Source organism: Ambystoma mexicanum, chromosome 3q (genome assembly GCF_040938575.1).
Source record: "Ambystoma mexicanum isolate Mex_15411 chromosome 3q, UKY_AmexF1_1, whole genome shotgun sequence".
Taxonomy (NCBI): domain Eukaryota; kingdom Metazoa; phylum Chordata; class Amphibia; order Caudata; family Ambystomatidae; genus Ambystoma; species Ambystoma mexicanum.
Window position 1 is genome coordinate 309,748,005 of NC_090926.1, and position 886,857 is coordinate 310,634,861.

The following is an 886,857-nucleotide window of genomic DNA, read 5'->3' on the forward strand; positions in this document are numbered from 1 at the left end:
ATATAGATGGGCAAGGTGTTGGCTAGTTTACAGTACCTGAAGCAAAGATATTATGAGAAGGGGGACAAGGCTGATGCGCTGCTGGTGGCAAGACTTCGGGGCCAGAGAGCTGAGAGATGGGTGCCTGGGATTCGGGACACTGGAGTGCAGCTACGCTCCCTTGCTGGGGAGGTGACACACGAATTTGCCACATTTTGCGAGCACCTCTATGGGAGAGAGGGTGGGGGGCTGAAGAGGAAGAACTGGATGCATATCTGGCGGAGGTACCCTTGCCAAGCCTCCGGAGTAGTGAGAGCATTGAACTGGAAAAACCAATCACCCAGGAGGAAGTGTTGAAAGCAATAGCCAGGCTAATGTTGGGGAAGGCACTGGGTGAGGATGGGTTCACAGCCGGTTTTTATAAGGCCTTAGCGGGGTCCCTGACGCGACACCTGGTGGGACTATTTAATACCATCATGGCCATAGGGAGGGCCTCCCTTCCTTTGGGAGGGCTCTAATTATGGTTATTCCAAAGGTGGGCAAAGATCCAGAGAGTTGTATGTCCTACCAGCCCATTTCCCTACTCAATGTTGATGCAAAGCTTGTCACTAGAGTGCTCGCCACACGAATGGAGGGCCTCATGCCAAAATTACTTCACTCAGATCAGGTGGGATATATTCAAGTTCAGCAAGGGACCGACACCTTGCGCAAAATGCTACACTTAATGGGGGCCGCTGAAAGGGGAGAAGGGAGCCCACTCCTGGTAGCTTTAGACGCTGAAAAGGCTTTTGATCGGATTGACTGGAGCTTCCTCTACAAGGTACTTAAATGTGGGTTTGGTGAGGGGATACAGATGGGAATTCGCGCACTCTATGAAGCCCCAACAGCCAGGGTCACAGCCAACGGGAGAATGAGCAGGGCTCCACAGGTGGAAAGTATCAGGGTGGGCAGTAGAGAGTTCAAACTAGGGCTTTACGCAGGGTTACACCTGGTGAACCCGGGTGGGTCCGTCCCCGCAGCCCTGGCAACAATTGAAGAGTATGGGAGGTTCTCTGGTTTCAGGGTGGATAGAGGAAAGTCAGTATTGTTTCCCTTTGCTCCAGAGGGCTTCAGGGAGGAAGAGGTGTTGAGGCCGCTGGGATTGCAGAATCAGCTGGAAGGGGTGCAATACTTGGGTGTCAATATTGTTAGACCTGGAGAGGACCTGGGCCTTGTTAACTACCCCCCTCTGTTTGATAAGCTGTTCTCAGAGATGTGTACCTGGGGAAAGGGGCAGTTGTTGTGGATGGGGAGACTAAAGCAATAAAGATGAACCTCCTCCCGAGGGTACTATATCTGTTCCAAATGTTGCCAATTCGTGCCCCAGAGGCGCTGCTGAAAGAGGCCAAGTCGGCATCTTGAAGTTCCTCTAGCATGGTCAGAAACCCAGGGTGGGATATGGGACGTTAATATTACCGGAAGACAGGGGAGGGGTAGGGCTCCCAGACCTGATGATGTATTATAGGGCAGCGCAACTTAGGGCATTGGTTCCGCATCGGAGTGAGGACCTGTTGAAGCAGTGGGTATTCTTGGAAAATCAGCATTTGCTCCCAGCAACGGTGGGAGAATGGCTCTGGGTTCCGAAGGGTAGACACCCGAGGCAAATTAGGGATCACCCAATCCTGGGAGTTCATTGGGAGGTTTTAAGCATGGGAGGAAAAGGGCAAGGGATTACCACCTGGCCTTCACCGTTAAGCCATATTTGGGCCCCGCCAGTTAGAGATGCAATACCCGAGGTTGAACGGTATCAGTCATGGCTTGATGGGGGGCTGGCCAGAGTTGGTCAATTTGTGAAAGGAGGGGAGTTCAGAGGTATACAGGACTTGAAGGCGTCATTGGGCCTAGACAAGTTATCTGCGTTATTGTACCTGAGGCTAAAAGGAATATTCATGGCAGAAAAGTGGAAGGAGAGTATTCAGAGGGAACTTATGACTGTCAAGAAAGTTTTAGATGGACACATGGAAATGAAAGGCCTTATTTCACGCCTCTATGGGGCCCTTTTGGAACCTAGGGAAGGGGTTATACAGGGACTTCGGGCAAGATGGGAAAGGGACTTTGGGATGGCACTGAGGGGGAACCTTTGGAAGCTGATTTGTAGGAGGGCTTTCAAGATGTCCATATCGTGGCAGTACAAGCTGCATGCTATACAACTGCTACATCGCTGGCAATATGATCCGATGCGCTTGTCCAAAATGTTTCCCATGGTGGACCGCCATTGTTGGCATGAATGTGGTGCTAGGGATGACTACTGGCACATGTGGTGGGGCTGCCCCAGGGTGCAGATGTGCTGGTCTGAGGTCCTGGGATGGATTAAGGATGCAGGAGGAGGGATGTACAGGCTGGACCCTATGTTGGTGTTGTTCGGGTTAGAGAGATGGGAGGACCAATGGTGCGTCATCTCGCCATTGGTGTACTTTCTCCTCCTGGTGGCGTGTGTGTGTCGTGCGAGGTATTGGAAAAGGAAGACCCTCCCCACAGTCAAAAAGTGGTCAAACACGGCGAAAGATATATATATTTTTTTTAAAGATCACTGCCGCAATCCATGGGGGGCACACGTCTGTGGAAACCGGATGGTTACAGTTTCGCAACGCATTTGGATGAGGGGAGGTATTACAGGTGCCGATAATACCGGCGCCTGTAATACCAGAAAACTCCCCCATGGACTCCAATGACGGGATTCCATGGAATGGGGAGTTACACCATCACCAGGCACGCGTAATCCAGTGGACATTCCACTGGACTGAGTGCCGGTAACGGTAATACAGTTTGACAGTATCCTGGCAGATGTACTTCCAGGATACTGGCAAACTTATAATGAGCCCCGTTGGCTTCTCTTAGTGTTACCACTATGAGGAGGGAGATTATGCCTGAGTGATTCTTCTCTTTGGTATCTCTTAGTGACTCTTGGTAGACTTGGCGGCTGCTTTCGATTTGGCCGATCATGCTCGCCTGGCAGATAGAATAACTACGTTTGGCGGATGTACTACCACTGCAGCCTGTTGGTTCAGATCATTTCTTGGCCCTGGAACTGCATCTGTGACCAAGGGTATTGCGCAATCACAAATGGCCTCCCTTCTGTGTTGCGTACACCAGGGCCCATGGGTGTCACCACTATTGTTTAATGAGTTTCTGGAAGAACCTCAAGACCGTCCTCTTTGCTTCTGCCTTTGCTCTTCCTCTCCCTTGCTGATCTGTTCTGCTTTGGCTCTATGCACCTGGTTTACCCTCTGATTTCGGGCCCAGGTACCTGCACACATAGCCACACACCCGCACTGCCTCCTGGCAAACCTTGCACTTGGGTCTGTATCTGTAACCCTACAGTCCCCTTATCTGCACTTATCAGACACTGTCTGCGCTCTAAACCTGCACTTGCCACTTGCTGGCTGCACTACCATTTGTTTTGTTGCTATCCCCTGCTCAGCACTTTCCATTCCCCCCCTCTCTTTTTGCATTCTCCCCCTTCCTCTCCCTTGCACTTGCATGTTCTCAGTGTCACAGGGCCTAGTAAGATCATTGTTTTGTCATCCCCTTGTTCCCCTCCCCTGCCTCGACGCAATCTGAAACGCTTTTGTATGAGCGTGTGGTATTATATCATAATGTGTACATCAGGCCATTGTGTGATCTACTATCCGCTATCGGTGTACGGTTCGCAAATTATGCGGACGATACTCAGGTTGTGATAGAATTATCTGGTACCTATAGTAAAGACTCAGACAGGGTCAATTAAGTATTTAAGGCAATATAGTCTTGAATGGCAATGAACTCCCTGGCTTTAAACAATAAGAAAGCTGAGTTGCTCATTTTGGGCACCCCACAAAAGCGAAATCAACTTGAGGTATCTTACAATAACTTTATCATCACGGACAATACCATCAAGGTTTCTGATTCTGTGAAAACACTGGGGGTTTTCTTCAACTCTCATCTATCTTTTTTTAAACCTGTCTCTCACCTTAAGTCTTCTTGCTCATATTTTGTTCACCCGCTCTCGCAGATTCGTCCATATTTATCAGAGTCCAATAGGGCTATGATTGCGGCAGTTATTATTAATACAAAATTGGTTTATTATATCAAGCGATTATATCAAGCAAATATGAAAAGTCTACAGATGATCCAAAATGGAGCAGTAGGCGCTGTTTGTGAAATTGATCGTCGGTCCCAAATGTCCGAGGCTCACAGAAAATTGCACTGGCTCTTGGTCGGTCAAAGAATCCGGTTCAAAGGCACCGTTTTGGTGTTTAAATGCTTGGCAGGTGAAGCTACTGCATATCTTTAGTCACAAGTGTCGAGGATTCCTTTCAGGCAGACTCTCAAGTTCTTTTAAAAAAGATTGGTTGCTCAATCTTCAATGCTTCGGCACTGAGTCTTTGGAACTCGTTACCAACCAGTCTTAAGGGATGTGTGTTGACTGCTCAATTAAAAAAACTTTAAAATGTATCTCTTTGATATGGGCACAGGTTAAATTACTCTTTCTGACTTCCTTGCTTCTTTGTATCCCTGTGGGTGAATGGCACTATAAAATAAATAGATAGATAGGTAGATAGATAGATAGATAGATAGATAGATAGATAGATAGATAGATAGATAGATAGATAGATAGATAGATAGATAGATAGATGGATAGAGTTACCACTATAATGAGGGAGATTACTCGCAAGTGTTTTTTTCTCTTTGGCTTCTCCCAGTGTTACTACTGGACGAGGGAAGTCACACCAATACTTCTCTTGAGTTTCAAAGGGGTCACCACGGTGATGAGGGTGGTTATATTTTGTCCCCCTCAGGGTCCCCCTCCATGCCCTTTAGATTCTGTCTTGAGGGCAATGGCACTGGGTCTTCCTGAGGGGTCCAGGTTGCATATCTCCACCACGGGACTTCCAGAGCTCGGTCAGCGTCTTCTTCCTGGTTGTATGCCTCTTCCTTTTAGGCCTTGGCAGTATCGGCAGTGTTTATGAACCAGCCGGTCCATCTTCCTTGGGTCACGCAACTGCCTGGACCTCTTCTTCTTTGTTCCGGGTTGGTGGCTTGCTTCCCCATCAAGTATCTGGTCGAGGTGGGCCACTTTCTGTCCCGACCGTGGTTCTCCCTGCTCTCACAACTGGCTTCACTGCTGCTCCGCATTTAAATCTCCTGGGTTCCTTGCACATTGAAGTCTAGTCTTTGTGCAATGATCTCCACCCCTGTTTCCCTCTTCTTCGTCTCAGTATGGTTGGCTGCCAACCAACAAGCACTCTTTGTGGAGTTTCCATTCTTCCTCTTCTCAGTACTCTTAAACGGTGTATGTGTGAATCAGTCAGCATCAGACTAAAAAAGTAGAGACTTGAGGGGCTGATACCTTAGAAGGGTGAGAGGGTGTAGGGATATCCTTTAGGAGTTCATGAGGCGATTCCGTAAAGGAAGGGGAGTCCTTATCCGCCAGTGGAAAGTATCTCCCCATAAGGCCCTACCGCTTATTAACACCCTTAGGGGGAATATTGGGTAGCAGCCCCACCTCCCTAGCCTCATAGGGAAGGGTTCCCCCCTGTGGAGAAGTGACTGAATCCCATGAATCATCACAATATGCATGTAACTAAAGAATTGTATTGTGCAAAGAAATATGCCCAGTGTGCTTCCCTGCTGTTGAAGCACTCAAACTGCTAAAGCATCTGCAGATGACGGTGATCAGAATGGATTTCAACCAGATGCCGGACTCCCAATAGGTATTGTCTCCATTCCTTCCAAGCACACTTTGTAGCCTATTGCTCCTTTTCAATGACAGAGTAGCGTAGTTCGGAGGGTCTGAATGTCAATGAATAATTTGCCAGTGGTGTGTTCCGGTTTGTCTTCTGACACTTGCTTGAGGACTGCTCCTAAGGCAGTATTGGAGGCATCTGCTTCAATAATTTATGGTTTAAGAGGATTAGGCTGCCGTAGGATAGGAGCCATGGTGAAGAAATGATTCAGGGCTATAAGGCAACCCAACCTTATCAGACTAAGTGAAACAAACATTACCCTTTAAAAGTTCAGTAAGGGGTAAAGCCAAGGCCAAGAACTTGGGAATAAACCTTCAAAAGAAGTTAGCTAGACCCAGGAAACTCTGCACTTCTTTAGTGGATGTGGGAAGCAGCCAATTTAACATGGTCTCGACCATTCGTAAATCCATTGAGATGCCTTCAAGAGATAGCTGAAAGCCAAAGTAGAGGCCTGTAGACAAGTGGAATTCACACTTTTCTGATTTTACCAACAATGTATTTATTTATTTATTACATGTATATAGCGCGCAGGCAGCCCAGGGGCATTGTGGCGCTGTTACTTGTAAAGGAACTTAGTTACAGGTACAGGTATAGGTTGTGCCTTGGGTTACAGTGAGGCAGGATGTGGTGTGCTTGAAGTTGTCTGTAAATTTGTCTGGACGCTTGAAAAAAACAGGATATCTTCATGTTGTACACTCATCATGTGACCATCCAGATCCACAAAGACATGGTCCACGAACCTTGGGAATACTGCTGGCACATTGACCAGCCCAAACGGCATGACAGGATACTCGTAGTGGCCAAAGCGGTATACAAAATGCCATCTTGCACTCATCCCATGGTCGGATCCTTATAAAATGATAGACCCCTTTAACATCCAATTTAAGGAATACCACTGCTCTTTGGACAGCAGTGAATGTCAGAGATCAGCAGCAGAGGATACTTGTCTTTCCCTATAACTTTATTAAGTCTTCAGTAGTCCAAACAGGGAAGGATATCTGTAGTGTCTTTCTTTGGCACAAAGAACACTGTTGATACCCTTGGGGACTTAGATTCAGTAATAAATCCGTTTTTAAGATTGTTGTGCCGATGGGCTTAAAGGCCTTCTTCTCTGCTTCCGACAAAGCATACATTCTGTCAAACAGTACTGAAGACCCAGGCACTAACTCAATAGTGGAATCTTCTGGTCAGTGGGGAGGCATAGTCTTTTCTGATGTGTCAATGAAATATCCATAAATTCATGATATTTATATGGTATTCTTTCCACATGCATTACTGCAGGTGGATACATTTCTTGGGTCTTGGTCATATTCATGGCTTGTCAAAAAGACATGAACAATGTTGAACTCAATACTCTGATCCTAGGAACATAGTGCCGGCCTTCCAATTGACAAATGGATTGTGCTGAAGGAGCCATGGTATGCCCAATGTCACAAGAAAATGAGCAGCGGTAATCAAGTCAAAGTCACTACCTCCTTGTGACAGGCTACCATCATGGTTAACCGATCAGAGTGTTCTGTGGTAGGTCCTGAACAGAGGGGGTTGACCATCCAGGACCTCAACTGGAACAGCCATAGATTTAAGAAGCCTTGTTCTATGACTGTTTCTTGCCTAGATGTTATCCAGCAACACCACAGTCACTTTTGAATTGATCAGGGCGGGTACCTTTCAACAACCTTGCAGTAGGGAGGCCAGTTCCACCAGTAGAGCCAACAGACTACAGTTCTAATTTCCGGTCTGCCTTATCATTGGATTTCTGGACCATTTGCGTTTGTCCGTTCCTCCAGTTCTTTCAGGAGTAGGAGACTGCATTTTCTATACGGCCGGAAGGTGCAATAGGGCAGTCTGGAGCCAGAGGGTCTCTTGAGGTGTAGTACATATAGAGGCCTTGTTGTCTAGGTCTTTGACATTCTTCCTCTGATATTGGCAAATTAGCATTTCCAAGGTGCAAAGGCTCAGACTGATCAATGCTAATGGAAGATCCTGCAAATCTGGTTTTGGAGGTACTGGTACCAGGATCCTTGAATTACTTGTTTCTCAGTCTTTCCTGCAGTCTGTAGTCTGTAGATAAGACCATCATATGTCAAATGTTTACTGCTGGGCACACACTGCGAACAGTCAGAGGAGTCATCCCTCGACCAACTGGTCCTTTTCAGCACATACAGATAGATTATGTGGATATGCTGATTATGTGGATATATGTGGTATATGATAGTGGTAGTGTGCCCTTTCTCGAGGTGGATCGAGGCTGGTCCGTGCACATATACTGATGCCAATTGTACTCCAAGATCTTTAGTTCAAAAAGTCTTTCCTAGTTGGGGAGTATGTGAGGTGCTGAGATCTGAAATTGGTCCCATTTTGTTAACTAAGTATTTGAGCAAATCAGTTTGCTGCTTAGCATAAAACACATGAATGATGCTGGTCTGGGGACTCGGGCCAGTTCATCATTCTACTCGTCCGAGAGGCCCGGCAAAACAGTGCAAACTGTGCTTCTTCTGACTATCCCATCTCAGAAGTCAATTGTTAAAACCTCATGACATATGTCAATAGATAGTCTTCTGGCAGTAACCAGTGGTTTAGAGCAGGTCAAGGCACTCCCTGCTAAATTAGAAATCAAATAGCCCGCCATGGCCCATTCAGTATAAAAGACAAGTGGTCAGAAAGTAAACTGAATGTTACAGGCATCCAAAAACTGTTTTTGCTTTCTTGGGGAGCCTTCATAGGGTCTTACTGTGAGGGGTCAGAAATGTGAGGCAGACAACTTTGTGAAGAATTTTCAAAAGATGCCTTTTTATTTACTTAAAAAGGTTGGATAAACGCCTCTCTGCCTACAATAAACTAAAGTAAACACTCTAACAAAAGGTTCCTGTCCCTCACACTTATACATACAAGAATTCAATAAGGTAATACATAGCAAATAAAAAATGACAAATACAACAGTTGAATCCACCATCTAATAACTGTTTCTCCTTCCAATCCGGGTGAATTCCCCTTACCCAGATTCAAGCAGGGTTCTATTCAACAGTTCCAAAGAATAAAGAAATCCTGTCTTATAATAAAGTTCTAACTCAGTTTTTTTGGTTTCAACTTGACAACAAAAATTTGGTACACCGTGTTAATAATGACACAATAAATGTCGACATCCTCGTCAGTGAATTTATTATAAGTAAAAAAATATGATGAATAACTTAAATAACGAAATTTGTAATAACTAATAATGAATTTTGTATTACTATTTTTTTCTTATTTGTTTAGTTGAATAAACAACTTTCCAAATCTTTTCTCAATTCTCATTCATATGTTACAATCGTATTTGAACAAAATTACAATGTGGATACATAGTTCCTAAAAACTGGTGAAAGAATGCTTAACTTAAAAAACACCTCAGTAGTGCATAGGAGCCCATTTTCTGCAACATGCGTTGAAGTCCCTGTGGAGTTTGTGAGAGGAGTACCAGATCGTCCGCATATAGAAGATAAGGAATATTTTGGTTTCCTAATCTAGGGGGATCAGCATTGCAGTTTATAAACTGAGCATCCATGTCTAAAATGAAAAAGTTAAAGAGAAAAGAGGCTAAAGCACAGCCCTGTTTCAAGCCTCTTTGTGTGAGGATTGTAGGGGATAATTTCCCATCCAACATGATGCGAACTCGCATAGTTTATTCAAGTGGAATAACATTATCAGAGACAATAAAGAACCAGGGCACTCATGATGTTTTAGCTTGCTATATAGCAAGACCCTGTCAACAGAATCAAATGCGGCTCTGAAGTCTATGAAGCCCAGATATAACGGCTGGCTCCTTTCAGCGTGCTGTGATTGGATCATCATTAGGGTCAAAATGTTAGGAACGGTTCCCAGGCCTCTCACAAAGCCAGATTGTAAAGGATCAGTTCGTTTTTTCACTGAGACACACTTTTGTAGCTCTCTAAGGATTATCCTACAGAAAATCTTACCCAGTGCAACTAAAAGGGATATGGGCCTATAACTTCCTGGAGATTGCCTATCTCCTTTTTTGTAGATAGGGACCGTGATGGCTTGGGTCCATGTCTCAGGTAGAGTCTGTGTCGCATTCACCGCTGAGAAAATCTTGTATAATATGGAAGACCAGATTTCAGGATGTTCTTTCAGGGCATAATTGGATAAGCCATCAGGCCCAACTGCTTTCGAATTGCTAGATGTCTTAATGAGCTCAAGTATGTCAGATTGTTCGAATACTAGATGAAAGGCAATTGGTATATTTAGTTGCTCAAGGGTCTTGCTGTCTTTGACCGGTGCATATAGTTGTGTAAAATGTGTTACCCATGCATGCGTATTCACTGAGGTTGACTGCAATGCTATTTGGGGTTCTATTATTGAGTGATTTATCACAGCCCACATTTTCTGAATGTTTTTATTTGCTAAGATTTTAAGCATACTCGCACCATCTTGTTAGTATAAATTCGCTCTATACCCCTTAATCCAGTTTTGGAACTGGTTTTAATGCGTTTTGCTGTCTCGGTTCTGAGAATGGTGGGACACTGTGGAAGATGTCTTCATTCAGAACGATACTGCGATTTTCTGGTTCTGACTAAATTGTCTTGTTGGTGCAAGTGACTCAATTGGTGCTTTGTATTTGCTTTGCCCTGTTGGAATGCCTGAATTACATCACAGTAAACCATCTCCACATTTCCAAGTTGAGTATGATTGCTTGATTCACCATGGGCTAACAATCGATTGAAATGCACTAGATCATCCTCCGACCATCAGAGCCTATTGCCACCAACATTCACCACCAAGCAACCTTGTTCAGATTCGATATGGTCGACCTCATTGATCACAAGCGATCCCGACTCAGCATTGAGGATGTTATGGTCACTCAATTCAGATTTGGTGACATAAAAACTCTTCATGGGAGACCACAATGCAGAATTAACATAGATATAATCTATTATCGATGTGCTCTCCCCCTTGTGCCATGTCGCTACTGGCAGAATATCAGAGGCAAAAGCACCATTAAGCACATAGAGGCCTCTAGCCTTAACCAAAGAATTCCATCTTGAGTGTCTCTCTTTGTGGAGACGATCTACTTTTGCCATGCAGTTTAACTTTAGGTCTCCGGCTAGTACCAGAAACTTAACATTTTGATCTTCTGCTATTAAGTCCAGAATGGCATTCAGATCTCTAAAGAATACATCATCAGATAATGCAATTGGATTCCAATATACGTTTAAAATTGCATACTCATCCTTTAGGCAGGAAACTTTAACAAGCAACATGTACTTATTTGGTGCTGCCCAAAATTTGGATGACAATCCCTTCCCCACTTTTACAGCAGTTAACAAACCAGAAGTCGGTCTACCCAATGCAGGTTTGAGGGCAGAATTTAAATGCACTTCATGATTATCCCAGATTGGGGGAGTGGTGAGCCAAGTCTCTTGAAGGAGGACTATATCACATTTACTTATGCTACTTTCATCATTATTAAGTAAATGTTTAAATCCTCTTGTATTCCAACTTGAGAGAGATAAAAGGCCCAGTCCAGCCTCCCTATCTAGTTAATTCTGGTTAATCTTATCCAAGCTTGAATAGCGCATTTTCGCCTGCCATATTATGTTCTGCACTACTCGGGAATACAACCAGAGTCTCACAGAATTCCGGTGTTCCTTGCTGATAAATTCAACTAGTGCAAAATCTGATGAAACAATGTCTTCGAGTTGTACCTCAGAGAAGATGGCCAACACCGCTCTTCGATTTAGGTCATATTGAGTGAGCGGAGGGGGCCTGCACGCCAATACTAATGAGTGGGCAGCGGTGTCCAGTCAATTGGTCGACAGCAAACTGGTCGACTGCAATTTGGTCGACACCATTTGGTCGAATGCCAAATGGTCGAATTTTTTTTTTTTTATATATGTGTTTTGTGGGTTTTCGTGTGGGGAAAAAAAAAAGAAAAAAAAGGGGGTTCTGGGGGGGACCCCCCCAAAAAAAACCAAAAAAGGGGTAAAAAAAAAAAAAAAAAAAAATTCGACCATTTGGCATTCGACCAAATGGTTTCGACCAGTTGTCCTGTCGACCAAATGTTTTCGACCAATTGACTGGTAACCGTGGGCAGCTGGGGGCTTCCTATTCTGAGGGATTACGTTATTCAAAACAGCTCCCTTCATTTTCTGGCTCAATTCTGTCTGCATCTTTTGTGAGTTTTTATCTCAAAGATTACTCACTGCACTCTCGAGTAGGCGCATGATGGCTTCAGACATATCAGGGAGTCCAACACCAGTATTAGTGTGCACTTGTGAGTCCTGCGGGTGTTGAGTATTGGAGCAGATCGCAAGTTGGCGCATAGATATGTCCTCCACAGGATGCAATTCTTGGGGTTTCCCTTGCGCCACTATGTTCGGCCTCTGACTATTTTGTCCGCTTGCTGCCTCCTGATCTTTCTCACTAGATATTGGACAAAGCTGTTACTGAGGTTTCGTTAGACTATGCTGGGAAGAGATGATTGCCGGGTGGTTGAAAACCGACGGCATGAATCCTGCCATGCAGGTATCAACTGCTTTACAAATTTCTGCTCTATATGTACTTTGTGTGGAATCCTTGACCACCATTGTACGTTTAGGTGCAGTAGAATCCTTCCCGGTCGCAACATGTGCCTTGCTTGGGACACTAGAATCTGAAGTATTTTGATTACTGATTACATCCATTAAATCATCCAAAGGTGGGTAACTCATGGCCTGGGCTGGAGTGAAAGCCACAATTCTATTTGTTCTAGCCTGCAATTGAAGTTAATATTTCTGCTTGATCACTTGCGAAGATATCACAGCATTTCTTTTTGGAAGTGAAATGGTTTTAAAAAATTGTTTTGAGGTGGTCTTTCCTGTGCTTTTTAAAGCTTGTTGATTTTTTGATAGTTTCATTTGGCTCACTTTCTTGACCTTTTTCTCTTGTGCCCCTGGCATGAAAAGTGTAAAGTTGTTTTTCTGAATAACACTGCCACTGCTGTCAGTGATGGCCAGATCTGGCATCATGGTGTTGGTGTTTGGCATTTTCTCAGTTGTCGCAACAACATCATAAATGATCTCTTCAATGCATGGTACTGCAGATGGGATCTCTTTAAGAGCTTTAACTTGAACAGTGGATTCCAAGACCTGTGCACAAGATGTAATGATATTTATTTGACATGCTACAGATACAGTATTGACTTCAAGAGTTAAATGTGGCTGTTTCAAGATAGATTTTAGTTCAGAGTGAAGAGTTTTAGAGGTTTGCCAAAGAAGAATTTTCTGCAGGATTTCACCTTGAGAGTTTAGTTTTTGTTTAGGTTTGAAATACACTGCCCAAAGTCTGAATTGTCACATTCATTGCCTTCAATGTCACTCCTACTAGTTTATCAGAGTGATGGATAACAAGAGAGGTGTTAGTACTATGAATATGATTTATAATGGATCTATATTTAAACTTCAAACAATAGAACATTTATTTTTGAAACTGCAATATTATTTTCGGCCAGTATGCGTCACTCTTTCTATGGCCTTTTGCAATGTATTCTGACCGGAAACACTCCAATGCCATTTATGGCTTCAACTTTGTATGCGATTGGATGTCTTTCATTGGAGTTTCTGTTTTCTTCGGATTTTTCATTTTTTCATGGTTTTTCATCTGCTGGTTGCTGGTTTTCCTCAATTTTGGGTACCTGGATTCGGTTCGACACTGGTTATTTGGATTCCTGGGATCACTTCTTGCACAATGCACTTAAGGATTCCGATTGGATTTCTTCACTTAACATGGGATCTTTTCAACTTTTTAAATTAATTTCTCCCTGCCTTGGTTCCTGGATGTGGATGTTGGGTTTTTGGGCACACTGGACTCCATGTTTCCAGTTGGATTTCCTCATTTATCTTGGGATTTTTTTCACAATTTTTATGGTTTTCTTCATGACATGGTTCCTGGATGTGGATTGTGGGTTTATTTTGTTTCGGTGTTCCAGATTCACACTTGGATTTAATTGGATTTGCTTTTCAATGGCAATCGGCAATATCTGCTTTCTGGACACCTCTTGGTAAGTCTTTTTTGCTTAATTTAGAATTGCAAATGAAATGCTAGGCTCTGCAAATATGCTATTTCCTCTATTTTGTCAGGGTGCACTATGGTTTCATTATATACATGTGTCGTTGTTTCATTTTCGTTATTTGGACACTTTACATTGGACGAAATGCATTTCGCTGTTCGTGGTTTCGTTATTTACAATTCGTTATTGGGAAATGTCAACATTTATTTTTTGTTATTAAGATATGAAGCCCAAAAGTTCCAATATAGATCTGCTTGTTCCGACTTGAACTCAACCAACAGTTCAAAGGTGTTCCACAAGGTTTTTCTCTTTTCATTTTTGACAAAAGAGCTTGAAGTAACTCCTTTTCCTAGATCAAGAAGGCTTTCTTATTTCATTACTTTTGGATAATTCTGCAAAAGTTCACACAACACTTGCTTCAGTGATATATGTTTGTCAGGATGATTGTGTAGTAAGTAATGTAACCATCCTAGTGGTTCTGCCAATTCTTCTTTATGACACTTAACCACCACACCACAGTACATCATCAACTTTCACCTGGTCTACTCACCTGCCAGGCCTGCTACTACAAAGTTCTCTTCTCTGGTGTACTCTCCTGCCAGAACAGACCAAAAAGGTTACACAGTCCTCTGACACAGTGTACTCAACTGCTTCGCCAAAGTAAACTACTAACTACAAGTACTTCTGTGGTAAAGGTAATCTTTCAACAAATTATAAATGTCTCCTGCTTCACGGCATCAAATTTTGAAATCCGTTCAGGGAAATCAAAAACCTCACTAGTGCTGTTTGTTACACACTTGTGATTGCCCCATGCAATGCAGGTTATGCTCCACTCCTTCTGAATACTTTCTACCAGAAGGGCAGCACTTCTGCCACCCTTGTTTCCCTGTTCTTTCAACAAACCACTGTGAACTATCTTCATTTATCACATTTGCCCTTCTTTGTGTTAAGCAATATTGTTCATAATCATTTGGTTGTTGTGTTGCTCTCTGTTACGAACGATTTCTCTTTACTGCACATTTACTTCCATTTTTATGGACCCACAAACTTTTTGCTTTTATTTTTGATCCTGACCTGTACTTTCTACACTGCAGTACTACACTGTCTTTTGCTCATCTGTTATGGGGAAACTGACAGGTCCTTTAGGCTGTCAGTACTGGGAAACACTATTTCTCTTAGTCCTACGACTGTGTTACTACTTTTAAGTAGCGTGTAATCACTTGTGGTAACTTTTATCATTGTACAATGCATCTTACAAGACAGTGCAATGGGGTACACTTTTTGTTTTGCCCAGACTAACACTCAAAGGATTTTTGGATACTCTAGGTGTGCTAAATGGACAAGCTGGTGACAGCAGTGACTTTTTACAATTTTTTGGTGCTTTTCATTTTAGCCTTACCGCTGTAAAGGGGTTCCCTCTACTTGAGCAGCCTTGGGATCTGTGGACCCTGACACTGGAGCCTGGACAAAGAAGGCACATGGACGCCTGGATGGTTCACAGTCATCTTTAATACAGATTCAAGAGACAAATGGAAGGCACAAAGATCTGCTTTAATCAGCTTACTTTTATATAGTTTTTACAAATGACATAATACTTTACTATAAGTCCTTCTTGTCTTTGATTGGTTGGCTTGCATGTCAATCACAAAGCCCACATTAGCTCATCTTGGCAAGCAGGGGTTGACTGACACATAATCTGATAAGCTTGCGTGAGATGCAGCCGGACCTAATTATTTATCCTTCAAATTCTGCCAAGAAACACCCTTTATCTGATTCTCGAAGCCTGCCAAATCTACTTGGCAGCTAATACCGTGAAAACCTCCATGAGATAATCTTATTTGTTGCCAAGTAAGCAGCTGTCCTGTCTAATTGGTAGCCTTCCCATGCTCTTATCTGATTTACTATCAATCATTGACTGCTTTTCATGCCAAGAAATTCTAAATATACCATATTAGACGTACCTATCTACAGTGAACTGCTGCCAAAGAAATATTCATTAATCTGCATGAGTAAGGACTTTTGACACCTGCACCCAAAACATCATTTTGTCTCTGGCATCCATCTTAGAATCTATCCCAGCCTGTTCAGCCTAGATACACGACCATGCTACCAAACGGCAAACCAATTTACTTTTGAGCATAACTCTTTTTCTATCCAGTTTTCAGACTACATTTTTAGATATTAATGGTGTATGTGTAATACATGAGACACCCTCCATTTCCTGGGTCATTCCGACCCCAAAAATGTATGTTGTCCTATATTTACTTTTTATCTTCAAAAAGCACTATAATTCAGATTTTTGCATTACTGGAACCCCTGATCAGCCCACCATGCCATCCACACCCAGTTAGGGGGGAGGGGTCTAGCATCTCCTATACACGTCCCCCTCTGGTCTTTATTTAGACACCTATTCAATACATGATCACTACACCCAATGTCTACCCTCCCGTAAATACAATGTACTTATACATCCCTGTCTCAGTCACCCCCCCCCCTCAGTGCGGGGATTTGTCTCAACATGGGAGTTATTATAAAAACATTTCTATGAAGTCAACAGTGTGTACAATCTAAAAAACATATATGTATCTCCCTTTATCAAAAGGTCATTGCAAAGTTTTTCCCTCTTGATTTGCATGCTGTATCCTTAAAGAAAAGCTTTATGTGCTATTGTGCTTCTACTGGATCCCACTTCTATTACCCAATGGAATATAAAATAATCATACACAACAGGCGATTTCGGCCACCACGAAAATCGAGAGAAATCATTCCTTGATGGAACCCACCAGCCCAACTTCTCTTATTCTGTCAATGTGTAACTTTTACTGCACACTTTTTCCTTCCTCCCACCCCACAACATTTCCTTGTTTCCTGTCCTCTCTTTATGCTTTTCAGCAGGTTTTCAGGCCCTTTACACATAGGCCAGTCCTTTTGAGTTTTATTGTTCATTTCATCGTAAAGTACTCACACTTTCAATCTTCTTTTTTGAAGTCAGATAGTCATTGGGGGGGGGGCATTCGATTGTTTCCGGGGAACACAAGGATGGAAATGTTTATTTTTTTGAAATATGTTATAACAAAGCGGTGAGGAGAATGAACTCTTAAATGAATTTATGTTAAAAAGCCTTTTTTTTACTTTAACAAAATAAATTACATATATCTTTTGACAAAAAAGGAAGAGGTGGTTGTGATACCTCAAGAGGAGTAACCAGGTATTTCATCAGAGAAACTAATGAACAGTTTGATGGTATATATTTCTCCCTTGTAGCAAGGGTGAACCTGGAATATCATTTTTTGTAATCATTTACTTGATTAAAGACATAGATGACACAGATTAGTGCACCCTTATGGGATGTATATATGATCTGAGGTCATACATTTTTTATTTTCTTACTTTTTCTGCATTGCCCTTTTTTTCATGGGCTTCTTTGTTCAAAAACTGCATAGCATACTTAAAGGAAACATTTCCTCTGTGACAATCTCAAACCAAAGGGTAATGCAGTCTCCCTCTTTATGATAAAAATAATAAATGACAAAAACAGACAACATAACAAATTCAAACATTTTTTCAAAAAGGATGTGTTCTCCTTCAATCGCTCTCCTTCTGACTTCTTGGTGCATCTGTAGCTGAAAAAGACTTCTTGCTCTCTGTAGAAAACCGAAATAGAGATACAGTCATTTCTGTACATTAGCAAGACGATCAATGTTTTCCTCAAGGTAGACCTTTGCTCTTTTCTTAAAAATAGTTTTACTGAGATCATCTCCCTGGTATTCTCAGCCCACTGAATTGTAAGCTTCTTTTCTGCAAAATAAAAAAAAAAACGTGTTAGTTCACATTTAAATGACTTATCATAAATGTAGCAATCAGGCCTGTCTTTCTTTAGTTTTTTCTACCATACCATGGTGAAAATGTTCTCTGCACTTTTGAAGTCCTCCTGCTGATGGCGTGGGACCGTGGTCTTCTTCTTTCTTTACTGTGTTTATTCTGTTGAGATATAATCAACATATTTCACTGTTTGCTGCTCTACCTACACTAATCTTGCCTAGCCATGTAATTGGAACTCCAGCATTGATTCTACTAAGTACATGCAAGTGTATCATATAGGCAGACATCATCTTGCCTATCTTCAACATTCTATACATTTGCCAAATATACCCTTTTGGCATTTCTTTGTTTCCAAAATTACAAAAAAGTTTACTCCACCTTCTATCCAAAGTCTTTTTCATTCTCGTCGTTTAGATATGGCCATACTTATATATATATATATATATATATATATATATATATATATATATATATATATATATATATGGAGCTTTTCCAAGGAAAGGCAACTGGTGGAATGCACTCCAGGGAGCAGCTGCAGGGGGAAAAATGTCCCTGCGGCAATTAAGAGGAAACAAAACACCTCTGAAATTCCTGGCACAAAAAGTTTTCTTTATGAATATCTATGCGTCAGGAAAAGGAAACATCCTGGTAAAAAAAACGACGCGTTTCGCGGTATGCAAACCGCTTGATCACATAGGTTACAAACAACACAGATGATGGACTGAGATTTTAAACCTTGACAATTCTCTGATTGTGGGTAGAGAGTGCTGATTGCCGCTTTTTAAAAAAAAATGTTTTACCAAGCGGACATCTTTAAAGTCAAATGGTATATAATCCACATGGGTAAGTGCACCTAGTTTCCATTTACACGCAAAGCATAAAAGGCAGTCTTAAAAAGTTTTAAGATGAATTCACTATTTCAAAACAAACACAGTAGAGATAGTATTAATGCCGTTATGAGTAAAACAACTTTCGTAAAAGACATTTGTTTTTTACATTCTGTCTGATGTTTAAAAACATTGCGTGAGGATGCAAAGAGAGGATGCAAAGAAACAAGTACTGCACATAGCTGCTTTATGAAAATAAAGAAAAGCAGCGAGGTGTTAATAAGCTATAATGCTTGTCACCTGCTCAAGCAGCATAATGCTGCGCTGCATGTGTAATAATTAGAAATTGGATGCTGAAGCTAAATGTGTAGTACAACAGGCATGGGCAATACTTGAAAGGAAGGCATATTGATAATATTACCTGTTTTATGAGGCTGTGCAAATACGCAAGAATAAGAATATAAGAATATGTGCAAAATGTGTTATAGCACCAAACATTTGCATTTGCAAAGCAGCAAAAAATAAAGTGCATAGTGCTCTCCGTCCATGCATGTCACTCAACCATCAATATGATGCTCCGTAGTCTAATGTTTGTGTGTGGATAATAGTATCCTCATTATGTTAAATTAAAGAGTATCTCTATTAATTTATTTTTCTCACAGAGCCTTCAGTGCTTGCATGGGCTGCTTATTTTTAAAAAAGAAAAGGAGGAAAATGTCCTCTTTTTGTAAAGTGCAAAGTGCGTGCAAATATTGCTTTGGTATAAAGTGCAATGTGCATTGAATATCCATATTCATAAAAAGTGCCTGTAAATCATATTGGTTAAATATATGCCCATATTCGTGCATCTTTTTTTGTGCAAAAACAAAAATATATTTCTAATGCAGTTTAAAATCTCTATGTGTTACACCCATTGTGAATAATCTCAGATTTTAGCAGTTAAGCAGATTAAAACAAGTCCAAAAATCTCTGTGTTGAGAGGGCCACTTAAGTACCAAAACCTGTACAGCTACAAACTTAAACAATATTAAAAAAAATATACATATGATGGTTAAACTGCATCACTACAAAACCTATGAAATTCAATGGAAAAACGTTGCTACAGGAACATTACGGTTACAGGTAAAACCTAAAAAAAACCAGAAATTCGCAAGTTATGGTACACTACGCAACCATAACTCGCGCTACCACTGTTTACAACAACAACAATACAAACCAAACTTGCAGTACATTTTATGTCATTTTGGATTTACATCACTCCAGGAATGTATACTGCACCCCCAACCCCTTCACACCACCCAAGCCTATTCTCCTGCTCATTCTGTTTCTTCGTCTTGCAGCTAGGGTCCTTCTCCCGTATTCTCTACTGAGTCTCGGTCGCTTGACCAATCTTGCGTGGGCCCAAATAGCGTAGCTACTAAATGTTTCCAGGCTGTCAAGGTTTCTGCTTCCTCCTCCCCACCAGAGTTGCTTGCCTCTTGCCTCACTGCAGTTTCAGCTTCTGCCCATTTCTGGAGGTCTTTTCACCACACTTCTACTCTCGGACCATGGCATGCCTTCCATCTCATAGTGACTCTGCGCTTCGCAAGTATGTATGCCAGGTCTTTTAGTTTGCTGACATGCTTAAGTTTGTGTGGTCTGGGAAACCCTGCCATCAAGCACGCCCACGCTGATTCTACCATTATCTTGATCCCCTTAACCTCCATCCTCTGGGGTGTCATATACGCTGTATGGGTGACATATAGTTGTATTGCTGCAACCTTGCATTCCTTGGGCTCTCTCCCACATCCCATCAGTCATAGGGGCACCCACCTCTTCCTCCCAATCCTGTTAGTTGTGCTGGTTCTTTCCCCACTTTGGACATCACCATCTCATATATTCTGGATATCTCATGCCCTCCCTCTGCTATGTCATATATTATGTCTAAGGTGGCGTCCGGTTGATCTTCTAGTACTATCTTGGACCATGTTTCTTGGATCCGCCACACCACCCTATGGTACGCAATGTATTGTCCCATATGTAACCCCGATTCCTCCACCAACATCTCAAATTCTTTAATCCTCCCCTCTTGCCATATATTACCCATAGTTGCTATCCCAACTGGTTCCCAATGTTTCCTGATCATCTTCATTAGTTGACCGTCTTTTCCCACGAGCGCGACTAGTGGCACTTGCAGGGAACACAGGGATGAGTTCTCCATTACCTGACAGACCCTGTGCCATATTTCCCATCCCAATAACATCATTTACGGGCGCTCTTTCATATCTACTCTGGGCAGCCATATCATTTCTTGTAAGAAGAACAGTGCACATTCTAGTCTAAACAGCCTAGATTCTGAGGTTGAGTCTTCTGATAGCCATTTTGCTTCGTATTGTAGTTGGCTTGCTAGATAATACATTTCGTAGTTTGGCAATTTTATCCCCCCTTTATCGTGTGAATTTTGTAGCTCCCAAAGGGCTATTCTATTTCTCATCCCACTCCATAGGAAATCTCTACATATACTATGTAATCGGGCAAAGAATTGTCTTGGGATCAAGTGTCGTATATATTATTAAAGTAGTGCAGTAGTCTTGGCAGGACCACCATTTTCAACATTGCCCCTCTCCCCATCATCGCCAAGGGAAGCTTTGCCCAGAACTTCATGCTACTTTCAATGCTCTTGACTGCCCTCTAAGTATTATGCAGGTGCTCTGCCTCCACCGTATGGTAAATATCTATCCCAAGATACCTAAACTTGTCGACTTACCATGGTATTTGTAAGACAGGCAATTGTTCGAGCGGGATCCCCGTGTATCTGCCCAGCAGAAATATGCATGATTTTTTGGGATTCACTGCTATACCGGACAGTAACACAAATTGCTCCATCACCTCTAGCACATATTGAAGGTTTTCCTCGGGGTAACGTAAGTACAACAGTATATCATCTGCATACAGGGAGATTAAATGTGGCTCTGGTTTTATGGTGATACCTATTACATTATACTGCTGCCTTAGGTATATCGCAGGGGCTCTAGAGCTAAGATATATAGCATTGGGGACCATGAGCAACCTTGCCTAGTGCCCCTGCTAACTTGCCATCTCTATGATATTATTGCTCCCGTTTTAACCCTAACTAGCAGCGCGCTATAATAGTTGAACCCATTAAAGATACCCAGGTCCTACCCCATAATTGGTCAGGGCTGCAGTCAGCCAAGGCCATTTAACTGAGTCAAAGGCTTTTATTGCGTCCAGTGATACAATTGCCGTCTCATCCGCCTCCCCATTCGCATGCTCAATGACTCGATGGAGTCGTCTGTGATTGTTGGTGATGTTCCTGTTTGGGACATACCCGGTCTGGTCAGAGTTAGTGATAACTTTCCTCATCCTGTTTGCTAGGGCCGCTGTGAGTATTTTGCTATCCTGATTTAGCATTGACAGCGGTCTAAATGATCCACAATCCTTGGCAGGTTTATTGGGTTTCGGGAGTGGTATAATTATTGCCTCTCGTAGGGTCTCCGGCAGCCTTCCCATTTCATAAGCCACATTTAGCATTGCTAAAAGCGGGGGGAGCACCTCATTTCTATACATTTTATAAAATTCCCTCGGGAGTCCATCGGCTCCTGGGGTCTTGCAGGTGGGTAATTGCACTACTACCTACTCTAGTTCTTCGAGGGTAAATGGGGAATCTAGCTCTTCCCGTTCTTCTATGCTAATTTGTGGCAAGCCTATATCTTCTAACGTTTCATTTGTTTTCCTGCGATTGCTTCCCTCTTTATCTCCATATAGGCTTTGATAATAGTCTACGAACTCTCGATTAACACCTTCTTGGGTGTCCACTGTGCACCCGTCGTCCTTCATTATTGTTCTGATTGTGGGTCTGGGGGTTTCATTTTTATATAGCCATGCCAATGTTCTTCAGCGTGCTGCCTCTCTACATACTTCTTATAGCTCAGATTACACAATCTCTCCCAGCATCCAATGCACTTTTGCTGCAATCTGAGTATTGTTTCATTCTCTTCTTTGGCGGTGCCTCCCCTTCCCAACGCTTTCTCTAATTTTTCCGCTTCTTGTAATTCAATCACTATCTGTCCTTGCAATCCTTTGGATTTAGCTATTGCTATCCCCCTTACTACCACTTTAAAATCTTCCCATAACATGCCAGCTGTCTCAACACTGCCAGTGTTGATCTCAAAGTAACTTACTATTTTGTCTCTCAGACCTTCCCTAAACAAAGTGTCTTTCAACGCCTCAGCTCGGAGGCGCCAAGTCGGTATCCTTGCTCTTGGGGGTTGGTATTGCCATTCCATTCTAGTACCAGCGGTGAGTGGTCCGATAGGACCCTCGCTTTGTATTCCGTTTGTGCTATCTCCGCCATCAGCTCTTGTGTAACAAACATATAATCCAGCCTAGTATGGAAATTTTGAAGGGCCGAGAAATGGGAATATTGGCCCTCTTGCATATGACGCACCCTCAATGCATCCTCAAACCCAAGGTCCATCAGCAGCGACTGCAACGCTCTGGCCGCAGGTGTGGGTCTATCTATTTTGCTGTCCGATCTATCAATTCTCGGGTTTAGCGCACAGTTGAAGTCTCCTGCCCAGATCACCGCCCCCCCCAACCACCTGCCCACTTTACTGCACAGGGACCTAAAGTATGCCGCTGTGTCCTGGTTCGGGGCATATGTGTTAATAATGCTTATTTCTTTGTTTTCCACCAGCCCTCTTATCGTGACCATCCTCCCATCCGCTTCCACTATGGATTGTAGAAGCTGGAACGGGACATGCGGTGCAACCCAGGTCATCACCCCTCTAGCATAGGCTGAATATGTAGCGCCTACAACAGTCCCTTTCCATTTTTTCTGAATCACCTCTAACCATTCTTGCGTGTGGTGAGTCTCTTGTATCAAGGCTATGTCTATTTTCTGTCTGCGCAAATACATCATAACCTTATTCATCTTCAGGTAGCTATTGAGCCCTCTAACATTCCACGTGATAATTCTAAGGCCTCCCATTATCTGGTAAAATCTCGCTCCCCCTCCTGCAAGCACGGTCTCTGTCCCAAATATTCCTTTCCACGTGTAGGCCCATATAGGCTCGCTCCCCAACTAATGTCACACCCAACTTCCGAACACCCTCCCCAACCCCCTTCCCACTCCTCTGCCCATCCCCCTTCCCAACTTGCCCCAAACTCCAATCCCTCCCAACTGTTGCCCAGCTCCATCCCTGGATCTCAGGCACCCCCGCATCTAGCTCTTTACACAGCAATTCCCCGCACTCGGGGCTCGGCGGGGTGATTTCGCCCTAATGGCTCCTTGTCGTAAATCTCCCCCCATCTCACCTGGGATCGCTTCTTGCTCTATTCCGCGGGAGGATTCCTCTTGTGGATGGATCGGGTCTTGTATAGGCTTGCTCGAGTCTCGTCCGGCTGCAGAGCATGTTCAGAGTTCCGGAAAGGTCGCAGTTTCATGATGTCCAGGGAAAAAGTAGCGGTCGCTAGGGATGAGGATTCCGAGAGCAGAATTAGAGGGAAGGGGTGAAGGGAAAGAAGAAGGAACCAGGAAACTAGGAATAGTGGATTCGCCGATCAGCACACACACGTCAAGTCACTACCTAATGATAGCGTTGAGACGCGCGGGGCCGCGGGGGCGTGGCCAATTTATAGAACGTGCCTTGTGCAACGTGAAGACTGGTGCATGGCAAGTCACTTGGCAGGGCCAGGTTGGGAGTAACAAGGAATACAAGCCTCGTCGTGATAAGGACCAGGGAGTCCAGAAGGGGCAAGTTCTATGGGTCATGACACTCCTCTCCTCACTCTATCTACTGGGGGTAGGTTGTGTCCCTCTTGTGCCTCCTGCATTAGCCATCAAATTAGGTGCACCGTTGACAACTTTTAACTGTGCAGTCTATATTCCAGTCCAATATGTCCAATTTTACTCATCATGATCGATTAATACAATCTTGTAAGGCTTCACCCATTATTTTTATTATCGAGTGTCTCACCCCCAATTCCCTCCTACATGACTACCTGTGCATAGCTTTGTGTCACTTATCTTGTTCGCCTCGCCTCTGTTCCTCATCACCATCCAGGCAGCCCTGGGCGTCAAGCCAGTTCGTCGCTTCTTCCGGGGTGTCGAAAAAATATGTTTTGCCTTTATGTAATATCTTGGTTTTGCAGGGTACAGGACATATATTTAAATCTGGCTGTGCACAACCTCTTTTTTATTGCTACATATCCGTAGCGTTGTCTGTGCACCTGCATGGTGTAGTCGGTGTATGCTGTGATGGTCGCTGACGCCCTTGTTATCGTTCCTCCTTTCCTAAAAAACTCCAGGATCTTCTCCCGGTCCCTGTAGTTCAGGGTTTTTGCTATGATCGCCCGGGGGCCCCGGGTTGCGGCCGTCTCATCAGGCCTCTATGTGCGCGTTTAATCGCGAACCCCTGGGAGAGCCTGCCGGCTCCCATTTCCTGTATAATCATGTTCTCCACGTAGTCCGTTGGATCTTGGCCCTTTTCTCCCTGCGGAAGGCTGACCACACGAATCTTATTGCGTCTCGCTCTCCATTTGGCCTCCTCCGCTCGATTCTCCAGGTTGGATACTTGTTGCTTTAGTATGTGGACCTCCTTAGCATTGTTGGCGCTGGTGTCCATATTATTTTTCACAGCGCTTTCGAGGCTAGTCGTCCTCTCTGCGAGCGCTCTCATGTCCTGTCGCAATAGATTGACCTCTATTCCCACTGCGTCTATTTTAGTTTCCAGTGCCGCTTTCAGGTCCGCTATCGCTGATCCCCATGAGGTTTTTAGTTCCGTGATGGCCGCAAGGATCGCATGGTCATCCCTCGGGGGGACAACATCTGCTGGTGTGCTAGTCAGGGCGTGCACCAGGGTGGACGGGGTCTGCTGTGTCTTGGCAAATATGTCCATGGTTGGTTGATTGGCCTTCGCTTTCTCCCCTCTCACTGACATTGTTCTCCTCGGTTTCTTCTCTGGATTGCACGCCCTTGGTAGTGCTGAGATACTTGCTCTCCCCGCCAGCCTTTTTTGCTCGGCCACGGGCTTCTTGGTGCACTTTCGCGCACAATGGTACAGTTCACCAGGCGGGGGGTTCCTTCCTGTAAGGTGTCATTCTTGTGTGCTTCGCCCAATCTTCCTCAGGGTGTTGGGGCGCCTTATATTGTCTGGTCTGTGGTCTCACTTGCAGCAGGGCACCACCCTCAGTGCGCTCCTGCTCCACCAACCCTCCTTCTCAGCAATGCTCGTGGCAGCGTCCCTACCTTCTATTGTCGCTATTGTTTCTTGTCATCAATGTGCCCCGATTACTGCTGTGCCCCCACGTGCTCGTGGACCCTCCTGGGTGTTGCTATGGGCTTGGTACTCTCCAGTGGCAGGTGTCGTCTGGTCGCTGGTGCTGCTTGCTTGTTTATATGGTGTTCAGCGGTACTTTCCGCTTTGCATCTCCTCTACTTCCCCCCTTGTCATGGGCTAGGGGAGGCTGTTTTCATCCGGTTCCTATTCCCTCTCCATGTGTCCACTTGTTATAAGAGACAGGCTCCCGCAAGTGTTCCCAGTTGCGTGCTGCCTCCTCGCGTCACCTCTCACCTATACTGCACACCTGGCCATAATTTGTTCCTCATGCTCTCGCCGGTGCCAGGCAGTGAGGATTCACTTTTCTTTCCACAATGCGCCACAGGCGCCCTCTCCTACATCTGAGGGGAGGCACTATGCGCTCTTGTTCCCAGGGCATTGCGGTCTCCAGCTCCACACTGGTTATGCTTTACCATATTGCATTCAGTGTCTTTGTCCATGCAAGGTGTCTGGTGTCTGGTGTGCCTGCCCAGTCGTGTTCCACTTTCATGTCCCCCTCAGCAGTGTTTTGGATGCCTTTGCTCCTGTGTGTGGAGCGTGGCTGTGTGCTAGCTACCGCCTGCTATCTTGTTTACTGCAGGCGTCGCGCGTTCGTTCTTATCCTTTCCTTGTCAGCATGAGCGTCTCCACTCGCTGCATCCTCCGGTCTATGCCCGCCGCCAGAGCTCTCCCCACGTGTCCGCCACACCAGGCTGCCCAGGGTCGATGCGCTGCGGGCCTGGTCGCTCTGCGTCCACCACCAATTGGGTATGTATTTTCCTTTTTATTTATTTATTTATTTTAATAAAGTTTATTTTTTGTTTTTAAATTTAAATGCCCGCGCCTCGATTCCGCTACATGCAGTGTCTGCTCCCCCCCTGTTCTGTGTGCCGGCGAGCAGCCCCGGCAGGTCCGAAGTTCCGCCACGGGCGGCCGCAGGTCGCTGTCCCGGCGGTGTGCTGCTCCTGGTCCGCAGCACAGGCCGTCCTCGCCCCAACATTGGTGAACTGGTGTTCTGAATGTAAAACAAAAGCATCCTGTGTGTGTGTGTGTGTGTGTGTTTCTCACTGCAATATTGAATTCCTTCTTCTGACTGCCTATGTGTGTTTTTAAATGCACTACCTATAATTCATTGATTGCTTGTGCTTCCATAAGATCATGTGTACACGTGTGTGTATGCGTGTGCATGCATGCATGTGTGTGTTCATGCATGTGTGTGTGTACATGCATGTGTGCATGTGAGCATGCATGTGTGTGAACCCGAAGGCCTTTTAAGACGAGGTAACAGTATCAGAGATGGATGGGGATGCAGATCTTACTCATACATCAATAATCAGACTGACTCAGGAAGTTCACAAAGCTTAGCTGTTTTAATAGCAATTGTGCTACCTGTCTAAAACAGGGAGTACAATGGACATCATCCTATGTCGCACAAACAATATCAATCATTTCACATACACAGCTTTATACAAAAAATTCATCATCACTGATGTCACGCTATGTGGCAAAATAAGAAAACCTACGGAGGTTTGTGATAGGCCTAAGAGGAACGTCTAAGTCAACTTTCTATGGCAAACCAGACTGGGACTCTAAGGCCAGATGGACAGCTAAGCCCACCCCTACTGCAAGTCATCTTCTGTGTCATACTAACACACAACGTTCTATTGGCTTCTCAAACTATAGGGCTCCTCGCTACATGGCCCTCTACAATTGGTTGGCACGATTGTACCCTTCTGGAACATTCCACTCGCTAGCAGCACGCAAACCGGTTACCCCAGGTGCATGCGGGTTGGCTTGGTCATGCCTCCCCACCCATTTAGCCCAAAATCCATCATCGCTCCTGCTGTCTGCCAGTCAATTAGTCTTTGAACTCGGCCTTGCAATAGCCTCTCGTCTCTCGGAATAAAAGGGAGTGAGAGCATGGCCTTAACTTCTGGACTCGGTGTAGCTCACCCCAAAGTCTGTTTCAACCTTGAGCATGTGACAGGAGACCACGTGTTTAGCTCCTTCGTTCAATTCAATACTATTAAATGAAGAAAACCTGGCACTTCTGGTGTTTTTCCATTACACCTCAAACAGGAGCACGACTTGCTTCTCACGTTCATTGTATTTCCTCGAGTAGATAACCCGGCTCTTGGCGGCCCTAACTTTTGACACTGGGCCAGGCAAGCCTTCTCAAATTTTCCTTCGCCGTCAGCTATTTTATTCAACTGCGTCATACTTTCAGCCCTTCTATTCACAGGGTCCAAGTTTGCTAAAATGCATCATGGAACATCCAGCTTCTATACACGCATTACACAGCCACACGAGTGGCTGTGTACTTATGGTTAAGTTGCTGTTTCCATAGGAAGAGCACTTTTTGGGCAGCTTATAACTTCGCTCCCCCTGGACGAATCCTCACCAAACTTTGCAAAAATAGTATATGGCCCACTCTGAATATTTTTACAACGTTTGGTGATGTTTGGTGATCAGTGATGTCATCAATGACATTTGTGATGTCATCTTTCTTGTCCTGGGTGTTAGTGTTAGCAGTGCACAGTGGTGCGGGCAGTTATGGTTGCTTAGCTTACCATAATGGGGGAACGTGCAGTGTTTTTTGGTTTCACTGTGAAGTATAACATCCCTTTAACAAAGTTTTTTTACTGAATGTACATATATATATATATGGTAGGCAACAAAAACAAATAGGCCAAACATGTGATGTCGTCAGTGATGTCATCAGTGACATTTCAGAGGACAGCTTTCATGTTCTGGGTGTTAGTGTTAGCAGTGCACAGTGGCGATGGCAAGTAAGGGGGCTCAGTCTGCCAGAACTGGCGAATTTCAAGGGTTTTTCGTTTTTTATTTGAACCACAATAGGGAGGGTGAACATTTTTTTTTAGTGAAGTGCACAGGTTTTTCGTAGGGCAACTTAACCATAACGTCCACTCAACAAAGTTTTTTTTGTAGTGAATATATAATATATATATAAATATATATATAAATATATAAATATATATATATATATATATATATATATATATATATATATACACACACACATTGGCAGCACCGCCTCCAGTATATTCACTACGTATAGCCAGCCTTATGATTACTTGGTCTACTTGCGTTACTGCATCTGTACGATTATAAAATGGCTTTGTATTTTCTTCATTGATTCTCTGCACATGCAATCTTCATTTTTCTCCCAAAATGTTGCTCAATACTTTACTTCGCCATCAAATCCTAAACAATCTATTCACCTTCTTCATCTGCACCTCTTCTAGGTGTATCATTTCTGCTTCATGTGACGCCGCCTGTCTTTTCTTTCATTCATTCATCTTCACACTTCTTCCGGAACGTGCTTCAGCAGACTGTCATGTGTTTGCAGATACATATAGGATTTTCTCAATGGATACCTTGTTTCAAGAACTTTTTGCAGTATAAGTACCCTCACTGGTATTGCGCATGTCGCAATTTCCACGTCCCAACATATAGGCAACATAGGGGCAGGACCTCCGGTAGAGGTGCTTGGCTCCTCCTCTACACTCCCCACTCTGGGTGATTTATCAACAACTCTCCCATTATTATTATATATGCTCTCCTATGCTCACACCTGTTCACACCTTTCTTGGTAAAATGCTATCGATTTAAAATACTTTATCCCTTACTGCCTTTCTTCTGTACTCACCTGAGTTCTCTTTCTCCTAATAATGATCAATAATTTGTTCCACACACTTGCTGTGTGGACTGATACTTACCTCTTCTATCTCTACTTGTCCACTAGCACTTCCCTCTGTCATAATATAATGTTTCTTCCCATCATATTGCTATTTTCTGCTAAAGCCATATAAACGTTCTTCCTGTGCTAAAAAATGGTAATAATTTTAATCTGTAAAATATAAATCAACACTATCATATATACATACAAACAAGGTTTTTGGTACTAACTCTCATATGTTCTTTAGTCTAGTTCTTTAAATAATTCGCTTATATGATCAGATTAATCTTGGCCGTCCATCCTCCTTTGGCTTTTCATTAATCACATTTCATTTTTATTAAAATACACTACACTATTTAATTATAGCCAGCACCATTCATTGTGCTTATTGTTTACAAATCTGGATATCTTATCCACTTGTGCTCTTCACTGCATTAATATCCATTCATTACATTAATTCATTATTTATTTATTTCACCCCCTGAATTTGTTATTAATTTCTTTAGTTTTGAGCTTCCTACTCCTGTGCTTTTATCCCTATTTATTTATGATTATGTTACATTAATTATTCTTATTACAACGCAAACCCTCATATGTTTCATAAACCCTTTAATGAGTATACCTTTTTATTCTGTTCCCCTATTTGTTTCAATAGACCAATATCATAAGGGCCTATGTTCCAAGGGACATTTGGCACTCTTTCGGTGTGTGATGCTCCTAAAGAAACACCACTTCATCATTTGTTTAGTCTTCTCTAAATATGTCATCATCAGTGACGTTTGTTTGTTTTTATTATTTATAATGCGCGAGCGTATCCGGGGGTATCAGGGTGCAGCCTTTAGAAGAATTTTTGAAACTTAGTTACAATACACAGAGTATACATAATACAAGAATAAAGTACACCAATGTTATATACAAATCAGTAGTAGGCCAATAGGCCATTATATACAGGTAAACAGGAGGCACAACGGCAGGTAAGCAAGAGGGCACACGTGGTTCCAGATTGTGCGGGAGGAGCTAGGCACTTCAAAGTCTTAGTGGGTCTCGAGTTTCAACCATGAGATTACCAGTGAGCGGAAATTCTGGTAAGGCATGTCAATTCTAAGGTTTGGAGGCAAGGAATTCCACAACAAAGCAGCTTTTACTGGTAAGCTGTTGTCTCGTATGGTGGCCCGCTTTTAGTAGGGAACAGATAGACAATTTTTGTATGCGGTTCTGGTGGGTCTTAATGAGGACTGTCGGTGGAATCTGTTGATCAGGTAAGTTGGTGCGGCATTGTTCAAGGACTTATGAGTGAGTGATGCCGTTTTTAATAGTATTTTATCTTTAGTTGCTAGCCAATTGTTCTGTTGGCTGAGATTTATAATTTGTTCCCTTCTGGAAATGCCTAGAGCTGCTCTTAGAACATTGTTCTGAAGGGTTTGCAATTTGCTAGTGGTAACCTTGGTAGATCCCAGATATAGGGCATTGCAGTAGTCAAGGCGAGACAAAATAAGGGCTCTGGCGAGTGTCAGGCAACTAGAATCCGACAGGAAGGGTTTAGCTGCGCGGATTGATTTGCATGTGTAGGCCGTGGAGGATGCAAGGGAGCTCACTTGTCTTTTGAAGGAAAAATTGGAGTCTAGGTAGAATCCCAGTGTTTTGACCTCCTGTCCAACTTTGATGTTGTTTCCGTCAATCATGAAAGAATTGTAGGCCGGGCTAAGTTTCTTTATATTGAGTGTGGTACCTAGGATAATGAGTTCTGTTTTATCATCATTCAGGCATAGTCCATGAGTGGCCATCCATGCCTGGATGATGATGTACACCCTATTTAACAAGGCCAAATCCTTTCCATAATATCCAGAAAGCGGAAGGAGGATCTGAGTATCATCTGCATAATTAGTGTAGGTGATACCGAGATGACCCAAATCATCGAAAAGGGGCTTGGTAAATATGTTGTGTAGTGTGGGGGAGACACAGGAGCCCTGGGGAACACTGCAGGTGATAGGTTTGGGGTCTGCTGCAGCCGTGGGAGAGAAGACCCTCATGGTCCTACCGTTAAGGACGGATGTGATCCATGTGATGGCCTCCATTGAGAAGTGAGCTGCAGTGTGGAGGTGTGAACATAGGACAGAGTTATCGACCAGGTCGAAAGCTGCAGATAGGTCAAGGAGATGGAGTAAGGCAGCATGCCTGTTGTCTCTGAGCGAATCGATCTGTGCTTTCAGGTCAATGAGAGCGGTTTCAGTCCCATGTTGGGGCCGGAACCCAGACTGTCTAGATCCTAGGAGGTTGTGTTCTTTCAGGTGCTTCTGTATTTGTACATAAGCCACCTTGTCCAGAATTTTTAGGAGAAAGGGAACAGTCGTTATGGGTCGGTAGTTGGTGGGTATGGCAGGGTCGAGAGTGGGTTTTTTCAGTAATGGGAGTATCCAGGATTGTTTTAAGTTAGTAGGGATGGATCCAGAGGCAAAGGAGGCATTGATCAATTTTGTGATGAAAGGGGAGCGGTCCCGGGCAGCATCTTTGATGAGCTGAGCAGGGCACAAGTCTCCCTGGCAGTTGGACGTTTTCAGAGATAATATGATTTTTTCCACTTCCAAAGTATTGACTTTGGCGAACTGGAAATGGGCTAGGTCAGTGTGCATGGGTTTGTCGTGAGTTTTTGAGTTGAGAGTGTTATTCAAGGAGGCTCTTTTGCTGGAAATTTTGCTTTGAAGAGTCACAATCTTATTTGCTAGGGCATTTTGAATGTCTGAACACCAGTTTTTATCTTTGGTACAAGTATCAGGGGGTGCTATGGGGATTTCTATTTCTTTAAGGATTGAAAAGAGTTATTCATGTTGGATTTGGCTTGGGATATACGGGAGTCAAATGAGGTATGTTTGGCCAGGTAGATTTCTTTTTTGTACAGTGCAGCTAATTTGGAGAGTTTGAGTTTGTTTGAGTCTGAAGGGGATTTTTTCCAAATGGCCTTGCAGCTTCTTTTTTGCTGCCTTAAGTTTTTGAGGAATGGTGTATACCATTTGTTGAGGTGTGTTTTTGGTTTGCTAGATCGGAGTTTGAGTGGGGCGATGCGGTCCAGCGCGGTGGCCATAATCTTGTTATATTCTTCGACCATGGACTCAGGGTTCAGGTCGTCTGGCAATGTGTTGAGAGTGGGGATAGATTAGGGATAAGTCTTTCTGCTGTCATGTTTTTCTTGTTTCTGGTAAGGGTAGGTGGGGCCTTAATAGTAGGTGGGGGTGGTGGTCTATCAGTGGAGAGCGTGAATGATATCAGATGGTGGTCAGTCCAGGCTAAAGGTGAGATGTTTGTAATATTCGCTAGGCAGTTATGGTCGGCCACCCAGTCGAGAGTTCTGCCTTTCAAGTGTGTTGGTAACGTGCATCTTTGCGCGATCAATCAACCTAGACCCTTCCTCAAGAGAGCTATCACTATCCTCCATGGTCTACTCTCTTTGTTCATTCCTTTGAGCATTGCCATTTCCCCTTGTACTATGGCTACTTTTAATTCTATAGGGATAGTCTGTCCCCCCTCTTTGTCCATAGATATCTATGGTCTGAGCAGAAACTCGTCAAATTATCCTCACAGTCCTCCCCACTAAGCTAGGTAACCATGTTAATAAAATGCTCACCTCATGATGCGAAAGACCTCTAGCTCTACTAAAACACCTTGCAGAGCCACTTGCCCTGTGTATGCCAATATTAATTCACCTGCGTTCAAATGGTGTATTCCAGGGGTGGAACACACTATCCCTTGGTCAATAAATAAAATCATCATGTTCATTTTTGTCATTCAATCCCTTCCCAAAATATTTAACTGGTGTCTGCTGCAAATATAAAAAAAGATCAGTCATGCCACACTCTCCTACAGAGACTGATAATTAATTAATTAATAAAAAGGAACTCAACTTGTAGCTCCGAAGAACCCCTGATCCCCCATGGCAATTCCCACCATTTGACACCTTTTCCTCCCCTATACATAAACGTGTAGCTCCAATGTCTACTAACAAAGCAAAGGTTTCGCCTCCTACAGTCATATGGATCCTCTTGGGGCCTGGTGTCACCGATAATTCTGAGCACATCAAGTCATCCTGTGAGCTGCCTTATTATGGGTGCATGCATACCACTGTTCTCGTGAAAGGATTTCTTCCTACCACAGTGACACCTCCTATCCTGGGTGTCAATACCTGTCCTGTGTTTTGCATATTGCTCAGTCTGCATGGGGGCTCACTGCAATTGCCCCTGTCGTGAATTCATTTTGTACTTGCTGTAGCTGCTGTACCTGTTGCATCTCAGTGCTTGCATCTGATAAAGTGTCTGCTCCTGGGCAAACCATTCCCTAACTTGTGAGCTATATACTGCAGGATAACCTGTCCACCCTCTTGAGAATTCCCCATTCTGTACATACCCTTGGCTTCCACATATTTGTGCGATGTGCCCTGTTATTCCACATGTCCAACATATGGGAGGAGCTCTTCTCACTAGCCCCCCTTGATTAAATCCTCCTTGCACATTTTGATTATCATTCTGCATATTCTAAAACCCGCCTTGGATATTTTGAAACCCACCCCTTTCTCTATAGGCCATTCCTCTACCTCGTGGCATAAACCCATTTCCTCCTTGGTCCATCTGGTGTTGATTATTTGCCTGTGATGCACCCACTGCTTGCTGTATCCCCAATCCTTCTTCACTCATCAATACTGCCCGTTCCATGGCATATTTTGACAATGTTTTCGAAACTAACTTGGCTTTGTCAATTTTTCCTAGCATCGTTTTTCTTTTTATTCTTCACCTGTAACAGCCGGAATTAATGTACTGTAGTCAACTGTATCTCAGGCCACGGTTTCGTTTTCAGTCCCACTTGCTTCTTAAATGCCTCTGTACCTGCTTCCGGCAATCCCTGACATAGAAATGTGATAACATTCTGCCACTGTATTCACCTCTGCTTGTTCGCTTCAAGAGTTCAGTGCTCCTGAATATAAGCAATCGGATCGTTATCCTCCTTAAAATGGAAATCTAACTTCTTTTGACTCATATTCTTAGCAAAACATAATATGCCTAACTGGTGTTCTTAATGTAAAACAAAAGCATTGTGTGTGTGTGTGTGTGTGTGTGTTTCTCACTGCACTGCAATATTGAATTCCTTCTTCTGACTGCCTATGTGTGTTTTTAAATGCATTACCTATAATTCATTGATTGCTTGTGCTTCCATAAGATCATGTGTACACGTATGTGTATGCGTGTGCATGCATGCATGTGTGTGTTCATGCATGTGTGTGTACATGCATGTGTGCGTGTGAGCATGCATGTGTGTGAAGCTGAAGGCCCTTTAAGACGAGGTAACAGTATCAGAGATGGATGGGGATGCAGATCATACTCGTACATCAATAATCAGACTGACTCAGGAAGTTGACAAAACTTAGCTGTTTTAATAGCACTTGTGCTACCTGTCTAAAACAGGGAGTACAACGGACATCTTCTTAGGTCGAACAAACAATATCAATCATTTCACATAAAAAACACAGCTTTGTACAAAAAATTCATCATCACTGATGTCACGCTATGTGGAAAAATAAGAAAACCTACGGAGCTTTGTGATATGCCTAAGAGGAACGTCTAAGTCATCTTTCTATGGCAAACCGGACTGGGACTCTAAGGTCAGGTGGACAGCTAAGCCCACCCCTACTGCAAGTCATCTTCTGTGTCATACTAATACACAACGTTCTATTGGCTTCTCAAACTATAGGGCTCCTCGCTACATGGCCCTCTACAATTGGTTGGCACGCTTGTACCCTTCTGGAACATTCCACTAGCTAGCAGCACGCAAGCCGGTTACCCCAGGTGCATGCGGGTTGGCTTGGTCATGCCTCCCCACCCATTTAGCCCAAAATCCATCATCGCTCCTGCTGTCTGCCAGTCAATTAGTCTTTGAACTCGGCCTTGCTATAGCCTCTCGTCTCTCGGAATAAAAGGGAGTGAGAGCATGGCCTTAACTTCTGGTCTCGGTGTAGCTCACCGCAAAGTCTATTTCAACCTTGAGCATGTGACAGGAGACCACGTTTTTAGCTCCTTCGTTCAATTCAATACTATTAAATGAAGAAAACCTGGCCCTTCTGGTGTTTTTCCATTACACCTCAAACAGGAGCGAGACTTGCTTCTCACGTTCATTGTATCTCCTCGAGTAGATAACCTGGCTCTTGGCGGCCCTAACTTTTGACACTGGGCCAGGCAAGCCTTCTCAAATTTTCCTTCGCCGTCAGCTATTTTATTCAACTGTGCCACACTTTCAGCCCTTCTATTCACAGGGTCCAAGTTTGCTAAAATGCATCATGGAACATCCAGCTTCTATACACGCATTACACAGCCACACTAGTGGCTGTGTACTTATGGTTAAGTTGCTGTTTCCATAGGAAGAACACTTTTTGGGCGGCTTATAACTTCGCCCCCCCTGGTCGAATCCTCACCAAACTTAGCAAAAATAGTATATGGCCACTCTGAATATTTTTACAACGTTTGGTGATGTTTGGTGATCAGTGATGTCATCAATGACATTTGTGATGTCATCTTTTTTGTCCTGGGTGTTAGTGTTAACAGTGGTGCGGGCAGTTATGGTTGCTTAGCTTACCATAATGGGGGAATGTGCAGTGTTTTTTGGTTTTACTGTGAAGTATAACATCCCTTTAACAAAGTTTTTTACTGAATGTACATATATATATATGGTAGGCAACGAAAACAAATAGGCTAAACATGTGATGTCGTCACTGATGTCATCAGTGACATTTCAGAGGACAGCTTTCATGTTCTGGCTGTTAGTGTTAGCAGTGCACAGTGTTGATGGCAAGTAAAGGGGCTCAGTCTGCCATAACTGGCGAATTTCAGGGGTTTTTTCGTTTTTAATTTGAACCACAATGGGGAGAGCGAACATTTTTTTTTTGTGAACTGCACAGGTTTTTCGTAGGGCAACTTAACCATAACGTCCACTCAACAAAGTTTTTTTTTTGTAGTGAATATATATATATATATATATTCACATTGGCAGCATCGCCTGCAGTATATTCACTACGTATAGCCAGCCTTATGATTACTTGGTCTACTTGCGTTACTGCATCTGTACGATTATAAAATGGCTTTGTATTTTCTTCATTGATTCTCTGCACATGCAATCTTCATTTTTCTCCCATAATGTTGCTCAATACTTTACTTCGCCATCAGATCCTAAACAATCTTTTCACCTTCTTCATCGACATCTCTTCTAGGTGCATCATTTCTGCTTCATGTGACGTCGCCTGTCTTCTCTTTCATTCATTTATCTTCACACTTCTTCCGGAACGTGCTTCAGCAGACTGTCATGTGTTTGCAGATACATATAGGGTTTTCTCAATGGATACCTTGTTTCAAGAACTTTTTGCGGTATAGGTACCTTCACCGGTGTTGCGCATGTCGCAATTTCCAGTTCTCAACATATAGGCAACATAGGGGCTGGACTTCCGGTAGAGGTGCTTGGCTCCTCCTCTACACTCCCCACTCTGGGTGATTTATCAACAACTCTCCCATCAGTATTCGTGGCAGTGCAAGGGTTAAGTGCAGGCAGCAGGTGAATTGGGAAGTGCAGGTAAGGCGACTGTAGGGTAACAGATACAGCCCGAAAGTGCAGGTTATCCAGGGCGCGGTGCAGGTGTACAACTGGGCTGGCAGGGACCTGGGCCCGAGGTTCAGAGGGTAGCCAGGTAACCAATGCAGTGACAGACAGGAGATCAGCAGGGAAGAGGAAGAGAGAAGGCAGAAGCAAAGAAGAATGTCTTGAGCAGCTTCCGGAACCTGAGATGGTTCTGATCAAGTTTCAGAGAGGCGGGGAGGCTGTTCCAGAGGGAGGCACCAGCCGAATAGAGAGATCTGCCTCTAGCTCTTTGCTTGGTAAAGCGCTTGACCCTCACGAAATTGGAGGCGGAAGTTTGAAGAGTTTGAGTAGGGAGATACTTCAGAAAAGAAAGCTGGAGATATTTTGGTCCCAACCCCGGAAGGCCTTGTGGACAATGCAAAGGGTCTTGAATTTGATCCTTGCAGCCACTCGGAGCCAATGGAGAGATTTCAGTGCTGGAGAGATATGATCCCTGGGCTTGAGGCCAAGGACAAGTCTCGCAGCCCTGTTCTGGATGAGTTGGAGAGGGCGGAGAGTAGAGGCAGGTACAGATTTTATCCATCAGTAGTGATTACTGGATACTGAGGCTTGAGCATCTCGGGTTGTAGTCGTGGGTTGGATTTCTTTATTGTCAGTGTGGACTTATCACAGTAAGGCTGGTTTCACATGGTCTTCCCGTGATGTCTGCTCTGCCCTTTTATTAACTTGGTCACATGGCCACACATGTGATCTCAATCGCATGACTCTGCACGAACCCTGTAGCTCTGTGCTGACATCAGAACAAGGATGTGATAAGGATGCTGGGGGGTGTCGTGTTTGGCAAGGACACGTTTAAACCAGTGTGACAAGGAGCCTTGTCACGCAGCAGCGGACCTATAGGAATGTGCTGGCTCGCACATGCGAAAAGGGTATTTGCTGCATAGCTGTTACTCACCGATAGCTGAACTGGCCGGGGCGTTGCTTGACCTCGAATCCGCAGATAAGAGGGAGCTGCTCCGGATAATAGTTCAGCCCAAGCTGTGGTGTTTTCCCGAAAGGGATACACCCAGAACCAGGCCTCCTCAACTTGAGGACCTCTTTTAGGCAATATACCCCTCTGCTGTGTATGGTGCCAGACAGAGTGATTGATTACTCAAAAGAGCGGAGATACCCACACCGCGATGCCAAGGCTGTAAGGGAAACAATGAACAGGTTAGTCAGTTAAAAAGAGCTAATTTAAGCACAACTCCTCCCCTGGTATTATCCACCTGTATAACCCAGGACAGGAAAGGAATGACTGGAATGGATCTCAACAATTAAGCCAACAGCTAGGAAAAAGATGAGAAACAATAAAGACCCAGTTATCCCCTATGTAGTAATAAGGTGCAGGAATGTAGCACACTAGTGAACTCTTACCCTATGTGAGGCAGGAATGGAACAAAGTTATTAGACAAACAACGACAGGAGAAAATAACAAAGAGGGAAGGTTAGTACAGGGAAGTATCCTGGGCGGCAAGCGGAACGCAAACTAGAGCCGGGATGGTGCACGAACCAGTTTAGCGTACGAACCAGGATAGCGTCCAAAGTGCACAACGATTCCAAAGAATACAGTTCCACACAGGAGGAGTCTCTACTTAGGAAGGGGAAATCAAAGGTCCTTTTGTTTTGTAATGGAAGGGAGTCCCAACGGGTTACGTAGAACCAAAGTAATACTACCCCTTGTCCCGCAAATAGTAGAAGTAAAGTGATGCAAGAACATATAGAGTTGGCAGAAATGCTGAAGGCTCACCTGAAGAGAAAACAGGGCTATGTATCCAATTTCAATGAGAGACGTAGTGGAAATGGATTGCCTGTTGGAAACATCAAGCACGATTGGAAAGGATGACCATGCTGATGCTTCTGAAGCCGGAACAAACAAAGGGGCTGCAGCGGACGAAAGTAATCCACAGGACGCTGCGGTAAGAAAGGAAGTCTCAAGGGCAAATAGTTCTCTAATCAATGGTACGGAGACCGGGACCAGTTCGTGAAATCCGAAGGAGAAGGCAAGCAGAGGAGTCGAGTCGAAATCCGTGGTCTGGTACACAAAATACAATGTTGCAATGGAAATAGTAAGAAACGCTAATTAGAAGCAGCATTTTCCTGCACGAGTAGCGTTTATGAATGTCTTGCCAGGGAGTGGGGCCTCGACGTGCTGTGATCAGCTTACCTGACACTTGACTTGGTGCGGAGCTGAGAGACGCGAGCCTCGCGTCTCCAAGGCAACCTCCAGCGTTGGAGGAAGGGAGACGCACACCACCTGAGTGAATCTAAACGGGCAGCGCGCGTACAGAGCGGGGCCTGATATCTTACAATAGCAGCACCGCAGAAGGAAACAGAGTGAAATAAAGATGGAAGCATTCTCTATGTCTCTGTGTCAGTTATTTCTGGCACACTTTTCCCCACAGCACAGACAAGGCCCAGCCCCTCCCTATAGAGGGATTCTACAATGGTAGGATTTTGAGCACCCATTTCCCACAACAAGCACACTTGGGAGTATCGCACTGAACAAATTGTGAGTCAGAAGAGTGATCTCCCTGCAAAGATTCCAGAAAATGACGCAAGAGATGGAGAGAGGCATGAAAATGAGGCATCTGATGAGGAAAGGCCTAGTGCAGCTGCGTTTTGCCATTTCTGCTCATAAATCTGGTTGGAGATGAAGTTGAAGATCTCATTCCAACTTTCCCACCTGAAGAGATAAAGACATACAAGGGGCTCAAAGAAGCACTGAGTATGTACTTCTACCCTCAGAGAAACCTTGACCACGAAAGACATATGTTCAATACAGCATGTCAAATAACAGGTGAGTGCAAGGATGCCCTTGCAACTCGCCTACGCAAATTGGTAGCCCACTGTCATGTCCACAAATTCTCCAACGAAGAAGCCATAAGATTAAGAATAATTGGGGGTGCCTCTCGTCCACGTTTGGATGGCAAGGACGGAAGCAAGAGCAGACTCACAGGCAGTTTGGATAGAAACAAGCAAAGGACATGTGAGGAAGCAAGTATACCAGATTAGTCAAGGTGGAAGAGGAAATCACTCCAGCAATACACCCTCATGATGATATGGCACAACTGGAAAATGCTACAGGTGTGGCCTACAATTTCCACATGAGGAGAGTGTAAGCTGCCCTTCCTTTGGACATAAATGCAGCAACTGCGGAAGCGAAAATCACATGGCGAGAGTATGCAATGCGCCACTGAGTCAGACACAAGGAAGCAGCAGTGCTGGAGCAAGACCAGAACACAACATGCGTCCCCCAGGTCCAAGGAGAGATGTCATTGCGAGAAGAGAACTTGGTAAGCCACGCCAGGCAACTCAGCAGACTATCGCCATCACCCCCACCAGTGCAGGAAAGAAGTCTACGTGATAATGCGTACTTGATGAATGATGTGGTGACTGCTCCGGTGGGGGATATTGACTTTCAAGTGGGACAACACCCTGCCAAGTTCGTCATTGACACAGAGGCCACTCTAAACATCATGTGTCTATCTGAATTCTGCAAGATGGCACAACCTTCCAAATTGATACCATTGGAACTGAAGGTGTTTCAGTGGGCCGCCAGAGGACCAGTTTGAAACCATGGAACATTATTTATGACCTTGAAATATAAATGGCGACAGGCCATGGCAGAATTACATGTTCTTCAGGTGCCAGAAAGTAATCTGTTGCTCCAACCCATGGCTCTTAAAATGAAGATTGCGGCTGCAACATGAGTCATCAGTGATGCAACGCTTTCCAGAACTATTTAAAGGCATTGGATGCCTGGAAGGAGACCCTGTCACCCTTCATATAGATAGGTCAGTCTCTCCAGTGGCGCAACATCCTCGACGGATACCCATTCATTTGCAGCCCCTGGTGGAAAAAGAAATTTAGTATTTGTTGAATGAGGATATTATCGAGCCAGCTCGCAGCCCCCCTCCATGGGTCTTGCATGTGCTGGCCGTACCCAAACAAGGTAAATTTGACAGAATTCGGCTCTGTGTGGATATGCGACAAGCCAACAAAGCGATAGGGCGTAAACGACAACCTGGCACGAACTTAGACGACATGATCAGCTTGCTGAACGGAGCCTGAGTATTTACCAAGCTCGACTTATACAAAGGATATCACCAGATCAAACGTGATGAACAATCACGGTACATAACGACAATTGCGACCCATGAGGGTTTATTTTTATACAAAAGACTACGTTTTGGGATATAGCCTGCTGCTGAAATATGTCAGGAGGGTAATTTGTCACATAAAAAACTGCTTTAATTATAGTGACGACATTTTGGTCTTTGGGGTGAATGTTAAACAATGTGATCAAGCACTTCGTCAGGTGTGTCTGGCACTGTCTCAGGCATGACTAACACTAAACGCAGAAAAGTGTGCATTGCACAAGAAACATCTCTTTTTTGGCCATATAGTCTCTTAAGATAGAATGAGTCCTGATCCTGGGAAGGGGAGTGGCATCACAAGCATCTTGCCTCCGCAAGATGTAAGTGAGATATGGTCATTTCTGGCTATGGCCAGCTACTGAAGTTGGTATCTGAAAGAAGTTTCCACCACCAGCGTGCCATTGAGAGAGCTCATCAAACAAGGGAAGGAATTTCAGTGGTACCGACATTGTAAAGAGGAGTTCACACTTATAAAGAAAGGCATTGGGTCCATGGAGTGCATTGCCTATTTCGACCCAACTAAGTGCACTGAGCTGACGGTGGACGCCAGCCCGGTGGTCCTGGTTGCCATTCTGGCGCAGCACAGACTGGGAAGAGAAAGCCCAAGAGCTGTTGTCGCATATGCCTCCAAAAGTCTAACAGATGTGGAAAGGAGATACAGCCAGAAAAGGAGGGGTCTAGTGGTCGTCTGGGCTTGCAAGCATTTTCAAATGTTTCTATTGTGGAAACCATTCACGGTCGTCACTGACAATCAAACATTGATCACCATGACGGCAACCCACAGTGCAGAATGCCTTCCTGAATTGAGTGATGTTGGCTCAGATTGCAAGATTTCAATTTCACAACTGGTCACAAGCCAGTTAAAGAGTATAATCCGGCAGATTTTATATCTCGCCACCGTCTCCTGAAACATGAAAGTGACTCATCCATAGCAGAAGAGTACATCAACTTCCTTGTGCAGCAGGGACCCCTGAAGCCACTCACGATGAGCATGGTGCGTGACCACACTAGGAGTGACAAAACATTACAGAAAGTTAGCTAGCTTATAGCATCGCAAAGATGAAGAGACGTTGATCTAGAGATGGCGGGTGTGCCACAAGGGGTGTTTAAACAAGAAATGCAGGCATTCAGACAAGTGAAGGATCTATGCTAGCAGGTGGTGGACTTGGCACACAAAGGTCATTGGGGCATGGTGGTGACCAAGAGACAAATAAGAGAGACCATGTGGTTCCCAGGAATAGATTTAGTGGTGGAAAGCACAGTCAAAAGATATCATATGTGTCAATGTACATCAAAACCCAATACCCAAGAACTGCTCAAAGTGTCGGAAATGCCAGAAGTCCGTGGACAAATGTAGCGGTAGACTTCTTCGGACTGCTTGAAGGGGGCAAATATTGGATGATGGTAATGGATTAATTCTGCTGTCTCCCTTTTGTGCAAGTGATCTCCTCCACTGCTGCCAGCATCGTTATCTCTGAACTGGACCATATCTTCTCAGCTTGGGGCATCCTTGAAATACTGAAATCGGATAATGGGCCACCCTTCAGCAGTTTAGAGTTCGCCCTGTTTATGAGCTACATGGGCATATGACACAGGAAAATAACACCACTATGGTGGCCACAGGTCAACGGGATGGTAAAGATGTTCATGGGAGCCTCAAGAAAGTACTGAAACTAAATGAGCTGCTGAGTGAGGTGTCATTGAACCAAGCAGTATGCACAACAGGGAAATGTGCCTCAGAACTTCTATTTCAAAGGAAGGTAAGAACAAGACAGCTTCACCAAGAAGAATCCTGAGAAAATAACCTCATAACTCTGCTGGATGTGGATGCCAACAAGAAATTAAGAGATATGCTGATGAGAAGCGGAAAGTAGGGATGCAGCCCTGCAACCAGGTGAAAAAGTTCTTGTGTGTTGGAGGCAGGAGAGGAAGTCAGAATCCAAATTTGATCCTGCTCACTTAGTCATTTCACAAATAAAGGGATTGATGGTGACTGCCCCATCCCCCGGAAGAGTGATCACACAAAATGTATCACAAATTAAACTCTATCATGAGGAAGAAGAGGAAAATGGAGAAGCGGAAAGTGATGAAGAGAGCAGGCAGGAAGTGTCGAGAAGTGATCCCCTCAGAAGTGAGGAGTTTGAACCGATGGTGGAGAGAATCGCAAAAAAAAAGCGGTGTGTCAAGATGCCAATCAGATTGATTGAGGAGATGTTGGATGCAACTGTAAGGAAGGTACTTTTGTTTGCCGGGAGGGGAACATTTTGTGTCCGGCAAGGACACGGTTAAGCCAGCATGACGAGGAGCAGACCTATAGGACTGTGCGGTCTCGCGCATGCAAAAAGGGGATTAGCTGCAAAGCGGCAAGGCAGAAGGAAACTGAGTGACATAAAGACATAAGCATTCTCTCTGTCTCTGTGTCAGTTATTTCTGGCATGCTTTTCCCCACAGCACAGACACAGGCCCGGTTATGAAGTGAACACACTTCTCTGCAGTGCAGACACACTATTGCCAATGCGCCGCCTGCGCTGGAATAACAGGGTTCCCACACAATGTCTACCGATCTCAACTCTGTCTTTGTTCAACTAACCCCTCCATGTCCTGCCCCCGACCTAGCCCCACCTTCCACATAACTATATGGATTGAATTTAAACATGACAAGCTTACCCCTTTTTAAATACTTAGTCGCAAGCTAGCCCATCTCTTCAATTAGTCTTCTGGGTTTAGTCTTTGCTCTGACTGGGTAGCCTTCTCTAGTCAGCCTGGGCCTGCGATGATTGGATCTGTCTGATGCTCCCCTGTTGTCATCTCCTAATGTTACCCCACCCAAGGTTTTCTCGGCCCCAATATGAGTCATCAGGGTGTTCCCTGACCCAGGTGTCCTCTGGGTCTTCCCACGAGGCTTCTCAGGATGCCACATCACCACGAACATTCCTTGAAGTGCGACCCATTCCTTGTGACTTCTCGACATTCGCTATCTGCAGCAGTGATCATTGTGCCTTCAACTCTTGTGACGGTGAGAGGACAAGGTGCAAATCGAGAGTCCTCCTTCCTTCTCTGAATCTGGCGTACTATTACTTTGTCACCTTCCTCAAAGATTTGCTCTTGAGCCCCTCTCTGCTCATCCGCTGCAATCTTACTTTTTCGCTTTTCTTCAGCGTCTCTGGTTTGGACCTCCCTGTCCTCCGGTATGCTGTTTCCCTCCGGAGGTCCCCGTGGCAGTCATGTCGGTAACTTGTGACCGAACAATAGATCAGCTGGGCACTCGCCAGTGGTTCTGTGGGGAGTGTGGCAGCAATCATGCAAGAGCTGGTGCAGTGTCTGTTTGAAAGGTTTGTGGGACAGCTGGACCACTTGTAGTGCCCTCTTGAGGTTTCCCAAGAAGCGCTCAACCATGCCGTTGTCTTGAGGCCAGAGGGGCATGATTTTCCGATGTTTGAACCCCATGTATTGGGCAAAGTCCACGCTGGTGAATGGCAGTCCATTATCGTAACTTAACTTGGGGGACACGATAGGCCGTTAGTATTCAGTCCAGGATTGAGATGACTGCAGTTGCTGCTGTGGACGCCAGCAGTTGTACCTTTGGGTATCTTGAATATTCATAGATTACAACCAACGCGTAGGAGCCGTCCCGAAGGGGCCCAAAGAAGTTAATTGCCAGTTCTTCCCATACCCCGCTTGGGAGGGGAAAAATCACCAGTGGGTTTGTACGAGAGGGCGGGGCTATCAGGCTGCAAATGGTGCACTTTTTTTAGAGTGTCCTCTGTCTGTTTGTCCAAGCCTGATTTTTTTGTCACAGCAACTTCTTCGTTCAGACAACCCCCCGGTGCCTCTCATGGGCCAGATCAATGCCTTGCTGGCATAGTGACTTGGGCAGAGCAATCCTGCAACCCTTCATGATGATGTATGCATCTGTGATCGAGTGCTCAGGTTGTGGGGGTCCTGTAGAGATGAGTGAGAGATAGTCAGCTGGGTTTTTGTCCTTGCCCTGCCTATGGCAGATGGTGAATTTGTAGTCTTAAAGAGAAAGTCCCATCTTTAAATTTGCTGTGGCATCCAGGCTTGTGGGTTACCATAGATGGTGAGATGGGCCTGGTGGTCAGTGACCACTGCAAAGGCTTTCCCAAATAGGAACAGGTGGAAATGTTTGCAAGCCTAGACGTCCACAATTTTGTATATGCTCAAGCGCCCAGATACCTCAGGGTTAGGTGCGCTCTATAAATAATAAACTAAACTAAACTAAGGCTTTCCTTTTCCTTCTGAATATTTCTGCTTGTTGGTGGTCAGACTGTGGCTTATATATGACACAACTTTCTTGATGTATGGGGTCATATTTTATGAGTATCACACCTAGTCCCACTGGTCTTGCATCCACTGTCACTTCTGAGCTGAAATATGCCATGCCCGTGGCTGAGGCAATGCATGTACGGATTTCTGTGAAGACAGCCTCGCATTCAGGTGTCCAAACAAAGTCTTGATTGTCCTTGGTTAGCTGTTGCAAGGTTTTCTAGATAGCGGGAGCAGTAACACATTCACTGGATGGGGGGGGGCCTTGTAAGGCCTTTACCTTGTCTGGTCCGGATGCATTCCCTGGTTTGAGATTATGTGTCGAAAGAACTTGAGAGTCTTCCAAATTCGCAATTGTCTTTGTTGAGCGTTACATGGGCCGCTTCTAGGGCCATGCAGACCTTGTGTAGGGTGTCATTGTGTTCTTGGGTTGTCTTGCTGAACACCAGAATGTAATCGCTGTAGTTCAGACACCCAGGGATGTGCTTGATTACCTGGTAGATCTGCCAAAGTTCAGGCGCTTGTAGTGAAGAAGCCCCAAGTGGGTCACCAAGGTGGAGATATATCTAGACTCCTGGGCCAGCTCTAGCTGGTGGTAGCTTTATTGAGATAAAGTTTTGAGAATATGGTTGCTCCATTGAGGAGATGGCTCATGTCCATTATTCTTGGGGCTTGGTGTCGCTCTAGCTGGATGGCCATGTTGGGAAGGCGTATATCCACACAGAGATGGATAGATCCTTCTGCCGATTTCTTGGGGACCGGTACAATTGGGGAGACCCATGGGGTGGGTCCCACCGCTGGCTCAATGATGTGAAGGTCCAATAGGCGTCTTACTCCTCTTCTACTTGCTTTTGTATATTTATGGGGATGCCCCAGTAATGTTGTGCGACAGGTTTAACTTCTGGGTCGATAAGAAGCCTTACTTTGCAGTTCTGTAATTTACCCAAACCCTTAAAAAGGTTTGGGAATGCTTTTGTGACGTCCCCTTCAAGGGCCAGGTATTTTTGGGCCATCATGCGATACAGAATGTGAACAAGTCCCATGTCTATGGCCGTTTTGAAACTTAAGATGCATCCACTATTGGCCTCTGTGAAGAGTACATGTAGCTGGATGCGGGCTGTGTGTGATTTGTGCGGACAGATTGTTGTAAAGGTTCCCTTGCACGTCAAAGAAGTGTTTGAGCCATACGGAAAAATTTCCACCTGCGCGGGTCTCAATTTAGGCGGGTCTGGAGGATGATTTTATGCCTCCTCACTCAGGACATTCACTGTTGCTCTGGTGTCGATAAGGAGTTCTGTGGGCATATTGTGAACCTGGAGGGTCAGTATAGGACCGTGTTCCTTTGCCGTCTCGTTTCCTAGCACCCACACACATACACCGTTTCCTCCTCTGGCTGTCCTGCGAGGAAGACGATTATCTTCCAGATGGTGAGTGTACTTCCACATGACGTATGCTCCGTCGAGGCCTATGTGTGCTCTTCCTCAGGGGACTGGTGTGACCATCTGGACTGTTGTTGGTTGTTGTTTCCATCCGTGGGACGGTATCTTCTGTACTCACGGCTTAACCTTCCAATCTATCGTCTGATCGATGGTTGGGACGGGCCCTGCTGTTCCTCAGGGAGGTGGCCTAGGTATTTAAAGCAGGGGCTCTCCTGCAGACTGCCCTGAAATGGTCATCTGCCCCACATGCTGCACACTTCTGGCACAATGCCGGGCACGTGCCCTAGTGGGGGAATTCATAGCTGCACCTGTAGCACAATTTTGTGGCACAAATGACCTTGTGGGGTGGCGTTGGTGTCAGCTTTTTAACAACCTCTTGGTGTCTGGGGTCCGATGGTATCTTCAGTCGTCTCAGACCTACCACCCGTTGTGCTACTGCTGTATCGGTGCGGGCCATCGGAAGGATTTCGAGGGTCTGTTGTTTTTGGAGAAGTGTCCTTTTCAACTCTGCAGACTCACACCCCACAATGACTTGGGCGCAAAGTGCTTCATCATTTGAGTAGCAATGTAATGCACAGTGCTTCATGCGAATGCAGAACTCATGACATAGTTCTCTATGGTCTCACACCTCTCCTGCATGGTGGTGTGAAAAATATGTCTCTCGTAATCCACGTTGGTGTGTGGTGCCCATTGCCCCCACATATACTCCTTCATCCATCTGACTCATCAGAGCCCTAAATTACCTCTGTCCGTGATGTCAAATGCTTGGGGCAGCTGCCAAGGTGTAACATCTCCCTGGCTTTGATGGAAGGCCTCTGAAAGTCAGGCACTGTAGCAGGGATGTCCTCCTCAGACATATATTATTCTTTTTTTTCTGTATTTTTCCTGCTTCGCTGTGGCACGTGTGTAATCCAGTTCTTCCTCCCCTTGGAGGGACAGGTTTCCTCCCCTGCACTGGCTGAACCTGGTTATTCTCGCCTGCAGTGTGGCACACAGCCACTAGGGTTGGAGGGGGCTCTCATGCCAAAGCTGGGCCTCAAACACCCCGCTGCAGCCTGGGCTGAAAGCCTGCCACGTGCGCCGCCCATACACGGCCACGTGTGTGGATCGGATGGATCACTGCCGCCCCCCTGGGCTCATTCACCCATGCGGCCCTGGCTGGTCTGATTAGCTTAGGCAGGCTGCACCTCCACGTCACCGTCTCGGGGAGTGTTTGGTCTATCGGGACCACGCCAGGTCAAACCGATCTCAACTCTGTCTTTATTCAACTAACCCTTCAGGTCCCGTCACATCCTTTTCCTCCCATGTCCTTCCCTGCCCTAGCTCCACCTTCCACATAACAATGTGGATTGAACTTAAACATGAACAAGACAGGCTGCAGCCCCTCCGTATGGAGGAGGCATTCGACAGGGGGGCGCCAGCAAAGGCAGCCTGTAACATGCAAGCTAGGGTGGCCAACTGTCCCGTATTTTGCGGGATTCTCCCGTAATACATATTTTCCACACATTCGTTACAGAAAGTCATGATTCTATTAAAGACTCGGAGGCGAAAGATTATGCTCTGACTTCTCTTTACTAACTCGAGCAGCAACAATCACAAACCAACAAACATGGAAAACAATGGCAAAACTACAACTTCCAACAGAAACCAGCTATTTTGTAGTTTGTTTTCCATAGGTTGTAAGAAAAAACATGTGATCCTTTCCTCCAATCAGCATCACTTCTCCCTTATAACATCCAACAACCCCAAAGTCCTTCCTCTTCCTTTCGCTGAACTGATAAACTCGCGCCCCAACCGGTAGACGACTTAATTCCAGTTAATCTTCTCAAGTTGTCGCTTTCTGTTCCGCTCCTGAAACAAACAAAGCCGTTAGAAATCTCATCATGGACGGGTGGGCAATCGCATAGCAATACCATTATTATCACAAGACAAGATTGCATTATTTCCAAGCAAAAATGCATTATTTACCAACATGAAAACATAACTTATATAATAGCGATTGAAATTGGGTGGAATAATCTTTCGCCTCTGAGTCTTTAATAGAATCATGACTTTCTGTAACAAATGTGTGGAAAATCTGTATTCTATGTCAAGACTCGGAGGCTCAGATTATGCTCGTTTAAAGCTTACCTACCACCAACGATGCTACTCGCTCCACTGGTCTAAAATAGAAATTCTTAAAGGTCTCCTCATTAGACCAGTCTGCTGCCTTTAGGACATCTTCCAGACGAGCCCCTGCCAAAAAGGCAGAAAATGCCATAGCACCTCGTGTAGAATGTGCTCCGAACTGTCGCACGTCTACCCCTGCCTCGGCCATGCACCACCTGACCCATCTAGATAAAGTGGCTGATGCTACTGCTCTAAAAGGTTTCCTAAGCGCTATCAGTAGCTGGCTTACTCCCGCAGGTCTCACTTCGTTCGCTTTTTGTTTGTATACTTTCAAGCACCTAACTGGGCACAACTTAGGCTGTCCGGAAAGGCCATGTACTCCACCGATTTAATATTGGTCTTTGTTCTCCTCGCTATGAAAAATACTACCCCTGAAGGCGAAAAGGATTTTCTGTTCACTTCTAAGGACCTCACGTCCGAGACCCTTTTACAAGAAATAAGGCACAGAAGGGTAGTTAACTTGGCCCACAATGCTTTCCGAGACAAGAATTCATTGTCCGGCCAAGTTTCAAACATCCTTAAAACTATGCTCACATCCCACAAACGAGAGTATCTGGGAGCGGGAGGTCTCATACACCTGATACCCCTTAGAAGCCTACACACCAAGGGATGCTCGCCTACAGGCTTATTCTCTATGTACACATGGCCTGCTGAAATCGCCGACCTATAATTATTAATGGTCCTGTAAGCCTTCGCCTGTGCTGCCTGCGCTGCTAAGAAATTCACTATGTGTACTACATCTGTATATACTGGATCAACTTGTCTCTCCAGACACCAATCACTCCATCTATGCCATGCCACTCTATATGCCTTTCCTGTTGCCGGAGCCCAAGACTCCCTGATGAATTCCTGAGCTGTGCCTGAAAGTCCTGGCTTAGACCAGTTCTCCCTGAAATCGCCCAAACCAGGAGACTCAAACTCCCTGACCTGACCAATGGATGAATCTCTCCTGCCGGATTTAGCAATATATCCTCCCTGGCTGGCAGCCGAATAGGGGCTTCGAACGACAGCTCTAGAAGATCCGGAAACCAGGCTTGTCCTCTCCAGTCTGGCGTTATCAGAATTACTGTTGCTAGCTGACGTCTGACCTGCGCAACTGTGCGCGCTATCAAGGAGAACGGGGGAAATGAGTATTCCCTTGCTGGTCCCCAGACTGGAGAAAAGCGTCTGTCGCTGTCGCTTCCGGATCCGGCCTCCAACTGTAAAATCTGGAGAGCTTCCTGTTCAGCCTGGAAGCGAAGAGATCCGTCTGACAGGGACCCCTGCGGCGCATTATCTCCTGGAATACTGAATCGTCCAGCTGCCAGTTGCTGGAATCCCTCAGGTATCTTGAGTTCCAATCTGCTACCAGATTGAGCTCCCCCAGCAAATGCTCCGCTCTCACGTTTATTCCTTTCTGGAGACAGATCTGCCAAAACTCCTTGGCCATCTCCGTCAGCTTCTGCGACCTTGTTCCGCCCAGCCGATTTATGTATCTGACTGCCGAAACGTTGTCTATCTTCAAGAGAATGGAAGATTTTGCACCTTTCTGTGTCCAGCACTGAATCGCGAAGGAGCCCGCCAGGAGCTCCAAGCAATTGATGTGGAGACCCAGCTCCTCTCTCGACCATCTCCCTCCTGTCGACTGATCTCCACATCTGGCTCCCCATCCCCAATGGCTGGCGTCGGAATCTATCACCAGGTCCGGGGATGAGCCGAATATCGCCCGGCCATTCCAGGCTTCCATGTGGCAGTACCACCATTCTAGCTCCAGTTTCGCTTCCTGTGATAGCCTCATGTTCTGTTCGTAAGAAAAACCTTTCCTGAGATGGCTGATCTTCAACCTCTGCAACGCTCTGTAATGCAGAGGCCCTGGGAATATCAACTGTATCGATGATGACAGATGTCCTATAATTCTCGCTATTTCCCTCAGGGAAACCTCCTGCTTCGCTATCATCCCCTTGATCTCCCTCTTGACTGAGTTGACTTTGGCTAGCGGTAATTTGAGAATGCCCTGCGTTGTCCTCTAAGCTGAACCCCAGAAATTCCATATCCTGAACTGGTTCTAACTGTGACTTCTCCCAGTTTATTAGGAATCCCAGCTGTTGTAGTAACCCCGTGGTTAACAGGACCTGTCGAACCAGAATTTCTTTGTCCTGGCACATTAAACATATGTCGTCCAGGTAAATAATCAGCCTGACTCCCTGCTCTCTCAGGTGTGCTGCCACTGGTCTCAAAAGTTGGGTGAAACACCATGGCGCCGACGCTAGCCCAAAGGGGAGACATTTGAACTCCCACTTCCGTCCCTTCCAAAGGAACTGAAGGAGTTTTGTCTGTTCTGGCCGGATTGGAATCGTTAAATACGCATCCCTGAGGTCTATCCTTGCTAGCCAGTCTCCTTGTTGGAGAACATCCCTTAGAAGATGGATGCCTTCCACCTTGAAATGTCTGTACACCAGAAAGTAATTCAAACCCCTCAGGTTTATCACTGGCCTGACCTTGTGTTTCATTTTGACCAAAAACAGATTGCTTTTGAAACCCCCTGAACCTTCTGAAGCTGGACCGATTGCATTCTTTGCCCTTAACAATTCTACCTCCTTGTCTAGAAGGACCTGGTCTTCTCTGTTGAATTTTATCTGCCTTGGCCGCACTACCTGATATGGATCTTGCCAAAATTCTAACTGAAACCCTCTTACGGTCTGCCTTATCCTAGCACCTGAAGACAACTCTTCCAATATTTCGACATACAGTTTCACTCTCCCTCCTACTGGAGGAATACTTGCATTTGACCTTTCTATGACTTCCACATCTCTCACATGAGGGACTCTGGTGCTGTTGCCTTCCGTTGTTGCTCCAACCTCTACCCCTGCCTCTTCCCCTCGAAGGGAAGAAGGGGTTGGACCTCCGGTCTTCCTTTCTCCAAGGTCTGTCCTTGTAGGACCCTCTGTACTGGCCATGGCTGGACGAGCAGCCCCTTCCTCCTCCAGCCTTGTCGAAAACTCTTCGACCGAAAATCTTCTTCAGGGAAGATTAGGCCCTATCCATCGATACATAAGTACTGGCGAATTTCGCCATGTCCTTGATGAACAAGTCCCCGAAGAGCTTGCCTCTCGCGGCTGTGGCCTGCTCGGATGTCGCCATCTCTCCTAGCCTGGAGTCCAGTTTCATTAGGATCGACCTCCTCCTTTCGGTTGCTAACGCTGTATTTGCGTTACTGAGCAGGCAGATAATCCTCTGAGCCCAGCCAGATATAATGTCCGGGTCCATGGGCTCTTTCTTGGCCTTCGCCTCCTCGGCCAGCTGCCAGATCTTGGTGACCGGTCCTAGCATGTCTAGCACCTTGTCCTGACAGGACCGCCAGGATCTGTCTATGCCCCTCTTCACGTCCCTGCCATACCAACCCAGGAACGTCAGGATTCTCTCGTCAATTTCCGGGGTCTCCGCTACCCCATCCGGGACTCTCGGTCTTGGACACTCTGACTTCAATTTAGATCTGTCTTGTTTACTTAAAGGTGCCCGCAGGCGTCGTCTAAGATATTCCGCGATCTTCTCCAGAGCGTCCCATTCATTGGACCTGGGGTGAATAAGGTCATCGGGGTCGAACTCCTCCCTGAGAAGATCCTCCTCTTCCCTCCTGCCTTTCTTTTTAGGTTGACTTTCCTCCTCTTCCGGGAGGTCTGGTCTTCTGAGGAGGTGTAAAAGTCAGATTTTGAGCTGCTCTTGCAGTAGTCGTCGTCCGACTCGCTCGAGCTAGAGCATCGTCTTTCGCGGGATCTCGCCTTCCTTTTCCCCGATCTGTGGGGTGAACCCGGGGGGGTCTGGGCGCTACGGGCCCTGCGGGTTTTATGTTTGCTTCCCCCTCTCTTTTTGCGAGCCTTGCCCTGGGACAAAGCCGCTAAGCTTTGCAAAATGCCCCTCTCTTCCCGGGGCCTTTCGGCACTCTGCAGCATCTGCACTGCCTCGCTCATACGGCGTCCACTGACATGAGGGCCGTCAGAGTTGTCGGTGTAGTCGCTCATGTTTTCACCGACTCTGTAAACTATCAAGGTGCCTTGTGCAGTTTGCTTGGGCTGCCCCCGTCAATATATGTATTGAGAAGCTAGGCGAGTCCTTGAATGATAGCAGTCTTACCTGGGACTGAGCCTGTCAAGCGGAGGCTGTAGCCTCTTTCACCTCCTCCCCAGTGGCAGAATAAGGGTTAATGTGTTTGTGCTGACTTTGCAGCTTGCCGTCTCTGAGCAGGTTTCCTAGCCCGCTGTACCAGTTTCAGCCACTAGGTGGCGTTCACCGCTAGGATATGAGCCGGTGTCTCTCACTATACACACGGCTGTCCGCCCCGAGCGACGGAGCTTTGTGAGGACCAGGGATTGAAATCTGTAACTGTGCGAGCCCCGAGGAGCTTAGTGCTTCGTCTCCTTCTCCTGACACGTAAGTTTGCAATGGCGCCGGAACTCCCAAGGTCCCGTTGCGCCGTTGCGAACTTCCGTGTCCACAGTGCCTCATAACGAGGGAATCGACGCCGGAACGAAGATCCAGTCGCGTCTTCCCCGCGGATATGGTCCGCCAACTCCTACGTGCTCGCCAGCTAGTTGCGCGCGCTAGCCTGTTAATTATATAAACCCTTAATAAACATTCCAAGATCAAAAAACAAAAGGTACTTATCTCAGCTGCTCGAGCAGCAAAGAAAGAGGAAGGAGTTTGGGGTTGTTGGATGTTATAAGGGAGAAGTGATGCTGATTGGAGGAAAAGATCACGTGTTTTTTCTTACAACCTATGGAAAACGAACTACAAAATAGCTGGTTTCTGTTGGAAGTTGTAGTTTTGCCATTGTTTTCCATGTTTGTTGGTTTGTGATTGTTGCTGCTCGAGTTAGTAAAGAGAAGTCAGAGCATAATCTGAGCCTCCGAGTCTTGACATAGAATTGGGGACTCTGTCCCGCAGTTTGCAGAGTGGCTGTGCAGGGCGCAGGTTGTCCTGACTTGCTTTTTTTTCCCTGGAGTGTGACTCTCGGGAGACAGCAAGTCGTAGGGTGACCAGACCGGTTTTCCCGGGACAGTCTGGGCAAATCACCCTCCGTCCCGGGGTCCCGAGAGTTTTTTCATTTTTGAAACCCTGTCCAGGGTTTACATGTTTGGGGGGCTACGGTAATTAAAACCGTAATTATTTATCACAACACTTTCACAATTTTGAATTTGGAGGATTGGCTCGAACACCCAACCTCTCAGGTACAAGTCAGAACACTTACTGACTGTGCCGCGGAGACTGGTGTGGAAATTATTATACAGCAAGCCATGTAACATCAATTACAGCTAACGCTCTTTTTGAATTAACATGCCACGATTCACAGACAAAACTGCACAAATGAGATTATATACAGTTTATAGAAAGGAGAAGTGCTGGAAATATGGTTGGGGGGTATGTTGGGGGAGGGGCGGTAATTGGTCAGCTGCGATGGGGTAGTCCCTCTTTTATGATGTTGGCTGTCCCGGTTTTTTGTTTTGAAAATCTGGTCACCCTAGCAAGTCGGGACAACCTGCGTCCAGCACAGCCACTCTGCAAACTGAAGTGGCCATCTACACAATACGGCTCTGCCGCCTGATGCTTTCACCGAGCTGGGGAGAGACGTTCTGTGTACGTCTGCTCTTGGATCAAGTGCTGTAAAAATCTGCATAACATAGCGCACAGTAGCAAAAAATAACTATTCCGTACCAAACATACAGCTAAACAGGACTCACCAAACGAAACATAGCATGGTATAACTAGTAACACGATTGAAGAGAAAGTAACATAACCAACCATTACAGACCTACATGCCTGTGCTGTTAAAGTAAGAGCTGGATTCTATGTCAAGACCGGAGGCTCTGATTATGCTTACTCTTCAACTTTACTGTTCAGCAGCAAAGAAAATATTTCCAAAGAACATGAATACAAATTTATAAAAACTACAATAACCATGTTTTTTGAACATTTGTAGTTCATTTCTATTGGTCTCTAACTGACCACGTGACAAACTCTAAACCAATAAGACAGTCCTCAATGAACGAAAACTCTTGTCCTCTTTCCCTTCTTCCTCTTTCTTTGCTGCTCGGCAGCGAGTTAAGTACTTTCTTCTATATTCATTTTCGAAATCTATGTATGCATGGTTATTTTAATTTGTGTAACGCGTGGTGTTTACAATAACAGGCGGAACATTTCCGCGACGGAAAGGCGACTCTGGGGAGCGGCGACCGCGACGGGGCTGGTGCTCCGGCGGCCGCAACGCCGACGATCCGTCATAGAGGGCACTATATAACGGAAGAGAGAGCGCGACGGGACCGCGTAGTTCCGGCGCTCTCTCCTTCGTTATATTTCGTGTGTGTGGAGTCAGTTCGGAACGATCATTGTGTGATCGCAGAGGGAGACTCTCGGATATATATTGTTTTTAAGAGCAGCAACAACACGCATCGCTCGAGCGTAGCGTCCTGTTATCAGCTCTACAGCGCCCCTGCAGGCAATACTCTGTCACCGCACCAAAAATCGGGCACAGTCCCAGGTAAAACCTGTAAATTTGAGATCTACTCATATATATTTGGATAAATTATACCCAGGATCCTGGTATATATACTTATATATATATATTTGATTATATATATATATTATAATTAGATATCATATCATATCCTTTTGCCCCAGGGCCTGGGAATCATGAGTTCCTCTAGTGATGAGGGGAAGGCTGGGGTCAGCCAAAAGAGGAACCATTCAGAAATGAATGTTGTCTTCCAGAAAGCCCTGGGGGCTTCTCTGGGACATAATCCGCAGCAGATAGCGCTGATGGAGGATTGGCTCAGACTATCCCAGGGCCTGGAGGCGGATAAGAGCATTAAGGCTCGAATGAAGACAAAAGGGGGCAGTAAATTAGCTCGCAGGGCGGATGAAGCCCACACCCCCCCGAGCACTCCACCGAAAAAAGAAAGGTGGCAAAAGAAAGAGAAAGGGTAAGACGGTGCCTCGCAGGGGACGAGTATCATCCTCAGATTCCTCAGAGGAGGGCGAGAATGACTGGGAGGAAGAATACCCCGATGAAGAGGAAGTGTTATCTATATCCTCCTCAGAAGATGAGCAGGAAGCGTTAAAGAAAAAGAAGAAAGAGGAGGAGGAGATAGCAGATGAAGGGGATTTCGATCCAGAAACCCTGATCCATCCCAGATCCTCAGAATGGGAACCTCCCAAGAGGATTTCAGCATATCTAAAGAAGCGCCTGAGAGCGCCATTAGCCAAAGAGGCGAGAAGCAAGATGAGGGCGGAATGCCCCAGACCTCTTCTCCCTGAGGGAGCGGCGGACACGCCGGTAATAGATGAAAAAATGATAACTTTTATGAGTAAGTTTACCAAAGATGTGAGGAAGGGCCTGGACAGATCCTGGCGTTCGTGTCAGGACAAGATGTTAGATATGACGGGGCCCCTCACAAAAATTCTCCAGATGGGAGAAGAAGCGAAGACGAAAGGAGAGCCAATTGACCCGGCAATCCTTATCGGATGGACACAGAGGGCGATATGCATGTTAGGAAACGCTAATCATGCTATTACGACAGAAAGGAGGAGATCGTTACTAGTGAAGATTGATCCAAAATTGAGTGAATTGGCCTCCTCAGAATCTGCCACTTCGGCAAAAGGGAAGTTGTTTGGGGACTCCTTCATCAAGGAGCTCACTAAATTTGTAAATTCATACGCAGCTTTAGACAAAGCTCAAGCCTCCCTTAAAAGAGTGTTCGGGAGACAGATTTTTGGACGGGCCAGCAGAGGGAGGGGTCGTTCGGCTGGCCGGTTCCAATACAATCGATCCTATCACGACAGATCACAATGGAGAGATTATGAGGAACGCAAACAAACACCGTTCTTCCCTTCGAGAGGTAGAGGAAGAGGCAGAAACTGGCGAGGTGAACGTCAGCAGAACAATCCAGGTGAGACCACCAATTCCAGGCGTGAATATCATAGAAGTGGGTGGGAGAACCGCCCAATTTTTACAGAATTGGTTGAACATATCAGGAGATACCTGGGTGATTCAAACTGCGCAGGGTCTTTATATAGATTTTCTAGACACACCCCAGCAGGAGAAACCACCAAAGGGAATAGTTTTGAACAGAGGAGACAAAATATCGTTAGAAAGAGAGTTGAGAGGTTTGGTAAACAAAAAAGCCATACGCCCAGTTTCAGATCAGTCAAAGGGTTACATAAGCAATATGTTCCTAGTAAAAGGGAAACACAAGACAAGACCTATAATAAACCTGAGAGGTCTAAACAGTTACGTGGTATACAGACACTTCAAAATGGAGGGGATACACCTACTAAGGGATATTCTACTTCAGGGAGACTGGCTAGCCAGAATAGACTTGAAGGATGCATACCTGACTATTCCCATAGCAGAGGAACACTGCAGATTTCTGAGATTCATCTGGGGAGGAACGACATGGGAGTTTCGATGCCTCCCTTTCGGACTGGCATCAGCCCCATGGTGTTTCACCAAGATGATGAAACCAGTAGTATCACACCTCAGAGCTCAAGGGATACGACTCATAATTTATCTAGACGATATATGTCTGATGAGCCAGGAGAAAGAAACACTGATAGGACAAGTGCAATTAACATTAGAATTATTAGAGAACCTGGGCTTCATTATAAATTGGGAGAAATCCAGCTTAATCCCAACACAGAAGATGGAATTCCTAGGGTTCATAGTGGACTCGGATCAGGGAACCCTCAGTTTACCCATTCACAAAGTGAACGAGATCAAGAAACAACTGAGACACACACTAGCAAAGGGCGAAATATCACTGAGGGACATAGCGAGATTGGTAGGACGCCTTGCGGCTTCGATTCAAGCAATCTTCCCGGGACCATTACATTACAGGGCACTCCAGAGATTGAAGATATATCACCTCAGAAAGGGCGCTTCATACGAATCAAAAGTGAACATCTCACCAGAAGTGAGGGAAGAGTTGAAATGGTGGCTCATTCATATGGATGCATGGAACGGGAGAGCCATATTTGGTTCATCCCCGGACCTGATCATAGAATCAGACGCCAGCAGATGGGGCTGGGGAGCCCGTTGCGGGAATCTATCGACAGGGGGCAGATGGTCGGATCAGGAGACGAATCTCCATATAAACTGTCTAGAATTACTGGCAGGATCGTTTGCAGTCAAATGCTGGACACAAGAGAGAGTACAATGTTGTGTCCTTCTAAAGATGGACAATATCTCAGCAGTCAGATACATCAACAGGCTGGGAGGGACAAAATCCAGAATTCTTGCGGAACTAGCGAAGGAATTTTGGGAACTTTGTCTGGAAAGAAGAGTTTCAGTGAGAGCAGAATATCTGCCGGGCCAACAGAATGTAGTGGCCGACTGGAATTCCAGATACCTCAGAGACTCCAGCGATTGGAAACTGGACGAGAGGGTGTTCCAGGAACTAATATCTCGGTGGGGTCCATGCCAGATCGATCTTTTTGCATCGAGGTTGAACAGACAATTACCCCGATTTTTCAGCTGGAGACCGGACCCGGAGGCAGAGGCGATAGACGCTTTCCTGCAATTCTGGGGCTATCAGAGGAACTATGCATTTCCCCCGTTCTCCATGATAATGAGGACCCTTGCTCAGGTGAGACGTCAGAGGGCATCACTAATCCTAGTAACGCCAGATTGGAGAGGTCAAGTATGGTTTCCCAGTCTTCTGGAGATGTCTTATCAAAACCCACTGACCTTACCCAAGGGAGAATTAATAATACGAGACCCCAGAGGTCTCAGTCACCCTTTGGTGAGGTCAGGAGGAATCAACCTGGTAGCGTGGGCGATTTCAGGGGATCTTGGATTAGGCCAGGACTATCGAATGAGGCTGAGAACATCATCAACGAATCCTGGGCCCCCGGAACACACAAGGCTTATAGATCAGCATGGGGTAGATGGTGTAGCTGGTGTTTGGAGAGGAACATACATCCCGATGGAACGGATGTAGTACATGTAGCAAATTTTTTAGCTCAGATGGCAGCACAAGGTAAAGCTTATAGAACCATTAACACGGCCAGGTCTGCGATATCGGCTGGACATCCTAGAGTTGATGGTCTAGCGATTGGGGAACACCCATTAGTTTGTAGACTATTAAGAGGAGTAAAAATGATTAAACCTCCTAACGAGAAATATAGTGAATTATGGGATGTTGATAAGGTCCTGAGACTATTTTTGACATGGCCAGATAATCAAGATTTCACACGTAAAGCAATTTCAGGTAAATTAGCTATGATTTTATGTCTGTTAGCATGTAAAAGATCGTCTGATATCAGAGCACTGGAGATTAATAGGCAGAGTATGTCCCCCAATGGAGTGACTTTCCTCATTTCGAAGACGACTAAGACAGGTTTGAAATCTATTTCATATGAAGCTTTTCCAAATCAACCAAAATTATGTCCAGTTAGATGCATAAAGGCATACGAAGATATGACGAGGGAAATAAGACCCCAGGGGGTAACTCAACTAATAATAGCGATTTGTAAACCTTTTAAAGCGGTTAGACCAGCGACCATAGCCAGATGGCTTAGGTGGGTGATGGCAGAAGCAGGCATAAATATTGAGAAATATGGCGCTCATTCAGTCAGAGGAGCGATAGCTACTAAGGCATATAACATAGGGGCTAGAGTAGAGGACATCATGAAATCGGCGGATTGGTCGAATGAATCGATTTTTAAGACTTTCTATTTTAAACCTTTAGAAAGTGCAACATCGTTAGTGGTAAGTAAGCTTTGAACAAGCATAATCAGAGCCTCCGGTCTTGACATAGAATTCAGATTTTCCACACATTCGTTACAGAAAGTCATAATTCTATTAAAGACACGGAGGCGAAGGATTATCCCACCCGATCAATCGTAAGAATGAGATGTTTACATAACATGTTTTTCTGATATTATTATGCAAAATCGTTTAAGAGGTATAATGAATATGATGATGTTGCTAATGTTCAATGTTTATACAAGTTATTACTAGATGTGGTATTATACGATTGACCCACCCTGTACTCGATTTATAGTCACTGTTATAAATTATGTTTTCTCTAGGGACGATGTCAGATGGCAAAGAGATAGGAAATTGAGAATGGAAGAGAATATCAAAGATGTACAGAACTCATCCTCGCAGAATCAAAGAAAGAGGAAGAAGGGAAAGAGGACAAGAGTTTTCGTTCATTGAGGACTGTCTTATTGGTTTAGAGTTTGTCACGTGGTCAGTTAGAGACCAATAGAAATGAACTACAAATGTTCAAAAAACATGGTTATTGTAGTTTTTATAAATTTGTATTCATGTTCTTTGGAAATATTTTCTTTGCTGCTGAACAGTAAAGTTGAAGAGTAAGCATAATCCTTCGCCTCCGTGTCTTTAATAGAATTATGACTTTCTGTAACGAATGTGTGGAAAATCTGAATTCCAGACCACAGGGTGCATAGAGGTGTGTGAATATAACATGTATTTTTACATGTTATATTTTTTATGTAATGTTTTACATTACTTTCTCCGGATTCCTCCTGCTTCCAAGTGCTGTAAATAATAGGTTTCACTATTGCTGAATGTAATCGTTCACTCTTTATTGTCCTCGGATGGATGAAAGGCTGAGTCAGCCCAGTCGTGATTCGAACTTGTGAAATGATCTCACCGCATATTCCAGGGAACAATTTAACTCATTGCGTGTTCTGCTGGCGTGACTTTTGACCAAAATGTGCACTTGACCTTGCACAGGCGTGGACGCTTCTGCATTCCTTCTTGACACGAGCAGGAAGGCCTGTGCTCATGGATTTTTGTGGGGTGAGAATGACATTGTGAAAGTGCACTCACATACTCCTAAACGAAACCATTGTAGTGTGCAGGCGAGTACAGTGCCGTCGCTCGTTCACAGTAACTACATACAGACTTTGCCAGCAGGGCCGCCTAGCCATTCAATAAAAGCAGCCCAAATAAGGCACCCCACATCTGGTATAAAACTTCGCCGCCCGGCTCCTTTTGAGCCTGGAGGTCGAGCTGCTAACGCTCTGACACCTGTCTTCATTGCAATGCTAATGCTTTGTTCCTGGGGTCATGATGGTCATGTTTGCAGTTAATAAATGTGACCATCAGCTCCCAAGGACAAAACATTTGCATTGAAGTTAAGCTAGGTGTTAAGAGCCATTAACACATTTAAATTACAAAAGGGGCGGGCCCAACGTGAATGCCACTGTGACGTCATCGACGCCTTGGCAAAAGGATCTCAAAGAGTTGGCCACCCTAATGCAAGCTCCATAGGGCACAATCCGCTCAGTCTCGAATTAAGGTGACAGCATACGGCAAAACGCTTATTTCAATAAATATGTTGCTGTATATTTGCAGCGACATCCAAATATAAGCGGAGTAGCAACAGTTGCTACAACCACCGGCGCTCGTCAGTCTACTAGTGCTTGCTTTTCAGCTAGAGAACGTAACGCGGCTAAATCAAGACGTACGGCAGAGAACATAACCTGCTTTACGTCACGTAGCTATGAAGAAGCTCGCGTTGCTAGGTTCCAAATAGACGCTACCCTGTGTTGTGACTCCAATTAGAGCTGTGTGACTGCTACAGTTATAGTCCAGCTTCTGTTTTTAAAGTGGATCGTTCGACTACTACACCCAAAATGCTTCACGGGTGGCGCCTATATTCTACGTTGCTGGTTGGCCTCTTTGCTTCATGCCGGGAGTTGTAGTCCGACCCATGGCTACTCTCGGGACTAGCCTGAGCTTCTACACTCGTTTCCCAGGATTCTTCGCAGCCTCTGTCGGAACATGGCGGGTCTAAAGCTCTAAGTGAACGCGAAGGGAACGAAAAAAGGTGAGCTAGGCAAATGAGAAAAAGTGAAATTGAGGGAGATAAACGGTGTAGGTGGCAGAGGAAGAGCAAAAGGAAGGAGACAGACTCGGAGGAGTTAACTGCATGACATGAGAGGGAGTGAGGTGATCAGGGTGATAATTTCAGGGTGCGTGTGTTTGAGAGTGGGAAGGAAAGTGTGGCTTGTACGATCAGTGAGTGACTGTGCCAGGGGTGAGCGAGGTATCGGATGTGGATTACGTGCAGATACGGATTCCTGCATTATGATTTAAAGACTACAAGTGCCAGAATGCAAAGAAGGGGGACTGGCCTTGCATGGGACATTTTGACAAGTAGGAATGTAAACATGCTTAAACCTTTAACGATCAGGGGCGTACATCTTCATCCGGAATTACGCAGGAACGTGGTGCAAGCCCCGAGTACACAAAGGTCGGCAGTGCTTCCCGTTTGACAGAAAAGGGAGCAGGGGGTCGTGCCCCATATAGGGTTTAGCTTGTGGAGCAAAACAATCCAGCATAAACTGTAAACATAACCTGCAAACACGAGATAATCTAGTAGGAGACAAAACTTGAGACTCACTCGAGGGTTTACCTGATGTTTGAATTTAGAAAACAAATCCACACCAGTGTTGACCACCTTCTGTTCCGGTCCTGGATAAGAAATGCACAGATAGACAGCAAGACCCATCGATCGGACACTATTTCACTCCTAGGTCCAACACATTCGTTGATTTTAAAAAAATAAAAACAGCGATCCCTTTTGTTGATTTTCAAAAAATAACTTTTATGTAGTGTTTAGTATAGACTTTTGCATTTTTGAACTTCATTCAAATCCAACATCTTTTTTCATATTCATTGGCACAACCAAACGTGTTTTTTTTTTTCTCCAATTGTTCCCCACATCACAGCCACTAAATGCTCATGTTTCGATCTGTTAAGATCATCCTCGTGTATCGTGTAAAGTGACCAACGCTTCATCTGCGACCCTTGTGTGTTAGAATTCACTTTTCCAATCCAGTTCGACCAAGGTGCACTGATGCTTGCACAAGTAATAACTACTGTGGCGGATGAATGTAAAAAGAAAAAGTGGATGTCAGTCTGAAGGACTTTACTGTCTGAGAGCAAAATGCCGGTTTGTCATGCATACTATGAACTAGGAGAAATCAGTGAGGAGTTAGTCCAGGAACATTGGGAAGAAGTTGGGGGTGAATGTAATGGTGGTGTCCGGAAGATTGACTCGGTGAGATATGGTCTAAGCTGTCACGTATGCATGCTTTGTCTCACGTGGATCTGGTAGATAGGGCTTTGTGGGACACCTTCCCATATTTTACCACAGCTTTTTTTTAATGGGTGGGAGCGCAGTTCCCCAACTCCTTAAAACTTACCATGGTAAAATGCGCTAAATTGTCCCTTTGACCAATGCACCGGCTGTTCATATAAGCAAAACTCCAGACAGCAAGCCTGCTTTGTTCATTTATTTTTGCACTCCGTTTCACTGAGTGGTAATTTGATTTGTTTGCCCATCTGCCCACCTAGAATCGCTATGTTGCGGCTCTATAACATGTTCAATTTTTTTTTTTTTTTACTTGACTCAACTGTTTACAACAATTTTTGCAAGTCTAAAGATGAGATTCCACTTTCATCCTTCTTCACTGTTAAAACAAATGAATGGTAGCCATATAAAATGTAAAGTTTCTTCACTTTCTTTCATTCTCATACACAAGGTTTCTTAAATAATGAAACTCGGTGCTAGTAGCAGTTATTTTTCCTTCCAGTATGCGTGTTTTCGGGCACTCGAGCCACCACCAGGTCGATCTTCTGTTGAAATTGTGCAACTGCTATTACAAATTTTGTACTTTTGCCGCTCATTAGACGGCTCCACCAGAGATCCTCATAAAAAACACCAGGTCTTTGAAGCAATGTCCCAATTGTATAGATCGTTGCGTAGAGGTACCCAAACACGACAGGAGCAGGTGTCCTATTGTTTCCACTTTGTCCTTGGTGTCACAATATCGACAAATGTTGTGGTTTGAAGTTCTGCTTATTGCTAGGATTTGGTTTGTTTTTAAAAGATTTAAGCATGCTCTCCAAAAAGTGGTGCGCATTTTCTTATTAGGACATTTTAACAGATCCTCTATTGTTGAGTTCACTCTCTGTGTATTCATTGGTAGATGCGCTGTGTTTTTATTCCTGGCCGCCGTCTCTAGTGTTTGGATCCAATCCCATTCTTTCAGGCGTTTTTTGGTTTTCATTGGGTTGTTTTCCAGTTCATCCTCTCTACTTCCAATAAGGATAGGTTGTTTTTTTTCCCACTGAGAGAGCATTTTATTATTGCCACTTTTCAGTTCTTCATGGATTACCTCGAAGATTTTGGGACCGGGAATCCGGATCTTTCAAGCCGTTTCGGTCGACTGTACTTCTAAGTGATACCAGGCTCAGTTCTCTCCTGATTGACGCCATCGGAGGTGACAAGGGGACATTTAGAACTTTCCGCCTGAAATAACCTTCTAATAGTGTCCAGATTTTCCCAGGAATAGAGGGCATTGCTTCCACTCCGTAGGTGATTGCTGGTATAACTTTCGCTTTATAAAAGTTAATTGCCTGCTACAAGGAGAAGTGACCAAGCTTTTTGTCCATTACATTTTGTTTGAACTGTGAGACATTTCATTTTAGCGTGGAGGGTTTCTTGCATAGGTGTTTCCCACGGACTCCCATTGAATATGATGCCCAAGTATTTGAAACTCTTGACTTTCTTGAGTTGGTCTCCCTTGATGTGCCATTTGACCTTTTTCCTTGCGCTTTGCTCTTTTCTCTAAGACCATAATTTTTGTTTTGCCTATGTTAAGTTCAAGATTTTTCTCCTTGAAGTATTTACATATGCCATCAAGTTTTCGCTGAAGACCAATTATGGTCTGGTCTAGGAGGATAATATTGTCTGTGTATAATATTCGGCTCACTTTCTCGTTTCCCATCGTTGGTGAAAAAGCTCTTATAAATCTTTCTATATCCATTAGATCGCCTGTGTATGCATTATATAGGGCTGGTGCCAGAGGGCAACCTTGTTTGACACCTCTAAAGGTCATGATTTCATCTGAAAGGTTTCCCGTCGCGCTAAGTCAAACTCTCATGGATGTTCCTGTATATAGTTCTTCGATTGGTTCTAAAATTGTAGGGGGACAATTCCATTTGTTTTTAATTTTTTTTTATTTATTGTACAATAGCCAAAATTTGACTTTAAACACACATGTCAAATAGTTAAAAAAAAAAAAAAAGAGGAATACAATTAGATCAGTTAAACAGTTACAGCAAAAACATTTTCACTTATTCAAGTAAGGTTAGAACATAATCACTGAGAAAGGAAAGAAAAAGAGCAATCATTATTACAGAAAAAAAAGAAAGCCCTAAAAAGGGGAAAGAAAAAGCCCATGAAACAAAAATATACAGACAAAACGCACAACACGAAAAAAAAAGCACAGAAAACTCAGCAAATACATATTAAAATCAGAATTACAGCACAAACGATTGCAAAGTTCTAAGCGCTTCCCTCTTTCACCTATCAATCTCCACCACTGATCAATCCAAGTTCCCTCAAGGTTCTAATGACCTCTAGTGAGAGACTAGACTCATAACCTGATGATAGTCTCCCCCAGAATTCAGCAGTATTCAACCAGGATTCGTGATAGACAAACCTGCCAAATCTTCTAACTCTCAGACTCCAAGTAATTTACGTAAATGTTTGGTCGCCTGGACCTCATTGCCATCACATTTATCACAGGCCGGTACGATATTTCCCTCCCCATCTCTGGTTGCCATCATCTCCCGCGTGGGAGCAGATTTAATCGAAATCTCAGAAAGGATATTCTAAAGGATAAATCTGGTGACTTTGTGTTACACCATCCTCTGGTCACCTTACGCACACGAATACCCGTGCAGTCACTAAGCCCTCCATCTCAGGTCCTGTTCTGCCTTCCTCCTCTGACCTCATGTCCTCACTCCCTCAAGCAGCACGGCAGCGGCGCACATGAGGGCATTTAACGCGCTATGGTCATGTTCACCCATTGCAACGTTGGCAGCTGCCCTGGCGTCTTGGAGACAGTCGACGGAGACGCCAGCTTTTTCCTTTGCTTCGTCACGCCCTCGGGAAGACCCGGCAGCGGCGTTTTGGAAACTTGGGTCATGTGACAAGGAAACGTGCTACATCATCGGTCACATGATGGATCATTTGACACTCCTATGCCCCTTTAAAACTGGAGAGGGAACGCTCATTCAGTGCTTCACAGCTGACCCAATCAGGCACTGTCCGGCGTCTTCCTGTCTCCACATCTTGAACCTGGACTGCGGACTGTTCTTCTTGGATTCCTCTGTCAAGCCCTTGGATATTGTTTTGCTCTGCTGTTTCAGGACCTTTGAACTGTATTCTTGGATTCCTTTGGATTACCCCCTGGTTACGACGAACTTGGCTGGCTTTTGACCTTGGAACTCTTAACTGACTGTTTTCGGATTTTCCTCTTCTGTTACCTTTTTGAGTACCCTCTCCATACAGGTCTTGCAGTGCCTATTTCTACAACAACCTACGCCTAACCGCTGCCGCTTGCTACACTCTGCAGCCACACGGAACACTTTGCTTAAATTTAAGTAAGAACCCATTTTTGTCAAGAAGCATCTCGTGTCCAACTACCTCAAAGAGCGAATTCTCGGGTGGAGCTAGTACTAATCTATAAAGTGTCATCCACTTCCATTCCAACCATGATCTAAGCGATGACAGGCCTAGCTCATATCGTAAGGCGGTTATTGGAACACAATCTGGTAGACCTAGGGTTCGTTTCCACAACTTGGCTTCAATTCTGTCCCACTCAATATCCATGGCTAAAGAATTGTAGTCCAAACCAAACGGGACTATCGGGACCACCTTGCCAATGTAGAATCTAACAAGTGGCAATATAGAGAATTTACAATATTGAGATTTGATTTTCTTCATTTGAGCGCCCAACTTTAGCAATTTTCGCTCAACTATTTGCAGCAGACTACCTTTCGTTGGAAAAGAACTGAGTGTTGCACCCAGATAAGTCAGCTCCAAGACAGTCTCTACACGCACCTGGTCCAGATTCCAGGCATAGTTCTTAACTGCCTTTTTAGGATGTTTAAATCTTAGACTTCGTCGGATTGATAGTTAGATTATTCTTGTGTGCATAATTTTCCAAGGCACACGGAAGACGCTGCAGCCCTACTTGAGAATAATCTAGGACTACAAGGTTGTCTGCGTAGGCCAACCAATTGATTTTTATTCTTCCCTGCAACGGTGAAATTAGACCTATTTCCCCCAAACATCCTGCTAGGTCTGCCATAAAGAGAATGAACATTAAGGGTGCTAATAAACAACCCTGACAGACTCCTCTTTCTATCCTGATCGCATTTGACAAGAGGCCTGATCTACTAAGCCTCACTCTCATCAAGTTGTTGTGATGTAATTCCCTCAGGATAGATGATAAACCGGGGGAAATCCCCCATGCATCTAACTTTTTCCACAGGAGTTTCCTATCAATTGTGTCAAAGGCCTGGGAAAGGTCTATCCACGCCCCAAAGAGGGGGGAACCACCCCCCCCGAAGCGAGGGTGAACCCAGGCAACTCAATACTAGCCCATTGAGAGATGTCGATAGACCCTTCCTAAAGGCCGATTGGTTCCTAGGGATGATGCCTTTAATTTTTTCCCAGGCTTCTAATTCCCCCAAAATTAGACCTGTGAAGATTTTACTGTCCACGTCCAAGAGAGAAATCGGACGATAATTTGCTGCCAGAAGTCTATCCCTCTTTTCGTAAATCGGTATTACTATGGAATTTTTCCATGAATCAGCGACGCTCTTTAATGTAATTATGTTGTCAAATAAGTTTTTCAAAACCCTAGCCCACAAGAGTGGGTCCATTTTGCGGATAGAATTACTCAGACCATTAGGTCCCGCTGCTTTTGAAGTTGAGGATTTCCTTATAGGTTGTTCAAGATGACTAGCGGTAAAATCAAGGGACCACTTGATCACAGTATTTGTCTCCCTATCTATTGAGTTCGGCAAATCATAGACCCTGGTAAAATGTTAATTCCAGGCTTGTTCTTGAATAACAGAATCCTGTTTCTGGTCCTGGTAAAGTTCCTTCATCCCGACCACTGCCCAGAAATGTCTTGAGTTTCTGGCCAATAGCGCAGAGAGCATTCTCTCATTGTCTTGCTGAAGCATAAGGTGCCTATGAGCTCCTAGCCAATTCCTGTAGTTATTATTCAGGAGTCTAATACCTTCCTCATATAATCCCACAGCTGGAGAGGAACTCTTTAGCTTCGCTCTTTGCAATCTAAGTTCTTTTTTTTTCAACATTGAAAGTGTAAAATCTTATGCTGTTTCAGGTGGTTAGACTCAGTTGGGGCCACGTTAGATAGAAACAAAGAGAAACCACCAGGGTTACAGAATTTCGCTAGTTGATGGTCTGAGAGTTGGGAAACCTGTTCCCTCATTTCATAATTTAAGATTCTACCCCCCTTCTCGAATCTCCTTATGGCATTACCAGCGCCATTGGTTGACAATTCCTGACCATAAAACACTGCCCCGGGATCCCCCTCATATTCCAATGTTGCCTTTAACATTACATGATCATCAACATTTCCCTCCCCCAAGCAAAGATCAGTGCAATTTTCAAAGATAGATCTTGACGCAAAAAGAGATAGTCGATAGTAGAGAAAGCATTGCCTCTGCGCCAGGACGGCACATTAGGGATGTCCCCCTCATTATTGCCATTAAACATCTGGAGACCCCACTCAGACATAAACTCCACCCATATTTTTCCATTACTGGTTTTATGTTGAGTCTTACCCGAAATTATGTCCACTGTGGAGATGCATTGTGAGTTTAGATCACCAGCAATAATGAAACCATCAGCTGGAAACTGCGATGAGCATTCTACCAGGGGATCTGAGAGGTCATGCAGGAAATCAAATAAGGAAGTAACATTAGGATTCCAACTCTTTCCCACATTGACACCTCTTTTTGTCACTCTCACCAATACGATCCCTTGTCTTAGATTTGATATTAATTTAGAAGAGATAAAGAGTTCATTGCTACAGGCCACAAGGAGACCCCCCTTCTGAACCCAAGGCCAATTGCTGAAAAATAGCAAAACCCTCTATCCCCACCCCACATGTTAACCAAGTCTCTTGGAATAGTATCAGGTCTGCTGTATTAAAAATGTGTGATTTCCTTGGCTCTTGGGAGAAGGAGGTGTAGCCTCTAGTGTTCCATGAGAGTACCTTTTATCTGCTTCTCCTGCTTCTTCACAAGAGCTTCTGCTGGGAAACGCCCATTCTAAGTAAAACCTGTGAGATTATCTCAGGAACCATTTCCCACATATTCACTGTGTTTACAAAGTTGCCTTCTGTACTATTGGGTCTTGCTGATTTATCCAGCCTCTCTGAATAGTCTGGGTTAACAGTCGCTGGTACAGGATATACCATGGAAATCTTCAAACCTCTTTGATCCCACACCGTTGCCTCCCCCAGGATCAAGTCCATACCCAGTCTTGATTTCAGAGTTATTTCGGCAATGCTTGTGTCAGACCCGAAAGGAAAGCTCACTACCTCAATATCAGATGATGTAAATGTACTTTAAGGCAGGAATTGCCTTTATTTCACGTAGAATTATTGACCGATTGAAGGGCATTTTGTGTTGCATTATTGATGGTTTTCTCGAGAGAAAAACTCTACACAAGTTTGTTTGATTATATTGATTGAGATCACTATGAGGTCCCCTTGTCCTATTGTTATTTTCAGAAGTACCTCCTGGCAGAGTACTTTCCCTATTTCCTATTGCCAATTGTGCAGGCATCTGTGGGTCTTCCTTTCTTTCGGAAATTGTATCGGGGGATCCTTCGCCCCCCCGATTATTTAATACTCCTGTATTCACTTGAGCCATTTCATTCTTGGAGGCCGGGACCTCCCCTTGGGCACCACTTTTCGATTTCTTCAAAAAAATCGGGGCTATTTTTAATAAGGGGTTAGTGAATTTGCCTTTACATTTGGCTAATAGAAAAATGGGGGCCATTTTCATTGGCAGCTCAATCATCTCTGTTTGACTTCCCACAGTTAGTTTTCCCATTATTTCTTCTTTCTCCAATGGGCCCTGATTTTATTTTTTTTATTTTTTTGACTTTTTGATTTGGGAGTCTTGTTGCCTTGATCAATTTTGGGTACACCCTAGATCTGTGTTTTTCATCCCTTTTCAGTCCCTTTTTTAACTTTTTCAGGAATTGATTTATTTTTGATGAGTGGTGCTTCTTGTTTTGCTTGCCTTTCCTACTCGGCTGGTTACCAGCCTCCAATGCTGTTCCGACCCTTCTTTTTCTTTTCTTTTTTTGTCTTTCCATTCAATTTCCTTCTCCGGGGGACAATCACATCGGAGTTAGCTGATGATATATTTATTATCTGCTCCTGTTCCACTTCTTCCAGTGGAACTTCATTATCTGCCATGAGGGCCAATCTCAAACACTCCTCCATTACTGACGCAGACAGGGGAGTATCCTGTATTAGGGATTCTGTAGAGGTTTTTTGAGAGGAGCTTTGCTTTCGGTCCTGATGCAATCGATTAGTCGGATCGAATTGCTCCGACATGGTCATCGACATCTTCATTAGATCTCCACACAGAACTGTGAGCTGATCCATTTTTTGGCCGATTGAGTTTTAACTTCTTTTTGAAGATCTCTCATGGATTGCCCCGTCGACTCATTGATAGCCGATTTTAAAGCCACCATGGCTATTTCATTTAATTCCAGATCTTTTGACACCTCCAATAAGATGCCTGTGTGTTGTTGGACCTCCATCTTTAAGTTTTCAAAAACATTGACCAGAGATGTTAAAACAAACTTTAAGGCCATTATAGGTGGGGCTGTCAGTTCTTGTGGTGCGTTTGCTGGTTGAACAAAAGTTTTTGGCAGCACCTTAGCTGACAAATTTATAGTTTCTTTTGGAGAGAAATCTTTTCCACACGTCAGCTCTATTCCTTCACCACTAGTCAGTCCTTCAATCGGCAGATTACCTGAACCTTCCATTTCCACTGTCAACATATCCTCATCTCTCGGCTCACTGAGGTTAATAGTAGAGTGAATTTCGAGGTTCACCACCTGGACTGGCTTCTCCCCTTGAGTTGACATTTCATTACTAGCATGTTTCATAGGTGGCTCTATTGGAGTGGCCAGATGATTAGTGATTACCTTTAAGGACAATTTAAGTGATTTTATCCTTAGTGGAAAGCCATTTGATCTGTCTTCTCAGATGCAATATGTGTTCTTTTTGGTATCCCATAGGCTGCTCTCTGGGCATTATTCTGTAGGATTTGGATTTTATTTGTAATATACTTGCTCCAAAGTATAGAGAATTACAATAATCCAGTTTGGATAGGATCAGTGCTCTTGCTAAGGTTGTTTAATTTTGTCCTGGTTCACCCGGACAAAACCCTGGCTTGGGTCCACAAATACTATGAACACTTTCGGGCTCCCATTCAATACTTTTGATTTTAGAGTACTTAGGTGCATGATGTTAGCTAAGATGCCCAAATTCTTAACAAAGCCAGACTGGAACGGGTCCATGCACTCTGATAGTTTAGCCCAGCTTTGAAATTTATCTAGTAAAAGGGATCCAAAGAGCTTGCCAAGGACGTCCAACAGGGCTATTGGGTGAAAGTTAACAGGGTTTCCGTCATCGCCCTTTTTAAAAATCGGAACAACCTTTGACGTTTTCCATGAATCTGGGATTGAGTGAGACAGCACACAGGTGTCTATAATCTCTGAGATGAGATGTGCACAATCTTCAGGTTTTTTTTTCAGATCCATATTAGTGAGCCCGTCGTGTCCCGGTGCTCTTGAATATTTTAGGTTTTTGATCTTTGTTAGGATTGAAGGTTTGTCGTACTCCACATTCCATGTTTTTGAGGGGGGTGAGTGCGAGTTGGTTAGATCATTTGGCAGGCTCTTAAAGTGTTCCTTAAAGTAAGTCGCACATTTCTTGTCTCCTACGCTGTTAAGCAGGGCTTTTTGTGTGGCGCTAGTATAGGTTATTAATGACCAAAAGTTCCTAGAACGTTTGCTACAGATGGCTTTAAGTATGCTTTCTGATTCTTCTTGGTATAAGGATATTTTATATGACTTTAGCCAGTTTTTGTATGCTTTGGACACTTGTTTAGCTTGCTCCCTATTTTCCACAGTAGGGAAGGTTTTTTGCTTGTCTTACTTTTTGTCACATCCCCCTCCTTCTTGTGATCAGAAATTAGTTCTTTTTGTGGAGATGTTGCTTCGTAGTGTGCTTTTTCCTTGTTTGTTGGTAAGGCAAGAGCAGAGGTCGATAATCCATATTTAGTATTCCAGGATGGCTGCTATGCCTATATTTCACTGTAGTATATTGATCTGTGATTGATATGTTCTAAGGAGGACAAACATTGACCAGTAGCGGTGCAAGAATAAAAAAAAAACACTGGAACTCTGGCCTTGGTGGGGTGGCTTGGGGCTCGAACGAGTTTAATTGGTCTAAGCATTGGCATTTTAATGCCTTCATATTGGGTTTGCAATATAATTGTCTATGGTAAAAATACACCTTTTGTTAGCTGTGCCTCCCCGGTCCGCTTGCTAGGAACAGTAGACATAAGGCCAGGGCGATTCCAGAATTAAAGGTTTAATCATAAGGCTAACCAGATATCTTATTGAACTCAAGTCTAAATGTACTTCTCCATTCTAGTGCCTGATGGCTGTCGGTGGTCTGCAGAGCCTGATGGGTGTCAGCAGTGAGTTGCACCTGATCAGTGCCCATGAAGCAACTTGACCAGGGCCTGCAGAGCCACCTGATGGGTCGTGCGATTTGAGGGGACCAGGTTTTTGCTGGAAGGATTGGGGAATGGTGGTTAGGTCTGATGGTTGTGACTAGCTGAAGTCAGAACAGATGGGCATGTTTTCTGGATTGGGGCAGTTCAGATATTGCTGTGGGAGTAAATTGATTGTTGCCAGAGGAAAGGCGTTCTGTCTTATCGGTGCTAGAGAGGAGGCAATTATATCACAAGGATTTAGGGGACCATGGAGGCTCTCCAAATTGCTGTATTTTTCAGTTTTATCTTCTATAGTCTATATGAAGAAAAACAGCTGGAGAAAAGAAGTAAAGAATAACATAAACATGTCAATTTGTGTGTTTTGGATCGGTTTTAAATTTGGCCTCTTGCTGTAAAGTCTTAGCATAATTATGTGTTATCTGCCAAGCATACTTACTGTAGTCAATATAATGCTGAAACCTGGAAGTGGTCGTGGAGTGGGCCGAGCAGAAACCTATTTGCAATTTCGTTGATTTGAAGACAATGTAACACCTTTTGCTATAGGAGTACCTATTGCTTGATGTATTTAATGTGTATAGTAATGTTTCTCTACAAGAGCTCAGAATATGGAGCACAAAAGCTTGGATGATACTGTTTGCCCCATTTGTTAAGCCTGTAATGCAGTGGTCTTTCAACTTTCAAGCTGGTAGGCTGGCCCCCATAAACGGAGCCGAAAAATGTTCACTGGGAGTGTGAAGCTCTTTAAAAAGGGATTGTGGTGCTTGCTTTTTAACAGAAAATCTAAGCGTTTGTGGCGGGGCCCAGAAACCATATTTTTACTCACGGTAAACTTGGTATAAACAAAAGTTTGACTGCCAGTGCTATGTGAGTAGTTTTTGTGCCATAAATGTGAATGCACTGGCAAGGCAGCAATAGTGAGTGTAGTGTGGTGATTGTAACATGGCATTATTGTAAGGTATGATCTTGTGGGTATGTGCACTTTGTAATGTGTGTGAGTGCAAAGTATGTTGATTTTTTGGGGCTTGTTTTGTGTGGTTATGCCTTTGGCATGGTATGTTGTGATTGACATGCTTGAGGTTGGAGTGTGCATTTGTGAGGAATTTCTGTGACAACGGTCTGTATTGTCTTGTTTCGATGCCTCTGGCTATATCAATATGGCAAGGGTACCCATACCCATTTCAAGTTGCATGCTACTGTTAAGCACCCTATTTGTTACTCGGCAGGAGTCCATGATCACTGGCCAAATGCTAATGGTGAGTGCACATTTTGAACCCTGGTGTGGAGTTGTGGTGGTCTGCTCTAACAAGGTATCTTGATGTGTGATAACATGAGGTGCATGAGTGATGGAGGTCCGTGTTTAGTGGGTGTGTGGATTTTGCAGTCATGGGGGACATATGTTGTACTCTTGCAAGCTAGATGTAATGCCTAGATGGTCAAGAAGTTGAGTTAGGCTGGGAAGGTGTCTAACGTTTTGGGGAGAGTATGAATGGAAGAGGGGATAAAAATCAATTGTGTGAATGAACACTGTGCTGAGTGTGGGGGTGGTGTGCAGGGGCTGTCTCGAGCTAGAGAGCACAGATACCTGATTAATGGTGGTATGGTGAGGGTGTGAGGTTAACTAGGAGTTTGGTGAGGTCACTCGTTTTTTTATTAGCATGACTTGTGAACTTGTGTGCGCACTGTGTGGTTGGTTGCTTGCACAGCTGCAACAGGGGGGGCTAATGAATGTCTGTGAAGTCTGCTGAGTGGGAGGAATGAGATGGGATAGGGTTGGGGGAGATGTGCAGGATAGGAGTGGGAAAGGTGGTGTGAAAAAGGAAGAATATGGGTCATTGCTGATGTGAGTATGATGTGGAAGACACAGAAGTACAGTTTCTTGCTGTCGGCATACTAGTGTAGGTAGACTGCATGTGTGGATAGTGGAATAGCCAAAGATTCCATATTATATTGAAGAATAAGACCAGTGTTGATTCTGTGAACAGTCGAAGCATACTGGGGTTAGGGATTCTTGGCAGGAGGATGAACTGGGGCCAGTCTTGCATGAATGGGTGAATACAGTCCAGGTGCTGGGCCTGGCATATTCAAGCAGGCGATGAGTATCTGCTGAAGGACTAAACGGTATTTGCCATAATAGGCTGCAGGATGGAGTAGAGCCATCTCCCCTAAGTACAGTACGATTAGTAGGTTAGCCAAAATTATGAAGCAAGTATGCGCTGGGTTCTGTATAGAGAAAAACTAGGCTGGGAAGCAACAGGGGGCTGTAAAACAAGCGAAGACAAAGCAAAATAAGCTTTGGCAAAGTCAACAGTTTTGGCTTTTGTGTAGACGTGGGGATTTGCAAGGCACTGCTTTTAACTGTACTCCCTGTCCATAAAACGGCAACTGCTGGAAAGCTGTGTCCGAGTAAGATATCAGTACCTTGCAAATGGCTATATGCAAGCCAAAACTGTTGTCTTTGCCAGTGCATTTTTTCAGGATTTCACATGCAACGATACATACTGCTTATAACATTTTGATTACACCAGTAGCCCATTTAGAGCTGCAGCAAGCCCATTAGCACTCAGTAGAACACATTTTGATGTTACTGCTTGAAAGAGCTTGCTCAAAGAGGTCATACAGATGTGTGTTTTGTGTCAAATACCAAACTGTTAGCCAGGCATAAAAATCACTCCCTGCTCGCCAGATGCAACAGCTTTTTTTTTTTCGAGTTCTTCAAATACACACTATTTCCTATTCGCCAGTGCCATGTGGCAAGTGCAAACTTTGTAACCTGGGATACAATTAGGTGGGTAGAATGTTCAGGGCATACTTGGAAGGTCTTGGAAAGAGTGGGGATACAGCGAGACTCAGTTGTGATATTTTTGTTGGTGAGTCTGCAGCTGTGCCCCTGTTGAAGGTTTATATCAGTGAGTTACAGTCTGACCTTCCTAACTTACTGATTCCCTGGGTATGGGGAGGCTGACTGTACTGTAGCTACATTATCTGGTTTATTATAGGTAAAGAAGCTGAATGAATGTTATTTTGCTTGCCTGTATTTTACTTATATTAAAGTTTGCCTGGTAAATTGGAGTGACATTCCGGTCCAGGCTAACAGGGGTAGCATCACACATGATGGATTTACATGACTTTATTATGAAGAAAGAGACAGTGTTTGTGACTGAGAAGTATTTATGGAAGAGCATCCAATGTGGTTATTTATGTATTGATCTAGTCAGCAAGATCACAGGTTTAGAGTTGTGGTGTATAACCAACATCTGGTAACTGTACTGTGAATGAGATAAGACCACAAGACACATTGATGAGTATAAACAAAGTTTATTAGCTTCAAGAGGACCCATGTTCTTGCACAACAAAGCTGTGCATAAGTGAGCAATTTACAGAAAGAAAATCACATCCTTTCATGCACCCCAGTTTACACGAGTTCTGCTGCGAGTGTGATGTCAGATATAGTTTACAGCGCCATGCCGCGTTTAAGGTTTCCTGTAAAAACATACATTTTCGTTAGTGATTTCATGCTTGTACATTGTAACTTTCCGACCTTACAAGACAACAGACTGTTCTCACTGAAAGTAAAAATTCCTACCAAAAATATCATTTGTTTTCATGACCGAGGGTTACTGTGTAACGGCATGTTTTTACAGTTTGTTGTGATAGGAAACGGAACATAACCGAACATCTCCTGTGTCATAGACTATCCTTATTATTTGTACTAGCATTTGCGAGACCCACGCAGTTAAGAGCTGCAGACGAGAATATTTTTATTGTGCTTGATATGGCCTGTGCAAGATCCAAGGCTGTAATAAGAATTGGCTCATTTCTTTGCAACAACATTCTCAGCTCTCTTGTGAGGTGATACCTTGCAGCTCCAAATAGATTTTGATAGATGGTGTGAGTGCATGAAACAAAATTGGTGAGCTTAAGGCTAACCTGAATACATGCATTTTCACAAACCCTCCTTTTAGCCTAAGCTAAGCCATTTTTGTATACATCATCAAATGCAAGTATGTCGATATTCCCACATTTCTGACTTTCCTTATAACGCATAATTAGTGCATTTTTCACATTCCCCGGGGACAAGCGTTAAGGTTGTAAGTTTTCCAGATATCTTGAACAGCAATGGCATAGCATAGATCCTAAAGTAGGCAAGCATTGTATGCAGCAACAACAGCAGAGAATGGCAACAGCGATGATAGTAAGGACAAAGTATTTTCCAACCCCATGTGGTAAACCAATTCCTAGCCCAAGTACTGATGTCCCAGCTATCTTTCTTAACATGAATTTCGGACCCCATGTGTACAACCTCTTAATAGCCTGAAACACAGCAGGGGGAGGAATCTGCTATGTAAACACAGCAAGTTGACCCAACCATTTTGCAAACCCCTCGTCTTTCAGCTAGCATGGTGTCTAGTAACATCCTATTTTGAAGTGGAACCAGCCAATAGCTCTGTTCTAATGTCATATTGAATAGTATATCAGTTGTCTCACTAATTGTTCTTTCTAACACTCGTGCCAAGTGCTCCTGATAGGATTTTGGAGTGAGAGCATTTTACTTTTTTGAATTGGAGAGTAAATCCAATTTCAACAGAGTAAAAATGATTTTCCCCTTTCGCAAGAGAGTAAAAAGTGTCTGACAACTATCCAATTTGTGTGTAGAATTAAAACTTTGTTTGAAAACGTAAGTGACAAAACAGCTGTGGTTCTAAATAATTTATTGCACCTGTGGAAAACATTTTCCCCACACAAGAATCATGTAGATGCATACTACCCAGCTTCATCTCCATGATACTTGGGCACAAAGTCTGTTAAGAGTTACTACAGATGCCAGCTAGTTAAATCGGATGATTCATAAATCAAGTCCCTCACTCTACCAGCATCACTTCTCTGCCTCTTGGGCCTACTGTTGCTGCCTGGCACTACCTGCTTGACAGACACTGCATATTTTTGCTCCATCTCTCCTTCCCTTTGCTACTTTGTTTCCCATGGCTCTCACTTTCGGACGCTCTGCCTTTCACCCTTAAGTGTTGTGATGCCTCATTTTGCTGTTGGTTTCGCTGTCACTGTGCCTCTCCATCTCTGCATTCTAATTTTGCTTTTTCCCTTCCTATTTCTCGCTGTATCGGTTGATATAACTCCTCTTCCTCTCTCTTGTCATTACTCTGGCTATATCTGTTTTTTCATTTTCTTGGTTGGGGTTGCTACTCCTTTTGATCTTTCTTGCACTGTCTCTTTTGTTATTGGCCTGCCCTTCTCTAGTCTTGCTTTTCTATTTCCATCCCTCCCCACCTGCTGTTGGCTGTGTTTTATTTTCCTGTCTCCAAATGTCTCTTTTGCTCTGCTTCGATCGCTCACTCTTATTTCTTTCTTTTTTTGCCCCATCATGTAGCTCATTGCTCTCTTCCTGTTGCTCAAATTCCTGTTTTGGATTGTCTAGTATGTTCTTTGCCCCTTCGACCCGCCACACCTTTGGTCTTCTATATTGCTTAGGTTCAGAGTTGCTCGTCCTCTCCTGTTTTTCTGTTCTTTTAACATGGCACCAATAAATATCCAAAAAGCTGAAAAGGCCTTTTCTTTAAAAAAATCTAGTGCAGCTTTACCATTGGGTGGTCCTTTTTAAATGTGTGCAAACCTTCTTTTGGCCATTAGGCTGGGAATTATAGAGTTAGAGGTTTGTCTGACCAGATGCAGCACTTATTTATTTTATTTTTAAAATGTATGAACCGCACTAGCAGCCCAGAGGTATCTGGGCGCTGTTACATGAATGTGTCTTAGTTACATGGACGATACATTGCTACAGGTTGCAGTGAGCGTAGTACAATTACGATGCAGGAGTAAATTACAGTAATGTGGTTACAGGAAGCAGATACAGTTGCATTCAGCACAAAGGAAAGCTACGCGGCGGCCTCGATCATACAGCAGCAGAGTTTTAATAGCTTTGCGGAATGCTAGGTGTGAATCTATACCTCTGAGGTGGGCCGGTAAGGAGTTCTAATGGGTAGCAGCAATGAACGGGAAGCTGGAGCCTCCGGCACAAACCCTAAGTATCTTGGGAACTGTGATTCGGTTGGTATATGTGGTTTTGGTGGGTGTGGCTGTGTGTGGTTTTGTAATGAGTACGGGGGGCAGTATTGTCGATAAATTTGTGCATGAGGGCCAGTGTTTTAAAGAGGATGCGTTCTTTAATGGAAAGCCAGGGGGCTTGTTTTCTGGCTGCTGAAATGTGGTCCCTTTTGGGGATGCCGATGGCTGCCCTGAGGGCATTATTTTGAACAGTCTGGAGTTCATTGATATTTGTAGCGGAGGTGCCTGCCAGGAGGGTGTTACAATAATCAAGGCGAGATTGTGGCTCTAGCTATGGTGAGGCAGTTTTGCTCAGAGAGGTATGGTCTAGCTACGTTGAGCAGCTTGGGGTGGTAGGCCTCTGCAGACGCTATAGCGTTGACCTGTCTGGTCATCGAGCGGTTGGAGTCTAGTAGACTCCCAGGGTTTTGACTGCTCGGGAGACTAAGATTTGTGTATTGTCAATCATGAAGGCGGTGTACTGGCTGTCAAGTTTCCTTAGGGTTTCTGAGGATCCAATTAGAAATAGCTTGATTTTATCACCGTTTAGGCACAACCAGTTTTCTGCCATCCAGGTTTGAATGGTAAAGTAGACTGAGTGGAGGGTTTCAGTGTCAGACTCATACTCACTGGTGAGAGGGATGAGGACCTGAGTGTCATCAGCATAGTTAGTGTATGTGATGCCTAGTGAGTCAAGGATGTTGAACAGTGGCCTCGTGAATATGTTGTACAAGGTGGGGGAGATGCAAAAGCCCTGTGGGACTCCACATTTGATGAGGCTCGGGTGGGCGCAGGCTGGTCTGAGAAGACTTTCATGACTCTTTCTTGAAGAAAGGAGGTGATCCAGGCTGTGGACTTGGGGGAGAAGTTTGCAGCGGAGGAGAGGTGATGGAAAAGGGTTTTATGGTCCACAAGTTCAAAGGCCGCTGACCGGTCAGGAAGCAGGAGAAGGGCTGATTTGCCCAAATCCCTGATGTCATCCATTTGATTCTTGGGGTCTAATAGTGCCGTTTCGGTACCATGGCCTGAGCGAAAGCCTGACTGCCAGAGACCGAGAAGGTTGTTAGCTTCAAGGAATTCTTGTACTTGCAGATAAGCTGCTTTGTCAAGGATCTTTAAGAGAAAAGGGACCGTGGTGATGGGTCTATAGTTCCCTGGATTAGCTGGGTCCAGCAAGGTTTTTTTTAGTTGACGGCGTACCCATGCTTCCTTAAGACAGGTTGGGACATGGCCAGTGGAGAAGGAAGCGTTGATAAATGCTGTTAAGAAAGGGGCAAGGGTAGAGGCGCACTCTTTGATGAGTTGAGTAGGGCAGGCGTCCCCTTTACAGTTGGATGGTTTGATAGAGTTCAGGAGGGAGATGACTTCATGCTTGTTAACTTCCTTAAAGGTGAAGGAGGGGGAGTCACTAGAGATGTGGTTTGGGACGTTTGGTATTTGGTGGTTAAGAGACTGTTGGTGTGCCATTTTGTTTGTTCTGTATGGTGTTAAGTTTGGTGAGCGTTGGTGGGGGTCGGGTGAGTGTGTGTTTCCAGCTCCCTGAAAATGGCGAAGATCTCTTTGGTTTCTGATTTCGCCTTGGCTATCCTAGTGTTGAAGGAGGTGGCTTTGGCTCCGATTATAGCTGGTTTGTATTCTTTGGCAATTTTGTGGAATGCTAGTTTGGAGGAGTCGCTGGGGTTGGCTTTCCAGGAGAGAGCTGCCCTTTTTCTCATGCGTAGCTCCAGAAGCTCAGGGGAAAACCAGGCATTGGTGTGCTTGACTTTCCTTAAGGTGAGTGGGGCAATGGCGTCTACCGCTTGGGCGATGATGGTGTTAAATGTTGCAGTTTCAGGGTCCTTGGCAAATGGGGGGCTGAGGGCAGGCACTGGGAGGTAGGGTGTGAACCTCTCTTTGGTGAGCTGGCTGGAGCTACTGGTGAGGGCAGGGGAAAGGGGTGTCTCTTGCTTGGGAGTCGCCTTGGCGGTGTTCAGATCAAAAAGGATGACATGGTGGTCTGACCATGGGAGGGATGGAGGGGATTTTTGGAGGGCAGTTGTGGTGAGCAATCCAATCGAGGGTGCAACCTTTGATGTGGGTAGGATTTGTGATGGTCTGTTTGAATCATAGAGCGGTTAATGCTTTATCAAGTGAGGTTGCAGGGGAGCCATTGGGATTATTGAGGGCGAGGTTGAGGTCTCCTAGGAGGATGGATTTTTTTAGGTTGTTGGAAAGGGTATGTGTGAGAGCATCTTGGAAGTCTTTGACTGGCATTGGAGGGCGGTAGACGATGTGGAGGGTAATGGTGCAGTTTGGGGAGGGGTTAACCTTAAGGAGAAGGTAATCGCTGTTGTTTCCAATTTCGCTGTCTACCTTTCTTATCGGGCGGCTTCTCAATCTATGAGAGCAACGCCACCTCCTTTCTGGTGAGGACGGTCTTGCCTGAACATTGTGTAACCAGAAGGGATTGCTAGGGCTAGAGCTGGGCCGGAAGCTTTGTGGAGCCAGGTTTCGCTGATTGGGCGGTCAAGATTGCGGCTGCTGATTAGGTTGTGTACGTCCAAGGCATGGGCAGGGAGCAACTGTGCATTAATGAGGGCGCAGCCGAGTGGTGGGGTTGGGGGGGGTTTGCCTGATTTAGTACGGGGTATGGCCAGTGGAGTGGGAGCCAGTGGTGGATGCTTTGGGGGATTTATTAGTGAAAGTCTTGTGGGCAGCTGAGGGGTGCCTGGGTACTCTATTTGGTGGATAGTGCAGGGGGGTCGGGAGGGCTTGTGGTTTCAGGTGCGGTAATGGGCGTGGTTGGTGAGAGATCAGTATGCATTATGGAAAGGGCGTGAGGAGTGGGGGGCATACTCATGTTATTGCCATTTAGTAGAGTAGGCAAGGCAGCAGAAAAATCTGCCTGTGTGCTTAAGGCGACGGGTGGCCCAGTAGAGTATGTTGCAGAGTCTTGGGCATTTGCAATTGCAGGCAGGGCACAGCCCATATTAGCAGTATGTGGTGACACAGATGCATACATTGCAGTGTCATGGGTATTTGTGAGCGCAGGCAGGGGAGAGCAAAAATCAGCAGTAGGTAGTGGCAGCTACATTTCAGTGTCATGGGCATTTGCGAGCGCAGGCAGGGCAGAGCAGAAAATAGCAGAAGGTAGTGGCACAGATGAATACATTGCATTTGCAGGCGCAGGTAAACATCAGCATTAAGTGATAGTGGTATCAGTGAATGTATTGCGGTATCGTGGGCATTTGCACGCGGATTAGTACACCAGTTGGCATTAGGTGGTGACAAAGAGGAATGCATTTTAGTATAGAAGTTAACGGGTGCATGCAGTGCGGTGCACAGATCGATAGGCTTCCTCGTGGGTCCAGATTCAGCATTCAAGTTAGCATAGTGTTGGGGATGCATGGAGAGGGGCTGGTTGCCAGCATTCTTCATGATCTGTGCAGGTGGTTTAGTGGCCATTTTGTGATCACCAGCTGAACACTTGCTTGAATGCAGATGCTTTACCAACACTATATGCTATTACAAGTACAAGAGCCCATATGAGATGTGTGTTTTGAGCAATTACAGGTATAGCGGCCCAAATGAGATGTTTGTTTTGAGCCATTACAGGTATAGCAGACCAGATGATGTGTGTGTTCTGAGCCATTTCAAGCACAGCAGCCCTGAAGAGTTGTGGTCTGAGCAATCACATGTATAGCAGCCCTAATGAGGTCTGTGTTCTGAGCCGTTACAAGTAGAGCATCCCTGATGAAATGTGCGTGTTCTAAATCACTGAACATTTAGTAGTCCTGTTGATAAGCCGAAAGTTAAGTCAACTGTGTTACAATTGAATGTTACCTCATATTAAATGCATATCTCTGATGCAGACTCATTAACTCACCTATTAACAGGATTTGAACTAACAGATTACAAAATAATCTCTGCAGCAGGGTTATTGACCCACTGAGCTGCCTTTTCCGACAGGCTGTTGACACTGAAAGGCACATAGGGTTAGGGCACTGGCAGTTCCATGTGATGCGTACCTGACATAAATGGCTTGTCAAAAGCTCTACGCCTGTTTGGACTATTCTACATTAGTCAGGAGATTCATAATGAGGCTTTGATATGTGCTAGATTTGTGGCAGTGGGACTCAGTAATCGGATATGCGAGAAGCAGAGGTTTTGAAAAGCGCAAGACCGAGTAGAAGGGATTGAAGTATAAGACAGCAATGCCATCTTCTCACACTGTCGGAGGTTGGTGGAAAGAGCTCAGACACTGTTCTTGCTCTGTACTTTAGCTCGCTGTAGAAATTGCCAACACCTGTTCGTGCTTTCTTAACAGCAGCTCTGTTAAGAAATTCAGGTACTGTCCCAAAACACAGCAGTCCTGCTAAGAAATGTGGGCATGATACAATCGGCCCTGCTGTGAATATTTGGCATTGTGCATACGGTATAGCAGCTCCGTTGATAAATTAGGCTACTTTGCCTGAGTATATAGCAGTCCTGTTGAGAGATACAGGTACAATCTATGCTACTGGAAAGATATGCAGCACTGCTACTACCTGTATCCCTTATACCCGCTTGCGGTGGGTGGTCTGAAAGGGATTTCATGTTCAGACCACATGCCTCGCTATGCAATTTGTGTGCTTCTGTGATGAAAAGAAAAGAAAGTATGAAAGGCCCATGCAGCTGCAACTGTGCTGCCTCTATTGAAGCCAATGGAGCAGAAATGCAGCCCTTGTTTAAGACCATTTTCATTTTACACAATACTACCTGTCAAAGTGAAAAGCATGTTCATGATTCACGGTGCTTTCATAATACTGTAAACTACAAAATGCAGGCAATTGAACAAAGTGAACAAAACACAAATTCCCTTTTTACATTACTCAAAGTATTATCTGGATAGAATCATTAGCAGAGGAGAGTGTTAAAAAAATGAAACAGACCAGGACTCATTCCAGTTGCTTCATTCAAGGAACTGTGTCGATTACTAAAGTAAAGAGGTGATTTGCAAGCTGCTGCTAGCCAGTCTGTTACCATTCAGCTCCATTATTTATGTGGGTGCTGCCATAAATAGCCTGTGTAAGTGGTACGCAAGGAAGAATTAAAAGGGCCGCGTTGACAAGATTTCTGTGCGTAAAAAGGCCAGATACGCACCTTATCTGGAGGGCTGCTTCTGCCAACCTTCTGATGATGTAGGAAATTATTGTGGGGTCCAAAAAGGGAACTATTGCTTTCGACACATCCCCTAATATTTGGCCAATTGTATCGTCATCGATATCCCTCCTAGGACAGTATTTGAATATTGATAAGTTGATGTCAAGTAAACCCCTGGTAACAGTATCCCCAAGTAACATGTTTCTCTCCAATCTTTGGGTAACCATGGATACACTTACTACCCACAGACAAAGTAAATTGATCCCCGAATGAGCAAGGTCCTTGCTTCGTTCACCAAAACTGCAGTATTCATACATTTGTCATATGTACCCATGTACCTAGAACCTTCCTTGCTTAGACAAAATGGTACCGTGGCAGTATTCTTGTTAATTGTGTATGCTGGAGGAGTCGCTTCCCTATTCCTTACTGGTGACACTCAAAACAATATCATTGATTGGTATAGCCTAGACTTCCTGTAGGAGCATTTGGTAGAGGCAATGTTGGTAATGCTCCTGTTGGCAAACACAGAGCACTCCAAAGGTAGTAGCACCTGCTGATCAAAAGTATTTTTGTCCCATCAAAGTTACCAGTGGTACTGTCGTTCCATCGACCAAAAATGTGGCCCTAAAGGATGCATAGCAAGCAGTGGACAATGGGAGAGGATATATGTACCATCCTAACCTTTTCTCACTGTGTTTTGTGGAAGGTGGGAACATACCCAACAATTGGTTTTGTTCAGTATTGCATGAGTATCATTCATTATTCTTATGAAGATGTTATTGTTCAAGATCAAGGGGTGTGTACATAGAAAGGAGACATAGTAGTGGAGCTGAACGTAGACAATAGTGAGCTAGGGGGGGGTGAGCTTTCCAGAAACCATAAAACAGCATTCATATAAGTACGATACATGCCACAATAGCTATAATCATACATTTATCTCTAGTTGACCACAGTCCTTTGAAACTGGTCATTCCAGTGTGAAAATCTTCAATTTCATCACTTCTGCGTACCCCAAACGGAGACATAGTCTTTCAGTGTCTGTTAAGAAGCCTCACTGATATAGGCTTTATAAGTTCATCCGTGGGTGGCAGCTGCCAATGTGGCCTATCTTGCTTGGAGTCTTCTTTTCCATGCGCCCCCTCTACCCAGGCATCTTTGGGGGGTATGGAGGGTACATTGTTGGTTTCTTATCGGTGCAGTACTAAAAAATACCTACTTTCCTTCTTTCAAGAAGTACTTCCCAGGCTATTTCTGTGGTCGAAGATTGTATCTGGACACCCCAGGCACAGAGTGATCCTCGAACAATGTGTTGGTGGTTGCCAAAGGTGAAACATCTGGCTGCTTATAATTTGTGTTAGTGTATTCTCCGTCACTGAAAGGTATGTGCTGAGGAACGTATGTGTTCCGAATCGGCTAACCCCTCCTTTACTCATCTGTCATAGCGCAAAGGTACATGTTTCATATGTGCTGCATGTATACAGTTCTTTTCCCCTTCTACATGCACAGCATTCAGGATGGCCAATAGGACCTGGAAGTCTTTCAACAGAACACAGTCGCCAGGCCTAATGATGTGGCCAGGACCCACGTATCGATCAGGTAACACTTCTCGCGCCTATTGGTGAATCAAATGCAAGTTTTGATTAAACTAGTTACAATAGTCTACCAATAATGGATAAATATTCAATCGCTGACAATTCTTTCAGCCTGGGTACATTCCACACATTAGCAAGTCTTCCCATCTACCTATATTGGGTAAGACCTGTTTTTGCTTGGGCTGTTATTCTCATTGACATTAAGGCTAATGGTAGGGCTTCAGGCCATTTTAGCTGGCTGTGTGGATATATCTTTGCTAACTTGTTCTGTAGGGTGCAGTTTTGTCTCTCAGCTAAACCTGCCTATTGGGGATGGTTCGTTGAATGAAATTACTTTCTTATCTGTAATCCCTCACACACCTGCTTGGTGACTGATGCTATAAAGTGCGATCAGTTGTCCGACCAGATCACCCTTGGTAAACCAAAACGGGCAAAGTACTCTTTAAGCATTACTTTTGCTGTTGACATTGCAGTGTTCTCTTTCAGAGGGAAAGCTTTGACCCATTTGCTAAATGCATAAACTACCACTAGAACGTAATTAACGTTCTGACACCTTTCCATTTTAATGAAATCAAAGTTCATTACTTCAAAGGGCATGGAAGTTGGACCAAAGCTGCCCTTAGGTACTGGTGTTCCTTTCCCAATTTTATGTAAACAGATCATGTAATTCTTGACCAGGCGGTCCGCTATTTTGGGTATGTTGGAGATCCTCTTACCGACTCTAGGTGTTTACAAATGCCTTTTGCACATATGTGGGCTGGGCCTTGGGCCATGGTCACTATAGCTTGTACATGTGCATTAGGTAACATCCATCTCTGTTTGTCATGGTCAACCCTACAACCTCCCTCATCTACGTGGCATCCCGATCCCTACTCTTTGATTTCTTTGGCTGTGGCCACGGTCTGAAACTCTTTTATACTGCTAATCCCATCTTCCATTATCCCACCCTCAGCGACCCATCTAGCAGGCCCCAATACGTACATTCCAGACTGTAAGTCTGTGGCTGTTGGTTTGGCAAGTTGGTTAGCGAAAGCATTGTCTTTCCCAATACTGTCAGTGATTTTCTGGTGGGCTGCGCATTTCTTTATTGCTAGCTATACAGGTAATCCTAGTGCTGATAAAAGCTGCACTCTCAAAGGACCATGCTGAATCTTGGTGCCATGGGATGTCAGAAATTCCCTTTCTGACCATAGTTTCCCAAAATTGTGAGCTACACTAAAGGCTTATTGTCTGTCCGTATAAATATTCACTTTCAACCCTTAAGATACCTCACAAGCTCGAGTCAGGGCAATTATTCCTTCTGCTTGGGTGGAGTTGTAAGGAATTCTAGTTGCTACCACAGTATCAATTGTGCTGATTGCATAGACAGCAGTAGAAGTGCGGTCCGGATGTTTAAAGCAAGAACCATCACAAAATATTTCTCCTGTGGATGGCAGAGTTGTCTCAGTCAAATCGATTCTTCCTTATGTTTCATTTTCAGTGATAAAAATGCAATCATGATTGGTATCAGCTATGCTACTCTTCTCTAGGGGAGTTAACAGTTCAGCTGAATTTAATGTATTACATTGTTTAATTTTGATGTGAGGTGCAAACAAAATGAGCTTGTACCTCGAGCAGCGGTGCGATGGCTGTGTTTGCATTCTGTTCAATAGTACATCTACTGAGTGAGGCACCATGATGGTTAAGGAGTGACCCAAAACCATGCCTTCGATCTGTTTTACTGATGCAGAGGCAGCAGCCACAGCTTTAAGACATTTTGGCAAAGCGCATGCAACAGAGTCCAACGTGGAGGAATAATAGCTGCATAGCCTGTTCTTTTCCACATGTTCCTGTGTTAAAACGGTCAAACACAACCATCTCTTTCATGCACGAATAACACAAACTCCTTAGTGTAATTTGGTATGGCCAAGACTGGTGCAGAACAGAGAGCAGGTTTGACCATATCAAAAGCATTCTGACAAACAGCATCCCATGGTAGTGGTAGAGCTACACCTTTTTTCGTTAGTGCTAACCATAGCTTAATAAAAAGGGAGACATTCGTAATCCATTGCCTGCAATAGGAAGTCATCCTGTTAAAAGTTGTAACCTCAGTTTGTGCGTTTGGAACCGGCATGTCAGAGATAGCCTGTATTCCATTCTGGTGCAAGAAGCCCACCCTCCTTTGACAGGAGGTATCCTAAATAGGCAACCTGATGTTGACAATATCGAATTTCTTTAAAGAAGCTCTGTGACTGTTGTTAGCCAAGTGTGTTAACAATTATACACTGCCCTCCTTGCAACCTTCCTCAGAATCTGCGGCAATAAGTAGGTCGTTAATGTGAAAGGGTATTTGTACCGCGCAGTAGCACCACCGGAGCGGTCCGCTGGCGGCACTGAAAAAGGGAAGGAGGTGAGTTAGTGGGAATAAGCTGGAAAAGTGCAACAGAGATGTGATGTGCTGTTGGCAACCTCATCCCGGTGGGTCTGTTGACTTGGCTTGGGGTGTTTTACGGTTGGTAGTCATGTGCTGTTGTGCGAGTCTATGTGTGGTTTGTTATGTTGTTGCAGTGTAGTGAAGTTTGTGCGGATTGTTGCGTTGTAGGCTTGTGGTTGTGTTTGTTTAGCGTTTGAGAGGTGTATGCAGAGGGGTGAAATTGTTAGTGGATCGGTTAATTGGCATTGCTGTCCTTGCAATTATGTCTAGGTGTGAAGCTTGCTATCATTCACTATTCCATCTGAGTGTGGCACTTGCTAATCTTCAATATCCTATCTAGATGTGAGGCAGGCTAGTGATCACGATTCCATCTAAGTGTGGCACTTGGTAACATTCACAGTTTAATAAAGTTAAAGGCTAAAGTTAAGAATTCCATCTAATTATGGCACACGCTAACATCCATAATCCTATTTAGATGTGACGCAGGCTAAAGTTAAGCATTCCATCTAAGTCCATCCAAGTGTGGTGCATGCTAACATTCACACGCAGGCCAATCTTCAGTTCTCTCTAGGTGTGGCACTAGTTAACATTGGCAAGTAAGTTAGTGTGTAATGCAATGCAACATTTACAGTCCAGCCATGAATAGATTTAGGCTGGTGGTCACAAATCTCTCTAAGTATGCATGTGCACGACTAAGGTAATTCTAAAGTTTCCAGTTGTTCCTTGAGGGCCCTACTATAAATGCTTGGGCTTTCAGTATATCCTTGGGGTAATCTAGTGAATGAGAACGATAACCCTCCCAGAGTAAAGGCGAATAAAGTACCTACTGTCATTATGCATCGGTATGCTGAAGAATTTGTTCTTTAAATCTACCACAGAAAAATGAGTGGCCTGGGCAAGAATCATAGTCAAAATAGTTGTGATGTCAGGAACAATGTGAAATTTTGGACAAACTTTATTGATGGCCCGTAAATCAATTACAAAACGGTAAGGCAGTGCGCTGTCACCCTTCTTGTACACAGGAAGTATGGGACTGTTACAAGTGCTACCCTAAATCCGTTCAATGACACATAAGATGTACAAGATCTGAAATTATTATTTTCAGTGCGGCTTCTCAGTCCACTGAAACCTTGTATTGTGGTATGCGTGGTAATGTGACATTTTGCTTTAACTGGATGCGTACTGGTTCAACATCGAGCATTCCCACTTCATTATCGCTAAGGGCCTATAAATGAGTGGTTACACGTTGCAATTCACTGGGTAGTGGAAGTGCCAACAACTGAGAGTAGAAGTGTGCTGCGGTGAAATGGTCAAATATGCACCATCGGGTGAGCAGTAAATAACAGCATATAATTTCTTCAGTAAATTAAAACCATACGTTTTCACCACAGTTAGTTGTCAATAGAAAAGGACATGCATCAGTGAATGGTCCCAGAGAAATAGGGTAATGGTTTGGAGACCAGACTTACTACAGGTGAGCCAGCGAACCCTACAGAAATATTTTGTTACCCTGACAGAGGAATATCTGGAATATCTGGAATCGGTAGGTGATCAATGGAGCACTTCTGTGCACCAGTATTAACTAGAAATGTGTGTGGCCTATCCCCAACTTTCATTGTAATGTATGGTCCTTTTTGATTCACAGTGATGGGGTAGTTTCTAGCCCCTGTTTCAGGCTGTCCTAGCCAAAGAATATGTCGTCAGATGTGTAGTCCTCATAAAAATATTTCTGTGAGGGAGTGTTATCGAAAATGTTGGCGGGCGTAGTTGGGTGTTGCGTGTCTGTATTTGCTGTATTATTGCTGAACTGTGGAGGCTGAGAAAACTGGCTTCTATTCGGTCCCTGCATGCCATTACTACGTCCTCTTCCTCGTCTCACGTACATATTGTTTCCCTTCTGCTGGAGTATTGGGCATTGCGCCCTTCAGTGGACTTCCTTCTTGCAGTAGGTGCACTGGTTCTCACTCAATATTCCAGTGTGTTGCATAACCTGTCCCCTATTTGAGGCCCATCATCGCGGACCCCTACCTACCTGCTGTAACAACACCCTAGTCTTCAGATCTACTTTTTTCTATTGTTTCCTTCTCATTGTTAACTCTGTTCTCATAATACTGATCCATTAGCAGTATTTTGGAAGGTGTCTTTGTTTGCCAGGCACACCCTGAAGCCGTGATTTGAGACAGAATTTTGGACAAGAGAGCACGTACAAACTTGTCAACAAACAATCTCTTTCCCGATTCAGGGCTCAAATATTGTCTGCTGTAATCAGAAAATTCCTGCTCAAATATATTGAAATACTCTGTTGCTCCCTCCGATTTCTCTTGCATGCAGGCTGTTAATTCGTCCCATATAATCCTTTTCTCTGGTACTAAAGTCTTAAGTTTAGCAAGGATGGCGTTATGTAATGCTAATATTTTCTCTGGATGTTTCTCATGTGCTTTTCTCTGTATGTCAGCAGCCATGGGTTCCTAGTGATTGTATCGAAAGCCATAGTTTCGAATGCAAAGGTTTAGAGAAAAAGAATGCATCGAAAAAATTCCTTTTTAAAAAAATGTTTTAATGGGGGATCCCCCCAAGCCTTTTTTTTCCCCTTAAAACCCATTATAGTTTAAAAAAATAAAACCATTACCTAAAAAAATAATGCTTTTTGTCCGATGCATTTTTTTCCGATACTTCTACTGCTAATGCCATCTTCCATCATCCCACTCCGAAACTATGTATTCGATGCAATGCCTGGATACCGCAGCCATGAGTTCTGGTCATGTTCTCCCTACTGCCCCGTTATCATCTATGTTTCCGATTTGCTTCCATAAATCGGAAGATGAAATGACAGGAAACAAAAATCTATATCTTTTAAGGTAAAAACTGAAGAAGCCAGTACCTCCTTTTTTTTATTTTCTTTTAAACCATTTTTATTTTCAATATAACCAAAAACCATACAGACATCATATTACATCATGTTACATTACTACTTCTGTCTGTTTATACCCTAATACACCCAACTCCCTGAACCCTTATCCCGGCCTACTAGACACCACACAATTCCTTCACTTTATTGTTCATTTACCACAAACCTCTGGTATCTGCCCTAGACCGGGCAGGACTGCGTTCCGGTTCGTCCACTTCTAGCGTGGCGGCGACCAAATACTCAATCAACTGTCTCCAAACTTCCACTCCTCCCTCTCCTTGGTCAGATGACCTACACACCGCCTCCTGCCACACCACTATTTCTGCAGTGGCCCATTTTAACAAGTCCTTCCACCATACTTGCACTAGAGGCCTCGCTTGAGCTTTCCAACCCATCACTATTCTACGTTTTGTTAAAATATATGCTAGATCTTTAAGTTTACTCACATGTTTAGCCCTTTTGGGTCTTGCGAATCCTCTTAGTAAACAAGCCAGGAGGGATCCGGTATCCAATGTGATATCTGCTTTCGCTAATGCTTGCGCTACTTCTTCCCAAAATCTATCAATCTCTATACAGGCCCAGAACATATGAATCAAATCTGCATCCACCTCCCCACATTTCAAGCATGTTTCTATCGCTGCCTGGCTAAACTTTGCTATTCTGTTAAGGGTTAAGTGTGCTCTAAGAGTTATGTACAATTGAATCTGCTGAAGCCTTGTGTTCTTGGACACCTTTTTGTGGTACACCAAAGCTCTCCACCACATTGCATCCGACATTGACTCTCCCATATCTGTCTCCCACTGCTGTCACGTCTGCCTCAACACCTTCCCCACCTTAGACATTAGCAACTCATATATCCTCAAGACTTCATGCCCACCTTCTGACACATCATAAAACGTCTCAATCATTTAGTCTGGCTGCAACGGGGTGTCAGCCGCGGGCCATCTATGACGAAGTATCCACAGCAGACAAGAGTGTGTAATGTGCTGACCCGGATGAACTCCCGCCTCATCCCTCGGGTCCCCAAATTCTTTTGGAACCCCCTCCTTAATAAGGTCCCCTACCGTAAGCTTCCCCATTCGGTTCCCAGTATTTCCGGATATTCAACCGCAATTGGTCACTCACTGCCTCTAATGCCACCAATGGAATCTGCAGGGAATATGGTGCTGCTCCCCCCATCAGTTGACATGCCCTACGCCACATCCCACACCCCAATCTCATCAACCTGGGTAAGCTGACTGTGCGACAGTGCGTCATCCATATTATTTCTCTCAGAAAAAAACTGTGCCCCTGTAATGTGTAACAATCGTGACTTGTGTGTGTGTTCATCCGACAACCACTTGGCAACAAAATATACCTCAAAGTTGGGCAGCTTAATCCCCCCTGAGTCATACGCATTCTGAAGTTTCCAAAGTGCCACCCTACATCTGGAATTGCATATGTAGTCTGTTAAAAATTATCTTGAAATTGCGAATGGGATATTTGTGAAGAAGTGGAGCAGTCTCGGGAGCACCACCATTTTCAGCAACATTGCCCGCCCGTCATAGAGAGTGGTAATCGATCCCAGAAAGATAAGGAGTTTTCGATCCCATTCAGTGCCCTCAGTGTTTTGTGTGTGCTCTATCTGAGGATCATGATAAATGTTCTCCCCCAAATAGCGTAACGTGTCTACTTCCCATTTGATCAGCAGCACTGGCTGCCTTCGCTCTGGCTTGCCAAGGTATTCTCCTAATGGAAACGGGCTTGATTTTCGTGGGTTTATCGTTATGCCCGAAAAGAATATCGCTCCATCAGGTTTAAAATATACTGCAAATTAGTCTCCGGGTGCTGCAAGTAGAGTAGCATATTATCTGCGTATAGTGATTAGATGTCTCCCGGCGTTTCAATTGCCTGCCTCACCGTATTCGTCCCGTAGATATTTTGCCAGCAGCTCCAATGCCAGTATAAATAGCATCTGAGACCACAGACCTCCCTACCTTGTACCTTTACTTAACTTTCACTGTTCTGAGATTGTTGTGCCCGTTTTCACCCTAGCCACCGGTTCATTATACAGCAGTCGCACCCAATTAATGTATATCGGTCCCATACCAAACGCTTCCAATACTGCCAACAGCCATGGCCATCTGACCGCATCGAACGCCTTAACTGCATCTAGCGATGCCACCACATATTGTTGGGCATCACCTTGAGTACAATCTATACCATGGTGCAATCTACGCAAGTTACTGGTAATATTCCTATGTGGGACATATCCTGTCTGATCTGGGTGTATCAGCTTGGCTACAATTTGCATGAGTCTGAGTGCCATCACTGCTGTGAGTATCTTCCAATCCTGATTTAATAACATGGGTCTATACAAGCCACAATCTGTATCTGGCTTATTTGGTTTCAACAGGGGGACTATCGACGATTCTCTGAAGGATCTGGGCAATCAGCCGTTTCCAGTGAGACTGATGGTACTTCCTTATAGAATCCATTGGCTGGCTCCTCTATTTGTGGGACAAGTGTAGGTGGAACCTCTCTCATGGGTATCTGGGCGGTGGCTTTTTCAATCGTATTGTTGAGCAGTAAAGCTAAGTCGAGAGACAGGGAAGCGAATGCAGTGTCATCTGTGAAGGTGCGCTTCTATATTTTCAACATATGCTCTACAACTCACTTTCCTTTTTAAGGTGTCCAGTCATTATTTCGAATACAAAAGGGTGGAATACAATACATTTGAGAAAAAAACAATGTTTAAATCCTTTTTTTAATGTATTTTTTTGGTGTTTGGCATAGGAAAAATTTGTGGTTTTCCCCCCAAAAGCAGGAGTTTGCGGGGGGGACCCCCCCAAAAAAAGAAAAAAGAAACATGCATTCAATTATTATTATTTTTTTTGGTCCGAATATATTGTAGTTCGAAACTATGTATTCGAACCTTTAACTATAAACCCCTTTTTAATGTATTCGTCTTGTAGGTATTCAGCCATTACTTGTAATACCTGTTTACTGAATGGATGGGGAATATTGCTTTAATGTGCCATGGATCTCCAAAGGGGAAAGGGATGGATTTGAAATCCATCCAAGAGCGTCACTAAAGATGATGCGTTTTTTTTTGTTTTTTGCAGTAGCTTCACCATGTTTGGGAAGAGTGCTTTTCTGAATGAATGTGTTGTTTATTGAAGGACAAGGTATTCCTAAAGCATCTAGGGTTGCTATCTATAGTTCATGCAGTTCCTCCTTATGTGAGAACAGCTCAGATAAGTGCTGTTGGGCGTCTTCTAGTCTATTGATGGTGGATGCTGAATAATTTAAATGTTGCAATTCTCTGTGTACTGCGGTATCAGTGAGTTTGCACCATTCTCAGGCAAGTGTTTTTCCCATGTGTTCTAACAAATATTTTAATTCAGGGGTATGGTAGTCGGTCAACATATGTGAGACAGCTAATTCAGTCCCTTCCAGTCTATAGGCTTCTGCTGTTACTTCTTACCTTGCCTTTTTATTCTCTGTCAGTATGCTGCAAAGTCCTGCTCTCTGATCGCTAAGCAGACGTGAATATTTCAATAGAGGGGTATCGGGTTTGGAAGTGGTAGGGGCGCTTGGTTAGGGGCAGTCTTAAGGTGCTCTGGTGTGGGAGGTGCAGGAGGTCAAGAGTCAGTGTTAGGTACATGCAGCACTGGTTGAGGCACCGCTTGTACATGTGAGAAACCTGAAGCTATCTCACCTGCTAGTCCCGGGGACTTCCAGGAGGCCAGGACACGGCCATCTCTTTTTTTGGATCCAGTTTCTGAGGTGGACCAGTGCGGGAGGATCACCTGGATGAGGGGTCTTTGGGGAGTGGAAGTCAGACACCGGAAGGTGAAAAGCAGTATCCCCTTCCTTGTAACACCTTTTCCCCATCCTACCAGTTAGGATACCTAGTAATTCAACCCCCCACACCCCTTTCCCAATACAAACACTTTCTCGCGGACAGTTCACTGTGAGCGACAACAGACTAACACCAGAGCCGTATACCTGACATGTCCAAACCACATGGACAGACAGGGTCAGGCATTTACAGATTTTTACACACACCTGACTTACATCACACTCCCCCACATGGATAAAAGGCGAAGCCCGAAAGCACACTCTGAGCGAGGCAAACCACACAAAGAAACAGCAGCTCCAAGATGGCAGTGTAATACCAGGAGAAAGACGGCGAGTGAAGAGAGAGTCTCAAGGAGGTAAGTACCTGTCACCTCTAAAGACCATTCCTTTTATGAGCTTGAAACGTAAGAAAACGAAGACCAGGAACTAAGGCTGATCAATCCTGCACATTGTGTTGGAGGTACCCGGGGCTCTCCTGTGTCGATGACAGAGGTGGGAAACAGCGATTCCCACTGTGGTACTGTCCTTGGCTCCTACAACAAAGTGGCGTCAGAAAAGACAGCACAGCCAGTGAGTCAGAGAGACTGATGCCAAACCAGCTTGTGTTTTGAACCAAGGTTGCAAGCGGCAACATTGCACAAAGAGAACTGTGTGTGAAGCATTGACAACGAGCGACATGGATATAGGTGGAAACCAAAAGGAGTAGTTGAACTTTATAATGGAACTTTGGGAGGCGAAGAAAATATACCATGTACAGGGTGGTCTGACGTCACGTGGGTGCTCATTCAAAAATCTGTGTTAGGTATCCAACTGTGTGTGCAGTCAAAATGTTGAAACAGTAATTTCGAATGCATTAAATCCGAAAAAAAAAATTGTCTGAAAAAAATGTCGAATATTTGTTTTTTATTTGATATGTTTTTTGGGGTTTAGATAGTAAAATAAGGGTTATTAAAAATAAACGGGGGTTGGGGGGATTCGACAATAATGCATTTGAAATTATTGATTTCGAAAATATGACTATAAACCATCCAACTGATGCTGGTTGTGAGCAAAAGGAATATTGAGATTGAAGTGGTCATGCAACGGTTCAAGCTGAACCCCATGCACATTCAAAAGTATAGTTTAAAGTAACTCACAATTGGTCTGAGCCCGGGTGAGGGAGACAAATTCAGTGAATGAAAGGGATCTGAGCCCGACGGAGGAGGTTCTGGGGTGAACCGTGAGTCACCCAATAAAGAATTAACTGAACATTGTTTGAAAGGGATATGAGCCCAACTGAGGGGGATCCAACGTTGAACTTCTGTTGTGAAAGGGATCTGAGCCCGGCTGAGGGGATCCAGATGGAATACCCAAATTGAATACTGGGAAAGGAAAATAACTTTTTTGTGTTGTTTTTGTATACCAGTCCCTCTGAGTCAAGAGACTTGCAAGAAGTAAAGAGGCTTGGACACAAAATAAAACTGTATCCTCGTGCCACAGAAGCCAAAGTGTGTAATTGGCTCGAGTGAACTGTGCTGAAAACGTGGGCAAGGGAGGCCAACGGCCCGAACATCCTGACTTATCATTTTGTGAACACTTCATTCTTTTTCATAAACATCACCCCATATTATTTGTAAATTAGTAGTAAGGATTGGCAGTAGTTTTTTTTTTATTATAGGCCCTTTTAATTTGATAAGACTCCACTAGGACTGCATTATTATTTTTTGATGGTCGTAGCTTGCTCCCATCTGCAGATTTAGGTTTAGATATGTGTTTATCTCACCCTTGTGAAAGTTCAATAAACACCCTTGTACTGTGGTCACTTGTGTCTGTTTTACTTTTGATACCATGCCTTCCTTAACATACATAGGGAGTTGGTGCAGTCGCACCTTCTTGTCTTTCACTCAATAGTGCATCTGTGTGTGCGCTTAATTGAACCATTCACTGCTCTCGTGCCCTCGTAAGTCTTATCCTTGCTGTTTAGTCACACTACACAGATAGTCTGGCATTACATTAGTGTTTGTCCCTGTTAATCACAAAGGGGTGGCATCTTGGAATCTGTCCACAGGGCTGATTTTGAAAATGCATCTTAACAATTTAGTGCTTGTTACGAAGAACTCTTAACTTTAAAAAGCTTAGGCCTGTAAAGTGCTATTGCTGCTACAAATATGGGAACCTACTTTATTGAAATCTTATCTTTGCACAAAGTTGATTTCTCAACATGTGTAGTGGAAAAAGGTTTGCCAACTTCTGGTTATAAGAGTTAATTAGTGTCAAGAATCGTAAAGCCCCACACATCTGTGAAAACTGCCTTGCCTGAGTCTAGCAATTTTTATGTTAGTGGAGGACCCAGCGGTATTGGGTCTGCAAGGGTTAACAACAATGATGACCAATCGAGTGAAGTTTCTGATGATGAGGGTTCTTCTAATGCAAATGTGTCTACTGCAAACACCATTGATTTTGAAAGTTTGTTCAATCTTGAAAAGGAGCAACTTGGAATCAAAGAAAATAAAGGATTTCGAGTATAAGTTGGCTAAGGTGGAGTCTGATAAAGTAGCAAAAGAGAAGGGCAGGGTTTTCCAGCTTGAGCCTGCAACACTGAATGGGGATAGAAACCACTCCAAAGGATCTGGGAGTTGCTTTGGGTCCCCCTCTCATCCTAGATTCCCCAAGGATCTGCTTGGTGTGTATGATGAAAAGAATGATATCTTAGAATATTTAATTGATTTTGAAATTGCTTGTGTAGTGCAAGAAGTTGTCGAGTCTGATAAAATTCATTGGTTTCTCACCAGACTTGATGGGTACAGTACCATTATGGAGTTTCCAAAAACGGAGACAAAATATTTGAATACATTAAACCAGACTTTGTTCTTGAAATTTAGGAAGACTCCTGCCAAATACTTGGGGGTTTAGAGACCACAGAAAGGAGTAGAATGTCACTTGGGTAATCTATGTGAATGAACCCCTCAAAGCGTATCTGGTAGCTTGATGGTCATAAGGTAACCACTTATGAAAGTATGATGAATCTGGTCCTGCTTGAACATTGTTTTTGCTTCTTGTTCCCCAGAGCTGAAGCTACATTTAGGAGATTCTAGGGAGTAAGATACTAATAAACTGGTTATTGAGGCTGTCCTATTGGTTTCCCATAGGGTGTCCCAGAAGGACAAAGAAGCTCATCGGAAATCCAAGGAGGGGAACAAGCAGAAAGGAAAAAGAGGGGGTAAAAAAAACTGGATCCCACGAGGCCCATATAAAATATATACAGTGGGTAACCACATGAGGATTATCCTGGTAAGATGAGTGGAACTTCCCAGTCACTGCAAGCCTCTATACCTTCACAGATCCACAGGATCCTTGTCATCTGTGGAGCAAGTGATAACGTGAAAGAGGACCCAGATGTAAGGGTAAGACCTTGGGGGTCCACTCTGTGAATCTGGCCTTCCAATATGAGTGAGGGTTGTGTACAAAAAGGGGCAGCCTTCTCCCCAGTCTCTTTGCCCTTAGTTGTTGGTGCTGATGTTACTTTAGGGTCCCTTCGGTCCTGGGAGCCAAAGGTGGTTGAGAAATGCCATACCAGATGATACTAAGGGCTATGGTGTATTTTATAGATAGAAAAGATTCCTCTGCTGTCAGAGACACTGAGGCAAGTCGAAGTGTGGTGGATTCCACATTGGTAAACCAAGAGGAGCTAGCCAGAGATCCTTTTAGGCCCACCAAGTTGGCTGTTGGTCCATCTCTGATGTTCCCAGTAATGTCTGTTACTTTAGCTGTAAATGGAGGTGTAGTCGGGATTCCTATGAGTATTCAGAGGCCGGTCACACGTAAAGGTCTGCTGGGAAATGAGCTGAAGGACTTGGGTATTATAGGAGATGGAGCAGAATGACCTAGTACTAGGTCTCGGATCAAAAAGGCTGCTTTTGCTAAGCCTAAGCCAAAGGGTAAACCCAAGGCAAAGGTGGTGTACAATCCAAAGAAGGGGAATAAAACAAAGAACCTGCAACTGCTGCTGCGGTACATGACGTAGCATCTGACAAGCAGGATATGTTACCTGAGTGTCTGAACCCAAAGGATCACCCTTGATTGAATAGTTTATTTTCAGAAGGGGGTCCATCCAGGGAAGGTTATCAATGCAAGGTTATCCATGTATTTCTACTGACCTAAGTTAGAGGTCTAAATACAAAACTACTACAAGCGTTGCACCCGTTGTCTGTAAAATGTCGGCCAAAGATCTGAGCTCCCTTCGTACCAAAACCAGTAGCTGGTTACCATTTGATAGACATTGTTGGTCTCTTTGACCGTCCTACACCTTCTGGCAGCAGGTTTATCTTGGTGTTCATTAATCAAGCCACTAAACAGAGGCTTTGCTAGGGGGCGGGCTGGGGGGGCTGTAGGCCCAGGTCCTTTGGTTGTAGCCTTGGATAGAAGCTCGGGAGTTACAACCAAAAGGCTAGCTGGCTCCGAATCCAGACAGTACCAACATTAGCATAGCCCTGGATCTTTTCTAGACACAGCAACACCCCTGTCACTACACTAGATATCCAGAAGCCATCCCACTTGAGGCAGCGACTGCCAAGCCAGTTTCTAAAGCCCTGCTTGTTATTTCTACCACAGTCATTTTTCTGAAAAAAGTTGTATTATGCAGAGTTACGGACTGCATGCCCAACTACATGCAGGTAATGTAGAAGGAATATGGGGTTACTTACAAGTTTTCCTCAGCATACAATCCATAAGATGTAAAGGCATCATGAAGTAGACACAGACAACTGAAGGAAGTTTGGGCTATAAACTTTTATTTAAATCAAAAAGAGGCTTGGAAAAAGGCCTAACTTGCCCTAGTCTAAGGTGGGATTTTCTTACCTAAATGAAACTGATAGTCTGTGTCAGGAGGTCCAAAGCAAATGTTTCTGTGTCCAAAACCTATATTTACCCTGACATCAAATTGTATACAATGTGTAGGGATGTCGGTATCAAAGATTAGAAGTGTTCAAATAAAAGTTCAGATCGGCTTCCTGCTTTTTCCAAGGGTCAAGATAGTTCATGTTACAAAAGTGTTTCCTTCCCCATACTTTCAAGTCTTTCAACTTTCCAAAACACAATTCCTTGGGCTACCTCCCCGCTCATCTGGCTTGGTTACCTTTCACCAATTTCATAGAGTTCCGTTCCTTAATTTCAGATCACACAAGTATCCTTTATATTCTATCACTAGCTTGTGGGTGATTTAAGTGGCTTTTCCTTAGGTAGGTGCACTCTGACTAGGTGCAGTTGTCGGACCACATGGTCCACCCATTTCAGGTCATGCAACCGACACACCTTACTTGCTTCTTCTTCATAGACACATTGCCATTGTTTAGCTTCACAGTGGTGCTTGAGTTATTCTCATTTCACATGCTTGATGCTTATCACGGCTTGTTTTGCCACCATTCACTTGTTGCACTTTCACATATTCTCCTGGCTCTTGCCACCGCGTACTCAATTTACACAGTTCTTTATGTTCTCATGGCGTTTGCCAATGCTTGTTCTCTCCGGTTACACAGTTCATTTTCATCAGGGAATTGCACACATCTGCTTTCAATAAGATTGGTATTCAAAAAGGCTTCCTTTCATTCAGCTCAGTCACTTTGTAGAAACCAAAATCAAATTCCCACTATACTCTCCTGCTGTAAACTTGTACACTTGTTCATGGGCATAGTCACAAGTTCAAATATTACAGTTTTCAATGGCAGTACCTTGACCTGGAAAAAGCATGCTTAAACTCACACTTTCATTTAATTCACCCTGGGATTTTGCTCGGCACCAAGTTAGCCTTTCTTTCATCCCTTTTACAGTTCGGTATTCACAAAACCTTTCACTGTTTGCTTATCAGTTTTGTGCCATTTTGATTATCAAAAGTATTTAGGAATTTGACTGAGTTCAAACTCGACCGACATGCATATCGCCCAATCGGTCTCTCGCTCACTCACAAGCAACCTGACCTGCAGCAACCACGCGGTCTCCACCTCAGTGCCCCGAAGTCACTCGAGCTTCTGTGAAAAACCTGAGGGTATTTTCACTCCTATGCCCCTTGGATCCTCTATGCAGGTGGCCAGGAAAAGCCATTAATGTTGGATCCTGACCCTGGGGGAGGACAAGTGAGGGAGGATACCCTGGATGGAGGGACCTTGGGGATTGGGAGTGGGCTACCTCAAGGCAAGACAAGGTATTCACCCGCCCCTATCCTTATGATAACCAATCTAACCTCCCTCCGACCTTTATGGGTCATTATAAAAGTGTTGTACAGAAGTGTAATACTTCTATGTAAGATGACTGTAACTAAATAATGCGCCCGGTTGCCCTCGGGCCTTGTGCGCTACACAAATGAACAAAATACGAATTTCACTTCATCCTCCCTTTTAAATAGCAGAACATTACTGAGAAGAGGAAGAAAAGACTAGGCGGCATGAGGATTGCCTCCTAAACTCATTCGAGTGCTGGGACGAAGAAGATGGCTGGAGGTCAGGCATGTCCCGCTGGTTTGCTTAATTGTGGTCAGGTAATGCAAAACCCTGTGTCACACTTGCAGCCTGTTAGCCCAACACAGTTGTATAAAAGGAGGAGCTTCTGGAACAGGAGGGAGAAGGAAAGTGGAAGCTCTGCGGGAGTGAGAGAAGCCAAGACACCAGTACGCAGAGCAAGACCCTGGGAGCCCCGCTGGACAGTGAATGCTGTCCGGAACTCTCTGAGGCGCAGCGGGCAACAGGCACTGCCGGAGGGCGAAGGCGAAGCTGCATATAGCAGCCAGCGAGTGCTTAGTGGAGCGGGTGGCTACCTGGCTTTCCCTAAGGGGTTGCCAAGATCAGGTAAGTGTCGGGACACTTAAAATACCCAGGGTGCTCGAAGAAGACCGTGAATACAGTAACAGTGAATGAAACAAGTGAAAGTTACTTCTGTTGAATACAGCATTAAATGAAACCAGCAAGGAAGCATTTATTTTAAATATTGAATTGAAAGCAACAGCAAAGGTATACTTTATTAAGTGAAATCCACAGTTATGAAAGGGGCATCTTTAGCAAACTGAACTATTTACCTGAATAAAAGAGACTTTGAATAAAGCCGAATCAAGATTAAGAAACAACATATTTGATAACGTTGTGAAGCTGTGGTTGAAGAAAACTGCCTGTTGATCAAATTATTGAACTTTGAAAGAAACCTCTGAGTTCCTGGTTGCGTGACCTGTAGTGGGTTGGCCGTGTGGTGTAAAACTGCGCCAAGACCAGAGAACTCCTATTTGCTAAACAAAGGATGATGGAAAAGTCAATGCTAAGTTCTTAGTTGCGTGACCTCTAATGGGTGTATCTTGTGGTCTCAAACCACGCCTAGACTAGAGAACATATCCATGCAAACATGGAAGCTTCCTTGAAAACAGGAAAACAACTGATGATGAATATCAGACTTTGGGAAGGGAACCCTGAGTTATGAAAAATTGTGAAATTCCAGTTGAAAGACAAAACCTCAAGATATTTCTTTTGGTGTTTTGGTGTTTACATTAAGCTTCTGGAAAGGAACCCTAAGTATTGGTGTCTTGGAACTGTTACCATGGAACTGTGTTGAACTTGGAGAAGGGCACCCTGATCGTCATAAAGTTACAAAAACTGTATTTTGTTCCATGCAAAGGAAGTATAGGGCAAGTTGTGCCTTACTCCATCCTTACCTTTTCTTTAATGAAATAATATTGTTCTGCTTTGAATCTGTTGTCTGTGTCTCCTTCCATGATGCCAACCTCACACTACTCTGACTCACCGAGTACGTTGCCTCCATGTGCTCTTCTCCACGACGGCAGGCTCGCTGTGGCTTCTCCAGGCTCGGCTGTACGGAGAGAGAGCCTCTCTGACTTTCAGAGGTATGCAGACCAGCTCTGCTACCAGAGACTTTTCTATGCTCCCACTTCAATCTGCTTCCTCTGCAATGACTCTGCATCTCGTAGGCACTTTAGGCACATGTTTCTCTGGCTTCACCGGCAGCTTCTCCAGCAAGTGTTCCACAGCCTATTCTCCTGGCCTCACCTGAGCGGGCCATTTGTACCATCCTCTGGGCTTCAGGTGTAGGCAATGTTCATTCATCACATAACGATCTTGGTACTCAGCATTCCTCTTCCTCGTCCCAGTATCAGAGTGGTGTTTACTGGGGGATGATCTACTGTAAAGATAGGGAAGGGACTGGTAATAACCTCCAAAGGCCTGAGGGATTTTCGACTTGTTATAAAAGGGAAATGGGGGATACCGTGTCTCAGCCAAGGTTGCCTCATCCTCACTCCCAAGTCTTCTCCACCCAGGTTATCCTCCCTTGCATATCCACCCACAGTGTCAGGATCTGATAGCAACAGCCTTTCCCTGGCCTCCTGGGAGGAGGATATATTGGGGAAAGAAGTGGGGACACGCTCATATTCCCCACAAAACTAATAGACTGGTGAAGAGTCTCCACAGGACTTGAACAGTATGATTAGAACACTTGAAGAGCTCCAGAGAAGTAAGTGGATATTCTCCCACCATGTCCTTTATTTGCTGAGGGAAAGGTGCCACAAGAAGGGGTTGGCTTTAGCCCATTTGCACTTCTCTTTGGCCATCCAGCCAGAGACCCTTAGGCTGTGGTGAAGGAAGGCTGGGAAATCCCCTCCATATACTACTCTCTCAATGTGGTGCGCTATGTCTTGGACCTGAGGGAGAGGATGGCAGATGTGAATGACAAGCTACAGGATGGTCAAGCATTGATAAATTATTGGTATGACCCGAAAGCCTCATTTATTCATATCCGCCTGGCCAGAAGGTACCGAACATTAACTCTATAATGCTTAGAGCTTTACAGGAACTAGGTGAGGGCAACTATTTATGAGACCTGGGACTCCCCAAAGAGGCTCCAAAAGAGTTGCATGTAAATAGTTTGAACAATTTCATCCCTAGTGTAGAAAAGGGAGTCTTGCTTTTGGCTTCAGATAGGGAAGAAGAGAAGTCTGAAGTTCGACCTCGTCTGGTACAAAACACCCATTCAGATGGCTCCTTTGTGGATATCCAATTGTCCCCTCAACTGAGACTACAACAACAACAAGATGTCCAAACTTTGTTGAGGCAGTTTCCCCTCCTTGTTTTCACAGAATTGCCCGCCCCCTCTACACCCACAGGACTGACACCCTTGGTGCCCGTATGATATAGATATACTGGATACAGTGTGCCTACCATGTTTGAGTTGGAGAATGTCAAAGTGAGATCCCACATGAAGTATGACGTCGGCAAGATGTTGGAACTTTGGGTGATAGAACCCACTAGTAGTGCTTGGTCCAGCCCTGTCGTCTTTGTACCAAAAGCGGGTACCTTGGATGTGAGCTTCTTTGTGGACGACAGAACTCTTAATGCTGTTACCAAGATAGATGCTCATCCCTTACCACAAACTAGGTGCTGCCAAATGCTTTAGCACTTTTGCCCTTACTTCAGGCAAATGGCTCTGACAGAAAATGCCAAGGAGAAGACTGCATTTTCTACTCCTGTTACCTTCTAGAGGTTGTTCAACCATGGCCTGAATGGACTAGATTAATTCTGCATGGCATACCCTGTTTTTTGCAGTTTTCAGTCCCACTTGGGAAGAACACGAGACCCCTCCAGATTGTATTGTAGGCCCACTTAACCATAAAGGCAACCAAATGCCAGTTTGAACATGGGTCAGTGACCTACTGTGGTCATAAGGTTGGTGGGGCAGGGCCTGCAAAATCTCTTTGCCCAGTCAAATATGCAAATTATTTTATTACGGTCAAGATGTCTTTTTTGGGTCGGGAGGATAGCGCAGGGCCAACGCGTTTGTCTTGGAAGCAAGACAACGCATAGCAACACAGGATTCGAATCCCGGTCTCACACTTAGAAAGTGGTCTCCGGTATTAAGCACGTTATAAAAGAATAATTATAATCATGGCGAGTATAGGGATGTAAGAAACGTTAATTTGCATTTCACAAGTTGTTCAAGGTTGGGAGACGCCCACAACCCAAACCCAGGTGAGTGCTTTTCTACACCTCGCTAGGTGTTACAGGAACTTTATGGCTGATTATGAAACCATAGCTGCCCCCTTTGACTGCTCTCACTGCTCCAAAGAAACCTAAAATGTTCTCTTGTTCTGAGGGGTGTTAGAAGGCCTTTCAAGGCTTGAAGACGTATTTGTGCCAGGCCCCTGTTCTCACTGCACCATTCAGACTGACCATAAGTCCTTAAAGCGGCTGATGAACATGAATGGTGTGAATCCTAAACTGTGCAGTTGGTCCATAAGCCTTCCAGGCTTCGACTTCACATTTGTACATAGGTCAGGTACCCAACCTAGCAATGCTGATGGTCTTTCCAGGATGCATAACTGACTGGAAGAAGAGATCCATCCAGCGGTATATCCGATTTCCCCCCACCCCCTTGTCCCCAGTCTGCTTGGATGAGTGTTAGGAAAGATTCCTCTTTTTGCTGCTTTCCTTCCCTAGACATCAATGGGACACCCTACATTTTGCGATTGTCTTTAAACTTTCCTGACCTTTGAAGGTAAGTTAACTCTTTTTGCTCCACTTGCTAAGCTCATCTGTTTTGGGGCACTCCTCAGTCCTTATGCCTATTGGTGCTGGGGAACTCTGTTCTTCATAGTAGAGATTGTTCTGTTATTTTTACTGCACACCTCACTTAATGTGAAGTGCGGTAGGGACACTTAGTGTCCCTGTAACTTTGTTTTCGTAAACTTTGTGGTTACTTGTATGATGTGCCCAGGATGGGCTGATGGCAGCGGATACGTTTTTAGTGTTTTATTTTTATAGTTTTGTGCTCTTTTGAATTTTACCACTTAATGGCAATTAGCACCCTGGAGGGGGGCACCAGCCAACCAGGGGCTTCGGAACGTGGGCTGTATTGTATGGTAAAACACCTGCCTACCTTCCGTCGCTTCCCCTTCACCATAGTACCGCTGTAGTTTTCTACACACGTGCTAATAGTGTTTTCAAAAACAAAAAAAAGAAACGTACCTTTCCTGCATGGCCTGACGCCAGTAGTATTGCTGTCCTCTCAGTCCGTTTTCCATGCTGATGACGTCAAAGTCATCAACATGGAAAACAGACGGAGGCTTTCAGCAGCACTGCGCGGTCCAGTCTGGGCAGTGCAGGAAAGGAACGTTTATTTTTTAAAATTTTCTTTTAAACAAAAAAACATTAGCACCTGTCTAAGCAACTACACAGGTGCTAATGGCGACATGCCCCTCTGAGATGGGCTGACCCTAGGTAATGGTAACACCACCCTTGTTAATGGACCCTCGCTGGGCTCAGGCCCTTAACTTGTGGGCGGGCCGTTACCTACAGGGTTGGCCTGCCGCCTCCGTGCATATCGCCTCATTAGAGTACCATATACTTTCAAAGGTTTATGGTCAAAATCTCGATTTTGTTTTTTTTTTTTTAAATGACGTTTTTTATTCGAAATGGGGGGTTCCCCCACCCCCTTTTTTTATTTATTTTTTACCATTTTTTTTAATCCCGGGCCCCAAAATAAATATATAGTAAAAAAAAAAATAAAATCGATTTTGACTGACCACTACTTTCAAATGGCTGTGTCACAAGATTTCCGACCTGTCCTTCGGCGATCTTTTAGTTTGACCTTCTTCCTTTCTTGGAGTGGTTGGATTTTCTATATATGATAAGCCGTTTACCAGAGAACCATAATGAAATTATGTGTTTGCACGTAGTTGATTAAAATAACCCCCAAAATGAATTCTTTCCAAACTGAATTGACTGTGGACATTAGATTGATGGCATGCTACGTACCTGCTTCTCAGTCTCCAGGCGCAGCTCCTGTTTATTTGCCTTATTTGGTGTTGCTCTGTTTATTTAAAAGAGTTTATTTACTTCCATCTAGCTTATGATTTAACTGGTATATTTATGTTCCCCTTATCCTTACCCAGGACAATAAAAAATGTTGTTTCTCACCTTGAAGGCTCTGTTTTGAACTGCAAAGAATGAAGAATGCAAGGAATATATTTTTATAAAGTGAATACAATGTTTATTGTTTCCTTGAGCATGTTTAACCCTTATGGATATTGGTTGTTCATGAAACCACACCAGGCGCCCAGCAAAAAAGGGGCTTGTACTTTTGTAGGCTTTAACCTAATGTCTCTGTGTGTTCTTGCCTCTGGCATGACTGATGTCCGATCTAACTTGAGAGCAGATATTGTTGATGTGATTGTTTTCATTTTTTATATATTTATTTTTAGATGGCTGGGGAACTGCTAGATAAGAAGGACAGAGATGCTTCGCCCATCAAAGACCGAGATCGTGACCGGAAAACCTCCCCTTCGAAAGACAGGAAGCGGCACCGTTCCCGGGAGAGGAGGGGATCTCGGTCCCGTTCTAAGTCTAATGAGAGGTAAGTACCATTGGGGATGATTACATGACTTTTTGTAGTATGTTATGGAATTATTTAAGACAACCTGGCAGTATTTGTGGATGTGGAATCTAAAATGTTTGCCTATTCAGATTTGTTGCCACTATTCTTTTTCTCTGGATTGGATCCTGAGCTGGTGATCTCTCTACTTCTGCTTTCCAGGGATCTGCTTTCCAGAGATCTGCTTTCCAGGGATCGAAGACACAAGGAGCGAGACAGAGACAAAGATCGAGCTAAGAAGGGCCGTGATCGAGAGAAGGATGGGGTTCGACGGGACAAGGACCGGAAAAGATCCAGGTGATTTATTCAAGATTAGATATATGATGTGTGCTGTTAGCTCCCAGATGAAGAGCATACGGAAGCACGAAATGTTCGATTTCACCATTTTAAAAACTTCACTCTTTTATCAAGAACTGACATCCATAGCATGTTTGTCTTTTTAATTGAATTTTGAATTTGTGGCCTTCTCCAAAGAGCAGTATGTGTTTGTGTTCTAGCAATACATTTAACATGAAGTAATATAGGGTCAGTGGTTAGGTTAAGGGAAGTACGACATGTAGGCCTGAGTTAAAAGAGATGGTTTATTATGGGTCTTAAAAATGTGCATGGTAGGAAAGGGACCACTGTCTGAGATAAGAGTGTTACTTGGTTTTAAGTTTTATTATGCTAAGGGAAGTACATCAATAGACGGCTTATGAGGATGAGCGATGTAGCATAGTAGGTGATGAAAAGAGACTGAAACAAATTGTATCCAGGGCATGGATACATTTGAAAAGCGCACACACAGCAAAATGTGAAACAAAAGAAGACAGGCCCTCAACCACTCGAGGCAGTTGCACTTTTGGGGCGTAAGACATTTGGCTATTGGAAAACATGGAACAATAGCCCTGTGTCTCACATCTCAGAAATGCAACCACCTTTCCTGGTTGATGACCTGTTTTCTTATTTTTTTCCTTCACATTTTGGACAGACTGAAAGAGGCAGAATGTCAGAAAAGCTGCGTAGAGAGAAGAGTTTGGTGGCTAAGAAGGTGTATTTTGCTGATTGTATAGATTTGAAAGTGAAAGGTGCAGGAGATGTGGGGGGTAAGCTGAGATGGGTAAGGGAGTCAGGTTTGTCGATCATTGAGTCAATCGGTTCTGAATGCCATAGCTGAGTGAATTATGGTAAGTATAAAAGATCTGAGAATGGCCAGCATGACAATAAAAACGGAAGCCATGTGAGGTAATGATAAAAGGACTGTATAATGAATAAGAGCAAAGAAGTCGATGGTGTACACCATGGGTACCTAATGAGACAGAATGACCCAGAGTATTGTACTGTGTAAATTGGATTTAGAACATTGAAGAGTAGCCTTTGATGACGCCCCTAGGGGTGCATCTGCTCATGCATGAGAATCTGTCTATAATGATAATCGATGCAATGAACTAGGCCTTATGAGCGTTTGTACACTTTTGCTGATTTTTGTATGTGGCTTATTGACCTGAGACATAGACCTGAAGTGACACTTTTTTTTAACTCACTTTTCATATATCTTTAGTTTTTGTAATTGTTCTGTTTAACCAGATTCTATGCATTGAGTCTGTGATGAGGCAAAACATGGTTGGACGGGCAGATGGGAGAGTGGACGGGACCCACTTTTTCACAGTACTTGCTTTAAATATTAGGTTGCTTACATCAGCGCTATGGTTAAAGTGAGTTTTGTGAAGAAGTGGTGTAGTGCGAGTTAAGATTTCATTTTAAGTGACTTTGCATTAGGAAATACTTAATTCGAACTGAGTGTTTTGTTCCTTAACAATATCAAAAGTTAGTGAACTTCACTTTTATGTAGTAACCATAACTGTTTTTAAACTGTAGTACTATAGATTGGTAGGACAAGAGCAATGTTTTTCCAAAGCTGCCCGCAATTGTACTTGTGAGGGCTCCAGATACGATTCTGAAGTGAGTTTTTTACTTCTCCTTACTTTTGTAAGTTGGGAGCAACAGGATTTTTCAATTAGTAAAAAATTAGTTCTCCTTGTCAATGGGTATTTTTAGAGGAGTAAAAATACATTTTAATTTTGAATACATAGGTAATTTGTTGTAACATACTTTTTTTACTCAGTAATTTACTATACATTAAAAGAAGCTTTTATCTTATGCCTCACCTCCGATCAGATAAAATAGCTCTCCTCTGTGTTGCATGACCTGCTGATACCTCTGGTAGTAATGCATCAACTCAGAAGTACAGACGGCATCAAGGCACCTGCATATCTGTAACTGCATGTTTTCTTTCATTGTGAGTATTTGCCTGATTTTAGGCAGTGAACGCTGCTTATGTGGAGGGCTGCTTGCACTTGCGTTGTGTGCCCATGTAGCCACATTACATAGTGGTTATATCAACATAAAGGAAAATATTTTGAATGTGATGGTCACAGCTATAAAGAAATTACTTTTGGTTATGTTACTGTGCTTTCTATTGTGTTTTGCTGCTATTTGCGTGTTATCCAGGCACTCAGGCATATTTGCAAGGATGGAGGGTTAGGCTAGTGGGAAGGGATATTCAATGCAAGATGGTTTTACAGTTGTGTTGTGTGTAGACCTGAAGTACCCTGTTTCTAGTTTTGTGTCGAGAGCATAGATGTATTTGTGTCCCGAGTGAAGCTGCTTGTGGTGATGGGATGCATTGGCCTGGGCTCTATGATGCAAGTTGGTGTTAGAGGTTTGTCAAGTCAAGGCATGTCCCTTTAATAAATGATGAGCCAACATGTGTTTTGAGTTTTAAAAAGAAAAAAGGGTCACCTGGGCTGAAAAGTAATATTTGGTTTTGCTCTGTGTCAAAGTGAAAAAGTCTATCCTTTCAGAAAGAAACCTAAATATTCATAATGTTGAAATGGTCAGTTACGGAATTCTTTGACTTACAGGTCGCTTGTTCTTATTGCCACATTTAGATAGAATTGTGAACATTAGCCTGTGTCACATCGACACAGGATTAGCCAGTGGCACATCTAGATAGAATAGCGAATATTAGTCATTGCCACATCTAGACTGCATTGGGAATATTACCAATGCCACATTTAGCTAAAATTGTGAATGCTAGCTTGCTCCGTATCTAGACAAGATTTTGAATGTGGCCAGCACCATATTTGGATATAATTGTGAATATTGGCGTGCATCATATATAGACGGGATTGTGAATATTAGCCAGTGCCGGATCTAGTTAGAAATGCAGAGATATTCACGTGCCACATCTAGAAAGAACGCGGACATTTAGCACATATCACTTCTAGATGGCGAAATAACCAACCCACTAACAATTCCACCCCTCTGCATACACCTCTCAAACTCTAATCAAACACAACCACAACCCTAAAGCACAACAAACCGCACAGACTTCACTACACTGCAACAACAAAACAAACCATACATAGCTTTTCACAACAGATCACAAAGGCTACCGACTGAACAGCACCCCCAAGCTCAGCAAACAGTGTTAACCGAACTGAAGCTGCCAATAGCACATCACTGCTCTCTTGCACTTAATCCCGCTCGTTCCCACTAACTCACTTCCCAACCCCTTTCCTTTTCAGATCCGCCAGAGCACCACTCCGGTGGTGATACTGTGTGGTACAAATATCCTTTAACATTAATATTAACATGAGAAGTAATCTTAATGTTTAAGAATAATTTTTCTGTAAAAAAATAATGGAGACATTCATAAATGTGTAATATTTGTATTAACAATTACGATCTGTTTGAAAATGTATTGTGACGGTATGTATGGTATGTTTCTAAATGCATGCCACCACAGTAGATCATGGGAAAAATACTGCAGCTATGTGCGTCTGGACTTAAATGCTTATTAGTTTGTTATAAGTAAAACAGTGAAAATGAGTTATATACATATAAGTGGTATGTGATGCGTTGGATTGTAAGACCTTCCAAGTAGTTAACATCTGCTTGCTTTGTATTAGCATGCTGATAAGACTTTTCAATTCTGTGATCTATCAACAAATGTAAGATTTTTGTTGCATAGTAAATATACGGTTCTTGTAGGCACCAAATATTTGTCTTTTTTTCTGCGATCAAAACCGGTTACAGTGCTTTGTGCTACTAGACATAGAAAAGATACTTTCAAATAACATATTTTCCTGCCTCATGCATGGGAACAAAATATCATAACTCAACTCAGAATAAACCTTGCTAAATGACTGTATAAAATACCCTAATAATAATTTGTGAGAAGCGAATTGGAAGCTTTGGATAGAAAACATACCAAGCTGTCTGAAAGGCAAGGATTTGTACCTAGCTAACCCCAGTAACCTTCATCAGTTAAAATGTTCTCAGCTGTAAATCTAGGATGCAGGAAACGTGATACAAAAATATTGTTATATAAACCTACATTTTGTGGATCTCCTTTTGATTGCGTTCTTGTCCTGTTCATGTATTACCTAATGATATTAACCTCCAACTGTTGGTTCATTTGCCCCGAGACAACTTCTGTGATCTGTTTTTAGTTTGTTTGCAAACCTTGCCAGAATACTTGTAGAAAAGTTCTTATTTAACTTTTCTATCCCTCGCAACAGAATGCATTGGATTCTGTGCGCTTGTATTGTTTTGATCGCACATTAAAGACAAAATAAATCTGTGCCCACATGACTTAAAAGAATGTAAAGATATTTACTACATGTGAACAATTCAATGACTTCACATACCTGCACCTGTTAATGTGTTAAAGAATGTAACTTTGTTTGTGCTGCTCATACTACACAAACAAATGTTATATTAGTTTTTCTTTTATGTGCATCATCACCGCGCATCACAAATACTGCACATATATTTATTACTAGCTATCAAAACGGATAATTCTATTTGTAGGTTTAGATATGGCAAATTGTTACATTCATAAGTGCAGAAACGCACAATTGGTGAGAGTATAAGAACTTCTTCCCTCTTTGATTCACATTCCAGAAGCTCTGCAATCCATAGACCATGGAATATCAGGTAAATTTGTGTGGGAGGTGGGGAGAATTTCTTTAAAAGCGATGCATGGTATCTTAATACCTGTAAAAAACATATTTCTATTGTTCATAGAAATCTAGTTAATTTATGGATTTCTTTTATTTTCTTTTACAGAGACATGACTCTTACACATAATACTTTGCAATGATAACCAGCAACCTGTACGTTAAAGGAATTTACACATTTCAACAATGTTAGGATTTCTTGTGAGGTTATGCTACCTTGCTTTTACTTGACACAGAGCCCACCTAAGCAATTACCTTTTGTGCTCTTACGAGTATTGTCTGTGCAAAACACTTGTTCGCTGATACTTCCATTTAACATCTGATATGACATAAACCTTTAGTTGTCACATTGTACTATAGCCAAATCAGGGTGCAAACCTTTAGTTGTAACCTACTAGCCACACAGTTATTCACTCCCATTTCTATATGAAGGCCTGTGCATGGCATGAGAGCAAACACACCAAAGGTTCAGCAACCATGTACAAATGTAGTCCAAGCATCAACCATGACCTAGTTGGAAATATGTAAATCTGGTTGGGAGATCTATTAAGTTTGCTTTTTGAGCTGCCATCATTTCAGTTCATGTTAAACTGATGTAGTAGGAGATGCATAATTTGGGACAAAGAGACATGGGTTCCTATCCTTGCTTCCTCATGTCACCAAAATCACATGATCCTGGGTAAATCACAATATCACTTTGCCCCAGTTAACTAATGAGGCAAAACTGAACGTGCATAAAAGGTTGACCATGCTAAAAAGTGCTTTATAAACCCTGGGCCATTCTGTTCTGCCTTGCAGTGATTACTCTTGAATGGCAAAAAGGCTAACTCCAGAAACTGGGCTCAGATCCTCGTTCCCCCACTTGACCAAATTATTTGATTCTGAGCAAATCACCATCTCCCTGCACCTTATTATGCCACCTTCTAAAATGGGGATCACCTTCAAGCTTGCAGTGTTGGGCATTTTGGTAAGTCGGAGCCAGGAGACGGTCAAGAGGTCCTATTTGCAAGTGGAGTTTTATTGTACTAAAAGTAAAGCCTGCTCTGCCCCTACTTCTATGGTGGTTCTTTGCCCTATCTAATGAAAATAATAAAAGGGTGCTCGTAGGGGTTGTCTTAATTACAAAACGAGTCCTCTGTCCAAAAACCTTATCTGTGTAAGGTCTGAACCTACCAGTAATACACTAACATAAACTCAACCAGAAAGGTCTGTAAGGGATTCGCTCCTAAGTGCTGGTAATGGTGGTTTGTTTCTGACCCCTGCTCAAATGTCTTTATATCTTCTTCCAGTCTGCCTGCCTGTACAGTTCATACCCAAAGGTTTGGCCAATATCTATGTATTCTCCTCCTTGGCTACCAGTCTGTTTCGTTGGCCTGTAAATTCTTAGTCCTATATAATATCGTCCTTCACCCCTTTTTGCAGTATCTGTTCCTTCACCCTGCTTGGGAGGCTTTTTGTGTACACCTGGCCTTGTGGTCCTGTTCCTCGCACCCAACCTTGGTGTTCGACTTCTCACACCCTGTCTTGAGCTCTTCTGCCTTCTAGCCCAGTTTCTTCTCTCACCCCGCTTTGTGCAGTTTTGTCTTTCACCCTGTCTTTGAGTGTCTTGCGTCTTGCCCGTTCTGGGCCTTTTGTGCTTCTCACCCTTCCTTGTTTTTAGGGGAGTTTTCCTAAAGTTCATTTGAGGTATAACTTCATAAAACTGTCCATTGGCATACCGGTCCCCAACCCTTAGTATAAGTCTGTACTACTCAAAGAACCTTGGTAGAGTGGCAGAGCAGTCATGCTTATCATAGGAGCAAGATGTGAGCTGTAGGTAAGTACACTGAACCCAGTAAAAAGAATAGTCCAAAGAAACACTTAAAATGTTATATTAAAATATACTTTTATTATATTTACACAAGGATGGTAGATCAATCCTTAGTTCACTTAACCAACACACATAGGAATTCATAATAATACTTTTCAAAGCCCATTGCTTCAATTGTAGTTGATCGCGGTACAATTGTTAGTTTGACACGAATGACATTTCTACTGTATTATCGGTATTGCCGCGGACAAAGATATTCAGTAATTGTATTTAATTAGCAAAACCACATTAGATGAAGTCTAGGAAGGAAAAAGGTTGGTTAATCACATAGCAGTAGAGGTTTACGTCCGAGAGACACTTTTTAATGCTTTAAAAGTCTAATCCCTAACTATACGAAAAAGTCTTTGTAGGAGTGGATCCAAAGTCATAAGAAGTGGCAGAACAGCAAAAGATCCTTGGGATACTTTTAGTCTCTAGGAAAAGTGACTTGATAATTCAACACAGCAAAGGGGACCCTGCAAAATGACACCATAAAGGGACACAGACTGGCAAGCCTGGGCCAGAGGTAGAGTGGACACCTTGGACACCTCTTCATGCACTCCAGTCACTCTGAAGCGACTTCTCAGTTTAAGGCAAGTTATACCTTTCATCCCACAGAACTTTAGGTTAGAACAAATGCTCATAGGTGGATTCTCATCTATGCAGCAGCGATGGACCAGGACTCCTGATTCCTCGGTCTGGTGACTCTGAATGGGATGTCTCCGTAGCAGTCTCGAGAGTGGACCCTTGGCACAGATCAGTCTGTGTTTTTTGTGCCTTTTTCTCAGCAGCAAAAAAGGATGTTATTTGCCTGGTCTATCTTCTTCGCTTCTAAAGTCCTGCACTCTGGTGAGGGGACTTAGATGAGTTGAATTGTGTCTCTGGAGGTCCAATTGGTGCTCACCAAAGTTATGCCGGATTTGGCTTCGCAAAGACATTGCACTGCAAATGGGTGGGATGTTTGCTGGTATTCGCGGTCTGCAGCTCTGGAAAGGCACAACACCTTGGGGGATGGCTCAATTTGTAGTTTGTCTCAGGGCTGGTTGGTCCCACCAGCCAAATGGAAGGAGTCTTCTTCGGAGCTCCTCTGTCGAGTAGAAAACAGGGAAAGGACATCAGTGGTCACTTAACAGTGATTGGAAGGGTCTGCAGGCGTCTCTGGCCGCCTTCAGCTTTGGTTACGTCGGTTCCAGTGGCCGACTTGCCTTTCACCTTAGAAACCTTTTCTTCAGTTTTCTCACACTTCTCTGCAGTGGGAACTCATTCCATTCAGGCACTCAAGCAGACAAAGGGCAGGGGAGTGAATAACTCCTACCCTACTTCCTGCCTGCCCAGACACCGGAGCCTAGGCGGGTACACCCGAGGGTTCACGCCAAAGGCAAAATGCACAAACAGACCTCCCCTCCCAGAATGGTAGAAGAAGGGCTAACAAAGAACAACCACGATACAAATGGCAAAAAAAGAAAGGAGATTCTATTTTGCACAACCGAGACTGGGAATACACTCTGCAGTAAATAAATAGCACAACAGTTGGCAGAACACGTCCACTGCCACCAGCCATAACCATAGGGTTGTCTAGGTGACTAAAAAGTCACAGGAGCAGAGAGCAGGGGGATACTAGGTATCCCCTTAGCATTCCAAATAAAGTGGTGTGTGCTAATCCCACATAATAAAAAGTTTCAGGAAGGATACAAAGTATCCAAGTATCCATAAGAACTGTAGTAAGGACAAAGAAAGAATCTCAAAGGAGAATACAAAGGGTTCCCAGCAACACTGCAGATAAGATGCTGTGTGCTGCAAAAGTGAAACACAGATGCCTTTAAAGAAATATGGAGGAAAGCAGACCCCATAGTAAAGGTAAAGCACAGAGAACAGAGTTCCAAAAGTCTGAGCAAATAAGAATGCATGAGGGGGAAAAAGGCTCCCCTCATTCAGGATAGAAAGAAAAAGGTCTAAAAGTCAGGTAAAAAAGAGCTGGGGGTCTCACTAGGAGCACGGATGAAGCATAAAAAGGATACATCTCCCTAACAGTTGTTCTCTCAAGCCTCTCCCCCCTCTTGGGTTATCCAGTTTGTCACCCATTCTTGGTTTCTCTTGAGTCTCTCCCGCTTTTGGGCTTTCGTGTTTCTCACCTCTGTTTGGCTATTCTTGAGTCTTTTCTTGGATCATTGCCAGACCTTGCTACCCTCCTCCAATTTCCCAGGTAGCACCATGTACTTTGTTCTCTGCTGCAGTGCTTGTTGCAGGAGGATGCCCCTGTGGCTGCCGAGGAAGGACAGCTCTGTGTTCCCTTTGGTACTCTTCTGTTTTGGTGTGTCGGTTTTTTACTTTGGTAAATTACAGGACTCTAGTGTAGGTTGCAGCAGGCGGCGCTCGACCGCTCCTGAGCCGGCTGCGTCTCTTCTCCTTTCGGCCGGCCCAAGCTCCAATGGTTCCTGGGCCTGAGGAAGGCAGCAGTGTACTGCAGGCTTTCTAGCTCCTCCACCCCAGATAGCATCTGTGTGGTGCTGCTCATTGAAACCAGTCTCGGAGGGGGACGTTCCCTCCTCTTCGTCAGGTTTGCGTCTCTCTCTCTTGCTTGCTTCCCCCTTTTGTAAGGCTCACAGGATCTTTAGGTTGCTGTCTGCAATTATCTTGGGCAACAAACACATTGGCCTTGCGCTTCATGCAAGGATGTGACCATAAAGGGTCAGAAATGATACAAGCCGTTTTTAAAGGGCTTTATACATACCTGCCCTGCTCATTTCCCATATAGCCAACACACAAAAGAGGCTGAGTAAAAGTCCTGCTTGGAAATGCCTTGTCCCCTATGGGGGAAGTAGGGGTCACTTGAACTGTCCGCTAGGGAGTGTGAAGCATAGCTGGCTCACCTCCCTTCTCCCAAAGGGGGTGAATCCCCTTGGAGAAAATGAACTGATTCCCTGAATTTGTCACATTATGCTGAGTCTCACTGGTAGGAAGGTTCACTGAGACCCAGCAGGATTTCTAATCCGTACTCTATGTATACTGATTGTGCATGGACACATTTTCCAAGTTTAAACGCATCGCGAGGATGAGGCTGCTGACACCCTGATTCTTAAAGAAAGGCTAAATGATTACATGGGGGTCCTCTACTTGGGTTGTAGGCCCTTCTTCAAGCACACCCGCTTTTCATCCCACTTAAAGCTCAGACATGTCAAAACAAAAATACCATCTGGACGTTGGCTTCTGTTAAAATAAATCAATAAAGAAGTGCAGGCCTCTTTAACTTGTTTGCATTTTCACCATTTATAAAACATGTATCAGAATACAAACATAGAAACCAAACTGAAATAGTTGATACAATGCACTTAAATTCTGGGGTCTAGCAGGTAATCTGGAAGACCTATAGTGCAATTCACAATGAGTTCACTTTATCTTTTTACCTTTGGATCACCATCTGAAGCCTCACTAGTGAATTAACTCATTGTGTCTCTAAAACGTCACGTCAAGTAAAAAGTGCTGGGGGTCTCACTAAGAAAGGGGATGAAGCATAAAAATGATAAATGTCACTAACAATTCTAACATCCCGTGGCAATGCGTGCCACGGCTTAGCGGCTGCTGCCGAGAAGGCACGTCTGACCGTTCTAATCAGCTTCTAACGTGGAATCACAAGAAGATAGCCACCCATAGAATGGACAAACTAGGTAGGGACATAAAGCAGGAGTTTAGCCCGAAGGTATTCTGCTCCCAATCCATGTACGGCACGATGGATGACAGTGATTTAAACTTGATGCGCAATGATTCTGAATCTCTTCAGACAATCTTAGTTTTTGACTTTGACTGGGACAAATATGAGCGTTCCAATCTCTTCAGACCATCTTAATACTTGCTCTTGACTGGGACGAGTTTGAGGATTCCAGGTATTATCTCCGGTCCCCTTCCCGCGTCTCCTGCTTTTCCTGTTACCTGTACTCTTCTAGGATAGCATCACAAGGTTTTCCAACACATCAGGACCATCTCCTTTGTTATCAGGTAGGCTTATCTTTCTTCTGTTGTTTGTTTGATCAGCTCGTTCTGTGATGCTGTTTCAATTGTGGTTTCAGCATTATTCATGGACCTCGAGGTTCACCATAGCTTGCTTGCGGTTACGCCACCACCCTTTGCTTGCTTTGGTTCAGGATGCTTTGCATCCAGGTTTGCTTCTTCTGTCTTCTCCAGTCTCCACCTTCCCACGTCAGAGGTTGTACATGGGCTTCCTTCCCCACTCGGGCGCAGCACAAGCAAGTTTCCTTCAGCATTAGACTCCCAGACGGTTTGATGCTCCCGGGCTGTCTCCTTCTCTAGGTCTCTGCCTCTTATATTGATGACGCTACGGGATTTCCCCAACGTAGTGTCCAAGTCCTTCTTCTCTGGCTGATTTACATTCTGTATTGCTCTATTGATTTTCTTGTCCCTCTACTATGTGGATGTTTCTCCATAAGACATCATCAGGGTGTTAGATTGACAATAACAGATTTTAATCTGTTCCTGTCCTCTTTTATTAGATGCCACTGAAGGTGGGTTAATGATATGTGATTTAGGGAGTTGCTCATAATAACGGGAGTCCTTGTCCCCAGAGGGGGGAGTCCCTCCAGTGAGGTCCTTCTTGCCTCTACCCCTAGGGATGGTATTGCGTAGCGGGCTCACCTCCTTATCCTTACAGGGAACAGCTCCATCCTGGGGAGAACGACACTAACAAACAGAATCTGTTATCGCGGTGTACGAATAAAGGTTACGTAGAAGATGTGCCATTGATTACCAACGATACAAACGCCCTCTATGGGCACGAGTGTACGTGCAGTGCCGGCTGTCGCAAGAACCCATATTGGTGCAGGTGAAGAAACAAAATGTGTAGAGTGTGCATTCCAGGAAGTTAGACGTTGATACATATGGAGAGGCATATTGACAGAGATCACAATCTGAATAGCTAATCACAAAAGAAAACACAATCGCGAACTATCACAGGGGTGCAGATGACCACATGTCTATGCAGCGTGCTCACCCTCCCACAATGTTTCGCCCAGAAGTGGGTGAACCCATTGTGCCGTAGAAAAGATGGCTCAAATCCTTTGAGCATTATGCGAATGTTGTGTGTGGCACTAATTACAGAGTAGACAGGGAAAAGTCACTATCTGAGGAGGAGTGTCTAAACTTGAACGCATATGAGAAGTGTGTCAAAAAGATGGACAAACATGTGAAAAAGATCGGCACCATTATTTAGCGCTACAAATTGGAAGGAAGAAGTGGAGAATGTAGAACAATACATCACAGCGCTAAGGAAGTTAGCCATATCGTGCACCTTTAACCAGCAACTCGACGAGAGTCTGAGAGATCAGTTCATGCTAGAGTGCCGGAATAGCAAGGTTGGGGAAATATTGTGGGCAGAGGATGACCCACCGCTCAAAACTGTGCTAGGGATAGCTAAAGAGGTAGAGCATATGGAAAAGTACATCAAAATGCTTGTGTGCAAGATTAAAGAGCCACATATTAAAGCAACTCCAGAGTCTGCATCAGGTGGGATGCTGGAGACTGTATCATCTGTAGGGAATCGAGCATCAGGGAAGAAATGGACTCCAAAAGGCAAAGTGTATTAAAAAAAACACTTGTATAGTGAGATTATGGGGTATTCGGGGAGATTCTTTCTGTGACAGGCTTATAATCTGCTAAACAGTCTATGGGCCTCATTATAAGGTTGCCTGTCCGGTAACGGTACCGGTAAGCTTGCCGGTACCGTTGTTAATGGACCGGCAAACTACGAGATCTGCTCGTCTGACCTGGCGGGGCGGACCGGTACCCGCGAGCAGACCATGTCGGAAGCACCAGCACCATTCACGAATGGTGCCAGTGCATCCGGCCTCCCCATTCCCTTTGAGCCCTTTATGGCTCAATGGGAATGGGGAGCATTTTATTACGGCACCCGGTAATGGGCCATTACCGGGCGGCGGGAAAAAAAATCACTCCAGCAGCAGCCGTGCCGGTTTTACTGGCACGGCTGCCGCCAGACTCTTATGAGGCCCTATGGCTGTAAAATGTGTAGCATTTACAGTGTAAAAGGACTGTTCCCCATACTCCAAAAAAAAGCTATAAAATGAAAATAAACTTCATAAAATGCAGCCTGTATTCATTTATTGCAATAAATTATGCCGACACGTGTTTCGGCCTTGTGGCCTTTTGCAAAACCAGACATATGCGATTTAGTCATGAACATTGCGCCACATATTACTTATGCACATGCAAGACGGAGAAGAAGGGGTTGGAGTAGGTTAGGATTAAGAGGTAAAAAAAAAATCAAGAAACAAACAAACTCAAAATCATGATGTAAAAATGACATTGTTTCTATTGAAACCGAGATAGCCAGTCTAATATATATGTTATGATCCGATTACAGTGCTTGCATTTCTTCCATCATCCTAATATAAGCAAAGTTGTTTCCATTTTAACATCACTAATCTAGATTGTCTAATTAGTAAAGTAAGTTCTAGCAATGTATTAAATTGGTTGGAGTTTACCTAAACCCATACCTGCTTATCCTTGATTTCCTTTTCATAACCTTTGTAGTTTACTTAAACTACTTCCCCACTTTCCCTAGTCCTATCTGAACATATCTGTGAGCAACTAAATGCTTCATTTCTCACCAATCATATTGCGAATATATACTCACCTGGAAGTATTTCACATCTGCCTCATGTAATAGAATAGAATAGATTGAGTTTTCAAATTTGCCAGTTCCCGAGTTAATCCCTCATTCCTCTGTTGAAATAAATATTAAGTACCAATTGCACATTTTTCATTTAAATTATTTATTTATTTGGATTTGTAGAGCGCACTACAGCCTAAAGTCATCGAGGCGCTATTACAGGAACGTAAGAAGGCTTAATTCAGGGTTACAGGAAAGCCACCCAACAGAAATAATCTTGGTACAGGTTACTTGGTTACATATACAGAGGTAGATACGGTACAGGTTACTTAGTTACATATACATAGGTAGATACAGGAGAAATATGTGCAGTGCCATACAAGGAGCCTAGTTTTGATGGCTTTCCGAAAAAGCTGCATGAGAGTCAATAAGCCTGATATGAGAAGGGAGGGCATTCCAATAGGTGGCGGCCATAGTTGGGAAGCTGGTACCACCCGCACGAACTCTGCAGGTTTTGGGAATGGTGATCCTGTTAGAGTATGCCGTTCTTGCTGGCCTGGAAGGAATGGGTTTGGAAATCCTTTGGACCAGGTAAGGGGGTGCCAGGTCGTGGAGACACTTGTGCATCAAGGCGAGGGTTTTGAAAATGATCCTTTCCTTAACTGGAAGCCAGTGGACCTGCCTCCTGAGCTCAGAGCTATGATCCCTATGTGAGATGCCTGTGGCAGCCCTGAGGGCGTTATTTTGTACTAGTTGTAGTTTAGCAAGATTCTTGCCTGAAGTTCCTAAAAAAGGGCATTGAACTAGTCCAGTCTTGATCCAATTATTGCCCTAGCAATTGTGAGGCAATTCTGTTGGGATAAGAAAGGTCTCACTGAATTAAGTAGTTTGGGATGGTATGGTGGGGAGGATGCTATGGCATTAACCTACCTATTCATGGTCAGGTTAGGTTCCAAATAAACGCCCAGGGTCTTAACCGCTTGGGAGACAGTGATGGGGATGTTATCAACGGTGAAGGAGCTGTATTGCTTGTCCAACTTACCCAAGGTGGACGGGGAACCAATTAACAGAAGTTCGGTCTTCTCATTTTTGAGGCATTACCAATTTACTGCCATCCAGGATTGGATCGTTGAATAGATGGAATTGAGGGTGTTTAAATCAGACACGTAATCAACCGAGAGGGGGATGAGCACCTGGGCGTCATCTGCATAGTTTGTGTATGAGATGCCCAGGGCGTCCAGGATTTTGAACAGAGGCCTCGTGAAGAGGTTGCAGAGGGTGGGAGCAATGCACGAACCCTGTGGAACACCACATTTAATGCGGCTATGGTTGGCACATGAAGATTTGGAGAAGACTTTCATCGCTTTTCCTGTAGGAACAAAGTTATCCAGTCACAGGCCCTTCGGGAGAAATTAGCTGCGGTGGAGAGGTGATGGCAGTGGGTCTTGTGATCCACCAAATCAAAGGCAGCGGATAAGTCCAGGAGAAGGCGTGCAGGTTTGTCTGTGTCTCTGGGGTCATCCATTTGGTTTTTGAGGTCAAGCGGGGCTTTTTCGGTGCCATGACGCGGCCAGAACCCGGACTGCCGAAGACCCAGAAGATGATTGTCTTCAAGGAATTTTTGAACTTGCAGGTAAGCTGCTTTGTCCAGGATTTTTAATAAGAAGGAGACAGTGGTAATGGGCCTGTAGTTCCCTACAACCGATGGGTCTATGAAGTCCATGTAATTATGCAGAAAGAAACTGGCTATTCCAAACTCAAAATATGAGAATGACAAAGTGCCAAGAATATATCCCTGATCAAACTGTAGTCGACATACATAGCGTTAAATTGCTGGATATTGTATGGTTCAGATTCATCTCACCCTCACACTATACATCTGTATAGTAAGCAGGTGTCAACATCCCATGTAGTTCTAGAGTGATATCTTAAATGTATCCTTCAGTGAGTCCCATCAGCCCAGTGCCTCCATATGAATCTCACTGAATGTGATTGATACATCTGTCCCAGCTTTCAGGTGCAAAAAATAAAAGCACTTTAAATTGCCTTCCTTGATTATCAGTCATGCTTCCTTTTACTCTTAGTGAGCTCCCCAAGTACACGTTGTTCCAGTTTGACTTATCAAAATGCACGGAGCTAAGATCCCCTAGTGGCCGCGATCCCTGTAGGAATCGCGGCCGCCACCTTGAATGCTTTTTATATGTTGTGCCAAGCCTTAGGCCCTGCCCCTCGTTCAATTGTACCACAACCGTGGGGTTGCTGTGATCCGCTTCAACTCCTGATACTTGTTTGCCTTTTGAGTTTGCTTGTTCTTGTTAAATTAGTAAGCTGCCCTTTGTAAATTAATGTTTTATGGAATATCAAGAGATGCTCATTATCTATTGTAGGCTTAAACATTACATTAGATTCAAACAAATGGTCCTGAACTTAAGAGGAGCCTGTTAATTACAGTTGTTATTCCGCTAGGTGTCTTGTTACGGACACTCTTCTACCAGATCTCCTGGTTCTAATTCTGTTGGATCTGAGAATGATTTCAGATTACCAAATGTAAGATGATCCCTAATGAACATTAGGTAACTAAAGCACTCGATTCACATTCCTCTCTCCACATATTTGTACCAAATTTACCGGTCAATGAGAATCATATTTACATATGTAACATAATTGATTGTGTACATTAGTTAATAAGTGCACTCATATTCACATTCCCTCCAGATAATTATACCAAGCTCCCCAAAACATGTGCATCATAGAGAGTACTTATGAATGTACAAAGGGAACTTTAGCAGTCCTTAGAGTCACAGAGTAGAACTTATTTTGAAAAGATATTTTGGAGCAATGCACTCAGTTCATGGTCAAAATTCAAGCCTGTTTCAATTGCTCTGAAATGGCAAATTATTGTGGCCTCCATTTGCTGCAGGGGTATTTCTTTGTTGCCCCATCTTTAACTCAATGATATTGTTTTCAGACCTGCAAACCTTGTCATTCATGCGTTCCAATTGGTGCTTCTTCTGCCAATGCACTGCCCAGTGAGAGTCTTGGGTCCTGGCTGTTTGTTGATGACATGTGTTCCCTTATTCTGGTTCTCGGAGGACAAACCGTACTTTCAATATAAATCTTGGCGTGCACAAATGTGCGTAAACAACAAACGTCGTTTGACAATTTATAAAGTTTGTCACTGGCCATGTTGTACCTGCAGAATCAGTAAAGCTGTCCGTTATGTCTTGTGCATGTTTACACATTGTGCACGTTCCGCATTTGTAAAAGCCCTTCCTTATAGGGTTTAACCAGGTTTAACCAGGTGATGCCCGATTCCTTCGTTGTAATAAAGCAGAAAATGGACCAGTAGAACGGGATGACAGTTAAATATTTCAATATATTTCATATTTTAATCAACAAACCCATAACAAAAAAACGTTATTTCGTAAAAAGAAGTAAAAAACAATTGATTAATTCCTTCATTCACAGCCTCATACCAAACTCATTCATACATACATATATAAAAAACAGAATATAACATTTAGACCAGTGTGTACTGATAATGTTGCCACACAAAAATTCTTTCAATTGTCATATTTGTCAATGACCCAGTTCATAATATCAGGTGTCGTCTTGCATCTGGTATTGTATTTGTCCAGATGGCTCACAAAAGCGTCAATGTGAGCCATCTGGACAAATACAATTGAAAGAAGTTTTGTGTGGCAACAATGAAATGTATTGAAATATTTGGTCATCCCATTCTACTGGTCAATTTTCTGCTTTATTGCTATGTACTTTACCTGAAGGACCAGGGATAGGAGTGCAGGTCTACCCCTTCATTTATAATTTGCTTCCTTCGTTGGACTTGGTAACAAAGATGGACTCAGAGTGTTCAGAGTTTTAGCTCTTTTGAAAACCATTTGTGGCCTGTTTCTGAAATATCCTGCTAGGTCTCTGTCCAGTCGTAAGAAATGCCAATGTTTATTGATTATTTTTCTGACCTTAAAATGGTTATGACAGAATTTGGTTATGAATTTAACCTCTGTGTGCTGTGTGTCGTGTTCTTTCTTGTTCCTTTGTACCAAGGGATCATCCCTTTTCATACCCCTGGCTTTGTCTAGTGCCATTTTGACATGATTTTCAGTGTAGCCTCTTTCATGAAAGCGGTTTGTCAATAGTTGACATTCGTTCTCAAGTATACTTTGGTGATGTATGATACAATGCAGGCGTTTGAGACTTAGCACGACTTGCACACAAGACCAGCTGGTTCTGATATGGGGGTTTTGTGTGCTGTACTTCACCGAACTGGGCAGCTGTCATCTGTGAGCTAGAAAAACAACATCATTCTGTGAAACAAAGTGAATCACTACCCCGGCGTGTTAGGAGAATCACACGCTGGTGCCTGCCACAGCTGACTACAGCTGTCTAATCACTTTGCCGGCTCGAAGCCTGTGGACACGCCCCCTTCAAGGAGACACATCAAAACCCGCTCCCCGACGCCCTTGTGGCGTGAAGCCTGCGTCAGTAAAAGGCGCGAGTCAAAGACTGTTGACTGTTTGCTGTGCGCCTTAAGCCGGTGACCGACACTTCCAAAATGAAGACACCTGCGCTTGCCTGCCCACACGCGCCGGAGCAACCTGATGCCGGACCACAAACAAGGGGAAAGACTCTACAACAAAGATGTCTCCTGAATACTTGGACGCTGGCAAAACCTGCAGGACAAAATGCAAAGGTAAGCCAACAAACCATGAGTGGGAATGATAGTCATGCCAATAATGGCATATCTAATATTATGCATAAAACAGAAGATCTCCTTGCTAACTGTGCGAACATTCAACCGAACAGACAGATACCTTCTCTATATACCCTAGCGGTAAAAGCAGCTGGGTTATGTGAAGAAAATGTGAAACGCCCAGGTAGAGCCAATTTGAAACAAGTATGCAAATTATTTACGTTACCCTCACAGATTGGGAAACTGGAGACATATACCTGCCAGCCAGCGTACTCTCCATTCAATATTGATGCTGTAGAAATAAACTCGGCATTGTTTCAATCTCCATTTATAGTAACTGATCTTGAACTTTTGAATGCAACTAGTCAAACTAGCAAGCTGTCTGGACTAAATCTTACTATCGACAACGCTCCAGCTGCCATCAAGATCCAGTGCATCGAAGCCAAGACCAGTACCACGAGTTCAGCATCTATAGCTCCCCAAGTGGACACTCTCATAAAAACTAAATCAGAGATTGGCATTTGCAACACAAATGACTCAAAGAATGTAGAGAGTCAGCTAAAGCATAGTAGAGCTCAACCCAGAAATGAGCCTATAATGCAAACCTCTCCCCCCGGACTTGTCAAGAAGAGAGAAATCCTACATAAAACTAAATCTCAGAGTCGAGAAGCTGACTATCTCGCTGTTGAAGCTAAATTAACAGCAAGTTTTCAAAACGAGGCAAATAAAAAGAAAGAAGGAAAAAGGACGTCTGATTTGACAAAACCGCTCCACACTTCGGAAGCCAGACGTCAAGCTACTACCAGTACCCCAATTACAAAACTACACGATTTGAAAAACTTTGAACCAAAATCAATAGAACACTGGGACTCTACGTTAAATTGGTCTCTTGCGGCCACTAAAGCGAACTACACAAAAGATGAGAATGAAGATGAGAATGAACCAAAACGCGCTCAAAACAGATGCAAATGCAAGAAAATGAAACCCAATTAATCTATCAACTGCAGCAGCAATTCAAATCCACAATAACGTTCTGGCAGCCACGACTCTAGCGTTATCCCTGTTCATCAATCTCTACCAGTCTCTTCATGAGACTATGAACAACCAAACGACCATGATGACAAATTTGCTCTTCAAAATAACTGCAATCGAAGAGTTTACAAAATTCCTTCATTGCAAGATCGCCAATGAAGCAGAACAATCAACACAGTGGCAGTCAATACAGAAAGAGCAGATGCTAAAAGAGCAATCCTCCAAAGACGACCTAATGGCAGCATTACTTGAATCCATAAAATGGATGCACCAAAATGAAATCAGAAAAGACTCTCAGGCCCCATGCCGAAGTTTCAGCCGAGCTACCAGAGAACAACTCGCAACTCCAAAAGAAGTCGCAGATTCAGACTAAAACTCTGAACTAGCCCAGAGACCGTCAGCAGATCTATATCCGACTGTTACTATAGCAATGAAAACGATAAACAACACCGTCCAGTGTGCGGTCAATGGTCTCACACAAAACAAAACAGGAAATACGTTAGAGACAATCAAACCAGCTGACAATCAAAACTGCTCAAAATCATCAAATGCTCTTCCACAAGAAATACCTTCAAAAATCCAAATGGAAGAAGGCGAAGGAAGAACACAAGACGGCCGACCAACTTTGGCAAAACAAAAAAATAACGAGAACGTTATCTCAACGGAAAATGACAAAACAAACACTTTATCCTCTTTTGGCATTTTTTCTGGTTCTGCAAAATCAGGGAACTGGAATGTGAAAGGAACAACAAGTGCAACTTCAATCCTAAAAAAGAAGCCATCAACGAGCGTGCACAAACTCAATTCAAAGAAGCCCCCGCGTCAAACAGCCAAATCTTTTATCCGAAATCTCACTACCCCAAGTAAGTTAGCGCTGTTTGAACGTGCAAAGCCCCAAGCTAAATTTACCGCCTCTCAAGAAGTGCTTGCAGTAACAGAAAAGACTCCTGGTGGTCTATTGCCAACAAAAAATACAAACCCAAAAAAAGCCAGCGATTAGAGCCTGAAAGTCAAGCAAGTTCCTCTTCTGCCTCGTCAACTGACTTATGCGATCTCTCAACATATTCAGACGATCAGATTGCTGAGTTAACAAGCCTGCCTGAGATCGAAATCAATTCGACTCAAAAAGAATCTAGAACAAAGGTGGTCATTGCAGAAAAACCTCAAAAAATAAACATTTCGTCAGGATCAACTCCCTTGCCGGGTGTGAAAAGAGCGAAGCAACCCTTACAGCAGAATAAAGGGAAACTTAATTCGAGTTGCAAATTAAATCCCAAATTTACACGACTACAACAACAGAAAGACTCGACTCAGAAGTTAAATCTGCCAAACAGGCGAGAGCCCTCAAAAGACTGCGCACAAATAAAATTACGACTACAAAACATTCACTCCGATGATGTCGATGTAAATCATCATGAAATTATTCAAATGTATACCAGCGCTGCGTACAGTAACCTCCGAAGACATAATGATTGTAGAATACGCAACTGAAAGAACCTCCGACCAAGTGCTGCTTCACATCAACTCATCGGCTGTAAGGAGAACGCTACTAGACGCAAAAGATGATCTCCTATCCTATGGATTTGATCTCTCCCTCGAACCACAAGGTATAACTAAAGCTGACCACGCATCTAAAGGAAAATTCGTCCCAGCGATACGAATGGAACAAAGAAGAGAACAATTGAGATACCATCTAAGTCAATTCAAGTCAACAAAAATCAAACAAGTCATCAGAACATCAAGAAACAAGGAGAAGATATCATACCATCACCCGGAATTAGCTAGGGACCAAATGCCAAGACCAGGATCAGAACTTAATTTCTTGGAATACAAGAGGATTTGTACACCTGCTAAACACCTTTCCGGTAAATCTAGATGAACATTTTGCTATATGTTTACAAGAAACGTGGCTACAAGAGCCTCCTACTAGAGATGGTTACACGATCCTACTCAATCCAGCTGGGAAAAATAGAAATGTAAGACCTTTTACCGGCTTACTGATGATAATAAAACATTCAGCACATTGGCAGGTGAAAGAAACACAAAATCCAAACTTATTTGTGCAAGGAGCCTTACTTGAACAGCAAAACAACTCAACCGATTAAAAAAAACTTGGATGCTGCTCATAAATACTTATTGGAACTCTGCAATGATCACCTCTGCCAAATTTGTCAAATCTGTAACAACAATGATAGATACTTACCTAACACTTGGTAACAACCTCCAAATTATGATATGTGGAGATTTAAATAATACTTGGTTTGAGATTGACGATTCCACGTTGAAACAAAGGCTTAAAACGTTTGAAAAACTGTCAGCGGAGGCTAAACTGTGGCACGCGGCAATGAACAGTCGAAATTGTATAATGTTGAACGGACAGGTTCAAGGAGACATACCAGCCAATACAACCTGGCATCAAAAGCAAACTAAGACAACGCTAGATTACATCTGGATCTCACATAATCTATTCAAAACAGTCACAAAACTAAATGTGACACAAGCGCTCAATAGTGATCATTCCCCATTGAAGTTGACCTGGGAGACGAGCAAGCAGCCGCCACCGATAAAATATGCTAATGACGTTTGCTCAAACGCAACTGGAACTCTTCTTTGGATTAATGGGAAGCAGATTTGTCAGATGACTGATATATTCGGACAACCGACAGTTTCAAAAGATGCCAACTACGTGCCATTGTTAAGCACATTTTTAGTGAAGACGACCTCAAAGGGGATAGCTGCAATCATCACCAACATAAATTTAGTAGCCAGCCAGTGAATGAAAAAAAAAAAATTTGCAAGACGTTAGGAAAATCAAGAAATTAAACCATCCTAAGCACGATGAGCAGTTACGCCATCGTCGACAACGCTATCGAAATTGGGTCAAATCTTTTTCCACCCAAAGAGACCAAGAACGGGCAGAAACAATGTTAGAACTATTTAAAAAACATAACTCGAGAGAAATCTGGGCTATTTTGAACTTCGGTAATATCAAAAGCAACCATCATTAATTAATGAAATCGCTCCCCAGTTATGGGAATCATACTTCTTTTGATTTATTCAACGACGATAACGAGAATGAAACCAATCATAGAACACCAGTTGAATGATGGAACGTAGCAGAATCTCGTGCGTACATCTTGAATGCAATCCAGCAATTGAAAAACTCGAGAGCTCCAGGCCCTGATAACATCTCAAATGTGATGCTCAAAAAAGAACCAGAACGGTGGTCACAGTTTATTGCAATACTGTTCGAAAAAATAGCAATTAACCAAGAAATACCTCCTTCTTGGCGATCAGCCGTGGTAGTGCCAATTCATAAAAAGGGCTCAAAGGCTGACCCGGCAAATTATCGTCCTGTACCTCTGTTGGACACAATTGGCAAACTATTTGCTTCATTTTTACAAAAAAAACTGTAGGCATGGGCCACACAAGCAGGGATTGGTGATTGTCGGCAAACATGCTTTACTAAAGGTGGAGGGACTGAAGTAAACCTATTAATATTAAACCTTCTAAAATTAGCCTCGCTAGAAGGACGGAAACCTCTATTCTTAGCATTTGTGGAGATGCGGCAAGCCTTTGATAAAATAAATCAATCTCCTGTGGCAAAAACTAATACAATGGAAATGTCCTTTACATATATTGGATCCGATAAGAGCGCTACACGAAGAAACATCGGTTTGTATCCGAATTAATCAGAACAGAGATTTGACAGATTCAATTCCAATGTCAAAAGGAGTCAAACAAGGATGCCCGTTGGCTGCATTGCTATTCAAATTATTCATCTCTGATCTACCTATTGAGTTAAAAGATGCAAGGTGTTTTCCGCCAAGAATAAACGGCCAAGAGCTAAACTGCATTCTATATGCAGATGACATAGTCTTGGCTGACCAGACAGCAATGGTTCTAAAGCGGCGGCCGAACAAATTAAATATATATCTCACAAAGAATATGCTTGAAATTAATACAACTAAAACCAAAATAATAAAGATGATGAACACGACGGGGCGGAAAACCAAGCATTTTAAATGGCATATTGTAAAAGAGGAAATTGAAACTACAACGTCGATATGTTACCTCCGAGTCATCTACAGTACTTCAATTCAAGAATGGCTTTGGTACCAAGACCTGAGAAACAGAATGTTAACATACGCCTTACAAGGGCTGAAACTACATAACGAATACGGAAAATTTTCTGTTCGACCATTACTAACATTCTACCTAAACAAAGTAAAACCTGCAATAACATTTGGGTCTGAATGTGCATGGAATCTTGACTTTAAAGTATGGGACTTATTAGAAGGGTTGTTTTGGCGTAAAGCCTTACGATTGCCTCGATACGTCTCGATGACGATTCTGCGACATGAATTGGGTATCAACTCTACTTCACAATCTGGAAAGCATGTGCATTGCTACACAAAATAAGAGAACATCCTGGTGAACCAGCATATAAAATATTTAAATCGGAAATACCTGTTTCATCCTCATGCATTCTAAAGGACTGTGCCCATAAAGTCGATCACATTATGGTGTCCGCCGACATTGACATCGATTCCCTGCAATATCATCCGCAATTGGTGAAAAAACGTCTCCAACGGTGGGGGTGGATCCTGAACAGTGAAAAGAGCACTCCTTAAATGTGCTCTCCCGTCAGAACTTGTATTGAACAGATTAAATGTACAACCGAAATATCTTGTTCAATGTCCATCCCGCCACCATTGAGGCCAATTTTTGCGACTGCGGTTAAATGCGCTACAAACAAATTGAATGAGATGGCTGAGAAAAAACCCGGATCTAAAAAATGACACATTGCAAAAAAGACAAGGAATCGCTTTACCACGTGATTATAAATTGCGACGCAATTTCAATTCAAAGGACCTTTTATTTGGGCTTTTGTTTTCCAATAAACAGAAATAGTGAGGCATGGTGGTCGCGTGTGACATCAGGTCACAACATGAAAATAACCTGTGCGATAATTGACTTTCTAGATGTAATTCTGAAAGATTTATAGAAGACTCAAATGTAAGTCCTTGATCAAGAAGTAATTTGACTTTGAAAACTTTATCTGTAGACGAATGTGATCACATGGAGACTCTGTGATAAAAGTTTGTCCAAACTAAAGATCACAATAAATAAAAAAATTAAAAAAAAAATATACTTTGGTCTTGGCAATTGCGCCTGGCCTGACATATTCCGAACCACTGCATCTTGGTGAAAAATTGTTGCATACAGCGTCAAATTAACCTCTTGGTTTCCAAAATGTCTTAGTTCTCAGTCATTACTAGCTACATAATGGATTGATGTCGTTGAGGGGTATCAATGCTAATGACTTTAGCATCTCGCTCACACTGGGCACACAGTCCAAAAGAGAAACCTTCTGGATCTGCAAATTTATGTTGCTGGTAATGAACTGAGAACCAGGACATTTAGCAAAGCAACAGAGGTTAATTAGTCGATGTACGCATCAAGTTGTCACCATGATGCAGTGGTTCGGAATATACTTGTGGGGGAATCTGTCTGTTCAACATCACTGGAGCGTGAGCTTGCTTCACTCTCCCCCCCCCCCCCCCCCCCCCCCCCGGCCAGCTGGTCTGCGCGCCTGGATGCCGTGCTTACATCTTTGACCCACCCCAAGGCAGGAGCGCCTTTGTATCCCTGCTGATGGCGCTTTTCATTTAAAATTGAAAATGCTGTTTAAAAAAAATATATATATTTTTCTCCTGCCAAGTGTGTGGAAAGTGTGGGCTTTACCACCACACCGCCTGCCATCATCTAAGCTATGGCAGTGTTTCATATGCAGCCGCATTTGCAGTGAATTTCCCGCTCCCTTTGTGCCTTTTGCCAACCTTGCAGCCTTTCCAAGATGGCTGCCGCAGTTTCATCGATGTGAGGGCTGCCTGGAGTGCCCTCTGACTCCCCTCTCTGTGCTCATACTTTGTGCATTTTACTGGGAACCGGCAGGCTTAAGCCGGCCCCCTCACTTCAAAGGCCCACTTCCTAAGGCCCTTGTCTGCTCGCTGTCTTCTGCCGGTACGTTGCGAGGACGTCCTTTAGCCCCTCACGACGCATCATGTCGCTCCCACACTGTACACTGGAGCCTGAATTACTGTGGCATTTTCAAATCTACCACCATGGGTTAGTCTCCTTCTACTCGTGACTCTCCTACCCCTCTGACTTTCTCTCCCTCTCATATGATCTCCCACTATCAAAGCCTGGACTGCGCCTTGACTTGCACCTTCTGCTACCGTTTGAATTTAGCTACGTTTTCTGCTCTATTCTCATTGGAATTATTATTTTTTTAAAAAGTTTTATTTATAAACATCACTCCAAACATTGCAAACATTGAGGACTATCATACCACTGTTTTACGACACATTATACCTTAAGCATTACGGCCCCCTCCCCCGTCCCACCCCTTCAACTCGAGCCCCTTCTTCTATGTCATTATCCTGCCTCATTTCAGGCGTTTCTACTTCCATTATTGTACTTGTATCATTATCCGTATGGTCCACCTGGGGGTATCCCGCCAAAGAAGCCACCAGTTGTCTCCATGCTATTAGGGCCCCCCCCTCCCCCTCCTGTTGACTGCTACATACCAGGCTGCCGTTTCTGCTTCCGCCCACTTCATGAGGTCCGCTCACCATAGTTCGATTCTAGGCCGTTGGACTGCTTTTCAGCACATTGCAATTCTCTGTTTAGCCAGGATGTAGGCCAGGTCCTTCAGCTTACTAATGTGCTTCAGGTTGCATGGTCTGGCAAAGCCCCCCCAGCATGCATGCCCAAGCTGACTCCACCTCCAGCATAATCCCTTTTCCCGCTAGGCGTGTCTTTACCTCTGTCCAAAACCTTCCTACCTCTGGGCAAGCCCAAAACATGTGTAACATCCCAGCGTTTTCCTCCCCACACCGAGGGCATTTCCGAACCCCTGAACCTGTAAACCTGGCGATTCTACCAGGGGTCAAATATGCTCTATGGGTGACGTACAGCTGTATCTGCTGGAGCCTCGCGTTTTGGGACACCTTCTTATGGTACTTTTGGGTTCTAACACATTGCCCCTCCTACATGGGTTCTCCCACCTCCTCTTCCCAATCTCGCCACAATTGCAGCAGCTCCTTTCCTACCCTTGGCCCCAGCAGCTCATACAAGCGAGAGATCTCATGCCCACCCTCCAAGATATCATACATTGTTTCTATGATTGCGTCGGGTTGTTCCGCCAGCACCGCCTCAGGCCACCTTTGTTGCACCCGTTTGATGATTCTGGAGTAAATGATGTATTGACCTCTATGTACCCCGGTGTCCTCCACTAGCCTCTGGAAATCCACTGCCACCACATCTAGCCATATGTCGCCAAGGGTGGCCAGGCCCATTGGTTCCCAGTATCTGCGGACCCCTTTCATCATTTGGGAGTCCTCTCCGCACAGCACCACTAGCGGTACTTGCAGGGAGAACGGTACTGAGTTTCCTTTCCAATTTGCCATGCTCTGCGCTACATTTCCCAGCCAAGCACCAACAGGTTCGCCATTCTTAATACCTTAGGTCTAGGTAACCACACTATTTCCCAGAGAAAGAAGGGAGCAGGGTCCTTCCACAACAGCCTGGCTTCTGCCGTTTCCTATTCAGACAGCCACCTGGCTACGTATTGCAGCTGTCCTGCCAAGTAGTATAGCTCAAAGTTCGTCGCACAAGTTTTGCAGTTTCCAAAGGGCCACCCTGTTTCTAGAATTGTGCCATATGAACCCCCTGCACAGGCTGTGGAGTTTAACAAAAAAGCGTTAAGGGATCACATATGGGATGTTTGCAAAAAATGTAACAGTCTAGGCAGGACCACAATCTTAATCAGAGCAGCTCTACCCATCATGGCCAGGGGCAATCTGGACCAAAATCCCATACTATTCTTAATGTCCTCAACCGCCCTTTCCGTATTGCGTTTATGTTCTTCTCCTGCAGTGTGGTATATGTCAATACTCAAGTATCGGAACGTCTCGGTTTACCAGGGTTTCAGCAAGACCGGTAGGCTTCCCGGCGGGGTATGTATATACCTTCCCAGGGAAAACATGCTAGATTTCTTAGGATTTACAGCTATGCCCGAGGGGATGGCATATCGTTCCATCACCTCCAGGACATATTGTAGGTTTTCCTCTGGGAAGCGCAGGTATGACAGTATGTCATCGGCACACAATGATCTGAGATGCGAACCTCCCGCTGTATGGATCCCTATTTCACAGTATTGTTGTCTGAGTCAGACTGCCAGTCGCAAGGATATACAGCATGGGCGACCAGGGGCACCCCTGTCTAGTGCCCCTGCTGAGTTGCCATTTGTCTTAGATTATAGCTCCCGTTTTGACCCTTGCCATTGGGGAACTGTATAACATTTTGACCCACCTCATGTACCCCGGCCATATCCCATATTCTCTCAGGGCCGCCAGCAACCATGGCCATCTCACTGAGTCAAAGGCCTTAATGGCATCCAACGAGACAATTACCAGTTCGCCGGGGTCTCTTTCTATTTGGTCGATGATATGGTGGAGTCTCCTATGATTGTCTGTTATATTCCGGCCAGGGACATAACCTGTCTGGTCGGGGTGTATTAGTTTACTGATTTGCCAGCACAGCTGTGAGGATTTAACTTCTTGATTAAGCATAGATAAGGGCCTGTGTGACCCGCAGTCTGTGCTTGGCTTACCTGGTTTTAGGAGCGGGATGATCACTGCTTCCCGTAGGGACTCCGGCAATCTGCCGGTCTCAAACGCCTCATTAAGCATGTCCAGCAGTGGGGCAATCAGCTCTTGTTTATATGCCTTGTAGAATTCACTGGGGAGTCCATCTGACCCTGGGGCTTTACATGTGGGCAGGTGCTGAATCACTGTTGTCAGTTCTTCTGGTGTAATTGGGGCATCCAGGTCTGCCCGCTCCTGATAGTCTAGTTCCGGCAAGCCTATATCCTCTAACGTTTCCTGGATCTCCTGGTCCATTTCGTCCCCAGCATCTCCATAAAGATTTTTATAGTACCTAAGGAACTCTTCATTTACCCCCTCCTGGGTGTCCTTGCTCTGGTTAGCTTGCATAATCTGTCCCAGTGATCACTGCTAGCTTGTTGTAGCTGCCCCATCCTTATCCCATCCTCTAGCGAAGTGCCCCTCATCTGTATTAAGTCCTCCAGCTCCCTCTCCGTTTCTTGCAACTCCCTTTAGATATGGCATTGCCCCGCACCACAACTTTGAATGCCTCACACAAGGTTCCCATGGATTGGACACTCCCGGTGTTGATATCAAAGTACTCAGTAATCGCCTCCCTCAGGTCCTCCCGGAATACCGAATCCTGCAAGGCCTCTGCTCTGAGCTTCCATGTCGGGATCCGTGCTCTAGGGGGCTGGTGTCGCCACTCCAGAACCAAGGGAGAATGATCCGAGAGCACCCTCGCCTTATAATCCGCACCCGTCACTTCACCCACCAGCTCAGCAGTGGCAAAGACATAATCCAGCCTCGTATACAGGTTATGTGGGGCCGCGTAGTGCGAGTACTGTCTACCCGCTGGGTGTAGCAGTCTCCAGACATCCTCATGTCCAAAGCCTTCTAACAAGGCCTGTAACGCCTTAGCGGCCGGAGTGGGCTTATCTGATCTGCCATCTGATCTGTCCAATTTAGGATTTAATGTACAGTTGAAATCCCCACCCCATAGGATCGCAACGCTCACTAAGGGGCTAATTTTGCCATATAGAGTCCTGAAGTAAACCGCTGTATCTTGATTGGGGGCGTATAAGTTTATAATGCTCATTTCCCTGTTCTCCAGCATCCCCCGCACCATCACCATTCCACCTTCTGGGTCTGCTGTGGACTGAATCAACTGAAACGGTACATGCAGTGCCGCCCATGTGATAACTCCCCTCGCGTAAGCCAAGTATGCAGCTCCCGTCGTGCACCCCCCACTTTTTCTTGACCACCTCCAGCTTCTCTCTTGTAAGGTGGGTCTCCTGTAACAGTGCTACATCAATCCTCATCCTTCTTGGACACATCATTACTTTATTACGCTTCCAGTAGCTGTTGAAGCCCCATTCGTTCCAGGTTAATACTCTCAGACTACCCAACACCATCTGTGGGGTGTCCCGCCTCCCCCTCAGTTTCCCTACCCGCCTGATTTGACACACAATTTGGCTCGTTCCCCTCCCATTGCTAACAAAAGTTCCCCAACTTCCCTTCCCTCCCTCCACCCTGCCCAACCCCAACAAATGCCCAGCTCCATCCCTGGATCTCAGGCCCCCACGCTTTTGGTTTGCTTCGGAGTACCGAAGACAGAAACCCGGCAGGGTGTCACCGGACTACCGGCAACCTAACTAAACTACTCGTTGTGGGGATATGATGGCTGGCTCCATAGGGCTCCCTCATGGTATCAAAATGTCTAGTGCTACTGGATCATATATATTTATGTAGCCTCAGTTATGTCCTTTAACATGCCATGTCCCATAACATGCCATGTCCCATACTATAATCAAGTCCCATAGTCTTAAGTTGTGCCACCCTAGGTGTCACCGCTCCACATTATTTATCTTCTCCCTCTCCAGTCTGGATGCCCGATTCTTGAGGGCAGCTCTGCGCGTCCAACCATCCCATGGCATCTTCCGGGGCCTCAAAGAACAAGGTTCTGCTTTTGTGGAACACCTTAAGTCTTGCCGGGTAGAGCAGCATGTACTTGTGACCTGTCTTGCGCAACCTTCTTTTCACAGCTCCAAAGTTTATAAGTCGGCGCTGTACCTGCAAGGTGTAATCCGGGTATGCAGTTATGATCGCCGATCCCCTTTGTATTGTTCCGCCCTTCCGGAAATGTTCAAGAATCTTCTCCCGGTAGTTTAGGATCTTGGCTATCACCGGTCTGGGGAGGGGGGGGGGGGCGGGGTCCTGGTGGCGGCTTCCTCATCAGGGTCCTATGCGCTTTTTCCACAGCAAACCCTTGTGTCCGCCCTCCCCCAGTTATCTCCTGCAATAGCATTGATTCAATGAACTCCGTGGAGTCGGGTCCCTCCGCTCCTTCCGGCAATCCAACAATCCGCATGTTGTTCCTTTGGGCATGTTGTTGCCTCCGCCTCCTCCGCCCTGCTTTCCAAGTTGCTCACTCGTTGTACAAAGACCTGAAGATCAGTTTTATGGGCTGTGCAGTCCACTGTGTTCGGAGCAACCTCTTTTTCCAGGTCACTCATGCGTTCTGACAATGACCTGACATCCTGCCGGAGGAGGTTCACCTCCTCTTGTACTGCCTCAACTTTGAGCTCAAGTGCCGCTTTCAGCTCATCCCTGGCCAGTCCTAATTTAGTTTCCCAGGCCACATTAAGGTCCGCGATTGCAGCGAGGATCTCCTGGTCTTTGCTCATAGTATCCGTGCTCCCCGTGGGGGGGGGAGGGGGTTCTCTTTGCTCTTGGCTCCCCCTGCGCCCGGCGATGTTCCAGCGTAGTCGTCAAGCATGGGTTGCTTGCCCTTTGTTCTTGGGAGTTTGCTCATCATCGTGGTGTGACCAGGCTGAGTGGGTTAACCCTGCAACTTGCGGCCCTCTATTCTGGCAAGGCAAGGCTGTCACTAGTGTCCAGGCCCCACACGGCTGTGGTAGGGGGGTATCTTCAAGCTACCCTCTATGTTCCCAGAGTGGGCCGTGTCTTCCCTCGTAGCTTGCAGGTCTGTTCACTCTGTTCTACACCAGGGTCTCGGCCTCAGTGATCTGGGTGCAACCCCCAGCGCTTGTAGAGCCCTCCGGGTTTATGTATAGGCTCAGCGTACGTACTCTGCGAGCCCCAGCGACTCACTGAGGTTTCCCACCCGGAGGGGGTGATTATTACCCACCAGGCACGCTACTCTGTGCCCCTATGTCTGTCTCTGGCCCAGGCCGGGGGATTCTCACGTCCCCTGCTTTTATAGCTGCTGCTTCTAGTCCAGGTATCAGGAGGGCCGCCACACCAGCTCCCTGCTTCCTCCAATGCTCACTTGTGTCCGTATGGACTAACTCCCCCCAGGGCTTGGCTGCAGGGCCCGTGTCCGTACTGCTGTATGTTGCCTAAATGGGGCCAGTGCCCGTCTGGGTCGTGCGGGCCCTGCGCACCACAGCCTGGGCACTCCGCCACTGGCGTGACTGTCCGATGTGTCCGTGGCGGTTCTCCCCCGCTGAGGGGTGATTTTGCCAGCTTTGGTCCCCTCACATTACAAGGCGAACTTTGGGTCAGATGCATGGGGCTCCAAGCCGGCCCTTACTTTTCCCTTTGGGATGCTTTCAGTGCTTCCGGGGCGGCTATGTAAGTTCAGGCCACCGCCGGGTCCTCTCTGCTTGGAGCGGCTGGTACCTCAACCACCTCGTGCCAGGGGCAGCCACGCTTTGCTGCTTCCAGCTTCAGGGTCACTATGGAGCGGGGATGAAAGCGCCCGCCTCCAGTCTCTGAGCTTGGTTCTCTGCTCTCACTCGCTTTCGCGGTTGTTGCAGAAGCCCTGATGCACTGGTGTCCGCCTCCGCCCCCCACCCCTGCAGTGGCTATTTCCTGTTGGCTGGGTCCTTTATTAACTTCGCAAAGCCGCCATTTGGGGGTCCCCGACCCAATGCGCTCAGGCTCAGCTATGTCCACAATATGATCCTTTCACTGGCCCAAGTAACAGGCAGCAGGACCACAGGCTTCTGCACTCCAGGGAGCGGCGGGCCGACACAGTTTCTGCGCTTTTCAGAGCGCTCCGAGATTCCGGCGGGCAGGGGTTCTATTTGTCATCCGCCCATCTTCGTTCTGAACGGGCCACTTCCCCCCGCTCCTCAAGACCGCCTGCGCGAACCGGATCCTCTGCTAGATCTCCTCCGCCAAGCACGCCCGCATTCACACTCGCTCCGGGGACGGCGGTGTTACGTTACAGCTCGGGGGTCCGTGCAGCGGGCCCCCCCTTGGCCCCCGGGCCCCACACAGGGGTTCTTCAGCGAGCCGAGCAGGAACCGCCGTGCTCTGCTATCCGCATCTGGCCGCTCTCCCTCAGCTTCCACCGTCTGCTCCCCACAAGCCGACGCTCCCGCTAGACTCTCTTGGCCGCCATTTTAGGGTCCCAGGCCCAGGATATGTGGGCACAGCGATGTCCGCCAGGCCGTCTCCTACTGTAGCCCCGGCTCCAAGCTCGTAGGGCACCCGTGCGCAACCTTCATAAACAGGCGCACACATTTTCAGGATTTTTGATCAGGATCGTATTCCGGATTGCAGGAGCTCCTCCAGAGCTCGACTCCTCACATGGCACTCGTAGCCACGCCCCCATTCTCATTTGAATTTAGTTGTGTTTCAACTGCTTCTGCCAATTTAAATTGTGCTTGTACCATGTGGTTGTACTGTGTGTTTTTGCCTTGAACTTGATTGACCCAGTGACTGCATTGTGCTACTCTTCCTGATCCCTCCCCTCTCTCTACTTCAGCCATGGCACTCTGTTTCTCATATCTTCTCTAACTGTTTCTCCATCAACTATCCTTCCCTTCTGACTAAGTCTGGCAGGAACAAGTTCATAAAGGATGTCTTGGTCTCTAACCCTGGTCTCCCTATCGCTGACACTTATACCAGCTCTTCCTCCAGACAGACCCTCGCTGACCTCCTCTTTGTCGTTCCCTCGCCAAATCTATGGACTCTTCATATGGTCTCTGTGCTCTCGCCTTTCTCTTCTTCTCCCATTAATGGTGGCACCCGCTGGGAGGCCCTTCTTGCCCCCTTCCACTCCTCTAAGGTCATCATTAATGTCTATCGGAATGGCACTGAAGGAGGTCCAAGGCCCTCAGGCCAACCTCCTCCTCTTCAGTCTCATCCCCTGATGTCCCCACTGCCCCTTCTTTGGCTTCCTTGCCTCCCCCCTTTGCTTGCCTCTCCCTGGGCCACTCTTCCCTCTCCTCTGTTCCTCCCCATCTCCTTCTATACCTCCGCAGGGCATACCTCTGATCTGTACCCCTCCCTGGAAGTCCTTCAAGGATGGCAACCTTCTCCATATTGCCACTCTCGCTCTGCCGTCAAATACTCTTCTGACACCTGCCACCTCATGGAAGAACTTGACCTCGATGTCGAGACATGGTTCACGGCCAGCTCTGTCACAAGCTCTGACACTCTCCTCCTTGATGGCTACAAGATCCTCTCCACACCCAGATCCACCCGGTCTGGAGGGGGTGAAGCCCTGATCTTCTCGGAGTGGATTCCTGTCTCTATCATTCCTACGCAGACCTACTCCTCTTTCGAAATGCCTTGTCTGCAGACTTTCTTTCTCTCCTGGCCACACTCTTACCATGGCTACTTGTATCGGCCACCTGGTCAGATCACCTCTTTCCTCACTGAGTGGGCAGACCTCTCCTCCTCCTCCTCCTCCTCCTCCTCTTCCTCCTCCTTCCTGGCCTCAACCACTCAACTCCTCCTTCTTGGTGACCTCAATATCCATCTGGATGCTCCATGTTCCTCCTCTGTACTCTTTCGTGACCTCTGTGATTCTCGCTTTCTATTCTGCCCTCCGGCCCGACCATCAGAAACTGACTCCTGTGCCTGAGGATGATTGAGGAACCTTGTAGTGCTGACTACAACCAGCCTCAGCTTCTTCATCTTTCAGATCCTCTGTCTAGGACCCTCGACCCTGAAGATGCCAAATCTTCAATAGTCGTGCTTCTCGAGGTTATTGGGTCCCCCGTGTAACGGTATGTCATTACTGGAACCTTGGGTGCTAACCAAACAATGTGCACAGTGACTGCTTGTGGAAAACACAAAATCGCCTACTCCATAACTGCTTCTAGGATCCAGGATATTATTCCATTGAGTCTCCAGTGCTGCTGGCAAGCCCTTTCTTCATCTATATCTACATCTGGGGATCTCTTCTTCACCAAAGCTCTTCTGTTGCTTTAGCTCCACCGTAATTCCAGAAAGTGTCCCTTTGCACATTTTCATAAAAGGTTGAAAAATAATAAAAAATATTAAAAATTAAAATAAATCTGCAAAAGACTGTCAGAATCCGCAACACTGAATACTTTACCTGTTAGTGTTGCATGTTTGTTTTATGACATTTACTTTCCTGTGGGTGTAATGTTTAATCTCTTGCCTTTTTCTATATAAAATATATATTTTTTATCAAAATGTACTTGGTGGATATTCTATTATTTTGTATTTGTGAAAAGTGTGTGCTTTACTTGTTCACCACCCCACTCACCTTCCAAGAGTTAAGACTGTGCTGCTCTGCTACAATGCCACTTGGAGAGCCTTGTAAAACTTGAAAGAATCCTTGGTACCTAAATAAGGGGGTCTTTTGTGATGCTTATTGAGATGTCACTGCATAGGATGTGGAATACTTAGGTGGAATTGTATGACATGAAGTGCACTCTACATTCTTCGTACATCAGTTGGATTTGTTAACCAGAAGGGAGAGTGTGCTATGCTGAGGGTTCTTGTATCTATCTGAAATAAAAGATGTATAAATCTTACCAAAGAGATGGTCTTCATCTACTCATCAGGGACATACCTATAGACACTGAACTCTGGGCTTAAATAAAATTGCCAAACTGCCCCACCCGCACATGATGCACCTTCACAGCTGAATCTCAACTTTGATAGCTTCTTTTACCTCCAACCCGTCTCTTATTGGTGGACTTTGTCACATTGAATAACCTTGAGCTCACACAAAAGCCTTTGTTGCCACCTAATGCCACCCGTGCTGATTCTGCCTACAGTTTGACTGCTGCTTTTTACCTGTAATTCTGAGTTTTCATTTTGGGTTTGTCGCTTTGACTGACACAGGGATTTTTGTAACTTAGTAACTTAGTACCCAATTGGAAAAAACTGCAGTCTTGAATCCTGACCAGTCTCCTGAACCTTTAGTTACTTCTGCGGAAGTCACTACCCTTTAAGAGGCCAACACATTTGACATTTGTGCTCTTACTCTTCATGGAAATGTATATTCATGCTTTTTACCTGTTATTCTCCATCTCTCAGAAGCACATCTCCTGGCCGTGGAAAAGATTCAAAGGTGAAAAAGGAAGAGAAGGATGCAGCTGAGAAGAAGGCCAAGGTGAGTAAGACTGAGAAGGCTATGTTTTCTTCATGATGACGCAGTCTTTGACCAAATGTCTAGTGAAACAAACAACTAGCCAACTTCTGGCTGATGCTTACCATCCAGGGATTTACAGGGAATATCTGACCCTGGTCTCTGTGCACCTAATACCATTGGCTTCAAATAAATCTGCCCATGTACCACATTATCAGTAAAACCCTGGCAGCAGTAATCTGTCCATGCTTGTTTTCTCCTGAGTGGCGGTACTGCATCTGTCATCCAGCTGTGGAAGGTGGGAGTGTGGGGTTGAGGTGTCCTTACCTAGCAGGCACCCTTCTCTGCTAGCGGGAGCTCCCTTCTACAAGAGCCTGTTGATACTCGCTCAACTTGCTGCCACTGGCTAGATTTTTCATATAGGCCACATTTTATTAACCTGCTCCATTTGCTGTGGGCAGGGCTCCGCTTCCACCTCTAGCTGTAGGTCTCAACTATCACAGATGCATATAGAAGTCAGGTGTGGGGGCGAATGGGGTCTAAGTGCAATGGTGCACATCTAGAACAGATGCGGACAATAAGTGAGGAGGATGGCTTCAGTATGTGGTGCTTGAACACACTGGGGTTCTGAAAAATGCACAGGGGGTGTGTGCACACCCAAGAATAAGAGCCGACTGCATCCTTTAAGGGAAGAGGGGTCAAGGTCTTGGAGACGTCAAAGATAAACACAGTCACTCAGAATGTTCATCCTTTGGGTAAGCACAAAGGGTTGTTACTCCAGCATTGCCATTTAGCATGCTGAGCTGAAGGTAGCAGCACATTGTAAGTTGATGTTCTAGCTGGTGCGCCCTGGCAAAATATTGGCAGTTGGTGGAGCATGCTTCCTGCCTTCTCCTATTTGCACAATCATGAACACTTACGGCAGCAGCCCAGAGGCTTCAGCTCAACAACCACTCTACTCCATACCCACTGCCAGGAGTGGTAGAGGCAGCAATAGATTCAATCCAATCCCAGCAGCATTCACTTTTAGGTTTAGGGCCAGGAAGACACCAAAAATACCCTGTGCCCACAAGCTCCATGGCACCGAAACTGTCCAACACCCAACAAACATTGGTCTTTGAGGACCGGAGGCTCCCAGACATGGGCCCCTCCCATACCACCAAAAACATCATGGGAAGGTGAAGTCTGTCTACTCTACCAGCATTCTGGATTTTGGGACAGTGGCTTATGCCCACATTTTCTTCCACATCTAAACAAAAGAGGATGAAGCAGCAGCTGTAAGTAGAAGCTTGCAGCACTGTTTTCCATGTGGTACATGCTCTGCACATGTGATGTTTAAATTGCTCTTGTATGCATGGTGTGTGAAAGGTGCTTATGCTGATGCAGTACATGCTATACCTGGTTTTTCTTTGAAGAAAGACAGCATGTCATGCTACCTGCAATGAAAATTCTGTGTGTGTGAGGGAGGGAAGGAAGCATGTACTTCTGCTGCTCACCCATGATCTAACCCGTGTGATCGAAGCTTGTAATGATGGTACCTCTGCTGTACTTGTTTGTTATGTAAGTAAGGTTTACATTCATACTGTCTGTACTCTTATCTGTTGTTTGGAAGACAGATTGCACTGCCATTTCCCCTGAATTGGCTACTCGTTGAGAGTGAAGGTTGCATTGGTATTGTTATACCCTTCTGTGTGAAGGACGCTTGAAGTGACTGAGGTGTATTAGGACAGTTCTTTTAAAGTCCTACCCACTCTTAATAAAAAAACTTATCTGAGGCAGTACAAAAACCCCACTCTTAGTATAAGGCTGTACCCCCTGTGAATGTTTTGGTGGCATGGACAGAGCAGTCAGGTTTATCTGAGGAGGGAGAGAGGGCTGCAGGTCCGTACAAAGAAATTGTAGCATACATATGGTTCAAAGAAACATTGACACACTAAGTATTGTAAACAAATCATGTTTTTTTAAAAAATACAGTTGGCCAAGATAAATCCTGGGGAAGTAAGTACTATTCACATAAGTTATAAACACAATTATAAAAGCAACTCAATACTTATGGTATACAAAACAAAGTATATTTAAGAATAGCATTCAGCAGTTCACGGTGAGTCATACCTAAAGTTATACCTTCAGAAAGGCAATAGGCCTTTATTGGGGAATACGACCAGGTTAGTTACTTTTAGATTACAGAAAGTAATTCTAGAGTAGTAGACTATGTTGGTCATTACATACAGCGTTATTCACTTTCAGAATCGCCTAGTTATACCAACATTGGTTAAAAGTATATCTTGCAACATATGTAACTTTCTTCTTTTATGAATGGATACCGTTATAACACCAGTGCTACTTTTGAGAACATAGTTCAGAGCTAGTAAAGTAAACCATATACTTTCTGGAGGGGCCTTAATCTACTCAAGGATAAGTATGAACACAGTAAACTATTAGAAGTGCACTGAGCAATTCAGGGAAAGCAAAACCCAATTAAAGTTTAAGAAGAGCAACCGCTATTCAAGGTCAGTATAACCCATTGGTATGTGAACTATCTGCTACGTAATAGCTGGTTACACCAAGCATATTTTTCAGAAGTATTATTAATAATAATAATAATAATAATAATAGTAATAATAATAATTTGGAATTTATATAGTGCTACGAACCCTCTGGCATCTGAACGCTGCTTGTGTGTGGTGTCTCGGGCATCTGAGCGCACACGGTGTGTGGTGCTCATTTATCAACCTCGGAAGCATGAAATGCTGAGTTTGGCCCTGCCAGGATACGAACCTGCATCAGCAGGCTCTGCACAGATGTCAAAGCGAGCACTCTACTCGCTGTGCTGTCGGACCGGCTGTATTGGATACAATTCTAAGGTAAGTAAGAGCTTTGACTATTTTTAGAAGTGCTCTAAAGCAGTTCCGGGAAATCATAACCCAATTATACACTTTAAGGTGAGGTTGGCATCATGGAAGGAGACACAGACAATAAATAGATTAAAAGCTGAACTATAGTATTTTATTAAAGAAAAGGTCGGGACGGAATAAGGCCTTAGTTGCCCTATACTAAGGTGGGATTTCCCTACATAAAGAACAAAGGAAAGTCTGTGTCAATATGTTCAACAGAATATCTGTGTCCAAATCCTATGCTGGCCTTCACAATTAATACAAACCAAAGTGTAGGGACATCAACCAAAACAGTGTTCCAAACATAATGTTCTGAGCAGTTTTCTAGCTCTGGCTTACTCTCTAGCTTTCTTTCCCAAAAAGCTTATACATTGACCATCGAGTTCAATGTTGCTTCCTTTTGTATGTAACAAAATACTGTTTTTATATCTTTGTGACTATCTGGGTGCCCTTCCCCATGTTCAACACAGTTCCAGGGTAAACAGTTACAAGGCACCAATACTTATGATTCCCTTCCCCAAGCTTATTCTAAACGCCAAAAGAAATATCTTGTAGTTTTGTCTTTCAACCAGACTTTCACAATTCTTTATAACTCAGGGTTCCCTTCCCAAAGTCTGATATTCATCATCAGTTGTTTTCCTGTTTTCATCAAAGTAAGCTTCCTTGGTGGCATAGATAAGTTCTCTGGTCTTGGCACAGTTTTAGACCACACGGTCCACCCACTACAGGTCATGCATCCAGGAATCTCCAGGCTTCTTTCACAGTTCACTAATTTGATCAATGGGCAGTTTGTTCATCTACAGCTTCACAACGTTATCACATATGTTGCTTCTTAACCTTGATTCAGCTTTATTCAAAGTCTTTTATTTAGGTAAGTAGTTCAGTTTGCCAAAGATGTTGCTTCCAATTATAACTGTGGCTTTCACTTAATAAAGTATACCTTTGCTGGTTTTGTTCAATTCAGTATTTCAAATAAATGCCTCCTTGCTTGTTTCATTCAATTCAGTATCCAGTAGAAGTAACTTGCTTCGTGTAATTCAATTCAATAAGCTACTTTCACTTGTTTCATTTAGTTTGGTATTCAATAGAAGTAACTGTCACTTGTTAAATTCACTGTTGTATTCGATGTCTTCTTCGAGCACCCTAGGTTTTATAAGTGTTCTCGACGCTTGCCCACACTTGGCAACTCCTGAGGGAAAGCCAGATAACCGGGCGCTCCACTAAGCACTCGCTGGCTGCTATGCGTAGCTTTGCCTTCGCCCTCTGGCAGCGCCTGCTGCCCACCTTCCCCTCCGTGAGAGCTCCGGTCTACATTCTCTGTCCACCGGGGCGCCCAGGGTCTTGTTCGGCGTATTAGTGTCTTGGCTTATCCCACTCCCGCACAGCTTCTACTTTCCTTCTCCTTCCTGTTCCAGCAGCTTCTCCTTTTATATACACCTGTGTTAGGCTAACAGGCTGCAAGTGTGAGTTAGGGTTTTGCATTGCCTGACCACAATTAAGCAAACTAGTGGGACATGCCTGACCTCCAGCCATTTTCTTCGTCCCAGTACTCAGATGAGGTAATTCTCATGCCTCCTAGTGGTTTCTTCCCCGTCTCAGTAATGTTATGCATCATCATCATCATCACGTCAGCTTTATTTTGGTTAAAAAGAACCATAAAAACACATACAGTCAGTACAGATGAAATCAGACTTACAATCTTACTGCGATTCATACACCCTACAGAACTTGGTCATACAGATCAGTGCAGAAAAAGTCTAAATGCTTCATATTAACTGTGCAAGGTGCAATATAAGGCTCAGCTAAACAGAGCAATATGAAATGCATCCTAAGAATAAAGTACTTTGTGCTCGAGGTGCTTATAGTGAGCAATAATCCTACACCGGTTCATGTACAATACATTTTCTAATGTTCCAGACATTTTAAAGGGATGTTGAAGTGGTACACTTATCTAATTACCCATAAAGGTCGGAGGGAAGTTAAATCGGTTATCATGAGGATAATGGGGATACTGTGTCTCGCTTAAAGGTACTCCACTCCCAATCCCCAAGGACGCTCCATCCAGGCGATCCTCTCTCGTTTGTCCACCCACAGAGTCAGGATCCAACATGATGGCCTTTCCCTGGTCACCTGCATGGGGGAATAGGAGTGAGATTACCCTCAGATTTCTCACACAAAGCTATTCAAGGTAAGTAAGTAACCTGTTATACTTTTAAGAATGGCATTCAGCAATTGATAGGTAAGTAAGAGCGCCTGTTCTTTTAAGAGGGGCTTCAAGCAACTCGAAGACCGGTATTAACTCCAAGACTGTTTTAGAAATTCACTAAAGCAGATCAGGTAAAGCAAAACCCAATAACACACATTTAGAAAGGCTGTATTCCAAAGTGGGTAAATTCTATTGGAAAGGTTTTACACTCATTCACTTTAGAAATGCTGAAACACTACCAACCCTAATACTTTTTAGATGAGTGAAACACAATTCAAAGCTAGTAAAGTAACGTCTATACTTTTAAAGGAGCAACAAGCAACTTAAAGGAAAGTAGGTCCTCTGTCGATAAAAAAACTGGGTCAGGACTGCAGTATTCGCTTCAGGTTTACTGGAAGGCATCTTTGATAGTCTTCAGCTTCGGATCTTCTGTTCCAGTGGTCAACTTTGCTTTCTGCCTCAGGAACCTCACCTGTTCTTCGGATTTCCCATTCACTCTTCTGCAAACGCTCCCTGTGTTTACAGAAAGGGCTGGGTGACTGTCCACACTGGCACAAAAAAATTGGGAGATGGGAAACAGTGACACTTGAATATGGAAAGAGACACACTTAAATATGGAACAGTCTCTACACATGACAGAAGTATGTATTAATGATGTATCATAGTGTGCTGATAATTATTGAAAATTATATATAACTTTTTGCTCCTGAAGAAGAGTTAACTCTCAACGCATAGAGCTCATAATTTAAAGAATGTATTCTTTGCTTTTTATTTTTTCCATGCTTAGGATTTTATTTATGGATTTAGAATTGGTATTCAAAGTTGATATATACCACTATTTATATTATGAATACAAAACAACACAATTGTTTAAGACATTTTCTTTCCATTTGGTAAATAAACCTTTTTTTGAATTTAAACACAAATTAACAGAATTTCTAATTGCAATCAGTGGTTAATAACCTGGGATTATTGGTTTCAATAATCCCTCAAAACTTTGACTGATGGGTTTCTTTCATTATTGATAGGCGTGCAGGGGACGGGAGTACCCATTAGACTATGGGTATTCTGTTCTGTTCATTGAAAAAAGAAGGGAGCCCCTGAGTTGGTATTCAGGTGCCCCTATTGAGCACCACCGCGGCTATGGACATAGCCTGCGGTAGAAAAATGACACAATAGTTTGTGCGACACTACCATAACAAGGAGATTGTCTGTGACACAAGTCGCAGGAGCAGAGAGAAGGGGGATACTAAGTATCCCTTTGGCACTCCACCTAAGGTGGTGTGTGCCAATTTCTCAGACTATAAAGTTTTAATACAGATACTAAGTATCTCCTTAAGAACTGTAGTTACTTGAGGATAAAGAAAATAACCTCAAAGGAGGATCTTAAGGGTCCCCAGCAACACTGCCCACAAGGAGCTGTGTGCTGCAATAGTGAAATACAGATGCCTTTAAGCGTTTATGGAGAAATATTAGACTCCTAAGGACAGTACAAATACAAAGAAGAGAGTTACAAAAGACAGAGCCCATAAGAATGAATGAGTGGAAAAAGGCTCAACTCATTCAGGATTTCAGAAAAAGGTCCAGAAGTCCAGCAAAAAGTGCTGGGGGTCTCACTAGGAAAGGGGATTAAGCATAAAACGGATACATTTCCCTAACAATCAACTTCAATGACACTTATGGGATTTTACAGCAGCAGTCGTGAGAAAGGGCCCTCAGCAAGGATTTCTTCGGTCTTCCATGTCGGTCTGCGGTCTTGGCGCCTTTTTATCAGCTCCAACTAACGTCGGCTATTGCTCGGTCGGTCTCCCTTGGTTCTTCAGTGGTGAGGGGACTCTGATGAGTCGGATCGTGCCTCTGGAGGTCCAACAGGGGCTCACCAAAGATCTGGGTGGATTCATTCACACAAAGACGTTGCACTGCAAATAGGTCTGAGGTCCCCTGGTATTCACGGAATGCAGTCCTTGAAGGTCACAGCACCTCAGGGGATAGCTCGATCTACAGTTCGTCTTGGGGCTGGTTCGTCACACCAGCCATAACTATAGGGTTGTCGCTGTGACCAAAAAGTCACAGGAGCAGAGAGAAAGAGGATACTAGGCATTTTTTTCCCTTTTTTTTATTGTTAATTTATAATGTGCTTAATACCAGCGAGTGGTTTCTAAGTGTGGGATCGAGATTCAAAACTTAGTTGCGCCACGTTGTTTTGCTTCCAAGACAAACGCGTTGCCCCTGAGCTATCCTTCCTCCTCTTACCAGTCCCCATAAGGTGGTGTGTGCTAATCTCTCATAGGTTAAAGTTTTAGGAAGGATACCGTCGGGAATCCTGCGGATCCCTCCCCAAAGCCCTGCCTAAAGTCTCATCTCAGGTGGCCAGGAGAGGGCAGACGCTTCCTGATCCCAATCGTGGGGACGGTGTACTGTGGGATCATCACCTGGGTGGAGACGAGGCCCAAGGTAGTGAGGAGATTCCATCGGATGAGACATGGTATGTTTCCTCTGAAAGGGATACTCTTACTACCATTCCTGAAGAGGTTGTCACTTGTTCCAATGGGTTTCAGCCTGTATTTAAAACTAAGGTAATAAAATCTAAGATTGAAACATCTAAATCTATTTAATCAACAGAACATATCTTTTTTTTTATCCCTGAATTTAAATTTCCTCCTCAATATCAAAGGTACAGTACAGGGAATAGTGAGAGTGTTGCCTTCTCTGCACCTTCTGCCTCAAATACAATTAAGCCCCACAATCCCTCTTCTAAAAATATCAAGGGAATAAAAACCACCCTTAAGGAGTGGAAAAACCTAATTTCCTTAAAATGCATTACATGTCCCAGAATCCCACAGGGATTGAGACGAAAAAGAGGGCTGAGGAGGCATGTAGAAGTAAAAGGACAGGCAAGTAGACCTAATAGCTTTTACCAGGGTCGGGCAATTAACATTAAGGCCTGCACCCGAAGTCAATTGCCCCACTGTTAGGACAATTTTTCTGAAGTCCAACTAAGGGCTTAGTAAAACCATTCAACTGAGACAGTACAAGACTCCACTCTTAGTACAAGACTGTACCACCTGAGTTCATGGTAGTGTAGACAGCCGCAATGCTTATCTTAGGAGGGAGAGAGGACTGTAGAATCAGTACAAAGAAATTGTATTATACATATGGTCCAAAGAAACACTGACACATTATGTATTGTACAAATAAAGGGTTTATTATATATACGAGCAGACCAAGAGATTCTTCGGTAAGTAAGTACTATCATCAAGCGTATAAACACATTATAAAAACACAAAACTATGCTTTAAATACACAGATCAAAGCACATACCTAGAAATAATGTTAGGTGTTGTAAATAAGGTAAGTCAGACATTTGTATCCACATTCAGTATAGTGCACAACTATTCTTGGGAAGTAAAACCATAAGTTAGTATCAGATTACTTCATAGTAATACAAAGGTAGTAGACCAACCCTGTCAGTTATGCAGTGACACTCCACAAGGAAATTGCATAGTCAACCAACTTGCAAATATATTTTTCTGAATAGTGTAACATCGATTCAAGGAACAGTATATACCTCTAGTACGTTTGTGATAACACACCGTTATACTCGGCCTGTAAAACCTTTTTGGTGTAATATACAATTACATATGCTTTTCAGCTCAGTGGAACACAGGCTAAGACAAGCAAGAACTCTTTACACTAAATTTGTATGCACCAGGCAGACCAAGGTTAGCTACAACTGAAGGAACACTTTTCAGGAATTGCACACAGCTATTCTAGGCAGATAAGACCTAATGTTGTAATATACTGTTTTAAGATCAGTGGAACACAGATTGAGATAAGCAATAATTCTTTAACTTGTTTTCGGATGGCACACAGCTAGCAGAAGGTAAGTAAAACCTATGCACATTTTAAAGGCGCTATCAGCAACTTAAGAGGTAAGTATTACCTAAGGCAGACTTATTCTGAACAGGCTAACAACGAGTCAAGGGGACTCATGACCCAATTGGGGACACTCGTATATTCATCCTAACAGGAATAGTAAAGTGAAGCATTACTTTTGGAGAAGAGGCACAACCAATTTACAGTTGAGTAAATTACCCTTTATATATATTTTTCAGAATAGTGCAAAACAAATTCAAGGTAAGTAAGAACTTATGTAACTGTGCACTCTCAGAATTACAGTTGCCAACCAACTTCTTTTACCAGTAAGTAACCTATGCACACTTGTTAATCGTTTCAAGGCAGAAACATTTTCTTACCCAGTTCTTCCCTTATTCTATAGCATGAGTTCAATCAGAGGCAGTAAAGGGACCTTAGTGGTCCAGGTGCCAGCTGTAGGCAGGGTGAGATAGGGTTCAGTTGCAGGCAAAGTCAAGAGTTCAAGAGGAAGACTGCTCAAACAAGTAAGTATTTCACTTTAAAGTTAGTTGATGATCCAGGGTCTCACAATCACAGAAAACACCCCAAAGCTATACAGAAATCACAAAGACTTAAGGTTGGTAAATATCCAAGCTAACACAGTACCTCAGCACAGAAGAAGAGTTGCAGCAGGAAGACTTCAGAATCTGCAGCAAGAAACCCAGTCGATGGATTCCTTTGTCAAGAAGACAGGATTTTTGAAGGACTTTTGCAACAGGGATTACAGGAGAAGATTCCAGGCAACAGTTTCCTCGAGGCTGGACGGAGCTCTGGATTTGGCGCCTTTTCAGGAGCACCGAAGACAGAATGTCGCTGGTCGGATTCTCGTTGTTTACAAGGTCCAGCACTCTGGTGAGGGGACTTTAAGGACATGAATCATGCCTCTGGAGTTCCAGCAGGATGCCCACGAAGTTTCAGCGAGATTCGGAATTCGGAAGACCGTTCACCACACAATGGTATGGTAATGTGTATTTATAAAGTGCCTATACACAAGCAAGAGTTTCAAAGAGCTCAAAGGTCCCAGGGTATTGCAGCCCTGCAAGGTCGTACCACGGCGCGGGATTGCTCAGAATGCAGGTCTTCTTGAGTCTAGTGGCTTCCACCAGTCTCTGGGTCTGGGTTGTCGTTTTTGGAGTCACCAGCTCGATAGGAAGGAAGGGCTACAGCAGGCTCTGGTTACATAGCAGGCTCTCTGGTCCTGGAAATCGTCACAGCTGCGGTTTCTTAATCTTCCTCTTCGTTTTGGTTCCAGTGGTCGACTACCTCTTCAGCTTCCAGGATCAGACTTTTATGCAGGAACCCAGCCTGTCAAACAGCCATGCAACATTCAATCTTGGGAAGTTGGCAGTCCTTTCAGGACAGCCAGCCTTCCAGTTTGAACTAGATTCTCGCAATCAGGCTGGAAGACAAAGGGCTGCAGAGTTTTGAACGCCTCCCTCGCTTCCTGCCTTTGCAGACACAAGCCTGGGCGGGAAATCCACAGGATTCCCACTGAAGATAAAAATCACACAAAGGAATTTTCCGCCCTGGATGTCGGAAGAAGGAACAAGAGAGGATAAGGAACGCTAAAATGGCAATAAAAGACGACCAGAATTTTACCGGGGCTGAGGGAACAGCCCATGGTAAAGGTGCACCAAATTAATAAAAAGGTACACTGCCACCAGCCATTAAAGGTGAGTTTGCCCTTGTAACATAAATGTTAAATTTAGAATGAGATACTCTGTATCTCCCCAGCATTCCACATAACATTGGGGGTCGGGGGATTGCTGGTCTCGCCTAATAAAATGTAAAAGGGATCAAAAGATCCTTTCTACCCTTGGGAACAGTAGTTCTCACAAGGTTAGCCAGATAAAGTTAAAAGGGGAGCCCCTAGGGCAAACCAGCAACAATAGGCACTTATTGACAAAAAATTGTCAAAGTGGATAACTTTTAATGGACACTATGCAGAGTCTTAAAAATGACGCCCGTCAAAAGAGTAAAAGACTCTGTGAGTGTGGAAAAAGGTTCCCACTCACTGAGGTACAGGGAAAAATAATCTACCAGTCCAGCAAAATGTTCTGGGGTTGACACAGGTTGTGAAGATTTATCATTAATCTGAAAATGTTACCTAACACCCACCTGAGAGCCATAAAAGGCTGCAGCAGAGAGAAGGAGCTGGAGCAGGAGCTGGAAGGCTGGCAGTAGTAGCAGGAGAAGAGCACAAGGCTGTCAGTTCACGAGGAAGTGTGATCACTTAAAGGACGCCGGGACGAAAGAAGAGAAGGTTATACCTGCAGGTTCTGAGTTGGTCCTGTGTTCACTAACCCTGTCTGGATGTGGCTCCACTGAGAGAAACATAGAAAAGTTAAAGGTTTTCCCAGGTGCGCCTAATCGATGTGATTGCAGAGCTGAGGTCGTGCTGCAACCTGAGGCCCGTGTGCAGGAGCAAGCCGAGGGACAGAGGCGTGAAGGAGACTCCCTGTACTCGAGGCCGGACCAAAGACATCCATGCTGCTGAGGGGTGTGGGTCCCAAGAGTGCCTTAAGTAGCAGGAAGAAAAGTCGGGAAGTGGAAGCTGCTTGCAACCGCAGTGTGTTTGGAGGCGGTGAGTGAAGCTCAATACTCCAATTCACTGAAAACTCCTTGCCATTAACTGTAACCAGCTCAATTGGAACTCGCGTAGAGCGCGTAAAAGTTGTTTGTTGGCGTGGGAAGTCTTAACTACAAATGAAATGTATCACGCGCACGTTTAATACAAGTCAAAGTGCTTGTGTAAAAGAAAAGCTTTTTATTTTCCATTGTTGCAGTAAATAACTTTACTGGAGTGGTCCCGTGTTTCCAATTAAGATGGAGAATGCTGCTTTCAATCACTCTAAAGGTAGAAGCTGACTTTCAAGAATTGTCACAAGAACCATTGCATCAGTGATTGTGATTCCCGATCCGAGTGAAACTATAGTTCTGTAAAACTATCATTCTGTACGAATGAAAGGGAGCGCAAGTCCTTACAGTACTTTGAAGTTAAAATTCTCCATCAAAGAGTGGCCGCGTGTACCTGAAACCTGAATCTTGTAACATCCCAAACAAGTATTTTACAATTGTAGAAGTTGATGAAGTAAAGAATAGAGCAAGCATTAGCCAAGCCCGTAGGCAAATCCTTTATAAAGTTAAGTTAATGTTAAAGGATATTTGTACCGCGCACTATCACCACCGGATTGGTCCCCTGGCGCTCTGGTGGCTCTGAAAAGGGAGAAAGGGGGGGTCTAGTTAGTGGGAATAAGCTGGAAAAGTGTAAGAGAGCAGTGATGTGCTGTTGGCAGCCTCAGCCCGGTGGGTCTGTTGGTTGGGCTTGGGGCGTTTTACGGTCTGTAGTCGTGTGCTGTTGTGCAAGTCTGTGTGGTTTGTTTTGTTGTTGCAATGTAGTGAAGTTTTTGCGGATTGCTGTATTTAGGCTTGTGGTTGTGTTTGTTAGAGTTTGAGAGGTGTATGCGGAGGGCTGAAGTTGTTAGTGCATTATTTAGTTGGCGTTGTTGTCCTTGCAATTGTGTCAAGGTGTGATGCCCGCTATCATTCGCTATTCCATCCAGGTGTGGAATTTGTCATCACTCACAGTTTCATTCAAGTGTAGCACATGCCAACATTCACACTCCCGTCTAGATGCGGCAGAGGCTAAGGTTAAGGATGACATCCAAGTGTGGCACATGCTAACACCCACAATCAAACCCGATGCAATGAGGGCTAAAGTTAAAGATGACATCTGAGTGTGGCACATGCTAACCTTCATATTCTATCTAGATGCAAAGTTAAGGATGAAATCTAAGTGTGACACATGCTACCATTCACATTTCTATCTAGAAGTGACAGAAACTAAAGTTAGGATGACATCTAAGTGTGGCACACGCTAACATTCAAATACTATCTAGCTGCGATGAGCGTTAAAGTTAAAGATGACATCTAAGTGTGGCACATGCTAACATTGTTACAGCTGTCTAAAAGTGATGCAGGCTAATCTTGATCATTCTCTATAGGTGTGGCTAATATGTGAATGTGTTTCAGGAATGCAACCTTTACGGTTCACCCAAGAGTGGATTTGGATTGGTGGTCATAAATCTCTCCAAGTATGCATGGGGTAGGTCTATGGCAGTCTACATTATGGAAGGTAAGGTAGAGTGGCAAGGGCTTTCTGGTGTAGAGTAACGGCTCTACACCCCACTCATGCCACACTTGGTTTTGTTGGTGTCTGTTGGCTTCCTTTGCGGACCCCCGTAGTCACATCTCAGAGCTGCCAGTGCAGGAGCCGCCCTTTTCCTTGGGGCCCTTAGCCACCGGGCAGCCTGGCAGAGGTCTGGAAGCCGGGGAACACGGGGAGCGTGGGGGTCTGTGGCCGCAAGGGGGCACAAGCCTGGCCACAAGGTGGCAAGCGTGGGGCAGAGGGTCCTGCAAATGACCTGGGGTTGCCGTGCTGGTAATGGCCTTCTACCATGTCCAGCTGCAGGCCCTCGCTCAGTACAAGGCCCGAGAGGCCAATCACAGGGGGAGGGAGGTCCGGGAGGCGGGCGGAGGGAGGGGAAGAGGGAAGCTGGGGAACACAGGGAACGAGGGGGTCTGGGACCGCAAGGGGGCATGAGCCTGGCCACAAGGTGGCAAGCGTGGGGCAGAGGGTCCTGCAGCTCACCTGGTGTCGCTGTGCTGGTAAAGTGAAACCAGCTCTATTAAGATTAACCACCTATATTTTGAACTTGTCAAAGTTGTTACAAATCCAGTGTTCTCCGATACAAGTGTGACAAGCTCATGCTTGTAAAGCCCAGATCTACAATCTGTAGTGCTGAGACTGTTAGGACAAGCAGTCTGGAAGTAAAGGCAGATTTATATTGGTAGCAGTAAGACAGACACAAGAGGCAAAGAGGCTTCCCCTTTAATATGGCATTGGAAGGAAGAGTGCATGGCCTTGCCTAGCCTACCTGCAGAGGTCAAAGCGTCTTGTCTTTAAGTTGCCTAACAAATCCTAAAAGTACCAAGTTGCAGCAGAGGTAACAGAACTGTGGTTGTCTGTAATATTGTCGGAGAACATTATATTGAAGGTGGTTGAAGCAGTAGTACACTGTGAAGCAAAGGAGCCTGCTTTCACAGTGGCAGTAGTAGAAGGGAGTTGTCAAGAAGAAAGCAACAACCTAAGAAGAAGCATCCCGACAGGTTATACTAAAGATGCTGCAGAGGTTACAAACATATGGGCAGTTGTTGAAGCAGAAGTCTTTGAACTGTGTCAAGTCTATCCTGGAAGGAGATTATCCAGGATTACCATTGGTGCTGTTTACTTTGCTGGAATTGGAAAGGGAACTTTTCAACAGTTGGATAAAGAGCTGTCAGCAGTGGATGTTTGTGTGGGTGAACTTTTGTTTCTTTTGGAACTTTCAAGAACTGATTCAAGACTTTACTTTTCTTTGTGAATACTTGGAGAGATTGACTTTGGACCTTCCTGGGGAAGGGATCTACCCAGGATAGGTGAAGGTTTTCCAAGTCACTGCTTATTTGGTATTCATTTATTTATGTTGTTTTTGATTTACTTTGAATGTTTTGTTGTTTAGTGTGAGGGCCGGTCTTGTGTATGCTAGGAGAATTTCTCTTAGGACCTAGACTAGGTAGAGAACTCCTTGGTAGAGTAGGTTTAGTTAGGTTTTCTTTGCACTTTTTGTCATCAATAAAATGTCAAATACTGAGAGAACTACAAACAGTTGTTGGCCTTGCATTACTTACCCCTCACAATACAATTACTTTCCATCTATCCTTTTGAGCAGTCATTTTTAAGGCTAATTAAAGAATTATTAAAAAAAAAAGAACCCAAAGGGTACCCAACAACACTGCACGTAGGGTGCGGTGTGCTGCAAAAGTGTGACACAGATGCCTTTAGAGAGGGGGAGCAATGCAAGACTCCATATAATAAGGTGACACAAAAGGAACAGAGTTCCCAAACGTCAGTGCAATTAAGAATGAATGAGGGGAACAAGGCTCCCCTCATTCAGGAGAGAAAGAACAAGGTCCAGAAGTCTGGCAAAAAGTGCTTGGTGTCTCACTGAGAGGGGATTAAGCATAAAGCTGATATCTCCCTAACACTGCCCTGGGGAGAACTACTGCGAACCCTTCTCTGCCAAAGCTTTATCAGTTCTGTTTGTGTGTGTGAGGGTATCTTGCACTGTTGCTACCTTTGCTGATTGCATGAATGTTGCCCTTTTGTACCTGTTGTGTTTGGCAGGGTTGGAAGCTTAAACTGCTGCTGCCGTTTGTTATGGTGCGTGGGGTGAGCTTATGTTGCTGGTGTTTTGCAAATAAATAATGCACTTTTGCTGCATGGGGTATTATTTTTTGGTTTACATTTGTGTGTTTCTTCAAACACCACTGCAACTGGTTGGTTACTGGGTTTGGCCACTCAAAATATTTGTTTGGAAGTTTGGGGCGGAGTTTGACCCAAATTCTTTTTGCTTGGTGGGTGCTCACGATAAAAGTTTGAAGACTACTGATTTAGGATAACTCTTTTTCTCTTCTTAGGCGCAACCATTGTCTTTGGAAGAACTCTTGGCGAAGAAGAAAGCAGAAGAGGAGGCTGAGGCCAAGGTGAGAGCTACCTACGGAAGTAATGTTTACTCCTTGCAGCAAACTCTTCGTTTTACAATCATCTCTTATCCTGTACTTGGATCCCTGCCCTTTATAGTGATGTAACATCCTGAACTGAATTCAAACCCTTCATAGAAGCACTCCCTATTCTAAGGTTTCTTACTTGAAAGGAAGCAGTACCCTTTACTGTCACTGCCTGCACGGGAAGCCCTCCCTACAGTGCAAGCACATTGTTTACTGTGGTACTCTTTCTACTTGTACTCTTTGGCTTGCCCTTTCAAGTAATGGTATGATTTTCTGAGGCCCTAGATTTCGGTTTTAGGAAGAGTAATTCACACCTCTGTTACAGTGCTTATTGCTTCATTGCCTGCTTGTCCCTCAAAGGGGTAAGTATGGATGAGCCGTCATGGCTACACTTTGAAAAGGGGAGCAGGGAGGCACCGACTGGTAAGCCTGATCTTTTCAAGATTTTTGACAATCCACTGCGCATGGTGTCATCCTTTTTTTGATTTATGCAATTTGGGGCTGAGATAAATGCTGGGTGAAACCGTTTGCGATCAAAGTGGTCTGCAGCTGCGATTTGTTGCAAAATGAATCAGAGGGGGCAGTTAAGGAAACGACTATGCTGAAATTAGATCTTAACTTGAGGCTTGTGAGGCAGAAGATTTTGGGGAGACTATATTGTTCTCCAGACAGAATGTGTTCCTTGGGCCTCCAGGGGGATGTATGTTGTTGTTGCAGAGTGGGAGGGACTTTGTTGCACATGCTGTGGGGTGGTTGTAGGGTTGATATGTTTTGGAGGGAGGGCTTCGATATCATAGTTTGTTGTGAATGCAAGTGTTACAAGGTGTCCGAAACATACAATACTTCGTTTGAGTGGGTGTAGCAGGGGAGCAGCTTATTACTCAAAAATGTGGTTTGTCAGACTCTGGTCGTTGCTCAGAAGCACATTTTAAAGGTGTGGAAGACTAGGAAAAAGTCTCATATACATGAATGGATAAATGATCTGGTTATACTGTCCGCATATGAGAAAGTGATGTACAAGAAAAAAGATTGCTCTGATATGTATGGGGAGATTTGGACTACTGTTAATGATATATATGGATATTAATAATGATATATATGGATAATTCTTGCATGGCTGTTGCTATGCTACAGTTTGGTTGTGTTATTGTGCGCAATTGCTTTTGTGTGTTTTTTTTGTTTTGTTCTGTCCGTTTATTTTATTTTCTGTTGCTGGTTATATTTTTGTTTTTTCATTATAGTTGAATGTATTTATTGGATCATTTTTCATTAATTTTCCTATTGCACTAATGGCTTTGTTGAGTTGTTGTTTCTGCAGCATTTTGTAAAGTTATTTGCCTTGGTTTTGCGGGATCTGCATTGTGCTTCTTTGTGTTCTTGGTTTGATATTGTGGTGTATTTGAACTATTGTAAGTACAAGTCTAAAATAATAAGACAGTACATGGTAGTAAATGATGGCACGCCATAGGGGTCTCTACAAACTGTATAGTTATTAAAATATACTCCTTTTACATGTCGTACCCTGGAGGCGCCTTGGGTTTCTAGTGCTTCGCAAGGCATACATTAGATTTCAAGAATTGATTAGCAGAGTTTGCTAATTAAAGTTTTCTTGATTGGCAAACAAACCTATTTGATTAGCAATATTGAACTAATATATCACGAGACGTTATTTGTACATGCGACAATGTGAGAAACAATACAGTGGTTTTCTGTACTGCTGCAGACATAAGTGAGATGAGTCGGGCCCTGAAAATTCATTAAAATTCCACTAGACTTGCAGGTGGGGTAACTTGTTTACCTAGTCGACCTAAAAGAATTTCACTTGACCCATGGCAACTATGGTTGCCCTTCATAAAATCTACTCTGCAATTCGAGTGGGCAAAGAGACTTTGTGAGCCTTGGAAGAGTGCCTATAAATTATAAAAGGTTAGCTGCATGACATATGAAAAAAAGGCTCTGAAAACAGGTGCTAATATATAATGCAATCTTAATCATAGTGCAAAGCAAGCACTGGAGGCTAACTACAGTGTTTGTTAGTGCAGTAGATAATTAGATGTAGAGACTGGATGGAACTATTGATCACTGCTTTGCGTAAACATCTTGTGAGCTTATGTATTCATGATGTAAGAGGAAAGAAAGTAAAGAGACTAAGCAGATTGGATGGCACGGCAGGCAAAGAACTGGGCAAACTAAGTGGAATTTTGTAGCTTGCGGCCATCCCACTTTCAGGGTAGCAGGTATAAAGCAACAGGGTGATTAGCTAGAATGTTAAGGAGAATGGACTCATGGGCACCTGTTGCACGATGTAAGCAGCAGGTCACAGAAAAAGATTTGCCATCTAACGCATTTGGCTGTGTGATCATGTACGTTTTGAAAAGTGTTCACTCGTCAGTGTTTTACAGTAGTAATGCTGTAATTATGCTTTATGTAACAACTTGCATTGGAATTGCATGACGGTCTTTTAAAACAAATAATGAAGTCAACGCATGCCTATCTTTCCCATGCAGAATATCGTTAGCTTAATAAAAGTATCATCCCGATTACTTCTGGTTTGCAATTATTTGAAAAATTAAATAAAACATTCTTGCCTAGCACTCCCACATAGGCCTTTGGAACTTAAGATAGGATTGTCGGATCCTTCGCTCTCTCTCTCGCTCTCTCGCTCGTTCGCTCTCTCTCGCTCCATTAGCCCCTTTGAACTTACTGAGAAAAGAGTGGGGAGAGAGCCCTGAAAGCAAGAGCGGAATGTAGGGCCAGCTGGGATTTCATTCAACAGGGCAATTTAAATAGCTAGCTTTGATACACAAGTACCAAATTAATTAGCAAACATACACAATTGCATACCAAATTGCTATGCGACACTGCCTATTTTATGCCTTGCTTTGGTAGACTGAGGTCTGACCATTCATGATCAACAATACATTAAATTGTGGTTGGAAGTCCTTACGTTATACAAAACATTTTTGATTGTAGGCAAACTAGATGTTTTGCAGACATGACTAGTACAATATACTTATATTTAACAGTTGTATACATGGGATGCAGGTTTCTGCGTGATTTGCTAGGTAATTTCTTGTATGGGACTCGGTCAATTTATTGGGGAGGCTGTTCTAGAAGGGGGTGAGCTGCGTGTAGGTGCACAAGTTGACAAATATATATCCCTTAGATCAACAGATCCTATTCTGCGATTACTTGCAAGACGGCACTTTACATTTCAAATACATATTTGATTAACATTGTATGTTAAAACGGCACATTACGCATGGTGTGCTAATGTTACTTACATTATATGTTAACAAATGACAAGTTTTGATGGAGCGGACTTCTACTGTAATTCTGTGTTGTGTCCTGGGGGGATTTGCCATATCAGTTAAAAAGTAACTGTTGGAATGATAACCGATTTTGACATGGGTCTCTGTCAGCCAATATGGGGATGCTGCAGTAAAAGGTGGGGTGAGTAGCGTTTACATATGCAACTATCCAACTTGGAGCAACAGATTACACTGAAGGCTCTGCAATTACATATTACAGCGTACTCTACATTGCTTGCAAATTTGGAGAGCATTACATGTTAAGTCGTACATTGCATTAGAGTGCACTAGGTACATGTTTTGAAATAACACTGTATATGCACCATATACGAATTATGAGCAGTGCATTGCATTAAGAAGGCACAAAGTAAGACCATAAAATGGGTGTCGGCATATATGGTGCCTATTTCGTGGCAAGTGATGCCCTGGGTCCCCTTGCTGTCGCCCATTCATGCAGGAACTCAGTCACGGCTCTACCAACCCTCTCTGATCTTCTCTTACGGTGGCCTGGTAGTCAAAGGGGCCTCTCTCATGGTGCTTCCCTCACACTCAAACCCTGCAGACGACACTGACCGAACACATGCACACAAGAGGAAGTCGGTCACCATTGCATGCTTTGTGTAAGCAACCAAAGGAAACCACCAGGAACAGTGTCTGCAGCCTCTGTATGACGCCAGGGTATCCTGCTGCCAGTTGCAAGGCTCAGTTTTGAGGACAATTTGCCATGCGTCAAAGAAAGCAACCTATTCGAACAACTGGAATTAACGAAACCCTCAACTACAGAGCTGGAACCAGCTGACCTAGACGGCAAAGCAGAAATACTGCACAAATGGATCGCAGATAGAATAGACAAGATCGCCCCGGAAAAACCGTTCACCCCATCAAAAAAAAGAGCAATGGCAAAATGGTTCACCCCACTATTAAACGACATGAAAAAGGAAAACCGAAAGATGGAATTGGAATGGAGGAAAGAATACAATCCAGGGAAAAAAACACTGTACCAGAAACAAATCCGTGTATACAGAATGAAATTCAAAAGGCAAAGAAAAGACATTACGATGACAGAATCAACAATGCCACCAACACACAAAAAGAAATGTTTAGCATCATTAAAGAAATGAGAAACCCACCAGGTTGTGATAACACCCTAACCCCCTCAGAAAAACTATGCAACGACCTGGCAGATCACTTTAACAAAAAAAATCAACGACATCCGTCAAACCATACAAAAGCGACCAACCAACCACAACATACAAACCAACAAACCCAACTCGGAACCACAACACAAACTGCAAAGCTTTCCTGAAATATCAGCAGAAGCATTCACAATGCTGGTTAAACAAAGCAAGAAAGCGGGATCACCCACGTACCCATGCCCCCCAGACATCTACAAATCAATCCTCGTGCAAGGATCGCCAGCAGAACACTACAGAAACCTTCTAAATCTAAATCTATCACTATCAACAGGGACTGTACCGAAGATCTTCAAATCAGCATACATCAAGCCACTCTTAAAAAACACAAGTGGTGACGTAGATGACCTTTCCAACTACAGACCGATCTCTAACATCCCCTACCCAGCAAAACATCTAGAAACCTACGTATATAAACTAACCCAAGAACACGTAGAAAAACACCACCTGCTGGACCAAGCCCCAATCGGTTTCAGACCAGCGAGAGGAACGGAAACAGCACTACTATCCATCTGGGACGACCTCAAAACTAACGCAGACTCAAACACTACTTCAGCCCTTATTCTGCTCGACCTCTTCGCAGCCTTTGACACAGTTGGCCGCAACACCCTGACCAAAAGACTAGAAAACATAGGCATAACAGACACAGCACTACGCTGGACCAAATCATTCCTAACAGACAGAACAGAAACCGTATGGATAAAACCTTTCAAATCCACTCCACGAGTTAACGACTGTGGAGTACCACAAGGATCCTCACTATCTCCATTATATTTCGACATCTACCAGACCCCAGTCATCAGAATCTTCAAAAAATACAACATTACATGTTACAACTACGCAGATGACACTCAGATCATATACAAAATCAAAGACACTGATGCCGACCATTCATCCCTTACCGACTGTCTAAAAGAAGTCTTCGACTGGATGGATGCCAACAACCTGAAAATCAACCCAGGAAAGACCGAAATCATGATCGTATCCAAAGACCAAGAGAACGAAACCACCATCCCATGGCCTACGGAAACGGGAAACGCACCAACACCATCGAAGGTAGTAAAAAATCTGGGAGTCCTAATGGGCAACAACCTAACCCTGGAGCCACAAATAAATGCAACAGTGAAGAAATGCTTTTTCCTCCTCCGGACGGCAAGAAGAATTCTACCTTTCCTCTCCTTCACGCACAAAACACTCACCATCGTCGCCCTAATCATGTTCAAAATGGACTATGCAAACAGCCTCTACCTCGGAATACCTGAATACCTCCTGAAGAAAATGCAACGGATCCAAAATGCAGCAGCAAGACTACTCCTCAAACTATCCAGAAGAGATCGCATCACTCCAGCCCTAAAAACCCTATGCTGGCTCCCAGTTAAACATCGCATCACCTTCAAAACAATGTGCATAACGCACAGGGCAATCGGTGGACAAGGAGCAGAATTACTATAAAAGAAAAATAACAGTCTACAAACCAACGAGACCCCTCCGATCGAGCAACGAAATCCGCCTGGAACTCAAACCATACCTCAAGAAAAAACTTGGAGGCACCTCCTTCTACCACTTAGCCGCAAAAACCTGGAACAACATCCCAAAGGAAATAAGAAACACTAAAGATCACCTAAAATTCAGGAAATCACTAAAAACCTGGCTCTACAACACCACAGACAAAACCTGAAAAACGAAACTGGTAAAAAATATAACTAAACCGAAAAGACACGGACATCCCTGGCCGGGGAGAGTAAAGCCCACGGCAGCTGGACGGGTGACATCGGATAGACAGGAACACAGGCGGCACACATGTAGATTGAGTTAACTGACCCAGACAATCCCACCGACTCCTCGCCCGCACCGTAATTTAATTACCGCCAAGTACCACGTTGGGGTGGAATTATAGAGATATTGACAATCCCCACACTACCTGAGAGGTTGTCATTAGTAGAAGCACTGGCCACGAGAGTCTAAATGGAGGGATAAGGGGAGCCACGAGAGAGCATGTTAGAGGTGGGGGCCAGAGGAGTAAGGAACCTGTAGACCAGTCAGACCCAGATCAGGACAGAGCCACAACAGGGGAGACTACGCAAGCCGAGTGCTTCTATTCAGGATAGAGATGCAAACTAACCAACCCTACTAACAACTTCCCTTTCTGCATACACCTCTCAAACCCAAAACCAGACACAACCAAAACCTACAGCACAACAAACCGCACAAACTTCACTACATTGCAACAACAAAACAAAACACACATAGCCTTGCACAACAGTACACGACGACTACGGGCCGCAAACACCCAGGCCCAGCCAACGGACCCACCGGGCTGAGGCCGCCAACAGCACATCACTGCTCTCTTGCATTTTCCCTGCTTCCTCCCACTAACTCAACCCCCCCTCTCCCTTTTCAGAGCCGCCAGAGCGCCAAGGGACCACTACGGTGGTGATAGTGTGCGGTACAAATGTCCTTTAACATTAACATTGTAGCCAGCACAAGAATTTAGAAACCACGAATAAATGGGTAAGGTTTCACATCAAGCACACTCAAGCAGAATCGTCTGGTATTCCTGTGTGGTGTGCCGTGTTGTGATTGATGTTAACTAATCCAATTAGCAATTATATTGTGTGCATGCGTACAGTATTGTTAACTTTGGACTCATTATAATGTACTATGTGTGAAAAACCTGAAGGTGTCTCCTGAACTAGACCCTGGGGATCCGTCATCCAGGTGCCCAGGACACTGCCATTGCTATTGGAACCAGTTCCTGGGGGTGGACCAGAGAGGGAGGATCACCTGGAAGGGGGGGGTCCTCTGGGAGTGGAGTAGATACACCTATGGGGCAGACGCAGTATTCCCCTTCTGTTAACCCCTCTTTCCCGTCTTGTTAAATGGGACACTCAACGTCTCTACACCACCCCCTTACTAACACAAATGCCTTCGCACACCACGAAAGACGACAGTCTAAAGTTAGGGCCCGTTACCTGACGTGTACCAACACAAGGGTCAGGCAAAGTCAGGCAATTGACCTGAATCGCACACACCTGACGGCCCTTTCCCTTCCCAACAGGGATAAAACGTGGAGCACAAGAGCACAATATGAGCAAGGCAGAAGGCACGACGAGATTGTACAGAAGTTCAAGATGAGGAGAAATACGGCATGATCTGAGAGGGTGAAAAGGAGAGAAGCGACCTCGCCCTTTCCGACCAAGGCCTGTGAGACCTCTGTGAAACGAATTGTAAGAACGCAAATAATGGCCCAAGTGTGTTGCAGCAGATGTCAACGGTACACGGAGTGTGCCTACGTTGATAAGCAGGACAGAGGGAGATGCCTGCTACCGTGGTATCGGCCTAGACTCCCGATATGAAGAATGCCAAGCGGTTCATCAAAGTCGGTGAGTCGAGGACCGATAAAGAAACCAAACTGTGTTGAACAAAAGTGGCAAACGGCTGATTGTAGAATGTACAAAGAACTGTTGATGTGAAAGGAGAAAGCCAGCTGCAGATGAGCCAGGCACCAAGTGGGTGTTCACTCGAGATACTCCGGCCGATTATCCCAATTGTTGAAACTACTATTACCGAAAGCCTTGGGAAAGGCGAGAAGAGGGTCACAGTGGTCGTACGGGGGTCTAGTAAATCCTCTGTACATTCGAAAGACTTTGACCGGCAGATGATCGCGAATAAGGGAAGTGAATCTCACATCGTAAGAAAGTAAAAGGAACTGTGAGATTGAACCCGAAGGAGGGATGCCGATGAAAAGGGGCAAAGTCTAAAGTCCCAAAGGAAACATTGTGTTGACTAGAGTGAACCCGGCAGAGGGTGGTCCACATTCAATTAATACTAGTAAAACATCGAGGGGAAAAATATCCTGCGTATTAAGAACGAAGGAAAGCACTGTGGGGCAAGAGTCAACCCGACGGAGGGGTATCCACAGGTTGTTTAAAAAGACATTTAAGACCTGTGAAGTACAATAGGTGAAGGTGTTTGTGAAAGACCAGCCGAAGTGGATTGTCCCCCTTGGCACTCTGGTCCGAGCCCGGCAGAGGGAGATCCCGAAAGAAAGGCCCGAGCCCGATGGAGGGAGGCCAGAAAGACCAGAGGAAGTGGATTGTCCCCCTTGGCACTCAGCAAACGGAAGAGTGAGGAAAGAAACCCTGATTAAACCTGACGGTAGGCAGGCTGATATTCGAGAAGGTTCTGTGCCCGTAAGAAGGGGACACAAGGGTGAAGAATTGTCACCCCAAGTGCAATCCGAAATAACTTTTTGTTTCATTATTTGAACTATCAGATACTTGGAAGCAGGTGAGACAACTTCTGAAGAGCCTGATATTGATGGGAACTGTTTCAGGGGTCTGCACCCAGAAGTGGGGGACCCAGGGGTGAGAGCATCACCCAGTGTGCAAGCAGAAAGAAACCTCTGTTGTTTTTTTAAACTCATCTGGCCTTTGAAGGCTTGAGAGCTTGGCCATCGAAGATCCTGATATCTGAAAACAGAAATGTCGTATTGTGCTGGGAAAGCTCAAGCGTGTGCTTTGCTCCAGAGTCCCGCCTTGTCCCGTGCTCAAAACGTGGGGAAGGGAGACCACGACTACATCCTGAAATATTGTTTGTGAACACTTCATTTCTTATGAGCCCTCTCCCACACGCTTTTTTATTTTAGCGTAAGGAATGGCAATAGGTTTTTCTTAGTATAGGCCCTTTTTATATGACAAGACGCCACTAGGACTGCCTTATTTGATTTGATGGTCGTAGCTTGCTCCCATCTTAGATTTAGGTTTAGATTAGGCGTTTTTCCACCCTACCTGTACAGTTTAATAAACACCCTTGAACTGTGATCACTTGTTTCTGTCTATTCTTGAAAGCAAGCCTTCCTTACATTTGGTAGTACAGAGCATTGTAAATGCAGTGGCTTCCTATTAATTCTCTTATTTCTTGTGTGAACTACTGTTCCCAAGAAGTAAAGTTGGGTTTCACATCCCCTTTACATTGATTTTAAGTGAGCCAACACATCCCACCTTATGTGGAGTGCTTGGGGGATACAATGTATCTATCCCCTTTCTTACCTACCTGGTAACATTTTTGTCACAATTGCAAGTTTACTTGAATGGCTGGTGGCAGTAGTTTTACCTTGGTGGCTTTTTAGTCTTGATACTCACAGGCTGTTAAATCAGCCTCGGTAGTGCACTGAAGGGCCACCATTCTTAAATGGTGGGCTCCTTCTTTCTTCCCTATTACTCGTTTGCTTGTTGTTTCTGAGGTCTACCATTGTCATTCTAGGCGGGAACAACCTCAGTGGAAGCTTTTTCTTCAACGGGAATCCTTTGTATTCCACACCTAGGCTCCAGTGTGTCTGAGAATCTAGGAAGCGAGGGAAGAGTCCAAAACTCAGCAGCCCTTTGTCTTTCATCTTGCCTGAAAGGAACTAAGTCTCAATGGGTGGGGAGCGGGGGACACTGGCTGTCCTGATTGGGCAGTCAGATCACCCCTTTCTGTAAACTGCAAGGCGAGTTTGCAGAAGTTGTTTAGAGAAGCCCCTCAACGCTCACACCATAAAAAATGCAACCCACTAGATAAAAAGGCCCAGCACACTTCTTGCAAGGAGAACAAGGTTTATTTCCACAAAAATAAGGATGCGCCAGCAAAGAGCTCTGCTGCCACGGAACGTTCTGGCAAAATCAGTACAAGCAACACATTAAGAAGGCACACCACGTCATCAGTTACGTACTTTACATAAGTTACAAATCTGAATGGCTGGTTGGCGCGACCATATACATAGGCTACCTGCTTCATAAGGGATGCCTGCCATTGGTCCCGCCTCTTCTGTCTATCTTCTTCCACGTGGGCTCCTTCACGCACGTCATCAGCCGCAAAGCTACAGTTAATTATATTATAAGCAGAAAAACTATACATTCTATCTCTAACCTGATGTGCACCTAGTACTGCGGGCATGCGCAGAGAGTATACATTCAAGGTCACTGTGACTTACAACCCCAGCCCGATCCCAGACACGTTGGTGCCTGTCCAAAGCTCTCTGCCCTCGTTTTAGGTTTTTTGTTTTGCACATCCTGTCCCCACAATGGGGATATGAATGGGCATGGCAGGGCCTTATTACTAACAGTAGTTTGAGGAAGAACAGATAAAAATAGCATTAGAGCAGCATCATTTTAAGGTAAAATAGCCCCTTTTCAATGGGGAATTTGGGCTGGCAGCAAAACAGTGCTGGTTTTTCACTCTATTTTTTTTGCATATGTAAGAACACACTTGCAAGCTCCCTCAGTGTGCCCCCTTGTCCCATCCTGCCCATGTGTGGTTTGTTGCTCCAAAATGCAGTTTTGAGGCCATGGGGCTCACAGGTGCCAGCGCAGCTATTTTGCTGGTGACTGTAGATGCGCAGCTTGGTGATGTGGGGAATTACTGCTGAGTGGGTAAATATATCGCACGCCAAGGTTAGTAAACCTAACTACATTCAGGATAATAATCAGTTATACTAGGCGGGTAAGACCTAATTGTGTAATAAACAATTAAAGTTGCTTTTCAGATCAGTGGAACGCAGACTAAGATGAGCAAGAACTCTTTACACTATTTTAGGGTTGCACCAGCCAGACCAAGGTCAGCTAAACCACCAGTATGCTTATTCAGAATGGCACACAGCTATTCAAGGGGAGTAAGACCTACATACTTTTTAAAGGAGCTACCAGCAACTTAAAGGTATGTATAAACCTAAGACTGTTTTAAAATCTGTATAAAGCAGACGAGGGAAAGCAAAACCCAATTGTACCCTTCGAGCATGACCCAATGTTATTCAAGGAAGGTAAAAACCAATCTAGACATTTTCTAGACATGCTATACAGCAGGTCAGGGGAAGCAAGACCCAGTTGGTAAACATATACATTTCTATTCTGAACGAAATGGGTGAATCAACAGCATTACTTTTGGGAAGTGGGGGAACCAGTTCACACGTGAGGAAAATAACCTTGTATATACTTTATAGAAGGGCAAAACACATTCAAAGTAAGTAAGGACTTTTGTAACTGCTCATTTGAGAGGGACAGTTACCAAACCAACTTTTTTACAAGTAAGTAACTTTTAAACACGTGTTATATTTTTCAGGGCAGAATCCTCTTCTTATCCAGTCCTTCCTGCTTGGAACTCATGGTGGCAACAGTAAAGACAGACACAAGTGATCACAGTTCAAGGGTGTTTATTAAACTGTAAATGCAGGGTGAAAAAACCCCTAACCTAAATCTACGATGGGAGCAAGCTTCGACCATCAAATGAAAATTAATTCACTGTGGACATTCCTCGATCGGGTTCACTCTTGTCAACACACTGTTCATGGGACTTCAGGCTTTGTCCCTTCTTGTTAGCATCCCCCTGCCAGGTTTACTCTTGCCAACCTTTGCAACACACTGTTCATGGACTAATTTCAACAAGCTGGATTCATTTCCCATAGCTTCACAATCACCTGTCGGTCAAAGACTCATCTGTACAGAGGATTTCACAAGATCCCTGTATTACCACTTTGACCTCTTTTCGCCTTCTCCCAAGGCCCTCTGGTTACAGTAGTTTCTACCATCGGGTAATCGCCCAGAGTTTGTGTAAGCACCCACGTGGTGCCTGACTCCTCTGTTGCTGGTTTTCCCCCTTTTTCATCACTAGCTATTTTTTGTTTTCATATTACTTTTTGATAACATTTTCTTCAAACAAGAAAATAAACCCCACCTCCCCCAAGTCCGAGCATGAACCTGCAATTTACACATTCTGTTAAGCTCCAATTTCCTATCTCTACCAGCCCCTTAGCCTAGCCCCTCCAATTGTTCAAGAGATTTCCTCCCCAGTGTCTTGCTTATGAAATGTCCTGAAGCCATAAGTAGCGCTAATTATATTAGTCCCAAAGGTCTGCTTCGTCTCGTGCACCAAGCTCCCCTTGCTCCTTTTTGATGGAAGTTCAATATCGATGCCCATTTCACCAGAAAACCCTGCTGGTCTCCTAGCAACGAGTATTACACCCATTCTAGGACCACAAATTCCACACTTTTCCTATCCATTCATGTTTCGACTTCCACTTTTGTGCCAGAGCTAGTGCCCCGGCCAACATCAATATCACGTAAACTTTATGTTCTGCTTTGGTAAGGGAATCACTCAGGCTGGGCCCTAATCCCAGAAGCGCAAGGCCTTTATTACCACCACACCCTATCCCCAATGCTGCCTCTATCTCTTCCGAGATGGCTCCCCAATACCCCTGAATCCGCGGGCATTCCCACCAAATATGACTCCAGGTTCCCTCCTTGCCACACTCTCTCCGACGCATCCTAGAGTCTGAGCCATAGATTTTATTTATCCTAGCTGGGGTTAGGTGCCATTGAATCATTAATTTCACCCAGATTTCTTGAGTTTGGAGCGACCTTGTAAGCTTGGGGACACAATCCCACAATTTCTCCCATTCCTCCTCTTCTGCTGGCTGGCCTACCGACATTTCTCAGCTCTGCATATACCTTCTCGTCCCTGGCTCTTCCCCCTGTTTTGTCAACCTATAAATTGTGCCTACCTTGTGATCATTTACCGATTCCGTTGTTCAGTATCTTTCAAAAGGAGACAGGGCTCGAGTTGCCCCATCCCTTATTGGGACCTGCATCACCCAATGCCATTCAAACATATCCTGAATTTTCTGTCAACCCCCTCCCTGCCAATTCCGGAATTCCTTACCCCTTTCCCCCAGAGAAAACTGCATGTTGCCAAAAATAGGAGTGAAAGTGGATGGGAAGATAGTAATTCGTGACCTCTTTACTAGATCATCCCAGGAGTCCCCCACCACCTCTATTAACCGACTACAATACATGTTGCTGGGTCTATCTGCCTTAGATTTCCACTATACCTGCGCCAAGTTCCCCCCACCACTGCTCTGTCCATGTCCCTCCATACCTTGCCACGATCCTCCCTCACCCAATCCCTGATCACCCGCACACCTGAGAGGCCAGAAAATATACTCTAAAATCCAGTTCCCCCATGTCCCCTCTACTTCTAGTCATCCTCATCACTTGTCTCGCCAATCAGTTTTCTTTTGTATTCCAGAGAAACCTCCCAGTATATTTCTTTTTTTTAAATTATCTTTTTATTAGTTTATCAACAAAACATATTACATCACACAGGATGTAACCGGGGTGTACAATAAAGTTATAAGATGGAACACATCAACAACATTGTATTGCCACCCCAATCAACATACATAGAAAAAACAATTCTAACACCCTTAAACATATCAAGCTATTATCTCTTTATAGAAGTAGCAAAAATACAATACAATTTCTGAAGAGTGCGGAAAAACGAAGGGGGGACCTGAATTGGGAGGGCAGCAAAATAATATAATAGTTGTGGGAGAGTCAACATTTTTAAGACATTCATTCTACCCATCCATGTAATAGTCAACGGGCCCCCACCCACCAGTTTGTATTTTATTGCTCTCGAAGAGGGGTGGATAATTGGCGGCATATAACAAATGTATTATTTTTGTGAGATACACCCCAAGTATTTTATGGCTCCCTGGACCCATCTATATGGAAGTTCCTCCTTGAATACATTTCAGTGGCAGTGGGAGTTGTCAAATTTAATACTTCCGATTTATGAGCATTTATTTTTAATCCAGCATCTGCACCATATCTCTGCAATTCCTCTCTCAATGCCTTCATGGACATTTCCGGGGATTGTACTGTTAACAACATTTCGTCTGCATATGCGGCTATTTTATGTGCTCCCAACTAGATTCCTTCTATTGTAGTGTTTGCTCTAGCTGTCACCAAGAATGGCTCCAAATGGATTCTGTACAACGATGGTGAGAGGGGGCAACCCTGCTTCGTTCTCCTCAGTCCATTTTCTTCATGGTTAGAAACAAGAAGTTCCATTCCACCCTGTCAAAAGCCTTTTTAGCATCCAGAGCAAGAAGGAGGGGGGAATATCTTTCTTATTCGCTTTTTCAATAAGATGAGTTATCCTTCTGATTTCGTCACTTGTTTGCCTCCCTTTGATGAAACCCGACTGGTCTATGCTCACTAAACAGGGGGAGTATCTGACCTAGACGGTTTGCTAAATTGTTTGTATAGATCTTAGCATCCACATTAATTAGTGCGATCGGTCTATACGACCTGCATGCAGAAGGTTCCTTCGCTGCCTTCGGAAGCAAGGCCACTGCTTCTTCCATAGTCGGGGTTATTTTCCCAACTCTCCCAAAGACATTGAAAAGGGGAGTTAAATATGGTATTAAAGGTTCCCTAAAGGTTCTGTAGAATTCTGAGGTAAACCCATCAGGCCCCAGGGACTTAAGAAGAAGGGAAGATCTGGCCTGTCGTATTTCCTTGCTAGTAATATCTTGCTCCAATACTTCTCTCTCCTCGTCTGTAATAGTGGTTAAATTCTCACTCTCTAAATATCCCAACTGCTACTCTTCCGATGCCCCTTCTGAAATATATAAACAGGAGTTAAATCTGCAAAATTCCTGGGAGATATCCTCCGTTTCCGTACACATGCTCCCCCCCATTCTTGCTAAAAACCTGCCAGACTTATTTGCCTTAATATAATACTTCTGTTTAAGGAACAGTAGGGGACGGTCCTCCGCTCTTGCCTGTATCATTTCCAGCTGGCCCATTAATGCCCTATTCTCTTCTTGTTTCCCCACTTGCCTCAACTCCCATCCGGGCCATAACCTGTTTCAACCTTGCCTCCAGATTCTCCTCCACCTTCCTTAATTCCCTTTCCCTTCGTGCTATAATCCTTCCCCTTAAACTTGCCTTAAATGCATCCCACCGTGTCTGTAGTGAGGTATCATCCTCCTCCTCCTTATTATCCCCAAAATAGGTCCCAATCCCTTCCCTAATCGCCTCCCTCAGAATCTCCTCTTTAAACCTCCATTTCCACATTCCCGAGGCACCCCCTTCCTTCTTATCCTCAGCATTAATGGGGCATGGTCTGACAACACCATAGCTCCCACTGTCATGTCCGTCATCCGGCCCACCAAAGCATTGGATGCCCATACAATCTCTCCTAGACAAGGAGCGACGAACATGAGTAGAACGTATAACCTTCTCTGTCCCCTTCTCCCACCCTCCATACATCTACTTGCAGAGTTGAAGCTGAAAGAACTTTCACTGCCACATGTGCCACAAAACCCCAACAAAGAGTCGAAGCTGAAAGAACTTTCACTGCAACATGTGCCACAAAACCCCAAAACATTCTGGAGCTGCCGTGCCAAGGCATCTTCTAGAGTCAGGTTGTATTACCCAGGGAATCACTGGCATACTGATTATTATACTTGGGGCCCCAATCCACTGGCACTAATTCCTTTCATGGAGGAATGTCATTTAACTTTTGTCCACAGTAATAAAAGGTTTTCCTGGTTCAATACACATACTGCATGTAATTGAAGCCTACCTCGTAATCACGTGAACACTCCAGCCCAGCTTGTAGGAATTTTAAAGAAACACTTTAAAAAGCAGGTGCATTATAGTCCGAGCAACCTGACCAGCCTTCTAAATCTTGGACACCAAGACAAGGTGTGGAAAGGTCCAGTGCCGAGAGGCATACACAACTGAGGGACTTTCGAATTGGCAACCTTTTGAGACTGAAAGGATACTTAATGACCTAAAATGGCACCACAAATATCACCCAAGAAGGCAGAATGTTTTAAAATACTTTTTGACACCCTTCCCTCTCAAACACTCAGTGAGGTATTTCCTAGCAGCAGATACATTTCTGATGTTTGTTAATCTGCTTAGAATCACATGCTGTGCATAGGTCTGACATCCAGTGGTCACTGCGGAGTATTGCATTTTGTTTTTCGTAATCGAAAAGGGGACGTCGACAAGGCGTGTCTGTAACACTATCCCTATAGTGACGTGTGTTGTACCCACAATCCCTCACGCGTCGAGGTCCCTCAGATTGTTTTTTTCCGCCCAGCTACTGGTCGCCTTTACGCGGAGCTCCTCGAGAGACATTGCAGATTTCATCTCCTCGACCTTTGGTCGTTTTCCTATATTAATATAGAACATATCGATCCCCCCCCTCGACGCTGTTGTGAAGCTGTCTCCGCCGAGCAAGATCTTCGACGGAGGGGACGAGCGGAGGAGATCCTTCGACGTTGCCGAACACGTGGCCTGGCCTCGCAGGCCAAATACAGTAGGGAGAGTGGGGGTTGTGGGACATCTCTAATTCTTTTCTGAGAATGCCTTTCCTTTTCCCCTTCCTTTCCCTTGGGGTGGTTATCACGTTTTATTGCCTCGGCTATGGAGAGGACACCCTTTAGGTTTTGCCCGCTTTGCAAGGGCAAGTTTACTTGGAAGGACAAGCATTCACGGTGTAACCGCTGCTTGCCCCTCGATCACAAGGAGGAAGGTTGCACGGCTTGTCGGCTTCTTAAGCCGAAGACTCTAAAAGACCGTAGGGTCAAAAGGTGGGCGGCCTACGCTATGTCGAAGGCCGACGCTCCACCCACCGTCGCTACCTCCGACAGTGACGAGGAACGTGATACCACGACCTCCGCTACGGAAGTCGTAAACCCCCCTAGAGAGCGCACACGCGCTTCCTCGTCTGTCCCCGGTCCCGACGGGCTCAGCTCACGCCCTGCTTATGGGAATGAACACCCCGGCGACACTGACGCACACAAGACCACACATAAGCACACAACCCATGGCTCTTCTTTGCCGAAGGCAAAGAGGGCATCAGCGCCCAAGGAGACGCAGGTTTCACCGGCGGCCTCCTCGGACCGTTCGGGTTCGAAGCCCCTCTCGCAACCGCAGCCGCGACCAGCGACTGGGCTTTCGGCAAATAAGATCACCGCCCCCAAATCATCAGCCGGAGCGCATCAGCAGAAAGCGCATGCCGCCGTAGAGCATTCGACACCCATAACGTCGAAACCACAGCTCTCTGCTGACAAACGAGTCTCTGAGAGCTTGGCGAGGATCGTGGTAGCCGACGCCCACAAGCGTACGCCGAAAGACACGTCGAGCGCTACGCAAAGGTCGAAAGACACGCCGAAAACACAGGGACGATCTCCTTCAGTCGAAGGGATTCCCTGCACACCTGAAGGCTTTTCGGAGGGCGACGGGACACTTTCCTCGACGTTATGGGAGAGGTCGAGCCGTTTTCAGCTACAAGACACCAATTTTCCCCCGCTAGACCGCTCAGGGGTACCCCATGAAACCATGGAAAGGCTCCATCTCTGCATGGAAAGAATGGAGAGGTTTATGAATGCCCAAAACCCTCCAAAGAGAATAAGAGAAGGGCCTCAGGAGGACCCCAGGGCCAAAATTCCAAGATTAGGCAATCCCCACCAGGACACAGCCCCAGACTTCCACAGTGTGTATGACCTCACTGGGGAAGAACATTATTTTGAAGAAGAGGATGATTTTATGGACGAGGAAGACGGACGGAACAAGGAGGAAGGTCTGGAAGACAGCCCAGACTTGGTAGGAGAAGACTTCGGAGAAAATCCAGAAGAAGGACCTTCTCACCCCTGGCAATCACCATCAATATATTCCGACACTGATGTCCTGAACCTAAATCATCCTGACATTTCACCTGTTAGAAACACGATCAACCCACATTTAATGCCCTGTTGCTGGACACTGGGGAGCTCTCCCCTGAATTAGACTTTGTAGAAAGGGTAATTAAGGAGAAACCCCCGGTCAGTCAGACAATTCCCCTCCTCGCTTCAGTGAGGAGAAGAATCATTCCTTCGCTGTCCACACCCGCACTAATCAGAGGGGTCAATCCTAGAATTGAAAAACTTTTCACTCCTTCACCCTCAGACCCGCTGTACATCAGGGGACATTCCGTTCCGGATTCCCTGGTGGTAACCAACACAAGAAAGAGGGCAGGGGTACCACTTTCCACCAGTGAGGCACCACCTGACAAGGAGGGCAAGCGGTTATATGCCCTTGCCAAGAGAATTACATCCTCGGCCGCCTTTTCGGCAAGAATTGCCAACAACAATTCTTTGCTCGCTAGCTATGCGGACGCGCAGTGGGCCAAACTGCGCAAGGACGCCGAAGAAGCGCCGGAACCTTTACGTACACGCCTGCTTTCAACTATTGGCGAAGGAACCCAGGTCAACCAGAGTATTGTAAAGAGCTCTCTGGATGCGGCAGAAACTGCAGGACGTTCCCTAGTTGAGGGAATAGTCCTAAAACGACACGTATGGCTGCGCAACTCAGCGTTCAAACCGGAGACACAGGCGTCTTTAATAAATAAACCTGTTGAAGACTCAAACCTCTTCGGGAAAGCGGTGGATGAGGCTCTAGAGATGGCTAAAAAAGAGTTCGATACGATCAAAACTCTTGACCAAATCTCTAAGCCCGCTACCAGGCGCGGCTATGGCAATAAACGCTTTTTTCGTGGCCAACGCCAACAACAAAACCAGCAGCAACAGTACCCTGCCACCAATTTCCAGACCAATAGTGGCCAGTACAGCCAAAGAGGACAGCGCCGGGGCAAAGGAAGAGGGCGAGGGTCCACCCCCAGAGGTTCCCAAGCCCCTAACAACACCAAGTGACGCGAAGATTCGCGTCCCCTCCCATGCAACACCGGTCGGGGGCCGGATAACATCCTTTCTTCCAGCATGGGAGGGTATAACGTCAGACCGCTGGGTACTTTCCACCGTAGCCCACGGATACTGCATCGAATTCAACAGTTCCTCAACATACAAACCCCCGAGGGGACGATGCATGTCACCGGAACATCTTGCCATCCTTCTACAAGAAGTACAGCAACTGCTGGAAAAAGGAGCCATAGAGGTCGTGCCTCTATCTCAGGTAACGGAAGGTATTTATTCAGTGTACTTCCTTGTACCCAAAAAGGATCTAACCATGCGCCCTGTATTAGATCTGCGCCCAGCGAACAAGTTTATCAAACCCCAAAAGTTTCGTATGGTGACCTTGCAGGAAGTAATCCCACTGCTATCACAGGGAGATTACATGACAACATTGGACATGAAAGATGCATACTTTCATATTTTAATGTTGCCAGCGCACAGAAAATACCTCCGGTTCATGATAGAGGGCAAACACTACCAGTTCAGAGTGCTACCCTTCGGCATAGCATCAGCACCGAGAGTATTCACGAAGGTACTGGCAGTGGCAGCGGCCCACCTGCGCAGGTTGTCCATCCCAGTTTACCCTTACCTCGACGACTGGCTCATAACAGGGGATTCTTACGAAACATGCTTCTCCAATACCCAAAAGACTGTAGACCTTTTGTTCCAGTTGGGCTTCTCCATCAACGAAAAGAAGTCCAGCCTAGACCCCAGCCAAATCAAACAATTCCTAGGGGCTCTAATTCAAACAAAGGACGGCCTCGTCTTCCCCTCCAAAGAGAGGGTCCAAAACATGTTGTTTCAGATCCCTCAATATGTGCCCAGTCGAGAGGTGACGGTACGCAAAGCAATGCGCTTGCTAGGCATAATGGCGTCGTGTATTTATTTGGTACCTCACGCGTGCCTGCGCATGCGCCCAATGCAGGAGTGGCTCAACAGCCAGTGGTGTCAGGCCAGCGGACTATGGGACGACCTAGTGGTGGTCTCGCAGGCCTTAGTTCTCTCGCTACGGTGGTGGACAAAAGAAAACCTAGAAAAAGGGAAACCCTTTGCCACACCCGCGGCGGAAGCCACTCTAACCACAGACGCATCCCTTACAGGATGGGGGGCTCACCTATCCCATCAAACTGCTCACGGAGAGTGGACTCCGAACGTAGCATCCAAACACATCAATCTTCTGGAGCTGCTAGCGGTGTTCAAGGCGCTAAAAGCCTTCAAGGAACACCTACAAGGCAAGACAGTGATGGTCCTTACAGACAGCACCACAGCCATGTATTACATCAACAAACAGGGGGGAACCCACTCTCCAGGACTGTCCAAACTGGCCCAAAACATATGGAAGTGGGCTCTCAAACAGAATATGTTCCTTCTGTCACAACATGTACCAGGGGAACTCAATCAGACAAACTCAGCAGAGATTTCGCCCTGCCCGAAGAGTACGAATGGCGACTGCACGAAGACATCGTCTTCGACGTCTTCACGCAATGGGGGTTCCCAGAAATAGACCTGTTCGTAACACTGGAGAACTCACAATGCCAAAGTTACGCCTCCAGGTACCCCCAGAACCAATCCAAGGGGAACGGTCTGTCGATTCAATGGTCAGGGAGATTTGTTTACGCTTTTCCCGCGACTCCCCTTCTCAACAAGGTAGTGCACAAGATGCACCAGGAACAAGTAACCATTATACTGGTGGCTCCAATGTGGGCCCGACAGCCATGGTTCGCTCACTTGATGGAGATGTCTCTATCTCCCCCAGTGAAACTCCCCTGCCCGTACAACATGCTGTCACAAGACAGGGGCAGGACTCTGCATCCATGCCCCAGAACATGAACTTAGCAGCCTGGCTCCTGAGATCATAGAATTTGGACATCTACAGCTCCCACAGAGATGCATGGACATCCTCAGGGAAGCCAGAAAACCTAACACTCGCCGCTGCTATTCTAGCAAATGGAAGAGATTTGTCATTTGGTGCAGAGGAAAGAGCATCAACTCAATTGACTGCTCTCCCACACATATTATTCTATACCTGACCCATTTATTGGATTCAGGGCTAGTGTTCAATTCCATTAAAGTCCACCTAGCGGCACTTTCTGCATACACCACTTCCCAACTCAAAGTGTCGTGGTGGAAGATCCCTGTTATAAAGGCCTTCATGGAGGGAGTAAAGAGAATACACCCCCCGATAGCTGACCCAGCTCCCGGATGGGACCTTAACGTGGTACTTACCAAACTCATGGGCTCACCATTTGAACCCATGCACAAAGCATCTCTTAAAGACCTCACCCTTAAGACTGCTTTTCTAATAGCTATCACCTCCATCAGGAGAGTAAGTGAACTACAGGCTCTTTCTGTTCTAGACCCCTTTGTTACAGTTCACAAAGATAAAGTGGTTCTACGCACTCACCCAAGGTTTGCTCCAAAATTCATCTCAAAATTCCATGTAAACCAGTCTATAGAACTACCAGCGTTCTTTCAAAATCCTTCCAACTTGGGAGAAAGGACTCTGCACACACTAGATGTGCGCAGAGCGGTCATGTTCTACATGGAAAGAACCAGACCACTGAGGAAGACTAATCAGTTCTTCGTCTCGGTGGCAGCAGGAAGAGAAGGGGATGCAGTTTCAAAGTCCACTATTTCTAGATGGATTGTTCAATGCATCACTCTCTGCTATACTCTTGCTAGGAGAGAACTGCCCTTTAGGCCAAGAGCACATTCTACTCGAGGCACGGGGGCGTCCATAGCATTCATTGCAAATGTTCCCCTTGAGTCCATCTGCAAAGCGGCTACCTGGAGTTCTGTGCACACCTTTACAAAACACTACTGTCTAGATGCACACTCTAAATCTGACTCCCAGGTGGGACAGGCAGTATTAAGACATCTTTTCTCTACTGTTCCTTCTCATAACACACCGCCAACTCCGGGTACTGCTCGCTAATCTATGCACAGCATGTGATTCTAAGCAGATTAACAAACATCAGAAGACAATGCATTACTTACCGTAAAAGCATTTCTGATGGTTGTATCTGCTTAGATTCACATGCGCCCACCCTTCCTCCCCGCTTGGATGGAAGGAACATAGACATCTTTCTATATTTCTCTCTTTTCTGTACTCACTCACGTCTAGAAGGCTCCCTCAGGGCAGAAAAATACAAACAGAGGGACCTTGACGCGTGAGGGATTGTGGGTACAACACACGTCACTATAAGGATAGTGTTACAGACACGCCTTGTCGACGTCCCCTTTTCGACTACGAAAAACAAAATGCAATACTCCGCAGTGACCACTGGATGTCGGACCTATGCACAGCATGTGAATCTAAGCAGATACAACCATCAGAAATGCTTTTACGGTAAGTAATGCATTGTCTTCCTCACTCTTTCCAGCAAGAGAAAAGGGGGACACCAGGTCCAATGGGAACAGGAGGTAGAGTATAGTGAGGCAGATGTTGATAAAGAGAAAATGAAACTTAGGGGGCATACAATATATGATGGCACACATTCATGGCAAGAGCAAGCTCTCACACAAACCCTGCCTAATATTAGCCTGCTTATGCAAGAAAGGGCCAAAAGAAAGTATGACATACCCCATGTCAGCCAGGACAGGGTTCTTGTCTGTCCCAGCAATGCCCAAACGTGTCCCCAGATGACATGGAGCCTCCACCATTAGATTCCCCTAAAAGAAGAGCTAACAACGTATGGGGTGGTGTTTAAATGTGCAGCATCACGGTTTAATATAGACATGCAACATCTTCATCACCCTTTGACCCATGTATCGTTATATTGCAATGAGCCTGCTGCCTCCCCAAACGGACATGGCTCCGTTGCATGGAAACTGTTGACCACATTATGTGAGGTACCATCATCCTTAGGGTGTCATGTGCATTACTGGTCATTGAATCATAGTGTGCTCCTATATCCCTGCACCTCCTTCCTTGGTTTGTTTGCTCCTGGCCACTTGATTTTCGCCGGCCTTAGCCTCTGCTCACCTTACTCATTCTGACTCTGTCTATCTCTAACTCTCTTCTGTCCCTGCCTTACCTTATCTCTCCCCCCGTATTTATTTATTTATACACCCAAACTCGGAGGTATCACGGCATAGGTTAAAGGATTACATTAGTGCATTCTAGTTACAGGGCAAAAATGTACGGTGATTAGGACAATGACAATGACAAAGGCATAGTAGTTACAGAGACACATCGGTTGACGGCTTTATACATTTATATTTATAGTTGGTTGACAGTCATGCGTTGTGAACATGGTTTATGGGGGGGGTCAGGTTAGAATTTGTTAAATAGCCAGGTTTTTAGGAGTTTCTTGAAGTGGATGTGGGAAGGCTCATTGCTTATGTAAGCGGGGAGTGAGTTCCAGATTCTGCGAGCTGCTACAGGGAAGCTGGAACCTCCTGTTCTAGAATTATTGGACCGGGGGATGAGTGCTAGAATTCGATCTAAGGAGTCTGGTTGATTTTTCGAGTAAGACATTGGTTCAGTAGGCGGGGGCGTTTTGGGTAATACATTTATGTGTGGTGATAAGAGTTTTGTGAAGTATTCTGGCTTGTATGGGTAGCCAGTGTACCTCTCTCCTGTACTGTGATATGTGTTCACTTTTTTTGATGACCAGTGCTACTCTGTGAGCTAGTAATTGCAATTTGGCTAGGTTTTTCTTGGAGGTGCCTAACAAGAATATGTTTAGGGTTTCCTGTTTTTAGTGGTTTATTATTTTTTTACTTCTGGGTTGTTTTTCCAGTGTTTTCAAAAATGTACGCAATCAGTGTTAGTGTTTTCCCAGTCACCCCTTTTAAAAAAAAACGCAGATAACTGTTTTTTCCAGTGTAAACAAAGATTTAATTTTATTGTTTAATTGCGTGCATAGGTAGGGTAATATTTTTCAGCGCAAGATGTTATAACCACTTCATGTTAGATTTATTTAGATTATGTTTTGTTTGACCAGCTGGGCCCAAGAAACTTTATCCCTACTGTAGCAAGCAATGATACCTGAAAATGTCTCCTCAGGTCTAGATTGTTAGTAACAGAACATCTTTCGGGATCCATGTCAGGTCATTGTCGTAACATTTATGTTTAAATCATTACAAGGATATACAAGGGAAAATGGAGAATTCAGTATAATTACTCTGTAAAAAGAACTATTGTTCTGTAATATAATTATGATTTGCATTTTCCAGCAATATAAAACATTGTGTACTCTAATTTCCCTAGTATTGTGGCAGTACATAATATGCAAATATGCATCAGAAAAGACATACATTCAAATAGGCATGCTCATGATGGTTTCATTGGAAAAGGCCTCTGAGATACATGCCCAATGAAAGCAAGGTTTAATTTATCGCTCTATTCCATTCAACCATTGGCCAAATAAACAGGGCCGTGGCGGACGCCTGTAACTGCCTCTGGTGCCCCCTTGAAGGTTGTTTTAGGGTCAGTAGTTAGTTTAAGGACTAGCAACTCGTAGCTGTCTATTTTATCTGTGATGCAGGCTCTAAACTGTAAAGAGGTTTTAGAAATAATGGCTACTCCTCCTCCCGTAGCATCTTGGCGGTCAGGTCTGAGATTGGTGTAGTCCGGTGGGATAGCTAGAGTCAGTAGTGGACCTGAGGCTGGGTGGAGCCAGGTTTCAGTCATTGTTAGGAAGTCTAGTTGGTGTTCCAATATAAGGTCATGTACATCAATAGTATGTGCACCTAGGGATCAAACATTCAGTAGCGCCCTTTTCAGGTGGGTATTGAATGAAGAATTGTGTAGGTAGGGTGAGGGTGGTGGATCTACGTGTACTATGTTTGCAGACTGGGCTTTTTGAGTGGAAGTACTGGGGTTTGGGGATGAGCTGTGATGTCCAGAGTGGTTAGTTTGTGGGTTGGGGATATGCGTAATCTTTTTTAAATTTTTTTTAATTTATTTGATTATGACTCCATGATTCTTTACAACATTTTGAAACGTATACAAAACATATAAAAAACAGATTTTTTAAACTATAACATTTCTTCATAAAATTACTTCAACAGTTAAAAAAAAAAACACTAAGGCACTTAGGATTAGTCTTTCTGGACTCCCGCTTATCCTTTAAAATAAGATGAAAAGTAAAAAGAAAAAGGATAAAATAATGTTTTGCTTTGGTGTTGCATTCCCAGCTTTGTGTGATGAAGATTACAATACACATTCATTTCACAATTTCCCAGCACCTGAACTGCTGCAAATATTAGTGCAGCACTCCATCCTGCAGTTATTCTGTCCCAAAAAGGTTCTGAGACAAGATCCTCTTCATGACGCACAAAACTCCTAAATCGCATTGAGCATTGATTCCACGTCCTTTCACAGTCCCATCAACAAGTGCCTGTTTTTCTGGATCAATACAAATTCTACATAGCTGTTTTGCCTTGTCTTCCCGCTTTCTCTTATTCAGAACTTCTTCACAATGGACCAGATTAAGTCTCATCCTGAAGTCGTTTTTAATGCGTAATCTGTGTTGTCTGTTGTTAGTGGTATGGGGAAGATAGGATGGTGGGCTGCTCTGTTTCCATGCAACAGGTCGCCGCAGGTGAGTGCCAGAGGAGAGTCTGAATCTCCTGGTGGCCCCCCAGTATAGGACTCGTACATGCAGGGGGGGTGAATCAGAAATGTCGTTAGGGCTAGTATGATGGTTATTGTTTGTCCCTCACTCATAACCCCCCACCCTCCCACAGTCTTTCCCTCATTTATTGTCCATGCTCTTGCACTAACAGAAATGTCGTCAGGCCTAGTACGATAGTTATTGTTTGTTCCTCATTCAATATTAAAATCGCTATTAAGTAACACTACAGTCTTTGCAAACTTCTAACTTAGACAATGATCTCTGGAGGAAATTATTTTGACCAGTATAAGGAGCATAAACCGTAGCTATTGTGTACCCTTCCCCTCTCCCATTCCCATTTAAAGCTAAATACCTCCTGGTGGCGTCCCTTTCCATCCCTTCTATTGTGAGATCGAAGTTATCCCTGAAAGCTACCATTACCCCCTCACCCCTCTTTTTGGTCTTATCGTTGGCTTGATAGATTTGTCGGAAACCCTTCAGTTTTCCTCTGTCTCTATCTATTCCAGAGTTGCACATGAGTCTCTTGTAGAGTGATTATGTCGGGCCTTTCTCTCCGAAGGAATCTCTCCAATTTTTTCCTCTTCAACACGGAATTTAAACCGTTTATATTCATAGAAATAATCACCAACCCTGTAGAGTTCCCCTTTTGCCACCTCATTGGGTCCTGCTCCTACAGCTCTTTCTCTGGTCATGTTCTGAGGGAGATCTTCCTCCCCCACCCGTCCTGCCCCCAACCCCACCGCCCCCTGCGCCGGGAATGCTCAACCAGCCTCTAATCACTCCTTCGAGAATTGAGCATGTTCCCAATCCGAGCACACATCAAAGCGGGCATACCCCTGCCCATTCCAAGAGGTCCACCCCTCCCCTTCCCCCAGGGCTTATCAACATGGTTCCAGATCACACCCTCCCCAGGCCTAATCTTGATCCAATCCGCCCCCCATTTGCCATTGAGTATTTCTCCCCTCGCATCAGTCTCCCAAAAGGATACATCCTTTCTTCCATTCGTCACTCTTCAGGCCTTTTCAGCTGGAGTTGGTAGTCCCCTTTTTTTTGCCACCTTCAGATCTTTTTGTGGACCATTCCCAGCTTCAAAGGCCTACTCTTGGCCACTGTTAGCAGCTCTCGTGCACCCTCATCCTCTTCCTCAATGCCCAGTATTCTTGCTCCTTCTTCACATGAGCCAGTCCTTCTCTGCTTGCCTTGCCACTCAAAGGTTACCCCAAATGGAAATTGCCATCCATATCCACTTTCCTTCTCCTAATAAGCATGATGTTAGCCAAGACCTGAAAAAAGTCTGTCTGCTCCATTATAGGTGATTTGAGTCGCTTTCCTTGCTGCTAGCAAAATCCACTCCTTCGTGGAATAATCCTGAACCGCCACCAGGACATCGCTTGGTTTGGACCCCGATTCTATCCTCTGGGGGCCAACCCTATGCACTCTGTCCAAGCGAATATCTTCCGGATTTCTCCGGATCCAAAAGGTCTGCAAAAATGTTTCCAACCGCAGCCCTAAGATCTTTATCCAATAGCTCCTCAGGCAAGGCCTTTATACGAATATTTGATCTTCTGGACCTATTTTCAAGATCCTCTGCCTGTATTTCCAAATTGTGTGTTGTGTTGCCAGCTGTTGCACGAGCATTTCTGATTTCCTAGAGTCCTCTCCTCCCTCATCTTGTCCATCTGCTGCTGAACCGTATCTGCAATTTTGTCCCCAAAGTCGTTCAAATACTGTTTCAAAATTGCAGTGGTTAGACTGATCCAGTCCCCCTTGCTGTGCAGTATCTCCCTTCTCAGCTTGTCCCGATGTGCCTTCTGCTGCTTGGGGAGAGCCCATATCCCAGGCCCCAAATCTTCAGCAAACTGGAGTCCTGCGTTTTCTTGGAGGGTTTAGCAGGTGGGATTGAGTCTTTACCCCTTGTTTTAGAAGCTATCCTGTTTAGCAGTGCCCTGATCTCCAAGGGAGGATGACGAGCAGTTTTTTGCAGTGTCCCTTAGTTTGGATGTATCGAAGAGCTCTGAAGCTTTGTGGGCCAGAGGAAGTATTGAGATGTTGCTAATGGTCCTTTTCGTGGTCTTCAATCCCTTCCCCGTAGCTCTGTACAGTTTGTGGGGCAAGCGTTTATGGGGATTAAAGCAGGGAACTAGGGCTACTTCCCACAATGTCCCGTGCTCCTAAAGTGCAGGCCTTAACTGAGTGATTGTTCCCTCAAATTATATAAGTAGCCGGGAGGTACCTCCAATGCTCATGAATTTTCCCTTCGTTCTCCGATTTGAGCCTCTGTTCCCAGGATCCCTGTGAGGGCGTGCCCTATGCCCTTGTGTCCCTCAGCGCGGCGACTCCTCTTGGGCCACAGCCATACAATCAGATCGGGACTGGAGCCCCTCCTTCTCCAGTACTCACTGGGTGTTGCGCCAGTCTTCATCAAGGATCCACTGCATTAGCGGGGACCAGTCTCCTCTCTCGGGTGTGCAGTCCGCTGACCAGCGGTGTTGTCTTTGCCCTGCTCCTAACCCTGCTCTGCACGGCAATAAAACTTCTTGCGCTCCTCGATGCAGCCTCAACTTGGGCTCCTGCTTCGAGGGAGGCCGGTCCGCTCCTGCGCCTGCCTTTACTGCAGTCGCATAGAACTCTTGCTGCAGCGACACCCTCTGGGTATTACAATCTTCGCAGAGGAGAAGCCACTCTAAATGCTCTCCACGTGTGCGATCGGGGAGAGCTGAGTAAGCCACCACCTGCTCTGATCATCCTTCAGCTAATAGCTTTGCCTGGGGAGGGTGAATCTGCCCTAGAGATACTTCTATTTGAGCCTGGGGTGGGGAGAGCATCACTCACGGTGCTTTCCTGATGGCAGCCATCTTGGCACCCTCATCACTAGCTCTTTAATCCTTTCACAGTTCAAATTAGCCGTTTGATACTTTTTGTTCAGCACAGTTCGGTTCCTTATTGACTCTCCCCTCAACTCACCGGATGTGATGAACCACTTGGCTTTCTTTCTCTTTGGAGTCAAGGTTGGTACCACAGAGACCAGTCTCTCTCCACGCTTGGTAATCAGCGAAGGAGGGTCTCGTGTACCGTTGACATCTGCTGCAACACATGTTGGCTACTGTTTGCGGTCTTTATGATTCTGCCTGCAGAGGTTTCAAGGGCCTTGGTCGGAAAGGGCAAGGTCGCTTCACTCCTTGTCACCCTCTCAGTATGCACTGTCTTTCTCCTTCTCTTGAACTGCTGTGCTGAGTTAGCTCTCATGTCGTGCCGTCTGCCTTGCTCGACCTGTGCTTTCGTGCTCCACCTTTTATCCATGTGGGGGAAGGGAAAGGGACGTCTGGCGTGTGTGATTCCGGTCAATTACCTGACTTTGCCTGACCCTTGTATTGGGACATGTCAGGTAAACGGCTCTGGTGTTAGTCCCCTGTCTTTCGTGTTGTGTGAACATGTTTGTGTCGGAAAGGGGGAGCAGTGTTTTGGAATATCCTATGTGGTAGGATGGGGAAAAGGTGTTGAAAGAAGGGGGATACCGCCTCTCACCCGTCAGTGTCGCACTCCCACTTCCCAAGGACCTCCCAAACAGGTGATCTTTCCTCAGTGGTTCGCCAACAGGAACTGGTTCCAATAGCGATGGCCTTGTCCTGGCCACCTGGATGACAGATCCCGGGTACTCGCTAGGGAGACACCTTCAGCACCCAGCAAGGTCACAGCACATTGTAGAATGGGTCAAAATGCAGGTCTTCTTGAGACTAGTGCATCTTACCACCTCTGGGTAGTAGTCCTCGCATTCGGGACCCCCAGGTTGCTTGGTACAAAGGGTTACAGCAGGCTCCGGTTACACAAGAGGCTCTCCAGTCGCTGAAAATCGCTACGGCTGTCGTTTCTTCATCTTCCTTTTCGGTTTCAGCTCCAGTGGTCGACTTGTCAGCAGCTTCCAGGTTCGGAGTATTTTACAGGAACTACAGCATAACTTGTGCATTCTTTACCTGCATTTTACAGCAAGGGGCGGTCTGGCTGTCCAACCAAGACAGCCAGCCCCCCACTGGGAGTTGGTTCCTTTCAGGCAAAGTGTTAGGGAGAATTCTCAGAAATGTGCTCTTTTGCTGGACTTTTAATTTCAATCTTGGAGCGTTAGACCTTTTTCCCACTCTCGCATGTATTTTTCATTAATTTGAACACTGTTTCTTTTGACTTTGGAGTCTGACAAACTACATAGGCAACGTCTTTACATTGTGACACCCAGCAACTTCACTGCAGTGGCAAAGGGATGTCTCTCAGATTTCCCAAAGGTTTAAACACCTTCTCTTGGTTAAACTACTGTTTCCAAGAGCAGCTAGATCCAGGACACACTATCTTACAATAGGGTGCTGCAGGGGTTACTTAGTTATCCCCTTTGTCTAGTTTCTCATGTAACATTATTATGTTACCCTTTCTACAATTAATGGCTGGTGGCAGTGGTTTACTGTTTTACTACATTTGAGTGTTTCTACAGCGGGCTGCAATTGCAGCTGCAGTAAAGCACCCATGGGTGCCCATTTTGTCAAAATGGCCTGGTCTTCTTTTTTGCCATTTCTTGTTGGAAAGGTCTTTCTTGAGATTTACTCTGCACGCCAAACCAGGTTTGGTCCCTTTGTTTGTTTTGTCTTTGGCAGGATTCACTGATGAAGCCCGCCTCTGGCTCCATTGTGTCTGGCAGGGCAGGAAGTGAGGGAGGTGCCCAAAACTCCCTGTGCTTAGTCTCCTTGGTCACAGGAATGCACCCAAAGGTGATTGGCTGGCTGGCTGTCCTTAGAGGACAGCCACCCTGCTGTGTTATTGACAGCTAAGCTGCGAATGAATGGGAGAAATCTGCATAAAAGGCGAGGTCTTTTGCTTGGAAGGCAGAGTGGACCACTCGATGAAGGAATCAGAAGAAGAACTTGGAAGAGACGCCTGCTGCAACTCCTGAACCGTTGGTTTCCCAGTGAAGCTGTGCTGCAGTGCTGAAGCTCTGAATTCACCTCCACTAGAGAAGCCCTGCAAAGGACGACCTCTCCCCTTTGGGTTGGTGGGACCAATCGACCCCAAGACAAACTCATCTGGAAATCCTCTCGGAGCTGGCTGTACTTCCATTGCTGCTGCAGGAACCGATTGCCAGGGAGAGGGACACCAGAATCGAGTGTGTCGTCTTTAAGTCAGACCCGAGCTCCAGGAAGATCCTCCAGACCCCTATGAAGCAGGACTGAGCAAGCCTGAGCCACCTCAACAGAGTGCTGGACCCCAGATGCGAGGAAAGTCCATAAGGTATCCGAGAACCGCAGTGGTGCTATTTGCGAGAAGCTGAAACCGCAAAGTGCTGCTGATCTGAAGTTTGCCCATTTCTGCCGCCAACCTCCAATTTGTAGTACAGGAGTCCCCAGACGTCCTTCCTCTTGTCCCCATGACTGAGGCCCAGGAACAACAGGATCTGTAGACCTATAACTGGAACAGAAGCCAGCTAGAACCAATTTTTCAGACGTAAGGTACTGTAAAACTAAGGGGTACTTACGTCTTGTTGTGTAGCCTTGCTAGCTCTCAATTGAGACTTGTCTTGGTTGCTTTTGCAGAGTTGCTTGCAGCTTCGCCCATCACAAGTCTTCCAGCTTGTGGCCCTACAGGGATTTCATTTTCTACAACTTCTAAAACATTGTGCACAACGTTTTACTTTCCTTCATGAAGTGCTTCAGCTCCCCTAGACTTTGCTCAATTGACATTGGCTGGCGTGGCTCCCTGAAAAACTCTTTTATTCTCTGACCTTGTGCTTTAACTATCCCTCAACAAAAGTCACACTTTCTATAACTTGTGTAGCTGGGAAAGGGTTAATTTACTTTGCATTGGGGGTTCAAAAGTATTTAACTGCTTAAGAATATTTGTTAACCTTTGTCTTATTCCCTATCTATTTTCGTTTTGACACCAAATTCAGTATTGCTCTAAATGTGCCTGTAATATATCAATGTCCACAGTGTCCTAGTTATTTAAGTCACCTCAGGGTGTAGGAATTGGCTGTGTGCCATCCTAAATGGGTATCTACTGAATTATTGAAACTGAGTGTGTATTTTTGAATTGCTCCCTTCTAAAGAAGGCTTATTCAAATTGACTGTTAAATAATTGTTTAATCAAGAAACCTTGAGTGTAAGAGTTTATTTGGATACTAGTCACTGTGAAACTCTGTTACAACCCTACAGCTCACACTGACCCCTCTTTAGATGAGCCTGGCTGCTCAGTCACTCTACCAACTTGTGTAGTACATGCTTATACCAAAGGTTCGGTTAACTATTGCCAAGAGGACAAGGCTGGGGCAGTCTCCCACAGGGTGCTGCATACAATCTTGACTAAAACCGGTGGCAAGCAGTGAGGATCTATTGTAGAGTTGTTACATTGAGTATTTCCTTTGCTTTTGTTCAACTAAAACCTTCACAAGGCTAAGCGCCATCAGAACAGCAATTGTAACATGCCTAATATGGATAAATTCAGTCAGGAAGCCCTGATCATTTTGACAGTAGAACTGAAAGAAATGTGTAAGATCGGGAATCTCCCTGTAAAGGCAAAGAAAAATGAATTGATTACAAGATTGTTGAATCACCAAGTTTGGACAGTAGGCATGTCACACCTACTAACCAAAGAAATGTGGAAATTGATAATGAGGATGATAGTTCAGAGTCTAACTCTAATGTCTTAGTAGAGTCAGATGAGGTAGAGGAGTCCCAGGATAGGAGCACCTCTTTGCCTCAGCCTGCCCTTTTGTCTCAACCAGTATCCACTGGGACCCCCACAAGACCCATCACTGAGTCCAGAATATGTGTCTCTTGAGAAAATGAGAATTGAATTGGAATTTAAAAGGTTGCAAGCTCAAGCTGAAGCCAGACATCAAACTCTGGGAATTGAAATGCAACATGCTCTTGAAATGAAGAAATTGTCTCTTGAAACTGTTTCCCTCCTAGAGTCCTCTAGGTCTTCCAGTCCCAAGAGCCCTCGTCTGCCTAAAGAAGCAGTATGTATGTATGTATGATGTGAAACTTGATATTTATGATTCGTTGGGTGCCTTTGAATACAATCATGGGATTCCGTGTCTCACAGGGAATCAGTTGATTCCTTGGCTTTTGTCTAGGCTTACTCAGGTTGCAACTGATGCTGTAATGGAGGTGGGTGAACTTGAAAGACAGGGGTATGAAAATGTGAAGCTGGCTTTGATGGCCAGATTTGGGAAAACTCCTCAACAGCACCTTAAGAGGTTTAGGACCCTCAAAAAGACTGATGGTACCCCTTGGGCTACGTCGGTGTGGGAATATTTGAAAAACATAGATGGTTGGGCTAAGGGTTACAGAGTGAACTCCTTTGAAGGAATGAGAAGTCTATTTCTGTTAGTCTATTTTTGATGCCTGCTCTTTTGAGCTGAGATAGCATTTGGCTGACTGAAAAGAGATTGGTCCCAAGAAGTTAGCAAAGGCTGCTGATTGTGGGTTGCTAACAGGGCTACTCACAAGGATTCTGGGGCCACTCACAAAAAGTATGAGGGGAAGCCGAACAAGAAAGATGGAAAAGAGAATTCAAGTTCCAACCACCCCAAAAAGAGGGCCACAAACAGAAAGCGGGTAGGCCACATGGGAAACCAGGTCAGTCTAGTGAAACCTCTGGTGCTAAACCAGAGGGAGGTCCGCAGTAGCCCCCATTCCACAAAACATTTGGTAAATGTTATGCTTGTGGGTCAACTGACCATGTGAAAGGGAATCCCAGATGCCAGGGTAAAGCTTCAGGGGTCCACACTGCCTCTTTAGCCTTCATTCCTGAGGATAAAGTTCACATTGCTAATGGTAACTTTCAAGTATTGGCCAAAGACCCCATTGGAGTCTCAGCCAGTGTTTCTTTAGTATCCCTGGGTCTGTGGGAACAGCAGAATGTAGATGTGTATAACTCTATTCCAGATAATACCAAAGAATATTTCAAGGACAGTGTACTTGTGAATGGACAGGAGACCCCTGCCATTAGAGACACTTGGGCCAGCATTACAGTAGTGGATGAAACTTTTTTCAAGCCAGAGAACGTTGCTAAGGCTCCCGCTAAACTTGCTGGAGGCCCACTCCACATGATTCCTACACTACCAGCTCTCATCCAGTGCAACAATATGACTGTGAGGATTCCTGTCAGTGTACAAAGAGAGTTGACTGGGAGAGTCCTGGTGGGGAATGACTTAATAACTCTTGGAGTTGTATCAAGCACCCCCAGGCCTCCCTGTAAAAGGAAGTAGGAGCAGACTAGATTGGCCAGAGAGGCAACTTTAGATGACTCTCAATGAGAAGTTACAGAGGAACCTATAACTTCCAGTCCACATGACAAACGCCCTTCTACTTCTATGACAAAGGGGATTCCTAGGTCTCAGGAAAGAAGAAAGGTGTCACACCTGTTCAAAGGACAAGAACATCCCCGAGAGGACAGTCCCAGGTCACACCTGTGACCCCTCCACCAGCTGATGCTGAGTGTGAGGAACAACCAGAGCATATAGAATCAGCTACTGGTAAAACAGAGCTTTCCTATGTTGGAGATCTGGATCCTAAAGACCATCCTGAGCTGCAGACTTTCCTTGCCAAAGGTGGACCCTCTAGGGCAGACTTCAGCAGAGGTCAAAGGGAGTGTCCTACTCTTGAAGGACTTCGCCAACAGGCAGCTTCCCATGTGGATGGGCAAGAGCCAGGGAAGCACAGGCTGTACTGGGAGGATGGCCTCCTTTACAGTGAGCCTATGGAGTCTACCCCAGCAGACTATAGAAGACTTGTCTCAGGTGGTCAGACCTCAGTTTCTACAGTTAGCCCATGAGATTCCTCTAGCTGGTCACTTAAGTTTTAAGAAGACCAAGGAGAGGATTTGTCTGTCTTTCTACTGGCCCAAGATGGGGTCCGATGTAGATACTTTCTGTAGAAGCTGTCGCACTTGTCAGACTTCTGGCAAGATTGGAACCAAGAACGTGACACCCTTGGTGCCCCTCCTAGTGGTGAGAGTTCCTTTTGAGAGGGTAGGGATTGACATTGTTGGTCCCCTCGACCCTCCCACATCTACAGGAAACAGATTTATATTGCTTGTGGTAGACCATGCTACCAGGTATCCTGAAGCCATACATAGGAGGACTGTTACTGCCCAGGCAGTGGCTAAGGCCCTCCTTGGTATTTTTACCAGGGTTGGTTTTCCTAAGGAGGTTATTATGTCCCACTACATGCAAGCCATGTTGAAAAACTGTGGAACGACCTACAAGTTCCCAGCAGCTCACCATCCCCAAACCAATGGGTTGGTGTTGGGTAAGATGTGCACCCGGCCCTAAAAACACTACACTGGCTCTCAGTAAAACACTGTATCATCTTCAAAACAATGTGCATAACGCACAGGGCAATCTGCGGACAAGGAGCAGAATTCCTACAAAAGAAAATAACAATCTACAAGCCAACGAGACCGCTCAGGTCAACCAATGAAATCCGACTGGAACAAAAACCTTACATCAAGAAGAAACTCTGAGGCACCGCTTTCTACCACTTAGCCGCGAAAACCTGGAACAACATCCCAAAAGTAATGAGGAACACCAAAGATCACCTTAAATTCAGAAAATTTCTAAAAACCTAGCTCTTCAACACCAGAGACTAAAACCGAAACAACAATAAGAGAAATGACTCAACAGGAAAGGACATTGACAAGCCCTAGAACCGACAGAAGTACTCTGAGCACCAGTAGGGCTGACACTGGACACAGGGGTCCACCTGAGAGACCCAGGGAGACGGAGGCAACAACTCCAGCCAACCCTTACCATCCCCCACCACCCGTACAGCCACAACTAGGTACCACGGGGTTGTGGAACGGACGAGATACATTCAATCACCACACAATCGGAAATCTGGACACTACCAGGTGCGCTAGTCAGTGGGTGGGGGTGAGGAGCATGCAGAGTTATTAAGGGAGCGGACGGAGGGGACAGCTAAATGCTCAAACGGCCTCAAATGCAAAAACGGGCACGTACCTCCTGAGGCATAGGATGTGCAAGCACCCTGTCGTGTAAGATTACACGAGCCCAACCGATCAATCCAGGATAGAGATACCAACTAACCAATACCACTAACAATTTCCTTCTCTGCATACACCTCTCAAACTCCAAACCAAACACAACCACAAACCTCCAGCACAACAAACCGCACGAACTTCACTACACTGCAACAACAAAACAAAAAACACACATAGACTCGCACATCAGCACACGACGACTACCGGCAGCATACACCCCAGGCCCAGCCGACGGACCCACCGGGCTGAGGCTGCCAACAGCACATCACTGCAATCTTACACTTTTCCAGCCTCCACCCACTAACCCACTTCTCCCTCCCTCTTTCAGAGCCGCCAGAGTGCCAGGGGACCACTCCGGTGGTGATAGTGCGCGGTACAAATGTCCTTTAACATTAACATTAACAGAACTGGTAAATCTTCTTGACCTGGGTCAAACCCAAAACTTTTTGCTTTACTAGTGGGATATTTTTCCATAATACCTCAGTGAGTGGGAACCTTTTTCCACACTCACATAATCTTTAACTCATTTTATGGGTTTCATTTTTAAGACTCTCCATAGTGTTGTTTTAAAGTTATCCTCTTTAACAACTTATTGGCAATAAGTGCCTGTTGTTGCTCGGTTGCCCTTGGGGCTCCCCTTTTAACTTTCTTTGGCTAACCTTGAGAGAACTACAGTTCCCAAGGGTAGAAAGGATCTTTGGATCCCTTTTACATTTTGTTAAGTGAAACCAGCACATCCCACCTTTATATGGAGTGCTGGGGAGATGCAATGTATCCCCTTTCACACTAAAACTGTAACAATTCTGTTACAGGGACAAGCTTCCCTTCAATGGCTGGTGGCAGTGATACCTTGTATTAATTTGGTGCACCGTTAACGCAGACTGTGTTCACAGCTGCAGTAAAGGGACGTAAGGGTGTGCATTTTACCAAAATGGCCCCTGTCTTCTTTTTTCGCCATTTTAGTGTTTTTTGTCATTTCTTGTTCCTTCCCCTGACATCCAGGGTGGGAAATTCCTTTGTGTGATTTTTGTCTTCGGAGGGGAGTCCCCTGGGCTCCCCGCCCAGGCTCCAGTCTGTCGGTGAGAGCAGGAAGTGAGGGAGGCGTCCAAAACTCCACAGCCCTTTGTTTTATGCCTTGCTCGAATGGGGACAATCCCAGTGGGGGGGTGGATGGCTGTCCTGATTGGACAACCAGACCGCCCCTTCTTGTAAAATGCGGGGAGAGAATGCAGAGGTTGTGCTGTAATTCCTGATAAATATTGCGAACCTGGAAGCTGAAGACATGTCGACCGCTGGAACTTAAACCGAAGATGATGATGATGATGAAGGAAAAGCAGCACAGACAATTTCCAGCGACCGGAGAGCCTGCTGTGTAACAGGAGCCTGCTGTAGCCCTTACTACCATTTCACCTGGGGACTCCGAAAACGATGCCCCTGACCCAGAGCCTGGTGAGGCGCACTAGACTCAAGAAGACCTGCATTTTGAGCCATCCCACGCGTTGCTCCGACCTTGCATTGTTGCAATACCCCAATACCCTGGGACCTCAAGCCATCGTGCGGTGCACCCAAATTCCGATACTCGCTGAAACTTTGTGGGCATCCTGGTGGAACTGCAGAGACACAAATCGAGTCTGAAAAGTCCACTCAACAGAGTGCTGGACCTTTGTAACTAGGAGAATTCAACCGCGATTTTCTGTCGTCTTCTGTGCTCCTTGAAAAGGCACCAAATCTGCAGAACAGCATTCAGCCGCGAGGGAAACCTTGCCGAGAGTCTTCTTCATTGATCCCTGCTGCAAAGTCCCTTCTGCGGTCTTGTTTTCAGTCACCACGACAATGAATCCACTGACCGGGTATTTGGCTGCAAACCCTGAAGTCCTCCTGCTGCAAAATCTTCAATACTGAGGTGCTGTGTTGGCTTGGGTATGTACTTGCCTTAAGCCTGTTAGGATTTCTGTGTAGCTGTGGGTTGTTTTCTGTGATGTGGAGGCCTCTCATCCAGTGCATCCAGTCCCACTGCTAGAATCCTGCTAGGGTGTCTTCTGCGAAGCCCCTGTACCCTCTTCTAACGCTAAAGTGAAGTACTCGCCTGTTTGCCCAGTTTCCCTAAGAAACTCTAATTTTTGCTACTAAAGAACCTATCCTGACACTGCCAGTTGGTCACTAGTCCTAGTGACCCCCTTTCTGCCACTGAGAACACTCATGCTCCAAGAATAAGGGAAAGACTTTCAAGGGATTGGGCCTTTTGCCTAGAAAAGAAGATATGTGTTTAAAAGTTACTTACTTGTAAAGAGTTGGTTTGTAACTGTAATTCTAAGAGTGAACAGTTGCACTATTCTCACACATCCAAAGGTATGGTTAACATATTTTCTTTCCTTAGAAACTCTTTTGCCATTCTAATAGAAAGTAGATGTGAAGGTTTTTTACTCTCCTGTGATTAGGTTGTGCCTCTTCCTAAAAGTAAAGTGTTGGTTTCACCAGATTATTCCTGCAGGGTAATTGTACGAGTGTCCTCCAACTGTTGGTATCACTAGATTAGTCCTTTGAGGATAATTGTACGAGTGTCCCCCAACTGGGTCTTGCTTCCCATGACTTTCTGCTAGCCTGTCCAGAATAAGTCTGCATTAGGTTGTTGCCTGCCTAGAATAACTTAAAGTGTAACATTGGGTTTTACTTTCCCCTTCATTGTGAGGTTAAAAAAGTATGTGGGTTTTACTTGCCTTGTGCTAGCTGTGTGCCACCGAAAAATAAGTTACACGAGTTGCTCCTTACCTCAATCTGGGGTTCCCTGATTTCAAAAGCACCTGTAATTGTATATTACATCCTTAGGTTTTACTCACCTAGTATAACTGTGTGTTATCACAAAAGTAGTTATAGGTTTTTACTGCACCTAGAATAAGAGTTCCACTATTCACCAAAAGGATATTGTCCAGTTGACTAAGTGATTTGTACTGAGAATCATTCTACAACTGGAAGGGTCTACTGCCCTTGCATTACTGAATGCAATTGTAAAAGGTAACCATTGGGTTTTACTCCCCAAGTATAGGCTTGACCTATACTGAATGTGTATGAAAATGTTTTGACTTCCCTAGAACTACTGTCAGGTACTTCAAATGGGGTCTATTCTTGGGTCTGTGTACTTTCAAGTATAGTGTTGTGTTTTTATTCTGTGATTTCATATAATGTTTTAGTGCTTACTTACCGCTAGATTTATCTGGGCCTACCTGTATTTAAATAAATCCTTTATTTTTACAATACAAAGTGTTTCAGTGTTTCTTTGGATCATTTGTATTACAATTTCACTTGTACTGATTCTACAGCCCTCTCTCCCTCCTAAGATGAGCCTGGCTACTCTGTCTACACTACCATGAACTCGGATGGTACAGCCTTATACTAAGAGTGGAGTCTTGTAATGCCTCAGTTGAATGGTTTTACTAAGCCCTTAGTTGGACATCAGAAAAACTGTCATAACAGTTGGTGGAGAGGTTTAATAGAACTATGAAGAGCATGATTGGTGCTTTAGAGGAACCCCTTAGACGAAAGTGGGACCTTCTACTGCCATGCCTTCTCTTTGCTTGTAGAGTAGTCCCTCAGGAAGGGGTTGGTTTCAGCCCCTTTGAGCTCCTCTATGGTCATCTGGTTAGAGGTCCATTGGCCCTAATCAATGATTGGTTGGAGAGTGCTCCTTCCCTCAAGACAGTGAGAGTCACTGACGATGTGTTAGGTCTCCGAAGGAGAATGACACAAATGATTACAGAAGCTTCTGATAACTTGAAAGCAGGTCAGACTCTGGTTAAGCATTGGAATGACCAGAAGGCCAACATGGTGGAGTTTACTCAAGACCAGCTAGTTCTAGTTATGATACCTACAAGGCAGAGGCCCCCTTGGGTCTTTCACACTAACAGCCTTAAGGCATATGTATCCAGACCAGAACTTCGAGCTTTGCTCTTAGCATCTGATCAAGAGGAGGAGGAGAGTGAACCTCTACCTGACTTTCTCGGTGGACAGACTTTTAGATGGACAAATAGGAGTTAATCTCTCTTCTGACCTGACTCTGCAACAACAGGAGGAGTGCAAAGTTCTGTTAAATCAGTTTGCCTCCCTGTTTTCACTGAAACCAGGCTTAACACCTTGGGTCAGCATGATATACTCACTGGTGTCTGTCTCCCCGTCAAAAGCAGGGGTTACAGAATGTCAGACCATGTAAGAACCCACATAACCCACATAAAGGAAGAGGTAAAGAAGATGCTTGATCTTTGGGTAATTGAGCCATCTACAAGTCCATGGTCTAGTCCAGTTGTGCTTGTAGCAAAGGCAGGATCCAATGAGTTGAGATTCTGTGTGGACTATAGAGCTCTTGATGCAGTCACCACGACTGATGCCCATCCTTTACCGAGGACACATGAGCTGGTGGACAAACTTGGTTCAGCCAAGTTCCTCAGTACACTTAACCTAACATCAGGCTATTGGCAAATAGCTCTGACAGACCATGCCAAGGAGAAAACTGAAACTGCATTTTCCACCCCAGGAGGCCTCTATACCAGTTTAAGGTTATGCCTTTTGGACTAAATCATGCACCTGCTATATTCCAAAGGATGGTAAATTGTGTTCTGAATGGGATGGAGGACGTCTCCATGGCATACTTGGAAAGAGCATTGTGACCACCTAGGATATTGTCATGGCCACTGGTCAAGGGACATTGCCTTCATGCCCTGCAGGGTCCCAATGGACCCAGTCCTGGCACCTTTGGCGCAAGCTCATTTAAAAGTGTGCTCTGCACACAGTGTGCCTAAGGCACATGCATCCAGACCGGGCGCGCCCCTCCAAAGACATTGGAAGCAGGTGCAGAAGTCAGAGGGAGTGTTAAGGTGGGGCCACAAGGCGGGGCCTAAAGGGAGTGGCTGGGGCCAGACTATACAAACCAGCCCCACCCGCATGCTGGTGCTTTGTTTTAGTCTGCTGGAGCAGCGTAACGCTTACCGCTGTCTACAGTTCCTTACCTGTTTTCAGTTCATCACTCTTATCGTCTGTCTCTGGAACTCCATCCTGAAGCTACCGCGTGCATCTTACCTGAGACCAGCCACGCCATCGCTCGAAGCACTGTTACCCGATCCAACTCTGCAGCTACTGCGCGCATCTTACCTGGGACCAGCCACGGCATCGCTCAATGCACAGCTACACGATTCCAACTCTGCAGTTACCGCGCGCATCTTACCTGTCTCCGCTGAACCAACGCTTGCAACTCCTTACATCCTTACCTGTTCCGAATGCCCGACAACACGTGAGTCCTCTTCCGGGTCAGCATCCCTGTGGATCTCTCCATCTGGCAGCCAACAAGTGTTCGGAACCTCACTAGCCATCAAGGACCGTCTGGTTGAACCTGCAATGCACAACCTTGCGCATCATCCGGAATCCCAATTTACCTGCTAGTGGGCTCTTACGGATCCTCTTTGGCATCGTTTAGAACCATCTTCCATCATCGTGACTCCATGGGCCATCTTCATATCTAAAGGGGAAAGAAAAGACTTTACAACGTTACGGACAATAATCATTGGGGAAAAATCAAAACAAAAGGCTACGGAACAATAATCATTGTTACAAAAACTTATCTCCAAGGTGGGATTGGTCGCAGCCGGTCTGGACTATCACGCATAAGGACCAATAACGCAACTTGGTCTGTCCACGGCACCCCTGCTGAGAGGAAGCAGGACGGAGAGGTCATCCTTAAAAAACAGGTGAGGATATATGGGAAAACGCATGCTCATATCATTCTGGCACGAAGAGATCGAGGGGGATCGCAATCCACCGCAGCATTCTCATTGCCTCTTACCTTTTGCCAGGGGTTTAACCAGCAACTTGAGCAATCTATACTACCGCAGTCGAGGGAAGAGCCCGAACCTGAGGAGTCCAGTCCAGGGAGGGCTCCAACCGTGCCCCAACGCCCCCACAGAGTCCAGGTGAGCCTAACAGACGTGTATTGCAGGCTCTTGAGCAGGCCCATCTGACCATAAAGGCAAGCAAGTATCAAATTGGTCAGACTAAAGTGGTCTACCTTGGACATGAGGTAGGAGGAGGTGAAATAAGGCAATTGCCTAGCAAGGTACAAGCTGTACAAGACTGGGCCACCCCTACTACTCAAACCCAAGTGAGATCCTTTCTAGGTCTCACTGGTTATTATAGGAACTTCATTGACCACTGTGGGTCCATAGCTTCTCCCTTGAATGTGATCTCCTCGCCCAAATTCCCCTAGAAGGTCAGGTGGAATGAGGAGTGCACTAAGGCATTTGAAGGACTTAAGAAAGCCCTTTGTCAAGCTCGGGTCTTGAGAGCTCCTGACTGCAACCAATCATTTATTGTACAAACTGATACTTCAAATACAGGAATAGGTGCAGTTCTGAGTTAGTTGGATGAGAAAGGCAGGGAACACCCTATCTGCTTCATCAGTAGGAAACTGAAGGACCGTGAAACAAGGTGGGCAACAATTGAAAAAGAATGTTTTGCAATTGTGTGGTCTTTGAAGAAGTTTAGACCATACTTGTATGGATCTACTTTTGTAATTCAAACAGACCACCAATCCTTGAAATGGTTAATGCAGATGAAGGGGGAGAATCCTAAATTAAGATGGTCAATCGGCCTTCAGGGGTTTGATTTCACCATAGAACACAGGTCAGGGTGCAATCGCCAAAATGCTGATGGTCTCTCCAGAAAGTATGACCGACTGGAGTAAGGAGATTCATCCAGGAGGGTTCCATGTGTTGACATTGCAGCAAAAATGGCTGTTTTACACAAAAAATCGTGGCAAAAAGGCTGTGGTTTTGCCGCTGCAATACATGTAAAGGATGCGGGGGACACCCCTACAACCCCCAGACCCATTATACCATTTATGGTGAGCGGGGGACACCCCTGCAACCCCTGCTCCCCTTAAATGGCATAATGGGGGGTACACCTTTACCGGGTAAAACCACAGCATTTCTCCCACAACTTTTTGTAAAGGTGAAATTTTTGCCACGATTTTACTACTGCATACCTCCAGGAGTGGATTAAATCCATCTGTCCCTTATTCCTGGGGGGGGGGGAGGTGGGTAAGTGTTAGGGAGAATTCTCCAAAATGTGCTAATTCCATTCTACCTTAGAGACCCCCAGCTCTTTTGCTGGAAATTAGTACTTTTAATTTCAATCCTGGAGAGAGTGAGACCTTTTTCCCACTCTCTCATGTATTTTTCATTAATTTAAACACTGTGTTTCATTTGACTTTGGAGTCTGACAAACTCCATAGATGATATATTTACATTGTGACACCCAGCACCTTGAGTGCAGTGGCACAGGGAAGTGTCTCTCAGATTTCCCAAAGGTTTAAATACCTTCTCTTGGTTAACCTATTGTTTCCAAGAGCAGTACACTGAAATTTACTTTACTTACATTTTGTGACTTTCTAGACCCAGCACATAGTATCCGGGCAGGGGGAGATGCTTGCTACTGTGGGACCATTCTTGACTCCAGAGACCAGAAAAGCCAAGCGGTTCATCACAGCTGCGTATTCGATGGGAGAACCGATAAGAAACCAAACTCTGTTGAATGATAATGATGTGTTATTTATATAGCGCCTTAATCCAAAGCGCTTTGCAGAGCACATATTTACATACAATATCACCCAACCGAAATAGGTACTCATTTATCGACCTTGGAAAGATGAAAGGCTGAGTTGGCCTTGCCGAGATTCGAACCTGCGACCTGCTGAGCTATAAAATTAAAGGGAAATCAAAGAACTGTTAACTCTTCAGCGGAAAACCAGCTGCAGAGGGGTTTGGCACCACGTGGGTGCTCACTCGAGAGACTCTGGTTAATTTCCCTACTGTTCAAACTACCGAAACCAGAAGGCCATAGGAGAGCCACAAAGAAGAGATCAAAGTGGTCATACAGGGGTCTAGCAAAACCCCCTGTACAGTCGAAAGTCTTTGACCGGCCTGAAAATGGAAAGTAAGGGAGCTGAATGGCGCATATTAAGAAAGGAAAAGGTACTGTGTGGTTGGCAAGAGTGAACCTGACTAAGGGATGCCGACAAAAAGGGATGAAGCATGATGCCCCAATGAACATTGTGTTGACAAAGAGTGAACCCGACAGAGGGATATCCACAGTGGATTGTTTAGAAAGACAATAAAACGTGTGAATGCAACAGTTAAAATCTTTTGGAATAAAAGCATAGTGAACCCGACGGAGGGAGGCTGACATTCGAGAGTAAGATGCCGTAGTCAACCCGACAGAGGGAGGCTGACCTCAGAGAGTGGTCTGAGCCTGGAAGAGGGAGACCCAGGGATGAACAAGCCATCACCCAATGACACGTGAAAGCAGATTAAATCTTTCTGAATACAAGCTATAGTGAACCCGACGGAGGGAGGCTGACATTCGAGAGTAAAATGCCGTAGTCAACCCGACAGAGGGAGGCTGACCTCAGAGAGTGGTCTGAGCCTGGAAGAGGGAGACCCAGGGATGAACAAGCCATCACCCAATGACACGTGAACGCAGATTAAATCTTTCTGAATACAAGCTATAGTGAACCCGACGGAGGGAGGCTAACATTCGAGAGGGCTCTGAGCCCGAAAGAGGGAGACCCTGGGGTGAACAATCACCACCCAAAGTGCAATTAGAAAGGAACTTTTTGTTTGTTATTTTGAACATATTAATCCCTCGGAAACGAGACTTAACCACAGAAGGTCCTGATATTGCTAGGAAACTTTGTGGATCTGAGTCCGGAAGAGGAGATCCAGGGATGAAAAGTTGCCACCTAGTGTGCGTACGGAGAGGAACTTTTTGTTTTTATTTTATTTTGAACACGTCAGGTATTCAGTGGCAGGAGACTTTTTGTAGAAAATAGATGTAACCACCGAAGGTCCTGATACCTGAGAACGGAACTGTAGTCTTGTGCTGGGAACACTTGAGTGTGCTGCGTTTAGGAGTCCCGCCTTGTCCCGTGCTCAAAACGCGGGGAAGGGAGACCCGGACTACCACATCCTGACTTATCATTGGAGAACACTTCTTTCTTTCTTGTGAACTTTATCCCACACTCTTTATGTATTTAGTTGTAAGGATTGGCAATATTAACAAAAGCAATGCAATGTATCTCTCAACCAATAGCACCATTTGTATATTGTGGAGATAGATCAGTTGCAGGGTCACACAAAATGGGGCACCAAACAGTATGTGGATGCACTTATTTTTTCGGAAGCATCAACTGAGATCAAAGAGTAAAGCGTGTGTTATTGTTGTTGCATCTTTAGTATTTACTCTGTTTCGGTGGGGGTGGCATGGGGTGCCCGTCGGACATCAAATAAGCGCAACTGCCGAACTTCAGCAAGGGGAGTGGTATAGACGACCTCAAAGGGGCCCTTATATCTAGGCTCACACCACCGGCGGACTAATCTGGGGAAAAGCTGTAGAGGAGGTGATGTTGGTGTATCGGCTGCAGCGCTGGTCATTTCTTCAGTCCTCGGTGGTGCTATTGGTTGAGAGATGCATTGTATTGCTTTTGTTAAGGAAGACAAATAACTTTTAAATTCGTCCCCTAGAACTGACACAGCCCTGTGAGTATCAGATGCTCTCCTGATGGGAGATGGGGGCATGTGCATTCGCCACCTTGTTACAACCTCATGGGGCGATAAATGGTGATCCTTACAGGGCTGCGTGCGCATGCTAAACAGTGCAAGGGGCAAGCAGTGCACCCAGTTCTTCTTTAGAGTGGTTCAGAGCTTGGACAGTTTACTTTTCATTGGACCATTGATCCTCTCCACAACTCCGTTGGCCTGGGGTTCGTAAATTGTGCACATCTGATGCTTGATGCCCAGTAATGCTGTCACATAGAGGGTAAAACCACTGACCAAAAAGGTGGCCTCACACTTAGCATCTAGATGTGCACAAGGTCCTGTCTTCACCCACCGAGAGAAGCGTCGTACCACTACGATCAAATAATCGGATACATTACACATGTCCGTGTAATCTGTATGTAATTCGCGGAATGGCCCAGTAGGGCAGGGCACGGTAACTCAGATAGTTAAGGTGAGGCCAGTGCTGTAAGTCTGACGTGTCGTGCAATGTATAACCATTTTAGTCAATGTCTCTTGCAGATTGGGGACAAACCAGTCCTCTTTTATATTCACAGCGATATGTTGCTTAGACATATGGGATGGATGGTGCAGCTGGCCAAATGCGACCAGCAGCAATTTTTGCAGCTTGACAGCTTTGCCTGATGCTTCCTGTCGCCACAATAAATCTGTAGGGGAATGCTTACATCCTCTCCAACTATTCATGGGGCACTGTCCTGAAACTCAATCAATTGCGCAATTGGTAAAGAATTGTAGGAGGTTGGTACATGTTCTCTGCCCTGTGCTACTATGGGATAATCTGAAACATTTGGTGCAGGGAGATATGCTGCTTGCCTGGTCGCCGCGTCTGCGGCAGCGTTACTGAGTGACACCTTTCTCCGTATCATTAGTATGGGCGGTGCATTTCACCACCGCCGCCATCAGGGAGGGCTTTGACAGTGCTTCAATCAGTTTGTCTAACAGTGCTGCATGTTGTAGCGGGGATCTATCAGCCCTCCTAAATCCCCTCCTCTTCTATCATGCGAACCCCAATTGCACCCTGGTGGTTACATAGGCTGAATTGGAGTAGTTCTGCTGCTTTTGATGAATAGTCCCCCCACCCCCTTCGAGTGGGCATTCTTTTGCTTTCGAGATGTCATCCTCTTCAAATGTGTCAGTCATGTTTTGCAAAGTCTTTGTCGGTGAATGATTCTGTCAGAAAAGTGACAGGATTTACACTTTTGCACTGCACTATATGAATGTTTGGGCTGGACATGATCACAGGATGCCCGCTGTGTGGTTAGCAATGATTTAGATTGCTCAAGGATGGCAAATACTGCATGCTCCGCATACAGTGTCACAGAGCACCCCATGATGATTGTGGAACTTTTCTCAATTGCAAATGCAGCAGCAACCGCCTGTTGGCATGGGAGCTGGCCCTGCATCACCAAATCTAGCACACTGCTATAGTAGGCCAATGGCTTGTGGACCATCGTGCTTTTCTGCATCATCACTGCAGTCATCAATTGACCACTGGAATGAGAAAATGGATAGAACTCTTGCATGTTATCCGGGGTAGCTAGCACTAGGGCAGTGGAAATGACCTTTTTGAGATCATTAAAGCTGGTGAGCATGTGTCTATGCAAGCTTGTGGTCATTCTTCTGGGCCTCTTTGAGGCCCTGCAATAGGAGTCTAGTGTATGCAGCCTAATCTAAAATCCACGCTCTGCAGTAGTTACACAACCCTACGAATTTCTGCATTTCCTTAACAGTCTTGGGCTGGAGAGTATTGCGCATAGATGCATTTGATTCCCGTGATCAGATAACGACTGCCCCAAATAGAGTACTTCTTGAAGGCAGTATTGCATCCGTATCTGGTCTACCTTGTAAGCCTTGTATGCTAGCAGCGGCCAGAGAGTGACAGTCCTTCCTGCACTGTTGCTTGCTGTCACTGCACACTAGCAGGTCATCTACATACTGAATGATGGTACTTGGCACCTGGATGTTCCCCAAATTGGCATGTAATAATCTATGGAAGATGCTGACAGTACGCCTGAGGCAACCTTGTGTGCTCGAAGTGCATTCCTCCATGTGTAAATGCGGTGAGGCACTGCGAGTTAGGGTGCAATGGTTTGGAGAAGAAAGCATTCTTCAAATCCACTACTATAAAATGCGTTGCTTGTTTGGAGATGCTGCACAGGATTGACGCATGGTTTAGAAATACAGGAAATTCTGCCTTTACAGTGTCATTTAGAGGACTGCGATCTTGAATCATTCTCCAACTCCCTCCTTTTGCCTTTTTTATGGGATCAATCGACGTGTTGCAGGAAGTATCCCTTGATTTAGAAGTGCAACAAAGGTGTCTCGTATTCCCTCCTCTACCTGCTTTGACAGTGGTACTGTTTTGCTCGGGGCAATACCGCGTCTGGCTTGAGTGTGATCCGAAGTGGGGACACTCCCTTTAGGAGCCCTATGTAGTGGGCGTTGGTTGTCCATAATCTCTCTCAGACCTGCTTTAAATCGTTTTCAGTGAAGGGGGCAGAGCAACAAGGGCCATCAAGGAGCACTGCACTTTGCGATATTTCACTATAAGGTCACAAGGAATACAGATTGCCAACACAATTTCTCCATCGTCAACCCAGTCCTCAAACAATTCTGCATCTGTTACTTCAAGGGGTAGCATTGGATCGATGCACAACACAGTACCCCACTCGCACCCATCAGAATCTGTCCCAACCACAGCAATCCTTTTAGCTGACACCACCAGGCCTTGTAAATCTAGGGAAAGTAGTATTCCTGCCACAAGTGCTGGAGTCACCATGGGTCGAAAGATTAAATCTGACAGCACCCCCTAACGTGCCTTACCAATCTGGGGCACCGCGTCAGGCAGAACTGTGATCCCATACACAAACCTATGTGGGTCCACGCGGATGTCACGAACCACCACCACCTCTGGCCTGTATTATGACCATTGCCCGCAAGACGCACATTCCTGGGCTGGCACACTTCACCCTTTCATCCATGAAGGAGCTGGTCATGTTCCGTTTGCTCAACAAATCCCATCCAACAAATTTATCGGGGAGGTCTGAGTATAATAGGGGTGCACGCACCACTTTTCCTCTAATTTTGATTGCTACCTCTTATGTGTAGGGATCCTTGGTGACAGCCCCAGAGTTGTGTGTCGGGAGGTTTACCTGATAATGGGAAGTTTCCCTCACTGATGCATGATTTAGTGAAACCTGTGTCAACCATAACGATGAAGGGTTCCTCGTCAGGGTGGCACTGGGCTTCATTTTGCCGTAGTCTCAGGGCTCGATTTCCTCCTCTGGAGTTTGGCTTGATTGTCTCGAGACCAACAAATCTGAAATTTTTCTGGTTGTCCATTTGATGTTTCTCTTGCCAGTGGGTGGCCAGTGGATATCTTGCTTCAGTGGTTTTCAGGGAATGTAGAGCAAAGGTAGTAATCCAGACATTGGTCCACCTTTCTGGGCACTATCTACCATGAACACTGTTACCTGACATTTCCATTGGACCCCTACATGGATGAACTAGTACAATCTTGGTGACCCAACTGACACCAAGACGCCAATATGGCACCATGAGAACAGCTTCACGACCCTGGCAGGGCAGACATACCACAACCAACAGTGACATACGACAATACGCAGCTTAGTACTGCAACCCTAGGAGACCCTGAATGAACCAGGAACACCTGCCCTTGGGTGCAGCCCATGACTTTGATTTTATCACAGGGAGCACTGTCCCCATACCGCAGCCCAGCACACAATCCAACGCGATATCACCCACAAGGACTAAGACTAAACTGACCAATGCCACGCATAATGCGCATCCATACATACTGAATGAACCATAAATACATGCCTGCATCAGATTACTGTAATTACAAATATATGTAATCACTGGCACAATGCTGCCAGGTCGCAAAGCACAGCTATCATGATTGCCTTACAGGAACCCCCACTAATAGTTAGGCTCCTTTAGCCCAATTCTGCCCAATGCGCACCAGGACGCCAAAGCCGCATTCAGCGCTGTTAGCAACCAATCGGAAGACACAGCCCAACAACCAATAGGGTTGCCGGCCAAGGACCAATGGACACTAGTTTGACAAACCATATAATGCAAGTCATTACACTCCCAGTTGTACCTGAACCCAGAGGCAGAAAGGTACAACATGAGAAGCAAGATGCTCCCCTAGCTCGCGCACGGCACCTTTTGCTTAATTTAGCTTCACTTTGATTTAAATGCAGGTGCACCACACAACTGTCACCACCTATTTGTAACCCTGTTGTCACTTCTGATCCAGTGGGAGCCTTGTCAAGCAACAGTTGGTACCCCTCAATTAGCTAAGAGACAGTGGGTGGGTATAGATCCAGACACCCACAGCACCTCCCTCCACCAACCTGACTGAATACAAACCCGCACTGCTAAAAGCACTTGGGACCCTTCCTACACTTGCCACCTCCTGGGGCACCTTGTAGGAAAGAACACCAGGCACCAATGCCTTTACTAATTAATACTCAACTGAAAGCCGTCTGCACACCATGGCTAACCGCCAATTAATAGAACAGGCATTGTGTAAAAACGGCTTATGCGTAATATCATATGTATTCACGCACCGGCGCTCCCATGGTCAGAGCACACTCAAAGCCCAATACGGCACAGATCTAGATCCCGGCCATCACAATATGGGTCAGCACTAAGTATACTATATGTATCCTCGGCACAATAAGCACCAAGACCCTTCCCACGGAAGCCGCTCCAGGCCAGTGAGGGAAGGGTCCCAGGGCACCAGTGCTCTAATTATGATAACCACCTTGAAAACTGAAACCCAACTGGGCACATCCCCACTGTCGGGACTGCACAATGGAAACAACTGATACCACACATGAACTGAACCACGGAATCGTGTCTTTTAACCATTCCTAGTAGCTCAGCCCTTGGGCACGAAATATTCACACTAGTTTACCTTAATTCCTTATTCGTAGGTATTGACCTCTGCTACGCACTGGGCGGACTGAGCCCTTGCTATTACCACTACCCAGTAACTAACTGACCTACCTGCAACAAGCAGGAACCAGAACAATCCCTCTATCTTACCTACCTGGTGAGATCCCTTGCAAATGAGTCAATCATTACCAAACACTCTAAACCAATTAGGACCATTGCCAACCAAACTTACGGAAATCTTTTTTTCTCTCCCTTAACATGTACTCAATACTGTCTATTGATGATTGTTTGACTGCAAAATGTATGAACCAATCGCAAATCACTATGAATTTGTATATATATCATGATCACTGGGATTTAAATCACCCACACATAATATGTCCAAACACAAATGTCACATGATATACACCCAATCACGAATGATGAATGCCCGATCTTGGGACCACATTGGCACCTAATATGTATCGAATCCATGGTTATTGAACATTATGAACGGGAGCCTAGAAAAAGACCCGTAGGTCGAAACTCGTTTCGTCATCACCTGTTATATCATCAATTGATGAATTCGAGACAATAAAAGATTGGAAAAAATGAAAATCACAAACCTTGTGGAACTACATTTTTCAAACGCAGCAAAAGACAATGGGGTAAATCCCAGCATAAGAAATTGCACACGCGCCTAATGAGTGGAAACTATAACCATTCTCTCTTGATTTATTATGTGATTTCTATAATGGAGTGGCACTGCATGATCTACTACCCTTGAATTACTGATGGTATTCTAAAAGTATATATAATCTGGTTTTACTCCCCAAGAATAGCTGACTGCCAGTCTGAATGTGTTGTAGGGTTGATTCACCTAGACTACTGATGGTGTTCTCAATAAGGTAATACTTTGGGCTGTATCCCATAAGTATTGAGTTAGTTTTTATAATTGTGTTTATATTTACTTGTACAATACATAGTGTTTCATTGTTTCTTTGGACCATATGTATGCTACAATTCCGTTTTACCAAGCTACAGCCCTCAATCCCTCCTAAAATAAGCCTGGCTGCTCTGTCCATGCTATCACATTCTTGGGTGGCACAGCCCTCTACTAAGAGTGGAGCTTATGTACTGCCTCAGATATGGTTTTTATGAAGTCTTAGTAGGACTTTAGAAAAACTGTCCTAAACGTGCGCACATGTCACAGTTGTGCTCATGTGGGATTCAATTCTTTCTTACGGGCCCAATGTAATCCTAAACTATAGAGCCCAACTGCAGGCTTCCGGTATGGAGAAAAGGAGCTTTCAAAGTCGCAGTACAGTTAAGAAGGTGCAGAGTCTATAGGCATCTACTCTGCCAAATAGCACAGCACAAAGAATCTGCAACGTTGCTGGACCCAGTAGAGATGATCTAGGTGTTGATGCTCCTTGCAGCTACTTCTGTTGCTAATATTGCAGCCTCCGTGAACAAGACGGTGCGTTTGGAGGTCCTGCAGTTCATGTTCAGATAAGATGCGGCTGGAATAGTGGTAGATGGTTGACATTACCTAAAATTGGTATGTTACGGGGTAGCTGAAGTCCCAGACCCCATGTAAGACTGTAAAAGCAGCTCTGATTGCTGTTCTAATGAGACCTTTAGTTCTGAGGCGAGTAACCTGGCTTGTCCGCTGAGTCAAGGGATGGGAGCCAGAAGTGTGGTTTCCTCTGTTCCCTGAGAGAGGTCTGGAGATTTCGGGTACCAGCAGTACGTCTGCATTGAGGTACATCGTACAGGAGCAGAACCTTAATCTTCCTCTGACAAGTCCTCCTTCTAGCTCTTTTATGATGAATACCAGGGTTTGACAAAGGTATGGTGCAGATTCCCCTTGCATAGCGATTTTGGGAGCTGGTTGTACTTTTGTGCATTTAAATCTTCCCAGGCAAATGCACAGGATGGTAATTCAGGAGTGAATCTCACACCCATTCATAAATATGGCCAGATCTTGAATGGGTTGCCATGAGCTCCTAATGTCCCGGGAAAGCCAGGACTGTGTATTACATACACCTGTTCCCATACTTTACAGGTTAGCAAAGCCACATTGTAGAGTATTGCTGAGATGGAATTCTAGAATCTAGGCTGGTGGACAGATTTTTGGAGGCCACCCTAGTTAAGATGAACAGGGAACTATGAAAGCTTTGCCAAAACCGAATCAAGTAACGTGGATGGACAGTCAAGGCTTACTCTCAGGAGTGTGTGTGTGGGGTCAGGGGCCCTCAATGAGTCAGCACAGATTAACATACCCAATGTAGACAGTTATGAAAAATAGTTATTTATTTAGGCCTTTAGAACACACTGAAAAAAAAATGAAACTAGCAGGTAATAATGTCTCACAATAATTAAAATAAATATACAATCACCAGTATGTTCACTTAATACACTTCATCAAATAACTCAACCAAACAATGCAGGTAAGTAATGCAGATGCAGTAGTATGATGGGAAGCAGTCACACATACAATATCCTAACTTAAGTAGTCCAAACCCTAAGATGATTTGGGCCTTGTGACAAAAGGTCACAGCGTTTAACAGATTGTCGCTCATGGGTATGAGCTCTCTTTAAAAGGATGCAATGGGCTTGTGGTGGTGATTAGTTTCAAACTATTTAAACGTTCTACAGCAATTAACCCACTCACACTATGCAGCAGGTTTCTCCGGGCAAGTGCATGACCTTGTAAGGACTTTCCTGTCCTGAGTAGGCGGGAAGAAAGCCAAACTAGAATATGGGCAAAGAACAAGTGAAAATCTTGTGCCACAGCCGTTTTAGAGCTGTAGCCACGTTTAGTAGCCATATGCGGTAAACACAAATGCGCACTCCAAAATTATGCAAACATTGTAAAAATGGAACTACTGCCACCAGCTTGTCTTTAGGCACATCTAAAAGTAACCAAAAATCCTATGAGTAAAAAGCTAGGGAGATACAAAAGTATTCCCATTGCCTACTGCACTGTAAGGTGCTGTGTGCAATGTTAAAAAAACAAGAATTCAAAAGGGGAAATACAGTTTCCCCATAACATGTGAGCAGAAGGGAAGTGAAGCTGAAAGTCGGGTCTTAGTCAAAAAGAATGGGGTTCCATAGGAAACTATGGAGGGGAAAGTACAAAAAATAAATTCTTTCCCAACAAGTATCACTAAATCTAGATGTCTTTTTTGAAAAAAAACTTTTTTTTAATGTAGACCTGTAGAGCACAAGGCTTTCTTCTCTGAATATTAAGTGGCTGCAACAACGTGCATCATGCTAAAACCATGCAAACAGCTGCTGTTAGGAAAGTTTTTCTGAAGTCCAGCTAAGGGCTTCATAAAACTATATCTGAGGCAGTACAAAATTCCACCCTTAGTATAAGGCTGTACCACCTGAGAACATTTGGTAGCGTAGACAGACAATCCAGGCTCATTTTAGGAGGGAGAGAGGGCTGTAGCTTGGTACAAAGAAAGTATTGCATACGTATGGTCCAAAGAAACACTGAAGCACTATGTATTGTAAAAATAAAGGGTTTATTTAAATACAAGTACGCCAAGATAAATCCTAGGGAACTAAGTAGTAGAACATCCCATGTAAACACAATTATAAAAACCAACTCAATACTTATGGTATACAAACCAGAGTATAACTTTATTAAGAATAGATGGCAATCAGCAGTTCAAGGTGAGTCAAACCCACAACACATTCGGAATGGCAGTCAGCTATTTTTGGGGAGTAAAACCATCTTATGTATACTTTTAAAATACAATCAGTAATGCATGGGCTGTCGACACTGTCAGTCATGCAGTAACTCAGCCTAGTGACGCCACCTGAAGAAGAGATGACGCACCAAGAAGAGCTGCAAAAGAATAAAGTATATAGACCTTATAGATTCTGATGACAAAGTAAAGAGTCAAGCGACATTTCATGTGCGAGAAACAAGATTGCACATGCGAAAAGCACTGAAGAAAATGCAAATCGCTTTATAACTATACAGATGATGTAACGCCAGTAAACTAAGTAATCATATATTCTGGATATCTGGATGTTCCATGTTGTGTTTAAGCAAACTAGGACCCCACCAGCGAAAATGGCTGAAACGGCGGTGCAGCAAAGAAAGACAGCTGACAATGAGGGAAGATTTGAGAAGGGTTGTCTGGCCCAGTGTCAAGAGGTGAGGCAGCCAAGAAACTGGTTATCTGAGAAGATACAATGAATGTGAGAAGCGAGGCAAGCTCCTGTTTGAGGTGCAATGGAAAAACACTTTGGGTGACCAGTCTTATTTATTTAATAGTATTAAATGTGAAGAAAGAAGCTCAAACACTGTCTTCTGTCACATCGTCCAGATGAAAATAGACTTTGGGCAAACCACATCGAGACTGGAGATAAGGTCTGTGCTCACACTCCCTTTTATTCTCCGGCACAGTGAAATTGGCAAAACTGAGTTCAAAGACAATTTGAATGGCAGACAGCAGGAGTGATGATGGATGATGGGCTAATTAGGTGGAAAGGCATGGTCAAGTCAACCCACAAGCACCTGGGGTAACAGCTTGCGTGCTTCTAGCGAGAGGAATATTCCAGAAGGGTACAAGCGTGCCAACCAATGGTAGAGGGCCACATAGCAAAGATACCTATAGTTTGAAAGCTAATGAAACGTTGTGTATTCTATGACGGCGAGGATGACTTGCACTAGGGGTGGGCATAAGTTGTCCACCTGATGTTGGAGATCCAATCATAATCCTACCATAATCTTATCCCCCATAGAAAGTATACCTAAATGTTCTCCTTAATCCTATCACAACTCCATGTAGATTTTCTTATTTTTCCACGTTGTATGACGTCGTTGATGACGAATCTTTGTTATAAATGTGTTTTTTCTTGTGAAATATTGGGAATGCTTGTGCGACGTCCATTGATCTCCACAGTACTCCCTGTTTTAGACAATTGCAATTAAACCAGTTATCTTTTTGCCAACTTCCTGAGTCGGTCTTATTGTTGGTGTCAGAGTAAGTTCTGCATCTCCATCCATCTGAGAATTTGTTACCTCGCTTAAAGGACCTACGGGTTCACGTGGTAGCAGAGATAGTATGGTTTCCAAGACCCATCGATCAGTAGGCCTTGGGAAAATAGGACACCCTCTGCCATCTAGCAGAAGATCGCAAAGTTTCCTGTGGAGGGCGGCCGATATAGAAAACTATATAGAAAACTTGCAAGAAAGGTGGGACGGGTCTTTCACAAAATCCCTCCTGGTTTCCACAAGCGCTGAGCGGAGGAAAGGCAACAGTGGTCGATTGGAGGAAGGGACAATACCGAATGTCTTGGAGCTGAAGAGCGAATGCTGAGTAGATTGAGGGGAATGGCAAAATAAGGGGATGGGATTGTGCTGATGTAGAAAAGTAACAGGGTTTACCTCAAGGCATGTTTAGAAGGAGTCATTTCAAAACCCCAAGGGGGTAAATGGGCGGCACATAAACAGGTTTATGATAGGGAATGACTCAAACTCCAATCAGAGTATTTTAGGGGCTAGGAAAAAATGAGTACCGTGTGGAAAAGTCGACCTGACTGTCCATGCATTTTGTAATGGGGAAAAAAAGGTGTCGAAGAGCGACGAGAATAAACTGTGAGGTTAAATAAGAGATAAAAAGTTATCTATCTTTCAGTCATTGTCGGCGTCAACTGAAAAGGTAGATTGAGATAATTGAGAAGTAGAGGCTTTGTGAGGCGGAGGTTGGGGTGCGCTCATATTTGTTGTTTTTCTGAAAGGTATCTGTGTAAACAACGGTAAGTATTGACAGTCAGTTGTGACTCGTCACAATGGGAGACATTACTCCACTGGTGCACCTGTGCAAGACACTGCCAAAACACGCACCTAAGCTCAAACAGTGTAGCAAGGAATGGGTAAAAGGTACAGCAGACAAAATGTTCATGCCATGGCCACAAGGGGGGGGGATCGCTGTCAAAAGCGGTATTGCAATACATGACCATATACGTGCACGCTGTGTACGCGGGGAAAAAAATTGGAGAAAAGGCTAGCTATTTTAGAGATTTGGAAGATGTATCGGGAAGAGAGAGGATCCGCCACCTCAGGATTGGATGTTTAATCAGTGTAAGGAGGAAGGTGCCAAGCCTTTTGCTGCCCTTGCCTCACCAGAGATAAAAGGCATTAGTATAGAAAGCAAAGGATTGTATCCATTGAAGGAACTGAAAGCGGCGACGGGGTATACTAATCCGATATACAAACCGCCTGCTTATAATAGTGATGATAGTCCAGAAGAGACTAGGAAGAGAGAAGAGACCTTTAAGGCGATACAGAAAAGGGAAGAGAAAAGTGAACAACCAAATATATCAACAGAGATAAAACGAGAGATTAAAAGATGGAAAGGAGAAAAAGATAAAGCTGACGAGGTTGCGCTCATACAGAATGAATGGATGGGAGGACAGATATTGCTCAAACTTGATGGGGAAAAAAATTGGAGAAAAGGCTAGCTATTTTAGAGATTTGGAAGATGTATCGGGAAGAGAGAGGATCCGCCACCTGAGGATTGGATGTTTAATCAGTGTAAGGAGGAAGGTGCCCAACCTTTTGCTGCCCTTGCCTCACCAGAGATAACAGGCATTAGTATAGAAAGCGAAGGATTGTATCCATTGAAGGAACTGAAAGCGGCGACGGGGTATACTAATCCGATATACAAACCGCCTGCTTATAATAGTGATGATAGTCCAGAAGAGACTAGGAAGAGAGAAGAGACCTTTAAGGCGATACAGAAAAGGGAAGAGAAAAGTGAACAACCAAATATATCAACAGAGATATAACGAGAGATTAAAAGATGGAAAGGAGAAAAAGATAAAGCTGACGAGGTAGCGCTCATACAGAATGAATGGATGGGAGGACAGATATTGCTCAAACTTGATGGTAAAAGTATTGAGGAAGTTAGGCAAAGGGAGGATCAAGAGAAACAGGGTAGAAAAGACAAAGAGCGAGAAAAGTGATTGAAAGAGGATGAACATAAAGGAAAGAGCAGGCAGGGACCTGAACAAATGTATCAGTAAGAATAGCCAAAGAAGGACGGAAGGACAGAGGAGCTAAGGAAATATGACAACAGGCAGAGAGCACTTGAACAACGAGGCAATAAAAGAACCGAGACCAGGAAGCACAGAAATTACAGGATAAAAGGATACAAAGACGAAGGGAAGAAGAAGAATGTAGGGCAAATGAAAGAAGGGAAGAAAAAAGAAGGGAAGATGAAAGAGTTAGATAGAAAGCAAAGAGAATTAGACGAAGAAACTGAACGGAAACGGAGACAAAGGGAACGCAATATTGATCACATCCAGAAAGAGTTAATGGAACCAACTCCAGTTATTTCATGGGGCAATATAGAGGAGTTCCTCCCATCACAGGAAGCAACGTCAGGGCCATTTAGGGTAACCCTAGAAGAGAATGTTGACATAGGAAGCATCGGGGTAGGACCGATAAGGTCTATCAAGACTTAAGGGAAAGCAGCAAATCAGGAAAGCAAAGGAAAGGAGAACAATCCCTGGCCCTCCAATCATGGACTGAAGAAAGAGACCCGTTTAGTCTCGAGCATAGAGCCTTGTCCTTAGACAGGCTGACTTTAGATAAGGGTGAGCGAGAAGAGAGCCATACTATTTGGGGACTAGATATGTCAGACGAAGGGAGAGAAACCTTCTGTGGGAAGAGGGAGGAGGTGCATGCAGCTCCGAGAGATGTCTGCTGACAAATAAGTAAGATGGTCTGATCTAGAGCAGCCTAAAGTTGGGACACCAGATCCTGTAGCATATCCAGAGGTACTTACAGGAGGATCGCATAGCAAGAAGGGAGAGTCACCACCATATGTGAATAGGCTGAGGTCATTACCAGGAAGAAGGCGATCAGGAACCATTGTCCCCACTATGGATAGGCAGACAATGGGAGCCGATTGTGGATTTGGGTTCATGCAGTTCCCTTTATTGGAGAAAGGAGGGGCCAGACCACAATATATTCCGTGGCCACAAATGGATAAGGATCATTTAAGGTGTAATCTTCCCAATTTAATGACGGGGGCAGGAAAATGGATCTATGAATTAGAGAAAATGCCGGGGAAATACTTTAGCAATAGGGAACATTAAGTGTCTCCTAGGAGCCATTCTTGGGGAAAGGGCTGATGACATCTAGCTGAGAGCAGGGTAATCAAGTGTCACAGCACAGAACGCAGCGCACAATGGAGCGCCCTTTAATAATTGTAGAGCAGATGTCTGGAGAGCGCTCAGGGTACAGTATCCTGATTCCTCAGATATGGGTGCAATTATGGCACGTAAAATGAAAGATGATGAAGATCCGATTGCTTACATTCAACACATTCAGGGACGGTGGACTTTGAAACAAGGGAGCCGTGGGGGAAATCAGTGGCAGTATTTTGCCACATTCTATGTCGGGGATTTCCGGAAAAAGTACATAGGCAACTCAAGAAATTAGTGGGAATGGAACTGAAGCCAGGGGCAGAGATACAGTTGACTATAGTGCATCACTGTCGATTGTCGCAAGAGAAAAATAAGAAGGAAGATACTAGAAAACTTGAGAAAGCCAAGTTAGTTCCGAAGAAATCGTCAAAGTACACCATAGAAGGGGCGGTGCTGACAAGCGGAGAAGGATTGGGAACGCAGCAAGCAGTGGGTACATTGCAGGCATATAATCCATGCCAAATGGATCAAGGAGGGAATGGGTTTAGGCCACAAGGCAGAGGAATGGGCTACAGAGGAAGGAGTGGGTTTCAGAATAACCAAGGTGGCTTTCAGAATATGCAAAATGATAATCGGAATATGCAAGGGGGACAAATCAGAAGACTCCCTCCTGTATGTTGGACATGTGGAATGATGGGGCATATCACGCATACATGTGGAAGCCAAGGGTATGTACAGAATGGGCAATTCTCAAGAGTGGGGACAGCTTATCCCCCAATATATAGCTCACACATTGGGGATGGGTTCACCCAAGATCAAACAGTATGTCAAGCGCAAGCGCCTCATTGCAACAGGCATTGCAGCCACAGCAACCACCATTGAATCCGCCACAAGGGCAGTCACAGCACACACCCATGCAGATACAGCAGAATGCAAACACAGGATAGCTACTGACACATAGATTGGGGGGTATCACTGTGGTGGGGTGGAATGTCCTTTTACAGGTACAGGGATAAGTATGTACCCACAATAGGACAGCTCACAAGGTGCCTTGATGTGTTCAGTACCATCTGTGACACCAGACCAGGAACCAAGGGTTGATGTGACGATAGGAGGCAAATCTTTTTCTTTTTTAGTAGACACTGGGGCACTCATTCATGTATACGAGACGGCAAGTATCCAATGTCGGGAAAGGCCATGAATGCCAAGGATTTTCTGGAGATACAAGTAGAGTTCCTTTTACTGATGAATTACCAGTCTCCATTATTGTATTCAAGATAGACACCGGTTAACAGTTTAGAACAAGACTTAATGACAAAGCTTAATATGACGATTTCTTACACTGATGAAGGCATAGTGTGTTCAACTCCAGGGATACATTATATGAATGTGAGCGAATTTATATTGGCGTTTACAGGGCAAATGGCTCTGCGAAGAATGCCACTAGAGCCAGAAGTCTTTCTTTATGGGGTACACATTCTGTTGACCTGGCTTCCCCTCAGTGGGAGACATGAGAATACCTGATCGAGTTTTTGTTCAGACCACAGATACCTATGGATGAAGAGGAGGGACAGATTATTCCCCTAGAGTTAAATGCAGCCATAGTACGAGGGGAAATGGCCATGCTCGAAGGAACCGATGACGAGGGCAGGCCATGTAGAACAGTGATTTCCATTGGGGAAGGGTATAGATTGACTGACGTCACAGACAAAGACCTGTTCAGAGATGATCCATCAGATGATGAAGTGGTATTCAAGATGAGTATTACATATTGGATCAGAATAGAGAAAAGAGAGATCCCACAGTGAATGGTGATAGTACCACAGTGTCCAGAATATTTTGATGAAGATTTGGAAAAAGTTCCAAATTCTTTATGGACTACAGGCCCCTATGATGTAAGCTTATTGAAGGGGATAGGGGAGGTTAAAATTAAGTTCAAGCCAGGAGCAATTTTACCTCGAGCAAGACAGTACCCAAATTCTCGAGAGGTGTATGAAGGTATTTTTAAGACCATTATCAGCCCTGCTGAAACAAGGTACTTTAGTGAAGCCATAGTCACTGTGTGATACTGCGGTGTATCTGATTAAAAATCAAAGGGAGGGTCGTGGAGATTTATTCGAGATATGAGACGGATTAACCAGATTGTAGAAACAGAATTTCCTTTAGTTCCAAACCCTGCGCCGATATTGTGTAGTATCCCAGCAAAAGGACAATATTTCACGTGATTGATTTGAAGAAAGCATTTTTCTCAATCTTGTTGCATAAGGACTCCCAAGGTCTCACGTCATTTATGTTTTGTCAAACTAAACTGAAAAGTACTTGTTTGCTCCAAGGGTACTGTGAATCTCCATTAATCTTTAACCGAGTTCTTCATATGGACTTAAGCAATATTGATTTGCAAAGCGTTGTGATGCAGTTCGTAGATGATATTTTGGTTTGTAGCACAGCAGAAGAGTGCAGACGAGACTCGATTCAGTTAATGACTATTTTGGCAGACAAAGAATATAAGGTAGATAAAGAGAAACTGCAATATTGTCAAGAAGAAGTGTTGTATATAGGTCAGTTGATCTCACATGAAGGGAAAAGGGTTACACCTGAAAGAGCTGAGGCGATCATGAAAACAGTAAAACCGTACACGGTAAAGCAGATGCAACAGTTTTTGGGATTATGCAACTGTTAAAGCATGGGTGTTTGATTATAGTTTGTATACAAGACCCCTTTTGCAGACTCTGAAGAAAGCACAAGTAAATGAGGAAAAAATGGAATAGAATGAGGAAATGGAGTAAGGGTTTGAAGAACTGAAAAATCCAATTTGTACAGCCCTGGTGTTAGGAATTCCCAACTACAATGAGGAATTCTTATTTTTGCACACAGGTGGGACAGTCATGACAGCAGTATCTGAGCCACGTTTGTATCTGAGCCTCAGGCAGAGGGTGAGCATGTGCATGATTGCGCTAATTATGAGGAGTTCTACAACGACATCCTGCATGTAAAGAAAAATGCGCTAGCGGGGGATTCAGTTCATTGATGGGTCTTTGAAAATTGCTCAAACTAGTGGAGAAAAGGCCTTCCGGTTCAGCTGTGTTAAGAGACGGAGCCAATGGTGAATTTGAAGTGGTAGCAAGTGCAAGACTAAGTCTCATTTTTCAGTGCAAGCAGAGCAGCAGAATTGGTAGCGCTTATTGTTGCGCTCGAGAAACACGCAGGGCAGGAAGTAACGGTGTGCAGTAACTCCACCTATGTGACGTCAACAGTGCACGCAGGACTAGCGCGTTGGAAAATGAGGGGCTACCTTTTGAGTGGACGGCACTCCAGTGCAACTCGCAGCATTATTGGACAGGCTTATTAAAGCAGTACAACTCCCTGTAGCCATTTCAATAGTAAAATGTGCAGCACATACTAAGCAAACTGACTTTATCTCTCACGGGAACGAAGCTGCAGACGAAGAGGCCAAAAGGATTGCATATTCAAAAGATATTTCCCGTTTTGATATTCCAGATGTGAAGGAAAAAGTAGTTACGGTCATGACAGTAAATGAAGGGTTTAATAATTTATCAACGACACAGTTGATGGAAGTTCAAGGCATTGTACATCACAGGAAGAGCAAGAATTGTGGAAACAAAGGGGGTGTTCTTTATCCTCCTCTGAGGTATTATGGCGAGAGGACAGCACTGGAAAGCCGGTGATGCCTGTAACCTTGTTAAGGGTAGCGCTTGAACAGCTGCAATACCCTGTGCAAGTAACTAGGAAAGGCCTCGCAGCACCTTTTGCAGAGGACTGCTTCATACTGAACTTGTTAGAACATGTTGCATTTTATGTAGTAAAATGCATTGTATGTCAGAAGCCTACCGCTGGGCATACAGTGAGAATGATCAGAGGAGTGATTCCCCGACCAAATGGTCCTTTCAGCATTTACATATTGATATGTTGATATGCTGCAAGTATGTAGTGGATATAGGTATGATAGTGGTGGTGTGTCCCTTTTCTAGGTGGATCAAAGCAGGTCCATGCACACACCCTGATGCCACTTATCCTGCAACATTTTTAGTCTGAGAAGTCCTTCCTAGATGAGGAGTATGTGAGGTGTTGAGATCCGACAATGGGCCCATTTTGTTAATGAAGTATTTGAACAGATTAGTCTACTGCTTAGTATAAAACAAGTTTTCTTCTGCTTATCAACCGCAAGTGAATGGGATATGTGAGAGACACAATGGTCTCCTTAAGGAGAGAACTGCAAAATTAAAATTGACATTGAAGAAGGGATGGCTGTACTCCCTGCCCCTTGCATTATATCCATGAAGGAATCAGCCTGGGTCGGACCAACACCTCACACCCCACAAACTAGTGACAGGGAGGCGAATGATAATGCCTTCGTCTCCTCAATCAAGGAGCAGAAGTGATGCCCAGAAGACTGCAGAAATGTTAGGAAATGAGTTCTGTGCTTATTTCATATGTATGACCGCTAGTATCTGTCATTTCTGATCAACTCAAGCGCAAGGGGGGGGGCGCTTTCCGGACACAGATGAAGACCATTCAGCAACCCAAACTCAAGAACTTTTATCTGTACTAAAATTATTTGTTGGAGACGCAGTCTTGGTGCGTAATTTTACCCGTAAGTGGCAAGGGCCATGCTTTAGTGGTCCATTTATTGTCAAAAATATTATTCCTTCAGCCGTAAAAGTCCACAAAAGAGGCACCTGGATCCACCTAGGTGACGTAAAGCTTTATGCTGGTGAGACCAATGCACCCCCAACCGTTGATACGGAAGCAAGACAAGAAGTAGTTCAGCATGTCCAGACTCGATTGATGACGAGGAAGTAGGACACTAAGGTTGCTTATTAAATAAATGCAAGTGTGTATTTGGACTGTCTCACCCTGCACACTCTTTTTATAGATATTTTAGCAAGGGTGCTAATAGGTTCTTGAGCAGCAGGAAGCTTTTGAATTGGACTTTAGAAAGTGTTGAAGTATTACAGATATGCCAAAAATAGAGTTCGAGGTTGACGACTGGAAACATGAGCAGTTTCCAGATTCATTCCTGACTGAGTTTCTTTTCGGTTAATCCAGATGGTCCTGTCAGATGTAAAATGCCCATAGGCTTCTTCTCACTGTTTTTGTTTACGTACTTCAAGCTTATCATGCTATTGTTGGGCGTAGCACTAATATACGTGTGTTTCTAAAAATGGCCATGCAATCAGGAGGCTGCTTGTGGTGATGGTCAATCAGATCCTACAGTTACCTGATCATTTAACAAGGTTGCCTGTTTAAAGAGGTTTTTTCCTTCCTTAAAACAGTATACAGGCATAATGAGGACTGATGAGAAGGGTGCGGTTTTGGAAAATGAGCAAACTCAATGACGTGTGGAGAATCGCAAATGGTAGGGACTAATGTACTAGTGCATAATTTATTCGTGTTCAACATGTATTATTGTTTTTCTGATTTTGCTAATTCATACGGTCTATTTCATTGGTCCAAGCAAGGTAGAAGTCCCTTCGATTTCTTCCAACTCCAATGACGTATGCAGATGTATCCATTATCGAAAGGCCACGATCGTTTGTGATTGTCCCCATACCGGTGGTGCATGTGAGGCCACCTATCTCTGTGTTCCTAGGATTCCCCCTGAAGGAAGGACCCTCATTGATGTGCTTCATGAGCATTATGCACGTACCCTGCTTGCAAGAGGGAGACACAAGAGAAGCACAAGGGAAGACAATTATGAGTTAAATAACTATCTAGACAGCACAGCGCACTTGGGTAATAACATGTGGTATCAGCACATGAAAAAAGTGGGAAATAGAACCTCAAAGGAGAGTTGCTATGTCTGTGCTCTCATACCTTATGCCATCGGGAAACATATTCATAGCTATAGAAGTAGCCGTCCAGAAAGCTCATTGCCTCACACACCTTGGACTCTGCCACACGAGACGTCAGTGCCAGGGTTGAACAGCATCCTTGGTATGGGTGAATGAGAAGACCGCTCCAGAAGATGATTACGCGCAAGATTTAAAAAGAAGAAAGAGACCACACAACAGAGATCATGTGATGAGATATGAACAGCCTGGGATGAATGGAGCAGGAATCCGATGGGAAGTGAACAAAAAGCTCAATTGTCAAGGAAAGAATTATGAAGAAATACGAAGATGCAAGGAGAGAGGCCGGATGCCAATCAAGGGAACAGTACTCTCTCCAGATGGTTGGGAGGAAGGCCTGATTGTGTGCAGATTGTGAGCCGTGGCAGTAACAGGATATTACGAACCAGTTATAGACGATGTGGAAAAGGGATTCAACCTTTCTGGCCGAAGCGTGCAAAGTTGCTGACATGGGTTGATGATAAAGGATGCCTGTTGCAGATAGAACCTCTGGCTAGTGCAGAGCTTTGCTTCAGAAACAAAGGCACAAGAAAAGTTGGAGTGAATCAGCAGTGCAGTCGAATTTTCGATGTACCAGGAATGAAGGATGGAACAGTAGTGATAATGCACCACTACTGGGCCTGTGGATCTAGAGCATACGTGAAGTTGCCCAAGGACTGGGGATGGCTGTGTTCTGTAGTGATTGTCCATGTTTCAGCATTAGTGATTCCAAAGAGTGACCTGAACATTGGGGAGTTCCTCATGTGAGCATCTGATTTTGGGAAGAGGAGATCAATTGAATTTCTCAATTGAACAAAGAGGGAGAAGTACTTTTCAGCTAAACCGATAGAGGCCTTTGATTCTATTCCGTATGAATACAGGTTGTTCAGTCAGACTTCGGCAATATTCGCGACAATTTTCATGCCAGGAATCCAGACGATGGCAAATACCAAATGGTTACAGATTACCAGATGGGAACTTTTGCAGATGATCAACACCACCATAAGGGATTCAACGTGATCAAGGAAGAACTGAGAGCCATAAGACTGTTGAATCTCCAGGATAGATGTGTCTTGGACATGATTACAGCCATGGATGGAGGTGTTTGTGCCAAAATTGGAGAATCATGTTGCAAATTCGTACCTTCTCACAGCGAGGAGAATGGGACCTTGACAGAGGTCATATCGATGCTGATGAATTTGCAGATCAAGATGGAAGCTGAGACAGAAGATATTATAGATAACAGCTGGTTTGCATCAATCTTCTCTTGGCCTCCACAATGGATGACGAATATTTTCAAGTTTCTCAGAACACTATTGGTGATGATCATGTTTGGATTCTGTGTGATCAGACTAATAATCACACAGTGCATGAAGACGGCAAAGAAGGCAGTCTGAATGAAGATCATGATCGATGTCGAGTCTGGGTGTTGACCCAAAGAGCTGACGGATGAAGAAATCAGAAAATATATAGAAGCCAGCAGTCTAGCACCTGAGGGAATGAAGTTCCTGTATCCAAGAAACCACAAGACGTATGTTCGAAGATGAATCTACTGCAGTCTCCGAATGGACAATGTAGTCACATGACCTGGAGTGTTGATGAACATGTAAAATCAGCAGGATCTCTGAAAGGAGTAATGAAGATATGGACTCCAAAGAAGCACTTTTTCAGACGAGGATGTCTAGATGTGAAGATTGATGGGAGAGTGGTCGATTGAATCAACCAGAGGGGGCAGTTTAGAGGAGGAGCAAAATGACTGTTCTGGAAGTCCCACCCCAATTATTACTATATGTTGGAAGCTGGAAATTGCGGCATGCACAACGCCAGTATTGGTATCTATGCCACGAAGGATCCTCGAAACAAGGTATCCATTAAGAAAGCCCTGCGAAACGTATCCACAGAGGAATGATAGCCTCTTAAGAGGTTCTTGAAGTGTGAAGTGACAAAGGCAAGAGACTGGTGATGCCACATGAAGCAGAGATGATGCACCAATAAGAGATGCTGAAGATGAAAGTATGTAGACCTTATAGATTCTGATGACAAAGTAAAGAGTCAAGCGACATTTCATGTGCAGGAATGATGATTGCACATGTGAAAAGCACTGAAGAAAATGCAAATCAATTTGTACAGATGTTGTAACGCAAGTAGACTAATCATAAAGCTGGCTATACGTAGTGAATAGACTGCAGGGGGTGCCGCCAATATGTATGTGTGTATAGAATCTGGATATTCCACGTCGTGTTTAAGCAAACTAGGACCCCATCAGCGAAAAGGACTGAGAGTGTGGTGAAGCAAAGAAAGACGGCTGACGATGAGGGAAGATTAGAGAAGGCTTGTCTGGCCCGGTGTCAAGGGGTGAGGCAGCCAAGAAACTGGTTATCTATTCGAGAAGATACAATGAAAGTGAGAAGCGAGGCGAGCTCCTGTTTGAGGTGCAATGGAAAAACACTATGGGTGCCAAGTCTTATTCATTTAATAATATTTAATAGTATTAAATGCGAAGAAAGGAGCTCCAACACGTTCTTCTGTCACATGATCCAGATGAAAATAGACTTTGTAGAGGTCCACGTAGCAAAGAGCCCTATAGTTTGAAAGCCGATGAAACGTGTATTCTATGACGGCGAAGATGACTTGCACTAGGGGTGGGCATAAGTTGTCCACCTGATGTTGGAGATCCAATCATAATCCTACCATAATCCTATCCCCCATAGAAAGTATACCTAAATGTTCCCCTTAAGCCTATCACAACTCCAAGTAGGTTTTCTTATTTTACCACATAGTATGACGTCGTTGATGACAAATCTTTGTTATAAATGTGTTTTTTCTTGTGGAAATATTGAGAATTCTTTTGCGATGTCCGTTGATGTCAGCTGTACTCCCTGTTTTAGACAATTGCAATTCATGTTTTTGCCTACTTCCTGAGTCGGTCTTATTATTGGTGTCAGAGTAAATTCTGCATCCCCATCCATCTGATAATTTGTTACCTCGCTTAAAGGGCCTACAGGTTTACTACTCTATAGTATGAGATTTCTCGGAGGCAGAAGAGGCACTCTAGTGGTCTAGGTGGAGCTGTAGGCAGGTCAGGATAGGGTTTAGTTGCAGGAAAGCCAGAGTTCCATTGGAGATCTTCTTTAACAAGTAAGTATTAGCTTAAGAGTTAGTTGAAAGCGTTTAGGTTCTTCACAGAAGATTCCCTATATGTGTTCCAGTATTCAGCCTGGGCAAACTCCCAAACTCACGAATCACCCGCTCAGCCTCACAGGATTCTCAGAAGACTTAAGGTAAGTATTACCGAAGCCAGCACAGTACCTTAGGAGAAAAGAAGAGCTTCTGAGTGGAGGATTTCAGGATGCAGCAGCACAGCACCCGTACCCTGGATACTTGGTCTAGAGACAAAAGAACTGGACACTCAATGGGAACCGCAGCAGCAGTCGTCCGAGAAGGCTTCCAGCAAAGGTTTCTTCACGGATTCCTGTGGCTCTGTGCATTTCATGCCTTTTTACAGGAGCCAGATGAAGAACGAAGATCGCCGGTGGGATTCTCTTTACACTCTCGGTCCTGCACTCTAGTAAGAGGACTTCAGGAATTCAAATCGTGCCTCTGGATTTGGATGAGGAGTCCACCAAAATTCTGGACAGAATCTGACTTCAGAAGACCATGCATCGCACACTGGCTCGAGGCCGCAGGGTATTGGCGGTGTGCAGCCCAGCAAGGTTGCAGCACGTTGTGGGATGGCTCAGAATGCAGGTAATCCTATGACTGGTGCATCTCACCAGCATCTGGGTAGGAGTAGTCATTTTCTGGACGCCTAGGTCGCTTGGAAGGAAGGGTTGCATAAGGCTCTGGTTACACAGCAGGCTCTCCAGTCGTTGGAAATTGCACAGATGTCTTTTCTTCATCACCCTCTTCAGATTAAACTACAGTGGTCGACTTGCCAGCAGCTTCCAGGGTCAGAGTATTTATCAGGAACTACAGCACAACTTCTGCAAACCCTCCCTGCAGTTTAGCGAAATGGGTGGTCTGGCTGTCCAATCACGAAATTATAACTCCAATCACACCCTATGGAGAGACACATAAAGGTCACAGATAAAAAGAATAAAATACTAGACGAGAGGGGAAAAAGATTCCCGCTCACCTAGGGACAAGGTACAATAATCGCCAAGTCCAAGCAAAAAGTTCTGGGGTTGACCTAGTTCTGGAAGATTTATCATAAAGATGAAAATCTTACCTAACAGCTGCCACCAAGTAAAACAAGAGGTGATGGCTGCAAGGTTTAGAATTAATCTTAACATCTGGCATTGCTCTGGGCAACCCTCTAGACCAACGTTCTTAGTCTGCCAAGCCATTACAAAAGGGGAAAGACTTTATGCAAATCAGGCTTGGTCCCACCCCTGAAGCGTGAACTGCTTGGTCACATCCCTTCTGCACTAGACCACAAGCATTCCCAGACATGTTTCTGCCTCGTGCTTAGATTAATTATAACTGAAAAAATGAGAAAGGGAAACCCGGGAGGCACCAGATGGAGGTATACGTGCAGTCCTCCCCCATTCTCTGGGATCAAAATGATTCAACAAACAAGAAATGTAGGGGCAGGAAAACATTAAGGTATCCACAGTAAGAACAATTCCAAGTGTACAACACCAACACAATTGGCAAATGACCAGCTAATGCTTAAAATACAAAAATACTTGATTCAATAAATATTAAAAACCAATGGATGGTAATCAAACTTCTAACGTACATAACAGATAAACACAGAGACTCGCACACTAGGGCACAGAATAAAGTGTAAATAAAGAAAAGTGCAAAACGTGACTGTTGATCTTACAAGGTAAGAGCAGGCTAGTGTATGTAAAACCTGAAAATGTCTTTAAAGACAGTCTGTAATTCAATAACGGATCTCGTAAAGTAGTTATGACTCCATGTGGTGCTGTTTTCACACATGCCTTGGAAAGTAGCAAACCTGTTCTTGAATCCATAAATGGTGAACATTCCTCAGGAGCTATCTGGTTCAGTCACTGACAGACAGCCCCCCAGTGGGAACTGGTTCCATTCAGGCACTCTGGCAGACAATCCGCAGGGGAGTGTTAAACTCCTCCCCCACTTTGTGCCTTTGCAGACACACTGGAGCCTAGGCGGGGCACCCAAGGGTTCCCACCAAAGGCAAGAAACACACACACATACCTCCCCTTCCCAGAATGGTAGAAGGAAGGGCTAACCAAGGACATCCACACGAGAAATGGCGATAAAAGAAAGGAGCCACCATGTTAGAACATAGGTAACCCTATTCTGCATAACCAAGACTGTGAACACAGTTTGTGGTATAAAATAGCACAATAGTTGGTAGAACACGTCCACTTCCACCTGCCATAAATGCAGGGATGTCACTGCAACTAGAAAGTCACAGGAGCAGAGAGAATGGGGATACTAGGTGTCCCTTAGCACTCCACATAAGGTGGCACATACTAATCTCTCCTAAGTATAATTTTTAGGAAGGATACACATTTTCCCTCTTTCCTTAAGAACAGTAGTTCTTAGGCAATAAGAAAGACATATAAAAAGGGGAACCCAAAGGGTTCCCAGCAACACTGCACAAAGGGTGCCGTGTGCTGCAAAACTGTAACAAAAATGCCTTTAAGAGATGTGAAGGAAAGCAGACTCCATCGAATAAGGTGAAATGAAAAGAACAGAGTTCCCAAAAATCAGAGCAAATGAGAATGAATGATGGGGAAAAAGGGTCCCCTCATTCAAGAAAAAGGTCCTGAAGTCCAGCAAAAGGTACTGAGGGTCTCACTAGCAGAGGGGATTAAGCATAACACTGATACATCTCTGTAACACCCCTGTAGGGATGAGTGGTTGTGAGAATTGGTATTCACTAATGAAAGGGAAGAAGATTGTGCATTTACAACAGCAGCTACATGTAGACCCAAAGATATGTGGAATCTACTGAGACTGTATTTGGCGGAAACCAGAGGTTCGGGGGCATCCCACAGAGTGAGTGGTCTTACTGAATGTGTACTGGAATATATTGTTGTTGTAATGCTAAGTTTATTTCTGTTACATGACGCTGATTTTGTATCAGCATGGTGAACACTCTGCAATGCAAACTGTACAGTACCACTTATTCCATTAAAATTGCACCAAGTGCCCAGAAACTACAGGACCTAAGAGGGACAAGGCAAAATGTCACGATAAACACAAGTCACTGTATTAGTCGCGAGACCAAACTGTAACCCATAGCAAACAACTGAACAAACACAAAAGGTCTTCCACCGGTTAAAGATTAAAGCCAGGAAGTATTACTTACAACGTATAGGTGCGGGATAGGCAGCAACAATCAGCCTTGTCGACCCAAACAGAAGAGTTAAAGTCTGCAGATTAAGACCTAGAAAGCACAGTTGCAGTGTGTTCGTCACAGGCAGAATAAAATTGCGGTCAATAGTAGCACAGAAAATACTTGCACCCGGAACCCGGGGTGCCTGGAGTATAGGGACTAATGACTGGATCAGTGTCCATGGACTTGGACTCACCTGCACATGGAGCTGGCTGCACTGAAAATAGCGCAGTAATTGTGGGTGCACAGGTAGGTTTCAGATTCGGGATTGGGTCTGGCTATGGTTGTTTGGTGTCTCCGGTTCGAAGAAGCAATGTGCCCAGGTTTCCAGAGCCAAAATCACAGGACCACAGAATGCACAAGCAGGGGCAACCTCTGTGCATGACCCACAACAACGAAGGCACCACAGCAGCAACAGAGCAGGATAGCAAGATCCAGCAATGGTCACAGGTGGATCTGTGGAAATGAAGGATCCAGCCAGGGAGGTAAGACAGTAACACAAGGATGGCAGCTGCAGCAGGTGACCCAAGAAGTCCCTTTATAATCGTAGATCATGTGGAGAAACAGCAAGTCACTCTGTTCCAGCCAGAGCAGCTGGGGCTCCCACCTCAAAATTCTAACCAGGTTTAAGGAGGCACAAGGACAGCAGGTACAGAGATTCCTGCAGCCACAGACGGGGGTTCCAGCAATGAATGCCAGGCAGATGCAGCAGAAGACTGCCAGAAAATCTTCTTCCAGAAGACGGGGGACAAAATGTCTTTTACTACAGGAAAGGACAGGTCTAAGCCATGACAAGGGTGCACGGGCAGAGAAGCCTCAGGAATCATCCATCACTCCAGCAGAGCTTCCAGGTGATGTTATCAGGTCTGAGAATGGTACAGGGTTTCCCACAGATAAACATAATCACTCAGGGGCACGGTTAGCCTGTCCACAAATCCAAATGCATGCAGCAATTGATTGGCGCTGGCCAGACACACTACCCAATACTTGGGCACACCCACCCATTTGTGTTTTGGGAAGCCTGAGAGACCCCATTCCAGTTTGTATAGGATTAACAAACAGAGGATGCCTTTGTGGGCTCATGAGACGGACGTTTATCGGAAGCGGCTGGGACTGCGCTACTTTACGTTACTTGTGCCAGTGCAGTATATTCATAATTAATACTAATAACAATTTAGCATTTATATAGCGCTACAAACCCCCAGGCATCTGAGCGCTGCTTATTACCCACGGTGTGCAGTGCTAATTTATCGACCTCGGAAGGATGAAAGGCTGAGTTTGGTCCTGCTGGGATTCTAACCTGCGTCAGCAGGCTCTGCACAGATATCAAAGCGAGCGCTCTAATCGCTGTGCTGTCGGACCGGCTTGACGATCCTTGTGAAGTGAACAGGGGATGTCGAGAGGTCCCTTCTTCTAGTGTCGGTTGGATGCGGCCCTTGCAGAGAGCTTGGTGTTTCTGGTGTGCTCAAAGCCCTGGAAACCCTGCGCTGTAGATTTTGCCATTTTAGAGGCAGCTGGGCTATTGCAGCCAAACTAAACAGTGACTCACGCGTAATCGATATATCGAAGGACCAGAGCCAGTGGAGCCACATGAGTAGAGTGACAAATTGTGTGTGTTTTGCAGCGGCTTGATGTCTAAGGAGTAGAGGGTGATTACCTCTTCTTGAAAACTGAGTGAGGAGGCCCCATGCCCCTTTTATGCCCTTAGTCGCCCTCAAGGGGAAAACCTACTCTTCTGGCTGTTAAAGGAAGGATTGTTTTTAAACGATGCACAGGCAGACGCTCCAAGTGCAGCGTAAGGTGCGGAGCGCCGTTATGGGCTGCACCCAGTTGTAGAGGTGCGAGCTGTCGCCTGCAATAGGAGACCGTGACTGAGCTTACCGGATGGACCTATTAGGTCAGTGTGTACTGGAAAAAGACCTGATTATCATTACTAGAACACTCCCTTGGATGGATTGACTATCCTATTCCCTGTCATTCTAGGGTACAGGAGTGGTATATTCTTTAAATTGTGCATATCGGTGCGTTGGCCCTTTTCGAAAGGTTGCAGGAGTTGTGCAGACTACATCCTCGTTGGTAGGAAGTAATAAACACCCGACTTGAATAGCTCTGACTTGTGTCTCCCCTGTGCATAGAAGTCCATTTACACTCTCTGTAAGAGACGTCTGTTTTGGCTGCATCTGGGTGCCCCTCTCTGCGGCCCAATGTACTAGACTTACTGCCTAAAGGATCATCTTTAATGGCTATGCTGGACTTGTTCTTCAATCTTTTGCAGGTTTATTCAATATTGTAAATACTAATCTTTTGGACATAGTGCAGATGAATGTGAAAATTGCTTTTTTCGGGGGCTGCTGCTGGGTGTGGGAAAAAGTGGTGCTTACAAATAAGGTTATTGAAAAGGGTTCAAAGTCTGATGAGGTTTACCAAATATCTTTTTTGGGGTAGACCGGGCAGGAACTCTGGTTTATGGGTTGAGTCCCCAAATAGGGTGTCTCAGGGGTGCAAGGGTAACCTGATGGAAGGGTTACCATCAAACCTTATATTTACAGGTATAGAGAAGGGTGAATCAAGGGGGTCGGGGGGGGAGGATGTGAGGTTGTGGCCTTGCATGACGCCTCATGGTTTGAAGAAGTACAGTGTGAGGATAACTTTTATTCCATCTTTCAGAACTCAAAACGAGGGGTCGGAAAAACAGCAAAACCTTAATGCCGAAAAAGTGTAAGAATCAAAAGGGCAAGAGCCTGAATATAAATAGAGGGTCCCGGAAATGTTTTAACTACTCCAGAGACTAACCCCAATAAACAATGTAAAAAGAGGGCAACTTAAAGCCAACAAAATGTTCTGATGGTTACAAAAAGTGATACTAAGCTAGTCTTAAATGAAGGCGACCGTATAAAACACAAAAGCTGCGTGACGAATAAGCAGACCAGGGCTGCATCATGTCAAAGATTTTATCATCAAAATGACGAGTCATCGAACAATGACTCTTTATTAAATGTTTCTGTGTATTCAAACCCCTCTATGGAGATTGAAGATTGTGATGATCTTCAGCGAGAGACCTCAATGACCGCGTTATTGGTTACAGAACTGGAGAAAGCCAACCCTAAACATAAAGTTGTTAAATGTCAAAAGATGTAACAAACAGGGACTTGGTGAGTGCTGAAGTGTCTGCTAAGGATGCCTTTGTAGATGGAGCAATAAGAATGGGGGGGGGCTCACGTCTTACATATAAAGATATTATGGACTTTCGGACCTTAGAGCAAAGACGCAAGTCAACAGCAAATAAAAATGTAAGTACCATCATACTGTGATGGAGAACACTGAACTCAATCAGTCCTTGCACCATCGTGCAAAAAATCATCAATTGAGCCAGAGACAAACTGGGAATGCTCCTATACAATCACAAGAGTGTTTGGAACCTCTAGCAGAATTCAAGATTTTGCTGGAGATCTTACTGAAAACAAGTTCGCAGAGCATCTTAAATCGATCGATCGATCAATGGTATTATCCATATTTGTGAGAGTGGCAGACTTGTGAGATATCAATTCATCCGATATCGATCAAGTTAAGTTTTGGGATAATCAAAATGTCTAGAATTTGTGCCATCACATCCAGTCAAAATGAATATAACTTACTCCAAAAAAAAATAAAAGCGGAACAGCTCTCACACCAGGGATATGCATTGACACTCTGTTACCATAGTTGTGAAAGGGAATATGCGACTAGTCCGTTCTCTGGGTCATGTATGGAGATGGCGGGAAACTGGCTAACAACATGTGTCGGAGAAAAAAGATCATATAAAGCGACTCTGAAGGAAGGTCGGGCACTGGGAGGGGGACGATGAGGTAAAGGAAGACTGGTCTTGGCTTGCAAAGACATTGAATTGTGGTATGGATGTTTAGAAGACCCATAGGAGGCTGTTTCTTGTACACCTCATAATTGTTCCAACACTCATACGGGGTACGTTTTTTCCACATTGGCTATAACAGGCACAGTGATTGTTAGTGCTTACCCTACGGCTTGCGGTGCACCACGAACTAATTGATTGTGGTGCCAAGGTCGACATTGATGACATCATTGTTGTATTTACATATATACAGTTGATATTTTATCCATACCAACCTTGGAGACTGTTCAGGTATTCTTTGAAACTTGAAATGTGCATGATTTTTTAACATAATTTTCTTTTTTGTGGATTATGGTGGTGGTTTTCATTTCTCTACAAACCTCTAGTGACTTGAGTACCTGGTAAACTTAACTGACCCCTATAAGTAGTGGTCTGGCGAATTTATGAATTGATACATCGCCTTATGAGAGCAGCAATTAATGGCTCTTTGTAGTAATTATTGCAATGACTGTTCACTTCTAGGGTGACACTTGGGGACCCTAGAGGAATCTGTCATGGTGATGGGTGTTTATCTTCTCTCACGGTTTAGGCTCAGGTCTGATTCCAGTGGTGAAGGTGTTGATTTGTACTCTGGATGGTACAGCTGGGAACTAAAGGCTTTGTTGCCTCTTTTACTTTTCAGCTCATTTGACAACATCCGTTGGTGGATGTGCTTAGGACCCCTACCGCACAATATTGAAAGAATTTTTAATGAAAAAGAAGTAGTTTCCCCTGAAGAAAGTTCAGCCACATCAAGGCATCAAGAACTGAAACATGCTATATGTCGGGAATATATATGTTGTCTGTGACACATTCGTTTTATGATGCTGTGATATGCTGCAATATTTGTGTATGTATTTGTCTAAATTGTGAGTTTTTATGAAAATTGAGTAACATAATTGTATTGAATATGATTAACTGTTGTGTGAACTTAGGGTATTTTTCTGTTTACAATAAAATATATATATTTTTTTGATTATCTTGTACTTTATCTATTTTTTCAAGATACAAGTACTGGTACATCATTTAGAGAGGTGTTTGGGTTCCCAGTTTGATACCTACAATTGTTCATTTGTGTTTTGGTGTCCTATCTTTATGAATATATATCTATACATCCCCTGATGGTAGAGAGAGTGAAGAATAGGGGTACTCTTTTGGAACCTATTTGAATCACTGGTACGGATGCTAGTACATAACTGCCAATATATCAGAGGAGTGACTTGTTAAATATATTGTTATGGAAAACCAGGGGAAACAGCCACTTATTTGTCTGGATTTGACTGAAGCAGATATATTTTTCCTGCAGGAGACGTGGCTCCTTAATAAACCAGTTTTGGACAGCTATACGCTGTTCTCAAACTCGGCTGCGTTTAAGGGTAAGGACCGCCCCTCTGCAGGGCTCCTGATGGGAATTAGGAACACTATTGGTATTGAAGCAATGGAAATTGAATGCCTCAACCCTCACTTGCAAGTGATTTTAGTTTCTGTGAATGGGAATATAGTAAATTCCTGTCCACTTTTGATAATCAATATATATTGGAATCAGTGGCTGTGTCCCTATGGGTTATGAGGGATGCCGTGACCTTGATTTTGGAGTACACGGCAATTAGCTTTCCTGGGGTGGATGTCTTAATTGGGCGCAATTTCAACTGTTTCTGTTTTAAGGATGAGGAGATTCTGAATATGCCTAGAACCTTGAAGTTACCCATGTCCAGAGGTAACGCTTAGTGTGACCTCTTGGATGATTGGGATGATCACAAATTGAATGTTGCTTTAGTTGGAAATATCCCCCTAAACCTACCTGGCGAAGTGGCCCCTACTCTTCGTTAATAGATTTCATTTTTGTTTTGAATAACGTTGCAACTAAACGTGTTTCGCTTCAGATTGAAGAAGTGGAGGACAGTGGTGACCATGCGGCCTGTGAAAATTCAGGAATTGAGCAAGAGCTACATAATCAATACAAGTATTGGTTAAGACAACATTGCAATATGATGATGAAGCATGATGCTAAAATAATGTTGAGCATTTCAAAGGAACGGACTACTGCTCAGTTTTGGGAGGTGATAAAGAACCAATTCAATCGCCAAACATCAATGCAGCTTAAGCCCATTCCGGAAGCAACTTGGGCAGATTTTTATAATAGAGTTTATACAGATACAATCCTTGATAGAGTATGGTACCGCTGATATCGATATGCCTTAGACTCACCTGCTTAATCTAGGCTTATAAAGGACACTGAGTCTCCTAGAGGCCCGGAGCCCGATGGTTTATCTAATATGACACTAAAGGGCTTCTCTTAGATTTGGGCAGTGATTTTATTGGTTTTATTTAGAAACATTTTAAGCACAAAGAAAATATTGCAGTCTTGGAAATCCTCTATTATAACGATTTATTTTTTTTAAAATGATCGTTCTAACCCTGTGAACTATAGGCCCATAGCACTCCTGGATGTCTGTGGGACAATTCTTTGTTCAATTGTGGAAAAAGAACACTGACAATGGGCAGAAAATTCAAATGTTCTTGATCTATGGCAATCTGGCTTCGTCCAGGGAGTGGGTGCAACTTTAAATGGGATTTTAATTCATTTTTACAAAGCTAAGTTTCAGGATCTTAAGAATTGTGTATATATTTGTTTTATAGATTTTGCTATGGCTTTTCATTCTGTTAGTCGCTTTTTGCTTTGGAGTAAATAAAAAACCTGGGGTTGTCAGTCATACCGGATTAATATCTTCCATGAATTTTATTGAGGACCTTCCCTAAAAGTCAGGGTCAATACAGAGGGGATCTTGTCTAGCCCTATAAATACAAATAAAGGCCTGAAACAAGGCTGCATTTTAACACCACTACTTGTTCACCTTTTTATTGCAGACTTGGGGCAAACTTTGACTGAGGGTAGATCATTTCCTCCAAAATGGGATTTTTTTAACCTATAAATTGGCTTTTATATGCGGATGATTTGGTGCTGTGCGACCAAACTCCCATTGGCCTCAGCGACAAATCGCCAAACTTGTGCAGTATACTTCATCTAATAGAGTGGAAATTAACATTAAAAAAATCATAGGAAACAATTTCAAGGCCAAAGAAACCAAAAAGACAAATGTTAAGTGGGTACTTTTAGATGAAGCATTGGGTATGGTTTCTGACTTTGTATACTTGGGTTTTAATATTTATGCAGCAGACAGAAGCTTCATTATCTACAACTTAGGAAAAAGCTAAAAATCTTGATTTCTGAAGCGAAAAAAATTGATCACCTCTACAGGAAGTTTTCGGCTAGTCCTTTACTACAATTTTATCGGATGAAAGTTATGACAGTAATCACGTATGCAGCAGATACTTTGTTGACATGTAAGAAGGTGAATTGGGCAAGCCTGGATGGGATTTTTTCAAAACATTTTCTTGATTTGCCCGTAGGCCCCACCCCCCCATGCACTAGTTTGATATGAGCAGGGACTTTCATCCTTGAGGTCCCAGGCATTTGGTCCCAGGTTGCGTGGAAAGTTCTGTCATTTTATAGGAAGATTATAATGACAGAGAAACAGTCTCTGTTGGGGCAGTAACATCTAGCTAGGGAAAGAAAAAGGGAGTATAGATTGAGTGAATAGGAAAAGTCATGTAACATTTTGTTATTGGAACTTGAGGTAACTGTGCAAATCCTAAATGATTGCCCCCAGAAAGTGAGGAAACTACTTTCTGAAGTAGATTGGATTTGTGCAGTTGAGATTTGTAACCCTTATGCACACCAACATTATGTGGATTTAGATGGGCAATCTGTGAATGTGTTCCCAAAATATGTCTTTATTCCCAGACAGTAAATGGAGGAAATCATTTTTTAAGAATTAGATTATATTTGCCTAACACTAATGAAATACTGGGAGCCAAACAGAAGATCTCAGGAGGGGGTTGGGTTTGGTGTTATGGGGGGGCAGAACTTGTAGACTTTACAAAGGTACACAAATTGAGACTCTCCAGCATTGGAGTATGGAATGTGAGAATCGGATGTCTTTGAGGCAATCTTGTTTGGCTATGTTTTTATCAGGGTTTCGTGGAATATAATTTTAGAGGGTCCTAATGCGAGTATTAAATTGAACCTTATGAGATTTCTTAAATTCATTTTTAAAATATTAGAAGACTGAATTAGTATGGAGTTTTACCCATCTTTATCTTGATTGCAATTTAATGTCATATTTTTATGTTGTGTGCATGGTTTTCACTGTAAGATTACTGTTTAGCTGTATTCTGCTTCTTGTGAAAGGCTCGATTGAGCAAAGCACAATTAAGAAAAGAAAAAATAGCCTATGTCTGCAAAACGGATATCTTTTGTGGCCCACTCAAAGGCCACAAAGCACACTGGGGGTAGGTCTTCAAGAATGTATTGGTACACAACTGGCCACCGTACATGGGCATTTGCCAACTAAGGGAGTCAAACTGGCTACAACATTGATGTAGCCAAAATAAACATACAGTTGCCACCAACCTGCTCCCCAACACACAGGTAGAGGGAACTCACTACAAGAACCAAATGGTGTGCTTACAAAGCACCTCTACCCCGTTAGGCTATATGGACAAGTCAAGCAGCACATCAAAAATGGGTTGCAGTGATGGTAGAATTTCAGTTGAATTCCGTCTTGGGCTGAAATAGAACATTGAAAAACCCTGACAGCGCCCAAAAAAGTTTAGGGAACCCACAGTCTTGGGCAAAATAACCCAAAAAGTAATTCTGACATAACAGTGACATCAATGCCTAGTACTGGGGATGAAGTGAATATGCAAGAAGCTATAATGGGTGCTGTTCCTTGCAAGTGCCCCAGGTGTGTTGCTGCCTCTCTGGCTGACACCCCAGGCGTGGTGTTGCCTCTCTGGGGGATGCCCCAAGCGTGGTGTTGGTGTTGCCTCTCTGGGAAACGCCTCCAAGCGTGGTGTTGCCTCTCTGGGAAACGCCTCCAAGCGTGGTGTTGCCTCTCTGGGAGATGCCCCAAGCATGGTGCTGTCTCTCTGCGGATGCCCCAGATGGGAGACTACCTCTGAAAATGCTCTACAGGTGGTGCTCTGGGATGCCCCAGGACACTATTGTTAACATTGTTAAACCCTCTCCAGTACTCTGCTTTGGTAATGCTTCAACTCAGATGCCTGATTTCTATTGCAGCCCAAGTTTCTTTCGAAAACAGAGCGTGAGGCGGTGGCCCTGAAACGGCGGCAGCAGGAGGTTGAAGAGCGGCAAAAACTGATGGAGGAAGAACGCAAAAAGAGGAAGTCCTTCCAGGACATGGGACGGAGGATGATGGGTAAGTGCTCTCTGATCAATGTGTGTTGCTCCTACAATCTATGCTTTTTTCAGCTGCCAGAAAGCCCTCTACGGCTCTCCTTTAAGACACACTAGTGTTCCATCTTTCTTTTAATAGTTGTTTTTGGTGTTCAAGCGGAGGTTATTTGTTAAGTGCATATGAACATATTTAAACATAATAAACATCTTGCATTCTGTATGTGATTGTTCTCATTATATTGTACAATAAATGATGGAAGCCGATAGCTTCTATGCTGCTGTGGTGTCCAGTAGGCCCCATTATGCACCAAGCCTTATTTTGATCTGCACTTACATGTTCCTGATTTTTGATTCGTTTGTTTGAAGTAGTCACAGAGCTATTCAACCCAAGAATTATGTAGCACAACAGCCCCTGATTCCTTTAACCGCTGGAATTATGGGTAGAGGAGATGACATCCGATCATATCATGGTACCACTTGTCAAATAAGGATGTATTTGCATAAGCATGCTGTGACGAATGGCAGGAATTGGTCCCTTCTCCCCAATGGGGAGAGCTCCCTGCCCCCCTGTGAGGCTAGGGAGGTGAGCCCGCTCCGCAGTACCCTCCCTAGGGGTAGAGGCAAGTGCAACCTCCCTGGGAGAGACTCTCCCTTTGGGGACAAGAACTCCCATTCCAAAGAGGAACTTCCTAGAGAACCTTCCAAAGTACCACCTTTAAGACTTCCTTCCTTATTTGTGAAGAAAAGACCAATATGTTATTGCCACCCTAAAACGGAAAACCTCCTTGATGACTCGCATTCCACGGAGCCCACGAACTTCAAACGCAGACACGCACTGACTACGGAGAGCAGAGGCGAGACAGGACGTGCAGCGTCTTACAACTGTGAGGAACCAAGAGGAATGGGTGTGCTACAGCGGGTAGCAAGGATGCTGAACGAACTAAAGTGGGATGCTTGGTGTCCCGAAGCCAAGAGGGAAAAGACAATGAGATTGGTGGCGTGACCATGGGAGGTTTGTGGTTAACCAGGGGTCCAGATAGCTACGCAGAGACTCTTCGAGATGGTAGGGGAGTTTTCCTAAAGTCCACTTGAAGTAAGACTTCATAAAACCATCCTTTTGGCATACAGGTCCCTAACTCTTAGAAGTCTGAACTACCCAAAGGATCTTGGTAGAATGGCAGAGCAGCCAGGCTTATCATAGAAGGAAGATGTGAGCTCTAGGTAATGTAAGGAAGGTATGATATCAAACAGTAAGACGGACACAAGTGATCACAGTTATCACAGTTCAAGGGTGTTTATTGGGATTGAAAACACCTGTCTAAACCTAAATCTAAAGATGGGAGCAAGCTACGACCATCAAATAATAATAACACAGTCCTAGTGGGGTCTTGTCAAAATAAAAGGGCCTATATTAATAAACTTATTGCCAATCCTTACTTCTAAATACAAATAGTGTGGGAAACAATGTTATACAAAAGAAAAGTGTTCAAGAAATGATATGTCGGGATATTCCGGCCGTTGGCTTCCCTTCCCCACGTTTTCAGCACGGGACAAGGCGGCACACTAGAGTTTAACACAGTCTCTGGCTTCTCTAGCACGAGTGTGCAGTTCAAAATTTCAACATCATGGCCTTCTATGACAAAGTCTCTTTGCCGTTCAAAGTCTCTTTTCCAGAGGGCCTGATGCAATATGACAAACAACAAAGTTCCTCTCTCCTTAGGGTTTCACATGTACAAATTCTCAGGGGATTTTCTGTTCACTGGAGGTCTCCTACTGCCAGGCCCAGACCCTCTTCAACGCAACACCATCTCATGTGATTTTCGCTTCACCCCGGATCCCCTTCCGTCAGGCTCAGACCCACTTTAACACAAAAATTTCAATTGATCTCCCTCTGCCGGTCTCGGATCCAACTTTTTCAACTTTGGCACAAATGTTCTTTACTGTATCAATATCGAAGACTTTCGATTGTGCGCAGGGTTTTGCTTGACCCGTCGCAGGGCCACTTTGATTCACAATTCCCTACAGCTTTCACTTTTCAGCTGGATACCTTATAGAGACCTTAAAGATATCGCAGCATGGTTTCAAAGTTCAGTCACTCATCAGCAGTTCAACTTCACTTGTCTTTTATCACACGTATTTCAAACAATGTTCGTTCCTGCGCTCGCCATACAATGTTGCCGCTTGCAACTTTGGCTTCAACACAGACCGGTCTTGTATCTGTCACCCCAACTCACCGGCTGTGTTGATTTCACAGAAGCTGCTTTGTTCTTGGAGCCAAGGATAGTACCACGGCGGGTTATTCTCCCGTCCTTGATTCTTGACGAGGGAGGGCACTGCGTATCTCTGACACATAATGTAGGATTCATCAGCCTGTTTTCCTGGTCTTGGGCTTTCCAATCTGAAGGGCTCACGAAAGAAATGTTTCCTTGTCGAAAAAGGTCAAAGGAACTTCCCTCCTTGCAATTCCCTTCTGTTTCGCCGTCTTTTTCCTCTTGTTAAACTGCCATCTTGGAGCTGCTGTTCTCTCGTGTGCTTTGCCTCGCTCAGAGTGTGCTCTCATGCTCTGCCTTTTATCCGTGTGGGGAAGCTTAATGGAAGTCCGCTGTGTGTGTTGGTCAGTAATTGCCTGACCATTGTATTGGGACATGTCAGGTATACGGCTCGGGTGTTAGTCCGTTTTCTCTTGCAGTGGGCTTTCCGTGAGAAAGTGTTCATGCTGTAAAGGGGGTGGGGGTTGTTGGAGTTCCTAAACATCCTACTTGTCGCGGTCTGAAACACTTGTGTACGAGCGTGATACAAATAAAATATCATATCATATATCATGGGTTAAAGGTGTTATAAGGAACGGGGTACTGCATCCCACCATTCGGTATCCCACTCCCCCTCCCTGATGAACCCCCATCCAGGTGATCCTCCCACACTGGTCAAGCCCCTGGAACTGGATCCAAAAGTGATGGCCGTGTCCTTGCCACCTGGATGATGGGTCCCCGCGGACTAGTGGGTGAGACACCTTCTGGTTTCTCACAGTAAGTCCATTGAACCCAGTAAATCCAATAGTCCAAAGAAACTCTTACATAGTAATTGTTATATTAAAAATATACATGTATTCTTATTTACACAAGGAAGGTATATAAATACTTATTTCACTAACCAACACACATAGTAATTCTTAACAATACTTTTCAGAGGTGATTACTTCAATAATAGTTGCTTGCGGTTACAATTGTTAGTTTGACACAAATGACAGTTCTACCAGATTATCGGTACTACCGTGCACTCGCATTGCTTTACAGATAAAGTGTAATTGTATTTAGTTAGCAAAACCACATCAGATAAAGTATTTTGGAAGGAAAAAGGTTGGTTCTACACACAGCAACACATCTTAACGTTCTAGAAACACTTTACTGAGCTTCTAATGCTTTTTAAGTCCAATCCCTAACTATATGAAATGTCAGTGTAGGAGTGGAGTCAAAGTCTTACGAAGTAGCAGAATAATCAACATTCCTTAGTGTTAGGAATGTTTTTTTCTGCACTGTTCCTTCCATTTTAATGGAACCCCAAATATTTTGCTTTTTTTTTTATCCTAACCTGACCTTTTCCAGTGGAGCACAGCCTTCAGCTGCGCTCCTCTGGGCTTTTGCTCATCTGTTATGGGAAAACTGACACATCCTTCAGATTGTCAGTAATGGGAAACTGTTTCCCTTAGTCTTTGACTTTGTTGCCATTTCTTGGAAACTTCATCTATGTTATGTTATGTTACTTTGCATTTATATAGCGCCTTATGTACCATTGGTATGGTCTGAAGGCGCTGGTAGGTTGAACGCCCTTGGGAACCGAAGTTCAAGTCAGTAGAGAGAGTCAAAGGTGCATGTGAGCACCTGATATGTGTGCAGCTGGTGTGGCAATCATGTAATCGCTGCGTCTTAGCGGTAGGTGTGGTGGTTGAGAGATCAGGAGTATGTTTTCGTTCTGGCATGATTTATCCAGACCGATTGTGGCTGCGTTAGGCCTGAGGAGAACGCCCGGCTGGGGGGTGTGTAACCAGCAGTGTTTAGTTAGTGATGGGGAGTATGAGGCAGATGTTGGTATGGGAACAGTTATATCGAATGGTGTCGTAGTATCTCTGTGTTCTAGTTGAATGGTGGTGTAAAGAAGAGCGTGGTGATGTGATGTGTTACATGCTCTTTCGAGCGTTCCATGCACTCCAGACCATTCCATGTAAGTCGCGCAATTCTATGCACTCCCAGTCCGCTCCACGCACTCCAGTCCGCTCCACGCACTCCAGTCCGCTCCACGCACTCCAGTCCGCTCCACGCTCTTCAGTCCGCTCCACGCACTCCAATCCGTTCCACGCACTTGAATCTGTTCAATGTACACCGATCTGTTCCGTGTATTTCCACTCCATTCACGTATTTCACCCGTACTATCCACATACCTCCCATACCTTTCACATATTACACCAGATCCTTCCACATATGTCACCTGTTCAATCCACATACGTCACCCGTTCAATCCACATAGGTCACCCAATCAATTCACATACATCACTCGTTCTGTCCACATATGTCACCCATTCCGTCTACATACTTCTCCTGTTCCGTCCGCTCTAGGCACTCATCCGCTCTAGGCACTCATCCGCTCTAGGCACTCATCCGCTCTAGGCACTCATCCGCTCTGCGCATGTTACGCTCACCTGGTATCCACAGGGATGCCACCCAGCCAGGTTACTCGCTGGTATGCTTCTCAGCTTTGCCCTGATGTGGTCTGCGGGGAAGGTTCTGCCTGAAAATACAGGACTGTGTTCAAGACTGACCGACTGGGGTAAGTATCCTCACTCCACCCCCGTATGATTTCAGTCCCTCTGGCGCCCTCTCCTCACCTTGTGGTAGAATTAGGCGTGCTCCCCGCCCTGCTTTCTTTGCAGTGGCGCGTTGTCTTTCATGGGCAAGTGTGGTCCAGTTACTTCACTGACACCGGCCCGTTTGATATTGTTCAGGTAGGTCTTATTGCTGTTCTTTAGTTTTGTTGCTATCCTGCATGCCTTTCTTTGTCTAAAATGTATCTTTTTTTCTCCCGTAGGTATGCGGAGCTTCAGCGCGGCGAACTGGCTTGGATGAGCACTGCTAGTAAATGATGGCGCATTAAGAGTATATGGTGTGGTAAGTAAGCGCTATGCGCAGCGCTGCAAAGTCCTGCCTTTGCTAACCTGTGTTTTCCTTCCTTGGAAGTTGCGGTGTTCTTCAGCGCGAGTGGAATGTCCGGGGTGTGGTGCCAGCCGAGAGGCGACCAGCCAGGTAAGCCTTTTGAGTAGTTCGTAATTTGTAAATGTCTCTACTGCTTTCTTTAATGTTGCCTCTATCTTCCTCTTTCAGGTCGTTCTGTCCGGGAGGCGTGCAGATTCGAGGAAGCTCTTCTCAGTAGCTGCGAGTGTTTAAAGATGAAGACTGCAGGTAAGCTGCTGCTGCTGCTAATGATGTTCCTTTTGTCTCCTTGCAGGTTCTGCTTCTCCGAGGTTCGAGGGAATAGCTGGACACGGTGAGCATCACGTTGCAAGCTGCAAAGTAACGCGAAGCGTGTTGTCTTGCTCGGGTGTGGTTTAAATAGCCCCAACAAAATAGCCCAGGTAAAGTAGTCCCTAGGCTACCACACCCAAAACATTAGACCGCATAGCTTGGTTCTCAGGAACCAAGCTATGTGGATGCCTCCATGTTGGCTGACAATACAATAAAGTAGTTCCCAAGCACATTGTTTTTCATGGTGTATGAGCCTGGTGCCATAGGCGCCATGATTGGCCCCATGAGGGCTTTTGAAGAGGATGCCATGCTCTAGAGGCCCGAGTCCTGATTCCACCTGGCCAATGGGTTTGCCAGAGGGGGTCTTGGGTGAGGGTCGTGACAACGCACTTATCCGCTCTACGCACTCATCCGCTCTACATGCTGTAGGCGCTCATCCGCTCTACATGCTGTAGGCGCTCATCCGCTCTACATGCTCTACGCGCTCATCCGCTCTACATGCTCTACGCGCTCGTCTGCTCCACGCGCTCGTCTGCTCCACCCGCTCGTCTGCTCTACCCGCTAGTCTGTTCTACACATTCTTCCGCACTGCGCACTCTTCCGCTCTGCGCACTCTTCCGCTCTGCGTACCCATCATGGTCCCTGCACTCATCTGCTATATGCCCTCATCTGCTCTACAAAGTCGTTCGTTCATACGCACTCATCCGCTCTGTACACTCATCCACTCTGCACATTCAACTGTTCTATGCACTCCTGCGTTCTACACACTCCTCAGTACTTATGCACTCGTCGGCTCTACACCCTTGTCGGCTCTACACCCTTGTCGGCTCTACACCCTTGTCGGCTCTACACCCTTGTCGGCTCTACACCCTTGTCGGCTCTACACCCTTGTCGGCTCTACACCCTTGTCGGCTCTACACCCTTGACCGCTCTACACCCTTGACCGCTCTACACCCTTGACCGCTCTACACCCTTGACCGCTCTACACCCTTGACCGCTCTACACCCTTGACCGCTCTACACCCTTGACCGCTCTACACCCTTGACCGCTCTACACCCTTGTCCGCTCTACACACCATCCGCTCTACACACCATCCGCTCTACACACCATCCGCTCTACACACCATCCGCTCTACACACCATCCGCTCTACACACCATCCGCTCTACACACCATCCGCTCTACACACCATCCGCTCTACACACCATCCGCTCAACCCACTCATCCGTTCTATATACTCATCTGATCTACACACTCATCTGCTCAACACATTTGTCTGCTCAGCGCATTCATCCGCTCCATGCGCTTCATCCATTCTAATGATTTCAACCGCTCCATTCACTTTGTTCATTCATCATGCATTATCGATTCAGGCCATGTCACTTGTCATACGCACTGGATCCGTTCCGTGCTCTCCATCTGTTTCATGCACTACACTGGTCTCATGTACTTGAATCGTCTATTCTGTACTTTCCATTTATGCCATGCATTCATACAATCAGTGTCATCTGTCTGTGTACTCATCAGTCTCTTGTATTCATCTGTCCATCCTCTTCTCTTTATTCATTTCACCCATTTTGTTCATTTTGACCATTGCGCTCATTGCATCCATTTCATTAATTTAAACCTCTTTACTGTTTTCGTACGATTTATTCTTTTTATCTACTTCACTGCTTTGATGTACTTTACTTGTTCTATTCTGTTTGTCCTTTTAGTTTACATTAGCGGTTATTAGTTGTCGATTTCTCGCATATATCTTGATGTTGTATTGTTATGTGTCTTATTGTTATTCAAGATATATTAGTTTGTTGGGTTGGTGTCATTGAGATGCAGTTATTCAGTTTGGGTTAGTTTACGTACGGGTTGGTTTTAGGGGAAGAGCCACGTTTTCAGTAGTTTGCGGAAGGAGATTAGATCTTCAGTTAGGCGGATGTGGGGTGGGAGTGCGTTCCACAGCATGGGGGCCAAGGCTGAGAATGATGATCCGCCTAGCCTGACTGAGTTTGTTTTAGGCATGACTACGAGGCCGGCTGAGCTTGAGCTTAGAGTACGAGGAGAGTGATAGGGTTTTAGCTTGTCTTGAAGATGTTGAGGTCCGGTTTTATGCAATGCTCGATGAGAAATGCATAAGGTTTTGAAAGTCACCCTTCAGGCCACTGGAAGCCAGTGCAGAGTTGTAAGGGCTGGGGCTGCTCGTCTGCGCCACGCGCTCGTCTGCTCTACCCGCTAGTCTGCTCTACCCACTAGTCTGTTCTACACATTCTTCCGCTCTGCGCACTCTTCTGCTCTGCGCACCCATCATGGTCCCCGCACTCATCTGCTATATGCCCTCATCTGCTCTACAAAGTCGTTTGTTCATATGCACTCATCCGCTCTGTACACTCACCGCTCTGTACACTCATCCGCTCTGCACATTCAACTGTTCTATGCACTCCTGCGTTCTACGCACTCCTCAGTACTTATGCACTCGTCCGCTCTACACCCTCGTCCGCTCTACACCCTCGTCCGCTCTACACCCTCGTCCGCTCTACACCCTCGTCCGCTCTACACCCTCGTCCGCTCTACACCCTCGTCCGCTCTACACCCTCGTCCGCTCTACACCCTCGTCCGCTCTACACCCTCGTCCGCTCTACACCCTCGTCCGCTCTACACCCTCGTCCGCTCTACACCCTCGTCCGCTCTACACACCATCCGCTCTACACACCATCCGCTCTACACACCATCCGCTCTACACACCATCCGCTCAACCCACTCATCCGTTCTATATAATCATCTGATCTACACACTCATCTGCTCAACGCATTTGTCTGCTCAGCGCATTCATCCGTTCCATGCGCTTCATCCATTCTAATGATTTAAACCGCTCCATTCACTTCGTTCATTCATCATGCATTATCGATTCAGGCCATGTCACTTGTCATACGCACTGGATCCGTTCCGTGCTCCATCTGTTTCATGCACTACACCGGTCTCATGTACTTGAATCGTCTATTCTGTACTTTCCATTTATGCCATGCATTCATACAATCAGTGTCATCTGTCTGTGTACTCATCAGTCTCTTGTATTCATCTGTCCATCCTCTTCTCTTTATTCATTTCACCCATTTTGTTCATTTTGACCATTGCACTCATTGCATCCATTTCATTAATTTAAACCTCATTACTGTTTTCGTATGATTTATTCTTTTTATCTACTTCACTGCTTTGATGTACTTTACTTGTTCTATTCTGTTTGTCCTTTTAGTTTACATTAGCGGTTATTAGTTGTCGATTTCTCGCATATATCTTGATGTTGTATTATGTGTCTTATTGTTATTCAAGATATATTAGTTTGTTGGGTTGGTGTAATTGAGATGCAGTTATTCAGTTTGGGTTAGTTTACGTACAGGTTGGTTTTAGGGGAAGAGCCACGTTTTCAGTAGTTTGCGGAAGGAGATTAGATCTTCAGTTAGGCGGATGTGGGGTGGGAGTGCGTTCCACAGCATGGGGGCCAAGGCTGAGATTGATGATCCGCCTAGCCTGACTGAGTTTGTTTTAGGCATGACTAGGAGGCCGGCTGAGCTTGAGCTTAGAGTACGAGGAGAGTGATAGGGTTTTAGCTTGTCTTGAAGATATTGAGGTCCGGTTTTATGCAATGCTCAATGAGAAATGCATAAGGTTTTGAAAGTCACCCTTCAGGCCACTGGAAGCCAGTGCAGAGTTGTAAGGCCTGGGGAGATGTGGTCTCTCGGCCGAGCGCTAGTAGCAGTTTGGCTGCGGCATTTTGTGCTCTCTTAAGTTTATTCATTTGGTAAGAGTGGACTCCGAGGTAGAGGGGGTTAGCGTAGTCCAGTCTTGATATAACAATTGATTGGACTGTAGCAAGTCTGTTGGGAAAGGAGAGATATGGAAAGAAGCGCCTAAGAGTTTTAAGGTGGTAGTGGCAGGACTTTGAGACGACGTTGACTTGGCGCAAGAGTGTTAGGTCAGAGTCAAGGGTGCATCCAAGGTTTTGTACTGAGCTGGAGGGCGTCGGTGAGTTGCCCATGGCAGATGGCCAGGGTAGTGGGTGTGGAAGAAGTTCGGAGTTGCCACATACCAGAATATCCGTTTTGGAGGGGTTTAACAAGAGGTGGCTTTGGGTCATCCAAAGCTCTATGTCGAGGAGGCAGGAGGTGCGGTCTGGTCGGCAGTTGGGTTTTGAGTTGAGTTTTAGAATTAGTTGAGTGTCATCAGCGTAGTTGTAACACAGGATGTTGTGTGAACGAATTATTGGTGAGAGGGTGATCAAGTAGAGATTGAACAGGAGGGCAGATAAGCATGCTCCTTGTGGAACTCCCGTGTTGACTGGTCGGGCTTGGGAGGAATAGGTGGAGAGTAGAGTTATTTGGTGCCTATCTTTGAGGAATGAAGCTATCCATTTGAGAGCGGTTCCACAAATTCCTAGGGAGTGGGGGCGGTCAAGGAGGATTGCGTGATTGTGTCGAAGGCGGCGGATAGGTCAAGAAGGATTAATGCGGCATATCCTGCAGAGTGTGCCGTGATTTTAAGGTCATCCCAGATTGAGGTTAGGGTGGTTTCAATTCCGTGTCGGGCTCTGAAACCTGATTGTGTGGGGTCTAGGAGATTGTTGGCTTTGCCAAAGGCATTTAGTTGGGAGTAGGCAGTTTGGTCAATGAGTTTGGCAAGGAACCTGGTGTTTGAGATGGAGCGGTAGTTTTTGGGCTCAAGAGGGTCGAGGGAAGGTTTTTTTGTTAGAGGTTTGACATGGGCCGTTTTGAATGCGTCGGGGAACAATACCCGAGGAAAGGGAGTCATTTATGATGGATCTTGCGTGTTCCCCTGCGCAGGTAGAAGCGAAAATTTCATTGAGCATTGTGCCGGGCAAGTGTCTAGTTGAGAGCCGGATGGTTTGCGGGCAGAGAGAAGTTTTAGATATTGGTCGGGCGATATTGGGCTAAAAGAGTCGAATGTTGGTTGCGCAGTGGTCGCAGGCGGTGGGTTGGCCGGTATGGGGGGAGGGTTGCCTGGTGGATGTAAGAGAGCCAGTTTGGTGGTTAGTGCATTTGTTCTTTCGAGAGCTGTGGCGTAGAAGTGGAGAGAGAGTGAGTCGCACAGTGATTGAGAGGGGGTTGGGACGGTGGTAGTGCATGTTGGTTTGGTGTTTTCGGTGATTATTTTGTGAAGTTCTTTGCTGGGGTTTTTGCAGTTTAGGATTCGGGAGTTGTAGTGGGCTTTTTTGCTTTCTGGATTTCAGCCTTGTACTGATGAAGGTGTCGGGCCAAGGTGGCTCTGATCTCTTGGGGTTTGTCTTTCTGCCATTTGCGTTCTAGGTATTTATATAGTTGTTTAGTGATCTTCAAATCAGGTGTGAACCATCTAGGGAACAGGCCACGGTGGGTTAATGGTTTGCAAGAGGGTGTGAGCCGCATTAGTGAGCCACAAGTCTAAGGCGTCGGGGGTTAGTTGTTTATTGAGTTGGCAGGTAGGTGGAGGAGACTGGAGGACTGTGTCGGCTAGGTCAGAAACGACAATTAGTTTTTTCCTGCATTTGCGTAGATTCGGAGCTTCAGGTTTGAGTACGGGAAGCGGGTCGGGTGAGCGAATGGCGAAAGAGACAATGAAGTGATCGGACCAGATGATAGGGGTGGGTGGGTTTAGATGTATCAAGTTGTGGGAGCTAAAGATGGCATCAAGTGTGTCGTTGAGTCGGGCCGTTTATGTGGGGTTGGAGGTTAATCGCATCTAGACCGTCAACCAGCGAGTGTGTCATAGGGTTGGTGGGGATGTCGAGCCATATGTTGAAATCTCCAAGAAGGGTGAGGTTAGGATGGTTTAGTTGAAGGGTGGCAATAGAGTCGCAGAGGGTGTTTGAGAATTGTCTATCGTAGCCAGGGGGTCTGTAGATTATTAGGAAGCTGTGTGATAACGATGGGGAGAGGGATAGTTTAACAAGGAGTGATTCACACGAAGGAATGGAAGGTTGATTGTCGATGATTGAGGCTTGGAACTGAGACTTGAAGACGAATGCTATTCCCCCTCCTCTAGAGGGACGGTTCAGTCGGATGAGGGAGTAGTCGGGAGGGGGGGGGTGAGGCTTCATTGACGATTGGGGCGAAGTCATCAGAGAACCAAGTTTCAGTGATGAAAACCAGGTCTGGATGCAATTCACTTCGGTAGGCGAGATTGGTGAGATTGGTGTCGGAGCTGCAGCGGCGGGTGGTGGGGAGGAGAGGGTGGAAACTGGAGAGGGAGAGGGGTGGGGTGGTTGATGATCGATGGGAAAAGTGGGCGAGCAGAACGGTTGGCGGGTTTTGGGTGGGAGTGGATGGATGCGTGCGTTAGGGTGATTGGGTTTGGCACGGGGGATTTGAAGGTGGGGTGTGGGCGGTTAGGAGTTTCAGTTGTGGTCGGTGAGAAATCGAGGGAGAGGGGTTTCAGGCAAGGTGAAGAAAGGGGGGATGGTGGTGATTGGGGGAATGAGGTGGTGGGTCGAGACAGGGGAGGCGATGAGTGCTGACAGATTGAGGGGGATCAGGTACGTTTCCTCTTTAGTGTCTTTGTTGCGATTGGTGTGTGCGAGAGCGTAGGGCGTCAAAGGGGGAGAGGGATGAGGCTTCTGTTCTTGCTAGGGCTAGGCGTGTGGTTTTTAGGGAGCGTAAGGGGTGTGGTCGGGGGGGTGATGGTGGGGGTTAGTGGGACAGGTGGGGGGTGCATGATTGCAGGGCAGGGTGTTCCCGGTATGATGGTGAGGGGAGCGGGCATGATCAACGTAGGCAGGTCGGTGGTGGGGTTCGGGGGAGCAGTGATCTTAGGGTGGTTGGCTCGCCATCGTGCCCCTCTGGCTTGGTGTTTGGAAAGGGGATGGGTAGGGGATGTGAAGGAGGGTGGGATGATTTGGGAAGGGGGGGAACAGGAGGCAAGGCTGACAGGAGAGTGGAGGCGGTCCACGGTGGTCGTTTCCGCCCGACCCTGGTGGATTGGGTGCACTTATGGTTAGTACGTGCTATTAGGTGTAGTTCTGGGTGCAACTTACACTTTATGTTGGACTTTATAAGTTCGGCTATATCACTGGGTGAGATTAGTCTTGGTTTCTGGGTGACACTAGGCAGGGTGATATTATTCACTTATTCTAGGTTTTAGTGTACTAATTGTAACTAGGCTGCAGATATTAGGCAGTTTTGAGGTGTAGCTACACTTTAGGATATGCTGTTAGGCCGACTATTTAGTTGAAACTACAGCCAGTTACGCTGTTGGGTAGACTTTCTTCTAGCAGGCTGGAATACAGGTACGATATTAGGAAGAAATTGAATGTAGCAACGCACAGGTATGCTTTTAGGTGGACTTCAAGAGTCGCTATTAGGTCTACTCCTAAATTTAGCTTTGCATAGAGAGGATATTAGAGGCACTTCTTAGGGACACCTCTAAATACAATTTCTTATAGAGTGGATATTTAGCCACACTTCTAAATTCAATTTTGCGCAGAGGGAATATTAGACTATTATGCACACTTCTAAATTCTACATTACACAGAGATGATATTAGGCATACTTCTAAATTAAACTTTGCACAGAAGGGATATTTGGGCACGCTTCAAACTTCAAGTTTTGCACAGAGAGGCTATTAGGTACACATTTAAATTTTACTTTACACAGATTGGAAATTAGGCACTGTTCTAAATTCAAACTGGGTGGACTATTGGGCGCCCTTCTAAGTTCAACCAGGGCACCCTTTTAGGCACACTTCTAAATTCAACTTTGTACAGAGAGGCTATTAAGGGAATACTAGTCCGTCGAACTAGTACATGCTATTAGGTACGCTTCGAATTAAACTTTGCACAGAGAGGATATTAGGGACACTTTATCAGTTCAACTAGGGCATGCTATTAGACACACTTCTAACTTCATCTTTGCAAAGAGAGGATATTAGGCACAATTCTAAATTCACCAGGGCACGTTATTAGGCACACTAAATTCAACTATGTACAGAGGCTATTAGGGACATGCTATTAGGCACACTTCTAAATTCAACTATGTACTGAGAGGCTATTGGGGACACTGGTCGGTTCAAACCAGGGCACGCTATTAGGCACAATTCGAAATTCGACTTTACACAGAGGATATTTGGCACAATTCTAAATTCAGCTTTATAGAGAGCGGATATTAGGCCCACTTCTAATTCAACTTTACATAGAGAGGATATTAGGGATAATTCTAAAATCAGCTTAACATTGAGAGGATATTTAGGCAACAGTACCGCGCATAGGGGTCCTTTTGTTTTATGGCCCTAGACACCCTCTAAGGATTTTTGGTGATTGTACAAGTGTGCCTAGGATGAACTGGTGGCAGAAGTTTACTTTTAGTGTTTTACTTATTTTTAATGAACCATATTGCGTTTACTGCGTTTTGGCTCAAGACTCTGGCCAGTGCCGAAAATGGCTGTGCCACAAAGTCTTTTGTTCTGTGCTTTGGCCATTTTGTCCCTTTGCCTTCCCCCAGGATGAGCAGACCCAGGCTTTCCTTATTTGGGCATGCAGCCTCCCGCTAAAACCGCTCCTGCATGTCACGTGTTATAGTGCCCAGGAAGAGGATTGGGACTGTCTGGTCCCTATCCACACTACTGTTGCCAGTGTGTCTGGTATGCCTTAATGACTGGAACCACTGTGGGCCGTGATTGGCCCACGCTTGGTGTGCATACAAGAGATCAGATAGTCCATTGGTTATCCCAGATTTGAGCACGAAACGAACCTTGGATAAGGGAAGGGGCTCTGCATCTATTCCAGGTCGATCAACTGAAGTTCTCCGAACTACAGAAGGAGCCAAGTATCCTGAAACGCTAAAGCAGACCCTTAGAACTGCCAGAGACGTGCTGGAAAGTTTGGCACCTTGAGCCCGCAGTTGTCCCGTCAGATCCCTGCTTTTGTATTGATCACAAAAGTCCTGCATGGGCGCTTCAACCCTTTGGAGTAGTGCAAACTGTTAGGGAGAATTTTCTGTTTTTTGCAAAATTCCTCCCACAAAGACCCCCAGCTCTTTTGCTGATCTTTGGGACTTTGAACTTTTAAATTCTATGTGTTTTCTCTCTGTGTTTCTTTTGGTTATGAGCCTGACAAACTCCATAGGCGCATCTTTTACATTGTGTCACACAGCACCTTCAGTGCAGTGGCACAGAGAAGTCTTCTAAATTTCCCCAAGGTTTAAATGCCTTCTCTGGGATAAACTACTGTTTTCCAGAGCAGTAAAGTGAAATTGACTTTACTTACATTTTTAACTTTCTAAACCCAGCACCCACTATCTTAAAATAGGGTGCTGGAGGGTGTACTTCATATCCCCTTTGTCTAGCTTCTCATGCAACATTTTCTTTATTTACTTTTTTAAATTGCAAAATAGAACCATTTTTACAAGGGTTGGCCTAATTAATAATTAATTAATTGTGTCCTTTCCCATCCAGTGTATCGACAGGCTAAACTCCAAATGTTAACTTTCCTTAAGTTGTCGCGTCCTCCTCAGTGTCCGGGGTTTTCGGACTTGTATGTAGTACGAGATGTTCAAAGAAACCTAATTTAGCTATTATCCACTTTTATTTTTTCTCCGCTCATCAACCTGCTCCACCTCTTTTTTTATGTTGCCCTTTCCTCAATGAATGGCTGGTGGCAGTGGTTTACCTTTAACTACCGTGGTGTGCATTTACCATGGGCTGCGTTCGCAGCTGCAGTAAAGCACCCAAGAGTGCAATTTTTGTCAAAATGGCCTGGTCTTCTATTTTCGCCATTTCTTTGTGGAAAGGTCTTTCTTGAGATTTACTCTGCGCGCCAAACCAGGTTTGTTCGCTTTGCCTCTGGCGGGATTCATGAGTGAAGCCAGCCTCTGGCTCTAGGGTGTCTGGCGGGGGCAGGAAGTGAGGGAGGTGACTGAAACTCCCTGTGCTTAGTCTCCTAGGAGACCCCAATGCACTCTGTGGTGATTGACCGGCTGACTGTCCGGCAAGGACAGCCAGCCTGCTGGGTGACTGTCAGCTGGGCTGGAATGAATGGGAGAAACCTGAATAAAAGGTGAGACTTTTGGCTTGAAGGCAGAGTCGACCACTGGACAATAGAAACGAAGAAGCACTTGAAGCAGACGCTTGCTGCAACTCCTGGACCGTTGGTTTGCCAGGTGAAGCCCTGCTGCTGTGCTGAAACTCCAAATTCGTATTGATAGAGAAACCCCTGCAAAGATGACTTCTCCCTTTGAGTTGGTGTGACCAATCAACTCCAAAGTAAGCCACCTGGACATCTCCTCGGAGCGGGTTGAATTTCCACAGAGTTGCTGCTGGAAACCGAATAGCCAGGGAGCGGAACGCCAGATTGTGTGCGCTGCTTTTAAGTTGGCCAAGAGCCCCAGGAAACAGGACTGACTGAGCCTGAGCCCCCTCAACAGAGTGGAGGGCCCCAGAATCAAGGAAAGTCCATCTCGACAGCCAGTGTTGCTATTTGCGGTAGTTGCGAGGAGATGAAACACTGAAGTGCCACTTGTTTAAAGATTGCTGGTTGCGAGCGGTGACCGTCCCGTTGCAGTGCAGGAGTCCCAGAATTCTTCCCTCTTGCCCCACGACTGAGGCCCAGGAACAGTGAGATCTGCAGAGCTGCACAGGAACTGAAGTCATCTGCTCCACTGTTTCTTCAATCCAAAGGTACTGTAAAGTCTGAGAGAATTTACCTCTTATTGTAGAGTTGCTTGCATCTTTTACTACTCACAAGCCTAAACAGCTTGTGGCCCTACATTGATTCTTCTTTTCTTCAAAGACTTCTAAAACACTGTGCAAAGACTTTTCTACTTTCCTACCAGGAGTGTTTCAGCTCATGTAGACTTTTGCCCATTGACTTTGGCTTAACCCGTTATACTGAATGACTCTGCTTGCCTGCTTAAGAATATTTGTGGTCTCTTGTTTGTTCTAATAACCTTTTCCTTTGAGCAAGATCTCAGAATGTTCTAAATGCAACAGTACGATATTAATGTCCCCAGCACCCTGATTATTGAAGTCACGTGAGGGTGTAGGTTGTGACTGTGGGCCATCCCAAAAGGGTCTTTACTGATTTAGAAACTAAGAACGTGTAGTTTTGGAGTGTATTTGTGTTACTTTTATATTGCTCCCTTCTGAAGAAGGCTTATTCTAACTGACTGATAAATAAATTAATAATTGTTTATACAAGAAACATTGTATCTAAGTGTTCATTTGAATACTTATCACTGTGAACACTGTGAACATCGGTGTAACTCCCCTACAGCTCACATTGACCCCTCTTGAGATAAGCCTGGCTGCTGAATACGCTACCAACCTGTGTAGTACAGACTTCTAACAAAGGTTGGGTTCCTATTGCCAAGAGGTCAGGGTAATTGTAGTGCACCCAAAGGGTACTGCATACAATCTTGCCTAACAGGAACCACTACTCTCGGCACCTCCTGATTACCCTCATCGGAAGTGTTCCTGAGCTGTCCAGCAAACTGACCAGCTCGAACCCGGGTTAGCGCCTAGCAGCGCTGCAATCCCAAGTTAATACTCGAGACAGGGATTTGCTAGCTTGACGTCCTGGGCCCTCTACCGCCATAGTCCTAGCTCCTCTGGGTCGCGATTTAGGAGAGTGTGCCATGCCGTGAGAATTTGCAGTACCTGGGTCGCCCTGCTGTGGTGACGGTCGTTGTAGGAGCCTTGCCTGCCTGACCTCCCTCCCTCCCCCGTGCCCTGAGATGTGCTGCAATGGAACTGTCCTCCTTTCTTCATTGTGAGCTGAGAAAAGGCTACTGTCCCGCCATGGACGATTGTCCCGTCCTGCAGCGGCCGAGAGCTGGAGTGACGCGCAACTGCAGGGGTTGAACTTGCAAGCGACCTGGGCTAGACTGGCTAAGTTTGGCACAGACTGTGTCTAGGGCCTGTGAGTACTTGCATCACTTACTGGTGGCCCCCTGGCACAGCCATTGTTCTTTACGCACAAGAATCCCTAAAAAGATACCTTAGTTGGGCTAGTCTGCCCTCCCTAAGTATTCCCGAAACTCGAAAGTTACTCTGCCTGCACGGGTAGACCCTCCTCAAATAGGACACTGTTTTTCATCACCTCAAGCCCATTCCTGAACTGCTACAGCTCCCTGAAGAGGACCCCGCTTTCGCTCTCTACGCACGACCGCTCATTTTTAACGCACTGCTGTACTTTTGAGCACAAGACTCCGCACTTCGTAGGGCTGTACTGTTCAAGTTAGGGATTGATACTGAAGTACTGCCTAGTGCTATATTTGTGCTAACCCATTCTTCTGTTCCAGGTTGTGGCTGTGTTCTCCCCTTTACCGCATTAGGTGAAACGTAACTGTATATATGTTAAATAGTGAAAGGCATGTGTGTTAACTGCTTTATATTTCTCTGGTTTATTCTGTTTAAATATGTATGTTTGATATACACTTGTCTAAGTATATTCTGTGGAGTTTTACTGTGTGCGCTCATTGTGGGCTTCCGATCACTTAACCCCTCCTGAGACTTAGTCTTGACCGCCTGCCAAGCTGCCGTGATTGGTCTGGCTTGTCCCAAAGGTTCTCCTGTTCCACTAAACTAGGGTGGCCTCCTAAAGTTCTGCCCACTAGGTCCCATTTTAGAACACCATCTTAATACTCAGGATACTTTCAGTCACTAGAACAAGATGCTGAAGAATATAACACAAATGAGGGGGACCCTATAAAAGGACTCCCCAATGGGACACAAGCTGGCAAGCCTGGGTCAGAGGTAGGGTGGACACCCGGAGCACTTTTAGCCCCACAGTACCTTAGGTTAGAAGAAGTAAACATAGCTGGATTCTCCTCTGTGCAGCAGCAACGGACCCAGTCTCCTTGGTCTGGTGATTAAAGGAAGGACTCTGAATGGGATGTCTCAGCAGCAGTCTCGAGAGACGGATTCCTACGGTTTCCTTGGTCGGTCTGCGGTTCTGGTGACCTTTTATCAGCTCTAACAAAGGATTGTATTCGCCCGGTCGATCTTCTTCGATTCTGAAGTCCTGCACTCTGGTGAAGGGACTTAGATGAGTGGGATCGTGCCTCAAGAGATCCAACTGGAGTTCACCAAAGTTCTGGATGGATTTGGCCGTGCAAAGACGTTTCACTGCAAATGGGTCGGAGGTTTCATGGTATTCGTGGTCTGCAGCTCTGGAAAGACACAGCACCTCCGTAGATGGCTCTATTTGTAGTTCGTCTCAGAGCTAGTTGGTCCCACCAGCCAAATGGAAGGAGTCATCCTCTTCGTAGCTCCTCTGTCGATATGAAAATGGGGTTAGGACAGCAGTGGTCACTTTAGGGTTACTGGAGGGGTCTGCAGGCGTCTCTGGTTGTCTTCGGCTTCGGATCTTCTGTTCCAATGGTTGACTTGCCTTCCACCTCAGGAACCTCGCCTTTTATTCAGTTTTCCCACTCACCCCTCTGCAAACTCTCTTAGCATTTTACAGAAAGGGGTGGGTGGCTGTTCAATCAGGACAGTTAGCCCCCCAGTGGGAAGTTCCATTCAGCCACTCTAGCAGGCAAAGGTCAGGGGAGTGTAAAACTCCCCCCCCCCCCCCCCCGGCCCCACTTCCTGCCTTCGCAAACACACTGGAGCCTAGGCAGGGACACCCAAGGTTTCCCGCAAAAGGCATAGCAGACACACAGACCTCCCCCTCTCAGAATGGTAGAAGATGGGCTGACAAAGGACAACCACACGAGAAATGGTGAAAAGGAGCCACCATGTCAGAACATAGTTGACCCTATCGTGCACAACTGAGACTGGGAATACAGTCTGCGGTAAAAGAAATAGCACAATAGTTGGTCAAACAGGTCCACTTCCACCAGCCATAACTGAAGGGTAGGTATGATTTTCATATTTGTGATAAATCTTCCTCACCTGTGTCAACCCCAGAACATTTTGCTTGGACTTGGGGACTATTTCTCCTTGTCCCTAGGTGAGTGGGAATCTTTTTCCCCTACTCTTGTACTCTTTTTATGGGTGACCTTTTTATCTCTCTCCATGGTGTACGATTGGAGTTATAGTTTTTGTTTATTTGTATGGCACACCCAACCCGGAGGTATCTGGGCGCCTTTCACACAGAGGTTACACGTTTACTTTCAACCTAGCTACAGTGGATGCTAATATACAATAGATACAGTGAATTATACAGGATAAGCAAATATACAACAAATCAGCAAATATACAATAGGTGCAGTGAATTATACAGGATACAGTGAGGAAATATACATACATACATACATACATACATAAAGTACAGGTAGGTACAGAGGAGAATAAATGGGTGGTCAGGGAGAGGTTACTTAGGAGAGTCAAGAAATCGGATATTCTTGTCTGTACAAGACTAGAGCTATCCATTTGTGTCATTGGTAACCAGCCACTTTATAGTATTGCGCCTAAACATGAAGAAGGGTTGGTTGACTCTCAATGAGTGAGGTGTAAGGTGTTCCAAGCTAATGCTGCCATAACAGGGAAGCTACTTCCTCCTGCTTTATTTTAGTTTAAATCTGGGCACGACCAGACAGGATGAATTGACTGTCCTTGTAGGTCGTGAAGTGGATATTTTAATGATTCTCTCAGCGAGGTAGATAGGGGCTGCTTGATTAAGGCATTTATAGCTACCCGTTAAGGCTAGAATCATCTTTAAAACACTATGTGTCACCCACAAATGCCTCGCAAAAAAAATCCCACATCTACATGAATAACGCCATAAATAAAAAGGAATCCATCAGAATGCTGAGATTCAACAACTCGCTCCTTGTGGTTCCTCGCTACAAAAGTACTACAAGAGCAGGGGGTAGCAGCTTCCAAGTCATGGCCCCCAAACACTGGAACCCCCTCCCTTTAAACATTAAAAATGAGGAATCCTTCCATTGCTTAAAAAACGACTAAAAATCTGGTTATTTAACCAATTTTAGCAAACTGATTCAATGGCCAACATCAGCCAACATCCTTGGGTCTAGAAAGACGCCTTCCGAAGGGAGGCTCGATCCAGAATTGTAAATAATTGACCCCTGTACTGTTTCATCCTATGTATGCTAAACGTCTATGCTACAAAGTCTTTTTTTTTTTCTAACACTGTCCATCCACATGTATGTATTTGAATATTCCAAATCAAGCTAAAGATTTCTGTAACTACGCCGCGATACCCGAGGGTTTGGGCGTGTAACAAATGTAACAAATGTAATAAATAAATATGTGTTAGTGATAAGGTTTTAAGCATAATTTTGTCTTTAGTGGAAAGCAATTTGATCTGTCTCCTCAGATGCGAGATGTGTTCCCTCTTTGGTATGGTGTGAGCTGCTCTGAGAGCATTATTTTGCAAGATGTGGATTTTATTGGTGATGTATTTGCTCGCCCCCAAGTAAAAAGAGTTACAATAATCCAGCTTGGAGAGGATAAGTGCTCTAGCTAGGATTGTGCAGCTTTCTTTAGATAAGAATGTTTTGCAGGCCCTAATCAACTTGCAAGTATAAGATGTAGAGGACGCTAAAGCATTGACTTGTTTGTTGAATGTGAAGGCAGAGTCGAGGTAAAAACCTAGAGTTTTTACTCTTTTACCACTTTAATGGTATTACTGTCGATATTGAAGGCGGTATAGTTTGAACTCAATTTGTTGAGGTTGGTTGTAGTTCCGAATATTAGGAGTTTGGTCTTATTAATTTCCTATAACTTTTGGGCTTGGGCTGTGTTGCCCCCTTTGGTCTTCCCTCTTAATTTCTCTTTAATGTGCTTGGGTGAACTACAGTTCCCAAGTAGTGAAGAGGGATTTTCATACCCCTTTACATTTTATATTGTGAGCCAGCAAAGTCCACCTTATGAGGAGTGCTGGGGGAATGCAAGGTATCCGCTTTCTTACTTACCTATAAAATTTCTGTTACAATTGCAAATTTGCTTGAATGGCTGATGGCAGTGGTTTTACCCTAATGACTTTAAGTCATATTTACTCGCAGGCTGCTAATTCAGCCTCTGTAATGCACAGAAGGGCCACCATTTTCGTAAAATGGTGGGCACCGTTGCTTGCTTGCTTATAGTTTCTGAGGTCTTCCCCAACAATTCTAGGTGGGAACGACCTCAGTGGGTGTTTTGTCTTAGGCGGGAATCCTTTGTATTTCCTGCCAAGGGTCCAGAATATCTGAGAAAGCAGCAAGCGAGGGAGGAGTCCAAAACTCTACAGCCCTTTGTCTGGAAAGGCACCTTGCCTGAAAGGAGACCAGTCTCAATGGGGGGGTTGGTTGGTTGGTTGGACAGACAGACAGACCGCCCCTTTCTGTAAACTGCACGGAGAGAATGCAGACGTTGTGCTGCAGTTCCTTATAAAAACTCAGAAACTGTAAGCGGCTGTCAAGTCGACCACTGGAGCAGAAACCGAAGAGGAAGATATAAACAACGGCTGTAGCGATTTCTAGAGATCCTTCTGTGTAACCGGAGCGTGCTGTAACCCTTCCTTCCAATCGACCTGGGGATTCCGAAAAGGACGACCCAACCCAGAGTCTGGTGAGATCCACTAAACTCAAGACCTGCATTTTGAGCCATCCCACATTGTGCTGCGACCTTGCGGGCTGCAATACCCCAGTATCCTGGGAGCTCAAGCCATCGTGCAGTGCATGGTCTTCCGAATTCTGAATCGAGCTGAAACTGTGGTGGCCTCCTCCTGGCTCTCAAGAGACATGATTTACGTCCTTGAAGTCGCCTCACCCGTGTGCTGGGCCAGATTAGCAACGAGAATCCAATCAGCGATATTCACTCTTCTTCTGGCTCCAGAAAAGGGCACCAAAACCACAGAGCTGCATCCAGCTGCAAAGAAACTCTTGCATGGAGCCTTCCCCGTTGATCCCTGCTGCAAAATCCCTTCCAATGGCCTGTCTTCCGTCTTCATGACAGGTTCTGAGGTACTGTGTTGCCTTGGGTATTTAGATCAAATACATCACACAACAGCTATAAACCACTTCATCTCGCCAAGAGCTTCACTGGACAGCTTCTAGACCAGGTTGGCAGAGCGAATCTTCACAATGGGACCGACCAGAAAAGATGCGTCACCTTTTCTCCAGCAATGAAGCCTTTTCTCTGACAGCCTAATCTGGTGCTCTCCAATTTAAATGTTAAACACATTTTTGTCTTTGGCAGGAACCCTTTAGGTGGTTCGCCGAGGCTTCAGAGTGTCTGTGAAGACAGGAAATGAGGGAGGAGTCTGAAACGCTGCAGCCCTCTGTGGCATGCCTGCCTGGAAACAGTCCTAACTGGGAGGCTGGTAAGTTTGAATGTAGCATGTGTTCTGATTGGCTGGGTTCCTGGATAAATGGCCTGGATCTGGAAGCTGAAGGTACGTCGACCACTGGAGTTGAATCTGATGAGGAAGAAGAGAAGAGTAGCCGATTCCAGCGACCAAAGATGTCTGCTGTGTAACCGCTGCCTGTGCCGACCCCTTCTTCCATGCGACAGAGGAGTCCCGAAGACAATGGCTCCGACCCTTAGAGTGGTGGGATCAATTAGTCTTTAGAAGACCTGCTTTTTGAGCCATCCGACAACGAGCTGTGACCTTCCTAGACTGCAAACTGCCAATACCCTGGGACCTCTAGATTGAATGCTGTGCAATGTCTTCCCAGAACGAATCTCAATGTAACATCAGTGGACTCCTGCTGGACCTCCAGAAGCAAGATTCAACTCCTTAAAGTCCCCTCACCAGAATACTGTACCAAGATAGCGAGGCTAATCGATCAGACAACCGTTCTGCATCTGGTACCTTGAAAAGGATGCCAAATCCACAGAGCCACGAGAAGCACCAAAGAATCCTCTGCTGGGAGCCTTTCCTTTCGACAGCTGCTGCAGTTTCCCATCAAATGTCCTTTCGTTCATCAACACGACCAAGAATCCAGAGACTGGGTCCTGTGCTGTTGCATTGTGAAGGTGTCCGTCTGCAAGCTCTTCTTCACTGCTGAGGAGCGGTCTGGCTTGAGGTAAATACTTGCCTAAAGTCTTGTGTTTCTCCTGTGTGGCTAAGGCGGTCATTTGTGTAGTTGAGAGTTCTCCCATGCGGTTCACCCTGGCTCAATGCTAGAACTCATCTAGGGAGCCTTCTACGAAGTCCCTGAACGCTCACACTAACTCTAAAGTCAGTTACTAACTTATATGACGAGAACTCCTCTGGAACTCTGACTTTCCTGCATTTGTGCCTTATCCTGACTGCCTCTGAGAACACTCATGCCATAGATTAGGGAAGGATTTAGAAGTATAAGGCCTCTCTGAAGAAATTATAACAAGTGTTGCAAAGTACTTACTTGCTATGTGTTCGTGCTGTACCTGCATATTCCTGAAATAGAATAAGTTATAAGTATTACAAAGTTATTGCTTACCTGTGAATTGCTTACTACCATTCTGAAAAGTATCACCACGTTATTTACTTAACTTTTAATTGTGTTGCACTATTCTAGAAACTAAAATTGTTAGTATAATTATATTATTGCTTGAAACAGAATAATTGTAACAGTTTACTACCAATATGATCTGCTTGCCTTGAATTGCATACAGTCATTCTAAAAGTCTAAAGTGGTACAAGCCAACCCGTGGACTGTGCTCGGGGTCTCAACATCTTATGCTCTGCAAACAGAGCAAACGCATCCGTACAGACAGTGTATAATTTCGGGCCTTAGCACCTGCATTGTGGAACTCTCTTCCTACCTCGATGAGGTCTGAACCTGTCTTCCTATCCTTCAAGACAAAATTGAAAACTTTCTTATTCGCTGAATTTTTTACATAAAAGCAACCCTCTGATTTAGTGACTGATTTATAATTTCTGCCTCGAAGGTTATGCTTTCTTCTTCAATCTTGATTTTTGCTTTTTTGCTTCTCCCTTGTCTGTTTTGGCGGTCTGGTATTACGATTTGCTGCCCATGGTCTTAAGCGCATAATACATCATTAAATAATGTGGTTTTACTCCCCTTGAAACCATTCTAAATGTGTAACACTGGGTTTTACTCACTTTGAATTGCATACTGCTATTCTAAATGTGGTTATATACTACTATACTTACCCTGAGTATTGTGTTGGTTTTTATATTGTATTTATGACTTATAATAGTACTGAATTCTCTCTTCCTGTGTATATATAACATGTTTATATATACACAGGAACATTGTATAATGTTTACAATATATATATATACACAGGGACATTGTATAATGTTTACAATATATCAGTGTATGAGTGTTTCTTTGGACCATTTGTGTGCTACAGGTTCTTTGTACTTTCTTACAGCCCTCTCTCCCTCAGAAGGTAAGCCTGGCTGCTCTGCCGTAGCTAGCATTACGTTAAGTTAGTACAGCCTTATACTAAGAGTTGGAGTTTCTGTAGTGCCCAAAGTTTAGATTTATAAAGACCCTTTGGGAGGACTTTACAAAAAAAGTCCTAACAATCACCATTTGCAAGTGACTACTAGTGTCCTTCCATTCGCGGTTGCAGAAGCTGTTCCAGGACAGGTTCCCTTGAAGATAGGAACCTGGCATTCTGGGAGAAGGCGACTTGTTGCACAAGCTGGCGACCACCATAGTTCCGGGCTTAAACTCTGAGGAACGGGGCTTCATCAGGCTGGTCACTTGAGAGGTTGCTCTGCCACTGCAGAAATCTTGCCTGCAAAAGCAGCAGCTTTGCTGGGCAGGTGCATGATATTTAGAAGGGCTTTTCTGACCTGAGAAGACAGAAGGAAGGCCAAACTACAATAAGGCCAAAGAACAAGCAAATGGGTTGTAGGTCAAATGGTCGAATCTAAATGGTCGACAGGACAAATGGTCGACATCAAAAGGTTGACAGGTCAAATGATCGATGTATTATTTTTTTTTATTTTTTTTTTTAGGGGTGGGGGGGTCCCCGCCAACCCCCCTTTTTTTTTTTGTTGCTAAAAACCACTTTTTTTCCCTAAACGAAAACCTAAAAAAATATATATAACTAAAAAAAAAATCGATTATTTGTCCTGTCGACCAAATTGTGTCGACCATTTGATTAGACACCAAGCAAATGTCCTGTGGCATGGCAATTTTAAGGCGCTAGCCACATTGTATGCTATTGTATTGTATTGTATAGGTATTTCTAAAGCACAACAAAGACTCAATGCATTAAGGCGCTAGGGTAAGAGAGAAGACACTAAACGGCAAGGACTAAAACAGATACGTTTTTAAAGGTTTTTGGAAAGGGAGATATTCCGAAATATTTCAAAGATCAAATGGCAGGGTGTTGCAGAGCGTAGAGGAAAGGGCTGTAAAAGATCTTCCTCCCGCTCTGGCACGACGAAACTTAGGAACACATAGCAAAGATTGATTTGTCGAGCATAGTGGTCTGCCAGGAATATAGGGCACGAGTTTAGAACGCAAGAATTTTGCCCCGACAACGCGAGTAGCACAGTGAACGAGACAGAGCACCTTAAACTTAATTTGGCTCCTAATGGGAAGCCAGTGCAGATGGTAGAGTAGTTCTCGGGAGTGAGCCAGTCTGGGAGCTCCCAGAGCAAGGTACGCTGCTGCATTATGGAGAGTTTGAAGGCTTTGCAGTAGCATCTCTGCTTGACCCAGATAGATGGTGTTGCAATAATCCAGGGAACTCATGATGGATGCGGTTACAATTTTGGACCTAGATGTAACCGGAAGAAATGGTAGGACTTTTTTTCAAAATGTTCACTTTTGTGTAGCCTAATTGGAAGATTGTGGAGAACTGGGCTTCTCTAGAGCCTGCAAACTTACAAATGCAACACCCCAGGCCCTGGACATGATAGCAAAATCGGACCAGGCTTGGTTGGAAAAGTCTCCCAACTAAAAAAGTGGAAACCAGCAGATTGGGTTCACTGCGATTAAGTGCCCCAGGAGAACCTTGAGGACCTAGACCGTTAACAAATTCTTCTTCTGACAGTGCAGCCTAACCAGAGTCTGGGGTTCTGTGTCCCTAGTCTCAGGATTTCACTGACCTATTCCGGAGTGCCTCAGATATGACTCTGATCCTCCTGCCGTATGTGTTCAGCATATCCTGGGTGCAGTACTTCCTCTCCCTTTTCCCTCCTCTTAGAAGCAGTTCACTTTTTTTAGGCAGCTTTTACTCAGGCACAGAATCTGAGGGGTGAAGTGTTATCAGAGAAGATTCCTTGGAGTGGGCTTCATGCAGCTGATCTTGGGCTCCAGGAAGAAGCTTTTTGAGGGTTAGTCGTTCCTTTTTCTATTAGAGCCCACTTTTTGAAGAACATCAGTGTTAAATTTCACACTCCACCAACTTACAACTAGTGGAAAAGTTCCTCCCAGTTGCAGCACCACAAGTGGTGGTCCACGAAATGGGACTATACAAGGAGTCATGTCCGAGTTATCAGGAAGCACACATCCAGTGCATCAACACACAACCACAAGGTGTCAATTGTCAGCATGGCTGTTAAGATCAAGAGACAAGGTTCTGTCTCTTAGGCTCACAGATTTCTTCTTGATGGCTGGGTGAGTTGATGGATCCTTGCTCTGTTCATGGGAATATATATATATATAAGAATGCTCTTTCTTATTGGGGAAAATCTAGGCTAAATATATGGGCTGTGTTTAACAAGAAGGGACATGATCGGCTGGCCCAAAACACTGACACTGATGTTGCATCACAGGAACACTTAATTTTTATACTAGCCAGACTTCAGAAAGGAAAAACCTACAACAGGTTTCATGTTGTTGAAAAAGAAAATGTGTCCCTTTTGCTCCATCTTTGTACTTTAAGAGTTGGAATCTAAAGTCTTGGCTCTCATACCTTTTGACAGACATTGAAGATGTCTTTTTTCAGTAAACAGACTCCGAAACTTGGGGTTTTCCAAAGTGCAGCTTGTGTGGTGTGATAGAGTAAGGAGGCTGACAAGATGGTGCTATTTTGGCTATAGATCTTTATTCAAAATAAGGAGGAAAACCTACCTCTCACTAATTCTAGAGGGGATTACCCTACCTCATCGCAGGATAGCTCGGGTGCTCGTCAGAATGTAAATCTAAAGAAGCCAAAATACTGTCCTGTGTCCAAACCTACTACTCTATCTCTAACAAATAGACCAAGACGAAAAGGGGCTCAGTAAACATCTAATCCAAGCAAGGAACCCCCCACACCCCAGGAGGAAGATTCCCATCCCCTGTTGAAACAATCCAATCTAATCTTAGGTTTGTGAACAGTGTTGGCTTTGTCAGGACTTTTTATATCCTGACTAGTGGAGAGATTACCATTCAGTGCGTCTTCCTGCTTTCTTCCTTTTGGGTCTGTGCGACACTGCAGAGCGGTTGTTACAGCGGTCTCTGCATGTTTTAAGTACCACACGGTCCACTTCAAGGAGGCCATGCCACCACTGGATTCTTCCTGCTCCTGCAGCGAGTCGGGTTAACTATGGCTCGCGTAATTCCTCTCTGCCTCTGGATTAGAGACAGACTGTCTCTCTGCACTCCAATCAGCACAGGTTTGAATTTCCCAGGCCTTCCGGGACATATGCAAGCTTCCCTCGCTACTGTTCTTGCTCCCGAACATCTCTAGTCCTTCCTTTGTCTTTATACAGCTCAGCCTGCACCAGCATAGTGTCAAGATTGGTTATACAAGTCTCTCAGGCTATCTTCATGCCTCCTAGTGACCACCTGGTCCCAGTTCTTGGATAACCCTTTCTACGGGTGTTGTGTATGTTTCTTTGGTTCTTTTTTGTGTCTGTACCATTTGACTTTGTAGATACATTAGTAGAGTACCAGAATAACATAAAGTAGTGGTTTGTGGTTGAGAGGAGTAATGAGTGGTTTTAGTTTGGGAGAAGGAATCCGTCAACAGGCTCCTGGCTTCTGCAGACACGGGTTTATGGAGAACTTTCACAGGACGGAAGTCCTTATGCTCATGAGGGGAGTCTCTTCCCATGAGGTCCTCCTGTTCTTTACCACCCGAGGGGGACTATTGGGTAGTGGCCTCAGCTCCCAAGCCACATAGGGAAGGACTCCGTTCTGGTGAGAAGTGATGAGCTTCCATGAATCATCACATACCCTTCCCCTAATGGATCCGGCACCCCCATCTTCCTCTAAGAGAAATCGAGGTCTACATTACCCTGTGCTTCCTATGTTCGACAACTAAACAAAAGGGTTGGAGATCTAAGAACCAGATTCTGGGTAGAAGTGACAAGCTCCCGTGAATAGTCACACTTGCCAGCCTCTACATCTCTCCTATCACACAACGCCTCATTTATTCCGTCCTAAGATTTGTTTGCAAGTCAGGAAGAAGGCCTGCATGTTTGTACGGGTTACAAATGAGGAAATGCCTGTACTCATAAAATTGACAGTCCTCTTATAGAAGCAACTGGTTTTTACACATGTTAAACCAATTCATTCAGTAGTGTGTGCGTCCGCCTTATTTCTAGGACCCACCATCAGACCCAAGATACACGGTCTAGGATGTCTGTGATTCACAGTCATTCACTTTCATGCAGCATCTATCCACCACTGCTCATACTTCTTCTACAGGATAGGTGACAGGAGGTTTTCTGTAGCTGGGCTGACACGCTTGAATGCCCTACCATCCCGATTCTGTGCTTTCCAAAAGGAGCTTAAAACCTATATTTTTGTTAAAGCATCTTCGACATCACTTTTCACAGGCCTTCGATCCCTTTTTCATGGTTTACCATCTGCACCTAGTAGCGGTACCCATGGCTCTGTGCGCAATACAAATATCTCAAATCAAGTTGGTTTAAAGCACACTTAACCGGATATGCTCACTCCACACAACTCATTGTGTAGGGACATTCTTATGGAATTAACCTTGGCACCACACAAAAAAAGGCCAGGGTACAAAGGACAGTGAAGAGAGTGGACATTGTTGAGCATATAATGTAAACAATGCAGCTTGGTGGTGAACATCTCAAAGTATGCTTGATGCATAGTCTGAGAGAAATGCAATATGAATGTGAAAAATTTAGTCTGGGTTCCAGTGAGGTTTGAAGAGCTTTTCCAGTATTTTGGAGGTGGGTGTTGTGAACGCCGTAACTTTGGAGTATGTTCGATAGAGCCATTCTAACATCAGAACCTGCGTGTGATCTGATTTAAAAAAAATCTTTGTAAATAACTCCCCGCTGCCTCCTTTCAGAGGACCCCCAGGAGCGAGATAGGCGAGAGAGGCGAGAGAGGATGGATCGGGAGAACAACGGAAATGAAGAGGATGAAGGGAGACTGAAGGTCCGTGAGGAGAAGGACAAAGGCAAAGAGCTGCAAGCAATTAAGGTAAGGTGCTTATGTTGTCTCTGCCTCTGGAGCAGAGCTTTGTAACCAAGCAGTCATACTAGAGGCAAGGAAATGGTCCTCTGTCTTTATTAAACTACAACTGGGAGTGGGGGGAGAATGTCCCTAAACTCCAAATGATCACACTGTTTCCATGAGAACCTCAACTAGTACTTCAGGCCAGCGACAGGAGGGAAGTCGTCCTTGCTTCACTAGTACCCACCAGCATGTTATCAGTGCCCCACACCAGTTCTAAGAGCGAGTCTTCTGGTCTCATTCGTAATAGAGTTGGCTCCCAGTTGTTCAAACCAGACCCACTTTATGTCCTTGGATAATAACGTGTTTTTATATTGTACAACTTAATGGAGGAACTTTTTTGGTTGCGGATGTTGAGGTGTACACTCGCGACCTGTGTTTTTATATTGTGCCTGCTGTTTTGGTGTTTGCTTTTTCACAACACTGTAAATAACTTTGGTTGATAGTACCCAATCTGATGTTGCTCGGTTTATAAACCTTTAAGGGATTGCCAAAATGAATCTCCTGAGTCTTGCGTTCAAACCCCCATATTAGCGAAGTAATCAAAGTCAGTTTGTGGTACTGTCCAAGCGTTCACTGTGATGCATCCAGGGAGTTTGTCCCATCTCTGAGCCCACTCTGTTTAACACCCCTTAAGGGACAGGGCAAGTGGGATCCCACCTGGGTGACCCCCCCAGCAGGATATATACTCCACCTTCCTTGCATGAAGAAACTGCTTTGTTTGTTATATGGGAGTGGACCAGGGCCCTAAAGGACAAAGGCCCTTTGACGTGTTTGGCATGGTTTCTGACCAGCACGTGCTGCTAAAGGGGCAGAACCAATGGACTCTTTCCTCTCCTCCCATGGAGGAAGATGAAGGCTTCATAGGACTAACACAGGTGAGAGAGTATGCAAGCTGGAGAAGAGAGCCAGCCAGCTGCAGGGAGCACGCTGGAAAGCTAGAACCACTCGCCTGCGAGCTAACGCAGAGGAGGGAATCATTTCTTTTGCAGGCAGAGTCCAAAGACAGAACCACGCAGTCCACCTGGAGGGCGGAAAAGGAGTGAAGCCTGAGGAACACTGTAATTGCAGACACAGCTGGGAGTCGGAGACGTGAGCTCCCCAAAGCCGGTCAAACGACCCCTCATCTGAAGGACAACAAAGTCCTGTCACGGAGAGAGGAGGGGAACCGAAGTACAAGGTGAGATGGACAACGTCTGAGAAAAGCCGAAGACTTGGTTCGACGTCGGCTCTGGACGCCGCCTTCCCCGACAAACACTGCCAAACGCCAGGTAAGCGGCATGCAGAGGGAAACGGTAGGAGGGCGGCAAAGCCAGAAGATATCCCACAAGGGGGTGAGAAACCCGCTGGTCCAAGACGGACGGACAAAGCAAACTGTCCAAGTCGGGCTGAGAACCAAGATATTCCATGAAGGGATCAGATACACAAGAACCCCAGAAGGGTGGACTTACCAAATACCCTGCTCTGGGGTAAAAGACTATTTTTTTTCACTAACAAGCCCCAGCCTTTTGGGGCCTATTCCAGGGCCTTGATCAAGCACCATCAATCCTGCCATTTGAAATTTACTAGGTTACTGTGTCTAATTTTTGTTACATTGTATCCACCAATTTCTAGGAGTGTTTTGAGACCATGTAGGTCAGGTATTGTAAGAGTATATTCTAACTTTTGGATTTAACTTGCAACCATTGTTTAGAATTTTTAACCCCTTCACACCCTCTAGGTATTACGTTGAGTATGTGGTCTACCTGTTTATAAACTATCCTACTGAGGTTGTGTGGGCATTACAGTGACTAGTCATGGGGTGTTGTAGGTCCTGAATATGACAGAAGTAATGTCTTATTGATGTCTAGGGTTCTCTTTTCTCCCAAACTCTTACCCTTATACATATTACCACTAGGAATGAGTCATACGTTTAAAGCGGGAGTGGGAAGGGTCTGCCTGAGGCCCTTTTCCTTTTTATTATATATAAACTGTTCCAGTGTATTGCAACGCAGGTACTTATTTGAACTTTATTTTATGTGTAACCCTATAATGTATATATTTATTAATATATCTTTCTATTGTATTCTCTTAACATGTCTATTGCGACTAACTGTACGTCGCCACTATCCTTCCCATGCTTCCGAAAGTCACTCGAACACTAGGATAATCAAGTACACCTTAGGTGGGTGAAGTACCATTTTCATGGTACTCGACCCTGTGGTCGAGTGTCCCTTCTGAAATGTGTGTATGCACTCATTGCACTGCCCACAACTGACCTCTAGATGACAGCAGTGTGCCAGGTTCGTCCCATTTACGTCGATATCAATCTGTAGCAGTATGCTATTCAAGACTGTTAGTAAAGGTGGTCTGGAGCGAGGGGTGAGTTTTGCAATAGATCTGAGGTGTATGCATACTGGGAACTAAGGAGCCTACCTATCTGGGAGTCTGCCGCCTCCTGCTTTCTCTAAGAAGAAATCACAGAGGAACTGTTAGAGAGACCTGTAAGCAATTATCATAAAAAAAGGTATCCATGGGGCCTCGAACTGGTGTGGTACAGTAAAGATCTTATATTACACCTATCAATATATCAAAATACTGCACGTACGCTTTAACAATGTCCACCCTGCAACCTGCTGGATGAAGAATTTGGCTTTACGATTCAGGCCTACATGGGATTAATTGGATTTTCTAAATGTGTCTTGTTGTAGCATTGATAATTAGTCGGAAAAAAAGATAATTGATTTTATGTATAATTGAAGTTTATAAGATTGAATCCAAGGGTATGATAGGCTTGGTAGCCCAAACTCCTGTGTTGAGGAAGAGCAGCATTGTGAGGTGTTTGAAAAATGATCACATCATCTCTAACAGAGTTGATTAATGGCCTTCTGGTGGTGGGGCATGGAGCTGGGAGAGGCCAAAGCTGGGGATGGGTGGGGCTCTGGGCATGTCCAGGGAGGATGAAGTCTTGCTGGACATTGCTGCTGGCAGCAGTGTAGGTGGCAAACACCAGACCCTGAGGTAGGTAGAGTGTGACAATCTCGGCTCCCTAGGCTCCAAGCTTAACTGCTTCAGCAGCATGTACCCAACTGACCACTACAGGTTAATTGTGGGTGCGAGGACCCAGAGCAGAGGCACGCTGAGCTTCCATTGTAAGGACTGCACCATAGAGAGAATATAAGAAGTCTGAGGTCAACAACGATTTTGGGCATATGGAACATTCTGGACAGTTGTCAAAAGTTTTAAACAAATTATTCAGCAAGTATGTTCAATGTTACGCCTTTTATTTAAAATGTCAAGATGGATGGGGTTTGTTCTAGTGTTCCCCGACACATGACGATGGGTTCTATATGTTCTTTCCCATGTTGGTCACCAGGAGACGTTTTACTTTCTTCACCTCTTCCTTCTCTGTCTACCAGGTGTAGAGGCCATGGTCTGCCTCCCTCCTTTCTTTATCTTTTCAAGGCACCTGCCCTTTCCTACTCTGCCTTACCATTGGTCCCTTTGGTCAGGTCCTTCATATTCATCTTCTCTGTCTTGTCTCTTCCTTGTCAAAGGCCTCCACCTTTGCTTCCTCTTGTGGATGTGGCTAGGTCTTACAATCAGCCTCTCTTTCTCAAAAATTCAAAATCAACACTCATTTCCATGTCTTGCATACCGCCTGGCAATTTTCTCCTCCTCTCTGGGTCTTGCAATCTGTTCTTCCACTCGAGATCTTACAGCCAGCCCAGCAACTCTCCTCTCTGTTCCAGCAGTCATATTCCTCTTTAACACCACAATGTACCTGTCAGTTAGATTTTCATTTACATGCCAAATCACCTTCAGATGGGAGACCCCCAGTACTTTTTGCTGGACTTGTGGATTCTTTTTCCATGTTCCCGAGTGAGTGGGAACCCCCCCCCCCCCCCCCCCAGTCACCACCTTTTACTGTTTTTGTGGGCGTCATTGTTCTAACTCTCCATAGTTTCTTTTTTAATCTATCCTTCCCAATAACGTTTTGGCCATCTTTGTGTTATTATTGCAGCACACAGCACTTTCTGTGCAGTGTTGCTGGGTGCCCCTTGGGCTTCCCTTTTTATTTTCTCTTGACTTACCTTGCAGAACCCATGTTCTCAAAGGTAGGAAGGGATTTGTATCCCCGCTACATTTTATATTGTGAGACCAGCACAGCCCACCTTATGTGGGGTGCTGGAGAGTTACATGATATCCCCTTTCCTCACAGCTCCTGTAACATTTCTGTTACAGTGACAAGCTTACTATTATGGCTTGTGGCAGTAGACCTACTTTACTGACTTTTGTATGATTTTTATTTGCTGGCTGTCAAACCAACCATGGTAATGGCCAGAAGGGTCAGCGTTCTTTTAGAATGGTGGCTCTTTCTTTTTTTGTCATTTTTAGTGTGCTTGTTCTTTCTTTTTCCTTCTTCTGTCGTCCTGGGTGGGGGAGGTCCTGGCTGTACTTTTGTCTTCGGCGAGAACCTTTTGTGTAGCCCGCTGAGGCTCCGTAGGGGAATGCCTTCACCTTTGTCTTCTGGTTTATCTGAGCGAATCCAGTCACAACTGGGGGAGTGGCTTTCCGGTTCCGACAGCCACCTGCCCTTTTCTGTAAACTGCAGGGGGAGTGTGCAGATGATGTGTGTGGGTTCCTGTGTATCTGGCCTGGATCTGGAAGCTCAAGACAAGTTGACCACTGGAACAGAAGATCCGATGAAGAGAAGACTGCTGTAGCTACTTCCAGCGTCCGGAGATGCCTGCTGTGTAACCGCTGCCTGTGCTGACCCCTTCTTTGATGCAACAGAGAGTCCCAAAGACGATGACTCTGACACACAGACTGGTGGGACCCATCAGTCTTAAGAAAACCTGCATTTCAAGCCATGCCACGACGTGTGTTGGGGAGAATTTTCATTTCTGTGTCAATTCTCTTAAATCTTAGAGACCCCCAGCTCTTGTGCTGGACTCAGGGCTTTTAAATTTGTACTCCTGAGTGAGTGGAACTTTTTACACCACTCCGTCATTTTTTTTTTCTGACTAGGAAATTCGGTTTCTTGCTGTTATGGAGTCTGGTAAACTCCATAGGCATCTGTTTTTTGTATGGTGACACACAGCACCTTGGACTTCTCTTAAATGTTTAAATACATTTTCTTGGGTGAACTACTTTTCCCAAGAATAGTAAGATGACTTTTATCTTACTTAATTTGTCTTTTGTGGGTCCAGCACACACCACCCTATGTGGAGTGCTGGGGGGGGGGGTTACATACTAACTTCTCATCACACTTCTATTGTAACATTTTGTTACACTAACTAACTTGAATGGCTGATTGCAGTGGTTTCTCTTTTACTACCTTTGTGCCAGGTATCTGCAGGCTGATTTCTCTGCTGCAGTACAGCACCCAAGGGTGACAATTTTCTCAAAATGGCCCTGGTCTTCTTTTTTTGCCATTTATTTTCACTTAGTTCTTTCTGGGCTTTTACTCTGTTGTTTGAATCGGGTTCGAGTCATTTGTGCATTTTGCCTTTGGCGGGCTTCAGCCCTGAAGCCCGCCCAGGCTCCACTGTGTCTCGAAAGGCAGGAAGTGACAGAGGGTCCCGAAACGTCCCTGTCCTTTGTCTCTAGGTGTGCCTGAGTGAAATCAGTTCTGATTGGCCAGCTGGCTGTCCAGGAGGACAGTTACCCTGCTGGGTGATTGACAGCCTTAGGGCTGTGAATGAATGGGAATTTGCTTAAAAGGCAAGGTTTTTGGGACTAGAGGCAGAGTCGACCACTGGAGGACAACATCCGATGAAGACGTGAAGAGATGCCAGCAGCACACTACTGGACCACAAAGTGCCCAGTGAAGCCCTGCAGCTGTGCTGACCCTGTTTTCGTTTCGACTGGGAAGACTTGCAAGAGACGACTTCCTCCCTTTAGCTGGTGGGACCAACTAGCCTTGATACAAGCTTCATTTTGACACAACCCCCGACTTGCTGTGATTTTCCAAGGCTGCAGAATCCCAATGCCCGGGGACCCCTGACCATAATCGAATGCAATGTCTTTGGAAGTGCGACTATGCGAAAACTTCGTGGGGATCCAGAGGACCCTACAGAAGCAGGAAATCGTCGTCCAGAGTCCCCTCACCAGAGTCCACGATCGTGGGATCAAGTAACTTCCAACCGGAGCTGTTCCTTCTTTGGTGCTGAGAAATAGGCACCAAAACCACAGAAGGCCACTGAATCAAAGAGAATTTGAGTGCTGCTGCTGTAGCCCGCCAGACATCCTCCCTTTTGTCACCACGACCAAGGACCAGGAACAAGGGTCTGCTACACTGCAACAGGAATGCATCCACCTGGAACCAATTCTTCGATTCCCAGTTACCGTGGGGTTTGGGGTACCTCTACCTTTTGCCATTTGTGGTGCTTCCTAGCTTGGGGAGTACAATTTTAAACCCTTTTGAGTTGACCTCAACTCACCTGCACTGGCCTCCCAGCTTTTGCTTCTTCAAGGTGGCCCCTCTTGAGCTTCTGTGATTTTCGACTGAACTGCTGACTGTATTAAAACATTGTTCTAAGAAGAGTGCATCAGAACTTTGCACTGGCCTATTGACTTTGGCTGTCCTAGCTCCCTAAAGGCCCCCTTCTGAACCTATTGGCTTTGGCAGTACTTGGTCCCTTACAGGTTTCATTTGTTGAACACGATTATTGCTGGGATAAAAGACTGCCTACATCCCTCTGGGAGCATTTAACAGTTTTGCTACTTACAAAGTATGTTCTGATCTGACTTTTCCCTCCTTGAAACTCAATATTGTAATGGTGATCACAAGTAAGTGCTAATACTGACCTCAAATGGTGTCACTCAGTGTGCTGGAATATGTTTAGCATAAGAAAAGTTTACCTGCCTACTTTATTGCTGTTGTTGAACTGAATTCTAATGTTTATATTAATGTTACTATTAGTTGCTGCTTTTAAAATAAAAACAATTCTTTGGTTTTCTTTATAATTTTTTTTTTTTTTTGCCAAGCAGTAACTTCTCCTTTATTTTCAAATTACAGGGCCATAAACCATATAAGTGTACAGACTGTTCTTACTTCTGATGCCCTCATTATTTTGCACTTGTTCTGGCGTGAAACCCAGGGCAATCACAGAAATAAAATAATCAATTTAAATAAAATATTCCTTTAATCCTTGTTGTTAATCAATTGAAAGTACTCACAGCCTAAAATCATATCTGGAATAAATTTAGCAAAAGGTAAATACATTTGCAATGTTTAATTATCGCCTTGATGTCCTTGGTGAAGGCTTGTTGTTGCTGCCAAGGACGGCAAGTAGGTAAGAGGCCACGTAACGCATTTTTAAGTCTGTAACAGACACGAAACGGTGTGCACGCTACTTTCTTCCTCCCTTCTCTTGATTTACGGAGAGCGTGATATCTTTCTTGATATCTGAACAATTAATCAAAACACAACAGGTAACAGTATCCCACCAACCTCACTCCCCATACCGATTTTTGAGACTGTAGGCTATCCAGTATGCAGAATGTATGTGGACAATACCCCTCTCTGAAATCTTCATGCAAGAAGTCCATCACCTCCTCCCAGTCCATTGTGAATTTGGATTGGATACCCTGCATTGAGTAAGTCATCCATTCCATCGCTATGAACTGCCATACCTTAGCCAACCAGTCCTGTTCTACTGGGGCGTCCTTGGCCTTCCATTTCTGCGTAATCACTATGAGAGCTGCCAATGATGGGATTGTGTATGCCTTCTTGGTAGTCTTTGCCCATTGCTTATTGGCTTGTCCATTTGGGCCCAATAGTCCCTCCCTTGGGCCCCTGGACATCTCTGTTCCGAATACTGTATGCAGATGTTGATCGACTTGTTTCCAGTACCCCGCCAATTTTGGGCACCCCCACCAAATATGCCAACCCCACCCCACCCAACCACATCCCCACCAACATTCCTCTGATGCTTTGGGGTACATTTGTTTCAAAGAAGTGGGAGTGTAGTGCCATTGATTCATGATCTTATTCCAGAACTCTCTAATCTGCATTGCTTGAGTCAGTTTCGGAATATCCCACCAGAGCTCCTCCCAGTCTTCCTGTAGAATGGGTTCCCCTAACGTTTCTTCCCATGTATATCTTGGGGTAACACCTTGTTCCGCACCTTGCCATATCCTATATGTATATTAGAGATTAGGCATTTGTCCCCTGGATCAGTGGCTAGGAATTTTTCAAACAGGGTAAGGTGACAAGTGGCCGCCTTTTTCTGCAGGGGAGTCATTAACCAATGACGTAACTGAAGATATTGCATTCTATCAGTTTCAGATAGCCCCAAGTCTCTATTACAATGAGCAAATTTCTTTGTCTTGCTCCTGAAACATATTCCCTATTTTCGTGCATCCCACGTCTTCCCATTTCTTAAATTCCCCTACTGCGATGCCGGGGGTGAATTGGGGATTGCCAAAGATCTGGGTACACGGGGAGGGAAAGGTAGTAAATTGCCTGTTCTGAGCCAATAAGTCCCACGTGCTTTCAACCGGTTTAGTGATATCCGACCAATGCATGTTTCGTGGGTGGTCCTCTTTACGGAGCCATAACAATTCCCCCAGTGGGGTGCCGACCCCTGCCTCATCCATCTGGCACCATATCCTCCCTGATTCAGGTGCCAACCAGTCTTTGATGACTCTGACTTGGGCAGCCCTATAGTACAAGCAGAGGTCTGGTAGGCGCAGTCCCCCTTTTTGGCCGGTGTCTGGAGCAACTTCTTTGCTACCTGGGGGAGGGGCGGGTTTGTGGTTCCAAATGTATGAGTTTATAATATTGTACACTGCTCGGAAGAATGATTCCGGCACTATGATCGGGAGAGCTTGGAAATAATATAGAAGTCTGGGGAGGGCCATCGCTTGTATTGCGTTAATCCTGCCCAGCCAGGATTTTGAGAGGGGGCCCCATTTAAAATGTTGCTGCTTAAGTTGCTCTATCAACGCAGCATAATTTGACCCATATAGGCCCTGCAGAGTTGGGGTTATTCTTGCGCCCAGAAGTTGAATGCTAGTGTGAACCCATCGAAATTGGGTTAGCTGTTGTGCCTGGCTTAGCTCGTCCCCCGTCAGTGTTAAATTCAGTATTTCTCACATTACCAGATTCACTTTCAAACCTGCTACTTTCCCGAATCGCTGGATCTCACCGCCTGGAGGGAGTACGAGAGGGTCAATAGCCCGCATACACCATTACTGTGTGCTCTCCCCTCCCCAACTGTATGCCCTTGATGTCTCGGTTTGTGTGCAGTGCGGGCATAAAGGGCACAAGGTATATGGCAAATAGAAGTGGTGAAAGGGGGCAGCCATGTCTAGTACCTCTTGTTAGCTTAATTGAACTTGACAATTCTCCATTCACTAAAAGTCGTGCGGTCAGATCTCTGTAATTTACGCGTACCATGGCCATGTATTTTGGCCCAATGCCCAATTTCCCCAGGGTATTAAAAGAAAGGCCCACTCCACCCTGTCGAAAGCCTTTTCGGCATCTACGGACAGGAGAACTGCAGGCTCTTTTTTTTCTAGGATGTGGCAGACTCTCCTGATATGTGTTTGTCAGTAACAGATGAATCCCGATTGGTCAGCTTGGATCAGCTGTGGTAGTAGGGGTTCCAATCTGCTAGCTAGAAGTCTAGTGTAGAGTTCTGCATCTAGATTAATCAATGTGATGGGTCTATACGACCTTCATTGCGCAGGGTCTTTGTCCGGCTTGGGGAAAGGAGTATTTTGGCCTCTTCCATCGAGGGAGTGACGCCTCCTGTTTGTGCAAACGAGTTAAAGAGAGCCGTCAGCCTAGGGGCTCGGACGTATTGGTGTGCTTTGGAAAACCCAGCAGTATATCTTTCTGGGCCTGGGGCTTTGTTCATGGGAAGGTGTTTTATTGCCCGGACTACCTCCTCCTGTGTGATATCTGCTTCCAGTGCTTTGCAGTCTGATCAGGAAATCTTTGGGAGGGTGAGTGGCCTAAGGTAGTCATTCTGAAGTGCGTTGCCTGGATTATCAGATCTTTAAAGGTCTTTGTAGAAGGGCTATCTCACCGTGTGGGGTGGAGAGTCCCTTAATTGTTTGGGCTGCCGCCTTCTGCTTGAGTTGTCTCGCCAATAGTTTATCCGCCTTATTGGCGTGTATATAGTACCTATGTTAAGCGCAAGCAGACCCCATTCAGCCTTTTTCATTTGGAGGAGGTTTAGTGGTCCTCTAATATGTTGAAGTCTTTCTGAAGCTTCCTAGAGGTGTTGCTTCATTCATTCTATTCCATCCCGAAGATCATTTACCAACTGGGTTTCCAGGGCCCGTTGGTGCTTTTGCCAGTGTGTCCTGAGGGCGATCAGCTCTCCCCTTAAGGTAGCCTTAAAAGCATCCCAAACCATTGGTTCAGAAGTTCCCACCCAACCGTTGAATTCAAAATATTTTCTGATTTTGGATTCCACCTCCCCCCGGAGAGTAGTATCAGTTAGTGCTTCTTTCGGATAGGGCCAGCCCCACAGACCCTTCCGAGGTCTGTGCAGGTTAAGCATCTGTGCAATTGGAGCATGGTCGGATATTGTTATCGGAAGACTGTCTGTGTTGTATTCTGCCCAGCAACGTATATGAGGCCCAGATATAGTTGATGCGCGAGAATGTGTGATGTATGTGGGAGTAAAACGTGTATCCCGAATCTGTTCCCTTTAATGTCACCCATACATCATGCAACACCAGATGTTCCATCCTCTGTTGTAGGGCTAATGTTGGTGGGGGGTTGTGGACGTTGTTGGGGTTTCACGCTAAATCCCCCATCAGTATTGTCTCTCCCTGGGCAAACCCTTCCAGGTCCGAGAATACAGTTCTCGGATCCATCCTGCCCTGTGTTGGGAGCATAGACTGTGGCGAGTGTGATGGTAGACGTGTCCATTTGTAATACTACAAAGAGATATCTTCCCTCCTTATCTATTTTTGTGGACAAGATCTGGGCAGCAAGCCCTTTTTTTAATCGCAATCAGCCCCCCGCCCCATCCCCTACCCCCACCACGCTTTGCCCTTGGCATTAGCCTGTAAGATCAACTGGAATCATCTCACTTTTAGGCGTTGGGAGTCAGACTTTTTGATATGGGTTTCTTGCAATGCTAAGATATCCGGTGTGTGATGCGCTAAATCTTTTCAGCTTTTTCCGCTTCACTGGGGTATTCAACCCCCGTATGTTCAGAGAGAGCAACTTAAGCATGCGCAAGGGTGAGCTTATCTGTGCATTGTTTAGTGCCCCTGGATTGGTTTAACCTTAAGGGCTCTCCCCAACTTGAGCCCTCCCCCACCACAACTTCCCCCAACTGGCCCCCCGTACCCCTCCCCTTCCCCCTCTCCCCCTTGCCCTGTTGCGTGTCCCATTACCTAGGTGTCTCCCATGCTGTACATGTGGAGGATGGACCCTTATATCTTCCCAGGGCCAAACGGTGGGGCATACTAAAGCCCCAATTGAGATTCCAAATGTGTGGTCCTTCATGCTCTCCGTCCCCTGATGTGTTTGCATCCATTGTTGATGAGCTAACCAGCAAACTGAAAACTAAGGTTGTGCCCCGTAGTCTGTTATGTGATTTTTGTTTAGTCCCGGGGACGTTCTTCTGGTGAGTCGTAGGGTGCCCCCCCCCGCAGCGAGGGTTGCTTACCTGCTAAGTTTACTTGCAACCATTCCCAGGGCTTCGGGCATCGGGAGCGTTGTGGCGGTCTCCTTGTCTCGTTGGTTTTCTCTTCGTCTTCAAGATGGAGAATTTGTAGTCCCTCCTGTTGAGTAGTGACCCTATATTGCCTGTTTCCCGTTGAAATAGCAGCCCAAAGGGGAATGTCATTTGTGTTTGATCTGTTTGTCTTGCAGAAATCCCAGGATTAGGCCCATTTCCTTTCCTTTAAAGGAGTGGGCCAGATCTTGGAAGTGGTGGATTTCGTTGTAAAGTATGGGTTCCGCCGGTCGCTTCCTTCTGCGGGTATCTAGCCAATGCAGCCACCACGTCCCGAGCTCTGGAGCCAGGCTCTTGTCTCTTCGGGCCTGTTCTGTGCGCCCTATCTATCCGGACATCGCTGGAATGCTCCTTCACCAGCAGGCCTTCAAAAATTCGAGTGATCGTATTTTTCAAATATGATTCGTCACTGATTCCGGGAGAATCTGAATGCCTATATTGGATCTGCAGGACCTGTTCTCCGGGTCCTCGCATTGCAGCTATATGTTGTGTGTTGCCCTTGCTAGATCTACGCAGTCAGTGTTGATTGAGCGAGTGTCCTCCACCACCTCCTGTAGGGCCCTTTCGGTTGCGTCAGTTCGTTCTCCCAGATCTGAGATATCTCTCCTCATCTCCGCTATGGATTGCTTCATTTCCCCCATAAATGCATCTGAAAGGCTTAGGTCATCTTGTTTTGGAATTCCTGGAAACAGGCTTTCATGTCCTCTTTTGAGGTGGCCATTTTGGGGGTCGTAATATTAGGGTCCCCTTCCTGCGTTGCAACAGTTCCAGTGTTTTATTTGGGGAGTCCCCAGCTTGGGTGGGAATTTGGGGCTGCTTTCTTGTTGACGCTGCTTTGCTGTTGATTCCTGACATTAGCTGTGATCTCAGGGTTCTGGTTATTTTGGAAAGTCTCGCAAATCTCCCGATTTCTCCTTGGTGAGCTTGTGGTAATTCGCTGGTGGCTATGTGCTTCGAGACCTTGTGCTGGGCAGTGGTAGCTGTGTAGGGGAGGTGGTGTCTGGTGGTCTCCCCTCATTCCTGAGCCTAAGTGTTATGCCTGAAGTGCACCTCCTCTGGTGTGGGGTTTGCTGGTACTGGCTGCCGGAGAGGTCTTGGGCCTGGATCCCTCCTTCCTGGACCAGTGTATCCCTTTTCAGCACCTCTGCGTGCTGTGTTTTGTACTTGGGGGTGTATTACCTTGGGTCTGGACAGGTGCTTTATCCTCTCAGGAAATGGGATGGCCTTGCCACGGACCAGTGCCTGGGGAGGTCATCAATGTTGCTTGTCGCTGCGGGACCAAGTAATTGGAGTGGGTTTCGTGCCCGGGGGAGGGTATGCGATCACTTGGCAGTTACCTGGGATTAACACGGAGATCCACAAATATGTCTTGTGTCCTTGTCCGAGCGCAGGCTGTCAGCCGAAAGCCTTTGCTGGGTCCGGCCTGTGGTGAATCCGGCTGGTTGCTACTGTAGGGGTGGTCTGCTCGCCACTCGCTCGCCTCGGCTGCCCATGGTCTGCGGGTCCGCTTTGCCCCCAGGGCGCCATTTGGTGTCTTTGACGAGATCAGAACGGTTTCCGGAGGGCCTTTCCGGAATGTCGGGGACAGCGTCCATTCCTCGCTGCAGTATGCCAGAGCCTGTCTACGCCCTTCCCGCTGCATGGTGATCATCTCTCACCTCTCGGTTGCCACAGATCGCCCCCGGCAGTCTGTGTGGCTCTTTGTAGCTTGGGGTGGGACACTGTAGTCCAATGCTGCCCATGCCATTGTGGGGGCTCAGTACTTGCTGCTGTTGGAACTCGGCTGAGCCCTTCCGTCTCTGTGTGGCTCGTAATTGATCGGGGCATGGCGCCGTTGTCCTATGCCGCCTGGGAGTGTGTAGGGGCTCGGCTGATACGCCTTTGCTGTGCTCGCATCTGTTTGGTGCTTCAAAAGGGGGATAGAGAGCATTACAGCACACGTCTACCCCACCTGGCCGCCATCTTGGAATCCCCAGTTGCTGCTTTTTAAAGATGTATACTAAAACTTTAAGTGTGTAACTGTTTACTTGGATGCCTGTATTTACTAATTTCTTTGTACAGCTCACATCTTAAAATGAGCCTGACTGCACAGTCATTCTACCAACTTGTGTAGTACAGGCCTGGATTAAAATGTGGGTTACCGAATACCAAGAGATAAGTATTGTAAAGTCCCACACCAGTTGGACTCTACACATTCTTACCTAAGCTGTGGCCTTCCTGGGCTGAAAACTGACAATACCCTGGGACCTCGAACCCGAGTGCTGTGCAATGTCTTTCGAAAAACTAAACTTGCAGAAACTTTGGTGGCCCCCTGCTGGACCTCCAAAAGCAAGATTGCACTACTTGAAGTCCCCTCAGCAGAGTGCTGGATAGAGATAGCGAGGGAATCCAGACTGCGACGACCATCCATCTGGTACTTTGAAAAGAGCACCAGATCGACAGAGCCGCGAGAAGCACTGAGGAATCCTTTTTTTGAGCCTTTTCTGGTGACTGCTTCTGCAATTTTCCATCCAGTGTTTGTTCTTTCGTCACCACAACCAAGAATCCATAAACTGTGTCCTATGCTGCTGCATTGTGAAGGCGTCTGTCTGCAAGCTCTTCTTCACTGCTGAGGTACTGTGTTGCTTAGGATAATACTTACCTAAAGTCTTGTGTTGCTCATGTGTGTCTAGGGTGGTGATTCTTGTAGTTGGGAGTTCGCCTATACCGTTCGCCCAGGCCAAACGCTGGAAAACATCAAATGACCCTTCTACGAAGTCCCTGAACACTTTCTTCTTACTCAAAGTCTGTACTTATTTGTTGGACAAGAAATCCTCTGGAACTCGGGACTTTGCTGCATCTGCGGCATTCCTGATCTGGCTACTGTTAGCCACTGGACCACCAGTGTCCCCCTTCTGCCTCTGAGATCACTCGTGCCTTAGAATAGGGAAGGACTTCCAAAGTATAAGGCCTCTGTCTAGAAAATAGAGTAAGTGTTGCAAAGTACTTCTCCAGCATGGGGTCTGGCATGGATTCACATGCTCATGAATATTCCCCGTCGTCCGGCTGGGAATCCTCGGTAAAGAAAAATCAGTATCAGTTTCGTTTCTGATCTGTCTTTGGTAGTAGTAACCAATCACTGATCTCTGCGTCATACTGACCACAGCCAATGACTGCCATCTCCCTAAGCCCCGCCTCTGGCAGCCATCTTCAGATTTTTACCGCACGTTCAAGTGTTGGGATCCTCGTGCTACTGCTCTCGAGCTTTAGTGTTTTTTTTGCGCTTTTTCTTAGGAAAATGTTCTCTTTTTCGGCCAAAAGAGCCTCAAGCTCCACCGTTTCTTTATCCGATCAATGGGGACCCGTGTCGGATTCTTCTACGCCCCTCAAGGGTGAAGATTTCGTTGAGCCACGCTTTTGGAGGACTCCAGAAGTTTCTCAGGCCCATCTCCATCATGGCCCAGGAGAAGGGAAGCTCGACGCCCGGAAAGCTGTTCAGGGTCTGTCCTGGATGCCAGCTTCAGAATGTCTTTAAGGAGGACGAACACTCCCTTTGCCTCTACTGCCTGCATGAGGACAAGACGCACGTGGAGAAGGACTGTGCGTTTTGCGGCAATATGTCGGAGCGGACCATGAAGGACCGCCATCTGTGTCTCGCCAACTGGCTGGAAGGGAAGAGCCCGTCAGGCGAGAAGAAGTCGTCCAAGCGGTCTTCTAAGACCTTTGAGGGCGCCCCGGCGACGGGGGTCCAACAGAAGGCCAAGCACCGCGAGTCCGCTGGCACCGGGAGCGCCGAACGGTCGGGCTCTACGGGCACCAGGCAGGGCGCATCCTCCCCGGCGCCATCAACCACGAGCCAACGCTCTGGCTCGGGTAAGAGGAAGGCCGAGCACCCGGCGAAGCTCCTGGAGAGACCCCGGTCAAGCTCGAAGGCCCCATCGGAGGGGGAGCGAGGCGGTGATCCTCCCCCCAAGGAGAAGGCGGTGAGCGCACCTAAGGTGGTGAAAGCCTTAATCCACCCGGCCAAGGCTTCTATCGAGACAGTCGCGGCGGCCCTGGCTCAGCCTGTGGAGGCTACACCAGTGGTGGCGACCTCGGGGCCCAGAGTCTCCCTGACACCGCGGAGGGAGTCCTCTTTCATGCCCATCGACAGGACCCCCGTGAAACCTCCGACGGAGAAGAAAAAGGGGGGGCAGGAGGTCGTCGTGGATTCGGCCTCAACCTCTGAGGAGGAGCTAATCGAAGTCTTAAGCCACGGCGTTGGCGTGGAAGAAGACCAGCCCGTCGGGAGGGACCCCGACGTAGGAGACGACGAGAACGTCGAGGGTGCCGACGTGGCTCCTGACCGCCCGTCAGACTCCCCTCAACCAGTGCCGCAAGACAACTCGGCGGCCATTTTGTTGGCTATACAGTCCTTATGCTCGGAGATAAGGATGAGATTGCCATTACCACCAACGGAGGAACCTCTCCCGACGGGGGACACGGAGCCAGGCCCTTCTGGAAGCCCCCCTCCTAAGAGAAGAAGGATTCATCCTCCACCTCCTTTTCAACCATCGCGCCCTGCTCAGCCCTCCTCCCCGTCCACGACCCGTGGGGATGATACGGGGACTGACACGGCCGCGACGGGCACAGATGAAGTTTACGACGAGGATCTCCCGTTGTCACCTCCTCCCCGGGATTCCCCGCCCGACGAGATTGGATCGTTTCATGCCATGATCGCCAGGGCATCCGAGCTTTTCCAGCTCTGCCCGGAAGAGAAGAAGGAAGGTTTCCTTTATCAACGGCGTGAGACCAAGAGGAAGACGGTCCTCGCTGTACCTCTACTGGACGATATCTGGGATGAGGGTCTCGCCCTCCTCAAGAACCCATCCACAACGCCTGTGAGAAGGGACCGGTACGAGAAGAAGTACCGGGTCTCGGACGCGGCCCCCTTGTGCCTTCGGGCACAGCCGACCCCGGACTCGGTCGTCTCCGCGGCGGCCAGGAAGAAAGCGGGGGGGCCTCGGCCTCTACGTCAACCTCCCCGCCGGACGGCGAGGGAAAGAAATTGGACACAATGGGACACAGTGTCATCTCATCGGCAGCGACGAGGATTAAGGCTGCCAACTACTTGGCTATCGTAGCCCGCTACGACAGGGAGTTGTGGTACAAAATCGCCCCCTGCTGGACTTCTTACCAGACGACAAGAGGGCGGAGGCCTTAGAGATCTTGCAGGAAGGAGAAGTGGTGTCTGACCACGCCATTACGATAGCGACGGACATCGCTGACACTGGATTTCGCCAGTTGGGCAACGGCGTGTGCCTTAGACGGCGTGGATGGCTCAAGGCAACTGACTTCCGTCAGGACGTGCAGACCAGAGTCTTGGACATGCCGTTCGACGGGAACAACCTGTTTGGGAAAACAGTGGTCGATTCCCTACAAGCCATCAAGACGGACACGGAGACGGCCCGGGCTCTTGGTGTTCTCCAGCAACGACGGCCACCCTTTGGGAGCGGGGGAGGCAAGCAGGGTTCCTCCAAAGGTTCCGGCGGCGGATTTTCCACCTATCGTCAAGCGGCCCGTTCGTCGTCGCAAGAAGCCTACAGGGGACGGGGCAAGTCGGGCGGACCCCGCCGTCGTCGGCAAGGAGGGCAAGGCGGCAAAGCCTCGTCGAAGCAGGACTGAACCGACCGTGGGGTCGGGCCCCCACCGAAGCACCCAGGTGGGAGGCCGGCTGGCGAACTTCGTCAGCGTGTGGGAGTCCATCTCCACCTACCGTTGGGTGCTGGATGCCCTGGCCCAGGGTCACGCGCTCGAGTTTCTAAAGAAGTGCCCGCGCGTCCCCCTGTGGCCAGGAAGGAACATCACGTCCCTCAACTTCTCTTGGAGGTAAAGGCGATGCTCAATAAAGGCGCCATCGAGCTCGTCCCAAAGAGGCTTCGGGGCTCCGGAGTTTACTCAAGATACTTCCTCGTGAAGAAGAAGACGGGAGGATGGCGTCCCATCCTGGACCTACGACGACTGAACAAATTCATCAAGGCACAGAGGTTCCGGATGGTCACCCTCCAGCACGTCCTGGGTCAACTGGAGGAGGGCGATTTCCTGTCGTCGTTGGATTTGGAGGATGCCTACTTCCATATCCCCATCCTAAAGGGACACCGAAAGTTTCTCAGATTTGTGATCCAAGGGCGTCACTACCAGTTCAGAGCCCTTCCCTTCGGATTGAGGTCGGCACCCAGGGTGTTGACCAAGTGCCTCGCACCGGTGGCGGCGCGGCTGCGCCTGGAGGGGATCCACGTCTCCCCCTACCTGGACGACTGGCTCATCCGAGCAAAGACAAAGGAGCTCGCCGCGGAGCACATGGCGAGGACCGTCCAACTACTCACGAACCTGGGGTTCTCCATAAACTACGCCAAGTCCCACCTGGTGCCCGCTCAAGACGCACTGTTTCTGGGAGCGGAGCTCGACACAGTGGCGCGTCTGGCCTCTCCGTCGGAGGAAAGGACGAGGGCCATCTTGGGCAAGGTGCAGCGGATGCTGGTTGCGGACGCGGCCAGGGTGAGGTCCATCAAGTCCCTCCTCGGAATGATGTCTTCTTGCATTTATCTCATCCGCCTGTGCAGGCTTCGGATGCGCCCGTTACAGGAGTTCCTGGACGCTCGCTGGATCCAGACGACGGGCAGCTTCAAGGACAGGATCACACTCGACGAGAGCTTCCGACGAGCGATCCGGTGGTGGGGCATCCGCGCGCATCTGATGGCGGGCATGGACTTCCAGACCCCGGGCCATCAGAAGACAGTGACCACGGATGCCTCCCTGGAAGGGTGGAGAGCGCACACCGAAAATCTGCACGCGAGGGGCCTTTGGCTGCCGACAGAGAAGTCCCTCCATATCAACGTCCTGGAACTCCGTGCAGTGTTTTGGGCCCTCAGGTCCTTTCTTCCGTCCCTCAAGGGCAAGGTGGTGAGGATCTTCACCGACAACACCACCACCATGTTCTACATCAGGAAGCAGGGCGGTACCAGATCCCCAGCCCTGTCCAAGGAGGCTCAGGATCTGTGGCATTGTGCCGTCGCCCGAGGGATGTTTCTGGTGCCGTTCCATCTGGCAGGGATAAAAAACACCATCTCCCACTCGCTCAGCAGAGAGCTGCGCTCGTGCCACGAGTGGGAACTACGACAGGATCTAGTGGACCGCCTCTTCCGATGGTGGGGCACACCCCAGATCGATCTGTTCGCGACGGCGTCGAACTCCAAGTGCCAGCAGGTTTCCCCAGCCGAGGAGCATGGGCGATGCTTTCTCGTTCCCCTGGGAGGGCTTGTTCCTATATGCGTTCCCTCCATTGCCCCTGCTGATCCGGCTCATCAACCAGCTCAAGAGGTCACGGTGCAGGATGATCCTCGTCGCACCTGTGTGGCTGAGGCAGATATGGTTCCCGGACCTTCTGGACTTGTCAGCGTCCCCGTCAATCAAGCTGCCAGTGGACGCGGATCTTCTCTCCAGAGAAGGAGGCACCATCCTCCATCACGACCCGAAGTCGCTGAACTTGCAGGCCTGGCTCCTGCAGCGTTAGAGTTTGGAGGTTACGACATACCGGCCGACTGCAGAGAGGTTCTTGCAAAGGCCAGGGAGTCCTCAACTCTTAAATGCTATGGACACAAATGGAAGAGGTTCTCTGTCTGGTGCCACGCACAGAAGATTAACCCTCTACGGATTACGTACCTACTGACGCTGGCCAAGGCTGGACTAGCGCACGCTTCCATCAAGATTCATCTTGCTGCGATCTCCCGATACACCCGAACCACGGGACGGACGTCTTTGTGGTCTCATCGTCTGGTGAAAGAATTCATGAAGGGACTGTTCAGATCGTTCCTGCCGGTGAATGCGCCGGCCCCTGCGTGGGAGCTCAACGTGGTGCTGACCAAGCTCATGGGACCTCCGTTCGAGCCTCTGCACTCTGCTCCGTTGAAGTTCTTGTCGTGGAAAACAGCGTTTCTTGTGGCCATCACCTCTGCACGACGGGTGGGAGAGATCCAGGCCCTTTCCTGCAAGCCCCCGTACTTGACTTTTCACGATACGAGGGTAGTGCTCAGGACGCACCCCTCCTTCATGCCCAAGGTGCCGTCGGACTTCCACCTCAACGAACCCTTGGTGTTGCCTGTTTTCTTCCCGTCGCCGGCTGAAAGGACTTTGCACTCGCTGGATGTGGCTAGAGTTTTCGGAAGACGTCACAACTTTTTGTGAACTTTGGACTTGTCAATCAGGGGAAAGCTCTCTCGAAGGCTTCCATTTCCAGATGGCTCTCCGGCTGTATAATGTAATGTCATTGGTTGGCAAACCGACCGCTGCCTGGCCGTCCAAGAGCCCATTCCACCAGAGCGATCGCAGCTACCACGGCGTTCCTATCTGGTGTGCCCTTGCTGGACATCTGCAGGGCTGCTACGTGGAGGTCGACGCACACCTTCACGAAATTCTACTGCGTGGATCGGGATTCCAGGGAGGAGTCCAGGTTTGGCCAAGCAGTGCTGTGCAACCTGTTCACCTAAGGTGAGCCTGGTGAGGAGGTAAGAATTGCTTAATGTTGAGCCTTTGCCACCTCCCGTGGTTGTGCATGTGTGTACTGCTATGTATTCTTTTATTCATGAGCATGTGAATCCATGCCAGACCCCATGCTGGAGAAGGAACAAGTTACTTACCTGTAACTGTTGTTCTCCAGCATGGGTCTGGCATGGATTCACATGCGATCCCTCCCGCCTACCCTTCTGCGGCTCTTCACTTGGTCATACTGCCACTTCACATGCTACCAAATCTGAAGATGGCTGCCAGAGGCGGGGCTTAGGGAGATGGCAGTCATTGGCTGTGGTCAGTATGACGCAGAGATCAGTGATTGGTTACTACTACGAAAGACAGCTCAGAAACGAAATGGATACTGATTTTTCTTTACCGAGGATTCCCAGCCTGACGACGGGGAATACTCATGAGCATGTGAATCCATGCCAGACCCATGCTGGAGAACAACAGTTACAGGTAAATAACTTAATCCTTACTTGCTAATGTATTAGTGCTGTATCTGATTATCTCTGAAATAGGATAAGTTGCAATGTGTTCAAAAGTTCTTACCTGTGAATTGCTTACTGCCATTCTAAGAGGTATGCCAAATTATTTACTTAACTTTGAATTGTGTTCCACTATTCTAGAAAGTAACAAAGTCGGTATTACTGTATTATTCCTGAAATAGAATAAGTGTAACAGTGTAATTCCAATAGGGTGTTACTCGCCTTGAATAGTATACTGCCATTCTAAATGTGTAATATTGGGTTTTGCTAACCTTCAGCTACTTACTGCCTTTCTGAAAAGTCTTATACAGTTCTTGCTTACCTTAGAATTGTGTTCTGTTTTTCTGAAAAGTCATGTAACAGAAGTAGTGTAAGTGTATCCTGAGTTCTTACCCATGAAGTGCATTCTGCCCCTTTGAAAATAATTCACAAGTTGCTGCTTACTTTAGAACCGTGTTCTGAAAAGTGATGTTGGTGTAACTATATTATTCTAGAAGCTGAATAAGTAACATAGTGTACTACCAATAGGGCCTGCTTTCCTTGAATTGCCCTGCGTCATTCTAAAAGTCTACTAATGCGGTTTTACTCCCCATGAATAGCTAGCTGCCATTCGAAATGTGCATCACTAGTTTTTACTCGCCTTGTACTGCATACTGCTATTCTAAATTTGGTTTATGCATTGGTTTACCCACCATAAGCATAGTGTTGGTTTTTATTATGTGTTTGACTTCTAACAGTGCTTACCTTTCTGAAGAATTATTTTTGCCTGTGTATATAAAATAAACATCTATGTTTACAATGCATCAGTGTGTAAGTGTTTCTTTGGACCATATGTATTCTACAAGTTCTTTGTACATTCCTACCGCCCTCTCTCCCTCCTAAGATAAGCCTGACTGCTCTGTCCATGCAACCAAATTATGTCGTACGGGTACATACTGAGAATTGGAGATTACTCCAAACAGTCGATCGCGAGCTACCAGTAGCTCGCCAGAGCCTCTGAAGTAGCTCGCGTTCGACTTTCAGAAAGAAAAAAAAAGATTCTAGGAAGTGCTCTGACCAATCACAGGCCTGCAAATTTGTAAAGCATATGAAATGCGTCCTGTGATTGGCCAGAGCAAGTTCCTGTGTGCTGCGTGAGAAAGCCCAGGCTTTCTCTTTTAAAAGCACCGTGGCATTTTTCTTTTCTCTTTTGGAGCTGCCCTGGTGCTTGGAAGTGTGCCTGAAGTGGATTTTGAGGTAAGGTGAGGTCGGGTGGGTCAGGGGAGGTGAATTGTGATGTTTTTCCTTGCTTTCTGTGTCTGTGCACACTGAACTGTGGCCCCTCCTCTCATGTGTGCACATGTTTATGCTGTCGGAGGAGGGGTGGGCAGCTTGGCAGAAAGGAGCCCAGGGTGAAACAAAGTATTCAGTTATGCTGATTACTGTCTCCGCTCGCCCTGGGCTCCTTTCCAGTCATGTAAGTTATTTTTAGAAGGCAGGGCTCTGGCGAGCAAGCCCCCCTCGGGACTTCCTCACCAGAGCCCTGCGTTTCTCATATGACTGACACAGAGCCCAAGGCGAAATGGAGACATTCAGCATGCTAGCTGCATGTCTCCGCTCGCCCTGTGCTCCTTTCCAGACATGTAAGTTATTTTTAGAAGGCAGGGCTCTGGCGAGCAAGCCCCCCTCGGGACTTCCTCGCCAGAGCCATGTGTTTCTAATAGTAACTCATATGACTGAAAGTGAAACCAGGACGGTGCAGACACATTCAGCATGCTAGCTGCATGTCTCCGTTTCGACCCTGGCCTCATTTTCTAACACCAGAACTATTGACCAAGTCTAACGTCAGAATAACTCAACACTGTTGTGATTATACAAGAGCTAATATATTTGAAGGGATGGAATTACTCAGAATGTAACAGCGCTATTCAAAAACCCAAAGTGCTTAAGCATAGTTAATTTGAAAATACTACACTTCTCACCATTGGGACAGTACTACCACTTCTCACAGAGGCTTCTACACCTTTTATGGGGCAGCACTGATCCAGCCTACTGGACAGTTTTACTTTTAATTTCACTTCTCAATAGGGCTGCTATAGTTCAATAGGAAATTACCAACACTACCCTGCAGGGAATTGCATACTCTTGATGCCACCGAAGCAGCACTTCCACACACCAGAGCTTCTTTATTTTTAATGGCATAGTGCGTGTACTTCTCAGCCACTCTGATTTACATTTAAGCAGACCGAATTGTCATTTCTCCGCAGGACTGCAACACTATACCATTGTGTTCTGTATGTTGAGTGCTTCTTCACCACCAATTTGAGTTCATGACTCTGGCCCCATGTCTAAATAGTAGATCTGGCTGCATTCAATTGGCAACAGGAATGTCCCGAGCTGCCTGCTGTCCATAAGCTGCCACTCGGGATGTTGGAACCCGTGATGGGGCAAGGGATAGAAGGCTCAAGTCTGTAGGATAGCAGAAACAGCAGGGTCTTAAAGCCTGCTCACTCATTCTGCTTTGAGGGACCATGGGGCAAAAAGGGCCTGATCCCACATACAGGGGGGTTGTTACCCCTTTATCACTCCTGAATGAAATAATGAGCTCTCCCAGACACAAGTTATCACCCCTGCACACACAATGAATGAATATGGTATGGATCTATAGATCGCGAAAGCTGGAGTGAGAATTCAGAGTGTTTTAACAGAAATATAATTGTCTTCCCAGATGGGAGACTGACTCCATTAATATACATGGGGTCACTGAGATGACCAAGAGTGAACCTGTACGTTTGCAGTCATGTTTCGGCTGGCACAATATTTGCTGAGGAATTGCATGCATCATTTGCCCACATTCAAGTATTGAATTGATGAAACTGTTGTGCATTTATTTATAAATGTCGGGACTTGCAAATGCAGTTTAAAGAAATTCATATATTTCCATAAAATGGTATTGTCCTCTAATACCTAGCACGGCACTGTATATTAGGTTAGCAAACCCTTTTAAGTAAACTAATAAAAAAAGATTGCAATAAAGAGGTTTTTGAACTTTATTAATGTAATGGTGAAGCATATTTATTCTCTCTATTTATAAAGAAAAAATTAGCAGCTAAAAAAAAAAAAGTTCCAATGTTTATGAACATCCCCCAACCCGATCGCTCGCAAGTAGCTCTCCACTGTTGGCCCTCCACTGAAAGTAGCTCACGCCAATGAAAAGGTTGGAGACCCCTGCTGTAGTGCCTACAGTTATAGTTGTATATAGCCCCTTGTGTGGACCTTAGAAAAACTGTCCTAACAGTACCTTCTCTGTACCACTGAACTCCCTTCCAACCTTGTTTGTTTTATTTGTATGGCGCACCCGAACCAAGGGAATCTGGGCACCTTTTTGCATAGGATATAGGTATACTTTAGGCTTAGTTATAGGGAAGTAAATATGAAGCATGTACAGAAAAAAACAGTAACATAAATTGACAATTTACATAATTTACAGTCAGATGGGCAAATAAGTCTCTGTGCAAAACCGCAGAGATAAAGGTAGAAGTAAATATATAGCATGTACAGAGATGAAGTGACATAATTAACAATTTACAGACTTTACAGTAGGTTTAGACAGTATATATCTGAGCATGGTAGCAAGAAATAAATGTGTCCTAGGCTTAGCAGAGAGTCCTGTCTGAGAGTTTGGGCTGGGCCGGTTAGGACTGTCCAGTTGTATTGTTAGTAACCAGCCAGTTTATGGTATTGCGCCTAAACGAAGAGAATGGTTGGTTAGCTCTCAATGAGAGAGGCAGGGAGTTCCAGGTTTGAGCGGCTTTGACAGGGAAACAGTTTCCTCCTGTGTTTTTTCTTTTTGTTTAAATCTCGGCACCACTAGACGTGCTGTGTTGATAGTCCTTGTGGGGTGAAATGTGGATTTTTTTGTGATAAGGGCAGAAAAATTGAGACATTTATGCATAAGAGATACAGTTTTATGGATAATTTAAGTGATTTTATCCTTATTGGAAAGCCATTTGATCTGTCTTCTCAGATGTGATATGTGTTCTCTTTTTGGTATCTCATGGGCTGCTCTCAGCATTTTTCTGTAGGATTTGGATTTTATTTGTAATATACTTGCGTGCTCCAAAGTATAGAGAATTACAATAATCCAGTTTGGATAGGATCAGTGCTCTAACTAAGGTGCTACAGCTATCTTTGGACAGGAAGGGTTTATAGGCCCTTATTAGTTTGCACGTGTAGGCAGTAGAAGATGCCATGACGTTAACCTATTTGTTGAATGAGAACGTGGAGTCGAGTTAAAAACCTAAAGTTTTTTCTTCTTTGACTACTTTGATGGAATTGCCATCTATATTGAAGGCAGAGTAGTGTGCGCTCAATTTGTTGAGGTTAGTCATGGTTCTGAGTATTAACATTTCAGTTTTGTCATCATTCAGGCACAGGCGATGTGTGGCCATCCAGGCCTGAATGATGAGATATATTCTATTCACCAAGGCTAGGTCCAAGTCCTAATCTACACTGAGGGGGATGAGAATCTGGGTGTCATCTGCATAGTTAGTGTAGGTGACACCCAGGTGGTCCAGATTATCGAACAAAGGCTTTGTGAATACATTATACATGGTTGGGGATACACAAGAGCCTTGTGGCATGCCGCAGGAAATTGGGATAGGATTAGCCACTGCCATTGGTGAGAAGACTCTCGTAGTCCTCTTGCTTAGAAAGGATTTGATCCAGGTGATTGTGTCTGGTGAGAAGTGGGCTGCTGTAGCAAGATGTTTACAGAGTATTTGATGGTCCACCAGGTCGAAAGCGGCCGAGAGATCAAGGAGTAGCAACAAGGTCGTTTTGCCCTAATCTTTCAGTTCATCGATTTGTGTTTTTAGGTCTATTAGCGCTGTCTCAGTGCCATGACATGGTCTAAATCCAGATTGGACCAAGGAGGTGGTTGCTCTCCAAGTATTTCTGAATTTAAATGTAGGCCACTTTGTTGAGAATCTTGAGAAGGAGTGGTACCGTGGTAATGGGTCTGTAGTTGGTTGGGATTGTCGGGTCCAAGGATCGTTTTTTTAGTAATGGTAAAACCCAAGATTCCTTGAGGTTACTGGGGACGATGCCTGAGGATGAGTTAATGAATTTGGTTATGAAGGGCGCAAGGTCTCTGGCGGCATCTTTAGTTATCTGCGCCGGGCAGCTGTCTCCGTGACATCTCGTGGGCTTAAGGGCTGCAATGATTTTGCTAGCTCATAGGTGGAGACTTGAGAGAAGCTGAAGTGATGAGGTGGTTTAGAGAGGGGTGAGGCGGTATTATGCTGGCCTATGTAGGGAAGGTTAGCTTTTTTTGTTTGAAATCTTACTTTGTAGGAGAGTTATTTTGTTCATGAGAATGTTCTGAATATTTGTGCACCAAAGTTTGTCTTTTAAGCAATCATTTGGTTAGGGGATGGGTGATTCCATTTCCCTAAGGATGGTGAACATTTCCTTAGTGCTTGACTTTGCATTTTTTATCCTCTCATTGTAGGATTCTTGTTTAGCTCAAATTATGTCTTTTTTGTAATGAGTAGCTAAGTTGATCAGATTGTTTTTGTTTTCATCCGTTGGAAAGAGTTTCCACAAAGTTTCTAACTTTCTTTTTTCTAATCTCAGGGATTTTAAGTGGGGGGTGAACCATAGGTTGAGATGAGCTTTAGGTTTACCTTTCCTCATCTTGAGTGGGGCGGTAGTATCTAATGCTTTGGTTATGGTCTCATTGTAGGCGTCAACTAGCTTATCTGGGCTGGTAGAGTCCGGCAGCAAGTTGAGTGTAGGTACGATGAGGGGCATGAGCTTGTCAGCAGTAATGTTCATTTTGTTCCTCGTGGGCAGGGGAGGTGCTATTAGGTTAAGCTTGGAACAAGGTGGCTTAGTAGACATGGTGAAGGTGATCTGGTAATGATCAGTCCAGGTTGGAGGCGCAATGGAGGTGATGGATATTGCGCAGTTGAGATCAGCAACCCAGTGAAGTGTTCTCCCTTTGTTATGGGTGGCTTGGGTTACTCTCTCGGTAAGTCCCAACTCTGCCAGCTCATTGGAGATAACTATGGCCTGTTGGTCGCTAGGATCATTAAATCCTAAGTTAAAGTCTCCTAACACGAGGATTTGAGACGTTGGTTTGGTGTTTTCTGAGAGCATTGCAGATAGGGCTTCTTCGAAAGAGCCAATGGGTCCTGTGGGTCTGTATAATAGTTATAGTGTTAGTGTGCCTGCGTTGGAGATGGGGATTCTGGCTGTGAGTAGTTCACAGGAGCTGACGTCAGGAGAGGTTGGTTAATCTCATGGCCAAGGTAGTCTTGGCTATGATGTCAATGCCCCCGCCTCTGGCATTTTCTCTGTCGGTTCTCAGGATTTCATAGTTTTCAGGAACTGCTAGTAGGAGGGTGGGTCCTGCTGCTGCGTGGAGCCACATCTCCATCATAGCCAGGAAGTCTAGGTTATCTCCTATAATCATATCCGCTATATCAGTAGCATGAGCTACTAGTGATCTTGCTTTAATTAGTGCAACCTTAATATTTGAAGGTTTTAAGTCATTACTCGTAGCATGGTGTTTATCCTGGATTATTTTAGGGAGTCTGGCAGGCCTGGGGTTTGGCGTGGAGGTTCAATCAGGGTTTGAGTTGTGAGTTTTAGTTAAGGTATTGTTCGCCAAGGTACCTTTGTTTAGATGGATGAGGCTGTTTGTTGGGGGTTTGAGGAGTCGAGTTAGTCTGGCCCTGAGTCTGGAGTTTCTGGCTGTATGAGAACATGGTGAACTTGGAAAGTTCGGTTTACTAGTATGGTGTTGTAACTTAGGGTTAATGGGAGGTGGGTAGGTGAGGCTCTTACTGCTAGGGTAATCGGGAGGCCAGGGGTAAATAGTCAGGAGCGGGGTGGGGGTGGGGGTGAGCTCAGGCTTTGGGTGGGAGGTGACCTGCCATAGTTGCAAAGTTGATTGGTATGGTAAACGCCTAGTGCATCCATTAGGGCAACTACTGTTAGTGAGGCAGTGAGCGCCAAGGTCAACGGGTAGTTAGCGGTGTACATAGTGCTACAGGGAGCCAACAATAACAATAGGCCTGACTAGGATTTCCGGTGGAGTAAGTATTGAGCAATGCTCGCAATAATACACTCGTAGAAATAGCAGATTATGCAGTCATAGGCAGTCACATATAAATTGCAAGCAAGTCTAATCCGAGCAAGCAATCATTACGTGTATATGACAGGTTTTTTGGCACAGGTCGGAGCAGAATAGTTAGACTACAGTACACAGCAGGCATATTCAAGGTAGGCAAACTGCAATACACAACAGTCATATTCACAGTTGGGTAAACTGAGGTAATTCAAGAAATCATAGTCCGGTCGTCATATGCTTAAGAAGGCGACCTAGTGAAATCTATGTTTTAGTATGCACGATACATTTAGAAGTGTGAGCATGACAACATTCAGTTTGCGATGGATGAGTACACGTTGGGCATGATCCCAGTAGAGTGGGTATAAGCAAATCTAGAGTTCAGAAATCGTCAGCAATGCATTTGAGAGGCAGGCCTAATTAAGCCTGGAGCATGAGGAACTCACGTACAGGATCCTGGGGCATACAGGTCGGAAAACTGTGCATGTTAGGTGGACAGGTAGCGCATTATCGGTAATTCATGACTGTCGGGCGGGGGGGTCATAACGCATGGTGTTCAGTTCGGTAGGTGTGCCGTATCATTAGTACAATGTGAATAGCGTGTACTGACGGTAAGGGCGATCCAAATCGGGTGAGGGGCGGTGGAATGAGTGAGGAGGTACTTAAGACTGGGAGGATCGCGCAGGCAAAGTCATAACGCTTACCAGGCGGCAGTAGTGAATAGTGTCAGAGAACGGCAGGAGTCTGTAGAACGCGAAGGTACTTTGTGAAAGTTTATATGCTGGAGCCTTAATGAGGAAAGGTTGATGGACAGCGGTTTCAGGCCTGGGCCTCTGGAGACTCTGGACAGGAGAAGAGACTTAGTTGTGAGCCTTTGTTGGTGGGCCAGCTGGCTTGTGATGGGAACTGCCCCTTATATAGTGCTTGGACTGAATCATTTCCTGTCGATTGGCCAGTGCGGGGGTCACGTGCCCGCTCTCGGCATGCTTCATGACAGTGATGCTTTGTAGTCCTGAGTTCATGGGGGTAAGTCTTTAATTGGGGAAGCAACCACCTTGGATCCCACTTCAGTCAGTGTTTTTTCCTGGCAGGGAAACAGCTGCAGGTTTGGTCCCCTTTCTCGGGCTGGTGAGTTTCCCTTCTCTGAATTTCGTTTTGGTGACCTACTGTGTCAACCAACTCAGAGTAGGTATTAAGAATTATTTCTATAGGGAGGGAGGTTGGTAAAAATGTTTCTCCTTTGTTTGGTGCAGTGCCTTTATCCTGTCTCTTCCATTTAATGGAGGGTATAGCTGTAGGGGATTCTGGCTCCATTGTGATGGCAAGTGTGAGGGAGACTTGAGTTTCTCTCCTCCCCACTGTTCCCGGTAGTGTGGGAGAGAGGTGGGCATTGTCTGTGGGTCTATTAACTGTACAGGTAATAACTGGCCTTCCTGTTATCACTTGGGATATCAAATGGGCGAGGGGTGCGTGTCCCCAAGACTGTCCTCTTTGCTGGTTTTAAAACACTTCTGTTGGTTACCCCTGTCCTTCACTTTATCTTTCTGAGCCCAAAGCTGTAAGTGCATTTTCCTAGATTGATCTGGGTATTCGCCTGTTTGGAGAAAGGGAGTATGGGAGAGGTAGTCCCCTTCTTGTTGGTTTGTTTACATGGGTTGGGACATCTGGCCATAGATGTTTTCAAGCCGCCTTCCTGGCCTATGTGACCTGACTTGTGTATGGTCCATTGCTTCCCTGGTCCAAGGTTCCACTTCCTGGATCCAGTACGGGATTTGGTTTTGTTCAAAGGGGGAATTATGAAACATGTCTTTTTTTCTAGTTTGTTTACCCCAGAGGGATTGGTCTATGACTGGGGGATATGCTTTTCCAACAGGCGGCTGAGGTTGTAGACCTGGCGTTACCATACCGAGGTTGATCTGGCGACGTCAATGGGGTCACTTTGCCACACAGGAAAAATCCGTATTGCAAGACTAGTAGGAAGGGCAACAGGACTGGAGACTGGTGCCTGTGGTGTCTCTTTCTGTTGCAGCCATGGTGTCCCCGGCCCCTCCTGTGAGGAGGGGCAGATAAGTAACCCCATTTTGAACATCAAAATAGGTATGTAAATTGTTGCCCTCAAATAGGGTTAGCTTGAAGACCTTAGATTCTATGGTCCATTTATATTCATGAATTGCCCTTCTCATCCATTTTCATGAGTGCATATTAAGCCAACAGCAAGCTGCAGCCTGGTGCTCCTTCTGCATACCTGTACCACCGCTGTTGAGCAAGAAGAGACAGATCATTAATGAGCAATTTTATTGTGGAATACAAAGCTTTGCCTCTTTAAATAAAATAAACGCATGCACTGTTACTCGTCTGAATATAATTCTGCATCAGTTTGCAGCCCACATATTCTTTCTGGTAACATCCTGCACTATTTAATCCCTTTTCTTCAATAAGTTTGAACTCTAAATCACACTCTTGGCTATGATGGCAATGCCTCCGCCTATGGCATTTTCTTTGTCGGTTCTCAGGATTTCATAGTTTGCAAGAACTGCTATTAGGAGGGTGGGTCCTGCTGCTGCGTGGAGCCATGTCTCCCTTATAGCAAGGACGTCTAAGTTATCTGCATTGATCGGCCTCTCTCCCACTATACAGGTCTCTTAAATCTAGCAGGGGTTCTGTCTCCAAATTGCATTGTATGACGCTTAGATTACATTGATAGGCATCTCTCCCACTATACGGGTCTCTCAAATCTAGCAGGGGTTCTGTCTCCAAATTGCATTGTATGATGTTTGGATTGCATGGTTAGGCCTCTCTCCCACTATACAGGTCTCGCAAATTTCACAGGGGTTCTGTCTCCAAATTGCATGGTATGACGTTCAGATTGCATTGATAGGCCTCTCTCCCACTATACAGGTCTCTCAAGTCTAGCAGGGGTTGGGTCTCCAAATTGCATTGTATGATGTTTAGATTGCACGGTTAGGCCTCTCTCCCACTATACAGGTCTCTCAAATCTAGTTGGGCTTTTGTGTCCAGATTGCATGGTAATATATTTAGCTGCGCCCTCAAACTCACTCCTCAACCAGTACATGCCCCCCCTGAACCTACATGGCTAGCTCATCGCGGTAAACCCAAGGGAGACGTCCACTGTGCAGGACTCCCAGATCTAGTTGTGTCTGGTATCGCGCTCCACTGCTCCTCACATCTAGCTGTGCTTGATATCAGACAGTACTACTTCAACTGACCCTCAAATATAGTTGCTCAGTCTGATACCCTGTTGCTCTCCTAGGCGTGGGCCTCCTCCCTACGGTGCAGGACCCTCGAGTCTATCTGTCCTTAGTATCGTGCTCCGCTGTTTCGGCTGACCCTCAAATCTAGCTGTGCTAGGTCCAGAACCCTGTCACCTTCCTAAGGGTAAGCCTTTCTCCCATTAAACAGAGCCCTAATCTAACTGTGCTTAGTTCAGTACTCTATTAATCCCAGAAACCATGCACTACCTAGCTTAATCAAGTCCCATCCCACCAGACCATTTAATACCTAACCTTCCCGACAGTGCACCCTTAGGAAACACAACCTATCCACCGACAGAAACGACAGACTGAGCTAGAAAGCACCCAACGTATCCAGAGAAGGAAAAACCAAGATCACTGTACCTGCACAACATAGCATAGAGGACCAACAGCCCTACTACGCCGGGACCTTAAACTGAAAAATGGCCCGACCAAGAAAAGGACGCCGAGAAAGAGAACAAGATCGTGCAACAAGAGACGCGAACACACAAAACCGACAGGACCCAGAAGAAGCAACCCCATTGGAAGGAAACACGCCTAACGCAACCTTAACAGGAACAAAATCCGTAAGAGAAAAATCCTTATACCTCACACCTTACCTCGCGACAACCACGGAACACCGAGCCTCACACGGAAACTTTAAGACATGCAAAGAATTTCCCGAAAACACTTGGAAAAAAGATGGGAGCGCTCAACAAGAGAGTGGGAGGGCTCCAACTCCATCACCCCTTGCATCAAAAGAAAAGAGGGGCACCATCGATTTCCACAACATTCCACACAATACGGCAAAGCCCCGACAACCAACAATGCTATCTCCGACCCAACAATCGGACTCAATGAAGAAGCCATCGCTGATCTTCATCCGAGCAGCATCACAGCAGAAACACCACGACTGATCAGCCCTATTATCAACCTATTGGACCTCTTCAATGAAGAAGCAGCCGTCGCCGTTCTTCATCCTACCAACACCAATGCGGAAACACCATGACCAGACGACTACAAACCTGAACAACGAACAACCACAAAACAAAATCACACCCAGAGAATCCACTGCAACTTAATAAACGCAAGGTCAATGTCCAAACACTCAACGGAAATATATGACCTCCTATCAGAAGGAGGCATAGACATCCTATTTGTAACCGAAACATGGCTAGCCGACAACTACAAGATCACCCTAAACAACTGGCTGCCTGAAGACTTCAAATGCATCCAAGCAAACAGGAAACCCAAGAGAGGGGGGTGGGACTAGCGATCATCCACAAGGAACAACTGGCCATCAAATTGGTAGATCCTCTAAACATTGACAAATGCGAATCCTTAATACTACGGCTATCAGTAAACCCCCAAAACTAACCTGAAATTCATACTGATATACAGACCACCAACCTACTATGCGACTTTCATAGACTCATTCACAGAAGCAATCACCATCCTAGCCATCAAATACAATCATCTGATCATCCTCAGAGACTTCAACATCTGGTTCGACGAAGAAACCAAAACCACACAAAAATCCTTAACCGCCCAACCAGCAGCCATGAACTTACAACAACTAATCAAAGGAGCAACAGACTCAGCAGGGCACACACTTGATGCAATCTTCACCAGCAAGGATCTCATCACCACAGCGCCCCCAATTCCAATACTCTGGAGCGACCACCTCATCATTCCATTCATAATCACGACCGCTCCAACAAAAAAGCAACAAGAAAAAACGCTGATCATGATGAAAAGAAACTGGAGGACCATAAAAAAAAACTCCAACCTAACCAAGCTCCTAGAATTCAGCAAACCACAAGCAGCAACCATGGAAGAAGCAGACCTAGCCAAAAAAGTTGCCCTGCTCCACAAATGGATCGCAACAACTCTAGACTATATCGCCAATGAAAAGCTCTTTACCCCATCACGTAAGAAAACAGCAAAATGGTTTACCCCACTACTCCACGCCATGAAAAGAAAAAAACAGAAAACTAGAATCTGGATGGAGGACCAACAACACCACTGCAAACAAATTGAAATTCCTGCAACAGATCCGCTCATATAAAAAGGAAATACAAAAAGCGAAGAGGAAACATTACGACAACCTAATCTTCAGAGCACCAAACACACAAAAAGAACTCTTCAAATTCCTAAACGAAATGAAAAATCCACTGGAGACCACTTCAAAAACAAAATAACCTCCATCCAACACACCATACAAAACAGACCGAGCAATCACAGCTCAAACCCCAGCGACACCGACGAGGAACACCCAAACAAGCTACAAGCTTCCCAGAAATATCAGTTGAGGCTTTCGTCAAACTAGTAAACCAAAGCAACAAATCAGGCTCTCCTGAAGACCCTTGCTCCCCGGACAAAACAAAACAATTCTCAAACAAGGAACCCCCATGGAATACCACAGGAATCTCCTCAACCTCTCAATCTCAACAGGTAAAGTACCACAGGCCTTCAAATCAGCCTACATCAAGCCGCTACTCAAAGACACAACAGGAAACGTAGAGGACTTATCCAACTACAGACCCATCCCCAATATACCCTACATAGCCAAACTGCTAGAAACGTACGTCTACAAAATAACCCAAGAATTCAAAGAAGAACATTGCCTACTACACCAGGCACAAGTTGGTTTCAGACCAATGAGAGGAACAGAATCAGCTCTCCTCTCAATATGGGACGACCTGAAAACGAACGCAGACTTGGACCACAGCACCACCCTGATTCTCCTTGATCTGTCCGCAGATTTGGACACTGTCAACCACGACATCCTCATAAAGAGATTAGAAGGACTAGGGATAACAGCCACCGCCCTACTATGGATCAAATCCTTCCTAACAAACAGAACCGAAACCGTATGGATGAAACCTTTTTAAATCCAAACCTAGAAACTCCTTGTGCGGAGTACCACAAGGATCATCCTTCTCGCCGCTTCTATTCAATATCTACATGTACCTATTAATCAAACTCATCAAAAAACATGGCATCACATGCTACAACTACGCCGGCGATACTCAATCTTCAACATACAAGACACCAGAGAAGAAAACACTACACTAGAGAATTGCCTTCGTGAGATATTCAACTGGATGAACCTCAACCACCTCAAAATCAACCTAGTCAAAACGGAGATAATGATTGTTTCAAAAAAGAGAGGAGACCTCAGCTACATCCCCTGGCCAAGAGAGCTTGGCACCACACCAGAACCATCATCAACTGTAAACAACCTAGGGGTCCTCATGGATAACAACCTCACTCTAGAGCCACAAGTAAACTCCCTACTCAAGAAATGCTTCTTCCTCCTGCGAGCAGCAAAAAGGATCTACCGTTCCTGTTGTTCGCCAACAAAACACTTACCATCATCGCTCTGATCATGTCCAGAGTAGACTACGCCAATAGCCTATACCTTGGCATGTCCAAACGACTTCTAAAAAATCTACAACGCATACACAATGCAGCGGCCAGACTCCTCCTCAAGGTACCCAGAAGAGAACACATCACACCCGCGCTAAAAACACTACACTGGCTAACATTAAAACAGCGAATAAAGTTCAAGTCCATGTGCATCACGCACAGAACAATACACAAGGCGCAGAATTCCTAAGCGATAAACTACGCCTACATCAACCGACAAGAACACTTGAGATCAAGCACCGACATCCGCCTGGAACCAAAACCCTATAACAGAAGAAAACTCGGAGGATCCTCTTTCTCTCACCAGGCACCGAAAACCTGGAATGACCTACCTAAGAATATACGGAACACAACAAACCACCTAGCATTCAGGAAACTCCTCAAATCATGGCTCTTCACAGCGTAACCACAACAGCGACGCACTAGAATGCCCACCCCATTAAAACAATGACAATAACACTAACTTGGGCCAATCTCAAATGGACAAACACTGAACCCAAAGAACCGACCACACGACAGACCATAAGATATCATGGGAAATAGCCACAAAAGGAGGCCTACAGAGACTGATTACATACTCAGACCCAGATAAAAGCCCTAAATGACTCACCCACTCCCCCCGAACGTACCATACCCAAACCGGCAGATGCATTCAGATAGAAGTTTGCAAGGAGTCCGCTACACCAGCCCCAGCACCCAAGGAGGAAAATAGACCCCCAACCCACATTAATCAATCCATCAGCATTAGAACACTTACAGAGCTGGCTAGAATAGAACGGCGAGGAGCAATGATAACACTTACAAAGCAGGTTAGAACAGCACAGGGAGCGCCCCACACAAACCAAAACACTGCCAGGCGCAGCACTTTGCCCACCCCGATGAAATTAGGAGGATCGGCGAGTGCCACACTAAGACAGATTTCTGAACTTCTGTTAACCTTCATACAACCGACTAACGAAAAACTCAGCATTTCTGCAGACGTATCTCACTCAAAAATCTCACACAACTATCTCTCGCACAACAACCCCCACGCACTTCACAACACCGCAACAACACATAAGCAACACCAACAGCACACGAGGACTGACATCGATCCAATACTAGCACCGAAGCTCAGCACCTGGTGTATACTGAGTTGAAGCTTCCAACAGAACACCACTCCTCTCACTATCCTACTCCTGCTTCACCTACTAACCCATCCCACCTACTCATTTGCATATCTGCCAGAGCGCCTGGGGACCAATTTAGTTGGTGACGGTGCGCAGTACAAATACCTTTAACATTTAACATAATCATATCTGCTATATCAGTAGCATGAGCCACTAGTGATCTTGCGTTAATTAGTGCAACAGTGCAACCCTAACCTGAGCCTTGGCTGATGTTCCATTGTGAATGGAGTCATTTATCCCAATCCCCACACAAGTCTTCACTTGTAGACTTATCCTAACCCTAACCTGGACCAGCAAGCTGTTGCAAACGTTAAGCCTGTAACCCAAAAGCATTATAACCCTCCTGTTGGCCTTTCCAAAAGGTGCTCCACATATAGGATATCTTGTGCTCTGTGTGATTTTTACGTGTCCAGTAGGAGGAGGAGAATGTTAAAAAGGCACATAAACTAAGCTGTCATTTCTTCATGCGTCACAATGTTTTTTCAATACAAAAATATGATGCCATTAAGTTCATGGGATGAGTTAATTTCTCTTAGATCGAGCAGGCAAAGCTAAGTTACTTGACCTGCAGGTCTGACAGGATTTTAAAGATTTTTCAAAGCTTGCTTCCTTTATCCCTTGTATGAAGCCTGACAGCTCTGCCATAGCTATGGTTAGGGAGATTTTCCTTACAACCCTGTGGTCCGGGTGCTCTGGTATATCTTCCTGATTCTGGTACTACTAATGATACCCTCAACCTCACCAGGTTTTGAGATCAAGCTGACCCTAGCAAGGGCTGGTGAGTGGGTAAGGGGGTTTGCTTTCTCTGACTGCTTTTTGGTGGTCAGAAGGACTTCTCCTGTAGTCCCCTTGTCATTGCAACCCTTATTACCTTACAGAAGCTATATGGTGTTGGGTTTTACAGAGGTGGCCATGAGGCACCCATTTTTGCCCGATGGAGATTCCATAACCTTACATTGGTTTTAGGGAGTAGGTTGGTAGCAGCTATTTTAGTTTTGGTTTCACAAATGGTGCAAGTATTTTTACTGCATTTGTTACCCAATGTACTTTTTTTTTTAATTTTTTTATTCTGCTTTCAGCCATTTTGTATTCGAGGGCTCTCTTTGTTCAGGTCAGCCCTGCGAGGCGACCTTAAAACGGCCGTTCTTACCACAGAGGCTCTTTGTGAGCCCACGTGGGAGACTCTGCAGTGATTAAACTTGTTTAAACCAGTCAGAGCTCTCCCTGTCACTGTGGGCCTGGTCTAGGCTCAGTGGCAGTCCTACCGACCAACCAGTATGGCGGATCATCTGACCCTATGCCTGCTGGCACCTCAAGTGATGGATGAGTTGGCCTTTCACCAGACCCTTTTTACAGTGGTATTTGGGCTCTGCCTGGTATTTACTACCCTCTTGCTCCTCTGTTCTTAACTTTGGAAGAAGCAGGTCTGGCGCCCTTTGAAGGAGTTTTCCAGAACAAGTACAGTGGTTTGTGCATATCCCGGTTTAGCTTTTCTTGCTCCTGGAGGTCCAGTCCGGACTTCCTAAATTCTCCTGCTATTTCACTTCATCTGCTGGGTAAAGCCTTCCATGTTGGAATCGTTTTTTGGGCTGTTTACTGCTGCATTCTGGCTTTTACATCCAGGACCTTCTGCTTGGTTGTGGTTCTCTTCCAATGCCTAGAAAGGTGCTGGGACACCAACACCCCCATTGGATCTGCTGTATGGGATGTCAGAGGGTGCCAACAATGTTTATGGTTGTCGGTGCACACTAATAGATCAAGGTCCTTAATTGTGAATTATTAGAATTTTTTAGAATCTTAAGGTGCGGGGAGAAAAAATGGTCTTGGTACAAGACCAATGTTGCTGAAAGTAGAAGGAATGAGGGGATCCGAATTGGGAGCCCTCCCGTCCCCTGCACACTATATAATGTTGTCAATAAAGACATTCAGTGAATTGCGTTCAATTTCACAGATACGGAATATTCAATTCTGGAAAATGATACTCTTAAATACGAAAAGGTAGAAACATTTAATTCAAAAGAACAGAAATAAATATAATTCAATGATTGCAGTTGACTGTAGGTCAATTGGCATAAAATGCAAAGGAAAACAAGGAAAAATATCCACAAATTAAACTGTGCTTGGCTGACGCGTTTCGAGGTAATTCCCTCTTCTTCTTGAGCCTAGTAGCACTGTGACACAGTTGAGGTAGTTAGCAGGAAAAAAGAGGGGGGGATAGAGACCCCTATGGGTCCGTGGCAGAATATTTTGGGTATATTTTCCATAATTATGTATAGCTAACATTATGAAACACATGTTAAGAGACATTGACCAGCAGTAGTGATTGTCTAGCAACAATACAAAGTATTGACATGGTTATCATATGGCATACTGTTCATTCAATAAGACGTTCATGATAAGGACAAGCATCATGTGATTACAAGACACTGTTTCAATATAAGCGGACCCGGTGAGCACCAATTAGAGAGAACATTAGTTAGCTGGATGATTGGTGGCATTAAATTAGTGCGGTATCTATAGGAATGATCACTTGACAGGAAACAACCTGCTAATAAAGGTTAAAGGATTAGAAGTGTGAGGAAGTGAAATATGTATGTGTGTGTGTGTGTATATATATATATATATGTGTGTTTAAAATAGTTCTAGGGAGGCAGTAACTCATCAGGCCGATAGTTGTATGGTAAAAAATAGGTTTAATAACTCACATGTCTCAAGAGATGGGTAGTAGTGTCTATCTTGTCATGAGGCGGAACAATCCTTACATCGAAGCAAATAAAATACCAATGTATTCAACTGTGTTAGGTAAACCTAACTACTTCTGTAAAGGTGAAAAAAATAAAGAAAAAGATGCATTTCAAGTGACGGCTATTAAGTGACTGATCGGTGTATACTTATCCATAATACTGCCACGACTGGGGTTATGGAAATCAAGGGTAAAAAAAACTCACTCTTGCAACAGTCCCCACGGGCACTTGAATGCAGAGGAAGCGTAGCTAAGAATTTCATGAGCAACGCGATATACAGCGTTTGTATTTTCTTGTGAGTCTAGTATTTTGCGTGCTCTAAAAAGAGGGGAGTGCAGGTATGAGCTATGTATTGAAGACAAAAACTGGTCGGGAAAAAGGTGCATCTAAATGTACTTCAAATACCTGATGCGGTCTGATGGAAACTCAGCGGCGGAAATGGCACAGGACGTGCCGGTTGCTTCATGAGCGGTCGTAGAAGCCGTTACTTAATGGATGTATTAAGGTTTGCTGTCCTACGGAAAGAAGTCGTTCCCATGCAGTGGCCCTTGAACAATATCTGTAAGGAAACGAACAAATTTAGATGCTGGCGGGATCGCAAAGTAAGCGCCTCTAAATGGTATATAACAACGGAATGAATACCTGTTGCCAAGTAGCGTACGCTGTGTCTGGTACAGGTTGCACTCTGAAGAGCGTGGCGGTTGCCACGGTGATCAAGATCAGTGTATCACTTGGTGTTGGCTATCATGTAGGGCTAGAAAGGTCAAAGGCTGAAAGAGTAATAGAAACTAGAGGCGGACTGGATGCAGTAAGTGACTAGAATGGGTTCCATGTTGAAAGGGGCACTCCAACTTAAAAAACCATACGAATTCTAAACAGCAAACTAATGCTCTTGATTGGTGTGAAGCGGGTGCTCTTTCACAATGAACAATAATTACGTATCTTAAAGTTATGTTACTGATGGAGTGTCACATGACAATGGAATCGTCGTTGCAATGCTTATTAATGTCGTAGAATGACAAAATACATTCGAGCTAGTAAACAATCACTGTATTGAAGTTTATACTTTATGTTGAAGATATAATTCCAGATACATCAAATATGAAGATCTAAAGATGATAAAAAACATCCTAAATGCTTATACAGTAAGATTAATGTAGTGATGTACAATACTTGTACCGTATCGTCATGGCGACTATATGTGATGTTGTTACTAGAATTACACCGCTAGGTCATGGTCTGATTTGCTGGGAAGTCCTCTCATGTTGAGAACCAGGGTTCATAATGTAAACAGAAGAACAGTATGTAAGTAATTCGAAATGGGTAAGGAGCAAACATGTTCATAAGAGTTACAATCTCTGAGATCAACATGTGACCTCCAAGTGGAATAAAGTCAAGTAGTCATCTGGTTCAGATGAGCATCTTAGTGAGAATTCTTCATTTAGACCTTTAGGATCTAATGTATCCAAGTAGTGGATCCAATAGTTCTCACGTCTTGATAAGATTGATTGATAATCACCTCCTCTATGGGGACGTTTCACCACTTCCAAAATATGGAATTTAGTTGAGCTATAGAGTGACTGTTTTCTAAGAAATGTCTTACCAGTGGTGACTTAGTATTTTTGCATCGGATTGTTGATTTGTGCTCGGTCCACCTCTCCTTGGCGGGTCTGGTTGTCTGGCCGATGTACAGAAGTCCACACGGGCATTTAATGGAGTAGATTACTCCTGGTGTGAGGCATGCTGCGTAATCTTTCAATTTTATTTTCTTCCCGGTCTGGGGATGGTTGATGGAGTCACCTTTGATCACGTTGTTGCAATGCGAACAGGACAGACACGGGAAGGTGCCTTTTCTTTTTGTTGTTAGAAATTGTTGTTTTTCTTTGGGCGGTCTCTCCCCCTTTACCAGTTTATCACGTAAGTTACAGCTCTCTTAAATGCCATCATCGGCGCTTTAGGAAACAGTTTGTGGAGAGTTGGGTCAATTTGGAGTATTCCCCAGTGTTTCCTAATTGTCTTGCTAATTTGGAAGCTCCGACGGGAGAATTTGGATATATATAAGAGTGGAGATTACTTCTCTTTACTTTTCACAGATAATAATTGTTCCTTAGTTCTCAGGTCAGACCTTTCCTTAGCCTCACTCAATATCGAGGCAGGGTACCCTCTTGATTCACATTTGTCCATCAGTTTGGAGCACTCTGTGTCTAGTCCTGCTGGGTCTGATATGATCTTTTTAAGTCTCAACATCTGGTTGAATGGAAGACTCTTGAGCATTGTTTTTGGGTGGAAACTTGTGAAGTGGAGGATATTATTGGCATCTGTTGGTTTGTGGTAGACCGATAGATTGTTGTTCTTGATCTCTATTTTTACATCCAGAAAATGTGGTAATGGCCTGCCTACCTCCATGGTGAATTTGATATTGTCATGTATTGAGTAAAGGTATTCCAAGAATAATAACAAATCTTCCTCTGGGCCACACCATATGCCAAAAACGTCGTCAATAAAACGCTTCCACATCAGTATGCATGCAGACCACAGGGGGTGATCTAATACAAATTTCTTTTCAAAGCGATACATAATGTATTTGCATATACAGGGGCCATAGAAGACCCCATGGACGTACCTGTTGTCTGTAAGAAAAATGCATTTTGAAATCTGAAGTAACTTGTATAATATCAAATTGAGTAGTTCCAAAATAAGTTCTGGATTGCCACTGGAAGATGGAGAATTAAGAAGGAGCCATTCAACTGACTCAATGCCTTCCCTATGGGGAATGGAAGTATACAGGCTACAGACATCCATACTAAAAAGTATACAGTCAGAGTCTAGGGCTTTAACCACATTGATGCAATTTAGAAAATCGGTGGTATCCCTTAGATAAGTGGGGATTCTTTGTATCAGAGGTTGAAAGGAGCGATCAATGTAGATAGCAAGGGGATCAAAAATACTATCAGTTCCGGCTACTATTGGTCTGAGAGGTGGAGAGTCTCGATTTTTATGGATCTTTGGAAGACTGTAGAAAACAGGTGTTTTAGGATGTTGATTGAGAAGGAATCTGCTCGTTTTCTCGCTGATCCATTCATTTTCAAGCGCTTCGTTAATTGTTCTTTCAATGATAGCCTTAATCCTGTCTACGGGATCACCATCGAGTTTGGTGTATGTAGATGAGTCGTTTAAGAGAGTCATGCATTTTTTGGTGTAGTCGTCGGTGTCCATGACTACGATGGCTCCACCTTTGTCGCTGGTTTAATTGTGATCTTCTCATCTTTGGCCAATGCTTTAATATGATCTAGTTGGTAATTTTTGATGTTATGGGGTGTGGTCCTTTGATAATTAATTCTTTCGAGATCAGTGAGTACATTCTTCTCAAACAGATCCAAACCTTCCCGTGTCTGTCCTGTTAGCATTGCAACAACGTGATCAAAGGTGACTCCATCAACCATCCCCAGACCGGGAAGAAAATGAAATTGAAAGATTACCCAACAAATGCCTGTGTGGACTTCTGTACATCGGCCAGACAACAAGACCCGCCAGGGAGAGGTGGACCGAGCACAAATCAACAATCCGATGCAAAAATACTAAGTCACCACTGGTAAGACATTTCTTAGAAAACAGTCACTCTATAGCTCAACTAAAATTGCATATTTTGGAAGTGGTGAAACGTCCCCATAGATGAGGTGATTAGCAATCAATCTTATCAAGACGTGAGAAGTATTGGATCTACTACTTGGATACATTAGATCCTAAAGGTCTAAATGAAGAGTCCTCACTAAGATGCGTCATCTGAACCAGATGACTACTTGACTTTATTCCACTTGGAGGTCACATGTTGATCTCAGAGATTGTAACTCTTATGAACATGTTTGCTCTTTACCCATTTCGAATTACTTACATACTGTTCTTCTGTTTTACATTATGAACCCTGGTTCTCAACATTAGAGGACTTCCCAGCAAATCAGACGATGACCCAGCGGTGTAACTCTAGTAACAACATCACATATAGTCGCCATGACAACAGGGTACAAGTATTGTATATCACTACATTAACCTTACTGTATAAGCATTTAGGATGTTTTTTTAATCCTCTTTAAATCTTCATATTTGATGTATCTGGAATTATATCTTCAACATAAAGTATAAACTTCAATACAGTGATTGTTTACTAGCTCGAATGTATTTTGTCATTCTACGACATTAATAAGCATTGCAACGACGATTCCATTGTCATGTGACACTCCATCAGTAACATAACTTTAAGATACGTAATTATTGTTCATTGTGAAAGAGCACCCGCTTCACACCAATCAAGAGCATTAGTTTGCTGTTTAGAATTTGTATGGTTTTTTAACTTGGAGTGCCCCTTTCAACATGGAACCCATTCTAGTCACTTACTGCATCCAGTCCGCCTCTAGTTTCTATTACTCTTTCAGCCTTTGACCTTTTCTAGCCCTACATGATGGCCAACACCACGTGATAAACTGATCTTGATCACCGTGGCAACCGCCAGGCTCTTCAGAGTGCAACCTGTACCAGACACAGCGTACACTACTTGGCAACAGGTATCTGATGTTTGTTAATCTGCTTAGAATCACATGCTGTGCATAGGTCCGACATCCAGTGGTCACTGCGGAGTATTGCATTTTGTTTTTCGTAGTCGAAAAGGGGACGTCGACAAGGCGTGTCTGTAACACTATCCCTATAGTGACGTGCGTTGTACCCACAATCCCTTTTGCGTCGAGGTCCCTCAGATTGTTTTTTTCCGCCCAGATACTGGTCGCCTTTACGCGGAGCTCCTCGAGAGACATTGCAGATTTCATCTCCTCGACCTTTGGTCGTTTTTCCTATATAATATAAAACATATCGATCCTCCCCTCGACGCTGTTAGAAGCTTCTCCGCCGAGCAAGATCTTTGACGGAGGGGACGAGCGGAGGAGATCCTTCGGCGTTGCCGAACACGTGGCCTGGCCTCGCAGGCCAAATACAGTAGGGAGAGTGGGGGTCGTGGGACATCTCTAATTCTTTTCTGAGAATGCCTTTCCTTTTCCCCTTCCTTTCCCTTGGGGTGGTTATCACGTTTTATTGCCTCAGCTATGGAGAGGACACCCTTTAGGTTTTGCCCGCTTTGCAAGGGCAAGTTTACTTGGAAGGACAAGCATTCACGGTGTAACCGCTGCTTGCCCCTCGATCACAAGGAGGAAAGTTGCACGGCTTGTCGGCTTCTTAAGCCGAAGACTCTAAAAGACCGTAGGGTCAAAAGGTGGGCGGCCTACGCTATGTCGAAGGCCGACGCCCCACCCACCGACGCTACCTCCGACAGTGACGAGGAACGTGATACCACGACCTCCGCTACGGAAGTCGAAAACCCCCCTAGAGAGCGTCGTCTGTCCCCGGCCCCGACGGGCTCGGCTCACGCCCTGCTTATGGGGATGAACACCCCGGCGACACTGACGCACACAAGACCACACATAAGCACACAACCCATGGCTCTTCTTTGCCAAAGGCAAAGAGAGCATCAGCGCCCAAGGAGACGCAGGTTTCACCGGCGGCCTCCTCGGACCGTTCGGGTTCGAAGCCCCTCTCGCAACCGCGACCAGCGACTGGGCTTTCGGCAAAGAAGGGCGCCGCCCCAAATCATCGGCCGGAGCGCATCAGCAGAAAGCGCATGCCGCCGTAGAGCGTTCGACACCCATAATGTCGAAACCACAGCTCTCCGCGGACAAACGAGTCGCTGAGAGCTTGGCGAGGATCGTGGTAGCCGACGCCCAAAAGCGTACGCCGAAAGACACGTCGAGCGCTACGCAAAGGTCGAAAGACACACCGGAAGGCTTTTCGGAAGGCGACGGGACACTTTCCTCGACGCTATGGGAGAGGTCGAGCCGTGTTCAGCTACAAGACACCAATTTTCCCCCGCTAGACCGCTCAGGGGTACCCCATGAAACCATGGAAAGGCTCCATCTCTGCATGGAAAGGATGGAGAGGTTTATGAATGCCCAAAACCCTCCCACTCCAAAGAGAATAAGAGAAGGGCCTCAGGAGGACCCCAGGGCCAAAATTCCAAGATTAGTCAATCCCCACCAGGACACAGCCTCAGACTTCCACAGTGTGTATGACCTCACTGGGGAAGAACATTATTTTGAGGAAGAGGATGATTTTATGGACGAGGAAGACGGTCGGAACCAGGAGGAAGGTCTGGACGACAGCCCAGACTCGGTAGGAGAAGGCCTCAGAGAAAATCCAGAAGAAGGACCTTCTCACCCCTGGCAATCACCATCAATATATTCCGACACTGATGTCCTGAATCTAAATCCTCCTGACATTTCACCGGTTAGAAACACGTCTCCCATCGACGATCAACCCACATTTAATGCCCTGTTGCGCAGAGCAGCAGCACACTTCGAACTAGACACTGGGGAGCTCTCTCCTGAATTAGACTTTGTAGAAAGGGTAATTAAGGAGAAACCCCCGGTCAGTCAGACAATTCCCCTCCTCGCTTCGGTGAGGAGAAGAATCATCCCTTCGCTGTCCACACCCGCACTAATCAGAGGGGTCAATCCTAGAATTGAAAAACTTTTCACTCCTTCACCCTCAGACCCGCTGTACATCAGGGGACATTCCATTCCGGATTCCCTGGTAGTAACCAACACAAGAAAGAGGGCAGGGGTACCACTCTCCACCAGTGAGGCACCACCTGACAAGGGGGGCAAGCGGTTATATGCCCTTGCTAAAAGAATTACATCCTCGGCCGCCTTTTCGGCAAGAATTGCCAACAACAATTCTTTGCTCGCGAGCTATGCGGACGCGCAGTGGGCTAAACTGCGCAAAGACGCCGAAGAAGCGCCGGAACCATTACGTACACGCCTGCTTTCAACTATTGGCGAAGGAACCCAGGTCAACCAGAGTATTGTGAAGAGCTCTCTGGATGCGGCAGAAACGGCGGGACGTTCCCTAGTTCAGGGAATAGTCCTTAAACGACACGTATGGCTGCGCAACTCAGGGTTCAAACCGGAGACACAGGCGTCTTTAATAAATAAACCTGTTGAAGACTCCAACCTCTTCGGGAAGGCGGTGGATGAGGCTCTGGAGATGGCTAAAAAAGAGTTCGATACAATCAAAACTCTCGACCAAATCTCTAAGCCCGCTACCAGGCGCGGATATGGCAATAAACGCTTTTTTCGTGGCCAACGCCAACAACAAAACCAGCAGCAACAGTACCCTGCCACCAACTTCCAGACCAGTAGTGGCCAGTACAGTCAAAGAGGACAGCGTCGGGGCAAAGGAAGAGGGCGAGGGTCCACCCCCAGAGGTTCCCAAGCCCCTAACAACACCAAGTGACGCGAAGATTCGCGTCCCCTCCCATGCAACACCGGTTGGGGCCCGGATAACTTCCTTCCTTCCAGCATGGGAGGGTATAACGTCAGACCGCTGGGTACTTTCCACCGTAGCCCACGGATACTGCATCGAATTCAACAGTTCCCCAACATACAGACCCCCGAGGGGACGACGCATGTCACCGGAACATCTTGCCATCCTTCTACAAGAAGTACAGCAACTGCTGGAGAAGGGAGCCATAGAGGTCGTGCCTCTATCTCAGGTAACGGAAGGTATTCAGTGTACTTCCTTGTACCCAAAAAGGATCTAACCATGCGCCCTGTATTAGATCTGCGCCCAGCGAACAAGTTTATCAAACCCCAAAAGTTTCGTATGGTGACCCTACAGGAAGTGATCCCACTGCTATCTCAGGGAGATTACATGACAACATTGGACATGAAAGATGCATACTTTCATATTTTAATGTTGCCAGCGCACAGAAAGTACCTCCGGTTCATGATAGAGGGCAAACACTACCAGGTCAGAGTGCTACCCTTCGGCATAGCATCAGCACCGAGGGTATTCACGAAGGTACTGGCAGTGGCAGCGGCCCACCTGCGCAGGTTGTCCATCCCAGTTTACCACTGGCTCATAACAGGGGATTCTTATGAAACATGCTTCTCCAATACCCAGAAGACGGTAGACCTTTTGTTCCAGTTGGGCTTCTCCATCAACGAAAAGAAGTCCAGCCTAGACCCCAGCCAAATCAAACAATTCCTAGGGGCTCTAATTCAAACAAAGGACGGCCTCGTCTTCCCCTCCAAAGAGAGGGTCCAAAACATGTTGTTTCAGATCCCTCAATATGTGTCCGGTCGAGAGGTGACGGTACGCAAAGCAATGCGCTTGCTAGGCATGATGGCGTCGTGTATTTATTTGGTACCTCAAGCGCGCCTGCGCATGCGCCCAATGCAGGAGTGGCTCAACAGCCAGTGGTGTCAGGCCAGCGGACTATGGGACGATCTATTAGTGGTCTCGCAGGCCTTAGTTCTCTCGCTACGGTGGTGGACAAAAGAAAACCTAGAAAAAGGGAAACCTTTTGCCACACCCGTGGCGGAAGCCACTCTAACCACAGACGCATCCCTCACAGGATGGGGGGCTCACCTATCCCATCAGACTGCTCACGGAGAGTGGACTCCGAGCGTAGCATCCAAACACATCAATCTTCTGGAGCTACTAGCGGTGTTCAAGGCGCTAAAATCCTTCCAGGAACACCTACAAGGCAAGACAGTGATGGTCCTTACAGACAGCACCACAGCCATGTATTACATCAACAAGCAGGGGGGAACCCACTCTCCAGGCCTGTCCAAACTGGCCCAGAACATATGGAAGTGGGCTCTCAAACAGAATATGTTCCTCCTGTCACAACATGTACCAGGGGAACTCAATCTGCTGGCAGACAAACTCAGCAGAGATTTCCCCCTGCCCGAAGAGTACGAATGGCGACTGCACGAAGACATCGTCTTCGACGTCTTCACGCAATGGGGATTCCCAGAAATAGACCTGTTCGCAACCCTGGAGAACTCACAATGCCAAAGCTACGCCTCCAGGTACCCCCAAAACCAATCCAAGGGGAACGGTCTGTCGATTCGATGGTCAGGGAAATTTGTTTACGCTTTTCCCCCCCCCCGACTCCCCTTCTCAACAAGGTGGTGCACAAGATGCACCAGGAACAAGTAACCATGATACTGGTGGCCCCAATGTGGGCCCGACAGCCATGGTTCGCTCACTTGATGGAGATGTCTCTATCTTCCCCAGTGAAACTCCCCTGCCCGTACAACATGCTGTCACAAGACAGGGGCAGGACGCTGCATCCATGCCCCCAGAACATGAACTTAGCAGCCTGGCTCTTGAGGTCGTAGAATTTGGACACCTACAGCTCCCGCAGAGATGCATGGACATCCTCAGGGAAGCCAGAAAACCTAACACTCGCCACTGCTATTCTAGCAAATGGAAGAGATTTGTCATCTGGTGCAGAGGAAAGAGCATCAACCCAATTGACTGCTCTCCCACACATGTTGTTCTATACCTGACCCATTTATTAGATTCAGGTCTAGTGTTCAATTCCATTAAAGTCCACCTAGCGGCACTTTCTGCATACACCACTTCCCAACTCAAAGTGTCGTGGTGGAAGATCCCTGTTATAAAGGCCTTCATGGAGGGAGTAAAAAGAATACACCCCCCGATAGCTGACCCAGCTCCCGGATGGGACCTTAACGTGGTACTTACAAAACTCATGGGATCACCCTTTGAACCCATGCACAAAGCAACTCTTAAAGACCTCACTCTCAAGACTGCTTTCCTAATAGCTATCACCTCCATCAGGAGAGTAAGTGAACTACAGGCTCTTTCTATTCTAGACCCCTTTGTTACAGTTCACAAAGATAAAGTGGTTCTACGCACTCACCCAAGGTTTGCTCCAAAATTCATCTCAAAATTCCATGTAAACCAGTCTATAGAACTACCAGCGTTCTTTCAAAATCCTTCCAACTTGGGACAAAGGACTCTGCACACACTAGATGTGCGTAGAGCGGTCATGTTCTACATGGAAAGAACCAGATCACTGAGGAAGACTAATCAGTTCTTCGTCTCGGTGGCAGCAGGAAGAGAAGGGGATGCAGTTTCAAAGTCCACTATTTCTAGATGGATTGTCCAATGCATCACTCTCTGCTATACTCTTGCTAAGAGAGAACTGCCCTTTAGGCCAAGAGCACATTCTACTCGAGGCACGGGGGCGTCCATAGCATTCATTACAAATGTTCCCCTTGAGTCCATCTGCAAAGCGGCTACCTGGAGTTCTGTGCACACCTTTACAAAACACTACTGTCTAGATGCACACTCTAGATCTGACTCCCAGGTGGGACAGGCAGTATTAAGACATCTTTTCTCTACTGTTCCTTCTCATAACCCACCGCCAACTCCGGGTACTGCTCGCTAGTCTATGCACAGCATGTGATTCTAAGCAGATTAACAAACATCAGACAATGCATTACTTACCGTAAAAGCATTTCTGATGGTTGTATCTGCTTAGATTCACATGCGCCCACCCTTCCTCCCCGCTCGGATGGAAGGAACATAGACATCTTCTATATTTCTCTCTTTTCTGTACTCACTCACGTCTAGAAGGCTCCCTCAGGGCAGAAAAATACAAACAGAGCGACCTCGACGCGTGAGGGATTGTGGGTACAACGCACGTCACTATAGGGATAGTGTTACAGACACGCCTTGTCGACGTCCCCTTTTCGACTACGAAAAACAAAATGCAATACTCCGCAGTGACCACTGGATGTCGGACCTATGCACAGCATGTGAATCTAAGCAGATACAACCATCAGAAATGCTTTTACGGTAAGTAATGCATTGTCATTCATTCCGTTTTTACATACCATTTAGAGGCGCTTACTTTGCGATCCCGCCAGCATCTAAATTTGTTTGTTTCCTTACAGATATCGTTCAAGGGCCACTGCATGGGAACAACTTCTTTCCGTAGGACAGCAAACCTTAATACATCCATGAAGTAACGGCTTCTACGCCCGCTCATGAAGCAACCGGCACGTCCTGTGCCATTTCCGCCGCTGAGTTTCCATCAGACCGCATCAGGTATTTGAAGTACATTTAGATGTACCTTTTTCCCGACCAGTTTTTGTCTTCAATACATAGCTCATACCTGCACTCCCCTCTTTTTAGAGCATGCAGAATACTACGGACTCGCAAGAAAATACAAAAGCTGCATATCACGTTGCTCATGAAATTCTCAGCTACACTTCCTCTGCATTCAAGTGCCCGTGGGGACTGTTGCAAGAGTGACTTTCTTTTTACCCTTTATTTCCATAACCCCAGTTGTGGCAGTATTATGGAGAAGTATACACCGATCAGTCACTTAATAGCCGTCAGTTGAAATGCATCTTTTTCTTTATTTTTTTCACCTTTACAGAAGTAGTTAGGTTTACCTAACACAGTTGAATACATTGGTATTTTATTTGCTTCGATGCAAGGATTGTTCCGCCTCACGACAAGAGATAGACACTACTATCCATCTCTTGAGACATGCGAGTTATTAAACCTATTTTTTACCATACAACTATCGGCCTGATGAGTTACTGCCTCCCTAGAACTATTTTAAACACATATATATTTCACTTCCTCACACTTCTAATCCTTTAACCTTTATTAGCAGGTTGTTTCCTGTCAAGTGATCATTCCTATAGATACCGCACTAATTTAATGCCACTATTACCATCCAGCTAACTAATGTTCTCTCTAATTGGTGCTCACCGGGTCCGCGTATATTGAAACCGTGTCTTATAATCACATGATGCTTGTCCTTACCATGAACGTCTTATTGAATGAACAGTATGCCATATGATAACCATCTCAATACTTTGTATTGTTGCTAGACAATCACTACTGCTGGTCAATGTCTCTTAACATGTGTTTCGTAATGTTAGCTATACATAATTATGGAAAATATACCCACAATAGTTACTTTTTCTCTTTCCCCCCCTCTTTTTTTCTGCTAACTACCTCAACTGTGTCACAGTGCTACTAGGCTCAAGAAGAAGAGGGAATTACCGTGAAATGCGTCATCCAAGCACAGTTTAATTTGTGGATATTTTTCCTTGTTTTGCTTTGCATTTTATGCCAATTGACCTACAGTCAACTGCAATCATTGAATTATATTTATTTCTGTTCTTTTGAATTAAATGTTTCTACCTTTTCGTATTTGAGGGTATCATTTACCAGAATTGAATATTCCGTATCTGTGAAATTGAACGCAATTCACTGAATGTCTTTATTGACAACATTATATAGCGTGCAGGGGATGGGAGGGCTCCCAATTTGGATCCTCTCATTCCTTCTAATGTCGGAGGGTGCCTCCAGCCGAGATCCCTTTCCTAGGATGGTTGTCTACTTTATTTATTGGTTATGTGTAAAAGTGCCTATACACAAGGAACAGTGTTTCAAAGCGCTTCAAGGCAGGGAAGGGATCAAGGGTAAAATGCAATCAGACAAAATTCTTACTAGACCTTGAGTCATTCAGAATGGGCAAGTGGTATAATGGTACAGACACGGAACAGCGTAGGACAGTAATACAGAAACAGGCGGATGGCCAAACAGAACATAGAATATAGAACAGGACTACCGTACTAGGCCTGACTACATTCAGATAGTGCAAGTCCTGTGACATAAAGAAAGGAGAGGGGGTGGGGGTGAGAGGGACAGACAAGACAACGAGAGGAGAGTGCAGTGCTGTGACATAAAAGTGGTGAGAGAGTGTGGAGGTAGAAGAGGGGTATGGGAAGACAGGATGGAGAGCTAGAACAGGGTAGTAGAGGGGGAGTAGGATTATACATATGCAATGCAAAAATGGGCAGTGTACAGATGTTAAACACACATAAATTCGAAATTGCCCAAACAACACACAAATGCATTGGAAAAATCGGGGGTGTTTCACATGTTAAAACACACCTAAAATCGGAAATTGCCCAAGCAGCACACAAATGCAGCAGAGAACAGGAGGTATTGAAGGGCAGGCAAAGCAGCCGGAAAGGGTCTGGCATGACTCACTGCAACAATATGAGGTTAGTATATAGACCTGAGGTAGTCTGAGCACAACTCACAGGTGTACTGCAGTAGAAGGTCACGGCTCCAGAAGAGTATCACATTTTGGATAGCCAGATGCATGCTGAGGGGACCGTTCATGAGGGGGGGTGGTAGAGCATGTGAATCTGCAAGGAGCGAGATGGGGGTGCCCTCTGAGCCCTTCATACTGGGGCAGGCTCAGACAGGGGCCTTAGTAGGAGGGCCTGGGCGAGGGGGCCGGCATTCGCCTGCCTGCTCCCCTCACTGCCCTGATGATGTAAGCTGGGCCATTCGGTGCATGGCCAAGGCAGGCACTCCAGTGTTGCAGGATGGGGCCGCCATGATGGAAAGTGGCTGGGACAAAGATGTTAAAACAGCCCAACTGGGCTTCTGCCAAAAGGTGCCTCACAAAAGCAACAAAGAAACAGCAGTTCAGCGCTACGATAAGTAAGTATTAATTAAATAGTCCACCAAGTTTGCAGTGTCCATCTTCACAGGTTTCTTTGCCTTCCTCGTTGGGTTGTTTGCTTCAGGCTTAATGGTTGATATGGAAAGGAAGTTTGTTTCTTTCCTTGGCTGTGAGTGTCGTCGTTGGCTCAGGGTTTTAGCCCCTGAGCACCAGATCCGGCAAACCACACCTATGAAAGAAGTCTTTATTTACCTGGAGTACTACTGTTATTCACACCGTTTTTGCCAAAAGTGCTGCTATAAGTACTTACCTCCAGGTCATGGGGTGAGTATTTATTAAAGATACTCGCCCTCATTGATCACTTTGGTCTGGGGTTGAGATTCTTTGGCGGAGAGTCTCAACCGTATGTGCCATTGACTTACATTGGGGTCTCTGCACTTATAGGAACCATGTTTCCACTTTGCGGAGATCCCTCCACTGGTTCAGGTTTGACGAGCGAATTAAGTTTTATGGTGGCCTGCTTGATATATAAGTGCCTAAATGGGCTAGCTCCAGAGTATCTTAGTGCCAAAGTCCTTTTGTACCATCCGGCCAGAGATTTACGCTTTGGAGATAAACTACTGGTGATCGTGCCACGTTCCAAGCTGGTCTCCAGGGGGGACAGGAGGCTCGGAGGGTTTGGCCCTAAGCTCTGGAATCAACTCCCATTGGAAATCCGAGCTTGCCAGTCGTTGGAGCAATTTAGAAAGATTATGAAAACTCACCTGTTGGGATGGCAGCTTTAACATGAAGTTTACACAATGTTCAGTCTGTCGGTTGTCTGCGATAGTTAACATCTGCGCCTGTGTACAGTTTAGTCTGTTTTGGAGCATGTTATAAAATCAAATCTTACGCTGCGTCTCTGCGCTGCCTCCTCTGTGGCTGCTGGTTGGTCCTTCTATCTCTCTGGATCTCTTGATTAGGGGTTCCTGCGGTTCTCCCTGGGGTTGTGTGCCACGTGTGGAGTAGAACAGTCTTTACTTCGTTTGAGAGTATGGCGCACTCGCCTTTTCCCATTGATTCTTATGGAACTCTCATAAAGTGATGCTGCTCCTGGGCATTTTTGCTGTGCCCATGAGGGTGCTTTGTGGTCTGCACCAAGAACTAGAACTGTATACTAGGACTTACCTCTGATTTTTAATGTCTTTTTTAAAGTAATTCTCTGCACTCATATCATTGTGAATGTATTCTTACACTGATTGCGAATGTTGGCGACGTGTAAATATTTTCCCCTGAAGTTTATTGCAACGGTAACTGTTTATAAAATGTATAATTGTTTAGTTACTATGTGTGCAATTGTAATATTTGAAATACTATGTTTTAGAGTGTCAAAATTAATATGTGATTTTTAGACTGTTTTAGACTATTTTAGTGGTAGGTTGAAATGTCTAGATCCCGTTATCTCCTTTCCCCTACCTATATGTGTTAGATGCTAAAAACCAGGTTAAATCAGAGTGGTGGGTTGTGTGATGAGGACGCTGAACTTAATTGTGCAGGCCCATGGGGGACTTAACGTGTTTGAGGTTGTGTGGTTCCCTTCTTCTCACCCCGCCCAAGCCCTGTTAATTTATGTTGGATGCCTTTCTGAGATCGTGAACTCAAATAAAGGCAGTGGGGTGAGGAGAGTGCTTTTAGACATTTACTGTTTTATAGTCTAGTCTACACCAGTAGTATTCAAATGTTGGTTATGCTACGCACCCCCCTTCAGTAAATAGGTTGTTGCCGAGCCCCCCAGCCCCACACCTCGAGTAAAAAGATTGTTGCTCCCGCTCCTAACCGCCCATTCTGGTGCCATGTTTGCTTTTATTTTCGATTAAAAGCTATCACTGCCTTGAAACACTTGTGTATAGGCGCATTATATATGCCATATCATATGATGCCGTATTCTCTTTTGAAAAAATCCTTGAATTCCCCCACAGTCCCTGGATATCCTTCGGACCCCCCTCCTTTCAAGACCACTGTTGAACACTGTGTATCCTTGTAATATGGTTTGAGACCTCGGAATCTGCTTAGTCACATGCTTTGCCTAGCCCGCCATCTAGTGGTTGGTGCTTAGTATTGCACCTTCTATTCCGTATTCCTGTCACACTATCCCTATCCTCGGTGTAAGTACGGGTGATCCTTCATGCGTTGACATGCTGTTTTTGTTTGCTCCATTTGGTTGGATACACGTATTCTGAGTTTTATTCTATCGAGCTTTTCCATTGTGGTAGTTCATTGGAGCATCGAGTCCGAAGACGACTAACTTTTTCGACGTAGGGAAGCAGCGGATTTGAGATGCAACTATTGCGCTCGTAACATTCCACTTAACTGCTCGCTGGTACTCATCTTGTAATACAAAGTTAACTTGGAAGGGCATGCATGCACCACCTCTGCAACAGTTGCCATCCAAGTGACTAGGACGTTTGGTGCCGAGCGTGTCGGCTCTTTAAACCAAAAACCCTGAAAGAGCGGTCCCATATTTCATGCAGGCAGAGAGATCTCAACGTCGAGTTTTGAGAGCGATACTGAAGAGCATCACATTGGGGAAACGAAACGTTGAGCGTTTCCTCACAGCTAGCCCCCAGCTGCGTAGAGCACACTTCAAATCATGCTTTGATGACAAGTTGACAACCCCTGGTGTCCACAAGGCTGCACAATCAAAATTAAACCCCAAAACAAAAACGGAAGAAGCTCATTCACAGCCGAGCACCGAACCCTCGGAGTTGGTGCCAAAATGGTTGAAAAGCAAGCTGCCCCAAAACAAGCGCCATACACTCGCCGCTGGAGCCGAAATCCAAAATGGATGAAAGTCTGTCAGTGTACACCGACACTCAAACATCAGAGCACAGTAGGCATATAATGTACAGCTCAGCCAATGCAGGTAATCCAAATAAAGGCACGCACCATGCATACGAATATATATATATATATATATATATTAGGTAGGTGATTTGGTAACATAGCCATTTCCGCTTTTCAAATATATAAAACATTATTTACTATAACAAAGTTCGTAATATTATTTTTTTTTAGAAATGCACTCAAAAAATTGTCATCAAAATCTTAAGGCGATTTCATCAATCCATATCAAAACAATGTCATTGTTAAACATCAATACATCTGAAGAACCATTACAAATAAAAGGAAAAAGCAAATCAACTATATTTTCCAACACACCAAATACAATAAAACTATGAACCATTAAAAGTTAGCAAACCTGTATCTATAATAAATACATATTATCGATCTCATCCTGTCAATTTCTCACTACATATCTATTCTCTCGCTCAACACTGTTGGTAGTCTCCCGAAAATATGTAGGCCCCAAATGGGTCTGTCTATATTGGGGAGATCAGTAACATATTTTCCATACCCTTTCTGCTTCTTACAATTGTGACCTGATTTAGCACATTTACCACTGCGTTTTGGGGGATTGACATTTAAACTCCGCAGCAAAACAGCAGCATCGCGCTACAAGAAGCGCTACGAAGTGTTTAACGTAGTTTAGCAGTTCAGCAGACCAGCAGAGCGTAAGCATTGGATTTCTTGCCAGCTCTCATTGTCTCGCGTGTGTTTGAGATGGCTAGAGAGCTACTACTCCCTTACTCCGCTGGCGAGGGAGGGAGCAGCTCCAATCATTATGAAACTTCCCCAGACAATAGAATACATGGCAAACTGAAAGAAGGGAAGATCGTGTCTATTCCATCTTTGGTAAATGGCACTTCAGCACATGCAAGAAACAAGGAAAGAGCAGAAGGCATTGACGACGTGCAAATTGCAAGTTACAGATGAGGAAATGGTGGGTATGTTTGCCGTCCACAAAGAAATACAAGGCCTTATTGATGGCAATGGTCTCCATTCCCCTCCTTTCTTTACTGGAAGCTAAGGAGACTGTGAAGGACAGTAACTTCATATGGCTCTAGCCCACGCTCAAAACAGTTCGCACGGCCTTCTCCAACAACCCCTCAGCTTGATGGTGAAGAAAACTCCAGTGCACATGAAGCTCTAGTTGCTTTAAATTATGTGCTATCCTCGTTTGTGCCACTTTATGAGGCAATCAAGGCTGAGATCAAAATGCACACAATTATACTCTGCAATTAAGAACAACAAAATTCGTTCAGCATCCAATGAAGCTGAACTAAGGTCACCCTTTCAATTTAAACCAACACAGACGCATACTCTCTCAGGCTAGCAAGATTTTACAGAATACCACAGGACTGACAGTCACTCGGCATAATACGACAATGCCCAATGGACCAGTCCAAACCAACAGAAATACCTTTTGAAACAGTCTCTGTTGATTGTGTGGTTATTCACGCTGAAGCAGACATTCCGCACAAGTCTCAACATAAAAAAGTTATACAAAAACAGAAAACATTGAAAAGTCACATTTTAAAAAAAAATCGCAAAGCACCAAATAATAAGAAATCATCAAAACTATTTCTCTGTAATTTAACCATACAAGAATCACTGGCAAAAATAAAAAAAAATATTTTGACGACTTCTGTAGTTAAGGCTAAAGCATCTTCAAAGGTCATAATTGACAGCTTTTCCAAAGAATTCTATGAAGAAGACCATGTTAATGATTTTACTGTGATTAACCATAAGAACTTAGCAGTGCCTGCCCGACTTTTGAAAACAATGGCTAAACAATAAGATTTTTCTTGATTACAGCAACTACGCAGTGTGTACACTACTTCAAAAAGTAGAAATGGTTTCGACTGGATTGTGTCCTGCTAAGTATTCCTCATCTCAGGATAGCTCTATAGCCAGCTTTAGCTGCTTTGGAAATGTTTTCCAACAGGGGGTGCTGTGCGTCGATCGATGGAATGTAGCACATGCACAGCAACTGTTGGCTTCCGCGAGAGCTGTCGCTTCGGAATATCGGCGTGCTTCGATTCCTTGTCAAGATACCTTTTGTAATTTGTGAAAAAGATGACATCGTCATCGGCATCTTTGTCTCTGAGATCGGGGTTCAAAACATTTCCTGACTGGGGGAAAAATGTCCCTTATTGACCCCCATCGGGTGTGTCTGTGGTGCTTAGGATCCACTCGTTTAACACCGGAGTGTGGGTCCTGCCTATCGATGACATCGAAACCCCTGAAAAAGCATAGAGGGAAGTTGGCTGCAGGTAGGTCTCATAAATCCCCTTCGACAACCCTGTCGAAAAAACAATCCTCCAACGAGTCAAAAGATGAGTCCTCGTCGGAAGAAAGCTGGAAGGTCCCGATCACGCAGTGACTCGCATCACTCGTCACCATCCTCACGGTAGTCGAAGAAAAGGCACCACAGATCGCCGTTTTCGTCGTCTAGTTCCTCCTCAGAAAGGGTCTTGTGCCCAACCAAATTGTCCTCACCGGCTGAGTGGGAGAGGTTCAGACTAAAAATGCTCAAAGTATTCGAGAATGCGGCCTCAATCCCCTAGAAGAAAGATGAGAGCCATGCCCATGTTGAAAAACATGACAGAAAGGCAAAGGACAAAACCTGTGCACCTTCGGGCCAGAGTCTCCATGAGAACTTCTCGGGATTCCTCAAAGGTTCCCTCGAGTAGAGAAAACTCATTCGAAGCCAAAATCATTGGCGCCGAGATGCTCTAAGTCGATGCCTAAAATAGCCTCTACGCCACAGCCGTCGAAGCCCTCAACTGAGTCAAAGACTTCAACGCCATTCTCGACGCAAATAGATAAAACCTCGATGGATGTCGAGAAAACTTTCACCCCAATGCCTTTTTTAAGACCCTTTCCTCAATTTATGAGGATAATGAGCCATCTGCAGATGAATCACGTCCCTTTGGGTTACAGTATGTGACACAAAATGTTCCAGATGCCTTAATTTCAGAGGACTCGAAAATAAAAGACCTTCATGAAACCCTGCAATCTGCAAGTGGGTTGTACACTTCCCAACGGCTAGTTTGGCAGACCACAACTCTCAGACCATGCCGATGGATCTTACAGATGGCCGATGTCTAGGGTCATAGAATATCTGGGATGGAAAAAGCCTGCAGCACTTTTTGAGCAGGACGACCTCACTGACCTATTCATCCTTTCCATGTAGCTTTACAAAGGAGAGTTGATGCCACTTGGGTTGGGAGATGCCAGAGATGCCAGAATTCATTCCAGCAGTGAACAAAAAACGGCAAGTACGGAGCGTCAAGCAGTGACCCTTACTATCTAACAAAGCATCCAACTCCCAAAGATTTGATAGTTCAGTATGCCAATTCTGCATCCAAACAACATGCAAAATGCATACCCAACTACTCCCCCTGCCCCTCCGCCTGGACAGAGATGACAAGCGTTATGACGCTTTGGCTAGAAAGGTTTTCTCTGTGGGGAGTATGGCCCTTAAATCAGCAAATGCCCCGTGTGCACTGGCCAAGTTCACTTTCTCCTCATGGGATTGCATAACAATGGCGGCTGAACATATACCCAATGGAGAAGAACGAGACAGCTTCTTAAACATTGTCAAGGATGGGAAAGATGCAATGTGCAAATCCCTCCCGTCTGGTCTGGACTCTGCTGACAGTATCAGCAGGGCTATGGCAGCTAGCACTGTAATGTGCAAATTTGCCTGGTTGAGAAAGTATCGTGTTGCTCCAGATGTGCAGTCTAGACTTCTTAACATGCCCTTTGACGGCGCACATTTATTTGCCAGCAATGCTGACGAGAGCCTGGAGAAGCTGCAGACCTCCAAAGCAGCAGCCAAATCTATTGGTACTGTGATCAGACAACCACAAATCTGCCTCACTGGTACATCTTGGAGGGGCAGGTCCTTTTGCTATTACTTCTCAGTTGGAAGAGGAAGAGGACTGTAGTATCAAAGGGGTCACAGAAGATTCCCACGTGATGGACGGGGAAGAGATGCTAAAACCGTCCAGGCAACTGCTGCTTTACCCTCAGCTGCTGCTTCAGCCACCTCAAAACCTCTCTGAGGCCTTAGTCCACAAGACCCCGGTGGGAGGCATACTCTAATAGCATCTGAAAGAATGGCTAGGTATTACTTCAGATGCATGGGCATTGGAAACAGTTGCCCATGATTACTGCCTTTTCTTTCTAAAACGGCCTCAGGATCATCCACCGGGGAACCGCTCTTTCAAAGTTCCAGATCTTACCCTGCTAGAGAAAGGTGCTATAGAACCGGTACCTTTAGCAGAGAGGAACAAGGGTTGGTACTCCCCTTACTTTCTAATACCCAAGAAGAACGGAAGATTGAGACCCAGCTTGGACTTAAGAAACTTAATCAAGTTCCTCAGTTTCAGGACTGGATGTTATCATTGAACCTTCACGATGCTTACCTTCATGTGCCAATCCATCACAAGCACAGAAAGTACCTGAGGTTCACTGTTGGCGGTTCTCATTATCAGTTTTGAATTCTGCCATTTGGGCTGACCTCTGCCTGAGGGTTTTCACCGAGTTGATGGTGGTGGTGGCAGCGAGTCTCAGGAGAGGGGGGGATTTACATCTGCCCCTACCTGGACGATTGACTGATCAGGGCACGTTTCCCCGAACAGGCCCTGGAACATATCAGCTCCACCTGTCGCGCCCTTCACAAACGGGGCTTCTCCCTCAACTTCAGGAAGTCCAACATGATGCCATCTCAATGGCTCCAATTCATCGGAGCTGTCTTAGGGAGACGCCTTGCCACCCAAGGTGAGGGCTCAAGACATTCTGCAGATGGTCACCAGAGTGCAGAGCGTCTTCCGGCCTTCGATCTTTGAGGTAGCTCTGTCCTCCAATATGTCTTGACAACGAGATGACCTTCTATCGCGAAATGAGGGTTGGGTTCTCCATCCAGATGTCAAGACACTCCACCTTCACGCGTGGTTTCTGAGAGGTTGTGATCTAAGGATTTGGAATTCCTGGATGACGTAATGGAGATTTTGCTTTCAGCCTGAAGGCCAGCAACTAAATCTTTATACCGCTGCCGTTGGAACAAATTCTGCAGCTAGTGCAGTGATACAAATGTGGACCCTTTTACATGCAGTACACCTATAGTGTTATCATTCTTATTACACCTGGCCAATCTGGGGCTCCAGATTAATACAATTTAAAGGGTATCTAGCATCGCTGCCTATTTTCAAGTGCTTCTCTGAAGAGTTATCTTTCTTGAAGATTCCACTGGTTATACAGTTTTTGAAAGGATTGACAAATGTTTTTCCTGCGGTCCCTTTTCAAGTCCCGGTTTGGGATCTCAACCTAGTTCTGAAATTCCTAATGTGTGCTCCATTCGAGCCTATCCACTCCTGTCCTTCAAGATTGTAAACCTTAAAGACCATCCGTCTAGTGGCTCTTACATCAGCCCGTAGGGTGAGTGAACTTCAAGCCTTGTCCTGCAAGCCTCCTTACACAGTCTTTTTTAGGGATAGATTGGTCCTTAAGGTTAAACCTACCTTTCTACCAAAAATTATGTCTGTTCTTCAAAGTAATTCTACCTTCTTTCTATCCCCCACCTCATCCTGGAAAGGACGAGGAGAGGCGACACAGGCTTGACCCAAAACGTGCACTTAGTTTCTACATTTCCAGAATGTCTCAATTAAGACAAGACGATCAACGTTTTGTTGGTTACACAGGCCATAAGTTGCGTATGGCGGTCTCAAAACAAACATTATCTATGTGGATCATCCTAGGAATCTCGGAATGCTACATGTTAGCTAGAAAAGATCCTCCTGAGGGTCTCAGAGCACATTTGGCCAGTGGCATGGCTACTTCCTCTGCCTTACAGAGGGGAGACCCAATTCAGGATATTTGTGCGGCGGCAACATGGTCTTCGGTCCACATTTCACCAAGCATTATAGTCTGGACTCTTTCTCAGGCCGGGAAGGTGTTTTTGGGACGGCAGTGTTACATTCTGTACTCATAGACCAATAAGTAACTCCTAAATTCTAATTGCAAACTGTAAATTCTGACTTTCTCCTCCAAAGATGCAAATACTGCTTCGGGAGTCTTATCATAAAATGAGGAATACGTGGGAGGGCACAATCTATTTGAAGAACAAGTTACTTACCCCTGGTAAAGTTCTTTCGACTGGATGTTCCTCTCACATAGTCCTCATCGCCCCTCCCAGCCTACTCCGCAGTAGAGTTCCCATGCCATTGCAGCTTACGCTCTTTCAGGGTGAGTAGCTGTCGGACGTAGGATAAACCAATACACGTTAAAACGGAAATGAAGCCAACGGTCGCTGCGTGTGCTATATACCATCGATGACATCGATGTGGTGGTCCTCGCGAGACTTCGAGTCGACAGGCATCGACACGAAGCACCCCTTGCTGGAAAAAATGTCCAGAGCAGCTAATGCTGGATATGGAGATATCATAAGATGAGGAGTACGTGGGAGGAACATCCAGTCGAAAGAACGTTACCATGGGTAAGTAACTTGTTCTTCTGCACAAACAGATTCTACTTTAGTACAATCTACAAATGTCGGCCGATTGCCAAGCACGAATAGCGGTGTACTAAGAGGTTTGAAGGGCATCTGGGAGCCTTACGATATTGACTCTAGTCTCTTGGATTTTGATTAAGCTGAGAAACTGTATACTCGTTTAAGAACAGTTCCAGTTAACTCAGATAGAAAACTGAATGAGGAGACGGTGGTTGGGTTGAGTTATTAGCACACCGTTAAGTATGAATTCAATGGTTCCTCCTATAATGATAATAATCAATTGGAATATTTGCCTGGCCGATTATGTGTGTTTTCAGTTTCTCAGATTGATAGATCAAAAGAAGAAGCTATGTGTGAAAGAACAAAGCCATCATGTATTTTAAGGGATGTCACAGGGTCTGGTGACACAGTGGCAATTTTTGTGTATTTGCCATGTCGAACTGGTCCCTACGGTGGTAGGAGTAACAGGTTGCCTGAGGTTTTTAAACATACATGAACATCAACTCACCGATTTTGTGTCAAAAGTGCTTTTGAGGATGATAAATATTTGGTTCTTAAGAGATCGACAATAATCTGATTTTTTTTCTGAGGTTCCTAAACCACATGCAGTCTCGACCAAAGATATTGAGAGAGTAGAGTTTAATGATCCTGCTCGCACTAGCCCTGTCATTTTGTATATCGTATCTAATATTGTAGCGAATGTACTTATTTCGAGAAATTCCTACAGTGAAGAAGTTGGTTTTTATTATTACTGATCTTACGCCACCCCCTTGCCCCCCACTCCCCCACACCCCTTTTCTAAGGGGAGTAATGATTATACAACCTCAGTGTTTGGAGAAGGGAAAGGAAATTGTAATTACACTTCCTTCTAGGGAAAAAGAGAGGAGTGGTTAATTTTGCTGGCCCTGTTAAGCCAGTGGAGTAGGATTGGTCCTGGTTTACAGGTCCCTTGCCAAACAATACGAGTGCAATTACTAATAATAAGGGCTTCTAGCAGGTAAGCTTCCACTGACTTTATTATCGTGGAATTCCTGAGCGCATTCTTCATTTTTCACTGAACCCCCCCCTGACCCCCCAGAAAATGACAATGCCAGAAGAAACTGAAATCCTATGTATTGAAGAGCATTGGTCTGCAAAGTGTCCTAGTTTGAATGGGTGAATTACCTGTTTTCAGGCTGCCCAAAATGGCATCCAGGGGCACCCAATGGGTAGCCACTTGATACTAATTAAATCTGGCTGTGGGATTTCAGAATTAAAGGAAGTGAATTTGCAGATGGGTGTGCTCGTCACTGAATTTGCTTTCTCTTTGCACACAGAAAAACACTCTGTAGTTTTACCAAATATATATTGCCACGTGGGTGTCAGAGAAATAGATACATTTTTGACAACCTTAAGAATTTATATTGAATGTTGGATGAGCCAGAAATGCCATGGGCATGTTATAATCTTGGGGAACCTGAACTCCACATGCCCCGATTTTGGAAATTACAATAATCTGTTCATTTCGGTTTTGTCAGATGATCATTGTAAGAAGGTCTGCAGTGGGGCCAAATGGGTTGTTTGTATGTGTACACTGGGTCTGATTCAAGTGAATGGTGCTGTGAACGGGGATGATCCCATAAGTCATGGTTCAGAGGGGATATAGGCCTCCTTTTATTATATCCTCATGGATGAGTTTTTATTTACCAGATGTTTAGAGATGCTAGTAAAACCAACAGTTTAGAGCAATCACTGTATGTTCTGTTGTACGTTGAACGTACAACCAAGTGATTTTCATGAAATACTACGCGTCCCCGGAGTAACATACGCTGTGCTATCATTTCTTAAAGGTCGATATCGGTCGGTATTTCGTAGGGTCAATTCTGTCCCCCTTCATAAATATGGGAATTACCACTGATCACTTCCAGGAAGGGGGCGTAGGTCCCTGTGACTTATTAATGGTAATTGAAAAGGCTGAATGTATAGGTAACTGTCTTCTTTTGCATTTGAAAGTCATATTTGTATCAGACGAAATGAGAGCTGTGCGCGGTATAAGAACAGTATCTAAGTTCCTTTCAATTACACAGGCCTCTATGATGTGTCTATGTAAACGTGTAATTGACAGCCTTGTTCCATTGCAGAGTCACAGTGATGGCATAAGATTGCGTAGTAGCATAATTGCATCACCTACTTTTGGTTTTAGCTCCTGAGAAGCCATTTGTCCTACAGCGTTTCGCTCTATAGAGACTGAAATGTTGAGCCGGTAATTAACTGTTTAATGACACTGGAACCGCTATGCCCTGTGTGAAGAGAAGTCGGGTGGAAAGAAGTAACAAAGTTATTCCGAATGTTTGTGATAGTGGAAGGTGAAGGTGACCGCATAGAACCATGCTCATTCTGTTTGTTAAAACGTTAGCTGTTGTTGAATTGGAAGGGCATACAGAGATGCACTTTGTCACTTGGACAGCAGATTTCAACCTAGCATTGATAAATTGCATCAGTTGAGTGCGGAAACATACCTAAGCGTTTTATATATATATATAGCTATTAGGCGTATTAAAAAAACTTGAATTGGGTGGTGATGATGAAAAGGACCATTATTGTTAAAATTATCCAAAGTTATAAAAACAGAGCCAAGAAGCCATAGATTGTGTCCATTACAAAACGACCCAGAACTTAAACTTGATAAATTAAAAAAAACAAAAATGTGGCCAATTGTTGTAGATTGGTAACCTCTGAAGAAGGGGCAGATGGAATCACAGGTTAATGCAGTCCCAGAGTCATTGTGGGTTTCTCATTTTGAAACCTTTTATACAGATGACAAAACGGATTCTATTACTTTGAATAACTTGAGGAGACGAGAAATGACAACAATTATAGCTATACAGTGTAGTACTTGGTGCAAGTCAATCGAGTGCTCCCAGACCCAATAATTTGTTTATGAAAGTATTTTGCGTTGATCTGCTTCCATTTTGTCTAATCTTTTTTCTGACATCGGAAAACGTGCATTTTTTCTGGCTACGTGGACAATTTCTTATAGCGTCCACATATACAAGAGGGTTCCACGGAATTATCGACCAATGTTCTCTATGCAGACCGCAAGATCTATGTAACAATTTTATTGCAACATCTAGAGACCTGGGTGACTAAAGTGGGTTGCTACAATAAATGGCAAGCTGGGTTTTGTAAACACCATGGGACAAATCTCAATGGATTTGTCCTGATGTGTTGTCATGACTTGGCTTGATGTTTTGTCATGACTTGGCTAAGTGCGGGCATTCTGATACTATCCACATAACTACAATAGATTTTACATCCGCTTTTGATCTAGTAAGTAGGTATCTCCTCTGGTGTAGGTTATATTGGGCAATACCGATTGGGATCTTAGTTAATTATTAGGCTGCATGAGTCAACTCCAAGTACAGGTGGAACTCAATAGATCGGGCACCTTATCACGTAATATTTGCACTAAGAATGGTTTTAGACAGAGGTGCATTCTTGCCCCGTCTTTTTAATCTATATGTGTCCAATGTTGGAGGCGTGATTGAGATTGCTGATTTTGTCCCCCAGAAAATTGGTCATTGTATACCCATATGGTTAGCTTAAACTGATGATTTTATATTTTTCAACAGCACAGCTATGGGGTTACCATGGTTAACAGTTTGAGGCTATGCGAATGCCAATTTTTATAAAATCACAGTTAGTAAGACAAAGATTTTAACTTTTGCAACAAATAAAAAGAAGCTTAGAGGCCATTGAGGTTTAAATGGGACCGCATTACATAAGGTTAGAGACTGGATATATTTGGGATTTTATATTTCAAGCGACCAAAAAAAAGGTGAATTTTACTAATTATTTTGAACATTTAATGGAGCTCATGATTTCACAGATGATTTATCTTAAAAATAGATACTGTTCATTTTCCTTTATCCCGTTAATTAAATACTATGCAGGTAAAGTAATACCCAAATTAATTTATGGTATGGGAAACCTATCCGAATTGGGCCCTGAATGATTTGGAAAAATTGGATGGCGGAAGGCTATGGGAATTTCTAGTGCAACACCAATCCCTGCCGTTAGATTTGATCTAGGCCTCTGCTCTTTAAAAGTTAAAGCCCAGTGGAAAATCTTACCCTTTGATTTATAAATTACTGGTTCCTTGTCCACTTTCACTGTATACCGATTTGAATATGGTCATGTTTCAAAGTAAAGAAATGGTACTAAATGATTTTGCTGATTATTGTAATGAAATCTTACATGTAATTGACAGAACTATGAAGGACCCGATAGATGACCCTGAAAGGGTTAAGAAAGTGCTTTATCAATTGGACTGGTGTAACGCGATTGATAAGTTTCACAGTTGTAAAAACTTACAACACCAACACCTTAAACACGAGCACATGTGTATGGGAATACACGGTCCCACATTGGCAGCTTTTTCCGTGTCCTAGACTTCGGTGTCATTTTCTGAGATTTCGTTGGAACTAGTACAAGACGCAGGAGCCTTTGTCTAGATGTGAGATAATTGGTCCGGAAAGCACAAATTGTCGGTTTTGTCAAGAACAAGAGACTTTAGAAACTCTTAAGCATTTATTTATACATTGTGATCAATTTAAAAACAAACGCATGAGATTTTTTGGCACTTATTTCAAACGACGACAGATTTTTGGATTATGATGCATTTTGTACGAATTGTCTGTGGAATTCCGCTTTTGCTTCGTTTAGAGACAGATATATGAATTTTAGTAGATTGCCACTGCTGAAAATGGATGGACTCTTTTAGTATGAATTAAACCGACTACTTTAATTTTGAAAATTTATAAGAATTGTAATGTAATTTTATTGTGTATTTTAACGTGTTTTTTCTTCTTATGCAAACTGTTGTTTTAATTATATATGTATTAGTATATTGTAGGATTGTATATATATATACAATCTATTGTTATATACTCTTGTAATAATTGGACAAGAGGTTAATAAATGTCTTGTAGATTTAATCACAGACAACACAACCTACAAATCCTCAAATTATAATGCTTCTTTGTCCATGCATTCTTCAGAATGTTGGAAGGAAGCAAATTGAAGCGAAGACTCAGACACAATGGCATTTTAAGTGTTGATAACAGACTAGTATTTCACAAAAGAAACGGGGTTTAGAGAAATCATGTCTATCCCTAACTCTAGGGGTTTTCCTTGCCTCAACAAAACTAAGGAACGTCTGTGTTTGGAAGTTAAACCAAAAAGCGTCCTCCGTCCTGTATCCAAAACCCTAAATGGACCCTTAGATGCTAAACTATATAATATGCAACTCGAGGATTTCTGTAAACTATACACTTATAGCTTTCTTTCAAAGTTCCAAATATCAAGTTCTACGGTGCAGAAAATAAAAAGGAGTAAGGTTCCACCAGGAAAAGGGATCCTCCCATCCCCTATAATTCTTCTTGTCTTCCAATGTCTATCCTTTACTTCTGGAAAGAGTCCATAATGTTCCACTGCTTCACATGGGGACGACTCTTCCCCTTGCATTCTCCTTTCATACAATGTTTTACCTCACCATATCAAGGGGGACGACTCATCCCTTGATTCTCCATTTAGCACGCAGTTCTTTTAAATCTTTTAATCTCCCACTCTCTGGATCCGAGTTATCCGTGGCAATAATGTGGCAAACTTATCTTTGCTCGGTTTCCCTGCACGCTGTTTTCGTCCGCCTCAGTACAGCGTCATGCAGTCTGCTTGCCTCCAGTGTCCCCACCACTGTCAGAACAAGTTGGATTTAGCAGCAGTCTCCTTCTCTCTCGCTTTCTGTTCAGCAGTGTCAATTTTACATGTCCCGACATTGGTTAGCCTTTTCCAAAGACTGGAAGGTGGTGTTGGTTTACAACTTCTAATCATCCTCATCGCTCCATCCTTCTTCCTCATCTCACTACTGTAGAAGGGGGAGTGTAAAGAATGTTCTTGGCCATGAAAACCCAGGAATTCTTATCTACATCACAATAAGCCATAGAGGAATGTTGTAAAGGCACATGGGTGTCATTAAGAATTGCAGCTGAAGGATTATTCAGATTTAGTATTCTTCTGTCTCCCTCGAGTTGGTCCTCCCCAACGCGGTCCTCCCGCAGATAGCCACCCCCAGGGTCAGAGTCAGGTAGCTTCTGCTTTTCCCTGGTCACGTAAGAGAAGCCTTCGTCCAGGGAATCGGTGATGATGTTGCTAGATTCGTGTCATATCCTTCCCCTAAGGTTGTTGGCCTATTTGCCCTGTAGGGGAAAGTAATATAGGTAATCCCTTACCGTTTTGGCATTCTCAACAAGATGGAAGGTCAAGAGACCAACACCTTATTGTTTTGGACTCTCCTTTTATAAAGTAAGATGAGATTTCACTGGACTTCAGAGGGGATGTTTTCATCAAAAGTGGAGTTCTGCCCTTTTGTGCTCTTCTATCCCTGTTCGGGCCACCTGCAGCACCCATTGGTCAAACAGGAGTATGTTACTCTCTATAGCTATCTGGGCCAGTAATTATGGAATCGCGGCCCTGTCAACCAGGTTTCCTTTCCAAAAACGGTAATAGGAAACCTCAGAAAAGGTCTGTCGCTGTTTGTCCGTGAACACAACACATTTTTTCAGTGTGGGCTCTTCTCCAATTCTTGGGTAAAAACTCTGGTCTGATGGCACACTTTCTACTCCCACAATCCAATTGGGCCCACACCTGTTGTAGGATGGTGCCGGGTAGCTGCTATATAGTGATCTTTCACAGTGGAAAAATCTGGTTTTATTCTTTCAATTTTTATTTTCCTCCCTCTTGGGTCGAGATTTCCCTAGGTTCTCTTCCCGGCTGCTTATTATCTCACTGGGCTGACCATAGAGGATACTGACGTAAGAGGGTTCATCATTTGATTTCCTAATTTCCTTCTATTGGTGGTGTTCTTTTAATGATGATATAGTTTGGTAATCTATCCTGGTTGATGGGCAGTATTTCGCTAGATGTCCAGATTCACCACAGGAATAACACTGCTGTTCTGATATAGGGAATGGGGTTGGAGGGGGGCTATAAGGAATGGCACAACTTCCTTTTCATGCCCTTTCATTATGTCTGAACCAGAACCACTATCTTTAGGTCTATCATCTGTCTCTGATTTTTTTAAATCACAAAGAGGGGTCCCTGGGGTAGGCATTGCTCGCTCCTCCTGTTATACTGGGTAGTACCTTGGAGGGAATCCAAATTCTTCCCATGATGGATCTAGTTCATATTTTATGGTAGATGTGAAAAGGTAGAGTGGTATTGATTTCCTTTTTCCGTTCCATCTGTTTTTGTCATGTGCGCCCTGATGCCTGCAGACTTTCGCTGTGTTATAAATATATAAATAAAATAGAATTATGAACCTAGTTGGGGATGAGACCTTTTCATCAGTGATAGGGATGGTTTCCTGTCAATCACCTGCCAAAGAGAGATCAGAAGTCCTTTCCGTAACATAGGAAATGGTATTTGGGTAGATCTGTTAGTCAAAGGAAGACTCAGACTTTCCATATTTAATGACTTCATGAAACGGGGTTACCTCAGGAGCGGATGGTTCCTCCTCTTCTAGTTCTTCCCAAAGGCAGTCTTGGTGTGAGTTCTATGAATGAAGGTTCTTGGAAATCTCTTGCTTATCAAGGGGGGGGAAGACTTAGGATTGGGATCTTCTGAGATTTCCAAACAAGGTGGGGAATTAGGAAGGTTGTTATTTTATTTATTTATTGGATATTTGTAAGGGGCCTATATAACAAATGGTGTTTCAAGGCGCCACAAGCCAAAAAATAGGGGATCGGGGGGCCACAAAAGGAGAAAATTAACAATAACGGTTCTACTAGGCCTTGTGACATTTGGATCATGCAAGTGCAGTAACAGAAGTGCAAGGGAGAGGGCGGGTGCCAAATGCACTACTGTAAAGTGCTAGGGTGGGAAGGGAAGTGCAGGGTAAAGAGGAGAGAGTGTAGTGAAAGTGGGGGGGGCAGAGAAGGGTGGGGGGATATGGGCCACAGTGGTTGGTGAGTTCTAAGGGGAGGCCAGGAGGACAAGTGCCAGGGAATTGCATGGGATGTAGGGAGTGAGGGACCACATGCTAAGTGCGAGGTGGCAGGTGAACTGGCAGGGGGCTGCCTGGTGCCCTGTAGGAATTCAGAGGGAAATCAGGCAGCCAGTCACTGTGGCAGACGGGGGAGTTAAGAAGGGAGAGGGAAAGAAGAAGAGAAACAGAGGGTCTTGAGGTGCTTCTGGAACTTAAGGCGATCCGGCTCAAGCCTGAGAGGGGCAGCAAGACCATTCCAGAGGGAGGCTCCTGTGGAGGAGAGAGATCTACCCCCGACTCCCTGCTTAGAGAAGCGCCTGATCTGCAGAGAGTTGGAGCTAGAAGACTGAAGGGCTCTAGCAGGGAGTTATTTAGGGAGTGAGAGTTCATGTAGCGGGATCCCAGGCACCAGAAAGCCTTTTGAATGATGTAGAGGGTCTTGAATTTGATCCTAGCACCAACCGGGATCCAATGGAGAGATTGTTGGGCTGGAGGGATGCTTGAGGCCACGGATCAGTCTTGCAGTCCTGTTCACATTAGTTGAAGAGGGCGATGGGAGGATAGAGGAAGATTGAGGAAGAGGCTGTTACAGTAGTCCAGGGCTCTGTAGACATTGAGTTTCTGGGGGAAGGTGGGGGAAGGTGAGGAAAGGGAGAATGCCTCTGAGCAGGTGCAGCTGAAAGTGGGCCTGCCTGGCAAGGTCTGCGATGTTGGGAGAGAAGGAGAGAGAGGAGTTAAAGATGATCCCAAGGTTTTTTGGCTCACAAGAGGATGAGGCGAGGAAGGAGCAGGGGTCCCAATGAGAAGGATCTCAGACTTACTGGCATTAAGGCAGAGATCATTGGCAGAACATCATGCCTGAATAGCAGTAAGAAGGTCTGGGATCAGAGAGGAGCCAGTAGAGGGAATCTAGCTTGAAGGAGAGCAGAGTGTTGTCTGCATAACACTGGAAGTGAGGAGAGAAGGAGATCATCAGGTGGGCCAGAGGGAGAGTTAGGAAGAATTCTCATAAATGTGCCAATTCCTCCCACCTTAGAGCCCTCTAGCTCTTTTGCTAAACTTTGGGACTTTGAACTTTTAATTCTGTGTGTTTTACTCTTGTGCTTTCTTTGGTTATAGAGTTTTGGACAACTCCATAGGCATCATCTTTTCATGTGTGTCACACAGCACCCTCAGTGCAGTGGCACAGGGAAACCTTTTCAGGCTTTCCCAAGGTTTAAATACTTCTCTGGGATAAACTACTGTTTCCCAGAGTGAGTAAAGTGTAATTGACTTTACTAGTCTCCTTTAAATTCCTAGAACCAGCACACCCTATCCTGCAATAGAGTGCTGGAGGGGTTACCTAGTATCCCCTGTGTCTAGATACTCATGTAGCAGTCAAATGCTACCCTTTTCTATCGAAATGGCTGGTGGCAGTGGTTTTACAGCAAACTACCATGATTTTTCCCAACCGCGAACACCGGTAGCGTTAAATCGCGGGAGCCATGTTTTTCAAGATGGCGCCTGAGCCGCCTTTGTTTAAACAGGTCCTGGTCTTCTTTTCTTGCCATTTCATTATGGAAAGCTCCTTCTAGAGTTTTGCTCTGCGCACCAAACCAGGTTTCGTCCCTTTGTTTCATTGCCTTTGGCGGGCTTCAGGACTGAAGATCGCCTCTGGTGCCCGAGTGTCTGGGGTGGGCAGGAAGTGAGGGAGGTGCCCGAAACTCCCTGTGCTCAATCTACTAGGAGATCCAAATGCATTCTGGCGTGATTGGCTGGTTGACTGTCCGACAAGGACAGCCACCCTTCTGGGTGAGTGGCAGCTAGGCTGGAATAAATGGGAGGAAACTTGATCAAAGGCGAGTCTCTTGGCTTGGAAGGCAGAGTCGACCACTGGAACGAAAGAACCGAAGACGAGCTTGAAGAGGACGGCTGCTGCAACTCCTGGTCCGTTGGTTTGCCCGGTGAAGCCCTGCTGGAGGTCCGAATCGCTAAGTTCATCTCGACAGAGAAGCCCTGCAAGGATGACTTCTCCATTTGAGTTGGTGGGATCAATCAACTCGACCCGTAAGCCACCTGGATACCATTCTTGGAGCTAGATGTATTTTCCTCGGAGTGCTGCAGGAAACCGAATAACCAGGGAGAGGGAACCAGTTTCTGTGCTTTACTACAGCTACCGGAATTGAAGATTTGGCAAGTGCCAGCTTTTTCGACCAGTCCCTGTGCAGTGCAGGCGTCCCCCCGACGTCCTCTTGTCCACATGACTGAGGCTCAGGAACAGCGAGATCTGCAGGAACTTCCAGGAACAGAAGTCTGCATCTTTTCCTTCATTTGAAAGGTACTGTGAAGCGAGACTGAGAGTACTTGCCTATCGCGGTGAAAGTGCTTGAAACTTTCCCAACTAGCAGGCCTAATCAGCTTGTGACCCAATGTATAATTCTTCCGCCTGCAAACTACTTCTCAGACCTTCTACAGAGACTTTACCGTTGACTTGCCAGAACCGTTTCTACCTATCCAAGACTTTAGCCCATTGACTTTGGCCTATCTTATTGAACTGAATTGACTCTTCTGGTGAAGTCAAAGTATGCTCCTTCTTCAAAGTATTCTGAATGCCATTTTGCTCCTCCTTCAAAGTAGTTTAAATGCCTCAGAAACTTATAGTATTTGAAGTGTATTGATGTATGATATTTAACTGCCTCCTTCTTGTGAATGTTTTATAACTGACTGTTGAATAAATTAATAGGTGTGTGTTTAACCAAGAACCCTTGAGTGTAAGAGTTTTATTTGAATACTTGTGATTGTAGACCTCTGTGTAGCATCCTTCCAGCTTACATTCCCTCTTGAGATAAGCCTGGCTGCTCAACTCCGCTACCACAAACTTTGTAGTACAGACTTATACCAAAGGTTGGTTTTGCTTACATCTGTAGTCATAGTTGTGTGTAGTGGTCCCAAAGGCACTCTGCCTAACAGGGGCGAGGTAGATGTTGAACAGCCACGGCGACGGGAGAGAGCCTTGAGGGATGATGCAGTTGGGGAGAGTGTGATGGGGGAGAGAAAAGGGCCCAGTTGAACCTAGAGAGGATGGTCTGAAAGGAAAGAGGTCAACCAGTCAAGTGCCAGGCCGGTGATGCCAAGGATGTCATGAAACTGATTAGTTAAGCTCGCATGATTGACCATATCGAAGGCAGAGGAAAGATACAAAAGGATAAGAATGGTTGGAGAGTGGATTTGAGAGCAAGTCTTCACGGGTGTTCAGTAGAGTAGTTTCCGTGCCTCTGGCTGCTTTGAAGCCAGACTGGTGGTCGTTGAGACAAACAGATTCAGTGTGTTGGATCAGTTGGGAGATGACCAGCCTCCCCAGGAGTTCGCCCTGGAAGGGGGTAGTAGAGATAGGGCGGTAGTTGGCAGGGCAGGAGGGGTCTGAAGGGTTTTTGAGTAGAGGATGCACAAGGGAGTGCTTGAGGAGTAGCGGGAAGGAGCCAGTGGCAAAGGAGTGATTAGACATCGGCCAAGACTGGTCGCAAGGGAGGCAATGTTGTCCTTGATGGCTCTGGAGGAGCAGAGGAGCACCTGTTTGGAGGAGACTTTCATAGAGAGGACTTGTCTAGAGACCTCATCCGGTGCTATGGGCGGGAAGGAAGAGAGTAGGAGTGAAGTGGAGAGGGGGTGCCCAAGGAAGGCCTGGGAGCAGGGGAGGGAGAAAGGAGGGGAGGGGAGTAGAGGAGAAAGAGAGCACAGGATGGTCATGGATGGCAGGGGAGAAATAGACTGCAGTAGGATTCACGAGTTCCTTGCAGATTTTAAACAGTTCGCTCAGGTTAGTGGACCCAGAGATGCGGGCGTGGATATGGGCCCTCTTCATCGAGTGGATGGAGAGTTTGTATTGCCTTTGGAACAGGTGGCATGCCAGTCTGTCAGAGGATATGCCTGATGCCCGCCACTTTGGCTCTGCATCTCTGTATTTGTGTTTCAGAGAGGCGAGGTTGCAGTCATACCAGGTGTTGCGCTTGGAGGCAGGCTTCATGCAGATTCTCATGACAGGGGCAAGGATGTCCAGGGTGTTGGTGATGGAGAGATGAAGATTAGCAACGACAGAGTCAAAGTGGGTGTTCTTGGTGGGAGGGGGAATGAAGGTGGCGGCAAAAGCAGAAGCTGACACTTGCTTCATCGGTCGAATGAAGGAGAAGGAGACAGGCAGTGCAGGCAGAGACTTTGCTGAGTGACCCAAGAGATCCTGGTGAAAGGACAGGAGAGCATGGACAGACTGCTGAGATGTCTGCTGAGATGTCTGCTGAGATGAGAGCATCCAAGTTATGTCCGTCTTAGTGCGTCGGATCAGAAGAATGAATGGTGAGGGAAAGAGAATCACAGAGGCTGCGGAAGTGTCCAGTGTCTTTGGCTGGTTTATTAACTACGGTTTCAAGGCCGTAGTTTTTGGATTGTTAAAAGTTTCCATTCTCCATAGGAAAGGGGTCTCCCGTGATATTGGGGTGTTAGGAGATTTCATTCTTTCCCAGGAAAATCTTGACTCAGATTGATTGTGATTATTGTCTGAGTTTAACTATTTTTTCCACTTTTGAGTCATACAAAACATTCTGTTGGACCCATTCTCCACTGTGTTAGCTCTGAGTTTTCACCACCTCCCTTCTTAGAGGTTTGTTGGAAAGGAGGTTCCCATAGGGCTTCATACACTAGTTGTCCTACCAACTCGCCTGTCTTAATCTGCATTTTACCCCATGATAAGGTTAAGAGGGAGATTTCTATGTCATCTCCACAAGCAAGGAGAGGCAATACTCCCTATCCTGTCAGTTTTGTCACGGGGCATGGGATAAAGCACTGTGTTTGTGGGTAGTTTTACTCTCAGACCTAAGGAGATGACACGGTTTTCTCTGCTGAGGATTCGGTACTTGTGGGGTAAGAACAGATTATAAATATTCCCCTCCACTTTTCTCTAGTGGTAACAACACCCTGGGAAGTTAAGAGGAAAAGCTGGATTCCTACTCATTGTGCCAAAGGATAAGTGGTCTCTTGAACTTTCTCTACAAGGTCCTGGCCATTGGTAGAGAGGAGGACCTGTGTGAGGGTTTCCCTAAATACACAAGTTATGGGATGGGAATACACAAGTTATGGGATGGGAATTATCCTTGGTTTAAAACCTCTCTGGGGCCCCCGGTTTGTGTTCACTGAGCGACTCCTGTTCCTGACACCATGTTAAGGGATCAAGAGTAAGACTCGGACACAGTGGCATTTTAAGTGTTGGTTACAGACTTTTATTTCACAAAAGAAAAGGGTGTTTAGAGAAATGCTATCTATCCCTAACCCTAAGAGGGGTTTCCCTGCCTCAACAAAACGAACGAGCCTCTGTGTCTGGATGTTAAACCAAAAAAGCGTCCTCCGTCCTGTGTCCAAAACCCGAAACTGACCCTTGCACGCACTCAATATAATGTGCAACTGTGGGATTTCTGTAAGCGGTACACTTACAGTTTTATTTCAAAGTTCCAAACATACATTTCTATGGTGCAGAAAAGAAAAAGGAATAAAGTTCCACCGGGAAAAAGGGTCCTCCCTTCCCCTATGTTTCTTCTGGTCTTACACTGTCTATTTGGTACTTCCGGAAGAAGTCAATCATGTTCCACTGATTTACAGGCGGGCGACTTTCCCTACGTTTCTCCTTTCATATAATGTTTTACTTCACCATTTCAAGGGGGACGACTCCTCCCTTGATCCTGAAGTACACAGTTCTTTTGAATGTTTCAATCTCTCACTCTCTGGATCTCATTTATCCTTAAAAGGGCATAGTTCTTACCTTTTTTCCATGGATTGTCACTGTTCAATATTTTCAAGGAGGGGTTTTGACCCCTGAGCTTTCTTAATCTTTTTCCCACGCCTGGTATACTCTCATGCCATCATACTCGCAACTTTGTTACTTATCCTTAATAGGGGTATGGTGCTTTGCTTTTTATATTGGTCATCACTATTTCTTACCTCTGGTTTACTCTCCTGCCTGGGTATCACACTTGGTTGTGGGTGTAAGGAACTGATGGTGGCAACAGTAATGACAGACACAAGTGATCACAGTTCAAGGGTGTTTATTAAACTGTATAAATGGGTGAGAAAAACGCCTAACCTAAATCTAAGATGGCAGCAAGCTACAACTTTCAAATAATAATAAGGCAGTCTTAGTGGCGTCTTTTCAAATAAAAAGGGCCTATACTACAAAAAAAAAAACTATTGCCAGTCCTTACCACTAAGGTACCAAACATGGTGGGATAGTGTTCAGAAGAAAAGAAAGAAGTGTTCACAAATGGTAAGTCAGGATGTTATGGCCGGGGACTCCCCCCACGTTTCTTAGCATGAGACAAGGTGGGACTCTAGATCACAGCACACTCCTGGGCTTCTACACCACGAGGGTGCAGTTCCTTTTCTCAATATCAGGACTTTCGTGATCAAGTCTCTTTTCCACAAATGTCTCTTGCCTCTGAGGGTCTGATGTGTCAAAATAACAAAACAAAAGTTCCTTTCAGTAATCTCCACGTTGGGTGATTTCTCTTCACCCTTGCATCCCCTTCAACCGGGCTCCGATCCTTCTTGAAACATTGGCCACCCTCAGTCAGGTTCACTACGGCCTTTCATTCGAAATCAGCAGCTTGTAACATTCAAGAATCTCAATGTCTTTTTAAACAACCATTCACTGTGGACCTCCCTCACCCGGGTTCACGTTTGTCGACACAATGGTTGCGGGTGTATCACTGTTAATGCCTGTTCGCAGGCATCCCTCAGTCTGCTTAGATTCACAGGCACCCACCCGTCCTCCCCGCTCGGATGGAAGGAACATAGACGTCTACTGCTTGTTTCTCTCTTTTCTGTACTCACACACGATAGTCATAAGGCTCCCTCATGGCAGAAAAAATACAATCTGAGGGACCTCGACGCGTGAGGGATTTTGGGTACACTACATGTCACGTTAGGGATAGTGTTACAGGCACGCCCATGTTGACGTGCCGTCCATGGGTGTAGACAGAGCGCATGTGACAATAGGATTCTTGTCGAGTTAGTTCTTGCAGTGCATTGTAGAGTGGCGAGCCTGGGTCGGCTGCAGCGAGTAATTTTTGTAAATAGTCAGCATTCCACCTGTGTTCCAGGCTGTGACAGCTGTTAAGTTGGGCGGGAGCAATGAGGTTGGAGGGAGCTAGAGGTTTGGCTCTGGCAATAGAATGTAAAAAGTGAGGTGGCGATTAGGATGCAGGGGGTGGTGTGGGAGCCAGAGGAGGGCTCTGGGGGTTGGGTGCGAATGGCCAGGGTGGCATGGCAGCTCGCTGTGGCGGGGCGGGGGTCGATCTGACTTGAAGAAGGTGGTGTGTGGGCAATCCGGAGAGGTGGGTAAGGCGGTATTTCATCTAAATGGTCAACAGATGGTGCTGTAGGTGCTTCTGAAGGGGAGTCTTCAACAGTGTCTACAGAAACCCTTGAGTCGAGGCCTGTTTTGCAAGTGTGTTTACTGTTTGGCTGGGCGGCCGGCTGGATGGATGCTTGTATTTGAATTCCTTCTCTAGCTTAGCCTGAGTGTTCCTAAGCGATCTAGTCTGTCTATCACACAATATGTTTGTAGATTCTTTGTACCAGGCGAAATAAGCTGACCAGTGACCATCAGACACCTAGACTTTGTTTCAAAGCCCTGTGCAAGACAACAAGATGACCCGCATGAAATGAGCCCTTACGTGGCCACTGAAACTCCTTTTGAACCAGAGTATAAAAATTCCAATCTTTCAAATATTTACAGGTGAACGCCCCATCAGCATCGCCTCTTTAGTTGAAACAAGAACACAGATATAGACCGCAAGGCTCTGAGTGTTGTAGTAGATAAAGTAATGAAGGGGGGCGGGGGGCAATCACGAAAATGTAGCTATGATTACATTTTATGTTTTTGCCAATCAAGGCCCTCCCCTCGACCCCCGAGCATGGTAGTAAAGCATGTAGGTATGTCTGTGCACTCATTTATCTGTATCATGGAAAGGGTGCTGGTGAATAGTAGCACCGAATCATGACAATGACCACAATAAATCAAGAAATAAAACAGTCAATTCATCAACCAAAAGTAACAATGACAAGTAACCCCAAGGGAATATGGAAATTGCCTAAACAAGGCTGGCCTGAAGGCAGCAATTGAAAGACGCCTGGTGTAGACCAAGGATGTGTGGTAATGGCATAGCACAGTGACTTCCTGGTTGAGTGGCAAATGCAAGCCACTGCATGGAGAAAGTCAAAATTAACTCTGCGACAGAGAATGATCACAAGGTCACCCCATCAGCTGTGACATAAAAACAACAGCTTAGAGAATGCACCACAGTGCTACATCTACAGGGCGCTGACACAAAACTCTAATGATGTTTTCTTTTTTTTAAAATATTTTTTATTATATTTTCAAAACCAAACACAAAACACACATTACAACTGTTTCAATACGCAAAGAAAACATCATTAGACCATCACAATTCCATTAGAACTCCCCAACTCCCCCCCCCCCTTGAACTAGAGCCAGTTCTCACATGTCGTCTACTGGAGCATTATCGGGTAGCACAATACTTAAGCGGTCATCATCCGAGTCCTCTGTACCGTTGTTACCCTGGTGAGGATTTGCTATAGAGGCCACCAATTGCCGCCAGGCCAGCAGGGGCCCTACTTCCTCTTCGCCCCCCCTAGTGACCGCTTCAAACCAGACCACAGATTCAGCTTCCACCCATTTTAAGAGGTCCGCCCACCATAGCTCCACCCTAGGTCTTTGGGCCGCCTTCCAGCCCATGGCAATCCTGGGCTTGGCCAAAACATAAACCAAGTCCTTCATCTTGCTTATGTGTTTTGAATGTCGGGGTCTAGGAAAAAGCCCAAGCATGCATGACCAGGTCGATTCCACGTCCAACATCACTCCCCCACCAGCCAGTTTCGATTAAACCTCATCCCAAAACCTGTGCACTTCCGGGCAAGCCCAAAACATGTGTAGCAGCCCCGCATTCACCTCCCCACACCTGGGGCATTGCTGCGTAGCCGGTCCCCCAAACTTTGCAATTTTCCTGGGAGTCAGATAAGCCCTATGGGTAACGTACAATTGAAGTTGTTGGAATCTCGCGTTCCGGGACACCTTTTTATGGTATCTCTGGGCCCACTCCCATTGCCCGTCTGTCATGGGTCCTCCCACCTCCTCTTCCCAATCTTGTCTCAATTGGAGCAATTCCTTCCCAGCCCTTACTCGCAGGAGCTTGTATATCCTCGATATTTCATGCCCGCCCTCCAATACATCATACATAGTTTCCAGGGAGGCATCAGGATCCTCTGCAAGCACTGTCTCAGGCCATCTTTCTCTAGTCTTTTTCACAAGCCTAGCGTAAGTTATATATTGGCCACCATGCTCCCCCGTCTCTTCCTGCAACCTCTGAAAGTCCAATGCCTCCCCTTCCTGCCATATGTCTCAGAGGGTGGCCAGGCCTACCTGTTCCCAGTATCTACGGACCGATTCAAGTAGTTGAGTCGCTCCCACACAGCGCCACCAGTGGGGCCTGCTGGGAGTACGGCTCCGAATCCCCCATCATCCTCCATGTCCTTTGCCAGATCTCTCAGCCCAGCCTCAGCAGCCGCCCCCTGCCCACCAGCTTGTCCCTACGCAACCACACCACTTTCTTCAAAACGTATAGGGCTGAGTCCCCACGCAGAAGCCTAGCCTCTACAGAGTCTTCGGCCGAAAGCCACCTGGCCACATACAGCAGCTGCCCCGCCAGGTAATAGAGTTCAAAATTTGGCAGGCCTATACCCCCCTTGTCACACGGGTTCTGGAGCTTCCACAGAGCCACCCTGTTCCTGGAGTTACCCCATACGAAACCCCTACACACGCTATGAAGTTTCACAAATAGGCTCCTGGGTATCAAAAACGGGACATTCGCGAAAAAGTGCAAGAGTCTAGGCAGGACCACCATCTTGAGCAAGGCCGCTCTCCCCATCATAGTCAGGGGCAATCTAGCCCAAAACACCATGCTGTTCTTGATCCCCTCTATCGCTTTTTCCGTGTTATGTTTGTGTTCCGCCTCGATCCTGTGGTAAATATTTACTCCCAAATACCTAAATGTCTCAATCTGCCACGGTATTGGCAGGATAGGCAGCCTCTGTAACGGGACATTCCTATATCCGCCCAAAGGAAACAGACTAGACTTTCTAGGGTTCACCGATATGTCCGAAAGGGTGGCATACCGTTCCATTACCTCCAACACATACTGCAGATTTTCTTCCAGATAACGCAAATAAAGAAGCATGTCATCCGCATATAGGGATATCAGGTGCCTACCACTTACAGTACTTATGCCCACCTCCCCATATTGTTGTCGCAGGCATATTGCCAACAGCTCTAATGCTAGTATATATAGCATGGGTGACCAGGGGAATCCCTGTCTGGTCCCTCTGCTAAGTTGCCAGGTGTCTGAGACTGTGGACCCCGTTTTGACTCTCACCATCGGGGTGCTGTAGAACAACTGGACCCACCTGAGGTATCCAGGTCCCATTCCGTATCCCCTCAGGACCACTTTCAGCCAGGACCATCTTACTGAGTCGAAGGCTTTGACCGCGTCTAACGACACAATGGCCAACTCGCCCGTATCCTCCTCAGTTTGGTCAATGATATGGTGTAGCCTCCTATGGTTAACGGTGATGTTCCTGCCTGGAACATATCCCGTCTGATCTGGGTGTATCAACTTCCCAATCACCTTCTTCAGCCTATTAGCCAGCACTGCTGTAAGTATTTTGCTGTCCTGGTTGAGAATGGACAATGGTCTGTAAGACCCACACTCCACGGCCGGCTTACCTGGTTTCAAGAGTGGGATGATCACAGCCTCGCGGAGGGACAATGGGAGTTCCCCCTGCTCATAGGCCTCGTTGAAAGTGGCAAGCAGTGGCTGGAGTAGCACCTGCTTATATGTTTTATAAAACTCACTAGGCAACCCATCCGAACCAGGTACCTTGCATGTGGGCAGATTCTGAATCACCACCTCCAGCTCATCCGAGGTGACAGGTGCGTCTAACTCCGCGTGTTCTAGGTCGTCCAGGGTGGGCAAATCTATGTCCTCCAATGTGTCCAGTATGTCTTGACACATATCCTCCCCCGTGTCCTCGTACAAGTGTCTGTAAAACTTGAGGAACTCCTTGTTTACTCCCTCTTGGGTGTTGCAGATGCAACCTCCCTCATCTCTAATCTCACTGATCACTGAGCGGGGGGTCTCACTCTTATATAGCCAGGCCAGCAATCTGCCCGGCTTGTCGCCCCCTGCGTGTATCCTCTCCGTGTATTTCCTATAATTGAGTCTGCACAGCCTATCTCAAAGTGCACTGCAGGACAACAGTAGCTCTTTTATCTTGGTTCTGTTATCATGGGCAGTGTTCTCGCAATGTGAGAGATCTTCCAGCTCCCTTTCCGCTTCTTGAAGTTCCTTTTCTATACCCCCCCTGGAGCCCTTTAGCTTTGGAAATGGCTACCCCATGCACCACCACCTTGAACGCTTCCCACAGTGTGCCCACAGAAGGTACGTTTCCCGTATTTATATCAAAATATTCTTCGATGGCATCCCTCAGACCCTCCCGGAACCCCTTGTCCTGCAGAGCCTTGGTCCTGAGTCTCCATGTTGGGATCCGCGGTCTTGGGGGCTGGTGTCTCCACTCTACTACCAAGGGCGAGTGGTCAGATAATACTCAGGCCTTTTATTCCGCTCCCACTATGTCTCCCACTATCTCGGCCGTTACAAACATATAATCTAGTCTTGTGTGCAAATCATGTGGCGCTGCGTAGTGTGAATATTGCCCATCCATAGGATGCAACCTTCTCCACACATCCTCTAGGCCTAGGTCTTTCAGTAAGGTTCCCAGCGCGTTAGCCGCCGGTGCCGTTTTCCCTGCCCTGTCCATTGACCTGTCTATCCTGTGATTCAGGGTACAATTAAAGTCCCCCCCACCCCCCACACCACCGTACCCTCTGCCAGGGGGCCAAGTTTACTGTAAAGGGTCCTAAAATAAGCCGCTGTGTCATTATTGGGGGTGTACAAATTTATGATATGCACTTCCCTGTTTCCCAGGAGACCCGTTACCACCACCATTCTACCCTCCGGGTCTACCGTAGAGCCAAGCACCCGAAACGGCACATGCGGCGCCACCCAAGTAATAACCCCTCTAGCGTGCGCACAGTATGCAGCACCCACAACATTGCCCTTCCATTTCCTCTTAACCACCTCCAGCTTCTCCCTAGTGAGGTGGGTCTCCTGCAGCAGGGCTATGTCTATACGCATCCCCTTTAAGTACAGCATCACTTTATTTCGTTTCAAGTAGCTGTTAAGGCCCCGTACATTCCAGGTTACAACTTTGAGATTACCCAATGCCATCTGTTCGGACTATCCCCATCCTAACCCTTCCCTTAATGTTCCCCTTGCTAGTTCGTTTTCCGGCTCTCTCCCTACTATTTACAAACAAAACCCCCCTTCGCCATCCCCCAAATCCACACCACAGCACACAACTCTCCCCCTCCTCCCCCCACCCTACCAACCCCCAACAGTTGCCCAGCTCCATCCCTGGATCTCAGGCCTACCCACGCCTGGACCGGTCTTGTATCCGAGAACAAGGACCCCATAGGGCGTCACCATTCTAACAGTGACCTAACTAAGTATACTACTATTGGGTTCAGAGGGTGCTACTCAGGAGCTCCCGGTCATCTATTTAGAAGTGCGTCCAACGGGACCCGCCGGCAGATACCGTGACTTCCTCCCCACAAGCACAATACCATTCTATATTCCAGTCCCAGTGTCATGACTATGGCACCATGGGTGCCGCCGCAAAGTCCTACTTATCTCCAGCCGCTTCCATCTGGACATCCGGTTCCAGAGGTCGACCCTGCATATCCAGCCAATCCATCGCTTCAGTCGGCGTCTCGAAGAAAAGGGATCTGTTCTTGTAAAACAGCTTTAACCTGGCAGGGTAGAGCAACATGTAGCGATGGCCTGCTTCTTTAAGCCTCCTTTTCACCGATCCGAAGTTCATTCGACTACGCTGTACAAGCAGCGTATAGTCTGGATACGCCGTTATTTTCGCTGACCCCCTTTCTATCGTTCCTCCTTTCTGGAAAAATTCGAGAATCTTCTTGCGGTCACGATAATTCAAGATCTTCGCGATCAGTGGCCGCGGGGGGGCTCTTGGGGCCGGTCTCCTGGTCAAGGCCCTATGCGCCCTTTCAACCGCGAACCCCTGGGTCAACTCCCCACCTGTAATCTCCTGCAAAAGCATGGTTTCAACGTATTCAGTGGGGTTCGGTCCTTCATCCCTTCCGGTACACCCACTATACGAATGTTATTGCGTCTGGCGCGCCCCTCTGCTTGCTCTGCTCTGTCCTCCAGATTGCCTACTCGTTGCACGAGGGCATGAAGCTCCTTAGCATGTGCAGCGCACGCCTCCATGTTTGGGGCCAACTCCTTCTCCAGTGCCCCAGTGCGCTCCGCGATCATTCGCACGTCCTGCCTCAGCAGGTTCACCTCTTCCTGGACCGCTCCGATCTTGAGGTTCAGGCCCTCCTGCAGCTCTTTCATGGCTAGGCCCAACTTCGTTTCCCAGGCTACCTTCAAGTCAGCAATAGCTGCCAGCACCTCCTGGATAGTAGCCGGTGTGTCTGCCACCGCCACAGGGGTCTCTTTACTTTTGCCCCCCTCCGTGCCCGGGGGCGACTTGGCGTAGGCCTCCATCGTGGGCTGCTTGATCCGGGGTCGCACCACTTTGGAGGACATCCTGCCGCGTCAGTTGGGCAAGATCCTGCCGTGCTTCTCTTCACACCACTATCAGCGTGGTCACAAACCATCCACTGCTGTCCAAACCTGCGCTTGCCCGCCGCACGCGCCCAGAGTGGGATCCGCGCCGACGGTCCAAGGCGCAGGCCCGGCGTGATCAGGCCAATGCACACTCATATGGTGTGTTGTGTCCGTGTTGGACCCTATGGTGTCATAGCATCCACTCCACTCTGTGTCTCCAAATGGGGGGGCCAAGCGCACCCCACAGCGCCCACGGCTGCCCTCCTCTCAGGCAACCCAGCCCGAGGGTATCCAGAGCGCACTGTAGATCAGCCTCAGTCCGTCGGCAGTCTCCATGGGGTTTTTCCCTTCTCAGAGTAGGTTCGCAGTGCCGAGGGGCCTGCAGCAGCAGCTGCTCCCACGATTTCACCGCTCACAGGGTCCGCGGCTACTTTGCTGCCGATGCAACAATCATGCGGCCTCTCGCCTCCGGCGCTGCCACAATGTGTCTTCCTGGGCGCCAGCGGCGTTCCAACGACTCCGCCGCGGGCCCAGTCACGGCTGGCAGTTCGCTCGGCAGGATCTTGTGCCCTTACAGCCCGTGGGATAAATCCACTTCAGGTTCGTGCGTCCTCCGTCGTGCGCTCTCCCAGCACTCTCTCTGCACTTCCCAGTCCGCCCGCGGGTGATAATCACGGAGTTCACCGCAGGGGCCTTGCCAGTCCTAGACGGACGATTGGAGCGGCGCTCTTGTGATCTCTGCCATCTCCTTTGTTACAGCCGCCATTTTGTCCTTGTCCCCGATCCGGGACCCGCAGCAGACAAATAGGGATAGTTCGGGGATCGAGCCTTCTACACCCACCAGACTTTCAACGGGTGTCGCCTCCATGTTCACACGCATGGATGTAATTTTCCAGCTCCAGCTGGTCACCGCACGTGCACCGCTCCCACAGGATCATCTCAGGATCAACGGAGCTCCACCCGAACACGGCCCTCTACATGGCTGTCCAAGCCACGCCCCCCCAGCAACATAAATGGTTAAACCTAACATGACAAACAAAACATAGAAATCAAAACATCACCGGCAAATGTGCAAGGAAAAAAACATACATGACAAATAGTAACAACATGTACAGGTGGTTTGCAACAAAGGCCCTTTAAAATGTGCAGATTTTCAATGAGGGAAGAGAGGGAGTCGTGGGCTGTGGTAAGTACCCTGCCAGTGCTTCCGCGTCTGCAGGGACTTGCTTTGAAAAAAATACTATGGGATATCTGTTTGTTTTGAAGTTGCTTGCCAAGATCGCTGTACACACTTGTGACCCTAATGGTATCTCAGCGCTGGCACCAAAAATAACTACGCACAGGAAAGCCTGAGGCTCTAAATTCAAACGTGGGCACTCAGTTTGAGCATATATCTCTACACTGGAGGAAGGAAACTGTGCCTATGACAGTAACCACTAGAAGCTTGACAGACACTGTGAATGCAATGAAAGCCACACAGTGCAAAGAAAAAAATAAATCTGCGCAGCTATCTATTTAGCTACAGACAAATGCAAAAGGTAACGGGAGGTGTAGACTGCCAATAAATGAAATGGCAAATTAACGTTTAGTCATAGAGTAGTGGATCAAAGTGCTTGGCACAAAGTAGAATAATAACATGAAAAATACAGTGCAACGGTTAGTAAATCACAGTGACAGAAAGTAAGAGGAAGGAAGGTTGTGTTTACCGATCAGCCAGAGGGGAATAGGTTCACAGCCGTGCACTGTGCTGGAGATCCTCTGTGGCCCACCTCTCGAACCACACCGCAGATTTGGCAAGTTCGCAGTCAACCAGTGTGCCACGCTTATACAAGTGACCTCTGGTATGGTGAGGATCTTGTCTACTCGGCCTTGCGGTCGTGGTTGAGGGCAGCCCTCAGAAAAATCCAGCGCAGTTAGGCTAGAGACACAGGCACCATTCTGTGGTAGACTACAGATGGGCCCCTTCCAGAGGGTCACGTCAGCCTCAGCATGCAGCAATAATGAGACGAGACGTAAGAGTGGCAAACCAAGCTTCTTGTATTAGATAGACAGTACATAGCATACTGAGAAATTATCAGCTGATAAGCAGGAAAATACAGAAGCGCAAGTGGCGGGCAGTTGGCACTCAGAGCTGTGAAGAGACTGCCCTTAGAGCACAGGCTATATAGCATATCATAAGTAAATCACTAATATTATAGCATTTTCACAATTGTGGGTGTTACTTGGAATGACATTGCAGACATTTGGCAATAACTGTCAGCATCTGACTTGCCACCTTGTGACGAAGCCTTGCATTTACATTGTGTTGTAATATGGATACGCAGCAGTCACATAAACCCTACTGTTATCTACCATATATAGTGCTAATGCTGCACTTCTAGAGAGAAAACGGAAGAGAAGGTCTGATGTGACCCTTTGCCTTGGTACGGGGTCTTGGTCTAACCTCCACCAGGCAGGGTTTGGGCATGGCAGAGGAGCTGAGTGCAGAGGGGGGCCTCAGGCAATGGAAGATCTGTGGCCTATATGTATGAGAGCATAATGTAGCTTACCATAACATAGCATAACAATCCTGCCACATCAACACTCAGTGAGCTTTTTTTGGAGACCTCCTATAGGCTACACTCACAATCCTCCTCCTTAGGATTAAAGTTGGAATAGTGAGGCGACTGGTCTCCTAACTGATAGGTAGAACAGAAGCATGAATTGCCAAAGGAATATTGTCCTTATGGGTATTTCTGTAGAAAAGACAAAAAATTGAGTTTCAAACTTGAACCCTACAAATTGCGTAGGGGATCTGTGCAATTCAAATCGTTGAATCGTGTATTGATGCATTGGTTTCTTGGTTTACTAGGATTGTCCAACAGTTCATTTCTTTCTTCTTCTATGCCTGACATAAAACTTGGGTTACACCTCTGGGCAAAAAGCCTTAGTAGAAGGTAGTAAAAAGTAATTGATAAGGCCACTAAACCTTAACTGCAAGACAGCCTAGATAGTAATTTGATACTTGGAGATGGGCAGTCTGGATTTAGGCCACATCGGGCTACACAAATGGCATTAATGGATGTTAAAGACTGCCTTTTAAAGATTACTAACAAAGAAAATACTGGCATGCTGATGCTGTAAGACATCTGCAGCGTTTGACACCCTGGATAATTCCTTTTTGCTGAATCTAATAAGGGAGATAACTGCATTATCTAACCTTGCAGTGAGCTGTTTTAAATAATTTCAAATAGAACATCTTGAGTTAAAATGAATGACTTCTTTTTGGATCCAGAGGTTATTAACCTGCAATTTCTGCAGGGCTTGTGTATGTCACCTCTGCTTTTTAATATATATATTAAACCTTTACATGACTTGCTGATTGAAAGGGGTGTCATTTTTCAGAACTACGCTTATGACACCCAGATAGTTTTTCGTCTCTCTTGTTCATACGATGATAAGACAGCATTTGTCAGGGAGATGTTTCAGCATATTGCAGGATGGATGTCAGCAAATTGGTTGGGCCTTAATCGGGCCAAAACAGGAAATCCTTTTTATCTCCCCTTCTAAGGCCATATCGAAAGAAGTCCTCAGGTCTGTCGTTTTTGGATGAAACTGAGTGTATAGTGCACGTCCTTGGTAAGCAGAATCCCTATATATAATCCTCAACACTCGTCCTCCTTTGCTTCTCATTTTGGCAATTTATTAAACTTTGCACATTATATATATATTTGTGAAAGTGTGTTTGTATGTCTGGGGTTGGCTGCAGCCCTGTAACAGTTGGTGGTATTAAATGTTGGCCCAAGGTTGGCATTCCAGTCTGGGATGTACTGGCGATAGTGAAATCTGATCAACCCCACCCATTCGCCCAGCACAGGGTGGGGTCCGGTCCTGTGCTATCGGTATAGGCGATTCCGGTAGATTGTCGATTTTTACGACTTTTTCACTAATACGAAGTTAAGACACAAGGTCGGCATACCAGTCTCAGGTGTACTGGCGATAGTGACATTTGAAAAACCCCACCCGTGAGCCCTGCAAAGGGGTAGAGCAGGGCGCGTGGGTGTATAGGCCATACGTTCTGTGCTATCAGTATAGGCGATTTCGGGAGATTGCTGATTTTGCGATTTTTCAAAAATAGGAAATTATGACACAATAAAACAAACACAATGCTTTGGCAGACCCCCACATGCATGTCAGCTACAGACCCATGCAACACTAGGTGGTACTACTAGTTATCTAATGATCCTGAGACTTGTAGACAGATCAGGCCTTCAATATAAGAAGATAACTGCCATTCTAGCCCGATGTAATATGGGCAAAGCTGGACTATTGCAACAGTCTTTTTACAGGTCTAACAAAGAGGTCTGCTAGACAGCTACACATTTCGCAAAACGCTGCTCCCCGTGCTGACACAAACTCCAATGGACTAACACGTATATCCCTGGTTTTGAGAAGGCTATACTGGCTTCCGATTCTTGCTCCGACCAAGTTTAAACTCTTGCCCTCATTCAAAAAACCTTCTGTGGCAAATCCCCGGATTCATCCGGTGGATGTCTGCTAGACGGGTTAGATCTTTGAAGCAGTGCTCTCTTGTACTTCCAAGATTTAAGAAATTAAGGGGCTATTGATACTCAAATACCATTATTGGTCTTAAAACTCAGAATCAGTCTTTCACTGGACATTAGCAAATCAACATCTCTCTATTAGTTCATAAAAAAGTGAAAGGTTATCTGTTTTGACAATTTTCTGGCTCTTTTGGATTTTCTGTCTGAGCTACTATGGACAAGGAACATGAAACCGCATCGTAGTAGCGCCAGTCTAAACAAACCTAAACATCATTTCTGGCTCTAAGAGGCCTTATAGGATTCGCCCATTTCAATTTATTTTGCAGGTGAAAAGTCGCAAGGCCAGGAAGAGCTTTCGGTGAAAGTGAACAATTTGAAGAATTCCTGCGCCAGGAAGACAGTGTAGTCTCCTCAGTACTGGGGTGATGACAGTCTATAAGGATGTTAATGACTATGCTAGTTGCTGTTTTGTACGACTTATGCTTTGATTAGTACCTTCAAGAAGAGTTTAAATGGTCAATCTTCACTCCAATAATGGCACAAGCTATAGTGGCAGAGTCATTGTCCAATAATAAGGGTCTCAACTGACGTAGTAATATAAGATAGTAATTGGCTGAGCTAATAATGCTGTTATTTTGTAGCTCCATAGAGAGATGACTTAAATATTGTCTGCCGAAGTTTAAATATTAGCCCCCAAAGGTAACTAAAGTCCTGTAAGGGCTTGTTATAAATAATGAAAAGCAGGGAGAAATACACAAGCTCTATGGGACCTTGCTATCCACTGCTTCTGTTTATGATTCAGAATTGCACAGATTAACCCCGACAATAGATTGCTTGGGAATGATGTCATCCAGCTTGACTCTCAATCTGACATCCTCAGCACCCTTTTCCTATTCTCAAATCAAGCGGAAGTGGTAGAAGATGTTGAAGGATGCAGACAAATCCAGCAGTTACATGTGCTTCAATGCAAACATTCACAAAGCACTATTGTGTTGATACTAAGCAAGAGCAGAGGCTTAAGTGGTTCAGGAAGTCCTGCGCAATTTGTTTTCTGTGCTACCACAAGCACATCCCACTGCCTTCACTATCTACTGTTCTCTTATCTATGCACAGCATGTTAATCTGAGGCCCAGAAGACAAATGTTACGTACGTGGTAGTAGTCGTTATGGCGTTTGCCTCTCTTTAGAGTCAAATGCCGCCCACCCATCCTTCCAGATGCGGAGTGCATAGAAAACAGACCAATTGCTTATTATCTTCACAAGGGAGACGCTGTAAGTAAAGGAACAAGATAAGCTTATGGCGTAACATTGCACACTCTTCGTTCACTTGCAAACTGCCTTAGTGCGTAGGCACTGATGGGCACAGTGGATACCTGCACACTTAGTGTAGGGATAGCATCATTAATTAATTGTATGTACGGGGGGCGTGGCTATCTGGCCATGGAATAGGACGTGCTTCGTGAGGAGCTCCTGGTGATCCGACTTTACTTTTGCTAAAGTTACCCGCTGAAACTGTAACGAGCGCCTAGAACTTTGGGGATCAGGCGTCGGAAGCTGCACGCTAAGTGGAGTTCGTGGGAGAAGTTCATGGTCCCGGAGAATCGTGAGATATATACGTTTTTGTTGGTACGGCTGTGTGGCCACTTCGGTGCCAAGATGGCGGCTAACAAAGGAGAGACCTCTGAGGAGAAACGAAACTGATTCCCCGGGACTGCGGGACAAGGCCGCGGACGATTGCCTGGAGGACGAGTACAACAGGAAATATGGAAAAGTGTTCGAGATAGCACCATGAGAGTGCCCGGCCTGGCGTACGCTAATGATGCCTTGGCGATCTGACTGCAGGAGCAGATAGCATTGGATACTTGGGCGACAAGGCTACGGAAGTTGAATGAGGAGTGTGAGGCCATAGCCCACCCGTAAGACAATTTGGAGTGCCTTCTTGAATGTGAGTTAGGAGACCTGGGAGCCAGACTATTGTCGGACTAAGGACAGTGCAGCAGCTGCACCAAGACAGAGCCGTACAGGAGTGGAGGGCAGCGCCATGTCAGCGAAAGGGTTGAGAGTCAAGTCCAAGCAACCCACGATGGAGGTTTTTACGAAAACGCAGCGGACCCCCTCGACATCGGTGCAGAGCATGGTTGTGACTCCCGCGGAAGACGCCCCCAAAGGGGATAAGCACCAGATCCTGGAGGCTATAACGGGACTGAGTGCTAAATGGGACTTGGCAATGGCGGACCTACGCACAGCCCTGGAGAAAAAGATTGATGCTGTGGGCACGAAACTCACCCTGTTACGTCAAGATATCAGGGCACTTGCAGAAAGAACCAGTGGTCTGGAAAGTGGGGTGAAGATCAATGCCGACATCCGTGTGGTTGGTCTGCCGGAGGGGGAAGAAGGCCAAGACCCCACAAACTATGTTGAAAACATGATCATACAAGGGATCGGAGCAGGGAATCTTTCGCAAGGATTCACGGTGGAGCGGGCGCATCGCGCCCTAATGAGGAAACCCTGGTCGGGGGCCCCGCCAAGGCCGATCATCGCGAGGATCCTGAATTACAGGGATAGAGAAAAGATCCTTGAATATTTTTGTAAGGGCGGTACGATCGAAAGAGCATCCAGCAACATCACAGCATACCTGGACTATACGATACTGGTGCAAAGGCAGAGGTATAGTTACGTCGCCGTCAAGAGAAGGCTGAGGGCGGCGGGAGTCAAATATATGCTGCTGTATCCGGCACGTTTGAAGGTGCTACATAAGAACAAAGCGCTATTTTTTGATACCCCGGAGGATGTTGTCACATGGCTGGACCTGCAGGGTTGCCCGGATCAAGAAACGGATCGTGACCGGCAGGAGCACACCGAATGAAGATTTTGTAATATGGACATTGCGAGGGTGAGTGGGAGGAGGATCCTGTTTGTACAGAGAAATTGAAACTGGCTGAACTTTGAGCACAATCCGAGCCTGGTGCTCGACATGGACTAGAATATAGTGAGTGAACTGCAATTGGTAACTGTCTAGCATCTGTATGCGTAATATTTCTCAAAAGGAGCAACAGAACGTGGACGACCTACCCCGATAGTTTATTAGTTTCAGCGGCCATTAGGGCGGCTTACCCTACTGAGCCCTGAGTAGAAGCTTGTGCTAGGCAGGGCTAGATGTGGGGGTGCCTGAGATCCAGGAATGGAGCTGGGCAACAGTTGGGGTGGGGGGGGTGTGGTTGGGGAAGTGATGGGGGGGAAGAAGGTGGGGGGGATGGGAAGTTGAGTGTGTGTGTGGTTATGGGAAGTTTAAGTTTTGTTTCGAGCCTATTTGGAGGAATCAGAATGTTGCACTTGCGGCGCATGAGGGGGCGGGATCGGCGGAAGATTGAGGGGGTGCTTACCAACGACTTATGGGAGACCTCAGGATAATAACGTGGAACGTCAGGGGCCTTAACAGTTACCTGAAAAGAAATAAAATCATGATGTATCTGAAAAGGCAGAAAATAGAAATTGCACTACTACAGGAGATGTACTTGACGCGAGAGAAGTTGGAGTTGGTTAAGAGAAAGTGGAGAGGGACTGTGGTGGGCTTGCCATATTCTGCGTACGCACGGGGTGTGTTAATCTGGGTGGCACCGCATGTCCCGTTCCAATCGATACAAGTAGTTGAAACTGATGGAAGGATGGCTATATTGCGAAGGCTGGTGGAGAGCAGGGAGGTATGCATAGTAAACACGTATGCCCCCAACCAAAACACAGCAGCATATTTCAGAGCCCTGTGTACCAACCTTAGTATGTGTATAGGGAGCGTGCTGATCTGGGGTGGGGACTTTAATTGTGTGCTGAATCCTGTGGTGGACAGATCTGATGGCGGGGTGGGTAAGCCTAGCCCGGCGGCGAGAGCGTTGCAGACGCTGCTAATTGATTTTGGCTTTACAGATGCGTGTAGGATGAAACATCCCACTGGGAGGCAATATTCGCACTATTCAGCCCTGCATCAACTGCATACTAGGCTTGATTATGTCTTTGCTACAGCAGATGTGATGTCTGAGATTACTAAGATTATAAGGCTAGGGTCCTCTCAGATCACTCGCCCCTGATCCTCGGATGGCAATATTGCCCCCCGAGGGCGAGGATCCCTACATGGCGCCTCCGAGCAGAGGCACTTAAAGATCCAGTCTTTAGGGAAGATATAAGGGAAGAGATTACCAATTGTTTTGAGGAGAATACTGGGAGTGTTGACTCCGCGGGCACATTATGGGAAGCTTTTAAGGTGGTGATGTGGGGGGCAGCCATTGCTAAGTCAAGAGGGTTACAGGGTGGGGTCTTGGCTGACCTACAGAGGATGGAAACTGAGCTAGAAACAGCATTGAAGAACGGTGACGTAGACACGGAGCTGGTACTCCAACTACAGCAACAATGTGCAGGGCATTGGGAAAGACTCTGCAATCTTAATTATAGGAAATATGTTGAGAGGCAGCACGCGGGGGGAGATGAGACAGGCCGCCTTTTGGCCTGGCTATACAAAAGCGAGACCCCTAGGCCTCCGATTAGGACCATTATTAACGAGGACGGGGATGAAGTGGCCACGCAAGAAGGGGTTAACAAAGAATTTGCGGATTATTACAGAGCGCTGTACGGGGATGATGAGATGAGTGACCAACGCAAGATAATTGAAACGTTAGAAGATATAGGGCTGCCCAAGATCAGTGAAGAGGAGAGAGAGGAGCTAGATGAGCCAATCACGTTAGAGGAGTTAGAAGTGGTTGTTAAGCAGTTGCCTACCTGTAAGACCCCGGGAGCAGATGGGTTCCCCAGCAAATTCTATAAAGTATACAGAGAGGAAATCCTCCCCCCCCCCCCCAATGCTGGACATGCTTAATGAGGTGTTTGAGATAGGACGGTTGCCTGAGTCGCTCAGAGAGGCGATAATAATACCGCTGCCCAAGCCCAACAAACCGGAGCATAGATGTGGTTCCTACAGACCTTTGTCGATGCTAAATCAGGACAGCAAGATTCTAACGGCTGTCCTGGCAAACCGATTGCAGAAAGTGATTGGTAGACTGATACATCCTGATCAAACGGGTTATGTCCCGAATAGGAATATAACACACAACCAAAGGCGTCTTCACCGGGTGGTCGAATGGGGTAGCAGGAATGAAGGTGAGATGGCGATAGTGTCTCTAGACTCAGTTAAAGCTTTTGATTCGGTCAAGTGGTCATGGCTATTGGCTGCCTTGGAAGGGTATGGAATGGGGCCGGGCTATATAAGGTGGGCTAAGATGTTGTATAGTGAGCCGCTTGCCAGGGTCCGAACTGGAGCGGTGATATCTGAGAGATGGCAACTTGGTAGAGGCACCAGACAAGGGTGCCCCTGTTCCCCGATGCTTTACATTTCAGCCCTGGAGCCTCTGGCAATATGCCTTAGGGCACAGTATGATGCGATAGGTATTGAGGTAGATGGGGAAAGACACTTGATATCCTTGTACGCAGATGATTTATTATTGTACCTGCAATACCCAGAAGAAAATCTCCTATACATACTTGAAGTGATGGAAAGATGTGCAGAGTTGTCGGGCATATCGGTGAACCCCCAAAAGTCTGTCATATTCCCGCTGGGTAACTATAAGGGGACCCCTGTGGATAGACTACCTGTGCTACAAGTACCATGGGCAACTAGCTCTTTTTTTTCGTTACCTGGGCGTAGATGTATACCACACGGTGGAAGAAGAACATAGACATAATACAGAAGTAGCCGTCGAGAAAATTAGGAACAGCATGCAGTTCTGGGCAAAACTGCCCCTGGCGATGATGGGGCGAGGGGCAATGCTCAAGATGGTAGTCCTGCCCAGGCTCCTGCATTACTTTAGTAATATCCCATACATGATATCCAAGAGGTTTTTCAATAAATTGAACAGCATGTGCAGGGAGTGCCTGTGGCATGGTACCCGGAATAGAGTGGCGTTTTGGAAATTGCAGAACTTTTATGAAAACGGAGGTATCAGACTGCCTCATTTTGAGGTTTACTATTTGGCGGGACAGCTACAGTATGTGGCCAAGTGGCTCTCCGATGAAGCGACCCGTGCGCACAGGGTGCTTGGACAGGACTGCGCCCCGTTTTACTTGAAAGAAATTATCTGGCTGTCTGAAACTGAAATGAGGGGGCGTCCTGCGATGTTGAGGTTTGGGTGGAAAATTTGGCGCAGGGCTTGTCGCTTGATGGAAGTGCCATGCCCGTGCCTCCCGCAGATACCGCTGGTTGCTTTAACAGGAGGGGATAATCAGTTGAGGGTGATTATTAGGACCTACTGGGAATTGGTGGGGCTGGTAACGCTAGGCAATGTTTGGCAAGAGGGGTCCATTAAGGAGTTTGTAGAACTCAGCGAAGAGGCGGGGCTCCATACGGGCCAATATGTCACGTACATTAGGTTGGTGCGGATGATTAGGAACACCTGGCCAGAGACAGTTTTGATAGAAGAACCAGATGCAGTTTTGGGAGCAATATATGATATATCCAAAGGAGGGCACGAGATCTCGAGATTGTATGAGATGGTGATGACTAAGGTTGGGAAAGAATCAACACATCTGAGACTGGACTGGGAGGCGGAAGTGGGGGCCCCAATGGAGGATGGGGTGTGGGAGCGTGCCCTGGGCTATCACAAATGAGTGTCTAGAAATGCCAGATTGAAACAAATACAGTTGTATGTAACGCATAGGGCATACATGACCCCCTTGAAGATATCCAAGTTCCGAAACACTGGAAGACAAGCGTGTCCCAAATGTAACTTAGAAAATGCTGACATGACACATATGTTTTGGTCGTGCCCGATCATTGGGTGCTTTTGGGGAGAAGTGGCGCAGAAACTGGCTGATAAGGGGGTTACTCTTGTTACAGACACGGCCTGGGCCTGCTTACTGGGCGGGTTCCCCAGGCCACGGAAACTCAAGCATATTGAGAAACTGAGAAATATGGTGTATGTGCTTGCAAAACGTAGGATTGCCATGGGGTGGACGAAATGCCACAAGCCTAAGGTGGATGTATGGTGGAAGGACTTGCAGAAATGGGCAGAGGCTGAATCGGTGGCATGGCAAGAAGCGAGTAGCCTGGCTGGAGAAGGGGAGGCGGGTACCCTGTTGGCTTGGAAATCGCTAATAGCAGAATTGTTTGGAGTAATATCAGACCCAACAGACTCCGAAGAGAACGAAACCCGGCCGCACGTGCCAGACATTGAATGAGATTGACGAATAGGCTCATGGGAGGAGGGAGTGGTTATGGGAGCAGTGATTAGGATACATTGATGTGTAATGGAACTATTATGATGCTGCTTGTTTGGTTTGTGTTGTTTTGTTTGCATAAAATCAATAAAAGAAATTTAAAAAAAATAATAATAATTAATTGTATGTACTTTCATGTTACCTTGTACCTTTTCACCACCCATCTCACCTCTTAAGAATATCTTACAATTGGACTGTGAAAACAAATGAATTGTTCCTCTTCTGCTTTTCGTCCAATAAAAGGTGTCCAAACTGAGGGTCTTTTGTGAGATTCTTTAAACTGTACAAACACAGCATCCAACCCTTCTTTGCACAAGCTAGACACTGAAAGACAAGACCCTCAAAATAGCAGTCTAAGCTTTAAAAACATAAACTGAATTATAAGAAGTGATCTCAATGGCTGGTCTGTCATTGATTGGTAATTCAAGTAGTGAGGGGCTCATGGTCAATGTGCTTTGTGTCTGCAGGTTGGTTTAATTTACACTTAATAACACAATTATCAAACATGATCCTTTCAGCAAATGTTGACAACTTCTTGACATGTCTTTACCCATGTACCATTTCCTCAACCACTCTTGGCTATCTCTTAACACTGCGTGTCAGTACTTTTGGCTGACATAGAAATGCCATCAAAAAATGAATCCTTAAGAATTGGCACATCTCCAACTTCACAATGATGACCTTCGACCCCCATATTTCATTTTAAGAAAGGAAAAACACCTTTAGAACATCGGGTAGTGGAAGAAAGACAAATTCAGACCCCCGGACCCAATTTAAGACCCTTTAGAGATTACCACTGGTCACGGGACATTATCCTTGTGGAGACTGCACTGCATGTACATTCACTTTGGTCAAACAAAGTAGGGTGGTGCAGGGTAAAGAGTGGACTTTTCATTTCCACACTACTTGCAAGAGTTGCAATGTTATATACATTGTACAGTGTCCGTGCATGAAGATCTATATAGGTAAGACTATTCGCTAGGTATGGACACAGATTTCCGAACCCAGAACAAGAATTTGGACCAAAATCCCCACAGCGCCATAGGTGGATCATTTCATTTCCGTGGCCCACAATCAAGACCAAATCAGATGGTGGGTGGTGCACAAGGTTATCGCAGTTGACCATCTCCCGGTAGGATAGCTCAGCGGCAACGTGCGCGCCTTGGAAGCAAGACGACACGAAGCAGCACAGGTTCGATCCCCGGGTCCGCGCTTAGCAACCTCTGAGTGTTTAAACGCGTTATAAATAAGCAACTAAGACAAAAAAATAATAAATTATGCAACTAAAAAAAAAAAAGTGCCTCAGTGCCCACGGACTGTGTGAGCGCTTTAAAAATGCAAAATAAAAAATGCAAAATAAAATAATTATCTTCAAGTCAAATTAGCACACAGCGAGCAACATTAGATGTACACACTGCGTAGCTTTGAAGACGGTCTTAACAGAGAAGAATGGCACTCATTGGGATGTATTTGATCATCTATGTGTTCTTTGTTGATGTCATTCGCATTATGTACTTGGAGAGGCGCTGCTTGCATTTTGATACCTTCAATGGCAGCCTCCATTTATTTGTATGATCTTCTGGTGAGTCTCACAGAAAGTGTGGTCTAGTGATTGGATTTTTAATTGCCAAAGTAGTTACATCATAGGCATGTGATCCCACATTTGGAATTGTATTTAGCCTCATTTGTCACCTCTGCTTTCGTGGCATGATTTATGTACATTTGGTGATGTAAATGTATGGAGGTTTGTGATCATTAACCATGGGAGTAGCTGCGTTTTCACAGGCGCGAGATTGCGCTTGTACAATGACATCCAGCCTTATCCGTGATTTTTGGCATGTTTGGAAGGACCAAGGCTAGATGAGCACCCGCTCCTGCACTGTTGAATTACCCATTTAGGGAGCGCGGTCTAATTTTCCAACGCTTACTGGAGGTCATATGACTGTGGATACGTCAACATGATCAAAATCCTATTTCTTTTGGCGTTTGCTGCCTGAATTGGCACTGGAGATATGTTGCATGCAGCGCGACAGCGGAGAACAGGTATATGTGATCATTTTAGTAGAAATTCTTGGCGAGATTTTGCATGGCCACCTAATTGCACAGGGCTGTGACTTCCTTTTGTGTTTTCCCTGGTGTCTGCAGAATATGGTTCAGCGTCCTTTGATCCATCTGAGATTGGATATTGAGCTCGCTATTGAAGGTTGTTGAGGTAAGACTTTAGTAAACTACCCCAGTGGTTTGTAGATCTCCAACTCTTTTATCAGTCTGTACTACTGTTGGAACCAGCAGTCAGGTGATCTGTATGTAAGTACACTGAACCCAGTTAGACATGCACTGCAAAGAAACACTGACACATATAGTTTATATAAAAGAATATAATTATTATATTTGCACCAGAATCACCTTAAATACCTTATATGTTTGCACAAGAATACTTCGGAATACTTTAGAATACACCTCAAGGGAAACTTCTTTGTTTGTGTTTATTTATTGTTACATTTGTTGCAGCTTTAGAAAGTGAAAAGACAATGCTATTATATTATCGGTAACTACACGCACTCGCGTTCTTATCAGAAATATGGTAAGACATTTACTCTGCATACGCATATAAGCAAATAACTTTAGGGAAGGAAAATGGGTAGTTAGTATAACACTAGAACTGTTCAAGGGTCTAGAAATGGTTTCTTCGCATAGCGTGTCTTTTAAGTCCGAAAACGCAACCCTAGCTAAAGGCAGTTCGGAGAGGGGCTCAAAGTCTTGACAAACAGCAGAATACAAAGCGAGTTCCTGTGGATTTCTTCAAGTCTCTAGTCTTTAAGTAAGCAGCAAGTTAACAACTAACAGTGGAGATCCTGTTAAGGACTCGATAAGGGGACGCAAGCAGCAGCTCAGGTCTGAAGTAAGGGGGGGTACCCGGCCTCTGGGTGCACTCCAACGCTCTGGAGGGATTTCTCTGATCAAGGTAAGCAATACCTTTTGCCCCACAGTACCGTAGAATTGAAGACGACATTGTGGCTGGATTCTCTTCGATGTGGCTGTGCTGGACCTGACCTCCGGATTCCTTGGTCTGTTGACGAAAGCCAGGACAATCGGGATCTCTCAGCAGCTGTCTCGAGAGAGGACCCCTGTCACGGCTTCCATCAACTTCTTGGGTCACTTTGTGGATTTGGTGCCTTTTCTGCAGCACCAACAAAGTATGTGATTCACCCAGTCTTCTTTGCTTCTTACAACCCCACACACTGCTGAGGGAGATGGGGAGGGGGGAGCTCTGGGCGAGTTGGATCTGATATATGGAGTATTTTTGGACGAGTTTGGCCTCTCCATGGCAATGCACTCAAAATGGGCAGCAGGTCTCCAGGTATTGCGGATTCTCGCCTCTGGGAATTCATCCAACCTTAGGAGATGCAAAGACGTCATTTTGGAGTCACCAGGGGGTCACAGTTTACAACCCCTAGGTACTCCTTGCGACCCCGATGATTTTAAAGATTCAATACAATTTTTAAAAACTTAAAAAAAAAAAGAAAACTGGAAGCTCCTGGTGTAGCAGGGGCCACTGTGCTGCCGGGGACCCCCAACACACCAGGTCTGCGAGGCCCCCAGCCCAGTCCTCACCCATCAGGGTGAAGGCTGGGCCGGGGACGTGCTCAGTAGGGGTTGGAGTTGGAGCTGACTGTGACATGTGGCACATGTCACATGCCACATGCCATGTTCGGCTCCAACCTTGTCTCCCTCGGCTTCCTCGCAGCTCACATACAGGAACCAGGAAGCAGCTTCCTGGTTCCTGCATTTGAGCAGCACAGAGGAGCTGAGACTGGCCTGGAAGGTTGGACCGAAGCTCCAAGAAAAAGGTAAGAAGGCTTTTTGAGAAAAAGAAATGGATATTTTGCTGCATGTGTGAAGCGCATGTCAGATGTATGTATGTGAACGGTGGGTGAATGAGAAGTGATGCAGTGTGTGTTTTTGAATGTTATGGGTGGGTGGGTGTGCCTGTGTAGAGAATGCAATGAGTGGATGTAAGAGAAGGGATAAGTGAGTGACTGATAAGTGAATGAGTATGAATGCAGTAGTGTGTGTTTGTATGTTGTATGGTATGCCTAGTGGTGAATGCAGTGTGAATAAATGTGGGAGGGGATGTATTGGTGAGTGACCAGTAGGTGAAAGGAGATGCATGTGTGTGTGATGCCCTGGGAGACTTGGGATCACTAGAGCATTTTTGACACATCCTTTATTGGCTTTGCATGTTTTACTGCTATTTTCGGGCAAAGCCAAGTTCATGAGTGGCATTACCTGGCTAGACTGGCATTTTGGTGCAGTCAGTCTAGCCATTGCTTACTGGGGTATGACATTTATTACTCAGCATCTTTAAAAAAGCATGCATGATAAGTAGTGTTACCTTGCTAGACTGATGTTTTGGTGTAGCTGCATGTATATTTTATTACTGTAGCATGACTTTTTATTAACTGAGCATCTATGATGAATCAAGCATGATAAGTGTTTGAATGGGTCTAGACTGGCTTACATTGGAACCAGTTTGGCCAGGTTATCATATTGTGACCTGTCACTTTTAATGGCCAAACCAACAGGAGTATGTTCTTACATAGTAATACTGGCATATATTGGCAGAGCCAGTTTTGTGCCCAGTGCCAGTGATGATAATATAAAAGAAAATCTTAAAGCGAACATGAGTATGGTTTTATATGGGAACACTAGCATATGCTGGTGCATCCAGCATAGAAATGTATGGGCAGAGCCAGCATGAACATGTTTTTTATACTGACCTATATTGCAGGGACCAGCATGATAATGCATTGGGAAATGCCCTTTGCACTTTTGGTGACTTGCATCTATTGTACTTTAAGGATTTACCCTATACTCTAGAAACCCGATTGTTGGCCTTTTGCCCAAATTGCTGGCCTTTTACCCACATTTTCACAGAAAGTGTGCTGTGTAATGCGCCATTTTAACCCATTAGTCAAAACATTTTCTCAGGGGAGGGGGAAGAATCCCCACCAACCTCCAAACCCATTTTCGTTAGTTTGGGCTCCCTCGCCACGTTCGGTAGCGATTGCATACTTGTGGCCAATATTTACACCCTCCAAAAAAACAGCTCACCAGCCACCACTCGTGGCTGATATATTTGTGGACCAGGCACCGCTCCCTTCTTCCCACGCTATGTGAAACATTAAAGCTTTTATTAAAAAACATATTTACTTCTTTCTCTTGCAGTAGTGCATGCCCCTGCAGCAGCATAATCATCATGGACATTGCACACACGTGGTGGTCCAGGCCGGCCGGGGGTGTGGCGGCAAATTTCTTTGTTAAGGAGCTTGGAGAGGTACGGGGGGCCCACATTTTGGGCTACGCCGTTGTCTGACATAGGGGTAGTATTCAGTGCGGGCCTTAAAGTCTGCCAGTGAGTCCCCGGGTGAGAAGCAACTCGTGGGTGTTTTTAATTTAAAACCACTGTCCGGTGCCACAGATTTGTGTGCAGCAATTATATTACATTAAATGGTGGGGTCTTTTTAAGTCTTCTGACACTCAGTATTACGCTTAGATAATCAAAACTATGGGGGGTCTTGGGTATATTGAAATATATTGAAAGAACCTTTATACTCCAGCAAAGATAACATTATCAGGTGTACTCCCCTGTGTGCATGCATACTAGTCTAATAGGTTTCTTCTATCGTAGTGGTAGCTAACTCCTAGATCCATTTCTAACCCGGGAATTTTGTTGATACCAAATTCTGGTCAATTATTTAATTTTCAGGCCTTGCTCATACAGCATTTTGCTCCTGGGTAAAAAGCAACACACACCTCCCCATGGCACTGTTTTCTTGGCTTGTTTAACACATCAACAACACAGATAACAAGTACTTCTGTGTCCATTGATCTATAGATGTTCCATACACTAACTGTAGCCTGTTGATTTTGGTTATCCTGTTACAAGTACTGCATTATGTATGTTTTACATAGAGACTCCACGTCGAATATGGAAAATGACATTCCCCAAATGTGTGATCGTGGACAAATCGCGCCTCCCTCTGTGCCTCGGTTCTTATATCTGGCTGAAATGAGAGCTGGTCCTATTCAGGCACTCTGGCAAACAAAGGACAGGTGGGTGGAAAACTCCTCCCCCACTTCCTGCCTGCCCATACACTATGGACCCTAGGCGGGGATACCTACGGGTACTCGCCAAATGCAAAACATACACACAGGCTTCCCCCTTCCAAAATGAAGAAGCACTGACAAAGAACATCCATGCTAGTAATGGCGAAAAAAGAAGGTAGCCCCTAAATTGGCACACAGGTGCTCTTATTGTGCACCACCGAGGCTATGGACATAGCTTGCGCGAAAAACATCACACAATAGTTGGTAGGACATGTTCACTGCCACCAGCCATAACTAGGCGATTGTCTATGTGACTTAAAAGTCACAGGAGCAGAGAAAAGAGGGATACGAAGTATCCATTTGGCACGCCAAGAAAGTGGTGTGTGCCAATCTTTGACTATAAAGTTTTAGGATAGATACTAAGTATTAAGAACTGTAGTTACTTGAGGATAAAGATTATAATCTCAAAGGAGGACCCTAAGGACCCAGCGACTCTTCCCTTAACGAGCTGTGGGCTGCAACAGTACAATCCAGATGCCTTTAAGAGCTATGGAGGAAAGATAGACCCCATATGACAGTAAAATACAAAGGAAAGAGTTCCAAGAGACAGAGCCCCTAAGAATGAATGAGTGTACAAAGGCTCCACTCATTCAGGATTAACGAAAAAGGTCCAGAAGTCCAGCAAAAGTGCTGGGGCTGGCACTAGGAAAGGGGATGAAGCATAAAAATAATACATCTCCCTAACAAAGACTTATTAGTATCATGTTGTCTCTTCTAGTAGTCTAACGGCCTGTGATTCTGTGCATGGGCCTATGTGATTATTTATGTGTCCAACTATCTTTGGGAATTGAAGCACTTTTGAAGCACGGTTGCACCTTTGTGCAAGGAGCAACTGACTGCATGGGTCTGTGATTCCTTTTATAGGCCAATGGGATTATTTGTGTCTAACTGTCTTTGTGGACTGAATCCCTTTCGAAGTACGTTGGCACTTTCATGCAAGGAGCACTTTTTATTGGAATATGTGTTTATTGTCCATCAATCATGGTGTTTGTTTTTTAAGGTTTTTTTCACATTTATTAATTGTGTAATGTGGTTTGACAATTAAATGAATCTTTTTCCTCTATTTCCCTTGCAACGCTCACATGTGATTATGAAATTAATGGATAGCTTTTTTATAGCATTTGTATTATATCATCATCTAATATTTGTATAGCTCCTTCATATCCTTCATTGGTTAGTGTATTATTTTCACCGATTTGAAGGATTTTCTTGGGGGACCCCCCCTACCTCTGTTGGTTTTTTCTCTTAACACCAAGCATCTTCTCCTTGCAGGAACGATACTTGGGAGGAGTCAAGAAGCGCCGCCGAACACGACACTTGAATGACAGAAAGTTTGTATTTGAGTGGGATGCCTCTGAAGACACTTCTATTGATTACAATCCACTGTGAGTGATTTCTAAATTTGCTTAACACCCCTGCTAGTTCAGTGACCTATGGGCATGGTTCCTGCAGACAATAGATTACTGTTATGTCATGTTGTTAGGATTTGTATCATGCACTTATGCCATTTGCATGGTCCCCAGGCGCTTTGAAGAAACAGGGAGAGTGTAGGTGGTGTTTGGGTTTACATAGGGCTTTGAAACTATTGGTCTTGCTGTCGGTTGCATTATGGTGATGTGTTTGGCTTTAATGAAGCGTGAAGATGTTCTGTAATGTGGTTTAGATATTCTTGGAGACGAGGAGGGCTTTCTCTTAGGGTTTTTGCAGTTCCTTGATATGATGTCTTCCAGTCGTTTGTTTCCTGAGTGCCATGCAGTGTGTTCTAGGCTGAAGGTCGGGGGCAAGTAAGCAGTTTCTTCAGGTTGTGTCTGCACGTGAAAGTCAAACTATTGAGAAGTGATCTTTTCCCTTCTTGATGGATTTAGGCTAAAAGTTTGTTCTGTTAAGCATTGTAGAGCCAGCTTTTTAGGCTGTTCCTGAATTTTAGGTTGTGTCATGTCACGCGGGAGACTGGGGTCTGCCGCTCCCATTTCCTCCTGGCGAGTCTACCCGCGCGTTCGCGTCTGGGGACTCGCCGGGAGGGGAGCGACGGGTTACGGGGCCGGCGGCCTTCGGCGAATGCGCCGTGGACTGGGCTCGCCTCCTTGGAGGGGCTTGCCTGCCAACTCGTTGTGGGTTCGCCGGCGCCCGGAAACGGAACGGCTTGCGTTCCAGGCCTCTCGGGCGCCGGCGGCCCATAAAAGAGGCCGCGAGTCAAAGCGGGTCGCGTCTCAACGCGGTTCGCTTCGCTCGCCTCGTTGTTCCTGCCTCTATACTTACCTGTGGCCTGTCCTGGGCCTGCCTGCCTGCCTCCAGTCCTTACCTGTGGCCTGCCCTGGGCCAGCCTGCCTCCAGTCCTTACCTGGGTCCTGTCCTGGGCCTGTCTGCCTCCAGTCCTTACCTGTGGCCTGCCCTGGGCCAGCCTGCCTCCAGTCCTTACCCGGGTCCTGTCCTGGGCCTGCCTGCCTCCAGTCCTTACCTGTGGCCTGCCCTGGGCCAGCCTGCCTCCAGTCCTTACCCGGGTCCTGTCCTGGGCCAGCCTGCCTCCAGTCCTTACCTGGGTCCTGCCTTGGGCCAGCCTGCCTCCAGCTCTTACCTGGGTCCTGTCCTGGGCCTGTCTGCCTCCGGTCCTTACTTGGGTCCTGTTCTGGGCCAGCCAGCCTCCAGCTACTTCCTGAGTCCTGTCCTGAGTCATCTACCATCTATTGTGTATATGGGTCATACCCTATGCTAGCCTGCATTCTCCTGTTCCATCCTGGACACGTTTATACAGTTCTTTATCTGGCCAGACAGCAAGCTCCAACTGACCTCACTCTTTCCTGTCTTGCCTGACTCCGAACTTTATCCTGTGTACCATTGGAACCATCAGCACCAGCCAAGCTCCTTTTGCCTACTGCGAATACCTTTTCTGCTACACTGGTCTATCTACCAACTGTCGCTGCACTGAGGTTCTTGGAAGATTCATGGTCTTGACAACAAGCTCCACCTGGACTATGGTTCCATCCATCTGAGCCTACAATCCTCTTGTCACGCATATCTGGAGAGTGCCTTTCGTGACATTGGGAGTTGGTCCATCCTTCAGCCAGTTTCTCTTTTGGGTGGTGGAGAGGCTGATTCCTAGTGCCACTATTTCATCAGTTCCCGGACTCCAGACTGGCGACCTCTGCGAGACCAACCATCAAGACTACAGGTACGCGGTCCTCTCGGGCCAATCAGCTTGACAGATTGAGACGCCTGCCTTCTGATTCAGAGATGGATGAATCGCAAGACATGAGGAACGAGTTGCTAGCGCTCAGGGCCGAGATGACCGCCCTGCGTCAGGAGAATCAAACATTACGTCAAATGATAACGCAAGGAGCACCCAGTACCTCTCAAGTAGAGGGATCATTGGCTCATACAACACCCATCAAATTCGACGAAGACCCTAGACGGGTGGCAGAGTTTTGTAACCACTGCAGGATACATTTTCTCTTCAGGTCTACCTATTTCAACAACGATAGGGCCAAGATTGGTTACATCTTGGGGAACCTAACTGGGAACGCATTAGCTTGGGCAACTCCGTTTGTGGTTACGAACAGTCCTATTTTGAATGACTTTGCTGCCTTTGAAAAGGCCTTCCTTGAGGTGTTCCAGACGCCGAACCTGGCCTCCGTTGCACAGAATCAATTGATGGACTACAAACAGGGAAGCACTGACATCATCACCTACATCAGCCGCTTCCGACTTTTGGCTACCGACTCCCAGTGGCCCGAAATCACACAGAAGACACTGTTTCGTCGAGGCCTGAGAGAGGAGTACAAGGATGAGTTACTCCACATCCCTGAACCAGAGAGCCTTCAACTCTTGATTGATCAAGTACTCCGTATTGACCAAAGGTTAGCCGAACGAAAGGCTGAGAGACGTCGGCTTGACAGAAGCGGTCCTAGGACGACCAACTCACCCACTGGTTCATTCGGGTCGACCGACTCCGGACCTGAGCCCATGCAAGTAGGAGCCATGAGAGGACCTTTGACGGAAGAAGAGAAGAAACGAAGGAGGTCTTTGCGTTTGTGTCTTTACTGTGGAGCAGCTGGGCATTATTTGGGTACATGTCCTTTGCGTCCGCAGAAGAAGTAGTATACGGGAAGGGCAACGACAGGTCCTATCCCTTCCTCAGACCCTTCTGTTATTTGTTCTATTCGTCTGCCCATGCAACCAGCGGTGCTACAGACACTGAAGGTCCGAATTAAATTACCAGACAAGAACCTGGAAGTATCCGGTCTACTGGACTGTGGGGCTTCCGGCAATTACATTGACGAAACGTTCGTCTCCAGACATAAGATACCACTCATTTCCAGACACACACCTCTGTCGGTGGAGCTTATTGATGGTACTCCCTTGTCTTCTGGACCCGTTAGTCAGTTCACAGTTGGACTGGCTCTTCTGATTGCTGATCATTACGAGGAACTTGCCTTTGATGTTATTAAGTCACCGAACTACAAGGTGGTCTTGGGATTACCTTGGTTGCAACACCACAATCCTTTGATAGACTGGAGAACCCAGACCTTGACCTTTTCATCCGAAAGGTGTGCTCAAGAATGCAAGCTACCGGTTCCCACCATGGCCGTTTCGACTTCTCTAGAAACAGACAGCAATGGGGTCCATCTATGTTCCACGTCTCTGGTCCCACAGGAATATTCCGAATTCAAACAGGTTTTTTCTGAACCCGGCAACATACCCCTTCCTCCACACCGTTCCTTTGATTGCTCCATTGACCTGCTGCCGAACCACGTTATTCCCCATGGGAAATTATATGCTCTAACACGTGACGAGAAGCAAGTTCTTCAGGAGTATTTGTCAGAGAGTCTAGAAAAGGGGTACATTGTGCCGTCAAAATCACCTGCAGGATTTCCCCTGTTTTTTGTAAAGAAAAAGGAAGGTACATTGAGACCCTGTGTCGACTACCGGCAGTTGAATGACATAACAGCCAAGGACCGGTATCCTTTACCTTTAATTCGCAGTATCCTTGAAACTCTGCATACTGCGCGAATCTTCTCCAAATTGGACCTCCGCGGAGCTTATCATTTGGTGCGCATCAGGAGTGGGGACGAGTGGAAGACAGCTTTCAAGACATCTTTTGGGCATTTTGAATACAGGGTTATGCCTTTCGGCTTATGTAATGCCCCCGCTGTTTTTCAACGATTCATGGACTGCATCTTTGGTGATCTGCTAGGATTATCCGTCTGGGTTTATCTGGACGACATATTGATATTTTCTAAATCCTTAGACGAGCATGTGGAACACGTTCGTGAGGTCCTTCATCGGCTGTCCATCAATAACCTGTTCGCCAAAGCAGAGAAATGTAGCTTTCACCAACCCAGCATTGAGTTCTTGGGATTTGTTATCAATCAAGAAGGTATTGGGATGGATCCCAAGAAGGTGCGAGCCATACAAGAATGGAAACATCCACACGATATCAAGGCTCCAACGCTTTTTGGGATTCGCAAACTTTTACAGGCGCTTTATTCCTCAGTTCTCGCAGATCTCGGCGCCCCTCACCAGGCTAACCAGCAGCAAGATCGCCTTCGAATGGGATGCCGTGGCTTCTCAGGCTTTCGACGTATTGAAGTCGGCCTTTATGGCTGCCCCGATCCTGCGCCATCCCCAGGAAGAGTTGCCCTACATTGTAGAGGCCGATGCTTCCAGCTTCGCGGTTGGAGCAGTCCTTCTTCAGAAAGATCCAACCACGTTAGTGGAACATCCAGTGGCCTATTATTCTCGCAAGTTGAGTCCCAGCGAACGAAACTACGCGGTGATTGAAAAGGAACTGTTGGCCATCAAGACCGCATTCGAGGAGTGGAGACATTTTCTCCTCGGAGCTCGCTTTTCTGTGGAGGTGCGGACAGACCATCGCAATCTGCAATATCTTCGCTCTCTGCAATGTCGGACTCCTCGTCAAGCCCGGTGGGCCTTCTTCTTCTCTCTGTTTGAGTTCCATGTTACTTATATCCCGGGAACCTCCAATATAAAGGCGGATGCTCTTTCCAGGTCCCTGGAAAACGTAGATGGGCCGCCGTGTCCAGATCTGCCACTGATTTCTCCTCGCCATTTTTTGCTGGCCTTGTCCTCTCACCTTAAGGCCATCGCGGAAGCCACTCGGTCGGATCCAGAAAGAACGACCCTTCTTAGCCGGCAATTGGTTTCAGAACGAGATGGACTGTTGTTTTTTCAGAAAAGACTCTACATACCTAGAGGAGCCGTTAGAAGGGGCATTCTACATGGATTCCATGATTCACCCATAGGAGGACATCGCGGGGTCAGAGCCACTCGAGAGTTGATATCCCGACAGTTCTGGTGGCCTGGTTGGGCGACCGAGGTCCAGAAGTACATCCACAGCTGTCCAATTTGTGCCCAGTGCAAGGTTCCCAGAAGACGACCATTGGGTTTGTTAATGCCCACTGAAATAGCTCCCTATCCGTGGCATACAATCGCTACCGATTTCATTGTGGATTTGCCTCCATCAGAAGGTTACACCTGTATAATGGTGGTTGTGGACAGCTTCACCAAACTGGCCCATTTCATCCCATTCCAGAAAATCCCTACAGCTACTCAAATGGCTTCAGCATTTCTGCACGACATCTACCGGTTGCACGGCCTACCGGAGAAGATCATATCGGATAGAGGAACCCAGTTCCTTTCATCATTTTGGAGACAGGTGTGTGGTCATCTGGGAATACATAGAGCTCTAAGCTCAGGCTACCACCCACAGACCAATGGGCTAACCGAAAGGACCAATCAGACTTCGGAGGGGTACACAGTCTAATTGGAAAGGTGGGTTAGATCTGGCCCGAAGTATCCTACAACAACACCGTTCATGCTTCCATTGGAGTCAGCCCATTCTTCTGTTCCACTGGTCTACATCCCCGGTTGATGCCTTTTCAACCAGTTCCATCTAGTACTGTTCCTTCTGCTGATGACCTGGTCTTACACATCCGGGAACAACAAGAACTGGCACGCAAGATCTTGAGTGAAGCCAGGGATCGGATGAAGAGACAGGCAGACAGGAAGAGGAGTGCAGAACCTAATTTCCAGGAGGGTGACAAGGTGTGGTTGTCCTCAAAGAACTTGCCCCTCCGCAACCTGCCCGTCAAACTGGCCCCTCGATATTTGGGACCCTTTGTTATCACCAAACGGTTGTCCTCTGTAGCCTTCCGTCTTCGCCTACCCTCTTCTTGGCGTGTACATCCCGTTTTTCACGTGTCCCTGTTGAAGCCCTATGTGGTCGATGATTACGGCCGCACCTCTCCTCGTCCGGCCTCTGTTCTGGTGCAGGGCATCCCTGAGTTTGAGGTACACGAGATCTGTGATGCCCGTTACCGTAGAGGGGTGCTCCACTATTTGGTTGACTGGAAGGGGTACCCAGCCTGTGATCGTACATGGGAACCGCGCCAGCACGTGCATGCTCCCCGGCTGATAGGTGAGTTCTACGTACGATTTCCCTGGAAACCTGGGGCCCCGGGTCTTCCTGGGAGGGGGCATAGTGTCATGTCACGCGGGAGACTGGGGTCTGCCGCTCCCATTTCCTCCTGGCGAGTCTACCCGCGCGTTCGCGTCTGGGGACTCGCCGGGAGGGGAGCGACGGGTTACGGGGCCGGCGGCCTTCGGCGCATGCGCGGAGGACCTCTCTCTCGGTTCCGCGCATGCGCCGTGGACTGGGCTAGCCTCCTTGGAGGGGCTTGCCTGCCAAGCCTCGTTGTGGGTTCGCCGGCGCCCGGAAACGGAACGGCTTGCGTTCCAGGCCTCTCGGGCGCCGGCGGCCCATAAAAGAGGCCGCGAGTCAAAGCGGGTCGCGTCTCAACGCGGTTCGCTTCGCTCGCCTCGTTGTTCCTGCCTCTATACTTACCTGTGGCCTGTCCTGGGCCTGCCTGCCTGCCTCCAGTCCTTACCTGTGGCCTGCCCTGGGCCAGCCTGCCTCCAGTCCTTACCTGGGTCCTGTCCTGGGCCTGTCTGCCTCCAGTCCTTACCTGTGGCCTGCCCTGGGCCAGCCTGCCTCCAGTCCTTACCCGGGTCCTGTCCTGGGCCTGCCTGCCTCCAGTCCTTACCTGTGGCCTGCCCTGGGCCAGCCTGCCTCCAGTCCTTACCCGGGTCCTGTCCTGGGCCTGCCTGCCTCCAGTCCTTACCTGGGTCCTGCCTTGGGCCAGCCTGCCTCCAGCTCTTACCTGGGTCCTGTCCTGGGCCTGTCTGCCTCCGGTCCTTACTTGGGTCCTGTTCTGGGCCAGCCAGCCTCCAGCTACTTCCTGAGTCCTGTCCTTAGTCATCTACCATCTATTGTGTATATTGGTCATACCCTATGCTAGCCTGCATTCTCCTGTTCCATCCTGGACACGTTTATACAGTTCTTTATCTGGCCAGACAGAAAGCTCCAACTGACCTCACCCTTTCCTGTCTTGCCTGACTCCGAACTTTATCCTGTGTACCATTGGAACCATCAGCACCAGCCAAGCTCCTTTTGCCTACTGCGAATACCTTTTCTGCTACACTGGTCTATCTACCAACTGTCGCTGCACTGAGGTTCTTGGAAGATTCATGGTCTTGACAACAAGCTCCACCTGGACTATGGTTCCATCCATCTGAGCCTACAATCCTCTTGTCACGCATATCTGGAGAGTGCCTTTCGTGACATTGGGAGTTGGTCCATCCTTCACCCAGTTTCTCTTTTGGGTGGTGGAGAGGCTGATTCCTAGTGTCGCTATTTCATCAGTTCCCGGACTCCAGACTGGCGACCTCTGCGAGACCAACCATCAAGACTACAGGTACGCGGTCCTCTCGGGCCAATCAGCTTGACAGGTTGTCAGTTAGGTTCCAGTGTTTGGACAATGTAGTATAAAAGGCAGAGCTTATTTGTCTTTTTCTGCAAGATCTTCTGGTTTCTTCTGTTGTTTCTCAATCCTCTGTCTCTAGTTGGGAGAGTGAGATTTTGTTTTGGAGGAATTCTGCCCCTTGACCTTAAAGTGCTCTGTGGATGATGCAGAGGGCCTTAAACCCGTCCCTTTTTTGATTGGTAGCCAGCAGAGTGCTCAGAAAGTCGGTGTTGGGTTACGTCTTAGTAGAATTCTGGCTACTGCGTTTTGGATCAGTTTTAAGTTTTTTGGTGAGGTAGTTAGGCATTCCTAGGTAAATGCTGTTTTTGTAGTTGATTCTTGAGACTAGGCCACCAGATGAGGTGGCCTTTTAACGCATGAAAATCTTGTAAATACAACAGCTTTATTATTTTCCTGTGTACATTTACGCACCAGTGTAGAGCAGAGGGCAGTGCAAAGGTCAGATTACTGGACAGAAACCAAAACGCTTATTTTGATTTGTAGCTACATGGATGTAATTGCAAGCCATGGAGGGAAGCCTCTGAAACAGAAGGTTTTCTCTAAAGCCTTTAAAAAAAGAAACTGCACACTGTGATAAAAGGAATGGTTTCTTTCTATTCAGCTTCTGCTGTGTTTTGTGTAGATGCTTATGGAGCAAATGGAAGCACTGTGCATATTTATTTTCCTAGAATTATAGGATTGTATAATTAATAAGCTGGAATACTAAGTTGCAATTGAGAATTAATCTTTTGTAACAAATGATGCTTTTTTCCCATAGAAAGCAAACCACTATTGCACAATTGTATTTTTCAGAGTTCCTTTGCTGTGTGCATAATCATGCAGAGGCAGATCATTTTTACACTTATAATTTAATTTACACTCCAATTATAAAAACAGTGTGTAAAATAATGAGTATAGACGGTCTAGTTTACATCCATTCAAGCTTGCAGTCAGTGGGGTACATTGCTATAAATGGTCAGTGGCAGCAGAGTCTTTCACCAATCAAAGGTGTTATAGCCTCTCAAATCTTCAAGACTACAATTAAAACATCCAAAACATGACTCTCCAGGAAGGGCAAGCACTGTTCAAAAACAAACAAATGATAGTTGCATGTGTAATTGAAATAGAAACTCAGCAAAACCTGTCTCTGTGATAATCCAGATAAGTATTTAACTTTATGTAGCGCTTCATACATGGTTAATCCAACATCTAGGCACTGTGATTATTAAACCTCTGTCGATACTCGGTTTACTGAACTCTGAAGGATCTTAGCCAATAAGATAGCTCAGCCGGTTGAGCGCTCGTTGCTGCGATCTGTGCGTAAGTTGCAGGTTCGAATCCCAGCAAGGCCAACTCAGCCTTTCATCTTTTCGAGCACTATATAAATAACCATTTGACCATGAGGTTGGGTATAGAATTTAGCATGGAGTCCTTGCCTCTATGCACTGTTGTATCACAACATTGGCATACTATTAGGTAGTAATAGCTCCACGAAATGAGGAGTTTGATTAAACATCAAAAGACAATTCTGATGTCAAACCTCAAAACACAATACAAGTCATGTTTGCTTTACTATGTAATTGGCTAGGTTTTTGTGTTTTCAACATTTAAATATATACTGGAGAGATCAAATGGCCAGACCTTCGAGAAATAATGAAAGGTGTATTCTTTCACAGTGCAGAAAGCTGCTGCATGGTAGTGATTGCCATACACTTTTTGCACATGACGGCTGGATGGCACATACATGTTGCTCTCTTGCAAAGGAGAAAAGTATTTTTTACTCTCTTGAAATCACATTTACACTCAAAGTTTAAAAATAGGGAATAAAATACTCCCACCTCAAGATCTTATCTGGAGCACTGCTTGAGAGAATCGGGGAGATTATAGCCTACCCTCTGTGTGTTAAGGATAGGGTTGGGCATAATCGGTTGGATAGAGCAGGGATGGTAGAAGCACTTTGACTGTTGAATTGAGTTGGGCTTCCACCACGAGTCAGTTGTCAATCAATATGCCTAGGTTCTTGACCACTCTATAAAGGGCTGTTACCAGTTTCTAAAGTCCATGGTGGAGGGATTTCAGGTGCAGCATGAGTTGAGATTATCATTATTTCTTTTTTGTCTGGGTTGAGTTTTAGGTAGCTGGCCATTATCCATTTGTTATTTGTGTGAAGCAGTTGCTGAGGGTGGTGCTGGAGTGGCCGTCTATTATATTGTATATTATTTTTGTGTCATTCACATAGTTCTAACAGGGGAACGCATACAATTTACAATCTTCATCAAAGGGGACATATAGATGTTGAAGAGGAGCTGCAAGGTGCTTGATCCCTGGGGGGGCTCCACAGGTAATTGTGTGTTTGAACTGAAATACTGGAGCCAGTTGATTTCTGTTCTGTCAATTAGGAACATTTGCATCCATTTTAGAGTTGTGTTATGGGAGTCTGGTTTCTTAAAGCCTTCTAACTGGTGTACTGTTGCCAACAGTGTCAAAGGCTGGTGTGATGTCAAGGAATAAGAGTGCTGAGATGATTTTGCCATCTGCTGTGATTTTGAGGTCCTCACAAAGGGTAACTAGTACTGATTCTGTGCCTCTAATAAGGTCTAAAACCAACTTAGACTCTTCAAGTTCCAAGACTTGGTGGTTTACATAGCTCTGTAGAATTTATACTGGGTTTGGTATGTTTGACATAGGACGAAAGTCGGAAGGGCCCTAGGGGGTCTCCAGAGTTTGTTTTAGAAGCGGTTTGTTTCACATATTGGTTTTAAGCTGTTGATCGGTGTGGTTGTAGGCTGAATGTCATTGACCAGTGTTTGAATGTTGCGTCCAATTCCATTCCTTATTGTTGCGTTGCTGGCTTGCTGTATGTTAAGTACTTTGCTTCTGAAATGGTAGATGATATCATCACATCGTTTTTGGGAAGGTGAAAGTCCTTTGCTGCAGGAAGCATGGTTTCTCATTTCATTAATGATTTGGTAAAGTTCTTTCTCCGGGTTTAGTGCATTACTGATTCGTTCAGAAGAGTAGTTTCGAATGGATTGTGTCCTCCCACGTATTCCTTATCTTTTGATATTTCCAATATCCAGCTCAGCTGCTTCGGAAAACCAAATTTCATCAGGGGGCGCTGTGTGTCGACGTCTGTCGACTCGATGTCCCTTAGAGGCCTCTGTCCCGATGTCAACATCACAAATGTATATATAGTGCACGCAGTGCCCGTTGGCTTCAGTTCCGTTTTTTCCAGGCTAACACTTCGGATACGATACCCTTTGTTCCTTTGTGAAGAGAAATCTTTGAGAAATCTTTGAAAATCTTCGGGAAATCTTCAAAAGAATGGCTTCGTCATCGGTGTTTTACACTCCGAAGTCGTGTTTCAAAAAATGCTGTGACTGCAGTTCGAAGATGTCCGTTAGGGCCCCCCACAGAATATGCTTGTGGTGTCTGGGATCCGCTCATCCTTCATCGAAGTGTGAGGACTGCCTGTCCATGACGTCGAAATCCCTGAGAGCGTGCAGAGGGAATCTCGCGACAGGTAAGACACATAAATCCCCTTCGATTCCGTCAAAAAGACAAAGTTAGGATGCGTCGAGAACTGTCTCTCCTCGCCGTAAGAAAAATAAACAATCCTAATCGCGTAGTGTTTCCCACCACTAGTTATCGTCTAGACATTTGAAGAAACGGCACCATAGGTTGCCATCTTCGAGTTCCTCTCCAGAACAGGTTGTATGCCCAACTAAAACTGCCTCACCAGCTCAGTGGGAAGAGTTTAGGCTTACAATGTTGAAGGTGTTCTAGAATGCAGCCTTGACCCCCCCTCGAGTACACCCAAAAGTCATGCTCCGGTTGAAAGATCTGATGAGCATAAAATCTGTGCGCATTTGGGCTCGGCAATGAAAACTCCTCAAAAGCGGTTTAAGGATCCCTCGAGTCGAGGAAAAGTCCCTTTGAGGACTGAGTCGTTGACACAATTGGTGCTCAGAGACTACATCGATGCCATCAGTGCCGAAAGATGCGTCATTGATGCCAAAAACACATGAAAAGCCATTGATGCGTCGAGCTTCTCAGTTTCAGCTCCTTTGATGACAAATTATATTACTCCAAAAGGTACAATGGAGAAGACATATACCGCTTTGCCTAGGGCTGAATTGTTTAAGTCACTTTCCTCTATTTATGAGGATGCAGAGTCATCATCAGATGAATCTAGACTTTTTTAGCCTCCAATATGATATGGCATAAGTCCCTGAAGCATTCATTTCTGAAAAGTCCAGAATAAAGTATCTACAAGAGTGCCTGCATGATGCCAGTGGTTTAGACACCTCACCAGAGGTTGGTTTGGCATGTCAGATCCGTGCGATCATGCAGAGGTTACCTACAGACAGTTGATGTCAAGGGTAGTTGAATATATGGGTTGGGCTAGACCAAGTCCAGTCTTTGAACAAGATGACTTGACAGACATTTTGGACAGGGGACCTCAAGAAGACCCAATTTTGCCATTCCATGCAGCTTTGCAAAAGCATGTAACTACCAATTGGGAGGCACCTCAACTCAATCCGGCTGTCAACAAGAAGTTGACCTCTAAATACAGGGTATCGTGCAGCGATCCTTATGTATCAAAACACCCAACACCAGAAAGTCTGGTGGTTGAAGCTGCCACCTCAACCACTAAACAAAATGCTTACGCTACTATCCCTCCTGATAGGGATGATAAGCATTACGACGCCCTAGCCCAAAACGTTTTTTCGGCTGGAAGTATGGCCCTGAAATCGTCTAATGCCGTTTGCACGTTGGCAAGGTTCACTCGCCCCCTTTGGGAGTATATATCCATGGCGGCTGACCATATCCCTAAGAGGAAGAATGAGACAGGTTTTTAAACATAATCAAGGATGGGAAAGATGCGACGTATGTATCCTTCCAGACGGGTGTCGACTCTGCTGACAGTATCAACAGAGCAATGGCAGCTAGTACAGTTATGCGCAGGTTTGCCTGGCTGAGAAAGCCAGGTTTTGCTCCAGACGTACAATCTAGACTGCTCAACATGCCCTTTGACCGCACTCATTTATTGGGAAACAAGGCTGATGAGAGTTTGGAGAAACTACAAACTTCAAAGGGAGCAGCCAAATCCCTTGGTGCTGCGATTAAACAACCTCCAAATCGCCCCACAGGTACGTCCTGGAGAGGTAGGTCCTTTTGTCACTACTCCACATTTGGAAGAGGCAGAGGCCAGTCGGTTCAAAGAGCCAACAAAGATTTCCCCGTGGTGGACGGGGAAGAGGTACTAAGACCGCAACAGCAGGGGCTTACTTTGCCGTCAGCCACTGCTTCAGCCGCCCCAAAACCTCTCTGAGAACTTAGTTCACAAGACTGCAGTGGGAGGCAGACTGTCGCAGCATCTGACAGAATGGCAGGCTATTACTTCAGATGCATGGGCATTGAAACAGTTGCCCAGGGTTACTGCCTTCCCTTTCTAAAAAAAAGCCCGTCATCCACCAGGTAACAGCTCTTACAAAGTTCCAGATCAGCTCCTTATGCAGGAAATATTAACCCTGCCAGAGGAAGGTGCTATTGAACCAGCACATGTAGCGGAGAGGAGCAAGCGTTGGCACTCCCTGTTCTTTCTAATACCAAAGAAGGACGGAGGATTGAGACCCATCTTGGACTTCAGCGACTTGAACAAGTTCCTCGGGAAGGTCAAGTTCAAGAAGGTTACTCTTTCTCAGATCATTGAGGCCCTCCAGCTTCAGGATTGTATTGTATCATTGGACCGTCAGGATGCTTAATTTCATGTGCCGATCCATCACAAGCACAGACAGTACCTGAGGTTCTCCGTTGGCGGTTCTCATTATCGGTTTGGGCTTCTCCCGTTTGGGCTAACCTACGCCCCAAGGGTTTTCCCCAAGTTGATGGCGTTTGTGGCAGCGAGTCTCAGGAGGAGGGGGATTCACGTTTACCCCTACCTGGATGATTGACTGATCAGGGCCAGTTCCCTCAAACAGGTCTTGGAACACCTGAGCTCCACCTGTCACTCCCTTCACAGATTGCGCTTCTCCCTCAACTTCAAGAAGTGTCACATGATACCATCTCAAAGTCTCCAATTCATTGGAGCAGTCCTGGATTCATGCCTGGGAAAAGCCTCGCAACCAGAGGTGAGGGCTCAAGACATTCTGCAGATGGTGACCAAATTCCAGAGAGCCCAGCATCTACCGGCCTTTGATTTTATGAGGTTGCTCAACCTCGTGGCATCCTGCATTTTTCTGGTGCCAGAGGCTCGTCTGAGAATAGATCTCTACATTGGGCTCTCAGGACTCAGTGGTTCCAATTCTCAGAAAAGATGTCAGACCTCCTAGAAATTTTAAGCAGAGTTTCACAGGACCTTCGCCGGTGGGCCTGCCAGGAGAACATTTTGAAAGCAGAATCTGTTTGGCAACCATGGCCGGAGATAACAGTAGTGACAGATGCCTCATTCACAGGTTGGGGAGCCCATGCCGACAATCTGACAATCAGCGGTCATTGGTCTTCATCGGAGTCCAAACTACACATCAAACATTTGGAGCTGAGGGCAATCAGACTAGCGCTGAAGGCCTTTCTGCCATCTGTACGGGGAAAGAATGTCCTAATAATGACGGACAACGCAGTAGCCATTTACTTCCTCAACAAAAGAGGAGGTGTAGGGTCACTACCACTGTGCAGAGAGGCAATGCAGCTCTGGTACTGTACAATACAAGAAGGGATATCCCTATCGGCAGTTGACCTAGCCTGAGTAGCGAATACAGCAGTGGACGCTCTGAGCAGGCAGAACAGTCTCCCACAAGTGAGAACTAGCTCAGGAAGTCCTTTAGGAGATTTTCGTCCTTTGGGGAACTCCTCAAGTGGATTAGTTGGGGACCAGTGTCAACCAGAAGTCCGGACCATTCTGCTCCAGGGAATTTCCCCCAAGAGGAGCTCTAGGAGACGCGTTCGTGGTGGACTGGGATTTTCCACACCTGTACACGTTTCCTCCAGTCCCCGTCATTCCTCATGTGAGTAGGAGGTTGAGAAAGTTCAGAAAATCCATGATCCTAGTGGCTCTAGATTGGGCCAGGAGGAAGTGGTACCCGGACATTCTGGACATGTCCATCTGCCCTCCAATACGTCTTCCACAAGGAGAGGACCTTCTATCTGGAGAGGAAGGTTGGGTTCTCCATCCGGACATCAGGACGCTCGACCTTCATGCATGGTTTCCGAGAGGCTGCGATGCAAGGATGGGAACCTCCCGACCGTTGTAATGGAGATTTTGTTTTCGGACGGAATTTCAACAACTAAGGATTTGTACCACTGCCGATGGAAAACATTCTGCAGCTGTTGCAGAGATAAGAATCTTGATCCATTTACATGCAATACACCTATGGTGTTATCCTTTTTATTACACCTAGCTAATCTGGGGCTCTAGATTGGTACCATTAAAGGATATTTGGCAGCGCTTTTATATATTTAAGCGCACTTCAGAGGAAGTTTTTTAATTCAAAATACCTCCTAATAATTACATTTCTAAAAGGATTGACAAATGTTTTCCCTCCAATCCCTTATCAAGTCCCGGTTTAGGATCTCAACTTGGTGTTGAAGTTTATGATATGTGCTCCTTTCGAGGCTATACACAGGGCCGGTCTTACAACAGACTGCACCCCAGGCGGTAAGCATCGTTGGCGCTCCCCTCTCCCCTGACATGTGATCTCATGCTTGTGTCATGGGCTGAGCAGCGGGAATGGGGACTATGAGTTAACATAATTGTCAATGCTGGCCTCTGCTGAATTTCTTGAACCTCAGAAAACAGCAATAAGAGGGTCAAACCCGAACAGGCCTGGTTATGTTAGTCTGCTTTTGCTCTTCATTTTTAGTAACAATGACCAGTTTGCTGCTGTGACTCAAGTCAGAGAATCGACAATTTCAGATCTACACTGTCATTCGTATGACCTCAAACATTTAGCCACTCTTAAAAGGTGATGAACTGGTCTTGAACAGTGTTACCCGAACCTCCAAGCACCTGCGTCATACCCACCGATAGCTGTACAAGCCCGTCTATCTCAGCATTAAAATACATGCATTTATGCAATATGTATTGCATCAAATATTTCACGTGAAGTTAAATTTATTTAGGAGGGACACACGTAAACAATATCACTACTCCATGTGAATGGTAAAGTCTACTTTAAACATATACAGAGAGTTGACATGCATGTACAATTCAACATAGCTCCCAATGTTAATGTTGGAGAGGTGGCATTTTAAAATTATGACATTATAATGTGGACTTTACATTGAAACACACTGCAGTGCATTAACGCGGCAGAGAAATGGCAGTTCGAGTATTGGGGTTTGTTTCGCTCTTGCTCGTGAACTCTCATAATTCTTAAATGTTTCCTTCGTGATCACTCATTTTAGCTCCCGACAGCACCATGAAACTGTAAGATCGCAAAGAAAAACGATGTCTACAATCCAATTCTTAAAGGTTGGAAGGCAACCTTTTCTTGGGACTCGTTAAGTTTACTTTTTGCAAATTTCTAGTCGCGTGCTGCATGAATAACAGCGGCCCTTGCACATTGTGCAGTGTATAGGTGAATTTCATTTCAAGGGACTTGGAGTACTGCGGGTATCAGGGGAAGCATCTCCAGTGTACCCCAAGCATAGTGCGCTCTGCCCTCTACCCTCACCCCCCAGCCTTGCATCCCTATCCTTTTTCACATTCTCCATTATGGTAAAGAACATTGTCCCGAGCTTGGGAGAGAAATGGACTATGCAGAAGGAGCTGCCTCCCTAGGGTGTGTTTAGCTGTTGGTGTATCAAATGCAGAAATGGGTGGCATCAAGAGCCCCACGCTCTGATACATCTTTTGCGCACTGGTTGGTCACACGACAGAAAGTGTGAGCTGGTGATTCCCCAACACTTGAACCATTCTTTAGAGACCTGACTTTGATTAATGTGGCGTTAGCTAGTCATGGCCATTTCCCTTTATTTGAGTTAAAGGAGATCGGAAGCTGCACTGTGCGGGGTATTTTAAAGGCCATGGATTGATACTACAGCATGTCGCCCCCAATGGAACAAAGAAAGTGAAGCATGCATCCTGCAAGTCTGGGTATTTGCATTATACGGAAGACGGGCCAACCGTCCACGCAGACGGTTTCTACTATAGTTGCTGAGTCGCTTTCCCAAGCCAGCTGCTGTGCAGACTTCGCTCAGCTTTTAGTCCAGCGCCTGCATCCATCCTTCACACCATCATTCACAAGGCGCGTTCGTGCAGGTATTGGTTTATCTCGTTAGACTAGCGTGATTGCTATTCCAAACAAAAGAAGCAAACGACAAAGAAGAGTATAAGACACGTCTGAGCGAACAGTGAAATGTATGAAACTCTAGCACTAAAGTAAAGTCAGCAGTGCAGGCCCAGGAAAGAGGGAACAACAAACAAAATGCTCGGGAGCGGGAACTAAGGGGGCGTAGTAACCCCAAAACCGGCCAAAGCGTGGTACCGACCCCCAGGGCTTCGCCCTCGAAGTGATTTTGGCCCGGCCACAGTCCAAATGGCCGCCGGACGGACAAATCCAAACCTGCTGGAACATGCAACTCTCTAAGATCTGCTGTCGGTGACACTCTGCCCAGGTCTTCCGAGAACCGGCCTTTTGATCTCCTGAGGAGAGTCCACCAGCAGTGCTCGCTTCCTTTTTCATGACTACTTGAGTCTTGACAAAAGTGTCTAGTTTTGTGGCCTCCAGAGGCTGTTTTTGGATGTCTCAGTCATCTCCGCAATGCTATTTTATTAATTAAAACGCCTATGCAGCAATAGGCCTCACCTGCGAGGGCGGGAGCAGGAGGAAAGAAGTGTGCTTGCCTCGGCAGTTTGTAGTTGCTGCCGGATTTCCTGAAACAAGGCCCAATCAGCGAGGGCAGGATGTGGCAACTGTTTGTATTTGCTGATTCTGCTGCTGCTTGGCAGTGTGTGCTAGTGATGTGAACAACTTCAGGATTTAGTGACCCAATCGCTCCTCTTTTCTGTAATGGCCGGGACCGACAACATCAGCCAGCCCCAATCGATCCATACTTCAGTGTCAGTGCGCGCCCATAGCCTGGAGGAGGGCACACCGCACATGCGCCCATGGGCCTGGCTGGCGCCAGCGGCGCCGGCGCCACCCAGGGCCGGGGGAAGGTAATAAAGCAACAAATGTTGCTAATTTATTTGCCAATTGCCCTACCCTGCCTGAGGGCCGGGGCCAGGCCTGATTCTCGGCCCAGGCGAGGCTGGGGGAAGCTAATAAAGCAACAAATGTTGCTAATTTGTTTGCCAATTGCCCTGCCCTGCCTGAGGGCCGAGACAGGCCTGTTTTTTGGCCCGGGCAAGGTGGGCAACTGTCACGGGTGCAATAGCCCCGGGGGGCACAATTGTCCCGGTCCCCGGAGGGGATGGAATTCTCCAGTTTGTGGGGCGGCGCATTGACGTGGGGAACGTTCCGCAGGTCAGGTGCTGGCGCTGCCCCTTCCGACTGTAATGTCACGTAGTACAAAAGTACTACGTGACATTACAGAAGTCAGAGGCTCCCTCTGACCACTTTCTTGCCACTTGGGGTGGGGGGCATAAGCACACCAATAAAAACACTTTAGGTCCCCATGCAGCTAAGACCAGCCCCTTCCATCACAATGCCGGCAGGAAACTGCTAATGGTGGCCCATTAGTCACTAAAGGGTTTTGTGCTGGCATTGAGATGGGAGGGGATGTGCAGTGGGCTGTGGGGAGTGGGCGTGTCTTGCAGGGACGCACCGTGGGCCCCGACACGGTACAAATGGAGACCCGTTTGGGCCCATGGTGCATCCCTGCAAGCCCAGAAAATGATAGTTTAAAGCAGCGCTATTTCTTTCATGCAGCTTTGTTTCCAAACTATATATCAATTACACTTTAAACCACTTCCGTGGCACTGGTGATGAGTTACTTCACTATGTGGATAATAGTTTTGACCAGTGTTGCTGAGTAAATATTCTTTAAGCCACAAACCGGTTTATTTATTTATTTAGGCAATGTTTGTCGGGTACATGGAGGCGGATAATTTATTTATTTATACAATGTTTGTCGGAGACCTGTATCCGACACACATTGCCTGAATAAATAACTATGCAGGTACCCGACAAACATTGCATGAATAAATAAATAATCCCGGTCCATTTATTCTTACAACAGTCAAGACTTTACTCTATCAAAGCATACACTTGATTCCCATTCAAAGAATGTTAGTGATTGTTTTTTTGGGTTCTGGTGTCTCCTTGTCATTGCCCTTTTGGCTTAGGTTGCCTCCAAACCCCCTTCAGCATCTGGTGTTCTTTGTTGGTTGTATATACTGCATCCTGTGCCATATTCAAGGTTTCTTGGTGTGCCCAGTCCTCATTATCTGCAGCCTAAGTGGGACTGAGGCATAAAATTGTCTTGGGCACCAATGAAAAAGTGGCCCACCGTTGCAAATGGCAATTCATTCCTTGTGTGACGAACTGTTTGACTTTGGGTAGGAGTTCCTTAACGGTGTAGTTTGGGAATGGCGCGCAGGGTGCGGTGGGAGTGGTGCGCGGGGTGCGGTGGGAGTGGTGCGCGGGGTGCGGTGGGAGTGGTGCATGGGATGGGGTGTGGGGGGGTGCAGCAGTGCCAGCGGCAGAATACATGTGTAACACGTTCGTTTCCTAACATTATAAAAATGAACAGGCACATTCATTTTTATAATGTTAGGAAACAAACGTGTTACACGTGTATTCAAGCACTGGCACTGTGGACTGCTGGTGCAGCACCCCTAGAGGTTGACTGACATCAGGCAGCTGCCTGGGCTGCCTGACGCAAAGACCGGCCCTGGCTATACACTCCTGTCCTTTAATGCTACTAGCCCTGAAAACCATCTTCTTGGTAGCCATTACATCTGCGCGAAGGGTGAGTGAGCTTCAGGCTTTATCCTGCAAGCCTCCTTACACAATTCTTTATAAGGACAGGTCCTTAAGGTAAAACCCACATTTTTACCCAAAATTGTCTGACTTTCATCTCACACAGAAAATAAAATTACCATCATTTTACCCTCCTCGGCACCCTGGCAAAGAAGAGGAGTGGCTTCAAAGGCTTGACCCTAAACGTGCACAAAGCTTCTATATCACTGTAATGGCAAAGATAAGAAATGATGACCAATTGTTCGTTGGCTACTGTTATGTTATTGTTAAAGGTACTTATATAGTGCACCGTCACCAACGGAGTTGGTCCCCAGGCGCTGAGGTGGATCTGTAAGCAAGAAGCAGGGTGGGTAGGGTTAGTCAGGTGGAGCGGGAGTAGGAGAGTGGGAGAGGTGGTGTGCTGTTGGCGGCTTCAGCGCGGTATACACCGGGTGCTGGGCTTTGGTGCAGGTATCGGATCAGGCAAGACCTTGTGTGCTGTAGGTGCTGTTTATGTGTTTGTGATACAGTGTGGTAAAGTGCGTGCGGATTGCTGGGAGAGAGATGGCTGTGTGAGTTTTATGTGGGTTGAGTGTGCAGAGGTTTGAAGGTTGGGTTAGTGGGTCTGAATCCTAATCCTAATCCTGTATCCTTTATCCTGATTCTGATACTTATGGTTCCGTTTGAGCTGTATCCCTGTGGGTGGTTTTGTTGCTAATTCCCTATAGGCCGTCTCACTGTGGTGTGTAATGGTGCTGCACAGATCCAGCTGTATCCTAGTGAGCGTTATATAGAGCGATAGGTAAGTCTGACCCTTTCCTTCGGGTGTGGAACTGAGGTTGGTGCTACCTATTCTCTTGTTATCTATTGTGACGGGTCTGTTAGGGCTTGGGATGGTTCAGGGTCAGTGCGCTGTTGATGAGGCATCCTTGTGCTTCCGTCTTGGTCAGCCTGTGTATTCGGTCATTAGTTTCCTCCTATCATGACTATCTTTCAGTTAGTCCTTCGGTGTTCCGTGGGATGACTTCCTTAAGAGCTATTGATTGGTTGTTGTTTGTGTGAGATGCCGCATTGTGCTTCCCACTGTATCTTGAGGAGCATTGTGTAATGTGAATGCTTATTCTGTTTCTCACCCTCTGGTTTGGAACTAATGGATGGGAGTTTCCTATTCCCTTGCTATCTGCTGCGACTGGGTCTGTTGGGAATGGCTATGGTTAGGCCCGGGTGCTATTGATGAGTCGTCCTGGTGTTTCCGTCTTCGTCTTGCTGTATATTCGGTCTTTTGGGTCCTATTGCGGCTGTCTCTCGGTTAGTCATTTGGTATGTTGTGGAGTATTTTCCTTAGGATCTTTTCCTGTATATTGCTTGGTGTGGATCAGGGTCTGTCTCTTCGTTCATCAATGTTTTAGTTGTGTGTGTGTACCTGTGGGCGGTCTTCTAGGTATGACGTGAAGAGCCAAGTTTTGAGTAGTTTCCTGAATAGTAGGTGGTTTCTTGTGTTACGTATGTACTTTGGAAGGTCATTCCAGGTTTTCGGTGATTGGTGAGAGAAAGATCCCCTGAGTTTTCTTTTGTTGTAGGGTTTCAGTTCCAGGCGGATGTCATTGCTTGATCTGAGCGTTCTTGTTGGTTGATGTAGATGCAGTTTGTCTCTCAGGAACTCTGTGCCTTTATTGTGTACTACTCTGTGTGTGATGCACATTGTTTTGAAATGTGTTGTTTTATTGGTAGCCAATGTAGAGTATTTATTGCTGGTGTGGTGTGTTCTCTTTGGGGTAATTTCAGAAGAAGGCTGGCTGCCGCATTTTGTATGCGTTGTAGTTTTTTTTAGAAGTCGTTCAGGCATACCTAATTATAGGCTGTTGGCATAGTGTACTCTAGACATGATGAGAGCGATGATGGTGGCTGTTTTGTTGACGAATGATAGGAACGGTAGAATCCACTTTGCCGCCCGCAGGAGAAAGAAGCATTTCTTGAGTAGGGCGTTTACTTGTGGCTCTATGGTGAGATTATTGTCCATCAGGACTCCTAGGTTTTTTACAAATGGAAAAGGTGTTTGGGCTGTCCCGAGTTCCCTTGGCCAAGGGATGAAGTGGTTTTCTCCTCCATTTTTTGTGACAATCATTATTTCTGTTTTGCCTGGGTTGATTTTGAGGCAGTTGAGTTCATCCAGTTGAATACATTGCAGAGGCAATTTTCTAGCATTTAGTTTATTTCTAGGTTATCCTGTATTTTGAAGATTATTTGTGTATCTTCGGCGTAGTTGTAGCAGGTGAGGCTGTGACTTTTGATGATTCTGATTAGTAGATATAGGTAGATGTTGAATAGTAGCGGGGAGAAGGATGATCCTTGTCGTACTCCACAGGTGGAATCTCTCGGGCTGGATTTTAAGTGTTTCATCCATACGGTTTCCGTTCTGTTTGTTAGGAAGGATTTAGGAAGTTACTCCGAGGCCTTCTAATCTCTTTATGAGGGTGTCGTTATTAACTGTGTCAAATGCTGCAAATGGGTCTAGAAGTATGAAGGCAGTGCTGCTGTCCGAGTCTGTTTATTTTTAGGTTGTCCCATATTGAGAGGAGAGCTGATTCCGTTCCTCTCATTGGTCTGAAGCCAACTTGTGCCTGGTCTAGTAAGCAGTGCTCTTCTATGAATTCTTGGGTCATTTTGTATATGTACGTTTCAAGCAGCTTGGCTGTGTACGGGATGTTGGAGATGGATCTGCAGTTGGAAAGGTCCTCTACGTTTCCTGCTGTGTTTTTGAGTAGTGACTTGATGTATGCTGATTTGAAGGCTTGTGGCACTTTTCCACTTGCGATTGAAAGGTTGAGGACATTCCTGTGATATTCCATGGGCGTTCCTTGTTTAAGAATAGATTTGTATATTTCTGGGGGCCCGGGGTCCTCGGGAGACGCTGAGTTATTGCTTTGATTCACCAGTTTGACCAAGGTCTCCACTGATATTATTGGAAAGCTTTGTAGTTTGTTCGGGTGTTTCTCCTGAGTGTAGGTGGGGATCGTAGTAAGATTGGATGGTCTGCGTTGTATGTTTTTTTTTTTGGATGCTGTTGATTTTGTTTTTGAAGTGGTCAGCAAGGTCCTTGCATAGTTTCGTAGACGGAGTTGGTGTGCTGTTGCATCCAGGTGGATTTTTTATTTCATTTATTTCTTTTTGAATGTTTGGTGCTTCAAAGATTCGGTTGTTGTAGTGTTTCCTCTTTGCTTTTTGTATTTCCGTTTTGTATGCGCGGTTGTGCTGTAGGAATTTCAGCTTATTCGCAGCGTCGTTTTGTTTTCTCCAATCTAGTTCTAGTCTTCGTTTTTTTCTTTTCATGGTGCCGAGTAGTGGGATGAACCATTTTGCCATTGCCCTTTTATGAGACGGAGTGAAAGGTTTTTCTTTGCCGATGTTGTCTATGGCTGTTGTAATCCAGGAGTGCAGAAGGGCTACTTTTTTGTCCAGGTCACCTTCTTCCAAAAATGTTGGGTGCGGTTTGCTGAGCTCCAGGAGTTCAATTAGATTGGAGTTTTTGATGGTTCTCCAGTTTCTTATCATGGTGTTAGGTGTTTTGTCTTTTTGCCTGTTTACTGGAGTGGTCATTTTGATTACAAAGGGGTCGATGAGGTGGTCGCTCCAGAGTATTTGGATTGCGGGTGCTGTGGTAAAAAGCTGTTTATTCGCGAAGATTGCATCGAGTGTATACCCTGTCGAGTGGGTTGCTCCTTTGAGGTTCATTGCTGCTAGTTGGATGGTTACAGATTTCTTTGTGGTTGTGGTTACTTCTTCGGACCAGATGTTGAAGTCTCCGAGGACCATCAGATGATTGCGTTTGATGGCTAGGATGATGATTGCTTCCGGGAAGGCGTCTGCGAAGGTTGCATCGTAGGTTGGTGGTCTGTATATCAGTATGAATTTCAGGTTTGTTTAGGGACTTACTGATAGATGTATGATTAAGGATTCACATTTATCGGTGTTTAGTGGGTGTTCCAGTTTGATATCCAGGTTTTCCTTGTGGATGATTGCCAGTCCCCCCTCCCCCTCTTTTGGTTTTCCTGTTTGCCTGGACGCATTTGAAGTTTTCAGGCAGGCAGTTGTTGAGGGTGACCTTGTAGTTGTCGTCTAGCCATGGTTCTGTTACAAATAGGATGTCGATCCCTCCGTCGCAGAGCAGATGGTATATTTCGGTGGCATGTTTGGACATTGACCTTGCATTGATTAGGTTGCAGTGGATCTTTTTGGTGTAGTTTTTCTTGTTAGTAGGATTTTTCCGTTTCGAAATTCGTTCTGGTCATGTTGGTTTTTGGCGGTGTGGTTCTTTCATTTAAGGCTGTTGCTGTAGGGGTAATTTGAATTTGTGTGTCTATGTCCTATGTGGCCTTGTCTTGTGCTCTTTCTCGTCACCCCTTCCTTGAGTGGTTGACTGTGGTATCTTGTCCAAGGCAGTACTGGCGTTTCTTCTAGTGTTAGTAAGCTTGGGTGCTTTTTGTGCTGTCGGTTCTTCAGGTGGGTTGGGTATGTCTCCTTGGAACTCTGTCCGGTGGGGTTGGGGGTTCCGGGTGTACCGTTGTCAGGAGTTGTAGGACTGAGTTTGGTAACTGTCTCTGTAGGTCTCTTGAGGGTTATTAATGTTGGTTTGATATTATATTATCACGGTCTAGTCCCCTCTTGATGTGTGTCAAGTTGGTTTGGACTGAGTTTGAATACGAGACTAAGCACAGCTATACTCTGGCCTGTATAGTAAGAAGGAAGGACCGCCCCTGATATTACAAGATGAGTAAAAGACCAAACACAGCTAGATTTGAGGATCCTGTATAGTGGGAGAGAGGCCTGCGCCGAACAATGCAATTTGAGTACCAACCTAGACAGAGTTGGGGCCTAACAGTGTAATTCCGAGCAGTGTGATAGACCTCTCTCCCACTATACAGGTCTCTCAGATTTGATAAGGGCGCTGTTTCTATGCTGCATTGTATGATATTCAGATTGCATGGATAAGCCTCTCTCCCACTATACAGGTCTCTGTAATATTTTAACATGGGTTCTAGGTTCATATTGCATTGTGGGATGCTGTGATTACAGTTTTTTCAGATTACATTGCTAGGCCTCTCTCCCACTATACAGGTCATCACAGATTATTCAGATTACATTGCCAGGACTCTCTCCCACTATACAGGTTCTAATCTTCTAACAGGGGTTCTAGGTTCATAATGCATTGTGTGATGCTGTGATAATATTGATAGGCTTCTCTCCCATTGTACAGGTCCCTACAATTGGACAGGGACCTGTTCAACACTACCAATTCACGATTCTACCATTCGGCAGAGCCTCCGCTCCAAGGGTATTCACCAAGGTATTAGCGGTAGTGGCGGTGCACTTACGCAGATAGTCTATTCCAGTGTACCCTTCTCTGAACAACTGGCTAATATTAGGGGAACCCCTCAAATTTGCAAGCAAAATACCCAAAGGACAATCAATCTTCCGTTCCAATTGGGATTCTCAATGAACGAGTAAAAATCAAGTCTTGTTCCAAGCAAAACAAAACAGTTCCTAGAAGCTATAATAAAAACAGAAGAGGGGCTAGTCTTCCCCTCAAACAAAAGAGTACAAAACATACTACTGCAAATACCTCAGTATGTAGCCGGTCGCCAAATAACCGTACCCAAAGCAATGCGTTTGCTCAGGATGATGGCTTCATGCATTTACCTGGTTCATTACGCACGGTTGCTCATGCGCTCAGTGCAAGAGTGGTTAGCGAAACAGTGGTATCAGGCAACCAATCAGTGGGACGATCTAGTGGTTGTTTCACTAACCCTAGTTCAAGCGCTACGCTGGTGGACAAAGGAAAACCTGTTAAAAGGGAAAACCCTTTCACGATCCTCCAGTGCAAGTGATAGTTACAACAGATGCCTCACTCTCTGGATGGGGAGCCCATTACCTTCACCACATAGTGCATGGCCTGTGGACACAGATCACAGCCCAAAATCACATCTACCTTTTTGGAGCTACTAGCAGAACTCAAGGCCCTACACACCTTTCAGGTGCATCTAACAGGTCAAACAGTACAAGTCCTCACAGACAGCACCACTGCCATGTTTTGCATAAACAAGCAGAGAGGCACACACTCTCGAAGTCTGTCCAGGCTAGCCCCAAACATTTGGAAGTGGGCACTCAAGCGGAACATGTTCCTAGTATCTCAACACATTCCAGGGGAACTCAATACTTCTACGTCCCGTCCCCTTTCCTCCATACTTTTGGGACATTCTGTCCTGTTGGGCGGAACCGGGGCACTTTTGTAAAAAAACATCAAATTGAAAAATGTGTCGTCCTCTATTTATGCAGGGTACCGCACGCAGCCGTAGCCCTGCCCTCCTTAGCTCTGCCCCACGTTGTCCTTCTCTCCTGCTCTGGTTCTGCGGTCGCATAGTCCTTCATCTATGTCGGATCGTTTGGATTTGTCGCTTGTTCCTCTTGCGAACCTCGCTTCGCTAGGGCAGATCCCCATTCTCTCTGGAGTGTCTGGGTCCGGATCACCGTTGGGGCTTGTGTTTCTACTGCAACTCCCTTTCGGTCCAGGCACTGCAGTGTCGTCTTCGTTGTTGGGAGGAGATCTTCCAGAGAGTTCCTCCACTGCATTTCCAACTCTTCATCGACGGAAAGAAGAGCCGCTCGGTAAGTTCCTTACTTTTCAGGGCACCCCGGCCAGGGGACTCCTTCCCAGGCTCCTCCAGGTACGGGAGGCGCTTAAAAGGCTCTGCTACCAGGGTTTCTCCTGAGGTGCTTGCAGGCCTAATAGGCATACCAGGGCTTTCTCCGAGGGATCCCGGAAGGGGCCTGGCGACATCGTATCGCGATCCGAGTTTCACCAATCCGGTGCTAATAGCTAGCCCAGTCATGCTGAGGCGTTGTGTATCGGAGTTCGCTCCGAGGTCTCCTTGTCTGGAGCTTCCCATACAGACACCGCCCTGAGGCCTCCGTTGAGGCTTTCTGTACCGAACCACGGTTCGAGGCCCCTCTCTGGGGAGCTATAAAGACCGGACTCTGTTCCGAGGTTCCTATTATCTAGGCTAAGGTGTGTACCAACAGAACTGAGAGACCTGTTAAGGTCTTGTCTGTGAGGTGGATTCCTCAACTTTACCGCGCTAACAGTGTTACCAGTTCTGTTGAGGGGGCACAGGGAGAGGTCGCTGACCGTTTCTCCTCCGTTACCGGCTTGGCCGAGGTTCCTCCCTTGTTCAGTAAACCTCCTATGCCCCATAGTACCAGCTCTGCCGAGGATCCTTGTGTCAAGGCTAAAGTTTCGATCAAGTCCCCTGACCACTCTATGGAGTTACCTGCCTCATCCACACATGTGACTCAGTTCTCCTCAGATGTTCACAAAATGGCCGGCCTTCCCGCGTGGTCTACGGTGGCCATTTTGGATTCTCCCCTCGCACCCACTCTATCAGCGGGTGCTGGGAGCCTTCTTTTTGGTGGACAACCTTGTCCATGGGACGGTGTGAATCCGTTCCGCCCTTCCTATGACTGGCGTGCTCGGATGCCACTACCGCATACGGTCTCGCTTCCTCCTACTTCTGCCCCACTGGTCTATGTAGACCCCGTTGGTGGCGGGCCCTCTTGGCAGCCTTCCTCACTGCGTTTGTGGGGGTATGCCCTCATGAGCGGCCTTTGCCCATTCCAGTACCTAAAGTTTCGGCAGAGGATGCCTTTTTTGGGAAGTTTCAAAGTCTTATGAACACTGATCCCATGAGGGATACTTTAAAGGCCTTTTTAGGGAAATCTGCCCTCTGGTGCCGCATCCTGCCCTGGCAGTTCCAGTCACGGCACTTGTCGCCCCGGCAGCTGTACCACCTCTACCTCCCGGCCTGCCTCCACCTCTCCCGCCTCTGCCTTCGTTGTCTCCGGTTGACAAGACTCCAACAGAACGAGACGTGAATTTGATGCTGGTCGCATCGCAACCGGCGGATCCTGATGTTCTAGACAACCCTCAGGCAGACCAAGATAGTGAAGACCAGCCCCGCTCTGTAAGAGCATTCCATGACCGGGTTCTGGACATGTCACTTCTTGACATACCAGTACCTGAGGCACCCGCTCCGCAGGAAGGGGTGCTTTCGGGTGTGGTCACCTTGTTTCCACAGGAGCGCACCAGCCTGTTCCTTCAGAACGACGTTCTGGCCAAGGCCAGCAAAGTCTGGTATAAATCCCACACGGGGCTACATATAAATAAGAAAATTGACGCCCATTACATGCTTCACACCTCCGAGGAAGTAGCCTTGGCGTCATGTCCGCTCCCTTCCTCATCGGTGGTTGCGGCCGCCACTCTGCAATCCAAGCCGGCCTCTGCGACCTCTGCTGCCGCAGCTCAAGTTCTGGCCAAGGAAGACAAGTTACTCGAATCCTTGGCCAAGAACGTTTTTGTCAACTCAGGCTGACGCAATTGCAGCCCCAGCGCAGAGCTCATTTTGACGGCGGTGAATATGAAACTGGTGAGGGATTTGATGGACTTCAAGGAGTTCATTCCTGGGGACAGGCTGGAAGACTTTAAGGGCGGTTTGTCAGACGCCAGGGTATTGGCGCAGGATATGCTGGAGGCTGCTGCGCACCATGTCGACGCCTCAGCTCAAGGCCTCATGTTGGGGGGTGGACACCTCCCGTCCAACTGTGCTTCATGCAACAAAGTTTTTGAAAGAGGTCCAAGATAAAGTTCTGGACCTGCCTTTTGACGGCAAAGAGTTGTTTCATTCTTCAACGGATGACGAACTTACAAAGACTAAGACGAGCACGCAAACCGCCAAGTCTCTGTCGGTGCTAGTGAAGCCCCAGTCAAAGCTCAGAGATCTGGATCCCAGTCCCGGTCCTCCTCAAGCTTCAGAGGGTTCCAGGACCGCAGGACACGCAGAGCTGACCCCCCCCCCCCGACGGGTAGCTCCCATCGTAGACAGCAACAGGGTCTATTTTTCTCTCGGTCTTCAGCCTCCTCATCAGGGACCGAAAAATCATCAAAATGATATTTTTGGGCACTCGCGCGAGACTCCGGTGGGAGGACGAATCTTGTCTCATTTGGAGGCGTGGCAAACCTTCACCGAAGACCGGTGGGTTTTGTCCATTGTTCGGACAGGCTTCTGCTTGCCCCTCCCCCCTACCCCACCATTCAATCCTCCCTTTCAGCCGTTGGAGACGCCCTCCCTCAGAGCTGAGGTCCAGAAGCTTCTAGATCTCAAGGCGATGGAACCCGTTCCCCTAGTGGAACGAGGGGAGGGGTTTTATTCTCGGCTGTTCACGGTGCCCAAACCCAACCAGGCTGGCCTGCGCACCATCCTAGACCTTTCCCAGTTCAATCTTTCTCTTCCCCAAGAGAAATTCAAGATGATCACGCCCTGCCAAATAAAGTCCTCTCTTCAGAAGGGGGACTGGCTCAGCGTTGTGGACCTTCGGGACGCGTATATACATATCCTGATTTGGAGCCCGCATCGGCAATATCTGCGGTTCTCCCTGGGAGAGGAGCACTTCCAATTCCGAGTACTCCCTTTTGGTCTTAGCTCAGCGCTGCGTGTCTTCACAAAGGTGTCGGTTATTGCGGCTTTTCTTTGGCTACAGGGTATTCATGTGTATCCATATTTGGACGATTGGCTTCTGCGCAGTCCTTGTCCTGTGAAAGCCTTGAGCAACCTTCAGGCTCTCCTCCAGCTCCTGTTCTGCCTTGGGCTGTCGGTGAACTGGTGGAAATCCTCCATGACGATCTCTCAGGACCTGATATTCCTGGGTTTCCGTTGGAACACGATCGACCTCAGAGTGTACCCGACTGTGGACAGAATGGCGGATCTGTTGACCACATGTCAGGTTTTCATTCAGTCAGAGTATGTCGCCCTGGTGGGTCCAGAGGCTTCTAGGCCTCATGGCTTTGTGCGTGCTTGCTCTTCCCCTTGCTCGTCTCAAGATGCGACTCATGCAGATGGCTCTTCAGAGCTCCTGGCTTCAGGCGGTGGACCCAGACACCAAAATGATTCCGGTTCCACCCTGCAAGTTGACAGATCTCCTATGGGGGTCATCTTCCAGCAGTCTGTTAGTGGGTGCTCCTTTTCAGGAGCTCTCCCCTCACACGACCATTACGACTGACTCCTCCCGCCACAGGACAGGCAAGTTCACATAAATAATCTGGAGCTTCTGGCGATTTTTTTTTTCTTGGCGCTCAAAGCTTTTAAAGCCAGTGATTGTGAACAAGGTGGTCCGCATCCACACAGACAATGCAGTATCCATGTTTTACATCAACAAGCAGCGGGGTGTACCAAGTCACCTCCCCTTGTAGATCTAGCCATTCAGATTTGGGAATGAGCCATTCAGCATGTGTTTCGCTGCTGGCGGTGCACATTCCGGGCCAACTGAATGTGACTGTAGACTCTCTCCGCGGAAAAGCATTGGTCAGCTACGAGTGGGAACTAAATACAGAGATCCTCTCCAACCTTTTTCTCGCCATTGGGACACTCCAGAAGTGGACCTCTTTGCAAGGTCATCAAACGGAAAACTTCCTCTTTATGCTTTCAGGAACGGGCTCGGAGCTTCTTCCCTGGGGGATGCTCTCGAGATTCCGTGGCGCAACATGAGGGCCTACGTCTTCCCGCCTCTTCCCCTGATTGACCGGGCACTATGCAAGCTCAGGAACACAACAAATTTCACTCTCCTGTTCATAGCCCCTTGGTGGCCAGCCAGATTCTGGTTTTCGGATCTTCAGCATCTGTCAGTCTGCTCGCCGATCAGGCTTCCGCTGATTCCCGACCTGCTTCACCAAAGCGATCAGCAGATGTGGCACCCCTCCCCACAATCATTCAGCTTGGCCGCCTGGTGCCCGAGTTCAAATCTTTAGAAAGTTTTAACTTGTCCATGAATAATATGCGTATTAGCTTGGCGCTCTGACAAGGTCTCAGTATAGGAGCAAATGGCTCAGATTCTGTCACTGGTGTTTAGCTAAGCAGCTGGACCTCAGAGAAGCTACCATCAACACAGTCCTGTCGTTTTCTCATCTGGCAACTTCAGGCATACATGGCTCGTCTTGTAGGACTTATTTGTCGGCTATTGCCACTTACCTGTCCAGGGACTCTTGCTCTTTTTCATTGACAAATCATGTCATTAAAAGACACTTTGCAGGTCTATTGCATCTTTATCCACCGTTGCGCAACCCGCATCCAAAGTGGGAATTGAATGTGATCCGTACTGCCTTATGCTATAAATCTTTTGAGCCCATGGCTACGGTGGACTTGAAGTTCCTATCGTGGAAAATGGCTTTTCTGATTGCTGTGACTTCGGCAAGGCGTGTAAGCGAGCTTCACGCCTTGTCTGTAGAACATCCATTCCTCACCTTTCACAAGGATAAGGTTGTCCTATGGACTAATCCTTCTTTCCTTCCAAAGGTGGTATCCGATTTTCAACTGAACCAGTCTATTTCCTTAGCTGTTTTCTTTCCAGACCCGGCCTCAGATGCCAAGAGTGTATTGCATAATTTGGATGTCAGACAAGCTCTAAAGTTTTATTTGTACAGATCATCTAGACTTAGGAGCTCTTCCCAGCTTTTTGTGACCTTCGGAGATCCGGAAGGAAAGCCGGGCTCAAAAGCAACTATCTCCCGATGGATTGCTTCCTGTAGTTCAGAGGCGTATACTGGTCAGGGCCTTCAACCTCCAAAGGGAATTCATACCCATTTGGTGCGGGGCAAGGCAGTTGCCGTTACCTTCCAGAAATATGTTCCCTGGGAAACCATTGCCATAGCAGCCACGTGGACTTCCCCATCAGCTTTTTAAACTCTAGAGCCGATGTCCAGTTCGGGCAGGTGGTTCTTAAAAACCTCTTTCAGTAAAGGAGTTCCATCCACCCGTTTGCCTGTGAGGAGTGCTTGGTAATCTCCCAAATGTATGGAGGAAAGGGGACGGGACGTAGGAGTATAACAAAGGTACTCACTGTAGTGACTACCTTACTCCTAGTCCATAGTCACCTTTCCTCCATACACCCGCCCGCCGTCCCCTCTAATAAGTATCCTCTATTATTGCTTAAATGGTCCCAGACCTGGCGATGGAAAAGGACTGAAGGACGATGCGCGGGGCGGAGCTAAGAGGGCGGTGTTACGGCCGCGTGTGGTACCCCGCGTAAAAAGAGAAGGATACCATTTTCAATCAGATGATTTTTTACAAAAGTGCTCCCGTCCTGTCCCACAGGACGGAATGTCCCAAAAATATGGAGGAAAGGGGACTATGGACTAGGAGTAAGGTAGTCACTACGGTGAGTAACTTTGTTATTCTCTAGAAGATTCTCTAAGCAGAGATCACCTAGACGAAGAACAAAAGTGGCAACTCAACAGAGGAATTCTAGACAATATCTTTTCCTTCTGGGGCCATCTTACTTTAGACTTGTTCACCACAAACCAAAATGCACAATGCCCAGACTTCGCACCCAGGTTTCCCCAACCCAGATCCACGGGGAACGCCATATGGATGAGCTGGTCAGGGACATTTGCTTGCTCTTTTCCACTGACACCGCTCCTCAGCAGTGCACAAATGCACCAGGAACAAGCAACTCTAATCCTGGTTGCTCCAATCGCATCTGCTCAAACTGGTGATCTGTAACCCAATCAAGCTCCCGTGCCCCTTCAACATGCTCATCCAACACGGGGGGACTGTGTTACACCCACCTCCTCAATCTATGAACTTAGCAGCTGGGCTCCTGAAGTCAGAGTTTGGCCATTTAAAACAACCTCAAAGGTGTATGGAAATCCTCCCGGAGGCACGTAAACCTAACACTAGACACTGTTACTTTAACAAATGGAAAGGATTTGTAATATGGTGCCAGTCATGCAAAGTCCCTGTTAAGGCTTTCATGGAGGGAGTAAAGAGACTCCCCCCCCCCCCCCGCCCCTGCAATCCCCCATTTCCAACCCGCCTCCAGGGTGGGATCTCAATGTGGTACTCTCAAAGCTCATAGGTCTCACTTTTAGCCTATGCACACCTGAGGAGAGGGCTTGAGCCCTTCTCACCCAGGTCTGCAGGAGCAGTCTGCCCCCACCTCTTCGTGCCCTGTGCACCCAGCTGATGAAACGGTACGTCTGCCCCACAATCGACGCCACTATAACACTGTGCGTGTTACCTAGATGCCACAATATCCCACCTTTAAGGAACACTGAATCCAAAGCTGAAACCCGCTTCAATCAGCTGTTTTCTGCCGCTCCACGTGCATCGCCTGACCCAAAAATGGCGGCGCGATGCAGGATCAAACCGAGGCTCTGCCTGGTTTCTAAGCAACAGCGTTGCTTCTATCATTTGAATCACCCCCGGCAGGCGGAAGCCGCCCTCTCGGAAGAAGGCCCTAGGGAAAAGGCCAACTTCCTGTTTGCCGTCTGTTTGCCGTTGGAGCCACTGGGCCATTACTCTCTGCCGCTGCATTAATGGATGCAAACCTGCTGCGAGTAAAGCATTGCACTGAAAGACTAAGTTTCTGTTCCCATAGAAACACTCTTACTACTGCTAAATGTAATCTTGATTGACTTATCAAGTACCCCACTCCCAGTAGTATACTGCATTTATTAATGTTGTTAATGCCACTTTATCACGTATCAACATCAACACTTTTTATCAGTACGCACATATTCATGCTCCCCCACTTATCGAGTCATCCTAGATCTCCTAGTGTTTTTATGTACTTTAGCTACCTAGCACACAACTGCTTTGATACCGTCTAGGCAACTAGCACTTCATCTATTGAGCTACCACTGTTCGAAGCTACTTCTCAGATTAGCATTACTCTGACACACTACTATGTTGCCAATATACTACCACTCAATAAACAGACTGCTTTTCATGTGTACCCTTCTTGCAACAGTGCTATGTTATGATGTTTCCACCATCCTTCCCACAAAACTCTCGCATCATGACTCCTACCCACACCAACTCTACCCCCACTAACTCCAATCCACACACCTTGCCTTCTCTCACCTACTTACCTAATTGCAGCTCAAGATTTTGTAGACTGAGGACGCGCACTCTTCCCATGATCCCCTCTGACCTCCCAACATCTACATCACACAGAAACCTCAGACTAGGTTCCCGTACAGTTGGCAAACACAACTTCCAGCCAAACAGCCTACACACCCTCCGCCCATATACAACCACTACACCCACTCCTAAATCACCCAAACCACTCAACCCCAAGCCTAAAATAACAAAAAAGCAACGTTCAAACAGAAATCATGCAGCACCGCTCCTTAAATGCCCTCTACTTAACACTCGTTCCCTCATGGCCCATGCCATTGAAATAAATGATCTTATCACCAGTCTAGACTTGCACATTTTAGCCATCACTGAGACTTGGCTACATGATGCATCAGGCCCTTCCATAACCTTAGCCATACCAAAGGCTACTCCATCCTCAGGCAAGATAGATCTAATAAAGTGGGAGGGGGTGGCCCTCATCTTCAATGAAATCCATCATGTCAGGCCTATTACTCACATATGGGAAGGTAATGCTGACATTCTATCGGCCAAACTGCCGCTCTCTCACAATAATACTATCAACATTCACATCATTTACCGGCCCCCCAGGACTCCGAGCCGATTTTCAAGGGCAAATCTCTCATCTTTTCAGCAACAACTTAAAATAATCTACAAAAACCATAATCCTTGGTGATTTCAATCTTGGCTATAATGATCCCAATGACAAAACGGCAGCTTCACTCCTTAAGGACCTCTAACTTAGACTTCGCACAAAAAATCAGGTCTCCCACCCATTCTAAAGGAAGAACTTTGGACTGGCTGGTCAACCATAACTGCAACTCCTCCATCACTTCCAAAACCTAACTCCCATGGACAGATCATAGTTGCATACAATTCACGATCCCTGCAGCTCCTACCACAAAAACCACCTCCCACAAACTGGCAACCTTAACAAGAAGCTCTAAAAAATGAACAGCACATAACATACGGCCCCTTCTCAACATACCATGCCTAGCCACGCCATTCTCGCAAGACCCCAATATCTTAGCAGACATTCTTAAGGTCACACTCACCAATGCTATAAGCACAATTGCTCCCTTGGAAGAAAAAAAAGAAAACTCATGGTTCACTGATGACCTCCTAGCAATACGCAACAATAAACTCCAACCGCAAAAAAACTGGCAAGCTAACGCCTGCAACACTACCAAAGATATTTTCAAAGATATCGTCAAAAAATATAAAGTTGCCATTTTCAATTCCAAATCAAAAGCATACAACCGTCGAATATCAGACTCCAAGTCTCATTCGAAAGAACTCTTTACCATCTTCAAGGAGCTTACAGCTCCGCCAATCTCCACTGACGAGATTATCAAAGATGAGGCGTGGTGCAACAGTACGCAGGCCGCTCTCCTAAAAAAAAAAAATGGAGCTCTTGCAAAATAAAATCCTTGATCATTACAATACTTTATCAAAATCTAATCAGACCACACAAGTCCCGACAACCAACAAAACTACCAACATCCCCAAATTTGCTTTATATGATGTCTCAGAATCTGAAGCCATAGACATTCTGAAACGCCTAAAACATCAATCTGCAAAGCTGATGCCTGCCCGCCAAAGTTAATAAAGGACTGCGCTGAACCACTTGCCCCACTCATCACCTCTTTCATTAATGCCTCCTTTAAAACATGCACTGTTCCCGACAGCCTCAAAGAAGCATGGGTTCGCCCTCTTCTAAAAATAAAAAAATAAAAAACTTCAGACCCAACGCAGCTTAACAACTACAGACCCATAACGACAGTCCCCTTCCTTCTCAAAATATTAGACAAAGTGGCACACAGCCAAATCTAACTCTACCTCGAAACTAATTCTATCTTAGGAAACGGACAGTCTGGCTTCCGTAGAGGTCACGGTACAGAGACAGCTCTACTGGACCTAAAAAAACAAATAACTAAGATCTTGGACACAGACAAACCCGCCCTCCTCCTCCTAGACCTCTCAGTGGTGTTCGACCTTGTGGACCATAAAACCCTCACCACGCACCTCGCTCACACAGCACATTTCTCCGACCACGCCACTTCAAGGATTACATCCTTCCTGGAAGGTAGAGCCATGAAGGTGTTCTCAAATACTTCCAATGCAGCTCCTACAATAATACACTGCAGTGTCCCACAGGGCTCGTGTACAGCCCCTACGCTGTATAACCTTTTCACAAAGCCCCTATTCGATAAACTTGATGCACTTGGGATCGCATACACCAACTATGCCGACGATACCCAAGGGCTCCTACCCCTAACGGGCTCATATCACACAGACACCCTAGCGCTAAAACAAATATATGCCACCATTCAAACATGGATGGCACTAACGGCCTGTGTCTTAATGGGGATAAGACAGAGATCCTTATTCTTGGCCAAAAGTCTACACTTGCCAAATTAGACGGTCTCTACGTCAACTTTAACATAGACAATTGCACCATTCCAGTTTTATCCTCGGTTAAAACGTTAGGGGTAAACATTGATGCAACCCTATCCATGAATAAACAAGTCAGCGCAATTGTCTCTACATCTGCATTAAGCACTAAATTAATTAACACCATCAAACCTTTCCTAACCAAAGAAAGCTGTCTTTCAATAACAAGAGCTACAATAGGCGCTAAACTTGACTATTGTAACGGCAATTTAGCCGGCACCTCTGTAAAAAATGTAAACAGACTCCAGGTCACCCAAAATAATGCACTGAGAGCCTTAAGCATCTCGAAAAAAGAGCACATCTCACAAGTAAAACAATCCGTTCACTGGTCCCTGTCAAAGAGCGTATCCCATTCAAGATTCTCACCACAACCCACAAATGCCTCCACAGCGCAGCGCTGCCTTATCTCTCTAACACTCTCCACAGACCCTTCACAACTAAACCCACAAGATTATGCTACTCTAACCAATTTAGTGTACCACGAATCAACAAGGCCATGGCAGGAGGCTTAGGATTCCCCTACATAGCTCCTACACTTTGAAATAAACTCCCCCCTGCTTTAAGAGCAGATGGATCACTCCGAGCCTTTAGAAAACACCTCAAAACATCTCTCTTCAACTAAAAACACTACCTCTCTTCTGCCAGACCAATACACAATGCTAATGTTTTTTATTAATCATGTATGTACGTGTCTCTGTGTAACTAAGTTCTTTCTATTGCTGTAACTAGTGCCACAATACCTCTGGGCTGCTTTGTGCACTGAACAAATACGAATAGATAAATAAATAAATCCGACCTTAAACACCCAACATACAAAACAGCTTTTCTGGTGGCCATCGCCTCCTTAAGAACAGTCAGTGAGATACAAGGTTTGTCAGTGCAAGACCCTTTCTTTGTTATCCACATAGACAAGTTGATACTAAGAACACCCCCTAGGTTTTCATATCCAAGTTCCATGTTAATCAATCCATTGAACTACCCGCCTTCTTTCAAAATCCTTCAAACTCATTTGAGAAAACCCCCATACACTAGATATAAGGAGGGTGGTTCTTTACTATGTAAACAAGAACAAACCGCTAAGAAAAACAGACCAACTCTGTCTCCATAGCACCTGGCAGGGAAGGTGATCACGTTTCAAAAAACGCCATCTCCAGATGGATAGTGAAATGCATACAGCACTGCTACTCCCTATCAAACCAACATCTTCCTTTCACGACAAGAGCTCCCTCTACCAGGGGTACAGGAGCTACTTTGGCCTTTATTGCATATGTCCCGCTAGGCGCCATTTGCAAAGCAGCTACATGGAGTGCCATACATACTTTTACTCAGTATTACTGCATTGTCACACATTCTAAAGCAGATTCACAGATGGGACAAGCAGTGGTAAAACATTGATTTTCCGCTTTACCTTCTCCCAACCCACCACCTTCTCCAGACTCTGCTCGCTAGTCTATGCGTAGCTTGTGATCTAAACAGATCAACAAGCCTCAGAAGGGATACATTACTCACCATAATTGTATTTCTGATACTTGTATCTGCTTAGATTCACATGTGCCCAACCTTCCTCCCCTGCGGAGTAGAAGGTGCATAAATGTTTTCTGTCTTTATCTACTCTGATCTGCTTTATAACATCTGTACTCCTGCTACACTTCATGCCACCTCATGTCAGAAACAAAATAATCGGAGGCACCTCGAAGCATGAAGTACAATGGGTCAGTAGACGTCACACTAGGGATAGTATTACTGGCACGCCCTGTCAACATCCCTTTTCAAATTTTGGAAACCATGTAATCCTCTGCAGATTCCACTAAATGTCGGCCTATGATTCTAAGCAGATACAAGCATCAGAAATACGATTACGGTGATTAATGTATCGTATGATGAGAATGGGGGGAGAAGATAAATGGGAGTTATCAAGAAAATCAGGTAAAGGTCTGTTTTGATCCAACCACTTCACTCTTCCTCCCCGGAGTTTATCCTCCCCCATGTGGTCCACCTGCAGATAGCCACCCCCAGGGTCAGAGCCGGGTAGCTTCTGTCTTCCCCCCGGCCTCATAAGGGAAGCTTCCCTGCAGGGATTGATTATCTTCTTTATGCGCAGTATTCACAGCCATATTCTCATAGCTTTTGATGCATACCTTTTTGTTTAGCACATTGTATTAATATGTCTAGCCGATTCAATGTGCAATTTGCATAAGCGACACAACCTAGCTTCACAGGGAATCCCAGCCCATCTTCCCGTGTGCTCTGTCGGTAAAATGCCAAACCACAAATATGAAATAAATCTCATCATTAAAATCAAACACAGTTTTGTAAGATATGCTCAAGGAGAATTTTTCTTAAAACCTGGAGTACTATATTCACCATAAATCATGAATTTCGCCAAATATTCTATATTCAAACAGATATCCAATTCTTCTATTTTTCTTCTTAATATACACAACCTATTTGGGTTGGCAACTAGCTCCTCAAGTGTAATATTCAATTGCACAACATGCAACTGAAAAAGTATGTTTTAATTGTACCAAAACGCATTTTTACATTTGTTAACATATTGATCTGCAAGATAGCTATTCATACCATTTGATTTATGAGTAGCTAACACAATTGTAAAATAAATGTTACATCTCTGTCTCATCCAGAGAGACCGTATGGAATTGGGCCTTCCTTCAGTTAGAAGTGCCTCCACTGGAATAGACTGAGGTACTCCCAGTATGGTGCGCAATATCTTTGCTTCATGTTTAACTATAACTACAATCATTCTAAAAGGAAGGACTGATAGACCGTATAATATGGTTGGCATAATACTTTCGAGATAGACCATAGCTAATCCCTCTACATTCGTGCTGCTGACCCAGTACCCATAACCTGCGCAGTACCACAAGGCTCCTGCGTCTTCCGAACTTTGTACAATATATTTACAAAGCCCTTGTTTGACATACTGGACAGTCTGGGTGTCTCATATACGAACTATGCTGACGAAAAAACAGAGCTCCTAATAGTTGGGTCACCAAAACAAAAAAACTGACCAATTTATCCACACTATATAAATCCGTCCTCATTGATGGGATCAGGATCAAAGTCTCTAAGGAGGTAAAGACCCTAGGTTTTTACCTAGGCTCTGCCCTCAACCTAAACAAATCAACGCCACAGTTTCTGCCACTAACCATACCTGTAAACTGATCTATGCATGCAAGTCCTTTTTATCCACAACCAGCTGCATCACAATTGCAACAGCCTTAATACTCTCTAAAGTGGACTATTGCAATGCCCTATATCTAGGCACCACCAAGCTACAAACAATCCAGAACAATGCATTCCCAAATCCCAACACATCTCTCACGTAAGATGTGATACCAACTGGCTATGCATACATGACAGAATCAAACTTAAATCTCTCAACCTCACTCACAAATGTCTGTACAACAAAGAACCGCCTTACCTCTCGGACAGATTCACTAAACGCACCTCCACACTTTCCATCAGAACTGCACAATCCAACAGCCTCAAAATACCCAAGTTTAAACTTAAAAAACAGGAGGCGCCAGCTGTCCAGTCCTGGCTGCGCAACTCTGGAACTCCATCCTTGATTCGTTAAGAGCCGTATCTCCTTTCCACTGCTTCAAAACCAACGTCAAAAACTGGTTACACTCCCTAGACCACTGACCCTCGACTGCTTTCTGATACCTCTACCGGCCTCTCTCCAAAAAGACTTAAAAAGTAACTATTATATCCATTGTATATATGTACATTTATTCCCTCACCTGTATATTTCTGCACATTGTATATATAACCTGTAAATTCTGCTCATATCGTATGTATGTTAATATGCAACATTGTAACCTGCTCTGCGCCCTGATGCCCATGGTCTCGGCGCGTACTATAAATTAATAAACAAATACAATTAGGACCACCCCTGCTATACGTACTACGACTTAACCTACCATTTCTTATGCATACGAGGCTAATGCAGTTAATGATCTTTGGAGCCCAATTTGTGTGCGATCCATTATAATTGTGTCATCTGCATAACCTACCCATGGCACTACAATCCCACCAATGTGGGGGTTGCGGGGGAATTGCGTACTATGTTCATAGCCTCATCCATATCACTAACATATAAATTATATAGAAGAGGAGGGTGTTCTCCTGGCTATCTTGCTTTTGTGATTTAAAGAAATTGTTCTTACACACTGGTTGTTGCGATACAATCTCGCTTTTATTTGTGCAAGTGGTAGGTTATTCTTCAATTTGTTGATAAATCTATAATATATCTGGGGCTCTTAAATCCCCTTGTTGACAGCCGACACATGTTTCGACCCGTGGGTCTTTATCAAGGCTATTGTTTTCAAGTATGGTGCCCCCTATGGGACCAGGAGCGAACTCGCAGAATACACACCAGGGCCCAACAGGAGCCACTGTCTCTACAGGACAGCACCCACACCACGTACCAGGACCCCATAGGGGGAACCATACTTGAAAACAATTTTTGGGGTCTGTCTATGCAGTATGCAGTATTTCCGAACTGATTCTGCGGTTGCTTTGACATCTGATCAGGCCAGACGCCTCAGGACTGCAGCGACTGCAGCGACAATGAGAATATACACCGCCCCACCCCACCCCTGGACATGGCAGACAGAGGGCAGCAGCAAAAGAAACCTCGGTCGGGGATCAGCAGCCTAATTTTGTAGCAGCAGTAAAGAGCAGACTCCCGGATGGCCCCTGTTAGAAAAGATTTAGTTTTTGCTGATGTCCCTTCATAGACATCCCTGGAGTTCCCATGCCCCCACAAACCTTTTGCTATTGTTTGTATAATGACCTGACTTATAAAAGTAAATCATTTTTGCTTTACTTGCATTGCTTAGCTCATTTATTTTGGCTGACCAATCTCTGACTTGATGCAGGGGACCCTGTCCGCCATCATGAAATTCCTCACCTTCCAGTATCCCTTTTTTTTTTAGTAACATTTCTGTTTCTTGTGTGATGTGTCCAAGATGGGCTGGCGACAGTGTACATTTTTCTAAAGCGATTTTTCCTTTTTCTTGCAGGCTATGTGGCATTTTACAGTATAATGCAATGTTGAGTCCCCTATACTCCCAAGTAGCTGATATATTTTCAGCCTGTCCTTTTGCCCTTCTTTCTGTCCTCATGGGTCCGGAAGCACCATATAGACAAAGCTCTTTTCCGGGCAAAGCCGTGCATTGTGTCTGTTGCTGAGCAGATGTGGAGGCAGAAGGCTTTCAATGATTAGAAGGCTCCTGCCAGTTTGAATGGTGCATAACCTTACCATTTGTGAGGTCGGGGCGGCCCCAGCTCTAATTTACTATAAAAGGACTCCTACAGCCATTTTTAGCATCATCATTGGAGCCAAGACCCCTTTGATGAGGAGCATCCTGCTGAAGATCTATGGATGTTGGTTGCAGTCAACCACCATTACCTTGAGCAAAATCTAGGCAAGACCCTGCTCCTCTGCTGATCTCCTGAAGACCCTCACTATGGACCGGTCAGAAAACAATTCCCATCCCCTGCTCGAGGATCCTGCCCTTGGAAGCCTTCAGAAGTGTCCCAGGACCACCCTATGGACTGACCAGCTCCCTCCAGGGCCTCTTGCTGCACCAGTCGTCTTTCTGAGTTTGATTTGTGACTCCGCAGACTCTCCACTTCTGAGAGTCGCTGCTCTCCAGATTCAAGAAGGGCCTTGCATGTTCTCTCCGCCCTCTTCCTCTATATGGTCCAATAGGCACAACATCCTTCTCCTACCTCGCCTGGTAGTGATGAGTGGGGTTCTGACCAGGGAGCCTGCTTGACCCCCCCCCCCCGGTCTTCCTCAAGATCGGTGGGATTGGTAGAGGACCACTCAAGAGCTTTACGTTGCATTGTTCTTGAATTTCTTGAACACTTTCATGATCCAGTTTACTTTGCAAATCCGTGTTGTTGGGGAGTTTTACGCAAGTTACTGTCTGTGACAGAACTTAGAAATCCCACCTGTAAAGGGTTCCAACTATTAGTTTTGGCCTAAGCCACATAAAGGTTTCGTAGAATGGCTAAGCGGCCGGGCTTAGTCCAGAAGACGAGGAGGGCTCTAGTACGGTACAAAGAACTCTGACCATACACTTATTCAAGAAAAAACAGTACACAAAGTTATATAAAGAATAGTCATTTAATACATACAATAAGGTGCACTGTTTAATAATTGCAAGGTAAGTAACTACTAACACAATAATATATGTAGAACACCATTGCAAGTTTCTTAAGTAATAGACCATAGGTGTAGTAACTTTGAGAATAATTTATACCGTAACAAATCTTAGTAAAACCATCTGAAAGATATGCAAACATTTCCAATTTAGGATAACATTTTATAACATTGCTCCAACCTGTCTTAAAGAGTCCAAGTCTAGCTTAGGAGAGTCTCACAATGTTCAGAGGGGCCTTAGGCCACCAAAGGTTAGGAATTGATCAGGATACACTGTTCAAAGTTCAAAAGTGGCAGAGTTCAACACAATCTATTCTGGCTTTGCAGGTAGGTGAAGTTAGGTTTTCTAGTCAAGGAAGTCAAGGGCTTTCCTTGTGACGTTGCCTCAAGGAGCAGTGTCCTAAGGCAGGAGAGAGAACAGTGGGTTGGCCACCCCAATGCATCTCTATAGGAGCCCGCCGGGGTGTGAGACAAGGTTATCTATAGCTCCCAGCAATACAGGACCAGCAAGCAAAGCTTCATGTAAGTTTTACAGGGAGCAAGATAGTACCTTAAAATAAAGAACTCTTTGCTGCAGGACGGTCTCGGAGGAGAGGCGACCGCAGAGCCAGTCACAGGTTTCTCTATCTTGGCGACAGAAGAGGGGGACTTTGGTGGATCTGGTGACAGCTCTCGTGCAGACGGGCTCCCAACAGATCATCTCAGTTCAGGCCTGTTGGTGCCTTTTCCAGGCTTGGTTGAAGGACTAATGTCTGGACAGTAGTCTCTTCTCCTTTTCTTGGTGCTCGTCTCGTGTGAGGGGACTGGATTGAGTCTCTGCAGGTCCACAAAGATGCCTGCAAAGTTCCAGGTGGATTCGTTCTTCGGCCGACGATTCACAGCACAGTGTCAGAGGACCCCGGGTATTTGGGAATTGCAGGTCGTGGAGGTCGCAGCTCTTTCAGGCAAAGCGCTAAATGCAGTTCGTCTTTGAGCTGGTTAGGCCAGCAAGTCCAAGGGAGCAGCTCGTCTCATTCGGATCTTCACTGTTGCTCAGAAGTGGAGGTTGGGACAGCAGCGGATACTCAGCGGGCTCTGGCGGTAGCTGGAAGTGGCTGGTGTCATCTTTCTTTGGGCTTCTTTTTCAGATTCTTCTGTTCCAGTGGTTGACTCTGAGTTACTTCTCCAGGACCTCGGAATTTAGACAGGAACACTGGCTGAGCCCACCAATCATATCCCATGCAGCATTCAAAGTTTGGGGATAGCGGTCTAATGTGGCTGCACGGATCAAGTTGAAGACACTCATCATAATCCACAAGGCTTTCTGGGGCTGGGTCGCGCACTATCTACCACGCTCTCTTCCTAAATACTCTCCCTCTAGAGCCCTCTGCTCGTCGTCCTCCTGCGGGTGAGCCACTTTCACAAACAGGGCTAGATCTTCCTCTACATGTGCCTCCCTCTGGAACAACCTCCCTGCCTCTCCATCTTGAGCCGGAGCACCATAAATTCTGGAAGCTCCTCAAGGCCTTCCTCTTCTCTTCCTCCTTTTCTCTCCCTCTCCACTGCTAACCTCTGTTCTTTTTTCTCTCCACCCTCCTTCCTCATTCTCCTCCCTATCTCTACTCAGTTTTTGCTGACTGTGGACCTGGTTCAACTCCAGAGCCTTACAGGTCCCAGGCCCCCCGCCAGTCTTTGCACTTGCCTCCCGGCCACTGCACTATGTCCAGCATTACTGCACTTCTGCTTACGCTCCATGAGCGAGGCAACCTCTCTACACTTAACCCAGTGCTCTGTTGGATTGGACGCGTTTGTCCCCCTGACCCCCTCTTCCTTGCACCCCGTCTGTTGCATGTATGACCTAAAGGTTCTAGGACTAGTAAGTGTGTCTGTCCTTTCCGCCCGCACCCCCCGGACCCCACCCCCCCTTTTTCGGTCCCCTCCCTCCTTAGCTTGGTCACAACTGTAACACTTCATGCACTTGCACTAGGAGAAATGCCGCCAGGCCTAGTATGTTAGTTTTCCATTGAAATAATTCAGAAACTTCAAGGCCTAAGAATGATTACTTTATTCCCTTGTTCCCCTCTTCCTGCTCCTACCTGCTAGGCAAAAAACCTCGGGGTCATATTCGACTCCACACTCTTTCTCTCCTCACATATCTGACGTCTCTAAGAAGTCACACTACCAGCTACACCTCCTCAGAGGTATCCTTCCTTTCCTCTCCTTCCCCCAGAAGCTCACTGTCTCCAGAGCCCTGGTTCTCTCGAAGCTGGACTACTGTAACAGCCTCTATCTAAATCTTCCTGCCTCTACTCTCCGCCCTTTGCAACTCATCCAGAACAGGACTGCGAGACTTGTCCTTGGCCTCAAGCCCAGGCACCGTATCTCTCCAGGACTGAAACCGCTACACTGGCTCCCAGTGGCCGCGAGGATTAAGTTCAAAACCCTCTGCATTGTCCACAAGGCCTTCTGCTGCCTTGGGTGTTTCGCTCACCTGACTCCCACGGAGGCGCTGGCCTGGTTCGCGCTGCTGTGACCTCTTCTAAGGTGATGCGCAGGGTTCGGAAGACGGACTGGACCGGGCCCCCAAATCTGGCTTGTCTGGCTCGCAGAAGTATCCTTCTGTAGGCAAAAATAGGGGATTAACTGTTTGCGGGGTAATGCAATCGGCCTCCCACTTTCCCCTCTCACCCTCCTTGAAACCCTTCTGTGATTTCTCGTAGCGTTTCACCTTAGGGTCTGGAAGGACGAGCTCTCCATCCTGCTTCTGATGCAGGGGCGCGTTGGTATCCAGTTACTTCACTGGATTTTCGGATTGGTGAGAACCAAACTTGCTTGGCTTCCAGGTAAGTTTTTTGATAAGAGGTTCCCCTTGTGTCCATGCATTAATGTACTAATGCTAGTGTCTTTTTCCCCATAGGGGCCGGGGTACGGAATGCCGGGGAACAGTCACCGACCCGAGATGAGAGGTGAAATCCTTGTAGAAATCAGGTAAGTCTTTAATGAGCGTTTTTTGGTAATGTAACGCTGATGTCTCTTTTTCCCCTTAGGGGCCGGGGTCCGGAAATGCCAGGATGCGGCGCGGACCCGAAATGAAGAGGGAATGAATCAACGGGTAAGTCTTAACATGGAGATTTAGCTTTCCTTATTCCCTTCTCTCTCTCACCTTTGTTCTGGTGTCGTTCTCCCTAGGCGCTGGGGCGTGACTGCAAATCCGTATGATCACTGCTGAACATGGAGGCGCCCTGTGAAGGTGAGTGGAATGCGGCGCTGCAGCGATCGACGCGTTGAGCTTTTAAATTAAAGTCTTTCTTTTCAGGATTGTCGGCGAGATGTCTCCGGGATGCGGATTTAGCAGGTAAGGACTTTTCCTTCTTCTGTTCTCTTCTTCTCTTCCTTTGCAGGTGATCCAGGATGCTGGCAGGCGTGGCAGAAGTCAGGATGCAGGAGCAGACACGGTGAGCGTCCAGCTGCTAGATGCAGACCAACGCGAAGCACGTGTGGCTGTTCGGGTGGGGTTTAAATAGCCTTGGAAGAAGTTCCAGGTATGTATCCTTCCTCCAATCAGGTATGTATCCTTCCCCGACCACGCCCGGATGGTAAATTAGTCCCACAGGTAAAGTAGTTCCTTTCAGACCTCAAGGAGGCCGGGATCCTGCAGCATGGTCTGCATCAGGTAAGTGCACCCAAGCATTCCCATAATGAGCCCGGCGCCTATGGCGCCAGGACTGATGTCTTTTAAGAGCCTGGCGCCATAGGCGCCAGGACACTGTCCAAAGGGCCCCTATATGGGGTTGCTGGGTCCTTCCTTGGGGACTGGATGTCCGCTTTCGGGGACGCCGGGCTTGAACCGGCTGCCCGGGAGCGGGCATCATGACATTGGGCCAAAATACCTTCAACTCTCTCTTCCTAAATATCTTCCTTCTCAAGCACTTTGCTCATCCACCTCCAACTACCTCAGGGTCAGCCGCTTCTCCAAGCAACGAGCTAGGGGTAGATCTCTCTCCGCAGCACGGGCCTCCCTCTGGAACAGCCTTCCTGCCTCCCTGAAACTTGAGGAGAACCATCTCCGGTTCCGGAAGCGCCTCAAAACCTTCCTCTTTGCCTCCGCTTTCTCTCCCTCTTTCCCCTGCTAAAACCACTGAATCTGCACTGAATCTGCAATTGGCAACTCACCGATCTCTGTCCTTAGCCCAGCCACACTTCCCTGCATTGCCTACCTGCACTACAGGACTGTCTCTGTATCCTACAGCCCCTTCTCCCGGCACTTACCTTGCACTTGCCACCAGCTGGCCCTATCATTTATCTTGTATTCTACTAACCATGTATTGCACTCTCCTTGCACTTGCCACCAGCTGGCCCTATTACTTATCTTGTATTCTACTAACCATGTACTGCACTTCCTCTCTCCCCTTCACCTTGCACTTTTCCCAGTCTCCCTACCCTTGCACTTGCGCGATCTGAATGACACCTGGCCTAGTAGGATCGTTGTCTGTTCTCCCCTTGTTCCCCCTCCTGCCTCGTCGCGCCTTGAAACCCTTGTGTATAGGCGTGTTACAAATGCCATATCATATCCCCTCCCACCTTGAAGCACTCCACATGTGTGTAAGCGCTGTATAAATATACAATTACAATGGGTGCAGCCAGCCGCCCAATCAGAACTGGTTTCTCTCGGCCAATCTGCAGGACAAAAGACTGGGGGTTTTTGGTTAACCCCCCCCAATTCCTGTCCTGCCAGTCACTCAAAGACCCTTTGGTGGCTTTCCAAGGTAAGCCCGGCAAAACAAAGTAACTCGAGGAACCTCCCCCACCCAGGTAGGTAGAAGAAGACCTGAGAAAAGGACAAGCCATTTTTTTCAGGTCTTTAAAAAGTACAGCCACCATTTTGGGTCGGTGGTGACCCTCGTGTCCCCTACCACAGCTGCAATGACAGCCTGAGATAAACATTCACAAAATGTCATGTAAAAGGTACACTGCCACCAGCCTGAAAAGAGGGACTTGCCACAGTAACCAAAAACCTACTGGAGAAGTGAGAAAAGGGATGCAATATTTCTCCTCAGCACTCCATATAAAGTGTGGTTTGCTGATCACACCAAAGAAAGTACAGGTAGGATTAAAAGTAACATGGTGTTAACCAAGGGAAAATAAAGACACATTAGAGTGGAAACTCTAGGACCTTCCAATAGCACTCCACAGAAAGTGTTGTGTACTACTTCAGTAAAATGTAGCCAGAAAAGATGGAGGAAAGCGTTACTCCGAAACAATATACAATATAACAATATAAAGAAGGTTCCCAAGATCAGAGTAAAAGAATTGGTGTTGAAAAAGGGTCCCACTCACGAGAATCCGTTAAAAAACCGAAGAGTCCAGCAAAAAGTGCTTGGGGGACCCACAGGTGGAGAAAATGTCACTTCTAAAGGGGTGTAAGGAATGATGAGTTGGATTTTCAGAGCCAGCCCTGTGAGAAGAAAATGAATGATGTGAAGCGCTGCGACAAGTTGACAGTCTAGCGGTCTTGCAGTCATTGCGGATTATAGAAACTGTTTTACCAGTATTAAATAGCTTTTCAGTGCATTATTAACTGCTACTCCTTCGATACTACCGTTTTCTTATTTTCAATCTCATGTGGGGATTTAATTTACATAGTCGCCAACCAAAAGATGTCTTGGAAGATTTAGTGAACTTAATTGAGTAGTAGGAAAAGAGCAGTCTGGATAAAATTGTAAAATGTAATAGTAAAATTACTTGACAGAACCAGCCCCTAAATGAAGATCATGTCATTGAAAATTCTGTCCTTCTCTAGGGTCGTAAAATCACCTCTGGCAAAGTAAACTTAAGCTTCTTCCTTAAACTCAAATTATAAACATATTAAAAATACTTCTTCGAATGGATTGTGTCCTCCAACGTATTCCTCATCTTTGACATGTAATGTCCACAGCTGTGCTGCTTCGGAATGTTTTTCGGCAGAGGGCGACCTGCATCAATGGCTTCGGGTTGACGTCCCTCAAAGGCCTCCGTCGAGGGTGATCGTCATCAGATGTTATAAGTAGCATGCACGGCGCCCGTAGCCTCAGTTCCGTTTTTTTCTGCAAATGTGTTTGCTTCGTAAAACTCGGCGCGCCTTGTTGTTAGTGTGAAGTTACCAGAATGTCGTCTTTCCCCTACCCCTACGACCCCACGGTCTGGCTTCAAGAAGTGTTGGGACGGCAGCTACAAGATGTCGATCACCGACCTGCATCGAATTTGTCTGTGGTGCCTCGGTGGGGACCACGCTACGGATGACTGTTCGATGTGCCAGTCGTTGACTGCCAAGGCCTTCCGGGAATGTAAGGGGAAGTTGAAGGTAGGCAGTGTCCAAGCCCCATAAATCCAAGTCTACTGGTCTTTCGACCGACGATTCAAGATGGGACTCTCCCCGTCGGAAGAAGTCCAAGCGGTCCAGGTCCTGCAGTGGTTCGCACCACTCGTCTTCGTCAAGTCGGTCTAGGAAGCAGCATCATCGGTCGCCTTCCTCTTCGGATGACGCCTCCCCGAAAAGGGTGGCCTGCTCCACCAAATCCTTGACCCCAGAGTAGTGGGATGCTTTTTGGGTGCAAATGTTGCAGATTTTTCAGTCCCGCCCACGCCTTCTGTCGAAGCCGGAAAGGAATGGTCGTGGCCGGTTACTCATGGGCCCGGGTGGTTGGCGTGATGAGCATCGGCAGCCTTCGAGGCCCCGTTCGGACAAGGCATCGGGTGATCACCAGAGACGTGCCAGATCCAGGTCGCGGTATTCGTTTCCGTTGAAGTCTGTGAAATCCTCTAAGCCCGTGAAGGCATCAACGCCATCGGCGCCATGCCCGTCGGGTTTTCGCCCACAGTCAGGCCTTCGAAGCTGTCGGTGCCGTTATCGATGCTGATGCGGTCGGAGAAGTCAACGCCTTTGGCGCCATCTGGGCCGAATTTACCGTTGGAGGTCCCTGTGTCTAAGGACCTTCCGAGGAAGGCTTCTTATAAGTCTGTGAAACCTGTCACTGAAAAGAGGTTTACTCCTCTTCCAAGGAAGGATTTCTTTAAGTCCCTCCAGGAAATGTATGAGGACGAAGAAAAGTCTGTTGAGGATGTTGATCCTTTTGGCCTTCTGTATGGGACCCCTAATGTTCCGGACTGTCTCATTTCTGAAGAGAGTCAGATGGAGAATCTGTCTTTCCACAATACCAGTGGCCTTGACACTTCCCCTGAGATGGAGTTTGGCAAGCCGGATCCGGGGGGGGGGTCATGCCGACTCCTCTTATCAGAGACTTATGTTGAAAGTTGTGGAGTACCTGGGCTGGTCCAAGCCTCTGGTGCAGTTTGATCAAAATGATCTTACAGATATTTTGGATCAGGGTCCGTCGACCGATCCGGTCTTGCCATTTCATGTGGCGTTGCAAAAGAGGGTGGCTGCTATTTGGAACGCCCCGAAGACTATTCTGGCGGAGAAGAAGTCGTTAACGAAGAAATGCCGCCCATCCAGGAGCAACCCCAGCTACCTATCCACACACCCCACTCCGGAGAGTTTGGTGGTCCAGGCAGCCATGGCTACCTCGAACAAGGCGGCCTACCCTACAATCCCTCCTGATGGGGACGATAAGCGTATTGATGGATGGGCACGCAAGGTGTTGTCTGCTGGGAGTATGGCATTAAAATCAGCCAACTCCACCTGTGTTTTAGCAAAGTTTTCGCACTCTCTGTGGAATTGCATCTCTTTGGCGGCTGAGCACATTCCCAAAGGGGAGGAAAGGGATGACTCCCTCGAGGACCTCAGTCGACGTCACCGGATGTTATATCTAGCACGCAAGATGCCCGTAGCCTCAGTTCTGTTTTTTTCCACGAACGTGTTCACTTCGGAATCTCGGCACGCTCGATTATTCTACTTCGTTTGTGAAAGTCTTCTAGCCCGAAGTCAGGCTTCAAAAAGTGTCGGGACTGCGGTTCCAAAATGTCCATTACGGACCTGCACAACGTCTGCCTTTGGTGCCTCCGCGAAAGCCACGCCACCGACGACTGCGATGACTTCCAGTCCCTGACATCAAAGGCCTTGCGGGAGCGGAAGAGGAAGTTAACGGTAGGTAGGGTATCTAAAACCCGTAAGCCGAAATCTGCTGGACTTTCGACCGACGACTCGAGGGGCGACTCTCCGCGTCGGCGTAAGTCCAGGGGGGTCTCGGTCTCAGAGTGGGTCTTGCCGTTCCTCTGCCTCTTCTAGGCATTCTCGGAAGCTCCGGCACCGGTCGCCTTCCTCGTCGGAGGACTCCGCCAGACGGCGGGTAGCTTGTCCCAGCAAGCATTAATTGCCGGCAGAATGGGACGCATTCCGCAAGGAGATGATGGTGATTTTCGAATCGCAGGGCACCGTTCCGTCCACACCTTTGAGAGAAGCCGGCAAGGAGTGAGCTAGCGTCACCACTCGCATGCCTTTGGGCTCGGGCGGTCGTCACGAATATCGGGAGCCGTCGAGGCCCCGATCGGACAAGGTTGATCGTCATAGCCATGCCATGTCCAGGTCCCGGTCCTCGACACCGTCGGAGCCTGTGAGGCCTTCTAAGAAGGCATTGACGCCGTCGGCGCCATGTCCGTCGAGGGACTCTCTCGAGGCTCCGAGGAAGTTGTTGGCGCCGAGGCCGTCGAAGGACACGCTCGGAGCTCTGGCCTCAAAGCCATTGTCGAAGTCATCGGCGCCTCGGTCGACGTCAACGCCAATTCCATCGGCGCCCTCAATGCCTTTTGTGGAGGATTTACCGGAGGTGCCCCAGAGGGCTGTGGAAACTCTGAGGAAGGCCCTCAGTAAGTCAGTGAGGCCTTTCCTTGAGCCCTTCTCTGGTCATCCCCCCAGGCTTGATTTATTCCAGCCTTTGGACTATATTTCAGAGGTGGAAGAAGGGTCAGATGAGGAGGGAGTTGTGCCTCCTGAGGTTCCTGATGACCTGTTGTCTGGTCACAGCCAAATAGAAGACCTACGTCAGTCTTTACATGACGCCAGTGGTCTGGACACCTCTGCAGAGGTTGAATTTGGTAGGCCTGAGCCTGGTACACATGCCGAGTCCTCGTACAGGCGTCTCATGTCGAGGGTGACTGAGTACTTGGGGTGGTCTGCTCCATCTGTGGATTTTCTGCAGGATGACCTGACAGATATATTGGACAAAGGTCCACCCACTGACACAGTGTTGCCATTTCATATGGCCTTACAAAGAAGGGTGGCGGCGGCATGGACTGCTCCGTAGAGTCTCCCGGCAGTGGATAAGTCGCTTCTGAAAAATACCGCCCAGCCAGTGGTGACCCCTGCTACATGTCTACGGACCCCACTTCGGAGAGTTTGGTGGTGCAGCCGGCTCCGGCCCCAGCGAACCAGGCTGCGTACCCTACCATCCCTTCTGATGGGGACGAAAAGAGCTTTGATGGTTGGGCGAAGAAAGTATTTTCATCTGGGGGTATGGCTTTAAAGGCAGCCAACTCCGTTTGTGCCTTGGAAATTGGTACTCTGTGGAATTGTGCATCTTTGGCGGCTGAACATATTCCCGAAGGAGAGGAATGGGATGGTTTTCTAGCCCTCGTTCAGGATGGCAAGGATGCCATGTGTGAATCCGTTCAGTCGGGTCTGAACGTGACAAACTCGTCAGCCGGTCCATGGCGGCGAGCACCGTGATGCGCAGGTTTGCGTAGTTGTGGAAGTCGGGGTTTGCTCCTGATGTACAGTCCCGGCTTCTCAACATGCCCTTTGATGGCGTCCATATTTTTGGCAGCAAGGCTGACGAGAGCCTTGAGAGGTTGCAGACCTCCAAAGCTGCAGCGAAGTACTTCGCTGCAGTATGTCAACCTCCGCCTTTTCGTCCTAGGGGACAGCAATGGAGGGGAGGTTCCTTTCGGTACTACACTTCCTTTGGTAGATCGAGAGGAGCTGCCAGTCAAAGGGGCCAACGTAGGAGTACCAGAGGTGGAAAACAAGGTACTCGTGGTGCCAAAGCTGCTCGGGCAGTTGCCTCTTTGCCATCAGGCACTGCCGCAGCCGCTTCCGCTCAGTCATGAGGCAATGGTTTGCCGGTTGGGGGAAGGCTGGCGCAGCACCTTATAGAATTGCGTGCCATTACTTCAGATGTGTGGGTTCTGGAGATCATAGCCCACAGCTACTGTCTTCCTTTCTGGCAGAGGCCTCACGACAATCCACCGGGGAAGCTCTCTTTGAAGTGTCTGGATCCGCTCCTTGGGCATGAAATCATATCCCTGCTGGAGAAAGGCACCACAGAACTGGTGCCTGTAGCGGAGAGGAACAAGGGCTGGTAGTCCTCATATTTTTTGATCCCGAAAAAAGACGGGGAATTGAGACCCATCATCGACTTGCGTTGTTTGAACAAGCTCCTCAGGAAGGACAAGTTCAAGATGGTTACTCTTTTCTCAAGTCCTCAAGGCCCTTCAACTTCAGGATTGGTTGGTGTTTCTCGACCTCAAGGATGCTTACTTTCATGTGGCGATTCATCCCAAGCACAGGAAGTACCTGAGGTTCGCGGTTGGCGACTCGCATTTCCAGTTTCGGGTTCTGCCGTTCGGATTGACCTCCGCCCGAGGGTCTTCACCAAGCTGATGGTGGTGGTGGCAGCGCATCTCGTGAAAGAGAGGGATTCACGTCTACCCCTACCTGGACGATTGGTTGATCAGGGCGCACTCTCCCGAGCAAGTCCTGGATCATCTGTACGTCAGCTGCCACTCCTTTCACATGCTGGGCTTCTCCCTCAACTTAAAGAAGTCTCATGTGACACCTATGCAGCTGCTCCATTACATCGGAGCAGTGCTCCACACATCCCTGGGGCAGTGTTCGCCTCCCCAGGTGAGGGCTCATCACATTCTGCAGATGGTGGACAAGTTTCAACGTGCCCAGAGTCTCCCGGCGTTCGAGTTCTTGATATTGCTCGGCCTCATGGCATCCTGCATTTTACTGGTGCCAGAGGCCAGGCTGCGGATGAGATCTCTGCAATGGGCGCTCAAGATGCAGTGGTCACAGTTCTCCAGCAGGATGTCGGACCCCGTTCAGATTCCGCCCTCGGTCGCCCAGGACCTTCTGTGGTGGGCTGTCGAAGGAAATCTGTTGAAAGGGGTTCCGTTTTGGCAACCGTGGCCAGAGGGGACGATCATGACGGATGCATCCCTCACGGGTTGGGGAGCTCATGCCAACGAGCTGACAGCCAGCGGTTGTTGGTCTCCATTGGAGTCCAGACTCCACATCAATCTGTTAGAGCTGCGGGCTGTCAGGCTAGCCCTGAAGGCTTTTCTGCCGTCTGTGCTGGGGAAGAATGTCCTGATTATGACGGATAATACAGTGGCCATGCACTACCTCAACAAAAGGGGCGGGGGCAGGGTCACTCCCACTGTGCAGGGAGGCGATGCAGCTCTAGTTCTGGGCCATCCAGCAGGAAATTTCGATCTCGGCAGTTCATCTGGCCGGAGACGAAAACGTGGCGGTGTGGATACTTTTTAATGTTCCATTCCTTTGGTTTTGTCTTTTTTGCTTTCTTTAGCCCACAAGGGCCTGCAAGTAGGTACCATTAAGGGGTACCTGGCGGCGCTGTCCATATTTAAGCGCTCGTCTGAGGAATGTTCTTATTTTAAGATCCCTTTGATTTCTCAGTTTCTAAAAGGGCTAACTAATGTGTTTCCACCGTCACCTTTCCAGGTGCCGAGATGGGATTTGAATCTGGTTTTAAAGTTCCTAATGGGAACTCCGTTTTGAGCCCTTCCATTCTTGCCCGCTGAGACTGTCCTTTAAGACTGTATTTTTAGTTGCGGTTACTTCCGCACATGGATGAGTGAGTTGCAGGCACTCTACCCAAAGCCACCTTTCACAGTGTTCCATACGGACAGGGTTGTCCTTAGGGTTTGTCCTTCTTTTCTTCCGAAGGTTGTGTTGGAATTTCATCTGAGCCAGAAGGTAATTCCGGCGTTTTTTCCTCCTCCGAATCCAGGTAAGGAAGAGGAGAGACTCCATAGGTTGGATCCTTGGAGAGCTTTGAGTTTCTATCTCTCACGGATGTCCCGGGTCAGAGTGGACGATCAGCTCTTTGTTGGTTACGCTGGAAGGCGTTTAGGTCAGGCTGTTTCCAAACAGACCTTGTCCAGATGGATCATTTTGACGATCTCTGAATGTTACCGGTTGGCGGGTAAAGACCCTCCAGTGGGCTTACAGGCTCACTCTACTAGGGGTGTGGCTGCCTCCACGGCTCTACAGAGGGGCGTTCCGATTCGCAGTATTTGCGAAGTAGCCACGTGGGCTTCTGTCCATACCTTTGTGAGACACTATTCCCTGGACTCTATCCATGGGCAAGATTTTGCCTTTGGTAAGGCAGTCCTATATTCAGCAATTTGATTGGGCGTTCTAAATGGATGACATTGTAAATTCTTTTCCCACCTCCATACATTGGTACTGCTTTGGGAGTCTGTCAAAGATGTGGAATACGTCAGAGGACACAATCCTCTCGAAGAACAAGTTACTTATCTTACCTGGTAACGTTCTTTCGATGGGATGTTCCTCCGACGTATTCCACATCGTACCCACCCAGCCTGCCCCTCTACAGAATTTCTTATGCGATTGCAGCTTATGTTTCCGCAAGGCTTTCTGCATCATACTGGCACGTGATTGGTGCCATACGTTCTGGAAAAAAACTACAAATGAGGCTACGGGCGTCCTAGATATAACATCCGGTGATGACCGTCGACGTAGGTCCTCGAGGGAGCGTATCGACGCAGGACGCCTACGCCGAAAAAGCTTTTCGAAGCAGCACAGCTGTGGTAATTACTGTCAAAGATGTGGAATAGGTCGGAGGAACATCCCATCAAAAGAACGTTACCAGGTAAGATAAGTAACTTGTTCTTTACCATCAGGCACTGCAGCAGCCGATTCAAAACCGCTCTGAGGCCTTGAGTCACTATTCACTGGTAGGGAAAGGCTGTCTCGGTATCTAGAAGAGAGGCGAGACAATACTTGCGATGTGTGGGCTCTGGAAACAATAGTCCACGGGTACTGCCTCCCTTTTCTACGACAGCCTCACGACAATCCACCGGGGAAGCACTCTTTGAAGATTCCAGATCTGCTCCTTTTTGCAGGAGATTTTAACCCTGCTGGGGAAAGGCGCTATAGAACGCCTGTAGCAGAGAGGAACAAGGGTTGGTTTTCCCCTTATTTTCTGATTCCCAAAAAGGACTTGGACCCATCTTGGACTTGAGATGCTTGAACAAGTTCCTTAGGAAGGACAAGTTCAAGATGGTCACTCTTTCTCAGATCCTTCAGGCTCTCCAGATTATGGACTGGTTGTGTAACGCTCACCTGACTCCCACGGAAGCGCTGGCCTGGTTCGCGCTGCTGTGACCTCTTCTAAGGTGATGCGCAGGGTTCGGAAGACGGACTGGACCGGGCCCCTAAATCTGGCTTGTCTGGCTCGCAGAAGTATCCTTCTGTAGGCGAAAATAGGGGATTAACTGTCTGCGGGGTAATGCAATCAGCCTCCCACTTCCCCTCTCACCCTCCTCTGATTCCTCGTAGCGTCTCACCTTAGGGTCTGGAAGGACGAGCTCTCCATCCTGCTTCTGATGCAGGGGCGGGTTGGTATCCAGTTACTTCACTGGATTTTCGGATTGGTGAGAACCAAACTTGCTTGGCTTCCAGGTAAGTTTTTTGATAAGAGGTTCCCCTTGTGTCCATGCATTAATGTACTAATGCTAGTGCCTTTTTCCTCATAGGGGCCGGGGTACGGAATGCCGGGGAACAGACACCGACCCGAGATGAGAGGTGAAATCATTGTAGAAATCAGGTAAGTCTTTAATGAGCGTTTTTTGGTAATGTCTTTTCATTCGCTCATTAACGCTGATGTCTCTTTTTCCCCTTAGGGGCCAGGGTCTGGAAATGCCAGGATGCGGCGCGGACCCGAAATGAAGAGGGAATGAATCAACAGGTAAGTCTTAACATGGAGATTTAGCTTTCCTTATTCCCTTCTCTCTCTCACCTTTTGTTCTGGTCTTTTTCTCCCTAGGCGCTGGGGCGTGACTGCGACTCTGGATGATCGCTGCTGAACATGGAGGCGCCCAGTAAAGGTGAGTGGAATGCGGCGCTGCAACGATCGACGCGATGAACTTTTGAATAAAAGTCTTCCTTTTCAGGATTGTCGGCGAGATGTCTCCGGGATGCAGATTTAGTAGGTAAGGACTTTTCCTTCTTCTGTTCTCTTCTTCTCTTCCTTTGCAGGTGATCCAGGATGCTGGCAGGCGTGGCAGAAGTCAGGATGCAGGAGCAGACACGGTGAGCGTCCAGCTGCTAGATGCAGAACAACGCGAAGCACGTGTGGCTGTTCGGGTGGGGTTTAAATAGCCTTGGAAGAAGTTCCAGGTATGTATCCTTCCTCCAATCAGGTATGTATCCTTCCCCGACCACGCCCGGATGGTAAATTAGTCCCACAGGTAAAGTAGTTCCTTTCAGGCCTCAAGGAGGCCGGGATCCTGCAGCATGGTCTGCATCAGGTAAGTACACCCAAGCACATCCATAATGAGCTTCGCGCCTATGGCGCTAGGACTGATGTCTTTTATGAGCCTGGTGCCATAGGCGCCAGGATACTGTCCAAAGGGCCCCTATATGGGGTTGCTGGGTCCTTCCTTGGGGACTGGATGTCCGCTTTCGGGGACAGGCATCATGACAGCTTGGTGTCATTGGACCTGCAGGATGCATATTTTCATGTGCCGATCCATCTCAAGCACAGAAAATACCTGCGGTTCGCAGTTGGCGGCTCGCACTATCAGTTTCGAGTCCTGCCATTTGGGTTGACCTCTGCCCCGAGGGTCTTCACCAAGGTCATGGTGGTGATGGCAGCGCATTTCAGGAGAGGGAGATTTATGTCCACCCCTATCTGGACGATTGGTTGATCAGGGCACGTTCTCCCGAACAAGCTTTGAATCATCTCATTGTGACCTGCCACTCCCTTCACAGGCTTGGCGTCTCCCTCAATTTCAAAATGTTCCATATGACACCTTGCCAACAGCTCCAGTACATCGGGTTGTGTTGTACACATCCTTGGAGATGTGCTCGCAACCCAAGGTGAGGGCTCAACACATTCACCAGATGGTTGGTAATCAAATTTCAGCATGCCCAGCATCTACCGGCTTTCGAATTCTTAAGGTTGCTCGGCTTCATGGCATCCTGCATTTTTCTGGTGCCAGAGGCCCGCCTGAGAATGAGATCCCTTCAATGGGCTCTCAGGAAGCAATGGTCCCAACTCTCAGGCAAGATGTCGGATTTCCTTCAGGTTCCAGCCAGGGTTATCTTCTTTGGTGGGCCTGCAAGGAGAATCTCATGAAGGGAGAACCTTTTTGGCAGCCGTTGCCGGAAATAACTGTAATGACGGACGCTTCCTTCACAGGGTTGGGAAGCTCCCGCCAACGATCTGTCCATCAGCGGTCGTTGGTCTCGCTCGGAGTCCAAACTACACATCAATCTTTTGGAACTGAGAGCAATCAGGCTGGCACTGAAGGCTTTTCTGCCGTCTGTACGGGGAAGGAATGTCCTGATAATGACGGACAATGCGGTGGCTATGCATTACCTCAACAAACGAGGAGGTGTAGGGTCGCTTTCACTGTGCAGAGAAGCAATGCATCTCTGGTTCTGGGCAATCCAGGAAGGAATCTCCCTAGCGGCGGTACATCTCGCCAGAGAGGAGAACACGGTGGCGGATGCTCTGAGCAGACAGAGCGCTGTCTCCCACGAGTGGGAGATGGCTCAGGAAGTCCTTCAAGAGATCTTCACCCTTTGGGGAACCCCGCATGTGGATCTTTTTGCGACCGGTGCCAACCAGAAGTGAGAGGGGTACTGCGCAAGGGAATTTCCTCCAAAAGGAACTCTAGGAGATGCGTTCACTTGGTCATTCCCGCTTCTGTACGCATTTCCTCCGATCCCCGTCATTCCTCAAGTTCTAAAGAGGTTACGGAGGTTTGGGTCCCACATGATCCTTATTGCTCCGGATTGGGCTCGGAGAGCATGGTACCCAGACCTTTTAGAAATGTCCATCTGTCCTCCAATGCATCTTCCCCAAAGAGTGGATTTTCTCTCGCGAGAGGGAGGCCGAGTTCTCCATCCAGAGGTCAAGACTCTCATCCTTCACGTATTGTTTCTAAAAGGTGGAGATATAAGGATTGGGACTACCCAGATGACGTGATGGAGGTGTTGCTTTCGGCCAGGCGTCCAGCAACAAAGTCCCTGTACCGTTGGCATACATTTTTATATTGGTCCAGAAGAAAGAATGTTGATCCTTTTCAGTGTTCCATTCCGGTAGTTCTTTCTTTCTTACTTTCTTTGGCACACAAAGGTCTCGGGTGAGAACCATAAAAGGTTACCTAGCAGCGTTATCTATCTTTAAGCACTCATCTGAGGAATGTTCTTTTTTTAAGTTTCCACTAATCACTCAGTTTCTAAAAGTGCTCACAAATGTGTTCCCGCCTATGCTTTTTCAGGTGCCGGTCTGGGATCTTCATCTGGTCTTAAATTTCTGATGGGTGCTCCATTTGAACCTTTGCGCTCTTGTCCGTTGAGACTGTTAACATTGAAGAATGTTTTCTTGGTTGCAGTTACATCTCGCAGAATGAACGAGTTGCAGACACTTTCTTCTAAGCCACCCTTTACTTTATCCCACAAGGACAGGGTTATATTGAGAGCATGTCCTTCCTTCCTTTGTACGTAAGGTATTTTGAAAATTTCATTTGAGCCAGAAGGTGGTGCTACCTGCCTTCTATCCTCCTCCTCATCCTAGTAAGGAAGAGGAGAGACTCCATATGTTGGACCCTAGGAGAGCATTCATCTTTAACCTTTCCACAATGTCCAAGGTCAGAGTGGACGACAAGCTCTTTGTGTAACGCTCACCTGATTCCCGCAGAGGCGCCGGTCTTGACTGGGTCAATGCCGTATCTTCAAAGGTGATGTGTAACACACGGTTGGCTCTTTGGGCTGGACCTCTGTGCACTGTATGTCTGACACGAAGAGTAAGATGTCTGCAGATAGAAAATATGGGATTAATGAACTGGGGTTATTGGGTGCCTCTCTCCTCTTCCCTTTCTCTTCTCCTGTAGAACCCCAAAGGTTAACGCCCTCACCTTAGGTAAGTGAACGCCGAGCACTCCATCTGCCTCGGGGCAGGGTGCCGTAACCAGTTTCTTCACTGGATAAGGGTGCAGGCCTCTTGACCTCAGAGGACTGCTGTCCGTCGTTAACTGCACGAACGGTAAGTTCTGGGCACTTCAAATGTCTTAAAAGTCTTTTATAATGATATCTGTTGTTTTGCAGGGTTCCGGCGATGGCGGATGGCGGGCTGATGAGAGTTGAAGATCGAACCCGCGTGAGGAATAGAAGCGCCTGGAAGCACGTAAGTAAGCGCTTGTAGCCTGCTTCACGATGCGCACTAACTGTCCCTTTTATCTTGCAGGTACAAGTTCGGAGCTTTAGAGAAGCTGAAGGGTGCTGGAATACCCACTGGATTCGGCGTGGGAAGGAGTAATGGCACGTGAGTAATAAAGTTGCCCAATGTCTTTAAACGCACCTTCTTTTGTCTTTCAGATGCGGGATGCAGCGCCGAAGGCCTCCGGAGCGTGCGAAGAGCTGGTAAGCTTTTGTCTTTCAGATGCCGGAATGCAGTGCGAAGACCTCCGGAGCATGCGAAGAGTAGGTAAGCCTTTGTCTTTCAGATGCCGGAATGCAGCGCGAGGCGTTGGTGACAGCCGATGGACCAGGTAAGAGATGCGCTGCCACTGAAGACCGTAGTGCTAACCTGTTCTTTCTTTGTCTTTACAGGTGCTGCTGAAGACTGGATTCCAGGATGGTAAGCCTTTGTTACCTTAGGCCCAGGATCAGAAGCAGAAGACACGATGAGCGTTCTGCTGCAGAGAATGCAGAATAACGCAAAGCAAGATTCATCCATCGGGTGTGGTTTAAATAGCCTCCTGTAGTGCTTAGGTGTCTCCTTCCACAGCCACGCCTAGGTAAGAAAAGAGTTCCTGCTTTCCAGAAGAGTTCCAGTGTTCTGAACCTAGGAAGTGGCTCCTGCCCCATCCAACAGGAAAAGTAGTCCCAAACAGAAGAGGATCAGGGGTTCAACTGGCAGGTAAGTAAGCAGCATGGTCTGCTGCAGGTAAGTCCACCCAAGCATTATGAGCCCGGCGCTTCCAGCGCTGGGACTGGGCATCTTTATGAGCCTGGTGCCACTGGCGCCAGGACAGGGTCCAAAAGGTCCCAATTGGGACTGGCTGGCACTCGGAACCGGGGGTTATGGGTCTGCTTCCAAGGGAGTCGGGCAAGTCCTGATCTTTTGGAAGCAGAGATCATGACACTTTGTGGGGTATACTGGACACAGAATGGGCCAGGGTGTTTCTAAACAGACCTTGTCTAGGTGGATCATCCTCAATATTTCTGAATGCTACAGATTGGCTGGCAAGGACCCTCATAAGGGCTTACGGGCTCATTCCACCAGTGCCATTGCTACATTGACAGCCCTGCAGAGGGGTGTCCCTGTTCTTAAGAACATATGTGATGCTGCAACGTGGTCTTCCGTCCACACTTTTGTTAAGCATTATTCCCTGCATACTTCCCATGCTCAGGATGTTGCCTTTGGTAAGGCAGTGCTTTACTCTGCCATTTAATTGGGTATATCTTAATTCTTCTCCCTCCTCCACTCATTGATACTGCTTGGGGAGTCTGTCAAAGATGAGGAATACGTTGGAGGACACAATCCATTCGAAGAACAAGCTACTTACCAACTGGTAACGTTCTTTCGACTGGATGTTCCTCCAACGTATTCCTCATTGCCCTCCCAGCCTACCACTCTCAAGAATTTCCTATGCTATTGCAGCTTTCATTCCATCAAGGCTAAGTGCAGTGACAACGGTATTGGGGGGAATGTCTGCCACACGTTGTGAGAAGGAAAAAACATGAACTGAGGCTAGGGGCGCTGTGCGTGCTACTTATAACATCCATTGACATTGCCATCGACGGAGGCTTTCGAGGGACATTGATCCGACGCAAGGTGCACTCTGTGGAAAAAAATTCTGAAGCAGCACAGCTGTGGACATTACATGTCAAAGATGAGGAATACATTGGAGGAACATCCAGTTGAAAGAACGTTACCAGTTGGTAAGTAACTTCTCTCTCATGCTATCCTTGCTTACCTCTAATTATATATTGAAAGTAGCTTCTTCCTCAGCTGAATCCAATTGAAGGTTTGTGCAAGTTTGGAGTTGGGAACGATATGGGCGACAGACATGCAATCTAGATCTAGGCTTCCTTCACGGTTTATGGACATTCACCCTGATGCCTGCTCTTCTATCTTAGATAATTCTAGGGCATTTTGATAGCTCATCTTCTGCTTTTCTGACCCCATTTCCCCATTTCTGGGTGCCATCCATACTGTCATTCAGTCTTGGGCTAAACTGTGTGAAGTTCTTGTAGTGGATGTTCGAACTAATAAAAGCTATGCTGGACGACTTAACTGCTTCATGTTTGGACCGAAAGAAAAGGTCTTTGAGAAACTAGTTTCCACTGTTAAAGGCGTATTGCCTTCCTTCGTGTTGATGGAAGCACCAGTGGCAGTTAAAGTAATATCAGAAGTTTCTGGTTTGTTTACTTTACAAAGGAGCCTGAATACATCAGAAGAAAAAAGTGCATTTAATTCTCCAATCGTCATCGATATGACGGATTTAAAACGGTCAGAAGATGTTTTATTACCAAAGGAGAAACATCTGGGGAGAAGAAAATAAGAGGAAAAAGAACAGGAAGACACTCAAAGCTGGGGAAAAGCATTCTGAAATTATTAGTCATTCACATAATGTGACTCCAAACAGGGATGCCCATTCACAATCTGAAATTGTACCGTACTCTACTGCACATAGAAGTAAAAAGATGAAGAAAAATAAGCATAATGGAGAAAATAAATGCATCAGCGCGTACTGTGAGGAGTCGGGAATGAAACTCGGACACAAGTTAGTCATGTTTTATTTTGTAAAATACTTTTATTGAAAACAAAAGGGTTTGGGAAAAGACCTTTTTGTCCCTGCTCTAAGAGGAATTTCCCTTCCTTAAAACAAAAACGAAAGAGATGTCTGTCAGGTTGTCAAAATCAAAACCATCCTAGTGTCCAAACGTTCTATTCGTACCTTCACACTATAAACTAAACTATAAGGTGAAAAGCGAAAGGTCTTTAACCTTAGGTAATTGCAAAAGAGTTTGTAAAGGAAGAATAAACAGCTCCAACACAAGGTCTCCAAGGGTGAAAAAAGCCTTGGTTCCATGGGGTGGCTCCCTTGCCCTGGAATTCTCCTCAGTACAAATTATTCTTTGGCTAACAGTTCTTTGTGTCTTTCTTGGCACAACAGTACGTTACTTTACAAAACTGCTTAGTTTGCACTTCCACTTCTTTCAAAAAGTTATTTTTTTCTACTAAACCTAGTTCTAGGTTTCTTATCACTACTTGTAGACTTGCAATGGCCTGGAATACTCCCCTGTCATTACTTATCATTCACTTGTGTTTGCCTGGTATACTCTTGCCAGGACTTCTCATATTCATACACAATTGTAATTGCCTAGTTTACTCTTCTGCCAGGACTTATTATAACTTCACGTTGTTCCTCTTTTACTTCTAGTCTTGCATACCCTTGTTGGTATATATCTCCTTGATACATCATTCAATTTGGACTCCCCACATTGTATGCCATACAATCATATCTTGTTAGGGGCCTTGTTCGCAATATACTTTATTTCTCATTCAGTCTCATTAATTTCTCTCCTCCTGTGGCTCTAATTATTACAGTTCCTATTTGGGGTGGTCACTGAAACGCCCTGGGGTCCCCACTGTGTTATGGGTTGACTCACTGGCTCTTGACGGCATTCGCACTCAATCAGCAAATGTGTACGGCCTGCTTTCATCTTTGCACTGCTCTCGGTTTGTTCCAGTGTCTCCCGCAGCCTTGCCTCAGCTCGCCTGTCTCCCCTGTCTTGATCCAGGTTCCGGTAGGTAAAACGCAGCCTTCCGTGTTTGCTGCACACCCAGAGGTTTTCCACTGCCCCTGGCATGTCAATGTGGTGCGACCTGCAGTGTTTCTCCTCTCCCCTGCTGGAGAGTTTTTTGTCTCTGTTTGAGGGAGACATGGTGTAGACACTGACACAAGAGCTACAAATTTCATACCCTTTGTTGATGCTTTAAAAGGGGTTGGAAAACTCCTAGCTTGCCCTATAACTAAGATGGGAGTATTTTACGACCATCAAACAAAAAGAAAATGCAGTCCTAGTCAGCCCTTAGTCAAATGGCTATTCTAATAAACCTAATGCCTGCCCTCTCTCTAATATAATATATGTGTAAAGGGAATGTGTAATGCAAAAATGAAAACCAGTGTTCAAAAGAAATGTCAGTATGGCTGAGTAAACTCCCTTCCCCATGTGTTGTAACATGAGGTAAGGTGGCACACTTGGACCTTGCGACACTGGCTTTGGACACAACGATGCAGTTTGCCCATTTGGCCTTCCATGAAAAGTCACTAGTTTATCCGCTGTACCTCTCTGCTTTCTCTCACTCCAGCCCAGGTCACCTTTTAGCTTGTAATACAGTTCAACCGTTTCCTTCTGATTACCAGAATTCAGTACAGGTTTCCCTTCGCCGGGTGCAAACCTTTCAATCACAATTTGTGGGTTTCCCTTCCCCAAGCTTCAATCACACATTCATAGGCTTCCCTCTGTCAGGCTCAAGCCTCCTTTCACTTTCCTTCTGCTGTCGAAGACTTTGGAAACTGCAAGGCTTTTGCTCTTACCTCGGCATGACCACTTCGACCTTCTTTCCTCACTTTTTCTCTCCTAAACCAAGGCCTCTTGGTAAATGCAATTTCAAGCACAGTACTTCTTTCAAAGTTCAAAGACATCTCTCACATTAAGGTTTCCCTCTGCTAGGATCAAAGCTAACAATAGTTAAAATCTTGCATCTCAGTTTCTTTTGCTTCCCGCCGCTTCTACGGCATCAGATATTTCAGAGATTTTCGATTGGGCAATCTTCTTTCACCGGACTACTCTGTTACTTTGTAACTTTAATTTACAGTTCTTTACAATGCTTTGCTTTCTCTCGTGTCTTTTACGCACATGCGCAACCTTCATTTATCGGATACTGTTGCCGTCAAGTTTCATTTAACACAAACCGGACTTCCATTGCTTTCATCAACTCACCGACTGTGTTAATTAATTTTCCTCTTTCGCGGCTTTGATCCTGAAGTCAAGGCTAATACCACAACTGCCGCTGCATCTCCCCAACTCTACCGTTCACCCGGGAGGGTGGCTGGTATCCTTGAAACACAAGAGGTTTGTCTCTTCTCTCTAGCTGGGCTTGCTTGCACAACCTTCAAAGCCCTTCAGATGTAACAATCTCTCGCAGGGGTGTCCAAGGTTTCTCCGTACCTTGGTTCCGTCCTTCAGCCTGTCACTCTTGTTCGCCATCGCCCTGGAAGAACTGCTCCTTCTCGTGCATCTCCTTGCTTAGAGTGTGTGTCAGTGCTCCACCTTTTAACCATGTGTGGAGAGCTAATAGTTACTAGGTGTTTGTAATTAAGGTTAAGTGCCTGACCCTGCCTGATCTTATTAGTGGTACATGTCCAATGTATTGCATGGGTGGTACTCATTTCAGCATCAGACCTCCTCTTCCTTGGCTCAGTGTTTGTGTAGGAAAGGGGGGGATCTGGGATGTTGGAATATGCTATAAAATAGGATGGGACAGCGGTATTTGGAAAGGTGGGATACTATGCCTCAGAATCAGGCGTTTCTCCCCCAGTCCCCGAGGACCCCCCACCCAGGGTGTCCATGCGCCGTTGTCCATGCCCAGGGTCTGGATCCGAAGGCGGTGGCTGTGCCCTGGCCCCCTGAGTAAGGGATTCCCGGGGTCTAGGCAGTCAAAACACCCTCTGGTTTTTCACACTCTGCCACAGCGGTCTGTGCTTCCAGGCTTCGCAAACTTTGTTGGTGAATGATGTCTTCTTTCCAACAGCAGCAGCTCTATGGCTTGGTCTCAGACTTTAAATCTCCTGTTTACAGGTGCACTTTGAGAACAACTAGAACGCTCATTGAGCTTGCGGCTCCTTTCGTTCTGTATTGCTCTTTCCCTCTCCCTCATCCCAGTATTTGGGTGATTGTGGGAAAAGGAGTCCATTGTTGTCGCGTGGTGTAGGTTACTAATCACTTCCAACAGTTCTAAATGATACATCAGTTCTATATGGTGAATCATTAGAACTGGAAAAGGTTTTCCTGGATATTCCACATTTTAGATCAGGGATGTAAGCCTGATCGACAGAGCTTTGGGAAAGGGTTTCTCTAGTTTCCCTAACAGGGGGTGTAGCCCTACGGCAATAGGCCATGAGGGTGTTGGGTGTAAAGGGGTCATCTTCACTGGCAAATGAGGGATACCATGTCTCATCCAATAAAGCCATGACATCTCCCCAGGGGCTGTCTTCCCATGTGATCCTCCCTCATGGAGCCACCCTCCCATGTCCCACGGGTCAGGAAGAGGGAGCAGTTGCCGTCCCCTGGCCGCATGGGGGAACGTTGACGCTGGAGGGGCGGGGGGGGGGGGAATCAGTGAGGACTTCCATTGTATTCATCACAGTACCAATACAAGATTTTGGTCAATCGACGTCCTTTAGGAATAAGAAGAAAAGGAAATTGTATTCAATCAAATTCTACAAACATTACTATGGTGGTTGAATCTTCTACAGGCTCTGTTGAAGAGGATGCCGATTGAATTGCTATTCATGTAATCACTCTCTAAGAACCAGCTTTAAATATATAATTTGTATTTATTTATTTTAAGAACAGCAATGTCAATTTCGATCAGAAATGACTTTCAATAATACATTTACAGATTGCATAATCATTGGTGGAATCTTTCTCATGAAGGGTGTCTGTACACCAGTATAAAGATGAGAACAAGTAATGAGTTAGTTTATTAGGGTGTAAAAAGTGTAGACACATTCCAGTGACAAGAAAATACACAGACAACATTTTTATATAAAAAAGCAGGGTGAAGAGGAAGTGTCAAGTATCGTCCCCGCTACAGTTGCCCCACCCCTCCCATTGCCTACTGAGTTCATCAAAGTATGTGACGTATGAAGAACAGTTAAATCAGCAGAGAGCAGCACGTGGGCTCTGCCCAGTACCTATCAGTGTAACAGCACCCATTAATATACCGAAACCTAAGAAAACCTGGACAGTAAGGTATCCATTGAGAAAGCCATATCTACATCCCAGACAATATGACGGTTGTTTGAATGAAATACCCGAAGAAGCAAAGAAGATAATGAAGGAAGATGAATGGTGACATCATAAGAAATCGGACTGACGCATATATGGAAGATATAATGACCTAAGAATACTGAAAAGACACAAAATACCAAGTAGATACCATGGATAAGTGACATCTTGAACTCAAGGTGAAGAAGTTGATGTCAAAATGAAGAAACTTATGCCACATACATGATGAAGACATTAAGTTAGTTTAAACGTGTACAGATGCAAGTAACTGCAAGAGGCAAAGAAATTGTGAATCTTGCTTATGCTAAATAGTCAATAGATTGCAGCAAGCGCCAACGTTTACAAGTATATACCTCAAGAAGCACTTTATGTATGAATGCAAGTCCACTACGCAAATGAGCAGAATTGAACAAAGGTTACAAAAGGCCTCAAATGGAGTGTGTCGCAGCAAGAAAATTCGAGAATCAAGACAGAGCAAAACTCGGCTAAGGATGACCATGCGAAGAAGTCAAGGTCTTATCTGACTGGAATAAGCCGACATTGGATACAATTAAGGAGAGAACAGAACAGAGGATCCTTTTCAGAAAGGTCAAGATAAGCCACAGACATCAGAGAACTGGTAGAATTCAATAAAATATATGAAAAGACATGTAAAAAAGCCGATTGTCACTGTGTCCAGTCAAATGACAAAGGCAGGCTGGAAGAGTGAGGCTTTCACACTTACGCATGGATCCCCGCCAATCCCATACTCCTTAAAAATTCTCAGAGCACAGAGCAGACTCAAGGCCAAACTACAAAGAAGTAATTGACACAGGACTACTGAGGTGATGATTGATTGTAGCATAATGGGTGGGAAGCTGGGGTGCAGACGATCTTCTCTGCACCTGGATGTTTTTTCTGCGTGCTGTTAGATGTAGATGGAAAAGAATGAGTGGGGTTGATGCCAACCCAATCATAGTGGACCATGTAATATAGGGTCCTATAGTGAGTAGAGCCAATGGGACGTTGTACTTTTAGTGACGTTCATAGTGCCCATTTTGAAGGGAGAGCTTAGTTGCCCCACCTGACATTGATTATCTAATCCCCTCTCCCCGTTACCATATACAGATATAGTATCTATATTAAGTTACCTTCCTATAACCAATCACGTTGCATGTTAGGTTTTTAAGGTTAGTATGTGCGCAGGTTGTAAATCAGCAATGACAAGTTGTTGCTATAAATATTGTGTTGTTTCTAAAAGTAAAGAGAGAGAGAAGTTCGAGCGATTGCTGATGTTCGTTGTACTCCCCGTTTTATGAACTTGTCATTAAACGGACTCACTTTGCCAAACTATTGAGTTTTTTATTTGATGCATGAGTATGAATCTGCATCCCCATCTATCTCGAGGGTACTGCTACTTATCTTAAAGGGCTCTTTGGAGATCATCTAGTTCAAGCGGATTTACAAAGGCTACATTGACCTGAGGGATTAGGTAGGCTGGCAGGATAGGGGATAGTGCAGGGGGAGCTTCCTCTTTTGCAAGTAAGTGCATTTTGAGGGGGGCTTGGAAGCGATACACAGTTGGGCTGGCATTGATTATGGGCAGTGGGTTCCAGTGGAGCGGGGCTTATAGGGAAAAAGAGCAGAAGCGAGAGGAGGCATTGGGAGAGTATGGAACTGTGAGGTTGAGTGCAGGGGAGTATCGGAGGGAATGAGATGGTGAGTAAACTGAGATAGAATCAGACAGGTACTGAGGAGCAAGAGCATCGATTGCTTTGTACGCTAGCAGAAGGAACTTGAAAAGTAAGCAGTGTGCATGAAGAGTCAACCATCATGTTGTCAGTAAGTGGATGTGGGGAGGATCTGGGTAGCTTGAAGAGTGTGGGTAGCAAAGTTAAGGACATTGTCTAGGGGGAGCAAGGAGAAGAGGAAGGCCAATTAGTAAGTTTGATCAGTAGTGCAGTTATCTGAGCACAACACAAGAGATTAGAGATTTTGTAGAGTGGGTGGTAAGAAAAGGATGGATTTTCTGCATGCTTAATATGTGCAGCAGTAGTAGCGATACATTGCCATAGGTCGCTATTCAAGAGGACCCCAAAATTGCAAGCCTTCGGTGAAAGAGCAAGAAGGCCATGTTGGAAGGGGATAGACAATGGTAGGGATGTGTAAGGGTGCAGAAGTAAGACTCAGACAAGGAGGGGTCATGGTGATTATTAGAAACTTCCATTTAAGTGCAAAAAAGAAAAGAAAACCCTATCTCGCCCTAACTCTAAGAGGGGTTTCCTTGCCTCAACTGAAATAACTAGTATCAGAATGTCCAAAACAAAAATCCAATGTCTAATGTCACAATCCCAACTCTTTCCCCCAAACTCTAAGTTTAAACTAAATGAAAAATAGGTATTTCTAGCCCAAACGGAGTGACACCCTTCACCTGGCCAAAAGACAGTTGTGGAGTCTTCAGACCTTGTAGTATTTGGGAATATATCCCTTCTCTGACCTTGTTCAAGCTTCTTGTAAAGTTCAACAATTGTTGGGGGAAACTCTATCACCTTGGTAGTCGTTCTCGGGCTTCTTTTTTGTCCCTGGGTCCGCGACCCTGATTGACAGACATGGTTCCTTTTCACCAGGAACAGTTGCAAAAACAAGAGGAGTTTGGATGGGTTTCCAAACTGGAGTGGTTCCTTGACCCTGGGTGGCAGGCCTGGTTTCCCTTCTACCAGGGACTGCGATGAGGAAGAACAACCTGGATGCACTCCCAAGCTGTGGTGGGTCTCTGACCCTGGTTGGCGTCACATACAGACTTGGTTTACTTGCCTGCCAAGTACTGCATGTACTGTCTATCACTTTCACAACTCGATTTATATGGGGGAGGGTCCCATACTCTCACTGCAGGCTTTTGCCAATACTCCTCTGAACTTAGTTCACTGTTCTGCCAAGTATTGTTCACCTGATTAGGCTTTCTGAATGTCTTTTGACTTTTGCTTGGGTCCCATACCCATTCATGTGACTCTGTGGGCTTACTTGCCCCCTTGGACTGTCTCTGCCACTTTACAGTGCCCCTGGCACCTCCTGGCTCATTCGTGTACCTTGTTTTGTGGTCTGTCGGGACGTCCTGTGCTCCTGCCATCAGTGGTGGGGCTTCCCCTGCTTCCTTCTCTCCTTTTCGCAGGTCGGCGGCTCTGCCGTACCTGCTTCAATCTCATCGGCGTAGGATCATTCCTCCATGGCTGCTGAGTTTTGGGATGCCATGAGCATCTTTCCTGCTGCTCACTGCGCTGTCCCTGCACACAGGACCAGTTAGACAGCCACCTTCTCCTTGCTCGGCACCCCCGGTCTGCCTTTCTTCTTCCCAGAGCATTCGCTGTCTCACGGTTCCTGCAGGGCAGGCATGGCACTTAAGTCCTTCTTTGCTTTTAACACGGCTTCTTCCAATCTGCTGTCGAGAACCACTGGAATGGGTAAAGTGGTTCTGGTATGTATTCTGTCTGCTCCGTGCCTCCTCTTCGTTTTAGTGCTGGTGAGTTATGATGTTGTAACTCACTAGAGATCTTCCTTGTCTCAGTACGCATCACTTTAGGTGGATTACAAGTACATAGTACATGTGGGTAGGTGGGGAGAGGGAGGAGGTGAAGGAGATGTGGGGTTGTTGTTGGGAGGGAGTCTAGGATCAGGTCAGGTGATTGTCAGGGATACCGTGTTCTCCTGATATGATAGTCATTGGTCCCAAAAGGGTTTTCCCCTCCCATGAGATCCACCCGCTGAGTATCAACCTCAGGGGGACTATCGAGTAGCAGCCTCACCACCCTGCCCTCATGGGAAGCGGCTACCCCCCTCGGAAGCAGAGGTGACATCTTGGGATTCGTCACAGATGGCATTGGAAGCTGTGAGAAAGATGACTTCCGAAGAGTTCAGCAGGAGGCAGCAGAGAACCATCCAGTGACGAATTCCAGTGAGACAGTTTATCTGTTCCAAGAGGGCTGAGGTGAAGAAGGGAAAGGAGACAAATATTTGAGTGTCTTCCGCAAAAGGGGATAGTGAAAGCCAATGGATGAGATAAGTCTTCCTAGGGCCGAGGTCCATGACTGATCCTTTGGGGACGCCGACAGGGAGAGCAGTGGAGTCGGAGGTTTGTATGTTCCAAGAGATTTGAAAAAGATAAACCTTTCTGGCAGGGGGCGATCCAGGCAAGTGCACATTTGAGAAACCCAAAGTGCTGGAGAGTGAGGAGGAAAGAGTAGTTGTTGACCATGTCAAAAGCGGAAAGGTCCAAAAGGATGAGAATAGAAGGGTTTGGAGTTGTGAGCACTAGAGCAAAAGTCAGAGACCTGCGTGAGTGCAGTCTTGGTGGAGTGTTTACTACGAAAGCCAGATTGAAGTGCATTTAAGGCCCTTATCCTCAAGGTACTTCGAGATTTGGTCGAAGACCACCTGCTCACGGACTTTAGAACAATTGGCAAGGAAAGAAACTGGACAATAGTTTGCTGGGATGTTCGGGTCAGCACAGAGTTTCTTCAATTCGGGTAAAATGGTTTCAGGTTTGAAGGAGGCAGGAAGTGTCCAGTGTTAAAGAGCTCTGAGATGAGGGCAAGTGATTGAGACCAAGTCTTTGCCCATTTGGGGAGCAAAAGGGATGATGGGAGTGAAGATTAGTTGGCACTGCAAGGATTGGTGCTAATTCAGTAGTAGATGCAGGGGTGAAGTAGTATGGAGTAGAAGAGGTAGTGGGGAGAGGTGGTGCACTGAAGGAGGGTTGGGAGGAAGAAAGCAGAGGGGGGTCTGTCACTGCCAGCACACTGCTCTACACCATCCTGCTGCTGTCACACCTACCTCTCCCTTTTTTCGCGCTAAGGTAGCAAAAAAGGACAGCACGTTTTGAGGAATCCACAACCCACCCTCCATCTTTTCTGCGCCACATTTCATAATGAAGAATCCCCTGCAGGGTTGCAGAATCACTCTGATACTGAGGGCCTGGCCCCACATCAAAACCTCACTTTTTCATTTATATTCCAAATCTCCTTCACATGTGAGACTCCCAGCACCTATGCTGACCTTGTGGGTTATTTTTCTATGTCCTTGAGTGAGTGGGAACCTTTTTCCCGAATAGCCCTTTCTTTTACTGTTTTTATGGGTGTTAATCTTCAGACTCTCCATAGTTTATTTATGAATCTATCCTTTGCTATATCTTTTTGGGCATGTATAGTTTATTAATGCAGCACACAGCACTTTCTGTGCAGTGTTGCTGGGTTGCCTCTTGGACATCCCTTTGTCTTTTCTTGACTTACCTTGCAGAACACATGTTCTCAAGGGTAGAGGGGGATTTTCATCCCGCCTACGTTTTATGTTGTGAGACCAGCACATTCCACCATATGTGGAGTGCTGGGTAGATACATGCCATCTCTTTTCTCACTGTTCCTGTAACATTTCTGTTACAGTGACACACTTACTATTATGGCTGATGGCAGTGGACATACTTTACTGACTTTTGTGTCGTTTCTACTCACAGGCTGTCATTTCCAGCTGCGGTAATGCACAGAAAGGTCACCATTCTGCTAGAATGATGGCTTCTTGCTTTTTTTGCCATGTTTAGTGTGCTTGTCCTTTCTTGGTCCTTCTGCCATCCTGGGTGAGGGAGGTACAGGTTGTACTTTTTTCTTCAGCAGGAACCCTTAGTGTAGCTCACCGAGGTTCCAGAGTGTCTGTGAAAGCAGGAACTGCTGGAGGAGTCCGAAACTCCACTCACCTTTGGCTTATGGTGTGCCCTTGGGGGCGGGGGGAGGGTTGCTGGCTGTCCTGATGGGACAGCCAACCGCCCCTTGTTGTAAACTGCCGGGAGAATTTGCACAGGCTGTGTGTGGGTTCCTGTTTATCTGGCCAGGATCTTGGAGCTGAAGATAAGTCGACCACTGGAACAGAAGATCCGATGAAGAAGTGGAAGAGGAGAAGACTGCTGTAGCTACTTCCAGTGACTGGAGATGCCTGCTGTGTAACCGCTGCCTGTGCTAAACCCTTGTTTGATGCGACAGAGCAGTTCCGAAGATGACGACTCCTACCCATAGACTGTTGGGACCCATCGGTCTTAGGAATACCTGCATTTCGAGCCATCCAACAACAAGCTGTGTCCTTCCTGGGCTGCAAACTGCCAATACCCTGGGACCGCAAGCCTGAGTGCTGTGCAATGTCTTGCGAAGAACAAATCTAACTGAAAACTGGTGGACTCCTGCTGCACCTCTAGAGACACGATTTGACTCCTTACCAGAGTGCTGGACCGAGATAGCGAGGCAAATCTGATCGGCAATCAGTCTTTCATCTGGTACCAAAATCACAGAGCCGCAAGAAGCACTGAAGAATCCTTTGTTGGGAGCCTTTTATGTCGACTGCTGCAATTTCACATGCAGTGTCTGTTCTTTCGTCACCATGACCAAGAGTCCAGAGACTGGGTCCAGTGCTGCTGCATCATGAAGGTGACAGTCTGCAAGCTCTTCTTCACTGCTTGAGGTACTGTGTGGCTGAGGGTACTGCTTACCTAAAGTCTTGTATTCCTCCTGTGTGATTACGGGTGGTGATTCGTGTAGTTGGGAGTTTTCCCATACCGTTCGTCAATATTTAAAATCCATTGAAGTCCAGCAACATAAATCCCTGAGAAAAGCCCAAACAAACCAAAAAAAGAATCTATTGGCTTCAGAAAAATATTGAAAATCCATGAAAGTCCTTCAGCACAACCGATCGCATCCAAAAGAACTGAAGAAAATGGCTTCCGTTTACCACACAATGAAAAAAAAAACCATAGACGCTAGCCACACCGAATGAACAAATATAATATTACAACTCATGTTTATATTTCATATATGTAATAGTCCCTTTCCTGCACTTATTAGACACCAGCTGTCTGCGCCTTATTCTTGCACTTATCACCTGCTGGCAGCACTACCTGTTGTTGTGTGATCACTTGTTCAGCACTTCTCACTCCTCACCTGCCCCTTGCACTTTCCCATTGCCTCTCCCTTGCACTTGCGCATTCTCAATGTCACTGGGCATAGTAGGATCATTGTTTTTCCTCCCTTGTTCCCCTCTGCTGCCTCGTCGTGCTCTGAAACACTTGTGTATGAGCACAGTATAAATAAAATACCATGTCATATGTTATTAGGTCAAAATGTATAGTGGGTCAAATGTAAAAGTAGGTCAAACTTCCATACGATTAAATAAATTCAATCAAGTTGGCCAAACACCGATACAGGCGTAGCCATGAGCATATCAACTCTTAACAGAGCCATAATTACGCTCGACTCTTTGACCCTGTCACGCTCTCCCACATCAGCAGCTAACAAGACCCAAAACACTGTAGTCAATCAGATGTTGGGCTCTTTCAAATCGATAACATACTCCCAAGTTTCTATTTCAAACCAATAGAAAGCAGATTGGCACTTCTGAACCGGGTACTTCTGACCTGCACCCATCAACACCACAGGCTTCGCATCAGCCTTTCCCTTTGTCCCATTAATGAACCCCACGCCCCTTTTTTCTTACAAAGCCAAGCGAAGCAAGGTACCAATAGTGGGAGACAGGTGCTATACAAGACCAGTTATGGTATATTACTCAATAGCTCTGCAAAAGCCAAACCGTTTGCCTTTGTTAGTTTTTGTTTTCTCAGGACGGAAGTGCACCGAACAGGTGCAAAGGCACACATCTGTCTCGGGAGGATAGCTTAGGGGCAAAGTGCTCGCCTTGGAAGCAAGACGACACCGAGCAACACAGGCTCGATCCCGGGTCCAGGCTTGGAAACGTCTGGGTATTAAGCGTTTTATAAATAACCTATCATATTATCATATCATATATGTTATGTTATTTTGCATTTATATAGCGCCTTATATACCATTGGTATGGTCTGAAGGCGCTGGTAGGTTGAACGCCCTTGGGAACCGAAGTTCGGGTCAGTAGAGTAGAGAGTCCAAAGGTGCGTGTGCGCACCAGGTATGTGTGCAGCTGGTGCAGAATTCGTGTAGTGGCTGCTTCATAGCGGTAGGTGTAGTGGTTGAGGTCAGGAGTATGTGTTTGTTCTGGCAGGATTTATCCAGACCAAGTGTGGCTGCGTTAGGCCTGAGGAGAACACCTGGCTGGGGGTGTCTAACCAGCATTGTTTACATAGAGTGATGGGGAGTGAGCGGGAGATGTTGACATGAGAACAGTTATACCGAATGGTGTCATAGTATCACTGTGTTCTAGTTGAGTAGTGGTGTAAGGAAGAGAGTAAGCGTGGGGGTGTGGTATGATGGGATGTGTGCTCTTTCAAATGTTCTCTGTATTCCAAGGCATATTATATACGTCACGCAATTCTATGTGATCAAGTCCGTTCTATGCACTTTTATTCGTTTCAGGCGTTCAAGATCATGCGGTTCACCCGTCCGCTCTGTACACCGGTCCGCTCTGTACACCGGTCCGCTCTGTACACCGGTCCGCTCTGTACACCGGTCCGCTCTGTACACCGGTCCGCTCTGTACACCGGTCCGCTCTGTACACCCGTCCACTCTATACACCCGTCTGCTCTGTACACCCATCCAATCTACACGCTCATCCAATCTAATTAGCCAACATCTTACCATTCTTATCACCATATTCCCAGAATGTTTGCTTGGTATAAAACAAACCTTTTTCTGTCATTGTATTTACATGGTTCTTCATCCCTCCCTCCAACTTCTTCAATTTCCTCTTATTTGATTCAGTATCATCAATTGCACAAATCCTCTGCAAATCTGTAACTTCCGCTTCCATCTGCTTTAATAATCTCCAGATTTTCCCTTTTAACATGCGCCGACCTACTTATCAACTCCCCTCTCAACACCGCCTTAAAGCAATCCCAAACAGTTTTAATAGCCGCCGAGCCCTCATTCTCTTCAAAAGATTTCCAAATAAAGCTCTCCAGTCTTGTGGTAACTGACGAATCCTTGAGTACACCAGCATGCAACCTCCATCTTTTGGATTTCTCCTTTACACATCTCACATTAAGTTGTATATCAATCAATCGATGCATGATCCGAAATTCCTCACTCCTTAATATTTGTGCCTAGCGTCTGACTAACCAGTATATTACTAATAAGACAATAATCAATCCTCGAATATGAATTATGAACCGGGGAGTAATAAGTGTACTCCTCCACTTTTAAATGCATTTCCCGCCATACATCAACTAAACTACTTGGATACAAAATCACGAAATTCTTCACTAACTCTCTCATTACCATATCTACAATCTGATTGACGGTCCAACTTTTACTATTCATTACCACATTAAAATCACCCCCAAAACAATATTTTCTCCCTCCATTTCATTCAGTAGGCCACTCAACATAGTAAAAATCTGTTACACTTGGTGAACATGGTGCATATACCGTCCCTACTGTTATTTTCTTACCATCTCAAAACAGATCAACTGCAGTACCCGACCTTCATCATCCTTTATTATTTTCTCTATTTTTATCGGCAAACCCTTTTTAAATATAATACTCACCCCTCTCGATTTAGAATCATAACAATTAGAAACAACCTGTGGAGATCTGGAATTAGTAAAAAAACATTCAGACTGTTCATTCAAATGAGATACTTGTAGGAAAATAATATCTCCTCTATTTCTCCAGATCCTCGCCATTACCTTTCTTTGCTTAAAATCACAATTAATACCCTTCACGTTCCACGAAACAAAATTTAGTGGTTTCATATTTCAGTGTATCATATTAACTTGTCTACCAACATGATTCAAGCAAATACGCCATTCGAATCTCATTAAGCCAACCAACATTACTGCAAGAAAATTGAGAGGAAAAAAATAAAATAAAATAGAGCACATCACAACACCATCAAACAAACAGACAAACTAAAAGGCAAGAACACAAAGTAATAGCATACACCATGCAAAATCTGATAACCATCAGACCATATATATATTTCTGAGGCTTGTGGAATCTGCTTAGATCACATGCTGTGCATAGGCCGACATCTAGTGGAAGCTGCGGAGTATTACAGTTTGTTTTTCGAAAGTCGAAAATGGGCGTCGACACAGGCGTGCCAGTAATACTATCCCTAGTGTGACGTCCACTGTACCCAAGATCCCTCACGCGTGTAGGATCCTCAGATTGTTTTTTTCCGCCATACTGGTCGGAAGCATCTTGCGGAGTTCCCTGGCCTTAGCCATACTTTTGCTGTTATTATAATTATAATTCTTATTCATTCCCTTCCCCACCCCAACGTCGACCCTCAACCTCGACGACGGCTGGAGAAGTCATCGACCGTCGACGGCTGCACGACGGATCTGGGCCTCGGAAGGCCGCTGGCCTCGGCCCGGGCCTAGTAGGCCGCTGGCCTCGGCCCTTACAAGTAGGGAGAGTGGGGGGTGGTACATACTCTTCACTCTTGATATATAGTTACATTTATATATTCCTACACTTAGCAGCCCGCTGCCTTAAGGTGCGTATGGAGGGTACCCCTTTTCAATTCTGCCCCAAGTGCAATCGCAAATACCCTTGGGTCGACAGGCACGCCACGTGCAATCTCTGCTTGCCGAGGGATCACCCCGAAGCGAACTGCAGAGCGTGTAGTAGGTTTAAACCTAAGACACTTAAGGACCGTTCGACAAAGCGTTGGGCCCACCACGCCAGGCAGGAGGCCATGGCAGCGGAGGGCGCCTTCAGCGATGGCAGCGACGCCGTACTTTCGGACGGCGAGGGCATTACGGCGTCGAAAGACAGCCGACGAGCGCAGGTCCCCGACCTCGGAAGGTCGTCCGGCAGGGCGGCTATGGGGAAGACCCCCGGCGACGCAAGCGCTACACACCTAACACACACTAAACACACTAAGACCAACCGGACCTCGACGACGTCGACTTCCCGGAAAGAGGCACAAAAAGAACGGTCCGACTCGGTGTCCTCTGGGCGCTCTCGATCGAGATCGCCTCACGACGCAAGGCAATCATCCACTCTTGCCAAGAGTGCCTCGCTACACACATTAACGGAAGTTCGATCGTCGGGAGACGAAGACGACTTCCACCCCCAGGCCGCGCTCCAAGATACCGAGACCGCGGTTAACACCAGTGAGGCCCCACGCCCGAAGCACACAGATACCTCTCCAGACCCTCGGCGCCAGGCGTCGAAAGTCTCTGGGGCCTCCAAGGGACAGGGAAAACATTTTTCCACGCACGGGGAGGGGGGGAAACAGCGGAAAGCACAGCCTTCCACCCCTGTAAAGCCATCCTCTCACCCTAGGCAGACAAGCAAACACAAGTCTACCCTTGAAAAGTCCCATAAATCACCTGCTAAAGTAATACCCTGTTCCAGGGAATGGTCCAGTGAAGACATAGACAGGGTTATGTCTAGGATGTCTTCCTTAGCTGATTTTTATGATAAGAACCCAGAACACTTTCTTTCATATAACCCTCAAGGGGCCACACCCTCAGGCTCCTCCGATCCTATCCCGCTAAGTAAAAAGCCCCGGTTCGAAAGACCTGAACCCTTCGAGGTTCAGCCTTACTCCACTCCATATTCTACTCCACTCCCCAGTTACCAGGGACAAGTTTTCCCTGAAGAGGACCAGGAGTTTGACATTATGGAAGAACAAACCGGGACAGATTACTATGCGGAGGATGAGGACCTGGAGGAGGGAGAAGATGAGCAGGAAATTTACAGAGTAGATTCCCCAGTACAAAGCGAAGCCCCAGTTACTGACTCTCCAGTTGATAACCAGCCCCTCCTTAACGAGGTTCTCGCTCGAGCAGCGGAACACTTCCACATCGACACCCACGGTGTACAGGAGGAAAGGGACTTCGCGGAAGAGTTTGTAGGAGAGAGAAGACCGGTCGCTCAGACCATCCCTATCCTCAAATCCATCCAACGAAGAATAGATCCTTCCCTGGTGAATCCGAACCTCACCAGAGCTGTCAACCCCAGAATTGAAAAGATTTTCCGGGCAGCCCAGTCTGACCCTCTGTATATAAGGGGACATCTTAAACCAGATTCCCTAGTGGTTACCAACACTAGAAAAAGGGCTGGCACGCCCTTATCTTCATCAGAAGCTCCTCCCGACAAGGAGAGCAAAAAACTTTACAGGTTTGGCAGGAAGGTAGCCTCAACGTCCGCCTACCAAGCAAGGATTGCGAATTCCACCACCCTGTTGGCTAGTTACAATTGCCATCAATGGGAAGAAGTCGCGGCGCTCATTGCCTCTGCTCCAGAACCGTTAAAGGGCCAACTGGCTCGGATCTCGGCAGAGGGGAGAGCCGTGTCTGGTTGCATTTTAAAAGCAACTTTCGACACCGCTGACCAATGTTCCCTCTAATTATTTTGCTCTATGTGCGGAACTGGTTTGCTGCTGTGCGCACATTATTTTCCATGTGCGCAACTGACTAATGAGGTAAGCCACTTTGTGAGCGTGCGTATGTAGTGAACTACCGTCACAGAAGAGAGTTTGGAAAGTAATTTCCTCTTCCCAGCCACTTCAATTCTTGACAGATCTTACAATCTTACTACACTTTTTACAAACACAAAGGCTGAAATAGAATATGCTATATGTGATTAAACAGAAAACTCAACCAGTCCAAGACTTCAACATCTGCCACAGTACCTTGCAAATGTTTTATGCCACTGGAAAATCACTCATGTGTACTACAAAACACAAGTATATGTCGTCATAAACTGATGTGGCTGCCAAGAAATTCAGACAGAAGTTCAAGTGTCACTTTAATGAAGTAATTCAAGGGCCAGGAGAACATGCATCTAATAATTTGTGTAAGGATGATAATTGCATCAGAATAGCTGCACCTCAGAATATGATGATCAAATATTCCTGTGCCTCTGCTTACTATCCACATTACGTTGTCCTTTGGGTATTGATAACACCAGCCTTACAGCTAAGAGACATATAGACCATCCATTTTTACTCCCTAAATATGAAAATGTGCCCACCAAAAATGAGAAACAATGAACATTTTGTTTCATCAACCCACAAAGCTCCACTGATATTTTGTCGAATTGGTGACCAGTAGAGCAGTGGCATAGGAAGGAACTCTTCTAATATTAATGCCTGAACTCAACAGGAATTTTAAGGGGAAGAACATATTTTAATAATCAGAAAGTATTCCTATTGGCAAAGCTAATAACTTTTTTACTCCCTGAAAAATCATTTGGCTCCAGGTAGGGAGCAAAATCTGATTAGAGCCTTGCTTGTAACCCCAACATAGAAAATGAAATGACAGGCGACATAAATATATAAGAATATCACATATATATGCCTTTTAAGTTAATGGCATCAAATCTTGAGAGATAGAACAGATTGAGTCCCTTCGTCTGTAAATGTGGATCCCTGTTCTGTAATTCTTTGTTATGAGTTAAATAAGATGCAGAGAGATGCTAGAGACGATTCAGAGTGCATGGTTATATTTAAAAGACCTCAGCAGTTGAGCATAGAAATAAAAAGAAGGTGCTGTTGTCTAGACGGGTACTAGAATTTCCTATCCTTTAGCAAACGAGCAACACATTTCCTTCAGTGTACTGCCGAAACTTCTGACTTGGTTTTTTTAATTTGCTGCTTTGATCATCACCCGCAAGAAGTGATGACCTGTGTTCTTCCACTCTTACCCTTCCCCGGGCCCTGTGGTTGCCTACAATACTAGTTGATAGAGCACTGTAAAACGTGAGGGATTGTAGTAGTAAGCACTCACTGGGATATTTGCAGAGCCACAATACTTTGCAAGCAAGGCATATTTAATGCCTCAACATATTATGTGCATTTTAAGAATGCCATCACTCTGCATGTACGCAATTCTTTTGCAGCGCATACAAGATTGTTTGCAACATACCCCACACTTATATCATTGTGTAGGATTACACAGTGCTGAGTGAAACAGTTTTTTGCATAGCAGCGAGTTACCATATAATGTATGATGGTCTATGCCCAAAGGAACTCTGAACACTTGGAAACGAGGCAGATTGTGTAAAATCATTCTCCTGCCCTGATAATATGGACGGGTAATCCCAGGCATAGTTCATACCAATTATCCCTTGTTGGCAAAGTAAATTATATTGCAATGTAGCTCTCTACTTATAGGGTAATGTTATTAATGCTAAAGTAGGAGCCGCTGAGCGTCACATTTGTCTTCTAAAAATCCTTATAGGGCAAATTCATATTTGAGTTTTATAATGTGTTCACTAGCAAGGGTGCGGCTTCAAAGCACTTGCGTCACATATGTACAAAGAAGAGGAAGTATGGGATAAGGTTACACATCCAGGTGGCCTGCTTATTTACAGTCAGTATCCAATATTTTAGCTGGTAGTTAGATTGTATCGTGCTTTTGGTAAGACACAATGGCCCTCATTACGACCCTGGCGGAAAGTGACTGACCGGACCGCAACAGCGTAAATAGCGTTTCCGCCATTGCACGAAGGAGCAAAGTGCGGCCCATTCCGACCCATCGGGCACGAGCACCACGCCATGGCGGAAGTGCAAAGTCCGCGATGGCGGAAATGACCCCAAAACGGCCCACACCGCCGCCGTACGGCGCCCTAGGTGCAATACCGCCACCCCTCTTAGCGGTCACCGCAGTGTGCGCCTACCGGAAAGTACGGTGACCGGAAATATACGGAAACGGAAGTAAAAACATGGGCCCGGAACGGGAAACATCCCGCCGTACACCTATAAAACCACTAAAACCCCACAACCACTAAAATCACTACCCTGAAACACACCCCAACCCGTCATCCACCCTAGCGAAACCAAGAAAAATGGGAAAAGTAGCGAAGAAAGCGTGCGACCGCAAGCGGCAGGTCCACTTCTCCCGTGAGGAACTCACCGTGCTAACAGAGACCCTCCAGGAGAATGCTGCCGTCGTCTTCTCCACGCAAATGACCAGAACGGCACTTGCAAACAAGAAGGCCATATGGGCTCTGGTGGCACAGCGGGTAAGTGCGGTGGGGACCGCACCCCGCACCCCACAGCAATGCCGCAAGCGATGGGACGACCTGCGGATACGCGTCCGCAGCATACTCTCTGCCAACCGCAACATTGCCACAGCCACCGGGGGAGGTCCTGAATCACCCATCAAGTTGACCCCCTGGGAAGAAATCTGTGCCTCCACCATCGGAATGGAGAGCATAGAGGGAGTCGGAGGGATGGAGAAAGGAGTGCAGACATCCGAAGATTCAGGTAGGTGGGCCAAATAAAACAATGCCAAATCCACACAGTCCATCCATGTGAAGTACCATGCGTCCACATAGTGCAACAGAAACACATGTCCAGGAGAACGTCCACACACATCGGCCTGATAGCGCACGTTAAAACCCACAATAAATACATAAATAATTAAAAACCCCTAAAACACGCACTACACGTGCAGCAGGCACACCCTAACTGCAGGCTGCCAAACAACTGCACCCTCACTCCACACACAAATGAAAGCACCTCCAAGGCCCCGACCCAAATCACCCTCAGGTACCACCCCAATGCATGTGATACAATGCCATTCCAATTCCCACAGACCCATCAATAACCCTCGCCCTCCTTTACTCCACCACAGGGTCCGATCCAAACGACGAGCTTCAGGACACCCCTACCAGCACACCTGCAAAGAGGGCCAAGACCAACGGCCAGAGACCCTCCACCTCAGCTGCACGCATCAAGACACGGCAGCAGCACAAATCAGGTGGCAGCACAGAGGAGGGAACATCCACAGGCACCCCAGCAGCCAGCATGCCCACACCACCACCACCACAGGTCCCCCCAATGGATGCCACAGAAGGCACTGCCTCTGGTGGCAGCAGCACCATAGGTGACACCCCATTGATGGCAGCATGCTCGGACACAGAAAACGGGGATGTCGAAGTCAGATCCATCCATGACCTGTCCCAATCCCCCTGTCTGTCCCATCCCGTACAACATGAGGATACCACGCAGGGGCACCCACAAGACGACGACTGGCCATCCCCCACAAGCCCTGTGGCAAGGCAACATGAGGACAACAGCCCCTCTGTGACACCCCCGCAAATGGCCATGGCCCAGCAGAGGCAACAGTCCCTCGACCAGTTAATCGTGCAACAGCAGCAACTGGCCACGCTCCTCAAGGACCATGCCGATGAATGTGGGGGCACTAAGGCAGACATAGAAACATCAACTGAGACACTTAGGGCAGAAATGGAGAGAGGTACAGAGACGCTAAGGGCACAAATGGAGAGTAGCACCGAGAGCCTGAGAGTCCAAATGGAGAGTAGCACCGAGAGCCTGAGAGTCCAAATGGAGAGTAGCACCGAGAGCCTGAGAGTCCAAATGGAGAGAAGCACCGAGAGCCTGAGGGGGGAACTGCATGCGACGTCCAAAGACGTATGTGCCGAACTTGCCGCAGTGCGCCGTGTGCTCACTGAGCTCTCGCAAACCCTTAGGGACATGCATGGACGTGAGCAGGCAGACACATCATCCGTTGCAAGTTCCGTCCAGGGCAGCCCCAACGTAGATCTGGGAGGAACCTGCGCTCCACAGGCAGGGGTGCCCCTGATACCCGCAGAGGGGGCTTGCAATAGCGACAGCCCACTGACAATGAGCATCTTTGGACACTGGTGTTCGGGGGGGAGGTAGGAGGGTGGAGGGGGTGTGTTGGGCTCTCTTGGGTGGCGGGTCGATAGGGTGTTCAACATGATATCACATATGCCATAAACAGTGCACGATCAACCAATGAGATGCGTGGACATTGATCTTTGTGTACTAGGCCATCATAGGCGTACAGTCCATATTGTGCATGTCCCAGACACACACAGTGCCACGAGTCCCGTGTCCATGTATCAGCCACCAGGCGTGAGTGCTAGAAGCATGCATCAATGAGATGCTGACGAATGTCACGGGCCTCCGGTGCCTCGCAGACTCCATGAGGTGCTGCCACATCCCCACCCTCATCATGACCATCATCAGGTGCTTGCAGTTCTGCGTCAGGGGGCATGGGCACATTTCTACGTACGCACATGTTGTGGAGCATGACACATGCCATGACCATCTTTGCAACCTTCTCATGGCGGTACAGGAGTGCCCCGCCAGACCTGCTGAGGCAGCGGAAACGAGTCTTCAGTAGGCCGAATGCCTGTTCAATGACTACACGGGTACGTGAGTGGGCATGGTTGTAGTCCTCCTCATGCTGGTCCCGTGGGTTCCGGACTGGTGTGAGGAGCCATCTCTTCAGTGGATATCCAGCATCACCTGTATGTGGACGAGAAACGTATGATGTGGAATGCCATTGCTACGTACGCACACCCCCCCCCTTCCTGCCAGGTCATTGCCAAATCACATACCCCACATAATCATGCATGTAATGAGACTCACCGAGTAGCCAGGATCTGTTCCCTGCGTGTCGCTCCATGTAGCGTGGTATTGTAGAGTTCCTCAAGACCATAGAATCATGGGTTGATCCAGGGAATCGGGCACAACAATGTGTAATGATCCTGTTGGAGTCACACACCATTTGTACATTCAGGGAATGAAATTGTTTTCGGTTGCGGTACTGGGCCTCCATGGCATGTGGGACGACCAATTCCACATGGGTGCAGTCGATGGCACCAATGCAACCCGGTATGCCGGCAAGTGCATGGAATCCCACTTTTGTGTTGGTAATTTCCTGCTCCGAGCGTGGTAGAGAGATGTAGTCGTCTGCGTGCTGCAGGAGGGCATCGAGCACTTGAAATAGTGTCCGTGAGAACAGTGGCTGAGAAATGCCATGCAACTGTCCGACTGTGTGCTGGTAGGTGCCTGTGGCCAGGAAGTGGAGTACAGACACCACCTTCAGTAGGGGTGGGATGGCGGTTGGGCTGTCTATCATGCTGACAAGGTCAGCCTGTGTCATGTCCACAATGGCGGCTATGGTGTCCCGGTCCAGACGGTAGAGGGTGTGGATCTGCTCATCAGTGAGGTTGAACGGATGTGCTCGGAGGCGTGGGATTGCGGGCTGCCTGCGTGGTGGTAGTGGCTGTGCTGGCGGCCCTTGCTGGCCCTGCCTTGGCCTCCTCCTCCTCCTGCGTCTCCTCCGTGCGGCCGGTTGTAGTTGGTGTTCGTCTTCTTCTTGGAGTTGGAGTACTTGCAGTGCTATCAGGTCCCCCAGGGCCAACATCGCGAGTCCTGCCGGTAGCATTTCGCTGTGGTTGTGGGAGGAGACTGGCTGTGCAATTTATGTGTTTTCAGGCTGTATGGCCTCCACCTGTGGTGATTAATTCCACCTGTGCAAACTGCTCTCCCCTTTGGCCGAGCACGTCCCGCGCACAACGCTGCAATTCGGGGAATGGCATCTTGCTATTGCAATCATGTATTTGTACCCGATGGCCGTGTAAGATTGGTTGATATGTTCATTCTGCTGTGGTCCCATTGTTTCACATACTATCTGTGCAGTCGCGAACAGACTTGTGAAGGGTCAGTGGAACGTAGTACTCGAGTAACGGTGGGCCCTCATGCATCACTGTACCGAGTTGCAACGACGGGCGGGGCGTCCCATTTGTGGGTGAAGGCAGTTGCCATTTTCACACACAGCCGCACTCGATGGAATAATTAGTGATTTCAAACGGCCACAGATGCCTCTTCGACGTGATGTTGCAAATGAGGAATTCGAAGGGCGGCGCTTTCGGTTATCAGCTAGCGGCGAGGAGATGCCCACAGGTCTGACTGCAAATATAACGTTCTATTGTTCAATGTCCTTGAGACAGGGGCCATGGCGAGGATGCAATGATTGATATGAATAGTTTGGGATGCGCAATAGCTACGTGGGCGATGAGGCCGGCCGTTCCCAAATACATGTTACTTCACAACACTGGAATTACGGGCTGGGGCACTGTGGATTTTGCAGGCTGCATAACGCACAGACTCAATGGATGTTTCTAATGTTATGTGAGTAATTATTCAGGCGTTTTGATCCCGGGATGAGGGAATGATGAATGGATGCATGGGCAGGTGATTTGATACAGAGTTTGCCATGTACAGGGCTTCTTGGGATCTATCCGCCTCCCCTACGCTATGTGATGCAGGGCTGCCATAGTGGGACCATCGTCTATCTGGCCTTGTTGAGCCCTCCCTGTCTCGACGCGCCCTCAGACACTTGTGTCCATGCACGTTAACATTCCCATCTGATGGATTCTGTTTTGACAGACGCATGCACAGGTACACTCGTTTGTGATGGTGTTTGCACCTCGATATAGATGGTTATGAGTCGCAAGTGGTTTTGGGGTGGTGATGATCCTTTGGAGTGGGCTAGCATGCATATGGCTGTGGATTTAGTGTGATCATTGAAGTGAGTTGTTCGAATGTAGTTCTGATGGCCATTCTGTTCTTTTTCTTTTCTTTTGGTTGACAGGTATCTCCTCCCCTTTTGCCACTGCCATCTGTATGCCACTCCTGCAGATGGGTTTTACTCCCGACACCTGCTGCTTCGTGTTAATCAGTGGAGCAGCATTACGATCTTATGGGACGATCGCCAATGGCCCACATGCCCTTACGCAGTACTGGTGGCTCGGAGCAACATTTCGGCCTTTCAGCTGGACTAGTGCCTCCCCATTGGGACGGCCCTGCGGTTCTGTGCGCTTCCATGTTGCCTTTTCGTACGTGAATGTGGCTCTGTGTACCATGAGGGAACAGGGCGTCACACAAGTAGTGGCTGGTCATTTCTTGCGGATGCAGCCCACAATGGTGAAAAGTGTTTTGGAGTTCATGGCCTGATGGCTGTATGGGCTTGGTGATTTTGATGTGCATTAAATTTCTATTCTGATTTGGCCCGTGTAGCGTTTTTCTTTGCAAGTGATGTGGCATATGCCTATTTGGGGGGCGATGTATTGTGAGGAGATCTGCATTGGGTTCCAGCTTTGGAGTTTAGTTGCGTGGTACTGTACTGGGCGCGTTTGCCTACGAAGCCCGTGAGGTCAGGGATGGGGGCTGCCAATATGACAGTTTGAATGTTGTCATGCTCAGGGGCGGGGGATTGGGTTTTGTGTAACAGATGCCGGTCAGCCAGGTGGACTGGTGGAATGATGTGATTCTCGGAATATTGCTGGTCACAGGTGCCTGTGTTTGCGTGCGTTTCTTGGTGGGGGACTGTGGTCATGTCCATTGGGATGGCTTCTGTATTCGTGCCATCTGTGCCCTGCAGCTCCCATTGGCCCCTGTTGTGTTTCTTTTGTTCGTTGGCATGCATGGGTGACTTGTACATTTCAATGGTTGCATTGTGACTTCATTGCACCTACGGGGAGTTGTACTTTGTGGGCAGGGAGCGGTGTACAGGCACTCAGTGGGGCCGTTTACGGTTGATTCGCGATGCCGTACTTCTCACCATGGCGGAATGGTACATTCCGCCATGCTTGATGGCGTTAGGTACATGTCCGCTAGGGTCGGAATTGGCGTACCCTTGCGCAATGGTGGTGTTTGCGGTTTGGCATGGCGCGCGCGCGTGCTTGGTGCAGTTAGCGTTGCCGTTCACTACGGTGTCGCTAATGGCTTCGTACTTTGCGGTGACGGGTCATAGTCGCACCGAGCGCTATTCGATGGCGGTATTGCATTTCCGCCATCGTTTTCCGAATTCCGCAAGGGTCGTAATGAGGGCCAATGAGTAACAGAAATTCTGGCACTTGAACGTTATTCCTGTTATTCATATCATTCATATTACAACAAACATAACACCATATCATATCAAGTGGATGTAGGTACACATCTGCTAACCTTTCGCAGAGCCAAGAGAGGCGGAGTCAAGGTTGTCCGGTACTATCTTAATGTGCTCTGGGGCAGAAGTTAGAGTCATAAGGTCAAAGCGTGGTAGAATCAAGCTTAGGAGTCATAGGTGGGGAGGGAACATTATGGTTAATGTGTGCAGGCGTATCTTGGTTAGAATCTTATGTTAATGGAGCCAGTTTTTCATATTAGTTTTTAACCTCTTATGTGTGTATTTTGCTGTTAGGTATTTTAGGTGTTTATTGTCACCCTTGCATAGTAGCATAATGCAAATTAGCAGAATATCAAGACTAGTTGCTTATTTTAAGAGAAAGCTCATTTCAATGAATTGCTGTGGCTTGTGCTTTATTACATATTTTTGAATGTCTAAGAATTGTCTGTGTGCGCTGCTAAAAATCTTCTGAGCGGCACCCAGAAGGAAGCTGGGCAAGCGCACATGCGCACAGCTTAGAGGGAACACTGCCGCTGACAACGCAGGGAGATTGATAGCAGAAGGTACTGTTATCAAGAGACATGCGTGGTTACGGCAGTCGGGATTCAAGACAGAAACCCAGGCTTCTTTAATAGACAAGCCAGTGGAACCCGACCTATTGTTTGGGAAAGCGGTCGAAGACGCACTTAAAAATGCCAAAGATGAATATGAGACTCTCAAATCCCTTGGCCAGCTTACCAACAAACCCCCTAACCAGAGGGGGAACAGTAATTTTCGTCGCCCACGCGGCCAAAATTCACAAAGAGGCAACTATGCCCAGGGACAGGGTACACAATGGAATAACAACCAGCAGTCTACCCAGAGTTACGGCAGGGGTAACAAGAGAGGTCGTGGAAGAGGCAGAGGCAGCCCCAACAAGGGAGGTGGTACGCCTCCACCAAAACAGTGACGCTCAGTTCAGGGTCCCTTGTCACGCAACCCCAGTAGGGGGACGCATTTCCACCTTCACCCAGGCTTGGGAAGGGATCACCTCAGACAGATGGGTGCTGTCAACAGTATCCGCAGGATATTGTATAGAACTACTGCAGCGTCCCCGGAACCATCCTCCACGACAAAGAGTGCACTCCCTAGAGCATCAAAGGATCCTTCTCGAGGAGATCGCCATTCTGCTAGAAAAGGACGCGATAGAACTCGTCCCAGGACTCCAGGTAAACAAGGGTATCTATTCAACTTACTTCCTTGTGCCAAAGAAAGATTTGACAATGCGCCCAGTATTGGACTTACGGCCTGCCAACAAGTATGTCAAGCCCCAAAAATTCCGTATGACCACGCTACAAGAGGTAATCCCCCTCCTAAAAAAGGGGGATTACATGGCAACCTTGGATATGAAAGATGCTTATTTTCATATTTCCATGCTCCCAGCGCACAGAAAGTACTTGCGCTTCAAGGTGGACAGTCGCCACTACCAATTCAAGGTACTGCCCTTCGGGATAGCTTCAGCACCAAGGGTATTCACCAAGGTACTGGCGGTGGCGGCTGCACACCTATGCAGGGAGGCAATCCCGGTGTACCCTTATCTGGACGACTGGCTCATAACGGGGGAAACCCCAGGAATTTGCAGGTCAAACATTCAGAGGACTATCGACCTCCTCCACGAATTAGGCTTCTCTATCAACGAGAAAAAGTCAAGTCTGGTGCCAAGCACCTCAAAACATTTTCTAGGAGCTATCCTAGATACTCAGAAAGGATTGACCTTCCCTTCGGAAGAGAGAATTCGGAATATACTTCTGCAAATTCCGCATTATCAGTCAGGTCAACAGATAACAGTACGCAAAGCTATGCGGTTACTGGGCATGATGGCGTCATGCATTTACCTGGTCCCCCACGCGCGTCTGCGCATGCGTCCCATGCAGGAATGGTTAGCGAAACAGTGGTCTCAGGCAAGTGGTCATTGGGACGATCTAGTGGTCGTTTCGCCAACACTCGTACAGAGCCTACACTGGTGGACAAGAGAGAATCTCGCAAAGGGGAAACCCTTTTACGATCCCGAGGTACAAGCCGTGGTGACTACAGATGCATGCCTGACTGGGTGGGGAGCTCACCATCTCCACCACACAGCTCAGGGTCTCTGGTCTCACTCAGTAGCCAAGAACCACATCAATCTGCTAGAGCTTCTGGCAGTATTCCGAGCGCTAAAGGCGTTCGAGCCCCATCTACTGAACTTGTCGGTGCAGATCAGGACGGACAGCACGACAGCCATGTTCTATCTGAACAAGCAAGGGGGGACTCGTTCGCCAAATCTGTCCAAGCTTGCCCAGAAAATCTGGATATGGGCACTCAGACGGAACATCTTCCTGTCATCGCAACATGTTCCAGGGGAGCTCAATTCCCTAGCGGATGCTCTAAGCAGAGACTCCCTCCCAGAAGAACACGAATGGGTCCTTCACAGAGACGTGGTAGAAGATCTCTTCTCTCAGTGGGGTTTCCCCACTATAGACCTATTCGCCACAAGCGAAAACAAACAATGCCCAGGATTTGCATCCAGGTTCCCCCAGCCGGACTCCCAAGGGAATGCCCTGTGGATGAACTGGTCAGGGATGTTTGCGTACGCTTTTCCACCAACTCCTCTCATCAGGAAGGTGGTGTACAAGATGAACAAGGAATCGATGACGCTCATCCTAGTTGCTCCCATGTGGGCGAGACAACCATGGTTTCCACACCTACGCAGGATGGCGGTGTGCGAGCCCATCAGACTCCCAGCCTGGTACAACCTACTGTCCCAGCAACAGGGTCAAACAGTGCATCAGGAACCCAACTCTATGAACCTAGCAGCATGGCTCCTGAAGTCATAGAGTTTGGACATCTCAAATTACCACAGAGGTGTATGGACATTCTAAAGGAGTCCAGGAAACCAAATACTAGGCACTGTTACTTTGATAAGTGGAAAAGATTCGTTATCTGGTGCCAGAATAAACAAATCAACCCGGTTGATTGCACTCCTTCCAACGTTGTGACATACATGCTCCACCTGCTGGATGCAGGGTTGGTTTTTAACTCGCTGAAAGTACACCTGGCAGCCCTCTCGGCTTACACCACATCCCATAACAAGGTCTCGTGGTGGAAAGTACCAGTGGTTAAAGCCTTCATGGAAGGAGTAAAGAGACTTCACCCTCCTATTTCGAACCCACCGCCAGGATGGGACCTCAACGTGGTGCTAGCTAAACTCATGGGACCCCCATTCGAACCCATGCATAAAAGTAGTCTCAAACACCTGACTTATAAAACGGCCTTCTTAGTAGCCATTACCTCCATAAGAAGGGTCAGTGAAATTCAGGCTCTGTCAGTGCAAGATCCTTTCTTTACTATCCACAAGGACAAGCTGGTTTTACGCACACACCCTAGGTTCTCACCTAAATTCATATCCAAGTTCCATGTAAACCAGTCCATCGAGCTTCCGGCTTTCTTCCAAAACCCGCAAAGCTCGGCTGAGGTGAAACTACACACCCTAGATGTGCGTAGAGCGGTCCTATACTATGTAAATAAAACCAGACCGCTAAGGAAAACAGATCAACTGTTTGTCTCCGTAGCTACAGGCAGAGAGGGGGATCGCGTCTCTAAGGGCGCTATCTCGAAGTGGATTATCAACTGTATACAGCTGTGTTACTCTCTTTCTGAACAGACTCTGCCTTTTACGCCAAGGGCCCACTCTACTAGAGGCATTGGTGCCACTCTGGCTTTCATTGCAAATGTTCCCCTCGACACCATTTGCAAAGCGGCTACTTGGAGCTCTATTCACACTTTTACTCAGCATTACTGCATTGACACTCATTCCAAGACAGATACACAAGTGGGACAAGCGGTTCTAAGACACCTGTTTGCTCATGACCCTTCTCACATCCCACCTCCTTCTTCTGGTACTGCTCGCTAATCTATGCACAGCATGTGATCTAAGCAGATTCCACAAGCCTCAGAAGGGATACATTACTCACCGTAATCGTATTTCTGATGCTTGTATCTGCTTAGATTCACATGCGACCCACCCTTCCTCCCCTCCGAGAGAAGGCGCATGATTGCTTGTAGTCTTACCTTTCTGTCTATCTGCTTGGATTATCTGTACTCACGCTACTCCTCATGCTTCCTCATGTCAGAAAAAATACAATCTGAGGATCCTACACGCGTGAGGGATCTTGGGTACAGTGGACGTCACACTAGGGATAGTATTACTGGCACGCCTGTGTCGACGCCCATTTTCGACTTTCGAAAAACAAACTGTAATACTCCGCAGCTTCCACTAGATGTCGGCCTATGCACAGCATGTGAATCTAAGCAGATACAAGCATCAGAAATACGATTACGGTGAGTAATGTATCCCATATATATATTTCTGAGGCTTGTGGAATCTGCTTAGATCACATGCTGTGCATAGGCCGACATCTAGTGGAAGCTGCGGAGTATTACAGTTTGTTTTTCGAAAGTCGAAAATGGGCGTCGACACAGGCGTGCCAGTAATACTATCCCTAGTGTGACGTCCACTGTACCCAAGATCCCTCACGCGTGTAGGATCCTCAGATTGTTTTTTTCCGCCATACTGGTCGGAAGCATCTTGCGGAGTTCCCTGGCCTTAGCCATACTTTTGCTGTTATTATAATTTTAATTCTTATTCATTCCCTTCCCCACCCCAACGTCGACCCTCAACCTCGACGACGGCTGGAGAAGTCATCGACCGTCGACTGCTGCACGACGGATCTGGGCCTCGGTAGGCCGCTGGCCTCGGCCCGGGCCTAGTAGGCCGCTGGCCTCGGCCCTTACAAGTAGGGAGAGTGGGGGGTGGTACATACTCTTCACTCTTGATATATAGTTACATTTATATATATTCCTACACTTAGCAGCCCGCTGCCTTAAGGTGCGTATGGAGGGTACCCCTTTTCAATTCTGCCCCAAGTGCAATCGCAAATACCCTTGGGTCGACAGGCACGCCACGTGCAATCTCTGCTTGCCGAGGGATCACCCCGAAGCGAACTGCAGAGCGTGTAGTAGGTTTAAACCTAAGACACTTAAGGACCGTTCGACAAAGCGTTGGGCCCACCACGCCAGGCAGGAGGCCATGGCAGCGGAGGGCGCCTTCAGCGATGGCAGCGACGCCGTACTTTCGGACGGCGAGGGCATTACGGCGTCGAAAGACAGCCGACGAGCGCAGGTCCCCGACCTCGGAAGGTCGTCCGGCAAGGCGGCTATGGGGAAGACCCCCGGCGACGCAAGCGCTACACACCTAACACACACTAAACACACTAAGACCAACCGGACCTCGACGACGTCGACTTCCCGGAAAGAGGCACAAAAAGAACGGTCCGACTCGGTGTCCTCTGGGCGCTCTCGATCGAGATCGCCTCACGACGCAAGGCAATCATCCACTCTTGCCAAGAGTGCCTCGCTACACACACTAACGGAAGTTCGATCGTCGGGAGACGAAGACGACTTCCACCCCCAGGCCGCGCTCCAAGATACCGAGACCGCGGTTAACACCAGTGAGGCCCCACGCCCGAAGCACACAGATACCTTTCCAGACCCTCGACGCCAGGCGTCGAAAGTCTCTGGGGCCCCCAAGGGACAGGGAAAACATTTTTCCACGCACGGAGAAGGGGGGAAACAGCGGAAAGCACAGCCTTCCACCCCTGTAAAGCCTAAGCAGACAAGCAAACACAAGTCTACCCTTGAAAATAAATCACCTGCTAAAGTAATACCCTGTTCCAGGGAATGGTCCAGTGAAGACATAGACAGGGTTATGTCTAGGATGTCTTCCTTAGCTGATTTTTATGATAAGAACCCAGAACACTTTCTTTCATATAACCCTCAAGGGGCCACACCCTCAGGCTCCTCCGATCCCATCCCGCTAAGTAAAAAGCCCCGGGTCGAAAGACCTGAACCCTTCGAGGTTCAGCCTTACTCCACTTCATATTCTACTCCACTCCCCAGTTACCAGGGACAAGTTTTCCCTAGAGAGGACCAGGAGTTGGACATGATGGAAGAACAAACCGGGACAGATTACTATGCGGAGGATGAGGACTTGGAGGAGGGAGAAGATGAGCAGGAAATTTACAGAGTAGATTCCCCAGTACAAAGCGAAGCCCCAGTTACTGACTCTCCAGTTGATAACCAGCCCCTCCTTAACGAGGTTCTCGCCCGAGCAGCGGAACACTTCCACATCGACACCCACGGTGTACAGGAGGAAAGGGACTTCGCGGAGGAGTTTGTAGGAGAGAGAAGACCAGTCGCTCAGACCATCCCTATCCTCAAATCCATCCAACGAAGAATAGATCCTTCCCTGGTGAATCCGAACCTCACCAGAGCTGTCAACCCCAGAATTGAAAAGATTTTCCGGGCAGCCCAGTCTGACCCTCTGTATATAAGGGGACATCTTAAACCAGATTCCCTAGTGGTTACCAACACTAGAAAAAGGGCTGGCACGCCCTTATCTTCATCAGAAGCTCCTCCCGACAAGGAGAGCAAAAAACTTTACGGGTTTGGCAGGAAGGTAGCCTCAACGTCCGCCTACCAAGCAAGGATTGCGAATTCCACCACCCTGTTGGCTAGTTACAATTGCCATCAATGGGAAGAGGTCGCGGCGCTCATTGCCTCTGCTCCAGAACCATTAAAGGGCCAGCTGGCTCGGATCTCGGCAGAAGGGAGAGCCGTGTCTGGTTGCATTTTAAAAGCAACTTTCGACGCCGCTGACAACGCAGGGAGATTGATAGCAGAAGGTACTGTTATCAAAAGACATGCGTGGTTACGGCAGTCGGGATTCAAGACAGAAACCCAGGCTTCTTTAATAGACAAGCCAGTGGAACCCGACCTATTGTTTGGGAAAGCGGTCGAAGACGCACTTAAAAATGCCAAAGATGAATATGAGACTCTCAAATCCCTTGGCCAGCTTACCAACAAACCCCCTAACCAGAGGGGGAACAGTAATTTTCGTCGCCCACGCGGACAAAATTCACAAAGAGGCAACTATGCCCAGGGACAGGGTACACAATGGAATAACAACCAGCAGTCTACCCAGAGTTACGGCAGGGGTAACAAGAGAGGTCGTGGAAGAGGCAGAGGCAGCCCCAACAAGGGAGGTGGCACGCCTCCACCAAAACAGTGACGCTCAGTTCAGGGTCCCTTGCCACGCAACCCCAGTAGGGGGACGCATTTCCACCTTCACCCAGGCTTGGGAAGGGATCACCTCAGACAGATGGGTGCTGTCAACAGTATCCGCAGGATATTGTATAGAACTACTGCAGCGTCCCCGGAACCATCCTCCACGACAAAGAGTGCACTCCCTAGAGCATCAAAGGATCCTTCTCGAGGAGATCGCCATTCTGCTAGAAAAGGACGCGATAGAACTCGTCCCAGGACACCAGGTAAACAAGGGTATCTATTCAACTTACTTCCTTGTGCCAAAGAAAGATTTGACAATGCGCCCAGTATTAGACTTGCGGCCTGCCAACAAGTATGTCAAGCCCCAAAAATTCCGTATGACCACGCTACAAGAGGTAATCCCCCTCCTAAAAAAGGGGGATTACATGGCAACCTTGGATATGAAAGATGCTTATTTTCATATTTCCATGCTCCCAGCGCACAGAAAGTACTTACGCTTCAAGGTAGACAGTCGCCACTACCAATTCAAGGTACTGCCCTTCGGGATAGCTTCTGCACCAAGGGTATTCACCAAGGTACTGGCGGTGGCGGCTGCACACCTACGCAGGGAAGCAATCCCGGTGTACCCTTATCTGGACGACTGGCTCATAACGGGGGAGACCCCAGGAATTTGCAGGTCAAACATTCAGAGGACTATCGACCTCCTCCACGAATTAGGCTTCTCTATCAACGAGAAAAAGTCAAGTCTGGTGCCAAGCACCTCAAAACAATTTCTAGGAGCTATCCTAGATACTCAGAAAGGATTGACCTTCCCTTCGGAAGAGAGAATTCGGAATATACTTCTGCAAATTCCGCATTATCAGTCAGGTCAACAGATAACAGTACGCAAAGCTATGCGGTTACTGGGCATGATGGCGTCATGCATTTACCTGGTCCCCCACGCGCGTCTGCGCATGCGTCCCATGCAGGAATGGTTGGCGAAACAGTGGTCTCAGGCAAGTGGTCATTGGGACGATCTAGTGGTCGTTTCGCCAACACTCGTACAGAGCCTACACTGGTGGACAAGAGAGAATCTCGCAAAGGGGAAACCCTTTTACAATCCCGAAGTACAAGCCGTGGTAACTACAGATGCATGCCTGACTGGGTGGGGAGCTCACCATCTCCACCACACAGCTCAGGGTCTCTGGTCTCACTCAGTAGCCAAGAACCACATCAATCTGCTAGAGCTTCTGGCAGTATTCCGAGCGCTAAAGGCGTTCGAGCCCCATCTACTGAACTTGTCGGTGCAGATCAGGACGGACAGCACGACAGCCATGTTCTATCTGAACAAGCAAGGGGGGACTCGTTCACCAAATCTGTCCAAGCTTGCCCAGAAAATCTGGATATGGGCACTCAGACGGAACATCTTCCTGTCATCGCAACATGTTCCAGGGGAGCTCAATTCCCTAGCGGATGCTCTAAGCAGAGACTCCCTCCCAGAAGAACACGAATGGGTCCTTCACAGAGACGTGGTAGAAGATCTCTTCTCTCAGTGGGGTTTCCCCACTATAGACCTATTCGCCACAAGCGAAAACAAACAATGCCCAGGATTTGCATCCAGGTTCCCCCAACCGGACTCCCAAGGGAATGCCCTGTGGATGAACTGGTCAGGGATGTTTGCGTACGCTTTTCCACCAACTCCTCTCATCAGGAAGGTGGTGTACAAGATGAACAAGGAATCGATGACGCTCATCCTAGTTGCTCCCATGTGGGCGAGACAACCATGGTTTCCACACCTACGCAGGATGGCGGTGTGCGAACCCATCAGACTCCCAGCTTGGTACAACCTACTGTCCCAGCAACAGGGTCAAACAGTGCATCAGGAACCCAACTCTATGAACCTAGCAGCATGGCTCCTGAAGTCATAGAGTTTGGACATCTCAAATTACCACAGAGGTGTATGGACATTCTAAAGGAGTCCAGGAAACCAAATACAAGGCACTGTTACTTTGATAAGTGGAAAAGATTCGTTATCTGGTGCCAGAATAAACAAATCAACCCGGTTGATTGCACTCCTTCCAACGTTGTGACATACATGCTCCACCTGCTGGATGCAGGGTTGGTTTTTAACTCACTGAAAGTACACCTGGCAGCCCTCTCGGCTTACACCACATCCCATAACAAGGTCTCGTGGTGGAAAGTGCCAGTGGTTAAAGCCTTCATGGAAGGAGTAAAGAGACTTCACCCTCCTATTTCGAACCCACCGCCAGGATGGGACCTCAACGTGGTGCTAGCTAAGCTCATGGGACCCCCATTCGAACCCATGCATAAAAGTAGTCTCAAACACCTGACTTATAAAACGGCCTTCTTAGTAGCCATTACCTCCATAAGAAGGGTCAGTGAGATTCAGGCTCTGTCAGTGCAAGATCCTTTCTTTACTATCCACAAGGACAAACTGGTTTTACGCACACACCCTAGGTTCTCACCTAAATTCATATCCAAGTTCCATGTAAACCAGTCCATCGAGCTTCCGGCTTTCTTCAAAAACCCACAAAGCTCGGCTGAGGTAAAACTACACACCCTAGATGTGCGTAGGGCGGTCCTATACTATGTAAATAAGACCAGACCGCTAAGGAAAACAGATCAACTGTTTGTCTCCGTAGCTACAGGCAGAGAGGGGGATCGCGTCTCTAAAGGCGCTATCTCGAAGTGGATTATCAACTGTATACAGCTGTGTTACTCTCTTTCTGAAAAGACTCTGCCTTTTACGCCAAGGGCCCACTCTACTAGAGGCATTGGTGCCACTCTGGCTTTCATTGCAAATGTTCCCCTCGACACCATTTGCAAAGCGGCTACTTGGAGCTCTATTCACACTTTTACTCAGCATTACTGCATTGACACTCATTCCAAGACAGATACACAAGTGGGACAAGCGGTTCTAAGACACCTGTTTGCTCATGACCCTTCTCACATCCCACCTCCTTCTTCTGGTACTGCTCGCTAATCTATGCACAGCATGTGATCTAAGCAGATTCCACAAGCCTCAGAAGGGATACATTACTCACCGTAATCGTATTTCTGATGCTTGTATCTGCTTAGATTCACATGCGACCCACCCTTCCTCCCCTCCGAGAGAAGGCGCATGATTGCTTGTAGTCTTACCTTTCTGTTTATCTGCTTGGATTATCTGTACTCACGCTACTCCTCATGCTTCCTCATGTCAGAAAAAATACAATCTGAGGATCCTACACGCGTGAGGGATCTTGGGTACAGTGGACGTCACACTAGGGATAGTATTACTGGCACGCCTGTGTCGACGCCCATTTTCGACTTTCGAAAAACAAACTGTAATACTCCGCAGCTTCCACTAGATGTCGGCCTATGCACAGCATGTGAATCTAAGCAGATACAAGCATCAGAAATACGATTACGGTGAGTAATGTATCCCATATATATATATTCTCTCTCTCTCTCCCTCTCTCTCCTGATGCATTGTTCCAAACTATACTTACCAGCAGATCTATGCCAAAACAAACACAATTTATTATCACCAGTACCTTTCCCAGCTTTTAGTCCTCATCATCTAACCCTCCCTGTAATCCCCAACTAAAAATGTAACTTGTTTTCGATGAGTTCCAACCATCCTAATTCTAAACATTTATACAAAGTTAATTCCACTCAGTGTAAACATGTATCAATACCCTGTACTGTCTATTTTAGAACCAACATCATTCCTCCTAATGCATTTAACCCTCCACCAAAGGCCTCATCCAACATTACGCTACACGGCCGAAGTTCCATCCCCTTCAATATCATAACAAACCAATGTATTCTGAAATCTTGTTTTCCTCAGTTCTAAACCTCACACATAGTCACAGGTCCATTTTAACAAGTGACTCTGTCCCCCAAAATGACACTTCAAGACAGGATCCTTCCATAGCATTATTATGCTACTCTCCCCTATAAAAAGCGTACAGCTCTGCATCCAACCGTGTCAGACACTGCATATCATAGCACATGTCAGAGATAAGCAAGCAGTCATATCCGCAGTAAATATGTGAGAGATAAAAAACAGCATGAACAACACATATTCCATTATTTGTATAATATATACGTTTGCTACAGAAAATGCAGTCTGAAAGCATGAACAACACAGCAACACTCTCCAGTCGAACCACCTCGCTGTTGGCACATACATACAGTGTATTGAAGCCGAGATGACCAATATGGTGTAGGCGAAACAGGAAGTGAGCCACTGAGTCAGAAGGCGTAGCAATACCCCAGCTACATACAGGGGCCATCCACCCTGCACATGATTCCGTAGTAATAGCAATTCCTTTCCTTATCTTCAGTTAAATAACCCATTCATGAACACTGCCTTTCACACTATGAACCATCATTCATATTGAAGTTAGCATTGAGTGTAATCCTGCAGCACAAACTATGTAGACACTGAACATCTGTCCCCACACGTTAATATGAACTCGTATCATCATGGGTAATTGACTGTGGCAGAGACTATGTAGCGCATCCTAGAAACAGAGTGCTGAATATAAAAGGTCCACTCGGTGAATGACTTATGAGTTTAGAAAGGACTATGGGAGCCATAGCAAACGCACACAAGCGAAAAGCAGCCATGGGAAGCCAGAGTAGAAGACCGCTAGACAAGGAGGCATGCGGGAGGCCTGACTGATGACAGCACCCCCGGAAGGGGATAAAGTACCTGCATCCGTATATCATTTTAATTGCAACAGGAACTCATTTGTATGCACAATTAAGGCATTCAATCTCAGAATACTGCTTAAAAATAACACTAGCAGGCCCTGTACAACACAAACTCTGATGTTGCGCCATGATATGCTATGCTTTACACTGATGAGCTCTTCACACATATATCCTCATTTATGTTTTAGAATTAGATTTGTAAGTGAATTAAGTTGCACAAAGATAATTCGGGATGTTACTTTGTCATTCCTACTGATATATTGCCATTTATACATATCCTACTATGAAACTGTGATTTGTCAACTGAGTATACTCTAGGGCCCTCCCGATGGGTGAACGTGCGTTGCAATGTATTGTGGATGTGACTGCCAAGTGTGCATATTAATTTTGTGTTGTCATTGTGCTTGTGATTTAGTGCTAAGCTTGTGGTGGTCCAAGCGGAATCACAGGGTCCCAACATTAGAATAATACTTCACTAGAATTCCAATTAGCCCAATATCAGGCACACAGGACGCCTCCGGGCGGTGACATGGATATTCAGGGACTGTGGTGGACGGAGGAGCAATTGTTTTTTCCCGTGAGTCCTGGAGGCTGGTGATGTTATGGAGGACAAGGCAGTATTTCTCTCTACAGATGGCTTTGTATTTCTGGCGTCACCTTCGTATCCAATAAAAAACATTTGTACTGCAATAACCCGATGGCACAGACCAGGGTACATGCTTTGAAAGGATCTTTGACATATCTGACAATTGTGAATTTTATTTGCATGTAACTGCATGTTATTCAGTGTGCATGCGTTCTGCATGTAGAGTATAGCAGAACCCTCAACTGTTGACAGTTGCCCTAGCAGTTGATAGACTATTTATAATACTGATTCAACCTCTTCGCTGCCACCCATAGAATACAGTCGAGTCCACAATAAATTAGGTCTAGCTGCCACTTAGCCACTGACATAGCAGTCATCTCTGTGCCTGAACAGAATGCTCTGCGTGATTTGTATAATGTTTAAAACAAGTCCTATCTGCTAGTAATTGAATAGACACCTAATTCCTATGCCCACGCAATGTAATGCTTTTTTATTTTCATGTTTACACAGACTGTGGTAGGGTCTTCCACCCCACAGTGCTTTGAAGCAATAAGGATGGCAGTGGGCACTATACAAATATCAAATAACATAACACGTGCTTGTAACCGCACCTTTTCAAAACTTTGTCACTTTCAATCTGGGTTTTCTGCTGTATACATTTCCATGCCTATGTGCATACATATCCCCCCTGCACAGAGGCAGAAAAAGTATGAAAAAGAAAAATGAAATCCATAACCTAGGGAGAGAAGTGGATCATTCTCCCTTCCCTACTTCTCCTACCTCCACAGTGCGCATTGGGGGTCTGTTACAGTGCTACTGCAATGCAAGTATGATCTGACAGTGAAGTGTTAGTACTTGAATGCAATGAATATTTATTTTGTCAGCCTTTGTTGGGTATTGTCATGCTGTTGAAGACTACGGTAAGAGCAATGCTCTTGGAAAAGAATGGCCATGCCCGTTCTTCATTCTGCCACAACCTGCATCTTTCACAATGAGATTCAAGGAAATAGCCTGTCTTGAGTTTGAATCCTTAATCTGGTGTAAATGTAATGCAACCGTTTCAACTATAAAAGGGGCTGTCAAAAATGTGCTGTTTTATAATTCACTAACCTGTGGTGTATCGCTTCAAAGTGCCCCGGACAAACACAACAGGACATTGAGTACATTACAAAGGTAGGACATGGGTACAAGGAATAGGAAGCATTGGATGAGGTTATGTGCCCAAGAACTCTGCTTAGTTCCATTCGGCATTGGAAATCTGAGCTGACACTTGGGTTGCGTAGTGGCTTGATGCTTTTGCTAAGGACCTACTGGCTACAACAAATAGGTTGCCTGCAGGTTGTTTACATTGCAACAAAACTGAAACAGTTGGACGTAGGAACAAGTCGGGATAACCTTTCACAGGGCCAAGTCGGGTATATTTGACGTTTATACGGTAAAGGCTAAATGTGACTGTGGGGCGGAAGTTAGTACTAGTAGTTAGAGCACATTTTCTTTTTGCAGCTTTCCCTAGATTGACATCAATCGAAACCCTCATATTTTTGCTGCTGTTTGAATTTGGTCCTAACTTTTGGAGGTAAGAAAAGCCTTTTTTCTTTACTTCCCTTACTTAGCTCGTGTGTTTTGGGGGCACTAGTAATTCCCAAAGAGCTTCCAGTGCAAGGGGACTCTTGTCTCCCTTTGCGAGATTCCTTGTTTTTAAACCACCTTACCATGAGGTGCGGCAGGGGAACTTTGTATCCCTTTCCTTTTTCTTTTAGTTATATTTTGATTACTTTTAAGATTTGTCCAAGATGGGCTGGTGGCATCAGATTTTGTTTACTGTGATTTTCTTTTCTTGTGTGCATGTTTGCATTTTACTGTTTAATGCCATGTTTTCATCCTGTCCCATGGCCATATTGTACTTTGGCCTTCTTCTTGCCCTCTCAGTTCCGAAAATGTGTATATTGAAAGCCTTTTCCTGGGCAAAGCTTTGACTTTTCTAGGCAGAGTGGCGGAGAGAGCATTTCTTGATGTGGGACTGTCTAGTTCCAATCCACTCTCAGACCAGGCGTATATCTGTTACTGGGTAGATGTAGAGCAAGAGGCTGTCCATAATTGGACTCTTCCTGCAAGTTTGAATGGGCAGATCCTTACCATTGATGGGCAGTCAGCAACCCTGCCTCGGATTTGGGATAAAAGGCAAAGTCCTGCAGCTGTTCTTGAGATCTTCATGTGGAGCCAAGACCCCCTATGAAGTGTTGCAGCCAGCTGAACACCAAAGGACAACGGTTGAAGATATCCAGCATTGCCTCTAGCCAAGCCCAGTTGAAGCCCTGTCTCTCTGCATGATCGATCTCCTGAAGACCCTCGGCAGTGCTTCATCCCTTGGTTCGAAACCCTGTAAGAAGGTCCTGCTCCTTGGATCCTTGAGATGTGCCCCAGAACCATTATGTGGGCTTGCCCGTTCCAGCTGGGACATATGTGCATTGGTCCTCGTTCCAAGTTTCCACTTGGAACTTCTATGGACGTCAGCTGGTGGCTAAAGGACAGTCCTCCTGCAGCTGCTCCTCTCCATCTTGAAGAGGGAACCTTTTGGAGAAGCTTTTGTCTTTGCCATGTGAGTTGAGTTGCCTGCTGCTACCTGAGTGCAGGGTTTTTTAGAGCAGCTGCCGGCTTCCATCATGTCCTGGTGGTCTCCTGTCGTCATGGGACTTACGCTCCTCTGAATCTCTGGGTGCCTTGGTTGTCCCGCTGCAAAGCATCAGGAACTGTCTCACCGGAGCTCGGACCAGCTGCCAAGCCAGACCTGAACCCAAAAACAACTACTGCACGCACAGCCCCTGAACCCTCTTGCACAAAGCAAACAATCACAGTTTGCCTGGAAAATCTAGGAACCCAATAGGGTGGTTTCTAGTGGGAATGGAGTAAAGGAAGAGGGTCTGCATAGCTGTTTTCAACCCCCTCCCACCATCGGTTTGTATGGGCGTCTTCACCCTACCTCTCCCCTGCCTGGTGGTGATAGTTGGCGGTCTGGCCAAGGCTCCCCCTGAGCCTTCCCTATAGCTGTGGGATTGAGGGAGGACCCCTCATCTTTTGAGCATATTGAACATGTAACTTGCCTTTTGGCGTTGCTTCTACTTGTTTTTTCACGTTAGATACTGCTGCCAAAAGATTTCTTCTTGGTTATTGCAACTCTCTGAAGGGTACTAGCCCTACTTGCCTTAGCAGGGAAGGACTTTTTAAGTGTTAGGTGCCTCATTTTATAAGGCAGGAAACACCATTGCTTTTACATTGCTTTTCCTTGAATTTCAATTGCTATGATTTGCTTACTTATTTTACTACATACAGTTCTCCATGTTAAATATTTGAATTACCATAAGGAAAGATTTTCTTTTGCTACTTTCCTCCTATAGACTTCTATGGTACACCCTTTCTTTTTGCCTTTTCTGACTTTTTAGAGATGTGTAAAGCCGTCTCCTTTACTTGTCTTGCCTATTCACTCAATCATATGGGGGAAACTGATCAGTCCCTAAGATTATCAGCACAGAGAGAAAGTCTGTTTGTGGGTGAAGTCAGTTTGAATACTTTGTTTCCTTATATTTTTTTTATATAATAACTGTTTTGGCTACTTTTACAATGTGCCTAAGATGAGCTGGTGGCAGCAGTGATAGTTACTGTTTTTGGAACATTTTTACTCGTGCACTTTTGCATTTACCCCCAAATGGCTACTAAAGGTGTCTAATGCCCTAAAATGGCCGTGCCACAAGGTTTTCGCTTGTACTTTGGCCATATTTTTGTTTGGCCTTCTCAGGTCATACATGGAATGCTCTTTTCCGAGGAAAGCTGTGGCTTTCGTGGGCTAAGTGGTGGTTTGTCTGTATGGCTAGAGGAGGGGGCTGGGACTGGCTGGTCCCAATTACACATCACTGGTGCCTGAATATCTTTTGCTCGGCAGATGCTGTGGCCTGTGACTATCGATGACTGCATAGCCACTGCCTGTTTGGAAGATGCAGCACCTTAGGACCAGGCCTTGCAAATTCTTAAAAATCCCACTAGACCTGCAGGGCGAGTTCCTTAGTTTGCATACTCGACCCAAGAGAAATGTACTTGCCCCAAGGTGACCAGTGCCAACATATTCCCCAGTGTTTTTTGTAAAATGGTGCATGCCGCCATAAGCACACTTCAAAAACCTGGAACAACATCCCGAAAGAAATAAGAAACACTAAAGACCACCTACAATTCAAAAAATTCACAGATGCAAACTGAAAAACCAAACCCACCAAATGAAACATAATGAAAGGGATGACAATCTAGGACGACAATGACAACATCTAAAACCAAATAAAGAGACTCTTACTACAACAAGAGAGACAACACTATGTCTAATAGGACACAAGCGACGCACATAAGGACAGAATCCAGTGTCCCTAGCCAACTCCCAGCGAACAACTCTAGGACGACAATGACAACATCTAGAACCGAATAAAGAAACTCTCATTACAACAAGAGAGGTGACACCCATAAGGACAGAATCCAGTGTCCCTAGCCAACTCCCAGCGAACAACTCTAGGACGACAATGACAACATCTAGAACCGAATAAAGAAACTCTCATTACAACAAGAGAGGTGACACCCATAAGGACAGAATCCAGCGCCCCTAGCCAAATCCCAGTGAACAACCATCACCCATTCGATAAATGCTACTATAGATCATACCTGTATAAAGCTGGGTTAACATTAGCACTTGCCACACTAATTAAGCCGTGGATACTGGCAGAGGGGCATGGACCAAAGAGAGTCATGAATGAAGGCAGACGCCACCCCTGGACGTAAGTGCAAGCGTGGTAACATGAATGAGCAACCGAATAAGATGATGAATGCCGAGCAGGCCTCAACACATGGAGGGAGTAAACCCGGGTTTACCGATGCCACCCTCCTAGTAGAGTGCTTTCTGGGCTAGATTGGGCTAGACTGCAAGGGATGCACAAAAGCCTGCCTGCTTACAAACAGGGACCACTTGGGCAGCCGGTTACCCAACTTGGGCAAGGTTATGCATATGAACGGATCCCATATTGGAAAGGGACCGTGAGTGTCGTACAGCCCCTGAGATGGACATAGACACGGAGACGCTCGCACACCCCACCTGATTAGAAATACAGAAATTCAGTGCCTCACTTCAAGACAGGAAAGCTAACTAACCAACCAACTAATAACTTCACCCTCTCCATACACCTCTTAAATTCTAACCAAACACAACCACAAACTTACAACACCACAATCTGCACAAACTTCACTATACTGCAACAACATAACAAAGCACACACAGACCCGCACAACAGCACACAATGTCTTCGGACAGTATAACACCCCAAGCCCAGCCAACGGAATTCCGGGCTGAGGCCGCCAACAGCACATCACTGCTCTCTTGCACTTCTCCAGCTCATCCCTACTAACCACCCCCCACCCCTCCTTTCTTTCAGAACCGCCAGAGCGCCAGGAGACCACTCCGGTGGTGATAGTGCGCGGTACAAATATCCTTTAACATTAACATATTTGCTGCAGTGCTGTCAAGCATGCACAGTGAAACCTGTGTTTGCCATTTACTGCAAACAGTGTGTTTGCAGTAAATGAAAAATGTTTCCAACATCCCCATAGTCACCACCAAGGTCGAGTATCATGCAACTGGTACTCGCCCTGAATATAAACTACTCGCCAATGTTAGTGAGCATGCTCCCAGCCAACATGTTGGATAAAATGAGGGCTCATGCAGCCATTTGACAGAGCCAAGACCTCTACGAAGAAGTGCAGCCTGCTAATGACCCATGAATGGCCCTGAAGCTGACAAGCATCGGCTCCACTGCTGTCCCGTTGAAGCCCTGCTCCTCTGTCCTGGTCTCAGGAAGGCCCTCATTGGTGCTTCGAACACTTAACTGGTGGGAACAACCTGTCTTGACCCCTGCTTGAGGATCTGTGCCTTCTTAGCCTTCAAAAGTGTCCCTAGACCAACTGTAGGACTGACAAGCTCTGCTGAGCTACATAGCTGCAGCCGTCGTCATTCCAAGTGCATCCTTGGAACTTGGGAGATATTCAACTCGGTACACCCCATTTTGGTGCTACTGATTTGGCACGAGGGACGTTTGGACGTGGCTGACATTGCAGCCACGTCTAAACACCCTTGTGCCAAACAAAATGGGGAGAAAAACACCCAGACCAGGCTGCGGCTAAACGATACGGTACAACCACTATGCCGCTGACCATGTGTCCGATGTCTTTGTGGTTACCCGGTGCCTTCGTCAGTGAGGGCACAGAGCATGGTGCGTGCAGCAGCTTTCGATGTGAGCCTGTGCTCACTCTCTGGATCCAATTGCTTGATGTCTCTCCACGGTTTATCAATCAGCCAAAAACATTGGGGCGGAAAAGCTGGGGAAACAGGGTTACTATTTACTTTGCAAGTGCAGAATGTGCTGGGAATTGGGGGACTGGGTTATTCTCGCTTACCTGTTTCGTTAGAATCAACATGTACAGACAGGCCGGACAGTCTTATTGTTGGAGGTGCTTCACAGTTTTAAGCAAACGATCCCTGTGAATCTTAAAAATCTTTTTTTACATATAAAAGAATCTAGTACTTCGTCCACGGCCAGAATAGTCACTAGAAATGGTCAGACCCCTGAGAAAGGGTAGGCAAATAATCTGATACCTCTATGCATTGCAGTATATTCGTTCCCCCTATGCATTGTGGGAGTTGTGGTACATCTGCCTTTACTGACACCGAAGCGAGCACATTTTTGTGGGTTTCCATCTGACAATATGATTTTCTAGTTGGGCGAGTGGGTATTTTGATGCCAGGATGCCTCTAGTGGACAAGTAAGGACAGTGCCTAGAATGCCCTGACCCCCACAAATGGCAGCCAGTGGATGTCATTCTTGCCTTTACCTGTAATAGGTGTTTATGACAGCCCCTTGCTAACTCAGTGGCAATTATTAACTGACCGTAATCCAAGATGATGCCAAGAAGCATGTCATGTGTGTCTCTTTCAGACAGCCATGGTCTGTCAGCCAGCAGCACTTTGCATTCTGGGAAATGTGGTTTTATTTTGCCCAATATAAGTATGGAGGGCCTTTCAAGTCCCTGCATGTAAACTATTGTCTCCTCTTGCAACACTCCTTAAGTCCCTGCAGGTGGTCTGCGCACAGAGGTCTTTTTTTTCTCCCTGTTTGGGTGTTCTGCTGAAATACGGTCTGGAACAGATTCCAAAGCACTGCAACCGACTGAAAATAAAGCCCCAGTCCTTTTTTGATGGGACCAAGCACAGAACAGTGTGTCCCGGAATCCGTTGGGAACACCAGCAATGGTCTCTGGAGAAATCTGAGTCAGCGCAGCAAGTTAACATCCCTCTTTCGGCCCTCCCCATCTTCCATTGGGTTACACGTGCCTAAAGTCCTGTCCCTAAATCACTTTTCCTGAATCTGATTGGTGGTGGGCTGGTCAAGGATCCCTTCCTAGGGCTATCTTAAGCACTGGGTTTGAGTGAATTTACTTACCTGAACGGCATCTAACTTTTAGACTTATTAATCCTAACCACTGGCATCACCAATCGTTTCATAAACTCACCTGTGAAGTACATAATTTGAAACTGGTGACTTTTGGGCACAAGGCCCCAAACCGTCTTAAGGTTGGACTTTATAAGAGGTAGGTTAGTGTTGTGTTCTATGATTCTTCAGAAGGTTCTATTTCCAATGTTTCACTGGTCGACCAATACGCTGACGACACACAGATACGATCGACTCCATCAAGAACATCCATAGGCTCAAAACTCGCCTCTCACTGATTCAGTCTTGGATTTCCAGTGCATACTTGAAGCTCAAAACCTCCAAGACCGAATTCCTACTCCTCACCAACAACACTGAACACAGGCATACAGACCTGACTATCAGCCATGAACTCTGAGGGCTTCACACCCAAGCCCGCCTCCTGCGCCAAGTCCCTGTGGTTCCACATCGACAAACACCTCTCCAAGTCACACATAGCTAAGAAAACACAGACAGCTTGATATTGGCTCTCTCACCTGCGAAAAGTCAAGCCCATCCACCCTCCGGACAGCTTTAGGTCCACCGTTCAAGCACTGGTCCTTTACCACCTGAATGGGTATAATGCTCTCCTCAAAGGCCTCCCGTCATCCCCACTTGTGCCCCTGAGAAGTGTCCTACATGCGTCTACATGCCTCATCAAAGATTTACGCAGATATGTTCTCATCACCCCGGCCCTCATCGACCTTCACTGGCTCCCACTGCACACACTAATCACCTCCAAGTCTTGCTGCATCATCTATAAGTCAGTTGCCCTCAAGTCACCCAGCTACCTCGCATAGAAACTCCATCTCCGGACAGCGCACCACCAGAAGCCAGGACACATGCAGACTTGAAATCCGATGCTGTAAAAAGGAAAGGACCAGAAAACAAGCCTTCTCTGCCAATGCCCCAATACTGTAGAACCTCCTCATGGTCTGCTTCACTCGCCCCAAAGCTCCTACAATTGAGAAAAGAACTCAAGACCCACCTCTTCAAGGAGTGTCTCCTCCTCAATACCTAGCCCCCCACATCACCCGACTCGCTAGACGCCGCCCGCCCCTTTCCTCCCCACCACCCGGTACAGCTGTCCCCCTCTGTATCCTACCCACCGCTGTATATCTGTTATGTTGTTACCACTGGAAAGCACTCAGTTATGCATCTGTAATCTTGTACACCCATGTAAAGCGCTCTGTCGCTTCTCGAAAAGGGTCTGTGCTCAATAAATACCATACTAATAATAATATCAATAACTGGTTATTGAATCTAATGCTGTTCTGTACATCTCCTATGGGTGAATGTATGCATCTGTTGTATTCGTGTGACAATTTTTGCCTAAAGGTTTTACTTGCTTACTATGTATTTAGCGGCCTCTCACCTCGCTGAACTCAACACATCCTTAGACTCCGCTTGCTTTCCCTCTATTTTCAAAATGAGCATGGTCATCCCTCTCCTAAAAAAAAAGTGCTACTCTAAAGTTCATGAAAGGGTTGTGTTCAACCGTTTTACACATTCTTAGACGTCCACAACCTTCAAGACCCCCTACAAGCAGGTTTCCAGTCCTATCACTCCATGGACACTGCTCTCATTAATGTCTCTAACTTCATCTTCTCTGCTAAGCACTCCAACCTATCCTCTATCCTAATTCTTCTTGAACTGTCTGCTTTCTTTGGCTCTGTCGATCACTCTAATCTCCTTAATACTCTTTCTTCTTGGGATTCGCGATTAAGTCCTTGCCTGGATTCAATCCTACCTGGCACCTGTCCAATTCTCTGTCTCTTGGAGCAAAAACACCACTCAATACACTCCTCTCCTCCTTTGGATTCTCACACCAACTGTTCACAGACGACACCCACATGATCTTCTCTTTCCCTGAACTCTCCTCTGATCTCCCTATCAAAATTTCAAATGGTCTATGCCATTAAATATTGGCTGGCTTTGCATGCTATGTTATTTATTTTTTACATTTGTATTGCGCACTAAACTCGTTGGCATCAAGGCGCAGTTTGCAGAGAAAATAAGACTGTGCAAAAACGTTACAAGACAAGTGTTTCAGTGAAGGACAAGGTTTCTTGGCTGAATGGAGAAGTGTCAAAAAGCCACGTTTTCAATAGTTTATGGCAGATCCAGTATGATTGTTCCACTCTGTGATGGGGGCGGGGGGTAATGTGTTCCACAGTTGTGCTGCAATGACTGGGAAGCTGGATCCACCCGCTCTTGACAGTGTGAATTTGGGCAAGATGAACCTGTTGGCATGGGCCGTCCTGGTCAGTCTTGTAGACAGGGCTCTCATGAATTGCTGAGTGAAACAGGAGTGTGGGGGGCTGCCTTGGAGAAGGATCTGTGGGTGGTTGACAAAGTTTTGAATATCATTATTTAGTATGGGAGCCAATGGGCCTTTCTTCTAGCAATGGTGCTATGATCTTGTTTAGGAATGTTTCATGACAAACGGGGTGTTATTTTGGATCACTTGCGACTATTATTCTTGCCGGTGCCAGCAAACAGTGTATTGGAGTAGTCCAGTCTTGCGCCTATGACGCACAGGCAATGGTGAAATGGTGACGCAGCTGTCTGCCAACATGAATGGCCTGCAGGCATTGATGATATTGATGGTATGGCTGCCAAGGAGGAGATAGCATTGACTTGGCGTGTGAGGGAGAGGGAGGCATCCAGGAAGACATCTGGGGTTTTTACTGACTGGGAGACAGGGATGTTGATGCCGTTGATGGTGAAGGAGGCGTATTGCTGGCTAAGGTTGTTGATCACAGTGGGCAGGCCAACGATGAGTACTTCGGTTTTGTCATTGTTAAGACAAAGGAAGTTGGTGGCCATCGAAGTTTGAATGGTCTGATAGATGGAGTTTAGCTTCTCTGAGAGTTGTTGGTAGTTGCCAGAGAGGGGAATGAGGATCTGGGTATCGTCAGTGTAGTTAGTGTAGGAGATACCCATTGAGTTTAGGAGGTCGAAAAGTGGTTCAGTGAGGATGTCATAAAGTGTACGGGAGATGCATGAGCCTTGGGGGACACAGCAGGAGATAAGTGCGGGACCACTTGCATTGTCAGCAAATACTCTGATAGTTCTGGCAACCTAACTGGATGCCTTTGGTGAGAAGTTGGCCGCGGATCACAAGTGTTGGCAATGTATTTTGTGGTCCAATAAGTCGAACGCTGCAGAGAGGTCCAGAAGTAGTAGGAGGACTGATTTCCCTGTGTCCTTGATTTCGTCGAGCTTAAGTGAAGCAGGGCAGATTCCGTACTGTGCCCCAGGCAGAACCCTGATTGATGGATCCCTAGTATGCGATTAGACTCTAGGTAATGCTGAATTTGGATACAAGCTGCTCTGTCCAAAATCTTTAAGAGCAAGGGGCCAGTTTTGATAGGTTTGTAGTTGCTGGGTCCAGAGATGGTTTCTTTAGCAGCAGAAGTACCCAGGCTTCCTTCAGGCTGATGGGGACTCAACAGTTAAACTCAACCAGTTAAACTCAATCAAAACAGAGGTGATCTTCTTCCCTGCCAAATACTCTCTCTCATCTGTTCACCTGCCTATCTAGATACCATCTGACACTTTCTCCTACTCTTCTTCAGCTAGAAACCTGTCATCTGTGACCCTTCTCACACCTTCCCTACTTTCATCTACAAAACTACAATAGCAGCTCGCCTCAACCTCCTAAATATCAGGAAAATCCGGCACCGCCTTCCTTTCAACACAGCCAAGCATCTCTTAACCACTTTCGGATTCTGTAAACTGGACTACTGTGCCAGCATTCTCTTTGGTCTCTGCAACTATGCTTTCTGGCCTCTCCACAAGTTCATTAACTTTGCTACCAGGACTCTCTTCGAACTCCCTCCCTTCACACCTACTTCCTCATACTGTCACCAGACTGGATGGCTGACTACGCAAAACATTGCCAGAATTCAATATCTGCTCCTGGATCACCAATGTATCCATGGAAAGGCACCACTGTATTTATCCAACTCCGTCCTCTCGTTCTCTCTTCACGTACATGGAATTCTATTCCCCTGAACTTCCGAGAAACAGTCCATGTCGATTTGTTCAAAACCAAACTAAAGGCCTACCTCCTCACATCTGAGTTGCCCTCTTAACCTACCTCTCTATCTTCTAGCTAACATTTTTTCCCTCACCTCTACCCTGGCTCTATCCTCACTTTCTACTGCGTTCACTCTAGCACTTCATCTACCATGGTCATATCCCTAAAACAGCTGGCCGCACGCCTACCTGTACTTAAAACAAATCTAATGTTTGTCCTTGATCTATTTATTTCCACTCATGTATTGCTCCTGGTGACTGTTCCATTTACTCCCCTCCAAAACCTGATCAGAATATCACTCAAACTCACCCCATTGTAAGAAGTTCACTGCTTCCCGCCAAATCAGATTTTGTATCTATTGTAGGTTCTTTTGTGATCAAAATACCATTGTTCCTCCCTGTGTAAATAAATTAAATAAAGGTCTAATAAACTATTATTTATTTTTATACTTACCTGCCTAACTGGAATTATTGGTGTTGCTCTGTGTGGACTCATTGTAGCCCTAGACCACTCGCACACCCTTGCTGAGACTAAGCTTTGCTGCTCCAATACCTTGCGTTGATTGGGTGGCTAAACTCTGTCATTCTTGTTCACCATAATAAGGTGGCTACACAAAATCCTCCCCCCAGGGCGTATTTTGGAAATCGATCTTAACAATTACTTGTAACTGTCTTAAAAGTACAGTGTGGGTGATCTCTAGTGAGATCGCCGAAAGTATATGCACATGTGTTTCTAGTGTTGATTTAGTAATACTAGTTACCTATTATTTTCATTGCTTGGAGTGTTGAGGCCTGATAAATTGGCCTGTCCATTTGGCTTCAACTGCTCTGTGTATGTCTCATGGTACCATTACACAAACCACATATCACCTGAAATCTAATCCCTACTGCTCTAACCCTATCTAGATTACATTTAACTAGACCTAAGTGGATTTTTCCTGTTCACAAAAATCGTGACCTTTTACAACTCTCCCTCAGGGCTGGTTCTGAAAATCTATCTTCGCACTAGTCATAAGATATGAGTGCGGTAGATTCAAGTGTAGGCGACATTGAAGTTAGTAAAGGTTATTTTGTTAATGTATGCAGGTAGGCGGGATACTCTGTTCATTGAGCTATTTGTTCACATTTCTTTTTAACCTCTTGAGGGTATATTCTGTTTTCAGGTTTGTGGGGAAGTTGTTCCAGAATTTCAGACCTAATACTCTGATTTATCTCCCTCCTTGCTGCAGTCTTTTCAACCCGGGTGTAGTTAGGTTGTTAGCCTGTGATGATGTTAGCAGTCTTGTAGTTAAATATTTGTTTATGTAAGAGTTAAGGTATTTAGAAGCAATGCTATGGATGATGTGGAAAGTGATAAAGTTGATGTTGTGTGGGACACGTTATTCATGTGTCTGCCTGATTGGGTAACCTATACCTGTGTTGGTTATTGGCTCCTGATTGGACAGGTTGAGGTTGTTGTGACTCTTGCAATCCATCACAGTAACACTTGTCACTTACTTTCCCTCAGGTACAAGGAACGGCATCATGTACAGCTCCTAGGGCGGGGCTTCATCGCAGGTATTGACCTAAAGCAGCAGAAGCGTGAGCAGTCCCACTTCTATGGAGACCTAATGGAGAAAAGACGGACTCTTGAGGAAAAGGAGCAGGAAGAGTAAGTGAGAGTAGAGTTCTAGAGAGGCTGACAACACTGAACATTTCAATACGTTTTTTTCTTTACCACATATACTGTAAGGAGAAATGTCCAGCACAATTTTCAGATAATGCCATTACCTTCCTGCAACTAGACAAACAGGCTGTCCTTCAGCTTTCCTTGGTTAACCTAGTGGCATGTGTGGTGAAGGGATCAAGGCTAGCTCTAAAGAATAGGCAAGAAAATGGGGTCTAATAGTAGTACTTTGAATAAAGGTATGTCCACATTGAGGTATATAAGCACATACTATATATCTCTTTAAAAGAACATTAAAAGTGTTGATGCGGTTTACTAGTGAGTAGAACGGGGTTTGAAAGCTTAGTCTGAGGTGAGTGTTCCATAGTTTTTATTCAGGTTGGGTTAATTGCAAGGTCATCTGATAATTTGGGTTCAGCAGATAGCAAAGGGGGGTACCAACTGATAGGTAGTCTCATGACAGCGGATTAGTCTCCCATAGAAAAAGGGGGGGGGGAGATGGACCGGCATCATATAGCTGAAGGGAATACTGCCATGATGCCAAGCATCCCCCAGTACTTATTAGGAGCCACTTTGGTGGATCTCCGAAGGTGAGGAGAGTGGAGGGAGCCTCATTGTTGGTATCTTTGATGTCTGCCAACTGAGAAACCTCTGTTCAAGTGCTTCAGCTACGGTTTTGGTGCAGCTGATGACAATTTTCTGAACAAGCAGGTAGGCGTGGAGCCACTGAAGATGAGGTGAAAAATATACACATATATGCAATTACAGTTAGATGTCCACTTGGGGCACCCAAAACAGTTTAGAATTTACATGATTAGAGTTAATTACTGTTACAATGACCTAAAGTGATGAAAATCGATGTGAAGACATTTATCAGAGTTGTTATAAAATTATAAGGCAGCACCAGTACACAGTATCGAATATCCTGCAATGTTCAAGGTAAGTAACCAGGCTTTGGCTACTTTTGGGGTGTTTGAGGTGTTAGTTCTCCCATTGGAAGAAATGAGTCCGTGTGGAAGCAGTACTTTTAGTCAGTGACAAGTTTCATAAGATATCAAAACTAGGTTTTCCAAGTAGGGTGTCATCAGGAACCAATCCTCTGTTTATGGGGACCGCAGACAGGTTTTCAAAACCCAGGGTGCACCACCAAAGCTAACTGTAGGATAGGACTTTACGTCCAATGTTAGTGAATGGGGAACAGGGCAACACAAAAACAGGTATGCCCCTCGGATCCCGACCACGAAGAACAATGATCTTGGGAATTCTTGTCCAAGTCTGCTCTTTCAGTTGGTTGCATAGGTGCAAGGGGTGCAACAGAGTATTCTTGTTTGACAGCTGTGTCCTGAGCATTTCGGTCTCTTACTTACCTCACAGTTCTGAAGGACACTAGGTATCATGGTGAAGATGCAGAAAGTCTACTTCTGATCCTATGACGAGGGAGGACTCGAGCAGGCCGCCAATGCGATGACCAAGCAAAAATGACACCAGCTCATGATTGGCAAGCACAAAGACAAAGGACTGCCGGACTCTGGTTCCAGCAAGGCTGCTCTGCTTAATATAGAGCAACAGACCAGTGATGTCCAGGGACCACGATGAATGCACTGTTATTTTCACAACACACGGGTGCACAAGATGCAACAAGAGAAGTCCCCCTCTTCAGCTACTGTGTACCAGCTACAGGCCCACAACTCTTCAGAGTTCCCAGAGGATGACCTTAGCAATGCAGAACTTTGAGCTGGTTAGGTCCACCTGTTCATGGAAGAGAGGCTCCATGTAATGTCTCCTCTGTCAATTCAAGTGCAGAGCTTTACCTTACGGTAGATAGCTTGTGCAATGGTTGACTCTGCAGCAGTCTTCCAGTGTCCTTCTGTGGCCTCTCATGCTATGGATTATATGCTATGATTGGCTAAAGGAATCATGGACAGTCAACTCCGGATCAGTCATGGCCTCACACAATTTTGAAGTGTGTATTGGGTCTGTCTGCTGTCACAAAGGCTATTTGCCGGCCTCTGGCCAGAACCGAAGAAGAGAATGTTATGTTATGTTACTTTGCATTTATATAGCGCCTTATGTACCATTGGTATGGTCTCAAGGCGCTGGTAGGTTTAACGCCCTCGGGAACCGAAGTTCAAGTCAGTAGAGAGAATAGATAGTCAAACATGCGGGTACGCACCGGATATGTGTGCAGCTGGTTTGGCATTCGTGTGATAGCTGCTTCTTAGCGGTAGGTGTGGTGTTTGGGAGATCAAGAGTATGTGTTCGTTCTGGCAGGTTTTTATCCAGACTGATTATGGCTGTCTCAGGCCTGAGGAGAACGCCTAGGCTGGAGGGTGTGCAACCAGCAGTGTTTAGTTAGGGTGATGGGAAGTATGAGGCAGATGATGGTATGAGAACAGCTATACCGAATGGTGTCATAGTATCGCTGTGTTCTAGTTGAGTGATGGTGTAAAGAAGAGAGTAAGCGTGGAGATGTGATATGGTGGTTTACCTTGGGTGTTTGAGATCGGGCTCACTCCAATAGTTCCATGTACTCCGACTGTTCCATGCATTACGACAGTTTCAAGCACTCAAAACCGTTCTTTTCCATGCTCTTTCAAACATTCCATACACTCCAAACCATTCCATGTAAGTCACGCCATCCTATGCACTCCAATCCGTTCCATGCACGCCAATCCATTCCATGCACTCCAATTCGTACCATGGACTCCTAGCCATTTTATGCACTAAAACCATTTTATGCACTCCAACCATTTTATGCAATGCTCCTTTCATTCGTTCTACCCACGTTATCCGATCCACATACGTCATCTTCACCGGTTCCACCCACTTCACCCGTTCCACCCACTTCACCCGTTCCACCCACTGCACCGGTTCCACCCACTTCACCGGTTCCAAACACATCACTGGTTCATCCACCTACTTCATCCGTTCTACCATTTCACCCGTTCCACCCACTTCACCCATTCTACACCCGTTCACCCGTTCCTTCCACGTACTTCACCCGTTCCTTCCACGTACTTCACCCGTTCCTTCCACGTACTTCACCCGTTCCTTCCACGTACTTCACCCGTTCCTTCCACGTACTTCACCCGTTCCTTCCACGTACTTCACCCGTTCCATCCACGTACTTCATGCGATCCATCCACCTAATTCACCCTTTCCGTCCACATAGTTCTTCCTTTCCGCCTAGTTCATCCTTTCCGCCTAGTTCATCCGTTCCACCCAGTTCATCCGTTCCACCCAGTTCATCCGTTCCACCCAGTTCATCCGTTCCACCCAGTTCATCCGTTCCACCCAGTTATCCGTTCCACCCAGTTCATCCGTTCCAACCAATGGCCACATATGACTATTGTATTGCTACCTGGGAGAAAGGGCAACCCAAAGACTGGTCCTGAACAACACAGCCAGCCATTTTGGGCTCTGTAATGTCAAAAAAGGGGTTCATCTCGGTTCCCCTGTACTATTATCGATATGAGAGCTAGTAGTGCTTCGCCATTAATTTAAGCGGGCCCGTGTGCTGGTAGCCTTAAAGGCTCACCAGTGTTCCCAAAATTCAGAGTTAAACAAAGGAGTGAGGTTTTAAAGACCTAACTCCCAAAAATAAGGTCAGTGTCACAAAACAATCCACAAAAATGCTGGAGTTCCCATTGCAAAAAAAAATCTTTCTTGACACTGGTGCTGGGGTATTTCAGTTGTCCCGTTAAGCGCAGCTCTGGTGGTGCAAGATACATTCCAGGAGTAGCATTATAGTAGGCGATGCATTACTTTGTGTATCTGTTGGAGTAGACTTCTGTTTTTGTGTGAAATTCTCTCCACCCGTGATTCCCCCAGCACTTTTTGCTGGACCACTGGATGTTTGACTAGTTCTTCTGAGTGAGTGGGAACCTTTTTCCACGCTCCCTCAATCTTTTTCTCTGCTTTTGGGAACCCTTTTTGGTATTCATTTTGGAGTCTTAATTTCCTCCAACATTTCTGGCATCTACATTTTACTAAACCAGCACACAGCCCTTTCTGAGCAGTGTTGTTGGGAGCTCCTAGAGCTTCCACTTTAGTGCTTTATTTTCCCTTGGTTAACTCACTGATACCAAGGCAGGGTGTTACTTTTTATCCTACCTGTATTTCCTTTTGCAAGATCAGCACACCCCACCTGTTTTGGAGTGCGGAGGGGATGCCATGTATCCCTTTTCTCGATTTTCCAGTCACGTTTTGGTTACTCTGACAATCTCTCTGTTCAGCGTGGTGGCAGTGTACCTTTTTGCATGGCCTTTTATAGACTTATGCTGTCTTCGCAGCTGTGGTAGGGGACACAAGGGACACCATTTACCCAAAACTTTTATAAGTCTTGAACAAGATGACTTGTCCTTTCTGATGTCTTTGTCTACCTTTCTGTCTGGGGGAGGATTCTCTTGTCCATTTGGCTTTGCCAGGCTTCCCAAGGAAAGCCTGTGACTGTGACGGGTCTCTTAGTGACTGGCCGGACAAGAAGTGGTGGAGGTGACCGAAACTCCCCTGCCCTTTGTCCTGCAGTGTGGCTGACTGAAACCAGACTGGGATCCTTGCTGGCCCCATTAGGCAACCAACCACCAAGTTTGAATGGTGCTTGGGCCGTGATTGGTGGACTCTGCCGGTATTCCTGGATGAATTCTGAGGTCATGAAGCTGAAACTCAGTCGACCACTGGAACAGAAATTCCAAAGAAGAAGCACGAAGAAGGACACTGCCAGCGACCGCCAGAGCCTGCTGAGTAATTGCTTGATGTCCTGACCTCAACTTCTAAGCAACCAGCATGTTCCGAACACAATGACTTCCTCCCTTGGAAGCAGAGGCGTTTTTATGGGAGGGCAAAAGGGGCAGTTGCCCAGGGCCGCCACCTTGGAGGGGGCCCCCACAAGGCTGCCTGATCTGAAGAAGTAAGACTCCATTGTTCACCAGTCTTAAATTGCACACGCCAGGATATTTTATGGGGTGCTGCTGAGGCTCTAAACCCATTGCCTTTCTGTTTTGGCAAGAACATTCTGCCTTGATCAATACATCCTGTATTGCTTTCTGTGTTCATTGTGGAATACATAGTTTGTGGGTTCCTTACGGCACAACTCTGTAGCATTCTTTCCTTCATGTGAGAATTATGTTGATCATGTGCAATAGGCAACAGTGAAATGCATATTGATAAATTGAGTGCCACAATGGTTCAGAGTTTAGCTCAGTGTGTGAAGCACCCATTGCAGAGATATGTGTTGATATGCAAAATTAGAATATCACATTCCAGCAAGGCTAGCTGAGCCTTTCCAATGTCTGAAGTTTATAAACCTGCCTGGATATGTACTTGGTGTTGCAGAACATCTGCTAGTATCAGCAATGTACCTGCACCAGATAGGGAATGCTATAAAAACTAACATATCATCAGTATGGTGAAGGTTTAGAAATTGGTTTGTTCAGATGGGGTGTTGTAAAACCTAGGCAATCGCCTCCAATGATGGCATAAACTGTTAATCCAAGAGGTGAATAAGTATCCAAAATCAAGACTATGGAACAGAAGTGTTCATGCTTGTATCCTGGATTTGCCAGCAGACGATACAGACGATAGTGATCCTGGTCAAATCATCTAATAATCTGTCTGTGGTGTCTTCTGTTGGGTTTGCCTATCGTTTAGCCCATTAATTGATCTTTCTTCTTATGTAGGCCATTTGGGTAGAAGGGTTGGTAGACAGAAGAGAGCGGAACAGATGTCTCAGGCCTTAGGCAAGCATAGTTTGCCTGCTTGTTTGACACCAAAAACGGTTTGCTTTTTGGTAAAAGTCAAAGGTTTTTATGCACGTTTATAAATGAAAATGTCACAAGCTATTGTTTTAAAGCTTTAAAATTCAGAAGACAAACCCAGATTAAATTTGTTAAATCACATGCTGGTACTTGTATACTTCCCTTGATGAAGAGAATGAAGCTAGAACCATTCCCATTTTGCATAACACCCTTCTATAATATTTTGTAAAAAAAAAATGGTCATGTATGATAATGTGATTTGTGTACTTTCCAAGTCCGTTTTTATAAAATTAGATTGTTTTAGTTCATGGTAAGAACTGGAAAAGAAAGTGTTCAAATGTGGAAATTGTAGAGTTGGCAAAAATCCCAGCTTCACCCCTTCAGACCGTAACCAATGTGTGATCCTGGGTATCTCATTTAATCTTATATTGCCAGTCCCTAAACCTTTCAAACTTGCCAGCCCTTCAGAGTGATTTCCTTCTCATGGTATGATCTTCATAAAAGACTTATTCATGGTTTTACTGGCTATAGGATTGCTTCCACATTAATGGCGAGCATATTTATATTGCACACCACAGGCATTTGTTCCTTTTGATATCTAATGGCAACACTATCTGAAAACCATATCCCACTTCTAATCTGTCTGTCTGGATAAAGACACACCTTTCTGGTAGCTTCTAATTGGCATCCACTATCCATGCCACGGTATGTGTAGAATTGGTCTCCTCTGTCCATGCATGAGCACTTTTGCATTCTATGAGGCAGCACATTTGAGTTTGCTGTCTATTATGGGTTCCATGTACCTTTTACATACAGTCCTGCATTAATACTACAGGATGCATACCTTGTTGGAGGTTATTGATAAAATTGATCCTGTATACTCTAGAACAGTAACTTCTCCGTAGACTGCTAATGTTGGCCTTCAAATGCTACTTGTTTATCATTCTGATTAGAGCAAGAATGAAGATGGTAAGGGCACTTAAAGGGAGTAAACATGCTTATTATGCTGCGAGACAGCAGATCAACCTATAAATCAACCTATAGGTTGTGAGCGCGGCGGGTGGGACGGGGGGCGCAAACAGTATTCTTGATCCCTTAATTCCATTGGTTTGGTGGAGGGGGTCCCCAAAGATGTTCATGCCCAGGGCCCCAAAAGTGCTTAAAATGGCCCTGCTTGGAAGCCCTAAACAGTCCCAAGGCGAGCTACAATCTGCGCCATCCCTGGAAGAGCTGCGACCTCCACGGCCTGCAATTCACGAATACTTGGGACATGTGCTGCATCGCTGTGCATCGTCGCCTGAAGCGAGGTTTTGCCTGGAACTTTGTGGGCATCCTCCTATGCCTCCAGTGACTTAAGCCAGCTCCCCAAGGTCCCCTCACCAGAGACGAGGACTGAGAAAAGGAGAAGTCTACTGCTGCAACAACTGTCCTTCTTCCAAGCCAGGACCGCGTAGATCCTCTGCTGAGCCTCCGTCTGCAGGAGAGCTGTCGCCAGATCCACCGAAGTCTTTCTTCTGTCGCCAAGACTGAGAAACCAGTTACTGGGCCTGCTGTCGCCTCACTGTGGGACAGTCATGCAGCAACCATTTTCTTCACTTGAAAGTACTGTCCTGCTTCTGGTAAACCTTACCTGCAGTTTGCTTGTTGAATTCTGTGATCCTGTGGAGGCTGCATACAGCCTGTATCTTTCACCCCTCATGGTCTTCATAGAGTTACATTAGGGTGGGCGTCGCATTGCACTCTAATCCTGCCTTAGAACGTTAATCCTTTGGGCAACACTTCAAGGAAACATCTTTAGTTCCTTGACTAGTGAAACCTAACTTTTACTTACCTGCAAAACCAAGAAGAGATCCTGTTGGACTTTGTCACTCTGAACCTTGTACTCTGTTTTCCTGCTTTTGCCCAACCGCTAGTCACTGGTGGCCCGGTGGCCCCACTCACCATTATAAGAATCACATGAGATGTAGGGTTGGACTCTTTAAGACAGGCTGGAACAAAATTACTAAAAGTTATTAGTTTGGAAAAGTTGGCATATATGTTTCGGATGGTTTTACTATGTGATTTGTTACTGAAAAAGCTACTCTACAATTGTAGTTTATTCTCTCAAGAATATTGTGATTGTTCTTCTATTGTTTTACTGTGTTATAATACTTCCTAGACTTGGAAAGTTTGCCTTAGTGTACCTATTAAATAACTCTTTTTTTATGTAACTTAAAAGTGTATCAGTGTTTTCTGGGACTAAGTGTATGCTCTGAGTTCTTTGTTCCTCACTACAGTCCTGCTCCCTCCTTAGACTAAGCCTGGCTTCTCGCCATTGTACCAAATCCTTGTGCGGTTCGGGCTAAACATTAGTAGTGTAACCCTGTTCACCCAAGGTAGGCCTTCCTAAGTGCTGTCCTTACTGTGTCGATGATGATTTAGGGTTTCTCCTGTGTAGGTTATTTAGTTTGAAAGTAATTGAGCAGTACCTGGTCACTGGCGATTTGGTTGCTGGTGTTCAGTGTCCTGTGCTCTCGCCTCTTCTAGTCAGATGTGGACATGCAGTAAGGCTTTCATTTAAAAGGATTCTCAAGCTTCAAATCAACGGGTTCCGCCAGGTGAGGAATGCTGGAAAAGATTTCTCTTTAGGCAACTTTCCCGCCATATTCTCTGTACCCCCAAATGTTTTGTTTTTTAACCTGTCCTGACTTTTTACAGGGTTTAAAGACTTCAGCTTGACTTCCCTGGCCTTTTGCTCATTTGCAGAGGACAGAAGGTGAAAACCGGGTACCCCGCCCTTTTGCATCTGTTAGGTACATGTTTCTAAAGTCTTACTGGTGTGGGACTTCACAAGACTTATCTCTTGGTAATAGGGAGCCAACTCTTAATATAGGCCTGTACTACACAAGTCGGTAGAGTGGCTGAGCAGCCACGCTCATTTTAGGAGGAAACTATGTGAGCTGTAGAGCAGTACAAAGAAATCGGTACATACATAGACCTAAGAAAACACTTACTCACTTAAGTTATTTTAAATATATTTATTTCTCCAGCATGGGGTCTGGCATGGATTCACATGCTCATAAATATTCCTCGTCATCAAGCTGGGAATACTTGGTAAAAGAAAACCAGTTTCCCTTTCACTTATAAACTGTATTTCTCCTCTAAACCAATCATTGTCGTCTGGGCCATACTGCCCCCTTCCAATGACAGTCCTCTTCCTAAGCCCCTCCTCTGGCAGCAAATCTTATGATTTTTATCACGCGCTTTAGGGTTGGGAGTCCTCGGGTTTGCTCTGCAAGCTTTTCGTTTGTCGTGTTTTTTCACGGGAAAAGGTTCTATTTTTGTTCCTAAAGAGCCTGTGTGCTCTTTTCTCCATCTGCTGACAGCTTGGATCCGCTGTCTGTGAATTTCAGCGAAGATAGACAAAGTTTCTAGAAGGCCATCAGACCTACTTCGCGCCCTCCGGCCATGACGGAGGAGAAGAAGGAAGGAAGATTACTCTTCAGGCCCTGCACCAATTGTGGGATGCGGAATGTGTTTGTTGAAGACAAGCACTTGCAATGCCTCCACTGTCTGCATCCAGACCACAAGGAAGGAGAATGCGAGATCTGCCTCGGTTTCTCCAAGAAGACAGCGAAGGACAGGCACAGTAGACTGACGGCATGGCTGAGCACCAAGGACTCCGCCGTGCTCCAAACAGGGTCGTGCCTCACCCAGGACTTGCAGGTCTTCGAAGTCTTTTGAGAGGCGCCTCATCCGTGGGGGCCCAATAGAAGGCCAAGACCCGCAAGTCCGGGTCCACCAGGGTCGCCGTGCAAGCGGATCCCACGGTGGCCAGGGCGCGCTAGACATTGCCATCCACCTCCATTGCCAGTCGGCAATCAAGCAGCTCCTCAAAAAGGAAATCGTCCGACCCGGCTAAGCTGCAGGAGAAGCCAGAGAAGCCACAGATGGAGGAGAAGGCTGAACTGCCCAAGAAGGCCCAATCGGCGCAGATAAGAGAGGTCTTCATCGGCGATAGAGCTGGTGGCGGCTGCTCTTACAATGACGAAGGGGGCTGACCTGGTGTTACGCTCACCTGGTATCCACGGGGACACCACCCAGCCCTAGTTGGATGAGTTGCACTCTCGAACCATCTCCCGGTCCCTTGGTAAGGCCTCTGGTTAAAGATGGGTCTGCAATATAGGAGAGCTGGATTCAATACCAGATTGTCTTTGTTTTCCCAGCTCCCTTGGCCTCAACTCCTTTCTCTTCCCTTGGACCTTCTCCTAACCTTAATATCGTAAAAGGTGGATTCTCCATCCTGCTCCTCGTGGCAGGGGCGCGTAGATGTGGGGGGCGAGCAGCGACCAGGTTACTTCACTGGTGCAAGCCCCCCTGTGGGAATCCAGTCCTGCTGGGACTCCGTAGGTTTGCTGCTTTACAGTATTTATATGCAGTTCTGATGTTCCTCTTAGTTCAAATAATAATGTCTTATTTCCTTTTATGTTGGGTGTCCTGACCCACGTTTAAGCTATCATGCTACAACATTTGGTGCTGTGGGCTTAGAAAATTCAAGATGGCGGAAAACCCACATGTGCGCCGAAATCCAGGAAAGCTGCGCAGTTTGTATGCACACCAAAATGGTTGCCTCACTTGCCACCCACCAGTGCGAGAATGAAAGGCCGGGTTGCCATGAGGGAAATGGGTTGCCAAAGGAAAAACAGTAGCGCTGGTTAGCTTCAAAGCACTTTAAAACCACCATTGGACTACCCGCACAGTAGTCTGAAACCATTGGGAATGGCAATGCTGATTGCCAAATGCAACCTAGAATTGTGGGGAATTCATTTCTTAAATCCCAAAAATGGGTGCAGTACCAGTACTCACCACTATCCAAAAGCCGGCGTTTTAAAACCACCCTGTGTTTCTCTGAAGGCAGGCTCAAAATGCCTATTTTCAAACATTGCAACATGTGCAAAATATTCACTGAACACCAGCAGACATTTGGCAGAATGGAGTTTTGTGTGCTTACAAAATCGGGGAAATGAAGAGCCCAAAACAATGCTTATAACAAAACTGCTATGGAGTCAGCAGTTTAAGTTGCACTGGATTTAAAGACACTAAAATCGAAAATGTTTAGATTAAATGAGTGACCTATGTTTGGTGTCACATGCCTTTGTAACTGTTGAAATGTCATAGTTTTGCACTTAGAATCAGCCTTCCAGCTGCATATGTGAAAATGTTTAGTTTTATTTGAATGCAGAAACTGGGGAACAAAAAGTGACATTTTATCTGAAACCTGGCTTAAGGAACTGAATTCTGCCTGGCAACTACCCCCATCAGGAGTGAAACTTGAGTCACAGCTGTGTTCCCAGGCCTAGCTGCCCTTTTGCTGCTCACACCAAAAGGGATATGACACTTCCCTGATTGAATTACCTGTGCTCTACAGGAGCTCTGAACAAAGCCTGTCCTGACTCAGGCAAATGTTTTATTGGCAGGAGTCGTAAATGGTCGTAAAAAGTGGCTTCCTCCTGAAGGAAAGGGGAGGAGCACTGCCTGTGAGAGCAAGCTGGCTTGGCAGAACTGGAAAAACCAGAAATTCAACCTTGTGCTGAGGGTAAACCACACCCCTTTGGAGCCAGAACATAACTTTAAAAAGATGGATCACTCATAGTACGGACATGTGAAAATTTTATAAATGACACCATAATTCTTGTGATTTTTCTGCCCACATTTTAAGAGGTTTTTCGACCCGGTGGCATGTTCAGGGGGGTTTTAGCGGAAAAGAGGATATTACTCAAAATGTGTACATGTGAAAAATCTGACACTTCATCAACTAATGTCCATACTCCTTGCGCACATGTGTGTAAATTTGGGGTAATGTCCGGAATTGCAAACCAGTTAAAAAGTGCAAAATATTGCCATTTCTGAATGCAAGCTCCCAGGAAGAGCAGAGTTTGAACAGGGTATACCTCCTGTAATGCATGATGGGTGCATATGATTTTAAAACAATATGTACCTCTGCAAATATGTATTTGTTTCAAATCTAGATTTGTGTGTAAGTTGACAGGAGGAGTGGACTCTCTGCAAGCCATAAAATGACATCACGCTGACACACACTTCCTTCCCCAATCAAATGAGAAATGGAAGTTTGACCAATTAGAAGCTGAGAGAGAGGTAGGGTCAGTGATGCTAGAACACACCCACATTCTAAACACATAAAAGCAGACAGACAGGACAGATAGGGACTTTTCAAATCCATTTGCAGCTGGAAGCTCTGCCGGGAAAATCCATACTTACCTCCATCAACCTTCAGAGAGCAACATAGAGACTTCAAATCCATCAGGCCAGACCAGAAGCAGAGTAGAGCTGACCTGTTAGCAGAACCAGAGAGAGCTGACCCAGATCACTGTGAAGTGCAGAGACCAGAGGCGAGTCTAAAACCCTGACCAGATCTGTGATGAGGCCCATTTCACTCAAGAATATAGTGTGAGTACATAGCAAAACTGTGCAGAACCAATCTCTTAGTTAAAATAATATAATTCAATCCTATTTTAATCTAAGTAGAACTGTCTCCTAACTGTCACCTGTCATTTGTAAAGCTGTCACTTGTCATTTTCTAGTTGCAAGCTGCACTTGTCTTTTTGAACTTTAAAAATTTCAAATCTGAAAAACGACCTTCACAAAATCGCTCATATCTCCGTGACCGTTCGTGCTAGAGACTTGCAGTAACTTTCATTTGAAAGCTTAGAATCTTAGCTTTGAATCGCACCAAGAACCGCATTCCTACCTCTTATAGTTTTACCGCAATCGCGGAAAACGCACGCGCGAATTTTGCCGCGATTTGCAAATTTCTCCACGTGTGAAAACAGCAGTTTGCTTGCCTTCCATTTGCCAGAAAATCGTTTGCCTCATAAAAACTATCCCTGAATCATTGCAAGAGTGAGCCTGAGCTAATATTAACTAGATACCACTCACCCTGAACCTCTAGAGGGAATCAAAAGCATTTTAGCATACTTTTCACTGAATTGCCAGCACATATCAAAGCATTTTGCCTGTGTTTTAAACTTCTGTTGTCTAAGCTTGCTGCGGTGAACTGAATCACATTTGATTGCATTTCTGAGAACTGTGTGTTTTCCTCCCATTTCCTTGCATTGCATAAAGAGGGGGGGAGTGAATAGCCAGAGAAAAGTGATTACATTGTTTGGGTGAAATCATATTGAGTATTTTCTGTACTGCATTCATTGAATATTGCATCCACCTGAGCTTACATAAAGCATTCTGTACCACCTTCTTCTTTTGTTCCTGTTCACCTGTGTGCTACCTTATCCATTTCATGTCAACTCCTTATTGATTATAGAGAAGCGTGTTAGTGCCAGATTCTCTGTTGTTCATCTTTATCATATCAGATTAAGTGTGCTATTCAATTATTAATTTATTATAAAGCGTGATATATATATATTGTTTAAATTATCAATTAAACCTTTAAACTTGCAAAACAGAACTACTTCTTGGCTCAGTGGGGTCAGGGGAATTCCGAGAGAGGGGTGTTATATAGGGGTAGTCATCCAGAACGCATGAACTGGACATAAAGATACATCAATAAGGGTTTTCATTCAGTATTCTAGACTAGGCGTTGACTTAGCTGTAGTGTTGAATTGAATCCTCTTACATTTAGGTATGGAAAGGTATTTTGGTGTTGTCATGCAGTTTGAAGAGGAGCATGGGCCGGTAGGCGAAAGCGCGGTGTGCGCGATGCTGTCCAATGAGTAATGCGCGATGCGCGGCGCTGTTACGCCTTTTATATTGCTAACCTGTGTCTTTTCTCTCCTTGCAGGTTGCGATGTTCCTCGCCGAGCGCCGTAATGTTCCAGCAATTTTACTGACCAGGAGATGACTACCCAGGTAAGAATTGTGTGGCTTTCTTCATTCGGGAGGAAATGTGAGTAAACGCTTACTAATGCTGTCTTTCTTTCTCCTCTTTCACGGTTATGGTATTCCAGGATGCATGCGGTGCCAGATGATGGAGTTCGTACCTTCAGGTGAGTGGAACTGAAGTCAGCGATGGATTGAAGACATGATACTGTTCCAGGTAAGTTTCGTAGTGTTCTTTCTCTCTCTGCAGGTCTTTGGTTTTAGGTAATCTGGCCTCAAAGAACTGGACACGTTGAGCGTTACGCTGCCCACAGCAGAATAACGCAAAGCGTGTTCTTCTGTTTGGGTGCGGTTTAAATAGTCTCAGGTAAAGTATTCCAGGTAAAATAATCCCAGGCCTGCCACACCCAAAGTAGGCCAGGTAAAGTAGTGCCAGGCCTGCCACACCCAAAAGACTAGACTGCATAGCACAGTTCCTTGTAACTGCGCTATGTGTGTGCCTCCATGTTGGCTGAGGCCCCCCAAGTTAAATAGTCCCAAGTAAATAGTCCCATTCTAATGTTGGTCTTCATGATGGTGCGCCAGGACTGACTACAAGAGTCTTGGATGAGGTTTTAAGGCCTTTGACCTGGCCCTAACTGGAAGGCTGACTTGCCAGTGAGGGCCAGGGGCAAGGGTCAATACACCTGGTGAAGGTAGCTCCCACGGCGCAGAAGGTGTCCCTACCCCCTAGGCGTGAAACCACTGCAGTGACTTTGCTGAAGCCTAATGGCACGCCATAGAAGATGATGCCGTCTCTGAGTCCGGTACCGACCCCTCATGGTGGAAAAAGGGAAGATCACGGAGGCCCCGGATCAGCCCCAGGCCACTTTCCAGGGCATGGAAGTTTCATCCACAGACGACAACCTGGAGTCCTTACACACGGTCAACAAGGGCGTGGAAGAGGACGGCGCCAACGACTGTGCGGGGCCTAGTGTTCCAAGCACGCCAGTTCAGCCGAGGGGTGTGTGTCTGGACATTCTGTCAACCCTCCACACCTTGGTGTTAGAGATTCGGAATAGAATGCCACCAGTCCCAATCGTCCCGACGCCCCCATTTCAGCCTCCACATCTGTGTCAGGTCCTCTCTACCAGCAGACCCCGACACGGTCTCCGCAGCCTAGAGCATCCCCACCCGATGAGCTGAGGTTGTTTTGTTCCATGATCGCCAGAACCTCTGAGCTGTTCCAGCTTTTGCCCGAAGAAACCAAGAAGAAGGGTTTCTTGTACCAGAGGAGTGAGGATAAGAGGAAGACAATCATGGTGGTGCTCCTTCTGAACGACTTGATGGAGGAGGGCCTGGCCCTCTTGAAGAACCCTCGCACTGCTTCTGCCAAACGGGATAGGCTGAAGAAGAAGTAACGGGTGCCGGAATCCGCACCCAAGTGCCTGAGATTGCAACCATTGCCGGATTCAGTGGTTTTGGCGGCCACGAGGAAACAGTATTCTAACCCGTCCTCGTCGTCTTCAATCCCTCTGGACAGCGAGGGGAAGAAAATGGACGCTATGGGCAGGAAGGTGATTTACACTGTGGCATCCACCATCAAGGCAGCCAACGCACTGGCGATCCTGTGTTACAAGCTTTGGTACAACCTGGGTCCGCTTTTGGAAATCCTCGCAGACAAGAGGATGGAGGCAATCGCTTCCTTCCCGGAAGGGGGGAGAGGTGGGTGGCATTGGATCACGCCATCAATTTGGCACTGGACGTTGCCGATACAGGGTTCTGACAGATGGGGAACAGTGTGCCTTCATCGCCAGCGCTGGATGAAGGCCACAAATTTCCACCAGGAGGTCCAGATGAAAGTGCTGGAAATGCCTTTTGGGGGAGGATAACCTTTTTGGGAAGGTCGTCGATGAGTTCCTACAGGCCATCAAAGCGGATACGTAGACGGTCCCTTCCCTGGGAACACTCCAGCAGCACTGCACTTCTTTTTGCTCCTCCAGAGGAAAGTCGAGCAGGTCATCCAAAGGTTTCTCCTCATCGTACCGCCAGCCTTCCAAATCTACGACTCGGGAAGCCTGCAGAGGCCGTTCCCAGGCCTATGGTGGAGGACAGCTCTGCTGAAGTAAGCATGAACCGGCCAGGATGTCAGTCCCCCACCCATGCACCCCGGTGGGAGGCCGGCTGACGAGGTTCATCAGTGAGTGGGGAAAGATCACCACCGACAGATGGGTGCTGGACGCTCTGGCCCAAGGACATACACTAGAGTTTCAGCGCAAGTGTCCGCGGATCCCTCTGGTGGCCCGTCAGGAGCAGCACATCCCTTAGCTCTTGGAGGAGATACGGGCCATGTTGCAAAAAGGGGCAATATAGCTAGTCCCCCAACGACTCCGAGGCTCCGGAGTCTCTCCGAGATACTTTTTGGTCTGAAAAAAGACAGGGGCCGGAGGCCCATTCTGGACCTACGACGTCTGAACAAGCACCTCAAGTCTCAGAAATTCAGGATGGTCAAATTGCAGCACGTGCGCGGCCAACTGGAAAAAGGGGATTTCTTGACGTCGCTGGATCTGGAGGATGCCTACTTCCACTACCACATTCCCAGGAAACGCCAAAAGTTTCTACGCTTCGTAGTTCAGGGACAGCACTATCAGTTCAAGGCAACATCCTTCGGCTTGAATTTGACTCCCAGAGTGTTCACAAAATGCCTGGCACCAGTGGCGCCCCATCTGCGTCTACAGGGGATACATGTATACCGTACCTCGATGACTGGCTCATCCGGGCCCATTCATGAGAGTTGGCCGTCGGTCACACAGAGGCGACTATCCAGCTGCTGACGGGTCTGGGGTTCTCCTTTAACTATCCAAACTCCTGCTAGACGCCATCGCAGAACGTGCTGTTCCTAGGAGCCAGACTCAATACGGTGTCTTGCTTGGCGTCACACTCGGAGGAGAGGATAGCAGCCATTCAGTGGAAGGTGCAGCAGCTGTTGTCGATGAAGACTGCCATAGTATGAACCATCAAGTCGTTGCTCAGTATGTAGTCCTGTTTCGAGGGGATTGGGTCCTCCGACGTATTCCATATCTATGACAGGTAATGTCCACAGCTGTGCTGCTTCGGAACATTTTCGGCATCTGCGTCCTGCGTCGATGATGTCGATGCGCCGTCCCCGAGGACCTCCTCCGACGGCCGACGTCACCCGATGTGATAAGTAGGACGCACGACGCCTGTAGCCTCAGTTCCGTTTTTTCTGCGAACGTGTTCGCTCTGTGAATCTCAGTACGCCTCGACTCTTTGGAGTTTGTTGTATTTTTCTCGGTTCTTTGAACCTGTTCGGTTTTTGTGAAAACCTGTTTGTGACGATGTCTACCTCGTCTTCAACCCTGTGTCCGGGCTTCAAGAAATGCGGGGACTGTGGGTCCAAGATGTCGGTAACGGACTCGCACGATGCCTGCCTCGGGTGCCTCTGGGAGGCCGACGACACGGACGACTGTGTCGACTGCCAGTCGCTCACGGCCAAGGCCTTGTGGGAGCGCAAGAAGAAGTTGTCAGTCGGTAGGGTGTCTAAGCCCAGGAAGTCGGGGTCTGTGGGGCTTTTGACGGATGATTCGAGAGGCGACTCTCCACGTCATCGTCAGAGGTCCAGTGGGTCTCCTTCCAGGAGTCAGTCTCGCCACTCCTCCTCTTCGAGGCATTCCCGGAAGTGCCGGCATCAGACGCCTTCCCCGTCCTCTTCCGAGGACTCAGCCCGTCGGCGGGTCGCTTATCCCACCATGCAAGCGACACCGGAGGAATGGGCTTCCTTCGGGAAGAAGATGTTGGCGATTCTTGAATCGCAGGGCACTGGTCCGTCCGCGCCTCCAAGTGGGGTTGGTCGTGATCGGTCGAGAGACACCGCTCGCACGTCTTTGGGCTCGGGTGTCGGCACGGTTCGCGGGAGAGGTCCCGCTCGGACAAGGGTAACTGTTCTCGCCATGCCCGTTCCAGGTCCCGGTCCTCGACGCGCTCGAGACCGCGTGATCCTGTGCCGTCTTCGAGGAAGACGTCGACGCCTGTGGCGCCGAGATTGTAGACGACCTCTCTCGAGGCTCTGCTTTCAAGGTGGGTCGTCGATGCTGTCGGCGTCTAGGTCGTTGAAGGACACACTCGGAGCCCTGGCTTCGAGGCCTGTGTCGACGCCGCCGGTGCTGGCGGCGCTGCGGCCGACGCCGATTCGTTCGATGCCGATTCTCTCGGCGCCGACTTGTTCAGCGCCCTCGACTCCTTTTGAGGCGGTGGTGTCAGAAGGGCCTCGTGGCACGGGGGTAGCCCCTAGAAAGGCTCTGGCTAAGGTCCGACACTGCTTTGGTCCACAGAGGTCTTACTCTCCCCGCCTGGAGTACATTTCAGAGGGTGATGAAGGCTCTGATGGCGGCCTGGTTCCGGTTCCAGATGACCTTATCTCGGGCCATAGCCAGTTTGATGACCTGAGGCAGTCACTGCATGATGCCAGTGGACTGGATACCTCTCCTGAGGTGGAGTTTTGTAGGCCGGAGCCTGGCACTCATGCCGATTCTTCATACCGGCGCCTTATGTCTCGGGTCACCGAGTACTTGGGATGGTCGGCTCCCCCAGGGGAGTTTGTTCAGGATGATCTCACAGACATCCTTGATCTTGGTCCCACCACTGACCCGGTACTTCTGCTTCATATGGCTCTGCCGAGAAGGGTGGCGGCGGCGACTTGGACTGCTCCGGAGAGTCTCCCGACAGTGGGCAAGTCTTTGTCGCGAAAATACCGTCCTGCCAGTAGCGACCCCTGCTACTTGTCCAGGCACCCCACTCCGGAGAGTTTGGTGGTGCAGGCGGCTATGTCCCTGCCAGAGCAGGCTTCGTATCCTACCATCCCTCCGGATGGGGACGACAAACGTTTTGATGGCTGGGGCCGAAGAAAGTGTTTTCTTCAGGGGGTATGGCGCTTCAGGCGGCCAACTCTGTATGTGCCTTGTCTCGTTTCACACACACTCTGTGGAACTGTGTTGCATTAGCGGCTGAACATATTCCCGAAGGGGACGAACGGGATGGTTTCCTTGCTATGGTTCAGGATTTCAAGGGTGCCATGTGTGAGGCCGTTCAGTCGGGTTTGGACATGGCAGATTGTGTCAGCCGGTCCATGGCGGCGAGCACCGTAATACGCAGGTTTGCGTGGTTGCGGAAGTCGGGGTTCGCTCCTGATGTGCAGTCCCGGCTCCTCAACATGCCCTTTGACGGTGAACATCTTTTTGGCAGCAAGGCTGACGAGAGCCTTGAGAGGTTGCAGACCTCCAAAGCTGCAGCAAAGTCGTTGGGCGCTGCAGTTCGACAACCTCCGCCTTTTCATCCTAGGGGACAACAATGGAGGGGTGGTTCCTTTCGCTATTACTTGTCCTTCAGTAAAGCGAGAGGAGCTGTCAGTCAAAGAGGCCACCGTAAGAGTGCCAGAGGTGGAAAACAGGGTACTCGAGGTGCCAAGGCCGCTCGGGCAGTTGCCTCTTTGCCCTCAGGCAACGCCGCAGCCGCTACCACTCAGTCATGAGGCCAGGTCCAATGGTTCGCCGGTTGGGGGAAGGCTGGCGCAGCATCTTGTAGAGTGGCGTGCCATTACTTCAGATGTGTGGGTTCTGGAGATCATAACCCACGGCTACTGTCTTCCCTTTCGGCAGAGGCTTTGCGACAATCCACCTGGGAACCTCTTTTTGAAGAGTCCCGATCCGCTCCTTGCACAGGAAATTCAAGCCCTGCTGGAGAAAGGCGCCATAGAACTGGTGCCTGTAGCGGAGAGGAACAAGGGATGGTATTCCCCTTATTATTTGATTTCGAAGAAAGACGGGGGGGATTGAGACCCATCATGGACTTGCGCGGTTTGGACAAACTCCTCAGGAAGGACAAGTTCAAGATGGTTACTCTCTCTCAAGTCCTCCAGGCCCTTCGGCTTCAGGACTGCTTGGTGTCTTTCGACCTCAAGGACGCTTACTTCCATGTGCCGATCCATCCCTAACACAAGTAACTGAGGTTTGCGGTTGGCAACTCACACTTTCAGTTTCAGGTCCTGCCGTTCGGATTGACCTCCGCCCCAGGGTTTTCACCAAGCTCATGGTGGTGGTGACAGCGCATCTCAGGAAAGGGGGATTCACGTCTACCCCTACCTGGACGATTGGTTGATCAGGGGGAGCTCTCCCGAGCAAGTCCTGGATCATCTATCCGTCACCTGCCACTCCCTTCACAGGCTGGGCTTCTCCCTCAATTTAAAGAAGTCCCATTTGACGCCAACACAGCGGCTCCAGTACATTGGAGCAGTGCTCGACACATCCCTGTGGCTGTGTTTTCCTCCACGGGTGAGGGCTCTTCACATTCAGCAGATGGTGCACAAGTTTCAACTTGCCCAGACTCTCCCAGCGTCCGAGTTCTTGAGACTGCTCGGCCACATGGCATCCTGCATTCTTCTGGTGCCAGAGGCCAGGTTGCGGATGAGATCTTTGTAATGGGCACTCAAGCTCCAGTGTTCTCAGTCCTCCGGCAGGATGTCGGACCCTGTTCAGGTGCCGCCCTCAGTCGCCCAGAACCTTCTGTGGTGGGCCGTCGAAGGCAATCTGATGAAGGGGGCCCCATTTTGGCTTCCCTGGCCGGAGGTGACGATCGCGACGGACGCATCCCTCACGGGATGGGGAGCTCATGCCAACGAGTTGACAGTCAGCGGGTGTTGGTCTCCGTCGGAGTCCAGACTCCATATCAATCTGTTGGAGCTGAGGGCCGTCAGGCTAGCCCTGAGGGCTTTTCTGCCGACTGCGAGGAAAGAGTGTCCTGACAACACGGTGGCCATGCACTACCTCAACAAAACGGGGGGAGCAGGGTCACTTCCTCTACGCAGGGAGGCGATGCAGCTCGAGTTCTGGGCTATCCAGCAGGAATTTTCGATCTCGGCTGTTCATCTGGTCGGAGACGACAACGAGACGGCGGACGCTCTGAGCAGGCAGAGCACGATCTCTCACGAGTGGGAGCTGGCTCAGGAGATTCTCCTGGAGATCTTCGACCTTTGGGGGACCCCTCAAGTTGATCTCTTTGCCTCCAGTGTCAACCCAGAAGTGCGAAAGGTTCTGCTCACGGGAATTTTCTCCAAAAGAGCCTTAGGAGACGCGTTTGTGGTCGAGTGGTCATTCCCACTGCTGTACGCGTTTCCTCCAGTCCCCGTCATCCCGCAAGTACTGCGGAGGTTACAGAGGTTCGGTTCCCGGATGATCCTAGTTGCTCCGGCGTGGGCCCGGAGGACGTGGTACCCGGACCTTCTCGACGTGTCCACCTGCCCTCCACGTCGTCTTCCCTACCGAGACGATCTGCTCTCACACGAGGGGGGTCAGGTTCTCCATCCAGAGGTCAGATCCCTCAACCTTCACGCTTGGCTTCTGAAAGGTTGAGGTATAAGGATTGGGACCTCCCTGAAGACGTGTTGGAGGTGTTGCTCTCGGCCAGGCGGCTGGCAACAAAGTCTCTGTACAGTTTCCATTGGCGGAAGTTCTGCGACTGGTGCAGAGTTAAGAATGTGGATCCTTTTGAGTGTGACATTCCCATGGTTCTGTCTTTTTTGCTTTCCTTGGCCAACAGGGGCTTGCAAGTGGGGACCGTTAAAGGTTACCTGGCGGCGCTATCCATATTTAAGCGCACGTCTGAAGAATGTTCCCATTTTCAGATTCCTTTAATTTTTCGGTTTTTGAAAGGGCTCACTAATGTGTTCCCTCCGTCACCTTTTCTGATGCCCGGTTGGGATTTGAACCTTGTTCTTAAGTTTCTTATGGGTGCTCCGTTTGAGCCTTTGCATTCTTGCCCTTTCAGACTGTTAACTCTGAAAACTGTGTTTTTGGTTGTGGTTACTTCTGCTTGAAGAGTGAGTGAGTTACAGGCACTTTCAGTTAAGCCACCCTTCACTGTGTTTCATAAGTACAGGGTTGTCCTTCGAGTTCGTCCTTCCTTTCCTCCAAAGGTGGTTTCGGAATTTCATTTGGGCCAGAAGGTTGTTCTTCCGGCGTTCTATCCTCCTCCACATCCTGATAAGGAAGAGTGAGGCTCCATAGGCTTGATCTTAGGAGAGCGTTGAGCTTTTATATTTCGCGCATGTCCCGGGTCAGAGTGGACGATCAACTTTTCGTTGGTTACGCTGGAAAGCGTTTGGGACAAGCTGTGACGAAACAGACTTTGTCTCGTTGGATTATTTTAGCTATCTCCGAGTGTTACCGCTTGGCGGGTAAGGACCCTCCGGCTGGCTTGCGGGCCCATTCTACCAGGGGAGTGGCTGCGTCTACTGCCCTGCAGAGTGGTGTTACTATTCGTCACATCTGTGATGCAGCCACCTGGGCTTCGGTACATACTTTTGTACGTCACTATTCCCTCGATTCCATCAGAGGGCAGGATCTGGCCTTTGGCAAGGCAGTCCTTTATTCCGCAATTTGATTGGGCATGCTAAATTTGTGTTCTAAATTCTTTTCCCACCTCCTTGCTTGGTATTGCTTTGGGAGTCTGTCATAGATATGGAATACGTCGGAGGACCCAATCCCCTCGAAGAACAAGTTACTCTCTTACCTGGTAACGTTCTTTCGATGGGATGGTCCGATGACGTATTCCATATCGCTCCCTCCCTACCTTCCCCGCTGCAGAATTTCTTATGCGATTGCAGCTTGCGTTCCGCAAGGCCTTGTGTGTCTGACTGGCAGAAAACTGGTGTCACACGTTCTGGGGAAAAACTACAACTGAGGCTACGGGCGTCGTGCGTCCTACTTATCACATCTGGTGATGTCGGCCGTCAGAGGAGGTCCTGGGGGACGGCGCATAGACATCATCGACGCAGGACACAGAAAATGTTCCGAATCAGCACAGCTGTGGACATTACCTATCATAGATATGGAATACGTCGTCGGACCATCCCATCGAAAGAACGTTACCAGGTAAGAGAGTAACTTGTTCATCTACCTCATCTGGCTTGGCAGGATGCAGATGAGACCTCCTCAGGAGTTCCTGGATGTTACTGGATACAGGTGCACGGAAGCTTTGCGGACAGGATTCCACTCAACGAGGAGTTCCGTCGGGCGATAAGGTGGTGGGGCGTCTGCTCCACCATCGCCCGGGGCACAGTGTTTCAAACCTCTCCTACCAGGAGACGGTCACCACAGACTCTTCTCTGGAGGGCTGAAGTGCCCACACTGGACATCTACATGCCAGAGGCCTGTGGCTGCCAGAGGAGAAGAACCTCCAAATCAACATCTTGGAGCTACGAGCAGTGTACTGGGCCCTCAAGTTGTTCCTTCTGTCTCTGAAGGGCAAGGTGGTGAGGATCTTCACGGACAACACCACCACAATGTTCTACATCAGGAAACGGGGGCACACGATCCCCAGCGCTCTCCAAGGAAGCAGTGGACTTGTGCACTGGGCCATCGGTCAAGAGATGTTTCTCGTTCCTCTTCACCTAGCGGGAGTCAAGAACACCATTGCGGACTCGCTCAGCATGGAGTTGTGCTCCGGCCACGAGTGGGAACTTCGGCAGGACCAGGTAGACCACATTTTCGTCAAGTGGGGCAGGCCCTAGATAGACCTGTTTGTGACGGTCGGCAAACTCCAAATGGCAGAAGTTTGCAAGCAGATTCCACCTACCAGGAGCACGGGGGACACGTTCTCCTTCCCATGGGGAGGCCAGTTTCTCCTGTTGCCTCTCCTGCTACGAGTCATCAATACACTAAACAATGCTGATGCAGGACGATACTCCTCGCCACAGTGTGGCCACGGCAGATTTGGTATCCAGACCTTCGCAATCTGTTGGCGTCACCCACGGTCAAGCTGCTGGTATTTCTGGATCTGCTCACCAGAGAAGGAGGCGCTACCTTGCATCACAATCCAGGGTTGTTGAACCTGAAGGCCTGGCTCCTGCATCTTTAGAGTTTGGTGGTTACGTGTTACCTGCGGACTGCAGAAAGATCCTCACCAGGGCATCGTCGACTTTGAAGTGCTACAGTCACAAGGAGAAGCGCTTTGCTACATGGGGCCGGTCTCAGAAGATGACCCCGTTGAGGGTCACAGCGCCCCAGGTTCTCCCATACCTGCTCTCCTTGGCCAAGGCCGGTCTGGCACACGCTTCTGTCAATGTCCATCTGGTGATCTCCCACTACACCAGGTCTCCGGGAAGATCGTCCCTTTGGTCTCATCGACTCGTCAAAGAGTTCCTCAAAGGACTTGTTCAATCTTTCCTACCGGTGAAGGCTCCTGCTCAGCGTGGGAACTCAACGCGTTGGCAAGGCTCATGGGGGCCCCTTTCTAGCCTATGCATCAGGCCCCTCTCAAGTTCCTCTTGTGGAAAACGGCTTTCCTTGTGGCAATCACCTCTGCCAGGAGGGTAAATGAGATCCAGGCCCTGTCCTGCAAACAGCCATACCTAACTTTCCATGAATCGAGGGTGGTGCTGCGGATGCACTCCTCTTTTATGCCGAAGGAGTGTTACCTGTTTTTTTCCCCTAAGCCTTTGTCACCGGATGAAAGGGTCTTGCACTCACTGGGCGTTGCTGGTGCCCTGAAGTTCTACTTGACGCGCACAAAGGGCTTTTGGAAGACTTCTTAGCTGTTCGTGATCTTTGGTCCTGTGTACCATGGGAAGGCCTTATCCAAAGCTTCCATCTCAGGGTGGCTCTTCAGCTGCATCATGCATTGTCATCGCTTGGCGAACCAACGGCTGCCCGCCCAGCCGTCTGAGAGCCCACTCCACCAGAGCGATACCTGTGACGACAGTGTTCCTGTCTGGTGTAACCCTGCTGGACATCTGCAGGGTCGCTAAGTGGAGGTCCAAGCACACCTTCCCGAGATTCTACTGCGTCGATAGGGATTCCAGAGAGGAGTCCAGAGTCGGCCAGGCAGTGCTACGTAACCTGTCCGCTTGAGGTGAGTATGTTCCAGAGCTTGTTGAGTCTTGCCACCTCCCGTGGTTGTGTAATGTTGTACTGCTATGTATTCGTTATTCATGCGAACGTCAATCCATGCCAGACCCCATGCTGGAGAAAGAACAAGTTACTTACCTGTAACTATAGTAATCCAGCATGGGTCTGGCCTGGCTTCACATGCAAACCCTCCCTCCGCCGGCTCTTCTTGGTCATACTGCCACTATACGTGCTTACAAAATCGGAAGAAGGCTGCCATAGATGGGGCTTAGGGAGAGGACTGTGATTGGATGGGGGCAGTATGACCCAGAGGACAGTGATTGGTTTAGAGGAGAAATACAGTTTAGAAGTGAAAAGGAAACAGTTTTTCTTTTACAGAGGATTCCCTGCCCGACGACGGGGAATATTCATGAGCATGTGAATCCATGCCAGACCCATGCTGGTGAACAATAGTTACAGGTAAGTATCTTGTTCCTCATATTTACACAAGGCACACATGAGAATCTAAAATGCAGCAACTAACAATAATATTCAATTAGAAATTGAATCAATTCATAAAAGGAACAATAATGCAGGTGAGTAACTTTTTCTATGCTTTACACATCCAGCACACAGTGTGACGTCAGTTAAGGTCAGAAACAGCACTTATATCTTCTTTGCAAAATTGAGTTTAAGAGGGAAAGTTTAAGGTTAAACGGAACACAGCTCGCAACTGTTAATAACAAGTACAATTTCCCAGAGGGGTATAGGCAGTCTGTTTCCTAACTATACAAGTGTTCACAATTAAAGTCTAGGGAGGAACCAGCATTGCCAAAGCCAGTAGGATCAAGAAGATGGACCTTTTGGGAAACCAGTACAGCCAAAGTCAAATGGACAGAGGAAAGATTAGTTAACCAGTCAGTGGTTCATGAAGAAAACACGGGAGCTCAAGGGGAGCTTTCTTGATGATACACAGGCTGCAGTTGAGGTCAACCTTCACTTGAACACAGAATTCCCAAGCCAGGAAGCACCGAAAATGGCACAAGGTAATTACAACCCAAGCCTCACAGTACCTTTAAAGATGAAGTAGAAATTGTAGCTGCTGTCCTTCTAGGTGAAACATTGTAGAACCCAATTCCTGCTCCTTGGTTATGGTGACGAAAGGTGGGGTCCTTTGGCGGGCTCCTGTGGTAGCACTCGGGAGAAGTGGTCAGCATTAATGGATTCAGCTCACTTCAGCGGCTCTTTGTGTTTTTGGTGCCTTTTTCTCAGCACCAAGAAGAAACTAATATCGCTGGTTGGATTCTCTTCAATTACTCAGTCCTGAACTCTGGTGAGGGGACTTTTGGTGAATACTTCCTGCCTCTGGAGGTCCACACAGATGCCTCCAAAGTTTCTGCCGGATTCGATCTTTGGAAGAGGATGCACTCGAATAATGGTCCAGGTACCCCTGGTATTGGTGTTCTGCGGCCTGGGAAAGTAGCAGGATGTCGGGGGATGGCCCAAAATGAAGAGGTTCTTGAGACTAGTTGGTCTCACCCGCCTAGGGGAGGAAGTTGTCCTTGGCGGGTCTTCCCTTTTGATTTGAAAACGGAGGTCAGCAAAGCTGCAGAGCTTCACTGATACTACTGCGGTCCTGCAAGGTGCTGCTGGTGACTCTGATCGTCTTCCGCTTTGGATTTTTTGTTCCAGTGGTCGACTCTGCCTGTAGTCCCAGAATCCTTGCCTTATATGCTGGAACCCATTCATTCACCCCTAGGGAGCTGTCCATCACCTGGTGGTTGGCTGTCCTTGAGGACAGCCAGCCGCCCATTTAGAACTGGTTTCAGCCAGGCATACCTACAGACAAAGGACAGTGAGGTTTCGGGCTCCTCCCTCACGTCCTGCCTTCCCAGACACACTGGAGCCTGTGCAGGCTTCAGGCCTGAATCCCGCCAATGGCAAAACTCACAAAGTACTCCAATCTATTCTAGAGGATAGAAGAAAAGCCGAGAAGGAAGTGACAAACGAGAAATGGCGAAAAAAGAAGACTGGGGCCATTTTGAGAAAATGGTCACTCATGGGTGATGTACTGCAGCTGAGAAATCAGCCTGCTACTGACCTGCACAAAAGGTAGTAAAACCAAACCACTAAAAAGTGACCGCTGCCACCAGCCATTTAAGTTAGTCAGTGTAACAAAAAGTTAATGAGGAGTGGGAGAAGGAGTTACAGTATAACCCCACAGCATCCCACATAAGGTGGTGTGTGCTGGACCCACAGAAGAAAATATAAGCAAGATAGTCGTTATCTTTCTATTCTTGGTAACTGTAGTTCTCACAAGAAAATGTATTTAAACATGGAGAAGTCCAAGTGACTTCTCAGTGACGGTGCACAGTGGGTGCTGGGTGTCACCAAGCAAAAGGCAGACGCCTGTATTAAACATATGGAGTTTATCAGACTCCATAAAACAGTGGAAATAAAAATCCCAGTCAGAGAAAAAGAATGAACTTCGTGAACTTTGGCCCTGTGAACCATGGGAAGGGCCTCTCATAGCCTTCCATTTCCAGGTAGCTCTCCGGCTGCAACACCCATTGTCACCGGTTGGCAAACCGACCGTTGCCTGGCCGTCCGAGAGCCCATTCGACCAGAGCGATCGCTGCAACTACGGCGTTCCTGTCTGGTGTGCCCCTGCTGGATATCTGCAGGGCGACTACGTGGAGGTCGACGCATACCTTCACAAGATTATCCTTCGACAGGGATTCCAGGGAGGAGTCCAGAGTCGACCAAGCAGTGTTGCGCAATCTGCTTGAAGGTGAGCCTGGTGAGGAGGTAAAAGATGCTTATGTCAAGCCTTTGCCACCTCCCGTGGTTGTGCATTTGTGTACTGCTATGTATTCTTTATCCATGAGCACGTGAATCTATGCCAGACCCCATGCTGGAGAAGGAACAAGTTACTTACCAGTAACTGTTGTTCTCCAGCATGGGACCGGCATGGATTCACATGCGAACCCTCGCGCCTACCCCCTCTTCTCTTGGTCCTACTGCCACTTTACGTGCTACCAAATCTGAAGATGGATGCCATAGGAGGGGCTTGGGCAGAGGCCAGTCTTTGGCAGAGGCCAGTCTTTGGCAGAGGCCAGTCTTTGGCTGGGGGCAGTATGACCCAGAGACCAGTGATTAGTTAGGAGAAATGAAACCGATTTTTTTTCTTTACTGAGGATTCCCAGCCGGACGACAGGGAATATTCATGAGCATCTGAATCCATGCCAGACCCATGCTGGAGAACAAAAGTTACAGGTAAGTAACTTGTTACTTATGCTGGCATGGGGGGCAATTTGTGGTCTGACCCTGCAATTTGTCCCAGCCCACCCAAATATCTCCCCAGACGGCCCACTCCCGCCCACACCACCAACAATCCAGCCCCAGTCCCACCCACCCCACTGACAATGGGCCCTAACCGTAGAATAATAAAATACAGTACTTGCATAACGTTGCAGCTGCTCGCGTAGAAAAAGCAGTAAACGAAACAAAAAACATTTGTTACCTATGGTCACCCCAGCAAAAATGAATCATAACTACTACTCTCCGATCACAGCCCCCCTTTCGAGCCATCCCTGATGGTCTACTGACTCTCACTCCCCCGGTAAAAACACATTTTCCACTTCCTAGGGGCATATTGCACTAGCAATCTGCCCCCAGGGAGGGCTACATGACAGCCCCCCATCCATTTGGGGTGGGCCACCCCCCTTTTCATTACATAAGTAGCTGGTGGTTTAGGGTGCTCCCCACCCCCAACAACTTTTTTATTTTTTAAATATATAGTTGTTTTGCTCGTACCCTAGGGGCAGATGGCCACATTACTGTCCTCATCTGCCCCCAGGGTGGGCAAAACATACTGCCCCATGGTTGGGGGGGCTGTGCCAAAATTTCTGGCGGCCCTCTTCCCCCCCTCGCCCCAAATGGATGGGGGGGCATCTCATGTATCCATTTGGGGTGGGGGGAGGGCCTCCCCACTTTTCATTCCATATATTCACTGGGGGTTTAGTGTCCCCACCTCCACCCAAAACACCCTAAATAAAAACAACCCTGGTGGTCTATTGCCCCCCACCTCCGAAATCAGTTTTTTTTTTGTTGGCCCCTTCCCTAGGGGAGGATGGCCACATTACTGTGCCCATCCGCCCCTGGGGTCGGGGGGGCAAAACATAGTGCCCCAAGCTTGGGGGGGGGACACCTGTTGAAAGATTTCTGGTGGCCCTCTCCCCCTCGCCCCAAAGGATGGGGGGCATCTCATGTACCCCTTCCTAGGGGCAGAAATCTGCCCCCAGGGAGGGCTACATGAGGTGCGCCCCCCCCCATTCACTTAGGGTGGGGGGGAGAGGACCAACCCCTTTCATTATTAAAAAAAAAAATCCTGATGGTCTAGTGGCTCCCCCACCCAAGTCTAGATTTTGTTTATTTTATTTTATTTTTCTGGGGCATATGGCCAACCATCTGCCACCAGGGGGGCCAATATGTGTGGCCACATGCTTTGGGGCCAGGGGGAGAGGGCCCCCCACTTCACAAAGAGATCCCTGGTGGTCTAGTGGCATTGCTGGGTGCAGATTGAGTGCTCTGTGCCTGATCCGCACCCAGCAGTGCTTCAAAAGAGTCTCCTCTTTCCTGCTTGCACTCTGAAATATATCTTCTACCAGCTGTATATACTCCATCTGTATATATTATATCCTTGTCTGTAACTGCTTTTTACCCTCTATGGCTTGTTTATATTTTGTTTTTTCTTGTAATCTGTAACTATGTAAGCTTCGCATATTCTGTACTGCTTCGCCAGGTTACCTTCGGGTCTGGTGCGCATTATAAGTAAATAAAACAAACGAACAATACCTCCCTCGATCCGAACGGCACAATAATGCCTCCGATCGAGGGAGAAAACAAAGGAAACTCACCTGTTTTCACTGCGGCAATGGGTGCCACAGTGAAAATTACTTTGTTTCACGTCAGCATCCAAGATGGGTCTCAATCCTCCGTCCTTCTTTGGAATTAGGAAATAAGGTAGTACCAACCCTTGTTCCTCTCTCCTACAGGTACTGGTTCTATAGCACCTTTCTCCAGCAGGGTTAAAATCTCCTGCAGGAGCGGATCGGGAACCTTCAAAGAGTTGTTCCCTGTTGGATGACTGAGGTTTTTTAAGGAAAGGTAGGCAGTAATATTGGGCAACTTTTTCCAGTGCCCAAGCATCTGAAGTTATAGCCTGCCATTGTATCAGATGCTGCGACAGCCTGCCTCCTACTGCAGTCTTGTGATGTAAGACCTCAGATAGGTTTTGGAGCAGCTGATGCAGAGGCTGAGGGCAAGGCAGCCCCTGCTGTTGCGGTTTTAGTACCTCTACCCCGTCCACAACAGGGAAATCATCTTTGACCTCTTTGAGCTGGCTGTCTTTTGCCTCTTCTGAATGCGGAATAATAGCAAAAGGACCTAGCCCACCAGGGCGCACCTTTGGGGCGGTTTGGAGTTTGCCTTATTGCAGCTCCAAGGGATTTGGCCGCCGCCTTGGAAGTTTGCAGCTTCTCCAAACTGTCATCAGCTTTATTTACAAATAGATGTGTGCCATCAAAGGGCATGTTGAGAAGTCTGGATTGAACGTCTGGGGCAAATCCTGACTTCCACAACCACGCAAATCTGTGGATCACTGTACTAGCCGCCATGCCTCTACTGATGCTGTCAACAGAGTCGAGACCATCTGGAGGGATTCGCACATAGCGTCCTGCCCATCCTTGACAATGTTCAAGAAACTGTCTTGTTCCTCCCCTTCGCGGATGTGGTCAGCTGCCGTAGCATCACACTCCCAAAGGGTGTGGGTAAATCTCGCCAGCATGCACGTAGCATTAGCAGATTTTAACACCATACTACCGGCCGAGAAAACCACCTTGGCCATGTCATCATATCTTTTATCATCCCTATCTTGTGGAATTGTGGGATAGGCATTTTGTCTACCAGAAGAAGTAGCTGCCTGCACTACCAGGCTTTCTGGTGTTGGATGTTTTGAAAGGTACAGACGCTCTGTATTTGGCTAATAGGCGTTTATTCCCTGCCGGGACAACCTCAGGTGTTTTGCATTTGGAAGTTACCCTCCTCTGCAGAGCCCTGTGAAATGGATCAGTTGGGTCTTCCTGTGGTCCTTTATACAATATGTCAGTTAAATCGTCCTGTTCGAAAACAGTTGTGGGTCTGGACCATCCCAAATATTCCATGACTATTGTCATGAGTTGTCTACATGTCCCCTTGGCATGATCTCCTGGATCTGTTTTACCAAAATCAATTTCAGGGGAAGTGTCGATACCACTCACCTCGCGAAGACAGTCCTGTAAGTGTTTTATACAAGACTCTTCTGATATGAGTTCCTGTGGTACAGAAGGTGTCCCATATTCGAGATATGACCCAAATGGTCTTTTCTCCTCAGATGACTCCTCTGCATCTTCATAAATTGAAGAGTTTTAAAATACTCTGAGCGAGGTTGTGGTGTAAAACTCTTCTCAAAAGAAGGCGGCGCTATAGACGTCATAATCGGAGCGGACAGTGTTGAAATCGTCGATGTTGATGTCAACGCCTTTGACAAAACTGTTGACGGCTTCGAAGGTTTCCTGTTACGCTCACCTGGTATCCACCGGGACCCCACCCTGCCCTGGTTGGATGATTTGCACTTTCGAACCCTCTCCCAGTCCCTTGGTAAGGCCTCTGGTTAAAGATAGGTCTGCAATATAGGAGAGCTGGATTCAATACCAGAGTGTCTATGTTTTCCCACCTCCCTTGGCCTCAACTCCTTCCTCCCCCTTGGGCCTTCTCCTTACCTTAATATGGTAAAAGGTATATTAACCGTCCTGCTCCTCGTGGCAGGGGCGCGTAGATGTGGGGGGCGAGCAGCGACCATATTACTTCACTGATGCAAGCCCCCCTGTGGGAATCCAGGCTTGCTGCGACTCTGTAGGTTTGCTGCTTTACAGTCTTTATATGCAGTTCCTATGTTCCTCTTAGTTTGAATAATAATGTCTTGCTTCTTTCCTTTTAGGTATGGAAAGGTATTTTGGTGGTGTCATGTAGTTTGAAGATGAGCATGGACCGGTAGGCAAAAGCGCGGTGTGTGCGATGCTGTCCGGTGAGTAATGCGTGATGTGTGGCGCTGTTTCGCCTTTTATATTGCTAACCTGTGTCTTTTCTCTCCTTGAAGGTTGCGATGTTCCTCGCCGAGCGCCGTAGTGGTCCAGCAATGATACTGACCAGGAGATGACTACCCAGGTAAGAATCGTGTGGCTTTCTTCATTCGGGAGGAAATGTGAGTAAACGCTTACTAATGCTGTCTTTCTTTCTCCTCTTTTCAGGTTATGGTATTCCAGGATGCATACGGTGCGGGATGATGAAGTTCGTACCTTCAGGTGAGTGGAACTGAAGTCAGCGATGGATTGAAGACAGGATACTGTTCCAGGTAAGTTTCGTAGTGTTCTTTCTCTCTCTGCAGGTCCTTGGTTTCAGGTAAGCTGGCATCAAAGAACTGGACACGATGAGACTTACGCTGCCCACAGCAGAATAACGCAAAGCATGTTCTGCTGTTTGGGTGCGGTTTAAATAGTCTCAGGTAAAGTGGTCCAGGTAAAATAGTCCCAGGCCTGCCACACCCAAAAGACTAGACCGCATAGCTCAGTTCCTTGTAACTGAGCTGTGTGTGTGCCTCCATGTTGGCTGTACCCCCCATCCCCTCCCCCCCAAGTTAAATAGTCCCAAGTAAATAGTCCCATTCCAATGTTGGTCGTCATGATGGTAATGAGCCTGGCGCCAAAGGCAAAAGGACTGACTCCAAGAGAGTCTTGGATGAGGTTTTAAGGCCTTTGACCTGGCACTAACTGGAAGGCTGACTTGCCAGTGAGGGCCAGGGGCAAGGGTCTTGACACTTTGATGATAGTGTCGAAGGAATTGGCATAAACGGCATAGAGGTCGACAGTCGAGGCGTCAATGGCTTCTCCTTCGATTTTGGCATCGAGGGTGTCGAAGACGCACTTTTCGGGGTTCCCACATGGGTTTCTTTCGGCGTCGATGACAGTGATTTTTTTGTGTCTTGGAGGCTTTCTCTCTACTCGAGGGATGAGATCGCTCTCGAGGAGTTTCCACGGCCGGGTTCGAAGACTCACACTCCTGTGCTTCCCAGGTGTTTTGTCTGGGGTATCGCCTCTAGATGTTGTCGAGGGGGGCAAGGCCACGTTCTCGAACACCTTCATCATACTAAGTCTGAATTCCTCCCATTTAGCTGGGGTACTTTGTTTTGAGGGACCAATGACCCGTTCGGGTGAACTGGATGAGGAAGTGGACGGCGACCCATGGCGCCTTTTTTTTCTATGCCTCGAAGGTGAGGAATGATGCGACCCACAACGAGAACGGGAGCCTTTAGGTTTTTTGTGACGAGGAGACAAAATCCTTCACTCGTCGGAAGATTTACATTTGGAGGGGGTAATAGACATGCATTTGTCACACTCAGAAACATGGATGTTCTGAACCTAGACACCACAGGCAGATCCTGTGCGGGTTCGTCAGACATTTTAGCACTGCAGTGCCAGCACTTTTTAAATCCGGACCGAGGAGTAGACGGAGCTGATGAAGAAGCTATCTCGTCGAAAACTCGAAGAATTTTCTCAGAAACTCAAAGCAAATCGAAGTATCACACGGAACCAAGCGTTGTTACCGAAACTGTGAAGCACAGAAAAATATTGAACTGAGCAACGTGCGCTACTTATACCTGTGATGACGTTGACGTCAAGATGGTGGCCTCCGAGGGACATCGACTCGACCAGGCATCGACGCAGAGCGCCCTCTACTGAAAAATAAATTCTGGGGCAGCAAACTGGATCTTAGGAAATATCAAAGGTAAGAAATACATGGAAGGACACAATCCATTCGAAGGGGCACCTTTCAGCTTGAATGGTGTGCTTGTTTGTGCGGTCTTCCGCCTGCCATTCTAGGCGGGAATGACCTGGGTGGAAGTTTTGTCTTCGGAAATCCTTTGTGTTCCCCTCCCAGGCTCCCGAGTGTCTGAAAAGACAGTAAACGCGGGAGGAGTCCAAAACTCTGCAGCACTTTGTCTTTCACCTTGCCCGAAAGAAACCACCTCCCAGTGGAGGGGACTGGCTATTCTGGATTGGACCGCCAGACTGCAGGAAGAGATTGCATATATAAATGCTCACAACCGGAAACATGCTGACAAGTCGATCAATGGAGCTGAAACCGAAGAGGAAGATGAAGAAAGGACATCTGTAGCGATTTCCAGTGACCGGGGAGCCTGATGTAACCCTTCCTTCCGATCGACCTGGGGGTCCCGAATGCGACAACTCCTACCAAGAGACTAGTGAGATCCACTAGTCTCAAGAAGACCTGCATTTTGAGCCATCCCACAACAGGCTCCAACCTTGCTGGGCTACAAACCACCAATACCCGGTGGATGGTCTTCCAAAGACCAAATCCATCCGAAACTTTGGTGGACTCTTGCTGGATCTCCAGAGAACTCATTTGCATCCCCAAAGTCCCGTCACTAGAGTGCAGGACCGAGAGACTGAAGAGACTCCGACCAGCGATATTAGTTTTTCATCTGGCTGCTGTAAAAAAGGCGCCAACACTACAAAGGAGCGAGAATCTGTGAAGAAACCTTTGCTGGAAGCCTCGTCTGATGACTGCTGATGCAAGTTCCCATCCAGTGTCCAGCTCTTTCGTCTCCAGACCAAGAATCCAGGGACCGGGTTCTGTGCTGATTCATCCTGAAGTCATCCACTCCGAAGATCTTCTTTTCTCCTAAGGTACGGTGTTGGCTTGGGTAATACTTACCTTAAGTCTGGTGTGAATCCTGTGAGGCTGAAGTGGTGATTAATGTATTTGGGAATTTGCCAATACCACTTACCTAGGCCTAATGCTTGAAAACATATAGGGAGCATTCTATGACGTCCCTGAACACTTTAACTCAAAGTGAATACTTACTTGTTTAAAAAGATCTCCTATGGAACTTTGACTTTCCTGCAACTGAACCCTATCTGAACCTGAATGCAGCTGGCACCTAGACCACTAGGGCCCCTCTAATGCCTCTGAGAGAACTTCTGCAATAGACTAGGGAAGGACTGGATAAGAAAAGGATTCTGCCTTGAATGTATAACAAGTGAAAAAGTACTTACTTGCTAAAGAAGTTGTGGTAACTGATATGATATGGCCTTTATAACACGCCTGTACACAAGTGTTTATCTCTGTGAAAGAAGTTTCAAAGTGTCATTAAGTTTATGCTTACCTTTGAGTTGCTTTATTAATTTTGAATGGTGTTTCTAAAAAGTAATAAATTTTGGTACTTACAGTTCATTTGTAAACTGAATGAGTGTAAATGTGTGTAAAGGCTTACCAATAGGGTTTTACTTGCCTTGAAATACATTGTGTCTTAAAGTGTAACATTGGGTTTTGCTTTCCCTGGTCTGCTTTATACAGATTCTACAACAGTCTTAGGGTTTATACTTGCCTTTAAGTAGCTGGAGGCTACTTTAAAAAGTATATGGGTCTTACCTTGATTAGCTGATGCTCATCTATACTTGTAAGCCTGGGTTGTGCTTCCCTGATTTTCTTTGGTGCTATTCTAAAATAGTTTCATATGTTTCTTACTTACCTTTGAAACGGTATGATGTTAGGTAGCGTTAAGTTATGTACCAATCGGTCTATTACCTGCAAATACAGTGTATCATTGTTAAGTGTAAGAGGGTTTTGTTTTGCCTCATTTGCTTAGTGCATTCTAAAATAGTGTGCATACCTATCATTGAGTAGCTTGAGGCCCCACCAGAAAATATGAGTTGTTTTACTAGCTCTGAACTGAGTACTAAAAGGTAATGTTGCAAGGAGGTACACTTGTTAACAGGGTTGGTTTATTACATGATTTCATAATGAGTGTCACTGCATGACTGACGGGGTCTACTACCCTTGAAATACTGATTGTATTCTAAAAATATATCTAACCCGGTCTTATAAGTATAGTATATTACTATCCTGAATGCATGGCCTTAGGTTTGACTCATCTTGACTTGCTTCTTGCTCCTCTAAATAAGGTTATACCTTGGTTTGCACACCATAGGCATTGAGTTGGTTTTCATGATTGGGTTTATATGATGTTACAGTACTTAATTACCCAATATTTATCTTGGTCTACTTGTATTTAAATAAACCCTTTATTCTTACAATACTTTGTATTTCAGTGTTTCTTTGGACCATATGTATACTACAATTTCTTTGTACCACGCTACAGCCCGTTCTCCTGAAATAAACCTGGCTGCTCTGTCCATGCTACCAACATTCTCAGGTGGTACAGCCTTATACTAACAGTGGAGCTTATGCACTGTCACATATGGTTTTCCTGAAGTCTGGTAGGGCTTTAGAAAAACCGTCCTAACAGCAACCCTTGCTCCGTTTGACCTGATGAAGTCCTGCTAGACTACCTCATATCTGAAGGCCCTCTGCGGTGCATCAACCCTTCAACTGGTGGGACCAACCAGTCTCAACGCATTCTCAAGGATTCAGCCATACTGAGCCTTAGGAGTTGTCCCTTGACCACCCAGTGGAATGACCAGCTCTCCAATGGGCTACCTCGGTAGAATCGCCGTTCTGCGTTCATCACTGGAACTTGGGTGGTTGCCAGCTCATGCCACAAATCACCTTCCTGACAGGTGTTAAGAGGAGATTTATAATTTTTATGCTTCATCCCCTCTCCTAGTGAGACCCCCAGCACTTTTTGCTGGACTTCTGGACCTTTTTCTTTAATCCTGAATGAGTGGAGCCTTTTCCCACTCATTCATTCTTATAGGCTCTGTCTTTTTTAACTTTATTCTTTGTATTATACCTGACCTATGGAGTATATTGTACTGGCTCTATGTCATAATCCTGCATTTTAAAGCCTGAACACAAAAAATACAGATTCTTTTGGACCGTTTTTGTGCAGACTTTAAAATGTGGTATTATTGCATAGAACCCCCCTCCTTCCCCACCTCCACCCTCTCCTGCTCATTCTCTCGTTAATCGGGGGGTTTAACCCCCCAAACCTCCCCTTTCCCACATCTAAACTCTCCCCACACATACTCAAACAAACACAGACATACAGTTGCAAACTTACCTGTCACTCCTGCGTCGAGTCCGCTGGGTCACAGTGACCTGTGTAGACCCTGTGCGCTCTCGTGTGCGGCAGGGGCTTGTCAGTCCGATTTAGAAAGACTGCTCTGTGCGGTCACGGAGCAGACTTTCTAAATCGGTCTTTTTTCCAATCACAAAAAAAAGGCCCTTTGACCTAGGACCATTTTACTCCATAACTCTTTAAGGCATCTGTATTTTACTATTGCAGCACACAGCTCCTTAAGGGGCAGCGTTGCTGGGGACCCTTGGGACCATCCTTTGAGATTAATTTCATTATCCTAGAGTAACTAAAGTTCTTTAGTATCTCTCCAAAAGCGTTCTAGTCTGAGAGATTGGCATACACCACGTTATGTGGAGTGCCAAAGGGATACCTAGTATCGCCCTTCTCTCTGCTCCTGTGACTTTTTAGTCACTTAGACAATCTCCTAGTTATGGCCGGCGGCAGTGGATGTGTTCTACCAACTATTGTGTGATTTTTCTACTGCAGGCTATGTCCATAGCCCCGGTAGTGCACAATAGGGGCACCCAAGTACCAACTTGGTGCCTCCCTTCTTTTTTCACCATTACTAGCTGTTCGGTAAGAATTGGTGTAGTCACGCTGTGTGAGACTACAAAACACATTTCTGCTTGGTATAGGTTGGTAGTGTGACTGAGCAACCAGGCCTACCTCAAGAGCGGTAAATGTGAGCTGTAGAGCTGCAGACATGAAATGCATAAATACAAGTAGTCAAGTAACACTTACACTCAAGGTTTCAGTTATAATAATTATCTATTTAATTAACATCAATTTTTAAATGTGTTCATTAAAAAGGCAATGTTTGTAACAATGTAAATATACTTTAAAATTACTTTTCAGAATCAAAATAAGTTAGTGGATAATCTTTGGATATGCTTCTTACACAATGTCCACACCCTGAGGTTACTTCAATCACAAGGACAGTAATGGAATGTATATATCACACTAGTAAACTTTGCATATTCTGAGGTTGCAGAAAGGAAAGGTTAGGGAAGGAAAAGGGTTAAACAGTTTCTCAGTAAATGTGAGGACAATTAAATCTTCCAATGAAATCTTGACCAGCCTTTCCCAGCAGTAACAGCATAAAACAAGCTACCACCTACGAGGGACAAACTGTCATGATCTCTGCTTCCAAAAGGTCAGGGTTTTCCCAACTCCCTTGGAAGCAGATCCATAACCCAGGTTCCGAGTGCCAACCAGTCCCAATTGGGACCTTTTGGACCCAGTCCTGGCGCCAGTGGCACCAGGCTCATAAATATGCCCAGTCCCAGCGCTGGAAGTGCCGGGCTCATAATGCTTGGGTGGACTTACCTGCAGCAGACCATGCTGCTTACTTGCCTGCCAGTTGAGCCTCTGATCCTCTTCTGTTTGGAACTACTTTTCCTGTTGGGTGGGGCTGGAGCCACTCCCTAGATTCAGAACACTGGAACTCTTCTGGAAGGCAGGAACTCTTTTCTTACCAGGAACTCTTTTCTTACTTAGGCGTGGCTGTGGAAGGAGACACCTAAGCACTACAGGAGGCTATTTAAACCACACCCGGTGGATGAATCTTGCTTTGCGTTATTCTGCACCCTCTGCAGCAGAACGCTCATCGTGTCTTCTGCATCCGGTCCTGGGCCTAAGGAAAAAGGCTTACCATCCTGAATCCAGTCTTCAGCAACACCTATAAAGACAAGAAAGAACAGGTTAGCATTCCGGCATCTGAAAGGCAAAGGCTTACCTACTCTTCGTGCGCTCCGGAGGTCTTCATACTGCATTCCGGCATCTGAAAGACAAAAGCTTACCAACTCTTCGCACGCTCCGGAGGCCTTCGGCGCTGCATCCCGCATCTGAAAGACAAAACAAGGTGCGTTTAAAGACATTGGGGAACTTTAATACTCACGTGCCATTACTCCTTTCCACATCTAATCCAGTGGGTATTCCGGCACCCTGCAGCCGCTCCGAACTCGTACCTGCAAAATAAAAAGACAGTTAGAGCACATCGTGAAGCAGGCAACAAGCGCTTACTTACGTGCTTCCAGGCGCTTCTATTCATCACACGGGCTCCATCTTCAACTCACTTCAGCCCGTCATCCGCCATCGCCGGAACCCTGCAAAACAAGAGACATCATTACTAAAGACTTTAAAGACATTTGAATGACTCGAAACTTACCGTTCGTGCGTAAACGACGGACAGCAGTCCTCTGAAGTCAAGAGGCCTGCGCTACCTATCCAGTGAAGAAACTGGTTACAGCACCCTGCCCCGAGGCAGATGGAGAGCTCGGCATTCACTTACCTAAGGTGAGAGCATTAACCTTTGGGGGTCTACAGGAGAGGAGAAGAGGAAAGAGATAGGGACACCCCAATAACCCCAGTTCATTAACCCCATATTTTCTATCTGCAGACATCTTACTCTACACATCAGGCATACAGTGCACAGAGGTCCAGCCCAAAGAGCCAACCGGGTGCTACACATCACCTTTGAAGATACGGTAGTCGCCCAGTCAAGACCGGCGCCTCTGCGAGAATCAGGTGAGCGTTACACAAACAGTATCAAGGTCAATGGGCTTAGAAGAGTCTTCAGGGGGCCATTTGGGACACATTCTATGCATCTGATATACTTCTTAGACCAAAGTCTTGCACAAAGTTAGAGAGTTTTTAGAAAAATTGCTTGCCAAATGAGAAGAGCACGGCTAAAAGCAATAAGGTAAGTACTCCAAGCCTAAACAGTAACTATGGTTTGAAGAAGAGTGGTCCAGCTGGATTCTGTCTTGCTACAACAGTGCAGACCCTTGTTCCTGAGTCTCAGTCGTGGGGCCAAGAGGGAGGATGTCTGGAAGGCTCCTGTGGCAGTACTTGGGAGGTCATCGGAAGCTGCAGACTCTTTTCGGTTCAGCAGCACTTCGTGGTTTCAGTGCTTAGCAAACAGCACCATTGCGGATCTCGGACACCGGTTGGACTCTTTGCTCCCTCGTTCCTGCACTCTGGAGGGTGAGGGGACTGGATCTGGAGTTCCTGCTTCTGGATGGTCCTTAGGAGTCTCCTGGAGCTTCTAGCTGGATTTGTTCCACTGCAGACATTGCACTCGACTACGGACACTCGAGCCCTGGCATTGGGCTCTCATAGCAACAAAGAAGCACAGGCATTCGGGGAGGGTGGTCCAGTGGAGTTCGTCTCTAGTGGTCCCGCTAACCCAAGGGGAGAAGTCATTCCGTCCAGAGCTTCTCTGTTGAGGGGAAAAGGGAGTTCAGCACAGCAGCAGGGCTTCACTGGGCAATTTAAAGGTCCAGGAGGTTGCAGCAAGCTTTGTTCACGGTTTCTTCGTCGGGTGGTTCTCCCAGTGGTCGACTCTGCCTGTAGTCCCAAAACCCTCACCTTTTTAAGCAGGTTTCTCCAATTTATGCACAGCCTAGGCGGTCAATCGCAAAGCGGGGTGGGTGTCCTGAAAGAACAGAAAGCCAGCCAGTCAGGACTAGTTGCATTCAGGCATTCCTAGAGACAAAGGACAGGGGAGTTTCTGGACCCTCCCTCACCCGCCTTCCAGACACACAGGTCGGGCTTCAGGGCTGACGCCCGCAAAAGGCAAGGCATACAAAGGGCTCAAACCTGTCTCAACGCACAGAGTAAAACCCAAGAAAGACCTCACAAACAGAAAATGGCGGAAAAAGAAGGTTGGGTTCATTTTGACAAAATGGTCACCCAAGGGTGCGGTACTGCAGCTGAGGGTTCAGCCTGTGGTAGAAAACACAATGGTAGGAAGAATTAAACCACTGGCACCAGCCATTTAAAGTAGTGAGGGTAACATAAAAATGTTACATGAGAATGTAGGATAAGGGGCTACTAAGTAACCGCACAGCACTCCACATAAAATGGTGTGTGTTGGACCTACAAAGAAAAGGTAAGTAAAGTCAATTTCACTTTACTACTCTTGGGAACTGTAGTTCACACAAGAAAAGGTATTTAAACCTTATGAGAAATCTGAAGGGATGTCTCAGTGACGCTCAGGCCTCCAGATAAGGTGCGTACTAGGCCTCTTTACGCATGAAAATCTTGCAAATACGACAGCTTTTTTATTTTCCTGCGTACATTTACACACAGGTTTAGAGCAGAGAGCAGTGCAAAGGTCAAGTTACTTGACAGAAACCAGAAGACTTCTTTTGATTTTTATCTACATGGATGTAATTGCAAGCCACCTCTGAAACAGAATGTATTTCTCTGAAGCCAGCTAGGTTTTTGTAATTTCAACATTTAAATATATACAGGAGAGATCAAATGGCCAGACCTTAGAGAAATAATAAAAGGTGTATTCTGTCACAATGCAGAAAGCTGCCGTACGGCGAGGATGTCCATACAGTTTGTGCATGCGTCGCTGGATGTCACATACATTTTACTCTCTTGCAAAGGAGAAAAGTCATTTTTACTCTCTTAAAATCACATTTACTCTCAAAGTTTAAAAACATGGAGTAAAATACTCCCACCTCAAAATCTTATCTGGAGCACTGGTGACGCTGCACTGAAGGTGCTGTGTGTCATCATACAAAAGCAGATGCTTATGGAGTTTGTCAGACTCCAAAAACAGAGAAAACACAAAATCCAAATCAGGTAAAAACACATGAGAGCATGAGAAAAAGAAATTGCTCACTCCAGAGTTAGAATTAAAAGGTCCTAAGTCCAGCAAATAAACTTGGGGTCTCTAAGATTGAAGGGAATTAGCAGAGAAATAAAAATTCTCCCTTACACTAGCGTGGTTGTTCTTTGTTAGCCCTTCATCTACCATTCTGGGAGGAGAGGCTTGCGTGTGTGTTTTGCCCTTGATGGGAACCCTTGGGTTTTCCACCCCCTGTGTCCTTTGTCTGCCAGAGTGCCTGAATGGGAGTAGCTCCCACTGGGGGTCTGGCTGTCTGGATTGTACAGCTAATCGCCCCTTTATGTAAACTACTGAGGAAGATTGCAGAGGAGTGAGTGCTGGAACAGTATAAAAGGTGAGGCTCCTGGAGTGAAGAGCAAGTGAACCACTGGAAGCTGAAGTAACCGAAGAAGACGACCAGAGACGCCTGCAGACCCTCTGCAACACCGTGAAGCGACCACTACTGTCCTGACCCCGTTTTTTGTGCGACAGAGGAACTCCGAAGAGGATGACTCCTTCCCATTGACTGATGGGACCAACCGGTCCCAAGACAAACTTTGTTTTGAGCCATCATCCGAGGTCCTGTGAGTTTCCAGAACTGCAGAACCCCAGTACCAGGAGACCTGCTGCCCATTTCGAGTGCATCATCGTGGAAAGGCCAAATCCATCCAAATCTTTGCTGAGCCCACAAGGACACTCTAGCGATCCGATCCAACTAGCCCAGATCCCTTCATCAAAGTGTGGGACTGCAGGAACTGAAGAAGATTGACCGAGCAAATTGCATCCTTTGTTGGTGCTGTAAGAAATGTGTCAAAACCGCAGTGACAAGAGAAGTTGTTGAAAGCCGTGTCGCGAGTCCTCCCTTTGAGACTGAGAGATCCCGTCCATTGTCCTGCCATTTGTCATCAGACCAAGGAATCCAGAAGTCTGGTCGAGAGCTGCAACATCGCAGAGCATCCACCACAAACGTTTTCCTCAGACCTGAGGTACTGTGGGGAAAAGGGTATTGTTTACCTGATTCCAGAAAGTCGCTCCAGAGCATTGGAGTGCATGCAGATGTGTCCAGGGCAACCCCCTCTTACCTCTGACTTAAGCCAAGCTGCTGCTTGTGTCCCTTTTAACAAGTCCTTTAACATGGTCTTCAACATTGGTTAAGCCTTCTTGTATCTTCCTTCCTAGAGACTAGAAAGTATCCACAGGAACTTTTGACTTCTGCTGCTTTTCAAGACTTTAAGCTTCTCCGAACTGCATTTTAGCTAGGGTTGCGTTTTGGACTTTAAAAGGCTTGCTGTGCAGGGAAACCAGTTCGCGAACCTGAAGCTCTACTGGGATAACAGTAACCAACTGTTTTCCTTCCCAAAAATCACTATCTTATACGTATATGGTGACTGAATACAATTACTGTATTACTTTGTGGGTGCGCATAATTACTGATAGTACGGTAGACCTGTCAAACTCCTGTAACAATTGTGTGCGTTCAGCAACTACCAACTAAGAAGTGGCCTTTTGAAAATTATAGTATACCTATGATATGATATTTTATTTGTATCACGCTAGTACACAAGTGTTTCAGAGCGCGACTAGGCAAGGGAGGGGAACAGGGGAGAACACAACACAACAACGTTCTTACTAGGCCCAGTGACAGTGAGAACGCGCAAGTGCATGGGAAAGGGAAAAAGGGAAGAAATGCAGGGAAGGGGGAGTGTCAAGTGCTGTGATTAAGGCAGCAGGCGGGGTAGTCTGATAAGTGCAGAAACAAAAATAATGGGGGTGGGGTGGCTGTATGGGTACAGATACATTCCCTAGTGCAAGAGGTGGCCGGGAGGCAGTGCAGGAGGGTGACGGGGTGAGCAGGTACCTGGCCCAGGGGACAGAGGGTGGCCAGGTGCACAGTACCAGTAGAGAGCTATGTGTGTTGGTTTATTGTGCTATGTATTTAACAGTGACTCTTGTGTAAATATATTAAATCTGTATTTTAATATATATTTGTTTCTTTGTGCATTGCTTGCTAGTTTCAGTGTCCTTACAACTCACATCTTCCCCTCAAGATGAGCATGACTGCTCTGCCACTCTACCAAGGTCCTTGAGTAGTACAGACTTATACTAAGAGTTGGGGACCTACAAACCACTGGGATAGCTTACTAAAGTATTACCTCCAAGTGGGACTTTGGGAAAACTCCCCTAACACCAGGTTTCAGCTTCCCAGCATCAAGGGATCCTGCTCTGGATGGTCTTTTTCTGTCACCCGTATGCACTAGTCGTCGCTTGAACTGTCCTTCCCCTGTCTGGTGAGGTGTCCTGAAGAGTTATGTATCAGTGTCTTCTGCATTTCTTTTTTGAAAAGGGTTGCACTCTGCTTCTGGAATCTACTGGATCCAATGGCGAGAAAACTTGCCTCCAATGACTCCCTGTCTCCAGCGGCCTGCCTAGTCACTAGGGAAAATCTGAGTCAGGGTGGTAAGCAATGGCAACACATTCCCCTCCCCATGGTCTCCTTAAAATAAACCTTAGAATAAACTTTTCTTTACCAAATCACCTAATAATAAAAAAAAAGAAACTTTGTTAATTCCATTCCATCACTTTTTAATAGTTTGATCCGACAGCTGTATCTAACGGTAGGAAAATAATTTTACTGACCTGTTCCATTGTTGCAGTATCTTCTGGAACATTTTCCCCAGCACAAGAACTCTTCCTAAATCTGTCCCCTCTCCTAAAACGAACCTTTGTTACTTTTGGGCACAAGGCTCCATGCCTCATAGGGATTGGATTTAGAAAGTTAGGGCTTAATTCTTATGAACTGGTTTCCTTGTACTGCATCACTACTTACCTTCTTTTAGTTGACTAAGTTATTGTATGCATTCCTAAAAAAATCTAAAGATGATTGTATATATGTTTTATAATTGAGTATTATGCAATATTGCTACCTGCTTGTTTAATTTTCTAGTGTGTGTTTTTGTGCCTGTAATCAATATAGTATTTTTCTACCTACCTGTCTAAATTGAATTATTGTGTGTTTCATTGCGTGGACTCATTGTGCTCCCCTTTCCCCACTCACTTTCTCGAGAGACTAAGACTTGACCACTCTCCACGCTTAACTTGATTGGTCTTCGCTAACCTCAGAGTTCCCCTGTTCACTATAACTAGGGTGACCTCCTAAAATCTGTCCACCAGGCCAGATTCTAGAAATCCATCTGAAAAGGGAGAAGAACATGTCAGTAAAGATTTTCTTTCTGCAATGTTCCCTACAAAGTTTCCTATGAAACACCACTTGTTTTGCTCTGTGTTTATCATGTCCTGACTTTTTGAAGGGAAGTGAAGCCTTTAGCTTCACTTACCCTGACTTTTGCTCATTGTTGTCGGGAAACTAAACAGTCCTTCAGACTATCAGTACTGGGAAGCTGTTTCGCTTTTGAATTCTTGTATTAACATTGCACACAGCACCTTGCAGTGCAGTGGGGATACTTTTGCAACTACTGCCTGTCAGAGCCCTCCTCGGCTGTTGGCCCCTACAGCATCATGGTCGTCCTTTCCTGTGTTCTCTAATTCGGAGATACTTAAAGCAAATCATGGCCTTAAATCTGCCTCTCCAGCAGATGCCATCCTCTTGCTCTGATTAAAGATACTGCGCCCGAGCTACTTCCTTATATCTCGGCTGCCATAAATAACTCATTCCAAACAGGTGCAATCCCCAGCCAACTTAAACATGTGCTGGTGCTTCCTCTGCTGAAGAAACCTATGCTTGATCCCAAGGTTATGGCGAACTTTAGACCTATCTCTTTGCTTCCGTTTAATATGAAGCTGCTCGAGTCCTTGGTCTCCCCTCTTCTCTCCTCGTTCCTGGAATCTTCCGGATTCTTTGACACCTTTCAGTCTGGCTTTCGCCCTGGCAGGGGTACAGAGTCTGTACTTAACTCTGTCATGGACGATGTTGCCCGGTTAGTCGACCATGGTGGGGTGGGAGCAGTATTATTATTGGATTTATCCGCTGCATTTGACACTGTAGACCACCCCACTCTTCAGGCCCGGCTGTCTGGCGCAGGCATCTCGGGTCAGGTCCTCGACTGGTTTCAAGCTTTTCTGACTGATCGGACCCAGTCAGTGTCATTGCCTCCTTTTTGCTCCCTCCCCACCCCTCCCGGGTTGCTTTTCTGTGGCATCCCTCAGGGATCTGCACTCTCCCTTATCCTTTTCAACCTGTACATTCGCCCTCTCCTGCTTCTATTATTGGCTCATGGGTTTAGATACTACTCCTATGCCGATGATACGCAGATCCTGGTACGGCTTGACCTCACCAGGGCCGACACTGCGGCCCGGCTACAAAGCTGCCTGGAAGATCTTGGCGCCTGGATGGCGACTAATTGGCTGAAGCTCAATGGCTCTAAAACAGAGGTTCTGGTGGTGGGCACCTCTAGCCCCCTCTCTTTTTGGACCTCTGAGTTCAGGCCTACCTCACTAGTCATGTGCCCTACACCTGCGACCTCAGTAAAAAATCTGAGTGTTCTGTTCATCCTCTTTCCATGGCACCCCAGGTGGTGTCTGTCTGTAAATCTGGCCACTTTAAATTACGGATTTTACGAAAGGTGCTCCCCTTCATTCCAGCTAAGCATCGGGCTCCTGTGGTGGCTGCCTTGGTTTTGAGCACCACAGACTATTGTAACTCTCTATACCTGGGCTAGCCAAGCTATCTCACTAAGCGCCTTCAACCGCTCGGGCGGCGATTCGTCCTCCTCCCCGTGCCCACATGACTCTGCTACTCAAGCAACTCCACTGGCTCCCGATTGAGAAGCGTATCCTTTTTAAATCCCTGTGCCTAGTACACTGCGCTTTTTACAACCAAGGCGCTGAATACTCCCGCTATGTGCCAGCCCGAGCTTTACGTTCACAGTCTGCTTTACTGATTGTGCTTCCACGAGTTAGGCTTTCCCAGATTGGCGATCGCGCCTTCTCTGTAATGGTGGCCCTATCCTGGGACATTCTTCCCCTCGATCTTCGCGCCAGCGAAAACCATCTAATCTTCCGCCGGAACTTGAAGACCTATTTGTTCTAGTATTTGCTGCTGCACCTTACTGTCTACCTTAGCGCCAAGATACCTCTGGGTGAATGTTGTGCTTTAGAAATTCTCTTAACATAACATACCATCCTAGCGTTTTACACATGGGAATTTTGGTTACTTTTCTATGTGCCCACAGTCAAGCTGATGGCAGCAGATACATTTTTTTACGTGTTTGCATTATTTTTGTTGTTAGCCGCGTATGGCTACTAAATGTGGCTAGTGCCCTAAAATGGCTGTACCACAAGATTTCCACTTTCTTCTTTGGCAATATTGTTTTTTTTGCCTTTTTCCTGCATTGCCAGATCAGGAAATCCCTTATGAGGACATGCACTTGCCCGGGAAAGCTGCTGCTTTCGAGGGCTAGTGATGCCTTTGTTTTTGATGTACAATACTTTGGCGTAAGTGCTTTATAATCTTAAATAAATTAAAACCATTTTAAGACTTACTCCTTGGATGATTCCACCAGAAAAGACGCATCTTTACGCCGAGAAGTTCTGTGCCACATTTTCACTTGGAACTTCGTCCACCTCGTCCATGGCGTTAATCTATTTCATGTGGTTTCCAACCAGGTTGTGAGTACGAAAAGCAGGTCACCACAGAAAGTTAAAATGACCTTCATGCTGATGTCATTTAGTCCTTGCTCTTGCTTCTTCACAACAACCCCAGAAATATGTGCTGTGTTATAGCTAGGTTTTCAGGGAATACTGAAAAAATCTGGTAAATGACCCCCAGGATTGTTGTTTCCTTCCTTGGGGGGTGGGGAGGCTCCGATAAACACTGGTATTTTAATTAATGTATTTATCTTCATTGTGCAGGATTCAAAACCTGTTGCTCTGCCTTGTCTTGCTTCAAAGACAGACGCATTGCTGCTGAGCCACTCCAGCCAAGTAACAGACGTTCAGTATCAATGAGATGCTTCATATAATTGGTTCAAAGTGTGTTGCATACTTTAGTATGCTCTTTTATTTAATTTTCATTGAAGCAGGTCAGAGTTTGCAGAAGAGTGAGTCTTGTCTTCAGGAGCTCTAATGGCAGAAATCATATTTTACCTGTGTTTCTTATTACTCATCTGTGTCTCTTCACTGACATGAGAGGCTGCTGCACTTTGCAGTCTCCTGGCATTTACAGTCTCCTACCAGCAGAGTCCGTACGGACTACACAGCAGCCAGCTGCTTGCACTCAGCTGGACACTTCCGCTTTATGCGCCAAATGATGGAAAGTGGATGCCGTTTCCAGAACTAATTCTAACTTGTTTTGTATTCTGATGCTCTATTGGCAAATATGCCAAATTGGTAAAAATGACAAACGGCACTCAAACGCTGGGCCTTGGGCTCCAAGCGCCTTAAAACAGCAAAAAATACAGAGAGAAATAAAGTGAGAAGCAAGTACCTTCTCAATTTGTGCAGCCTCTTGATCACAAGTGCAGGTCCAGCATGAAAGGGTGTAGGAGTGGAGTCACTCCTCTATTAATACCTAGTTGCCAGTTCATGGCCATCAGCAGCTTTACTTGTAGCTCCATTGAAGGTATTTTGTTTTGGACAAAAAGGTGAGATTGTGATTTCCCCTGCAGCAGATGAAGAGAAGTTACTTTATGCGCTACAAGTACCTGTTCTACCAAGCAAGTGTGAGTTGAAGACTGTGCTTTAGCTCTGAAGCTGTGTATTAAGGCTCATTGTATAAAAGGAGCATTAGCTCACACGTTAGAGCGCTCGCTTAGCATGACGGGTGGCTGTACTTTGCAGTCTCCTGGAGTTTACATTCTCCTACCAGCAGAGCATGCTCTGGACTACACAGTACCCAGCAAAATACTAGCAGTACTAGTGCAGGGGTGGCGCACTCTGTTTCATAGCTCTGTGTGTGGAGGAGGGTGCCGGGAACGACACTGTTTCCTGGCCGCAGCCTCACACTGTGCTGCTCAAAGATGACACACAATGCTTCCATTTTGCCCAACCCTAGTCCATGCCTCTTTGACTCCACCCACATGTATTATCATAAGTTTACAGTGCTGTCTCTGCCCCTAATCCAGAGGATGTCCTTGCTCTGCCCCTTGGGAAGATGTTTCTCAAGTAGGGGAATTCCTTAATCTCTGTTCCTGCCTATCCTACGGTTCATGTTTCTCAGCCAAGTCTAGGGTCTCATGTGATCTAGTGTCCTAACTCCAAGGATTTACTTGTGGCCCTGTCCGTTCTCCTTTACTTATCCATTCTCCTTATCCTTGATGCCATTCTCCACTCGACAAACATATTTAAATTGTTGGATTCAAAAGGGGGGCACCTTTTATACTTTGCCAGCATAGTTATTACATATTCTCCTCCCTCTGATTATTTTTCCACGTTGATTCCTATTTTTTGAAAGGGACAAACGGGAAAATAGTGATAAACACAGATTCTGGAAAAACACCCCCAGAAGTAAGTAAAAAAAAAAGGGCTGTAGGCACGGCACTACAACGAACTTTGAGTATACGCGTAGGCCAAAGAAATACAAGCACACAAGTTGTATACAAATAATGGTTTACTTTATGTGTACACTAAGGTAGAAGTGATTCTTCAGAAAGGTAAGTACTATAACAAGCCATAAGTAACTTTAGAATAACTAATGCAATTTTTACAGTAAGTAAATCACTTTGGTAACACTTTTGGAATGGCAGTATGGAATTCAAAGTTAAGTAAAACACTTTTATAAGATCTCTTTCAGGTAATAATAGATGAAATAAAACCAACCTAAAGTAAGTAAATACTTTGCAATAATTTCACAGACGCCTTAGGCTTTAGAAGTCCATCCCTATCTAGCTATGAGTGCCCCAGAGTCAGATTGGAGGGCAAAGCGGACAAGGCACAAGATGTCGAAACTTCCAAGTCTTCTGTAGCAAGTAAAACAACTCTTTGTTGGGCGAAAAGGGTCCATGTAGGCACACAGGTGTTAGGCCTGGGTGAACGTGTATGGGCAAACTCCCAAAACACACTAATCAGCCCTCCAACAACACAGGAGCAGCAAAGCAACTCTAGGTAAGTTCTACCAAGAGTCTCACAGTTTCTTAGAAGTGAAGATGCGAATGCAGTACGATGCCCCCACGTTGCAGCTTCAGCAGACCCAGTCACTGCATTCTTGGTCAGGCAGACGAAAGGAGGCACACTGGAATGGATCTCGCAGCAGCAGTTGAGTGAGGATGCTTCAGACAAAGGATTCTTTGATGTTCTGTGGTTTTGGTGCCCTTTTCAAGACAAGAGTGAAGACCGATCACCTCCCGATTCGTCTTGCTTTCTCAGTCCAGCACTCTGGTGAAGGCACATTAAGGAGTGGCATCTTGCCTCTGGAGGTCCGGATGGAGTCTACACGGAGGATTCGATCTTTCGGAAGGTGATACACTGCACAGTGGCAACAGGCCCCAGGGAATTGGTGGTTTGCAGCCTGTGAAGGTCGCAGCTCGTCGTGGGATGCCTCAAAATGCAGGTAGTCTTCAGACTGATTGGTCCTCCCCAGTCTAAGGGAGAGAGCTGTCCTTTTCTGGGTCTTTCCTGATGGTTGGAAGAAGGGGTCAGACAGCTACGCTTACTCCGAAGGCATATCTGGTAATCTGGAAGTGGCTGTGGACATATCTCCTCTTCCTCCTCGTCGATTCTACTGTTCAGGGGTCAACTTGTCTTCAGCCTCAGGATCCATGCCCCTTATGCAGGAACCCAGCCAATCAGCACCCATGCATCATTCAAATGGTGGGTGGTGGCTGTCCCTTCTGGACAGCCAGCCTCCCAGCTGGAACTATTTCCTGTCCTCGCAGATACACGGGAATCATGGCGGGCTTCACAAAGGGATCCTAACGACAACAAAAGTCAAACCAGTAACTCAATCCACAAAGCATGGCAGAATGAGGACCAAGAAAAGGCCGAGCCATCTTGAAATTGTGAAGAAAAGAACACAGTAACCATTTTGCGTCAATGATGACCCTTCTGTGCACTACCATAGCTGTGAGAACAGCATGGGAGTAAACATTGCACAAAAGTAGGTAGGATAAAACCACTGCCACCCGTCATTTAGATTACCTTGTCACTGTAACCAAAATGTTACAGGTGCAGTGAGAAAGGGGATACATTGTAACCTCTCAGCACGCCACATAAGGTGGATGTGCTGATCTGACAATAGAAAAAGATAGGAGGGATACACATATACCCCTATAACATAAATAAAGAGGGAAGCCCAAAGGGCTTCCAGCAACACTGCACAGAGAGTGATGTGTGCTGCAAAGGTCAAGACAGATGCCATAACACTTGGAGGAAAGTAGAACTCCAAGAAAAATGTATTAAAAGAAGTACAATGGTATCCCAAAGATAGGGTAAAATAATGAGTGAGAGTTTGGAAAAAGTTTCCCACTCACTCAGGGGAACAGACCAAAAGTCTGGTAGTGCAGCAAAAAGTGCTGGGGGACTCGCACGTGGAGGAGATTGTGCATACAAATGAAAATCTACCTAACAAGCACAAAAAGAAAAAAAATCACAGTGAACGAGATTGATTATTCTTTTAGCTACATTTCTCATAGTACCAGCAAAGCACCACTACACATTTTGTGTGCTTTTCTTTGCGCTTTTAGGACTTATTTGCACGTTCAGTATTCAATATTGGCATGGTCTGCATTTCACTACAGTAGAGGGCTGTAACATTGGAATGATTTCCTATGCCTTCATTTATGACATGATCATTTATCTATATAGAGCTCGTACACAAGTGTTTCGAAGTGCTATGTGGCACCCCAAAGGCTCCTAGTCCTCTGTTTCTGCATTCATATATTGTTTTACTAACTTATGCACTACTGCAACAGCAGTTGTGATCAGGCATGATAGTGAAGTGCAGGAATTTTTCTTGAACCACCATGAAGATGTAACTTTATAAATGCAACATTTACTCTATAGCACCTATTCACACTGGTTGTTGTTCCTTCATTTGGGATGAAGCCGTACATTTGATTTTTCTCTTTGCCTAGTTTATACATGTTTAACACCTTTTTTGTGTTGCATAGCTTGCAAGTCTTTTTTGTTAGGTATTTTAAAGAAATAACTGTTCAACTGTTTTAAGTTTCCCTTTGTTAGAGGTGTAGCTGCTAGCCATAATTATTTTGTTCTTTATAATTTATCATGCTTTGCTTCTGTAACCTACCATCCCATGTTTTCAATCTTACCTTGGAGAGTGCAAGGTTGCAAATGGAACATGGATTGCTTCCTACTGTGACCCTACATGGGGAGGATTTGTCAAACGGTGTCTTCTGTCGGAAGCACAAGTTTTGTGTAACAGAGACCAATGCAGAATTATATGTAGAGAGAAATGGATTACTGTCTAATTAGATGTAGAGATAATTAATCTCCGATATACACCAGGTCACCATTTTGTACTAGCTTACCCTCTATTTTATTTCATCTCCTTCTGAATACCAGCACATTCACCATCCTCCCAGACCTTCTTTTAACCACTTTCATCCTCCTTTTCTCTGACGCCAGAGTACGCCTCAAGAAAGTGCGCAAGAAGGAAGCAAAGCAGCGCTGGGATGACCGTCATTGGTCGCAGAAGAAGCTGGATGAGATGACGGACAGGGACTGGAGAATCTTCCGTGAGGATTACAGCATCACCACCAAGGGGGGTAAAATCCCCAACCCCATCCGATCCTGGAAGGATTCCATTCTGCCGCCCCACATCCTGGAAGTCATAGACCAGTGTGGCTACAAGGTGGGTCACATGCATGATTTCTCAAGACGTGTAGACCAACTGTGGAAAGAGGGAGAACTGTTTGGTTTGTGATCAGCAATTTTTAAGCCCTGTATGAGCGACTGTGCATAGAGTGGGATCGATCCAGGTTTATGTTTGTGTACTTGTGCCAATGGCTTGTAAGCACAAAGTAGACCATGTTCAACATTCTGCTGCTGTTTCTCTCTTAGGAGCCAACACCCATTCAGCGACAGGCCATTCCCATTGGCCTGCAGAACAGGGACATCATTGGCGTGGCTGAGACCGGTAGTGGTAAGACAGCTGCCTTCCTGATTCCATTATTGGTATGGATCACAACTCTCCCCAAGATAGACAGGTGAGCGTGAAAGGGTGTTTGGGGCTTTAGTTAGCTGTTGTGGTCTTGGCAAAGTTCTTTGAGTGGTGGTTCCTGTATTGAGGTTCGTGCCATGAGCTTTGGTGCTAAGTAGAAATCTTGTAAAGTGCAACAAATCACCTCAGATGAGGCGCCTAGGCACTGGAAACAGATCTCAGTTGTGGGCTGCCAGTAAAATGTCAAACTCTGGGCAACAGCCAGGTCTTCAAGTGTCTCCTGAACATGTAGTGGTCAGAGTCCGCCCGAATTGTAAAGGCTAAAAAGTTCCAGAGAGTCGAAGCCTGGACAGCAAAAATGTGGCTGCTCCATCTAAGTCTCTTGAATTCGGGAATGGTCAAGAGTTTAGCGGAGGTGGAGCGAAGATGTCGTCCAGAAACATGCATGTGAAATCGGTCCTTGTTAAAGGTGAACCCATTTTGTAATGAGCTTTATGCGTCAGGCACAAGGCTTTAAATTCCACTCTTTTAGCCACAGGAAGCCAATGCAAGAAGAAAAGAGGAAATATGATCATGTTTCTTAATGTGGAAAATCAACCTTATAGGCACATTTTGGGTACTGTGGCGGGTCAGAAGGAGGACGCGGGAACAGAGATTTCTATTGGTGGTTTATTAAATAAGTATATTGCTATGTGGGTGCTCCCTGCCTATGTAAAGAACTAAGGTACTTGTCAGTCGTCAAAGTCTCAAATGAATCAGTCCGTTGTCAAATAACTAGTTCTAACTGACCCTAATACCATTCTAGCTAACTTAAATTAGATCAGGTGAAGGTCTTCCTTCTCCTGATTGTATTATGGAAAAGGCTCTTATTGATTCCATTTTAGTAGGCTATTCTTAAATAGTCTCTTGTCATTTCCTGTATCAGTTCTTGCCCCTCTTTCACATTGTCTTTGGGTCTTTCGTCTCCCTTTTGGGATAGCTCTCCAATGCACCCTTTTTGGAATCCTTATTTTTCTCTGATTCAGGTTACTACACCCTTTTGAGTACGGTACCATATACCTTCTTACCTGTGAAATGCCTTCTTGGCTCTTAGGGTTCCCCCTCTCCTCGGATGGTTTACTCTTGGGTATCTCTTCCCTTAAGTGATTCACTTGGCTTTTCTTCCTATTTACAGAATTCGCTCTCTGATATTCTCCACTATTTACTTTTTGACGTATGGGCTATTTGCCCCTCTTCCCAGTGTATTTACACCCAGGTGATGGATATCTCTTTCCACATTAAAACAGTTCCACTTTATTGACTTTTAAGCTCAATGTCTCATTCCTACTGGGACGTGTTTCTCCTGCTTCATAACAATTCACTGACAGCCTCCCGGTTCTTCCGTTCTCCGCGTTGCCTTTGATTTTGCATGGGAACGCCACTAGGCCTTGTACTGGCTCGCGTTCTCTTTGTTGGTCCACTTCTCGTTCTTCTCGACTCTGCCGGTATCCCGCTCTCGATCCTTTCTTTCCCTGGATATGGTTTGGCTGCTGGTAAGTGGATGCCCTGCTGGGATTTGGATTCCTGTCTCCTCAGCTTCTCACCGCGTGTAGACGCTTGGCCTCCAGCATTTTGCTCTCTCATTCAGGTCACTTCTGAAAGTCGCGGGCACTGCAGCTCTACCTCTCACAGGTATCCCGTCGTCAGGGGGCTTCCCCTGCTTATGCTCTCCGCTCTCTCTCTCTGGACTTCGACTCTCCTGGGTGTGTGATGCTCATCACTTTTCGGTCTACTTGTCACAGTTTTATGGAGTCCCTCCTCTTTCATGTTCGCAAATGCATATTTTAGTTTTGGCTTCTGCCAAGTCCCTGGCTTCTATAGTGTTCTTTTTGTCTGGCATTCCCATATATGTCACAATGCGAAATGACTTGGGGAGTTCCTCATCAAAACAGGAATACTTGTTCCCTATGGAGGAGTCTCTCCCAGTGAGGTCCCACATGCCTAGACCCCTCAGGATGGTCTTATGAAGCAGGCTCAACTCATTTGCCTCAAAGGGGGGCTCCCCCTTGGGGAGAAAGGACGAATTCCCTCAGTTCGTCACAGTATGTTGTAATTTATGTAGACATTTCTTTGGGAGCCCCTGATAGACCGCATTACAGTAATCAAGACAACAGGAAATTAAAGCATTCATATGCTGCACTTTCTTGGAAAGTGATAAATCCCTCAGGAAGCCCTTCAGAGTTTTTAGTTGAAAGAAGCAGCTGCTAATTAGGTTTTTGCTAATGTGTCCCGCTAAGGACAATTCAGGGTCTAACCAGACTCCAAGATTACTTAATGAATAAGAAGGTTTTTGTGACAGGATCCCAGAGCAGACGCTCAGAACTGAATGCCAGTAAGTCAGAGATCGTCCTCATTGGGACCCCTGCTCTCGATTTCCCACTCTAACTCTGACCAGCCTCCCTTGGCCCTGCACCCTCAACAATGAGGCAAAAAATCTGGGGGACATCTTCCACTCCCTCCTTCTCTTCCCACATCTCAGACATCTCCAAAAAGTTCCACTAACAACTGCACCTCCTCAGAGGCATTCTACCTTTTCTCACTTTCCCCCAAGAGTCTCACCACCTCTAGAGCCCTGGTTCTCTCTATGCTGGACTATTGCAATAGCCTCTTTCTCAGTCTTCCTATTTCTACTCGCCGTCCTTTACAGCTCATCCAGAACAGAAATGCGAGACTTATCCTTGGCCTCAAGCCCAGGACCGCATCTCTCCGGCGCTGAAATCCCTCCACTGTCTCCCAGTGGTTGCAAGGATCAAGTTCAAGACCCTCTGCATAATCCACAAGGCTTTCTGGGGCCAGGGGCCCGCACTATCTACAACGCTCCCTTCCTAAATACTCTCCCTCTAGAGCCCTCCACTCGTCCTCCTCCAACTCTCTGCGGGTAAACTGCTTCCACAAACGGAGATTTGGGGGTAGATTTTTATCCTCTGCAGGTGCCTCCCTCTGGAACAGCCTCCCTGCCTCTCTCCGTCTTGAGCCGGAGCACCTTAAGTTCCAGAAACTCCTCAAGACCTTGCTCTTCTCTTCCTCCTTGTCTCTCCCTCTCCCCTGCTAACCTCCATTCTTTTTCCCTCCACCCTCCTTCTCCTCTCTAACTCTGTTCAGTTTTTTTTGTCTGGTTACCGGATTCACCTCCATAGCCTTACAGGTCCCAGGCTCCCCCGCCAGTCTTTTGCACTTGCCTCCTGATTGCTCCATTATGTTCAGCAATACTGCACTTTTAGCTTTCACTCCATGAGCAAGGCAACCTCTCTGCACTTAACCCAAGGCCCTGCTGGACTGGACGCGCTTGTTCCCCAACCCCCCATTCTCAAACCTCCATCTGTACGCATGCATGTCCTGAATGTACTAGGACTAGCAAGTTCGCCTGTCCTGTCCCCCCCCCCCCCCCCACCTCTGCATCCCCCTTTTTGTCCCATCTCCCTAGCTTGGTCGCAACTGTAACACTTCATGCACTTTCACTAGGAGAAATGCTGTCAGGCCTAGTATGCTAGTTTTTCTGGTACATCATTCGGAAACTTCAAGGCCTAAGAATGATTACTGTATTCCCTTGTTTCCTTACTTGCTTTAAGCGTTTTGAAGCACTCCACCTGTGTATAAGTGCTGTATAAATAAAACATTACAACTCCCACTTTCCCAATGATTCTTGAGTGGATAATTTTATCTTATTTGGATTACAAATGAGTAATTCTGTATTTTGTTCATGTAGTTGAAGGAAGTTCGTCTTCCTCCATGTTTACATTTGCTCGATGCAGCTCTTGAATTGGTCAATCGGGGTTGTGTTTGAATTACCCAAGTGTAACAGTTGCTGGGCATCATCGTCATACATGTAACAAATCGTACTAAGGCTATGCACTAGCTCTGCCAAAGGAGCCATATAAAGGTTGAAAAGTAGAGGGCTAAGGGAGAATCCCTGAGGGACCTTGCAGTGGACGTCTATCATATCTCAAGAAAAGCAGGGAAGCCGTACTATTTGTTTTGGGTTTCTTAGAAGCAATTGAATCAATTCCCTGCTTTTCCCTGTTATCCAAGTATATTGATCGGGTTCAAGAAGATGTTGGGATCCACCGCATCAAAGGCTGCTAATCTAATAAGATAAGTACACCAGTGCCTCCTCCATCCACCCAGAATTGTATGTCATCTAGCAGGGCTAGCAAGACGTATTTAGTATTATGTCTTAATTAGGGATGGGATGGGATTTTGCATGCATGCCTTTCTTTTGATCTCTGGAAGTCTTGTTCTGGTGGTGGGGTGGCAGTCTAGATGTGAGGCAAGCTCTGCTGTGTTTAGAATTATTTCAGACTCAAAAGTGTTCTTCAGTGTTGAGATGGATTTCCAAAATCAACCCCTCGGCCAACCTATTATGGTAAACAGGAAAGACACTAAAGTGTAGCCAAACCCAAGCAAATTAGGTAGAAGAGCGGTAACGCTTTGACTTCGGAGGGGGTGTGAGAGTGGTCTTAGGCTATAATGAGTCCACACAGAACACCAATAATCCTGCGTAGACTGGTAAGTACAAACATATACAGTGATAGAAAGCTCTAGGCAAATATTGTCACACACTTACTATAAAAATGATATGTACATTCACCCTTAGGAGAAGATAGAAAGCCTCAGCTTTCCATGGGAAAGGAAATTCAATGTAAGGCAATTCCAACCCCGATAGGACAGGAAGGCCAAAAAACAATATGGCCAAAGGACTGGCACAAATCTTGTGACACGGCCATCTTAGATTGCTAGCCACTCTTAGTAGCCAATTGCGGTAATTGTAAAAGTGCAAGAGTAAAAAGTTCAAAACATGGTAGGAAAATATGCAATGCCACCATCCTGGACGCATTGCATTTGTAAGCCAAAATGTACAAAAGAAAGATATAAAGTATGCTAGCTGCAGTTCGCTTCAGGGTGATGTGCGCAGTGGTAAAATAACAAGAAATCCATAAAGAGACAGTGTCTCGGCACTGATGGTCGTATGGACTGATCATTCTATCCAGAAAAATGAGCGCAAGGGAAGTAAAGCAGAAGGCTTTATTTCCCTCCATAAAAGGTCAGGAGTCAAAATAACGCAAAAGGAAAGGATGTCCCATAGAAGTCTATAGGAGGAATTCAGCAAAAAAGATAATCTTTCCCAAAAACGGCCAGGAAAGGGGAATGATTGATGTGAGACATAATTTATACTGTCTGGTTATCTGTATGCAAGGGTCTTAACTTTATATCAACGTTATGCATATGGAATGTAAGATAGTTGCACACATTATATACAAGAAATTAACTCGATGCGTCTAGGAGGCTTCCCCTAAGTTTGAGTCTCTCGATTATCAGCTCTATTTTGAAGCAAAATCTGATAATAGTAAAACCATGATTAGTTTCTGCAAGTCCGACAATGACCACATGTGTTCACTTTGTAGATGAGGCTAGGGGAGTAGTCCTTCCCTGGGTTCTGGGTCCTTGTGCTAGTGTTATCATGGCAGTACAACATTTCCAGCTCCTCTGCATGCCTCAAAATCTGGAGAAATGTTTTATATAATTCCAAATAAGGGACTGCACTGTCTCTGGCATTTTCATTTACGCTCCAATGGTATGGGGTCTCTTTGCATTTGAAAGAAGGATGAAATGAATGCAGCAGTGTCCTCCACCCCATTGAAAAGTTCAAGTGCAAAGGCAAACCTGGTCCATCAGTCTCATCCTGAGGGCCCTCCCACTGCCACATATTTTACTGGGGAATTAATGGGCTGACATTTTGAAACATGGTGTGTGTCTCTAAGGGTGCTATAAAAGTATAGTAACCCGCTATTACTTTTTTAAAACCATCAAATACCTTGGATGATTTTTTTTTTGACAATAGTTATAAGAGTCTACATTAAGAACACAATTATCAATTGTATCTGGGAATTTAGTTATAAAAAAAATACATTAGTTTCCTCCTGATGAGCTATACCAATAGCAAAACATGTGTTGAGGCTACACTGGATTTATTAATAGAAGGGGGATAATACTGGTTACATGAAGATTAACTTAACTGAGGATTGTTAGGGGAGGTTTCCTAAAGTCTACCTGTGTAATACTTTATAAAATTATCCCTTGTTATACAGGTCCCAACGTCTAGTATAAGTCTGTACTGCTCAAGGTTTTCATAGCATGGCAGAGCAGCTGCAGGCTTATTTTAGGAGTGAGATGTGAGTTTGTAGGTAAGTACAATACACTCAGTAAATACATAGGCCCAAATAAACTCTTACACCGTTGTAGTTATACTAAAATAGATATTTATTTTAAATATTCAAGGTACAGTTATATTCCAACAAGTGCTATTTTAACTAATCAACACAATAGAAAACAAATGCAATACTTCAGGTGAGCAAACCATAAGTAAAGAATTTTGTGATGTTTGTTAATCTGCTTAGAATCGCATGCTGTGCATAGTCCGACATCCAGTGGTCACTGCGGAGTATTGCATTTTGTTTTTCGTAGTCGAAAATGGGACGTCGACAAGGCGTGTCTGTAACACTATCCCTATAGTGACGTGCAGTGTACCCTCAATCCCTCACGCGTCGAGGTCCCTCAGATTGTTTTTTTCCGCCCAGATACTCGTCGCCTTTACGTGGAGCTCCTCGAGAGACATTGCAAAACCATTATTCGACCTTTGGTCGTTATTAACTTATAACCATATTATTACTTTACACCCATCCTTCGGCATCGTAGCTGCAAAGCTGTTCACCGCCAATCAAGATCTCCGACGGCGGTGCCTTAGACGGAGGAGGTTGTTCGGCGTTTGCCGAACACGTGGCCTGGCCTCGCCGGCCAAATACAGTAGGGAGAGTGGGGTCGTGGGACATTTATTGTTTCTCTTTGAGAATGCCTTTCCCTTTCCCCTCCTTTTCCTTTGGGGTTGTTGTCACATGCAATCGGTTCCTCAGCTATGGAGAGTACACCCTTTAGGTTTTGCCTGCGTTGCAAGGGCAAGTTTACCTGGAAAGACAAGCATAAACGATGTAACTGTTGCTTGCCCCTCAAACACAAAGAGGACGGATGTGCGGCCTGTCAGCTTCTTAAGCCGAAGACTTTAAAAGACCGCAGGGTCAAAAGGTGGGCAGCCTACGCCATGTCTATGTCTGATTCATCACCTGCCGCCGCCGCCAAAAGTGACGAGGAATGTGATAACCCGAAGTCCGTTTCGGAAGTCGTAGACCTCCCTAAGGAGCGTTCACGCTCCTCGTCTGCCCCCAGCCCCGACAAGCTCAGCTCACGCCCTGCTTATGGGGATGAACACCCCGGCGACACTGGCGCACATAAAAAACACTCCCATAAACACACGACCCACGGCTCTTCCTCGTCGAAGACGAAGAGAGCTTTAGAGCCAACGGAGACGCAGGTCCTACCGGCGGCCTCCTCAGACCGTAAGAGTCCTAAGCCCCCCTCGCAACTGCAAACGCGATAAGCGACTGGGCTACCCCCAGATAAGGGCGCTATCACTAAACAGCCAGACGACGTGCACTGTCAGAGAGCGCCCGTCGGCATAGAGCAAGCGACGCCTGTAACGTCGATGCCGGAGGTACCCTCGACAGACAGTTTAGTTGTCGAGAGCCTGGCGTGGATTATTTCCACCGATAGCCAGAGACGGACGGCGAAAGAAACGTCGGTCACCGCTCACAAGGCCCAGGATACGCCGAAAAGGTCAGAAGGAAGGCAGGAATTGCCCACTCCGTCGAGAGGACTCCTGGCCTACCAGAAGGCTTTTCAGAAGGCAAGGGGAACCTTTCTTCGACGTTATCGGATAGGTCGAAGCGTTTTCAAACTGAAGGCCCTCCCTTTTCCCCCCTTGACCGCTGTGGGGTACCTCATGAAACCCTAGAGAGACTCCAGTTTTGTATGGACAACATGGAGAGGTTTATGGAGACTCAGAACCTTCCAACACCCAAGAGATCAAGAGAGGGACCTCGGAAGGATCCCAGGGCCAAGTACCCTAGGCTGTTTGATCCCCACCCCCCAAGAGGATGTAGATTTATATGACCTCACTGGAGGGGACCCCCACTTTCAGGAGGATGACAAATTCTTAGGCATTGAAGGGGAACAAAACCTAGAGGAGAAAGGTTTTGAAGATAACCCAGATATGGGTGGTGGGGACCCAGAAGAGGGCGCTTCACAATCCTTGCAGTCCCCATCAGCGTTTCTAGACCCTGACGCCCTAAACCTGGTCCCCTCCCCCCCCCCAAGGACTCACCTATTAGGAATACGTCACCTATAGACGATCAACCTACCTTTAATGCAATACTACGCAAGACAGCAGCACATTTCGAAATCGAGACTGGGGAAATTTCTCTTGACATAGACTTTGTAGAAAAGATCATCAGGGAGAAACCCCCTGTCAGCCAAACCATTCCCCTTCTTGCCTCAGTAAAGAGACAAATTATTCCTTCACTATCTACACCCGCATTGATCAGAGGGGTCAACCCGAGGATTGAAAAATTATTTAGTCCTTCCCCATCAGACCCGTTATACATCAGGGGCCACTCGGTACCATACTCCTTAGTGGTGACAAATACAAGGAAAAGAGCAGGGGTCCCGCTGTCAACTCGCGAGGCACCACCAGATAAAGAGGGTAAAAAATTGTGTGCCCTAGGAAAGAGGATTACAGCCTCGGCTGCCTTTTCCGCAAGAATTGCCATCAACAACTCTTTGCTGGCAAGTTACGCAGATGCACAATGGAGCAAACTACGTAAGGACATAGAGGAGGTACCAGAACCCCTATGTACTCTGCTTCTAGCCACGGTTACTGAAGGGACCTTAGTCAACCAAAGCATCATTAAAAATACTCTGGTTGCTGTAGACACGGCTGGCCGTTCCCTGGTCCAAGGAATCCTCCTCAAACGCCATGTATGGCTACGTAATTCAGGCTTTAAACCTGAAACACAAGCATCTCTAATTAACAAACATATAGAAGATGCCAACCGCTTTGGTAAGGCAGTGGATGAGGCACTAGAGACCGCAAAGAAGGAATTTGACACCATCAAAACCCTAGACCAAATTTCAAGACCTCCCAACAAACGTGGTTATGGCAACAAATGCTTTTTTCGAGGCCATTGCCAGCAGCAACAGCAGCAGCAGCAATACTCTGCAGGTAACTGGTCCTCTAACCAAGGCACCAGTGGACAATACAACCCAAGAGGACAACGTCGTGGCAAGGGAAGAGGTTGGGGTCCCACCCCTAGAGGTTCCCAAGCCACCAACACCAAATGACTCAAAGATTCGGGTCCTCTCCCATGCATCGCCGGTCGGGGGTCAGTTAACATCCTTTCTTCCAGCATGGGAGGGTATAACATCAGACCGCTGGGTACTTTCAACCATAGCCTGCGGTTACTGTATAGAATTCAACAGTTCCCCTACGTACAGACCCCCGAGGGGACGACGCATCTCACCAGAACACCTCGCCATCCTTCTTCAAGAAGTGGACCAACTACTAGAAAAAGGAGCTATAGAGGTCGTGCCTCTATCTCAGGTAACGGAAGGTATTTATTCAGTGTACTTCCTTGTACCCAAAAAGGACTTAACCATGCGCCCTGTACTAGATCTGCGCCCAGCGAATAAATTTGTCAAACCACAAGTTTCGTATGGTGACTGTACAGGAGGTAATCCCCCTGCTTTCACAGGGAGATTACATGACAACACTGGACATGAAAGATGCATACTTTCATAATTTAATGTTGCCAGCGCACAGGAAATTCCTCAGGTTCATGATAGAGGGCAAAGCAAACACTACCAGTTCAGAGTGCTACCCTTCGGCATAGCATCAGCGCCGAGAGTATTCACGAAGGTACTGGCAGTGGCAGCGGCCCACCTGCGCAGGTTGTCCATCCCAGTATACCCTTACCTCGACGATTGGCTCATAACAGGGGATTTTTACGAAACATGCTTCTCGAATACCCAAAAGACTCTAGACCTTTTGTTTCAACTGGGCTTCTCCATCAACGAGAAGAAGTTCCGTTTAGGCCCCAGCCAGATCAAACAATTCCTAGGGGCTCTAATTCAAACAAAGGACGGCCTCGTCTTCCCCTCCAACAAGATGGTCCAAAACATGCTGTTTCAGATCCGTCAATATGTGGCTGGTTGAGAGGTGACGGTACGCAAAGCAATGCGCTTACTAGGAATGATGGCGTCATGTATTTATTTGGTACCTCACGCGCGCCTGCGCCCAATGCAAGAGTGGCTCAACAGCCAGTGGTGTCAGGCCAGCGGACAATGGGACGATCTAGTGGTGGTCTCGCAGGCCTTGGTTCTCTCGCTACGGTGGTAGTCGAAGGAAAACCTGGTAATAGGGAAACCATTCGCCACCCCCACAGTGGAAGCCACTCTAACCACAGACGCATCCCTCACAGGATGGGGGGCTCACCTGTCCCATTGGACTACTCACAAAGTTTGGACTCCGAGCATAGCATCAAAGCACATAAACTTAACTACTAGCTGTGTTCAAGGCACTGAAAGCCTTCCGGGCACACCTGCAGGGGAAGACAGTGATGGTCCTCACGGACAGCACCACAACCATGTACTACCTCAACAAGCAAGGGAGCACTCACTCTCCAGGACTGTCCAAGCTGTCCCAGAACATCTGCAAGTGTGCTCTCACACATCTTCCTACTGTCACAACATGTACCAGGGGAACTCAATCTGCTAGCAGACAAACTCAGCAGAGACTTCCCTTTGCCCTCGGAGTACGAATGGCGGTTAAACGAAGACATCGTCTTCGACGTCTTCACACAATGGGGATTCCCAGAAATAGATCTGTTCGCAACTCTGGAGAACTCCCAATGCCAAGATTACGCCTCCAGGTACCCCCAGAACCAATCCAAGGGGAACGGTCTATCAATACCATGGTCAGGGAAATTTGTTTACGCTTTCCCCCCCCCCCCCGACTCCCCTTCTCATCAAGATAGTGCACAAGATGCACCAAGAACAAGTTACCATAATACTGGTGTCCCCTATGTGGGCCAGACGGCCATGGTTCGCTCACTTGATGGAGATGTCCCCATCTCCTCCAGTGAAACTTCCCTGCCCGTACAACATGCTGTCACAGGACAAGGGCAGGACACTGCATCCATGCCCTCAGACCATGAACGTAGCAGCCTGGCTCCTGAGATCATGGAATTTGGACATTTACAACTCCCACAGAGATGCATGGACATTCTCAGGGAGTCTAGAAAGCCTAACACTCGTCACTGTTATTCTAGCAAATGGAAAAGGTTTGTCATCTGGTGTAGGGGAAGGAGCATCAACCCAGTTGACTGCTCTCCCCCACAAATTGTACTGTACCTGACTCACTACTAGACTCAGGCTTGGTGTTTAACTCTATTAAGTCCATTTAGCTGCACTTTCCGCATACACCACTTCCCAACTTAAAGTGTCATGGTGGAAAGTCCCAGTTATTAAAGCCTTCATGGAAGGAATGAAGAGGATCCACCCTCCCACAGCTAACCCCGCTCCCGGATGGGACCGAAATGTGGTACTAACCAGGCTCTTGGGGTCACCCTTTGAACCCATGCACAAGCAACAATTAAAGACCTCACTCTTACGACTGCTTTTCTAATAGCTATCACCTCTATTAGGAGAGTAAGTGAACTACAAGCGCTCTCTGTACTAGACCCCTTTGTAACAGTTCACAAGGATAAGGTGGTTCTACGCACACATCCTAGGTTTGCACCAAAATGTATCTCTAAATTCCATGTAAACCAGTCAATAGAACTACCAACGTTCTTTCAAAATCCTTCAAACTTAGGTGAGAAGAGCCTGCATACACTGGATGTTCGCAGAGCTGTGATGTTTTATATGGAAAGAACTAGACCATTGAGAAAGACTAATCAGTTCTTTGTCTCGGTGGCAGTAGGAAGAGAAGGAGATGCAGTTTCAAAATCAACTATTTCTAGATGGATTGTACAATGCATCACTCTCTGTTACACTCTTGCTAAGAGAGAACTATCCTTCAAGCCAAGAGCACACTCCACTCGAGGCACCGGGGCCTCCATAGCTTTCACTGCAAATGTCCCTCTTGAGTCCATTTGCAAAGTGGCAACCTGGATTTCTGTTCACACCTTTACAAAACACTACTGCTTAGATGCCCACTCTAGATCTGATTCCCAGGTGGGACAAGCAGTATTAAGACATCTTTTTTCTACTGTTCCTTCTCACAACCCACCTCCAAATCCGGCTACTGCTCGCTAGTCTATGCACAGCATGTGATTCTAAGCAGATTAACAAACATCAGAAGACAATGCGTTACTTACTGTAAAAGCATTTCTGATGGTTGTATCTGCTTAGATTCACATGCGCCCACCCTTCCTCCCCACTCGGATGGAAGGAACTTTCTTCTATATCTCTTTTCTGTACTCACTCACGTCTAATAGGCTCCCTCAGGGCAGAAGAAACAGAAACAGAGGTACCTCGACGCGTGAGGGATTGTGGGTACACTGCACGTCACTATAGGGATAGTGTTACAGACACGCCTTGTCGACGTCCCCTTTTCGACTACGAAAAGCAAAATGCAATACTCCGCAGTGACTACTGGATGTCGGACTATGCACAGCATGTGAATCTAAGCAGATACAACCATCAGAAATGCTTTTACGGTAAGTAATGCATTGTCATATCATTCGTGAACACAATTCAAAGTAAGTAACATCACTTGTTATAGCAACTTAGAAAATGTTCTGATGTAGGAAAAAAAGGTTACACCACCCCAACAATAGCAGGGCAATACTTCAGGAGACTTGTATTACTTTTCAATGCCTTAAGGCTTTAGCAGTTTATCCCTATCTAGGCGCGAGTCCTTCAAAGTCAGATTGGAGGTAAGGCACAGAAGCAGAATAGCGAAAGTTTCAGAGTATACTTCAATTACAAGTAAGATGCTTTATGTGGGTCAAAAAGGTTTCCGGAACCTTTGGAGAAAGACTCCCTAGGGGCGCACACGCGTTTGGGTATGGGTGAATACCCAAACACTGGAATCAGCACTCCAACAGCAAGGGAGCAACAGAATGACTTGAGGTAAGCATTACCACAAGTCCCGCAGTACGTTAGGAGTTGTAGAGAAGATGCAGCTGGATTCTTTCATGGTGCAGCAGCGGTGGACCCGGTCTCCTGTTCCTTGGTCGTGGTGAAAAAAAGGAGGGACTCTGGAAGGGATGTCACAGCAGCAGTCGGGAGAAAGGACTCCCAGCAAAGGATTCTTAGTGCTCCAATGTCTGTCTGTAGTTTTGGTGCCTTTTCACAGGCTCCAAGGATGACCGTTTACCGCCCAGTCAATCTGCTTTGATACTTCGTTCCTGCACTCTGGTGAGGGGACTATGAGGAGGGGGATCTTGCCTCTGGAGGTCCAACAGGAGCCCACCAAAGTTCTGGGATCATTAATTCACGTGAAGACAATGCACTGCAATATGGTCGGAGGTCCCAAGGCATTGGCGGTTTAAAGCCCTGCAAGATCGCAGCAGTTGGCTTGTGTTGCAGGTCGTATTATGGCTGATTGATTCCACCAGCCGAAGGGAAGCAGTCCTCTTCGGAGCCCCTCTGTCTATTAGCATACTGGGTGAGGACAGCAGTGGTCTCTTTGCGGTTGCTGTAAGGAGCTGCAGGCGTCTCTGGTCGTCGTCTTTGGTTCTTCTGTTCCAGTGGTCGACTTGACTTCTGCCTCAAGATCCTTGCCTTTTATTAGGTATTCACACTCATCCTTTGCAAACTGTCCCTGCAATTTACATAAAGGGGTGGGTGGCTGTCCAATCAGGACAGCCAGCCCCCCCCAGTGGGAACTGGTTTCTATCAGGCACAGGATAGCAGTTTCAGAATCCTCCCTTGCTTCCTGTCCTTGCAGACACACTGGTTCCTGACGAAGACGAAACTCAAACCAGTACCTCCCCCACCCTGAATGGCAGAAGGCGGACTAAGGAAGGGCATTCACACAAGAAATGGCGATAAAAGAAAGAAGCCACCATTTTTGGTCAATGTTGACTCTTCTGTGCATAACCGGTGCTGTGGAGACAGCCTGCAGGTTATAAATTGCACAAAAGTTGGTAGAACACGTCCACTGCCACCAGCCATAAGTGTATGCTTGTCACTGTAACAGGAATGTTACAGGATGCGACGATGTAGAGAAGATGTGCTACTGCAGACTTTTCTGTGCACGGATTAGATCGAAAAGCTTCTCCCCGAGTGCCCCCAGCAGAGGAGATTGACAGGACCTGTTTTGAGACGGGCATACACGCATGCAAAGCTGTGGCGGTGAAAGGAAGAAGTGACGGTCACGGGCCGAGGGACCAAAACATGGCAGCCGCAACAGAGGAAGCTTGGTCATAAAGAGAAGATCTGTTGCGGCTGGAAGGCGCTGTGGAGAAGCGAAGAAAGTCAACTGAGCTTCCTAGACACTTGGACCCTGTGGGCGCGGATATGGACTGTGAGAAAGAGATCTGATGACACCTCATGGCAGGGCACGGTGGACCGTCTCAGGTGGACTGAGTAACGGATAGGAGACCAGGCTCCAGCAATGTGGGTAAAACAGGCAATAGCGTTCACTGATGCTGGTAGCGAGCACCTGGGGAAGTGAGGCGAGGGTGCCAGGAGAGTGGATCGTGCCAGGAGCACACGTTGACAGTGAGTGCCGAGGGTACCCGGAGAGCGCAGGATGCCTGGCGTATACAGAACTGGTGCTGGAGGACAGGGGGTGCACTGCTGGAGGTGCAGCCAGGCAGGATAAAAAGATGTGACTTCGCTGAGCCTCCAAATCGCTCCTTCATCGGCGAGATTCACAGACACTGCTTAGCCTGGAACGCATTACAGTACAAAGGCCTGGCACAGGAGGGAGATTTGACGGGTAGTCGGAGTGCGAGGAGGTCGCCCAGAACGCTTGGGAGCTGCAAGCTAAGTGAGTTGATGGTGTCGGACGACCCTGAGAAGGCAGGCATGACCGAGGAATCTGACGACAGGAGAAGAGACCCGTTGGGGCAGTGGAGGTTCAGGAGGCCTGGCACCGATGTGTGGTATTCAAGAAAGCATGTTGTAGCAGTGGAGGAACCAACAGCTCGCTACCCTGGATGGAGGGGGCCTGATCCACAGCTAGTGGGGGAACAGGCGACAGATGAGCTGAGGAGCAGGAGGCACAGGTGAACTGGCTGATACTGGGTATCTACAGAGCAAGCCTAGAAGGGGCGTAGAGGCGACATTAAGGAAAACAATGGTGGAGAGAGACCACAGAACACTGACCAAAAAACCACCTCCTGGGGCGCCACCCAGGCCAAATATTGCACAAATATAAAATGTCAAAGTCTAAGTGAAGAACCTGGCATTCTCCAGGGATCGGGGGCGAGATCAGTCGCGGGTCTGCCACACTGACAGTTTATCCAGACTATACCTTTCAAGTCAAGAGGAGGAGTTGCCAGTTTGTCCCAACGAAAGCCAGACTACGACAGCATGGTATACGGTACATGCTCCTATACCCATGACATGTGTGATGCACAAGATGCACAGATACCAAAGGGTGTCGCAGTTAGGGAGCTCTGTTTGAAGCAGGTTATGTTAAAGTTTATTTTGACTACTTTTAGATTCAAGGGGAAAGTGGCACTGTGAAACGGGTCTATGAGACGTGGTCCCTTGTTATGTTGTTGAAATTGCAGATAATTCCATAATGGGGAGTGGGGTGATTCGCAGTTAGACCTTTACAGGCGGGTTCTGGTGGGTGTTCGGGAGATTTATAATTTTTGTGCTCTCACTGTGAGACCCCCCCCCCCCCTTTTTGCTGGACTTCTGGGCCTTTTTCTTTAAATCCTAAAGGAGTGGAGCCTTTTTCCACTGATTCATTCTTTTAGTCTCTGTACTTTGTGTTCTACCTGTAGGCTGGCTACTCCATAGCTCTTAGGAGGCATCTGTATTCTTCGAATGCAGCACACAGCTCCTTAAGGGCAGTGTTTCTGGGGACCCTCAGACTGATGCTAAGAGTTGGGGATCTTCAGACCACTGGGATAGCTTTCTAAAGTCTTGCTGCCAATAGGACTTTAGGAAAACTCCCGGAACACTGGTGTTACAGCTGGTGGGATTTGTGTAGGTTGGATTACATGGATTTCTAATTATATTGCACACAAAGAATCCATCCTCCAGGTCACTATACTGTAAAGTACTTAAACTATGTCCACTATGGAAAACTATAAGGCAGAAGCGCTTATGTCTCTTACTGTTGAAAAACTGAGAGAAATGTGTAAAGATAAAGGTCTTAGTACAAAAGGAAAAAAGCGGAGTTGATCCAAAGCTTTTTGGATTACCAAACTGCAAGTAGGCCTGTAACCCCTACTTCCAGAACAGATCTAGAATATAGTGATGGTCAAAGTTGAACTCTTAGCCCTCAACTTCTAGATAATGCGGTAGAAGATGATGTGCAAGAAAATGTGGATACTAATCGCCCTTCCAATCCTCTGACCTTACCCCTACCTGTATCTAACATGTCAGCTGGGCTGGTTCTAGAGCTAGAAAAAATGCAAATTTAGCTTGAATTTAAGAAATTGGAGATTCCGTCTGAAATGAGAGACATGGAAATGAGGAAGGAACTGCAACTCAGGAAAAAAGAGATGCAGCATGAACTAGAGATGAAATAGTTGTCCCTTGATTCCACTTCTGTTTCATTGTCCACTTTGCCATACCACTCCAGAAGCAGGCAGCCTAGTCTCCCCAAAGATTAAGTGGGTTTGTGTGATGTGAAAACTGATTGGCTAAGTACATTTGAATTTACATGTAAAGTACAAGGTATTTTTGAAAGTGAGTTTGTTCCATGTGTAATCTCTAGGCTCCCCCAGAATGGCTGTGATGGAGTTAAATGATGTTGATAGACAAGATTACCAGTTGGTAAAAACTGATCTCATAGCCAGGTTTGTGAAGACCCCTTCCCAATATCTAAAAAGGTTTAGGGACCACAAGAAGAGAGAGGGTAATGCGTGGGCCACTTGCCAGAAAAACTTAGATGGGTGTATTAAGGGCTACAAGGTGAGCTCTTATGAAGGCATGAGGTGTCTCTTCATGCTGGAAAGTATTTTTGATGCCTGTTCCCCAGAGCTGAGATAGCATTTTACTGACTCAAACTGGACCCCAAGAAGGTAGCAGTGGCTGCTTATTTGTGGGTGGTCAATAGGGCTACTCACAAGGATTATGGGGCCCCTCACAAGAAAGAGGATAGGAAAAAGGATGAGAAGGATCATTCTAAAAATCCCCCACAAAAAAGGGCCACAAACCTATCAAGGGTACATTCCCCCATAAACAACATTATAGGAGTAGTGAAACCTCTGGACCCAATCCAGAGGGAGGTTATCAGAAACTCCCATTCCAAAAGACATTTGTGGAAAGTGTGGTTTGTGGGTCTGGTGACCATGTGAAAGGAGATCTCAGGTGTAAGGGTAAACCTTTAGGATGTCTGCTTAGCATTCACACATGATGTGGATATATTCCAATAACAGGGGCTAGCTTTCACCCTCAAGCTGAAGAAACCATTGGTGTTCAGGTTAGAGTTTCTTTAGTATCTCTGGGACTGTGGGAACAACAGAACATTGAGGTATATAATTCCATTCCTGATAATAGTAAAGAGTATTATAAAGACAGTGTACTTCTCCAGCATGGGGTCTGGCATGGATTCACATGCTCATGAATATTCCCCGTCGTCAGGCTGGGAATCATCGGTAAAGAAAAAAAATCAGTTTCAGTTTCGTTTCTGAACTGTCTTTCTACTAGTAACCAATCACTGGTCTCTGGGTCATACTGCCCCCAGCCAATGACTGCCTTGTAACTTGTTCCTTGTGAATAGTCAGGGCACCCCTGCCATTAAAGACACTGGGGCCAGTATAACTGTGGTAGATGAAAGTTTCTTTCATCCTGAGGAAGTTGCTAAGGCTCCTAGAAATGCTTACCAAGTTAGCAGGAGGCCCAGTCCAAATGTGCTCAGTACTGCCAGCTATAACTAAGTGTAATGAGATGACTGTAAAGATACCTGTAAGTGTCCAGTCAGAAGTGCTAGGAAGGGCACTGTTGGACAATGATTTGAAGGCCTTGGGTGTAGTCTCCAGCTCGCCCAAACCCACTTCCAAGAAGAAAGGGGAGTTGACAATGAAAGCCAGAGAGGCAACCCTAAGAGATATTCCATCTGAGACCAAGGGGAAACCTAGAGTATCTAAGGGAAATAAGGGCCCCAGGCCTAAAACTTCTCCAAGGACCCCACCACCAGCTGAGGCTGAGTTTGTGCCAAAAGAATCCCTCGAAGATCCCTCTTCTGATGAGTCGGAGGAGGAGATTCAACCCTGTCTAGAAGATCTGGATCCAAAAGACCATCCTGAACTGCAGACTTTGCTTGCAGAAGGTGGACCCTGAAGGACAGACTTCAGTAGAGAACAGAGAGAGGATACCGCTCTAGAATGTCTGCGTCAGCAGGCAGCTTCCCAGAGTGAAGGGCAAGGCCCTGGGAGGCATGGATACTGGGACGATTAACTTCTCTACAGTGAGCCTACAAAGTCTATTCTAGGAGACCTCAGGAGACTGGTGGTACCCCAGGAATCGAGACCCAAATTCCTGCAGTTGGCAGATTAAGTCCCCCTGGCTGGTCACTTAAGCTCTAAGAGGACCAAGGAAAGGATCTCATTGTAGTTTTACTGGCCCAAGCTGGGTGCAGAGATTGAACAACACTGTAGGAGTTGCCACACTTGCCAGTTATCTGGCCAGAGTGGAGCCACTAATGTGGCACCTTTAGTGCCTTTCCCAGTTGTGGGAGTTCCTTTTGAGAGGGTGGGGATTGACATTGTTGGTCCCCTAGACCCTCCAACATCTGATTTATATTGGTTGTGGTGGACCATGCGACCAGGTACCCTGAAGCTATTCCAATGACAATTGTTACTGCTCAGGAAGTGGATAATGCCCTACTTGGTATCTTTACCAGAGTAGGATTTCCTAATGAGGTTGTATCCGACCGGGGTCAAATGTGATGCCCCACTACATGCAGGTCATGTGGAAAACCTGTGGGGTCACCTACAAGTTCTCAACTGCCTACCACCTGCAGACAAATGGGCTGGTAGAGGGGTTTAATAGAACAATGAAGCGCATGATTTGAGCTTTGCAAGAACCACTTAGGTGTAACGCTCACCTGACTCCCACGGAGACGCTGACCAGGTCTGGACTGCTGCGGCCTCTTCTAAGGTGATGCGCAGAACTCGGAAGACCGACTGGACAGGACCCCCAAATCTCGCTTGTCTGACTCGCAGGAGAATCCTTCTGCAGGTGGAGAAAGGGGATTAACTACCTGCGGAGTAGCGCGTCGGCCTCCCACTTCCCTCTTTCACTCTCCTCAGACCACCTCCGAAATTCCCCGTTAACTCTCACCTTAAGGTTTGAAAGGACGAGCTCTCCATCCTGCTTCTGGTGCAGGGGTGCGATTATATCCAGTTACTTCACTGGTGTTCAGATTGGTGAGGATCCAAGCACACTTGACTTTCCTGGCAAGGTGCCGTAAGTATACTGTTGTAAAAGTTCAAGAGTTGGCCTCCTTTTCTATTTGCTTTTATATTCAGTAGTCCGTCTCTTATCCCTGGGGCCGGGGTACGGTACTGCCGAAGAAGCAGCGCCGACCCGAGATGAGGAAAGATTCTCTCAACAATAATCGGGTAAGTCTTATGGCGAAAATCTGGCTTTCCTCAATATGTTCCTTTTGCTCACCTTTTGTTCTTCTCTTCCCCCTTAGGCGCAGGTATGCGGCGGATCGTGCAGATGGTCGCTAAGGAGCACGGAGATGCCTCGTGAACAGGTGAGTGGAACGCGGCGCTGCAGCGAGCAACGTGATGCGTTTTTAAAATAAATGTCTTCCCTTAGGATCGCCGGCGTGATGACTACGGACTCCGGGTAGAAGCAGGTAATGTTCTTCTGTTCACCTTCTCCCTTCTCTTCTTTCCTTTCAGCTGTTCAGGATGGAGGCGGGCGTGGCTGGAGTCAGGATGCAGGAGCAGACACAGTGAGCGTCCAGCTGCTAGGTGCAGAACAAGGCAAAGCGTGAGCTGCTGTCTGGGCGTGGCTTAAATATCCCCCAAAGTAGTTCCAGGTAGGTATTCTTCCCCGGCCACGCCCGAGTGGCAAAATAGTCCCACAGGTAAAATAGTCCCTTCAGGCCTCAAAGAGGTCTGGATCTGGCAGCACGGTCTGCATCAGGTAAGTTCACATAAACACTCCCTTTATGAGCTTGGCGCCTATGGCGCCAGGACTGAGGTCCAAAATGAGCCTGGCGCCAAAGGCGCCAGGACAGTGTCCAAAGGGCCCCTACTAGGGGTTGCTGGCCTTTTCCCCGGGAACATGTCTGCTTCCGGGGACGCTGGTCCTGGACTGGTTCTCCGGGAGTAGGCATCATGACAGCACTCCCCACCAAGGCCCCTCCCAAGATTGTTCTCTCCGGGGGTTTCGGTTTGTTTGGGAAATGCTGGTGGAATTTGTTAATTAACCGAGTTGCATGTACTTGGTCACTAGGTTCCCAAGGCCTTTCCTGAGGCCCGTATCCTTTCCAATCTATTAGATAGAAAAGTTTTGACTTTGACACCTTGGAATCTAAAATGTTCTTCACCTCGAATTCAGGTTCTCCATTTATTTGGATAGGTTCTGGTGGCTTGATTAATCGGGTTCCAGGTTGTACTGGTTTCAAAAGTGATACATGAAAAACAGGGTGAATCCGCATATTAGCTGGTAGGTCGAATTTGACAGCCACCAGGTTGATTATGGCCGTAATTGAGTAAGGCCCCAAATATTTTGGGTTAAAAGTTCGAGGTCCTTTGAGCGATAAGTGTCTGGTAGCCAGCCATACTTGGTCTCCTATTTGGTATAGCGGTGCCTCACTTCGATGGAGATCAGCATTCTTCTTGTATTTTCTCTTGGCTTGCTGTAAATGTCTAGTTGCTTCTTTGAAAGCTTGAGTTATTGTAGAATGCAGATTGTCTACTGCGGGCATTTCGAGGCTTTGAGGCGATTCAAGATCTGAGGTTCGAGGGTGATGCCCATATAAGGTATAAAAAGGACTTTGCCCAGTTCCAGAATGTACCGAATTATTGTATGCATATTCGGCAATCCAAAGAATATCCTTCCAATTACTTTCAGATTGATGCAACATACACCGTAAATATTGTTCAAGTGTCTGGTTAGTCCTCTCTGTTTGACCATCGGTCTGAGGGTGGTGGCTGGTTGATAATCTTACGTCGATTTGTGCCAGCTGAAAACACTTTCTCCAAAAATGGGAAATGAATTGGCTTCCCCGGTCAGAGACTAGTATGCACGGGAATCCATGTAAACGAACAATATTTTCAAGGAATTCCTTGGCTAGGACGGAAGCTGAAGGTAAACCTTTTAATGGAATGAAGTGGGCCATTTTGGAAAATAAATCCACAATAACAAGAATAGTGTTATATCCATAACAAGGAGGCAGGTCTGTAATAAAATCCAGCCACAAGGTGTGCCAAGGTGCCGGTGGAATGTCTAAGGGTTGAAGAAGGCCGGCTGGTCTTTTTTTTTACCTTTATTTTGGGCACAAACACCACAGGACATCACAAAGGATTTAATGTCCTTTCGCCAAGAGGGCCACCAGAACTGTCGCTTAACCTTTTCTTCCGTCTTGGCAATACCTGGGTGCCCCTCTATCAGAGTATCATGATAACGAGAAATAACCATTTCTTGTAATTCTTTGTGTGGTAGAAATAAGCGCCCTTGGAAGTAAGGTAGATCATCATTGACAGTAAAGTAAGACCCCTTTTGAATCCAATCCTGCAAGGCTGTAGGGTCTAGGAGTTGTTTAACTCTAGCTTGAATGTCTTCCAGTGCTTGTAAAGAGGTCATGCCCAGAATTCTTTGTTCGGGAATTATCAGTACAGGTTCTGAGTTTGTATCTGTTTCTCCCATTCCTATTCGGGATAGAGCGTCCGCTTTGCCATTCTTGCTGCCAGGATGGTAGGTAATTACAAAATCGAATTCAGCAAAAAACAAAGCCCATCGGAGCTGACGTGATGATTGAGCTTTGGCAGTTTTCAAATATTGTAAGTTCCGGTGGTCAGTGATCACCGTGATGGTATGTCTAGCGCCAAGAAGATAATGCCTCCAAGCCTTAAAAGCGGACTTAATGGCTAATAACTCTTTGTCGGTGATTGCATAATTGACCTCGGGTGCCGAGAATTTTCTGGACCAAAATGCTACGGGGTGTCGTTGGTTAGTTTCGGGATCTCTTTGAGACAGGACAGCTCCCATGGCTAAGCTGGATGCGTCGGTTTCGACTATGTATGGGAGGTCTGGACGTGGGTGTTTCAATACAGGTGCGGAGGTAAATTTAGCTTTTAATTCCTGAAAGGCCTGTTCGGCTTCCTCAGGCCATTTGAAGCGTTTATTTTTCCTCAAGAGTGCAGTGATGGGTTGTACAATAGGTGAACATTCCGGGATAGAAATTGGCAAAGCCAAGCATGCTTTGAACGCCTTTCACAGAGCTAGGCGATGGCCATTTGAGGATGGCATCCACATTTCGCAAGTCCATTCGAACTCCTTTAGGTGTCAGGATGAAACCAAGAAACTCGACTTCTGTGGTATGGAAAACACACTTCAAGTTTTGCAAACAGTTTGTGTTGGCGCAATTTCTCAAGAACTGCCCTGACATGCTTTTTGTGATCAGATTCCGAAGAGGAGTACACAAGAATGTCATCGATATATATGACAACACAAACATCGATGAGTTCCCGAAGGACATCGTTCATGAAGTTTTGGAAGGCAGCAGGTGCGTTGCACAATCCGAAAGGCATCACCTGGTACTCGAATAGTCCATATTTGGTGCGGAAGGCAGTTTTCCATTCGTCGCCTTCCTTTACTCGCACCAGATGGTAAGCCCCCCGGAGATCTAACTTGGTGTATATGCAGGCATCCTTCACCTGGTCAAGAAGTTCAGGGATCAGAGGCAAAGGGTAACGGTTTTTAACAGTTATCTAGTTCAATGCGCGGTAGTCGATACAAGTTCTGAGGTCGCCTTCTTTTTTTGGCACGAAGAACAAAGCCGAGGATGCAGGAGACTTTGACGGGCGAATGAAACCATTGGCTAGGTACTGATCTAAATATTGTTGCAAATGAAGATTCTCGGGTTCAGTAAGAGCATAAATCCTGCTACAAGCGGGTTGTGCACCGGGCATCAGATCGATTTGGCAATCGTACGACCTGTGAGGGGGTAACGTGTTGGCCTGTTCCTTTTGGAAGACGTCTTGAAATTCTTGGTATTCCGGCGGTATTTGCAAAGTGGCAGGGGTTACTGTAGCCAGGCCTATATTTGGATTTCCTGGATAACAGGTTTGTGCACAATCCGGAAAGGTTATCCTCTTCGCTCGCCAGTCAATTCGAGGATTATGTGTTTCTAACCAAGGGATTCCTAGAATTACCTGAAACTGTGGAGCCTTGATTACGTCAAACACAACAGCCTCCCGATGCCCGTCCTGACCCACTAGTGTCACCTCTGCAGTGGAATGTGTTACCGGCCCAGAGGCGATTTCGGTTCCATCCACTGTGGTGATGCCCTCTTTACTGGTTTTAGGACGAAGAGGGAGGTTGATCCTGGAAGCCAATTCACGATCCACATAGTTTCCTATAGCCCCACTATCGATGTATGCCTTTATTGCCTGCAACCGCCCAGGCTGTTCCGGATCTACGAGGACCATTGGCATGATGAAGTGCGAGGTCTGAGAGTTAGTTTTCAGGCTCGGCAAGCGGACCCCTACGCTTGTCGGGCGTGGTCGTTTCCCGAATCAGGTTCCATATGGTTCTTATCCGCGGCTCCTACCGCCTTCTTGGGCGGTTTTACTGGGCAATCTCGTAAAAAGTGTCCAGAAGCCCCACAATAAAGACATCGCATCTGCCGTCTTCTTTCACGTTCTTTTTGAGTTAAAGGTCCCTTAACCCCTCCAATTTGCATAGATTCAGAAACATCGGCACCCTTGGGGTTAACGTGAGTCTTGACCAACACCCGTGTCTCAAACTTGGACCGAACTGCCTTTCTGTTTTGAAGTCTGTGATCTAATTGGACCACTAAGTCTATGTATTCCATGCAGTCTTTGGGCGGATTTACAACTTGGGCCAGGACATCCTTAAGTTCTCTACGTAGACCTCAATGAAATAACGTGATTCTTTTATCCTCTGGCCACCCAGTCTCCACAACCAACCTATTGAAGGTTGCGATATAGGCTAAGAGATCCTGGTTACCCTGTCGTAGGGACAGATGTTCGTTGTCCAGGGCCTGTCCCTGAGAGTGCCGAGCAAATAATCTTTCCATGCGTGTCTGAAAGCCTTGAAAATCCCGGAGTATTGGGTCATCTTGAGTAACCAGTGGAACTGACCAATCGGCAGCACAGCCGCTGAGATATGATACTACAAAAGCTACTTTGGTTTGGTCGTTAGGAAAGGCCCCAGGTCTGCAGAGGAAGTGCAATCGGCATTGATTCATGAATACGGCAAATCTTTTGGGGTCCCCGGCAAAACGTTCAGGTGGGGCCAATGGCATATTTCCAGATAGATTAATTTGCACTGGGTTACTTGAAACCACTGGGGCGGGAATACCCCCCTGAACCTGGTAGGGGAGTTTGTCCAGCCTGACCTTGCAATAGCTGCCTGGCAAGGTCATCAGTTCGTTCCTTAGATACAATTAGTTCTCTCCTGAGAGCGTTAGTCTCCTGACGAGCGGAATGCACTTCGGCCCGTAATTCCCCCAATAAGTGGGCCAACTGATCAGTCTCGGAAGTCTCCATAGCGCCTGGGTGGGAAATTGTAGGAATGCTTTGCATTCTATAACGCTCACCTGACTCCCACGGAGACGCTGACCAGGTCTGGACTGATGCGGCCTCTTCTAAGGTGATGCGCAGAACTCGGAAGACCGACTGGACAGGACCCCCAAATCTCGCTTGTCTGACTCGCAGGAGAATCCTTCTGCAGATGGAGAAAGGGGATTAACTACCTGCGGAGTAGCGCGTCGGCCTCCCACTTCCCTCTTTCACTCTCCTCAGACCACCTCCGAAATTCCCCGTTAACTCTCACCTTAAGGTTTGAAAGGACGAGCTCTCCATCCTGCTTCTGGTGCAGGGGTGCGATTATATCCAGTTACTTCACTGGTGTTCGGATTGGTGAGGATCCAAGCTTACTTTCCTGGCAAGATTTTTGGTAAGATTTTGCGTAAAGGAAACAATTTGCCGAAGGTAAACTCAGGTGAGTTTATGATGGGTGGTTCCTTTAATGTCCTTATATTCACCCACTAATGCGTGTCTTTTTTCCCTATAGGGGCCGGGGTACGGTACTGCCGAAGAAGCGGCGCCGGCCCGAGATGAGGAAAGATTCTCCCAACAATAATCAGGTAAGTCTTATGGCGAAAATCTGGCTTTCCTCAATCTGTTCATTTTGTTGTTCTCTTTCCCCCTTAGGCGCAGGTATGCGGCGGATCGTGCAGATGGTCGCTAAGGAGCACGGAGATGCCTCGTGAACAGGTGAGTGAAACGCGGCGCTGCAGCGGGCAACGCAATGCGTTTTTAAAATAAATGTCTTCCCTTAGGATCGCCGGCGTGATGACTCCGGACTCCGGGTAGAAGCAGGTAATGTTCTTCTGTTCACCTTTTCCCTTCTCTTCTTTCCTTTCAGGTGTTCAGGATGGAGGCGGGCGTGGCTGGAGTCAGGATGCAGGAGCAGACACGGTGAGCATCCAGCTGCTAGGTGTAGAACAACACGAAGAGTGAGCTGCTGTCTGGGCGTGGCTTAAATAGCCCCCAAAGTAGTTCCAGGTACGTATTCTTCCCCGGCCACGCCCGAGTGGCAAAATAGTCCCACAGGTAAAATAGTCCCTTCAGGCCTCAAAGAGGTCTGGATCTGGCAGAACGGTCTGCATCAGGTAAGTTCACATAAACACTCCCTTTATGAGCCTGGCGCCTCTGGCGCCAGGACTGAGGTCCAAAATGAGTCTGGCGCCAAAGGCGCCAGGACAGTGCCCAAAGGGCCTCTACTATGGGTTGCTGGCCTTTTCCCCGGGAACATGATGTCTGCTTCCGGGACGCTGGTCCTGGACTGGTTCTCCGGGAGTAGGCATCATGACATTAGGAGAAAGTGTGACGTTATTTTGCCATGCCTCCCATTTGCATACAGAGAAATTCCTCAAGCTGACATGTGTCATGTGTTGCAGGCCCTTCAACGGGCCAATCTGACCATCAAAGCAGGCGCTAGTAAAATGTTGATCCCTATTCCCATAGAGTCCAACAGGACTCTATGGGAGTGGGGACCACGGAAGCACCAGCACCGTTAATAAAGGTGCCAGTGCTTCCGTGAAAGTCTGTGGGCGGGTGCCGTTCCACCCGGCAAGTCAGACCTGCCAGGCAGGAGGGTACCCGCACGCAGATTTGTACTTTGCCGGGTTGGAAACAACTGTGCCGGTAAGCTTACCACACCGTTGTTTCCGGACCGGCAAAGTTGTAATGAGGGCCATTGTCTTTTCCCTTTCTACCGTTGCTACAAATGCAACTGCAAACAGACACAAAAGTGGAAGTTCCCTTTGAAGTGTATTATCAAGTATTCCTAAGTGGTCTAGTATAAACGTCTAAAGTATTTAAAATTATTCTGGTGTAAATATAATAAATATATACTTTTTTCTGGAGCTTGTGCATCTGCTTAGATCACATGCCCTGCATCGTCCGACATCTAGTGGAAGTCGCAGAGTATTACAAGATTTGTTTTCGAGACTCAAATGGACGTCAACAGGGCGTGTTAATAATACTATCCCTAGTGTGACGTGTACTGTACCCATGGTCCTTCACGCGTCGAGGTCCCTTAGACTGTTTTCCGCCATTGAAGTCAGTCGCAAATGCAGAGTTCTCTTCCCGGCTGATGCCTTTGATTAGCTGAAAGTTGTAATTGTAGACTTTCTTTCCTTTATTGTTCGCTTTGCCGCATGACCACCAGACTGCTTGACGGCTCTCGACGAACAACCTAATTGACGACTGACTGATCGAGGACCAGACGTGGCCTTCACGGGCCTCTTTGTCCTTCGGCACATTACAGTAGGGAGAGAGTGGGGGAGGTTCTTCATACTGACCTCTTTAGAGAATGCTTATTCTATCATCCCCTTTCTTCTTTTCTCACCAATCTGCCTTTTAAAAATATAATGGACAAAAACGTTGCCCCTCCTGCCACCGAAAATTCCTGTGGAAGGACATGCACCAAATGTGCAATTACTGTCTCCCGAGGGATCACCCCGAAAAAGCTTGTAAATCCTTTAAGCATTTTCGGCCAAAAACCTTAAAGGATCGGTGGACCAAACGCTGGGCCGCTCACGCCATGCAGGCTGAAGCCTCCATCAATGTGACGGAAGACTCCAGTGAGGGCAGTATCGGGGTCATGCGTGAAGCCGAAGGCGAGCGGGGTCAGTCGGAACCCCATCTGCAGGCCCCTGACTCCAAGAAGCAGGTTGGCGACTCTGGGATGGAGAAGACACCCGGCGCCCAGGGCACACACAAGCACAAAGACACTAAAAACGTACCCCACGACGACTCTCGACAGTACCGCCGAGCGCTGAGGCCCATGCGGTGTCCAGGGATAAAGCCTCAGGTTCTTCACTGTCCTCTGGGCCATCGCGTACGCTTGCGCCTCATGACAGTTCCCCAAAACCGAAAGTTAGTCAGTTGGGACACTGCACATAAAAAGGCCCTCCTTTCACGCACAAAAAAGCAGGCGGCAAAAGGTGTTTCAGCGTTCCCCAAGAAAACGCCGAAAACGCAGGAGCAAATTAAAAGAACATGTCAGCGCTTCCCTGCTTAAAGCGAAATTGCTGAAAGAAATCAAAGATTTCTACGCCCTTGGCCTCAAAAGACACACAGGCCGGTTTTCCACCCCCTTAGATACTGTCTCAGGGGCCATGCACCACAAGGATGTGTAACTCCCTCCCAGGCCACCCCTGTTATGTCGGTTATCCCACCCTCATGCGACTATCCACCTGAACCGTTCAATAGAATCATAAGGAGAATGTCAAGTTTTGTAGACTTCATGGACAGACACCCTGACCAATTGTAATCCTTAAAGATGCCTCACAATTCGGGGCATCATCACAGCAAGCCCCTGCCAACATGTCTCGTCTTGAGCCACAGGCTAGCAGCTATGCTCTAGGCACTTTGGCCTCGACATACCAAGACCCCTCCGAGGACTTGTATTATGACAACCCCTCAGGAGACCCAGGGTCTCAGGGAGACCTTTATGGTCCATACCAAAACCAGTTTTATGACGATGACGATATTTACGTGTTCCAGTCACCAGACCAACAGCACCAGCCGGTAGCAGGTTCACCTCTTGACAGTCAACTTCAGTACAATGAACTGCTACGAAAGGCAGCACAGCATTTTAATATCGACACTCAGGAGGGACATGTCGACAAGGACTTTGTGGAAGACATTCTGGGTGACAAGGTCTGCCACCCAGTTTATTCCGCTCCTGCAGTCTGCTCAAAGACGCATCCAGCCATCCCTACTGGCGCCTACTCTCACAAGGGCGGTCAACCCCAGAATAGAGAAAATATTCAGACCTGTGCCCACTGACCCCCCTGTATATAAGGGGTCAGCTTAAACCAGATTCCTTAGTTGTCACCACCACCAGAAAATGGGCAGGCACTCCCCTGGTGTCGGCAGATGCCCCACCAGAAAAGGAAAGCAGAAAGATATATACTTTCGGGAGAAAGGTCACCTCCTCTGCAGCATACCATGCCAGAACACTACTCTGTTAGCTAGTTATGGCTGCCACAAATGGCATGACCTGCAATGCCAGATTGGAGCCGTCCCAGAACCACTAAACCACTACAGACTGAAGTACTGAAGACCATCTCAGAAGGCAAGCAGATGTCAAACTTCATCCTAAAGAATAACCTTGATGCAGCAGATAATGCAGGATGCATCATAGCAGAGGGAACACTCATCAAGCCCCACGCCTGGCTCAGACAGTCAGGGTTTAAGCTAAAATGCTAGAAACTCAGGAAACCCTCTTAAACATGCCAGTGGAGCCAAATGTGTTATTCAGGAAGGCCGTAGAAGATGCCCTTAAACGTACCAAGGAGGAATAGGACACTCTTAAATCCCTTGGGCAGTTGACAAAGAAATCCTATTCCCAACGGGGCTCCCCAATATCTAGGATATTTTGGGGTCCTAGTGCTCAACGTTCCTCAGGCTACACTCGGGGCGGATAGTTCTCGTCTTGGGGACAGTTGCAAGGTCAAGGTTCCTCTTCCAATTTTCAAAGAGGAAATAAGAGTCAGAGGAAGAGGCAAAACCTCACCTGGGAGAGGCTCAACTCCTCCCAAACAATGACGGACCGTTTCAGGTCCCCTCCCATGCCACTCCAGTATGAGGCCGATATTCGCACTCTGCCCATGCATGGGAGGAGATGACGTCGGACAAGTGGGTGTTGTCGCCCATGGCAGGCGGGTATTGTATCAAGTTGCTACAAAAACCACCCTTCCGCCCACCAAGACAGAGGAAAATGACAACAGAAGAACAAAGCATACTATTGGAAGAAGTAAAGGCGCTGCTGGAAAAGGACGCCATAGAGATCGTCCCAGCAAACCAGGTCAACAAGGGTATTTATTCAACGTACTTTTTGTTCCAAAGAAAGACCTTACCATGCACCCAGTACTAGATATGCATCCTGTGAACAAATGTCAAACCCCAAATGTTTCGCATGACCTCGCTCCAAGAGGTGATTCCACTTCTAAAACGGGGATCCTACATGGCAACATTAGATATGAAAGATGCATACTTTCATATTTCAATGCACCCTGCGCACAGAAAATACCAGCGTTTCAAAATAGCGGGGTACACTACCAGTTCAAAGTACTCCCATTCAGCATCGCCTCAGCACCAAGAGTATTCACAAAGGTGCTTGCAGTAGTGGCAGCACACCTGCACAGAAAATCCATCCGAGTATACCCTTATCTGGACGACTGGCTAATCACTGCGGAATCTCCTCAGATTTGCAAACCAAATACACAAAGAACAATAAACCTCTTCAATCTGGGTTTCTCATCAACGGGAAGAAATCAAGTCTAGTCACCAGCCAAAATAACAATTTTTAGGGGCTATTCTAAAGACAAGAGAGGAGCTGACTTTCCCCTCAAACGAGAGAGTACATAATATGCTGTTGCAAGTACCTCACTACAAGGGCGGTCGCCAGATAACTGTACGCAAAGCAACGCACTTGCTCGGGATGATGGCCTCATGCATTCACTTGGTTCCACACACGTGCCTGTGCATGCGTCCAGTGCAAGAATGATTAGTAAAACAATGGTCTCAGGCAAGCGGACAGTGGGACGATCTAGTAGTTGGTATTACCCGAATTGTTCGAGTACAATTGCTCGAATGACACAATTGACCATTTTGCAGTGGTCCAAATTGACCTTCTGCACAATTGACCGTATGGTCATTTATATGTATATATATAATGGGTTGTGTTGGGAAAATAATATAAGGGGATTGGGTGGAGGGTTGGGGGGGGATTGGGTTAGGGGTGTTGCAGGGGTTTCCCCTCCCCCCGCATATATATCCTAATTGACCGTTTATATTCGGTCAATTGTGCCGAAGGTCAATTGTCATTCGGACAATTGTAAAACGAACAATTCGTATACAACCCTAGTGGTTGTTTCGCTAACCCTGGTTCAGGCTCTTCGCTGGTGGTCCAAGGACAAGGAAAATCTTTTTTGCGCTCCACTAGAACAAGCAATCCTAACTACAGACGCCTCACTTGCTGGATGAGTGGCCCACTTCCTCCACCACACAGCCCACGGAGACACGCTACTGCCCAAAGAAGACATATCAACTTCCTAGAACTCTTTGCAGTCCTGAAGGCTCTTCAGGCCTTTCAGCAACATCTCAAGGGTCAAACAGTTCAGATCCTCACAGACAGCACCACGGCCATGTTCTATCTGAACAAGCAAAGACGCACACACTCTGTCTGTCCAAGCTATCCTAAAAAATATGGAAGTGGGAACTCAGTTCTCTGGCAGACACTCTAAGCAGAAACCCTCTACCAGAAGAACACAAGTGGCAACTCAACAGAGATATCCTAGACAGAATATTCCCACAATAGGGTCACCCCCCCCCCCACTAGACTTGTTCGCCACAAACCTAAATGCCCAATGCCCAGACTTTGCGTCCAGGTTTCCCCAACCAGGGTCCAAGGGGAACGCCCTGTGGATTACCTGGTCAAGGAATTTTGCTTAGGCTTCCCAGCCACCCCCCCACGCCACCCCCCGACACCACTCCTAAGCAAGATGGTGCACAAGATGCACCAGGAACAAGTAACTCTGATCCCGGTTGCTCCTATGTGGGCGAGACAGCCTTGGTTTCTACACCTGCTCAAACTGGCGATGTGCAACCCAATCAAGCTCCCGTGCCCATACAAAATGTTGACACAGCAGAAAGGGGCATCCCTCCACCCATGACCACAGTCTATGACTTGGCAACTTGGCTCCTGAAGTCCTAGAGTTTGGCCACTTAAATCTTCCACAAAGGTGTATGGGTATCCTGAAAAAGGCACGAAAACCCAACACAAGACTGCTATTTTAATAAGTGGAAGAGATGTGTGATATGGTGCACATCACAAACACTAAACCCAACAGAATGTTCTCCAGCTAACATTGTACACTACACGCTTTACCTACTAGACTCCGGCCTAGTATTTAATTCCATAAAAGTGGATGTGGCGGCACAGTCAGTTTACACCACTTCACAGAACAAGGTGTCCTGGTGGAAAGTTCCTGTCATTAAGGCATTCATGGAAGGGGTAACAAGGCTATACCCCCCACCCATTTTCCCACCCTCCTCTGGGTTGGGATCTCAATGTTGTGCTCTCCAAGCTCATGGGTCCAACCTTTGAGCCTATGCACAAGGCCAGCCTAAATGATCTTGCTTACAAGACTGCATTCCTAGTAGCTATCACCACCATAAGACGAGTCAGTGAGCTACAGACTTTGTCTGTACAAGACCCCTTTTTCATTAAACACTAGGAGAAGGTTGTTTTCCGAACACATCCTAGGGTCTCGCCTAAGTTACTTTCAAAGTTCCATGTAAATCTATCCATAGAACTTCCTACCTTCTTTAAAAATCCATCAAACTCAGCAGAAAGAGGCCTCCATATACTTGATGTACGGAGGGCGGTCTTGTATTATGTGAACAAAACTAAACCTCTAAGGAAAACAGACCTTTTCCATAGCGCCTGGTAGAGAGGGCGATCACATATCAAAGAATGCCATCTCCATTTCAACTGCATACACCTCTGCTATTCCCTATCCAAGAAAGTCTTACCTTTCACCCCCAGGGGACACTCTACCAGAGGTACAGGAGCTACCTTCGTTTCCATTGCAAACGTTCCTCTAGACGCCATCTGCAAGGCTGCTACATCAAGTTCCATTCATATATTCGCACAGCATTATTGCATTGACACACACTCTAAAGCAGATTCAAAGGTGGGACAAGCGATCCTGAAACGTATCTTTGCCGTTGTATCTTCTAACTTCCCAGCTCCTTCTCCAAATACTGCTTGCTAATCTATGCAGAGCATGTGATCTAAGCAGATTCACAAGCTCCAGAAGGGCTACATTACTCACCGTAATTGTATTTATTTCTGGTGCTTGTATCTGCTTAGATTCACATGCGCCCACCCTTCCTCCTCTTCTGGAGTAGAAGGCACATAGTTGTTTTCTGAGTTATGACTGTTTCTGCTTTATCATATCTGTACTCACACTACGCTACACTTCATGCAGCCTCATGTCGGAAACAAACAGTCTGAGGGACCAATGCGTGAAGGCCCTTGGATACAGTACACGTCACACTAGGGATAGTATTACTAATGCTCCCTGTCGACGTCCGTTTTCGAGTTTCAAAAACAAATCTTGTAATACTCTGCGACTTCCATTAGATGTCGGACTATGCAGAGCATGTGAATCTAAGCAGATGCAAGCACCAGAAATACGATTACGGTGAGCAATGTATCCCATATAACTTATAAGTGTAAGTGTTTCTTTACTGTGCCTGTCGAACTAGATTCAGTGTACTTAACTACAGCTCACATTTTCCTCTTACGATAAGCCTGATTGCTCTGCCACTCTACCAAGGTCCTGGGCTAGTACAGATTGATACTAAGAGCTGGGGATTTACAAACCACTGGGATAGCTATCTAAAGTCTTGCTGCCACTAGAACTTTAGGAAAACTCCCCTAACAGTTGGTTTATGTTTTTACGGTTCGGTTTGGTTACAGTACGGCTTGGAACTATGGCAAAGAGGGGGTCAGGAGTGTCCCTGGGAAGTCAGGGGAGAGAGAGCTGGGGGGTCTTTCAAGGGAGAGGGAGAACGCAATGGGATGGTGCATGGTCAAATGGCTGAGGTATTGAATATATCCTCCTGGAACATCAGGGGATTAAATAACTACATTTAACGAATCCGGTTGGCCTCATACTTGCGTCAGAGAAGAATTGGGGTGGCATTGCTACAGGAAACGCACCTCACAGCAGAGAGACAGGCACAGGTACTAATAAAATGGGGAGGGATAGGGTATATATTGACCTTCTCCACATATGCAAGAGGGGTGCTTATATGGGTAGCCTGCGCAGTGCCTTTCTGGGTGGTGGATGTTTTCATAGATAATGAAGTGAGAATGACACTGGTGCATGGGTTTTTGGATCGAAACGAAGTATGTATTGTCAACACTTATGTTCCTAACCATGATGCATCTGCATTCCTTTCCTACATGTACGCATGGTTAGAGCCCTTCCGTGGGATGATGTGTATCTGGGGCGGAGATTTTAATTGTACGTTTGATCCGATACTGGATAGGTCAGACAGCAAGCACACCATACTTTCCTCGACACCAAAAGTCTTGAAAACGCTGCTGGATGAGTTTTAGTTAAGAGAAGTTTGGTGGTGGTTGAAGGGTACCGAGAGGGAATTCTCGTATTATTCCAGTGGTCACAAGGTATATATATGCAGATGCATTATTTTTTCATGGGGACAGAGCAGCTTGGCGGATTTGTGAGTGCCACATATGAAGGGAGAACGCTTTCCAGTCACACTCTCACTTGATAATATAATGGGTGCTGTGGGCTCAGCCGGCCCTGGTGCCCACATGCGGGATGGGCCATTCCGAAATAGAATGGCTGAACAAATAGAGGAGTTCAATGTCGAGGTAATTTGTGGGATGCATTTAACGTGGTCATACGGGGAGCTGCCATCGCAAAAGCTGGAGGGATCCAGGGGGAGTTAATACAGCAGTTAGCAGAAGCAGAGACAGCTATTAAACAATTAGAGGGAACCTATCCAAAGGGGGAGGAAGTGGAAGGGGAACTTGTCTTGCTAAGGCAGGAATGCAAGGAGCATTGGGAGCGGCTGGGCAGATGTAACTATGTGAACTACATAAAGAAACTGCATGGGCATGGGCAAGGAGATGAGATGAGCCGGGCAGGTTGCTAGCAGGGCTTTGTCTAAGGGCCGAGAACCAGAGCGGGATCACTGAGATAGAGGATGGATGTGGGGAACTATGATGGTCGCAGAAGGAAATCATTGAAGTGTTTCAGCAGTTTTACCAGACTCTATATGATGCAAAGGGGGAGGATAGGAACTGAGAAATTGATGAGACCTTGTTGGATATAGGTCTACCCACCCTAAGCACGGAACAGGTGGAGATGCTGGGCATGCCGCTTCCAATATGTTAATGTTAATGTAAAAGGTCATTTGTACCGCGCACTATCACCACCGAAGTGGTCCCCTGGCGCGGTGGGTTAGGGGGGTGGGTTAGTAGGAATAAGCTGGAAAAGTGCAAGAGAGCAGTGATGTGCTGTTGGCAGCCTCAGCCCGGTGGGTCCGCCGGCTGGGCTTGGGGTGTTTTATGGTGGAGACTTGCTTTCCTCCATACATTTTCAAAGGCCTCTGTGTTTCACTTTTGCAGCACTCAGCACCCTATATGCAGTGTTGCTGGGAGCCCTTTGTGTTCTCCTTTTTATATTCTTTTATTTTCCTTAAGAACTACTGTTCTCAGGGTAGAAGCATACTTTTTACCCTTCTTAGCTTTTCCCTTTGAGATATCACCTTATGTGGAGTGCTGAGGGGCTACCTATGATCCACTTTCTCTCAGCTACTGTAACATTCCTGTGACAGTAACAATCCTATAGTTATGGATGGTGGCAGTGGACATGGTCTGCAGAATTTTGTGCTATTTTTGCTTGCACGCTGTAGTCATGGTAATAAGTCAAAAAGTCGTTTTTAAAAAACGAGTAAAAAAAGATCCATTTAGAAAGACCGCTCTGTAACCACGCAGAGCGGTCTTTCTAAATCGAAATGTCAGCTCCTGCGACGCACACGAGTGCGCTGACCGGCACGGCAAGACTCAGAGGAGGAACCGCGGGAGTGTCAAGTGAGTGTCTGTGTGTGTTAGGGGAGTTTTCCCAAAGTCCCACTTTGAGGTAAGACTTTAGTAAGCTATCCCAGTGGTTTGTAGATCCCCAACTCTCAGTATCACTCTCTACAAACTCGGGATCTTGGTAGAGTGGCATAGCAGTCAGGTCTATCTTAAGAGGACGATATGAGCTGTAATTAAGAACACTGAACCCAGTAACTAAAGCACCTTAAAGAAACACTTACGCATAAATGTATATTAAAATACAGATTTATTATATTTACACAAGAGTCGCTGTTAAATACTTAGCTCAATAAACCATCACACGTAGATACTTTTCAATACTTTCAAATAGTCACTTCTTAGTTGGTAGTTGCTGAATGCATACAATTGTTATAGGAGTTTGACAGTTATATCGGTAAAACCGTGCAGCCACAAAATAATAAGGTAATTGCATTTAGTCTGCATACACATATAAGATAGTTGTTTTTGGGAAGGAAAACTGTTGGTTAGTGTTATCCTAGCAGAGCTTCAGGTTAAGAGGCAGTTTCGCAGCACAGCAAGTCGGGAACGCAACCCTAGCTAAAAGGCAGTTCGTATTGGTTTATAGTCTTGTAAAGCGGAAGAAATCAAAAGTTCCTGTGGATACTTTTTAGTCCCTGGGAAGGAAGATACAAGAAGGTTTACCCAACGTTGGAGACCCTGTTACAGGACTTGCTAAAGGGAAACGAGCAATGGCTTGAGTTGGAGGTAACAGGGGTTGCCCTGGACACCTGGGTGCACTCCAATGCTCTGTAGTGACATTGTGGAATTAGGTAATCAGTACCCTTTTCCTCAAAGTACCTTTGGTTAGAAGGAAATGTTCATGGTGGATGCTCCGCAATGTTGCAGCTCTGGACCCGACCTCTGGATTCCTTGGTGTGATGACTGAAGGCAGGACAATGAACGGGATTTTTCAGCAGCAGGTTCGAGGGGGGACCTGGGGCACGACTTTCAGCAACTTCTTGATTCACTCTGCGGTTTTGGTACCTTTTCACAAAAGGACGCAATTCGCGTGGTCAGTCTTCTTCGCTTCCTGCAGTCCCGCACTTTGACAAGGGGGTCTGGGCGAGTTGGTTCAGATCTGCAGTTTCCTTGAGGGCTCGGAAAAGATTTGGATGGATTCGGCTTTTCCATGATGATGCACTCGAAAGGCAGGAGGTCTCCTGGTATTGGGGTTCCGTAGCTCTGGAAACTGAAAAGACCTCAGGAATTGGCTCAAATCAAAGTTCATCTTGTTCCCACCAGCCAAAGGGAAGGAGTCGTCCTCTCCGGAGCTCCTCTGTCGTACAGAAAACAGGGTCAGAACAGGAGTGGTCGCTTAACGGGGTTGCAAAGAGTCTGCAGGTGTCTCTGGTCGTTTTCTTCTTCGGTTACTTCAGCTTCCAGCCTCACCTTTTATACAGTTCCAGCACACACTCCTCTGCAATCTCTCTCATAAATTTTACAGAAAGGGGTGTTTGGCTGTCCAATCAGGACAGCCAGACCCCCCCCTGTGGGAGTTGGACCTATTCAGCCACTCTGGCAGACAAAGGACATCGGGGGTGGAAGACTCCTCCCCCACTTCCTGCCTGCTCATGCACTCTGGAGCATAGGCAGGGGATACCTATTGGTTCCCACCAGAGGGGGAGACAGACAGACACACAGACAGACACACAGACAGACACACAGGCAGACACACAGACAGACACACAGACAGACACACACACAGACACACAGACACACACACACACACACACACACACACACAGACACACACACAGACACACACACAGACACACACAGACACAGACACACACAGACACACACAGACACACACAGACACACACAGACACACACAGACACACACAGACACACACAGACACACACACAAACACAACCCCCCCTCCCAGAATGGTAGAAGGGCTAACCAAGAACAACCGCGCTAGTAATGGCAATAAAAGAAGGGAGGCCCCAAGTTGTGACTTGGGTGCCCCTATTGTGCACTTCGAGGTTATGAACATAGCCTGCTGTATAAAAAAATACACAATAGTCCACTGCCACCAGCCATAACTAGTTAATTGTCTGCTCCTGTGGCACAGGAGCAGAGAGAAGGGGGGACACTAAGTATCCCGTTGTCACTCAACTGAAGGTGTTGTGTTCCAGTCTCTAGCTATAGAGTTTTGGGAGAGATGAGAACTGTAGTTTCTTGAGGATATAAAGCAGCACCCTAAGGGTCCCCAGCGACACTGCCCATAAGGAGCTATGTGCTTCAGTAGTAAAACACAGATGCCGTTAAGAGCTATAGAGCCGACAGACGCCATAGTACAGGTAGATTACAAAGAATGAGTTCCCAAAGACAGAGCCCATAAGAATGAATGAGTGGAAAAAGGTTCCACTCATTCTGGATTGAAAGAAAAATGTCCAGAAGTCCAGAAAAAATTAGGAGAGGGAATGAAGCATAATAATGATCTCCCTGACAAGTACCAGTCTGCAAAAACTAGGACCCAATCCAAACCCCTGTAATAACCTGGACCAGCACATCCAAGTCACCCGGTCGAACGCTTTCTCAGCATTGATCGAAAGTAGGGCCATTGCGTGCTTGTGCTTCCATGCTGAGATATCTATCCTGCGCTGTATGTTGTCGAACAGCTGGCGCCCAGGGATGAACCAGGTTTGGTCTTCCATTACTAACTGCAGCAATAATGCTGCCAGCCTTGTGGCTAGGATTTTCAAATATATTCGAGAGTCGTAATTAAGAACTGCAATCGGCCTAAAAGAGGAACATAGGGCGGGATCCTTACCAGGCTTAGGGATTAACGTGAGAGTGGATTCCCCCATTGTGGGTGTGATGGACACTTTTTCGGCAAAGGAGTTGAACAGTTCGGGTAATCGTGGGGGAGAGGTCTACTGATCATTTCTTATAAGAAAGAGCTGTAATCCCAATGGGGCCTGGGCCTTTGTTATCTGTAAGGGAGCGGATAGCTTGAACAACCTCTATGAGGAAGTCGACCATCCGCACAAGGATAGTGCGTTCCCGTAGGCTTTTTGATTTTTGTTCATTTAAAAGAATGAATGATGAGAGATCAACCTCTGGAAAATATGTGGGGCCATTCCTGCACATATTTCCGACGCTCACTGCACAGCAGAAAAATAGTCATGTACTCTGGGAGGACACAGCTTACCAGCGCTGCCTTCCCCTGTCATCTGTAGCTGACACCTGACAGCTGTGGGTACATCAAAAGCCTCTAGCCGTGGGCAGCCTCATTAGGATTTCAAGGCCCCATGGATTTTTATCTCCATTGTTACACCTTGCTTGTGGCGGCGAATACTGAAGAATGTTAATTAGCAGGCCTCCGGGAGGCCTGGGTGCAGGAAGTGACAATGGAGACCAGAGACCAACACCTCTTTGTAATGCAATGTGTTGACTTGGTACTAACACCTCCTTGGTATGAAAGGGCAGTGAATGTCCTATCTGGAACCACTCCTTTCAGAGCAGGGAAGTATGTGAATTGTATGAGACGAAAGTCTGCCTGCAACCCCATACTTCAAAGGAGACCCATGTTGTGACCAATATGTCATAGGGCTCAGTTAATTAGGGAGACTAGAGGGACCCAGGGGACCCAGGATTGTTTCAATAAGGTGGGCTTAACCTACACCAATCACTGGGGCCTGTTTGGCTTTCAAAGAGGGCTGAGCCCCTCACTGATCAGATCATCTGAAGATTTTGTAAGGAGTAAGGAGGAGGACTCATTTGGACCCAAGCGGAAGGTACAGTCTACCTTACATCTTCCGCCAGTGAAGGAAGGCCAGGAGTTCCAAGAGGGAAGTAAGATCCCTCCCCTAAACATCTCCAGGGAACAGAGGGAGATACCAGACTTTGAGGACCCGTCCAGCAGCTCCAGAACCGGTACCCAGCCAGCACACAGCATGCCCTGCTAGGTTCTGACAGCAAGCTTCCTAGGTGAGAAGTGACAGAGTCTCTGGACAAAAAGGACAAGGCCGTTGCCTGCTAGCACCCTCCTGAGCTTTGGGCCGACTGCCTTTACAGGACACAAACTCTGCGAAGAAGCTAAGAGGGGTGCCACACAAGCATCATCCAGCGTCCAACTTTTTAAGGACAATTTCGAGACAGTCAAGTCCTCGAACCGCATCCGGCTGCACCACCGACTGTTGTCACGCCACAGTCGAGCAGCAATACAGATCTGCTAACCAGCACAGAGACGTTTCTTGGCCCTGAGCCACCGCGCTGGACAGCCTCGCTAGCTGAACTACCTGTCGCCTGGTGCCCTCAGCTGTCTCCCACCTCGAACTGTCTCACAGGCTGCAAATCGCCCTGGAACCGCCTAGACGCCGTCGGGCACCAATAACTTCTTCAGCGCCGGGTACATTGTGGTTCTGCCTCCCTGGTCCTTCTTTTAAGGCCCCTAGACACAGTTACGACCCTTTGTCCCTTTGGTGTTGAAACCAAATAATCTTGAACTATAAGACTGATGACTTTACCAACTACCCTCCTGTCAGTATCCAGAGGGCATCCCTTTCCTTTGTGAATCTGTCTGTCCTCTGTTTTTTTACAGTGTGGGTTGTAGTTATAGTGTGCTAGAACTTTCTATTGTAGTAAAAATAAAGTAAATATGTGAATACAACCTTGACTAGTCCGTCCCTTTTATCATTAGGTAATAGTTGCATTTTTGCTGAGTTGCAACTAACCAACGATCCACGACCTTACAGAGATGAGCCTGCCTTTGCGTCCACTTTACCAAAATTGGACAAGGAGGTCTTATAATTCACTTGTATTCCAATCTGTTCAGATTCCTTCTGGTGTACTAGAGGTGTGGGGTTGGTTGATAGTTTAGAAACTGATATTCATACCTGGACCACTGGTGCCCCAGAAGTTGATTAGTCACAATTGTGGTGATATTCCTTTGGGCCTGCAGTTTGTAAGCTAAGAGTCGGGATGCTTTGTTAGATGTGCTATAGTAGAAGTGTTTTGTAAATGTCATCAGCCCATAGCGCTTTAAACTCTGCTCTCACTACTTGGAGCTGCCAGCGTTAGACTTCTAAAGTTAGGATTGTAAATCCGGTGTACAGTTGGTGCTATCTATAACCATTTCCCCTTCCTTTCAGGTATTGGGGGTGGGTTATTGGATTGTTCTGTACCCACTTTAGTGACTGTATATATGTTGTATAATATTTTAGTATTGTGTGCTAATATTCCTTGCTAGTAGTCATTCTTCATGTTTTTTCTGTGCATATAATACATGTCTTACTTTTGTAACTGTCTAATACAGCTTGGTGTTGCACTGTGTGGACTCATTGTGGGCCCCTAACCCCACTCGCCTCGCCTGAGATTTAGCCTTGGTCTCTCTCCATGCTACCTTGATTGGTTTGGCTAGGTTTCCCAGAAGTTGCTCCCTGTTCACAATAATGAGGGTAGCCTCCTAAACATCTGTCCAGGCCAGAGTTTGGAAATCCATTCTAACAAACAGAAACATGAATGGTCTGTGTAACTAATAACTTATGAGCAATGTGGTTGTCATGATATGTTTATATTCCTAATCAGCCACCAGAGACTATTTTAGCTCTATCCTAGTGTCAAGTTCTGCTTCAGAACCAGTTATTATGACAACCTTTGCTTTTGGTGTTGTAAAGGAAACCAAGAGTTGATTTTTCCAAAGTGTCTTATCTTTTTCAACAAAATATTACTATAAAGGAAATGTTTTAAGGATGTTTTAGTGTGCATTTATAGTGAAAGGCTGATTGCTTGTTTAAGAAAATGCATGGTAGATCTGCCTGGCAAGTTATAAGCCCATATGCTTTTGCCAAATAAAAGTGAGGCGTTTTCCAGGAAGATGGTATAAAGGATTGAAGCAAGAGAAAAAGTGCATATGTTACCTTAGCAAAGACGAAATATTGTAGAGAACGTCCGTTTTATAATACTGGATGAAGAAACTTGTGGCAAACATTTTGTAAATCGGTATACAAAAAAGTGTGATAATGGCTAACAAGAGTCACTATGAGCTACCATTGCTTCGAAATCATTAAGCTATCAAGAGAACTGATGACCTTGCTTAGTGGAAATGGGGAACCATCATTTAGTGCTGACCCTTTTCAAACATAAATATGTAATATATTATTTTGGAATGTTCACATTGAAATTTATTTTTGGGTACATTGCTTCATGTACGAATAAGTGAATGTTTTGAATAAGGAGAGTATGTTGCCTAGGAGAATTGCGTGTATAGGTAAAAGTACCATCTGCCCTGGGTTGTAAAGAAATGCCCATTGCAGTATGCAGAGAGATTGTCATCCTGAGGTTGATTTTGTAGCCGTAAATCTAATTCTTCTGACGTGGACATTTTTATGACTCTTGCATTGCAGGATTGAAGACTCTGACCAGGGACCGTATGCCATCATCCTGGCTCCAACCCGTGAGCTGGCTCAACAGATTGAGGAGGAGACCATAAAGTTTGGAAAGCCACTGGGGATTCGCACCGTGGCTGTGATTGGTGGAATCTCTCGAGAAGACCAGGGCTTCAAACTGCGGATGGGCTGCGAGGTGAGGAATATCCTGTCTGCCTTGTACAGACCAATGCAATACATGTAGCCTCATGGTGGGCTAGGCAGGTTAGAAACAAACAGAGAAGAGAGTGGGCACCACCATGTATTCAAAAATGTTCAGAATATTCAAGTAAAAATCAAATATTTCAAAAAAGAATATACATCCAATTGAAAAGGAGCTGGCTGTGACAAGTCTGGAGACACCCGGACTTATAATTGCAACACACGCTGGAGACCAAGTAATAATACTGGGTCACACAACCGCTCTCATATGGGGCCCAAGATGGGCACGTATTTCTATCTGATTCACGACAATATGTTCAAGTATCCATAATATACCATACTTCTTAGAGAAAGGAAGATGAGTCTTTCTGATTCATATCAAAAATGATTTATCCATAGTAGTTCAAACAAAAAGCTATCACTAATAATCCTTAGTGAGGAAGCAGTTGCCACAATCCACATGTATTAGACTAAAAAAGCCAATGCATTTCGGAAATTATTTCCTTCATCAGGGCGAGTCTTGTAATACACAGAGAGAAACGATCCTCCACTGTGCAGCTGCAGGGCAGTGACACAGACTGGGCAGGTTAGAGCATGATTTCAGGAGAGTGGCTGTTGGGTAAGAGTTTCATAGCAATGATAAATCTTCCTGACCTGTGTCAACCCCAGAACTTTTTTGCTTTTGCTGGTGGATTATTTTTCCTTATACCTCTGTGAGTGGGAACCTTTTCCCACACTCACAGAATCTTTTACTCTTGTTATGGGTGTCATTTTATAGACTCCATAGTGTCTTTTAAAGGATATCCTCTTTGACGACTTTTTTGAAATATGTTCCTATTGTTGGTGGGTTGCCCTAGGGGCTCCCCTCTTAACTCTCTCTGGCTAACCTTGTGAGAACTACAGTTTCCAATGGTAAAATGGATCTTTGGATCCCTTTTATATTTTATTAGGTGTGACCAGCACACCCAAACATATGTGGAGTGCTGGGGAGATACTGAGTATCCCCTTTCTCATTTTAAATGTAACATTTTTGTTACAAGGACAAACTTACCTTTTAATAGCTGGTGGCAGTGAACATTTTTATTAATTCGGTGCACCTTTACCACTGGCTGTTTGCACAGTACCGGTAAAGGCACCCATGAGTGCTCATTTGAGCAAAATGGCCCCTGTCTTGTTTTTCCCTGTGGGAAATTCCTTTGTGTGCTTTTTATATTCGTGAGGACTCCCCGCCCAGTCTCCAGTGTCTGTGAAGGCAGTAAGCGAGGGAGGAGTCCACAACTCTGCAGCCCTTGTCTTCCAGCCTGAGTGTGAGATTTCAGTTCAAACTGGGAAAGGACTGCCAACCCCCCATGTTTGAATGTTCCAAGGCTGTTTGATTGGCTGGATTCCTACGTAAAAGTCCAATCCTGGAAGCTGAAGAGGTAGTTGACCCATGGAACCAAAACCGAAGAGGAAGAATTTGTGGCTGAGACGGTTTCCAGCGACCGGAGAGCCTACTTTGTAACCGGTGCATGCTGTAGCCCTTCCTTCCAATCGACCTGGGGACTCTGAAAATGATGACCCCCCAACCCACAGCCTGGTGAAACCCACTAGACTCAAGATGATCTGCATTTTGAGCCATGCCACGCCGTGCTGCGATCTTGCAGGGCTATAATAACCTGGGACCTCGAGCCATTGTGCTGTGCACGGTCTTCCGAATTCCGAATCTCGCTGAAACTTCGGGGCATCCTGCTGCATCTCCAGAGGCACTATTCCACTCCGAAAACTCGCCTCACCAGAGTGCTGGACCTTGCAAACGACGAGATTATGACCGACAATATTCTGTCTTCTTCTGTTCTCCTGAAAAAGGGGCCAAATCCACAGAGCCCCATCCAGCCATGAGGAAAACCTTGCCTATAGCCTTCCCTGTGATCCTTGCTGCAAAAGTCCTTCGAGTGTCCTGTTTTCTTGATGAAGGAATACAGTGACCTGGTTTTGGGCTGCAGATCCTGTAGTCCTCCCGCTGCAAAATCTTCTTCTGTTCTGAGGTACTGTGCTGGCTTGGGTATTTACTTACCTTAAGTCTCTTGTGATTCCTGTGTAGTTTTGGGGTGTTTTCTGTGATTAGGAGTCCTCTCGTCCAGTGCGCCCAGGCCCCTGCTGGAATCCTCCTAGGGTGTCTTCTCTGAAGCCCCTGGACTCTCAACTAACTCTAAAGTAAAGTACCTACTTGTTTTAACAGTCTTCCTTAGGAACTCTCACTAGGTTCTGCCTGTTGGACACTAGGCCCTAGTGACCCCCCCTTCTGCCACTGAGAACACTCACGCTCCAAGAATAAGGGAAACACTTCTAAGGATTGGGCCTTTTACCTAGAAAAGAGAATAAGTGTTTAAAATGTACTTACTTGCAAAAGAAGTTGGTTTTTTGATTATTTTATTTCTATCGCGCTCGTACACAAGTGTTTCAGAACGCGACAACTGTAACTGTTCACTCTGAGAGTGAACAGGTACACAAGTTATTACTTACCTTAGAAATGTTCTGCCATTCTGAAAAGTATATGTAACATCTTTCTTTCCTTAGAAACTGTTTCGCCATTCTAATAGAAAGTAGATGTAAGGTTATATTACTCACCTGGGATTTGGTTGTGCCACTTCCTAAAAGCAATGCTGTTGGTTTCACTTCCCTATTCCTGTTAGGATAAATGTATGAGTGGCCCCAACTGGGTCTTGCTTCCCCTAGCTCCTGTAAAAAGTGTATAGGTTTTACTTACCTTAAGCATAACTGTGTTATCCTAAAATAAGTTAGTTATTGCATCCCTTAGTCTGTGAACTGAAAAGCAACTGTAATTGAATATTACACCCCAAGGTCCAACTCCCCTAGAATAATTGTTATCCTGAATCAGAGTTATAGGTATTTTACTGTCCCCGGGATAAGTGTTCCACTAATCATAAAAAGTATATTGCCCAGTTGGGTTACTAAGTGATTTCTTGCTGAGCGTCACAGTACAAATGCTAGGGTCGACTACCCTTATATTACTGAAAGTAATCTAAAAAGTAACTATTTCCTTTGACTTCCCTAGAAGTCCTGTTAGGTGTTCCAAATTAGGTTATATCCTTTGGTCTCTGTACCTAGAAGCATAGTGTTGTGTTTTTCTATAATGTGTTTATATGATCTGTGATAGTACTTATTTCCCCCAAGATTTATCTGGGCCTACTTGTATTTAATTAAACATTGTGTTTCAGTGTTTCTTTGGATCATTTGTATTACAATTTCATTGTACTGATTCTACAGCCCTCTCTCCCTCCTAAGATAAACCTGGCTATTCGGTCTACTCTTACTGGAACTCAGGTGGTACAGTGTTATACTAAGAGTGGAGTCTTGTACTGATGTGACAAACAAATGATAAGTTCCTTTCCTCTTTCAGATTTTCACAAGTACTCAATTTTTTAGGCGATTCACTATTCACCTCGGATCCCCCTCAGCCGGGCTCAGATCCTCTCAACACAATGTTAGTAAATTATTTATGCATTCAATTTCTCGTAAGATATTCTTTCTCGTGTGACTCACGGTTTACCCCCTCAGCCGGGCTCAGATCTCGGACCACCCTCAGTCGGGCTCAGATCCCTTTTAGCACAATGTTCAATTAGTCTTGCTCCGCCGGACTCAGACTAATTCCAATTTCCAATATAACTTTACACAAACTTGCTTTAACCAAAAGCTTTTAGCTGATCTCCCTGCGCCGGGCTTGGACCAACTTCATCTAGCATCAACTATCGGAGACTTTCGAATGTGCACTGGGTTTTGCTTGACCTGTTGCAGGACCACTTTGATTTCACAATTATTTATTACTCTTCCCATTTGCCACCTTTCAGCTGGATACCTAACAGAAACTTTCAAATGAGCACCCATGTGGTGCTGGACCACTCTGTCTACAGCATTGTATCTTGGCTTCAAAGTTCAATCACACATCTGCTGTTAAATTGTGTTCGCGTTGCTTGCCATATACGCTTCACACACTGTTCGTTTCTGTTTTCACTGTACAATGTTGCTGCTTGCAACCTTGGCTTCAACACAGACCGGTCTGGTATCAGTCTCCCCAACTCACCGGCTGTGCTGACTTCACTGGCGCTGCTTTGTTGTAGGAGCCAAGGACAGGACCACAGCGACAAACGATTCTCCCCGCCTTGACTATCAACGAGGGAGAGCCCCGGATACTTCCGACACACAATGCAGGATCCTTCAGCCTTGATTCCTGGTCTTGCGTTTCCTATTCTCGAAGGTTCATGAAAGTAACGGTCGTTTGTTGAAAAGGTCAAGGCACTTCCCTCCTTGCAATCCTCTTCGGTTTTGCCATCTTTAGCCTTGGATTAAACTGCCATCTTGGAACTGCTGCTTCCTCATGTTCTTTGCCTTGCCCAGAGTGTGCTTTTGTGCTCCGACTTTTATCTGTGTGGGGGAAGTGTAATGGAAGTCATGTGTGTGTAATTGTCAGCAGTAATTGCCTGACCATTGTATTAGGACATGTCCTCACCCAGGTGATCCTCCCGCACTGGTCCACCCCCAGGTCCTGGATCCAAAAGCGATGGCCGTGTCCTGGCCACCTGGATGACAGATCCCCAGGGACTAGCTGTTGAGACACCGTCAGGTTTCTCACAGTACCTTTTTTGTTTAATTGATTTCTGTTGCCTTGCGTCATTGTAATACACACTGTGGATCAAATTTCCATGAGAGGATGTGAGAATTATTTAATTATGTCCATCACCAAAATGTTGATGCGACTTGTACTCATTCTTTTGTTTGCTGTTCTTCTGTACTCTTTGTCCCACACCAGGTGTCCAGCTGCACTTTTCCTTAAAGGAGTTAGAGGGATTTCTCTGTATAAACCCTGCTTCCCTTTCTTAAATAATTACAGATGAGGCTCTAAGTGAAAGTGATAAACACTTTTTATGGTTTTTGCCTACTAACAAACCATACTTAATAAATCAGTGAGTGAAAACAGAATGCTCTCAGATCAGGCCCTTACTGAAGACATTATGGCCTTGAGGTTTATTTCACACAAACGGTAAAAGAATTGTTGTAAAACCAATAGTTTAATAGCAAGTGATTATTTTATCGTCTCGGGAGGATAGCTCAGGGGCAACGCCCTCGCCTTGGAAACAAGACGATGTCGAGCAACACGGGTTCGATCTTAAAACCTCTGGGTATTAAGCGCGTTATAAATAACCAATTGCAGATTTTACAGAATATAGCGCAAACTTACAAGCCATTTGAAAATCCAAGCTACTTCCAGCCGAACCACAATGAACTTTCTTTTCTGCTGTATGAGAGTTGTCTTCTTATGTATTAGAAAAGCAGTACTTGTCTGTCCAAGGAATTGTGTAATCCGCTCTCCTTTTGGTAAAAGATGGACTATTTGTGTCTGCTAAATATATTTCCATAACAAATATGCGCTTCCTCTAATCTGCTGTATAGGGCGGATGTTGCACCCTTTTTTCACTGCTCCCATTACAATAAAATACAATCAAATGTTGAATCAATTTTGCTTAAAATAATCAAGCCCACAAATTCTCCAACTAACTACATTCATTTACCAAAGCTTTGTGAATAGGTTGTCATTTCTGGTTAGTCCTCCCTAATGCACACAACTTTACTTTAAAAATAGTTTGTGGAGGAACCCAACTGCGAAACATGATACCTGCGCTTTATCGTGGATTAAGTGGCAGAAGGCTGGCATTTGGAGGCTTGGACAGGTCCATGATGGTCAGAATATGCTTGACTTTGAATTCTTGCGTTTCAAGTACAAGCTGAGGGCAGGAGACTGCCATTATTATTGCATATTGAGGGGCCTTTTTGCTGAATATTTTCTTCCCTGATCGCTGCCATGCATGCCCCGCCCGCAGTCTTGCTCTTATCTAAGAACACGGCTCTCTCTGCATCCACCTTGTACAAACGTATTACTCCTGAGTTTGCCCTTACAATGCAGTAGATGCAATTGGGATTCAGACTTAAGCCGTTTGTTGTCAGACATTGAGTGGCACTGTATATGTGTGGGCCCGGTTAGGTACAAGGTTGAATTGGAGCAGCAGATTGATCACGATTTGTAGTGGTCTTCGTGGAGGATGTGGACGTGCAAGTTGTGTTGTGAGGATGTTTGCTGAAATTGTAGGAGTGATGTAGGTACCACCTTCCATATGTTGTGGTCATGCAGGAAGATTCAATTGTTTTGGGATGGTGATTTCCAAAGAGTGGATTTGGTTTTGGGCCTATCTCTACCCCGAGGCCCACTTATTGGTGTTCTAGGCTTATTTCCTTCTGGTATTGTGCTACCTTTGGGCTTATAGGGCTTTCTTGGTTGCTAAGAGACATATTCTGGAAGAGCAATACTGCCCCCTGTGTAGATGATTGGCTGCTGAGTTTCTCCTCTATCTAGGAGGGAGAGTGTCTTTCCACGCTAAGGATCAGCACCATAAGTATGAGGCGATCTCGGGTGTGTTTAACAATCTCTATGCTTAGCTATTTTACCCCTGTTTTATTAGACCCTCCTTTTTATTAAAAAAAAATGTATTTCTCTTCTTTCCTTTTCTGAGAAACCTGAAGGTGTCTCCCTGACTAGTCCACGGGGATCTGTCATCCAGGTGGCCAGGACACGGCTATCATTATTCGATCCAGTTTCTGGGGGTGGACCAGTGAGGGAGGATCACCTGTATGGGGGGGGTCCTCGGGGAGTGGAAGCGGCACACCGACGGGTGAGACGCAGTATCACCCTTCTTATAACACCTTTTCCCCAGCCTACCACGTAGGATACTCAGAAACTCTGCACCCCTCCCCCTTTTCCGACACAAACACTTTCTTACACCATGGAAGACAACAGACTAACACTAGAGCCATTTATCTGACATGTCCTAACACAAGGGTCAGGCAGAGTTAGGCAATTGACCAGAACCACTCATTCCTGACAGCCCTTTCCCTTCCCCACAGGGATAAAAGGTGGAGCACGAAAGCACACTACGAGCAAGGCGGGTCATGCAACGAGATAGCTATCCAAGCACAGTAGTTCAAGAGGAGGAGAAAGGTGGCAAGATCCAAAAGGGTGACGAGGAGAGAAGCGACCTTGCCCTTTCCGTCCCAGACCCGCAAAGCCTCTGTGGAAGGAACTGCGAACAATACCCAGCATGTGTTGCAGCAGATGTCAACGGTACACGGAGCATGCCTACACTGATAAACAGAAAAGGGCGCAACGCTTGCTACCGTGGTACCGTCCTTAACTCCAGAGACCAGAAAAGCCAAGCTGTTCATCACAGCCGCTGAGTCGAGGGGAGAACCAATAAGAAACCAAACTGTTGAACGAAAGTTGCAAATGGCAAAATAAGGAAAGTTCAAAGAACTGTTAACATTAAGGGGAAACCAGCTGCAGAGGGGTTCGGCACAACTTTGGTGTTCATTCTAGAGACTCTGGTTGAATCCCCGTTTGTTAAAACTACTGATGCCAGAAGGCCCTAGGAGAGCCACAAGGAAAAGGTCAAAGTGATCATAGAGGGGTCTAGCAAACTCCTGTGTACTGTCGAACGTCTTTGACCTGCACAGAATGGGAAAGCTAAGGGAGATGAATCCCAAATAGTGAGAAAAGAGAAAGAACTATATGATTGTCAAGAGTTGGCAAGAGTGAACCCGTCAGAGGAATCTCCACAGTGAGCTGTTTAAAAAGACATTAAGACTTGTGAATGCCACAAGTGAAATTGTTTTGAGAAAAAGCCGTAGTGAACCCGACGGAGGGAAGCTGATATTCGAGAGGGGTCTGAACCCTGAAGAGGGGGACCTAGGCTTGAAAAGTCGTCACCCAATGTACATGCAGAAAGGAACATTTTGAGAATTTGTGTAGAAGAGACTTAACCACTGGTGGTCCTGATACCTGAGAACGGAAACTGTAGTCTTGTGCTGGGAAAGCTTGAAAATGTGCTATGCTCAGGAGTTCCGCCTTGTCCCGTGCATAAAACCCAGGGAAGGGAGACCCCCGGCTACCACACTCTGACTTATCATTTATGAATACTTCTTTCTTCTTGTGAATATTTCTTTATTTATTTATTGTGAAACCTATCCCACACTTTTTTGTATTTAGTTTTGAGGATTGGCAATCGTTTTTTTTAGTATAGGCCGTTTTATTTGAAAAGACGCCACTAGGACTGCCTTATTATTTGATGGTGGTAGCTAAGGAGCTACCAGCAACTTACAGTTATTTAGAAAACTAAGACTGTTTTGGAATATGTATAGAACATACCAGGGAAAGCAAAACCCAGTTTATGAACTTACACACTGATATTCTGAAAGAATTAGTTAATTGAAGCCACAGCATTACTTTAGAGGAAGAGCCACAACCAATTCACATGTGAGTAAAATAACATTGCATATAATTTCAGAATAGCATAACACATTCAAGGTAAGAACTTTTGTAACTGCTCACTCTCAGAGTTACAGTTACCAACTAACTCTTTCACAAGTAAGTAAGCTTTTAAATACTTGTTCGCTTTTCTAGCCCACAGGCCCAATCCTTAGAAAGTCTTTCCCTATTCTTGGAGCATGAACGTTCTCAGTGGCAGAAGGGAGTCACTAGGTCTCTAGTGTCGTACAGGCAGTTCAGGATAGGCACAAAAGTAGCAAAAGTCAGAGTTCCTTTGGAAGACTGTTCAAACAAGTAAGAATTACACTTTAAAGAGGTTGAATCAATCCAGGGACTTCTGAGAAGACACCCTAGGAGGATTCCAGCAGTGGGCCTGGGTGAACTGAGAGGTCTTCCAATCACAGGAAACACCCCAAAGCTACACAGGAATCACGAAGGCTTAAGGTAAGTAAATACCCCAGCCAACACAGTACCTCAGCCCAGAAGAAGAGTTGCAGCAGGGGAGACTTCTGAATCTGCAGCCAAATACCTAGTTGATGGATTCCTTTGTCACGAAGACAGAAGACAGGACTTGGGAAGGGATTTTGCAGCAGAGATCAACGGGGGAGGCCCCAGGCAAGAGTTTCTTCGCAGCTGTATGCGGCTCTGTGATTTTGCCACCCTTTTCAGGAGCCAGAAGAAGACAGAACATCACTGATTGGATTTGTGTCTGTAATCTGGCCCAGCACTCTGGTGAGGGGACTTCCAAGGACTGGAATCACGTCTCTGTAGGTCCTTCAGGATGCCACTAAAGTTTCAGCTTGGTTCGGAATTTGGAAGACCCTGCAAAGCACAATGGCTCGAGGTCCTAGAGTATTGCAGGCCTGCAAGGACGCAGCACGACGTGGGATGGTACAAAATGCAGGTCTTCTTGAGTCCAGTGGGTCTTACCAGGGTCCGGGTCGCTTTCAGAGTCCCCAGGTCGCTTGAAAGGAAGGGTAACAGCAGGCTGCGGTAATACCGCAGGCTCTCCGGTCACTGGAAATCATCTCAGCCGTGGTTTCTTCATCTTCCTCTTCGGATTCAAGTCCAGTGGTCAACTACCTCTTCAGCTTCCAGGATCAGGGTTTTATGTAGGAACTCAGCCAATCAAACAGACATGCTACATTCCAACTTCGGGGGTTGGCAGTCCTTTCAGGACAGACAGCCTCCTAGTTTGAACTGGATTCTCACAGGCAGGCTGGAAGACAAAGGGCAGCAGAGTTTCGGATTCCTCCCTTGCTTCCTGCCTTCACAGACACTATGGAGCCGGGGCATGCTTGACCTAGGTCTCTGGCCGAAGATAAAAATCACACAAAGGACTTTCCTGCCCTGGCGGACCGGGGAAAGACCCAGAAGGGACACTAAGCACGAAAATGGCAAAAAAAGAAGACTGGCCATTTTGGTAAAATGGGCACCCAGGGGTGGGCACCCAGGCTTAGGGTAAGTAAATTTACCGCAGCTCTGAAAACAGCCTGCGGTAGAGGTGCACTGAATTTCTCAAAAGGTTCACTGCCACCAGCCATTTAAGGTAAGTTTGTCCCTGTAACAGAATTGTTACAATGTATACCCTTTCTCACTAGCACTGTATCTCCCCAGCACTCCACATAAGGTGGGGTGTGCTAGTTTCACCTAACAAAATGTAGAAGGGATAGAAATATCCTTTCTACCCTTAGGAACTGTAGTTCTCACAAGGTTAGCCAGAGAAGGTAAAAGGGGAGCCCAAAGGGCAACCCTGTAACAATAAAAAAGTATACACCAAAAGCTGTCAAAAAGCATAAAATTAAAAGGACACTACGGAGAGTCTAAGAAATGACACCCATAAAAATAGTAAAAGGATCTGTGTGGGTGAAAAATGTTCCCACTCGCTGAGGTATACGGAAAAATTATCTACCAGTCCAGCTAAATGTTCTGGGGTTCTCACAAGTGAGGTAGATTTAGCTCTAAAGTTAAAATCTTACCTAACACCTGGGACATTGAACGGGACATTATATAGCAAACTGGGTAAGGCAACCATTTAATGTCACTCAGCCCATCATTGACAGTGGTAGCTTCCTCCAAAAGCCTATGGATTTTATTATCCCATCCAGCACTGTATTCTGCGCATACATATGTTCAATCTTATGCCATATGTTTATTCCTAGGCACTGAAAGGAGTCCATAACCCAGTGAAAGCCCAGCACAGTTAAGTCCTCCAATTGTTTAGTTTGCATTACAGCCAACTGGAAAAGACACGATTTCTCTCTGCTGAACGAGATACCTGAGAGTTAACAAGTGGTAAATTATATTCAGGTTCCTGCAGGTACAAAAGGATATCATCTGCATATAGCGAAACAAGGTGCTGTGTCCCATCCACCATTATTCTGTCTGCACCAAACTCCCTTGTGTATACCACCAGCGGTTCCAGCACTAATATAAATAGCATTGGTGACATTGGGCAGCCATGTGTAGTACCTCTCTGCAACGCCCAGGGTGCCAATATATCTACCACTTTTAACTCTGCCCATAGGCTCTGAATACATCAGTTGCACCCATCTGAGAAAACCATGACCAACCCCAAATCTGCGTAAAACCGCATCCATCCAGTCCCAGAAAACGAAGTCAAAGGCATTAACCGCATCAAGCGAGGCAAAGGTTGTGGAGCATCATGCAACTGGATTCTATCGCGGACATATGTATATATTTCTTTATTTATTTATTGCATTTGGTGATGCGCCCAAACCCTTAGGTATCACGGTGTAGGTTACAATTTGTTTTAAGGCATTTTAGGCAGTTACATAGCCATACAAAGAGCATTCTGGTTATCCGTATTGGTTACACATTTTGGTTGCACATATTGACAGCAAGAAGTCCGCATATAGACTTGGAAGGGTTAGACGCTTAGAGGCGGAGGAAGTATGACTGAAGATGAAGGTAATGAGGTGGAAGAATCTTGAGAAGTTAGTATTTATTAAACAGACACGTTTTAAATAATTTCTTGAATTTTGGGAAGGAGGTTTCATTGCATAGGTAGGGGGGTAGTGTGTTCCAAATACGCGGGGCTGCTATGGGGAAGCTGGCGTTCCCTGACCTGGAGGTGGTAAAGCAAGGAGTGTTGTGGTGTGTGTTGGCACTGGATCTGAGTGTTCTGAGCATGATTTTGCGTGAGATTCTTTGGCATACGTAGATAGGGACATTATCTGAAATACATTTATGGGTGATGGAAAGGGTTTTATGGAGGATTCTTGCTTGTACGGGAAGCTAGTGAGCTTCTCTTCTGTGTTGCGATGTGTTCTCTTCTGTTGATGCCCTGTGCTGCTCTGAGGGCTTTATTTTGAAGGAGTTGCAATTTGTTCAAATTCTTTTTTGAGGTGCCTAATAAGAGGATGTTGCACTAGTCGATCTTAGTTAGGATAAGGGCTCTTGCAAGTGTAAGGCAGTTTTCTGTGTAGAGAAGAGGCCTGCTTAGTGTGATAAGTTTAGCTGTGTGTGCTGTGGAGGAGGCAAGTGCACTAATATTTTTATTCATAGTGAGACTGTGGTCCAGGTATAACTCCTAGTGTTTTGACTTTGTGAGAAATGGTGATGGGGGTGCCGTCTGACTATGGATTTGTAATCTGGGTGGAGCTTGCTAAGGCGGGTTGGGGAACCGACTATAAGGATCTCTGTTTTTTCTCCATTGAGGCAGAGGCTATTGTTGGCCATCCAGTTTTGGATAAGAGAGTAGATTTTGTTGATACATGCCTTATCCTTTTCGAGGATACTTGTGATAGGTATACGTATTTGTGTGTCGTTTGCAAAGTTTGTGTAAAATACTACCATGGCATCTAGGGCCGTGAAGAGTAATTTTGTGTAAGTGTTGTAGAGTGTGGGGGAAAGACAGGAACATTGTGGTACTCCCAGAGGTACTTGGATGGGTTCAACTGCTTCGTCACCTATGGTGACTCTGGAGGTGCGGTCAGAGAGGAAGGATTTTATACAGGTACTAGCTTTATTAGAGAAATGGAAGTTGGCGGTTAGGGTTTGGCATAATTTGTCATGGTAGACTAAGTCTAAGGCCGCAGAGAGGTCTAGAAGTAGTAGGATGTATAGTTTGCCGGAGTCCGTGATGGCGTTGTGAAGATACTGGTGGGGGGTGCCTGTACTTCCGCTCTCTATATGGTAGAGGAGAGGCACAGAGGACCCCAGTCAAGATTCTCAAGCGGTAGCAATGGACGAGCAATCAAGGCCTAGCTTCTCAGGAGGTGATGCGGGCTGGTTCTTAAGTACAGCGTAGTCCCCGAACCCCCACAAAGGAATGTCCACACACTGTATTACTGAAAACAGTCTTTATATAATTAATATTCAAAGGTATGTACACGATCACAATAACACACTTTGTACTCGGAAATCAACAATGATAAATATATACAATTCTAAAGTGGTACCACCAATGTTATCAAATCTCATTAAAGTGCATCAACTGTACGGTTAAAATGTCACACAGATCAATAACGAGGAAACGAGCAATAGAGATAGGAAGGAACGCAAGATGGTTGAAACAATAGGCAGATTTCTGGCCCCTACCACTAGACACAGTTCTGTGTGGAGATCCCCCCCACCTGGGCAACTTGTAAAATAAAGATATATAGCACAAGCCCAGTCCATATATTGTTCAATAGTCTTATTTCCTCCTATAATGTTTTACCCCCCAATGTACCTGGTGGAGTAGAGTTCTTCGAAGACGCGTCGACGGATCCTTCTTGAGTGACTCCCTTTAAAGCAGGAGCCACGGATCGTCGAGAGGCGTCGAAGATGGTGAACTTGTCGTCGACGGCGGCGATGAGAAGTTCAAGGGTGCCGAGACCACAACGTCGATCCAGGCGGTGCTCGTCGGTGACGTCCTGCGAGGATGAGGTATGCGGGGCACCTCGGTGATGGATTGTTCAGGACCGCAAAGAGTTTCAGAAGAACTGTAGCCCACCAAGGGGGTCGAGTCGTTGAAGTCTTTGTGGCCTTCAGGTGGCGGGAAACCCACCGGCAGATCATCCTCGGCGCGTTGGTCGTCCTCGACTTTCTACGGCTGGACAAAACGGTCGACATTGCGGACAAGGGAGTCCTTCGATTCAACTGTTCTTAGGCGGAGGAGCGGACGGCTCCGGTCTTCGGCGGCACAGCGTCAAGTGGTCCCCACGGGTGGGCAACACAACCTCGACAGGCCTCGAGCGGTTACACAAACCTGCGAACCCTGGTTGACGGCAATAGACTTCGACAGCGGCGAAGTCCGGGTGCTTTGCTTTGTTCTCCTCAGCGGTCCCGTCTCGGGTCGGCAGCCTTTCGAGGGTCTGACTTCCAGGGAGCTTCGGCGAAGGTTAGCGGTGCTCGATGGTCCCTCGGAGCACGGGAAGAGGGTGCCTTACCAGGTCCTCTCTCGGATCAGTCTTAGACGAATTCGGCAGCTTTCAGATCAGGTCGAAGCAAATGCAACAGCAAGTCTTCTTCTTCCAGCTGGGCATCGAGGATCAGCAGTTCCAGTTACTTTTCAAGTGTAGACACAGCTTCTGAACAATTTCCAGTGGTGAGAGGTCCCCAGATATACTATCCTGTCTCTCATCCACACTGCTGGGTCACACGTAGCCGCCAATCATACTTAAGGGCATTCATGCAGTCAGCCAGCCAATCAGGCACACAGTGCATTCAGGCCATTCTCCTCTCTCTCGGACACTCGCAACAAGGAATGTGGATTGGGACAAGTACCCAGCCATTCAACACTACACACTGCATTCAGGCCAGTTTCGGGCAGGGCTGTCTCAGTCTTTGTCTCTCATACCAGAAACCAGACAGCCACAACAAGACGTGCATATTGGTCACACACTCCATTCACCCAGGTGCCACCCACAGGGCGTACCCAAAACATACAGTCACTGTGAAGGCTCCAGCCAGTCTGGACTGGACTTCACAACAACACCATATATGAAACTTCCACCCAACAGCCAGTCGGGGGGGAAGGGACAGAGTCAGGGCTTCCCAGGACTTTGGGAAAACAAAACAGGCAATAGAAATCAAGAGGCCACAGGGGCCATCTTGTTTTCCATCAGGAATCAACTGATTCCAATGGCAGGGCCTGGGTATCCCAAAATGGAGGATACTCAGAGCACCTGTCAAATTCAGCATGGAGCTGCCACCAGCCCATACCCTGCTCTGCGGGCCACCCACATGTGCCCAAAAACATACACTAGGGGCACAGGGTTGTGCGCCCACCCATGGGTGCCGTAAGGGTATCCCGTGGGTCGGTTCACCAAACCAAAAGAGAGAGAGCTGCACCGCCAGGAGTCCCACATGAACTCCTGCGCGGAAAACATGACAGAACACACGATAGGCAGCAAAGGACAAGGATATGGAGGCCCTGTCCCTCCGATGCATTTCCAGCATCACAGGCGTCCATCTGGTTTTTTAGATCCAGAAGGGCTGTCTCAGAACTCTGTCCTGGACAGAAGCCAGATTGTCTGTCCCCTATTAGGTGGTTTTTTTCTAGGTGGGATTGCACTTGGGATTATGCTATTTTGTCAATTTTGAGGAGGAACAGCACTGTAGTAATAGGCTTATAATTAGTGGGGTAGTGGGGTCTAATGTAGGTTTTCTAAGTAGGGGTGTAACCCACGCTACTTTTATGGATGCTGGGATTTTAGGTGCTAGAGTGGTGGCGCAGTCTTTGACTATTTTGGCAGGGAAATTGTCAACTTTGCAGTTGGAATTCCGGTGCATCCAAACTCGTTACGATCTCTGGTGTATTTGGAGAATTGGCTGTACTCTCTAAAAGCTTTTTTTTGCGAAGCTATTTTGTTTGAGTGTATTCACTTTGTAGGAGAGAGCGTCCTGGATAGTGGTATACCAAGCTTTACTCTTGATGACTGGGCAGGTGGGTAAAATGGGGGATTCAAGTTCTCTGATAATGGTGAATATTTCTTTGGTATTTGAAGCCGCATTGGAGATATGTTAGTTGAGTGAGTCGGCTTTGTGGGGGAGTACTCTAAGTTTGTAGGTTTTGGAGTGTTGTTGGAGTTTGATTTGGAGTTCTGGGAGAGGTTTTTCCTGGATAAATGTTCTACGGCTCTTTTTTTTCTTCTAAGTTCAATGAGTTCGCCATTTAACCAGGGTGAACTGCGTTTGGGCTTGGGTAACTTGGTTTTAAGAGGTGCTATTTCATCTATAGCTGTTTTCAGGCAGTGGTGGTAATGAATGAGATACTGTCCGAGTTAACAATGTCTTATCGATTTGGAGTTAAGCAGGTTATTAAGAAGAGGATTCAGATTCTCAGGAGTGAGTTTACGTGTATTCATAACCAGTATGCGTACAGCAGTAAATGTTTGTTATTGGGTCGGCGGCTAAGTTTGTTAAATTTGATTAAACAATGATCGGTCCATGTCATCTTAAGGATGTTTACTATGGACACTGCAGTATTTAGGGTGAGTATCCAATCGACGATTCTACCTTTTGAGTGGTTAGGGGCATTAACAATTTGCGTAACTTGCATTTCTAGAAATGCATTGTGGAAGGCTGTGGCTTTGTTGTCCATTGGGTCATTGTAACCTAGGTTGAGGTCTCCTAGGAGGATTTATTTAGTTTTAGGTTTGAGAAGAGGTGTGATAGAGGCAAGTCTATGTCAGTATTATTAGAGGTGCTCGGTGCTTTATTTACTATTAAGATGTTCATTGTTGCCTTGGGGTGAATGGCTAGTTTAAGCAAGTGGAGTTTGTAGCCTGGTAGGGCTTCCATTTTACATTCCCTTAATTGCAGTGATGTTTTAAAAATAATTGCCACCCCACCACGTATGGCATCTTGTCGATCCGCTCTGAGTAGAGTATACTCTGGAGGGAAGGCAAGTGAAATCTGTGGGCCTGAGGCTGTGTAGCCATGTTTCAGTGAGCACTAAGAAATCTAGTTTGAGTTCTAATATACTATCATGAATGTCAATGGCATGGGCGTCAAGGGATCTTATGTTTAGTAGAGCTCCTGAGAGGGGCTGACTGATTTGGGGAGGATTAGGGGTAGGAGTAGAGTTGGCCTGGTGGTGGATGGCTATGATGTTGGGTGCTTTTTACGGGGTGTCGTTGGGGATTGTGATTCGCTGGATGATGCTGTCATGCTTAGCCTGAGTCATTTGGGGTTTAATCATTACTATCGTATTCAATAGTGGAGAGGTATGCTGGTTTTTGGTGTGAGGGGGCTCGTGATGGGTGCGTCCTGAGAGTCTGGCATTCCTTGTGGAGGCAGGGGAGGGTTTCAATAGGGCGGTGTTGTGAACGGTTCTAGATGAGAGGCATAGTCGGCGTTCTCTGCCTAGTGGAGGCAGGGTGTGGATGAAGGGCTGAGGTGCGTATGGAAAGGCTGGTGTGCTGGGGAGGAATGGTGAGGGACAAGGCAGTGTGTGATGTCTGGGGCAGTGTAACTGGGTAAAGCGTGTGTTAACATGGATGAAAGAGCCCCTAGTGCAGACTGTGTTTTAGGTGGTTATGGTTTCTGGGAGAAACGGCATGGTTTTGTAAAGGCTGGTGTTGTTGATTCTAGTGGTGAGAGCTTGATGTTGTGAGTTACTGTGGAGTATCAGGATACAGCTGAAGAAGGTAAGAGTTGTGTATCTTAGGGTGGGACCTCTAGTGAGTGAGTGCCCTAACCTGATGCCGGGAGGCTCCTTGGAGTGAGAGGGCCTTGCACGGTCACTAGGAGAGGCGTGAGTTTGCATTGGAGCACATGCTCTAGCGGGGTACATGAGATGCGGTATGAACGCAGCGCTTGTGCAGCGAGTAAAGGTCTGGATGGTTTGGCTAATGGTAACAATAGTGTGTGGACTGAGGGAAAGGAGTGTGCAGACAATTTAAGCAGTAACATACAATTTGGTAAGATGGAACAATCTAGGTTAAAACAAGTATAACGAGCGTGGTTCTAAGCAAAATGAGCGTCTGCATTTAGGAAGTAGTTCTATGGAGTACTGAGGGCATAACAATATGATAATCTGAACAGTTACTGGCGGTTGTTTGGACACTGTACCAAAGCGCCCAGTATAATTAACATGCACAGGAGTATGTTCGACAGTACTGGCTGCTAGGATGCGCACTGGAGAAATAGGACATGCAATGCAGGAATATAACATTTAGCGGTGGAGGAGTGGCATTAGGTGGATGTTGAACGAACGTCTTACCGGACAAAGTGGGTACTGGTGGAAATGTTCAGAATAAGTTCAGTTTATAATACGATCCGGTGCTGCAGGATTGAGTTTTGGCATGGATTCGTAGTGAAGCATAGGCAGGTTTACGGATTTATTTCTACCAGGTACAAACCCTGTCTCATCCGGTGAATCATTGAACCAATCACTTGCTTCAGTCTCCCAGCTAATAATGCTGTCAAGATTTTAACATCCTGATTCAGCATAGTTAAAGGCCTATACGATTCACAAAGGGATTGCTGCTTCCATGGTTTAAGTGGTGTGCCGAGCACTGGTACCATAGTAACTGGTAAACGGCCAATTTTGTATGCCTTTTCAAATATTTTGAGCATTGTAGGTACCAAAAGGTCTCCATAGGCTTTTAAAAATTCTGAGGGCCACCCATCCCCAGCCAGGGTTTTCCCCGTCTTCAAAGAGTTAATTGTCCCAAGCAATTCCATTTCAGTCATAGGTGCGTCTAGCATTGTAGTCTGTTTCGCCGACAGTTTGGATAGATCAACTTGGGATAATGTGAAATTAATCTCATCCATCTCCACTTCGCTGCTTTCCCCCATATAGCATATTATAATATGTACTAAAGGATTCTTTGATTTCAGATTGGGATCGCCACCTTTCACCACATTCGTCCTTAATAGATAAAATCATGTGTCCCGGTCTCTCCTTTTTGACAAAGCCATGCCAACAATTTACCCGATTTATCCCCCTCACCGTGCATTTATGTCAGACACTGTGGTCCAATTTTCTAAGTAGTCACCAGGCTTCAGCACATTGCTGTCTGAGAACTACCAGTCCTAGTTCTTTAGATTCGTCCAAGACCACAAGACCTTACAATTTCTGTATATTGCTTTCCAACTCTCCTAGTTCCTTCATCAAAGATTGACGAATACTTCCCGCCTTGGCAATCGTTTCACCCCTAACAACCACTTTAAATCACACTCCCCCCCGATTATTATCAAAAAACACACAATCCTATCTTTTAAGTGGTCTTTGAATCTCTCATCTGACAAGGCTTCTTCCTGCATACGCCATGGGGGTGTAGCCCCCTTCACATTCTATGTTGCAATCAATGGTGAATAGTCAGAGATTGATCTACCCACATATGCCACCTCGACGAACTCGTGAGAACAGGAATAAATGTGGGTATAGACTCTATGTAGAGCCGAGTAATCTGAATAACTGTGACCATCCCCATTATTAGCCCTCTAGACATCCACCAAAGAGGTTTCTCAGTATGGTATTGAGAGTTCTAGCAGTCGCCGATGGCTTCTCATGTTTGATCATCTCATCTTTCAATTTTGGGATTCAATGTACAATTAAACAACCCCCCCCGTACTCTCCCCCAATACCAAATGATCCTCTTAAATGTGTTAATCTACCATACAATGAGCAGAGAAAATCGGATCCTGCATGATAGGGGGAATACAAATTTGCAATGCATACCTCCCTATGTTCAACACAACCACGTACAATCACCAGCCTACCCATATTGTTAGATTCCGCATCAATTACTCTAAAGGAGGCAGAGCCTGCCATTCAAACAAGAACTCCTCTGGCATATGTGGAATAATTTGGCATATGTGGAATAATTTGGCCCACGTTCCTCCCCGCGCCATCTAGCTACAATTGTATCCTGTTGGTTTTTCAAAAGATGTTTTTCCTGCAGGAGAGCTATTGCAATCTTCTTCCTGCGTAAATATGAGCCCACCCTGTTCAGATTCAAGTAGCTAGTTAACCCACAGACGTTCCACGTCATAATCGTAAAATATGCCACTAACGTTGAGTGTCATCAATCCCACACCCAGCCAGGTGCTCACCCTCCACTTACCTCGGATTTGCCATACTTCTAACCCAATAGGAGACGACTTAAAACATCCTACATATCCACAGCATATCCCCCTCCCCGCTGCCCGACAAAAACCATTGGTAAATTACACCCAACCTTATGACGACAATTCCATTGTCATTAGACAAGCTATATGAACAAAAAACAAAGCAGAAATGTAAATAATAGGCTCAATGCCCATCACCATTCAAACCAGCTTGCAATTTCAGCTCATTGCCAAACTGAAACTCTAGCAGGTAGTAGGGATGTAACGGTATACCATTAAAGATACCGTGAACAGCTTAATTGAACAATAATAACAGTCACATTGTTCATACCGGTATACCGTTTATACCGTTAAGTGTGGTTTTCAATCTGATTTGGAAAGGCTTGTGTAAGCAAGTGCTGCACAGTCTTGCTCTTGCACTGTTGGATGTGCCGTCTGCCACGGGGGCCTTGTTTGGCAGACAAGAGCATAGGGAAAGTGAGGCCACATTTGTAAATGCAGCTTTGCTGCTGTGACCGCTCTTTCTCTGTGATTAGTAAAGTCGGGTCAAAGATCAGCCGAATTTGTGCAAATTGTGTTGAAAGCTGCTCAGTGCCTGAATCTTTGTGTTCCCCTTGCAAAGCTGGTAACGATGAGCTGACTGACTGGCTGGCTGTATACGCATACCTGTAACTCCAGTTCATAGACTCCGCCAGACCTGGATTTCATGGGCAAACTACAACAAAGTTATTTTGTTTCAGGCAATATTTTTTTTAAGGGCAGCATACAGATTTTAAACGTTTTCACAGTCATGTTGCTCCGCGCTACAGGTCAGATCTTCTATGGTGATTGTCCCAATTTTGAATTTGCAATTAAGCAAGACCACAGGAACATCACAAGGGTGAGCTGAGGGCCTGAACTGAAAGTGATCGTTTTATTTTTCCTTCTGGTCGTTTGTAAAAAAATGTAATAAAACGTTCAGTGACTTGCAAAACAGTGGAGCCAAGAGCACTTTGCTTAGGAACCACTCAGCCAGCAGGAGCAGAAATGTATCGATTCAGCCTGGCCCGGCATCATGTGCCATTAGTTCAGTGAATTAAGGTCCTACTGCACTGAGCAAACACACATTGGAACAGCTCTTGCACTGGCTGTCCAAATTGTAAAAAAAAAAAACGGCCAGTGAAGTCATGCATATCGAATTACGCTCCCCAAGGTTTAGATTCAAGGAACTTAAGTTTCTCATGGTCCTGGATTGGATAGCCATCCAGTTCTGTTTTAGCTTAGAATTCTGGGATTTGTAGTTTCCCCACCAATTTGAAAGATGGGGAACTACACATCCCAGAATTCAAAGGGGGGAATGAAGTGGATGTCCTTCTGATGCATGTCCACAAACCACTTTAGCTCTGTAGAAAAGGCATGGACTGGCCTTTAGGGCAATAGGCCTATGGCCGAACCAAAAACACAAAATGCTTGGGTGGGCCAGTTTTTTTGGTCAAAGTGGGCCAGTTTTTTTGGCCAAAGTGGGCCACTTTTTTGGCCAAAGTGGGCCAGTTTGATGAGTGACTTCACTATACGGCTAATAGTTTTGACCACTGTTGCTGACTAAATATTCTTTTATATGTACAATTTGCATTTTATCAAAAATCACCCCCTTAGGTACTATTTAAACAGTGTTCCAAAAGGAATGAATGCCCATTTGCAACTGTGGGCCACTTATCTCGGTGCGCAAGAATTTTATGCCCCAGTCCGACCCTGCTGCAGACTGTGTGAACACTGGGCCTATGAGTGCTTTCTGCTCGTAAATAAATTGCCTCCCACCCACTGTCCCCTGTGTAGATGTGCACATTGGCACTAGAGTTGTTTGCTTGATCCTTCACCTACCTGCCTATGGCATTGGACTCAAGCAAGCAGAACAGATTCTACATTCAATTTGAAGTATCCAGAGCAATGGGGGTGAAATATTTCTTAGGTCTATTCTCAATTTGTGACGCCACCCATGAAAGCATTCCTCCCTCTGAACTCGCATCACAAGGGTCCTAATGCACTCAGACCTGGGGAAAACGGTAATGACGGGGCTCTGGTGAGGTGGGAGTCTAGGCAATATTTGTGCCGATATTTATTTTAACTTTGTCATTTTCAATGTTTTATTTTTTTTTTGCCACCATCTTTATTAAGGTAAATGAACATGTATTGCAAGAATCAAGAAATAAATCAACAGTGCCCACTGAACGCTGTCATGGTCAGTGGTCAGACATCAGACCTTCATAGTACACCAGGCAGATGGTAAAAGGGCTATAGTGTTTAGATCACTATGCAACCTTTCGGTGTGTCTATGTTGGCTATGACATTTTGACAAAAGAAACGCAATGACATGACCTTTTAGACAGAACACGAGTGACTTTTCTCCCTTTAATGGGATAAAGAGTTGTCAAAACAAACTTTGTCACAGTGAGGGGTCATGATGCCCATGCCATCTGGTTCCAAAAAAATACAAGTCGAGGCCCATTTTCAAAGCGATGACCTGTGACTAAGGAGCAAGCTCATTGCTCAAAATATGCATTATAACACTTCCACTAGTCACTCTTTCATTCAAGGCGATCAAAGAGTGAGCGCCATGAAAGACCAATTCTGCAGCCGCCTTACATTCCTGGAGGATTAGCTAAATATGTGCAGAGACAAGTTTCAAAATGCTACCTTGCCACAGCTGGTAAATCCTGCCTGCATATTCGTAAGTTAACTAAAAAGCATGGACTTAATGGTAAATTAAAGAACTTCAAATGCAAAAAGGCAATGTAAAAAAAAAAGTTCTTGGTACAAGTAGTTTCAGTTGGAGTAGTTTTTAATGCCATTCTGTAAACCACAAGTGCCTGACACAAAATCAACATGTTAGCAATATGAAGAATAAATACAGTGCCAAGAAGGAAAAGAATTTACTTTGGGTTGGCGGCTTTGGGGTTTATATATTTATAACGGATAATGTTTTCTAAACGTATGACAATGTGGGATTTCCCTGGTTCTATCATTGAATCTACATATAATAAGTCACACCGCAAAATTCACTCATCTCTGCGGGTATTCCCTGCTGCCTTACCAAAGGGTAACATGTCTGTGATTACTGAACACCTTTTGGCCCACAAGTAAATTAAAGGCTGTAACGTAAAGAGAGAGAGAGTGTGTGTGCGTGCACAAGCGCATACTACAATCGGCCTCCATTGATTTGTGGCATGAAGATTTTCAAGATGGCCACATATTCATCTTCACCAGTAGCCAGTGGGGGAGCTAAAAGCCTAAATGACCACGTAAGAAAAGCTAGTAAGTTTGCTTTGCCAGTCGCAGCAGGGCTCCCCTCCTCCTCTTCTCCACACGTGTGTTTGTGTTGTTTGGTGGAAGCAAGGGGTGGCATGTCAGTGGAAAGTATGTTGAAGCCCAATTCTGGCTGGCCTTTAGAGTAATTGATGCGGAGTCTAACAATATGGGTAGTCTGGTGATTGTACGTGGTTGTGTTGAACATAGGGAGGTATGCATTACAAATTAGAGCCAGAATTGGGCTTCAACATACTTTCCACTGAAATGCCACCCCTTGCTTCCACCAAACAATCACCTAAGAGTGTATTCCTGTCTCCTAGGAGACTAAACACAGGGAATTTTGGGCACCGCCAGACACCCTGGAACCAGAGGCGGGCTTCACTCGTGAATCCCGCCAAAGGCATAGCGAACAAAGGGACCAAACCTTGTTTGGCGCGCAGAGTACATCTCAAGAAAGACCTTTACAAGAAGAACTGGCAAAAAAAGAAGACTGGGTTCCTTTTGACTAAAATGGCACCCTTGGGTGTTTTACTGCAGCTGCACTCCATACTGCACTCGCAGGGGCGCGATTCACTCGTAGGGATGGTCCCAATATCTGTTGGCTGAGTTCTGATGCCACACGCTGTTATATGCCTTCACAGCGAGGCAGAGTGTTCAATGTGCCAGTTTCTTCACTAGCTAGAAAGTCCTTTCCACAAAGACTTGGTGGTCTAGTAAGTAGAAACTGTGGTAAGTATGCACTGCGTTATTGGAGAGTGCGCAGTGAATAATATCTCTGCATTATTGGAGCGAGCACAATGAATGTCTCTTCTTTCTTTTACAGGGGTTTGTGCGCTCGTACAACTAACCTGGATTCCAGCATCGCGGGAAGATTCGGTGAGTATGCGCAGCGTTACTGATGTGCGCGTGTTAACGCTGTTCTTCGTTGTTCTTACAGGTGCCGGTGTAGAAGTCCCCTCTTGACTGGAGATAGCTGCGGCGTGGAGTAAGAACCAGATAAGCTGAAGCTGAATGATCCGGAGCGGGTAAGCAGAAGTAGGATGATCTGGAGCAGTTAAGCAGAAGCAGGATGATCCAGAGCAGGTAAGCAGGATGAACCAGAGCAGGTAAACAGAAACAGGATGATCAGGAGCAGGTAAGCAGAAGCAGGATGATCCGGGGCAGGTAAGCAGATGCTGGCTGATCAAGAGCATGGCAAGTGTTGCTGATGCAGCTCACAGTAAGCAACACGAAGCACTGGAAGAATCTTGGGTGTGGCTTATATAGCGAGCCGCACCCAAACACTAGAGCGCTCATGAGTTATCATGCACTTCCTGTTTGGCAACAGGAAGTGGTAACCAGGAAGTTACTACAAACACTAGGAAGGAATGAAAGGAGGGATTTGTTATGGGTTCTGTGTGTGCCTATGCCAGGCCTGCCAAGCCTCCACCCAGCTTGCCCCAACTACCTGCCTGATACCCATGACACCTATGGAGTTTGTCAGACTCCACAACCAGAAAGAACCACAGATTTCAAAATTACATTTAAAATACATGAGAGAGTAGGGAAAAGGGGTCTCTCTCTCTCTCTCTCCAGGTTAAAAAAATCAAGTTCTCGAAATTCAGCAAAGTTGCTGAGGGTCTGTAAGGTATCATGCACTTCCTGTTTGGCAACAGGAAGTGGTAACCAGGAAGTTAGAACTCACCTGGTCTATGAGTACTGGTATGAGAGGTAACGGGTACTTATTTTTTTATGGTGACTTAATTTAGGGCCGGTAATCAATACACGTTCTTAAGTCCCCCTCTTTCTTCGGTACGAAGAAGAGTGGGGAGGCGGCTGGTGACTTAGATGGTCTAATGAAGCCATTGGCCAGGTATTGATCCAAGTAGGTCCGTAGATTAGTGTTTTCTTCCTCGGTTAATGCATAAATGCGGCTGCACGGTACTTGTGCCCCTGGTTGCTCCTTCGCAAACATATCTTGGAACTCCCGGTATTCCTCTGGTAAAGTGCCCACCAAGCCTAAACCTGCTATCTTTTCCTGTGAAGCTAACAATGGGCTTCCTTTGAGCCCTTTGATGTCGTAACAAGAGGCGTTTCCCGTTGAAAAGAATAAGGTTCGAGCTCGCCAATATATCTTTGGGTTGTGCGTCTCTAGCCACGGTATCCCAAGAATCAGCTGGAATTGGGGTGCAGCAATAAGGTCGAATCTAATACTTTCTCTGTGGCCATCTTGGCAGATTAAGGTGACGGTGGAAGTACACTGTGTTACTGGTCCCGAAAGGAGTTGTGTGCCATCCAGAGCTGTCAATCTTTCTGCGGTGTTCTTACGGTGGAATGCTAATCCCAAGGTCTTTGCAGTGTTTATGTCCAGGTAGTTCCCAATAGCCCCACTGTCTATGAAAGCCTTGAGGGCATGCATTCGGGTGGGCTGTTAAGGGTCTACCAAAACCACAGGAATACTGAAATGTAAGATCTGAGTGCTCCGTTCCTGGCTTGTCAGACCGACCTCTACAGCTGCCGGGCATTGGAGTTTTCTGCTACCGCACCTGTGTCTTCCCCTGTGTTATCTAGTACCCCCATTGTCTTCCGTGGGGGTTTAATCGTGCAGTTCCGGAGGAAGTGACCAGACTGGCCGCAATATAAGCAAAGTTTTTCATGACGCCTCTGTTCTCTCTCCGCCTTGGTGAGTGGTTCCCTGAGAACACCCAATTGCATGGGCTATGAATGTGTTTGAGGCCTGTTGATGGGACGCTTTGGTCGGACATACACTGGTCTATGCTCTGATCTGGTTCGGTCGGCCTTGCGATCCTGTAACCGGTGGTCTAGTTAGGTCGATGTATTCACTGCAATCTTCGGGAGGATTAACTACTTGCGCCAAGACATCTTTTACTTCTCCTCTCAGTCCTCGATAAAATAACGTTATTCGTTTCTCCTCTGGCCAAACTGATTCGGCTATTAAGCGATTGAATGTGGTGACATATGAGATAAGATCCTAACCACCCTGTCGCAGAGAGAGTAGCTCATCATCCAGGGCCTGACCTCGAGTCCGATGGGCAAATAATTTTTCCAGTTCACGCTGAAAACCTGGGTAATTTCTCAGTAAAGGGTCGTCCATAAGCACTAACGGGACAGACCAGTCCGCCGCGTGCCCGCCTAAATAGGAGAGGACAAAAGCTACTTTAGCTTGGTCATTCAGAAAGGTGTCTGGTTTGCATATGAAATGTAGCCAGCATTGATTCATGAACGCTCCAAATTTCTTGGGATCCCCAGAGAACCGTTCTCGGGGTGCTAAAGGGATGTTGCCTGGAAGCAATACCTGAACGGGTGTGGCTACAGGTGCCACGGTAGGCTGCCCCTGTGGAACCCCACCTGGTAGGGGTGCTAGACCAGCTAGCGTCTGTAGGAGCTGTCTTGCCAAATTGTCTGTTTTGTCCCTGTTGACTACCAGTTCGCGCCTTAAGGCATTTGTCTCTGAGCGGGCTGCATGCACCTCGGCCCGTAGTTCACCTAACAATAGGGAAAGCTGGTCTACCTCGGAGGTTTCCATCGCTCGGGCAAAGGTATTGAGGATGGTTTTGTGTTCTGTCACACTCACCTGTGTCTCTGCAGGAGCATGGACGAGCCTCCCTTGACCCCAAGTCTTCACTTCCCCTGTTTCACCCAGAGGAATACCTGTCAAATACAAGGTGTACACTCCGACCTGAATTCACCCGATTCCCTTGGGCCCTTCCCTTCTCTTTACTATGTGCTGAGATGTCCCTTAAGGGCTTACCTTGATTTTTAGTAGGGTGTGCACTCCATCCTACACTCGCAAGGGGCGCGATTCACTCGTAGGGATGGTGCCAATATCTGTTGGCTGAGTTCTGATGCCACACGCTGTTATATGCCTTCACAGCGAGGCAGAGTGTTCAATGTGCCAGTTTCTTCACTAGCTAGAAAGTCCTTTCCACAAAGTGAACGTTGCGCGGTGGATGTTGTGTCCGAAATTGTCCGTATTGTCCTTATTTGCCAAGGTATGTTTTGGGTGAGTAGCGCTGCGTGTAGAAGTCAACCGCTGGTAGGTATGCGCAGCGTCATAGGTTCGAGCGCACCTGGTAATGTCTCTCCTTTCCCTTGCAAGAATTGGATTATGGAGTGCTAGCGCCTCGAGACTGGGTTCAGCGCTTCTGCAGACTTGTTGGTCTGGTAAGTAGAAACTGTGGTATGTATGCACCGCGTTATTGGAGAGTATGCAGTGAATAATATCTATGTGTTATTGGAGCGAGCGCAATGAATAATGTCTCTTCTTTCTTTTACAGGGTTTTGTGTGCTCGTACAACTAACCTGGATTCCAGCGTGGCGGGAAGATTCGGTGAGTATGCGCAGCGTTACTGATGTGCGCGTGTTAACACTGTTCTTTGTTCATACAGGTGCCAGTGAAGAAGTCCCCTCTTGACTGGAGATTGCTGAGGCGTGGAGTAAGAACCAGGTAAGCTCAAGCTGAATGATCCGGAGCGGGTAAGCATAAGTAGGATGACCCGGAGCAGGTAAGCAGAAGGAGGATGATCCGGAGCAGGTAAGCAGAAGCAGGATGATCCGGAGCAGGTAAGCAGAAGCAAGATGATCCAGAGCACGGCAAGTGTGTTGCTGATACAGCTCACAGTAACCAACACGAAGCACTGGAAGAATCTTGGGTGTGGCTTATATAGCGAGCCACACCCAAACACTAGAGAGCTCATGAGTTATCATGCACTTCCTGTTTGGCAACAGGAAGTGGTAACCAGGAAGTTACTACAAACACTAGGAAGGAATGAAAGGAGGGATTTGTTATGGGTTCTGTGTGTGCCTATGCCAGGCCTGCCAAGCCTCCACCCAGCTTGCCCCAACTACCTGCCTGATACCCATGACACCTATTGAGTTTGTCGGACTCCACAACCAAAAGAACCACAGATTTCAAAATTACATTTAAAATACATGAGAGAGTGGGGAAAAAGGGTCTCTCTCTCTCCAGGTTAAAAAAATCAAGTTCTTGAAATTCAGCAAAGTTGCTGAGGGTCTTTAAGGTAGAGGGGAATAAGATATATATATATATATATATATATATATATGTTATTCCTCTCTACCTTAAATAAACATATATATATATATATATATATATATATATATATATATTGCTCCCTTCTGAAGAAGGCTTATACAACTGACTGTGAAATAAATTAATTGTTTTATCAAGAAACCCTGAATGGAAGTGTTTATTTGCTTAACTGTACTGTGAAACTCTGTCACAACATTACTGCTCACATTGACCCCTCTTGAGATAAGCCTGGCTGCTTAGCCACACTACCAACCTGTGTAGTTCAGACTTATACCAAAAGTTGGGTCCCTACTGCCAGGAGGTCAAGGTTATTGTAGTGCACCCAAAGGGTACTGCATACAATCTTGCCTAACACTACCCACATAGTTTGGTTAGACCAAAGTGTGAAAATCCCTTTTAACTGCACTAGGTTAGCTCTCCAGATCCCTGTGCCAGTTTGGTTTTGAGAATCTCTCCTAACAGATGCAGCTGTGCATGCTAGGTCCACTGTGAAATTGAAGACTATGCACGGCTCTGTGAAATGAAAGTTACTACCTACTTCTGGGACAGAAAAAGCCTGTGCTCCCCCCTGGACCCTCAATCCCTGGTAACCTGGACTTACTCACACAGCCGCTCATATCTTTAAGGGGACACATCCTAGATGGTGGCTGTGTCCCTGGTTCTTAATGCTGGTTACATGTTGTTCTAACTCAGTTATCGTCTTTGTCCTTTTAATTCTTTTTTTGGGGTGGGGCGGGGGGTGCCTTCAGTGGTCCTGTTGGACTGTCAACTCACTTGTCTGCCTTCCAACCACCTTGCATTGGAGTCAGAGTGGACTGGTTGATTTGATTTGCTGAGTCCTGTCAAGTGCTCCAATTATGTGTCATACCCCAAGGTGCCCTTAGTTAAAGTGAACCATACCGTTGACCATTCATTGACTCTTGTTGTAATATTGTGGTGTTTTTGATAAAGCTTGGTGAAACCATATCCCTCTTAAATGTTAAAGGTGTATTGATTGTGGAAGTGGCTGAGAACCTTCCTAATGCTTTACTGTGGGGAATTAAGGTGGAGGGTGTTGTCTTTTGTTGAAAGACTGATTAAGGTGGAACGCACAATTGGGTAGCAATGTAGAATGTCTTTTTCCTATATTAAGGTTTGGCCTGTTATTTTCTAACTATTAAAGTGTACAATTCCATAATAACAAGTATCCAACTGTGCTGATATGTTCAAATGCTTGTCAGAAAACATATCCCTTTTAGATTGTATTTGACGTTCCTGATGTAGGTGTTATCCACTTTTTAACTTCCAAAAGCTGCTACTAGCAAAGCAAGCTCTTAATAAACGTATTGTTTACTTTATAGAAATCTGCCAGAGCCTTTTCTATACTTATAAGTAGAATCACCATTTTCCCTCAGCCTAGCATAGCGTTCACCCACATTACCCATCTGGGTATGAAATGGTGTCACTCTTAGCCCACTGTTTGAACATTATTTCTGGTTCTTAACAAAGGGCTTTTGAGAACACTCTTAGGCCGTCTGCATGAATTTATGGCCTCGGACTCCATGCAGTGCGTGGCTTCCTCCTCAGTGGCATCTGTATTTTAGTTTTGGCCTCACCAGGGGTGCAGTAGGTTTTCCTGCATCAGTAGCCCAATGTACTAGTTTTGTACACATTGGGATTTAAATGCATTTTTAAGCAGTACTTCCAGCTGTATTGTTTTGAGACTTCCCTTTCATTATGGAACACGAGGCAGGCCTAAAATGGCTGTTGTGCTGAAGTGGGCTTTCTCTCTCTGAACCCAGGTCTGCACCCTCCAAAGTGGTTAAAACTGGGTGAGCCTGTTTTTCTGTCCCAGAAAAGCCAAATATACATGCTGTGTGGGTATGGACTGAACTGTTCGGCTGTTTTTTAGAGGTGAGCCTGATTGCCTGGCTGCCAAAACATTTATGCATCTGCTTGGTATGTGATTTGCAGGCATGGCTTAGGCTGGCTTGTGGGGAATGTGTTTATTGGAGACCCTAACTGTTCCTCAGATTCTGACCTGTACAAAGAAGGGTGGCTGCATTTGAGTACATGGCTTTGCTGTATTGGCTAGAACCTGGTTCCTTTGTGTGGCTGGAAGTCATTCCTTGGCTTTTCCTCGTTCTGACCCCAGTTCTCCTTGCTCCTACTGACTGTCATTTGCTAGGACTGTTTCTGGGTGGTTGCTGTATCTCCCACCTGCGAAAACCTCTTGGACCAAGCACCTTGTTGTAGGGAGTCGCCCTGACCTGAAAAAGTGGTGGGTCACAACTACTCAGCGTCAGTTCTATCTTGGGCCATCCTGTGTCGACTCATCTGTTGCCCCCACCATGGGACCATTCTTGGTTGTATGGCTGTCCTTTCTGGCCCCTCGAGCTGCCTGGTTCCAGTTAGTCAAGTTCCTCTGCCATTCTGGTGCGTTAACCCATCCCTGTTGCTGCTTCTGGCTGGTGATTCATCCTCCAGGGCACATGTTTTATTCTTTTTGTCAGTGTCAGTTATCACTGGTCCAGGGTCCAAGTTCCTGGTACTGGATCCTTGTGCCTTGTTCTGCAGTCTTTTCTGGGCCCATTGCTCAGTGTTTTATGCACTAAGTACTTGCCCCTGGTTCCTGTGGTTGCGATATATTCCTTGAAATCTTCTTCAGGCGTCACCAACGTCCAGTAGTAGAGGTTTATTGCAGGCCCCTCATTATCGTGAATGGCCATTGACTTCCAATAGCTTGAATCCTGCTTGGCATCCATCCTTCCCTAGCTGGCTGGATCTTGAACCTGGAACTGGAGCTATTGAGATCTGGTGTTCCTTGGGTTTGGTTGGTTCTTTGGCTGTACCTGTGGCATCAAACAAGTATGTATCTGGCTTTAACCCATATCGGTGGTCTGCATATGGATTTTGTCTGTTTTGTTTCTTATCAAAAAACGTTTACAAACTTTTAAACTCCTTTAGAGTGACTACAAATGATACTTTTCCTGAACTTGGACAGTCGCAGTCTCTCCACTCACCTCCCCACACACACATCTGGCCACAAACGCATACCACTGCTTTGTCTGGCAAAGGGCTTACCATATATTGCAATTGCGGCCCTGAGAGGGAAGAAGACGGCCCTGAGAGGGAAGAAGAGGAGCAAAAGACAGGGTAATAAACGAAAGGCACTGTGAAAACCTGAAGGTGTCTCACCCGCTAGTCCCCAGGGATCTGTCATACAGGTGGCCAGAACACAACCATCACTATTTGAATCCAGTTCCTGTGGTGGACCAGTGCAGGAGTATCACCTGGATGGGGGGTCCTCGGGCAGTGGAAGAGGGACACTGATGGGTGAGACGCAGTGCCCCCTTACTTAGAACACTTTCCCCATCCTACCCCGTAGGATATTCAGAAGCTCTACCCCGCCTTTTCTGACACGAAAACTTTCTTACACCATGAAAGACAACGGACTAACACCAGGGGCGTTTACCTGACCTGTCCCAACACAAGGGTCAGCCAGAGTCAGGCAATTGACAATAACCACACACACACACCTGACGGCCCTTCCCCTTCCCCACAGGGATAAAAGATTGAGCACGAGAGCACACTTTGAGCAAGGCAGACCGCACAACGAGACAGCTATTCCAGGGTGGCAGTTCAAGAGGAGGAGAAAGGCGGCGGTTACCGAAAGGACCACAAGGAGGAAAGTACCCTTGTCTTTTTTGATCCAGACCCGCAAAGCCTCAGTGAAAGGAATCATAAGGCTGGGACAACAGCTGACGTGTGGTGCAATAGATGTCAATGGTGCACGGAGCCCTCCTACACTGATAACCAAGTCAGGGAGAGATGCTTGCTACCGGGGTACCGTCCTTGACTCCAGAGACTCCAGTCTGGGTGGGATAGCTCAGGGGCAACGTGCTCACCTTGGAAGCAAGACTACATGGAGCACCACCGGTTTGATCCCCGGGGCCACACTTAGAAACCTCTGAGTATTGAGCGTGTTATAAATAACCTATCATATCATGTATATCATATCAAGAAAATACCAAACGGTTCATCACCGCTGGTGGCGGGAGAACCGATAGTGATCAGAACTGTGTTGAGTGAAGGTTGCAAATGGCAACAATGTGAATCAAAGAACAAATACTTAGTGTGTCACAGAACTGTTGAAACAATCGAGGGAGAGACCACCTGCTGAGTGGTCCGGTGCCACGTGGACACTCATTTGAAAGACTCTGGCTGGTCCCCGTTTGTTAAAACTACAGATCCCAGGAGCCCCTAAGAGAGCCGACGCAAGAGGTCAAAGTGGTCATACAAAGGTTAAGTAAAACCCCTTGTACAATCGAAAGTCTTTGACCCGTAACCAAGAGGAAAGCAAAGGTAGGTAAATCCTGAATTGTGTAAAACAAAGTTGAACTGTGTAACTGGCAAGTGTGAACCCGGCTGAGGGATGCCTGCAAAACGGGGTGAAGTACGATAACCCTGTGAACATTGTGTTGACAAGAGTGAACTCGGCTGAGAGATGTCCACAGTGAAAGATTGTTTAAAAAGACATTGAGACTCGTGAATACAACAAGTGAAATATTTTGAGTAAAAGGCTGTAGTGAACCCGACTGAAGGAGGCTAACACTGAGAGAACAAGGATCGAAGCCCGACTGAGGGCGCCAAGAAGAGAGCTAACGAAGGTGAATCCCGTACTGTGGTAAAGCAAAGGGAAGGCTAATGGAAGTGAACCTCAGCTTGTGATAAAACCCAAGTGAACTGTAGTTTTATTGAAGATACTTTTTCAGTTGTTTATGTTCCATCAGGCCTTCTAAGGCAAGAGACTTTTAAGAAAAGAGACTTGGCCCCAGAAGATCCTGCTATTGTTGCAAGGAACTATAACCCCGTGCTGGTGATGCCCAGGAGTGTGCTGTGCTCAAGAGTCCCGCCTTGGGGAAGGAAGACCCCAGCCATACCATCCTGACTTATCATTTGGTGAACACTTCTTACTTTTCTGATGAACATTATCCCACACTATTGTGTAACTTAGAGGCAAGGATTACCAATAGTTTTTTTTAAAATTATAGGCCCTTTTTATTTGACAAGACGCCACTAGGACTGCCTTATTATTATTTGATGGTCTCAGCTTGCTCCCATCTTAGATTTATATTAGGTGTTTTTCTTACCCTTTTATACAGTTTAATAAACACCCTTGAACTGTGATCACCTGTGTCTGTCTTTGTTGTTGCCACCATGGGTTCCTTACAGCACCTGACACTTCCCTGATCTATCCAGGTGGACATGTGCATATATAATACACAAATGATCAGGACGAACTTGAATATACTGGGACCCAGTATTTTTAATGTGTTTATCAGATTTGTGGACAGTAAACATACAGAATTTTTACCACATGAATGTGATATAGTACCTTCAAGACAATTTTTAAAAAAAGGGCAACACCGGATAATTACAAAACATACAATACAAACATACATTCTTCATGCAATTTGCAAAAGATGGGTTATATGAGTGCAGAACATACCCTTTACATTTTCTTGGAACCATATAACAATATACTTGCTGAATTAATCGACTAGGTGAGCAGTGTGAACAATAAAACACTGTATCGTGGTTAAGTTGTCGACAGCTGTGTTTTGGCTTTTAGGAGCAGTTGAATTGTGCTGCGATTGAAATGGCTTTCATCAGGACACAACCGCAGCACATTTCAACTGCTCCGAAGGGCCGTAACACAACTCAACCACGGTACAGTGTTTATAATAGTTTTTTTTTAAAAATGTGTTTTTATTATTTGTGACAACATGTCAAACATTACAAATTAGGACGTTCATAATCAATAACAAACCAGCACATTATACATTTACCGTCCTCCCCCTCCATCCCCCCAAACTTGAGCCGGAACGTCAGGGTCATCTTCATGAGCATTTTCGGGAATATCGGTGCTTATTGAATCATCCCAGTTTGCTGTTTCATGACTGACCTGGTGAGGTGTAGCCAACGAGGTCACCAATTGCCTCCAAGCCATCAGGGGGCCCACTTCCTCCTCTCCCCCTCTGGTGGCAGCTTCAAACCAAACCACAGTTTCAGCTTCTGCCCATCTCAAGAGGTCCGCCCACCATGCCTCCCCTCTAGGTCTATGGGCTGCCTTCCAACTCATAGCAATCCTGCGCTTAGCTAGGACATATGCCAGGTCCTTCATTTTGTTAATGTGCTTTGAGTTACGTGGCCTGGGGAAATTCCCAAGCATGCATGCCCCAGCAGACCCCACGTCCAGCCCCACACCCCCACTGGCCATTTTCGTCTTTATTTCCTCCCAGAATCTATGCACCTCTGGGCAAGCCCAGAACATGTGCAGCAGCCCTGCTTCCACCTCTCCACACCTAGGGCATTTCGGTATGGCTGAGCCTCCAAATCTGGCTATTCTTCCAGGAGTCCGGTGGGCCCTATGGGTAACATACAGCTGGATCTGCTGGAGTCTCGCGTTCCGAGACACCTTTTTGTGGTACCTCTGTACTCTATCCCATTGTCCCTCTGTCATGGGTTCTCCCATATCCTCCTCCCAGTCATGCCTCAGCTGGAGTAGCTCCCTTTCTACCTTTGCTCGTAGGAACTCATATATCCTAGATATTTTGTGTCCTCCCTCTGAGACATCGTACATCATTTCCAGCGTGGCATCAGGTTCTTCCGCCAGCGCCGTCTCGGACCACCTCCCCCTGACCCGTTTCAAGAGCCTGATTTATGTGATATATTGGCCGCTATCCACCCCTGTCTCCTCATGTATCCTCTGAAACTCCAGTACCTCCCCCCCCTGCAATATATCTCCGAGGGTGGCTAGACCCACCGGTTCCCAGTATCGGCGCACTGCTTCGAACAATTGGGGGTCGTCTCCGCATAGGGCCACCAGAGGGACCTGCAACGAGAGCGGGTCTGGGTTTTCCATGCTCTGCGCCAAACTTCCCAGCCCAACTCCAATAGTCTTCCCCCTCGCCACCATCTCAGTTTTATGCATCCACACTGTCTCTCTAAGGAAATATGGGACTGTATCGCCCTGCAAAATCCTAGCTTCTGCCGAGTCCTCCGCAGACAGCCACCTGGCCACATACATCAACTGTGCTGCCAGAAAATACAGTTCAAAGTTTGGAAGGTTTATGCCCCCCTTATCGCAAGTGTTCTGCGGCTTCCGCAGGGCCACCAAATTCCTGGAGTTGCCCCATATGAAGCCCCTGCACATGCTATGGAGTCTCACAAAAAAGCTTCTGGGGATCAGGTATGGGACATTCACAAAAAAGTGCAGGAGCCTGGGCAAAACAACCATTTTGAGCAGGGCTACTCTCCCCATCATGGCCAGGGGTAACCTGGTCCAGAACACCATGCTATTCTTAATACCCTCAATCGCTTTTACTGTATTTTGCTTGTGTTCCATCTCTATCATGATAAATATTCACACCCAGATACCTAAATGTCGTGGTCTGCCAGGGTATCCGCAGGACTGGTAGCCCCGCCGATGGGGTGCCCCTGTATCTTCACAAGGGGAGCATGCTAGACTTCCCGGGGTTCACCAATATGCCCGAGAGGGTGGCATAACGGTCCATCACCTCCAGCACATATTGGAAGTTTTCCTCCGGGTAGCGCAGGTAAAGAAGCATATCGTCTGCATACAATGATATCAGGTGCGTGGCCCCCGTCGTACGAATCCCAATTTCCCCGTATTGTTGCCGCAGGCATATTGCTAGCGGTTCTAATGCCAAGATGTATATCATAGGTGACCAGGGGCAACCCTGTCTGGTCCCCCTGCTGAGTTGCCATTTGTCTGAAATTGTGGGGCCGGTTTTGACTCTCGCCATCGGGGAGCTGTATAGCAGATGGACCCATCTAGTATATGCAGGTCCCATTCCGTATCCTTTCAGGGTCGCCTTTAACCATGGCCACCTCACTGAATTGAAGGCTTTCACCGCGTCCAACGACACAATGGCCATCTCTCCCGAGTCTTCCCTGGTTTGATCAATAATGTGGTGCAGCCTACTGTGGTTATCCGTGATGTTTCTACCTGGGACATAACTCATTTGGTCTGAGTGTATCAGCTTGCCGATAACCCTCTTTAGTCTATTAGCTAGCACTGCCGTGATTATTTTGCTATCCTGATTAAGCATAGACAAGGGCCTATTTGATCCACACTCCGTGTCTGGCTTACCTGGTTTCAGGAGTGGGATGATCACCGCCTCGCGGAGGGACGCCGGCAGTTCCCCCTGCTCATAGGCTTCGTTAAACATAGCCAGCAGCGGCTGGAGCAGCTCCTGCTTGTATGCTTTATAAAATTCACTGGGTAACCCATCCGACCCGGGCGCCTTACATGTGGGAAGGTGTTGGATCACCGCCTCTAGTTTGTTGCCGTCTTGGGGGCGTCCAGATCTGCACGTTCTAGGTCGTCCAAGGTGGGCAGCCCCACATCCTCTATTGTCTCCAGTATTTCCTGGCTCATATCCTCTCCTGTGTCCTCATATAAACGTTTATAGTACTTGAGGAACTCTCCGTCAACCCCTTCTTGCGTGTTATAGGTTCGGCCTTCCACGTCCCTAATCTCTCTGATCACTGAACGGGGGGGTCTCATTTTTGTATAGCCAGGCCAGCAATCTACCCGGCTTATCTCCCCCAGCATGTAACCTCTCCGTGTATTTCCTATAGTTTAATTTACATAATCTATCCCAGAGTTCCATACACGCTAATTGTAAATCTTTTATCTTAGCGCTATCCTCACGGGCAGTCCCCACATTGCGGGTGAGGCCCTCCAGCTCTCTTTCCGTTTCCAGCAATTCCCGCTCAATACCCCCTTGGACTCCCTTAGATTTTGATATGGCTACCCCACGCACCACCACCTTAAAGGCCTCCCATACTGTTCCCACAGAGCGTACACTGCCCGTATTTATTTCAAAGTATTCCTCGATAGCCACCCTCAGGTCCTCTCGAAATTCCGCATCTTGCAGGGCCTCAGTTCTGAGCCTCCATATCGGGATACGCGCTCTGGGGGGTTGATGCTGCCACTCCACAACTAAAGGCGAGTGGTCGAATAGTACTCTGGCCTTGTATTCGGCCCCCACCATTTCTCCTACTATCTCTGCTGCAGCAAACACATAATCCAGCCTTGTGTGCAGGTCGTGCGGCGCTCCGTAGTGCGAATACTGCCTATCCATTGGATGTAACCTTCTCCACATTTCCTCCAGACCAAGGTATATAAATAGGGTCCTCAGTGCTTTAGCTGCAGTCGCTGGCTTCCCTGATTTGTCAACTGACCTATCAATCCTAGGGTTCAGGGTGCAATTGAAATCCCCCCCCCCAAATCATTGCGCTACCCACCAGGGGGCTAATGTTCTTATATAGGGACCTAAAATATACAGTTGTGTCATGGTTAGGGGCGTAGAGATTTACAATGTTCACCTCCCTGTTTTCCAGAGTCCCCGCCACCACCACCATCCTACCCTCTGGATCTATTGTCGTGCTGAGCAAGCGAAACAACACATGCGGTGCCTCCCAGGTGATCACCCCCCCTCGCAAATGCCAAGTATGTGGCACCTATGACATTCCCTTTCCATTTCCTCTTAACTACCTCTAACTTCTCCTTGGTGAGGTGAGTTTCCTGCAGCAAGGCTATATCGATGTGCATCCTCCTTAAATACATCATCACTTTGTTACGTTTCAAATAGTTATTGAGGCCCCGCACATTCCAGGTCACCACTCTGAGATTACCCGACGCCATCTACTTGGTGTATCCGCTTCTTTCTACTTCCCCTCTCCAGAATCTTCCCTGATAACCCATTGTCTGACTCTTAACCCTCCCTCCCTCAATAATCCCCCCTTCCTCCCCTCCCAGAATCTCCCTCTCTTCCCATTCCCGGACTCCTCCCCACTGCACACAACCCGTTCCCTCCCCCCACCCTACCCAGCCCCAACAAATGCCCAGCTCCTTCCCTGGATCTCAGGCCCACCCGCGTCTAGTCCTGTCTCACAACCTAAGACTAGGACCCCGCGGGACGTCACCGATCTAACAGTGACCTAACTAAATATACTACTAAGGGGTTTAAGGACTGTCTCCCGGAGCTCCCAATCAACTGGTTAGGATGGTTGCATACTACGGATCCTACTAGCACATATTTGCTGCAACCCATTCCCGACGCACTTTATTTAACACTATATTCAAGTCCCAATATCTTCTTCCGATTAGGATAGTAGTTTATAACGGATCTTGCTTGCTTAAATTGCTGCAACACATTCCCCATCAGTAGTATAGATACCAAATTCTAGTCCCATTGTCTTATATTATGTCGCCAGGGGTGTCCCAGCTACGTGCTACTTATCTTCTGCTGCTCCCGACTGGATATCCGGTTCCTGAGGGTGACCCTGCATGTCCAGCCAGTCCATGGCGTCCTCCGGCGTCTCGAAGAACAGAGTTTTATTCTTATAGAACACTTTCAGTTTGGCCAGGTAAAGCAACATATAACGGTGGCTGGCTTCTCTCAACCTCCTTTTCACCGCCCCGAAGTTCATCCTGCTACGCTGCACGTGCAAAGTATAGTCCGGGTATGTCGTGATTTTCACCAGTCCCCTTTCTATCGTTCACCCTTTCCGGAAGAATTCGAGTATCCTCTCCCGATAATTCAAGATCTTTGCGATCATTGGCCGCGGGGGGGGGGGGGGGGGGCGGCACCCGGCTGAGGCCTTCTTGTCAGGGCCCTATGTGCCCTCTCAACCGCAAACCACTGGGTCAGAACTCCACCAGTTATTTCTTGCAAGAGCATGGATTCCACATATTCTGTTGGATTAGGCCCTTCCATTCCTTCTGGCAGTCCAACAATACGAATGGTATTGCGTCTAGCGCGCCCTTCCGCCTCCTCTGCCCTGTTCTCCAGATTACCCACGCGCTGCACGAGGGCGTGGAGCTCCGATCCATGGGCGGCACATGCCGCCATGTTCAGGGCCATCTCCTTTTCCAGGTTTCCAGTGCGCTCCGCCAGCGACCGCACATCCTGTCTCAACAAATTGACTTCCTCCTGGACCTCTTCAATCTTGAGGTCCAGACCCACTTTCAGTTCATCCATTGCCAAGCCCATTTTAGTCGCCTCAAGTCTGCAATCGCTGCCAGCACTTCCTGGATCGTGCCCGGTGTATCCGCTACTACAGCAGTGGTGTCCCTGCTCTTGCCCCCTTCTGCACTCTAGGGCGATATGGCATAAGCCTCCAACGTGGGCTTTTTGTTCTTGGGTCTGACGGTTCTGTTAGACATCTTGATATGCAGTCCGGGTGTTTGCCAGCGGAGCCTCTCCTTGCGCGGAAATCTGTGTGGCACCAGGCCACTCTTAGTGTATCAGGGGCCGTTTTGGTGCGTCTTTGGCGCTCTCCCCACACCTGGAGTGGGCTGTGTCCTCTCACGTATTTGTGCTCTCGCAGTATCTCTTCAACGGCTCCCCCTTTGTTTCTTCCAGTGGCCAATGGCCCGCACATCTACTGTCCCGGCACTCTCTCGCTCCGGTGCTCCGTCAGCCTCAGGGCCTTCTAGCTCCTGGTCTACCTTCGGGTGTTCCCCTCACGCCCCTCGGCTGAAGGGTCTTCCCGATGCAGTGTCTGGGGATCCACGAGTGCCCCCTGGGGTCTCTGCCTTCAATGTTTCGTTTCCATAATCCGTTGCGGGATCCCACCAGGTTCGGGCCTTACACGCACTACACAGCGCGTACTTGCGCTCAGTCTGGGCGCTTTATGTTCTAGCGAGGGTGCCGCCCCTCTCCTTCTGCATGCACTGTCTAAGCCTTTTGCCGGCTCCTTCATTAATGGGCACCAACACTTATGCGGCGAGAGTCTCCCGGCCCTTCTTAACTTACCCCAAGGCCCCATGTGTGCTGCCTCAGGATCCAAGCACCCTGCTCTGGGTGGCAACCCAGCACCCTCCAAGGGGCGCGTGCTGTTCCTCTGCAATTCCAAAACGTCTATAAGGAACTTCTCTTTGGCCCTTGTGAATATGTTCAGATGGTCAGGCGGCCCTCCTCCAGCTTCTAGCCGCCTTGTCTGGGTCCATAAGCATGCCACAGCTGTTGTGCTCCTTTGGGGCACGAGCTCGCCAGCCTCCTATGGCAGTTCCCAGGCTCTTGGTGCTCCCGGTGGCTTGGGGGCACCGCTCTGCTCTCTGCAGGCCACACTATATTCCCGTCCGCTCCCAGGCTGGGGCTGCGAACAAGGTTAAGAGGCCTAGCGTCCTGCGGTCCGTGTTTAGGCAAGTCGTCCTCTCCGCCTCGCGGACCCCGCTGTATGTGGCTGAGGCCAGCTGTAAACCGCTGGTGTTCCGGGCCGCCGCAGGGGTCGGCGCGCTGTGTCATGCCCGCTCTTGGGCTCTCGTGGTGCAGAGCTGTCGTTCCATCAGGGGCCCCTCCGGCAGCACTACAGTCACCGAGTCCTCACAGCCTTTTGTTACCCCAGCGCTCTTCGGCACCCTAGTGCCCGCGTCCGAGGCCAGCCGGGTCCGTCACACGGGCCTGTTCATGCTGCAGCTGGGCTCAGTCGTCCCCTCTGTGTCCTCCTCCTGTGTGCTTCGTTGCAATGCGACGCCGCCGTAAGCGTGGGCCGGCTCCTGCCGCAGTTCCTTCCTTCGCTCACGGCCCTCTCGTCAGTTCATGGCCCTTTGTTCGTTGTCAGCCATTTTGTCTGCGTCCGCAGCGCGGACATCGGGCCTTTCGTGAGACGCTGGATCTCGCTGAACTCGCCACTTTTTATATTTTCTTCCGGCCCAAAGTGCGCTCCGTCTGTTCAGCAGCATGTGGGTGTGCTGCTTCCAGGCTAATGTTCCTGCTAACCTCCTTTTTCTTCACGGATCAATGTAGGATCACTGGAGCTCCTCCAGAGCCCGTCCTGCTACACGGCCATCAAGCCACGCCCCTCCTACAGTGTTTATAATTATGTAATTATCCTGTTTTTAAATTGTCTTTAAGGTATTATATCATATTCATGTGCTAAAAATTTGGTAGGTTTACTGTCCCCACATCCGGTAAACACATAAGAAATACTGAGTCACAGTTTAATCGGGTTTGCTCTGATCATTTGTTTATTATATATGCAAAGGACAGGGCGCAATCTTGTGGCACGGCTATTTTAGAGTATATGGTACACTAAAAGGCATTATGCGGTAAAATGCAAAAGTGAACGTGAGAATATAAAAATACATGGTAGAAAATGATCTGCTGCCACAGCCCGTCGTGAACACATCATGCAAGTAACCATAAAGTTACTAAAAACTAAGAGAAGGAGCTACTAAGTATCCCCACTGCATTTGACTCTAAGCTAGGTGAGGTGTGCAGTGGAGCAGAAAATGTGATGGAGGAAAGAGCCCCCCTGCAACAATAGCCAAAGGGACTGATCAGCGCCCCCAAAACAGACAAGCTAAGCAAAAGGCTTTACTTAACTCCAAAGGTCAGGCCAGGATCCAAGCAGAACAAGCATTGGCAATGCCAACAGTTTGGGCTTTTGTATGGAAATGGGAAAGGCACTTGCCAGGCACTGTCGTAGTGGTATTAACTGGCAATTGATGGAAGCAGTTGCAAAATGTAGCGAGTACCTGGGCATCTAATAGCAGTGCCTGGAAAATGCCTCATATTTATACACAAATCAAAACAGTTGGCTTTGCCAATGCTTGTTTCTAACAAGACTTCAGTGGCGGACATGCATGGTGAGTATAAATCGAGTAGCTGGCAGACCTGGTTAAGACATTTTTATTATACCAGTAGTGTGTGTACAGGTCCAATTAATTCATTAACTCTCAGAAGACTGCTTTGTAAAAACTGACAGGCACTTATCTTAAGGCTTGCTTAAAGCAAACTCCTAGAGTTCCCATGAGGAGGTGTTTTGGGCGGGTAAGGGCAGTCAATCGGTGGGCAAATAACCAAACAAAGTCTTCAAGCTTTGTGCCCCTCCTTGCATGCCATTTCACCCTAGCAGTAATCGAATGCAGTAGTTTCAGCTTATAGGTGGTTCTGCGTTTACCGCATATGGCTACTAAATGTGACTTGTGCCTTTAAAATGGACGCGCTACAAGATTGTTTGCTTGTTCTTTGGCCATATTTTTGTTTGGCCTTCTTCCTGCCATGCCAGATCAGAAAATTGGTCGAAACCAGTTGTTCACCCCGATTGGACAACTTCTGGCTGTTCGAATGGTGCAGATTCTTACCATTGGTGGGGGTGCTTCCAGGTCGGATTTTGGATAAGAGGACCTCTGCAGCATTTCATCTTTGAAGTCAAGAAACCCTCAAGGAAGAGTGGCATGCTGAAGATCTGAAGACAACTCCTGAAGTGGCTCAGCATCTCGTCCAAAACCTAGCCCGGTGAAGTCCTGATCCTCTGCCTAATCTCCGAGGACCCTAAGTGGTGCTTCAGCCCTTGGACTAGTGGGACCAGCTAGGCTCGACTCCTTCTCAAGAATCCTGCCCTTCTGACCCTTCAGAAGTGTCCCTGGACTGCCCGGTGGACTGACCAGCTCTCTCGTGGGCTACCTCTCAAGAAGTGTTGCCGTTCCAAATTCGATTCCGGAACTTCGATTGTCGCCAGCTTGTGTCAAGAGTTGTCGTCTCCTCGAATTCCAACGTCCCAACATCAAGAGATCCTGTCCTGAAGCAGATTATGTGACTGCGACTGGATGGACACCTGTCGTCGCCTGTGTGCGGAGACCGTCGCTGGAATTCCTCTTCCTCAAATCTGTGAAGTGTCCTGAAGAGGCCTGCATTGGTAGTCCATGCTTTTTTTTAATCGACAGAGGTTGCATCTTGAAGCAGCACCGACAGGAAGAATCCTTGAACCCGCAACTCCTGGGCACATCTCACCATAACCAATGGCGTAAGATCGAACCTCCAGCACCGTCCCTGCCCACCCACCAGAGTAGTCTGTGAAATCGGAGTCGGAGTGGTAAGCAAACGCAGTGTATCCCCCTACCACCTGTACTCCATAGGATAACATTGCCAACAAGTCCTTTTGTCTCCTTATTCCATTCCACTCTCCTTTTGGTCGTCGAACCTGGGTCGAGTATCCTGCCCCTGGCTTAGCCTTGGGTCTGGAAGAAAGGGAAACACATACTTACCACTGGTAAAATTGGTGTAGAACTTTTAAACTATCACCAACACAAGCTTTTTGAACTTGGGCACAGAGACTCCATTCTAGTGAGAAACATTGTGGCTCCTGTGACATTTGGGCACAAGCCCCCAATCATCTTAAGGTTTGCTCTGCTTATGATAAGTTATTGCCTTGTGATCTAGTTCCATCATTGACTGGATCTAAACTGCTTTCTTTCTTTTTCTAACTAGGTTGTTGGATATATATTTTAACCTATTGTGTCTGTATATATTTATATCATAGTGTTGTGTGATACTATCTGTTGGATTAATTTTCCAGTGTGTTCAGAACTGTATTTTTATACATGACTGTCTAATTTGAATTATTGTGTGCCATACTGGGTGGATTCATTGAGAGCCCTTGGCCCACTCATACTCTTATGTACCGTCCTCTTTCCTCCATACTGCATGGGCGTCCCTTCCAAGGGATGGTAGACAGAACCTTTACACCAGAAAAACCTTCTTCTCCTTTAAATTTAGAGGCGCGCGGGGGTGCGGCCCTGGGAGCCTGTGCTGCCCTGACTCCGCCCTCTGGCGCCACACCGCTTTTCTGCGTCGACTGGAACGGGCGGAACTCACCAGCGCTCCTGGGTTTGTCTTCGGCCCTGTAATTCCAGGCACGGATACTTCTTCTTCTGTCTTTTTTGTCTTTTTTTTTTTTATCATACACGTGTCACGCTCCTCCCCGGCGCATGTCGACTTCCACAGGGTTCAACAGGTGTCCATCCTGCGACAGGCTCTTCCCAACTTCAAACCCACATGCCCTCTGTCTTCGTTGCCTTGGCCCAGACCACGGTTGGCAAGCTTGTACTGCGTGCGCCGCCCTGTCATATAGGTCTCTGAAAAACAGGCGAGCCAGGTGGAGGGAGCTTTTCCAGAAATCGCCTCCAGAGGACCTGAAGGACTTTGTCAAACATCGATCCAGGCCAAAGGTAAGGCCTCTGTTCTCCATCGCACCCTCCAAGAGAGACTCCTTCCCAGTGACTCGCCCATGTGGGAGGCACCGCCCAGGTTCTAATACCAGCACGTGCACTGAGGCGTCCCCGGCTACCGACCTACTGGTCGATGGATCCTCGGATCCTCCAAGTGACAGTGTTGAGGGACCAGAAGGTTCTTGTACCGGGTCTTCACCCGAGGGGCTAAACCCTTTTACCGGCAACATGTCCGAGGGGCCACACCCTAGTACTGGCAATGCGTCTGAGGGGGCGCCTAAACGCGGCTCTACCAGCCCCCGGGCCGAGGGCGTTCCTCCTTCCAGGCCTCGGCTTGAGGAGCAGGGTAGGCCTCATGATCCAAACTCAAGAGTCCTGGAGGAGGCTGGGCCCAGCGAGCCGATCAACACGACGTAGGCACGTGAAGGGTAGCTCGACAAGATGGCCGCTGTGCCAGACTTCACTTATCAGACGGCACACCAGGATCAGGAATTCAGCGAAGAATGAGTGTCAAGGTGGGACTGGTGTCAACCAGGTACGTGGCCTATAGCCTATCCCTCATTTGCGCAGGGCAGGTTCCCGCTACGTTATATGGGCAGGTTATGCAGCACCTCCAGCAGCCGCCCGCTACTCCCTCTATATCCCCTACCATCCCTCCAGCCTGTGAGGACAGGTTCTTTGAGAGGTTCCTGGGGCTCATGAAGTCCCCCCGAATGGGTGTGATCCTCAGGGATGCCATCAGAGAGGTCCTCTCGCCAATGCTTCCAGCACCTCCTGCTCCTCTGCCGGCGTCTCCGGTCCCGGCACAGCTTTTGCCACCTGCTCCGTCCCCCCAATCTCTTCAGGCGGTTCCGTACCAGCCTCCGCCACAGCCTCCCGCTCCGGTCTCAGTACCCCAGCCTCCGGCTCCCGCTACTCCTCCTCTGGTGCAGGATCCTCCGGACCCCTAGGTGGACACAGATGAGGAGGAAGACCCTGACAAGCCATTGTCAGCCAAAGCCTTCCATGAACATTTTGCAGGGCTGGCTGAGTACCTGGGCCTGCCTCAACCCGAGGTCCAGCAACCAGCAGAGGGGGGTCCTCGCAGATGTCCTCACGTGACGCCCCTCTCCTAAAACGGGAATTCCACTGCAGACCAATGTAGTCGCCCTGGCCAAGAAGGGTTGGCTGAAGCCCCACTCTGTCCAGCCGGTCAATCAACGCCTGGACGCCAAGAACAGGCAAATGGAGGGGGATACACTCTTGCTATCGGCCCACCCTCAGCCGCACTCCTCAGTGATCACTGCGGCATCACTATACTCCAAGCCTCAGTCGTCCTCTGCCTCCTCCTCTGTGGCGCAGCTAGTCAAGGAGGAGAAGATCTTGGAGGCGTACGGGAGGAAGCTGTATTCCAACGTGTCCTTGCATCTTTGTCAGGCCAGCGCCGATGCCATGCTGGCAGCCGCTAACCAGAGGTTGTGGCAGGAAATTGCAGATTTCCTCCCAGAGCTTCCTATGCAGAGCCAATCACGTTTCAAGGCGTGACTTGCTGAGGCCAAGCTGGTGGCGCAGGACATCATGGAGTCCACCGTGGCCCACATAGACACCTCTTGCCGGGCCATCTGCATCACCACGGACTTGAGAAGAACAGCCTGGCTCTTTGTACCTCTTCCCCTCCACCACAGAGGAGGAGCGGGACAAAAAGAAAAACGGCTCACAAACGGCCAAGTCTTTATCCATCCTGACAAAGACCACGCCCAAATCGTACACCCAGTCACAGCAGAGCTCCGCCAAGGGGCGTACATACGGAGGGTTCCACGGCTTCCAAGAACAGAGGTCTAGGCAGCTGGAGCGCATGCCGACTCCACATCGGCGCAAGCAACAAAAAGGGGGGTGGGGGAGAGGAAGTGCTTTTTCCAGTCCCCCTCCTCAACAACAGCCTCTGAGGGAAAGAAGGCATGACGCGCCCCGCCGGGTCCACTTGTCTCCAGTGGGGGGACAGGCTTGCTCTCCGTGCAAATTTCTGGCACCAAACTTTTGCGGACTGCTGGATCCTCTCTGTAGTATCCACTGGGTACCGCCTACCTATCCCGTCTCTCCTCCTTCCTCCCCTCCAATCCCTCAAGTTTAGACAGCAACTCTTCTGGTGGAGATCCGATCGCACGTAGAGAGCCAGGCCGTGGAGGAAGTCCCAGCCTCTGAGCGAGGCTTGGGCTTTTACTCCAGGATTTTCACCATTCAAAAAAAGTACCAGGCGGGCCTGAGAGTTGTGCTGGACCTTTCCACCCTCAACCTCTCCTTACCTCTACAAATATTCAAGATGGTTACGCCAGCTTTGATAGCGGAGACACTGTGCAGGGGAGACTGGATGTTCTCTCTGGATCTGAAGGACGCGTACTTACACCCCCCGATATGGCACCCCCATCATTCTTTCCTACGGTTCAGGATCATGGGCTACCATTTCCAATACATGGTCCTTCTTTACCAGACTCATGAATTCTGTGGCTGCCCTCCTCAGGGTGCAGAGTCTCCACATCTACCCATACATCGACGACTGGCTCATCAGGGCTACATCGCAGGAAGCAGTCCACCACGCTTCGCTGGCTCTTACGAACAAACTGCAAGATCTGGGCATTTTGCTCAATCTCAAAAAGTTGCAGCTGCAACCCACGCACACTGACATTCTTGGGTCTCATCTGGGACACGTGCTCCGAGAGGGTGTTTCCTTTGCAGGACAAGATCCCAGCCATCAAAAGGGCCACTACCCACTTCCTCAGCAGAGAAGTGACCTCGGCCTGGTGGTACCAGCACCTCCTGGGTCTCTTGGCAGCTGTCCTATTAGCCGTCCCCCACACAAGACTCGGGATGAGAAGGATACAGCTGCACTTCGCTGCATCATGGATCCAGGAGCGGGGCTCTCAATCCGAGATGGTCAACGTTCCTCCCTCTCTCCTCACATGGTGGTCCAGGGACTGCAACCTACGGACAGGCAAGGCCTTCTCGAGGGATGGGGAGCCACCCTGGACGATTTCTCAGTCCACGACACCTGGACTCGACACGTGCTGTACCACATCATTTGTTTGGAGTTGAGCGCCATCTGGCTAGCGCTCAGGGCATTCCTCCCACTTATCAGGCGACATCTACCTCACGGCAGTCCACCTTCCGGGGGAATCCAACCTGGAGGCAAACCGGGTCAGCAGGTTGGCAGTGGACAACTAGGAGTGGCAGCTGAACGACCTAGTTACTCAGGAGATCTTCAGCAGATGGGGTATCCCCCAGGTGGATCTCTTTGCCACCTGGCACAAGAAGTGCCCTCAGTTCGCCTCCTGGCTGGGACAGGGCCCCGGTTCCCTGGGCGACGCATTTCGGATTCAGTGGAACCGCATGACAGCTTACGCTTTCCTGCCCACTCTGCTGATTCACAGAGTGATTTGCAAGATCAAGGAGTCTCGCCAGCTGGACATCATTCTAATAGCTCCATAGTGGCCAGTAAGGCCATGGTTCTCGGAGCTGCTCAGTCTCTCAGAGATTCACCTCCCAACGGGGCCGGCACATCTTCTGGCGCAGCAGGGGGGGCAGGATCATCCACCCTGGTCCACAGAGGCTGACCCTCACAGCGTGGTTCCTGAGCAGATAGCGCTAAGGCACCTCAGCCTCTCCCAGGCTAACCTGGAGATCATACAGGGCACAAGGAGCAAGGCTACCGGGGCCCAGTATAAAAGTAAATCGACCAGGTTCTGCCACTGGGCAGACTCCAAGGACATCGACCCCCTGGCATGTACATTGGACGACATGCTCTCCTTCTCAGCGCACCTAGCCCACTCAGGCGTTCAGGTGGACAACTGCCGCACTTACCTCGCAGCCATCAGGGTTTACAGGAACTCGGAGGAGGGGGGTCTTCCCCCTACTCCAACCCGATTGTCAAGAAACATCCGACGGGACTCGCAAGGCTCTACCCGCCCATCAGGAGGCCACACCCGGTGTGGGACCTGAATGTAGTCTTGGACGCGCTGGTGCACAAACGATTTGAAGCACTGGCGTCCGCGGACATCAGGCTGGTCACCATTAGGACAGCCTTACTAGTCTGCCTCACCTCAGCTCGCAGAGTCCGCGAAATCCAGGCTCTGGTCGCCTCAGAACCATATACAACCTTTCACAGGGACAAAGTAGTCCTGCTGACACACCCAGCATTTCTGCCGAAGGTGCCATCTGCTTTCCATTTAAACGAGGAAATGGTGCTTACTACGTTCCTTGCCAATCCTAAGGACCAGGCTCAGAGAGTTCTGCACTGCCTAGATGTCAGGCGTGCCCTGAAATTCTACCTTGACAGGACCAAGGGCTTCTGCAAATTAGATGCCCGATTTGTCACTTTCAGAGGTGCGAGACCAGGCTATCAGGCCCCCAAGTCCTCCATATCCCGCTGGATGGTCTCGGCCATCAAAGAAGCATACGAGGTGCAGCGCAAGTCTCTTCCGGCAAATATGCACGTCCACGAAGCCAGGGTCAAGGCAACGGCCATCTCTTTCCAGCGCCAGGTCCCTTGGCAGGTCATAAATAGGGCGGCCACTTGGGCCACTCCCTCTGATTTCTGCAAGCATTACTGTTTGGATGCCGGCTCCAGATCTGATGGGAGTTTCGGACAGGAGGTTCTCAGGAACCTATTTGCTTTGGGGGAGGTTCTCCTCTCCACCCTGGGGCTACATTCAGTTGTAATCGCCCATGCAGTATGGAGGAAAGGGCACGGGACGTAAGAGTAATTATAAGTTTCTCACCGAAGTGACTAACATACTCTTAGTCCCCTTTCCTCCATACGTCCCACCATCCTCCCCCCTAATAAAACTGGTGTCATTAGGCAATGTTAATCTATTGTCGACGCGTCTATGGGGCCTGAGGTTTTTCGCCGGGCGGCGGAGTCATGGCAGCGCATGCTCCCAGGGCTGCACCCCTGCGCGCCTCTAAATGTAAAGGGGAAGAAGGTTTTTCTGGTGAAAAAGGTTTTGTCTCCCGTCCCTTGGAAGGGACGCCCATGCAGTATGGAGGAAAGGGGACTATATGTTAGTCACTACGGTGAGTAACTAACTTGATTTGGTTGGGCTAACCTCTGAGATCCCTGTTCACTATAACAAGGGTGACCTCCTTAAATCTGTCCACCAGACCAGATTCTAGAAATTCATCTCAACAGTGAGTAATATTATACTGGATTAACCCAGAAACCAAAGCATCTAACGCTGCGATTGGGTGCTGGATAGTATTGTTTATCCTGGTATGCAACATGTTTAGGCAAGTACCTTCCCCTAAAATGAAGCATGTAAGCATAGCCAGACCTAAAACAAAGAATGGATTTTCAAACAGAAATTTGTGACTCAAGGGCATTTTTGTACGTTAACTGCTATCCCCCCTTCTTTTGTAAACATACTTTCATATACATGAGTTCCAGGATTGATTCTCAAATAGGACAGATGCTTTTATGCAACCTTGTTTGTTTGTTTTAATATTTATAATGTTCGCCAGACTCAAGGGTATCAGGGCGCAGAAGGAATAAAGAGGGTTGTTCAGCTTCGGTTACATTGCTTTAAAATATCATACATTCTCCAGCATGGGGTCTGGCATGGATTCACATGCTCATGAATATTCCCCGTCGTCAGGCTGGGAATCCTCGGTAAAGAAAAAACCAGTATCAGTTTCGTTTCTGATCTGTCTTTCGTAGTAATAACCAATCACTGGTCTCTGCGTCATACTGACCACAGCCAATGACTGCCCTCTACCTAAGCACCGCCTCTGGCAGCCATCTTCAGATTTTTACCGCACGTTCATGTGTTGGGATCCTCGTGCTATTGCTCTCGAGCGTTAGTGCTATTTTTCGCGCTTTTTCACAAAAAACTTCGATTCTTTCGGTCAAAAGAGCCTCAAGCTCCACCGATCCTACATCCGATCAACGGGGACCCGTGTCGGATTCATCTGTGCCCCTCAAGGGTGAAGATTTCGTCGAGCTACGCTTCGGAGGACTCCAGAAGCTTCTCAGGCCCGGTCTCGGAGATGGCCCAGGAGAAGGGAAGCTCGACGCCCGGAAAGCTGTTCAGGGTCTGCCCTGGATGCCAGCTGCAGAACGTCTTCAAGGAGGACGAACACTCTTTCTGCCTTTACTGCCTTCATGAGGACAAGACGCACGTGGAGAAGGACTGTGCGTTTTGCGGCAACATGTCGGAACGGACCATGAAGGACCGCCATCAACGTCTCGCCAACTGGCTGGAGGGTAAGAGCCCGTCTGGCGAGAAGAAGAAGAAATCCGAGCGGTCTTCTAAGACCTTTGACGGCGCCCCGGCGACGGGGGCCCAACATAAGGCCAAGCACCGCGAGTCCGCTGGCACCGGGAGCGCCGAACGGTCGGGCTCTACGGGCGCCAGGCAGGGCGCACCCTCCCCGGCACCATCAACCACGAGCCAACGCTCTGGGTCGGGTAAGAGGAAGGCCGAGCACCCGGGGAAGCTCCTGGAGAGGCCCCGGTCGAGCTCTAAGGCAGAGGAGGAGCGTGGCAGTGCCCCCTCCCTCAAGGATAAGGTGAAGTGGTGAAGGCCTTGATCCATCCGACCAAGCCCTCTATCGAAACGGTCGCGGCGGCCCTGGCTCAGCCTGTGGTGGCTACACCAGTGGTGGCGACCTCAGGGCCCAGAATCTCCCTGCCTCCGCGGAGGGAGTCTTCCTTTGTGCCCATCGATAGGACCCCCGTGAAACCCTCCGTGGGGAAGAAGAAGGGGGGGCAGGGCGTCGTCGTAGATTCGGCCTCAACCTCAGAAGAGGAGCTGATCGAGGTCTTAAGCCACGGCCTAGGCGTGGAAGAAGGCCAGCCCGTCGGAATGGACCCCGACGCAGGTGACGACGACGACATCGTCGAGGATACCGACGGGGCCCCTGCTCGCCCGTCGGATTCCCCTCTGCCAGCGCCGCAAGACAACTCGGCGGCCATTTTGTTGGCCATACAGTCCTTATGCTCCGAGATAAGGACGAGGCTACCGTTACCGACGGAGGAACCTCTCCCGTCGGGGGATCCAGAACCGGGACCTTCTGGTGTTCCCCCTACCAAGAAAAGAAGGATCCATCCACCACCTCCTTTTCAACCGTCGCGCCCCGTCCAGCCCTCCTCCCCGTCCACCCGAGGGAATGATACGGGGACTGACACGGCAGCGACGGGTACGGACGACGAGGCATACGACGAGGATTTTCCGTCGTCGCCTCCCACCAGGGCTTCTCCGCCCGACGAGATCGGATCTTTCCACTCCATGATCTCCAGGGCTTCCGTGCTTTTCCAACTCTGCCCTGAGGAGAAGAAAAAGGAAGGCTTCCTTTATCAGCGGCGCGAGGCCAAGAGGAAGACGGTCCTCGCAGTGCCTCTGTTGGACGACATTTGGGATGAGGGCCTTTCCCTCCTCAAGAACCCTTCCACGACGCCAGCTAGAAGAGACCGGTACGAGAAAAAGTACCGGGTCCCGGACACGGCCCCCCTATGCCTCCGGGCGCAGCCTACCCCGGACTCCGTCGTCTCCGCGGCAGCCAGGAAGAAAGCGGGGGGGGGGGTGCGGCCTCCACATCGACTTCCCCGCCGGACGGCGAGGGAAAGAAATTGGATGCTATGGGACGTAGAGTCATCTCGTCGGCAGCGACGACGATTAAAGCGGCCAACGCCTTGGCTATCGTGGCCCGCTACGACAGGGAGCTCTGGTACAAGATGGCTCCCCTGCTGGATTTTCTGCCGGACGACAAGAGGGCGGAGGCCCTTGAGATCCTGCAGGAAGGTGAGGTGGCGTCGGACCACGCCATCACCGTGGCGACGGACATCGCCGACACTGGGTTCTGCCAGCTGGGCAACGGCGTTTGCCTTCGACGTCGTGGATGGCTCAAAGCTACGGACTTTCGGCAGGACGTCCAGACCAGAGTCCTGGACATGCCCTTCGACGGGAACAACCTGTTTGGGAAGACAGTGGACGATTCCCTTCAGGCCATCAAGGCGGATACTGAGACGGCCAGGGCCCTTGGAGTCCTGCAGCAACGACGAACGCCCTTTCGGAGCGGCGGAGGCAAGGGCGCCTCCAAAGGTTCCGGCGGCGGTTTCGCTTCCTACCGTCAAGCGGCCCGCTCGTCGTCGCAAGAGGCCTACAGAGGACGAGGCAAGTCTAGCGGACCCCGCCGTCGTCGCCAAGGAGGTCAAGGCGGCAAGGCCGCGTCCAAGCAGGATTGAACCGGCCGTGGGGTCGGGCCCCCACCGAAGCACCCCGGTGGGAGGCCGGCTGGCGGGCTTCGTCAGCGTGTGGGAGTCCATCTCCACCGACCGTTGGGTGCTGGACGCCCTGGCCCGGGGCCACGCGCTCGAGTTTCAAAGAAGGTGCCCGCGCGTCCCCCCCGTGGCCAGGAAAGAACTTCACGTCCCTCAACTTCTCCTGGAGGTAAAGGCGATGCTCAGAAAGGGCGCCATCGAACTCGTCCCAAAGAGGCTTCGGGGCTCCGGAGTCTACTCGCGATACTTCCTCGTGAAGAAGAAGACTGGAGGATGGCGCCCCATCCTAGACCTGCGACATCTGAACAAGTTCATCAAGGCACAGAAGTTCCGGATGGTCACCCTCCAGCACGTCCTGGGTCAGCTGGAGGAAGGAGACTTCCTATCGTCGTTGGATTTGGAGGATGCCTACTTCCACATTCCCATCCTAAAGGGGCACCGAAAATTCCTCAGATTCGTGGTCCAAGGGCGTCATTACCAGTTCAAAGCCCTTCCCTTCGGACTACGGTCGGCACCCAGGGTATTCACCAAGTGCCTCGCACCGGTGGCGGCGCAGCTGCGCCGCGAGGGGATTCACGTCTACCCCTACCTGGACGACTGGCTCATCCGCGCCAAGACGAGGGAGCTCGCCGTGGTCCACACGGCAAGGACCGTCCAACTCCTCACGGACCTGGGATTCTCCGTGAACTACGCCAAATCCCACCTGGTGCCCGCGCAAGTCGCACTGTTTCTGGGAGCGAGGCTCGACACAGTGTCCCTTCTGGCCTCCCCGTCGGAGGAGAGGACCAGGACCATCTTGGGCAAGGTGCAACGGATGTTGGTGGCCGACGCGGCCAAGGTGAGGTCCATCAAGTCCCTCCTCGGGATGATGTCTTCCTGCATCTACCTCATTCCCATGTGCAGGCTCCGGATGCGCCCGTTGCAAGAATTCCTGGATGCGCGCTGGATCCAGACGACGGGCAGCTTCGAGGAAAGGATCAAGCTCGACGAGAGTTTCCGACGAGCGATACGGTGGTGGGGCACCCGCGCGCATCTGACGGCGGGCATGGACTTCCAGACCCCAGCCCACCAGGAGACTGTGACCACGGATGCCTCCCTGGAAGGGTGGGGAGCGCACACCGAAAATCTGCACGCAAGAGGACTCTGGCTCCCGACGGAGAAGTCCCTGCATATCAACGTCCTGGAGCTCCGTGCAGTGTTTTGGGCCCTCAGGTCCTTCCTTCCGTCCCTCAAGGGCAAGGTGGTGAGGATCTTCACCGACAACACCACCACCATGTTTTACATCAGGAAACAGGGCGGAACCAGGTCCCTAGCGCTGTCCAAGGAGGCGCAGGACCTGTGGCATTGGGCCGTCGCCCAAGGGATTTTTCTGGTGCCGTTTCATCTGGCAGGGATAAAAAACACCATCGCCGACTCACTCAGCAGGGAGCTGCGCTCGTGCCACGAGTGGGAACTACGGCAGGATCTGGTGGATCGCCTCTTCCGACGGTGGGGCACACCCCAGATCGACCTGTTCGCGACGGCGACGAACACCAAGTGCCGGAGGTTCGCCAGCAGGTTTCCCCAGACGAGGAGCATGGGCGATGCTTTCTCGTTCCCCTGGGAGGGCCTGTTCCTCTACGCGTTCCCTCCCTTGCCTCTGCTAATCCGGCTCGTCAACCAGCTCAAGAGGTCACGGTGCAGGATGATCCTCGTCGCACCTGCGTGGCCGAGGCAGATATGGTTCCCGGACCTTCTGGACTTGTCAGCGTCCCCGCCGATCAAGCTGCCGGCGGACGCGGATCTACTCTCCAGGGAAGGAGGCGCCATCCTCCACCACGACCCGAAGTCGCTGAACTTGCAGGCCTGGCTCCTGCAGCGCTAGAGTTTGGAGGATACGACATACCGGCCGATTGCAGAGAGGTTCTTGCAAAGGCCAGGGCGTCCTCGACTCTTAAATGCTACGGACACAAATGGAAGAGGTTCTCTGTCTGGTGCCACGCACAGAAGATTAACCCTCTACGGATTACGGCTCCCCAAGTACTGCCGTACCTGCTGACGCTGGCCAAAGCTGGTCTGGCACACGCGTCCATCAAGATTCATCCTGCTGCGATCTCCCGATACACCAGAACCACGGGGCGGACGTCCTTGTGGTCTCATCGTCTGGTGAAGGAGTTCATGAAGGGACTGTTCAGATCGTTCCCGCCGGTGAAGGCTCCGGCCCCGGCGTGGGAGCTCAACGTGGTGCTGACCAAGCTCATGGGACCTCCGTTCGAGCCTCTGCACTCGGCCCCGTTGAAGTTTCTATCGTGGAAAACAGCTTTTCTTGTGGCCATCACCTCCGCACGACGAGTGGGAGAGATCCAGGCCCTTTCCTGCAAGGCCCCGTACTTGACTTTCCACGACACGAGGGTAGTGCTCAGGACTCACCCCTCCTTCATGCCCAAGGTGCCGTCGGACTTCCATCTCAACGAACCCTTGGTGTTGCCTGTGTTCTTCCCGTCGCCTTCGTCGCCGGCTGAGAGGACTTTGCACTCGCTGGATGTGGCTAGAGCGCTGAAGTTCTACGTAGACCGCACGAAGTGTTTTCGGAAGACGTCACAACTCTTTGTGAACTTTGGACCTGTCAATCAGGGGAAGGCTCTCTCGAAGGCTTCCATTTCCAGATGGCTCTCCGGCTGTATCATGTACTGTCACCGGTTGGCAAACCGACCGCTGCCTGGCCGTCCGAGAGCCCATTCCACCAGAGCGATCGCAGCTACCACGGCGTTCCTATCTGGTGTCCCCCTGCTGGACATATGCAGGGCTGCTACGTGGAGGTCGACGCACACCTTCACGAAATTCTACTGCGTCGACCGGGATTCCAGGGAGGAGTCCAGGGTCGGCCAAGCAGTGCTGCGCAACCTGTTCGCCTGAGGTGAGCCTGGTGAGGAGGTAAGATGCTTAATGTTGAGTTGATGTGATGCTTAATGTTGAGCCTTTGCCACCTCCCGTGGTTGTGCATGTGTGTACTGCTATGTATTCTTTATTCATGAGCATGTGAATCCATGCCAGACCCCATGCTGGAGAAGGAACAAGTTACTTACCTGTAACTGTTGTTCTCCAGCATGGGTCTGGCATGGATTCACATGCGAACCCTCCCGCCTACCCCTCTGCGGCTCTTCACTTGGTCATACTGCCACTTCACGTGCTTCCAAATCTGAAGATGGCTGCCAGAGGCGGTGCTTAGGTAGAGGGCAGTCATTGGCTGTGGTCAGTATGACGCAGAGACCAGTGATTGGTTATTACTACGAAAGACAGATCAGAAACGAAACTGATACTGGTTTTTTCTTTACCGAGGATTCCCAGCCTGACGACGGGGAATATTCATGAGCATGTGAATCCATGCCAGACCCATGCTGGAGAACAACAGTTACAGGTAAGTAACTTGTTCCTTATATACACATTATGGCAAGAAACATCGAGAAACAGTTATATACAATATGTACATGCAGGGCAGGTGATGTAATCAGAGTGTAGTAGAGTGTCAGATGTCATGTTACTTAATCCAATGGATGAGGATTGATCTAAAGCGTAGATAAGGTATGTCTTCCCTTAAGGTAGGTGGGAGCGAGTTCCAGTATGGGGCAGCTTTGACCGGGAAGCTGCTTCCACCAGTCTTCATACGTTTAAATCTGGGCACTAGTAGGAGGATGGCGTTGGCTGTTCTCGCAGGACGTTTGGAGGATTGTCTCGAGAATCTGGCAATGAGGTATTGTGGGGCAGCATGGTGTAGGCATTTATGTGTCAGTGAGGCTGTTTTGAGGAGAATTTTGTCTTTTGTGGAAAGCCAGTTATTGGATCTTCTGAGGTCAGATATATGGGCTTTCTTGGGAATACGAAGGGCTGCTCTCAGGGCATTATTTTGTAGAATCTGGATCTTATTGGTAATGTATTTGTTACTCCCTACATAAAAGCCATTGCAGTAATCCAGTTTGGATAAGACAAGGGCTCTTGCTAGGGTAATGCAGTTATTGGATGAAAGGAATGGCTTGGCTGCTCTGATTAGCTTGCAGGTATAAACAGTAGCTGAGGCCATGGAGTTGACTTGTTTTTTGAAAGTTAGAGTAGAGTCTAGATAGAATCCAAGGGTTTTGACTTCCTTGGCTACTGTGATATTATTGTTGTCTATTTCGAAATTCGAGTAGAGATGGCCTAGTTTGTTGAGGTTAGCAGGGGTGCCGAGAATGAGGAGTTTAGTTTTGTCATCATTCAGGCATAGTCCATGAGATGCCATCCATGCCTGGATGATGAGGTACACTCTGTTCACAAAGCCCAAATCCTTGTTGTAATCTCCCGTCAACGGGATGAGGATCTGTGTATCATCCGCATAGTTAGTGTAGGTGATACCCAGTCCATCTAGATCATCAAAAAGGGGCTTTGTAAAGATGTTGTACAGAGTAGGCGAGACGCAGGAGCCCTGGGGCACACCGCAGGTGATGGGTATGGGGTCAGCGGCTGCTAAAGGTGAGAAAACCTGCATTGTTCTATTGCCAAGAAAGGATTGAATCCAGCCTGTGGCTTCTTGTGAGAAGTGAACGCCAGAGTCCAAGTGGTTACAAAGAATCTTATGGTCAACCAGGTCAAACGCCACTGAGAGATCAAGTAGCAGTAATATTGCTGTCTTACCATTGTCTCTCAGGGTGTTTATTTGTGCTTTATGGTCGATAAGCGCGGTTTCCGTTCCGTGTTGTGTTCTGAAACCTTACTGACGTACTCCTAGAAGGTGGTTGCATTACAGATATTGTTGGATTTGAAGGTACAGCATCTTATCTAGGATTTTAAGCAGAAATGGAACTCTGGTGATGAGGCGATAATTAGTGGTTGTAGATGGGTCAAGTGTTTGTTTTTTAAGAAGTGGGAGGACCCACGACTGTTTCAGGTTGTTGGGAATGATGCCAGTGGAGGAGGAGGCATTTATAAGCTTGGCAATGAATGGGGAGAGGTTACATGCAGCATCTTTTATAATTTGTGCTGGGCAAGGGTCGCGTGGCAGTTGGACAGTTTGAGGGTTAGGATGACTTTTCAACTTCTAGGATGAATTCTTTCTTGAAGTTGAAGAGGGGCGTAGGTAGAATGGGAAGAGTGGGAGGCAGAGTGGTCAGGGGCAAGGGTGCAGAGATTTTATTAGGAGTAGGGGCAAGGAGGAGAGTTTCTTTTTTATTGTTAATCTTAGTCTGGAGGGTCGTTATCTTGTTATGCTGGTGCACCCGTTTTTGTCCTTTAGGCAAGTGTCAGGGGCTTGGCTCTATCTCTTTGAGGATTGTGAACAATTCTTTAGTATTAGAGTTAGCTTGGGTAATACGCAGGTATATGACTCTTGTTTGGCAAGGATGAATTCTTTTTTGTCGAGGGAGGCTAGTTTACTAAGGTTATTTTTATTAGTGTCAGACGGCTCTAGTCTCCAAATTTGTTTGCGGTTGAGTTTCTCTAGTCTGATTGCTTTCAGGTGAGGAGAGTACCATGTGTTCACATGTTTTTCAGTTTGCTCTTTCTGATTTTCAATGGTGCTATGGCATCTAAAGCAGATAGCATTACTTTGTTGTACTCTTCTACCAAGATAACTGGGTCTGTGAGGGCAGGAAGAAAATTCAAAGTGGGAAGAATCAGAGGAGTGAGTTTATCAGCTGTAATGTTTTTTTTGTTTCTAGTGTGAATTGCAGGATCTATGCTATTAGCGTGTAGGGGAGCTGCAACCTCTAGGGAGAAGGTGATCAGGTGGTGGTCGGACCAGGGCAGTGTTGTTATGGAGGTGATGGATGTCTGCCAATTGTGCTCCGCTATCCAGTCGAGGGTCCTACCTTTGGTATGGGTCGCACCTGTTACCTTTTGGGTGAACCCTAATTCCTTCAGGGAGTCGTTAATCTGCGTAGCGTTAGGATCTGATGGGTCTTTGAAACCAAGGTTTAGGTCTCCTAAGAGAAGGCATAGTGAGGGGTTTTTGAGGTTTTCAGAAAGGATATTAGTCAGATCTTCTTCGAAAGAGCCTAGTGGGCCAGAGGGTCTGTAAATGAGGTGAATAGATAAGGTCTGGGTGTCAACTTGGCAGTGAAGGATTCGCATGAGTCTGCATTTAGTGGAGAGGTGAGTCTCAGTTCTAGACTAGTTTTTGCAATGATGGCAAGGCCTCCGCCTCGGGAGGTGGTGCGATCTATTATTTTTGGTTGACGTGAACAACCTCTTTTACATGGAGGATTAATCCATTTTCCACCCCTCCAGGCTCCCATTCTTTAGATTGTCTCACTATTATGGAGGAAAGCAGATGAGATATAGGAGTAAGTGCAAGTTTCTCACTCTAGCAAAGACTGGAATCCTAGTCCCCTTTCCTCCATACAACCCACCCTCCATTCCTGCTTATTGGTGACCTGCTGTCATTCTTGCAGAAAAGTGGGCTGGTGGTTGTGACTGGTTGCACACCCATCTGAGGTCCTTTGAGGAAGTGGTGCCACACATTGAATCCCTGTGCCCCGCCTTTTGTTTTGAATTAGAACTGTATAATATGCTCTGGTGCCATCCCATGCTAGTTAACACCTACCGTGAAAGCATGCAGAGGAAAGGGCACTAAAAGGACAGCAGTTGCTATATTACGTTTCATGGTACCTGTGTATAAATGTGGTCTGTTTTGTTGCGACACTGAATCCCTACTTTCTTCCTGTCCTCAGATTGTCATTGCCACACCAGGTCGTCTAATTGACGTGCTGGAGAACCGATATCTGGTGCTGAGTCGTTGCACCTATGTAGTCCTGGATGAGGCTGACAGAATGATAGACATGGGCTTTGAGCCAGATGTACAGAAGATCCTGGAACATGTGCCAGTGACCAATCAGAAGCCAGACACTGACGAAGCAGAGGATCCAGAGAAAATGATAGCCAACTTTGAGTCTGGAAAGCACAAGTACAGGCAGGTGTGTGACCGACTGTGATCGCTTGATCCTCTCTCAGTATTTCTTCACTCGGTTAACTCTGCTTCCTGTCACCGGTTTTTCAGGTTTTTTTTTTATTGTGTTAACCAGTCTTCTCCCTTCCCTACCAGACTGTCATGTTCACAGCCACCATGCCACCGTCTGTGGAACGACTGGCTAGGAGTTACCTACGGCGTCCAGCCGTGGTGTACATTGGATCTGCTGGCAAACCTCATGAAAGAGTGGAACAGAAAGTGTTCCTCATGTCTGAGGGAGAAAAAAGGTATTGTATAGGCACGTATGTGATGGAGAGACGGGTGTATGTTGAGGATAATGACATGTCTGGGAAGAAACATGCATTTGCAAAATAATACAGTATCTTATGGAGAGGAGGATTGGGGCTAAGATACTTAGGGGGGAACGGGACTAATTGTATTTTTATATTTTGTTGGTGATGCCATAAGGCGTTTTGTAAATAAAACATCATACATATGACAAAATATGATGGCAGCAATCCCATTTTCTGAGTACTTCACATATGGTAGAGGATGTAGAAGAAAGTAACATAACCTGAATGAAACGGCAGAGAATAGGTTAGAGAAATGAATGACAAACAATGTGTAAGTGGAGTGAAAGTGGGTATCAGATGGAGGAGCATTGGGAGCCCAGGACCAGAACAAGGGTGCACATGGGGCTGCATTGGGAACCTAGGGCCATCTTGGCAGTGAGAAACAATGGGGAAGAGGTAGAAGCCTAAGACCAGCTTTGTGGTGGCAGTGATAAAAATTGAGTTAAATCAGTGAGTCTGAGCCAATAGAAGGAAAAAGCTCCGTTTTGTGATCCTAGCAGGTGGTTACGCTGAAAGCTGCTCTGTTGAATGGGGACCTGGCAGATAGTAAGGAGAGCGTGCCAGGCAAACTGGTTTCATCCTTCACCAAGATGCCTTTCAAATAGGCTGCCTTACCCCAGCCATTTGCTGCCAGTATGGGTTGGTTATATGCTCCTCTTTTGGCTAATTGAGGCTTTTGCGGGAGTGAGTGAACACAGCGCCAGGAAGGCATCAGTGGCACTCGATTCTTGGGGTGGAAGGGTGTCAACTGGCATGGCCACCCACCTTCTAAACCTTCAGTGGGTCGCTGGCTGAGAGAGAAGGGCGAAGGCAGGATTCATGGGTTTGCGTAGAAGAGTAGAAATTGGAGTTAACTGTCCTGAAAGATATTTGTATGCTCCAAGACCAGTGTGAAGATGATTGTTTTTGCTAGATCGAAAGATGTGTTAATTCGTTGATAGTTTGGCCACATTTTGAATATGAATAGTGGGCAGTGTGATGTGTAGAAGTTGTGTAATGTGATTCCTTACCAGATCTATGCTTTGACTCCCTCTTTTAACAGAAAGAAGCTCCTCAACATTCTGGAGCAAGGATTCGATCCCCCAATCATCATCTTCGTCAACCAGAAGAAAGGCTGCGATGTTCTGGCTAAGTCCCTGGAGAAGATGGGCGTAAGTGTTTGGGGAAGGAGTGAGTTAGTAGTGGTGGGAGAGCTTTTTGTGCTGGGGAGCGGGTGACTCCTGTGGGGCACTGGCATTCTAAATGATTCAAGTTAGTGGAGGCTGGGGAATTTTTTCATTCGAGGCATTTCCACCCAAATTAGTGCGGGTGGCTGACCATAGCTTGGTAATCATCAGTAATACTGGTGGCCTTTGGGCTGGGAGTATTCTCAATAACCCCAATAACAATTTTAAATAAAGGGTTCAAATGATGCACAATAATGCCAAATCATTGAGAATAAACAGATTAAAAGGCAGTGTACACAATCTCTTCTCTGGGGTTGGAAATATCCAATAGACTGTATTTCACCAAAAATACACAGGATAATTTTACACATGTTCATGATGCTGGTGTACACAATATATGCCAGTTTTGCCACTGTAGTAAGATTTCAAGATTTTATTAGTAACTCTTTCTGCTCCTCAAGCCCTTTTGTGACATTAAACATGGAGAAACATTAATATGAGTAGTACCACCACATTTAACACATGTAAAACCTCAATTAAAATCACAACTAAAAACCATTCTAAAACCTCCCTTAAACCACAATTTTTTTAAGAATCTGAAGTATTTACATCACACATAAGCAATCACCACACAGCATCAACGGACCCACCATGAGATATATCCATAAAACTGAGGAAAGCTTATAGACAAGACCATGTTTCACAGCCCCAATAAAGTAAACTATGAATCTCACATTTTGCTCCCAACTCTTCAATATAATAAATCGCTTTTGTGAAACTGTGCCTTTAATGTATGGTCGCATTGTCATCACTGTAATAAATCACTTTCATGATCATGCAACCACACTATATGCCAGAATTGAAATTGTAAATCACTGATGTCACACCCACAATACATGCCAGTATTGCCACTGTAAATCACTCTCATGATGCACATTCACAACATATTCCAGCATGCACATACAAAAAAGTTGATCTCCTCTCTGGTCCGGGCAAGGCAGCACAGCGCAAGGATTAAATGTCTGGCATCAGCATGGAAGGAACACACTATGCTCTTGGCAGAAACTCCTGCACTATTTTTTGTTTTTAGATTAGAGGAATTGCACTATAGCAGCCCTTAAAGAGGCTGGAAGGGCACACCGGGAGTGGAGGTGGGGACCCAACCACTTCCTCCCATTTGTGCCTCTGCCATTGGCTGTAGTGGACCGGCTGACCCTAACGCACTCACTGCTGTTAAGAAAACTGGTCTCGCACATCCACTATAACAGCGCCCAAAGGTCTTGCAAACACAATTACTGTGCGCACTTCACTTTCTGCCCTTAAACTAACTTTGTAGCATGAGATTCTCAATTACGTATTTGAGTTGTTTGGTATAGCGCAGTCGTACAGCAGGCAGAAGCTACGTGAAGTTTATCAAGATACTGACGTGAAGCCAGCGAAGAGGTTTCTGAGATATAAGGACCATGATAAAGTAGGGCTTTCAGAGGTTGTCTGCCAGATTGTTCCAAATGCAAGCCTTTGGTACTCTAGCTTACATGTATTCATGCACACACACTCAGTGCACTGCCAACTTTTATACAGACTATTACTGAGCACACGTCATTTTGATAGACGCTTCCCGCACCTTATCAACTTTGTTTCTCCTCCTGCGATCCGTACTTACTCCTCTCTGGCTCCTCTGCTGACCTCCTTCCTCTGCCACCTCTATGTTGCCCCCTGCTGCTTCTCTGGCCACCCTGTTGCCTCCTTCCTTAGCTACCTCTCTGGCACTCTTCTTCCTCACCGACTACCCTGCCCTTCTCTTCATTCCTCCTCTGCCCATCCTCAGGCACCTCCCACACTTCTGCATAGCGCTCCTCTGGCCTTTAACCCTCCACAGAAGTCCTTCAAAGGTGGCAACCTGTTCCACATTACTACTCTCAACTCTCGCTCTGCTGTCAAACACTCCTCTGACATCTGCCGTCCCCTGGAAGAGCTTGATCTGGATGTACTCTGTCTCACCGAGACTTAGTTCATGGCCATCTCTGTCATGAGTTTTGACACTCTCCTTCCTGATGGTTACAAGATCCTCTCCGAACCAAGAACTAACCGTCCCAGCGGGGGTGTAGCCTGATTTACCCGGAGTAGGTCCTTATTTCTGTCATTCCTACGCAGGACTACTCCTGCTTTGAATGCCTTTGAATGCCTGGTCTGCAGGCTCGCTCTCCTGGCCTCTCTCTCTCACTGTGTCCACTATCTACAGGCCGTCTGGCCAAGTAGCCCTCTTCCTCTCTGAGCCGGCTGACCTTTCCTCCTCCCTCCTTACCTCTATCTGTCAACTTCTCCTCAAAAACCTGAACCTCCACCTGGATGCCACCAACCCCTCTTCGGGGCTCTTTCGCAACCTCTGGGACTCTCTCTCTCGCTCTCTATTTCTGATGCTTGTTAATCTGCTTAGAATCACATGCTGTGCATATGGTCTGACAACCAGTGGTAACCGCAGAGTATTGCATCTTGTCTTTCTGGGACCGAAAGGGGACGTCGGCATAGGCGTGTCCGTAACACTATCCCTATCGTGATGTGTAGTGTACCCAAAATCCCTCACAAGCCGAGGTCCCTCAGATTGATTTTTTCCACCCAGATAACTGGTCGCCCTATGGCAGAGCTCTTACAAGAGACATTGTTTATCTTACCGACTTGTCGGTTATTCCGCGTTAAGTCACTTCGTTCACCAAGAACATCTTCGATGAAGACTACGGCTGTGGATTTCGGCACCTAAAATCCGGCGGCCGAATTTTCCACGTGGTCGGGCCCTCTGGCCGACCTATACAGTAGGGAGAGTGGGGTCGAGGTGGCCATATTGTCTGTATGTCTTTCCTCCTTTCCCTTCTTTTCCCTTTTGGTCTGGTCATCCTTCCCTTTAGCTATGGAAAAGACTCCTTTTAGATTCTGCCCTAAGTGTAAGGTCAGATATCCTTGGAAGGACGAACACAGGACGTGTAACGCCTGTCTCCCCCTAGAGCACGATGAGAAGTGGTGTGCGGCCTGCAAACTCCTTTGGCCTAAGTCCCTTAAGGAGCGGTGTGTAAAGCGGTGGGCTGTGTACAGTATGTCGCGGGTGGATCCCCCACCGCTACACCCGCTGAGAGTGACGGGGGTACTTCGGTTGACCAAAAATCTGTTGCGGATGTTATAGACCTTGAAGCGAACACCTCTAGGTCCGCCATGCCCGTCCCTGACTCTTTAAGGCCTGACTCTGGTCTCGCTACAGGGACAACACCCGGCGACTGGGGCGTACAAGTGCATCACACTAAGCAGACAACCCTTACACCGTTTTCAACGTCTTCGTCGAAAAAGATGAAAGCGCCAACAGGACTGCCGAAAACTTCGCCGGTTTCCTCGGATCGTTCAGATCCTAAGCCTTCCCCGCATCCGCAGCAGCGTCTTGCGACTGGGCAATCAAAATCAAGTAAGGGGGCTGCTCCAAAAACTTCACACATCGAAGTGCGCAAATCCAACGCTTCAACGGTCCTGAAGGCCGCGGTAGGCCGAAAACTACTGCTAGGCCTCTAACCGGAAAACCAACGGCTAGGCCCTCTAGCACTGCGGAAGGTAATACACCTACCGATAAACCATCGGAAACCACTGTCTCACGCCGATTCGGCGACTATCAAAAGCAGCATCGAAAGAATTACTGCGGCGTTGGGTCTTAACCCGGTTCCGCCTAAAGTTATGGGACAAGCCGTGGAAAAAGTTTCGGATGCGGATTGGGATCCCGATTCATAGGATGATTATGTAGATAGTCAAGAGCCTCTTTCCGACACCCTAAGACTCTTTTCGACACCGTAGGGCAGAGAACGCCGTTCTTCCACCCGTAAACCCACTTGGGTCCACTAAATGGACTACAGAGAAGTTCGAAGGGTGTATGGAACTGCTGGAGAAGATTATCCGTTTTTCTGATCATCCTCCCCCGAAAAGAGCTCGGGTAGACCCTAACCTCCAAATTCAAGAAGATCAGTCTTCTACCTTTCAGCAGGAAGATGTTGTCCACATGGACTCATATAGGGACATTTATAATGAAGAGGAAAAAGCTTAATTTCTACAAAGTTATGAGGAAGAACAACAGGATACTACGGACAACTGGGAAGAAACCCAGCCGGAAGGTCAAGACCCATGGACACAGCAAGATCAGGACACTGATGTTTTGTGCCTGGATTCTCCTCCATCCACTCCGGCTCGCCAGGCCTCTCCTGTAGATGACCAAATGGCATTCAACTCCATGTTGAAAAAAGCAGCTGAATACTTTAAAATTTCCACTCAGGAGGCTGTGCCTGAGCAGGATTTTGTAGAGGATATACTTAAGGAGAAACCTCCATTAGGCCAGGCCACCCCCCCCCCTCTTTAATTCTATTAAGAGAAGGGTGGCCCCCTCATTGGTGTCACCAGCTCAAACTCGGGGGCCGTGAACCCAAGAGTCGAAAAATGATTTCGCCCCTCCCCTTCCGACCCTCTATACATTAGAGGGCACGCCGTCCCGCTGTCATGATTCCTGCCCCTCATGTCCCCAGCCCTCCAAGATGTCAGGCTGGAGCCAGGCAACGATCACCTACATGGCCCTCAAGGGCCTCTCCATCCCTCCAAAGACCCACTTGGAGTCAGACTTGGCGCTTGTGGCACCAGACTCACTCACTCCCATAGGATAACATGGGGGATTGGACTTGTAGTGCATTGATGGGGACAAGATGGATGCCCCCACATAGTCCGGTTCCCAGAACTGTATGTGCAGTCTAGTCTTCTGGGTGTGGTTCAGCCCAGAGACACCTGGGATACCCAGAGAATATTTAAGCCACGCCCAGGCTGAGAAACATGCTTTGTGTTTTCTGCACCTGCAGCGTGACTCTCGCTGTGTTCGGATCGGTCTCCAGTAGGCCTGCGTCTTTTTTCTGCACTCAGCTCCTGCAAGAACAAGAACACCGTTAGGAACAGCCTTACCTTGCGGCGCTTCTGCCCATCATTCATCGCTCCTTCTGTTCTGCGGGCATCTTCGGCGGTGTCATTCCCATCCCGGCACGCGGCTTTATAAGGAAAGGGGAAAAGAACAGAAAAAAGGCATTAGTAAGCATTCAGCAAATCTTTGCTTATTTTTAAAGACTGTATGAGCTTCAAACGCTTACCTGAATCCCAGCCGCTTTGGGGGACCTCTGTCTCCGGAACTTCTCATCCATCTGCAAGAGGGAAAAGACACACCAGGTTAGCGTGGAAACATCTAGAGGCGCTGCATACTGCGCTTACTCACCGCATTTCTTCTTCAAAACCGGCATCCACGCTGAAAATGTCACAGCACCTAAAAGACACAGAAAAAGAACTCAGTTCAATACAAACGGATGCCGGCCATCATCTAAGGAAGGAAAGGAACGAAGTTGGAGAACTGTTCAAAAGACTCATTATACTTACTTGTCGGACTTTTGCCAGTGAAGTAACTAGGCAGCAACAAACCCGCATCAATCAACGCGCCCCTGCGCTGAAAGCAGGATGGAGAGCACACTTTCCAAGAAAACAAGGTGAGCTGTGGATCAAATGGATGGGTTGGATCCCGGGGAAGAAGGGGTTCAAGCACACAGAGACCGTAGGGAGTTAAACTCTACCAATCCTGTGTTTCAGGCCCAGTCTCCAGTCGAGTGGACTCCAGGGAAGGGTTTGAGGTCGTAAGAGGTCAGACCAGGCTGAGTGACGTCCCCGTGGATACCAGGTGAGCGTTACACCCAGATTCATTGGTAGTGACTACCACTCAGAAAAGGGCAGTGGTACCCCTTGCCACAGGGGAATCACCGCCGGACAAGGAATCCAAGCGACTGTATGCCCTTGGCAAACGTGTCACGTCGGCGGCCTCATACACTATGCAGATTGCTAATAATACAACACTATTGGCAAGCTATGCTGACGCCCAATGGAACTTGCTCCAGGAAGGCCTCCTAGAGGTTCCTGAACCCGCCAAATCAAAACCTCTCTCCATTGCAGTGAAGGGAAGACAAGTTAACCAGCATGTCATCAAAAACACTCTGGACACTGCAGAAACTGCGGGGAGGTCCCTGGCCCAAGGAACCCTACTGAAAAGACACGCTTGGCTGCATACCTCAGGTTTTAAACCGGAAACTCAAGCCTCCCTCATCAATAAGCCCATTGAGGAGTCTAACCTCTTCGGGAAAGCGGTGGATGAGGCTTTGGAAACGGCCAAGGAGGAGCATGAGACTCTAAAGTCTCTGCAACAGATCACGCAGAAACCCTCCTCCCAGAGGGGTAATAATTCTAGGTGGTCCTTTCGAGGGCAAGCCTGTGCTGGTCAAAACTACTACGGCACAGGGAACTTCAACACAGGACAAACTTCTGGAAGCCCTGCATACTTTCCTTCAAGGGGTCAAAAACGCGGCAACGACAGAGGTAGAGGCCCCAATCCCAGAGGAGCCATAGCCTCTGGTCAGAAATGACCACCAAGTCCAGGTCCCCTCCCATATCACCCCGGTCGGGGGGCGATTAACACCTTTCCTCATCTTTCATTATGGCATGGGAGGGGATAACTTCAGACCAGTGGGTCATAAAGACGGTCGCCCACGGTTACTGCATGGAATTCGCCCGATCTCCACAATTCAGACCGCCACGCTCATGGCGCCTTTCACCGGACCATCTGGAGATCCTGAATCAAGAGGTGGAAGCACTGCTGGGAAAGGACGTCATAGAAGCCGTCCCTATTCTTCAGGTAAACAAGGGTATTTATTCAGTGTACTTCCTTGTACCCAAAAAGGATTTCACCATGCGCCCTGTTCTAGACCTGCGCTGAGCGAACAAGTTTATAAAACCCCAGAGGTTTTGCATGGTAACACTGCAAGAGGTCATCCCATTGCTGAAACAAGGTGACTACATGGCAACATTGGACGTGAAAGATACATACTTTCATATTTCAATGTTGCCAGCGCACAGGAAATATCTAAGGTTCATGATCCAGGACCGGCATTACCAATTCAAGGTACTCCCCTTCGGCATCGCCTCAGTGACAAGGGTGTTTACCAAAGTCCTGGCAGTGGCAGCAGCACACCTGCGCAGACTATCAATCCCAGTTTACCCTTAAGCTTACGACTGGCTTATCATGGGGGACTCGTTCGATGCATGTTTTTCAAACACCCAAAAAACAGTAGATCTCCTCTTCAGTCTGGGTTTCTCAATCAACGAAAAGAAATCCAGTTTAGTCCCCAGTCAAATAAAACAATTTCTGGGAGCCCTAATTCAGATGAAGGACAGTCTCATCTTCCCCTCCAACGAGAGGGTTCAGAGCATGCTTTTTCAGATCCCTCAATATATAGTCAGCCAAGAGGTGACGGTGCGCAAGGCCATGCGCTTTCTAGGAATGATGGCGTCATGCATATACTTGGTTCCCCACGCTCGGCTGCGCATGCGTCCCATGCAAGAGTGGCTTAACAGCCAGTGGTGTCAGGCCAGTGGACAATGGGAATATCTAATAGTTGTCTTGCCAGCCCTCGTTCTCTCTCTGCAGTGGTGGTCAAGAGAAAACCTCTTGAAGGGGATGACCTTCACCACCCCTGCAGTGGAAGCCACTCTCACTACAGACGCATCTCTCACAGGGTGGGGAGCTCATCTGCTTCAGCGGACAGCACACAGAGTTTGGTCCCCTCAAGTAGCGTCCAACCATATAAACCTACTGTAGCTATTAGCGGTGTTCAAGGCTTTGAAAGCCTTTCAGGGGCAACTGCAAGGGAAAACAGTGCTGATTCTAACGGACATCACTAAAGCTATGTATTACATAAACAGGGGGGCACCCACTCTCCAGGGCTATCCAAGCTGTCCCAAAACATTTGGATATGGGCTCTCAAACACAAAATGTTTCTGTTGTCCCAACATGTTCCAGGGGAACTCAATCTTATGGCAGACATACTTAGCAGAGATTTTCCTCTGCCCGAAGAATACGAATGGCGGCTGGACGAAGACATTGTGTCCAACGTCTTCGCAGAATGGGGCTTCCCAGAGCTCGACCTGTTCGCAACTCAGGAGAACGCCCAATGCCAAGACTACGCCTCCAGGTACCCCCAGAACCGATGCAAGGGGAACGGCCTCTGGTTAACATGGTCAGGGAAATCTGTCTACGCTCCCACCCCCCTCACTCCCCTTCTCAACAAGATAGTGCACAAGATGCACCAGGAACCAGTTAACATGATACTGGTGGCCCCCCATGTGGGACCGACAACCCTGGTTCGCTCACCTGATGGAAATGTCCCTCTCCCCACTAGTGAAACTACCTTGCCCATACAACATCAGGACAGGGGGGAGACCCTACACCCATGCCCACAAACTCTGAATTTAGCAGCATGGCTCCTGAGATCAGAGTTTGGACACCTACAACTCCCTCAGAGGTGCATGGACAAACTCAGGGAAGCTAGAAAACCAAATGCACGTTATTGCTATGCCAGCAAATGGAAACGTTTTGTCATCTGGTGCAATTCCAAGGGTGTCAATCCCATTGATTGCTCAACCACGCACATTGTGCTGTACCTAACCCATCTGTTGGACACTGGGTTAGTCTTCAATTCCCTAAAGGTTCATCTGGCTGCTCTGTCAGCCTACACCACATCACAACAAAAAGTGTTGTGGTGGAAAATACCTGTGATCAAAGCCTTTATGGAAGGGGTTAAGAGGATTTATCCTCCTATTTCTCACCCAGCCCCTGGATGGGATCTAAATGTGGTTTTAACCAGGCTCATGGGAACTCCCTTTGAGCCTATGCATAAAGCAAGTCTGAAGAACCTGACCTATAAGACAGCCTTCCTAGTGGCTATCACTTCTATCAGAAGGGTTAGCGAACTACAGGCACTCTCTGTGCTAGACCCCTTTGTTACAGTCCACAAAGATAAGGTAGTTCTGCGCACACATCCTCGGTTTGCGCCTTAATTCATCTCAAAGTTCCATGTGAACCAATCAATAGAACTACCCACTTTCTTCCAGAACCCTACTTGCATGGCTGAAAGAAGCCTACACACACTAGATGTGCGCAGGGCAGTCATGTTCTACCTGAAAAGAACTAAACCACTGAGGAAAACTAAACAATTCTTCATTTCAGTGGCAGCTGGTAGAGAAGGGGATCCTGTCTCTAAATCAGCTATCTCAAGGTGGATTGTCAAATGTATCACACTGTTACACTCTTGCTAAGAGAGAACTGCCCTTCAAGGCTAGAGCACATTCTACTCTGGGCACTGGGGCATCCATAGCATTCTTCCCTCTGGCCCAACTCACTCTGCAGGGCACACCCTGGACGTTCTGATCTCCTCAGACCTCTAACCCTCTCACCACTCCTCTCTCTTGGAGTGACCACTTCGACCTCACCTCCTACCTCTCTCTCCGCCTCATATCAAGCCGTCCCCAGCACTGCCACCTACTTTCTAGGTCATCCGACACATGAAGTGTGTGTCAATGGAGGCTTTCGCTGCTACTTTCTCTCCTCCTCCTACACCTTTGGCTGACTCACACTCTGACAGAACCCTCTCTATCCTTCATCTCTCCATCTCTAACACTTGACGTCCTTGCCCCTGTCAGGAGGATCCACTTGAAGACCATTTCCAAGTGCAACTCTTAGTACGATTACGACCTTGCCACCCTTAAACACAAGTGGAGGGTGGCTGAGAGGAAGTCGAGGGCATCAGGCGCACGCTCTGACAAACTGGCCTGCCGACTGCTCCTAAGGCAGTACAGACTAACAGTTGCTAGTGTCCCAACATGGCTGTGCCATGAGGTTTTTGCGGTATCAGGTAACACAATCGCTGCAAAAATGTCGCCGGTAAAAAAAAAAAATCACAGCAAAAATGCTGTGGTTTGACCCGGTAAAGGTGTACCCCATTATACCATTTAAGGGGCACGGGGATTGCAGGGGTGTCCCCTGCTCCCCTAAATGGTATAATGGGTCTAGGGATTGCGGGGGCCACACCTCAGTCCCCTTTTCAGGCTGGCTTGTACCGCGTGCAACGCTTTCCTCGAGGTCTCTGAAGAGCAGACTAGCCAGGTGGAGGGAGCTCTTCCAGAGATCGCCTCCAGAGGACCTGAAGGACGTCAATCATCGATCCAGGCCCAAGGTAGGGCCGCTCTTTATCAGCGCACCCCGCAAGGGAGATTCCTTCGCATGGACTCAGCCGCGCAGGAGGGACCTCTCAGGTTCTCATACCAGCACGAGCACCGAGGCTGATTCAGCTACCGGCCGGCAGGCTGAGGGGTCAGTAGATCCTCCCTGTGCCCGTGCTGAGGGACCGGAAGGTTCTGTTATCAGGTCTTTACCCGGGAGGCCATGCCCTAGTACCGGAAACATGTCCGAGGGGGCGACTATACACAGCTCTACTGGCAGATCCTCCGAGGGCGACGCCTACCAGGTCTCGACCTGAGGAGCAGGGTAGGTCTCATGATCCACAATCAAGAGTCATGTACGAGTCTGGGCCAGGAGAGCCAAGCAACACGACGCAGGCATGTGCAAGGCAGCTCGACAAGATGGCCGCCATGCCAGACATAACAGACACCCGCCCGATACCGCACCAAGGAAGGGAGCAGGTGGAGGAATGAGTGTCAAGGTGAGACTGGTGTCAAGCAGGTATGCTGCCTACAGCCTATCCTTCATTTGCGCAGGGTAGGTTTCTGCTGCGTCCGTATGGGCAGGGCACACAATGGCTCCAGCAGCCGCCTGCTATACGGTCAATATCACCTCCCACCCCTCCGGCCTGTGAGGACAGGTTCTTTGAAAGGTTCCTCGGGCTCATGAAATCTCCTCGGATGGGGGTCATCCTCAGGGACGCCATCAGGGATGTGCTCCCTTCTATGGCTCCAGTGCCGCAGGCCCCAGAACCGGCGCTGCAGGCCCCTGTGCAGCCTCCGCTACCCGCTCCGGCCCCCCAACCGATAGTTTAGGCGGTTCCATACCAGCCTCTGCTGCAGCCTCCGGCCCCGGTCTCCACACCTCAGCCTTTGGCTCCCAGCACCCCTCTGCCGGTGCCGGACCAACCGGACCACCAGGTGGACACAGACGAGGAAGAGGACCCCGACACATCGTCGTCAGCCAAGGCCTTCCATGAAAGTCTTGCAGGTCTGGCAGAATACCTGGGCCTTCCTCAACCCGAGGTCGAGCAACCAGCGGAGGGGGTCCTCACCGAAGTCCTTGCGCTGCTTCCCGCAGCTAGAACGGGGATCACGATGCAGAAGGACGTTTTCACTTTGGCCAAAAGGGCTGGCTTAAGCCCCACTCAGTCCAGCAAGTCAATCGTCGCCTGGATGCCAAGTACAGGCAGATGGAGGGGGATACACTCTTGCTATCGGCCCATCCTCAGTTGCACTCCTCTGTGATTGCTGCAGCATCACTGTACTCCAAGCCTCAGTTGTCCTCGGCCTCCCTGTCTGTGGCACTGCTAGGCTAGCAGGAGAAGATCTTGGATGTGTACGGGAAGAAGCTGTATTCCGACGAGTCTCTACATCTTCGTCAGGCCAACGTGGATGGCATGCTGGCAGCCGCTAACCGTAGGCTTTGGCAGGAAATTGCAGATCTCCTCCCAGAGCTTCCGGCGCAGAGCCAATCACGAGTTTAGGCAGGACTTGCAGAGGCCAAGTTGGTGACGCAAGACATCATGGAGTCCACTGTGGCCCACATTCACACCTCTGGCCGGGCCATCTGTATTGCCACGGACATGAGAAGAATGGCCTGGCTCGGTGCTACTAAATTCAACCCGGATGTCCAGGAACACATCTTAGACCTGCCGTTCGTGAGGGGTAACCTCTTTCACTCCACCACGGACGAGGAGCTGGATAAAAAGAAAAACAGCTCACAAACGGTGAAGTCTTTATCCATCCTTACAAAGACCACGCCCAAAATGTACACCCAGTCACAGCAGCGCTCGGACAAAGGGCGTACCTACGAAGGGTTCCTCAGCTTCCAAGAGCAGAAGTCCAGGCAGCCGGACCATTCACCGATCGGCGCAAGCAGCAAAAAGGGGGTGTAAGGGCTTTTTCCAGACCCCCTCCTCAGCAACAGCCTCAGAGGGGAAGAAGGCATGACACGCCCCTGTGGGTCCACGTGTCTCCAGTGGGGGACAGGCTTCTTCTCCATGCACACTCCTGGTGCCAGATTTTCGCGGACCCCTTGATCCTCTCCGTAGTATCCACGGGGTACCGCCTACCCATCCCAGCCTCTCCTCCCTCTTCCCCTCCACTCCCACAGATTGGGACAGCAGCTCTTTTGGTGGCCGGTTGCTCGTTGAGAGCCAGGCAGTGGAGTAAGTCCCAGTCTCCCAGCGAGGCTTGGGCTTCTACTCCAGGATTTTCGCCGTTCAGAAAAAGAACCAGGTGGGCCTGAGAGTTGTGCTGGGCCTTTCCACCCTCAACCTCTCCCTACCTCTACAAAAATTTAAGATGGTTAAGCCAGCTTTAATAGCGGAGACATTGTGCAAGGGAGAATGGATGTGCTCCCTGGATCTGAAGGACGCGTACTTACACGTCCTGATTTGGCAGCCTCATCTTTCTTTTCTACGATTCAGGATCATGGGCTACCATTTCCAATCTAAGGTGCTTCACTTTGGGCTAATCTCGGCCTCCAGGGTCTTTAACAGGCTGATGAATACAGTGGCGGCCCTCCTCAGGACTCGGGGGCCACCACATCTACCCGTACCTCGACGACTGGCTCATCGGGGTTTCCTCTCCTAAAGCAGTGCACTGCACCTCCCACGCTCTTATGAACACACTGCAGGATCTGGGCTTTTTGCTCAATCTCAAGAGGTCGCAGCTGCAGCCTACGTAGACTCTGACCTTCTTGGGGCTCATCTGGGACACGGGCTCCGAGAGAGTTTTTCCTTTGGGACGACAAGATAACGGCCATCAAGAGGGCCACTGTGCACTTCCTCAGCAGAGAAGTGACATTGGCCTGGTGGTACCAACACCTATTGGGTCTCATGGCAGCGGTCCTACTGGCTGTCCCCCACATGAGACTCAGGATGAGGAGGATACAGCTGCACTTCGCGGCATCGTGGAACCAGGAGCAGGGCTCTCAGGCGGAGATGATCAACGGTCCTCCTTCTCTTCACCCAGACCTCACATGGTGGTCCAGGGACTGCAACCTGCGGACAGGCAAGCCTTTCCGGTTACCTACCCCACAGGTCCCCATCACTACAGACTCCTCTCTCGAGGGATGGTGGGGCGGGGGGGCATCCTGGACAACCACTGCATCCATGGCACCTGGACCATGCAGGAATACCACATCAATTGGCTGGAACTGAAGGCCATCTGGCTAGCGCTCAGAGCCTTCCTTCCAGTGATCGAGGGCAAGGTCATCCTCATTCAGACAGCCAACTCGACCAGCATGTTCTATGTCAACAAGCAGGGGGAAGTACCAGGTCCCCTCCACTGTGCAGACTGGTGATCAGCATGTGGGAATGGGCCCTGGAGAACATCTACCTCACGTCCGTCCACCTTCCAGGGGAATCCAACCTGGAAGCAGACAGGCTCAGCAGATTGGGAGCGGACAATTAAGAGTGGCAACTAAACAACCTCTTACTGCAGGAGATCTTCAGCACATGGGACACCCCCAGGTGGACCTCTTTGCCTCCTGGGACAACAGGAAGTACCAACAGTTCGCCTCCTGGCAGGGACAGGGCCCCAGCTCGATGCATTTCAGATTCAGTGGAACGGCATGACCACATACGCCTTCCCCCCCATGCCGCTGATACACAGCGTGAAATGCAAGATCGGGGAGTCTCGCCACCTCAGCGTCATTCTAATAGCTCCATGGTGGCCAGCCAGGCCATGGTTCTCGGAGCTGCTCAGCCTCTCGGAGAGACCGCCCATTCGCCTTCCGATGGGCTCATCACATCTTCTGGTGCAGCAGGGGGGGGGGCAGGGTCATTCACCCCGTGCAGCAGAAACTAGCCCTCGCAGCGTGGTTCCTGAGCAAGTCACGCTAGGGCACCTCTTCCTGTCCCAGGCTAATCTAGCAATTGTACAGGGCGCTAGGAGAAAAGCTACCAGGACCCAGTATAAGAGCAAGTGAACCAGGTTCTGCCACTGGGCAGGCTCCAAGGATATCAGCCCCCTTGCATGTACATTGGACGACGTGCTCTCCTTCTCGGCGCACCTCGCCCACTCGGGCGTGCAGGTGGACACTTGCTGCACTTACTTGGCAGCCATTGGGGCCTACAGAAACTCAGAGGAAGAGGTGTTCTCCTCCAACCTGATTGTCAAGAAGCATTTGACGGTACTCGCCAGATTCTACCCCGCCCATCAAGAGGCCACACCCGGTGTGGGACCTCAACATAGTTTTGAGTGCCCTGGCACACAGCCCATTTGAGGCAATGGCGTCTGCTGACATCAGGCTGGTCCCCATTAAGATGGTCTTGCTAGTCGGCCTCACCTCGGCTCACAGAGTAAGCAAAATCCAGATGCTGGTCGCCTCAGAGCCCTATACTACATTTCACAAGGACAAAGTTGTCCTGCAGACACACCCAGCATTCCTACCTAAGGTGCCTTCTGCATTTCATCTGAACAAAGAAATAGTGCTGCCCACGCTCTTTGCCTCGCCTAAAGACGAGGCACAGAGAGTTCTGCACTGCCTCGATGTCAGGCGTGCCCTGAAATTCTACTTGGACAGGACCAAGGGCTTCCACAAGTTGGACGCTCAGTTTGTCACCTTCAGGGGATCAAGACCGGAGTATCAGGCCTCCATGGCCTCCATAGCCCGTTGGATGGTCTCGCCCATCAAGTAAGCTTACGAGGGACAGCATAATTCAATGCCGGCTTACATGCACGCCCACGTGGTGAGAGCCAAGGCCACGGCCATCGCATTCCAGCGGCCTGTCCCCTGGCAAGTCATAAGCAGGGCAGCCACCTGGCCCACCCCTTCGGCTTTCTGCAAACATTACTGTTTGGAAGCCAGTTCTAGATCAGACGCGGCTTTCGGACAGGCTGTTTTTAGAAACCTCTTTGCTTAAGGAGGGTCTCCTCTCCACCCTCGGGCTACACTGAGTTGTAATCACCCATACAGTATGGAGGAAAGGGGACAGGGCGTAAGAGTAATTAGAAGTTGCTAACTGTAGTGACTTTTGTAGTCCCTTTTCCTCCATACGTCCCACCATCCTCCCCCCTAATAAAACTGGTGTCATTGGGCAAGGTTAATCCATTGTCGATGCGTCTATGGTGACAGAGGCGTGGCGCCAGAGGGCGGGGTCAGAGCAGCGCATGCTCCCTGGGCTGTGCACCTCTAGATTTAAAGGGGAAGAAAGTTTTTTCTGGTGAAAAAGGTTCCGTCTCCCGTCCCTTGGAAGGGACGCCCATGCAGTATGGAGGAAAGGGGACTCGGGACTAAGAGTACGTTAGTTACTATGGTGAGTAACTTATAATTTCTCTGTCTATATTCTGCTGTTCTAAGTAAGTGGAAACGCCCTCTAGACATTGATCAGTATGCGACTGTTCTTAGGAGGGATTAGGAAAAAAAGCTGGAAAGATAATATCCTGGGACTTGTGGAATGTAGAGATGATCTTTGGCAATACAATCGAAGAAGCAAAGCCTCTGAAGATTAGGAGGACTGCACATTTGGTGCCCCAATCTCCCCCACCCCATCCTTTGGGCTGAAGTGATTACCACCAGAAGAAATGTCTTCAGGTTTAGCATCTTATTGTCAATTGAGGCAACGGGTTAAAAAGGGGAGAGGCCTGTAAATATTTGATCACCAACAGAATGTCCCAGGGAGGAACACATGAGTACAGCACCGGCTTGGAAATGAAAAAAAACTCTTAAGGAGTTTTGTCATCATTATCTCGTCCTCTTCCCCCAAAGGACTGAGGGTGTTTGAAAGCCAAAAATGCTGCCTGAGAGAAGAAACAATCAGCCCTAACCCAAAACACTTGTGGAGGAACAGCACAAGGACTGGGAGGAGGTTTATGTAACTTTCTTTCACACCATAACGCAAATGTCCTCAGTGCCTGTCATCAACCTCAAGGATGGCAGGCCTTTTAGAATTCTGGACCTCCAAAGACTGCTGCAGAGTCAAACCTTTGTCGCGCAGCCTGATCCTCTAAACCTCCAAGCCCCCCATCTGAGAACAATGCTCCTGTCACACTGTGAGGATTTCTGACCGACCAAGGGGAAACTGGAAGAGACAACATTGACACAACTAATAATTCCAGCACTAGCTAAAACCAGGACCTCTTCCGCCACACCAAAGCTAAAAAAAATGAATGACCTCTGATTGGGAATGCTTTATTTTAATGATTATCCTAAGAAGGAAAGTAGAAATGGAAATGCATAGAGCATCCCAAAGGCTGCCTGATCATCATGGCATCTGCCCCACAATCACCTATTAACTGGAACCTGGAACAGAACCAGGGAAGTAATGCGTTCTGAAAGAAGCAGAGCGATCAATGGAAGGAAAACCCAAATTGGAACAGGCCAGATCGAAAATCTCTGTGTGAAGTCCCCATGAGGCACATGTAAAAACCCTGCTTAGATTGTCTGCCCTCCTTTGTACACATCCCCGGATGTGGACCACTTTATGGGAAAACCGACTGCTCTTTGCCCAGATCCCCAGATCAGAGCTCATTGTCTAACATGAGACCTCCCTGCCTTTTCACATAGGCCATTGCTGTGTTGCTGTCCATCCTGACTAGCACTGCCTTGTTCTGGATGCTTGGAAAAAGTGCCTGTAGAGCCCTAACAATCGCTGCCAGCTCCCTCCACTTGGCAGGATGTGGATGCTTCCGGCAAACTTAATCTTTCCTGATGCTGCCAGGATCCCCAGGTTGTCCCATCCAACAATACATCAAACTGTGATATTCATGGTTGGTGAGTGCTCCCATAAAGCGATCCCTCTTCGCACATTTGCCCAGTCCAGCCATCATTTTTCCTGAACTGAAAAAGCTTGAGTAATGGGGACCTAGACATTGTATTCCTGTGATTCTGGACCCAATGCACATGGAGATGCGAGATTAGGGGGCACATTTGTATTTTTGACCAAGGCGCCACAAATTGTTAAGACGCCATGTGGCCTAGGACCTGAAGACATGCTTGATTTTAGATTCCTGACCCACTAGGAGATTGCTCAGTCTTCCATGAAATAGACCATCGCCCTGGATGTCCCAAATCTGGCTCCAATGAACTGTAAGTCCTGGGATGGAGCCGGATTTGATTTCCCCTAATTCAAGGGGAACCTCAGGGATTCCAGCATCAGTTATCCGCTCATGCTCATCCAGCAAGGCTGCCCTAATGAACCTTTCATCTAAAAAAGGGAATGTGTGGATCCCTTGCAGATGGGGCAGAGCCATCACTGGACCCAGAATTTTGGTTAAAAAGCCTAGCAGCAGTCTTGATGTCGAATGGAAGAGCCCTGAACTGGAGAAAAAAAACCCTGTTAAGGAGATTTATCATTGTTATCCTTCATCCCCTCTCCTATTGAGAACCCCATCACTTTTTGCTGGACTTCTGGACCTTTTTCTTTATATCCTGAATGAGTGGAGCCTTTTTACACTCCTTCATTCTTATTTGCTCTGACTTTTGGAACTCTGTGTTTTACCTTTACTATGGAGTCTACTTTCCTCCATACCTCTTTTAAGGCATTTATGTTTTACTTATGCAGCACACAGCTCTGTATGGGCAGTGTTGCTGGGTACCCTTTGGGTTCTTCTTTGAGATTCTTTCTTTATCCTTACCTACTACTGTTCTTAAGGATAGAAATGTTATACTCAGAGAGATTGGCAAGCATAACCTTACGTGGAGTGCCAAGAGGATACCTAGTATCCCCCTTCACTCTGCTCCTGTGAATTTTTAGTCACATAGACAACCCTCTCGTTATGGCTGGTAGCAGTGGACATGTTTATCTATTTGTTTGTAAAGTGCACATAGCCAGAGGCAACTAGACACCGATTACTGCTTAAGGATATGATTACAGATTTGGAAGCTTAGAAGTCAGGCATTACGTTACAAATTACACATTACGTTACATATTAAACATTGAACAGTAAATTTACATTAATTTCAGAAGCAAAATCACACAATTTATACATATTTATATATTGTTACATAACCTCATCATATTTTGAACTACGTTGATGGGCTAAGGGGCTATTACAAGAGGTCAGATCTGAAGAGTAGGTTTTTTAGGTTTTATCTGAATGACCAGAATGAAGTATCATTTCTCAGTTGGTGGGGGAGGGCGTTCCCCCAATTTTGGAGCTATAACCGGGAAACTTGAGCCTCCTGCTTTGGTCTTCTAAAACTAGGGGTGGTGAGCAGGTTAGTGTAGGCCGAGCGGGTTGGTCTGTTAATGTTGACTTTGCAGATATGGTTGCTAAGGTATTTAGGAGCCTTGTTAGCAATACACTTGTGCGTCATCGTCAAGATTTTGAATTTGATACTGTCTTGGACAGGGAGCCAGTGAATGTTCCTTCTGGTGGATGAGATGTGATTGTGACTTGGAATATTTAATGTGGCTCTTATGGTGTTGTTTTGGACTGTTTGTAATGTTTTGATATTTCTAGTGCTAGTACCAGCAAATAGAGAATTACAGTAATCAATCCTGGAAAGTATCAATGTCCTCGCCAGGGTGATGGTGTTTTCTGTGGAGAGAAAAAGGCGGCTGGCTCTTATCAGTTTAGCCGTGTTGGCGGCTGAGGAGACAACAGCATTGACGAATGGCGAATGACGAATGATTGAAATGTTCTACCAACTATTGTGCTATTTATGACCGGAGACTGTATTCACAGTCCTGGTTGTGCACAATAGGGTCACCTTTGTACTAACATGGTGGCTCATTTCTTTTTTCGCCATTTCTAGCGTGGTTGTTCTTTGTTGGCCCTTCTTCTACCATTCTGGGGTTTCTGTGTCCATTTTTCGCTTTCCAAAGGTCACACTTAAAAAATACAGATTTATTTCAGTCGATTTTATGCAGCCCTCAGAAAGCAATAAAAGGACATGACCTGGGTTTTTTAAAAAAAGAATTTGGGGGGGTTTCACCACCCGAGCCCACCCTTGCTCTGTGCCACCCCCTCCCCCTGCATTCACACACATTTCAGTTCCCATTTTCTTACATGTGTCCAGACACACCGCACACACACAGACTAAAATACACACACACACACACTCGCCTGACACTCCCACTGCTCGTTCTCTCTGTCTGGCCTTGCCTGCCAACCTCTGTGCGCACTCGTGGGTGGCAGGGGCATGACAGTTCGATTTAGAAAGACTGCTTTGTGCGGTCACAGAGCGGTCTTTCTAAATCATTCTTTTTTGCAAGGGAAGGGGGAGGACTGTGTGTGTTTGTACTTTGCCTTTGGTGGGAACCCTGGGGTAACCCCTCCTAGGCTCCAGTGTGTCTGGGCAGGCAGGAAGTGGGGGATGAGTTTTTCACTCCCCTGCCTTTTATCTGCCTGAGTACATGTACATGAATGGAACCAGCTCCCACTGGGAGTATGGCTGTCCTGATTGGACAGCCACACACCCCTTTCTGTAAACTGCTGGAAAATTGCAGAGGAGCTAAAACTGAATAAAAGGTGAGGTTCCTGAGGTGAAAGGGAAGTCGCGCACTGGAACTTGAAATAACGGAAGAAGACGACGACGATGACAAGAGATGCCGGCAGACCCTTTGCAACATTGTGAAGCGACCACTGCCGTCCTGACTCAGTTTTCTATGCAACAGAGGGTCTCTGAAGAGGACAACTCCTTCCCTTTAGCTGGTGGGATCAACCAGCCCCGAGGCGAACTACAATCTGATGTCTTTCCAGAGCTGCAGACCGTGAATACCAGGAGACCTCTGACCCAATCGTAGTGCACCGTCTTGCAAAGGCCAAATCTGTCCAAGTCTTTGCTGAGCTCCAGGTTAAACTCCAGAGACAAATTCCAACTCATCCAAGTCCGCTAACCAGAGTGCAGGACTCCAGGAATCGAAGAAGATTGACCGGGTGAATGTTGTCCCTTATTGGTGCTGCAGAAAAGGCGCCAAAACCGCAGACTGACCAGAGAAGCTGAAGAAATCCGTGCCAGAGGTCCTCCCTCGAGACTGCTAATGAGACATTTCGTTCATTGTCCTGCCTTTCGTCGCCAGACCAAGGAATCTGGAGACTGAGTCCATCGTTGCTGTCCAGAGGGGAATCCAGCCACAAACATTTCTTCTAATCTTCGGTAATTTGAGGTGAAAAAGTATTGGTTACCTTAAACCAAGAAGCCGTTCCAGAGTGTTGGAGTGCACGTAGAGGTGTCCAGGGTGTCCACTATTAACTCTGACCCAAACTGTCGGCTTGTGTCCCTTTTGTGTCCCTTGTTTGAGTCCTTTAACAGGGTCTCCAACGTTGTGTTAATTCTTCTTGCATCCTTAACTAGAGGCTGAGAGTATCCAATGGAACATTTGCTGTTCTGCTGCTTTGGAAGACTTTGAGCCCTCTTCAAACTAACTTTTATATAGATTTAGGGATCAGACTTTTAAAGCTGTAGTTTGCTGAGAAAACACCTCTAGAACCTGACTAACCATTCCTATTCCTTCCTAAACGACTTTATCTTATGTGGTTTTGCTAACTAAATGCAATTACCATATATTTTTGTCTATGCCCGAGTGCGTGGTCGTACCGGTAATATGTTAGAACTGTCATTATTGTCAAACTCTGTAACAATTGTACTACGAGCAACTACCAACTAAGCAGTGACATTTGAAAAGTATCTATAGGTAGTGTTTTGGTTAAGTGATATGAGTATTTTATAACAATCCAAATAATTAATATATATTTTCATATGAATGTAATTGTTCTTTGGACTACTGTACTAACTGGATTCAGTGTACTTACCTACAGCTCACATCCTTATCTTTTGATAAGCATGACTGCTCTTCCACTCTACCAAGATTCCATGAGTAGTACGTACTGATAAGAGTTTGGGACCTGTATGCCATTGGGACAGTGGACTTTAGGATAACTCCCCTAACAAACCTCAGCGATGGAGAATCTCCGGAATGTGTGAAAACTGTCATGTATATAAATGTGAAAGCAAACATCTTGAAGATCCAGGGTGGCAAGAAAAGCCCTCTTCCTGATGAGAAGGATACTCCTCTGAATGCACCCCATCTGGAATGGCTGGTTTGGAATGTAGACATTGTCTCTTCAAGTTCAGAATCCATCTATACTTCCTAGATGATTGTTTGGGGAACAGGAAGACAATACAATCAAAGCCCTGACCCCACTAATGCCACAGAACTGGAATGATTGCTCTTTACTGGGTCTTTTCTCCCAACTCCTGAATCATTGCCTCCCTCTTTGCCTTGCCCCTGGGCAACTATGTTCTTGCCAATCCTGATTCTACTGGAGGAGTTGATGGCTCTTCTGTACCCGTTTTGAACTAACCAGTTCACCCAGGAACCTGGTAAAAATATCTTATATCCTGAGATTCAACAAAAGCTGGCTTTCACTCTCTTGGTATGAGGAGTTCTGCTGCTTCTTCAGAGGGAGTCTTTCTCGATTTCTGTGGGTACTTTTGACCTTTTGAAGCTGCCTTGTTTCGTTGTAGAGTTGGAAGAGAAATTCAGATGTCATTTAGCCCCTTAGGCTCCCTGCTTAGGTAATGAACTAGGCTTCTTACTGAATTTATCTGCATTTTTATTGGCCTTAAAGGTTCAAAGGATCTTTAACTCTAAGGAATCCCTGCACATTATCTTTCTGTGCAATGGAATGTGCATAGCAGTGGCCTTTTGATGCCTTCTCGATGTCAATCTTTTAAATACAAATGATGATGCCACGAAATGACTGCCCCTATGGACATGGCTATGGCTTGTACTCTCACATACTCCAGGTCTGACAAAAATTCCATTGAAGTTTTCATATCTCACAGAAATGGGGCATTATATCCTCAATGGCCTTATCCAAACTCAAAACCCTGAAGGCAGTTTCTACTGAGGCATGGACACTGGAACAAAGACTGAGTCCTGGTGAAGGATCTTTTAAAAGTCTAATCTGCCTTTCTGTCCACCTGGTCTCTGATCGCAGCCTCACGAATAATGAAGAATCTTCCTATCAAACTAAGAAAAATATCCACCTGGATAGGCTGTTAGAGGATTTTATCTTCTATTAAGCGGTATGCTTTTTCATGAACTTGGGGACATGATTCCTGTTGCATCAGCCCATTCCTTTAACACCTCCTCCTTCATTTCCTTCAAGACTGGAAAGCTAAAACTGTAGTGGGGGTCTTTTAATAGGTCCACAAGCACTGCCACAGGACTCAATATCACAGTAACGGAATCCATCTCAGACACCCTCCTCCTGCTCCTGCACCTGAAACCAGGAACCTTGGAGTCATCTTCGACTCCTCTCTCTCTTTCCTCCTCACATCTTAGACCTTGCCAACAAGGCCCATTGCCAACTCCAGTTCTTCAAAGGTATCCTTCCTTTTCTCACTTTCCTCCAGAAGCTCAATGTCTCTAGAGCCATGGTACTCTCTAAACTGAACTCTGCAACAGCCTCTTCCTTAATCTACCCCTTTCCTCGCTCCGCTGCCTCCACCTTGCCCAGAATAGGGCTGCAAGACTTATCCTTGGCCTCAAGCCCAGGGACTTTAGCTCTCCAGCCCTAAAATCCTGCCACTGGCTCCCGGTTGCTGCAAGGATCACATTCAAATCCCTCTGCATTATCCACACAGCTGTCTGGGGCCTAGGACCAATCTATCTACAGCTTGCTCTCACCAAATACCTTCCTTCCAGATCTCTACGATCCTCCAGCTCCAACACTCTGCTTGTCAGGCGCTTTTCTAAGCAGCAAGCTGGTGGCAGATCTCTCCTCGGCTGGCTCCCTCCTGTGGAACAGCCTACCCCTTCCTCTACGTTTTGAGCCGGATCTCCTCAAATTCCAGAAGCTCCTCAAGACCTTTCTCTTCACCTCCTCCTTCCACCTCTCACTCCTGTGCTAATACCCCACAGTCGCTGAGATTGGTGGCCCTGGGACCTTTTGTGATCCTTTCTGGTTCCTGGCCTTCCGCCCAATCGCCTCAGCCTTCTGCCCCATTCCAGCACTTGCCTTTGGACACCAACTGGCTTATAGTCTCACAGGCCTGAACTTAATATTGGCAGGCGATCACTCTGTACCAAGCGATCTCTGCCAGGCACTAATGGTTTCACTCCTTGGCACTTCCCTCTGTGGAACTCCTAGCACTTACTCCCCACCCCCCACCCCCTCCCTATCCCTCTCTCTCCCTGCACTTGCACGTCCTGAATCCTCACAAGGCTTAGTAGAAGCGCACCTCTTCTGTTCATCAGTTTTATTTGCCTTTGTTCCCATTTTCCTTACCCTTTTCCCTGTGGGCGCTTTGAAACACAATTTCTTGATGATCCTGGTTAGAGAATCATAAGGGGCAATATCTGGATTTCGGTTTCAGATGATGACAAAGAGCTCAAAGCAGAGGATGAAGAAGAGGCAGGAGCGCAACTTTGAGGTTTTCTCCTTTTACTTTGGGTTTCACGGTAGAAGGATGAGCTGGAGGGAATGCGTGTCCTCTTGGACGTGTTTGTTGCGCTTAGCCGTGCGTTTTTGGGAGCTGATCTTATTAGAGACTTGCCGGTACAGCTGTCAATAAGGCACTGACCGCATTCACAGCAAACGTTACATATCAACGGCAACTCCTCGTGCTCATAGCAGTACACTGTCTCCAGCTGAGAAGGCCGTGGCACTGCACCATGTCCTGTGATCATACTCCGCTGTGGCCTTGGGAACTCTGGCCAGATTGTGCACCTCCCTTCGATATGGAATATTGGAGCATCCAATCCTGGGCCATGACGCCGTTCGTTAATAACCTACCTGGTAAGATGGGGCCCCGGTGCGCCCCTCCTAACTGTGTTAGGCACGGAGTCAGACCTCCATCCCAGACCTGTTGCCTGTCCGGTCCTCCTGTGACTGCTTCCTGTGTCATTGAGAGCTGGCCGCAGCAGGTTTCTTCAGCCAGCGCCGAGGCGCACCAAAAAGGACTCGCGCAGGCGAGTCCACATTCACCCACCGGAAGTCCTTGATCGGCAGGGATTTAGAGCTTCTTCTCCCCTCCCTTATGCTCAGCAGGGAAGCAGAACGAGAAAAGGTCCAGCCTAATGTTGCCCCTCTAAGCTCAGCTCCAAGGGGATATATTAGTGAGGCCAAGCGCTCCACAGTCCCAGCATGCCGGCCGGAACATTTAAAGCAGAGGCACTAGGGGTAGGGAACGTTGTTATACTCTGCCGAGAAGGAGCGCATTGAGTTAAAAAAAGTAGTTAGAGTTGGTAAAAGGGGCGGATACCTCTTATGTGAGTACTAGCACAAGGAAGAGGGATGTGGAGGTAACGGTTTAAATCGTTATTTGTCACGCAGTTTTAAATGCAGTCGCCCTTTTGCTTGACTGCTCAGCTCCCACTACTTCTTTTCCAAACTATATATCAATTCCACTTTCAACCACTTCCATGGCACTGGTGATGAGTTACTTCACTGTGCGGATAATAGTTTTGACCAGTGTTGCTGAATAAATATTCTTTAAACTGCAGAATTTTCATCCCATTTTATTTAAAACTTGGGTACTATTCAAAAACAGTGGTTTCTGTTCGCCATAAGCAATGTTTTCCTTTACTTGAACCACACCCGGCACAGCTCCTGCAGCTCCCCTCTGAAAGCAGTTGGGTGGCTGCATCGTGTGTGATGTTAATATGGGTATTTATGTATGCAATGTTTGTCGGATACCTTTATATGTATTCATGCAATGTTTGTTGGATACAGGTATCCGACAAACATTGCATAAATAAATAAATAATCCCAGTCCACGTATTTGACAAACATTGCATAAACCGGGTTGTGGCTGAGGACTGTAACTTCCTCTTGTGAACTCTTGCGTGAGGTCACCAGAGGAAGTTACAGTTTGCTCGCAGGCGTTTATTTATGTATTTATTTATCTTCCTCCCAGTGCCGAGCAGTGGTTTTGGGCACCTGACTGGCCGGACTACACATCTGATGCCGGATCTCGGATCCGGCGAGAGCCAGCCCTTGTCCCTCTATTGCCCAGCACCTTATTGCTGTAACTGGTTTGTGCTGTAAAAGGAACATTTCTTCTCTGTAGTACTAAGGGTGGCTTGCTGACTGTTACCCGTCTAACCTCTCTTCCAGACCAATGGTATCGATGAGATTTGAGGCAACTTTACACTAAAGATATCGCTCACCCGAGCACCAGTGTGGTTCCAAGGTGGATCGGATCGAACCTGCCAAGAGGGTGGGCTTTTAAAGCATAACTCATTGTGTAGAAATGGGTTATAAATACATGTGCACTTTGGGCCATTATTTAATGGCTACTGTGATACTGTGATATTTATATCAACGGTGTGATGCCATCAGATCTGATCCGTTTTGGAACTACTGTCTAAACACAGACTCCTGCTCACTCCACATAGCACTGTTTAGTCGCCGGCACCAGATAAAACCCTATATAAATATTAGTGAATTACTAACTTAACTCGGGTCCCAGTGGTGGTCTCGTACGAGTGCTGGCTAGATTAATGTTGCCTAAATAATCGATATGGTTACACTGTTTAACATCAAACTTCTGTCTTAAGGCTAATGCACTCTACTGTATTGTTTTTGTCATTGTTATCGTTAAATGCTAAACGTTTTATGTGTTGGCGCTCTGGTGTAGTATGGTTATTGGTGATTTATGTTTCACTTATGTCTGATTCATGTCTGATCGAGTTTTATAGTACTAATGGAATGAAATTGAAACTGCTTAAGTTATTACTGTTCAAACCTTTTTAATGTATTTGTTTAATGTATTTGTAAAAGTTCATTAATGAACTAAAAAGAAATAAATACATTTAAAATTAAAGCATTTCAAAGTAGTACTTGAACCACCAGACTTGGACCAACCACTAGATGGCAGTAACAAGAAACCTTTAACACATGTTTTGGAAGTGGGGCCATGTTAACGTTAACTTTTCTTTAATCCAAATATAAGACCAAGGCCTAGCTTTCTTTATTGCTAAAGGGATCCCCCTGCCTTTCAAAGTTAACTAAAGGTGCTCGTCTGTCGTCAGGAAATCAAAACGTATAGGTTCTCCTCAGTCCCATACCTAATTCTACCTGACCCTACTACTAATGTGAATAGCTCTGAAAAGGCCAATAGAATGTCGCTCTTATCCTGGTCATCTCTTGTCTTGCTTTCTTCCCAGCAGCTTTCTCTTTGATGCTGTATCTTCTTCCCTGTGGTAATTGATACACAAATGTCTGTTTAGAATATAGGATTCTTTAAGTTACCTTCCCAGATAGTCTTTTGACGTTTGCTTCATAAGCTCATGTAGCTGTTCCCATAGACTTGTGGGCCTTGTAGTCTCATTAATGCCAGCTTTACGACAACTTTCCTTTAAGTAGTTCCTCATATTCAGGTCTGTACTGGTATGAAACACTTGTGTATAGGCGCATTATAAATGCCATATCATATCATGTTTCTTAAATTAATGTGGACTCAAAAATCATGGGCTTTGTATGACCTTATCCAAACTATTAGTTCCCCTCTCCTGGGTTCTTGGTATTCGATTCTCTCTTTTATAATTCAGTTCTCTTAACAGTCTGATTTCACAACACTTGTTACTCTTATTTGCGGTGGGCTCTCTTCAAGCCTCCCTTCCTCCCAGGGTATTAGTTTCCACTTCTTATCCATTTTCCATACAGCGTTGTTCGTTACGCTCTGTGTAGGTTTCATGTACCTCCAATTCTGTTTACTTAATGTCTGACTTTCATACTTGGGACTTTGAGAGTTTTCTCTCTTCCCATTAGTTCCCACCTCTCTCCTTCTCCCCGGTACCTTTTCCGACCCAGGGGAAGCCTGCGGGGCTTGGCGCGCACTTAAGTCCTTGACGTCTCGTTCCCTCTTCTCTGTGCCTGCCTTCGCCGGCGTAGCGTTCTCGGCTCCTCTGACTTCAGGTACTGTCTATGGGCGCGGGCTGCAGGTAGCTTCTCTGTTGGTCTCGGCATTGTTTGTTGGGTTTCTCGCCCACCACGAAGCAGCTGTGGTCACGCCATCACATTGCATGGGTCTTAGATCCCTGTTCAGGCAACTGTTATCCAGTTGCAGGATTCATCAGGTTTCCAGCATCTCACTGCTCGTTCCTCCCCTTTCCAAGTGTCGCGGCTCTGCTCCATCTTCAAGACGTAACCACATCCAGGAGCTTCCCTTGCATACCATACTCCCTCTCCTCACAAGAGTCACTCTTCCCAATTATATGCATTTCTCGTTTTAAAGAGACATTTCGTCTTCTTGGTATGGCTGTTTTATTCCTACATTGCCTGAAGCCAAATATACGGATGAGTGGTTGATCTTCATCCTTAGGCAGTCCCTTATAGGCTGGTATGGTATTGGGTCTAGGGAATTCCTCCTCAGAATGGGAGTCCTTGTCCTTTAAGGGACAGTCACTCCCATCAAGGTGCCACTTGCCCATACCCCTAGGGGAGGGTCTTGCGGAGTGTGCTCACCTCCCTAGCCTCAAAGGGGATGGCACCTCCTTTGGTAAAATGGACGAATATCCTTGATTTATCACACAGCCCAGTATGTTGCAGGAGGAATTGATAGTATGGTGTATTTTAATTACTTCCAAACACGGCTCTAATGAAACTCCAGGCTCAGACTGACATGTAGAGCAATTCCCAAAGGGACAGCTAAATATTCTAGTATGGGCTTGTTTTTCAGGTCAAAGAGAGCCAGTTTGGTACTGCACTGTCGCTCTGGTCATTTTGACTCGGGTTACTCACCAAATGTGCTTTAAAATGTACTATGATAACGCATTTGACAAAAAAGCCCCATTAGGCCGTCTCAAACAACTTTTCATAGCAGAGTAACAAATTGCCATTTCAATTGTGCCAACATAGAGCCACAGAGTTCCTACCTTTCAGTGGGAGTGGGGGTGTGGGTGTGGGTGGGGGGCGTTGAGTATGTGATATTATGTATTCCCAGAGCTGAGAAGGTCTAGTTTAAACATACACCCCAGGAGAATAGTCACAGGCACTCACAATGAAAGATGCAGAACTAGGCATGCTGAGGGCAAACAGTCTTTAAAGTTATTTTGTTGGGGCTGGGAGGTGCACATCACAGGAATTAAGCGTAATGTTAAACCTGCACGGTAAGCACACACAGTGAGAACCCTGTCTCTAGGCTATATTGCATGATATTCTTAGCCACATGCTTCTGGCATGATGGGGTCTTCTTAGAACTACATTGCACTGTACCTCCAAGCGGCATCATCTGGAAGGGGGCGCAAAATATACTCTCGCCCCTTGCCTAGGGGACGCCTGAACTCGCTATAGAGCAGAATTTTAGACATGTATGTATTCAGTATGGTTCATTTTTCTCTTTCATGCACAGCAAGAAGCCCAGAGTTTCTGACTGACTTTAGTGTTACTGTTCCTTCAGCACATATAGCTCCAACACATGGTGTTCTTGGATGCTCAGCAAATCCAGTTCCGACAAAGTGTTAATAAGCGCAAAGCACTTGCACCTCTTTCTTACAAACATTAATTCCAGCCCTCACACCCTGTTACTGAGCTGCAGTTCCTCCATCACCTGAACAGTGTTTGCAAACTCGCAGCTCCACAAGTAATTGTATGCAATGTTACTAAACACATAGAACACTCAGCTGTTACACACAATAGCAGTTGAACATATCACTTGGTCGTTTTACACACTATTCGTGAATAGGCACTTTTGGCTCATCCAGGTCTTACACAGTGGTGCAGGGCACACAGTACTTTCTGTTCTTAATATTGTTACTAAGCATTTGTGTCTCTTTGAAACCACACTACTCAGCACACATTAGTTACAGCTCTAACACATTGTATTATGAAGCACACATCCCTCCAGGCACTATTAAACTGCTTTACTGCCCATGTCTGACATGCGCTCTTCCACTGTGTTTTACGTGTCCAGATGTTTACACACTCCTACTAAGCAGACAGCATATCAAAGCCATTAAAGCATTAATGAGCACTTTCAGCTCTAACAGAGATATTAAGCACACAACACTTCACTATGTTAACAGATGCATCTCTCAGATTATAATTATTAATTATAATGTTTTTTTTATAACGTGCTTAATACTGAAGCGGTTTCTAAGCGTGGACCCGGGATTGGAACCTGTGTTGCTCTGCGTCATATTGCTTCCAACACGAGCGCGTTGCCACTGAGCTATACTACCTGTGCCAGATCATACACATGCATACAAAAAACACACAATGTAGGCACAACACTCAAACCTCTAAAAAGGTCATGTTTTATTCTCACGTTTGGTTTTCTCTCTCTCTCTCTCTCTCTATCCCTCTCTGTTTCTTCTCACAGTACAACGCTTGCACTCTTCATGGTGGCAAAGGACAAGAGCAGCGAGAGTTTGCGCTTTCAAACCTTAAAGCTGGAGCTAAGGATATCTTGGTAGCCACAGATGTGGCCGGCCGTGGTATTGACATCCACGATGTGTCCTGGGTCCTGAACTACGATATGGCGAAAAATATTGAGGGTAAGTCCTACTGTCTGGAGGGAAGTGACATTCTTGGTACTGAGGGCAGAGGTGAGGTGAAGTGAAGTACTCGAGGCTAAAGACAAGTGGGAAAGGGATCCTTCTGGAAACTAAGAGAGGAAGGCATATACAGGGATCTGTGAAGAATGGCAGTACAGGAGTTGATGTTGAGGGGAGCTTTGGGGGCTGAAGGAACTGCAGGGTTGCTGAGGGCAGAAGCGAGGCTGAATTCAAGGGGTTAAGCAGAAGGTGAAAGGGGACAGCGAAGTTTAGGGGTTAGAGGGGAAGAAGTGTCCTGGAGAGTGTGCAGATAGTGTAGACCTTCAGAGTGGGTGTAAACAGCAAAGAGAGTCCCAGTAGCACAGAATATTTGTTCCAGGGCTAAGGGAAGTGAAATCCTGGAGCATAATGGGATTCTTGCAGTTGGAGAGGAAGGAGGCTCATTGGGCCCTATGAAATGAGGAAGGTAAATCCTTGGGGCTGAGTGGAGTATAGAGTATGTGGCATCCCAGGGGCTGTGGAGGGCCATGCTGTGGAGTATTTACAATCAAGGTAAAAGGATTTGGAGTCCTGACGGCAGAGGGGAAAGTATCAGAAGAAGAATCCTAGTGGCGATAGGGAGAGACACAGAAGGTACAGGTAAGCCGAGGGGGGAGGAACAGTGATCTCCTGAGCTTCCAGGACATGTCCAGCGGGAGAATGGCAAGCTGAGGATATGAAGAAACCTAAGAATCTGGGGACTTCTTGTGCACTTTTCATTTATTAGTCAAACTTAAAGTATTGCTATTATCACATAAGATTATAATAAAACACTAGATTAGTGTATTCAATATAATTTCACATGGAACTGCAACCTTCTGTGGGATAAACTGTATCCTACATTAACAACACTAAGGAATTGTATTTTCAAAGCAAAATAAAGGCACACACATGTTTCACATTACTTGGGCTTTAGTAATTGGGCCCAAGGTGCATGCTTCTCCAGGGCCTCAGGTAGTATTAAGAAATACTGTCCATATAGTGGCAAAATCCTGTTGTCCTCCATAGCTATTGTTTCAAATTTAATTAGTTACAAAGATTGGGATTTTTAATTTCATTTCTTCATGGATATCTCACTCTTCTCAGTTTGCCGTAATTGGGAACATATCTTTTTGTTGTGAAATCGATTGCTAGACATGAACAAAATTTAGGAATTTGGAAAACAATGTTCTCGTATAAAGTTGGAACGCTGAAAGTACGTGGACTATAGACAGTAATTGAAACGTAACACGCCATAAAGTGTTCAACTTTATGCTAGAAAATAATAGGTCTGTGCTAGAGAAGTCCATAGTCCGGAGAGGCTTTTTTTTGCAGGATATATTTCCCACTTTAACATTATTCTTTTATTCACAGACTACATTCATCGTATCGGCCGTACCGGAAGAGCTGGTAAGAGTGGCGTGGCCATCACCTTCCTTACGAAAGAGGACTCCTCCGTGTTCTATGATTTGAAGCAGGCCATTCTGGAGAGCCCGGTGTCGTCTTGCCCTCCGGAGCTCGCCAACCACCCTGATGCCCAGCACAAGCCAGGCACCATTCTTACCAAGAAGCGCAGAGAGGAGACCATCTTTGCCTGAGCTGACACCTGTGTCTTCATGTGCAGGATTAGCATCTTAAGAAGAAAGTGTCCAGACTATTGTTGCAGACAAACCTTGTGTCCCACCCCCAAACTTCGGGGCATGTGGCAGTGCAGTGACAGGGTTTGAAGTCGGAGTGGGGCCCGGGGGGGTTAATCCCACTATCTGGAGTGATACATTCTAACCTGGGGTCCGCAATTCTTCCGAGGAAATGGTGGTTCCTTTTGAGGAACTGTTGCGCATCCTGTGAAGCTGGTGAAGGTCCAGCACGTCATCCCCTGATCGAGTTACAGACTGGGTTGAAGGAAGAATCAGCTTGCTGTATCTCCTTCACATGCAAAACTGAAGGCACACACTGTTTCTGGCACTCACCCACATGGAGATCCAGCTTGTAACCCAATTTGTGCTTGCAGACGGGGTCAGAGGAAGACCGAGCTCATCACCCGCTCTCCAACAAACTGACGGCCGAAGGTATACCCAGCCCAGGAACTCCTCACCTATTTGCAGCACAGTATGAAAGGCATACCCATTTTTTCGCCCCTGAAGTTCTATCTTGTGAAATATCTTTGAGATGCTATATTAGAAGCACATTTAAACTTCGCCCTGGCGAGGAGCTGTCACCATCCCACAATCTATTTTTTTTCTGTCGCTAATCCAGGATTGGACTTTTTCTCCAGGGTCTCCTGAGATGTCGTGGAATAAGGAGTTTGTTGTCAGCAGAATATTTATTTCACCCGTAGTTAGGGTATTCCAAGTCTCATGAACTTTTTCAAGGATGAAATTCCGGAGGAGCACCTCTTGTGTCCCTAAAGACTCTTAATTAATAGCAGGCAATAGGTGCTCCGAGTGCCCATTCTTGATGTAAATAAACAGAGTAATGTCTTTTTTACCTTGTATTTTCAAGTTCTTACTTTGGAAGTTGATTGGAAGTTCAGGAATAAAGTACACCTTTCCTGTTTATATCAACCTCTGTCCCGTTCTTTATTTCCCCAGCATTTGATGCACAGTTCTCGTACTCTTGCATTCTGCTACCACTGATATTTTTTGGGAATCGCCTGCACTGAAGTAGACCTAGTAAAGGGGTCTTAAATGTATCTTGGCTCCACTCATCCTAAGTGCCTGATCCGAACTGTTTGCATGTGCACCACCAACTAGCTTACACAGTCCATATGTTTCCACCAACAGAGAAGTCATAAAAGCACTTCTTAGTTGTCATCTCCCATTTTTCCATTTTGTCCTATTTTTTTCGGTTTCACATTGGTCATTCTAAATGTACTTCCATTTTACCTCCATCTACAGCATACGTGATTATACATCTAGGTGCAAAAAATGCATTTGTTGTTCTGGACCCTTATCTGTGGCCGACTCACTGAGCCTGCGCACTTTGTCTTGAAAAGTTCCATGTAATAAGTGCATTTATCTACTTCATGAAGATAGCACTAGGTTAGCAGAACAGTAGACCTCTCTCGATGTCCAAGAGCAGTTTTCTATCACTGGCAATGGTACATTTCACTGCAGGCTGGAGGTTTTGCAATGTATTTCATGGGAATTTGTTATTGGGTGAGGTAAAATCTGTCCCGTCTCACCTCTTCCTTAGACTAAGACTCTAATTTCCTCCCTTTCCCCAGCAGACTGTACTACTGCCCCACCCTCCTCATGGGACTCCCTCTCTTCTGCTTTATCTCACTTGTCAAGTTACTTATCTTTGGTACGTTTATCCTCTTCAACTTCCTTTCATCTTCGCCCTCTTCTGCTTGTTGCCTTAATGCCTGGTGGATGTTGATGCACAATTGTTCCTTTTTAGTTTCCAACTTCTTGTCTGCAAATCCATCCTTGAGTTAGCGTCACTCTACCTAGCTTATTCCATCTCTCACTCTGCACTCCTTCTCAGCTACTCTTTAACTCACCATCTCCAAGCTCATTTCTGTGCCTTCACCCTACACGCACCTGAACAATGCAACCTTCATCCTGCCGTGTAAGCCCTGATGCCTGCACTGGGCCTGGTATGGCTGAAGATTTTATGGTGGCATTGTTTGATGTTGGTGCTCAAACTTTAGTTGCACGCTGAATATTGCTGACAATTACAATCAATGTGCGTTTGTCATCTTGATGCCTGCAGCTTTGCGCTCTGCGCACTACCCACCTCTGGGCATCCATATGCTGTGCCTTCCACGATGGCCTCACCATTCCTCCATAAACTTAGTTACCTGCCTTTGGGCCAGCCCCTGGCCTGCCACTGGTTGCTTTGGCCTTTGTAAGACAATCACTGCAACCGGGAGACGGGAGCTGGCCCATACTACCAAGGCCCAAAACAGGGGGCCCTGTCTGCTCCCTGTCCGCTACCGTAACTGTTCCGCTGTACCACCCCCTCTGGTTGCTCTTGATGTTCCACTCTGCCCTCCCCTCTGGTTGCCGGTGATGTTCTGTTGTGCCCCCCCACCCTCTCTGGTTGCCCGTGATGTTCCGCTGTGCCCCCTGTCCGCTACAGTACTCTTTCCCTTCCCCCCCACCCCATTTGCCCTTGATTTTCTGCTGTGCCCCCACCCTCTCTGGTGGCCCGTGATGTTCCCCTGTGCCCTCCCACCGGCTCTGGTTGCCCGTGAGGTTCTGCTGTGCCCCCCTCCCCCTCTGGTTGCCCATGATGTTCCGCTGTGCCTCCCACCCTCTCTGGTTGCCAGCAAATTTCTGTTGTACCCCCCGCCCTCCTCTGGTTGCCCGTGTTGTGCCGCTGTGCCCCCACCCCACTGGTTGCCTTTGATGTTCCGTTGTGCCCACTCACCCTTTCTGGTTGCCTGTGATGTTCCTTTGTTCCCCCTTCCCCTCTGGTTACCCCTGATGTCCGCTGTGCCCCTCCCCCCCTCTGGTTGTCTTTGATGTCCCGCTGTGCCACCCACAATCACCCTGTTGCCCGTGATGTTCTGTTGTGCCCCCCCCTTCTCTCATGCATGTGTTGCTTTTTTACCTGATTTCTTCTACCCTGCTTCCCCCTTCAGCCCTCTCCTTCTACCCCCCTGCAATTAACCACTGCATGGGGTTTGTCTTGATACATTATGGTTCTACCATCACTGTCTTGTGGCCAATGATTCGATGTGACTCTTTATGGACTCATTGACTCATGGTGCTTCACCCTTCTCATCTCTCATGCTGGACTTCCCCTACATCTCGTACTCATGGTGGCCCTGAATCAAGCCGTGCCTATCTTCATCTCGAGTCCTGGCATTTGCTGTACTCTTGCAACATTGTGTTATTACTGACTTCTGCAACTGTATTCGCTCTCCCCTCTTGCTTCTCCACTCTTTTTCACTGCTTTTACTCTTAGTTCCCCCCTCTTACTTTCTCCCTCCCCCCCCTTTTTTCTATGCACTTACTTTATCAAAAGTGTGCTTGGACCGAGTGTGATAGGAACCATTTTGTCTCCTCCGCCTTCACTTACTGGTCCCCCCTAGCACTATCTGAAATGTCGTCAGGCCTAGTAGGATAGTCGCTTGTTTTGTCCCTCTCCTTCCTTTCGGCTCCCCTTCTCCCTCACCTCTTGTAAATCTTCGGCTCTACCAGAAAAGTTGCCAGGCCTAATACGGTAGTCGCTGTTTGTTCCCATTTCCTTCCCACTCACCCCCTCCCTTCCTTATCTGTGTCTTAGCTCTTGCACTATCTGAAATTTCGCCAGGCCGAGTACGATAGTTAATTTCACTTGCTTATTGTTCATGGCCTTGTAAGATTGTCATTGTATTTTCCCTTGTTCCCTCCCTTGCCTTGAAGCTCTTTGAAACACATTGTGTATAGGCGCTATATAAATAAACTATCATATCATATCAACTCACTAGCCCCTTTACATCAGGTCCATCACCACTCTATCCGCTTAAAGTCTGCCATAAAGAAGCACCTCCACCAATCTGTCTGATCACCACACACACCCTCTCGCACATGTCCTGTCCTAGCACCTGTCCATAGATATAAAACTGCAAATTATAGTCTTTGTACATATGTAAATACTTCAAATCTTAATGGTGTAATACATAGATAATCATTGTTTATTAGTGGAGTCCGTTCTTGTTTGGCTGTCCCAACACCTCCCTGGTTGATAACTTTTCTAGCATCTCATTTACTAATGAAAGACACTTAAACTTGGGATTGCCCGCCCAGCCATTCATGCTCAAGTACGGAGTTTCCCTCTATCCATCAATGCAATTCTCCAGCATTCAATCTTCCATAGATTGTCATGCTTGAATATTCCCTGCCCCCAGGTTGGGAGTCGTTGGTGCATTAATGAAGTTATACCAACTGTTAACATGTATTTCTGAACTCTGACCTGGTGAGCAGAGGTTCAGAAGGCCAGCCTAGTTTCTTGGAACAGAGTAACCTTCTGGACAAGCCAGACCAATCAAGGTAGCATTGGTGGTGTTCAAGATCAGGTGTCAGGAGGGGTGAGGGTGACTGAAAGACCTCAATGAGCACACAGAGTAAAGGACACTTACAAATCACTCCCTGTCAGGTGTATATATATTAAAATTACAAATACATTTATTCAAGGCCTTTGAGTTTCGACACACTAATAATCAACAGTAATACTTTTAAACCAGCACAATCCTACTAACGTGCTTACTAACATACATATATACAAGACCAAGTGGCCTAAAGGGTTAATGTACGAAATGGGTCCACCTAAAAAGGGAAGGAGGCAGGCAATGCAAATAGTCTTTAGGCAGATCTGCAGTAATCACAATCCTAACTGCAAGGCAGTTCAGTCCCTAAAGAGAGCAGAGCCTATTGCTCAAATGTACTTGCAATGCTGGCACATGCGGTAGTGCAGATGGGCGAAAACGGGGGTCTCTTGTAGGGTCTGTGGCAGCTCAGGAAGTTGGGTGAGGTGATGCAGAATAAGTTCCCACTATTTGTGGAAGGTCTCCCCAAAAGGGCAGAACAGGTCCCAGGAGTTGGGAATAGTTTGATAGCTCAGGCTATCTGGGGAAAGGAGAGTGACCCTCAGGGGAAACGCGTGCGTAACAACAGGTGGATGTGCTAGGGGCCACCGGTAAGGGTTGCAAGTACTCACCCACCCCTGGCGCACACTGGACCAAACTTCGGCAGTCAAGTCCACTTCAGTTGCAGGTTCAAATGCGGCAATTGTGCGGCTTTCAGCTGTGAAGTTACAGTGATGATTCCCAAACGGGACTGTGGTGATTTCTCCGCTCCTGGTGGATGGATCAGGCCAGTTTCACTGTAACAGGTTTAAGGGCACAGGGGTGCACAGCAGCAAGGCACCTGTAAAGCTCGTCACCACGGCTGGGCGACATGGTAACTGCGTGCACTCGGGTTCGGACGCCCTCTCTTTACTTTGGACTGGGAACGCCAAGTGGACGAAATTCGGTGTGAGTGCCGTGAACACAGAGCTTGCGATGTACCAAGTTTCAAGGGTCTCCTCGAAACGGCTTCGGTGTCAGAGCAAAGGTCCTGCGCAAGCTGGTCATCCCACTGGTTGGCCCAGGGACACTTCCGAAAAGGCTTACTTTGATTGATGAACGTGCAGAGAATAGTTAGTACCACTATTCCAATGTGTCGAAGAGTCTTCGCAGACCTTCTAGTTCGATCAGATGCAGAGGGTTCCAGCGGGATAACAACATGCTCAGGGTGCCAAACCTTCCAGCGGGTCACCAGCGGTTCCTCGACTTCTTATTTTCAGGATACTTGGATCCTATCCTTCGTTCAGTGAGAACTCCAGAGATTGACGGGTCGGCTCGACCTGGGGAAGGTGAAGGGCCAAGATGGCCAAAGGACACAAAGAACCTTGTGGCATGGCCATCTTGGAGCCAGACCACCTATTCGTGCCAAACGCTGTAAACATGGCTTGCATGGCAGGAAAGGGTTAACATTACATGAAAAGATAAGCTGCCACCAGCCATGTCCAAGGCACATCTGCACTTCAAGGGCCTTAAGAAATGGCAGGAAGACCCAAGTGCACTATACTGTAAGGTACATGGTGTACTTGCAACATGTTGCAGAAAAGTTGCAACATTGGAAAGGACTAAGGGAAACAAAGTTTCCCAGTTCTGACTGTCTTTAACCCTTTAAGTGCCATGGGTATTCCCCCCCCCCCCCCCAGTGCCAAGACCTTTTTTGGTGATTTCGGTATGTGGCCATTCAATGCCTTGTAACATTTTTGTTACATGAGATATCTCGGCCAAATTTGGCTCTTCCCCCCCTCCCCCCCATGTAGGCGGTCGTAACGCCACCCAGGAATCCTAGGTTGCTGTAGGGGGGTGAGAGAAAATAACCAAAAAGGGCGAAAATGTTGTGTTTTTTCAAAAAGTTTGAATAAAATGATGTACAAAGAAGCCTGTGGTTTCGAGGGGATTGGGTCCTCCGTATTCCATATCTATGACATGTAATCACGAGAGCTGTGCTGCTTCGGAAACTTTTTTCGGCGTCTGCGTCCTGCGTCGATGCGCCGTCGTCGAGGACCTCCTCCGACGTCATCCGATGTGATAAGTAGGACGCACGACGCCCGTAGCCTCAGTTCCGTTTTTTCCGCGAACGTGTTGCTTCGTGAATCTCGGTTAACGCCTCGACTCTTTGGAGTTCTGTTCTTCTCGGTTCTTCGAACCTGTTCGTTTTTGTGAAAATCCTTCGTGTGAAGATGTCTTCTACTTCGTCTTCGACCCCGCGTCCGGGCTTCAAGAAGTGCGGGGAGTATGGGTCCAAGATGTCGTGACGGACTCGCACGACGCCTGCCTCTGGTGCCTCGGGGAGGCCCACGACACGGATGACTGTATCGACTGCCAGTCGCTCACGTCCAAAGCCTTACGTGAACGTAAGAAGAAGTTGTCGGTAGGTCGGGTGTCCAAGCCCCGGAAGTCGAAGTCTGCGGGGCTTTTGACGGATGATTCGAGAGGAGACTCTCCGCGTCATCGTCGGAAGTATCGTGGGTCTCCTTCTAGGAGTCGGTCTCGCCACTCCTCAGCCTCTTCGAGGCATTCTCGGAAGCGCTGACACCGGTCGCCTTCCAGGTCTTCTTCGGAGGACTCTGCCCGGCACGTCGCTTACCCCACCAGCCGTGTGACGCCGGAGGAATGGGCTTCCTTCGGGAAGAAAATGCTGGCGATTCTCGAGTCGCAGGGTACTAAGCCGTCTGCGCCCCCGAGTGGGGTCGGTTTTAAGAGGTCGAGAGACACCGCTCGCAAGAGTGGTCGGCACGAGTCACGGGAGAGGTCCCGTTCGGACAAGGAGACTTGTTCTCGACGTACCCGTTCCAGGTCCCAGTCCTCGACTCGTTCGAGACCGTGTGCACCTGTGATGTCTTCGAGGAAGACATCGACGTCTGAGGCGTCGAGGGCGTCGACAGGCTTTCTCGAGGCTCCGGCGTCGACGCCAATCCTCTCAGCGCCGATGCCTGTTCTCTCGACGCCGGCGCCGATTAGCTCGACGCCCTCGATGCCTTTCGTGTCGGAGGTACCCCGTGGCACGGGGGAACCCCCTAGGAAGGCTCTGGTTAAGAGCAAGCACTCTCGGGTGCCTTCTTTTCGCCACCTGGAATATATTTCAGAGGCGGATGAGGATTCTGATGGCCTGGTTCCTAGTCAGGTTGCAGATGAAATTGTCTCGGGCCATAGTCAGTTTGACGATTTGAGGCAGTCACTGCATGATGCCAGTGGACTGGACACCTCTCCGGAGGTGGAGTTTTGTAGGCCTGAGCCTGGCTCTCATGCCGATTCCTCGTACCGACGCCTTATGGCTAGGGTTTCTGAGTACTTGGGATGGTCTGCTCCCCCAGGGGAGTTTGTGCAGGATGATCTCACGGACATCCTTGATGTTGGTCCCCCAACTGACCCGGTACTGCCGTTCCATATGGCATTACAGAGAAGGGTGGCGGCGGCTTGGACTGCTCCGGAGAGTCTCCCGGCGGTGGGCAGGTCCTTGACGCGAAAATACCATCCAGCCAGTAGCGACCCCTGCTACTTGACCAGGCACCCCACTCGGGAGAGTTTGGTGGTGCAGGCGGCCACGGCCCCGGCAAAGCAGGCGTCGTACCCTACCATCCCTCCTGATAGGGACGACAAACGTTTTGATGGCTGGGCGAAGAAAGTGTTTTCTTCTGGTGGTATGGCACTTCAGGCGGCCAACTCCATTTGTGCCTTGTCTCGTTTCACACACACTCTGTGGAACTGTGTTGCGTTAGCGGCTGAACATATTCCCGAAGGGGACGAACGGGATGGTTTCCTTGCTATGGTCCAGGATGGTAAAGATGCCATGTGTGAGTCCGTTCAGTCGGGTTTGGACTTGGCTGAATGCGTCAGCAGGTCCATGGCGGCGAGCACCGTGATACGCAGGTTTGCGTGGTTGCGGAAGTCGGGTTTGCTCCTGATGTGCAGTCCCGGCTCCTCAACATGCCCTTTGACGGTGAACACCTTTTTGGCAGCAAGGCTGACGAGAGCCTTGAGAGGTTGCAGACCTCAAAAGCTGCAGCAAAGTCGTTGGGCACTGCAGTTCGCCAACCTCTGCCTTTTCGCCCTAGGGGACAGCAATGGAGGGGTGGTTCCTTTCGCTATTACTCGTCCTTCAGTAAAGCGAGAGGAGCTGGCAGTCAAAGAGGCCAACGCAGGGGTACCAGAGGTGGACGACAGGGTACCGTGGTGCCAAGGCCGCTCGGGCAGTTGCCTCTTTGCCCTCAGGTAACGCCGCAGCCGCTACCACTCAGTCATGAGGCCATGCCCCATGGTTCGCCGGTTGGGGGAAGGCTGGCGCAGCATCTTGTAGAGTGGCGTGCCATTACTTCAGATGTGTGGGTTCTGGAGATCATAACCCACGGCTACTGTCTTTCCTTTCGGCAAAGGCCTCGCGACAATCCACCGGGGAACCTCTCTTTGCAGAGTCCGGATCCGCTCCTTGCGCAGGAAATTCAAGCCCTGCTGGAGAAAGGCGCCATAGAACTGGTGCCTGTAGCGGAGAGGAACAAGGGATGGTATTCCCATTATTTTTTGATTTCGAAGAAAGACGGAGGATTGAGTCCCATCATGGACTTGCGCGGTTTGAACAAACTCCTCAGGAAGGACAAGTTCAAGATGGTTACTCTCTCTCAAGACCTCCAGGCCCTTCAGCTTCAGGACTGGTTGGTGTCTCTCGACCTCAAGGGTGCTTACTTCCATGTGCCGATCCATCCCAAGCACAAGAAGTACCTGAGGTTCGCGATTGGCGACTCGCACTTTCAGCTTCGGGTCCTGCCGTTCGGATTGACCTCCGCCCGAGGGTTTTCACCAAGCTCATTCATGGTGGTGGTGGCAGCGCATCTCAGGCAAGGGGGGATTCACGTCTACCCCTACCTGGACGATTGGTTGATCAGGGGGAGCTCTCCCGAGCAGGTCCTGGATCATCTGTCTGTCACCTGCCACTCCCTTCCCAGGCTGGGCTTCTCCCTCAATTTAAAGAAGTCCCATTTGACGCCAACACAGCGGCTCCAGTACATCGGAGCAGTGCTCGACACTTCCCTGGGGCAGTGTTTTCCTCCCCAGGTGAGGGCTCTTCACATTCAGTAGATGGTGCACAAGTTTCAGCATGCCCAGACGCTCCCAGCGTTCGAGTTCTTGAGGTTGCTCGGCCTCATGGCATCCTGGATTCTTCTGGTGCCAGAGGCTCGCCTGCGGATGAGATCTTTGCAGTGGGCACTCAAGATGCAATGGTCGCAGTCCTCCGGCAGGATGTCGGACCCGGTTCAGGTGCCGCCCTCGGTCGCCCGGGACCTTCTGTGGTGGGCCGTCGAAGGCAACTTGATGAAGGGGGCTCCATTTTGGCTTCCCTGGCCGGAGGTGACGATCGTGACGGATGCATCCCTCACGGGATGGGGAGCTCATGCCAACGGGCTGACAGTCAACAGTCGTTGGTCTCCGTCGGAGTCCAGACTCCATATCAATCTGTTGGAGCTGAGGGCCGTCAGGCTAGCCCTGAAGGCTTTTCTGCCGACTGTGCGAGGAAAGAGTGTCCTGATCCTGACGGACAACACAGTGGTCATGCACTACCTCAACAAAAAGGGGGGGGCAGGGTCACTTCCTCTGTGCAGGGAGGCGATGCAGCTCGAGTTCTGGGCCATCCAGCAGGAAGTTCCGATCTCGGCAGTTCATCTGGCCGGAGATGAAAATGTGACGGCAGACGCTCTGAGCAGGCAGAGCACGATCTCTCACGAGTGGGAGTTGGCTCAGGAGATTCTCCTGGAGATCTTCGCCCTTTGGGGGACCCCTCAAGTGGATCTCTTTGCCTCCAGTGTCAACCGGAAGTGCGAAAGGTTCTGCTCGCGGGAATTTCCTCCAAAAGGAGCCTTAGGAGACGCGTTCGTGGTGGAGTGGTCATTCCCGCTGCTGTACGCGTTTCCTCCAGTCCCCGTCATCCCGCAAGTGCTGCGGAGGTTACGGAAGTTCGGTTCCCGGATGATCTTTATTGCTCCGGCGTGGGCTCGGAGGACGTGGTACCCGGACCTTATCGACTTGTCCATCTGCCCTCCACGTCGTCTTCCCTACCGAGCCGATCTGCTCTTACGGGAGGGGGGTCAGGTTCTCCATCCAGAGGTCAGATCCCTCAACCTTCACGCTTGGCTTCTGAAAGGTTGAGGTATAAGGATTGGGACCTCCCTGAAGACGTGATGGAGGTGTTGCTTTCGGCCCGAAGGCCAGCAACAAAGTCTCTGTACCGTAGCCGTTGGCGTAAGTTCTGCGACTGGTGCAGAGTTCGGAATGTGGATCCTTTTGCATGTGACATCCCCATGGTTCTGTCCTTTTTACTTTCTTTGGCCCACAGGGGCTTGCAAGTGGGTACCATTAAAGGTTACCTGGCGGCGCTGTCCATCTTTAAGCGCTCGTCTGAAGAGTATTGTTACTTTAAAATCCCTTTAATTTCACAGTTTCTGAAAGGGCTCACTAATGTGTTCCCTCCGTCACCTTTCCTGGTGCCCGGTTGGGATTTAAACCTTGTTCTTAAGTTTCTTATGGGTGCTCCGTTTGAGCGTTTACATTCTTGCCCTTTGAGGCTGTTAACTCTGAAAACTGTGTTTTTAGTTGCGGTTACTTTCGCTCGCAGAGTGAGTGAGTGAGTTACAGGCACATTCAGTTAAGCCACCCTTCACTGTATTTCACAAGGACAGGGTTGTCCTTAGAGTTCGTCCTTCTTTTCTCGCGAAGGTAGTGACGGAATTTCATTTTGGCCCAGCATTCTATCCTCCTCCGCATCCTGGTAAGGAAGAGGAGAGGCTCCATAGGCTTGATCCTAGGAGAGCTTTAAGCTTTTATGTTTCACGCTTGTCCCGGGTTAGAGTGGACGATCAACTCTTTATTGGTTACGCTGGAAAGCGTTTGGGGCAAGCTGTGACGAAACAGACTTTGTCTCGCTGGATTATTTTGGCCATCTCGGAGTGTTACCGCTTGGCAGGTAAGGACCCACCGGCTGGCTTGCGGGCCCATTCTACCAGGGGTATGGCTGCTTCTACTGCCCTGCAGAGGGGTGTTCCTATTCGCAACATCTGTGATGCAGCCACCTGGGCTTCAGTACATACATTTGTACGTCACTATTCCCTCGATTCCATCCGAGGACAGGATCTGGCCTTTGGCAAGGCGGTCCTTTGCTCTGCTATTTGATTGGCAATTCTAAATTTTGATTCTTAATTCTTTCCCTCCTCCTTGCTCTGGTACTGCTTTGGGAGTCTGTCATAGATATGGAATACGTCGGAGGACCCAATCCCCTCGAAGAACAAGTTACTTTCTTACCTGGTAACGTTCTTTCGATGGGATGGTCCAACGATGTATTCCATATCGCTCCCTCCCTGCCTTCCCCGCTTCAGAATTTCTTTTGCGATTGCAGCTTACGTTCCGCAAGGCTTTGTGTCTGACTGGCAGTTGACTAATGTCACACATTCTGGGGGAAAAAACTACAACTGAGGCTACGGGCGTCGTACGTCCTACTTATCACATCGGATGACGTCGGACGTCGGAGGAGGTCCTCGACGATGGCGCATCAACGTCATCGACGCAGGTCGCAGACGACGAAAAAAGTTTCCGAAGCAGCACAGCTGTGGTGATTACATGTCATAGATATAGAATACGTTGTCGGACCATCCCATCGAACGAACGTTACCAGGTAAGAAAGTAACTTGTTCTTTTTCCTTCTAAGAGCTAGGAACAAATGGTTTGCTGTGCTGAATTCCCCAATTTCCTGGCTTTCAAGAACAGGTTGCGTGGAAACGAAAAAAAAAAATATTTAGATGTGGTTATCAACTGTTTGTGAGAGGTAGACGATTTTGGCAATTTTTGCCAATTGGACATGCATGGACGGAATGGAAGAAAAGGGTAGGAAAGCCGAATTGGAGGACAGAAAGGCATATATTTCTGAAAAGTAGACAAAATTCCAAGTTTAGGAAGGGGTGATTTGCGTAGGTCGGGCAACAACTAGGTTGGGGAAAATGCCATAGATTGTGGGAAATTGACTTGAAAAAAAGGTATGTGGTGGACATGGTTGGCTTGGTACGGCAATGGCTTCTATGAATTTTGAGAAAAGCAATGCTCCGCTACATTCCCCCGACTCTTGCAGTTAGGAAAGGGCACATTTTTTGTAGTGTTATACAAAACAAGCAATACCACAAGCCAAACACTGAGCCATGGTACACAGGAGTTTTATGCTTACGGCCTTAACAGACGCACCTAGCATGTGTAAATCAGGAAAACTTATGCAGGTTACAAAAGTGTATGGTGCCTAAAGCAGTGACTAAATGTAGGGCACATTTGGGAAATGAAAGGGTTGTGTGACAAAGGGCAACAGCAAATGGGTCAAAACGTTATGAAAACCACACAAACACAACAAATGTTATACCTTCCCGCGTTCCCACAGGTGTCCCGATGAACACGGTACCTCACATGTGTGGGTGCACCTATCTGGGCGCCAAGGGGAAAGCCTAAAACACAGGTAACCCCAAGTCTGTTTTGACACGTGAATTTCACACTTTCTGCAGACGGGCACACCATACAGATATGGGACTCGAGTGCTCAAGCCACCAAGGAAAACGGGGAACCCCATGCATTTCCGAAAAGAGGACACCTGTGGGAATCCGCAGAGGTATGATTTGCGCAAATCGGCCCAGAATGTATTACCGACACCCGCGCAAAGTCCAAAATGTGGGGGGGAAAACGCATTTTCCGCACATTTCACTCGGCTCACCCATCGAAACACGCTGCCGCCAACAACACATGGCCTACCGTCCCGTGTTCTCAAAGGTGTCCCGATGAAAACGGTACCTACCTGGGCACCAAGGGGAAAGCCTAAAACACAGGTAACCCCAAATCCATCACTTTGTCGGGGGTTCTGGGTAAAACATTCTGGTCCGCTTCACGCAAGTTGGACCTCTGTGGATTCCCACTGGCGCCCTCTTATCAGAAGTGCATGGGGTTCCCAGTTTTCCTTGGTGGCTTGGACACCCTAGGCCCAAATCTGTAGGTTATCTCCCCAAACCCTTTTGTGGTTACCAGTGGGTTAGCCTTTTCCCTTTGCGGCTAGATTGGTGAACCCACACATATGAGGTACCAATTTGGTACGCGGGAAGGTATGACATCTGTTGTTGGCGGCATGTTTCGGTGGGTGAGCAGAGTGAAATGTCTGGAAATTGTGTTTTTTACCCCCAAATTTGGACTTTGTCGGGGGTTCTGGGTAGTAGATTCTGGGCCAATTTGCGCAGGTCAGACCTCTGTGGATTTCCACTGGTGTCCTCTTTTCAGAAATGCATGGGGTTCCCTGTTTTCCTTGCTGGCTTCGACAGCCTAGGCCAAAATCTATAGGTTGCCCACATGAACAAAATGTGCTGTTTCAAAAGGCTTGGGGATACCAGCGGATTACCTTTTTCCTTTTGCGCTCCCGGTATGTGCCCCCACACATGTGAGGTACTGTTTTTGTCGGGACACCTGTGGGAACGCGAGAAGGTATGACATCAGTTGGCAACGTGTTTCGGTGAGTGGACACAGGGAAATGTCTCTGAAATTGGCTGGAAATGAAGACAATTCTCAGACATTTCGCTCTGGCCACTCACCGAAACACACACCGCCAACAACACATGGCCTACCTTCCCGCGTCCCCACATGTGTCCCGATGAAAACGATACCTCACATGTGCGGGTGCACCTACCGTGGGCACAAAAGGAAAAGGGTAACCCACTGGTAACCCCAAGCCTTTCAGCGCAGCCCATTTTGTTCATGTGGGCAACCTACAGATTTGGGTCTAGGGTGTCGAAGCCAGCAAGGTAAACAGGGAACCCCATGCATTTCCTAAAAGAGGACACCCGTGGGAATCCACAAAGGTCTGAATTGCGCAAATCGACCCAGAATTTGTTACCCAGAACCCCCAGCAAAGACCCACATGGGAGAAGGGTGCCCAAGGCCAGGGATATTACCGCAGACTTTGCTGGAGCCCTGGCTGCCCTGTGTTACAGCTTCTCCCCAGAAGGGAGTGTCAGCAGTGTGCCAATACCTCCTCTGAAGGGAAAAGCTGTAATGCAGCCCAGCCGCAACTCCAGGATGGTTGGAGGTGATGTTCCTGGCCTTGGACATCCATGTACCATGTGGGTGTACCGTCCCCTAAGCACAGCAGCAGCTCCAAGGAGCCCCAGCAGGATCCCCCTTCCTCCCCAGAGGTGACTGTAACGTAGCACAGCCAGAGGTGGAGCCTGGGCTTGCAGACGGACAACCCACATGGGAGGGGTCCGCTCCCAGGGAAACACCAATGTTATGCTGGCATGGGGGGCAATTTGTGGCCTGCCCCTGCAATTGTGTCCCAGCCCACCAACATATCTGCCCAGACGGCCCATTCCCACCCACACCACCAACAATCTAGCCCCAGTTACACCCACCCCACTGACAGTGGGCCCTAACCATAGAATAATAAAAAACAGTGCTCACATAACTTTGCAGCTGCTCCCGTAGAAAAAGCTGTAAACAAAACAAAAAAACATGTTACCTCCGGTCACACCAGCAAAATGTAGCCCTCCCCGGGGGCAGATAAGGGGGAGGCTGTCCTGCCCTCCTCCCTGGGCTCAGGCGTCCCTTCCTAGGAGCAGATATCTGGTCCCAGGGAGGGCTGCATGACATGGCTCCCACTCCATTGCGGGTGGGGAGTGGGGAGGTCAACGCCCCATCCCATTAGAAAATTCCCTGTCCCTCTGGGGTGCCCCACAGCCCCCCCTAAAATGCGTTCCACCATTTTCCCTTTGGTAACCCAACTCCCATTGGTGCAGAGGGGCACATTGGTGTGCCAATCTGGCCCCGGGGTGCCCAAACCTTACCGCCCCACTCACTGGGGGGCCTGTCCCACAATTTTTGGGGGCCCTCTCCCCCTCACCTCGAATGGGGCTCGGGGGCACCTCATGTAGGCCTCCCTGGGCCTCCTACAAACGGCTGTGTGAGGTACACTCCCCCTCCATTTGGGGTGGGGGAAGAGGGCCCCCAAAAATGGTGGGACAGGCCCCCTAGTGGGTGGGGCAGTAAGGTTTGGGCACCCCGGGGTCTGATTGGCACACCAGTGTGCCCCTCTGCGCCAAGGCAAGTTTAGTAAACTAAGAAAATAATTCAAAATCGCAGGCTGCCCTTTAGCGGGGGCTGAGGGGCCCCCTACACCACTGGGGAATTTTCTAATGTGAAGGGGGGTGCACCTCTCCACCCCCACCCCAATTGGAGGGGCAGCGCATCTCATGTAGCCCTCCCCGGGGGCAGATAAGGGGTGGGGCTGTCCTGCACTCCTCCCTGGGCTCAGGCATCCCTTCCTAGGAGCAGATGCCTGGTCCCAGGAGGGCTGCATGACATGGCACCCACTCCATTGGGGGGGGGGGGGTCAATGCCCCATCCCCCATTAGAAAATTCCCCGTCCCTTTGGGGTGCCCCACAGCCCCCCTAAAATGCTTTCCACCATTTTCACTTTTTTCTTTTGGTAACCCAAGTCTCCTTGGCGCAGAGGGGCACATTGGTGTGCCAATCTGGCCCTGGGGTGCCCAAGCCTTACTGCCCCACCCACTGGGGGGCCTGTCCCACAATTTTTGTGGGCCACCACTATTTCGGGGGGCAAAAAAATCCCAGCTTGAAATACAGCCGGAGATCAAGGGGGATAAAGGTGAACACTCACCTTCGATTTTCACGTAATCCAGCCCCCTGGCAGTGAGTGGGGACCTCCCCTTCACATAGCCCGGGGGTTGGATTACAGTTTTGAGCGATCCCTGCTTTGCAGGGATCGCTCAAAACAAGGTGCCAAAAAGGACGAGCTATCTCGTCCTTAGCACTACGAAGGTAATATCAAGGACGAGATACCTCGCCCTTGGCACTTAAAGGGTTAAGGGCATGTCAGTTTCACCATAATAAAGTGAGTGAAAAGCCCAGGGGAGTGCAGCTGAAGGCTGTGGTGCACTGATAAAGTCAGACTGCTGTAAAATAGCAGCAAAATGTTGGGGGGTACACAACTGGATGGAAAACATCACATAAATGGGAATCTTTCCTAACACCAACATTAAAAAACGCGATCTTTAAAATGTTCTCAAGATTTGTTTATAATCCATCGCTCATCGATGCAGAACACTTTTGCAGTCGTTTAATGAATGGGAAACAGATTTCTCGAATAATTACACTGATTAGATGAATTGTTAATCTTGATGAATTGTTAGGGGAACGATTATTTTATGAATTGGAATATTTTATATTGAGATGTATTTATGTAATCAATAATTGGATTTGTCAATTATATATTTATATCTTTTGAATTATGTGAACAGTTTTCTAATAAAACCATAGCACATGGAAATAAACGTAAATCCTATCCACCTCATTTTGTTCCTTTCGCCCTGGACCAATTGGAGAAAGAAGCTGTGGCGTCAAGCATGGTAGCCATCACCCAGATTATTTACCACACGTCATGTGCATGGAAGTACTCTGCAACTCTCCTGAGGTTTCTCCTCCTTTGCTGTTCAGAAGCACACAAATTGTGAGTTGAAAAACGCCCCTTTCTGTAAAATGCTGGGAGAGATTGCACGGCAGTGTATGCTGGAACTTTATAAAAGGTGAGGCTTCTGGAGTTACTACAGACTGATACTAAGAGTTGAAGATCTACAAACCACCGGGATAGCTTATTAAAGTCTTAGTACCAAAACTCCCCTAACAGACTTCTTAGCTGAAGTTTATATTTTTGCAACTTTTGTTAGTTCATTCATGGTAGGATGTAGTAATTTTCTGTTCACGGTTTACTACAGTAGCTAGGTCTGGGAAGGAGTGATGTCGAACACATTAGAATTTACATGTAGTGGAATGTGTGGTCAGGAGGATTCTGAGAGTGACAGTTGATGGCCAGCAGTAGCTGTGGGGCTGGTGGATGTTCTCTACAATACTTACTAAAATACCTAATGAATTACACTTTGTAACCTGTGATTATAATCAAGAAGTAAAGCTTGTACAAGACCAACTGGCCTCCGACTTTTCCATGAACCCAGGTCACATCATTTGGCGACGAGGAGTTGGGCACCGTGCTGCACAGGGTGATGGACGGCGAAAGGCCAAAGGAGACGGAGCAGGAACGAAACAAGAAGAACCTGAAGGCAGGCGAGCTTAAAGCTTGCCGCTGAGCGAAGTGCACCGCATAGAAGGAGACAGCCACCAGAGCTTCCAGGTGAGAGACCCCTGCCATTGTGATAGTGAAGGGATGAGGAGTAAGGGGCACCTCAGAGCTCAACATTGGCAGCCTAGGTTAGGCAAGAGGGCGGCCGCATTGATCGAGAGGTGTGAGGCTCTAATCCATTTTAGAGGAAGCAAAGGAGTACGGTTCTACCGGGTGGATTGATTATGACAGGAAATTTAGATTTATGAGGGAGCAATGCCCCGAAATGACTTGGGACCAAAAGATGATGGATGGTTGGATATCTTTCATGGGTGGTAAGCAAAGGAAGAGCATTGGATGGGCCGTTGTTCAAAAAAGCAGTAAGAGTAATTGGTATGGTAAGCAAAATAGTGGGGGTAAGGGGCAACCCTTTCACAATGCCCCCCAGGGACGGGGTGGTCAGGAGTCAGGAGCAGCAGGATTTGGTGTTGCAAAGGGAATCAAAGAAGAAAAGAAAACAGGTAACAGAACATGCCGTTATTTTAACAAAGGCAGCTGCAACTGGGGTCCGAAGTGTAGGTACAGCCACGAATGTGGGAAATGTGGCGGGAACCACCCTCTGGTCAAGTGTTTTAAGCGGGAAGGTTTCTCCGCTGGCAGGGGTCAGCGGAAAGGCCAGTAAGTCCTTTAACATTTCTTCCCCCCCCGGCAATCAGTGCAGCAACACAGAAATTGGATTTGTTAACCAAGGGCCCCTCTCCAGTTAACTTACAGGTGTTAGGTCAACATCTAAACCACTACCCCAAACAGCGCGAAAGGGATTTGCTATTTCGGGGGTTCACGGAAGGGTTTGTTATCCCATATGAGGGACCACATACCTGCCGCTTTGCCAAGAACCTACCTTCAGCAAGGGACCTGCCGGAGGAAGTTGATAGAAAAGTGAGCAAAGAACTTGAACTAGGCAGAATTGCGGGGCCATTTGATGCCCCACCCCTCCCTAATTTTATCGTGTCACCACTGGGCATAGTTCCCAAAAAGGAAAAAGGTAAGTACAGGCTCATCCACCACCTTTCATACCCTAAGGGAGAGTCGGTCAACGATTGGTTGAGCCCTGAGACATGCTCTGTCCATTATGCTTCTTTTGATCAGGATATGCTGGTTGTGGCCAACATGGGGAAAGGGGCTTTGATGGCCAAGGTGGATATAGAATCTGCATTTCGCCTATTGCCTGTAAATCCAGCCAGTTTCCATTTGTTGGGGTTCCATTGGAAGGAGGGTTTCTTTGTGGATAAGTGCATGCCCATGGGGTGCTCAGTGTCTTGTGCCTTTTTCGAAACATTCCGCACATTCCTTGAATGGGCGGCGCGCAGAAGAGAGCAGCGGGGGGCAATGGTCCATTACCTGGACGATTTTCTATTTACTGGCAAGGAGGGGTCCGATGACTGTTCAAGTGCAATGTCTGCCTTTCAGCAATTGATGGGAGAGATGGGGGTTCCTTTGGCACCTGGGAAAACAGAGGGTCCATGTAAGGTTTTAACATTTCTTGGCATTGAGATCGACACTGTTAAAGGGACCTGCAGGTTACCAGAGGACAAGGTTGTGGGCCTACATGCTGAGATTAGGAATAATTTGTCAAAAGACAGGACCACCCTGGAGAAGATGCAGCAACTCCTGGGGAAGCTGAATTTTGCAGCAAAAGTCATCCCAGCAGGGAGGGTTTTTGCACGGAGGCTAGCCAGGGCAACAGCTGGTGTGGCTCAGAAGCAGCACCACATTAGATTAAGCGCTGCCCTCAAAGAGGACTTGAAGATGTGGTGCAGATTCTTAGATAACTTCAATGGGGTTCAGTTATGGCGGACCCCGTGGGAAACCAGCGCTGAGCTACAGATGTTTTCGGATGCTGCGGGAAGCGAAGGTTTCGGTGTGATTCTAGGGCCCGAGTGGTGTGCTCAGAAGTGGCCGCAGCAGTGGCACAAGAAAGGCAGAACAAAAAACATAATGGTCCTAGAGATGTTCCCCATTGTAGTCGCATTGTTGTTGTGGCCTATGACTTTGGCCAACAAGAGGGTTCGTTTTTGGTCCGACAACAATGCGGTAGTACAAGCCATTAACTTACAGTCTGCTTCTTGCCCAGCAATGTTGAGCTTGCTCAGAAAACTAGTGGATGTATGTTTACATCATAACATTGAATTTAGGGCTCGTCATGTGCCCGGCACTGCAAATGTTGCTGCTGACGCTCTTTCTCGCTTTCAGTGGTCCAAGTTCCGGAAGGCCCACCCGGAGGGCAAGCTGGAGGGAGCACAGTTCAAAAAGGAATGGTGGCAGTTGGTAGTGTGGACAGGGCACTCGCAGAGTTGAGTGAGCGCTCACTCACGCCCGGAGTAAGATCCAGATACCAGCAAGGTTATGGTAAGTTCAAGAGCGTGATTTCTTACCTACAGTGTGAAAAACAGACCGCGGAGGAGCAGGTACGTTCTTTTGTGGTTTGGGCGCACTCAGAAGGATTGTCAAAAAGTTGGGCGGCGTCGCACCTGGCGGCGGTTGCCTTCCACTCCAAGTTGGAGGGGAGGTGTGATCCCACAAAGGGTTTTTTGGTGCGCTCAGCATTGAAAGGCTGGGCCCGTTCGGAGCCTAGGTCTTGTGACGTGCGCAAACCAATTGACTTTGGGTTATTGGTAAAGTTGTTGGCCATATTACCTAGCATATGCTTCGGGGAATACGAGACGGCACTATTCAGGTTGGCGTTCGCATGGGCCTTTTTTGGGGCCTTCAGGATTAGTGAGCTAGTTTCTGCATCCAAGAAAGACACATCGGGGAGGGCCATTGCTTTGGGTGATGTATCCCTGTTCCACAAAGACTCAGGTGAAGGGGTCAGTATATGATTGAGGGAAAAGCAAGACGGATCAGCAGGGAAAAGGTTTTCGCATATGCCTACATGGGGCCCCCCTGGCGGAGTGCTGCCCAGTGCACCTTTTTAAGCGGTTTTTACAAATAAGAGCAACATGCGCTGGCCCCCTGCTAATCCACGCCGACACTTCTCCCCTCTCTGTATTTCAATTTCGCAAAGTGCTGACAATGGCCTTGAAGGGCTTGGGAATGCAGGGTGAGGGTTGGTCTAACCATAGTTTCAGGATAGGCGCAGCTACCACTGCCTTTCAGCAGGGCATGTCTCCACGGGCAATCATGAAGGTGGGGAGGTGGGAGTCTGGCCGTTATCGACTGTATGTCCGCCCCCAGCTTACTGCATTGCCCGAAGAATAATAGATACAGAGGGCAAACAAGGTCGGGGCGGGGTAGTGTTTGTAGGTCCCGGCCTGATCAGAGGATTGATGGTATGGTATGTTTTTTCCCCTTAGATGATGCAGTATGGCTGATCGGCCACTCATTTGTGACACGCGCTGAAAAAAGGGCCAGGCAATGGACGATCGGCCACAACCTGGGTTTCAAGGCTACCGAATGTGTGTGGCTGGGCACTCCGGGCATGAGGTGGCATTCCTTGCTGCCAGCAATTCACTGGCGACTCCAGTGGCGGCGGGCACCAAGGTGGTTAGTTATTCATTTGGGGGGCAACGATCTGGCCAAGCTGGGTCGCGGACGCTTGCTCGCACAAATTCAGGTTACGTTGCGGATAATGGCACACGAGTTGCCAGCCACAGAAATATTCTGGTCAGAAGTTGTGCAAAGGCAAGTATGGAGAGACGCCATTTCTGTGGCCGGCATGGAGAAGTCTAGAAAGCGCCTCAACAGAAGTGTTGCAAAATTCACCAAGGCAGAGGGCCTGGGGTATGTGGGGCACTGCTGTTTGAGCTCCTTGCCTTCCCATTTTGAAGCAGACGGGGTCCACCTATCTGATAAAGGCAACAATGTTTTCCTAACGGCTTTATTGTGCGAGCTAAAGAGGGCAGGTTGCAGATGAATTCAGTGGTGAGTAAAGCATGTTGTAATTGTCTAGTAAACTTGAAAGAGAAGCAAGGTCCTAAGGTTTGGGGGCATTGATGGCAGCGTCAGCCACCATCAAAGCGTGGCGGAGTATCGGGGCGGTCCTAGCCAATGAGGTACTCCACGCTGCAGCTGCAGCGGCTCGGGATTGGCCGGGCTCGAGCAGATCCCTCGACGGGCACTGACTCCCTTCCTTAGGGCTTTGGCCAACAATCATCCTGGTCAGTGCCCCTGGTTCCTGCTGGCTGTGCCAGTGTAGCTGGAAGAACCAGCAGTTTGTCAGTTTGGCCAGTGGCTAAAGTGGTGACATGGTTCACCCGTATCTGACTGTTTGTAATGTGGCTGGGACCGTCCCAAGTTGTCTTGCTCCAAAATAAACTGTGACCTTGTGTTTTTCCAAAGAACTTAATACAGTTGTCTGTGTATTCATTTATTCATATTCATCGTGTTATGATGAGGGCCTAAAGGAGGTGGGGGTGTCCAGTGGGGATCTCCCCGCTATGTGCTTTTGGAGAGACGTGGCATTTCGTGCTGTCTGCACGGTGTCAGTGCACATGAGGGTTTATCTATTGAACTGACAAGGAGCTTTGGACGTTGCAACGTTCAAGGAAAAAATGATGTCAAGAGGTGTCCCAACGAACGGATTCCGTGAACGTTCTAGCCACGTGAAGTTTCCCTACTCTAATGGACGGGATGTTGGAATGCTGGGAAAACGAAGTGCGTGCCATAGCGCCGTTAACAAAGCCAGAGCGTTGATCGAACATGGTGAAGATGTAAACATGTCGCATACGCTTTCTGATGCTTTGGTGTTGAGTGCCATGGGCTCAAGGGTCGAGGAATTACGGTATGGAAAAAGGTCTCAATCGGAAGAGCTGACAGTGAGTGGGGACCGTGTTTTAAACGAAGTACCAGTCATTAATAGAATTGATTTTATTGGTGGCAAAGAAGAGAAATGTCAACTGCAGAGCAGCGTTGGCATAAAAGAGGAAGTCGAAAAGGTGGACCGCATTGACTGGAGCATCGATGGCAGCATTCTAATGTTGGAGGAGTTAGACCCTGATTGAACCTTTTTGTGTTTTTTCCAGGGAACTGTCATGTTACGACCGAGAATATTGAGCAGTAGGTGATGTGAGACCTGTTCTAGGTTATGAGAGTGGTGTTCAGAGCATGGATGTCGTGGCCTCTGTTAGGTTACGAGTTAGTGGAAGTTGTACGTCATATTGGTGGTTGAGTGGTGAGAAATGTGTTTTAAGGTAAATTAAGTGTTGGGGTTGAGTTCAACATAAATTGTGGAATGTATCTTTCAGGTTCAGCGAGTATTCAATGGACTATTAAGTATTCATGGGAGATATTTGAGTTCCATATGGATGTGGGAAAAATTAGGTGCACTGTTTAGGGTGCTGTATAAATGCTAAGGGGAAGCTCAATGCTGTTGTGATAGAGGGTCAACATGACGCTGGAAGACTAGTGTGTTTGCTGGTTGCCCAGAGGTGATTTTGTTTTGAGGGTCAGCATGGCCGGGTGGGTGCTGACGCTGGAAGACTAGTGTGTTTGCTGTTGCCCAGAGGTTATTTTGTTGTAAGGGTCAGCATGGCTGGGTAGGGTGCTGACGCGGGAGAACTGGTAGTAATACTGGTTGGCTGAGATTAATTTTGGTTGTAGTAAAGAGTTTCGCTTTGGTGTGATAGTCGGATGACCAGTTAGAGTGCTGGTAAGGGGTCAGCATGGCCAGTAGGGTGCTGACGTTGGGCGACCAGGGTTGCAGGTTGGTGATGGCGCGTGATATTGCTGCCCCAGGTGGGGTAGGCGGTGGTATCCAATAGTGATATATTGCTGCCCTAGGTGTAGTAGACAGTGGAATCTAACTGTGGTATGAATCAATGTTGATGTTGATGGTGGTGATGGGGATGTGAGGGAATGGTTGTTGGGGATGAGGGTTGATGGGGCTGGTCCCTTGTTGGGTTTCTGGCTGCTAGGCCTTCATGCCATTTAATAAATGTAACTGAATGGATGGAGTGCTTTAAGGATGCACAGTTATGGTTGAATGGAGTGGTTATTGGGCGACTATGGGTTGTTTTGATTGGATTTGCCTCTGGTTCCTTATTGTGGATTTTTATTATGATAAAGGGGGAGGTATGTAGTGATTTGCTGTTTACTACAGTAGCTAAGTCTGGGAAGGAGTGATGTCACACACATTAGAATGTACATGTAGTGGAATGTGTGGTCGGGGATTCTGAGAGGTGACCGTTGATGGCCAGCAGTAGCTATGGGGCTGGTGGATGTTCTCTACAATACTTACTAAATACCTAATGAATTACACTTTGTAACCTGTGGTTCTAATCAAGAAGTAAAGCTTGTACAAGACCAGCTTGCCTCCGACTTTTCCATCAACCCAGGTCACTTCATAGGACAGAAGCCTCATGCTTTTCACCATGACTGGAGCCAAGATAGAGGAATAGGGACCCACACCCAGACTGAAGAAATCCCTTCTTGGGGAATGCACACTGTGCAGAAAGAAACAAATTTTCCTCAAAAGCCCTTATGCTCTACATACTGTCTTCATCTGCATCACAGCCTGAGGGCAAGCTCTAACACAGGAGTCTTCAACACAGACAAAGTTGTGTCCTCATGTACCTTTGTGAGTGTTTGATACCCTCAGGGGATGAATCTGTGTGTACCTTTGTTAGTGATTGATACCCTCGGGATGAATCCAGAACACAGGGCTCTGCTTAATCTTCTAGGAGTAGTATCCTTGAGGAGCAAATGCCTCTCAAGAAGAGTACTTTTTGTGAGGAAAGGCATGGCAAGGAGAAAAGACTGAAAATGATCACCCACCTACAGGACCTATCCTCTGATAACCTTTCTATACCTACAAAGAAGCACCTGGCCACCCCTATGCTGAAGAAGTATGACATGGAAAAAGCTGGGAGAGTGATTCTTGTCATCGACCCCTCTGTCAGTCCCATTAACTGGTGTTGACTGACAGGTCAACACTCCAAGGTCAATGAGCCACACGCTCAAGGCACCAAGGTAATCTACACGGTCATCCATAGCTATATCAGCAGACCAGTCTGCCCCCACTCTCATTGGTCCACCTCAGGATTTCCTGCAAAAAGTTTCCTCCTCTGAACAAGCAGGCTTCAATGATGAGTGTTTACCAGCTCAATTGCACATTGGCCCAAGGGGCAAAGGACAACACACGTCTGAGAAAGAGGATTCCTTTCAGCTTGTCCTCGGACGATCTCTTGAGAAGATTCTCTGAATTCCAGGAGCGTCGGCCTCTGAATGGACCAACTAATGCACCAGGCAGAAGATTCTGTTAGAGGGGAACCCATGCCTTATTGAGTATTTATCAGACACTTTACCTCTACACCCCTAACAGGTCACACATCCTACTCAACTCTAAACCATGGGTTATAACTTTGGGTGTATCGGCAGGAACCAGAAGAAGGGGCCACCTTCTCTTGCAGGAGAGAAGGAAGATATTCTAAACAAGCCCAAGGAAGGCTAGCTTCCTTCGGGACAACCGGCTGAGGAGGTCCAGTGTGGGAGTATTGTGTGGCTTCTCTCCCAGGTCTAGGTGATTCCCAATCTGAAGTGCCCCTTTCCAATGATCTAGTGTCCTACCATCAGATGATCCCTAAAGCACTATCTCTTTAATCTTAGGGTGGTTGCAGGAAAAGCATAGTTTTTTCTGCTTGAGAGGAAGGAGAAACAGGTGCACATCCACCACGCTTCCTATTTTGGATGCCATTTGGCAGACTGGCATTCCGATTCTTAAAGTGTTATTCTTAGATCCTCAATAGGTTGTCAAGCCAGATAAAGAAAGACCCCTGATGGCATAACAGTGCCTCAGAGGGCACACAAAGGCAGACTCAATGACAGAGAGGAAAAGCCTTAATGCTCAGTCAACAGAGTCTCTTAATAAATGCCGCCTCCAGATTGTGCAGGCTAAAAATGCAGACAAGGTAGGTACCTGCTTTCACTGTAAAATGTGGTAAAAGATCAGACTGTTATGGAGAATATTCTGTTTCCGTCCTAATTACCTTTAACCTGAGAGACCCCCAGCACTTTTGCTGGACTCTGGACTTTTTTTTTATTTTAATCTCCTGAGTGAGTGGAACATTTTGCCACTTTTCTCTGACTGGGATTTTTACTTCTACTGTTTTATGCAGTCTGGTAAACTCCATATGTTAAATACAGGCTTCGGCTTTTTGCTTGGTGACACCCAGCACCCTCTGTGCAGTGTCACTGAGATGTCCCTTGGACGTCTCTTAATGTTTGAATACATTTTCTTCTGAGACCTACAGTGCCCAAGAATAGTAACCATTTATCTTACCATTTCATTTGTGGGTCCAGCACACACCACCTTATGTGGGGTTATGGGGGGGTTATATTGTAACTCCTTCTCCCACTCCTCGTGTAACGTTTTGTTTCATTGACTAACTTAAATGGCTGGTGACAGTGGCTACATTTTGCTACCTTTTGTGAAGGTTACTAGCAGACTGATTTCTCAGCTGCAGTACAGCACCCATGAGCAACTATTTCCTCAAAATGGCCCCAGTTCCTTCTGAGCTTTTCATCAATCATTTAGAGTAGATTTGAGTCCTTTGGAGCATGGGCGGGCTTCAGGGCTGAAGCCTGGGAAGGCAGGAAGTGAGGGAGGAGCCGAAACTTCACTGTCCTTTGTCTGTGGTTATACCTGGCTGAAACCAGTTCCGACTGGGCGGCTGGCTGTCCTAAAGGACAGCCACCCCCCAGGTGATGGGCAGCTCCATGGGAGTGAATGAATGGGTTGCAGCATATAAGGCGAGGATATTTGGACTACAGGCAGTCGACCACTGGAACAAGGAATCAGAAGCAAAAGATGAGCAGAGACACCAGCAGCACCTTCCGGGATCGCAGAAGCAGCGGTGAAGCCCTGCAGCTGTGCTGACCCCGTTTTCAAATTGACAGGGAAGATCTGCCAAGGACGACTCCTTCCCTTAGGCTGGTGGGACCAACTAGCCTAAAGACCTTCTTCATTTTGGGCCATCCCCCAACGTCCTGTGACTTTCCTGGGCTGCAGAACATCAATACCATGGCTGCCTGGACCATTATCAAGTGCATCGTCTTCCGAAGATCGAACCCGGCCGAAACTTTGCAGGCATCGATGTGGATCTCCAGAGGCAAGAATTCTTCACCAGTGTTCAGGACCGAGTAATTGAAGAGAACCCAACCAGCAGTATTTGTTTCTTATTTGCGCTGAGAAAAAGGTGCCAAAACCACAAAGAACCGCTGAAGTGAGGTGAATACATTGCTGCCAACCCCAGCTCCAGAGTGCTGGCGCAGAAGCCCGCCTAAGGTCCCCCCTTTCGTCACCATGACCAAGGAGTAGGAATCGGGGTCTGCAACGTTGCACCTAGAAGGAAGCCAGCTACAATTTCTTCTTCGTTTTCAAGGTACTCTGGGGCTTGGGTTGCATTTACCTTGTGCCATTTTCGATGCGTCATGGCTTGAGAAGTGCTGTGTTTCTTAAAGTAAGAGTTGACCTCAACTCCTCTGTGCAGGCCAAACAGTCTGTGTGTTATGAGGAAGGCTTCCCTTGAGCTCCTATGTTTTCTTCATGAACCACTGACTGGTTAACTTTTCCTCTGAAGATTGTCATCAGAACTGTAACTGTCCGTTTGACTTTGGCTTTGCTGGTTTCCCAAAGGTCCATCTTCTTGATCCTACTAGCTTTGGCAATGCTGGTTCCTCCATGGACTTTAATTGTGAACACCTTTATTGTTGGGAAACAGACTGCCTACATCCCTCGGGGAGAGTGTACTTGTTATTAACAGTTGCAAAGGTGATACATATAGGTGCTGTTACTGACTTTAACCGATGGTCACTCTATGTGCTAGATATGTAAAGCATAGAAAAAGTTACTCACCTGCATTATTGTTTTATGAATTGATTCCCTTTCTAATTGAATGTTATTGTTAGTTGCTGCTTTTTAAATTTGCTTGTGCCTTGTGCATATGTAAATACATATATTTTAATATAAATTGAAAGGAAAAAAATCCTCTTCCAGTACAGAAAAAGGAAAGAAAACGGGATGCACTCCCAAAAGCAGCAAAAACGCCAAAATTGCTTTCTGCAAAGAGGCAGGGACACGGAAGCAGGTCCAGACTGGCAAATCCCTTTATTTTTAATTAGTCAGCATGACCAGGAAAAGCAAAGAAACTACGCGTTTCGCGGTGCTCTCACCTCTTGATCACGTTAGGAGTGTCGACATTGTAAAGGAGACTTCAAATAGTACAACAGTCTCTATGGTATCTCCTCCAGATAGAGTGTCACTATGTTAAGCATAGTACTTTTCTTAGGCGGAGTGGCAGACATCTTTCAATATGCAATTACAAACACAGTTGCTATAATCTATTAAAGTGTAAAAATCACACCACATCGCATTTAAAACAATTTTCTCTTACACAACGATAAGAAAATATAATTATTTATTTGCGTGGGAAAGTGTACTAAATACAGAGTATGCCACAATAAATAACCACTGCATTATCATTGTCCACTAGCAATCTATGTGTAACATTATTTTAAGTACATGAAAACACAGACATTTTGGCATATCGCAACGTATTTTAAAATGGGGTTAAATTCGGATGCGATAAAGTTCTCAATAATACTTGCCCAGAAAAAGTGTGTTTATGAACCTCTTGCTAAGTAGCTGCCTGTGTGCTAGTAATACGCTTCCCAGAATCACCACATTAACCAATTTGACACTAATGCTACCAAAATGAATGGCCTATTGTCATTTGCACAGTGCAAAGTTACTGGCCTAGGTTATGCAGAAGTGTACAAGGACCCCATGTTGCATCAGTAAATAAAGTGCATAGTGCCCGTGAATGTCTTCACTGTAAACAAATTAATTAGTGCAAATAAGCAAAGCAGCAGCTAACTTACTGACTGTGTGCTGGATATGTAAAGCATAGAAAAAGTTACTCGCCTGCATTATTGTTCCTTTTATGAATTGATTCCCTTTCTAATTGAATGTTATTGTTAGTTGCTGCTTTTTAGATTTGCTTGTGTGCCTTGTGTAGATATAAATACATATATTTTAATATAACTAAGTGTTTTCTTGGGTCTATGTATGTGCTGATTTCTTTGCACTGCTCTACCCCTCACATTGCTCCCTCCAGAGATGAGCCTGGCTGCTCCGCCACTCTGCCAACTTCTGTATTATAGGCTCATATTAAGAGTTGGATCCCTAATACCAAGAGATATGTTTTATGAAGTCCCACACCAGTTAGACTTTAGAAAAATCTACCCAGCACAGACATCAGCTATACATCGCCCAAATGATGTGCAAGAGACTGAAGTGGACCATCCCACACCTGACAGCTCCTTATCTACTTTGGTTTCTTCCCAGTACGAAGCACAATCTTTGGGACCCGATGATGCAGAGGAGGATCTGCTCTTGTCAATGAGGGTTGTTTATGACTGTTCATGACCCCTGCGAGGTGAGTGTCCCCCTTCCCGCACTGTGCACTCCCTGCTTCCCCTTTTTTCTACCATCTTCTGCCTTTCTACAGTCTCTGCCATAACTGGCTTTCTTGTGCAACCTCTCCCCTGCCCTCTTTCCCGCCTGACCCGCCTCCCCTGACCCTGATTACCTTTCCTTCAGAGGAAGGCAAAACCACCTTCTGGGACCAGGACTGCTGCACTCCATTTATTTATTTCTATTATTTATTTATTTGTATACTGTTTGTAAAAACTTTTACAAAGACAAAAGAAAGAAACATTTACCAAAGCAAAAGAAGAAAAAACATTTACAACAGAATACATTTAAAAAACAAATACGGAGACTGCGCATGCACGAGCCGCGCATGAGGGACTAAAGAACCCAGCTCCCGGCGGCCGCGGCCAACATCCTGCAAATAGAATCACCCTCCGGACTGGTCCCTATAAGTGACGGGACGTCCGTGCAGCGGAACCTCACGGTCATTACCGGCTGCAATCCCGACAAAAATCGGGGCTGGCAAAGTGGGAAACGGACAGACTGCCTCCGGCGCAGCGACGGCCGCCATCTTTGCTCTGGACCTGACAATAGGCAACCAGCCCACACACTGCTCTGGTGCCTGCTGCACCTGGGGGAGGGACCCGGGCTAAAGGGGAGACCCGGGGGTGCCAGCCATAGGGAAAAGTGCTCCACAAACTACACCGGCTGCAGACATCGAGCCCATCCGGGACCCCTCCCATCCTCCCAACCCAGCTGAATGTGCTCCCTGGCACCCACGAGACATGCAATAACCCGTGGCCGGGAAGGCACGAACTCGCGGACCGTGCGTTAGCTGCTCCAGACCAGAGAACTCTCCCCCAGGTACCAGCGGGGTTGCCGGGGCTGGCGTGCCCTGCCCCCACCTTGTGCACACAAAACGGACCCCTGGACTCAACTGAGGCCTCCCTCTGCAACGACTCTGCACCTTAATAGGTGCCGGGGGAGGAAGATCCAGTGGACCCAGGCAAGAGCAGTCTGCACTCCAAACACCCCAAGCAACCCGAACTGACACCGGTGCCCGAGAGCTGTGACGTGGTGCAGTGCTGGAAGCCAACCTGCCAGGCAGCACTAGGAACATGCATCATCGGCTGAGCTTGATTGTGGAGGTGGGGCTGCCCTGACACCGTACCACGGATACCGACTGCAACTCCTTCCCCCCACCGGACCAAAGCAGTGGCACGTGAGCCCCCCACAGACTGAGACACACTCCACGGCCCCTGGGAGATATAGGCCCACCAAGAGGACCCCCAGGCCACCACACCACAGTGTGAGATAGAGGGTCCAAGCCCCACGGTGCAGAGACGGAGCGGCTTGTATGCCACAAGCCCCTCCCTGGGCAACCATCAACACCTGCCCTCCCCTGGGAGACGGTTTCTTTGCTACACCCACACCCCTGCTCCAGCACTGGGACCAGACTACTGGCGGGCCCGCGGAGGGGCACTCCATTAGCCACGAACTTGCCCCCAGCTACCCGCAGCCAGCACAAGGAAGGGGCCTACAAGACGCTCTCTTCTCCCCCCGCCCCCTCGACAACACGCTAGCACGGCTGGTTCCCCTAGACACCTGCCCAGCCCCTTTTGAACTAAGCACAGCTGGCGAACTAAGGGAGAGAGATCGACCCTAGTGCAACCAGGGGAAACCTCATTGGCACCCCATCACCCACAGCAGAGGTCGGCATCATAGAGGCTGGACACACGCAAAACACTCTACACCAAGCCTCACCAAGACACTGAAATGACCTATCTAGACCCCGCGCCTCGCTGAGATCGCCTACCGGCGCCATGGGTAAGGATAAGGTCAAGAGACAAACCCTACAAAGCAAAATAGACCTCTTCACAGTAGGGGCCCCTCCCCGACCTGTGACACAAACCCTAGAGGGGGAAGAACCCAGGGTAGATACTCAAGAACCTCCTATCTCACTAACGGACCTAATGAGAGCGATTGGTGACTTGAACGTCCCTGGAACTCAAAATTGGAGGTCTATCTGCGGCAGTATCCCTCCTCCGCCAAGATCTACACAACCTGTCATGCAGAGTCGGGGAATCTGAACAAAGAATATCGGACACAGAAGAGACAGTTCCCCAACTAGAGCAGCATCTGGCAGACATCTCCAAGAAAGTTGACCAACTCGAATACTGCGCCGAGGACAGTGAGGGAAGTGACGTAACAATCTTAGGATTCTCGAGATCCCAGAAAAGGAGGAGGGCCCCAGCGCCAAACTCTTCTTAGAAGACTGGCTGGCTCACATCTTCGCCCCCAAAAAACGATCTAAATTCTTCTCCATTGAGCGAGCATATAGAGTGCCCACTGGGCGACTCACCGCTGGAGCCCCGCCAAGAACGATTATTGCACACCTTTTAAATTTTTGAGACCAAGACACTATCCTCCAGATGGCCTGAGCCTCGGGCCCAATTGCATACAACGGATACTGCGTAGGGTTCTATCCAGACTACACCAAGGAGGTCCAAAAGGCCCGCCAATCTTTCGACTCCGTGAAGAAGAAACTCCAATCCTTGTCGATCAAGTACACTCTCTTCTTCCCTACATTACTCAACGTCCAGCACAAATCCAAAAATACCTTCAAACCAACCAACTATTAGGCTCACGCCAGTCTGGGTTCAGACGCCAACACGGCACGGAGACAGCACTAATAGAACTGAAAACCCAAATTGACGAACTGAATGACAAAGGAAATATAGCTATGCTACTCCTCCTTGACCTGCCGGCCGCCTTTGATTTGGTGGACCACGCAGTTTTATGCAAACACCTTGCAACGGCAGCCCACTTCTCAAGTGAAGCTATAGCCTGGGTTCGATCATTTCTTGACAATAGAAGCATGAGAGTCCATGGCATCGTCCGCTGACCCAGTGTTAACTACATGTGGGGTTCCCCAAGGATCATGTGTCTCACCCACCATGTATAACATCTTCACTAAGCCACTATTTGACAAATTGGACAGGCTGGGTGTCATCTATATAAATTACGCGGATGACACTCAGATCCTTATCCCCCTTATGGGCAATTTCACGTCAGATACAGCCTTAGTGAATGAGATTTACTCCCTCATTCAGGCATGGATGGCCACCCACGGCCTCTGCCTGAATGACGACAAAACCGAGATCCTGATCCTTGGCTTGGCTAACAACCTAAAAAAACTCAACGACAACTACAGTGCCTTTAACATCGATGGCAATATCATCAAAGTGGCCAAAGAAGTGAAGACACTAGGCTTCTACCTAGATTCCACATTATCCCTAAGAAAACAAGTAAACTCCCTGGCCTTGACCACCGCCGACACAGGCAAACTTATCATAGCCTGCAAACCATTCCTGTCACCAGCCAGCTGTATTATCCTAGCCAACGCCTTGATCCAGTCTAAACTAGACTATTGCAACGCTCTCTATGCAGGTGCTAACAAATACTTTACCAATAAATTACAAACGTTGCAAAGCAACGTGCTAAGAATGGCGATAAACATCCCACACAGAGAGCATATATCGAACCTAAGAAGAAACCAAAACTGGCTAAAAAATTACTGATCAGATTCTACTTAAAATGGTCATTCTCACCTTCAAATGCCTAAACAATGCAGCCCCCCATAACTAACGGGAAGAATCACTAGGAAATCTTCCTCACGACCAACTAGAACAGCTAATTTCTTCTGTCTCCAAATTCCCAGATTCCAACTACAAAAAACAGGCGGAAACCGCTTCCCTGTAAAAGCAGCCAAGCACTGGAACGCCTTACCAGTTGAGCTAAGAAGTGAGCAATCTTACAACTGCTTTAGACGTAACACCCGTTCTTGGCTACGACACAATGACAGATAACTTATTGCCCCGCTCGCTCGCCCTCTACTGCCTCTTCTTAGACCTTAACGATCCAGTAACTGTAATTACACTGCGTTCCTGTATATATCTGTAACATGTAAATTGTAACTTTATTTATGTATATATGTAAATGCTTCAATTATGCCAATTGTAACCAAGCTGTAAGTAATCCTGACACGCTGTGCGCCCAGCTACCCAAGGGTTTGGGTGCCCTACAAATAAATAAACAAACAAACAAACAAGGGCGTCACCCACCTGTTCTACAACCCTAAAGCGGCATGAGAATGTCTCGAAACACAAATCCTCAATGGCCCTGATACCAGACGCTCGCCTCCTAGAACACCTGGACAGAAACCCAGGCCCAAACAGCTCTCACCCTCCTTAACCCCTACGGGCCCAGAAGCCGAAATGCCACAGCACCCCGACGAAAGCACCACTGAGAACGGATGAGGCCTCTACACCACAATGACCAGACTGCAATACAACTCCACAGGAAGTCTAACTCTGCGGCTGCCGCTCTCCAGGTGGTGAATCTACCACCCCAGTCCGGGGTAACCCAAAGAAGTTTTATAGTTTAAGTTCAATATTTGGGCGACAGGTGGTTCGAGTTGGGGGGGCGGGAGTACAGGTTGGGGGGAGTTCTACGGGTGTTGGCAACCAGAACCACAGAACAAGATGGCAAGACATCCATCCATCCATCCCTCCCGACGCAGGAAAAACACAAGCACTCCACCCGCTAGGTCCAAGACACCCCCAATACCCCTTTCAAGTCACACAGTTACAGGGCAGCCTTCAGACATCCCCTTGCAAGAGATACACTTGGCTACTCCAGGCTTATACTGCATACCCACTGGCAGCGATGGACCCAGGTACGTTAGACACCAAACAAAGATCGAGAAATCACAACACACGGACCAAGAGGCTACCAAGACAAGGGTTCCTCTTGGATGCCTCAAAACGAGACCCACCTGGAATGTCAATGGCCTAGGCTCCTGCATGAAACGTAGACTGGTGCTCCAATACCTCAATTGATACTCACCAGATATAGCTCTCCTCACGGAAACCCACTTGATCAGAACCAGCAACGGCTTCTTCAGAAGGTCCAATTACCCGCATACATACCAAACGGGGTTCACAAAAGGTGCCAGGGGCACAATGATACTTCTCCATAAACGGGTACCCCTACAGGTCAGGAAAGTGCAGACCGACCCCTGTGGCCGATTTGTAGTGCTACTCGCCAACATCTGGGAGAACAATGGGGCCTTATTGTGGTCTATGTTCCCCCCACACTCACGAAGGAACTCCTGCGAACTACAGAACATACTGTTAGAGGAAGAGGCAGACCTGTGGGCCCTGGGGGGGGGGGAGACTTCAACAAAGTTATGGAAGTCACCGCTGATAGATCTCACAGAAGATCCGGAACCCGACATACCCCCACCGCTCTGTAAACTTTTGCTGAGACACTGGGAATGTCTGACACCTGGCGATCATTACATGACACTGATACTGGATTCTCGTTCTACTCCAGTGCACACATAACATTCTTGAGAATTGACTATACATTCATGTCCCGCAACATGTCCCACAGGCTTGTATCCGCTGAGTTTCTGGCAAGAGGCATCTCTGACCACTCCCCGCTCCTTATAACTATGAAAAATGCTCGCCACTGCCCAGACACCACCTGGCGCCTGAACACTTATCACCTGAGGCTTCCTGAAATTGCCGAAGAACTAGAGAAAAAGACCACAGAATACTTCTAAATAAATGAAGGCTCAGTGGAATGCCCAATCTCGATATGGGAGGTGTATAAAACAGTGTCTGAATGTGAGGAACAATTCCTTGCGCAAGGAACCCAAATCACAAAGGAAGCCCTGATAACGGCTCAAGAAGCCCTTGGCAACCTAGCCGTGGATAATGCGCAGACAGCTCATCGACTAGTTCGATGCCAAATCTACGAGAAAGGGGAGAAGGCAAATAAAACCCTAGCCTGGCTGGAGAGATGCAAACAAACAAAAGGGTATGTGCAGACTATCCGATCGCCTGAGGGGGCAGTACTAACTGCAGACTCCGACATAGCAGAAGCATTCGCCACCTTTCACGAAAAACTCTATGCCCCACCCATAAGGAACCCCACACCTGCTCCTTCTAAATTTCTCGGCCAGATCGAGGTCCCGGGACTATCAACACAACAAGCAGACCTCCTAGAGGCTGATATTACTGAAAATGAAGTGCAAGAGGCGCTTGCAGAGCTTCAAGCCAGAAAGGCCCCGGGCCCCAATGGTTTCCCAATGGAGACCTGGAAATGCCTCGGCACCACACTAACTGGACACATGCACCGCATGTTTTTCCGAAGTAAAGACCAAGGCGCACTCCCCCTGGACCTCAGAAGAGCGTGCATAGTGGTCATACCTAAAGCCGGGAGGCCTCCAGAAGAATTTGCCTCCTACCGCCCCATCTCGCTGATCAATGGAGAGGCCAAAGTCCTTGCCAGGTTATTGGTTAATACACTTCTCACGATGATCGAGTCTCTCGTCCACCCAGATCAATGTGGGTTCATGCCCAACAAGTCCACCTGCATTAACCTACGTAGAGTCCAACTTGCCCTTGACAGGGCCCCGGAGATACTGTGTCCACTGGCCCTCCTGGGGGTCGATTTCGAGAAAGCATTTGACTCCGTTGGGTGGGAGGCCCTGGGGGAAATCATGGCCCGGGTGAATTTTGCGCGGGACTTCAGCTCCTGGGTTAGACTCCTATACGCATCCCCAGAGGCAACCGTAAGGGTGAATGGCAAGACTTCTAGACTGTTTCCACTGGGCCGTGGTGCCAGACAAGGCTGCCCCTTCTCTCCCCTCCTATTCTTGCTAGCTATTGAGCTACTAGCAATTAAACTCTGATCTGATAAAAGCTAGTCCGGATTCACCTGGCCAGGGGGAGGAGAAGATCGGCTCTCACTATACACAGACGACCTCCTCATATACCTTAGCAATCCTCTCAACCTCATGTCAGCTTGTGTCCCACACCCTCAAGAAATACCAAACCTTTGCCGGTCTGAAGGTGAACGATCAAAAAACCATCTACTTCCTGATCCAGGGAGGCAATCCCCGAGACTTGCCCTTACCACGTCTGCATTAGAGAATTCACATACCTAGGCATACGCATTGGCCCGACCCAAGACAGATACCTCCAGCTCAACCTACAGCCTGTACTAGACAGATTTAGCAAGGATGTCTCCCACTGGCAATCGCTCCCCCTGTCATTAATGGGCAGGGCAGCTCTGTTTAAAATGATGACACTACCAAGACTCCTATATGTTCTACAAAATGCTCCTCTCCCATCCCTCACAAAACCTTTGCATGCATAGACAGGAACTTACACACACTGCTTTGGGGAGGGAAACAACCCAGAATCGCTCTTACTACACTCCAACGCTCTGTATGGGAAGGAGGCATTGGATTACCATGTAAGCACACATACTATCTAGCAACACAGACCGGGGTGGTAAATGAATGGCTCCATGCCCCAGCTACATTTCCACATATCCACATTGAAACCGAGGCTATGCACCCCGTACCACCACTTAAGGCCCTATACGCCACCAACAATCGAACCTCGAAAATACCAAGAATGTCACTCCATATCCGCCATGCCTGGAGGGAGCGCATAAACATATTGGCTGGGGAGCAAAACCAACACTAGCCCAACCCATATGGTACAACACACACCTCCCAGAAATACAGAGAATGGGCTGTTTCGAGAACTGGGAAAAGCGAGGGATAACCACACTGGCACACGTGATCCAAGAGGGACGCATACTAAAGTTCGATACTCTTCATGACAAATTTGGTGCGACACCGATGGACCGGTTCCGACATGCACAGCTGGCTCACGCCATACACACCCAGTTCCCAGACATATCCTCCATACCCCCTTCTACCCCTAGAGACCAACACTCTTCCGCAATGTATTTCCACCAAAGTCACCTCCATGCTCTACCAAGCCCTTAACTCCTTCGGAGCTAAAGAACTCACTAAGCTGAAAGGGATCTGGGCAACCTGGAACCAGAAGACTGGGTAGACTCATTGAAGTTCTCCTGAGAGATAGGTATCGAAACCAAACTCAGATTGATACAACTCAGAATACTTCACCGCTCCTACTACCCTCGCACAGCCCTTGCCAGATGGGGAGGGACCGGAGATGAGACATGTTTCCAATGCAAACGGGAGACGGGTACCTTTTTTCACATGATTTGGGACTGCCAGGTGTTACAAACCTTCTGGGATGCATGCATCAATACGGTTTCCAACATACTAGGAGCACCAATTCCGAAAGACCCCAAAATGACACTCTTGGGAATCTGAGGGGAGCTCGACCTCACTAAACATAAAAAGTCGTTCCTAGCAGTGGCATTGGGAGCAGGGAAATGGCTGATCCCTGCAACCTGGGGCTCGGCAGACTCAATATGCTTGAACCTTTGGATCAATGAACTAAGCAGGTGTGCATCTATGGAATGCCGCATCTACAATGCGAGGGGCTGCCCCCGAAAATTTGAAAAGAGATGGGGGAAATGGCTAGACGTGTACTGAGATATCCCTTCCCCTCCCCACAACCCGCCCCTCCAGTCTCCCCTTCTCCCCTCTCCTCATCCAGGGACATATCACAAAGCCAGAACTGCCACCCGTTTTCTGACTCTCGGGTGTACCTAAGGTACCCTTATGACTTTGCTACCTGCCATTGTCAATACTGCTATAATTTTCTTGATGAATGCCTATGTTTATGATGTTTTATTGTTGAAACCCAAATAAACAGTTATAAAAAAAAACAAATACAAAACCGAGAATACAACCAACGATAATGTCGACAAACCCAAACCTTAAATGATGCCAACATTTACATTTCATATATTACACTCCTAAAAAGACAAAATAATCTTTATAACATTCTGCATAGGCCAGTATAAAAGCTACTAAAAGCTAACATTTTTAATAACATTGAATTATACACATTACAATTCTAGATCTTATCTAAAAAATGTAGTCCTAAAACCAAATTAAAATCATAAATGTAGTGTACACATAGGCTATTTCCTATAATCTGTTAACAACTTTGTACATTGGGCTTGTACTAGTCCACAGATATTTTTTAAGAATGCCGTCAATCTTATTTTTAGGGTCATTTTATTCCCATGTAACATTTGATACCATAGTAAATTCCTGTTTACAAAATGTATCGACTATAACTGATCCTTTCGGGAAGAAGAACTGGACATACTAGTAACAGATGTTGAAGTGTTTCTTCTTCATTATTAATTTTACAAAATCTACACCAACTGTCCTTAGGGCTATTTTTGTTTCTCATTTTTAAAATCTCATTTGTGTTCATCACATTCATTCTGAATCTCATAATGTGATTTAGTAAAGTTTTGTTTGGATATTTGGTTAAATATTCTTCAATTGCTGGTTCGAACTTCCAAAAAAAACAAACTATTATAGATCCTTGAATTATTAATACTTGCTTTGTTTTCATTTCAGTCAAAACTTTTGAGTATTGTTTTTCCACTTTGTTGGGATTGTTTAGTAACGTAGATAATGGTAAACCCAAGGTAGATAGCAGGATTCCCACTTCAATTTTTAAGTTCTTCATAAAAATACTGTCACTATTGGCTCCTGCTATTGCATAGAGATTATTCTGGTTGGAGATTAAACATTTATGCAACAATGAAGCTCTTTTCCATAGAACAAGAGATTTTAGTGACTGCAATCTCACTTCATACCTTATGTTTTCCATCGGAACACTTTTAGGCAAAAAGAATAAAACCCCTTTCCAGATAATGCTTTCCACACTTTTTAGATAATCGAAAAATTCATAGGCACAAAACTCTAGACCATACAGTAGTCTTGGAATTACTTTAATTCTGTAGAATTCTCTAATAGGGACCATATAATATTTGCTGTATTTTCTTTCTACTATACGCATTTGGTGGAGTGCAGATTCGGCTTTAGTTCTTAAAGAATTCTTAGCCTGTGAAACAGAGCAGATACCTGTAAACGAGTATCCCAGAAAACACAAACTATTCTGTTATTTGACCCGTTTGCCCTCATAGTGCCAGGTGAATTGAGCGTGTGATTTGTTTCTTTTTCCAAGGCGTAATATGACCGTCTTGGTAGGATTCATTTTAAGTTTGAGGTCTCCAATAAAGGTACAAAATACATCGATTAGACGTTGGAGACCAACTTTGGTACTGTCCATTAATAAAAAGTCATCAGCGTAAGAGATCCACCCCAAGGCCACGCCACCAAACGTAGGAGAGATCAGACCCTTTTCTTTAAAACCAGCACTTGACATGTAAAGATTAAAAAGGGTAGGAACCAACATGCATCCTTGTCTCAAACCGTTAGAGATGTCAAATTTATTTTATAAGGGTCCCTCTGCATTGAGGCGAACTTGCATTTACGTGTTCGAGTAGAGAGCGATAACAATTTCTAATAAGTCTCTAGGATTACCCAGGTCTACCAAAATGTGCCAGAGAATAGACCTGTCGACCAAGTTGAACGCCATGCTTAAATCTATCGATGCCACAAATAATGGACACGCCTCTTTTTTCATAGCAGCCTTCTGTAGGGAGCTATTAATCCACCACAGTCTGTCCCTATACCTTTTTTGAGGCCTATCTGGTTTGTATTCAAAATATTGTTATCATCGATTCATTTCTGAACATGGGATAGCACCAAAGAGGCAAAGATTTTAGAATCTGCATCACTGATGGCGATTGGTCCATAGCTGGTTGGAAGGATTCAGAGACCTTTTTTGTAAATTGGGAAAACAATTGATACTTTCCAGGACTCAGGTATGATCTTAGTTTTAAGAATGTCTTCAAACAAAATATGGAGGATTTTTGTCCATAGTAGAATGTTTGTTTTAAACAGATAGTTATAGAGATTATTTGGGCCGGCACATCTAGAATTTTTAGAGCATTTAATGAGTCGATAAATTGTCTCAAGTGTATTGTCCAAAGACCAGATTGAAAATTCAACACTATTTATTGTTGATTCGTTCTTATGACCTTCATAAAGATTACTGAAATGTTCAATCCAAACTTGTTCAGTAATAGGGTTAATAGTCATTGCCTGTTGGGAAGATTCAAGCTTGTTCAGAATTTCCCAAAAGGAAGAGGCGTTTTTGTATTTGACAGCGTGCAATAACCTTTCACTGTCCCCTTGGTATAGTGATCCCCTAAACCATTTGAGCAAGTTATTAAAGGATTGTTTAAGCAATTTTATTATCGATGATCTTTTCATAGGATCTATGACTTTCTTTTTGATAGTTCTTATTTCTTTTCTCAATAACACTTTTCGGACAGAACTGTGATATCTGTTCTATGCAGATGGTTATGATTTGTCTTTGATGAATATACTTTTGTATCGTTTAGAGTCCCCAAAATGGATTCCAAGTATGTTGTAAAATTAAGAGCGGAATATCTAATCATTTTGGATTCTAGTTTGACTGATTCAAAGTCCTGCAGCATGAATAGCATAAAAGTATCGGTTTTATGATTGGTCCACTTGACCCTATTGCCACTGGAATTAATTATAAGATTGTTCTCACAGAAGTCATAATCATCAGTTAATGAATACAAATGTAGACAAATTTGAAGCATCAAATGTCACTGTGTGGCGACTCTTTCTGATTGAATTTAGACATTCTCATGCTTAGTTGACAAGAAACAAACATATAATCAATAATGGAGGAACATCCTCTAGCCTTCCGAGTCGGTAGTGTATTATCTATAAATTTGAGATCCCAGAGCTTAGCAAAGGTAAGCCATATGGCACCTCATAGTTTGGGGTTCCCTTTCTTAGATGTATAAAGAACAGAATCTGACCTTAGTTCCTCAATTGTGGCATTATCAATGTTACAGTCAGCGTTTAAATCACTGGCAATCAGTATCTGACTGCCAGTGGTGACCTCCAGCCATTTATTGATTATTTCCCCCAATAGAGAGAGATCTTTTTCTAACTGTTTATCTGAGTAATCCGCACGATTCCAATAAACGTTAACAATAAGTAGATGGATTAAGTCTGTCTGTTTTTTTATCTGATAAGTGCCAATAAGCATTCGGGCCACTATACTATTTTCACTAATACTCTGTATTGATCTACCTTGACGGTATGCTAACAGGAGTCCACCTTTGGGTCTACCCACCCCGCCTCAGGTTGCATGCATACAGGTGATATCGAGGCCATCCCATATTAAGTCATCACTAGCACCATGTCTCTTGCAGGAGAATAAAGTCAAAGCCTGATAATTCCTCAACTAGGGATGAACAGTTCACTAGACAGGAGTGGCCTAAGGAATTCCAGCTACACAGACTTATAGTATCCATCAGGCTAAAGTGGTTTGTGTAGTGCTTTAAGCTGAGTGACAGAGTCCCGTAAAGACAAAGCAAGCCATCGCCAATCTTGGGTGTCTAGTTCACTTATGGGTTTGACTGATTGAAACACAGTTGTGGCTGATTGTGGTTCTTTAGACAGGGTAGGTCTTTTGTCATTTGCAATTGCTGATGGTATATAATTGGTTATATCAAAACCTCTTCTCTGCAAGGAGACAACCTCATTCAGGAGCAGAGCCATAACCAACGGAGATGGTATAACCATTTGCACATAGTCGAATCTGAGATTGTGAATGAAGTCGACCAAGATCTCTGCAGATGTTATGAGACTTAGTTCAGGAATCTCTGCTACTAGCGACAAAATATAAGGGCGATTAAGAGAGAGGGGTCCTCCATCATCTAAGATGTAAATCATGATCAGACTTGGGCGATAAAAAAAAACAGGTTTACACAGATCAAGTTCCACATACGACTTGGTTTTGTTGTCAGTATGCTGACAATTGGCGAAGATGGAGTTGGCATTGTTCTCAATGATAGCAGCAGTGTTTCCGGTATTAATGGAGCCTACATTGAATTCTTGCATTATATTGACAACGAAACGTTTAACTGCATCTTTGTCCAAACCCGTGCTATTTGTCGCATTGGTAACATTGTTTCCAAAAGTGGAGGGACGTAGATCTTTTCTATCGAGTTTGTTCATTAAAGGCGCCAACAATGTAGTGCCTTGTGGGCTTTGATTTGGAAGTCGGTCATGCATTCTATTTTTAGCTTGAAGCTCCTTTCCAACTTTCAGCGATTTAATGGGCAGTTCCTGAGTCGTATGAGTTGTAGTCTCAGGTGCTATACATATTTGCCTCAAGGAATTACATATGCTTGAGTTGTCATTTTCCTGGACCATCACCACAGGCCTATTGTTGGTATTAGCAGAAAGAGGTGTGACGGTCATAGAGAGAGCATTTGGGTTTTGAAAAATTTCAAAAATATTGTTTATTCCATATTCAATGGTTTTGAGTTGGAATTCCAAGCTTGAGGAATCTTTTTTATTTTTCAGAACCTCAGACAGATTTTTACCCCCGTCTTCATAGTTACTCTGAGTATACTGGTCCATACTCGTTTGTTTCGAAGTGATCGTATCCGTACAAATGTTTTTAGTTGGTACAAAATTTCTGAGATCAATGGTAGATTGTTTACAGATTGATTCCTCGTCCGAGGCTTCCTTAATCGCATGTCTAAAATCTTTGTCTCTAAGAAATTTGCGTGAAGATTTATTCAAAGTTCTTTGTTTGAATGCTTTCTTTGATTTCATTAATTTTTCTTGTTTTAACTTTAGTTTGTTTACTAAACTCTTGAATAATGCGGCCATTATGCATACCCAATAAGGATGATAGCTCAGAAAACGGGTTATTACTACAGAGGTCATCTTCTACTTTCTGGCTGGGTGGATAAACCCAATAAAGGGTCCTCTTCTTGGAAGATAACAGGAGTGTCTATAAATGATCTGGTTATCATTGTAGCAAAATTGGTAGGGGGATCCTTGTCCCCATTAAGATGTGATTCTCCTATACTTTGTTCCTTTTCATTGTCTTCTAGGAACAATGACTGAGAACATTCTTCATTATCTGATTCTATCACAGTCGTGATGGTTTTTTTGAGTTTGTTAGAGCAGGTAAGGACAACGCCCAACAATTCTTCTTCGTCTGTACTGTCAGCTGGTAAAGCAGTAGCAGCTACTTTGGTGAGACTGGCTCTACATGTCGTCATGGCTTAAAAATGGGTCAGGGGATATAGCTAAGAGAACTGAGCACGATTTGTATGCCTCACAGATACACAGAATTTGGTAGCACACTAGACGTGCTATAATAAATTATACCACTCGCTATGATATAAGTAGTGTCCTATGAATTAGATTTGACAAAATATAATCCGTAAATGATTAGAAATCACCAGTATGGAACTTGATTTATTCCCTGAATGCATGCATAATTCAATGGAGAAAAGAGTTACAGTGAATACACAGCCTCGAATCTCATCACATAACACGATAAATAGTTATAATTTACTAACAGAGGGCGTGTAGTAAGCAATTGCAGAATAGAGCCAGAAAAAATGTATCATAGACAAAAATAGCACTCTCAAGTTGTAATAACTATACAGTGACAAGCATACGGGAAAGCGTTAGCAAACAAGCCATTCGTTGAAACACATTGAAATTGAAAAACTGTGTCCGTAGCGAATACCTCAGTTCGCCCAAACCAGCAAACTTCATGGAACACTCACCGCAATGAATCACATAAATCAAACATGAGTCAGGTGGCAAAGTAGATCATTTGGCGCTGCACCGCTGCACAGCCAAACAGCCTACTTGGGGCTTACTTCGTGTGCGCGCCTGGGTGTGCTGTGATCATAGTTGAAATAGGGTTGCTGGGTAAGAAGGGGGCGGAGCCAAGGCCACAAACAGTGAACGCTGAAAGAACCAAAAGGAAAACATATAAGTGGTTGAAAATAACTGCAAGGGTAGATAATGCTTTTCACATCAGAGCCCAGAGACAAAAGGAGTTGGGTTAAAAGTCCAAACAGAAATACAGCGCTACCTCGTGGCATTACGACTCAGGTTTGCAGCATGGAAGTTTCACCGTGAGGACGGCACCAGCAGAGTGCTCCAGCCAAAACAGCCTACTTGGGGCTTACATCGGGTGCGCTGTGATCATAGTTGAAATAGGATTGCTGGGTAAGAAGGGGGCGGAGCCAGGGGCACAAACAGTGAACGCTTGTGGCGTTATGACTCAGTTTTCCAGCATGGAAGCTTCACCTTGAGGACGGCACCAGCAGCGTGCTCCAGCCCAAACAGCCTACTTAGGGCTTACTTCGGGGTGCTGCTCCACTCCATTTTGCATCCTGGCCCCTGCAAGGTGATTGTCCCCCTTCCCGCACTGTACGCTCCCTGCTTCCTCTTTTTTTCTGCTCTTTTTCTGCTGTTTGCATCCTTCTTCTGCCTCTCCTTTTTCTACGGCCTCTGCCGTACCTCACTTCCGACACCAATTTAGCTTGCTGGGTCAAGGTAAGCGCCTGGCTTTTGGATGTGCCTGTCCCATGGGCCTAATTTGTATTTGTCATTTATTTTCCAACTTCTCTGCAATCCATGCGTTGCCCCCATAGTTTTGCAGCTTCCCGCTTCATTCTCGCTTCATTCTCCAGCCCACTGACCCACCTCCCACCCCGCCCTCTGTCGACTAAAGGCCCCAAGGCAAAGGGCAGCTCCTGTAGAAGCAGCTCCAGTCTGTGTTTGCCCGTGTTCACCTGCGAAGCCAACCTGCCGCAACTGACAAGGTAACAGTGGTCTGGTCGGGAATACAGCCATTAATTACTGTATTTCGGAAAACCCTACTGCCCCTCTCACCTTTATAACATAGCTTAGCAAGGTCTGCTAGCTAGTAAGTTAGTCCTTTCACTGCTGCACTGCAACCATTAAGTACCATTTCATTCACTCTTGGGTCCCCATTTTAGGCGTTTCAGAAAATCTAGTTAACACATTTACTGCTGTATTCCCAATTTAGGCGTTTCTCCCTCTAATCATGGTGTCTCAAGTCTAGGTGTTAGTACATTTACTGTTATGCCCCCGTTTTAGTATCCTTCTGACAGTCTTTCTGTATGTAATCACTTAAGTCTTCTTTTAAATTGGAGTCCTTCTGACTCTTTCAATTCAACTCTCTCTCTGTTGGGGTTCAGTATATCCTAGTTAAAGGTGTAGCACATCCACTCCTGGGGCCTTCCCCTTAGGTTTCCACTTACTGTCTTTGGGATTGGTCCTTGTGCCTAATTCATAGATTTTCTCAAAAGTCTATTCGTAATAGATTCCATTGTTCATAAGGTGTAGTACCATCACTCATGTGGCCTCTCCCCTGTTCCTTTGTTTTCCCTGGGAATGGTACTTCTGCTTAATTCAGAGGGTTTCTTAAAGTTTCTTAGTAATAGATGCCAGTATTCATAAAGTGTAGTAGCATAACTCCTGAGGTCTCTCCCCTGGTTTCCCTTTTCTTTCTTTGGGATTAATACTTGAACTTAATTCAGAGGGGTCCTCAAAGTCTCTCAACAATAGATTCCAGTGTTCATCAGCAGTTAGATTTGTGTTACGCTCACCTGGTCTCTGCAGAGGCGTTGGGGCACGGTTGCAGCCCTCCCTGAACTTGAATCACCCCCTTCAGGCCTCTCCCTCCATAGAAAAGCTGTGAGCAGTGGTACGTGGTGATACTGCTCCTGCATGGAGATAACAGTGTATGAGTGCGCCAATCTGTGATTGTTGTACCTCTCGAACCCTTCACCTCAAAGTACAGTTTCTGTGAGCATGCGGGGCCCATAAAGCTCACCTGTGAATTATGGAAGATAAGCTCTCCATCCTGCTACTTCTGGCAGGGGCGCGTCGAATGGGATTTAGTTCTTTCACTGATCCCTGATGAGGATTAGTCCAGTCCAGCCGAGACTATGCTTTTCCTTATTATTGGTAAGTCTTTCTTCAGCTCTTGTGACGCTGTTCGTTCTGTTTGATGTCTTTATATGTTGCTCCTATTTATGCCCACAATAATGTCTCTCTTCTGTTTTCTTCCCTTAGATGGAAATGCGGCCTCAATGCAGCTGTGAGACGCGGGCAGGTGGAAGATGGATACTACCGCAATTTTCGACAGCAGGTAAGTGATGGTTTAAGGAAAAGCGCGAAGTATGGCGTAACGCAACTTTAAACTGACAGTTTTTTCGATGTCTAACCTTGTCTTCTGTTTTTCCTTGCAGGCGCTGCTGTCGACGATGGAGTATGTCGAGCTGCGGTGCCAAGATGAAGATTTCGGCTTTACGGAAAGTGTAAAGATGAATACTTGGTTCGCCAAAGAGATGTACAGGTAAGAACAGCTTCCCCCAGTTGGTAAGGAAGGAAGCAGCATGTCCAGGAAGCAGGATCTTCAAAAGTAAGTCTGACCTCAGGCGATGGTGAGCGTTACGCTGCTAGCAAGTGCAGAATAACGCAAAGCGTCTGTCTTGAGGATCGTGGCAGCTTGTATAGCTGAGATCGTGGGCACGCCCATTAGGGCCGGCTTACCAGCCACACCCTGCCACTCCTAAAGAGTGAGCACGTGCAAAGGCAATCCATTAGCAGCCACACCCAAGAATACACTTGAGGCTGCTTAATGGATGGAATGTTCAAGGTTAATGCATCCTGCTTAATGGATGGATTGTTCAAGGTTAATGCATCTGAAGTGCTATGTCCATAATAAAAGCTTTTTGGTGTTAAATGGATGTTCTTGTTTACTTTTTTTCATGAGCCTGGCGCCAAGGGCGCCAGGACAGTGTCCACCCAGGTCTCCTGTGCATGTGACCCCTGCATGCCTGTTCCCCTGACTTCATGACCATGACAGCACCCCCCCCCCCCCCCCAAGGCCCCTCTCAAGGGTGGTTCTCCTCTCGGTCCTGGTTTGGTGGTATTATTGCGATGGAACTGTCTGATTAAACGCAGAGCATGGAGGTGTTCACTGGGTTCCCAAGTTCGGTCTTGAGGTCCGTAACCTTTCCAGTCAATTAGGTAATACAATTTTGATCGAACCACCTTGGAGTCCAGGATGGATGTGACTTCATATTCTGGTTCTCCATCTATTACTTTGGGCTTGTTACGCTCACCTGGTCTCCGCAGGGGCGTTGAGGCATGGTTGGAGCCCTCCCTTGACTTGGCTCCTCGAAATCACCTTCACCTTCAGATAATGGTTGGACCTGCGGCTCGGGAGATGGGTACTGCTCCTGCGTGAAGAGGAGAGGCAATGAGAATGGAGTGGGGATATCGTGACTTCCCCCAGCCCTTTCATGCCAAAATACGGTGGGCAAGTATTTTCCCATAGAAGCTCACCTGTAGTTCTGTGATGTTGAGCTATCCGTCCTGCTTTTCCTAGCAGCGGCGCGTAGAACGGACCAAGTTTCTTCACTGGCCCATGGGAGTGTTGAACCAGACCGGCTGCGACCAATCCACGTATAAGGTAAGTCTTTGTTATGATTATAGTTCGATTAGACTGTCTGTGTTCCGTCTAATAGTAATTCTTGCAATGTCTCATTCCATTTCCATAGGTACGGAGAAGTAAATCTGGATCGAAGTGAGTTCAGAAGACCTTAGAGGCTGATGGAGTTTCAACAATGACAGGTAAGTTGGTCTTTATAAGGGAACTCTATTCGAAGGGATTGTGTCCTCCGACGTATTCCTAATCTTTGATAATTCGTCTCCAGCTTGCTGGCCTCGGAAAAAAACATTCTCAGTAGAGGGCGCTGCGCATCGACGTCCGTCGAGTTGGTGTCCCTCGACAGCCACCGTATCGGCGCCGACGTCACCATGTCCATAAATAGCCACGCGCAGCGTTGGTTGTTCAGTTCCGTTTTTCCGCGCTTCGTGGTGCCTCGGAATATCATTGCTCAGTTCTTCAGTCAAATATACTTCATTGTTCCTCGAATACCGACTCGTACTCAATGGCTTCTTCAACCGAACCGACGACTCCATGGTCCGGCTTCAAAAAATGTCGAGACTGTGGAAAGAAAATGTTGACGGATCCTCACAGGATCTGTTTGTGGTGCCTGGGAGTCGAGCACCATTGTTCGGAGTGTGAGGACTGCATGTTCATGACGGCGAAAGCCTTGAAGGAGCGTAAGGGGAAGCTCGAGAGAGGTAAGGCAGTTAAAACTTCTTCGAAAGTTTCCTCGGCGGAGTCGAGACATTCGTCTCCTCGCCATCACAAAAGACATTCTCGTTCTAGGTCTTGAAGCAGTTCCCATCACTCTTCGAGATGTAAGTATTCAAAAAAGAGACGTCGAAGATCCCCTTCCTCGTCTTCTTCCGTTTCCCCGAAAAGGGTCTCCTGCCCCACAAAACATAGCTCTCAGGCTGAGTGGGAAGAATTCAGGAAAAAGATGCTTAGCGTCTTCGAGAAAGCAGCCTCGACCCCCTCGAAGACTGCTGAGGGTGATACCCTGGGTGAAAGACCCAAAAAATCAAAACGCTGCGAGTCGCAGTACCAGGCCAAAGAAGCTACTCGAGAGTGCCACAAACCCTCGAGCAAAGGCAAGGTCACATCTTCGACGCCATTATCGAAGGGTTCTTCGACGCACAGGTCAGTCGAATCGACGCCGTCTTCGACGCCAACGTCGTCGCTGAGAAAGGACAAACCCACGGCCACCTCACAGCCAGTGGCCACACCCAGAGCCTCGATCACGAGAATGTCGTCGACAACCTCGAGTAGAATTCCGATACTCTCGAGTTCCTCGAGGCCTCTACCAACTTTCTCGACACCTTTTTCGATGGCTTCAAAGCCTTTAACGTCCGCGTCGATGTTTTCTCAGCCAATTATGATGAATTTGGTCCCTTCTGCTCTGGAAAAGGGATTTATACCATTTCCAAGAGCTGATCATTCCAGAGCCTTATCTATTTATGAAGAAGGGGAGATTTCGGATCAGGAAAGACCTTTTGAGTTGCAGGGATCTGCAACTCCTGTACCAGAGGAATTTACCTGTGAGGAAGGTAGGTTAAAAGACCTCCAAGAATCCTTACATGAAGCAAGTGGGTTGGACACTTCCCCAGAAGTGGAATTTGCCAAACCAGACCCAGGGGAGCATGCTGAAACCCCTTATAGAACCTTGATGGCAAGGATAATAGAGTTTATGGGGTGGTCTACACCCTCACCTGCTTTTCAGCAAGACAACCTCACAGACATTTTGGTTAAAGGTCCACAGGAGGATCCTGTGGTGCCATTTCATGCGGCATTACAAAGGAAAATATTGGCAAACTTGCAAACCCCTGAGGTTATCCTGGCGGTTAACAAAAAATGATCAGCCAAATATAGGGTGTCTACTGCTGACCCTGAATATTTATCCAGACACCCAACTCCGGAGAGTCTGTTTGTTCAGGCAGCAACTTCATCAGGTAGTAAATCGGCTTACCCTACTGTTCCACAGGACAGGGATGACAAGAGATATGACTCTATGGCCAAAAAAGTATTTTATGCATGTAGCATGGCGTTGAAATCCATCAATGCTACTTGTACGCTCGCAAGGTTCAGCCACACACTTTGGGAGTGTGCTTCATCAGCGGCTGACTGCCTCCCAGAGGGAGAAGAAAGGGAAGCGTTTCTAAACATCATTAAGGATGGTAAAGACGCAATGTGCGAATCCCTTCAAACTGGCATCGATTCTGCTGACAGCATCAGTACAACAACCCGGAGATTTGCTTGGTTGCGAAAGTCTGGTTTTGCTCTAGATGTGCAAAGCAGACTCTTGAATATGCCCTTTGACGGCTCTTCTTTGTTTGGTAAGAAGGCGGATGACAGTTTAGAAAAGCTACAAACATCAAAGGCAGCAGCAAAATCCCTGGGAGCTGCAATCCGTCAGACACCATATCGCCCCTCAGGAACCTCTTGGAGAGGTAAGTCCTTTCGCTTCTATTCCGCATTCGGAAGAGGCAGAGGACAGCCGGTTCAAAGGGGTCAGAAAGGATTCACCCGAGGTGGACGGGATAAAAATACAAAAGCCGCAGCAGCAGGTGCCTCTTTACCCTCGGCATCTGCATCAGCCGCCTCCAAACCGCTCTGAGGACTCTCCTCACAAGACACCAGTAGGGGGCAACTCAACATCTGACGGAATGGCAGGCTATTACATCAGATGCTTGGGCATTGGAGAAAGTTGGCCAAGGTTACTGCCTGCCTTTTCTACGCATCCCTCAGAGTCATCCACCGGGGAACAGCTCTCTGAAAGTTCCAGATCCGCTCCTCTTGCAGGAAATTGTAGACCTGCTAGAGAAAGGTGCCATAGAACCGGTACCTGTAGCGAAGAGGAACAAGGGCTGGTACTCCCACCTAGTTTCTCAGACCGAAGAAAGACGGAGGACTGAGACCTATCTTGGACGAGAATTGAACAAGTTCCTCAGGAAGGACAAGTTCAAGATGGTAACTCTCTCTCAGATCCTTCAGGCCCTCCAGCTCCAGTACTGGCTGGTATCTCTGGACCTCCAGGATGCTTATTTCCATGTGCCAATCCATCTCGAACACAGGAAATACCTGAGGTTCGCAATTGGCGGCTCTCATTATCAATTTCAAGTTCTGCCATTTGGGCTGACCTCCGCCCGAGGGTCTTCACCAAGTTAATGTTAGTAGTGGCTGCAAGTCTAAATAGGGGAGGGATTCACGTCTACCCCTATCTGGACGATTGGCTGATCAGGGCTGTATCTTTGGAACAAGCTCAGATCCAGCTAGATTATGTCTGCCACTTCCTTCACAAACTGGGCTTCTCCCTCAATTTAAAGAAGTCACAGATGATACCATCACAGAGACTCCAGTTCATCGGAGCGGTCCTGGACACTTCTCTGGGGAAAGCCTCGCCACCAGAGGTGAGGGCTCAAGATATTCTGCAGATGGTCACCAAGTTTCAAAATGCCCAACATCTCCCAGCCTTCGACTTTTGAGGTTGCTAGGCCTCATGGCAACCTGCATCTTCCTTGTGCCAGAGGCTCGCCTGAGAATGAGATCTCTCCAGTGGGCACTAAGAACCCAGTGGTTGCAGTTCTCTGGAAAAATGACAGATCTCCTTCGGATTCCGTACAAGGTAGCCCGAGACCTTCAATGGTGGTCTTATCGAGAGAACATTTTGAAAGGAGAACTGTTTGGCAACCATGGCCGGAGATAACAGTAGTCACGGACGCCTCACTCATGGGGTGGGGAGCCCATGCCAACAACTTGACCATCAGCAGTCGTTGTTCTCCATCGGAGTCCAGACTACACATCAACCTATTGGAGCTGAGAGCGATCAGACTAGCGCTGAAAGCTTTCCTGCCATCAGTACAGGGAAAAAATGTCCTGATAATGACGGACAACACAGTGGTCATGCACTACCTCAATAAAAGAGGAGGCGTGGGATTACTGCCACTGTGCAGAGAGGCAATGCAGCTCTGGTTTTGGGCAATTGAAGAAGGAATCTCTCTATCGGCAGTTCACCTAGCCAGAGAGAAGAACTTGACGGCGGACGCTCTGAGCAGGCAGGGCACAGTCTCCCACGAGTGGGAACTAGCTCAGGAAGTCCTTCAGGAGATCTTCGCCCTTTGGGGAACCCCTCAAGTGGATCTGTTCACCACCAGTACCAACAGGAAGTGTGATCTGTTTTGTTCAAGGGAATTTCCCCCGAGAGGAGCTCTAGGGGACGCGTTCGTAGTGGACTGGGAGTTTCCACTCCTGTATGCGTTTCCACCAGTCCCTGTCATTCCTCAAATGATCAGGAGGTTGAGAAGATTCCGGACGACCTAATTGCCCCAGACTAGGCCAGGAGAACGTTTTACCCGGACCTTCTGGACATGTCCATCTGCCCTCCAATTCGCCTTCCACTCAAGGAGAATCTTCTCTCACAGAAGGGAGGTCAGGTTCTCCATCCAGACATCAGAACCCTCAACCTTCACGCTTGGCTTCTGAAAGGATGAGATACAAGGATTGGGACCTCCCTGATGACGTCATGGAGGTGTTGCTTTCGGCCAGAAGGCCAGCAACAAAGTCTTTATACCGCTGCCATTGGAACAAATTTTGCAGCTGGTGTAGAGAAGAGAATATCAACCCCTTTTCATGTGGTACACCAACGGTGTTATCCTTTCTACTCTATTTGGCAAATTCAGGCCTTCAAGTTGGCACTATCAAGGGCTACCTCGCAGCGCTATCGATCTTCAAGCGCACTGCAGAGGAGCCATCGTATTTCAAATTACCCTTAGTAATACAATTTCTAAAGGGATTAACTAATGTCTATCCTCCAAGACCATTCCAAGTTCCCTTATGGGACTTAAATTTAGTCTTAAATTTCCCGATGGGTACTCCTTTCGAACCACTCCACTCTTGTTTGCTAAGATTTCTCACCCTTAAAACTGCCTTATTAGTGGCACTAACATCTGCTAGAAGGGTGAGCGAATTACAAGCTCTATCTTGTAAACCCCCTCATACAATTTTTCATAAAGACAAAGTTGTCCTACAGGTGAAGCCTAATTTCCTCCCAAAGGTGGTTTCTGAATTCCACATCACTCAGAAAATTACCTTACCTTCATTCTATCCTCCTCCCCATCCAGGGAAAGAGGAAGAAAGGCTACATAGCTTGGACCCAAGGCGGGCTTTAAGCTTTTACATCAGCAGACTTGCTAGGATTAGGCAAGCAGACAGTTCGTAGGTTACTCAGGGCACAAATTGGGACTACCAATAACAAAACAGACCATTTCCAGATGGATTATTTTGGCCATTCTGAAATGTTACAAACTAGCAGGGAAAGAGCCTCCTCAAAATCTTAGTGCTCATTCGACCAGGGGTATGGCAGCCTCTTCGGCCCTCCAAAGAGGGGTTCCGGTTCGAGACATATGTGCGGCTGCCACATGGTCGTCTGCACATACCTTCACAAGATTTTACAACCTGGATTCCTCCTCTAGTCAAAAGACTAGGTTTGGCAAAGCTGTATTACATTCTGTTCATTCCTAAAGGGAAACATGGCGTTTTTACTCCCACCTCCAATTACACACCACTGCTATGGGAGTCTATCAAAGATAAGGAATACGTCGGAGGACACAATCCCTTCGAAGAACAAGTTACTTCTTACCTGGTAACGTTCTTTCGATGGGATGTTCCTCTGACGTTTTCCTTATCGCCCCTCCCATCCATCCCCGCAGTAATACTTCCCTTGTGGTTGCAGTTTACGCTCCTTCAAGGTCAATAACCAATTCATGCAGGACTTATCTTATGCTACAAAACGGAACTGAGCAACGGACGCTGCGCATGCCTATTTATAGGCATGGTGACGTCGGCGCCGATACGGTGGCTGTCGAGGGACACCAACTCGACGGACGTCGATGCGCAGCGCCCTCTACTGAGAAAAATGTTTCCGAGGCCAGCAAGCTGGAGACGAATTATCAAAGATAAGGAATACGTCGGAGGAACATCCCATCGAAAGAACGTTACCAGGTAAGAAGTAACTTGTTCGTCTCTTGTATAATGCGGCCGTGCGATGGATATGCATATGAGTTCTAACCTGTTGTGTTCTTATTTCCTCGTAGGTGCAGGCCGACAATGAAAAATGGCATCCGAATTTTCAATGAAGATTCGCGGTTGCAGGAGGACGGCTCCGACCGTGATGGAATGCCGTTGAGAAAGAAGACTTCGGTTCCGACCGTAATGGAATGTAGGTAAGAAGAGGAGTCCGATACAGGCCGCGACGAGCTGCAGGTAAGATGCACGCTCAGCAATGTAGCGGCTGGCAACAGGTAAGATGTGCGCTCAGGGATGTGGTGGCTGGTAGCAGGTAGGATGCGCGCCCAGAGATGTAGCGGCTGACAGCAGGTTAGACGCGCACCCAGCGATGTAGTGGATGACAGCAGATGGAGTAGTTGGAGTGAAGACACTTGGGGCGATGTAGCGGTAGACTGCAGGTAATAAGCGTTCTCAGGAGTATCTTCAGGATGAGGCTGTTGAAATCCAGTGATGCATAGGTAAGCACAGCGGAGAGCGTTACGCTGCTTGGAAGCAGAATAACGCAAAGCAAGGGCACGTGGATGGGCTGGCCTTATATAGGCTGGTTCAGGTCCCTCCCTTTAGCTCTGCCTACAAACTCCACCTTGCCCTTTTTGGGACTGTAGCACGTGCATTCCAGTTCTGTTCCATGACCATGCCTGGCCCAGCTGCACACGCCCTTGGTCTAGAGTGTGCAGAGCACACTTTACAATGAGCCTGGCGCCAGAGGTGCCAGGGCTGGGTCCAATGGGACCCTGGGGATGAGGAAGGACTGGTACCTTGACTAGTGGCCCTGACAGCACTCCCCCGCAAGGCCCCTCTCACGGGCGATTTACTTCCTGGCCCAGGCTTGGTGGAGTTATTGCGATGAAACCGCCTGATTAGTCGAGGCGCATGGATAAACTCCACAGGTTCCCAAGCGCGATCTTGGGGTCCATAATCCCTCCAGTCGATTAAGTAGTACAGTTTTGACCACACCATTTTAGAGTCCAAGATGTCCTTAACCTCATATTCCGGTTCTCCTTCGATAATTTCAGGTTCCGGTGGTTGTGAAATCGTTGTCTCAGGCTTCACAGGTTTTAAAAGAGAAACATGAAATACAGGGTGGATTTGCAAGTTGTCTGGTAGCTCTAGCTTTACTGCGGCGGGGTTGATGATGGCTTTGATGGGGTTAGGGCCCAAGATACCTGGGGCGGAAGACCTGAGGTCCTTTTAGTGGGATGTTTCTGGCCACTAACCATACTTTATCTCTGATTGGTAGCGTGGAGCTTCCCTTCTATGCTGGTCAGCAAACTTCTTTTGTTGTTCTTTGGCTTTAGTTAAGCTCTTGGTTGCTTCCTTGAGGGTTTGAGTAATAGTTTTATGTAGAGAGGTAATTGTCGGCATTTCCAGCTCATCAAGTGGGTTAAAGGAAGATGTCCGGGGGTGCCGACTATTCATGATGAAGAATGGGGTTTGTCCCGTGCTAGTGTGGATAGTTATTGTAAGGAAATTCCATTAACCACAAAACATCTTTCCAGGATCCTTCGGTCTGTTGCAGCCTGCACCTCAGGTACTAGTCCAGTGTCTGATTAGTCCTTTCGGTTTGACCATCGGTCTGGGGACAGTGACTGGTAGAAAGGCGGATATCAATTTGCGCTATCTTGCAGCAACCCCTCCAGAAGGCTGAGACAAATTGTGTCCCGCGATCAGAGATCAGTACAAGAGGGAAAGCCATGCAATTTGACTACTTGCTCCAAGAACACAGTGGCCAGGATTCCAGCCAGAGGGAGTCCTTTTAGTGGAATAAAGTGTGCCATTTTAGAGAATAAGTCCACCACTACTAAAATGGTGTTGAGGCCATCACAAGGAGGCAAGTCGGTAATGAAGTCCATGGATAAAGTATGCCAAGGAACCAGTGGTATGCTTAGGGGACGTAATAATCCTGCGGGGTTGGTCTTTTGAGATTTTTGCTGTGCGCAAACTCTGCAGGTTGCAATGATTTGGGCCACATCCTTTCTCCAAGTGGGCCACCAATAGTTCTTCCTGATCTTGGCCCGTGTCTTAGTAATCCCGGGGTGTCCTTCCACTAGTGAGTCGTGGTAGTTGGCGATGATCTTGTTTTGGGTCTCTTTATCCTTAATGTATAGTCGCCCCTGAAAATAGGGTAGGTTGTCCATGACAGAATACTGATCTCCCTTACTCAACCATTCTTGTTGGGCGGTCTGATCCATTTGCGATTGGAGGTCAGTCTTTAATTCTTCCCAACAGGTGGTTACTGCAATCTGGTTCTGAATTTGTTCCTCCGGAATAATGGGTACTGTTTCTGATGGTATAAATGCGTCCTGGCTATCGCCCATTCGTGACATTCTGCACTCCAGGTCGGTACGTGATTATGAAATCGTACTCTGCAAAGAAGAGAGCCCAACGAAGCTGACGAGATGATTGGGCCTTTGCTGTCTTTAAATACTGCAAGTTGCTGAGGTGCGTGATAACAGTGACATTATGCCTAGCCCCCAGGAGGTAATGTTTCCAGTTTTTAAGGGCTCGTTTCATTGCCAATAGTTCTTTGTCAGCTATAGCATAGTTCTTCTCAGGTGCTGTTTACTCACGGGACCAAAATGCTATAGGATGTAACTGTCCGGTGTCTGGATCTTTCTGTGATAACACCGCCGCCATGGCCACATTGGAGGCGTCGGTCTCCACCACATAAGGTAGGTCGGGTCGAGGGTGCCGGAGGATAGAGGCTGAAGTGAAGGCCGATTTCAACCCCCGAAATGCTTATTCAGTGTCGGAGGTCCAAGAAAACTTTTTATTCTTTTTTAGCAAAGAGGTGATAGGATGGACGATTTGCGAAAATCCTGGAATAAACCGCCGATAGAAATTAGTAAACCTGAGTACACACTGCACCCCTTTGATTGATGTCCGAGATGGCCATTGAAGGATTGCTTCCACTTTACAAGTATCCATGTGTACTCCTCGAGGAGTAAGCATGAAACCCAACAACTGCAAAGTGGACATTTTTTTTTCTCCAATTTGGCGAATAGTTGGTTCTTACGGAGCTTTTCCAATACGGCTCTTACATGGCCCACGTGCTCTTCCTTGGATGCCGAATAAAGGAGGATATCGTTGATATAAACAAGGACACAGACATCTAGTAGTTCGTGGAGTACGTCGTTCATAAAGAACTGGAATGCGGCTGGTGCATTGTATAGCCCGAAGGGCATAACCTGATACTCGAAGAGCCCATGTTTTGTTCGGAATGCTGTCTTCCATTTGTCGCCTTTTATCACTCTGACCAGGTGGTAAGCCCCTCGCAGATCCATCTTCGTATAGATTTGAGCATTCTTCACCTGGTCGAGTAGTTCAGGAATGAGTGGCAGAGAATACCTATCTTTACAGTAATCTTGTTTAACGCCCTATAATCTATGCAGGTCCTTAGGTCCCCTTCTTTCTTCGGTACGAAGAAGAGAGCTGAGGAGGCTGGAGACTTGGATGGGCAGATGAACCCATTAGCTAGATACTGATCAAGATAAGTTTGTAGATGCTGATTTTCCTGCTCAGTTAGAGCGTAGATTCTGCTGCAGGGGACTTGTGCTCCCGGGACCAGATCGATTTGACAATCGTACGTTCTGTGTGGTGGTAGGGTGTTGGCTTGTTCTTTTTGGAACACAACCGCAAAGTCTTGATATTCGGGAGACAATGAGCACGACTTTCCCACGATGGGTTTCCCTTTGTGTTGTTAGCACCTCCTGGTGAATTCTCAAGGAAAGGTTGGCTTTCTGGTGCGCCAGTCGATCCTTGGGTTATGGGTTTCCAGCCATGGCATTTCTAGAATCATTTGGAACTGGGGGGCCCCTATGAGGTCAAACAAAATGCTTTCCCGGTGACCATCCTGACATGTCAGCATTACCTCGTCGGTATGTTGAGTTACTGGCCCCGAAGACAGCTGAGAGCCATCCACGGCAGTGACATTTTCCGAGTGTGGTTTTTGCTGAAGCGGAAGGCCTATCCGTGCAGCCAACCCCTAATCGACATAATTTCCTACCGCACCACTATCATTGTAGGCTTCTAGAGCATGCACTTTCGATGGTTGTTGGGGGTGGGCTACTAATACTGGAATGACTAGGTGTGAGGTCGTTACAACTCTCGACTCCGCTCGACAAGTGGACCTCTACAGTTGCTGGGCGTCCGTGTTTTCCGGCTCCTGTTCCTTGCCTTGGCTGTCATTGTCCATGGCACCTGACACCTTCTTGGGGGGTTTTGTAGGGCAATCCCATAGGAAATGTCCAGCTTTTCCACAATATAAACAAAGTCGCTGTTCTCTTCTTTTTTCTCTTTCAGCCTTAGAAATGGGAGCCCGTAGTCCCCCTAGTTGCATAGGTTCAGGGGTTTCATGACCCCTGGTCTGAGTGTCCCGAGGCCTTATATACACTGATCGCCCTTCAGCCCTTAAGCGGTCAATTTTTCGGTCTTGTAACCAGTGATCTAACTGCACAGTTAGGTTAATGTAGTCTGCACAGCATTCGGGTGGGTTAAAAACTTGAGCTAGTACGTCCTTTAACTCACCACAAAGCCCCCGGTAAAACAGTGTGGTTCTTTTCTCCTCTGGTCAGTTGGTCTGTGCTACGATGCGGTTGAAGGTGGCAATGTAAGTCAATAAGTCATGGTTTCCTTGCCTCAGAGACAGTAATTCGTTGTCCAATGCTTGCCCTTGAGTGTGTCTCGCGAAGAGTTTTTCCAATTCCCGTTGGAATTCTGCAAAGTTCCGAAGTATTGGATCATCCTGAGCCACTAATGGTATAGACCAATCAGCTGCACAGCCTCCCAAATAAGAAAGCACAAAGGCCACCCTAGCACTGTCATTAGGGAAGGCCCCAGGTCTACACAAAAAGTGGAGGCGGCACTGATTCATGAACACTGCATATTTGTTTGGGTCGCCAAAAAAGCGTTCGGTGGAGGCAGTGCAACCGCCCCTGGGAATGCCACCTGTACTGGCGGTGAGTGCTTTGGCACCGGCGTTGGTGTAATTCTGGGTAACGGGACTTGTCCTGCGTGTTCCTGAAGCATTTGTCTTGCCAGGTCATCTGTTCGTTCTCAGGCTATAATAAGGTCTCCCCTCAGGGAATTAGTCTCTTGTCTGGAGGCATGCACCTTGGCCCGTAGCTCTCTCAATAGCTGGGCTAACTGGTCGGTTTTGGAAGTTTCCATAACGTCCAGCGCGTTCTGTTGCGCTCACCTGGTCTCCGTGGGGTACGTTGTGGCACGGTTGGAGCCCTCCCCTGACTTGGCTCCTCAAAATCACCTTCCCCTTCATATAGTGGTTGGACCTGCAGCATGGGAGATGGGTGCTGCCCCTGCATGAAGAAGAGAGGCAATGAGAATGGAATGGGGATATTGTGACTTCCCCCAGCCCTTTAGTGCCAAAATACGGTGGGCAAGCGTTTTCCCATAGAAGCTCACCTGTAGTTTTGTGATGTTGAGCTATCCATCCTGCTTTTCCTAGCAGGGGCACGTAGAACGGACCAAGTTACTTCACTGGCCCGTGGGAGTGTTGATCCATACCAGCTGCGACCAATCCACGTATAAGGTAAGCCTTTTTTATGATTATAGTTCGATTAGACTGTCTGTATTCCGTCTAATAGTAATTCTTGCATTCTCATTCCATTTCCATAGGTACGGAGAAGTAAATCTAGATCGAAGAGAGTTTGGAAGACCTTAGAGGCTGATAGAGTTTCAACAGTGACAGGTAAATTGGTCTTTAAAAGGGAACTCTAGTCTCTTGTATAATGAGGCCGTGCGATCGATATGCATATGTGTTCTAACCTGTTGTGTTCTTATTTCCTCGTAGGTGCAGGCCGACGATGAAGAATGACGTCCGAATTCTCGATGAAGATTCGCGGTTGCAGGAGGACGGCTACGACTCTGACCGTGATGGAATGCCGGTGAGAAAGAAGACTTCGGCTCCGACCTCAATGGAATGCTGGTAAGGCCACGACGAGCTGCAGGTACGATGCGCGCTCAGCGATGTAGCAGCTGGCAACAGGTGAGATGCACGCTCAGCGATGTGGTGGCTGGTAGCAGGTAAGAAGCGTCCGCAGCGATGGAGTAGTTGGAGTGAAGACGCTTGCGGCGAAGTAGCGGTAGACTGCAGGTAAGAAGCGTTCTCAGGAGTATCTTCAGGATGAGGCTGTTGAAATACATTGATGCGCAGGTAAGCACAGCGGAGAGCGGTACTCTGCTTGGAAGCAGAATAACACGAAGCGATGGCACGTGGATGGGCTGGCCTTATATAGGCTGGTTCAGGCCCCTCCCTTTAGCTCTGCCTACAAACTCCACCTGGCCCTTCTTTGGGACTGTAGCACGTGCCTTCCAGTTCTGTTCCATGGCCACGCCCGGCCCAGCTGCACACAACCTTGGTCTAGAGTGTGCAGAGCACACTTTACAATGAGCCTGGCGCCAGCACTGGGTCCATTGGGACCCTGGGGATGAGGGAGGACTGGCCCCTTGACTAGTGGCCATGACAGGGCTCTGGCAGAGATCTAAGCCATGTACTGGATTTCATGGGTTTGAGGAGAGAGATATGAAATACGGGGTGAATTTTCATGTGAGATGGTAACTCCAATTTCATGGCGACAGGATTGATTATGGACTTTATAGTATAGGGGCCCAGGTATCTTGGGCGGAATGTTCTTGGCCCCTTCATGGGAATATATTTGGATGCTAACCACACCTTTTCTCCAATCTGGTAGGCGGGAGCTTCCTTCCGATGTCGATCGGCAAACAGTTTTTGTCTTTTCTTAACCTTGGTGAGATGCTCTGTCGCCTCCTTAAGAACTTGTGTCATGATGCCTACCCCCGGGGAACCAGAACAGGTCCAGCAACCCCGGAAGCAGGCATCAAGTTATTTTGAGCAAGCCCAAAAACCCCTGCTAGGGGCTGTTTGGATGCGGTCCTGGCGCCATAGGTGCCAGGCTCATAGAGTAGAACTTACCTGATGCAGACCATGCTGCAGAGCTCCAAGACAAATGAGGCTCGGGGGGGGGGCTATTTTACCTAGGGACAATTTTTTACTCGGGTGGAGCTGGGGGGGAATACTTACCTCGGACTACTTTGGAGGCTATTTAAACCACGCCCGAAGAGCAGCACACGCTTCGCATTATTCTGCATCCAGCAGCGTAACGCTCACCGTGTCTGCAAGCCTGCATCCAGTCTTCTGCCACGCCCGCCTCGAGTCTGCAGCTCCTAGAAAAAGGGAGGAACAGAGGGAGAAGAGGTTAGAATAAGAGCAAAACCTTTGATCCTTACCTGAATTCCGGATCCACCGCGCCTTCGAGCTGGAAGAAAGAAGCATTTATGCGCGCCGCCTCGCCTGCTGCAGCGCTGCGCTGAACTCACCGGCCTTCGCAGCATCCTCACGATCCACCGCATCCTTCTCCACGTTCCCGCCGCACTCTGGCACCTAAGGGGAACACAAGAACAGAAAAGGTGAGCCAAGGGAATAAACAGAGGCAATAGTAACTACCCCATAGACTTACCTGATTACCGCCGGGGGTACTATTCCTCTTCACGGGTCGGCGCAGTCTCCATTGCATCCTCACCGTACCCCGGCCCCTAAGGGGAACAAAAAGACAAGGTGAGACGAAGGGACAAACAAGGGGAACTCTTCTCACCACAATAGACTTACCTAATTTTACCGCCAGAGGCATTATTCCCTGAACTTCATATTTTCTCTCCACACCTGAATAAGAGAGCAAGCCACAGGTTACATTCTGGCCTTATTTTATTGAACTGTGTAGGATAAGCCAAATCCTTACCTGAACTTCGTCAGCTACCACAAGGAACTCTTTGCTGGGGTCAAGCTTCAAACTGCAAGGAATCAGACAAGAGTGAAAGTCAGACATGTGAACTCTTACGAACTACATACTTTTCTGAGTCAATTTTGTGCTGGAACTCACCAATTCCTTCAAGCCAGTGAAGCAACTGGTTATCAACACGCCCCTGCGCTCAATGCAGGATGGAGAGCTCATCTTTTCAAACCATCAGGTGAGACTATAAGAGGGGACATCTGTGGGGAGAACAGCGGGGGTGGGGGGGGGATTTACGCTCAACCTCACGGGTGGTTAATTCCCTTTCTCCATTTACAGAAGAATATTCCTACGGGCCAAGCAAACAAAGCTAGGTGGACCAGTCCAGTCCGTCATCTCGGCCCTACGCGTCACATTGGTGGAGACCGTAGCTGTCCAGTTCAGACTGACGCCTCTGTGGGAGCCAGGTGAGCGCAACACTGAGTGATGGTTTTATGCAAGTTTTTTATGGATGGCATTTCCAGGGTATCGGGTGGATCAAATACTGATGTACTCTGATGTTTTCCGTGCACAGCGTCAAATGAAGTTTGCCCTGTGCTTGTGTGAACTGATTTGTTGTATGCATACTCAGCTATCCAGAGTATATTTTTCCAAGAATCCTCGGACTGTTGCAATATACACTTGAGATATTGCTCTAAAGTTTGGTTGGTTCATTCAGTTTGCCCATCAGTTTGAGGGTGATGGCTTGTAGACAACCGGAGATCGATTCTGGCCATTATACAACACTATCTCCAAAAGGCAGAAACAAATTGAGTTCCACGCTCAGTTACTAATATTGATGGAAATCCATGCAATCGAACAAGTTGCTCTAGGAACACAGAAGCAGGAGTTGACGCAGTTGGGAGTCCCTTCAGAGGGATGAAATGGGCCATTTTGGAGAATAAATCCACAATGACTAATATGGTGTTGTATCCATTGCAGGGTGGAAGATCCGTGATGAAGTCCATCGACAGGGTATGCCAAGGTGCTGGCGGTACTGTTAGGGGATGTAGTAAGCCAGCAGGGTTCTGTTTCCGAGACTTGTGTTGTGCACAGACACCGCAGGTTTCAATACATTGGGCAATGTCTTTTCGCCAGGTTGGCCACCAGTAGTTTTGTTTTACCTTAGCCTGAGTTTTGGCTATTCTTGAGTGTCCTTCCAGTAATGAATTGTGGTAATTTGTGATGATTTGCTTTTGCAGTTCTTGGTCTTGGACATATAATCGTCCTTGGAAATGTGGTAGATTGTCTTCGATGGTGTACTGGTCACTTTTTAACAGCCATTCCTGTTGTGTTGATTGATCCATCGGGGATTGCAAACTGGTTCTTTGGTCATCCACACACTTGGTGGCAGCTATTCAGGTATGACTCCTTTCCTCAGGAATTATGGCCACTGGGTCGGATGCTGTAAAAGCCTCTTTTTCTTCACTTATATGTGATAGAGCATCTGCTTTCCAATTGCGTACTCCAGGTCTATAAGTGATAATAAAATCGTATTCTGTGAAAAAGAGAGCCCAACAAAGCTGACGCGAGGATCGTGCTTTGGCAGTTTTCAAGTATTGCAAGTTATGGTGGTCCGTGATGACAGTGACCATATGTCTCGCCCCAAGAAGGTAATGTCTCCAGGCCTTGAATGCTGCTTTAATCGCCAGTAATTCCTTATCTGTGATTGCATAGTTCAACTCGGGGGCTGAACATTTGCAAAACCAGAATGCGACGGGGTGTAGTTGTCCTGTTTCAGGGTCTCGTTTTGACAATACTGCTCCCATGGCTATTTTTGAAGCATCTGTCTCAACTATGTAAGGTAGGTCTGGTCGGGGGTGTCGAAGTACTGGTGCTGTAGTGAATGCTAGTTTCAACTTCTGGAAGGCTTCTTCAGCTTCTGTCGACCAATGGAACTTTTGATTTTTATTTAACAAGGAGGTAATTGGATGTGCAATTTGTGAAAACCCAGGTAGAAACCGACAGTAAAAGTTGGCGAATCCGTGCACACTTTGCACTCCTTTTGTGGATGTTGGTGAGGGCCATTGGAGGATTGCATCCACCTTTCGTGTATCCATATGTATGCCATGTGGTGTGAGCATAAAACCGAGAAACTCGACCTCGGTTACATGGAAAAAACATTTTTCCAACATGGCATACAATTGGTGTTGTCGAAGCGGAGTACATCATTCATAAAGAATTGGAACGCCGCGGGGGCATTGCATAGCCCGAACAGCATGACCTGGTATTCAAAGAGGCCGTACTTTATGCGCAAGGCCGTTTTGCACTCGTCTCCCTCTTTTACTCTTACAATATGGTATGCTCCTCTTAAATCCAGTCTTGTGTAGATTTGAGCATGTTTCACTTGGTTCATGGTGCTCTGGTATAAGTGGTAAAGGATATCGATTTTTTTTTTTTTTTTTTTTTTTTACTGTGATCTGATTGATGGCTCTATAGTCAATGCAAGTTCTTAAGTCCCCCTCCTTTTTTAGGCACGAAGAATAAGGGCGAGGAGGCAGGTGACTTGGACGGGCGAATGAAACCGCTCAGCAGGTACTGATCCAGGTAAGTTCTAAGATGCTGATTTTCCTGTTCTGTCAGAGCGTAATTTTGGCTGCAACTGATCTGGGCTCCGGGTACAAGATCTATTTGACCGTCGTAGGGTCTGTGCAGGGGAAGAACGTTGGCTTGCTCTTTTTTGAAGACATCCTGGTAATCTTGGTATTCAAGCGGTAAGGAGCTGATGAGGCCCATCACGATTCCTTTCTTCGGTTTCAGATTGGTGTCATCTTTTTTGTAACATGTGTCGGCACAATCATGAAGAAAATGTCAGAACTCGTTTTCGCCAGTCGATCCTAAGATTGTGGGTCTCCAGCCAGGGCATTCCCAATATCATCTGGAACTGAGGAGCACTGATGAGATCGAAAGTAATGTCCTCTTGATGTGCATCCTGACACAGAAGCTTGACTTTCTCGGTGTATTGTGTCACCGGGCCGCATGATAGCGGTGAACCATCCACAGCAGTGACATTTTCCGATTTCTGCTTCTCTCGGAGAGGAAGGCCTATTCGGAGAGCCAAATCTTGGTCTATGTAATTACCCACAGCTCCACAATCAATATATGCCTCCAAGGCATGTATTTCTGATGGTTGCTTGTGATTCACCAAAAGCACTGGAAGGACTAGATGCGAGGTCTGTACGGATTCCTTTTTCATCCTCGACAAGCGGACCCCTACACTTGCCGGGCATTGGCGTTTCCCGAGTTCTGTTCTTCTTCTTCATCAGTTTTGTCTGTTGCCCCAACCGTTTTCTTGGGTGGTTTTACCGGGTAGTCACGGAGGAAGGGACCTGCTTGTCCACAATATAAACAAAGCTGCTGTTGTCTTCTTTTTTCCCTTTCTGCTTTGGTAATCCACCAGTTTGCATTGGCTCAGACTGTTCATATGGTTTAGTCTGATTCTCACAAGGTCGTGCGTAAACTGACCGTCCCTCTGATCTAGCTTGATCCATTTTCCGATTCTGCAACCTATGATTAAGTTGCACCGTCAGGTCTATTGTTATGCTCACCTGGTATCCACGGGGACGCCACCCAGCCCTGGTTGGATGATTTGCACTCTCGAACCCTCTCCCGGCCCCTTGGTAAGGCCTCTGGTTAAAGATGGGTCTGCAATATAGGTGAGCTGGATTCAATACCAGATTGTCTGTTTTCCCACCTCCTTTGGCCTCAACTCCTTCCTCCCTCTTGGGCCCTCTCCTCACCTTAATATTGTAAAAGGTGGATTCTCCGTCCTGCTCCTCGTGGCAGGGGTGCGCAGATGTGGGGGGCGAGCAGCGACCAAGTTACTTCACTGGTGCAAGCCCCCTGTGGGAATCCAGGCCTGCTGCGACTCCATAGGTTTGCTGCTTTACAGTCTTTATATGCAGTTCTTATGTTTCTCTTAGTTCGAATAATAATGTCTTGCTTCTTTCCTTTTAAGTATTGAAAGTTATTTCGGTGTTGTCAAGCAGTTTGAAGATCAGCATGGGCCGGTAGGCGAAAGCGAAGTGTGCGCGATGATGGCCAGTGAGTAATGCGCGATGCGCGGCGCTATTTCGCCTTTTATATTGCTAACCTGTGTCTTTTCTCTCCTTGCAGGTTGCGATGTTCCTCGCCGAGTGCCGTGATGTTCCAGCGATGATACTGACCAGGAGATGACTACCCAGGTAAGAATTGTGTGGCTTTCTTCGTTCGGGAGGAAACGTGAGTAAACGCTTACTAATGCTGTCTTTCTTTCTCCTCTTTCCAGGTTATCGGTGCCGGATGATGGAGTTCGTACCTTCAGCTGAGTGGAACTGAAGACGGCGATGGATTGAAGACAGGATACTATTCCAGGTAAGTTTTGTAGTGTTCTTTCTCTCTCTGCAGGTCCTTGGTTTCAGGTAAGCTGGCATCAAAGAACTGGACACGGTGAGCGTTACGCTTCCCACAGCAGAATAAAGCGAAGCGTATTCTACTGTTTGGGTGCAGTTTAAATAGTCTCAGGTAAAGTAGTCCAGGTAAAATAGTCCCAGGCCTGCCACACCCAACGTAGTCCAGGTAAAGTAGTCCCAGGCTTGCAACACCCAAAAGACTAGACCGCATAGCTCAGTTCCTTGTAACTGAGCTATGTGTGTGCCTCCATGTTGGCTGAACCCCCCAAGTTAAATAGTCCCAAGTAAATAGTCCCATTCTAATATTGGTCTTCATGATGGTTATGAGCCTGGCGCCAAAGGCGCCAGGACTGACACCAAGAGAGTCTTGGATAAGGTTTTAAGGCCTTTGACCTGGCCCTAACTCGAAGGCTAACTTGCCAGTGAAGGCCAGGGGTAAGGTTCATGACATCTATGTAGTCTGCACTCCTCTCAGGGGGATTCACCATTTGCGCCAATACATCCTTAAATTCGCCACGTAACCCTAGGTAAAAGAGTATAATCCTCTTCTCTTCTGGCCAGTTGGTCTGGGCTATGAGACGATTGAAGGTTGCAATATGGGTTAATAGATCTGGACTCCCTTGTCTGAGTGACAACAACTCGTTGTCCAGAGCTTGTCTTTGAGTATGACGGGCAAACAATTTCTCCATCTCATGTTTGAAATTCCCAAAGTTCTGGAGTAAAGGGTCATCTTGATTTACCAAAGGTATAGACCAGTCTGCCGTACTACCTCCTAAATATGAGAGTACAAACGCCACTTTGGCTTGGTCATTAGGAAAGGCTCCTGGTCTGCACAAGAAATGAAGGCGACATTGGTTCATAAATACAGCGAACTTGTTTGGGTAGCCGATGAAGCTTTCGAGAGGGGCTAGAGGGACTGCTCCTGGAAGAACCACCTGAACCGGTGTTGATTGTTGTGGTGTGGAAGAATGAGAAGAATGGGTCACTCCAGGCAGTGGAGCCTGTCCTGCTTGTGCTTGTAGGATTTGTCTTGCCAATTTGTCAGTGCTTTCTCAAGTTACAATAAGATCCCTCCTTAATGCATTGGTTTCCTGTCTTGAAGCATGTACTTCAGTCCGTAATTTCCCTAGTAAAAGGGCTAACTGATCTGTTTCTGAAGTTTCCATAACGCCCAGGCAGAGAGTATTAGAGGCTTTGCATTCTGTTACGCTCACCTGGTCTCTGCAGAGGCATTGGGTCACGGTTGCAGCCCTCCCTGACCTTGAATCACCCCCTTCAGGCCTCTCGCTCAGTAGAAAAGCTGTGAGCGGTGGTACGTGGTCATACTGCTCCTGCGTGGAGATAAGTGTGTGAGTTCGCCAATCTGTGATGATTGTACCTCTCGAACCCTTCACTCCAAAGTACGGTTTCTGTGAGCATACACCGGCCCATAAAGCTCATGTGTGACTTATGGAAGATAAGCTCTCCGTCCTGCTACTTCTGGTAGGTGGGGCGTCAAATGGGATCTAGTTCCTTCACTGATCCCTGATGAGTATTAATCCAGTCCAGCTGCGACTATGCTTCTCCTTGTGATTGGTACGTCTTTCTTGAGCTCTTGTGATGCTGTTCATTCTGTTTAATGTCTTTATATGTTGCTCCTTTTTATGCCCGCAATAATGTCTCTCTTCTGTTTTCTTCCCTAGCTACCAGGGTGCCTAAGGAGAAGGCGAGGCAACAGGGACTATATGCATTTCCTGGAAGGAACTGTAATATTGTCTGTGGTTCATGGAGAAAGCTTGGACCTATATATTGTGAAGCACCAAGAAAGTTGCCAAATTGTCCTGGTCATGAAGTCAGAGGGATGTCTAAAGAAAGGTACCCACGGTAGTGCTGGATGGGATGTCTAAGCAAGCTCATCTCTCTAGTCTTACAGGGGGTTTCTCTCCCCTGGGGAAAAGGGACAAATACTTTTAATTTGTCGCAGTACTTTAATGAATTGAATGGGAATTAGAGGACAAGTATTGCAATGGTTTCGGTCATTTTTGTTTGCCAGACAGTAGATGGTGGTAATGGGTCAGAATTATTCGAAACCATTTAGGAATCTGGTTGAGGTGCCTCGGTGTAACATTCTTTTGCCTATGCTGTTTAACCTCATTATGGACCTTTTGGGCAATTTCATTACTTCATTTGACATTGATATACATTAATATGCCAACGAGGCACAACTGTATCTAAGAATTTCTTCAAGATATGTCACGTTTAGGCGAGTGTCTGGCTGAGTTTGAAGCCTGGATGTTGGAACATTTCCTAACATTGAATCAGGCAAAGGCTGAATTGCTCTTAGTGTCTGGTCCGAATACTCAACCCATTGTATTAAACTGTACCTTCATGTGAGCATTCCAAGCTCTCAATTCGTTTATCCCAGCTGGTGATTGACTATGGAAATTCTATTCTGTCGTGCATCCTACATGCTTCGCTGGCTCCTTTTGAGAGATGTTTTAACGCTGCAGCTTGACTTGTAGTGGAAGAATGTAATTTTGATCAGATGGCTCTGATTCTTATCTCCTTACACTGGCGTCTTATAAATTACTATGTATGACTTATAAAGCAATCCACTGGCAAACCCCCAGTTATCTGGCTGAGAAGCTAACATTTTCAGGGGACTCAAGAAGGTCTTGAGTTTTAAATTGGCTTCCACTAGAAAATATACTTTTTAGGAGCTGCTGTTTCTGCATGGAATGCCCTGCCTAGTGACCTTCATGTGATCACTGACTATTTGAAATTCCCAAAAAAACTGAAATCAAGGTGGTGGAAATCTGTTTTTTCATTGGGCTTTTTGCCAATTCTGACCTGGCTAGGTGATGTTGCATTATTAGGTTTCATAGTTGTTTTGTACTGTAACGTATATGTGACTTATATTTGTTGATTTTGTGAAGTACTCTGATGCACTTGTGCCTGGTTCGCACTAAAGAATTTTAAATAAACCAATATTCTGTGCCTTTTCTCTAAAGGACTGTATTTTATTGCACCTTGATGGGGAGGATGGGGTGCAGGATGAAATAACAAGAGGATTCTTCAGACAATTTTAAAGATTTCTTTAGAAGAATGGGAGGCCATGTCTATATGAGATGCATAAAAAAGTTTCTTGGCCTCTAGAATTGCCTCTTTATAGTGATTTCTAGCCCTCTTAAAGGCTTTGCTCGATTATCGGTATGGATTTCTTCTCCATTTGCCTTCGATACTGCATAGCGAGCTCCTGAGATATCATACAGTTCTATAGTGAACCATTTGTTACCCAGGTGCATGGCTTTAATAATTTTTACTCTGAGAGGAGCAATGGATTCAATCGCTTCGGCAAGCGTAGCGTTATAAAGGTCAATTATGTCCTTCACATTTGCATCTACATTTATTCTTGCCTCAAGATTCATAAAAAGGAGATTAAAATGATCTGCGTTTGAAAGAGAGGAAATTCAGCGGTTCTGCCTAGCGTGTTTGATACACCCTGTGAGAGCTTGGCACTCTAGCAGTAGCTGTGCCTGTAGCTTTGTGGGTGTGTTGTGTATTAAATGCATCATTGCCCATGGTCTGCCATTCAGATTTGGGCATCACGACACATGTGAGTGCACCTTTGCTCATATTGTAGTTTGCTTAAAGGTCACTGTTAGCCGGTCTCATTTTACATTGTACACATCCTTGGCCTCATCATATACACTAAACAGGCCCTAAACAGTTTTGTAATACATTCGACCTGCTAGTCCTAGAGGCAGAGGGATCTCCTCCCACTCTGATCCTATTCCAATGACAAACTCCCACTTACACATGTAATCTTCAACAAGAACTCTCTGCCGCTCCGTTGCACCATGGGCTTGCTATGAGACCCCCAACAGCCACACTGAACAGAGGATTCATGGACACCACATCAGAAAAGAATTGCATCTTTACATGTGATAAGATGGCCACTGCGTTCACCGAGATAACCCCACAGAACAGCTTTGCACTGAGGGTGCTTTCCAATTGGGCAAAGAATGGCCATGTGACCAGAGATGCATCTCGCCGGATGGCAAAGCCGGCCTCATTCGAAGGCCAAAGTCTAAGGCCTCTGGAGCTCTCTGCTGCACCATGGGCCTGCTATGAGCCCCCCTAAAGCCACAGCGAACAGAGGATTCATGGACACCACATCAGAAAAAAAATCACATCTTTATATGTGATAAGATGGCTGCCGCATTCACCGAGATAACCCCACAGAACAGTTTTGCACCGAGGGAGCCTTCCGATTGACTAAGGAATGGCCATGTGACCGGAGCTGCATCTCGCCGGATGGCAAAGCCGACCTCAATCGAAGGCCAAAGTCTAAGGCCTCTGGAGCTCTCTGTCACTCTCCGCTGCTTGCCACAACTGCCCGGCCTGATAGCTATGGGAGAAGTCCCCTTCACCCCCCAGCAAGAAGGTAAGCCAGTCCAACCATGTTGTATGGCCGGCACATACTGCTCAGTAAAATCTGTCTTCTGTCACTTAGTCTGCCCACTCTATTTATAGACCCCATGCCCAACTCCCTTCCTCCCATCGGAAGCACCATATAGCATACCGTTCACCCCCCCACCCCCTGCAAGGTTGCAACAGTAATTGGGCCACCTACCCCACAAACACACGAGCAGCTCATGCCCTACGATCCGCACCTGCAGAAATGTAACCCCTCACATCACCCCCCGCGTTACACAATTTAGGGCTGGAGAGAGGGACCTGTCCCAATCATCACTAAACAGTGAAGCTTGCCTCCCCTGTCTTACACCTACTCACACCCGTCTGCCCATTACTAAGTCTCTTTCACACCAGACCTAAGTATTTTGTTGTCCACCGAAACTGTAGCTGAATACCAGGACCCGAATATTCTTTGAGCCAGGTTTCAGTAACGGCCAAACAATTAACATGCTATTGTAAGATGAGATTATGGATCTCTGTGTGATGGCAGAGGACCGAGGGAGCATTAATTAAAGCCCACAAGGAGGAGCGTGCAGTGTTTGGCTTTACTTGATTGAGGCAGTTAGGTTTAGGTGAAGTGGCCCTGGCATAAGTGGAATATAAATTCCATGACCCAATGTGGTTAGGTAAGCTATTATATAACAAAATATGTGTGGTTTGGCAAGGATGATTTTCCAAATCCAACCTCTTGGTAGTAGCTGGCAAATCCTGGGGATTCAAAACTATGTGAGTATGGCAATCTTCTACACTGAGACCCACAGAATTTCCTTCTCCAGTGAGAGGTTTCGGTGGGGTTGGGGGGTTGGGCGGTTTGAGGGGTCAAAAATGTGAGGCGGACAACATTATGAAGGTTTTTAAAAAGATGCCATTTTATTAACTCAAGAGGTTGGATAAACGTCTCACTTTCTGTGTCCAGGATTTCCCTGCCTAAAATAAACTAAAGGAAACACTCTTAACAAAAGGTTTCTGTCCCTCGCACTTGTACATGCAACAACTCAACAAGGTAATATATGGCATTTCGAAAGCAACAAATATAACAGTTAAGTTTACAATACGATAACTGTTTCTCCTTATAATCTGGGTAAATTTTAATTCCCCAGATTCAAGCAGGATTCTGTTCAACAGTTCCAAAAGAATAAGGAAATTCTGTCTTGTTTCAAATTTCAAATGCAGTTCTTCTGATTTCCACTGAGCAACATAAAGTTCCAACACTTTAGGAATGTTCAGCAAGGTTTCTTTCTCTTAATAAAAACAATCTTATTCGAATAAACCCAGAACAATCCCTGAATTCAGTAGGATGAACATAAATTGTCTTTGTCAGGATTATTCTTCAACCACATGTTTGTTTAGAAACAATTAAACACTTCTGCAGCAGTTTATAAACCACTTTCTTCAGCAAAGAAAGTTTGTCAGGATGGTTAGTTAACAACACTTTATAGCACTTCATCAAACTTTCACCTTGTCTACTTCCATGCCAGGCCTACTACTTCTACTTTGACTTGTTAACACTTTCTCACAGTAATTCATCAACTACTTCAATTATACCTGGTTTACTCCCATGCCAGGCCTACTACTTCAAAGTTCTCTTCTCAGGTATACTCCCCTGCCCGAACAGAATAAAGTGTTACCACAATGTCTGACCTGGTGTACTCCCCTGCCAGGCCAGTAAATTATGAACAATAAGTGCTTCTGTGGTTAAGATCAGCTTGCTTTCAACAACTTCACAATGGTCTTGCTTCACAACGCCACGTTTTAAGAATGTCTTGAGGGAAGTAAAAAAAAAAAAAAAAGTCTTCAGGGAAGACAAAGTTCACATTGGTGCTCTTTATTACACTTTGTGATTTACAAAACCTCTGTGAGTTATTCTCTGCTGCTTCTGAATATCCTTTACCAGAAGGACAGCCTTCTTGCCACTTTCGTTTCCCCAATTCCTCTTTAAACAAATGCTGACATTTCACTCTATCTCTTCTTTGGCTTTGGCCCTTTGGGTTTTCACCAGCTTCATGTATGCACTCCATTAACCATGGGCAACAAGCTTTACAAACTTTTGGATTCTTATTTGCCCCCTCTTGACTTTAGAAATGTGTGTTAGATTTAAAGTGCCTTGCTTTAACTTTCTTTTGGCTTGGGCAATGGCAGTTTGTATTGGGCTATGAAATTATTTCCACCTCTTGTTGCTGGCTTTCAAACAAACCTGCATGCCTAAAAGCACAGTACGTTTGTTTTACAAAATAATGCTTTCTCTGCTTTGAGTATTTAAAATTCCCTTCTTTCGTGGTTTTCCCTCTACGCGTTTGCTTTCTGTTATTAAAGTACCTGTTCTGTGCAAGCGAGTGATTACGCAGCGCTCCGGTGTCACAATAGCTTGGTGAACTCAATGGGCTCCTTACAGTCTGGCAATCTGCTACTTCCAGTCTGCTGCTTGCCATGCCGCTCACACATGGAGCTTCCTCTGCCCCAAAGGCTCTACGATGCTCGCCTGCTGCTGAAAATGCCCCATTGTGTCCTATGGGCCTCAAAAAAGTGGGGACTTACACTGCCACTTGTAATCCGGCGGTAAGACCGCCGCACCAAGGGGCAGAATTCAGTTGGGTGGTATTCCGGTGGATTTATCGCCAGAAAAACACCCAACTCGTGATGAGGCCCTAGGTACTTGCTACTTTACTGTAGCAACAGGAGTTTTCTTTCTTTCACCAAGGAGACATTACCTCCATTAAATATCCTCCCATGTTCCTCATGCAATTGATCCCAGTTGTTCTGCTTTGGATCATTCTTCTGGACTAGTGGGGTAACCTGCTGTTACCACCTCCAAATCACCTTCTCCTCCTGTCACTATCTTCTCTGGATTATCACTTTCTGCCCTTGATGTTGAAATGTACACTACTCTGTGCCATCTTCTCTACTACCTTCTATAGTTGGTATTTCCACCTCCACCTCTACCTCCTCTGTGCCATGCTTTCCACCTGATAATACCAGCTCCTCTGTCATTTATGCCCTCTGATGTTCTCACCGCATTTTCCCCCTTGGATCTCACCACCTCCTCCTGCAAACTTGATCGTACCACCTCTTCCTGTATTTCACTCTATCCTCCTGTTAACACAACCTTATGCACAATCTCTCCTTCTGATGTTACCACCTCCTTCTGAATCCTCTCTCTCGTTCTGATGTTACTACCTCCTCATTCATCCTCTTGGCTATTGCCACTCTTGCTGCTCTATTTATAGGTGTAACACCTTCTCCTGCTGCAACCAGTCTCCCTATAATCTTATCACCTCTTGCTTTACCATTTTAGCTCATACCATGTCATCCTGCTCTCCACTGCTTCTCCCTCTCCACCAACCTCCCTCTCTTCAGCCTACACTTCCTTCAACTTTTTTCAGTTCCAGCCACCAAAGAACACATTGACAGCTTGGGGTCTCTGAATTTTATACTCCTCTCTCCACTCTCTGTGGCAGAACTATTGGTGAGTATCTGCACAGCACCCGTGCTCTGTAATTCTGGCAGGGCTGGGATTGGTTAAAGGATAGTTCCGGGACTTTTTTTTTATTGTCCCTACGGGTCGGCCATGTGTTTGTAAGCATAAATCGGTAGATCGTAGGAAACTTTCCTATGGACCTTACCCGACTTTTCGCCCATTATCGCACTCGAAATCAGCCTCCATTTTGTGATAATCCTATCATTCCGCCGCATCGACCTGGCTCACCTGCCTTTGCGGCACTAAATCAAATCCCCCGCCCCTGAAACAGACTTTATCAAAACATTCATATTCCCCGCCTCTATCCGTGACGTGACTGTGCTGCGTAGGCAAACGCGCCCAGGCGTCTTCTACGCGACTCCACACAGACCCCGGAAATCAACACAGATCAGCTCACAATACAGCGCACCACAATTCGGAATATGAAACTGTACTTTGAAATCAAACCGCAAGATTGTAAATGTGGTAAAGTACATTTATTTGACATCAAATGTTTAGAGAATATTCAGCGATTTGCATTTTTATTTGCTCATGTTCCAAAAAGTTCGTATTGAGGAACGCGATGGTCCTTTGCTGTACACAGGGTCTTAGAGCATCTCACAATACAGCACCACAATTCGGAATGTGAAACCGTGGTTTAAAAGCAAACGGCAAGATTGTACATTTGGCAAAGTACGTTTATTGGACATCAAATGTTTAGAGAATATTCAGCGATTTGCATTTTTCTTTGCTCTCGATCCAAATTAGTTCGTCTTGAGGGAAGCGATGTTCGTGTGCAGTACACAGGGTGTTGGTTTACAATAAAAATAAGCTCTTCTGTCGCACTGATAATCGCATGGCTGTTCCAACAACGAGGCACTAGGCCACCACAACGGTAGGTATGTTGCATCTAACCGTTAGTACCGCGTAAGGGCATACTTGTACTTGGCGATCGTCCCATAAAATGGTCAGGGTGGTAACGTTGTTCACGCGGAGAAGCAACTGGCGGCTGTAGAAGCCGTCCGCCGGTGTCTGGTACTCGTGACACAGACAGTAGTGAATGATGTACCTAAAAACATAAAAAATGAAATTAGTCTCACCATCAGATCCTTATTAAAATTATTCATTTCATAGCGAGGACAGCGCTACTGGGTGTACACAAGTGTTTAAAGGCGTGGCGAGGCATGGAGGGGGGGGAGTGGAGTACAAGGTAAGTAGCATAAAATAATAAATAAATAGGGCCAGCTGGTGGCAAGTGCAAGGTAAGTGCAGAACAAGTGCTGGGAAGGGGGGGCTGTAGGATACTGAGACAGTCCCCCAGTGCAGGGGTTGACAGGGAGGCAGTGCAGGTGGAGAGTGGAAGGGCCCAGGACCGAGGTCGCAGACAGTGGACCAGTTGTAGCAGGGGAGAGGGAGAGAGAAAGCAGAAGCAAAGAGGAAGGTTTTGAGGTGCTTCAGTAAAAGAAGATGGTTCTCAGCCAGATAGTGCGCGGTAGAAAACACTATGCCACATAGAACGAACAAGTACAACTGAACCCGTCTTTAAAGCCACTGTATAGTAATGAAATTGCGGTATAAACTCATCAAAAGTTACTTACATTATATTTGCATTTTCCATTGTGTCTCTGTGTAGGGCAGACCCGAAACACCACTCCTTCTTTGCCGACGTTACTTCTTCTAATGAACGTGGCTCATCGTTTCGTTTCTGAAATTTTATTCATTATCTTTTCTTAGTCTTTCAGGATGGTCCCGGCCTGTCAAGGTCAAATCACAATAGAACCTTATATTGGGTCGTGGGCCTTTCCGCCACCCGAGCAAAACATCAAAGCAGCTGACCTTCACTTTGAGCGAGCACACATTTCTAGTTAGCTCCAGTTAGTGTAAGGGCATCTTGTCTGCGTGCCTTTTTTTTTATTGTCCCTATGGGTCGGCCATGTGTTTGTAATACGGAAACATTCTATAATTTTTGTAAAAATGATTTATATTACTGTTTGGTTTAATTGCAATGGGCCTGCAACATGAGGAGACTCGAGAGAACAGACAATCGAATTACAATCATTTAAACCGTGATGTGTATTTCTCAATGAGCTCTGCTTTAGGTGGACATGGAACAGAGGCAATGTTGGGTGGCAATGCAGTTGTCCCCTGCATAGGTTCGTTCACCACTCCATGTATGTGCCTATCGAGGACATCTACGATAAGTCTCTCAATAAACTCATATTGCATATCCTCAAACACTGGTTTGATCACCCATTGTTTACTTCTTTTAGTGAAGGCCTTATTGTAGCGAAGCGTCCCTAAAGTTCCGGTCGTCCTACTTTGTTGACGGCCAACATTATGGTTATGTGCCAAGACCGCTAGAAGAGTCCGATTTATCATGCCTTCCATGCCAAAATGCAATCTTTTGGGCCTGTACTTTAGGCACATATTGTGGAACACCTCCAAATCTCCTGTGTGGCAGAATTCCGTGAGTCCCCTCAAATCTCTTGTTATAGTTTTATCAAATACAATCTTTTCAATGGCCTTGTGAGTGGGTGATGAAGGAATCAACCACTTCTTCTTCCGTGCCTCCTCTGTGGACAAATGGCCATGTTCACATTTGTGGAAATGCTCATTTGTCGACCATTGATGTACGTTGCTACAGTGCAACATTACTGACCGGGTGTGTTTGTGAATGAATGACGTGTATATGTCGTGGCATTATGCGGTCTGCAGGGGGCCGTCCAGCGTGAGGGGGGATGCTTGGCAGGAGACACGGGGTCTGGAGGTAGACATGGGAACAACAACCCATGCTCTATAGACCACTTTGAAGTGTACATGGTCTTTGGCACCTCTTGGCCTTTATCGCTCCCTGACAGCTCCACTTGCCAGCACAAGTACCCCGGTGCGAACTGCCTTTGATAGGGCGGGGGGTGGATCGGGGCGGTGGTCGTGCAGACAAGACCCGTTTGCCGCAGGGCCTCACCAAGGAGAGGCCATCTAACTGAATGTAAGAGGATGGCTGCAGGATCTACTACATGGAATGCAGGGGGGTGAGTTTATAAATACCTCACCCTCCCAGGAGAATATACACTAGATTCATTTAAAAAATCAAAACAACCATTGTTAAAATATATGTTGGGCTTTATTTTAGATTTTAATTAAACATAAATAATAAACATTACACATTGTAAAGTTGAGGTTGCAGCACATCGAGGGAAAATCCGCGGTATTGTCCACTGTCACTGGGGAAATGTTGTCTAATGGCAAGTACCGCACAGGCAGGTATTACTCTCCGAACGCGGTGTCCGAGCCTCCCGTGAAGCCACCAAGTGAAGCAACGATAGGCCACCAGCCTGTACCACCTGTGAAAAAAAAAGATGCAAACTGTATTAAACTGACCAAACTTTCTTATCAATGTCGATTCAGGTAACACATGTCATTTTTCTTAGAAAAAAATTATATCTAGAAAATGCACTATATGGAACAAATTTACATGCGTTCGAATGATATGTAAATGTAATTTTATATGTGGGAGACGACCATGAAATAGTGGTGGCATCACTGACATCACAAACAGAGTATACTTACTCGTTACTCGGATTACGCGGACGAACAGTGCCGCGAAGTTCGTGCATAAGCACCATCATCATCCTCAACACGGTCCGTGAGAGGCAGGCTTCCCTGAACTCTGGCAGCTCGGTGATGCATTGCGGACTTTGCTCGCCTTCCTGCAGACTTTGCTCGCTTTCCGAAATGTAGGCCAAGCACCCGGAATTTTCACGGCAGCAGCAGTTCTCCTCCTCAGTTGGCATTAGCTCGCACCGATTGCACGTGCACCAGGTGGAGACGCCGTCCATGCGACATGGTCCAGGCTCTTCATCCGTTGACTGGTCCTCCCAACTGCCGTCCGAATCCCCATCGTTTTCGCGTGCTTGACTTTCCAGTAGTTCTTCCTCGGTGTACTCGGGCTCGTACATATACGGCATTATTGTGGCCATTGTGCGGTAAAGATAGTAAAATAATTTACAGAGATGGTACAGGTGTTCACACGGGCTACAAGCGGCGAAGGTAGCTGACCAGAGCACTGAAACGAGTCACAGAATACTCAAAGTAACACAGAGAGAGGAATGGAATCGAAAATCTGCTGCTGTGTGTTGTGAAACGGTCTGTTTATACTTATTGGGGAAAGAGGCGTCCTGCCATTTCCATGGCAACACGTCAATAGCTGAGGCGCAGCGATTGTTGACACGAGACGTGCTTGAAATGGGCAGTACGCGTCTGCTGATGTCAGGCTCAGGGGCGGGGGATTTGATTTAGTGCCGCAAAGGCAGGTGAGCCAGGTCGATGCGGCGGAATGATAGGATTATCACAAAATGGAGGCTGATTTCGAGTGCGATAATGGGCGAAAAGTCGGGTAAGGTCCATAGGAAAGTTTCCTACGATCTACCGATTTATGCTTACAAACACATGGCCGACCCGTAGGGACAATAAAAAAAAAGTCCCGGAACTATCCTTTAATGTTGCTGAGTGTACCTGAGTCTGTTGTGCGATGAAGTGGCCAGACCAAGACTATAACTATCCTGTCTGCCATGTTGGAATTCCTTCTACCAACTCTGAGGATTTGATGCTGGGAAACACTTGGTAAGCTGTACAAACAGTTTGCTTCTCTAGATTGTGTATTTGCGATGAAATTGTAATATTTTATTCTGCTAGGAAGCGCTCTGCTGGGAGACCCTGGTTTTGTAACTTTCCACGTGATACAATCCGCGTTAGGAAAACTGTGATCTTGAAACCTTTTATCATTTAGACTCATGGTTTCACAACGGATCGCCTTAACACTGTGGAAATACTTTCCTTGTGTTGGGGGCTGAATTGTAACAGTATCTAAATGCATGCTATTAACACAGGGTGAATGAAACTGACTGTATAAAGGGGACTGTTTTCCAATGCAAGCATTTCTGGTCTGACTAGGGCGGTGCAGGCTCTGTAGGCAGAAAGGGTTAGTTTGGCTATGATCTGCGTTTAAGCCTGGAGGCTGTCCTAGATGGCTTGGGCATCTGTTTCGCTGTGGCCTGGGGGTGTCTTCTATGGTTAGTCTGTAATTATCCCCAGCCAAGTGATGAGGACCAAAGGTAAGGTGGTGAGGTGATCCTCCCTGTGGTGGGTCAGAAGTAGGACATGGACTCTGATATGCCATTTCACTGTTTTCTTTGTTAGCAAAAGGAACAATGCCTATACTATAAGGAGTCCCTACCTAACAAAACTAGCTAAGGTGCTAGTCTGTCATCAGTGAATGTCTTGATAGAATCTGTCCACCGTCCAAACTAATCCTAGCTGGCCCTACCACTAAGAAAACAACTAAAGACAGGAGAATGACTCCCTTCTCCTGGGTTGTTTGCTTCTCACATACCTATTCAATGCTGGCTGTTCAGATAGTCTCTGGTGACTGTTTTGGTCAGTTCATACAATTAAATACTTTATTGTGCTTTTGTTTCTTCTCTCTTTGGTTAATGTTCTCTGTAATTTTATATCTCTCCTCTTGGTTCTCTGTACAGCAAGTAGGTCTCCTCTCCTCCCTTGGTAAAGTTATCCAATACATGTAACTATCCCTTTCTGTGTGTTTTTCCTTTTTATACAGGTCACAATATCTGATCCCTTTCTGACATCTGTTTTGGAACATATATTCTGCTCCAGCCTTATCCTCAGGATTTTCTTGTATTGGTTTACTCTTTTTTTTTTTATTATTACTTCTCGACTTTGACTGATACAAGTATGAGCACTCCAATAATGATTCTTATTTGCTCCTTGAGGTCTCAGTGTTATAATCTCTTTGTCTCTACTGGTGCAAGTATGATTGGTCCAATGACGATTCTCATTCTCTCCTCTGTGTTTCAGTATTAGTCTCTTTAACTTGACTCGGACAAGTATGATTGGTCCTATAACGATTCTCATTCACTCTTCTGGGTTTCAATATTGCAGTCTCTTGAACTTGACTGGGGCGAGCATGATTGGCCTCGTTTTGTTTCTCCGCCCCCCTCCCGGGTCGCCCGTTTTGCTGGTTACCTGTTTCTCTTAGGGATAACGTCACTGGGGCTTCTACTCGCTCTGGGTCAGTTCCCTCTTCTTGCCATCGCCCAGGATAGTCGTACAATATTCCCAATACTGTTAGGTGCTGTGTCTTCAGTCTTGGAGTGGTTTCAGCATCGTTTGAGACCCCCAGTTCACAAAGAGCTTTTCGTGTTCACGCCACCACTCTCCGTCTCTCTCTCTGTGCTTCAGGGCGCTGCGCGTCCAACATTTCTTCCTTCGTTCTCCTGATGGTAAGACTCAGCAGGTCTAATTCTGCTTCTCGTTCCTTTCTGGTTAAAGAATGCTGCACGTCCAGCTTCAATTCCATACCAGCCCGTGAATCAGTTTGTAACTTGTGGGTTTTCTCTCTCTTCCAATCTCCTCCCCTCTCATGTGTGATGTAGCCCTGGCGTATGTCTCTCGCTCTCTCTCTCTCTCTCTCTCTCTCTCTCTCGCTCTCTCGCTCTCTCTCTCTCGCGCTCTCTCTCTCGCGCTCTCTCTCTCGCGCTCTCTCTCTCGCGCTCTCTCTCTCGCGCTCTCTCGCTCGTGCTCTCTCTCGCTCTCTCTCGCGCTCTCTCTCTTGCGCTCTCTCTCTCGCGCTCTCTCTCTCGCGCTCTCTCTCTCTCTCGCACTCTCTCTCGCGCTCTCTCTCTCTCTCTCGCACTCTCTCTCTCTCTTGCTCTCTCTGGCTCTCTTGCTCTCTCTCTTGCTCTCTCTTTCTCTCTCTCTCCTCTCTCTCTCTCTCTCTCTCTCGCTTTCCTTCTCTCTCTCCCTCTCTCTCTCTTCCTCCCTCTCTATCTCTCTCTCTCTATCTCTCTCTATCTTGCTTTCCCTCTCTCTCTCCCTCTCTCTCTCTCTCTCTCTGTCGGTTTCTCTCCACCTCTCCATATCAGCCTCCTGATCCCAGTTAAATGGGATTTTTCATTTAAAGCAACATTTACAGTTTCCTGTTGACAGTAACACATACTGGTCTTTTCTGCATACAAGTTTTCACAAGTTATGTTCAAAGAGATATTGTTGGGATGTATTGTAAGGTGTTCCTGACAGGTACTGGAGTCCTTGTCCCCAAAGTGGAGTCTCTCCCAGTGAGGTCCCACTTGCCTCCTCCCCCTAGGGAGGGTGTTGTGGAGCAGGCTCACCTCCCAAGCCTCACCTGGTGCAGGGGGGGTGCTCCCACTTGGGAAGAAGGGACGAATACCTATGATTTGACACATGTTATGTTATTTGGCATTTATATAGTGCTCTATATATCATTGGTATGACCTCAAAGCTCTGGTTGGTTGAACACCCTTGGGGACCGTAGTCAAGGTCAGTCGAGAGAGTAAGGTGTCATAGGGTGCTTGGGTGCACTGATTATGTGTGCAGCTGATGCGATTGCCTGATGGTAGCTACATCTTAGCATTAAGCGTGGTGGTATTTGATATCAGTTGAATGTGTGCAGTGTGGAGGTTGGTCACCAAGACTGGGTTCTGGCTGCATTAGGCCTGTGTAGGCTATATGTGCAGCTAGAGGAGCGTGGCTAGGCGGCCATGGTGTAAAACGCGCTTCAGACCATCTCCTGCCGATCCGGAATGATCCTTGGGTGCATTGGCACCGTAATCCTGAACATTCGCTATCAAAGACAGACCAGAGTCGGTGGGAACGCTACTTGCTTCGAATGACGGCACTCTGCTCAAAATTCATCAAGTATTAGTGCGGCTACTGCGAAAATTGTGCTGGCGGTGGAGGACAGCGCCCGGAATCAAAGATGGCGGCCGTACGGGCTCTCCGAACAAAAGAACAGAAGGACTGAGGAGGAGGCCTCGCTGGGCATCCTGAGGGACAGCGCCCCTGGTCGGCCGAGATGGCGGTTTAGAGGATAATCGTGAAGAGCCCAAGCTGTGCTGCTGGGGACCCCGGAGGAGTGGACGCCCCTGTTGCTTATACAGGCGGTCATCGGAAACGGGAGTGCACGTGCGCTCCATAGAACTGGCAGCGCACAAGCGCCCTGTGGACCTGCAGCAGACGACATAGGATACTCCCGAGGGGCCCCGAGAGCGGTTGCACATAAGGTGGCGGCACCCACCCAGGACTGGAGGGAGGCAGGGGCCAATACCGGGCCCCCAATATATGGCTACCCCGTTGGCCGGCCGGCGAGATTGCAGGCCTACTCGATCTACGGCACTGCAACAAGGGGGCAGTAGGCCTCGCCTGTAACCACTGGAATGCCAAACAGCAGGACGGCGTCAAAACTGCTCAAATCCAAGACGAAGCAGCCTACAATGGAAGATTTCACCAAGACCCCGCAACAGGCGGAGGGGGTGAGACCTAAAGACAAGAATCCACTAGCGGACATCACGCCTACACGCGTCGACCGGCAGATCCTGGAAGTAATTTCAGACCTTAAGGTATCGTGGGAAAGTAAGCTAGAGGCAGCCACTGCCGAGCTTAAGGCAGCGCTGGAGCTCAAAATCGGCGCAGTGCAGGAGGAGGTCAACTTGCTCAGATTGGACGTGCGGAAAATGGCAGAACGCACAGATGAACTAGAGAAAGAAGTGACCATAAACACAACTGCCCGGACCTCGCACACCTCGGAGATCCATATCCGGAGGGGGAAGAGGGCCCTAACCCGACGGACTATGTTGAGAACATGTTGCTTCAGGAGATAGGGGCTGAGATCTTCACGCAAGGCTTCGAGGTGGAGCGCGCACACAGAGCGCTCACGAGGAAGCCCCCTCCGGGTACCCCCCCGAGGCCCATCATCGCCAAGTTTCTGAACTATCGGGACAGGGAGAAGATACTGGAATATTTCAGGAAGGGGGGCACCATACAAAGGGCCTCCGTGACCATCTCGGCATATCCTGACTATACACTTCAAGTGCAGAGGCGGAGGCTGAACTATGGGACGGTGAAAAGGAGATTGCGAGCCGCGGGGTTGCGATACATGCTGATGTACCCAGCTAAACTGAAAGTATTCCATAAAACCAAAGATTTGTTTTTTGAGAGTCCGGAGGATGCGATGGAATGGTTCGATGGCCAGAATTGCCCGGAGGGCGCGGATGGCCGCAAGGAGGACGATACGGATGAGTGAGGCCCGATCATGGGACCGAGGTGCTGTACATATTGTGATTCTGGGACTTTATTATAATATAGAGTAGCGATTTGTTGACTCTCAGGGGCGAAGTACTTTATTGTGATATAGGGGATGGACAATGTACCACGGTAATCATCAGGAGACGAGTGAGAAGCACTCTTGACCCCAATAGTTAGTATATTAGTTAGGTCACCTAATATTGGTGACACTCTGCCAGGTTCCCGACCTTGGCATTTCGAGGTGGGACCAAACGCGGGGGAGCCTGAGATCCAGGGATGGAGCTGGGCATTAGTTTGGGTGGGGTTGAGGGGCCGGAGGGAAGGGGAAGTGTGCAGTGGGGAATAGTTGAGTGGGGGTGGGGAGCGGGCTAGTTGGAGAGCACAAGTTGGGGGAGGGTGGGGAACGAGCCCAATTTCATGCTGGCCGGGACTGGAACGGTGACCCGGGGAGGGGGGAGGCAGTACATTTTTCACACGGCTATGGATAGCCTCCGGATTGTAACTTGGAACGTAAGAGATCTCAACAGCTACCTGAAAAGGAACAAAGTAATGATGTATCTGAGAAGGCTGAAAGTCGATATAGCATTACTACAGGAGACCCATCTTACTAGGGACAAATTAGAGGTGGTCAAGAGAAAGTGGAGGGGAACCACCTCAGGAGCTACATACTCTGCATATGCAAGCGGGGTGGTCACGTGGGTAGCACCTCATGTACCTTTCCAGCTGCTTCAATCCATGCCAGACCCGGATGGGAGAATGTTAGTGGTGCGGGGGATGTTGGAGAATAGGGAGGTCAACATCATGAATACATATGCTCCCAATTAGGACAAAGCGGCCCTATATGACAAAATTAGCCCCCTAATGGGCTGTTCTACCATCTGGGGAGGTGACTTTAACTGTACAATAGATCCCAAGATGGCCAGGTCCTATAAGAAATTTGAGAGACCCACCCCTGCGGCGAAGGCACTAACGGCCCTACTGTGGGATTTTGATCTAGATGACATTTGGAGGTTGCTGCACCCGGGGGACAGGCAGTACTCGCACTATTCGGCCCCCCATAACTTGTACACTAGATTGGATTACATGTTTGTGTCCTTGGGAATAGCCGGGGAAATTACAGGTTCGGAATACAAGGCCAGAGTGCTCTCGGACCACAACTGGTGGTGGAGTGGAGGCATCGGCCCCCCAGGGCGAGAATCCCGACATGGAAACTCAGAGCTGAGGCTTTGCAGAATTCGGGATTTCGAGAGGACCTAAGGGAGGCCATAACTGAATATTTTGATATTAACACTGGCAGTGTGCAGTCAGAGGGCACCCTATGGGAGGCGTTTAAAGTAGTGGTGCGGGGCGTGGCCATTTCTAAGTCTAGAGTGCTCCAAGGGGGCATAGAGCGGGAGCTACAGGAGACAGAGAGGGAGCTTGAAGAGATAATGCGGATGGGATGTACCTCACAGGAAGATACGGCGAGGGTGGCCCTACTCCAGCAGGCTAGCAGTGGCCATTGGGACAGGCTCTGCAAGTTAAATTACAAAAAGTACATTGAGAGGCAACATGCAGGAGGAGATAAACCGGGCAGGTTGCTAGCGTGGCTTTACAAGAACGAAGCATCGCGTTCAGTGATTAGGGAGATAAAGGACTAAGATTGCCAGACCTGGGATACCCAAGAAGGAGTCAATGAGGGATTTCTCAGATTCTGTAGGCACTTTTACGAGGACACGGGGGAGGAGATGGGGCAAGAGACTCAGGAAACCCTGGAGGATATAGGACTGCCCAAGCTTAGTGATCAGGAGCGAGAGGACTTAGATGCCCCAATCACTCTTGAAGAACTAGAGATGGTGGTACAGCACCTACCCACGTGTAAGGCCCCAGGGTCAGATGGGCTCCCGAGTGAATTTTATAAAAACATACAAGCAGGAGGTGCTCCCCCCGCTGCTCGCCATGTTAAACGAGGCGTATGAACAAGGGGAGTTGCCGATGTCCCTGAGGGAGGCGGTAATAATCCTATTCTTGAAACCAGACAAACCAGGCTCGGAATGCGGATCTTACCGACCCTTGTCCATGCTTAACCAGGATAGCAAAATCCTTACTGCCGTGTTAGCAAACAGACTTGAACGCGTCATAGGGAAACTGGTCCACACCGTACGTACCAGGAAGGAATATAACGGACAACCATAGGAGACTCCACCACATAATCGAGCAAACTGAGAAAGACCCGGCCAAAATGGCGATGGTCTCGTTGGATGCAATTAAGGCCTTTGATTCGGTGAGGTGGCCGTGGCTACTGGCGGTGCTGAGGGAGTATGGCATGGGGTCAGGGTACCGCTCCCCAATCTCTAGGGTTAAAACTTGGGCCATGATCTTGGACAAATGGCAGCTCAGCAGGGGCACGAGACAGGGTTGCCCATGGTCGCCCATGTTGTAAATCCTTGCTCTGGAACCGCTGGCAATCTGCCTCAGACAACAGTATGGGGAGATTGGCATTCCCACAAAGGGAGGGACGCACTTCACCTCGCTGTATGCAGGTGACATCCTGTTATACCTGTGCTTCCCAGAGGAAAACTTGCAATTTGTCCTGGAGGTGATGGAACATTATGCCACCCTCTCTGGCATAGCGGTGAACCCCAGGAAATCACGCTTGTTCCCCTTGGGAAGATATAGAAGGGCTCTAGTGGAAGACTTGCCGGTCTTGCTGATACCCTGGCAGACCAGGACCTTTAGGTATCTAGGAATTGATATATACCACTCGGTGGAGGATGAACACAAACACAACACAGAGCGGGCAGTAGCAGATATTAAGAACAGTATGGGGTTCTGGTCTAGGCTCCCCTTAGCCATGATGGGTAGGGCGGCGCTGCTTAAGATTGTGGTCCTGCCGTGACTGTTGCACTTCTTTGTGAATATTCCATGTATGCTCCCCAGACGGTTTTTCGGGAAACTCCACAGTTTATGTAGGGGCTTCATCTGGCACAATACCAGAAACAGGGTGGCTTTATGGAAGTTACAAAACCCGAGCGACAAAGGGGGCATACATTTACTGAACTTTCAGCTGTATTATCTGGCAGGACAACTTCATTACGTGACCAGGTGGCTGTCCGAGGAAGTCTGCGGAGACCAGGCTGCTCTATAAGGACTTTAGACCCTTATTTTTTGAGGGAGGTGGGGTGGTTGCCCAAAGCTAAGGTGCAGGGAAGGGCAAAGCTCCTAACACTGGGTTGGGAAATCAGGAAAAAAACATGGCAGCTGGTGGGAATCCCGACCCCGTGCTCCCCGCAGGTGCCGGTGGTAGCGGTATGTGGACAGGACCCGCAATTGATCATAGCGGTCCGTAAATACTGGGAATCAACAGGACTTGTAACCCTTGGGGATGTATGGCAAGAGGGCGAGGCACTAGATTTCAGTAGGCTGATGGAAGACACCGGGGTGCATGCAGGCCAACACATTACCCATACTAGAATTATTAAACTGGTGTTGGACAGATGGTCTGTGGAAGAGTTATCAGAGCATCCAGATATGGCTATCGAGACAATGTATGATATCTCGAAGGGTGGGCATGAAGTGTCCCGCATATATGAATTACTGATGTCCAGGGTGGGTAAGGAGGTGTTGCAATTGAGACGGTATTGGGAGGACGAGGTGGGAGAACCCCTACTAGATGGACAATGGGACAGAGTTCAGAGGTACCACAAGAAGGTGTCTCGCAACGCAGGGCTTCAGCAGATACAGCTCTATGTCACCCATAGGGCATATATGACCCCCGGTAGGATTGCCCAGTTTGAGAACCCAGCGGCGCAAAAGTGTCCACGATGTGGAGAGGCGGAAGCGGGGCTAATACTTATGTTCTGGGCTTGCCCGGAGGTGGGCAGATTTTGGACAGAGATCAAGTTGCACCTGGCGGAGAAAGGGATCACATTGGAGGTGGAATCAGTATGGGCATGTTTGCTAGGGGTGTTCGCCAGATTGCGTAACCTGAAGCATGTTAGTAAAATGAAGGACCTAGCCTACATTCTGGCCAAATGAAGAATCACAATGTGCTGGAAGGCCGCCCAGCGCCCCAGAATAGAGGTGTGGTGGATGGACCTCCTAAAATGGACGGACGCAGAAACGACAGTCTGGTACGAAGCAATCAGCAGGGGTGGGGAGGAAGAGGTGGGACCCTTGATTGAATGGAGGCAACTGGTGTCTACACTAGCAGGTACCCCCAAGGCGGGTCCTGACAGGGACTCTGTGCAGGAGATGTGAGAGCACAATGAGATATTCTGGTGGGCGGCGGGGAAATAGGGGCTCGAGGTGAAGGGGAGCGTGGGGGAGGACCGTAATGTTTGATGTATGACTATATTGCAACAGACTTGAATGTAAATATCCTCGAAGTTGTAATGTTTGGTGTGTTGGTTATAAAAACTATTTTAAAAAAACATGAGCAGCTAGGCCTATTTTTGTGGGGTACAGCTACGTTTTATCAGAACGTTGAGGTGTAATAGTGTTTGTATGTGAGCAGCTGGGCTGAAATTGATTGAGGGCTGTAGCTGTGCTCTATTTTGTGTTGGTGTAGAGTAGGGAGTGTGCATAGTGATGGGAGAGATGAGTGTCTGGGTGGAGGTTTTGATCTAACGAGCTCACTATTCCAGATTTCAATTGCACTTTTGCAATTGCTGCATTCAGAGTAAACTTATTAGTGACTTAACCGGCGCATTCAGTGGTGTCATTGCTCAGGATCTCTTTGAACAATTGTCAAGAGGCTGCAAGGTCTCAGCAGCCTTAGATGGTCTTAATCGGCATTATGGAAAGAGCCATGTTTTTAGAGCTTTGCAGAAGGCCATGTAGTCTTGGGTGTGCTGAATATGTGTGGGGGGTGAGTTCCACAGTTTTGGTGCCAAGATTGAGAAGGTGGATCCTCTGATGCTGGCAAAATTAGAGGTTGAAATCACTAGAAAGAGGGCAGTGCTTGATTTTAGGGGGCGAGATGGGAGGTGGGGTTTTAACTTCTCTTGTAGGTACGTTTGGCCGGTCTTGCACACTGCTCGGTGGGTAGTGCATAGTGTCTTGAAGGGGGCCCTTTGTCTGACTGGGAGCCAGTGGAGGGTGTGGAGAGCGGGTGAGATGTGGTCTCTGTGTCCCAGGGCGAGGAGGAGTTTGGCGGCAGCGTTTTGGGCTCTTTGGAGTTTGTTGAGTTGGTATGCCGGTGCTGCCAGGTATAAGGAGTTGGCATAGTCCAGTCTCGACATAACAATAGACATAACAGCGGTGAGTCTGTTGGGGTAGGAGAGGTAAGCAAAGAAGTATTTGGCGGTAGTGACAGCATTTTGAAACATTATTGATCTGACGGGAGAGGGTTAGGCCTGAGTCCATAGTGCAGCCTAGGTTTTTTACTATATTGGAGGGGAGGGGCTGAGAGAGGGGGGCCATGGGAGCGGTTGTGGGAGAAGGGCAGTATTGCCGCACACTATGATTCCAGTTTTATCAGGGTTCAAAAGGAGGTGGTTAATTGTCATCCATCGGTCAATATCACAGAGACCAGCTTCAAGGTCGGGACGAGGGTTGGATTCTTAGAATAATTTGGGTATCGTCTGCGTAGCGGTAACCGGAGAGGTTGCACGTCCAGATGATTCCTGGTAGAGGAGTCAGATAGAGGTTGAAAAGGAGAGCAGATAGGCATGCGCCCTGGGGTACTCGGTTCTACTGGACTCAGTTCTAGCTGTGTTTAGTCTTGTAGTCAAACTGCATTGTTAGGTGTAGGCCTCTCTCCCACTATAAAGGACTCTCAGCTGTAGCTGTGTTTAGCCTTGTCCTCAAACTGCATTGTTAGGTGTAGGCCTCTTCCACTGTCTAGTACTCTCATAGCTGGCTGTTTTCGGTCGTGTACACAAATTGCATTGTTAGTTAGCTTTAATTAGTCTGCTTATCATACGCTGATAGTAGCTACAGTAGGTAACCTAGTACCATCACTACAGGACGCTCAATTCTAGATCTGGACAAATAAGCAATTCTCGCAGACTACGGTACGTATTGTTCACACCACTAGCGTGGACACAGGCCACAGGCACGGCCAAACATCCATGTACGATAGACCACCTCTACGGCTAAGCACATGCGGCCTAGTTTCACACATAGCCGTCCAGACTGAAACACCGGACGTACCACAACATCTCTGCCACTAGCATACAGCGACCACCACCACCTGGTATAGCTGGCCTCACATAGACTCTCTCAACAGTAGCAATGTATCTCTAACCTCAAGAGCACCCACCCACGTGTCTGACCTCGACTGGGCTGCTTAGTCAAGCCTTGCCATCCACACAAGTCTTAGAATGGCAAACATGCACACATGCATCTAAGCTAATCCCCTAGAATCTCTAACCACATCGACTATGTTCACCAAGGGCGTTCAACTAAGGAAAAAGCGCATTGAGGCCACACAAGTGGGGAAAGGGCGCTATATAAATAACAAATACAATACAATACTCCAGTGTTCACAGCGCGAGCAGTTGAGAAAAAAGGGGAGAGGAAGGCGATTTGTTTCCTGTTGCTGAGGAAAGAGGCAATCCATTTGAGTGCCGAGCCACGGATTCCTAGGGAGTGGAAGCGGTCAAGGAGGATTGAATGATTAACGGTGTCAAAGGCTGCAGATCGATCAAGGAGAATCAGCGCTGTGCAACCTTCAGAGTCTGCCGTAACCTTGAGATTATCCCAGATGGAGATCAGAGTGGTTTCTGGTTCATGTTGTGGTCTGAAGCCTGATTGTGTGGGGTCGAGGAGTTTGTTGGATTCTATGAAGCAGTTGAGCTGGGAGTATGCAGTCTGGTCAGTGAATTTCGCGAGAAATCTGCTGTTGGAGTTTGGCCTGTAATTCTTAGCGTCAAGGGGGTTGAGGGATGCCTTTTTTAGAAGTGGCTTGACATGCGCTATTTTAAAGGCTTCAGGAAAGATGCCAGTGGTGAGGTAGTCATTTAGTATGGCTCTTGCATGTTTTCCTGTGCAGGTAGAGGAGAATATTTCTGTCAGAACAGAGGCGAGGCAGGTGTCGAGGGGTGACCCGCAGGGTCTACTGGCTGATAGTAGGTCAATGAACTTGTCTCTGGAGATGGGTTTGAAAGAGTCGAAGGTTGATAAAGTCGGGTCAATGGGATCAGAAGGGGTCGGTGTAGGGTAGGGGGTGAGCAAGGACAATTTGGTCCTGTCAAGTGCGGCATTGTAGAAATACAGCAAGAGGGAGTCACAGAGTGATTGTGTGGGAGTGGATTGGGTAGAGGTGCAAGTAGGTGTCACACATTCTGAGATGATCTTGTGGAGTTCTTTGCTGCTGCTGCCACAGTTCAGAATTTGTTTATTGTAATGGGCTTTTTTGGCCTTTCGGATATCAGATTTGTAATTACGGTGGTGGAGGGCGAACATGGATCTGCCGAGATCAGTTTTAGATGCTCACCATTTGCGTTCAAGAGGGTTTTTTTGTTTTTTGAAAGTCCTCTGGTGGGGCGTGAACCATTTGGGGGACGGTCCTTTGCGTGAGGTTGTGGGGCGCGAGGAATTGATGATTTTTTAAGCCAGGAGTCGAAGGAATCCATGGTTAAGGGTCTACCAAAGGACAGCATTACAGGGGGACGGAGTAGCAGGGCTTCAGCAAGGTCGGGGAGTACCTTGACTTTGTTCCAGCATTTGTGATCAATGTTAGGGGCAGAGGGAGCTGTAGGAGGAGGGCTGGTGTGTGGATAGAGAAAGGGATGGCAAAGTGGTCTGTCCAGATAAGCGGTTTGGGATTGCATATAGAGACCAGGTCATAGGAGCTGAAAATCGCATCAAGGGTGTGCCCACCTGAGTGAATTGGAACAGTGGTATTTTGGGAGATGTTGAGTTCATTAAGACTGTCGACCAGAGGATGGGTCATGGGGTGTTGAGCATATCAAACCAGATATTGAAATCTCCCAGGAGTGTAAAAGATGGGTGATTTTCCTGAATGGTAGCTATTGAGTCAGAGATTGTTGGCGAAATGTCTGTCATATCCAGGGGGTCTGTACATGAGTAGGAAGCTGTGGGTGTATGTCGATGGTAGAGTTTTACTAGAAGGGATTCACAGGAAGCGTTGCATCTGTGATTCGAGGAGTGAGACAGAGAAATGGGGTTTGTAGACGATTGCCACTCTGCCATCTCTGGAGCGTCTATGGTGGGCGATAAGAGAGTAGCCAGGGGGGAAGGCGTTGTGCGCGACTGTTGCAAAATCGTCATAGAACCAGGTTTCGGTGATAAAAATGAGGTCGGGATTGTTAGAAGATAAGTCAAAGATGCTGTGTCTGTTTCTTGCTACGTAGCGGGTATTAAAAAGGTTGCATGTGACTTTGTGAGGGGAGGTGGTTTTCGTGACCCTCATCGTAGGGAGTGCTCGATCGACATAGTTGCCTGATGAGATGGGGGATGTACTAGGATCATTCTGGCTGGTTGAGACTGGCTGAGGAGGGGTAGAGGGAGGACTGGATGCCTGTGCACTTGGAGTGTCAGGTGAGAGGGTTACGTTGATGGGGGGGGTGTGAAGAGCAGCAGGTGGTGGTAGATATGTGAGAGACGAGGTGGGGAGGATCAGGGAGGATTAGGAGGGTGGTGAGTGGAGCACTTAAGGTGTGGAGGATTGGGCAGGCTGTTTCTGGTTCGAGTCTGGTGGGCGTTTGGGGTTTAGGTGTACTGGGTGAGAAGTCAAGAGCAAGGGGGTGGAGACTGGGAGAGGGGGCCAGGGAGGGTCTGGTGTTAGGGGTGGGAAAGGCTGGGAGAATGGACCTATAAAAAAGTAGTGAGGTATGGAGCATCGAGGGAGAGGACCAGTCACTCTTTCTGCGTTTTGTGGGTTTTGGTGCCATAGGATTGTGAGAGAGGGTAGAAGGGTCAGAGGGGGAGGAGGATGAAGCTACCGTTCTAGAAAGGGCAGATGAGCTAATTTCAGAGAAGAGAAGGGATATGAGTGGGGTCTGTGGGCGGGGGTCCAGTAGGGGCCGAGGGGGAGGGAGAGGGTGGCATGGGAGGTAGGTTGAGAGGGTGGGGAGTTCCTCAGTAGGCACAACGATGGCGTGGTGGTGGAGGGGGACTTGTGATGTTTGGAATGCCAGAGTGCTCCTCTGGCTTGTGAATTTGATATTGTGTGGGGTGTATGGACGGGGAGTGAGGGGTTGTTCTTAATAGATGCTAGAGGGGAGATGGATGTGGATGTGTTCGGGTGGGTTGAAGAGTGGGGGATGAGCATTGGAGGAGACGGGTGTTTGGCACGCCAGAGTGCTCCTCTGATCTTAGTGTTGGAGGTGGAATGATGGTAGGGGTGTGGGCAGGTGGTGTCCCAGTGTATCGTTGTTCGGGGTCGTGGGTTGCGACCAGATGCGGGATAAAGGGGGCGGGGTTCATGAGGTTGGGTGCTAGAGGACAGATTATGCGCCGCGAGGGCTGAGTTACTGGGGGAGAGTATGGTGCAGAGAGGCCAGGAATGAGGAGGGGTCGGAGAGGAGGTCTTTGTTGATGTGGGATCTCCATCCCGGGGGGAGGTCAAGGGCAGCACCTAGAAATTGATGTACTTGTAACAGTAGATACAGAGACCCTAGATGTAATACCAGCGTCTAGATTCTGTACACCAGGGCAGTGGTAGAGGGTCAAACAGGGGGCAACAGTATAATGCAGCAACTCTAGATGCAATAGCAGCGCCTAGACATGGGCCACTCGGATAGAAGGAGAAAGGCCCAACACGGTGACAACAGCAAATGCAGTAGCAAATATACAATCATCCTAGATGCAACAGCAGCGCCTAGACTTGGGACACCTGGATGGAGGGGGAAAGGCCTGGCACGGGGACAACAATAAATGCAGTAACAGAGAATGCAATAGCCCTAGATGTAACAGCAGCACCTAGACTCTGGATACTTGCTTAGATGCAGAAAGGCCTAACACGGGAACAACAGTAAATGTAGTAACGGAGAACGTAATGATCCACTAGTAAACAGGTGCGCCTTGACTTTGGACACCCGGATAGAGGGAGGGGGCCTAATATGGGGACAACAGTAATTACAGTAACAGAAGACTTAATAACCCTAGATGCAACAGCAGCTCCTAGACCTGGGACACCTCGATAGGGGGAGAAAGGCCTAAAACGGGGACAGTAGTAAAGGTAGTAGCAAATAATATGCAATAACCCTAGATGCAACAGCAGCGCCTAGACTTGGGACACCTCGATAGGGGGAGAAAAGCCTAAAACGGGGACACTAGTAAAGGTAGTAGCAAATAATATGCAATAACCCTAGATGTAACAGCAGTGCCTAGACTTGGGGGAGAAAAGCCTAACACAGGGACAGCAGTAAATGCAGTAACAGAGAATGCAATAACCCTAGATGTAACAGCAGCGCCTAGACTTGGGGCACCCGCATAGAGGGAGAAAACCCAACATGGCGACATCAGCAAATGCAGTAGCAAATAATATACAATCACCCTAGATGCAACAGCAGCACCTGGACTTGGGACATGTGGATAGGGGGGAGGGGGCTTAACACGGGGACAACAGTAATTTTACTAACAGAAAACGCAATAAACCTAGATGCAACAGCAGCGCCTAGGATGGGGACACCTGGATATAGGGGAGGGCGGGGGGCGGCCTAACACGGGGATAATAGTAAATGAAGTATCAAATAGTATGCAGAACCATGGGGGGTACTAGCTGATTAGATGCAGAGTCTGGCTACAGGGGTAATGCGTCCAGTAAGTGTGATTAGCTGCGTGTAGAATTGGGACACCTGGATAGAGGGAGAAAGGTCTAACACAGGTGGCAGCAGTAAATGTAACAGTAAATGCAAAACCGTAGCTGCGTTAGCAGCGTCTGGATTTCGGACACCTGGATAGAGGGAGAAAAGAGACTAACAGAAATCAGCTCTATAGTGGTAATCTATAGATATGACACAATGCGGTATTAACTATTTTCAAGGCATGCAACACAGGTCAATATTCACAGTTAGCTAAGAATGCGATTCAGGCTAATATTCTCAGTACTGTCTCAAAGTGGCACTTTCTAGGTCTGAGTCAATGCAATATTAACAATTCTCTGAGTGCGACAAAGGCTAATAATTCACAGTTCTGATTTAAAGTGACTCGGTAATAGGCATGAATTGCACCCGTTGTAAGGCCAACTAGTATCAGTAGCCTGGCCTGAAATGGTCATAGGGTAGGTAGAGTGGCTGGGCTCCCGGAGTACAGTGATTGCTCTACTCCACACCCAGGCCACACCTACTTTGGTAGTCGCTGTTGGTTGACGGCTGGCCACTGGCCTGCCCTGCTGACACCTGCAGACACAATCTGGAGTCGCCTCTGTGGGAGCTGCCCTTTGCCTTGGGGCCCTTAGCCGCAGGCACTGCACGGGCAGAGGCTTGCACTGGGAAGGTGAGTTAAGAGCATCGATTGAACCAATCAGGGGACGGGGGCCGGCTGGGAGGCAGGAGGAGAGGGTAAATGGAAGCAGGAGAGTGTCAGGAAAATCGAGGGCGTGGGCCAGGCTGGGGGCTCCAACAGAAGTTCAGATGCACCAATAACAAGGCCCAGGAGGGTCTTTAATCAGCCGCATGCACCTGCTACGCCTGGGTGGGAAGAGGCGAGCCAGGAGCAGTACGGCGTGTAGGCCAGACAAGGCTTGGTCCTATTGACCAATCAGGGGAGGGGGTGCGCTGGGAGGCGGGAGGAGCGAGGGAAAGAGGAAATGGATGCGGGGAGAGGGTCAGGGAAATTGAGGGCCCCAGTGTGGGCTCCAACAGTCGTTCAGATGCACCAAAAACAAGGCCCTGGAGGGTCTTCAATCAGCCGCACTCACCTGCTACTCAGCTGCTACGCCATCCCAAATACTGCCCCAGGGCTCATCATCCACTTGCACAGGGAGTGCAGATTGTAGCCAAATCAAGAAGGACACATTGTAGAAGAGTTAAGGAATAGGAGCTGCCTAAACCAAATAGGACACAACACTATAAGAGGGTTGTGGTTTGTTGGAGAGGCAAGAGAAAGTCATCTGCCAGAGTGCATGGGCCAGAAGGTGGCTAAATCCCTTGGATACCGGTGAGAAGGAGCAAGAGAGTATGTTTATTGTGAACTCTAGCCGAGATCCTGGTGGTAGTTGCATAGCCACCAGAAACGTTTTCAAATGTAAGATCCTGAGCAAATCCTGTGGTGGGCTTAAGCCCTGCAAAGCAAACTTTGGTGGGGCGGGGAGTAGTAATTAATGTAGGCTGAAAAGGTACCCATGTAGGGAGTAAACAATCCATCCCAAATGACAAGGTCTTGCCCTGAGAAGAATGCAAGAAGACACACTCATCACATGGCTACAGGGTCCCAGCCAAACTGCTCATAAGGAATCACCTACCAAGGCTAAGTAAAGAAATGTTCTGGGGCACTTCTAACTCTGAGTCTGTAAGTGAATTCATGAATGCTGTTGAGCTTAGTGAACTGAATACTGTATCCTGTGTAGGGTACTATATACCTGGAGGTTCGCTGGGCACTATACACCTTTGAGGATATAATGGAAGTGTGCTAGGCACTGGATCTCTGTTAGTTACATGCAGTGAGCTGGGTGCTATATCCCCAAGACTATATTTGGGTGTGAAAAGAAACTGCTGGCTGCAATATCCCTTAGACTATTTGACTGGATAAAGAAGCGAGTTGGGCACAATACAGCGAAACTGTTTAGAACCAGAAGGAGACCAGTATCCTTAATAGACAGGATCACACTGATGCTCTATAGTTTATCCATTTTCTACCCCTGTGGTTTAGATTGCACAGAAAGAACACAACCATTTTCTTTGATATCAAAATCCCTAGGAACTTTATACATTCATTTAATTACCCACTCTGACAAGAGTAAAGTTCTTTTGAAACCTATATCACTTGTTGTGTGTTCAGTTGATTGCCACACCTGCTGTCAACAGTGGGGTCAACAAGACCTGACCCAAAGGTTTAACCTAGGCCAATCCAAGAAGGAAGCACACACAAAGGTCATCAGGGCCTCAGATAGGTCTATCGTTGCTATCCAGGCTACCTCAACATCAGGCGGGTATGATGTATATAGTGCCACGATGTCAGGGTTCCATTGTATGCCCCATCGGATAATCAGAGGAGAAGTTCACGTAATAACCAACTGTCTAGTGAACCCAGGGGATCTAACGTTTTTGGGTCCAAATTGAGAGGGTCTGCTATGACTCGAACTCATTCTCCCTTCTTTCGTGCACATCCTTTTGCAGAATGTTATGGGTTACCGTGGAAATGCTGGCGGCCATGGTATTCGCGTAAACGCTCAGGTCTACGGCGCTGTCCCGTGCGTAAGGTCAAGTGACCTGTATTGAAACTGCGCCGCCGCGCACAGTGGTGCTTCTGAATTTGTCTAAATTCCTACAGCTCCTTACCTGGTATCGTGTTATCTTGGCTCCTTGTATCCCCGGCCCTGTCTTGTTACCTGTATTACCTCCTCCTTGTCATTGCTACCAAGTCTTACCTGCTTGCACCCGACCCGGAACGGCCACGGACTGCATTCGTCTGAATCCTCAAGTCTTACGTGCTCATACCTGACCCGGAACGGCCACGGACTGCATTCGTCTGAATCCTCAAGTCTTACCTGCTCATACCCGACCCGGAACGGCCACGGACAGCATTCGTCTGAATCCTCAAGTCTTACCTGCTCATACCAGACCCGGAACAGCCACGGACAGCATTCGTCTAAACCTCAGTCTTACCTGCTCTTATCAAAACCAGAACGTCCACGGATTGCAACTTCTTCATCCCACAAGTCTTACCTGTGTTTAATCTTCTTTCTGGAACTGTCAAAAGACATTCAGGATTACCGCGCATCAGTGCGAGGACCAAAGGACATTGGTGCATCGGTGCAGGATTTAAGGAACATCAGCGCAACGGCGCCAGGATCAATTAACTTTTTAGGCATCCTCGTGCCGGCGGGTATCGGAAACACAAAGACATTGTGTTTCCCGGACTACCAACTAATTTCCCACATTTTCTGCAGCGACTATCCAGGACACTCATTTGGTAAGCACAAGACTCTTATTTCTGCTTTCCTAGTTATTTCTTGTGCTCTTGTACTCACTGATCTAACTTGGAACATTCGGTCCCAGTCTGATTTTCTTGTTTGTGAGTATCAGTTCGGTATCTTGCTTTGGAGTTCTTATTGCATTTAGCTTCATGTTAATGCCCGATTAATTGTCTTGCAGCCAGCTGTTGAAGTACCAGGGTGTACCTTATTTCGGGCAGTACTCACCTCAAACTGTCCTTATGTACACTTGAGGGATATATTGTCAGAAAGCCTAAATTGCATCACGACGTGTCAAGCCACCACTACTATATTGCGCTCCTGGTTCCTGACACAGGAACTGCACAATATCCATTGGGGGAAAGGCCATTAATCCAGACCGACTTCAGAATCCATGTCCAACTAAGAACATATGGAAGAGCATTCCCAAAATCAAGACTGGCTAGAAAATATTCAATAGATGTAGGAGCAAGAGTGGGTAATGAGAATAACACTGGGAAGGTGAAGATCCACTTCCTACCAGGTAAACATTGGGTTTCCCATTTCTAAACTGATCTTCAAAATGATTGAGACTCCAGAGATATTACTGGCCCACACAAATTGGGGAGCGAAAGGCTCTGGCTCCGCATCGCACCAAGAGTGACTCGTTCTGGGGTCTAAGGTGGCGAAACTCAAGAGAACCTTTCTCTGGAATGTGCAGATTCCAATGTAAATTAACCAAATCTCTGAAGTGGAAGGTCGGAGACAGCAGGGTCCCTCCTTTGTCAAACCTCGTGGATAGCTTGTATTAGTCATTATTACTTCAGATCTTTCAATGTACTGTTATGGGAAACACCCATTTACATCTGACAGCAGCACGTTTGGATTTGGCTTGGACACCGGACCATGCCCACACTCGATTTTCCCTGGCCTTGAATCTACAGCCACCTAAAATATTAGATGACCTGTTCCATTTGATGGAAGGCATCTGATGCCAACTTACCTGTAGCACCGCTCCAACCTCTTCCCAATATCAACGTACCCTTCAGTCAACTGGCCATGGACATCATGAACCGTTGAAGCCACCACGAAACAGAAACCTGGGTGCACTGTTGAATCTTGGATACATCACTTGATACTCTGAGGCCTCCCCTTTCTACAGCCAACACGAATAGGAACATTCTTTAATATTTGATACCATACTTCATAAGAGTTGCCTTCCTTAACGACATGCTGACAGATCAGGATTCTCCTAAAATCTAGACCTTGAGGACTTCCATCTATCACCTTTAAAACAACAGTTGGAAGCATATCTTGAGAAAGTTGGTAGATCAAGAAGGAAAACCTTGGATGAAGCCATTCCATGGGCCCCATTTGCTCTGAAAAGGATTCCTCAGGCATACGCCATTAGTTTGCTCTTTGAGTTGGTTATTGGCTGAAAACCCAGATATTTCCTCAAAATGCCTTTTTTTTTTAGAATTGATGAGCAGGAGAATAACTGATCAAACACTCCTAAATGTATTCGCGCCTTGAAACACTTGTATATAGGTGCGTTACAAATCCAATATCATATCATATATATATCAGATGACCCAAGAAATAATGGCCCTTGTCCAAAGTCTATTTCAAAATCACCTATTGGACAGTAGATAGGAGATCAAGTCATGGAACTTCTACCCATCTCTGAAAAAAAACTGTTGGCCCATTGGTATGGACCCTAAGTAGTAACTGAAGTGTTGGAAGACCTGACCTATTCAGTACAACAATCCGACAGACAAAAAAAAGGGTACAAGTCTACCATGTTAAATGGTTGAAGGGGTGGAAGAACAATACAATATTAACCACACAATAATGGGTAATATCCAAAGTTCCATCCTGACAAATTCAACTACCAAGACAAAGTTATTCAAGAACGCTCATGGGTTTCCAAAACAGCCAGATCTACAAGACTTTATTGATCATTTTCAGGCTGTCTTTTCCAAGATCCTGAGAAGTGCGAAGAGATTCAAGCATTGCATTAGAACACTTCATGGAATGTTGGTATGCCTGGAGCCTTGCAGACTACCCGCAGCAAGAAGATAAGCCATACATCAACAAGTGGAAAATATGTTGAAACCTGGAGTCATTGAGAGGGTGGTTAATTAGTGGATGTCTCTCATTGTCTTGGTGCCAAAACTGTATCTGACATGGGCATTTTGCATTGGATTTTAGGGCAAACTATCCAAATTCACTGTCTACCCATGCCTCAGGTAGATGCGCTGATTGAAAAACTGGGATCATCAACCATCAGATTAATACTAGACTCAGCAAAGGTATATTGGTAGATATGCATTCTGCACAATTGAAGGTCTCTTTGAAATTACTTTCCTTCTCCATCAATGGATCTTTCAGGAATCGTACAAAAATGTCGACCTGGGAATTGCGACGGCCGAAAATGCTGACTTTCTTTTTTCTTTTTAACCCCTCCCTTACACCATATATATGTGGTGGGGTTAAGTGTATAATATTAATATTGGTGGCGGTGCGGGGGGTCGCATATATATGTGGTGTAAAGGGTTAAAAAAAGTCTGCATTTTCGGCCGTCGCAGTGATCACATAGATCCGATCTTTCATAGATTCACATGCTGTGAATATTCCTCGGGGTCGGGCTGGGAATCCTCAATTACTTTGTTTCCCTTTGCGTAAAGCAAAAAAAACTTTCCATTTTGTAGGCTGTCACCCTTCTTATGGGTGCTTTTGGTCTCAATCAATGGGAACTGGAGTAATTAGCCCACTAGACCCTCCTCTTCCTCCTTTCAGATTATGACTGTGTGCCATGCTTATGGGAGTCCTTGCATTTTCTCCTCAGAGAAATTGTCTTATTATTCTAAATTCATTATTGTCTTCTTAAAGATGCATTGGGTTAGCTACAAGAATCTTCTTTACAAAAGAAGGCCTTTATTCATGTTATTGAGCCTTAATGGATAAGTGGGAATGGATGGCAAAAGGAGAGCCTTGTTTGAGGCCTGTTCCACCTGCGGCCTTAAGAATGTGTTCGAGGGAGACAGGCATACAGACTTTATCTACTATTTGTACCCCCATCACACAGTAGAACACTGTAAAATGTGTAAAGGATTTTGTTAAAGAACCCTGTAAGAGGGGAATCGTCACCTTGTGTGCTGGTTAAGTGAGGGGAACTATCATGAGTCCAACTATCCCTACGATGTAGAGTCCATGAGAAGTATGGCCATCCCCAAGGAAAAAAGACCATACTCTAAAGACAGAACTAAGTAAACCGGCAAAGGAAAAGGTGAGGAAACCATCTATGGAGTCACTGTCGCTCAGCAGGGACTGTAAGTCGGCAGTCGTGTCGACGACGACCGTGATGACATGCCATGATGCTTGCCCCCCCATCGTCGGGCAAACATATGTCTAAGAGCCCGTCGGTGGCAACTACATCACCGACAACATCCTTTTCGTGGACGACCACATTGCACGGTAAACAGAAGATCTCTAAGGCCCCCACGACGTATATGAAATCCTCATCGACAATCTTGTTAACTCCTCCAAAATCTTCAGTCGTTCTCGTCAATTTCTCAATCGACAAGTCATAAGCAAAGCTCGGCGGGTCAGCACACGTAAAATATACTAAAATCAACAACCACGTCCACAGAGAGCAAAACCCTGTCTGCAGCGTATGAGACCTCGAGGAAAAGTGGGTTGTCGCCCTTGTCAACGGTAAAACACACCAATACAAAGTCTTAAGAAACAGGGGCTAATGTCTCACAAGCTGGAGCTGATGGCTCAGGAAAAGCTACGCCTAAAGCCCTCAAATAAATGGCAGACCACACGGAGGGCACTATACAAAAGGACGCTCCCCTCCTATGGGCAGTGCAGGTACAAGTGATCCCGCCACCAGTGTCGCCCATGGCTTACTCAGAGGTTATCCCGGAAGACATAGTACAGTATGAAATAGACACTGATTCTGAAGCACAGCACGCACAGTTTTAAGATTCTGAAGAGTCTGTGATCATGCAGCAGCAGCAACAAACTTCAACGCCTCCTAAAGTACCTACAACCCCAGGGAGAAACATCCCCCTCTTTGCCTTGTCAGGGCACCAACAGGGAAAACGGGGCCTGGAAGAAGTGCTCCACCCTGCATCGGGATCGAGTCATCTGGGCACACATCATGCAGAAATGCGAGCCCTATTAACAAAACCACAGGCTCTCTTGTCTATGCAAGTTCTATCCTCATTGCAAATGGTCATTACGCAGCTAGACTCGGCTTTAACAAAACCACTTCAAAACCCACTGCTTCCCACATTGCAAGCACCTACCCCAATCCCTCAGCCACATTGATCGCTCTACCCATCCGAGGCAAGATCAAGATCTGTGGCATGATCTAGAATGCAGTCTTCCCATAAACACTCACGGGCCAGGTCATGCTCAGCACCTAGACTATGGCCTGGATCGAGGGGCAGAAGTAAGTTGCCCAGATCACATAGGTTTCCTACGCCACTTCAACAAGGGCTCTCTCCACCTTCAAGGCACACACAGGAAGAGGGTGAACTTACAGACCGTGATGGGGCCAACCCCCAAACCCCAGGACCTCACATCGTCAACCTTGTCACACACACCCCAAAGAGATGACTGGGATACAGACTCGCCAGCATAGGATCCTCCAGAAGAGGCTTAAAAGCCTTACCCGCCAGACGACTTCTCGACATTCCATAATATGATCACAAAGGCCTGCCAAGAGTTCTGCCTCATCGCATCCGAGGACAAAAAGAAATGCTTCCTATTTGATTATATGGGGAAGAGAAGAAAGACAGTAGTCTCCATACCAATTATAGATCATGTATGGGAGGAAGGCCTGAAAGTAATTGGACACCCTTTTACTGAATCGGCAGTTAAGGACCAGTTAGACAAAAAGTTCAACCCTTTGGATTCAACACCAAAGTGTCTTACCTGGATGTATGTTAAAAAACATATCCCAAAAGATCGAATTACAAAATCACAGAGCCCACTTGGCTGTATTTTGTAATTTTATCTTTTGGGATTTCACCCGTTTGTCCGCCGCACTGCCTTTAATGTATGTGGGGGACACCTCTGCAACCACTGCAGCCCATAATATCAAACTAGTGGAGCAGGGGACACCCCTGAAACCTCTGCTCTTCTGTTCAGGATTATGGGCAAAAGATCCTAATCTACTATGCCGAATGCACACTAAACGTGCATTCAGCATTTTAGATTCTATCTTTTCGTTCATTACCGTCTTACCTTGCTGCCGTCCCCAGAATCAGTTGTTTCTGCAGCTGCTAGTCAGAAGGCCCGCTCAGACAAGCAGAAGTGTGCAGTGCCCCCGGAGAACGAGGACCGCAAGCAGGATGCTTTTGGCAAGAAGGTTCTGGCAATAAGAGCTACCACCATCAAAGCGGCCAATTCACTGGCCATTATCGCTTGCTACGATCAGGAGATGTTGCATAGGCTAGCGTGCTTTCTCAAACATCTTCCAGAGGTCAAAAGGAAGGAGGCCAAAGCAATACCCAAGTAGGGGGAAGAGGCGTTGAACCACAATATAAACATCGCAGTAGACCTCGCTGAAACTGGGTTCAAACCAATCGGCAATGGTGTCCTACTAAGACACCAGGTTTGGCTCAGATGCACAGACTTTGACCCGGAAGTGGCTTTTGAAGGGGATAACCTCTTTGGGCCCATTATTAGATTAAGCAAGCCCTCAAGACCGTAAAGACATACTCGGACACGATACGCTCCTACACATTGTAGCAAAGCCTGCTGTCCTTTCAGCCCTTCAGTGGAGCCTCAGGAAAAGCAGGATCTTTCATCCCCCGCTAGAGGAAGTAGACATTACACCAGGGGTGTATCATCCTACTCGTAGGGGTATACCCGATCCTACCAAGGTTATGATTTGATTTTAATATTTCTAAAGTGCATATCCCCCAGGAGGGAAACCTGGCAAAGACTGCATGTGGGCGCAGATGGAATAGAATGTAGATAGACTAGGTTGCCTGCTTTAAAGTCGCCAAAGACTTTATTTAAACAAATAGGTTTTTAATTGCTTCCTAAAACTAGATAAGGAATTAATTTGGCACAAATATTGTGGAAGAGTTTTCCAGGCACGTGGGCCCGCATAAGAGAACCATCTATCTCCCCAGGTATTTGTTCTCGAGGGGGGAATTACTAATAGACATTGTCTTTTAGAACGCAAAGTTCAGGTGGAGCAGCTGGGTACAATCTTAGAAGTCAGATTGGGGAAAGCCCATTAATGCATTTGAAGGCAAGGCATAAAATCTTAAACTCTGTCCACTGTTGAACTGTCAGTGAGTGGAGGCCTCGGCAGAACTCTGAGATAGGTGTTTTCTGTGGCAATGAAAAGATCATACGTACTGCTGAGTTCTGGGCCTCCTATAAGTGTTGAAGTGGATATTTTGGTATTCCGGTAGAAGAGGATTGCAGCAGTTTGGAATTCGTAAAGGTGCCTACAACAATGGGACGATCCTTCTCAGGAATTAGTGAGAGCAGGGGTTGTAAGAGTTTCAGTTGAAAATAAAAAAGACTTGATGATTTGATTAACTTGTAGATTGCAACTTCGCCTGTACTGCCAAATGCAGCCCAGATTTCTTTCTGACTCCGTGAATATAGTTGCAGTCCCCAACAAGGTGCATCAGGGGACCAGGGGTATCACATCAAGCAGTTTCTTTTTTGGGCCCAAAACAATAATCTCGGTTTTCCAGGGGTTCAGTTTCTTTTCCAACATCCAAAGTTGGATTTTTTTCAGCACATTTCACAACTCGCTCCACTGCATCCAATGGTTGCTTTAGACGGACGTAAATCTGCATACGAGTGGTACTGGCAGCGGGCGATTGTATATGTTGAATAGTAATGGTGACAAGGAAGACCACTGTGGCACTCCACAGGGGAATGTTGGTGCTTCTAAAAAAAATAAGGGCCTGTTTTGACTTGTTGAGATCGGTCGGCTACAAATGAGTCCACCCATTTGATGGCCTCTTTGGATACATGTGCCAGAGATGTAAATCTGGTTTTAAGTATACCATAGTCAACTGTATTGAAAGCCGCCGACAAGTCTAGCATGGTGTCACCCTTGTCGGCAGCATCGAGGTCATCCCAGACAGCCAATAATGATGTCTCGGTGCCATGACCTGGCCTAAATCCTAATAGATTGCCATCCAAAATGTTATTTTCTTCCAAAAACCCCTGCAAGTGTGTGGTCACAATTGTTTCTAGAATTTTGGCTGGCCAGAGAAGGCCTGCAATAGGACGATGGTTAGAATGTTATGATCTAATGTGGACTTTTTTTAACAGTGGAGTGTGGTACAATTTCCGTAGTTCCACTGGTACAGTACCCTGGGTTAGTGAAGCATTCACCCATGTCTGTATGAGGTTATTGAGAGCTAGCGCGTGTTGTTTGACGAGGTAAAACGGAGTGGGGTCATAGCTGTGATTGGTTGGCTTGAGATTGGCGTTGAGTTTCTCTATACTTTCTTCTGTCACCGCCGAGAAGGTAAATTCGGCTGCTGTCGCTCCATCGTTCACCACGTGGTCGGTGATAAATTCACTGTAGGGTGTTACTATATGAGAATCGATATTGAGTCTAATCTGATTGATTTTCTCAAGAAAGAAAACATTAAAATCATTTGCCATCTTTTGAGATTTTGCTAAGATGGCATTTATAGGACTGGAAATATTTCTAATGGCCGTAAATAGGGCCATAGAAAAAGTTCCAAAAAGATACAAAGGAGGGGGGGGTTTACGCTCGATACTTCGTCCTTCAAAAGCCAGACAACAAATGGCGACCTATTTTGAATCTGCGCAAACTAAACAAATTTATAAAGAGACAAAAATTCACCATGGTAACTCTGCAGCAAGTCATAAAGGAGGTGCAGCACTATGACTATCTAGCGTCCCTAGACCTCCAGGACACATACTTCCACATTCCAATTCACCCACAGCACAGGAAGTACTTTTGTTTCGTGCTAATAAGGGTCCATTACCAATTTCGAGATCTGCCGTTCTCCCTAAAGTCGGCCCTGTGCACATTCACCAAGCGTCTTGCTCCAACAGCCGCCAGCCTCTGCAGGGAGGACCACCACGTTTACACCTATTTGGACGACTGGTTGGTAAGAGCACTCACCAGGGCCGGAGCACAACGCTCCATGTCACAGACAGTCCAATGTCTCCAAACCCTGGGATTTGCAATCAATTACAAAATGTCCTCTCTACATCCATGGAAGAAATTTGTTTTTCTTGGCGTATAATTTTCCACCGGACAGCCGAGAGTACATCCATCTGCAGAAAGAGTGAGCACACTCATATCTTTGATCCCAGCTTTCAAACCAGGATGATGTCTAACAGTGTGCCACTGCATGCAGCTCCTGGAATTACGGCATCTTGTATCCCGCTAATCCCGAACTGCAGATTCCACATGAGGGCCCTGCAGGAATTCATTGCATCAAGTTGGTCCCAGACATGGGGGAACAATGTGCAAGTCTCAATCAAACTGGGCCAGAGGCTTCAGTGGTGGGTGGACGAAGCCAACATCACAAAAGGCAGCCTGTTCCAAGATCCACCATGTCACAGGACACTCATCACCGATGTGTCTATGTTGGGCTGGGGAGCCCATATCGACCGGCTCCATGTCAAAGTACTGTGGGCCAATCAGGAGACGTGTCTCCACATCAATGTCCTGGAGCTGAGGACAGTAAGAAGGACTTTTAAATCCTTCTTACCAGTACACACAGGCATTAAGCTAGTGTTCCCGATGGACAATATTACAACAATGTACTACTGCAGAAAACAGGGGGACCACGGTCTAGGACCCTGTCCCTAGAGGCACAACACATTTGACACTGAGCAATACCCCATGACATCTCCCTACAAGCTTTACATCTTCCCAGAGGCCAGAAACAAATGGCTAATGGCCTAAGCAGGCATGTATCTCAAAGCCACGAGTGGGAACTCCACAACAGCCACATGAAGCAATTATTTCAGCAGTGGGGTCACCCTTCTGTGGATCTATTTGCCACCAGTCTACACAAGAAGTGTGTAAAGTATGCCACCAAAACCCCTCAGCAGGGCTCAATGTGGGATGCATTCTCCTTTCCATGGAACAACCTGTTTGCCTACGCGTTCCCTCCCTTCCTGGTCATACACTGGGTAGTACAAATGAACAAAGCGCATCCGTGCTGAGTAACCCTCATGACTCCAAACTGGCCATGCCAAACATGGAACTCGGACGTAATCTAACTCAACGGATCAACCAATATGGCTACACAATCACCCAGGCATCATTTCGGAAGACCACGGCAAAATCTTGCATCACGATCCGCAGTCCATATGGCTAACAGCATGGCTACTGATTTCTCAGAGTTTCGGAGTCTAGCGATCCCTCAGGAGTACAGGAACATTTTGTCGGCAGCCAGGGCCCCTGCCACCAATAAGCCGTATAGCCTCAAGTGGAAAAGGTTCTGTGCTTGGTGTGCAAAGCAACAGGGTATCGGTACAGCCAGAACAACTGCAACCGTACATTCGATACTTGGCCAAGCAAGGTCTAGCACACACATTGATATGAGTGCACCTAGTGGCCATCTCCAGATACACCAGAGGGAGTAAGGTCACCCGCCTGTATAGTAACAGAGATATGAAACACTTTCTTAAAGGTCTATTCACGACATTTCCACCAATAAAAAGAACACCTCCAGTATGGAGCCTAAATACAGTCTTAGCAGGTCTTATGAAGAAGCCGTTCGAGCCAATGGCCACGACCCAGTTCAAACACCTCTCCTGGAAGGTTGCGTTCCTGGTGGCTATCACATCAGCCAGGCGAGTGTCAGAGATACAGGCTGTTACGCTCAAGAAACCATACTTAAGGTTCCAGAAGGGAAGGATAAAGTGCTGCTTATGACTAATCCTCGATTTATCCCAAAAGTCACTGCAGACTTCCATAAAAATACAACCATTGGTTTTCCTGTCTTTTTCCAAAAAGCTACATTTCCAGCAGCGGTAGCTCTACATTCTTTAGAAGTCAAAAGACTGATTAAACATTCCATCGACAGAACCAAACCCTTTAGAAGCTCAACGCAACTGTTCCTGGCTCATGGACCAGCGAACAAAGGGAAAGCTCTTTCAAAACAGGGCATTTCTCGGTGAATTTCATCTGTCATTTCCTTCTACCTTGTGTCAGCAGGAAAACTGTTGACCGCCCCGCCCCATGCTCACTCCACAGGAGCGACTGCAGCCTCGGCAGCCTGATCGGCAGGTGTGCCATCGCAGACATTTGCCAAGCAGCTACATGGTTGGTGCCACATATGTTTACGGGGCACTACTGCTTGGAGAGGCAGCACACAGCAGCCATTCAGACAGGGAGATCAGTCCTGCAGCATCTTTTTCAATAAGGTACGCTTTAGCATCTTTTACAATAAGGTGCACTTTTTACCTTGATACAGCCTCCTAATTCTACATACTGCTACTAAGTCTATTGACAGCATGAGAATATATGAAGATCCAATGCTGGAGAAGGAGTAAGTTGCTTACCTGTAACTCCTGTTCTCGAGCACTGGTATCTTTCATAGATTCACATGTGACCTCCTTCCACTGCTAAAAGGTAACAAAACTTGAAACCTCACTGATCTATGCAGCATCCAGCATGACGGAACAGCATCTGAGGGAAGAAGAAGAGGAGTGTCTAGGGGGCTAACTACTCAAGGTATTAAGGATTGGGACCAAAAGCACCCATAATAAGGGTGACAGCCTACAAACCCAAAGGTTTTCTTTGCTTTAAGCAAGGGAAACAATAAGGTAACTCAGGATTCCCAGCCTGACTTCGGGGAATATTCACAGCATGTGAAACTATGAAATATACCAATGCTGGAGAACAGGAGTTACAGCTAAGCAATGTACTCCTTACCTTCGGCCTGCATGATGCTCCTACTACTTCCCAGCAATTGCCAGATGACCTCTTGAGACCCCAGTGCCTGACGACTTCGGCAATCTAGTTTTCCATGACTCCAGCCGGGTGAGAAATGTGAAACCGTTATATCTGGTCTGACAAACATTGAGAAAAGCAGGTTTAACAGCTACCCTTGCTACATGCAATCGCACCCAACCTTTAGTGAAGTACGTGGTATATTACGCGGAAAGTGGTGCATATGACCTCAAGAGAAGAAAGTAGAAGCAATGGAAAATGTTGCCCTGCCAACGACCAGGATATAAATAAATTAATTTTCAATACTGGTGGGATATTATGGAAGATTCTTTCACTCTTTCCTTCACATGCAGAACCTCCCAATGATGAGCTAAAGGCCAAGATCCAGGCCAGCTCCAGTTGAATAAAAATCTGTTTTTCAATTTTTCAAGGAAGCTTTTTGTAACACAGTTTCAGATTATGCCAAATTTTGAAAAGAACTAGAAATAACCATACTATATATTAACAGAAAGCAATTTCCCAGAAAGAGAAGCTAACCTCTGATCTACCTCAAATGCCTCAGTATCAAATGGTCCAAAGAGCCCATCATATAAACTAAGGATCACATTCCTTAATCTAAAATCTTGCACCTTTTCATTAAGTAATTGAGCGGGTAAACTAAAGACTACTGCTGAGTTAGAGCCATGAAAAAAGGGACAGGGAAAGAGGCAACATCTCAAGAGCTAGGATGGTCATTGAGACCAGGGAAACCAAGCAACCATGCCCCTTGGCCCAGTGTGGCACACTGCCAGGTAACGACTGGGATCCCCAGAGTCATCCTCCTCATATGCCAGGGACACCCTGTCTTTCCTTATTAAGAGAGTGTGCCCCTCTACCGGGACCCAACTATCACTCCTTCATTGACCGATTTAGGTAGTGGCAGATTGCTTCTGAGAAGAGGAAATGCATCCTGTGCATGACTGGAAGCCATTGGTTGGGAGAATAGAGGAACACTGCTTTGGCATCCTGCCTGAAAGGACATTTGATCCAGGAGCATATCACCAACAGTTCAACAAGCAGATCATCCGATGAGTAACACGCCTCGTCCTTGCTTTTCATCACGGCAATGGGCTTGAGTGTCAGCAAGGAAGCGTTACAGAGAAGGTATGGGACGGAGTTCTACGAAGAAAGAAAATCCCTAGGGGAATGGGTCCACTCTCCCCGGTATTTGATAACCCAGACTTTGCCCCGGGAATCCCACCGGGAGCCTTCAACAGATGGAGGGAAGGTGGGCTTAGTAAGCTGGGTCAGTTATTCGTGGAAGGCCAACTGCACACTTTTGAGGAGTGTATAAAGGAATTTAAACTGACAGAGGGACAGATTTCCATACGCCCAAATCCGGCACTAGATTAATCACCCCGAAATAAGAGACAAGGCCATAGGACCCTTGAGTCCGATTGAACTAAATATGGTAGTAGATCTACAAAGGAGAGAGATTTTGAAACTATACAGACTGTTGCGAGAGGACCTCCTGTCACCGCGCCGTCCAGAATGTATGTCTCGATGGGAGACAGGCCTAGATGAACAATTGGACGATGCAGCCTGGCTGGAGATATGGGCTAGAACTTGCACCTCCTCTAATGTGTGACAAATAATGAGTGCGTGTTGAAACGCCTTTTACGATGGTATTATCTGCCAGTACATATTCCCCATCTCCAGGCCCAATCCCTGCCGACTTGCTGGCGCTAGTGTGGTGTCCAGGGCTCATAATTTCATATGTGATGGGAATGCCCTAAGATACAGGCCTTCTGGAAAAACATAGTGCAACTGATCCACGATATCGCAGATAGACGCCTACCGCTGTGTCTGAAAATTATATTGCTGGGGGCGCCAAGTGAGGATATATCCAAAGATGGGCGACTGAGCTAAGTTAATGATTCACCTGTTTTTGGCAGCACGCATAACTATCGCCCGATGCTGGAAGACAGTAGAAGGCCCAGACATAGGGCGCTGGTGGGTCAAAGTTTGGGACCTTTTAGTGGCTGAGAGAGTCTCGGCTACAAAGGAGGGGAAGTTGTTGCAATTCCAGGCAGTTTGTGCCCCCTTACTAGAGTTTGATCAAACATTCCCTGGCCAGACTTTTGAGCCACGCCTGGTGAGACTTTATCTAGACAGGAGGGGAGGATAATGGGACTGAATAGGAAAACTGATGGAGTAGACAGAGGGACTCCTGTGGGGTAGGGTAAAAAGGGGGTCTGATTGAAGGGGCCCCTGGGGGACCCTCGCGTATGGAAACAATGCACAATCACCACACACAAACTGATACGACAGACACAAGGTTTGTATTCCCAAAAGCTAGGGTTTATTGCAAAGTAAATAGTCTGAGTTGGCCAACTGGGTCTCACGCCCCGCGACGTGTGTTTCCAGACCCCAGGGGGCGCAAGAGAGTGAGAATCGTACAACAGTTACATATATACAAAACAAGCATCTTACAATCAGTGGTGACACATTCAATACCGCCCATGATGTGTTTCCTTTGAATTGGGTTAAATGATTGACAATTGTGTTGAGTATGACACCTTCAGACATTTATTTAGCAACAGTTTGCAATTTCATGAGCCTGCAGACACAATTCTTTGTTATAAGAACACACTGCTTCTGTTCTCTGCAAGCAAGCTGCGTGCATGGGAGAGACACATTCCAGGCCTCACTATCTCCTAGTTTCTATTCGTGTACTGGGGGTCAACTCGCTCTCCAGGGCTCTACAGGGCTCAGGGAAGGGGGGCCGTAAAGGAGAGCATAAAGAAGAGCATAATTCAAGCCATTAAATGTTCGTTTCGAACATTTCTACTGTATTAGCGAGACTAGCTGGCACCTGTGTACTGATTAAATGCCTCGCTGCTTACTTCCAAGGACTTTTGAGGGAGGAGACTGGGCATTTCTGTCTGGATCGCTGATTATGTTTCAACAAGTCTCTCGCGGCCTTGCTCTATGCATGAACAATAATGTACTAGTGGAGCAGAATAGGTTTTCAGCAAAGCTGTTTTAACAGAAAGCAAGAGGCAAACGTTAGAAAACAAAATGGCAATTTCAATCACTTCAAAATGGCCGCACTTTAGTCAAGCTTATGGCTATGTATTTCTAATACTAAACACATGAGGCGGTTGTTCTTCGGCCAACAGAATACATTCCCTCCATCATTGAGGGGTGTCTACCTTTCTGGACTGACAAACCCTCCTTATGGCTGTATGCCAAACGCCTCATCCGTACATTGCATCCTCTTCCGACCAGGTATCTGATTCTGAATCTTGCATACTACTAGTCTCCTCCTCATCGTCATTGTCATCAATATTGATTGACATGATTTCTTTCACTGTCTTCAATTCATTATTTTCCTGAGTACCTGATTTAGTAGTGCTCTTTTTTTGCTACCATCTGTACACACTCCTCACTTATTTCAGTACACACTATAGGTAAGCAGTGTATGCAACAAAAACATGTCATGAATATTCCTAGCACTGCTACTAGGATTGCAAATAATTTCCATCCCCATGAGCGTAATACCTCCCAGAACTAAGAGCTTATGTTCAATTCCCAACTTCCTTCAGGGGGGTGTAGGGCAGAGCTTAAAACGTGCAACTTTCTTATCGCTTTGAAAATCGTAGGGGGAGGAGTCGCTTACAAATACGCAAAACACACTGATCCCACGATTTTACAAACTCCCCCATGATCAAGATTACTTCAAGAGCCATCCTATTTTGGAGTGTCATTAATCTAATTCCTTTTTCCTCTAATGTCATACTGTATAATATATCTGTCGTTCCATTTATTGTTTTCTCTAATATTCTGGACAGTTGTCTTATGTTATAGGAGTTTATTGCTTGGCCCCAAAATGGTATGAATGATTTTCCTATGTCTTCCGCGATCAAACCTCCTTCCTCATTTCGCCGTGGTCTTCACCTTGTCGAATTAGAAAGTATACCGTGCCTCTTTTGTAATAAATATATTTAATATTGGCCTACGCCAAGCTGCTCGAAAGTCGCTTGCGAAAGAAATATGTGTTGCAAGGTCCTGACCTTAAATCCATGTAAGCCGCCATTTTAGGTCAAACCGCCATTTTAGGATTCGTTGTGTAAAAGTCACCCTGTGAGCTAAAATGGTGGACGATGTCATTTCAGAATGCAACATGGCCGTCTTGACCTCTGTACATAGCTAATATGTAATTTGCCTGCAGGCCACTTGTTCAGGTCATGAACTGAGACCTTGTCCTTCATTGACCTATGTGTAGAAGGATTACTCGTGCAATGAAAACTAATCCACGAGCATATGTTGAGACAATATATTCAAATACTGAACGAAGAACATCTGTTTAACTACATTGTATTAACGTTTAAGAAGGCCTGCATGGAAAACTTTACAATACACAGTAATTGCATACGCTTGTTGATATATGTATTAAAGGCAAACCAGTTATATGCGGTTATTTGAGACTTGGCAAGAATCCTAGATCGGTGATGTATTAAAAGGAATATTAACCCGAAGTGGGGCTGGACATCACACCCACTAAATGTATAAAAAGCGAATGCATTCTAATGTACAGCATCTCTCACTGAACACACTGAACCACGCTGGAGTTCGTTGTGTTGTACTGAGGGCCGATAGCTATCTGATTTTGCTCTGTTTTTTGTAACTGGATTCAGTATAAAAAAAAGTACTTTGTATGTTCCTTTTGTAACCCATGTCCGGTGTATTTCCTTTTGGGGTACTCCGCCTCGATATTCTTTTTCTGTTTTCACAGTTGGCACCCAAATAGGGACCCTCAAGATTGATGCCGGATTGTTGAAGGTTGACGCACGCTATCGAACCGGGATCGGACGGTGTGACATAAGGGGCCGCCTGAACGAGACGCGACACCTCAGCAGCGCTGCACGACCCGATCCTTGGACGATAAGCGTGTGGCCCGAGACGGCATCTTGATGAGGGTCCACTTATCGAGGCGGGAAGATTTGCCCAAATCACCATACACGAGGTAAGATTAGTGGGTAAGATACTTAGAAGTACCGATCGGTCCTCCTTAGGTTTGATCAGGTGAGTCGTGACCCGATTCTTAATTTAACCCTGACAATTTGAATTTTGGCGCATTGTATCTGCAGACACAATTATTGAACAGGTAACACCAAGTATTTGAGATATTCCTGGGAAATTGTCTACCTGCTTTAGGGCATTATTCCACAGTGATGGACAATCTTTGGAATTTAACCGTCCCGCACCACAGGAGGGGTCGCCGGCATGTACTATGTACTGTAAGTATGGCATTGGAAGTATAGTATTTAATGATATTTGGCACAGACAAACCAGACATGCCTCCAAACTTCAGTGGCCAATCAATGGTAGTTTTGAGATCCCTCGTATTGAATATTTGGAGTCAGTCTTGTTAAAGAAAAAGGCTAGACCTGCAGCATTTGATGTTTTGCAGAATTGGAAAAAAGAAGCGTTGCAACAACTTAAAAGTAGAGAGAAACATGCACGTTGTCCTAAAACGAACGCTGAAAAAGCATTGTTATATGACCAAAACAAACAGTCTGAGGCGACTAAAAATACGGATAGGGTTTTCTCACTTGGAATTCAGAAAGTCTATCCTTCTAAAGATTTTCATATTTCTGATGAGTTTATTGACAAAATATTAAATGAACGAAGGCCTGGTGCCTCTGCGCCACCTCCGTATGTTCCTCTTCCCACTGCTGTACCTCTTCCTGCTGTTGTTCCTGCTCTTCCTGCTCAACCTGTTGTTCCTATTCCTCCAGTTTTTGCCCCTCCACCTGCTCCTCCGCCTCTTTTTATCGCACCAGTTATAATACCTCCATCGAATTTGCCTGTTCCCTCTCTTCCAAGTGGTCCTGAGCTGCTTGTAATCGATCGAGGTACAGGAACAAAAGTTGTCGTTCGCAATACTGTACCGCCGGAGAAGAAACATGAGTTAATTGCATGGGCTAAACATTGTATGGAGAAGGATGATCAAGCTAGCGTTTTTGCCATACTTTGTAATACGGATAATTTTCCTGAGAAAAATGTTTTTATTGAAGGTTTAGGGATTCAGTAATGTATAATGTGGGGAAGATTAAATAATGCGGATGTTCCGCAAGGGTTAAGGGATCTAAATACTGTAGCGCTTTCTAGAGACAGTGTGGAGAAGGTAAATGAGCATGTCGAGAGGTTATTTGTGTATAGAAAGGAGTTAGAAAAGTTACAGAATGAGGATGATGAAGAGGAGAATATGTATGTACAGACACGGTTCCTTCCGTGTCGTAAACCGATATCGGAGGAAATGCGAATTTGTAAGAAAGACACGATTAGACGGATTTCAGACATAACGATAACTCCAGGTGAGGTATATGACACATATAGTCAATATACGTTATAAATGCAGAAGAAAGTGATACCGGTAATGGTAGAATACCTGGAGGATGAATGTGTAAAAGGGAAGATGAGTTGTCCCACAGAGTTATTGAACATTTATAAGAGAGCTTTTTCACTTGACACTTCTTCGACTGCTTTAGCACTCGACTTGGCTCTGTTGCTTAGTAAGCGTTCAGAGGCACCTATTTCTCCGTTGCCTATGAGAGAGGTTCCTCTGACATTTGTCCCGAAGGTTGAGGTTGTGGCCGATGTCGCTGTGAACATTCCTGCACCTTATGTATAACATTTTGTTCACGTCCCGTTCTCAAGACAGGAAGTGAATACTATTAGGAAATCTATCCCCGATATTAGGAAAAATCCGACAGGGTTCTATAAAGAGATAGAATCCGGTTTGCAGTCCTCGGTGTTCACCTTAGGTGACATTGATTTGTTGTTTCCTGTACTCCTGCCCGTAGATTTATGGAAACAAGTTAGAACTATTGACGATGTACCCGGGTTGGGAGATACATGGGTGAATATAACCAGACTCGATGGTGAAAGGCCAGCTGGCGAATGACCGCAACAGGTGATATTAACTCTGCCTGATAGAATCATTGCTAAATTAAAAACCATAATTCCCGAAAAGAGAACTATTTGGGACAAGCTTACGGCCTGTGTCCAAGGAAAGTCTGAAGGTGCTACCGAGTTCTTTAATCGGTTCGAACAGGTATTCTCGGATTTCAGTGGACAAGACTTAGGCACAGAGTCTGCGAAAAGATTATTTATGGACACATTTGTTCGTGGATTGCTGCCTGACATCCAGTCACAAATGATGTCTTCTGAGAGCGCTTGGCAGGCGAAATCACAATCAGAAGTACTGCACATGGGTCAGTACTATGAGAACCGTGTCAATAATGAAAAAGATAGAATTGAAAAACGGAAAGGCGATTTAAAAACTAAAGTGCTATTGCAGCAAATTGTTAGGGGCCCCAGAGGGGGTAGTTCTCAGGTTAGAGGTCAGTATGTCCCACAGGGGAATGTGCCCTTGGGTCCTGTGAATATTAACCAGTGTGCTTATTGTCGTCGAGAGGGTCATTGGCGAGCACAATGCCCCGTCCTTCAACAAAGGTCGAATAATACATTTGGTAATATGGATAGGCGATCCAGAGGTCGCCCGGGTGTAGGGGGCCCTGGTAGAGGTCAGTTTACACAAGACCCTCCGCAACCTTTTTCGCATGACAATCTGTTACGCTCCCCTGGTTCCCACAGGGGCGTCGATCGGACCCGGACAGCTGCAGTCTCCACCAACGTGATGCGTAGTGAAGAGATGACAGTCTGGACTGGCCTGCCTAATCTTGTCTGCTGGACTTGTAGAAGTATTCTCCTGCAAGTGGAGAAAGGGATTTAGCCACCCGTGGACTTTAGTGATGTCCCCCCAACTGTTCTCGTTCTCACCACTAATCACCTCCGATATCCCCTCTTGGTAACGTCACCTTATGTTTTTAAATGATGAGCTCTCCATCCTGCATGGCATGCAGGGGCACGTAGATACCAGTTACTTCACTGGTTTGAAGGTACTGGAGGAGTTCCGGAGGAATATTGACTCCAGTGTCTATAAAGTTCAAAGAGTTCAATATGTCCGATGTTCACTCTTGTTCCATTCCCTCGTTAGGTTGCAGCTGGGTCCAAAAGAATATTGCCTGGAGGCAGCTGATGGCGTTCAGGTAAGAGTCTGTATTACCAAACACTGTCCGGTAAAAGTTGCATGAGTTTAACTTGCTGTTTTCTCTCCCTTTATAGGTGTGGCATAGAAAGTTGTGGCGAATTAAAGGATAATGCCTCCGGTGGTAAAGCAGGTAAGCCTACGGTGGCAAAGAGAGTGTCTTTGTCGTTTTTCTCGGCTCACCTTGTTATTCCTTTTGTTTTCCCCCCAGGTGCTGGGTTTCGACGAAGAAAATGATGGAGGCAGCGCCGAGTTGAAAGATGCGGTGGACTGGTGAGTATAATGCGGCGCTGCTGCTGGCGAAGCGACGCCTGCTGAAATAATGTCCTTTGCAGGCTCGGAGATGTGCTGGGACCGGAACCAGATAAGGAATCAAATAATGTCCATGATCTAACCTCGTCTCCTTTCTTTTCCTTTTGTCTAGGAGCTCTGGATTCGAGGCGGGCGTGGCAGAAGACTGGATGCTGACTTGCAGACACAGTGAGCGTTACGCTGCTGGATGCAGAATAACACGAAGCATGAGCTGCTGTTCGGGCGTGGTTTAAATGGCCTGCAAAGTAGTCCCAGGTAAGAAGTTCCCCAGAACCATACGCGAGTAAAAAATAGTCCCTGTAATAAAATAGTACCATCCAGGCCTCACGTTGGCTTGGACTCATTTTCAGCATGGTCTGCATAAGGTAAGTAAAGTCTATGAGCCTGGCGCCGCCAGGACTGATTTCTATGATGAGCCTGGTGCCTAAGGCACCAGGACTGAATCCAAACAGCCCCCAGCCAGGGCTGTTGGGGTTTTAATGAGTATCTGGATGCCTGCTCCCGGGGCTGATGGACTCGATCCGGATGCCCGGGGGTAGGCATCATGACACAATCAGACTCCGAGTGCGGACATCAGGAATATATTTGATCATCCTTCCGCCGCATATTTATCTGAAGAGCTTCCTTTTGATGATATTCTGTTTCGTTAGGATTGCCCGAAGCAGGGTTTGGAACCTACACCTATTCCCATCAATCAGAAAGGTCCCTACATTGAAATGGTGGTGGGAAATAGGAAACATCAGTTTTTGATAGACACTGGTGCACAGAAGTGTTCCATTGATCATTCGCGGGTTCCAAACATTCCACTGTCGGGGCAAACCAATGTTTCTGTAGGGTTTTCCGGTACACCAGTTGTTTGTCCGGTTTATATGCCGGTTCCTATTTCTTTGGGTCCCTTTACGGACCAGTGTCCATTTCTGTTGACTTCGGATTATGGAGAGAACTTGCTGGGGTTGAATTTGTTAAAAGAATTAAATGCAGTGATTTATTGTTCTTCTGATGGAGTGCGCTTGACAATTTCACCACAGCAATTTTCTGCGTCGCAATTTTTGACTAGACCTTTGCCTCCAGAATTCATTTATGGGTCAGAGAGCTTGTGGGCTGTCGACGACAACGATGTCAGTGTTTTACAGATTGAGCCTGTTAAAATAGTTTTGAAACATGGAATTGTGCTGCCACGCATTCCCCAGTATAAGATTTCGGTTGAGGGCGAGCAAGCTTTGAAATGTATTGTTTCCGATTTTGTGCATAGTGGTGTGATTGAAGAAATTTCAGGAAGTTTGTGTCATAGTCCGATTTTACCCGTGCACAAGAAAGGCGATAATGTAATTCCATTCCATTTTATAATTGATTTACGTGCCATTAATAAAGTTGTGGCACCACAATTTCCAATTGTGCCTGATGTAACGACAATCCTAACCATGATGCCAGCTACAGCTACTTACTTTAGTGTTGTGGACTTAAAGAATGCGTTCTTTAGTATTCCTATACACAAGGATAGTAGATATTTGTTCGCTTTCACCTTAGGGAGACGCTCGTTTACATTTACTTGTGCACCTCAAGGGTACACAGAGAGTCTTAGTATTTATAGTAGGGCTTTGAAAGAACAACTTGATACCCTTGAATTGCCCTCTACCTGTACTTTGCTTCAGTACGTTGACGATTTGCTTCTAGCTGCTAACTCTGAGAGTGCCTGTAAGGAGGGCACTGTGTTAGCTAAGCATGGTCACAAAGCTTCGCTTAAAAAATGTCAATATTGTTGTCAGGAGGTCGCCTATTTAGGCTATCTCCTCTCAAAGGAGGGAAGAAGATTGACACCTGAAAGAATAAAACACATTTCTGGCATGTCTATCCCAAATACACAGAAGGAAGTTAGGGCCTTGATAGGTATGGCTTCTTACTGTAGGTTGTGGATCCCAAATTTCTCACTAGTGATCAAACCGATGGTGGCTTTGACAAAGAAGGGCATTTCTTCGCTATTGCCATGGAACGCGGTACACCAGCAATCGTTTGACTTGCTTAAGACTGCATTATGCTCTGCACCAGTTTTGGGCACACCAATCTATGAAAAGGCCTTTGTGTTGTTTGTGCATGAATGTGATGGATGTGCTTTGGCTGTATTAACGCAGGAACATGGAGGGAAGAATAGGCCATCCGGTTACTATTCTTCCGCCCTTGATCCTGTAGCATGCGCTTTGCCAAGATGTTTGCGCGCTGTCACTGCTGCTGCCGCATCTGTAAAACAGAGTGAGGGAATGGTCCTAGGCCATGATCTAACCCTGATGGTGCCTCACTCTGTAGATGTTCTATTGAACCGAACTCAAACGCAACACCTCACTTCTGCACGATTGACAAGATATGAATTGATCTTGTTTGCTCCTCACATTCAAATTAAGAGGTGTTGTATCCTTAATCCGGCTGAACTCCTACCTTTTCCGCAAGATACTACTTGCAGCGATGAAGTCACATGATTGTTTGTATACGACCGAACAAGAAACAAAGGGTAGAATTGATTTGAAAGATACTCTTTTGGATAATCCGCAAGGAGAGCTGTTTAGTGACGGCTCCTGCTTTAAACTTCCGGATGGTACATCCACAGCCGCTTATGCAATCACTACATTGAGCACGGTTGTGGAAACTAAGAGAATTACGCATAATTCTGCGCAGGCCGCAGAGATTATAGCATTGACCCGAGCTTGTAAACTTTCCGATGGGCTTGCAGTAAATATATATACTGACAGTGAGTATGCCTTTGGGGTGGTTCACAACTTTGGGAGACTTTGGTCAGAAAGAGGGTTCCTAACTTTGCATGGCACCAAGATTCAACATGGCTCCCTAATAGTGCAACTACTCAGTTATGAAATGTGCAGCACATCGAAAGATTGTAGATGATATTGGAAAAGGGAATGCTTTCGCTGATCAGATAGCTAGACAAACTGCCACAGATCTCTTCATGGAGATGTATGTTTCAAGGGAGACTGTAGATGCCTATGTAATGGATGAGGGTGTCGGGTCTGTACGGGATATCCAAGCTGATGCCAAAATGGAAGAGTCTAAGAGGTGGGCTGAAGGCTTGGGGAAACTTGATGATGATGGGTGTTGGGTGGACATGGTCGAAGGAAAAGGGCTGTTACCTGACGCCTATGTCATGATGATGGTTGTCATGGCTCACGGCCTTACACATGTTTGTGCCTAGCAGGTTACAAAAATGTTAGAAAAAGTTTGGGCAAATGACATGATTTCGACAATTGCCCAGCGCTATGTCCAGAACTGCATGATTTGCCTACAACACAATGTGGGAAAGGGGACATTAACTCCAAGGGGAAGTTTTGGCCCACCTTCTGTCCCCTTCGAAGTTATTCACTTTGATTTCAGTGAAATGGAACGATGCAACAATCTAAAGTATGTCCTTGTGGTCATTTGTGCCTTTAGTAAATGGGTTAAGGCTTTCACTGTTAAAGATGCTACAGCCATGACCACTGCGAAAACCATGTTAAAGGAATACTTCCCCCGGTTCGGTTTGCCGAGAGTTATCTGGTCGGACAATGATCCACGTTTTGTCGCCGCTGTAATTCTACAGATATGTGCAGCGTTACGAATTCACAAATGGTTCCATTCGGCCAGACATCCTCAGAGCGCCGGACTAGTAGAAAGACACAACGGTATCATCAAGAACAAGCTCGCTAAGACGTGTGCCGGCACCAAACTAAAATTGCCGGACGCCTTACCGATCGTGTTACTAGCCATTCGTACAACCCCTCAAACAAAGACTGGGCTCTCTCCATTTGAGGTGGTAATGGGGAGACCTGCCAGTATCTGGAACCTTCCAAAATGTCGAACTTTAAAGAATGTTGAAAATGTACTACTTTCAGATTATTGTAGCCAATTGACTAAAAACCTGTATTTGATTTATCACCAGGTACGAGAGGCTTTACCTGTGCGATATGAGGGCCCGGGCCACGGCATACGGCCTGGGAGTTGGGTGCTCGTCAAATCATTTGAGCGCACCTCCTGCCTCGCTGGCGTGGGCCATTCCAAGTCCTGTTGGTCACCCAGACAGCAGTGCGAGTAGCTGGACAAAAGAACTGGATCCATGCATCGCACATCAAGAAATGTCCTCGTCCTGTGCCACACGCTACAGAAGAAACCGAACCCCTCGCTGATACTGCAACCAATGATCCCAAAGCAGTAAGCAGCACTGAGAGTGTGTCGGAGAATATCTCTGAGCCCGGAGGCTTGGGGAAGCTGCCATTTTGTCTCCATACTCTCCACAAATTTTGCACCCGGAAACGGCTGTTTTAAATTCAGCCCCTTCACTTTCCTCCGACACGTTGCTTCCAGCAGGAAGTGATGACATATTGTTTCCGGATCAATCAGTACCAGGAAAATTACGCTATAACCTGCGACCACGAAGATAGACTTACGGCACGGTTTTGCTGTGCATCTGATAGACTTACGGCACGGTTCGGCTGTGCATTCGGAGAAGGAAAGGCTTGCTTTTTGCCCAAATTTGAGAAAGGGGATTCTGTTGGCTAAGGGTTGTGGAAGAACTAAGAAGCCGCGCGACTGGGGGGGTCGCCAGCAACGAACATTGGGGTTTCCATCTGAAGACTATGATGCCCGCCACTGCTACAGCTCGTATGGGACTTGTAAATAAGGGGGTGACCAACCGGGACAATGGACAAAATGCCTGGGCCCCGAAAACGTATTGCTGTATTCTTATAATGATATTTGGGTTTTTAATAGTCGCTGTTTTAGGATTATGGTACCTCAAGGAAACTCACTCTTTAGAACTTTGGTTGCCTACCGAAAGTGCACCCATTGTTCCTACTCCCTTTGTACATTTGCACACTTTATCCCCTCTGGATTCCCAGCACAGACAAAGGTACCACAATAAAACTGTACTACTTATCATGAATGCTACACATTTTTAATAAATCCAACTGCTGGGTCTGCTCACATTTACCACAACACGGGGATAAGGGGCTAGGTTGGTATACTCATCCTTTACCATTGACAACTGCCTGCTATGCTTCTCTTAGAGCACTGTTCTTTGGCCGATGGAATGATAGCATCTCATGGAACTTTGATGGCACCAATTTGAATAGTTTTGAGAAACGTGTCTTGACTCCCCTGAGATGCTCGCTTTTTGCAAATAGGAGTAAACCGAATGCTGCTTCTATTAGGCCTTCTGACAAACTGTCTCATCCTTTCCAATCTTTGATTTCCTTTAAAATGGCTCCGATAGGCAACAAGGATGCCATGCCTCCTTCTTACACTGTTAACCATAGCCCCGATTCAGTTTCTTTTTGCATACAGAGGAATGGAACTCGGTCAATGGGAACATTTTTAGGTTGTGCCAACGTTGCAAATTTGACTGGGGAGAACAGACCTTTGTATGTAGGCGAACCTATCTACTTTGTGGTAATGTAGCATTCCCGTGGTTGCCCAGGGATTGGCAGGGAACCTGTTATTTAGGGATTCTGTTACCTGGGGTGTTTATAGCTAGTACAAAAGAAGTTTCAAAGGCTCGTCCACGGCGGGATGGGAATGGTGACACCCCAGCACAAGTCTTGGGAGATATAGCTAAATCAGTTGTGCCATTTTGGGGGCAGATAGCGAATTCAGAAGATATCAGAAAACTAGCGAGAGTACTGGAGAGAACCATCAACCGGACCACGGACATACTCTATAATATGACGTTGGAACAAAAGGCGATAAGATTAGTAGCACTTCAAAATCAAATGGCATTAGATGTCATTCTAGCTGAGCGTGGTGGAGAATGCAAATTAGTGGGGTCCGCTTTCTGTGTTTTCATACCAGATTCCTCCACAACTATCTTCAAGGCAATACAGAATCTGCACGTCCTTAGTTCTGAAGTGCATGTCCCCGAGGGAAACTGGGATCTGAGCGCTTGGTTCTGGGACTTCTTGCGATCTTGGGGTTGGAAGGTGATTTCGGTCTTATTGATTATTTTGGGAATACTGTTGTTTCTTTGTTGCTGTATTCAGTGTCTGCCTGGTATGTGTTCGATACTAAGGGGATGTTGCGCACAAGCGATAGGTTCGATAGGACATAAAGTGTATGCCCCAGATAAGACTTCCAAAGAATACGTATTGAAGGATATTTTAGCAAAAGACCTAATGGCAATAGATATTTCTGATAGTGATTCAGGGTGCATGGACAATGATGCATGGAGTTATTTGCAATGAGATCCAAAGTAGTTTTTTATCACTTGGCATAGGCCAAAAGGAGGGTTTGTCGAAATAGAAAGTATACCGTGCCTCCTATTGTAATAAATATATTTAATATTGGCCTACGCCAAGCTGCTCGAAAGTCGCTTGCGAAAGAAATCTGTGTTGCAAGGCCCTGACTTTAATTACATGTAAACCGCCATTTTAGGTCAAGCCGCCATTTTAGAATTTGTTGTGTAAAAGTCACCCTGTGAGCTAAAATGGTGGACGATGTCATTTCAGAATGCAACATGGCCGTCTTGACCACTGTACATAGCTAATATGTAATTTTCCTGTAGGCCACTTGTTGAGGTCATGAACTGAGACCTTGTCCTTCATTGACCTATGTGTAGAAGGATTACTCGTGCAATGAAAACTAATCCACGAGCATATGTTGAGACAATGTATTCAAATACTGAACGAAGAACATCTGTTTAACTACATTGTATTAATGTTTAAGAAGGCCTGCATGGAAAACTTTAGAATACACAGTAATTGCATACGCTTGTTGATACATGTATTAAAGGTAAACCAGTTATATGCAGTTATTTGAGACTTGGCACGAACCCTAGATCGGTGATGTATTAAAAGGAATATTAACCCGAAGTGGGGCTGGACATCACGCCCACTAAATGTATAAAAAGCGAATGCATTCTAATGTACAGCGTCTCCCACTGAACCACGCTGGAGTTCGTTGTGTTGTACTGAGGGCCGATAGCCATCTGATTTTGCTCTGTTTTTTGTAACTGGATTCAGTATAAAATAAAGTACTTTTTATGTTCCTTTGTAACCCGTGTCCGGTGTATTTCTTTTGGGGTACTCGACCTCGATATTCTTTTTCTGTTTTCACAACCTGGCCAATTTGGCTATATCTGCTGCTGTTGAAAGGAATACCCCCGGGAACAAAAATCCCAAGTAACAAGTACCTTCCCAGTTTCTAGGTAACCAGGGATACGCTTTTTCTCCACATATAAAATAAACAGGATCACCTACATAAACTGGCTCTACCTCCTTATCAAGGAATGCTATATTCATGCATCTAGTGAATGTCCCCACCGAATAGGAACCATTTTTCCTCAGGCAAAAGGGGACAGATCGTGGACTGTAATTTACTGTATAGGAGGGGGCACTGTATCTTTATTTCCTTCTGGGTTCATATGAAACGTGATTACAGATGATTTATAAGGCACAAATAATCTGCCTTGTGGCATCACTACTGGGGTGGCCAGTCGTGCTTTGTGAAATATAGAACAACCTACAGGTTTCATAATAATCTCTTCGAATTCATTCATATTTGTTCTATCTAATTGACCAGTTTCACTTTCGTTCCATTTCCCATAATATAATGCACTCAAGGATGCGTAACATGCAGAACTCAATGGCAACGGCTGCACATACCAACCAATTCCCTTACCACCATGCTGCGGCAAGTGGGCACATACCCAGCAATTATTCTTTCTCAATATTGAGTGAGTCATATTCACTATTAGCAGTAATGTGTTATTCCCATAACCTTCCCTGTGTCTCTCTTCCATTGGGGACAGAGTGTAAGTAATCACATGAACCAGGCTTTCAGTAGTGGTGATGTTTCCAACAGGCAAGAGTACTTCCAATGGGTGTGTTTCTTCTAAGTACCATAATACCAGTACTGTCATTATTGGGGCTAATATACTCATTACACACATGACTATCGTTAAGATCAGCATACCATTTTTTCAGCAGTTTCTTTTTTGTAACCTTCCAGTCTCTATAGTTAACTCATCATTAGCAGTGGTGCATTAGGGGGCAAAAGTTGGTTCCGGCATTTTTCTCTCGCTTTTCTTCTTCTCCAACAATGTTAGTCGTGAATGTCTCTTCTCGTTGCACTCGTTCGAATATCAATAAGTTCGGTAAATGTCAACAGTCTGTTCTGCCAGTCCTTAGCAGCCTGGATTGCTATACTTTGGGCAAGATTTCTGTGCATCTGCACATTGCTCAAAGAACTCCAGAGCAATTAACAATTGCCTTTGTACCATGTGAGCCCCTCTTGTCCGTAAGGGGTGATCTGCACATGGATTTGTTTTTAGCACCGAGGAGCCTCGCTCTTGGGCTGTCCGATTTGCACAACCTTCACGCCGCTCTCCTCTAGGCCTCCGGTTCCTATTTAATCCGTGATAGGAAACAGAGGCAACAAAGATCAAAAAGAAATGTAGATTTGATCACTCCTTCTTCCGATTCTGTAAATTATACCGCCTTGCTCCTGGTATCGTGTGATCAATGAATAGTGCGGATGCACTTCCAGACTCTAGTGGGAGTCTGCTTGCGGCGCAATGAAAGATGGTGGGTGCCAAAGTGGTACATGTTTTGTGTCAGCCAGCAATGATGCAGGTTCTGCTGGACAACGTTGGGGCACTCTTTGCCCTTCCTCTTTTATAGCAGTCTTTCCAGGCTTTATTTCAGGTTCAGACAGATTTTGTGGCAAGGAACTGACAACAGTTTCTTTCGTTTCTGGGACCGCCGTCTCTTTCTGGTCGTCTCGATCAGGCAGCTTTTCAGACAGCGATGGGACCTTTTTAGCGTGCGTTGCATGTATCCACGCCTTCCTTCCAAATACGCGGATTGCAGTTTGTGTTGCTAAAAGTATCTGGTAGGGTCCACGCCATCTGGGTGCAAGTGATGATTTTCTCTCAAAATTCTTGACCAGAACCCATTCTCCAGGTTCCTGTGAATGCCCTGTACCAGTGTATCTGTTGGGTAGAGCCTCCTGCACCTGCTGATGAATCAAACGCAATTTTTGAATGAACAGATTACAGTAAATGCTGAGCACAGGATATTCAATCTCCTTTAGCCGCTATGGCTGCGGTGCACACCAAACATTCGCCGGCCTCCCCATCACTATCTCGTATGGGGAGAGCCCAGTTCTTGCCTGCACAGATGTGCGCATGCACAGTAACGCTAGCGGTAATGCGTCTACCCAGCTCAACTTGTTTCCTGCACAAATTTAATTTATTTTGGCCTTTAAAATGCCGTTGTGACGTTCAATAAGACCGGCACTCATGGGGTGCCTAGAACAATGGAATCTCTTGTCAATCTGGAGACCTGTGCAAATCTGTACTTTAACTTCGCCCACAAAATGTGGGCCATTATCTGACCATATGACACGGGGCAGACCAAACCGGGAAAAATACTGCTTTAACATTACTTTTGCAGTGCTCATCGCGGTGCAATCTTTTAATGGATATGCTTCCACCCACTTACTGAATGCACATATTACCACTAAAACGTACTTCAAGTTTTGGCACCTCTCCTACTCTATGAAATCAAAATGGATTACCACAAATGGCATAGAGGGAGGGCCGAAACTGCCTGTTGGCATCACCGTTCCCTTCCCCACATTGTGTTGTAGGCACGTGATACAATTTTGGACCAGCCTCTCAGCATTTTTCTTTGTGTGTGTTCTCCCATACTGTGGCTAGATGCTGAACTATCTTTTTGACACAAATGTGTGTGGGGCTGTGGGCCATCGTGACCATTGCAGTTACATAGGAGTGGGGCAGCATCCAATTTTTACTTTTCTTGACCACCCAGCAACCTTCTAGATCTAATTCTGCAGAGCCCTCAGCCCACTCTTGTATCTCATCAGCAGTGGCTTCTGCTTGCATCTCTTTGGCAGTAGCAATTCCATTTTCTATCATGCAGGGCACTTCCTCAGACTGTACTGTTAACATCTTGGTATTCAAATCAGTGGCAGTTTGCTTCGCAATCCTGTCTGCAAATGCGTTTTCCTCTCCCACTTTACATGTTACTTTTTTATGCGCCTCGCATTTCACTATTGCTAGGCGCTTTGGACATGTAAGTGCAGACAGTAACCGTACAATCAAAGGGCCATGTGGGATTCTGGCCCCATGTGATGTCAAGAAACCCCTCTCAGCCCAGAGTCGGCCAAAGTTACGAACCACGCCAAAGGCCTATTGGCTGTCCGTATATATGTTTACACTCAAATTTTCAGATATCTCACAGGCTTTGGTTAAATCTATTATCTCCGCGGCTTGTGCAGAGTTGTAGGGGATTCTTTTACTCTCTACAATACTCTTCAACGTAGTGATAGCATAGGCAGCAGTTGATGTGCCATCAGGTAATTTAAAACAGGAGCCGTCACAAAACTGTTCTCCATCTGGCTCTTTTTGTGGGGTATCTGTTAAATCAATTCTTCCTTTTGTTTCTTCCTGAGTTACCATTAAAAATCATGGGGAGGTGATTCCTTCTCACCTCATTCTTCCGTGGGCAGTGGCATTAATTCTGCAGGATTCAAAGCGCTACACCTCATAATTTGGCTGTGTGGCGCAAAGAGGACAAATTTCGTATCTAGTCAATCTAGCAGAGGTGAGGTGTTGCGTCTGCGTTCTATTTAATAGACCGTCTATGGCATGTGGCAGCATCAAACTGAAGGTGTGCCCCAACACCATTTCTTCTGTTTGTTTCACTGACGCAGAAGCCGCTGCAACAGCTCGCAAACAACGTGGTAGTGCGCACGCTACAGGGTCCAGCGCGGAAGAAAATAGCCGCATGGCCTATTTCTGCCACCTTGTTCCTACGTCAAAACAGCCAACGCGCAGCCCTCACTTTCATGTACAAACAATCTGAAAATCTTCTCATAATTTGGTGTGCCCAAAACTGGAGCAGAACACAATGCAGTTTTGAGCAGATCAAATGCTCTGACATTCTTCATTCCACTGCAAAGGCATCACAGCATCCTTTTTTGTCAAGGCCACCAATGGCTTCACAATCAATGCAAAGTTCACAATCCACTGCCGGCAATTGGAAGCCATGCCTATTATAACTCTGACTCCTTTCTGTGTTTTTGGAATAGGCATACCAGAAATACTCTCTATCCTTTCCGGGGTCAGCCTTCTCCCCTCTCTCGAAAGTAGGTAGCCCAAATAAGCCATCTCCTTTCGACAATATTGGAATTTCTTTAAGCTCGCTTTATGGCCATGCGCTGCTAAATGTGTCAATAATAAAACAGTACTTTTAAAAAATAAATCTCCTCTGTATCAGCAGCGATTAATAGGTCATCTATATACTGTAATAATACACAACCTGTCGGTAATTCTAGCACATCTAGCTGTTCTTTCAATGCTCTGCTGTAAATACTCGGACTCTCTGTGTAGCCCTGTGGACTGCGCGTGAATGTAAATGATCGTCTTCCTAATGTGAAGGCAAACAGATATCTGCTTTCTTTGTGTACTGGAATGCTAAAGAAGGCATTCTTCAAGTCAATAACACTAAAGTACTCTGCCGAGGTGGGTATCATTGTCAAAATTGTGGTAACGTCTGGAACCAATGGGAATTGAGGATCTACTACTTTGTTTAATGCGTGCAGATCAATTATGAAACGATATGGTATTTCATTACCTCCTTTCTTATACACCGGGAGAATGGGGCTGTTACATGTACTGCCTGTAATCTCTTCAATCACCCCCAATTTTACCAAATCTGAAACAATACTCTTCAACCCTTTCTCTCCTTCTGCTGAATTTTGTACTGTGGAATACACGGTAACGTTACTCCTTCTTTTAGAGCAATTCTTACTGGCTCTATTTTCAAGCATCCCACATCCTTGTCATTCATCGCCCATATGCAAGTTGGCACTTTACTCAATTCTCCTGGCAAAGGTTTGGACAAAAATTCAGACACTGGTACATTCTGTGGTGAAATTGTCAGGAACACTCCATCAGGAGTGAAATGGATACCTGCACTCAGTTTTTTCAATAGATTTAAACCCAAAAGGTTTTCCCCACAATTTTCTTTTAAGAGAAATGGACAATATTCAGTGAATGGACCTAATGTCACTGCTACTGGTTGGGACACTGGATTGATCACTGGGGTACCTGCGAACCCTACTGAAATATTTCTTTGCCCTGACAGTGGTATTTCCGGAAGCAAGTGATGGTCTATCGAGCACTTTTGCGCTCCTGTATCTACGAGAAAGCTATGCTCTCTATTCCCGACTTTCATTTCTACGTAGGGTCCTTTTTGATTGAACACTGGTTCCGACCCTTGTCTTGGGCTGTCCTATTGAGGAAATATTGAGGAAATATCCGATGTGTAATCACTACCATCACTGTAATCACTACTATTACTATAGTACGTATTTGGTTGGGTATCAAAAATGTTCCCGGCCCCTCGCTCTATTTCCATTCTGCATGTTCTGTTGGCTGTGATTTTGGCTAAAAGCACCCTGATTTTGAGCTTGGTTCTGATTCTGGGTAACATTTCCTTGACTATGTTGGTGCTGCTGCATGTGGCTTCTATTCTGGCCATTTGTTCCTGGCTTCCACCTATGCTGCCTTCTCTGTCCATACCCTTTTCTGTTTTGTAAATGGGGACATTGCGCTCGCCAGTGACCTTCCTCTGTGCAGTACGCACACTGATTTAGTCCCAGAGGCCCTCCATGCATGTTCGAAATACTTCAGCCTTGTGAGTTTCCTCTCCCTCTATTGTGTCCCGTCACTTGTTGAAGTAGCACCTCAACCATTGTCCGTAGTGCTTCTCTTTTCATTGGCAAGGGATATTCATCAAATTTCTCATGTATTTCCATTGTGGGAATACTAGGATCTGAAATCCATCTTAACGCCTCTCGTATACATACTTTTAGTTTATCACCCGTTTGTCTTGGCGATGGCAGAAATCGCTGCTGTACATATGGTATCGCCGCTTCCCTCCTATCTCTCCTAATATCTCTATTTCTCTTCCATTCCTTTCCTCTTTCGTGGCAAACATTTCAGCATATTCATCATCAAGTTCATTCTTAGCTTCAAAAAGTCTGTCTACATGCTCCCTTATTTCTTCATCTCTCTCTCTACAACGTGCTAATGCATTCAAATCCAACAACTGTTGCGGTGGTAGCCTCCCAATTAACTGTTTCCATCTGCCCGTTAAATATTCCCCCATGCATTCCAACAATAGCCGTCTTTCATTGCTCCTCCTGAAATCCTACATCAAAGCTAGCGTTGACGTCTCATCATTCCCGTTTATATACATCTCTGCCTGTTCTTGCAACTCTCGTTTTCTCTCCTTGCTGATCGCACTACGGGTCGCTCTAGCGCATTCACTTTGTCCGGTCCCCTCTCTCGTTTTAATGAGTTCAAGTTCAATTATTGGAGGGGCGGATGGGACAGAAACAATCTCTTGTGAGGGAGGTGCGGATGGGACAACGGGAACGGGAAGTGACTGTTGCGGCGCTGGCTGGCTAATGGGAGGCGCTGATTGTAGGATCTGTGGCTGTGCTGGGGTATGAGCAGTAGGGAGGGGCTGAACAACTGGAGGGGGCTGAGCAATAGTCACTGGCGCGGTCTTTTTAGTCTCTATCCTTGGGCCTCGCTTGTATCAGTTAATATTTTGTTTATTAATTCATCTGATGAATGCAACTCTTGTTGTGGGTATATTTTATCTATACTCAACTGACCACGTCTATTTGATTTTCTCAAACTATCATCCCACTCCTCCTCCTGCTTTTCTTTCACTTTTTCTGCTTTTGACTTATGCCTGCGCGCGCTCTTCGCTCTACTTTTCCAACGAAGCATAGCTTCCCTTCTCCAGTCTCTAAGGATGTCAAATGCCGCAGGACGTGTTTTCTTTTTCAACAACACCTTCTCCAAGTAATCTATCCTCAAAATCTCAAAACTCCCGTGATTCGGCCATTGCAAATCTTCCTCTTTTCTGGTTTGCCTATGCCTATGCCAAATCTCACAAAACATTATCGCACCCACACCATACTTCACATACATCTCATACGCCGGCGACCTGGCCAGTTTCCAAAGATTGTCTACTGCAGAGGAAAAATCCTGCTAAGGTGGACAATACCCCAGACTAATCAACCTTACACTGGGTGTTTGATTTTGCAAAATCAACTCTCAACCAATATCAGGGTTACTTCGAATCGGGGCACGACTCACCTGATCAATCAAGTCGTCTCTCAAGACGCAATTCGTCCGTATACTGACGCAACCAATAATCGTCGTGTCAGTGTATCTTGGCTCACTCTGCCGCATTTCGGGACCCTCGCCTCCTTGTTCTCTGGCCGGGCACGTCGATCAGGGATCAGTTGTGTGCAGATCTGCAAAGGAGTCTCATCACTTTCACAGGGGTGCTCCGAACACCTATTGATCCCGGCTCCATCATCCTCCTTCCTTATTTTACAACATACATGATGGAACAAGTGGGGGAGGGTCCCTATTTGGGCACCATCTTGAAGGGGCCCCTAGGGGACCCTCACGTATCGAAACAAGGCGCAATCACCACACACAAACTGATACGACAGACACAAGGTTTGTATTCCTAAAAGCTAGGGTTTATTGCAAAGCAAATAGTCTCAGTTGGCCAACTCGGTCCCACACACGTGTGTTTCCAGACCCTGGGGGACGCAAGAGAGTGAGAATCGTACAACAGTTGCAGATATATACAAAGCAAGCATCTTACAATCAGTGGTGACACATTCAATACCGCCCATAATGTATTTCCTTTGAATTGGGTTCGATGATTGACAATTGTGACGACTATGACGCCTTCAGACATTTATTTAGCAACAGTTTGCAATTTCATGAGCCTGCAGACACAATTCTTTGTTATAAGAACACACTGCTTCTGTTCTCTGCAAGCAGGCTGTGTGCAGGGGAGGGACACATTCCAGGTCTCGCTATCTCCTAGTTTCTATTTGTGTACTGGGGGTCAACTCGCTCTCCAGGGCTCAGGGAAGGGGGGGCCGTAAAGGAGAGCATAATTCAAGCCATTAAATGTTTGTTTCTAACATTTCTACTGTATTACCCAGACTAGCTGGCACCTGTGTACTGATTAAATGCCTCGCTGCTTACTTCCAAGGACTTGTGAGGGAGGAGACCGGGCATTTCTGTCTGGGTTCTGCGTTATGTTTCAACAAGTCTCTCGCGGCCTTGCTCTATGTATGAACAATAATGTGCTAGTGGAGCAGAATAAGTTTTCAGCAAAGCAGTTTTAACAGAAAGCAAGAGGCAAACGTTAAAAAACAAAATGGCGATTTCAATCACTTCAAAATTGCCGCACTTTAGTCAAGCTTATGGCTATGTATTTCTAATACTAAACACATGAGGCGGTCGGTCTTCGGCCAACAGAATACATTCCCTCCATCATTGAGGGGTGTCTACTTTTCTGGACTGACATGATTAAGCGTGAAAGCTGTTTACCACTAAGGCCATTGCTATGTATTTACATGTGAAGTTGTTACTCCAACGATGAAAAAAAAAACAAGTTTAAAAGCGAAGTATTACAGAGGTACAGCAAATGGGCTGCAAACAGATGAAGAGGTGTGTACCAGAGGTGGGGTTTCCTCAGATACCCATTAAAAGGCTGAGAGAAACCGGATCTTGTGTGGCATTTTTGAGGAACCACCAGAAAGGGAGCACAAATAATACAGGAGGCAGGGGAGGCCCAAGAGTGGAAAAAGCAAAGAGGTCCCAGAGCGGTTATATCTGACAACGTTGAGGGGTCCAAGAGAGTTGAGATAAATGATAGAGGCTAGGGGCTGAAATAGCTGAGGGACCGGGAAGCCGAATGAGATGGCAAGCCTGGGAGACCAGACAGACATGTGAGGCCACATCTGGTCCAGGAGGGCGACCCCACCAGATGGTGAGGATATCTGGCATGGACTATTATGGAGTAAGTAGGGTGCTATATTATTAAGGCTGTCGAACATAGCGAGCTGGTCACTACATCCCTCGAAGTGAGCTGGACATCATGTCCCCATGTACAAATAGCTAGCTGGGCAATATTGTCATGTCCTGCCATCTTCGCTGGTCCCTGTGGCAGCGGTGGAAGATGGTCGGGATGGTTTCTCTTTACCCTACCAAGATGGCTTCCTGGAGCTTGTGCTGTGCTCCAGTCTTTCATGGGACTGTGGGAAGGTTGTCCCCGCCTCTGTTGCCAGGAATCCATTCTCATGCTGCCGGATCCAAGCAACGTCACGTTGCTACTCGTCTCATAGCTACGCTCTGTGAGTTTGCAGCTAGTTTCCTCAGTTCCTCTGTTCATACTAATCCTATCCTTGCTGTCCTAACACCTCTCTGCCTTCTTTCTAACAGGATCTGGTTCTGCTTGCGATGACCTCACTCATCTCGATACCTCAGAGTCATTATCTCTGCTCCGATCAGCTGCTGCTTCACCTGTATGTAGGAACGTTATACGATCTTGCGGATCACTTTTTGCTTATTGCTCTTACCTTGTACGAACACTGACACTGCCTTCTTTCCCTGTGTTTAGCCTCCGCAGGCCGACGCCTTGCGGTATCAATGGCAACGCAGACCTGGAAGTCAGTTCTGTTGTTTGCAGAGCCGTCAGCGCCGCGTTCATCTACGGTGTCTGTCTGAAGCTATCGGCAAGAAGGTATCCAGTTAGGTATTCATAATACAATATTACCTGTACTTATTTCTGCTCTATCCACATTTCCTCTTATCTTGCCACAGAAACCCATAGCCTTGTTGAGGACCCTCCACCACGTCAGAACAGACTTTTCTGTACACATAACATCACACGCTCATGCTAACAGTCTGGTGAGCACAGTTTCTTTGAGTTGGTGCTCCTAAAGGTGCTGTTCTTTCTAAACCTTCTATGCTTTCATTTGTTAGATCTGGAAATCTGATTAGACCTTACTAGCATCATTAGAACTACAATTCTCCAGCTCTTCTCTCCTCCTGACAACCAGTTACCAGGAGAAGACAACGACTACAGTAATCAGAACAGGGTTTTCTGCCCCAGAGGGTTTCCGTGGAAACCTTATGTCTACCTGATCGCATTTTATCGGGTGGGTTTAGGGCGACCAGGTAGATTCTCATATCATCGGCCATTGCTGCTTCTGATTCAGGTGGGTGCCTTTTCGTTTAACACTAACGGTTTGGAAGTCATAAGAACTGAATCCTTACAACTATATGCCAGACCTGTATTTGGGAGTGTCCAGTAGTGGTCTGGGCACTGTATCTCAGAGTGTACTTGGGAGGGTCAGGAAGTGAGCAGAGCCCTAAAACCCTGAGCCTGTGTTTAGAGCAGGGCACCAGATGGAGAGCAGTATCCCTACTTAACAGGGAAACCTTGGAGCACTTTTGTTTATCCGTTTCCTACACCTTTGATTTACATTATTCAGATAAAAAAAACACACTTTTCCTTTAAAGAGAAGCCCCAGGAGCATTTCATCTCTTTGCCAATCCTGACAAGAATACTGCCATTTTGAAAGTTATGTCACTTATTGTGTGCTATGCTGATTGATTCAGAACACCCAAATTCTGTGGAAAGTTTCCAAGGGCACTAGTTAGCACATGCCTTAGGATAAGCAGCAGACTTTCCTTGTAATGATCACCGATGAGAGGGAACCCTACAAACAGATCTTCAATGCAGGTTTTAAGGGAGTGGTCTGTATTAGAAGCTTAATGAGTTGTTGTCATCGGAAAGCACTTTTGGATCATTGACATGCTGTCACGACCCGTGACCCAGAACCCCACTGGCATGGTCACATGCCAGGTAGGGTCAGGACTAAGGGTTCATTTGGGTCCCCAAGGACCTTGCATTATCATCATAGACTCTCCTGGAGTTAGTCCTGGCGCCTTTGGCGCCAGGCTCATGTTCAGATTGGGACTTTACCTTGAAGGGAATACTTTTCCTGTGAAGGCCTGCAGCCAACATGGAGGCACCCATACAGTCTAGTTTGTAGGAACCAGACTGTGCAGTGCAGTGTTTTAGGGTGTGGTAGCCTGGACTACTTTACAGAGGGCTAAATAAACCGCACCCAAGCTACAGAACGTGCTTCACGTTATTCTGCAGCGTGTTCAGAGACCAGCACCCGGCGATCCTTGCATAGCGGACCTGCAGAGGAGACAAAAGAACATCATTAGCAGTCTCTGCTTACCTGCAACTTTACATCTGTCGTTTCCTGCTGCTCACGGTCTTCCATCCAGTTGGCAGCATCATCAGGACACCACGATTGCACCGGAACGAAGCACCTGGAGGGAGAGAGAAAGAAATACAACGTTAAACAGGTTACTCATGGCATTCACGGCAGTAATCACAAAATCCTCACCTGGCTGGGCATTTCTTGACTGGTTCCGCTCCGGAAATCTTCACACACCTAGAAAGACCATTGCGACCTGAAAAGGAATAAAGAATACAGGTTAGCAAGAAAAGACATTACCACGCCGCACTTCGCGCTTAACCTACCATCCATCATACGCTCCTCAGTCCATCATCGTGACAGGAGCCTGATCCAAGTAGCGCACCCACCGAACCTCTGTGCACCTAAGGGGAAACAAACAAGAAAAGACATTATTAGCAAGAAAGGAAAGCAAGGACATTTAAAGACTCCTATAACCAGACTTACCTCCAAAGACACTTAAATGGGTTAGCACCAGTGAAGTTAACTCGGTCGCTTCAACCCGCTGAAGACTATGCGCCCCTTCACAGAAGGCAGGACGGAGAGCACGCCAGACATAATGACAAGGTGAGGAGTGGGCCATCGGGTCGAGTGCAGGGGGCTGGTGGGAGGAAACGAAGTCTGTTCCTAAGCCCAGTCCTCCTGTGTTTTCAGGCCGACCGTCACAGAAGGCATCGTCCAGAATTGGGAACGTCCAGGGTGAATCCGGCAACCACGGCATAAGGGCGTCCCCGTGGATACCAGGTGAGCGTAAAACATGCCCTTTAATGGGGAGTTTCATTTTGGCTCCAATATAGCTGGCTGCTTGGAATAAAGTAAGAACTCCAAAACCATGCTAGGTTGCCGACTTTGTTTGGGCAGTGTGAGAAACCTGAAGGTACTCTCACATCTACTCCCCAGGGATCTTCTGTTCAGGTGGCCAGGGAAGGGCCATCGTTTTTGGATTCCCGACCCTGGTGGTGGACTAGTGAGGGAGGATCACCTGGGTGGAGGGTTCTTGAGGATTGGAAAGAAGGTACCTGCAGGTCAGACATGATATACCCCCTTCACTAACACTGAGCTATCATACCCTCCCTCAGTCTTTCAGATATTGTCAGTCCTTTCCAGCTTTTCACTGTAATCTCACGTTAAGTACTAAGACGAGGAAGAGGATACGAAGAGTAATGCACATTTCCTATTGGAAACACCACTATAGTACTGGGATGAAGAAGAGGGAAACGCCACAGAGCTTAAGGTCAGTCATGCCCCAGTAATTGGTCTAATTGGAATCAGGCAAGAGAAGCACACTTGAACACCCTTGATGGGATACAGGTGTATAAAAGGGTGACGTGGCAGCAGATATGAGCAGCAGGGAAGAGGAGAGCAGCAGAGAGGAAGAGAGCAGCAGCAAACCCCAGATGGACCGTTGGGAACCAGAGGAGAGCAGAAAGTGAGAATACTGGAAAGTTGCAAAGTAGGGCACTCTGCAGAAGCGTGGCGAGGCAGCCGTGTCTCGAGGGACCCAATGAGTTCGGAGGAAGGAAACTGTATTATGCAGTGTCGGCCCTTCCCGTTTGGTTCCGTAAGTGCTTGTTCTCCTGGGTGTAGGAGCTGGCTCAGGAGTGCCTGAGGGGCAGGTGATGAGACCCTGATCTCAGTTTGTGAGAAGCCGTGAGAGCCGAGGAGCTGCACCATTAAATAAAGCGACCATTGAGTTTGTGTGTAAAGAAAGCTGGTGTGCGAAAAAGAGGAAAATAAGATACATTGTGGCAGAGCGAGCACGTGTCACCAATAACCGTGAGTGCTTCTGAACTGCATGAACAATCGAATGTCATACGAACAAGGCTGTATGAAGATACTGTGTATCAGAGTGATCGCGTATAGAAGATTTGCAAGGTTTTGAAAAACTTTCGAGTAACAGAGAAAGACTGACATGTTGGTAAGAAAATTTCTTGAGACAAGATATTAGAGTGGTCAGGTGCAGGCAATAGGCACCGTTTTGAACGTTTCTGGATATCTGAGGATGAATTAAAAGTAATTAAGCACTACGAGTGAAGAGAAAGTGGTTAAAAGCGTTTGGGGGAACATCAGAAGGGGGAGCAGTGCAGTGGGAGCAAAAGGGACCCTAAAGGCTGCAAATCCCAGTGAAGGAAGAGAAAGACTAAATATAAAGTGAACACTTGAAAGTACAGAGCAAAGTAATGCCAAGGAAGACACTTGGACAAGGTCTCAAGCCAAACCATAACGCCAGGGGCCCTGCTTGCGCAACCTATAACAACTGCGCCCAGACCAGAGAACCCCAACCAGGTGTCTGGAAGTTGATGAAGAAAACTTAAGAACAAGTGTTTTTTGATCTTTTGCTGCATGTGTGCCTGAAGCTTGGGGAAGGGAACCCTGAGCTCTTTCGGAACATTGGTTTTGTGAATCTATGCTTGGAGTTTGGGGAAGAGAACCCTAAGCTCTTTTGGAATATTGTTTTGGTGAACCGGTACTTGAAGCTTGGGGAAGGGAACCCTGCACTCCTTCTGAACTTTGTATATGGACAAGTGTTTGCTGAACTTTTGCTGCATCTGTTTTTAAAGTTTGGGGAAGGGAACCCTGAGCTTGTTTGGAGCATTGTATGGTGAACCAGTACTTCAAGCTTGGGGAAGGGGCCCCTAAACTCCTTCTGAACTTTGTGTATTAAAACCAAGTATGCTTTGAAGTAAGATACATTCAAGTTCTGAAAGAACAGTTGAAGCCTATAATTTTTGGAATGTATCCCGAACTTGGGGAAGGGAGCTGGAGACTGCTCCAGACTTTATGTTGGACGCTATTTGAGTTAGAATAACACTACACAACCTTTTTGTATTAGATGTGAGGGCAAGCATAGGTTTTGACACAGACAGGCTTTTGATTTGGATTTACGGACATACTTTCCTTAGTTTCTTTAAGTAGGGAAAGTCCCACCATAGCTGTAGGGCAAGTTAGGCATTACATCCACCCTGATAATTAATAAAAGCCATATTGTAGAATTCACATTCTGTTGTCTGTGTCAGCTCTTGATACTATGCCTGTCTCACAGAATTTCCATATTATAATTTGCACCCACAACAGAGACTAGACACAATTGGGCTGATTCCGAGTTTGCCATTGTGGTAAAAAGTGGCATTAATTCTGTAACCTCCACATTTACTGCACCACCAAATTACAAGTGGTACAAAATCAGTGGTAATTCCGCCATGGCTAATTCCGGAAATGGAATTAGTAATAAAACTGTAATTCTGCCATATTACAAGGTGAAATACCGCCAAATTAATGCCAAAAACAGGTAGCAATTGGTCCAAAATATCAGTGCTGATACCACCACCTAGGAGGTGGAGGTAAATGTATACAGTTAAACCCACTTCCAAGAAACATGCATCCCTTAGCAGGCATGGATCATGGGATCCACATTTTTTTTTAGTTGTACACTGAGCTACAGAGACATCCAGTGCAGCGGCTTCCAAGGAAACTAGCTCAGGGAAATCATAGGAGAAGTGTAAGGAGGAGGCCACCCGTACCCTGCATCTGACACTCCCCATGAGCAATGGCCGATGAGCAGATAATCCCTCTCTATCGGCCGAACAGTGGCACCATAGATGAGCTGCTCACTCTCATACAGGTAGACCTCCAGAGTGGGCTCAGCATGAGGACTGCCATCCTAGACCTGCTGGGGCAGGTGGCTGTCTTGCACTTCTTAACAACGGGCACCTTTCAGCAAACTGTCAGATGGCTACTTGGTATGTCCCAGTCAACCATCTCAACTGTGCTAGTACAGGTGCTTGATGCACTAATACGACAAGCGTCAAATCATATTATGATTCCCACAACCGCAAACCAAGTGTATGCGACCAAGGCACATTTCTAAGCAACAGACAACTACCCTAATGTGATCGCTGCACTGTCGGGGTGGTCAAGGAGGGTCCTCATTATTATGAGGGATTCATGTTGCGCACACCATATTGTTGAATTGAGATCGCAATCAGTAGTTCAAACAATGTCCTGTTTATGCAGACCTTCCTCTGTTTGCTAAAATACGTAGGCGGACCATGTGGAATCAAACTTAAAGTAAAAGGCCTTAGGCCAGTTATTGCTAGCAATGAATTATGTTGTCAATACCCATGTTTAACCATGTACTGACGTCATGACCTACTACGGACGAATCCCAAAAAGAGGTGTGTTTTGAATATGATCTCATGATGATAATCAGTATAAGACTGACCAATGAAAATGGAAGAATTGGGAAAAGATGGGATTTCTTTGAAGAGATGTTTACCAATCATATTTGGTGGGTGGGTTCTAATAAAGTATCTGGGAGTGTTTTAAATTGTTGCAAAAACTATATAAGATGCCAACTGATATTGTATTGTACAGACTTGGGTTAGTTTGGTCCTGCAACACCATCTAGCTGCTCCCTGGAGCTTTGTACAATAAACTTGCTTTATCTACAAACGTGTATTTGCTTCTTAAGTGGTGGGCCTGTTTTGGGTTAAGGTGATTAAAGGCCAATCCCCACACACTGGACTGTATGCATGTGGCTTTGGTTCCACCCCAGACACAGGTACCAACTGTACTGCTGCAGGAAGCCGTACCATTTCATGATTGTGCAAATGACCTGTGTTCCCGATCTGACCGTGAGCCACTGATGTGCCCGATTTCAGATGCCATGGTCCAGTGGGACAGCATCCTGTCAGGATACATGGACTCCTACATTGGAGAGTGTACATGGATACTGCGTAAGTAAAAGGACTGACAATGCAATGCACATGTTAAATGAAAAGGGGATAAGGTGGAGGGCACAGGAGTACTGCCATACGTCCTATGCATGGTCAAACCGTTATTGGTACATGATGCATGTGAGTCAATGCAGGCCATCATGGGGGAGTGCTCACAAAACTCCACAGTAAATAGACCATTGCCAATATCACCTCTTCCCCTAGGCACAGTATGACAGGGGTTTGTTTGCATGATAGTAGTGTGCACAATTTGCACTGATGTAGGCACCACTATCCCTGACAACTACTACACTGTAACAACAAGAATGTCATACACATGACAGTGCAACCCAACAATCCACAGCTAGAGTACCATTGAATAGCAGCAACAGCCAAGGAATTGTGAATTGAGTAAGGGTGATGTAGCAGTTGGGATAGTGTGGTTAGAACAGTGATTGGCTTGTTCACCATGCAGCAGGATCAACAGTACTGCATTCCAATTTTAAGGCCAACACAGCCCTAACATCATGTAGTGGGATCCCCCATGTATACATGATGTACCTGTTGAAAGAAAGCTCAATGATGACTGCCAGCACACCAAACATCCCATCATTAAATACTGCTCTTACCTATTGCAGGTGACTCTGGCTTTCCGCATCTCCCATGGCTGATAACCATCAGAAACCTGCAACACTACAGGAGGTGGTGTGCAATGAGGCACACGCATGGACCAGGGTGTTTATAGAGCACACATTTGGAGTACTTAAGGCACATATCTGGTGCCTCGACCGATCTGTTGGGTCACTTATGTACAGCCCTTAGAAGGTGGGGGAAGATTGTCATGGTCTCTGCAATGCTGCACAACATGTGCATTAGGAGGGATGTTACCCATGCCTCCAGAAGATGGCAACACTCCAAACTCTGTTAAAGTGGTTCATGCAGATCTTCAAAGGCAACCTCGGCAGGATATGATGATGGAAGGAAAGGGCGCATCATCCATCAAGAGCGTATGCAGAACTTTTTCAATTACAGTTGATTTGACAATTTCACTGTACAATTACTCATCACCAACAATACACCAATGACATCAATGACAAACATGAAATGCCCACTGGAATCATTCGCTTGAATAATACCAATTTTATTTAATAGGAAAATACCCATGCCCTAACCACTGCCCCAAAACCAATGCTCTCCCACCACCCCTGTCCCAAGAAACAATGTGCTATGTCCATATCTACTTTCACCTGTGCTTCTATCCTGGCTTAGGTGATGGGAAGCAGGACCGTTTCTGCTGTGGTCTCTGTACCAGAGTGCTGGGGACGGAACTCTCTGAGGGAGTGGTAGCGATGGGGTTGGCTGTGCCCCCACCCTGATGTGCTGTGATGTGAGCATGATGGCTCTCAGGACTGTCTCGTTGCTGGCTGACATGGCCTCTGTACGCTCTCGCATCCTCTGCTCATCTGGGATGAGCAGGTGTGCTATCAGCAATGCACCTGCTCTGCCTCTCCGTGGCACTAGCCACCCATCTTGATGCCCTCGTCCAAACATCCCTCATGGCCTGCAAATAGCCCAGTTATTCCTCTGCTACACTCTCCATTCACTCCTATCACATTGAGTCGCTCCCATTTGGTTTGCTGGGTGATCTGGGGTGCCAGGGATGATAGGTTGGGGGCATTGCTCCTTCCCTGATGGGTGTGCATCATGCACAGATGCACCATCGTCATCAGTGCCAGAGTCGTCCTCATAGTGCCACTGCCGTGCACGGGTACATTATTAGGATAAGGGAAAGGGAACAGGATGGGAAGGGAAGAGGACTCTAATGTCCCTGCTGACTGTTTTTGGCACCCTTGTCCTGGTAGCAAAAACAGGTGCAGGCTATGCCGAGAGGTAGGTGTTTGTGGGTGCAGTGGTGGCAATTTCAACTGCCACTTGCTGGGTTGTAGTGGTGTTGTTTGTTGTAGCTGTTTCAGCAACAGTGTCCCTGATGTCTGCAGTGGGGATAGTGCTGCTGGTCTGTGGTACAGGCTTGTAGATAATACCGTGGTGGGTGTAGGCAAGGAGAAGGTTGTGGAAGACTTGCCTACAGATTTTTGGCAACTAGCAGATCCGCGCCCTATGTTCTTAGCTTTGTGACCAGAGGATGCCATTGGGGTGGAGATGGCAGATTCTGCAGTGGATGTACCTGGCCCCTTATCTCCTGCTTGGCTACCCCGAGTGCCTGTTGGCAGAAATGTGAGGTGCTGCCACCTCACATGTACCTTAGAGGACTCGCTATCCGATGCATTGAGGCTCATTGTTAGTGGCTGGCTGTCGCTCATTTCGGTAATGGCTGTTGATATTGCATATGGCATATCTGTGAGTGGCTCCCTGGGCTAAATGCACACAATCATATTTTTGCTGCTGCTATGGTATGACGTTGGGTTTGAAGTTTGCATTTCACGAACAGGTGGGCATGTGCACGTTTTGCCAGGCTCATGGTGTTTCTACACAACACACGTGGACAATCTGCATGCCACATGTGAATCTTGGGAATGCTGGGCTAGTGAGATTCCTTTGGACTTGTCATGTTGTGCCCCCTGCTTGATTTGTGTTGCATCTTGCATTGCCCTCGTGGCAACTGCTCATTGACAACGGTACACTGTATGTCTGCCAGACATGGGATACCACTATGGTATGCTAGCTGTACAGCTTATGGTTGTCTGCCCAGATGTGCTAGTCAGAGGTCATCTGGTTTTTGTTTCACATGTGAATAATAGAGTCAAGCCATGGTTACTGGGGGTGCTGGGGATCTCATGCACATGCCGGGTCATATAACACACCATGTGAAATATCACTTTTGGACATCATTTGCGTAGTTCATATCATTGTATGGGTCTGATCTTCATTGAGCCATCATTGTTGGGGCCGCTGGATTGGTTGTGAACAATGTGCATGGTGGCCACATTGTACGGCGGTTTCCTATTGTATATGGGTGGTGTCATTAGCTGGTTATACATTTACTCACTTAGGTGTCCAGGAGTTCCGGCTACGACCTTGGCCGTGGATACGCACTCCAAGCTAGCCATGCAGAGGATGGAACGGACTGTCTCCTCCCATTTGGGTGCGCTTAAGGGGCTCAACTGTGCCTCCTCCTGTGGCTGCTGTTTCCCTATAGTGTTGTGCCAGCATTTAGCAGACCCCGGCTTTGAAGTCGTTACTCCTTTTTAATGTATTCGATGTCTTGGGGCATCATCCCTACTGGCGCCACCTAGTCCTGCACGTCATTCCAGAAGTCAGCCTTTTATCTGGTTTGTTGTTCTCTTGCTCTGGGCCCCATAGAGCTCTTTGGAATGGCCCACAGCCTCCTCTGCCAAAACTGTGAGCCCACTCTCTATGAACTTTGGCTTCCTGAGTTTCATTTCGGGGACTTTACCTTTGGTTTTTTTCGCCAGACATGCTTGCACCCTCTTTCCCCCTTGGATGACTGCAGGAAATTGATGAATTTTAATGTATTTATTTATTAAAGATGGCCGCTGTACAGTTTCTGTCATGATGCTATTTTGGTGTTAATTCCACCAACATTTAGAGGAATTACTGTTCAGTAATGCCTCCAAATACTATTGGTGGTAATGGGAATTCTGCCAAATATTAGCAAAATTACCATTCAGTTGATGATTTTGGCAGAGTTACCCTTCCCGCAAGCTGCTTTTTCCGCAGCCATGGGCTCATGATATGGTGGTAATTCTGACGCACTCATTGGCCATAACGGTAATTCTGGCCTGTTGAAATTACTGCCATATATACTGCCAAATTCTGAATGAGCCTTGCCGGCAGCATAGCTCTGGAGCAGTGCGCCTGTCTTGGAAGCAAGACAATGGTGAGCAGCATGGGTCCGAAACCCAGTCCTACCTTTAGAGGCACTCCAGCATGAAGCGCAATACAATAACACAAGTATTTTTTGAATAGGCCTCATTCCGTTGCGGTGGAAAAAGTGGCAGTAATTTCCCCAAAGAAGGTGACCTCATGACTACCTTGCTCCCATGCCTACCTAACCAGACCCTGAAGAGAAGGAAAAGTTCAAGATGGTCATCGTCGCACCTATCCCTCAATCAAATTCTGTGAAAGACAGGTGTTTTTTGTCATCTGCACGTGTTCCTTCAAAATTCCACCCACGAGCTTCACAATTGGTTCCTACCATTCATAGTGGAAGCCAAACACATCCAGTTGAACAAAAACCCATCATGTTTGCCTCAGCTCAGGCTTTCTTGACAAGGGTCCTTGTATTTTATTTGTTTTAGTTGTATTTTATATAGCGCCTTATCCAAGGCGCTGTACAGAGAATCAAAAAGCCGTACAATAAAAATGAATAACGAAAGTCAATAAAAGCGATCAATCAAATTAACCACAGTGAAGAAGATGGGACTTCAACGACTTACGGAATAAGGAATAAACCGAGCTAGAGCACAAAGAATAAGGAAGACCATTCCAGTGTGGAGGTGCTGAGAGAGCAAAAGACCCAAAGCGAGATGATCCCAGGGAGGAGGTGGAGCTACAAGAAGAAATTGGGACGAAGAACAAAGAGATTGCCGAAGGAGTGTAGAAAGAAACCGAAGAAGAGAGCTAGTCTGGTGCAAGACCGTAAAGAGACTTGAAAACAAGTTATGTTTAAGTTGAGAATGGAAGGATAGCCAACCAAGAGTAGCGGGGGAAGAAGAAATAGAGTCACGAAAAGAAAAGAAGACAGAGAAGATGAATGGAGGCATTGAAAACGGATTTCAGGGGAGCAAGACAAGTAAGTGGAAAATCGAAAAGGGCAGTAGAAAAGCCAAGAGAAAATCAATGAAGATATAAACAATCTCTGGCTAGGGGCCCAGGACACTGGTACTGCTCCACCATGATATAACCCACCCAGTAACCCCGCAAAACCTCAGCATGCTGCCAGTGCATTTGTGTGCTATGTTAGGAACTGATACTCTTTTTAATATATCTGTTTACTGTACCGAATAATGTTAGTAGCACTAGTTGTGCGAGTAAGGAGCTATCTGCTTATGAAAGTAAATATCTCTGCCTAGACATTCTCTTTTTTTTAAATGAAATAAACTGCCTGGCGGGGAAGTGGCATGTATTTTGTTCCCACATTTCCGCATTTACTGTGTGGAATTAATGAATTATGGATTATTGTGGGTGACTGGGTCTATGTCTAATTAAGAAGGGAATAATCTTGCCTTCTCTTAGAAAAATGTATGACATATTTAGCACTTAATCAACTGGTCAGGCCAATGTCAAATGAACATTTTTCTGTTAAGTACAGGAAGCCATTCATTATGTAGTGAGATTTTAACTGATTCGCTCTGAATGTTATTCATCAAGATAAAAACAAAACATTCATTGGTGTTTGGAAATGTAATTATGCACGATTTGACCTGTATTAATAGTATTGTCATTATTATTATTTTCGAAACTATTCAAAGGTTAATCCTGTTCTGCTATTGCAAGCTGGTTGGTTAACGCATTTTGCAACTCTTACTGGCTTTGTTACAGTTTTTTTTACAACAAAGCCACATGTATGCAAATGTGGCTGGATTTTCTAAAATCTTTTCAAAATCAAGTAAGTCAACACTTGTTTTTGCCCCCTGGGGCAGCTTTTTCAAGGCTTAATATGACAATTAATAGTAGAAACAGGAGCCTGCCACTGTTTATTGGGGTGTGATAGTTCAGAATCAGGAGACCGACAAGCAGGCATGATTTTCAAAAGGTTTCTTTTCTCTTCTGTCTAAATGAAACCTAATCTTGGCCTAACTATGTGATACTAAGCCCTGCTCTATCCAAATGAAGCTCGGCAGTGTGTCAAGATGGTCAAAAAGAAATAAAGTCCTCGGTCCAGAAATCCTGTTCCAACCTACATTCTCTCCTTACTGCTCCAAGGAAAACATAAAACAAGCAAGACATACTTTTGGTGTTTCCCAAGAGAAAAGGGGTGGCTGCTGGCTACTGGACCCCTACCCCCATACCTCCCACCCGTGTGTGTCTCTACCCTAGGCCCTGGCCTATGTTCACCATCAAAAATATATAGTTTGTGTACGGCCTGGTCTCTCTGGTTCTCCTTGCGGCTTCTGAGTCTTACTGTCCTCCCTCCAGGGAGACTTTCCCCTCTTTTGCTCCCCACCCAATCAGAGTCCTTTCATATTCTTTCTCCACACTCTGGGGTGCCTCTCCCTCTCACTTCCCATCCTTGGGTTGCTTCCTTCTTTCCCCACTTGGGGGATCTGCTCTTACTCCCTCCCCACTCCAATGTTTCCTGGTTCTCTTTCTACAAGAGGTCGTGTCCCAGTCTTTCTCTCCACTCTGTGTTTTCTCAATGCTCTCTGCACTCTGGAACTTGTCTCTGTATCCCTCCTTTGTTCTTTCCCCACACCAGGGCATGTCTCTGTCTTTCTCCTTTCTCTGGGGCTTCTTTGATCCCTCCCGGTGCAGGGCTTTTTCTCACTTTATCCCTACTCTGGGGTTTCTTGGCCCTTCCCCCCACTCTGGGGCTGGTTTCAGGTCATCTCCCCACCCTGGGCTTCTCTGTTTCATGCCCCACTCTGGGGTGTTCTCAGTCTCTCCCCACTCTAGAATGTTCTCAGTCTCTCTGGGCTCCGGGGATTTTCCCCTTCTCACTTCCCTTGCTTGTGGTATGCTTTCTCTTTCTCCACTCTATATTATTTTCCCTGTTTCTCCCCACTCTGTGGTCCTCCCATTTTCTCTCCATTCTGGTTCTTTTCTCCTTCTTCCTCCCCACTATGGAATGGCTTGCTCTGGCCTTCCCACCCACCTCCTAACATCGGAAGCCACAGTGTACCTGTATCTGACGAGTGGTGCTTCCTGGAAGGGCTATGTAGGCCGACTGCCTCTCGTCTCGCCATAGAGCAGCTTGTGCAAATCTTTGTTAATAACCAAAAATACAGAATATAAATGACAGAATGGGAGATTTGGTCGAATTTCAGTCGTACTTAAAATCCATACGGCTGAAACGTTTGACCAAATCCCCCATTCGGTGGCATTATAGTGAAGAAGAGTAGCAGGGGCTGCAGGAGTGTCCCCTGCACCCTTGTTCAATATAATGTCAACTGGGAGTTGTAGGGCGGGTGAGTGGTAGCAGCTAAACTATTGGTTTTGGCTAGTTGTACTGTAATGGAAAAACTTATTTAGGGCCAAAACCGCCATGGTTTTTTTCTGTTGCGGTTTTTTCCATTACGGTAAAACAATCCAAATCTTCAATTGTACACTGCAATGTTGGGCGTCTCCTCGTGGTTCCCTCTTACTCGATTTTGGAACTTGTAGGCGTTTCCTCCTCTGGGCTCTGTCTCGGCTCACTGAGGTAATCCGTTCTCGCTCAGACTGTCGCACACCATGGCTCCGGTTTCTTGCCTGCCGGGCCGCATTGTACTCGCCTGGCGCGAACCTCTGGGTACTCTGTTCTATCTCTCTGAGCGTCTCTCTCCTAAATGTGCACTGTAGCGTAATTAAATTCTGTGAGCTACGTAAATTCTTCTTCCTGATTGGTTCCCCACCTGATGAGACTTCAGGAGGCTGGCTCTTCTGTCGTTCTGCTATTTTCTCTAAAGAGTGTGAAATTAATTTTGGGTCAAAAGCCAAGCCAGCCATTGTTAAAGGGTTCCCACACATCTTAGTCCCTGTATACCCTGTGAAGGTGTTTGTCTCGGGAGGGATGGGGACTTAAGCATCTGCCTGGGTATTCCCTGCCCCCTAAGGGGTTCCCTTCAGAGGGATCCTGCTAACCTGTTCACTGCAGGGTGTTAAGCTTAGCAGGCTCACCTCCCTGGTCCCAAAGGAGGTGGATCCCCCTTGGGGAGAGGTAATGAACTCCTTGGATTCGTCACAGTGGTTAAGGGTGTGGCTGAGGTAACCTGACTATGTGCCCTGGTCACGTTTTCAATGTAGCTTTTCTGCTGTTAAGTACTTTTAAATGTGAATTAACCTTGTTATTTCAATGTGACTGCAAACAGCCATATTTAATATGCAAGGCAATCCTCTCTGCATGGCAGACAGCATGTAAAGTGTTGATCCAGTGATTTCTGCCTGCTGTAATAAAGGTGTGTGATCCAGGCCTCGAGGGCCAGAAACATGTTGGGGTTTCAGGATACCCGTCATGAATATTCATGAGTTACATTTGCATACAATGATCTAAATGTATGCACATTTTATCTCATTAATATTCATGCAGTATATCCTCAAATCCTGTCAGGACCCCGGCCCTCGAGAGCTGGAGTTGGACAACCCTGGCTGTACTTGATGCCACCTAGCGCAGCCCTGCTAAGGTTTGGCTTTGAGTGCTCAACCGCATCTGCTGTAGGTGAGTTGAGGAAGCTGCAGAGTCCTGCTTAGACTATTTCAGACACATTACCTCGTGGCTGAATGGTGCATAGTTCCACCAGAACTAAATTCTGACAGACGAGAAGGGGCCAACATTACACCTCACTCTTTCCCAGCTGAGGGCCATCTGCGTTGCTCAGGAGGCTTTTCTCTCCTCTCTGCAGGGAAGGGAAACCTACACATCCTGAGGCATCAACACTGCAATGTACTACATGAAAAAAGTGGTGGTCTCGTCTCACCCCATGCAAGGAAGGCCTGTTAACCTGGTTCTTGGCGCTAAAGCATGGAATGATGCTCTTGAAAACTCTGCTAGCAGCAAAAGAGAACGTCCTTGCATGCACTTTCAGAAGGCGACATCTCGCACATTGCAACTGCTTGTGGCGGTGCTGGATTCAGTTTATATAGAATTCATTTTTACCTGGTTACTCGGGTACCTCACCCAGAACAAGAAGTGCTGTCTGTAGAGCAGCAGAGAGTTTAATCCCAGGGAAGCTGTGAGGGGGTGCTGGCTGTGGCCTGGCACTTGTATGGGAAATATCTGCGCGCCTCTCTGATTTGTCTAATTCTGAGAAGACTGCAGCAATACAAGAGTCCCATAATCCTCGTCGCCCTGCGCTGGGTGTGGAGGGCAGTGCCGTTAGTGCTTCTGGACTTCCAATTCTCCTTCATTAGATTCTACACCCAAATCTATTATCATTAAGTCAGATTGGTTGACAGAGCTGAGGCAAAATGTAGGGGGCCCTGGAGACAAGGGGAGCTCACTTGCCCAGTGTCCCTCAAAGAACCCCAACCCATCCTGTGCAGCAACATCACTTCTCACCGGGCTGATATCCATGTAAGTCCAGTACTGGTATAAACAAAAGAAGCCCAACTCCCAGACACCAAAGTGACCAGAGCCTGCTCAATCACCCATTCAACACTAGGGAGCAGAGGACTGGACTACCAGCATGCTCGTGGACTGTGTGATGTCTTCACGCAAGCATCAGGCGGTGTGCAAAGCAAAACCAGAGGTGGAAAAGGGACACACTCATATGATTGGTTTACCAGAGCCACAGTGTTGAATTTGACCGTACCAAGACCGTACATCAGAAGATCCATTAATTTTGCCTGACTTCAAAATTATAGATGGGGCTTTTAATTCCTTGTTGAATGCAGGCATTTGATAGAGATTCCATCACCAAGTGGGAGGATATAGTCTCAGTGAGGTATAGATACACCTGGCACTGCACACTCAAAAAACAGGCCCTAGCCAATCTCCACAAGCAAGGGTCCCCAATCAGAAACCTCATTAGGTATATCATGTATCAGTGTAACTCCTTGCCCATTTTGATTGCGGTTATGCGGGTATAGGATGCAGATGATTTTGCCTGGCCACACCCACATCCCTCCTTGGTTGTTGGAATGTGGCTTATTTAAAGAGAACCTATGTCCTTTAATGTACTGTAGTCTGGGCAATGGGGTGTTCTACAGACAGGGGGTCATATGAAACGTTGACTACAAAGGACAGAGGGCGGTATTCCTTCCTAGTGACCATGGACAGTGGATTTTCCTGTGCTGGCCAAAGAGACAGAGAAATGACACGATGGGACAGTTAAAAATGAGAGGAGGGAGACGGCAGAGGCAACGTGACTGCTGGGGAAACGGGGGCTATCCGATGATCAGCAGACAGTTCAGGCAGAGTGACATGATGAGGCCATGTGGCAGCAACCTATCCCCGGAAGTGTTGGGGGTGCAGAGTTTGCTGTAGGCCTCCATTGGCACAATGAACATTCAACATGGCCCCTTAGCTCTGACCCAACAGGTTGGGGCATGCAGTGGTGGCCCGAGTGAAAACCTCATGTGGTTGCTGGCCTGCCCTTCCCCCAGGAGCTGGGCAACGCAGAGGAGAGTCTCTGCCAGACTTCCACACTGGATAATCAGTGCAGGCAGTAAAGGGAGCGCCGGGAGGAGAAGTCGTTGATCGTGAGATTGGGGAGCAGCGTTGGGCAGGAAAGGAGAAGACCACCACATGACAGGAAGGAAGATCAGATGGACAAGCCCTTGTGAGTTCGTGGGCATCTCTGCATGTGGGCAGGTTTGGGCCTGCACGCCCATACTAGCGCCACTGAGGAGCATCGCTGTGAGGAGTGGTGGGTCAGCCCTGGTGGAGTACCTGACACCAACAGTGCGCTAAAGTATAGCTTGAGAGGGGAAGAGGCATGGGGAGAACTGTGGCTGCCATGGGAGTGACAACGAGCTTGAGGAATGCCCAGAGTAAGGGATAATAGAGAAAGCAGCAATGAAATGTGGGCAAAGTAGTCCCCCTTATAAGTAATGGTGTGAGGTGAGATCCGTGGAAGATACTAAAGGATGAGAAGAAGCTGAATGCCTGTGGGGTAGATATCTCAGGTACTGGCTGATACCACAGGAGGAGAAGAAGCTGAGAGCCTGGCGAGGGCCATATCCCAGACACTGGCGGTAGACCAGAGAGTCAGAGAAAACTGAAAGCCTGCCTGCTGATGCCCATTTCCCATAAACTGGCAGTGGCCAGTGGGTAGAGGAAGCCAAAAGCCTGCTGGGGTCTTTATCTCAGACACTGGCACCAATAAGCATAGGGGAGGGAGCTTTGCTCCAGTAGGGTAGATAAGGGGAATGCTTGTTCTTAGTTGTTGTATGGCAGGTGGGGAGATGAAGGTGTGGGTGATAATAGTGTCAGTGGAAGGAGAAAGCCAGTGAACCCCTAAACACATTAGTGGCATGGGCAAGGGGAGGAGAGAGGACTTGATCTGAATCAGGTAGGGAACCAGAGAGTCGGGTTGGAATTTCCTTTTGGTAATCCAAGAAGGCGGAGAGGATAGGGGTAGCAGACCACTGAGATGGTGAAGTGGAAAAGTGAGTGGTCAGAGTGCAAGGGTAAATCAAAGACTCTGGCGTCTAACGGCTAGGAGAGAAAGCACTTAGGTGGCGTTAAATTGCTTGTATCGATACCATAACTTCCTTGCACTTGCCACTAGCTGGCTGTTTTATGTGTCCTATTTATTCCACTTCCCATGTACTGCACTTTCCCCTTTCCCTTCCCCCTGCGCACTTTTCCTTTCCCCCTTCCCATGCACTTGCGTGATCTGAATGACACATGGCCTAGTAGGATCGTTGTCTGTCCTCCCAGGTCCCCCCCCTTGCCTCGTCGCGCCTTGAAACACTTGTGTATAGGCGCGTTATAAATGCCATATCTTATCATATCATATCAATATCGTTCTCCCAAACCTGGTTGACTTAAAAGAGGCTGCTATACTTCCAACCATATACATGTTTAAAATGAAGAAGCATTACAGCTAATCTTTTCTCCAGGAACAGACAAGAGAGACACACTTTTTCACTAAATTGGACTTCAGCACGTCATGTGACCCTTGGAAGATTGCATTGGTCTCTGCAGTGATCAAGCGGTCTCCTAGACCTTCCCAAGTATGGTTTTAAGGGGCTGCTTGGCACAATCTGGTATTGTTTACATTGCCCGTATATTGATTTCAGTTAGAAAATTAATCTGACCGTGTCCTCCATATCTGATCATTCTTGACTAATCTCAAGTGGAATGTATGTGTGTGCATGTGAGTGAGTTTGTAAGCTTTTTGGCAACTTCCACAAGCATTCAAGCAAGCCAAGGTGCCAGCATTTTAATAACATCTCCCGCCTAGATATGTGCATGGTACGCAATGTTTATTGGGTTTTGGAAAATGTCAACACGCAGATCACTCGAAAATATTCCCACACTGTGACACCAATTAATACTCTTTTTAAAAAAAAGAGCAGTTTTTTAATTGGTTGAGGAGTGCGGTCGAGTGCTGTTATGCTGGACCAGACTGGACTGCATCTGGAATCTAACGCACCTTCCATGGACTCATTAGATGTTACTCATAAACTTTGCTAAAGCAGACAAAAATAAGCCCTGCTCCTCCACTTCTGTTTTTATGACATTTAAACTGTGGGTCACGCGCATTTGTGGAGTGCAGTCGAGTGCTGTTACGCTGGACCAGACTGGACTGCATTTGGAATCTAGCGAACCTTCTTTGGACTAATTGGATGGTATGCTGTTTGTGGATTTACATCATCTCATCTAATCCATACAATTCTAAGGACATAATCTAATGTAGTGTATCTATTTATCTTCTATTGTAGATACTCAAAAGCTTTGCTAAAGCGGACAATAATAAGCCCCACCCCTCCACTTCCAGTTTTATGACATTTAAACTGTGGGTCACGCGCATTTGTGTGCGCGTGTTTATGGAGTGCGGTCGAGTGCTGTTACGCTGTTGTGCTGGTGGATGGTGATTATAACATTTTACTCCCCCTTTTGTTTGTGCTTATCACCTATTTGCTAACTTTTAATTTGACAGTAATATTCTTGCTACTTGCATTGCATGGCAGGAAACTATACACTGATGACTGCTATGCCAACTAAGGGTGATCTTACCAAGTTAATTCACCCCAGTAAACGTACCACCATCTGAACAGTCAAACCTGCCTGCTGGTCTCATATTTAAGCTGTGTCTTCGCGACTCCGCTTCCAGTCCTCAACTACTGACATTAGAGCTTTCTGCCACTCGGAGCGAATCCGCAAGGATCCTGTTACTGCTGTTATGCAGGCTCCTCTAGCGGTTGCAGCTCCAAGCACAGATGGAACAATTGATGCGAACGACGGCACACTGATTGACCTTTCAAGCCCTCCTGATTCTGTTGTAGCTGCCGGCTTCAAGATCCCCAATACAAACTGCAGCTCTGAACGAAGTACAACCAAACCTTCTGAACTCCCATCATCAGAACTTCAAATCTCTTTGGCGGCTACTATTTTACCCATATTGTGATCACAGCCCAAGTACATAACACCTGTTTACCCGGTTCAACTTTGCTGAAGGACGCAACGGTCAGCGCTGCTTCCCTTCTGTCTAATGTTATATCTCCTGTAATTGCTGTTACAAGTGATGTAGTTACTGCAGCCCCCTGTTCAGTTATAACTTCTCATTGCATGTCCCCCATTCAAATTTCATGTCCTCACCCTAATAATCTCTCCCAGTCACCCATTATGTTTCCCAATACATCTTCTAGCTCCTCATCAGATCTGTCCATTTCTTTTGCTAATCCTACACCTCGCAAACCTATCTCGTCTGAAATTTCTTCCATACACTTAATTGAAATATCGCTTATGGTGATGAATGCAGCTCTTGCTTCGATGACTAAACTGTTTGAAAAACTTGATGCCAAAGTGGCTAACCAAACAACCTTGCTGTAGAACCTCCAAGAGCAGCTTCTAGGTAGGTCGTAATTCTGCAATTCCTGATGCTGCTCCAATTGAGAGCCAATTGCCTTTTCTGAGTAATTTAAATTACAATGTAATTACTAACACCAAGGCCCTCATTCCGAGTATGGTGGTAGTCATGGTGCTATTTGCGCCATGACTGCCTCCCATACCGGTACCAACTCTGGTTTGGTGAAATGGGGACTTACCGGTCCAGTCCGACCTTGGCAGGACCGGTAAGTCCCCATTCACCAAACCATTCCCCATTCCCATTTGAGCCCTTATAGGGCTCAAATGGGAATAGGGAGGGCGCAAATAACGGGCCGGTGTATGCCAAGCCCGTTATTTGCGCCCAGGTCCCTTAACGGGTCCCGTCCTTAACACCTGGTCAAACCAGGCGTTAAGGAAGGGACCCGCTAATGGACCTCGTAGTAGGGCGGTAAGGGATTACCGCACCGGTCTCCTTACCAGTGCCCGGTATCCCTTACCGCCCTACTCGGAATGAGGGCCCAAGTCTACAACTACTCCCACTCACAACTTCGTAAACCACCAACTTAATCTACCAAGTGTGATTTGTGAGACTGCCAAGAAGGAGGATCCCGTGGTCTGCTTTTCACGCCCTAAGCCGACTTTCACTATTTTCTCACAACTGAAAATGGACGCCCAGTAGAGCTTCAGAACGTGAAAACTGACCTCTCCCAAATTCAACCCAATGCCAACTTGTCTCAAGAACATTAACATCATAGCTCCACAAGCTTGTAACTTTCTTACACTCAAGCAAAGGCGCCTTGTGCTCCCTCAAATGCTTGCCCAGCATGGTCTGTTCTTGTCCCTTCATACCAATTCATGGGAACCATCACCAGATATAGAACAACTGAAATGTTAATCTTGCCAATCTCACACTAATCTTACATTTGCTAATTTACCTGCTTCCCTTAGTTCGAGACGAGGAGCTCAGATCCAGCAGCAGATATAACACAAGTGGAATTTCTCCATCAAAATGATCTCGCAGCAGTTCACCTGTGAATTGAATCCGGGATTGTTAGGAACATCCTATGGCCGGCCAGAGTGCAGTTCTTTGAATTGGGATTCATCCTCTCACAGGAACCACAACTGTCCAATGTTAACACAAGGGAGACACTCAATTAATTGGCACTGTCACTGAATCTATCAGGAATCATGCCTCTTAGGGTCACCTGCTCTCAAGGTGCCTTCGAGACCCTTCGCAATATTGAATCGATAGACAAACCATCACATGTTATCCAATTACGAGGCCCTAGTATAAATTAGCAAGCCACATCTATGAAACTATTTCATTGCAGCCTTGCGAGTTGGAATACTAGAGGCTTCCATCATCGCCTTAGCTCTACCTCTCATTCACTTGATAAATTCGATATAGTAGTACTTCAAGAGAATTAGCTACTTCATCTCCCAGTATGGGATGATCATGTAATTTTGTTGGTCCCGGCTAAGACCCAAGGCAAAGGTCGACCAATGGCTGGTCTACTAGTCACAGTGAAAGTCTCTAAAGGCCTTCAATTAGAGCATGGGCCACTCCGAACATGCATACTCAGCTTGTTTTACCACTCCTTGTGAGACTATTGCCCTTATTAACTTATATTGGAACCATTCAACCATCGACCCTGAGCGCTTCTTTCAGGATGTGATGTATGTTTTAGATCTCATTATGAATGAGCGCTCTATTGATCATGTCATCATATTGGGTAATCTCATGCATAAAATTAATCTATTTGAACAGCAGTGGCTATCACTAATGGAAGAGCGTCAATTATTTATGCTTAATGGAGCGGTTCATGGCGATACTCTGCCTCCGTGCACTTGAAGGAGAGGCCTCCAATAGGCTATCATTGATTATATATTCACAACCAGGAATCTGTTTGCACTTGTAGAACGCTTCCAAATTATGCTGCAAAAATATAGTCACCACGATTTACTATCATTGCAATGGTCAATGTCCTGCCCATTCTGTTCACTGCAATATTATAAATCTACTCTTACTATCTCTGGAGGTAAACACAGATGTAGATGGACTCCCTCGTCGCTTATCCATCTACAGTCTCTCTTGCAAAGATATGACGTTCGATCCACCTCTGATTTGGTAGAGACTGATGGCTCATATGTAGCAGCCTTGGCGGTATTCATAGAGCAGCCCTCTATGACAGCCAAACCAGTATTCAGGCACAAACATCATCACGATCAGGACTTGCGCAACAACAAAACTGATCTGAGTAGCAATCTTAAGAATTTGATAAGACTGCCTCTTGAACTTAAAATCATCAGGACAAAGCAGTTTAAGACCCAGTATAAGAACTGGCTTAAGTCGCGGAAAGCTCTGATCATTCAAAATGATGCAGAGCACATGCTACGTACCCTATCCTAAAAAATACTGCTTCCATTTGGAATCTCCTAAATCAGTCGAGCCATGAACCCCAGACCTCCTTACAAATTAATGCAATCCAAGAAAAAAACTGGATTCTGTATTTCCAAAACCTCTATGCGCGAGCACCTAACCCTCTATGCGCTCCAGTTTCGAAATACATACTCTTGGACACTAGCATTCGATTTGAAAGAAGCAACATATTTGTTTATATCACTAAATTAAGCTCCTCTAGAGCGCCTGGGCCTGATGGGCTTACCAACACTATGCTTAAAACCCATCCTGAACTCTGGGCCGATATATTACAGCAAATTTATCTTAACATTGTCAAAAGTCAACAGATACTGCCTTCTTGGCAGAAATCGATTATAGTCCCAATCTTCAAGAAGGGTAATCGTGAGCTCCCTCAGAGCTATCGGCCTATAGCTCTTCTGGATGCCCCAGGGAAACATTTTGCTCACCTGATTTTACACGATTTCAATTGCTAGATGAAAGAACAACGTTTACATGACAAGTTCCAAATGGGTTTTGTAGCAGGTCTAGGTACAGCCATTAACTTGATGATCATAACTGCTATCAAAATGTATGGGAAACAAATGAATCAGCCAATATATATGGCTTTTGTGGATTTCAATAGCGCTTTTGACTCTGTGGCCTGTGAATTGTTAATGGACAAATTGGTGAAAGCAGCTTGTCCCACCCATGTTTACACCCTAGTTTCCCTTCTACATTCCAACACCTCTGTTCAGATTAGTTTATCACTTGATGGGAAATTATCAGTGCCCATTCCAATTTACAGAGGCCTCAAACAAGGCTGCATTCTATCCTCTGCTCTTTTTAACTTCTTCATCTCTGATCTGAACATACATCTTATCAAGGTGATGTCTGATCCTCCTAAATTTGGCAATTGTGCTGTTCCTTGGCTTCTCTACTTAGATGGTTTAGTGCCTCTTTCAAAAACTCCAAACGGTTTACAAAAATTGATTAAAGCACTTCACGGCTCCACTGAGACTAATCAGCTCACCATCAATATGTCGAAAACCAAGATTATGATCTGTGCTACTCCTCATCACGTTAGACATTGTTCATTCAGCTGGCGATTGCACAGATCTAGTTTAGAAGTGGTGACAGAGTATCGATATCTTGGGCATAATACCAATAACCACCCTTCTGATTTGCCGTACCATTTGGAATTTAGAAAGAAGATACAAACATCTGTTGCCCAGGCATGTATAATTCATTGCAAGTATGGAAAATGTACCCACTCTCCATTGATGATATATTATAAACAGAAGGTTGTTCTAATATTGGTTTATGGTGCAGAAACAATGGTGTGGAAACAGGTGCACTGCTTAACTGCAAGCCAACCCATGTGTATTGCCACATATGAATTGGGATTATTATCTCTTGGCATTTCCTATGTGTGGAAGTTGTGCATCTTATTGAAAAAATGCTTGTTGGCTGTCGATCCTAACTCTGTTGGTTAGCCTAGCTTCCTGTGTTAATTGTGCAAAGGATCATTTTGTGCACTCATGGAAGCAACATCTAACTGAGATCTTGGAAGCTCAACACAGCTACTGATGACAAATCATGATTCTGCCAAAAATGTAATGTTTGCGTTGTGATTGGATATGCACCTGACAAAAGTGGCAATTAAAGAATCAAGAGCTTCTCAGCAATCTATTTTCAGGCTTTCCTTTAAATCTTTGGCTTACAAGAGAGATGTTGCATTGTCAGAAAAGCATTGTCAGAAAAGCTATTAACAGTGGGAATCAATCATGTAAATTCTGTGGAAAGCCCAAAGAATCTGAAACTTTAAAGCATCTTTTAGTAATATATCCAATCTTATCCCAGAAACATAATGCATTTCTTCACACCCACTTTCTGGAATATGTCAATCTAACATCTGAAGAACTGTGGTTTGAAATTCTAAATGGTAAACATGTCAGTGTTAATATCACAGCCATGACATTTCTTCTATCGCTACGCTTGGGCTAGTTTCTCCTTCTTTGGTTTATGCACGGTTACATTTGATTGAATATTTTAATATGATGTACCATTTTAAATGTTTTGGGTTTGACTCATCCTTTCTATGTCCATGAATTTTAACTCGATCTTGAGATTTTATATCTATTAATAGTTTTTAAGATTTGCTGAACTTTTACACCATGCATATCCTCCTTATAGGTCCATCACCCAAATGTTATATTAACTAATTTTATGACTTAAATTGAAGCATATTTTGTTTCTTCTTCTTTTCTCTTGTTATAAGGACTATATATGAATGTACTTTACGCTATTGATCGGAATTTGCATTTGTTTTTTTCTTTATTTAACACATTGTATTTGTATTTTAGGATCTTCTGAACTTTTGTTAACTTTTTCGCTTTTCTGTTATTTTGTATATTGAAAGGTTGTACTTTTAAACCACATGAATAATAAAATGTATTGTTTTAAAAAATTGGTTGAACCAAAAAATCTGCCTTAGAAAAATGTGTAACCATCTTTTCTACTGCTCTGCAGCAGTGTTGTCTAGGAGAAACCCTAAGGCTAGTCACCCAATGGCCTTATAAACAAATAAGCTAAACCCCAGTGAACTTTATTTTGCACAAGATGATAAACAACTGTTGTGTATAACAGAAGCATTCACTAAACGGAGATATCCGTCGGGGCTCACAGTACAGAGCGGTGGTGGAAACAATAGGCGTGATAGGAGTTTGCCTTGGGGTACGTTGGAGAGAGGGCACACGTGTCATGCTGGCAGAGCAAAGGCCAGATCGTTTCTGAAATCATTGGAAAACATTAAGACTACACCTTTGCAGTAGTAGTGTGGCATCCTCTGTTCAGGTAAAGTGAACATGAACAGGGGCATTCTGAAAGGGTAAAATTGGAGTGCACCAGTCTATCCACCATGGAATAATAACCTCTCTCATTTATTAAACAAAGCTTATCAATAAACCAACTACTAGCATGAAGGGAGACAGTAAGGGTATACACTGTTGTTACAGGGCTTGTGATATTCTTTGGGTATTAACATGCTAGGGGGACCAGAGCTGGCATACATTGTGGCGACAAGCTTCATTGTATTCTTTAGGTACCAAAAGCATGACAGGGGCAAGCCAGTGCTGGCAGATATTGAGAGACAGGCCTTTGGTATTCTTTGGGTACTCACATATAATGTATTGCACTTACAAGAATCATGAAGGTTAGCCAATGTACTGCACTTAGAGGAATTGGGAAGGTTAGCCAAGGTACTGCACATAGAAGAATTGTGAAGGTTATCCAATGTACTGCACTTAGAAGAATCATGAGGTTACCCAATGTACTGCACTTAGAAGAATTGCGAAGGTTAACCCATGTACTGCACTTAGAAGAATTGGGACGGTTAGCTAATGTGCTGCGCATAGTACAGGGGTCCCCAACCTTTTGTAGACAAGGAAAAAAATGTGTTAAATAGAGTGGTGAGCAACATCCGTGCTAAGATGGTACACATCAGCATTCTGTTGGTGGAAAACCATTTCAACACAAGTTATAACTTAAAGAAACTTAATACTCCTAGTACTAAACAACAAAGTTTGTGAGGCCTTGGCCCAATACGACTTAATTTTAATTCAAGAAACTTGGGCCAAAGGTCTCTTGGTGTGGGATGTTTATGAGGTTCTGTGTTTAGCAACTAAGTCGGGAACTAGAGGTCGCCCAAAAGGAGGATTAGCCCTTGCATACCGAAATGACGAATCAATTGTTGTTGAATCAGAAGTCCAAATATCCGATTCAATTATGATTGCGACATTTAAAGTACTAACTGGAAATGGCCCAATGCATGTAATGCTAATTAATAACTATTGGAACGCTTTAGAATTTTCTGATAAGCAACTGGAGAAAGTGATTGTAAAATTGGATACTCTGATAGATGATTGGCTGGGTAACAATTTGGATGGCTCAATTATTCTAGCCGGTGATTTGAATGCGGATTGCAACATGGCAAATATTGACATGGAGTGGGCTATTGCCTCCTTGGGCGATTGTAAATCCAAAAATGGGAAGAGATTTGCAAGGAAGAGAATTCCAGAGTCCTGGCAAATTTCCTATGTCTTGTTAATATTTAAGAAGGGTAATCCCTTGTGTACAATGAACTACCACCCTATTTCTCTTAGGAATGTTGATGTTAAGATCTTCACATCCATAGTATTGGATAAACTACTCTTGTGGATAAAAGAGAATGCTATTCTAGACTTTAGGCAGATAGGGTTTACAAAAGACATAGGGACCAACGCCAGTGGCATGCTCGTCACCCAGTTACAACGAAACGCATGTGCTAAGGGGAAAACTCCACTCTACTTAGCATCGATGGACCTATCAAAGGCCTTCGTCATGGTTGATAGACCAACTTTATGGAATAGGCTTATGGAATTAGGAATTGAAAAAAATATGTTGGAGCTACTGATACACATTTACTCAAGAACAGAGATTCGTGTCGGATTGAATAATGAAGGTCTCATGGCAAATGTAATAAAGTCATGCAACGGTCTAAAACAGGACTGTGCCCTTGCCGCTATTTTATTCAACCTATAAGTATCAGCAGCTGGTGAACATCTGGATGGGAGTGGATTAGTAACTCCCAAATTGGGTAAATTAAAAGTGCAATGAGTGGCATACGCAGATGATTTTGTTGCTCTTCGATTGTACTTAAATCGGATTGCAAAGACTAATTAATGCATTTGTCACCTTTATAGCTGAGCTGGAACTGAAAATAAATGCATCAAAAACTGTTATCATAAATCTGGGTCAATGTACAAAAAAATCATCAGCTTTAATTTGGCACTGTGAAAGTATTAGTATTAAACAGCAGAGAACCTTCAAATATCTAGGCTATTCCTATTCAAGTGTGTTGTCCAACAACTTTATTAAAAATTGTCTAAGGCCAAAGGCTATTGATGCCTCTAAACAACTGAGAGTCATCGAACAAAAATATGGGAGATACTCGATGTATGCATGTATTGAATTTTACCACAAGAAAGTAATTCCACGACTCACTTATGGTCTGGAGTTTATTCCTGAAACACTAATTTCATATTTGAAAATAATAGAAGCAAAGATATGGAGAAACGTACTGTTCTTTATGCTAAAATGTATCCCTATGGAAATGATTTGTTATGATTTTGGTTTGCCTTCACTGAAAAGATACATGAACTTAAAAAAAGCCTCTCAGCTAAGGAAATGTTTAATTAGTGACGAGGATTGAATGGGCCTCATTCCGAGATTGGAGGTAGTCATGGCGCTAATGGTACCGGCACCGGTCTCGTTCAATGGGGACTTACCGGTGTAGTCTGACCTTTGCAGGACCGGTAAGTCCCCATTGAAAAAACCAATCCCCATTCCCATTGAGCCCTCAATGGGGAAGTAGCTCATAACGGTACCGCAATTTGCGGTACCGTTATTAGCTCTGAAGTCTCTTAGCGGGTCCTGTCCATAACGCCTGGTAAAACCAGGCGTTGAAGGAGCAACCTGCTAAGGGAACTCGTAGTAGGGCGGTAAGGGATTACCGGCACCGGTCTCCTTAACGGTGCCAGTATCCCTTACCGCCCTACTCGTAATGAGGCCCAATGTATTACAAACTAGCCGACGGTAATACAAGAACCTTCATGCGTTTGTTGAAAGAGGAAGTGGAATGCACATTACTAAATCTAGGTCTCTCTATTGGAATTCTTATTGAAAAACCAATGAAAGTGAAGACATTGGTAAAAGCATTTGACTGGGTTGAGAATAATGCAGTAATATTGAACTCAAAACTGTATTCGCAAATTGTGTCCTTTTGGAAATGGTACCCAGAACCAGAAGTTTATATGCTAAAATATCCTTTGTGCTATTCAGAAACAGTACTATGCGTTTTAGATCGAATGTGCTAAATACACAAGAAATATGAAATATTCGGTAACCCATATCGGGAGACTATACATTTTTTAGGCATTGCCAGAATGTGGGCGAAAAAGATACATGGTTCCATCTGTTATTAACATGTCCAAAACTATTGCCGAAAAGGATTGAATATTTTGAGCAATTTGTTAATGACTTATGTTATGTTAACCGAATTTAGAGGAGCGCACGTACACCCTAAGGCAGATTTTATTTGAATAGTCGTTTTCAGTAGCCGTCGGAATGAGAGGTGATCAGCAGTGCTACGTAGTGCAAAAGGGAGGTCATTCCAAGCCTTCCCAGCTGCCCTTGAAAAAGCACGTCCTCCTGTTCGAGCAAACTGGTAGCGGGGGACGGCTACCAAGAAGGCTGAGTGGGAGTGTAAGAATCAAGTAGGTACATAGCGCGAGAAATTAGTTTGCAGATATTCTGTGCCAATACCATAGAACGCTCGATGTAATATACACTAGGGGGTCATTCCAAGTTGGGTGGTAGCCATGGCGCTATTAGCACCATGGCTGCCTCCCAAACCGGGTCCGGTCTGGTTCAATGGGGACTTACCGGGTCATTCCGACCCTGGAGGACCCGGTAAGTCCCCATTCAACCAACCATTCCCCATTCCGATTTGAGCCCCTATAGGCTATTCGCAGGCCTGTTATTAGCGCCCTGGTCCCTTAGCGGGACCCGTAAAGGACGTGTTGTCAGACCACACATCCTTTGCGGTTCCCGCTAAGGGACCTCGGAATTGGGCAGTTCCCTTACCGCCCAACTCGGAATGAGGCCCATAGACTTGAAAGAAATCTGATCTGCCACCGGAAGACAATGCAGTTTCCTGAGCAGAGGAGACATGTGTCCCAAAAGGAGGATGAAGAATCGCTCTGGCTGCCGCGTTTTGCAGTAGTTGGAGCTGCTTAATCAAGTAGCAGGGCTGTGCCAGGTAGAGTGAGTTGCAGTAGTCCAATACACTGAGGACCAGGACTGAGGACTTATCTCAAGGAAACAGTGAACTACTGTGGTTTGAAATGTTACATGGCAATTCAGTTGTAATGAAAATAAGAACAAATGCATTTCTAAAGAACATCTGTAACTTGGAATAGTATGAAAACAGCCAAAGTTCTTCTCAGGAAGTCTTGGCAGAGTAATTTTATCTGTAACATGTGATGTTCATCTAATTTTTATTCCTTTTTTGATTGCTTTTTTACACATTTTTTCTTCTTCTTGGATCGTGTTGTTAATTTGATGTGTTTTAAATGTGTTATCATTGTTTTCAAATTTTGTAAAGGTTTATATAAACCATAACAAATAAATAAAAAATAAATAAAAAATATTGCGAAGAGGCTATGTTAATGTGCAGGAATTAACAGTTATAAAGACCAAGGGCCTCGTTATGAGTTTGGAGGTAGCCATGGTGCTATTAGCGCCATGGCTGCCACCAAAATCGGTCCGGGTTCCTTGAATGAGGAATTACCGGGCCATTCCAACCTTGGAGGACCCGGTAATTCCTCATTCAAAATACCCATCCCCATTCGGGCCTTCATAGGGCTCAATGGGAATGGGGAGGGAGCTAATAACGGGCCCGTTATTAGCTCCCTGGTCCTTTAGCGGCTCCCGATAAGGAACCTGGGAAAGTGGCGGTAAGGGGTTAACAGCACCGGCATCCTTACCAGTGCCGTTAACCCCTTACCACCGCACTCGGAATGAGGCCCCAAGTGTAATTCAGGTCCAAGCAATATACAATGGCCTGGTTGGTGTTTACACAGAATGTTTATGACATGAAGTGGCAAGGGGACATTTGTAGAAACTGGAGGCCAGTAAAATTGTTCAAAAACATGGCCGCACTTAACATTACAGAGTGCTTGGAGTTCTCCCATAAGAAATCTTTAGGACACTTAGTGGCAAATGTATTTGACTTAAGCACGTTCTGTGAATAGCCAGATTGCAACCTACTTAAATGCAACATTGTAATGTTTGTTTGATTTAAACAGTTGCTGACCAGAATGAGTACCTTTTCCAGCCAGCAGCTCACCTACAAGCGTCAAGCAACTTAGTGGTGCATCGACCGTAGCGCAGGTCTGGCCCAATAAGTGCAGATTTATTGAGGGGGATTTGTAATGCTAATTACAGCAACAGTTCATGGTTTGCTTTGGGATGGCCTATTTATGGGCCTTGTGTATGCCTCAATCACTGCCTTGCTAGGTAAGTCTATTTACATTGCCTGCCCACATCCCTCACCCTTATCCCAACTATCTATCTGCTCCCTACCATGTCTGAATGTTCTATCTTACTCCTCCTTTGCCTCACTGACAGGCAAAGCACTTCGACACCATAAATTATGGCAGGAGGCACCATACAAATGCAAGATAACATAACATTGACCAGCCAGTGTGGGGGCAACAATGGACTGTTGCTTATATCTATTTATATTTATTTAGCCCCATAACATCTGCATGAGTGTGGTCGTTATTGGGCTTGTCTCTTGTGATGGCTCAATCATCCTCATCCAGGCTCTTTGCCCTTAGACCATGCTGCTGATTCTTCGACAACTAATGGCATGTCAGGTTTGTCTTCCAGAGAAGAATGTTTGGCTAGCTTTCCTGCACAGTCCTGACACAGGCTACATTGCCATTGCAGTCTCATTCTTGCAGTTCCTCTATCTTCTTGGCCTCCTCTCCAAAGCCCAAAGCAACTTGCGAGCAACATTTTAGGGTGCTGCAAGCAACATGTTGCTCTCGAGCTACACGCTGGGGATCACTGGCATAGACGAATTGGGAAGGTTAGCCAATGTACTGCACTTAGAAGAATTGAGAGGTTAGCCAATGAGCTGCACTTAGAAGAATTGTAAAGGTTACCCAATGTATCACAATTAGAGAATTGGAAGGTTAACCAAGGTATTGCACTTAGAAGAATCTTCGAGGGTAACCAGTGTATTCCTTTTAGAAGAATTGTGAGGGTTAGCCAATGCATTTCACCCAAAAGAATTCTCGAGGGTAACTTATTTATCACTCTTAGAAGAAGGTGAGGGTGAGCCAATATACCGCACTTAGAAGAACACTGGGAGTAGCCAATGCACTAACCACCCCTGCTCCTCTCCAGCATACCTCCCAAGTACCACACACGCATTATGAGACAGCCAAACTACACATGAAACACACAAACACACACCCAACACAATAAACATCTGTATACAGCAAACAATCCCAGATGAGAACCTTACCCCTCTGGATACAACAAGCCAGTGGACACAACCTGAACTCAGCTAGAAAGTTGATACGCACAGACGCCCATTTCTCCAGGTTCTGCAAGCATCAACAGAAGAGCACAACCTCTATCGCATCCCTCTTCCCTCACTAACCCACGCACCCTCTTTCTTACAGAGTCACATGAGCACCTGGAGACCAAACGGTGGCTTAACATAACATAGCAATAGCATGACAAGGGGCCAGAGCTTGCATGTATTGTAGGGACATGCTTTATGAGAATTGGGTTCGCAAAAATAGATTGAAAGGAGGCAGCACAGACATTTCGTTTTGTGATAGACCTGATAATATACATTGGACGCAACCTGCATGAAAGTGGGTTATGAGATCAGAACTAGAATATATTGTTATGAAAGGCCTCCTGTTCTTTGGGTACTCACAGCATGGCTGATGGGCTAGAATGACATATTGTTGACATAGGCCTCATGACAGTCTTTGGACACATGTAAATAAGTTTTACACTGCAAACGCTGGCATACATTGAAAGGGCCACACGGTTTTCTTTGGCCACTGCCAATACGAAAATGTGTTGCAAAATGCTCCCATGTACTTTTGGACACCTAGATTTTATAGGAGCATTTGACAAGTCCTCATAAAGAACTGCTTATAAATTATATGGCCTATTTTCTAATGTTTCCAAAATGTGTGTGGTAAAATGAAAAATTTCAGAATACCCCCCACTCCCCCACCCCCCAAACACTCCCAAGTTGGCTTGAGTTTGCTTCCTCGTGCTAATTCGGGAACATAAATTATGTTCCACCGCTTTAAAATTGTACCAGCAATTACTGGCTGTACCTGTCCTATGTGCCAGAGAAGATTGCAGCGCTGCTGCCTTTCCTGTGCCTGGCCTAATTGTTAGTATGAATTTTGGTGGGCTGCCGCCCACGTTGTGTCTGCTCTATTTGTACAAGACTCTTTTAGTGCTACTGCCTGTACTGTTCCTGTTCTCAATCAGGGAATCTTGCAAAGGTTCCAGAGGCACATGCGATAATATCTGCATACGAAGAAAACATGCACTGCTGTGTGCCATTTTGCTCCTCTTTTTGCCAGTTCAGTTTGCATGTGCTTATTCGCGCCACATGAGCGGCCAGGTGAACTGCGTGCATCTGAAGAGGCAGGGCATGCAGCTGTCAGGGGCCCTCATTACGAGGTGGGCGGTAAGGGATTACCGCCCTACTACGAGTTCCCTTTGCGGGTCCTTCCTTAACGCCTGGTTTTTTCAGACGTTAAGGACGGGACCCGCAAAGGGACTCTAGAGCTAATAACGGTACCGCAATTTGCGGTAACGTTATTAGCGCCTTCCCCATTCCCATTGAGCCCTATGGGGGCGCAATGAGAATGGGGAATGGCCCTGGTGAATGGGGAATTACCGGTCCCGCCAACCTTCGAATGGACCGGTAATTGCTCCATTCACCAGGGCGGAGTCGGAACGAGTTTGGAGGCAGCCATGGCGCTAATAGCGCCATGGCTGCCTACAACCTCGTAATGAGGCCCAGGATGTGGGCGGCAAAATGACATTTGCCTGGGGTGGCAAACATCCTTGGACCGCCCCAGAGAGTAGACCCCTAAAGTTCTGATGGAACATGACAATTTTTGCAATCAGTGAAGAGTCTAACACCAAGACAATTGAGATGGGCATTGTCTTTTGTTTGCACTATAATTATCTGATTACCTTGTGATTCAAAAGTTGGATGCGTTACAACGTACAGTGAAAAATACAAGACATTCCAAAACCATATTTAATTTCAGTGAAGTTGTTATTATTCCGATCGTTCGAGCATGTGTTTTTAAGCATACTGTAATCGATATTAAAAATGTTTTCCTATGCATCTTACCTTAGTTTTCCTCACTTTTACACATGCAACAACAACGGTTCGGCGCAGCCATCTTGTGCTAATCTTATCCGTTGAGGCATCGCACTAATTTCAAGGAAACTGACATCACTAGATGCGTACGACCCATTTCACAACGCCAATGCACGTTCTCTGAGCGTAAGCAATTGACGTGTCTCCATGGAAATGGCAGGACGCCTCTTTCCTCAACAAGTATAAACAGACCCCTTCTCATCAGACAACATCGGAGTTGCTTTTTCAATTGTTTCACTGTATTTTTTTTTTGGATCACCTGTGACTCGTTTCTGCTCTGTTCAGATATCTTCGTAGTACAAAGCGCCTGCAAACACATAATTATATTAGCAGAACTGATTTCAATCGTTGCTTGCATTTTATTAAAAAAATGTGACGTATAATGGCCACATTACAGCCCTACCAGTATGAGCCTGAGTATTCCTAGGAGGAAGTAATTGAAAGAGAAAGATGCGAAATCGCACAATTGATTGTTGGGAAGATGAATAACCGGATCATGAGCCTGAGCCCTGTTGCATGGAAGACGTTTCCACCTGGTGTACCTGCAATCGTTGCAAGGTCATGTCAACCGAGGTGGAGAACTTCTGGTGCCAAGAAAACTCTGGATGCTTGTCCTACATATCAGAAGAAGACACACCATCGCTATGCGTTACCGAGCTGCATGACTGCAGGGCAGCCTGCCTCACAAGGTCCGTGTTGAGTATTATGATGGTGCTTATGCACAAACTTCAGACAATAGTAGGCTCTCGTAATCCAAGTAACGAGTAAGTGCACTCTAGATGTGATGTCATTTTGACCACTGAGACGTCTAACGTTTCATGTTTGTCTCCTACATTGTCATAACTTTGATCGATCACTGACGAATGAATTTAGTCTGCAAATTGAATATATTTCTCTTGCTTTTTGGAAATCAGAGTGTTCATCGCTTACGTGTCTTTCACTTTCAACTAAAAGACAATATTTCTCTCTGGCCCAAACCGTTATGGATTGAATGGGTGCTCACTTTTGTAATGAGTCGAGAATTCAAAGCCCAAGTTCATTTTTCCATGAAGTAACTTTTGTAAGGGCAACTATGCCTTAGAATTATACATTTTCAAGTAAGGGTGGTACACTTATCAGGTTCATTCAATTACAGTATGTATGTTTCTCTTCCACAGGTGGTACATGTTTTTGGCCTACCATTTGTTTACATGGTGGCTTTATGGGAGCCTTGGATTCCGCTTTTGACAAGTAACACCCGCCTGTGTCATCGGAGTCATTCGCGCCAAATTCCCCAGTGAAAGCGGACAGTACAGGGGATTTTCACACACTGTGCTGCAACCTTAAGTATACAATTTGTAGTTTGTTTGTGCCATCAACATCACCAAATTAAATAAAATACAAATGAGCATATACGAATAGTTGTTTCAATTTTTCTGTGAATCAGGAAGGAGCTCACTTGTCTATGAGGGAAATGAAAGAATGGTTGGTGCCCATTTGGGCTCACCTTGTCTGCAACAATCCATCCCCCTGTCCGGCTGTGGTTTACCCTCCCGAACCTCCTTCTCACCTTGACCTTCTGAGGAGCTGTCCTTGGGGTTCGTCGGTTTCTTCTTCCTTGTCTTACTTGTATCTGGGTCCTTCTTCTCCTTTTGTTTCATATCCTTCTTTTCGTGTAAGTAGGGTCTAGCTCCCGACAGAGGCCACCTTGACTGAATTAGGTACCAAATCTCAGAGACTCAGAGAAGCCAAACCCCCAGTCCAGGGAAAAAGCCAGTCGGCAACAAAAAACCCTGGTAGATGCAGTGGTAGTTCAATTCAGGGGGTCTTTGATGATGTTGAGGCGAGCAGGTGGATTTATGCCTCCAAGAGTTAATTCTGTTTATGGGTACACAGATTCCACTGCACGGTATGCTGGGAGATGAAGTCCTTCTTTTGCAAGAAAAGTCAGCACAGAGTTCCCAAACACTACAAGAGCGCAAGTGCCTTCTGAAGAGGGATAGTGGCGACTGTGGCTGCAATAACCAGAATGGTTCACTAGACTGCAGGATGGTTCAGTTGAAAGATTTGCAGAGAAGGAAAAAGTAAGGAAAGGAGTTAGCAGATAAAAAGGGACTGCCGTTCCACGAAGCAAGGCAGAAGGCTTGCAGCGATCGAAGAATGGCAGAGGAAGTACAAGTCACAAAGGCAGCGTGAACGCGAGGACGTGGAACAATCAGAAACAGGCAAGCAAATAAGAAAAGTAGAAGCTGCAGTAATAATCCTGGCGAAAGGGAAGAAAGGTATAGGACAGCAGAATCAGCAGAGCAGAGGCGGAACAAGGTAGAAAAGATGGCATACCCAGTACGCGGAAGGGCAACTGAAGAGGGAACTGAAAGGCAGTGCTCCGAACAGGAACAGAGCGAAAAAAGGGCAAAACGAAGTCCAAGGGAAATCCAAGGCGAACAGAATATGAGGTAACTGTGAACACACAGCAGCGCTGTCCAAGTAGGAGGACGGATACAACGCGCTGTTCCGGGGGGAGTGGTGCAAACATATACAGACGGCGGCCATGTTGGTTGAGGACTAGACTGCATCCTCCATTCCCTAAGGGAATTGATTGGTGTTCCCATACCTGCCACAGCTTCCAAGGGCGAAGCCTGACACCCCCCTCCATTATACCCACTCCGGTACTCGGTGGGTGGGAACGGCCAAGGTGATAAACACCATGGACGCACAAAGGGATCCCCCAGACTCCCCTCTTCAAGACCCAGTCCCTGCAATCCACATACGTTTGTGTTCCCTCTGCACTGTTCCGGGCCTTTTTTGCACTCGCCTCATGCACAGCCATCCCCCCTCCAGTATCAATGGCAGTTTGCACCTGCGGCCATGCGCTCGCAAGGGGGCTGGGATGATGTGAACGCTCAAGGTGCAAACACCATGTACACTTCAAAGGGATCTTCTGCACTGTGACCATTGTTCAGATGACCTCCCCAGACCCAGTGTCTCCAGACTCCCCTCTTCAAGACCCAGCCCCTGCAATCCACATAGTTTGTGTCCCTTCAGCAGTGTTCTGGGCCTTTTGTGCTCACCTCATGCCCATGCAACCCCCTCCAGCATCAATGGCAGTTCGCATCTGTGGCCATGCGCGCGCAAGGGGACTGGGAGGATGAGAACGTTCAAGGTGCCAAACACCATGTACACTTCTACAGTGTTCATTACTACTAGCTGCTTAATGAAGTAACTCATCAAACTGGCACACATGGCCCAAAAACAGTAGGCCATTTTCATTAACAAAAAAGGACAAACACAAGCATTTTGCGTTAGTTTTTTAACCCTGGCCCTATTGTCCTATAGGCTGTACGAGCAGACCTATACCTGTGCGCTTGCAAGGGGGAAGGGTGGGTGGGAATGGCATATGTGAAACATTGCAATTGAGGCCGAGTGGATGTCAACAAACACGTCACACATTCACATAAACACCCACTTTTCTAAGCCTTTATAAACACCTTGACATTTAACAGGAGAACATCTCTGAGATCTACAAGGTATCTCGTCATCGTGCTGCTTGTTCCCAGGATACATGTTCCATGGCTACTTGCTCCCCTGCTTGCTGAATTGGCTCATTTGTTCGACCAGGTAAGGGTGGGTCACCTATTTACTTCTCTATGTTCTTCGATCGCTGATCTCAACATTTCTGTTGATTTCCACCTAATGTACCCAGTATTGTAATGTTAATTTATCTCAAAGACTTCACCATTGTCTAATTTTCAAGTATGTTGATTTCGGTAAATAGCACATTGCATCACTGTGCATTGTAATGGAATGGAATTTTTCATGGTCCATGTTTGCAAGCATGTTTCCTTTTGATTCTTGAAAGTTAATTCAACGGACTAGTAACACGTTACGATTTGAGGTATATCATTCAAATCTGTAAGAAAGTTATCGCTACGTTCATTCGACTAGGTTACACAGGCTTTCTTTCTTTAAGTACAACAAATATTGCAGACAAAGCTGTGTTGTAATTCTTTCAATCACATGCATCCAGTATTATTTGTTTTAATTATTTATATTTTTTTATACAGATCTTACAGACTTTTCAAGAATGTCTTCATGTATCGTTATCGGTTGCCCTTCTGTGAGCCATGCCAAAACTCAGGGCCTGTCCTGTATACATTCCCAAAGGATATTGATTTAATAAGAAGATGGATTGTAAATTGCGGTTTTCCAGTGGACGAGACTGAAAGTAGAGCACAGGCTGTCTTGGACGACATGAGGGCCAATCGATTCTGCCTCTGCAGCCTGCACTTTACTGATGCTATGCACGAACAAAGTACACAAAAAAAGTTGATCCAGAATTCTTCGTAAATTGCTTCCAAATGCAATTCCAACTCAATTTCGGCACAAGCTGGTTCAGGTCAATACTGGATGATGAATTTGTTATGTTTGTTGGTATGTAGGACGATGGTCTGCATAAATAATTGTACACTATAATCTATCGATTTAATTAAGATAGTGTATTGAAAAGGTAACTTCATGAACAGGTCAGAGCTTTCGGTGTATATTTACTTAAAATTTGTCTTACCCTAGTCTCCATAGTTACCAGATTCTTTTGAATTTTAAAATGTTTTACTCTACTATACTACATCTGTCCCTGCATTCCAGAGCCTCTAATAAATCAGTGCATTGTGACCATTAGTAAACAATGACATAGTGCCCTTTAAAAGTCGCATAATGTTTTTGAAATCGGTTGCTTAACATATCCTTTTTTACGTAGAGCACACTAATCGAAGCACAGACCCTCACCAGTGATGAAACCACCGACACGTCTAGTATCCCAATGGTGAGTCCTACCGACATGCACAAAGGGATATTTTAGAGCGTTGGATCTGCCCAGATATCTAATACTACTTTAACTTTTCCTTTGTACTATTTTCTGAGAATGTACTGAAAATGAAGGAGCAAGATTCTGCATCAATTACTTTTCCGGAGTCAAGCGCAAGCTCACTCGCCTATCAATTATTTATATTGTACTGGTCCTTTATGAGAATGTGTTATGCTTGGTATTTCAAAACAAATGAACATTTTTATGTATAGTATTGGTTATTTACACTAAGTGCCATGTATGGGTGTCTCTCTGTATGTTCCATCATCTGCATCTAATTGTTTCAGTTTCATTTAGCTCTTTTCATCTGTACTAAAACAAGTACTGGGTTATAGGGGGATGCTGGAGCTTCGACTACAATCACTTCCTCCTTTGCAACAGGTTCAGAGTATGAGATATGCATACTTACAGTTCCCTTGCAAGAATGAAAGTAACTACTAAAAAGGATATTATTTGAGACTGAAATGCATGTAAGCTGGCACTATTTCAAACTTTTCTGATTTTGGTGCTAACGTTACACTTCCTCCGTAATGCAGAATAGATTAAAAAACAAACATTGCAAAGCGACATTACAATCAGTATATTTTGCACAGTGATCTCAGCAGATCAAGTACATGTGTCATCTCGGAAGGTTATCATGTGAAATCTGTAAAGTATATTATGACCAAATCACGTACACTGTTTTCGAGGGTATGTTCATACGAATGTTCGTATTGAGTTGCTACAACAAATCTTATAGTATATGGCTCATACTAATTTCATACTACTTTGTGTGTAAGTGCTCTGTGCGATGAAAGATTTTAATTTCCAGTACGATTGACATTTTTTTTAATGAATAGTCTATTCAATGAATGTACTCAAGATGTGGAATTAGAAGAGGAGGCACATGAACCATAGGTATACATAGCCTAATATTTTTATAATGTTGTAATTTTTTCATGTCCTTCAAGTTGGTTCTGTTTGAGGATGTGTACATATGTTTGTTTGCATGCAAATGAAATTTGCTTTATTTAAACCTTATAAAATAAAACACTTTTATTTTCAGCTTGATGGTGCGGTGGGCAAAGAGAAGGCCACGGTTTTGAAGCAAATTAAGAAAACAATGTTAAAAAACAAACAAGTTTGTTTTGGAGAGGTTTTTAAGCAGATGTTTTATTCATATTAGGTTTTTAGTTTTAAAATGGTATCTGCTGTATGTGTGCTATACATTGAGCATGTTTTTCTACACATCTGTTAGAAGCCCAGAAGGAAGAGAAGCATAAAGACTCAGACAACAAATGAAACCAAAGCTGTCGCTTGCCAAACAGATTTCACAATAGAGCAACTACTATTTGAGGCACAGCGTGGTCCAGTCAATAAGCATACTCATGACGCAGATGTCCAGTGGCCGGAAAATTAATGGAATCTTACCTGCCAACCGTACAAAGTTTCCATGGACCAATGCTACTATGTGCCAACTCGACAAAATGAAACTGAAGACGATGAAGATACATTGCAATTGCTTGCAGACGCCTTGACGCAATCTACACCCTCTAAAAATGTTCCACCCAAGAGAAATTCAATGTTACCTCTTTCTCCAATTCATGTGCAAATATCACAGCCTGGACACACATAGGCTGAAGCTTCAAAGCAATTAACTGAGGAATTTGCTCAAGATCTCGACTTCAGTTTGCCTAGTTTGGGGGAATTGTCCACCACCGTCGAGTCACAAAACACATTCATGCCGGACGATTGACTATTAAAGGAGCAAAAATACATTGTATTCGACAGCTGCCTGCTAGAGATTGTACAAATGCTGAAATGTGTCCATACTTTAAGAGGGAACATATGCGGAGAGCCATTGGTGAATGTGTATCGTGTATTACAAGGCACTAACCTGAAAATCCATGCCAGCTGTGTCCACCTTCATAATAAATGTTCATGGTCCGCTCAACCAATGCTGGGCAAAGTGCCTGCTGGAAATTAACTATGCTCAGCATCTTTACTTTTCAGCGGGTCGACTTTCATTAAGATTAACTGGGGGCCGTTATATATGTGTATGTTGGGCAAACTTGTTCACACTTATGAGGCAATTATCACAGACTCCTTTTGGGACTATTGCTTTAATTCGTATTCCATCTCAGTGCAGCTTGCCCTGTTTAGAGTCTGGCAGCGTGTCAAAATCCTATTGCCTGACCAATGAAATTGGGTTAATTGTACATGAGGGCATACTCTTCCGTCTCTCACTTTCTATCCCTCTCCTCGTCTCTTTTGTGTTTGTTTTGCTAACCTGTAATGAATGAATTGCATTGTATATATCATTATTACTATGGGTTGAATCATTTGACGAATTCTACAATTTTATATGCTGTATGCTTTATATGTTCTATCTGCTCTATATGTGTTTTATATCTTGTGTAAAGTCCAAATGTTGAATTATATCACAATCAAAAATTATTATTATTACATACCACTTTCAAGACATGAAAAGTAAAAAAAAAGTTCAGTGATTTGCAGGTGTGTGAATGTACATCTTCTGTGGCCATGGAGAAACATGGTTTCATCAAATTCATCGAACATCTGGAATCCAGGGGAATGCAAATAGACCTGATAGCCACTGACAGGCATGTTTCAATAGCCAAGGCCATGCAAGAGCAGTTTCCATACTTTCGGCATCAATTTGATGTATGGCACGTTGCCAAATCAGTCACAGAAAGTACAGCTGCTGGTAAGAAAAAGGGTTCGGAAAATATTTTAAAGTGATGTCAGACTATCAGCAACCATCTTTGGTGGAGCTCCAAAACTTGTGATGGATCTGTAGAAATTCTACTTGAAAAATTGCGTTCATTGATGCACCATTGTTCCAACGTACACTCATGGGCAGAAAACCAACATTTCCACGAATGTGCACATGGACCTTTAACGAAGCAGCAGGAACGCAAGAAGTGGTGGTTGGTGCCATGTTCCCTTCCACACAAAGCAGTTGAGAAGATTGTGTATGATAAAACACTTTCAAGAGACCTGAAGGGACTCCCAGAATTCTGTCATACCGGAGATTTGGAGGTGTTCCATAATATGTGCCTAAAGTACAGGCCCAAAAGGTTGCATTTCGGCAAAGATGGTATGTAGGTCAAAACAAGACTAGCTGTACTTGCGCACAATGAGAACGTTGGGAGGGAACAAGCGAAAACGGCAGGAACCTTTGGGATGCTTTGTCACCTCATGGCCTTTACAAAACGAGGCAAACAATGGGTGAACAAGCCAATATACCAGAAAATGGAATTCGAATTTGTGAAAGATCTGACATTGACTGTGTTGGCCATGCATACTCATGGAATCATTCCTGATTTAGTTCCTAGGACATATACAATGCCAGAAAACATTGCAAACGAGCCCTGTCCACCTAAAGCGGAACTTGTTGAAAGGTTGACTTCCAGATTTAAATGATTTGTGGCTGTCTTCATAATCTGCTCACAGTAACATTTTCTATATGTTCCCCAATGTTTGGACACTGTACAGAAACAATCGAATGCTATTAAACACACAATTTCAATGCTATAAAATGTATTTAAAAGTATTTAATTATGCCAATTTAATCAGGTGTATAATTCATTAATGTATATCTTTTACCTTTCCTCCATTTATTTATTTTTTATTTTTGTTTTAATCAAATCAGATTTTTACAAAAAGCAAAACATAACAGAAGACAAGAAAAGCTTTCAGTCTCATTACACTGTTCTTGAAGTTGCAAGAAGTGACTAGCCATTAAAGCTTTAGGCGTGAGGTACTCAGTCCTCGGTCGTCAATCGATCATTTGTTCTTTTGGCATAGGAAAGGAATTTTGTATATGTTGTAAGATGTTATAAGTTGCCAGTAACCAAGATCTGTTGTCTCCCAAATAATGTGCTCTTATCTTCGAAATGCCTGGACAGGAAAGGAGTAAGTGTCAAACTTACTCCACCACTTCAGGTAGACCACAAAATCGACAGCCGTTAGTGATAGCCAACCCGCGAATGGATAAGATTTAATTAGTATAAAGTAGGTTCAGTCTCGCTCTTAGTAGCAGATTCCTTGCCTGTTTTGAGGGAAACTGTTTTATGAATAGTTGTAAGTCATTTAGTTTCCTGGGGATCAGAGGAAGGTGGCACATCAGTTTATTGGCAGTTGCTGTTTCGCCAGTCTTGATCCAATCCAGCTCTTTTATTTTGTTCAGAACTTTCACAGGGTTTGGAGTGTCTCTGCATCTAAGGTGACCTCGTGTAGAGTTTCCAGGTTCTGTTGTACCCACCTGTTTAACATTTTGCAGCTTGAATCTGTGCTTTCTTGAAGAATGAGGTTATATAGTGAAAGTTTTTCTGCCAACTGACATTTACGAAATAGCATCAAGGAATTGCATTTCACTGAGGCCACAAGAGAAAGTAGGCTTAGTTCTTTTCTGATACAAGCTAATGCAGTGTTGTTCGGTAACCTAGTACTTTTCTCCAGAATCGGGCCTCGAGTATTGACCATAGAGATGTTGGGATATTGGGCATGGCGTCTGCGCCATAAGTCAATGTCGGGACAACTTTCATTTTGTAAAAGTTTAGTACAGGAATCAGAGAGAATCGACCAAATTTCCTATCAATTGCACAACCTTGGGCCGTAAGTTTTTTAGTTTTTTCTTTCAAAGATTTTTGCATGTTTGTTTCGTTCTTGGAGTTATCACTCCTAAGTATTTAAATTCAGCTACATTTTCTATCCGTCTTCCATCCAGGACCAGATTTATTTTTTCATTCCTTTTTGTGCCTCTGGACACAGTCATTCATATTACTGATCCTCTTTCGAGAAGACACATGTCTGCGGTTGCTATTTGTAGTATATTTCAGAAGAGAATTGCCCTAGCACATCGGTGCAGCACTGCCCATTTGGGTGGCAGAAATATTGATACGCAAATGGATAGTTGCCATCAGTCAAAGGTACACTGAGGCTTGGTGTCTGTCAAACCCTCTGCTAGATCCAAACCACATCCACACATGCAGTGCATGGCACTGTCGTTGATGGCTAATGGTAGGTAGGATAGTAATGATAAATCACCTGACCTGTGTCAACCTCATAACTTCCAGAACCTTTTGCATTACTGGTGTATTATTTCTTCTTACACCTCTGGGCACCTTTTTACACACTCATAGAATATTTTAGTCTTTTGACGAGTGTGATTTGTTGGGCTCTCCATAGCGCTCCATGGCGTCCATATTGTCTTTTCAAATGTATCCTCTTTGGCAACTTTTTGGCAATAAGTGACCATTGTTGCTAGGTTGCCCTAGGGGCTCCCCTTTTAACCTTCGATGGCTAACCTTGACAGAACTACAGTTTACAAAGGGTAGCAAGTATCTTTTGATCCCTTTTGGTGATGGTCAGTATCCCCTTTCCTAAATGTAACATTAAAGTTACACAGACAAACTTACCATTAATGGCAGGTGGGAGTAATTTGTTGAACATTTCAACTGATGTGAAAGGCCCACCAAGAATTCACTAGAGGATTCAAACTGTCCTCACATCCCAAGAAAACATGCTCCCACCTTTCTTCACAGTATATAAAAGTTTAGTTTAGTAACCTTTGAAATGTTATGCTATTCTCGAAAGTATATATAAGATTATTTTGCTTGCCCGTGCCTCTTCCCCAAAAGGAATGTTGTTGGTTTCAGTTTATTATTCCTGTAAGGATAATTGTATAACCAGGTTTTGCTTCCCCCTGACATGCTGTTAGCCTGTTCAGATAAAGTCTCCCTTAGGTTTTGCTGACATAACTTTGAGTCATTCCTACAGTGTAACACTGGGTTTTGCTTTGCATGGTCTGTTTTAGACAGACACAAAAAGAGTCTTAGGTTAGACCTGCCTTTCAGTTGCTTATAGTATCGGTTTTACTTACTTTGAGTGTAACTGTGTTATCCTATATTAAGTTGGAGTTATTGCTTCCCCTAGTCTTTGAACCTGCAGAGCAGGAGCCAAATGCCTCTACCGGAAATCCCACCCCTATTTTGCCTATATGTTGGGTGCCAGAAATTGCGACATGTACGACACCATTACTGGTACCTATCCCGCAAAGAATCCAGAGACAAGGTATCCACTAAGAAAAACCTATATGATGTACCGCGGAGAGATGACAGTCTCTTAAAGGAGGTCCTTGAAGAAGTATGAAGCGATGAATGCAAGAGGATGGTGACGTCACATGAAGCAGAGATGACGCACCAAGAAGAGATGCTAAGGATGAAAGTATATAGACCTTATAGAATCTGATGACGAAGTGAAGAGTCGAGTAACATTTCATGTGTGGAATGAAAATTGCATGTGCAAAGAGCACTGAAGAAAATGCAAATCGCTTTATAACTGTACAGATGCTGCAACGCAAGTAGACTAAGTAATCATGAAGGCTGGATATACATAGTGAATAGACTGCAGGCGATGCCGCCAATGTATATATAGGTGTATAGAATCTGGATGTTCCATGTCGCATTTTAGCAAACTAGGACCCCATGAGCAAAAAAGGCTGGAAATGTGGAGCAGCAGAGAAAGGCGGCTGAAGATGGAGGAAGAATCGAGAAGGCTTGTCTGGACCAGTCTCAAGGGTTGAGGCAGCCAAGAAACTGGTTATCTATTTCAGAAGATACAATGAACGTGAGAAGCGAGGCAAGCTCCTGTTGAGGTGCAATGGAAAAACACTATGGGTGCCATGTTTGATTAATTTAATAGTATTAAATACGAAGAAAGGAGCTAAAACACAGTCTCCTGTCACATGGGGTAGATGAAAATAGACTTTGGCAAGCTACATCGAGATTGAAAATAAGAACGTGCTTGCAATCCCTTCTATTCTCAGGCACAGTGATACTTTGCAAGGGCGAGTTCAAAGACAATTCGAATGGCAGACAGCAGGAGTGATGATGGATTATGGGCTAATTGGGTGGGAAGGCATGGTCTAGTGTACCCACAAGCACCTGGCGTACCAGCTTGCATGCTGCTAGTGAGTGGAATATTCCAGAAGGGTACAAGCATGCCAACCAATCATAGAGGGCCATGTAGCAAAGAGCCCTATGGTTTGAGAGCCAATGAAACGTTGTGTATTTGATGACAATGAAGATGGCTTGCACTAGGGGTGGGCATAGTTGCCCACCTGACTATAGAGATCCAATCATAATCGTATCCCCCATAGAAAGTATATCTAGATCTTCCCTGTTGTCCAACCACAATCCCAGTTATGTTTTCTTATTTTGCCACATAGTATGACGTCAATGATGATGGGTTTTTGCTATAAATGTGAATTTTGTCATGTAAAACATTGAGAGACTCGAGCGAACGTCCGTTGATGTCCGTTGTACTCCATGTTTTAGATAATTGACATTAAAACAGCTATGTTTTACCAACTTCCTGAGACTGTCTTATTGGTGTAAGAGTAAATTCTGCATCCCCATCCAACCAATAAATTGTTACCTAGCTTAAAGGGCCTACAGGTTCAAACGGAAAAACAACTGTAATTGAATATTACACCCCAAGGTCCAGTTGGACTAGAGTTCCCCTAGAATGACTGTTATCCTGAACAAAAGTTATAGGTTTATACTGTGCCTAGTATATGAGTATCACTAGGTCATAAAAATGTATTGTCCAGTTGATTACACTATGTGATTTCTTGCTGAGCGTCATGGTACAAAGAATAGGGTCTACTATCCATGATATTACTGAAATGATATGATAGATGCAGGAAGGCTATTCCAGAGGGAGGCCCCATCCGAAGAAAGATCAACCACCAACTCGTTGCTTGGAGAAGCCGACTGACTCTCAGGGAGTTGGCGGTGGAGGAGCAAAGAAATCGAGCAAGAAGATAAAAACCTGTCCTAACAGCGTCACCGTAGAAGATGCAATAAGTCGTTAGAATAAGGTATATGTTTTATATATGTACGAGGTGGAGGTATGTCCCGTCTACAATAAGTGTGATGAAAGGGTAATTTAAAGGGGTAAAATGCATGTCCTCGCAGACATAAAATCTATCCCATAGCTCCAGTTGGCTACATGGATCAAGCCCTTGCATCACTTGACGGTTTCGGACCGGCACAATCAATACCTTTTACGCGCGGATATCCCATAAAGGTATTCGATGTTGGCTGGGTTAGCCTGTGCTCATCAGCTATTCTCAACCTTTTGAAAAACTGATCTGCCTCCAAGGGCACATCCTACTCGAATTGTGACCCCTTCCTGGCTTGCTACAGCCTTCACAAGAACCGCTTGTTGCTTCACCGGTGCGATCGTGTACTTTCATGCAATATTGCAATGTTGAGCCCAAGGATCCCCACTTCTCAGGGCCGCACTAGAAAGTTAGGGAATGACTGAAAAATTGTCTAATAGTCCTCCTTGCTTACCCTATGCACTTGCACTGCCGATTGGTACAAGGCCTAGTCGGAGCATGAATGCAACTTACTTGGTATGGGCATGCAATGTCACTTGTCTCGCATGAAGGTAGAGAGGACTGCCTCAGGTGCGATAGATAGTCTGAACGGACATGCATGAATTATGGTAGGCAGCGTGCAATTGAAGGCTGTCCCCTGTTACCATCACAACAGAATGAAAAAAGCCCTCTACGGAAAGAAGCCAAGAGACAGCTTGCAGGGATAACAAGTTTTAATTGTACAGAATACAAAATATATCAGCAAAGGTGTCTGCTGTTCAAGAATGTTCGGACTCCAGAATGAATGTTGTTGCCTTTTGAGAGGCCACAGCATCAGTAATGACATCACATATAGGGTCTGAACCCGCACTAGTGATTGGTAAGACAGTGGGCCTCATTATAATCCAGGCGGGACGGGGTTAACGGCGCCGGTAAAGGTGCCTGTGCCGTCAACCCAGTCCCGCCTGACTACGAGGTCCCCTCACGGGACCCGGTCTGCATGTCTGGTTTCACCAGACGTGCAGAGCGGGTCCCGCGAAGAGAGGAGGGAGCAAACAATGGGCCGCTCGTAATCGGCCCGTTGTTTGCTCCCTCGCCCATTCCCATTCAGCCTTATGGGGGCTGAATGGGAATGGGGAAGGTCTGGGTTCCTAGAAGGAGGAATTATCGGGCCCTCCGAACTCGGAATGGCCCGGTAATTCCTCATCCTGGGAACCCGGACCCGGATGCGATTTTGGCGGCAGCCATGCCGCCAATAGCGGCATGGCTACCGCCGAGGTTGTAATGAGGCCCAGTATACATGATCATGCTCCATTGGTGGATGGCAGCCTACAATTCATTTATTTATCAGCCATCTTTCGAATTCTGCGTGGGTCAGCTGGTCGCATTTATCCATGGAGTGAGGGTCAGTTTGTGGGCTGATGCTTGTGGGAATGGAAGAAATAAATCCAGTCACACTGCCAAGTCTCGTCAGGTCCGTTTTATTATTGTGACATTCTTTCACAAAATCGAAACCTACCCATCTCTGTCTTCAATCAGTAAAAACAAGCTTCTATTGTTATTTGGCCTTCAGCGAAAGTCAGCAACCCCAAGAAGGACACAAGTTGTCGAATACCCTAAAAAATGATAACATTTACTTTATTGAAAGTGGACATTTGAAAATGTAGTTTCAATTTCTGCAATCTGTTGTTCGGAGCGGTTACTCTGCGTGAGACCTAACATTATGTAAGTTCAACTATACATAATATTTTTGCGATTAAAAACAGCATGTGTGCTGTATGCATATTGAATAATTCAACGACTTACTAATGTGCGATTTGAAAAAAATAATGGATACAATACGTTGTTATGTTGAACTAGCTGTCCCCGGCCACACGTTGCTGTGGCTCAGTCTGGTTAAATTGAAAAGAAAGAGAAGAGAAAGCGCATGTTTCTAATATGTTTAATTTCACAATGGCTCTGGCGGTTCTCCAAGTTGAGGAAGTTTGATGTTCCCGGCGGCGGAACACATTCCTTTAGTTTCTCCATTAAATTTCAGAGCCTTGCAATAAGGACACACTTCAGTCATGGTGCCGGCTCAAATTATAATCATCCGCTGGGTTGTACCGCAATGCAAGGCGATTGTAATCGCGTGATTGCTGAGCACGGAGTCATGTGTGACGCTGATCTGCTGTTTCTCGTTGACGTCTTTCAGCCACTCTTAGCCTGTCGCGTTCATTCTGTTGAGAACGAAGCAGATCTGAAGCTGCAGAACGCGATCGCCGTGCTCGCAACCGTGCATCCTGTAGTCTGGCCGCACGTCGCTCTGCTGCTTCCTCAGCACGTATTTGAGCCACGGAAACATTGAAATGGAATCGTAAAATATTTAGTATAGCGTGTGTTGCTTTTACGCCCAACAGATGGCGCTGTTTTGCAGTAAAATGTTTAGTATAGAGTGTGTTGCTTTTACGTCCAACAGATGGCGCTGTTTTTCAGAAAAAGTATTTTTTTTACCTGTCACGTGTGACATCTATGTATAGTAGGTTTTTAAAAACACGCGCCTATTTGAATGCAACGTTGTGTCAAAATTTCAAAGCAATCGGTGAAGAACTTTCGGAGATTTAAGATGTTGAACAAACGAACATTTACATTTTTATTTATATAGATTATATTTATACCGCACACTAAAAAAAAACGAGTGCGTAACTCGCAGTTTGTTTATATGTCTAGTAAGAATTATATGTGTATAGTTTAAAGAGGAGTGAGTGAATAGAGGTTTGATATTCTGGACCGTATTGCTTACTGGCCTTGTTATGAGTTGTTAGCTGGAGCATATTGTGACGATTATTCATCTACGACCCACAACCATAACCTGTATAAAGGCTAGTGATATCTAAACGGCCTTGTCCACTGTTGCGTCCTTGTGCACAATAAAGTGGGTTTGGGGTGGAAGTGCCGGGGGCTGAACATTTTCTGAGGGAACTTGGTTTGCTTTTCTATCAATAATCTTCCCAGTTCTGTTACAATGCCATCTGTCTGTGGGTATCCATATCCATCTGGTTCTCCATCCCATTGGGAGCTATACCTACTTCACAGCGCTAACATTTCATGCACGTTGTGGTCTCAAATACTCCCCCATGTTGTCATGTGTGTGTTCATTATGTGTGGTTTGTGTTTATGATTAGGTTTAATCCGGTGCTGAATTATACGGTAAATGGTTATATTCAATTAAAGAACAGCTACTAAAATATATTTTTATTCTGTTATCTACACAGATATATTGTACTGTTCTGCGTATACCATATTTTCCAGCTACCGTCGGATGGATTCTTCAATCAATATTGGTGGGTAATTATAAACGGTGCTTATTGCATTACCGTTATGTGGGATGACAGACAGGGACCGATCTGCCCTTTGGCGGTAACAGTGACAATGATATGATATGGCATTTATAACACGCCTAAACACAAGTGTTTCAAGGCGCGACGAGGCAAGGGAGGGGGAACAGAGGGAAGACAGACTACGATCTTACTAGGCCAGATGTCATTCAGATCGCGCAAGTGCAGGGGAAGGGGAAAAAGGAAAGTGCGGGGGGAGGGTGAGGGGAAAGTGCAGTACATGGGATAATAAATAACAAGATAAATAAAGAACGGCCAGCTGGTGGCAAGTGCAGGGTGAGTTCAGACATAAGTGCTGGAGGGGGGACTGTAGGGATACCGAAAAACAGTCCCCAGGTGTAGGGGTTGCCAGGGAGGCAATGCAGGCATGCAACAGGCAGGGCTTGACCTGAGATCAGGTGGGTGGCCAGGTAACCAGTGCAGTTGCAGTATCAGCCAGGACTTCAGCAGGGGAGAGGGGGAGATAAAGCAGAAGTAAAGAGGAAGGTTTTTAGGTGCTTCCGGAACCGAAGATGGTTCTCCTCAAGTTTAAGGGAGGCATTGAGGCTGTTCCAGAGGGCGGCCCCAGCTGAGGAAAGAGATCTACCACCAACTCGTTGCTTGGAGAAGCGACTGACCATCAGGGATTTGGAGGCAGCTGAGCGAAGAGCACGAGAAGGAAGATATTTAGGAAGAGAGAGTTGAAGGTGTTGAGGCCCCGTGCCCCAGAAGGCCTTGTGGACAATGCACAGGGTTTTTGAACTTTGCACTGGCTCCCAGTGGCTGCAAGGATTGAGATTTCAGTCCTGGAGAGATACGAACCTTGGGCTTGAGGCCAAGGAGAAGTCTTGCAGTCCTGTTCTGGATGAGTTGCAGAGGGTGGAGAGTAGAAGCAGGCAGACAAGGAGCAACCTGTCAATGTTTCCGATGTTGCAAGGTGCTGAAGCAAAAACGTTGCGATTGAAAGTGCAAAAAATCCATATCTTCGCACGAAAGGAACACCATGTACATCATTTGAAGGTTTTGCTGGTGTAACATAAGGACACACAAAAATTGGGAGTACTGGGATTAATCGATTGTTGATTGCAATCAGCGTATCATGAGGAAGTTTTAAAGAACATTCGAAGCATGCAATGTTCGCTAGTTCTAAATTATATGGTAAAAATAGATCGTTCATTTAGTGGACTCAATATAGTTTTGGGGGCGTTCTTTGATAAATAAAAGCACTTGCTACATTGCAGACTAATGATGTTTTCTTTAAAAATATTGTTTTCCTCTCCAATTTGGGACGTACTGTGAGAGGATGTTTGTGTTTATCTTCCTGGTTCTGCTTTAACTGATGTTATGGCGTGAGTGATGACTGGGCGCGTTTGGCTATGCTGGCCACTAACGTCAGGAAAATAGGTGGAGCATATCATTTGGAATAGTGATGTCAGCTTCAGGGGTGGGCGATCTGTATACTTATTGTGTAACACTTGAAGTTAGTGCGATGCCTCAACGGATAAGATTAGCATAAGATGGCTGCGTCCAACAAATTGTTTGTATAAAAGTGAGGAAAACTAATGTCAAATGCATTGGAAAACATTTTAAGATTGATTACAGTATGCTTAAAAATACATGCCCGAACTATTGGGACAATACAATTTTTGAGCGCACATCCCCTTTAAAATATTATTTCTTAAAAAGACATAAATGAGTCCCTTCTGCGCAGCTGTCACCTCTAGCTATCCATCAGTGCCACAACATAAGAAGGAGGGGTCTCCCAGGGTCTCCCAGGAAATAAACAATTTTAAAGGCTGGTACAAATATATGAGTCCATTCAAAAGAATGTTAATAAATGTATCATTTGTTGCCAAGTTAAAACTAATATGGCATAATTCACCAACCTTTGTCTTCTCCTTCAACACTATTACCATAGATTGTTCAAAAGGCTATGCCATGGTACTATGTTATCCATAGTGGATACATTAAAAACAATTGCAGCCTTGAATTGAAACTATTGAGGATTTATTCCATAGATGTCGCATGATTCCATGGGGTACCTTCAACAGTACCTAAGCAACTGAAGACGCTGCCAACGCTCTTTTAAACCTATCATAATCCGCCAGCAGGCGGAAGCCGGCCCACGTCGAAGGCCTAATTAAAGGCCATGTCCAGAGCCTGTCGGGGCCGGGAGGACCGGTGATCCGGCCCATACACTCTGCTCCATCGACCACTCTTGCTTTCTACTACAGCTTTTTGTCTTTGGCAAGCCCGTAAACTACTCTCCGTGACCCATCTGCCTCAACGGCTGGACATTGATGGCTCTGCCGTCTGTTTGAGACTTCAGCGACCGCTATTTACTGTGGGAAGACTGCCCATATTATGTAGAAACAAGATACGTTGCCATTTGTCTCTGAGCCTACATAGTGTCTCATCAACAGCAGCTTACCTTCTCTGACTCAGCGTGGTCTGAAGTTACCTCGACACGCACATACCATCCCACTATTCTGTCACACACATTCTATTACCATGGCTACATACAATGGAAAAAACTACCCTATGAGCTTCTCCACACTGCAGCTTTGAGCGCTAGGGGCCCTATAATCTGCCTGTACATTACCGAAAACCAACCCTCCTCTCCCGCGAGCGTGCCTAGACCCGCACTGCAACCACACGCAACAGCCTGCGAGCGCACTGTGCATTACGGTCTAGTGTGAATGCCACTTCAGTTTCTTTCCTGCTCACCCAAGATCTAATTATATATGCTTTGTGCATTATTCATATACAGCCCATCCGTAGGCATTACCTGCTTCACTATGATATGCTCCATTTGCAAAACTATGTAATTACTACAAAAATCGATCTGCTAATTTGACATCTATTGCCTGATGCCCCTGATGTTGACTGTTTTATAAATAGTTATTTGGGAACAAGGATTAGCTATGGTTCGTAATGTACACTGCCATCCTATAACATAAGCTAGCTTCTAGCCTGGCTGCCACCCACTATTGTGCTGTTATATTACTGTATCCGATCCTTAGGTCATTGTCAACAACAGGTGACACCATTGTGTTCTCCACTGACCCGTCGCCCCGCCGCATATATTGACTGCTACACTGAGCACCAACTCCTGCCACTGACTCCAACCACTTTCACAACTACAAATACGCCCGATCACTAGACCCTTGCTGCAAGCAGTTCACCTACCACGGGTCCCCATGGCTAACTTGAGGGTTGTCACTCTCATAATGGCCAACTTTTGACCCTTGCTCAACTCCATTGCACCTACTAAATTCCTTCCCCCTTTTGTGACATGCCGACTGCCTAAACCCAATATTGCAGACCCAGAGAGCAGCCACTGTCCCTTGACCCCTAGCCAATGATTACTTTGCTATGCCACAAGACCTACGCCGACCATACAATGCTTGACCGTGTGCAGAAATGCTAGACTTGGTTCTCGCACTAACATAAAATCCACACAATACGGTAAGTCACTATTGATCAAACCTACATCAATCAACACAGACCTAACTACTACAAATAATACTGTGCCTCTACAGGCATCTAAGACTACCCGTCCAACACCTCCATTGCCCATTGAGGCCTCCCACATCAAAGGAGCCCTCATCAATGCCAGGTCGTTAATTGTTCATGCATTAGATATAGCAGACCTCATCTCTTCCAATAACTTAGACTTCTTAGCAGTCACAGAAATGTGGCTTCATCCAGCAGCCGGACTGTTCTTTATGCTAGCGTTCCCCAAAAACTATACAATCATCAGAGCCGACAGAACTACCAGTAGAGGTGGTGGAGTCGCATTCATTGCCAAAAACGACTCTGCATTAGAGAATCCGCCAGCCAACTGATCTCATCTGAAGGACTCCTCTCTGTCAAACTCCCCCTCTCAGCTGCTAGCACATTACTTATCCACCTTCTGTATAGACCACCTGGCCCTATGTCCTCCTTTGAGGAAAACATCACACTCCTCCTTACACAGAATACCAAACCTAACTCTCAAAGAGTAGGTGCTTTGGAATCAGTCTCCATCTATATCAGCGAATGCCTGTTACCTGCAATGCTCACTACAACGGCCTATATTAGGGACACGATGCATGTCCTTCAAATACTTCAAGATTTAACATTCAAACCCAATCTTCTGATGGTTACTTTAGATGTCAAATCACTATATACGTCTATTAAACATGATATGGCAATCCAAAGTGTAGACTTTATATTTAGACAATCTTCAGCATCTTTTTATGTGCATATTGAAATGTTAAAACAACTATTGCTATTCACCCTTCAAAACAACATCTTTCTATTTAATGGAACATATTACAAGCAATTTTTTGGGATAGCAATGGGTGCTAGCTTTGCACCAACTCTAGCTAATATTTTTATGCACTTTTTTGAAGTACAACATGTATTTTCCCAACACCTGTACAAGCCATTTATATATTTATGGAAGAGGTATGTAGATGATGTTTTTATGCTGTGGTCAGGTAACAAGGAACAACTTCTTCAATTTATAGATGTGCTTAATTCTAACACATGGGGCAGTCAATTCACCTGCTCATCCAGTACGAGTAGTATTGATTTTCTCGATCTTACCATCATGAACACGGATGGAGGATTCAACACTAAGGGCCTCATTACGACCCTGGCGCTAAGTGAAAAACGATGGCGGTAAATGGTTACCGCCATCGTTTTCCGCCAGGTCCGATCATGACTCGTGACCGTAAACTACGATGCCAATAGCGGCATCGTAGTTAACGCTGCCGCTAACTGCGCTAAGGGTGCGCGCACGCGACCGCCCACACCGTACTTAGCGCCATGGCGGAAAGGTACGCAAATGCCGACCCAAGCGGACATGCACCTAACGCCATCACCGAGGCCGCTAAGTACCTTACCGCCATGGTGCAAATAACGCCATCGCGAACCAACCGTAAAGGGCCATGTCAAGTGAATGCAGCTGCCACAGGTGCACAGAAACAGCACAGGTGAAGGCAATACAGACTCAGGGGAGTACAAAAAGAGCACACCCCACCCCTACCCACACCCAGTCACACTCCACAATGATGCCAATACGACTAGCAATGTTGGGGCTGGAGGACCTGATAGCAATGCATGTGCTACTACAACAGCAACAACAACAACAGGCAGCACAGAGGAGACGCAGGAGGAGAAGGAGGGCAAGGCAGGCCCAGCAAGCCCCACCAGCACAGCCAGTGCCACCACGCAGGCAGCCCCCAATCCCACGCATCAGAGCCAATCCAAACAACCTCACTGCTGAGCAGATCCACACCCTGTACCGTTTGGACCGGGACACCATCACCGCCATCGTAGACATGACACACAACGACATCGTCAGCATGATAGAAAGTCCAACCGCCATCCCCCCCCTACTGAAGGTAGTGGCTGTACTCCACTTCCTGGCCACAGGCACCTACCAGCACACAGTGGGGCACCTGCATGGCATTTCACAACCATTATTCTCACGAACACTCATCCAAGTGCTCGATGCCCTCCTCAAGCACACAGACGACCACATCTCATTACCACGGACTGCCCAGGAGATTGCAAACACCAAAGTGGGTTTCCATGCACTAGCCAGCATACCCGGTTGCATTGGTGCCATCGACTGCACCCATGTGGAATTGGTGGTTCCACGTGCCATGGAGGTACCGTACCGCAACCGGAAACAGTTCCACTCTATCAACGTGCAAATGGTCTGTGACTCCAACAAGATCATCACACATTGTTGTGCCCGATTCCCCGGATCAACCCATGATTCACTGGTCCTGAGGAACTCAACAATACCACGCTACATGGAGCGACATGCAGGCCCAAGATCCTGGCTACTCGGTGAGTGCAATGTCATGGAAGTGGGCATGGGAATGACGTACCAGTGCATACTCCACCTGGGGCAGAAAGGGGGGGGGGGGATGATGCATACTCCACCTGGCAGAAAGGGGGGGGGGATGATGCATACTCCACCTGGCAGAAAGGGGGGGGGATGATGCATACTCCACCTGGCAGAAAGGGGGGGGTGATGCATACTCCACCTGGCAGAAAGGGGGGGGGGGATGATGCATACTCCACCTGGCAGAAAGGGGGGGGGATGATGCATACTCCACCTGGCAGAAAGGGGGGGGGATGATGCATACTCCACCTGGCTGTGAGTAACACAGAGAACGGAGACAGAGGAAGGGCACTCACAATGCACACAACCCCTCTGCATACATAGGGTGATGGCATGCAAAACAGGCCATGGCAGCAATGAGCATATACTGGTTGCATTGTGTGAATCAATTAGTGCATGTAGAAGTGAGCCAAGGTAACAGTTCCATGCCAGCCATGGTGGAACATCATGTTCCTGATCAGACAACATGACTGACACATACATTCTCGCCTACATACAGGTGATGCAGCCTATCCCCTGAAGAGGTGGCTCCTCACACCAGTCCGGAACCCGGAGAACCAGCACGAGGAGGACTTCAACCGTGCACATACACGTACTCGTGTGGTCATAGAGCAGACATTCGGCCTCCTGAAGGCACGGTTCCGAAGCCTCAGCAGGTCTGGTGGGGCACTCCTGTATGGCCATGAGAAGGTGGCAAAGATCGTCATGGCATGTGTCATGCTGCACAATATGTGCGTCAGACGGAATGTGCCCCTGCCCCCTGACGCAGAACTGCAACCACCTGACGATGAGGATGAGGAGGGTGCAGATGGGGCGCCACCACATGGAGGAGGCGATGCACAGGAGGGGCGTGCCATGCGCCAAAGTATCATCGACCACTGCTTCTAGCACACACGGCTGGTGTTCATCGCATGGAGACTGCACTTGGGGCACTGTGTGTCTCTGGGACATGCACACTGTGGACTGTACACCAATAAAGCACACATACGCAATGAAAATGTCCACACATTTCTTTTTTTGAAAGAAAAAAGTGTATTGGAACTATGAACTGTCGTGTCACACCCCCTCCCACCTCCCCCCTGCACACCCCAACACACCCCCTCCCACCTCCCACCTCCCCCCTGCACACCCCAACACACCCCCTCCCACCTCCCACCTCCCCCTGCACACCCCAACACACCCCCTCCCACCTCCCACCTCCCCCCTGCACACCCCAACACACCCCCTCCCACCTCCCACCTCCCCCCTGCACACCCCAACACACCCCCTCCCACCTCCCACCTCCCCCCTGCACACCCCAACACACCCCCTCCCACCTCCCCCCTGCACACCCCAACACACCCCATGTAGGTGTCAACAGATGCCTGTGACAGTGTCCACAGGCCGTCACAAGCCCCCTCTCCCGGCCCCCGGGGCACCCCTGGCTGTGGAGCGCAGGTTGCGTCCAGAACGTCGCACGGGGCTGCTCTGCGCAGAACTGGCAGTGGAGGATGTCCCTGGCTGCCCCTGTGCATGCAGCTCCTGTACTGTGTGGGTGAGGTCAGTGACCGCACGACGCAAGCCCGCAAGTTCGGCACAGATGTCCCTGGACATGGCCTGCATGGCATCCCTCAGGGTGGCAGTGCTCTGCGCCACTTCGGCCCTTAGTGTCTCCGTGGCCTGTTCAATGCTAAACCTAGCCCCCACACATTCCGCGGCATGCTCATCCAGCATTGCGGACAGTTGATGCTGCCGTTGAGTGATGTCCTCGAGGGACTGCTGGCCGTGCTGGCCCATGGCCAGTGCAGGTGGAGTGATGGAGGGGCTGCCCCCCTCCTGTGGAGTGTGCACAGGGCATGGGGTGGAAGGCCACTCCTCTGCCTCAGTGTGCCCCTGTGTGTCACCCTCATGGGGGCTGGCGTCTGAGAAACAGGGGGAATGTAGTTGGTCAGTGGGGCTTCTGACCTCCTGCTCCATGTCCGAGTCAGAACATGCAGCTGTTGCAGCTGTCTCCCCGATGTTGCTGCTGGCCGCTGACCCCCTGCCTTCTGTGGCAGGCAATGTCGGTGGAGGTGGAGCAGCTGCTGCTGGCCTGCTGCCAACAGGGGTGCTTGCCGGTGGGACCTCCGGTATGCCTGCAGTGGGACCTGCCTGTCGTGGGGTCTGCCTCACTGCAGCTGAGGTTGAGGGTGCAGGGACGTTGTAGTTGGACTTCGCTCTCTTCGGCGCAGGGGTGTCCTGGTCCTCTGGGTGTGATTCTGTGCCTGTGGTGGAGCAAAGGTGGGAGGGCGTTATTGATGGGTCTACGGACTTTGGAATTACAATGGTTGACATTATTTTGGCCAGTGGATGAGGCAGATTTCAGGCAGTGCCATGCAGGTTGTCTCCTTTTAGTGTGGTATGTGGATGCAGGTATGCGGGTGCCAGCAGTGTATGCAGGGTGGTGCTCGCATGTGGCTATGGGCAGTATTGATTTGTGTTGCATTTACACTCTAGGGCAACCTTGTGCTACACATGATTGGACTGCTGTGACTATGGCATGTCTTGTATGAGGCACCTACCTTCATCGCCTGATGTCGGGGCTCCCCTTTCCATCCCTCCAACGCCTTCGATGGATTCCATGCCGATGGTGGTTGCACAGATCTCCTCCCACGGTTGGAGTTTCAGGGGGGATTCCGACCCTCCACCGGTTCCCTGGGCAAGGTTGCGGTTTGCTGAGATGACGGCTCTGACCCGTATGCGCAGGTCATCCCAGCGCTTCCGGCACTGCTGTGGGGTGCGGGGTACGGTCCCCACCGCGCTGACGCGCTCAGCCACCAGGGCCCAGATGGCCTTCTTCTTCCCGATTGCTGTCCTGGTCATTTCAGGGGAGAAAACAACACATGCGTTGTCCTGCAGGGTCTCCGCTAGCATGCAGAGTTCCTCCCGGCTGAATCGCTCCTGGCGCTGGCGGTCACATGCCTTTTTCACGGATTTTGGCATTTTCGGGAACTTGGATGGGTGGGTGTTTGGTTGGGACAGGTGTCAGGGTTGGGTCTGGTGTTGTTTGGTAGGATGGCGATGGATTGTGTTTTTAAAGATGGCCGACGGGCTGCTTCCCGTTCCGGCGCGATGACGCTATTTCCGGTTTGGCCTTTTACGGCCGCCGCTAATTACGGTGGCCGTAAATTACGGTGGCCGCTACTTACGCTGGCGGAAGGGCACCCTGCTCGCTTAGCGATGCCGGTAGGGGCCTTTTCCGCCATGGCGTTAATTGCATTACCGCCATGGCGTAATGCTCTTGCGCAATGGGTCGTGATGTGGCGCTCTTTACGCCATCGTGCCACGGCGTAAACGCTCATTACGCCATGGCGGTAATGACGGGCGATTACCGCCAGGGTCGTAATGAGGCCCTAAGACTTTCAGAAAAAACACCTCAGTCAACTCGGTTCTACATTCAAGAAGTTGCCACAAAAACATGTTATCTCCAATATCCCCAAGGGTGAACTTATCAGAGCACGCCATAACTGCACATTGCTTTCGGACTATATGACAGAGCCCCAACTCATTCAGAATAGGTTTATTCAAAGAGGTTACAACGGGAAACAAGTTGGAGATACCATCAGACAGGTCAGTGAATACAAGAGAGATGTATTACTTCAACCCAGAACTAGCATGAGCAAAGAAGGACCCAATAAGATTCGACCAATCACTAGATATAACAAAGACAGTCATGTATTATATGACATCATGAAAAGACACTGGCACATATTGCATCTGGATGTGGACATTACCAAATGGATTGACCCCTTTCCTAGCTTTACATACAGCAAAGGAACCACCCTGAAAAATGTACTGAGTCCTTCGTTCATGCAACAACCAGAATGACCATCCACATGGCTCAGCCAAGAGCACCTTGTAGTAACTGTTCAATGTGTCCGTATGCATTTGAAACCAAACAGGTTTTGTTTAATCCAGGTCAAACATACCATATCGAATCATCTATGAACTGCAATACCAAATTCACTGTATACTGCATTATCTGTGTATGCGACAAAAAATACATTGGTAGCACTATTAGACCTCTCAAAATATGGATCAGAGAACATTTGTCCATCGTTTCCAGCCAGGACTCTAAATTTCCACTTGCCAACCATTGGCAGAAATATCATCAATTGGACCAGAAGCAAGACATAAGATTTGTGGGACTAGCAAAAGCTATGTTGCCTCCAAGTGGGGGGGAGGGTAACCTCACACTAATGCTACAGAGACTTGAAGCTAGACTCATCTGTCTATACAGGAATGTGTACTGTGGTCTCAACACAGACCATGAACTTGGAGTATTCCTTTAAAATTATGAATCATTTCACTGTGACATAACTTCTTTTATGTATTAATTTAGGTCTTCACATATATATGATTTTGTCCACACCTTAGTTACAATGTGCACGGAGGAGCGCTCACCCAGCACCCGTAGTGACACCAGTCATGTTAGATTTCCAGATACGCTCAAATTAATTGATTTTGATTGTTTCCTCTCTTTTTCTTATCTTTGCGTTACACCTGGTCCTGGTTAACTTTTGCAACCGTCTGTTTTGAAACCACGCAATACCTATATTGACACGCGGAGCTCGGACAGCTTCACCAGCAATTGCTGCAACTGCGATGAAATAGAATCCAGGTATTTTATCCATTCCCCTCTACCAGACCATGCTAAGACATGTCCATTGTTTATGGACACAAGTACTTTAAACTATGTACCATATATGGTAATACTGCAATTTCATTATGTTTTCTTTCAGTAACTCCTATATAAATCTGATATGATTAAGGTAACAAACACGCAATCATAAGGAATCTCACCACTCTTAATTTACCTTTTTAATGTATGCACTGCAATTTGGCCTTTAAACAAATACCCAATGGAAGACTAATCACATCGTTACCGCTTTTTCTCTTCCCTCCCTCTCGCTGTTTTATACCTCACTCTATTTTTGCCTCACCAAATTGGGACAACACAAATTCCGCCATGATTGCTTCGTATCTGTTATCACACCTAAATCACGGTATTTGTATCTAAATTCTTTTTATACAATGGATGATCAAATATTTACTAATGCTTAATTGTACCGATGAACAATGTTTCTACTTTGATGCCTGCCTAACTACTACATGCCTAATCATAATTGTTGTGTTTTAATCTATATTGGAAATCATTCCTTTCAATTTTAGGTTACAATACCGCGCTGATTGTCCCTTTTACCTGTTTTTCTTTATAATTATGGTTTATGTGATAATGTACACATGGAATGCGTGTGTTACACTATATCACTCCCTTCTTCTTATATATAATTTTTTTTATTATTTTTGAAAAACCCTTTTGTGTGTGTATACATTTGTGTTCATGCATGGATTGCAACCATTATTTTATTTACTTTGAATTTAATTCAAATGTTTTTCATCAGCCTCAGAGGAAGAGCAAGGACTGCTCGTAACACGTGTCAGGCTGTTCTACTTTACTTTGCAATAAATCTGCAACTCAAGCAGTATTGGATTTATTTATTGTGTTGGCGCAGTGAAACTGGAAAACCTACTTTAGTTTAACTCACAAATTATGCTACTGGAACCTAGGCCTACATGATATCCAAGACATTACCACCTTAGCATTAGAAAATTCTCTTACAGAAGTAGGTTTCTCACATCGCATCTCTGAACCAACGCACAGCAAAGGCAGAACCCTAGATTTGGTAGCTGATGTAAACTGCAATATAAACATCCTTACAAATTCGCCTTGCGCATGTTCTGACCACCACGTCATTACCTTTCAGATCTACCACATCAGTCGGCCACTACTCAGTGACCATCATGTTCCCCCGGCCTTAACCAGAAACAACCACATGGTTACCGTAGAGAACATACTCACACTTCTCCAGCCCATCACCAACCCCCTCAAGAACTTAGACAAGGATCTGGCCAACCTGGTGGTAGACCAAATAGCTCCACTTAAATTGAGGAAAGCTAAACCTCTAGCCCGCTTAAACAAATGGTTCTCACCAGACCTGAAAGCACTACATAAAGCTAAAAGATGTGCAGAAGCTAACTGCAACAAAAAAAACTTCAATCCTCAGTAAAGAAAACTACACCACTGCCTCTAACGCATATAAAGCTGCCATTGTGAAAACGAAAAGTGATACCTACAACAAGAGAATTCAAAATGCCAAGTCCCTCTCCAAAGAGCTCTTCTCCATCCTTAAAGAGTTGGAGTCCCCTATCTTCACACCAGACTTGTTTAAAAAAAAAAGATGCCCTTTGGTGGGCAAACATCCAAAAGGCCCATCTAGACAAAATCACTCTATTACAAGAAAGAATCAAAGCTAAAAAACGTAGCATTGCACCAAATGCCAAATCTAGGGAATTCCACTCTTCTCCCTCCAAATCCTGCAGCCTATTTGAATTCACCTCAGTCACTACCAAAGAGGTAGAAGCTATCATTGAGAGCCTAAAGCCATCTAGATGCCAGGGCGACATCTGCCTGGCCACAATCATAAAGGAGGGCGCAAAGGAATTTGCACCCTTTATTAACTCCTCATTCGCACCCTGTTCTGTCCCAAAAAATCTTAAAGATTCTTGGGTCAAAAAACTTAATCTCGACCCGAGCATCCCAACCAACTATAGACCCATAACAATGGTTCCTTTCCTTTTGAAAATTCTGGATAAAGCAGCCTATATCCAAATACAGAACTATCTCGAAGCCAATAATCTTCTGGGTCTCCAGCAATCAGGGTTTAGACCTAGACATGGTACAGAGACAGCCCTCTTGGACTTAAAAATCCTGATGGATGAAATGAAAGATAATGGAAAATCGTGTCTTACTCCTCTTACTCGACCTATCGGCAGCTTTTGATTTAGTTGAACACAACATCCTAACCATTCATCTGACCACAGCAGCCACCTTCTCCTCCAAAGCGGCTGCCTCGGTCCAATCCTTCCTCTCTGACAGAACTATGAGGGTCTTCACTCCTTCAGCTTCAGCAGAACCCTCTCCAATCACATGTGGAATCTCTCAGGGCTCTTGCATATGCCCAACCCTGTACAACAGTTTTACAAAGCTTCTGTTTGACCATTTAGACGACCTGGCATCTCCTGTACAAATTATGCAGATAATACGCAAAACCTCATCACTCTCTCAGGTTCCTATGCCAAAGACTCCATACTCCTGAATGAAATATATACCTCAGAATCCAAGCTTGGATGGCCAATCACAGTCTTTGTCTCAATGATGACAAGACCTAGCTACTGCTTATCGGCTCCAGGCATCGACTCAATAAACTAGATCCCCACTACACTTCATTCAACATAGATGGGAACACTATCTCTGGAGGATAGCTCAGGGGCAACGTGCTTGCCTTGGAAGCAAGACGACACGGAGCACCATAGGTTCGATCCCCAGGTCCGTGCTTAGAAACCTCTGAGTATTAAGCATGTTAGAAATAACATATCATATCATATCAAAGTGTCTTTGGATGCCAAAACTTTAGGAGTCTACTTGGACTCTACCCTCTCCTTATCCAGACAAGTAAATGCAACAGCCTCAGCAATGGCGTACACTTCCAAATTGATTAATGCATGCAGACCCTTCTTGTGCACCAACAGTTGTATCACACTGGCGAGAACACTCATACTCTCTAAAGTGGACTCTTGTAACACTCTGTACTTAAGCACCAGTAAGCGAAACTTAAACAAACTTCAAGTGCTGCAAAATAATGCCCTTAGATCGGCTCTTAACATTCCTCACTCCTAGCACGTTTCACAAGCTAGACATAACACTAACTGGCTTCCTATACAAGACAGGATCACATTTAGAACCTTAATAATCATCCACAAATGTCTCTCAAATTCGGCCCCCAAATATTTAGTCAATATATTTGGCAGAAAGCAATCTTCCAGACCCACTAGAGCTACCTACGTACACTGCCTTAACATTCCCAAATTCAAACTGTACAAAGCCGGTGGGACTAACTTCCCACTGTTGGCAGCTAAGACCTGGAACTATCTGCCTCCCATGCTAAGAGCTGAACCATCCTTCCTTCCAGTCCTTCAGAAATAAGGTAAAATCTCATCTCTTCTCCCAGCTTAGTTAAAGACGCTATGTGCCTTATAAGGACGTACACCTTGATATGTGACACGAGGCATCCGCCATCGTAGGTTGCTATCCGCATGTGTATAGTGCATTGTATATAATTGTATCTCGCTTTCCAGCTAGGCAAGCCATGACTCTGATCTGTAACACAAGTCAGTTGCCTACCAGTTTTCTTAAATGTGTTACTGTCATTGTATGTTATCATTGCGTGCACCTGTAATATTATTACTATTATGTAACAACATGTTGTATATTTAAGCAAAAGCACCCAGATACCCTTGGGTTAGGTGCGGTATACAAGCAAATAAACTAAACTAAATTACTACGGTTTATCTCTAATTTTAAGTGACGATTCAGGGCAGCTTGGAAGGTTGATCTATTCTTTTATACAGTGTTCACCCACAGGTGAATGGCCAGACTGAGAGGCTGAGCAAAACAGAAGACTGATGAGTAGAGGGTCTTGAATGAATCATGACCATTGGCATTACTCTAGGCAACCCTCCAGACCATGGTTCTTAAGACTACCACGCCCTTAAAGAAGAGGGAAGACAACATGCTAATTAGGCTTGGTTATGATTCATGCAATACCTTCCAATCATTACTCTTCTGTTTTGCCAAAGTTACTCTGAGTTTGGCTGGTATGTCCAGACGTGGATCCTGAGCTTGCCATGCCTACAGAACCAAGCTACACCCCACTGATGATACAGATGAGGCTGGTACATGTCTGGGGTTGCTTGAGGTCTTGTGCATAAGTGATGTGACCTAGCAGTTCAGTCTGGACTGCCCCTTTTGGGGTGAGAGCAAGCCTCATTTGCATATGGCCTGTCCACTTCTGAAGTGACAAGGCAGACTGAAAAGCAGGTGTCTGGGTAATTGTTCAGAGCAATGCCAGAAGCTATGATTCATTCACAATCGTTCAGCCATTCGTTTTGACCAAAACATCCCTGAGTGAAATGGGTATGCCAAGACATGGATCACAAGCTTTCCATGTATAGAGGCTGAGGCTACACCTCACTGACGGTGGCCAATGTGCGTAAAACATGTATGGGGTTGGTTATGTGCTCATGCCAAAGGTTCCCTTATCATGACCTTTTGGGTAGTCTGTTGTGTAACAGATCCTCGAAATACCCTACCAACATCCTGTATACTACACTGATTTGAGAGCATGAGGCAAGATAAGGTAATCTGTGGCAAAATTGTATGCATTAGAAGAGCAAGATAATTACCTACTGTAACATTCTTACTGATAATAGCATCCATTCTGTATAACTGGATTCCTCCTGCTCGAGTAATATTATTTGGTAATATTGCTAAATGTAATGAAAGCCAATGTATTGATTTTGGAAAGATAAAGGGCTTAGTTGGCCCTGCCAGGATTCACAACTCTGACTGAAGTGTGCACACATGAATCTCCATTTAATGTGATGATCTAATTTACTGGCTCTAGGACAAAAACTTTGCACATGCAGGTTCCGCATCTACCCTCCGCTTCCTCTCTGTGATTCCCATGTATCATGTTTGAAACCAGACTAATCAAGTGTAATTTCCAAGATGTCCCAAACTATCAAATGGCATTTGAATGTGGACCTCAGTGATGCCCACATTCAGATGCTCTTTCCAGGTCTCTTTGTAGATTTGCACAATTAAGAGGGCATTCCTATGCATTTCAAAGTGTATCCTGCATTCTAAAATGGGATGCACTTTGAAATGCATTGAAATCGGGCCCGTTCCCTGCATATGTTTGGATCATGTGCAGGGGGTATGGACAATGTTTCATTCCTGACCCTGTCATGCATTTTGCTTGAAGTGGAACAGCAACGGTTTCAACCATTGCTGTCCTGCTTGCATTCTTTTTTTACATTTCACAGTGAAGGGCCCAGCGTGAAATGCGTGCACAGCACTATCCTGGCAATAATGTACGCAATGACACTAGCCTGTGCATCATGTGCACTGCTGGCCCGCCCACTGAAATGCGCAGTTCACCTTTTGAGAATAAGATCCCCTGCGTATTTCCCAAACCAGCGCAAATAAAGAATGTGCAGGCGTTGCTCTTTTTGCTTATATTTACATAGTGGTTATCCTGAAAACCTGGTGTGGTTTGAGTTCTCGAAGATGGGCATGCATACCCCTGCCCTGCAAAATTGGGTGGAATTGAGAAAAGGTGACGCAACCGTCTAGATATTTTTAGTCACTTCTAGAGCCATTGGGCCTCATTACGAGTCCGGCGGTAGCCGTGCCGGAAAAACCTGCAGGCTGCCGCCGGACCCGTAATACCATTCCGCCTCCATGATTACCCTGGTGACCCGGCAATTCCGGAGGCGGAATTCTGTAAATCCCATTCCCATGGAGTCCCATAGGACTCCTTGGAGATGGGGACCATGGAAACACGGGTTCCATCTATGACGGAGCCAGTGTTTCCATGTCCGCCTGCAGGCGGGTGGTGTTAATCCCGCCAGGTCTCAGACCTGGCGGGAGTGACACCTCCTGCCTGCAGGACTCTGAACCAGCCAGTCCGGAAAGAACAGTGGCAGCGGTTTTACCGCCACCGTTCTTTCCAGACCGGCAGGGTCGAAAAGAGGCCCATTGTCACTATCCAGTTGAAGAAGGCAGCTGCTGCAGTCCCAATTGGTGGATACATTAAGATGGTCCATACCCAGTCCATGACTGGAGCTGTTGCAAGAGATGATGAATCTCCGAGTGGAAGATTATGTTCGTCAGAAGGTAAGTAATGTGTTTTTCTGGAGATAGTTGCCTTCCTCCCACAGACACCACCTCTTTAGAAATGTCTCCAGGCGCAGGCAGGCTTCGGGCCACTTTAAATAGGCAGCATGGGGCACTGATGCAGCCTCAGATTATCTCCATCACAACATCATGGGCACCCACCACTGTCCTGGATGCCATGTGGCTAGTGCATATATAAATGCAGCAATGCTGGCCCCTGGACTGCGGTTCCCGAATGGCGCAAAGGATGTCATTACAAGTAGCAGATGCTGTTTATGATCTGGACATGTCCTGCATTTGGTGCTTGGGTGTGGATCATGACACTGACACATGTTCCTCTTGCCAAGCAGTCCATCCCAAATCTGTTCTGGAGCAGACTGATAATGTGTTTACCATCTGGCACGTCTTGTCCTTAATGGGTACCAACCCGCCAGGACCCTCACCCCTCATGCAAGAGCTGTGCCAGCCCAGTGGAACCAGTGAGTAATCCCTCAGCTGCTTGCCTGTCAAAGGGAAACCTGATTTACCCTGGTGAATGCAGATGGATGATCTTGCCCTATTAATGAGAATATATGAGAATATAGAATTGGAAGTAGTAGCTGGCATTGGAAATGCTTGGGCGGATGACAGTCCCAAACCTTCTGTTGCTTACAAAATGGGTCGGGTGGCAGAGCTAAGGAGAATTTATCGAGCTATGCCACTACCATAGGCTAACCAGCTCCAGTAGCTGGTTCTCATTACGGACTCAGAGTATGCCAAGTGGATTTATAGAACATTGCATCAACAGGGAAGTCATTGGTATGCCTGTGAAAATCACAAACCCTTCACACATGGCAAACTCATTCAACAGCTCTCTTCATTCTCCTCTTCTCCCATTAATGGTGGCACCCTTCTGGCCTCCTTCCACTCCTTTAAGGTCATCATTAAAGTTTACGCAAATGGGACCGTCTTGGTCCAAGGCCCTCAGGCAAACCTTCACCTGTTTGATAGACGCTTCCCGCGCCTCATCAATTTCCTTTCTTCTCCTGCTGTCCCCTCTCCCCCTTCTGCGGCTACCTCACCTCCCCCTTGTGCCTCCTCTGTGGCTACCTTGCCTTCTCCTTCCCTCTCTGCCCCCTCTCTGGCTCCTTCTACACCTCCGAAGGGTGTACCTCTGATATGTACCCCTCCTCGGAAGTCCTTCAAGGATGGCAACCTTCTCTATATTGCCACTCTTAACTCTCGCTCTGCTGTCAAACATTCCTCTGACATCTGCGCCTTCTGGAAGAACTTGACCTCGATGTCCTCGGTCTCACCGAGACATGGTTCACGGCCAGCTCTGTCTCTAGCTTCGACACACTCCTACCTGACGGCTCCAAGATCCTATCCGCGCCCAGGTCCAACCGCTCTGGAGGGGGTGTAGCTCTGATCTTCCCCGAGTGGATTCCTGCCTCTGTCACTCCTACGCAGGCCTACTCCTCTTTTTAATGCCTCGTCTGCAGGCTCACTCTCTCCCCGTAGCCATTCCCTTACTGTGGCTACTATCTATTGGCCACCTGGTCAGGTCTCCTCCTTCCTCTCTGAGTGAGTGGACCTCTCCTCCTCACTCCTGGCCTCAGCCACTCAACTCCTCCTTCTTGGAGACTTCAACATCCACCTGGATGCCTCCTGTCCTCCCTCTGGACGCTTTTGCGACATCTGTGACTCTCTCTCACTCACTATTCTCCCCTCTGGCCCGACTCACTCTGCAGGGCACACTCTGGATGTTCTGATTTCCTCAGACCTTCCCCTTTCTGTCCCTCTCACCACTTCTCTCTCCTGGAGTGATCACTTTCTCCTCTCCTTCCAGCTCACCCTCCCTACCCCTCAGGCCAAGCCACTTCCAGCACTGCCACCCACCTTCTTGGTCATCTGACCCATGAAGCGTGTATCAGTTGAGGCTTTCGCTGCCACCTTCTCACCCTCTCCCCCTTTGTCTGACTCACCCTGGAAAAGCCCTCTCCACGCTGCTATATCTGATGCTCTTGATATCCTTGCCCTTGTCATGAGAATCCACATGAAGCCCAACGCCAAGCGCAACTCCTGGTACGACTCAGACCTTGTCACCATAAAACGCAAGTGCAGGGTGGCCAAGAGGAAATGGCGTGCTTCATGCACATCCTCTGACAAACTGGCCTGCCACCTGCTCCAAAGGCAATACCGGCTCTCTGTCCTAACCAAAAAGAGAGCCCATATCCAAGCCTGCATCTCTGTGGCATCTAACAACTTGGCTGAACTCTTTAAAATCTGTAAGGAACTAGCCAATCCTGCCACAGTCTCTACCTCTCCTGTCCCTTCCCAGGTCCTCTGCTTGGCAGGGGCTTCTCACTTCATCTCTAAAACTCAGGACATCCTGTCCTCACTCTCCTCCTATCCCCTCCCTCCCTCTACTTCCTGCTCTTCCTCTGGCCCTTGTGCAGCCACCTCTCCTCCCTCCTTCTCTGCCTTTCCCCTGTTCTCCGCAGACGAGGTTTCTAGACAAGTCCAATCTATGAAAGTCTCATCGAAACAGGTTCACCCCTCTTCCTCCAAAACCATCAAGGACCACATTGACTCTTGGCTCCTGTCCTGGCTGATATCTGCAATCATTCCTTCGCCACTGGAGTCTTCCAATCCCCCCTGAAGCACTCCCTTGCGCACCCTCGTCTTAAGAAACCTTCTGCCGACCCCTCCTGCCCTGCTAACTATCGCCCAATCTCCATCACTCCCTTCCTGGGCAAGATACTGGAGAAACTGGCCATCTCCCAGCTTAATCTCCACACTGAATCTGTTGGTTGTCTTCATAACCATCAGTCTGGCTTCAGAGCTGCCAGAAGCACAGAAACTGCTCTCCTGAACATCCATAAAGAACTGCTCTCCAATCTTGATTCCAACACCCCTTGTGTCCTCATCCTGCTTGATCTCTCTTCTGCCTTCGACACTGTCAACCATGCCATCCTGCTCAACCGTTTCCGTGATAACTTGGGTATCACTGGTCACGTCTGGCATGGCTGACTTCTTTCCTCTCTGACTGACCCTCCGAAGTCCAACTTGGGTCCTTCCTCGCCACTATCTTTTTCTCTACATGTGGTGTCCCCCAGGGGTCTAACCTCTCTCCCTGGCTGTTCAAACAATACCTGACACTCCTTGCCCACCGCATCGCCCCTTTCTTCCCCAACTTTCAATGCTATGCAGATGAAATCCAGCTCATTTTCAGGCTACCCTCTGCCTCCTCCTCTCCTTCCCTCTCCGACTGTCTGTCTGCTATCCCGGAGTGGTGGTCCGCCAATGACCTCTGACTTAATGCCAGTAAGACTGAGATTCTCCTCATCGGCACACCCGCTCCCTCCTTTCCCGTAGCTCTCTGGCCGGCCTCTATTGGCCCTCTTCCTGCTTCCACCTACAAGGCTAAAAATGTCTGTCATCTTCGACTCCACACTCTCCTTCTCTCCTCACATCTCTGACGTCTCCAAGAAGTCACACTACCAGCTGCACCTCCTCAGAGGCATTCTTCCTTTCCTTTCCTTCCCCCAGAAGCTCACTGTCCCCAGAGCTCTGGTTCTCTCTAGGCTGGACTATTTCAACAGCCTCTTTCTAAATCTGCCTGCTTCTACTCTCTGTCCTCTGCAACTCATCCAGAACAGGACTGCGAGACTTATCCTTGGCCTCAAGCCCAGGGATTGTATCTCTCCAGGACTGAAATCTCTGCACTGGCTCCCAGTGGCAGCGAGGATTAAGTTCAAAACCCTCTGCAACGTCCACAAGGCCTTCTGGGGCCTGGGGCCTCAATACCTTCAACTATCTCTTCCTAAATATCTTCCTTCTCTAGCTCTTCGCTCATCCGCCTCCTACTCCCTCAGGGTTAGTCGCTTCTCCAAGCAACGAGTTGGTGGTAGATCTCTTTCTTCGGCTGGTGCCTCCCTCTGGAACGGCCTCCCTGCCCCCCTTAAACTTGAGGAGAACCATCTCCGGTTCCGGAAGCACCTCAAAACCTCTTTGCTTCTGCCTTTTCTCCTCCTCTCCTCTGCTGACCTCCTGGCTGTAACCGGAACTGCACTGGCTACCTGGACACCCTCTGATCTCAGGCTCAGGTCCCTCACCCGCCAGTGTCACACACCTGCACTGCCCGCCTGGCAACCCCCAACTTGGGACTGTTTCTGTATCCCTACAGTCCCCCTACCAGCCCTCGACACCTGATGTCTGCACTTACCCTTGCACTTGCCACATGCTGGCCGTTATTTTACTTATTGTTATCTATTCCCATGTACTGCACTGTCCCTGCCCTCTTCCCACCTACTTGCATGATCTGAATGACACCTGACCTAGTAGGATCGCTGTCTGTCCTCCCTTTGTTCCCCTCGCTTGCCTCGTCGCGGCTTGAAACACTTTTGTATAGGCACGTTATAAATGCCATATATCATATGGGGAACTGTTGGGGATGAGGGGAGTGGGCAGTTAATGGGGAGTTGGCCTACAGACATGCACAGCAGAGTGGGGGGGGGAGTAGACAAATGGAGCGGGAGGGTGAAATGGCTTATGAAAGATGAGTGAATTGAAGATTGTAATCTGGAATGTTAGGGGCCTGAATAGTTATATGAAACGGAACAGAGTAATGACATATCTGAGATGTCAATAAATTGGCATAGCCCTCCTGCAGGAAACACATCTGACCAAGGCGAGAAAAGATAGCTTGGCATGGAAATGGGGTAGCACGACCTTGGGTTCCACATACTGCGCATATGCCAGGCGGTTGCTGATTTGGGTGGCACCGATGGTCCTGTTTAAGGTCCTCCAGACCTATTTAAATGCGGGATGGGAGGATGGTCATACTTCGAGGGAGGCTGGAAACCAGAGACATATGCGTGATTAACAAACACACCCCTAATTATGACACGGCTGCATATTTCCGAGTCTTGTATGCCAAGTTAAGCCCGTACAGAGATGGGGTGCTGATATGGGGAGGAGTTTTTAATTGCACGTTAGACACTATAATAGATGTGTCGGATGGTAAGTATATTCACCCATCCCCTGCAGCGAAGGACTTAAACACGTTGCTGCATGCATTCCAGTTGGAAGATGTGTGGAGGACAGTGCATTAGCAAGACGGGGATATTCCCACTATACTGCTCCGACAAATCTCTACACAATGCTAGATTATGTGCTAATGGGAGGTGAGCTACTGAGGAAATTTAGAAGAGCTGAATACAAGGCAAGGGTCCTCTCAGACCATGCGCCTTTAACGGTTACATGGCAGGCTCTCCTCCCCCAGAGCCAGGATCCCAACGTGGAGACTCACGGTGGAGGCACTCAAAGATTCAGGGTTCTGGGAACATATAAGGGTGGAAGTGAAGGACTATTTTCAGCATAACAGGGGAAGAATGAGTTCCTCAGGTACACTATGGGAGGCCTTTAAAGTGATAGTAAGAGGAGCAGCCATATCGAAGTCAAAGGGCATACAGAACGTGATCGTGTGAGAATTGCAAGAGGCGGAGGGTAGACTAGAGGCCATAGTGCAGGAAGGGGAAAAGTCCCTGGAAGAAGTACAGGAGGTGACCCGCCTACAACAAAATTGTCGCAGGCATTGGGATAGGTTGGGCAATTTAAGTTACTGAAGGTACATCGAGAGACAACATGCGGAAGGGGACAAGCCAGGGCGATTACTGGCCTGGCTCTATGAAAGCGAGAACAAACAAGAAGGGGTGAATACGTGTTTTTACGAAAATTATAAACGATTGTATGAGGAAACCTCAGAGGCGGACATGGCAGAGATACAGGAAGCATTGTCTGAGATTAACCTACCCAAGCTAAGTATAGAAGGTCGAAATATGCTGGAAGTCCCCATTAAAATAGATGAACTAGAGCTTGTGATCAAGAACTGCCGACAGGCAAGGCTCGGGGGGTGGACCGGCTCCCGAGTGAATTTTACGAAGAGTACAAGGCAGCTATCCTGGCACCACTGCTAGAAATGCTAAATGAATCCCTGGAAACAGGCAGACTGCATGGATCCTTGTGGAAGTCGTTGATCATCCCCCTTCTGAAACGAATAGGCCACACACAGACTGTGGCTCGTATAGACCCTGTCATTACTGAATCAATATGGGAAGATACTCACAGCTGTAATGGCACTAAGGATTAGACGGATCCTAACCAATCTTATACATTCAGACCAGACAGGATATTTTCCACAAAGAAATATCACCATTAACTTGCATAGATTGCACCACATAATAGATTGTACCCAAAGAGACACACTACAATGCGTGGTGGTATCATTAAATGCAGTTAAGGCATTCGACTCGGTTAGATGGCCATGGCTACTGGCAGTATTCAAAGGATTTGGTATGGGACCGACATATATTAAGTGGGTACATAGATACGCCAGGAGGAAGGCATCTCATCTCATTGTATGCAGACAAAATGCTTCTTTACTTGCAGTATCCCAAGACAAATCTACAATATGTTGTGGACGTGATGGAGAGATACGCGGCTTTGTCAGGCATGACTATTAACCCACATAAATCAGGTTTGTTTCCAGTAGGGGGATATATTGGGAAGATGGAGCACAAGCTGCCGGTATTGCCAATTAATGGGAATTGAACACATTCTGTTATTTAGGGGTGCACATTGATCATGAACCTCAAATAGAACATGCACGGAATATAGTAAGAGCAATGAATGGAATTGAAAATTCTATGTTGTTTTGGGCTAGATTACCATTCTCTTTGATCGGATGGGCAGTACTCCTGAGGATGGTGGTGCTTTAGAGACTCTTTCATTTCTTCACAAATGTACCGTTTGCGATACCGAGGTCATTCTTTAATAAACTAGATAGCATATGTAGGAACTTCCTGCGGCATAACTCAAGGTGCAGAGTGGCGCTCTGGAAGCTTCAAAACTCTTATGACCTAGGGGAGATCAAACTACCCAACTTTGAAGCATATTTTGTGGCAAGCCAGTTGCAATTTGTAGCTCAATGGCTATCGGATGAACAAACACATGAGTGGAGATTGTTTCAAGGAATAGGAACCCAGATCTTTTTAAACAAAGTTATATGGATACCCAAATTTCGCATAACCCAAGCGCCCAGGCTGTTGAGATTGGGGTGGGTGTAATGTGGCGCAGAGCCTGCCAGCTGATGGGACATATCACCCAATAATCCCCACAAATTCCGCTGGCAGCACTAGAAGGGACGAATGATCAACTGCGGTTGAATGTGAAAAAACACTGGGACTTCAAGGGGGTGGCCACAATGGGAGATTTGATAGAGGAAGGTTTGCCTAAAGGGTGTGAGGAATTGATGAGGGGGACAGGGGTGCCCCCAGGGCAACACCTTACATATTTCGGTTTACTGAGGAATATAAGGAGCAGATGGCCGGAGACCGATGAATCATTGCAGCCAGATGAGATGATGGAGACATTTTATGATGTGTCAGAAGGTGGACATGAAGTTTCGTGAATATATGAGCTGTAAATGTCCAAGGTGGGAAAGGGGTTGGAACAAACGAAACAACAGTGGGAGGTGGACTTGAATGAACCAATGTCAGACGCAGGGTGGAATAGAGCTTTAGTGTATCACAAAAAGGTGTCCAGGAATGCAAGGTTCCAACAAATCCAATTATACATAACCCATAGAGCATATTTGACCCCAAACAGAATAGCGAAATTTAGCCAAACAGCAGCACAATCCTGTCTGAAACACGGGGAGGTGGAGGCGGACTTGGTGCATATGATCTGGGCCTGCCCAGAGATTGGCAGATTCTGGGAGGAAGTGACTCTGACACTAGCAAAAGTGAATATCACCCTAGAGATCGGATGCCACCTTGCTTGTTTATTGGGGGTTTTGCAAGGCCTAAGAGAGTTAAACATGTGAATAAACTGAGGTATTTAGTATACATATTGGTGAAATATAGGCTAGCGATGGGATGGAAAGCACAGACAAGGCCTCTGGTGCAAGTATGGTGGAGGGACCTGCTGAAATGGGTGAATGCAGAAACTGTAGTGTGGCAAGAAGCGGTAAACAGGAACTCAGATCAAGAGGGGAGGGGGTGGAAGCCTGGAGACAATTGTTTGCTGAATTAGCTACGTCCACATCGGATAACCAGGTATTGGAACACAGTGCTGCAAAGGAGAGTGCAGACAGTAGAGTGGATGGGGTAAAGTAAGCAAGAGATTATAGAACTGTGAGGTGCAAGGTAGGCCGGGGTGTTGGGGGGATAACGGGAATAAACAGACACGTTTTGTGTAGTGACATAAAGGAATGCATATGGTAAGGTCTGTAAGTTAATGTGGTATAAATTAGAATAAAAAATTGTTTAAAAAATAAAAATAAAAAACATACCCATGGTCATGGAGTTTCAAAAGACTATGGAGAGCCTACATGAAGTCGCTTATAGCAACACATGGATACAGAGTTGGGTGCCTATTTAAAGGGCTGTTTGGTGAGCGTATAATTCCAAAAAAGTTCTTTGACCCATCAGGCTCCCCTACAGAAAAGAGATATGACATTACCCTGGTCTGAGCCACAGATTGCTCTTTTTGGACTGGGAATTTGTTTGAGGAAATTCATATAGGCCGATTGTTACTTGTTACTGGTCTATTCCCAACATAGATTCAATGCCTCCCAGCCCCAAACTGTAAGGTGCATACTACTACCACTTTGAAGAGCAACCACTCTTTCTTTTGTTTTGTCTTTCTCGAAGGATTGAGTTTGGCTCCCATGGTTTTTTTTTACCAGAAAGGTGATGATTAAGATGTGAGAAATCGTAGGCATTAAAAGGAAACTACAGTTGCCAATTACACGCTTCTAGTTGAGAATTGCAGAGGTATAATGAAATAGTTGTGGAAGTCCTTCAGAAGTGAGGTTTGGCGTTGGGCCCTGTTGGAACATGCAATTTCCCTCTTTCTAATGTCTCTGAGATCTATTCCTTCTTCAGCTACCCAGACTTCCCCATGTGGCTTACTGACTGGAAGAAAGATGTCATTATCTCAACATCTGCTATGGCACACTTGAGAACAAACATTAATCGGTGCTGTGCATTAATATGTTAAAACAAATTTGAAACATTAACAGCATGCTTTTGCAGATTCCCTGTGAAATTCTGAGAAGTCTGCTGTAAGCATGAAGATTTAGTATGACCTCAAGAACACAAAGAATGGAGTAGGAAGTGGGTGGCAATGTCTACCTTGAAAGGAACCATTCTTAGAGGAAATCGTTCCTTCAAAATGTAAACGTAGAGAGTGGAAAATGCACAGGAATTCCGGGTCCACCTAAACAAGCTGAAAGGCATTAATCCCCAATCCACCCTGTGAAAAATTGAGGAACCATCCAAATCTGGAGTTGAGTTTGCCTCTGAATAAAAGACAGAAATCTGAAGGAGGAATGAATCAGAATTGTGTCAGAAGAGGAAGGAAGATTGTTTGTATGAGAAGGTGAATGTCTGAATTGTATTGGCAAATATCATAAATTTGAAGTAGGGCATAGAGCACGTAGTTAAATAAAACATCTGTGTCAATATTTAGCAAGTGTTTTACCCCTCTCTTAACAGTATTACTGATCACATTTTTCCAGCATGGTAATGCAAGTCCCGGATGCGACTAACTGTATCAAGGCCATCTTCAAAGGGCGAACACAGGACTTGCTATGAAGAAGAGGAGTCAAGGAAAAGAAACATTTAAAGGGGTCACATGTTGACCCTTCTCCTATGATATCTAAGCCAAAAGGCATGGGCTGTCATAAGAAGTTAGGATTAGTGTTTTGAGACCCCAAACCACTTTCCCTATCACAATGGAAGTCCTGAGACAAACCCAATACTGAATGGGACTATTGTAAAACACAGGTCCCAGAGAATGATCTTGTCCCTTCCATGTTCACCTATGGAAAATTAGGTATATGCATGGGGAAGGGGAGTTTGTAGTATTATATATAGACACATGTATTGCTTTCTATCCTCAGCAAGAATAGCAGTACTGTGAAATAAGTCACCCATTGTGTTTGTATGAAAGATTTAGAAGAAAAACAAGAATTACAGGCCTCACAACTGGAAATTGCTCACTTCACATTCGTACACTGGGCATACACGATCCACTACAACTAGTATTGTTACAATTCATGGCAGTTGACAACAGCATACTCTTGATGGCAGCTGTTTGTTTCCCCTCATCTCAATTATTATAACACACTATCAGAAACTCTATGAGAAGCAGATAAAACATCTGAAGAAGCTGGAGAAAGCAGCAGGAAGAAGATCCGTATGACTTAGAAAGTTCACCCACTTTCTACTAGCTTTGCGACTCTGCTTTGGCTGCTTATACAGAAAATAATGTGTTTATTGTGTGTTGCTTTATTAAGCAAATCTTTCACAACAGTAAAGAGAAATTAAAAACAAAATTAACAATTCACGAATAAACAGCTAGATCACAGATTACTATCCATGATTTACCACTATATATCATTAAAATAATAAGCCTTTTGACTAAAACATACATGATTATAAAAATGTGGTTACAAAGGCATCGATCTGTTCTTAGGAAAAGGCTGGGCTGCCAGAATTTCAAACAATTGGTTTAAAAGTCAAAGTAAAGTAAGAGTCAAAGATATTTGGTCTCATTCATACATTTAAGCCAAAGAGACTCAATGGACAAGATGATTCATGGCTTCTATAGAACTTTATGGTCTTGCAAAGCCTACGGGTTCTATCGGATCTGGACAGTCCCAGCCTCAGGTCTAAGATCACCAAGGTAGCTACTAGGTTCAATCTAAATCTCAAATAAGAGATTCTTGAGCTGGATGCCGGAAATCATATCACATACTTCTGCAGTGAGCCCTTCACCCTGAATAAATAAGAGTATTCTTTAGGAAGTGAATATGAAATCCTCTACTCGAATGTTTTCCGCCAAGCCATTTCGTACAACTTAAGATCGTTAGAGGGTTAGTCATAAAAGCAATTAGCATCTTGGCCTAATTCATTCAAGAAGACCTCATTCATTTTTGCAAAAAAATTCAAAGAACAACTAGGTCCATCAAATTGGCAACTATTAAGATCCTCAAAGAGGGAGTTTATCTGGGGCTAAGATATTTGCATATATACTTAATTCTTGCAAAAACAACAATAGTCCCCAGGGAGGTGAGACGCAATTCATGGTGACGTATGCAGTTAGGAAGACTAGGTGGGAAAGGAAAGATGGATTTCCTTATGAAGCCTTCCAAGGTATTAAAAATGTTGCCCAAATTATGGAGGTTAGTGCCCAAGCTGTATACAATTGTCTGTACCTTCTTCATAGAATCATATTTTATTGTGAGAATTAAAGATTATCTAGAACATTTGAAGAATATCTAGAATATTTGAAGTTTTAATTGAGTTAGAAATCTTACACTCGGAATTGTCTCCATTTGCTAATGAACAGCCAATGTCTGTGCAAGCCATGGCGATGTTCACCTTCAGCCGATACCTTCTTGCTAAAGCCATAGAGATCCACAAACGCTTTGTCCTGCAGTTATTGACTTGGAGATCTGGAATAATATTCCAACTTCTGTGAGCACTTATCAGAGCTCCTGATTTTTAGAAAGGAAATGAAGACATTTTTTGCTGAATATCCTTGCTCCTGTGCATTTAGTGAGATTTGGAAATCTGTGCATGTGTTAGTCTTTGTCAACTTCTCATACTGACTTTTGATTTCTATCTCCTATAGTGAGACGCCTCTCATTGGAAGCAAGATGCCCACATGGTGTTGGTGCATTTTAGAAATGAAATTAAATAGAAATTAAACAGACATGATCGGAGGGAGGTAAGAAAAGAAGCAGATGTGGAATCGGGTAAACAGCATCACTTAACTAATATGGTTATTAAAAGTCCCCTGTTGGGATTCTGGAGTGTCCATCGAGGGGATCCTAAAACCCTTCGGGTTACCTCCACAGAACCCCGTCCTCATAGATGGTGACAGTCACATGCCTCACCTAATAGCAACCACGCCACATATAAGAACACCACTCTTAAGTAGCCAGGCCTTTCAGGTGAAGATTAGCAGAGAACACTACCACTCCCAGGATTCCCCACTGTAAAAACCTGGATTGGATTTGGGTAGGGTAACTAGGGATTCCAGAGAGCAGTCACCACGGTGAATGCCCAGCAAAGCTCCAGAAAGCCAACAGAACACCTAGAAATACTTTCCTAACCCAGGGCACCAAGTGTTTTCCCACAGAGCAGGAAGGGGAGGACTACATGTCCCTAAACTCCCCTTGTTTGCTAAAGGAAATCCTGGACCAGAATGGGAGACCACCCTCATGGTTACAGGCACAGGAGAACTCGGGAGGGCAGAGTGGGCCAACCCAGAGAGCTGCTTTTCAAACCCCAGCGAAGATAGCGCAGGGGAACCCACATCCGTTACTAACTAGCGGGGAAAAGGTGCACCATAACCCCATCTTAACAAACGATGGACAACCTATAATACACTCTCTTTCCCCTCCCCCTCAAAGAAGCTTATATTAGGACTGACCTGCTGCAGACAGAGAGTTAGGAGATGAACAATGGGAATGCAAGATCATTTGGATTGTAAAATCCTTGGTATAATAAACATGTTTAATGAGCATCTCTGCATAGAGCATAGAAGAGCCTATGGCGTCCGATATAGGAGAAATAGATTGTTTAACTCATGTTCTCCTTTCACTTGTCTCTAAGAAATTAAGCATCATTTTAAATCCTGCTCGATTAAGGGCCTCATTAGGTCCATCAGAATACTGGCAAACGGAATTACCGTTACCGCCACTTGGTCCAGTGGGTTTACCGTCAGATTACAAGTGGTGGCAGGCGGTGTAAGTCTCCTCTGGCAGTAATTCCATTGATTTTGCAGATTCTTGGGTGGTACGGCAGAGGATGCTGTAAAACGGATCTATGTGATCACTGAGACCACACATAATTGCGATGGCTGAAAATGCAGACTTATTTTTTATTAAACCCTCTTTGCACCACATAGGGAGAGAGGAACAGGAAAAAAGCAGCAGGCAGGCAGCAGAAATGTAATTGGATATGCGGGGGGAGACCCCCCGCTATCTCCCATACTACTATAATATCCCATACCCCCCCACATATATATGTGGTGTAAGGGGGGTTTAAAAAAGAAAATCGGCATTTTCGGCCGTCGCAATTCTCATGTCGACATTTTTGTACGATTCCCTGTAAAACAGCGGTAACAGAATTACCACTATGTTACCTTTTTTACTGCACCACCGTACTTGTAATGAGACCGTAAATGTTCTGAATCTTAAAACATCACAGAAATGAAGGTGTGTTGACAAGAAGTCATTACTTCAAATCAGTGGTTACTGAATTACATACCTGTAACATTGTGACACTTCCTAAGCACATGGCTTTGTGACTTACCAAAATTAATTTACCAATTTATTTTCTTGCATAAATTTGAACACCTTTTAAGTGTTTGTGGAATTTTGCACTTATTTAAAGTTGGTGAAAATGGCCTACAAATGCATTATTCAGAAGAGTTGTTTACATATGATAGTTTAAGCGGGTATCTGTTTCGAATAAGTGATGTAATTTCCATCCTAATTGGTTTATTTATTCTGGTTAGCAGGATGCAAATTGGTAGGCTGTGTAGCATTGTATCTGTGTTTTGTGACAGCCTAGATTGAAAGGTGAATTTCCACTTCATTGTAAGGTGGGACTCCTCAGCATTGAGAAATAATTGTTATTCCAAAGGTTTGTTTCTTGTCCCAAAGCCCAGGGGTTGGTTGTATTGTAAAATCATTGAACTAGGGTTATTGTTGGCCATAAATGCACCTGAAATAAATAGTCGTGGGAATCTTGTTTTTTGGTGGGGGTGCGTTGGTAAATTGCCCTGAATCGGTGCCATGTCATTCCATCGCTTGTTCGTTGCAAAAATTCATCGAATCTTTTTTTGAGGGGGGTTAACCCCCCAAACTCACCTTCCCACCTATTTAGAATCTAGCCCTGAAACACCCATGAACCTTATATCCCTCTACTCCCCGCCATATATTTCTAAGATTTTATTTTGGTAAAAATTCTGCAGCAAAAAATACTGGAAAAAAAAACGGCAAAGAAAGGACGTCGTACCCCAGAATCAAGGTCAACCAATTAAAATATTCTTGAAATAAATTCATCTTGTTTCATTTATTTATTTGAATTTTTGTAAAGCGCCACATGGCCATGGGCCTCAGAGCGCACAACCTTGCATCCTTTCTCATTCCCCTCTTGACTTCACCGCTCATTTTTGGAATACTCAAGGCCTGTTTTGTGCTCTTTTCGAGTATGCTCCTCTATTCAATTTGATGTCACTGTAGCAAGGAAAAAATGGGGAAAGAAAGCTACATCGGCAGGTGTGTGATGACGTGACTGAGCCAGCCCGAGGCTGCTCCAGTGGCCCCTGCTGACTGTTTCAATGTCTGCGGCGTCAGGCTGAGCCCAGCTATTTCAAAAGAAGTGGAATATGTGCCATGAAAACTGTATCCGTCAAAAATAACATTGCAAAAGACACCCCCCTGCAAGGTGTGCACACTCTACCAGCCTCCACTCTTCCAAACAAATAGGCCCCTGTGGCTAGGAACTATACAGCTGTGGTTAAAGACCTCCTCGTGTTCTATGGTCAAAGCTATGCAATCTCTTCCTCTCAAAGACGACACAAAGCACCACAGGTTCGATCCCAAGCAGCTCGACCCAGAGTTCTAAAAATTTAAGAAAAGGGGTGAAAACTCACCAATTGCACTCCATATATGAACTACAGTGTAATATTCTCTTTCCAACGCATCCACCAGCAGCGTCTGCGCCTCATGATCTAGGCCCCACCCCCTACGAAGGCCACTGAACACGAACGCCTTCAGCACTGTCCGCGTGGCTCATGTAAGTATGTCTTTTATAAAGCTAACATGTTGGAGCCTGCATTTCCAGCTTCGAAGTGTCTAGGCCTGACAGGGGGAGTCGCTGTCTTCCAATTGGACCTGCGGCTGGGACTGCCGCTGCTCCCTCTGTTCATCTCCCACTTCCATCAGGAACATCTAGAAGGTTCCACCTCTAAACTTTAGTCATGTGTCTAGAACTTGTTATTTGCTTTATTTGTCAGCTGTGGTCTTGTCAGAGTGACATTAGGTGGAATTGCACTCTGTGGCTCCAAAATAAAATCAAAAGCTCGCAATACTACAGTGTGATCATTGCTGGAACCTTAATGTCTCTATTTTGCGCAGCGATGAATTGCTCAAAGGTTCCTGCTCATGGCCATGAGGACACATGAGCACTGTTGAAATACAGGTTTTTCATGCACTATACGTGGTCCCTAGAGTCAATGAGTGCTATGCAAGAGGCGGTGGGGTGGGGATATTCCTTCTGCTGAAGGCATTGATGTTCACCTTGTCTAAGCCATTCTAGCGACTTTCCAGTGACGTATTGCGCGGAACATAATGCGTAAAGATTATGGCAGCCTCTCTGGCTACTCCCTCTACGTTTGGTGCACCTGCTTTAGAGAAATGTTATTGTATGACGTCATGTTACTGCGATATCCATTGAACTAATGTTATCACATGTTGCATGTTGGGGGAAGCGATACAAAGATATGTATCCCATGTATTCTCAGGAGTACTAATATAAATTGGTTAGTATTTTGAACATGTCTTTTGCTTTTACATTACCTTTTTTATTGGACACCTTTGCGAAGGGAAAACCCCCACCTTACCCCTCCCACGCCCCCCACCAAGCACCCCTGTCCTTACCCACCTCAGTTAATTTGCAGAAATGATTTCCTCTCTTCCATCATATGTGTTCAGATTGACCTTACAGGGGGGGTATTTTTGCGTAAGGTATTTTTAAAAATGCTATTATCGCGTTACCATTAAATATCAATGTGGGTATGTGGCAGAGGCCGCTGGGGTGAGACTGCTCGTTTCATTGGAGCTGTAACTCTCCTGGGGTAGCACAGGTGTGAGGCGCCACTGACTGTAATTGATGAGGTATGTTAACATCGAGACCGCACAAGAAGCTTCTGGAAAGCGGCCATCTTTTTTCAGGCTGCGAACGAATCCAGCTATTCGCACATTGATTTGGTATGCCTTTAAAATGGAGGCACCGTGGCACTTGCAGTGGGATCCTTAGGGGGTGGTCTATTCAGCCGCCATGCTCCAGTTTCTCGTCTTCAAGACGGACCGACGACGACAACAGAGCCACGATGAACAGCGATGATGGCTGAGTGCTTCCCCCGGGTAGTGACAAATGCAAGAAAGGATGGTCTGAAGTTTTTGAAAATGAAACATGTACAATACATTTTACAACATTACGGAATGGAGGTGCATTCTGAAGGGTGTCTGTCCTCACACCTTTAGCAGAAAGACTGTCTCCTGTGAGCTTGAAAACCCGGGACTTGACTCACGTGGTGGCTTGCCTTATGCACCTGCAGGGCCAGGCATGCATGGCTCTGGGATTCCTTTCCTGTGGTGTGGAGAGGAGTACGACAGAGAAAAATAGAGGCAAGTAAGTCTCTTGCTCGAAAAAGGATGCTCGATTTTTTTTTTTTGCTTGCATATTTTACTAAAGAAGGGGGGCGTCCTCATCCGGTTCCCTCGACTAACCATCCCTAGTCCCTAGTGTTACATAGTAATGTTGTGTACACGCATGCGCAAGCCTCTTTCCGGCTCACGCATGCACACAGTAAATAAACATGGACTGGACGGTAGTTGCCACCGGGACCCCATTGCAAGCAGACATCGGCGCTGTCGGACCAGGGAACCATGGCGTACTTCAACCTAAGGAGGGAATCCGAAATTGTGGTAGATGCTAGGCCAGTTGGTTTGGGTGCGGTACTATTGCAAGCCAATGCACAAGGAAACATGTGCCCCATTGCTTACGCCAGCAAAGCCCTCTCTGAAACTGAAAGGAGGTACTCTCAAATTGAGAGGGAAGCCCTGGCGATATTGTGGGGTTGCCACCACTTCTGATTGTACATTCTAGGAAAACCAGTGGTGGTCATCACAGACCACAAACCCCTTATTGCAATCATGGCCGACGCCTCGTTGAAACCGCCCCCGCATATAGAACGATGGATGCTATCGCTGATTGAGTACGGGTGCATCTGCAGTACAGGCCTGGCACTCATAGCCCCGCAGACTATCTATCACGCCACCCCAGCACAAGTCGTGCGCTCGACCAAGTAGAGGTTGTGGAGAGCCTGGAAATGGTACGCAACATTGTGGAAGATGCCATGCCGGTAGCGTTAGCACATCAAGACATCATTGTGGCATCAGACACCGACGAAGTGTTCCGGGTCATAAGAGCTGCCACTGGAAGCGGGGAATGGAAGGAAGGGCTCGTCAACAATTCCAGGAGGGAGACAGGAGCTCAGCAAGACATGCAAGCGCTATGGAAAGTAAGAAATGAGCTGTCAGTGTCTGAGGACGGCCTCATCCTATGGGGCCGACAAATAGTAATCCCAAGATAGCTTGTGACCAAGGTGCTGGAGCTAGCACACACAGGGCACCAAGGGACTGCAAAAACAAAAGCTTGCCTAATGCCCAAAGTATGGTTTCCCGACCTGGAGCGCAGAGTGGACGAATTTGTGCATGGGTGTGTCCCATGTCAAGCGGCGAGTCCGGCAGAGAGGGTGCCCCTGATCAGATCAATGGAGAGGAGTGAGCAACATTGGGGTACCTTTCATGCAGACTTTGGGTCCACTGGAAGAGGCATGTACTTCCTAGCGTTTGTAGACCAATGGTCGAGATATCCGAAAGTAGAACTGGTGGAATCGACGGCCTGCGACCGCACCATTTTAGCGCTAGAAAAGATTTTTGCCACCCACAGGTTCCCACTAGTACTATGTTCGGAAAAGTGCCATTTCAAGGTAGCCAATTTGCGAAATACCTGGAAGAAAGAGGATTTAGACACTGGAAAGTGACACCACTCTGGCCCAGGGCCAACAGAGAAGCAGAGAGGTTCATGCGAACCTTGAATAAGACCTTTCGCATCTCCATAAATGGGGGAGGGGAGTTACGACGGAACCTATTTGAGTTTCTGCGGGAATACCGGACAACTCCACACCAGTCCACAGGCGTCCCACCGGCGGAAGCCCTATTCAAGCGGTGTCCGAGAGGATTAATTCCGGAAGTGGAGGGAAGAACACCGGGAGTGATTGATGACGAACGTGTCAGACAGGAGAGGAAGGACTAAAACGAGAGAGAGAGAGCGAGCAGAGAAACCTCCGGGAGAAAGACATTGCGGTGGGTGACACCGTGCTAGTAAGGAACTGACATCCCAAAGGGAAGATGTCTCTCACCTACGAACCACAACCCCTTGGGGTAATCCATGTGAGAGGGTCTATGGTGATAGCCGCCAAAGGGTGAGGGACGGTGACCAGAAACAGGCCATTCTTCAAGAAGATTGAGGCGAGCCTAGCAGCTGACCTGCCGGAGTTGGCTGAGCAGTCCGGTCCAGAGGAAGCCCGACTGGCGGGAAACCCACACGGGGAAGAAGGCCCGCCAATGGAAGTGCCACTGCCGACCTCAGGGAGTAGCAGCAGGTATCCAAGCTGAGAGGGACGACAACCCCCTGTTCGATTTCGAGACTATGTCATGGACCCCCACGGTTAGAGCGGAGGGGAAACAATGTTGGTTAACTCACGTTGAGTTGTTGTTATGTTATATGATGTCATGTTTTCTTGTTTAAAGAAAAGAAGAGATGTTACGTAGTAATGTTGTGTGCACGCATGCGCAAGCCTCGTTTCGGCACACGTATGAACAGAGTCAATAAACGTGGACTGGACGGCAGTTGCTGCCGGGACCCCAGTGCCAGCAGACGTGTCCGTGAGTCATTCCTTGTGTGTTCGTGCGTGCTGTGTGGGGCGGCCTCGGGGACCTCAAAGGCTATAACACCTAGCATCCAACCATGAAGATTGTCTGAACGCAACTCATCATCTACATCTTGGTGGTACCATTTGAGCAAAAAAAGAAACAGGTCGAGCAATAGACCCAGTACAAGAGCAGTGAGAGGACAAGAGAAAAAAGGAATTTACATTGACATCATTATAGCTTTGGTCTGTTCAATGCGAGTACACCTGGAGAGGGTCAAAGACTTAGCAGGACTGAGTTTAAGACGTGTTGCTTGACTCATTGCCCTAGGGCTTGACATGGGCGGGAGGAGTTTTACTTAACGGAGGGAGTTCGGTATGGACTCCATATTAGGGTGGAGTGTTAGATCTGACCTAAGCAGGCCCATTTTGTGCATTTAAGGGCACTGTGCGGTCCACCGGGGACAGTTTGGAGGAGGAGTTCTCTACTTAGTTCAAGGTACATGAGGTAGTGGAGACGATCATAACGTGTAAGAAACAATAGTGCCAAGTCCTTTTGCTATAATACTCAGGAAATGACGAAAATGCAATTCAGCATTGTTGATTGAAAATGTTGAAATGAGTTATGTCACTTCTCAGCAGGCTTGGCTGTTGACACTTCTGTAGAGGAGTTTTTGTTGTGGTGTTAGGGAAGCCTCTTACCTCAGGGGCCCCAAGGTCTGCCAGGCTTACCAAATGCGCATGGAGACTCAGTAGGAGTTAGAATATCTGCTTCAGGTTGCATGGTGGCATGGGGCGGGCAGAACAGTGCAGTCCAGATGCCCCAGAGCTCGATTCTGCAGGTCTACAGGCTCCAGTCACTTTTTAGCAGGACAATCCAAAGCTGAATATTTTGTTCACCCTGAGTCCTATGGGTCTGTGGAGCGGTAGAAAAATTTAAATATATAGAAGCTCATTTTACAAATTAGAGTAAATTGCCCGAGGTGACTGCTTACGTTTGCACATACGTGCAAACAGGGCCCCTCTGGGCAATTTTCGTCA

The 886,857-nt window shown here is 46.4% G+C and overlaps 1 protein-coding gene across 1 annotated transcript; it reads left to right on the forward strand.

Moving 5' to 3' along the window:
* The first annotated feature begins 61,852 nt into the window (after window positions 1–61,852).
* Window positions 61,853–669,335, forward strand: DDX23 (DEAD-box helicase 23). Its single transcript, XM_069653852.1, has 17 exons — window positions 61,853–61,988; window positions 106,987–107,138; window positions 107,319–107,453; window positions 142,336–142,411; window positions 157,922–157,987; window positions 237,619–237,757; window positions 267,337–267,470; window positions 369,738–369,850; window positions 482,254–482,397; window positions 534,196–534,421; window positions 534,631–534,776; window positions 576,596–576,773; window positions 635,480–635,722; window positions 635,851–636,002; window positions 637,111–637,219; window positions 666,579–666,753; window positions 668,146–669,335. Exons 2-17 carry the CDS (start codon window positions 106,987–106,989, stop codon window positions 668,367–668,369), a joined length of 2,412 nt encoding a protein of 803 aa, XP_069509953.1. The 5' UTR covers window positions 61,853–61,988; the 3' UTR covers window positions 668,370–669,335.
* The last annotated feature ends 217,522 nt before the right edge of the window (window positions 669,336–886,857 follow it).

Bases quoted from the DNA above. Each gene is read 5' to 3' on its own strand.
- DDX23 (XM_069653852.1), top strand. From the start codon at position 106,987: ATGGCTGGGGAACTGCTAGATAAGAAGGACAGAGATGCTTCGCCCATC. The intron at 534,777-576,595 runs GTGAGCGTGAAA...CTTGCATTGCAG, and splicing joins ACTCTCCCCAAGATAGACAG to GATTGAAGACTCTGACCAGG. The intron at 635,723-635,850 runs GTGTGTGACCGA...CTTCCCTACCAG, and splicing joins GAAAGCACAAGTACAGGCAG to ACTGTCATGTTCACAGCCAC.